Consider the following 1,153,433-nt stretch of genomic DNA (forward strand, 5'->3'; position numbering starts at 1 on the left):
AGCCAAACCGCTGGAGAATCCCTGAACCCGGACTGAGGTCAGCTCCCTCACTAATAGCCAACCCTAATAGACTAGCCCCTTAGCGACCGTTTTCTCCCCAGGCAGATGCTCATCGCAGTCTAAGCAATCGACGGAGACCTCTACAAATTTTCCAAGGATCGGAAATACCGGAGATAGATGCTTAATGGTCTAACCTCAACCAGGCAAACTGCACAATAATGTGGGCAGTATAATAAAGTCAAACATTTTGTCTGTATAATATTGTAAATGATGTTAAATGTATAATATCTTTATGAATATGTTGTAAATAAGTTAACTGAAACTTATTCTGTTGTTGGCTCTGCGGGATGAATCCGAATCTCAATGTGGGCCCGTTCCCCAAGGCTTTGTCCACCACCAATGTAAAGCACCTAGTATTACTGCTGTGAAGGGTACATAGTATACATCCTTTTTTATACAATAAAGATTATATATATTTTTTTCATATTCAGTATCATTTGTCTTTCTATATTACTGTTCATGACTGCTGATTTAAGTCCTTTGTTTTCCCTTAATGCGTGTTCCCCTTTTATTGTGTTAAATCTTCTAATGTCCTCTCTGAGTCTCTTTATAATGGCTTTGCATAACTTAGTATATTCAATTTTGTCTTTGTCAGTGTTTATCTCGCTCTTCATTTGTCGTCTTCAGTTCATCACAACAAGTGTTTCTTGACTAATTTTTTCATCTTTGGATTTCTTATTGGATCCATCATTGGGTTTTATCACGTTCAGAAAGTTGTATTCCTCGTCGATATCTTGATCCTGAAAGGTCTGCAGAAGGTCAAACTTGTTCTTAAGTTCTAGTACATAGTGTTTTTTCTCTCTCTTCTGTTATCTAAATGACCCTCGTATTATTTACACGAGTCAGTTTTTCCTTTCCTTTTCTTACATCTATATGAAGTGTGCATCTTACCAGTCTGTGATAATTTCCAACATTTACCTTGTTCAGGACGGTAACATCGTCCACAATATATATTCTGTTAGTAAGGATGAAGTCAATTTCATTGGTTGTTAATCCATTTCGTCTTTTCCACGTCCACTTTCTGTTCACCTGTTTCTTGAAAAAAAAGTGTTCATTATGGACATTCCTCGAGATTCTACAAATTCTGCAAGTATTCCACCTCTTTCGTTTCTTTCATCAATTCCAAAATTTCCTAGTTTCCGCTTTGCTGTTTTGTTTCTTACCAACTTTAGAATTGTATTCCCCATAATGATGGTGTAGGTTCAAGGTATAATTCTTTTTGTTCATCTAGAAGTAGTTTAATTTCGGTGTACATTTCTTCAACCTCTTCATCATCATGGCTCGATGTTGGTGCATATATCATTATAACCTTTAGCTTGTACCTCTTAGAAATCCTGAGTAGTAATCTTGACACCCTTGGTGACTTTTGAATTACAAAGTGTTGTTTTTTTATATCTTTATGGACCAAAAGGTCAACTGCACACCTTCATTCTTTTCACTGTTTCCATTGGTGTACAACAGATTTCCAATTGATAAACCTATATAAGTGATTCATTTCTTCTTGTTTCAGCCAAGCCGATGATATGAAAATTCACATTTTCGAATTCCTTTTCCAGCTCTATTATCCTCTCTTCACCGATTAGAGATCTTATATTGTAACATGCCAAGTTCCGTTTCCGTACATGGCATCCTGGTCTTCTCGAGAGATTCTTAGCACCCTCTGCTTCCACACTGATCCGTTCACTACCGTAAGAGGGAGAGTGAGGAATTTGTTTCGAGGGATTTGTTTCGTCGTGTTATCATAAAATGCTGGAGGGTTTAGTCTTTCCCTCTTCACGCTGACCAGGCGTCTCGAAGAGAACCACTCTGCACCTTCATTGCCACCAAAGTGTCATAACAGGGCTTACAAACGAGGTGTGCACGAGTCGATTTCAGGGAGGCAGGGCAACCGACCTTTTCCTAAACCTTCTAAAATAGAAAGTTATTGGATCCATCAGTTTTAGATTGAGTGTCTGATAACACACAGAATACTTGTCCCCCTCTAAACCCCATATGTATATCCAAACAAGTGCAAACAGTTTCACACACACGTGTGTGTGAAACTGTTTGCTAGCACTATCTCTACTGGGTTCAGCAGCACTATCTCTACTGGGTTCAGATATGATGGCTGACAAACATTTGTCCCCCCCCCCTCTTCCTTACAAAGGATATCGCATTACTCATAGAGTGGCCTATATGCAATTCACGCACTGTAGGTTGTCTTCCCATGTCACAGGTGATAACCTCGAATTGCTGTAGACAGCATGTCATAAGGACACAAGACCAATGACGGTAGGAACCGTTTTACCGGTGAATCCACCTTTGCTTTGCGAATTATTCTAAACGTGAGAGATGAGTCAGGGATAGAAGATTTCCCTAATAATATTTGAGAGGAAAGCTTCTAAGAAAATAAAAGTGTGCTGATTTCGGCAGATATCTGGAACAGTCCGTTTCGAAATCAAGTATAATTTTTTAATATTGTGTTGAACGTTGTAAATTATTCCGTAAACGAGAAAAAATATGCGATAGGACATTCTTGCAAATGTGTTTGTTATTAATATTTAAGTATGTGAACATGCACTATTTATTTTCACATACACAGAGTAAACAGAAATTATTTGTGAGAACTGCATCATCACAGGTGTAGGCTCAGTGTAATGAGTGATCTACTGAGACCGAATTTAATATCACATTCGCAGCAAGAACAGTCTACCAAGAATACTGGCCATCACTCCATGCCTGGTATAAATTGTGTAAAGAGAGAGGCAATGTCTTTCACAAGATAGGTGATGGCCGACGGCGCATTTCGATAAGAACATGTCTGGCGTGTAAGCGAAGTGTTCACCTACAGTCCACAAGAAGCGGCACCCGTCAATTACAGATGCTACAGGCAACAGTACACAAGTGTTACATAAATCTAATACATCCGCTTGCATACAAGCTTCAACTGTTACGTGCCATGTCCGATGACAACAAACATGAAAAAGTTAGTGTGAAGAACACTGCTTGTCTCTTTAAACAGTTTATTCTAAACATTGATCGATGGTTCTTTCTTGTAAGTTCTTCAGCAATGTTATGCATTTAGATGCTGGGTTTGGGCAGATTAAACCATTAAACCCACTTAAATTTCAAAGTACGTTGATGCAGCTAACATCTTATATTCTTGCACTGTTGATATTCATTGTAAAAATTATCAAAATATAAAATTCATAATTTTGAACTTAAAATAGAAAATCGCAATGGTGTAGTCTGTGTTACTGTTTATGAGCTCCACTGCTAATATCATTTGATCAGAAAAAGAAAAAAACGAACACGCTTGTTTTTATGATTCTCACACAAATCGAAGACATGCTAATCAGGCCTACTGAAGTGCTTTAGAGACAAATCTCTAAATATTTTGAGTTATCGACTGAATCTACTCAATGATTTTGGAAAAAAGAAAGCGCAAAGATTTAAGTGTAATATATACCTGGAAATCACTAAAGTTTCCGAAAAAACAATGAGAGTTGGCTCATTAACTTTTCATGAATGCTGCTAGTGCTGTAGTCACTGATTATCAAAAGTTATCATCATGCTTTTAGTACTCAGTTAATTCAATTCTCGAATATGAACGAAAACTGCTGCTTGAGTGAATTTTTCTTCAACTGCAGATATCTATAAGCATCTGAATTCTACAGTAAAATCTACGAGTTATCCTGAATTCAGTGAAACACTGAAAAGTTTCTCTGTTGTTGACAAAGCATAGAAGGTGCGTTATTATTTTTAAAGGAAAGTTTTCCTCCAAATTGCAAGATACAGTTGAAAATTCCTCTGCGTTTAGTGACGGAATTCTTTAAGTTGTCTCCAATGGTAGCCGATCTTAGACGGATAGAGTAGAATTGATCCCCATGATTTATTTCGAATTTATCAGTTTTCGCAACGTACGGAACGAAACGTAAACATTTGTACTGTATAGGCATTATGCACGATAAAAAAATACCACGTGAAATGGTACACTATAGCCAAAGAAAGGCTTTCAGTAAAGCATAAATGCTATTATAAAAAGCACTCTAGTCTGTTAACCGTGAGTAGTATCCACTCTTCACGGTTCAACAGACCTAGATTTTTTATTCTAAAAATAAAATTCTTATTTATCCCCGCCACACGGCTACCAGGTCAATGAAGTTTACAATAAACGATGAAGACAATTGTTAGTCGTATTTAGAAATCAAGCGGTCTGGAGCCACGGTCTACTCAGAAAAGCCGCGCTGCTGCATTTTCACTCCTGAACACTTGGCTACGTTAACCTGTTAATATCACTTTCAAACATTACTTACTTACTATCAGTTTATTAACACAAGGTTCACGCCCTGTACAGCAAAGCGGGCAAACCTTGTGTTAATAAACATTATAGGACTCACGTTAGTTCTACTGTTTATACGAATTGGATAATCATCAAATTGTAAATTAAAATATGCGTATGAAAGGATTACTGTATGGGCTATACACTGAGTGACCAGATATCATAAGCCATAGGCTTCCATGCACCATGTGTCCATTGCTAATACTCCGATTTTAGTCACATTACGGATTATAGTCTTTTACGGGCTGCTCTGAGAAATTAATCATTATTTATAACATTGATTATGTGGGATGATGCATTCGGAATAATCGATTTGACGAAAAAACTTTTGAGACAAAACTCATTTAATTTGTACTATCCAAAATTTAATCAAGTGTGATATTAGAATAAAATTTTGAATAAATTCTTGGATTTTTGGCAAATTCAGAAATGAAGAATATTTTCTCCTTAATTTTATGGAGGATTTCTGGATATTCGCTAGGAGTTGAAGAGATTTTCTTAGGAGGTTTGGTGTAAATTTCTTTGAAGGTAAGAGGAAACTGAAGTGATCGCAAAATAGCGAATTACAACTTCAAACTTATTTGGGGGATGTACAGCACCTAATAATTATTTAACCGCTTGAGACATGTGAAATATACTTTTACACATACACTATTATACTTATCATAACTGTAAATCTTATTGTGGTAAAATAAGTGTGTTAATCATATAAGAAAAACGAATGGAATGTAATTACTAAGGCGGCGAAAAAAACAACACTTAAGAAGTTTCCAAACCTGTACAAATTCGAAGAACATTAATGCCCATATACCAGCAGAGAACATTAATGATGAAAATTAATTCTTTATGTCTTTGGTCATGTTTAAATGTTAGTGACTAACATTTTTGGATTTAAATGTTGGATGTGCACATCACTATGTATGAAATTTCAAGAAATTTTTAAATGCTGGTATTATTTTTCCTGGAATCCATTTCTTACCAAATTGCTAGTTATAAAACTTATTCATTCAATGCCAAAGAGATGTAATGCTGTTATTAAGGAGAGGTATTGTACTACCTCGAATAAATAACACTTCACCAGTGGAGAAAACTATTGTTATTTATTCTCACCGTTTTGAAATATGGTATGGGATAAAGTTCTCGGTTATCCTCATACTATCCCTATTAGACTTAGAAAAGAGGTAAAGATGTAGGAAGGTGATAGTAGGAGAGGTAGAGGAAGGAAATGCCGTAGAAGGAAGAAAGGGACAGTTGCTCCTTCAACTCACACTCAAAGCTCATATATTCCTCGAATAGGCAACGCTTCCCCAGTAGAGAAGACTGTTGTTACCTATTCGAGGAAACTCAGTGGCCATCAGGCCCCACAGACGGCACGTTTCAAAGCTTGTTGGCTTCTCTTCGGTGGGTGGACTGGTACCCTGGTGTTGCAATAGTGACAACCCTGTTATGAAGTATAACTTCACAATATGAGAGACGCCTGATGGTGTGTAGTGATATAGACTATAAAGTATTCAGGGGAAAAGGCCTCATGCTACGAGGTAGAATGATTAACATGTAGGTTAGTGCAAATGCATCATTTTAACATAGCTATCTACCAAAGTAGTTAAATTAATTAATTAAATTGGCATCGTTTTGGTTATATCTCATACTGTGACTGCCCAAGATGAGAAATAACCAAAACGATGCCAATTTAATTAATTAATTTAACTACTTTGGTAGATAGCTATGTTAAAATGATGCATTTGCACTAACCTACATGTTAGTCATTCTACGTCGTAGCATGAGGCCTTTTCCCCTAAATACTTTATAGACGTTATACTACAAAAGTCAAACTTACTGACCTTTAGCTACTTAATTCCTCTTTAGTGGCACCTTTATGGACTGGAGAGGGATTATCATCGATCTAGTCAAATGGATACTTCCCGGAGTCTGTTGACGCTTTTATTAACATTTCAAACGGTCTGATACAGTCATGTGCAGTGCTTTTAATTACAACTGAATGTATACTACTCTCCTCTACAGCCCTTACCCGTCTTTAGCTTCAGTAACTTTTCTAACAAATACTTCTGTGAGATCATTATATTCTTTTATCACTTGTCATCGGACTCTTTAGCATTCCCCGGAGATTGGTGTTTGAATTCGACTCTAAATATACCGTTGAGAAGTATCAGTCCAACACATCTGACAGCTCTACTGGACTTTCTATTAATCTTTAACTGCAGCCAATTAAGGAACGTATTTTATCTATTTAAAGCGAAAACGTTACTGAATACGTTTCCGTTACAGAGAAACGTAACGTTTCTCTGTAAAACACAGAAGCAATGCTTTTGCCGTAAAGTATAAAAAGACAATCTGCAGTGCTAATATAAGATCATAATATCATATTAATATACATGAACTGAACCAAACAGAGAATAATGCACACATAGGCACCCTCTGCTCTATAGCAGTAGTTTCAGCCAGTGTTTCTAGATGCATTAGTTTATCGTGAAGATCTATTGATATGTTAAGAAAATTCTGTAATGCAGGGTAAGTTTAAAGGTAATAAATTAAATGTGCCGTATTTTTTAAGTATACCGCATTTGTGCATTTGCTGCTTGCTTGAAAAAAGTCAGTTGTGTGGCTAGGAAAGAAAGGTTGACAGCCGCAGCTCTGTACAGATGCCACACTATTGGACCATTCGTCACAGGGAATATCACCACAGCTACCATCGCTATAGCAACAAACGAATAAGTCTTTGTGAACTGAATCTGCAGTTTAAGATAACATAACATCATCCCTTTGCATAATAAAAATATCTAGTTTCCCTTTCAATGTGAGTCGGCATCTTCACCTTAGAATTGGTAAATACATAGACTTCGTTATTGGAAAAGGAATCAACACTGACTTTTTTTTTATGAAACCCCAAACGCTAGAGGTATTAGAACCTATTAGTACTGTGCTTGAGTTGGAAGTTGAGAAGACAAAAGAAGATATTTGTTGACATTGGAGTTGAACTTCTGTAGACTGTAATTTTCAGGAAATACGTATGAAGGAAGGTTGTTCCAGGAAACGGCAGTTGAATGAATAAACGAGGAAGATGAAAAGTTGGTTCTGTCAGTTTGAAGTTGGACAGTAAATGGATGTTGGCAGATGGCGGCATGTGATCGGACTGTTGAAAGAGAGAGAGAGAGAGAGCAGGAATTATAGAAGCCAATTCAGAAGAACAGTGCCATTGGAAATATCTGCAGAAAAGGCATGCAGCAGAAACAGTATGTCTATGAGACAGCGAGTAGAGAGACTCTGTTAGAGATTAGTCATCAATTAACCTAACTGCCCTCTTCTGAATGGAATCTAGAAGCCTGAGAGAGGTTTTGGGGACACTGCCTCAGATGTGGCAGTGTCCCCAAAGTAATGGTAAGGTGGATTTGCGATTTGTACAGAGTGAACAGCTGTTTGGAAGAAAAGTAACGCCGAGAGCGAAAGAGAAAACCAAGTTTTTTTAGATGCAGAGAAGCAATATTTGTAATGTGCTTGTGCCAAGAGAGATTAGAAGTCAAGGTAATCCCCAAAAGAGATATATCATCTTGCCTAGAAATCGGAGTGTCACCAAACAAAAGCATAGGAGCAGAAGAATCCTTTTTCGAGATATAAGACAGAACTGAGTTTCAGAAGGATTGAAATCTTATACTCTCAGCTTTGTTCCTTTATGAAAAACAAATTCAGCCTCATTCATCATGGCTTCCTTATGGGCAGGTCAACAGTGACCAACCTACTCTCCATAGAACATGACATCAAACATAGCCTTGATAATAACAATAAGATAGACATTTTATGTGTACCTACAAAAATCCTTTGATTCGGTACATCATAATTTGCTTTGCCTCAAATTAAAGCACATAGGTATATCAAGTAATGCCTTATGACTTATGTTAAACTTCTACAACAGGAAAAGCAGAGTTCTTTTTGATGGAAGTTACTCCTCCACTTTTCCTATACGAATGGGAGGTCCCACAGGGTTTTCCTCTCGGACCGAAATTTTTTCCAATTTATATTAATGACATATAAGATTGTATGCAACGTGTAGACATCAAAGTGCTCTCATATGCAGATGACTTGAAAATATACAAATCCATCAAATCAATACAAGATCGTGAAATACTGGAAAATGGATTAGACACTATTACCCGGTGGATTACAAATAATGGCCTAACACTCAACTTAGACAAATTCTGCACCATCTCTATTGCAGACTATCATAAAAAACATAAGATTAATTATCCCTATGAAACCAATAATCATCAGATAATGAGAGTACAAGAGGTTTCAGATTTGTGGGTGTGGTTTTCTGCCAAGGGAAACTTCAACATACATATAAATAAGACTACAGTAAAGGCCTTCAAATCTCTTGGACTGCTTCAAAGAATCTGCATTGACTTTTCCTACATACAACTCATAAAAGCAGCATGCATACTGATTATTAACCCGATACTAGAATATGCCTCACTGATCTGGAATCCTCACAACAAAATTCTCATAAAACAACTGGAACATATTCAGAAATCCATAGTCAGATTCCTAGTGTACAAGTCTAGGTTGGAAATGGACACAAAATCTTATTATGAATGGTTCACTCACTTCGGGATGGTACCACTCTCTCAAAGAAGGGTTGTGACGGACTGCAAATTCCTGATGCAGCTCGCGGCTGGAAAGCTGGATGCCCCCGAGCTGCCCTACCTCATCAATTTTAGCTGCCCTCCAAGAGCCCTGAGAAACCACAATCTGCTGGTACTAGAGCCATTCAGAACTGATAATCTTAAATTCCACTATTTCAAAAGAACTGCAAGATTGCTAAACGAATCCAACATTGTTATTCCAAGTGAAGATATCAATATCAAAAAAGAATTGCAAAGGTTTTACAATCAAGTAATTAGAAAATGAGAATAAATGATTAATTTAATAATAATAATAAAAATAAAATAAAAAATATATATATATTAACTATAAATATTTCATTAGACAAAGAAAATAAAAATATGTACAAAAAATGGATAAATATAATAGTAATAAAAACCAATCAATGTAACTATTCATTGTGAGTAAATGGGGTGTTAAAAGAATTGAACAAGAAAATATAACAAAAAAGGTGTTAGAAATACAAAAATCTCTGTCATCCCAGCTTTGCTTAAATGCAAATCGCCTGTAACATATGATATTCCATTGTATATGCTGTATCATGACTTTGTATATTGATATTTGGCATTGTATATTTCGATTTTGATTTAACATTGTATATTTAGATTTTGATTTAACATTGTATATTGAGATTTTGATTTAATATTGTATATTGAGTGTAAATAGAATTATTACTATATTACTACTGTTCTATTCCTCCTCTGTAAGGCTTAGGCTGTTAGTGAGTAATAATAAAAAAAAATCAAGTAAGTTGTGTTTGCCCCACTGGAGAATTACCTGGAGATCGGCATTTAAGAAATTGGTTGCAGATATTCGAGAAGTTGAAGCTGATTGAGCAGAGTGAGTTTTCTCAAACTGGAAAGTGGAATGCAATGCGCTATCATCAGCAAAAGTATGGAGAGGATTTCCGGTAAATGGAAGAAGGTCACTGATATACAAGAGGAAAAGAGTGGGAGAAAAAAACTGAACCTTGTGGGGACATCAGCAATAGTAGAGAAGTTAGAAGACAGAGAGGCATCTATCATTACCCTCAGTGATCGGTCAGGGAGAAAACTGGATAAACAATCGCAAAAGACAGTTGGAAAACCATAAGATGGAAGCTTATTCGGAAGACCTTTGTGCCAAGCACGATCGAAAGCCTTTGATATATCAAGAGCAACTACTTGTGTTTCACCAAACCTTTCCATTGAATTAGTCCATAAACGGGTAACATAAGCCAGAATATCACCAGTGGATCGACACTGACGGAATCCATACTGGCGATCATTGAGCAGGCGGAAGGCTTCTAGCAGTTAGAGAGGTAGTTTAAGAGTTGGCGGTTAAGTGATTTCTCCATTACTTCAGAAATAGTAGAAATAATTGCAATGGGACGATAATTGGATGGGAGGGATTTGTCACCCTTTTTAGGAACTGGCTGGATATGAGCAAATTTCCAAGCAGAAGGAAAAACAACTTTGGAATAAGAAAGTGAAAAAAGGTGGCAAAGAACAGGAGTAAGTTCAGAAGCACAGGTTTTGACAACAAGTGGAGAAATGCCATTAGGACCTGGAGCTTTCTTAGCATCAAGATTCATCAAAATCCTTCTGACATCCTTTTGACGGAAGACCACAGGAGGCATTGAATGCAGCGTGTTGGGAATGGTGGGAGATGTTTTACCAAGGTCATTAATACATAAGTTGGAATAAAAATGGGATGCTAGCAGGTCAGCTTTATCCTTGGCTGAAGTGAAAATAGAACCATCTGGTTTCGATAGAGGTGGGAGCAGAGATGGGCAAAAGTTGAGGCCAATAGCTTTGGCAAGAGAATGCTCGGCTACCATTAGGGCAAGAAGCAAGCTTTCTACACTTAGCCTGTTCAAAATCTAGTTTGGATTGATTAATAACTGCTTTACGATTCTTGCAAGCAGAAAATGAAACTGAAGAATTGGAAAAAGGCCAATTACAATATGCAACAGTCTTCTCTTGAACAGCCTTAGCACATTTATTGGAAAACCAAGGTTTAGATAAAGGACGAGATTTTAACGTGGAGTGTGCAATAAAGGATTCCATTCTTACAACAATAATTTCTGATCTGGGCAAATATTGACATCAGAAATTTTGAAACAATAATCCGACCAAGAAAAGAAATCTTGCATGTCATCCAATTTTGCATTCTTGTAATGCCAAACAACACGGGGTGGGAATAGCCATCAGATAAAGGCTCCATTGAAGAAGAGACAATCATCAAGTTGTGATCTTAGGTGCCTAAAGGACCACTCACTTCGACGGTGAAGGGTTGAAGAAGAGTTGAAGGGTTGTTTGTGAGAAAAACTTAGAAGGGTTGTTTGTGAGAAAAAGATCAAGCGTATTGGCTGTATGGTTAGGATTGTTCGGTATTCTGGTAGGTAAATGAAAAATCTGTGTGAGGTCATTAGTAATTGCAAGAGCCTCAGCATTTCGACCAGCTGGGTCCAGGTGATTAGAGAATGGAAGCCAGCTGAAGTTGTGAACATTAAAATCACCAATGAAAATTACCTCACAGTTAGGAAAGTTGGACTGGAGAAAGTCAAGTTGCAAAGAGAGGAAGTCAAAGAGCTCCATGTGATTAGTGGAGTTGGGAGAACTGTAGAGACAACAGATGAATTTGACGGAATGAGGTAGAGAGATTGAAAAGATTGAAAAGCCAGAGAAGATTGAAAATAGGAGATTCCAAATTACCAAGTCTCTGACAAGGAATATCGGAACGGACATACGCACAAGTACCACCATTGAGGTGAAAGGAATCATAAAGCGAATGAAGTGGGCAAGTGAGATGAGCAGTAGTTGAATCAACCGATAACTGAGATTCTGTCAAAAAAAAGTACATGGGATTTGGCAGACTGCAAGTGGAAATGGACATCGTTGAGATTAGAATTGAGACCACGTATATTTGTAAAATGAACTAGGAAGTATTTGGGAGGTTTAGATCTTTTCGCAGATAAGCTTATTCTATTTATTTGGCAATTCATGGTGTATTCAATAATAAGGAAATGTGGGGGGACATGTTGTATGAAGTAATAAAAATTTTGGATATACCGTACACATGGTGAGAATATACCCAGATCCTTGACATAACGTGTCCTCGACAATGCCCCCCCCCCTCGCATACACACTACTCGGACTCCCTCCAGTCACTATCTGTTAGAGTAGAGATAGAAAGATTATTCACTAGCTGATCCGGAAGCCACCTAGAGAGTTACCAATAGGTTCGGTCCGGTGTACTAACTAGCGGCCGGCATGCGAACACCGTTTTAGAGCTGTTCCCTCGAAATGTAAGGAAGTTTGGATCTCGCCATGGTGTTCATTATAACCGCAAAAGACCGTAATCACTTCGTAGCTTAAGAAGACAATAAATTGTCAACTGATGTCAGAGGTTATATAAATACTACTTTACAGTATATTTTCAAACACGTACTGATACACTTCGACCTTGGGAAGTAATGGTAAATTTCAGATGTTGCGTGATAGGCTGATTGTAGTACCCGCTAAAAGGAATACACGCACTCAGTCGATGGAGCAGAAAAGCATGAGACCAACTTAATATCACGAGAGGTGTGATATTAAGTTGGCGGTCATGCCATTTACCAGATAGTAGAAAGAAAGAGATACTTAAAATCAGCTGCTAGATACACTGTATGTGAATGAAAGTCAGAAGGACTTCGGCATTCGTCCCAAGCGAGCTGGACCATCGTTAAAGATCCTCATAACGTTTTGACAGTTGAAACGGATAGTGAAAGGGAATTCAAAGGCATGTTCTTCAGTGAGCTCAATAGGGTATTGAGCTTACTCAAGAAACAAACAACGAAGCACATGCACATTACCGTTCTGCAGAAAAAGGATGCAGAAACCACAGCAGTGGCAGAATATGTTGGAAGGGTGAATCATGCTACAGAGTCCAGGCATTAAATGGACATACCATTTAATCCCTCTTGTGTGACATGTGCCCAACAGTTTCACCCAGACCGTACTACACTAACAATGAAATTCAATATGAGCCTTTTACGATATTCAGTGTTCATATAACTATATTGGCCTATGTAAGGTGGTTCGTATTTAGTCTTCCGGTTGTCGTTGTTGTTGTTGAGTTTAACGACACATAGGCTGCTGGGGCCATATTGTGTCTTAACTATATTTTATGATATATTCCTATCCAGTTTAGGAAAGTAAATAGTTCCTTTTTATTAGGATCATCTCCCAGAATCTGCATTAAATTTATTGATGACTGCGTATTAGAAATTGACTTAAAGATATCTAAGCGGATGGTTTGAAAGTGGGGACAGTCCACTAGCAAATGGCGAATGGTCAGTTGAACTTGGCATGATGTGCATTGGGGAGCGCTGTCATTAGTTAATAGATACAGGTGAGTGTTCCGGTTGTCGTCGATGAAACCGTGATTGCGCCAGTCTATTGTGACACTAGAGAACTCCGCCTTACCTCATTTCGGCAATTCTTTGGAGAGGAGCTGCATTTTTATCAACATGATGACAAAGACCCATGTCACTGAGATGGGCAGTACAACAGCGTTATGTATGAAGTGGTATGTGGTGAGGCTTCCATTTCCAGCTCAGATCTGAATCAAAATGAATACGTTTAGGTTATTTTGGAACAACAGTCAACAGACATAATAGGACGTTCTAGTTCAAATAGTGAACTAGCTGCGCTCCTCCGCGAGGTGTAGAGTTAGCTTTCATTCTTCATTGGTGGAACCTTGTAGGAAGTGGTTCCCGGAAGGTTGCTGATATCAACAAAGCAGCTTAACACATGTGGTAGACACGTGTTAAGAACGAAATTTAAAATTTTGTGGCTAGAATAAGGTCTAATAAATTTTGCCAATAAATGTAATTATAATTAGTAGGGCATAGAGATCATGGATGACCTTACAGAAGCAAGTAAAAAGAATTGAAAAACTGAAATAATGATATCGGAATGTAGGAATAGGCAAGAAGAAAGGAACTTACCGTTACCTTGCAAGACTTATTATTTCAGTTTTTCAATTCTTTTTACTTGCTTCCGTAAGGTCATCCATGATCTGTATGCCCTACTAATTATAATTACATTTATTATCACAATTTATTACACCTTATTCTTGCCGCAAAATTTCAAATTTCGTTCTTAACAGGTGTCTACAGCACACGTGCACCAAAACATACAGAGCATATCGGAAACAGAAGCAAGAACATTGCCGTCTTTCTCATAATTTCGGTGGATGGTCTCTGACGAAGACATTGAAATTATGAAAAACACTGCAATACAGTGTTTTTCATAATTTTGGTCGCCTTTTCATAACTTACCTAATTTCTTGCCAACTCTCTGTCTCTTTTTCATATCTTACCTGGTCACCTCATCCTACCATATATCGCTATATTTCTTATCCATTTCGTCGAATTCACTTCTTGTGTATACCGTAGATTCAATAGGATTAAACAAAAAATCTTCTTCACACCATAAATATATATATACATTATAGCTGTAGGGTACATTTGCTAATGCAGTTTCCCTGATCCATAATTAACGTTATCTTCCTTCTCGCTACAGTTACCCTATGCCTATTTGTTTTCTTAATATATATATAGGCAAAATTTGGATCCCTCAGACTGTACCAGCTTCCAATCATGAACAATCCAGATTTTATGCTTTTTAGGCCACCGGCATTTTTAGGCGCAGCTGTTAACATTTGCCTTTTTCGAGAGATCCTATTCAAAAATTGGCTGATGAGGATTTGGTTAACTGTTTGCAGCGTTTTTTGCCTTGTTTTAAATCGCCTTTCGTTTAAATGACGCGATATTCATCGTATTAAACGTACTGAAATCCCCTCATACATACAGTTGAAGATTCCATTATTTTTTCACCAATTAAACTATTGTTATTGAGACTTTGAGTTCGTTGCTTGAATTTTGAACTGCAAAATTTTAAAATAATTATTTCTGCCTGATATTTCCGTATGTGGAAAATATGCACGCTGATTAATCCTTGCATGGAGGACTAAAAGAGCTTTTTTGCATTTAATGCATTTGAAACAAATTTGATAAAAGTTACGCGAAAAGGAAAGCACCATAGCCAAGCAGTCAATCGCGAAGATACAGATATACTCGCGTTTCAATGACCGTGCTTTAAACCAGTGTGACTACTAAATACGACGATGTTCTTGTATTTATCTTGTGTGCTTCTCTAACCTACGTGATCCTTTGGGAGTATAAACAAAAAATCTATTTATTTCTCTTTTTAGATGTACTTTTTTTATATTTTTTTACAGATAGTTGGGAATATTTTTATCTTAGAATATCACTCACCGTTAAAGGAGTTCTATTTTTTAGTTGACAGAAAAACTCATGAGGAAAAGAGTTTTATGTTTTTGAAAAAACTTCAATTATCCTACTTTTAACGAATTGTTCAACCTGTTATTAATATTTTTAGATTCATATTAAAACGGCATATGAAAGTTTAATGGGGTGTTGAAACAATTTTAATTGGAATTTAATATCACAAGAGAAAATCTTTTTAGGTGATTTATTATCTTAATAAAATATATTTTATTAAGAAAGGGGGCCTTTCTGAACCATAATCAGAAATGAATAATGAAAAGAAAGGTTAAATGACGTTATTTGTTTAATGCAACCACTGCCCTAGTTATTTACACTTTTTTTAAAGTACTCTCGCAGCTAGCACAGTGTTATAAATACTTGTTCACTACATCGCGTGAAAAAGGCCCTCGTTTGAGTCTTGTCGACGAGATTCTCTTCTCCACCCGGTTTTCACGAAGTAGCTGAGTCATTCAGTCTCTGGCGAGGATTGAATGGGTTTTGATACTGGAAATTCAAGTTTTTCATCCAGCAAACAGGCAGGTCGATCACACAATCCATTCAATTTCTAGACATAATATATACAGCTCAATTACAGTGAAAGTCGCTGATGCGCCTAAAATTCCATAAGAACACCTTCAGCTTATTCCTTTTGTGGATTATTATCAATAATGCCATTATTTCCTATATATTGCGTATAAAAATAACTCTATGGTTTTTATTTATGGTATATAATTATATAGTATGAATCAGAGCTGTAATACTCAATATGTTCTACGTTGATAATAATATTAGTAAATTAATAAGAGGAGTTTACCTCAATATAGTACGTGGAACACTTCCGTATGATACCCTCCTATGATACGGAAGTGTTCCACGTACTATATTGAGGTAAACTCCTCTTATTAATTTACTGGTATATAATTATGCAATCTTATTTTAAATGGAATTTTGTGACATGCGATTTCTTTAAAACATAGTCTTTCTAGCAGTCTTCGGCTACACACCCATTAAATAAACTATTTCAGAAATATTTTACACAGTTTATAAGAAGAATTACCCCAACACCAAATCATATAAAAAAAAGGGGTGATACTGGAGTATGTGATGGTGACTGCACATAGCTAGGTTTGCTGTCATGAAAACCGGCAAAGCGAAATTTATATCACTTCCAAGCGCTGCTATTTGCATTGGATGATCACAGAAGAGAAGCAGAATCAAAATCAAAGGCGTGTTTCGTAAAGTTATATTTGGTACTCTACACAGTTCCAGGATAACTGTCTCATATCCAAACAATACCATTTCTGACTTAAAACTGCAAACTCCACCATAAAGTACATTTTGTTTTGGAGTTTACTGCCAGCATTATAAATACCACTTCTCAGTGTTATGATAGTGCGGAGGAAGAGCATGAAGAAAGCAATTTCAATAGTTCAGAAAGAACCCATTATGGAGTTTCATTTTCCGTCAACCAATAGAAATTTTCGAAAGATTCCTAGATGAAACTGTTACTTTAAATTCATTGCAAAAGGAAATAAGAATGGAGAACATGCTACGTTTTTTTTTTTTTGGTTTTATATTGTCTATAAAACTAAATTTACTGTAGTAGATAAGAAAAAGCGTAGTGTGTGAATAAGAAATTAAACTGGGCAATTAATTTTTTTACAAATTTCCACAACAGTCATAATCGTAATAAATAAAATCAGTTAATTATTTTTGTAATTTCAGATGACCGAATCATATATGAAAATCATGATGAAAATCGACAGTTTCTTTAAACAAATTATACGATATGCAAATCATCAGCAACGGTACTAATAACTGTAGAAACTTGCCACTATTACTTTATTATTGATTAAATTAATTAATTTAAATAAAATTCTGAAATATTCATGGCTTTCGTGTCTGAACCTCATAGGAAGATAATGATATAAATCAGATGGGTCTGTGGATTTTTTAAGCATTATCAACTTATATGAAGGATATTGACTTCTAATGAGGCATTGGAGAACATCCCTTAGCAATTACGATATTAGGTAAACAAAGGTTTAATACAGATTTTGACCTTTTTCTAAACTTTTGGCTTGCATTTGCTTATCTTAAATGAACCAATGTAAATATATTACATCACATTTTTCTCCTCCCCACCACCGAATTCCTTTATCCAACATCACAGTGCTGTGTTAGAAAAGGAATTCCGGGAGAAGACGTGATGTAAACCATTTACACTGTTCTCTTATTAAATAAACCCTCACTCAGGGCAGATGGAAGGTTTTCGAAATGAGTGGAGAATAACCAGACAAGCCAGGTTCAAAATTGGAGCCGGAAATTAGTATTCCAGAGTTTTTATTTTAAATACGAGCATAAAGTATCCTCGTGAGTAGAACCTCCTCCCTCTCTGTGTGGAAAAGGTCTAGTTTCGAATTCCGTTAATGACACGAGAAACGTTTACGGGCTTTTTTCACTCCGTGGCTGAGTTAGTCGGCGTGAGGCACGGATAGCAAGATTTTATGTCCCGAAAACTCGGTTTATCGTCCAGCAAAACAAGAAAACCGACCAGAATATAACCAATTTTTGGATATAGTACGTATATAGTACATATACACCCTCCTGGCACTTTGCCGTCCCGGGGTGGTTTCCTTTACTGGAATAAACAGATGATGATAATAATAATATGTGGATGAGGTTGTGTCGGGTAACCTCAATATGAAAATGTTTAGATTTTTATAAGAACAAAAATCGAAAAAAAAAATTATAAAACTATATATTAAAAAAGGTGCATAATAATCTCCCCACTTTACTCTCTTATTGCCCTAATATTAGGTCTAATTATAAGCAGTTAAATAAATACATTTATTTAAACTTTAGATTTAATAAAATATAATCCCATATAAAAATTTCAAAAGAATATGACGCAAAATTCAGTGTATTTCACCTCTTGTTTTACATCTGATACTTCTAGCACTACCAGAAATTCCAAGAGAAGAAAGAGCTACATCGGTCATTGTGGCTGAAATACCCGTGTCCAAGAATTGGAAAACAATGGATGAACTTCATAATTACACATCTGATTTTCAGTCAGGAAATCAAATTAATGATATTAGACACGATGCAATTATCGAAAAAAAAAATCAACTCGGTTTATGCAGAGTAGGTAATAATAAAAAACGAAATAAGAGACAAATCATGGATTTAAAAAAAAAAAAAAACTGCTATCTCTGCAGAATAAGCTGAAGATTGTGTTCCTTAATCAAGGCTTGTTAAAAAACATCACCTTTTACAAAGTACATCAACATAACAGGTGATGTATTAAAAATCCTTAAAAATCAAATGACCCAGATCCGTTCGGCTTTCAAAGAAATCAGCCTCCCTTCACCATTAAAAACTAATAGTTTAAAGGGCCAACGTCTGAGGAAGCAGAACCACATGATGGCTCAACGGCTCAATCGCCATACATACTTCTCTCCAGCCTCCTCCTCTCTACATCAGGACCTAAAGTTAACACTACAGTCACGCAGTATCAGCCCTGACACCTATTACTTTTTTCACTACCATTTCCGAGGCAGCCCTTCCACATAGTACAGTGTTTATACACAATTGACAATTCTTTAATTCACGTCTCGGTCCCCTACTTGTGAGCGGGAAGATGATGTTACTTTTCATCCAGAACTTCTCAATGGGCTCACTGAAGCAAAAGCGCTCTCTTGCTCCAGGCGACTCTGTTATATTAAAGCTGCACGCAGCAAGACAGCCAGAAAGCACGGGCAAGCATTGTCCACAAGTTTTCCCCCATACAATTCCAACAAAAATTTCAACTGCTGTTGAAGAAGGGCTCTGTTTCTGTAAAATAGCAGCCAATCAAAAGCCAAGACTACTTAGCTTTTAAACTGGAGTGCAATCCGAAGGATTTTAACAAAATCTCAATAGTTTCCATCGTGTGGCCCATCGGGGTGATCATTGAACCATTTTATAAGGCCTCCCACTGAGGTAGAATCAACTCAATCACTGCACTTACTTCTGTCTGGACACTTGCTCCTCTCCATCAAGGAGATCTGGACGGAATACGGCCAGAAATGTCTCGCGATCACCGTTCCAGCAGTATGCGGTTCATCGTTTTCATCCAGAGACAACAGAAAAGCTGGGGCTCCGCCTTTTATAAGCAAACTCATCATGCCCATCTAAAGTTCTTCAAATACATTACAAGATTTTGATTCTATAGCTGTCAAGCTCAAGACCCAGTCTATCATACTCCAAGTGATTGCATTTTACGCCACCATCTCCATCTAAGGACCTCAACCCTGAGATAGATGATAGATAGATAGACCTAGAGCGAGGGGTGTTGGGGGTTTCAGGGACGGATGGCAGTCATCCTGGAATAGTTGGGTATATGGGATGTGTTAGGGTAACAAGGAATAGGCATACTTGCATGTATACCAGTGCTAGAAGTATAGTAAATAAATTTGATGAATTTGAAGTGTTGGTCAAGACATCAAAGGCAGATATTGTTGGGATAGCAGAGACGTGGTGTCACAAAGATATAAGGAATGCAGAACTGGAATTTGGGGAGTACAATGTGTACAGAAAGGATAGACAGGACAGAAAGGGAGGAGGTGTTATGCTGTTAATTAAGAAAAACATAAAATCAAAAGAAGTGCATCCAGTTGATATAGATGGACAGTGCACTGTTGAGTCAGTTTGGTGTGACATAAGCACTGCAAAAGCAAAGATAAGAGTAGGAGTGTGTTATAGGCCTAATGACTCGAATGAGTACAATGAACAATTGTACAGAGAAATAGAGTGGGCCAGTAAATCAGAATGTCTTATAATAGGGGATTTTAACTTCCCAGATATTGACTGGAACTTGTGGGTTGGTCACTCACACACTAGTCAGACTTTTGTGGATTTATTGGATGATTGTTTTCTGCAGCAGCATGTTCGAGAGGCAACCAGAGAAAGTAATACTCTTGATCTGGTTATCAGCAGTGATCATTCGTGTATTAAGAATTTGCAGATAAAGGAACCACTAGGTGGCAGTGATCACAGTGTGCTGAAATGGGATTTACTCAAAGAGGTAACTACCGTCAGGGGTAAAGGAAAGGGTTTTTGCTTCCGTAAAGGGGAGTACAGTGGTCTCAGACAGTTTTTAAATTCTGTACAGTGGGATCGACTGACGATGTTACAAACAGTAAATTCTAAGTGGGAAGCATTCAAGGAATTAATCGTGGAAGCTACTAGACTTTTCATACCGATGAAGAAATATTGTTCAAGGTTTAGGCCTAAATGGTTATCAAATGAACTAATGAGACTCGTGACAGAGAAGAAAAATGCATGGGATGCATATAAATTATCAGGCGACGCAGAAGCCTGTAGCAGATATAAGCTAGTCTGTAATCAGGTCACAAAGGAGGTTCGGCAGGCAAAGGCGGATTACGAGAAATCTTTGGCAAATGATGCTAAGAAAAACAGCAAGGATTTCTTTACTTATATAAACTCTAAAAGGAAGGGGCTGAATATGATTGGTCCACTTGACATCGATGGTTCGACTGTTGATGATCCTGCTCAGATAGTAAACAAACTGAATGAGTATTTTGCATCTACATTCACACGTGAGGAATCATTACAGTTTGAAAATGGAAGAAGGTTATCAAATTGTAGCAGTGCGCTTAATGATTTTGTAATAACTGAGAGCAAAGTGGAGGAGAAATTGTTGAAGTTAAACATAAGAAAGGCACCTGGGGCGGATGGGATCTATCCAGTTATATTAAAGGAGGCGGCAAAGCAACTAAGCAAACCCTTAGCCATAATTATGAGAGCATCCTTGGATTCAGGGGAGGTTCCCACGGACTGGAGATGTGCAAATGTATTCCCAATTCACAAAGGAGGTTCGAAGGGTGACACGAATAATTACAGACCAGTTAGTTTAACTTCTGTTCCGGGTAAAATAATGGAGTCACTGGTTAACGATTCATTGCAGGATCATCTAGACAAGACTGCAGCAATAATTCAGACACAGCATGGGTTTGTTAAGGGAAAGTCTTGTCTGACAAATTTGATTGGTTATTATGATGTGGTCACAAAGGAACTGGATGCAAAAAATAATTTTGATATCATATACTTGGATTTCAGGAAAGCTTTTGACACTGTTGCGCATGGAAGACTACTGTACAAATTGGAGCAGAATGATATTAAGGGTAAGTTGCTACAATGGATAAAAGGATGGTTAAGTGGGAGAAGACAGAGGGTGGTAATCAATGGGTGCTGCTCTTCGTGGACTAATGTTATTAGTGGAGTCCCACAGGGTTCGGTGTTGGGTCCACTGTTGTTTTGTATATTTATCAATGATATTGATGAAGGTATATCAGGCTTAATGTCGAAGTTTGCAGATGACACGAAGGTTGGCAGGGTTGTTAATGACGGTAATGGCAGTGTGCTACTGCAACAGGATCTAGATAATTTGGGCAGATGGGCTAAGAAGTGGCAACTGAAGTTTAACCTTGACAAATGCAAAGTACTGCATATGGGTAGAAGTAACCCCAGAGAAACGTACCAACTGTGTGGTACTACACTTAAGGTGGTAGAAAATGAAAAAGACTTGGGAGTAATTGTGCAGTCAGATATGAAGTTTTCTGAGCAATGTAGACAGGCTGCTAGGGCAGGTCATGGGGTTTTGTCAATGATATATAGGAATTTTGCTAGCAGGGAAAAGGAGGTGATTGTCCCTCTGTATAAGGCAATGGTCAGGCCACGCCTTGAGTACTGCGTACAGGTCTGGAGGCCTCATTTTAGGAAGGATGTAGATTTGCTTGAGCGTGTACAGAGAAGAGCAACACGATTGGTGAGGGGAATGAAGGGATCCTCTTACCAAGAGAGGCTTAAGTTCTGCAAATTGCAGTGGCTGGAGACTAGGCACCTGCGCGGTGATCTGATTGAGGTCTATAAGGCCTTGAATGGGTTGAGCACGCTGAATTCTGATGGGATCCTCCCACTTGTTCAGAATACGAACCTACGGGGACATAAGTTCAAATTAAGAAAGGATAGAGGTAGAATAGATGTGCGGAAATTTGCCTTTAGCCAGCGGGTGGTTAATTGATGGAACAAACTTCCATCTGTCGTTGTGGAAGTTGATAGGTTAAATAAATTTAAGGAGGAACTGGACAGGCAATTGGAGGGTATGGTGTGATTTTTTTTTTTTTTTTTTTTTTTTGGCTGATGCTGCATAAGCTCCTACACTTGCTTTCTTGCATCAAGTGCCACTACTACTACTACTACTATAGTCAACTGGGTCCTAAATCAGGTGCTAACTTTTACTGTGAAAATTTTATGTGATGGTTTTGACTTATCTTGATCACCTCGAGATGCAGCTCTTCTCACGTTCATGCAGCAGGCCTCTGCCGTGTCAGCAATCTCCATACCCGTGGGCCCAATGAGCTTGACCTCATTCCAACCTCGATACCATGCAATATCGATTAATCCCCTGATATGATACCAACTCCGACCATGATCCACTTTTGACGCTATTTTAAATGCCAAATGTTTGCAATCCTATCAATGAGTCAAAATCATATCCCTATCCCCAGCCTATTCGAAAGCCTGGGGCGAATTTAACTTCCTGAAGCCCAAGATGATTAAACCATATCCTGACCGGGCCATACGTATCAGCAAAATTCCATATGAAGATACACCGTCAGGTTTTAGGCTAATGCGTAAAACCTAACTGTATATCTAATGCGTGTATCTTACGCTAATGCGTAAAACCGCAGTTTGATGCTAATACGACTTATTTACGTATATCACCAGGTTTCTCGTTGACTCAGTTTGTAGTCAGAAGAGCCCTGATTACAAATCTTTAATGCAAACATTTTTCCATCGACAACCACAACAATATCACGGCAACAGAATCCATTGCCAGCAACTGGATCAGACAAACCTGACAAGGGAATGTTAAGGGCCTAAATCCATAAACCTTGCAGGTTCTATTACATATTTTTAATTCAGTGCCAATCAGAAAACTCAACAAATTTGCCAAAGTTGCTAGATAAAATATTGATACCCGTCGTCAGCAGATAGATATTGCTCACGAATTCATTATGCAATCCCAAACAGTTCAACGGCGGACATCCTTTCAGCAACTTCTAACAGAATCATCACAGCATTTGAAAACAGGAAACTAGCATTCACCTATCTGAGCAGTGAGTAGTCAGCATTTGAGCATGTGAATATTACAACTCTCCTAAAACAACAGAAACATAAACCGTTAATAGATTCAACTTAAGAAATATAAAGGCAAAAATCAAATCCACAGAGTAAAAAATGAAAATGCAGACACATATGTATCGTGATAAGCTACTTAAAGTACACGTTTATCCCGAAGAATGCAAGCCTAAGTTAGCATTTTTCACATCTGCAATTTTTGGGAAACGTTTAGTGATATTCTTCTTTCAGTTTCGTCCTGAAATATTTCATTTTTATTGTCGATTCCATTTCAAATTCTGAAGCCCTAAGTGGGTACCGGACCCGATGCAGGACTCTATTGTGGAGCAAGGCGAAACAACCCAAACAGCGCTTGCTAGCAAAGAAACGTGAAATAAATCATCCTGCTTTTGATGCCTCTTGATGTCATCGCCTCGATTTAAATTATATTTATCGGGCCAACCTTCCATCTTTTCGATATCCATCTGTATATACGCTTTTAACACCTAAATCGTACATTCATACAAAATAGTTTAATTTATTCTTTACTTTTAAATTGTATATATATATTTTTTCCCTGATAGTTACCTGAAGGAAACTATAAGGAAACAAAACAGTCGTAATTTTTAAGCAACACAGTCATAATTGATAGCCTGAGGAGCCTGGCAAGTCTATTAGCAATCAGCTAGAAAAACAAGAAAAAAATTGTCACACAATGTTACTGGAAGCACATTCCTTTCATGCCCAACTTATTGAAGCTGTAGGATATGAAGAAATAAGCCGCAGCACTCCTTGTGTTTCTTCTATCGATATTTTCCAAGAAAAAAAAGGGAAAAAAAACTTAATTGAGAGAGAGGATCTTCCTCATTTCGAAAATGCCGAGTTCCACAGAACAGCGCAATTCTCTCATTACACAGGAAAAAAGAAAAGTTGAGAAATTATGAAGCAGCCTTCTTTCTAGAAATTATATTGATTCATGACTCCAGATAACAAAATTTTACCTCCTAAAAAAATTCTAATGAAGCTCTTAAATTAAGACAGAGTTCTTGTATCCCAGTGAGTACAAATTTGTTTGTTCGCAATGCTTTTGTTTAATTTCTTACATTTTTTGTCTGCATATTCTAAATTGAACAGCGCGTGTGACTTAAAGATTGATAATTATTTCTTTTCCAAATGCGCTGTCCATAATAAACTGCGCATTCGAGCTGCATTGGGTACAACTCTTATTACATTATTCGTAACAAAAACTAAAGAGATATTGCAGTTAAATTTTTACTCATCGGCATTCATATTAAACTACCTGGTCAACCGATCAATATCCACTTCTCTCGTATTTCTTTCCCTTTACTTACTTAGCATGAGGTTCTTCATCTTTTCAATCATAAATATTTTCCGATGTATGAATACAGTTCGTTTTTTGTTAATAAGTCTACATAAATCTTAAACAAAGGACAGTGTTTAGTTTTACCAGCACATATTTTTGGAAACACAGACACGTAGAAAATTCCACGAAGAGATTTCAAATGTAACATTCCTAGTATCAATAACATGTTTCGACATATTTTATAAACAGCTGATTCTTTTTTGAACAACTACTGGAGCTCCTCATGGTAACCGTCATCTACATCTACTTCATATGTCCCAAGAAGTATTTATTTTCTTCACAATTTCCTGAAATGCACCTCACTAATCGCCATCATGTTGATTTCTTCCAATAGCGATCTTCACCAACTGGTTTCTCTTAAGTGATGACGCTTTTTGGAAGTGCTGAATAGCATTAATCCATAGCAGTGTTTGCAATCACGGCGTTTATACAGAGAAAAAAAAAGTTGAATTCTGCAACAGACTTAAAAATTATATTGACTGGTGGCGTTTTCCGCCGAGATGGGTGAGGGCAGTTAACTCTGCCATTATAACAATTTTCACCATGTACCATAAAATTACATATATATTTTCCTTTATTGCTTCTTGCCAAACGATATAACATTTGTATATTTCTTGAGGAAGTCTACCCTTAATATTATACGCCTTCATACGCTCCTGTATCAAGTAGCATGAGTAGAAGAGTAAGATTAAAAATTCCCTCAAGGTACTCACACTATTCCACAGCACAATTCGAATATGATCAGACTGGACAACATATTTACTTCCTTTTACATTCAGTCGTGGCATTGTACTGTGCCCAGACTTTAAAATTGGCAGGTAGAAAGTGTGTTACGATAGTGCTAAGGAATACTTGCGAAGCATTTCTGATCTCCAAATATAACAGGACGGAATGCAAAGTCAGATAGACACTACACGATTTTCTGTTCACATGTGAAGTTCAGTTTCATAAAAAGTTCTCTATCTAAAGCAGTGACACGCAAGCTATGCTTCTCGGGCCCCAGGGAGATCCACGTACAAATCAGTCGAGGGTCCCCTCAGAAGATTGAAGAGCTAAGTCGAGAATGACCTTTTTCTCTAAAATTTCTATTGGAAATGCAGGCGATTTTGTATCGAGCACACTGGGTTCCGACAGATAGATTTTCAGATAGACACGAGGAAGGACAATTTTGAAGATGGGTTAGATATTTTCGTTTGTAGATGATATTAGTTAATTCTTGAGAACAATAAAACAAAAATATATTTTATTTTGTAGGATCACCAATAAAGATAGGAATCCGAAAATAGGAGTCCAGCACCAAAAACGTTTGCCTAATACTAAAGAATTTCGTAGGAGCTCGTGTTTCTGTTTTTTTTTTTTTTAATTATTTTTTTATGCACGCTCCGCTCAAACGTTTATATTGATGGCAATTATGCGTGGGATGATTAATGAGGCTATTCTCTCCTTGTGCCCAATTTGAAATGTCTTCGCGCTCAACAACCAGGAGCCACTATCATAGCGTAATGTATTCAAGGAGTTGGTTCACAGCGCATACAGATACGTAAGATACACGGAACATTATTGATCCTTTATTCTTCTTCTAATCCGGGTTAACATGTTGGCTTAATGCTAGCAAATATCGTTTTGTGGAGCTTATAGGTATTAGAGCTACAGTATTTTCAAATAACAATAAAGATTCATTCCTGAATACTTAGGCTATGTGCATAACTTTCTTTCAGTAAACAGGAATTTAAAAAAATGCGGTTCATTGAAGACGGTATTTATGAAGTTCTACTGTACTTTACTAGTATATATAATCGGGTAGTTTCCTGATCGGTGGTATTTTAACTGGTGGGGCGTGGTGTCTAAGGGCTGTCAGTTTTCATCAGATGATGGTATTTGATAGCTCTCAATTTCTATTATTTAACAAATATGTACACGAATCGTTTACCTGTATAAGTAATGTAATCTACGATGGGAATATTGCCTACTGTATAAATAAAACGGGCCATTGTAACAGACTATGAGATTAAAAATAACGAAATAAATGTTTTTGCTTCTTAGGAGTATCAGCAAATCAGGTCATATTGCAAATTGTGTCGCTGCAACTTTGTGTTCACGGGCCGATTTGCACATTGTGCAAGACTGAAAAACCTGCAATAATTCACTGAAGGAAATCTACTCCCCTTCCTGAGATAGGCTAAATACACTCTCGACTGGAGCAGCCTTTAGTAATTACTCCAGCCTTTAGTAATTCGACCAGTCTCTCCAAATTAATGACAAGTGGTGAAACCACTATACTGTCACGGAGACGTTTTCTTTTTTATTGAATTAATTTGTCCCAGCCAACCTTTGGCAACTCCGGGGTGTATTTACAAAATCATATATAATAAAATCCAGTAAAAAAGAAGACAATTTATTGAATAAATAACGACGTGTCCATTGGTACACTCGCAGGCAAACTATTTATTCCATTGTCCACCGTCCCGCGTCCCTCCATGAACAAATTTTCCATACCCCACTGAAATTTTGCTTTTTACAATGAAGAGAAACCCATCCACTGTTACAAAGTGAATAAACTGCGCTGCGCTAGTTTGGACACCAGTCACCAGGACAATTTGGACTGCACACCAGTGTGGAGGCCGCATTGTCCCTGCTGTTGCGTTTGAGTCTGATTCGGATTTCTTGGCACATCAGCAACTTCGGCTGTAATGCGCCACCCTGCTGCACATACAGGACAGTCGATGTGCCCTGTTGTGAGTAAAAATCATTGGCAACTACTCCCTAAGTTTACACCCATGGCAACACATAATTTAAATTTAGACAATCAAACACCCCTTTTCATTCAACAAAAAAAAAAAAAAAAAAAAAAATCAGAGGTAATTAATGCAAACAAGACTAATAATTTACCTAATATAAAAAAGGAAATAAAAAGTGAAAACGAAATGCCAAGCATCAGGCATCCACATCGAAATTCTACTTAAAACTGAATGTGGCCATGCAAGGAGAACGATCCCTAAGAAACACTTATTATCACTACTGAGAGATCATAAATACTACAATTATGTACCTAAATACAAAAGTACCTAAATACAAATGATCTAATATGTACCTAATATACAAATGATCAAGTAAATCAGCAAGCAATAGTTCACGGTGGTTATAAAGTGCCTCTTAAATACAAAAGTACCTTTTACAAAAGTACCTAAACACAAATGATCTAATATGTACCTAAATACAAATGATCTAATATGTACCTAATATACAAATGATCAAGTAAATCAGCAAGCAATAGTTCACGGTGGTTATAAAGTGCCTCTTAAATATTTAAAAAATAATAATAAAAACCATAAAACAGGAAATCAGGCATAAAATTTAATGGAATATTTTTTTTTGTTTTTGAAAAAAAATCTAAATCTAATTAAGACCTTGCTGCATACGTATAAAGGGAAAGTATTATACAACATTATACGTTATTATGTCGTACTACGCGAAAAAAAATTCAACAGATGCTGCTGCTGCATAACAAAGATTTAAGAGTTCATACTTTTTATAAAAATAAAAATAAATAATTTTACGGGAGCTAAATTTAAACATTATTCTTATATTGTAATATTTTTTAAATTTAATTTAGTTTTTAAGGGGGCATTTTTAAAAGTAAGTCAGTGCTTAATTTGGTGTTTTTGTTATTTAAATCTTTACTTAAAAATTGATAGCTGGTTAGTGACTATTTATTTTCGCACCTGGCACATATTCTGATTCTGTTCCATCTATCTGTATCACAGAATGAATTTCCGCTTCCCCTTACAATTGAATCCTCAGTAATACTACCTACTTTCCATCAAGTCCATTCTGCACTGAAAATGGAGGAAGATGACTTTGATAAAATTTTCTCTAGGCATCAATTCTTGTTCTCAGAGACACAATCTCGCCTAAAAGTACGTCGAGTTGCAATTTAAGGGAGTCGCACTCCCTACGTCTAGCAAACAAAAAACAGTCACCTACAGCTAGAGATCACTGTGCATACAAACAACAGCGAGTACAAGGAATTTTCCCTTATAATCGCTGAGGATTCACCTTTGAGTTAGGGCCAATGAGTTTTCCTTGTATGCAAGGAAAACTCCCTGGCTGTACCTCAGATGGTTGGTTGTTTCGTTGTTTATTGGCGCATGACAACGGAGATCATAGTGCGCTACCGTACCTCAGAGATGAATTCTCAGTGAGAATTTCCCCGTCATGACATCCTGTAACTTTTTCATTTGGAACCATACTTGTTTAAGGGTATCATGGCGTACCATACATCCTTCAGAGTGTAAGTGGTGGTCCATGTTGAAAATAATGACTTAAATGGACTTGGTCAAGAAATGTAAGATTATGCTGGAAAAATGTCACGAGAAGGGATAAAATGTTCCTGTTTCTGCAATTCTGTCCAGATAGAATAGGAGAGAATATGTAATGAAAGGCTTCTGGATTAACTCTAGACTTGAGGGAATGTGGGAACTTTTGAGGGAACTTTTTGTACAGCATGGTCTTCCCTATTTAATATATTTTTTTTCACAAAGTTGGAATTAATTTGAACCGAGGACTTGTAATGGTTTGTGCTAGTGTCATGGATAATGTTTTAAGTGTTTGGGAAACCGTTAATTCAGGGGTTAGGAAAGCCACTGGAATGACACAAATTAGTAATATGGGTCAAACAACGCTTGCACCTTCTCTGTGTGTCTGACTTGTAATTACTTTATACATCGAAAGAAACCATAAGATAAGTACAAAAAAAAAGCAGCAGCCACACACCACCGGGAAATTCATGTTTAAGCAACTATAAAAGTGGTGCGTCTGGGTTGTTAAAAGCCAAAAGATAAAAAAAAATAATTTATTTATATAATAACGCTAGGAGTATTGTACATAAATTACACGCATTTGAATTTTTGATTAGGTCAACTAATGTTGATATAATAGAAATAATGGAGGCAGTGCCAACCAGAGCACGAAGAATTTAAGTTTGGAGAGTACTGCATGTTCAGGAGGGACAGTGAGGAATTACGGGGCCATGGTTCTTATCAAAAACTCTATGAAAGTGATCACAGTGTACCTAGATCCAGATCAAGTTCAGTTGGACGTTGAGTCTGTGTGGTCCACGGAAAACTATTCAGAAGACTATGATAAATATCTCTGTAGGTAACTTGAATGGGCAGCAAAGTGTGATTAAATCATTATGGGCAAATTCAACCTGACTCTCATAGACTGGAAATAGCGGGTTAGCAAAATGCCACGGTGAAACAGAATTTTTAGCCATAGCAATATCTTCGATTTGGTTCAACCAGGGATCCAAAATGCATTCAAAATTTGACGATGCAGGAATCAATAGCAGTAGTGAACACAATGTCATAAAATGGATAGTGTCCAGAGGGATTTCTTGAGTTCGGTTACTGGAAAGACAATTATAAACCATTGGATACGACTTCATTATGAGAAGTACTCAAAGGAGTACTGAAAGATAGAAATGCATTTGTTTTAGTGACGATGTTCTGCAAAAGCAAGATGTTCAAGTGGATGGAAAAAGAGATTAAGGACTTAACTGAACAAAGAAAAAAAAAAAAAGGGACAGTTAGACTTTTTTGCGAGAAATTTGAAAAGTTCTCATTTATATGAGAATCGCAAATATATAGGTAACAATACCAAGACAGTCAGTCAAAAGATGAATATGTGTGCAACCTCTAGCAAAGAGAGTTAAATGGAGAAAGGGGCTCTGTTCTTTTCGTACATGAACACACACAAAAAAGAAGAGAGTGAATCAGTTAAGTCCCTTACCTGATCGAATTAGAAGCGTCATAGGAAGCCCAGTAGAAGAGGCAGACTAGTTTAATGTGTACTTTACAATGATTTTTACAGTTGAAAGGCCCTGAGAACAACCAGCTGTCAGTGATAAGAGATCAGAGTACTGAAAATTTAAAGCTGAGCGTAGTTCCAGAGTGGATGATATACATCATGTTATACCAACAACTGCTGCATATGTCTGCGGAAGCACCGTCCTCCCCACACCGGGTGGAAAAGGCCCGGGTTCGAATCCCATCGACGACGCGAGAAAATTTAATGGGCTTTTTCACTCCGTGTCTGAGTTAGTCTGTCTCAAGCGTAGATAGCAAGGTTTTCTCCCCAAGAAACTGGGTTTTTTCGTCCAAAATAAGAGGCAAATCGACCACAGAACACATGCAATTTACAGACACAAAATAAAGATTTATGTAATCAATTACGGGTTACACTAATATAGTAATTTGATTTTAATAAATAAAGGCTGCATGTGAATGCATTGTCCAATTGGGGATGTTGAGATCATTATTGATAGTCTTTGGTTAAGAGCACAATACACTGGCCTCCGTAACCGTGAGGTCAAGTGAGAGAGTACCCCAGTGATCATGGTTTAAGTAACCGTGGTTTTCGAGCCTGCATGACTACTAAATACAGTATAATGTACTTGTATTATCTCTATATCATTAACTCCTCTGACCTTCTGGTCATCCCGGAGTATAAGCAGAAAATTTATTTTTATTTATAAGACCACTTTGATAGGAATGGTTTATTTAAAGGACCACAGCACGAGTTCGTGATGACTGACTGATCAATACAGTTATTTATTATGACGAAGAAATCATAATCAATTAGATACAAGAAACAACTTTGGTATTACTTCGACTTCATTAAACTTCATTTTAACTAAACTGCCGACAGTAATGCCTTTAATTCTGAAGCACATCGGTAACATCCCAATGCGGAAATCAGCACGTGTCCTCATCAAGGCATAACCCAACTTTGTTTCTGGAATGATGGTAATTGTCTCTTTCTTCAAACTTCTCAACCAACCGACTAGGCACCTGCGGGGTGATCTCATTGTGTGTTTAAGGCTTTGAATGAATTCAGCAAGCTCAAATTCAAATTGAGGAAGGATGGTTGCGGATAGATGTGCAGTAGTTTGCCTCTGTATAAGCTTGCTTTCTTGCATCATTTGCTTCTGCTAATGCTAACTCTGGAACACTTCAAGGTTTTTTCTTCTTTTTTTTTTCATCAAATATATCTTCTGCATATCAGCAGCCATCTCCGTTAAATATAATCCGATCATATTTTGCTAATGAGAATTATTACTAAATTCATCCCACTTGTTTGCACCTGTCGTAGCTGTAACTGTAGTTACAATCGCCTCCTACACACAGAGTGGGAAAGTCCTGTTAAAATCCCATCGGGGTGGTAGGACTTTTTGAGCTTTTTTCCCCCACACTGTAACCGAATTATTCGGGCTTGGCGATAGCATGATTTTTGATTGCAGAAAACTAGGCTTCCTAATCCTGCAGACCAGCCAGACAAACCATTTTAAAGCGCGCTGTTTGCAGACATCGTATTTCCCCTTCGCAGTTAAGCCCGAAGAAACAACATTATGTTCTAATGCTTCGTAGTCTTCGTTGCCTCGGACAAAATTCTATACCAGAAAACAGAATATTTTTCAGAAATATTTAACTTAACAAAATTTATTTAATTAGGCAGCACAAATTCTCAAAACAGTTGTGTACCTAGAGATTAACCATCAACCGAAATCAGCAATACACAATGTGGCTAATTTCAATGACGGTAAAACTCAAACCTGTTTTATTTCCAGTCAAAATCAATCTGTGCAAACACACTCAGATTTGTATGGAATACAGGATCTGTTTTCTTTACTGGCAATTGTTCTTTTAGCGAGCGAATGGTTGATTACTAGAACAAGTTGCCTCCGCAGGTAGTTGATGCTGACGGTTTGAAGAAATTCAAAGGTCAACTGGATAGTTATCTTCATTAAGAGGAAAGTGCATAATTTCTTGTTTCTTATTTTTTATTTTATTTTATTTTATTTATTATTATTTATTATTTTTTGTTGGCCGGTGCATCAAAATTCTGTGGTTTTCTTACACAATTTGGCTAATACTAATGAGTTTAATTCCTAACCGATCCTAATTAGCACCAGCACTTCGAGTGTTAATAGTTTTCCAAACATCCAAAGAATTTAATTTTCTCCCTTTCTTGCTCTATTTATCTTTGTTATCTAAGCTCAAATCTCATAAAACAAGCACTACAGCGAAACAATATGCAGTGTTTCTCATTATTTACATATGAAAACAAATAAAATATATTTGTCTATAAATAATGAGAAATGTTGCATATCTCATGATGTGTTTATGATTTTTTTAACTATTATGAAAATAAATTGATTGCCCATTTACGCCAGTAAAGCATGCTGAGATTTTCCATATACGCCGCCATACAATTCGACTTCTATTTTTTTGGCTTTAAATTCTTGCTTAATTAAGTAAGATTGCAAAGTGGCTGGCCACTTTTGCCCCGGGCTCAAAGGACGGGGGCTTAGATAAAAATAATTGCCCAAGTAGATATGTTGGTAATAAATAATTGCCCAAGTAATATATTGGATGCAGAACACTCTCCATCAGTTTTTGGAAATGTCCTCCGATACTTTCCGTCATTCGGACTTCAGCAGGGCCACCTCTGTTTTTTGAGGCATTCCCTCGTTACGTGCAATCGACCATCCAATTCATTCCAGTGGTTCACCGTGTCGGATCGAAGTCAAGGCACTGGGCTGGCCAGTCTAACTTTTCAACGTTCATATCCTCAAACCAGTTGGCCACAACTCAAGCAGTAAGACACAGATTGTTGTCCTGCTGATACAAGTATGAACCTTTCCCGTCGTGCTGCCACAAACGTAGGTAATGCACTATTGTCCAGACGTCTAGTGTTCATATGTGTGTGAGTTCATGCATGTGCAACTGTGTGTCGAATGAATGCTTGCTTGTAAACGTGTGAATATGTAGGCAGACGTTTGTAAGAGTAAAAGTATTAATATATGTGTTTTGTGGTGGTTGGGAAAAGACTCCACTTAATCTACAAAAAAAAAAAAAAAAAATATATATATATATACAGTATATATAATGTAAGTACCCTCCTATTCAGGGCACTGTATTGTTTGAGATAAGTGCGTGTGTAGATGGTGAATGAATGAAAATGTCTTATAAATATTAAACGTTGCATCCAGAATAGGTACACGAAAAAAATAATTATTTGACTACTTTTTGCAGTTTAAAACAAATGTGTTAGGGTCACCCGTGTAAACTTTTCGGTAACTCAGTGACTGTTTTTGATTAACACGAGGCGTGATCATTTAATTCGCGGACTGGTGCAAGATTTTATATTTACAGCGCGAACTTTCCATAACTGCCGCTAGAGGCGCTCTGCCTGATCTCTACTGAGCAGACTGTGTGTGCATGCTAGGGCTCGTTGAGCTAGTGTTGCGTGCAGAGAGTTTTGAAGCAAGTGTCATGTCGGACACCCAGACTGACAGCGATATGTGATTCGTTGTTGTGTCAGATGGTGCTTAAATGCACCGGAAACAGTTAAAGAGATGAATGAAGTGTATGGTAATGAATGTCATGGTAGGCCTGAACTTTCCAGCGTGAACTGGTTTCTCCATCAAGACTATGCCAGGTCCCATAACGGCTAATATTATGCAGTCAGTAATCACTACTATAGTTTCTCCCACAGCCATCTTATTTATCGGACTTATCCCCATGTGATTTCTTCCAGTTTTCACGTCTGAAGAAATCTCTGAAAATCAAGCGTTTCTCGCCCGGCACAACGATGCTCACACGGCCAAAACGGAAGCACTTCTCAGTCTTTAGAAAAATGGCTTGCAAAAAGCATTTAATGCGTGAGTAAGACGGTGGCAAAAGCGGGTTAAGTTCAAAACAGAGTATTTCGAGAAGGAGAAATCCACATTGTAATCATTCGGATGATTACAATTAAGATAAGATCTCGCACCAGTCCGCGAATTAAGTGATCACCCCTAGTATATTAAAAAAAATGTGACTGTCTAGGTAGTCGTTAAGTTTAAGTGGCACCTGCATCCTGTCTTTGAATGATGATGAATGTAAGATGGAATGTGTGGGTGAGAACTGTGCTGTCTTTTTATCAATTTGCCCGTAAATATGTAAAATAAAAAAAATAAAAAATCTGTGTGTGTACTTTTGTAAGCGTAAGCATGACAGCGTGCAGTTGGGCTGAGTTCATGGGTGTTGTTCTAGAGCCCCCCCCCCCCCCCAATTAGACTGCAGTGGGGGAACCTAGCAGGAAACCTGCCTTGCTGACATCATGTCCCCATTGTGGCATGTGGGATTAGCTGAACAGGCTGCTGCTGGTTTGCGATCATAAAATAGAGAATAATAGAAAAGCACTCTCCGCAGTGCGATCTCCCCCTCCCCACACAGGGCCCCTGGCCCTATGACTTTTCTCCCCTACAAAGTTTGCTAGAAAAATGTTCGTAAGTAAGGCTCCTGGAGTTGATGGCATATGCTCAGTAATTTTGAGGGAGGCTGCCAGGGAGTGTAATGAACCACTGATGTTAATTCTGAGGGCTTTTTGGGACGCGGGAGAGATTCCTTTGGATTGGAAGAGTGACAGTGTATCACCGATTCATACGAGCGGTTCCTAGAGTGAAATAGATAACTACAGATTGGATCTGACTTCAGTGGTAGAGAAAAATCTTAGAGGCAATGATTAAAAGTGCAATCCAGGTACATTTAGATAGATAATGCATTCTGAATAACACAAAACACGGTTTATTATAGGGAAAATCATGTGTAACTAACTTAATAGACTATTTTGACACAGTTCAGTTCATTTTGATTTAATGCAGCAAATTGCATTTGATTTAATTTTGTTTTAATGCAGCAAATTGCAAGGTTTTACACTTGAGCAATAACAACCACAAAATAAAGTATACACTACTTGGTGGGATGGAATTAAAAACAGTAGAAGAAGAAAGGGATCTAGAAGTAATAATACGGCAGGTATGAAGTTTTCTGAGCAGTGTAAACAGGCAGCCAGAAAAGTTAATGATGTCCTATCGATGATATATCGAACTGCAGAGAAATGGAGATCGTAGTCCCACTGTTTATACAGCGCGACTTGACCTACAGTCTTACAATTGCCATAAGACAATTGTAAGACCACATTTGGAATTGTGTCCAAGTACGGAGACTTCATCTAAAAAAGAAAACAGCTTCTTGAAAGGATTCACAAACGGGCAACTCGCATTATGAGATGATCAAAAGGTTGACAATGGGGAGAAAGACTCCGATTATGTAGGCTACAGAGCTTGGCAATCAATCACCTCAGAGGTGACTTAATTAATGTGTATAAGATCATAGAGTAAAATGAGTGAAGGCGGAATTTTCACTGTTATAATAAAATCCAAAACTTTGAGCATAAATTCAAATTACAGAAAAGAAGTTTAGACTAGATAGTAGGAAGTTTTCTTTCAGCCAGCGAATCGTTAACTGGTGGAACAGATTGCCGTTGTTGAGACTGACAGTTTGAATGAATTTAGAGATCATCTGGATAGTTGATCTCTAAGAGACTGACAGTTTGAATGAATTTAGAGATCATCTGGATAGTTGCAACAAAAGCCTGTGGGCTTCCTTGCACTATACAGCTATTATAGTCCATACTTCCCTTCCCCCACTCCCCATCCCACCTTGTGGACCCTACCACTATATACCTTTGACTACTCTTGAACGTTCACCTGTGGAGGATGGGCTCCTTCCACAGGGGTGCTCGTTTATCCCTTCAACTTCCAATTACAGGTGGATAATCTTCCTATCATCCATCTGGTTTATTTTCACTCTTTTTCTCCAAAACTTGAGCTAATAGCCCTGCTCTCCCTTTCCAATAAAATATTTCCAGCATTTATATATAGTGCCCCGCCCTAGCAAGCTCAGGCACATTCCCGGGTTCGCTTCTGCCAGAGACAATATCTATTCCCTACTATACCTCGCTGCCTCCTCGTGGAGGTGGACAGGCTATGTGGGGCCCACTAGGGCCCAGCGGCTAAATGCAGGAATAACAACAGACCCCAACATTACGCACACCAACGCCTAACTTTACATTATCTCTCACATTTACACAGTTTATACTGCGACGCAAAGTATACAACACAATGTTAGGGGAGAACCTCCAGTTCCCGTTGACAAGAAACACTATACACCATGTCCAAGACGTCTAGACTGACTTTAGCGTTCATGGTTTTGTCCAAGTCAACAAGGCAAGATCATGAAAAACAAACTCAAACCATCACGCTGCCTACACCAAACTTTATCGTTGGGACGACAGTCTGGCAGACAGCTTTCTACGGGCATTCGCCCACACAGACACGACCGTCAGGCTGGTACATCATGCAGCATGACTCTTCACTCCACAACACAGCTCTCCATTGATCTAAGCTCGAAGAACAGCGAGCCTTACACCAAGCTAAAGGGCATCTGGTATTTGTTGGGGTGATTAGTTGTTTTCTGCACAACTGTCGTAGCCAGTATCATGCAATGACCTGCGCGCTGTACTGGTGCTGACATGTGTCCCAATCGTCTTGTTGAGGGCCTGTGAATGCTGGGACAACGTCACCGAGCTGCGTACCGAGGGATGATTATTTTCAGGACTTTCCTGTCACGTTCCCTAAGCTTTGAAGGATTTCCGGATCGTTTCTAACAGTTTTATCATCAATCTGCTTACATTTGAAGAACACCTCATCAATCGTGGACCTACGCATATTTGGTACCGTTGAAATATCACGTACATATCGATTGCTTATGAGACATCCAATTATCATTTCGCACTTGAAAGTTCGTTCACTTCGTTGATCATCGTTTATTATATCTTCGTTCTTCCGGAATTAGCAGGAAAGATTCTGGCTCCCACTGACAGTGTAAAATTCCTAGGAGTAATTCTTGATGCGGAGCTCACTATAAACAACAAATCCAAGCTCAGTATTCCAAAGCCTTGAGAGCCTCTTGAGAATGAAATTAGATTTGTGGAAAACTCACAATAAATATGTAATCAGGAAATACCTCGCAACATACTTCAGTAATGTGCTCGCCTGTTCCGTAGAAGTTTGGTCTGCCGCACCTCCCACCAGCCTCAAGAAACTATGAGTTTTAGAATGCTGGGTACTGAAGTGGGCCAACTTGTGTTCTCAACTTGTGTCAGTCCACAGAGCCCATGTGCGGAAAATAAAGGCATTCCGTCATCTGTGTTCATCTAAGCATGACCACATGAACATCTAGAACGCGGCTGGTTGGTGTTTGTCGGGAAGACACCTCCGCAGTGCCCTCTCTTTGTGCTCAAGACTCCAGAGGTTCAGTAGACACTACCCAAATGTGACTCTGGACACTTTCAACTCGCTCAACATCGATATTGACCTGTGGTCTATTGAAAAGTCATATCGCGATGACATCTTGGCCTATGTTATTGTATGTAAAGGACAGGTGTGCAGATGCTGGTCTTAGTATGCTGATGTAATTTGATGTTATGCTTAATTTGTAGGCTTGATTCTCTATTGTGATATTTTGCTTTAATGGTTATTTTGCAGTTTAACCCTTTGTATTTCTGTGCTTGGTCATTTGTGTAGTCAATGTTTTGTAAGATTCTGGTTATCTGTGCATGGAATCACAAATGTATACGATTTAACTTATTAAAGAATTTTATTATTACTATATCAGTGCATCTTGCTTTTATAATAGTCTACTCAAAGGTGTAAAGACATATTTATAGTTGTGTATGAAATGGGTTCCTTGTGCAGGACGTGGCCAACTATCGACGGAGGGGTTTCCATATATTAAAGGCAGGGCAGTGTAATTCATTCCAACGTTTTTATGCAAATTTTCGCCTGAAGACAACGTATAAACTCCTGAATAAAGAACTGTAAGTCAAAGATTATAATAACATTTCTGTTTAATTCCATATCAAGATGGACGTAACAAGAAACATTGAGCACAGCAATTCGCTCTTGGTGTTGACATCGTTATTTATTTATATTCCGAAAGAGTACTATTGAAACAAATTGAATTTTCAATCTACAGTTTATATGCAATACAGCCCAGCATATAAGAAGCCGTTATACTCAGAAAACGTCTGTCCATTCATAAATTATTTGCATTTCAATTCCTTGTAATGAAATTGTTTCAACAAAAACACAATTTGCTTAATGCCCGTACATACGAAGTTTCCTTCAATTAAAAAAACAAAGTTCAAAATTTAATTTGATTTCTTAGCCTTTACCAAGGCACTCAATTTCACTGTCAAAGAGGTAAGAATCGTAAAATAAAATCCTCTTTTGAAATTTCAGTGATTATTTTTTTTCTTTAACCGAAAACAACTGTTGAAGTCGTATTAATGTCAAGGTGGATTTGGTTATTTTGTTATTCCCTGCAATAATGTATCATAAGGAAACCAATGGTTCTTGAAATAGGAATTCGAGAAATAGGACATGTGAATTAGAGATTAATGCACTTTAAAATTTCAGCTGGCTTTACCAAACATGGAAATTGGTAGGCGTGGCGCTGGTATAAACATCTGGAGCCTTGCATTTCATGAATTTCCATCCTACTTAATGATTTCGGTAATGGCGAATAATGTGCGTGGTGCAATGGTGGATTAAGCAACTCTTAGTTTTTTCAAAACTTACGTCGTGCCCTCATACCTTTATTTTCACCGATTTTCATCAATTCTCTTCAGAGCAGTATAATTGGGCTGACCTATTTCTGTATAAATCATTCCGTTGTTATTTCTAAATATCCTTTTGATGGTCTCCCACAGAAGACATTATTTGGACTTCCTGATTTATCGTATTTATATTTTGATAAGTATGCTTAAAATTCTTAATGAATTTGGGTCCCTTTACTAGAATGAATAGGGAAGGTACAGCATTTTTAGATAAAATTTAATGGCAGAAGAAGAAGAATCTGGTGTTATAATCGGCGAAAAGACCAGTTCGTTATTACATTTGTCTTAATAAAATTCAGCAGAGCATAGGCTTCCTTATAATGATTCTAAAGTAACCGCAGATAAAACTTATTTTTTTTTTTTTTTTTTTTTTGCTTTCTCATGACGCATATCGAAATCCTCAAGTTATTTTACTCCATCCGCAAAAACCGTGATTATCTGAGTTCTATAAGCAATCATATTGTTATCCTGAATTCTATACTACGGATTAATTTAAAACGCAGTTATCTACTAACAGACTGTTGTTTAGCTAAAACCTTCAACCCAGAGCAATTCATTGCGAAAGATGACTTTTAACCTTTAGTCCTACAGTATTCACTCGGAGGCAGCGAAGAAAACTAGCAGAATAGGGACTGATAATACTGACCGCAATATTTGCTCAGCGAAGCCTGATGATGTCGGTAAAGAGAAACAGCTTCTTAGAGTAATAGATTCTTGTTGGAAGCTCATATTATCGACTAAATCCTTATAAAAAGGGGATTAAACTAGGAGCAGAATGAGTTGATGGGATAAATCCCGTTATTTTATCTCAGTTAGATCCTTTCTGCTGATATCAGAATATCGGAGTCCAAATATCAACGCGACTTTTAAACTGGTTTACAAGTAATTAGTTTTATTTGTTTAAAATATCACCAAAAGACAGGTTTTCGTCAAATTGTAGACATCTGGCTGATTTAGATTGATTTCAGTTAGAACAGTGATTTTAACATCACTGTTCTAACTGAAAGAAGGGTAAAAATTATGAGCGTCGAGTTTGTTTGTTTGTTTGGTTTTTAGGAGCATTAGCAACTAAGGCCATATTGCTCCGGGATGTGCGGTGGTCATTCCCTGACCTTTCCGCATCCTCCGTATTTGGTGGTGACGGACTCGAATCCCGGTCTAATCAAGAAGCGTGTGCTACGCACTGCTGCTCCTTCCCACCTGGCTACGGAGGCGCCTATGAGCGTTGAGTATAGCGGTAATCACTGTTATTATTGTCATCTCTCTATACATTAAAAGAGTTTTCCGCCTAGTGATATTTATTCGAGCCAATGGGAGAAGAGGGCGCACAATTGTGTCACTACAAATGCAATTACAATAATTATTGACAACTGTCTCCATAACGTTCACTAACCTCGTGCACGTGCTTCACTGTCTAACATTTGCTGTTCCATTGTAACGTTTTTTGTATATTCTCTATAAGTTGGCAAGAACATGACTCAAAATAATTCTTATCTAAGCAACAATGTGAATGTAACTTGATAGTATGATACCAGGTAGTTGATGTTGGACATTTATTAGTAATAATTTAATTATAGTAAAGCTAATTGCTAACTGATTGTTACTAATTAATGCAGTTTTGCATTTGAATAAGGTCACATTGCAAATCTGAAGTCATTCTGTTTAAGTTTTTCCCTACTGTATACAAAATTATATCATCAGCATAAACTTCAATAAGGACTCTTTGAACAATACTAAATATATCGGTAAAACTCCAGAACACGGTGCCCTTTGAAAATCACGTGCCTAACCTGCTATGGTTAGCGTTAGTTAGGGTGTTTATCCCACCCTTGCCGCTGTTTTAAAATCGGGAACTCGTTTTCCTATTTTTAAACAGCTGGAAGAGGGGAAATAAACACCCAAAGACCATGGCAGGCTGAAGGTGCACCATGTTCTGGAGTACAGCGAATATATCATTTATAAAAATATTAAATAGTATGGGGCTTGGGCATGGGCGCCAGCAGCATGGTGCAAGGTGGCTCAAGTCACCACCTTTGGATTTTGGAGTAATACAATTAATATTTTCATTAATTTATTTTGATGAAAATTTGATGAACAAAAATTTTACTCCCGCATACACCACCTTGAGAAATATACAGCCAGTGCCCATGGGCAGCAGTATTAAAAGTAAAAAGCAAAATGACACAGTATTTCACTTTGAAATATCCACGAGCAAAAACTCGAACATTGAGTGATTAGGAACGAAACGCCTGAAATAAGTTCACACTGCAGTGGCTCGCAGCAGATTGAGTGAAAGCTAACCGTCCCCCCCCCCCACACACATACCATACACCTGCGTTCACAACGGACAACAGATAAATGACACAACAAGGGCACGGGAGATGGCCTGGGTCCATACAGGACCAAAGCCAACATTTATTTGCTTTTTAGCTACTCCTGTAATAAAATTAAGACTATTTCTGTGCTATTCTGCACATATCTTCGAATAAATAATCGGAAACGAATGCATTAAGCAGCAGAAATAATATTTCAGCATAACAACAGTGCACTAAAAGTACATACTGTAATTTTGGTTGGTGTTTCGGATAACGACGTTCTACTGTCGTTTGTTTTTTTTGTTTTTTTTTTGCACCACCTTGCAAAATATCCTGCCGGCGCCCATGGGGAGAGGGAAGAATTCAGAATGCGTGCCCAATATCTAAACATACCTATTAGCTTTCAATGAATCTTGCATTTCTAGATGCGAATTGTTCAATGGCTGCCTTTAGCAAAAGTCTCTTATAAAATCTTTGTTGTCGGTGTGAATTTTTACTCAGTCATCTTTAAAATCAAGTTATATATTGTGCCTAATTGAATTTCTCTTACTAATATTGAATACACCACAATCCACAAGAACTCGTGTGTAATTCGGAACATTAATTCTCACTAAATTTGCACATTCCACAACCTAACTTCAGCTAACAACTTTAAAAAATGAATGTACCGTATTTTCGGCTCCTGTTGGTCGTTTTGTGAACTAATTTTTTTGAAAATATATTTCGATATTTATTACGGATTGCTTAACGATAAATGTGAGCAGATTTCATTAATGACAAATTTACAATGTTTTGTTTGTTATTTGGTTGTTAGGAGCATTAGCAACTAAGGCCATATTGGTCCGGGAATATGCGGTGGTCATTCCCTGACCTTTCCGCATCCTCCGTATTTGGTGGTGATGGGATCGAACCCCGGTATAATCAAGAAGCGTGTGTTACGCATTGTTGCTCCTTCCCACCTGGCTACGGAGGCGCCAAATTTACAATGAATACTCCTCCACAAATAATGGAATACGACTTAATTAAGACTCAAGTCGTGTATGTGAACAGGAACCAACGGATCGGGAGAAGGGAATATTTTGCCTCTCCAGTGCAGGACTCAGAGGTCTTCCGTTAGAGAATAGTGGTTACACCGCTTGTCAGTGGTTTGGAGAAGTCTGGATTCAAATTCCGCCGATGACTATCAGAATTTTTATAGGCCTCTTCAATCGAGGGTGTAGTTAGCTGATATCGACGCAGAGAATAATTTTTCCGTGAATTTCTCTGGGTTTTTCAGCATGCAAGTAATAAAAATTGGCTGGACACATACGTAGTAGGTACGTTTCTATTCATGGGTCAACTTTTCACCTCTCACCATGTTGCAACACCTGTGATGGGACTTAGAACGATGCTGTAAAGTGTTGTTGAGGCTATCAAGAAGTTGGGATGGCAATGGTGCCCATTGATAGTTAGCAATATTATTAGTATTATACACTGGTGTGCAAAATTTAAGGACCAATCAGGTTTTTACCTGTAGCTTCTCATAGGAGTGGCCTGGACATGGGAAAAGCATACCAAAGGAACCTCGTGAGGTACAGAAATGATGAAGGAAACAACACCGACACAACAACGAGAAAAAACACGGTACAGAGGGACATTATTCCAAAATGGCAATATGGCACTGGCTGCCATGATACATATGCATCACTGTCAAAGATGGAACAAAGGGAAGAGGTGGTCCTCAGTAGGAGGTATGGCCACCCCTAATATCGATGCAGGCTTTTCACCGCCTGTCCATACTAAGAACAATATTGTTGATAAGTTCTTGAGGTAACATCGTCCATTCCTCTGTCAGCGCCATCTTCAACTGGTGAACATTTTCTAGTGGGTGTGGACGTGCCGCTAGGCGTCTCCCCAGAGCGTCCCATATGTGTTCGATGGGATTTAGATAGGCGGGAACGGGAATGCCAATCCATACGACAATGTTCTCACTTCCAAAAGCATATCACAGTTGCAGTGCGATGGGGTGTGGCGTAATCATCCATAAACACTAACTCGGGGCCAATGGCACCTCGGAACAGACGCACATGGAGAAGGATTACCTCAGTACAGTAGCGTACACCGGTTACAGTACCGTCTTCCAGTATACGTCCATCCAAGATAACGCCTCCCAAGATGAGAACACTTCGACCGCCATATCGATCCCTTTCAGTGATGTTCGTTGCGTGATACCATGTGCCAACCTCTCGCCTGATTAGCTGACGTCCAGAATCGCTGCTGAGACTGAATCTACTGTCATCAGTAAAGAGTACCTTAAGTAAAGATTTTGTGGTTGTAACCTTTAAAAATAGTGTTGGTCCAAAAATTATACCAGTGGTGACAAACATTGGCATCATCTAATTGGTACCATCAGCTTTCAATCACCAATGATAAACAGTTCGGAATGATCATCCCAACGTGGGTCACGAATCGATAAACTCGAAAGCCTGCCTTGAATAAAAATACTAAAAACATTTTGCCTTAAAAAGATCCATAAAAATTACACAAACAGAGTCTTGTACAAGAATGTTAGAAGCCTCCGCAACAAACTAGATACCATTGACCAAATTCTGCTCGCTAGTGATATCGGTATCCTCTGTGTCACCGAAACGAGACCAAGAATTTTGAAGTGAAACTTCTTTAGGCACCCTCCAGACAGTTTCCACATGGGAGTAACTTGCGTTCGTGGATTGACAAAAAACGATACGAAAATGCGACCATTATCACAGGTAAATGCATCACAAGCATTCTGAACATACATCCATCGTACGCGATTTTCGTACTGAGATTTGCAGTTGAGCATTATTAAAGTTGATTAGTAATTGGAAGGGTGACCACCTGGAAATATGCGATGTAATTGCCTTCCCTTTTCTTTTGTTAACCTGGGAAAAATATTCTTCCGATTTTCACGTATGATTTAATTTCGCTAGTTGGTAAAAAAAAAAAAAAAAAAAAAAAAATGTAAAGTGCAGCCATTATCAACCCACTGCAGGATGGAAGCCTCGTCAACAATTCATGCTAAGGGAAATGGACCATAATCTGCCACGCTGGTCCAGTGCGTGGTTGGTAGACCGACCGCATTCAGCAGTCATGGGCTTGAACCCCGATCTACTCAAAGAGCGTGTGCTACTGCACTCTCGCTCCTGATCACTCGGCCACGGAGGAATGCTTGATAAGGTAATAAATCTGTGCTTTATATCTTTGGTTTTATAGCCTGTGGGTAATATTCCTCCTAGTTTCGCTTATTAGAATCGCCGTTAATAGAATTAAAATTCAATTCGTAAACGTGATCACAATGACCGGCGCTTACTACATACGGTATAGTGAACGATATTTTGTTTTGGTGTGTCCATCGTAAAGTGATTTGATCGTACAGTGAACCCTTCCTAAAGCGGGAGTCCAATGTAGTGAGCGTTGTAAGACGTATAGCGCACGCACACGTGCAATGCGTCCGTGGATAGACAAAAAAGTCGTCAAGAAAATACCACACGAAATGATTCATCCCTCCCACCGTAGTATCACTCCGTACCAGACACGAGAGACGCATGATGACCCAATCAGAACCCCTACTGATTGCGTCATGCTATTTTTTTCGTCATTCTCCACCGTATTTAATAAAAAAATTATGATTCCACATGTCGAAGACTAATAGTGGGCGTTGTAATGCGTATAGAGCACGTACACGTTCAATGAGACCAACGAAACCACCTCCATTGAGTACAAAGCAAAGATCTAAGCTATTTCGACAACGAAAGAAATTACAACATGCGGTGGAGTTGAACAAAGAAGCCAGAGAAGGTCCATCCACATCTTCACAGCCTTACATCTCCCCAGAAATGTTAGAAGTCAATTTGCAAGAAGGAGTCACGGAAGTTGATACTACAAACGAAAACGATGAGGAGTCCTCGAAGCTCAGTCGTAAACGAAAAGTGAAGACGCCAAAACTGACTGCCAGAGGTACTCCATCAAATCTTTCAACACGTAGCTGCGTAATTCACAGCAACAGGATTTTAAGAAACACCGAAGCATCCCCGCACAGTTTAAGCGTACATTCCAGGATAATGATTTCGGTTCAGTCTGTTCCGTGTGTCGGCTTTGGTTCAAGAACGATGTGAAGATTGAATGATTATAATTATGATTTGGTTTTTAATGGCGCATTGGCAGCTGTGGCCATAATGGGCCAAGTAAAGTGAAGATTATAGCAGCTCGAGATCACGCTCTTCTTCCAACAGCATTTCCAAATGAGGATGTAAGTCAAATGTTGGCCTGTAACAGCTGTCGTGGCTCTCTCAAAAACAAAATGATTCCGGCTCTATCGAAGTCATCTGATGCCACAGCACTTGCCAAAACTAGATTTGGTAAAGGAACGTTTCATATCTGCGGGGCTCCCATTCATGCAGATTCGTCGCATGTGGCATTCATACCACAGTCAATAAAGGATCATCTGTCAAGTCATAAATGTTCGCCTAAAAAGTTTCACTTAACTTCTGCTATGCATGCTCGAGATACGCAAATCATTTTTTTTATATCTTGTATTCCAGCTCTAGAAGTAAACAGCGTTTACTTCTAGAGTGTTGGTTAAGAAAGCAAGCGGTGTTGCCATTTTCTTTAAGAGCTCACAGACCTCACTTGTTCATCAAGTTTATAGCTAAACACCACCATATTACTGTTACTTTTGCTGTTACTCTCAGCTACCATAGTGTCCTCATAGACGTAACTGTTATATATATATCCCCAGCACCTTCATGTGAAGCCATCCATGAAATATCAAACTGGATGATTAATCGGCTTCATCCTTCAGCCTTGCACTTTGTCTTCTTCCTCCCCAGCTAGCTAACCTTCAGCAAATGCTCCTATCAAACCTAGCTTGTACAGGGTTGCAAATGATCAATGACCTCTCGACCAGAGGTAACAACCAACTAGTTCTCATCCTTGCCTTCTTTCCTTGTACACCTGATTACCTGAAAGAGACCTATTTTAATTCGGACCACGATCCAATTATTGCTCTTTTATACATACCTGCTCCAAACTTCAATGTTGTGAATTTAACTAATGCCAAAATAACAGTTAGTCGCAGATTTCTGAATATTGCTAAATGTGTTGAGGCTGCCTCTGCCATCCCGAGGTCAGTCCTAGAAAATTGTGATCTTGAATTTCCAGCGAATTTGCTTACTAATTGGCTTAAGACGATTGCAACCTTTGCAGCATCAAATAGGAATTTCTATTATGCCTCGGTCGAGAGCATGGTGGAGTCCCCATCTTAATATGAACTTCAGGTTAAAACAGCACCTGCACAAAATATGAAAGCAGTCAAAAAATATTCAGGAGAGAATAGCTTACTCTAGAGCCCGTGCAACAGTTAACAAGATGACATCTCAAGCAATTAAGAGATATATGGACACTACCCTCCGTAAAGGAAAAACTCCCTACTTTGAGCGGTCTTCTGATTTCCCCCATAAATCCTGAACCTGACCAGTGGCTTGACTTTATATCTAGATTTGCCTCGAACTCGGAACAATGTGCTAATCTTCAGACACCAACAATTGGAATTCCGCCTACACACTGTCTTAGTCTAAAAGTAAGGGAAAAGCTTACTGCTGCCATTAATTCTGCACCGGCTTCTGCTACGGCAGGTGCAGTTAGAATACCCCAATTCATTATTAAATGTCTTAGCCCATACATTTCCGTCCCTTATACCTATTTAATGCTATTTTTTCAAGTCATTTCTTTCCCAAGCAGTGGAACATCTGCCTTGTGAAGCCTATTCCCAATCAATCTCCTATTCTTCTTAAGCATTACTGGCCAATTTCCAACGCCTCAAGTCTTCTAAAACTTTTTGAGAAGTTATTTCTTACCGTTCCAACTAAATAACTTCTTCCACATCAGTCTCATAAATCCATTACTGCCTTCCTCAGAGATCCACTGTGACTAACCTCTTAGCCAACACCAGGTCTATCCTCTATGCATTTGAATCTCATGCAGAGCTTGCAGTCAACTTGTAGATTTGGGAGCATCTTTGGACTCAATACACGTTTCTGCAATGCTGAAGCTACTTTCAGACCATTATCAAATCAAGGGAGACACTCGACATGGAAAAGCTGCTCACCAGCCAGCTCGAATCCGATGGATGGCCAAACAGCATTTTCATTGTATTAATGAAGCTTTTATATGCTGCCGTGGTATGGGCATCTTCTGCCCCTAACACAACTCGACCACTCTTTTCTACTGAGTTTTGGCTCTTAAAATGGGCCATAAACAAACATAAACTTCCTTCACAGTTAAGGACAACTGAAATGGCCAGTTTGATAAAAATTCGCAGGCTCTCCACGCTGATTAGGGTGAAACGCCTTACTGCGACTGTAGAAATGATCACAACCAAGATTTCAGCACTATCATTGTAGGACTTGTGCCCTTGGAGAGCCCCTCGGCCTTTCCTTAGAGCGACTCCAACTCTGTGCCCATAACTCAACCGTCTCCACCTCCAATAGGTGTCTGCCATTTCAGGTACTTGCATGTGCCCAGTCTTTGGATGCTGACCATAATAAGTTTTCTTGTGACAGGAAATACAGATGTCGCATCCTTAAATTGTACTTCCCTGTCCCTGATCCTTCTCGAAGCTCGCTTTAATGCCGCAAGCCAGCAAAATGACATGAGATATTTACTAACTTTTCAGTTTTCCACCTATATATGCTTTGTACATTGTGATGTATATAATTGTATTATACTTTAAGTTTTGAGCTGCATTTCCTTTTATTCATCCACAAAGTGTTTTCTTATGTTTAATTCATCAATTTCTTTCTCTTACATATTGTATTATTACTGTTAACCCCTGGCTTTGTGGCCGTGAAGGGCAATACTGCAATATGTTCATTTGTATTGATTATTGCAATATGGATTTTAATCTCGAGCTGCTACAAACTTCGCATCGTTCTTGAACCAAACACACGAAACTGAACCGAAATCATTATCCAGGAATGTACGTTTAATCTCTGCGTGGATGCTTCGGTGTTTATTAAAATTCTGTTGCTTACTCCTGCTACGTGTTGAACGATTTCATGCAGTACTTCTTGACAGTAGGGTTTGGCTTCTTCGCTTTTCGTTTACTACTGGGCTTCGAGGACTCTTCATCGTTTTCCTTTGCAGTATCAACTTCTACGACTCCTTCTTCCAAATTCACTTCTAACATTTCTGGGGAGATGTAATGCTCTGAAGTTGTAGATGGATCTTCTCCGGCTTCTTTTCAACTCCATCGCACGCTGTAATTTCATCCGCTGTCGAAATAGCTTAGATCTCTCCTTTGCACTCTATTGAGTACAAGTGCGTAGCACACGCTTCTTGATTAGACCGAGGGTTCGAGCCCGTCACCACCAAATACGGAGGATGCGGAAAGGGAATGACCACCGCATATTCCCGAAGCAATATGGCCTTAGTTGTTAATGCTCCTAAAAACCAAATAACAAACAAACAAACAAACATTGAGTACAAAGGAGCTATTTCGGTGGTCGCATTGCACGTATACGTGCTCTATACTCCTTACAATACTCACTATTAGTCTTCGGCATGTTGAATTATAAATTCTTTTCCGTCGAAATTTTTTATCACATACGGTGGAGAATGAGGAAAGAATTAGCATGATGCAATCAGTAGGCGTACTGATTGAGTCATGCGTCGTTGTAAGGCGTATAGAGCGCTCTATACGCCTTACAACTCTCACTACAGCCGACCCGCGCTTCACGATTCACTGTACGATCAAATCATTTTACGATGGATACTCCATAACAAAATGTCGTTCATTATAAGATAGGTAGTAAGCGCCGGTCATGTGATCACGTGTGATAAAAGTAAACATATAAAGCAAAGATTTACATTTTATTAGCTTACTAATTAACAAAATTAAATGATACGTGAAAATCGGAAGAATATTTTCCACAGATTAATAAAACATAAGAATCAGAAAATTCAATTACATCATGCTTTTTTAGGTCACCCTCCCAATTAGCAACTGAACCTAATGTTGTTTAATTTCAGTGATTACACGAGAACCGGGATATTTAGGCTAGTACAATAATAGGCTTCAACGCGTTTACTTATGGCAGCGGTCGCATTTTCGTTGCGTTTTTTGTCAATTCACGAACGTAAGTTATTCCCATTTTAAAACTGCCTGGAGCGCGCCTAAAGCAGTTTCACTTCAAAAGTTTCTTCCTTAGCTTGTTCGGAAATCGGCGTTTTCTTGTTTCACTTTAGTTTTTGGAAGAAATTTTGTAGATGCTCAATGAGGTATGAGCAGAAAAGTAAGGAAAATTCTTATTTTCTCAGGATTTCGATAATATTAAGAAACTGTACCAGAAAAATTGAAAAATTCCAGTTTAATTTTAACCGGAAAAGAGAAAAAAATCTTAAAATTAAATAAATGTAAAATTGGGTACAGACTATATCAAGCAATAATAGATACCACTGGTTTATTTTATTAATCCCATGATGTTCATGGAAATGGCCTGTTACAATCAACCTATAGAATTACAAAAGCTAGTTCTTTAGGTTGTTCAGAAATGGGCAATTTCTTGTTTCCCTTTAGATTTTGAAAGAAAAATGTTTTAGGAGACTTCAACATGCCCTCCCCAAGACACGAAGCTGCTATGAAGGACGTCGTACGCTCCTTCTCATCTCTAGGCCTTAGACTAACCCATACGCAACCTACAAGACGACATCAAAACCTCGACCTCTTATTCCATAACCTTGACCATCTCACTCTCACAACGCCGATTTTTAAGTTTGCATCAGATCACCTCCCAATTTCCTTTGATAGTGAAAGCCTATGCTCTCCCCGACAACTTGAACATGACCATAAAGAATCCCAACTCAAGATCTTCTCATTAAAATATATGCAACCTCAAATCATCCTACAAATACTAAAAGCTACAGACTGGACAAAAATTGCTGCTAGCCACCCTGATAAAACGCTTACCAATTTAGCTAACGTGTTAAAAGACATCGCCTGTGAAGGGGCCCCCAAATCTGTACGCCTGTCTCCCAGAACCAAGAACTGGTTTACCTGCGACGCAAAACTCGCCTTTATCATGAAACAGAAACTATACAGGAAATGGCAAAGAACACGGGATCAAGTCGACTACCAACTCTATAAAAAACATCGGGCACGCTTCCTACGCATTCGGAGGAAGGCGCAGAACGACTGGATTGCACACAGAATGAAACTTGGGAAAAGAATCTTCACCAACAAGAACCAACAGTCCCCCATGACCACTGACATCTTCCTCGCATGGGCTAACTCGCTCGCAACTAAGCCTCTATCTGCTCCAAACCCTTTTATTCAGGTTAATCCACCAGCTAACCAGACATCACTGGATAAAATAGCCATCACAAAGGAACGCCTTACTGAGGTCATCAACAGTCTTCCCAACAAGTCTACCACGGGCCCGGATGGATTTCCTATTTTCATGATTAAAATATGCAGTGTATATATCATTGACCTCTTGCTTGATGCATTTAATTCCGTCCTCGAAACAGGAGTTTACCCTGCTATCTGGAACACATATTATGTTTCTCCCGTTCCAAAAAAGTCTAACCCAAAATCGCCTATTTTTTTTTTTTTTTTTTTTTTTTTGATTTGGTAGTTGTTGGCGCATCGGCTTCTGTGGCCATATTGCACCTCCCAAGGTTTTTGCAGTACTTTGATCCAAGCCCGAGGCGGGAATCGAACTCGCGACCTTTGGGTTGCCGGGCAGGTACTTTACCCACTCGGCTAGCCAGGTCGGCCAAAATCGCCTAATGACTACAAACCAATTTCCGTAGGATGCACTTTCCTCAAAATCTTGGAAAAAGCCATACTTCCTGCTCTCACCCATCAAATGTTCAGCCACAAACCTCCATACCTCCATAGTGTTCTACCTGGACGTTCCACGATCACCAACCTCTTGGACACACTGTTCAGAATTGAAAGTACCTTAAGCAACAAAGAGCAACTGGATATTGTGTTCCTCGACATTAAGGCGGCCTTTGACAATCTGTCCACCCATGCATTATGTACCATACTGTGCAACTACTTCAAAATCTCTGGCAACATCCTAGTTCGCCTTAGGAAACTCCTTCAGTCCAGGACCCTATGGATCAGAAATCAAAACCATAATCACCACATTCTCTGCTCCAGAGGGCTCCCACAAGGGGGCGTTCTCTCTGCCGCCCTCTTCGCCGCATATTTAGAACCCTTCCTATCAAACCTTACTAATTTTACCACCTACGCAGATGATATTAAGTTCTTCATCACAAAATGCCCCCAGTCTCTCCAGTCTATTACTGTGAGCTCCAACCGACAGTTACATGAACTGGAAAACTACCTTCATGCGATTGGGCTCTCCATTAATAAACTGCACAACTCTCTATCACCAAGAAGAAAAATACCAACGATGTGAACATTATTATAGCGAACTCTCCAGTTAAAAAAGTCACCCAACATAAAGATTTGAGTATCATCTGGGACAAAGACCTCACCTTCTTCCTCACTTTAATGCCACTCGAACGAAAACATATTCGGCTTTATGGGCAGTAAAACAAGAGATCTCCAACTTCCATAACCCGGACCTTATCATCAAATACATTCTTCGTTGCATTTTCCCAAATCCATTATATGCCTCGACTATATGGTCCTCAGCACCCTCATCATACCAAGCCAGGTTCTTCTCCCTGGAATTCTGGAACTTGAAATGGCTAAATAGGGTTGCCGGGCTAACACCTACAATCTCAAAATCTGTTCTGGTCACCAATCTTAATACGCTTCCTTGGAGGTATCTCCTCATCTCTAGGAACCTTCTTACCCTCTCTCAGCTTCTATCCGGAAAACTGAAGTCACCCGATATATGGCATATCATCGCTAGACCGTCCGACAGGAGAAGATGCCAGTCCAAGACCTCCCCATACATATCGAAGCTGCGTAGCATGTCCTCCCTGGACCATGTTTCCACATAACTCCTTCCAGATATTTAATAGATTAGCCATAGACGTTGAGAAACTTTGCAAGGACAGAACATACAGAGCTTCCATTCTTGCAGACATGTATTCCTTAGTCATGCTCTAGGAGGACTCTATGTGATGCCGCACTATCCACGCTCCGATGTATCCGTATGCACTTTTATCTGTTATAACTTTATGTTTTTTTATCTTTACCAGTGGCTGTTTAAGGCCGTATATTGTATCTGGCTCTGTATACAATGTATTTGTCTGTATTTTATGTTTTATCTCTGTATGTAATCCATGTCCTCTAGCTGCATAGCTGTAAAGGGACATTTCTTCGGAAATAAATTGATAATAATAATAATAATAATAATAATAATAAATATTTGATTTAAACGATACGGACTGAAGAGGTGTAGTCAGGAACACTCTTTTATTCCCAACATTTGCATGATATTTAGAAAATGTCCGGAAAAAACTGGAAAAATCCATTAGATTTTTTACTGGATGAGAGAAAAATCTTAAAACTATATAAATGTAAAATTTAATATAAAAATAAAATTGTAAGGAACACTAGATACCACTGGCTTCATTTATTTAACTTAAATATTAAAGAAAACGGCCTTTTCTCGTCAACCTATAGAATTACAGTTAGTTCTGTAGATTTCTCTGGGCATTTTCTTATTTTCCCTTTAGTTTTGGAAAGGAATTATTGTTTTGAACGATAGCAAGTGAAGAGTATAATCAGGAACACTCTTTTATTCTTTGCCTTTGCGTAACATTTAGAAACTGTACTGGAAAAACTAGAAAAAACAGTTATTTTTGAACGGAACACAGAAAAATCTTAAAACTATATTAAATGCAAAATATAGAATGAACAATATGATTGCAAGGAACCCTAGTATCACTGGCTTCATTTATTTATATCGAGTTTTGAAGAAAATAGGGTTTTCTCATCAACCTATAGAATTACAAAAAGGTAATTCTGTAGGTTGCTCAGAAATGGGCATTTTCTTGTTTCCCTTTAGTTTTTGAAAGCAATTTTTGATTTAAACGATAGGGACTGAAGCCTACAGCCAGGAATATTAAATTAAACCGGAAAAACGGGGAACTAAACAGGAGAAACTGGAAAAATCCAGTTGTTAGATTGATAGATAATCAAGATAGATCATCCTGCGATTGGCATTAAAAACTTGGTTGTAAAGAACTGATTTATTTACACTAAATGGGTGGTGTGAGAGAAAATGTAGATATTGGCCTGTGTTGGTCTTTAGCCTGTTATTTTGTTTATATATGGTTAAATTGAGAAAATTGATTGAGTTATTAGTTTCTAGTTCTAGGGTGTACTGAATTAAAACTGACAAAAATATTGTTGATGGTGTTTTGGTCTCCGATTATCAGAACGTCGTCTGCATATCGGATGTAAAGTTTAATATTTGCCGGAAAAGGTTGAAGGGTTTAATATTCGACCATGGCAAGGTATATTTCAGATAAGGACGCTGAGATACCTTGGCCCATAGGGAGTCCGAAAATCTGTTCATACACGTGGTTTTGAAAATAGAAGTGTCTAACTTTAATTAGTACAGTAACGAGCTCTAGAATGCTGTCAATGTTGAGAGAAGTCCGATTCGCTAAGGTATTGTCCAAAGTTAAAAGGTTGCATAGGGCGGCGCCTCCGTAGCCAGGTGGGCAGGAGCAGCAGTGCGTAGAACATGCTTCTTGATTAGATAGGGGTTCGAGCCCGTGACCACCAGATACAGAGGATGCGGAAAGGTCAGGGAATGACCACCGCATATCCCCGCAGCAATATGGCCTAAGTTGCTAATGCTCCTAAAAACCTAATACTGTAAGGCCTGACGTAGCCCAGTGGTCAGGAGCGAGGGTGCGTAGCACGCGTTCCTTGAGTGGACCGGGGTTCAAGCCCGTGACCACTAAATACGATAAATATTTGTATTGACGATTTATTGTAAACTCTACTGACTTGGTTGTCGTGCCGGAGTATAAACAGAAAAATTTATTTAAAGTGAAATCGAGGTCTACATTAGTGTATAGGGACACGACACCAAAGGAACCCAGTATATCGCTCCGGGATAACGTGATAGGGCTTATGTGTTCAAACGCTTGGCATGTGTTGTATATTCAGAATTTAGAAAATTTCATGAGGGGAGAAACGATCTTTCTTGACCAGGAAGGAAGGAAGATAAATTTGTGAAGGTGGATAAGGGTGGTCAGGTTTATGGAGCTTAATAATGCCAAACATATGGGGTAAGATGCTACAGATACCTATTTTTCGTAACGTGTGTAAGTTTATTTCATGATTTGCTCGTAGCCTTCTAAGCAGGGTATCTAACTTGTTTTTCAGCTTTGAACTGGTGTAATTATTGTCAATTATATAAGTTTGAGAGTCGGAAAGAACTTGTTGTGTTTTATTAACGTAGTCCTGTTTATCCAGAATAATGATGGTGTCGTCTTTGTCTGCTTTTTGGATAATAACATTGGGATTAGTTCTTAACTTACGTATATTAATTTGTTGCTGTTTAGATATATTTGCCATCTCTTTATTAAGCTTTGACTAAATGCCTATTTCTTGTCATGAATTTCGGCATCTTAAACTTTTGCTAACTCTTTTATAGTTAACTGTATAAATGTAAAAGTTAGTATAAAGAATACAATTGAAAGGAATACTAGATACCACTGTCTTCATTTATTCATCTCTAATTTTCAAGAAAACAGCGTTTTCCCATCAACGTATAGAATTACAAAAGCTACTTCTGTAGGTTGCTCAGAAATGGGCATTTTCTTGTTTAACTTAAGTTTTAGAACGGAATTTTTCGGGAACACTCTTTTTTAACAGAATTTCCGTGATATATAGAAACTGTACCGGAAAAACTGGAAAAATCCAATTGTTTTTGACCGGAACAGAGAAAAATCTTAAAACTATGTAAACACAAAATTTAGAATAAATAATACGCTTGCGAAGAATAGGAGATACCACTGGCTTCATTTATCTCGCATTGTTGTTCAAGTTAAACAGCGTTTGCCCATCAACCTGTAGAATTACAAAAGCTAGTTCTGTAGGTTGCTCACAAAAGGACATTTTCTTGTTTCACTCTAGATATTGAAAATTTTGGTATTACTCATGGGGAATGAGTGGAAAAGTAAGGAAAACTGTTGGCAAATGCAAATTTCAGTGAAAATAGCATTTCAAGCGATATTGTTATCGCTTGAAATGTGTGCAACGTAACTTACAAAAGTTAGTTCTTTTAGGTTGCTCAGAAATGGGCATTTTCTTGTTTCCCTTTAATTTTTGAAAGAAATTAAAAAAAAAAAAATGAAGCTAGCCAAAAAAGCCGCGAAAGCGGAACCATGCCAGCCTCTTAGTTTTTAAGAGATTTAAGCTAAGCGGTGTGAAGAAAAGTCCTTGCAGGGACTTCAGGCGACCATGCGTAAATCGCGTTGTCGCCACTAAGTATCCTGACCTTTGGCTTTCAGACGTAAAGCTAGAGGTAGCAAGAAGACGTCTTGCTAGGATATGGCTCACGGCGGCCGAGTGTAGTAGCGACGTTACCTTCTGTTCCCTTCATGAAATGCGGGGAATGAGATGGACTAACGAAGAAATCCTGACATTTGGCTTTACGATGTAAAGCAAGGGGCGGCAAGAACAGGTCTTGCCAAGATACTGGAATACGGCAGCCGAGCGTAGTAGAGATGTTCGTTGCCTTCTAGTCATTTCATGCCGGATCCCTATAACAGGGTGAAGGTGAAAATCTCTCTAAGAGAGGTTAATTTTAACCTATGATGACTACTCGTTGCGAAAATACTCCTGCTCAGTGAGAAAGGAAAAGCAGGCTTAAATTCATGTGCGTTATATGGCCGAAATGCCTTTAGGTCAACAATCCCGTCTAATGCAACCGTTGCGATAGTAATTGTGTCCAGTACGAGAGGAACAGCAGGTCTGGATAATTGATCCAGAGGGGTTATGACCGAACGCCTTTAGGTCAGAATCCCATCTACCGCAATGGTGCAAATCCTACCTTGCGAGCTGGAAGGTCTTCCAAGAGAGGGAGTTGCGGTCGTCCTTTCTGGGCACGAGGCAAATGGAAGGAGCCACCAGAATGACATCAGGGAAGGTATTGAGACCCATGCGGCTGCTGCTTTCATGGTAGTAGCGTTCAGGTGTGACGTGCAGGCAGACATCGTCTGAGGACGGTGATGGGCTGTGAATCTTGTTGAGAAGAGCGGTGACTATAGTGCACTCTGCAGAGACTTTCTTTGACCAAGGATTTGTCCGGCCGAACAAATCCCCTTTATTTAGAGCATTTCCGTGCCCTCCTCCGACTGCCATATTCTCAATGAGTGAAGAGATGCGCTACTCGGGTGAACATTCCATTCTTATGATGGAGTCAGCATTATCGTTCCCTCTTGGGGAAAACCACTCTGCTGCGGCGATGAATTCCAGATAACAAAAACAGCATAACAAAACGCTCGCAGTTTCACCTTCCCCGAATTTGGAGAAATCATATCCCATTAGAATAGAATTGCGTGCAAAGCCTCAGGTGTGAAGAGAGCTAAGGGCAAAAGGAGAATGCGTCAACCTAATAATGTGAAGACACCATCACAAACAACAGCAACTTGTGGTTGAGAGAAGTGATGCAGCAATGGTCGCAGTATGAGGACGAAGAGGGGTCATAGTCCATTCTCTAAGAAATTACATATAGTCCGGGCAGATTTTGTGAAGTTATGGATGTTATTCACAGGTTATGAGTTTATCTAGAGAGAGGGAGAGAGATGAAGTAGGCACTGTGGAATTAGCCAGGATGGTTGTGGAGTCGGAAGGGGGAAGCCAAGTTTTCCCGTCTGCCCATTTTAGGAAAGGATTGGATTCTGGGCTGGTGCAGCAGTCTGGCCTACATTACCGCGGCAGAGAGGAGGTTAAAATAGAAAACAGAGTTTATATACACTGAGTGAACAGAAATCATGGGATACCTACCGAGTAATGGATAGGCATGTATAGTATCTTAGGTAGGACGGTACCTGAACAAAAGTTCAACTCCGCCTTTGCACACTGTGATGGTTACAGAGCACTGTAACAGGCCAGAAATATGTGTAATATTATGTTCGTGCAATGTGTGTGTTGTTTAGTTGTTTCTGGCTGTTTTGTCACCAGGCAGGCGATCACCAGAAAGGCCTGGCCAGTGTATGTCTACACCACAAGTACGCATGAACCATGACTAACCTCAACAGTCGCGCACTGAATTTTCAAAGCGAGTTTGGGGCCATTCAAAAGAAACACGGACACACACACACACGCACACACACACATTCCCAGGACCAGGAGACAAGGACAGCAGAAGAAAGAACTAAAGAAGAGAACAGCATAAAGTAAAATAATAATAATAATAAATAAATAAATAAGATAATAATAAATAAATTTAATTTAAAAAAATAATAAATAAATAAAATAAAACAAAAAAATAAATAAATAAATAAAAATCTTTATCTGCGTCTTTACCCACATCTTTATGCAGTGCTGCCCAAAGTAGTCCACAAAGAGAAAAGGTGTACTGTTAAACAGAAGTAATAATGTCATTCAAAAACAAGATCAGCAAGAACAAGTTTTAACAGATATAACAGAATTATATATTATACATAACAGAATTATAACTAGATATAATTCTGTTAATCTGGAGTGGTATCAGAAGTCACTGGTTGATGAGGTTTCACTGTGCAGAGGAACGATTTAGTTCCTCTCCACAGCCTCTGTTCAAATCTTCGTGTGTTCTTAAAAACCAGAACAATTTTGAACATTCGTCATCAGGACGACAAACGAGGCAACAGGTTGCATTTTCATTTATGAAGAAGCGTTTTCAGTTTGATTGCTTTCACTAACATTGACGGTGAAAATCTTCCTGCGATTAAAAGCAGCATTGCAAAAGGTTTGAAGGGCCTGGAAATTATTGATAGATGTGAGTATCTTCTCACATCCAGGAGACAAGTTTGGTACTGTTGCCTTAAGAGCCAATCTTAGGTGCTCCTAAATGGAGCATTCAAAAAGTACGCGGGGAGAGTCTTCCGGTAGCTCACATCGACAGGAGACTTTATTAGAAAGTCTGAATTGGTAGAGTTTTGCGTTAAGCGAACCATGTCCAGTTAGTACATAGGAGGTAAACAGTGAGGGTGAAAACCATTTTCTGTTGGATGATGAAAATGGTCGAGTTAGGTCGGGAACGAATTTTTTGGTAATAGCTCATCTTTCGGTAGAATTCCATCTATTCTGCCAGATGTTCACTAACAAATTCCAACATCGGGTTCGTTCAGTTTTGGGATCAGCCTGACGGGTTAACAATGATTCCCTGAAATTCCGTAGAAATGCCTCTGCGGATGTAAAAGCAAATCCCTCTAAACACAACATGCAGGACAAGTTGTATCGTGCCTGCAAGAGTATGTAGAGCTGGAGTTGATATTGTTCGGCAAACGAGAATTAGGCTAAAGAGAAAACAACGTTGAATAGTAGATAACTTAGTTTGTACAGTTTTAAATGCAGTGCGTCTAACCCAAAGGCTGGCAGTATAGGTTGTAATTGGGATTATGGCATCATTGTAAAATAGATGTAGGGTTTTAGTGTTCAATCCCCAGTCTTGTCTGGTAATTTGGAGCAGCATTGCAGTAAAACTCTTAACTTTGACGGACAGATGTTGAATATATGCAGTAAAGGAAAAGCGATCGTCGATGATGACTCCTAAAAATTTGGTGCTTCGGACAAGTGGAAGGGATTTCTTTTCAGGTTTTACAACTGGTGGTCTGCCATAGTCTAATTTGTGTTTAAAAATCATGATCTTCGATTTGGTTGGGGATAATTTCAATTTGTTCTTAGAGGACTAAGACGATAGTTCAAAGAATACTTTATTGGCATAGAGTTCTAAATCAGATCTTGAGTTTCCATTCATCAAAATGACAAGGTCATCTGCATACACAAGTTGTTGCACATTTTGAAATTCAATTGTCCTAAGTAGCCAATCATCATGAACTAGATTCCAAATCAAGGGACTCAAAATTGATCCTTAGGGGTAACCACGCGAGACAGTCTGTGAATCTTCGTGCTTTTAGTGATGACGGTGACAGTGCGATCAGCAAAGTAGTTTCCAACAAGTTTTTAAAGCTGAAGACAGCAATGATTAGAACGGAGTCTACTGAGGGCGCTCTCCAACCATGAAGTATCAAAAGCGCCCTCAAAATCGATAAATATCGCAATAATGTTTTTGCAAGTGAAATTATCAATCAGGTGGTGAAGTTCTAATGAGGCGTCTTCGCATCCAAGCCCTTGTCTAAAACCGTATTGAAGAGAGGACGTGGAGCTTGTAGCTCCCTGAAGTGTGGTAATTTTATTAGCGATTAATCTCTCTAACACTTTTCCCAGATAAGAGAGCAAGGCTATGGGGTGGTAGGATCTGGCATTGTCTAGTAGCTTACAAGGTTTATGTAAAATCTTATTAATGGCGTGTTTCCATGGTTTGGGAAACATTATGCAGCAGTTGGTCCAACATGGCATTTATGAAGTGAAGTCTGTTTATGTAAGAGTTTCCATATTGTTGGAGGTAATGGAGTTAAAAATGTCCCCCAGGGTTATTTTATTTTTAGCAATCTTATAAATGAGACCCCAAGGATTATTATTCCCAGACGTACGGACAAAATTGCGCCAGGATTGCAATTTTATTCCATAAATCAATTTTATGTATTTTCTTTTGAGAGTTGTGTATTCTTCATGTAATCTGTTAACTTCTTGATGCCAAGTTCGCCGTTTGCGCTGAAAATTTCTTCTGGCTTTATGTACAAGTTTCCGAGTAGAACAAAGTTCGTTATTCCACCAATGTGTGCAGTTAGTTTTTAGTTTCTTTTTATGCGTAGATTTCTGAATTGCAGTAGTGATAATGTTTGAATCTGCAGTGCTAGTAGTTCAGCGGTAAGTAACGGTAGCCGTAACGGGTAGGATAAGGGCAGTCACACGGCGAGGCATTGACTCACTAGTTTACGAAAGAGTTCCACAGATATTTCATTCATGCTTGCTACACCGGTGTCCAGAATTCCGTAGCATTCCTGGGTGTAGGATCCAAAGCTCGAACAGACTTTTCCACAGCATCCGAAATGCTCCACAGGGATCATGTCCCGTGAACGGGGAGGGCATTCCTCTGGAGTAAAATCTGCGGAATGCTCTGCGAACCATGTTCTAGTCGCCACGGCTCTGTGGGGCGACGTATTGTTCTGCTGGAAGAGTCCATTGCTCTGTGGGTGCACAATGACCCACCTGCTGAGTACACCTGCCAAGTTTTGAAACATGCTGCCAGAAAACACGGAGGAGGATACTCATCAAGAGAGATTGCAATCTGGAAAGGGGGAGGGGAGGTGAGATAAGAACTATGTGAAAATTTTGAAATAAACGCGCATACCTATACAATAAGCCGTAGGAAAAACTTTGAAAATCCTAAAAATTCAGCGCATTCATGGAATAAGACATATAAGTAATACAGAATTTTTAATATTTTCATTAATTTATTGAAACATTAAAACAATAAAAATTCTCCAAAAAAAAAACAACTAAAAACCCTTAAAATAATTCAAATAATTATTTGAATTATTTTAGGTTTTTTTCTTGTTTTGTTAAATTATAATTTATCAAAACAAGAACAAAATTACAGTCTACAGAAGTTCAAGTCAACAAATATCTTCTCTCGTCTTCTCAACCTCCAACCCAAGAACGGTATACTAAGTACTATAGGTTCTAATACCTTTCGTATAGAGGTTTTCAGAAAAAAATAAAATAAAATAACACTTGCAAAACAGAAATTAGCCACCTTAATTTTCGTCGTTATTTTTAAATACGCTTACAGATTACGATAAATCTGCTATACAAAATTGCAATCTTCTCAGCTTCTCTGCGATTAGCACAATGTTATCGTTACCATCCTCCCCATACCGAGTGGAAAAGGCCCGGATTCGAATTCTGTCGATGACACGAGGAAGTTTTATGGGTTGAGTTAGTCGGTCTCAGATACAGATAGCAAGGTTTTTCCCCCTCCAGAAACAGGTTTTTTTCGTCCAGCAGAACAGGCAAAACGACTAGATAGCTCATGCAATTTACAGACACAATACACATGAGTGTGTGTAATGTGTGTAGAACGTCCATTATCAGAACAAATTGGGCCCAAGGTTGGTTCAGTTAATCAAATATTTCGGATAATCGAACCTACATGAGAATACCCAGTTTATACGAAACAAAGTGTAATTAGGCCTACAATTAAATTATTGTACGCAAGGATATTGCTACTGTATTTTGAAATATGAAGTACTGTATTATAAAAAATAATTGATTTAGGAAATGGTTTGTAAATAATAACCAAAAACGTTTTGAAGAACAATGTATATTATGTATTACATTTATTTTGAACTTACCTGATTGTTTTACATGGTTTCAACTATAAATCACACTTGTTTACCTAAACAGAAATAAACAAATACATAATTGCACAAAAATAAGAGTATAATGAATCTTGGGAAGGTTTATTTTTTAAAATATGTAATCTTGCAGTTTTCTTTCAACCATGCGAGATTTTCTTTTTTTTCGCGGCGAGGTCTCTCATCCTCTTTAATTAATAGCAGTATCTCCGTAGAACTGTCTTCAGACTTTTTCTCCCGCTATGCCATTGCAATTTGTAGCCAGAATCACATTTCTTAAAACCAGTCATCAGAATCACCTTGGTTAAAGCCTATGCATTCTTCATCCTGGACTAATGCAACAATTTCTTCTTCAGTTAAAATACGATAACCAGGATTATCAGGGATCCTTCATTGTCTAACTTTGAAATCAAGGGATCCAGGATCCCTTTATTTCAAGGGATTTCCAGGGATCCCTTGAACGGAAATTTAATAGAAGCATTATTAACAATCTTGCGGTGGTTCAAATAACTTACTAATAGTTTAAGAATATTCTCTCTGACTTCATATGAAAATAATTTATCCTATAAAATTCTTAAATTGATTATATCATACGCCTTAGATAAATCTAGAAACGATATTACGACGTTTAGGCATAACATTTATATTTGGAAATAAAATGTCACAATAATAAAAATTAAAAGGCGAAGTATCTGTAAACGTATTAGCAAAATGATAAGCTAATTGCAATGGCTTATTACTACGAGATATAGTGTGCATAAACTTAGTCTGATTTGTTTTAATAACGCTACTTCTTGTGGTTATTATCTCATTAAATTAAATCCCATTTCTCCTTTAAAGAAATAATCTTGTCCTGAAATTTATTTTTATAATAAACATTTTTTGTTTCTGTCTTAGGCTTATTCCTTATTAACCTTATTCCTAAGAATTTTGTGTTTTTGCAATAACATGTTTTTGATGGAGAATTCCTAAATTTTCTCTAAAAAAATCTCTTTGTAAGATCGTATCTTTAATTTCCTGATTAATCCAAGGTTTATTAGGTTTTCTAGGAGAAAGAGTTGTTTGATTGGGAATTTGACTTAAAGGTGAGTTTTTCTTCACAATGCTACAATTGTTAATAATTTGTATTAATTTATTATAAAAATTGTTAATATCGTCTTAAGTATTCACGCTCTCTGATTTACCCTCTTAGATTTAGAGAATTTTCCGGTTACTTAAAATCAGTTAAAGCTGTTTATTTAGAGTTTAGAATTTATTTAGAATGTAGAACTGTTATTAAATTTTATTCTGAATTTATTTTTATCATAATTTATTTGCATTTCAAATTTTACCATTTATACATCTTTATAAGACTGCTTCATGATATGACATTCAAGAAGGTCTTGTTGTGAATTACTGCACTTTATAAATGATTAAAAACCTATAAACTGATAATAAATAAATATTAATAGAAAAAAATTATAAGAAAAGAAGAGAACTCATCACACATTTACAATCCGACATGAGAAAAGCTTTGGGCTATGTGGAAGTCTCAGCTTTTCGTAAGTCAAAGAAATCTAAGGTAGTATCGTGCCATCTGCTGATTGTTGTTGTTTTGGACGTATAGTCTACTGCTTCGGTCAACATCGCACCAACTGCACTGCTATGGCACGTTACTTCATATGGTTTTTGTTATGTATTATGTATGCTCCCGTGCTGGACTGGAGAATATTTCCTACGCCTGAGTTCAGCAACTGCAGCATCGATTGATGGAATCTTTATGAATCCTCCAGTCTTCGATAGGATTTCAATCCAGGTCTGCTGAAACCAGTTAAAATGACGCCCAAATGCACTTTCACTTACGATATAAAGTTATGATCATAAATTTATTTGACATTACTGGAATGGTATACACCACGTACAAAAATTCCACCCCATACAAAAGTTCACAGCTAGTACTAAGTTTCTACGTTAACGACGAATATGATCCAGCAGAAATATATTCGTCCTAGAACTGCTAATATTCATGTTGATCCTAGAACTTCTAATATTATTATGCTGTCCTAGAACTTCTAATATTATTATGCTGGACCACCGCACCAATGGTGCGGTGGTCCAGCATAATAACGCGTCTTCCTGATGCTCTAATTGCCATTGGCTTCTTGGCTTTCATCAGGGTTAAATAAATTGTTGATATTATCGAGACGAGCCCAATAATGTCAATTTTCATTTTTGTATCAAATGTGTACTCCATTATTTGCGTAGTTCAGACCTGGTTTCCTGTGCCTTTTACCTGTTTCCTATATTAAGAAATAATAAGTGACCTACCGTGACGTTATAGTGATTTTGCCACTTCAAAATTATAGAGAAGCCTGGGTTCCAGTTCTTTCATAGATTGGAGAAATTTCTAAAGGTTTCTTCAAATCGGGGCTGTAGTTTTCCGATATCAGGGATGGGAGTAGGGTTCCTAAGTGAGTTATTTCGGATTTTTCAGCCAGAAAAACATGCAACTAGGCCTATGAACACACTTGCAAAGACATAACATAAAATGGTGCAATATGGTCTAAATCGCTCATGCGCCTGGAACCTAATAACAATCAGATAATAAGACAACTAAATTGAACTCTTCAGAAGCAGTGATAAAAAGTGCTAGATACGATTTTGAAGATATATCGAACAAGTTTTTGGAAGAAAGAAATTTCGTGCAAGGTAGCTATAACATACAAGGGTGTGTTATAGCTTGTGGGGGGGGTATTTATGAAAACGTTATATTATATATTTGGTTATATTTATTATTTCCCCTTTTAACAACTCCCCTTTATAATAACTCCCCACTTGCGCATCTGACTATACTTTACAGAAAATTTCCAAGTTCTAGGGGAAAATCTCCTTGAGGTGTTTAATTCCCTTTGGATAGGCCTTTACACAGAACAACAAAGAGACACACAAATGTTGTATAAAAAATATCAGTTTATTGGACATTTTCACATAGATACATCAAACAAAAGAAATTTATTAAACTCATGACCAAATAGATTTAATTTCATCTTCTTATAACAGAGTGTAAATGAGCAAAGTAATTTGCCTATTGAGCAAACTCAAGGAGGGCTATTTCCTTTACATAAATCATAAACAACTATCTCCTCTTTTAAACTAACAAAATGTTCTACTTCCTTACTCCTGAGTTCAATTGACTTTCAAAAGAATCTATTAACATTCTTCTTTCATTACAAAACAATTCCTACTCCAAATTGATAAAGCTCCGATACTCTTAATTTCAGTATAAATCATTACTCTGTTTTCTAACAGATTATAGCCTACAATCTTCTCTAATCTAGGTAATTATTATTACTATCAAATTTCTACAATTAACTACTTGCACATTCGGGGGTTACTGACATCCGTCTATCCCCTTCCAAAATTCATACTTAGTCATTCACTTATTTAACCAAATATTAACAAGTATCAATCACATCAAAAATTTTATATCTATTCCCTTCCAAAATTTATCTATATGTATATTGACTTGCCCTGGGTAATGTCCTTCAGTCCATAACATTCACTAACTTATTCATTACAATAAAGTACTACTTATACATATGTGTTCAATCAAAAGTTCTGATAAATTGGTTATCAAGTGTCTATAATCGATGTGATGGTGAGAGTACTTAAACAAACTAATCACTTACTGACATAACTTGGCAGACTTCACGGTACATCCTTCCCTAAGCGAGTAGGGGATTCTTTCTATCTGGGTCGCATCTCACAATCACTGGGGGCGTTCGACATAAGATACTGGATTCCTTCCTGGGTACCTTTTTATTTCTTTATGGACACATTAATTTCATCTGATCAGAATGGCTGTACTCTTTTTGTCCGGCTTCGGATTTCACCAGCTCCAGCGTACTTGCTCTCAGAATATCAGGCAATATCGTTCCTTCATAATGGAGTTGACTCCTTCTCATCTACTTTAAGGATCTTGAAAACTTTTCCTTCTTTTCTATGGCACGTGTTCATCTCTCACTTCGAAACTCAGTCTACTTTTGACTGACTGTCTGACCGACTTCTGCGCTCCAACTTCATCTTCCCACTTACTCGACTGCTTCTCTCACTAACTATTTAGATCACTGACTTAACTGTTCACTTAAAGCTTATCTACCCCTCATACTCACTACACATTAGAACTTAGCCACCTTTCTCCACCGGCTACTCTATCTAAAAAAACTCATTCCTTTCTTTTCTTCTCCAACTCTCATCTTACTGCCCCACTCACTGACACTGACCCACTCTCATCTTACTGCCCCACTCACTGACACTGACCCATTCTCATCTTACTGCCCAACTCCCTGACACTCTCTCTCTCTCTGTCCGTCTCCATCCACAAATTTTTCTTACCAGTCTGTCACGCCTCTCCACAGTGTTCTACCAATCTCCTCCTTCCTATATTCATTTTTATCCTTTCATTTGTTGGCAGGTCAGCCAGTCCTGTGTCACGTGATTCACAATACCCCTCTCCTTTTTTATTTCCTACCTGTTGACATCCGTTGAGCTCTTTCATGTAGGCCGAATGTATCAAAACAACTCCTTCTGGGTCATCACAGCTTGTCTCAAAAGCACTACAGACAAACCACAAATGTGTCACTGGAGACCATCGCGTCTATTTTTAGAGGCTTGTGTGTGCGTTTAGCCATATGCGTTTCCGGTGCGTGACCCCTCATAAACTTGTTGCGCCGTACCACCTGCTGGGCTTGCTATAGTATTTTCCGTCAGTTTTCTGTTTTGACGGATGCAAAGCTAATTTTTCTGTTTTTCGTTCTTCCTACCTTTTAAGTTTTACAATCCTTACTGGATAATTCTTGTTTATAGAAACTGACGCTATTAACATTTCTCCCAACGGCAAGAATCCAAAAAGGAAAACTAACTTCAGAAGTCAAAAAAAATATTTTATTTTTGTAAGATTTTCAGATCTTACAAGCTATTTTCGTTATACTAATTTATGTAGGTTGTACATTTATGTCGCTTTAACATCACGCCTATCTTCAGCCTGTTTCCAAGTCTAACATTTCATGGATTACATTACGACTATGTTGTGAAACTGTTTTATTGCCTTTGATATGCATAATCAATCTGAATCATAGAAATAATGCATTCATGAAAAAAAAAACACCGTTTAAAAATTACTAACTGTGCTATCTGTAGCGTCTGACAATGTCGGCCTCTGCGTGGACACCTTAGACGCTGGGTGTCCTTGAATAAGACCTGCTTATTTTTTGTACTTACGTACTTGAAAATAATTAAGCGATAAACATTCTAGTTACTTGCAGTCAGCAAGTTGTGTTCCTTGTATATCCTTTATTGGATTAAGTTGGTTTGTTTCAGGATTGCTCCGACGCGAGTAAGGCCATGAGGCATAATATTGAGTAATTAAAATGAAAAATAATTAAATTAAAATTAATAACTGATTAAAACTTAAAAACAAATCAAGCAAGTTAAAAATTTAATTAAAGTTTAAAAAGGTATTAAAGTTAAAGTTAATTTAAAAATGTCATTAAAGTTAAAGTTAATTTAAAATGTAATTAAAGTTTAAATTTTAATTAAAGTTAATTTAAAAAATTAATTAAAGTTAATTTAAAATTAATTAAAGTTAAAAATAATTATAACAAAATTAAGAGTAATTTTAAATTAAATAATTAAAAAAGTTTAAAGTAATTTGTTGGAAAAAAAATAAATAAATAGGGCAGTTTTTTGTATCGAAGCTGGAGCCATCGAATGGGAAGATATCTGTTTTGGATTGCAAAGACACCCTGTATGCACACAGCCGGCATGCTCAATAGTACAGGGCGGTAAATGTAAGCGATCGCTGACCTGTTTGGAATAGGATGTCAGTAACGTCACCTGTAGGAGCACACCTTAAATGAAAGCTCGAAACATACTCAATATTTTTATTTCTGTTAGTTTTTCCACTGATAAAATGCTGATAATTTCTTTCTGATCTGTAATTGTCTGCACAGTTATGTGCTACAGGGAGTCTGCGTGATGCCTAGGAGAAAGCGCGAATATTCAAGGGAAGTTTCCACTACTGCCTGGCCACTAAGGATTTAATGAAAAAAAAAAAAAAAAAGACAATAATCATTGCAGCTGCTCTTCAATCAAAGCTAGTGGATATCGAACACTAATTTATTTTGCTGTTCTCTTCTAAGAAATTTGCTATATTTAAAATAAAAATAATTAATCACTGAAAAATAAATAATTAATAATTAAATCTTATTAGCAGAAAGTATAATAATCGATTATGTCGATATTAATGTCGCAAATAATGAAAATTTGATTAACACTCAGTAACCGACTGCCAGATACATTAGAAATTCAGACTCGACCAGTTCTCGAATAAAATTAACTGTTGGTTTTTTACGTGTATGTTTAGAAATATGTATTTTCAGCCGACAAAGTTGAATAAAAAAGTTTTTAAAGTTGCAATTTCTATCATTCATCCTCATCGTTACGATTTTTTTTTAAGACATTCTGTTTTTAGTGAGAGATATAGGTAATTCACTGGAGAAAAAAACAATACGTATTTTGTGATAAACTACGGCTATTCTCTTTTTGAAAGCTATGGAAAATCTCGTGAGGGTTTGAATGAGATTTGTCCAAAAGACCGTTCTATTTTGGAAACACCTTTTACTCCATCCTACTTGAATATATTCTGTAGCCTTCTGTTTCCAACCGAAATTCATTATCGCTTCTCATAACAGGATGTTGTTTTCACACATTCCTCCGATAAACTTTTTTGTTGTTGTTTTTTGCATTGGCATGTTTTATTCTCCCCCCTCCCCCTCCTGTTTTGTTGCTCTCTCTCTCTCTCTTTCTGCTTCATTCTTACCTGTCTAGGCCCTGCATAAATACGGCAGCAGCATGTGGTGTTGGCAGGTAAGGCCTGTCCAGAAACGGAACTTGAAGCGAGCACGCACGCACACATACACTTACGTACACACACACAACACACGCGCGCGCGCACGGGTCACGAGTTGTAACTACAGATAAACAGAAGAGAGTAGCCGACGTGGTTGAGCAAGACAATTGCCGCAAGGATCGGAGGCAAGAAAAAGGAAGCAGTTAGCGGCCGACGCACGTGGCGAATTTCCCAGGAGTTTTGTTTTAAACATGCAGTAAATGATAGACGATTCGATTTTATTTGCTGTCATTTAGTCCTGTGCGTGAACACGGAAGTTTTACACCGAGGACAGTCTTTTGTAGGTCATGAAGCAGAAAGTCCACGTGGTTTCGATAGGTAAGATTGTTCATTGTACCCGATGAAAAACGATAATTTTTCTTATTTGAATATGAAGCGAAATCAAGGTTATCATGAAATTCATTTCGGTTGACCTAGAAAGTTGTTTGATAGCGCTGTCGATAACCTTAAAACCGATAAAAGCGTTTTGATTTTTTCCGCTTGGACGCATTGTATATGATCTGGGCATACCGATGTCACTGAAGGTTAATTATATCAAAAGTAATGGGAGAGCGGTTCTATACACCATCTCTCAGGAATTAAGTGATTTTAATCAATTAATGCAGATCATTAATATGAAGAATTTATTACTTTAACCGAATTGGCATTTGTTGTTTAAGTGAACAGGTGGCAGTCCGGTTTGTGATTGACCTAGATTATTAAGTAAAATTACGCAGTGCCTGTTAGCAGTCATCACACATTCCATTAACTGCTCGCGTTTTATTAATGTAATCATTTGGAAAAAAGAAATTTTAAACGAAAGAAGTTGTTTGATAACTACCAAGATCGATGCAGTGAGTAGTAATCAAAATATGCTTGATTTTAACAACAATTACTACTATTATTAATGCTACTACTACTACTACTAATAATAATAATAATAATACTCGTAATAAATGTTGTAAAACGGTGACTAGTGTCATTTATCTAGAGCTATCCAATATTTCTCTATTTTTATTTTTATTAAAAATCCTTCAGTCTCATAAAAGGATAAAGATTTTTTAATAATAATTAAAAAATGATAAACTTTGACTAAATGATAAATGATACTAGTCGTAGTTTCACAACGTGACATATATTATTAAGAGCAGAAAAACGAACCTGATACATTTCAGAGTACCACAGAACATATTAATGTTCTCAGACACACAGAAATGCGTCAGGGTCACATTTCTGTAATGGTCACCATTCCAGAGCTGTTATGACTTAAGGTGAAATATGAACTTGATAAGTGGGTTGTATTTAGAGAACGAGACGATATTAATTAAAAATAAAGGTTAAGATATCTAAATCTGACTAAAATCATGTGAAATGCTTTTTAAGCTACATCGGATACAGTGCAGACTGAAAAACACCTGAAAACAGAGGATGCGCTGACATGTCAAAATAATAATAATAAATAATAATAATAATAAATAGTAGTGCGTTCAAATTGCTTTAATTCAATTTCAAAATATTGTCTGCTGAGGCTATTTTTAGTGGCAAACCCTAAATTTAATACGAAACTGGGATTATTATGAATCAGTTGTTTTAGAGTAATGCCGAAGTGACCAGTGCTATGAGACACCAGTATATTGTTATTGGTAAAATAGATTGTGGTGTGGACTATCATCCGTGGGTTTGATTGGGGTATTCTTTTTTGATGCAACTGTTGCTGGTGCTGCTTACCTCAACTGGCTTCAGGAATCAATCGTCCCACACATTCGTAAGTTATTTGAGGATGATGATGAATTTTATTTTCAACACGAAGGGACACCTCTCCGTTTTCATTGCGACGTTAGAGCTTACTGGATGAAACTCTCCCAAACAGATGGATTGGACGAAGAGGCAGTGCAATCCATCTGTTTGGGAGAGGGATTGGACGAAGAGGCAGTGCATTCAACGCATTCAGCAGATCTAACGCCATTGGATTTTTATTTTTTTCTGAGAATGCCTCAAAGATAAAGTTTATGCCACAAAACCAGCAACAATCGCTGAATTACGGCAAGCTATTGAAGCAAAATGTGCAGCAATACCAAGAGATATCTTAGGTTTTGTAACATGTAACATGTAACATCTGTAAAATCGTCGAGAAACTGAAGTATGCACTTCAGTTTCTCGACGATGTCAACACTGCCTGGATGAGAATGGGGAACAATTTGAACACTTGCGTTAATGCATATTTTTCTTCATCATAAAATTATAAAATTGAATTTATGGAAATAAACATAGAAGTTATTAACAAGCAAGGCGCCTCCGTAGCCAGGTGGGAAGGAGCAGCAGCAGTGCGTAGCACACGCTTTCTTGATTAGACCGGGGTTCGAGCCCGTCACCACCAAATACGGAGGATGCGGAAAGGTCAGGGAATGACCACCGCATATTCCCGGAGCAATATGGCCTTAGTTGCTAATGCTCCTAAAAAACAAATAACAACAACAACTTAACAAGCAAAGTGTCTATACATTTTTTCTGGACACTCTGTATATGCATGTTTGCATCCGTGTAGTTTATCTCTATGTCATGTGGGTATGTGGTTGAGGATGTGAACTTAACCTGCAAAAAAAAGTTTGTTCTAGATATTCAGAGTGCTGTGGTACAAGTGATGCAAACATTCGAGCGAGTGAAAGACTGTGAATGAGAACGTTCAATAAATTGTTTGAATAGTCTCGGAATATGTATATAACAATAAATAAATAGATTAACTGTACATATATACATGTCTACCAACAATGACTTGGCCATGTGTGTGAATTGTGCAGTGACCAAATGAGAACATGGGGTTTGTAATATATACAGGGTGTTTCAGTTAAACATTTCAGAACTTCTAAGAGGGGTAGGGTACATCCTGACAACTCGAAATCATACAGCAATGTGGGGTCGGAAATGCTTTCCTGAAGCGGTGTTGTACACAGAAGCACCATAAAGAAAAGAGACCGTAAGTGAGAAATCGTTTTAATAATACATGAAAAGAAGCAAAAGGTACATGGATTAAAGTAAGTGTTCGAAGTTTGTTCCACGGGCTACAATGCACGCCTCACATCTCCAACGCATGGACATCCGAACATTCTGGAATACTCCAGGCGTAACAACACGATGGTTCCAACACGATGGAGCCCCTGCTCATTATAGCGGAGTTGTTCGTAACTACCTGGATGTCACATTTGCTCAACAGTGGATCGGACGTGGTGGTCCCGTGCGTTGGCCTGCTCGGTCACTCGACCTATCATGTCTTGATTTTTATTTCTGGGGTCATATGAAATCGCTAGTTTATGACACCCCTGTTGACAATGCTGAGGAGCTGGTTGCAAGAATCGCAGTAACTGCCGAAGAAATTCGAAATTCGCCTGGAGTATTCCAGAATGTTCGGATGTCCATGCGTCGGAGATGTGAGGCGTGCATTGTAGCCCGTGGAACAAACTTCGAACACTTACTTTAATCCATGTACCTTTTGCTTCTTTTCATGTATTATTAAAACGATTTCTCACTTACGGTCTCTTTTCTTTATGGTGCTTCTGTGTACAACACCGCTTCAGGAAAGCATTTCCGACCCCACATTGCTATATGATTTCGAGTTGTCAGGATGTACCCTACCCCTCTTAGAAGTTCTGAAACGTTTAGCTGAAACACCCTGTATATACAGGTTGTTTCAAAAGTGATGGTCAATAATTTAAAGGTGAACTGTACAGACTACAATATGCAAAAAAAGCCTAGTAAACATGGGTCCTTAGGTGAATAATTTTCGACATATTGCACATTTCTAGTTGGGATCCACCACTGACTTGTTTGTTTAGGTTAGGTTATGCTCAATCTCTCCGTTTCCCCTTCCTCAATGCTCTGAGAGGTAGCAGGCATGCTAGTACTTGTCAAAGGATAGTCAACATGGAAAGAAGTTACAGCAAGGAAGAGTATGCGGATATGCACTTCATGTATGGTAAAGCCAACGGCAGTGCACTCGAGACTGTACGTTTGTACCAAGAAGCATTTCCCCTACGAAGGCAGCCTAACAGGTGCACATTCATCAAGGCACATCAACGCCTTAGAGAACATGGGCGCTTCGCTCATGAAGTACGAGCAGGTAGGCCCAGAAGCATAACACCTGATGTTGAGGAAAGGGTATCAGAAAGAACATCCTTTAACATGTAACATCTGTAAAATCCTGTGGCGTTGAAACCAAACATTAAAAATATATTATCTTATGTTTATTAAAACCACCCGTGGCAAAGGATTCACAGCTTTTTGCTAAACTAGTGCTTCCATAGTCAATGGCGGATCTTAACAGAAAATGTGCATTATCATGAAAACGGTTCATTTGCGGCTCGATTTTCACTGGGACTTTTTGCTTATTTTAGTTTGTAATTTTCACCTCTAAATTAATGACCATCATTTTTGAAACACCCTGTATACATATAGTCGTCTGCGCGCGTAGCACAGTGGTATCGTCACCGTCCTCCCCACACCGAGTGGAAAAGGCCTGGGTTCGAATCCCGTCAATGACGCGAGGAACTTTAATGGGCTTTTTTCACTCCGTGGCTGAGTTAGTCGGTCTCAGGCGTAGATAGCAAGGTTCCCAGTAACTGGGGTTTTTTCGTCCAGCAAAACAGGCAAATCGACCATAGAACATACGCAAATTACAGACACAAATACGGGTTAATGTATTTAATTACGGGCAACCCTAAAATAATAATTTAATTTTTTTTTGTATATATATATAGTCCTGTCAGTGTGCAAGATAACGATTGAAAGTGGACAAATGGGAAAGTGGAAGTTGATATCCTTGTCTTAATTTTTTGAACCGTAAACGTTTACATGCGAAAAAAAACGTGCCCCGTGTAGCTTACATATAGTATGAATGATGTACGACTGGCTGGAGTGAATGTGTTGTGAACTGTCAGTCGACAAGTGCCCCTTCCCCGACTTGACTGCAGTGGTACAGTTAACAGTACAGAACCTAGCAAAGAAAACCCTGGTCTTGCTGTCGTCATGTTGCTTCCCTTTCTGGCAGCATGTCATGGCATGCGGACACTGGTTTCAGCTGGTATGAGAGGTGTGGGAGGTCACCTTGACCAAAAACTTAGGATACCCTTGCCCTAAGACAGTTATTCCCTATTCCCCGCCGTCCTCCTAACCCCAAATTTTCTCCTGGGAACGCCTATCACCCTAATACTTTTGCTACTGTTAACAGCACCCCCTCTGTGGAGGGTTAATTTTCTCTACATGGATTCCTTCTTCCTTATCTTTCAATTTCTCGGTAGAAGCCTTCCTATCATCCACCTTCTTTACCTTTCTCTTTTATCCAAGACTTCAACTGTTACTACTGCACACTTTTTCATCTTTTTATGGCTCTTTCTGGTAAGCTCAAGCGAAACGAGGGTTCGCTCAGCCAGAAAATGTGATCCCTACTACCTGACACTGCTCCCTGTACCTGGTATAGTAAGTAGGGGTTGGTGGTGTTCAGTCCCTGGGCTATGAGGCCAGGTGAACAACATAATCCTACGCTACACTCCAAAACAGAATGTGTAAAGTTCTCCTTTATGATCCAACATTAATGACTCTGTTTTCAGTGACAACAGGGTAGTGACGCATCACTGATCTTTATTGCAGAGTTATAATACAGACTATGATTATGTATACATTTAATAGAGTGATTTCCATGCTATTATTACTTCGAATTTCTAATGGTTCGGTTATTTTAGTAAAATTCGGGATGTTTCGACAAATATCTAGCTCTAAAAGAACTAGATATTTTTGACGGACGAACGGAGTAAAAAAGAAATAATAATCGCCGGATTTTCATTAGTCTGACTTTAATGAAATTTGGGATAACTCAACAGATCTTTTTAAAAGAACCTAATATAAAATTTTATGAAAATCTATCCATTAAGGATCAAGTTTGTGCATGCCGAAGGACGAACAAGTGAATACAATAGATGTTCCGTAGGTATATGCTAATATACTTAAAAATAGTAAAGTAAATTAGGCTACACCATCTAATAAACAGTAATGCAAGGTTGATAAAGACATGTGCAGTAGATGAGTACAATGCATCGGAGGACGCACTGCTCTTTGACCTGAAGATTAATTCCTCCGTTACAGGGAGTAATCTCCTGGTCCACATTGAAAATAGGAGACTGGTTATATGATAAATAAGAAAATGATCTTCCTAATGTAATGTTGTCCTCTTCTGCAGCACTATGTCTGAAGCAATGGAGTCTTCTGTAAATGACAGAAAAGCTGGGAATTGTGAAATACAGTATTACTGTCTAAACATCGGGTATTATATCTGTTGTATAGTACACTGCCATACCATTAATATCTGGACATTCCTTCGTGGATGGGAAAACAGGTGCTATGCATATAACACATCACAGAACCTGCTATAAATATGCACACTGGGCTTCGAACGGACGGACAATTGCAAAAGTGAGCATGAAAGATGACACGTTCAACAGAATTACTTCAACAGTTCAACAAATTGATCACCTCAACAAATGCTAGACGCCGATTAATACGGTGTAAGGAGCGCGAATCTTGGACTCTAGAGTAGTGTAAAACAGTCCTATGGACAGACGAGTCAAGATTCGCACTCTACCAGTCTGATGGCCGTTCCTGGGCGTGGCGAATGCCACGGGAACAGTTCCCTCCTGGTTGTATCCTTCCAACAATGAAGTTTAGTGGAGGCAGTGTCATAGTATGGGACTCCTTTCATGGTTTGGCTTGGGCCCATTAGTCATTATCCACAAAACCATGAAAGCTGTGCTATACCAGGAAAGCCTGGACAATTATGCACTTCCAACGTTATGGCAATACTTCGGGGAAGGTCCATACCTGTTGTACCAGCAAGACAAGGCGCAATGCCATACTGCTCGGGTCGTAACACAGTGGTTTGAGGACATGGGTGTGGAAAAGTTGGATTGGCCAGCCCAGGGTTATGATCTGAACCTATCTAGCACCTTCGGGATGTATTGGATCGTCTGGTGCGTGCATGGCGAGATCGCCCAAGTAACAAAGCCGAACTGGTGGCTGCGTTAAAGGCCGAGTGGAGGAACATATCGTCTGACATTTATAAAAATCTGGTTGAGAGCATGCCGCAAAGATTGAAGGCCTTCATAAAAGAAAATGGTTTCAGCACAAAATATTAAATGACAAAATAAAAGCTAATTTTTTGTCTAAAAAAATTGGTTTTAAACTTCACTTAATCCAAAGCTTTATGCAAATTTACTGAAGGCTGTTGATGTTACTGATATGGGTCGCGTACAATGGTATTCATCACGAGCATCAGTCTTTAGTAAATTTGCACAATTCTGTGGATCAAGGCGATAGAATTCAAACTGTTAATTATTATATTCTTATTAAAGGTATTCCCGGGAATACCACAAGTTTCGCACTACAAGATGTAATGCTTACATGCATGACTAATTTAGCTGTTAAAAGTTCGCTGCTGAAGACTGTTCCAAAAAAAAAAAAAAATTCGTTTTATATGTTTGCATTCCTGTCTTGATCATTTATGGTAATATTCTGGAGTGAGAGGAGTAGTCAAGCATCTGACAGAGCCCAAGCTATAAACTGCTGCACAAAACGAGTACATCCTGTGAGCGAAGTAATGCAAAGATAGCTCTTTAATTAAAACTTTAATTAAAAACTTAAAATTTGATGACCGTAAGAAAGAGGGGGAAAAAAAGGTAGAGTTTCGATCGACTTCTAGGCATACAGTGTCCCATAAAGCAGTATCTTGAGGTCACTGAAAATGGCGTGTGCAAATGAGAACCAATTAACTCTTGTGAACCTTACAAAGGTGCAACACCAGACTTATTTGACATAAGGAGCCTAGTATACTAGAATCTGTCCCCTCCAAACATACAAAATGGTATTTCGAGAGGAAAGAGAGATTACTTTTCTTATTTGTCCTTCTTCATTGCATTCGTGTTACTTTTTCGTTATTTAAACTGGACAATACTGGGCTATTAAGTTTAGGACAGAGCAAAAATGTCACTGTCATTTTTATGAATAGTCGAATAGCCATTTCCTGGGAACAAGTGACGCGGAACTCCAGGCAGACCAGCAAACAATAGAAAGATCCAGGGATGATCTCAATATGAGAGAGACGCTCCAAAAATGTACCCTATTATTAATACATCAAAGAAAGAAAATCCACGAAGAATAAAAAGAGCTGGTGGCTCAGAAAGAGAAGTTTGTCTTACTACTTTGTATAGCCTTTTACATAGTAATATGTATATTACTAAGGAACTCCTAGAAATTTCGCAAGGTGATGTTATTTCAGGTGTAACTTCTCAGAATAAAAGTTAGTTATCAGTAATATTGTGACGATCTTTCCTGCGTTTTACTGACTGGTATACTTTATGTAACTACCCAGAAAAAATGTTCTGCCGTTTAAGAACACGGTTAAGGAAACGTACACCTGGCATTCTTTCCAAGAAAATGTAACTCCATTTTCAAGATTCTGTATTCTCTACTACACCATTGAGAGATAAGTAGAACAATTACCAGTATCATATAGAGAGTAGGAGAAAACAGATTAGGAGATATTTAAAAAACATAAATGAAACTGCTAGATGCCCTGAAATTGCTAAAAAAAAAAAGGCTGAGAATGAAGTTGTGCCAAAACAATAATTGTTATACAATGCCTGTTTATCCCAACAAGAAGAAGTTGATCTTCAAGAAGCAGCTGAGATTATGACAACAGATGAATAATTTAGGGACTGTATGTAGATCGATGAAAATGTACCTTGCTCCCAACTTACCAGAGGATGGAGAGGAAGATTACAGGGCTGTGCCATGACTTTTAAGCGACTGAATGTAAGAAAATGCTCTGTCTGTCAAACAGACAAAGGGCGTCAGTATTCCTCTCCATATGGCTGCTTCCCGACTTGCATGTTCCGTTGACCTTGACAAAATCTCAAAAATTAGAAGCACTTTACAAATGCTATGAAGGAAATTAAAGTAATGAATTTTTCTATTCAGAAAATAAATAAGTTAAGGATATGAATGCAAGAAAAAAAAAACAACAACACATTTTTCGAACCTGTCTGAAGAATATGAAAGCTAATTAGTTTTGTATCGAAGAATTCTATTGAATAAAATTGTAAGAGACACAACGCTTGGGATTGTCACTTTTAGTGGGGATAATAGTTCATCCAAATGCTGGTTTCCATTAGTTAATATGGACATAGATACCGTTTATTAGAGCCAGGATGAGGTATTTCTGAAACAGACGCAGGTACGCGAAAGGCCATCTTTCTTCGCATCTAATTGTATCATTTGAACTTACACTATTGAATTTATTAACTCTTGCGCTCCTTCCGAGGCAGATACCTCAGTTGAGATACCTTCGTCCTGCTATGCAATTTGTAACCTAATTCGCATTACCGGCGAAGTGTTTCCACTTTGCCAATGATGCAGACATGGTAGTCGCCTAGTGTGCATCACTGCAATACATGGCAACTGGCTGGGCAGACCCTTAATAACCGCTTGCATTTTTCATTCTATCCACGATGTTCTTTCCCGGAACTGATGCGAGGGGCGAAAATCTCTCTCTCTCTCTCTCTCTCTCTATATATATATATATATATTAGAAATAAAAATGGAAAACAGGCTAGGTAATACTGAAAGAAAAGTTTTCTTTGTCCAAAGCTGTAAACAAGAGTAGGTTTCAAAAAATTATAATAATAAAATAACAAATATTATTGAAATCATTATAGCTAATTATCATATAAGGATTCATTTAATGGTATGTTATCTATGTGGAAATGTGGAAATAAAAAGATTTTAATAATAATTATTATAAAGGGCTAACCATTCAAAACATTCAAATAATAATCATCAAAAGCTATCTGTTTCCAGTAAGCCACCAGTTGGCAGTAAGAGTAGAACCTGACAATATGCATAGGCCTGAGTCAGAAAGCTGTAATAAAAAAGTAATAATTTATCAAAATTTAGGGTATACTGACAGAATAACAGCTAGTCCAAGAGAGAGCAGAGTCTACCAATATTACCCATATTATATACATAAGATGAAGGGGTGAGAAGATCAAAGATATAGAGAAGGGCAAAGGTACTCCGACGTAGTTGGAACGTAAATATCGTACCCATGCGGTATGGTTCAGGTATTCCTGTATTCCAGTGAACCAAGACCACCATAAAATAGAAAAATATCAGCCCGCCTCACGGGTCGGGCAGTTACGCTCCTGGTACGTCCGAGTACCATTGCTATATGGTTTGATCTTCTCGTTATGTCTCTGTATGCTATCATATTCTTAATTATTTTTATGTCCCGTGGATTATTAGAGTATTTGAGGAGAATTAGGGTACTATTTCCCCAATCCTATTTCTTGTCCTCTCACTTCGCAATTTTTGGGCTCGGCTAATTTCTTACCCTTTGTTAGCTCCTCCATATCCTCTCATCTTTTGGATATAATCTGTGTACATATTTGTTCAGTCTGTATGTTGGGCTAGCTGTTATTCTGCCAGTAGCCTCCTAAATATTGATAAATTATTACTTTTTGATTACATCAATGTAATTCCGGCCTATTGGCATATTTAGAAAATGACGAGGAGAGATCATTCACATTTTTGATTTAACTATAATAAAGCCAGCATGGGTGTAGTAACATAGTTACATCGCTTTTAAATGCCACACTGATTTTGTTCACGCACTTGCATATTGTGAAGGACCATGCCTTCATTATAGAAATTTGTGGCCTGCAATAGAAATCAGTTATTTGCGCTTTCCTGTACTCTAACTTGTTGTAAACGATGTTGTAGACTGCTCGACACGAAATGCTAAATTCCTGTGCAATTTTACTGCGTGCCATCCGTCGTCTGTCGTGCTTCATTATCGCGTCAAAAGCTTCAATTTTCTCACCGCCAGCAGACGTTTGGACACGTTCTGCGAACATTGACCTTGTCACAGCATTCCTGCACTTTATACTTCATGAAAGTGTATCAAAGGCTTTGAATTTCAGCAGTTTGCCATTTCTAGCACATGGAAAGAGAACAACGGTTTGCATCTCTTTTTCTCCTCTCGCTCACACACACTGTTAGTTGCACCGCTATTTCCGGCAGCTGCCAAATATGCAACCGGAACTAAATCAGTGCTGCCACCTAGTGCTGTACATTTGCAACCAACGTTTTAAAAAGTAGTTCGGTTAGTCTTTTCTATAACGACAAACAAAATTTTAGCTAATTAACGATCTAACCTCATGCATGCAATATATTTCGAGTTAAATGTTTATTGCTCTTCTTTAGTCGTCTGTTCAATTACGATACTATTCTATTATCTTTTATATGTGTTATTCAGACTTTGTAACTGGAATTATTCTCTATAATAAGCGCTGTTTCACTGGTGGCATATACTGTAATATAAAACTGTTATTTCGCATTATTTTATAATAACAGAATGAGCTAACTGTTATAGAACTTGAGGATGCTCTAGGACAGACAGCGGTGTTTGGCACATGCTCCTCAGAACCCTGTGATTCTGCCAAGAGAGTATCACGGATTTCGCAAATGATCTGTAAAATCTTTATTTTTGGTTTTTATATAATTTATATGTGAATATTATTCTTTAAAGATACTAAGGGTTCGCATAAAGGTTCTACTGTTGAACAGGACTGAAGAGAAGTGCTCTAGGATGTACGATATGCTTTCAAAATTATGCTTACACCACCACTACTTTAAAATGGATTTATTTTTTATTTATGCAATATACTGTATGTTATACAGAAAGAAGTCCTAAGAATTGGATGTTGCTGCAAAGTATTACAGTTAATACATGAAAAAGTAAACAGAATAAATAAAACTATAAATAAATAATTCATAACAAGTGAGACTAATATTGGGTCTTGTCCTTTTATTCCAAAACGCTGTTTATGCTTCTCAGACACGCTCATCTTAATTTATTGGATTACAGCCTCATAAGGTGATCCCTTCCTGAGTACTTCTGATCAATTTGCGGTAGAAGGCAGTTGATATTTCCCATCATTCCTCCTTGTTAGATGTACGTTCAAAGGGAAGGGTGGCCAGTGTTAGTCATTTACAAGATCGTAATTCTAGCGCTCACTGGAAGCGTTTTCGTGTGATTCAGGGCATGGTGCTATACCAGTCAGGCACATTTTGCAAAGTTATTTTTTTTTAACTGGGTGCCTACAAACCTGACTTTCTAGGCACCCTCGTTTTCTTTTTCTGAGGGTTATAAGTCACACTCCGAGCAGCGTTAAAAGTTCTTGGACTCAAATTTGTCTATAGGAGTTATGCATCTCTACCATGGAAATCAAAGCGGTGCAACACCATTTCGATTGATGTCTGAACTTTTTTACGTCACTGTTAGCAAAGATAACTATCGTGATGAAGCAGCCTTCCTCTTCTACAGCAGAATAAACTACAGATAAACTACAGCAGAATGAGGACAATCTGCTGTAGTTTATCGATAATAGCTACAGTCCATTTTGAAAGAATAAAACTGATTGTAGTAATAAGCAACCGAAAATGACTGATATGTCACCGGACAATCTGATCTCTTTGAAACTCTTTCGCGTTGTAATTCGTACTGACTATTAGTGATCCTCTATGTTCCCCTTTGACGCTTTCCGAAAGCTGCATGTTGCCTCTTAGACCCTACCTTACCAGTATCAGATAAGCGGCTGAGTGCTTTAGAGTGGACAGTGCATTATCACGCAAACTTAATCCACCACAAACCATTTTGATTCCTAGCTTTACAAAAGGATGCCCAAATTAAAATATAATTTTGTGTTTTGCTCTCAAATATTGTGATCGATAAGCAGAAATGATTCTAGTACACATTCAAAGTATGTCCTAACGCTTTTAAAGGTATGCAGATTAAAAAAAAAATGCCTGTACTCAATCCGGTCGATTTATAATCATTTCTAACCTGACATCAAGAAACGCCTAAAGGGAATTCTCATCAGATTACCTCTAGGAATTAGCGTGGCGGGTGATCTTGTCTCATATCTTTTTTTTTTTTTTTTTTTTACTATGTAATTCATTCGTTGCCCACGAAACGAGGAAGACCTCGCGGATCTTGAACGACTTGTTGGCGAATTCGTGGGATTCGTGGACAACAGTTCATATAACATTGGTACAGCATTACACTGTATTCTGAAAATGAGAGTAGTTTCTGCGATACTTGTAAGGTCTAGTTTATATATTTTTTTCTCCTTTGATATGTTGTAATAGTGGTGCTTGTGCGCTCTTGTGTAAGAACCCAATTTACAATGGGTACCAAAGCTTTAGATTTTTTTTTCTTTGTTGCATCCCTTATTACTGGAGTACTAATTCCACCTCTCAAAGGCTATTCCTCTAATACCCATGTCCCACATGATGCATAATAAACAAGAAGCAAAAAGGAAGGAAACAATTAAATGAATTTATCCCTCAGCTAACCACGGTAAATCTTTTTGATACTTTAACGTAGAGAACGGTAATCTACTCGACCAACCGGAAGCTCTTCTGAGATCGAATCTCTCTACAAATATTACTTTTCAAGAAAGTTCGATGCACATAGTATTACTTACTCTGTTTACTTAACACGCTCGCTAGGTTATACTCTTCACCGAGTTTCCTTAGACACGCTGATCAATTCAACTAAAAAAAAGGTTAAATCGGCTATCACAAAGTTGAAGATATTATTCATTACCATGATACTGACTTCTTCACTGAAATGCAAATAAATCAGTAGAGTATTTGACACCATAAAACATGGTGTAAGGTACCCTTATATATATATATATATATATAAAAAGAGTACTATATATATATATATAAATATATAGGTAGTACAGGCACAGTAGGTTATACACCGATGAGCCAATACATCATGACCAGCCAGTCGTTATGCAAATCGAAGCAACTGCAGGTGAACTACGGCGCGTGTGCGGGGTGGGACACGGTATAAAAAATACCTGATACTGAGCTCCGTTAATCAGTGTTACCCTTGTTCTTCAGATGGGAAAGGCAGCGGACTTAAGCGAATTTTACAAAGGTCAAATTGTAATGGCCAGAAGAATGGGTCAGAGCATATCCGAAACCGCACGGCTGGTGGGATGCTAACGGTTAGCCGTGGTTAGTACCTATCGAAAGATCCAAGCCCGAGGCGGGTTCAAATCCCGCTTCGGGCTTGGATCAGAGTATAAAATGTAAAACTTTTGGGAGGTGCATTATGGCCACAGAAGCCGATGCGCTAACAAAAAAAAAAAAAAATTACAAAAAAAAATACCTGCCGAAAGTGGTCTAAGGAGGGAAACCCCACGAACCGCCGGCGAGGTGTTGGACGACCAAAGAAAGCGAAGGCTTTCCCGGATGGCACGTGGCAACAGAAGGGAGAGGGTGGCGCAACTAGCCGGTAATTGGAATGCTAGTGACGGGATGCCATGCTCAAATTGGGGCTGCATAGACTCAGGCCGCTTCGAGAGCCCATGCTAACCACGGTTCACCGGCGACAGCGCCTACAGTGGGCACGCGAGCATCGAAACTGGACCTTGAATGATTGGAAGAAGGTCGTCTGATCCGATGAATCACGTTTCCTGTTGCACCATGTGGACGACCGGGTACGTGTGCGTCGTTTACCTGGGCAAGTGATAGCGCGTGGATGCACAGTGGGATGGAAACAAGCCGGTGTAGGCGGTGTAATGCTTTGGCCGATGTTCTGCTAGGATACCCTGGGTCCAATCATCCATGTGCCGGGCACGCTGACGTCTACCACCTACCTAAACATCATTTGAAAACGTATTCAAGAAGCAGAGCAGCAGAGTGGCTACAGGACTAAGAGCTGAAATAGTTTCCCTGTGGACCAAACTAGAAACAATTTTGGACCAAACGCATCTGGAAAATGAAAAATAACTGCCAGGCTTGATGCCTATCTTGAAAGTGGGGCGAACAAAGTGCAACAGGGCGCCCCCACTTTTGCTGAAGCGCTGAGGACACAGCAACCCACCAACCAAACAGCAACTAAGGAACCTACCACTAAACGCAAGACCCTCTTGCCAACCCCACACCTAGTCATCGTAAGACCGACCTCCAAAGTTGAAACCCACATCAGCGAAGAGCTAAAGAGCATAGTGGTAAACAACCTTACCGAAGAATTAAGTGCGCCAAAATCAAATCGGTTCGCAAAACCAGAAATGTGGGTGTTATCATTGAAACCCACCAGACAAAGGCGGATGCAAACCTGATACTAAACAATCAAAGAACCCACACACTTGGATTAGAGACCCTACCACCGAAACGAAAACGACCTAGTGTAATTATATACAACTTGGACAAGGACATAACCCCGACTGAGATCCAAGCACTGTACATGAGAAACCTACAGCAAGACCATCCAGGGAAGGAACCATCAACCATCGTTACTCCGAGATTTCAGACTAAAGCTAAAGCAGGAAACTCCACCAACTGGGTGGTAGAGCGCTCACCAGCGGCTTGGAAGACTATATGCTAGCAAAACAGTCTTTATCAACTGGTAAGATGGGGCAGCCACTGCTTCAGGGAGTACGTACCCGTCCCAAAATGCTTCCAGTGTTGTAAATTCGGGCATACCTGTGCTCAGACTCAGCCCACCTGCGGCCATTGTACAGAGCGGGGACACGAGTTTAAAAACTGTCCAAATAAGGACAAAGACCCTATCTGTGCTAATTGCAAGTCGGTAAAAATGGATTGCAAACACTCGATAAGGGACCCCAACTGTCCCTCATACATCAAAGCGAAGAGCATGCACCAAACTAGAACTGATTATGGCGACTACAACTAAGAAATTCAACACCACAGATATGAAAATATTCCAGCATAATGCACAGAGGGCCAGGGCGGTGGCTAACCAGCTACGCCTTAAGGCCGACCAAGAGAGTGCTGATATCCTACTACTTCAGGAACCGTACGCACATTCCAAACAAGTAAGGGACTACCCACTTGCATATAAATTAATCCAATCTGATGAGGACACTCCCTGCGCCGCAGTCCTGGTCCGAAACCCGGATATCACGGCAACGAAAATCGCACAGATGTGCACACCCTGGGCAGCCTGCGCCCATGTCATCACACCAATAGGAGCCTTCTACGCCATATCCCTCTACTCTAGACCGGGATAGGATACCACAACTGCCATAAATTACTTGCAACAGCTACTTGACATCCTACCAAACCAGCGGATCATTGTGGGAGCAGACGTGAACTATCGGTCGCCCTCATGGCACAACGAAACGGATGGCAGAAGAGCAACGCACAATGGTCAGCTACTTGAAGACTTCCTAGCGACCTCGCCGTTCGTGATCCTTAACCGGCCACACCATCTGCCCACCTTCTGCAACCTGCTTTGGGAAGCAGACATAGATATTACAATAGCCACAGCCAATATTTTTTTACTTACTTACTATCAGTTTATTAACACAAGGTTCACCCCATGTACAGCAAGTGGGCTAGGAGGGTGTACAGAAATTTTAAAATATATACTATACACTTTTGTACAAATTTTCAGATCTTTACAGTATAATTATTGTATAATAATAACTATTAAATAGATATATACATTTGCTTAATTGTATTCACTTTGAAATAACTAATGAAGAGTTTAATACATAGGTTGACTTCTTTATCAGCAACTAACATAACAGATTTATTTATATTCATTACATTATTGCATTTAATTGTTCATATCATCAAATTTCTAATAAAAACTGCTCAATTTTCACAGCAATCCTGGTGATTTAGTCCAGATTTGGTCTATAATTTGGCTTCTGTAGGTTTTATTGACTTCAAACTTTACCGGATCAATGGAGAAGGTGTTGAAGTGTTCAATGATGTTACATGGGAACATTCCTTTTAGGGAGTCCAAGTTTGATAGCTTCATCCTAAGTGGGTGATGGCTTCTATTTCTTGCTCTTGTTAGTGCGATGATATCTTCTATTGATGGGGCATCAATATGGCGAGGTAGCAGCTTGGTAAGCGTTGACAGATTTTTTTTTTTTTTTTTTTTTTTTTTTGAGGACAATGAGCTTCCAGGAAGTCATGCTTAGGTTGACTAGGAGAATGGATTTCGAGATGGTGAAGGGGTTCCCTCCCAGACGGTTCAGCCACCGCAGAATCCAATATTCCATTGACAGAAATTGATTACATCGAGAGGTAGATGCAGAGGACCAGATTTCTGAGGCATATAGTGGTATGGGTGTGAGACATCTATTAATGTATTGTCCAATCAGTTTGGTGTTGTGACAGCCTGCGAGCTCCTGGCGGATAGCCCAGAAAGCAGCATAGGTCTTCTTCTTTGCCTTTAGGAAGTGTTCCTTGAAATTTAAGTCTTCATCCCAAGTTAGTCCCAGGTCAGTATGAGATGAAACTTTGGGAACTGACTCACCAATAACAGTAACTCGAAAGTCATTCTTGACCTTCCTCTTCGTGATTGTCATGTGGGCCGACTTGGCATATTGTTGAGTTGGAGTCCAGCTCGCTGTAAAAAGTCAATTAACTGTTGAATTTGCTTGGAGGTTTCATTATTAATTTTTTGTATCTGTTTGGGGTCTTTTGAATTGATAAAGAATTTTAGATCATCAGCGAAGGAACTAAAATTTGGATTTTTTGCGAGGTGTGGTTCAAGTAGGATTGCAAAGAGGGTTGGCGACATCACCCCACCTTGAGGTACACCCCCCGTTGCATAGGTTCTTTTCTGGTGAGTTCCGTTGGCTGTAATTAGGTGTCTCCGCTGTAGTAAGGACTTTAGAATGCTTACAATTTGGTTATATACATTGAAATATTCTGTTAAGATGCCTATAAGAGTAGAAATGGAGACAGTATAGAAGGCAGATTTGATATCGACGACGAAGATTATGTCCAGTTGGGCTCTGTCATTGAAGGCTTTTTGTGCTCTGAAGAGAGTATCGAAGAGATTAGAGGTCGTGGACCTACGTTGCAGGACTGTGTGGAGGTAGGGTGGTTGGTGAGCAAAACAGTGTTGAATAATCACTGGGTGTATGAGTTTTTCAAAATATCTTTAATAATGTGCATCCTATGGAGATTGGACGGAAGTCCTTAGGCACCTTGGGATTTCAATTTTAGGGACTGGTTTGACATAATAAGATTTCCAGATTTCCGGTATGGTGCCTGTCTTTAGAATCTTCTGTAAGATGTTTAAGAGAAGATCCACAATGTACACAGAGCACACCTTAACTATAAATAGTGGTATACCGTCAGGGCCCTTAATAGCTTTGTTGGGCAGTTCATTTATCACGTCAATGAGCTGCTGCTTAGTGATAATAACATCATCCATGGCAGAAAGAGTGTTCTGGTTTACACTAGGTAGAGTTAAAACTTCACTAGTCGCATCTTGATGAACTAAAGATATGCGGGTCCACTCCTCAAATAGCTTTTCATCCATGTTGAGATGGTTGTTGCGTTTTGGGAAAATTCTCCTGGTTTTGTAATTTCGGATAATATATACTGTTGACGTGCTCCTCTCTTAAAGCGAAGGAAACGAGCTCTCTCTCTTTTAAAGGTTTCGTGATCTGTACTGCTTCTCGATTTTAACCATTTTCTATATGCCCTCTGCTTACTTCTTAAGGCAATTTTCATATCCGAATGGAAACACCGCTGGGTTCACTCAGTAATTCTGACTTGTTTAGACGCTCCGATCGTAGCGATATGTGTCAACTGCTCAGCTAGGGTCTGGATTGCCTCTTCAACAGATAATGAAGATAAATGGTCGCGCACATCAACGGATGGACAGTAGAAAACTCCTGGACAATATCCGATTACCGGGTGATCACGTACCGAATCTCAAGAACGCTAACCAGAACCCCAATCACCAGATATCTCACCAACAGATTTGCAATCCACAAAGCGGACTGGAATCAGTTTGCGGATCACCTAGCCACAGCTATCAAAGCTAGACAACAGCAAATAGAGAAGGAAACTGATCCAAGCATCCTGCAAAGAACAGTGACTAACATTATCACAGAGTCCAGCAGTGCAACCATAAAGAGGAAGAGACCCTCCCCAGGAATGGTCCCATGGTGACCTGGGAGCTGCAGACCCTTTCGAAGGAGGGCTCAAATAGAAGGAAACAATACCAAAGAGCCCGCAGTTCTTGGCCGCAGGCTGAGGTGGGGGCCTTAAGACAACACTATAGGGAGGCAAGAAATCTATACACAGAGTAAAAGAAAATCCTGGGAGTTGCTTGTCTCCACAGTTGGAAACGCGGATCCCTGGGGGGCTATATACAAAGTAACCACGAACAAACTCCCCAGGGGAGAAGTCCTCACGACGACTCGAACTCCAGAAGGCACTCTAAAAATAACGTGGTAGGAATCAGTCAACAACCTCCTAAACGCAATACTGAAGGAACCAGCACAGCCATCCAGTGAACAACAACAACACAAGCCGTGCAAAGAAAACTAAGAATACCTCACGGAACAGAGGGAACAACCATTTACAATGGAGGGACTCCAAGAAGCGGCTGCCCGGATCAGGCCCAAAAGATGCCCCTGAAGAGATATGCTTGAACCTGAAATCATAAAGAAAGTTGCTAACCACAAACCCAACTTCTCTTAAGGTTGTGCAATTGCTGCCTGGAGGCTGGCTACTTCCCTATGGAGTGGAGAACAGCAAATGTAAAATTAATTCTCAAAGCCCCAAGCAAAAATCCGGCACTCCCGGAATCATATCGACCCATAGCGCTCCTAATAGTTTTAAGTAAGCTATATGAACGGCTCCTTCATAGACGGATACAACACTACTACTCCACTGCCAAACTTGAGGCAAAAAACCAATTCTGATTCAGGCCAGGTCACTCGACTGTCGATGCGATGAGAAACCTACTGATATCAGTGAATGATTGCCAACAGAAGTACTTTCTCGTTATTGCAGTGGATTTTGCCAGGGCGTTCGACTCACTTTGGTGGCCGAGCGTCCTGGGCAGGCTCAGAATGGCACATGTCCCAAGCAACCTTTATAATAATATCAAAAGCTACCTCTCGCACCGAAAAATAGAAGTGAAAGTACGATACCAACAGATCAGCAGAAACATCCACAGGGGATGCCCCCAGGGTTCTGTGCTCGGACCACGCAGTGTAATATATAATTTGTGTAACCCAAGCATTTGCGGGTGATTTAATTCTCACTGTGACGGCAGATAATAGGGCACAACTTGAGACTAGAGCAAATCAAACTCTGTATACTCTACAGCGGTGGGCTACGGAGAACTTTCTACAGATCTCGATAGCCAAAACGACTTCCATCTTGCTTAAGGGAACATTGGGCATAAGGAGGCCACCACCGCAAATTAAAATAAATCGCGCTACAATCAAATTCGCCCAACAAATGAAATACCTCGGGATCATTTTTGACAGCAAGCTCACATTCTAACCGCATCTCAGGCAACTCAGGACCAAGATTAGGAACTACTCAGGCCTGATTGCGCGAGTCTCACGCAGGGACTGGGGGCTGAGTAAACAAACCATGTTGCTGTACTACAAGACCACTTTTCTCCCGGCGATCACATACTGTGCACCAATATGGTACCATAGAACCAGACTTACCACCAACAAAAGAATACTGGACTCGACACAACGAACAATATTGCTCAAAACCACCCGAGCCTGCAATACTGTGAGCACGGAGGCGCTCCGGGTTCTTACTGGATCCTTTCCACTGGATCTCAAAGTGGTCAGATGCGGACTAGCATACTACATATCAAAAGGAATCTCTGTGACCTACTCGGGCTTTACGATTGAACCCACAAACAATATAAAAATGGAAAAAACTTGGCTCTTGGCACACTTAAAACAGGAATGGCAAACCAAGTGGACAGACTTAACCAAAGGGGAGGTGACACGACGCTTCATACGTGATGTAGACAGGGTTTCCCGAAACTACCTGTATGGTTCCACCCAGGCCTATATGCCACCTCCTTATTGACTGGTCACGCCCCTTCAACTAGAAACTAACGTCTCTGGGCCATTTCCAAGACCTCAACTGTTCATGTGGCGAACTGGAAAGCTGGACCCACCTTATGCACGAATGTACAAACTAGGAGGACCTACGTGAAAACCTAATAATAAGATTAACCCAGTTGCCGCGAGGCCAGGAGCATCATATCTTGGACACAAGCGAAGAGTATAAGAACATCACCAGATTCGCATAGGAACTCTTTGCCAGAAGAAGAACCCGTTCTGCGATTAGGAACTAAGAGCACAGTATGCCTTGTGGCAGACATCAAGCAAATACCCCAGCACTGAAACCCAAATTGTCTGACCCAATCAACCCAATTGAATAGGATGCACACTACAGAAACGATGGTCTCACTGGATGGTAAAGGCACTGGACCGCCCTCCCTGATGACGGAAACAGGATCAACGGACCAGACCCCTCCGGGATGCAAAAGAGACTCTACGAGATACTACCCTGGTCGGGTATATAACTCATAAACGTGACTGACCTCAACCTACGTGGATGGACACATGGTCCATGAATGACATGGGGATACTGGTTCTGACTGCTTCGTTGGACCCATATCTTTTCCCCACCTTGAACAGCAGATTTGCTGCCAGTGCGCCAATTGGCGACCGAGCTGGGCACTCTTTCCTGGCTTTCTTTCCACTCCACTTCCTTTGCAGGGAGGAGGTGACTGTCCTCTTGTCTCCTCCCCTCCTCGCCAACCCCAGTTTTCCTTCTGGTGGGGAATGGGCATGCCCCACTGACACCGATTAGGATCGCCTTCCCTATTGACTCCATATTTCTGTCTCGCCCCCCCACCAGTCTTTAGTCTCCCTCCTCTACTCTATCTGTACACAAGCGATTGCCTTACACGTCCAAATTACTGTTTGCCAAAAGTTTCGGCCTTTCAAATCCCAGCGCTCTTACCCCCCCCCAACTCGAAAGATCATTTTTTTTTTTTTTTTTTAAGGTCCTAGCCATTGAAATCTCAGGAAATTAGGTGGCAGGACCTGCCAGAGTAAATAATTATGATGCTGATATACCTGGCCTGCCTTCACGGGGCTGAGTGCGGACGGACAACGTTGGGCCTCAGCAGGAGTCCAGCGGCTAAATGGCCAGATGAACACCGGTACATAACACTATATGTATACAATATCCTCACACTTTTAAATCTCTGGCCTTTCCAGTGAACTGGCACACCTACAATGAAAGCAACGCGGAGATGGGGGAAAACTCCTGGTACCGCTTGACACTAAATACATTCTACACTCTACCTAAACATCATTGTCTGCGCGGTAGCACAGTGGCAGCGTGACCGTGCTCCCCACACCGGGTGGAAAGGGTTCGAATCCCGTCGATGACGCGAGGAACTTTAATAGGCTTTTTTCACTCCGTGCTTGAGTTAGTCGGTCTCAGGTGTAGATAGCAAGGTTTTTACCCCAGTAACTGGGGTTTTTCGTCCAGCAGAACAGCCAAATAGAACACACGCAATAAATAGACATAAGACAGCACGGCAGATGAATTTAATTATTCGGTTGGCCTAAATATATAATAGTTTAGTTTTTTTTTTACCTAAACATCATTGCTGACCAGGTAGGCCCTTTCATGGCAACGGTCTTCCCCTCTGGCGGTGCCGTCTTTCAGCAGAATAATGCCCCATGCCACACGGCACGAATTGTTCGAGACTGGTTCGCGGAAATGAGGAAGGCTTCCAGGTATTGCCCTGGCCTCCAAATTCTCCAGACATCAATTCCATCGAGCATCTGTGGTCTGTGTTGGAACAGCAGCTCCGATCTGCGGCGTCTCAACCACGGACTTTACAGGAGTTAAAGGACGTGGCCGCACGTTGAGGACTAACATCATATTAGATAGGTGGTCATAATGTTTGGCTCATCGGTGTATGTACTGAACATGTTTTATTTATTTTTTTTTTTCATATTTAGATATAACAAAATAAATAAATATTCTCTTAGAACAATCATTTAATAAAATTACATCTGTATGTCAAAGTAATGATATAAATCAGAATTAAAAAGGCATTTATATTTATTCAAAAATAAAACAATACTCTTTAAGTGACCTTCAACTGGTCTCAAGACAGTCTTTCGAGCTTCAAAATAAAATTTATTCATTTACGCATTTACTGGTGGAGTTCTGTCCGGATTTGTGACTATTAATGCTTAAACGATGGAATCTAAAGTAAATCGACTGCTGTTGTTTTTTGCAATAAAGGCTACAAACACGTTTTGTTTCTGTTGTTATTTGGTTTTTAGGAGCATTAGCAACTAAGGCCATACTGCTCGGGGGATATGCGGTCGTCACGGGCTCGAACCCCGGTCTAATCAAGAAGCGTGTGCCACGCATTGCTGCTCCTGCCAACCTGGCTACGGAGGAGCCTCTCTCTGTTTACGGGTTCGGCACTTGGACATAAGGTCTAGATATAAGGTCTATATCCATATATCTAACTGTTCACAGCATGAAAAGAAGCTGCCATTTGTCAGTCATTATAAACTACTGATAAACGATTAATTCAGCATGGATTAATCGTTTATGCTGAAACTTTTCGAAATCTGTCAAATTGGAGGATTTCAGGAGGAATGGTTCAAAACTACCTCCATTGGTGACGTAAAAAGCATACCTTCAATTTATTTCTGGTACTTTAAACGCGATATATATGTAACTACCTAATACGAAAAAATGTATTTATTGTTTATTAAGTCGCTCGTAAATTACAACATTACAAGCGCTTTGAATTATAAACGAAGCAAAAAATGTAATATATAATAAATAATAATAATAGGCATCAGACCGATCCACACTAAGAGAGGAATCTTTGAGGGAGGTACCCTGAGTCCGCTTTGGTTCTGTCAACATTCAACTAGCTGTCCACCATGCTCAACAACAGCAAGTATGGATATACCCTCAAATTAGAAAGGAACAACCTATACACCCTCTCCCATTTGATGTATATGGATGCCATCAAGCTCTACACGGCAACCAAGAAGCAACTCCAACAGCTATTCCGGACCACCGAAGAATTCAGCAATGACATCAGGATGAAATTTGGATTAGACAAATTCAAGACCTGCGGAATGCATCAGAGAAAACTAGCCACCGAAAACTACCAGCTCAGACTGATAAAGAGATCTAAGCTTTCATAGGGAAAAAGACTTACAAATAAGTTGGGATGGTGCTGGCTCAACAGCAAGAGCACAAGGAAATCAAGAGTCGCTTGACTGAGAAACACAGTCCCAGTACTAATATCCTTCTTCGAGATCATAGATTGGAGTCGGCCATCGAGAGAATGACTATAGCATGGGAAGGAGGGAGGGGTTTGACGGACCACATTGAACAACAGGAGAAGGCGACTAAGAACCGGAGGGATTACTTCCAGGAAAGCACAGCGCCAGTCTACAAAGCCATAAGGAAAACAGTCCTTATGGGGCGCATAATGGCCTTTAGCTGTCGTTGCGCCGTAAAACCTCCAACAACTCCTTATGGCTTGATAGATACTCCTTATAGCTTGATATCTCTCTCCCACAGACAAGAAACAAAGACACAAGGATAGGCGAAGAAGACACTCCATGTAGTCACTGGTATGACCTCCAACAAGACCACATAGATAAAATGCTTCCAACGCATGGCTGACGAGTGTGTGTATTTAGTGTCAGACGGCACCAGGGGTTTCCTCCATCTCCCCCCTAAATACACACACTCGTCAGCCATGTGACGAGTGTGTGTGTGTGTGTGTGTGTATACTGTGTCGGGGTGGTTCCCAGGCATATGCCCATCTCCACCTAATTCTTTAAATAAAACAGATAACTGTAAAGTGGGCCTGAAACATAGCTAAGAAATTGAATATTCAAAACAAGAGCATTTTTAGATATAAATTACACTAATTATATCGAAAGAAAAATAGTCAAATTTTGTATAGGAAAGGTTAAACTTGTATTAAAGAAATGTTTATGAACTTAGTATGTTGTTTATGTCAGGTCACTCTGCCATCAGGAAACAGCTGATATCTTCAGCTGTAGGCTGATGCCCAACCCTGGGCACGTGGAGCCGGACCTGTCTCTACTATTGTATACTGAAGTGCAAGGCACTAACCTGCACCCAACAGAGGAAGTGCAATACTGTTGGGTGCCAACATCCCTGGTCTCAGGCCGCCCAAACCCGAGAACCAAGGAAAAAAAAAAAAAAAAACCACCGTAGTGGTACATGTTCAGGAGCCACAGACCGGACAAATAGCTTCCCAGACTGAAGCACCCGAACCCAGATGCAATCATGCATGATTCACATTTGCTGCCAACTCTAGATCTGAAAAGTTCCTTATGATTGTTCTTCTGGCAAACACAGCGGCAGAAAATCTCTGCAGAGCCCGGAAGCTAGATGCATCTTGTAAAATTCATTCTTGTAAAATTCACGTAAAACCTCCAACAACTCCTTATGGCTTGATAGATACTCCTTATAGCTTGATACCTCTCTCCCACAGACAAGAAACAAAGACACAAGGATAGGCGAAGAAGACACTCCATGTAGTCACTGGTATGACCTCCAACAAGACCACATAGATAAAATGCTTCCAACGCATGGCTGACGAGTGTGTGTATTTAGTGTCAGACGGCACCAGGGGTTTCCTCCATCTCCGCCCTAAATACACACACTCGTCAGCCATGTGACGAGTGGGGTGCTGTTCCCTGAGACTGCAGGATTCATGCACGCCATCCAAGACTATGTAATAAACACCAGGAACAATAGAAAATACATCGCCAAGGAACCCGGAGTGACAGATGACACACGTCAATGATGCTTCCTGGCCTTATAAACGATGCAACGCATCATAGGATGCGTTAGATATTTATGGATGCAGAGTGATCACCCAGACGGAGTTCACTCATAGATACGACCAGACCGCCAGGATAATACATCAGAAGTTAGTGAGAAAATACCAGTTGATAAAATAAAGTGTACCTCATCACAAGTACAAACGCCAGGCTGTGCTAGAGACCTCAACCCACAAATGTGCTTGGACCGCGCCATCACAACGGACAAGAAGATCCGGCACAACTGATCAGACATATCCCTCGTCGACAAGCAGGAAAGGGTAACCTATCTGATCGACACAGCAGTACTCAAAACCAGCAACCTCCAGAAAGCCTACTAGGAAAAGATCAGGAAGTACACTGAGCTAAAACAAGAAGTCAAAGAAATGTGGCATATGGAAGAAGTAATAACCATCCCAATCACAGTGTTTGAAACCGCCCGCATGGTTTCAAAGAGCTTCCAGCCTAGAAGCAGTAGGCCTCCCAGACATCACTTACATGGAACTCTAGAAAGTCGCGATCCTGAACACCTGTAGGATAGGCAGAGAGTTCCTCCACCAATAATAACAGCTGTGCATAACAACTGTCCCGTGCACTTCATGCTGGTATCCATCACCTGATAAAAAAAAAATATATATCAGGAGAAATAATAATAATAACAACAGTTTAAAATAATTGATTCCTTCCGTTCTATTGGGACGGTTGGTTATTATACAGCATGGACTTTCCATGCATGCTGTCATATAACCAGCATCCAGTTGCATTTCTTACTGTTAAAGCATGGATTGCAGTCACTGCCACTAACCAAGTGGACAGATCTCAGATCCAGGGATGTCGCACCTTGTGTTCGAATCTACGTGATACAAAAAGTACTCTTCTGATCTTGCGTAGCTATTTCGGAGAGTGTAAGGCAAATTTAAAGTATCTTATATTACGTATGGCTATAATACGACACTGAACTTGGCATTATTGTGATTAATTAACAAGCTCAGATTTCGAGAAACTTTGATAATAAGAAAATTGACAAACATGTTATTGTTTTAAATTCTTATTTCAAATAAGAATTTAAAACAATGCGTAAAAATATTTGCCCTAATATTCAAGCTGGAAATTTAATAAATGTTGCTACAATTTATTCCAGAATTACTAGCGTTAGCCAGAATACAATACTGCAGCAGGTGTGCTCTCCTGTTCCAAGAAAAATGTGGCTTTAAGAAAGGGAAGTCTTGCATAGGTAATGTTCGCTGTTATGCAAATTATCGAAAGGAGAGGAAAATTTAATTTAGAAACTCATCTTCTTGTAATTTATTGCAATAAAGTGCTTTTGATCCAGCTGACAGAAATAAATTGCGTTTAGCTTTTGAAAATAAAGGATTTCACTAATATTTTGATAACAGCTACGAAAACCCTTTATAGTGCTAATTGCAATATCGGTTTATTCAACTGTTTGCCTAATAAAAAGAATAACGGAACACCGAAGCAGCGACATGCACGGAAAGTTATCCTGAGTTATTTAATACTTTCACTCTGCTTTAACAATTTCTAAATTAAAAAGGTTCAAATCTCAAATGTATTCAACCTATTATGACACCAACTACAGTATAGCATCAGTATATAGTGCAGCACTATATTTAGTACTGTTTTGTATACTGATGCTATACTATATGTGCTGTTATCATGGAATAAATGCAATTGTACAGCGCACAGAAACTGTTAAGAAAAAAAAAATAATAAAATAAATAATAATAATAACGTTAAAGAAACGAACGAGAAACCGAAAGCGAACTATCATTCGCAGCCATTTGTCTTTCAAGCGTAAACTTTCAATCTCCAAAAGACATTTGTAAACATATCCATTTTTTAAATTAAACTTTAGAACTGAATAATTATATTTTAACTTTAATTAAAATTACGATTTTGACTCCATTATTAACCTTTCAATCAATGCAAAAGACGTCGGCACTCATTTGACCAGCAAACCATTGACCAACCTGATGCTGTGAGAGTCGCTTTGTCATTGTGAGACCGTGCTGTTAAATGGTCACCGGCAGTGGACGAGCATTTTGTTGTTTGGTATTTACTTCCCTGAAGCGACCATATTTTACAAAACACCATATCACCGAGACCTGGCTCCAGCCACATCAAGAGTCTCTGGTCGCTGCTGATGCTGCTGAATACAAAGCCTACTTCAAATCCAGATCTGCAGCGAGGTGTGGAGGAGTAGCCCTGTTTGTACGTGACATAGCACTTCAAATAATCTCGGTCGCCTACTCCGATTCAGAGCTTTATGAGGCATTACTTGTCACTTTAAAAGTTCACACAGCACTCTTAGATATAGCAGCCGTTTACATTCCACCTGTCAGTAGTCTAGAAATTATATATAATGTAGTAGACTGGCTTCTCAACAAATTACATGTGTCAGCCACCCATATAGTATGTGGAGATTTCAACCTTCCACCACAGCTCAATAACCTGCTGGACACCATGTTAAATAAACTACAGCCATGCTCATCTCTCTTATCAATGACCAACCTACAAGAGGTGAAAATAGACTTGACCTAATTCTGTCTTCTGGTAAACGTATAATTGATGTACCTCCGAAATGTTCTTTCCATCCGATCATAGCCCAATTTCAATGCTCATAATGCTACCGTATGTGGACTTCAATGCTAAGGAAAAAATTAAGAGTCAGCTTGTCACTTCGCCAGCCTTTCTAAATCCAAATAAATGCTTATTTGCTGCCAACTGTATCCCGTGGGAATGTCTATTCAATTGTGATGCCTTATTTGCAACAACTCTCTTAACCAGTTGGATCAACTCTATTACAGAATTTGCGGCTTCCAAAGTAGTAAGGATATCATCAAAATCGAAAACCTGGTGGAACTTTAGCCTAACTGCATTGTTTAAACTAAAGCAAACTCTGCACAGAAAATGGAAACCGTCTAATGACACACAAAATATAATTAACTACTCGAGGGCCAGAGCAATATTTAATAGGGAAAAATGTAGAGCAATCAACCGCTACATGAAAGACACACTTGACAGGGGAAAGCTACCTCGCTGCACACATAAAAGTGACACAAATCAAGGGCTTGACAAAGAAGCGTGGATGGACCACATCATCAGATTCTCCAGCATATACCATGAGTCTCAAGTCAGGGAGTTGAGTGGGATCAATTAGTTGACAATGAGATGGAGTCTGTTCTTATCACTAAAGAAGCACTAATACAGAGTATTAACTCCCTCAGGGCAACTAAGACAGCTGGAGTTGATGGGGCTCCCCACTTCATGGTAAAGTGTCTCAGCCCTTACCTAATTGAACCACTCCAAGCAATTTATGCTCTATCCTTGCTTGCCGAGTGTTCCTTGAGAACTAGAATAAGTACGCTGTAATTCCAATACCGAAAATTACAAAGCCTAACCTTGTGGAACACTATAGGCCAATATCTACTGCATCTACCCTGTTAAAAATACTGAGAAAGCTCTATTGCCAAAGTTGTCGAAACAGATACTGGCTGGGAAGCCTCAACAAATTCATTATTCAATAACTGCAAGATCAACAATTACTAACCTCCTCACAGTTCAAGCCGCGATACTAAATGCTTTCCAAGCCAGAAAGAAAATTGCAATAATTTATGCCGATATAAAAGTAGCCTTCGATAGTCTGGATGTACATGCCTTACTTCATCTGCTCCAACACGCCTTCCAAATAAAAGGAAATTTGCCGAAGTTCCTACAACCCCTACTTACTTGTCGGTCCATTTATTACTGCAGAGATAGTCAGATCCTCCAACGCCAACTCTATGCAGGAGTTCTACAGGGTGGAATCTTATCTGGACTCCTCTTTACCGCCATGATGATTCCGTTCTGCAAGGGTAGGGGATGATGTATGCACTTATGCAGACGATATTAAGATCCTAACACCCATCCAACCGTCCATGAACAATAGGGCATTGTGTGAGAAGATTAATTATAAGCTTTTGAACTTATTTGTGTACTTAGCCAAATTTGGCTTGGCCCTAAATCCGCAGAAGACTGTAATCATGGGTGTACTCGCTCAAAAAACTCGCCTCAAAAGTTTCGTACACCCGAAACTTAATGGCAAACCTATCCCAGTTGTTGAGACGCATAGAGAACTGGGAGTAACATTTGTTACTAAACTGGAACTTAACTTATCTTACGTTCACGTCTCCTATTGATCTGATTGTAAAGAAAATGAACTACTTACGCTGGGCAACAGTACCCAGCACCACTGCGTTTCCGATAGCTGAAACAGACTACAACAACCGCACCGATATTTAAGAGCCACAGCTGTATTCGGCCATTCTTGTCTATGGCGATGCAGATTGTGGGCGTCAGCCACCACTACCCAAATTCAGGAGAATATATGCGACTAGTCGAATTCTGGACCATCTCCCTCAACAGTTAAGAATACGCAGCTCTCTGAGCAGCTTAAACTGCAGCGTTTATCATACATCATTTCCTGGAAACGATTAATAACCGCAATCAAAATTATGACTAGTACGATATCATCACCATGCTTCTGGCAGCTTTGTGAGTGGACATCCCGCCATCTGCATTAAGAGGTACAAAATCCTTGAGAATGAAGACCAACAGACTGAAGATGGCCTACAGGTTTATACCCGTCAGTGCGTTAGAATCAATTCAGTTCCTAACACATATCGGAATTCCCTACTAAGGCTCATAGAAGACCCGAAATATAGGAAACAAACCGCAGTGTGGTTCGATGAGGCTACTGTTGCCTAGTAGTTGTGTGAATTTCTGTCAAAAACTGTGTGTACGCAATTGAATAATGTACAAATTTGTATATCTCGCACAAGTTGATCAGTGGATGCGATGTTAAGATGAACTTTTATATTACAATTGCCAGGACTCTACACAGAAATGTAGTGATGAGTAATGCAGTTTATATTTCATCTTTTCGTGTATATTTAACCTTTCTTGTATATTTTAGACATTCTTTTATTCACATTTTATGGTAATCCCCTAGCATTTTCTGCCGTGAAGGGAATTTGTAACTTACCGATGTACACCTATATTTTAAATTTGGTAGGACAAATAAAGATTTATTTATTTATTTATTTATATCCACCCATCTTGCCCAGGATAGAGTAACCTTCCGATTTGTTCTATACAGTTTGCAATTTCTGCGTGCCGTATCAGTCTTTTCACAATTTCCCATTGTACGGGAGCAGTCCACGACCCATGCTAAATTGAATACAGCGACATCTGCATACTTGAGATCTCCTCTTGCATTTCATTCATAACGCATTTCCCATAGGCTGCCTCATCCAAAAGGATGTTATCACTGAGCGTTCTGGACGTAAACGTAGAGCGGTCAGGATCGTCTTAATACTAAATGTTGTCCGCTTTCGACATGCCCATGTTTCCTAACGACTATGCAATGCATTAATTTAAGTGGTGGGGTGCGGTGTTCTTATTTTAATAATGGCACTAATCCTCCTAGGATTAGTGCCATTAAAATAAATAATAATTAGTAATGTAAATGCTGTGCTAAAAAAAAAACATTTATCCCTCTGCATTCTAGAGCAGTCATACGGGTGCTAAATTTAAATTCCTTTAAATAAATTTAAATGCATCTAAATTTTGTTATTATTGATTTAAATTATTTAAATATTTTAATTAAAAGAATTATTTAATTTCAAGCATAATTTAATTACAAGATCTATAAGAACTAATGAACTGAAGGTGGTGTATTTATATAATTTATATAATATTAGTCATGAATGGTGATCATTAATTTAGTTTATGAATGTTCATTATACGTTTATTTTAAATAAAGTAAATTTACACACGCTTCTAGCGCTTTCATTTTTCAGAAGTGAGAACGTTGTATAAACCGAAGAAAATGAATAACATAAAATAATGAAGGTTTCGTCTTGATGTTTTCTTTTGTGCGAAAGTGTGGGCAAACTGCATGTTCCTGTATCCAAGTGATCCAAAAGAAAAAAAATAATAATAATTAAAGACACAGTTCCTTGAGGAATCGTCTTATAACTGACCTGTGTGACTAATAAAGTAATGAACAGAACGATTTTCTCAATGCTCTTATTAGTTTGATTGCAGCCGTTCAACCTTCCGCTTATTAGGATTGCTGACCAGGACCACCACACTATAACTTCAACAATATTATTATAAATTATCTAGTGATTGTATATTAGACTGTATATACAGTAATAATCACTTTATATACACCATAATACAATAATGCATAGTAATATAACTAGGAAATCACAGATCTCGGATATTTTTCAGAGGATACTGGCTATTACATTTTATTAGATTGCAAGCAATATTTCAAATACGAGTATAAACCCCAGCCTAGCAATTTTGCATAGATTGTTTGCGTAATTTATTTGTTATTTGTTAAGAAATATAATTACATTTTATTGTTCGATTAATAATTTATTAATCCGTGAGTATTCCAGCGATAGTTTCATTTTGACCAATGTTTTCAATTCCTGAGGACTTCATTTTTTTTCTCAATGAAAAAAAAAAAACAACTGTGGTACTTTTATTTAATTCCGTATTAGGGAATACTTGCTCAACTTATTCATTCACACATTTCACTACTGAAATTGTTAGTAAACTTGTTAAAACTCTCAAAATAAGCTGCCACATTACATTACTCAAGCTTGAGAGATTCTTAGTCGGCCAAAAGCGATCATCATACACTTCGGTTCCTCATCAAGAGGTTGAAACATATGATGTGTTTTATAGATGCAAAACTCGAGGGTAAGAAATCAGAAAAAAAGGTGAAAGAACATTTTTGAATTATTGAAAATTCAATTAATGTATCTGAATATAATATTCAGATATAATATCAAAGAATATAAATATAATATTCAGAATATAATATTAAAGTATAAGGAATCAAATAATCGTTTTGAATTATACATGTGGTTTCATTTTTCAATAAGTAAACGAAAGATAACAATGCCTAATTGAAAGTTGGGGTGAACGATGAGAAACTCACGAAGTTTTAGGGATTTCAAGCGCTTAATAGGGATATTAAGGCTTGAGACTGACTGAAGAGCACTGGAACGCTGTTCTGAAATCAATATATTTTATTAATTGGCGATCCGGTTGAATTCCTGGCGATATTACAGTTAGGGTTCTTCCAAAGCTAGTACTGAACTAGATTACAGACACGGACCTGTATCAGCACCTAACTCATCTAATCGGTATTCTACCAAATTGCAAAGAGTCATTCTACCAAAATTCTCTATAATGGTAAGCTGTTCTTAGAGGTGACATGTTACCTTTAAGAAACAACCAGGGGATTCTGAAAAGACTTGTTTCTCTCCTAGATAATAAATAAATAAATTTTCTGTTTATACTCCGGGACGACCAAATGATCAGAGGAGTTCACAAGATAGACAGAATACAAGAAACAGCACCGTATTCAGCAGTCACGGGCTTGAACCCCGGTCACTCAAGGCACGTGTACTTATGCACCCGCGCGCCTGACCACTAGGCTACGGCGACCTTGAATGTGACCTATGTTATCTGGAAACCTGACTCTGCAGATGAAAAGTTTAGTTTTTGGAATAGAGGGAAACGCTCCAGAGGAGGTGATGTTGCTGTTCTTTTCAGTACTGATAAATTCTCACTCCTGAGTTATATTGTTGAGGACTGAGACAAGTGAAACTGTCAGAGTATCCCATTGCTGTCGAGAAACTATCATTGATGTTTTTTATTGTGTACCTACCACCTCTTTCTGCGATACAGACCATAAATGGAATCGTAATGAAATCAACCAGTATAGCCCAATGTTCTCCTCTTGATAACTAAATAGTTCAACATCAAATGCACAACTCACAGTAGATTTCAGTGACAGCTTCTATCCAATTTCGAACTGAAGCAACGTAACAACGTACTCACTAGATGCTTGAATCGCCCAAATTTGGTCTTCGGTCCTGAAAATTCACCCAAAGAACGCAGACAAGAAACAGCATTTCGATCAGTTCAGAAGCCAATAGTTTTTCCTTTTGAAATCAACTTAAAGAATTTTGTACGTCTGCAACCATTTAAGAAACTTGTTGCAAGGCCTTCCCATCCTTTTCCAGAGAAATGGTATGTTATTGATCAAGTTAAAGAAGAAATTTTAACTCTATGTGGAAATATTCCTTATCCTCCACACTTGTCCTGTATTCAATGCTGGCTTAAGCTGAGGCTTCAGTTATTATTACAAAAAGTATTCCTATTTTTTAAATCCTTCTTTTCATCTTTGCAAAATGGTAATTACAATCCAATAAACTTGAACAAACAGATGCTTGCAGAGTTCAATGTTCGCCTTTTATAATAAATAGATGATTATTTTCCGGTGCATTTTATTTTATTAAATATTAATCCGAAACAGCGCCAAAGTTTCTAATATTTAGACAAAACGCATCTCTTTGTATTAGAATATTTAGACAAAACGCATCTCTTTGTATTAGAAAATTAAAAGCTTTGGCTGCTTGAGATAGAATAGCAAAGTCACGAAAATTAAGGCTTTAGCCAAAAAACCATGCATTTTATTAAATACTTCTTTTCCATGTTTATTTTTTTAATTAAAAGTTCATATTTGTAATATAAGTCTTAGCACTGCTTTTATTTTTCTATAAAAAAGCTACAAAAAATTTCAGGTCATCGGCGACATATTGCTGAGGCCCATATCCACGGAGAACTCTTTACTGTGATAATAAACAAGGGTGCTTGCAAGTCAGTGGCAGTTAGCATTTCACATGGTATGAATCCCTTTCACCACTATTCTTCTAATCGAATTTATGTCATTTTTAAATACTCCTTAGATACAAAATGTGCCAGTGATACATTGGCACCATGCCATGGGCAAGCACTAAACATGGCAATACAAACTGGACATTTTCAACAATCTTTAGCCAATTCCAAAGACATTAGGCAAAAAAAAAAAATACGTAAAAAGAATTTGGAAGAATGAGGAACAACTCATCGGGAAAAAAAAAAACATATTTCTTCTACCTGCAATCATGACGTAGCGCCGAGTGGTCAAACACCGAAATAATATAGTACACAAGTTTGAGTTGACTGTGTTCGAGCCCACATGACTGCTAAATACGGTTAATGATTATTCTTGTGAAAACGATTAGCTGTAAACTCCTCTGGTATAATTGGTCATGCTGGAGTAGAAAGAGATAACAACAAAATCGTATTATGCAACTGCTGACGGTTCAGTTTTGGTCTCGAACAGTTGTAGCAGCAGATTCCAGTAAGAAAAGCCCAATCCTAATTGTGAAAATGCTAATCGGAAAAATAAAGAAAAAGCACGTGAAAGCAGACGAACAAGTTTAACTGGAGGGGCAAGCTTCGTTTGTGAACATTGAATAACTGGGGCGTTTCTTCTGCTCTTTCGACAAGTGTGTAACCCGCTTTTACAAATATTGTCTCTGAAGGAAATTGAGGATTACCACCTGTATTCGCCATTTTTATCTTTTTACTAAGTTTAATATTTAAATCACAGGCTGTCTTTTTTCAGTTCCATTATGATTTCAAACTGTTTGAACAATAATGGGTATGATCGTTTCCCTTCCCCCACGAATTACTCAGTCACATTCTTGGAACAGTGTAAATAGGGAGAGTACTTGCAGCTCTTCATTACTATGCAACCAAACAATAATGTCTCTACATTAGGCAAGCTTGGAATAGCAAACTACTGCTATTAATTAAACTAGCATATGTTCTATGACAGTAATTCTAGACTAATGAGTCGAGAACCAACGCTGGGAGCAGGATCTCGAAGGATATCTTGAAAAATGGACTGACATAACATGATTAATTTAAAATAAAATAAAACGGGAGTCGCAGAAGAAGGAAACCAAGTTTATTATGAACGTTAAGGAGGACTGTGGAATGTGTTTACGGATTTTGATTCACACAGAAGAAAATACGAAGGCCTTTTAAGGTAACAGATGATTTTGTGAAAAAAATTTTAATGGCAGAACGATACATAAAACGAAGAATATTAGTGCGCTGCTTTTTGACAAGTCGCTCATCATATTCAGACACTTGTTCCACCTTGTTATGATCGCGGTCAGATCTCTGTCATCTTATTAGGAGACATTCCCATTCAAGAATGAGGAACAACTCGTTAAAACGCACCGTTTAACTCCATCGTCATCACCGAATTAGTTTCCGGCCAGACATTTTTCAAAAGCCCGAAAAGATGAAAATTAAGAGTAATATAGTTTGGATGTTCCTTCCTGTCCATAATGTTGTAGCTATTGTCTTATACAGACAGTTGCATAGGATGTTGCACTGTCATGCACCAAAAAGTAGTTTGTCCACTTTTCAAGTAAGGCACTCATTTCGGTTTAGTCACTCGAAATCAAAGAAGGTTACAGCATCCTGTTGAAAAAGTGAAATGTGTGTTTTTATTCATGCGACATTTAACTATTAAAAGACCTGATTTCTGTCCTAAAACTTCTATTATCTAGCTTTTTAGAAGTTCTGATAAAAGGTTGAAAATCTCTGCGATTCACGTCTGAAAACACACATCTCATGAATCCATGTGGGCAATCCCTTTGCAAATATTGTTCAACTGCAAAATAGACAAACATGTTTCTTTGAACGCAGCTTTCTATGGAAGGGCATCATTATTGTCAGTTGAAATTAAATTCTAGTGCAGGGGATTCGGGGGTTTCTCCCAACTAAGCGTCCTCGCCCGATATATGCTAACTCGGCGGTAACAAAAAATAAAACTACAAAAATATCTGTTTCCTCTGTCCCGATAAAAGTATTTTTCAACCTCGGTCAGTTTGGGATTCGGACACGGGCCTTTTCCATATCCACATGATCTGAGAGAGCAGTTGGAACGCTATTCGTTGTGGTATCCACAAGAACGATAGCATTTTATGATGAGCGTTTTGCAGTCACTGATTTAGAAACGCTTGGTCTGAATTCTATTGAGAGATGAATGCAAACTCTTAATGTTCTTTCCATTCAGGAATGTAGTCAGCCAGACTCATCAGAAGATATGGGGATCCCTCAAGGGTAGAAGCTATGATAATTCTAGGTACTGGTCCCTGATGGGCTGAGACCCGAGCACGGACGCTTCGTGATATTATCACCAGGACTATTTCTCACGTCCACTGGTATTTTTTGCAAACAATTCAAAAAATTGTTATTGGCTGCTATCAGAAAACCGTCCGATGAATAAAAACAGAACCTGGTTATTTATTGTAATGCCCAGTTTGCACTATCATTCTCCAGTCTCATTTTACAATCACTGTGGCTGTTATTGTAATTACTAAAACCAGTAATAGTTGCTACTGGCTGCGTGTTGTTGGATTACTAGTAAAGTTTTGAAATTTATCAAAATTCAGTTTGTGCATAAGCGGTATTGCGACGAAAAATAACTGTATAGTATTGTAAAAAAAAACGACTCTGTACCCCCAGCAACAAGTGGTAGTCATGCTTTGCTATTCCGTTATAATTTCTCCATGAAAAAAAATAAACTGTTGTATGTTAGCATTATTATCATCTTTTTTAAATTAGGACTTTGAAAAAAACACTAACCATTCGACTGGTTTCATGTGAATCGTTTGTCGACCGTATCACTAATGCGAGTGATGCTGGATATCCTTTTTGGGTACAGAGAAAACGGAAGTCGCCTGGAGACATCCTTGACATACTTGAGCACCAGTTGTCCTGTTCGTGTTTGGGAGCGATCGCCTACTTAATGCGTATCCACACTATCTAGTGTGAGTGCGCGAGCGTGGAAATAGAAGCAGACATTTCAATAAGGTTTTTTTGCATAAACATTTTATAATCGTTACTAATAACTACTTCTAATTTCACAGCCCCATTTTGTCAACTTGTTCCCCAAGGTTGTCAGTAGACACAAAAATGTGACTGAAAATATAAGGCGTGCACTGCAATTCGAACCGCGCCTATGTGTTCATCGTGAAGTAAGAATGTAATCTTTTACCACATACTGCATTCTCCTTTTAACAGGAAACTGATATATTGAATTAATTAGAATAATAATCTCATTAAAAATAATACTGAAAACCTAAAACATTTAATTATACGAGCAATTTCGAATACCTTTCTCTAATTTTTCAGAATATTTCAATTGTATTCTCTCTTTAACTGTTAAACATCAAATACTATAATTATAATCTCCTATATGTCGAAATTTAGCTTTGGATTGAGTGAACGTTTATAGTTGACACCAACAGCGCTCCCTGAGGCGCACAGAAATAAGACAAAATATGATTTCACTACACCCCAGATTACAAAATTTATCAATTAATTGTCTCCCACTGCCATCGCAGGAGCTAATAACGTTTTCCAGTTGACAGTTAAGTGCTTGAGCCCTTTTACTATTCAACTCCTCTATCTATCTTCACACACTGAAGACTCCTTCTTTCCTAATTGAGTGCAACAGCTATAGCGTTAGGCATGTCCATATGTTCCGTAATCCATTATTAATTAAACTTTATCAACAAGTTTGCACAGGACAGAAGCTACAGAAAGGAAGGATATCATATTCGATAACATATACATGCAGTGATGTAATGTCACTGCTTTTTTTTTTTTTTTTTGGACTTACAAATCTCTGGTATAGGACTCTAGTATTGTGATGATGATACCTAAACAGAATGGTGGTGGTGATGATGTGACGAGTTCTCCTGTTTATAGTTTTGTTAAAACAGTTGTGAAATACTAACTGAAGATGTGGCGAGTTTTTCTTTCATTATTTTCTGTTTAACCCCTTTTAGTCGTCAACTCTAATATAAGCCATTTAGAATATTTAATTTTTAAGTACCATTTACCTTATCGTATGCTATTTACTTTCATTGTCTCAAAAAATTGTAAACCCCTGTCCTGCGGCCGTCATGTATAAGTTGCAACATAAACTATATTTTTATCCATTGTTATTTTAATGTCGCAATAAAGATTTTCTCTCTCTATCTCTCTTAATTACATTATTTTCTCAAACTGAAGAAGCAAAAATGCATATGGAACACAGCTTAAACGCTAAATGCTTCATAGTTCGCCATCGTAGATAGCACAGTTGGTAGGATCGCCGTCTTGTCCAAAACTGGTGGGAAGACCTGAGTTCGAGTTCCGTCGATTACGGGAGGAATTTTTATTGGCCTTTTCACAACGTGGCTGAGTTATTCGGTCTCAGGCGAGAGTAACATGGTTTTTTCTTCCGGAAACTCGGGTGTTTCGTTCCAGCAAACAGAAAATCGACCTCAGAAAGCTCAATTTACAGACAATATGCACGGAGCAATATGGCATTAGTCGCTAATTCTCCTAAGACCCTGATAGAACAATAATAATACTACTAGCTTCATATTTCCGAATACTTCCTTTCATGTAATCCAGAAAATCAAGTAAAGGTTAATGCAAGTCGCTTACTACACATACTTCATTAAAATAGCTCCTATTAAGATATTGATTCTATTTCTGATAAAAATATAATTCTGTAACCCTGTGTAGTAATTGCAGTGAAGAAAGTATGAGTGATAGCATGTCTTTAGTAATATCAAATGTACAGCAATAAAAACGATTGCGTTAGTTAGTCATGGGCAGATGGAGTAAAGGATCAAAACGTTTGATCCTTTACACAATAGTGTAAACTTAAAAGATCAAAACGTCGTGTCCATAATTCGACAGAGATTTCTGGCACTGGAAATATTTTTAGACAAGGACACTCAAGATTATAACTCAAACTTAGAATCTACGTCTCGTGTGAGCATTTCGATATAATTAAAAGCAACAATCGCTAAGCTACCACCACCACAATCATATACGCCAGGCAGACTCAGTGTCGCCAGAGGTCGGTAATGTTTATCCACAAATTTAGATTTAAATGTTTAAGTCATCCGATTTTTTTTAAAAATTAATATTCGAAAATTTTTCCAAGTCTTTATGTCTGTATTAATATCATTCAAAATAATTGTGACGATAACGAACAAAACTGTTCATTTCTAAAGAAAAGCAACAGCAAATATTAAAGAGAATCATACGTATTTCGTTATTTAGAAGTTAATATCTAAGTAATAACGTTACAAAGTGAACATATTACGAAGATGTGCGAGTTGATCTGCATAATATGTTGTGCGTGTGTATTTGGAGGAAGTTATTTCTCCATCTCTTACCTCTCGATTGTTGTTTCAGCAATCGATACTTCCATCAGGGAAGGTACTTCCCTTCTTAAGAAGATGAAGCCACCGATACAATATTCCACAAGCATAATAATAAAAAGATCAAATCAAAAATATTTGACTTACAAAGAAACTCGGATATAACTCGAGTTTCTTTGTAACTCGAGCAGTATAATCAAGGACATAAAGAATACATAAAGTTCATCGATTCAGTCGAAGAAACGTGCGGTTTCCTATTCTCTCTCTCTCTCTCTCTCTCTCTCTCTCTCTCTCTCTCTCTCTCTCTCTCTCTCTCAGAGTGGTCAGAGCAAACGAATGATTAATATTGTGTGGAACCGTTCTTCCACGGTCGCGCATGCACCAAGCAGAATTATACCCTGCCACCCAATTTCGTAAACACTGGTACTGTGCTTGAATAAAGCATGCTACCAGGAAGTCCAAAACAGAAGAGAGTCCTCATAACGTTGCTGAAAATAAGGATAACATCATGGAGGAACGTTCTGAAGTGCACCACGAACTGTTGAATAAGCTAATTCTCAAAACAGTTACAGAAAACGGAACAGTCAGAGATACTATTCGTATAATTAATGAATAAAAATATATTTCCTGTTTATAATCCGGGGCTACGACACAAAATCAGAAGACTTTACAAAACAGAAAGATACAAGAACGCTACCGTATTTAGTTGACTCGCGGGCTTGCACCGTCACTCAAAGCGTGTGTGCTTGGTACTCTCGTGGTTGATACACACGCAAACCTATTTGGCCATCCTTTGCCACTAGTGAAGTAGATCCCACAGGTGGAATGGAAAGTAGGAGCAACTGTAAAAGTGTCAAGGAAACACGCCACAGATATCGGTAGCAGTACCTGTTTAACAAAGGTTTGATTATCATATGTCATACGATTCATTTTAAACTGCATATTGCTGCAATCCGTTTGAATCTCTCAAAGGCAGCTGTACTGGAAATTGTGAAAAAGCACAGAGAAAAGAAAGAGAATGACAAGAAAAATTGGATAAAACACATATGAATAATAGTAAAGAGATTCTGTGAACCAAGAACATTTATGGAGAAGAATCGGCGATTCCTGAGAATGCAGATATTGTCCTGACAATCGTTTTTGCTTACTCCGTTGTTGGAAGAACAGGAATCAACAGCAGTGGACATACGAGCATCCGTTGTCTGCAAGCCTTATGGTAATCAGAGCTTATCGTAAAACTAATAGTGACTGTTCTATCGACAGTGTTTGAAAGAAAACTAACCACCAGTTCTAGAAGAGCCAGGAGAACTAAAAAAAAAAATTATTTTCTGAATAGTAAAACCGGATTTACACGATAAAAATGCGATGAAAATCTAAAATATAATGGAAAGGACTTAAGTTAATTTAAAAATTGTAGATATGTACAAATTAATCACGAAGGTTGAATAAACTTACAATTTTATTCATGGTTAATGATTAATTTTAAACTATATATATTAAGTTATAAACTATATTTTGTAGTCGCTTATAAAAACAAGAGATTTAAAAACTTGCAATGATGCCGATAATTAATATGGAAAGGTTAGTCAGCGGATTATTCCCATCTTCCATTCCTTGAAAAATGTGCACAATTACTGCAATTATTAAGTTAGATAAGCGATGCTCAGAACAAGAAAGAAAATTAAAAAACTAATTTTGCGTGATAATCGGAAGAAAGGTAAAATCTGATTTTGCGACGTCTTACAGAAAGACACGAAGGAGTGTTGGTTATTCAAAACGTTAAGAAATTGTCATTATCTAATTTGCGAATGGTCTCAAAAGATCAGCGTATTTAAAGTGTCTCCTCTGCGGACATATTCCATTCTAAGAGGAGTGGATCTGTTGAGATCTCGTTATAGATTTCAGGAAATCTGCTCAAAACCTCATCCTTTCAGAAACGGAATCAGCAGGGCATCTAGTAGTTTTGTAGGCGAAAATGGGAATTCAATGATGACAGTTCTTGACGCTTTCAAGAAACCTTCAAATAGCTTTACAGTAGAATTCTTTCGGATGTCTTTCGCCAGATGTAACGCCAGTGTTGAAAACTAGAAGATTTTTAACTGCGTGTAAAATCCAGCGGAAGAACCTAAGATTAGAGAGGGACGAAAACTTCGCAAACACTAAAAAAAGATGGCAAAGTGATCGAATTGTCTAAAATATTACCTTTACTGTAGTAGTACTGAAATCGAGATTAATTCACAAGCTTGAACTTTGGTGTCTCGCCCTCATTAGACAGCAATGTAATTATCACGATCGTCGACTTCGGTGGTAAAAGCAGTGGTGGACAAGAGGGGCAAATATAGTAACTTCAGACTGAAAAATGCATATTAATTATTAATGTTATTAATAATTAATAGTTATTAATGTATTTAAACTGAAAGAATATGTTTACGTGTTTGGTGTCGTTCACTTCAGCTCATTCCCATGAGAGAATACAAAAATAACCAAGAAACAGAGGTGTTGTATGGGTGATATATAATGTTGAATGAGTGATATATGATAACCGTAATTTTCCAAAATGGGGCGCGTCACAGCGCTTCAGCATGCTCACTGTGAACTTTACTTTTATTTTTTTTCTTTGGGCTCCAAAATTTCTCGTGACATGAGCAGATGCCTGTCGTACTTATTGATAAGCGTGTGCCCCTCTATTCTGGAGACATTCTTCAGTATCAGTCATCCCGTCTACTGGAAAGACACCTACAAACTGCTTTTAAAAGCGGCTTAAAAAAAAACAAAACATCACAGCCCTACTAAATGGCCTTCCTGTCAACAGAGTCACTCATCACACATATTTAGGAGCCACCTGAGATAAACAACTCGCCTTACCGCAGAACTTCGCAAACACTAAAAAATATACCCTTGCAGCCTTCTGGAGAGCAAATCAACTGATTGGTGTTTACCATTCTAGCTGAGTAACGCAATATGTCCTGAGATGGGTCTCCCGGTTGAATTCTACACATTTATCATTTGGTCTTCTGCACCATCTGCTCGACTCAAATTCTTCCTTAGTACCGAATACTGGATCTTACGGTGGCTAAACATGGCACTCAGAAAATCTTTTATAGTCTCAAGAAACATCTTTTATATTACCTTTTACTGTACCCCTGGGAATTAATCATAAACAGACCCAACATCATTGTCCTGATAAAATTACTTGCATCAGATATAGAAGCACCAAACTTTGCACACGGAGCCGAGACGAGGCAGCTACGCTCCAATTATGACCAGCTCTCAGAAAACTGCAATGGATGTTCCCGTACGATTGGGTAATTCTTGTGAACCGGCTGGGCATAGATATCGAGCAACTGGGTGTCAATAAAACCTATAGAACTGCTATAATCTCGATTAGACGGTCAGGTAGCCTGCACTTAACAGAGTGATCCAGACAATCCAAGCAGCGGGTGGGAGACACAAACGCATCCGTAACAATTCAAGATCAATAATTAGCAGGAAGCAAGTACAAAGTTTTCTATCCACGTCTTGGATTTTTACCACTTTTTTATGTTTGTGAATGAGGCAATGGGTTCTGTTTCTTAATTTGGTGGTTAAGTTTTCAGCCTTTTCCCCTTTGACCATTTTGCATATTCATTCATTTGCTGTACAATTGGTTTACAATTTGTTGTAAACAATTTGCTGTACAATTTTTCAGCGTGATGCCAAGTTTGCAGTTATTAACAATTTTTTTTTTTAAAGTTGATATCTAATCTATATACTTCAGAGTAGATAGTCATTTGAATTATCCAATGGCCCACTCTAATAATCTATTGTTTAAATTTACCGAGGAAACAAAAGTGGTGGTATAAAATTAATGAAGATAAACATAGCAAGTTTTGATGTATAAAAGAAGAGATCCCCTTTAATGTCATTTACATTTAAAACAGATGCATGAGAAACTGACTGACCTATGGGAACATATAAGTGCCAAAAGTGAAGAGTGAAAAATCCTCTTATTATCAGACCTTCTCTTCTAATGTAATTGCGCGATTCAGACATCTCATTAGCATGTTTTTTTAAGATATAACAAAATAATTTCTATTTTTTTTTCTAATTGCTGTGAGCACATTGTAAGTTGGATAAACCATCTGAAGTGCAGACTAATGGAAGAAAGTACTTTGCTGATCAAATCGATGCATTAGCCCTATTCGCAAAGAAGATGGAAGTGTGCCATAACTCTATCAACTCTAGATCCAACACATTGTGTAGTAATAAAAGAGTCAATTGGGATGGAGTTATTTAGTTTATAGGAAGGTAACTAAAGCAAAGAGGCGTTTTGTTCGTAATGTCTGTAAATTATATCCGCGTCGTTCTTCGTAATTTTACTTTTTGGAAATCAGAAATTTTAAAATCGATGTTTGGTTGTTGTACGGTTTGAGGCGCATCAGCGACTTAGACCATATTGCGCTGTATATATTATGTCTGTAAATTGCGCCTGTTCTGTGCTCGATTTGCTTCTCTGAACGAAAACCCGATTTTACGAAAAGAAAAAAATCATACCAACCTCGCCTAAGACAAAATCGAAATTGACTCATCTGTGAATAACAAACTTAGTGCCGGGTGAAACACTGGGTATAAGTTAGTCCAGTAAACGAACTGGACTAACTTATACTTAAGAATTCGCACACCTATATTATTAGTCTCTGCACGCACGTGGCAACTGAGCCACGAATTCAAAATATTAAGAATTGGCTTTCTTTGATTTTGTGCCAGATATATATTCTGTTAACACCCAGCCACGACGGCTAAGTCGGAGAAGTTTGCATTTAATCATTTGGACAAAATAATCATTTTAAAAAGTAGTTCTGTGTAGCGATGAATACTGCACATTAGCCTAATGTGTAGGTCGAGGGCGAAGTATAGGTCCCCATAATACCTGGATGATGATGCAAACTGGTGTGAATGAATAAAATAATGAAGTTTGGAGGAGAAGTTTTATCTCTTCCAGATGAATAAAATAATCAACCGTATTTAGCAGACACGTAGCCTCGAACCACCCTCCATCCGAATGCGTGTGCTATTGCACTCGTAGGCAACCTAAGGAAAAGAACTTCAATAGTTTCAGTCAGTATAAATGTAATGTGATCGATAATTTTACTATCTTACCCTCTTTCTCAGAAATAAAAGGTTAGGCATTTCATAAAGCATCTCTCTTAAGACCTTGTGGACACAGATAGGGAGTGAATTACAGTAAGTGCATTCTGTGGCTATAGGAAGTTGCACGAGTTTATTTCCATTTCACAGCTACTCCTCATGAGATCAATATAAATATGAATGTTGAACGTAACGCTTATAGTGGTGCGTTTCCTAGTCGTTCTTGAACTCAGGAACGCCGAAAAGCAGTTCATTGTAGTGATGATTATCTCTCTCTCTCTCTCTCTCTCTCTCTCTCTCTCTCTCTCTCTCTCTCTCTCTCTCTCTCTCTATGCTGTGCAGGTCGAAGTTGCGATAACTTTTGGAGGACAATGAGGACTGCAGTGAATGAATGAAACAATTAGGTTCTGACGAGAAGTTGTATCTTTTCCAGATGAAAAGATACATTGGTGTTTCTTCATCTTCATGTCCAACACTGGCAGTTTGGACTACTTGGACGTTGATCCAATCATCTCTGGTCTGAATAACAAAAGAGATCCTTTTAGTCCATAAGAAGCTAAGCCTCCTCCACAACCTCAAATATTATAAGCAATGTTGGATCCGCGGAACGCTTTAGCCATCGAATTTTAAGTGCTGGTTGAAGATTAAAAAAAAAAAAAAACTGTGGGCCAGCTACATGGTCGGCATCCTATGCTAGATTCATTTCTGTTATGTGCACTGCGCACCTTCCTGGTAGCCTGAGTGCTTATTCTTGCATTCCAGTGTTTTCAGGATCTTTCTTCTGAATTCGTTGTTTTTCATTCTAATTTATACCTTACTGGCAATTTTAGTCCCGAGAAATTGTTCCCATTAATCATTTTTCTAACGATTGCTGTTTGTCATGCTTCCTTTATCCTTATCATGTGTATTATTTGAGTCATTGTCTCCGTAAAATTTCCTTCCATTGCTGTCGCGGGGCGAGAATACATTTTATAAACCGAATAAATAATAACATTTTTCTGAATTTAATTATATTGTATTCGCATCTCCCTATGCTTCTATTCTTTGTCTTCTTTTATTTATTTATTTTTTGAGAATTTATCTTTTCTTTCTTGTATCATTCAGATCTTAATTGCAATTACATTTTGTCCAAGTTAATAAATGATGCCAATATGAAATATCCACACGAGTTAATCATGATAAGGATTTTATACCCTTCTTCGACGTCTAATTTGTATGTATGGTAATCCAAGCGGACACTTTTCCATTTGTTCCTGTTCCGAAATCCTTGGCCTTTTTTTCAATGATCTAATTTTGTATCGTGTCTTTTTCGCATAAATTCGCCTTCCTTTCAACGAAAAGTGTCCCTTGAAACTTTCGTTATATGAAATTCTATTTTTGTAATCCTATTTGGGCATCCTCATCACCAGCAATTTTAACTCAATCTCCAAGGTATCATTTTAAAGATTTTGTTTTGTGCTTTAAGCGTTAATTTTTGTGTTTCAAATTAAGAAGTTACACGGTGAAATATCCGGCGAGTAAGTGGAACCAGAAGAGTTTAGTTCTTATTCAGAAACTGTCAGTGAGACAGATGTGTAAGAGGTTAAAACTTTAAAACCATATGAACGTTTAATCTTGGATAACACTTTTTCTCCAACACTTACCACAAAATGTTGTGTCCCGTGTTCTTGACACTATTTTATCAAGTTTGAAACAAAAATTTGTGCAGGCTAGCTGTCCTTTTGAATTGCTAAATTAGAAAAAAAATCCAAAAAGCGCATTGCATACCTGTAAAAAATTAATATGTGTGGCTAAACGCACACTTGACGGTATATGATGAAGCAAAAAAATACCGCGAAAATAGTCGTACACTGCCTACCTATTTATTAGTAAGAACATTCTCCTCTTGCCGTCAGTTCTGCGGCCACCGGCGAGGTATGCACTCTAATAGCCACTGAAGATTGCAAGAGGTATATTGTACCATGTAGCCAGGATTGGGTCCCTTAGATCTGAGATAATCCATTGTGGAGAATTTTATGGAATCACTGGTTAAAGAAGCATTGCAGGATCATTTAGACAAGACACAGCGTGGGTTTGTTAAAAGGGAGGTCTTTTCTGACCAATTTGATTGGATACTACGATGTGGTCATAAAGGAACTGAATACCAAAAATATTTTTGATATCATATACTTGGATTTCAGGAAAGCTTTTGATAATGTTGCACATGAAACTGCTGTACAAATTGGAGAGGTATGATATTAAGGGTGAGTTGCTACAATGGATAAAGGGATGGTTCAGTGGGAAACGACAGAGGGTGGTAATCAATGGACATTACTCTTCGTGGACAAATGTTGTTAGTGGAGTTCCCCAGGGTTCGTTGTTGGGTCCATTGTTGTTTTGTATATTTATCAATGATATTGATGAAGGTATATCACGTTTAATATCCAAGTTTGCAGATGATACAAAGGTTTGTAGGGTTGTTCACGACAGTAAAGACAGTATGCTACTCCAACTGGATCAAGGTAAGTTGGGAAAATGGGCTGAGAAGTGGCAACTGAAGTTTAACACTGAAAAATGCAAAGTAGAACATATAGGTAGCAATAACAGAAGAGAAACGTACCAACTCTGTGGTACTACACTCAGGGAAGTGGAAAGTAAAAAAGACGTGGGGGTAATTGTGCAGTCAAATATGAAGTTCGCTGAGCAGTGCAGACGGGCTGCCAGGGCAGATCATGGAATCTTGTCAATGATATATAGGAATTTTGCTAGAAGGGACAGGGTAGTGATTATCACGTTATACAAAGCAATGGTCAGGCCACACCTAGAGTACTGTTTACAGGTCTGGAGGCCTCATTTTAGGAAGGATGAGGAGTTACTAGAACGAGTAAGGATAAGGGTAAAAAGATTGGTGAGAGGAACAAAGGAGTGCACTTACGAAGAAAGGCTTAAGTTCTGCAAATTGCAGCGCCTGGAGAGTAGGCACCTGAGGTGTGTAAGGTCTTGAATGGGTTGAGCAAGCTGAATGCTGATGGGATTCTTCCTCTTGCTCAGACTAAGAACCTGAGGGGGCACAGTTTCGAATTGAGGAAAGATAGTTGTAGAATAGATGTGCTGAAATTTGCCTTTAGGCAGCGGGTAGTTAATTGGTGGAACAGGCTTCCATCTTTTGTTGTGGAAGCTAATAGCCTAAATATATTTAAGGCTGAGCTGGACAGGCATTTGGAATGAATGAAGAGGTGAAATGGGGTGGGAGGGTTTTATTTATGTTTTTTGGCTGATGCTGCATAAGCTTCCTTTCTTGCATCGTATACCTCTACTAATGCTAATATACCACAACGTTTCAAACGGAGATCTGGCTATCCACGTAATCGCAGAGATGTTCTATAGAATTCATATCCGGAAAATCGGCGGCCAAGATACTGTAAATGCCTCTCATGTTCAGCGAACTACTTTCGAACAATACCAGCAAGGTATTATTCACATTATCGGGACACATTATCCTGCTGGAACACATTTGTGCCAACCGGGAAGACGGTCGCCATGACGAGGTGTACCTTATCAGCCAAAATGAACAGGTAGATTTTAGCGTTTAGAGCGCCGTTTACGAGAATGAGAGCTCCAAGAAAAGCATCATCATACCAAAATACTCCCGTCACCTACCTGTTTCTGTTGGACCAGGGCATTGGAGTGATTCCTCTCCGCAGTTTGTTAGCCTATCCTCCATCTACCGTCCACACGGCATAGAATAAAAAAAAAAGGTGGTGATTCATCGGAAAAGGCAACTTTTTTCCAGTTGTCAATGGTCTAATGATGCCGTTCAGATGCAAACTTGAGGGATTGTTAGCGATAGATACCTTGATTGGACGCCCACTCCGATGGTCCATACGGGAGAGGAGTGGTTGGATCGTAGTGTTGGAAACTGCGCTGATTTCCAACCATGGTAAAACGCGCGCACAAACACTGTGATATTAGGGTATAGTCGTCCATGGGTCAAAGCCCATATGTATTAAGTCCATTTATTTTGCATGTGTTTTCTGGTCGATTTACTTGTTTTACTGGATTAAAAACTCGAGTTTCCGGGTAGAAAACCTTGCTAACCACGCCTGAGATCGACTTACTCAGCCATAGAGGGAAAATAGCCCATAAAAGTTTCTCGCGTCATTAACAGGATTCGAACCCAGCCTTTTTTTTTTTTTTTTTTTTTTTCAATTGGTGTGAGGAGCACCGTAGTTAACATCACTGTACTGGCGCAGACTTAAAGTCCATAGTTATGTACGGCGGCTCCGAAACCTTTGTTCATCTGCGCCCAATTACTTTGGCATGAGACAGAAACTATGTAAAGCCTCCAGAAATGCATGTAATGTTACGTTTGTGCAGTGTACGTGTGTTTAGTTGGCTTTGGTAGGACAGTTAAGGGTGCTTTCCCACCAGAGGGAATCGAAAGCGCCCTCGAAATCAAGGAGTACAACATTTGTATGCAGTTTGTATACAGCAATGGAAGCTGATACAGAGTTAACTAAAAAGACCAAGGCATCCTCACAGGATTTCCCTTCTTGAAGCCAAATTGGAACGGAGACATTAAATTTCGACCTTTAATTAATTCTGGGTGCTAACATCTTTCAATATAGTTTGCCAAGGTTCGCCAAAAGAGAGATGTGTCTGTGTGGTTTGGCATCAGATTTATTTTTGTCAGTCTTGTGAATAATTTGATCCAAGTTACGTTCCAGAGATTAGGAAAAATCCCCCTGAATAAGATGTTAATTGTACATAGTTAAAAGTATTACTGTAAATATTTCAGCAATTCGAGAGTTACAAAGTTTTCCAGAAGATCTAAACCTGGACATTCATAAAAATTATTTTAAATAGGGCTAGCTTTAACTCAGGAAGAGTAAATAGGTCCGAATAAGATGGTCAACCTTCCACTGTTTTCTGTCTAGCTCTTTGCACAAGACTAAATAGCGTACGTTCACCAGAACTATTGATTATACGTGGTCGCCTGCCATTGGCCGGAGTCCTCTGCTCTATCCACTATCAGTCTACCCTTGGAACACCTTAATTACAGCACTGCGCTAACAGCCCACAAGATTCGCAGTTTCCGTGATACAGCCACCTTTCAACCAGTAGTCGCATTCATCCCTTTTTCGAAGTCCGTCAGATCATGTCCCTTAACTATGTCGACCGCATGACACGAGTCTACAGTGTCACATTTACTGGTTCTCATTGCCATAAGTGTGCCGACGAGGATGGGGGAGAGGAATGGCCGACAAAACACGAAGGTGACCATATTGTTTTGACTAGCAGTGTATCAGCAGGTAGCTGAAAAATTGCTATTATTGATAGTTTTGTTATCATTCTCATAACTTTTTAATGTACTGTACTCCGCGTATATTGCACTGAATTTTTATGCTTTATATTTCCTGAAAATTTATGTTAATATTACAGCGAGCTACACTTTTTTTTTTTTTCACTTACCAATGGAACAAAATATCAAAAATGCTTATGTAAAAATTACAAAATATTCCTTTTATTGAAATATGGAGAGAGAGAGAGAGAGAGAGAGAGAGAGAGAGAGAGAGAGAGAGCCATTGTCATGAGTTATTGCCTTTGAAATTGTTTGTCTGGTTGTTTCGGAATATAAAACGGTGCATCCCTTATTTGAGAATAACTCCAGCAGCGCGAAAAATAGGCCAAGATGAATCCTTCTCTCTCGACAGGATTCGAAACCAAGCCTTTTCCACTTGCATTAAAAATGGAGATTATCCAGTGTGGCAGCATTCAGCATTCCTCTCACATGTACACACGCTTTTGAAACTACTGCAAATATGTTAAAAACTGGTATGCGACAAGAAATCCGAAAAACATAATAACGAATAAATAAAACAGCTATTGGCAAATGAACGGTGCAATGTGATCCATGCAGTATTTACCATCCTTTGTTTAAACGCACCACCCGCGAAATTTCTCTTTATACGATAGCCACTCTCTTTGGACACACAATTACAATTAAATGAAACTTCGTTTACTTAGCGGCAGATCTTAGATAACATCGATGCATGGCGGAGTGAAAGATCTTCTTGAGGAATATTTGGATCAGTGATCTGATCTAACAAACTAAGGCAGTTATGCAAGTTACACAGAGATAGCTCAAAAACACAAACATTCGGTATTTCTGATACGTAGTTAGTTTGGCTGGACAGCGCTGTGGAAAAGTTTGGAATATCGTTCAAGCCCCTGGGAAAAGTTTTCAATAAATTGCGTTCTAAGTTCGTAATAATTAATGGTTTGTTTACTGCGTTCGGTTTATTTTTCCTAATATGTAGTAAATAATTGATTTCTCGACTGTCGCATGCTATTTCTGATGACTCCAGTCCAGTTATACCAACCAACGAACCAACCTGAATTGGTTCGTTGCGCTTATGCTTCGGCCGGTTTGCTGAAAGAGGAACCCGAGTTTTTGGGAGAAAAATACGTGCAATCCTCGCCTGTGGCCTACTAACTCAGATACGTTGTGAAAAAAGCCTATAAAAATTTCTCGCATCATTGACCAGGTTCGAACTGAAGCCTTTTCTATCACTGATTACAACCATAGACAAAATAAGTGAATAATTTACTAATGTCAGTTTTTAGTTTAAACAGAGACTAATGAATAAATCAAATTTTTAGTAATTTTGTTTCAATACAAGTTTTGTACAAGTTTAATGAAGATAAATGTTGATGACCCAAGGAGAATCTCCGCGATGGGTGCTTCCAGAGTATATTTTCTGACTCAGGACCATAAGCAGATTTTTATTCCGTGCTTGATGGACTATACTTGAAAACGTTGTGAAAAATCAGGGCGCAACTGCAAAATGATAATTTCCAAAACTAAATAAAAAGTAAATAAATAACTTTTCGGCTGAAGCCCGAAGAGTTTACAATTTCATCGTAACTATTTTTATTGCAGCTAATGGGCGGTGCACTTTTTGTGGAAACATGGGCTCGATCTCATAATACGCGAACATGTGCCCGTGTTACTCCAAAATTACGCCCCTTTCTTAATATATAAGAAATTAAATGATACATTATAAAAAAATCAAATAAAAAGTGTATTAGAGTCAGAGGAAATTACGATAGAAATTACAAAAACATCACGTATTCACGCATCATGGTGAAACAAAAGGAAATTAGTGTCAAGGAGGGCATCTGGCTGTCGAATATTCACTTGAGTATACAATTTTGATCTTGGGAAGAGAATGGGCTGGGTACAACTTAAACACACCCAGCAAAGTCTACATCAAAAAGGAGTAACTCTGCCCCAGAAGTTAAATACATGTATGCATAAAAATTGATATTGATATTAACCCTTTTAGAACCAAGCCACAGAAATATACATGATTGTGCAACTCTAAAACAATATAAAATAAAATTAAATTAAAATTTATTTGATTAAATTTAATTTAAAAATAGGTGTTTTTAACAAAACAAAAGTGTATTAAAAATGTGTACATGATTTCAATAATGTGATTATATTAAAATTCTTAGACCGAGATATAAACTGCCCTACTATTATATCCGGACATCCCTGCAGGGGTGGGGAAAGAGGTCCTATGCATGCAACACGTCACAGAACCTGTTATAAATGTGTACACTGGGCTTCGAACAGACAATTACAAAAGTGGGCATGCAAGATGGTACATTAAACAAAATTACCTCAACAGTTCAACAGAATTGATCACCTCAACAAATGCTAGACGCCGATTATCATGGTGTAAGGAGCGCGAATCCAGGACTGTAAAGCAGTGGGAAACAGTCCTACGGACAGACGAGTCGAGGTTCGCACTGTACTAGTTTGATGGCCGTTCCTGGGTGTGGCGAATGCCGGGGAACAGTTCCTTCCTGATTGTATCCTCCCAACAATGAAGTTTGGTGGAGGCAGTGTCATGGTATTGGCTGTTTTTCATGGTTTGGCTTGGACCCATTAGTCATTATCGAAAAAACCATGAATGCTCTGCAATACCAGGGCAACCTGGACTTCCAACATTACAGCAATACTTCGGGGAAGGCCCATACCTGTATCAGCAAGACAATGCGCCATGCCATACTTCTCGGGTCATAACAGTGATTTAAAGACATAGGTGTGGAAAAGTTGGATTGGGCAGGCCAGAGTCCTGATCTGAACCCTATCGAGCATCTTTGGGATGTATTGGATCGTCGGGTACGTGCACGTCGAGATCGCCCAAAGAACAAGGCCGAACTGGTCGCTGCGTTAAAGGCCGAGTGGAGGAACATATCACCTGATATTTATAAAAAAGCTGGTTGAGAGTATGTCGCGAAGATTGAAAGCCGTCACAAAAGCAAAATGTTTCAGCACAAAATATTAAATGACGCAATAAAAGCTATATTTTTTTTTGTCTAAAGGTAGGTGTCCAGATATTAATGGAAGGGCAGTGTATTTCATTGGCGAAATCTGCAGAATCAAAGAAACATATCTAAATTTAATAATTAATTAATTTACAAGAGTTAGTGAACTTAAAAAGTAGGCTGGTTTTTTTTTTCTTATTTTTCGAACTTATTATTTTTTAATACAAACAGATTAAAATAACGAAAACTTTTGTGGGAATATTTAAAAATTAAGTCAGAATGTTCAACGTTTATCGATTGTGATGTAACAGCTTACATAAAAATGATTTTATTAAAACATATCCGTTATATAACTGTGATAAAGAAAATCTTTGTAAATAAATTAGATAAAATTTATCTAATTTATTTACAAAGTATGAAACTCAGTCATGTCACCTGTATGTTGTTCTGCTTCTACATTTTGCTGGTAATGGTAATGAAACCCGAAGAATAAATAAATTTGTCGATTGTGATGAATTGGTAATAACGGAATATAGTTACATTTTTAAACAGAATGAAAAATTTCGAGTAAAGCCTAATAAATTGTATACTTATAATAAGTATTTTCCTGTCAGTATGAGCAAATATCATAGTTTTACAATTAGCAATATTTTAATCGATACTATTGGCTCACAACCAGTTGACCGACAATAATTCAAACTAACAAAGTCATTAGATGAAAAAATAGCTGAATTAAATTTTGTGTTCGAAGTACAAGAATCCTTAAAACCGATCGTTCAAAATATACATTATAAACGAAGGGGGCAAAACGCGGAATCCTGAGGAACATTCCTTTCTAGAAAGAATACTTCCAAACTGAACTAAAACTCTACTCATAAGAATATCGTAAAATTTTGTTGGCTGTATGAACTTTAAACTAATTTAATGATAGGTTTCTAATTTCACAGAATTTAAGTAATGCCATGTAAAGTGTCATGTATGACTGAGTCCACGTGAGACGTGGACGTAAGTCGTCTTATCTCCACCATCTAGGTTCTTTAACTTGTATTGCTAAAATGTGCAAAGTTTAGTAACAACGCCCCCAGGACAAAAGCCGTGAGGAAATAAGGAAACAAATTATTAAAGTAAGGGATATTTTTTTATTTTAATTACTAATGCATCAATTTTTTTTTTGCAATTTTAAAATTAAGCTGTAGAATAAGGTGATAATTTTAAACTAATTGAATCGAAGTAAAGAAAAGCAGGGATTATGCGTGTTCATGAACCTAAATGGAAAAGAAAGGGACCGAGAGAGTTGGAAAGAATATACAGAGATTACATTTCACTGATGAGAACAGTAATATAGTGTGAATCATTTTGAGCGAGAAGTTTAAGAAAAAGATGTAGGTGAGTAGGAAAAGTAATGGATTTATCGATAAGCATAAAATTGTTTGTGGGTAAATGAAAAATTTAGACTCATGGTTAAAAGTAAAAAGTATTATAGAAAAGTAGAATAGTAAACTTGAAACACTAGAGAGATAAGGGAGAAAAGAGGGATGAGAAGATAATGGGGAGATTTCAATGGAAATCTTAGAGAGTACAAGAAAATAGAATAATACATTGAGGTAAGAGGTATGGAGAGAGAGAGAGAGAGAAAGCAATGAAGAGAGAGAGAGATAGGGTAACGGAGATGGAGGACGACTGAGCCATGTGGTGTTGAGGATGGCGAATAGGTTCTTCGCCAAAAAGGGGGGAATATAAAATTACATACCAGTATGGAGGACATAGTCAGATCGACCACTTTCTTTATAAGAAAAGGATAAGAATGAAGTAGTGTCCTTTGGCTAGGGATACTATGAGGAAGGAAAATGGTAGTATGGAAAACAACAAGTACAAATTTTTATTAGACTGTACTGAAGCTCTGTAAGCCCATATAACAATCACTAACCTAACTGAGCAAAACACAATTTACCAAACATGTCTCAAAGGTTTATTTATTTCTAACTATTTGTGTTAATCTTACAGTACCACTGTAAATAATTTTTAATCTTATTTTGAGATAAAGTAAATTTATGGCAAATGGTTCTACGAGAGCTATGAAATGCCATTGTACATGAAAGATATAGCTTCATTCTGTACAGAATGAGGCTATACCCTTTATGTACAATGGCGTTGTAATTTTAGCTTTATTGTTATTTATTTTTTTCGTTAACTTCTCGTTAGATATCAAGAAGTTAAATATTCTGGTCTGAACAAATGAGTTCTCACGATGCCCTAACGATTGCATTTTTTAGCTTTGTTTTTATCTCACAGCTGCATCTGTAATTTAGGAATGCCACTCCATATTAATCGAAAGGTGTTTTTCGGCACTGAGGAACAAATAAGCCACAAAATCCCCTGATAATCCAGCAGTATAAATAATAAAAATTGGAATTCTAGTCTTATGTAAATATCTGTCTTTTCTGTTTATTTCTGAATGCCATGGCAATGTAAAAAGCACCACTATTTGAATATTACCTTTCGTAATATCCAAACATTTCTTTTCGTTGGTATTCACGAACTTCCCTCATACATCAAAGGCCATTCCCCTAAGATATGCAACTTTTGACTGGTAACTATTTGCAATCAATTTTATATTTAAAAAGCATGGTCTGAAAGCTCCTCTTTCTCAGTGTCAGCCTCTCAGGTGTTGTAGATAATGGTGAAGAACGTTTTGAACATGTTTCAGAGTACCAGCTTCAAACTGTTGTTTCATTCACAGATTCCGAAAGCGATTGTCCATAAATCGCAAGTAATAAAAAGGAATGCTATTGTACAAGACGTAACCCCAAGGGACTTTTGTCCGCAAAGTCAACAAATTGTACAGGAGATATTTCTAATAAATTTCTCCCATTTCCCGCAGTATTGGCGAACCCATAAATTGTATTGCAGTGGAAATATTAGGTGAAGCCATCAATTTGAAACTCAGCGATAGAAATCTCGGAAAGAAAGATTTTATTCAATTTTTGTAGGATCTGAAAGTACACACAGTTCTTCGAGTTTATCTACTACTTGCTACTCTTGTACTTATGGAAAATAAAATAGCTTTCATTTTTCTTATATCTCCGTATCTAATTTAATTTTCCTGCTGTAAATCGCAGATTAATATTTTCAGCCGATGCATGAAGTAAAAAGAACGTGTTCTTAGAATATAAAAAGGAAACGAACAAAAACAGAAGAATTAAAGAGAATTTGGTCATCAATTAAACTTAATATTACAGTGAGATAGAGAACAATAGAGAAGCTATGCGATTATTTATTTTCTGATTTTAAAAGGTCAAATTGAACTGAATTGCAGCAACCGAGGATAAAAGCCTACGAATATTGTACTTGAAACTTAAATGGTAACTGGATAGTCGACTTGCTTAAAGAATTTATTTTTGAGAGAAAGTAGATGGAAAACTTTATAAAATTAACAAAACCATCGAATTACATATTTCTGCGTCATTTTGGTTACCTTCACTTGACAAAGGGATATTTTATCATATTGCCATTAATTATTTTGTTTTACTTCTCCACTTTAACGAACGATTTTATGTCGTCATACTAAATATCCGTTAATAAGAGATTAGTAAAATAAACTGAACTGGACTTAAAAGACAACTTTGCTAACGAAGCAATTATCCTGAGTATCCATCATCTCCTTAGGCTGTTTAGATATTCTGCGCTGTCGAGAAAGTGGAATTATTAAAATTTGACAATGTCTGGTAGAATCAATTTTAATTAAGCTCAGCTGATGTTTGGCTTCTCTTCGGAATTCCTCAATCAGCTAGATGAAACGTGGGAAATTTGCGCGTGTTACTACTAGCACATTCCACGTGCTGAGGTGTATCTGCTGAAACAACTTGCGTAATGCATACTTCAGTATTGTTAAAATATTTCTGGGCGTTGCAGAGTGAGAGAAGGGGAAAACATTCGCATTATAATGACCCGTACAATGGTGGTTTTCTGAAGACAGTGACCTACTAGATCTGGGTCACGCATTCATTTGACTCCACAAGAATTTATAAGGCTTGGAATTTGTCTTAGGTGATAGTGTTTCTATGAAATGTAGACTTCCTAATAAATAAATAGGAGAGTTTCATCTTTAAGAGTGAGTACCAGTATTAACCTCTTCAAGTAACACACTCCGAGACAGAAACCTGAAAATTTTAATATACTTTCAGAACCATCTCGTGTATCGTTAAAGGACTGAGATGAAATAAATACATTATGTGCGATTCTTAGTGAGGAGGAGAAACTATGCAAAGCCTCCTTAGAACCAAATTATATCAGATATTTTAGAAACTAAATGGGGCAGGAGAAGAAAACTTCATCCCAAAACTAAGTTATTTTGAATTTCAGAAGAATTTAGCACAAGAAAGGTTAACGGGTCTGTAAATTGTATTCTAAAGCTGATTTGTCTGCAAATTCGAGATTAAAAAGTGGGGCGAATCGTACAGAGATGTCTGCACCTTCATCTTAGGCTAGCCAACTCAATTTGCTTAAAAGGTAATCAGCAGTTTTTGTTCTCATTGGAAACCACGCACGCACGTAGCCGAAGCTCTTGACAAACTGACTTGAAAAGTATTACAATTCTTAGGTTGTTTAATTGTCAGTTACCGTATTGTATAATAATCACTTTATAAATGTAATATTACAGATTGTTTTAGTTGAGAATAAATATAAATTAAGATTTTCAAGTATAGCTAAAACCAAATTAATTTCTTGTTAGGGGCAAACATTACTTCATTTCTGCATGGAAAATTGAAGTTATATATCGTATTAGCACCACTGAAAACTTTCGCATGTCTATTTCTTTTATCAAAAATCTTCCGATAACTCAATATAAAAGCACTAAGATAAAACTCACATTAGACAGAGATTCAATTGTAGAGTATTGTTTCCAAACAACCTGTGGGCCGTGGATATGTGTGTAGATGTAGATGTTTCTCATCAATCAACGGTTATTAAAAGTAACTGTTGATTGAGAAATATATCATATGGGCCTCCGCGATTTTTTTTTTCCAAGTTAAAAAAGGGATTCTCTGGGAACCACTGCTGTATAGTGTGTTTATAAACAACGTACTTCCTGGGCAGAGGTGTGTGCGTACTGAGACGAAAAACCCAAGTTTGGGGTAGTGTGTATCCGTTTTGCTGCCCTGGAGCCATCCTTGAGATAAGCGTTTATGTTCCAATACTTTACTTGAAGAGCGAAGAATGTTCAGTATCTTTAGAAGATGTTTTTTTTTTTTTTTTTGGAATATTTCGCGCAGCGTGGAATTATGCCAAAGCACTTTGCCACTAGTGAATTGCACACTATATAGTGGATTAGGGTCTCTTCTTGATTATTAGCTATTTATATGTAAATAAGTAAGTATTAAGTATGGAATCATCATCATCATTGCTTCTCATAAACCTTTCGTGGACAGAGACAAAATCCTTCTTCTCCTTGTCCTTGTTTAAAATATGGAAAGCGAATGATCCGTTAATGTGAAAACTTTTTGAAAATATCATTACCGAATCAATATACAGCAAATCCTCGATTTAAGACCTCTATATAATGGATTCGGATTTAACGGATCGGACAAATAATAATACAGTAATGTACATATTAATCTCGACCATATATTTTTTTAGGTTACACAAAACTTCAATTTATTATTAATTAAAAATTAATAATAATTACTTATTTCCATTATTGTTTTAATAATTACCTAATTTTATTTTTATAATCAAATTCAGCAAATTGTTTTTTATTCTTTCTGAAAACGTGTTCAAATATCTGTTTTCCCAGATTACAGATAAGAGCAGGCGGTGACTTGCGAGCTGAACGTGACGCGGGACACTAAACTACAGGTCTACCGACTCGCTTTGTTTCGGTCTCAGTCTGCCTCAAGCTATCGTGTGGTCAGGTTGTATACAGAGTGTTTCCTGAATTGTGACTTTATTTATACATAATTTTGCAAACCTTGCAATTTAAAATGGTATCAAGTGATAGAGAAGTTAAAAGAAAGCGTGTGAACTTAAATGTGGCACAGAAATTACAGCTAATTGAAAAATTAGAACAAGGCGTCTCATTAGCAAGTGTTTGTGAAATTTACGGCATAAAAAACAAACTTTTTCTGATATCCGTAAATCAAAGGCCAAATTGTAATATAATCTTATATTGTACAGTACTGTATTTTATATTAAAGCCTGTTTTTTTTTACATTAAGAACAATAAAAAATGCCCCCCCCCCCCCAGGTTACATCCGATTTAACGGACTTTCAGCATTAACAGACCCCCCCCTTCTCCCCTATTAGTCCGTTAAATCGAGTGTTTTCTGCATTTTAGAAATCAGTCAATGTGGTCAGTACGAAATTATTATGTAGCTATTCAGACTATGAACAATTAACTGTGTGTTGGCCGTAATTCGTACATGTCCCAATTTAAAGTCGTACAGAAATATTCTTGAGTTGGATTTTTATTAAAAATAAAGTCAGCTTTGGGTAAAAGAAAAATCCTTTTTAAATTTCCTCGCAAAATTCCACATATTTTTTTCCCCTCAGAATTTTTCCTCTCAGAATAGAGAGTAGAATTTGTTGTCCCTGTGCTACAGAGAAGGAAATGTGTGTAAAGGACGTCACTGCTCCTTGCTGTTTAAATAAACTAAGTTAATGATGTGACTGTCAATGTTCAATTTTTTCCAGCTCAATGTGTGCAAATATATGCCACAGACAGATTCATAGATTTTGGATATTACACGAATCGCACCTCTTTTTCTCACTGATTTTGTGGCTAAGAAATCCCAGTATCAGAGATGACTACTAGAGTTGAAGAAAGCATTTAATATCGAGTAAAACTTCGCCATTTCCAAACTTTCTTTATTCAATACAATCGTTACGGTGGGAATGCACACTTTCGTGCACAATATATGAATCCATGCACTCATTGCAATGCATCTTCCATATACGCATTCCTTTGGAGAATAAATTTAACTTGTTTTTTATCCTCGTCTCTAATTTATTTTACTGTAACTCAATCTGTTGTAATAAGTAGAAAATAGATAAAGTAATTTCAATGAAATCTTCCGAAACTTTCAGCTTTTTCTTGAGTATTTTATTTTTATGAATAAAAAAGGAGCAAGATAGTGGTGCGTTTGCAGTTTCACTCCAAGAGAGTGAAAAATTATCTGTGAAATCTACTTGAATGCTTACACTAGTGAATGGGGATATTGCAGTTGAAAATCGATTATGAGCAAGTAACTACTTCAGTTAAGAATTCATAAGCTACATGATGCTGAAGTTTAAGCTAATTAGCTAGTTATTCGTCCTCGGCGCAGAAAAACAAATTTATAACAAGATTTCGATTGATTCGTTATTCATTGGGTTCAAAGTGCTTATTAATTGATATCGCTATAAATCTTCGTACGTGTAGAGTACTTAAACCTCATTACTGAGGTGTAGTAACCATAACAACAAAAATAAGTTGTTGTAGTAGTAGCAAACAAAAACAACTAAAAACAGCTGGAACATGGGATTCTGCCGTCCTCCTCTCTCCTCCCCCTCGCACTGGAAGGTCAAGGAAACAATTTCGTGATTTCTTGATCTCGATTCGAGCATGCAATGTCCCTGAACTGGAATAGAATTTTGCAGCATATCTCCTTTCGTGTCTTTCCTTTTATGGCAGCACGCTTTCCTTCATTCCTTTCTTTTTTGTTTATTTAATTACCGGTTCCTCGTACATTACAGAACACATTAAGTTACAATTTATGAAAATAGAGATACGTAAATAGTAGTGAAGTAACAATCCTAAAAAATAAGAACACGAATAATTAGTTAAATAATAATAATGGGAACAAAGTGACACTATTTATACAAGAACGGTTATATCTACAAATGTACCAATGAATAATCTTCCATTTATTAAGTTCAAATTAACTCCATATATTATATTACGCAATCTTAAAAATACCTCAAAACGATTAAAGCATCCGTGGTCGGTCTAAAGTGTAAAAAGGACTTGCAAAAATCCTTAATAGAAATATTCAAATTAATGCACATCCGTAAACAGCCACTTAAAGTTTTATTATTAAAACCTTGCATATACAAAGAACTGTAGTTTGCGTTTTCTTAATGGTAAAAGTTGTGTATATTAAAATTCATTCCATGAATTTGGTTTGCATATCTGATATCGACATATATTTAAATTTCTTGTGATAATTAAGCTTTTACAGTTCGAAATCGTAGGTCATGTGAGAAAAGCTTTTTGCACTGTAATCAGTATATGTGAGATTTTTAAATAATTTTGGACATGCGCATTGAGTAAGAAAATAGGAATAAAAAATAAGAATTACACTCTAATGAAATGGCTTGATAAATAAGAAAAGTACGGTATTCTTTTATTTTTATTTTCATTTGGCATTCTGTCACAAAAAAAATGGAATGACCTCTTTTTCTGCATCTCCTCCCCAAACAGGAAGCCCAGTTTCCCCCTTCCCCCACAAATGAGAGAAAAGGAGAACATCGTGGAGAAAGAACACTCCCTGTTTCTTGGGTGTTCGCTTCAGCAGAACAGTAACCTCACTTGATTCGGGTCATGAATTCTCCAGATACAATTATGGTATATTTGAAGAGAAATCTAGTTCAAGGATCTAACTTTTTTCTTCTTTTTTTTCCAATTAAACACTAAAACTGAATATTGAATTTGATTACAATCCTTACACTGAATTTAAAAGTGTAGAATACAGTCTTGCAACTTTACATTAGGAGGTAGTAGTATAAATGTCCTTCTAGAAGAAAAAATCTGTATTATTAGACAGGTGATTTATATATACACTTTACACATTTCAACTCTACTTAACATTATATATATATATATATATATATATATATATATATATATATAATGAGACTTCTGGATGAACCGACAATACCATTGTCGGTTCATCCAGAAGTCTCTTAATTTCGGTGCACATTTGTACACCTAAATTGACAGACTTCTATATTGGTGAGAGAAATGAAAGAGGTGAAAGACTTCTGGAATTTGCAGAATCTCGAGGAATGTCAGTAATAAACACTTTTTCAAGAAAAGGGTGAACAGAAAGTTGACATGGAAGAGCCCAAATGAAGCAACAACTAATGAAATCGAGTTCATCCTCACTAACAGAAGATACATCATGAATGATGTTACCGTCCTGAACAAGGTAAACGTTGGAAGTGATCACAGAATGGTAAGATGCACACTTGATATAGATGTAAGAAAAGAAAGGAAAAATTGATTCGAGTATATAATATGAAGGTCGTTGAAATAACAGAAGAGGAGAAAAAGCAGTATGTATTGGAACTTAAGAACAAGTTCCAGCTTCTGCAGACCGGTCAGGACCAAGATATCGACGAGGAATACTACAACTTTCTGAAAGTGATAAAGCCCAAGAAACCTATAGGTAAAAAGAAATCCAAAGAAGAAAAAAATTAGTCAAGGAACGCTTGTCATGATGAACCGAAGGCGGAAAATGAAGAGCAAGATAAACACTGACAAGGACAAAACTGAGTATACTGAGTTGCAAAACCATTAGGAAGAGGTCAGGCCAGGATCCTCATGACAAGCATTAAGGGAAAACAAAGGATAAATCCTTTATTTTCCCTTAATGCTTGTCAGCAACCATGAGCAGTAATACAGAAAGACAAATGCTACTGAAACTGGAGAATAGCGATGGTGTACTTATAAACAGCAGAGAAGACATAATTGAAATAGCAGAAGACTGCTATAAAGAATTATAGGGAGAATATAGAGAATTATAAGGAGCGAGGGAATGATGCTAGAAGTGGGGAAGATGGATCGCAAATTAGTAACACATATAACATACCTGATATCCTTCCTGATGAGGTAGAACATGCATTGAAGAAAATGAAGAATCAGAAAGCCCCGGGTGAAGATGAGGTTACTGTAGAGTTGTTAAAATTGGGAGGAAAAGGCATGACACAGAATCAGGCAAGACTCTTCACAAAATACATTAGAAAAGGTGTGACGCCTAAAGAGTGGAATAATGTATCATAATTTTGTTGCATAAGAAAGGAGATAAATCAGAAATTGGAAATTATAGACCAATTAGCTTGTTATCACATATCTACTAGTTGTTCACAAGGGTCATTACTAAAAGATCACAAAGAATATTTAATGAGAATCAACCAAAAGAACAAGCTGGCTTTAGGACAGGATTCTCAACTATGGATCGCCTTCACGTAATATCACAGTTAATTGGAAAAAGCGAATGAATATAAAACACCATTATGCCTGGCATTTGTGGATTATGAAAAGGCATTTGACTCCATACAACATAAGGAAATGTTTCGGACACTAGAAAGATAAGGCTTGGATACTCCATACATTATGATTTTGAAGAAAATATATGAGAACGCTACCTCCTTTATTAGACTAGACAAAGAAAGTAGCAAATTTAAAATTGAGAGAAAGGAGTTCGATAAGAAAAAACAATATCTCCGAAGTAATTTACTGCTACCCTTGAGGAAGCTTTCAGAACATTAAACTGCACACAGAAAGAAATCAATGTGAATGAAGAATAGCAGAAATCTTTATTGCAATAATAATGATAACTAGGGGGCCTCGCCCCATGCTCGCCAACCCCCGAGCCGCTTTCTACATAATATGTAGAGGTATGACGGAGTAAGCCAAATCTTTTCTATGTAAAAGACACACCTGTCGAAACAGACTGATCGATATCTAATCTAATATATAAAAGAAAATAGAAAGTGTAAGAAAAAACTGTAAAAAGTAAAATTGTGTGAATGTTGAGTGAACGAAAGTTATTATTAATGGCATGTTCTATCTTAGCCTCTTCACTGGACAGACTGATGGCTATGCAGGCCGTCACGGTCCTCATGGTTATCCAAGCTGACACCATGTTGTAGCTTTTCCTAGCTGGCATGGTATGTGATACTGACACTGGTCATTAGTATAACCCCCAAGCCAGTGTGGGACAGAGCTACAAAAAGCAAGCTCCACCATAAGAATCTCTTTCCCTATGTTCTTCTATTCCTACCAACTGGGGTGGTTGAGTCGCCTTCTCCCACCCTGTGTGGCGCCTGGTGGCCTGGTTGCTCACCCTACCACCCAATTTTAACTCCCACCCTCTGGACCACGATGGGCTTCTTGTATTGGATCCCCTTATAGTCCCCCCTTTTAAATCAGGCGAGTGCCTCAACACTGCTCCCTCTGTTCTCTACCCCTTTATCCCACCCTCTCTCCATCCTATCTCCCCATTATCTCCTTTCCAATATTTTTTTTTCGTTTTTTTGGGCTCTCCTTGGATGCCTAGGCTACCCCAGGGTTCTCCCCGCCAGAGCTTTCTTCTCTCCTAATGTGGTCTGGCCCGCCTCCCCATAGCGGTGATGGAAACTGGAGTTGTTAGTGGCTCTCCACAGCTCCCCAGGTTAAGTGGCCAGAGGAACAGCAAAAATCACACTAATATATCGCAAAACACACTAACACCAACCCTGGCCTTATGCAGAGTATTGTATTCTTCACAGAGTAAAAACGTGGAGTTGGAGGAAATTCCCGGTGCCGCCAGACAAACAAATACTATGTCCTTGTGATCGACATCTAATTAGGAAATGACCTATGTAATTATTTACCTGTGCATTTGTAATGCGCGCCATTTAATGCCGGATAAATATCATCATGTAACTATTTACTTGCGTTTACGTTTACGAATGTCACTTAAGAAAAGGCCTTTTGCTTCGGGTTCCATAATGCATGAGGAATATTGTTGCATCCCAAAGAGAAGGGCGAAAATATTTCACTGAAATATTTACAAACTGTACAAATATTTAAAAACTATACAAATATTTAAAATATTTACAAAATACTAAATTACTAAATTACACAAATATATTACAAATATACAATATTCATTAATATACAAAAAACGTTACAATGGAACATCAAATGTTAGACAGGGAGGCACGTGCACGAGGTTGGTGAACGTTATGGAGGAAGTTGTCAATAATTAATTGCATTTGTAGTGAATATCACTATTGGCTCGAATAAATATCACTAGGAGGAAAACGTTATTAATGAATAGAGAGATAATACAATTCGATACATTGCAATATTCTCTTTCCGGCCACCAGGCCGTAAAGTAATAAAACAACAAACAACATAATAATAATAAACAGAGAAGATTGATATATTTAACATAAGGAAATACATTGGTGGTAGTACATTTCAAAACTCAAAAGTATAATACAGTTATTTACACTATAATATATAAAGAAGAGATAAAGAGCCAATAAAGAACCTATATATTGGTTGAAACAGGTAATTTAATATAGTAATATAACACAGACGCTGAACAGAATATAACGCTGAACAGAAGTAGTTAGTTCATCATTACTAAATGAAAAGTTAGTATGCCTTCTTCATATCACATAGTATTATTGGCTTGCGGCATTAAGACGAGCTTCGAGGTGAAGGATCAGGGGCAGGGAAGTACAATTCTAGGATGCGACGTCTGTATTCTCTGTCACAAGCGAACTTATTAAAGTCAGCATCCAAGGACTGGGCACATGAAAGTAGCTAAGAAGGTCGGAACCTATCGGATAGGTGGACTCGGCTGAGATAGTAGGAGTCGCTCGGAGGGAAGGTTGAGGTACTCTCCATGAGCACTCCTAAACCATTTACGATTTGCAGATGACATTGTGATTATAAGCTCCCAAAGAATTAGAGGAAAATCTTAATCAGCTAGGCAAAGGATTTCGGACTAACGATGAATATGGCAAAAACAAAAGTAATGATGAATAAGTATGCCACAGAAAGGATATAATGATTGAATGACCAGTAATTGAAAAGGTGGATACCAATGTATACTTATGTTGGACAAGTCATTAGCTGTAATAATGATAAATGGCTGGAAGTCTAGAGAAGAATAAATTTTTGATGGATAGCATTGAGGAAATATAGTCACATACTGAGGAGCAATATCACAATTTGTCTGAAACGTAAAATAGTGAACCAATGTATACTTCCCACCATGACTTATGGAAGGGAAACTTGAGCACTCACCAAAAGAATGGAAGCGAAGCTGAGACTAACACAGCGAAGAATGGAACGAATTATATTGGGAATCAGACTGTTAGATAAGAGAAACTCATGGATTAGTTTGTTCTTATCAAAACTAAAGAACTAAAATGGTCTTGGGCAGGACACATAGCTCGAAGACATGATGACAGATGGACTAAGTAAATAACAAATTGGTACCCAAGAGAAGCCAAAAGAAAACCTGGAAGAAGACAACGGAGGTGGATAGTTGAAATTCACGAGTTCGAGCGTAATAAACGGATGGCCAGTGCTCAAAACAGAAGGAACTGGAAAGTTGCTGGAGAGGCATTCATCCGGGAATGTATTGAAAATAGCTTATGATAACCATTGGCGATACCTACAAGGATCTATTCAAGTTCAACTAATGGAACCTAATTACTCTATCGTTAAAATTTCTAATTATAAATTAAGTTACAATTTTCGAGAGGCAAAGTGAAACTAAATAATCACTGTTCCTCTGTTAATTGAAACATAATTTTAAAGAACCAGGAGAGGAATCCTAATAGAGTTTGATTGATAAATGTTAGAAATAACTGACAACTATTCTACGAACAATCATCAGCAATAGAACTTATTTGATTTAACTCAGCTTTGATGGGAAAAATTAAAGCAAAATGAGAATTAACAAAAAAATATATACATAAATAATAGTAAAACGTTTTAATTTATTCAAGTTACATTTTTATAAATTTGAAGAACTATATCAAAAACTTACTTAAAAAGAAATATATATCGAAAAATGTTGCAAGGTCGTTTTGTAATTAAACTTTATCAGGCGTAAAAATTTCATAAAATTTCAATGTTGTACTATAATTATTATTATTACGTCTATTTCCTTAGATATGGTAGAAGCTTCACTGACTGTTATAAACCCAGGTTTGCTTCGGTACTCGTAGAAAATTATAAATTACTATGTAGAACATCATGATGCTGTGTCACAATTAAGTGCTAACAGTGCGAATCCTCGACAAGACATTGAAAATCTTAAAAATGAATTTCAGAGGGACTCTGGTAGCAATGAATGCACAGTTTTTGTGGATCAGCTAGTTTTTGGGCTACTGTATATTTTCAATGGATCCCGCACTTTAGAATTTATCTAGTTTTTTTTTTTTTTTTTTTGTTTATTTTAAATTCGGAAAAAACATCAGTGATAGACTTTTAGTGAATCTACGTTGAGTCTTTTCTGTTATATTTCAGTTCGTCATCTCTCTTAAGAATATTGATATTGTTTGCATTTCTAAACGTTGGCTGACAAAAGCAAATAATGCCTTTTTAACTTCCGCGACAGCTGGTGATGTCAGAATCTTTCAGTTTATCATTAAAAGTCGAAATGTACTCACCCTTGAACTTCTTCTCGTCCATTTCTACAACTTGGTTCTTATAAATAGCATTATTTTTTCCCTCGCGTGAATTTGTAATGCAATCCGACTTTTTCCTATAAGTCAGTATACCTCCCTAGACTTTAGGATTTTAGAACAATTTCCACTGCATCCCCTAGTTACTCGAGAAATACAGCTCCTCTGGCGGTTGCTCAGATTTCAGAATCAGTCACTAGATACCCATTGTGTTATCCCTCGCAAGTCGACTCTCACATACTTATATTTACGACTTCACAGATACTACGTGCATTTGAAAACAGATGAGACTGCCATCACGTACCGTGACATACAAGCCGCCGTTTATGATTTTCGGATAATTGCCCCGGTCAATATCCTTGCGATCTGTTTTTAAATTCTTGGTGATCAGTTCTATTTGCTGCAAGCTATTCTAAGTGGGAGACCCACCATTCTGATATATAATTAATCTAGAAGAGCGAGATCCAGAAGCAAGAGTTCACCAGGATTTTTTCTTTCCACAGTTTAGTTTTTTCTGCATTCGAACTGACTGCATTCCAGTCAGACCACATGCACTAATTCTAGATCTCTTTCATCTTTATATTTTTTAATACGAAAAAGGTATAAAAAAAAAGAAGGGTGGTTATCGTAACTCGGTGATCAAGAGCAAGGGTTCATCAGTGCCGTCTTTGATTTGACAGCGGTTTAAGCCCTTGACAGAAAAATGTGGCAATATTCTTCAGTTCTCTCTCTTTTTCTGTTTTGTAAATTCCTCTGACCCTATGTCTGACCCTGGAGTATAAACAGAACAATTAATTTATTATTATCTTTCCTCCATTGCCATAAAGTTTAATTATCCAATTCGCTTTGAACAGTATATTTTTTTTTAATCCAATTCCTCTGCCACACTGGCATGTAATTTATTATAATAATGCAGAAAGGTCTGCTCAACGGTAAACTTCCTGACATCTATTCATTTACTACTCCCTAAGGGTCTATGTTTTTGTTTTTGCCACATTTTCTTGTTCCTCCTACCGACAAAAGATACTTTCCCCTTCATTTAACTAATAAAATCCTCTGTCGAGCCTTATATACCTCAATCAGGTATCTTCCACTTCACGCTTTGGAAACTGCACACTTTTAAGGCACACTTTATTCCTATGGACATCGATTAGCACTGCTCACAAATATGGTCGATCTTCTCTGAATTTTTTTTTTCAGTTCTGGAAACTTTTCCTCATACCTGCAAATGATATAAAAGGATCTTGAACCCAATGGAGTCCCTCAGAGGTTTCCCTGTACTCCCTCGTCAATGAAGACCCTCGAAGATTTCCCGTAGCTTGTTCCCTCGTTAATAAAATCCCTCAGGGACTGAGAGAGTCCACTGGTCCATCTGAAGGGTATGTCTATATATGATTACATTCGCTCTCTCTCTCTCTCTCTCTCTCTCTCTCACCAGCACGTGATACAATGAATGATCTTATCAGTAATCCCAATTTTCTCCAGTTTGTATAATAGTCTTTCGTGCGGAATCATATCAAAAGCGTTGATGTTAAGGCACTTTCCATGTTGTTTCTTGAATCCAACTGTTTTCTGACTTTACGACTTCAGCTAGTCAGGTAAGGCTTCTCTTTCAAGGACCAGTGCTGTTATTAATGGATACCATTCGTGTCAAGATTTTCTGCCCTGTATTTTATCCTTAATCACGGGCAGTGATCTTATCTCTCTATACATTAAAAAAGTTTTCTTCCTAGTGATATTTATTCGAGCCAATGGGAGAAGAGAGCGCGGCAATTACCTCACTACAAATACAATTAATTTTTGACAACTGCCTCCATAATGTTCACCAACCTCGTGAACGTGATTCTCTGTTTAACATTTGCTGTTCCGTTGTAACGTTTTTTGTGTATTAATAAATATTGTATATTTGTAAATATTGTGGTTTAGTATTTTGTAAATATTTTAAATATTTGTATAGTTTGTAAATATTTCAGTTAAATATTTTAGTTCTATTCTTTCAGATGCAACAATATTCCTCATGTATCATGGAACCCAAAGCAAAAGGCCGTTTCCTAAGTGACATGTGTAAACGCAGGTAAATAATTACATTGTAATATTGGCTGAAGTCCAATATAGTATACACCGGCAGGTACTTCGATGAAAGAGAGGAAAACGACGATAATTGACAGGTGAAGACACCTGCCTTTTCTGATTGTTTTGTGTCGTCAAGGAGGGGGGCTTAGCTTAGGTTGTTTATCCCTCCATCTCGCTGCTTTAAAATGGGAAAACGAGTTCCCGATTTAAAAACAGCGGCAAATGTGGGGAAAAACATCCTAGGCATTTCCCCGCCATCCTAGGATGGGCGGAGAAAGCAGTGGCATCTGTCAATCACTGCTTTGTTCTTCTCCATTTGTCGAAATATGGGAGTCACAATTTGTCAATCTCTGTTTTCCCACTGTTTTGCTTGCCACCATGTTGGAGGGTATACATCATTCTGGAGTTAAACCGTGTATTTATTCGACCTTGAGATTGCCGCGCACTACAAATCCACAGATAAATAATTGCATAGGTCATTTCCTGATAAGATATCGACCAGTGCGTTTCGACAGGTGTGTCTTTTGCGTAGAAAAGATTTGACGTACTCCTAATACCTCTACATTTTACGTAGAAAAACATGGCGGGGGTGGCGAGCAAAGCGAGCAGGGGGCGAAGCCCCCCTAGTATATATTATGAAACGTATTATAGATCAGTAAGTAAAATTTAAAGCAAACTTGAAAACTAAATCAGGTAAGTAATTAACGAAATTTCTAGCTGGATTTTTTCATATAAAGATATTACACTTTCACAATTATCCCGTTATATTAAATGAAGGCAGCGAAGGAAGTAAGCAAACCATTAGCCATAATGATGAGAGCTTTTTTGGACTTAGGGAAGGTCCCATAGACTGGAGGTGTGCAAATGAATCACCAGTCCACAAAGGGGGTTCAAAAGGTGACATAAGTAACTAACTATAGACCTGTTAGTTTAACTTGTGTCCGGGGAAAATAAATGGAATCACTGGTTAAAGAAGCATTGCAGGATCATGTAGACAAGACTGCAGTAATAGTTAAGACACAACATGGGTTTGTTAAAGGGAGGTCTTGTCTGACCAATTTGATTGCTTACTATGATGTTGTCACAAAGAAACTGAATGCCAAAAATAATTTTGATATCATATACTTGGATTCCAGGAAAGCTTTTGATACTGTTACACACTAAAGACTACCGTACAAATTGGAGAGGTATGGCATTAAGGGTAAGTTGCTACAATGGATAAAGGGATGATTGAGTGGGAGACGACAGAGAGTGGTAATCAGTGGATACTGCTCTTCGTGGACAAATGTTATTAGTGCAGTTCCCCAGGGTTCGCTGCTGTGCCCATTGTTATTTTGTGCATTCATTAATGATATTGATGATGGTATATCAGGATTAATGTCCACGTTTTTGGATGATACAAAGGTTGGCAGGGTTGTTAACGACAGTAAAGACAGTATGCTACAGCAACTGGATCTAGACAAGTTCAGCAAATGGGCTGAGAAGTGGCAACTGAAGTTTGACAAATGCAAAGTACTGCATATGGGTAGCAATAACCGAAGAGAAACGTACCAACTGTGTGGTACCACACTCAGGGAAGTGGAAAGTGAAAAAGACCTGCCTGGGGGTAATTGTGCAGTCAAATATAAAGTTCGCTGAGCAGTGCAGACGGGCTGCTAGGGCAGGTCATGGAGTCTTGTCAATGATATTTAAGAATTTTTCTACCAGGGACAAGAAGCTCATTATCCCATTGTACAAGGCTGATTATCCGGTCGTCAGAAGTAGTGCGTTCAGGTCTGGAGGCTTCATTTTAGGAAGGATGTAGAGTTGCTAGAACGAGTACAAAGAAGGGAAACAAGATTGGTGGGGGGAACAAAGGAATCTTACAAAGAAAGGCTTAAGTTTTGCAAATTGCAGCGCCTAGAGCGTAGTCACCTGCGTGGTGATCTGATTGAGGTGTATAAGGCCTTCAATGGGTTGAGCAAGCTGAATGCTGATGGGATTCTTCCTCTTGCTCAGATTAGGAACCTGAGGGGGCATAGATTCAAATTGAGGAAAGACAGTTGTAGAGTAGATGTGCGGAAATTTGCCTTTAGCCAGTTGGTGGTTGATTGGTGGAACGGACTTCCATCTTTTGTTGTGGAAGTTGATAGCCTAAATAAATTTAAGGCTGAGCTGGACAGGCATTTGGAACGAATTGAGGAGTGAAATGGGAAGGTTTTTTTGGTTGTTGATGATGCTGCATAAATAAGCTTGCTTTCTTGCATCGTATGCCTCTACTAATGCTAACCATACACCGTGACTGAGCAGAACATGAATTATGATCGACCAGAGGAGAGTAATCGGCCATTTGCCGACCCTGTAAACTATCCTGTTTCTTTAACCCATAAACGCGACGAAATCAGCATTAATTATACTTTCTTGGACACATTATTCAAGGTTTTTTTTAATCTTTTAATTTAGTTTAAACTTTAGTAAAACTAAATTAAAAAGTTTAATTTAGTTTTTCCAAATAGTTTAATCGTTTTCTTGGGAAGTTTTGTCAACGATTACCCAAGCTATAATTCGCCGATTCCTATGGTGATTATTTTCGTACAATTTAGGTTTGAATTTGACACCAAAAGAATTGGCGCACAAGTGCGTGTTCGTGCTGATTGCATTTCTGGATCCTCATCCCGAACAAAGTGTTCTAGATGGACATCCACAATATCTGATGGCAAAAACTCCTAGTGTAATCTCTTCTATCTGTGTAGGAATCAGAAAATTATCTTATCTGGCAGTTGGCATCTTACTGGCGTTATAAAGGAGAAAAGATTACTTTCCTCTTCTATGATGCTAAATAGCTTAATCCCCGAACCTGACATACTCTTGTTCGATCCCCACTTACGTCACAGCTGTACCGGAATGCTGTTGCAGCAGTGCTGCATTTAGACAACTGGGTCTCAGGAGTACGTATTTTTAGAGTGCCTTAAAAAAGTCGCGGGAACTGCTGAACTTACAATACTACTTTTGGTCTATGGTCCTCCACCACCTTGGGGTCCTGGAGCAACTGCGCCACTGCAACTCGGTAAATCCGGAGTAAGTTACAATTCGTAAATTATTTTCTGTTCTGTTATCCTGACGACCACATACCGTTTTGAAAAAATATCCATTTCGTGCCAGCTCAGGTCTTCATTTATTAAACGCTAACAGACATGCTCTTTCTGAGATATTCCTACCAACTCCAAAGTTATTTGTTGACTTTGATCCGGATATATTTCACACTTAAATCCTATAGGCATGAGTTTCAAAACACTGCTTTTGCTTAATATCGTTCTGATTCGAATGAAGTTTCTTCTGACGCAACTGTCATCTAATATATTCTTTGTCCAATGGTGCCTGAATGCTCTGCATCATCTTGTAGAGGTTATTTTGTCTGCCAGTTGCATAAGCTTGTTGATCATCCCTTGACATTAGGGTGGCTTGTACGTATATTAATACGATCAATAATCCTGTATGCTTGGTACCCTTCGTAAGGGCCCATGAATTAAATCATCTGCTGTTGCTTATCCTTAATTAATTTGTTATCTTAGTAACCGCTCAATCTGTATTTCTACGTGTCTGTCTTATATATCCTTTCTAACTTTTACGTAGGTGGAATAAAAATTATTTTTTATTTATATAAATGTTTCTAATATATATTTGATATGTTCGCCAAAAAGAAACTACTACATGAACTTACATATCGCTATTGATAATGTTGTTCATCAAGACAGCGGAAGAAGGCAGGGGTAGGAAAAATGTTATAATGCTTTTAGTAGAAGGGAGGTGGTTGCTCGAAAAATTGTCACGTGAAAATGGAAAAGGGGTTTAAAAGGGGTTTTTTTAAGATGCGAAAAGTTAAGATTTTTTTAAAAAACATTTACATTCAGAGAATTTAAACCATTTAAAGTACACGCTGGTAAAACATTTGGGACTTCTAGAAATTTCAATCTTAACGATTCACTTTTCTGCAGTCTTCAAATATGAAAATATTCGCTGTCTAAAAGGATCATTCTGCATTTATTTATTGTATTAGACAGTCCCTACCAACCCCGCTGATTGTACACAAAATCATGAAGCCGAAAATCCACACTCGTTTGAGAGAGGCTGTCGATATTTGTATTCCTTTTAACAGTTGTCTTGGTAGCAGAATGAAAGCGAAGGAACCCACATAATCGGTAAATAAGATTAAATATAAAAATAATAATATTGAAAATAAATATCGATAAACTCTTCTGACTTAGGTGGTTGCGCCCGTGTATAAACAGAAAATTTAGGGCAACAGGACAATATGCGTGGAATACATCTCGGTACTTATTTTCTGAGATATTCTACTCTTTAACTTTTTTTTAAACTTCGATGCACAGTAATAGATGATCGTAGTTTGTTTCTAACTATGTTGCGTGTAATTTTTATTCCAGAAAATTTCAAGAAAGATCAAGTTATCTACTGCAGAAAGATACCAATATATCTGACAGTTTTATATCACTCAAGTTCATCAACTGTCGTCCAGAGATTGAGTTTTGTTTTATTATTTCAAAATGGGATAAATAGCAAAGAAACAATAAATTTCTTCAGGGAATTTCCGTCAACAGCCTGTAACATATTGCTTTCTGAAGTGGGTTTTGACAGCTGACAAAGCACCGCAGTTATCAGGATGACACGAGCATACAAACCACACAAGCTGAGGGGTTTATTGCAGTTGGTAAAACACGTGTTGCATCCTGAGTTGGAAAGTCTTCACTTATTGTGGAAAAAAAGCTCGAGCTTATTCCTCTGTTTTTAAATAGCTCAGTGACGCGTGTCAGAACGGGGTTATTATATAATTTTAATTCTTTTTTTAATTATAGAACTAGCAGTGTACATACACAATTTTGTTTGTAGTTATTGTGTATATACACTGGCATTTCTGTAGTGAATTTTAAATTTGTAGTTTATTACGCCTTGTGCGTTTATTCTTCTAGTATTATTACTACGCACACTGTTTATTTATTTTCTTTTTCTGAAAAATATACGCAAAAGAGAACCGTTTACAGCAATATAGGATATTCTCCAATAATCAGATTACAAAATAAAACGATTACGATAAACTAATAAGCAAACGGGCACATCAGTATTTAGAACAAGCTCTGAACAAGTCTTCTTTTGCCTTGTAACATATTAAATGAGTGAAATGTGCGTCCTCCTGATTTAATAAGAACCACTGCAGAATATTTTAATTCAAAAAGTTTAAAATGTTTATTGGCATTCATTAAATATTAAAAGCCTACAAATATAGGGAACGATATTTATTAGTTTTTTTTATTATATTAAGCACGTCATATGCATATCGCATACATATATCGTACACTTCTGTTTACACGCATATTTCTGCTTCTTTATTTATTGGAAAACAAATATCTTTAAATAGTAACTATCGAGAATCATTTAGAATGCTTTGTTAAGTGGCTATTGCTGTTGTAGGATTTTTCAGTCAGTACTGGAACCAAGTTATATGGCTCACCAGATATTGCCATGGATAAGATGTGTCGGCTTAAAATATTTTATAGCTTAATTTTTTATAAAATTATTGTGAATTATGATTCAGGAAATGAACTACAGGAAATGAACTCTTCCTAGGGCCACAAAAGGTTAGTACATCACCTCTGCTAAATTGCAAGAATCCTAAAGTTTTTTGGTTTAAAGGATATAAACCCCAATTTCCCAGGGAAAGACCCACACAACCGACTCCAGAAACCGAATAACTCGCTCCCCAGAGTGGAAAAAAAAAAATTCCTCATAATTCTTATTCCGACCTGACTGGAATCGAACTCAAGCTTTTTGTACAACTGTTGAAAAAGGCGGTCGTTGTTAGTCACCAGGACAGTCAGCAAAAGCAATTCCGTAATCCAATAATCAATGGCAACTGCAAACTCTTCATTTCTCTAGACAGCGGCCTTATGAGGACAGAAACATTAAGTAGGTGAGCAAAAATGCATAAAATGAACTGAGCTAGTCAAGCTACGTTCTTCAGAAGTGGGAGGAGGAAATATGGAAACGAAATATTTAGCATCCTAAGTGGCCAGGAGTATCTCGTTTATTTTCTCACCTGGCATTATTTGACATAATTAAAAAGAAGCGTTCTCGATTCTAAGAATTGATTTCGTAAAGAACATCCTTTTTACTAGTGAGGTCTCTAATATTTCGAATATAAACATGCGAGTATTTTCTATGAAGGATGCCTTATTTCAAGATCTTCGAAACCCGAAACCGACATGGCTTCATGTCTAGTTTCCCGGATTTTCATTAGACTTTCATTCTGACTTTCATTAGAATATCAAAATACGGAATATCGGTGTCTTATACTTGTTATGTCTTCAGAACACTTACGGTACATTGAATTTTCCTGTTGTCATATTTCTTTTAAAACACGGTCTCTTTTTAAACTAATTAGACATTTTTATAGTAAGTTAATTATGGTAATCTTAGACAAAAGTGCTTGTATTAGCTACCTAATCGCGTCATATCATGAGAAAATACAACAGCACAGTAACAGAGCATTGCACTTCATATGCAATTATATCAGTTAAGCAGTACTACCAGCAGGCTTCCAGATTCTGATAGAATTTATGCATAGTGAATTCCGGCTTTGTATCCGGTTTTATACCCTTAGTGGTAGTTTTTTATTTGCACAGAAATCAGTACATATACACCAATCCTTAAGAAAGAATACAATCTCTCATTAAATTATAATCATATTGGCTTGAGCTTAACGCCTTGGTGGGTAGTTGGCACTATTATCGTTGGTACTCAATTGGTCAATCACAGTCTTCCCCACACTGGGTGGGAAGACCTGAGTTCGAATACCGTCAATGACGGTAAAAATTCCTCTGGGGTATCAAGCTTTAGCCTTTTTCACAGCGTGGCTGATTTAGTCTGTTTCAAGTGAGGTCTGTTTCAAGTCAGAAATGGTTCTCGCTTTATATTATTAAACCTTAAATTCTTATTGGATGCCTTTTCTAGAGACATTTTCGTGATCATCGGTCTTCTGAATTGCTTCTGCGTTTCAACCCTTTCTTCTCCACTAGTGTATGAAGCAGTGACATTCAGCAACTTCAAACTCACCCACTGACCTTTTTGTCTTCTTCTTCGCTTAATCTCCCTTCTTCTGTTCTTTGGAACAACCGTTCCCCTTTATGAATTTTACAAAAAAATCACCCTATAGATACTAAATTCAGATAAGCAAGTATCGGGCTTCTCTGTGCGTAACCCATCAACATTCAATGGGCCATCATTAAAAATGGCTGGTTAAAACAAAGCCTATATTTAAGTTTAATATAATATTGACCAACAACTACCATGAAGATGATAGTTGTATATTTCTTATTATATAGATTAAATAATTAAATATAAAGCTCATTAAATGCCTATGATAATTTATATATTAAAGAAACTAAAGATAACATTCGTTACATACACTTGTAAGTCCTTGTAAATTAAGGTTCTAATGAGGAAATACACTGCAAAAGAAGCAAGTTTTAATAAGCAATATTCCCTTCATACATTTTAAATGGTTTCTTAGGTATAATCCAACGGTAAACAAGGGCACGACTCTTGTTTTACCCTAATCATCCGGACCTGAAACTAGTAATTGGTAGTTTGCGAAAGAGCTCTGCACGTAAGGCACTGATCCTCTGTTGACAAATCGGCAGAAATTTGTCACCGAGTGAGATGCAGGTTAATGACACTATGGGGATATTTAAATGAAAATGGCTTCATCCTAGTTTATCCCTTGCTCCCATTTAACCCGTTATTTGTGCATCTGCTACATTGCTAAACTAAATATAAAGATACCCCAGTAATCTGAAATGCAGCACGTAATATTTCCCTTAAGTGAAATGTGGAGCTCTTGAGTATAACTGCACTTTCATTTCATTATGTCGTTCCGGAAAGACTCCCTTCTATAAATCTGAATTTATGGTATATGTCAAGTTTCATTAGGGAAACATTAAGAAGCATTACTCAATGGGTTTTTAACTTATAAAGGACATTTTATTCGTTCCTTTTTCAGCTTACATTAATATAAATTTATCTTAACCTTCAAATGCATACACGATATACAATATTCTTCTCTAATGGAAATAAACTGAATAATATAGTTATCACAATGTACATCGAAACAAATTCCCATGCACTGTAAACTTGCATTAGCTTGCAACTTTTAAGTTTTGCGTTGACGAGGAAATTTATCATTAATCCAAAAGACAATTTAGTTCCGCAATAGTTCAAACCAATTTACTGAAGAAGTTTATTTATATTGTTATCATATTTTAATAAAAAAGTTTGTATTATATGTATTATATACACACATAAGCGCATATACATGCATGTGTGTGCGTCTGCATATACACTGAGTGATTACTGAATTATGACCACCCCTATGAAACTGAATGCGACCCGTTGACCAGTGAGGTACGAGAGTGCGGAGTTAGTCGGCCTACGTAGCATAGATAAGGTGTCAGTAGTTCAGTAGGTAGTAAATTTCCGAGCGTGATGGGTAAAAGGAGGGATTTATCGGACTTTGATAAAAGACAGATTGTCGGAGCTGGTGCATCGATTTCCTAAACGGCTGAAGTGGTGGGGTGTTCGAGAACCGCCGTTGCTAAAGTGTATCAGGACTGGCGTCAAAATGGTCAAACAATGACCCGACGGCAATAATGCAAAGGTCAACGAAAAGTTGATGTTAGAGGTGAGCGACGGGTCCGACGACTCGTACAGGCGAACAGGCGCAGCACTGTTGAAGAGTTGGCTACCCAATACAACATGAGCCAACCCGGAACAATATTTGGCATGACTATGCGTCGCACGCTGGCACGTATGAGCTATACCAGCAGACGACCCCTACGGTATCCTGTCCTAACCAAGGTTCATCGGCGTAAAAGATTCGCCTGGTGCAAGCTAGTTGGACGTTAGAAGACTGGAAGAAGGTGTGCTGGTTGGATGAGTCGCGTTATTTACTCCACACCGTGGATGGTCGTGTACGGATTTGGCGTCAACAACACGAGGCTCTTCATCCATCATGCATGGTATCAAAAATGCAGGCCGGTGGAGGCGGTTATATGGTATGGGGCATGTTTCACTGGCAGGAACTTGTACCCGGTAAAGTTTGAAGTCAACAAAACCTACAGAAGCCAAATTATAGACCAAATCTGGACTAAATCACCAGGATTGCTGTGAAAATTGAGCAGTTTTTATTAGAAATTTGATGATATGAACAATTAAATGCAATAATGTAATGAATATAAATAAATCTGTTATGTAAGTTGCTGATAAAGAAGTCAACCTATGTATTTAACTCTTCAATTATCAAGATCTATGTTATTTCAAAGTGAATACAATTAAGCAAATGTATATATCTATTTAATGGTTATTATTATACAATAATTATATTGTAAAGATCTGAAAATTTGTACAAAAGTGTAAAATGTATATTTTAAAATTTCTCTACACCCTCCTAGCCCACTTGCTGTACAGGGGGGTGAACCTTGTGTTAATAAACTGATAGTAAGTAAGTAACAGTTATCTCCAATATCGTCAACTGCTTGCTGACTGTGTACACCCCGCTATGTTACACTTTTTTCCCGAATGGCGATGGTGTCTTACAAGATGACAATGCGCGAGCCATCGTGCACTTGTTGTGCAGGAATGGTTTGAGGAACACAGTTCTGACTTCCAGCATGTGGATTGGCCTCCGAACTCCCCACGATATCAGCCCATAGAACACTTGTGGGACACTATGGAAAGGCATATCAGGCGTCTGGATAGACCAATCACCTCCATACCTCAATTGCTGACGGCATTAAACACAGCTTGGTTGGCCATACCTACCGAACGCTTCCGGCATCTTGTTGAATCAATGCTACGTAGGATAGCTGCTGTACTGGAGACAAAAAGAGGACCTACGAAGGTAGGTCCTCTTTTTGGTAGGTCTACTAAGGTAGGTGGTCATAATTCAGTGATCACTCAATGTGTGTGTATATATACAGGAACTCCCTGACTTACCTAATACTCGACTTATGCAAATACGACCACGTAAGTTTTTGCCCGCCAGTGCAAACTTAAAAAAATCGTGGAAACGTATTTTGCATCCCGTAGGAATAAATGGAGGTATCGTGAAAATATCGTAATGTGAACCCAATAACATATTGTTGGTTTTTTTTTTTTAATTCGTTCGAAGTACTTAGGAAGTTGAAAATTTCGCTATATTAGTAAGCTGTTTATCTATCTAAAATGACATATATATAATGGAAGTTGCACTACCCTTTCATTGTTATCATATGTTCCGTTATAAGAATCAGTTTTGAACGCCTTTGTGATATTTTTCTAAAACACATTTCTGGAGGTCACTACCAGAAAACAGTAAAAACAATTTGCACTTTCGGGTTTATCAGGCTTTTCTGTTATTTATCTAATTATAAACAGGTAGTAAACTCGATCTTATTGCATTTGCGATAATACCGATAACCGCAATCGTGTGGGTTTTTACGTTACGGTATTATGGTGAAATGTGTTCCCCTTCACTGAAACCTTCAATCGTGTACAAAACAAAATTTCAGAAACTGCTCTTCATTCCTATTTACGTATTACAATGATAAAGGGAAAGAAAGGGACTAACGGAAAGTGCAAGTGCTGGAAGTGCCCGGAAACGAAACAAAATTGATTTAGAAATGAAGATGAAAATGATTAAGAAATACGAAACAGGACAAAGTTCGTCATCTATTGCAAGGGAATTAGGTCTCGCTGCTTCAACAGTGAATACTATTTTAAAGGACAGTGCGCGTATAAAATAACATGTCAAAGGATCAACGCACTTAAAATCAACAGTGATGACAAAACGGCATTCAGGTGCTGTATCGAAGATGGAACAGCTGTTAATAATATGGATGGAAAATCACATTCAGAAGCGAGTGCCCCTGAGTACAGTGGCCATTCAAGCAAAAGCAACAATTATTTATAAAGATATTAAGGATAACGGCGAACCCAAACCCAAGTTCGTGTCAAGCAACGAGTGATCACTGAATTATGACCACCCCTATGAAACTGAATGCGACCCGTTGACCAGTGAGGTGGTTTAATAGGCTTAAGCATCCACAACGTTAAAGTATGGCGGTTTAACAGGTTTCCACAACGTTAAAGTATGAATGTTTAATAGGTTTCCACAACGTTAAAACATGCGCTGAACTCGCCAGTGCCGATTCTGTAGCTGCAGAAAAATTTTGTGATGTGTTGGAAAAAATTATTGATGAAGGCGACTATTCAATGCAGCAAATTTTTAATGTTGATGACACTGCTCTGTATTGGAGAAAAAAATTCCGGATCGAACATACATTGCCAAAGAAGAAAATACAATGCCAGGTTTCAAGACATCAAAAGATAGGGCCGCGCTCTTGCTTGGGGCTAATGTAGCGGGAGATTACACATTAAAACCACTGCTTGTGTACCATTCTGGAAATCCTCCTGCATTTAAGGGTATCAATAAAGCCATCCTACCCCTGCATTTCCGATCGAACCAGAGAGCATGGAAACAATATCTCTCTTTGAGAATTGATTTAAATGCTGCTTCATTCCCGTGGTTGAAAAATATTGTGAAGACAACGACGTTCCTTTCAAGATTTTGCTTCTATTAGATAATGCTCCTGGACGTCCTACGCATCTAGATGATTTCAGTTCGAACATGAGTCATATTTCTACCGCCAAACACGACTTCACTCATCCAACCTATGGATCAGGGTGTTTCGAATTTAAACGCATACTATTTACGCCCAACATTTGCTCAGGCATTGTCTACAGTAGACTATGAGAAAAATTTTACGTTAAGAGACTTTTGGAAATCTTACAATATTTACCACGTCATCTTAAACATTAATAAGGCCTGGGCGGAAATTACTAAAAGTTGTTTAAATGGCGCATGGAAGAAAATATGCCCACGGCTAGTAAAAGGCTTCGAAGATTTCAAAAAGAAGAATCATATGAAGAGGTTACAGATAAGATTGTAAAGGTTGCAGAGCTACTTCAGTTGGAGGGTGATGCCAAAGACGTGGAGGAGTTAACAGAGGGAGAAGAGAAGGAATTACCTAACGAAGAACTTATTGACTTGCAGGCAGCGATATTGAAAGAAGAAAATGATGACGAAGCTCAAGATGAACCAAATGGGGAGACGAGACGCTTCATCACCAGAGAGATCGCAATGGCATTTCGTGAAATTGCATCGGCAATGGAGAGGTTTGAGAAGATAGATCCTGACAGCGAATGATTCTTAAAAGTTAACAGAGAGGTAAATGATATACTTTCTCACTAAAAAGAAATCTACGATGAAAAGAAAAAGCCACCGTCCAGTCATCCATTAATATGTTCTTTGGTAAGGTTAAGCGGCCGACCTCTTCTAAATCCCCACAGTCCTCAACTTCCGCAGCGGCGTACTTATCAGCTGAAGACGTCGATTCTGGCAACGATGCTCGAGAGGTAAAACTTACTGATGTTATGCCTGTCTGCTCTTTTTTTTGTAATTTTATAATTTTGAAATTTTTTTAGATTGCACACTTATGTAATTTTTTCTGCGCATGAGATAAAAAATAATTCTATTCACATGTTCGTCGAACATTTCTTTTTTGATTCAATCAATTCAGCGAGCACAGTTGCGAGTGCTGCACAAGCATGGTGGAAATTTCGACTCACACGATTTATTTATAAGAATTTTATGAAAAATGTAACAGTATATATTATTAATAAACCGTGACAACACTGTCGAAATTAATCATAAAGAACCCAAAGACCACAAAGACCATAATGGATACATAAGTTTGTAAGCAGACAGGAAGGGAATGGTAAAGGGTTAACGGAACTGAAATTGTAACTACAGAGAACAAGGAAGGGACAGAAGGTAATAAGAAGTAATTAGAAGTACTTAATGCTGTTTATCCTATGATTTCAACGCCTTCTTCGGGGGCTAGCCACCGAAATCATAGGAAAAAACAGCAAGAAGTAAGGCCTCTGTTTCTGACTTGAAATATACGTAGTACATAGTAGATATGAAAGCCAGTATAGAAGATAAGGGTTAGAATTTAAATTATAAGGCCTGCGTATATATCACGGCTGACCCGACAGAGGCGGAATGTAAAATGAAAGGTTAAAATGAAGGAGGATAACTTACTGAGGTTGAGTTCGTATATAACCGAAGACAGAGAGGTCTGTACTGCATTGGAGAGTCATAAAAAGTTTCAAAGAAGTCTGATCTAAAGTATATATAGTATATGCTGGCGACCCCGTGTGTAAGAAAAAAGTAAGTTAAGGAAATAAGTAAATTACGCTAGCTACCACACATATCAGAAGTTTGAAACTAAGTCAGAGAAAATGCTAAATCTGAGCAGAGCATTGACAATAAAGCAATAAAAAAGGGAAAAAAGCAGGGGAGACAGAGAGTGATAGAAGGAAGATAGAAGATAAATAATAAAATATGCATAATAAGAAATAAATAATTATAAAATTGATAAACTAATAAAATTGACAAAATAAGGATGTTGTCACACAATATACAAACCACCCTCTCACCAGGTGTCAACCGCCACGATTGCGAGCGAAATAGCAATATGTGCCTTCATTTCTGATGTCAACCACATTTGGTTTACCTGAAGACATATATGGCATAAAACCAAGTAAACTATTGCGATGCCTATTCATTAAAGACACAAAAAAAAAAAAAACAGTGACCATTTTCATTACTTTTGGGTTACACCTCGATATATCTCGCCATCCTCACTGTTCTTATTTATTATTATTTATTGGTTTCTTTTCTGAAAGCTTCTTGATTTCTTTTACTTTAAATTTTTTTTTCAGTTTCTGGATCAAAATGTTTCTATATTTCTTTACCACCCTCCTCAAATCCAGTACAACAATTTTAATACCGCTAAAGTGGAATTGCTTTTGTGCACCGAGGACCTAATCGATTATAGACTAGGAATAAATACTTTGAAGATATTGGACCGGAGTCGCATAATTCGTGTCTCTCTGGTGGCGCGCAGAAAGGAGAACCTGATAAATGGCAATTTACAGCTTGTCGATATTCAAAAAAGGAAAGAATATTTTCCCAGACAAAACACGTTTGTTGTAAATCGTAATGGGTTAAGAGAATTCCTGTCAATAAAGCGGATGTAATCAAACAGTGTCATTTTTAAACAAATGCATAAAAAATGAATAACTAGGCAAGGGCATAAGGCACTTGAATCGATCAGTCAACTAGGATCACACAACCCTTACTCGAAAACAAATCAGATGTTTGGAAGGGAAAATAATCAAGAAATGAAACGCGTATGGAATAAATAGATACAATCCAACATTCAAAGAATAGCCTGAGTAGCCTATAGAATACTGGGAACAGTAATTTTTAAATTGTTAATATTTTAGAGAATTTTTTCTAAAATGTGACGTTTTTGAACGTGTAAGAGAATTTACCAGTTTCTTGGTTCATCTTTAATTATAACAATTTTCTTTATTAATAGAAAAAGTATATTCAAAATGATTCCCTAAACGATTCTGGTGACTTTGTGTAGAAAAATAATATATGTGAAGAATTTCCATAATACCATTAATAATTTCGAAAAGGATCCGCTTTAACGATTCCGATTCTAATTAAGAGAGGAATATATAAACATAGAGAGGAATACATGTATAATGTATAATATATGAATAAAGGTATAATTAACATTCATTTCAATTTTAATATAAAATAATTATTTTCAATTTCAGTTTTTCTTTAAAACTGCATCATTAAAAAGTACAGACGAAAATATACTGTTGTACGCAGAGTTCCCATCACGTTCACAAATAATATCTAGGAAATACCCACATCAATTACATAAAAAATGAAAAAAAATAATAAATAACAAAGTTACATATGCTCGCATTAAAAAATTCTATAATTCTAATACACTAAACTTCCTCAATTAATATTAAAAAAGAAACAAGTTTATTAGTGCAAAGGGGAAAAAAATCACACTAGTGTTACAAGATGTAGTGTTACAAGAGTATGTAAATTAATAAGGATCTCAGATCGGCACTTTTAACCCCAGCCGAGAAAGAGGAATTGGTTATAAAGCTAAAATACTCACTGCACTATTTTCAACTGCGACACACTCTTTTTCATTATTGGCTTTTAAGTTGCACATAAATTGCAAAATTTTGTCAGTGCTTTTGTTCATTCAACGCATACAGTGAAACTCAGGCTGCTTCCACCAGTGGCATAGCTAGAATTTTTGAGCCCATAAGCAAGAACTACCGAAGGGTCCCCTTTCTCTATATTTATAAATTATCTCTATATTTATAATGTACAGTACATATATATATATTATAAATATATTATTTGTAATGTAATGTACTTCAAATATGTTTAACTAATATTCAGCAAATCTAAACTATAAAAATTGATTTAAAATTTACATTAATGGGCAGTTTTATAATCTATAACGTTAATAAAGTTAATCTATAAAGTTAATTTTAAATTTGGTTTTTATTTAAAATGCCATCTTCCTTGTTCTTATTGTTTTCACTAATTAGTTTGTAAAGGTGTATTTTGACGACTTTTTTCTGTTCGACGTATAGTACAAGAAAATCATTTAATTGATTTGTCCTTTATTTATGTCCTATGTAAAGGTTAAGGCGACGAAGGCTATGAAATGCACTGACGAAGAGAGGAAAGAACGGGGACAAGAAGTTTGTCATATGTGAATATAAAGAAAAAATTAATCAGATCAGAAAACTGAATACAGAGTGTGGGAATGTCTTAGATAACCCAGCTGATGTTGCTGATGAATTTAATATGAATAAATACTTTGGATCGATCTACACTTACGAGAGACCCTTCTTGGTGAAGAGAGGCTGTGCAAGTAAAGCAGCGAAACATGAAATTAGCAATACTGAAATTTCAAATATTATATATTAAAAAAACTTTCTGACCTAAAGGAAAGTAATGTTCATGGAGTTGATGACATGTAACCAGTAATTTTGAGGAAAGCGGCCAGAAAGTGCATTGAACCATTGAGGTTAATTATGAGGGCATCGTTGGATTTGGAAGAGATTTCTTTGGATTGGAGAAATGCCAACGTACCGTCAATACATAAAGGCTGTTCTAAAAGTAAAGACGGTAACTATAGACCGGTAACTCTGACTCCAGCGGTAGGGAAAATCATGGAGGGAATGATTAAGAGTACAATCCTGGGACATTTAGATGGATATGGTATTCTGAAGGACACTGCACTATTTTCAACTGAGACAAATGCTGACAACAGACAGCTGAGTGTTCATCATGGCTCTTAAGTAGTCTGAGCTGACCACAGACAACTGAGCGTTCATCATAGCTTTTAAATTGCATATAAATTGCCATATTTTGTCAGTGATTTTGTTCATTCAGCGCATACAGTGAAAATCCGGCTCCTTCCACCAGTGGCATAGCTGAAATTTTGAGCCAATAAGCAAGAACTACCGAAGCGTCCTCTTTCTCTATGTTTATTAACATGAAATTTCAACGAAACATAGTTTTATTAAGAGAAAATCATGTTTAACTAACTTGGTAGACTATTCTCACAGAGTTACTTATGAGCTGGATGCCGGCAAAAATTTCGATATACTGTAGTTTACTTTGGATTTTAGCAATGCATTTTACAGTCTCTCATGGGAGATGACTGGATAAACTAGAACATGTTAGAATTACTGGCAAGGTTCTAAAATTGATCATAGAAGGACTGCAGGGTAGAAGGCAGCAGTTAATAAATATTCTTCAGATTGCTGTAAGATCAGGAGTGTGGTCCCCAAAGGATCGGTTTTTGAACCTTTGTTGTTTCTAATTTTCATAAACGACATCTACGATGGGACAGAGGGTATGATGTAAAAAATGTGTGTATGACGTAAAGATTGGTAGAGTCTTTAAGAATAAGTGCCAAGCAGTACTCTTTAGGATGACTTGAACAGGCTTGAAGAATGGTCAGAAAAGTGGCAGCTATTTTTAATGCAACAAAATTCAAAGTCTTATACATTTGGTGGAGTTTAACTAAAAACATTAGAGGAAAAAAGGGATCAGGAAGTTATGATAGGAACGGATATGAAGTGCTCCGAGCAGTGCAAACAAGCGGCCAGGACTGCACATTGCATCCTGTCGTAGAGTTATCGAACCGTTAGAGACAGGGAGATCATAATCCTGTTATGAGGCAACTGCAAGATCACACATGGAATACTGTGTTCAAGGAGTGAGTTCAAGGATGGATAATTCGCAATGTGAGATCAGCAATAGGACGACCGTACAAGGAAGGATTTGATTTATATGAGTTACTTATCTGGCAACCAGGCACCTGATTGAGGTTTATAAGTCCTAACTCCTATGAGAGGAGTTAGTAAAATTAATCAAGGCAATTTTTTCACTGTTATAAAAAATTCCAGAATTAGGGGCCATAAATCCAAGGTTTGGACTAGATCGTGGGAAGTTTTTCTTTTAGCGAGAGAGTTGTTGATTACTAGAATCAGTTGCCTCCGCAAGGAGCCTGAAAATTTGAAGGAATTCAAAAGGTCAGCTGGACAATCACCTCCGTGAGGAAGGAAGATCATAATTTATGTATTTTCTTATCTACTTTTTTTCTTTTTTTTATTATTTTTATTTTTATTTTTTGCCAGTGCAGCAAAAGCCTGTTGTCTCCTTGCATTATACGGCTAACTAATAATAATACTAATATAATTTCTTCTCATTTTAATTTATAAAATAAACCTTTCAACACCAGCCACGGTTACCAAAAACTTAAGAAATAACATATGATGGCACTCTATTATTATATAATAATATTTTTATTGGATATAGTTGTTTTTCTATAATATTTATTTAAAAAAAATTATCTGGACAGACCCGTGGTTTCTCTCCTCCCTCCAACTCCGTCTTCATGGGACCTTACGCTTTGTTTTGCTACTGGTTTGCTTCGCCTTTAGCTCCCACCCCCTTATTTCACGCAACCACAGGTTCAGCATTCCTTATCACATTGTTTTTTCAAAATTAAAATGCTCAATATACCGTACTTTCTCTCTTGTACAAAGAAGAACCTAGAGTGGCATACATTCAAGAAGAATTTAGAATAGATATATTTCAGTTTGAACAGTTTCAAATATATTCGAAAGTGATCAAAGAAAACAAACATACTGACACTTTTAGCTACTCATTAACTATTTCTGTCTTTTACAAACAACTGAACGTGATTAGGATAAAAAGTCTTCTTCCCTTTGACAGCAGTCTAATCTGATTGCTGAGATCTATTTTATATGGCATTTCACTTTCGCGAATGCGTGTTGCTGCACACCAATAATATTTATGGCTCATATTTGGACCTCTAATATTCAAGTAATTACTCCTCTAGGCGGTTTAATTTTGTTGAGAAGGGAACAGGCCTTTAATAAATGATGAGCAATTAGTTTATTATCGAAAACATCACTTTCGCATTAAAGTTCACACATATATAAAAGCAGTTTACACAGGATTACAAACTTTAAATCGAATCTTTTTTTAAAACAACCGCACCCTTTTTTCTGTACGTTTTCGATTATATGATGCATTTCTTCTGATTCTAAAACGTGTGAATCCCATCATAATCAAAACAACATGGCAGCGATACCAGTCCATTGCTTTAGCGAGCACACTTTCAGTAGGCAATTAAAATCGAATATTCATGAAAGATTTATATAATAACTTAAGCTAGAACTCAGGATAAATATAAAGATAACAGGTGAGAATAAGTTTGTTAAAATTAAAGTTATTCTTACTTGTTATCTTTATATTAATCCGTTTTGGCTGCAAAACTATACTTTCTATATGAATTTATTCAGTGCAATTAAGTCCATGTGAAAATTACGATGCAGGTTATTAACAGACAGCTAACAGTTAAGAGGCCTTTTTCAGGAAAATAAAAATAATTCAGCTGTTATAGTATGATTTTTATTGTAAGGTAGGCGCAGGTACCATGACTTTCCTAATTCCTTCACGGCACCATGCCTGGAGAAAGAATTAAATAATAGCGTAAATTTAAGTCACTTCACCTATGCTCTAGAAATAATCATTATACACTAGAAATAATCAATAGCTAAATAGACTATTTGAGATCTGTTACACAAATTTAATGAAGGCCATTGGCTTTTCATCTGAAGTAAGAAGATTCAATACCGCAATCTACTTTCCTCAATACGGCCATCAGCAGATTCTCGCTACATGCCAGTTTTCTGGCTTCCTAACACCGTAGACATCTTGTGATGATGACGATGAACAAATCCAAAAGACAAAGAATATATACTAATAGTGAGAGAAAGAATTGAAACTCAAATTGAAATAATAACTTGATTCGAGACAAATCTTTCTTAGAGGCCAGATGAACCCTTAGCTTCCAGACTACAGGGATGGAACTTGTCACACAACAGACAACTATATCTGGACACCGCTGCTGCTAAAAGGATTAATTATAGTTTTCCTATATGATAGGAGATTTCACTTTCTGTAGTGATACTGATGGCTTTATTAATGCTCTTGGTCACCACCATTACCCTGAAGAATGGAGGCTTTCCAGAGACTATGTCAAAATTTATACGACGTCTTTAAACTACTTAAAAACGTGGTTTAAATGCCGTGCTGTTGTACAATGAATATGCCAACCCATTCGTACCAATTGGATACTATATCCTTTTGAAAGAAACTTAGCGAAAATATGGAATTCTTCCTCAAAAAAGAATAATTACATAAAATTTAAGAGGAAACTTTATTGTGATATGAAATTGTTCCACTTTTCTGGGTTTACAATAGGTGTCATGCAATTTTGAAGAGTTAATTATATTTTTAATTAATTATGTTTATTTTTTTTTCATTACATTATCAAGAATTGTACATCTCGAAAAGAGTACATTCCTGGATAGAAGCACTAGTACCATCCACGACAAGTTGACAGAGGAAATATTTTATTTCCTTCTCTTCATATAAAATTATGCTTAATGGAAAACTTCGTAAACTGCTGGGCGAAGGACATATTTTCCAATACTTTAAACAAAAAATTTCCTGAAATCAAGATGTAAATGAAACGGTTCTTTTGACGACATCCTCGATGGACGCAAAAAAAGCAGCACAGCATGCTTTCAAGGCACGCTGCCAAAAATTTTTTTAAGAAGTCAAAGATCAGCAGACTGTGAGGAACTTGTTGACCAACTTTTTCCTAGTCTATAAAGAACTCGGTTGCAATATGAGCTCAAAATTAATTTTCTACAACCGAATTTTAATTTTTAACCCTAGCCCCGGAACTTGGTTGATATCATCGATCGATGGACATGGGGAAGAATTCACCGTAATATTTATTTCGTAGATAAACGTTACGGAGGCAAGTGGGGGGACGTCCGAACATGCTTGTTGAAAACGCTTATGAGGAGGCGGAGGGGGGCCGCTTATGAGGAAGAGAAAGGGGAAATCGGGGCTCAAAACATTAAGCTCATAAAGATTAACGTACTTTAACAAGTTTTGTTAAAACTTGTTAAATTGTTTGCTATAAATCAGTAAAAAAAATTTAATTAGTCTCAAAAACAGGATTTAACGGTAAACTTAAGTTCATATTCAAGTTCAGTACCACAAAATAGATACAAATACCATATTTAATTATATTATCTATATGGTATTTTGGATAACATAACTGTGAGATCCAGAGACTCTGAGTAATCCATCAATAACTACAGTTAGCGATGTATCACTCATTTTCTGTCTCTCAATTCACTGAACAGCTATTAGCTATTAGATTGCCGTGTTTTTCGCAGCAACAACGCAGCAACTCTGGGACATTTATATTTGCCCCTAAGTAATCTTAAAATAAATTAAAGTGGCCCAGAGGATTGTAATGGTTTAAAACGAAAACACAGATAAAGATTGTATTGCTAAATTTTAAAAGATTGTGTCAAATCAAATCACCTCTGTGGAGGTGATTTGGCAATGGAAATTTGGCAGTGAATTCCAGAGGACTTCACTGTGTAGTCATTAAAACGAAGTGTGCAGTCGTTAAAACACTGTGCAGTCATATGATCGGAAATGTCCAATTATAAAAATGTACGAAAATAACTGAATTTCATAATAGAATGAAATGGTTGGCTTCTGCTAAGAACTATCAACATTGGACAACTGAAGAGTGGAAAACTTACCTTGGATGCATGAATCCAAATTTGATATTTTCAGATCCAAGCGTAGCATTTATTCGAGAAGATCAACTGAAGAAAAAAAAAAGGTTCCATATTGTTTAGTGCCTACAGTCAAGCACAGTGGTTCCATCATGATCTGGGATTGCTTCTGTTTTTCTGGAACGGGTGACATCATCAGAAATGATAGAAGGCTGTAAAAACATTCTTGAACATAATACAATATCCTCTGGACTTCTACTTGGTGGAAGAAATTTTATATTACAATACAATGACCAAAAGCACAGCTCCAAGCTGCGCAGGGACTTTCTAGCAACTAAACAACAGGAGGGGGATACAGCAAATCATGATGCGGCCACTCCAGTCGCCTGACAAATCCAATAGAGTTTTTATGGGATCATTTAAACGGTCAAGTTCGTGAGGTCTGCCCATCTTCATAAAATTTATGGGAAACCTTGCATATCTCTTGGAATAATGTTAGTCAAAACACTATTATAATTTTTTAATTGCCAGAATGCCACGTCTGGGTAAGGCGGTGATAAAAATCTGGTGGGAGATATTCTGATGAAAAATCTGTATACTTGTTAATATTAAACATTTCAATATTTTTTTGCTGTAAATTTTTCAATGCTTAATGAAAATCTTTAAATACTTTGCACTGTGTAATTTTTTTATATATTAAATCTTACATGGGCATAGTTAATTAAAAAAAAAAAAGAGTTAACGAAAACCGTTGTCTTATGCTGTGATTCCAAACTTTTAAGCAGGAGTGTAGTTGTTTCCTCATGGGTGAGTGACTTGGCATGTCTCGTACTCTGTATTTAAGTCATAATTGGGTTGTCAGCATATTTGGTGCATTAAAACATAATTAAACACCGTTGAATCTCTCCGGGAAAAGCTGAATAAGTATCCCTTCAAGATATTATATTGCACATCTTATAAATCTAACTTATGTTAACACTCTTAACTTAGCAAAAGTCATTCTTATGGATATGCAAAAGCGTCAAGTATTGTAACATCTTACAGAATACATAATTCCTAATATCCTCTAAGTTCCGAATTCAACTCATTGTTACACTTAAAGAAAACCTAAAGTCTTTAAGTCCTTTGAGTCTTAGGCGCCTATAAATCACTGTAAATAGGATTTCTTTTTTAATTTCATATTCCAACCAGCATATATGTAAAAGGATATATAAAAATGTTTTTTTTTAACATACAAAGAACAGTAAAAAGCAGGACAAAATGACTTAAAAAGAAAAGTGTGCTTTGTGCCACACTCGCAAATAAGAAATTCTTTTTTCTAAAACAACCTCTGTTTTCGTATTGAAGAAGTAAATAAGATATAACCAAGTAGGCCACGCGCAAATTGACCAAAATCGAATACTTAATTTGTACCGAAAATTAAAATAAAAATACTGCAAATCAATATATCCAAATATGAGGTATTAAAATTGCTAAGGACGGTAATCGATGTCATGTCGTCTCCGTAGTGTTCGTGGATCGATTCTTTCACGAAATTTCATTTTCACGCGAGCACTGCCGATTTTCATATCCACCACTTAGGTGGATATGAAAATCGAGCGAATTTCATTGCCCAGAGAGTTGGATCTCAGATAAAACTTCGCGCTGCTCGCCGTCTGTCAAATATCCCCTGATCGGAGACCATTCCTGACATTTTAATGTTCTAGACAGCATGCTTCAATTTTTTTTTTTTTTTTTTGTATTTCTTAAAGATATCGTAATTCTTGCCCTAAATCAACTTAATTTCTTTATTATTATTATTATTATTATTATTATTTTCAATTATTTCTTCCAACAGACTTATTTAGATGTGTCACTGGATATTGAGTAGATACTAAATTATAGTCCCAATAAAAAAACTCTTCAGAAGAGTCGAATTCCATCCTTGAATTTTTCATCTTTATTAATTGATATTTGGTAAGGAAGGTAACAAAAATAAGTTTTTTTATTACTTTGTTCCTGAACGAACCTAAAATAAAGAATACATGAATATTAAAATAATTCGCTCAGTTTAAAATACTTGCTGCGGCATTTCTGCGTAAATGTCGTTGGTTGCGCATTTAATTAATTGAATCTCACTGTCAAGACTGTGGGATGAAGATTCACATTTGATTCATTCAAATTCCGTGTGCATCAAAACGGGTGTAGCTCTCGGAACTTCTATAAGCTTACCGCAAGAAATAATTTAGAAAACGGAATAGAAAGGAGTTTTGTAATAACACTGTCTTTTATTTACAGTGAAATCCATCTCTGTCACGTGGATTGCGAGCAGCATTTGCCTTTCCTGCAATGCCAGTGGCGCATTTGGAGTCTCCCCTACCCAGGTAGGCTTGCTTTAATCAATGAAGATTGCGCATATCTTAATGAAATTTAATTTTGCAAACTGCTCTCCAGAAATTTTATTTATTGAATGGTAATGAGATTGGTTGAATTTTAATCAACGGTCACAGAAATAAACTGCAAAAAAGGAATGTCATTACGAAGTCCGTGGAGAATAAAGTTTCGGCTGCATTTCTATTGATTCGCTGTTCTATAATGATTAGTATATTGATTTCGAGTTTGGAAAGGTACAGTTTGGATTCAAAGACATTAAATATCAACGTTATAATACTAGCACAGTGTTTATATTTTCTATATGCAGTAGGCGAGTTATCATTTAATAAATATGTATAAAGTGAGAAAAAATTAGAGTGGGAAATAGAAATTTCTAAAAACATAAAACTTATTAGTCTAATTAATTAGACTAATAAGTTATGTTTTTGTTTAATTCTTAATGTTTATTTAAGATTAATTTAATTCTTTACGTGTTTAATTCTCCATAATGTTCAATAGCAATTAACAGTTACATATATACTGAACTCATACCCCATATTACTGTTATTATTAGACGTACGTTAAAAAAAATGGTAGGATGTGCACAGAAAAGAGATTTACTTGAAATTCAGGTAAAGAGATTTGAAAACTTAGTAAAAAGCAAGCAGCCTTGGAAAAAATAACTTATATTGTTGAGACACGTGGGGAAAAGGTGGCACCACTAGTGTACGCAGGACAAAACAAAAACGAAAACTTAATAACGCACCAATGAGATACAAATATGGAGTTATATGACACCAGCATCTAGTGACAATAAATATATACTGTATATATAAAATTTCATTTTCAATTGATATGAAGTTTTACATTTAATCTAATTAATTTAAGCGAAACATGTAGATATCATGTAACTTGCCAATTCAATCCCACGGACTAAAAGGTTAGCAGTGGCCGCAAGCAGAGGCAAAAGTGATTCTTGCACTGCTTCTATTGGAATGAGCAACAGCATGGAAAGCAAGGCAATGGAGATTTCCAGGACTGTTGGGAGTCATAGTGGAGCAAATAAATACATGGGCTGTGTTAAGGTAACTAAGAATAGACACAGGTACATGTATATTTGCATGTACACCAATGCTAGGAGTATAGTTAAGAAATTTGATCAGCTTGAAGTGCTAGTCAAGACATCAAAAGCAGATATTGTTGGGATATCAGACACGTAGTGTCACACAGATATAAGCAGTGCATAATTGGAATTTTGGGAGTACAATGTGTACAGGAACGATGGACAGGACAGGAAGGGAGGAGGGACTAATCTGTTAGTTAAGAAACATATAAAATCTAAGGAAGTGCATCCAATTGATGTTGGTGGACAATGCAGTGTTCAGTCTGTTTGGTGTGACATAAGCACTGGGAAAGGAAAAATGACAGTAGGTGTGTGTGTTATAGGCCTAATGAATCTGATGAGTATAATGAGCAATTGTGCAAAGAAATACAGTGAGCCAGTAAATCAGAATGTCTTATAATGGAGGATTTTAACTTTCTAGATATTGACTGAAACTTGTGGTTTGGTCACTCGGCACACTAGCAAGACTTTTTTGTATTTATTAGATGACTGTTTTCTTCAGCAGCATGTTCGAGAAGCAACCAGACGGAGTAATACTCTTGATCTTATTTTCAGCAGTGATTATTCATGCATTAAGAATTTGCAGATTTACAGTGTTCACAATGTACTGATGTGGGAATTACTTAAAGATATAAATACCATCAAGGCTACAGGGAAAGGCTTTTGCTTTCGTAAAGATGACTACAGAGGTCTCAACATTTTTTAAATTCTGAACAGTTGGTAACATCATCAACTGATGATGTTACCAATGTTGAATTCTAAATGGGAAGCCTTCAGGGACTTAATCTTGGAGGCTACTAAGCTTTTCATTTCAACTAAGAAATACTGTTCAAGGTTCAGGCCTAAATGGATGTCAGATGAATTAATGAGGCTCGTGGCAGGGAAGAAAAACGTATGGAATGCATATAAATCATCAGGAGACAGAGATATAAGCTTCTCTGTAATCAAGTCACAAAGGAGGTTAGGCAGGTGAAGGCAGATTACGAGAAATCTTTCGCAAAGGATGCAAAGAAAAACAGCAAAGAGTCCTTTACTTGAGTAAACTCTAGAAGGAAAGGGATAAATCAGATTGGGACACTTAACATAGATGGGTTGACTATTGATGATCATGCTCAGGTAGCTGATAAACTGAATGAGTATTCTGCATCTACATTCACACATGAGGAGTTATTCAATGAGAGAAATACCAGAAGTTTATCAAACTCTAACAGGGAGCTAAGTGATTTTTAATAACTGAGAGCAAAGTGGAGGAGAAATTGTTGAAGTCAAACATAAGGAAGGCACCTGTGATGGATGGGATCTATCCAGTTATATTAAAGGAGGCAGCAAAGAAAGTAAGCAAACCCTTAGCAATAATTATGAAAGTTTTGTTGGACTCTGGGGAGGTCCCCATTGACTTAAGGTGTGCAAATGTATCACCAATTCACAAAGAGGATTCAAAAGGTGACACAAGTAAGTATATACCTGTTAGTTTAACTTGTGTTCCAGGGAAAATAATGGAGTCACTCTTTAAAGAAGCATTTCAGGATCATCGAGACAAGACTGCAGTAACAGTTAAGACACAGCATGGGTTTGTTAAAGGGAGGTCTTGTCTGACCAATTTGATTGGATACTGTGATGTGGTCACAAAGGAACTAAATGTCAAAAATAATTTTGATATTATATACTTGGGTTTCAGGAAAGCTTTTGATACTGTTGCACATGGAAGACTGCTGTACAAATTGGAGAGGTATGGCATTAAGGGTAAGTTGCTACAATGAATAAAGGGATGGTAGTGGGGGACGAAAGAGAGTGGTAACCAATGGATACTGCTCTTCATGGACAAATGTTATTAGTGGAGTTTCCCAGGGTTCGGTGCTGGGCCCATTGTTGTTTGCTGTTTTTTTTTTTTTTTGTATTCATCAATGATATTGATGAAGGTATATCAGGATCAATGTTCAAGTTCGCGGATGATACATAGGTTGGCAGGGTTGTTAACGGCAGTAAAGACAGTATGCTACTTCAACTGGATCTAGACAAGTTGGGCAAATGGGCTGAGAAGTGACAACTGAAGTGGTACTTTGCATATTGGCAAATGCAAAGTACTGTATATGGGTAGCAATAACCCAAGAGAAACGTACTAACTGTGCAGTCAAATATGATGTTTGCTGAGCAGTGCAGACGAGCTACCAGAGCAGATCATGGAGTCTTGTCAATGATATATATAAGAATTTTGCGAGAAATGACAGGGAGGTGATTATCCCGTTGTACAATGGTCAGGCCACACCTAGAGTACTGTCTACAGGTCTGGAGGCCTCATTTTAGGAATGTAGATTTGCTAGAACGAGTACAAAGAAGGACAACAAGATTGGTGAGGGGGAAAAAAGGGTGCTCTTATCAAGAAAGGCTTAAGTTATGCAAATTGCAGTGCCTGAAGAGTAGGCACCTGCGAGGTGATCTGATTGAGATGTATAAGGCCTTAAATGGTTTGAGCAAGCTGAACGTTGATGGAATTCTTCCTCAGATTAAGAACCTGAGGGAGTATAGATTCAAATTGAGGAAAAAGGCAGTTGTACAAATAGATGTGCGGAAATTTGCCTTTAGCCAGAGGGTGGTTGATTGGTGGAACAGACTTCCATTTTTGGTTGTGGAAGCTGATAGCTTAAATAAATTGAAGGCTGAGCTGGACAGGCATTTGGAACGAATGGAGAGGTGAAATGAGAGGGTTTTATTTATTTGTTTATTTATTTTTTGGCTGATGCTACATAAGCTTGCTTTCTTGCATCGTATGCCTCTACTAATGCTAATAAGGAAGGAAGGAACAGTAGCAGCCAATTTGAAATTCACTTTCTCTTTGAACAAAAATCAGTGATCGGTATGTACATATGCGTTCTGTAGTTTGTTTCCATTATTTTACTTTTGATTTTTACGCTAAACGTCGGGGCGGCTACTTTATACCAGTAAACAAATTAAATCAGATTTCTCCGCAATGTTTAAATCTTCGATTGTTCAATAGCAGTTAACAGTTACATATAAACTGAACTCACACCCCATATTATTGTTATTATTAGGCCTACGTTAAACTGGTAGGATGTGCACAGAAACGATAAGTACCATTCTAAGTACTCGTATTTGGGTATCGTTGGCTTCTGCTACTAGAGAAAATATCCATCAATGTGCAGCGCTAGTAATTGGATTTTTTAATTGATTTTAATATTTTTAATTGTGTATCATTATTTTAGAGTGTAATTTAAACTCTTTAGCATGGCAGTTTTGTTGTGTAGGAAAGTTATCACGTCTCCACAACTTGAGCCAAAGTTGTAATTCATTTTCTTAACTAACAAATTAAATCAGGTTTTATTTCTTCAATTTAAAAGTACACCCATGAAATTTTAAGACTAAACTGAGCACGGGATCGCTTCCCCTTAAGAAAAAACAGTTGATTAGGTTGAGTAATAGAGTTGGTAGAACCGCCATCTTCCCTACATCGGGTGGAAAAGACCCGAGTTCGAGTCCCGTCGATGAAGTGTGCCCTGGCTGAGCTAGTTGGTTTCAGGCGAAGGTAGCATGGTTTATTCTCCCGGAAATTCTGGGTTTTCGTCCAGCAAAGAGAAAATCGACCATAGAACACAAGCAATTTACAGACAGTGTACACGGAGTAATATAGCCGAAATCGCTGATGCTCCTAAAACCCTACTACAACAGTCAACTGCTTGTGTTTTGTGCTCGATTTGTCTTCTATGGGCGAAAAACCCGAGTTTCGAGAGAAAACCCTTGCCTGAGACCAACTAACTTAGCCACATTGTGAAAACAGCCCATCAAAATTTCGCTTCAACTACGAGATTCAAACTTAGATCTTTTCCACCTGGTGTGTGGAGGACGGCAATTCTCTCAAATGTGCTAAGGGCGAGGGTGCCTGCGTTCACAATAAAACGAAAAGTAGAGGAAATGAATAGCTGAAGTCGCTACAGGAGTCTACTTCAAGAAGATGTTCACAAATAGCTATACGCCTGAGAAGTCTACCTGTAAAATATATTATAATGCTGAGGTCAATAAGAATTTCGGTTTGCTAATAATAACGGTAACATCTCGTCTACGTGTTGCCTTGGCATTCCCCTACGGATATTGGGTCTTCACTTACCAAATAAGAATTATTTTCCCTCCTTTTCAAAGTTAGAGTTATTTTGTCAGTCTTAGTTTCTGAGAGGGCGAGTTCGTTACTTAAGTAAAATTCAAAGCAAACCACCACGCGGATGGAAATATGTTCCATTGGGTTGTTTAAAGTAAGCCCCATAGATGTGCCATGATTCATTAATAGTACCAAGGTAACTAAGTCTATGAAGCATTGCATCTATATTTGCGTATATTCTTCCATAACTGTTCCTATTTGCTGGACGAAAAACCTAAGTTTACAGAAATAATTCATGGAGTCCTCCCTCGAGAACAACTAAATCTGCCATGGTGTGAAAGAAAGCCAACAAAATTTCCTCACATCTCCAAGTAATTTGAACCCACACCTTTTCCTCACGGTATGGTAGACCAGAGGGTGGTATTTGTAAATTGCGTGCATCCCATATTGAACCGCTCTCGTGGATAGCACAGTTGGTAGAATCGCCACCCTCCCCACTGTATGAAAAAGACTTGTGTTGAAGTCCCGTCAATGATATGAGGAATTTTCATGGGCCTTTTTCACAACGTGGCTGAGTTGGTCGGTCTCAGGCTAGGACAGCATTTTTTCTCCCGGGTTTTTCGTCCAGTAAACAGAAAATCAACCGCAGATCACAGGCAATTTAGAGACATGATTTGCAGATCATGGAGCAATATGGCCTTAGTCGCTGATGCTCCTAAAACCCTACTACTACTATTATTATATTGAATTAGCATATTTTATGCAATGAAAATTCAAGTTGCTGTGAATAAAAGACCCAACAACCCTCGCTCAAGACCGAATAACTCGGTCATGAACAAAGATCATTAAATTTCCACCAACTTCATTTAAAATTTCTTGAATTTCGGTCGGCAGCAAAAATCTAAAGCAAGTCTTTTCCACAATGTATGAAAGAACAGCGCTGGCAGCCATTGTGCTAAACAGAAAAGCAGAATCAGGGACAAATGAGATGTCGAACTTCATGATGCATATTAAGACATCTCGTGGACGTTGTACAGCCAAAGCAGTGTGATTAGTTTAGACTGAATTTTTCTATTTATTTTCTAAATAAAAAGTTTGAAGAGTTGCGTTCCAAGAAGAGTCTGCTTATATGAAAACAGATATTAGGACGAAAAAAGCTTTTAATATTTTTCAAAATAATGCCTTAATTAGTTACATACTTTCGAGATAGTTTATAGAAACGCTTTACAGCGTATTTCAACTGACTGTCACCAATTCCTTTGTCGCACTTCTTTTAATGTCATCTACACCGTCAAATCGTCTTTCCTTCAGTGTCTATTTGATTTTTAGGGAAAAGGAAGTAGTCGGGGGAAGATAACTCAGTAGGGAGGGTTAGCTACACAATTCCGCGCTTTTCCGAAAACTCTTGATAATGAGCGCAGAAAGGGGCCTAGCCTGCCACACAACAGGAACCAACACCTTTTTTTTTGGTTTTTTAGTTAACTGAGGTCTAACTGGGCGAATACCCAGTAAGACTTCAGTTAACTAAATAACCAAAAACTTGTGCAACAATCTCTTTTACTGTCTTGTCTGGTAGCACAAATTCCTTGTGAATTGTGCTACCAGATATTTGTGATCCTCTTGCTAATGAAGAAAGTTATCAATATCAGTTATATCAGTTTGTTTTTCGAGATTTTTCTAAACGAAACGTTTGTTTCTCAGTGATCATGCCAATCGCAATTCCATGCCTTATCTGCGATCTGTTCGAAACTCCGCGACTTTTCACCTGTTATGATCGAATCAAGGAAGGAACGTTTATCAGCAACAGCTTGAATGAGCTCTGGGCATATTTCGCGTCTGAACAGCTTTTTAATTCAGCTAAACATCGAAACAAATCTAGCGCAGATTGTTTGCCGAGATATTTTTCCAGAATTGCACGAACTGTTTCTCTCTTAATGCGAATTTGTCCATCCACCATTCTGAGTCATTCGCTGGTCAGGTAAAATCAATGTAAGCATGGTTTTGATCGTTTCAAAGGTTAGACGCAATATTTTCGCACTCTCGTATTACCAGTTCGTAGGTTTCTGTAACACTTTTGACCAACTTGAAACAAAATTTAATGTTTACTTTTTTGTTTCACCTCTTAGCACAATAACAACGTCACAGCACAGTAGTTCTATCATGACTGTATACGAATGACTTACGATAACAAATGACCATATAGAGGGAGCAGTCATCTGCCATGTCGTGCTGCAATATGGTCTTTAATGTTTTTGCATAGGTGCAATGAACTCATTCCTAGAGCTTAATTGTAGTTTACTTTCTCAATATAAATAAGTTAATTATCTGTATTTGGCCAACGTTTCTTAGTTTCCTGTAAACAAACTCTTCCTAAGCTCATTATTATCCGAGAAACTTTAAATTCAAAAAACATCGAGTAAAAAGTGCGTATGCATATTTCAAAAACATTGGTGGCTGCCGATTCCTTTTAGATCAGTTCTGTGGTTTCGACGTTACTAACTTCGAATCGTAGCTTGCATTTTTTTATTATTTTGCACTATTTATTCAATAGTATTTTGTTCAATAGTATTTTGTTGATGCAGGCAAATACCCCATCTGCTTTTGATGAAAATGCATGCTAATGCCTAAGCAGCAGTCCTCTTTCCGTCTCTCTCTCTCTCTCTCTCTCTCTCTCTCTCTCTCTCTCTCTCTCTCTCTCTCTCTCTCTCTCTTCAGATTAAAGAAAACAAAAACAGCCTTTCTCTTCTGAACCAACCTTTGAGAGAGATGATTACTTATTCCGGAGAGTGGATATGTTGAAATTGTACTGCACATCAGAAACCATCTCTCTTTATCTTTGACTTGTTTGTTATGACAAATATCTGGGGAAAAATAGGAAGTGCGGCATTCACCATTAATCCACCGTAAGCATGCTATTATGTTAAGGCTTCTCACGGTAAGAAGTACTGGTATGTCAGGTGTAATGGATAGTGGACAGCTATCAGCTTCCTGGGGGTGAAATGGCTAGAGAGATAAAGAACTAAAATATCGATACTCTTAGAAAAAGGCACGAGATAAAGAGAGATTTGAGTTGGTTTTTCTACTTATGGCTTCCTGTTGCTTTCCATTAATGCCAAGGCAAGTTAAGCCACGTGTGTGTCAGTGTGTCATACCCGTAAATCGCACATGAACATATTGTGAGGCTATCTTGTCTGTAGGCGGAAAGGGATAATGCGGAGAAAACTTAGGAGTATAAAATTTAATAAAACAGGTTACTATACCACCTTCTTAGAACTGCTAAAATGTCAAATAAGTGACATGCAAGATCGACTGTATTCGATCAGGTACTTATTGATATCTACCCAGTCTCCGCTGTATAACTGCAGGCTTCACAAGTTTACAGTTTCTTGTCTGATCTAGAAGGGACTCAGTCGAAATCAAAACATGTTAGGGTTGCCAAATCCTAAGTGCGGTTATGTATTATTTTTTATTCTTCATGGGTCCTTTAGGCATTATTAAAATCTTTGCACGAATCTTCTATAATGAACGCCTGAGGCTTAGACAGTAGAACAGCTACAAGTTGATTACTTATTTATTGAAAAGATGACCTTTGTTGTATTTGACTGCAGGTGTGATGCAAGTTAAAATTAAAAATAGGCTTAGAGTAGATGACTTCAGCCAGTAGGAACAGAATGTTCCCAAGTCAGTTTCCGACAACCCCATACAGACAGACCGATAATTATTAGCATATGCAATGCACAATTTGTGATTCAAATAAATTATTTTAAGCGTTCCACAATTTAATTAGTGGCTGGCTTCAGGATTAACATACAGGTAAATCAAGGTTTAAAGAGCCATGGCCAAAATGTGAAAAACAAGTCCAAAAAATGATGATCCATTAAAATCATCTAAGTGCAATTTATGTTAATTATTCCTTTTTTGCTAGAGTTATACAGTCATTAGTGTAATATAGATTTTAAATTTAGATTATTTCGTGATTACCCAAGAATCTAAATTTTATAAAGAAGTTCTTGTTACTGTTACATACAGTTGAGGGCTTCGTGATGTGGAGACAGTCAACACTCAGATGAACCCCACCTGGAATATTAGCGCTGATAATATCTCTCAGGTATGAGTATAGCCAGTATTTCTTTATTTTGCTTGCTCAGTTTCTCCTCCCCTATAAAAATTCCTAGTGTCGTCCTTGGCTGCTGCACTACAATCTATAAGTAAATTAAATTTTGATCACGTGTTAAATTATTTCTGGGCATACGTGCACCTTGCGCACATAACTTTCCTTACAACTATCTCTTAAAAAAGAGCAAAAGGATGTATACTATTTTTTAAAGTAGTAATCCTACACACTACAGCTTATTTCTGACAAGTATTGATTGCTTTTAGCGAGTTAGAAGTAACATTACTCTCCAAATTTCCACGTGGTGCGAGACCGAATAAAAAACAGTAATTTTTCCAACAATAAACCTTGGAAAAGTTTGGGTAATGTGACAGAATGTTTGAATGAAGTCTCTTGTAGCGTGGTGAAATATTGCCATGTTAGAAGTTTCTGAGGCATCCTTCAGACAAAAGATCCGGCTGTGTTAAAACTCGCCGACCATCCAACCCGCAACACAGCGGGGTAATCGTGGGTAGACATGCGTGACCGTGGTTCCGTTTCACGCGGTGTGTCGCCCAATCCATCAACAACTGGGGTTTCATAATGGACCGAGTCTACCATTTGTAAGAACAACGTACAATGAACTTCAGAGTGAAACTGTGTGCCGAGACTCCGAGAAGATGCGCCTTCTCTATTATTTGTTCAGTATATATACTTATAGTATTTGCATAGAGGAAAGAGTTTCCAGAAATTACAGTTATTGCTAAATAAATCAGTTTGCGCTTCTCTTTCTTGTTGCTGCTACGTATTCGAGTTGATTCACTATTTGCAGTCCGATATTTCCATAAAAACAACTTAATAATGATTGTTTGTAATATTTTAATATTTATGATTACAAACAAACCAGCAAAATCCCGTGAAACTTTCACAGAAAAGTCGTTTGCTTTTAATTTTATCCGAAAGTATTTCTGTCTCCATTTCAATCTTATTTTATTAGAAGGGTTCAGCCTTTCTAGAAAAGAGCTCTCCATGATCAAAATCCGACAAATATTTTATTTTGAATTTGTGGTTTTTTATATTGGTGGATATTTGTAAAAAAATATTCCCTTTAATTTGACACTATATAAGGGTATCTCTGATACGCCATTTTTGATTAAACGAGAGCTTCAAAATTATGTCAGCCCTATAAATAAAAAATAAAAAAATTAAAAATTGATGTAGCATATGCTGTGCGTGGAGGAGTATAACTATTTCGGTGGAATTAAAATTTAATCAGATTATTTCAGAAACTTGTTGATACCCTTAAAAATAAACTAACGTAATGGGAAAAGTGAGCTCTGCTCGTGCAAAAAAAAAAAAAAAAAAAATCACATAACTAATTAAATTAATGAAATGGAAATTTATTAATCAAATTCTAGTAATGCTGCAGCGAAGATACTCTCTTTGGTAATTACACACCTCCTCCAAAAATTACCGCAGGGGTAACTTAAAATTACCGCGATAGTGAAATTTTATTTTGAATATTAAACTGCGAATTCCTGTAATATTCTTGTAAATACTCTAAATATAAAAATAAATATGTAAATCTATAATCTGTGTAAATACTTTTCTTGGAAGTTTAGTCTTCCAAGAAAATAAAGCTGTCAACAAATTGCATGCAGTTAAATGTGAAAACAGGAATTTTCAACCGAAATGTAAAATGAATAAATTCATTTCTTCATACATTGCATATTACAGTAAGCTCTGTAAAATCCGCGACATTTTACAAAGAAAAAATAATTCAATATTTTAAAATCCAGAACTGTTAAGAAAACAATCTGGAACTCGTATAAACGAGTGACTTTGTGTTTCAGAATCCATGCAAAAAGGTTAAAAATTAATTCTTTATAAGATGTTTAAACTATTTTTGCGTCCAACAGGATTTAAACTGATAGATAATTGCAAATGTCTTAATTCTTACAGCAGAATATATTTGCCTTTGACGAGTTGTCCTACTACTTCACCTCTTTCAAACCGACGTCCTTCCAAAAGGTTGTTTGGTGATTTGTTTAAAAGATAAAAGTGCCATGACAGCCTGTTTCAGAACTAACTGGTCCCTTATCAGATAGTAGGCGGTTTCCAGTGACAAGCAGACAAAACAGTTGTAACGAAGTTGTTCGGTGTCAATTGTAATGCGGTATACGAAATCAATCTTAAAGTGTAATATACTCGTGCAATATCGGGCAACGCATTACGAAGTTTTTTTCTGCCATGAGAATTACCACCATTGCATTATCTACGCAGCTTAAAACCTCCTGCCTGCAAAAACAAATGAAAGGAGAAGATAGTCTTTAAAAACATGTATAGATGTAAATATGGTCAGTTGTTTGTCTTAATATTTGTTGAAATATGTTCCTCTAAAACTACTCCACCTCAGGTGTACCTCTCTTAAATCCGGCACCTCTCAATCTTCGAGGGTACCGGATTTTAAAGGGTTTATTGTATTTAGCGCATATAGACTGTAGATTGACTACATTAAATTCTCAAGAATTTTGAATAAATTATTGACGACAATTTTATTCAAAATACAATATGGAGGTATATATAGTAGGTATCTATAGCATTCAAATACTGATGCCAGCATTTTTTTATGTTTAAAATAATGATTTTATGTGGCGTCTCTGTGTTGCATGTTCCAAAGATCGTTTTTTGTTGTTGTTGTGTGTGTGTGGTCAAAACGTTTTGGTCTATGGGGCGTCAGTGTATTGTGACTGATATTGCATGTATTCCTCGCTTGGTGTTTACTGGACGAAAACCCAAGTTTGTGAGAGGTAAAAACATTAAAAGCCTCATCCCAGCCTTACTAAGTTGTGAGAAAATTGCATTAAAATTCCTCGCGTTACTGACGGGATTCGAACTCAGGTTTTTTTTTTTTTTTTTTGTCCTGGGAGAAAATCTGGATTTTCTTTGGGGAATCTCTGCTTGTACCTAATTCCGAATAAGTCAATCCAGTAATGTGTAGTATACGCATATTACTCTTCTGATGTAGAATTCAAGCAGCTGCTCTTAAATTATTGACGAGATCGTTACAGGAGTCTCCACAAAAAATTAAAAAAAAACTTTTCAAGGTAGTAAAGATATGATAATTAAAGAGAGAGAGAGAGAAATTCTGGTTGCAGAGTTGGGTCACATTATTATGTAATCTGTTCAAGCGTAGTCCATACATTAGAAACCTCCACCATAGTGAATATTGTGTAGTCGTATATAAAGCTACAACAATGTTTAATCATTCATGATTAAAACACAAAGGTGCATAATGTTCCAAGGTGAAAAGAAACAAAAATGTAACAGAGTTCTAGAAAAGATCTGCCTTTACATTAACCTTTCAAAGTCAAAAGTTACAAGGAAATGGAAATAAAATTAAGCAACTTTATGAACGTTACACTATTTATACAAATTAAAAGTAAGTAATGAGCTGAAAGAGAAAAATGGAAAAAAGAAACTATTAAGTTTCAATAAATTCGTGAAAATCCTTGAGAATTCAAACGCGCCTTAGGCGAAGGCGCTTAGCTTCAGACGAAGTATAGAAGGTTTCTCAAAAACGCCTTAGTAAGCTAGCCTCAGGCGAAGTATAGAAGATTTCTCCGTGATTTTTTCACTCATAACCAAAACACTTGGGTTTATTGTCCAGCAGATAGTCAAATCAACAACAAATTATACTCAATTTACAGACACAATATGCTGTCACCTCCTAGCCTTAGTTGTTTTCACAGAGAGAGAGAGAGAACAGGTGTCTTTGAATCTTAATTTATTGTAATATTTAATACAGCGCTGCGCATTAATATTGCCGTTAATGAGTCGCACTTACACGACTGTTCTCTCCTTTCACGTTTTCCTAATGCCACTAGTATAGTGTGATGGCCACATATTTCCTGTTACTGTATTCACTGATCGTTCCTTGTTTTGCTGGACAAAAATTCGAGTTGCTGGGAGAGAAAGAACTATTCAAACCTCAGTTACTGTTGACTAGCTTGGCCACGGCGTTCAAAAAGCCCATAAAATTTCTCTTCATCTTTATGGGATTTGAACCCAGACCTTTTCCGAACGATGTGGAACGATAGCGATCGTAACCACTGTGCTGTGCTTGCCTGGGATGGTTTGAGAGCGCCAACCAGCTATACAATGGTACTGAAATTAAAAATAATTGTTTTAAATGCCAGAGCTTGTTAGAATCATTTTTTCAAATACTGAAATGCATGTTCTCTTATGTATACATAAGAGAACAAGCTAGTGCATGTTCGCTTATGCACGTGCCTTGTATTTATGTTTATTTTAAAAAACCTTTCAGATAAATTCATTAAAATAATTAAAATCTTCTATCTGTAAGTAAAACAAACAGAATTTGCTCACAAAGAAAATGTCTCTCTGCAAGTCAGACCTGAAAATCTACATAGTTCTAGAAGTATAGCAAAACATGTGGAGCTGACCCGGTTTCTCCAAGTACCCTTAATTCAATTTCGGTAAGGCTCTGCCTACCCAGTAGAGACTTAAGACAATTCCTAAGACACCACAGTCGCATTATATCCACGACCAGAGTCACCTGGCATGTACTTGATGTCACTCTTAATTTTGTATTAAATTTACTGTTCAGGCAATCAGACAGTAAATATTTATTTTACAGCATGCAGTATTCCCAGAAATATAGTAATGACATGTTCGAACAGCATTTTAGAAATTTTAAATGAAACTTAGTGAAAAGGAAATAAAAGGCAACCAAGATTAAAGAAAGAGCTTCCAAAATATCATTGCCACGATACTATAACAACTCATATTTCAGAAGCGGAAAATTCACCCTTCAAACGATTTCAGTCTGTGTGACTGTCGTCTACACTTTGTTTAATTCATCTTACAGTGAAAATAGGACACCATCAGAAATATTACATTTCTACAACGTGTAAATATTCACACAGCGATTGTATTCTGCTTTAGGTTTTTAAATAACGGCTTCAATTTTCTGTACTGACATTGATTTAGGAATTCATTATCCTTTGCATCTTTCCACCGCGACCTCAATATACTGGTGCAGTTAAGAAAGTCATTGGCAATTATGTTTGTATGTGATCGACATGCTGATTCGTTGACATGTACGTTTGAGACTTAACAATCCGGTTCAAAGATCCGGCTGTCTTATTAAGTAGTGAGTATGCTGAAAGATAAATTGTGACCTTCAAAGAAATTCAACAAACCTTATAAACAGGGTCAGCAAAAACTGAATTAAGTTAAATACAGTTAGTGACAATTTTATTAGGTACATTTACGCTTTTCATGAAATGCAGCGTCCTTCAGTAACGGCATCACGTTTACGTACCATGCAGGTATCAAGCAGTGGGAGATACATAGGGATGTTGTGTGTGTGTGTGTGCAATTTAGTATGATGATGGGACAGACAAAAGATCTGAATACCTTTGAACATAGAATGGTAGTCGGCGCCAGTCGCCCTGTTTGATTATCTCGGAAACTGCTACCCTGCTGCAGTTTTCACGTATGGGTATGTCTCGGGTGTTTTGAGATTAGTCCAAAATATAGTAATGACATGTTCGTCATTACTATATTCGCTGTGTGGCGTTTATAATTGTGCCTATAAATTGCGTGTATTCTGTGGTCAATTTTCCTGTTTACTGAACGGAAAACCGGAGGAGTTTCCTAGAGAAAAAAACCATACGACCTTTGCCTGAGACCGACCAACTCAGCTGCGTCATGAAAAAGCCCATAAAAATGTATCGGGTCATTGATGGCATTCCAACTCAGGCCTTTTCCACCCAGTGTCGGGAAGGCAGTAATTCTACTTTACCACCCTCACCGGCTATTCTAAGAACTACATAGCTTCGTTAACCATGCACTGAGAAGACCCAGAGGCGAAATTCCGTCGGTTGCATACAACGACAGCTTCCGCGATATTCCTCAAACAAATCTATACCATCTCATGAACTTTCAACCAAGAGATGAAGAAGCCACATGCTTAAGAACATTGTGTTCCCTACCATGCTGCCAAAGAATAACTGCAAGGGCCAGACCACATGACTCTCCTGGACTACAATGGCTACAATTAAAAATCAGCAGTTATCCTCCACCCCGCAATTAATCTGCAGTAATGAGATGGAGATCCTGTCCTCAGGTTAGATACGTGGAAAGGATCCCCTGCAATTCCATCTGAAGGTTGTGTGGAAGAGCAGACACACGTTCAACTCTTCGCAAAAGCTTTTGCACTGAGATTCAACAGAAGTCTTCCCCCTTAAGATTCATGAACATGATTATCATACTCACCATGCAAGCGACTTGGACGAATGCTGTCGGAAAACTTCTGCATTTGCCCCAGTCGCCTTTAAACCAAAATAATCTTTTGGAACCAATCTAGCACATTCTTTCCAGAACTGTGTAAAACAAAGATCATGTCTCCCCTTTACTGTGCTGCCTCACTCTTCACGACGGTAAAATGGTTGCAAATTTTTCAACGGAGAGCTCCATAAATTAGTCCGAGCTGCATACCAACATGCCTGAAATTGCTTGGTCAGCTTGAAAACTTCCTGTGACGGTGGGTCGTGTCCAATGCGCAAACAAACCTCTTCCGCCGACATGAATTGTTGTTTCTGGACTCTCCATGAAACAGTTTGTTTCATGATGCCCATATCCGTCGCGAGAGATGAAATTATTTCCTCATTTCAAGAGACATGTACTTACATCCGCAAGATATTTCTCCAAGAGATTCCATGTATGTAGTTGGGGGGTTATGTGACTTGTTTTTTTTTTTTTGTGTTTATATTCTCAGTGGTTGTAAGAATTGAATTGTCTTGAATGGCTTATAAATCTTCAGTGTTCTGCAACTGTAAAGGGAATACTAGCTTAAAACTTCAGAGGGTCTACGCAACTTCCTTTTACCAAGGACAAAGATGGCATGTATCCAAGGGAAAAATCAAAATCCATTGTTTTCCTTTTCTCAAAAAAATAATATTTGCGAAATAATTTTTATTGCCACTTCGCTCTTCGCACGCTGTAGTATACTTTTGTAAATACGAATAAGTGCCTATGTAAAATAAATTTAGGTTTTTGCCCCATTCACGAGTTTTCCTTTCATTTTGCGTGTTACCGGGAAAATGTTTCCTAATCACACGGGATAGTCGGGAGACTACTTTGCATGTATTATTGCGCGTAGACGTGTCGAAATAAATGTTGACTAGCAGTTATTTTCCCTGACCTATTTTGGACACTTGTTTTCGTAACACTTTTAAGATTGCCTTGCTTATTACAAATTAACATTTTTACGCTTTATTATATCATGTAAACGTTCGATAAAAATGCCTAATAGTGAAGCTTACTGTTTTTGTACATACATTTTATTAGAATATTTATTAATCTCCCCAACTCCCTATTTTCCATGAGGCTATTTGTTTGCAGCACTTTTTAGAAGCACACTGGGTGGCGCGAGAATACTGTATACACTTAACCAGATTTTATCCGATTAGAACCCTTCCTTCTTCCCTACATGTCTAACACTCGTATAGAGATGAAATGAAAATACAAATCCCCACTGTACTATCACATTTCGGAAGCGAGTGCTAGCATATACACTGTCCTAAAAGAACTATTGGGTTATCTGGGAGAGGGTGTCCAATGACTATTCCACCAAAGTGATGGTATCAGTGACTTTTCGTGGGATACTGTAGTCATTGCCTGTAACTTTCACTATTTTAAAAAAATATTTTAAACTTGCAAAATTATTTATTAAATTTTCTAAATCTCATTCAAACATTAGCTTAAAAATTTTCACTGCTATTACTCTATTAATACACAAAATTTGTTAGAATAATATCAGAATTTAAATCTACCTATTGTTTTCTGAGTTAATGCACATACAATGCACCTCTTAGTTTGTTAAGAGTAAAAACTCCTTAATGGATTACCCCAACAGATTTAATAAAACTGATTATAGACTGCGTGGCCACTTAGGTACATCTATCCTTTTCATGAAATAGATCGCCCCTCAGTAACAGCATCACGCATTCGTACAAGCCGATAAAAATCAGGCAATAAGAGTTATGGATGGTGTATCTTGCAGTCCAGCGCAAGAATATGCAAGACAAAAGATTTAAGTGATATTGAACGTAGTACGGTAGTCAGTGCCAGATGCGCTGGTGTGGTATCTTGGAAACGGCAACCCGTTTAGGATTTTTGCATAAGACTGTGCCTTGGAGTATTTAGATTGGTCCAAGAAACAAATAACATTCAGCTCGTCTAAGCTAGAGGCCAACTGCACAAGGCTAGCAAGAATTTTGCAGGCTAAAAGAAAGTCTACAGTCAGTCAAATAACAGCTGAGTACAACGGTGGTAACTAAAGACCCATTTCAGAAAGCACAACTTGCCATACTTTGTCTCAGATAGGGTATCGCAGCCGAGGATCGAACCTGGTTCCACTCCTGTCAGCAACAAACAATAAGGTACGGTTACACTGAGTCCAGCAACACAAACTCCGGAGGACTGGGGGGAAAAATGCTTGCTCTGAAGAATCCCTGTTCCTGCTGTTTGACGCTGATGGGAGGACAAAATATGGCGAAAATAACATGAGTCCATAGATCCATCCAGTCAGGTGTCTATAAAATGCAACCGGAAATCCTGCAGGCTAGCGGTGGCATTTTAATGGTGCGGGGAGTTTTTCGTGGTGCACTTTGGGCTCCTTGATACAACTGGAGCAACATATGGTTGCCACAGGGTATCTGGAAATTGTCTTAAGACCAGGCGTATCCCTTCATGAGAGGTGAGTATTTACCTGTGAATGGGTTCCAACAGGATAATGCGCTACGTCACAACGCCAGAAATTTATAGAACTCGTTCCATGAACATGACCGAATTCAGCCTACTGCGATGATCCATTCATTAGAATTTAATCCAATTGAGAGCGCCTGTGGAATGAGGCGGAACGAACTCGAGGTAGAGGTTTTCAACCATCGAATCCGCAACAACTATGAGAAGCAATTGAGTAATCATTGATCAGCGTCCCTGTGGTACACTATCAAAACCTCGTTGAGACCATCCCACGAAAAATGCAACCTGCAATGAGAGCTAAAGGGGGAACTACTCGCCATTAGGTAAGTTTTTGGCCTGACGTAGCCGAGTGCAGTAGCACAAGCTCTGTGAGTATGCTGGGGTTCAAGCCTGTCATTGCTAAATACGATTAACATTTGTATTGATTGATTTATTATAAACTCCACTGACCTGGTGGCCATGCTGGAGTATAAACAAGTGTATTTAAACAGGCCACTGTATTATATCTTTATATGTTACTAAATTAGCATGAATTAATAGTTGTTCACCGCAACTTGTTATTTGATTTATTAATTTCGATTAATAAAATTGAATTTTTCGAAATATTTAAAACATGTTCTACTTATTGTACCAAATTTTAAATATTTAAAGAAGTGTTGTATATTTATTCCCGGTTAACTGCAAAGAAAGGTTATTTGTCATGTGAACAGTCAAAAATGCACAATTTTCCCACCGTTTGAAAAAAAACTAGCGTAACTGTGTGTAATTGAAATAACTTGCTTTAAGGCAGCATTTTTAAATTACGTATTGTAATTTAAAAATGCTGTTCAGGAACAGCAGTTTTTAAACTGCTAGAAAAGTGTGAATTTTGTGTTTGCTTACATGACAAATAACCATGCTTTGCGGCTAACAGGGAATAAATATCCGACAACACTTCTTTAAATATTTCAAATTTAAACTAACTCATTGTGCTGTACTCGTGGTACAACACGATGAATCAGCTTGTTTGCTTTCAGGCAGGGAAAGCTAGACGACTTATAATATATAAAGAGATAAATATAATATTCACCAGACTTTTCGTAATTCCCTGAAGAGGAGAAGAACTCAATGTACTGCGCGCCTGCATCACAGTTTGTGGAATATGCAATAGTAAGAATGAATGCAACAACATCCGAAAGACGAGGTACTCGTTTTTGCTATTGTGGGGCTTTATTCGCGTTTAAGAGTGTTGTGTAATAAGCATTACAAGAGAGGTTTGAAACGACCATCGTCACTAGGAAAACATGTACCGACGATGCACAAAAGAAGGTTCTCCACCATTTCCAATTATCCTAATGGTCAGCAGTTCGTTGATACTGGTTATGAACTCGAGAAATCGACTTCTCTTTCTCAGGCAGACAAACGATGAAAGGGATGTATGAAGGTACCTATTTCTAGGAAATATTTTAGTTTTCAGAAAATATTAGTTGTGATAAAATTCTCTTCAGATGTAAAAAGCAACTGTGCAGTCAACCCCAAATGTTATTACTTTTATTGAAGTCATTCTAATGAAGAAACATGTAAACAGTTTAAATTATTATAAAAACGCAAAATGAACTCTAATTATGTGGAATAACTACAATTTAAAATATACAATAGTTTTAGGAAGATAAGAAACCTAGAAAGGAAGCCTGAGAAGTATGTAATGCTCTTCCCAACTCAGATTTAAAATTTCGTGCTTTAAAAGGTTTAAAACCACAAGATCAAGTTGCAACATGATGCTGATCTTGAAGATTAGCAGATGGTGTCCTGTAAGTAATTTGCCTTTATAGGTTATGTGCACTTATGAACCAGCAGAATTAGCCATACAGATTAGCGACATCAGATCAGTGTTTTCTTTCTGTTTTTAGCTTATTTTCGTTAAATATGAAAGGTTAGCAGTGTATACTGAAGATTACAGAAGTATGTTTTATGTTTTTTTTTTTTTGGGCTAGTGAAAACATGTCAGGTTAGTAATGGCAACAAATCGGGACGGATTCAAGAGAATAACGGTGTACATAATCTTTAGTACGCAGTATAGTCAACAAAAGGTTAGAGGGTTTACGCCACCAAATCGGGATGGATTAAAGAGAAAAACGGCGTCCGTAATCTTAAGTAGATTATTGATACCGTTTTTCGCTTGAATCTGTCCCGAAAGTCAGTCTATTGAAAAAACTACACTTCTCTAGTTTAAACAATCCAGTGCTACGGGAAGATAAAGCTCGAACCCATCTCGATTTGGTGTTGGAAACTAACGTGACCTTTTTTCACTAGTCAAAATGAAAGTCTATTAAAAATAATCTGCATTTCTTTCGGTTGACTAACCCCACGCCAACGGAAGGAAAAGTATCGAAATTGTAAGTCTCTACAAACAAACGTTATGTTTCCAACCTGTATATTGTATTCTTGCCGGCTGTACTCATCTGCAAAACAGAATTTACTCTAACGCAAAATCGTGGTCATTAGTAGCCAATCACTACGAAACAGTGGACTAGACCTGCACATCACTAGTTGTCGCAAAGATCCATGGGTGAGAGCCTTATTCTAATTTTAACGCAATTTTCATATTGTAAGCAAGGGTTTTTTTTTTTTTTCTTTCTTTTGAATAATTCCAGACCATTACAGTTTTCAATAGCATTGCAAAGGGAATACGATTATCCCTAATTATATAATATCATTATCTCTGAAAATAAAAGCTGTTATTACATCAATTACTTTAAAGTTTGGGTTTCTACTTATTTTAAAATAAGAAGACTGAAAATCCTTGAGAGATGATCAAAATGCTATTAGGAATGAACAACAGTTATTACTGATTTTGCGATGACGTGAAGATTTCCTGTTTGACCTATTGTCGTGGAAAAGCTTTGCAAATGAGAGATCGCGAAGTTTTTAGATTGACTAGTACCATAATACACATTTGTAAGGAAATTGGGGGGGGGAAAGGCTGGTAAGTGCTTGTAGGACTGAAAATATGAGCCAGTCATGAAAATCATTTTTAAAGGTTCTTTATATCATTAATCATAGCATTTCACAGAAAATAAATATTTACGCCCATCGGTTAATTTATTATGTCGTTTCCTTTAATGTACTCTATTGAAAGTCGGAATTCCACTGCCTATCATTTTGAATTCAAGTGTCTTCAGTCTTATACCCATAACTGGTTATTCTGCAATGACCATTTATTCATCCCACAGGTTAACAGCTAAAAGCTGTGGGTTTCAATTTATGGGTCTGCAGCTCTTCGAATGAACAGTTTCATGTAGCGAGTTCAAGAATTTTAATAACCAAAATAATTTGTGTATTATTTCATGAAGTGGCAAGACCTCATCGTAGTCTACAGAGAAGCATCGGAAAAATGTTTTTTTCTGTAAACATATTTTTCAAAATTATTGGAGTCAAATAATAATAATTAATAACCTAGATTGGACTAAGATGGCAGGCATCATCTAGGCTATAATAATCGTGCAGTCTGTTACTGTCATTCGAGGGTATCTATTAGTGGCACACCGCAAGATATGTCTTACTTGGTAGCATCCATTTTTTTCAGGAAATGATGCTTTAACTAAGGTCTAGCTGCTTTCCGATAGTTACAAGACTAATAACAGTACGAATTCATAATGCCAAGCACAAAAAAAAAAAAAAAAAAAAAAAACAACTGATAAGGTAATTTCAAAAGACAGGAAAAATGATCAATTGTAATATATAGGAAGTATCCTCTTTTATAAAATTTGAACACAAAACGAAATGCGATACAAGTACATCTATTGATGATATATTAGAACTCTTGGTTCGTACATAATCTTTTTTTTTTATGAAGGATTTACTTTTCAAAGAGCTGGATTATTAATTAATAGTACATTCGGCACTTTAATCAAATGTATATATACCATGGCTAAGAGATAGCCTTATATTAAAAGGGAAAATATATACATACATACGCACAAAGAAATATTACACAGACTTACCTCTTCATTGAAGAGGTGCATGCTTCGGGACCAAATTTTACTGACGGTGAGGAGCATGGGTATGGAGACCAGTTTCACGTGTTATTGACATAGAGTACAGTACTTGACAAAATTAAAAAGTCAGAACCGATCCCGCAAAGTGGCAACAAGACCGAGAATGCAAAGTTAATCTTTGAGGTTAACATTTAATTCGAAATGTAAAAATTGGAACTTTATATCCAAATTCAGACCGACAACATACCCGCTTTTATTAAAATGACACACGATAAAAATTAATTAGCGCACCAACACAGTTCACTGTGACAAAAGTGGCCATTGTGCCAAAAAAAAAAAAAAAAACAAACAAACAAACAAACTATAAGGAACCAAATAGCATTGAAAGGTAATCATTTATAATACATCTCATATGTAATTAAAACATTAAAACAATAAAATGAACGAGTAATAAGCAATAAAATAATAGGTTAGGTATCAACTGTTTAACGGTGCTTGGCAACTCATGCCGTAATGCACCAAATAATAGGTAAAAAAGAATTTAAATAGAATTTGATTTTCGAAATATCTGCGTAATGTTGCCTGGAAAAAGCAAATAAACCACATGCACAGTATTTATGCTGATAGGTTTTTTTTTTTTTTTTTTTTTTTTTGATTTGGAAGTTGTTGGCGCATCGGCTTCTGTGGCCTTTGATCCAAGCCCGAGGCGGGAATCGAACCCGCGACCTTTGGGTTGCCGGGCAGGTACTTTACCCACTCGGCTAGCCCGGTCGGCTGCTGATAGGTGCATACGTTTCAATAAAATGTGTACAGCAGACATTTATGTTGCTAATTCGGCTCTAATTCTGAATGCCCTCGTGTCTGTATAATCACCAACCTTCCCGCACCGCAAAGAAAAGACCCTAGTACGAAATCCGTATATTGAGCGAAGAATTTTATGGACCTTTTCACAAAGTGGCTGAGTTAGTCAGTCGCGAGTGGTATGGCGTTTTTTCCCAGAAACTCGGGATTTTCGTTCAGCAAATTCGACCACATATATATACAGTGCAATATGGCCTGAGTTGCTGATGCACTTAAAACCCAACAACAACTTATAACCAAAGTGATTCTGAATATTTATACATTTTACTTGTAAATAAATATTAACTATCGTATTCCTTTCAATCAATTTGATTAAAATATAATTATAAAGGTTATAAAATAAAACTGTTTTATGAAACCTTTATTTAATCAGTAACATGAAATTCTTAAACAAACAATTTAAATTATTGCTGTTAATCTGAAAAGATACGTTTATTTATATAATGGTATATTTTCATTCGAGCAGTTATTCGCCTATTTTAAGTGTTTATTGTGCAGTTTTTTATATAGCCTAATCGAATAATTGACAGAGTTTTAACTTTAAACTTTAACTTACGGTAATTTGTTGTTACTATAAAGATCGAATTGCGCCCAGGTTGGCAGGGAATTATGTACGGAATGACCCAAAATTCACTATACCACTCTTACCTATGTATCTAACCAGACTCTGCAGACTTGTGCTACCCACAAGGGCCGTAATTGTTACGTCTGCAGAGTCTGGGTGGAAAAGGCCTGAGTCCACACTTGGGTGGAAAAGACCTGAGTCCACACTTGGGTGGAAAAGACCTGAGTTCGAATCCCGTCGATGACGAGAGAAATTTTATGGTTTTTTTTTTACAACGTGAAAAAAGATCTATAAAAATAGTCGGTCTCAGGCGAGGGTAGCAAGGTTTTTTCTCCTGGAAACTCGGGTTTTCCATCCAGCAAACAGAAAATTAACCTGAGAACACGCGTAATTCACAGGCAATTATACACAGAGCAACATAGCCTTAGTCGCCTATGCTCCTAAAACCCAACAACAACAACAACAACAACAATTATGATGCAACTTTTTCTGTCCAGATGTGTCTTAATAAATCCTTACTTTGTGCCGAAGATTTTAAACGCGATTGTCAAGCACACTGAAATCAAGATGACGTGAGAACAACGCAATAATGACTGGGATTTGGAAACAACCAACAGCCCTTTTCTCTCTCCAAAGATCTCATTGAGAATCGCACATACTTCCTGCAAAATGCAAACACACCATCATTTTGCAACCAATTATCTTCCTAAAAAATAACTGGTCGGCATACTTGCCCACAAGATTACCCACAGCAAGCGATTATTCTGCTGTGCGACTTAGCACGGGAAAACATTTTCAGCAGCAAAGCAGAAGCCCCACAATGGTGAACAATATGGGTATCAGTGAAGTGATTAGTGAACCTGACAACATATGAGTTGACTTACAGGTTTTTAATTCATCTGGCATTGTGGCTGCTGTACTTAGCAATTAAGAACACAAGTACGTTTAGATTTCTATACACTAAACACCGGTATATAAAAAAAAATATGAAAAAGCAGATAAATGTAACACCCTCGTGGGTAGCAGAGTTGGTAGGATCGCCATCCTTCCCACACCGGGTGGAAAAGACTTGAGTTCAAGTCCTATGTATCACGAGAGGAATTTTTACGAGCCTTTTTACAACGTAGCTGAGTTATTCAATCACAGGTGGGGGTAGCATGTTTTTCTCCCGGAAAACCTCGGGTTTTTCGTCCTAAAAACAGAACATCGACCACAAAACGCACTCAAATTAGCAAGGGGATTTAATTTGAAAAAGTATTTTTGTGGGATTTTGTTGTTTTGAGTTGTATTAAGCGCCACGCAATTAAGTCCATGAGACGAAGTATGTTGTTTCTGTAATAGAGTACATTTTTCGGTCGATTTGCCTGTTTACTGGATTAAAAATGCAAGTTTACGGGAGTTAAAGTCCGTGCAACCCTCACTCTAGACTGAGCAACTCTGCTACTGTGTGGTAAAATTCTTCGACGCTCGAAGGGATTCGAAACTAGGCCTTTTCCACACGGTACAGAGGAACTGTTATCGCAACTGCTTCTCTTGCCACGAGGAGTTTAGAAGAGAAATCTGTTACAGCAATCTGAAGTATTTGTAGCATAGAGCACATTCGTCAGATTCGTACACGTGACATCATCATCATCATATTATACTAATTTGTTTCCCGAGCAAACGCTCATCAACAAAAGTAACTAAATTTAAAAACAACCACTTGTCATAAAAACTAAAATCGACCACTTAGCCTGATCCCACCAGCTAAGAATTTAACTATTGTGGGAACAGTTACCGCCCCTACCGCGGGGAGGTGGGTCGTCTACTATCAATTGTATAACCGCCCATAAACTCCAAAATAAAATCTCTCATAAAAACATCAACTTCTGCACCATTAAATAGTTCTCAAAAATCCATTTCTTTAAACATTATACCTCATCCATCATGTTGTACATTTCTAATTTTAAACACTTCATTAACAAAATCTAAAAATTCCCTGTAATTTGCTAGGTTCCTAAGGAGCCCGCACGGCTCCAATATTCCTCCACCAACTTTTTGTCTTAATCGTTCCCTATGCTGCTCATAGAGAGGGCATCTCAATAACATATGCTCACTAGACTCTGGCTGTCCGCAATCACAGCTATTGCTCTCCCTCAATCCCAACTTATGCAACTTAACCCCGAGTCCATGCCCAGTTATCAACATAGCCGGAAACAATCCTAACATAGGCCACTTCTCTTTATTCACCAATGTCAAGGCATCAGGAAGAAACCGGTAAGTATCCCTACCGGCCTCAGACCGTGCCCACCGGCTCTGCCAAACATCTTCTATTTCTCTCTGGAATCGCCTGCGTTCCATTTTCAAATCCTGCAATCCGTAAATTTTTCCCTCTTCAGGACAAGCCCTAATACTACATAACTCTGCAGGAGAATTCCGCTTTGTATGGTATATCAAAAACCGCTTTGCAATCACCAGATCAACTGGCATTTTTCCTGTAATAACCTGCAAAGCCTCAGTGGACACAGTCCTGCATGCCCTAGAAACTGCCAACAATGCCAGTCGTTGTGAGGCGCTCAAATGTCTTCTAACAAATACATGAGCGATAGCCGTTCCCCACGCTCCGCACGCATACGTGACAATTGGTAAATATATGCATTGATATATCAACTTTAAAGTCTTCCCTCGTAAACCCCACTCAACTCGTACAATTCGTTTGATTCTGCCATATACTTTTTTCACCTTCTCACGCAAGTACTTTGCATGGGGAACAAAACTAAGTCGCTCATCCAACATTATCCCCAAATACTTGGTTTGAGTACAATATTTAAGGGACCGCCCCTTCACCCTTACGGTGGGATTTCTATTACCACTCAATCTGCCCTTGAGTAACATACAAACTGTCTTCTCTTTTGATATAGTTAACTTATTTAAGAGAGCCCAGTCATCCAACTTTTCCAAAGCTATCTGTGCCTTTGTTTCCAGACTGAGCCTGGAATCACCTTGGACCAAAATTAATACATCATCTGCGTAAGCCACTATCTCCTCCTCACCCCAATCCTCATTCAAAATTTCATCAAGCACGAGATTCCAAACCACAGGCCCGAATATTGAGCCTTGTGGCGCACCTCGCTCTATGACTTTATTCACCACTCTAAATTTATTCCGCACCTCCACTAGTCTGTTGGAGAAGTAGCTACGCATCAGCCTATATAAGTTTCCTGGGCATCTCATTTGTCGAAGTCTTGCCAATATACTCTCCCACCACAAGAGATCAAAGGCGCCCCTAAAGTCAACAAATAGTCCCAATATATATCGACTCTCGCTATTTTTAACGACTCTGAGCACCTCAGACAAGGCATCCTCAGTTGACCTGCCAGCCTTAAATCCATACTGTCTTTGAGAAGTCAGCCCTGCTTCCCGGTATCTTTTGTTAATTCTACCTATCATCAAACGCTCCAGCGTCTTTCCTAACACAGACAACAAGGCTATGGGCCTATAGGACCCAGGGTCAGCCATATCTTTATCACTATTTTTTAATAGCAACTTCAAGGTCGCTTTTTTCCAGCAATCTGGATATATCCCTTCTCTTAAACAAGAATTAAATACTGAGAGCAACAGCCAGGACCAATGTTTTGCCATTTCCAGTAACACCTCCAGAAAGATTTCATCACCGCCTGGAGCCTTCCCTTTCTTAGCCAACATCAAGGCGTTACTAAGCTCTTCCAGTGTGAAATCGCCCTCCTCCTCACTAGCAACATAGTCCAAATTTGCCTGCCGAGTGCACGCCTGGCCCGGCGAATCGTCCTGAGCACTATCCCCTGGGAACATGACATTCAAGATTCTAATCATAGAATCCTCCCAGTTCATTGTCTCAGGTCCGTCTAATTGAATAGAGTGCGCTATTTGCTCAACATGGACCTTTTCCATTATAATCTTGTAGGGGAGACCCCAAGGATCCTTATTCCCTTCTACCTGAACAAAATCCTGCCAAGTCTGAGACTTTGCCCTCCGAATCTCCCCCACATAACTATTTTTCCTATCCTGATATCGACGCCTGTATACCATCATATCCTCATATCCCAAGCGGCTTGCATGCTGATACTTATGTCGTAGCCTAATCACCTCTCTCCGAGATGCCTCAAGACTCCCACTCCACCAGGGCACTGACCTTAACTTTTTCTTTTGCTTTATCATGGAGCCGTACGAGGCTCCCCTCAGAACCTTTGTTAACATTTCTGCGCGCTCATTAACTGAGCCACCGGACCACACACAATCCCTCCCCCGCAGTCTACTCTGGATACCGCTAACCAGCCTTTGACAGTCCAGGGACTTCCTAACCAGTCTGCTAGATCTATTATCCACATCACTCCGCACTGTGTCCACCAATTCAAACACTATAGCCCTATGGTCGCTTGTCGTCCATCCCTCTCGCACTTCCCAACCTTGAGTCTTATCGAACATGTTTCCCGAACAGACTGTCACATCAATGTTCGACTCACCATTTACTGTTGAGAACGTACTTAAGTTCATCGGACGATTCACGATCCAGAGCCTATTTGCAATTAAGCACTCTTCCATCATTACTCCCCTTGGATCAGTCTCATTGGCATACCACAGCACAGAGCTAGCATTGGAGTCAATGCCAAACACTATTCGCTTACCTTGGAGCTCTGTACAAATTTTGTCAATGTACCCTAAGTACACTCCTAGGTCATCCCTGAACTGACAATACAGACTTACCAGGTAAACACTATCAAAAGAACCTATGACCTCCACGCACACACCATGCGTGAAGGTCAATCCTTGGATCTGTGTCACCACGAGGTCAGGGTTGCATGCAATCACAGCAGCCTGACAACCATGCCCGTGCTGTGCCACCCTATAATCCAGTGGATACCCTCGCACCACTTCATTTACCCTGTACGGCTCTTGTACAAGGATCAGGTCACAACCCTCTTTTCTTGTCCTAACAGCCAGCTGCAACGCAACTTGATAAGAGCGCTGACCATTAATTTGCACCAATTTTAACTTGTTATATTTATTATTAGAAAGACTTTTATCCATTTCCTGGTTTATTTTTGACTTGTTCTTTATATCTCAAATATTCAGGGCACTCTTTACTCCCAACAGAATGGTCAGCACTCCCACCTTTTCTCTTACAATTAACACACGTTGGTGCATCCCGCTTCTTAGGACAGTCATTAAAAAGATGGCCGTCTCCCGCACAATGCCGACACACCAGCTTGGCCTTAGAATTTCGTGAAACATGTCCAAACGCCAGACAGCGAAAACACTTAGTTAAAAACATTATCTCTCTCACTTTATAAGAACACCAGTGAATATATACTCGTCCCCTCTCCACCAAAAACTTCCTAAGTCTCTCTGGAACTTCCAAAATCCAATTCTTAGTGTCTTTGTCTAAAACTCGAGCCACAGACCTCACAGTAATATCCTTTAAAAACCGCTCCTTGTCCATGCCTGTTTCATATCCATTTTTGGAGTACAGTTGCTCAAGAAATTGTTCCTGGTCTATATCAGCTTCAACATCATAGATAATAATTCGACTGCCCGCTTTCTTTGGAATTTCCACCTTCATTCCTTGATCTTTTACCTTCTGACAATTAATCAGACATTGCATATCATGACGGGAGTCGAACTCCATCACCACTCCCTTATCTCGAATTGTCCGAAAGTTTCTCACCTTAATGTCCTGCAATTCCGGGCGTATCGTCTTCAACACCTCAGTCTTTACTTCATCACTTGTCTTGAACTTTTCGGAATCAGCCTTTATAAATAACACACGTTTCTCCTTTTCCACTCTTTCTGGCACTTTGCCTACCACTTTTAATGCTTCAGCAAATGTCTTTTTAACTTGCACTGTACAGTCATTCTCCTTCAACCGTGCCTTGAGAACCTGATTCTCCACATAGATTCCAATAGCCTTCGATTCCAACACATCCCAAAACTCCAGAATAGCATTCATGGCTGCTCGATTCACTTTGTGACTGTCATTAAACATATACTCACGAAGTTCCTTCCGAACAACTTTAATCTCCTTAAACATCTCCCCTACCTCATCCTCATGATCACTGTCGACACGAATTCGCTTGGTTCCAGAACGCTGTCCACCCTCTGTAACCTCCATTTCACCCTCAATGGATGAGCCAGCTCCAGCTCTCTGAGACTGGACAGAAACAGGTTCCATTCCAGGTGGAGAGGAATCAATATACAACACCTCTGGTTCAGACATGCTCACAGGCCAGCAACCCAATGGCAGCACAGCCACGAGCACAGCACAATATATCAACAATAAAACAATATAATACAGACAATATAATAACAACCTGCGTTATTAAGTTACTCGCTTGACTCGCAAGCAAGAAAGTGTCAGCACTCCGTGAAGACACGGATAATGCACAAGTCCACCCTGATAATACCAAAAAATGCAAAATAGCACACCACAAATTGTAACAGAAATTAAAACTAACCTCAATATATTTGGGGGCCAAGATACACTCCTCAATACTCACAAGATTAACACAAGCACTCCGCGAAAACACTGATTGCTCTAGTTCACTTAGCAAAACACAAGAAACCCAAGTCCGTTTCTACCTCAGTTTGGCCGTACTCGACGGCACCGGTTTCTCTTTGCCGGCCAGGAAAACCTGGCCGCCCACCCCGCACAACGTGGATGTGGAAACCTCCTAGAAGATCACAAGCACTGACAAAGTTAGTACAAAAGTTAATAGTATTGTTCTATCACTTTATTAAATCACACACTAACAGACGCTGTGCACCCGTGCCATTCTTCTTGGTCGCGGGGCTCGTACACGTGACAGTCGAATTTTCGATCCGCTTCAAGCTGCGATCCTTGACTTTTTTCAGCAAAACAGATGAAGAAGATCATTCCTCTTTCTGAGCAAAGCCACTTAAATAAAATAACGAATGCTATTTTGACAAGTTTGATGCTCATATGAAGTTTGCTGTACTTTCACTTTTTTGCCGTTTAAAGTCTATCTGAAATAACGAAAATAATATGGTTTAAGCTACCTTATTAAAAAAAAAAAAAGTGAAAAGAAGCCTATTTTTTTCTTAAAAATGCTGAGTCTGGCTCAAATATCCCAAATTATAATGCGAAATTCGTGAAAACTGCAGTTTTCTCTCTATATGATCAAACCAATTATTGTAGTTTTTACACTAAAGGAAACTGCCCCTTCCCAATAAGAACTGCAGCGTCAGATAAAATTGTCGTAATCCTACTCATGTAGTTCGTTGACTTTTTTTTTTTCTTGTAGGTTACAAGTCTTCCCGATGAAGCCAATACATCCGCTTCCGCTCCTGTCACAAGCCCATTTGATTGTTCAGCCTTGGCTGATGGGGTTTATCCGGATTACGGACAGGCCTGCAGGGTCTTTTATGTTTGCAGAGGTAGAAGAAGGCACGCGTTTTGGTGTCAGAATGGCACCGTCTACAACCCCGCCGTTGGATATTGTGACTTGGCTGCTAGAACAAGGTGCGCAGATCCGGAAAACAAACCGTTGCCCGTTGTAGATCAAGACTGCTATCAGAAGGAAGATGGGGTGTATACCGATTATAAGAGTTTGTGCAGACACTTTTACTTTTGCACAGGTAAGATATTTTCAACTACGAAAGAAAAATTCCAAGACACTTTTAATCTTAAAAAGCTAGCCTTTTTTTATCTCATCTATTGAATGTAAATAGATAATTTTTATTTTCAGATAAAATATGCTCACAGATAGGAAAGTATATTTTATAGCTGTGGGCTTAGTTAAACTTCCTGGTTAATCATTTGTGTCCTAATATTTTGGAAAGAAAATATGAAAAAAGTGCATGGATTGTCGTGAATGACAATCCATGCACTTTTCAGATATTCAGGAATCTCTACAGGAAATAATGTCTACAAATGATTTATCTTTCTCTTCAGTCTACCAGAATCTGAATGACACTAACTCTTGTGAAAATATCTTTCTATCCTGTCACTTGCTAACAATTAAGCCAAACAACTGCAGCATCAAAAAATGCAATTACTGTATTCTATATGAATGCACTCAGTCTTGTAAAACATAATGATGAAATCCTCGCTCAACTGACATCATGGAATCTGCATCCAGATCTCAGTAAAATCCTCATGGTTTATACTGAGACCTGGTTTCAGTCCTGAGGTTTCAATCCAATTTCCAGACTACTCTCTTTTTCAAAGTTTCAGAGGTGATTCAAAAGGTGGTGGAGTTGCTATTTATGTTCATTCTGCGATGCTCTGCCAGTCCTATCTCAAATCTGTCTGATCAAGTTTGTGAACTGACTTTTATCCACATTGCCTATTTGGTGATCGGGTGTCTATACCGACCTCCCTCAGCTTCAGCTAACAGCTTCCTTGTAGCTCTCAACAATACTTTATCTCATTTCACAAAAAATCTCTAAGCCTTCCACTGATTGGTGACTTTAATATTAACATTCTTCAAAGCTCTTCCTCTCAAGTGCAAGCCCTCCTAGATGTTATTACTTCAAAAGGTTTCTCTGTTCTTACTGATGCAGATATCCCAACTAGAATGGGAGTCCCACAATTCCTTTCTTGACTTCGCAATTGGGGAATGCTCTCTCACGTATGCAATACTTGATACAACTATTTCGGATCACCGTCCCATCTTAATGGTAATTGAAAATGAAATAAATGAAGCAGAGATCATGCACACTTTCAAATCTGTCACTCCAGACTTTAAGCTTTGTCTCATTAAGCTTTGTCACGACCTCCAGCAGTCAACGTGGGATGGAGTGCTTGCTACAAGCGAACTGCTTTTTTAAGCATATCTTAAATAGCTACGAAAAATACGTGTCATATATCAGTACCCCAGAGAACAAAAAGACCACCAGGCCAAGAGGGAAAATATGCCCGTTCATCTCAAACAAGACCTTGCATCTCAAACCTTGCAAGAATTGGTAGAGCAATAGGAATCGAGGCAGATAAAATTAAGTACACAACGCACAGAAATAAAGTCACTGACTGCATTCGGTCAGAGAAAAGAAAATACTATAGTTCTCAACTTACAGGTATCATAGCAAACAAAAAATAAATAAAAAAAATGGATAGTTTTGAACAAGCTATTACCGGGAAGGAAATTGAAATCACGGAGTTAAGTTGGAGATTGGTTGAAAACGAGGTACTCATTTCAGATGACCAACTAAAAGCCACTGCCTTCTGTAACCACTTTATCTCAAGTGTGAATAACCTCTTTCAAGACGAACTTGACTTCAGAGACAATGAAATGAGACAATCTGCCAAGTGCTCAATAAGAAACTTTTTTTTCTCTCCCCGCTCTCGAATCAAGAGATTTTAGAAACAGGACGACTGAAAGAATTAAAAAAGGTCCTTCGCTCAATTCTGACACCACTGAAATGTATATTCAATCTCTCCTTTCAATCTGGTAAATTTCTTTCTCAATTAAAAATAAAACAATAATCGTTCCTGTTCCAAAGGAAAACCGTTGTAACTCTATCAACAACTTTCGCCCAATATCCCTACTCTCAGATTTTACAAGATTATTCGAAAAAATTCTTCATAGCAGACTCATGGGTTTTCTTGAAGTAAATGGGCTCATCCATCATCAACAGTATGCCTATCGCTCAAAAAGATTCACTGATCTTGCAATTGTTGACTTTTCAACATCACTTGAGATGTTGAGAAGTCAATATGTTCAAGGTTGAGTTGAGTTGTTCAGTTGAGAGTTCAAGGATCACTGATAGTCTTGAAAAGGGTCACTATGCTATAGCGTGTTTCTTGACTTATCTAAAGCTTTATATTGTATAAACCATAATGTTCTACTTAACGAACTCAATAATCTTGGTTTGAAAGGGAAAATTAACCTTCTCCTTGAAGACTACCTTAGCGATCGGTCGTTTGTCGTAAGAACAAATCAGTCATACTTCGAAACCAGTTATTTCTCCAGTGGAGTAAGTACCTCAAGGCTCACTTCTCGGATCTATCCTATTTGTTCTTACATCGATGAATTTCTCTCTCTCTCTCTCTCTCTCTCTCTCTCTCTCTCTCTCTCTCTCTCTCTCTCTCTTCTTCCATCTTCTCACCTAGTAGCGTATGCGGATGATATTTCCACCCTGATCACAGATAAATCAGCTTAATCACCCTAATCAGCTTCAACTCAAAATCTCTGCCTTACTCTCTGTGATGCATAGTGAGCTTCAAAAGAACCAGCTTCTATTGAATCCAGAAAAATCAAAATATATGGTGTTTAGAACGAAAAACAAACCACTAAACATTGATTTCGACGTAACATACAAAGAAAAATAACTTAAAAGGGTGAATGAAACCAAGTTTCTTGGAATCTGGCTAGATGATAAGCTAAGTTGGGCAAAACAAATGATAACCCTAAGAAAGAAAATTTCGTCACTAGCCGGACCAGAGTTTCTCCCTCGCTTCAGATCCTTTTTCATAACCATAGAAGAAGAAGAAATATCGTACGATCTAAGAAATGAAGCAAACTTGAAGGTTCCGCTTCTCAGAAAAGCCACAGGTCAGCAAAATATAAATACAGGGGCGCTAAAACCTGGAACAAACTTTCTGTAAAAATCAAAAATGTCACTTCACTAAACGAATTCCAGAAACTAGTAATTGAATACATCACCAGGGATGTCTGATTCAAATTACCTTCCACCCAACTCCTGGATTTTAAAAACACAGAGGAAATCATTACACATATAAAGAAGGTTGTTATGCATGAACTTAAGTGAAGCGATGTGTTATCAGAGATAATTACACATTTCGAATTAAATGAAATTTCGAATTAAATCATCACGCTTAAAGCATGCATTCTCTTTAGATGTTAAATTACTCCATTCCGCCCTAGCTCCTGCCATAATAGTTGTCATTGGTTTCCTACAACATCTAATAAACATTCGTCTGGTTTCGCATCCTCTCAGTGGTAAGACCTTTTATGAGCTTTTTCACACGGTAGCTGAATCAGCCAGCCTTTAGCAACGGTTGTGGGATTTTGGTCCAGAAGGACGGGTAAAGTGCCATATAATTCACTAATTTATAGATACGATATATTGACGATTCATTGTTTTAGTTTCTTCTGCATAATTTCGAAACACTAAACCAACCCAGCTTATCTTCTTCCTGGTATCCCCCAGTGGTTCTTTTAAGATATGTTTTAGGAAGTAGAAATTATAGAGTAGCATTTGGCTATGGAACGTCACTTTTTCCGAGAAAATTTATTGTATTCGATAATAGTCGCTCGGAAATATGAGATGAGATGATTTATCTATAGTCTTGAGAGTAAATCAATCCATACCACCGCAAACCTAAGGAACAATTATATTTCATATTGGTATAAATTTTTGCTTACTTTAATGAATATATCTTGATAAAATTTATCATTTATTAAAACTTACCGATTCTTTTAGGTGGAAGAAAATTCGAATTCACCTGCTCATCAGGAACTTCTTTTGACTGGCGGATTGGCTACTGTATGCCCAGCCATCAAGTTCCATGTGCTCAATTAACCTGTAAGGAACATGAAGATGGAATTTATGCTGACCGATCAGAGAGTTGCAAGAGGTATTACGAGTGCCGCAACAAAAACAAAGCGGAACACGTCTGCCCCTTCCGACAGGTGTTCAACGAAAGGACATTAAGCTGTTCCGATGCAAAGGGTGTTCGATGTACAGACGAAAATCTATTTGACTGCCGGACATTACCTGACGGTTATTATCCTGATTATAGCTCTGGGTGCAGGTCATTCCACCTGTGTATTGGCAATCAACTGAAATCCTATATGTGCTCTGCGGACACCATTTTTAATAAGAAACACTTAACATGTGATTCGATACTGAAGTCGCGTTGTGAGAAACCGGAAGATCTAGACTGCCTTCTGAAACCTGATGGGATCTATCCGGATTACGATAGTGGATGTCGTGAGTTTACAGTCTGCAGATTCGGAGTTGTTGCTCAGTCTGGTGCTTGTCCTCAAGGAAAGGCAATTAATCCTTTGACCGGAACCTGTGAACCCCTTCCATTAGTAACTTGTTCTCCTGCAAAAGATCCGGACTGTGAGAATCGAGCTGACGGTATTTATCCCGATTATGGGACTGGGTGCTCTGCTTATTATGTTTGTCTTAAAGAACGTCGTGTTGTCACAACGTACTGTCCCGGATACAATCGGTTTGATTACTCTACTCAGTCATGCCTACCTCCTTCTGTGGTTACCTGTGAGGGTCTTTCGTTTCCTTCCTCAACGACAATTATGTCACTTGCCGACAGCTACTCCTGCTCCGGAAGACTTGGACTGTACCCTGATTTCATTTCCAATTGTCACAGGTATTATGTTTGCGCTTACGGACACAAAATGCTATTAAATTGTGCCGAAGGACAAATGTTTAATTCTGAAACTCAAAAATGCGAGCCTGAAGAAGGAGTTACTTGCCGTCCAATATCTGTTTTGGGTACATTTCAATGTCTCCCAGGAGATCGAGTTATTTATGTAGTGGATAATTGCCAGACTTGGCACGAATGTTGGGATTCTGAAGGTATGACATTCGCCTGTCCATCCGGAATGAAATTCAGCCTCACACAAAAACTGTGTTTGAAGAACACCAACTGCAGTCATGCAACTATTGATCATGCCGATATAGCTACTGTCGTTTCGTTTGTTGCGAATAAAAAGTTTCAGTGTGCCGGAAAGGAAAATGGCCTTTATCCTGAAGAAAGTGATATCGCAATCTTCCACGTATGCGCCTCTGATACTGCTTTCACTTACAAATGCTCCCACGCACATAAATTCGATCCTGTTCGCCGTTCATGTGTAATCAGCTCCAACGGCAGCTTTATTCATGATACGAATAATTTATTTAATCAAAACTCGGAAGGCACCCAACAAAGATTTTCTTGTGAAGGAAAAACCGATGGTATGTTTGCAGATTATACAACCTATTGTCGTCGATATTTCATATGCGAAGCTGGAGCTAAAAGAGAAGTTTATTGTCCGGAGGGCCGACTGTTTAATACCGAGAAAATGATCTGCGATGATCAAGAATATGTTGAATGTCAGCCAAACAATTCTACCAGCACAGATGTTCCGAATACTACCTCCAGCGCGTTAAATCCCGAGGCTCTCATCAATTACAGAAACGGATCTCTGCCGAACAACACGCCGCCTGCATTAGTTCGAGATGCCTTCATCAACGATGGAAATTATTCAAATATATTTCCACTTCAGGAGTCGCAGTTTTTTACAGCTGATTACTCTGCGAGAAAAGAAAATGATAAGCCAAAACTCAAATTAGAGCGAACCGTCAACACGACTACATCTCCCTCGACTGTTTCGTCACCGTGCTCATTAGGAGATACGGGATTTTATCCCGATTATGACAGCGGATGTAAAACGTTTCACATTTGCTTTAGGACAATTAAAAAGGTCTACAGTTGCCCCAGTGTCCTGCTATTTAACCCTCACTCCAAAACGTGCGATCTGCCGGAAAACGTGGAATGCATCCCACCGAAACGTCTTCCTCGTAGCTCGTATAATTGTTCTCAAAACGACAAAGGTTTGTATGCGGATTACGGAAGTCAATGCCAACAGTATATTTTCTGTGGAGACAAAGAAACTCTTCTGTACACCTGCCCAAAAGGAAAGCTGTTCGACGGAAGAAAGAAAACCTGTGAGGCAGCGACCCTTGTTCGCTGTGAAAAGAGGGATTTAACCTTCGCCAGCGCTGCAGAAGCTTCACCTAAGCCCTCTCGTAAAGTAACCGCTAGTAAGCCCCTGGAGCAACAAACTCAAATTCCTCATGTTCATGGAATTCCTCGTCGTTTCTTGTTTGATTGCTCTGGTAAGCCTGACGGATTCTATCCTGATTACGTCAGACACTGCCATGTGTTTTACCGATGCGTGAGGGGGAAGAAGTTTTCCCACTACTGCAAACAAGGACTACTCTTTAACCCTAAAATGGGAATATGTGACTTCGAGGAGAACGTTGTGTGTTCTCCAAAAATCCTAAGTTCTGGGCAAACATAGTTGCAATTCTCTAGAGGTATTACTCTGTATGTAGTATTAATGAACATTAAGTACAAACAAATCAATGATGTAGGTTCAGCTATTCAAAGCGTGGTTTCTAGAAACCGCGTCCCTAAATGTGTAGAAGATTTACTCCGTGACTGGATATCAATAAGAGACTTCGCTGAAGTGTGTAACTCACTGTATAAAAGCTGATAGAAGAATAACAAACATGTCTTGAGTGCAATTCTGTTATTCGCGATTTTCTCATCCTAACATTTTATGAGGCGCATCACACTGGTGTCAGAGAGTGTGACATATTTGAAAAGTCAATGATTTTTTTTACTTTTTCTTTTCATTTCACAGTCAGTATAGTTTAAAAATGTATTTGGCTAATTCAAATGAGATTCATGCACAATATAGATTTAGGATTTTATGTTGTGTAAGACTCGTCTATCAGAATTGTTAAGAACCATCAAAAATGTTAAGAACCATCAAAAATGTGAAGAACTTGAAAAGATTCTTACAAAATTTTCACTTAGCAATATAGTCAAACGTTCTCTTAGTCTACGAGATTATCTTCAAAGATCTGAGAGTCTCATTTATATTGTTTACTGATCTTATGTTTCCGTTCAATGAAAATTGATATTCACACACACACTAATATAGATCTATCAGACTACAAAATTTCGACCTACCATATAATATGATCTGGCACAGTGTGAACGAAGTAATCGACGCGAAAAATTCTCAAACAGCTAACCGATCTAAAATCATTAGCTGCTATTCGACTGATTTGTTTTTCACTTCCTGTTAATATCAAGTGTTATTTTGGCACTTGAAGTATTCAGTCCACGTTTGACCAATAGCAAAACTTCCAGATGCCAGGGACCAACAGTTTGGTCATTCTTCTTCTACGTGAGACAGGCACAATAGCGGCAGCCAATGTGCCAGTGTCTCGGTAAGCGAATTGCTTATTTATAAAGAAGCACCATTATCGGTTGATGTGTCAGCAATCTGAAATAAAAAAAAAGGATGTTTGTGATGGAAGTCCAAATATCAACCGGATCTTCCATAAATGCACTAAGCGAAGTCGCGAAACAAACAAATGCAAACGTCATTTGCAGTCGTGCATTTCCCGTCGATCCGGTTGATATTTGGACGTCGCGTAGCAAGACTAAGCCACTCTAAGTCTTGCTACGCATCGTTAAGTTCTGATAGTATAGTTTGAATTTAGAAATTCCTGGAGAACGTTATTTATTGCCATGCATCCTCAAAGAATGAAGTTTGAAGAAGGAGGAGGAAGCAATTTGAGGCTGACTCTCCTGGTTCGCACTGGAACCATTGATTGCTATGGTGAAAATCTTCAATGCTGCGTATATTGAAAATTTCAGTAATGCCGTGGTACCTGTCCTTTATGGAATTGGGCCTTTCATCCTCGAGCTCGATAATGAATCATCTTATAGGGTCATGATGAGGCTTATACACATCCAGTTTTAAGAATACGAGGTTTCGCAATTCATGATTGTCCCACAGTGCTGATCTGATCTCTTAGAACACTTTTAAAACGAGTTAAATCCCGGACAACGATGAAACCTCTACGACTCACTTCGATTACCGCTTTGGCAACCACTTTGATAGAAAAATTGTGCCAAATTCTAGCTATGTGCAGAAGTGAATTGCACCTTTTACGAAAGTTCAATTCGGCCATTCAAGCCGAAGTAGATCCAAACGTAATTTTTTATTATTTTTATTATATTTTTTATTTTATATTTTTATTTATTATTTTTATTTGTTGATTATGTTACTTAAACGATGTGTTTCAGAAAGAGCCGGTTAACTTTAATTTTTTTTTCAGGTTTGAATCCTATTGTGAGGGTATTCCTCATTTATTAATCACAAAATTAAAATAAGCTCTACGAATCGTAACTTTTGATGTATACTGTATATACATATTTGTTTATAAATCCAGAGAAGATCACACTTTCTCCTAAATAAATACCGAAAAGTCTATGCACTTGACGTGTAAAATGGATATATATTTATGAATTTGTACAATCTAAATATGCATCTATTTATTTTATGACTGGAAAATATTATTTTAAAATTTCGACATTGTTATGAAATTAGCATTAGCATTAGCATTAGTAGAGGCATTTGATGCAAGAAAGCAAGCTTATGCAGCATCAGCCAAAAAAAAAAACCCCTTCCACTTCACCCCTCTGTTCGTTCAAAATACCTGTCCAGCTGAGCCTTAAACTTATTTAGGCTATCAACCTCCACCACAAGGGATGGCAGTCTGTTCCACCAACCAACCACCCGCTGGCTAAAGGCAAATTTCCGCACGTCTATCCTACATCTGTCTTTCCTCAATTTGAATTTATGCCCTCTCAGGTGATTTTTCTGAGCTAGAGGAAGAATCCCATCAGCATTGAGCATGCTTAAACCATTCAAGGCTTTATACACCTCTATCAGATCACCTCGCTGGTGCCTAGTCTCCAGACACTGTAATTTGCAAAACTTAAGCCTTTCTTCGTAAGAGCACCCCTTTGTTCCATTCACTAATCTTGTTGCCCTTCTCTGTACTCGTTCCAGCAGCTCTACATCCTTCTTGAAATGAGGCCTCCAGACCTGTATGCAGTACTCTAGGTGTGGCCTGACCATTGCCTTATACAATGGAATAATCACCTCCTTATCCCTGCTGGAAAAATTCCTGTATATCATTGACAATACTCCATGAGCTACTCTTGCAGCCCGTCTGCACTGCTCAGAGAACTTCATATCTGCCTGCACAATCACCCCCAAGTCCCTTTCATTCTCTACCACTGTCAGTGTAGTACCACAGAGTTGATACGTTGCTCTGGGGTTGCTTTTTCCCATGTGTAGTACTTTACATTTGTCAATGTTAAACTTCATTTGCCACCTCTCAGCCCATCTGCTCAACCTTTCCAGATCCTGTTGCAGCAGCATAGTGTCAGTAGTGTCCTTGACAACCCTGCCAACCTTTGTATCATCTGCAAACTTGGACATTAAGCTTGATATACCATCATCAATATCATTTATAAATACAGAAAACAATAATGGACCCAACACTGAGCCCTGAGGGACTCCACTAATAACATTAGGCCACGATTAGCAGTGTCCATTGATTACCACTCTCTGTCTTCTCCCCCTCAACCACCCCTTTATCCATAGCAGCAATTTGCCTCCAATGTCACACTGCTCCAATTTGTGTAGCAGTCTTCCATGTGCAACAGTATCAAAAGCCTTTCTAAGATCCAAGTATATAATATCAAAGTTATTCCCTGCATCCAGTTCTTTTGTGACTGCATCATAGTATCCAATCAAGTTGGTCAGGCATGACTTCCCCTTAACAAATCCATGCTGTGTCTGAGCTATAACTGAAGTCTTGTCTAAATGATCCTGCAGTGCTTCTTTAACCAGTGCCTCCATTAAATTTCCTGGAACAGAAGTTAAGCTCACAGGTCTATAATTACTTGTGTCAGCCTTTGATCCTCCTTTGTGAATTGGGGTCACATTTGCACATTTCCAGTCTATAGGTACCTCCCCTGAGTCCAAGGAAGCTCTCATAATTATGGCTAAGGGTTTGCTTACTTCCTTTGCTGCCTCCTTTAATATAACTGGATAGATCCCATCCACCCCAGGTGCCTTTCTTGTGTTTATCTTCAACAATTTCTCCTCCACTTTACTCCCAGTTATTTCAAGATTCTGTAGCTTACTGCTAGAGTTGAATACACCTCTGGCATTCCCCTTGCTGAATAACTCCTCATGTGTGAATGTCGATGCAAAATATTCATTTAGTTTGTTAGCTACCTGAGCAGGATCATCAACAGTTGACCCATCAATATCAAGTGGACCAATCTGATTCATCCCCTTCCTTCTAGAGTTTACATAAGTAAAGAACTCTTTGCTGTTTTTCTTTGCATCCCTTGCCAAGGATTTCTCGTAATCTGCCTTCGCCTGCCTAACCTCCTTTGTAACTTGGTTGCATATCAACTTGTATCTATCATAGGCTTCTGTGTCATGTGTTAATTTGTAAGTATCCCATGCATTTTTCTTCTCTGCCATATGCCTCATTAGTTCATCTGACATCCATTTTGGCCTAAACCTTGAACAATATTTCTTAGTTGGTATGTAAAGCCTAGTAGCTTCCAAGATAAGTTCTTTGAATGCTTCCCATTTTGAATTTGCTGTTGGTAACATCATCAGTTGGTCCCACTGTATAGAATTTAAATACTGTCTCAGTCCATCGTAGTCGCCTTTACGGAAGCAAATGTTGAAAAAATGTCGAAATGTAGTATCAACCTTTTGTACATAGAACTAATTCCTTTAATTTATAAACGTGTTATGTAAATAAAGTATCATATAATTAAAATCACGGTTTTCACTGTTTCTTTTATTTATTTGAAAACATTTCACAGAATGCAACAGATCATTCCAATATTTTTGGTACGCGTAATATTCAAATATCTGGTCGACTGCATGCACTTTATAGGCAAAATACCCGATAAACCTGCATGAATTGACTCTTTAAGACCAAGGTAATTATTGGGCTATAAAAAATTCCCTACAACTGCCATCATCTTTACTGCAACAAATTCCCACAAAGCTTGGCATGGTTAACATAAAGTTCGAGATGATTTTACAGTACCGATAGATAGTGATGAGTATGATGGATTATGGGATTTGCATAATCGATTATGGATTTTCGATAATAAATGGAAAGGTATAATCAGAAATATGGTTGAAGGAGCAAACACACATCCGCATACACTATTTACTTCTATTCTGCACTTTAGCTGGAAGCGTAGTCGGTGCGGGTCCCATGTAGGAGCGATGGCCCTCACCCATGATTCCCTGGTTTGATAATGGACTGTATGATTCAACTGTCTACGAAACTCCAAGCAGCTTTACTAGTCCATGATTTTTTTCATGAACTATAACCATTTTGAATAGTTTATGATTACCTCTCATTTAATATTTTCATTAATTATCAGTGAACAGTATTGTCTGCCAAGCGTCAGTAAGAAGGAACACAAAATGCACTCTGCTATTATAATTAAGCAACACTTTATTATCAAAGGGATCGGGCTGTATATGCAATATAAATGAAGGTAATGTCAGTTATAATTTAATTAAACATTTATTTTTATATAACATAAATTAATTACTGTTGTAATTTTTAGTTTCATTTAATTTTTTTTTAGGAATGATAATACAAAATACTTCTATGTAAATTACTAGGGAAAACAAGTGTACCAGAATTATTTTAATATCAATACCCAGTTTTGGTACCAGTCTATTATAGATTATCACTAAAGGTTTCTGAAATCATCACATATTACCATTTTCATATTGTACATTTAAACTTACTTAGGATTATCATGAGACTTTATATCAGTGTTCCAAATGACAGAAAAATACCACCAGGAAACAGCGCCATAATTCATTTCAATGAACTTGAATTTTGTCCTTTTGTGTGATGCGGACATTGCGTCCGCATCACACAAAAGGACGCAATATTCCGAATAATCTCAATTCATTCTGTGCGTCGAAATATGTAGCTGTTTCCAAAACTGTCAATGAAAACAATTTTTTTTTTTGCATGTTGTAACACCATAGTGTATTTTGCGCACCTTTCTAAAATTCGTAGTGCATAATTTTTATGTGTGTGTTCACCTGGAATATTTTCAAAATAATTATTAGTCAGATTTTAAGATTAAAGTTTCTAGTGCATATTTTTGATCCTGATTTCGTGGTTCCTTTTTAAAAGGAAACTGATTTATTACCATCGTCGTTACTCTTCTAATACTTTGAAGTGTACACGAAGAAACAGATCGCAATTAGTGCAACTGAAGTAAACGGGGAGGGGGATGAGTCTAGGATGGGCAATTTCCTTTTCTAAATAAAGATACGAAAATAAATAATTCACTAAATATTCCTTATACTCATATAATTGTACCAGTACCAGCTGTATTACAAATGGATACTCACAGGGAGCAATCAAATTTGAATATGGTCGAGCGTGCTTTAACGCATGTGCAGCTCTCACAGCTTTGTGGTTTTGTCACGTTTAGTACAACTGTACGGTGAGTCGCCGCTTTTTTATGGTGTAAATCGTATAATTTTCAATCTCCGAACGGCAGGTAAAACAAGTGCGACCTTGTGTAAAGTGAAACGACAATATGTTAGCTTTGTCCAGCAATTGCTATTTTGAAAATGTGGTTGTGGAGACGCCATTTTCCGAAACTATCATCAGGAAAAAGCTTTTACAGTGGCGTAAACATATTCTTACAGATACCGTTGTGTGATGTTTCGCTTGTTGAAGAATATGAGAAGTTGATGGATAAAGAAGAGGGCAGTGGGAAAGAATGAAACAAGGTAGGGGTGTTTTGAGCTCTCGTTTTTGACAATAGAGTGAAAAATTGGTAGGGTCTTCTCTTATGCACTTTATACGTAATGCTTCAGTAAAATCAATTATTATACATGTATATATTTTTAAGTATATTGCTATTTCCTTATCCCTCCAAAACAATTTTCTTCAAAAATTGGTAACTCCATTTTTACATTGCTGGATAACAAAAGTTTGTTGTTAAAGATTCTTTTCTGATATCATGAGGGTTGAAGATTTTAAAATTATGAAAAGAATTCAAATATGGACTGATTCTTTTTGGATGTATTCTCCAGAACATGGGTACAACCCGTACTTCGGCGAGAAAGAGAGTAAGAAGAAGTCAAATTCGGAACTGATTTAAGCAAAACAACTGTTGCTTTTTTTTAAATAGACTCATATTTGGTTAGTGAAAAAATTTTAGGTTAGTTTACTCCACTAATTCGGAACGGAATCAAGTAAAATAAGCCACGCCAGCAAAGCGGTGCCCATGTCCTGGAGTATAACTTTTTTTTTTTTAAAACAAATCAACTGTTTTTGATTTAAATCATTGATAAACATTGTTCAATTTTAATGCTTTGATCATGTCCTCACAGAAGTGAGGATTTAATTTTTTCATCACTTTATCCAATTAAAATTTATTTCGGTAACCAAAGCTGTAGTGAAAGGCAACTGTATTGCAGTTTGACCCACTTATGATTGGTTATTTATTTATTTTTATTATTATTTTCTGAATAAATACGAGAGAATTTGTAGGAGCAATACCAAGCAAATATGAAATACTAGTTTCTTTAGTTCAGAAACCATCTCCTTATTTTTCAAGAAAATAGTGGATTTATATTTATTGAAGTATAGGGGTGTTATTATTTTAAGCAGAAAAAAAAATATTCTACACAGTAACAGTGCCATCGTTTTTTCGATTCCATGGAAGATAATGGTTTTATTCATGCGTAGGAGGCCGCCATTATTCTCTATCAATATTTCATTGAAGTTTTAGGGGATTAGTTTGATAAGTTGTGCCAGAATTAGAGAACATCCAGTGACGTAGGAAGTAACTTCTTACAAGTAATTGGTGTGCGATGAGTCTAGATTGAATTTGTTTTCTTTTAACATTGGAGACAGCGAGATACTTTGATGCCGTTTCTAGTTTATGTTGAAAATAGAAATGGGAAGCGATTTATTAAACTCATTAGGATTAGTGTTATTAATACCATCGAGTTATTTTTTATTACTCTCCTTTCATTTTTACTTTCAACAACAGCAAAAAAAAACTGATTTTGGTTGTTGTTTAAAACTTAATCTTTTGATTTGTCCTAAATGCTTTAGTTTTAAAAACTAAAATTCCTGGGAGGTTTTTATTACGAGGAACGACAGTTATTGAGCTCCAAAAATTACTTTGCGGAAGCATGAAATTTGATAACAACAAATAAAATAATAATATGCGAGAGAGAGACTTTATTTATATCCTTTGAAATATATAAAATCAAACAGTTTTTAATTTAACTTCCGTTTTTTGCAGATTAAAGGTTTAATGTATCGTATCACGTGCAAGTAAATATGGTGACATGATATGGCTTTACTCATTGCAGTATGCGAGAAAAGATGTCCACGAGAGAAAAATGTATGTTTGTTGTAACTGTGTGATCTGAGGCTACTCTGAAAGTTTGCACCGCTTATATATTAGCACAGATTTGGAGACCTGCAACGAAAACCCGAGCTTTGTATGCATTTTCTACCATCAATGTTATTGCTCGCCAGTAGCGAAAAGTGTATTGCATTATAATCGAATTCGATAGTATAAAATCCGACTAATTGCGGTAAAATTCAGTTTATGGTGCTTATTCCTCTAAACTTCCATCGATCTGAGCGACAAGGAGTGATGGGAACGTGTAGCTCCGCCCACTGCTTCTCGCTGATTAGTAAATGTACTACTGCGAATAATTAATGGCTTTAATGTCTCATTTGCTTTGCAATGCAATGCAATGCACTTAAATCTTTATAATTTCCAAGTTATTTTATGTAAGAATGTGCTTTGCCCAACTACTATGTTGGGTAAAGCACAGTTTACCAACTACTTTGTACGATTTCGGGGGTAAAAAAAATCATACTAATCGTATAACTTCACCTTTCTTTTTTACTACGGTATACTAAAGAAACCCGATAAATAAGCAAAACAAATAAAGGCACTGCAGCTGAAGTCCTATGCAAAATGGCATGCACTTTAATAGAAAATCGTGGTCATTAGCAGCCAATCTTTGAGTTATCACGAGTTATCAAATGGATACCGTTCCCATCATTTTAGGTGGAAACATGCACGGGGGGCTGTCGTTTTGTTTTCCTCATGGTTAAAGACTCTCAGGATGCCGACTGATGAGTTATTCAGCCAATAAAAAAAGAGATTTTCTAGTGTACGTGAGTGCATCATGCAAATTTCTCGGTTTTGTATAATTTAATTTCTCGTACGATTTACTCGGGTTTTTTTTATGTACTATTTCTTCTCAGTGTAGCATTAGGCATCCACAAGGTGTTTCAAAAGTGTGCGAAATATACTGGGACACATTCTAGTGTCCAAAATAATATGTCATAAAAATATGTGTCCATATAAAAATATATGATAATAGTTATGGTGTTACTACGATAATTATTTTTAATGATTCTTTTCTGATAAGATAAAAATAAGTGTGAGTAGAAACTACCGAATGTCCATGACTCGGAGGTCGAAGGTTTTTAAATTACAAGAAATATATAAGGGTGGGTTAATTTTCAATAAAATTACTGTTTTTTAAATTTAAATGAGACATGTTCAGTGTTAGTTCATTAGTCATATTCTTCTCATACCGTTGCTGTTCAAACAACCATAGCTCATTAGCCATTCAGAATTTTTGTATGACTTTTTCTTTCCTTATTTTGGTACCGAAGAAAATCAGGATGTTTCAGAAGAGAAATTTTGAACATACTTTTTAAAAACCCTATATAAACAGAGAGCAGATCCTTTAAAGTCTACGTCAGATGTATGGTGATTAAAATTTTGCATTGGCCTAATTAATATAAAAATTCGGTAAGAAAAGAACTATATTTTATTCGTTATAATATTTATTACAAATTAATAAAGAGACAGACTAGGCACGCTACTGATCATACATATGGCGTCGGAAACGGCATGTTGAATTCAAATTAAATATTAATTTTATGCATTTCTAATTTTATAACCTAAAAGGCATCTCAACTAATCAAGTCAAACCTGACTGAGTGGCTGCATTAGGTGGTTTTCAGGGGATATTCATGTGTTGTTGAGGCGGTTCCTGCGGTTCCCAGGGTTCCCCCGTCAGCCGCCGTTGTACATCTTGTGTAGAAGCTTACGCCAAAACCGGCCATTTTTATGTAGTGTGTTCGATGTGTAAGTGTAGTGATATGGTGTGTTGTTATGTTTTCGGCTGGTACTTGGCTCTTAGCAGATGGGAAGCAGCAACACCTGGTTACCACGTCCCTCCCGCCACGTAGAGGCGGCCAGGATCTACTATCACCTGCTGGACTAACCCAAGGCAAAAGACCCGAGAGAGCCCAAATTAGGATGGAATGAAAAGGCTATAGAAGGAGAAGTTTGGGAGCTGGAGAGGTAAGAAAGAATAGAAGAGAGGAGGATCAAAGAGAGTAACCCCACAATAGTTAGAAGGTAGAACAAATAAAGCAAGACTAAAGGAGATAGAGGTGGAGAAGTGGACTGATTTCTCATGCTATGGGAAATAATCCCACGGAGGATCCCATCCTAGAAGGACCAGAAAGATTTCTTGAATTATAATTATGTCTAATCTCTTGTAGACATTGCTCCAAGCACTTATATATATATATTTTTTTATCCCAATCACGCTATAAACAGGTTACACGTCTTCAGAAGAACACCAAGAATTTGCGCACACTAGATACAGGAACACGTTCAATGTCCAGGAGGGTATATCTGATTACGATGAGTGCCCAATCATCATCAACTTCTCATAAAATTATCCCAAATTAGCAAGTCTAAGCTCCTCTCTTCTTTTAAAAGCACGTGAGGCAAAAGTGTTCAGTGCTATAAATTCCGCTTGAGATTGGAGAAGCGCAGGTTTATTTCCCATTGTTGTTTATTTGTTATTTTGTTTTTAGGAGCATTAGCAACTAAGGCCATATTGCTACGGGGATATGCGGTGATCATTCCCTGACCTTTCCGCATCCTCCGTATTTGGTGATTTCCCATTGTGAAGGTATCTGAAACAAGCTGCAATTAACGCCTGTAGTCTTGATAATATTGACAATCGAAAATAATGTGGTCAACATTCTCTTCCTGTCCACAGAGACAAAGCGGGATAGGAGACAGTCCTAATTTGAATAATTTGCTATTAATACTCCCTTGGCCGGTGAGTAGAAATGTACCATGCAAGCCAGGTGCAAACCATAAAGATTCTCTCTTCCTGAACTTCTTCACCGATGGTAAAAACTCTCTGGTCACGGCGCCAAGTTCCGAAGCTGACTAGTCTCTTTCACATTTATCTACATAAATAGAATGAAGCTTTCTTTTCTCAGATGTTAAAGAAGCATCTAGGTCAAGTTGCACATCATCCAAAGTGACAGGTATTGATTTCTTCAGGTGATATATCATATATCTCTATTTTATTTCATAATGTAAGGGTAACTTTCCCAATAACACCTGCAAAGTCAAAGTCGAAGTGGTTCTACACGCCCGTGACATCATTAGGAGGGCAGCACGCTGGGCCTGCAGAAGCTGTTTCATAATTGCGGACTTGTTGGCCTTAAGTCCCCACGCTCCAGCCGCATAAGCAATGATAGGTAAAAAAACACAATTATAGTATAACCTGAGTGAATGACCTCTCAGGCCCCATGCATTAGGTGGTTTGGAAGGTTTCCGAAATTCAACTAAAGAGTGGCACTGATAATTTAGCAATTAATTCAGACAATTTAGGCAATTTGCCAAATGATTCGCCAAACAAGCGTAGCACCAGTGAAGATTTGATGTCAGTATCGGTGGTGTTGCAGTAATACATCCTGGACACTGCATTCGGGAGTCTACAGATCTGAAGGTGTCCATGTGTCTTTCAGTGCCCTTGCAAGATACTTTATAAATGATCAGTAGTAGTAGTATCAGTAATTACCCCTTTCCGCGTTTCATACGACTCCAAGAGAAGGGGGAGGAACTGTTGAAATACCGTCGACGCATTATGTAATACTGAATATTAATATAACATTGCTTAAACAAAAGGAATTTTAGTTATAAATTGAAAATAATAAAGATATCAACTTTCATGTAGCAATGAATGCGTACTTTTAGTTCCAGCCATCATTCGTAACTTTCACAGATATCATCAGTCGTCACCTCCGACACACTGGATACGTTCCCAAAAACCACATCATCACCATTCGTCCCCGTTGTTGAAGTTGTAACGGTTCCTTCCAAAGCAAAGAAAGCAGTCATAACGTAAAAATCAATAGCATTTTGATTTCTTCGCTCAGTGATAGCATAACCCTGAGTTCTGATATCAATTTAGGGATACAATGAGATGGCAATGATCGGGGAATTATTTTTCTAACAACGACGAATGTGTGCAGCAGTGACGTTCTTCCATCTAATAAAAAAAAGACCGCCTGTAAAGACGTAGCAGGTTTTGAATGCTTCGCAAGAAAAATATTCTCATTTAAAAAGTTTATTTAAAATTCCGCATCATAATTTTTGGTTAGATTCTTCGTATAGTAATTATTTAAAACGATGGGCTACTACAGTTGTAGTATTTAGAAAGAAAGACCTCTTTCTTTCTTTACAGATACTTTAATTATTTTAGCAAGTTAATACTTTTAAAAATAACATTGTTTTGTAGTCAGCCACAGACCATAAAAAATTAGACAATTTATCGTAAAGTTTTGGCTGCTGTGCCACAGCCTTTGGCTAACGAGAGAAAAACGTGAAGTCACTGATGGTTGAGAAAGAGACCCTGCAGACACCGATGACTGCAGTTAGTCAACGGCTGTGGCATAACAACCGAAACGTTACCGTAAATTTGCGAAATTTTCTGGACTGTGTTTTTCTTATTTTCAATTCCTAACTTAGTTCTTTAATTTTATGTAACAGCTCAGAAATTACCAACCCCCAAGTTCGGTGTCTATTTAATAATTCAAGTATTTACTTTCTGCATGATGTCATAAAATTCCATTTATGGAACTTATGGCCAACAGGGCTTTGGCTACTTGCAGAATACCTTATAAGAAAAATGTGTTTACTGAAATTAAATGGATGGCAATCATCGTACATTGATGTATTCAAAGATCAGGTTTTACATTTCATTGGCATATTTTGGATCATTAGCTAGCGAACTTTAGACGGGATAAATGAAAATTCCGATCGAGTGTTTAAGCTAAATGAAATTACGATATAGTTTATGGCTAAAGCCTGAGGTTATGTAAAGAGTTTAACTAATGTGCAAGTTAGCGCAATTGCATCATTTCAGTACATTGCCAACTACTTAAGTAGTTATACACTGAGTATTCACTGAATTATGACCACCTACCTAATGCTTCGTAGGTCTTCCTTTTTCCCTCAGTACAGCAGCTATCCGATGCGGCATTGATTCAACAAGATGTCGGAAGCATTTAGGAGGAATGGCCAACAAAGCTATGTGTAATGCGGTTAGCAATGCAAGTATGGAGTTAATTGGTATATCCAGACGCCTGATGTCCCTTTCCATAGTGTCCCACAAGTGCTCTATGAGATTGATATCGGAGGAGTTCAGAGGCCAATCGATATGCTGTAATTCAGAAGTGTGTTCCTCAAACCATTCCTGCACAACAAGTGCCCGATAGCTCGGCGCATTGTCATCTTGGAAGCCACCATCGCCATTCGTCGGGAAAAAGTGTAACATAGCGTGGTGTACACAGTCAGCAAGCAGTTGACGATAGCTGAGACCACTGATACGTTGTTCCACGTGTACCAGGGGTCCACGTTCCTGCAAGTGAAACATGCCTTACACCATACAACCGCCTCCACCGGCCTGCACTTTTGATACCATGCATAATGGATTGGTTTGGTTTTTAATGGCGCATTGGCAGTTAAGGCCATAATGCGCCAAGTCAATGCATGATGGATCAATAGCCTCGTGTTGTTGATGCCAAATCCGTACACGACCATCCACGGTGTGGAGTAAATAACGTGACTCATCCGACCAGCAGAGCTTCTATTCTTCTAACGTCCAACTTGCATATTCTTTGCACCAAGCGAGTCTTTTACACCGATGAACCTCGTTTAAGAGAGGATGCCGTAGGGGTCGTCTGCTGGAATAGCCCATTCATGCGAGCGTGCGACGCATGGCCATTCCAGATATTGTTCCGGGTTGGCCCATGTTCTATTGGGTATTCAACTTTTCAACAGTGCTGCGCCTGTTCACCCGTGCGAGTCGTCGGACCCGGCACTCACCGCTAACGTCAACCTTTCGCTGACCTTTGCAGTTTTGCCGTAGGGGTCGTTGTTTGACCATTTTTGCGCCAGGTCCTGGTATACTTTAACTACGGCGGCTCTCGAACACCCCACCACTTCAGCCGTTTGAGAAATCGAGACACCAGCTCGTCGAGCGCACCCACAATCTGGCCTTTATCAAAGTCCGATAAATCCTTCCTTTTACCCATCACGCTCGGAATTTTATTACCTACTGAAACACTGACACCTTATCTATACTACTTATCTATACTAACTGCGCACGTACCTCATGTGATCAACGGGTTGCATTCAGTTTTCATAGGGGTGGTCATAATTCCGTGATCACCCAGTGTAAATTGGCATAATTAAGTATATCTCATATTGTGCATACCTTCACAACGAGTTGTCATGATAAAGCACTATCTCCAATAAGTAACACTTTACCATAGAAGACTATTGTTACTTATTCTCAGCGGATGCCATCACCCATGCGGCACCGTTTGAAATATGGTATGGAATAAAGATCTCTGTTATCCTCATACTCTCCCTATTAGACTTAGGAAAGCAAAAAAGATGTAGGAAGGTAATAGTAGGAGAGGAAGAAATGGCGTCGCAGGAAGAAAGGGACAGCTACTCCTTTAACTCACACCACTCATAAATTCCTCGAATAGGCAACGCTCACCCAGTAGAGAAGATTGTTGTTATATACTCTCAGAAACTCTGTGGTCATCAGCCACGGAGTTTACGAGAATATATATTAACAATCTTCACCAATAAGGCACCATTTCGGAGCTTATTTGCTTCTCATCAGTGGGTGGGCAGATATCCTGGTGCTACAATGATGGCAACCCGGTTGCAAAGTATAAATCCACAATATAAGAGATGCCTGATGGTGTGGAGTAATTCAGAATACGGTATAGTTTAAGGTTATGTAAAGAATTTAACTAATGTACAAGTTAGTGCAATTGAATCATTTCAGTACATAACCAACTACTTAAGTAGTTATGAATTGGCATCATTAAGCATATGTTACTTATTTGTGGTAGTGCAATGTCATGGGAACTCGTGAAGGTATTCACAATATGAGATATACTTAATGATACCAAATTTATAACTACTTAAATAGTTGGCTATGTACTGAAATGATGCAGTTGCACTAACTTGTACATTAGTTAAATGAAATTGTAATCATTTCTAGCGTGAGCTTCCTGTGAATATATTCCGTCACCGCAGCATGCAGTTCAGCACTCCCACACCCACTTGAATAGCCAAGCCAAGAGAGGCACTGCCTGTAGTGAAATTAATCCCTCAATATGGGTTGGAGGAAACGAATAAAAAAGGAATCAGAAACGCTCCATTAAGTCATGCCAGTGCACATACAGATGTAAGATAACAACCTCTATTCATGTAATTATCCAAATATAGCGCGCAAAATATAGACGATTAAAAATATACATGAGTGCACAAAATAAGAATTACGTATGATCATACTATAATACTTAAATATACTTGAGATAATTAAAAAAAAGAATAAATTCCTGATACTAAGTCCAAGCCATCGTCTTCCCTCTCTAGGTAGAAATTATTTCATAAAGGAAATTAAAATAAAATATTTATTTTAAAAGTTAATAAGTCGATAAAGTGAAAAAAAACACTTCTAAAATAATTATAAATTTTGTTTAAAATGCATTATGGTTGATGATGGCCAGCAGTTAGTTTCCTAATTATTAATTAGGTAATTTACTCATTAACAGATAATTTTGAAGCAGGGTATAGCAGTAGATTAACAAACAGCCTTGCTGTTATGAAATTGTAATCATTTATAATTTCAGTTGTTCGGAAATGCGTCAATTATATCCTAATCCTGCTGGTCCTAGAGGTGCATTATTAGTGGATTAGTCGATAACACATTATTTCGATGGTATCATTTACCCAACGCCGTTCGGAAATGGTACGAAACACCACATAATCTTAAGCTGCACCAATAAGATGCTATCAGCTTTTGACTGATTATTAGGCCCTCGATATATGCGTGGACCACAGTTTATTATTTGGTAACCTATTTATTTAATTATTACTTTATATGTCAGAATATAAATAAGTCAACATTGACGAATGAATAAGTAAATTTTATTTATTCGTCCTGGTAGTTTCAACACTTCATTAATAAATTTTACGGGCTTGGTTCACGTTTCTGTAACATTTTTATCCAGTTGCAATTTCAATTTTAGTCCACAGTTTTATAAATAAATTTAGGTTTTCAACATCGCATCAACTTGCCTATGACCATCCCGTGCTGCACAAACTGCTTCTGGAACTAGTGCCTTCGCTTCACTTCTACTTAGCCTGAATTTTCTACATGCATTCAATAATATGCCAAGATATTCACATTACATTGGTTTGATCATGCATTGGGCCTGTAGAAAATGGCATCATATAGCTGCAACTTGACACTGTGAAAAATACGTACCTCATCCATATCAGCACTAAGGATTCATCTGAGTGACAATGAAATCCATTAGGTTTCTATATCCCCTAAGATGCATCCACCATACTGACAGATCCGCTACCGCGAAATGGGTAACAAGAGTCAGAGATACCGATGGTTGAATTTTTATGGCTGAGAAAACCTTGGGTCCGTTCGAGAATTTCGCGAAGGGATGCAAGAAATGGACCTTTCGTTGCCGAATCATTGGTTATTTGAATAACGGAAATTTATTTCAAAAGTTTGCGGATTCAGAAAAAAAATAAAAAATTCGCGTGTGTACCCAGTACGCACGAAAGATGTTTTATGTGTAAACATCTTTGACGACACCTACTAAATTTCGAACAGCTAGAATCAAAATAATGAACGATGCAATTTATGCTCACACCTGCTGCTTACTCTACCGAATCAATGTGAGTGATAAATAGGATACACATGCCCGCTGCTTACTCTACCGAATACGTTTGGATGAGGTTAGGCCAATAGCCTAACTACCCATTTGATTGTAGCCATTTGTTGACTAGTATGATTGCAACAATACGACTATTTGTATTCTTACAATCATACTATCATATTACTCTGCCATGGTTTATCGAAATTACACACGCACCGCACGCTAACGACATTGCAAGAAAAAACAGCATCCACGCATAATTCGCTATCGAAACTATGACTTGGCTCAGGATCTCAACCAGTACAAGCGCGAGATGGTAACGTTGCGCATTCTGTTTTGCAATGAGGAAACAGAGCTACTGTCGGAGATGAAATATGTCAAGATCTACGACGACAATGAAGAGCTCATACTAGGTTGTAAATTGTATGAATCGGAGTTGGACATTCGAAAAATGATTGAAATATGTAAGACGATATGTCAAGACCACGACGACTGTAACCCTGACGAAGCATGCGATAATGACCTGCATAGCCATTAAACGCGACTGCGAGAAGGGGACCCCTTTCGAAAATTTTACATCAACCAAACAGCGAGATGAATGAGGGTCTAAAACTTTCCACGCTCAACCGACCAAGCGCAATTGCAAAGAAACACGAAGATTTGATGACCAACGAGGACTTCTGCAACTTAATGAGAATGAATGGCCAATTACAACCAAAAGATTCTACTCATGCATGTAGTTTGGAGTCTGTTATCTCCCAACGCGAACCGATTCAAATATTCTTGACCGGTCCAGCTGGTTGCAGAAAAGCGTTTATGATTCGCCTCTTGATGGAAATATACAACTGCTTCAGTAATACAGACGGGTTGTAACGCCTACATTACATGCGCTTCAACTGGTAAGGCTGAAGCGCATGTAATGTAATGATCTTGGATGTGCTTAGAGCTGGTTTATGCCGGCTCTGAGCACATCCAAGATCACTACCCTCAATATATCCATTTCTCTGGTTACCAAAAGGTTTCTGCCACGGGTGGCAATGGTTAGCCCAAAGCCACCTAAGTGGTACGCCCCAGTACCATAAACATTTTTTCGCAACTAGCTGGTTTATACCAGCTCTGACCACATCCAAGATCACCTCCCATGATCCTTTGCGCGATTTCTTTCCCGTTTTCTTTGTTATGAAACGGAAATGACACAATTTCCGCGTTGCAAAATCATGACAAATTGATTCTACTACCGTCCGAAATTTACACTTCAAATAACCTATTCACTAACCTACTGTTACGCAACGTAAGCCACAAATAAATTTTTACTGACAATATTCATTTATCTTACAATTAGGAAGTTAGTCAACGAATAGATATAACCAGTAATAAATCCATAATAATTGGACTGAACTTTTATGGCCAGGTTTAATTTAACTTAGCATACAGTTTTGTGGTACACGACTCTTGTAAGTCAGTGATCTTTATTCAAGGGACACATAAAAAAATTCTGTAACGGGTGACACTTAAAACAGCATTTATCGCCACGATATCTGATTGTTTAAAGAGAGCATATTTAGAATATTCTAGATATATTGAGGGAATATAACAAGTATTGTGTTAAAGCTATACTAGTACCATTATAATACAGACTGTTCTATGCGATTTGTAGTCTTCTATTTCTCGTATAATACGCAGAAGTCTAGCACATTCAATAGCCATTAACTCCACTCTTCCTTGCACTTTATAGTATTCACCATATAGTGTAAGGTAGCCACAGGCTTTTGCTGCACCAGCAAAAAAACATAAAGTAGAAGTAGAATTCTTTATTGCAAAAAGTATATAAGAAAATACAAATTATGTGCTTTCCTCCTCGCATAGGTAACTCTACCTGCGAGGTCAACTTCTTCCAGTAATCAACGACTCGCTGGCTAAAAGAAAACTTCCTACAATCTGATCTAAACCTCAACTCCCATAATTTCATAATTTGAATTTATGGCCCATAGTTTTCGAATTCTTTATAACAGTGAGAATTTCACCTTCATTCATTATACTGATCCCTCTCAGAGCCTTATAAAATTCAATCAGGTCACCTCTGATGTGTCTGGTTGCTAAGCTCTGTAGCCCACGTAACTGGAGTCTTTCCTGATACTGTCGTGCTTCAGCCGATCTCACCATTCGAGTCTCCTATCTTTGAACCCTTTCAAAAAGCTCTTTAATTTCAAGACCCTCTTTAATCATCATCTTCCAGTGCGTCCTGGTTGAACGTGACGGTGACACGATAAAATTAAAATTTATCTGAGAATTTATAGTCGTGTGAAATGCTGTCTTCGTACATTTCAACTGAAAAGAGATAGAGATATTTTTACCCACTTGTTTTTATTCGTGGGGCTTATTTTGCACTTCGACCTGTGTTTTGTTATTAAACTGCAAAAAAAATCAATGATTTCACTGCTCCAATAAAACTTATACTGTTGTTAACCTAATTAAAAAAAATTATTGTTGAAGCAGATGGGAACAGTATCATTGAACGAGATCAACAACATCATTTGCTGTGAGAAATTATTAGAAAAATTAAATGTAATAAAAAGAAACTACTGAAGCATCATGACGAAAGCTGAACTGTAGTTTAAGTTTATTGGATCCAGCCCTTATGTGCAATAGATAAGCTGCTTTTCTACTCCGTGTTGAAATAGCCCCATTTTGAATCACATCCAGTCAGAAAAAATTAAATGGCCATTTTCAAACTTGGCTATTTTTCTACAAAACTCAGCGGAGCAAATTCCAAACAATCTTAATAATTTCAGTTCCAATAGGCGAAAATCTCCAGCCTCAGTGTCTTCTATTTATGTGCTATTATCTCAAGACTAAACTAGCACAGTGTAACTAGATATAGATTTTAAACTGGAAGTGAATAACTAAGCTTAACTAGAAAGATTTGCTGCCCAGTTTCGAAAGTGATAACTCTCGTTTCAACAAACTGGTATTGAAGTTTTCTTTCTAGTCAGTTGTGGGATTGCTGAAGGAAAATACAGTCCAAAGTATTGTTGAGGCGGATATTCGACTTCCAGCCAAAAATATTGCAAATTGCCTCCCTATCGAAAAGCTGAAAACGACATAGCGCACACAAAACGCATAAAGACAAATCGTAGCGATTGTGCAAACACAACATTTCGTACATAGCTATAATGACAAAGCGAACTCTGCATCGAATGGACTCGCCTACCTTATATAGCGAAGCAAATAGGAACCACTTCACTCTACACTTAATAAAGAGCATTTTGCCACTAAGAGTACTTTGCTATTTAAATAAATAATTGTTTATTGCATTTACCCAAGCTCTTTTTCTCCTCGAAACTCGGGTTTTTCATCCAACAAGCAGAAAACCAACCTCACAACACACTCAATTTACAAACAATATACACCGAGCAATATGGCTTTAGTTGCTGATGCTCCAAAAACCCTACTGGGACGACAATAACCCAGCCCTTCACAAATTATGGCTAGGGTCGGATCAGTTATTACAGTAGAAAATAAAATAGTGAACAAACAATATACACAACATCAGTTTACCATTTTAAATAATGAATACGATTTATATTAAAGTTTTCACAAATTATGATTGTTGCTGTCATTACTCAAACAGACCATTTCAGGGATTACTGTTCCTTTATCTCTCTCTTTCTCCACAGCTCTGTTGAGAAAGAGAGAGCCGTGGTATAAAAGACAAGAGGGGTCAATGAAATTAAAACGTTCGGTATCAGGACAATGGAGCATCATATTTCATTTGAAGATACCCTTTTGCATGCCCGAGATCTAATGAGATTTCGTGATTGAAAGAGCTTGGAGAAGAAGAGAAGTGAATAATGAGGCTGTCCGTTGACATACGATCGTCAGGAATATGTAATGAATGTTTCTAATTCCTGACTTGGTTCCTAGAAGGATTAGGATTTTAACTGAAAAAAAAATGCGATCTTGGATAAAAATATATGCAATTCTATTGAAAAAATATGTAAATCGTAAAGATAACATGAGTGACGTGTGCAGGAAAGCGTTATACAGCGAAGTGACCTAACGAGCGCCCAAATCAATTTACAGGCTGTAGTGACGGACTTCCAAAGAGGTCAGTGTTCGAGTTGTCAGTGTTAAATGACAAGTGTCATTGTAGTCATTAACGAATGCAAAAACGCGTGGAAAACATCCCCATAAAGAGTACAAACCGCGTCCGGAAGTGTAAAATTACTTAGCGATGTGCTTCACCTCTTTAAGAAATCCTCAAGTATAATCATCACCAAATGCCAGAGCAGTTAACCTCGGCATTCATGTGTAACATTACAAATCATCTGTACCCGCACCATGCGAAGAACTTTACAAAAGAATGTATTACTGGGGAAGAAAGCCTTCACTAAAGCTGATGATGTCTTCCGCCAAATGAAATATACGACAGCATCGGTGCCAGAAATGTAAAGAATGGATGCAGGACTGGAAAAAACCATGTTGTTTCCTATTTTCGTTTGTTAAGCACCGATAGAAGAGTGCACATATTATGTATTGTATCTGCAGCATAGGCTGGTGGTTGAAGCATACTCTTGATCCCCTGATTCCATTTGAAGGTACCAAGATTGCCAGATCTTACTCGAACATCGCTATAAATCAGATACACTCGTCAATGTTGGTTACCCCTATAGGCAGGAGTAATTTCAAGATGAAAATATAATTATCCACCTCTCTGAATGTGTGAAAGGATGGTTTGAGAAAATTTCAAGCATCTTTTCTGGCCATCTTATCTTCGGATTTCAATCCCATTGATCATTCAGATGAATTGGAAGTATGTGTTCCTTAGCAGAGTTCCCTGACGGAAACATCTGTTTTATGTTTCAACAGACGTAGCAAAAAAATTAAAGTAGAATGGCAAGAGACTTCGCTATTTTGATAATCTAGGCGGCTGCGATCAGCTAGAATTTTCCACCATTAACACAATTAATATTTCAAGAGCTTCGTACAATTTCTTCAACACTTGAATGGATTTGTCCTATCCAGGGCTTGCTTGCTTGTGGGCCAGTAGACCAATTAACTTTCGAGGTTGAATAGGTATAGGAATATGAATAGGTTTCCAATAATCAGCTCAAAATTAGGTAAGGGTGTCTATTGTTTGACCTGCTGCCATACATGTAGTTCTTCAATGCTATGTGAAAGAATTCCACGCACCACATGCACATCATTTTTGAACACATCAGGTGCATTCTGGTTCGTATAATTTGTTATGCACGATATGAGATTTCTTTCAAGGTGCGCCAAAGTTTTATTGCATTACTTTTGCTAAAACATTTTGTCACATTTCATTTCTTTCCCACACAGTTCGGAAAATATCTTATTGCCGTCTGTTGTGTAATCTTATTTTCTTGAAATCCGCTATTTGAATAAAGAACTGCTGTGTGCTTCTTTAGACAAGGTCAAGAAAAGACAATATTATGGACCCAACCAATACCAATGCTCTTGAAGTAATGACTGTCGTGACTTGCATATGACACTACTCAGAGTCTAGTGAGGAAATGACATTTTCACGTCCCACGTTGTTGATGTGATAAGCACTTATTCCGTCATTTTGCGGTGGCATGGTACCGTTGCAAGTGCTTCCGCAATATTTTGGAAGCAAGTACTTGAATACGCAAAAGAATGAGTCAGGCATGTACATTAAGTACTAATATATATATTAACTCTCTTTTTATATTTGGACATGGAATTACGTAATTTCGAAAAACCCAATGTCTAATAACACATCGAGTAACAGGAAAAAGAATTCTACGATGCAAAACAATACCTTTTATTGCTAGAGATTTCGTAAGAGATTGTTAGCGTGATAAGGCAAATAAACTATAATAGCATAAACAAAATGCAAATGCATTTCTGTGTAGAATTAGTCAAGTGATATTACTTTGAATCCACTAAAATAAATGTCTTAATGTGTTCAAATTCTGTTTAAATATTTCAGTGCATTTTGAAGTTGAAAAGTTGCAGCAAAATGCTATTATGTAAAAAATAAAAAAAGGAGAATAAATTTGTTGCTATTTTAAACTTTGAAATATTCATTGCGCTGTAAATTTAAATTAATAACTGGAAAATGCAAGAGAAAAATGTACCCTAATTCAAGGTTCTCTCCTTGGTTTACAGTGAGACTGATCAAGAGGAATTTTGGAAAAAACAAGGTGATTCGGCGTCTTTAAACATGGTATACGATTTGTTTTCTGATTCTTTCTGTTTCAGAAATCGAGTAAATAAGGAAAAAAATTTACATTATATGCATAAATCAGTTATAATGCTTTTCGAAGCATTTATGGAACATTTTCTCAGTGACAGCGTGATGGTTTTCGCAACTTGTCATTCGCATGAAAAGGTCTAGGTTCGAGTTCCATCGGAAAATGTTGGAATTCTTGAAGGAAAACGGGGGGGTTGCAGTAGTGTTTTTTCCTGAGAGTTATTCCTGAATGTTCAGCGAGTATGACACGGAAATTGACCATAAACACGCGCTATGCAGCGTAATAAACTACGCTACAAAATGGCGTAAGATGCCGGTTCTCCATAAAACCGATAACAAACAGAAGATGGAGGTTCGACGATGATAAATTTCTAAAAGCAGTTTTACACGAAGATAAAACTTATCGCTATATCACTGTTGTAAATTGCGCATTCACTGGCCTGTGTTGCTACCGATGCATGATTATTTTCTCTATATGCTCCCGGAATCGGTACTCGGGGGGTAACGCAACTGATGTATAACCAGCCTCCCCACTCCGGGTGGAAATGGTTCAAGTTTGAATCCTGTAAATGGTGCAAGTAATTTTTTAGGGCCTTTATCACAAAATATCTGAATATCTGAATTAGCTAGTTTCAGGCGAATTTTTCATGGATTTTTCTCTCGAAAACTGGGTTTTTCGTCCAGAAAACTATCAAAATCGAATTTTCTGTGACTACAGAACTGTAGTCACAGACACTCGTAATTTACAGATAGACAATACATATGGTGCAACATTGTTTAAGTTGCTGATGCGCCTAAAATCCTACAACGATAGTTCATACAGCCCACATCAGGAGTGATCCTCCTTACTCACATCGATGCACTCGCCGGGAAATAGGGGTTGTGACCGTCGTTCGCCCATACCACGTGGAAAAGGCTTGTTCGAAACCGTCAATGAAGCGAAGAACGTTTATGGATATTTTTCAATCTATGGCCGAGTTAGTTAGTCGCGGACGAGGGTTTCTCTCAAATTCGAGTTTTTCCCCAGGAAAAACAGGCAAATCGACCGCACAATTTATATTCGAATTGAACTTAGTGTATGAAATGCTGCTCGGGTATCCGTAACTTAATGTATGTTTGTTTTACTCACGTCGGTGTGAATAAAACATTAAATCACCATTAAAGGATGAATAAAGCCTTATTCACAAAACTGTATGAAAAAACGAACAAATTGGTCAGCTTACTTTAACGTAGAAGTCACTAATTTTTCTGGAAAAGAATTTGAAGTATTCTTGCCACTTACTTGCCATCTAGATGAGGGGTGGGTTCAGACCAAAGAAACTAAGGCTCTGGGGGATGAGTGCATAGTTTCTTTAAGCTGCAACCATTTTGTGCTCAAATAGTCACTCGTTTGGAAAAGTCCTGATTTGATTCCTGTCTATGACTGGAGAATTTCTAGAGTCCTCTTCTATCGAGGCGAGGCTGCAATAGTCGATCTCAGGTGGAGGTTATGATTCCCCCACCTCCGTGTTATTTTCAGCTTGCAAGACATGGGAATCGGTCCGTGAAACACACTTCTGCAAACATAATACACAAAGGAGCAAAATGGTCCTAATCTCTGGTAGTCCTAAAAAACACTACTACTATTTCTGTGGTCGGTTTGCCGACTTTTCTGGATAAACCCATAGTTTCCAGAGGAGAAAAGGAAACCATGCAACTCTCGACTTGTGACTGACAACTAACTGTGTCCAGTGCGAAAGAAGGGTACAATAAAAAAATTCCTTTCGTCTTGACGACAATCGAACCCAAGCTTTTCCAACGTGGTTTGGAAGGCTAGTGATCGTAATCACTAGATTTTGTAATCATCCCAGATTTTGTAACCACCCTGTCTCAACATGAGCACAGTGCAAAGTTCATCTACCACCACTCTGGATGAACCAGAGGCACATCATAGCCTCATACAATATAACAACCTCTCAAAAGTCTGTCACTCAACCACAAAAAAGGAAAAGAGAAAAAAGCGCACCGATTATCATTCTCAGGAAGAAGTTCAAGAGTGCTCCATCCCCCCTGACTTTGGTCCTGATGAGACCCAATGTAGTACTACATGCACGAGAGCTTCCACAGCCGCGGGCCCCAATGTGGACCCCAAACTCTCAACTCCTACGCTTCCTCCTTCAGCCCTTGACCAGACGATTGTAATGGGTCTAAAACCTTCTGAACGATTGGCCATCTCGTCCTCGCTGATGCCCACTGACTGGGAAACCTCTGCTGAATCTACCACGCTTCATCAAACCATCTGCAAGTTCCGCCTCGTACTTGTCTCCTATCTGAATAATGACACCAACCGGATTACCAAAACGGCTAGCACTTATGTACAGGAATTGTGGACTAAATTGGAATTGATAGCGACAGAATTAATAATAGATAACGAGAAACTCCGAGCAGTAAATGATGAGTTGAAGACAAGAACAACTATTTTCGAGAAGGTGGTGGATACCCTTACCAAGCTCTCGCCTTCTCCTGACCAGACTTCCCCTCTTGGAATGAATGACCTGACTATGGCTACACCTGATCCCACTCCATTCTCTTATGCGGGAGCAGTGAAAGCTAGGAAAGTGACCCATGCTGAGGCTGCAAAGCAGCAACTACAACCCCCATCAACTTCTGATAGGAAGATGCAGCATGTGCTACTACTCCGTGCTAGTGAAGACTCGAACGTCAAGACCAGTACTGAGGTGCAGGAGATGGTTACTAACACGCTAAAGAGTGATTATCGAAATGCCAAAGTCAAATCGCTTAGACCCATCAGGAACAGGGGAGTCATACTCGAAACTACCACTGAAGAGGACCTGAAAAGCATCTCCTCCAGCGGTTCCCTCTCATCTGCTGGTGTCCAGGCAGCACCACCGAAGAAAGCTAATCCATCGTTACTCATTTACGATACTCCCAAGGATTGGTCTAATGAAGAAATTTTAGACGACCTCTACTACAAAAATCTGGCCGACTATGGGTACACTAAAGAAGAAGTCAAAAGAGAAATTACATTCAGATTTCAAACAAAACAAATTCCAATTCAACGGCGCACAGGGTCATTAGCCTTTCACCCAAAATCTACAAGAGAGTTCTCTCAGCTAATAGAATTTTCTTGGGTTGCAGCGCATACAGATTTCGACCTTTCACAATCGTCACAAAGTGCTTCTTGTGCCTAGGATATGGCCACACCTCCCAACACTGTACACATAACTCCCCCACGTGTGGCCACTGTGCACGTAGCGGGCATGTACATGTGGAGTGTCCCCATCAAGATGAGCAGCCTTGCTGTGCCAACTGCAAACGACGGAAGCGAGAGCATTCCCACTCAGTCCGTGATGTTACTTGCCCTGAGTACCAACGTGTACTAGAAATGGTACGACTGAGAACCTCTAATGAATAGTCCAAATACAGTCAAACCAAGCCGAGTCACTGCAAAAAACTTTGATTCTACTCCACAGGCTTCCACCAACTCAGTGTGGTCTAGGGCAAAGCTAAGAATTATGCAAATAAATGGACAGAGATCACGATCCGTCTCTGACGAAATTCGTGTCTCTGCTGAGGACCATGAGATCGATGTTATCGCCATCCAGGAACCCTACACCGGAATACAATCTGGACCATCAACGAGGATTATGGGCTTTCCCATCACCACCAGAGTCATTCAGTCTGTCCCAGAGGACCCAAAATCCTGCATTGTCGTCTTCAACCATGAACTGGACATCTTGGTCGTGCATGGGCTCTGTAACAAATTTGCTACCTGTGTTCAAATCATTAGCCCAATACTGACCTTTTATCTTATTTCACTGTACTGCCCACCATCTGCAGACTTCAATGACTCACTGAATTACCTAGAATTTGCACTCAATTTCCTTGAAAACAAGTCAGTCCTTCTTGTCTCGGATGTCAATGCCAAATCCCATTTCTGGCATAGCAATACCACGGACCGTCGAGGAATAATGCTAGAGGATTTCATCGTCTCCCACAAACTCATAGTCCATAATCAGCCAAACCAGCACACCACCTACAGCAGTTCCACAGGCGAATCTAATATTGATGTCACTGTCACCACCAATAATTTAGGCCCGTGTATCCATGACTGGCAGACTATACCAGATTGGACCCTTAGCGATCATAGAGTTATCACATTCGATCTGACCCCAAATGCAACTAACACATCTAGGATGCCCAGACCACCTGCATTAGTGCGGTTCTCCATCAAGAGCATCGACTGGTCTTCGTTTGATGACTCCATAATCAAAGACTTTATTCCACATGAACCAAACTACCTGAACTCCTGCACAGCCACTGAAATAGCAGACATGATGCAGCAAGTGTTGTTGAAGGCCTCCTACAGGTCGGCTAGGAAAAAATCTATCCGTCCCACTGCCTGCTCTTGGTGGTGTCAAGAGCTTACTGCACTCCGCAGAGAGGTCCATCGTGCCCGTCGACTTTATCAACGCCATCGCGACTGGCCTCCCTGTGAAGTAGCTAGATTCCACGGCAATTATATCGCTAAAAAGAACGAATATACCAAAGCTATAGCTGCCCAGAAGAAAACCACCTGGTCGGAGTTTGTCCGAGACTCAGGGAATTCCAACCCCTGGGGACTTCTATACAAAATAGCGAGGGAAAAGACTTTAAGGCCTGAAATCTTTGGCACTGTAACTACTGGGAACACCGAGACTTCTAACTGGACCGACTCCATCAACTCCACACTTGACAGACTGTTTCCTGAAGATAATCCAGCAGACGATCTACCTGAGCACAGAGCAATACGATTAGCTAATCACACCTATGCTTCTGAGGAGGAAACAAATCCCTTTACAATGGAAGAGCTCACAGCCGTCCTCAACAGGATCAATCCCCAAAAATGTCCAGGAATGGACCTCATTGAGTACGTCTTTGTCCTTCGTTTGTTCAAGCTTAGACCCCTATATCTCCAATTGCTCTACAACAAATGTCTTCAAGAGGGAGTTTTCTCCAAGGCGTGGAAAGTGGCCCTGCTCCGACTCATAAGGAAGCCTGGAAAACCCCCAGGAGATCCGCGCTCCCTTAGACCAATTGCACTGTTGGCAAATCTAGGCAAAGTTCTAGAAAGGCTCATGGCTCTCCGAATCACACAACTGTTCCAGGAAAAGAACCTATTCTCCCCAGCTCAGTATGGCTTCACACCAGGGCGATCTACAGAAGAGGCGCTGTTTGACTTCATCCTCCATATTGAAAACTCCACATCTAAATATGAACTGGCCATCTTGGTGGATTTTGAAGGTGCCTTCGACACTGTCTGGTGGGACAGTGCATTGGCATGCCTCCGCCTAGCTAACTGTACCTCCCATCTCTACAAGCTCTTCCAGAACTATTTCACAGAGCGCACTATCGTGGTTAAATCCAATCTTGTGCAGATAACTAGACCAACCTCTCGGGGGTGCCCAAAGGGTTCTGTCTTGGGGCCCTTTGTGTGGAACATGGTCCTGCACAGCTGGCTTTCTAAAACTTTTGAAGGATGCAAAATTGTGGCGTTTGCAGATGACCTGACTATGGTTGTTTCTGGGAAATCACGCTCCGACCTTGAACACAAAGCAAATCTTGTCCTAGCAGATCTCTACTCCTGGACAGTTCTCAACAAGCTTCAAATCAGTACCAGCAAAACAAAAATGATGCTTTTTAAATCAAAGCTTGACCTACGTCGCCCACCACAAATCAAGATCTCCGGAAAACAGCTTCCTATTGTGACACAGGCTAAAGTCCTAGGGGTGATCATTGACCATAAGCTGAGCTTCCTTCCACATCTACAATACCTAGGGGTCAAAACGAAAAGATTTTCAGCTGCAATCATGAGGATCTCCAAGAGCAACTGGGGACTCTCCAACAAAACACTCTCTCTGTATTATAAAGCTGTTTTCATCCCCATTGTGACCTACGCAGCGGGAGCGTGGTTTCACCGGGTTCAACGAGTACATATGAAAGTCAAGGTCAACTCCATTCAACGTGCTATGCTCTTGGCCACGCACAGATTATGCCGAACAGTGTCTACAGCTGCCATCCAGGTAATAGCTGGCACTCTGCCGCTTGATCTATTTGTTATCTTCAGAGGGCTTAACTTCAGAATTAAAAAGAAAATACCAACGAAGATACAGGGCCTAGAACTAAATCTCAATGCTGATCCCAAAGCAGAAAGAGCTCGCTGTTATAAGGAACTCGTCAACATTTGGCAGTCTAGCTGGAACACCTCACACACAGGCTCCGTTACTAGAAAATTCCTCCCTGATGTTACTTTCACAACCCTGAAAACGGTAAAGACCTGGCTTTCTCTCACCTTGGAATCCTCCTACTTGGTTACCGGACACGGGTCCCTCAACGAAAAGTTACATCAACTGGGTTTGCTACCAACAGATCGCTGTTTCTGCGGCAGTTCAGAGAATTGGAAACATCTTCTTTTCGAATGCAGGTTGTACAATGACTTAAGAAGGACCCTGCTGCAGGCTGTGCCAGGTATCTCAGAACAGCAACCAGAGCCTCTACTCCAAACACCTGACAATCTAAAGGCATTCCAATCCTATGCATCCGAAGTCTTTAAGCGCAGGAAGCAGAGCTACATAGTTGTTACTGCACCTAACAATACCTCTTCAGTGACTTAAAGAGTTCTATATTCGCATGCCACCATCTTCTTCATTTTTTTTTTCTTTTCCACGTGCTGTCTGGAGTTCCCACTCTAGTGCAGCCAGTTTATTTATTCATTCATTTTCATTTCATTTCATTCAATTATTTATTTATTTTATTTTATTTATTTTTCTCTTCTTTATTTTCTAAATCAAACTATTCTTTTCTTTATTCTTATTAAATTATTATTTTTCTTATTTATTAAATTTGTTCTTCACGCGCTCTGCCTTGAGATCCCACTCTACCGCAGCCAATTTATTTACTTATTTTATATCTGTTTTTATTATTTTTTATTATTTTTTTGTTTTCACGCGCTCTGCTTCGAGTTCCCACTCTAGTGCAGCCAATTTATTTATTTATTTTATTTTATTATTTTTATTTTTTATTTTATTATTTTTATTCCTTTTTTTTATTATTATATATATATCTTTTTTAATTAATTTTTTTCCCGCGCTCTGCCTTGAGTTCTCACTCTAGTGCAGCCAATTTAATTAAATTGCTTTTTTCTTCTTCTTCTTCTTATTTCTTTATTTTTTATTATTGTTTTTTTTATCATTATTATTTAATATATATTTTTTATTAATTAATTTATTATTATTATTTTACTCTTTTTCTTTTTCTTTTTTTTCCCCTAACTGCACCACGGGTGGTTTTTTTTTTATTTTTTATTTTTTATTTATTTATTTTTTTGGGCTCTTCTGTCTTTATCTCCTCCCTCCGGAATGGGCCCCCAGAGGAATCTGTTCCACCTTCTGGCAACACTAGGTGGGTCAGAGTCTCTCTTGAGACAGTACGTGTTTTTCTGGGACTGGCCCACCTTCCCGTGGTGTGGACGAGTACCCAGAATCATCTGTCCAGGCGACTGATGCTTCTGGGTAGCCAAGTGGCCAGAACATAACAACAGAACACACACATAATACACACAAACGTACGTCACACACATATCTGGCCCATTTGTAGTGATACTGTTCTTCACAGAGACACAAGGCGGAGTTGAACAAACGTTCTAGGTGCCGCCCTTACATATACACATGTCCATGTCGTAATCACTGTGCTACAGAGAAAATCTAGCTGGTTACATGCCCAGTGATGATAATGTCCATGCATTTTGATGCATGAACATTATTATCACTGGTAATGTAATAAAATAAAGAGGTTTATAAACATTGCGTGGACTGAGTGAGATAGGGAAATATTTCATCATTCTCCCAAGCAGAATGCTAGAAATATCAAATTTATTTCTATTTGCGTGATGCAGAAATAATATATCTACTTCCCAAGGTTAGGTACCGTCAAAAGAACTTCCACCAGGTATCAGTTGAATACAAAATTTCTAAATTTCGAAATTAACTCCCTTCAATTTCGTCCAATCGTTAGCGATTCAAGTCTGGGCTTTATGCTGTTACACTTATTATAAAACTCCTTTTGGGACTATGCAGTTATAAAACTGAGCTCTTGAAGAGCACTGTAAAGATCGGCTTCTGTTCGGCACCTGCATTTTAGCTTTATTATTTTTGGTCGAAGCGATTCGGAATTTATTGATTGTGAATTTTGATTTTCTTTTCTCTTAGGCCACCTAAGAATTCGTTTGCAGTTGCATCAAGAGCAACGACACGACTCAGGTGCGAAATATAACACTTTGTCCGTATAATGAATTCTGGGATGAGGATTCTATTGTTTCATTAGAGGAGTAGGTTCTACTCACTTAATTCCGGACGTAGCTATACCTGGTCCGTCAAAACTAGTAATTAAACTTTCACTACTAGTAATAGACATAATGGTGATTGCTATTTATCACTAACAACTCTGATTGTTCCTTTAAAGCATGAGTTGCTCTTTTTTTTATGTTTACTGGGAAATATCGGTGCTGTTTCAAGAAATTCATATTTTACTATCGTCATTTCAAATTATTACATACATTTTATTAACTCGGTAAGCTATGTTGTTTTTCAATTTTCCGGAGAACCTGGAAACAACCAATAAAAAAAACAAAAAACATCATTGTAGTCATTGACTGAGTGAGGGAAACTGACCTTCCAAACGCGAAAAGTGTTTAATCTCTTTTATACCACACGTATTGAGTTTCCCGAGGCACTGCTGTTAGAATTCTTTTACTTACTGTTGTAATTCGCAATTAGAGATTGCCGAACCTTTGTTGTAAAAGAACTACAAGCAAAAATATATATCACATGAGGCAATTTGTAAGTGGTTGCAGTAGAAAACAGATAAGATTTCAGATATAAAGCTTCTGGAAAGAAGAAATCAATACGCTAGCTTTTATAGATGGAGTGTTGCAGATGATAATGTGGGATCTGAAAAATAAAATAAAAGAAAATATACCCCATTTTTATGCGTGCGATGAAATAAGAAAGAAAGCGAAGAGTTGTTGGTAATAGCTTTTATTAAGAAACTGAAATCTGCATGCACTGGTGTTCCTCTATAATTGTACTTTTCGTTTGCTATTTCTCCTCTTGATATTTTGCTGAGGGTGGGGGGGATGGAATAAAACTTCATCAAAAAAGGTCGAATCTTATGTCGAAACTGGTACTCGTTTACTTCGTGGAATAACGCTGACCAAAGTCATTTCGGAGCTCGCGGAAGTTTTGCTGATTGTGCAGCTTATTTGGATTTCGATTTGTGTCCCACGTTGTCCTATATGCCATTTTCGTGATATGGTGCGGACTTTATTGCGCACTGTAAAGCAAATTTCTTGAATCCAGAATAGGAAGTGTGGCTTTGTGTCTAAGTAGCAGTGATTTCCATAAGGAGTGCAGATAGAAGTAAACAAAGCTTGATGATCACTTCTCAGCACCGAGCAACTGATCTCTTTCTTCCATCGTAATAATGACGGAACTCATGTTTTATGGGTATTGTGTCTGACGCTAGTGTTAATGCGATCTTATCTTGAAAGGCTACAAGTTTTTCCGTAAACCAGAAAAGCAATGTTTCATGGATAACTAAAGGAATTTCCTCGAAAAACATAAATGAAAAATTTCGTTTTCTTAATGGGGAATGATTTGGCTGCTGCTCACGTCATTTAAGTTTTGTTCTTTATTGTACATTATTGTTTTCGAAAAAAATATGGATGATAAAACTGAATGTCGCATAGGAAAAAGAATTTAAAAGTGTAAAAATCAAGTTAATGAAGGTGAACCACTTAAAAAAAAAGTCTCCTTTGTGTATTTCGGTATAGAATAGTAGATGTAGTTTATTTGTACGTATGGTGTTTCTAAACTGCAATTTGAAGATTGCACTTCAGGTGAAATGCCCATTTATGATTTTTCAGTAGATTAAGTATTTCTTTGTTTTTTAAGCCAAAAATGTAATTTTGGATTGAACTCCTGCACTTCGATGTTGTTACGCATGAAACAGGTCTTGTATATCAGTATAACTGGTAATGATTGTCATTACAAGTTATACTGATAATGACAGCAATTTAACCTTTCGTAATGTTAATGAGATCGTCATTAGATTTGTGGATTATTCTCTTGGACTAGAAAAGTACAAGAGCCGACATGCAGTTCGCGTACAGTAAAACAAAATAATTCAAATTACGCATATTCAAATTTTAATATTCATCTAACACTTTTGTTTTTTATATTCCTGCTGAAACAGTTATACCTGAATTTGATATACAAATTCATTAATGAACTGTTCCATGAATCGTTAGCTTTATGTTAAGTGTTATTGCTATTAAACAAACCATCAATTTATTACTCGAGATGCAGGTTAGAAGGTCATCGTGAAATGGGAAATTAATTCGGAATAAAACGATGTCCTAATTCAGCAAATTACTGTGCTATTTATTAATGAGACCCCGTGGAGAAATTTGGATAACAGGTACAATAAAGAATGCGCTCGCCATTTATTGGGGGGAAAAAATAGTTATAAAATTTGTCACTGTATGGCGTGTTGTGGGGGTTATGTTTTTCCTCTTGGTTTATTTAATTTAATATTAAATAGCTTGTTTTGTTCCCTAATAGATATACAGGGTGTCTCAAAAATATTGGTACAAACGTTTAGGGAAGGTAGGTAACATCTAGAGGAATGTGAATCGCATAGGAACCCATAACCGGAAACATCACGGGAAAGTAGTGGCAGAGGCACAAGAAGCAGAAATGACACAAGGCAGTAATTAGTGGCAAACATTTATTTGAAATAATATTAACAATGGAGTACGAGATGGATGCATATCATGATGTTACAACAGATGCTCGAAGGTTCCACCATGAGACGCGATGCATGCGTGACACCGACGCACCATGGATTGGCGGACACGGTCGAACACATCTGGAGTTTCTTTAACAGTAGCGCAGACGAGTCTCGCCACGAGATCCATTTCCGTCTCCACAGGCGATTCATGCACGATAGATTTGAGGGCCGATAAATCAGGTGAGCTTGGGGGTCAGGCAACGGGTCCACCATGGTCAATCCATCGACGCCCAAAACGCCTGTTCAAATGGTCAAGAACACACCTTCCATAATGGGCAGGCGCCCCGTCATGTTGAAACCAAATGTTGCGTCTCACATTTGCTGGAACATCGTCAAGTAACCCTGGAAGAACTTGTTCAAGAAAGATCCGATATTTAGCGGAGTTCATGCGGGATGGTAACAGGTATGTTCTTTCAGAGCCACCAATTTTGCACACTTATCCACCAACTACCGCTGCTACCTGTTCCCGTTGTTTTGGTTTAGCCCGTTTGCTCGGAGCTGAAGCGTAACCCATCTGCTACTAGTCTTTTCTCATGCTTACTGGTAATGCTTACCTCCCTTCTTGTAACCTTGTCTAATTTAATCCCTAGCGAGTGACCCATTGTCTTAAATAATATTTGTGACTGGTAAGGTTTCGCCGCCCCATATTATTATACCAGAAGCTTTACTTTTAATTAATCTCTCCTGTGTATAAAATATTTTCTTGTAAGATTTTATATCTTACAGTGTAACTATCTTAGTTACGATTATGAAAATAACTTTTAGCATAATCGTAAGTTATTGCGACAGCGCCACTACTCAAATATATAAAAGCAAAGAAGTCTCTTCAAAATCATACAGTAGTTGTTTGCCTGCACTACAGCAGCAATGCCAACAACGTTGCAGGAAAATGTGCTATTAGTGAAGCTGTACTATCAGAACAGCAACGATGCAGCTGCGGCTATCAGAGAATTCCGGAGTCAGAAGCGCATGTGTGAACCTATGACTGTTTGTGCTCTCCGCAAAATGATTGCGAAATTTGAAACGACAGGACATTTTGGTGTTCAACCAGGTAGTGGTCGAAAACGAGTAGACTCCTCTCGTGTTCACGATGTGGCTATGGCTGTCGTGGATTTATCAAGTCAATCTCCATGTGGTAGCGCAAGTGTGCCAGCTGTTTCTCGTGAAGTGGACATGCCGTGTTCCAATCTTAGGCTAGTAATGCGTCAGGTGTTGCGGTACTATGGTTACAAGATGCACATGCCACAGCAGCATGGTGATGCAGATATTCGTTTCAGATATACGCATTTCAGTTTCTGGCGCGAATGACAGTGGCTATCACTTGGCCATGGAATATCCTTTGGAGTGATGAAGCCCATTTCTGCTTAAATGGACAAATGAATGCGCATAACTGTCGCATTTAGGCAACAGAAAACCCTCGAGTTATCCAAGATGTCCCGTTGCATTCTCCAAAAGTGACAGTGTGGTGTGGATTTATGGCCACATTCATGATTGGGCCAGACTGGACCCGGCACCTGTTCTACCACTGGACAGCGATATTATGAAATGTTGGCAAATTTCGCAATACCAGAACTGCAACAACGTCAGTGCCTTCAGGATACTATATTCATGCAAGATGGTGCGCCATCCCACATCCACCGTTATGTCCAAAGATAGCTAAGGCAACACTTTACAGACGAACGGGTCATCAGCCGTTGTTTCCAGACATCTTGGCCACCCCGATCACCGGACCTCACCCCCATGCGACTTCTGGTTGTTGGGTTTGAGAAGAACTAGGCGTATCGGAAAGGATGTCAAACTCTGGCAGATCTGAAGGACAGCATTAGACGTCATGTACTGGCTATTCCAGTTGACATGTTACGTTCTGCTGTAGAAAATGCTGTTCTTCGAATGTAAACTGTTGTTGACCAAAATGGAGATCACATTGAACAATTGTAGCGCTGTTCAAGTTATTTGTATTGCCACAGCGCCATATAGTGACAAATTTTGCAATTAATGCTTTCCCCAATAAATAGGAGCGCATTCTTTATTGTACCTGTTGTCCAAATTTCTCTTCAGAACGAGCCTTAGAACTCTTCTCCAGAGACCTCTACATAGGGATACTTTAATTTTAACAACTCTGTAGATTATCACATTCTCATCCTACTACGCCTATAATTTATTCTATCATTAATTCCTTTGCTTTTTTTTTCTTTATCCATTTAGTCCCGTTACATCATTTCACGGTCATTAACTTTATCTGTAATGTTCTTGTTTATAATTCGGCATGCCCACCAGGTCAGTAGAGTTTACAAAAAATCAATCAATACAAATTGTTAATCGTATTTAGCAATTACAGGTTTGAACCCCAGTCCACTGAAAGAGTGTGTGCTACTGCACTCGCGCTCCTGACCACTCGGCTACATCAGACCAAAATCTAACCGCCCCCAAATTAATAACTTAATTTTACATTACAAAAAAAACATAGATTTCCATTGAAAGAAACTATCAAACAATATCTCACGAGTTTAGCTTATAAGTTTATGAGTTCGAGATTCAATAAAAACTGGAACACAGTTACGTTCCGAAATGGGCAGCTACTTTCAATTATTTTGCACTCTGATTTTACCACCTTGGCAGGCGGGCTTCTCACATCTGCTTCAAATCTTTATGGTGGTTGATCGGTTCGGGGCTCGTGGACTGGACACTCCTTCTCACGTAGATTTCTCGACTCACATATCAGCATACCTGGCTCACTCTCGATGGGATCAGACCCTAGACATATCTGTACCTTCCTACACATTTTTAACTTCAGAAATACAGCATGCGATTACGTTGCTAGGCACGCCAACCACCCGACGGCTGGATTCTCTCTTTCCACACACGTGCATACCTGGCTCATTCCCGACGAGCCAGATTTAGACACATCTGTAGCAGACGCGGATCAAGCCAAGTGGGGGCCCCAAGCGATAAAAATTTCGGGGCCCTAAGCGGTAAACATTTCGGGGCCCCTTTTCCGAATTATGATCGTTTTTCTTACAAAAAAATCTCATTATGAAAAATAGCGGCCTGTCAGGGCAGTTTGCTTTTAAACTAAAAAAAATTACAAACCTCAAATTTTTATTTTATATGTGGCCCTCTTTCCGCATATCATAAATCGTATTTAAATTTAAATCAAATTATTATTTTGGGAGGGGTCGATTTTTTGTGTAATTAAAAAAATATATATTTACTTAATTTTTGCCTATTTATGCTATACTAGTTTCATCCCCTGATGTCCAGTGAAAAATTAGAATCCCGCCAAAACTCAAATAAATTCTCTTCAAAAGCTTAAATAATACCGCGTTATAGGACGGTTGATTGTATATAAAAAAACATAATTTTCCTCGAATCCCCTTAGTATTCCGGGCCCTACGCGGCCGCTTAGTCCGCTTACCGCTTAATCCGCCTCTGATCTGTAAATTCATACAAGAAATTTCTTCAGAAATACAGCATGTGATTACGTTGCTAGACACGCCGATCAACCGACGACTGAACTTTCTTTCTTTCTACACACCTTTGTACCTGGTTCATTCTCGACTGGCCGGACGTTAGCGCAAGTGTAGCTTCATACATTGTTATACTTCAGAAATACAAAATACATGATTATACTTCAGAAAAGCTTTAAACGCACACGTTTCCTACTCGTCCTCAATTCCAGAAAAAAAAAAAAAAGAAAAAAACATCATCACCTTTAGTCCGCACGTTCTCGCGTTCCCTCTGCCTCACTACCCCCCTTTTTTTTTCTTCATCTTGCTTCCACAAATTTTCGAACTCTAACACTCTCATTCCCACACCACCACCAACTCAACTCGAACCCGTGCATTCGACTCACTCCAAAAACTCTAAAGTTTGTAACTTAAAGAGTTGTTGGACTTTCACAGGGCTTTCAACAAATCCCCATACTATACTTAATTTCTCACTCTTTCTTATTTGTTAAAATAAAACTTACCACAACTGTCTCCCTAGTGCAACACGCCAACACTTCTCTTGCAATTTCCCTGTTTTTCCTGTTTACTTTGCATTCTCGCGAAATCCGAGAGTAGCTATTTTCGTGTTTACACTTTCCTTGCTAAACGTCGCCAACTTACCTAAAATCTGCCACCCTCGCGCGGTCTTTCCGACACGAACGCCAGACTGTTGCACTTTTGTCCAGATGCGGTCGTTAAATCAAACGTTTTTTTTTAATTACCTAATCTGACAGTCCCATTGTCTGCCGCTGGTTGCAACCCTTTCTCGCTTGTTCGCAAATGGCACTCCTTGCCTAGTAAGGGCCATTATTTTGTTTACTCTCAGGTCACCCTCTTTCCACACATCTGCATTTACAATACTCATTATTTCTAGTCTCCATTTAACTGCTCTTTTAATTCACACATTCATAACCTCCTTATTTCAACACACCGCATTTTTCAAACCATAATATTTACCATATTCAAACTTCGTATTCAAACCTTAATAATTATTTTCACTTTTTTCTTCCCTATTTATTTATTTCACATAAATATTTTCAGTTAATTTGTAAGAGTGTACTCTTGCAAACGGTTAGTCCTAAACGTCGATTAAGGGTGCGATCAACTGTACTTATCACTTCATTTGTAAGAACATCTTATTTATTAGGAAACAGTCCCTAAACTCCGGCTACAATCATTTAAATTTTAAACTTCTTTTTTGATCATGAGCTATGGGTTTGAATGCAATCGAAGACTGCGTAAATGATTCGCATTTTATGGCATATTCGGATCTCTGCTAATTGCAGTTTAATAAGGGTAAAGGCAGAAAAAAGTGCAAAATAAAATGTTGAGAAACAAAAAAAATGTATGATGAACTATATTGAAATAAAATGCCTTAACAGAAAAATAAATTGCTCAGCAGCTTTTAGAGAAATCGATGAACAACTTTTTAGACAGCAGATTATGTTTAAATATTACTACAGTTATGCGATGAATTATTCTAAAATAAATAAGTTGTTTATAACCAATTATGTAGGGTTTTAAAAGGGTAGTGCAAGAGATAATAAAAATTAACATTATTCGAGGAAGTATAGATTCTGGTACTATGAGAGTGTAGTGGTAGATATAGATGCTAAATGACACTGTTGTTCTTTCCACTGTACCTCCAATGTATGCATTGGAAATACAGCAACGTTGAATTTATTTAAAATCTGAATTTTTGAGATTATTGTTTAATAACAATTTGAAAATAGTAAAAATGCATTTTAATTAAAAGAAAACTAAGTGGCTGACGTTTAAAATTAAGTTTAATTGAATGCAAAAATAGAATAGAACAAAATCTTTAATTGCAGTATAAGACAGACAATTAATTCCATCACGGGATGGTGCCATGGGTTTACAAATACATTTTTACATACAAATTCATAAGATATACACATACAACTAGAAATATATACATAATTAAATCATTATGTTAAATTAACACGTCAATGCACAAATTAGCTTCGAATAGTCTTGTAGTTGGAGAACTGGACAAGCGTGGTCGACTGGGGACGTAGGTGCAGGCGACGCTGTGCATCTTGAGGACATATGCGGTGATCACGGGTTTCACTACTGGCAGGTAAAAGTACAGTTGGGTGGGAAGAGGGTTGTAAATTTTTTTTAATGTATCGAGGAGTCCTTGTTGTCTAACCTGCTTGGAGTCACCGTCGAGCACTTGGATTGAGGGCAACATTTACTTAGGCAGGTATCTATCGGTGAGTGCTAGCCGGTTTGTTGATTGCTGTGCCGAAGACCAGTGATGAGGGTTAGGAATGCGCCAAGAGCAGTGATCCCAGAAATTCACCTCTGTAATTTTACCCGTGGCCACCTTGATTGCGAATAACAGCCTTCTTTCTCCGATGTGGGATCGCAACCTGAGCAGCTAAAGAGCATCTGCTAACTGTGTTGCTCTTAGAGCTGGGGGAACTTGGAGTTTGGTGCTGGCTCATTTTAACAGACAGAATTCCGCTCAAAATATCCTTTTAAAGTTGGACTCACAGCCGAGTCCCATATCTCTGAGGTGTACAGTATATGGTTACCGGGATACGATATATATTTTTAGCAGGTGCTGTCATTAGTGTGGAACAACTGTTTCTTGACGACCCAGCGTAGAGAAATCATCCTGAATTATATTATGAGGCTGTGATCGGTGAATGAAAGCTTGGTCGAATACGACCGCCAGATCTTTTGTGCGTTTGAACAGTTTAAACTGAAAAGCCATTGAGCACAGGCTCCATCGTTATTGGGCTCCCCTTTAGCGAGAAGATGATTTGTGCTGATTTCAGAGGATTGGTTTGGTGATTGAATACGCTGATGTAGTCAGTATACGACATAGCTGATGTAGTCAGCTATGTCGTATAGATTCCTGTTGATTTGTTGGGTGGTTTAGACTAGCGACTCGGATGGCGATATTCTAGTAAAGAGCTTGGCATCGTCAGTATATATGATCCGCTTGCATTTGTTGGCCCCCTTCACGAGTGAAGGTCTTTGGCCAATAAACACCTTTGTTCCTACCTTTAGGACGAGATCCTCTTGATTAGCAGAGAATCTAGAAACCACAAACATAACGAGTGAACTTGAAGTAGCTTTCTAAGAGGTGTAGGAGGTTGGGGTATATAGATGGCATTGAAGTGCAGAGTGGATGTCAAGATGCATAACTAACAGTTCCTGTCTCTGTTCTAGGACTTCTAAAGTGTGCAGCGTTGCTGCAAGATTAGTTATAGTTAGACCTCTGGAGATTCCATAGTCATTTGCTGGAAACTGTCACAAACAGTTTTTAGAAATACAATGACGTAAGCGTTGCAGAGTTGATTGTTGGTGCTTAGGAAGGGGTGGGAAGGAGTACCTATTCTACTGTGGTGGAAGGTACTGAAAGTAATGATTTTCAAGGCATCTGCTGTGTAAGTTGGAGCGGATCGATGATGAAGACAGTTAAGCATTTGATAATGAATTGTGGGATGACACCTTCACTGGTGATTGCCGAGAGAAGAAGAGTGTTAACGGCCAGTATTATTTGTTGCTTGAATATATGGATTTTAGCGAGACCATCAATGGGATGAAGGAGGCTGAGGAGTTCAGTTTTGCGAGTTAAAAAAGTCCGAAAGCTATGGGTTTGTGGTGTGAGGGAACTTACTTTCAGTTTTTAAGATTTCCTTTAAAAGCGTCTGGTAAACTAAATGGTAGGAATAGTTTGCGAAAAGTCAGCTCCTTGGAACCGTGGAGTCGACTATAGAAGAACAGCTTGGTGCTTCTAGGAAGAACTGTCAAAACAAAGCAATTGACATAATGGCGATTGCTAATAACAACACTGACTGTTCCTTAAATATATTCTTTACCTTTTAAAAAAAAATAGCGCAACTGGAAGACGTGTGTTAGTGTGATATCTTATTATCAGTGCCAAATCGCCGATAGAAATTGCGGCATGTGTAAAGCAATGGAAAATCCGTTACCAGTTAAATGCCTTAAAAAAGATCAGTTATGTTTTCAAGTATGCAACAGTACAGATGCAAACAGTAACAGATAGACTTCCGTTTATTTTGTCATAAGTTTAATATTACATGGGTAAAACAACAAAAGAACAGAATCACAATATAGCTATTCTTTACATCATTTTTGGAACATCATATATATTTTGAAACAAATCATGAAATGCGAATTCAATAATATAAATTTATTCAATTGAAACACTTCAAACAGTTTGACGTTTAGAGAAGTCAGCGCTTCTCTGTCAGCCCTAAATAGTGGGCTAAAATAATAGCCCAAGTTAGAAAATAATTACCATGAATATAATTATACTGATTATTTACACACATAGACACATTTAAATTTTCAAAAATAAGTTTAATATAATCAATTTACTGAAATGATGTAGTTATTGATTAGTGTAATTATATTGATCATAATTAATCTCTAAACTTTGGCTATTATTTTAACCCACACCGTAGGGCTGACGAAGAGAAGGTGGCTTCTCGAAACGTAGTCAAACCGTTTAAGTGTTTATATTAAAGTGTATTAAATTCAACCGCAATATTTCAATAACACAGCTTACTCTTTCTACTCTAATGTGTAGATCGATATGGCTTATTTACTTCATTCTCATAAGATGAATAACCACGTACTCTCCTCTTCCAATTAATTAGAATATTCATTCATATTATTCGCACGATATCTATTATAGTGGGAAATTTAAAGTATGCCTTCTGTAACATATATTGTTAAACAGAGTTATTGTGCTAATTATTGTAAATACCCTCAGCATTATCTTTTGAATGATAATTTTTAGTCACATAATCAGCCATTTCTTAAACCACTGCGCATTTAAGTACTCTCCGTGCTATGTATAAACTGTTGATAAATGTAAATTCGTTTTTTTTTATCCTTATCGAAGCATAACACAGACTACGTAATCAATTTTATTTTTTCATTATTTTATTAACTTAAGTGAGATGTTAAATCTGTAAAATGGATATTCGGTAATTTTTGTCATCGGCATCTTCAGAAAGAAAGCGGAAGAAAATCAAAATTTTGAACAGTAAAATAAATCTCGCTCTTCTTCGGCTGTCATTACTCACTGCCATTTATCACGGGAATGCGACCCTCCTTGTCATATCGGCCACGCTGTACAATTCTTCAGAAAACCTGAGGTGACGACAAACAAATTACTTTTCTAAATTCAATCGGTGTAAGGCACTTTCTTCCACTTTTCAAAACTGGAACCATTCGTAAAGGTTATGATTTTCTTGATTTCATCTTTTTAGCTTCAGAGGGAAAATTAATCATACATAAAAAATACAGAATTATTCTGCGATTGCTTTTTTTGTTAAATGCTGATTGTAAACAGATGAACATACTCCAGAGAAAAGTGAAGTGCACCATTCTACATATTGCGAATAATGTAATCGAAGTAAAGGCTACATGAAAAATGAATGTGTCACTATCAACGTTCTCATGCAGTTTCTACAAGCTGCAGGAAAGAGGGGTAACTTTAAGCTAGAAAACATCATAACGATAAAAAAAAAGCCTTACTGATTTCCACAAATCCAAATGTTCTTATTGTTATCGTGGGGTCCAATAAAACTTTGTGTAGGGTTTTAATGGCGGGTTCAGTATACTTATTCTACCTCTAAAATACCTCATTTTCATATAACATCATATCAGACTCGTTTTGCACTCCTTATCGGCGATTACAAAGAGTAAATTTTCTATTTAGTATTAGTAATGGAAAGTGATATAAGAAAGCAAGTTATACAGCATCAGCCCAAAAAATAAATAAATAAATAACTAAATAAGACCTTTATTGTACAGTTCACCGGTACACGCAGGTACCACGACCCTACAATACCCTTCACGGCACCATGCCAGGGGTTAACAAGCGGCAGAGATAACCTCACCGGGATTATAAAGTTTAATTATAGGCAGATTATAAAAAAAAAAAAGTACTCATAGCAGATAACATTGACTTGGAAGGAAAACTAATACAAAATAACAAAAATAATACAAATTGTGATAACAAAAGATTCGCCTCGAGTCCATTTTTCTGAGAGTTTTTTTCCCAGCCATAACGATCTGGGATCAGTTGGTAGTTCTGGAGACCACGTGCAGATCTAGGATGAGCCGTCTATACTTCTTATCATCTATGATTTTAAATGTCAGCATCCAGGGATTGAACCAGATGGAGCTTCTGATAAGGGAGGAACCGATCTTTCAAATGTAGCCTCGAAGGAAGAGCAAGAAGCTTGGGAGTGGAGCGGAGAGCTGGCTGGGGAATCCGCCAGCACACGGTGTCCCAAACGTTGGGTGCTGAGACTCTCCCGGCAATAATTTTTACGGTGAAGATGAGTCTTCTCTCGTGCATTAATGCTGAAAACCTGGAGCGCTGGTTAAATTCAGCGCTTTGGCCATCGGTGTTGTGCGCTGCTGTGGTAGGAGATGACACTTCCAGGTTGCCCACTTCAGGAGCCAGTATTCAGCGGCTTTTAATGGTTTAATTGTGGTGTCTGTAGCTGAGCCTCACAACTCTACTCTATACATACACCTCCGAAAATCGTCATCCTGATATACATTTTTATCAGGTTTCTTTTGTGAATGTGTTTCTTGTTGAATTTAGCACAGAGTTCTTCTATATGATAATGGAATCGTAATTTTTTGTCGAAGATTACACCCAGATCTCTTTGCTTTTTGATGCAGGGGATAGGGACTGCATCAATCGCAGGCTGAATTATGGTTGGTATCGGTTTAAGTGAGAATACCATGATGGCAGATTTCTCAGGGTTTACTTGCAGGTCAAAACTTCCCACATCACCTGTCCTTCCACTCCAATAGCTTGTCTCGTTTTTTCCGTGAATTTGTTTAAACTTCTCACTTCAACAACAGATCTGTCGTGCAACCATCTTCTCTCTCTCTCTCTCTCTCTCTCTCTCTCTCTCTCTCTCTCTCTCTAGTCCGAACAAAAGGAAGAATGGAACCAGCACTGAGCTTGCTCAATCCATTCAAAGCCTTAAACACCTCAATGAAATCACCTGTAGGTTCATAGTCTTCAGATTGCAATTTACAGAACTGAAGCCTGTCTTGGTAACGCTACCCTTTTATTCCATTCACTAATCTGGTTGCCCTTCTCTGGTTCCAGGTGGTTCCAGGAGATCTCTATCCTTCTTATAATGAGGCCTCCTCCCAGACCTGTATGCAGTGCTCAATTTGAAGGCTAATCATTGCCTTGTACAATGGGCTAATCATCTGCTTATAATACCTGCCAGCAAAATTCGTGTATGTCATTGACAAAACCTCATGAGCTCTCCTGTCAGCCTGTTTGCACAGCTTAGAGAATTTCATATCTAACTGCACAATTAACCTCAGGTCTGTTTTCTCATTTTCCATTACTGAGTGTATTACCCCTCAGTAATGAAAAGTACCACAGAGTTGATAGGTAAATCTGGAATTACTGCTATCCATATGTAATACCTTGCATTTACCAATATTAAACTTCAACTGCCATTTCTCAGCCCATCTGCCCAATTTTTCTAGATTTTGCTGCATTACTGTCTTTAACTACCTGCCAACCTTTGTATTATCTGCAAACTTAGACCATTAAGTGTGTTATACCTTTGTTGTTCGTCAACTCTCAGAAATGAAATTTTATTGTAAGACTGACAACCCCAGTTTAAAATAAATCATTCCTGCGTTTGTTGTGTAATTTTACTGCCTTTTAATAATGAATACTTTTAGAAAAGACAACGAGTGGAGATCGAAATTGGTGTTTGTTTCGAATAGCTTTTAGAGACGTATATAGGTTTGGTTAACGTTTCCCAATATTTAGTCTTTTATGCGCACACATTTGGAGAGGTGTATCAAATAACAAGGCCTCCCTAGCCGAGTGGGCAGGAGCGGGAGTGCAGTAGCACACGCTCTTTGAGTAGACTGGGGTTCAAGCCCCTGACTGCCGACTACGGTCGATCTGCCAACCCGCACTGGACCAGCGTGGCAGATTATGGTCCATTTCCCTCAGCATGAATTGTTGAGGAGGCTTCCATCCTGCAGTGGGTTGATAATAGCTGCACTTTACTTTTTACTTTTTTTTATCAAATAACAGCTCACTTAAATTTCGTAGTATTTGATTAGTGCACCAGAGATAGCTGCAGTAATGTCGTCTAATTCCTTAAATTTAAGGAATCCATTAGTTTACATCAAAATATGCAGTACTTAAATTATGATTTACAGTTTTGAAGTAGTAAAATGGGCATACATTTTCTATTTATATACAGCCCTCATGGGGTCACAAGTTTAACCCCGGGGGCTCACATCTAGTGAGTATGGGCTTGGCAAACCCAGGGTCCTGAGCTGGATATCATCATTCTTCTCTTTCTTGGTGATTCCTTTCTGCTTCTCTCTCTCTCTCTCTCAGGGGGTAACTTGGGAATTTTTTTTTTTTTTTTTTTTGGCTGGTGCAGCATAAGCCTCAGGCTTCCTTGTACCATATGGCCATTAATAATAATAATAATAATAATAATAATAATAATAATAAGATGGAATACGTGAACATTACTATATTTAGCGATCATGTGGATTCCAACTACACTTAACTGAAACGAATGTACTTTCCACATAATGTGTTGCTGTCATGGATTTTTTCGTCATTATCACATCGTAAGTTATTCTTAGATCCCTTCCCGGGAATTCAAAACGGATTTTCTGTAGTCTTTCCTGCCGTGCCATCCTTTGTGGCTGAGCAGTCGAGTCTCTCTGAGGACCCAAGACCTCTTCTTGGTTGATATATGTTCTACGTAAAGAAAACAAAGTGCATTTTGTTTTCTTTATACAGAACATATAAAGAAAACAAAACGGTTTGTATATGAACGATCACATCTCAAAAATGTCCTCAAATACAAATCCTCTTTTTAAAAGTGGTTATATACACTAAAAAGGGCCATCACGGCTTTAAATAGCAATTTTCTGGTTTTCCCTCTATCTACGCAAAGTGCAAGTTTGCATATGATACAAAGGTGGGCAGGGTAGTTAATGACAGGAATGAGGGTATGCTACTGCAGTCGGATCTAGAAAAGTTAGGTGGGTGGGCTGAGAAATGGAAATTGAAGTTTAATATTTGTAAATGCAAAGTACTGCATATGGTTAGCAGTAACCCCAGAGTAACATACCAACTGTGTGGTACTACTCGGAGTAGAGGAAAATGAAAAGACCGCGGATAATTGTTCAGTAAGATATGAAGTTTTCTGAGCAGTGCAGACAGGCTGCCAGGATAACTCATGGGGGTTTTATAAATGATAATACAGGGATTTTCTAGCAGGGATAAGGAAGCGATTATACTATTGTATAAGGCAATGGTCAGGCCACATCTTGAGTACTGCATATAAGTCTGGAGGGCTAATTTTACGAAGGATATAGAGCTGCTGGAACGAGTACAGAGAAGGGCAACGAGATTGGTGAGAGAAATAAAGGCGTGCTCTTACCAAGGAAGGCATCAGTTCTGCATATGGCAGCGTTCGGAGACTAGGTAACTGCGAAGTGATTTGAGATGTTTTAGGCTTTGAATGGATTGCTCAAGCTCAATGCTGATGGGATTCTTTTTTTGTTTGTTTTTTTTGCTCAGACCACACATGTGAGGGGGTGACAAAAATTTAAATTGAGGAAGGACAGTTGCAGAATAAATGTGCAGAAGTTTGCCTTTAGCTAACGGGTGGTAGATTGCTTTCATCTGTTGTTGTGGAAGTTGACAGCTTAAATAGATTCATGGAAGGGCAAAACAAACTATTGAAGGGAATGAATTGGTGAAATCTGTTTGTATAATAAAGGGGTATAAGAACTACCCAATAATATTTAGAACAAGTATACGTGCCTTTTGTCACGGACATGAAACATACTAGCCTTACACGCTTCGGATACAAAATATAGAAGACTCAGTAATTACAACAAAACAGTGGTAGTTCACTACTCATGCGCTAATAACCATGTACTAATTGAACAATCCTGCTGAACTATCTGCCATCCTGCATACTTCTTTCCGAATCGATGGTGGTCTTGTTATTTTGATTCATTATTTGAAATTAAACGCGTGTTAGAGGTTGCTTTTGACACGGAATTCTGAACCTTTCTCCACGCTTTGATCCACTAATACACTTTTACACATTTTTATTCTGATAAATAATAGAAAGTCGAAAGCCTTATTTTATTAATAGGGAAATATTACTGCCATGGATTTGGACGATTAGTCGATAGCTATATTAGAGGAAGACTGAAAAGCAGATCTTTGAAAGCTTCTGTAATCTGAATTGAAATTCAGATTACAGCAGCTTTCAGGTTATTGAAATTTGTTTTCAATACATTCATATGTATTAAAAACAAATTTATAACAGTATTTTCTCCACACATTCAGAAATAAGAAATATAAAGACGAAACGTAATTTGTTATGGTGTATGCGCAGCTCTTAAGAATGTGGAAATGTTTTGGAAAATCAAATATTGGTGATATTTTTAAGCATTTAGTATTGAAAATATCATTACCGTGGGCGTAACAGGTACGTTATGCGTAGTATGTGTACACATGTTCAACTGAGATGAGTTAAACAGTTAGTTACTTCTCATTTATAGTATACCTCTTCCCGTTATTAATTTACATCACTAAACATAAACAGAGAAGAAAGCCAGTGTATTCAACAGAGGAGCCACCGTTTCTTGAATAAAATGTACAAATTTTCAGAATATTGTTGCCTTAGCGGTAAAACTTTTGACTGATGAGATCGATCTGTGTGAAACACCTGAAATTAAAAGACAAAGACAAAAAAATATAGTAAAAGACGCAAAATACCTACTTCAGAAGGCAACCCCATCTCTTAACTATTCACAAATGGGCATCAAAGGGTGACATGAGTAATTACAGACCTGTTAGTTTGGCTTCTGTTCAGGGAAAATAATGGAGTCACTGGTTGAAGAAACATTGCAGGATAATCTAGACAAGACTGCAGTAATAGTTAAGAGACAGCATGGGCTTGTTAAAGGGGGAGGTCTTGTCTGACAAATTTGATTGGATGCTATAACCTGTCACAAAGGAACTGGATGTGCGCAAAAAAATTGTGACATATACATGGATTTCAGGAAAGCTTCTGATACTGTTGCACATGGAAGACTGCTGTACAAATTGGAGAATTAATTAAGGGTAAGTTTCTACAATGGATAAAGGGATGGTTGAGTGGGAGAAGACAGAGGGTGGAAATCAATGGACACTGCTCTTCGTGGTCTAATGTTATTAGTGGTGTCCCCCAGGGTTCGGTGTTGGGCCCCCTTGTTGTTTTGTATATTTATCAATGATATTGATGAAGGTATATCAAGCTTAATATCAAAGTTTTTGATGATACAGAGGTTGGAAGGGTTGTTAGTAACAGTAACGATGGTATGCTGCTACAACAGGATCTGTAAAAGTTGGGTAGATGGACTGAGAAGTGGCAACTGAAGTTTAACATTGAAAATGCAAAGTACTGCATATGGGTAAGAGTAATCCCAGAGAAATGTTACACTCAGGATAGTGGAGAATGAAAGAGACCTTGGAGTAATTGTTCAGGCAGATATGAAGTTTTCTGAGCAGTGCAGACAGGCTGCCAGAATAGGTCACGGGGTATTGTCAATGATATACAGGAATTTTTCTTGCAGGGATAAGGAGGTGATTATTCGCTTGTATAAGACAATGGAAAGGCCACACCTTGAGTACTGTGTATAGGTCTCTCAGGAGGAGGAGCCAATAAGCTCCGAAATGGTCCTGTATGGGTGATGGTATCCGCTGAGAATTAATATCAATAGTCCTCTATGGTGAAGCGTTAGTTATTCGAGGTAGTGCAATATCATGGCACTCGTTGTGAAGGTATTCGTAATATGAGATGTACTTAACGATGCGAATTTCTAACTACTTAAGAAGTTGGATACGTACAGAAATGATGCAATTGCACTAACTTGTACGCTAGGGAAACACTCGCCAAATTGGATTCTGCTTCTAATATAATATTAGAAAAATAATTGAATCTGACTTTTCTAAAATTGAAAGTCATCGTATTTCAAAATAAAAAGAAATGGCCGAGTTATGTTTTATTCTCCATTTCAATGGGAATATATATGATTTTTTGTGATAAGTATAACTTTTTTTTGCAACACGTTTATTTGTATTTAAATATAAATCAGGCAAAATTAAATTATTTTTATAATAGCTTGCCGTTTGTCACTCTGCTACAAGTTCAGTTTTAACTATTTAGAATTATTAAAAAATGCATTAACTTCTCGTGTCTGAATTCTTGATGGATACTGTTGGTAGATAGTTTCTGTGATGATTAATGCTGAAAGGTATTTAATGGAAACTCATAATTAACCAGGGAATGGCTGTTCAAATATTCATGCTGTGTCTACAACCCGACGTTTCAATAGAAGAAATGTCTTTAAGATTTATGATACTATTTCCCATTCACAATATGAGTAGTTTTGACTGATTCAATAGAAAAGAGCACAAATCAGGCCATTAAGAATTCACTTTCACGTTGATCTTCAGTCTACGCCAAGCGAAAAATAGTTAAGAAAGCACTTCTGACTAATCTACACACCGGGGCTCAACTAAAGTTTTCATCTCGTTTTCAGACATGTAGCGTTCTTTCACGAGTGAATGTAATTGATGAGTATTTTAAAACTACGATAAAAGGAAGCGATTAGTACGTTGGAATTAACCACAGCAAGGAATTTAAATAAATCGATTAACTAGAAACTGTTTTATCGGAACTGTTCTGCAACATACATGTCCAACTGAAACCTTAAAGAGTCAGTCAAGCTCAAAACTTAAGCCTTCTACGCATAACATCTGTGTAGAACATTTCGAGTCCCATATCTAAAAGATATTTATCTCAGCCATTTGCTTATTGAATATTTTAAGTGTACAAGAGGATTATTTAGCATATTTTTGCCTCTAAAGTTTTAACTTTGAGAAAGTTGGCAGGACAACTTCAAGAAAGGTGGCCGTCCAACTTATTGTATCATGATAAACATAAAAAAACCTTAAGAATTATATTACTGTAATAATACCAGTCTTACAGTACCCAGAAAGTTGTTGAATTGAAGTTGTTGTTGTTTTAGGTACATCTGTAATGTAGTCCATACTGCATCGCATAAAATGCGTCTTTAAATTGCGCGTTCTGTGTTCGATGTGTTGTTTGGAGGAGAAATCCCGAGTTTCAGGAAGAAAAAACCAAAACAATACTACCTAGCCTTAGACTGACTAACTCAGCCACTTTGTGAAAAAGACTCCTAAAAATTCTTCACGTTATCGGCAGAACTCGAACTCATCTTTTCCATCGTGTGTGGGGGAGGACGGCGATTCTATCAATGTGCTTTCCACGACAGCCACAGTTGGTACAATCGCCGTCCACCCTACCTCGGGTAGAAAAGACCTGAGTTCGATTCCTGTCGATGATATGAGGAATTTTAGGGCCTTTTTCACAAAGTGGCCGAGGTAGTCAGTCTCAATAGAGGATGCCAATGTTTTTAACTCCCAAAGAAACTTGGGTTTTTCGTCCAGCAAACAGAAAATCGACCGCAGAACACACACCATTTAGAGACGGTATAAACGGAGCAATATGTCGGAGCAATTTTTCCCTGATGCTCCTAAAACCTCTACTACTGCTAAACATCAACTGTGCTACCCAGGAGGGCTCCAATTAAAGTCCCGCCCACTTTGCAATAAAAAAATTAATTAAAATTGTTACAGAATGCTTGGTGGTGATTATGATCCTTCACTACCTTTTTGGCGAAAACGGTGAGCAGTGTGTTGATCGGTTGTCTGATTCTTAAGGGGCTCTTATAATATTTCTTACTAAATGACTCTGAGAATTGGAAAAGTGATTAGGATGAACGTGATGTCCCAAAATAAACACACGTTCTTGTCGATACAAACTCATGTTCACTTCACTAATAAATGTTGCACTTATCCAAAATATGATGAAACTGCCTTCTTCCAATTGTCTAAAAATAATATTTAACTACGATCTGACATCATGCGTTTTGTTGCCATAGTTATCTCAGTGCACACCACTGATAAGTTATCCATTCATCAAAAATAGTGGGCTGCAGACGAATGGATTACCTTGTATAAATATCCGGGAATTATTTGTGGACTGTAAAAAGTGCAGGCGGGGGGGGATAAAAGAATAAATGTTCTGATTTAATGTAATCAATTTGATTATTCATGTTATATTCTGTAAAAAGTACTTTCTAGACATTTCGTTATATTTAATGTGAAAATTATTGATATCTTAGGCTTTAGAGACAACTGATCTGCTTCCTTCCAAGCAACAGCACATGCAATTAGGAACTTAAGATAAGGATGTCATAATCCCATTGTATAAGGCTATTGTTAGACCACACTTGGAATAGTGTGTTCAAATTTGGAGACCGCACCTAAAGAAATATATTGTGCTTGTTGAAAGGATCCGAAGTCGGGTAACTCATCTGGTGAGATCAGCAAAGGGCGTCCATATGAGGCAAGATATGTGGAAACTTGGAAACTTGGCACCTTAGAGGAGATTTGATTAAGGTGTTTAAGACTCTGAGAGTCATAAACAAAATGAATAAGGCCGAAATTTCACGGTTATAAATGATTATAGAACAAGGGGCCATAATTTAAAGTTACGGGGGGAATTGTTTAGACGGGATTGCAGGAAATTTTATTTTAGCCAGCGAGTTATAAATTACTGGAATAAGTTACCTACATGGGTGGTAGAGGCTGACAGTTTGGGGATATGTTGTCTTTTTTTTTTTTTTTTTTTTTGATATGGTAGTTGTTGACGCATCGGCTTCTGTGGCCATATTGCACCTCCCAAGGTTTTTTTTTTTGCAGTACTTTGATCCAAGCCCGAGGCGAGAATCGAACCCGCGACCTTTGGGTTGCCGGGCAGGTACTTTACCCACTCGGCTAGCCCGGTCGGCCATATATATATATATATATATATATATATATATATATATATATATATATATATATATATATATATATATATATATATATATATATATATATATATATATATATATATATATATATATATATATATATATATATATATGTGTGTTGTCTATTCACCTTTCTCATATTTTTCTTATTATTATTATTTTTTTATATTTTTTTATTTTTTTTTTGTTATTTTATTTTATTATTATTATTTATTTATTATTATTTAGTTTTTCTTTTTGGCTGGTGCAGCATATGCCGTAGGCTTCCTTGTACCATGTGGTCATTACTAATACTAACACTAAGGCTAACTTGCAAGTTGTAGAATACGTAAGTTGTTTAACAACGAACATCCCGTTTTGTTTTATTCAATATCTAATAATTTCTGAGGTGGAAGGAAATTCTGGTATATGTTTAATATAGGACACAAGGGATGGCTTGCCTTTCTCATTTGCCCAAGTTGAATCCGACTAGCATGCAGCTTTAATGAATTTCATTTATTAAATGTTTCTTAATGAATACAAACTACTCACTCATTTTCATCCCGAAATAGAGAATTAGGGGGGAAACCCACATCTCAATTAAAATATCAAGAGTAAAGGGTCTCGCAGGATATCCTGCGCCATTCAACGAATATTCCTTTGATAGTAATATCACACTAACGTTCTACACGAAAACTATTTCATAGCCTCAGCGCTACAGTACTTTAGTAATTCAGGTGTCATCTTGGGATATTTTTAGCAGTTTTGGTTTCGAAACTATGATAAAGCGGGGGAAAGAATATGAGCCTGTCTACGCATCTGTTAGAATCTTCTCAATGTGTGCTTGGATCCCAACATAAACGATGAAGATTCTTTGCCCTGCATATGTTGTTAGCTCAAAACACGCACATGCAGGCACGCTGAATACTGCATTTTTTCTTTTATTAAGATCAAACTTTTTTTTTTCGAGTTTCATTGAATAGAACTTCAGTGCTCTTAAAAAAACGTAATGCACCTTGTGGCCTAACCAAGTTGTTTACATTTTAAAATAGTTTTATCTTCCTATTTAGAAATAATTCTGTTATTTGTGCTTGCCTCAGAAAAGTACTGAATTTCACATTTATTAATAACTAGGAAAAAAGGTAATAAAACATCGTACTGTATTCCTTGTGAGTTGTAGTTCTGTTGTGTAGTTAGTGCGATGCTGTAAAGAAACACTTGGTTTGGAGAAAAGTTAATTTTTAGGAAGCAGCAAGTAAGGAGGAACTAAATTTATGTAATTTTAAAATTAGTTAGATTCACAAAACGAAAGTTTACATTCTGATTGTCATTTAAAGGTGAAGATCACAAAACTGTTTTCATGTTTTTGAGTAGTAGAACTGTAAATTATAAACTTTTCGACTTTGTATATACTTTGTATATGCTTTGAACGCCAAACCAGCTAATATTGCGAGGCGTAAGTACAAAGGGTACTAGGAAAGTTTTGCAATATGATGCAACAATGAATCACAGGAAGCTGCTTGTTGCTGCATGTTGAGACATGTTCATACGTGTATAGTAACCGCCGCGCCAAGTCGATGGGCTCAGTTATTCATTAGTAGTGAGAGTGTAAAGTGTTTGCGATGGCATCGTGGTCACGAAATGAGATAAGGACAGTTTTGCGGTATAATTTCGTGCGTGGTTTAACCATAGACCAGTGCTTAGAAGAAATGACTCTTGCACTAGATGATGATTGTCCACATCGTACAACGATATTCAGGTGGTATAGAGAATTCCAAAGGGGAAATTTCACTCTGGAGGATTCTGAGAGGCCGGGAAGGCCACGAATGTCAGTTACGGAGGAAAATGTTACTGCTGTGAGGAAAATGCTTGACGAAAACAGGCGAGTGACCTACCAACAGATAGAGGATACTTTGGGCCTAAATGCACCAGCAATTCGTTCGATTCTGCAAGATCATTTGCATGTGAAGAAACTTTGTTCTCTCTGGGTGCCGCATCAACTGACTGAAGAACAGATGACACGACGTGTGACTTGGTGCCAGGAGATGTTAAAAAAGTTTGATAAGGGACAATCTCGGTATGTGAACAACATCGTGACAGGTGACGAGACTTGGCTGTACTATTACGATCTGCCGACCAAGGCTCAAAACAAAGTTTGGGTCTTTGATGATGACGACACACCCGTAATTGTCAGAAAAATCCCGATCTGTAAAGAAGAAAATGATAGCTGTATTTTTCAAATCGAGTGGAATTGTGGAACGTGTTGTTTTGGACACGCAGAAGACAGTCACAGCTAAGTGGTATACTGAACAATGCCTGCCTAAAGTCATTGGATCTATGAAGAACCTGCGGCCAAAGTCAAGAATGGACACCTGGTACCTCCATCACGAAAATGCTCCAGCTCACCGCGCCAAAGCCTGCACCGAATATTTGACCACGACAGGACTGAAACTTCTCGAGCACCCTCCCTACAGTCCAGACCTTGCTCCCTGCGACTTTGCACTGTTCCCGCATGTGAAAATGAAGCTAAAAGGGAGGCGGTTTTCCAGTGATGAGGACCTTCTACGGGCTTGGGACAACGAGTGTGCTTTACTCCCTAGTGAAACTTGGCAGAACTGGTTTAAAGATTGGTTTCGGAGGATGGAGAGGTGTATTGAATGTAGAGGAAATTACTTTGAAAAAATTAAATAAACAAAGCTGTATTGCAAAACTTTCCTAGTACCCTTTGTACATTGTCTCTAACTGCATGCGTTATTCGGTACTGACTCTAAGCGATTGAAGAATGCACCCACTCGCATGAGACCCAACCATAGGTTTCATGAGAGGGATAAGCTTGTGGGAAAAAGAGGAATCATTTCCACTTCGCTAACTACGAGGGCGTTTTCGACCAACCTGAACCTCGCTTTGTACCATCCTGGTTGGTAAAATGCCGACCACAGCCATATGGAGATTTACCCCTCACTGCACGACCATCTGTACAGTGGGATAAACTGACGATGTTACCAACAGTAAATTCTAAGTGGGAAGCATTCAAGGAATTAATCGTGGATGCTACTAAAAGTTTCATACATATTAAGAAATATTGTTCAAGGTTTAGGCCTAAATGGTTATCAAATGAACTAATAAGACTCTTAACAGAGAAGAAAAATGCATGGGATGCATATAAATTATCAAGCGACTCAGAAGCCTATGGCAGATATAAGCTAGTCTGTAATCAGGTGACAAAGGAGGTTAGGCAGGCGAAGGCAGATTACGAGAAATCCTTGGCAAAAGATGCTAAGAAAAACAGCAAGGATTTCTTTACTTATATAAACTCTAAAAATAAAGGGATGAATCTGATTGGTCCACTTGACATCGATGGTTCGACTGTTGATGATCCTGCTCAGATAGCAAACAAACTGAATGAGTATTTTGCATCTACATTCACACGTGAGGAATTATTAAGGTTTGAAAATGGCAGAAGGTTATCAAATTGTAGCAGGGTGCTTAATAATTTTGTAATAACTGAGAGCAAAGTGGAGAAGATATTGTTTAAGTTAAACATAAGAAAAGCACCTGGGGTAGATGGGATCTATCCAGTTATATTAAAGGAGGCAGCTAGGCAAGCTAAGCAAACCCTTAGCCATAATTATGAGAGCATCCATGGACTCAGGGGAGGTTTCCACGGACTGGAGATGTGCAAATGTATCCCCAATTCACAAAGGGGGATCGAAGGGTGACACGAGTAATTACAGACCAGTTAGTTTAACTTCTGTTCCGGGTAAAATAATGGAGTCACTGGTTAAAGATTCATTGCAGGATCATCTAGACAAGTCTGCAGCAATAATTCAGACACAGCATGGGTTTCTTAAGGGAAAGTCTTGTCTGACAAATTTTATAGGTTATTACGATGTGAGTACAAAGGAACTGGATGCAAAAAATAATTTTGATATCATATATCAAATGGTTAGGCCTAAATGTATTCCTTGAAAACTTTGAAAATTTCAGGAAAACTTTTGACACTGTTGCGCATGAAAGGCTATTGTACAAATTGGAGCAGAATGGTATTAAGGGTAAGTTGCTACAATGGATAAAAGGATGGTTAAGTGGGAGAAGACAGAGGGTGGTAATCAATGGGTGCTGCTCTTCGTGGACTAATGTTATTAGTGGAGTCCCACAGGGTTCGGTGTTGGGTCCACTGTTGTTTTGTATATTTATCAATGATATTAATGAAGGTATATCAGACTTAATGTCGAAGTTTGCAGATGATACAAAGGTGGACAGGTTGTTAATGACAGTAATGGCAGTGTGCTACTGCAACAGGATTTAGATAATTTGAGCAGATGGGCTAAGAAGTGGCAACTGAAGTTTAACCTTGACAAATGTAAAGTACTGCATATGGGTAGAAGTAACCCCAGAGAAACGTACCAACTGTGTGGTACTACACTTAAGGTGGTAAAAAATGAAAAAGACCTGGGAGTAATTGTGCAGGCAGATATGAAGTTTTCTGAGCAATGCAGACAGGCTGCCAGGGCAGGTCATGGGGTTTTGTCAATGATATATAGGAATTCTGCTAGCAGGGAAAAGGAGGTGATTATCCTTCTGTATAAGGCAATAGTCAGGCCACGCCTTGAGTACTACGTACAGGTCTGGAGGCCTCATTTTAGGAAGGATGTAGATTTACTTGAGCGTGTACAGAAAAGAGCAACAAGATTGGCGAGGGGAATGAAGGGATCCTCTTACCAAGAGAGGCTTAAATTCTGCAAATTGCAGTGGCTGGAGACTAGGCACCTGCGCGGTGATCTGATTGAGGTGTATAAGGCCTTGAATGCGTTGAGCACGCTGAATTCTGATGGGATCCTTCCACTTCTTCAGATTACGAACCTAAGGAGGCATAAATTCAAATTAAGAAAAGACAGATGTAGAATAGATTGTGCGGAAATTTGCCTTTAGCCAGCGGGTGGTTAATTGCTGGAACAAACTTCCATCTGTCGTTGTGGAAGTTGATAGGTTGAATAAATTTAAGGAGGAACTGGACAGGAATTTGGAGGGAATGGTGTGATTTTTTTTTTTTTTTTTTTTTTGGCTGATGCTGCATAAGCTCATACACATGCTTTTTTGCATCAGATGCTACTACTACTACTACTACTATCTCTTTATGTATGGTCTCTAGCCTCGAATACAATATTTCAAGTGTAGCCAAACCGTCTCCTTATTCAGAAGTGAGATGGCATTATTTTGTTTGTTATTTGGTTTTTAGGAGCATTAGCAACTAAGGCCATATTGCTCCGGGGATATGCGGTGGTCATTCCCTGACCGTTCCGCATCCTCCGTATTTGGTGGTCACGGGCTCGAACCCCGGTCTAATCAAGAAGCGTGTGCTACGCACTGCTGCTCCTGCCCACCTCGCTACGGAGGCGCTCAGGCATTCTTTTCTTTACTTACAAAAGTAAAGAAAGACCAGCCCTCGCAGAATTTTTCAGAGATTATGATCATTATGAACTTTTCAGAAATTATGATCATTGCGAGAGTTGGTCAACAGACCAGCCCTCCGCAATGATAATAATTTTCCGTGAACAACCGTACTGCTTGCTAGTACTAGCTGGTTGCGTATTCAAATGTAGATACTTCATTATTTTAATTGCAAAAATATTCACAGTTTAATTGCATATAAGCTTTTAAACCCTCTAACACATGTGGATAGCTTATTTGTTTCCAATTAATACATTAGTTTCTATTTATTCAGGATATGTCTGTTGTCGATACTTGTACACTTTAAAAACTGCATACATTTTACTGTTAGTTGTATCTCTTTTCTAAGGGGAACATCCCGTGAAATGCCTTTGGCTTCTCTGTTCTTCCCCTCCCGCCTTTTTTTTCTGTTATCTCCCAACAAGTGTAACAAATAAACTTATCATCCAAAGGTGGAAAAAAACGGACATCATGAACTACAGTTGCGAGGACATTACTGCTGCTGATCATGTACCACTTGGAAGATCAGTAATTGGAGACTGCAATGCAACATTTCTTCGTCAGAAATCACCCCCGAATATTCGTTAGTCACAGATGTTGGAAATTGGCTTGCTCGTACTCCATGACAACACAAGGTGTCATATCACAGTTTGTACAACTTGTTTACGCTGATTACAAGTGGGAAGCACTATCTCACCCCCTCCTCCCCCTTAAGTTCAGTTCCGTCTTTGAGATTATGATCTGTTCCTCAAGCTCAAGGAATCGTTGCGTGGACAGAGATTTCTGTCTTTAGAAGAGTGCAGCCGTGACAGTTTAACTTTTGTAGATATTAACCGCATTTAAAAATTACCCGAATGTTGAGGAGCAATCATAAGTCGTAAAAAAAGACTACATTGAAGTATTTTAATGTAAATTATGTTATTAAACGAATTCATTTTAAATTAACGTAGTACATTGCTGCTGGGATGATCCTTGTATTAATATTCCATAGATACCAAATACTCTACAAATACATGTATAAATGTAAATACAGGTAGTTCTCGACTTTACGAGTTAATTCGTTCCTAGCGCGCGCTCGTAAAGCGAAAACAACGTAAAGCAGAAATTAATTTCCCATAGATATAAGGTTAAAAATAGGGGTTCCGTTCTGAACAATGAAATTAGTTTATGGTTAAACAATGATTGATTTATTGAAAGAAACGAAAGCGTAGCCTGTAAAATCAAGCAAATTATAATAATAGAGAAATTATTTACGACTTACAAATGTTAAAGAATGTTTATTCTTCATCATCATCGACTAAATGGGCACTCGTTAATCACTCATTATTGGCTCGGCACTCGGTTTGTTCCACAAGGAGTCGTCTTCAGAAATGCTTCAAGAGGATGTTTGTTTCCAAGATAATCTCATTTTATATTATAAATTTCGCGATTGCATGCATAAGAATTTTTTAACGGCACACACAAATTGCAACTAACACGATTCGCGTGGAGTAACAAGTTTACAAAGCTTAAAAAAAGGAATGAAGAAAAGATTCTGAAAATTTATTTATGTTTTTTATACAATTGAAGATTTCAGTAACGGGAAAACGCATTTCACCATAATAACGTAAAAACTCACAACTCACACAATTCCAGCTATCGGTATTTTCGCAAATGCAAGAAGATCGAGTTTACTGCCCGTTTATAATTTCTTGCAGTAAAGAAAAGCCCAATAAAGCTTAAAGTGCAAATTGTTTTGTGGTCGTGACCTCCAGAAATGTGCTTTAGAAAAATATCACAAAGGAGTTTAAATTTGATTCTTCTAACGGAACATATAACGATGAACGTGTATGCATTTTAATGATTTGAATTGGTAACTAATGCAATTTACAAACCACGCTGACGACCTTTTATATGGTCTCTAAAATGACATTTTAGAGAGATAAATAGCTTAGTTATACAGCGAAAATCTCAACTTCTCAGATCCTGAAACGAATTACCAAAAAACAATGTGTTATTGGGTTCACATTACGATATTTTAACGATACGATTTGGTGTCTCTGGAACTGATTAATATCGTAAAGCGGAGTAAACTGTATTGTATAGCTAAGCACGTGGTTTGGAATGCGGTATTTATGAATGTTTAACATTCGTTTTTTGCAATTAATGTTCATATTTTCGATTTTGTTGAAACTTGATACTTTGGAAGAAAAAACTCGTAAAGCGAGAACTGCCTGTACTTAAATACATAAATGCAAATACTATACTTAAATACATCGACAAGAGAATTGATTGTTGGGTGAATATTTAAATTAATAACGTTCGTGCGCATTTCTCTCTTTATTTAAATTTCCTTCCGCTTCCGTCATCATTTAAAACAATGATGCAAGTATCGCTTTAAGATTAACGGTACGGGAATAAAGGCCCATTCACAATGAATTACATAAGTATAACCTTAAACTTAATCATAAGACGTTAACATGAAAGTTTGCAAACTCCAAGCTTTTACGCTTTTGTTTACGTGGTTTAAAACAAGACACAGTCGTAGAGTTTATGGAAGTCCCATTGTTGAATCCTTCTCTGGTTCAACGGATGAATACACCATCGCCTGTGCTTGCACTTTTAAGTTTTCTGATGCAAAACACCTAACATGTATGATTCGGCGTTATTTATTCAACCATAAACTGCACAGCTCTATCATACATCAATTTTTTGAAGTATGAAAGAACATGTTGTTTCCCTGGTTACCGGTCATGTTTATGTTCCCATTGTGAATGTTGGTATGACTTAATTTTACGGTAACGTTTACGTTATTTTTATGTTTAATTTTCATTGTAAATGGGCCTTTAGAGAATACAATATTATTTATTAACAATGCCACGTTCGCTATTTCATCGTCGACCACTATATTAAAATAATATTAAATTACATTTTAATTTTATTCTTTAAAGTGCACTATCGGCCGCTCTAGGGATTTGGCCGCCTGCGTGCATGCACGTACGACACACCTACCAGAACCGGCCCTGACTAGATGATACTTCGTGGATTAACAAGGACGAAAATGCGTGTCTTTAACCGAAACACTGCCTTTCCTAAAGCCTTATTCTGATTTATTTTAAGATTCACGTACTTTCAATAAAGTTTATATACATTGTTCTTAGGAATTTCCATTGTTTTATCTTATTTTTCTATATAGAGAACCCCAACTTACGCGGGGGTACCGGGACTCTAACCCTAGCGTACTTTTGAGGCCCTACTGTGCATGGCAGTGTTGCTGCTGTCTATACAATTTGAATAATTAAAGTGAAAATTACAATAAACCCGCACAACATTTTTAGATCTCCATGGTCTGTTGTATTCCATTACAAAAATTTCAAATATGTACGATATTCTGCATACAGAAATGGCGGGTCACAAGCAGAAGCAGAACTGGCTGATCACAAGTGGAAGCCGGTTCATGAAAAGGGCATCAGTAGTACGGTAGTAATTTATACATGTCAGCGAGAATTTGTTTTCTGTAGGGCACATCCGTTGAGAGCCTGGAGGTCGATGTTGTTGTTGTAAGAAGTTTTGTAGGCGCATCAGCAACTAATAAAGCCATATTGCCCCATATATATTGTCTGTAAATTGCGTGTGTTCTGTGGTCGATTTTCTGTTTTGCTGGACGAAAAACCCGAGTTTCAGAAAAAAAAAAAAATGCTACTCTTGCCTGAGACCGACTAACTCGGCCTCGTTGTGAAAAAGGTCCATAAAAATTCCTCACGTCAGCAACGAGACTCGAACGCACGTATTTTTCACCGGTATTGGAAGGACGGCGATTATACCAATTGTACTACCCAAGAGAGCCTGGAGGTCAATGGTGTACACTAGAAACTTGGTAGTACACAGATAAGTGCTCTCTTAAAAATCAGTTTAGTACGCAAAACGTGAAGTCGTAGGAGACTTTGCTAGATGGTTTAGCCAAGACTTACTGCAGATCAATGTTCCGATGCACGTCTTCCAGGATTTGCTTCCTGTATTTATTGGGATCGACTTCAGTGTGTTGAAAGATTGGGCTGTATTGGTATAAATAATCAGGTATTTTGGTAAGGCTTCAGTATTCCTTGAGTGAAAGAGAAGGGGAAAATTTTTCTGTTATTTGAAATCATGATCGAAGATTCACAAATCCTAGAAGCGTGCGATAGAGCGCGTGCTCTACTAAACGTGTTTCATTAAACTGTGTGAATAACCAATGCTTAGAAACCAGGTTCCACATGCAGCTAATTAAGCGCCGTGATGACGAACATCTGAAACTTTCCAAGATCCTCTAACTTCTCTTTCCGTGCTCACAGCTATTCAGCATCCTACTCAATGACTGCGACTGTTCTGTTATTCTACAAGTGAAAGTGGAGGTCCATTTCTGCTAATGAATTCTAATGCATTCATCTCAAAGCATATCAATAAAATATTACTACCATCAATCATTTAGTAACCATCTAGAGTTGATATTTCGCAGTCTTTGTCTAAAAGTAGTCTTGTATCAACATTCATTTTCCTGTGACATGAGTGCAATTTCATAACACGTATCTTGTAAAAATATTACTGCGTTCCGAGAATATATATTAAATTGGCACTTTATTAGGCATACCTAGCACTCGTGGCTGGCACAGTTGGTATAATCACCGTCCTCCTCGCACATGGTGGAAAATACAGTTTGAATCCTGTCAATTAAGCGATGAATTTTTATGTGTCTTTTTCACGATGTAGCTGAGTTAGTCAGTCTCAGGCGAGGGTGGCGTGGTTTTCTCCCGGAAACTCAGGTTTTTCATCAGCACACAGCAAATGGATCGCACAACGCGCGTTATTTATAGACACGCTAGGTAAGTCAATAAATTTCCCGAGTTGTGCTGTTGCAGTCATGTTCGATGAGCTTCAAAATAAAGAGAAGTGGAGTGTTGTAGTTGAAACTTCATCCAACAGATGGTGGCACAGAGATTGTCCAGTAGGCTGATAGATTGCAAATAATAACCTGTTTCATTAGTAGCGTGAAAGTTCTCAGTTACGATTTTGAAATTGAGCAACGAACGAAGATCAAATTTTGCTTTAAACTGGGAAAATCTGCAACAGAAATCTTTGAAATGTTAAAAAGTGTTTACGATGATGAAGGATTAAGTCGTACCAGTATGTTTGAATGGTACAAGCGATTCAAAGACTAATGTCAGGATGTTCGCAATAATCCAAGAAGTAGACGTCTGTCAACCTCTCGAAATGAGGGCAGAGTTTCAAAAGTTCGGGAAATTGTGGCAATAGGTCGTTGTTTGATACCCAGAATGATCGCTGATAAGTTGGGTACGAATAAGGAGACGATTCGTCAAATTCTGCATGACGATTTCGGGAAAAGGAAGGCCTGTGCAAGATTTGTGCCGTTCAGTCCCTCAAGGATGAACAGCAGCAACGAAGAGTGTCATCATGTGAAGGCTTCAGTCAGACTTGTCAAAACAATTATAATTTCCTCTACTATATATTGTCACTGAAGGTGAGTGTAGGGCGTTTCATCAGTACGACAAAGAGACGAATCGTCTGAGCATGCTTCTTCTTCTTCCAGTCACCGAATTCCCTGAGGAGCTGTTGTGACCACCAACAAATTCTTCTAACTGCATCGATCATATGCTATACGAGTGGCATCGCAAAATGTTAGGCTCAAAAGTTCACTGATCCCATCCTTCCACCTAGTTGCACGTCATCCTTTAACAGCAGTTTTTGGAGTTGGTTTTGTTATGGTCTCTATCGCATCAGATAATGTGGTGATGTGCCTTTGCCTACCACATGGCCGATTTTGAAAGGATCGGCTTTAATCATAGGAAGAATCATCATACGGGATGCCCTTGAAGATGCAATGGGCTTCAAAATCATCACCAAGAAGTTCAGAATCGAGCCAATGCTGTTCATCTTTTTCGACAAACAGGCTGTGATTTACAAGGAATATTACCTGAAGTGGAGAGAAGCAATGCTGGTTTCTGCGTGCAAATGCTTCAACACTTATGAAGCGCATTTCCCTCAACGGGAAATGCACTTCAGAAGTTTCGAGAGAAATCCAGCTGGATCTTGTTGCAGGATAATGCCCCTAGCATTTCTCACTTGTTGTGAAGATATTTATGACGAAACATGGCAATTTGACAGATCAGCCAGCCATCCAACCAACTCTCCCGACCTAGTACCAAAGGACTTCTTTCTCTTTCACAAAGGAAAGAGAATTCAGAATGTCGAGGATATAAAGATAAACCTAACGTCTAACTGCACATCATTTCTTTGTATGTCTTCGCTGACTCTTTTCAGAAACTTTTAGAACAGTGTAATAAATGCATTCAATTAGGTGGCGACTACTTTGAATAAAAATAAAACCGTTTTTGAGCTCCTTCACTTTGTGTTTTTTTTATTGCAGCATTTTGAGAACTTTGTCAAATCTATTGACAGGCGACGGATCCTTTTAAAGCGAAGCTAACATCCCTAGGCATAGAAGAAGATCCGCTGTGTCACTGCGGGACTGAAGAAACCTGGGATCACGTGATGTATGATTGCCATGAATATGATGAGTTCCGGCTAAGGTTTGCCACTAAAATGCAAGAAAATCCCCGGCATTGTGAGCACCTGATTATAATGGACGAGCAGCGCTATGCCGCCTTTACAGAGTTTGCGCAGTCTGTCTTCACTGCTAGATGGGTTAGGCACCCAAACACCACCCATTGAAGATCAACGTAAGAAACTTCCTGGATATGACAGTCCTCTCAGGAGAAGGAAAAAAAAAAAAAAAAAAAAAAACACTCCTTCCTTCCTTCCTTTCCCAGGAGTGGCAGAACCTACAACTAGCACAGCTCAGCTGCTGCCTTTAGGACTCCCTAGCCACGCTCCCTTGCGTGGTCCTTTGCCTCCACTCCCTGGCGGATGGGGGAGTTCATCCCTGGTGTCCTCCCCCCTTGCCACCACTCTTTTTCACTCTGGTGGGGCATGGGCCTGCTCCACTGACTTGGGGTCATCTTCCCTATGGATCCCGTATCTCTGTCTTTTCCCCCCCAGTATTCAGTCTCTCTCTCCCCTTCTCTAACTTATAACTAGTGTCTGAATCAACTCCAAATTGTTTGAGCCCTACATCCAAAAACTTAACAACATCAAATCGCCCAACTAGTACTCCCTTTGTTTTGGCTGACCCCTATCTATAGCGTGTTTTTTTTTTTTTCTTTTTAGGTCCTTGCCACTGAAATCTCAGGAAATTAGGTGGCAGGACCTACCAGAGTAAATAACTAAGTAGTGTACCTGGTCTGCCTCCACGGGGCAGAGTGGGGCAACGTTGGGTCCCATTAGGGGCCCAGCGGCTAAATGACCAGATGAACAACGGTACACGACACTACACAAATACAAAATCCATATACTTTTAAACCTCTGGCATTGACAGTGTTCTGTTTCACACCCTCAATGTAGAGCACGCGGAGATGGGGGAACCCCTGGTGCCGTTTGACACTAAACACACTCTACACTCTACTACACCTCGTATTATATACGGCGCAATATGGCTTAAAACCGTACACTAACCAGGTACACTCATACTTTTCATAAAATTATGTGCTCCTTCAGTACAGGCATGAAGTATTAGTGGGATGCGATATAAAGCAGGTGGGCATTATAACCACATAGCTCACCTGCGTTTTGTCATGCGAAATCTGTGCATGTAATTGTATACGTGCAGCATGTACTTTATTTGTGCAATAACTTGAATGTAGCATGTTTGCAATTTAGTGTGTGCGTGTTTAACTCCAAAGAAACTAAGCTATGTGGCGTCAGTATATTATGCCTGTAAATTGCATGTATTTTGTTGTCGATTTGACTGTTTTCTAGACGAGAAACCCAAGTTACTAAGACAAAAACCAAGAAATCCTCGCCTGAGAACAAATAACTTAGCCACGTTCTGAAATTACCCCCTTGAATTCCTCGCATCATTAATGGGTTTCGAAATTAGGCCTTCGATACCCTATATGGGCGAGGTCGGATTATATCACTGCGAGAATGGGCAAGGCGAAAGATTTAAGTACAATAGACCATGTACACGACCGATCCGTTCTCCAGAAACCTCTCACACTCGAAATTCGCACAAATGGAACTTAAGAAACAATAGAAAATATAGGGGAGTCAAGTTCAAAGATCTATTTCATACTTCTATATAAGTTTTTTTTTTTTTTTTTTTTTTTTTTTTATAAGCTCTAATATTAATTACATAAAGGAAAACAAATAGAAAATGATGAAACCAAAAAAAAGTTTAGAATAAAGGAGTTTATTAACTTAAAAACAAAAAAAAAGCATAATATTTAGTTACTAATCGGTGTCCATCGCCGTTGGGCATACTGTGCCAGAAGTTCCTGGTTCAGAAATGCTGTTCGGTCTACGGAATATATCAGTAGCTTTGGGTGTCCGGCTTCCTTGTTAATTTCGGCCAACATTAGGTTATAAGGAGCCAGTTCGCTCTTAACAATTCTTCCAAGAGCATAGTTGGTGTTAAATTCTGCAAAATTTGATGCTATCCTGGAATACCTTTAGCGCCTTCCCTAGGTTGGAATGGTTTATAGATTCCAAGGTGCAATAGCATCCTCTTCTTTCTCCTCTTCGTGTTTTGCATCACATTATAACAGGTCTTCTACAGACAACTTCTCTTCATGATTGTTCACAATTTCCATGATATCATCAGGCTGAAAGTCATCGAAGCTTTCGCCACCAAGCCGTCTCCTAAGTGCTACAAATTCAGCAATGTCTTCCACAATTGCTTCTTAGACGTCCACTGCTAGGTGTTGCACTTAAATACATTATGGCCGCAGTATCTTCCAACAAATATTCAATCGAGATTCTTTTATATCTGTCTAGGCACCATGAATGTTAATAATCGCGTCCATGAGTGTGTAGGACTTCAAAATGTCGTGAAAAATTACTTCTGGATTTTCAAAGGTATAACACATTGCGTTAAAGGTTCGCTTTCAAATATATATATATATATATATATATATATATATATATATTTTTTTTTTATTTTTTATTTTTTTTTTTAAGTCTGGAAATAATGTCTTGATCCGTTGGCTGAATCAACGAAATCATGTTCGGCGGCAAAAACAACTTTAACGTTTTCGTTCATTTATTTCCAGGTGTTTCAAATGAATTGGAGAATTATCGGTTAACAACAGTGCCTTGTGCGAATTTTACCTTTTACAATGCAATATCATTCAACTTCTGGGCAAAAGATCTTTACGAACCAGCTGTGGAACATTTGCGCTGTCATTCACGCCGGCTATTTAGCTTCCGCTGGATAAGTAGACTACTTTTTTAAACATTTTTCAAAGTTCTGGTGTTTTCAGATTTATAAATTAAAAGGGGTGTTTTCAGATTTATAAATTAAAAGGGGCTTACACTTAATTTCCTTTTGCGTTTCCACAGTATAGCAGCGTTACTCAATCTTTAGAGACCTTCAGTCCTGTAGACTTCACTTCTTCCTTAGAATTAAAGGTACTCAATGACATCTTCTAATACAGACCGTAACCATCTGCGTTAAATATCTGCTTCGGTGAGTAACCTTCCCCCTGGATTAAATTTAACAATTCAGCAGGATATTGGTCGGCGACAGACTGGTCAGCACTTCAAGCTTCATCACTAAACTTAATTTTATGCGTATTATAGCGCTTGCAAAACTTGTTATACCATCCCATCCCATCCCATCCATTTCTCACTTGCCTAAAATTACAATACTTCGCCACTGCCTTCTTCAGCTTGCAAATGCTACGAGATATTTATGGCCTGATTGATTTCTTAATAATATTTTCATAAACTGGGATGTGATTTTGATTATTATCTTCTGTCCATGTCATCAACAGCGATTCCATACGCATTAACAACAGGTTTGACATATATTTAATGGCTTTTTGCTGAAGATGTGACTTTATGCCATTTTTCTTTGCATGAATGGTGCGGATTCGTTGATTCCAAATGCATATCCAAATGCCTTGTTGATTCCAAATGCCTATGGCCGAAGCACTTTTTCCAGCTTCAGTCCTCATATAACTTCAAGCTTGTTCTCCAAGGCTCATCAGCTTCTTTTCTCCTTTATGGGTCCAGGCATAACTACACTTTCGCAGTTTTTACTAGACGCAGGAAATGCGAATAACAATTTTAAGCAGTATACGCGGATTCAAAGTCGGAATGTTTATGATAGGATGCCCGACGATGACTAGATTGTCATGTAGACCCTACATGACAATTTTAACAACCATTTTTACGACTCTTAAAAACTCGACATTATTCGCAAACCAGCGGACCAAGTAAGTACATAATGCGTTGCTTCTCATTCATCTGCCTGCCAGACGTCTGCAAAGCACAGCATAGCCGGTCCGCAGTATCATTTTTTTTTTTTTTTTTTTATGAAAACCCCAAACACGAAACGTATCAAAACCTATAGTACTTGGTACCGTGCATGGGTTGAAGGATAAGTATGGGGAGAGGGGGAGATGCCGGAAACTTTGCTCTAGAGACTAAACATGGGTTTCACCACTTCAAGCCTCCAATAAGCAAAATGGTGGTATTTCACCGGTTGATGAAAGTCATCTACCACCTGGATAATAGTGGCACGCGATAATTTACATTGCACGGACAATGTTTAACAACGATTTCATATGCCGCTTATATTCGCAAATATAAATTCGCTTATATCTGACTTTGGCTTCGCGTACAAAAAATACAGGTATCTAAAAATAATTCACGCAAATGTGAATTCGCACAACATGATGGGTCTGTTGTATTTACAAACGTGCTGTTGTAGTCTGCTCTAGATACAGCGGTAGAAATATCCTAAACTGCAACCCTGTTTGGGTTTTATGTGCGGCTGTTTCTAGAGTAACCAGATTGGTCCAGTAAGCAAATAACATCCAGTCAATGGTGAACCTATGGTCGAAAATAGCTCGTTGATGCAAGAGGTCAACGGAGAATGATTTTCTAACCCTTCCGTTGCAAGCCAGTCAAATAAGAACTCAGTACAATATTAGTAGCCAAAGAGACATTTCATTAAGCATAACTCGTTGTAAAGGTTGTTGATGCGATTAATAAATAGTCTTCACGATTAGGCCAACTTAAGAAATTGGGTTCCCCAGGAGAATCGGTACAAAAATTGCAGATGATGTTGAGATTGGTAGAGTAATTAGGACGTCATAAACTTTAGTGATGGTAAGAAAAGTGGCAATCACGTTTTAACGCAGCAGAATACAAGATCGCAATTGGGAAGAAATAGCAACCCGGAAATCAATTTCCCGCTTTGCAGGATTGAACTAAAAAAAAGTAGTGTGAAAAAGGGATTTGAGATACAGTTCGGTCGGACATGAAGTTCTTTCAGCAGCGTTACACAGATTGCAAGGAATGTTCATGGTATCCCAAACAATATTTATTTATTGAACCTTTTTCTTGTATAATCAGGAAAATCATAATCACTCTGTATAAGACAATTGTAAGAACCACTTTTGGAACATTGGGTTCGGTACGGAGACTGCACCTAAAACAGACATCGAGATCGTCCACGTGAGAAAAGAGACAATATGTGTGCTACATACCTTTTGAAACTTTAGGCACCTTGGAGGAGATTTTATTGAAGTCTGCTGCATAAGGCTCTCAGAAGTGAAAGTAAAATGAATGAGGGTGGAATTTTCACTGTTATAAATGAATCCAGAACTAGGGCTCATTTAACTTTAAATACCGGGGAAGAGATTTAGACTAGACTGCCGGAAGTTTTCTTTTTAGCTAGACAGTTGCTAATTACTGGAATAAGCTACCTCAATGAGTGATCACGGCTGACGGCTCGGAGAATTTTAAAGATCAGTTAGATATGTGAGGAGGGAGCCAAATAGGCAGTTTATTTTATTTTTTATCTATTATATTTTTATATTTTATGTTTTGCTGGTACAGCATAAGCCCAGAGCTTACTTGCACCACCTGTTCCTAATAAAGTTAATAGATCCCTGCCATTCAATTATCGTCCCATTGAATTTACCTCTTTTCTTTCCAAAATAATGGAGAAATCCATCAATGCCAATTATCACGAATCATTCCATCTGATCAATGATCGACAATATGGATTCCTCAGTGTCGATCCACTGATAATATGTTGACTTATGTTACTCCTCTATGGAAAATTTAATGGAAATGTTCAGTGAAACTCTTGACATAGCTAAGGCTTTTGATCATGTTTGGCATAAAGTACTTCTCTACCGTTCGCTGCTAGAAATGATACATGGCTCTGTCTTCTAAATTTTCATTAATACTGATGCACCTCAAGGTTTCATTTCTTTCTCCCACTCTTTTCCTCTTGTATATTAATGACCTTCTACCACTGACTGTAAATTCTATCCATAGTTTTGTTCATGACAGTACGTTGTTTCGCCTTCCAGTTTAAGGAATCATTCCATGCGCACGCGGCTTCATCTTCTCGAATATCTATCACCAGTTTCTTAAATGCTGATCTCCAGGTAATTCTCCAATCGGAAAAAGATAACTTAGTTAATTTAAATTCACCTAAAATTTAGTCTTGTCTTATATCTCGCAAAAAAATGTACTGCTCGGATGCTTATTGTCTACGACAATCAGATCTCTTGACTAGTTTACATATATCTATTCTGACTTCTTATAATTGTTGGCATAAGCACTCCACAAATATTACTTCCACTGCTTCTAAAAATGGATCCTCTGTTTCTTTAAAATAGAGCCTCTCTTTATAAACAACTAGCCATTCTGCACAAATATGAAATCAGTCCTATCATGGAATATTGATCCCACATCGGGAGTGATGCACCCAAAACTCCCCCAGGCTTCTAGACTCCATTCAGAAGAAGAAAACAGTCAGGTTAATTAATGACCAATCTTTTACAAAGTCTCTCCACTAGCTTTTACTTAGGTGTTTTGAGTGTGAGCTAGAGAAAAGGCATGTTTCTGCTTCATGTATTTCCTATAGGTATGCTTGCATAGGTACTGTTCTTGTGAAATGGCATTTATAAATTCCCCTTTTCTCTCTCTCTCTCTCTCTCTCTCTCTCTCTCTCTCTCTCTCTCTCTCTTCCATCCGAGTACAAACACGTGCCGCAGCCAATAAGCACCCAGTTATCATCCAACGTTGTTCACAGAACCAAATTATCTTCTTCCTCATTTATCCCTTCAACTTTTTTTTTATTTCGAAAACGTTCCTTCACATATTTCCTGAAAATTACAATCAACGGGACATGGCTAATACTCATCAAGAATAGAAAATTGCGGAGAAGACCGAACCGGGTTCCACTTCTGTTAGCAAAAAAAAAAAAAAAAAAAAAAACAACATTAGGTGCAATTACAGCGGTTTCAAGAACACCAACACTAGACAATGGAGGATTAGGGAAACTTTTCCTGGTCTGACGAATCCCAGTTCTTGCTGTTTCCCGGTGATAGGAATTCCAGAATATGGTAAAACATCATGAGTCTCCATGGACACCATCCTGGTAAGTGTCATTGCGTCCCTTGAAACCAGTGAAGAAACATTTGTAAACAAAACGTTATCTGGAAATTGTGTACGACCAGGTACACCACTTAATGGAGGCAATTTATCAATCTTCGAATTGGTTTTTCCAACAGAATATTGAGCGGCCATTAAATAAGGCCAGTACTGTACAGCTCTTGGAATGCGAGAGTGAATTCAGCCTACTATGATCGAGTTTCAAGTTAAAGGTCCCAATTCAGTTGAGCATGTGTGGGATGAGATGGAACGATCTCTAAGCAATAGTTACTCGCGAAAATCCAATTGCAATACAACTGTGAGAAACAACTGAATCAACATGAATTAGGATCCCTGTGTCACGTTTGGGTTTGAGACGAAGAATAACACAGTACAGACTCATTGAGTCTATACTACGTATCATGGCAGCCCGTGCTATGTTGCCATTTTTGAATAAAGTCCCTCTGTACCGTTTTGTTTCTGTTGTTGAGTCGGTGTTTCCTTCATCATTTCTGTACCTCACGAGATTCCTTTGGTATGCTTTTCCCATATCCAAGCCACTCCTATGAGAAGCTACAGGTGAAAACCTGACTGGTCTTTAAGTTTTGCACACTAGTGTAGCTGTATAATGCATTCAATCAAGAAGGGACATTGCCGTACCACTCACAACCGCAGCGTCGTCCTGAGACCTCAGTTGACACCTCAGGACGAATTTCAAGTGATAACGGCAATATCGTGTCTCTATTTCTGATGTAAAACACACGCCAATAAAGGTACAGACAAAACATAAGTAGAAAATAAAATTTGGTGAAAATTTTGTTTAATATTAATAGAAACTAAAATAAACAGAAGTAGAAGAAGGGAGAGATGAATTTTATGGATGGCAGGTATGTACTCTACAATTAACACTGCATAGACAGTAAATATGTGGAAGGAGAAAAAAAACAAAACTTACTATTATGGAAAGGCGCAAAGGATAACTAAAAACTAGAAAATTCAACATGTATAGCGTAAACTAGTGACATCTAACGAAAGAAAATGGGGGATGGGGCACATCAAGATTATTAGCCAGCAGATGACAAATTTAGATCGGCCCTCAGTGCTGAAGACGACACCAAATATGTGTTGAATGTCACGGTAGGTTAGATCAGCCAATCACAAAAAAAGGGTAAGATATCTGCAATAGGTTAATATATATTGGATTGTTTTTTTTAATTAACAATACTGAAGGCTTTACAAAAATGATACCCCAAATGAGCTAAGGAAAAAGAGTTGTCACAATGAGGAATTCTTTAATGCTAGAATTGAGAAATGGTGATATTTTTGATATATACATATATCAAAAATCCATATTCGATTATGCCCATCGCTAGTATTAAGCTCATAAAACCAAAGAACTGTATCCTCGGAATATTGAGGCACCACACAGAAAGTACTGAAAAGCCTTTTCATTAACTGATTCAAGAAATGGGTAGAAATCAGTAAATACTGCTGCCCTACTCAATTATTGTGGAGAGTAATCTGATTTGTGTCTATTTTCTCTTTTTTTTTATATATTACTTCTCATCTCAGTCAAAACAGCGAACTTCTTTATTGAAAGAGGCGTGCTTCTTTCGAATTCGCATAACTGGCAGGACTTCTTTTAGCACTTTCCACTGCAACCACTTAACGGAACTTCTGCGAGTTCGATTTCGGTAGCGTAATTGCTTCTAATATACTGGCAGAAAACGCAGACTGCCATAAAATGGGATCTAGCGTTCTCTGTGGCAGTAACTTAAATGCGATAGGCGTGAGATGATCACTTGATCTTCCATCTTCGGCGCGAACAACCGGTCATCGAAACAGCAGTGAGTTGGTTAGTGCTTCCTCAATAAAGATCCATGACGCGCAGCTGAGGAAATGTAAGCCTTTTATTGTTTTGCTGAAGGATATATGAATTCAAACAAAATCAGAGATTGTTGAGTTTTACCAGTCGATGTTATAAATTGTTTTTATTATAATTATTACTCTGTTTATTATTAATTTGGATTATTGTTCTGTTCTTTAATTATGTTATTGTACTTTCACTTAATATAGGTAATAACTAATTGATTGATTTGTCAGGCTATACATTTCACAGTTCTCTGCGCTATGAGAGAATATGGAAAAGAAAGATCTGGTACATTTTCTCAGAATAGAAAACCTGGTTGCAATCTGACATTACGTTAGGGGTACTGACATTTAATTATATTTGAAATTGAAAAATAAAAAAAAAAGTGTGCCGATACACTACTGATGTTAAAAAAAAGTGCTTTTAAACCCCCATGTGGATGTACGTTTTTCATCATTATACACCTTTATTTAATAATTTGGTCCTTTTCTCCATTTCTACAATTTCACCTTTTAATATTTTCCTCTATAATAAAGTGATTTAATTTGCAGTCATTATGACGTTTTATACAATTCATTTCAGCGATTCACCAATCAACCTGATTATGTCAATCGTTATTTAGTTACCATGCAATTAAGTTAGCACTTCGTTATTTTTTTACAGCAGGGAGACCAACCATTTTTGTCTAAGGGGGCCAAAACAAATCAAATGCTAAAGGTTATTTATACTTTTTCAGGCCGCAAGAACAGTTCCTTTCCACTAATTAGGCATTTTTCGAAAATGTACTGTATTAATTTTTCGTTTAATAATTAATTAAGAAAAATAATGATTATTAGCATAAGGTTTAAATTCCGTAACATGATAAAAAAAAGCATAGCAAAGCTTAATTTATTAAAAATTCATAAGCGAAAAAAAGTAGTGTGAAGTCAAAAACTTCATATTTAAACTGGAGGAAGGTGCACTTTTTCCGTTAGTTTATAGCAATATAAACTAAAACCATGGACTGTGGAAGTACGAGGGAGACAATAAGTATTTACCCACACCTAGAATATTTGAGTTAGGGGTTTGAATCTTAGCTGATAATTTTATCCTTCACTATTCAGCTAATGTCTGGGGATGCACTTTTTTCCCATATGCTGATAAGCCTCTTGAACAGAACCCCTCACTTTGAGCAGAAAACAAGTCTTCCATTCCATTAATTACCTCCTCAGAAGTCTGAAACCGACGGTCCCGTAATGGTTTCTTCATTTCAGAGAAGAGGAAGAAGTCTGAAAACGATAAGCAGGGAGAATAATTTATTTTGGTGCTGCACCTTTTTCAAAACAACACGTGATTGCGAAGCCATGTGAACAGGACCATTGTCTGCTAGGAGGCGGACGCCTTTAGGGCGCCTCCGTAGCCAGGTGGGCAGGAGCAGCAGTGCGTAGCACACGCTTCTTGATTAGACCGGGGTTCGAGCCCGTGACCAAAAAATACGGAGGATGCAGAAAGGTCAGGGAATGACCACCGAATATCCCCGGAGCAACATGGCCATAGTTGCTAATGCTCCTAAAAACCAAATAACAAAAAACAAACAGCGGGCGCCTTTATATAATTTCCCGAGTCTCTCCGACTTGATAGCCTCTCATAACTTTCTCAGGAGATTTCGAGATTTCTGTAGTACTCTTCTGTGATGCTGTTGCCATTTGGGAGATAATGTTTAAGAATGATATCTTTAGAGTCATAGAAGTCTGACAAACACCATTTTGTTGGCAAACAATTAAACCTCCGCTTTTTTGGGGGTTTATGAAGATCAGTGGTTTAATTTTTTACTCATCTGTTTTGTTTATGGATAATAGTGTTGTATCCATCATCCATTCATCTTCACAATTCGGTTAAAAAATTGTTAACATTCTGTCAACAAAGGTCCAACAATTATTCAGAACACTGTTTCCTGTGGAGCTTTTGAGGAGGTGTCAAAATCTCACTATGTGCAGAAACTCATGCATTATGGTGCAAACAAACCTACGACAAATTGTCACTTTATCTATAAAATCTATAGACACATGTCTCCAGGATCAGCTGTTCCACTTCAGCCACAATAGTATGGTCTGTGGCTCAGACGGGTCTTCCTTCTCTTGGCCTTCGTCCACATTGCTTCTCCTACGTCTAAACTGTCTTTTCCAGTTTACAGCTTTCATCTCATAATGGAATAACGGATCGGATCTGTTATTTTTAGCTTTTTAGGAGCATTAGCAACTAAGGCCATATTGCGGGATATGCGGTGGTCATTCCCTGACCTTTCCGCATCCTGCGTATTTGGATCGGATCTAATACAACCTTTTCCAGCATAGCACTTTCTCTGTATTCATGGCTCTATAAAGTAACCGACGGATATAGAAAATGAAATAAATATTCAATAACTTTTAAGACTTAGTATTATATATATACAGGATGCTCAATATGAAATCCCTAACTGAAATACTTATTAGCCTCCCCTCTTACGGTAAGGAACCAAGAATCCTGACTTCAGAATTTCGCAATGAATCATCAGTTGGTTCAAGGATGTGAAGCGAAGAAAGCTGTTTTATTATGTAGACAGCTGTTAATTCCCATGATGAATATTTGATTTGACCAACGAGAATTTTGAAAGTTTTAGCTGCCACATTGATGACAGGTTGGCAGGTAACTTCGCATCGAGTAAACTGGCTGGCGTGTTCTGATGGAACAGCTCGGTAGCTTCCTATGTTAATAACATATAAGTGGAGTTTAACTTCATTAGTAATTTTACGGAATTATTTGAGTGGTTCAAAATTGACGCAGACCAAATCCACTGAAGTTCCTTTTGAGATACTGACCTTTTACTAGATTGCACATAGTTAATTATCTGACTTTTTTCTGAAAAACAACTGAATAGAGGATGTTATGTCAGTCTATCAGCTAATTAATAATTAACACTTGATAGTTTTTTCAAGATTTAATGTTACTGATAAAACTAGGGAAATTAATAATAAAATTTGTGGACCTGATTCACTTCATCTCTGAATTTGATGCTATAAATCTGGGCTTCGTACATTTTATTTCATAAGCTTAATTATTACACATAAATTCATCGTCTTCATTATTTACACGTTGTTCCTGAGGCCTAGTAGGTACAGTGAGTGGTAAATTCTTATAATAACGATGGTAAGTTGCAGATATATACTGCAATAATGCCAGCTTATCCATCCTGCTTCTGTTTGGTGGCAGGTTTTCTTACTGTGTGGAGCAATTGAAATTCAATATTGTTAAATGAAACTTCTTTCTTTCTTTTATATATATACAAATTTTCTTTTCTGGAAATCTAATAGTTCATTAATATTTTCTTTATTTTATTATTATTATTATTATTATTATTTATTATTTATTTTTTTTTTGAGAAACAGTGATCCCCGATTTAAATGCAACCAGTGACTTTTCAGCAAATTTGCAGGCCTTCTCTCAGTGTCGGTCTTCCTTAATATGATCACTTCTTCTAAGGCCTTGCCTGAAAGGAACTTGTACCTTTTCATCTCCGTAACATCAAATTTAGGAGGTTTTTGTTTTGATATTGTAACAATATCAATATACTCTGCAACTGACTTCTTTTGTAGATTGCTTTTCAATTAAGGCAAAGTCACTGTCGTTAGGTAAGAATGAATAACCCGAAACCATGAACCTCAAATCAATAATATTTGTTGAGATTGCTGTGACAGCAATCTCAACAAATATTATTGATTTGAGGTTCATGGTTTCGATTGGTTGGGATTTTCTGTTTTGTCCAGTACAGCATCAAAATACAAGATTATGTACTAACAGTGAGATGTATACAAAGTGTTGCTGCTATCCCCTGAGAACCTCTGCCTTCGTCTGTTTTATCCCACATATACATGTTATTGTTTAGTTTTTAGGAGCATTAGCAACTAAGGCCATATTGCTCCGGGGATATGCGGTGGTCATTCCCTGACCTTTCCGCATCCTCCGAATTTGGTGGTCACGGGCTTGAACCCCGGTCTAATCAAGAAACGTGTGATACCCAACGTGATGCTCCTGCCCACCTGGCTACGGAGGCGCCACACATATGCATGTACTTGGTTCTTGGGAAAAGAGTGGACACCGCAATTACAAATATATATGTGTCTCTTATAATATACAATAGAAACGGTGAGCTTTACGGAAAGGCAGGTCTTCTTAAGATAAAACGTGCAGATATACCTATTATCTGAAGTTGCTTCTTTATCTTTCTCCAAAGGCATCCTTGCCGCTTCAGCTTCTTTCCTGAGATGCCACTCTTTTTTAGGGTTTAGACGAACCCAGCAATAGGTGGTGTGGACTTAGTTCACTACAGCTCCAACATAGAGGTTATGTTTATCAGAGTAGAAGTGAATTACTGCAATTTTCCAGAGTTTGGTGTAGTTATGGACTTGGTTCACCTGAACACTGAAAAACACTTGGATCCATGAGATCTTTTCTTATGTCAAGTGAATCATGACCGATTTTGGACTTGGTTCATTTCAGGAAAAGATTTAATGCTGATAATGAGATGTCATGTTTCTAAGTGATAATGCTCCAATACACACAGCCAAATATGTCCAACCTTGGTTTTGGGAGCATCTCACATGAACTACACAATCTTTATTGGGCAACTGTGAACATATTTGGAAAAGAAAGTGAGAAGCAGATTTTCTCCACCTTTGTTATTAAAACTTCGTTAGTTTAACGTTCCTACATGAAGAATGGTAAAATATTCCTCTTAAAATAGTTCTATATTTATTTGAATCTATTTCACGTAAAAATGCAAGCTGTTTTGAAATCAAAGGGAGCGCAACACCATATTAGTGCATACCTGTAACTCTTATCACACGTGTTTCCATTATTTTGTCACACTATAGGTGAATATCATATATTTTGGCGATTGTTATTTGCTACTTCAATGATGTGATATTTTGTTTATACTCCGGCACAAACACCAGGCCAGTGGAGTTTACAATAAATCATCATAACCACCAGGCCAGTGGAGTTTACAATAAATCATAAAACGTAGAGCACTACACATATATATGTTATTAAAGTTGTAAAACAATGGCATGAACAGTTCATTAACATTTTTAAAAACACAGAATTTAAAATAGTTGCACAACGGATAAAAAAACTCCAGACAACCGCAGTCTCTAACATGGAGCGAACCAATATAGTCTATAACATTGCTTGTGGGGAATGCAACTCCTTTTATATTGGTTCTACCCAAAATTATCTTTCGATGCGATTACAACAACACACGACATCCGTGAGGACAAAAGGACAGGGGATTCTGAACTTTCCTTTCACGCCATCCAGCAGAACCATGTTTTTCTTTTTAAAGACGCTAAAGTAATTAATATACAGAATGAATACACAAAACTCTTAATAGCCGAAACACTTGAAATGAAGTTAAACTCCAATTCTATAAATGTACAGAGACCATACAGCATTTCGAACTCGTGGACCTTTACCCGCATGTGTGAATAGCAATATTCAGATTGGTACACTAATTTTAAATTCAATTTGATTTATAAGAGGGTGGAGTATTGCTAAATGCGTCGTCACTTTATCTCTTTTGAGTACGGTTCGTAACCGAAATAATCTAGTCATGTATAAAAAAGTTTAATCTTGGATATATTTTAACATAGTTTGACAATTGCCTTCGATTTCTAGTCTATTATTGCTGGTGGGTTTAGATTTGGGTGGTTTAATGTGCATCGGCTGCGCTTTGCTCTTTCTTGGTAGCAGTAAGTAGACATTGGGAATTGAACGCAAGATTAGTTTTATGAAACCCGTATAAATTAACTATATTTGAGTATGGATAATATCGCGTCATGAACTTAGACCTTTTATACTTATGTATTAACCTGATGTAATTTGATGTGAGTGTCGGAGGAAGAAATTTCCTATAAAAAGGTATGAGAAGTTATATTATATTCAAATAATAAATCATCAATACATCAATACATACGCATCGGTTAATAAATATTTATCGAAATACCGTGCAGACCCTTTTAGATATTCGGACATGAGTGTTGGTGGCTTAACTTTCGGACATGAGTGCTGCGTATTTATACACTATTTTCCGTTTTCATCTTTTCGTGTGTGTGTTTTCTTCATTACTTCATAATGATATAATCAAACGATGTGACCATATCCTAATGATATGGTCAAATTCCTTAAACATTCTGAATTTAATTTTTCTTCCTATTCAAAGTAAGCAATTTCTCAGGGCAGAGTCTTCTTTAATAACCTTTTCTTACTTTTTTTTTTTTTTCTTAAAATTGTTGTGAAAAAGAAAGCTGTAGTATATGTGCCAAGTACATTACTTGCATACTTGTACACACGATGCAAATACATTACTTGCGTCGTGTGTGAAAATTAATTAAATTTAAAAGGTGAGACCAAAAAATTACCCACCTGATTTTTTGATTAGTTTATCTTTAGGTTTTGGTTAGAATAACGAAGAAAGTTTATGTATAGAACTGTACACTCAAACTCGTTTGTGTGTTGTTTTAAACGCGTTTGTTCGTTCTTAAACCTTCTTAACGGGACAAGACAAGGGATAAATCTATAGTTAAGAAAATCTCAACATTTACAAGTCTTCAGAAAATTTCTACAAATACATTAAACTAATATTATAAAAAATGAATATACAAAACTAATAGTAATATAAACAAAAAACAAAATCATGTTGTGTACAAGGTGAAGTTGCTGCATATCACCGTACATTTATTATTTCTCAATTTATTATACACTAAATCAGAAATGACACCATCAATTCATGAGAATAATTTTATAATAAGCAGACCTTTATCGATTCACATCAATGAATTTTATTCCTTAAAAAGCATTCTAAATTCATCGTAAATTTGTACATAAACCATGGCATATACATTATTCACAAGCACAAAGCATGCTGACCTTGGCTCTTGTTCTAAATCAAATTAACTCAATCCAACAAACAACGTACGTTCAAAATGTAGGTAGAAACAAGGTTATTACAAAACAATATAGCTTCATTTACAATTACTGTCGATTACATTCCTTCAATGTGATCTCCGTCTTCCCAAACAACTCGCTTCCAAACACGAGATGCGTATAATACCATTACCGGCGTCGCCTTGTTGAAGCCTGGCGACGGATCGCAGAAGGTTTTTGTGCTCCCCTGTGAGTGGCTACCTCAATTTCTGAAAAATAATCAAACTTACTTCTTCGGCAAATGAAGGCGGAAACGCCAAAGCGAAAAGGACCTTCCATTATCCGGCCTGGACAAGAGTACTACTCCTCAAGAGCTCAAGGAGGAGATATACTATTCCAGAAAGCAACCTGTTAAAATCAAAAGAAGCTTTTTGCAGGTATGCTTCAGAAGTCTTCAAGAGGCGTTGGTATCATCTCTCCACGTCTGATCCCACAACATAGACATCCAGACTAGACCAGACGTTTCTAAAACAGCTATGATCTCTCCTCGTACCTGCTCTTCCCTCATAACAAGCCACAATCAGAACTGAATGAACACCCAACTGGACACCCTCCTCGTAGGAATGATGGCACTGAACTGAATGCAATCAAACTCACACACTTCCCATTGCACCTACCCAACTTTGCAGACCTCCTTTTTTCTGCAAGCTATCTTCCTTTCCCAGACCATTCCTACTTCTCCCTTCCCACCTCTTCTTTCCGCTGTAGGATGCATTCTTTCCTCATCCTCCTGCTTTTGCCTACTTTGATCCCACAACTTGTACTATCTTCCCCACTCGCTTCTTTTTTAGCGACCCTAGCGGACATCAGCCAGAGTATGATGGGCAGCCTGGCTCATCTCCCAGTGGTGCTGGTGGTGGTGGTGGTGGCGGGCAACGTAGGGTCCCACTAGGGGCCCTGTGACCAAATGGCCAGCGACACAACAACAGAACATAACACAACACTATATACGCAGATGTGGAAAACCACAAATGGCGCCTAACTCTAAATACTATGCCACTATACTATAAAAACCTTAGCGCGCATACAGCAGAAGATGACAATGCTAACATTATATTCAAATACATCACAAAGTCGAAGTTATCTGCGACAGCTAACTGCGTGGTCGAACTTTCTCCCAGAGCATGGAGGATTATTAACCAACATGACAGGATCTTCATCGGATGGGAAAGTCACCGATTCAAGGAGTATGTTCCAGTTCCCAAATGTTTCAGGTGCCTGCGATTTGGGTTACACATCAGATATCTGCAACCAACGGGTCTCAGCGTGCGGCCACTGTGCCCAGGAGTTTAAAGACTATCCCAAAAAGGAAGAACCAGCAGTTTGCGCAAACAGCAAAAGTTCCAAAATGTCCCACCACTTCATCAGGGACGCAAACTGCCTCGTATATATAAAAGTTAAGGGAGCATACCAAGCTAGAAACAATTATGGATAGACGCTCCACCCAACCACGAACATCGAAGAAGCTGAATTTCTTACAGTTTAATGCACAGCGTGCCAAAGCAGTGGCTGAACAAATTAAATTAAAAACAGAGGAAGAGAATATTGATATAATTTTGCTTCAGGAGCCTAATGCCTACAAGGGTAATGTCACAGGTTATCCAGCTCCATACAAAATCATTCAAGATACTGTCGGTGCACCACGGGCCGCAATCCTAGTCAGAAACACTGAAATCTCTGTGGCTAAAGTAGCTCCATTTTGTACATCCCTTAGCGCATGTGCCCAGCTTCTTACTCTTATGGGGTCCCTTCATCTTTTTTCGGTCTATAGGGAAGACAACACTATGTCATGAAGACAAAACCATGTTTATTTAAATATTTAAAATCATGTCCCGTGCTGTGTGTTAATTGCCTGTGTTCTATGGTCGATTTGTCTGTTTTGCTGGACGACAAGCCCCGTTTCTGGGTGAAAAAACCTTGCTATCTATGCCTGAGGCGGACTAACTCAGCCAGGGAGTGAAAAAAGCCCATTAAAGTTTCTCGCATTACCGACCAGTTTCGAACCCGGGACTTCTCCACCCGGTGTGGGGAGGACGGTGAGTTTCGGAAAGGCTTCTACTCAACAGGTTTTCAAAATACTCGTAAGAAAACTCGAAAGAAAACCTCATTTCTGAACTTCAGTTGCATAGTATTTAGGGTTATGTGCCACCTGTGGTTTCCCACATCTGCGACGTATGTTCTCTGTGATGGAATGCAGAACTACATAAGCCAAAAAAAAATGTAGTGTCTGGTTTATGCACTATTGTGTTATGTTCTGTTGTTGTTGTCCCTCTGGCTACTTGACCGCAGGGCCCCTAGTGGGACCACTACGTTGCCCGCCACCACCACAGGGAGGTGAGCCAGGCTGCCCTCATACTCTTGCTAATCTACGTTAGGGTCGCCTGAACTTTCTGGACGGAGACCAAATAAAAAAAATAAAAAATAAACAAGGAAGAGAGTGGGAAAAATAGTACAAATCGTGTAGTAAAAGTTAAAAAAAATTACTTAATTAATTAATTAAAAGGCATAAAGAAGAGGAAAGAACACATCCTACAGTGGAAAGAAGAGGTGGGAAGGGAGAAGTAGGAATCACCCCTGGTCTGCGAGCCTACCGAAGGCCAGGGAAAGGAAAACAGCCTGCAGAACAAGGGAGGTCTCCAAAGTTGGGTTGGTGCAATGGGAAGTGGGTGAGTTTGATTGAATTCAATTCAGTGCCGTCATTCCTAGGAGGAGGATGCCAGTTTGGTGTTCATTCAGTTCTGATTGTGGCCGGTAATGAGGGAAGAGCAGGTACGAGGAGATATCATAGCTGTTTCAGAAACGTCTGGTCTAGTCTGGATGTGTATGTTGTGTGATCAGACGTGGAGAGATGATACCAACGCCTCTTGAAGACTGCTGAGGCATACCTACAAAAAGCTAAAAATGCTTATTTTGATTTTAACAGATTGCTCTCCGGACTAAGTGTGGTTAAATGTGAACCAGTAACGGTTGATTACATAGTTCCAGGTAGATGTTACACGAGTGTATTACGTGTTGCCAGTCCTCCAGTTCTCCATATACACAAAGTCCTAAACTCGCTTTTTGAATGACCCATGTCCTGTCAGAAGAAAGGTAATATGTTAAGGGAAGAACTAGTCAAGTATTTGTTGAGATAGGAGACACTAGCTAGAAATAGCTTGGTAGTACTCTCTTGGTGAAATCATCCCAACGGATTTGCCAGTGGGAAACCAGTTCTTGCAAAGTTCTGGATCAGCATCAACAATAGTTTTTATTACCAGGAATTCAGTTTCTTTGTTCTTTCTGATAGCATCGGAAAGCCCTGTGAAGGCTGCTTGGAGGTCAAGGGGAATACATCCTGTTAATAGTTGTAGTGCTGCTGTTGATGTCGTTCTACACGCACGAGTCATTTTTTATTAACATCGCCCGTTGTATCTTCAGGATAACGTTTCTAGTGCTGATGATGGGCAAACGATAGAACCATACGACAGCGCCGTATGTTACGAACGGTACAAAATCAGCTGAATAAAGAAGGTCCCTTAAAACCCCAGTCTTTGCGAGTGAAGCGAGCAAGCATATTGATATAATTTTTGGCTTTCTCTTTCATGGACTTTAGATGTGGCATGAAAGTTCTGCGATCATCTAGGGTAACACCTAAATATTTGAATGAACGTCGATTCTTGAGTGCATGTTTAGTTGGTTATCTGTTGATGTCAAGACGTCTTTTAAGAAGTATGGTTCTACTTTTATCTGTAGAGATTACCAGCTTATTCTCCTCAGCTCAAACCGACAGGACATTCAAGTCTGTGTTGGCTCTGGTCTCAATAGCAGCAGGAGTAGGGCCCTCATCAACGATAACTAGGTCATCTGCATATGAGAACTGTGTGGTATGGGGGAAGTCCTGCAGGTGCCAAACATCCAAAATCATATTCCAACAGCTGGCCCCAGAACATAGCCCTGTAGGCAGCCTCTGGTGAGTTGGCGGACGATAATATGAAATTCTGATTTCACGGTAACTTTTCTGATAAAGTATTCTGCAAGACATTTGATGTTTTTGAAGGAGCAGCCCGATATTCTGGATCGCCGCAGGATCTCTGTCCACCAGAAGGTGTGTCAAAAGCTCCCTTAAAATCTATAAAAAGCGCCAGTACGTAACGGGCATCCGAATTATCTGCTAGCTGAGTGGTTTTCAGTAGTACATCAATAGTTGAGCATTCCTGCTTGAAGCCAAACTGGATGGGAGGCGAGTCCTTTAGTTTCATAAACAGAATGAAGACGGGTGAGAAGTAACCTCTCAAATACTTTTCGTAATATTGGTAATACAGCAATTGAGCGGTATGCTCAATTTGCCTGTACCAGTGGGAAAATTTCAATCTTTGAGTAAAAAGCCTGAAGTTGGCGTGTTTCCAACCGTGTAGGAATGTAGCCTTCATTAAGACTAGTTGAATAGTTGTACTAGAAGATTAGGTGCAGCAGATCAAAGGTGTTTAACATACTCCCCCTCGATGAGGTCCAGTCCGGAAGAGCCGACCGGGCTAGCCGAGTGGGTAAAGTACCTGCCCGGCAACCCAAAGGTCGCGGGTTCGATTCCCGCCTCGGGCTTGGATCAAAGTACTGCAAAAACCTTGGGAGGTGCAATATGGCCACAGAAGCCGATGCGCCAATAACTACCAAATCAAAAAAAAAAAAAAAAAAAAAAAAAAAACCAGTCCGGAAGCTTTTCCATTTTCGATATTATTTGTGAACATACATCGTGAACAAAAATGTATCGTAAGCATACATCAAATTAGTAAAGGTACTGTTTTTAATGCTGTATGTAGTATTAAATGTTGTATGTAGTATTTAATGCTGTATGTAAGAAGTAGTATTAGTCGATGATCACTGGCGGTGGCCGTGTCATGTACTTGCCCGTGCCTTAGTCTGTTCACAAGAGGAGGTGTTAATAGTGTGATATCCAGATTAGACTCCCCATTTCCCGAGCTGTATGTAGTTGGCTGTCCCGGTAAGTTGGCTATTACAAGTCCATGAGAGGCGATAAATTCCTCTAGTAGGTCTCCTCTGGCATCGGTGGTTGCATTATGCCATTGGGTTCATCGAGCATTTGAGTCAGCAGCTATGTTTAGACACGTATAGTATCTTATGTAGGACAGCACCTGAACGAAAGTTCAACTCCGCTTTTGTACACTGTGATGGTTACAGAGTACTGTAACAGGACAGAAATGTGTGAAATATTATGTTCGTGCAGTGTGTGTTGTTGTTGTTTCGTTTCTGGCCGTTTTGTCACCTGGCAGGCGATCAATTGGAAAGCCTGTCCAGTATCCGTTCAACCAGGGGGGGGGGGGTAGGCCACAACTACTCATGAACCACGGGTAGTGGTTCATGAGTAGTTGTGGTCATGAGTCACACACTCATGACCACAATAGTCACACACAATGTCCAAAGCGAGTTTGGAGCCATTCAAAAGAAGCCCATGCCAGTAAGCCGACGCACGCACACACACACACACACACACACACACACACACACACACACACACACACACACACACACACACACACACACACAGTCTTCCCCAGGAGACAGGACAGCAGAAGACGAAGAAATAGAACAGCATAAGGTATAAAATAAAACAAAAAAAAGCAAAAATAAATAAATAAATAACATCTTGATCTATGTCTTTTCCCACGTCTTTATGCAGTGCTGCCCAAAGTAATCCACAAAGAGAAAAGGTGTACTTTTCTGATATAATTTTTCAGATATAATTTTTCAGATATAATTCTGTTAATCTGGAGTGGTATCAGAAATCAATGTGCAAAGGAACGATTTAGTTTTGGAGAGTCTTGATAAAGAATGAACCAGAAAAATGCAGCATCTATTAAAATCTTCGTGTGTTCTTGAAAACCAGCAAAATTTTGAACATTACGTCATCAGGACGACAAACGTGGCTACAGGTGCATTTTCATTTATGAAGTTTTTTCAGTTTGATTGTTGCATTAACATTGACGTTGAAAGTCTTCCTGCTATTAAAAACAACATTTCAGAAGGTTTGACCGGCGTGGAAATTGTTGACAGATATGAGTGCCTTCTCACATCAGGGAGACAAGTTTGGTACTGTTGCCTTAAAAGCCAACCTGAGATCCTCGTAAATGGAGCATTAAGAAAGTACGTGGGGAGAGTCTTCCGGTAGCCCACATCGACAGGAGACTGTATTAGAAAGTCTGAATTGGTAGAGTTTTGTGTTAAACGAACCATGTCCAGTTAGCATATAGGAGGTAAACAGTGAGGGTGAGAACCATTTTCTGGTGGATGATGAAAATGGTGGAGTTACGTCGGGAACGAATTTCTTGGTAATAGCTCCTCTTTAGGTAGAATTCCATCTATTCTGCCAGATGTTCACTAACAAATTCGAGCATCGGGTTCGTTCAGTTTTGGGATCAGCCTGAGGGTTAACAATGATTCCCTGAAATTCCGTAGAAATGCCTCTGCGGATGTAAAAGCAAATCCCTCTAAATACAACATGCAGGACAAGTGGTATAGTGCCTGCAAGAGTATGTAGAGCTGGAGTTGATATTGTTCGGCAAACATGAATTAGGCTAAGGAGAAAACAACGTTGAATAGTGGATAACTTAGTTTGTACAGTTTTAAAGGCAGTGAGTCTAACCCAAAGGCTGGCAGCATAGGTTGTAATTGGGATTATGGCATCATTATAAAATAGATGTAGGGTTTTAGTGTTCAATCCCCAGTCTTGTCTGGTAATTTGGAGCAGCACTGCAGTAAAACTCTTAACTTTGACGGACAGATGTTGAATATATGCAGTAAAGGAAAAGCGATCGTCGATGATAACTCCTAAATATTTTGGTGCTTCGGACAAGTGGAAGTGATTTCTTTTCAAGTTTTACAACTGGTGGTCTGCCATAGTCTAATTTGTGTTTAAAAATCATGATCTTCGATTTGGTTGGGGATAATTTCAATTTGTTCTTAGAGGACTAAGACGATAGTTCAAAGAATACTTTATTGGCATAGAGTTCTAAATCAGATCTTCAGTTTCCATTCACCAAAATGACAAGGTCATCTGCATACACAAGTTGTTGTGCATTTTGAAATTCAGTTGTCCTAAGTGGCCAATCATCATGAACTATATTCCGAATCAAGGGACCCAAAATTGATCCTTAGGGGTAACAGAGCGAGACAGTATGTGAATCTTCGTGCTTTTACTGATGACAGTGACAGTACGATCAGCAAAGTAGTTTCTAACACATTTTTAAAGCTGACGAGAGCAATGATTAGAACGGAGTCTACTGAGGGCGCTCTCCAACCATAAAGTATCAAAACCGCCCTCAAAATCGATAAAGATCACAATAACGTTCTTGGAAGTGAAGCTACCAATCAGGTGGTGAAGTTCTAAGGCGTCTTCGCATCCAAGCCCTTGCCTAAAACCGTATTGAAGAAGGGATGTGGAGCTTGTAGCTCCCTGCAGTGTGGTAATTTTATTCGCGATTAGTCTCTCTAACACTTTTCCCAGGTGAGAGAGCAGGACTATGGGGCGGTAAGATCTGAAATTATCTAGTGGCTTACAAGGTTTATGTAAAATCTTAAGAATGGCGTGTTTCCATGGTTTGGGAAACGTTCCAGTATTTAAGCAGTTGAATAATTTAAGTAGAACTTTGGGCGTTAGTCATAAAAGTATTTGATAAATATATTATCAATCAGGTCATCGCCAGGATATTTGTTTGACTGAATTTTATTCAGGATTGAAGTAAGTTCCTCTACAGTGAATGGATTTGTTTCTTCTAAAGGAAGGTATTTTCGGTTTAAATATCGAATAGATAGATGGTATGAAGTGTCAGTAGTGAGATCATCATTAGGCAACAGTTGGTCCAAGATGGCATTTATGGAGTCTGTTAATACAAGAGTTTCCATACTGTCGCAGGTAATGGAGTTATAAATTTCACCTAATTTTATGTTTAGCAATTTTATAAATGACATCCGAAGGATTATTATTCCCAGATGTACGGACAAAATTGTGCCAGGATTGCAATTTGCTTTCATAAATCAATTTTACGTATTTGCTTTTGAGAGTTTGGTATTCAACGCCGTTTGCGCTGAAAATTTCTTATGGCTTTGTGTACAAGTTTCCAAGTAGAAGAAAGTTCGTTATTCCACCAAGGTGTGCAGTTAGTATTTAGCTTCTTTTTATGCCGAGATTTCTGAATTGTAGTAATGGTAATGTTTTGAATCTGCAGTGCTAGTTGTTCGGTGGTACGAAAATTAAAATTTTCTAGGTTGTCTTCAGGCAAATCAAAGAGAACAGAACGATTAAAACAACCCCGTTTTATGTTTCTAAGAGAGTGACGAATGAGATTACGAAGAGGTTGTTGAAGAGGAAGAGTTGATCCCAGCAGGAAGACGATAAAGCAATGGTCGCTTGTTGTTAGGTCAGTTTCTACGTCAGTCAAACTGACCTAACTTAAGCAAGGGCTTGCTCAAGACGAGCAACCTGTGACTGTGTATCGGTGCCAAATTGGAAATACGCCGTGAGAAATGTTAGAAATGATTCCCTATGCCGCCCACATCTGGCAGCATAGGGAATCAATTCTAGTGATGACTAAATCCGGATTGCGGACAATGATGGCTGTGAGACAGTTCTGTGTTTCTGTACAATAGGGTATAACCAGAAACCTGTTTCTGGTTATACCCTATCTGGTTATACCCTACTTGACAACAAGAGCCTACTTGTTGTCAAGTAGGCTCTTGGAGAAATAGAAGATCTAGATTTAATTCCTCCTTGAGGAGATGCAGCTGAGATGCAACTGACGTTAATTTTTGAAATATGTTGAAATATGCTATCTCCTACCTTCCATAATTAGTGTTATTGCGAATTATTTCAGCTGCTCTCTTATAAACAATGCATGATCCAGCTCTCACATAGTGGGCACTAGGTTTGTTGAGGGCGAAGTTTTATTGGGGCATTCTTTGTAAAGGTGGCCGGTTTCAGCGTAGTGGCCACATATCGGTTTTTGCTTCAAGCGTTTGGCTGATGAGTGTCCATATCCTGAACAGTCATAACGTTTCAGGACTGGTACAAAATTTCTTATCCTATGTGAGCACCAGCCTAGAAAAACTCCTTCTTGAATAATTAATTGTTTTCTGATTCTGGGAGATACTTCTATGATCCAATTTCGGCGATCACGTTTCCTAGTTTTAATGAAGTAAATGATCTTAATTTCACCGTAAGCGTCCTCCTTCTCCATGATCTCATAAAGATTCGTGTTATAGATTTCATTAATTAAGTCATCCTTCTGAATGGAGCTTTCTACATCAAATACACTTCAAGCTGGGCCGCCAAAGCTTGGTGGGTCTGGAAGCCATGATAGAATCCACTTCGGTCTCGCAGGATTTTACCTTTTCTAAGTCAGATTTCGTGGGTTGTTTCAAGAATGATTCCTTTGTCCCTGATCTTGTGGATACTTTGGTTTCATAGCCTGAACAATTTTTTTTTCACTCCATCACTGTCAGCAACGTCGCAGCCCTCTACAGCTTTAATGATGAGCATGCGTTTATGTTCAGGGGGTAGTTATTTTGGGCATTTTTGCAGCAGCTGCATATGATAATTGTTGGGTCCTTACATGTGGGTCCACAGATATGGTTCTGAGGTCTGGACGTCCATAGGTATGATAGAGGGACTGGTGGTAGCCGCAGTTAGTGTAGTTAGTCAACTGGAGTTGTTCGGGTGCGACTTTTAAGTGGTTGACTCTCCATTATCAATTCGTACAACATCTTCTTAAGGGAATCCCAGCAAAGTGTTATATAGAGCGAGATAGTTTTAGGAATCATACTGTTGTCACTGTTTAAGCAACAGTTCACTTTACCTCTCAACAGAGGGATTATCTTGAGACTGGGTATGCTTATTGCTCAGAAAAATGGGAAACTTTCCACTTCAGTAAGCTTTCAAAGCTAGTTCCAGCACTGAAGGCTGCTCTTCATAAATTAATATCTGTTGCCTCAGGCACTCAAGGTAAGTACTCGCCAGCCATCACAGTTGGCTTTGCTGGGGCATTTGATCGGCTGTGGTGGCCGAGTATTCTCAGAAGATTCTGTCAAGTCAAAGCACCACTTAACCTCTACAATTGTGTCAAAAAGTACCTGAGACATCGTACATTTTATGTTACCACCAGGTACAAATCTGGCACTAGTCATGTCTCCCGAGGTTGCCCCCAGGACTCGGTAATGAGCCCTTTCTTTTGGTCCACCGTCCTGGATGAGTTACTTGGGATGGACATGGGGATAACTCAATTTCTTGCGTTTGCGGACGATTTGGTTTTGGTAGTGCATAGCGATTCTACTAACTAAACTACAGGATTAGGAGGCCATTCACCGACTGACGATCTCGTGAGAGAAAACAAAGTCTATAATGCTTAAGAAAACCCTTCAACTAAAAGGACCACCAGTTATCAAACTTGATTACACCTCCATACAATTATACCCAGAAATCAAATCAAGTACTAGGTCTTAGATATGAAGCTTAACTTCCGCACTCACTTGAAGTATTTGTCAGAGAAAAATCAAAAAAAAATCACGACCATGATCATTCGCATAAACCGTGCAGACCTTAATCGCTGGCTCTGGCTCTCATTTGCAATGCCGTATTTGTCCCAGTAGTTTGCTATGAACCCTCAGTATTGTGTAGTAGGGCCTTTTTCGACCCAACTCGCCATAAACTAGACTGCATACAGCGTCCTTGCAGAAACTAGGGCGTGCTGTACAGTTAGCACTCCAGCTCTACAGCTGCTAGCCAGATATATGCCCAGACTACACCAAGAGGTAATACGAGCATTATTTCAGCGTTTGAAGAAGAGTATTCCCACTGAAATAGCAAGCATCACTCTTAACCTTGATAACAGTCCCAAATGGGAAAGGATGAGAATCACTGAATTCAGGTACAGTCTGCGCGTGTAGCACAGTGGTATCGTCACCGTCACGTTCGAATTCCATCGATGACGCGAGGAACTTTAATGGCTTTTCACTCCGTGGCTGGGTTAGTCGGTCTCAGGCAAAGATAGCAAGGTTTTTTTCTCACAAAACTTTGTTTGTTTTTTTCGTCCAGCAAAACAGGCAAAGCGACCAGAGAACACATGGAATTTACAGCCATAATATATAAATGGTTATACGCATGTAAGAAATTACGGGTGGCCCTAATATAATGATTTAAATTTTTTTTTTGAAATCTTGTACAGGACCTGGCAAGAGACATGGGACACTACCAAAAAAGGACTAATAAACAAAAAGTTCATTCCCTCTGTGAATTTCACCAGTCCAAAGCATCCTCTCTGGTACTTATTAGGCTTCCATGCTACATTTCTATTGACAGGACAAGGAACGTTTATTTAACGGGAATCTAACATCCCTAGGCATAGAAGGTAATCCACTGTGTTAATGCGGGACTGAAGAACCGTGGGATCACGTAAAGTACGACTGCCATGAATATGACGTTTCGGTTAAGGTTTGCCACTAAAATCCAAGGAAATCCCTGACATTGTGAGCACTTGATTATAATGGACGAGCAGCGTTACGCTGTCTTCACTGCTAGACTAGTTAGGCGTGCAAACAAAAACCACTGAAGATCAAAATAAGAAACTTCCTGCATATGACACCACTTACAATTATATCCTATTGAAGACAACAACCTAATCTGAGACATGAACCTTCTGGATATGATTCTCTCTATCTACTTTGTATACTATGCTGCCAAACTAATTAGAGGTAGGATTTGTTGCTGGCACCAGTATCTGCTACTAACCCCATCGGGGTAGAATTGCACATGCATACTTTAGGGTGAGCCAGGTGCTGCAGATATCTTGGAAATTAACGTTACATGCACTTGTATACTGTAAAGTAGGTCAGGTGCTGGTGCTAACGCCTTCGAGTGTGGGACGCCTGGTAGCTGCATGTCGTATGGTGGGTCAGGCCAAATTTCGCACCTCTTTGCAGGGTACGCTAACCCTGAAAGCTATCTCCTCTTTCTCTGGCTCTGAGTGGCCTCCCAGACCAGGAGTTCGGAATCCTTCGCTCCCTCCCTACACCATCTAGAGGACGCCTTTTTCCTCGTACCTTTTTACCCTCACCCTTCAGGTATCTCTCCCACTCATTCTTTTTTAATTTTTGTTTCGTCAGGAAGCTCAGGTGACTCCTGAAGTAGAGCAGTCAGAGTACTGTAGACAGCCTGGCTCAACCCCCACTGGTGGTGGCGGGTAACATGGAGTCCCACTAGTGACCATGCGGGCAAGCAGCCAGAGCATTACAAGAAAAGTATACACGCAATACACAACACTTTTATGGCTTTTACAGAGCTTCTTTATTCATCACAGAGTACTGATGGAGCAGATGTGGGAAACCACAGGTGGCGCCTTATCCAAACACTAGGCCACTATGGGTACTGCGGATCAGTAAGGGAACGTGGTACATAGCGAGACAGTCTTCCGCATGTAGAGTGAGTCTTTCATGATCTGCAGCAGTGGAACATAGAAATCTTCAATAACCGCACTCTTCATAGAGTATATCACGTGGTTATAATCATTCGTATAAGCAACTGCCGGGCGTCTCCGTAGCCAGGTGGACAGGAGCAGCAGTGCGTAGCACAGGTTTCTTGATTAGACTGGGGTTCGAGCCAGTGGCCACCAAATACGGAGGATGTGGAAAGGTCGGGGAATGACCACCGCGTCTCCCCGTAGCAATATGGTCTTAGTTGCTGATGCTCCTAAAAACAAATAACAAATAAGCATCTGCCATCAGGAACAAGCTGGGTTTGAATCCCCTCTGATGCGAGGAACTATTGCCTCTGTTTTTTTTTTTTTTTTTACCTCGATACTTGGACAAGGTCTCGAGTTAGGGTAAGTAAGCTTTTTGTCTCCCAGTTATCCTGCTTTTCGTCCAGAAAAACAGTCATACCGAACAGAAAACATACGCAGTTTAAGAGCATCATAAACTTATGTGTGTAAGCTGTGTTCGGTAACCCTTAACGAAAAAAAATTAACATGTTTTTCCCCCATTGCTTGTTGACCCCCATTAAGGAAGCAATAAGCCACCTCAGTTGGTGGATGGCCATTACGTGTTCTGACTAGACCCACCTAGCTATAGCAGGATAGCGAAGGGAATCATGTCATTTACTTCCGATGAATTACTTATGCGTGTCTTTGCCTTGTACCTCCGCTTAACTTCAGTCTCTGTCCGAGAATACTGAACTTGCTTTGAAAACAGAGCACTTGCAGCATTTATATTTCGCTACCAAGAAAGAGAGGAAAAAACAGTACTTAGATATTGATACACTTAAAAAGCTGTTGCTGCTGCGATACAAGTGTACTGTTTCTTTGCCGAGCTTCTTTACCACTTCATTCTCCTCAAGACCGTGTGTATATGATTTCACTACTTTGTTGAATTATCGTAAAATACCATAGCTCAGCTTAATCAAATCAAATTATTATATTAGGGCCACCCATTATTTCTAATATATATCCATATATATATTTTGTCTGTAAATTGCGTGTGTTCTCTAGTCGATTTGCCTGTTTGCTGGACGAAAAAAAAACCAGTTTCTGGGGGAAAAAAATTGCTATCTACGCCTGAGACCGACTAACTCAGCTACGGAGTGAAAAAAGCCCATTAAGTTCCTCGCTTCATCGACGGGATTCGAACCTGGATCTTTTCCACCCAGCTCAGCTTAATGTGCTATATAGTGTACTGTTATTATTATTATTATTATTATTATTATTAGCAGCTATATGGTGTAAGGAAGCCTGAGCCTTATGCTGCACCAGCCAAGAGAGAGAGAGAGACAGAGAGAAAAGTAGAAGGGGAATCACCAAGAAAGAGAAGAATGATGATATCCAGCTCAGGACCCTGGGTGTGCCAAGCCCATAGTCACCAGATGTGAGCTCCTGGAGTTAAATTGTGTAATATCATATCTTTATGTAAGTTGCTTCGCGCTTTTGAAAGGGAATTTACAATGTGTGTCACATTTTCATAAATAACCGATGCCTCCCATTGGCAGAAAATATAATATGAAAAAAGTGCTACTTTATAAAAATTAAATAGAGTTACATCTTTTATTAACTTGGGTAATTAAACTATGTAAATTAAGTATACAGGGTCGCGTGAACAGCGGGATCGCTGTTCACGCGACCTCCCGTTCAACGTCCTCTACCGCATGACGAAGGCATTTAGGACCCTGCAATGCTATGTGATTCCGATTCGTCTTTGTGCCCCCTACACCTCCTGCAAGTTTGTCGCACTGGTAGTGAATCACCCTGTATACGTTGAGTATTGGGTATTTCAGCAACATCAGTGTTTAGCCTATTATAAGGCATTCTGAAACTATTTAACTCCCTTTGGAATATTTCTTCTAGATTCAGTTTGATCTCCTGCACCCTCGATCAACTTTACTCAAAACTTTTCAAACGCGCACTACAAACATTTACTTACAGTTTCAAATAATTATTGATTAATAATTCCATTACTGTTTAATGTTATCTAGTTATGACGCATTCATTTTAAATGTGACGTAATTAATATTCAAAAAGCTGAAATAAGCAGTCAGTTTTATTAGGCTTTATTCTTTGAATATTTTTTGCAAAATAAAATTTTTGAACGAACATTATTATTTATCAACTGTTTACCAATACCATTGTTAAACAGTTGATAACTGTCTTTATGGGTGTGATAAAAATCCAAGATTATTGAAGAAAGTGAGGTATGAATAACAGAGTTTCTTGCTACATTATATAAATGATAATATACGTTGAGTATTGGGTATTTCAGCAACATCAGTGTTAATGTATTACACAACTATTTCAGCAACATCAGTGTTAATGTATTACACAACTATTTCAGCAACATCAGTGTTAATGTATTACACAACTATTTCAAAAGCACTCAAGATGATTTAGTCTGCGCCTCATGAAAACTGGCGCCCGCGGAGAAAGGATATCATTACTGAAAATAACTGCAGGTAAGTCATTCTGTCACTGAAAACTAAACGAAGAGGGGAAAAATAGTTCCTAACCGCATATTTATAAGTTTTTTCAGCGTAGTTGTTCGAAAATATGCATGAACAGCAATTTTGGCATGTGAAATAACTCCATGATAAACACTGAACAAAATAGTGTTTGTTATATTTGCATCTTATATATATAGCCCAACAACCATATGCTTTTCACTGATAGCATATTACAAGTAGACCTTCGGCGAATTACGTAGCATTGTGTTAGAAATCTCCATATTTTTTCCTAATTGAAATAATGGTTTTGTCATTCCATCGTATTTAATATTCATTCTGCTAAATAATTTGCAAATCTTGCACCAAATATGAATTTCTTCGTAGGTTGACAACTTAAAATCTTTATTATAAATAGAAAGTTTATTATTTTGTTTGAACTAAATTAAAAAGAGGTTATCGAACAACTTCTATACAACATGATAATCCAGAATCCATCAGAATGCTTAGTTTTATAGTGTTAAACAGAAAATTACTTGAGTAACAGAAGATTTAGAGGCTTATGTAACATAAACAGAGAATAATAAAATAAAATCAAATTTGGATGAAGAAGACTTACCTTGGGTGTGGCAGCAACAATTGCCGATGTAATGTTGAGTCCATGTCACTTATGGATGGATGGTGCAGGTTGAATTAAACTACAATTCACTGTAGTCAAGAAGGGGAAGAGAAAAAAATCTATATATTGGTATTCAGTTGTGCTGTTGATAACTAATGCTGTATTTGTAGCCGGGAAAACAAACCAAGTAAAGTAGAAAAATAGCTATCGTGCACTGCGCTACCATTAATATCCGGTCACCTGCCTTTAGGACAAAATAGAGCTTTTATTGTGTCATTTAATGTTTTGTGCTGAAACCTTTTGCTTTTATGATGGCCGACAATCTTCGCGGCATACTCTCAACTAGCTTTTTATCAATGTCAGGTGATACGTTCCTCCACTCGGCCTTTAACGCAGCTACCAGTTCGGCTTGTTCTTTGGGCGATCTTGACGTGCACGTACCCGATGATCCAATACATCCCAAAGATGCTCGATAGAGTTCAGATCTATACTCTGGGCTGACCAATACAACTTTACCACACCTATGTGCTCAAACCACTCTGTTACGACCCGAGCAGTATGACATGGCGCGTGGTCTTGCTGATACAGGTATGGGTCTTCCCCGAAGTATTGCCATAATGTTGGAAGTGCATAATTGTCCAGGCTCTCCTGCTATTGCATTGCATTCATGGTTTTGTCGATAACGATTAATGGGCCCAAGCCAAATAATGTCATGGTATGGAGGCCCAAGCCAAACAGTGTCATGGTGGAGGCAATGTCATGGTATGGAGCCTCATACCATGACACCGCCTCCACCAAACTTGTTTGTTGGAGGATACAATCAGGAAGGAACTGTTCCCATGGTATTCACCACACCCAGGAACGGTCATCACACTGGATGGCCGTTCCTGGGTGTGGTGAACGCATCTGTCTATAGGAGTGTTTTCCGCTGCTCTACAGTCCAGGATTCTCGCTCTTTACACCGTATTAATCGGCGTCTAGCATTTGTTGAGTGATCAATTCTGTTGAACGTGTCATCTTGCATGTCCACTTTTGCAACTGTCTGTTCTAAGTCTAGTGTGCATATTTATAGCAGGTTCTGTGACGTGTTGCATGCATAGGACCTGTTTCTCCAACTATGCAGGGATGTTCGGATATTAATGGTAGGGCAGTGTATTTCAGTATATTAATTGGTAAGGTAGCCATAGTCAAGTGCCCTTTTTCGTACAGAACAGCAGTTTTCATACAATTTGGCCTCAGTAGCCCTTGTGTCATTAAGCCAAGTAGTTTTCATAGTGGTCTTCGGTAAAAAAAGTAAAGAGTTTGAATCCGTCCTTAGTTAATATAATGTTTTATTAATCAGACTGTTTTTCCTATTTTTATACTCTTTCTGAATCAGATCACCCTGTTAATATCTCCAATTTTACATTATTATTAATTTTCCATCTCTCCGTCTTAAGTATTTTATATTTCGATTTTCTAATGGCCCCTCTTCCATTTCCTAACGATAAGTGGGTTTGTTTCACTACCCTACTGCAGCTATCATTTGTCTCAAGAAATGTGCATTTCCAGTAACTGATCTCCAACACATTACTCCATCATTGCTTTTCTCGTTCTCTGTGTATTTATTCATTCCAATTAATATACAGAGAAAGTAGTGTTCCAAATACCGTTAGCACACATCATACGCTGCCCTCCCCAATATATTCCTGCAGTTGCTTAATTGATGTCCTGTTTTTCTTCTCCCCGTTGAATATTCATTATCTTCTCTTCCATTCATATTCACTTCCCCATATTAATCTTTACGTTAATTTAATACTATAATTAATTATAATTAATATATCCCCATGCTGTCAATTGTCAGCTGTCATCTGTAGATTATCTATTATTTATGCTGTAATGACCAGATCGTCAATTACCTCTGCAATAATGACCAGCAATTACCAAATTTCTTCTTTCGTTTTCATTTTCCGAAGGAAACAGGAGATAGATCACAGATATGGCTAATAAAAGTGAGCTCATTTTTGTATCCTTGCTGTAGACCAAATCTAAAGCGGTGACATTATCTTTGCAGTTTTTGTACTTACGTAACTTCTCTGCAGTAGTCTGTATTGCCTCAATTTCCACGGATATTGCAATTTTCGTTCACCTCGCAAATCCCTTTTTAAATCTACAAAACTCTACAAAGATATGACGTATTAAATATTTTTCTTTTATCTTTATTTTCTAGTATATATTCTCAAAATATGTCTAATTAAGTAGCTCTTTCCTTTTTCACGAACCCAAAATGAAGATCACCAAAATCTGTCCTCTGCCGCTATCTCATGTTCTTTCAATATTCTTAAGTAAGCAAATCTTAAAGCCATTCTGTGTAAGAGAAAAATTATCTCAGAAATATAATGAAATCTTCATTTCACTAAGGTGAAATCAAAAAAGGTTAACTCATAACGAAAAGAGAATCATGAATTCACTATTGCATTAATGACTGAAAATAAAAGTTTATGTAATAATCAATTTATAGATATTTTATTTTTTATCAATTTTTTTGTAATCACATCAGTGTTGTCGATGTTATTCAGTAACAGCGTAGACAAAGCTACCCAGCCTGTTTGGTTTTTTTTCTCAGACACATTAAACTTCCTATTTATACAGTGCATTGTTGTTTAAATTTTCTTTATATATTCGCATGGTTAACTTCCACAAATACGAACTTTCCTCAGTGCAGTTCGATGAATTCTGCAATTAATATTTTCTATTTTCATCAGCAATGCACTAAACTTAGAGATAAAGTGAACTTTATCTCTAAAGTGAACGTTATTTTTGTAATGATCCAAGTTATCATTCTTTGGCAGATGAGGAAATTTCCCCTCATTAATTATGAATTCGGGTGTATGTTCCGTATATGATCGTAGTTTTTGCATAGCACCAAGGATTGCCCATAAATGGAAGAAAAGTAAATACGCAATAATACTATATTAGATTTATTAACAATCTTGTACAATTAACTTGTGTACAGAACAGAGTACCAATCTTTGCTACAAATAAACATTAAAAAAAATTAAATTAAAATTAGAAATCATTGTCAGGTTAATAAAAAAGGTTCCTTAAAAATATGTGTGACCGTCTTTGTATTCAGTGATCATCCAGAGCCAAGAACCAGATATCGTAGTTTCATCCCCAAACTTTTTCAATATGTCTTCTCCATCGACCGTATGTCCTGGTGATATCTCTCCAGATGCCTTTCACTAATATCGCTGAGATTTGGTCTGTAAAAAGCTAGGTGAAAAGTAATTAGTATTCTAAAAGCTAAATGATGAAAGGAAGCGGACTTCCTCTGAATCTGCCAAAAAATAAACAAAAAAATGGAAATAATTGTTTATCGTTCATACCTTTCCCTTTCAAAAGTTAAAAAATTAAAAAAAAAAAAACGGAAGCCTTCTCAGCGGTTCACCTTGAATGAAATGGAGTGGCACGCTGCTTCAGTGCAGGTTGGCAGATCGACCGTATTTAGCACTTGAACCCGGTCTATTCAAAGAACATGTGTTACTGTTCTGCCGATCCTGACCACTTGGCTACGGAGACTGTCCCCTTTCCACAGAGCGGCTATCCATTTCCGTCGTTTTCGTCCTGGGCAATTTAACTCCACTCCCTTACAGTTAACTATTAGTATCACTTAATTTACAACAGTTTCACGACGTGTCACTGTTCCCTAGTAATCTGAAAGATCTTTCAACCTTAAATGTCGTTAAAATTTACATCTTCAACTCTCCACTTCTGCTGGATTATCTATGAAGTTTTCACTTTGATCAAGTACGAGTCCTCTGCCTTTTGTATTCATACGAAAGCACTTAGACTTTATTTTAGTTCTCTTCGCTAGTGATATTTCGTAGTCAGCTTTCGCCTTTCGTAGTCAGTGGCGTTTTTAAAATAAATGCTTATAATACTCATATGAATCATCTCCCCACGATCTACAACTTCATGTTATTCTTATTTTTTTCGATTAAGCCCTGACCCTCTCTTGACATCCACTTGGGCATCTTTCGTTTGCTGAATTTCTTCACTGGAACAAGCAAATTTGTGATATCTAGGATCCCTTGAATATTTCCCATAATGAACTTCTATTCAACACAGTACAGTTCTCTCCAGTTAAAAGAGCTCAAGAAATACCTCAGTTTATTTCAGCACCCCCCCTCTCTTGAAATTGAACTCATTGCCTTTTCCTTTCACCACCGAAATTTCTTTGGACAGTATTCAGTTTATGAAATTAGTCACTACCCAATATTGGTCTCTTCACTGCCATAAGGCAGTAGAGGGTCTTTGAATCCTTGGTGAGAATTAAGTCGAGCATATCAGAGCGCCTTGTACTCTTTTCACATGATGGAATAAACAACAATCATCCATATGGCTCCAAGCTCTGTTTCCCCCATCGCGTGTTTCTAGCCTAATGTTTTCAGCCAGACAGAGTGAATTTGTCCAAAATGAAGAATCGTGCTTAGCCATCCGTTCAAGTTTCTTATAGAAAACGTTGTGATATGCCTCAGAATTGGTTGGTGGGTAACATACTTCGACTGTGGTCTTCACTTTGCGACACAGTCTCAACATTCAACTGAACATCTAATTCTGATTATAGTCTAATCGCTTTCAGAGCGCTTCTACTAAGAAGCACACAGTTCCCCCTCCACTATCCCTCCTGAATACACTATAATCACCACAACGTAATTCTTCATCCCCTTTGGTACGCATCGGGTCGCTGTTAGTTCTAATTATATCAGCACTGATCGATCTAATTTGAGGGCCAAATTTTTCAAATAGCGCAACGGGAATGGGATGTCCATAACCTGTCTCGGTCAACCATAAAAAAAAATATAAATAAATAAACTGCAGCCATTAGTAAACCCACTGCAGGATGGAAGCCTCCTCAACAATTCATGATGAGGGAAATAGACCATAAATCTGCCATGCTAGTCTAGTGTGGGTTGGCAGATCGACTGTATTTAGCAGTTCAGGGGCGTGAATCCCGGTCTACTCAAAGAGCGTGTGCTACTGCACTCCCGCTCCTGGCCACTCTGCTACGGAGGCCTTTGGGTCAACCATAGCATTCCCAAATGGGCTACATATGAACTTTAAAATTTGGCGCTGCCGACTGTGTTAGGAGTCACCTGTTTCGGGTATATATATAATATCCACAAACATAATAGAACGAATCTGTAGATAACTAACTGAGCCTTTTAAACTTTATTTGGAATTTTTTGGATCATATATGCAACCGATTCAAGTATATTTTGACGCAACATGGCCTAGCCCGAATTGTTAACCAGAGACCATACTTCTTACATTAGTCCACACTGAAGACTGGCATTTATAACAACCATTTACCCTCGCGGGTTGCATATTGTTTTTAATCACCATCTTCCAAAGTTTTACTGATGTAACGATAAAAATTGGTAATATAAGAGAATAATTGAGTAATCGTCGAGGATTCATATTAATTAAGACACAACTGATACAAATTGATGTTAGTCATTTGCAAATTGAGAATAGTTGATGAGAGAAAGATAGTGTAGTGTACTGTATGGTTAAAATATATAGAAATTGATATGCATATATGTAGTTCGTTTTTTTATGTAAATGCTGTATATAATGTTCATTAAAGGTTGCAAATTTTTATTGAAAAAATGTCTGTTTTTAATGTTCTGCTAAAACCCGCTTTACACACCCTAGAATCCAGAATTTTCTGTGAATTGCAGTCAGATTTGCGTTTGTGGCGTTGGATTGTGACTTCTTTAGGGTGGAAGTCACAAAAAAAAAAAAAAAAAAAAAAAACAATTAATAATATTTTATTTCCGATCCCCCACAGTCCTTTGTCATTTTGGGGTTACTACTCCTAAAGTGAAAACCTAGCATTTTTGTGTATTAAAACATGGCTTCCACTTTTTTTACCCATTTTCGCCAATTTTTACCCATTTTACCCTGAGCACAGGTAGAATCCGCCAGCAGCACGTGTCTCGCATTGAGGGCTATGTAATTTGTCCGATGAGCATCTGCGCTGTAATGATGAATCACTGTATCTTTATGATTTCGGTGTCCACTGAATATCCATGAATATTACAAGGATTATAGTTCGCTGTTGTGGTGAAAACATCAATTTCCAGGTCACCCATTTTGATGATCAGAATTCGTTAGCCAAAAGTGGCTTTCTTCTAGTAGGGGGCTACCGACGATGTTTGATAATGTTTCAAATTCATATAATGGTGGTGAGCAATGCATCATCCTTATATATTGCTTTATTACGGCATAGTCATATATTCGTGGAGATGACCTACCTGAACATTAATCTTCGTCGCTGAGATCTGCTAGTGCTCTCTCGTTTTCGAAATAATCTCCTTCAAAGGGGCTCGTGGCTAATCAATACAAATAATCAAACATTGATCCAAAGTTTATGAAATATTCTGCTTCTTGAGAATTCCATTTTTGCCAATACGCAAAGCTTCACTCCTAATACATATATACACCAAATGAATATATTATATCTGAATATATTTTATAATAATCTTTTACTCAGTTTGTATTTCCTTGTGAAACTGTTTTAATTCATATGAAGAGATCTTTAAAGTTTGATTGCCAGTTTTCCTGCAATTTTGATCTTAAAAGGAACCTCCTGAATTTACTCCGCTCTTCTTTCTTTTCTTTTCTTTCATATAGGAGTAGAACTGAATTTTCCCTATTCTTATCACTTATCGTGGGCGAAGAATATTAATCTTTTATCCTCCAACTTGGATAAAGTTTATGCAAACTGTGTTTGCTAGTAGTACATGAAGTTTCCTTCCTTAGTTATTTCATCTATGTGTAAATATATTACGCTGACTTCACATCCAGTCACTTAATGTCAAGCCAGTCAGCCATCAGGGCACCTAAGTATAATGATACGTACAAGTATGAGGATACACTGAAGATAATATAAGCAGGATGAAAAGCCTAGTTCCCCAAAAGCTTGTTGATTAATGTCTTTCTTTGCGTTAGAGTAATATATAAGCATTTTATAACATTACACAACACAGATCTTTTACAGAATAGTTTTAAAATTGAAAATAATTGAGACTTTTTACAGAATAATTTAAAATTCCTCTATTTATCTCCGTAACACCCTTCACCAGTATTCTTAGGTCTACTACGATGTTTTTTGTTTCTTAACTGCTATCATGGCTGTGGAGATGTGGAGATGAGGAATGTGGAGACCAGGGCAATACCTGGAAGTCTTCCTCATGTTCCGGCAACCATTCTTGAATAATCCGAGCGGTGTGGCATGGCGCATTATCCCTCTGAAAGGCGGCACCGCCAGAGGGGAAGACCGTTGCCATGAAAGTTGCCATCATTGCTGATCAGGTGTACCTGGTCAGCAATGATGTTTAGTTAGGTGGTAGACGACAGAGTGCCCGTCACATGGATGACTGGACCCAGGGTATCCCAGCAGAACATCGCCCAAAACATAACACATTCGCCACCGGCTTGTTTTCGTCCCACGTGCATCCAGGCGCCATCACTTCCCCAGGTAAACGACGGACACGTAGCCGGCCGTCCATATGGCGCAACAGGAAACGTGATTCATCAGACCAGAAGACCTTCTTCCAATCACTCAAGGTCCAGTTTCGATACTCGCGTTCCATTGTAGGCGCTGTCGCAGGTGAACTGTGGTCAACATGGGCACTCGGAGCGGCCTGCGACTAAACAGCCCCATTTTCAGCAGGGTGCGATGTACTGTGTGTTGTGACCCATTACTCCCGTCACCCGCGTTCCAATTAACGGCTAGCTCGCCACAGTCGCTCTTCTGTTGCCACGTACCATCCGAGAGAGCCTTCGCTCACTCCGAGCATCGATGAGCCGTGGTCGTCCAACACCTCGCCGGCGGTTCGTGGGTTTCCTCTCCTCGAACCACTTTCGGTAGGTACTAACCATGGCTGACCGTGAGCATCAGCCGTGAGCGTGAGCATCAGTTTTGGATTACAGTACATTTACTTATTGCAAATCGTGAATTTTAATTCATTTCAGGAGTTTTCAGCCGTTGTTTTTGCAAGAAGAGCTGTTCTTAGAGCCTTTTTTTGAGAGGCAAACCTGGTGACTGGATTGTCTTCATGGAGTTTCTTGTTGGACCCGATTCCTTGTGTCGGTTCTATGATTTTGGAGAACGTTGCGTTCAACTCTTGGTTTCTACCTCTACCTCTGGCTAGCAGCTGGAGTGCTGGACCTGATTCATGGTGTTGGATCTAGTGCTCTGGTTAGTTGTCTTTTGTGCAGTGATAATGAATACTTCCTTCTGGATTCTGGGGTGCTGGACTTGATTCATTGCTTCGGGTCTAGTGCTCTAATGGTTCTATTGTCCATGGCATATAGTTAAATTTCTGGACAGTACCTTTATTATGTTTAGAGGTTCCAGTGCATGTGGAACAGCAAATGAGGAAATATTCAGTCCAACTGTGATTTTCGAAGTATATAGTTGTGCCGTCCAGACTATTGATTAATAGTGTTGTTTTATTTTATTATTTTTTTCCTGCTGGCTCCCTGGTATGGGTAACCCGGGGAGCGGGATCGCTGACACTCACTGGTATTGCACTACCTACAGTGGGTGCGGGATTTCATGCGCGAATTGCGCTACAGTAAAATCAGACCCGGGTAATTCAATATACTTTTCCCAGGCCTGCGTTGTAAAGACTACATATTCACAAGTTCTCAAGGTAGAGTTTGGCTTATGCCTGGGAACTACCCTGATTAAAGAACGCACTTACAGAGACACATACACCAGTGTTTAATGATATGAAATATAATTCATATAATTATAGGTATAATTATATGAAAATATATATTGTATGTAAATATTGCATATACTTTGATGTACATAATCTTGAGACTGCATATTGTGTGTAATTAATAAATGAATGAATGAATGAAAAAAATGAATGCTCTGACCAAGGAGAACACGTAATTTACGGACACAAATACGGGTTAATTACGGGCAACCCTAAAATAATATATTTTTATTTTTTTTGGTCTGACCCACGTCTGCGTGTATAGCACAGTGGTATCGTCACCGTCCTCCCCACACCGAGTGGATAAAGCCCGGGTTCGAATCCCGTCGATGACGCGAGGAACTTAAATGGGCTCTTCAGTCAGTCGGTCTCAGGCGTAGATGCAAGGTTTTCCCTCCCAGAATCTGGGGGTTTTCGTCCAGCAAAACAGACAAATCGACCATAGAACACACGCAATTAACAGACATATGACACACAGCACGGCAGATGAATTTAATTATTCGGGTGGCCTAAATATATAATAGTTTGGCTTTTTTTTTTTTTTTTTTTGCTCTGACCCAGTCATCTGGTATGCTTAACACTGTGGCAATTTCATCACTATCCTCCAGAACGACTGGTTTGCTGTCTTGGTTGGAGAGTTTTATTCTCTCACGATTCTCCTTCACGGAACTTACGCCGCACGAACTGTATATATTTTTACACATCCTTTCGGACCTTCAGCATACACTTCTGACTCTTCCCCCGGTCAGATGCAAAAAGTTGATTATAACTCGTTGTTCTTGCAAGGAAAACGTAATATTCATTATGGTATACACGCTTCCATTTGGAATATTGTTAGCAGCTTTTGTGCTATCAGTAGTGCTGCAATATCGTGGATGACACTTTAAATAACAATACAAACGATGCGGCTCAATCATTGGTTTATGTTTGGATGTCACCCAGAGTCGTTATTCTCCAGCTCGCAGAGCAGTGCTGTTTATTCTCTAGCAGTGTATTTCCACAAAGCACTGTTCCATTCGCAATTATGATTTAATGAGAATTATTGATTATGGCACGGATTTTTTATACAGAGTAATAAGGATCTATTTCTTTAAACAAAGCAAGATACACTTTTTTTTACTTAACTTGACATTAACTCCGTTATTTTTTTTTTTTTTGGGATGATATCTGTTGAATTAACTCGAAATTTAAAAAGTCTTGTCTTTGATGATGAAAATAATAGATTGAGACTGAAATGGATTCGTTAATTCTTACACTAATGAGGGCTGGTTTCACTTTAGTTGCTGTGTGCAACATAATTTGCGCACAGCAAGGAGAGTTAGCAGTAAGCTGTATATGAAATTCACATTCGAAGAATATGTTGATGTTTGTTTTTTATTCTTGACTCGAACGGTATCACAGCAATGCGGAAGAAGCTGCACAGCCATATGTACAGAGGCATTCCAATCGATATGCACCAAACCCTCACACATTTCTTAGCGTGGGCTGTTGGCTACAGAAAAGTGGAACTGGCGTTCTAGCGGTATGTTACAGGCTCATATATGGAGGACCTTCCATAAGAACTGAATAGCCTAATAACTCGTATTGATCTGTGCCGTGTATTCCGTCAGGGATGGATTTAACACTATGCTCACCAAGAAGGTTTCTGAATTGCGTTCTGACCACAGATGAAGCATTCTTCAAAAGGAGAGGAATCATAGATGTATGTAATCTGTCAACTTCAGTACATGAAAATCTACATTCACACATAATGTACATTTCTGTCCCCCCCCATCCTACAGGTAACATCTGTTCTGCACCATACTATCAAAAATCATGAAAAACGTACGGTTTTTGAGTTTATGGAGCACCGTTACACTTCAATCAAAGATAAAAACAATTATTTTACTGACACTTTCTGAATTGGAAGTTTGCATGTTGACGAGAGTGTTCACAATCCATATGGAACTATTAAAACTTTAATGTGCGATTTTTCTTTTTTCATACAGTCATGAGTAGTAACATTGTTACAGTCGTTGTCCTTTTACACCATGTAGAACTCGAATCCATTCAAGAAGGAGATATTTTTGAGTTTTTTTCTCACACTGTGGAAAGATTTCTCTGGCTTGGATTTCACGGTTTTTCGTAGAGAAATGCTGGCCAGATTCGTTTATTCGACACAATTCGCAGGCAAAACACATTGACGCCTTATGACCACAGTTGCTTCGACAACGTTCATATAAAATATCTGAGTTGAAGCCTGAACCGGTCGTTTAGTTTCTTTGAATGATTTCCTTTTGAGCATTATATCTCTATCTGTGTTCACCAGCCAGTTTTTCAGTTAGTGGAGTGAAATGCTGGAAAAAGTTCTTATACTTTTATCTACCTGAGACCAGCTGACTCAGTTCCAAGCGAAAGCCATTAGACGTTACTTTCGGTCACTATACGGAAATTGAACCCAAACTTCCCCAAACGAATAGCAAACGACAGTCACTGTATAGTCGCGGATAATACTCTATAGTTCGTATTACTGCTCATAATGAAGTAGATTTCGCATCCTATACGTTCTCTACACGCTGTGCTAAAAGAACTAGCCCTTTTCATGACTCACTGAAACATCCGTGCACATTCAGGAGTTCAACTTTGAGCACCAACTGTAATACTTTGTGCTGAGATCGAAAATTTGAATAGTGTTATGAATAACAACCCGTATTTTATTTTTTGCTTCCACTGCATACATTGCAACTAATTGGTAAGAAATATTACTAATCGGTGTATTTCAGAACCCATGTTGGTTTGGTAGTTTCGATTCAGATTCCTTTCGATTGTTCCTACCTTTCTTCCAATGCGAATATGTAGGAATTACTCAGTATATATACACAAGTCATCGTAATTTCATCAGAAGAGAAGGCGCAAAACAAAAGGCACAGAATTATAGAATGTAGGAATTAAAAGGCCTAGAATTATATATAATGTGGGAATGAATTAAAAGGCATATATGAAAATAAATGTTAGCTCTCAGGCTTAATTCCATAAATTGCCATACAATATTTTTGAAACTGAAGGGAAAATAGAAAAAGCTGATCGCTAAATAAGGGAACATAGGAACTGAAAAGAAAAGTACGCTTCGTTATACGAGAATAACAATGGTGGATGTAAGACTCATCACTAAATAAAAGTCTGCCTTTTTATTGCAATGTGATAATGACACTTGTATTTCATAATGATGTAAAATAGATAAAAAAATATATTGCATACAACACTGAAATTTCTATATTTCAAACCTTTACTTGAGATTAAAAAAACACCGTAGCAGAGCACATTATCGTCTAATATTCTATCTCAATCATTCATAGCGAAAGCGGCGTGCTGCAGGATGGGGATGTGATCTTTCCTTAATTGTTCCAATTAAGGAAATAGTCTTCAGTGGTTCTTTTATTTTTTTTTTTATTTCATAAAAAGGTTTTATTCTGTAATGGTCTGCTTCTCAGAGTACATTGTCTGTAATTTAACAAATCGCACATTTTTGGAAGGCGAGTTAAGAATATTAGAACCCGGTATCATAAAAGAAATTCTGAAATGAGCATTTGAATTTCAAGCATTTGAATAATCCTGAAGACAAAACTTAATTTTTAACGCAGTATTTTTGCATGCTAGTCATTCTAATTTAAATGCTTAAGCTCATTCTATAAAAAAGTTAAATTTAAAAGTAATATTAAAATGGAGAAAATTCTGTGGATTGTATAAGCAACAATGTACACTGGGCATGTCAATGGCGTGAGTAATTATGGGCTTTTTTCACTACCTGGTTGAGTTAGTCAGCCTCAGGCGCAGATGCATGCTTTTTTCCTTCTTAAAAGTTGGGATTTTTGTTCAGCAAATTGACCTAAGATTCACGCAATTACAGATAAATATACTGACGCTTCATAGACTTAGGGGCACTTCATAGACTTAGGAGCACTTCATGGGGCACTCATATTTATTCTAAAAAATCAATTGTACCTTGGTTCATCATTAGCCTCAATGACTGCCTCGTAGAAGAGTTTCTATTAATTTCTTATATAAACTGGTGATCCTGCATCCCACTCCTCTTTAAAAGCATTCAAGAGTTTCATTAGCGAAGAGAGATACAGAATTAGGCAGACCAAGATCAAACAAATCCAGTCTTGTCCTTGTTTGATTTTGCATTCCGTTTCATCACAAAGATGATCAATTGGGTTAACATCGGTGCTCTGCTCTGGCGTTACTTTTTGTCTCAGAATTATCGTTTTGAAATGTTTAAAGGCCGCATCTAGATATTTATCACTACAGTGTAGAATGCACAGAATTATCTGGGATATCAGCATAGGACGCAGCATCCATGATTCCATGCACTTCGACCAATTCTCTTAGTCGTCCATTCCAAGAGAAACACTTTCAGCCATTGATAGTTCTTCCTCCGAATTTCAGAGATGGGACACCACGCTTCACTAGTAATTGCTCCTCAGGTATCCTTCATACTGAAGCATTTGACTCGAAATGCGTGTACTGTTATTAGTCGCTACCTAGGACCTATTTCTATTGATTTACAGTTCAGTAACGTTGGCTGCAGCTCTTCTCTAGAATGTGGTGGGTTTTATAAAGTAACTAAAATGAAGTGTCGTGCTGTGCCGCTCTTGTCAATAAGAATTTTATGCAACTTTCTCGTTCCTTCAGCTAATTTTCACCGCTGAACTTCCATTCATTAAGCACGCTGCCAATGTAGACCTCAAAGATTTTAATTCCTGACTACTGATAATTTTTCAGATGACACTACCTTTCTTCTCTGAAACTTCGTTAACTGTCTCGTTGTGCTCGTCTTTTGTCGTACACGTTGAAATGAGTTCCATGCTGGTCGTCTTTTTATAGGTCAAAATGTTTGCGTATTTCTTATTAGAAGGGATGTCCCTTAATCTTTAGTAGGGACAGTGTGTATAGGAAATGGCTAGACAATATAAGTTAGCGAAATCGAAAAAAATAAGTTGCGAAACTAAATGGAATATCCAGAGATATTTTTATCAAAAAAATCTAGAAGTACATACGAGAACTCAAACTGAAAATTAACCTATGTAAAAAGGGAAGAAATGTAGATCATGAAACATTTTCAGTATGAATAATTATTGACTTCGAAAGGTTTTATGAAAAACAAAATGAAAACAGCTGGAAGAATTTTAATAGAATGCTAACAAAAGAAATTCGCGAGGAGTACTTACGAAAATTTCAAAGGAAAGCACAGAAAAGAAAGACTAAGATTTATAACAGATCTGTGTATTGGGAATAAGAAGAAAGAACGTATCATATATCCCAGTTGTAATAAATTCATTCCTTGTAACGCAGTTTCCAGTAAGGGGGTTTTCAGAACAGTAAAGATTTTTTCGCGCTGCCATTAAAATAAATAAAGTTCAATCACTGCGGTGATGTAAAGATTTCTGTTAATATTGAAATGATATAAACTATACCATAAAGAACAAAATATGTAATTTCTTTTGCCTATATTTCAAGGAGGTTAGGCCAGAGAATCTGAGTTCTGTTCGTATGCTAATATTCAGATTTCATGAAATCTGAGATCTGAATTCATGAATTATTTTAAATTTTGATTTCTTTCTTAATTTATTGGTCAAAAACAGTAAAGTAGTTCAATCCAGAAATTAAACATATTTTATTCTATGAACACAAAGGAAATCTGCAATAATTTCAAATTCCTTTAAAATGTGACATATAAAAACAGTTTTAATTTTTCTTTAAGAATTTGGTGATTGTGAAATGAGGCATAACCTACTGTAGTACTAGAATACAGCCCGACGCAAGAAAGAAATCAAGATGGCGGAAATAGCATTAGGCAAGAAAGAAAACAAGCTTATACAGCATTGGTCAAAAAATGCAACCTATTCATTCCCTCCAATATTTTTTTAGTTCTTTCTTGAATTTATTTGAGCTTCCACAACAACAGATGGAAGTTTGTTCCAGCAATCAACCACCCGCTGGCTAAAGGCAAACTTCCCCACATCTATTCTGCATAATGTTCTTCCTCAATTTTAATTTGTGCCCCTTCATGTGTGTGGACTGAGGAAGAATCTTTGCATTTATCAATGTTAAACTTCAATTGCCATTTCTCAGCCCATCTGCCTAACCTTTCTAAATCCTTTAGCCCATACGATGTTACTGCATCGTCTGGACTAAAGAATATTGAGAAAATACGATTTGGACATTTACAAATAAAAAAGGATGCTGTTTTTGAAATTTGGAAAATTATTTTCCAGATCTGTTAAAGAAAATAAAACGCCAAATGCATGAAGTGCTTTTTTTTATAAAGGGAAAATTTCATTTTAATTAACGAAATCAATAATAGGTAAATGTAAGCTTTCAACTGTAACGGTATTACATTATAAACTTCAAATTAGGTAATTTAGATCGAAATAATATGAAATCTCAGTTTAAATAGTTTTACTATCCAAGTCTTTATTTATGGTATTCATTTTCAGAACTTACATTAAATAACAGAGAATATTCATAAAAATATAGATCGTAAATAGAATAATTCATAAAAATATAGTTCATAACTTCTTTAAGGTACAATAATATAGCTCATAATTTAAAATATATTTTGCTGAAATTAATATAAGTTCTGAACATGTATACCATAAATAAAGATTTGGATATTCAGATTTCACATTTTATTCTTTATTACTTAATTCGAAGTTTATATATAATGTACGGGGAAATATCGTGACAGTGACAGGTAGCTGGCGACTTCGTTAATTTAAACGAATTTATCCCATTTAAAAAAAAGAGTACTTCATGTACTAGAATTTTATTTTTTTTACCAGATGTGGAAAACAGTTTCCAAGTTTAGGAAAAAGCATCATTTTTTTAATTGTAAATTGTAAACGTCGAGATCGTATTATCCTAATATTCCTCAACCCAACAAGCCTTTCAAATAACGCATACCATTGAAACCATTTGAATTTCTTTAGGCGGTCTGTACCCTAGTAGCAGGCTATTTTGCAATCAAAGTATAAATGAGAAATCACTATTTCTATCAACTTCAGAAAACTATTTTCTAAATACAAATTATTAGTAATATTTTTTATTTAGATAAGTTATGAACTTGTTTATCAAAAAGATATTATATCTCTCAATATATATTATCAGGACGGAAAGAAAGTAATGTATTTTTTATTCTGTACTTTTATTAGAAATGAGTCTGATAACACTATAGTTTTTCTCTCGTTTTCTGTTGATCCGTTCTTTTCACTAAATTCTGGACAGCCCCATTAGTCAGATTTGGTTGGCTCTAATGAAACAAAAATCAGTTTTAGTTGCATTAGGATTAAAAGTAATCCTCTTCCGTACAAAAATCTGGAGAAGTGGTGTCTGGAGGGTTTGGAGCTCTAACTGTCAACAAAATTCCGTTGACAGTTAAAGCTTTTTCCTTCTTTTTTTTATATGAGGTCTAACGTTACGCTGGTGGTGTTGTACACTCTTAGATTCGCCAAAGCAATCCCCCAAACCCCCCAAATTATGCTTTGGCTTAAAAGAACCAGCTGTTGATAATATTGTTTAGCAGAAAATGACTCCAGCTTCGCAATCATAACAGCTCATAATGAATTATATTCTTAGTATTCAAAACATGAAATCATAACCTTTGGTGGATGCAAGGCAATTTCTGGACACAAAAGGAGCTTTCTTTTATTGTTTTTTGCGATCTAACTACTGCCTTGGCATGCAGCACACTTCTGTTTCTCGCAGTTCAATTCAAACATAGCTCACCAGCTTGTCGTGTCCTGAGAGATGAACAAATAATTTGTTGCATTTTGTCAACTTCAAGTTGAAACTCACTATTTTCTAGTCAAGTTGTTTCTAGGTGAACACAGCTACTTTGTATTGAATTGGGGCTTTAGTCAATTTCTCGAGTTGAAGTCCTAGGATCCACTTCCAAAAAAGCTCGCAGAATTTCAATATTGATCAGCTAGAATGAAGTGAATAGAAAAAAAACCAAAATGCCTATATCGGAACTTTGGAAACCACCGCTCATATTTCCGAATATTAAATTACTTAATGCACGTTGTCCATAAAGGTTGTACATGGCTTTCGTTGTTCAGTAACTCTTGACTGTCTTTTGAACAAATTAAGTATTTAATGGCATGTGTGAATTTTATCTATATTTAAGTGAGGCTCAACTTCTGCCGTTCCTTATTTCTTCATTCTACAACAAGAGAAACATGAAATAACAATAAAATTAGGCCAGACGACTTCTATTTGTAACGTGAATGAATACAATTTTAAGACTTAAAATTACATTATTTTCTTTCCAATCTGATTAACAGCTGTAACAATATCTTAATGCAAAAACCATGATAAATTTCTTTTTGTTCTTATGTCCTTGTTTTATTTACGGAAAAAAGTGTGACGTAAGTTATGTGTGCTTCATATGAGAGATTTTAAGATGTATGTTTCTATGAGAGATAAAATGAAACGAGGCTGCTTAAACAATCAGTTCATTTTTATTTGATTTACACATACGAATTTGGCGAGATGTTTGTACAGAGACTGGACTCCACCGAAATCTAAATTTCTTGTAAAAAGACATCAGCTGAGCAGATTTCTTTGGTACTTTGCAAGTTGTCCATGTATGGTCCTTGTCACTTCTTCAGTTAGTGGATAGAAGCACTTTCCGTGGGAGAAAACAAACTCCTATCGATCTTTAAACACATTGTGGTATAGAAGGCTACACAAAGATCCTGAATAGTCTTGGATGGTATCCGTTGAGTGTCTTTCCAAAAAAGTAAGCTCAGATAGTTGAAAGGTATGAAGCCCATTCTTGTAATAAAGATTTCAGGTAAATCCGAGTTACTAAAATGCATCACGTCAAGTAGGATCGAGTGTTTTCAGCTAATATAAACCTCTTTTATTTATAAAAAAAGTTACAGCAGTTCATCTTGAAAAAAAATGATAAAAGTCCTTCACTAATACGGCAATTGGCACTCTGAATCTTTGATAGAGACAGCAGGTGAGGACGGATGGTCCAGTCTTCTCTAACCGATTTGCACTTCTTGTTCTCATCTGGCCATTCACTTTCACTGCTACACAGTTCAGACGACTCATCCGTTGCCGATGGTACCCGTCATCTCGAATTTAAAGCCAAATGGCGTCCTCGGCATCTTCGGATCCTTCTGGTGGACAGCGCGTTCCCGTGGAATACACGTCGCTCCGTCTGGTGACAGAAGACTCAGTTTAAGTCGGAATCGCAGGACAGGCTAAACTGTTGTCTCCCCTCGCGTTTCCTTGAAGCGACTGTCAGAAATTCGCTATGTAAATTCCTGCCCATCAGTCTTACTACCTTCAGGAACTCACTTGTCAAATTTTTAGTTAAATTATAGATTAACATAAATTTAGAGACCCCGAATTTGTAGAAATACTCATTAGGTTTATTGGAAAATAATTTTCACACTTAATGTCAGATTGTGGCGTTCTCTTACAGTATGTCTTAGATTTATGTATATGTTAATTAATAAAAGCTTTTATTACGATCTCTCAATGGAATCCTTATAGAAAATGGTCTCTGAGAGAGAAAAAAAAAGCTAAAAGAAAGAGAAACTACACCAGATTTTCAATCACATCCGTTGTTTAAGCAATCCTGCTAAAAGTGCGAAATTTCAGCTTAATTATTAAATTATACTACGGATTCTAAAAGATGCGATTTAGCAGAGGATGTTTGAGAATGGTTAACAAGATTTTATATAAAAATATATACATTTATTTATTTAGTTAATTATTTATGTAGTGAGCAGATAAGTGAGTATAATTCTAATTCAGAAAAAAATGTGGAGACTTTATTATGAGTAGCAGCAATCTGATAGATCTCTATTTTGTAGTCCATACATCCATTGATTAACCAACTCTTTCAACGCCCAATCATTGTCTGGACTGGTGATGATGAAAGCTGGAATGATGAGTGGTCTTTAAATTCATTCAGTATAAGGTCACCTTTATATGCTTCATACTTTGCATGCCTTACAAAAATTTCAAAGTCTGGTGGATCACTCGCTACTAGTTCAGCGAGAGTGACAATTACGTCTCAATCTTTCTCGAACAATGCTGCCAAAATGTGGGATATTCCATCTAATTGAATATCCCGAAACGTGGGATATTCCGTTAGAAAATTGTATTAGGTTTTCTTCAAAATCTGGAAATTCATCGTTTTCAAAAAAAAATTAAATAAAAAAATAAATAGGAGGAGCTTCGCGTTAAGCGAACACTGCACATTAAGTTCTGGACTTTCTCTGTTGTGATGTTTAAATTCTTTACATGACTGCTACATTGCGTGTTAGCTTCGCCTAATGCAGTGCAGGTGCAATTTGTGCATTCAATAACTGCGATGATAAAAAGGTAATCTGATTTTGTTTCACTGATGTGTGTTTAAAGATGGTATTAGATGATAATACTTCTAATGAAAGTGCGTTCAGTGAAGAAGTGGCGTTGCAGCGCCAGGAATTGGAAACATTCCAATTCTCAGTACTAATATTCCAGCGTAGAGACCTCTCAGGTGCAGTATCATGTGAAGCATACCATGCAAGGTTTGGAATTATTCCTTGCCGAACTCTGTTTCCTTCAGAATTCACAGAAATGCTTGATGAATGTACATTTTGTTTTCATTATAATTTGTCTTCTGTGAATAAACATCATCTTTTCCGTACGGCTAATCGATTCTCTAAATTCGCTGGACACACAACCATATTATCCATTTTTTATTAGATTTTCCATACCGTGGCTGAATAATTTGGTCTCGGGCGACTTGGGTTCATCTCATGGAAACGGATATGTTTTGCCCAATAAACAGGAAAACTGACCAGAGAAGACAATAAATACTAATATTTCATGGGTTATCTTCCCTAGCTCTTAATACACAAATAGTAATTATCTGTACGTCTCATGCATGTCTTTGTTTTTTTCGTTGAAACTAAATAATTGATTTTGATTTCTGGTAGAATGGTACATAAGGCACATTCTGCTGCTGTGTTCATCCTGGAAGCTAGCACAGTGGTTCCAACCACTGCTCATTCCCATACTGTGCAAAAAGCCAGGTTTTGATAGCTGCCCGGACTGAAGAAGAAACCTTTTATGTGTTTGTGTTTTTTTTTTTTTTTTTTTTTTTTTCACACCATCTGCTGAGGAAGACCCGTTCAGGGTTGTCGAGAATTGAATTTTTTTCCTTTTTTTTTCTTCCGGAAATTCAGGGTATTCATCCCTCGTACGAGAAAAGATGTTCACAAGGCACACGTAATTTTACAGCTAAAATGTTTGACGTTTCTTGATCTTAGGTGCCTCAGAACTTATTCTAAATAACTGATGGTGGTATCCTTGTTATACATGACGAAATCACTTGAAGCCACGTTACCGTAAAGTGCATTAAACGTATGCAGTACAGCTGGATAATGAACGAGTGCAACGCTAGATCAAACTAACTCCAGTTTCTTTCAATAAAGTTGCAAATCCCTGCAATCCTATAATCCTCTTCAAAGAAGCGCATTATAACGAAGGTGTTTCATTACAAAGCAATTTAATTAACTGTCCTCGTTTTCAAAGTTAACGAATATAGGATAAAAGCCATAATTTATAAGAAAAAAGCACTTTCCGAAATCTTTGCTCGTATTGTAGCTTATTGGGAAAATAAATTGGTCTCCACCCTGTGCCTGTTGGAGTTCCTTATTGCGAACTTTTTAACATCAACGTTGCTTCAGGCTTATTGGAACAGCCTGCAAGATCTCACTACAGCTGTATTCTGTATAGAACTAATATACTTAATCTGCTTGAACATAAAGCTTTATTTTGCTTATTTGGGAATTATTAAGATTTAAAATATTGTGTGAATAATATTTTGGCTAAATGTTATTCAAACTGACATTACCTCAGAATCCGAAATCGCTTTTAGGCCACTTAGACAGTCCTCCTACTTAAACTGAGGAAACGTTATCTGTTCAGTTATACCACATTGTCCAGGAATTAACGAATCGTCCACTTCTGAGGTTATGACATCAGTAACTATAAGTACAGATTACTTGGCAGAAATAAGAAACGTATTAATAGTGAAATGCCGAAATTTGCAGCTACAAGAAAAAAATATTATCACTGCTTTAAATCTTGAAATTTGATTATCGAGTACTGAATGCACCGTCGAATATGTACAGTAAAGTATAATATTAGATATTTATTACGAAAGAGCTTAAAGAAAACTAACTAATATTCGGCGCCACTTAAGCCTATGGCAACTATTCTTAACTAATAATTTAATACCAAATTTTAATTTGTATGAAAATCTTCAGTTTTTAGAAAAATTAGTCAATACTTTAAAAGTATTCCTCGGCCCCACGGTCCAAAAACGAAAAAACGAAACCTTTTATTATTATTGCAATTAAATGGAGAATTATTTTATTAGTCCTGAATATAAAATTCAGAAAAATCCATCATTTAGCGTTATGCTTTTGGTTGAGAACCCCTGACTTAGAAGAAGATTTATCGGTTACTTGTCTAGACTCAGATGTTCAAGATGTAATGGGGCGATGTTCAGTTGGAGCATCCTCTTTACAGAAATGTGCTTTTGAATGATGTCAATGAATATGTGCTCGAATGAAACTACATATAAGAGCGCTGTTTTGATGGTGTCATTCTAAACGTATTCTTTGGTAAATGAGCCACTTCTCTTATGAAGGAGAAACAGTAAAGAAAGGAACTCTTTGGACTCTTATGAGGTTAGGAAACTCTTCGTTTTCTAAGCTCTTCAGAAAACGAAGGTGTTTCATTACAAAGCAATCTAATTAACTGTCCTCGTTTTCAAAGTTAACGAATATAAAGTAAAAGCCATAAGTTATAAGAAAAAAGTACTTTCCGGAATCTTATGTTTATCTTTTTAATGGAATTCCTAAGGAATTCCATTTATTTTAATAACTGCTTTCTTCTATATTTAACTCTGGTTAATTTTTGTTTCTGGAAACATTAGAAAAATTTGAAGTAGTTATTCGATGAAGTTTCTACCTTCTAAACACTCCTCATTTTTATTTATGTAATGAAACAAATATGTCAATTGTTTTCCTAATATTTTGTGCCTCTCGTTTTGCCTTTTTATTTACTTTGTTAAATGAAAAGATTTATTAGATTATTAAATAATTTATGTAATAAGAGAATTCGAATTGAGATCTATTCGATTATTAAATCGAATTCGAATTCAGATTTATTCGATTATTAAATAATTTTAAAGTAATGTTTAAACATTTGGATGAAGAATCTCGCAAATTCAACCGCAACCCTTCCCTCACAATGAGACAAAATTAAAGGCACGAAATACTAGATTCCAGAAGTATGGGATATTAACGAATTAGCACATTTTATGCAAATAATATAGAGGGCAGCGCTTTAACAAAGTGGTGTGGCATAAAACAAGTTGTAGAGATTTGAAACGTCTTTTACAATCGATATTTCGCCCGTAAACAAAATCAGCGAGTAAACAACTGAATGGATGCCAGAGGGCCGGACTTAGCGTATTACAGATAGGAGATATTTAACATTCTGAAGCCCTCCAGACACCTCATAAGTAAGCAGAATGTAAGTGGCGGGATTGTAGTAGTTAGCCATTCCGAAATTGAGCATAACCCAAGGATAATGGGGTCTAAGGGTTTCTTTGTGTTTTATAGAAAAACTATGTCACAGTTGATAAAGAGGTTCGCGAACTTGAATGCGCAGTTTTCAGTGTGTGTACTGTGCGCAAAGCGTTTCATCTACAGCAACATACTCAGACTAAGTGATGTTCAGAAATCTTTCTCCAAGAACGTTAGTGCACAACAGCTGGTGTAATTGAGTCATATTCAGGTCATATTGTAGTCATGTTCTTGGGCAGTAATAGTGTATCCACTGTATGCAAAGCGCTGCATCACCAGTGGATTTCAAACTAAGTGACAGTCTGAAATCTTTCGCCACGAAAGTTAACAAACATTGGTATTTGTAATGGAATCATATTCGAAGGGAGTTGTCTCTGGATGTGTGAAAAAGAACTTCTTGGAACGATAAATTTGGATGGCGAATCTGCCTATTGAGCAGATTCGACACAGTGTTGATGGTGTTGCCAGTTGTAAAAATGAAGGCGTCCCTTTCAACTTAAAATGGCATTGTCCTTCCAAAGCACATACAACCAATTGTAGTCTTGCTCTATGTTCGCAGATTCTCACCTAGCGAACGCGTTTTGCTGTGAGTAAATCTTGCTGTAGTAATTACTGCACCTGCTGGATTTTATAGAAATACCGGCATGACGTATTTCTTAATAGGCCCCACTATGTCGTACTTCAAACGCCTGCTTTAGGCGAAACTCCACGAGCAACTGTAGCTCAGTCCACTTTGGAAGTGGCTAATTCATCATTATAAAGGCACGTAGCCACCAATTAATTGTTCATATTATTAACAAAAAACAAACAAAAAAAGAGATGTTTATTTGAAAAGTAAATTTTATGTACTATCAGCGCCATCTATTGCCAAAAGCCGAAGGGTAATTGTGCACAGATTTAAGCAGAAACGTAGTTCTCACTAAAAAATTTCAAGTGTAGTTATCTATTTGTAATATAAATAAACTGTTTACTAGTTTTGCCATTTTTAAGTTTTTTGGCACACGAAAATTGCTTTTATTTTTTGTTTCGATTTATTTTTGGCACGCATGCCGTAAGATTTATTTTATTGGTAACGGTTTATTGGTAACATTTAAAAGGTGTTCGACAGTAACCTTATTTTGTTATTGTGTAAGAAGTTCCCTGAAAATACTACAAAAAATACAGAATTTTTAAATAAGCCAAAAATGATATGTCATGGCTTCATTGTCTATTACAAACGAACACTAAATTATTCACGTCTGCTGTTTATTCAGTTCTTTTGCATCTTAGAAGCACACGGCAGTCTAGAAAAATATTTTAATTTACGAAAAACTACGCAAAAATTTCAAAGTGGCAAAAAAGATTCTGATAAACTCAGTAAGGATAAACAAAAGAATGTCATTTTCTCAAGTATATAATATAAGAAAATGGTGTTCTTGCATTTCTTCATTCCTTTTTAATTAAGAAATAATTCCACAAGATGATTAATGTGCACTTGTTTCTGTGTTTAGCTAAATGAAACATAAAATTCATCGTGTCATCGTGTCATTAATTATGCGTAATAAAATTTGGTTCTGTACTTCAAGGTATGTATTACAGTATAAGGCAGAAGTTCACAAAGTGCGGGGTGCGTTGTTTGTATGAAACACTTTAGTAACGAAATATGAACAAACTTTTTTCTAATCCTTTGCTTGTAGTACCGTCGAATTTAAAATCGGAGAGCTTCCGCGGTTTTAGAAATTATGTCAATTTTTTTTTATTTGCACTTGTTCTGGAAGTGGAGTTAGAAATTTATTAAATAATTTGAGGGGACGCAAAGCATGAAAATTTGGAAAAATCTAGTGTAAAACAAGGAGTTTTCTTTTTCTTTTTTTTTAGTTACTGGTGTTGACGTTACTAAATCACTGGTAGATACAAATAAGGCAATTTTTGGTGAAAGAGCTTTTCTAGGAGAGTGCATTTTCATTTACAGTGCAGTGATGGATTTTGGGTACAACGTTTTTCAAGAAAATCCCAAACACGAAAGATATTTGTACCTATAGTACTAATATTCATGAGTTTAAAACTGAGAAGACAGAAGAAACATGTTGACATTAAACTAGAATTTCTGTAGATTACAATTTTCAGAAAATGTATGTGAATGAAGATTGTTCCAGAAAACAGAAATAAAAAGGATAAATGAGGAACAGAAAACTTGATTCTGTGAGTTCAGAGTTGCAGAGTACATGGACGTTGACTGTTTGGGCGTGTGTTCGGGCTGATTTGGAAGAGAGTAGGGGAATTACAGATGCCATTTCACAACATTACCCATATAAATATCTGTAGAAAAGGTATGCAACAAAAACTGAACGTCGATGAGAGAGACTGGGGAGACTTTGTGAGAGATGGGCTATTACTTAGCCTGACTGCCCTCTTTTGAATGGAGTTAAGAAGCGTGAGAAAAGTTTCGTTGGTACCATCCGAAATGTGGGAACAATATTCCGTGGTGGTTGGACGGACTTGTACAGAGTGAGTAGTTGTTAAAAGAAAAGTAACGCTGAAAGCGAAAGAAAAAATCCAGTTTTTTATGCACAGGAAGCAACATTTGTGACGTTCTTCTATCAAGAGAAAGAGATTAGGAGTCAGAATCCTAACAGAGATATGTGATCTTGTCTACAAATATGAGATACTGTTTTTTGTAAGTTTTTATCGCATCTAAGAAGCGATGGTCACTAACCACGTCATGTCATGAGATTTACTTTGCATACTGATTGAATGAAGGGCAAAATGTACCTTACAACTTTTTGCTCCATTACTTTCGAAATGGTATAGACGGTCTTTATCCGAAAGATCTCATCTGTGGAGGATTCATGGTTTGTCATCTATAAGCCGCCAGAGTGACGCATCTCAATTATAACTTCTCTGTATACGCATGTTGTCATTCAAACGAATATCGGGTGAAGACTTTCAAATAGCTTTCTTAAGAGCTAATGAAGTCTCTCAAGCCTAAAAAGAGTTGAAGAATGACGAATAAAATACATTTTCAGTTTATATTCCTCGACACTTCAGAGAAAGTTACAGTTTTTATAGGAATTTGCGCAGTAAAAGTGCATATTCTAGAAGTCATAATTTATGGGTCTGTTGATATTGACTAAACAAATGAATGTACAAAAACACAGCTTTATGTACTTAAGTTAGGAATTGATATGAAATAGCAATGTACACTAATGGACCTGCAAGATGATATTTGGCAAAATTCTGTTTTCTAAATATCCTTCTAATAAGAAAACACCATGATCATCACTTTGAGGTTTTAAAAGAATCGCAGAATCGTGTAACCGGTTTCGTTGTATATACTGAAGTTTGTTTAATGAAGAGGCTTAGGATCTGTGCAATATAAATAACATCTTTCTCAATTACGAAATTTAAAAAGAAAAAAGCGTTATGAGAAATAAGGAAGTATTATATGGAACGTTTCCGTTTTAAGAAAATTGATATTTATTTATTTAGTCATAAAATTAACCCCGTATGTGAAATTTTGAAGAATGTAGAAGTTACTTTTTTTATTTCTTGAACATATATACTAAAACTGTTGAGGCTGAGAGTGAGATCTATTCTGCGGAAAGAGCATCTTGAAAACTCCCCAGATGTAAACTTTAATGGTCTCTTGGGTAATGTTCGTATTGCCTGAAGGAAAGACAAATAGGGCTGAGAACAGAGAATTGGGGGTTTTCAAACTACTTCAGAAGACCTCAAGAGGAACTTTTCTTACATGAAGTTTGCTAAAAATGTTTAGTTAACTCAAGAATGAATTTTACGTAAATTTCTAAGGCAATTGAAGAAGTTACGAGATCATCGCTTACGGCCATGTTATAAACACCTGAAAATGCAGACAAATAATGTTTGCAAGAAATTTCCTTCGTAACTGGGATATAATGATGTTTAAAATCAGAGTTTCGATTAGAAAAACTTTAATTTTATTATTATTTATTTATTTATTTATTCGTTTTATTTATTATTATTATTTCTGCTTTTATGGCATGGGACTGTATAATTGTGTACAGTTTTAACTCTATAATTGCTTTATCATGGACTATCCACCTGCTCATAACCACTATTTGCAACCGTTAGTGTGACTGAAGTAAGTATAATAAAAATAGCGCAGCCTGGATACGTTTCAAACCTTATCCCAAATAAAGTTGAACAAAATGAAAAAAAGTAATACATATTTCAATCACTCCATGCTTTATTTTATTTTTTTTTTTTTTCAACAGCCAGCCCATAATTAATAGTTCTTGATAGAGAGCTATTCGTTTTACGTGATTTATGGCGTGTAATATTATATGATATTACATAATTATATATATACTGTATATATATATATATATTATAATACCGTTCCCATTCCTCGAATATGAATTTTCTCTTTCTTTTAGCTCATTTTTTATTCTTTTCATATGCGAAAGCGTTGTTGTTGTATTGGTATATGACTCAGCAAAAGATATAACAGAAAATATTCAATATAGCATTATACAGCTTAAAATACAGCTTTAACACAAATTGAACTCTTTTGTATTTAATTTAATGATATGTTTTAAAATTATATAAAATTATATAAGTATTCAAATGAACCCTTCGTTTCAAAATATACTCGCACACTTCTATTTGCAATTATTTCTTAATAAAAATTATCCTAATGATGTATACGAAAAACTAAAATACTGGGTTTTTTTGTTCCATACCACATAATAATGCAAAAATAAGGTTTTGTTGTTAGATTTTAGGTGCACCTGGAACTGTTGTCTACAATTAAATCTTTTAAGAATATTCCAAATGAATAATCCGTTACAAAGTAAGAAAATATTAAATGCTCCATGCACACAGTTAAAACTGATTGCAGTTCTTGGTAAACGAATAATACGATCAGAATTATTATCATGAATTTCGAGTGCTGTGAATATCCCGATCTCTGGGTTCATCTTATAAAATGAATAAGTTTATTTCATAAAAAATGAATTTAAATACATCAGAATGAAGAGAAAATGTGAATATAAAATAAAATTTACATTAATATTTTCCACAAAACTGTAGTTCTATCATTGCAAGATTTTTATTTCTGTTGAAAAAATAACGTGAGGTCTGGAGCATGACATGTGTTACTTCTACCTAATCACCGACTGAACCGTAATCAACATATATATTAAATGAACAAATCCACTACCTAAAATAAAACTTAATGATTTTTAAACAATTAATATTCAAAAGCTGTAAACCGATAAAATCTGTATAAATAAAATAATACCGTTACAAACTTTGAAACACGATCAGGAAATCATCATTCCAGCAGCTAATAAAGGGCACACAACTTCCCTCATGGAACTATTAACAACAAAATTTTGATGTCACTGAGAGACAATAATAGTAATTATAAAATAATCAAACGCAGTCCCATCGTGGGTATAGAAAGTAAGTTGAACTCTTCCATCAAATATGGGCAATGATATTTATTGAAAGTTACATGTTTCAGGAAGTCACTTAATTTAATGATACATGTATATCCAATTCTAGTTGGCAAAATATATCAGAAAAATATTCAGAATTCAAATATTCAAATATCAAAATATTCAGAATTTCTCACCAATATGAGAAATTCTGGAGACTCCGTTAGTTCAAACTCAGTTTGTATATGTTCAGAACTTGAATAACAGAGAGAAAAAATTACTAATGTCCGTCGATCTGGTTTCGCATGCCATTAAGCCAGACTGTAAGGTGTGTGGTACTTTAAAGTTCCTGGGGATCTCTGAGAAGATGAAACTCAATATTACTGATATTTGTAAAGCTGTAAAGTTGTGGTTAAAGAACACCGCCTTTTTTATACTATTATTGTACAAGGATATGTGGTTTGGCCATGGGGTCACCAGTAAGTGCACATCTTGCCAATCCAGGAACAAATTTGTGAAAGTCAGAGGTTTAAGGAGAAACCGATTTTATCAAATTTAGGTGTGGAAACGATTTATCGATAAGGTTTTTACGATAACCCCAGAGAACAAAAAAAAAAAAAGGTATTTGAGTCATTTAAATAGTCTTTACCCCTTTGTTAAATTGCTCTTGAAGTAGAAAGTGACCACGCCAAAAGGACTTCACAATAGTGAGCGCACTGCTGTTGCCCGTCTGTCCCGGAATTTCGTAGAAAATAGACCAGAACGTTAAAGCAGCGTAGACAGTTGCTAGATAAGAAACTGCAGACTATATTTCCTCGGGTAAAATGCTCCACCAGGAAATGTCCAGGATTTGGTGATTTATAAAGCTGATTGTAAGCGATGTGATGATCTATATTGACGAGGCAAAGAGAAGCCTTCAAGGGCAGAGTGAGAAACCATATGAACGCTACAAAACAGAGATTTTAGTTCAGCTTTTTTTTTTGCCGAGAACGTATAGCAAAATGACACCACATAAACCCTGTTTGGCAGCGATCATCCGGTATGAAATTGAACAATAATGTTTCCGACAGTCGAAAGCGTTGAACGTCCAGTTCAAGATTTGTCATGAATAGAGATATATTCATAAACAGAAATAATGAGTTCCAGCCAAAGAGATAATTAAATAGTGAAGAAATGTTTTAATATTATAATATTGCATCTCGCGAATTCAAAAGCAAGAACAATATTACGATACAAAACGTTTGGGGGGGGGGGTGTACCACGGTGAACAACCACTTCTTCAAAGGAACATCGGCCCTATGAAAATTCTCCAAATCACGATAATTTCTCTCATGGCTTGCTGACGGAAAAAGAACCATAGGTATCCATTCCGAGCGATCAAGACACAGCAATGGAAAATATGTCTTAAACGTAGTTAACCCGATAACGACGGAGGAAGTGCGCAACTGAAAAGACGAAATTCAAATTTCTATGCCGACCGAAGCCAACAGACAAGGAAAACAAAACTGCAAAATCTATAACTAAAATTACAAAGGAAGACAAAATTACAAATTAAATATAAATTATAATTTTAATTTATAAAACCAAACGCAAACTGAAAAAAAAAAAGAACATAAAATGAGTGTAGATTCCTGCTTATTTATTCTGAATTCTTAAGTTTACTATTTTTTTTCTGAAGGTTTTTCCTCTTTTATTTTTAATTTTTGGTGTATGTTTAGTAGCAGTAAGTACCACTTCAGAAATACTTGTAGCAGTTCAACGGTTTCTTTAACGTGGTGCAATAATGTGTACTTTAGTAAATCATTATTTAATTATATCACGGTTAGTTTAATTTAAATTTTAGTAAATACACTGGTGTTCAAAAAAGGTGCATCACCTAGGGATTTCAAATTTCTAACCCCTTCTCGCGATGGTATGCTGCATTAATGATTAGCATCACAAACAGAAATATAAACAAAAGATAATTATTAATAGATAAGGCAAAGCTAAGTAATATTTGGCAGGTGCTCTCAAAATATTCCCAAATGAGCATTTGCAACCTTTATACAACAGTTTTAGTAAACACGACAATTATGGCTGAAATGTTATCAGAAGCCCTCAATTTGCTTCAGTTTATCATTTTAAATGGAAAACAAAATGAAAAGTTCACCAGGTGCAAAATAATATTTAGTTGAGCTGCCTCCGGCCCTGATGATAGCAGCACACCGTCGTGGCATTGACAAGATCAATTTCTGAAGATAATCAACTGATAGTTCGTGGTTCCAAACATGAATTATGAAGTTCACGAAGAGTCTTTGGTTTCTTTCTGGCAACTGCAGATTCCACACGATGCATACCAACAGTTCGCTATAGGATTCAGGTCCGGGCTGTTTCCGGGCCAACTAAGAGTTATAGTGGACCGTCTTCCAACAATTTTTCACCTGTAACACATGTAAACACATTACTGTGGAACCTCTAATGCAGAAATGAAGCCCGATGACAAGGAGAAGAGTCGTCCTGAAAGATACAGTTACTTGCAGGTTGAAATGGTCTCTAATGGTTGGCAGAAATTTGCCTTCCCATATAGCCAGATATGCATTGGCATTTACGGAACCTTTTATAAACTGCAGGTGACCTACTCCGCGATACGAAATGCACCCCCATATCGTTTGGCTGGTAGGGAATATCACTGTAGACACCTCCAGCTACCTCATGATGATTGTCATAAAGCGGTTATTTTCATTCCAGGAAAGAAGCATTCATTAAAATTTATCGCTCTGAATAATAGCTCCAGTAATGAACTAATAATTTTATCCTGAGCCTAATTCAGAAATTGTGCAGTAAAAAAGTAGATAATTTGGATATAACGCTTGTTGATTTTTCTGTGCTAAAAAGAATGATATATTTTAACAATAAAGTAATTGAATGAATGAAATAAAAGAGATATATTACAAGGTGATGGAAAATGCTGCAGGACCAAAGGAACAGTAGTAAAATAACCCTCACATAAGAATTCCATATATTGTGTAAGGGTTATTTCCAAGAATTCCAATGCGTTCCGGAAGGATCGTGTAAATATGATTTGGCAATATCGTGACAAATCAACTACAGGGTGAGGATTAATTAGATCAAGTTCTTAAGCTGAGCAATATAAAACATACCGATGTTGAAACTAAGCTCGCATTAATCCCAGGGGTAAAATCCTTATTTCGTACAGGAACAGTATTAATACCCATAACTAGACTGGATTAAAAGGACTTCATTAGAAAAATCCATGACACAAATGCAGCGAAAATTTTCGAGGTAAACATTTACAGTGCATCGAGTAATATAACGGCGTGGCTGGCTTACCATACTGATAATACCAGAATGTTAAGAAAGAGGAGCGGAAGACCTTTAAAAAGATTAAAGAAAGACGAACAAGGAAATACCGCAGTGCCAAAGTGGACAATGAAAGAAAATTAAGCCAAACTTATCGGATAACATTATTCACAAAGAAGCAACACAGTTGAGAAATAAAACAATGGTTTAAATAATTAAATTAAGGGAAAAAATCATTGGTCATATCTAGGAGAGGAAATATCTTGTAAAACTGCTATTATATTCTGGAATACTTGGGATTTCTGTAATATGGAAACTTCCCGAATTTAGAACTCAAGAGCGGGTAGTTGATGTCGAAGTAATAATGTGTCAGAGCTGACATACCCAGAAATGCTAGCCAGCAGCACCTGTGGAACGGTTCTTGGGCGAAAGGTGTCGGGGCTGCTGGGAGGAACCTGCACACCAATATAGCATGACTGAAAGACATACTACCGGTCCCTTGTGTCCAAAAGCACGATCTTCTGACGTAACACATGAAACTTCTTGTAAAAGTCATAAATTTTATTGAAATTTCCTGAAACTTGATGCATTTCCTTTAAGTTCCATCGTTTACCATTCATATATGTTGGACACCATAAATCTGTTTAAGTTGACAATTCTTGGCCGGACAACTTTTCGCTGCAGATGCAGATTGTTTACGCACACACACGAAAATAGACATGTTGTGTGTAGCGGTCAATGTATTGTTCCCAATTCTACAAGGAGCAAAGGAAAGTAAGAAGAATAATAAAAAAGAAAAACAAGAATTCAATTTTAGAGAAGGTGAAAAACTGAGTATATTATATAAATCTAACAATAAAATAAAATGTAAACAATTATTCGTATTTATGCGAGAGATCTCAGGGAAGTATGAGAGAATGTACGCATCAACGTCTATAATAATAATTAAAATGATAAATTATTATTGAGAACTTCGTCATTGTAATCTAGAGCCAAAATAACCTGTCCGGGACAATGAAATTCCTCTTGTTAAGGAGGAATTTCGTTGTTTCTTGTTAAAGAGGAATAAGCTCTAACAAAATACTGTAGCATTTAAAATAAAGTTAGTGTAGGTGAATGATTTTTCATTTATTTTTTTTTTTAATTTGTAATCTATTTCCGTTAGTTAGGATAGTCAAGTGATAAAGCATTTCAGTTGGGAATTTCTTTGTTTATTCTTCCATTTTATTTTTAGATATTTGACATGTGTTTGTACTTGAGCGAAAGTGTAATGGCGGTTACTTAACGTTTCCATTAGTTTAATGTTGTTAATTTTACAGGCAATCGTGTCGAATGTTCCTTGGAGTTTTGAACATATGCTCATAATATTTTGCCTAACATTACACTTCAACGATTTCTGAAGTTTATTTCTGAAATCCAGATTTTTCAGATTTCGATATTCACAAAGGTGAACCCAACACGTTGTTGTATTTAAAAAAAATATATATTATTCTGTCCCAAGGTCAGTGAGGAAGACATCGGTATACAAGTGCACAAGTATAATGCAACTTCCATGATTATTTTCGTCATTATTATGGTATATATGATATAATTCTTTTTTGAATTTACCACGATGAAAAAAGAAATTCGTGTTTTTTTTTATGATTTTCTACAGGCACCGTTCGATTAAATTTATAGTATAAATAGTGTCAACAGTCCGGTGCAACCCTTTTCATCTCCAATCACATTAAAGGAATGTTTGCATTGATATGGGGCGATTTAGATCAGTTAATGAGACACACTAAGTCAATTCTAAACATGTCGAAACAGATACCGTTTTGAGATATAAAGATTTCGTTTTAGGTATGGAACAAAAATTTAAATAAAACTCGCTTTGCTGTTTCCGTTTCAGCGCAATTACTGTACGAATATTGTAAGAGCATTCCGATATATAATGAATAATAACATCTATTTTAAAGTACATCTCAAGAATAAGAATAAACAATTATTACAAGATGCATCTAAAATTCATGTCGTAATAGATGCATCTTACAGGGAAATTTGAAAATATCAAAATAACTAAAACCATTTTAGTAAATATAAGAAAAGATTAGTAAATATAAGAAAAGATTACTAAGTACTAAGATAACAAGCAAAGCTTATTATCTTAGTACTCACCTCTGAGATCCGTATTGGTTAAGGTTAAAATTACAAGGAGGTTAAAAGGAGGGTAAAAAGATAGTAAAACCGAAAGTTCCATTACATTAATAGATTAATTAATTTAAAACACATCCCTAGGAAGAGGGAGGCCATCACCTTTCCAACTGATGACGATGTCGTCGTCATCAGTTGACCAACTGATAACGACGACATCGAAAGCTTCACGTCTAGCTCTTGGCTTTTAAATGACAACCAGGAAAAGGTTGTGCACTCCCTCTTTCTAGGGATATGTTTTAAATTAATTAATCTATTAATGTAATGGAACTTTCGGTTTTACTCTCTTTTTATTGTCCTTTCATGTAATTTTAACCTTAACCCATACGGATCTCAGAGGTGAGTACTAAGATAAGCTTTGCTAAGGATTGAATAGATAATCAAACAGTACTTCATGCTTAAGCTGTACAATTAATCAATCACTATCAACAAGATTTAAGTTTTTCTTTGTTTTATTCATAAATAATTCAGTGTGCCACAAATAACACGGGTCGAAATTTTTCTATTGTTTGTTACTGTTTAACAAGAAACAGTGCCCTTTTTAAAATGCTAGTGTTATATAATAACAGTCAGACCTGTCTTACTTGTGCCATCCTGCATTAACAGTTACAACAGGAAAAAAGGATAAATTACAGAAGCCAGTAGTTTGAATTAGAATGTGCTTGATATATTAATTCTGTTTCATTTCTCCAGCACAATGTTCAGTTTGATGCACAAAAAGAAACTTATTTTGTATCAGTCGAGAAATTTTTTTATATGGGAGGAACAGTCCAAAAAGATACGATTGTACTATTCAAAAACTTATTTTTAATGTCCTGAATTTATTGATAACACTAACTTTTATAAGTAAATAAGTGAAACGGATTGTTGGGATGCTCTGAAAGTTATATATGCAACACACAACCTGAAAGATGCAAATAATTCTGGGTTGATGCAGCCTATGAGATTATTTCGAAAATTTGACAGAATGAAAAATAAAAACACAGAAATGCCAAGATGTTTACTTTAGTAAAGCATGCATGTTAATTTAGCGTTATTACTAAACGATTCCTACAGTAATGTCGTCTGTGTAGGTTACAAAATGATCACTGAATGAAAGGCTTTTCAGGTTTATTTTGAATGTCAGCATTTTACAAAGTGGTCTTCAGTTTCTCTATGGGCCGAAGAATGTAACTGAAGTGGTTAAGAACCGCAGATGTCACGCCGGTGTTTGAGTGGCAATTTCAAGATAGTTTGTGTGTTTCTGACATTTCAGATGACATAACTTTCAATGAAGACGTGACCACTCAAAGTGAGGTGCATCTAATCAATAATGATGAGGGCAAATGTGCCGAGAGAAGCAGCACCGAACGGAAGTATCTCAAAGTATAGAGTACATATTATTGAAGTTTACTCACCACACAAAATTTAAAAGAAAAAGGGGGGTTTCCTACACTTATTCACTGATTACGTTACCAGCAAAAATGAACGTGTGCGTGTTTCGTTATTCACTAAAGTGCAGTGCATTCAAACAGAATGGTGAGTGTTTTTTTTTTTTTTTTATTTTTAAACAGACGTTGGGTTATATGCCATTTTTCTTTATGAAAACCCCAAACACGAAAAGGTATTAAAACCTATAGTACTTACTACCATACGTGAGTCGAAAAGATGAAAGAAGATACTTGTTGACATTAGACTTCTTCTGAGAATTTTAATTTCAAGAAATGCATGAAGGGAGTTTGTTCTAGAAAACGGAAGTTGAAAGAATAAATGAGGACAACGAAAAGTTGGTTCTCTGAGTTTAGTCAGTTGTTTAAGGTGTTAGGCCCATCAACAACTTAGGCCATATTTCGCCGTGTGTCTCTAAATTGCTTACGTTCAGCGGTCGATCTGCTGTTTTCTGGACAAAAAGTCATGTTCCACTGGCGTGGGCTGTGAGTTTCGAGTTCAGCAGTAAAAGAATGTTGACTGGTTGCGGCACGTATTCGGTTTTTAAGAGAGAGTAGTGGAGATTATAGAAGCCAATTCAGAAGAACAGTACCCATGAAATTATCTATAGATAATTCCGTGGGTACTGTTAATACATAATTACATGGGAAGTAAGAGACAGGTCATTAATTAACTTAACTACCTTATTTTTAATGGAGTCTAGAAGACAGAAAAGTTTTGGGTGCTCCATATAGATGCTGTACGCGTTTTTTTATACGTGTGGAAACAATATTCCATAGTAGGGCGAATTTGAGATTTGTAAGAGTGAGTAGATGTTTAGAAGAAAAATAACGAACAGAACGAAAGAGAAAACCCAGAATAAAAGCATAGGAATAGAAGAATTTTTTTTGCGAGATATAAAACAGGATACTGAGTTTCTGAAGGATTCAAATCAAGTAAAAAAATAATAATAAAATATATTATCTTAACTAATTTATTTCCCACTGATAATTAATTGATGATCAGCATTTAAAAAAATTGTAGTGGATATTCCAGAAATTGAATCTGTTAATGCAGAGCACAGTTTCTGAAACTATAGATAGGATTTACAATCAATGAAAGAAGATCATTAATATACATATGTATAAGAGGAAAAGACTGGGAGAAAGAACTGAACCTTGGAAAACACCAGCGTTATTGGAGAAGTTAGAAGACAGAGAACCAGCCATCTACCATCACCTGCAGTGAGCAGTCAGAGAAAAACTGGATACCCAGTTACAAAACCAGTCGGCAAAACATAAGATAGAAACATATTTAGAAAGCCTTTATGCCATACACGGTCAAAAGTAATTGAAATATCAAGAGCAACTACATGAGTTTCAACAAATTTATTCATTGAATTTCTCCAAATGGGTAACATACCACAATATATCATTAGGATCAACACTGATGGAATCCATGTCTGGAAATCATTGATTACATGTAAGATCTCAAGATGCGTTAAGAGTTTGAGTTAAACGATTTCTCCGTTACTTTAGAAAGAGTAGAAGTAAGTACAATGGGATGGGAGAGGCTTTTTACCTTTTTTAGCAACTGGCTGGATATGAGCAAATTTCCAAGCGGTAGGAAAGACACTAGTGCAGAGGTTCCCAAACTTTCTCGGTTCACGGCGATCTTAGTGTCTCAGTAATTTTTTTTCAAAGCGCCCCTAGGCCAAAATAAATACATAACAGTACCGTTTATTAAGCAATTAGGTACCAAACAGCTTAATAAGAAATGTCGAAACTGTGAACTACCTCGAGCTAGCAGTTCGCGCGGTGTCCGACAGATGTCGAGTATAGCTGTGGTTCCCTCGAAAATTATAATATCCCGCGGCGCTCCTGTGAGTTTGCTGTGGCACCCTGGGACGCCGCGGCACACAGTTTGGGAAACGCTGCCCTAGTGAAATGAGAAAGCTTAGAAAAGCGACACAGAATAAGAGCAAACTCAGGAGCACAGGTTTTAAAAAAAGCGGAGAAAGACCATCAGGATCTGAAGCTTTCTTGTCATTAACAGTAATCAAAATTCTCCTGAAATTCTTTTGACGGAAGACTAGAGGAGGCATTGAATGTAATGTAATGAGAATGGCAGGAGGTAGTTTACCAAGATCGTCAATACTCGATTTAGAAGAAAAATAGGATGTTAGCAGGTCGCATTTATGCTTAGCTGAGGTGGCAATAGAATCATCAGGTTCTAAGTGAGGTTGGAGTACAGGTTGGCAAAAGCTGCTGCCAGTAGCTTTCGCAAGAGACCAGAATGCTCGACTACCGTTTTCTACTCTTAGCCTTTTCAAAATCTAGCTTGGATTGATTAATAACTGCTTTACAACTGTTGCGAGCTTTGTGGGTAGAAAATGTACCCGGAGATTTGGAGGAAAACCTATTACGATTTCCAACATTCTTATCTTGAATAACCTTAGCGCATTTATTGGAAAACCAAGATTATACGATTAGATTTTAATGTTGAGCTTGAAATAAAGGATTTCATCCTACAAGAATAATTTCACTGACAGATCTGAGCAAACGTTGACATCAGAAGATTTAAAACAGTTATCCAACCAAGGAAAAGAACAACATATCTTTTGCAGATCATCTCATCTGGCATTCTTGTAATTCCAAACAACTAGAGGCTCCGTAAGGCAGCGGGAGAAAGGTTGCATTTGAAAAGAGACTATCACCAAGATGTTATCTGAGGTGCCTAGAGGATCACCGACTTCAACCTTGTATTTGGAACGGTTGTTCGTGATAAAAAGAAATCAAGAGTATTGGCAGTGTGGTTAGTATTGTCTAGTATTCTGGTAGGTAAATGAACAATATGTGCGATGTCATTAATAAGTGATTAATAATTGCAAAAGCCTCAGCATCTGGACCAGTTGGGTCGTGTGACTAGAAGACTGAAAACTGAAGTTGTGAACATTAAATTCGCCAAGGAAATTTAGCTCACTGTTAAGAAAGTTGGACTGGAGAAAGTCGAGCTTCAAAGAAAGTCAAGAGTTCCTAGTGATTAGTGGAATCGGGAAATCGATAGAGACAACAGATGAATTTGATATAATTGGGGTAGAGCGATTTTAAGCCAAAGAACATCGGAAAGAGGAGATTCTAAATTATTAAGTCTCTGACAGAGAATCAGAGCGGACATTTGCACAAGTACCACTTTTGAAGCGAAAGGAATAGTACGCCGAATAACTAGTGGAACTGAGATTTAGCAGTGGTTGAATCAACCGATAATTGGGACCTGGCCGACTGTAAGTGGAAATGGACATCATTGAGATTGGAATTGGATCACGTATATTTGTAAAATGACAAGGAAGTGTTTGGGAAGTTTAGATCTTTTCAATAGTTTATCGAGAAATAATTTGCATAGTTTAAATCTTGAAGTGAATTTCATGATCATACTTTATTAATTTTTATATTTACATAACGTTATTATGTGTTATTTATTCTCTTGTCGGTAAACTGACGTATGCCCAATTCTGTATTTTAATATTTAATTTATAGCCTGCTTGAAAGTAACATAACAGTTTATCTGGGAACTAATTTTAATTATTTCGTATATATTTTATCTGAACCAGCGTATATTTGTGCATGGATGATTGCTCTTTCTCCTCGATAACCAAAGCAATATTACAATGAATATTTACTACAGGCTACAACATCGGAGATGTAATTAAAATTTATGAAATGGGAAAAAAAGGATACGTCTTTATTTTTTTATTTTTAGTTATATTTCCTGTCTAGCCGATAGCAACAAAACTATTTATCTTATTTTATCCCCGACCTCTGAAATGGGCTTTATGGTTTAATAATAGCCCATTTCAGCAAAATAAATCAGTAGTTTTATTTTGCTGTAAGCTACCAGTGTGATATACAATGGCGGACAAAAAAACTGCATCACTTGTGAATTTTGCAAATAATGTTTTGCGCTGCATTGTGGGTTGCAGAAATGTTCGAAATGCATTTGTTAGATGGGATATACATATATCTCTGTGAATGAAATCCAATAAAAAGACTCCACCTGATATACCTAATTGCCATAAATAACTTTCCAAAGGTTAAAATGCGTAATTAATGGAAATATGAGAAATCATGCAAATGGCAATCATGACAACCAAACATACATTTTATTGCATTTACGTGTGCAAACTGAAATGACAAGTTAACGTAATAGTATTGTGTACTGTAAATCAAGTCGTCAATATTTTGTTGTTCCTCCTCGAGCTGCAATTACAGACTTACAACGATCTGGCGTAGAGTTAATATATATGCCAGATCGTATATTTAGAAGCAACCGTATGTCTAGATATACGGTTGCCCAATTTCATCTCCTGCAGGTGAATCTTACTTGCTGGCGTCTTCTGAGCAATTTTAAACAACATTATGCATTTTAAACAACATTATGCAATTATGCATTTTAAAATGCAACAACATTTTAAAAAACACACCAGCAATTTTCAATTGGGTTCAAATCTGGCTGTTGCCTGCCCAGTCCAACACTGTAATGCCAGCCTTTCTGAGGTATGACTGCATCTTAAGGGAGAAAAACGAGGGAAAACATTGGTGTAAGTATGTTTTAAGCCTTGCGAGACAAGAAGACAAACTCATCATTAAATCTAAATAGCATAAAGCATACCAATTCTGCTGTGTGGCAAGGTGCTGAGCCCTGTTGAAAAATGCAGTTTTGGACGTCAGTGTGGTGATCCCTAATAACGGTTTCAGGCACTCCTCCAAGATGCGTTAATAAACTTAATTCGTCCCACCCATTTGCTTGTTATGCATCCCCAGTCCATCTGACTGGCGGGGAACTTTACAGTCGTTGTTATGCAGTCAGGATGGTATGCCTTCGATTTTCGTCTTCTGACATATCGCTTCTCATCCGAGCCATGCAGATTAAATTTCGATTCATCAGAAAAAGATGACGGTGTCCTATTACTCTTTTGTCCATGAAACATGCGTTTTAGCCCAAGCAAGTCGCTTCTACTCCATTTGTTGGGTCAACAAAGGCTTCTTCTTGGGCCGATAGGCATGCAGACCACATTCCGAAAGCTGTATTTGCATTGTTCGTGCGCTTGTTTCAACGCTAGAGGCCATCCCAAAGTCCAGTTTTAGATCATGAGCACTAGCATGGCGATTATGAAGGCATAGCAGTTTCAAATATCTATCCTGGGAAGGCGTAGTCACTCTCTTACGGTCTCAGCCTGGTCTTCTCTTCACATCAACGGTTTAATTTCAGCAGTCTGCGCGGTAGCACAGTGGTATCGTCACCGTCCTCTCCACACCGGGTGGAAAAGCCGAGGGTTCGAATCCTCTCAATGGCGCGAGGAATTTTAATGGGCTTTTTTCATTTCTTGGCTGAGTTAGTCGGTCTCAGGTGTAGATAGCAGGGTTTCCCCCCAGAAACTGGCGCCTCCATAGCCAGGTGGGAAGGAGCAGCAGTGCATAGCACACGCTTCTTGATTAGACCGGGGTTCGAGCCCGTCGCCACCAAATATGAAGGATGCGGAAAGGTCAGGGAATGACCACCGCATATCCCGGAGCAATATGGCCTTAGTTGCTAATGCTCCTAAAAACCAAAAAAACAACAAAAAAAAAAAAAAAAACAACCCCAGAAACTGGGGATTTTCGTCCAGCAAAACAGACAAATCGACCATAGAACACACGCAATTAACAGACATAACACACACACAGCACGGCAGATGAATTTAATTATTCGGGTAGCCTAAATATAATAGTTTTAGTGTTTTTTTTTTTTTTTTAAATTTCAGCACCTGGGATACTGGTGACTGGTGGCAGCCTATTTTATCAGCGATAGTACGTGTAGAAAGCCCTTCCTGGGACAGAGCAACAGCTACACTTTTTTCTTAGTGTCTACTGAACATATGGGGCCATGCTTACATCTCCGCAAAACAGGATACTAATGAGCATGTATACCCTTCCAACGCCGTATTTATAGAAATGGCTGTTGCAATACCTCGCAATTACTTTCTGATGCAATAGAAGCGTTATCTGACGTAATACGCAAATCTGACGCTTTGCCACAAACAAAATGACTGTAATCAAACAATATCTTATACGTTTCACTAAAAATGTTACTTTTTTCAGGCGATGCAGTTTTTTTGTCCGCCGCTGTATGTATATATTTTTTCACACGCTTAATTTGCTGACACGTGTATAGGTTTGCGAAATATTTAAATACAATAACTAAGCTTTTCGTTATGGACTCACACATACTGCCCATCAAATGTTGGTCCTTGTTATTCCTGAACATCCTTGTAAAAGATATATGCGTATGGTAATGAGGCTTTTCAAAATTTCTCCAGAACGATTTCCTAGCGCGCGAAACGAAGCTTAACGGATCCTTATACATAAAGAAACTGTTTACCACTTGTTCGATGTACGATCCACCAGAAAGGTGTTCTTTAGCAAGATAAACGAGATTGCGTGAAACGAGATGTCATGTTGGGTCCTTTAAGAAATAAAAACCTGAAAGCGGGCGACAGACGGACGCCAGAACTAAAGTAAAAGCTATTGGCGATGGATTGCACACGCGAAGAGAACGCAACATATCAAAAGGAAAGTCTGATAGCTAGTAGTGATAAAAACGCAAAACCCCAAAACAAACAAAAAGGAAAAGCACGAATATATTCTTGTGTGTAGAGTGTGTCACAGATGCAGAAATATTTCATTCAAGGCTGGTAAGCAAACTGCGTCATTCTTTTTTTGTTGTATTTTTGGTGTGCATGCTTTTTGTCTAAATAAGGTCAGGTCGAACGAGGAACGAAGTGGATTAACGGTTGAATTGCCAACGTAGCAGTGCTAAGAAACTAGGGCTCACTAGAGATTTATGGAAAACGAGTATTTCGGAGGAAAAAGAAATCGAAACCCTTTTTTCACGAATGGAATTCAAGCCTATTATAAGCTTGATATATATTGAATACTTATGGATACTGATCTTCCAACAAAATGGTGGATGTTAATGATACATAAAATACTTATAGTACAAGGATATAAAATAATTGAAAACGTACACTATAAATAACGCGTATAGTGCAATAGTCTCTAAGTGAATTTTTATGAAAATATTAAAAAGTACATATTAAAAATCATGCTAAATTTGGCATATATAGGCCTACTTAGGATTAGTTGAATGGCTTTGCGTGCCAAGTGAAAAGGTTAGAAATCACGTTCCGTGGCGGAAATTTTAACCCGTTTTTCACATCGTCTTTCTCACATGAATGGATTTCACTCCGCAAAATACCTTTAGAGGACATGCAATATACAAAAAATATATCTAGGTATCATAACTGGAATTATCAGCATTTGTTATTCGGTTACCTATACGTTAATACGAGTTGCTTTGGTGGTGGTTGTATCCTCGGCATTCATTGCCTTGGTATTCGTGGCGAAGTGCTTGCATAATATGTAATCGATGGATTAAGTAGCAAATCAAGTTTTGTCAAAACTACGTACAGAAAGGGGCTCTGCCCAAAGTGGAAAATTACTTTTTGTAACATTTGTAGCTTGAAGCTGCTGTTTTGAAGTTCATTATGTCTATCGCTCTTAACTCCACTGAAATCAGCTGTCCGAACTGAGTTAAGGTTAACATTTTAATTAAGTCTTAATTTAACATAATCAGATAGTAAATGTACAGTACGTATTAAGGAGAGCAATGAAAATCAGATGGCGAATCTGAAATAAGTCAGTTAAATGGTCACTGAAATTATGTTCCAGTTACGATTTAAAGCACGTGTTTGAGTGCTTTGCAGTTGTCAACTGCATCACTAATGGTTGGCTATACCCATTAATAGAGGATTATGATTTTCGAAATGACCGTATGGATGATGGCAGACATTAGACATAAATATAAATTTCGTCTCAATTTGGGAAATGCTGTGCGTGCTGTTTGTAGCTCAATAACACTTCGAGAAATTAGCAGCGATAGGCAAGCTGTATATCACCTGAATATCAGGTGATATTCAGAATATCACCTGAGTGTGATCATTGGGAATTACACTTCCTAGATGATATTATTGCAAGACCTATTTTTAGGTCGGATATATCAATTTCTATTCCAGAACAGGAATAGAAATTGAATATACTAATAGAAATGCAGGATCATTATTTCGATTTTCTCTCCTGTCTAGTAAAGTCCTAATACAAAGATCCCGACTAAGCTCCCGAAAAATCGTCTGGACTTCTTCTGTAAGGTATTTTTCAAAACATAAAACTGACTGAATATATTAAGAATTTATTAAATGGAAGAAATATTAATGATTAAAATATAAAACTTCAAATAAAGTGAAAATGTAATTCTGAATATTATGAAAAATGAATAGCTAGATACTCAGAGCATAGACTGAAACTGCTAAACTAAAATTCAAATTCGTCTCCTGACTTCTAAAAGATTTGTGTGTATCGCCACCCCCTGACCACTCCTTATCTTCTGCCTCTCCTCCCAACAAAGAAACCTTGCTTTGCACTGCCCTAATAGCAGCATTTTTTACTATCAGAAGTTACTGCATCTTTTATTTTTATTTTTATTTTGCCTTTCGACATTTATGGAAAATCAACATTCATAACATGTTAAAACCACATATATCTTTCAATAAATTCCAGGATTTGAAATCAATAAAAACTTCAAAAATCCTCTAACCTGCTTGCGTTTTCGTCTCATTTAGACAGGCCGAATATTTTTTTCGTATTTACAAGAAAGTTTATAAAATTTCGATCAGTCTAAACTGACTGGAGTAAGGCGAATTTTATTGATCGCTCTACTATTCAAAATTCACGTTATTGGAGTAATCATGGACTTTTCATACCGAAAACGCATCATTTTGTACATTATTTTGATACTCGCTTTGCTATTCAAAGTCATAGGCGATTCTTTCAAACATTTAAAAACAATGTATTCTCTTAAGAGATCACATTCAGGAGCTCTTCGAGCGATTTCAATGAGAGATAAATAAAAAATTAACGTTTACTCTTTTCACTATGACATCGTACCATAGTGCGGTAAGCTACAGTAGTGCTCAAAAATTGCATCACCTATTTTTTTAGATTGTTTTCCTCTTGCAGGCAACTAATCTTTTAGAAATAGTTGAAAGAACATAGATAAGTAATAATACACATATGAAACTTAATTGTAGAAAAATTTAGCTTTATGCCTTATGGGTAAACACAGTGAAATAAGAATTTTTCTTCAAAATAACAGCATGTTAAAGAAAAGGCATCTACGTTTTGTAGGAGTATTGGCCTTTACTCCTCTTCTCCTCCTCCTTCCATGTCGTTTTGAGATCTGTCGATGGGATCTTCTGTTTCGGACACACAGGCGGACCAGAAATTCATATAAAACCCAAAATTCTCTGGAAGCAGTGATCTTTTTTCATTACTTTGTTCATACTAGGACAGGCAACTATATAACCAAAAACACAACAAAATGCGCACTATTATTTCGTTGGCTGTACTATTTCCCTTGCTTGATGACTGCTGCACATCGTCAGGGCATCGACTGGATAAGGTTCTGAATGTATTCCTGGGAAATCTCCTGGTACCAAACACAGATTAATGTCTCCTGCAGCTCTCTATATGTTTTTGGTTTCTTTTACATTACTGCTACACTCATTTCTGTTCCAACAATTTTCGATTGGATTGAGGCCCAATTCGAACAATGTTATTGTGCGAATTTGTTTATCCTTCAGCCATTTTTGCATTTGTGAACAATAAAGACAGTGAAATCAATTGCATTTATTTAAGTAAGCGTGTGACGCTTAATAAACTTAAAAATTTTGTTAATTTTATGAATTAGTACTTAAGGTTTTGGCTCTATGACATGGAGCAGAACTGTCTCAAAAAATGCAATTGACAACGTCCCAATGGTGATTTATAATTTTGGGAAGTAATTCTGTCTCAAGAATATCCTTGTACATCACAGCATTCACTGTACCCCTTACAAATTCAAGACGAACTCTGTGTGAAATACAACCCCCATATCATTTGAGATGCAAAATGTTTCACTGTGGAGACGATAGTCAGGATGAAATTCTTCTATCCTTTGTCTAACAGTCTGCTGGCCTTCCGAAACATGTAAGTTGAATTTTGATTCATCACAAAAAATAATCCATTTCCACTGATCCTCAGACCAACTAGTATGGTCTTTTGTCCATTTTACACGGATTTCTTTGGCGGCGTGCTACTAATCCCGATGAGAAAAGGCATCTACGTATTGTAGGAGTACTTGCCTTTACTCCTCTCCTCCTCCCATGCTGTTTTTGAGATCTGTCGATGGGATCTTCTGTTTCGGACACAGACGGACCAGAAATCTGTTTTGTGCTGCAGAAGATAATCGTTAACGTCCGCTTCCTTTCTTTCTATTTAGACTGCCAGTTTCAAATACTTTTTGTAATAAACGTGCCACTATTAAATGATTACAGTGAATCATTTAATTAGCTATTTCATGAGTAGAATGCCACGTTGCCTTCAACGCAGTAGCAGCACTTTTCTACGCTATATTAATTGTGAAAACTTAATCATTGCAATAGCATAGAATGGGCTCCTGACATTTTAACTGTCTTTATACTGACACTAGGGCGATGTAATCATGTATGGAACGTGTATTCATGTATGTAATCATATATGGCATCTAACAGAGCTTGCTAGCGATGGATGATGTAATAGGGTTAATGCTATTACAAAACATATGATATATTGCCAAATTTCGTGTAAATTCGGTGAATTTTGAAAGTGATGCAATTTTTGAGCACCACTGTATAAATAGAAGTGCTAACAGTAGCTCTTTCCTGTAATGATGTTCAAGTACGGTATTAGATGGGAAATTTCCATTTAATGACAGATATTAGTCAAAAAAATAATTCGTGCTATTATCATCATGCTAGGTACTTATTCTATGAAATTATCATTTCATAGAATAAGTACCAAAAACTCACCCATGCGTGTAGAGATTTTATGCAAAAATTGGCTCTTCAATGAAGCATATTAAATTCTTATCAGTATTATTACGGCTATTAAGTTTGCAGACGATCAGGCCATACTAGCAGGTTGCCCTTTTGATCTTATTTTGCTACGCTGCAAAATATGATCAAAATAATAAATAAGAGAGCACTGAAGTATGGAATAAAAATAAACGTTATGAAAACTAAAACAATGATGATTGGTAAAAGGTTAATTCCCTTCCAAATTGAGATCGATGAATTAAGAATAGAACAGGTAGAGCACTTTAGGGATTTGCACAGGACATTTCATGTCAAACTGGAATTCAATCTAGAATTGCAATGGCAAAACACTCTTTCAAGAATAAACTGTCCTTGATTACGCAGAAGAAGAGGTCACAAGAAATAAGGAATAAGATATTAAAGACATATCTGGTCAGTCTCATTATACGCAGCAGAGACATGGATTCTAACAAAGAGGGACAAAAGAGACTTGAGGCCTTCGAGATGTGGTGCTGGCGCAGGATGTAAAAAATTAAATGGACTGAAAAAATGTCAAATGTGGAAGCATTTAAGACCAAGAATAAAGGAAAATTTTAGGTAGAATAAGATCAACTAGACTAAAATGGGTGGACCACGTGATTCGACATGGTGGTTTGCTTCTGGATGCAAGGGTGGGGACTGTGGAGGGAAAACGCACTAGGGGGTAGACCAAAGAAGACCCTCATCGGGACGTTGCTGGATGAAGCAGGATTTAAAAATTTTGAGAAACTAAAACAAACGGCACAGGAGAGATAAAGATGGCGACAGCTCATCAGAGGAACTAACCAGTTACAACACTGAATTACTGATGATCTTTATTATTATTGTTCTATTGCTGATGATTACTGATGATCTTTATTATTATTGTTCTATTGCTGATGATTACTGATGATCTTTATTATTATTATTCTTCTGGTAGCATTTAACAGAAAAGTTATTTATTGAGTTAAATTCAAAACTAAAATCGCAGGCCAGTAGACATTCCAATTTTTGAATGTAAATAATTCAACAATGCTAAAATTAATATATGAACTTATAAAGTAACTGTTTTTATTAGTTTTTTTTTTTCTAAGTAACATTATTTGTTAAATCATCAGGCTTGTCGTAGTTTTTTAAATAAAATTGAATTTAAATAATATCGCATTGGCTGATGCGTAAAGTAGAAAGAAGAACATCAATAAAAGTTTCCTAAAATTTGCATCTACAAATAACACAAACTTTTACTTTAGCATTCATCTCGGGGAAAATCAAAATTACGATATAATTTTGAGTACCTTATGGTCATACATACAAAATCCTCAGTATTTTCACTTCTTACTCTTTATTAGCAGCCGACCGGGCTAGCCGAGTGGGTAAAGTACCTGCCCGGCAACCCAAAGGTCGCGGGTTCGATTCTCGTCTCGGGCTTGGATCAAAGTACTGCAAAAACCTTGGCAGGTGCAATATGGCCACAGAAGCCGATGCGCCAATAACTACCAAATCAAAATCAAACTTTATTAGCAAATTATTTTTACAAAGTGTATATTCATATCGATCCCCGATTCGAGATAATAAAGATATAAATATGGATATAAAGTTTGATTAGACTTTATTTAAATTTTTGTGGCATAAGCAACTTGGGCCATGATGAGTCTAGTCCACTGATCTAAAGATGTGAGGCATAAGAAGATATAAAAACCACGATATAAGAAAAATAGAGCATTCAGAGTTTGAGATTCGAAATGAAAATTTGAGGGGAGGAATAAGAGTGGACAATGTATTTTGATTACTGCCTGCTATTGTTCCTTCCCCCGTTATCAAGATTTATCATTTAGAGCAGTATTTCTGAAGCTGGTCTGCGAGATTTGACAATAAAATTGTGCCTTTTTTGCTGTAAGAAACTATATCATTAATAGTGATGGGAGATACAGGTATACCAATAACAACCTAATGTATACTACACATGTTAAGCCCAAATCATATCATTGTATTTAAAACACATTTATTAATATATTTGCATGTACAGTTTAATATTTTTGTGGTCTGTGGTGTCTACCTGAAATAAAAAAAGGTTGACAAATTTATTTAGAGTATTTTCGTATCAAGTTTTTTGGCATTTCTTAAGAATATATTATTAATATCCTCGAGAGAAATACTATTCTTTCGAATATAAAGGGAATAGAGAGAAAATAGACGTAAAATTACGTTCTCTGTTAATATGAATGCATTATTACACTACATTTCTAAACCATTCATTTATTGGAATATAAGCTCTGATATGCAAAACGCAATTTAACAGAGAACGAAAATTGTGCTTTGCTTTTACGATTTCTTCTTAAATTTCAACAGCGCGTGCGAACATCTCCACATGACAAATAAGATGCTCAACTTAACTTCTGTCAGAATATTATAAAATCATCCCGGTGGAACTTTTAATTCGTACGATAAAAAACGACACTGGAAAATGTAATTATCTGTGAGATAAGATTTCGGCTGTTTTATGATAAGGTAATTCAATATTTGTTTCTCTATTTCCATCGAATAGTGATTTGCGCTATCTTTATGTCCCCGTCGTATTTTCATTCATTTGGTCGGTAAATGATATTCGTTCCTGTCTAGTTTAATTTCTCCTTGCGGGAACATAAATGTCCTCATAAATAGGAGATACGATAAAAAAAAAAAGTCAGAATAATTTGGCATTTCTGCATGAAACTCATACGTATGAAAATTATCCAAGTCTAAAGCGAAAAACGAAGCAGCCTTATTGAAATTTTCTAGTATTGTTTATTATTATTACTGCTATTCTAGGATTAAACAGACAGATTTTTTTCAGAAAACGTTCAAAGCATTAAATACACTACCTCATTTGCATGGAAACAATGCAAAGGAAATATATTTAAATTAAGAAATCATCCCAAATGGCGATATAAAGTAAGCGTTTGGAAAACGGGAGTCGGCTTGGCGACCAGATCACGGTATTTAAAGCTTGAAAGAGTTGAGTAAAACCTAACGCTGATGAGTCTACTTAATCATATGTTATAAACAAAGAGACATACATTTAAAGTGAGAGGGAAGAGCTGTAGAATTTATGCACGGAAATTTTCCTTTAGTTGAAGATTATCCGCACGGTTAGCGCACTGTAATCACCGTCTTCTCCCGCGAGGTAGAAAAGGCTGAAGGCTGGGTTCGAATCCTGAGAATGACTCTCAAGAACATTTATAGACTTCTTTGCACTGAGTGGCTGAGCAGTCGGTCTCAGGTGGGGATAGCGATGATATTTTTACTTCGGATACTCGGTTTTTCATTCAGCAAAACAGAAGAATTGACCATAGAACAATTTATGGAAATATTACACATGGGAAGATGAATTAGTTCTCGGATAGCCCTAATATGACACTTTTCTTTTTTAGAGAAAAGAAGGATCGACAGATTTGAACGAAATTTAAAGAGTATTTAAACAAATTGTAATTTTTCAATTGAATAGTTAAATGAAATTAAGGGAGTTGTATTTTTTTCTTGACTTATACTCAGAATTACTCAGCGGCATACCAGGCACTTGGTCTAGATTTAAGGCGCCTTATAATTTAAGAAAAAGCGAATAATTTTTGAGATGACTGGGATGTTGCAGTATTGCGGGTCTAAAGAACAAGCAGTGGTGTGAATTTTGCAGTGTGACGTCAAATATCTACTCTCACATTAGATTGTATAAGTTCACATACGAGTACTAGCCGTGCAGTGTAATATTTAAGGTAGTAACTGCCTTGCACGTTTTTCTCTTTTAAGAATCCTAAACTTGCAAATACAATAATAACATATAACATTTACCAGAATATATCCTCAAATATATTTCAAAAATATTTCAATAAAATAATTAAATTATAAAATTTAGCATTTCTATTAAAAGAGAATAAACAGTTATTTAAAAAATGATAATTAGTAACACCTTTATGTACAGTACTTGAATTTTAGTTCAGTTTCACTATTAGGAGCATCCTTCGCTGGAATGCACTACTTTATTAAATAAAATCTGTTGATAGATCATATTTTCAGCGTAGGCTTTCGACAAAGTGGCACTTTATTAAGTTCGTTAATAAACCTTTCATGAAATTAAGAATTTGCGTCGAGCTGAAATATGAATTTGTTTCTTTTTGGATGATGCAATCTAAACTGGTTGTTGCAGTATGCTCTGGCTAGCCGGTTCATGTAATTCATTTGAACTCAAATTTTCTGGATCGAAATCTCCAGGAAGTTCTTGAATATAATTTCGCGATGTTGACGGTCCAGCTTCTTGATGAGAAGCCGATGTAGAAGGTTGATTGATCAAGATCTTGAGAAGATTTTTTCGTCCTCTTTATGTTTTTGAACTCTTTCTTTTGTCGACGACATGGGAAGCTTCTTCAGCGGCTTTGAAGCTTTAATTCTTGCATAATATTACTACCCGCTACTTACTCTACCGAATCAAGGTTAGTGACTGAGTTAGCGTCACTGAGCAAGTGACGTTATTTGCGTCATTTCCTTCTCTTAGTATGAATGATGTAACGTTTTATTCTTTCGCGCGTAACTTTGCCGAATCAACGTTAGGACTGACTTAGCCATCGTTAGCGCCATTTAAGATGTGACGTCATTTGCGTAATTTCAGTAAAAAAATTTCGTTACCATTTGGCATGAATAATCTTTAGCAAAATCGTCAGAACCGACTGATGATTTTTTTTTTTTTACAGCTTATTTAATACATCTATTACGTTTTACCTCGTAATTTGAATTTTCTGTAAAGATGAACTTTTTATTTTGGTAAATGGCCGAAGGCTTGGATGGAACTATTGCAAGCCGATAGAGCTCATATTTGGATAAAGAAAATATTTGTTCCACACAAATATTTGATGAAAATATCCTTTTAGATTGAGAAAGCTTATGTTGTAATGGGTTCTCTTTTTAAGCTGGAGAAATTTAACTCTTGTATCCTTATGAACAGCTACATCATCATGGGCAGAGCGCTTCCTTCCATTTCGGCAATTCTTTCTGCTTATTTACATTGGTGTGAATTTTTTTTTTATTTTTATTATTGTTTTTGATGCTGCTGTCATCGCTGTCTGCTTTAGCGATGTTCATTCTTCCATTATGGCCACATTTACAGGATTTATTCTTGCCGGTTCGTGACCTTGAGCTGGCGGAAGATGAAATCACTCTCTCGGGTACTTTATCTAGAATACTATTTTTGTTAATTATTCAGATTTTGGGTTTTAATTAATAAGAGCTTTAATTATTAGACGGTTGTGGTAAACGAAGTTTTGTGTCTGATTTCCCCTTGTTGCGTCCGTCATTACTTGTTCTGATCCTACTTTTATTGAGGGCGGCGTTAAGTTCACCCATGGCGGCTGCATATATCGGGAGGGGGGGGATGTTTAAATGACTATATATGATTGCAAATTTATTTTTAGAAAAACTGTTTTATTATGGACGATTTCTGAAGGACAGGCAATGACTGTTAATAGGAAAGTGGGATACAACAAAGCAACGCTTTGTTCTCCCTCCCCTACTTTCAACGTGGATCAAAACAAAACCATACAATATGTTCTGGTCAAACGATGGTGTGCGAATTTGAAGAATGTCTGGAGAGCCCATTGATCAAAATAGATCGTGGTAAGGGCGAAATAGAGAAAGGTTGTGGCGTACTGCTTCTCGTGACTTGGCAGTGCCGGTGAACCTCTCAGTATATTTATTTTATTTATTTTTTTTTTTATTATTTCCAGTACAACGTTAACTTCTGTACAGGGATTAAAACTGCTTAAATAAAAATATATGTTTTCAACAATTCCAGGCTGCATACAATACTGTGGTCCATGTATGAAACTGATCCTGTACGTGCTAGTGCGGTTGCGCTCAGGGCCACAAAAATTCTGATTTTTTTCACAATCTCGTTTGAGGAGAACTTTGTAAAATTGGTAGAAAATATTGGGCCGATACGAATGAGCTGAGACACTAGAGGAGAAAACTGCCAACACGTCTCTATTGAATGTGCAATTTCTGCCTGGTTTCAATAAAGAGTGAGAAAATTATCATTTGCCTACTATTGAAGGTATTGAGATACATTGCACAGCATAACTTGAATGCAGCATAGTTCGTATGTATCGCATATACTTGTCCTTCCATTAATATCTGGATATCTCTCCACTGATAGTTCGTTACGTATCAGACAACTATAAATATGCTTATGAACCTTCGAAGGTACTGTAGCACGATTATGAATGCAAGATATCGCGATCTAAGGAGTTAGCGGATTTCCAGAATTGAATGATAATGCGGTGCCACAAGCAATAGATCAGTACTGGACATTTTCAACGGCACTGAAAATGCCGAAGCCAACAATTGATGATGCGATCTACAATTGGAAGCGGACTGCTGTTCATGAAACGTTCTGGGCTTCAAGTTCTGGACTTCATGAAACGACCCAGAAAACCTTCGAAGTTGATAGGAGAGCTCTCCCAAGAATCTTCCGTTAGGAATGTAGGTCGACATTATCGCGCACGCGCACACACACACACAGTGAGACGATTGTGTGACATGTCAGCACCAGCATAATGACTGGGTGCTGCAGATATGGGTTACCACGATCGTGCAACAACATGAACCACCTCAATTAATGCTGGATGGACTCCTTCCGCTTGTGTGAATCCCCCCCCCCATATTCTTGTACCCTAAACTACTGGAAAGCTGTGCATGGTAACGTGGTACACTGACAATTGTACATGGGTGTGGCGAAACCCGGAGAAAGCTGCCTGCTGGACTGTATCGTCCCGACAATTAAGTTTGGTAGAGGCAGGGACTGATGTTCATGATTTAGAGTGGGACCATTGATTATTTTGGAAAAAATAATCCTAGATAATAATGTGTTGCCTACATTGTGGAATCGGGGAAAACCTGAATCAGCAAGACAACGAATCATGTCTTACTGAACACGTTGTGACGAATTAGTTTGAGAACATGAGGGCCCACAGTTGGACTGACCAGCCTAGGGTCCTGACCTCAATCTTACAGAGAACTTCTGAGATGAACTGGAATGTTGAGATAGTGTGAGGAGATCCCTTCCAAAAAAACAGAGCTGAACTGGTGGCCGCTTTGAAGAACATTTACAATAAGCTGGAGATGAGTGTTGCACGGAGAATAAAGGCTGTCATAAAGATTAAAGGTTAGGGCATACGTTATTAATTATTCTGTATTCTGTAAATAAAGATTATTTGTAGATACTCAGGTACCCGGATATTAATGGTAGGGTAGTGTATTCTAAAGTTGACTTTTTTGTTGCATGTTGCCACATCGTTCGTTTTAATACATATTCAAGGTGATCTATAATTTATTTATACAATTACTGTTTTTCAGTGAAAAATAGTGTCCCGAACTGCTTTTCTTATTACTACTTTTCGGTTAAGAATGAAACGTAATCGACTTTTCCGAAAAAAAAAAGAAAAGTTAATTTTGAAAAACAGATATCATCGAATTGATGTATCGCCAACTAGTGAATATTTAGTGAACTCTGAGGAGGAAAGGCGAAAACAGAAAAATGTCGAAACTTTCTTATCCATTAGGACAGTCATTGATTTACAGCCCCTTTTGTTTCCTCGTGCGCCTTGTCTGTTTTAAATTACTTATATCCGTAATATTCCATGTAACCAATTCAGGCCGTCAAACTTGCTATTGCATTTATTCTTGGCATGAATAAATGATTAAATGATTATTAAGGATGAATGAAATTCCTTAAGAGAAAAAAAAAGTCATCCAAATTCTCATGTGAATAGGTATTTGCTTTACTACTGAAGTTAACTTAATTGCAAAATGAAAAGTTAATAAAGCGAAAGTAGAAGTAGTCTTATTTAAACGTTGGTGAAATAAAAAAAAAAAGGTTAAATCTCTTGAGCACTCTTGTTTCTGCTCATAGTTCGTAAATAGTATTAGAACATACGAGTTGTGATAAAAAATTTTCCGAATTGTGTTTAAATAAAATAAATTTACTTGCTGTCTATTCCAAAGTATCGCCCCTTTGAGACTTCATTCAGGGACAATTACTCTTGAAAGCCTGTGATCTCCACCAAAATTCCCAGCGATTTTTTTCGGGGCCCCTGAAATATCACGAAACCTCTGCCTCAGCAATGCAAAAGTTCAGGCAATCTGTGATTTTCCTTGTTCAGGAACAAAGACAATCAGAAACTGCCAGCTTCATGTGAGCAGAAACATTAATCTAATACAGTAACTAATATCCGGTATGCCATTTTCAAACATTTTTATAACACGCATTCTAGTATTGTCTGTAAAACATCTTTGTAGAAATGTAGATTGACAGTTTAGCTGAGGAATATATTGATAAACTATCACATAGATGTCAAAAATCTCGATCAACTTGTTCTTAACATTTAAGTGTCAACACCAAACCAGCGACTGAATGTGCGACTATTTCTTGAAACGAGCACAAGTCCATAGTTACTCTCCATTTTGTTTAGATCGAGGACCATATGTGATTTTTATACAGCAACTGAAATTTGTAGGAGGGCGGAAATTTCATTATTTCGGAGATTCATGAAAAATCACCGGACGTGCTGAAAATATGATATGGAGCCCCTGTTGTGTTATAGCTCTCAACAATAAGGAACAGCTCGATATTATCTTCCTAGATATATCCGCAGCTTTTGACAATATCTTAGTAACGGCTCTGGAACAAATTTTATCTTTCTACTTCACAATACCAATTTTATCTTTCTACTTCAAAATATTCTACTGAAGCCCCTGTTGTGTTATACACAACAAGAGCTTCAGAAGTGGTCCCAACGGTGACAGATTCGCTGTCATCGCTATCAAGTTGACAGCGGTAACGTGTAATACCTAGTGAATAACGATTACACGTCGATTACTCTTCGTTTATAATGACACGAGTTTATTACCTTAAAAACCTTTCAGCGAAAGTCACAGTTATTATTAAGGTACAGATTTTTCTGGATTAAACTGTTGAATATATTTTAAATATTCGGATGAAATTCAAAAAAAAAAAAAAAAATACATAGAAAACGCAAAATTTTCAAGGACATAATCAATATTAAATATATTTACGCAAAATTGTACAACACTGTAAAAGATTCAACAACATTTATATATATATATTTTTTTTCTGGTAGAATAAAACTTTTCTTTAGTGTACTTTTCCTCTCTGATTACGAAAATGAATAAATAAATATTCGAACATTTGAAGTCAAAATATTACTTCACATTTTTTGCTATTTCAAGTGTTTCTATATTCATAACAGAAAAAAGGGTCTCATGTTTGTCGAGGTCTTTACCAAATGGTCCAAGAAGACATTTGGACAACCTTCCGCGCTCAACCAATTAGCAACCGAACAAAACAGGAAGAGAATAACTGACCTTCTTCAACGAATCGCAGAAAAAGAAGAATACATCTCAAACTTACTAAAAAAGACACCTCTAACAATCATCTCAATTACCAAAGAAAACCTCATGAAAGCCATAAATGAACTTCCTAATAATAAAGCCTGTCCTAATAAAGTTGGTCCTGATAACTTCCCTCTTTTCTTGGCAAAAATCAGGAGCCCTTACATTATTTAGGTGTTGCATCACACGTTCAATGAAATCATTCAAAAAGGTACTCTCCCCTGTATATGGAACAGCTACTTAGGCCCATTCCCAAAATAAAGAAACCAAAAAACGCCAAAGACTATAGACCCATAGCCATAAGTTGCACCATTTTTGAGAAGACCCTTCTGTCAGCCCTCACCCAACACTGCTTCCGGCATCGTCCTCAGCGGCTGCACTCCGTCTTATCTGTAAGATCAACTATCATAAATCTCCTTGAGAACCTTTTCCGGATGCAGAAAGCTCTCAATAATAAGGAACAGCTCGATATTATCTTCCTAGACATATCCGCAGCTTTTGACAATATCTCGATAACGGCTCCGGAACAAATTTTATCTTTCTACTTCAAAATACAAGGCAATCTCCTGAAGATTTTATGTAACATTCTGAAGGAAAGACGCCTCATAGTCTGTAATGACGATTTTATTGCCCATTACTTCATTTCGCAGGGAGGCTTCCTCTCCTTACTTTTATTTGCTGCAGCTCTGGAACCATTTTTTGCATCCCACGAAGACAACTTGATTACATATGTTGATCACCTGAAATTCTTCGTAAAATCTAAAGATCTACAACAAGTTAAGCAAACAAATCAACAAGCCAATAACACAATAAATGAACATTACCTCGACTGTATTGGACTACATTTAAATCCAAGCAAATCTGCCCAGATGACAATTAACAAAGAAAAATATAAGGAACAATATCTCTATGCTGGTAAGCGGATGTGAAGTTTTAAAGGTTAAATCACACGTAGACCTTGGCCTAAAATGAGATGAGGGACTAACATTCTCTGAACACTTTGATTACAGCAGAACAAAAACATATGAAGCGCTCTGGGCTGCCTAACTGGGGTTAATTGGCATTAGAAACCCAGATCTTGTTAACCCAGATATCTTGAAATGCATACTTCCCATCCCACTGTATGCTTCACAGATTTGGTCCTCTGCCCTACCGAGCAACCTGAAAGCTTTCCTTAGTATTGAATAATGGCTCTTGAAATGGCTGAACAGGATCTCGAATCACCCATTTACAATCTCTAGAGCCATCCTATTTTCCAATCTCAGCATTTATCCCTGAAAAAAGGCAATTAACACAAGTAATATTTTCACATTAGCCCAACTGCTAACAGGAAGATTAGACGCTCCCAGTATTGACGGCTTGTTTCACTCTCGTCAGTGCGCCTCCGTAGCCAGGTGGGAAGGAGCAGCAGTGCGTAGCACATGCTTCTTGATTAGACCGGGGTTCGAGCCCGTCACCACCAAATACGGAGTATGCGGAAAGGTCAAGGAATGACCACCGCATATCCCGGAGCAATATGGCCTTAGTTGCTAATGCTCCTAAAAACCAAATAACAACAACAACAACATCACTCTCGTCGAGAAGCTACCAGGATTGCTGAAACAAGTCATCCTCTTCAAAACAACTTTAAAAAACCTGGACAGCCTAAGTCGCTTTTTTTTCTAGCAAACACGATAGAACTCTTCAATCAACTAAGAATTGAACCAGAAAAGCTCTGTAACGAAAATGCCCACAGGTTGAAAGTCTTTGTCGACTCCTATCGTCTTGGGCAACTGTAGTGCACACTCACTCGGCTCAAAAACTGCATTTAATTTTAATCCCTTTTAACTATATATTCTGAGTATTCTAGATGTAAACTAAAGATGTTAAAATTTTAAATATTCTATGATGTTCAAAGATGCCAAAAATTTAAATATTATACAATAAAATCATAATTACTCATGTATTTCAAAAATCTTTACTCAACCTTTCAGGGTGAACGACCCATGGACTTTGTAACCTTTTGCTCATGGGGTACGCTGCACACCTTAGAATGTAATTCATATCCTTCTAGCCAATGGCTGTCCCAGGGGTGTCTCCTGAACAGAGAGATAAATTGATGATAATAATAATAAATACCAGCTGATCGAAGAAAGTGTAGCGTAGTACAAATACGAACCCCAGGTAGTACTAGAGATCCCAACGCACAAGCTGTACTGGTACCGCGCCATAATCACGGATAGGACAATCCCGGACATAACCCTTGTGGACAAGAAGGAAAGGGCTACCTATCTGATTGACATAGCCGTACCCAACACTGACAAACTGCAAAAACCCATGGAGAAAAATCAGGAAGTACACAAACCTAAGACAGGAGATCAAAGAGATGTGGCATATGCAACAAGTAACGACCATCCCGATCATCGTGTCAACCACCAGTATGGTGTCAAAGACCCTACATAACAGCCTAGCAGCAATAGGTCTCCCAGCGAACACCTACAAGGAACTGCAGAAAGTCGAAATCCTGAACACCTACAAGGAACTGCAGAAAGTCGCAATCCTGAACACCTGTAGGATAGTCAAAGAGTTCCTCGACCAACAGTAACGTCAGAAAAAACAACAACCACCCTGTGTACTTGGTAGAAATACCTGTCACGAGGTGGAACCAGGGAACACCTACAAGGAACTCCAGAAAGTCGCAATCCTAAACACCTGTAGGATAGTCAGAGAGTTCCTCGACCAACAGTAACATCAGCCAAAACAACAACCACCCTGTGTACTTGGTAGAAATACCCGTCACGAGGTGAAACCCCCAATCAAGGTGAAATACAATTTTTTTTTTTTGTAATATAACAGCAATAATAATAATACTTTTGCGTTCGTTATTTTTCCTCTATTAAATAAATACGAATTTTTAAATAGATTATTAAAACAAATACTGTACTTGACAATATAATACGATAGTACTACAGTACTATCGTATTATATTGTGAACTTTTCAATATAATGCGATAGTACTATAGTACTATCGCACTATATTGACACAATATAATACGATAATACTATCGTATTATATTGTGGTTTTTTGTTTGTAATTACTTCAACACACCCACATAAACACTAAAATCACATGATTAAGTCTGATTTTTCTTTATTTTGGTCATAAAAAATATTTAATTCTTACCTCGGACACAGTTTGTCAGAAGTACGGTATGTGTAAATATTGATACTTAAAAGTTTGTGTAGAATAAGTAAAAAGCCGGAGAGCACAACAGAAGAATATCTTGCTGCATGAAAAATTACGTGATGTAACTTTAATATCTGATCTTCAACATCATCCTGAAATTCCACAACGATTGTAAGTATTTGTAAGATAGAGAGGGGAAAAAATAAAGAAATAAGAAATTATGCTATGTGATTTCCTTCGTGTTGTGTGTTTTCCTGGATTGTATTTAAAGACGTGATGGGCAGTGGTTCGCCATGAAAAACAATGTCTTGAAACAAACTACAGTATATATAAATACGAAGAGCTCTTAAGATATTTACTGCCAATATTCGATAAGAACTTTTCAATAAAAGAATTAGTGAAAGAGTTCAAAATTAATTTGATTATGGATGAAATTAGCTCTGTAGGTGGGTAACCAACCGTGAAAAAAAGCGATGCTTTTAGTCGCCGTTTCTTTTATGAAAGTTTTATAACGGTCTATCAGTTTAAGATAAATAATGCGAAATATTGAGTAGAAACGTACTGCATATTACTGATATTCCCCACTTAAATTGCATTGCAATTGAAAGCTATAAACCTCAAAGCACGTGATTCCAGCTAAGAAATTTGTAGTTAAGTTAGGCGGCGTAATGCTTATGCAAGCCTTTAAAAATGTCTGAACAGGGCGGTAAATATTTAGCCATATTAGCAATTCAGACATTTTTGGAGTCAAATCTTACACGGTTTTATTATAATTAATAATAATTATAACATTATACTACTACTAATAATAATAATTATTATTATTATCCCGTGTAATTAAATTTATTTGGGTGAGACACGAAATTACACACCTTTTGATTGGTGCTGCCAATATATAATTGTTTGGTCTATCCATCTGAAGCATCCGTAACAAAAAAACATGATCATAGGCAACAAAAAGCGATTTTTTGATCCTAAAAAATACTACTTTTAAAAGATAATAAAACAAACACAGGGTTGCATAAAATGTGGCAAAAAAATGTTGCATACGTACGCACTCAAGTAGACATAAAATTAGTATAAACAGTGTCTGTCACTTGTCACTCGATTGGTTCGAATCTATCAATGAAGAAGGATACTCGTTGAATATTTTGAAATGAAAAGCGATTAGTCGAACGTAGTTAGAATTTCTAGACACAAATACACTAATGCCTTATGGCACCAGTTACCTTGGAGTTAATCTCCAAACCAACCCAACTCTTTCAGTCCTTGAAACACACACTCAAACAGGAAATTAAATGTTTTAGATTCGCTCCTTCAATCCCAATGTCTTGTAAAGTAAATTACGATTTTAATGAAATGCTTGACTAAGAGGGATAAAATTTCCTGACTAGAATCGATTAAGGAAAGTGCGAGACATCTCAGGATTTTAGCTTCCAGAGAAAAAGGTAAGGAGACTGAGGAGAACAAAGTATGTAAAGAGATAGATTTTCTCCCAGTTTCATGAGACTAACAAGGATGAATATATGAATGGATGAATTTTCTTTATATCCACATATAAAAAACTTTTTAATTGCATTTCAAAACAATACTTAATTAAGAATATTTTTGCAGCGGAACGATTTTTAAGGGAAATGTTATTTGTACTACTGGCTTCTGTAATATTGCTTCTCTGAAGGATGAAATATAAGAGAATTTCGGAATAGCAATTGTTTATTTATTTATTTTTTAATTGTTACTGCTGCTGAACTTAAAACAGATATTGCAAAAGCCTCTATAGGTATAAAGTTGTTTCTATCATTTTTTTGTTTATACATGTGAATTATGGCTAAACGTTTAACTCTCTAGGAATGGGTAAATATTACATCATGACAAAGAGAGGTGGCAATCAGTTCCTCAAATACAGAGACGGTGGAGAGCTTTATGAGTACAAACCCAAAGACCATAAATGTCTGAAATATAGAATTAATGGCGACAGTTTCCGGAAAAAATGCAACTTGATATGACAGACCATCGACATCATATTCCAAACTAACATGCCCACTGCATAAGCTTGAGCGAAGTCCATCAGAATCAGTTATATTCGGAATGTGGATGAAATATATTAAACACATTATAGAATTCATGCATCGAAACTATCATGATTAACGTCTCTCCCATGTAGGTTCTATGCAAATTGAATGCAGTGGCACGGAAATTGTGATATGAGAACACCAGCGATCCAAGGGCAACTCCATGGTGATCCGCGAGAATTTTCTGGCGCACACCATGCACCAGAAATGAGTTACATAGCAGAAGAGGTAGAGAAGAGGTAGAAACGCACCCGCCATACTAATTCTAAAGTTCTTGAGAGGTTTTCTTTTACTCTAGAATTCCTGGAAGCCAAAATATTAGCAATTATCTGTGGAGCGAACTGCGCACAAACAGATTTTTATTTTTAAATCTTCTGCAAATACTAAGAGGTGGAAGAGCAAAATTTGAATGGCTAGATAGAAATATTTCTCTTTGTCGATGGGTAATGTTTTATTGTTAAGAACAATAAAAATATCTTAATTTTTTGGAGTCAGCCGATAAAGCTGGTAACCAAAAGGGAGACCATGGTCAACAAATTTGTGCGACACTGATCCAAAGTATTCTAAATTTTGAATGCAGTTTTCAGAAATAATGATATTGTGTAAGAATGACCATTCATTTGTCTAATGAAACTCTGTTCTGTCTTTGGAGAAGTAATAATCGCCACGACATTTATTACTCGCAGATCCCAATACAACTAAGATAGCTGAGAAAATACAATCCAATTACAAATAATATTAAAAAAAAAAAAAACTACACAACTGTTCAGCCATTGTCTACTATGAGATGCAATAAACAGTGAGTGTGGCATAGTAATTTTGTACGAATAAAGGAAATACTGGAGAGATACAATTCACGTAAAATACCTTTCTTTTCATTTTGTATTACGTGTTCAACACTTGCTTCACAACCATTTCCCTTGAAGGCGACTAGTAGCCTCGAATGAGATAGGCTAAATAAACTATTCACACACAGTGTACACCACAATAAATACTTTTAATAAACTAGAATTACATTACAAACCCTTTAGTAGGTTCTTGTTGTCATGCATATTGTGCCTGCTGAGTGAAAGTATTAAAAGTGCATGCATAATATTCACATTCATAAACAAGAACGGTAAAGGGTTTGTAACGTAATGTTCGTTTATTAAAATAATTTATAATAGTTTATTTCTGGATGGATAATATCCGGGAAGGAACCATCTTTTAAAGAAATCATTAAAGGCTAAAACAATTAAGATTAAAGGCTAAGTTTTAAAACCATATTCGGAAACGTTGAAATCAAAAACAGTGCTCATTGTCTTATTAACTGATGTTATCAACTCAGAATTAAGAAAAAAACGATGAATATTGTTTGTGATAAATGCAGGCGCAACAGCTAATTAGAATAGTACTAGTAAAATGTGAGAAACTATTGCAGTATCTGTTTTAGTTTAGAGAATCCTTAATTATGATGTTTTACAATACTGAGGCGACACTGTCGAGGAAAAATCTGAGTGAGAAACTTTTAACCAGCATTAGTACTAAATACATATTTGCGTACGATGGTATAAACTTTACGATTTTCTTACGTATGATTACTCATGTAGTGGATAATCATAGTGAAAGATGTGGAAAGTAGATCGTGCATCATAGGCTTTATTAGACACAGCGAGACACACAGCGGGTGGCTAAAATTAGCACCTCCTTTATGCACCCACACATTTTATTGTAAAATAGAGGCTTGTGTCTGCTCCTTGCCTATCTTCATGAATTCTTTGTTGCAGCAAGTCCACTTCAGCGTACAATCCTGAGATATAAAGAGTGTATTTCTAGCGGTCCCTAATGTGGTGAACAGACTAGTTATATTATGTTCTCCATAGTTGCTGTATAATTGCTGAAGATGTTGGGAATTCATGCACACGCTTAGCGATGGGGTATTGCTGTTAGTTTTGCAAGGTTCAGCAGTCACGTTTATCACATGAAATATCTTTCAGTAATTCAAGGAAGTCTTCCTCATACGAATTTACCCCTCCTGTATTGTTTCCTGTATGAAAAAGAAGAGGAGTGATTTGTGATATTGGCAGGCAACATGAGATCGGTGTGATGTTCACCCAAGAAACCTGCACATGCCTGGGAGGACAATTCTTGATAGTTCCTTACGAACTACTAGTAGTACGCACCAGTAGTAGTAATTCGGGAATACTTGTATGATATAGTTCATCGTGATTTGGCTTCGTCTGTGATCATGACTGTTGCCACCCACAAAGGATCAACAAATGGAAGCAATTTGTGCATCCTTTTTTAGATGACCGGGTACCATGATTAGCAAGGATTATATTGACAGTTTCTCGCCTGACGTACTCAACGATCTGTACGACACCTTTCCAAACGTTTTTGAAGCCGGAACTCTAAATTTATGTAAAAAGAATTCGACATCCGAAGCAGAATTTTGTAATTATTCGACACCCCATTCGCTGTTTTCCTTATTTTTAAGTGTATGGTATGAAGAAATGTTTCTAATAACCCAGTTTTGATTAAGTCTTTAAACTTAGATTTATCCTCTAAAGTCCTCCTCCATAGCAATGTTCTTATAAATGGGCATATATTATACAGCGAACTGAAGTCCTCTAACGTTGTCTTATAATACGATAATCTAATAATAGCTAATATATATTTTGGTAATATTGGAATAGCAGTTTATTTGTATTGGTCGCAATACAATTCAAATGGCACTTGATTTGTATTGGTAGCATTAAATAAAATTACTATACACAATTTGTTTTTCAAACAAATTTAAGCATAATATTTACACATGATAATTATAAAGTAAGTTTATAGAGTCAAGATGATATATGCTGGCCTTCGAAATGTATTTGAATTCTTATCCTAATTTAGAAAACATGAATCTCAAAAAAACTACGCCATTCCAGAGTTTTGTTTTTTGAGAAGTCTTGTTTTGAGCAGTATATAAGAGGACACTAGACTCAGAAGCAAGCATTATGTGGATGGGATGAGGAAAAAACTAGATCTTAAGGGGCTTTATAATACAACATCGCATTGCGTCTACGAAGTCGTCATGCAGCGATTATCTAAGTGACTTGAAGCTTGCTGGCAATCGCACGCTATCAGAACACAGTTTGGTAACTAATAGTTCATTCTTAGCGCATGGTTAGCGGTTGTAACTGCAATAACTGCTGGATTTACTGCCATTACAAAACGAAATATCATGGCCGTTTGGATGTCCGTTATCCTCTCGACCGTACCATCTCACTACTCCAGCAATCAGCTTTGAATGTTTCAACAAACTTAAAGGCTCTTCGAGTCACTTCAAATCGTATAGGATGAACCTAGTTCAAACACAGGGAAGGAGCATATAATCCTTTCAACTTAACATGCACAGTTTGCACAATTTTAGTTGGTGTTTCTTAAAGTCTTTTGAATGAAGCACGCTTTATTCCTTCTGAATGTTTATTAACATAGGCACCATATTTTTAGTAATTTTCTAGGTGTCGCTTATTAAATTACACGATGTTAATCAGTCTAATATAATCTTGGTGTAGCATCTCAGCATATCTATTTCTACCAGGAAAAAAAAGAAACGTTGAAGCATCTGATAAAACTTACTTTATGGTGTTGTCTGGTAGCGGCTTATTGATCACCACATACAGGTCATGAGTACTAATTTTTTAATAGAAATGCTCACGTGGTCGAGAGGTGTAACACAATTTTGGAGAAATAAATTCTGGAAAATTATTGTGCTAGTAGAGTATTATTATTTAATGTTAAAACCACGCGAAAGCAATTTCAAACAGTAATAAAACGAAATAAATAGAGTAAACAAATGAACCATTTCATTAATGTAAACAAGTATTTAAATCAGTGAAATGCTTTATTTACATCAATTTTTAAGGTGGAATTCACGACCTTTCTAAATTTATTGGAAACAACTTATTTATTTTATTGAAATGAGGAATTTAGTGGTTATTCAATTTTGTATAAAAATGCACTCACAAAACGGTTTTATTTATTTCATTTCTTATTTTTCTGCATCCAGACCTCTGAGCCAGTAAGAGGTTGTTCCATGTTTGTATCAGGCCAATTATTAGCCATTACTTTAATACATTTCAATCTAGCTGTAAACTGGCAGCAAGACTGAACGTGCGCATCACATTTCCAGCTTCCCTTCATAAAGAAAAAGCAAATATGGTATTTTATAACCGAGTTTGCCGGCACTTCATTTTTCAGAAACCATTCAAGAGGAACCTCAAATCTCATTACGTAATTAATGCAGCAAGATTATTCCAAATCATTTCTGTGTTGAAACCTAGGGTCGGCACATCCATTTAGGCAAACTAGGACTCCGGTTTCAAGTAAAAGAATCAAATTAAAATGATGGAACAAAGTAAACTAATGAGGTCATTATTCAAAACCCGTACGAGAGGGAATTGCAGTTATTAATCAGTCAAAACTAGATTTTAAACAGGCTAAGAGTAGAAAACTTGCTTCTTGCCCTAATAGTATCCGAGCATTCTGGTCTCTTGCCAAAGCTATTGGCCGCAACTTTTGCCCATCTCTGCTCACACCTCTGTCAAAACCAGATGGTTCGTTGTCACTTCAGCCAAGGATAAAGCTGACCAGCTAGCATCCCATTTTTCTTCCATCTCATGTATTAATGATCTGGGTAAAACACTTCCAACCATTCCCAACACGCTCCATTCAATGCCTCCTGTGGTCTTCCGTCAAAAAGATGTCAGAAGGATTTTGACGAATCTTGATGCTAAGAAAGCTCTAGGTCCCGATGGTATTTCTCCACTTGTTCTCAAAACCTGTGCTTCTGAACTTAGTCCTGTTCTTTGCCGCCTTTTTTTCACTTTCTTACTCCAAAGGTGTTTTTCCTTCTGCTTGCAAATTTTCTCATATCCAGCCAGTTCCTAAAAACGGTGACAAATCCCTCCCATCCAATTATCGTTCCATTGCAATTACTTCTTCTCTTTGTAAAGTAATGGAGAAATCAATTAACCGCCAACCCTTAAACTACCTAGAAACTTCTGTCCGATCAACGATCGCCAGTATGGGTTCTGTCAGTTTCGATCCACTGGTGACATTCTGGCTTATGTTATCCATTTATGGGCAAATTCAATGGAAAGGTTCGGTGAAACACAAGCAGTTGCTCTTGACTTAAAGATTTTCGATCGTGTTTGGCATAAAGGTCTTCTAAACAAGCTTCCATCTTATGGTTTCCCAACTGATGCATATAATAATTGGTTATTCAGTTTTCTCTCTGATCGCTCATTGAGAGTGATAGTAGATGGCTCTCTGTCTTCTAACTTCTCCACTAATGCTGGCGTCCTCCAAGGTTCAGTTCTTTCCCCCACTCTTTTCCTCTTGTATATTAATGATCTTCTCCCATTGACTGGAAATCCTATCCATAGTTTTGCCAATGATAGCACATTGCATTCCACCTTGCCCTGCTCAATAAGCTTCAACTTCTCGAATATCCGCTACCAATTCCTTAAATTCCGATCATCAGGTAAATCTCCAGTGGGGCAAAGACAACGTATTTGATTTCAACCCTTCTAAAACTCAGTCTTGTCTTATATCTCGCAAAATGGATTCTTCTGCTCCTATGCTTATCTTTGATGACACTCCGATTTATAGGCATAATGATATATCTCTTTTGGGGATTACCCTGACTTCTAATCTCTCTTAGCACAAGCACATTACAAATATTGCTTCCTCTGCATCTAAAATACATGGGTTTTCTCTTTCGCTCTCGGCGTTACTTTTCTTCCAAACAGCTGTTCACTCTGTACAAATCGCAAATCCGCCCCCTCTCTCAGGTTTCTAGATTCCATTAAGAAGATGGCAGTTAGGTTAATTAATGACTCCTCTCTAACAGACTCTCTCCACTCACTGTCTCATAGACGTACTGTTTCTACTGCATGCCTTTTCTACAGATACTTCCATGGGCACTGCTCTTCTGAATTGGCTTCTATAGTTCCTGCTCTGTCTTTAAAAACAGTCCGAACACGTGCTGCCACCAGCCAACATTCATTTTATGTCCAACTTCAAACTCACAGAACCAACTTTTCATCTTCCTCGTTTATTCATTCAACTGCCGTTTTCTGGAACAACCTTCCTTCATACGTATTTCCTGAAAATTACAATCTACAGAAGTTCAAGTCCAATGTCAACAAATATCTTCTTTCGTCTTCTCAACCTCCAACCCAAGCAACGGTACTAAGTACTATAGGTTCTAATGCCTATCGTGTTTGGGGTTTTCATAAAAAAAAATACGAATTATAATTCACTTCTGAGAATTTATTAATGTGCCAAATTTTATATTTACTGAAATTTTTTTTTTTAAATTTGAGATGTGAAGACATCTCATTTAAATTAATAAATATTAATATTTATTCATTTTAATTTGAAATCATTAAACATAAAAGAAAAATTTCTGAGTAAGGAAGAGGGTTAAAAATATAAATATATATAGAAGCCCAGGAGCAGCACTAAACGAAAAAGATTCATAACCACTGCCCTAGATTATGGTAATGCCAACATACTGGCTAAGGAGCCTAGAGCGACTGCAATTGTTGTCATACAGATTAGTCTAGCCATTACAAAGAACACACAAATCGCTTTTTGTATAGCACTCATAGCTAGAATGGAGGTTACAGTACGATCCCTTTCCTTTCACATTGTTTGGAAAAAGGGATCGACTCGAATCCTGTCGATTCAAGAGAACTTTTTGTGCTTTTCTCACATGAAGTACCCCCCATAAAGATTCGATCTCTGTGTCCCTTCCGAAAACTAGGTTTTCATCCACCAGCTCAGTATATTGACACTTCATGACCTTAGTTTCTTTGGTGTAAATACTGAAATAAAGATAAATAAGCGCCTTTTGTATAAGATGCGTATTGGAAATGAAGGTGCACAAATCATAAACTTAAGATCCAGGTTAGCAGTTTTTGCATATGCTCCTACAAAATGCTCCTGCCCTCATTGTAACTACAGCAATTGAGGCTACGGGCATCCCTTGACATTTATTTACTTAGTACTTTTCTAGCTATACCTAATTGAATCTTTAAACTTACTTTTCCACTGGTTGCATTTATTTTTAATAAACAAAGGAAATCTTTCGTTTAATTTTTAAGCAAGGCAAAGGACTTCAGTATAAAGAATTGCTGCTTTATATATTCCCTTCATGAAGCCATTGACTCTAATTTCATATGTATTATTATAAAATATCCATGCTTACCCTGTTAATTCTTGAGGTGGTGGCCACATATGTGCAAGCATCCTTACGTCTCCTTGAGGAAGAAGAGGTTGAGCTTCTGGCATAGCATCCTTTTGTGTGGGCGCCATGTTTGGTTTTGGAGGGATTTTAGGAGGGAGAGAGTTTAGATATTGGGCTGGCAGTGTGGGATAAGGAAATTCTTGAGCTTGCAGGTACTGACCCACAGGGGAGGGAGGAGGAGCGCGGAGCGGATAGAGCTTGGTCTGAGCTGTAGATGTATTGGGATCTCCTTCTGGAGGACGTTCGGCTTGCTAAAATTGAAAAAGAAATAAGCGTGAAATAATGAATAAATATTTCACACTTTGTAAATTTTATCTCTACCGAAAGAAATGGTAAAGGTTTTGGGATCTAACAAACGTGTTTTTAAAGTGAAGGCTGTTTCATAATTAATCTGTGAAAAATATTCTCGAGAGATAGAGATCATCAAGATTGGAGGATTTTTGATTCATGGCAGCATTAAAAAAGTATCGTCCGTTAGTTCAGTTAATTCCTCCGAGATAGTGATTTCATCCTATAATTATACGAATTTCTTAGTGTAAGGAATACGTTAATCAAAGAAACGGTGGATACACATGTACACTCACGAGCCAAAACATTACGACATAACTAATAGCGTGTTTGGCCGCCTTTCGCCGTGATAATCGCTTTCATCCGGCGTGGCATCGACTGCACGTGACCGCGTAAGGTATCCTCAGGTATGTTGAACAGTAGGACGTCTCAGAGTGCGGCAACGGAGCGTGTCACTGCTGCATTCCATCGCATCCCACAAATATTTGATGGGATTGTTGTCGAAAGAATTTAGCAGCCAGTAAAAAACACGAAATGCTTGTACATGATCCTGAACCCTTCTGCACAATGCGGGCCTTGTGATACGTCTTGTTGCGAGAGTACAGTGCCATCTAGATACACGGTTACCATGTAGGACAAAACCTGAACCCAAACAATGGCAAAGTAGGTTCTAGCCGTGGGGGTGTTCATGTGGCCATGATGGCGGACAATTCCTGCTTTTACTGAGATGCTGAAACTCCGGTTTTTCGTTCAGTGAACAGAAAATCAACCACAGAACACACGCAATTTACAAATACACGGAGCAACATGGCCTTAGTCGCGGATGCTCCTAAAACCACACGACAATAACAATAACTGAGATGCTGATCCTCGCTTTCCTAGCGCCGCAAATCGCTCCCCGTTCAGAATCGGTCAGGTTAGTTTATGTTAAATGAATAAGTGTGAATGGTCTGTTTTATTTTATTTAATATTATTTATTTATTTTATGTTATTTTTATTTTTTTGCTGATGTAGAAAAAAAAAGTCCTCTTCTTTGGCCTTTACATTATATATTTTTTATTTATTGTTCTAGATATTATTATATATTATTTATGTGTCATGATTTCACGTATATTTCTTTATATGGTGTTAATAATCTCGCGCCCGGCTTGTTCGCTGGGCTATTAGGCAACTACAGCTTTCTTTCCATGCCACAGCAACATGTGGTACTCCTGAAGTAGCCGATTGGCCATCTCCGTAAAAGAGGGTATTTACCGATTTGCAGGTTGTGCAGGCTGCAAAATCCCGCTGTAACTCATTGGTGAAACCCTACTTGCTCCGTCTGAAATCGGATACCTACTGCCTTGACTTTTGACAAAGCCTTGACTGGACAGCCTACAAATTCCAGTCTATGACAATAGTCAAAAGCAGACTTTCCCAGACGAGAGGTAAATGGCAAGTGGTATCGTGTCAACTAAGCTGTCACACAACTTTATGCGATTATTTGATAGTTTATTACATTTGGCTGTGGTCGATTTTGTGTTTTGTTTTGTTTTCTTCATGAACTGTAATTGCAATATATCATGTACTCTGTGAAAAAATAAATAAAATGAACGGAAATATTTGTGACTTATTATTTATACGTAGAAGAAATGTCAATGCGCTGACTCTATTTTGCCATACGAATAGGGTTATGGGCTAAGCTTTTTTTATGGCCTTTTTTTATTTGTAAAGGCCTGCATCAGTCGATTCTGAGACCTGCAGCATTTTCCAGGGCTGGGAAAGGAATCGTCTGAAATGGGTTTCTCCAGGGAACACTTTCCATAGGTGAGTTGCTGATATACGTGCTAAGTGCATGTTAACCGTAGCTAGTAGTGTATCATCCTATGGTTCTGGTATTGCAGTCGTATCAGAGCCCTGATTTCTCGAAGGCCCAAAAGAAAAAGAAATTTTGCACCAAGGCCCAAGCTTGTCATGACACGCCGCTGATGGTAACTGTCAGTCTCAGCTCTAAGATTGATCTTTGTAGCCTTGATAATTTTAATGAGCCGTCCAGGGCTATAATACTTCTGATAGGATTCAAATCATGCTTGTGGGCTGCTCACTGATAATCCGGTATTCAGACAGGTACAGCTGGTTTGAGAGCTCTGCAAATTTAGGTAATAAACGTGAATGGTTTGACTTTCCCAGGAATGAAGGTTTGCAATGCCCGAATATTCACATTTTTCAGGCATTTTTTGTTCATATTTCAAGAGCCTCATCGCTTAAAAAGCAAGAAAATTATTCTCATTTTAGTATGCTATGGATAAATAGTTACGGCTAATGGAAGGCGTTGCTTGGTGTATTTAGAATATAACTGTATCCTAAATACACCTAAAAAGGCAAAACAGAAAGTTATAATGTTCCTCCTAGATGAAGAAATGGGTCACAAGTCGTGTAAAAATATATGAAACAAGGTAAATCTATATTGTGAGACTAGTATGGTTTGATTAGTGCAATGTATGCACCAGTCTTTCAATAGAACATTGCACATTTAAAAATTAAGGGCTCATGTTTAGTATTATAAATTTACATAGTTTACTTGCCAACTAGAATGAAAGTTGCTTTATCGTTAAATTCAAATTTTTTTTTATGTTTTATATCGAATTGGTATTGCTAATCTTTTATACTTTGTTAAGGACTACTAGTTAATGTATAATTTAAATTAATACAAAAGACTTTAGATTGAGCATTCTTCGCTACCTTATTCAAAGGCCAAAACAACTTAATTACAATTCAGAATACAGTGGATGTGAAGTAATTAAGTAAATCATTAGTTTCAGCAAAACTTTATTCGCAGTCTTGCGAATAATAATTACAGAATTGGTATTACAAAAGTTGAATGCCAATATTTTAAATGTTGGGTAAGGGCGCTTCTTTACTTGCTGTTTCCTTATCAAATTGAAATACTTTTGTAATAAACGTTTACAGAATCGCACATTTTGAAGCCGGCTTCATCATCCCTACGTATAGCACTGCCCAAAATCAGTGGGCAGTCAATTGTATACATATCACTAGGATAACTTAAAGTCGTCGGAAGCAAAATGAGAAGAAATATTTTGATATTATTTATCATATTTTATTTTCTTTATCTGATGAGTCCTTGTTATCGAATTTTTTTTATTATAGCATATAATTAGTAACATGAAAACAGAAAATAATATACTGGTGAACCCGAGCTGAAACTTAAAGACAGAAGAGGGATGTACTTGCTTAAAAAACCGTTGGAAAACTGTACCTTTCTTGAGTGCGAAAAATAATATGCCATGGGGAAAATCAAAAACAGTAGCAATTCATGTGATAGTATGCCAAAGCTTTTGATTTTTTCTCTGTGCATTGCTGTTTATCTTTCATAAATCAATATATTAGGAGAAATATTATATTTCGGCTTCTATTCCACATGCATTTTAAATTCTGCGTCTTATACGTACTTTGCAAAATACGAGAAAGCTGTTAAACAAAAAAAAAACAGTTGTTTCCTTTTGAGTTAGACTTTAATGCATCAGTTTGTCACTCGCAACGGATTTTATTTTATTTTTCTTTCTTTTAGGTTATTGTCTTTCAGGCTTTAAGATTTCTCTTGGGTGTGAAATTTCATATTCTTTATAAAAAAATTGATTTATTGGAGATGTTAAATATGCATATGAAATTCGAATCAAGTAAAATATAGGATACCTGGCATGCAGCTTTTTGCATTGCAAGTTCCATCTTGTTCTTGTCCCTCTGGTAATATACTCCAGCAAAAATAAGGACATTCAGGATGAGTAAGGAGCATCCCACAGCAATGGTCACACTGAGAGCTGTGGAATAGGCACTTTCTTCAAGACTGTTTGATGTGGAGGCTGTCACTGAAGTGACGCTGGGGACTATTGTTTCTATCTCCGTAGTATTGATCGACATTTCAGATGTCATCGGTGCTTCTGTTGATTCTGTAACATTCATAGCTTCGCTTGTAGTTGGAAGAACTATCGGGGGTAGTAAACTGTCCGGTGTAAAAATATATGGGGGAGGATCGCTTAATGGAACCTGACGAACAACGCCGTCGTAGGTTAGTGGATTGTCGTGATCTTCCAGTTCATGGTGATTTGGAGTGTAGTTTCCCTCACCCGGCCTGTTTAAGGAAGGAATTAGATGAAGCCAGAAGGATAGCCGATGAGAGTGATAATGGTCCCGAACTTTTGATTTCATACCTAAAGACAGAAGTAGTAATTCGTTAGAGATTTGATAATTAAAAATAAAATGCACTTCTAAGCTTAAATATAGACACCTCAAAGTTCAAACACATTTATAAAAATAAAAAAGCGGAACCCATAAATTCTACTTGGAAATATTGTCTTGATAAAGAAAATTGCAGTTACATTACATGCTTTCGCAAAAATACTAAAAGTGATCACAGAAACATTAGTCATTTTATTTTAATAAGGCTCATAACAGCGAATTGAAAGAAGGGGGAAAAAAACCAAAGCTAGTGTTGCTGCATTGGCCGTGAACCTCTACGCTGTGAACAGGTGAACATCGGTATCATTAGTGTTAAACGTGTACGACATCTGATCACCTTAGATGAGAAAAACATCGAGCAGGTTTGGCACTTCAAGTATTTGGGATATATTATCAACGAAGATGGCCGAAGAGCTAAATGCAAGGATTACAGCCTCAGGACGCCTGTACCATGCCATAAACCGAGAGCTTATTAGCAAGAAGGAGGTGAGCTAGATGCCCAAGTTAGCTGGGTACAAGTTCACCTATGTACAAACCTGGACATACAGCTGTGAGTCATGGAACCTCTCTTCTAAGCATCAGAGCCGATTGCAGGCTGCCTTGATGAGGTACCTTCGTAGAATGGAACAGAACACAAGACGAGACAAAAGTCCGCAATGAAAATATACGGGCTGCAGTGAACGTAATTCCACTTCAAATGCAGATCCAAGAAGCCCAACTTCGATGGTGTGTGTACATAGTATTTGGGGTGCGGCGCCACCGGTGATTTCTCACAACTGTGCTTTTAGTACCCTTGTGAGGAAAACAGTATTCTGTAAATGCCAGTAGAGAGAGAGAGAGAGAGAGAGAGAGAGAGTGTGTGTGTGTTTGTGTGTGGTTTATATAGTTTTGTGTTGTGGTCTGTCGTTCTCCTGGATACGTGATCGCGAGGCCCCTGGTGGAACCCACTTTGCTCGTTCACACCACTAGGAGGTGAGCCAGGTAGTAAATACTTCTCTCGCTGGTCTCCGCCAGGATCGCCTGAGCTTCATGGATGGAAACCAAGTTATAAATGAAAAAAAAAAATTGCAAAAGCAGTGTAAAAGATTTAATTTCTACAAATGTTTTTGAATTTTTATTAACTGCAGTAAACGTATAGCTGATTATATCTTTCTGTACTTCGGTTACAAGTCAACGCCTGTTGTATACTTTATTTAACACTGCAATAACATTCAACTTCACAGGTTTTTCCCTTGATAATTTTATTTTTTTCATGAGAATAGGCTGTTTGTTTAGGACATTTGTAAATGTCGTAAACAATCATCCTTTTTACTATTCTATATAATAGTAAAAATGATGATTACAGATCATCTTTTTACTATTCTACGGAATAGTAAAAGATTATCTGTATGCAGCTGTTTCGACAGCCTCATAACAAGGTTTAATATCATTAAACTTCCTTGAGTTAAGAACTGGTACAGTAGCAATCTCTATAATAGCAACTAATATAAAGTATATCTGCATATGGGAGAGAGATAAAGCAAGAGAATACTGCAACTGCTCTAGTAGATTTACGAACTAACAGAAAAGAAAAAAAATTAAAAATCACCTTCATTATTTAGGGATTCCAAAATATGTAATAATCTGAATTTAATAAATTAAACTGAATTAATCACATGAGTATCTGGGTGTTTTTAAACGCTCATACACAGTGCACTCTACTACAGTAGAGTGATGGAAGAGTTGGTACCAGACTACAATAAACAAGCTATTTTGAGTGCAAGAAGAAAACAAGAGCCGATACCAATCAAGTGGATGGAAGCAATATTGCGAATGGAACATTGCAGAAAAGAAATTACGAGAAAGATATGTGTCTCAAAAATAACCTTAAAAAGAGAGAAAGGAAAAGCCGATTATGTTTAGTGTAGTGTCTCTTGTTAGGAATAGGAGTATGCTTATTAAATACCTGTGGAAATACTCGTAAACAAAAAGAAGTAATAAAATATTGACACCTAAAGATACTTGTGATTGCCGAGATAAGTAATCTGCCAGTTGACTTTGCAATCAAGCGCATCTACCCGGTTTTTTTATTAAAAATTAATTTTATGATGTAATGTATTCTTTTTCGTACCATAGCTTTATAAAGCAAAAATCCTTTTCCGATGCAATATTTATAACAGAATCCCTTATTTCTCAATATGATATAAGAATCATTCATTGACATTAAGATACTGATAACACTTACCATGGAAATTGAACCTAAACTTTTTGTCATAAGAGTGATCTAAATACAAATGAATGGTTTCTTATCTACCCAACGAAACATCGTTTGATCCTTTAATGGCCTGGCATTAAATACTTATTTTAATTAAAATGAAAGGTTTTGCTGCTGCATTCATATTCTTGAGAGGTAGTCCTTATTTTTCCTTCCACTGATTTAAGAAGTAACCCTGATTTGAGCAAAACTTTCCTTGGAGGACTTCACTGCATCAGTGATTAGAAGGAAAAATTAGTTTAATTAAGTGTGATAGTTTTGTAATTAATTAAGAGACTGGATGAAAGTGCAGAGTGTTTATTAGCTGGGAGTTTTCCACTTAAACGTTTTCTCTTTTTTTGGCTTCTTAAATATCAGAGTATTATTGAAGTAGTTTTACAATGGCAGACATGAATATATGCTGTGGTATTTACAATTTCGCTTATTTCTCAAATGTCCGTAGCACTAAATCCATTAATTAATATTTCTATATGATATAATTACTAAATCTGATGATTATAAGACCTAAAATAGTACGGAAACGAGCTTTATCATTTCGTGTAAAGCTTCGCAGTTCATACTAGTGTGAATGAAACTATAAAAACTTTTGACGTGTCTGTTTTTTCATTCGAACGTAAGCACCTACGTTCTCAAAAAGATTCTACATTCAAGTAGTCTTACTTAAGCATTATCTCACCACTGATACATTTAATCGCGTGATTAGATTGAACCCCGATCTCATTAGTTGCCTTCTTTTGGAAGGCAACTAATGAAGTTGGGTTTCAATCAACTACTCACGCGATCAACTAATTCCAATAACGAATTTAGTTCCATGTTTGAACTAAATTTGCCATAATCAGAATATTATATATATATTTTTTAAAAATTTCGTTCTTTTTCTCACTCGACTGGTGCAAAATGAGAGAATAATAACTGGAATATAAAACAATGTGTTATATACTTTGAAAAACTGGAGTTAAAGCAAGCAGAAGGGTGCAGAAAGCTTGCCTTTCACATAGGTAGACTGAGCTTATTGTGTAAGTGGTAAAAGTGAAACATTTGATGAAATCTAAAAGTATGGGTTTTTGCAACATTAGACGCAAGGAAGAAAGGCAGTTCATATAGCACCAGCCAAAAAAAAAAAAAAAAAGAAACTTTATTTTCTCGTTCCCTCCAATAATTTATCTAAACTATCTTTGAATTTATTCTAACTGTTCACTTCCACGAGATTGCATGGAGGCTTTTTTTCAACGAACAATTATGCTTTGGCAGAATTCAAAATTTCGCTTATGAATGTAACAAACATAATTTTCAATCTAAACGTATGTCTTCTTTTGCGCGTTGTGTGAGAAACAGTAAAGATACCAGAGCATTTATTTCACCTAAATCTTTTAAAATTTAATACACTTCAATTATATCAAAATAGTTGTCTAGTTGTGATGCTTCTGCGTGGAAATATCTGTTAGGGGCTCAAAAGAATATTTTTGTGCCCCTAACTAATCTTGATGCTCTTCTCTGCACCCTTTTCTAACAGATCTGTGTTCTTCTAAAATGATTGTTTCGAAACGTGCATGCAGTGTTACAGATGTGTCCTAGCTATTGCCTTATACAATGGGATAATCATCTCCATGTCTCTCCTGGCAAAATTCTTGTATATCATTAACTGCATATGAGCTAAGAGAATTTCTTTTCGGACTGAATATTTATCCAAGATCTTTTTATACTGTACCGCTTTGGGTTTGGTATCGTCCAAACAGTGTGCAATGTTTCATTTATCAGTGTTAAACCTGAACTGCTATTTACCGGCTCACTTGCCCAGTTTAGCTTTACCTTGAAATAACATTAACCACTGTGCTCATCGCTGTATTGTCAGCAAACTAGACATCAAACTTGGATTATATTCATTAATAAATATTAAAACAGTAATGGGTCCAAGAACACCGAACTGTTGTATCCCACTCATCACAAGTATTCCATGAAGTGCTGCCATGTTAGAAGTATCTGTAATTGTACGTGCAGTAATCGATCGGTTTTCTGGAAAGAAGCCATGCGATCTTTTCCTGAGCCCGACTATTCAGCCACGTTGTGACAAAAACCCATTAAATTCCTCGCATCAATGACAGGATTCGAACTCGAGCCTTTTCCACCCGACATAGGACAATGGTTATAGCTACTGTGTTAATTGCGAGGGGCCCTTGCAATATGAAGACACTTTTTGATTGGTTGTCCTTATACTTATACATAAACATCGTTCGAATAAGTAATGAACCGTTATCTCTACTCTGCAAAGACATTCAACAAGTCAAGGTTTTCAAACCTCTTTCCATGCCCTAGACTGAACCAGTGCAATCATTAATTCCTACTAGCAAAGCGCAGTCCTATCGAGAATTGTAAGAACCCCCCCCCCTGAGGAAAAGTTGTTATCAGAAAAATTTGTTTTAAAATATAACAGATACACAACCATTTCCTAAGATTATCTTCCCTACATCATAAATACCTGTTATATTAAGACAGAACTCAATCCAAAAGATTAATTAGAAACGATAACTTGAACAGACAATTAAAAAATTGCATGACTCCCAAAAGGCATGCAGATATAGCGATTTATATTATCTTACATAAGCACTTCTAAGTTTTACCAGGAACGTCAAACTTAGAAATGCTCACGAGGCTGCTTTTCATGCTGATGTGGGCGTTGGGTGCTTTGTCGTTTAACTAATATTACTTTTCTTATTAGTTTATTTTTTTTTTTTTATTGAAGCTTTATTTGAGGTTTATTTTAATCAATTCTTCAATGGAGTCTACTATGCCCCCCTTTTTTCTCAACTCCCACGTAGCACCTGACTTATTAACTCCCAGAAGATTCTAGATTCGGGGGGGTTTCAGTAATGTTAATTTCCTCACCCGGACACTAGGCTCTGTGTTCAAAATGACTGACACGACTCATATATATATATATAAAATTGGTTTATTACATATATACAAACTTGGATTATTTAACAAATCAATACTCATTATTCACTTTACATTAATACTACGGTTCTGGCCATTAAGGTCTTCCATACATCATCATTTCTTGCCTCTCTACTACTAATACTCTCCTCTCCTAAAATCAGTTTAACTAAACTCTTAAATACAATTGACATTCTTATGTTTCTTATTCCTACTCTTTTAGCACAATTGACATTTTCATGTTTATTATTCCTACTCTTTCAGCACAATTGACATTTTTATGTTTATTATTCCTACTCATTTAGCTCAATTCTACATTCTTCTCATGGCTATTACAATTCTTCTTCTTCTTCATTGACATTGTATAAATTTACATACAACTCTATCTGCTCTACCCGTCCAAAATTATTAAATTTTCCCCTTCATTAATTAGTCTGTAAATTATACTATAACTAGAATCAATCCTACGTAAAACTGGTTCAAAATATTTCCTTAATCAACTACAGAACATGCACTGAGTTTACTGAAAGTGCTCTCGCAATCTCATTTAAAATTTCCTAATCTTCCTACAGTCCTTTGCAAATATATATATATAGGTACATAAACTGTTTGAAACTTACTTCTGGGATTTGAATCCTCCCGCTAACAAAATGTTTCGCCTGTGTCTTTCCGCTCTGCATTTGGGGTCCACCATCAGTCGGGGATTCCTCTCCTTCAGCTCCGGAACTGTAAACATCTGCTAGGGATACTGTCTATTCCGTCGATTCTTCCTGGTATCATAATTTCCTACGCTGTGCCCGATCATTCAATCGGAGTCGCTCCTTTTTACTCTATTTCTCTGTGTAGACTGCAGGGCTGCCCAGTGTACTTTCGTAAGCATCATCTCTCGCCTTCTTCCTAAATATATTTCTAGGAGGGGGTTTTAGGACTTCTTCCTTCCATCTCGAGAAAGTTCCTATCTATACTTTACTTAACTATCGGAGTTTAGCCGATTCACCAAAATTGGTCCTACAGGTGAATTATTTCTAGGGGTTGTTTCCCCAGCCTACCTCTCAAAAACTTTCATCACTTCTTCGAAAGAACCTTTTCTCACCTCCCGAAAAAAACTTTTCTCTCTCTTTTTTCGCGCCTCTTTTCCCGCGCTCTCTTCCCTTTTTATTTCTCAAAATTTAGTAAAGCCTTTCCTTTCCACAGCCAATCATTTCTCTTTTTCCATCATCATCCCATTCTCACTTGCCTATTTCACGTGACGTGCAATAGGAGAAAGGTCACCGGAAATTCCCAGCATCTCAGAATCTCTCCTTAACCATCCAGAACATCTGTGTCCACTTACTTGACCTACCTCGCCCCAAAATTGACCAAGCGTTCTCTGTTAACGGTAAATCAGGATCGCTCCCCGCTGGCCCCTACTGTGACCTCTCGTGAGCACTCCGTCTCTCGTCCCTCGCCATCCACTGACCACCCACTGGTCCATCTAGCTATCTTCGCTTGCTCTTAGGGAGTGGACGCCGATCATATTTCTCCCTCTAATGTCTCTACATTAAGTACAAACTCTACTTAATTCAGTTCCATTAACGTGACCCACTATCTTAAATTTTATGACTTTAAGTGTTCTCTTGAAAGGTTTACATTATCACCCTACCTAGCATTCTTTCCTTAATTATTTTATATTTAATTTAACTTGTAAGACTTTGGGTCTTACACTAACCAGTGGTCAGGATGCTGTCCCTCTTTCTCAACTGACTCGAAACAGGCTAGATTTCATTCCCGTTGCCGGACGTCCTTATGAATTCAGTAGAGAGTTGCATAGTTTAATTCTTCCGTACTCGGATTTTTTTGTCACACACAAAATAATAAATATTCAATTTACATGGGATTGTTTTTTTTTTGGGGGGGGGGGAACTCTGAGCAAATCAGCCCAAGATTTATTTCTGCACAATTTGAGGGATCAAAAATCCAGACTACTTTACTGAGAAAAACCAAACCAACTTGATAGCTAAATCATTAATATTCTACCATTTATTTATTTATTTATTTCAACATTTAGTATATCCATTTCGGTACAGCAGTTAGGGCTAGAAGAGATAAAATTCTTGTTTTATTACATTATACATTATTATATTTATCGCTAACATAAGTTATTCTTCTTTGCGAAGCCATAATATCAGATTAAAAAAAAAATAATCGAATTACTTAATTCTGCTTCTTTAATTTCTTTTATAGATTCTAAATAATTCTTTAACGTATAACATGTAAAATCAGCTTTCTTTCATCTTACTTCTTTTTTTACACCCTTATGAATTACAGTCATCAAAACACTATACAATTTCCTTTCGTTTTTTTTTTTTTTTTGTCACTGATCCATGTCTATTTGCCTTTCCATCATGGTCTGTTATTTATCTTACCTTTTGTGGTTACCTGTAGTAACCGTTTTTCTTTATCTTTTGTCTTCTACGAATTTAAAAGTTATTTGGCACATGTTTTTTCACTGGCCTTCCCGTGTTTGCAGTAAACACTCGCTCTAACATTTGTATTCCATTAGTTTTGCTCCTGATTTATTATTATTATTTTTTGTTTCTTCATTGTTTGTTTTGTTTTCAGATTTCTTGGTACGTGACTAATTTCACTGCGATCGGGAGCCTCGAATACTGGTTTGTTTTTTTGATAACATGAGCTCGAAACCCATGGAGTTTCTTTAAATTAGTTGATGAACATCTTTTCCGCGATGAGAAATTCAAATGAAGTATATTCTAAGTCTTAAATGCTTCGCCATTCATAAATATCAGAGTTCATGAGCTTGCCATTTTTGTTGAACCACCGACGTAATTTGTTGTTTCCTCCAATAAGCGAAAGTAAATATAAAAGAGAAAAAAATAGCACAGTCTAACCTCATGATTTTTCTTCTGAAAATAGTGAATAAGTTAAGTACGGCTGCATCCAGCTAATAGCTGTGATTTGTTAGAAAAATTCATATTTTCTGAAAGCAGAATGTACACCTAAACCATCTCGTTTTCCTATTTTAAAACTGAGGGTAGACAGACCTATCTAACGATGTATAAAATTGTCCAGAATTCAGGACAACATTTTATAGCGCTGCCTCTTAGTTAAATAAAGTTCTAATTTTGTTTTTATGTATTCTGGAGACGGGTCGCGTACTATTTGAGAAAACACCGCCATCTCTTAGTAGAAGTCTGTAACCCCAAGGGCATTACACTCTATAGACAAATATTTCATCCAGCAATGACAAGAAGTGAGAGGACTATCTACAGAATGTCTAGACGTCGAGTCACCCTCTTAACTAATTAGTTTTCCTACAGGAAAGGAACTTGGCTAGTTATTCTGTGCTGTAGATTTTTCTCCATCTCGACTGATGACTTGAACAATAAGCAGGTCAGGTTAAAACGGTAGCTGCAAACAAAAAAGATCCTTTTGTTGAAATGCGGATCTTCCTTACGGTGGGACCGAGGATTAGGTTGTTAGTAATAAGTTTTATTAATGCTTTTCTGTTATAAGAGGAAGTATATTTATATTGGCGTAAAGGTCATAAAAGCTGCATACTGTATATGCTGCTCTCTACTTGTATTGTATAAGGTGGATAGTTGAGGGAATTTATAGATTAACCATGCTTAGTCATGATATTGGACTAGCGTTCATGAGACTTAAATTTTAGTTAAAATGATCTTCCAGACTTTTTTTTCAACATGCAATTAAATCATTGCTTTTAATTCTGTTAGGAAACGTAACATCAAGTTGAAACAACGCAGGTCAATTATGATGCAAGTTCTAGCAATATTATAAAACAATGGCTTAAAATACATGGTTCTTAAACGCTAGAAAAGAAAATGATCTCTTCTGTCTTACCGATTGCGAGATATCTCTGTTGCACTCTGTCATACTGTGGCCAGATTAACCGCTCATATGTTGCTTTACTTTTATCGCTGTCATCGTGGAAAGCGTGATTAGGATCTCTAGCACAAAGCAAAAAATGATTAATGATATAATGCATTTGTTCACCTCAGCTAGCTAAATGTTATAACAAAAGCATCATACAAACTTGACTAATCTTAGAAGAGTGAGTTTTTCAATGTTCACTATTAACTAGAATGAGTAAAGCATATGTTTTTATACGAAAAAAAATTCACACAAGCTTTATTATACTAGAACTGATGTTTGCATTTGAATATAGTCTCCATCAACAGAAAACACACTTAATCTTTGTCCTCAGTGCTCTCACCTCATGTACACCTTACTCTACGTAAGTCGGAACTTTGTGCTACCACGAAGAAAAATGCAGATTTTTCTTTCGAGAACTCTGCTTTTTCGTCCAGCAAAAAGCAAACCAATCGAAGAATATACATTTACAATAACGTACACTTAATATAACCTAACAAACTTTGTATATGAAAAATGTTATTTTTCATGTTTGGATTTAAATGCGCGTATAAACAAAAAAGATGAGGGGTAAGTAAATTTGGAAGATAGCACAGTATTTGCATTCCTGTTTTGACAAATGTTTCCATTAAAATGTACACGACAAATGTTTGCTTCACTATGTAGTTGCTATGTGCGAGAACATTGAAACAATCGGTGCGTGGATCTTTCTGATTCCAGTTCAGATCATTTCTGACTCCTTTTTTTGTCAAAATTCACTGCAGAAATTTAATTTGCATGAATGACTGTGTTCTTTTCATTCACTGGAATAAATTAGCATTATAATACGAATGAATTATGTTCTTAGGCTGTTTATCCATCTAAAACTGGCTGTTGAATCTCATAAAGTGTTTCTCTGGTTTGCTGTTCTTCCATATACGAATACCCATATAAAGTAATACGTTTCAACCTTACACAAACCAGAAATAATGAGGATGTAAAATAGAAATAATGGACCAACGGTACATTATTATTTTTAGTTTACACCTGAATTTAACCCCATTATTTCTACTTTACAACTAAAACAACTCCCGCATTGATATTATTTCACTATTCTTTCCTATCAAATTATATTAATAACTATTATATTCTATTCTATCTATTAATAAACACCCGTTAAACTAGAATATGGATCATAGTAACAGCTTGTATATTGCCATCGCTTTCACTCGTACATTGATTCCTGCTGGTCCCTGATGAGTGCCCATCAATGTATACAGGCTGTAATCAGCAGATAATGAATTTAAATATTAATAATATTAATTTTGTATTTATTTTGTTAATATTAGTTTTAAAATCCCTTTTACACTGCTTCACTATTACCCTTAGTTGCATATAAGCAATTGGTGCAATAGACATGGTAGCACATGAACACAATTTATAGTTTAGCTTTTTGGGACGTATTATAGATTATTGCTCAAATACTTTTAAATGCATAATAGTTTTAAATATATCAATAAATCTGCAACGATCGCGTAATGTTCAATTATTTAATGGCATTATCGATCGTCAATGTACCTTCACCTTAACATAAGTATCATATTGTCTTTTGTTATATATATACACACTCAGTGATCACTGAATTATGACCGCCTACCTAATACCTTGTTTGGCCACCGTTCGCACGGATAACAGTCGCGATTCACCGAGACATCGGCTCCTCTGAATATTTGAAGACGTCCGAAAGGATCTGCATGATGTTTCCTGCAAGGCTTTCCACAGTGCCGGATTTGACGGTTGCGTGTCCATACGCATTACTTCCCGTTCCAAAATATCCCACAGGTGTTCATTTGGATTGAGGTGAGGCGAATTTGGAGGCCAATAAAGATGGGTGATATCTTCACTGTGTTGTTCGAACCACTCGTACACAGTGTGGGCTTGATGACATGATGCATTTTCGTCGTAGAAGATCCCGTTTCTTTCCGGGAAAAATGCAACATGGTAGGGTGCATGTGGTTTCCTAAGAGCTGCCGCTAGACCTGACTAGTGAAACGTTGGTCCATATGCACCAAGGGTTCTAGTTCTTGCCAGCAAAACATGCCCCATATTAAGCAACCACCGCCACCTGCCTGAATAGTTGGCACCATGCATGATGGGTCCATGGACTCCTGTTGCTTGCGCTACACACGAAAGCGCCCGTCGGCGTGTTGCACCAAACATTTGGACTCGTCTGACCAGCACAATCGTTTTCAGTCCTGCAGTGTCCGACCAGCGTATTGTTGACACCACAGCAATCGCCATCGACGATAATCAGCGTTGAGGAGAGGGTGTCTCTTGGATCGTCTGCTGTGGTACCCATAAGTGTGAGTGTGCCAGGCATCGCCATTTGAGAAAGCGTTCTGTCACACAACCTTGTCTGCGCTTGTAGCACAGTGGTGTCGTCACCGTCCCCCCCCCCCCACACACCGGGTGGAAAAGTCCCGGGTTCGAGTTCCGTCGATGACGCAAGGTACTATAATGGGCTTTTCTCAATCCGTGGCTGAGTTAGTCGGTCTATAGTAGGTAGATAGCAAGGTCCCCCCCCCCTAGAAACTGGAGTTTTTCGTCCAGAAAAACAGACAAATCGACCATAGAACTCACGCAATTAACAGACATAAGACATACAGCACAGCAGATGAATTTAATTAAACGAGTGGCCTAAAAATAATAGTTTTTGTCATACAACCTTCTACTTTAGAAGATTCCAGGTGCTTTATAAGTTCCTCATACGAGAAAAACATTAGACCTTCTGCAACTATATCTCCAAATAGGAAGATAAGGATACCCAATAAGGGGACTGTGATGCTGAACGAAATTCCGCCTCAAGACGTTGTTATTTTACTACGCAAAGAATTAGAGGGGTACCTGCTCAATGATAACGCAAAGGTAACGAAATCGCAGACCAAGATCATTCTCAAGTCTTGGAGTGGATTGAAACAAGTTGCTCAGTATTTCAATTGTAGAAATTGAAAGACTGAAGGTTCAAATAGATTTACAAAATAAAAATGTTGAAGAACTTAAAACGTCAAATGACCAGCTCCAACAAAAGCACATCGAAGAACTTAAAGTACAAAACATCCCTGAAAAAAGGTCTTATGTCAGTGTTCTAAATGACTCCTTACCTTAGAATACAGTTACACCTAATTATGTTTTGTAAAAATGGAACAGTAATAAATGCAGACAATGTACATGCTACTTTTTCCAGTTCGGCGCTTGTTAAAATATAGCCTACAAAGAGGCCTCAGAACCTCATTATTGTAAAGGCTACCGAAGGTTCGCAACTCACTACTAGTCAGAAGATTAGAGAACATGTTATTAAAAACCTAAAAAGTGATCTGAAAGAGGTTAAAATCAAGGCTCTTCGAGCTATCAAGAACAATCGGATAATAATATAGACAAACTCTAAGGCGAATATAAACGCTATTACGTCCTCTAAATTTATTTCTGAAACTGATCTGCCTTCAAAAGCATCGACGGAACTAAATTCTACAATAGTTGTTTGTGATCTAGATAACGATTTAACTAAGGAAGAAGTTTTGGATGATTTGTATTTCAAAAATTTAAAAGACCTTTGGTTTACACTGACCAGATAGGAAATGAGATTGTATTTAAATTAAATTCAAAACGAAATCAAGGTCTAAGTGTATATCAAACTGGGTGCTTGCTCTTTCTCAACGTATTTTTTTACAAATCTCCACTCTAGACAGGATATTTATAGGGTTAAAGTCTTGTAAATTTAGGGCCTTTACGAAATTCTTCTGTTGTTTATCATGCGGTAAATACGGACATACGTTTAACTCTTGCAAGGCGCCTCCGTAGCCAGGTGGGCAGGAGCAGCAGTGCGTAGCACACGCTTCTTGGTTAGATCGGGGTTCGAGCCCGTGACTACCAAATACGGAGGATGCGAAAAGGTTAGGGAATGACAGCCGCATATCCTCGGAGCAATATGGCCTTAGTTGCTAATGCTCCTTAAAACCAAAATAACAAACAAACAACTCTTGCAAAAATGGAGTACCGACTTCCGGACACTGTGCTCGTTCGGGGCACATTTTTTCGGAGTGTCCCAACAAAAATGACCCTCCGGTGTATGCCAATTGTAAAGGAATGAAGAAGACATCCAGTCACTCTGTTAAAGATGTCTTGTGTCCAGAATACCAGAGAACTGTGGAAATAATAAGACAAAGAACTGTTCCCATCCAGTCCTAATGATCATAACAGTGATGAGGCTAAAGAATACTCTTGACAGCCAAATTTAAAATCAGTCAATTAAATGCCCATAGATCTAAGACAGTAACTGATGAAATTCGAAGATTTGCAGATATCCTTTCTCCACTGTTTGTTTACAGAAGCCCTATCACTATCACGGTAAAATCACAGGTTATCCTTTATCTGCCAGAATAATCAAATCCCCACATGAAAATCCAAAAACAACTATTATTGCATTCAATAGAAATCTAGACATTCTCACCGTCACTTCTCTCTGCTGACAACATGCTACCTGTAACAAGCTATTAATGAAATCATGTCCTTCTACTTGATTTTTTTTTACTGTAGGCTATCTTCAGATATAAATTCATTTCTGAAGTACCTAGAAACTGCACTTCTTAAACTTTCACCAGAACCTGTTATTATCCTAATGGATTCAAATTCCAGATTCTCTGTGGCATAGCGCAACTACCGACCACAGAGGGCAGTTATTAGAAGATTTAATTTTTGCTCATCATTGCATGTTCTTAATCTCCCAAATTGGCCTTCTACATTTTGTAGCAGCCTGGGTCAGTCTAACATCGATGTCACTCTGGAAACAAGCAATCTCTTCTCTAATTTATGAGTGAGATGTACATACAAATTTGCCAGTTTCCTATCATCGACTTATATCCTTTGACGTATGTTCTTCTAAAACTACTACAGCTCCACCTAATGATCTGATCAGCTGTTTCCCTACGAAATATAATTTGAGAAAACTTTGATAAATCAACCTTTAAAGATCTTCCGTCTGATTCTACAAACTCTGTGATTGATTATTTGTAATTGATTATCTTGACGACAGATTTATTAAAAACACTACCTTTACAGCTATCACAAAATCTACCAAAAGGAAAGCTTTCAGTAAAAAAATGTACCCCGTGGTGGACAAATGAGATAACAATTGAACGCCGCAAGGTTCATCACGCTTAGGCGCCTTTATCAGAAAGCAAAACGCAATAGACAGTCTTTACATGTGGTCAATAGGTTAAATTATAAAAATGAGAAGACGATATCTTTAAAGCAATATATAATAGTAAGGTCAAACCTTGGCAGAATTTTGTACATACAATTGGAAACCAAGATCCATGGGGTCTTATGTATAAAATCAGTAGAAATAAATTAACTCCTGATGATATCTTTAATGCAATACGGAAGGTTGGTTCAGCCTTTTGATAACGATTTTGACAGCCCTTTAAAACTACGAAATTCCGTGCGGCCGCCACCGGTTGTGTTCTATTTGTTTTCCCTGCTCATGGACTATCGCACGGCATCTCAATTTCCATTGAAGTAAAGCGTGCTGCAAAACTGCCAAGTCGATCTTGTTCCATTCCTGCTGGCAGACTTTCCACAAACCTTTAATAGTTCTGGGGTGGCGGTTTCCGAGAGCTCTTTTCAAAAGTCCAAAAGCGCAAAAATCCATGAGTGCGGCGTCAGGTGATTTAACAGGTATATCTTCAAACGGGATCGAACGAATGCCATACGTAACAAGCAGGATTAATGTCAAAATCGTTATCAAAAGGCTGAATCAACCCTCTGTAATCTCAAATAATACTGAAACCTGTCACCGCTTCCATTCTCCGCAAAAAAGCACGGGTGGAATGTGTCTGTGGCTGGACGCTTTATCCTGGTGCACCCAGGATAAAGCGTCCAGGATAAAGCGACCTTTTCAGCGTCAGAACCGTACAATGTGGGTATGTCACATTCAAACAACGGCTGTAGAACTTCAGTCTCTTAATACACTGAGTTGACTTTCATGTTTTTAGCGACTCTGCGCAACTCAAATTTGCAGTTATAACAAAAAACGGCTATAACCATAAAACCTCGGCAAAAACTTTCTTTGCACTGATACGTCCATGTTGGAAAGGCCTTGTCACCCTGTGGACGGTAATAAATTGCTCGAATTTTGTTGCAGTAGGAGAGGTACACTCACGCTTCGTCCAATGTTGCTACGGATTTACACCTTTCTGCAGCCAGGTATTTTTCGTAGCGTTTTCGAGCATTGACCCCTCGCTCTGTAATGTGCCTTGCTCCTAGGTGGTGTACAAGGGCCTTGTGCTTCTTCTCCAGTTGCAAAGTTTCGTTCATTATGCGACAAACAGTTCACTGGGACGTTCCCACACGTGACACTGTAGCTCTTTGGGTTTTTGGATTTTCACCAACAACGAGCCACTGCACTTTTCGTACTACCTCCCTCGTTCGACTTTGAGCAGGTTGCAGTTTCTTCGGTGTTTTCCGCCCACTTGCAGCAGCTTCGCGGAATTTTCCTTTGCCATTCAAAACCTTATGGATACGGAACTTGGATACACAAAAATATTTCGACTTGCACCTATCAGTAATTTACGCATAACTGTACCCTTCTTCGGAAAGTGCGGTTATGTAACCTTCCAATCGTGGGTCCAATTTCCGAGGTATGTCGACATTAAAACAACTTCTACAACTTATACACCTATTCATAAGGTTTGGGACTGCGCCTGCGTGAAAAAAAAAATTACATTGCTGCCATACGTCACAAGCAGGATCAATGTCAAAATCGTTATCAAAAGGCTGAATCAACCCTCCGTAATCTCAAATAATAGTGAAACTCTGAACTTGACGCAAACTGCCAATCAAACACTTGAAAGACTTTTTACCAATGATGATAGAACTCTTGATTCTGCCTACCACTCTGGAGTTAGGAAAGAAAATGAGCAATATGATTCTTCCATATCTACTCCTTTATTTTCTATGGAAGAGCTTAAAATGCAGTTTCTTCTACAGGTAATAACAAATGCCCAGGAACTGATCTACTGGAAACCATTTTCATAAAAAAAGATTCTTCTCCATTAGGCCAAACCATCTTTTGAAGCTCTACAACAAATGTCTTTAAGTTGGGAATTTACCTGTTATTTGGAAGTCTGTTTTCATTAAAGTAATCCCAAAACCAGGAAAACTACCATGTGATCCTAAATCATACAGGCCTATCACTTTATTATCCCAATTAGGCAAGTTACTAGAAAAATTCATGGCATACAAATTTTACCAACTTCTTTTGGAAAGTAATTTATCTTCCTCTCTTCAGTATGGATTTAAGCCTTGGTTGTAGTTGTGAAAATGCGCTTTTTGAATTGAAAAGTTAATTGATAGCTCTACTTAGAAATATACACTGGCAGTCTTTATTGATTTCGAGGGCGCCTTCGACAATGTTTGGTTGGAGAGTGTTCTACAGCGCCTTAGAATCACTCATTGTTCTAGACATCACTTCCTGCTCTTCAAAAGTTACTTATCCAAACCAAACATCAGTCGGTATATAAAGCTGTTTCTCGAGGGGTGTCCCCAGGGTTCCATTCTTGGCCCCCTTGCGTGGAACCTCGTCCTTGATGATTGGCTGTCTTCTCCCTCCGACACGGCCGGTGCGCAAATGATTGCCTTTGCCGTCGATCACTCCATCTTAGTACATGGTAAACCCAGGTCTCAATTGGAACAACAGGCTAACTCTGTACTCGTTAACTTGCTGGATTGGACTCTGAAAAATAAATTAAGAGTGTCACCATCTAAAACCAAGATGATGATATTTCACCGAAAACTAGACCAAAATAGACCTCCAGTTGTCAAGTTTAATGGACTATTCTGCCACTTGTTACCACTCATAAGCATCTTGATATCATTTTTGATGAAAAATTGTGATTCTTACCACACATTCAGAATCTTTCCAAAAAAGTGAAAACTTTTACGGCCATGCTATTCAAAATCTCTCGGCAGGACTGGGTGTAAAAAAGGAAACCTTCAGAATTCTATACTATACAGTGTTTATTCCAATCATTACATATGCAGCCAGCATATGGTTTCACAGAACCAAACTTATTACAGTTCAAACCAAACTAGACAGTATCCAATGGACCTTTTTGCTAGCTCTCCTGGGAACTTGTAGAACAGTTTCAACTGCATCTTTGCAAGCAATCGAAGGCTTATTACCTCTGGATCTGTATCTCACGTACAAAGGCTTTGCTTACTATTTTCGTAAAGGATATCCTCGAACTTTTTCCAAGTTGACCTATGATCCCACTGCCGATCCAAAGAATGAAAAAGCGAAATGTTGGATTGATCTTCATAAAAGATGGCAAGTGAGATGTAATTCCTGGACCAAAGGAATAGTGACCGGGTGTTTTATACCGGATATTAAATTCACTACCTCAAAAAGTAATCAGTTTTGATTTTACCCAAGCCCTCTTATACCATACATTCTAACTGGCCACGGCTCTTTGAATGCTCGTTTTCAATTCAATAAAGCTACGTCAGATACCGCTTTCTGCGGCGCCTCTGAAGACTGGAGTTTTATAGTTTTGGCTGGTTTACCAAGATTTAAGACAAATATTATTTAGAACAGTACATAATTTCTCTCCTGGAAATAAAAGACTTATTGAAAATCAAAATGCCTTCTAAGGTCTACAGCAATTTGCTACACACATTTTTAACAGACGACGCGGTTTATTGAGCTGACTTCTATACTCAACAAAGATATTCTTACGACCATCCTGTGTTGAAGTTCAGCATCATTATTTCCCTAGGATAGTGTTAACCATTATTACTCTTTCTGTCTATTTTTTTCTTTCCTTAATTATTTTATTTCTTTTTCTTTAATAATAATATTTTTTGAAACATTTTATCTAATTAAATTTATTATATTTATTTTTTTTTTTTTTTGAAACGTAATAATATTTTGTCCATTATTTATTTTTTCTAAAATTTTTAATTATGCTAGTCCCTTTGGGAACAATTTTTTTTTTTTTTTTTTTTGCTAGCCTCTTTGGTGGCAGGATTCGCTGGTCTCCAGTTTATTAGAGACGGAATTTTCACCTGCTTGTACCCAGCAGTAGGCTTCCTGGGTATGGGAACCTGCTGGCATCCACTGCTATTACACTTTCTCCAGTGGATGTGGGATTCTTTGTCTTATTCAACACCGTACATAGTTACAGGAAACTGCTGCACCCATAGGATTTGCGCTTCTTCCTATGGGTGCTGGAAATATTACATTTAGTTTAGTACGTACGTGTATAGTCGGGCCTGCCTCCTCGTGGTGCGGATATGTACAGGGAAGCAGCATTCCTGGTGATCGTTGCTTCCTAGTAGCAAAGCGGCCATAAACAACTAAACAAAGCAATGATCATGTGCTTATTGTTTACCTCCTTGGATAAATCTCTCTAAAATGGCTGCTCAAGTGTCCAAAAGTAATGTTACCACGAGACTTTACCAACTTAAGTGAAAACAACCTTTACGTTTTCAGGATTAATTGCTCTTTTCCTATCTGCAGGAATATTTTGACATTCTGCAATTAAACGCAGAAAAAAATGTAAAGTTTCAAGCATCGAAAAGAGTCCATGCAGTCCATTTGTACGAATCGGATTCAATGATAAACAAGTCAATGTCCTCAATGCCTTTAGATTTTAGGCGCGTTAACAAATAATAATAATTAATGGTTTATAACAAAAAAGAGCAAAAACCAAAGAAAAAGAACCAAAAACCAATTTTAAGCGGAAATTTAGAATATTTTGTTTCTATGCATCCGACATATTGCCATTCATTCCTACAACGAAACAAACATAAAAACCAGTGCTTCTGCTACAATATACGGTATAACGATACCTACGTGATGTACATTAAAAATAAATAATACCTGTCGAATTTATATTAATCTGATTTTAATGAAATTTGGATGGTTCCACAGTTCTGGGCTAAATCTAACAATTCACAAAATTCAACCAATGGAAGTCGAGTTAGACATCCGGATGGACGAATACAGAAATACTAATTGCGGAATATTTGTTGGTTCGACTTTAATGAAAGTTGGGTTGGCTTTCCAAACTGTTTTAATAGAACAAAATATAAAATTTCATGAAAATCCATTCATTAAGAATCGAGTTATTACCTACGGATGGACGGACGTCGTAAAGACAAGAGGCGCTATACGCGAATATACGCACACGCCTAAAATTGGCTATTGTATTAGAAAAAAATCTTAATCAGCACAAGTAAAAGATTTTTTGCATGTGCTGATTAAGATCTATCCTTGAAAGTGTTTTTAAATACGGTGAAAAAAAATCATCCTGTTCTTTCCCACCGTGTGAAAAGATCTGAATTCGAATCTTGTGGAGTAATTTTATGGGCTTTTTACACTATGATCGAGTTAGTTGGTCTCTTTCTTTCATTTCCCGCAGCGTGGCGGTCTCTGTTGCCTATTTCTTGCAACTTTTGGTTTCGGGGCTATCTGAAGAGCAATGTGTGCCATGGATACATAAATGCCGTAGCCTTGAAGGAAAGCAGCACGTAAAAATGTCACCTCCGATATACTGCATTCTGCAGTTAGCCATGCTCTACCTCGGTTTTGAGGTTAAGTTCAACGACCACATTGGTGACCATATTGAACATTATTGATGAGTCCAGTATTGTCATTACGAACAGGAGTTACCTTACTGTAAATGTCGCCCTAATGGGTCTGGCCACAAATCATGCCACATATTATATCTTTCCGATAATACAGCTACAGGAAAACATCAAGCAATAAGGTTATGTTACCGTACCGATATTAATTGGGTAATCTTCATCTGAAAGTACGTACATCCACATAGATCATGTGATAGGTTAATTGTTCACAGAAAAACTTTTCTCGTGGAGGCAACTTTTTGGAACTGATTTTGTTTTTCGTGTAATTCCCTTCCTCATTCTCTGAAAAACAGACAATCCAAATTGGGTTGCATTTTCTCCATTAGATCATACTCTAGGCAGCTATAAATAGAGATATTGTAGTATAATCGAGTAGTCATCTTCCCACAACCCCTGGCACTTCATGTATAATTCTTCCTTTGATATTTCATAAACTACGTATTCATCATTTTTATCGGTGGTTTATTTTTCCTCCAAAATTCAACCAGTCTCTCTCTCTCTCTCTTTCAGTAAAAAGAGAGAGAGTAGGATTCATAAGTACCGAACTGTTTGCCAAGTGGTATAACTGAAAATATCCAAAATTTCGAAATTTTGTATCGTGTTACTTTATATGTAACTGATGAAATTTTAATTTTAAGGCGAATGTTTAATATGCATAGATTATGACTTCCCTACTGCAAAACAAATTTAAATATCCTTGAACATAAAACAGTTCCTTATTTAAATGTCAAGATAATACACTCCTCCGTAATTGGAGGTAAACCTTTGAAAATACCGCGAACGCAATGACAGCCAGCATGCCAAATAAATCGCAATATTAATTTGCATTCCCTGAAACTTCAATTTTTCACCGTTCTCTAATGCTATTTAAAATCCACATTTTTCCTCAGAATATTTGTCGCCAAAACTTTTTTGTTTTGGCTTATTAAATTTTAGAGAACTTCAAAATTACATTCGTATTAACAAGTGATGCTTAGCAGATTCTTCTACTGATGCCGTCGATCGACCCTGTGGCAATGCTGATGACAAATCGAAACAGTTGCCGCTGTCAAGTGTTCTATATTTAAAGTTATGCAATTAATGAGTCTTTGAAGAGAAATAGCAACTTATTTACTGAGAAAGTTTACTTTGAGAATTCAGTCTTAATTACCTATAAACACTTTTTGAATGGCACTGGGGAATAAATTGAAAGTATCTTTATTCAGGTAAGTTTCTGCACGGAATTGAAGCATACCTCTGTACAATAGGCCACAGAAGACCGATTTTCAACTGTACACAATTAATTTCAAGTTTTCAAATTTAAGCCAATTAAAACTAAGCTGATTATAGTGTATTGTATGAAACACGTATTATTTCTCTCTCTCCATCTGTAAAAGTTTCACTCCATAAACTTTTGTGGAATTAGAGTAGTTTCCGAAGTCTTTTAATGCATAGTCTTTTAATAAACATTTAGATAAACTATTTTCATTTCGGATTCGATGAAAGAGAGTAATTAATTACATTCTTGAATAGAGATGGCAAATCAGAGAGAAGAAAGTTAATGAGAATCACACGGACGAAAGATCTGAAACACGGAGTTCTTTTCTTTTTTTTTTCAGATTTTTTTCGCAAAGAAACTTTTTCTTTTTTATTTCTTCCACTTAGATAAAAGAACCCAGGGACGCCGTTCTCATGCCTGGAAGTTCGTTTCTTTCCACTCTCTTGTTTCTGTTATTATGCAGATAATGAGACAAATAAAGCCTTGCTTCTTTTCGCAGATAACAAAGAATAAAAAAAAGAAGCGGAATAATCATTATCTTTCTTGCGTGCCTGTTATTTCTCTTTCACGCGCCATTTTCTCCGCCCTTTTCGTAGTAGTTACACCGTTCTCTAATGCTATTTAATTCTACCACTTGCTTTGCGTTTTCGAATGGAGAGAAGGCCCGTGCTGATGTATGTTTTACACTTTCTATTTGCATTCCTAACAATCCTTAAAGTTTTAACGAATAATTTGTTTCTATTTAGTTCGTCGGTTCATCCGAAAGTAATTCTGATCGTTTTAAGCTATTTTAAACCAGTGCTCCGAAATTCTAAATTCATTCTGTATTTATACCAAGGAAGCGTTATTTATTTTGCAAACTGTGTTGTTATTATTCGAGATCACACCGCACTAGAACTTTTCAATAAAACATCCTAAATCATTTTATTATAAATTCAGTTTATTGCTTTTTGAATTCACCCCATATACAGCTTTTAGGCTGTTTGAGTACAAACAGAAGAGTTGCATGTAAACTTTACAGGTATTCTATTCATGTAGTCCATTGATTACACGTAGACGTACATTTAAATATTATTGTACTTTTTTTTTTATTTATTAACACACGACTGTATATTCTCAAGATACATATTAATCCATTTATATTCAAGATTTATACACAAAATTTATAAACATACTCTTATATATGCTGTGCCTCTTGTGTACATATGCATGTGTGTGTGTGTCCCCTGGTATTAAGGGTGGCTCCTAGACAAGCCCATCTCCACCTATTACTCCTGTGATAGCTCAGAACCTCTGCAAAACAGGTCTGGAAAAAGTGTTGTCAGGCCATTTTGCCACCAGGGACCAACCAACACCTGGATCAACCATTCTCTCTCTGTGGTTGCTATAATGCACAAATCCCGCGCCCACCGGATGAAGTGCAGTGCTATACTGGTAGGTGTCAGCAATGCCGCCCCAAAGCCTGCCAGGACTTAGAGGCCAGTGGAAAAAAAAATTCCAGCAAGGAACAATGTACTTGTTGAAACAAAAGCAACATTATACAATTATTTACATACACTTAGAATGACATACACTTAGAATGAATACAAATACATACACTTAGAATGACATTAACTTAAGAGTAACACTTAGAAAAACATTAACATTAACACTTAGATTAGCATTATCTCCACTTAGAGTCCATCCACAAACGCAAGCCTGTATTTGGGTATCCAGGAGCGGAAGATCAGCTCTCACTATAATCCAGAAACATCCAATGAAGATGACTGTACAGCAAGCATTCTGTCGTCAATTGTGCATCACTTCCGTTAATTGGTATCCTGCAATAGAGTTCTTAACTCCTGTTTTATTTTAAAACTTTGGCCGAGAATTCCTGAAGCAAAGCAAAGATGTCCCAGCTCTGAACCAAGAGAGGTAAATTATTCTCCGTGAGGTTTGGTAACCTATTTAGTAATTCCTGCCTGTCTTAAGCATACAGACCGCATTCAAGGATGACATGTCTACAAGATTCAACCTCACCGCAAGAAGAGTAGTAGTCAGATTCTAATCCTCTTTCAAATAGTTTGGCCCTTAAGCCATGTCCAGTGATTAAGTAACTCGTCATCATGGTGGGAGCAAACCAAGAAGACATCTTCTTGTTCATTGCAAAACTTACAGCTGGATTGAACCCACTTCTAATGGTTCCAAACTCACTCGCATCCCAACGTAGCTGCCAGCAATTCACAAGCTCACCTCAAATTCTACTTTTAATCCTCTTTTATGTTGTTATTTGGTTTAGAGGTGATATTCAGTATTTATAACGGATGCAATCTCTTTAAGTTATATACAGTACCTCGGAAATAATTAATGTGTAAATCCAAGGGAATGGTACCTGAAATAACCTGCAAGGCATTTGTCGACACTGTCCTGGGAGCTCATGTAACTATAAATAGCATGGTACGTTGCAGGGACAGAAGCTTAGCTTTAGTAACCTTGGTAGCAGTCGCAGACCAAATACCAGCAGCATAAACCACAATGGGAAGGAATATCGTCTTGTAGTACAGTACTACAGCTTATTTTGGATAAACCACATTCCTTGCGGGAAATTCTAACTGCAGCTCAAACTTTTTGATTTTTTCATTGATTTTAGTGATTTTACATGAAACCCGAGACGATCATCTAAAGTTAAACCCAAATACTTGGTATTCTGTACATATAGAATTTGAGTACCACATATAGTTACTTTTGGCGGCCTTCCGTCATCGAAGTGGTGTTTAAACGCCATGAAATTGGTCTTGGTGACAGAAATCTTTAGTTTATTTAAACCCGACCATGCCAATAAGTCATTCAACACTGACTGAATTTTTTGTTCCAGAATTTGCCTTGTTCCTCCCTGCACAGGCACCACCACGCCATCTGCATATGCAACTTTGATGAACCCATTGCTATCTTTCATCAGCCACTGGTTTAACACTGCATTCCAGAAGAGAGGTCCCAAGACTGAACCCTGAGGTCATCCTCTGGAAACGGTAGTCGTGTATGATAAATGCTTTGTACATACTCTAATTTGTAGGTCCTTAAAGTACGATCTAAGGACTTTGAACAGGTAGTCATCACACTTCGCCATTTTCAGTGACCTGAGGGCACTCTCCCAGCAGAGGGAATCGAAAGCGCTCTCAAAGTCAATGGAAACAGGAAGAACGTATTTGCAATTTGCCTCCTAAATATGTAAGTCAGCAAGGTTGAGATTGCATCCTCAGTAGATCGTCCTTTTTGGAATCCGAACTGGCAATCAGAGGAGAATTGATGTTCTTTGAATAATTTTAAAATCCTTGGGGCAATCATTCTTTCATATAATTTGCCAAGATTGACTAATAAAGAGATTGACCTGGGGTTTGGTTTTGGCTTTCCCGGTTTATGCAAGATTTTTAAGTGCGCAAGCTTCCATTCAAGAGGGAAAAGCTCCTCTAGCAAACATTTATTAAATAAGTTTAATAAGGTCTCAGGGAACAATTTATAAAATTTTTCAATCATTCGATTCTCAATGAGCTCAATGGCAGGGCATTTTTTATGGTTCAATTTAGTTACTGCAGCTCCTAGCTCAAGCATGTTAAAATGACATTTTCAGTTGTTCTCGTATATTCCCGATTAATACGTTTAATTTCCGCTTGGTCAGGGTTATCCATATAAGGTAAGTCTTCTGGAAAGAGGCTACCCACTATCGCCTTGACTGTAGATTCACTGTCTGAAGTTTCTTGATTCTTTCTAATTACCGTATTGTAAATTTCACCACACAAAAATTTATTTCTTGAAAGCTTATAGATTATACCCCAAGGGTCAGCATTTCCTCTTTTCTGCATTAGACGTTTCCAACAGTTTTGCTTGCTATCAGCAATTGCTTTATGGTACCTCTTTCTCAAGTCGTCTCTGTAATCATTTTTCAAAACCTGAGTGTCTGCGTCCGATAAATGCCTATTCCTTGGTAGGCTTTTCTTGTTTGTTCAGTTTTTTGTCTTAATTCAGCTAGTGCTGAAAACCACCATGGAACAGAAGAAGTTCTTGTCTGTTTTCTTTTAGTCGAGTAGGCCATCGCTTGATGTAAATGATATTGAACCAGAAAGACATCCTCTTTTGCTGTTAGGATGTTAATGATTGCTTTGCCATCTCCATTAAAAATTTTGTTCAGATATCATATATTATTGTACTGTCATAATTACTTGAAATGATCAGCTTATAAAAATATCCTTGACTACCCTCTGTATGAGACTCGTAGGCAGCATTTTTCTCACTCGCATATAACACGACGTTGCATATTTTACAGATTTAACCAACGTCATTGAATTAAATTGTGCAACCCCATTTGAAAGACGCAGTATGTATGAATGTACAAATATATGAAAATAAATATAAATATATCGAATACAGACATAATTAAACCTCTTGAAAAGAGTGATATAAAATATTGTTGACACAGTTTAAGTGTCTGTTGAGAATGACATTTCAATTACTGGCAACATTTTTGAATTAATTTTTATCATACCGTGGACGTTTCTGCATGATCAGTCATTCTGAAGCATTTACATCATTTCTTTTACTTTGCTGTGGTATAATAATATAAATTAATTCAAACTATTTCTAATAAAATAAACTATTTATGAAAATCGATTGCATGATATGGGTATATGAATCTATAACAAACCTTCCAAAAATGAGGAACAGAAGATCCATTTAATCCGTTTATATAAGGAGTGACACACTTGATAATAAATTGTTAAGAACCACCGAATCCTGCAATGCTGGGAGGAAATTAAGGAAACAAGAGCCCTGATGAGCTCTTGTTTCTTTAGACAAATATTAGCAAAGAAGTATAAATTACGCATAGATCACATTATTTAACTAAATCATTAACTTTATTTTGTGACAAAAATTTATATTGAAACATTTTATCAACCTAAAGATTGAGCTTCTTGAACAGAGAATTGAAAAACATGATGGCGTAAACCCAAGGGGAGGATTTAGAATTAATTCCACGCAGTTCTTGTCACAAATACATTTTCTGTAAATATATGGAACACAGTTATAAAACAGATACTTTTTTGGTTTTACTTGCTTTTAGAAGCTACTTGCCTACCCATTATAACTATTTGAATTTAATTAAGCTGTTTTCAAGTTTAATTCAATATTTCTATTTGATCACTTATCTGAAAAGTTACTGACTTTCTCGACTGGATGGTAAAGAATCGTATATTAATATTGTATATTGATCTACAGAAAAAGACACTCAAAATCAGTAGATTTAATGAAAGAACTAAAGTGAAATTCGAAGAAATCTGAAAATATCTCCGGTGTTGTTATTTAAATACTATATATGGTACTGAAATATGATTTTGAAAATTCGGAGGGTGGTCGTATGACAAATTAAATGAGGTTCATTGATCCTCTTTCAGATGTAGTTGTGGAGTTATGTTCTATAAACGGCCAGTTGAATAGATACATCCACAAAAGAACTTTTGCCTTGGATAAAATCGATAACGAAGCATCCTAATATCAGAGAAAAAAATTAAATATTCAAACAGCTGCAGGAAAAGTGATATGAACAATATTTTAGTACAGAAAAACAATTATTTTGATTCACCTCGCAAAACATGGCAGCACTATTAATGCCCAAATTTATTGTACTCATTGGGCATTGAGAAATGGCTTACAAAGAAAAAAGATTTCTTTCAAGTCATTACCTTACATGACAATGCAGGACCATACATTTAGTAATTGAATGCAAACTAAACTAGACTGAACACTTTACATTTCCCCCCACACACATAACCCGATCTTGCACTTAAAGAATTTCATCTGTTTAAGTGATATCCTTCACGAAACCATTTCCTTCGCAATTAGGTTATACGATCAGTGCGCAATTTTGTTATCAGTGCCAGGACACATTCTTGCAATGGTTTCAATAGTCTCATTAAAATTTTAAATAAATAATTGTCCATTTGTTGCTATAAATTAATTAATTTTATTTTCTATATCTAGCAACTTTTTAACATAAGACGTTGGAGACCATACTTTTTCTTGGTCTGCCCTCATATATATATATATAATGGATAACGACATTTTGCAGAAATACTTAACTTTTCTATAAGTACCGTGAGTTTTATTTATTTTTGCTCCGTGAAAACTATGCTGTATGATTTCATTGCGTAATACACACAAGATGTAAAAAAAAATCTCTTAAATTAGACATGTCGCAATATACTGACAAAACAAGTGGCATATATTAATTTTGTTTTTTTCGTACTTGAATAATTGAATTTTATCGAGGATAGGTATTTATATTATCGAAGTAAGAACGTTCAAGTCAACCCAGAAATAGTATATTTAAGAGAAACAAGGTTTCAAGGGCCTAATAATCTCTTCTCTTTCTCTCTCTTCCTCGCTCATTCACCCAATTTTGTAATCCGCCATCTTTAACTGTCAATTAATTTTTCACATAGCGTTAGTATTAGTGGCAAATAATAAAAGAAAGTAAGCTTATACAGCGTCAGTCAAAAAAACAAAAACTTCCCATTTCACCTATCGATTTCCTCCAATAGTTTGTCTACTTCATATAGGTTACTTAAGCTAGGACTATATAGAAACATAGGTTAATTGAACTAGGAATCAAAACGAAAATAATTATATAGTTTTTTACCACCTTTTTCGTTTAGCGGGTGTATAATAACGTTAATATAAATCAACGTCAGAGTGTCTTTATTTTAAAAACGCCGTTGAGGAAGAAATTTGCTTTTGTCACTTACATTTGTAGGCTGCACCAAATAAATGCTTTTGTTCCCTGACAAGGGAGAAATTAATCTCTCTCTTCGTAATTGTTCCGTGATTGCTGAAATGAGCGCATTAGTTGTTAACAACACATGTAATTATGGAAACTGAATGCGTATGATGAACACTTTTAACACGATAACTTTATTATACGACACAGTTCCGAGCACAATTAGGTCATTTTCCTGTATCATGTAATTCTAAGGATAACATTAATACATCATTCATAACTCCTTAAAGAAAACATGCACTGCCTTTTTTGTTGGCTACGAGAAAAAGTATTCAGTAGCGATTTGAAAGAGAAAGTAAACAGTTTCATTATTTTTCTAGAAAAAAAAAAATTGGAAATGATTAGCATGAATTTGAAGAACTTAATCTGCATTACTCACTAAATTTCAAAGAAAACAGGTTTAAAACAAAGCCACTGTTCGTGTTGGTGAGTGAAGAATGGCATCATCATTTTATTTCGTATAAATTAATCTCAATAAATCGATAATATATCTTAAAAATAATTTCATCTTAATAATAAAGGAATTCTCTCTCTTATAGATGGAAATAACGAACCGAGAGGAGAATCAACAAAGAATCCCTGCATTTCCCTACTTTTAATTGGATCCGTTTTACTCCTTGCGAATATCTCCGTATACTTTCCAATCGCCTAATTTCGAGTCTTTAGGAGAGTATGCGCATAATCGAGAGGTTATAATCGCTTCATTCGAATTTAGAATTTAGGGCGATTTTAGAAAGAAATCTAGATGTGTGATATCTTTACTGTGTTCCTCAAACTACTCCTGCACAGTGCGGGCCTGATGATGCGGCGCGTTATCGTCTTGGAAAATCCTGTTTCTGTCCGGGAAAAAATGCAATATGGCAGGGTGCAGGTGCAGGGTGCAAGAGCTGGCGGTAGACCTCACCAGTGAAACATTGATCCATACGCACCAGGGGTTCTAGTTCTGGCCAGAAAACATGCCCCATATTAAGCTGTTGTTGTTATTTGGTTTTTAGGAGCATTAGCAACTAAGGCCATGTTGCTCCGGGGATATGCGGTGGTCATTCCCTGACCTTTCCGCATCCTCCATATTTGGTGCTCACGAGCTCGAACCCAGGTCTAATCAAGAAGCGTGTGCTATACACTGCTGCCCCTGCCCACCCGGCTACGAAGGCGCCCCCATATTAAGCAACCACCGTCACCTTCCTTAATAGTGGACACCATGGAATCCTGTTGCTTGCATCACACACGAAGGCGACCGTCGGCATGTTGTACCAAACACATTTAGACTCATTTCCAGTCCTCCAGTATCCAAACAACGTGTGTTGTTGACACCACATTCACAGTCGATGATGACCAGCGCTGACTAGAGGGTGCCTCTTGGGTCATCTGCTGTGGAACCCCATACGTCTAAGTGTATGACGCCTCGTCATTTGGGATATTGTTCTTGAATTCCCCATATTGTATTGCGATGCCAATTGTCGCACAGTGACCTGCCTTTCAGCCTGTACAACGTGCTGCACCCTTCGCTCACCACAAACATTCACCTTGCGTAATTGTTTGCAGTTCTATTGACGAGAAGGGGTTTGACACGTTAGGCACCATTCTTTTTACACCTTAGCCACAGTCGTCCGTGAGCAACCGACAGGACGTGCAGTTTCCGGTATGGAATATTTTAACAAGCAATGTACGTTTATATTATCTCCTACACGTTACGATACTACACCTTTGTAGTAGAATGTGCAAGAACAAAGATGTAGAACTTCTTCTACATTTTTGTACCAAATATTACGGCATTAGGTTAACCCAAATATACCCGTTCGCCCTTACTAAAATAAATAAATAATAAAGCTGATTCACAAATCCGATCTCGAGGCTTCCCGTCACGTGAGCATTATGTTTTTTATTTATTTTTTTTTTTTTTGATAAACAAAACAAGCCGAAGTTTGACTATCATTTAAATTTCAAATGAACTTAACAATGATTTTTAACAAATTAATCATGTCTATTATCGAACTCTCTCGATTACTAACCATTCGATTATGTTCTTAATTTTCCGTATGTGACTGGTGTGTCACATAAATGAACAACTTAGCCCGTTTGGTCCATTTTCAGGATGAAAAATTCGATTTTCTTGAAAAACCAGATTCTAACAAGCGCACCGAATTGACGCGGGTTACCAATGTGAAGCTGAGTCAGTTGGTATGACATAAGTTCTGAGAAAACAAGAATGAGAGTAGGACTACGTTATAGGTCAGATGATTGTGCTGAGTATAACAGACAACGTAGCGTCGGTCAGCCAATCAGAGGGGTTGCCATAGGTTGGCTGGGACCGCTTTAATTAACAAATAAAAAATTTTTTTCTACTGAAAGCGCCCTATTGGAGAATTAGGAGAGGGTGAGTTTCCTTTATCCCGGAAATTCATCTGTCTTTTCGCAGAAATGAATCATCCACTATTTCATTGAATTTCACCTTTCTATTTTTACATAGTATGTATAAGTGGTCCCTAAATCATTTTTGTTGAGCTGCTGCGCAAATGTGCATTTGCTAATGGCTGTGCCGCTGCCTTACAATATCTAAGAGGAAATCTTTGGATGTAGTGGGAAAAGTAGCAGTGCTTAATAGTGTAGATCGGGGCGTTAAAAAGAAAAGAAATCACTTTAAAATTTAGTAACCCTGCCTGTAGCGCGTCAACCATTCTGAAAAACCTTGTTTCGATTCTCAGAATGTTCGAGGAAAGGGATCCAGTCGGACGTGTACGAAATTATGCCCGTATGATGTAGATGAAGCCATTTTCAAGTGGGTGAAGTTGATTAGAGACCAAAACATGCCGATATCACGGCATGATATCCGCCATGGCTTACTGGAAAAAGCTATTTCTATTCAAAGTGGGGTTGTAATCGAGAAGACTGTACCCATTGGAAAGAAACAGTTTAAAAAAAAAATTATGGAAGACTACGAGCCCAAAGACATATTCGACGTTGATGAAACAGGTCGACGTTTTAAACGTTTGCTAAACAAGACTGACTTTTAAAGGTGATAAATGCTTAGGTAATAAAAATGGTAAGGACAGAATTACAGGGTTGGTGCAAAAATAGCTGGTAGTGAAAAACTGAAGCTTTTGGTAATAGGCAAAAGTAAACAACCCCGATTTTTCAAAGGAGTAAAGTCGTCAGAGTTGGATTACAACTACAAAAAAAAGCTTGGATGACAATTGAAATTTTTGAACAGTGGATTTTAAATTTCGATAGAAAGATGGCGAAAGAAAATAGAAAAATCGCCTTTATTGTCGAAAACTGCCCTGAGTAATTTCGGTAATTTCGAAACTTACAAATGTGAAGCTTGTTTTCTTCCCTCCAAATACCTCCTCTAAACTGCAGCCAATGGCCAAGTCATTATCAAGAATTTGAAAATGCACTACCGAAGGCGCATACTGAAAAAAAAAACAAAAACATTATAATGAGAATAGAAACCAACAAACATATAGATTTGCGGATGTGCATATCAGAGTTGGCGAAAGTGTGCAGTCAAGTTGTAACAGAAAAAACGATTAAGAATTGTTTCACAAAGGAAGGTTTTGCTAAAACATGAAAATGATGTCATAGTAGCTGAATATCCGAGTGACTCCAACATTTTGGAGAGTATTCAAAGAACTGGTGACTATATCAACGATCAGTTGAATGAAAATTAGGACAAGGTAGACTAGGACTATTTTCTTAATGTTGAATTACAGTATTTTCCTTGTTGAATTGCAGTATTTTTCCTGTTGAAAGGTCGTATTTCTTTATAAAGAAATTTCTGTTTAACGAATTTTTTCGAGCGAACCATCGATTTCATTATATAGAGGTCCAACTATATTTTATTGCATACCACTATCAACATTTATAAACATTTTTATCTCATAAAATGACACTGAACATTCTATCAGGTTCTAATCTCTGTGATCTGCTTGAATATATATTTTCGGTTTTTGCCGCCCTGTGCGAGACAGAAGTCACAAGTGTAGGAAGAGAAATGAAGAACTCCTCTTTCCCGTTTTAAAAATATTGTCTTTCAATTTATTTTATGGGAAAGGCAAGAATTTAATGAAGTCATTGCTTTCATTATACCCGCATAAGCAGTTTATGTGGCGACAACGTTGAATTGAAAAATGAATAAATTTTGCACTAATTATATCTGAAGGCGATCCATTCATAAGCTTTCGCGGCTGAACCAGGCCTGGAATGGAAGGGGGAAGAAATTGGAGAAGAAATGCTATAAAAGGCAGCCTGTAACTGAGTGGAGGCGTCTGGAAGAGAAGAAAGTATTGCACGGTTTTTATATTAAAATAAAGTAGCAGAAAGACTTACCATCAAATTGCGGCTTGCAAAAAAACAGAATAAAAAGATTTTTGTGTCAAAAGAATCTGGCCATGCTTATTCATCATCGCGAGAGACAAAGCTAATAAGTGAATATTTACTACCTTAAATCCCTTTGTCACAAAATTCCTTTGTCAGTAAGGGACTCTGTTTTTATATATATTTTTATATTATATTCTCTCCGTTTCGTATTTTCATATTACACTTTCTATTATTATATTCTGTTTGGCCCATTCACTCAATTTCATAATCGCATATATTGCTATACCATGATTTATAAAATTAAACACTATTATACAACATAAACATATTGCTGTCAATCTGCAGCAAGTGATGCCCAAAGAAGTGTTATCTGCATGCAAGTGAAAAATTTAAAAAAAATTAAATTATGATTGCCTAACGAAAAAAAAAATTAAAAATTCTAATAGAAAATCAAGGGCTTGCACTCATCCAGGGAAGCGCAGCGGTACGAGAATGCACACCAAAGTCTGTCAATTGCGTACAAAACGCCCTTCTTGTGAATTTTTCGATGTTGCATGTTCACATCGTCGTTGGCAACAAAAGGAATCGGAGGACATGGGATCCGACAGACTCTGCTCAATCTTTATACAAAACGTCAGGAGCATCTACAATAAGCTCCACTCCCAACAATCACTCTTGTTCCTCGTCAAATTTGAGATTATTTGCCTTACAGAAACCAGAATATCTTCCAATAAACAGCTCGACGGGTTGTTTCAGAAACTCATCATATCATACAGCTATTAATGGTCTATAGAAAGAAAAGGAGGAGGCGCTATGATTATTTACCATTTTCCATTTTTCATTTTCCTACCTGAGGACCAGCAGCTCTGATCACTTTGAAGCTTTGTGTGCCAATATTACACTTGGAAAACACCTGATCCAAATTTGTCTAATTTATCTCCCACCTGATTATACACAAGACTACAGGGATGAATTGAAGTCATGGTTCGCGACCCACCTCACCTCTGATAAACCTACCTTTCTTACAGGGACTTTAATAGTTCCCACCCGTAGACACTCTGAAGATAGATAGACTTCATTATCTTCATAAAAGATTTAGGGCTGGATTTCCTTCAGTCACAGCCTACAAGGCGCAACCAGGCGTTGGACCTAGTATTTCATCGTACTCTAGATTTGAAGCCCACAATATTTTTAATTCTAACCACAAACCATTCAGCTTTGCTTTTACGTTCCTGTCGATGCATCCTAAGGGTGATGGTCTCCTAACCAAAACCATTTTCTCAGTTAATTTTATCAAACAAGATGTCATAATGAGTTTTCTCACCTCAACCAACTGGGAAGCACTTTCCACACTGCCAGTCGAAGAAGCCACTAATGGTCATGCTTCCCTCCTGACGGCAATAGCAATTGAAGGAGCGTCAAAAACCATTAGATCTCTAAATGGACAAAATCATGGGTCTCAAGAGAGCCGAAGCCCGCTTTTTTTAGATAAACAACGTGCCTTCAGGAAATGGAAGAGTACTGAGACCAAAAGCGGTTTCATTAGCTTTAAAAAGAAAAGTGCATTTTTTCTGAAGAAATATGACACGCCAACAATATATACATAGCTAACGGGTTAATATGCTCAAATCAGCCATTTGCAAAGCAGTGCAAAAATATTCAGATGGATGAGAACCTTTTCAATGAGGGGGCGGACAATACTTTTGGTGAGAGTCACATAAAGAAAGAATTGAATCCTCTCATCTCCATCCCATTACTTGATCTGACCCCCCCCCCTCTGTCTACACTTAACATCACAAAAGAGAATCTGATGAAATAATAAACGAGCTACCAAACAAAGCTATCGTCGGGCCTGATGGATTTCCCTTATTTATCATTAAAATATCCTGTGTCTTCATCGTGGACGTCCTTTTATACATCTTTAATGAAAGTTTGCAAACTTCGTCGGCGCCTCGGATTTGGCTTCTCGTGGGCTTCTTGTGTTTGAGTGACCTGCGCCTGTTCCGGAGAGCCTTCTACAACTAGCCAGCACCCCCGCACCCTTCTTGGACGGATGCCGAATGTATTTACATGAAAATATTTTTCTTAACCTGCTGTAATTAATTTCAATGGATCTCTGTATCTTTTATATTACTCAATGTATATATTGTTTGTCAAATCTGCTATAGTTGTTTACCCTCTCAGCAAATATATGCTGTCTAGGGGTGAATGTACCTGAATGAATAATAATAATAATAAAACATACAGTACAGTTTGCGTGAAAACATTCCGTGAAATCTCCTGATCCCTGCACTAAATAACGAGCAAATACTGACATCACTTAGGAAGAATAACAGGAAAGGCAGTTAGGGGAGCAGAGTGACCACTTTTTCAAAGACGCACCGGTCCTATAAAAATTCCCAAATACTCGTATTTCTCTCATGGCCACAATGGATATCCCTAAGCGATCGATCAAGAAATATTCAACGTTAACTGCCTCGAATTTGTTGAACAGCTTATTCAATATGGCACATTTAACCGATTTATTCTAACTAGAGTCATTCTAGCTAGGTATAATGCTTATGTTTATGGAATTATGCTGTCAATTACATAACCAATGTATATTAGTCTTCTACAATAAAATCAATCGTGGAATAAGAATAACTGTTTAAAACTATAAATATGGACCAAACTTGGAAAAAACTTCTCCGGGAATAATTTTTTTTCTGAAGCTTAACCGATTTCTGAAGATAGGGTCCTGTCAGTTAGCACCGTGTATATAATTACTATCCTTCCCACATCAGATGGAAATTACCCAAGTTCGAATTCCGTCGATGACGAGAGCAATTTTTAAGGGACTTATTCCCAATGTGGCTCAGTCAATCGGTCTCAGGCGATCGTTGCATGGTTTCTTTGCCGGAATCTCGGTTTTTGCCGTCCAGCATACAGGAAAATCTATCACAGAATGCACGCAATTTACAGAAACAATATACTGATGCCTCCATAGCATTGGTAGCTTAGAGGTAGTGAAAATTCGCATGTGTGGAAATTATGAGCGATTTCTAGCTATAAATATTATACTGCAAAACTAAAACTTTCTTGCGCGTATCTACATTTTCCAACGTTTAAAACTTAAAACTGTGTGTGTGTGTGTGTGTGTTTCCCTTATTTTAGAAGTCTTGAACTTTATTATACCGAAACTTCGTGGGGCACTTGGTCACTTGATATGTACATAATGTCATTACTCACTATGGATCTTGCCAATGCTGTCAAGCATTCTTCTGGACGTCCATTTAACATCATAACAAGCAGATAATAAGTGCTAGTATAGGAAATGTTTATGGCGGAACAGTAAGCAGGACCATTTGAATTAACCCTTTTCACAGCTATGGATTTACTGCAAGACGGAAGCCTTTGATCAGTGCAGCACGCACACTCGTCTCTGTTGAACAGTGTACCATTCTTTGGAGTTCTAGAGGGCGGTACTGTTCTCTAATGAACTGCATTTCCTGCTATTTGAAGAGGCCAGCTGACATGGTATTATAATGTGAGCTTCTCTCTGTTATCATGGGAAAGCAAATCCCGATTTGTTTTCGTGAGTGCTTACATTACTACTCGGTAGATTTGATTCTGATCCAAACGGTTGTATTTCACTTTCATGCTAATATATTTGAATAACATGTGTCTTGATACAGAGTAAACTTCACACCACCTGCGAATAGGCTTCGTGGCATTCAGCTACTTCCTCAAATTTCCGACATATTCCTATATGAACCAAACAGAGCGCATGTGAACATCCGGCAGAGAACCCTAATAAACATATCCCATTCAGCATTTACAAGCAGCTGAAGAGAAATGTGGTAAATTTGGACAAATGCCCAATTTTTAAATGGCTAGTAAAGCATTTCAGTACAGCTGTTGTCCGCCATTCATTCAGCACATTATTATTAAATATCGTATATCTCACAAAGTTAAATAAGGCAATCTTTCAGATGAATTTTTATTAAACGTGTGAAAAGAACGTTTATTTAAAAAAATTAGAGTGAATTTTACCAAATTACATTAAAACTTTACTAAATTTAACAAATTTTAATTACCTAAATATTAAAATAGAAATGAACTGAAGATAAGAATACTTTTATATTCAATATTTTCTTTATCTTCCTTTTATAAACGATAAAATTTCTTTAGGAATTTTATCAAGTCATCGATATAAGTCATCACTGGAAATGAACATGGCCTTGTAATTGCAATTTTTAGCTTTATCCAACGAATAATATCTTTGTTTAGAAATAATGTGAAATCAAGTGTCCAGTTATTTTTAGAATACAGGTAAAGATTTTATATTTATTTGTGAAAAGCTTCATGCATTTCATCAGTTACACGAAATTTACTCCAGTGTTAAAAATAAATGCGTCGGTTTCAACTTAAAATGACTATATGAGACGTTGCTCATCTAATGATGACAATTAAATTCCTTTTGGTTGTTTGAATGGCGATTGGATGTTCTCAAGCACCAAAGCAACTAAGGCCAGTATATTGTGAAAATATAATTGCTTGAATTTTTCAGTCGATTTTCTTTTTTTTTGGTTTTGTTTTTAACTAAAACAGGAGTTTCAGAGATAAAGAAAAATAAAACAACACCCGGCCCTCGCCTGAGACTCAACATCAGCTAGCAAGGCCATGACCAGTGTCACTGGTTCGAAATGTAAGATAACTAAGTCTATGTTGATTTTGCAATATTACTTAACACGACTAATTTTTTAAAAAAGTAAAATATTAGTTAATTAGACATTGCTTAAATTCCTGAAAAAAATTAACTAATTAGCTAACCTGCCCTCTTTTGAGAAAGTGTCTAATTATTGTGAAATCATTAGTCAAGACTTTACATTATCGACTAGGCTCAGGCAATCTGTTAACTCTTTAATGTCATATTAAGTGTTTCTTCATATACTGTATAATTGCTAATCATTTTCTACTTTGTGCAATTGACAAGATGAATTTAATTGCAGTAATTAGGAAATTCGCAAGAAACGGTCCAAAAATTTGTTAAAGCAGGTCATCTTACTTGTATAACGACACGTAACCTCATGCCGTAACTTTCACTACACTGATTTTTCTCATTCTTTCTATGGGAAATCATGAGCAGAAATCCATACTAGTTCCCCGTGATTTTCATTTGTTCGGGCCAATGAAGAGAATCTTGTAGTAAGATATTCCAAACAACTGAATACCTCAGCCATGTGTCTCCAAGTGGCCATTTGTCAGCTTAAATTTTACTTCAAGTGCCACGACGATGGAATGATAGTAAACCTTGGAGAGGAGTGACAGTATGGTCATAGTCATAGGCATACGTTTCTTGGAAAACAAATGTCCACATCAACCTTCAACTATATATGTATATAGGTAGTTCATCCTACTTGCAAAGTAGTATGCACTACTGCATACCGTAACTTTAACCACAACGATTCTTCCTGACCTTGCTAAAAGAAATTGAATGTGTAAAACATCGAAATTTTATTAACAGTGAAAAGTTTGACAAGAAAATAGTCCTTCCATTACACAAGGAGAAGTTATTGAATTAATTGGATAGCCTACTCCATAAACGCTAAAACATAAATCTAATTATATTAACAGTAGTGGAGACCCGATTTTAACTTAAGACAAGAATTATGTGCTCGGAATAGATCAAATTAAAGGCTTTGTTTTGTTATAAATATCTTTAAAAATAGCAACCAAAAATAAAATTTTGCGATTTAAAAAACATAATTCAAATTGTAGGAAATATATATAGGACAAGTCCCTGATAGTATTTTAGTATTTGATATCAAACGAGATGGTTCAGCGAAGCTGTCTCTGCTTCTCATTTTGTGGACGGTTTCCCAAAGTGCGATTTGTGGTTTGTTTTTATCATTAAAATTGCCATATACTACAGGATATACATCGAATTCTGGTTGTTTATTTGTCTATGAAGATTTGTGCTTAACAATATAATTGCAGATTAAATCGATTGTCTCCCACTTTTTTTTTTTTTAAATTAATGTTTAGAAGATCATCTGGAAGGCAGAAATTCCTAAAAGATGAAGACCTCAGCCACGTGTCTCCGAGTGGCTGTTTGTCAGCTTCCATTTGGTTTCAATTGCCTTGGCAAGACGATGGAATAAATCTCAGTGTGGACGGAGAGTACTTTAGATTTAGTTTACTTGTGTATTAGAATAAAATCTTAACTAAGAACCACTATATACTTTTTAATTCAATTATTTCTGCTCTGTCTTTTAAAAGTTTACGTTTCTGAACATTTTATTCCACTGCTCAGTAAACTGTAAAGAAATATATAAGGGTACAAAGTATTAAACCAAAACCTACAGGCATACGTAACGACGTGATATCACTTTGGTTGATTCAATGCTTGACATCTTTGGCTTTTGACCTTCTGTATGAAGAAGTACTGCATATTCTCGTCTCTTTCTTTACAATTTACTGCGCAGTGTAATAAAATCGAGCCATTCATTATTGGCTCTTTAGTATTGTACTCTACTGCAAATTTGTTTCTCTGTAAGCAATACCTCAACATGGGAATGAGTTTAATGTAACGAATTGACATCTCGAAAAACAAATATGAAAAGAACTGCGATGAATTCATGAACTGTTTTCGTCTGCGGAAGAAGACAAAACATTGAGTTTAAAAAAAGTGATGAACAATGTATGTTTATATAAAAATATATACATTGAGTGGCCATTTATTAGGTGCAGTCCCCTTTTCGCCCTCCTTCAGTGACAGCATCGCGCCAGGTAATATAAAACAGGTGGGAAGATATCTACGGATGCTCCATGTGCACAATTCATCACGAAAACGGGCAAGCCGAAAGAGTTAAGTGACTTTGAATATGGAATAGTAATCGGAGTAAGATAAGTGTATAAGGATTATGTCCGTAAATTAAACGAGCTCTCTGGTCAATTTGCTTGTTTTTCTGCACGAAATCAAATAAGCAAGGTTGTTTCTCCTGAAACCCGAGTTTCATGGGAAAAAAAACCTTGTTATCCTCGCTTGAGACCGAATAACTCAGCCACTAAGTGAAAAAAAAGTTATAAAAGTTCCGCGCATCATTGACCAGATTCGAACCCGGTCCTTTTTCGTCGAACAAACTGTGTTCCATTCCTGTCAGCCAAAAACGTTAGAAGGTACGGATAACTCGAAAACATCAACACTTGGATAGTAAACGGTATATTGCGTACATTCATTCTCTCTCGGCATATTTCGTATATTCATCACTCCAGAGAATGGATTGCCATTTTAATGTCTAGCTTATGCAAACACAGCGTCGTTATAACCACCGCCTACAAACCTCAATATATATATATTTTTTTTTTGAATATAGGTTTTTAGTCCACGGCTAAACGATGTCCATTAAGTAAATAGTGATTACAAATTACAGTACAACCCCTCCATGCGACAATCACTGATAGTCTCTTTTGTACATTACTTTATTGCTTCTGAGAGGTTTTGCTGCAACTTTAGTGACCCATTTTACTTGGCAACACGCATGGCCGTTCTAAAGACTCTTTCTGTTAAAATATGTAATTGGGTATTTGTATTTCCTTTCTTCCTACACCTGCATAAAAAAAAAAAGAAGTAAACTGCAGCCATTATCAACCCACTGCAGGAAGGAAGCCTCCTCAACGATTCATGCTGAAGGAAATGGACCATAATCTGCCACGCTGGTCCAGTGCGGGTTAACAGATCGACCATATTTAGCAGTCAGGGGCTTGAATCCTGGTCTATTCAAAGAGCGTGTGCTACTGCACTCCCGTTACTGACCACTCGACTACGTACACCTGCGTATGATACGTTATTCAGTCGTCTGTGAATACTTCAGTTCCTTCAGATTCGAATGCAGATATCACCGATCTGTATTCGAACTCAATAAGGTCGGCTCCATGTTGCATTTAACTTGAAACCGAAGGAGATTCCCTCTGTAGTTCAGACATGAGAGGGCGATAGCACACTGGGAGAGTGTGTATATTGCATCCAGGAGACTCTGGCTTGCTGAACTTGGTGTACGTTTTTGTTTGTTTTTTTTGCCATGGAGAATCTAAGTCTTTTTTACATGGTGTAAAAGAATTTAGTCGTAAGCATTATGGCATATTTTAGATAATTTAGAATTGTCTAAAAGATGCCATACGTTATACCAGATGTTAGTTATTCAAGGATATTATTCTTATATACTTACTATCTCTAGTTCTATCTGGTTCATACTGCTTTTTAGCTACAGAGAGGAATATTTTTATAACAAAGTGAAATTCATAATATGTGCTTATAATATAAATTAAAAGTTTTTTTTTCAAGAAAAGAAAATGGATAAAAAAACATTCATCTGTGAAGAGGTGAACTATACCTATTGTACATTAGTATATGTTCCAACAAGGAACTCCCACTGTCATTTATTTGAAAATAAAAGATCAAAACGATTCATTAATGGAAAATACAACAGTATTCTAAAAGTGAAATGTAGAGTAATGCAGTTTCGCATATTCCTGATTAACTTCGCTCGTAATTACTCATACGATTAAAAAACTTTGAGATATGTTAAATATTTTTTGAGCATTAAACTTCTGATGCTTTTACAAGTTGGAATTTTCTATATTTTTCCTATTTTCATGTGACTTCCCACTGTTTTCTTTTCTTGTTAGAGTTTGAAGAATGAATTATAAAAAAAGCAGCATACCATATACCTTTGTCTGCCGCAGTGTACTGCCATCTTCATTGATGCTGAGTGCATTGCAGCTTTATCTTTTTTCAGATTTGTTTTTCTGTCGTGCTAGCTTATTCTCTCACGTTGCGAAAAAGTTGACTATATCTCTCTCCAAGAAAATACATTTCTGTTTAAGCTCGCGTTTATTTTATTTTTTTTTTTATTTTTCTGCGTGACATGCTCTACATTATCTCAGACAAAAATATTTTATAACGTTTTCTTATACTTCATTTCCAAAACTTAAGAACTCATCATTTTCGTCCTATCATTTCTCTTTCTGTCTTTCTAATTTACACATTTCCATATGTCGTTTCCACCATGGGCAATCGATTTTTTTCATTTTTCAAATTTTTTTTCATTTTTTGTGCTGCCAATAACACGAGATCTGTCTGTCTCATTTTTCCCCATTTTGCTTCTTTCTAAATCAGGAAATTTTCTTGTTTTGGATGTCTCCATTTCTCTGCAGTACTTTTCTGTCTTACTACCATTCTTCTTGTGTGAGTGTGGGTGTTGTTTTTTGGCATTTAATCCATCACACACAGTTCTTTTGTTCGTATGTCTTTTATTAACATTGGTTTCGTGTTCTTCGACTTTCCCCTTTGAATTTTTTATGTCTTTTTCAGACTTTACATCCCTCCCCTCTCTCTCTCTCTCTCTCTCTCTCTCTCTCTCTCTCTCTCACACACACACACACACACACACACACACACACACACACACACACACACACACACACACACACACACACACACTTCAAGAGCTTATTCTTCTTTACTAAATTCAAAATGATAATATATTCGTATGTGTGATGAAAATATGCAAGGAATTTTTTCACCATATAAAATTTTCAAATATTTTTCTTCATTATACAAATAAGAGTTCAACGCAGAAAGTCTCATATTATATCGGAGAAGTTCGTTCATGGGTTCGTTCATCGGTGTGTTCATGGGCTGGTTTGCATGCTTTGAGGATGGAAACCCAGAATAGTTAACGGGGTAATTCTGTACCGGTTAAATACATTCTGGAGTGGAAAGACTTAAGAAATTCCTGTAGTCGTCCACAGGATTTCAACTCAGACATTTCGAAATGAGCAATGAATGAAACCACTATAACTGGAGAGAGGTATTACACCATTATTATCCTATCTACAATTCTCACCAACAATACACCCACGAACAGACATTTTGCTCTGAAAGGATGATGCCAAACTACAAATTTGGTAGATACCGTCACACTTGTAAAGCCTTCCGAGAGAATCGCAGTATGATATAACTGCAGTTTTTTACAAGTTAAACCTTTAAAATGCCTTAACCTTTCACAGCATTTAAAAATCAATATTAAAATCATAAATTACCACCAGCAGCCCTAATAAATAATGTTGCTTTTTCCATCATCGAAGGTGGACATCAACGTAATATCCTCGAATGATATACAGCAACGTATTATCTGGCTCAATTATTTTAAGAAGCACTCAAACCGTTCCTTCTAACGACACATAAGGCTTATGCGGATGATATTAATGTCTTCATTCCCATGAAATGTAATGAAGATATCGTAGATATTACTCACGAAAATAACACTCATCGATAACCTATAAGTAGAAATAATTTCTTTAGGTGGGTCAAGGTTATTCACTGACTATTCCGCGACTCATTCTCACTACGATTCCACTCCTCATCAACAAACTGTTGGTTTAACAGACGTACTGCTTACTTAAGCAGTCAGTGCCACGATTAATGAAGAATACACGGAATGAAAGAGAAGACCTTCAACTCTATAAAATTTCTTTCCACTATAGTGTTGTAAGAGTGAAACCTTGTTAATGCCGATAATTCAATTCATCTTATATTCTCTCTTTAGAATGGTAAAAGTATTTAGATATTTTAATTCACGCAAACCATCATTTAGGCAAAATAGGTTTCAGACAACTCTACACTCAAGTAACACGAAAAATTCAAAATCAATACAGCAATGGAACAGCATCCATAAATCCATCAAGCAATGTAAGCCATAAACAGTAAAATAATCATAAAATAATAGCTTTATGGCAATCAGTAGTAATGTTAATGAAAGTTATATTGATGACTGTTACAATGCTATAATAGCGCTAATCTTAGGGATTTAGCGTGTAATTAAAAAAATAATATAGTTACTTAATAGTCATTTACAATTATTTACCAAAAAAGCCCAAATAAATCGTAAATCGCAGAACCAGCTAGGTTGTATCTATATCACATAAGAAATGCTATACAGTGGTATAGCATTTCTTATGTGATATAGCATTTATATGTCCTATACTGGCGTGGCGACCACATGATTTTGAAGGCCTTTACAATGCGAACTGCCACTGATTATTTTCTAGTGGTTACCCAAGGCTTTGAAAAGGTTCTGTCATCTATTGTGGTTGATAAAATGCTGAACAAACGCAAACTTTCTTAGTTTCAGTCTATTAGTTTTCACCAGAAGTCAGTATTTATGCTCCCTGGTTTTTGATGTCAGTGGAGGGTTTTGTGGTTTGGCCAATGGTCCTTCCTCTCTCTCTCTCTCTCTCTCTCTCTCTGAAAAGAAATAAAAAATGGAATCACGTGAAGCTTGTAGTTCAATTTCAAGTGTGGGACACACTTGAGATTGAACTTCTTCAGAAAACTCGTTCTTAATATGCAATTTACAAATACTGTGTACTAACACCTCACGGCTTTAGTTCTTTAAACATCCCACCTGATGTTTTCGATTAATTTCGTACGTTAAAAGCACTGACTTTATAATTCATCATATTCAAATTACTCAGAAACCTTATTGGATAGGTGGTGGATGGTACTGACTGCCGATTTATTTTAATTACTTATGGTGAGCGATCCAAATGCAGAACAGCTAACTTTACAGTTTACGATTTGGAATTTAAAGAAGCACAGAAATCAAGCCCAGTTTCTCAGTTCAACGTTATTAAAGCTATGTTTGGCATTGAACTGAGAAACTGCATTTCATGTAAGACCTGTGTAGAATGTGATTTCTTGAATGTTTATGACTGGTGTATGCCTAAACTAAAACTAATTAGTGACTATTCAGTAGGGAATACTGAACCCATGAAATAGCTACCATTTTAATTTAAATTCCGTAAAGCAAATACAAAGTCGTATAAAGTGCATTGGCCGGTTTATTTTACACCGTTCTGTACTTATTTCATGGCATCCTTTAAAACAATCTTTTTGATGGTTTGTGCACCAACGTACACTGTAATCCTATACAAGCGTTTTCTATTCACGCTTCCTTTTCCATGTATGCCTTTATAATATGTATGAGATCAATGGCTCAGAGACGTGAGTCGCATGAGCAATTTAAATGCCATTAAGTAACGATCTTCTTAATACGACCAAGTATTTACGACAGTGTAAGAGAAACTGATGGGTTTGTATCAGGGCTGTAAAGGTTAATTATTTGACTCGTATGCAACGATATTCCTTAAACCATCCCTTTCTAATGAAGTACCTCGTGTAGTTATCTAAGTGAGCATTACCTCTAAAAACATATTACAAACGCATAATCAGGTTAAATTAACTTTATCGAACTCTAATATTAGCATAATATTCTTTAAATAATTCAACATTAAACAACTCGGTTAAAGTTAATTTTAGATTTAATTAGTGAACGCATCCCTAGATGTCGAGAGTTTACATAAGGCATCAACCATTAAAAATTAAAAGGCATGTAATCCGAGCCAAAATAAACTGTTTAACATTAAATATGTAAGACACGCGTTAAAGTCAATTATTAGCCACATGTAGCTATTTAAGAGCTACTGAGTGCGTTGAACAATATGTTAGGATCTCGTTTCGCGCTTTTATCGCGCTCTGTAAATTTTCTGAGTTTTTACCTGGCTCATTGTACGACACACCATGGGTCATAAGCGGATCATAATGCACATGGATATTGCTGCGGATGAATACATGCAGTAATATTATTAGTTTATTTTTTACCTAAGACGCACATATATTTTTTGTTGATTTATTTATAAATTGATCATCCCTTAAACAATAACATTCATAAAAAAATAACATTCCTTAAACAATAACATTCCTTAAACAATAACATTCCTTTTCTTTTTTATATTTTACAATGCGAGAATATGACATACAATTTTTATGTCATTGCATCCCCTTTATTTTTTCAGATTATTAAAAAAAGAAACTCGCATTTTCTAAAATATATTATGTTTTTATTAAAGCTCTCCCATCTTATAGAAAGAACACTTGCTTTTACCAAAGGGAGTCCATAAAACGTCCGAGAATAACACGTGTCCTTTTCCAACATGACCGTCCCTTTCTTTTCTGATTATTGTGATCTACCCGAATTAAATGACATATATAGCCTCATATATGGTGTTTATCTCACCCATCATAGTTTCCCCCCACATCCCTGATATTCCTTCCTATTATTTGAATGTCGCAATGGCAAAGTTCATGCGCTTTATTCCGGTAACCGATTCTGTTTAAAATGGTTCAAACGCAAGCGCAAACAGTATCTGTAATTTTAAGGACTTTCTGTACAAGTCTTCCGTACAGATGAATCAGATTTTAAACGAATTTTGTAGTTTCCATTCCCGTTTCTCCTTAAAAACCTATGAGCAAGAAACTTATGTGCCCTCAGGCTTCCTTTTAACCATTTTAGATGCCAGAATGAGTTTTTCTAATGGTTAAATGAATATTCTACCTTTGATTTTTGCTTCAGACAGTATTATTGGAATATTAAACATACGTACTGAAAAGGATCATTTTGAGTATCCAAAGATTTGACAAATTGCTCACTAGCAAAATACGAAACAGTAAGAGCAAGACCTTGTCTACCTGGTAAGCAGAGTCTGGTAAATAGATTTCAGTTAACAGCAGTATTGTTAACTAAAATGCGTTTACCAGAATTCAATTTCTATTTAAATCCTCTTCTTTATAGCAGTTGAACTATTGTTCTGTTGTCCCACAGAGATAAAAACAACGGAAACTTATCTTGTGACCCAAGAAGGAATGCAATTTGTAGCAATTATAATTGATATTCTCCAAAATGGGCTTCGCATTTCATAGTTTTTTTTTTTTTTTATTTGGGCTTCACAAACCGAATGAATTACAGAAATCAATGGAAATTTATTCTCGTTGTGAAACAAAGTAGTCTCTAGACGTCTTGTTATTATTATTAGCCATATGGTACAAGGAAGCCTAAGGCTTATGTTGCACCAGCCAAAAAAAAATTTCCTAATTACCCTGAGAGAGTGTCAGAAGTAGAAGGGAATCACCAAGAAAGAGAAGAATGATGATATCCAGCTCAGGACCCTGAGCAGGATATCACCTGACAAGATATGTGCAAGACCAGTCTTGCATATATCTTGTCTTGGGGATATATTTTTCGTCCATGTATCTTATAACTTTTTTGAGCAGTCTTGGGTACATATTTTTGAAATATATACCCAAGACTGGTCTTGTGCACTCATTCGCATATAATGCAGATAAATAAATATCAAGTCGCCCGCCTTCAACCTATTTTATTTTGCATTTTTGGCTGCGTTTTTATTATAATAATAATAAAAATGCATGTTTATTATTTTTATTATTATTATTTTATTTTTAGAAAGTGTGCGCTATGACTATTTTCTTAGGTAGGTGATACTGATCATAAAAATATCGATTTCAAAAAAAAAGTCATATACAGGGTGTTTCAGGAGGAATAGTAAATATTTTGGAAGATTATAGTATCAATTATTATTCTGAGTCAAAAAATTCATATAAACATGTGTCCAATTCTCAATGGATACAGAGATACAGCTGTTTGAAACTGTCGCGCACAAAGCCGTTATGAGCGGTATTAAAGGACGATAAACGACTTAGTTTGTATTTATTGACTTTTTGAATGATACAAAAGACAAATAATTTGACAAAGTTTTTACATTTCACAATAATTGTTCGAAAATCCCGCCGCCAACCTCAATGCACTTTGCAACTCTTGTGGTAGTATGGCGTGTTGGCGTGGTGTTCTTCTGAGGTCGTCTTCGCGTTACTTTATGAGGACAGCAGTATCCAAAATGCGAGAGAGCAATTCGTCTCTTGTATTCACCTTTTCTTTGCATACTGCTCTTTTCATCCATCCCCACAAACAAAAATCTGTCGGGGTGAGTTTTGGAGACCTTGGTGGCCAATGAACGGGACAACAATGGCCGATCCATCGTTCAGGGAAAGTTCGATTTAGATATTGTATCACCAGATGGATATAATGTGCAGGAGTTCCGTCATGCTGAAAGTACACCCCAGTCCTTGTAGCCAAGGGAACATGCTGCAATAGTAGTGGAAGTTCGTTTTGCAGAAATTCTGGGTAAATGGGCCCTGTAACACAACAGGCCCAATTAACTAATTGTCGATGATACCGCACCACCCGTTTACAGAGAAGCGATGTTGAAAATTTATTTCTACAGTGGAACGTGGATTTTCGTCTGAGCATCTGAGAAATTATATTGTCATTCCAATCGTCCTCTTGGTGTCATATTGGGATTTTGTGCCTCCTTCCATTTGGTACACAACTCACTCATGAATATTGTAAATGTTTTTTTTTAATTAATACTTTATTATAATGCAATAGCAAAACCCTCCTAAGCGGTCAGTGGCCATGAATTTTATATCGAGAAAATAGTTAATTTCAGATCTCCAATAGCTGCTGTGGGCTGAGTGCTAGAATTATAGCTAACTCGGTGTTTGATTCAGGAACTGCCCTCTGTTGCCTTTATTCCGTGCGATCTTAAATAGTCAGTAATAAAAGAGTTAGCTTTTTTAAAAGCTACAAGGACGTTGAGACACGTTGGTTCCAGCTACGGTTAAAGATATCGCAGACCGTACCTAGTGTATATCTTTGGACCTTGAGACAGGAGAATTTTAAGCAACATTTCCCAGGGAAAAAAAAATTGCTTCTCCCGGTTTGGAAAATATAGTATTTGCTTCTGCTCCCTTCAAAGTTGCTTGGTTGTGCAGCTCTAACTGAAGCTATTCACTTCTGGAAACATTTTTGGAATGTGCTTAAGAATATTTGTTTTATTGTCCTCGGGATACTGGACTTACTCCAAAGACCCAAACTATGTCCTACACTGCCTTAGCGCGGAGGCAGTTTGTGAAGAAAAAAAAAGGGACTTGCAAACTGAAATATTCTCTCTACTCCTCCAATTTAACTCCAGAATTTCTTTCTATTCCCAAGTATCAAATATTCGCTGAGAGGTACACATTTTTGGGTCTTTGGAAGAAATCAAGGCACGTTGAGAGCGTTAAACACGACGGCAGTAAACGAATTGCACAATTTTTTTCAATAGTATCCGGCGAAAGGATTAACAGTTAACTCAATTTTTTTATTCTTTTTAACTGAGGATCTCGCTGTAGAAAATGAAGAAACAAGCTTAAAAATGAAATGTAAGAAGGATACTATAAAGTAACGATTAATGCAGAGAAAGGGATAGAGGAGAAAGCGTTACTGAATGAAAATTACAGTACACATCGGAAGAAATGCTGTTATTATGTGACGATGAAATAACTACTGAATTTATGAGTTCAGTAGCTCGCCGAAACAAATCACTCTGTAGTACGTCGGTGTGACATTTATGCTTTGTAGTTAACATTAGCTCCAGAGCAGTATTTTTCAGATTTTACTCCCTCCCCTCCTCTGCGTAAGCGACCAACTCAATTTTAACCAGAGCAGGAAAGACGAGAGATGGTGCTGTAATTATTTTAGTTACAAGGTACGGCTAAAATGAAACGAGAATAGTTGCTTAACAAAGCCTTACTGCTGCGCATGTCAACAACATTCATGTCATACTATAGCTTGTTTTTTTTCTTGTACAAATCAGTTTCCTATTCGTTGCAATAGGTTAAGTTTTCATTGAACTGTCTTTTTAAATGAATCAGTCTTTTAAACCTTTGGCGGAGAAATGAGTGATCGTAATTTAGAGCAAAATACTGTTATTAAATTTTAGTAAAACTCGGTAAAAATAGTGCAGAAACGTTGGAGATGTTTTCGAAAGTGTACGGTGATGAAACTATATGTCAGCCCCGTGTGTACGAATGGTAAAAACGGTTCAGAGAGGGACAGGAGATGTCCACAACAACAAGAAGGCCGCCAACTTCAACGACACAGGAGAATGTTGAAATCGAAAAATCGCGCCCTAAGACCCTCGAATCGAAAAATTGTAAACCCGTTTAAAAATGAATTTTTAAGTACTGTACCTTATTTGAGTGCTTTGTTCAGAATTTATTAACGGCCGGTATATGTGCAACATCTCTGTTCTTTAAAGGCAGATTAGAGTAGTAATTTATAATGTTTAACTACTGTAATATTTAATTTTTATTACTATAGTGTTTCAAAGTTCGCTCCAATAAATTCTAGTCCCTGATTCTCGCAATCCCCTCCCTCCCCTTTCGACAAGGCTATTTTCCCTAACCAGCCCGATTAGTGCACATAACCTTTCAAAGTAGATGACCCCTTCTCCCCATAATGGAATTTGACCCTTATTTCTTAACCTTAAGTTAGATTGTAATCTCATCAGCGTTTGAACTGTACCAGTTCAAACGTGCAAAGGGTTGCCCGCATTTGCAAATTGCAGTAAGTGAAATGAGATAAATTCCATCAGGTGCATTTTGAGGTTGAGCCGCTATACGTGGCGGTTGGTATGCAAGTATAATTAAGTAACACATGGGACCGAATGGCACTGGGCGAGAGAATTCAGAATGTTGTCACATCAACCTTACTGCCGAAGGCAATCTGATAAAAGTAGTGGTGGTTGAACCGTTGCATTTCAGCTAATGCAGTTCAAACGCTGATCGTATAACTTGGCCTTTAGCGTGACAGTTTAATAGAATAAACTGCTGCTTTAAACAGATGGACATTAGGAAGATACAGACTTCGAATATTTGTTAGCCATGTTTTAATGCGCCTCGGGTGATCGTTTTCTTATTTTCTTCATGTTTTCTTTTTATTTGTATTGCTAAACTCCGTTTGGAGGCAGGAATGGCATTGTGCGCCAAATTTTATAGGAAGCTGGTACATCAAGAAATATTACTTATAATTTGTGATCCTCAGTCAAAAGACAAGGGTTGCGATGTTAAAATTCAGTTAATAAACATGAGACATAAAACTTTCATGGATTTCATTTCAATTTTTACTCCCCTTATTAAAAATGAAACGAAATAAGTCATAAAATCTTATGAGAAATAAACATTTTTATTATTTTTTAAAATGATCCCTTGGGCTAGGAGAAGAAATGTACCATGGCAACCCTTTCAGAAGTGATTCGTATAAATGGATGTTACTCGTTTTATGCCAATAAAATTCTGTTGTGGTAAATAAGAATTACTAATAGGCCTACCTTCCTCTTGTACACCCACTTGAGGACCAATCTTAGAAAGAAAATATTTCTTCAGGTTTTATTTTAGAGAGAGAAAAAAAAGTGCACGTTTACTTAAAAATCGATCCTTTCTTCTCTAGACGAATTGTTCTCCTTAATTTTTTTTCAACTTCTGCAATATAAAATTATTTTCAAGATTTGTTTTAGCGATTTCGTTCAAGTACTTCACATCTGAGTGGCGGAATCTGAGTGGCCCTTGTTTTCCAATAGATTACATTTTCAAGCGGAATGCTAAGATGGCAAAAGTTTACTCATGGGGAAAATGTTCCACGAGTTCTACAAAACGTGCTATTTCAAGTGCATCTGCAGAAAGCAGAAATCTTCAATGGCGTTTTGAATGGAACCAATTAGACTTCTTACCTGTAAACAGGCTGAGAATATAGTATCAATTAAAAGACGTCTTTCGTTCCTTTATTCTTTTCACTTTCGTTATTTTCTTATTTAACTTAGTAATCATAAAAAGTAGGCGGTAGCTTTATGATACTTCTCTTCTTTGAAATGCTGTCAGCAGAATTGTAAACGTCATCTATTGGTGAGTTATATATAGAAATGTTTGTGAGTTATATACATGGAATTCGAGCAAATTTTAATTCGCTCTTCGAAACCGCAGTATTTCAACTTTCGGATCATACAAGTATAAAGGAGGAGTGGTAATATATTTTTTAAAAAAATTAGTAATATTATTTGTAGTTGAGTTTATACCTATCTTTTAAAAATGTATTTTAATGTGGGGGAACCGGTGGTTGCCCCACAACTCCACGTGGGAAAGTAAGCAGAATAATATGAAGATATAATATCGAATACGTGGAGACCAGAGGGAGAAAAACAAAAACTAACTTTTGTTTCAGAAGACTCAGATTGCTACTAAACATCCTCAGTGGATGGAAATTGAAGAATGGTGTCCTACAAGCAGATGCGGAACCACTGCATCGACCACATCTAAGCGCTAGTCCATAGGTGGACGGAAAATTTTCAATATATTTTTTTTTCCTGTTTGAGAGGGATGACAAAAATGAAATCAGACCTTTCCGTGTTTCGGGGACGCAGCCAGATTCTTCAATGTCTTGACATAGTCCTTGCTAAAAAGTAATACCAGAAGTAATTAAGAGCAATTCAAAAGTAATTTGAATTTTGCTCTTTTGAATTGCTTTAATTTGAATTGCTCTTTTTTGAAGAGCAATTCAAATCGCATCATTTTTTAGAAAAAAAGTTGCTCTTATGTAATAAGAGTAGTTTTATATCCTGATATCGTTCCGCTGCCATCCGCAATTCATTGCAACATTTTAACTGAACCTCCAAACTACTACCCGTTTGTGTAATTTATAAACAGCCGCATTCATGTCAGATAAATTATCATTTTAAACCCGAAACGCAGATATATACCGTAACTGGGTCGATTGTGCTTTATTGTTTATTATTTAGACATGAAAGAAGGTATCTCTGAAGAAAAAAACGTCGACATCGTTGCCAGTAAGAGTTAGCATAACATGTAATAATTGAGTTTCATAATTACATCAAATAATATTTTTGCCTCTAAACAGGTTCTGAACCATTACATTATTTTAATTATGAGAAAATATTTCATATACTTAATCATAATTGAAGATTTTTAACATTATTAACTCAAGAAAATATTCATTGATATTAGGCCTTTGTGCATATGCTTTTCAAATGGCTACTGCTACTTATCTTAGAATCTAATCATACACAAATCAGCTAATTCGGATTCTTGGGGCATCATTTTGTTTTTCTAAGCAAGCATTTTGTTAAAATTAAAATGTCTTACCCAACTTTAGCAAAATTGGTCCAAAATGTCATCACTGCTTCTGCCAAGGAAAATTCCGACCGACTGTAGTTCTTTGTAAAGTGTGACAAATTGTCCACTAGTGGCGCGCCAAACACATAGGGCAGATCTTCTCCATGAATACCCCCTAACCTTGGGGAGAAATCTCCATCCTCCGTTTGGTAAGCGAACACATAGAAATACGTCCTCGATGGTCCGACAGAATGATAATTACCTGCTCGTAAGAGTGGGGCAACAACCACAGCATCACCCAGTCCGTCAACTGTTGCGTCAAATATACTAAGTGGATGTTGGTCCGAATGTATCCAATCTGTATATTCATTAAGAATTGTAAGAAATATTTCTTGTAGATGAAACGTAAACACATTTCTCACTAGAGTCCGTACCAGTCGATCTCTCCTAATTAAATCGATTCCGAACCGTTCTTCATGGGCTGTAAATTGAAAATATGTTTCTACTCTTGTTACTCCAAACATCAGATCATACTGACCATACAAATCTTTGTAATTTTTCATTAGCACAGCTGGTTCATTTGGTATTACTATGCCATCTATCGTGGGCCCAAAAGCGGTTAGATAGTCTGGAACAGTTAAATGAACCCTCATAATTTCTGATATAGGGCGTTCCCTTATACAGTCCACTAGTACTGTATTTTCATCTGTTGGACATCCTAGAACAGTTGCCAGATAACGTGTGTAGGTCGCTGCATCTCGAGCAATAGCCCACGGACTGAACGCTGATCCGCTTTGCATAATAGCTCTCTGGAAAAGCCCTGTAATAATAAACAGGTTTTAAAAAAAAAACATATTTATGATATGACAAAGTATGGACAGATAAATAATTAATGCACTTCACAAAAAATGTTATATGTATAAATTACTAAATATCTTAATCATGTATTTAAGCTTATTTGTATTAATGCTGTATCTTTCACGATTTGTGTTATTCTGCTGCTTGATTGACTGAATAATTTAGAAGCTTCGGCTCATGTTCGTCATTATTAAATGGAGAACATCAGCTTTAAATATTAATATTTATTATTTCCTTTACTGCGTTTAATTTCAGTACATTAATGCAGCATTATTTTCATTTATTTATACAAGGTGTTTAAAAATTTCAAGGAACATATTCTATAGCTAAAAATAAACTTTCTGTACACATATTTCAAAAGTCTTTATTTTCGAGGTAATAAACATTAATCATCAATTAAAAAACCTTGTAAAGTGGCAACATATTTTTGTGTTTCAATTTATGTCATAAAAATGACTGCAAATCGAGTTTTGAACAATAAAAAAAAATACGGTGTCATTTTGTTCATGAAAATTATTCACTTGTGAGTAACTAGCGTGGCACAGTACATTCCAGTATTGCCAGTCTGTCCGTTACTTAGTTACTACTGGTTTCCAAATGAGTACCTCATGGTTTACAGAACTGAATTTGTTAAACTGGTATTATAGGAGATATGTGTGCTATGCCTTATGTAAGGTGGCGCCTTAACGTTGGTTCAACTCAGCCATGGCTCTCTGTGATGATATGCAAACTATACAATGGCCAGAAATAAGTGCAGTACTATGTTTGCGTATTGTGTGTGTGCTGTTGTTAAGTTGTTTCTAGCCACTTAGCTACCAAGAAGCAGCGATCACCAGGAAGGCTGCTTCCCAGTACCCGTCCACGCCACGAGGAGGCGGGTTACCACTATACACGTACTATAAAAGACATTACGGGAGATAGAACCAAACTGTTTTCTTTAGCCGAGCTAACTGATACGGTTTATTTCTATGGCGAGGTTACTCTCAGTTAATTTACTCTGAGTTAATCAGTCCCCGGATCTCAATCCTATTGAACATCTTTGGGATGAGCTGGAAAGGGCTCTTTGCTGCAGGCCAACACCTCCGTCGAATCTCAAGGAACTGCGTGACACACTGATGTTTGCATGATGCTCCATTTCTGCACAACGTTTTCAGCATCTTGTTCAATCCGTGCCTAGAGGAATTAAGGCTATTTTGAAGGCTAAAGGAGGCTCAAAACATTCTAGGTAGGTGTAGTTAATAAAGTGGCAACACAGTGTATATATAGGGGATGGATGTAGCAGCATAGATATATAGCTTGCCAGAGAGAGCTCCTATATGTATAAAAAAAACGCTGGTATTTTTTTTTATTGGAAAAGGAGCACGAGGGTGATAGTTCAAATGTTTGAGAAAAGGCGGTGAATAAAAAGGAGGTGGATGATAGGAACACATTGATAGGTACATTTATAATCCTGGATTAGATCCAGTTGACACAACTTTGCCTTTAGCGAGCCATGCCCTTTGAGCAAAAATGTGGGATAGAGCTTTGGGGCAAACAAGGGTGGTTGTTTGGGGTAAATTCGGTTTCCCTGAGGCAGAAACCTCCTAGTGACTTCCGCTTTCGGTATTTCTTCCCATCTATTCTGGCATTGCTGGTAAAGAATAGAGAGAATGCTCTTCTTTCCTGCAAGGTCGAGTGTTATTCCCAAGTTGTTGGTTGGGATTTGCATCCTTATTCTATAGTTGAGGCCCTTCCTTATTATTATTTTTTTAACGAAAACCCCAAACACGAGAGGTATTAGAACCTATAGTACTTTGTACCGTGCTTGAGTTGGAGATTGGGAAAATGAAAGAAGATATTTGTTGACATTAGACTCGAACTTCTGTAGACTGTAATTTTCAGGAAATACGTATGAAGGAAATTCGTATTTCGATGGAAATACGAATTTCAATGGAAATACGAATATATTCACATATATTCCAATATGTTATTTGCAGATCTGGGGGCAGCGTGCCTGCCAGGACCTACAGAGAAGGTGCACTGACCGTGGAATATATCCTCGTTATGGTTAATAGAATGATCCTTTAGATAGTATCTAGTTTATTTTATTTTATTTTATTTAAGGTGGCTCAATAAACCTATATGCTTGCGTCATATAGGAGGAACGCTGCCTTGTAAATAAGGTCGAGTCTGCCTCTTGAAGCCCCAGTCAACGATGTCGATCATAGCTATCATTTTAGCGTAATTTCTGACGTGTTTCGTTAAGTGCACCAGATGTGGGTGAAAATTTAATTTGTTATAAAAATTATCCCGAAATATTTCATTTTCAGTTAGAAGGGCTATTGGTTTTCCTAAAATTAATTTGTGAGGGCGTATTGATATTTAAGTAACCTTTTAATAGAATTGATTTTGTTGCAGTACTGGATAATAATCCCCTGGCATTTTAAGCCATGAAGGGAATTTGACACTTACCAATGTACTACTATATTTATATATAATAAATATTTATAATTAAGTTATTTATAATATAAGGATTTATTTATAAATATTTATAATATAATAAAAATTTATTTATTTATACGATTAATTTGCAAGTTTTTGTCCAATGTACGAGGGTATTTACAGGTAGGTTGACATGCTGTTCGAGAACAGCCCAAGTTGTAACTCCCCAGGCCTTTACAATCAGGACAAGGTCGTCAGCGAAGGCGACCCTGCCAGTTGGGCCAGTATCCATCCCCAGGAATTCATCCAGTACCAGGTTCCAAAAACAGGGACACAGCACTGAACCTTGGAGTCAACCTATTGTCACACTTCTGGTGATTCACTGGTATCTGGTTTTGATTGAGACCTGTCTATCTCTGAGATACTCTTGTATTATTTGATATAGGTTGATATAGGTATTCCTGCACCTCGCAGTCAGAAAGGAATGCTGGGACACCATAATGCATCAAATTATCCTGAAAAATTATAGATATTGCCAATACATATTTTCTTCTGTTGTGTTAGCTGAATTTATTAGGTGGATCGTTGCATCTTCTATAGAGCAACCGTGTTTAAAGCCATATTATTTTTTTCCTATAGATTTGCTTTGAGGTATTGATTCTGTAATCTGAGTAGTATTAGCTTCTCCATTACCTTTCCCAAAACTGGCAACAAGGCAATGGTCCTATATGATTTAGGATATGTTGGCGTTTTTTTATCATTTCAATTGTAAATTTAAATGGTAAAATTCTTTTACCATTTCGACTTCTATTAAATCATAACCTGGACAGCCCTATACAGTGACCACCACGTCACACCCTTAGATTATATGAAATCCGTGATCGATTCTGTGTATATATCTCTAATTTATTTCAGCTTTATGCTTTTTTTTGTTTTAAATTCAAGATTTAATGAATTTATCAGAAATAAAAAAAAAATGTTGAGACATATAAGTTTATAGAAAATACAAATATTTAGTTGCTGTGAACTGCCGATTTGTAATTTAGGGTCAGTTTCCAGGGTAGAAACCTAGAAAACTGTCACTGGAAGAGAGAGAGCACTGTGGTTAAGCTTTAATGAACTCCTCGTTATGTATAGCCGGAGAGGCGCATCATGATCAGTAGTCGCTACGCTAAGGTACATTTGACAACCGACCGATAGCCAGAGGACAGACTTTTGCATCAAGACATCAGATATACATTTTTCTGGATACAGAAAACAGAAACAGACCTAAATAGGTTTATATAAAGAATAGCATTTTAATTATTAATAACAATAATGAAAGTGAATAAAATAACTTCATCTATTTCTGAAAGTTATTTTAAAAAAAGGAATTTCATTTGTTATCTGCTTTGCACATAATTTAGAATTTAATATAATGTTTGTGGTGCATTACTTCCTTTTTAATTTCTCTCTCTCTTAGTCTATTTAGCACTTGCCGCATTCAAAATTTTGCACACATGCAAATTTCGTTTAAATTTTCGTCATAAACCACCATGGTTATTTAAATTTCATCACTAGTCCAATTTGTTGTGGAGGTGAATTCAATTAAAAAAATAAAAGCTTTAGTTCACCTGTTGGTTGAATAAAGCTTCATTATTAATTGAAAAGCTAAAAGAAATTGGGTGGTGTATTGTTACTACACAAAAACATGATGTTTGCTGTAATTTGCTTATTAATAGGAATTCTGAGTGTTGCTTAAGTTAATAATGAAAAGAAACTTGGAAATTTTAGCAAAAAATATTTTCAGAAAAGATTGTGAATAAGATTAACACACTCTTTTTATGCGAAAACTTCTATTCACTATAACCATAAAGACCTTTCTTTTCTTCGAGAATGTAAAAAAATAAGTTTGAATCAAATTATACGAAGAGTTAAAAAATTCTTATTAGTTCCTTATTATGCTTCTTACCCCATTTACTAATTATGGTCTACGTACTGCACCTCTGTAATGCACGCGTTATGCTCGTTTCAAAAGAGAAGTTTACATTCTTTTCCTTTAATGGCGATGAGTTTTCGTAATTTTACGAACCTTCGAAAACCAGTTACCTAATTAGCACGTATTAAACAACCATATTTTCAAGAACCTTCTTCTTTTGACGATGGAATCATTGTTTGTCTGTTTCTGAGAATTACTTTTTTAACTTCGAGAATGGTTGTAGTAGACGCTAATCTGCGTAAAATACCGCAAAAGAAATAAAATTAGTTTCAGGTTACTTTAGGTCGTTGGGACTTTAGAGGTTTCTCGCAGCATGCAGCTGGCGTAATCAAATCCCTAATGCCATGAGCTTTTTTTTTTCTTTTTTCTTTTTTTCTTTTTTCTTTTTTTTTTTTTTTTTTTTTTTTTGAGAGGGTGAGTAGAGTTCCTACACAAGTGATGTGTGTTACTATAATTCAATTTGGAAGGCAAAGTGATAGCAATGAGCATATAGTTGAACTTTTAAGAGGCTGTTAAATTCGTTGGTATCTTTACATTTGCTCTGCTTGAAGCATTGTAAATTTCATCTTAAAAATTCCGAAATTATTAAGAAGTAAAAATTAATAACATCGGATATTTTTACAAGTTTGCTGGTATCTAATGAGCTGCTTGGTTTCTGAAAAAAAAACACCTCATATTGCAGTTACATGCCAAATAGTTTGTAATGTATGGTATTTCATCTGGAGTGCCTAGATTCGAATTCCCTCAAAGATTGGAAGAATTCTAAACAGCTCTTCAATTGGGTCTGTCACAAGCTAATTTCATGCGGAGTTGGGTACTCGCCCCATTTTCTCGTGGATTTTCAGGCTGCACGACATGAAAATTACACTTTGAACACACTTATAAAGTCATAATACACTAAGCGCAATATGGCCTGAGTTGCTGTTTTTGTTTAATGAATTACGTCGCTATTTTAGAATTTTTAATGAATCACGTTACTATTTTATGTCTGTGCGAGCACTCACTGATCGATTTGCATGCTGCGTGGTCTCAAAAAACTCGGGATTATTCACTGGAAACCCTTCTCTCTCTCCTGTGATTGGCTGACCACAGATCGATTGAAGTGGCCTTTAGAAATTCCTCCAGATTATGTGGGACTCGATACCACTCCTCTTCAAACGACTAACCAGTGGTGATAGTATCATTATGTTATAAAGGACGGATCTAATGCTACATCAATTCACAATTTCTTAAGGGACTCTTCAATTGAGACTGTAGGTCTCAAATTGCTCCCGCAGTCCGAACTCAGACTGAGGTAATAAAGTTTCTGCCCTGAACTACTTCGACTTTTTTCAGCAGTATATTTTTCTATGAATGCGCGCTTGTCAAGAAATAATACAGTCACCGGTCAAATAGTTGTTACATTTATTACCTAGTAGAGCCACATTTTGCCCAAATTACAACCGGGATAGTACACGTTGGGATAGTATGGATTCCACCAGATCTCCGAGCAAATCTAGCTTCAGATTTGATCCATTCTCCAAATAGGATTTTTGTCAGCTTCTGTATTGCAGTCGATAAAAAAAACTGCGAAGTCGAACAGTATACCAGTATACACCACAAATTCTCAATTGGAATTAGACGGCCAGGGTAGATAAGGTATAAGGTATGTTAGTGTCTAACGGCTCCTGGGATTTCTCCCATCTCCGCGGGTGTACATTGTATCGGGGCCAGAGATTTGAAGTGTGTGGGGGTCATGTGCTGTATATTGTGTTGTGCCCTTTGTTCCTCCGGTCTATTAGCCGCCGAGCCCCTAGTGGGACCCGACGTTACCACACCATGCCACGGGGAGGCTGACCGGGTGTACCACTGTAGCTAGAGTACTCTGGCGGGTCCTGCCACCTACTTTCCTGGGATTTCAGTGGCTAGGACCAGTTTTGAGAATGAGATGATCGCTGTTTCTTGAGCAACGGTTGTAATTTTAACAGAGCGTAGGGTTGTTCGCTGATAACTTGTTCTAGGGCCAAATAGGTCGGGCAGTAATTTTGATTTTTTTAGATTTAGACCTGTGGGGAATGCGTGTGTGTGTATATATAAATATATGTATATACACACACACGCACACAAATATATATATATATATAAACTAAATAAAAAAAAAAAAAAAACGTTGTGCAAGAGAAAAGTAAGGGAGGAAGGCAGAAGACTGGAGGGTAGGAAACAGAAGAAAGGGGCCAATAGGAAAGATGGCCCCTGATGACAGTGTGGCATGCCCAGTGCCTCACCAGAGAGAGGAGTGGGGGGCGGGTGGACGAAAACCACCACCCCACAAAAAAAAAAAAAAAAAATCATTCTGTAAGAGAAAAATAGGGGGGGGGGGGGGGAGTAAAAGAATGGATAAGGTATAAGGTATGTTAGTGTCTAACGGCTCCTGGGATTTCTCCCATCTCCGCGGGTGTACATTGTATCGGGGCCAGAGATTTGAAGTGTGTGGGGGTCATGTGCTGTATATTGTGTTGTGCCCTTTGTTCCTCCGGTCTATTAGCCGCCGAGCCCCTAGTGGGACCCGACGTTACCACACCATGCCACGGGGAGGCTGACCGGGTGTACCACTGTAGCTAGAGTACTCTGGCGGGTCCTGCCACCTACTTTCCTGGGATTTCAGTGGCTAGGACCAGTTTTGAGAATGAGATGATCGCTGTTTCTTGAGCAACGGTTGTAATTTTAACAGAGCGTAGGGTTGTTCGCTGATAACTTGTTCTAGGGCCAAATAGGTCGGGCAGTAATTTTGATTTTTTTAGATTTAGACCTGTGGGGAATGCGTGTGTGTGTATATATAAATATATGTATATACACACACACACACACACACAAATATATATATATATATATAAACTAAATAAAAAAAAAAAAAAAACGTTGTGCAAGAGAAAAGTAAGGGAGGAAGGCAGAAGACTGGAGGGTAGGAAACAGAAGAAAGGGGCCAATAGGAAAGATGGCCCCTGATGACAGTGTGGCATGCCCAGTGCCTCACCAGAGAGAGGAGTGGGGGGCGGGTGGACGAAAACCACCACCCCACAAAAAAAAAAAAAAAAATCATTCTGTAAGAGAAAAATAGGGGGGGGGGAGTAAAAGAATGGATAAGGTATAAGGTATGTTAGTGTCTAACGGCTCCTGGGATTTCTCCCATCTCCGCGGGTGTACATTGTATCGGGGCCAGAGATTTGAAGTGTGTGGGGGTCATGTGCTGTATATTGTGTTGTGCCCTTTGTTCCTCCGGTCTATTAGCCGCCGAGCCCCTAGTGGGACCCGACGTTACCACACCATGCCACGGGGAGGCTGACCGGGTGTACCACTGTAGCTAGAGTACTCTGGCGGGTCCTGCCACCTACTTTCCTGGGATTTCAGTGGCTAGGACCAGTTTTGAGAATGAGATGATCGCTGTTTCTTGAGCAACGGTTGTAATTTTAACAGAGCGTAGGGTTGTTCGCTGATAACTTGTTCTAGGGCCAAATAGGTCGGGCAGTAATTTTGATGTTTTTAGATTTAGACCTGTGGGGTAAAAGAATGGATAGTAAGTGTAAGTGTGTAAGTGTGTTTAGGGTCAAACGGCACAAGGGGTTCCCCCCCATCTCCGCGTAGTTTACATTGTGGGTGAACCAGTTGACTGGAAAAGCCAGAGATTTAAAAGTGTATGGACTTTGTATATGTGTGATGCCTTGTACCGTTGTTCATCTGGTCATTTAGCCGCTGGGCCCCTATTGAGGCCCAACGTTGCCCCACTTACGCCCCGTGGAGACAGACCAGGAACCCAGTAGTCTGTTTCACTCTGGCAGGTCCTGCCACTTAATTTCCTGAGATTTCGGCGGCTAGGACCTTAAAAAAAAAATAAATAAAAATAAATAAATAAATAAAAAAAATAAAAAAAGAAAGACAGAAACGCGTCGACGTAGGGGTAGAATCGCTTAGTTTTGCTAGGCCAAGTTATGGGCGTAAGGTAATTTAGATATGTTAAGTTTTTGGGTAGGGCTTTCGCTAGCGTATAGATAGAGAGGGGGGGAGGCAGAAGGCTGGGGGGGAGAAAGACAGAAATATGGGGCCAATAGAGTAGGTAGCCCCAGTTTTCAGTGGGACATGCCCATGTCCCACCAGAGTAGAAGATATAGGGTGGAGAGGAGAGGAGGACGAAAATGTCCCCCCTCCCCCCAAGGAAGTAGGTTTAAAGGTGAAGGGGGCTAGAGTGCCCTCTTCAGATCGCCATATGGCTATTGGCAGCTATTGTTTCAAGTTTCTTTACTCATGGGGCAAGCTCCGTCCTTGTGCTTGTGTCACTCATCTTTAGTTGCAGCCTTTACATTGTGCTGGCTGGTGTCTCAATAGTAGTACTTGATGTCAGTCATTGTAGATGGTGATTAATGTCCTTCTCCTGATGAAGAGGTCTTGTGCGAACTGGGATAATGCTCTATATTCATCCTCAGTATCTATGAAATGGGATTCCAATCCTTTTGGTAGGTATCTTATTTTTGTTATAAGTACCCCTCTGAGGTCTTCATATTGTGGGCACTCGTACACTATGTGATTCCAGCTTTCTGTCTCCCCGCACGTACAGTTTGGGTCCTCTGTGAGTCCGAATCCGTGCAGCTTCTCATTGTAGGGTCCGTGTCCTGTTATTAGAGATGTCAAATGGTACCCTGGGAAGTACCAGGTCGGCTGTTTTGGGTAGATTTTCTGGAGGTCAGGCAGATATCTTCTGGTTATCTCACCCTTGGTGGTCTCCGTCCATCTTCTCTGCCATAATTTTAGCAGGTGGTTCTGTAATCTAGTTTTTTCCGTTTTTAGGTTGTTCGTTGGGTCAGTTGTGTAGTCCAGATGTGTGGCCGCCACTTCCCTGGATAGCAAGTATAGCAGACCTGTGCGAACAACCTCCAGGTCCAAAGGAAGCGCTCCAGCGAGTACCTGTAGTGCTGGAGTACTCACTGTACTACACGCACGCGTCGTAGTTAAGAGTATGGTCCTTTGGATCATGTCCAGAATTCTTCTATTCACTGCCAGTGCAGTTTTTGGGAACCAAATTGCTGAGGCGTAAGTAATTGCTGGGAGAAACGTTGTCCTGTAATATAGCGTCAGGGCTCTTTTTTTGAGTCCCCAATCTTTCCTAGTAACTCTGGCTACCAGTGCAGAATAGCTCCTGATTTTTTTTCTTATGTACTTTAGGTGCAGCTGGAACGAGAGGTTATTGTCCAGTACCACGCCTAGGTACTTAAGTTGGTTTACAAACTTAATGGTGACATTGTCAATTTTTATTTGCGGTGGTCGTCGCAATTGCAGGGTTCCTTTAAGCAGGATTGAAGAGGTCATTATGGGTGAAATTGTAAGCTGGTGTTTTGCGGCCCATTGCTGGAGTTGCTGCAGTGCTTGGTTTGCTTGGGTTTCCAACTGGGCCCGGGAATCCGCTCCCACGGTCAATATCAGGTCATCAGCGAATGCTTGTGTCCTGACGGGTCCCAGATCCATCACTAAGAACTCATCTAGCAGGAAACAGAAGAAAGAAGCCGAAAAAAAAAATGAGAGAGAGATATACTCCGCAAGTTCAGGGTAGGTACAGCTAGCACCGCCAGTCAGTTGGAGCCTACAACTTGCTGGAAATCCAGCAGTGTGAGTGCTGCTATGGTGGATGGGTCATGTTCAGTAAGGTCTAGTTCAGGTGCCGTCATTGGGACTCTATTTGGTGAGTCTGTGTCGCATCCAGACTGAAGGCTGGTCCAGTAGTCCATCAGAACGAACAGTGGGGGTGGTCAAAACCGGGAGTCCAAGATTGATGGTCAAGTCCAGGGATCGATGCTAGGCCGCTTCTTGATGAGATGTGTCACATCTGGTCGAGAGAAGTTTGTCCAGAAATCAATGATGAGGAATTTGGCAAGGTATGTGCGGACCCTGTCTTTTATTGCACTGCTGGTCAAGTCTTGTGCAAGTTGGTCCAAGGCATCCATGGCTCAATGATGCGTAGCAACAATTGGCAGTCATGGTTGTTATGACCTATTGATTCAGATACTAAGGTGGTGGTAGCGCTTTCTGCCTGGTAAATAAGTCCATTGCAAATTGAGTCAGAGCTCGGTAAGTTTCTTCATTCTGTAGGGTGAGGTGTTCTTGATTTTGGTAGTTGAAGCGTAGTTTTGTTATTAGGATCCTCCTGAAGTCCTCGTAGATTTCACAGCTGTGGGCAAGGTGCTCCCACGTCTGATCCTCTCCACAGTGGCAGCGGGGTGAGTCTGAAATTCTGAAGTTATGTAGTTTTTTTCTGGAAGGAGCCATGTCCAGTGAGGAGGTAGGTAGCATAGAGTCCTGGTGAAAACCAGACAGGTGTGAGGGGGTAGGAGGCCCTGACATCAGGGAGGAATCTTTTGGTGACAGCGCCTTTAGTTGATGTCTGCCATCTTTCTTGCCAGGTGTCTGTTAGATGTTCATTAAGTCTCTTCTTTTCAGCGTTTCTATTATTTGCTGGGTCAGTGGTGAAACCTGCACAAGTAACTGCTCTTCCTTTGGCTATTTGGTAGAGCAACCCATGACGAACAATCTCCAGGTCCAGTGGAAGAGATCCAGTGAGGACCTGGAGCGCATGGGTGCTGACAGTGCGACAGGCACGCGAGGACAGAAGGAGAAGAGAGCGCTGGATAGTTCCTAAGCGCGATCTGTTTACTACGGTATTGGCCTTCTTGTACCAGACTCCAGAAGCATAGGTGATAACCGGGATAAAAACTGCCTTATAGAAGAGTGACAGCGTTCTCTTCTTTAAGCCCCAGTCTTTCCGGGCAACTCTTGAGACTTGGGCAGCATACTTCCTGATCTTAATCCTAAGTTGGTCTAGATGAGGAGTGAAGGAAAGGTTTTTGTCTAAGATCAAACCTAGATATTTAAGCTCTGTTTTTAGTTTTACTGTAACACCATTGACTTTGATTTGGGGTGGTCTTCTCAAATCAAGGGTGCCTTTTAGTAGGATCGAATTGGTTTTCTCTGGGGAGATCTTTAGGTTGTTATGCTCTGCCCAAGCTTGAAGGGTGGAGATGGCCAGGGTAGATGTTGGAAATCTTAGAAATTTTCCTCGAACCATTCAGATACAATTTTGTGCTGTGGATAGTTGTGTTGTCATCTCGAAATCAATCGCAATTCGAGTAAAACAGTTCCCCGTATCATGGTATACAGTCTCTTGAGTGGTGGATACGAGACAGTTTGGATGCACGTCTTCATGACGTTAAAGCCACAGTTTCGCACTATCACTGTTGCAAAAGAGCATAAATCGAGACTCGTCAGCCACACGATCTGTTTTCACTGTTCCGCAGCATTAACGTTAGTGACACTGCTCAAGTCGAATTTTTAATTTTTTTTTTTCCAGAAAGAAGTGGCTTTCCTATAGACACACGGGTAACAATTCCCAGGTTCCTTCCATATAGTTCGGTTTGAAAAACTTTGAAATGGATATTTCTTTGAATAAATTGAAGTTTTCAGTCATATGGAGCACACTACACTGCATTCTTCTTCCCTCGTTTGTATTAGTATTAATAGTGGCAAATGATGCAAGAACGCGAGCTTATAAAGAATTAGCAAAAAGAAAAAAAAAAACCTACACCCATCCATATCCTCCGGGATTTTTCTTGTTCTTCCTTTAATTTATTCCAAATAACAGATGGAAGTTTGTTCCACGGCTGTCTAAAAGGTAAACTTCCACACATCTATTATGCAACCGTCCTTCCTCAATTTGAATTTAAGCTCCCTCCTGTGTGTAGTCTCAGCAAGAGGAAGAATCACATCAAATTTAGTTTACTTATGCATTCAAGGCCTTAAACGCCTCAATCAGATCTCCTCACAGATGCCTATTCTGCAGATGCTGAAATTTGCAGAAATGAAGCCTATTTGGTAAGAGCCTATTTGTTCCCTTTACCAATCTGGTTGCGAATTTTTGCACCCGTTCTAGCAGATCCACATACTTCCTAAAATGGGGTCTCCAGACCTGTGTACAGTACTCAAGATGCTGCCTAACAGATGGCCTTGTACAAGTATATAATCACCTCCTTATCCCTGCTAGCAAAGTTCCAGTATATTATTGACAAAACACCATGAGCTGTCTTGGCGCCTGTCTGCACTGCTCAGCGAACTTAATTTTCGATGATCCAATTACACCTTGATCATTTTCATTTTTCCACTACTCTGATGTGTAGTACCACACAGTCAATACGTTAATCTGGGTTTACTGCTACCCATATGCAGTACCTTGCATTTCTCAGTGTTAAATTTCAAATGCCATCGATTTAATTTTACTAAACCTTGTTGCAGTAGCTCACCCAGATCACAGTCGTTAACCTGCCAACCTTTGTATCATCTGTAAACTTAGATATTGAGCCTTATATACCTTCATTAATAAATATTGAAAACAATAATGTACGCAGCACTGAACCCCGGGGAGACTCCACTATCTGTCCTCTCCTACTCAAGCATGTTTTAATCCATATCAGCAACTCGCCCTTAATGCCACATTGCTCCAGTTTGTGTAGCAGTATCAAAAGCCTTCCTGAAATCCAAGTATATGATATCAAAATTATTTTGTGCATCCAGTTCCTTGGTCATTGCAGCATAATATCCAATCATATTTGTCAGAGAAGAGCACTCCTTGACAAATCTATGCTGTGACTACAGTATAATTGCATTCCTGTCAAACGGTCCTTCATCACTTCTATATCCAGTTGCTTTAACGCAACAGACGTTAAACTAACAGGTCTGTAATTATTCATGTCACTCTTTGATCACCCTTTGTGAATTGGGAATAGACTCGTACATCTCCAGTCCTTAGGACACTCCCTTGAATCGAAAGATGCACTCATAATTATGGCTAATGATTTTCTTAACTTCCTTTGTTGCCGCCCTTAATATAAATTACATGGTAGATTACATCCATCCCAGGTGATTTTTTTTATGTTTAGCGTCAACAGTTTCTCTTCCACTTTCCTTTCAGTTATCACAAAATCATTTAGCTTCCAGTTTGAATTTGATAAACTTCTGGCATCGCGCTCCGTAAAGAATTCCTCATCTACGAATATAGATGCAAACTACTTATTCATTTTGTCAGCAACCTGAGCAGGGTCACCAATAGTTAACGCACTGACATCAAGTGGTCTAATGTGATTCAACTCCTTCCTTCTACTGTTAATATAAGCATAGAAGTCTTTGGTGCTGTTTTTACACTCTTTGCCAAAGACTTCTCATAATCTGCCTTAGCTCGCATAACTTTCTTCGCGATTTGATTACAGACTAGTTTATACATACCATAGGTTTCTATATCACCTGATAATTTATATGTATCCCATGGATTTTTCTTCACTGCCACGTGTCTCATTACTTCATCTGACATCCATTTAGGCCTTAGCCTTGAATTCGCAATTGGTAATATCGTCAGTTGGTCCCACTGCATAGAATTTAAAAACTGTCTGAGACCACTGTAGTCGCCATGACGAAAGCAAAACGTTTTTCCTTTACCCTTGATCATGGGTAAAAAGAATAAACTTCGAAATTTATAGTTTTTGCTTCTCTATTTATATAGAGAAGCCATCTCTTAATTCGTGAAGTTTAGGTAAATCCCAGAGAAACAAAATGAACTGAGATCATTGCCATCTAGTGGTTCTTTAATCTACAGTTTCTTAATGTATGAAGAATCTCTGTTAATAACCAAATCAAGAGTATTGCTTCCTCTTTTTGCCTCTCTAACATACTGCTCTAGAAAATATTCATCCAATAAATCTACAAAAGTCTTGCTAGTGTGTGAATGAGTAACCCACAAATTCCAGTCAACATCCAAAAAGTTAAATCCAAATTTATGAGACATTCTGAATGGCTGCCCACTCTATTTCTCTCTGTAGTTGTTTATTATGCTTATTGCAGTCATCGGCCCATAGCACACTTTACTCTCATTTTGTTTTCGTGCTTATGTTACACCAAACTAACTCATCACTACACTGGTCGCCCATGTCAACTGGATGCGCTGCCTTAAATTTAACATGCTTCTTAACTAAGAGCCTAACCATCTGTCTGTCTTTCCTGTACTGTACACTTTTGAGATGGTTATACATTCGATATATCAGTAATTTACATTTCCTTCTTAATTGTGGCTCCTACCAAACGTGCTCCAACAATAACACCTTTCTTAAAATTAAAATCAAAGATTACAAGTCTTTTCTATAACCGGATTAACTGCGAAGAAACCCCAGGAAAGAGTACAGTATTTATCTGATACCAAAAATGTTATCATGTCATAGGACAACTTACATATGCATATCGTAGGTGCAGTTATCTTTTTACACCAATTGCAAAGTTTTATATTTTTTTGGGTAGTGAGTGTACATGTTAAAAGAACAATGAACTGATTCGCTATGGCCAAAGTATTGAATGCAGTAAAAATAAAAAAATAAAAAATAATAAAAAAAAAACAATTGAAAACCATAATACAATTTTAAAGAATAAACTTCGAAATTTATAGTTTTTGCTTCTCTATTTATATAGAGAAGCCATCTCTTAATTCGTGAAGTGAGATATGAAATCTTAAAGCAGTTAAATCTTATCTTCATGTGGCAGTTAAATCTTCATTGAGAAATCTTGCACCGAATGAAGAAATGCGTTTATTCCCACCAGTTTATGCAGATAAAAAAAAGTAAAGTGCAGCCATTATCAACCCACTGCAGGATGGAAGCCTCCTCAACAATTCATGCTGAGGGAAAATGGACCATAATCTGCCACGCTGGGCCGGCAGATCGACCGTATTCAGGAGCTTGAGCCCCAGTCTACTCAAAACTCGTGTGTTACTGCACTCCCACTCCTGACCATTCGGCTACGGAGGCCTGCCAGTTGATGATACCTTTAAAACTGATTTTCTTATGTTAAAATTTAGCGTATGATCTTAGGATTAACAAATCAAGAATGACAAAGAATGGGCAAATTCGTGTGTTATTGGTTGCTTCAAGAAAATGCGCAACAACTCGAAACCCTCTTCAAATGCAATCGCAAAATTAATACAGTTAGCCTTCATCAATGATTATTCTGGCATCAGCAAACCTCCCACCCTTTGAAATGCCATTTGTAAGCTTATTCAGAGATCATTTAGTACCAGCGTGACAAAGTTTCAACCTTCACTGTTTATTAACTTTCATGAAAGTTTCTGAGCTGTAGCTCCGCCGAAATGTCCCTGTATGCACGGCGTGTACACTGCGTTCTTGAAGATCCTAAGTTGACAAATATGCACCCTTCTTTATTGATATTGACCTTTGGAATTGACACTTGCTACTAGATTTTGTATGATGTAGTAGACAGGGTATTTGGGATACTAAAATCAACTCAGCCGTGTGCTAAATTCTGCCCTATGGTGTCCCATCCGTCATTATTATGAGAGCATCCTTGGACTCAGGGGAGGTTCCCACGGACAGGAGATGTGCAAATGTATCCCCAATTCACAAAGGGGGATCGAAGGGTGACACGAGTAATTACAGACCAGTTACTTTAACTTCTGTTCCGGGTAAAATAATGGAGTCACTGGTTAAAGGATCATCTAGACAAGACTGCAGCAATAATTCAGACACAGCATGGGTTTGTTAAGGGAAAGACTTGTCTGACAAATTTGATAGGATATTATGATGTGGTTACAAAGGAACTGGATGCAAAAATAATTTTGATATCATATATTTGGATTTCAGGAAAGCTTTTGACACTGTTGCGCATGGAAGACTATTGTACAAATTGGAGCAGAATTGTATTAAGCGTAAGTTGCTACAATGGATAAAAGGATGGTTAAGTGGGAGAAGACAGAGGGTGGTAATCAATGGGTGCTGCTCTCCGTGGACTAATGTTATTAGTGGAGTCCAATAGGGTTCGGTGTTGGGTCCACTGTTGTTTTGTATATTTATCGATGATATTGATGAAGGTATATCAGGCTTAATGTCGAAGTTTGCAGATGATACAAAGGTTGGCAGAGTTGTTAATGACAGTAATGGCAGTGTGCTACTGCAACAGGATCTAGATAATTTGGGCAGATGGGCTAAGAAGTGGCAACTGAAGTTTAACCTTGACAAATGCAAAGTACAGTACTGCATATGGGTAGAAGTAACCCGAGAGAAAAGTACCAACTGTGTGGTACTACACTTAAGGTGGTAGAAAATGAAAAAGACCTGGGAGTAATTGTGCAGGCAGATATGAAGTTTTCTGAGCAATGCAGACAGGCTGCCAGGGCAGGTCATGGGGTTTTGTCAATGATATATAGGAATTTTTCTAGCAGGGAGAAGGAGGTGATTATCCCTCTGTATAAGGCAATGGTCAGGCCACGCCTTGAGTACTGCGTACAGGTCTGGAGGCCTCATTTTAGGAAGGATGTAGATTTACTTGAGCGTGTACAGAGAAGGGCAACAAGATTGGTGAGGGGAATGAAGGGATCCTCTTACCAAGAGAGGCTTAAGTTCTGCAAATTGCAATGGCTGGAGACTAGGCACCTGCGCGGTGATCTGATTGAGGTGTATAAGGCCTTGAATGGGTTGAGCACGCTGAATTCTGATGGGATCCTTCCACTTGTTCAGATTACGAACCTAAGGGGGCATAAATTCAAATTAAGAAAGGACATATGTAGAATAGATGTGCGGAAATTTGCCTTTAGCCAGTGGGTGGTTAATTGCTGGAACAAACTTCCATCTGTCGTCGTGGAAGTTGATAGGTTGAATAAATTTAAGGAGGAACTGGATAGGCATTTGGAGGGAATGGTGTGATTTTTTTTTTTTTTTTTTTTTTTGGCTGATGCTGCATAAGCTCATACACTCGCTTTCTTGCATCATATGCCACTACTACTACGTCTAAATTTACTGATCACGTTTCTTATTAATATACTGACGTTCATAACGCCACTGCCATCTGAAGCTTCACTTATACTTTCATGTTATAACGCTGTATACTTCAGTATTCGAATAACCAACAATTTGAATTAAATGGATTGGTTTGAATTTCAGTGCGTTTGGAATTATAGCGACATGATGCGGTATAAGCCTTTCATTATCAAAATAGTAACATTTTTTATTTGGTTCAAACGGCGCCCACGGCGAAAATTGAGGGCTAGGCTGAATTATGGTCTTGTTCAACCATAGTTCAGCTAATACAATTTAAAATATTGATATGGTATAAATTACGATTTATTGTACTTGTAGCAAAATATTTTTTTGCAAGATACTTTAAAATGTCTTTAAGCAGCTATAAGGGATACATCACGGTTAGGGTTCTAAACAGCAATAAAATGCAAAATTTCCTTTGCCTATATAATAATGCTAAGGGTGTTGGAAATAAATTAAACGGATTTCAGCTATTGGTTACACTAACAAATGATGATATTTCAGTTACTTTTGAATTAAGAATTTCATGGCGAACATTGCGTGCTCGGGAGAGATAAGAAGGGTTGAAGGGTGGGGTAGTTATGCTTATTCTGAAAAGATCTGTAAACGCAATCAGCCTGTTCCCAACATTAGTCTGCACAGGTAGCACAGTGGTATCGCCACCGCCTTTTACTCCCCACACCGGGTGGAAAAGGCCCGGTGTGGGGAGGAAAATTCGGGGTTCGAATCCCGTCAATGACGCGAGGGACTTTAAAGGGCCTTTTTTGCACCGTGGCTGAGTTAGTCTGTCTCAGGCATAGATAGCAAGGTTTTTAACCCAGAAACTGGGGGTTTTTGTCCAGAAAAACAGGCAAATCGACTAGAGAACACGCGCAGTTTACAGACACAAAACACGTTGGTAGATGTAATCAATTAGGGGTGACCCTAATAAATAATTTGTTTTTTTGCTCTCAACTTCAGATTAACTTTAGATATACGTTGCGTCTGCATTTTGCGAGATGAGTTGCTGCAAAGGGAAGAGGAGAATGGGGATATGTTACAGTTCAGGCGATACTGAGGAACATGACAAAAATCTCCTTAGACAATTTCAATGGTCAAACAAAGATGGTTGTCTCATTATGGGCGATTTCAAATCTCTTATAAATTGAATCATTTGGACGATTTCTAGTCCCCGATTTTTAATTGATATGATGCAGGTTTAAGTCACCCCTAATGATAACCCCGCTTGCTCCCCCATTAAACTCGAAATATGTTTAAAAAACTGAATATCCTCGACCTGGTCCTCATTAACTATTCAAACTACATCAAACACTTGACAGTGCAGGTAACGATTACAGCCTCATAAACTGGGAAGTATTCAAAGAGATTTCTGTGATCAAAGGAAAAGGAGAAGGATTCAATTTCACAAGAGGGTACAATAATGGAATTAGGTGCTCTTTGGTCTCTCTGCTTATTCAGTAGACAACCATGCATTATTAGATAATAGTTCATTTTTGTAAGCATTAAAGAGCTTCATCTCAGAAGCCATGGACACATATCTTCCTGTACAAAAGCTCCACAAATGAAAAATGCTGAAATGAATGACAAGAGTGGTTAATGGTTTAACTGAACAAAAGCAGAAAGTATGTGGCTGTTAGAGATTGTTGCATTACACAGATTTATGTGTGTTAACATAACAAACCCACAGAAGTTAATATAACAAACCCACTAATGGGATAAGACAGGCAAAAATGGAGTAAGTGAAATCACTAGCAAAAAGAGCTAAGGATGGAGAGGAGTTCTATATGGCTACAAAAAAGAAGAGAATGAATATAATACTCCTTACTCGACCGAACAGCTATAATTGTAGAACCCAAATAGAAGCAGCTGATGAGCTGAATATTTTGCCTCGATATTTCGAACAGTATAAATGCCGTTTGCAGCACTGGGTTATACATGATAAAATAAATAATATGACGATCGCTTATTTTATAACTTATTTTACTCTAAAGTAAGCGATATAACAATCTCTGACAAGATTCCGCCAGAAAAAAAACCCTTGAAACTGAAGTTAAGACTTCAGGTGTGGATTATATGCAACAGCTCTTCAGAAAAGTTAATGACATCATCTATACTGAAAGATCGTTCCAGAAAATGTCTACTTCCTTTCGTCATTTAGCCATTGAAATACTGAACCCACTCTCTGTTACCGCAGATGTATCTATATAATAATTGTTTTGCAAGTATGCACTGATTTTGTAAACGGCGCTACCTCTGATGAAATGCCAGTACCTTTAAAACAGTCACTGAGATATGAAACTAGTAGCAATATTCATGCAACTTTATAGCTGAGAATTAAAATCAGCAGCTATATAATTGTATACATATCGCTTTAGCATATTTAATATCTCTGAAGATGCAAGAAAATATCAGATTTATGTAATTGATAAAATAATGCTGTGAAAATAAACAAATAAAATAACGTGATTACACTTCTATTCTATAGCGTGTCATATTCGAATAATATTACTTTGCTATGCTCAGTTCATAAGAAACTTCGCAAAGCTGCAGATGTCTGGGTTTTGAAATACGATGATTCTCGATAAATGTGCTGTGTTTCTTTTATTTTGATATCAGTGCGCTTTTGGTAGAGTAGATTTTGTTACTCATACCTGCCTGAAATATCTTGGTCTGAATTTATTTGGCAATTTGAGGAATTGTTATGCCTTTTTAAGTGGAACTGAGCTGGCCTGTCTCAGAAAATGGTGTGATATTCCTCGCTCTCTGGTTTTTGTAACCGAAACAGACAAATAGTTCTTGGAACGCACTCAGGTGACTCGCAGTCTAAGTTGCCATGGAGCGAATTCAAATAACTCGAATTGAAACACTTTATATGCATATCATTTACAGTAAAAACCCTGCATATTTCTATGGCACGGACGGTTATCTATTTATTTTCCGTGGAGGCCTTCCCATGTGCTGTTTGCATTTTTATTTTGTTTGAATAAAGAAGAAAACAAGTAAAACAGAATTTTACGGTAACCAGTTTGTCATTTCCAGTTGTGAAATTTTGATTTCCTATTTTTAAAACGAAGTGTGAAGTATTTTCAGTTTTTCTTGTAATGTGGTCAAGAGTTTTGTATAAAAGTTCGGTTTCCTACCCAGTTCTTCTTGCAGCTATAAAACACAATTACTTTCATATTCATAGCGCCGACACTCCGGGCAGGCGTCTCCCTCATACGGACGCTCCATCATGTTGTTGCTCGGGGCGAGAAAGCAAGGGTGTGGAAAAAGAAAATGGAGCAATAAATTCTGACATGGGGACGTAATACACTGGGAAGTGGGTGCACTACATTTTCAAATAATTCATTTTTATCTTCGGATGTCCTTTTTCCCTTTTCCTTGCTTTTACTGTATAATCTGAAATAACGATTTTTTTAAGCAATTCGGGCAGAAGTATATCCTGAAATTTATTTTAAATATTCTCCTACGCATCATTCCCCAAAATAATAACATTTCAAGCTTTTCCCCACAGACTATTTTTATAACTAATTTAAGGCTTCTTACGAATTCTTGATCAGAATCTGAAGTTAGTTCTGCTTTTCTTTCTTATTACAATACCTTTAGTAGAATAGTCACGCCGCTGATTTCACTTTCATTGTAAGTGCTGCGTAATGATTTCCCAACAGGGATAAAAAAAATGAAAAGAAAAAAAAAAGACGAGTCTATGCAAGAGCTTTTCTTACTCTTTATTCGTTTCCATGAATACCTGACAAGCTTAGCCTGCACGAAACACCTTTTAAGAAGCCTAACGACCTTGTTAATTTTTCGTCACTATTGTTTAGCATCTATTTTTTAAACATCTTTCTTGAATGGTGAGTGTTAGCTTTTGTTAAGACTATCTCAGAAGAAAATTAGAAGTTCGTAAACTATTTTTTATAAGAAGCTGGAGCAGCACAACGATGAGGAGAGATAAATTTACAATTGGGAGCTTAGGAATCAATGTATGAAAAAGAATTTTATTTTTGCGGACAATGACTTTTAGAACTCCATCTGGACCTTTTTTATTTGGGTTGTTCTATTCACAAACCGTGACTCTTATTTATGTAGTGTGCGACATAAGAGATTTTGTGTAATTCTGATCGTTAATTATTTTTGTACTGCCACTGTTTGTTCACTATTGTATTAAGTAGCATTCTGAAAGCAACTTTGGTACTGAGGTAAATCACAAACGAGGGACATTTCCAGAAAAAAAAAAGAAAAGATTACAATTAAGTAGTCGGTCTCGTTTCTGAAGGATTTGCTATTTGTAATTTATGAGTTGTTAAACTGATTTAGTTATCCAATTACTGACATGGATGATGGTGAAAAACGAAAAACAGCAGCTCAGATTTCTTGGCTAATTTGGAGTTCAGATTTTGAAGTGTTTTACTAATAACTTCTGCAATGTTATTTAGAAGAAAATTAATAAATCGGAACATTATTAGGGATTATTATATGTCCGAAAAGAGAACAAATTGTCTTTCCTTATATTTCCGAAATCATCCGCGTAGTTTAAGTCGAGAGCAAGCGATACCGAATATAAAATGTATTAAAGATGCATATCTAACGGATTTCACAAATGAATGCACGATAGATGAAGGGGTAGTTCTAACAATTTGTTAAATGAGGAGCATCCAAGACGAATATTGAGTGTCCTATTAAAACAGATTTGATTGAGAAGGGTTTTGGAGAGCTCTTAACTTTCCAAAAAAAAAAAATAATAATTCTTAAATTCAGCTCTCTTTTCATCTTAAATAAGATGAAAAGAGAATTGATTGAGCTTTTAACGTTTTCAAGTAAAATTACGGAAAGTAATTGGAGAAGCAGGAATCGGCTAACTGATGATGGGTTTTTCGAGATAATGGCGAAGAGCAGGAGTCATAGCTGCCTACAGAAAAATTGACTTAGCTCCGATTTACAAGAATACATATAAGTATACAGGACTGTATATTATACAAGTACAATCTGCTCATAGGAATGGTGCATGACTCGAAGATTTCTTTCCCACAACAGAACTTCAAGTTATAAACCGCCCTGGTCATCTCCACACCTACAGCGGCCCCCTCTGGGAAAGCAACATTGACGTTACAGCGGCGACTCCAGATATTGCTGTCAAGCTCGTCAGATGGACTGTTCAAGAATCCTGGACTACGTCGGACCACAGAGCGATTTCATTCTCCCTGGTTCGCTCTCTGGAACGTACCCCTTCAGTTCCCAGAGATGTGATATGTTATAACGTCAAGAAGGCTGACTGGGAGTGCTTTCGAACTGAACTGTCAACGAGACTCCCTGAAGATATTCCACTCCCTGACACACTGACTCCGGATGACTGTGTGAAAATCATTACCGCTACTATCAGAAGCGTCTGCGACCTTTCCATCCCACGCAGAAGGCCCTACAGGTAGGCTGTCCCTTGGTGGAACCACCAGCTTGACGACTTAAGAAGAAGGGCCCACCATGCTAGGAAAATGTTCCAGCGGGCAAGGGCGACGATGTGTCAGGAATGAATATACTAAAGAAATTCGCAAAAGCAAAAAGCAATCGTGACAAACTCTGGTGTTTACGTCCGGAAATGAGAACCCCTGGGGCATAGTTTTCAAAATTATAACTAATAAATTACCACGTGGTGAGGTGGTTGATACAACACCGAAAATAGACGGTCTTCCACCTATACCTGGGAGGACACTATAAATAACATTCTTGATACCATTTACCCTGTTGAAGAGGCATCCTTGACACAACAGCAACAAGAAATTATCAACCAGAATTTAAAATACCACACAGCAACGGTGGAGCCCCCGTTCACCGGTTTTGAGATGGACCTGGCAATTAAAAAGATGAAAGACGGAAAAACACCAGGTGCAGACCTGATGGAGGTAGAAGTTCTCAAAAAATTCGCTGAGGCCTGCCCAGCTATACTTCTAAGCCTACTGAATAAGTGCCTGGCAGAGGGAACCTTCCGAGCTTCATGGAAGACTGCAACCTTAAAACTAATTCTGAAAAACTCGGACAAGTCACCACAGAACCCAACCTCATATCGCCCGATTGCCTTACTTTCCGTGATGGCCAAACTACTGGAGCGTCTACTCTTGTTTCACTTTCTGCCTGCTACGAGGAACACCAACTCTCCTCAGAAAAACAATATGGCTTTAAAACAGGCTGCAGCACTGAAGACGCTATCAACAATCTAATCACCCAAGCAACGCACTCAGCTTTCAAGTACTCTCTTGCTATATTGCTGGACTTTTCTGGAGCTTTCGTCTGCCTGTGGTGGCCCAGCATTCTTCGGAGACTTCGTCAATCAAATGTTTCTAAAAATCTATATAACAGTTTGAAGTCTTACCTAACCAACAGAAAAGTACGAGTTACTAACGAATATCAGACAGTTACCAGATTCATCCACCAGGGATGTCCGCAGGGCTCTGTGCTTGGCCCGTTCCTCTGGTCTGTTGTCTTGGATGAGTTCCTGGGCTTGGACCAGGAACTCGTCCAAGGGGGCGGCTGAGCCCTTGGCCTTTGCGGACGACCTTGTCCTGTTGGTGCGTGCGGACACTAGGTCGTCTTTGGAAATTATTGCAAATGCGGCGCTTGTGAAGCTCCAGAACTGGACAGCCTTGCACAACCTTACCATCTCGGCAGAAAAAACAAAATCCATTCTCCTCAAGGGCAGACTACAAATTATAAGACCACCTACGATGAAATTAAACTTCACTCCCATCCGACTGTACACAGAGGTTAAATACTTAGGTATTTACATTGACTCGGGTCTTACTTTCCATAACCACCTGAAATATCTAGCCACCAAAATCCGGAAGTATGCCGCCATGATCAGGAGTGTGAGCAGAGCTGACTGGGGCCTGAAGCACAAAGCTCTGACCCTCATATACAAAGCAGTATATGTTCCCGATAGTTTGCTACGGTGCCTCCACCTGGTACAGACAAGCTACACTAGAAAAAAACAAACAAAAGCTGGATACAATTCAAAGGTTCATGCTGCTATCAATTAGTAGGGCGTGCCGCACTGTTAGCACCCCTGCCTTGCAAGTTCTAACAGGTTGTCAGCCACTCTACCTAGAAGTAGTCAGGCGAGGCCTATATTACCACCTTAGGAAAGGAACACCAGCTGAAATAGTAAATCTCCAGCTGGATCTTGCAAATGACTCCAAGGTAGAGAAGAGGAGAATCACCCAACACCTACAAGCGATATGGCAACAGAGCTGGGAAACCACGCAGAAAGGAGCCATCACGAGGCGATTCCTCCCAACTATAAACCATACTCACCCAGAGCTCCCTCCCTGGTTCTCGCCTGGTCTGCACGTGACGTTTATTATCACTGGACATGGCCCCTTCCGTCAGAAACTCACAGCTATGGCAATTGAAAGAGACCCGCGGTGCCATTGTGGAGAAGAAGAGTCCTGGGAGCATCTCATGTATGAGTGCCCTACCTATGACAACAGTAGAATCAAGTTTGTTACCGCAATTCAAAGGAATCCACGTAATGAAGAGTCCTCGCTGCTGCTCGATGAAAACACATACAGGGCACTAACTGTGCATGCGCAGGAAATCTTCGCACTGAGGAGATCCAAGATCGCTGAAATGACAACATTGGATCATGCTGCGCAAGGCCTGAATCAGACTGGCGTGGGTTAGCTCCTTCTCTGCTAGAGGACACTGCCCTGACAACTTGCTATTCCTTTAAGGGTAGGAACACCGCTGGCACTTATCGAGTGCGGGACACTGCTGCAAAACCTCTATAGGGTAGGATCAGCCGGCACCGTTCTGGTGCGGCTGATCCTACCCTATAGAGGTTTTGCACTCTGGAGAACTCCTGAGTGCCGGATACAGAGTCCACTGGCCTCTGGTGATCATGCAGGGGCACCTGTCCCCTGCTACTTTAACTCCCACTTCCAGTCTCCTATTTTCACCTCACAAAGAGCAGACTGCTCCTCAACTTCAGTCCGTCCTCCTTTTCCCTCTTTCTGTTCCTTCTAACTTGTACGCCTATTCTATGTTTCCTCCCCCCCCCCTTTTTTTTTTCACTTGGCCTTTGTCAGGAAGCTCAGGCAACCCTGGAAAAGGCCAGCCAGAGTATAATGGGCAGCCTGGCTCACCTCCCAGTGGTGGTGTGGGCAACGTGGGGTCCCACTAGGGGCTCGACGGCCAAGCAGCCAGAGACACAACAACAAACAATAACACTACACTGACAGAAACCAGACATTACACTTTTTCTGGCTTTTACAGAGATTCTGTACTTCTTCACAAAGTACCATGGTGCAGATGTGGGAAACTACAGGTGGTACCTTTCACAAAACGCTATGCCACTATATACAGGTACAAAGCGCATGAGTCATACTATGGAACTGAGAGAGAGAGAGTCAAAGAACATAGCAACAAGGCAAGCGGGATAGCTGGACAATTCTGGAAACGTTGGAAATTTGCAATATTTTTTTTTTGATGCAGTTTTTATGATCTGCATCAAAAGTTAAGAAAATTCAGGGCCTGTAGAAGTCAAACGAGATATTACTTGATTATATATTATATTCTAAAAATTATTCGCACCAGTAGTATCTTTTATGTATTTCTTCTCATGGATCATCATCAGCCATTTTCAATGCACTGCAGGATTAAGGCCTCCCCAGCAACTTTCCAGTTCCTTCTGTTTTGTGCAATGGACATCCATTTACTACCCACGAACTGGTGAATTTCATCTGTCCATCTCCGTCGTTGTCTTCCAAGTTTTCTTCTAGCTCCTTTGGGGTACCTTTCTGTTTTTTTCTTAGTCCATCTGTCACCATGTCTTCGAGCTACGTGTACTGCCCAAGACCATTTTAGTTCTTTAGTTTTGATAACAATGTCCTTTGCTTGAGTTTGCTGCCTAATCCATGTATTTCTCTTATCTAACGGTCTGATTCCTAATATAATTCTTTCCATTCATCGCTGTGTAGATTTAAGCGTCTCTTCCACTCCTTTGGTGAGTGCCCAAGTTTTACTTCCATAAGTGATGGCGGGAAGTATACATTGTTCGTTATTTTACGTTTCAGACTAATTGGGATATTTCTTCTCAGTATGTGAGTATATTTCCTGAATGCTATCCATCAGAAATTTAGTATTTTCTTGACTTCAGCCATTTATCATTATTACAGCTAATGACTTGTTCCAGATAAGTATATGAATCCACCTTTTCAGTTACTGCTCCTTCAATGATTATATTCCTTTCTGTGGCATTCTTGTTCATCATTACTTTTGTTTTAGCCATATTCATCTTTAGCCCAAAATCCTTGCTAACTCTGCATAACTGATTAAGAATTTCCACTAATTCTTTGGGATCATGGCTTATGATCACAATGTCATCTGCAAATCGTAAATGGTTTAGGTACTCTTCATTCACATTGACCCCTTTCTGCGACCAGTCTAATCTTCTGAAAGCTTCCTCAAAGGCAGCAGTAAACAACTTCGGAAATATTGTGTCTCCTTGTCGAACTCCTTTTTCAATTTTAAATTTGTTACTGTTTTTGTCTAGTCTAATAAAGGAGGTGGCTTTCTCATATATTTTCTTCAAAATCATAATATATGGGGTATGTATGCCTTGTCGTTCCAGTGCCCGAAACATTGCCTTATGCTGTATGGAGTAAAATGCCTTTTCATAATCCACAAATGCCAGGCATAATGTTATGGTGTTTTATATTCATTTGCTTTCTCCATTAGCTGTGATATTACGTGAAGGTGATTCGTAGTGTAGAATCCTGTCCTAAAGCCAGCTTGCTCTATCGGTTGGTTCTCATCAAGTATTCTTTCTAATCTGATCTGCTAGTAATGACCCTTGTGAACAACTTGTAGATGTGGGATAACATGGTAATTGTTCTAGAATTTCCAATTTCTGATTTATCTCCTTTCTTATTCAGCAAAACAGGAGAGACTGCTTACACATGGATGGAATACACTTAAATAGAAAGGGTGCAAGAATATTTGCTGATGCTATCGAGGCAGTGTTAGGTGGGTCGGAAAACTGCTAGCTTGGGGGGGGATACAAGGACTAATAGATTAACAGTAGCTACTGGCAGAGGTGAAAGAGATTCTTGATAATTGGAATGAGCAGCAGCCTGGAAAGCAAGATGCTGTGTATTTCAAAGACTGCTGTGAGTCTTTGAGGTACAAGTAAACACATTGGTTGTGTTAGGATAGCTAAGAATAGGAACAGGTGCATGTACACCAATGCTAGTAGTTTGGTGAATAAATTTGATGAATTGCCTCTCACTAGCAAAACATCAAAGGCAGATATTGTTGGGATATCAGAGACGTGGTGTCACACAGATATAAGGAATACAAATCTGGAATTTGGATAGTACAATGTGTACAGGAAGGATAGACGGGATACGAAGGGAGGAGAGGTTATGCTATTAGTTAAGAAACACATAAAATCCAAGGAAATGAAGCCAGTCGACAACACTGGACAGTGCAGTGTCGAGTCAGTTTGGTATGACATAAGAATTGGGAGATCAAAATTGAGAGTAGGAGTGTGCTATACGCCTCATGACTCTGATGAGTATAATAAGAAACTGTACAGGGAAATAGAGTGGTCCAATAAATCAGAGAGTCTTATAATGGGGGATTTTAATTTCCCATATATTGACTAGAATTTGTGGGTTGGTAACTGACACACTAGCAACGCTTTTGTGGATTTATTGGATAATTGTTTTCTACATCACATCACCATGTTCGAGAGGCAACTAGAAGGAGTAATACCCTTGATCTAATTATCAGTAGTGATTCTTCACGCATTAAGAATCTGCAGATAAAGAAACCACTAGGTGGCAGTGATCACAGTGTGCTGAAGTGGGATTTACTCAAAGAGGTAACTACCAGCAGGAGTAAAGGGAAGGGTTTTTGCTTTCGTAAAGGCGACTACGGTGGTCTGAGACAGTATTTAAATTCTATACAGTGGGACCAATGATGATGTTACCAACAGCAAATTCAAAATGGGAAGCATTCAAAGAATTTATGTGGAAGCTATTAGGCTTTACATAGCAACTAAGAAATATTGTTCAAGGTTTAGGCCTAAATGGATGTCAGATGAACTAATGTGACATATGGCAGAGAAGAAAAATACATGGGATACATATATATATATATAAATATATATATATATATATATATATATATCACCCCTGGTGACATGGAAGCCTATGTAGATATAAGCTGGTCTGGAACCAAGTCACAAAGGGGATTAGGCAGGCAAAGGCAGATTATAAGAATCCTTGGCAAAGGATGCAAAGAAAAACAACAAAGAGTTCTTTACCTGTGTAAAATCTAGAAGGAAAGGGATGAAACAGATTGGTCCACTTGATATCGATGGGTCAACTGTTGATGATCCTGCTCAGGTGGCTAACAAACTAAATGAGTATTTTGCATCTACATTTCCCCAAGAGGAGTTATTCAGGAAGGGGAATGCCAGAGGTGAGTTAAACTCTGGCAGTGAGCTATATGATTTTGTAATAACTGAGTGGAAAGTGGAGGAGAAATTTTTGAAGATAAACATAAAAAAGCACCCAGGGTGGATGGAATCTATTCAGTTATATTAAAGGAAGTAAGGAGACCTTAGCCATAATTATGAGAGCTTCTTTGGACTCAGGGGAGGTACCCATGGACTAGAGATGTGCAAATGTGACCCCAATCCACAAAGGAGGATCAAAGGGCGACACAAGTAGTTATAGATCTGTTAGTTTAACTTCTGTTCCAGGAAAATTAATGGAAGCACTGGTTAAAGAAGCACTGCAGGATCATCTAGACGACAAGACTTCAGTTACAGTTCGGACACAGCACGGTTTTGTTAAGGGAAAGTCTTGTCTGAGCAGTTTGATTGCATACTACGATGTGGTCACAAAGGAACTGGATGCAGGGAATAAATTTGATATCATATATTTGGATCTTAGAAAAGCCTTTGATACTGTTGCACATGGAAGACTGCTGAACAAATTGGAGCAGTGTGGCATTGGAGGAAAATTGCTGCTATGGATAAAGGAATGGTTGAGTGGGAGAAGACAGAGAGTGGTAAATAATGGACACTGCTCATCGTGGACTAATGTTATTAGTGGAGTCCCTCAGGGTTCAGTGTTGGGTTCATTGTTGTTTTTTGTATTTATAAATGATATAGATGATGGTATATCAAGCTTAATATCCAAGTTTGCAGACGATACGAAGGTTGGCCGGGCTGTTAAGGACACTCATGACAGTACGCTGCTGCCACGGGATCTAGAAAATTTGAGCAGATGTGCTGAGAGGTGGCAAATGAAGTTTAACATTGACAAATGTAAAGTACTACATATGGGAAGCAGTAACCCCAGAGTGACGTATCAACTCTGTGGTACTACACTGACAGTGGTAGAGAACGAAATGGACCTGGGGGTAATTGTGCAGGCAGATATGAAGTTTTCTGAGCAGTGAAGACGGTCTGCAAGGGTAGCTCATAGTGTCTTGTCAATGATATACATGAATGTTTCTAGCAGGGAATAAGGAGGTGATTATCTCCATGTATAAGGCAATGATCAGGCCACACCTTGAGTACTGTATACAGGTCTGGAGGCCTCATTTTAAGAAGGATGTAGAGCTGTTGGAACGAGTACAGATAAGGGAAACAAGATTAGTGAATGGAACAAAGGGTTGCTCTTACGAAGAAAGGCTTAAATTTTGCAAATTACAGTGTCTGGAGACTAGGCACCTGTGAGGTGATCTGATTGAAGTGTATAAAGCCTTAAATGGTGTGAGCATGCTCATGCTGGTGGGATTCTTCCTCATGCTCAGAATAATCACTTGAGAGGGCATAAATTCAAATTGAGGAAAGACAGATGTAGGATAGATGTGCGGAAGTTTGCCTTTAGCCAGCGGGTAGTTGGTTGGTGGAACAAACTTCCATCCTTTGTTGTGGAAGTTAATAGCCTAAATAAATTTAATGGTGAACTGGACGGGTATTTGGAACGAACGGAGGGGTGAAAGGGGAGCGGTTTTTTTTTTTTGGCTGATTCTGCATAAGCTTGCTTTCTTGCATAATATGCCCCTACTAATGCTAATGCTTATGCTAAAAAACTATGATTGCATTATTCCACTCCTTGGGCTTCACGCCTTTTCTATTGCATTTTCTAGTGAAGAGTCCTGCCTTTTCTATTGCATTTTGTGAAGAGTTCTGCCATTTTCTGTGTCATGTCTCTTCCTCCCAATTTTAACAACTCTACAGTAACCTCATCTTCTCCCGGGGCTTTCTGATTTTTCATTTTCTTCAACGCATGTTCTACCTCATCAGGAAGGATATCGGGTATATCGTATTGAGTTACTAATTTGTGATCCATTTTCCCCACTGCTGGCATCATTTCCTCGCTCCTTGTATAATTCTCTATAGTAGTCTTCTGCTTTTTATAACTACACCATCTCACGGATAGTTCGAAATTAATTAGATGCACAACAGTGTAAAGCAGTAAGAAAACAGTTTTGTTGGCTCAGTAGTTCCCCCCCCCCCCAGAAACTTGGTTCCTTTGTTCAGCAGACAGGTAAATCGACCAGAGAACACACATGCCATTCACAGACATAATATTGTAAAGTATCTAAGAGATAGAAATCTCAATTTAACTCCTTTTATAAACTGTAATAATAAATCTGAGAGTTACCTCAATATCCAAATAGGAGATAAATTGATTATACTCGGAGATTTAAAATTAAATGTAAAATTTTGATTTATTCTAATTCATTTTATTCCGGAAGTTGGAAGAGAAGATATCCTATTTGGATATTGAGGTAACTCTCAGCTTTATTTGTACAGATATAATATGTACATCTGTCAAAGGAGTGCACGATCTTGTCATCTCTAATTAATTTTAAACTTCGATGATAAAGTATACATTCGTTAAATAACCCATAATGACCAAGAAAAACGACTCCATATTGCGAAAATCGAGAAAAAAGGTTCCTTTTTTCCTAATCAATAGGTCGACTTGTAGTTCACGTCTCTGATTCATCCATCGTTCGTCGCGATTTATGGATTAAAGCGAATATTTACCAGTCCATAAAACTGCGGGTTTGTTCTACGTTAAATTTTATATTTCTTGTTTCTGGTAATTTATACATTATCTAAAGCATTTTTGAATATATGTTTCTTCAAAGTACCGACCTCGAGTTTTACATCTGCAAAAGTAAATCATACACCATTCGAAAAGTCTCAGCCAGGATTCGAGTTATGATATTAACCAGAATTCAGTGAATTAATTTTTAAATACGAAGTTAAGTAATTAATGTGCGTTTGCGGAAATGATTAATTGATATTATAACTCAAGATATATTATCAACGCAACGATAACAGCTGAACTAATAGTATAAGAGGATAAAAGATTTTCACGATATTTGTTATAAATTTTCTTTCTTTTTTTTTTTTCCAAACTGTTCCTTGATCCTTTCGACAGAAAAATCGAAAGCAATGTTATAAATGAGGTATATAAATCTGGAAAAAAAAAACATCACTGATAAACTACCACCGAATGTTAAACTGGAACCTTATTTTTGATCTTTCGACCAACCTCCACGGCATTTCAGCCGGCCTCCACTCCACAATAATACCTATTGGTCTTAGTCCACTACGCCAGTCGTGCGTATGGATGGCGAAACTATACGTGTCTTTGGCTAATATAGAATGCCACCCATATCTTCAACCTGTCTAAATAAATGCCAAACATTTTTGTTGGTGTATTATGTAAACTCCGTACAGATTTTGCTCTGCATTTTAACCGTTAACAGTTCTACAAACACGAAAATTCTCGAAACACAGAATTTCTGTTTGTAGAACTCTTTCACAATGAAAACTTTATGCTTCAGTCTGCAAACCATCATGATTTTGTTGTTTAATAAACAACGACGTTTGCAACACACATTTCGAAGATGTACCCACAGATTCTTAAATTTTCAAGTTCCTAGACTGCAGGGATTAGAAAAGTACATCTAAATGAAATGGTTCAATGAATAAAAAATGACTCTGAAGCATTCAACATTTACTGTGACTTAAATATGAAAAACGAATTTGTATTTATGAGCAGAGTTTTTCTGAATAATGCTTCGTCTACAGTAGGCGCACATAGACTTTCGATGAGTCCACCTTCAAGAAATAAGTGCATATTTTTAACTGATATATTACTTCAGCAACTTAGGATGATTACCACGTCTGATGATTAAACAAATAACCAGAATACTTTTAGAACTATTTATTATAAACACATGGAACGTACCGAAAAGTTGTGAGAATTATTCAAAGACAAGTTCATTTAATTTCGCACAATTTCCTGAGTCAAATCTTCCCCGTTACTGACATTAATTATATACCAGTGGCTGCTAGTCGCTATGCCTTAGTAATCTGATATTAAAAATAGCAAGAGCTTCTTCTTAAGTAACTCGCATCTTTAATAATTTTATTCAAGATACGAAGACAATTTTATTTAGGTGAATTCAACATCTACGTTGGTGAAGAGTGATAAATATTAAATAAATCTTTATTGTGAAGTACAGAATTACATACAAAACAATATCCCATCACAGTGACGAATGCCAGTGGTTCACATGTAGGAGCTTGAGGAAAACAGAATACAAAATACATCATACAATTACAAAAGCAGCATACAAATACAAAATCAGAATACAACTTAGCAATAAACACATTAAGGAGTAAGAGTAACAGAAGGGTAATAAATATCAGTTTTATTTATGTTCATGGAGCCTGGGGATAGGAAACGGGAGCGTCGTAATCATCTTTTAGAAGGTCAGCGATCAAGGGCGAAGAAGAACTTGACGAAGTTGAATCTCTCTAGGGCGGCAAGCATCTGCTTGGGAAGGAACTTGTTAGTGAGTGCAAACCTAGGCTTGGCTGTGGGATCCTCCATGGGTAGGCATTCCAAATGTTAGAAGATGATATCTGGCCTGTGAGGAGTTTGGCCGTGAAGACTAGCCTCTTTTCTAAAATCAGAGACTTCACACTCGGGATTTCGAGTGCTTGTGCCATCTTGGTAGTTGTGGTGGCGGGGGGGGTATGGGCCTGTTTTAGCAGCCAGTATTCAGCGGTGTACACTCGCTTAAGGTTTGGGGGGGCGACTGAGTCCTATATTTCTGCACCATAGAGAATGGCGGGGTAGATCGTGGAGATGATGAATCTTTTAACAATGGGAGGATGTTGAACGTGTAGCAGCTGCTGCTTTGAGATCCACCTAAGACGAGAAAATTTGGTGTTGATTTTGTCGAACTGATTCACAAAGGACATCTTTCGGTCAAATAGAACGCCAAGGTCTGTGTGTGAGAGCACGTTTGGTATTGGTACCCCTCCTAGTGAAACGTTGAGTAGTGTTGCACGGATTTTAGGGAAAATATAACCTGAGCAGACTTCTGTGGATTGAATTGAAGGTTGACGCATGCTAGGTACAATTCAAGAGCCTTAAATATGCGAACTGATTTGTTGCTGAGCCGAGCCAGGTTGTTTCCTGGGGTAACTTGCGTCTGCAGTTTGACGTCATCAGCCATAGCATAAGGAGGCCATTCATGAAGGCAGTGATGGGCACAATAACAGCCGTGAACAAAACACCAGATAAGACACCGTTTTACTTTAAGTAGGAGCAAGGAAGGCATTGACACAGCATCAAAGGCTGCACTTACGTCGCAATATGTAGTTGCAAGCTCGGCTCTTTGTTCGATTGCTGAGAGGATACGTTCGGTGGTAGCTGCCAAGTTAGTAATTGGTGATTTTCATGGGATGGCATAATGGTTCAGGTGGTTTCGACTGGAGGATTTGATGAGTAATTGTGGAATAGCAACGTCTTTTAGAAAGATTTTAGCAGATTGGAGGCAAAAGAGATAGGCCTAAACTGGCTGATGTTTGTGGCAAATTGGATTTTCGGGATGGGGTAAATTCTGTACTTATTACGTTGGGGTGGGAAATAATGATCAGCGAGGCATCTGTTGTAGATCGAGAGAAGGGAGGCTATGATAAATATGCTCAAACATTTGACCATAAATTGCATAATTCCGTCCTTCCCAGCGGTGGCCGTTGTGGGAAGGAAATTTATGGCATGTATGAGCTGCTGTTTCGTGATCTGGATGGTCGCTAGGGCATCTGAATGGTTTTCGTAGTCTTGCTGGAGAGCTGTAGACAGGACTGTTGTTGTATTTGAGAACCTGGCGATGTGTTTGAGCCATTCTTGAATATCAATCATTTGGGTGGCTTCGCCATGTGGAACAGCATAGAATGGCCTTCCTTTTCTAGGGTGCGGTCTAGGTTTGCTTGGATTTCTGCAGCTTATTTTCGATTAAAGTGCACCCTGGCATGGGAAAAGGCAATTTTGTCATTCGAAAACTTCCATTTCTTATGTAACAATTGTTTCTCTTTGAAGCTGTTGTTAAGGTCGGGAGTCCACCACGATCTGGAGTGGGGAATCACTGTTACTCCTTTTGTTGCAGCATAGTCGGTGATGGATTTGATTGAAAAAAAAAAAAAACAAAAAGGCTAATGTGTCGAGAGAAGCCATTATTCAGTTTCTTAAACACCTGGTCTGTATTATTAGCGGTAGGTGGCTATGGACATTGCCAAGGGGAGGAATGATTTTCACTGAGATTGAAAGCAGGCCTGAGAAATCAGACGACCTGTACGAACCAACGGGGTGTAAGGAAGGGTCCGATTAATAATACGATTCCGAATAAATAGGTCATTATCAAATTTCTTACAACAGTTCGGTGTAAGAGATCAAGTAGTTTTTATTTGTTTTCTCAGTTCTATGAAAAAAAATTCTATTTTATTTTTAACTGTTATTACGTTAAAATGGGAGATAAAATAGTAAACTTTATTATAATTTCATTTTCTTTACTTATATTTGACTTTTGTTTAGATTGGACCTGCATTTCAATTGAGAAGAATTAAGGACCTTGTTGAACTGTTGAAACACACGTGGTGTGGGTGATTGTTCAGCTTTAACTTAATTTCGACTATGGCTTCTTTAACTGGATGGCATTTTGTCCTAATGCATAGACCAAATCTTAAGGGTTCCAGTTCAGAATTTTTCAATTGTTTCGAACACAATTTTTTTATATTCGTTAGAGGTGTTGGTTTACTAGACTTCCTTACCAGGTGATTACATTTTTATTTGGGTTAGCAGATCAGATATGATGATTCTTATAGAAACTTTGAATGCAAAAAGAAATATAAAATATACATAAAAATAGATGGCAGGATTACAAAGAACTCTGAATGAGAATAGATAATCTCAGGTTTGGAACTTTGAGTGGATGTAGAAATATTAAAGTATTTGGTAACGATTTCACTAATTCAAAAGTGGGCTAAAACTGCAGAAAGTGTATTTTTTCTGATCTATCCTTTTTTTGGGAGGAGCATTTTCTTATTTGATTTTTTTTTTATTTTTTTGCCAAATATGATGACATAAGAGAACAGCCTGAAACTGGGGATTGTGAATCTAATTAAGCATTATTGTTGTTCCTTTGTATTGACCTGTAAAAAGATTTGTTTATTAAAAATAAATAAATTAAATGATTAAACTTTACAACGGGTACCATTTCCTAATTTTGAAACATGCCACTTCTAAGCTCGAAAAAAAGTGTGACCGAAGGTTTCATATATTTTCTATAGTTTACAAAATATACTAAGTAGCCCAGGCTGCTATCCAAACTATTGATTTAATTACAGATAAACTTCATTGAACGATAATACTGAACTGTTCTTCAAACAGTTACTAGTTTTCGATTTTTCAAGATGTCAGTTAAGTTTCCGACTGGCTAATCTCTATAAATCTGAAAGCGCTAGTAGTGCTGTCACAAATAGATTGGAAATGTGAGAAGGCACATTGTATTTATAGTCACCTTAATGTTTGTGCTTTTGGTAAAACACATTTTCAAAAGGCGATTCACATGTATCACTCGTTTCAAAAGTTTTTTTTTTTTTATAAAGCTTGAAACAAACTTGATGTGAGCTTCATTCTTTTTGAATGGCTAATTTCAAAAAAAATATTGCCGAGTACGTTGTAGACATCTTCGCTAATTCACGACAGAGTGAAGTATGACGAGACATCTCTGGCCCCACTCTCACAAGATGGCTAGAAATTTTCCTAATATTATCAGTAGCGTTATGGGTTAACCATTTTGAAAATTTCGGATAACGTCAGTGGTCTCTTAAGAGGTGGACAAGTGGGTCTCACTTTAGAGATGAGTAGGGACTCAATTCGGAATGGAGAAATGAAATATTCAAAAGCCGAAAGAGAGAACCCAAATGAACATGGAATGAGGATTATTGAATCAATTAGATTTCACTGAATCAATGGAGGGATTTGTTGCGAAGTAAGAAGGGGGGGGGCATGAAAATGAATTCCTAAATAAAACTTTTTTCTGGATTGTTACTATTCTGCATCAGATAATAATGCTTTTATAATTATCAATCTTAACATCTGAATTTTTATATTAATATAAAGACTTATATTAATATATAACTTATATTAATATGATTAATATAAGTTATAAATATAAGTACGAGTTTATAGTTTCTGTTTATTTTGAATTTTATTTTTCTAGTATTTCTTTATATCCCCCATCCTGGCCACCAAGCAGTTCAGTAATCTAGTACTCATAACTGCTGTAATATTTTACAACCAACAGAAAAGTTTGATGCAATGGTAGTCTCAATAAAGTTAGTGTCTGTGGCTTCCAAATGCGCATCATTGTATTACTCAGAACTGTTGATATCCAAGTGATGTTTCTTGCCTTGTTAAAAATAACTCTGTGGCACATTTCTGAACAAAGGACGACCGTCTCACATTTATCGATCCTACGAAACGATATCCTTCCCTTGCTCTTTTATCCTTTTCTTCATTGTGCAACTTGACTGACCTATAAAGACAAGCTTCTAGTTTTCGCATTGAAGTTGCTGTATATTATTCCTCTGGTATTATCTTTAGACTTTTTGTGAGATTTAAGCAGGAGCTTGAAATTTTAAATCTGATATCGTATGGCTGAATGTTTCATTCCTGCTCCCAAAGCAGGGAACAATGGAACAATTAAATACTGTCGGTTTCTTACTGCCATGTAAGAGTTAGGTAAATAGGGACAATCGTATATTTCTATCCAAAAGAGATTGGAAGCGTACAATAGAATGGAGTTAAATAGGATTATCTTTCTGAAAATCAATCTCTGATACTACAATTTGTACAAGAGTTATATGGGTTATGTTGAGACGCATAAGATGGTGGTATTAGAAAGGAAGTTCTGTTCTTTTGAACTGTAAAGATTATTTTAGAGGTTGATTTCGTTAATTCACTGATGGTATATTTTCTGCGATTTTTCAATGCAGCCATAGAATTTAATGGATTAAGCTGTCTGAATTTTAAATGAATCCCATTCAGACCAACGAAAATTTATTTCAGGGTATGCCTTATAAAATAAACTTATTGTGTTAAGGTTTCCAATTATTTGCTTCCTTCTGATTTTAATGGCGAGTTCATAACAATGAAGGTAAATAACCTCCTATGATATGTTTCAACAGCACTTTATATCCAAAGTATTAGGTGACCAACAAGAGGTTCTTGAGGATTTCTAGAATAGAATTAAAACATACTTAAAATATGAACAAACATACTTTTTATTCTCTGTGGTCGTTTAACCAGACGATTCAAACAAGTAATAGACTATACCAGCTTTATTCCATCAGATACAGAGCAAAGTCTTCTATTGGTAAACTAGGGGCTTCTACGTGTGTGACACAGGTTCACAAGATATGTTCACAAGTTCACAAGATATGTTCACAGGTTCACAAGGTCACCACTGACAATGTGATAGTTTGGTGCTGCCATCATAAGGCACTTTTTACTGAACGTCAACAACCGTTCCTAAAACGATTAATTATTGTGAAGTGAAAGCAGCTACTGACAACTTGATATTCTCCTGAGTTTGTTTACGGCTACCGAGTGTGTATGGAACCTATTTGCTTAGCACGCCTTTTCCCCCTCAAAGCACACGGTATTTTTGGTTTGAATCCAAATCAATGGCAGTGTTTCAATTCGTTGTCAATAATGGCAGTCGGTCGTCCCTCACGGGATTCCTCATCGATGGATTTATCACCTGATTAAATTTTTTGGGCTTGCCTTCTCTCACTGCTTCTCCGAATGCCGTACGGACATTTTATGGGCAGATTGTATAGCGTATATGTACAGTTTAAACTCGTATAGTAAAACATTCTGAAATAAGCCCAACTGGAACAGCCAACTTTTCGTCACTTTTCACTGTTTTACCTAATCGCACTTCAAGCTCGCTAGGCACCGACTAACTAGTGTCGCTTGTACTTGCGAAATGCATCACCGGATAATCGCCATCTGCAAATGACATCCACATAATTTTTGTAAAAAAATTAAACTTTTTTTGACAAAAATTTAAATTTTAATTTTTGCGAAAAAGAATGAAGCATGAAGCTTTTTTAGTCACTTTATAACACACTTTAAAAAGTTTCTTTTAATTCCTTTCTTCATACATAATCTCAAAACTCCTGATTTACTCATAAAGTGATGAATAGCTTCTATTGCTGCAGGAGTTGTGTTATTTATTCATAAATTTCTATTACAGTTTCTATCGTATTTTAAGAGAAAATTTTTGTTGCCTCAATAAATGTTCCAAGGTGAAGCTTATTTTTTTCTTCAACTTTTTGGGGGGAAAAACTAAGTGAAAGCTGTAGTTTAATGCCTTAATCTCTGAACAAATAAAGATCATGGCATCGTTTACGCTCGTGGTTATTGAATCAGGAAAACACCTGAGTAAGTCTCCCTTCTGCCTCACTATTGATTTTATATTATTTTTCGTTCAGTTTTTCAATAACTCATGCCACACATTAAACCAGCTGCAAACTTCTTGAAGCAAGCATGCTCTGAATTCTGGCAGATGCTCCAATGAGACAATCTATACAAAAGGGCTTCCCAAAAGATTATTTTTTAAATGTGCAAAAAGCAACACACACACATATTTTTAAATGTCTGTTGAAAGATTGGAAAAGTTTCTCAGCGCTAAGAATAAAAATATAACTTCTCGGCAATATTCAAGATGTCATATCCACTATAGCTTTCTTTTCGCTTGTGTACGAGATGGGAAAGAAACCATGGATCAATAAGATTAGGAAATGGTAGCAAATTTTATGACTAACCTGATATATGAAAAAACTTTTCACCATTATATGCTATTTAATTTTATTATTTTTGATGGTAAACCTACGGACCCCCAGTGGCATTTAACAGTCATGGCAAACTAGCCGTTCGGGCCCCTCGCGGTGGTGGACTTGGCGGTACGGTAGTTTTTTGTTATCACATCACATTGCCACTAGTTGAAGAGTAATGTGATGCTAGAAGTCATCTAACATCACGCGGATGAACGATCAGAGAGTATTCAATTGTAAAAATCGAAAGGAAGACCGTAAGACCTCTATGCCAAACGAAATCGAAGCCCTAGAAATATCTATTGCTCGAGTTTCTCCAAACTTTTACGTGGAATTTTTCTAAAGAGAAATAATATGCCAGTGTAACGACCCTAACGGAACTTATATTGTGATTGCTAATGAGATGGAAGGTTTCGCGATAGTGTAAGGGTTGGCATTTGGTGGATTTCTCCATTATTTTGGAAGGTGTTCAAAAAAGTTCAATAGGAAGATAATGGGAGGGGAGGGATATATGAGCAAATTTAATGAGAAAATTTTCGACACAGAAGGAAAAAAAAAAAACACCAGTTGAAAAAGAGATAGCTTGAAAAGGCACTCCCAGAAGACCAGAAGGATCTACTGTCTTTTATTCTCATTCCAGATCTCTCTTCGTGTAGAGATATATTTATCTCTACGTGAAGTTGTAACACCATGTAGAGATAAAAATAAAGCTGTACCACATGTGACTTCACTAATATTTTTGTTGATTTCTGTATAACTCCTGCCTCGTAGGATATGTTCTCTGTGCGTGCTTTCTTCTGGCATCGTTCCATGCCGTGATTGTCCGAGATTTTCATAACACCCTGTGAATACGTTATATGAATATCTATCAAAAAATTTATGAAACCGATACATTTATTCAAGCTCTGTGAGGAGCAGCGAGCCGTGGATGACATTGCAACAACGGTGTAGTGTATTAGTAACCTGAACGCGCAATTTCATCTCGTCGCTTGCATTTATAAGTCTGTTATATCCGGCTGTTCAAGTGCGCATGTAAGCCCTGTGCCGTGGCTTCAAATCGTAAAGAAAATTGCGCATGTGTTAAGTTCTGTGTTAAAGTTGGTAAAACGGATTGAATGGACAGGAAATATCGCGACTATATCCCGATAGCTTTCAAAGTTTATAAATGACACAAATAAACACTGCAATCGCAGTGAAACGTTATGGTGATGGTGCTGACATTTTTCGATCGAGAAACCTTAGTTCTCCATTTCTGGAGGTGATTTGTTTAGAAAGAAACACAAAAAGCAATGAGAAAAGGGAACGTGGTTCCTTATTCATTCTAATGCGCACCCCAACTCTGCATTGTCTGTAACAGAAACATAGCATTTTTACTGTACTGCGTCCACCGTACTCTCCCTGTTGGACCCGTTGCGATTTCTTTCTCATCTCCACGTCAGTGTAGTGACTTAGTTAAATGACAGTCGATTTAAAAGGTAAAGGGTTCTAGTCCCGTCAAAGACGGCATGCATTTCTGACAGCCTTTTCACTTGGTTTGCGTTAACTTAACTCAACAGAAGGTTTGGAGTTTTTATTTCCTTCCCGCAAACAAAGAAATCGGCCTTGAACACCAGAACAATTCTCCGTACATACAGATGCGGTAAGCACTGAGAAACCATGGCATTAACTTGAACAAATTGCCTGAAATTATGCGTCTGTCGTCGGGCAGAACGCTGTCAAGAGGATTTCTTCCTCATTATTACACTAATGACTGAACTTAAAGGTAGAAAATTTGAGAACAGGGAGGATATTATCGAAAACCCAGTGAGAATACTTGAGAGTCATTATCAAAGATGAGTTCCATGTTACTCCAATGTAATAAATCCCTTTAGTCGGAGATAGACAACTTGCTCTCGTAGGTAGCGCGGTTGGTAGAATCGCCGTCCTCCTCACAAGTGAGGAAATACGTCAGTTCGAAACTCGTCGGTGATGTGAAGAATTTTTGTCTTTTTCACAATGTAGCTGAATTAGTCTGGCTCAGAAAAAGATAGCAAGAATTTTTCTTCAAGAAACTGGAGTTCTTATTCCTGCAAACAGAAACTCGACCACAGAACACATGCAATTTAGAGACAATATATATATATATATATATCACCCTTTATATATATATATATATATATATATATATATATATATAGTGCCGGATCAAGGTATTTCCGCTCCCCAGGCAGAATAATTTTTCGGCAACTTTTATTGAGGATATATATATATTTGCCTCATTGTTCTTCTGTTTTTGGCGCCCCTTAAAAATGGCGCCACGGGCAGGAGCCTTGGTAGCCTGTACCTTAATCCGGCACTGTATACAGGGTGATTCAGTGGGAATAGCAAATATTTTGGGAAGTTATAGTATCGATTATTCTGAGTAAAAAAGTTCATATAAACAGGTGTTCAATTCTCAATGGATACGGAGATACAGCTGTTTGAAACTGGCGTGCACAAAGCCATTATGAGATGTATTAAAGAACGATAGATGACTTATGATTTGTATTTATTCACTTTTTGAATAATGCAAAACACAAAGAATTGAAATTTTTTTTACAGTCCACAATAAATGTTCGAAAATCCCACCGCCAACCTCAATGCACTTTGAAACTCTTGTGGTAATACGACGCGTTGTTCTTCTGAGGTCGTCTTGGCGTTCCTTTATGAGGACAGCAGTATCCAAAATGTCAGCGAGCAATTCGTCACTTGTTTTCACCTGTTCTTTGTATACTGCGCTTTTCATCCATCCACACAAACAAAAATTTAACGGAGTGAGATCTGGAGACCTTGGTGGCCAAACAACGGGATCACCGCGGCCGATCCATCGTTCAGGAAGAGGTCGATTTAGATATTGTATCACCAGAAGGATATAATGTGCAGGAGCTACGTCAGGCTGAAAGTACATACCAAATCTTGTTTCCAAGAGCAGTAGTGCAAGTCCTCCAATAGTAGTGGAAGTTCGTTTTGCAGAAATTCTAAGTAAATGGGCCTTGTAAGACGACTTTGTAACACAGCAGGCCCAATCAACTGATTGCCGATGATACCGTACCACCCGTTTACAGAGAAGCGATGTTGAAAATTTGTTTCTACAGTGCCATGTGGATTTTCATCTGACCACCTATGAGAGTTACGAGTGTTTTAGTTTCGGCGCTTAGCATTTACCCACCGCTGCACAAAATTCCATTCGCTGGGCGTGGTCTCCTGGTTGAAGGTGTTGCACCCGCTGTATGTGAATCGAATACAAGCTGTAATGTTTGCCATACTCTGTGGAACACCAATACGCGTAGAAATTCTTCGTGTGCTAATAGTAGGACTACGTTCTACCGACTGAAAAATCTGTTTCTTTCATCCACTTTTCTTCATTTGTACGCTCAGAAGGAATATGAGCGCTGGGAACTGTACTAGTCTCACACAGTTTCATGTGAATACTATTAAAAGCTCTTTAATCCGATATTCTGCGGTTATGAAACCGCAGATTCATAACCGCATTTTGAACCACGGCCATTCAAATACGTATATTTCTGTACCCCCATGCTTGATCACTTGGCTTCATCTTCTATCTGCACGTTATTGGATCGTGTTCAGACTAGCTACAGATCCTCCACATCACTTCATTTTATTAAGGGAAGCTATATTTTATAAAGAGGTAGCGAAAGTTAAACCACTCTTCGGCTAGTTGTATTAAGAGTCTGGGATTTATATAATAATATGTTTTGCAGTAAAGTGTAGTTGCCTATAAATAAAGATGTTAAAATTCGCGGAGAGAGAGAGAGAGAGAGAGAGAGAGAGAGAGAGAGAGAGAGAGAGAGAGTCTGCTATACCTTGCCCATTAAATGTAACATAATGCAAGTACAGATAAAGAGTTGATGAAACAAACATTGTTCGAAATGTTGAATTAAATGGAGTACGTAGAATCATCCTGTGAAATTTAAACTATTCCGTTTGGAGTGCCATGCTATTTGAAATGATAAAAATCAACCTGGAATCATTCTTAAAGACCATCAAGTCAATGACTTCACTAAATCGTTCAGAGACTTAATATTCGGGTGAGTGGGGTTATCGTGTCGTACAACGGGTTCTTTGTGACCAAGCTAGTGTTGGTAGTGTTCGTTTAATTATGGTTAATCTGCAGTCCAAAATGATGGGTGGTACTGAAAGAAAATTGCACCACTCGAACTAGAGAGGGATATCAAGCAATGTTCCGTCATACTTAAACGGTGTCTTATAACATTTTATTTCATGTAATTTGTACATTGCTGTGATTGGTGTATTCAACAGAACATTAATAGAACAGCATTGCCTAGTAACATCACAATACATCGGTTCATTGGCCTCGTCCTCGTGTGTATCACGGTTGGTATAAACATTGTCCTCCCCACACCCGGTAGAAAAGGACCTTGTTCGAATCCGGTTAGTGACGCGAGGAATTTTTATGGCTTTTTCTCACAATGTGGCTCAGTTAGTCGGTCTCAGGCGAGAGTAGCGTGGAATTTGTTTATCCCCGAAACTCAGGTTTTCTTCCAGCATACAGCAAATCGACCAGACAGAACACGCAATTTACAGGCATATTATATACGGCGCAATATGGCCTAGGTTGCTGATGCATTTAAAATCCTACAGCAATATTCGGCCTGCCGGCGAAGTCTAAACAGTTCAATAACGGTGCTCTAAACCCATAAATGTGTTCTTCTTCTTTTTTTTTTTTTTTATTCGCCATCCGGAAAATGTGCGCGCTGTAGTAGATGGCAGCATTATTGCAAATCCGAAATCATGGCGGACTTTAGCTTTTTGCCCGATGAGTTTTCGCAAAGTGCACAGATCTTCTTCTTTGGGGGAGTGCCGTCACAGTTATCATGTATTTTGATATGTTACAGAATTTCCTTATGCCCCGCAGTTTTACAGCGATAGCGACTTCATTTTCCAACAAGACGGCGCTCCGCCATACCACAAAGAAGTTCTTGCATACCTGAACACAGCGTTTCCGTGGAAGTGGATTAGAATAAGAATTCGTCCGATTTTATGGTCTTCCACGATCCCCTGATTTAATTCCTATATATTTTAATCTCTAGGGATTTCTGAAAGACCAGGCCTATGTTTTTCCTTTTTCCAGAAACAATTGTCAAATTTAAACAATGCAGTTGTGAAGCAATCGGCCGCGTTTAGAGGGTTCTATTGTTCTACTGTACCAAATTCTATTTGGCAGAATAGAACGCTTCCTATTGTGCCAAATATGGGAGAAATTTGATTGGATTATAAATGGGACATTTGCAGAATAAATAAATGTGTTGACATTTATCATTGTGTCATGTACCATTTTCACACAATAACGTTTTATTTTTGTAAAAGGGGTTTGTAGTTTTTAAGTTTGTACTTTTTAAGATAGTTTTCCTTATTCTACAATATGAAGTAGCTCTTTAAGAGTCCCCTTTAGACCTCAGAAAAAAGCTAGGAATCTTTGGGACAGAGACTCAAGTGTCAGAAGCATGGTACTGGGTTACACGTTGCTGGTCCACGTTGACTTAATTGATCACACCAAATTACCCACCGTTTAGTAAATTGGATATTTCGGATGTGTACTGCGAACAGCTCATTCCACCTTAACTCATAGGTGCTCAATTCGATTAAAATCTGGTGGCTGAGGAGGCCATCACAGTAGTCTGAGTTCATTCCCGTGTTCCTGAAATGAGTTGGGTAAAACCTTGCCTGTGATATGACTCATTATCCTGTTGGAAGAACCCTTTCACAGTATTCTGCATCCATGTTGGGATGCGATGGTTGGAAAAAAAAAAAATTCTGTCATCCAACAGTTAGTAGGCAGATAAAATGAACACTTGAAGTGCATATTTTATCTGCCTACGTGCTATCGAGGGGTACAATGTGCATCAAGAAAACACAACACATACCATTACACCGCTGCCGCCACAACCAAACTTATATGTTATTGACATCTGATAAGATGGGTACCTATATTCATGCTAATTCGCCATATTCTGGTTATCCCTTCAGAGTGAAAATATTATTTCTGGGATTCGAATTGGGATTGCAAAGTTCCAGCCCAGACAACGTTTTCTCTCAGTCCTCCACTGTCCTGTGCTGCTGTTCAACTCTTACTGTATCTTTTCCTTTTTTTCTCTCTCTCTTTTTTTTTGGTGGACAGGAGTGGCAACCCGATTCGGTGGTCAAGTTAAGGCGAATTATGCATTCTGAAATGCCTCTTTGATTATCACTAGAGCGACTTGGGTTGTTGTTAAGACTAACTGCAGACCTTCTGCTAGCTGTACATATCTCTTTTTAGTTTCCGTCGGCTTCTCGCATCACTGAATTGTTACCTTTCACAGGATCGTTGGTGGCTGGATGTTATTTGGTTATTGGACTAATCTCAATACATTAAAAACAGTCCTACGTGAAAACCCCATCAGAATTGAATTTTCCGAGGTATTCATGCCTACGCAATCTAGCGAGGAATGTTCCATTTCATGATAAGGGATAGTATGAGTAATAACGGTTTATAAAATCGGTTATAAAAAAACGTTTATAAAAAAAATCTATGAACAAATATGTACAAGTGTAGTACATTTTTATTCTCAGCTGCAGCGGTGTTCGCAAATTCAATGTTTCACAAGAAAGATTGAAATTGCAACTGTTTACGAAAATTAAATGTAGCGTGGTATAAGCAAATAGTATATATGGATAACTGATTATTATTTTTTAAATAAAAACTAATCATTAAAGAGGTATCACCGTTCATAGATCAGCATCAGGAAACCTTATGAAGTGCTCATTTTATCCACCTACGCTCTATCACGTAATTATAAAAATAATTCTTTCTTTCCAACGTGAACACAATTTACCAATAGTGGATTTCTCTGCTCAGTAACCTGTTTTAAGCAACTGACTTCTTCCCATATGTATATTTGTACATAATTTTAAGAATATAAATGGACTTCCTTTTTTAAGTTATCATTAGATAAGAAAGTAAATGGAAGTACGCAAATTTGCTTACCTCTTGCCATTGGTGAAATCATCAACAAATTCACGCAAGCAGCACCATATCCTTGACCAAATATCGTTACATTACCCTGATCACCACCGAACTCCGCAATATTTTCCTGAATCCAGTGTAAGGCTGCAACTTGGTCCATAAGTCCATAATTTCCTCGAGCAGAACCATCGAACGCCGGCAGAAAACCTGAAATGGGTATAGAACCAATATAACTTCCTCATGTAATTCCCTAAAATGAAAATACACGAAGCAATAATTAAGTTAACATATTGGCTTTTCTGATAAGATATTATATCGGTCCGAAAGAATACATAATACTCAAAATATTTGTAGCCTGTTCAGAAATGTTATGAAGTATTTGTGTTGCAGAGAGATGTAATAGTAATAGAGGCATGTGATCCAAGAAAGCAAGCGTATGATCTTATATAGCATCAGCCAAAAAAAAAAAAAAAATCACACAACCATTGCCTCTAAAAGTTTGTCCAGTTCCTCCTTGAATTTATTTAAGCTATCAACTTCCACAACAAGGGATTGAAGTCTGTTCCACCAACCAACTACCCGCTGGCTAAAGGCAAATTTCCGCACATCTATCCTACATCTGTCTTTCCTCAATTTGAATTTATTCCCCCTCAGGTTCGTAATGTGAGCAAGCGGAAGAATCTCATCAGAATTCAGCGTGCTCAACCCATTCAAGGCCTTATACACCTCAATCAGATCACCGTGCAGGTGATTAGTCTCCAGCCGCTGCAATTTGCAGAACTTGAGTCTATCTTGGTAAGCGGCCCCTCTTCGTTCCTCTCACCAATCGTGTTGCCCTTCTCTGTACGAGCAACTCTGCGTCCTTCCTAAAATGAGGCCTCCAGACCTGTACGCAGTACTCAAGACGAGGCCTGACGATTGCCTTATACAAAGGGATAACCGCCTCCTTTCCCTGCTAGCAAAATTCTTGTATATCATTGACAATACCCCATGACCTGCTCTGGCAGCCTGTCTGCATTGCTCAGAAAACTTCATATCTGACTGCACAATCGCTCCCATGTCTTTTTCTTTTTCTACCACCCTAATTATAGTACCATACAGTTGGTACGTTCCTCTGGGGTTACTTCTACCCATATTCAGTACTTTGCATTTGTCAATGTTGCTACTTCTGAGCCTCATTTGCCCAAATTTTCTAGATCATGTTGCAGTAGTACACTGCCATTACTGTCATTAACAACCCTGCCAACCGTTGTATCATCTGCAAACGACACTAAGCCTGATATACCTTCATCAATATCATTGATAAATATACAAAACAACAGTGGGCCCAACACCGAACCCTGTGGGACTCCACTAATAAGATTAGTCCACGAAGAGCAGTGTTCATTGCATTGATTACTACTCTCTGTCTTCGCCCACTCAACCACCATTTTATCGATTGTAGCAACTTACCCTTAGTACCATACTGCTCCAATTTGTGCAGTAATCTTCCATGCTCAACAATGTCAAAAGCTTTCCTGAAGTCCAAGTATATAATATCAAAATTTATTTTTTACATCTAGTTCCTTTGTAACCACATCATAGTATCCAATAAAATTTGTCAGACAAGACTTTCCCTTAACAAACCCATGCTGTGTCTGAATTATTGCTGCAGTCTTGTCTAGATGATCCTGCAATGCATCTTGGTCACTTCTTTCACACAAGTACGGATACTCAAAGTTAGGCTATGCAATCACAGTCTAACCGTGATTACCCGTTTTATGTAAATGATTTCCTTTCAGTCCATTAACTATAATGGATAAAGGTCGCTATTCGCCGTAGGCATTTACTCCACTAAATGTCTGAAGATGTCCGTAGGGATCTGCAGCCATGCTGCCTGCAAAGCTTTCCAGCGTCGGAATAGATGACGGTCGCATTATGTTCATACGCCTCACTTCCCGTTTAAAAACATTCCACAGGTGTTCAGTTGAATTGAGGTAATATGAGTTTGGAGTCCAATCAAGATGGGTGATATCTTAACAATTTTCCTCGAACCACTCGTGCACAGTATGGGCCCGATGACACAGCGCATTGTCGTCTTGGAAGATCCCGTTTCTGCCCTGGAAAAATGCAACAAAGCAGGGGGCACATTGTCTTCAAAGAGCTGCCGTTAAACTTCACCAATAAAACGTTGGTCCATACGCACCAAGGAACCTAATTTTTGCCTGCAAGACACGCCCTATAGTAAGCAACCACCGAAACCTGCCTATGCGGCATAGTGAGTGCATTTTCTTCTTGTATAATTTACTGGATATCTGGACTGCCCAGAATTATTAGAGAAATATCGAATCCAAGATCCAAAAAATATAATAATAATCACGGTTTCAAAAACATCCTTAATATTACTACGTGGAATTTGTTAAAATAAGAACTATTATCAGAATATAAAGTTGACACTTTTTAAACTTAACTTGTATTTAATGTGGATGCAATTTTACTATGTATGTCATATACAAATCTATTTGTATAATTCGTTTTTATCATGGAAGCTAATTGTTATAAACTCTTCGACTACAGTCTTCATTATTACTGTTCTTATACAACGATCTTATTATATGTAGTGCATGACTATTATATATCGTATGTTATATGAATTTTTTTATTGCATATGCGATTTATTATTTTTTTTCATGTGTTTTTCAAAATAAATGAATATTTTAATGCGACTCTAGTTGAGAATATAAGCCATTGCGCTTAATAATAAGTAGACTTTAGTTTCCTGTGTCATACGTATCTGAAGTTATGTCTATATTTAAGTAAAATAGCTGTGTTAAAATTTTATTTACTCTGACTGTAAAATAAGCAGGCATATTATCGTTACAATAAATAGTCTAATAAATAAGAACACCGTACTATTCTATTTATATCCAAGAATTATATTGCATGGAAATAATTTTGTAAATATGCAAGTGTCTTTCCAGTTTCGAATATAATCGAGTTTTACACAAGTGACATTTCAAATCATTTTAACTGTTACTCAGAAAATGCATCAAATGGAATCATTAGACGCAGATAGAAATAGAGGGGGAGAAGGCGGTTAAGTTCCTTTTGAAACCTTGACGAATTTTAAAAATATGAAGGTTACTGCTAGGTTACTCAGATTTAAAATCAGAGTGTATTCCTTTTTTTTTTTTTTTTTTTTACCCACTTATATCAGCAGCTACTGGAGCGACCTGTTTGGTAGCTTCATGCTACACACCCTGGTCAAAAAAAAAAAAAAAAAAAAAGATAAGACAGTCACAGACAGAAGCAATGCAAATCGATGCAAAGAAACCTGTAACATGGTGCCTCATTGAGTATAAAGATGCAAAGGTTGTTCGGCTTCAATAATCTGATGCCGCAATGAGGAAAATCGGATGATCTATCAGACTTCTTTTATAAAGGTCTTATTGTGAGTGCATGTTGAACAGGCAAGAGCAACGATTCGAGAAACGAAAAATATAGTGAAAAAATCAGAATATAGCGAAAACAGCATGAGTCCATGGCCCTGTCCTGCCAGCTGTCAATAATACAGGCTGGTGGCAGCGGTATAATGATGAGTGGAACGAGCTCTTCGGAGTAGAGATCTAAACCATGCAATTTGCAAAAACTGTGGGAAATAATGAAGCTGACATGAACAAGCAACCCTGGAACATACTTGGGTCACCTCGTTGAGCCCGTACTGCAAAGAATTCTGGCTGCTCTGGTAGCTAAAAGGGGCAATTAGGTTGGTGTACCTAATAAAGTGGCCACACAGTGTAAATTTAAAAAATTATGTTTTATTTCTTCCTGCATAGAGCTCATATCTGGGTACCTCTGGATCTTTCAGCGAATATAAATAAATAAATAAATTTTCTCTTTCTACTCCCGGACGACTATATGCTCAGAAGATTTCCCAAGATAAAAAGAATGCAAGAAAGAGCATCGTATTTTGCAATCACTCAGGTTTGAACTACAGTTGCTCAAAGCACGTGTTTTTATGTAGTAACCTTGCGCTAACCACCCACCTACGGCGGCCTGTTGACTATGCGATAATATTAACTGTTGCACTTGGATATGTATAAATGCAACCTTCTTTCAGTTCACTGCGCAATTGGTCTTACAACCATCCTAGACCTTGGAAGATTTTCACCTATAATTAATGAGTTCATGTTGATCGTAACCTAATGGTTACGATCAACATGATATCTGGCATCACTTCTTCTCCTAATGTGTGGAAGTCACGTATAGAGAAACTCTGAAACAATACTGAAATCATCACCGTTAATTTGCCCAGTTCGCTCACAATTACAGCTAATGAGTAAGTTGATGCCCTGTCAATGACTTAACACTGCGCTTAGTGTATATGCAGATCAGATTATTCGAGGTTTTCAATTGATAAAAACTTTTGAATGATAAATGTTGAAGAAACTGAATACAAAAAAATCCTTCAGTAAAGCGCTCTCTGAAAAATATTTTATAAAACTTTTTGTTTGGGTACTATACATAAATACAATGGGTTTTGTATATATTGTCGTTATCTATAACTAATGCCGTGATCTGTGGTGTAATTTTATTGTATTATGCCAGTCCTTTGTTAATATATTTGAAATTATGCCTTTGCGTGATATATTAATATCCCGTGTGTGTGTGTCCATTTATTCCTCATGCACTCAGGAGCTCAGTTTCTCAATGTTAGCTCTAATCTAGTAGTATAGATCAATATAAGGTATAATAAGGTATAGGTATGTTAGTGTCTAACGGCTCCTGGGATTTCTCCCATCTCCGCGGGTGTACATTGTATCGGGGCCAGAGATTTGAAGTGTGTGGGGGTCATGTGCTGTATATTGTGTTGTGCCCTTTGTTCCTCCGGTCTATTAGCCGCCGAGCCCCTAGTGGGACCCGACGTTACCACACCATGTCACGGGGAGGCTGACCGGGTGTACCACTGTAGCTAGAGTACTCTGGCGGGTCCTGCCACCTACTTTCCTGGGATTTCAGTGGCTAGGACCAGATTTGAGAATGAGATGATCGCTGTTTCTTGAGCAACGGTTGTAATTTTAACAGAGCGTAGGGTTGTTCGCCGATAACTTGTTCTAGGGCCAAATAGGTCGGGCAGTAATTTTGATGTTTTTAGATTTAGACCTGTGGAGAATGCGTGTGTGTGTATATATAAATATATGTATAAAGACACACACGCACACATATATATATATATATAAACGAAATAAAAAAAAAAAAAAAAAAAAACGTTGTGCAAGAGAAAAGTAAGGGAGGAAGGCAGAAGACTGGAGGGTAGGAAACAGAAGAAAGGGGCCAATAGGAAAGATGGCCCCTGATGACAGTGTGGCATGCCCAGTGCCTCACCAGAGAGAGGAGTGAAAAAAATCATTCTGTAAGAGAAAAATAGGGGGGGGGGGAGTAAAAGAACGGATGGCAGGAAACAGAAGCCGAAAAAAAAAATAAAAAAAAAAAATAATAAAAAAATAAATAAAAAATAAAATAAAAAATGAGAGAGATATATACTCCGCAAGTTCGGGGTAGGTACAGCTAGCACGGCCAGTTAGTTGGAGCCGACAACTTGCTGGAAATCCAGCAGTGTGAGTGCTGCTATGGTGGATGGGTCATGTTCAGTAAGGTCTAGTTCAGGTGCCGTCATTGGGGCTCCATTTGGTGAGTCTGTGTCGTATCCAGACTGAAGGCTGGTCCAGTAGTCCATCAGAACGAACAGTGGGGGTGGTCAAAACCGGGAGTCCAAGATTGATGGTCAAGTCCAGGGATCGATGCTAGGCCTCTTCTTGATGAAATGTGTCACATCTGGTCGAGAGAAGTTTGTCCAGAAATCAATGATGAGGAATTTGTCAAGGTATGTGCGGACCCTGTCTTTTATTGCACTGCTGGTCAAGTCTTTGCAAGTTGGTCCAAGGCGTTAGCATCCATGGCTCAATGATGCGTAGCAACAATTGGCAGTCATGGTTGTTATGACCTATTGATTCGGATACTAAGGTGGTGGTAGCGCTTTCTGCCTGGTAAATAAGTCCATTGCAAATTGAGTCAGAGCTCGGTAAGTTTCTTCATTCTGTAGGGTGAGGTGTTCTTGATTTTGGTAGTTGAAGCATAGTTTTGTTATTAGGATCCTCCTGAAGTCCTCGTAGATTTCACAGCTGTGGGCAAGGTGCTCCCACGTCTGATCCTCTCCACAGTGGCAGCGGGGTGAGTCTGAAATTCTGAACTCATGTAGTTTTTTCTGGAAGGAGCCATGTCCAGTGAGGAGGTAGGTAGCATAGAGTCCTGGTGAAAACCAGACAGGTGTGAGGGGGTAGGAGGCCCTGACATCAGGGAGGAATCTTTTGGTGACAGCGCCTTTAGTTGATGCCTGCCATCTTTCTTGCCAGGTGTCTGTTAGATGTTCATTAAGTCTCTTCTTTTCAGCGTTTCTATTATTTGCTGGGTCAGTGGTGAAACCTGCACAAGTAACTGCTCTTCCTTTGGCTATTTGGTAGAGCAACCCATGACGAACAATCTCCAGGTCCAGTGGAAGAGATCCAGTGAGGACCTGGAGCGCATGGGTGCTGACAGTGAGACAGGCACGCGAGGACAGAAGGAGAAGAGAGCGCTGGATAGTTCCTAGGCGCGATCTGTTTACTACGGTATTGGCCTTCTTGTACCAGACTCCAGAAGCATAGGTGATAACCGGGATGAAAACTGCCTTATAGAAGAGTGACAGCGTTCTCTTCTTTAAGCCCCAGTCCTTCCGGGCAACTCTTGAGACTTGGGCAGCATACTTCCTGATCTTAATCCTGAGTTGGTCTAGATGAGGAGTGAAGGAAAGGTTTTTGTCTAAGATCAAACCTAGATATTTAAGCTCTGTTTTTAGTTTTACTGTAACACCATTGACCTTGATTTGGGGTGGTCTTCTCAAATCAAGGGTGCCTTTTAGTAGGATCGAATTGGTTTTCTCTGGGGAGATCTTTAGGTTGTTATGCTCTGCCCAAGCTTGAAGGGTGGAGATGGCCTGGTTGGCAGTTGCTTCTAGTTGGGTTCTGTTATTGGCAGAAAAGAGCATGACCAGGTCATCTGCATAGGCCTGGGTTTGTACATTGTTGAGTTTGGTGTTCAGGAAATCATCCAGCACCAGATTCCAGAGGAGAGGCCCCAGGACAGATCCCTGAGGGCATCCCCTGAAGACTGGTCTGGAGACACTGCAGTGGGGAGCAGACACGACAACTCGCCGGTCCTGGAGATAGGTCTTGATGCATCTATATAAGTTTTCTGGGACATGCGCTCTTCGGAGCCTGCCCAGGACGCTGGGCCACCAGAGGGAATCGAAGGCACCAGCAAAGTCAAAGGAGATTAGTAGAAAGTATTTGGAGTTGCAGTTGGTAGCAGCTTCAATAATTGTTTCCAGTGCATCAATCGTGGAGCGTCCTTTCCGGAAACCGTACTGCTTAGGTGAGGAGAGACCAGCGTCATTGTAGTGGGCTTCTATTCTATGGGAGATCATCCGTTCGAGAAGTTTGCTGAAGACTGGCAGCAGTGCAATGGGCCGGTAAGATTGTGGCAGATCATGTGGTTTGGTTGCATTCTTCAATATAAGTCTAAGGATTGCAGTCCTCCATTGTGTGGGATCAATATAATTAGTTTTATTTGTTAAACTTCCAATATTCTACTTTTAAATAAATAAATAAATAAAATCTTTATCGTAAAGTTCACCAGTACACGCAGGTACCAGAACTTTACAATATCCTTCACGGCACCATGCCAGGGGTTAAAAAGCGGCAGAGATAACCTCGCCGGAAGTATACAGATTAAATTATAGGCAGATTATGTATAAAAAATAATTAAAAAAATACAATTCATATAGCAAATAATATTAACTTGGAAGGTTAAACTAATACAAAAAATAAATGACTTAAATAATACGAATTGCGAAGACAATCGATAGTTTCCTTGAGTTCGGTTTTCCGTGAGATTCTTTCCCAGTCATAACGATCTTAAATCAGTTGATAGTTGTGGAGACCGCGTGCAGATCTAGGATGAGCCGTCTGTACTTTTTATCATCTATGATTTTACACAAGTTGGCATCCAGGGATTGAACTAGATGGGATTTTTGATACGGGAGGAAGCGATCTTTAAACAGTAGCCTAGAAGAAAGCTTGGGAGTAGAGCGAAGCGCTGGTTGGGGGATCCGCCAGCAGACGGTGTCCCAAATGTTGGGCACTGAGACTCTCCCAGCGATCATGTTTACGGCGAAGATGAGTCTTCTCTCATGCATCAATGCTGAAAACCTGGTTAACTTCAGCGCTTTGGCCATTGGTATTTTGTTCTGCTGTGGTGAGATATTACACTTCCAGGTTGCCCACTTCAGGAGCGACTTTTAATGGCTTAATTGTGGTGTTTTCAGCCGAGCCCCACAACTCTACTTCATATCCACTTCCGAAAATCATCATCCTGATATACATTTTTATCAGATTTGTGTTCTGAATATGCAACAAGTGTGCGGCAACCCACCCTTTCCTGGTGAATTTGGCACAGAATTCTTCTATATGATGACGGAACCTTAATTTTTCTGTCAAAGATCACACCCAGATCTCTCTGCTTTTCGACGCAGGGGATCAAAACTCTGTCAATCGCAGGCTGAATTACAGTTAGTGTGGTTTTAAGTGAGAATACCATGATGGCAGATTTCTGAGAGTTAATTTTTTAATTGGGATAAAGTACGAAGTGTTAATTTTAGAATGACCTTATTGCCTCACTTTTCTTCCCTGTTTAAGGAAACACTTTCCAACTTTTATTCCTCGTGAATGATTTCCTATTGTGGGTTGTGTTTACGCCGGCCGTAATGAAAGAAAAAATAAAAAAGATGATAGCGGTACTTGCCGCTATTGTGAATCGAACAAAATTGCACTCTTCAGAAAAGCGAACGATGGTATGGAAAGCAATTTGCCCTCCCCTCATCCCCATCTTTTCCACCTTTCTAAAAATTATTCTGTGCATGAGACAAAAACATATTACTTCTTCAAATTACTTAAGTTAGAATTTATTTGAAGTGGAAATTTATCCGGATGTTTTTTTGTGGAGATGAGAGTCAAAAAGAAAGAAAGTGCAACTTTTCTTTAGAATGGCATAAGGTATCCCGTAAATAAAAGGTTAAATGTTTGTTGAATCATTAGTTACTAACCAGAAACAAATTTCGTCCTAAATTTTCATACATTTTTTTACTCTTCTTTGTGTGAAGCATCATGTTATAACTTATCTATGTAGGAAAATTTTTAATGCGCATCGATTTTGCTAAGTAGGTCTTAAATAAGTATACATTAAAGTGTAATTATTCGGACCATAAAAGAAAATGCAATGAATTATTATTTTTTTATTTCATTATTTTACTTTTGAGCTGCTTCAAAAGATTTTTCTGTGCCGAGTTAATACAATAAGTTGAATCCTACCAGACACAAAGCTGATGCAGTCAACTCTCGACGGTAAGATGCAAACAAAATCTTTGTATTAAGTTGCTTAAATCAGTTAAATCAGTTCAGTTAAGTTCTGAAGGAATTTGCAATCAAGAGTTAAGTGGGCATTTATAAAGCTACGAACACAAACTCAAGGATAAAGATCATCAATTTCATCTCTTTTGTTTGTTTTTTTTTTAACTTTCTTATTTCGAGAAAATAACCCGTGAATATTTTACATAAGGAAAAAAACTACGCATGTTTTTTTTTCATTCACCATAACAAAAAAAAAAAACGATAAAATTGTTGTGCAACATCAGAACGATAACACTGATATGCAACATCATTTCCTGAATCATTGTTTCTAAATTGAAACTAAATGAAATATTGGAAAACATTTACAATATTTCATTTCTGGAATTACTGCAGAATTGTTATGGATTCTAACAATTCTGCAGTAATCCCAGCCTAAAGAATACTCGATATGTTGACTTTAAAAGTAGAAATAAAGATAATATTTTCGCCTTAATTTGAAACTATTTGGTGTGGCAGTGGAGTGGAAGTAACTCGTACTTATAGTGCCCCTCAAGGTTGGGCTGTCAGTAGGTTACATTAAAGCAGTTTGCATTTCCAGTAAGCGGTAGTGTTATAAGAGTAACTGAACAGTCTCACTATTTGGACTTCAAAACGTAGCTTGTTTGAGAGTCAGAAGATATCCGCTGACAATGTGCTACTTGTGGTTACAGACTTTTTGATGATTTCCAAACAGAAAACATCCGTGCTACATAGAAAAATCAGAGTTCGAACTTGAAATGAACATTGAACTTTGCAAATGTAGAGTGCCGAATACTGCTCCTTAAAGCAACAACCGGCCACAGTTTCTTTCGTTAGGACAAAAAAAATATGTTAAGATCACCCAGGAATTACGTCATCTACCATTGTGTATTATGTCTTTATTATTTTTGATGATGAAGGGAAAATCATATGGGTAATCACTTCAGAGTTACTTGATGTTTTCTAGTGATTAGCGGACTTCTTGCTGATCAAGAAAAGTAGATCTTGGCTGATGAAGAGAAATTAGACCATGAGTGATGAACTCAATAGCCTTTTAAAGATTACAGAACAAGCCCAGTGTACCCTGTAGCCAACCTCCAAGCTGTCAGTGATCCTGGAATAGAAATCAGCAGTGTCTAGTTCAGTCGGTTCCTTCGAGCTGTCTGCATTATTATTGCTGATAAATTACTTCGTTTATCTCAAAAAATAGCATTATTCTATTGCAAAGCATTTTTCAAGTACTTTGGTAAGGGTTGAAATTGCTACAGTTTTTCTTGGAGTTTCCAGTGGCAGCCATAGGAACTAAACAAGAGCAGTTTTCTTGAGATATAGCATCAGACATTAGTAACATAGAAAACTTCTGTGGGGCGCTAATGCAAAGTTTGATTTCGTCATCCTATCGTAAATTTTATCGATTCGATATAAGAATGTTAAGTGCGTTTAGCAGGGGGTGGAAGGAGCTTTGACTTTCCGGTGTACCACTTCTTAATATATATGTACACTACGTCTCCAGCCGTTGTAGAAAATGTTGCCAGAATGAAAGAAAAAATAAAACAAAATAAGCATGCACTGGTAGTTCCAGAATTATAATGAAAATGTTTTTGAGAACAGCAGAAGTAATTCAGTCAAAGAGTGGTGCACCTCTTTAGTTGCAAATTGCTGAGTAAACATTTTACAAAATTCGGTACCGCTCGTTTTTATTCTAAAATTTAAGTCTTGGAGGGTGTAGTCGATTATGCACGCTGTGAATTGCTAGTGTCATTCTATAACTGATTTCACTCTAAATTTTACTTTATCTATGCATAGCTATCTTTCTCTTTGTACGCATATCAAAATTAAGCATACAAGCTAGAACTACAGTAAACTCTTTAAAATCCGGCACATTCTACAGAAAAAATAATAAATACAGTCCGGAAATATTAAGAAAGCAGTCCGGCACTCGTCGAAAGGATCGAATTGGTCTTTAAGAATCCATGAAAAAAAAAATAAAATAATAATAATAATAAATAATAAATAAAAGTAACATTTCCTTCTTACTGTAGAATAAACTTGCTTTTGCAAAGAGCTGCTCTAGCATTGCACTATTTTCAAACAGATTTGTTTAAAAGATGAAACAGTTACTGGTTATGACAACCTGTTTCAGGACTGACTGGCTCCTCATCAGGTAGTAGGTGGTTTCTAGTGACTACATGCGGCCAAAAACAGTTACAAAGGAGTTGTTGGATGTGCGCTGCCATTCCCTATACGAAAGCAGTCTTCAATGGTGTAATATAGTAAAAATTATTTGTTGAGAGTAGTGCAATACCAGGGCAACTCGTTAAAAAAGCAATTTTTTTTTCTGCATCGAATATTAAGAACGTTGTATTGCACATGAAGTTTAAACCACGCTGTCGATAAACAGGTGAAAGGGCAAAGCAGGCATTATAAATGTCACAGATGTAAATAAATTCTGTTGTTTATGGTTAATATTTATTGAAATGTGCTCTTCTAAAACTGCTCAAACATTATGCATACCTCTTTAAATTCTGGAATCTCTCAATCTCGAGGATGTCGGATTTTATAGAGTTTACTATATCTGTTTAGTAGGTGTAATAGGTATAACTGTTAGGGTATTTCAATTATATAACTAAGGGTAAATGCAACAAAGCGGACATCTCATACATCGGCCAATATAAAGGCATGAGAGCGTCAGTCTTTCGTTTATTTTTAGCCTCAGACTATTTGTCGTCGAGATAATTTTTGTCATTTGGACTAACATTTTTTAATATTATGTTAAAATCAGACCGATTATTACCGTTTAGATTTTACGATTTCCAAATAAATTTAAATGCTGCCTAATAAATTGCTTTTTTATTATTTTTTTCCCCTCAAAGTTGCTCCTGGTCATCGATTTAGACTAATATGGTCATTGTTGTGCGTCATTTCCGAATTACAACGATGACGACGCAAAACACACACTCTCTCTCTCTCTCTCTCTCTCTCTCTCTCTCTCTCTCTCTCTCTCGCTAGAACTCGTTATGTAAAGAGAAATTATTGATCTTTTGCTGCCAACAGAAAAAATTCTGAGTTACTTAAATCTTTAATGCAAGATGGTTATAAACCAAACAGTATAATCACAACTGGAATATTTCATTTAAACTTATCAATTGTGAGCTGATATGGAATTCGGAAATATATTAAGTACGTCATAAAAAAATTGTCTTTGTATAAAACGATATCATGGAAACTAATATATGTATACACAGACACGAATTTCAATAATAATTATATCAAAAACATACTTCGGGGAAATTGATACACTGAAAAATGTTCACTTTAATAAAACTTCTCCATTTTGTTTGCGTTTTAAACTAGACATAACTTATTCTTGCGAGTAAGCAACATTATAACTGTCTCTTAAGGAAGTTTAATATAGTTTTAATCCTAGGTAGCTGCATTTCTGTTAGCTGCAGGCTGCTTGGAGAAATGCATTGAATGTGGGATAAGAAAACGTCAGCGTCTCCAGCTCTAACAAAAAGTCGATACTCTAGACGAGAAGATCCAGCAGCAGCCGAAGTGGATGTATGCTGTCAATATTATCTTCGGAGACGCTGTTTGTCGGTTCTTGATTTCTCAATGGGAACAGTCTTCAAGATGTTACCTCCACTGTCGGTGGATTAAGGGGAAAAAAATTATTTGATGTCGGGTCACCAGAGAATTTACAGAAATGGCAAACACTATCAGAAATCTTGTTGCGGGGGATAGTAACATGGAAAATGCATACATCTTAGAGGCTGCGAAAGGTCGAATCGTCGCTATAGTCGTGTCTTTGCCTAATGTGCTGCACCGTCCAACAGAAAGCTTAGCGTAACGCAATTAGTTTTTATTATTAAGATGCCTTTCCTAAAAAAGTAAAACTGACTCCCTTAGTAAAGAATAATATTTTTTCCTGTCGATAAGCATCGAAGACTTTTTTTTATAAAACGTAGTTTCTATCATTTCACTTGCGAAAATAAAACACAATGAAATAAAATTGTTAATATTCTGTATTATACGAAATATTAATAATAATAACCGTAATTGAATTTTACCGGCTAAATAAAATATCTAAGAATTATACAAACAGGTTAAAGAAAGAAAGAAACAAATTAAAAACCGAACGTTTCAGCTATAGCTGTCTAACCTTTCTCAGTGACGATGTAATGAAATCTAACAGAGATTTTTCTTAATATGCAATTTTAGAACTGATTGTTTTCAATAAAACTTTCGTTCAACTTCTGCTGTAGTTCGTAAGAGCAGCATAAACTTCTGTATTATTGTTATAAATCACGCAGATCGAGTTTTAATATAGCTTAAACTTTTCTCTGAAGCGATGTCTCTTTAGAGTTATTAATGTTTTGTTGTATATCTTGAATTTAAATGAATTTTAAAAGTAACGATTCACAAAAGGGTGCTGGAAGAGATTATATTTCTTAGAAAAGTATTTTGATAGTATTTCCATAATATCTGTTCACTCGCAGCAGTTGTTAATGCAGGACACAGCAGATAAATCGTGGAGCATTACATGCACTCACCAGAGCTAGCTGATTTCCTAAACTTATAATGATTTCAGAGAGAACTTGATAATTTGTAACTCTAGTCTCTCCAGATGCATAAAATCAGTTTAGTAAATTATGAATTTGATTTAAATTCATATGGAATAAATTTTAATACTTTAACTGAGAGGCTCCGACAGGCACTCAAAGAAACGAGTACGTGGTATCCAGTCCCGATTAGTGACACAGAAATCACTCCCAGCTAAGAACTGCAGAAAAGGCAGAACAGTCGTGCTCAAAGACACAAATCCTGCAACTGAAATAACATAAGGCCGATAGGTTCTGTCTCGTACATGATTCAACGTACATCGCTAATGGGCCAAAAAATGTTAGACACACACCTCCTATTTGTACTGGACTTTGTTTAATGCGCTCAGTGAGCAAAGCTTAAATTGTTATTACTAATTTATACAATATTTCTTCCTTATGAGGGGAGCTTCCACCCCTTGACGGGTACTGGTACCAAGTGCAAGGGTGATTGTTATATCCAGCTGTTATTACTGTTGGTTGAGGTACTCTCTGACTATCCTAGAGGTGTCAGGATTGCGACTTATTGGAGTGCCCTCGTCGGTAGCACAGTTGGTAGGATCGCCGTCCTCCACACACCGGTGCAAGAGATCTGTGTTCCAGTTCCATCGAACTGTGACAGACTAACCTGAGTTAGTCTGTCTCAAGCGGGGATACCATGGTTTTCTCCAGGAAACTCGGGTCTTTTTGTCCAGCAAAAAGAAAATGAACCTTAGAGCACAAGTAATTTATAGCCAATATACACGGAACAATATGGCCTTAGTCGCTGATGCTCCTAAAACCCTACAACTACAACAGCCACTGAAGTAAAACTTATTGGTCTATAGCTGGTCATCTCATCTTTTGCACCTCCTTTGTGGATTACAGAGACTTTAGCGCTTTTCTTGTCAATGGGGATCTCGTTCGAGTATAATGATGATCTCATTAACATCTTCAATCCACTCAAATCCAGCCTTTTTTAAGGCAGCATGTGAATATAAATATGCCATCCTTTTAGAGCCTTATCTTTGCGCTCAGCTTCAACAACGGTATTACATGATAATAATATGCATTATTGCAGATTTAGATTCTGTTGATTTTATTTAAATGTATAGAAAGATATCACAGCTGTTATTTTTTTTTATTTTAATTGAATGTAAAGTTGCATGATATTATAGATTCACAAGCACTTTCAAGAATGCCAAGTAGAGCTGAAACCAGCCATATGCCGTTATATCTAATAATTTTGTTTTTATGATGTGTCCCACTTAAGCACGCTGAATTATACTCAATCATGTAAGGTATGGAGAGCTACTTTCATACCACCCTTAGTGTTATGATATATACAAAAATTGCAATTTAGTTTCAGAGTAATTGTGTAATTGTGCTGATTCTTTTGTTGAAAAATAACATTTTCAAGTACCTTTTTATACAGGGTGTCTCAAAAATATTGGTACAAACGTTTAGGGGAGGTAGGTAACATCTAAAGGAATGTGAATCGCATAGGAACCCATAACCGGAAACGTCACCGTAAGTCGGTACACGTCGCTGTTCATCAGCTCGCGAGAGGGAAAATTTCTGGTTTACTCATTCAAGCAGTAGTCGCCGCACGAAGAGCATGCATCGATATACGAACTGTGAGCTGGCAGACATGCACCTAGTGTATGGATTAGCAGAGGGCAATGGACGAGTCGCTCAACGAATTTATGGAGAACGTTTCCCAGACAGACATGTACCGGACCACCGTTTGTTTGCTCGTGTGCATCAAAATTTGTGCGATTATGGGTCATTTAGAGGTAACAGGAGTAGTGCGGGCAGACAACGTTCGACACAAACTCCCGCCATGGAAGAAAGTGTGTTGAATGCCGTCCAGAATAATCCTACTACCAGCACACGTGCCGTTGCCGCTGCCTTAGGAGTGTCTCGTTGCAGTGTCTGGCACCACGATTCCTTACACCCTTTCATCTCCTAAGGGCTCATTACTGCTCCCCCAAGATCATCCTGCACGTGTGGCTTTTGCGCAGTGGTTTCTCCAAGAAAGTGTTCAAGACTTGAATTTTCCAGCCTATGTTTTGGTCACGGATGAGGCTTATTTAACTCGGGAAGGCTTATTCAATCAGCACAATGCTCATATGTGGGCTCAGGACAACCCACATGGCGTGCGCCCCCATGTGGCACAGCATCGCTTCGCAATAAATGTGTGGGCAGGTATGGTCGGTGACTGCTTAGTCGGCCCATACCTGTTACCATCCCGCATGAACTCCGCTAAATATCGGATCTTTCTTGAACGCGTTCTACCAGGGTTATTTGACGATGTTCCAGCAAATGTGAGACACAACATTTGGTTTCAACATGACGGGCGCCTGCCCATTATGGAAGGTATGTTCGTGACCATTTGAACAGGCGTTTTGGGCATCGATGGATTGGCCGTGGTGGACCCGTTGCCTATCCCCACGCTCACCTGATTTATCGAGCCTCGATTTCTTTCCGTGGGGGGGCCCTCAAATCTATCGTGTATGAATCGCCTGTGGAGACGGAAATGGATCTCGTGGCGAGACTCGTCTGCGCTGCTGCTACTGTCAAAGAAACTCCAGGTGTGTTCGGCCGTGTCCGCCAATCCATGCTGCGTGGGCGTCACGCATGCATCGCGTCTCATGGTGGAACCTTCGAGCATCTGTTGTAACATTATAAAATGCATCCATCTCGTACTCCGTTGTCAATATTATGTCAAATAAATGTTTGCCACTAATTACTGTCTTGTGTCATTTCTGCTTCTTGTGCCTCTGCTACTACTTTCCCGTGGCGTTTCCGGTTATGGGTTCCTATGCGATTCACATTCCTTTAGATGTTACCTACCTCCCCTAAACGTCTATACCAATATTTTTGAGACACCCTGTACAATGCGCATTTTTAGTTGTCTGTAGTCAAATGAACTGCTCACAAATCTTAGAATAATGAATAATGTATTTACTTTTTTTGACTTCAAAGCAGAGAAAAATTAGGAAAAAAATCCAATTACTCCATTGTAAAATAGATGTCAAAATAACTTTTCTTAATTTGTTGTAGAATCAATAATACGAGTATGCTGTTAGCAAGACAGGGATGTCTAGTAGTTTAATTATTTTTCTATAAAGAAGGGAAGTGTTCAAATTCCAGCAGATTTAACTTGTGGCCTCCAATTAATGAAGTGTCAGGAAAATGTGTTATTCTCACTGGCATTCCAGCAAAAACAGTTATCATAATCATCTTAGAGAACCGCAGGTTTCAAAACGGCCGTGTTTTCAGCTGCAAAATGAATGGTCGTGGTTGTATAATGGCCGTGAAGGCCAGAGAACATGCGATTTCTGTGTATTTATATAAATATCGTTATTTCATTCATATATGTATCATTATCTTCTTCTTCTTCTTCAAGAGGAGTGTTTCCATTTGCAATGGGTTTCCTCAGCCTAGAAGTTATTTTTGGTAGGAATTTTTCCCGCCATAAAGTGCGGTTCACGGTGTCTTGGTCTGTTAAACTTCGTGCTGTCATGCACTCCCATATTCCATCCATTCATGTCCTCCTAGGTCTTCCTCTTCTCCTTCTTCCGGGAGGTATATATTCCAGGATCCGAACTTTAGTGTATTTCTTAAAATTTTAAATAATGCTCAGACAAATGCATTGGGTAAATAGCTTAAACGAAAAAAATGAGAATACGTGAACCGGTGCTTTGCCACCGAAACGAATTTTTAACGAAAAATATCATCAAGAATGTATAACCAGATTTCACCTTAAATGTTTTGGACATTATTTCAAAGTAATAAGTTGAATTTCTAATAACTTTTTATTTTAATAACTTGTTGTTTTCTATAACGTATTGTAAAAATAAAAAAAAAACACATTTTCACCTTTATGAGATTTTTTTCTGCCCCGTGACGGTGCTGGCACAAAGTGCATTGGGTGGTTGGTCATTTCCGGTTACTTTTATTATTGTTATTACCGTTGATTGAGCAGCTCGGTTCTTACAGAGGCTCTTTGGCTCCATACCATTGGTTGACACAGTGATTAGGAGTGGGCCTTTCCATATTCCACATTTCTTCGACTTCTTTTCTTAGGTTTTCCATATCTTTTTCCTGGTAGGTTTTGTGGTGGTTACTAGTGTTGGGTACTTATATGTCGATTAGGTAGTAAACCCTTTCCTTCTTGTCGATGAGGGTAATGTCTGGTCTGTTGTGCGGTGGAGTCTTGTCCGTCATTATGGAACGGCTTCAATATAGTTTATTAGAAGGGTCCTCTAGTACGGCCAGGATTTCATAATTGTAATACAGTATACTTTTATGATTATTATTATTATTACATTATTTCTTCCTTACTGGGGGATTTCACCCCTTGATGGGTATTGATACCAAGTACACAGTGTGGTTTGGACGCTGTCTCTCTTGAGGGTGCTATTCACTTTTCCAATCAATTTCTTACTCTTATTACCCAGCTGGTACTGGATCAATTGTCCTATATTGATTCTTACTTCTTTAATCTTCTGCTGAACTGTTCTTTACCATTCTGGCGGTTCCTTCTATTTTCGGTTCTTCTGCTGCTGGTGTCTCGTTAGGATCCTTTAATCCTAGTTGCTGCTATGACAGTGCAGTATACGGGTGTGTGGATGTCTGCGCGTGTAGCACAGTGGCAGCGTCACCATCCTGCCCTACTGGGTGGAAAATGGTCCGGGTTCGAATCCTGTCGATGATACGAGGAACTTTAATGTTTTTTTTTTTTTTTTTTCACTCTGTGGCTGATTTAGTCGGTCTCAGGAGTAGACAGCAAGACACACGCAATTAATAGACATAAGACACACAGCACGGAACATGAATTTAATTATTCGGGTGGCCAAAATTTAATAGATTTTTTTTTTTTTTTTTTTTGCCTGTGTGGATGGCCTCCAGTGTTGCACCATTGTTGTCGAGATAATGTGGTATTATTTAACGACTGAAGTGGTCTGTGACTCTCCATAGATTCTATTGGGTCTCTGCTTCCGTATCACATGGGGCTTTGTGGGGTACATTCCGTCGAATTCTGGTTGGGCCTTCTTCCACTCGTCTTCTATTCTGGATATCATGACCTCGTCTCCTTCCACTTCAACTACTCTGGGCTGTATTTCTTCTTGCTCTTCCTCCTCCGGTTCCGTGTTGTTCATATTCGTTGTTCTTTGTAGTTGACCGCCCACGTTGTGCTTGCTTTTTTCCAAGATTGCAGGCGATATCAGGTTCCTCGTGACGATGGTCCTTCTCCGGTTCGCTATTCGCTGTTCAGTGACCTGAATATCTGGGAATCATTTCAACCACCTGGTATTTAGTCTAGACCTGTACTTTGTCATATCGGTCTTTAGCTTCATTATTTCGTAGTATTCTTGCATGATATACGTATTCATTTCGATGCTCCACTTCATGCATTGGCGGTTTCTTCATTCCTGGGTGGCCACTAGCACAGTTGCGCAGGAAGCACTTCTATTTGGTGGGCCTGGATGGCCTTGACCTGGACTGTCTCCAACTTTTCGAACCGACCCCTCTGCCTAATGCCCGAACACAAACGACTTTATCCTGTGGAAGGATAAAGTCACATGCAGTATGATTATTATTTCTCTTCTATATCATTGGTCTATGCAGGTGGACCTGTTTAGCTTCGGCTTACATCCAGTGGTAGTGCGCGATCTGCCTTATCAGTCACTCCTAACTTAGGCAAGGGGACGCCTCCGTAGCCAGGTGGAAAGGAGCAGCAGTGCGTAGCACACGCTTCTTGATTAGACTGGGGTGCGATCCCGTTACCACCAAATATGGAGGATGCGGAAAGGTCAGGGAATGACCACTGCATATCCCGGAGCAATATGGCCTTAGTTGCTAATGCTCCTAAAAACCAAACAACAACTTACAACAACTTAGGCAAGTTGGTCCGCTGGAGCAACTTTCATGATGTTATATTATTTCTTTTTTATTATTTCTCCCTGATACCGATTCCAACCCCCACCAGTACTGTTACCAAATGCCCAGAGCGATTGTTATGTCTGGTATTACTGTTGATCGAGAAACTCTCTGACTGTCCTACAGGTGTTCAGGATGGAGACTCTCTCGATTTCCTTGTGGGCGTTTTCTCAGAGACCTCTTACTGTTGAGGTGTTGTGTAGAGTCTTTCGTGGTTGACATGTGGTTGACATGATGATCGGGACAGTCGTTACTTATTGCATACAGCAGATCTCTTTGAATTCCAGTCTTAGGTCAGTGTACCTCTGGATCTTTTCCTCATGAGTTTTCTGGAGGCTGCCAGTATTGAGCACCGTTATGATGATCAAATAGGTAGCTTTTCCTTCTTGTCGACGATGGCTATGTCCGGTCTATTGTGCGGGATTGTCTTGTCCGTTATTATGGCGTGGTGTCAGGTCAGCTTATGTGTTGGGATATCTACTACATGTCTGGTTTGTACTTGTAATATAGTACACTTTCCTAGATCAACTGATATTTCGCCGCTAGTTTCTGATGGCCTGTTTACATGGTTTTGTCTATGATGGTACTCCGTCTGGGTGATCACTCTAAATCCTGCCGTTATGTGTTGTACCATTTATGAAGTCAGGTGGCATCGTCGACAAGTGACATCTGTCGATCGGGAGGTACTTGGCGATGTACTTTCTATAGTTCGTGGCGTTGATTAACTGGTCTTGGTTGTCGACCATGAATCCTTCAGTGTCGGAAAGGAGAGTGCAGCTCGTGAGCCATGCATTAGAAGCCATTTTATGTATGTGGTCTTTATGCAGTGCTTGCCAGTAGTGTTTTCTTTGTCCATCTTCCTAGTTTCGTTTGTTCCGTTTAGACGAAAAATTGCAGTTAGTTCATGCAATATCAATGTGATGTACACTTTGGGAAAAAGTCATTTTAACGAATGACATAAAATAAAACTGAATTCTAAACAGTGGAAGAATTCTCATCAGTAAATCGCAGTCGCCTCGTGTGTCGCACAGTTGGCAGGATCGCGGTCCTGTCCACACCGGTTAGAAAAAACCCCAGTTCGATTCCCATCGATAATTGGAGGAATTTTTACGGGCTTTTTTACAACGTGGCTTATTTCAGGCAAGGCTAGCATGTTTTTTTTTTTTTTTTTTTTTCATTTTGTAGGTTTGTTTATTTTTGTATTTACATAAGTATTTGGAAATCAACAGCTTAATATCCAGATAGACTTTGCAATCGATATTTTAGCAAAACTTCGTAACTTGCGTTGGGTAGCTTAAATTTAATTTCACCTATGGTTAAAATTTTGTCAACAGTTTATTTTATGCAAGATTTTTAACATAAATTCTGTAACATACTATACATTTAGATTTTGTAATCTTTCTGAAGTTCAAATTTTACTTAAACAATGCTTACTACAAGATCCGCTTGCTTACAAAATCAAAGGACATCAGGACTCAAATGGAAATGTCTGCTGGAATTTTCGGTGTGAGTCGCGACTTCGTCGTTTGTATAGCCTGTGGCATGTATTGTAAGTCCTGTCTACTAGACAAACCTAGCTGAACTGATGATTCTTTTCTTTGAAACCGATCTCAAATTAGAACTTGGTGCATTACGAGAAGAATTTGAGTCACTGAAGAAACGAGTGTTTGCCCTGGAAACAAATGAAACTGGAAGCTCGTCAGGGACTCAAGTATCTCGTGACTTGCCAAGTCACGAGATACTTGATTAGCGTCCCGGAATAGAATAGTCAAGTGCAGACTGCTCTGGTTGAAGATTATCTAGCTTTCTTGGGAGACTAACATTTTGCTGGTAACATTTTTTTGAAACAAAAATAGGTGATCCAGAACCAGAGTGTGTTTGCCATTAGCAACAATTGATGATGCTACCAACAGATTATCAGATTACAAGGGAGGTATAGAGAGCATTATTATTCATGTGGGGCCTAACGATATTAAACGTACACGACCGGACCATCTGTGGTTAAATATAGAAGCATGCTGAAAAATGCTGCGAATTAGGTCAGAATGCGTCATCATCATCATCAGCAGCCATTTTCAATCCACTGCAGGATGAAGGCCTCTCCAGCAACTTTCCAGTTCCTTCTGTTTTGAGCACTGGCCATCCATTTACTACTCAAAAACTCATGAATTTCATCTATCCATCTCCGCCTTTGTCTTCCAGGTTTTCTTCTAGCTCCTCTTGGGTACCATTCTGTTATTTTCTTAGTCCATTTGTCATCATGTCTTCGAGCTATGTGTCCTGCCCAAGACCATTTTAGTTCTTTAGTTTTGATAAGAATGTCCTTTACTTGAGTTTGCTGCCTAATCCAGGTGTTTCTCTTCTTATCTAACAGTCTGATTCCCAATATAATTCGTTCCATTCTTCGCTGTGTAGTTCTTAGCTTCTCTTCCATTCTTTTGGTGAGTGCCCAAGTTTCACTTCCATAAGTCATGGTGGGGAGTATACATTGATTCATTATTTTACGTTTCAGACAAACTGGGATATTGCTCTTCAGTATGTGACTATATTTTCTGAATGCTATCCATCCAAAATTTATTCTTCTCTTGACTTCCAGCCATTTATCATTATTACAGCTAATAACTTGTCCCAGATAAGTATATGACTCCACCTTTTCAATTACTGCTCCTTCAGTCATTATTTCCCTTTCCGTGGCATACTTGTTCATCATTACTTTTGTTTTAGCCATATTCATCTTTAGTCCAAAATCCTTACTAACTGTGCATAACTGATTAAGATTTTCCTCTAATTCTTTGGGATCGTGGCTTATGACCACAATGTCATCTGCAAATCGTAAATGGTTTAGGTACTCTCCGTTCACATTGACTCCTTTCTGCGACCAGTCTATTCTTCTGAAAGCTTCCTCAAGGGCAGCAGTAAACAGCTTCGGAGATATTGTGTCTCCTTGTCGAACTCCTTTCTCGATTTTAAATTTGCTACTGTCTTTGTCTAGTCTAATAAAGGATGTAGCACTCTCATATATTTTCTTCAAAATCATAATATATGGAGTATCTATGCCTTGTCTTTCCAGTACCCGAAACATTGCCTTATGCTGTATGGAGTCAAATGCCCTTTCATAATCCACAAATGCCAGGCATAATGGTGTTTTATATTCATTTGCTTTCTCCATTAGCTGTGATATTACGTGAAGGTGATCCATAGTTGAGAATCCTGTCCTAAAGCCAGCTTGCTCTTTCGGTTGATTCTCATCAAGTATTCTTTCTAATCTATTAGTAATGACCCTTGTGAACAACTTGTAGATGTGGGATAACAAGCTAATTGGTCTATAATTTCCAATTTCTGATTTATCTCCTTTCTTATGCAGCAAAACTATGATTGCATTATTCCACTGCTTAGGCATCACACCTTTTCTAATGCACTTTGTGAAGAGCCTTGCCAGTTTTTGTGTTATGTCTCTTCCTCCCAATTTTAACAACTCTACAGTAACTTCATCTTCCCCCGGGGCTTTCCGATTATTCATTTTCTTCAATGCATGTTCTACCTCATCAGGAAGAATATCGGGTATGTCGTATGTGTTGCTACTTTGCAATCCATCTTCCCCACTGCTGGTATCATTCCCTCGCTCCTTGTATAATTCTCTATAGTAGTCTTCTGCTATTTGAATTATGCCTTCTCTGCTGTTTATAAGTACACCATCGCTATTCTTCAGTTTCAGTATCATTTGTCTTTCTGTATTTCTGCTCATGGCTGCTGATTTAAATCCTTTGTTTTCCCTTAATGCTTGTTCTACTTTTCTTGTGTTAAATCTTCTTATGTCCTCTCTGAGTCTCTTTCTAATGGCTTTGCATAACTCAGTATACTCAATTGTCTCCCTGTCAGTGTTTTTCTTGCTCTTCATTTGTCGTCTTTTGTTCATCATGACAAGTGTTTCTTGACTAATTTTTTCTTCTTTGGATTGCTGTTTCCCTATAGGTTTCTTGGGCTTTATCACTTTCAGAAAGTTGTAATATTCCTCGTCGATATCTTGGTCCTGAGCAGTCTGCAGAAGCTCGAACTTGTTCTTAAGTTCCAGTACATACTGCTTTTTCTCCTCCTCTGTTATTTCAAAGACCTTTGTATTATTTACTCGAGTCAGTTTTTTCCTTTCCTTTCCTACATCTATATCAAGTGTACATCTTACCATTCTGTGATCACTTCCAACGTTTACCTTATTCAGGACGGTAACATCATTCACAATATATCTACTGTTAGTGAGGATGAAGTCGATTTCATTAGTTGTTAATCCATTTGGACTCTTCCATGTCCACTTTCTGTTCACCCTTTTCTTGAAAAAAGTGTTCATTACTGACATTCCTTGAGATTCTGCAAATTCCACAAGTCTTTCACCTCTTTCATTTCTTTCACCAATTCCAAAATTTCCTACAGTTCCTCTTTCTGCGCTGTTCTGCCTTTTCCCAACCTTAGCATTGAAGTCCCCCATAATAATAGTGTAGTGGGTTTTCTGCTCATCTAGAAGACTCTCAATTTCAGTGTACATTTCTTCAACCTCTTCATCATCATGGCTCGATGTTGGTGCATAAATCATTATAATCTTTAGCTTGTACCTCTTAGAAATCTTGAATATTAGTCTTGACACCCTTGGTGATGTACGTTTGAATTCCAAAATGTTGTTTTTAAAATCTTTATGGACCAGAAACCCAACTCCACCTTCACTCCTTTCACTGTTTCCATTGGTGTACAGCAGATTTCCACTTGGTAAACTTATAAGCGATTCATTTCTTCTTCTTGTTTCAGCCAAACCGATGATATTCCAATTCACATTTTCTAATTCCTTTTCCAGCTCTAATATCCTGTCTTCACCGATGAGTGATCGTACGTTATAACAGGCCAAGTTCAATTTCCGTGCATGGCAGCCTGGTCGTACCCAGAGATTCTTAGCACCCTCTGCTTCCACTCTGATCCTCTCGCTTCCGTAAGAGGGAGAGTGAAAGCTGCTGGGGACTGAGGGCCATTTGTATTGTTGTGCTCTCATTGCTGGAGGGTTTGGTCTTTTCCTCTTCACGCTGACCAGGCGTCTTGAAGACGTATGCGTATGTGTCTGCAATTCTGTCTAGACATGATAGGAGGGACAGTATGCCGAAAGCCCTGCGGTTTAAGGTACATGGCATCTATGAATTTGGCGGATTGCCGAGGGAGGACGAATACATTTGAATTATGGAATACTTTTGAAGCAAAAATCACAGAAGCCATGAATGCACACATACCATTAAGAAAATATCGCAGGAGGAAATTGCCGAAATGAATGACTGCGAAGCTGGCTGATCAAATAGAGCAGAAAAAGATAGCATGCGATAGTCACAAAGCAATGAAAAGTACTGAAGACTACAACAGGCACAAGTTGATCCGTAACAGTACCACAGGCATAGGTGGCGTAGTGATGGTTGTGTTAAATGCTTACGGAATTGTGCTCCTTTATTTTAAAGTATAAGCGTAGTTTAAAGAGTAGTTACGTTTATAAAATATAAGACATGGATAGAGATAACTTCCGTGAATCATAGCATAAAATTGTATTGCAGGTATTTAAGAGACACACAAGATATCGGTGTTTGGAAATTGTCTTCGAACTCTAAGAGCGATGTATATAGACCATAGCCTCATAGGCTTACTATTGAGGATTTTCCTTGTGAAAATTCCCATAGACTTTACTTGTCCCATTGAAATAACATTACGCAACATGGAGACTTGTTATCTTATTGCCTTGAAAATTTACTGGCTTTGGGGTAGCCCCCTTTAGGGAGAAGCCATTAAATATTTATATGTCACTATATACTGGGAATATATCAGTTTTTAGTAGTTAGATTTCACATTTACATTTCGGAAAAGTCCCATAGGTTAACATGGGGCTAGTTTTGGGCTACTTTTAAAGCAACTTAAAGTGCTATAACTCTCTTAATTTTGGAGTCGAGCATCTTAATTTGGAGAAAAAGAATCTACTTGAAATTACTCAGTTTGTAAATAATTTTGTGGCGTCCCCTGTCCGTTAGGAGCTGAGACCCGTAAACCAATCTTGATGAATTCTTCAACTCTTATGCAGATTTCACCCCGGGTCGGGTAAAGCGTCTATATAGACATATATTGGTAAACTGTTGAAATTAATTGGTTGTTGTCTTCTGAATTACTTGTTTAATAAACATTATGTCAGAAGAAGACCGAGATATTACTTGGTCCCAGGAATTTGAAGCATATTCATCTCCTGATGCATATTCTTCTTCTGTTGATTTTGCAACAAAACAGGTGTTTCCTAACAAAGAATCTTTTCAGACACCAGAAAGACCACTCAGTGATGAAATGTGGGCCCACTAGGAATAAACCAGCCTATTCATACTAGCCCTCTAGATTCATTAATGATTGTCTACCAGCTGCCAAAGCTCGTGCCTGTAGTACAAGAAACCGCGTGTCATAGCTGTCGTCCGCGGCACAAAGAATTGCTTTGCAGTAATCTAGAGATTGCCAAGTGAAGCAGCTCACCTGAGGATAACGTGTTGTAGGAATGGGTTATAATTTCAGGAATGGAAATTACGACGGCTTGAGATGCTACATGGTGTCTATTAACTGGGTAGATATCTCACCGAGAGCGGATTCAATTGAACTATGGTATACCTTTCAAACATTAATCACAGAAGCCTTGAATGCGTATATACCATTAAAAAATACTCCACGAGGAGGATTCCAAGTTGGATGAATAATGAAGTTGCCAGATTATTCGAACAGAAAAAGACGGCATAGAAAAGTTGAAGAGCAATAAAAATTACTGAAGCCTATAACAGCTACAAAATGATCTGTAATAATCCAAATAAATAGCCACAGAACAGGTTGGCCTGGCAAAGGCAGATTATAAGAAATCGCTGGCAAAAAGGACAAAGAGGGGGATAAGGAATTCTTCACATATATAAATGCAAAGAAGAGAAGAACAAACCAGATTAGACCCTTATGTAAGACGTGGGATGGTATTAGATACACCAGCTGAAATTGCAGATGAACTCAACAGTTACTTTTCATCCATATATTTATAGAAGAAAAACTCTTTACGTCAATGAGAAATTTCTCATTGGAGTGAAGTTGAAAAAAATTTAACGAATGATGTTGAAATTCCACATGTTTATTTAATGAAAACATTTCGAGCCTACAGGTCAGCAAGGCTCCTGAGTTTGATGGCATTTACCCTAAAATCTTAAGCGAGGCGGCAAGTCAGTGCATTGAACCATTGAAGCTAATTATGAGAGTATCACTGGACTCGGGAGTGATTCCGTTGAATTGGAAAAGTGCCAATGTATCTCCAATACATAAGGGCGGTTCTAAGAGTGAAGTGGGAAATTACCGGCCGGTAAGTCTAACTTTAGTAGTAGGGAAAATCATGGAGACAATGATCAAAGTTGAAATTCAGGATCATTTAAGAAATGGAATTCTGAATGATACTCAGCATGGTTTTGTAAAGGGAAAATCATGTTTAACTAATCTGGTTAGCCATTTTGACAGTGTCACACAAGAGCTGGACTTTGGGAATATTTCGACATTGTTTATTTGGATTTCAGCGAAGCATTTGATTCACTCTCACATGAGCGGTTACTTTTTAAGCTGGAAAAGGTTGGAATCACAGGGAAAATTCTTAGATGGATAGGGGCGCCTCCGTAGCCAGGTGGGCAGGAGCAGCAGTGCGTAGCACACGCTTCTTGATTAGACCGGGGTTCGAGCCCGTGATCCACCAAATACGGAGGATGCGGAAAGGTCAGGGAATGACCACCGCATATCCCCGGAGCAATATGCCTTAGTTGATAATGCTCCTAAAAACCAAAACAACAACAATAGATAGATAGCTGGATGGCATCAGGGCAAGAGGCAAAGGGTTGTGATAAATGGTTATTCCTCAGATTGAGTTGATGTGAGAAGTGGGGTTCCCCAAGGATAAGTATTAGGACAACTGTTGTTTTTGATTTTCATAAATGATATCGATGAAGGGATACAGAGCGTTATGTCTAAATTTTCAGATGACGTAAAGATTGGTAGAGTAGTTAATGATCGCCGTCAAGCAGAGCTTCTTCAGAATGACCTAGATAGACTTCAGGGATGGTCAGAAAAACGGCAGCTATGCTTTAATCCAGCCTGGAAGGCGACTCATGCTGTGGAAGGCTTGCAACGTTCATCACTGCAGTTGTTGACAGTGTGCGCGATCTAGTGATAACTAATAGACGAGTGACAGTTTGTTACCTTGTCATTCTTGACCATCTCATATGAATGTGTGTCCACATAAGGAAGTTTCTCGTTATGAAAAAGGTGTCAGCACGACAAAGTTGTTGTCAGTAGATCAAAACCGCTCAAGGTTTGTTAAGTCAAATGAACTATTGTGTCGTTTACAAGCAGATCCAGTAAATTTTTCTTGTAAGGTTTGTAACCATCGATGAGACATAATGAAAATACCATTTGGAAAATTTATAAATTAAATTTTTAAATTATATGAATTCATTCAGATGATGGATTTTTGATCCATATACACACGGTTACCGCACAAGCGACCCATCACTTTTAACCCTACGCCAAAAAACAAGGCAAACACAGCTTTTCTCTCCCTCCAACGAAAGCCAAATCGATTACTTCTGCTGGTAAGGTGATGGCATCGGTTTTTTGAGTTGGCGATGGAGTGTTCCAAGTGTATTACTTACAGGAAGGCAAGACGTTCACGGGGACATATTATGCAGACTTGTGAGGCGTTTATATGAAAACATCAAAGACAAATGCGAGGAAACTTAGCAATGTAATCGTGTTCCCTCAGAACAACGCGCCTACTCACAAGTCTTTCATTCATCGAACTTTCACCAGTTTCTAATGGAAAAAAAATAAATAAACCTGGCAGACCTCCAGTTTCCCACCGACAGGGACATCATTGCTGCAGTGGATACATTCCTGGAAGCCCAAACGAACACTTTCTTCGTAGCTGGACTCAACGCAGTGTAGCATCGGTGGCCAATGTGGATTGAACCCAAAGGAGACTGTGTTGAAAAATAACGTATCACCAGACTCCTGAAATTAAAGGTTTTATCTCAGGCCACGAACCTTTCAAACGCCCCTCGTATTTGCCTTAAAAGTTCGTCTTACCGACTAAAATACGGAAACTTTGCTTTCACAAATAGGCCTAAATGCAAAGTGAAAAGTAGAAGCAAATTGTTTTAAAAACAATATAAAGGCAGGTAAATACATAACTGGTTTCTCTCTCTCTCTCTCTCTCTCTCTCTAACACTGAAACTTTCATTTAAAGAAATGGAACCTGAAGTAGTTAATAAATTATTATACTCTTGAAAGAAATGGCTTACTAGCATTTATTTATTCCACCTATTTCTTTCTACCTACTTGATATCCTCTTGATATTCTTTAGTCAATATCATGCCCTCATTTTCGACTGAATTTTATAGTTATATTTCTTGGTCTATATGGTTTCGTGTACCCGTCACACTATTTTCCTTTTCCAATATTTCAGATCAGTTCCTAATTTTTGATATATCACTATTAATCACATTGTTCTCTTTAAAGTACATACGCATCCTAGAAACAAAATTTGATCCAGGAGGTGAAGCTTTCTGTTTTCACGGATATTAAATGAAAGATCACTGATATGGGCATCCGAATATCTTTAGGTGTTCCGTAAGAGCATAATTTCTCAAAAATATCTATTATTCAGAAATGTAATCTTTTAAGTCTAATAAATTGACTGCGCATCGAAGGTTCTGCTTTCTTTAATGGAGGGGAGGGGCATTACTTTCTGAAATTCGAACGTCTTTGCAGATAGAGCAAATCCTCCAGTGTACTGTAAGGACCCGTCCTTACATTAATTAATAAAAATTGTTAAATATTATGTGAATTTAACTGTAATACGAATAGTGGTTTTCTGGTAAAAACAACATCAGTTAAGTAGCACTGGAATTCAAAAATACCTTCCAGTCACTCCTTGTGTAGTTGTAGCTTGTTTGTATGGAAGTTCTTTGACGAGTCAGTGAAAGTAATATACCATGACAAATCCCCCATTAAAACAGAAGCAGATGCACCATAGTAAGGGCCAAGAGTGCTTAAGCTGGCCCTCTTAAAGATTTCACGGTGAAACGCTATTAGAGGTAGGCGACGTCACCAGGTGTGCGCGCGTGAGGTCACGGGAGGAGCTGTGATGCTTCTCAGTTGACCTGAACTTCCGCTTCTCTTTCTGGATTGTTCTGGTATGTTCGAGGTCCACGGAAGTTGGGGCACAAAGAATAAAGAAGACCCGCCCACGGAAGAGGAGAGGAGACAAATGAGAACACAGGAAAAAGGATGTGCAGATCTCCTATTGGCCAGGAAGAAAATAGAGGGAATTTTGAGAGGGAGATTCTGAAAAGGTTTTCGTGGCATTCGGAAGAAGTTTTCGTAGGAGGCTGAAGAAGTTCACGGAGCGGTCTGGAGGATGATTTGAAGGAGTTGGAGAACGATACAAAGCAGAGCAGCAGTCTAGTTTGGGTGATAGCTGCAGACCTGAGGTAGATGGAAGCAGTGATAGAAATTCTGAATATCCCGACAGCCAGTAGGAATGTTCACCTGTAAACATGGAAGCCATAGTGAGGAAGAATCACACCCTGAGAATTATATAGGCAAAGCCAGTCGAATGAGTGGTCGAACCATTGACCTACTCGAAAACCCCTCTATCCACGGAAGAAGAAATGCTGACCGGTTAAGAGTATGCGACACTGATTGATTCCAGCCGTGCAGTACCCGGTAGGGAAGCACCATAATCACCGAGGTCCCCAAATGAGCGCCCCCGCATTCCAGTACCTGAATGACCGATATGAAAGGAAGCCGAGCAGAGAGGGAAGTTCCAGGCCTAACACGTAAGTGCTAGAGAGTTTACCGACATAGGGGTACTTAATTTATTAAGGAGAGGACTTTAAGATAAATAGACATATATGGTTAAGGAGGGGGGTTTAAGTAATGAATATATGAATAAAAGTGTAAGGTATTTAAGACGGACGCAGCCTATAATTTGAAGTGAAGCTCCTCATATAAGTGCTTGCTGGAAGGAGAGGGTATGATAGTTAACTGAGAATTGTTTAATGTTGGGGAAGGTTTTTATAATATGTATGAAATTGAAGGTTGAAATATCAATTTATTATGAGTTGATTTGTGGAGAGTATTTCTGATTTAAGTAGGGGCTAATTAACAAGTGATATTATAAAGGTATAGAGGATTAACTGTTCAGAAGGGTAATGTTAAATTGAATTGATTAATATTTCCTGTTGACCTGATTGCAGAAAGGGTGTCTAATTGAATAAATGCAATTTTTTTACAAATTGAGACACGAACTCTGAAGGTTTTTGTGAGCCAGTTCATTGGCTGGTAGTTGTTGGTTTATTATACAGACTGTTCATAAGAAGAGTGAGAAGAATCTATGTAAAGTGTATGACACGACCTATTGAAGTCCCTGTAAAGAACATGAAGAGACACCATGACATAATGAATAATAATGTGTATTAGAGTAGAATATCTGATGATGAAACAATTGAGTTTGAACAAGATATTTACACATATAAAGGTTAATGAAATAACAAGTCACCAGCTAAATATAGTTTGAATAACTGCTATTGCTAGTTTTTGTATGATATGTTAATAAACATTGTTTTATTTTATATTCATGTGTTGGAGTCTGTCATTCCGAAACTCAGCCAATCCTGTGGAGAAATACTTAAAATAATTAAGGTGCCCTACGAGTCAGGTAATCTTCTGAGAACAAACAAGTCAGATGCTAAGTGGGAGGATTGGACTACGGGGATATACATATAAAAAGGGGATAAATTATAATAATTAAAAATATAAAGAAAATTAGGGCAACCAAGAAAAACAATAATACACCAACCCCCTACCCCCCCACAGTACCCCCTTTTTTTTAAAAATAAACAAATACAAATATGTCGAATGAGCCATTTGCTTTTTTCTCTGCGCAAAGAGAGGAAGCTGTTTAGTACTGTAAACTTTAGTTTCTGTTTTTTTTTTTTTTTTTTTTCATTATTATTTTAAGAAAATAAAAGAAGTACAGTATTTGTTTTGTGCCTTTGAAAAACTGACATTATAGTTTGTAATTAATGTTTGTAAAATTACTAGATGAACAGATATTAGCAGCAAAAAAGTGTTTGTGTATGCTTGATTGATGGCAGAATAGCTACATAAAATAACCGTCCCCCTACTTTTGATAATCTGAGAGAATAAATAATTTGAAGAAAGCCCTTTATTATGTCATTGTAAGGGAAATTAACTTTGTTTTTCATCAAAAACATCAAACCAGCTATGGAATGGATAAGCAAGTTGAAGTTGCTAAAACCAATGATATTCCAATAACGTGGCAGGATTATCTGTTCAGATATAGTGGTGTGCAAAATTTAAGGACAAGTCAGGTTTTCACCTGCAGCTTCTCATAGGAGTAGCCTGGATGTGGGAAAAGCATACCAAACAAACCTCGTGAGGTACAGAAATGATGAAGGAAACAATACCGACACAACAACGGGAACAAAACGGTACAGAGGGATTTTATTCAAATATGGCAACATAGCACTTGCTGCCATGATACAGATGCATCACTGGCAAAGATGGGACAAAGGGAAGAGGTAGTCCAGTAGGAGATATGGCCACCCCTAATGTCGATGCAGACTTTGCACCGCCTATCCATACTTAGAACAACGTTGTTGATAACTTCTTGCGGTAACATCGTCCATTCCTCTGTCACCTCCATCTTCAGCTGGTGAACATTTTCTGGTGGGTGTAGACGTGCCGCTAGGCGTGTCTCCAGAGTGTCCCACATGTGTTCGATAGAATTTAGATCGGAAGAAATGGGCAGGCCAATCCATACGAACAATGTCCTCACTTCCAAAAGAATATCAGCTGCTGCAGTGCGATGGAGTGTGGCGTTATCATTCATAAACACGAACTCGGGGCCGATGGCACCTCGGAACAGACGCACATGGGAAAGAATTACCTAAGTACAGTAGCGTGCACCGGTTACAGTACCGCCTTCCAGTATCTGGAGTTGTGTCCAATTTGCGTTATCAAAGATAACGCCTCCACAGACGAGAACACCTCGACCGCCATATCGATCCCTTTCAGTGATGTTTGCGGGGTGATACCCTGTGCCAATCTCTCGCCAGATTAGCTGACGTCCAGAATCGCTGCTGAGACTGAATATACTCTCATCAGTAAAGAGTACCTTTAGTAAAGATTTCGTGGTTGTAACCTTTAGAAACAGTGTTGGTCCCTAAGTTTTGCACACCAGCGGATTAAAAGAAAAAAGATACATACTTGAAGACTAATTTAGAAGAAATCCATGTAGTCTCGTAAAAAAGTTACGTCCCGTCTACATCCAAAGAATTTGTTTGTTTACTAACTGTGCTTGGTCGAGGGCTGGTTACAAAGGTGCTACCTGGATTGAAAGAGAACTGGGGAAGAAAAATGCAAATACGGAAGAAGAACAAGAAGAATGCCCATAAAATATTAATAGAAAGGACACACGGCAAAAATTGAACATTTGTGTTTTAGAAGAACAGCTTTCGTGAACTCAGATAAGGGTCGTCCATATATTATTTTTGTAAGTTGTGTCTATTCTATGTTTAGTTAGACTGCTTTTACTGTATGAATAGCCTGGGTTCAGGAAAGTAAACGTCATGTAATCCTCAGAGATCTCGGCAATGGTAATAAAAATTAATTAAAATCTCTCCGTGTTGAAGAGAAGAATCCACGCTTTTTACATTGCGCGGAAGAAAAAGCTATCTTGAGTCACCTTGCTCATTGCGCGAGGAGTTGATAGGAACTGAAGTAAAATTCTGAGAGGTTTGCGAAATAATTTGTAAAAAATGCGCCATAGTAGCAAAGTGGTTAAGTGCACATACAGAATTACTCATAGCGCCATTAATTCTAGGCAACCCCACAAAATAGAGTAATATTCATATGCTATTTGTCGTGAAAATTCATTTTATCGTGTGTGGCTGTTCCGCGAGGTAAACAGAAAATACCTTATTCATTAATTTTAAGATAGCCTTTAGCGATGCAGAAGCATTACACCTGATAGGCAGTCAGAGAGCATGAATTTATTAACGTATGCGATTGATGGGAAGAGATTCAGTTCTTCGACAAAGATTATTCCATTAAAATTGAGAGAAAAGCTCATGATCATATTTGAAAAACTCTAATTTAATATCGAGAATTTTACTAATGTTTTATTTATTATTATTATTATTATTATTATTATTATTATTTATTTTTATTCCTTATTTATTTGGGGAAGTAATAAAAGATTTTTGATTTATGTTTCCAGGTTTTTCCTTAATTTTTGTACCGGTGTACAAAAATTAAGGAAATTTAAATATGGAAATTTATATTTAAATATGTACAATCAAACATATTTAAATCACGCAGAAAATCGATATCAGCAGAAAAATTAGAGTCAGTTAGCGTTGGTCACACGGAAATATTAGGGATCACGAAATATTTCGGAATGCGGCAGAATATTAATAAGGGTCCTTGTAAAATTCCATCTACAAGGCGTTGGTGGACTTGGCGTAAGTTGTGGATTACTTAAAGTAATGATGCATATCTCAAGGAAAGGGAATATAGATAAATGTAGATAAAGTTAAGTCATTTTTTTTTTTAATTTGGAGAAGACTGTAATGGAAAGCATATTATGTCTTAGCTTGAATTCTATTGTCATTTTTATCTTTTGTGGTATGAAACATCCGAATTTCCAGTGAGGAAAAAACATGCAATCCCCATATGAGATCCACTGACTCTGTCACAGTATAACACCCTAAACATTCTGCCGTTTCGAGAATGGATTGCAATCCAGGCCTCTTTCACAAGGTATGGGGGTTATACTACTGTGCTAACCGCAAGAATGAGATGGTGAAATGGAACAATGCTGGTATCCCTTTTCAAAGTAGCCAGGGTTTCTAAAAAAACAGTTGAAGATTGCATCCATTTCCTGCACACAAACTCAACCATCCGGTTATGGATGAATCTCCTCGTTATTGTCTTTACAGTCATAGGGTGATTTCGATGATTTTTGTTGCTAGTATAGTGGTTTCAAGCGCGGTGGAAAAAGAGGTTTATCTGAAATTGGATATTGACTGCGTTTGTCGCTATCTGTCTAAGTAACCAGATTTATCAACACACATGTATATGAAACTTGTTGTGCTTCCGAGCCCCAGATTTCAGCGCAGTGTAGTAATGAACATTAGTCCATTCTCGTTTATCTACAGTACTTTCTGGTTGTATGCAAATCCGTGACATAGCCCACATACTGATTTGCTGGTCATGTTAAACTCAATATTTAAGTGAACCAAAGCCAGATGGTTATTGAACTTGAGCCTTATATTAAACGTAATATCACGGTCATCCTTCTAGAATGGATAAGGTCATTTTTAAAGAGAATTCTATGGTCTTCAAACATTGATTGTCATGGAAATATTTAGAACATTTGGCTTTCTATTTTTTCTTAAATCGGCATTATACATTCATGCAAGTTGAATACCACAGGTGAGAAAGAATAAAAATCAATCCACTACAATTCGATAAGATTAGCGCGAACTAGAACTTTCGTAATCCATATCAGGTTTTTAACAACAAAAAAGTAAAGATGAAACAAAAATAACAAAAGCTATCAAAGAAAACCGCAATTAAAATAAATGAGAGGAGATTATTTCTCGTAATAACCTTCAAAAGAAAATGGAGAATTCTGTGCACTGAAACCTATTTAGAAAAAAAAAAATGTTATCACTGTAGAGTACTAAAACTGTATACTCAGAAAATGTAAATAAGAAATTTTAGGATTACGTTCCTCACCAAACGTGACCCTAACTGAGGTTCCTTGCATAAACACACTCGTTTTAAGTCCTGAGTCGTGTTATTTTAAATACTTACAGAATCCCTGTGAACTTTCATGTTTACATTAGACATGGGATGGAAAATTAACGTTATGATGCATCCTATCTCGCGTTCACACCCGCACACACTGCATGACACGCAAGTTTACGATAATGCTCGTGGACGCTACAACAAGGATGCATAATATATACGCTCTTCAGAGGAGAATTGAATACTGAAAATTAGTTTGAAGCATTTCGGATCTATTTGGCAATGCGGAACTTCAGATTATATATTGTTCAACAGGTTTCGTCGTGGTTGCACACGTGCGAGCCAGTCATTCCGTTCATGCGAGTTACTGGTGAAAATGTCGAACGAATGAATTTAACGACCATGCGAGATACGGAGATTACTACTGTTTAAATTATGTACGCAGTGTTAATTCGAGCACATTATGTAAATTGTATTCCACAAACAACACTTTCGTGTAGTTCATAAATGAATGAGGCAAAGAGAAAAGGAACAGAAATTGCGCAGATGATGAGGCCATTATATAACAGGAAATTATAATTTGTTTCAATTAAAATTAAATTTTAAGAAAGATTTCTTTTGTATTTAATAAGAGTGTAAATTTAATTTAAGAGATCGCTCAGAATTAGGCAATATCGATCGGACTGTCAAATTTCAAATATGATTCAAGGAACGGTTAGATAAATTTGTAATTTACTATTTGGTCAAATAAACTGCTGAGCAAAAGGCTTCAGAATTGCGTTGTATGTACGCGATATGTGGAGATTCTGAAAACCTTACGAAACTATTCTTCAACTCTTATAGTTAGGGAAGGACGTTACGCGGTTCTTTTCCATTACTATAATTAGTACCACTTGAAATTAATAATATAGTTTATTAAGCTAATCGCCTAAATCACTATACTTAAATTGTTTAATGATTTAGGCGAGTATATGAGTGGTATCAATTATAGTAATAGTCTTCGGCTATTATGTGTTCTCCTCACAGCTGTGAAATACAACAAACAAAAGGATCACTAAATGTACCACAAACCAGTGTAGCAAAACGATGTTAAAATTAAGGTTATACTTGGAAAGGTGTGATTCTAAGACCTGGATACCAAGATACCTTAATAATGAAAATAAAATGAACTCATAAAAATAAGAAACAAGGCCACACTCCTCCTCAGCAGTGGAAACGCACCCTTACTAAAATACGAGCGGTACTTTCACAATAAATGAAATTAAAAAACAATAACAACAGGGAATTCCCATGCTTCTCTTATTCAGGAACAATATCAGCGCTTGTGAACTCTGAAGATTATGAAGTCAAACGTGCCGAGTATAATGGCACACCTAATTTTAGCACTGTTTTGTTGCATCGGTTTCATGGTGTCTTAGAGACATAATAAGGTTTGTCTTTATAGTACAGTTACTTTTTATAGAGACGTCACATGGCCCTTTGCATTTTCTTTTGTTACTCCCTCTTCTTCTTTAATAGTAGGTTTCTTTGATCCTAATCTTTAGTAAGAGTTTCCATGAATACCCCTTGATTTATTTATTATGTTTTAATTTATTCTGTCATTTGTTTTGCTTTATTGTAAATTTATATTTATTTATTTATGTGAATTTTGTTTTATGATTTAGTTTAAGTTAATTTGCATTTTTGCGTTTCGTTTATTCCTGTCGATCGTCTGGGTTGACATTCAAATTTGCATTTCGTTTGCATTTATAATACAGAGGGCGGTGGCCCTCTGTATTATAAATGCAAACGAAATTCACCACACACTTTAACATGATTGGCTATATATATAAGTTATAATTAAAATTTTGCTGGTAAGAAATTATTGTAAATTTTCTTAAATTTTTATAGCTCTTTAGTTAAATTTTTTATTATATACAGTGATTATAAATTTTTCTGATTTTTTTTTTTCATTTTCACTAATTGTTCTTCTAATAGAAGAAACGCATATCTCTTTATACATTACAAACGTTTTCCTCCTACTGATATTTATTTGAGCCAATGGGGAGAAGATGGCGTGGCAATTACGTCACTACAAATGCGCAGGTAAATAATTACATTGTTTTTTCTTCCACTGGAAGAAAACTGCCTCCATAACGTTCACCAACCTCGTGCATGTGCTTCCCTCTGTAATACAATACATGACCACGCACAGCATCATTTGATGTTCCATTGTAGTGTCAGCTGATGAAGGGACGCGATATAGTTTGTAAATATTTACAAACTATAACAAAAATATTTGTAAATATTTTAAAATTTGTATAGTTTGTAAATATTTTAAAATTTGTATAGTTTGTAAATATTTTAGTTAAATATTTTAGTCCTGCTCTTTTGGATGCAACAGTATTCCTCATGCATTATAGAATCCGAAGCAAAGGGCCTTTTCCTAAGTGACCTATGTAAATGCAGGTAAATACTTACATAATGATATTTATTCCGCCTTGAAAATTGTGCTTGGTAGGGGGTGGGGTAGCCAATGAGAGAAGTGGAATGCGGGTCACGTGGTAGAAAGGGCGGGGAAATTACGTCATTACAAATTCACAGGTAAAAATTGCATAGGCCATTTCCTGATTAGAAATCGATCATAGTGAAATAGAGTTTCGGTAAGGCGCCACCTGTGTTTTCCCACATCTGCACCATCAGTAGTCATGTGATGAATACAGAACCTCTGTAAAAGCCAAAAAAGTGACGTGTGTTGCATGTGTAATTTAGTGTTGGGTTCTGTTGTTTGTGCTGGCTTCTTGGCTGCAGGGCCCCTAGCTTCACGTTGCCCGCTACCACCACTGAGAGGTGAGCCAGGATGTCCAGAGTACTCTGGCTGCTCTCCATTAGGAGTCGCCTGAGCTTCCTGATGGAGAACAAAAGAAAAAAAAAGCATGAGTGAGGGAGATAGCTAAAGTATGGGAGTAAAATATGGGGAGGAAGAACATGAGTGCGTTTCAACAGGTGTGTTTTTATGTTTAAAAGATTTGAATTACTCCATCATACCTCTACATTTTACGTAGAAAAGCGTGCGCTGGAGTTGGCGAGCAAATCGAGCAGGAGGCGAAGCCCCATAGTTGTTATTATTATTATTGTCTCTCTATAAATTAAAAAACGTTTTCCTCCTAGTGATATTTATTCGAGCCAATGGAGAAGATCCTTAATTTTACCTCTCTTCGCTCGGATTTCATTTTTCTCCTGTTACTTTAGAGCTCACAGTAATATTAGCTGGTTAACTTAAATAAATAGCAATTTTGAGTAGTTTTCCCAAATAGTAATTTTAATTACTATGTCTTTGTATGATACTAAAACTAAGATCATTAAACTTAAACTGTGTTTTAAGTTTTCTTTTCTGTGTGCCTGTTTCATACTTTTTTCCCTACGGGTCACTTTCAATTTTTAATCTATTAAAAATAAGAACAAAGTAGAGAGAAAGATTAATATAAAATAAAAGAACTCCTAACTAAATCATCATCTTCCGATCAGTTTGCGGATTAGAAGTTTTAGCTCCAAGTTTTATCTTGTTTACCACAGGCTATTGATATTAGTCAAAATTGTTTTCTTCTACTTATCCCCTCGAAGTCGGCGCAAGTACATGGGGAGGGATCTCCAGATTAGTATCACTAGGATCCAATGCCCAAAACCTAGGTAACATCATAGCCATAATCAAAAGTAGATTATGATAAGGGTCCCCAGCATATGTTCCGTTAGTAATAGTGAACCTTCATGTCTTGATCCCGACCGCCAGAAGGCTATCTGTATTGTTACTGGAACACTTCGAACGTCTGTCCAGAGCCCACATGTAGGAGCAAATGTACATTTATTATTCGTTTTGACGGAAACAGTTTTGTACAGTAGGCTTTAAAGCTGAAATCCTCGCCAAACTATTCTAAATGGACATCCGTTTTTGAACTACAATGGGGAAACTTGTACGACGGCCCTTAAAAATGCTAATTATCCTTTCAATATTCGTGTCCAAATTGTTGTTCTTGGAGGATTTATGACGTTGGCGCAACGGCAGCTAAAGATCATTATGCGCAAAAGTGCTGTTCCAAGATTTGCATATTATTGAACTGGTAGATAAGGTTTATCAAAACAAACCCTTCCACCTTGTCATGCTAATGTTCCAACATGCGACTTCTCCCTTAGTTGCTGGGTGAAGTCTGACATACCGTCTTCTGTATATATGAATCTCTATTCAGTACACCTGGCTGAACATTTTGACTTCCTGCCAGTTGATGGCTGAAAGTAGGAATTATGTGCGGGACCTTCTTCTTCCTTTCAAGAAATCATTTTTTAAAGCATATTCTCTCTGAATGCATCATAGATAATGATGCATTCAGACGCAGAATAATATATGCTACGTATATTGAATTCCCCAATATCAACGGTTTATTATAGGAGGCGCAGTAGATAAGTATTAACACTCAATAGAAATATTTGAGTTATGGATTTCATTTACGTATGCTATATATACTACTAAATGCCAGAAGTTAGTGTATATATATTTGTTTTGTTTTTTAAAGATCGGTCAGTTACCGAACTGGAGTCATGAACACAGAGAAAGAAAGTTGATATGCTGGAGAAGGTTTAGGTACAATCTGTTATACAATTTCTTCATTTGCAGGGCAAAGAAGCAAAACAAATCCATGAGGAGATGAAAATTTGTATATTTGGAGAATTGCCCATGCACGATTCATATGAAACTGCAAAAAACTGGAAAATTCAGTTCAGGTGTGGGCGAAGCAATGTGCACGATTACTGAACAGAAGGATAATCCATCTCAGCCACAGACCCAAGGAGCATCTAGTCGTCGAAAACAGACGTGTGACTATAAATTTTATAGCAAATGACTTGAACATTAGCCGTGGACCTATGCATTATGGTGCATCTGTTTGCACCATAATGCATAGGTTTCTGTCTAAGATGGTAGTACGATGAGTTCCGAGACTGTTGACACCTTCTGAAACGCTTCTGAGGAAAGGGTATTCTGAAAAATTATTACTATGTCCGAGAAACAAAACAGATGAGCAAACAACGGAAACATTCATCTTCAACCCACAAAAAAGCCAGGGTTCAACTGCCTGCGAACAAGATCATGTTTTCAGTTTTCTGGGACTCTAAAAGCATCATCCTTTCGGATTACTTCCCAGAAAGGCAACAATATCAGTGGCGAATACTATAGAAATCTCCTATGAAAGTTAAGAATAGCTATCAATCTTGGCACCTCCTAGCCGACAATGCTCCTACTCACAAGGTGGTTTGTCGGCCACCCTTACATTATACTTTGCAATCAGGCATGAATTTGAAAATCTGGATCATTCACTTTACCCTCCTGATCTCTTACCTTCAGATTTCTTCCTCTTCCCTACAATGAAACCATTACGAGACCGCTGGTTTCACACTGTTGAGGAGGTAATTAACGAAGTGAACCACTGGTTTTCTGCCCAAAACAAGGATTTCTATTCAAGAGGCCTAAATGGACTTATCCACAGATGGGAAAAAAATTGTAGCTCAAGAAGGTAGATACAGAGAGAAGGGTGAAATTGTTAGCTAAGTTTCAAATCATCAACTCAAATATTTTTAGGTGCAGATAAATACTTATTGACCTCCCTTCATATATACCGATTCTTTGAGAACAAAGGCCATTTTACCAAACTTATTACTGGCTTTATAGTACTCCTTTAGTATTATCTTAGGTTCAACTGCTCTCTGTGAACCTTACTTTTATTGCTTCTTCTGGATCCCTAGTTACATTGAGATTAGGGTTAGTGATTTGCCCGATACCGTAGCCAAATCAGCAATTCCCATGAATAACGCGGGCCTGTCAGTCCTCTTATACAGACTACAAGAAATTTTACCCAATAAGATATATTTCACTTCCAATGGCAAGATTCGTGCAATGATCAGACAACAAATACGTTATATCAGATAAAGTCTGTAACTGAAACATTGTAGTCTAGCCTGCGCAGAATCGTAAAGAGGAAATTGTGTTTTGCTCGACTTCGCATAGGATATAGTCATCGTGCAATTATTTTTTTCTCAGAATTGATGACTATCTATGTGCGAGTCTGAAGTATGACACCAAATTAATGTCACAATACGTATTTACATATTTTAACATATTATTTATATCATTGTGCGATATAAATTTTACCACCTGACTTGGCTTTAAACAATCAATCAGATTGTATCAGACAATAACTACGTGTCAGATGTTTTAAATTATTATATTTACAATAGTGAAAATTTTAAATTATTTAAATTATATGTTTATTCACAAACATGTAATATAGAGCATTTATTTTTAGTCCGTATACTTCCTTTTTCCTCTATTTCATGCTTGTATAGACGTGGTAACTTCCCTTAAAGATTACTGAAAATTTCATCTCTTATACTTCTTGTGGAGTGATTTGACAAAGTTGCTTTTATGCCAGTAAAATAAAAACTTAACCAATCTTCTGAGTATGCACACTGCCCTAAACAATTTTTTTAATGTTTTGACCAAAACATTTCCGAAATTAACAAAATATCTTTCCAAATGATTCCAGTTTGAATTTAAATCCAACTCTGAAGCTAAGGAATTTGGAATACACTGTCGTCTTCAAATTGCCCATAAGTGTCCTAGTACCACTCAAAACAACGCTTAGATACAGTGGCACAATTGATAGAGAGCTGAAGGGTTATTATTGGACCAATTACGTATCAAAAAAACTACCGACATCAGAACATCGCTGCTAGAGGACCAGGCAGAAGAGAATGCACTCTGGACAAGATGCACTTCCGCCATATCCATATAGGTCTGCCAGTAGCTAATAATGTTAAAACTGACTCGTTTGATCCTGTTCTGATGCACAACTTAGGGGGTATATTGCTGTTTGGTATGGTCGACTCTTATTTGGTATTCAACTGTACTCGCTCAGCAAGCTATGAGAAACATAGCCCTCGTAAACCCATTGATATCGTTGTTTTTACGCACAGTGACTCTTTAATGAAGAAATAGTCAATGAAAATCGGCTGATTTCTGTGGATAAACCGATTTTCGTACACTAAAAACACTGTTCTATTTGGATTAGACAGAAGGTTTTATCCATGTTGGAATTTCTAATTTTCCCATAATGTTTGGTATGAGAGAAGATTTTAGCAGCATATTCTGTTATTGTTGATTAGCATTCGTGATATGGCTAAGGCCATGGAAGTCAGTGTATTGCGTGTATAAATTGTATGTATTCTGAGGCCAGTTAGTCCTTTTGCACGATAAACCATAGAAAAACATTGCACCGTCCTGGTCCGATACCAACTAACTCATCTACGAAGAGGAAAAAACTTCTTCCCTCTCTGGATTTGGACCTAGGCCGTTTTAAAACAGCGTGGAAGGGTAGTGATCACAAAAATATAATCGTCGTTTCAAATTGGTATCATATACCAAAATAATATCACGTACATTCACATTAAAAAACGTAGTAATAGCTAAATTAAGTATGGATGCCAAAAATAACTAATGATATATCATGTCTTATAATCATCATTATAAAATGAATGATGTGTAATCAGCAAAAATTAGGTAATCTGTAGATTAATAAAAAAAAAATTGTTTCTTGTTGGGGGAGGAACTCTATAGATAAGTTTATGTAGTTGTCTGCCCCAATAGCTAATGTCAGGCCTTTTTTCCACAATGTGACTGAGTTAGTAGGTCTCAGGTCAGGAAAAATCATGCAATGATATTTTCCTCCAAAAACTTGGGGTTTTTCGTTCAGCAAACAGCCAAATTGAGTACAGAACACACGCATTTTACAAACAAAATATATTTAAGGCACAATATGGTCTAAATCGCTGATGCGCCTAAAACCATATAACAACAGCAGAAATGTTAGCCTGAAAGACAATTATTATTGTATTCTATGCAGTATAACGGTCTTAGAAAAGAAAACTGCATTATAGTACAGCAAGTATCATGGAAACTGGACAGACAAAGCACACACTAATGCGTGCTTAGTAACGAAGATAATATATTAATATTTCCACTTAGTCAAATAAATTATAGTATCATAATTGAATACATTAGTTAAAAAGATATCTCATTCATCTTGATCTTAAACACCAGTGCGACAATATTAATTGTCCTGGCATTTAATTTATGTAACGCTCGTGTTATCTGTAAAGATAAAACTTATCATTATCAGTAATAGAACAGGAGCAAACATTTGCTGATGACATACTGAATGTGATTGCTCTCTACTCTTCCTGCCGATTTGTTGTGAAGTAAACATTTTATGAGAAGCACAAAATCCTACCTGTGTGGCTCGACTTCTAGACCTCACAGCCCAGTGTGACGGCATTTTCTTGCCATGAACCAGGTGCTAAAGCTCTCCCCGAGACTGACGTGAGAGTCTTCAAGCATCTTATCATAATTTCTGATAAGGTCGGTTTGCCAGTGCGGTTTCGCCTAAGGTTAGGGTACCTTTCCGATCGATAATACTTCAGTCCACAGTGCGGGCAGAGGCGATGATTAATTCGACTGGCGAAATAGTCCGTCGTCAACTTTTTCAGTACTGAACACTTCGGTTTTTGAACTAGTCATACATCTGTGGACCGAAAACCAGCTGAGCATCACCAGACGAGCCCATCTGTCGAAATCATTTGTCATGGTAATGAAATAAGGAGCATCAGCTTATTGGCCAAACCGCTTGATGCTCCTTTCGCACCATAGTTACTTCAGTAAGCGATTATCCAAATGTGCGAACTGTTTCGATTTAATTATTAGTCAATGTTCAAAGCAGATATTAAGAAATAATCCCTCTCATCAGTGATAACATTATCATTAACTTATGGACAAAATATCCGAATATATTAAATTAAGAAATCAGAATTGCGTAATTAAATATTGTGTTACACAAAATGTGATACCGCACTCTTAAAGTGCTGAAGTATTACAGTTATAATGGTTAATTCGAAGTTATTATCCGAAAAGCAGTCTTATCAAAGTAAACGCAAAATCCTCGTGCATGTAGAAAAACGGAAAATTATTTTTTATAGAGCGATACACACACCTCACTGCTGGGATGAACGGATTTAATAGGGAAATACACAAAACATCTTTTCCTAGAGAGAAAAATGAATCTTAATTACAAATTCTTCACTAAAATTAAAAAATAACTGATAATGCTAATTGTCTTCAACGCAAAATTATTTTAATAAAGAGATCGTCAACTAGAGAGCCTAAAGTGTTTTATTTGATTATTTTTTTTTATTATAATTTACAAACAACCACTTTTGCAATTAGGAATTTTATGTTACCGAATAAAAGGTGGCCAAAGAGAGTTGCATCCACTGTTACTTCTAAAAAAATAAACTTGTCTCATTATTTCCAATTAATATTCTCTTCTCTTTTTTTTTATAAAAAAAGACATTACAAAATAAACCCCACAATGACGCCACTGTTTAAAAAAATAATTGTAGCATAGTTGCTTAACATTCTGTACATAAACACCTATGTCGTCCAAAAATCGGTAAGAACAAGTGTAAGGAAGATTTTAAATATATGTTCAAATTCATTAATTTATTAAAAAAAAACGGATTTTTGTCTTATTTTTCTTAGTTCCTGTAGTTCATATGAATATTCGTAAGAACTGCTGCTGAGCATATGTGGTGAACTTGCTTGTGTTATCTGGATATGTTTTTATGGATATATTTCCTTGCTAACTAGTTTTTAAATGATATTGACATTCTAGGGAAGTGGGTATTGTCTAGCTACAAATATAGGAAACGTTTGAATTCCATATAAACTTAAGTATCACAGTCTGATGTCAATGACCAAACAAACAACTCTGAAAAATTACCATCGTGACAGTAACAGAAATCTACTCATGATTCTCCCAGTCATCAAATAGAGTGGGAGAACACTTTATCCAGCTCTTGAGAGCGTACAATGCACACATTTATAAAACTCCTAAAATTAACATCTACTCTTCGCATTAAACAAATAAAAATGAATTTTACAATACGCAAAATACAGCAGTTTATTTCTGAAACGAAGAAAACCGAGGAAAAGTTTAAAACCATTTTCAAAAGTTTCCCTTTCGTTCCTTAAGAAAGGCGTCACCGTTATTCTCGCACCCAGAAACACTTGAGGAAATTAGGAGGAGTTCTTTTCTCTTCAATCATCAGCTCCGACAGTTCTTCTTTCGAATGTGTTGGTCTGTTTTGAACTTCTGCACTTTGGAATTCTGCCAGTTACTAGCAAGTCTGCATTAATAGCAGGTCTTGTTGAGGCGTTGTTTGCTCGCATCGATCGTTCCACGAAAATGGCCTGCCTACTAATGCGAGCTAGCGTTTCAGAAAGGAACCATTAGGCGATAACGTGGTGTAAATATGTTGTATGGATCCCCTGCACTCATCCCTGACATAACCTCGAGAGCAGAGAGGGTCCTACCGAAGTAGATTAGAGAAGTCGGTCAGAATTGCTTCTCATTAGTCCTTTCCAAGGCGGTCTTTACTTTTTTTATGCTTTAAACAAAAGTTTGTCAGGACTACCGATGCTAATATTTAAAAGTCAACGTAGATTGTTAAGTGGCTCTGCAGATCTTTTGTATAGGGCAGAAAGTGCTGAATCTTAAAATGCTTCATTCGGCAGTAAAAGAAAAGAAAATAGAGTTAAGAGGATTAAAAGCTACAATGGCTCTATCAAATGGGCTTGTGCTATCACAAACTGTCTAGAGAACTGAGGATAAAAGAAGTACTTTTCAAGGAGCACAGTAAATTCTCGCGTTAGCTCTTTTTCTTTCTTATATGGCACATATCAGAAGTTCGCTAACGGATTGTACGATGAATCGTACGGAGGACACTACGAATAATCCTCTGACTGTGTCGGCAGAAATTTGTTTCTATCTTCACAAGACCTTTCATCTCTCTCTCTTTTAAAAATATTATCGTGGAACTTTAAATTAGCTTTGAAGAAATGTGCTGACAAAAGGAAATGGAGATGACGGACAGTGACTTTCGGAGATGGAGCAAACAGGAGGGAAAAAGAGTGAAAACGAAAAGAAGCGAAAATGTGTGCACGTGAGTGTGAAGCAGAGGGAAAAGAAAAGAAAGACTTCGAATACTGTGCCCATGTTCTTCCTTGACGTTCTGCACGGAAATATTTGAACAGTTACTTTAAAAAAAATTACCCAAAGTATTTTATTTATTTATAATTAAACAAAAATCGTTTTTCCATCAAGAAATGAACTATTCTAACATTTTCTGCAGCATGATAAATAATTTTGATAAATGAACATCACATTAAAAAACCATAACCAGGTTCTTGTTCGTGCGAACAAGAACCTGGTAATGGGTTTTGTAACGTTAAGCTCATTTGTTGAAATTACTTATTGTGGTGTAAAAAACATCAGAATAGTTGGTGTCTTGATGGATATCACGCGAGAAGAAAACGTCTCATTTAAAAACGTGATGAAAGCCAAGAGAGTTTCTCTTTTGCTTTTTCAGTTAAATTTCGTTCCTTTAAGAACGGATAAAAATATAGATGTTTCTTTTTCATTCAATGATATTAACTTTTTCGACTATCTTATATTTCAACTGAATTTGTAACGATTAACAAAATTGTTACAGATTGAATCTGTTTGTTGTTCCATTGCCTACCTCCGTCTTAACTAATTTTATCCATAAGAGGGTTAAATAAACATGGCTTTGTGTGTGACATATTGCTAAGTCTGAAAGTTTTATCAGGTTATTCTAGATTAATAAAACCTCACATAAACCTCTCTCAAGCAACGGACTTCAGGTGGCGTTATCGATTCCAGAATGTTCCAGAGACTTGCTTCTTTTAAAAAGTTTTCTGAATTAATAATTTTAATTCCATATTATTTTATGGAAGACTGAACTGGGAATTTCACCTCCTATTATCCGTCTGTTTTTGATATGTTGCTTTAATATATATGTTGTCAGTGCTGGCCAAAAGCCAACTGCGGTTCTGTCAAACAGGGCCCAGAGCTCAAATGGTCAAAATAATATTGTTGATTAATGTATTAAAGATTATTGGTATTTAAAATGTTGTACAGTATAATATAAAATTATTTAATTATTTCTTAGTTTCTCTAAAATTTGAAAAATTAAAAAAAATCACTATTACAAAGACACCCCGTATAAGTTTTGCAAAGGACCACAAGACCCTGCAAATAATTCTTGAACAAATTTTTGGACCGGCTCTGTATGTTGTATATACAATTTTAATCAAGCTAAACAGTTATGGCTAGTTGGAATGAAACGAGTAAAAGAGGATCGTTTTAACTAGTATGACCGTCGAATCATGTCAACTAGTCATAAGCGTCCACATTTTTTTTTTTTTTTGTTTTGTTTAATAAATCTGGTCACACTACCTTAGTGCCGAAACTCGCAAGGAAGACGGGTAATCGAATTTTTTTTTTTTTTTTGTTTTGTTTTGTTTTTTTTAAATAGGCATGTAGCAGTTGGTATGTTCTCAGAGTCCTTGTTGTAGTCGCAATAATTTTAATGTGGTGTAATAATGTTTTAATTATGTTAAATCACTAACTGACTACAACTTCAAAATATTGTTCATGTTTCTGATGTATTGTAATAGAACTGTATTCCCACGACGGATGTTTTATTTAATGTATATTATTATTGTACAGTCAGATATGAAAACAAATTCAGATATTATCATTAAAATTTTAAAAAGATTAATTTTATCATTATTAAAATAATAAAATTAATCAAAGTTTCAATTTCTATGTACAGATGAGAGTAACAGTTCGTGTGTTGATTCTGTACGAAGGAACTACGTTTTTAATACTTATATCTTTGAATGTTAAAGATACTTTCTCTTAAAAGAAAAACAATGAAAAAAATGCGCGCAATGAGATTTAAAATATGTTGTACATTATTTTGATAAAGTTTTTCCCAAGGCGGTTCAGAATAAATGAAATACATTTGGTCCACTGGTGTCCGAAATCATGAATGACACTTCGAAAAAAATCCCTTTTTCTTGATGCCAACTAAGTATTGAAAGGAGAGGAGATAATACTAAATCTCTGTGGAAACAAAAAACTACTACTTCAAACAGTACTTTGACATTTGATCTCGGTTGCATGAGTTGAGCTCATGTTTCATCTAAGGCGATACACCGTTGTAAAACTCCCGAGTATTTTGATGACACCTCGGTTTTATGGTCACAGTTTTTGACACCCTTCACGCAAACGTCTATATAAAAGAAAGATACCGACAAAAGGGGAACCATACATTTTTAATGTAACACTAAGAAGGTGCAGTTATTTTTACGCTAATATTTTAATCCCTTTATGCTAATATTTTAATTCCTTAGACTAAAACATAAGCCTTCCGATCCCTGGCACGTGCATGTATGTAGTATGAAATATTGAACCCTAGTAATCTTTGTTGTCTGGCTTATCCAAAGTCAAGTCATAAAATCCATGGTGAGCGCCATTAAACCATTATTCAACAACAGTTATTCTAATCCAAAACAATGAATTAAATTACGATGTATTTTCCATAAAATCCCTCTTCACTGAAACTTTCTTTCCGTTAATAAAAAAAAAAATCTTTGCTCGAGTTTTGTTCTTAAATCTTCTGCAGACTTTCCTAATAAACCAACAACTTCCTTTCAGAATTATCAACCGAAGCTTGAAGTGGATTTAATAACTCACTCTAGAGGCATAAATAATACGTGCAAAAGTTACAATAATTTTATCTGCATATATTTTCTGGTAATTTTGACTCCCGCCTATATATGTGTGGTCTGGAAATTAAATGTATCCGACGGCTACTACGGTTCACCTGTGATCATGAATTATATTATCGCGGGGGAAGGGATAGCGAGAGACTAAGTCTTGGGCCAATTGTAAAGATACCTCGCTTAGCGACGAATGATTAGGAGCTAAGAAGATATTTCACACGCTGCCGCTCCTATTGCATACTAACAAGCTGCATCGGCTGCCTCATCGACCAACGATTACATTACACAGGGCTATAACGGCGACAGTGGGTTTGCAACGCCAAACTGGAGCGCACTGCTAGCGACAAAGCATCTTCCACTTTCTCTGAACCGCAATGGTCGCATGTTCATGAGTCTGAGGCATTTCACAAATTCCGTGTTATCAGAACTCTCTTGAAAATAATTACATGGTCATCAATTAGCGAATCGCGTTGAATAAAATCATAATGGGATTATTCTGAGGAGTTTCGTGCGCTCTTTTGAGAAGGCGCTCCTGAAGCACATACAGTGAAATTCTTATTTAATGAGTTAAAACTTTATATACAGTAAGACTGATCGTTATAAGAATTAAGAAATGATAACTAAATTACAGGAAAATTATTGGGATCAAATAAATATCGTTTAATTGGATCAAATTAATAAATATCGTTTATAAATCATTAAAGAGGTCAGTAAGAGGAAGTAATTACGTGATGAACCACGTCATTATAAAGACTGCTTAAATTATCAATCATTTTCTTTTTTTAGGCGCGTTATCATATATGTATAATGCGCCTAGTTTCTTCACCATGCCCATTCGACCATTCGCATGTAATAATTCCTCTCCCAGTGGACGGATTTCCATGAAATTTTAATTTGGGCCTTTGAAAACCATTTGTCTAGCAATTCCAAATTCTATCAAAATTACACCAATAGAAAACTTGCGATTATTACTTATTTTTTCAGGCAAATTACATGGACTATCCGCATACCGTATATTGTATTTATTTCCATGCGTTGGTTCAATATTTGAACCAACGCGAATGGAAATATGAATGGAAATATGGCGGGTGCGCAGAGAAGAAATTTTCTTGGTCCGCTCATAGAAGATTTCTCGGTGTGCGCATAAAAACGTTTTGTTCTGTTTTGTTATAAATCATGGATTATTACTAACTCGAGTTAAATGTAACGCACTGCGTACATTAGCTAACTTATTTTTGCAATCAAATATAATTAGAGTAAATAGGAAGGATTTATATACAGATCTCCATAATTAATACAGCGTTTTCAAATGCATTATTATTACAATCTATAAAATAAATTGTTTTAATAATGATTAATTGGAGAATGACAAATCATACAACACAAAATCCTTCCTCGAGAAAAAAAAAATAGATCCAATTATAATTTTCTGTGTCTAATTTGATTGTAACTTTGTCATTTGCAATTCTGACATAAAACTGTGCATAAAACATATGAGGATTCCGATGTATAAAGAAAATACAAAATTGTGAAAAAAGAAGAGTTTGCTTTATCATTAAGCTTGTATGAAAAATAAAATATATTCTTTTGGAAACTTTCATCATTAGCTCGTGGATCGTGTACTTTAAATTAAACTAAGTTATATCAAAGTATTTTGCATATTTGAATTATGAAAATTATATGTCTCGCATGACACCACACCACTTTGCTTGGAGCCGTATAACAGCGTTCGAAGTGTTAAAAACAACTTGTGGTTTCTAGCTAATGCTGCCATTACATCTTAGTGCCCGTGGTGTGGATTATTTAACAACAAAAGAGCCGCTTAACACGTGCTAAACTTTGATCTGTAAGACAGTTTCCACAGAATGTTCGGCATTATGATCACTCAAAAGGGAATTCCGGCAAACCTTTGTTAAAGCATCTGCGTAAGAGGGAGCTGAACCTGTCAGTGTGCTGCACAACTGCTCCTATCGATTCACGGACGCTGAAGGAAACCGCCTCTGACAGATAAGAATACATTGAATGGAACTGTACACCCTAATGATCGGCTACAGGGATTGGGGCGGGAGTAAAGAAGAATCATATTTTAAACATAATCCTCTGCTGGTGCTCGAAAGTATGTTGGTATGCTGATGTAGTGGCGTCTGCTTTTTGTAAATCTGTTGGATTGCATCGAGCTGCAGAAGACAGGCAGTCACACTTGAATAAATCCACTTCTTTTTGCATGCTACGGAAACTTTACGTAAATGTGAGGTTATGTCCAATTAAAATGCAGTTGATGTCATTATCGATCATGATATTGTATTAAAATGTGGCCTGAGGTGGAGATAGGCGCGACTTGTCACGCCACGTTACAACCAACAATTCTATATTCCAGCACCACTACAAGATTTGCGTATAACAGATTCACGTGACCTGCATTGGGCATCAGTAACGCCACTTGTGTTTGGTTATCGGTTAGAAAACTTTATTCAACTCACTGAAATTTCTGACATTCGCGATTACACACTTTCCCCCCTTCGCCTTTATCGTTTCACCGACCCACAGCAGCAGCATTGATCTTTTGCTGATGTGGGCTTCCTTCAAAGCAGTGATGCATTGTTACGCAGATTAGTTAATGCATCGCATTAACTAATCTACGTAACTCTGTAATGAAATGCATTTTTTTTTCAATCATTTTCAACATAAAGTCCCTACAGGGCAACCAAGATGAATAGCATGCAATACTGTTTCTTTATCTCATGTCTGACTGAAAGAAAACTTTAAAAATGATTTGCATTGTTTTAAGTTTGAGTGTTAATTTTTCGTTGCAGTGATTTTTAACACCAAAAGGCGTGTTTCACAAAACGAAAAGTGTTCCATATTTTCATGTCAATGTTTTTACGTTCTGAACACATCAGAGGTACATGCATGCTTCCAATACAATTTACATTCGTTTGATTTTCCTTAAATTTTTATTTACTTTGCTGCATGTCGCTTTTATGCCAACCAAAAATAAAAAATAAAACCTTGAATTTCCTTAGCGAACACAGATTTTCTCTTTACAAATAGAAAACTGAATGTAAATTTTATTAACTTCGTACTTCGGCAAGATAATAAATATTTAAGAGTGATTTGCTTCTTGAAAAATTTCAGACATCGAACATCACAGTATTTTTGAGTCTTTAAACCACGCCTACCTCTCCACATAATAAAATATTGAAACTGAAGTGTGTAAAAGTTTGCAAAATGCTTTCTTCGCGTGCGACGTACTTAACAACATTTTACTTAAGAGAGCCAAAAAATACATAATTCTAAATTACAGGAAGACTTTTTAGAGACTTATAATCCATTAAGTAAAAATTTGGTTACGAAATTAGAGTGGATTTTCTTTATCCGCATATTGTTAGTTCCAAAGGTGTTTTCCTCTTTTTTTAATGAGTAAAGAGAATGTTATTTTGCCAAAAAAGCATACGCAATACTTCCATTAATCTTTTCGCAGAACTTAATGCAGTCATCCGCGATAGTTCATCGGCTTCGGTGCTTGTCACTTATTTGAAGAGCTCTGGGTTCGAATCCCTCCGAAGAGTGGAGGAATTCTTGAAGTCCTTTTTAATGGGGGATGCATTTAATCGAGCACAGAGGGAGTAGGTTTCCCCAGTGGGCTATTTCGATCTTTCAGCCGGCATAATATGCAAATTGGCCTTTGAAAACACACACAGGGATAATAACATAGCGTAATATGTCCCTAGATGATAATGTGCTGTAAAACCATCAACAAATATGAACATCACCGAGGAAGTGTACGTACGCAAAGTATTTAAAAACAAAGAATCACCAACTATTTCAGAACTGCAGGAGATATATTTTATAATTTACCAATATTTCTATTATCGGAGAGGAAAATTCGTTTCGATTATCTTAAGAAAACAGTTTTCTCTCCAGCTAAGCTGTTTGTTTTCAAAAATATTTTATGACCGTCTCATTCCCTCGCTGATAATCGACCAAACTTTCAGTTACTCAATTTTTCTTCTAACGATAGATTCCTTCTGTTCTTCTTTCCGTCACTCCTAATAAGGTTTTAACTTATCTCCTTTTATCTCACTCTCTTTGTTCTTCTTTCATTATTTTTTACCATCTTCCCTTCTGTAATTTTCAAAAAACCCCCGAAAAATAATAGCTTTCTATTTTCTCATCAATTTCTTCTTCCTTTATGAACACTTTTACCTCTTTTTTATTTTCTGATCTGGCTCTTTTGGAGCATTTTCACTTGAAATTCATTACAAAAACAACAGAAAAACGCATCTTTCATTTTTCTGTCAATGTTCAGATTTCGATTTCTCTATTATTTCTCCTGTGTCCTATCCGTTTTCGGAAATAGAAATATACACATGAGGCATTCAGATGAATCCTTGAACATCACTACCTAGGGATCTAAGTGAATAATCATTTGCTTAGTACTGTATAATCAAGATAAATTGTAAAAAATCAGGTTTAATCATTATACTTCCTTAATTTTCATACTGACTTACACCTATAGGTCTTCTTAGCTTTATGAGAAGGTAGCGTTATAGTCACTGAACTTCTGAAGTACAACTGTTGCTCTTTGAAACGGACGAAGGCTCGTGTTGAATTATATTAGCTGTCGGCTATCACCTTGCCTGTAGCGAGCTTCATAATTTGCTCGTGTTGAATTCTATTAAATTTTAATTTCTGTAGTTGTAATCTGCACATGACCTCCAAAATTTTAACAGAAATTTTATTTTTATCTTAATTTTCTTTAATCTTCGTAACAGTAGAATCTATCTTTTATTGGCTCATGGCACGTTTGGGCAGATCCAGTAGCCCAGATGGGATAATTCCTAAAGATTTTTATACTCGGCGCTATTGTTTAGTCTGTCTCTGGCAGAAACCGCCCATTAACATGGTTTTCTATAAGCATGATATATGCATATGCCTGTGTTCATTAAAGATCTGACAAATAATAGCAGTTCTAGAGGTGCTATCTAATTCGGCCTCAATATTTATATGATACAGGCTTCTTTTATTTATTTATTTTTTTGCGATTTGGAGATCAGTCCATCAGATAGCTTACCATTCTCCCGGCGGCCACGTCCTCATTGCTTTGGTTTGCCTCTATATAAGATGGTGAATACACCAGCTGGCCACAATTAAAGTGTATCTATTTAGAGCTGTCTCAAGTGTGATATAATGGAGGAACTACAATGTATTTTCTTCGGAGGATGCGTGTTCCATTCCTCTCTCTCTCTCTCTCGTAAATACGGAATGGAAGGCATATGATGCTGCAGATAAGGACACGTTGTGTTGGGAGCACAGTGCCGCTCTCCCTTTCAGCGAGTGCATTGATTATGAATCTCTGTAGCAGAAAAGAAGCAGTACACCAGCAGAAATCCGGAATTACAGGTTTCGCACTCACAGAAAAAAAATATTCGTTGACAGTGGTGTACCCGTATCGTGATCAGAAGCAGGACCAGCATACGTGCTACAGCAGGCTGGATTTTTCGCGATTGAGTTTTTTTTATGGTTCTACGTGTACAAACTCGATCGCGAAAAATAATTACTCGTACAAGCGGATGATACCAAAGCCACTGACATTTTATCTAAACTTTTTATCACGAATGAAGGTAGACAACTAATGGCGAATGAACATCCCTTGTGAAGATGATCTATATACACTTGAATGGGATTGCGAACACCCAAACTGCAGGACTTTGACCACAGAGCTACTGCATGAAATACAAGAAATCTCCCATGAGCCTAAATTCGCTGTTTGGTGTGGTTTCGGTTATCTTCATATACGATTTGAAAGGAAATCTTCTAATGCAGGTAACATGATATGAAGATAACAGAAAGAACGCCACTCTGCGTGAATTTAACGCACAAATCTTTGTTGGACAAGGGATTTCGCTTTCCAAAATAAACAGGCAGAATAGCAACAAACTAAAAAGAAAAATTTTAAATAAAATAGTAAAGTAAATCACAAATAAGTAATGGGGAAATAGTACCCTACGTTACACCAGCAGATTTAGGATTTTTTTTAAAGAAACAAATGGAAATAAAGCTTAGGACGTGCACTTCTTGTGAGCAACTAGATCTGGCGGCAGCAACAAAAGAAATAAGACGGAAGATTCTGATTGGTGTGTACTTATGCCGGACCTCTGTGGAAGTTGTAGACTCTTGGCGATCGGTGAATTTCCACTTCGGGGAGTTATAGGGAGCTAGAGAGGCTGTCACAACCCCACTCTTTCTGCTCCTAACGTACGATATTCCTTTAACCCTTATCTATTTTTATTTATTTATTTTTTTGTTATGTTTATTCACTTTACTGCAACTATCTGATATCCCACCTAAAATATGCTGCAGTTGCACCTTATGTGTTAATAAAAATTAACAGGATCTCGAATTCTATTAATTAGAGATTACCAGATATATACATGTTCGGTATTTTCTCAATTTATTTACCAGACAGAAAGCTCAAATATAGGAATTTCCGGATCCAAACCGGACGCATGGCAACAGTCGATGTTCACAACATGTTCGACTGCTGTAGAGTGAGATTTGTTTAGCAGTTTTTTTTTGTTTTTTTTGGGAGGATTTACATAAAGAATATGGGTTAACTTGTTGACATGATATTTACCACAGTGGCCTAGAAGAATATTCTAAAAGGGGATAAAACGTTGAGCTGTTTCAAATTAATCGCAGTGTTTTTGAGGCTATGGAATCAGAATTGGATTTAATCTCCTTATGGACCAATAAAACATACGATGAAAATTTGGTGGTCCGGCGTTTCCTTCTCAAGTAATGCTCAATCAACCACAGCGATATAACTTTCTGTAGGGAGGGGGAGAAATGTCGAATCTACACTGATTCCAAAACTTTAATTTGAAATATCAGAAAGTACACTGAAAATTTCGTGTCGATCTGACTTTTTCTCTCTGAGTAATGCCTAGACATCGGAATCATACTTCCTTTTTATACAGAGATCATTCGAAAATTTATGGAGAAAAAAATCTCGCAATTTTTATCGTTTCGATTTTAATTAAATTTAGGTTGGCTCGAAAATGGTTGCAAAACAAAGTATAAAATCACATCCGAATTTGCAAAATTCGGATGTGATCTTTAGTACTCGAAAGGCAAACTATTACATAGCACTTTCGCATTCAGTGATCACTACATTCAGTTTGTGGGATGAAAAACCCATAGTGGTCTACAGCACTGAAAATTCCACTTGGACTTCCTGCCATCGTAGAAGACAATGAAACCCAGATATTTTCAAACTGAAGGAACGTGATACTGTGTTTATATATATGGTCACAGAAGACACGAAACAATATTTTATAACACTCAAATCGTGCGAATAACTGTTATTTACTTTTAGCCTATATATTGAAAATTAAATCATAAAAAAATCAAATCAATAAAATAGATTCAAGTAATTAATATTAATATTAAACATTATTGTGCCACAGAACAAGAACGGAAAGAAAATGAGAAGTTGCAGTTAAAAATATGTTTAATGTTACGTAAAAGTACGTTGATATTCACACGAACAAAAAAACACAAGTAAAACGTTTTTTCTCTGTGGCACAAGATTTTTTAATATTAATATGAATCCAGAGCACAAAGGCCATTTTACTTATATTCGACTAATTATTTTCACTACTGGCTTTAAGCAATGAACCTTATGGAATCGTCTCTCTTTACTATTCCGACGAACATTTGGTGTATCTTCACCAGCTTGTTGGAACTGCGTGTAATAGCATCTCTTTATTTTTCCCAAAAGGGGGAGCACAAGAATATTAGGGATAAAATCCGCTGTTTTATCTATAAAACAGAGTTTGCTCTTTGTTAAAATAACATTGCTGGATGAATAAAATTGAGCATCACTACTTTGGATAAATAAAGTCGATTAAGTTATATTTGCGAAGAAAGATGAAGCAAAAAAAAAAAAGAAAAACTTCTTTTCTTTTTTTCTTAATTCATGGATTCTTTATGAATCTTTTGGAAACTTCAGTCAAATATTTTCTCCATTTCTGTGGATTCAGAAGGAAACGTTAGACAGATGCCTCGATTGATAATCCTTAAGATGGATCGGAAGTTATAAAGAAACCCTTTTGACTGCTCTGTGTACTATCAAAAAAAAAAAAAAAAAGCTGAGTTTGTGTAGCTCTGAAAATTCCACACAACGCATAATTTGCATTGTTCTTATAGATATGTCGGAATCAAGGTTCGAATTGGCCTTCACATGAATAGTAAGAAAGATTATCAGTATAATCAGACCATAAAGAAATTTCTTAAAAATTATTATGCAATTTAATTAAAAAGCTTATTTTCTCTGCAAAGTCGGAATAATTTACATTTGTCTACAGAAAAAAATAAACAAAAATAATTATTTCAATTTTTGTAATTCATGGTCTCAACAGAGATTAATAATTTACTACGAATTTAGTACAAGAGGCATGAAACATACTGAATTGACAGCAAGTTATAAGCTGATAGCTGTCTATAGCCTTTTCTTACTTCTCGTCTCTACTTGAAACCAATTTACATGAAAGGATGCTACGAAGTGTGGCTGACGTGAGCCCATCAGCAAGAATGACACCTGTGTCGTCTATCTTCTTGGAGATGTCGCGCCGTAGGTTCATTTGAATATGGTAATTGGCTCCATGATCCATACACACATACTTTGCTTGCTACTCTGGAAATGCATTTTGTCCGCAACACGAATGGTATTGTAAAAGTGGATATTACTTATTCAGCTTCTGGCATAAGTATCGGATTTAAGCACGTGCGCGCGCCCACATGCATTACCACACCCACACATCATTTCCACATGCACACAAACATACATATATATACACAGACGTACGAATCGCAGTTAGTCTTCATCTTCATATTCGAGGGGATGGAAGAAAGACCGAGGAAGAAAGTTTTATGCGAAATTCTAAGGTTTATGAAGAAAAGTGAGGAATTCCTTAACTGAATTTATTTGTTTTAATGATCGCTGTATAATGATCTTAATGATCTTACACTGTACTTGCACGGTGTTAAGAAAACAAAAATTAAAAAAGCAGGGGAGTATTTATAATCAATATGTTAAAGCGGTGGGTATTCTTCAAATATATATGTTTTGTTTGGGCGAAAGGGCAAGGATAAAAATCCTGAAACAGATGTTTATTACAGTACAGGCGCTACCCAAGGGCCATCAACAGTGCATAAAAGTTACTTCTAGATGTGAGAAGTGACATTATTAGCTCTTCAGTAAGCCTGTTTCTGACAGAAAGTTACCACAAGGCTGACATGTTTTGATGTCTTGTTTGGCATCGTCTCTGAGAAGAAAGATACGATGAATTGGATGTCTGTGGCCCTTGGGATAATTAATGGTCTCAGCACTGTACATTATATTGGACTAAAACATCTTGAATGTGGTGATGATTTAATAATTTATAAAATTTGATCGATTTTTTCTTTAATATTTTACAATTAATATAAAATAATGAACAGAAATTAAAGGGATAAATAAAAGATTTTCTGGCATTGGATAAATACTCCTTTTGCACTCTATTCTATTAATTTTGTATTCTATTGCTCTAGTTTTTTTGTTTTTTTTTTGCGATTACTCTTACCCAACTTTAATCTTTCATCTAAGAATTGTAGTGTATTATGTCGGACAGGAATTCCCTTGGCAAAGAACCGAAATTACAGTAATTTCTTCTTTCTTTTTATTTTCTAATGAACGTTGTTAAAAACTTTTTTTAAATATTTCTACTTAATGCCTATATCAGCACTGTATGCTGTGATGTGATCAGCTATTTTGTACTGCATTTAGAACTTCTATTGTTGTTGATGAGGAAATTAAAAGGAGCGATATGGGCCAATAAAGTGTTAAAAGTCAATGAACATTTCTTAAAAGGCATCATTATAGAAGTAAAATCATAAACAAAAAAAAAAAAGTCATGTGTGTGAGCTGCAACGTTGTGGGACAGCCATCATTAGGTGATGTGGCATATATTTCCATACCATGGGGAAGTTGTATACTTGAAATAGAGTAAATAAATAAATAAATGACATCATTTTTACAAAGTCTCATATTGTGAATCCCTTCACAACAAGTAGCCCTATTTTTGCACTGCGAATAAGAAGCGCTTTGCCGAAGGAGAATTACGTACACTTATTTGTGAATATTTTCTAGCTTGAGGCTTTCGCTCTAAAATGTATAGAACTTTTACTCTACACCTATTGGTACATCTAATATTGTTGAATCAAGCTACAACTGGGTTGTCAGCTCGTGCAGTTGGCTGTGCCTTCTCGCCCACCGATAAGGAAACGTAATCTTTGAAATGGTGCCGCTGGGTGGTGGTGGCGGCGCACAGTCGAGAAAACGTAGCCAAATACCTCTTAGGGGTAAGTACTTCTTATTCGAGGCGAATGAATAGGACAACTCATTGCAAAGGGATTCACAATATGAGACGTTGCAAAACGCATTCGTATTCAATATTCCACAGCTTCTAACCCGCACGAATTTCCACTTAAGAAAATTATCTGAACCATTATTAGTATGATTGATGCAGCATTCCTTTTATGAAGAGGACACCTCCCCTCGCAAATTTTGAAGTGCCTGTATCTCCTTAAGAGAAATAAAATTTCTATCCTTTTACTTATATTACATCACATACTCTTTTTTTTTTTTTTTTTGTTTTTTTTTCAGCTTATTTTGGTTTTCTGGAAAGTGGCACCAAAAATTTATTCCACACAAATATATAAATATCTAATTGTAAATTCTTACCTAGAACACCTAGCCTGTAATTTACTGTCACCACTACGACACTGCCGTAACTAGCCAGCACACTTCCGTCATATGGGTTACCCGAATTCCACTCATATGATTCGCCGTGGATGAAAACCATAACGGGTAGCTTCACTGGTTCTCTACCAACTGAAAAAAACAGAACAATTGATTTTAAATAAAAAAGAGAGTTCATTTTCAATAAAACTTACAAATTGCATAACCTATAATATTTAGGGTTTTACAGTAGAATTGTACTTAGAATTCTCTTATGTCGTCGTAGCTGGTTTTCATAATAATAAAGATGCTTTAACTTCAAATTAGAAAAACGTGTGGTATTTTTAACCAATAAATAAACAGCTTAATTAAATTAATCGCCCTTGCACCATTGAACTTACAGCACATGACGTATTTAGGTAACTACTGATGTTACCGTATCAGAGATGAAAGGGAAAAAAAACTAATTAACAAACCAACCAATATAAAATAAATATTAAATTAAACAACGAAAACCGATTCTCACCTCGGGAAAGTCCCTTGGCCTTCCACAAAGTTGCTGCTATACTGCTGCCTATGTAAGGCAAGAAGTCTGCAGAATGGAGATCCATATCTTTTGATCCATGTGGGATTTACTTAAAGATATAATTACCATCAGGGGTAAAGGAAAGGGTTTTTGCTTCCGTAAAGGTGAGTACAGTGGTCTCAGACAGTTTTTAAATTCTGTACAGTGGGATCAACTGACGATGTTACCAACAGTAAATTCTAAGTGGGAAGCATTCAAGGAATTAATCGTGGATGCTACTAAAGTTTCATACCTATTAAGAAATATTATTCAAGGTTTAGGCCTAATTAGTCTCATTAGTTCAAATGAACTAATGAGACTAGTAGCAGAGAAGAAAAATGCATGGGATGCATATAAATTATCAAGCGACTTAGAAGCCTATGGGAGATATAAGGTAAATCAAGTCACAAAAGAGGTTAGGCAGGCGAAGGCAGATTACGAGAAATCTTTGGCAAAAGATGCTAAGAAAAACAGCAAAGATTTCTTTACTTATATAAACTCTAAAAATAAGGGGATGAATCTGATTGGTCCACTTCACATCGATGGTCCGACTGTTGATGACCCTGCTCAGATAGCAAACAAACCGAATGAGTATTTTGCATCCACATCCACACGTGAGGAATTATTAAGGTTTGAAAATGGCAGAAGGTTATCAAATTGTAGCAGGGTACTTAATGATTTTGTAATAACTGTGAGCAAAGTGGAGGAGAAATTGTTGAAGTTAAACATACGAAAAGCACCTGGGGTGGATGGGATCTATCCAGTTATATTAAAGGAGGCGGCAAAGCAACTAAGCAAACCCTTAGCCATAATTAAGAATGAAAGCATCCTTGGACTCAGGGGAGGTTCCCACGGACTGGAGATGTGCAAATGTATCTTCAATTCACAAAGGGGGATCGAAGGGTGACACCAGTAATTATAGACCAGTTAGTTTAACTCCTGTTCCGGGTAAAATTATGGAGTCACTGGTTAAAGATGCATTGCAGAATCATCTAGACAAGACTGCAGCAATAATTCAGACACAGCATGGGTTTGTTAAGGGAAAGTCTTGTCTGACAAATTTGATAGGTTATTATGATGTGGTTACAAAGGAACTGGATGCAAAAAATAATTTTGATACCATATACTTGGATTTCAGGAAAGCTTTTGACGCTGTTGTGCATGGAAGACTACTGCACAAATTGGAGCAGAATAGTATTAAGGGTAAGTTGCTACAATGGATAAAATATATAGGATGGTTAAGTGGGAGAGAGAGAGGGTGGTAATCAATGGGTGCTGCTCTTCGTGGACTAATGTTATTAATGGAGTCCCACAGGGTTCGGTGTTGAGTCCACTGTTGTTTTGTATATTTATCGATGATATTGATGAAGGTATATCAGGCTTAGTGTCGAAGTTTGCAGATGATACAAAGGTTGGCAGGGTTGTTAATGACAGTAATGGCAGTGTGCTACTGCAACAGGATCTAGATAATTTGGGCAGATGGGCTAAGAAGTGGCAACTGAAGTTTAACATTGACAAATGCAAAGTACTGCATATGGGTAGAAGTAACCCGAGGGAAAAATACCAGCTGTGTGGTACTACACGTAAGGTGGTAGAAAATGAAAAAGACCTGGGAGTAATTGTGCAGTCAGATATGAAGTTTTCTGAGCAATACAGACAGGCTGTCAGGGCAGGTCATGGGGTTTTGTCAATGATATATAGGAATTTTGCTAACAGGGAAAAGGAGGTGATTGTCCCTCTGTATAAGGCAATGGTCAGGCCACGCCTTGAGTACTGCGTACAGGTCTGGAGGCCTCATTTTAGGAAGGATGTAGATTTACTTGAGCGTGTACAGAGAAGGGCAACAAGATTGGTGAGGGGAATGAAGGGATCCTCTTACCAAGAGAGGCTTAAGTTCTGCAAATTGCAATGGCTGGAGACTAGGCACCTGCGCGGTGATCTGATTGAGGTGTATAAGGCCTTGAATGGGTTGAGCACGCTGAATTCTGATGGGATCCTTCCACTTGTTCAGATTACGAACCTAAGGGGACATAAATTCAAATTAAGAAAAGACAGATGCAGAATAGATGTGCGGAAATTTGCCTTTAGCCAGCGGGTGGTTAATTGCTGGAACAAACCTCCATCTGTCGTTGTGGAAGTTGATAGGTTGAATAAATTTAAGGAGGAACTGGACAGGCATTTGGAGGGAATGGTGTGATTTTTTTTTGGCTGATGCTGCATAAGCTCATACACTTGCTTTCTTGCATCACATGCCACTACTACTACTACTATCCCCAAATGGTCATATTTCCATAGTGAGTTGTCGTAAAGCAGCCAAGCGTTCATTGGTGCCCAATACGACTTATTACAAAGCAAACTGAGAATTAACGTATCAGCTAAAAGACTCACATGCACGAACTAAAGTACGGCAAATCCTCTTCACTCTAACTTAAAAAGAAAAAAAAAAAACATACAAAACGAAAGGATGAAAGGAAAATTTTTGAGTCGACCAATGGAGAATCGAAAGAGCCGAAACAATTGCAAATGTATAAAGTAAGATTATGAGATCATACTATCGAAGATAAAGGGTCATCAATTAATAAACAAAACGATGTTAATTAATTAAGAATAATTTCTACACCAGAGATCGTGCGAAAATGAAGAAGAGGACCTTTTCTCCAGAGATCTAGAATCAAGGAGAGGACCTTTTCGAGGGTCACCAGGTGTAGGTGGTCCCCTGAAGAATCCATGCCAGTGATTCCTTTATTCTTTCAGTTCTTTCCTATTTCTTTGGATTTTGTTTATTTTCTTTTTTGGAAGACAGCATTTGTCTTCCTGATGAAATTCTGTATTCATCTTGCTCAACAAACAGCAGCAGCATCGCTCCAATTTTGCGGAAGACTGAGGAAGCTATCAAGAGGTGTGAACAGGCTTTCGTTGTTTGATTTAATATTTAATATATTTTGCTTGGTTTGTTAATTAGTTCCCCCCTCTCTTATGTGGCAATAATAGTACTTATCTAAATACGTTACGTGAGAGTTTCAGCATTATTAATTTCACATAGTTCAAGAGTGATTAATTTAACTACACAGTTTATTTAACAGTGAGTTAGTGATGAACGGTTTTGCTCAAATGCGCTTCCTTAATCTTGCGGATTTATACAGGTTTATGGGTATATTTACAATTCTTTCCGTGCTTGTGTGTACAGGTTTCTAGTCACCCATCTTCAGAGCCGGTTTATTAGTTTGCGAAGAGTTAAGAATTACGGAATAACTCAAGGGGTCCATTTCCTGATCGTAGGTTTGAAAACGGATGCAAGGCCGCCAGAATTTACTGATGTCTGAGGTTGGATTCAAACCTAGAATTTCAAGAAGTGACCAATAGGCTATGCCACTATACTGACAAGGCAGTCTTGTTCCCATATTAACAAGAATGTCTCTTTAGGACAAATATAATTTCAGCATTAAATGTACCTCTACATCCGTAAGGTATTTTTCAGTGCCGCGCTCAAAAAATTGCACCCCTCACAGCTAGCACGATGGTTATGATCGCTCTTTTTCCACAACGCGTGGAAAAAGTCTTAATAGGAGGGAATTTTATGGACATTTTTCATATTATAGTCCTGTTAGTCTCGGAAGGGGAGTGCGTGATTACCCACCCCGCTGGTTTTTCTTCCTGCAAAATACATAAACCGACCATAGGCTGCACACAATTTGTAGACGCAGTACTTTATTGCCTTAGTTTCCGAAGTAATAAATTTAAAAGTCAACTAAAACTGTAACTTGTGTTTGGAAAAATTTATGTTATTTTGTTGACAATGCCATATGGTTTTATTCGATAATTTGTAGTCTTTTGAAAACGGATAGCCTGCTTAATATATTTGCGATACACAAACTCATATGGTACATTTTAATGTATCTTACTACTTTGTGTCCGATATGGGTTGCCAAAAGAGGGTGCATTGACATACTTAAGATGTATCAAAAAATATAAACACAATATGATATAGCATGCATCTTTTCACTCATTTTAAAATTTGGTTAGATTAACGCTAACCAAATACAGCTTGAGATTAACGTATTGGGGTTTTCTTTAATTTGAGTATTATTTTCTGCACAGATGTAGGTTCAATCCACAGTAGTTTCTCTGGTTGTGGCTACACTCAAGTTTCGTTATGATCCTTTAAAAATGTTAGTGGAAATAATGCACGATGTGGCTTACTTTTATTTACAATTATCGTATTTCGTTATACTGTATTTAGAGATAAAGCTAAGTAATACTCGTTCTACAACTACTGTATATAAGGTGAGAACAGTAAAGAATATGTATGAATACGAGTCCAACTACACTGAATAATGAGGACATTATCCTAGAGGCTCTTGTAATTATCTCTTGGCTCCTGGGAAAGAAAATGACTTTTATTTTTCAGGAACACTAGACTGAAATGCTAACACTCGTTTAATGACTACCCACAATACCCGTTACCCGTGATACTTTAAAAAGTTTCATAAATTCAGTCTTCCCAACAGTTTTAAGAGTGACAAAACAAACCAAAAATTATAATGCATAAACAGGGGCGTGCAATGGGATATGAGCGCATCGGGTGATTTATGAAACGTTGTCATCCCGTTCTTCTAGCTTCGTTATACAAAAGAATGAATGATCACAGTCTCGAGATCTAGGGATAGTTAAAGAGCAATCTGCATTCGTAGATGATTTCTCTATGAATAAATAATTGTCTCGGAGTCCCTTTTCATAAACGAACTAAGCAGAAAACTAATTTTATGACTAAATTCTGACGTCAAGGTCACTGAGTTAGAGTTTATTATTATTTTTTACTTAAGAATAAGAAAAAAAATTCTAGAAAAAATATACAAACTTACTTCACCCTAACATTTAATCAAAATTTTTGAACAGGTTCGCATGCATTTTTCTTACGAGAAAAGAAAAAAAAATATTGTATTTATGAGTTTTTACTAATGCTTAAAAAATATTGAAATGCCTATCCTAAAAACCTGACAACGCTTCCAAAATATATTTATTACACTTTTTTGTTAGCGACAAGCAACAGTCTTGAAAATTATAAGAACGGAAAAATATCACCAATTTCTACCTTTTCCACTTTTATAAGTTATATCTACTTATTATCCTTATTATGCTACTTTTTATTGCGATTTATTTTATAATAAGGAAATGGCTCTCTGGAATCTTTTCATTTATTTAAATCGGGAATATGTAGCAGCTTGTAGTTCGTTAAGGTATAATATATATTCAGGAAATCACAGAAAAAAATAATATGTTAATATTCCATGAGTGCCGCTTTTGTACAATATAGTTTTCGATATAATTTTCAATATAATTTCGATATAATATCATTTAAATTATATCGAAGTGTTGTTTTAAAATGATTCAAAATGAAAAGGGATATTAAATGAACATTGAAATAGTGCATCTCGATATTTTCAATATTGATCAGTACTCAAAATGAATGAATTAAAAATTAAAACTGAATGATATGTATTAAAAAATTAATGCACCCAATCACTCCATAATACCAGTTTTTCCAAACATCATAAATATCGTAAATGCGGACGCATCGAGTTGGGATTGTTCCTTGCCTTGCTGCATGGGCTACTTTTTCCGTTTGCATGCGGTAAAAGTAGAAATAAGATATAAGTTATGGGAAGATCTCTACTGCTTTCACCCACGCAGCGACTCGATCGAAGAGAAAGTGAAGAATTTCTCCGGCCACTGACGGAATTAAACCCAAACCTCTCGATTTGAGTGACAAGTGACGAAACCACTGCACTGTGATGGAAAAAGCAGTAGCATTAGAAATTAATAGACCTGGGTGTCGAATTTGGAACAGGAATTGCATTACATTATGCAAGTCGATTACCCCCTACTGGTGAGGCTCCGCCCCTCCATATTCCGGAGATTACCCATGAAAAACTGTATGCAACCGAGCATGGGAGAGTGTATATACCTGACAAAGCCAGGAGGGTAGAGCCCTCAAAAAATTAAAGGGCCACATAAAACGAGAGTAATATTTGACTATAGACTACCTAATATGATTAATCACAAGAGGGGTTTTCTTCTCAGAGAGAGATCTTATGATTAATCATGGATTCGTTCATTAGTAACATCAGGACTTGAGAAGTATAATAAGGTGAAGAAAGTTGTTTCTTGTGGAAACCAATGAATTGCCTTCCTGTTCTATTGAGGCCATGTGGAAATACTTGGGTGTGAGATTTTCTCTAGAGGATCGATTACAGATGGGCGTTGATTTACAAGATAAGTTAGACAAATTAAGGAATGCTCCAATTAATCTTCAAAGCCGTCTGTTTATTTTGAAGACCCTTCTTCTTTCGCAACTTTTTCATTAACCTTTTCCTTGCAAGAACAACTGCAGAGTCCTTAAAGACTCTGCAGTAGACCTTAAACTAACACTAGTAGTACGTCAGTGGTTGCGATTACCTAAAGATGTAATAATATCCTACATACATGCGGTCCAAGAGATGATTTCCAAGAAGGCTCGTTTTTCTGGTTTGTATTATTCCTCTTCACCCTTCGTAAGGAAGATTGTGGACTTACCTGTTTTCAAGCACGAATAGAGAGCCATTGACAGTTGACAGTTCTTTATTGAAGATAACTGGATTGTGGATTCTATTAGGAAGATGAAGAACCGTTAGAGAGACTTGATGCGCGACTTCTGTTATGGGGATGCTTTCAAAGAATCTTCAAAATCGCGTTCCCAGCAACTTTGGGTTAGGGATGGTTCTTGACTCTTATCCAGCCACGAGTACATTAATCTAATTAAAACCAGGATCAATGCTCTAACAACATTAGCCAGAAAATCACGTGGCAGGTCGGATGATAGAGCTTTCCAGAGCTGGGTGCCAGGTTACGGAGTCCCTATCACACGTTGCTGAACGATGTTACCGCTCTCATGGTGCCAGAATCAAAATACATGATGCATTTGTGAAGACCATTGCGAATCGTCACACCAGAAAGAGTGGACGGTTTTGAAAAAGCCCCACTATCTACAGTTGATTGGTTGAGGAATTCCGAACTAGTCTGTATTCGTCGTGATATAGAAGATGCGGATATAGAAGATGTTCCGATTGAGTGGGGTGCACTGTTCTATTACGCAGGAATGAAGGCAAATAAGAAAAGACGTCGCCTTTTATCTGGTATAAATCGTTTAGCCGATTCAGAACGGCTGTAATATTTTGTTTATCGGTATAGTCTCAATATCGGTATAAACAACCGCCATTTCCGCTGTGGCTCGTAGCAGGGAACACTCTCTGAGAGAGGATGGAATTTAGCAGGTAGAGCAGTGTATCAATAAAATATGGGCCGATTTACTTTACGATAAATATGGAACTTTATCTACGCCAGAAATACATACCTCCCTGAATTTGAAAGAGATTTATATTTATCTCATTTTTTGCACTTCGCAGATGACGAATGCTAAAAGAACATAAAAGTCTGATAAGGATCCTTTAAGGGGATTTGGATTGTTTAATTTTTCTCATGCCGCTACTCTAGAGATGCTTCCATTAACCCAGAATTGTTGTTGTATCCCCCATAAAAGTGCCTGATCTCTTGTAATGTGAGATATCCTCGAGAGTATAATGACTCTGGAATGCTTTAGAACGCATCTTTAGAATGCATCGCGATATAGGCATAGAGCTTCCAGCTTGGTTTTGTTGTGTATAAAGAAAATTTTGTAAGATTCGTGTCGTGTTTGGATTGCAAAGTGACAAGTATGTAGAGGAAAAATTGCTTGTTTCTTTGATTCTGGACCGTAGTGCATTAGGGAACTTTAACAACTATGAAATAAATGAAAATATTAAAAATAAAGTGAAATTATATAAAAAACGACAATAGAAGTAAACAACTAGAAAGAATATTTTTCCTTTAGGTCCATGGCATGTCCTGTTAATTTACAAAGCGTTTCCTTCAGGCAGGAAACGTTTCTTAAATTAACAGTTTTATAAAACGTCATAATTCCCTTCTTTACTGGCATCCAGATTTTCATGCCATCGATGTTTTAATAAAATCCATCTTCTCGTAAAGTCCACGGTGGTTACGACTCACGATTGTTAGAAGAGAATATCGTCATCTTCATACGACTCAATGAAGCACAAATGAGCCATCTCTCGAGATTAATATGCACTTTCACCTCACTTTTAACAGCGATTTAAGTTCTGATGCTTTCACAACGGTGATTAATAAACCTCCCAAGTGCCTTAAGGAAAAGTAATGCTTCAGTGAAATTCTTTAGCAAAGTGTAGCTACTGCTTATGCTGGTCTCTCTATTACTCAAAGGAGAGATTGAAAAAAAAAGTGCTAGAAAGTATGCCTCTGTTCTTACACTTGCTATTTTTCTTTAGACGTTGGGCCCTTAACTTAAATACATATTTTAAATTTATATTTAAGTTGGGTAATTATGTTTGAGTATTTACATAAATATTTATATTTTACATTAGTATATACTAAACTCGAACTTGGCCGTGGTGTTTTAAGTTTCATTAAACGAAGAAATAAATGCAGAATTAATCTCTGCATTTACTTCAACTAAATCGGTCTACAGGCTTATGACATAAAATATTTTAGCATGAACTTGGCGCTTATGGCTGCAGATGCCGCGCCGCCATAACGACACAAATCAATCGCCCCCCCAACCTAAAGTACTTTATATTTCAGAACTGCGGGGCTCAATCTGCTACTCAAAATCTGCTCTCCATAGTGTGCTAATCTTGATCGTTTATCGATGAAGTTATAAAGAGAACTGAAAAACGTTACCGCTGTCAAGATAAATTGTTTAACTTTATGTATACAATGGGTGAACAGAAATCATGAGATACCAACTAGTAACTGGTAGGCCGACCTTTAGGCCGGATAAGAGCAGTCCATTCCAAGGCATTGAGTCCACTAATTCACGAAAGCGTTCCACATGTATTTCCATCCATACTTGCTGCACCGCTGTCCATAATTCCGTCGCGTCAATCAGCAGAGAGACCCCTGCTGTTGAGTAGTCTGGTGAATATGTCAATCGACTTTATGCGATACGTTCATTATCAACAGAATATTCTTTGACAGAGTTGCCAAATCATAATCTTGATGAGCTGTCATATGGGTTCAATATGGGAAAATCCAGCTGTCACGAATTTTGATAATATATAATGCCCTGTCTTTATATTATGGATTAGCTTAGGTAAAGAAAAGTGTTCGCAAGGTCGATTTGTAATTATGTAAGTGTTCTTTTATAGTAGGCTGTACAAGAACACTTAGCCTTAGCTGTGTCTAGAGTAATGTTAGGAGTTTTAGTTAATGTTAATTCACTCATCAGTAAAATGAGTGGATTCCAACTCCTGGTTAGGATAAAGCTGACATTATAGGGCTAACGAAATGTAATGGTATCCGGAAATTGGGGTTGATGAGTGTCATTATAGTTTGTCTACGATACATTTAGGAAGGCAGGGAAGGTAGAGGGAGTGGATAATATAGGGTCATGATTCTTATCAAAAGCAGTCTGAAAGCGATGATCGCCCTTGCAGATTCGGAAGTTTTGCATACTAGTCATATTCTGTGTGGGTTTGAGCTAGTTGGAAGCTAAGGTATACTGGCAGTGGGAGTAATCTGCAGATCTTCTGATTTCGAAGGTTATTACAAGAACCTTTATGAGCAGATGGAATGAGTGAGTGTCAAAACATTAACCCTTGCTCGCCTATTCCATCTGCAAATTAAAATGACACAAGTGTCATTTCAATTTGCAGACGGAATAATCGATTAGTAACAAATTCAAATCACATGTGCCATTTGAATTTTATCCTAATTGATTGGAACAATTGGGAGAGAAACTCTGCGAACTAATTTTAATCAACTAGATAATTATTATTTGTATCATCAGCACGTTAGGAAAAGTACTAGAGGAAAGAACATTCTGATATTATCTAAGAACTAGACAGTATCATAGGATTAACAGTGAAGGAACCATTAACAAGAAGTGAAAATGAGGAGGGAGTTGCAATTGTTAAAGGCAAAGGAACTGTTCTAATTTCAGGAAAGGAAAATGTGATAGCTTAAAGTGCTATATGGCCTCTAGAAACTGGAGAAATTGCACACGGAGGGTGAATATATTACAATTATGGAATACCTTTGAAGTAATAATCAGAGAAGTCATGACTACATATATATACCATTAAGAAAATATACCCGGAGAAAGATTCCGAAACGGATCAATACAGATATGGTAAGTCAAGAAAAATAAAACAATAAAGAAAAGAAGCAGAAAAAGATGTCATGAGGAAAGGTATAACAATGCAAAGTACTGCAGCGTATAATAACTACAAGTTGATCTGTAATAGTATCAGCAAACTCAAGTAAAGGACATTCTTATCAAAACTAAAGAACTAAAATGGTCTTGGGCAGGACACATAGCTCGAAGACATGATGACAGATGGAATAAGAAAATAACAGAATGGTACCCAAGAGGAGCTAGAAGAAAACCTGGAAGACAAAGGCGGAGATGGATAAATGAAATTCATGAGTTTTTGGGTAGTAAATGGATGGCCAGTGCTGAAAACAGAAGGAACTGGAAAGTTGCTGGAGAGGCCTTCATCCTGCAGTGGATTGAAAATAGCTGATGATGATGATGAGTATCATCGAAACAGTTAGGCTGGTAAAGGCTGATTACGAGAAATCGTTGACTAAGAAAGAGCGAGAGAGAGAGAGAGAGAGAGCAAAAAGTAGGGTTAAGGAGTTATGTATGTGATTACAAAGAAGAATACGATTCAGGACGGATCGTTCTGTAATAGGTAAGCGAATGTCTTAGATAATCCAGCTGGTGTTGTGGATGAATTGATCAGGTACGTCTGATCGATATTTACTGACGAATAGCTCTTGATGGTGAGACTGGTAGCAGCGAATCTTGGAAGAATGAAGAAAAAAAAAAGAGGACATCTAGTACCTTGAAAGGGTCCAAAGACTGGTAACGCTTATGGAGAGATCGGAAAAAGGACGCTCATATGATTGAAGACTTCAAATACTTGGGTTTACCCCAAGTATTTGAAGTCTTCCCAAGTATTTGAAATCCCTTCAAATACTTGGGTTTACCCCAAGTATTTGAAGGGATTCGCAGTTGGGCACCTTAGAGGGCACTTGATTTAGGTCTGTAATGCTCGAGGTCCATATTTTAATTTAGTTCTGTAAGGCTCTTTACTTTCTCCTCAGAAAGAAAAATGAATAATTATAGCGCTAGGTGCCATAAATTTAAATTAAGGGAGAAGAGGTTTACACTGGAATATACAAATTTGTTTAGTCAGCGAGTTGTTAATTACTGGAATAAGTTGCCTCCATGTGTAACTAAGGCTGACTGATTGGAGAAATTCAAAAGTCAGCTGGACAGCTACATCCATAAGGAAAGTAATCGCATAATTTTGTTTCGTTGTTTTTAAATTTATTTATTTTTGTATTATTATTATTATTTTGACTGACACAGCAAAAACGGCTTTTCTTGCGGACACACTGTTCAGGTATATTGTTATGTTATTTGGTTTTTAGGAGCATTAGTAACTAAGGCCATATTGCTCTGGGATATGCGGTGGTCATTCCCTGACCTTTCCGCATCCTCCGTATTTGGTGGTGACGGGCTCGAACCCCGGTCTAATCAAGAAGCGTGTGCTACGCACTGCTTCTCCTTCCCACCTGGCTACGGAGGCGCCACAGGTATATTGTTAATATCACTGTCCACGCTACATCGAACTGCCGACCTGGCTAGCCGGGTGGGTAAAGTGCCTACCTAGCAACCCAAAGGTCGCAGGTTCGAATCCCGCCTCTGGCTTGGATCAAAGTACTGCAAAAATCTTGGGAGGTGCATTATGGCCACAGAAGCCGATGCGCCAACAACTACTACCAAAAAAAAAAAAAAAAAAAAAAACATCGAGCTGAAATGGCACCGGTTCAATTCCTGTCAATGAGACAGGGAAATTTTATGGGCTTTTTTCACTCCGTGGCTGAGTAACTCGATCTCATGCAGAGAGAGCAAGGTCTTTTCCTCCCGGAAGCTCGGATTTGTTTTCTCCAGAAAACAGGCAAGCCGACCAGAGGATACAGGTTCGTTATGGACATAATTCACAAGGGTGGATGAAGGTATTCTCCGGTAACTCTAAAATGACAGGTGATTTTTTTTTCATTATCTGCCTCTCTAAAGGGGGCTACCAAAGGTTGCAACTATGCAGATATTGAACTGTCTGTCAACGCTGATGACTCTTCACCAAAATGATTTCCATAGTTGAATTAATAACCTTCAGCTATGTATACAGCTTTTTATTGAATAAAAGGGTGATTACTTTGAAGGGAAATTCCATCATTTGTAATCAACTTGCATTTTTTTATCATGGCAAGACTTGCATGAAGATTATAAACTGAGTTTATTTCACACGCATATAAGAAAAATTATCTAAAAAGATGGGGCCACTCTGCGATATGAATATAGCAGCAGAAAAATATTTTCAGGAACAGATATTAAATATTAGCCATTCTAGGTCATATTATAGAATTTCAAATAGACTTGACTATCGTATCAGTCATTGCATATTACTGAAATCATATGAACCTCACAGCATCAAATAGCCTGCATACAAAACAGACGGGATAATGCTAATACTCAGATCTAGAACACATACACCAAAGGATCGATGAAAATGATGATTGCGTCATCTTACTGCGTGTGAAGGTCCCAGAATCAAAAGGAGTGGCCATAATTGGGAACTTTGGTTTCCTCGGTATAGCTGCGGTTTACAAGCTAACGTAAATTAAAGGAATGGCACTGCATCATTCATCTCTTAGTGTGATGCATTGCCTCGGAAAGTACTACTATAAAGAGAGGGGGGTTCACGCTGCACACTGTTCAGGTATACTGATCTGGTGTGAATTTAGAAAATGGATAGGGAATAGCGCTTACAGGAAGGCACCACTTCAGCAATCAACTTTGGAGGAAGTATGGTTGTGGGGAGGTGAGACGTTTTTTTCTTATGGTTTGAACTCTGGTCATTGTTCGTGGTGCTTTCAACGAGCGCGGCTATGACCTCTTTGTCATTTGAAAAAAAAAATGTATAATACCTACTCCATGTAAATTTTATGGAAACAGAAATGCATATATCATTATATTGCCAAGCTCCAAAGCGCTTGGCTTTGGGGTAAAAAAAAAACATTGCTGATTTGGCGTTTCTGGCAATGGGTTCAGACTGAATTCCATAGAACACTTTTGACTGCTCTAAAGGAATATTTTCGTAAGACCGACCATTTGAATGTTCAATGTCCAGTAGTTTCCATTTACCTTTCCTACACTACGCTTTCGAATTGTAAGAACTTTAAAATAAAATAAACCACATGATTTATGATGACAGTAAGTTTAAAATATATTCATAATAGCAGAATTTTTATCCTTCCTTTTGTTAACATTAGGCTTATAAATCAAAGTTTTAAGTTGATAAACGAGCAAACCTTTTTTTAATAATCGCCGTAATCTCTCGTGTTTAACGCCTTCACAAAATGTTCCTCCAGTGTTACACGATGCATTAAAGATCACTCCGCTGTTAAGGAGTTGTTATCATCTTCACAAACGTTGTCGATGGAATGCCATCCAATCGGAGGGCGGCAGATACTAGATGAGAAATCTCAAGTGGTAAAAGGATAGATAGACTTGGTGAACGCATAATATCAACCTACGCACCATTCTTCTGTAGACTTAAAAACATGTTTTCATTTAAAAAAACGAAGTAAAATTATCCTGCTATCGGTGTTCAGTTTACCCATGTCCTAAAGGTGTTAAAATCTCGATACTAATCTCTGGCATATTTACATTTTATTGCTGAATAAAAACCATTATCATTAATGTGATCAGTATGTTTTTCACGATTGAGATTACAGACTGATAGGTTTCCTCGAAATAGTAAAACAAATCGAATCGAAACAATAACGACCATAACCCCATAATACTGATCAGCAGTCCACTAATCATACTTTTTGTAACAGATGAATGATTTACAATTTATTCACATTTTATACTACAAATTTTAGTTTACTCGATGGTATTTCACAGGTGTTTCTTTAACAAAAAATGCAAAGGACAGGAATGAATATTTTGTGGTAAAAAAATTATTTATTGACGTCCCGAGAATGAATGCTTTTATCTGTTGTTCCTGATCTGGCAGGAGTTATGAATCCCGAGAGAATCTTTGTCTTATCACCTCTATTGTCTCCATAACATATCTGTCTTGGCTTAGCTAAATAGGCTTCCTTTCTCGTAAGAATGCAGTTCGACACTGCTTTGAAACTAGAGAAGCCTACAATTCTCCTTTAGGCGTGCACTTGGATTGCATTAATCAGAAAAAACGGTTTGGCATAAAGCCAAGGAAATGTACTTCTCTCGTCTTCGGGATAATTTCTGAGAATCCTGTCTGAAAGGAATTTTCGCGCCTTTGTGAAGACGCAGTCACTTTGACAGCAGCAGCGAGTTTCTTAATATTGTATTCTTTTGATTTAGAATACAGAGTCTCACGCAATGTGTGAGTCATCTGTGAAATTATGCAGATGAATCCGTAACTGTCACATAACATAAAGCTTTGGCCACTTAAATGGTTTACAAGAAAGCTTCGGACAAGACTTGTAAGCCGACTAAAGCAGAACAATTCGCATGTGACAAGTGAAATCGATACACCCATTTACCTCCTCTAGGACAAGCAGTTCGACCATCAGAAGATCGATAGGTCGATAAGGATGTAAAACCAAAGAGGAAATACTTTGGTTAGAGGAGCGGGCACATCGCAAGAACAAAGCTTGTGTTCTCAAGAGATTACACTTTCTTAGAAAAAGCTTAACATTGGATTTTATTCCTCACGAGATTAAATGAGCATAAACTACCTCAAAGACTAAGGTATATTGGCTACTAACTGTCTAGCTTCTCATGTATATTTAAAAATAATCATTATAGATGGCGATTTTGTTATTTAGCATTAGCATTAGTAGAGGCATATGATGCAAGAAAGCAAGCTTATGCAGCATCAGCCAAAAAAAACACTCCCATTTCAACCCTCCGTTTGTTCGAAATACCTGTCCAGCTGAGCCTTAAATTTATTTAGGCTATCAACTTCCACAACAAGGGATGGAAGTCTGTTCCACCAACCAACTACCCGCTGGCTAAAGGCAAATTTCAGGCAAATTTCCGCACAACTATCCTACATCTGTATTTCCTAAATTTGAATTTATGCCCTCTGTTCGTGATTATTGTAAGTGATTATTCTGAGCAAGAGGAAGAATTCCATCGGCATTGAGCCTGCTCAAACCTTTCAAGGCTTTATACACCTCTATCAGATCACCTCGCCGGTGCCTAGTCGCCAGACTGGTAATTTGCAAAACTTAAGCCTTTCTTCGTAAGAGCAACCCTTTGTTCCATTCACTAATCTTGTTGCCCTTCTCTGTACTTGATCCAGCAGCTCTACATCCTTCTTGAAATGAGGCCTCCAGACCTATATGCAGTACTCAAGGTGTTGCCTGACCATTCCCTTATACAAAGGAATAATCACCTCCTTATCCCTGCTAGAAAATTCCTGTATACCATTGACAAGACACCATGAGCTACCCTTGCAGCCCGTCTGCACTGCTCAGAGAACTTCATTTCTGCCTGCACAATTACCCCAGGTTCTTTTCATTCTCTACCACTGTCAGTGTAGTACCACAGAGTTGATACGTTGCTCTGGAGTTACTGTTTCCCATATGTAGTGCTTTACATTTGTCAATGTTAAACTTCGTTAACCACCTCGCAGCCCATCTGCTCAACCTTTCCAGATCCTGTTGCAGCAGCATAGCGTCAGTAGTGTCCTTAACAACCCTGCCAACCTTTGTATCATCTGCAAACTTGGACATTAAGCTTGTTATACCATCATCAATATCATTTATAAATACCGAAAACAACAACGGACCCAACACTGAACCCTGAGGGACTCCACTAATAACATTAGTCAACGATGAGCAGTGTCCATTGATTGCCACTCTCTGTCTTCTCCCCCTCAACCATCCCTTTATCCATAGCAGCAATTTGCCTCCAATACCACACTGCTCCAATTTGTGCAGCAGTCTTCCATACGCAACAATATCAAAAGCCCTTCTAAGATCCAAATTTATAATATCAAAGTTATTCCCTGCATCCAGTTGTTTTGTGACTGCATCATAGTGTCCAATCAAATTAGTCAGGCAAGACTTTCCCTTAACAAAACCATGCTGTGTCCGAGCTATAACTGAAGTCTTGTCTAGATGATCTGCAGTGCTTCTTTAACCAGTGCCTCCATTAATTTTCCTGGAACAGAAGTTAAACTCACAGGTCTATAATTACTTGTGTTAGCCTTTGATCCTCCTTTGTGAATTGGGGTCACATTTGCACACCTCCAGGCTATGGGTACCTCCCCTGAGTCCAAAGAAGCTCTCATAATTATGGCTAAGGTTTCGCTTACTTCCTTTTCTGCCTCCTTTAATATAACTGGTTAGATCCCATCCACACCGTGTGCCTTTTTTATGTTTATCCTCAACAATTTCTCCTCTACTTTCCACTCAGTTATTATAAAATCATCTAGCCCACTTCCAGAGTTTAATTCACCTCTGGCATTCCCCTTCCTGAATAACTTCTCATGTGTGAATGTAGATGCAAAATACTCGTTTAGTTTGTTAGCTACCTGAGCAGGATCCTCAACTGTTGAACCATCAATATCCAGTGGACCAATCTGTTTCGTCCCTTTCTTTCTAGAGTTTACATAGGTAAATAACTCTTTTCTGTTTTTTTTTTTTTTTTTTTTTTTTGCATCCTTTGCCAAGGATTTCTCATAATCTGCCTTTGCCTGCCTAATCTCCTTTGTGACTTGGTTACAGACCAGCTTATATCTATCATAGGCTTCCATGTCACCCATTAATTTATATGTATTCCATGCATTTTTTTCTCTGCCATATGTCTCATTAGTTCATCTGACATCCATTTAGGCCTAAACCTTAAACAATATTTCTTAGTTGGTATGTAAAGCCTAGTAGCTTACAAGATAAGTTCTTCAAATGCTTCCCATTTTGAATTTGGTGTTGGTAACATCATCAGTTGGTCCCACTGTATAGAATTTAAATACTGTCTCAGACCATCGTAGTCGCCTTTACGAAAGCAAAACCCCTTCTCTTAACCCCTGATGGTAGATACCTCTTTGAGTAACTCCCTCTTCAGCACACTGTGATCACTGCCACATAGTGGTTCCTTTATCTCAACAATCTTAATGCATGAAGAATCACTACTGATAATCAAATCAAGAGTATTACTCCCTCTAGTTGCCTCCCATTTATGAGGGATATAAATACAATACAAAAGGGAAGGAAACTCAACATGGGGAACAAAATTTTTAAATCAACTAGATGACTGTTATTTGTATCAACATGTCAGGGAACGTACTAGAGAAAAGAATATCCTAGACCTCGACATAACAGGGCTGACAGTAGAGGAATCAGTATCAGGAAGTGATCACGGAGTTCTACGATGGATGATGACGAGAGAGGTAGCAGAAGTAAAAGGCAAAGAAATGGATTTTAATTTCAGAAAAGGAAATTACGATGCCTTAAGGTACTACATGGCCTCTATTAACTGGGTAGATATCGTGCAGAAAATGAATACAATTGAACTGTGGTACGCTTTTAAAACATTAATCACAGGTGCCTTGAATGCGTATATACCATTAAAAAAATACTCCACGAGGAGGGTTCCAAGTTGGATGAATAGTGAAGTTGCCACATTACTTGAGCAGAAAAAGGTGGCATGGAAAGGTTACAGAGCAATAAGAAGTACTGAAGCAGCTATAACAGCTACAAGGTGAGGTGTAATAGAGCCACAGAAAAGGTTCGACAGGCAAAGGCAGTTTATGAGAAATCACTAGCAAACAGAGCAAAGAGGGGGGATAAAGAATTCTTCACATATATAAATGCCAAGAAGAGCAGGACAAACCAGATCGGACCTTTACCTAAGGGAAAGGGGATAGTATTAAATACACCAGCTGCCGTTGCAGATGAACTCAACAGTTATTTTGCATCGATATTTACAAATGAAAAGACTTTTGTGGCAATGGGAAATTGTGGGAGCGAAGTTAAAAAATATGTAATTAATGATATTGAAATTTCGCAGGATTATTTAATGAAAAAACTTTCGACCCTACAGACCAGTAAGGCTGCTGGAGTTGATGGAATATACCCTATAATCTTAAGGGAGGCGGCAAGCGAGTGCATTGAACCATTGAGGCTAATTATGCGAGCATCACTAGATTCTGGGGAGATTCCCTTGGATTGGAAAAGTGCAAATGTATCTCCCATACATAAGGGTGGCTCTAAAAGTGGTTGAAAATTATCGACCTGTCAGTCTTACTTCAGTAGTAGGGAAAATCATGGAGGCAATGATCAAGGGTAGAATTCAGGATCATTTGGATCGAACTGAAATTCTCAAGGATACTCAGCATGGTTTTGTAAAGGGAAAATCATGTTTAACAAATCTGGTTCGCTATTTCGAAAGGGTCACTCACGAGCTGGATTTAGGGAATAATTTCGACATTTTTTATTTAGATTTCAGCAAAGCTTTTGACTCAGTCCCACATGAGCGGTTGCTTTATCAGCTGGAACAGGTTGGAATCACTGGGAAAATCCTTAGATGGATAGAAGGATGGCTTCAGGGCAGGAGGCAGAGGGTTGTGATAAATGGCTATTCCTCAGATTGGGTTGATGTAAGAAGTGGGGTTCCCCAAGGATCAGTATTAGGACCACTGTTGTTTTTAATTTTCAGTAACGACATTGATGAAGGGATAGAGGGCGTGATGTCTAAATTTGCAGATGATGTTAAAATTAGTAGAGTAGTTAATGATCACTGTCAAGCTGAGCTTCTTCAGAGAGACCTAGATAGACTTCAGGAATGGTCAGAAAAATGGCAGCTATGCTTTAATCCAACAAAGTGTAAGGTATTACACCTGGGAAACAGTAATCCCAAAATAACTTATTCACTTGGTGGAGTTCAACTAAACCCAGTACTGGAGGAAAGGGACTTGGGTGTTACGATACGGTCAGACATGAAACTCTCTGAGCATTGTAAACAGGTTGGAAGGAAGGCCCATGGTGTCCTATCGATGATCTATCGAACTTTTGCAAGTAGAGATAGGGACGTGATAATCCCATTATATAAGGCTTATGTTAGACCACACTTGGAATACTATGGAGACCGCACCTAAAGAAAGACATCGAGCTTCTTGAAAGGGTGCAAAGACGGGTAACTCGCCTGGTGAGATCGGCAAAAGGGCGTCCTTATGAAGAAAGACTTCGAATATGTCGGTTGCAGAGTTTGGAAACTAGACACCTTAGAGGAGAATTGAATGAGGTGTTTAAGGCTCTGAGAGGCATCAGTAAAATGAATGAGGACGAAATTTTCAAGATTATAAATGATGCTAGAACTAGGGTACATAAATTCAAGTTACGGGGGGAAATGTTTAGATTGGACTGCAGGAAGTTTTATTTTAACCAGCGAGTTATAAATTACTGGAATAAGTTGCCTTCATGGGTGGTGGAGGCCGACAGTTTGGGGAAATTCAAAGGTCATCTGGATAGTACTTTCGGGTAAGGGAAGCGCATAGGATGATAGGTTTAATTTCCTTTTCTTTTATTAATTATTATTATTATTTTTTTTTTTTTTTGTTTTTATCATTGTTTTGTTCGGATTTTTTTTTTTTTTTTTGCTGGTGCAGCATAAGCCATAGGCTTTCTTGTACCATGCGGCCATTACTAATACTAATACTAATAGGAAATTGTTAATAAATCCCTTGAGTAAATTCTTGTATAATATAAAAGGTACGGGTAATTTACAAATATTTGCACATCTGTTGCACAATAGCTATGAAAACAAAAGGTACGGAGTGCATAAAACCAACAGATTATATGCATTTATTAATAGTCTTCGATTTATTTTTCTCAGTGGTCTGCTTTCTGTATGAAAGCATTATCTCAAATCATTACAGTTCTATTGGAAACAACGAACTCTTCAAATTAGAATTATTTTCAATCCTTTTCACCATATATCTAACATTAACTGTGTAATTAAAAATCATTCTTACCGATAAACAGACGTAGCCCAAAGGTTTCTGTTCTTTTGTGTTTGATAAGAACAGCGTTCCACTTCGATATACTAATGCTAGACTAATGGGCTAAACTTTTGATTAAGAGCTGGATAAAACTAATCTTTGTTTTCATGCTAAACATATACGTTTGCTGTTTCAGAAGTAAATACGTGGCAATTTTCCCTTGGTGTTCTATAGCAGGTCAGCTAATTGCTTCTAAAAAGGAGAAGGTTCTGCCTTTTCTTATAAGGTATTCTATCACATAAAGATTTCTTTGATGTCCTATGGGCTCTTCAATGGAGCAAGCAACTTTTATTCCAATTTAAACTATTTCAGTGAGTGATGTGGTAATAATTACGGTAGCATACTATTCTTATTGACTAAAATTCATGAAAGAAACTCCTTTTAATTTGTTGATATAAAAAGAATTTATTTATAAACGCATTCTATTGAAAAAACAATATGAAGCATAATTCAAAATATTTAGAATAGTCTGCATCATATTTCTTTTATCTCATAAGGACCCTACGACGTTCCTTAGAAATAGGAATCAAGCACGCGTTGGTGTCATTCATCTTGTTGACAAAAATAGAACGTATTTTCCGAGAAAGGTGGTAACTAAGCCTTAAACCTTTTTACTGTAAAATTTATCTTTTAAGTGTATTTGACTGGATTCATTAATTTTGAAATTGTAATATTATAGATTATGTAGTTAAATTCCAGGAAATGGTATTCAGTTTATTTATATCAGTTGGTTGCAATACGTATATTTAAACTCTGCAAGTAGCAACCTACAGGAATCTAGATCCTCCCCGTTCGACGATATTGTACTCTCCAAATCGATATTTCTAAGATTAAATCCGCTAAGCATAAAATATTTTACCATTTCCAGCCAAGCAAAGGCAATTTCCATCCCTAGAATATTTTCATAGAAATCACTGCGGTTATGCTCTTTATTATGTTAGTCGCAGTTGTTTATCCTCCATATTAGACAGACATCCGATGAAGCCCGTTAGATTAATACGTTGCTGGCATAATGTTGCTCAGTGCTGGCATATCAGCACTGAGCAACACCCACCTTCTCCCTAAGGCCTGTAAGATCCATCGTTTAAGATTACGAAAGGCATTCATTGCATATTGCAATCCAAATTAAATTCATCATTAGTCTACATAAGTAATTTTGTGAAAACAGAATTACACATGGAAACTATATATTTTCAGGTATTAATCCTCGAAGCTTTATGCTTATAGCAACTTAGAGAGAACTTTTATAGATATAGTTACACAAAATACTTTCCTTTTTTTCTATATTGGGTAAAGGGGATATAACACGATTTATTGTAGCTAACAATTTTTTTCCAGGATTGTTGTCTCGGTTCTTCCTGAAAATGGGCGCAATATTTAATTTGCATATGATTTGGAATCTATAAATTATTAATATCCACAAATAACGATTTTCTAAGCGGGTACTAGTATTCAACAGTCAATGTTTGAAGCTGGACCACCTAATAATACCTTAAATATCTGTGGGAATTAAAGTTCTCTTAATATAATTTATGATCACTGTTATGCACGACACACTTACAATTTCTTGATTTCTAATTTGGTTTGCCGTCTTGATTTCTAAGATATTTCTAAGATATTTCATGATTTCTAAGATTTGCCATTATTAACCTTTAACGCCTCCTGTCTTTGTTTACAGACTTGTCTGTAGGTCTTTATTTTAAGGGGTACGCAAAGCGAGACACATTTCAAAGAGCAAATATTATCCTGTTTTAATGAGCAGTTAATGTTAGCTGCAATGAGAGATATTAATAATACCGCCTGTCTTTACAGGTTGGGAATTAGACCCATTGAAAGTGGATGTTGTTTAAGTCAACCTCAACTGAACTGTTAACCGCATGTCCCTGAGAAGATGAAATAGACAAGTTTAAGTTAAGGATGAGAAAAGTTCAATAGTTTGCATAATAACTGGTATGAGTCAATGAAACTTGGTAGAGAAATCCATTTATCCTTTACTACAACAATAGACACTTTCCCATAAGTTCACCATATCTAACTTATGGGTATATTAGTCGGTCTCAGGCGAGGATAGCATAGTTTTGCTCCAGAAAACGCTGATTATCATCCGGGAAACAAGCAAAACGGACAAAAGAGAAAAGAATAAAGAATACGCATAATCTACAGGCAGAGAACGACCAACAACGACGACCTGTCTGGTTGAAGCCCATTCTTTTAGGAGAAAACATTTTACCTCATGTAAGGTTTTAGGCTGGGGACGATAATCAAAAATTAGTCTCCCTGGTGTGACCTAGATGCGATCAAATAAGTTTCACTCCTGTGAGCATCGAGGACTATGGAAAATATCTTTAATCTTAAGAAAATTCTTCACTAGTTTTCTGTATGGGGTGAGCATTACTATCCATTAGAAGGAAATTGAGATCTACTGTTAATGAGTAATCTGCTCATAAGCAGGTATTTAATCCTAGGAAATATACGTGGATTCCCATTTCCTTTCGTGCCTGTGTGTACGGATGTAATCACGTGGTTTCAAGATCGGTACGCCTGTTTTTGAATAGAGCAAGAATGAAATAATTCACAGGTGAAAACCCTACATCTCAATTTGTGACTCACTAATTAAAAAACCGGAGTGAAAAACAGATCAGAAATTATTGCTGTCTATGACTGGTCTGCATTTCAAAATCGTACCAAGAAAGCGAACATATAAAAACGGAAATCAATTCAGGGGCGTGCTCTTTGATTTTACAAATTCTATCTTCTGTCCCCCCCCTCTATATTTTTCTCGCTAGACATGTCGCTTTTATATACACTGAGAAGATATTCCCATGCACTGAGAAGATATTCTGAACAAAATGTTCAGTGCATATACGAAGCTTCATAATTCATAGTAATAGTATTCACCATATAGTGCTAGGAAGCAACAAGCTTTTGCTGCACTGACAAAAATGCCAAGTAATAATAATAATTTATTTATCCCAATGTTATGTTACACTTTTTTTGGAGATAACAGCAAAAAGGAAGGGAGAACACATAAGCCAATGGCTTTTTAGTGGGCGTTCCCTTAAAAAATGATGACTATACAATTGAAAAATGTACAGTTCTGAAATTTTACAGGTAATGTTCAACAGGAAAGACATAAATAAATCGGAGTGTTTTGTACATTTCTTTACAGAAGACTTCGAAAAGCATCACTACTTATAACATCATTGCGAACATGTTTACAATTAAATGAGGAGAGAAAAGAAAAATGATGAGATACATGCACAGAAATTTACAAACTATTTGCCAACTGCTTCCTTTAACATTTGTACATTATTTCCATGTTGGTGTTTTTAAAATCCAGGAGTTGAGTGGAAGGTAATTTGAATCAGACATCCCTGGTGATGTGATCGATTAGTAGTTTCTTGAATTGATTTAGTGAAGTGACATTTTTGATTTTTGCAGGAAGTTTGTTCCAGGTTTTAGCACCTCTGTATTTTATACTTTTCTGACCTATGGTTTTTCTGAAAAGGGGAATCTTCAGGTTGGCTTCATTTCTTAGATTGTATGATATTTCTTCTTCGTCTGTGGTTATAAAAAAGGATCTTAAGAGAGGGGGAACGTCTGCTGTCTTCATAGCAATGTAAACAAGGATCGCCTCGGATTTCTGCAATAGCTGCTAGTTGCTTAGAGTCTCACTTCCCTGTACTCGAACTAACCGATGCGTTCCAGGGAAGGCCCAAAATTGAACGAACGCATCGATTGAGAATGGAGTTGGTTTTCGCAAGGTTTTCTTGGCTGGTGGTATCTGAGATGATTCCATAGGTGAGGTGCGGCTGAATTAAAGAAAGGAATACTTGTCTGAGAAGAGAAGGTGACACCCAGGCAGAGGAGGCCCTGGCGAGTATTCCCGCTAGTGACGAAATTTAGGGTTATCATTTGTTTTGCCCAACTTAGCTTATCATCTAGCCAGATTCCGAGAAACTTGGTTTCATTCACCCTTTCAAGTTGTTTTTCTTTGTATGTTACGTCTAAATCAATATCTAGTGGTTTGTTTTTCGTTCTAAACACCATATATTTTGATTTTTCTGGATTCAGTATAAGCTGATTCTTTTGAAGCCAATTATGCATCACAGAAAGCAAGGCAGAGATTTTGAGTTGAAGCTCATTAGGGTCTTTTTCTGTGATTAGGATGGAAATATCATCGGCATACGCTACTAGGTGAGAAGATGGAAGAAGAGAGAGAAATTCATCGATGTAAAGAACAAATAGGATAGGTCCAAGAAGTGAGTCTTGAGGTACTCCCCTGGAGAAATAACCGATGTCGGAGTATGATTGATTTGTTCTTACGACAAACGGCCGATCGGTAAGGTAGTCTTCGAGGAGAAGGTTAATTTTCCCTCTCAAGCCAAGGTTATTGAGTTTGTTAAGTAGAATAGTATGGTGTATGCAATCAAAAGCTTTAGATAAGTAAATAAGTAGATAAGAATATACAAACTATATGCTTCCCTTCTCACACAGGTAACTACTCAGATGACCTTTGAATTTATTCAAATTGTAAGACTCAGATACCTGCATGGGCAATTAGTTCCAGCAATCAATGACTCGCTCGCTAAAAACACTTATTTCTTAGGAACTGTTCAGACCTATTTTAATTAAACTTTACGTTGAGCACAAACTCTACTTTGTAATATTTTGATATTAACGGTATTTTACTGTAGTGGATATTTTGTATTATGAAATATTTAATCTAGCTGAAATTTCAGTCTGCAACCATTTAGTAATTACCGTGTATTGAAAGATAGGCAGAACAAGAAATGTTTGCAGAAAATTTTAAAAGAAAGACCTATATTCTGTGAAACGCTGTAGTTTTAACACTGCATGGCAATACAATAAATGCGGGAGAAGAAAATAACTAACTACTCATAATGATATGAATTATAGAGGAAAGCTTTACTATTGAATATTAAATTCTGGTTTAATTATACATCAACAGAGAAAGGAAAACAGAAATTTCAAATTCATTTTAAAGCTAAGTATCTGAATTCTCATTTGAGATTACTTAAATTTGATTATTTCATGAGTTATCGAGTAAATTTGCTTTAGAATAACATTGATGTTTACGTACTGTTTAATTCTGAAATTACAGAAATAATGCAATGTGAAAGGATTCAAAATGAAAATCCGAAAACGTATTCTGTTTATTAACTTCGTTGAATCTTAATTTGAAAATGTATCTGCATTTTACTTTAGACTTTATTATTGTACACCGAAAGGACATCGAAATAAGACCACCCACTATACTAATTGGAGTAAGAGGACCTCACCACATGCATAACAGCTCTGCCCAGCGAACATCAATAGTCGACGTGAGCATGTGCACACTGGGCGCGTAGTGACGATCATAAAATGAGACCGCCATATGACGGACATTTAACGTAGCATGAATGTTGGTGCAAGGCGTGAAATTTTTCATCTCAGAGGCATTTTTCTGAGGCAACTGATCCCGTGCACCAGGAGTAGAAATAAGTGGCAAAAGAACCAATTTACGCAAACCTGTGGTACGAAACCAATGAGAGACGAAGGGGATGAGAAAGACGACTGCGGAAGCTAATGGACCAAAAGGACAATCAAGATGGCGCGACTAACCACAGGGTAATGTGGCAGAGCATAGCAAAAATATTTCACGCAGTCTCCTTACGGTATCAAAGCATTAGTGGCATCCTTTTCTATCTGCATCTCACTTATCAAGAATACCACAGTATGGTTAGAAGAAGGTGTACTTTTCAGAAGAATTGCTTCTCCTTTTCTATTGTGGCAACGAAACCAAGGGACAATGGTCCGCCATGTATGTTGCGAACAATGTAGGTTAATGGCAGCAATATTCTGGTCTGATAAATCTTTTGCTGGAATATCTTCCTTTCTGATATGGGTTCTCGCCATCAGTAGCCCTCGGTGCATAGTCGAGCTCATCTCGCCATCAGTAGCCCTCGGTGCATAGTCGAGCTCATCTCACCATCAGTAGCCCTCGGTGCATAGTCGAGCTCATCTCGCCATCAGTAGCCCTCAGCGCGTAGTCGCGTTATACATTGCTGTTTGCCACTCGTTTATAGAAGTCTGAGTTCTATTCCTGTCAATAACTGGTAAAATGTCTAAAGTTGGAGGCTGTAGTTAGACGAAGGGTGTAGGGCTCCCCTCGTGAGTTAATTACAGGTTTTTCAGACTATGTAGCATGAAAATTGGTCCGAAAACACTTCTACAGATATAAATACTTAAGGTTATAAGCAAGTGACATTTTCGAGTAGGATATTTGGTACACGTGACAACTTCAAGCAGGATAATGCAGTGTAGCACACAGAGCAGATGTGTGCAGGAATGGTTTGCGCACTCTGGTAACAGACCAGCCTCCTTCATTGGCCCCAATTCCATCTGTAGGATGAGGTAGAATGGACAGAGATCTCTCACTCTTCAAATATGCTATCATTATGAGACGTTGTAGAGATGACATGGCAAACCATATTTCCAGATTTTAAGTGCTTTGTAATATGCACGGAACGACATGTGCAATTTGTTTTCGAATCCATTGAAGTCCGACTCGATATTAGGTAGGTGATCCTATTTAAATGTTTTCTCAGTGTAATAGCTAATTCACCATGTAATTTGGTACAAAACTTCATTCCACATTAAATAAAATCTGACAGACGTGACAGACAAATATTATCAAAAGCAGAAACGTTACAATTAATACGCTTTTAAAAGGTCTTACTCATTAACAAAAGTCAACATAAATTTATCTTCAATAAAATGGGAAAAATCTATCCACTCCACTTTTAACCAATTTTTGGCGGTAGAAATATGTGGCCTGACACGTAACATGCATTTTTGGCAAGGAACACATATCTATTACGCCTTATCCTGTAAAATACACACATACATGCAATCTGTTCATAACTTAAGTATGCCATTCTAAATGGAGCGGAATACCATATCTGAATTAAAGGTATTTGCAAATGTAGATCGCCAAAACATCGTTTCAAGGAACAAATAATCACTTTCAGAAGCAATTTTTACTGTATATAAAAGGTCTTATATTTAAGACCTTTTAAAAGCTATATATATATATACATTTATTTGTTGAGACGGGCTACTTTTATTTTCATAATATATTTTTTTTTATATTCCAAATCCAGATATCTGTTTCGACATTGGCAAAGAAAGTTGCATGCCAAATTCATTCACAATTCATATTTACGTATTTGTTGGTGAAACAAGTTTTTTATAATTTTTGATAGCACAGTTTTTATTTTTGATAACAAATTATTTGCTCAGGCATAATATTATAAACTGTGTGCTCCAAAACATTCACATTCGGTAGAGCCTACAGAAAAAGAGCAACCGTCATAAATATTTCTTTTTACCAGCAATTTTTTTCATAAATTTAGGAATAACATAAATAAAATTTAAAATTTCTGCTAGTATATTTACGTTAGAATTAATCGTTTTATTTGTGTCATTTTATTTTAATGGTTTTATGTGTACTATAGTGTGTATGTGTGTGTGAGAGAGAGAGAGATAATGTTTTTTATTTTGATATCAGCTTACTGGCCAAATTAATGATTTATTCCCCGATAAATGATTTATGATTTATTCCCAGAATAGAGGAAGGATTAAGTCAAATACTGTATATCTGTCTGCGTTAATACGCTTTCTAATATCGATTTTAAAATACATGGTGACGTACTGTTTCTTTTTCAATCAGTTAACTCTTCACTTTTAACTTTTGATCACATTTCTTTTAACTTTTTCAGAATAAACTGTTCTTTACTGCAAGCCTTTTTTTGCTTATTGAAAGCACGCCTATTAACTTACGATCCTTTACTGATAATGAAGAAATTCAAATAGTTCATCACTCTTCTTCATGGTTTTATGCATCGTTAATTTTTTCTTCGATAGTCAAGTTAGTCATCCGGCAGATTTTAGTGAACTTTTTATTCTGAAGTAGCTAAATTTTTAAATAAATATACTTTCTACTTTTTCAAGGCATCTCTTGCATTTAAACTTTATTATGACCCCACTTAAAATGTCATGGGATGCCAAGAAAATAACTTCGGTGGTGCGTCACATGACTGACCAGGTGGATTATTTTTCCTTATAGAATTTTATTGAATGCCTAGATCGAGTTTCCGATCGAAGCTCATATATATTCCCAGTGTATTTATTCCCAAAATTATGAAGATGGACACCTTTTCTATAAAGGCCGTTTTGAAGACAATTAATGATCTTGGAATTGATCATTCGTTGTTGACAACTAAAATTATTTTTGTTGTTCCCCTATTAGAACGGGTATTTTTGTACATCATTTGTATAGTTTTAGGAAGACAATAATTAAGCATATACATTTAAATTAGGAAAAAAATAATCTATATACTAATAATAAATGACTCTGTTTCTTTCAGTAATGTGTCCTTTTCGCAAGTTGTTTTGTCATATTAAGCACATACAAAACAGTTTGTATGTGATTAATATGACAGGAGATCACTGAAATTTTAAATTTATCAGGTAGTTGAGTTCATATCATCATACCATTTATTAACCTACCGTATGTACATCACTTTGTAAGATGCTCACGTGTCATCATATTAGCAAACAGCAGAGATTTGTAACACGGGTTTGAAGTTTCGCGGGCATTGTGGATATATTACTCAGTGCGGAAAGTTGACTAAATATATTGAAAACTGAGCAATCACCATTGCATAGCTAAATACTCCTTGGTTTACTTGACTGGCTACTTTGCACATATATTATCCCGTCTGCTGAGCAGTAAGTCTAGAATTCCAATCCCGTGGCAGACTTCACGAACTTGGGTTTTGGAAGGTTTATCACCTGATGCTGAGTTAATCTCATTTTCTACGAATGTAGGATTTTCGGCATAGGTACATCAATTTCTCAAAGTTATATAATAAAAATCAACCGACATTTCCGAAACAGCGCACCTTGGGTAGATCAAATAAATATTTTTAACTGATATAAAATAAATCGTCTCTGCTCGAAGACAAAGTTTCTGGGAAAAGGCTGTATATTCTTGGATATTTTCAATTTATAGATATTTTTGGATTATTTCACTTTAACCGAACTCCTGGTATGGACTTAGTTAAGTGTTTGGGTACGGATAAAGGCACGATGTGCACGGCTTACCCTATTGTTTGTAGAGAAGAATAAGCAATAACTACAGCGGTAGTATCGTCGTTTGAACGGATATTTGGTACTTATACTTCGCGACATCATCGTGAGTCAACGTAATCGTCTGTAGGAGAGGTGGAGTTCGGTTGTGACAATATAGTTAGAAGAGCTTTTGTATCTGCTGAGGGAATTTGGAATAAACAATACGGCATTCACAAATATTGGATCAGATAAAGACTTACATATGAAATCGTACGAAAAATTTTGCATGAATAAAAATAATAGAAATGATCGATGCGTAACCAGCTTCTGCGCATTTTAACATGGCGACTAGTTATTCGTCTAGCAACATGTTCAAAGTTTTCACTAAATTACAACATTAAGTGAAGCAAATTATCAATTACGTTTATTTAAAACTTACCGAATTTCAATCTTATCACTAAATATATAGCATATTACATGGGCTTATTACACACAAATATACATAATTAAATTTATATACGCAGCTAAATATTTCCATTTTAAAAATCGGGTCAGCCAAGTATACCATCCCCGCAGAAATAGTCTTCCGTGCGCGTTAATACATTTGGAACTAGATGAATAGGATGCTTCCGTAGATAAACTTAACGTTGATTCACGATGCTGTCGCGAAGTGTAGTACCTACAGCTGGAACTTTAACTCAGATGTTAGCGTTTAAATGCAGTTACTTAAATTGCAGTACTTCACGTGCATATCTTGTCACCGTTGCATTCTGATTAAAGCATTTAGAATTACAGTACGTCCATGCAAACGATGAAGATAGCTTCATATGTCACTCACCTGTAACACATAAATAAAATTAAATTGTTTTAAATTTTATTTAAATTGCGCGGTCAACTGATTAATGAAGAAGTGTGGACCGTGTTACCAAAATATGATGTGAATCGTGCTTCTCTAAGTCCATCGACATAGAAAAGTATGAAAATGTTCCTGAATATTATAATGGTTTGATTTAAGATTTAAATATAAGTATTAGGATTATTAGGTCAAATATTAATAGGAATTAAAAGTTAAAAGAATTAGGAAATATATTTTTCATTGAAATATCAAATATTTGCAACACAATATGACTGTCGTCCATATTAACAGCACAACAATTAGATATTGAGTTAAATGTATTAAATAATTTTTTATTAAATTTCTAATGTTTCTTAATAAAGTATCAGATTATTATGAATGAAGTTCTGTAATCGCAGTGCTATCAGGCACTGTTGTATTTCAATTAGACCGGGTTAACGTGTCTTGATCACATCCCACAATTCCCAAATAGAAATCGATGCCACCCTGTAAAGATAACTTATTTGTACAACACGTCAGCTATGCGGGGAAGTTACATTTTAGCATAAACAGTAGGGTAATTGCACCAATCCTTTAGATACCATGGTAGATCACTGAAATTTCGTGAATTTCAGTGACAAAAATATCCGGAAACTTGAACAGAGTTTTTTTTATATAGGAACTCCAACAACACACACACACACACACACACACACACACACACACACACACACACACACACACACTTCTTTTCAGGTTATTCCCTATAAATAATAATATAATAATTATTTTTATTTTAACGATCACCTAGAATGACCCATATTAGTAAGCGTGTTCTGGAAAAATCTGTTTTCACAGGACGATTTTCGTGTGATGCGGGATGAAAAACTCGGAATACCTCACGGAGGAAATATACTCCCTGCGCCTGAGATTAAGTAATTGAAGGCTTGATAGGATTCAGTGACAATATAGTTGGTTCGCCACCTGTCACTCATTTGAAGCGGCCTAAGTTTGAGTGTCGCTGACAACTGAATTCAGTTGAAGAAGGACTACACTGTTAGTAATTCAAATAAGAACAATGAATCTGAAATATTACTTTCAAATAAACTGAAAAGTACTGTACAAAACAACGAGATTAGTTCCACTAAACTGTTAGTAATTCGAATGAGAAGATTTTTTTTTAATTCAAGTAAAATAATATAATTTCTGAAATACTGAAATGGAGATGCCCAATGTTCTGTTTAACTATGTGTTAGCCTTAGTAGATCACAATACACAGAATGTTTTAAAAACAGTTTAAAATGTGATAACGATGCTTTCGAAGAAGTACATGAATATAAGCTTGCATAATCTGAGTCTCGATGCTTATTAAGATGAATCAGTTTATTTTCCAATCACCTGATTGAATTTTAATAAGCTAATGTGATACCGTGAATTTTCGATACCTACTGCGGAATTTCGGCAGCAATTTTCTCTTCATATCTAATTTTCTTTTTTTTAATTATTTTAACACAAATACTGGATTACTAATTGATAATAATTTATTATTATTGCCTTTTTTCAGTTTATTATCCCACAGGTGTTTTTTCTCTTCTACTTGGAAATTTGCTCATATTCAGCCAGTTCTAAAATTTTCAATAAAGTTGTTTTAAAATTAATTTATTACAGTCGCCCAGAATTTCTTCTATATGCCATTTGTGTAATGTGTATGTAAATTGAATGCATTTTCTGGTCGATTTGCCTGTTTTGCTGGACGAAATGACTCCAGTTTCTGGGGAAAAAATCTTTTTGCTATCTACGCCTGAGATCGACTAACTCAGCCACAGAGTGAAAAAAAACCGTTAAAGTTCCTCGCGTCATCGACGGGATTCGAACCCCGGTCTTTTCCACCAAGTATAGGGAGCCAAGTCCTAAATAAGTAATAAATCTCGCCCATCCAATCATCATCCCGTTGCACTTACTTCTATTCTTTCTAAATGAATGACAAGAATCAATTAACTGTCAATTGTTAAATTATCTAGAAACCCTCCATCTGATCAATGATCGCCAGTATGAATTCCTTCAGTGTCGATCCACTGGTGATATTCTGGCTAATGTTATCCATTGATGGACAAATTCATTTGAAATGCTTGGTTAAGCTATTCGGATTTTTTCCACAATTTTAGTTATCTCTGTCGACTTTTTACTTATGCTGGACGATATGAATTACTTTTTTAAGTGTAAGTATTGTTTTATTTAAAGAGATTTATTTCTGGTGTGAATAATATTATGCCCACCACCACGATGACATTATTTTTGCATGTTACGCTACATATAACATAACAAAATTTACTAAACCATAGAATTACATAATACGATTTCAAAGAAATTTACCCCATTACTTAAATTCCTACAAATAAACGTTTTTTTAACAAAAATTGTCTCAAGCGTCTCCTGAGAAAATCTCAGTATCGTTCCGTACAGTTTAAAATTTCTATTCACATCAGTTTTTTTCTTCTAGACGTTTTCTGTTTCCAGACAACTTCCCTTTCTCCTTCCATTCAGGAAAAGAGAACTAATATGATCTTGCCTAAGTGTCGATTAGGTTAAATAGCTCATCCGATGTACTTAAATGAACGTCCTTGTTCGTAACCAAACAATGGTGGACAAGATTATTCTCTGAGTGATCTCCTTGTTCATGTACACATATTCCTGACTATTTTTAAGGTTAATGGTTATCTCTGGAGCTGGTTATCATATATATATATATATATATATATCTGGAGGCTTTTCGCCCAAGGTATAAGCTGACTCTCCACTAAACTGCATCGTTAAATTATATTCATAATCTATTCTTTCAAAATAAAGCATCGAATGCTACAATAATCATCCTAGTTGCATACCAAATATCGGTATGCGATTAAACCGACAGGTATAATTGGCAGTTTCAATCACTGTAAAACCTAACTCACACGTAACAACCTTAATTCCAAAATGTTTATATCTAGTTACGCGACATTGTAAGAAGAAAAACGGTTTAAAGTGTTGAATTCTTCCTTAAAACAGCAGAACTCGCTTGTATTTTCCATAAAAAACATCTATTAAATATTTAATTTCTTTCTTTCCTACTAAAGAAGTTTCACATAAAACTTACAAGATAGAATATAAAATAAAATGAAACTTCTATACATTGCGGAATCATGGATGGACAACTTGAGGAGAATTATCGCATTGTAAATGTTCACACTCCTATTCTTCCTGCTATACAAGATATGAATTGGTAGGTGGCGAGGTAGTTCAAATCGCCCACACCATATGTTAATGGCCAGAGTTTCAACATCGTCAATGAGGCGAAAAATCTTTTAGGCTTGTCCGATTTAGTCGGTTTCCAGCAATGTTTCATCGCTTTATCTAGCGAACTTCTGGTTTTTCGTCCATCAATCAGGAAAACCGACCGAAAATGCACATAATAACAGACAAATTATACTGGCGCCTCGTAGATGTGTTGCTGTAGAGCTTAATATGCACATCCATCGTATCGACAAACATACGTTTGCTCCATTTGTTGTATAACTCAAGTAATCAAAAATTAAAGTTAAAATTATGATACCTTATGAATGTTATAATTATGATACGTTATGAATGCGTGTATGTGTATAAATATATACATATATAATTTTGCTGAAAATATTTAATATATTGAATATTTTTGATATTAAATGATGTTCTGAGCATCATCCAGCAAGGCAAGTCTGAGAATTGATACATTCCCCACCGTGTAAGGATTAGTTTCATCTCACGTGTAGTTTTAAACTCGATATGATTCCGAATTAAACTAGAATTTGAACACTTAATGTTTCTCGGTAATTTTTACATCTTAAAAGAGATTTTCATTTAATTATTCAAAAAATAACATTGCAGATGGAATTCGAATATTCTTTGAAGATTGTCATATTGAACACATATATATGCCCCAGTTATTGGCACAGCCTCCGTAGCCGAGTGGGCAAGAGCGGGAGTGCAGTAGCACACGCTCTTTGAGTAGACCGGGGTTCAAGCCCCTGACTGCTGAATACGGTCGACCTGCCAACCCGCACTGGACCAGCGTGGCAGATTATGGTCCATTTCCCTCAGCATGAATTGTTGAGGAGGCTTCCATCCTGCAGTGGGTTGATAATGGCTGCACTTTACTTTACTTTTATTGGCACAGGGGATATACTCACCATCCTACCAATACCAAATGGAAGAGACTTAGGTTCGAATCCCGTCAACGACGCGATGAAGTTTTATGGGTTTTTTTTTTATTTTTATAACGTGGCTGAGTAATTGGTTATAGGCAATGATCGCATAGTTTTATCTCTCGGGAGCTGGGGTTTTCGCACAGCACACAGGAAAATCAACCATAAATACAGGCAATCTACAGATAAAACTGACGCCTTATAACCTAAGTTGCTTTGGCCATTAACACACACACACGCGCGTGTTGTATAAACTGCCTTTTGTTTTATCATTAGCGGATTGCCAGCATGGAAGTTTTATTATACGAACTACAGCTCTGTCATAAAATGTCACTTTAACTTTCGTTCAATAATTAGAACGAAGTGTCCCGCTGTTCAATCTGTGACTTAAGTTAACAAATTGTTTATTTACTAGAGAAAGTATTGTCCTTTTTAACTGTAATTCAATTGTATATCATGATAGCTGATTCGGTGTTAAATTTAGCTGTTTCTTACTTTCTTTTTTCATTAGGGTAAAATCAGACATCAGAAAATCTGAATCTGTAATTCCCCATTTTTTTCCAAATCAATCCGAATACGCACTGCACCCAGTTTCCATCCATTTACTGTCTAACTCAGAACTCACAGAGTCAACTTTTCTTCTTAATTTTTTCCCTTCTACTTTGTTTTCTGACGCATTTCCTGCACATATATTTCCCGAAAATTACAGTCTACAGAAATTTAAGTAATATCAAGTATCTTTAGTCTTGTCAACCTTTATCCAATGAACCGTGCCATAGTTTCTCATACCTTTCGCGTTTGGAGTTTTCATAAAAAGCTAAAATCTGTTAATTTTTATTTCATTTTATGTAAATATTTGAAGACAATTATGAGGTTTGTGAATCTTAATAAATAATATAAGTTGAGAGCTGTCTAATTGAAATTTATTCATGCACTTATATTCATAGCTAGAGCATAATTCATAACCATAGCTATAGTGTAATTCATAACCGTAGCCATTTATAGCTAGAGCATAATTCATAAACGTAGCCATTCGTACCTATAACACAAAACTGAATGATGGCAGTTGATTATTTAGTTGGCATATTTGCGTGATGTCATCATCAAAAATGGACATCGCAGTGAAAACCATTATACCAGAAAAAAAAAAAAAAACAATGTTCCGAAAGAAGAACATAATTGGGCAGCTGCCGTATTGTATTTACTCATTAGTAGACACTACGAAAATTCCACTAGATCATTAAATAAGGATAATATTCCAGATCCTTTCTCATAACAAGACTCACATTTATTACGAAAATATAAAATAAAGAGATGAACAGGAAAATGAAAGATATACATTGGCAAGGCCGTTCTGTTTCACATTAATATTCCTCTTACAAGTAGCCAACTTTCCCTTATAAAAGAACTTTTGCGTATTGAGATATTTTAAAATAAACAGCACCTCCAAAAAATAGGAGTTTGTTTCTACGGAATTTCACCATTCTAACACACGCTTCGTAATATGGCCAGTTCATCAGAGAGCCTAACTCAATATATGTCAGTTTGTCAATAACCGAAAGTAGGCTGCTTAAGAGAAAAGTAAAAGCGTACAAAAAGACTTAACTTTCTCAGAGAATTAAAAAAAAAAAAAAAAAAAATAGCAGAAAACGTCTACTGTTATGCATATTCATATCTTGTATATTATTTCAATATTGTATATAACGTGATAATGTATCGCCAATAATTCTTCAAATACTGGAAGCTTTCCAATTAGTCAAAAATTCAGTTTCAGTGTAATAACCAAGTAACAGAGCCAAAAAATCATTATTAACTTTCTTATTTTTACTCATCACATTGCTACTAGATCAGAACACATCAATTTTCACTTATCACAGCATCACTGGAATAGAAAGGTTAGACTATTTTCTACACACTGGACTATTTTGCACAAAACGTATTTCACATGCAATATTTCTTGTAAAGTAGTGAAGTTTATACTAATATTTACATTCTTTCACTCACATACTATAAAAATTATGTAATTATTTAGATTTCAAAGTTAAATTACGAGAAAGATTTAAATTCCTCGTAAAATTCTCTTATAAGCAAGTTATGTTTGTTTACATGAGTGCTGACCTTTTACACCTTAATTCTTAGAAAGCACTCCTTTTCAGATTAACTCCGTCATTAGCATTCCTCTTGTCCATTGCTGGACTAGCCTAGTTCTTCATTTACGGTCATTTATATGCCAGGATGTACTTCAAAATAACAATCACTCGGGAAAATTTAAACAAAACGCACAACCATCCAGTGAAATTAGTAAAAACTTTTATTTTGAGTGTTAAACTAACTTAGTTTTTCGAACGCTACTAAGCACAATCGCAGTGAAGTTGCGACAGACAGATCTCAAGGTGGGGGGTTAATTTTTATCGGCGGGGGAGGGATTAGTGTTTATCTGAGGGAAATTTAATGCAATTTAGTCAACTGACCAGCTAAAAAATCACAGACTAAATCGCTGCGAAGATATTTAGTTTTGGGTTGGTACTAAACCGAAAAAAACCCATGGCCTTCACGTCTATAATTTTTTTATACTTCTGAATATCAGATCCTCGTTTCTCTTCAGATGAATTTGGTTCTGTAGGCATCACGATGTCGATGGAGAATAGGGAAAAGACAAAGGAGAACACTAAAGTAAAACACCTGCAGCGAGCAGAAACAATGGTCTGGGGAACTCCCCAGACACTAATGAATCAAAAGCGACATCACTGTGGACAAGGAACAGCGTTTCACTGTGACACTTGCTGTGTATTTTCTCTACTTAGTACAAGATTGATGTTTCCTTTACCGACGCCAATGCTGATGGTCTTTTTCTTCTGTTTTTTGTTTGCGATGAAATCAGGATTGAGCATTCCAGACGAAATCGTGTCAACGCACTGATAGCCATCATTGGGTATATGTACACCTTTGGTCTGTGGCGCCGTTAAGATTCCCATACTGATCGACTTTCTTTTATTTTTTAAGATGACTCGAATAAAGTGCACTTCTCAGGTTTCAGCAAATGCGTCTTGAAAATATAGAATGATGCCGGAAAATACATGCCATGAATGCACAGCGCGAAAGTTTAGGTTCTGCACTGTTCAGCTACCTATAAACTACTTTTAAAACATTATGCCTACAAAATATGACTTCGAGATTCCGGTTGTACAACTGTTACTTGTATTACAGTTATTTTTACTTTGGTATGCACAAGAAAACAGCATTCATCGATTGGTCATATCTGGTTAAGACAATACTAAATGCATGGCCGTTCCTTCAGCACAGTATTTAACAAACAGTACAAGTTTCAGCATCCTTATTATACATAATTCTTCAGAGGCTCTTCTGTAATGCTACTGCAGTAGACAAACCTGCAGTAAAAATAGTATTATGGCCACGAATCTGCAAATCTGCAGTATTATAAGGTATAAGGTATGTTAGTGTCTAACGGCTCCTGGGATTTCTCCCATCTCCGCGGGTGTACATTGTATCGGGGCCAGAGATTTGAAGTGTGTGGGGGTCATGTGCTGTATATTGTGTTGTGCCCTTTGTTCCTCCGGTCTATTAGCCGCCGAGCCCCTAGTGGGACCCGACGTTACCACACCATGCCACGGGGAGGCTGACCGGGTGTACCACTGTAGCTAGAGTACTCTGGCGGGTCCTGCCACCTACTTTCCTGGGATTTCAGTGGCTAGGACCAGATTTAAGAATGAGATGATCGCTGTTTCTTGAGCAACGGTTGTAATTTTAACAGAGCGTAGGGTTGTTCGCTGATAACTTGTTCTAGGGCCAAATAGGTCGGGCAGTAATTTTGATGTTTTTAGATTTAGACCTGTGGGGGCATGAGTGTGTGTGTATATAAAAATATATATACACACACACCCACACACAAATATATATATATATATAAACTAAAAAAAAAAAAAAAAAAAAAACGTTGTGCAAGAGAAAAGTAAGGGAGGAAGGCAAAAAGACTGGAGGGTAGGAAACAGAAGAAAGGGGCCAATAGAGAAGATGGCCCCTGATGACAGTGTGGCATGCCCAACGCCTCACCAGAGAGAAGAGTGGGGTGGCGGGTGGACGAAAACCACCTCCCCACAAAAAAAAAAATAAATAAAAATAAAAAATAATAATAATAAATAAAAAAAAAAAAAAAAAATCATTCTGTAAGAGAAAAATAGGGGGGGGAGTAAAGAACGGATGGCAGGAAACAGAAGAAAGCCGGAAAAAAAAAAAAAAAAAAAAAATGAGAGAGAGAGATATACCCCGCAAGTTCAGGGTAGGTACAGCTAGCACGGCCAGTCAGTTGCAGCCGACAACTTGCTGGAAATCCAGCAGTGTGAGTGCTGCTATGGTGGATGGGTCATGTTCAGTAAGGTCTAGTTCAGGTGCCGTCATTGGGACTCCATTTGGTGAGTCTTTGTCGCATCCAGACTGAAGGCTGGTCCAGTAGTCCATCAGAACGAACAGTGGGGGTGGTCAAAACCGGGAGTCCAAGATTAATGGTCAAGTCCAGGGATCGATGCTAGGCCTCTTCTTGATGAGATGTGTCACGTCTGGTCGAGAAAAGTTTGTCCAGGAATCAATGATGAGGAATTTGTCAAAGTATGTGTGGACCCTGTCTTTGATTGCACTGCTGGTCAAGTCTTGTGCAAGTTGGTCCAAGGCATTAGCATTCATGGCTCAATGATGAATAGCAACAATTGGCAGTCATGGTTGTTATGACCTATTGATTCGGATACTAAGGTGGTGGTAGTGCTTTCTGCCTGGTAAATAAGTCCATTGCAAATTGAGTCAGAGCTCGGTAAGTTTCTTCATTCTGTAGGGTGAGGTGTTCTTGATTTTGGTAGTTGAAGCGTAGTTTTGTTATTAGGATCCTCCTGAAGTCCTCGTAGATTTCACAGCTGTGGGCAAGGTGCTCCCACGTCTGATCCTCTCCACAGTGGCAGCGGGGTGAGTCTGAAATTCTGAAGTCATGTAGTTTTTTCTGGAAGGAGCCATGTCCAGTGAGGAGGTAGGTAGCATAGAGTCCTGGTGAAAACCAGACAGGTGTGAGGGGGTAGAAGGCCCTGACATCAGGGAGGAATCTTTTGGTGACAGCGCCTTTAGTTGATGTCTGCCATCTTTCTTGCCAGGTGTCTGTTAGATGTTCATTAAGTCTCATCTTTTCAGCGTTTCTATTATTTGCTGGGTCAGTGGTGAAACCTGCACAAGTAACTGCTCTTCCTTTGGCTATTTGGTAGAGCAACCCATGACGAACAATCTCCAGGTCCAGTGGAAGAGATCCAGTGAGGACCTGTAGCGCATGGGTGCTGACAGTGCGACAATCACGCGAGGACAGAAGGAGAAGAGAGCGCTGGATAGTTCCTAGGCGCGATCTGTTTACTACGGTATTGGCCTTCTTGTACCAGACTCCAGAAGCATAGGTGATAACCGGGATGAAAACTGCCTTATAGAAGAGTGACAGCGTTCTCTTCTTTAAGCCCTAGTCCTTCCGGGCAACTCTTGAGACTTGGGCAGCATACTTCCTGATCTTAATCCTGAGTTGGTCTAGATGAGGAGTGAAGGAAAGGTTTTTGTCTAAGATCAAACCTAGATATTTAAGCTCTGTTTTTAGTTTTACTGTAACACCATTGACCTTGATTTGGGGTGGTCTTCTCAAATCAAGGGTGCCTTTTAGTAGGATCGAATTGGTTTTCTCTGGGGAGATCTTTAGGTTGTTATGCTCTGCCCAAGCTTGAAGGGTGGAGATGGCCTGGTTGGCAGTTGCTTCTAGTTGGGTTCTGTTATTGGCAGAAAAGAGCATGACCAGGTCATCTGCATAGGCCTGGGTTTGTACATTGTTGAGTTTGGTGTTCAGGAAATCATCCAGCACCAGATTCCAGAGGAGAGGCCCCAGGACAGATCCCTGAGGGCATCCCCTGAAGACTGGTCTGGAGACACTGCAGTGGGGAGCAGACACGACAACTCGCCGGTCCTGGAGATAGGTCTTGATGCATCTATATAAGTTTTCTGGGACATGCGCTCTTCGGAGTCTGCCCAGGACGCTGGGCCACCAGAGGGAATCGAAGGCACCAGCAAAGTCAAAGGAGATTAGTAGAAAGTATTTGGAGTTGCAGTTGGTAGCAGCTTCAATGATTGTTTCCAGTGCATCAATCGTGGAGCGTCCTTTCCGGAAACCGTACTGCTTAGGTGAGGAGAGACCAGCGTCATTGTAGTGGGCTTCTATTCTATGGGAGATCATCCTTTCGAGAAGTTTGCTGAAGACTGGCAGCAGTGCAATGGGCCGGTAAGATTGTGGCAGATCATGTGGTTTGGTTGCATTCTTCAATATAAGTCTAAGGATTGCAGTCCTCCATTGTGTGGGGAAGAATCCTTGGTGGAGACAGTGGTTTAACAGGTTGAGTATTGTAGTGGGAATACGTTCAATGGCCTTCTGGACGATTTCTGGATCGAGCATGTCTCTGCCCGGAGCCTTCTTGTTTCTGATTCTAGATGCAGCTAAGTTGAGCTCGGTTGTGGTGAAGGGTTCTTCAATTGCAGTTGTGTGATATGTTTCATTTTCCATGCAGAGCTGTAGCTGTTCCGGTGTGTGTGGGTCAGCAGGCTGCTGAAATGTAGCGTCTAAAATATTATTGATAGTATCTTGCCACGATCTGGTATACAGTCCGTTCGGTAATTTTGTGGTTGATACGACCTCGCCTCTGGGAAGCTTGTTAGTGGTCACTTTGTACACAATCCCCCAGGGATCGGCGTTCCCTTCAGTGCTTACCAGGGCTTCCCATGAGCGCCTTTTGCGCTGTTTTATTGTTGTGGTATACTGGTTCCTGGTCACTCGATATTGCTGCAGTAAAGCCTCTGTTTCTTCTGGAGGCCATGTTCTTCTTGCACGTTGATAGCGTTTTCGTCGGTAAATGACTTCGCGTCTAAGAGCCTGGAGTTCAGGTGACCACCAGGGGACAGCACCAGGTGTGAATCTCTTCTTTTTGATAGCCTTGTTTGCAGCATTACTGACGAGCTGTGTAATTGCACATTGATGCTGGTCTGGGCTGAGGCCGCTAGGATTGAAGCGGCTGGCTGCACTGGTCAATTCCTCCTTAAAAAGGTTCCAGTCAGCCTTATTCAGGGCATATCTTCTTTGTTGAGTTCGGTTGGTTGGTTGTGTGACTAGTGAACGGTGTAGTTGGAAGGTTAGTACCCTGTGGTCAGAGGTGGTCCAGTCCTCACGGACTGTCCAGGAAGCAAGGTGCTGAGCAATGGAGCTTGAGGCTAAGGTGATATCTATTGTAGCTTCCCACAGGGTACTGGAGAAAGTTGGCAGGCAGTTAGGTTTGTTTAGAATGACCAGGTTGCTGTTAGACAAGTAGTCCTCAAGACGTTGGCCATTTCTATTTCCTCTGTGATTTTGAGTTCGGCTGTGCCAGGCTGGGGACCTGCAGTTAACATCAGCCCCTATAATGAGTTTAGCATTTGGCATTTGTAGCTGGATGGTCTGTAGATATCGGGTGGCAGGAAGAATATCTTCCCCCGGTCGACAGTATATCGAAACTAAGTAGAATTGCCCCAGTGGTGAAATTACATGGGCGCACACAGCCCAGCTAGTACACAGATCAGTGATTTTGGTGACAGTCAGTTCGGGATTGCGAACGACGATCGCGGCCCAGGGTGTGTCACCATCAACCTGGACCACTTTAAATCTTAAGGGGTAGCCTTTTACCTCCTTGTTATGAGTGTATGGCTCCTGAAGCAGCAGCACATCTAAGTTCTCTTCATCTGCCTTTTTGACCAGTTGTGCAGCAACAGCCTTGGCCCTCTGAGCGTTATGTTGTGCTATTTTCACAGTGTGGGTATTTAGGTTTGGTCTGTTACTCCCCATATTCTATTCTTGATTGTTGAGCACTTCTGGCTTTGAGATAAACTGGGCAACTGCTGTCACGGAGCGAATGGTTGGCTGGCACTTTTAGGGCCTTGCAATTGGCACATGTGGGAGGTTGAGACTTTTTGGGACATGTAGCGTATTCATGCCCCATTTCGGCACAGTGGCCACAGGTGGGAAGATTTTGCCTGCACGTGTGCGTGGTGTGGCCGAAACGGCAGCACCTGAAACATTTGGGGACGGCTACATGCTCCCTAAAGCGGTGGCTGCCCCAGTTGATGTAAATTCTTGTTTGTTGGGAGAGGATCTTCCAGGCCTTGGGTGATAGCTCAAAGACCCAATTAATGGTGTGCCCAGCTCTGGGTTTTGTTTGGAATTTAGGGATTATGTGAGAAGTTGGTTCTTCATCTGGGAGTTCCTGTTTCAAGTTTCTGTGGAAAATTTCGCTTTGCAATTCCTCTGGAAGGAGATCCTTGTCCACATCTAGTACCAGTATGCAAGGGCCCTTTTGTCTAGGGGGCTCGGCCAGGAGTCCCAGAGATGGTAATTTAGGATTATTATGGCCAAGAATCTAATATAAGCAAAAGCATAGTTCCTGGATAGAGTACTGGTTATTTTTTTGTTTTTTTGAAATTTAAGATCCCGCGATGTACGCAAGATCTTACGTAAGGCCTATTTACTGTTTCTGGGAACACAAAAACCATTTTCTTGTGAGTGTCTTGGGATTAGTGCTAAACTGGTAATATTTTATATTAAGCATTACATGTGTATATATATTTTTTTAAATACACACCTAATATGTTGTATAATCAATGAATTAGATGATGTTAGATTCTTTTTTTCTTTTTTTTTTTGCTAAAATCAGTGAGCATGGCCTTATTTTCTTATTTTCAATAATCCTTACTTTGTTGCACGCTGTCAAAAATAATTGCAAATAGATCTTTTGTATAAGGTCCTATATCATTATTCGTATAAAACATAATAGTGTTATTTCTGCCTTGCTTAGTCATGCATTCGCTTTATTTTTCTTTTAGTGCGAGATACTACGCGATCTCTACAATGGAAATAAGTTGTCGATGGATTCAGTTTCAGTTCTCGATATATTACCTGTGCTTGCTCTTTTTCTTCGTTGGAGTGGGATGTTTTTGTTCAGTACAGTGCAAGGTCCAACCATTCGCGAAGACACCAACATGCATCCTGTTCATGTCTCTGTATGGTGCCACAAAATCTCGTTTCAGTCCAACGTACAGCACTCATATTCCTCAGTGGAAAGATTATATCGATGCGGACACCGATTCTATGAATATGGTAATAAAACGTGGTGCCACTTGTACTTTCCTAAACGAAACATCAAGTCTAATGAAATACTGTATTGACCAAGAAATGGTCCGATGTTTGTTCTCTGTTCAGATTCTAATATTCTAATATTCTGGTATGTGCCCAATACGAAAGTAACCCACTCCAATTTAGAGTTGCACATCAAACCTATTTGTTTTCCACCAACTGAATTAGCATGCATATTAAAACTACTTGAGCTATGTCGGTATTTCCCCGCATGACGTGAATACTCACACATAAGGTGTCGAAACTCTTTTTTACATGTGAGCTGTGCCATTATTTTTGTTAATATTATTGTAACAGAGCAGAGCACATTATAAATATTTGGCCGAAAATCATAAATATGGCTTAAGAAGTTCCTTGATTCAAATGTATGCATATGTTATGCACTATCAGTATACAAGGCTATCCAACTAAAATGCTTCCCAACTTACAATACAATACAAATCTTATTAAAAGGCATCATCTGGTTAAAACAGTTTAAGAAGAAAACAGCGAAAATTGTTCGAGTATGCTAACTCAGCCGCTTTATCTGACTGACTGACCTAGTGCACAACCTTAACTCGATATAGAAGCGTCTTCAGCTATTTCGTAGCTCAATGTACACACTCGTATGGCAAACTACCCGTTGTCGAAGCTTCGATAGAGACTTTCTAGACCTCGAAAGCCTTTCTTGAATTCCTCTAGTTCAACTCTTAAAATCGTTGACGTGCGGTTATGATTATATGGTCATTCGCACTTTTTATGCGAAAACGCTGCGCAATGCGATGAGTGGTTGTATTTTTATCTACAGTGGCTTGGTTCGATATTTATTACGAGTGTTTCTTTTAATTGTAAAAATGATTTGGATGCAAGCTGATGTTCCAAAATGGACAATTTCTCGGGAAAATGCACATTTCACCGAATAACAAATTATTATTATTATTGTTTTAAATCGGAATGTGTTGATGTTGTGGACACTTTAGTATATTTTAACGCTGATTCCGAATGTTTAGTCTTTTTCTTTTCATCTAGCATCCTCAGTTCGCGAGACATTCATATTTTAGTCTTCAGTACTCAAATTTTAATGTATCTGTTCTTATTCAGGAGTTTCTAGATCTTGCTGGAGTGGTTCGTTTCCGGCAGCTTTCATCGGAGACTATTCCACCCTCATTTATTCCTTGGTAGCACAGATTATATAAAAAACCTCGATAGGTAAATCAGAATGTGGGTTACATATCAGTAAATTCTTGCTCTTTTTATAGTTTTTGACGTAAATGCATTTTTGTATTTACACCAAAAACTATTAATGTTACGTTGGTGCGTTAATTCACTAGGTAGTTTGTGTTATGTGTGTGATGATCACAGAGTTAAATCTTATATAAGGCCCCTATTAAATCATCTGAAGTTTATTTTGTGAAAATTATGAGATTAGAACAAACAGTGGGTTCCTCGTATGCTAAAACTATATTGTGCAACATCTTTGAAGAACTGAGCAGAGAGCAATAGCAGAGCATAGAACTATAAAGTCATGATGAAAATATATTACCAACTTACCAAATTCTTGGTTGTAGTATGTGTCTAAAATGCACTTCACTACTCCCTTTTCGACTTTTTCCCCAGATAACGCTGGACACGCTAGTTAAATACGTTTTCATCAAGCTATTGATACCGTAAAGAAACGTTACCAAGGAAGGCAGAAACCCAGTATGGTGAGTAATTATTGCTAGACATTGACCAGAGAAGCTGATGATCATTATTAAAATAACTAATATACTTTTAAGTCACCTGAAAGAAATGTTTGTTCCCACTGCGCTAAGACTGGGTATTCATTCCAGGAATGGTCTGTTTTGTGGAGAAGATAACCTGTGCTAATTGCCTGTCTTTTAATCGTCCTTAGTCGCATTCAGTACTGAGTACAAAGTGCCCTTTGTATCAGATCGCGCTGTACTAGGAAAGAGGACTGAAGGATATTAATTTTATTTCTTTTAAATCCCTTACTACCTGCTCAGGCGGTCAGCTCCATCTGTTCATCTTCAAGGAACGGTGGATATGTAAATCCCTGGCTCCAATCCACGTGCCAGAGAAGGCTAAGGGACCAATCACTCAAAACAAACAACCCAACCCAAAATCACAATACGATACATATACATCACTATACTGATTGGCCTTTATGAGTACGGTAACTTCAAATAACACACTGCGGAGTTGCTCTTTAAACCCATGGGTGTTGAACACTCTGACCTCAAAGTTGCATTCAACTCATCAAAATTCATGAAATGTGCCATATTTCGGAAGAAAAAACTCAAGATTTTTTTGTCCAGTGTTACGTAGCAACCTAATAAATGCTATACTGTCCCCCGAACACCACTTTTGTCACAATAAGACAGCTTTATGCCACCATTCTAAAATATTACACTCGATACCCGATAATCCTTCGGGCGCTCTTGCTATGATCACCTCTGAACACACAAATCACGAATGGTTTCGGCTATAAATTGATAACCCTGAATTACTAATATATTCCTTGGTGTTCGGACTTTGAACAAGCTGTTTATTAAAGAGACGTTGCTTTCATTCAAACAGAGAGAGTGAGCGTACAAATATTTTGTAGAAATTTCTCTAGCAAGATGTCTTTCATTTAAAGAGTAGCTCTCGGAAGAGCACTGTCCTTTACGAATGACATGGCACCTCTCATATTTAATGAGTTCATCATGGGAAACGGCATTCATTATGAATGTTGAGGGTATACTGAAAAGGCTCTAGTCCATTTGTTGATAACATTCAAGAAAGCGCATGGGAAACTGGCAACGCTGGATGACGCAGTTGAGTATATCAATATTTTCGGAAAATAGGTAAGTGAATGCTTGCGATTCTCGAGCACCGAATCGTAGTAAAAATGTATATTTCAATTTAAAATACTTTTCGTTTTTATTCCATTACCAGAAATCATTCTGCTTTTCTCCGAAAGCTTTTCTTGCAACGTGCTTGCAGCAGGATAACTACATCTATGCTTTACTTGCACTGAACTTGGATATTACGCTGAATCATTTTAGTATAAAGAAATTGAAGTTTAATTTTATTTCACGTGTAATTCTTTACCTAATACTCTTTAAAAAATTAATAATCGAATAACGCATTTTTAATGCCGCATTATATTCATATTTGTTAATTACATAAAATAACTTATTTTTAGAAATAGCTCTTTTTAGAATTAATAAATTATTCGTAATAACATATTACAAATATGTATAGTATGCACGTATTCGACTCCCTTTTTCCTACTCTACTACTAATCCATCTACTTCTTAAATAGACTGCATCGCTGTGATCTTCAGCTCATTCTCATGACAGTGGGACTAATGTATCTTTTGAATGATCTAGCGCCGATTTAGTTTTCATAGGGTTTAATGAAAGCAAGCTGAAAATTGCTCATGCTGCATTTGCTCCAATGGAAAATAGCTCGATCTCAGAATAGAAAATAAATAAGCATACAGGAGAAAGATATTACGTATAGTAAAAGAAACTCTAAACAGTGCAGAACTTTCTGCAATTTAGAATAGATAGCTTTATATATACAATAAATAGTTCTTGTGTATGTATTAAGCGCCAATGAAACTAAGGTGTCAGTTTTTTGTAACTAATATATTTTTACAAATATATTAGTTATAAAAAAGTAAATAAAAGCTATTTTCTTCATTGGAGGGATTGGAACCCAAGTGTTTTTGGAACGGTGTGGGAGGACAATGGTTATAACACCGTACTACCGCGAGGATTCAGTTCACATCGACAGAAATTATTAAACGGAAATCCCCTCTACCTTTCAAATCCTAGAATTTTGAATCATGCTGCACTGCTCTCTGATTACAGAATCTCAGAAAACCATTTTGACATCCTAAAATATTCAACTTTTATAGGAGAAAAAATCCCATAGTAGGAAAAATATCATTTTCATATATCTAGGGTAGTAATAGCTTAAATTTAAGCAACTACCCTAAGATAAGTTATTAGCAGTTGTATTACAGAGTTATCAAAATATAATTGTTTAGTGGAAGTCTAAAATTCCAGAATGATGAATGCCTGAAAAATCATGCATTCAGTTAGAAAAACGTTTATCTCTGAACGAGACTGTAAAACAGTCTTAGCCTGTCAAGAAAGGTTTTCTTTATCACAAAAACGAAGATAGCTTAGAGGAGGAGGATTATGTCAAATTTGAGAGAAAATAATGCTTAAAGGACACAAAGGAAATTCGTTTTTCAAGAGGACTTGACAGCTGAACTGTGACCAGAATAAGGGAGAAGCCTGAATGCGATGGATTAGTAAATATATGAAAATTTATTATCTCAGGTAGTTCCAGATTATTCTTGATCAAAAGCCAAGTCACCTACATATGTTTACGTCTTTTGTATGTCTCATCGCTAATGATAACGGTCAGACTTTACCAAACATGATGATAGGAGGTAATAGATTTATTGCGCAGCTGCGAAAATGCGTTTTAAAATTCTTTGTAGAGAAACCAAGATTGATTACAAATATTCCCCAAAGCGCGTCAGAAACAAGGGTCTGCGGAGACGCCCTGCGCATTATTTAATGATTTATTGGTGTGTTCATTTTTTAATCTGACACCAGCACACAACACAAGATATTTCACACTGTCTGAAAGTATCGACCTTGAAAGTTAAAATATTGGGGTAAAAATTTAAATACCGCAAGAAATCGACTGAGTGAGCCGCTCCTACTTTTTTTTTTTATTTATCATTCACAAATTGGCTGCTGCTTTATTTATCATCGTTATTTCCAAAATACGCACTCTGAGGATACGACCAAGATCTTAAAAAATCGATAACATGCTGTGATTTTTTTTGTTGGAAGAGATGAAAAAATGAAAACCTTAAGATGTATTTCTTTGCTTATGAACTCCCATTATTATTATTCTCTTGGAACTTGCGGTCTCTCTTGTCTTACACATCCATCAACTTCTGTAATTACCAAATACTTCCTTAAATTGAGAAACGATGGAATTCTGTTCACCGCTCTTTCAGATTAAACTATTAATAAAATATTGCGTGCTGAATCTCACCGTCTGATTTAGTAAACCTTCGCTCTCTTTCGCCATTTCGAAATTTTTTGGAGCACAAAATAATACAATTTTTTATCACACAATTATTGATAATTACGCATGGCATCGTAATTATGCTGTGCAATCACATTTCGCATCGTACTTATATATTTTTCCTTTGAATGTGTGCTTGATAATTTTTCGATTATTTTATTCCATAGTGATTGTTTGCAGTTTACTTCGTTTTCATCATCTCCATACTGATTGAGTTGTTATTTAGTTTTTAGGAGCATTAGCAACTAAGGCCATATTGCTCCGGGATATGCGGTGGTCATTCCCTGACCTTTCCTCATCCTCCGTATTTGGTGGTGACGGGCTTGAACCCCGGTCTAATCAAGAAGCGTGTGCTACGCACTGCTGCTGCTCCTTCCCACCTGGCTACGGAGGCGCCTACTGATTGAGTGTAGAGAAGTTCAACTCTATATGCATGGGCATGCAGAATTAAGCCGCGTTTTCCAATCCATTTGATACACAAAATATGGTATTTTTTAGTCTCTTTCTTGTGCATTGATCCAATATGCCCATCCATAACATATTTATGGATTTCTATTTTCTATATAATTTCTATTTTCTATATAATTTCTATTTTCTATACAATTTCTATTTTCTATAGGATTTCTAATTTCTATACAATTTTGATATTCAAATTACTTTTAACTTGTCAGTGTCAGGACAGCGGTTTTACCACTTGCCACTCTTTTGGATGGTCTGGGTTTGATTCCCGACTATGATCGGTTGACTTTCTGAAGTCCTATTCAATCGAGGCTGTAGCTTGCCGATTAAGGTTTTTCAACTGGCACAACATGCACATAGGTCTGTGGCTATGTACATGTTGTGGTGTGTTATGTTGTGTACAGACATAATATACAACGGCGCAATATAGTCTAAGTTGCTGATGCACCTAAAACCCAACTAACAACTTCTAGGTGTATTAGTTATACCTCTTGATGACATTTATGTCTCACATTTTTATCCTAATGCTTAATGGGTGAAAATAATATTTTAATTATAATCTTCTGCAGTTTATATATATTATTTATTCATTTACTTGAAACCTTGTATTAATTTTCCTCCTCACATTCTTTAACTCATTCAATCTGAAACTGAACTTTTGATAAGGTAAGTGCTGAATATAACATGCTGTTCGCTCAACTATGAACGAAATTTCATTGCACAGTCTGAAGTTTGTTTGTTTTTTTATTTTATTTTACATACTTGCGTTATTTTTTTAGCATTTACGTTTTACTTCATACTGTAAGCACATTTCAGGTGCACTATAAAACTCCTTCCATCCTAAATTTTGCCATCTAGGATCGCAGTACACTTAAGAAGCATCTGCAATTTCATTTTGACAATAGATTTTGTTGTTATCTTCCAGGATCGTACTTTATTGATTTTATGATGCGTTTGACATGTTGTCTTCAATGATTTATACTAAATGTTTTTTACCTTAAAAAAAAAAAAAACGTTACTTATTCCAGCGATTGATTTCTGATTGATGTTCTCGAATCAGTATTTTTGCATCATCGTTCCATGCCTGATGCGTCTCAGTTTTTTAGATTTCTCAGTGAGATATATAAATCTATTGAAGTTTTTATTCGTTAATTACATAACAGCTGAAACAGCGCTACTGCCTCATAATAATATAATAAGCACACAATAATAAAAAATAAATAATATTATACATAATCATAAAATATTAAATAATAATTATACTAAACTTAATAAAAATATAAAATATTAAATATATGCATATGTACCATATGAAATATTAATTCGCACTCGATATGTTTTTATGTATTTAACATTTAAAATTCCGTAGCCATTTTTTTTTTTAAATTTAAACAGCCATAACTGTATAACCATTCTGAATCTGATGCATGTTTATATGAACTTTTTAACTTCTGTTGGTACACACACACACTCATATAATATAGGGTAATTTCAAGTATGTGTACACGAGGAACCTATGGAATTTGGCAGTTCTCCGAGAAGAGTTACAACCTTAATTTCCTATGACAAGAGATTTTTTCTACGCATGTACATGCACGTGAAAAGGTTTGTCTATTATTCTTCTGTCTTGTACAGATACGTTGTAAATTGTCTTAAAATGAATCGATTTGCAGCGCGTCTGTTTTACAAAGTTCGTTGCAGTAATATCATAGCGAAAAGAGCACTGACTTCTTGATAAATGTTCTATGAAGCTTCCAGATGTTTCTGCTTCTTTATTTACAAATAAAAAATAAGTAAAACATTTGAGTAAATGGGAAGCAAGCCAATTTACTTAAATCCGGAAAACATAAAAGTGTAGAAACTGAAGAAATTGAAATGATTATAGCATAAATGGAGGTGTAATAGCATAAAGGGTGGTGTAACATGTATTCTTCCCTGCCCTCGGATGTATGATTACATGGTTTTCCTCCGGAAACTGTTTTTTTTTTTACCCCGCAAACAGAAAAGGAATATGTACAGTTTAAAAATATAATTCACTGATTGAAAAAAATTATATGTGCCTCCAGTAATATCTCTCGTGTCGTAGAAGCTGAGATTATTCAGCCGTACTTGAAGGCTATGGTAGCTCAAAAAAGTTGATGGTCAGCTATCTCCTGATCTGATTCTCAGCGAAGTTGCCTCAAGCAGCGTGCTTTTGAAAACAACGCGCATTCACTTGAATTCCAGTGAATACCAAATTAACCTCATTGAAAGCAATCCAGATGATGCTTTCTGACGTAAACACTCATACGTGTTTATGCCAATAAGTATGCAAATGTTGGGCAGACATTTTAAACATCTATTTGACTTATCTACCTTGCTTAAAAACTCTGAACGGCCTGACTTTTCATTCATCCTTTATTATCAGAACAAATCTAACAGAGCAGCGACGATTACAAAATTAATTTGTGATGCCAACCTTTCAACACACATTGGAAAAGTCTAGGTTCAAATCCCTCAAGACTGAAGGAAACTTTTTTTTACATGAGAGCCGAATTAGTTGATCTGGAAGTAATTTTGTCTAGATGTTGGTCTAGGACAAAAATAGAGTTCCAAGGGAAAAAACCCGTTTACATGGTTTCTTCCCTTGGAACTCCATTTTTTCATCCAGCAAAACAATCATACAAAATGAGCAGAAAAAATGAGAAAACTACAGACAAAATGAGCTTACGCCACACAGTTGCTTTGGCCAAACACAACAGACAGTACAAACGCTCGGATGCTAACCGGTTAAGTCTGAGTTCAGAAATCGAGAAATGTATTTCTTTCTTCGTAACTTTTCTCACCAATATTTTTACTTTTCTCATTTACAGATTTTTTTTTGTATTCATTAGTCATTACATCTTCTGTCTTTGATAAAATTAGAATCATTGATGCATTGCATAAGAGTTTCGCTCCTCCAGCTGCAATCATTTACGTATTCATGCAGATGAATATTCAGTAGAAAATACCTGAGCATTTTACTAATCCAAAGGTATCTTCCAAACGTCACGTAACAGAGAACGCTCTCATTCTTCAATCTCGAATGAACGTCAGTTAAGTATGGTTAAGAAAAAATAAATGGCGAAAATGTTTGCTCGTTTATTAAGAGTTTCTTGAAGATCCTGCATATTTTAAAGCCCTTGAACACTTTTAAGGAACTAATAGCAATTATCTTAAAAAACAGTAAAAATTTCAGAACTTCACCAAGACTGCACTTGTGATAAATTAATTTCCATACGAGTCAGCGCGTTCAGAAGTCTCAAGTCTCTTCGGTGAGTAATGAATACCGAAGATTACTTCGTTATTTTATCCCTCTAATTATTTTTGTACCTTAAACATACCATGTTTATTTGTTGTGTTTCTTGTTGTAGAGAAAAAATAAAATAAACTTGGTTTATTTTATTTTCTTCATCTGAATGTTCTTAAATTTTAAACCAACTATTTTTAATTTCAACCATACCAACAGTAACTAAAATTAGTAACCCTTGATTTACCAATGTTTTCCATCTCAATGCATTTCTTTCCCGGCCCTTGTGATTAGCACATTTTATTTTTTATTTATTGAACTAGGCGGTCCCAGCCAAACCTCGGAAACCCTGCAGTACATTTTCAAAAACATAGTCATATTTTCCATTTATAGATTTCTCCAAAAAAATAAAAAATACACACGAAAAAGTTGCAATCGAGACTTAAATCTAAATCATGTGTCAAATAACAGATTCTCCAAAGCACAAGGATAGATTGAGCAGTTCCTTCTTGAAACCCAGTCTGAGCAGATCTTTCTTGAAGCACTAAATCCGTACAGGGACACCACCAGTGGCACAAGAGCGTATACGCAGGTGCCACTTGCAGGAACATGATACTATGAGACGCACCAGATTACACCAAAGCAGAATAAAGAATCAATCTCTAGCCCACAAACCACTGTCTCAGAATTCTTAGACTTTGCAGTCTAATGTAGAACAGTAGTTATAATGGCTGTTCTACATTAGACTGCAAAGTCTAAGAATTTGGTTCGAGTTACCTCTAGACAAGGATTCTTTCAATTTTCTGCTTAATTAATCTATCTTGAATTTCGGAATGAATGTTTTTTTCGGGAAACTCGGGTTTTTCATTGCGAAAAATAGATAAATACCCAATACAATTTTCAATACTATTGTATTTCAATACAATACACGTAAATCCCAAATACCATATAACAACGCCTTCGCGGATTCTTAATTGCCTTGATGAATAACCTAAAACGGCTCAATTTCTCCTCCAAACTCTTACTACGTCCATGTCGATGGGCTAGTTTGGACTTCAACGATATAATTAAAACCAGTAAACTTCATTTACTTTCTCTTCTTCCAGATCCCTCGTATTGTATTTCCAACCAATCCATTGTACAAACCCACGTAAATATTTTCGTTGATATTGCATGATCACATAAAACTAGTTGTTGTTCAGAATTTTCAATGTTGCCAGTTACGCTGCAAATTCTTTACACCGAACTGTTGTCAAGTTCAATGAAAATTCCTTTACATACTGAAACAAATCTTATCACTACGACCGAAACGTTGAAGTATAAAATAAGACTTTATTGTATACTTCAAGCTTATATGGAAGTTTATTAAGAAGATACAGATACATAATAAAAGTAATAAAACCACTAAACGCGATAAGAACAAAAGAAAATATATATTAATAAGCTTTCGGAGCGATGTGTCCAGTCATTCCTTAAAAAGGGTTATTATTTCAATTAACAAACATATAAAAAGCCATTTAATTATTTTCATTAATAAATTAATCCGTGGCACCAAGTAATTTGGTGTGATTTTGAAGTCCAAATTTAATCTTGTTTATAATTTTTAAAAAATGCTCTCGCCACCTTCGTTCAGCGATTTAAGATGACAAAAGAAACAACAATATTTCGGATTTCTTAAGTTACATCACTGACATGTTTTTACCAAATTTTATTAAATTTTGTTTATATTGTTCCATATCAAGTAGCTCTTTTCAAGTATTCCTTGTTGATTGTTTATTTATATAAACAATTAACTTCGATGCTGATGGCATGGCTTTAGCCCATATAGACCATAATTTAGTACAGATTCAATAATAACAAAACAATAACAATGAAACAACAAATCGCATAATTAAGTCGCCAGCTTCAGTCGAATCGGTGTTATATTTAGTACACGCAATCCCAAATGGAAAGAAATTAAAAGTCTGATCTGTGTGGCATTTTAGATCTGATAACCGGTAGTGGGACTCGGAGTAGTAAGTTATAAAATGTTTGACAAGTGAGTAAAACTTTTTTATTGACACGTTTTATAATGTGGAAGAATGGCAGAAGCCGAAGATACTACACATATAAAACGGTTTGAAATATAACTTTTAAATGATAGGTCTGCTAACCACCATTCGAAGCAGGAGATGCCAGCTTTCCTGCTGTTTCTACCCATGTGATACAAGCGGTCATTTTACTACTGCTATTCAAATTGTATCCGTGATATTTCCGTTTTAATTACCGGACTTTCATGGCACCGTCTCCGGATTTAGTCGCTGCTACCGCATCTCGTGGCTCGTAAAATTGGGGGTTAATGCAGCCTGCTTCAGAACAGCGCTTTCGATGTAAAGGGCGGCTGTAGTTTGGTATCTTTTCAATCTCTTTCTCCATTCTAGCTGCAGGCTAATGAATGAGAGAGGAAATCTGATTTACGACAGCATGCTTTCTCAGAATTACCATGATATTTTAGGGATTTTCAGGAGATGCTTATCTAGTTCTAGATAACAACTTAAGAGGGTACTGAAATCAACCAGCCTTGAACTAACAAAATAAAACAATATCACAGAGACGAAGACAGGAAAACTTCGCTCATGCAAAATAGCGGCCACTCACTAATAGCATCCCTTGCTAATTTGATGTACCGAACAAACGGTTGTAATTAGCGAATCTCGTACGATTTGTTGACTTCTTAAGAGTACTTTAAAGGGAGAAGTTAACCGAAATAAAAAGTAACTAATTATCAGCGTAGCGAAATAAATAAAAATAAATTGCATTACTTTGATGGCATTTCTTCAATGAAATTGGAAATAATTTATTCATTAGAAAACTGTAACCAATGCCACACTTAGCCATGGTTTAAACTGTAGGCAGTGTTACTAACTGCGCATGTTTAAATTTCTGTGATACCACGAAAAATAAATCTAGTACTATTCTTATACTTTGTCTTGCAAATATCTCTGAGCCCAAGTTACTGTCAATGAAGTATAAACATAAAGTTTCTTTATCTATTAATTTTATAACCAATAAATAAACAAATTGCTCTATATATTTATTTTTATGACTACAAAGTTTATTTCATAATAAGAGCTGTTTTTTATGACATTCCGTTTAATACAAGTTGCTTCATTAATAGTTCTTTTAATTTAATCTGTTTTCTCTCTCTCTCATTCTGAGTTGCGCAAAATAGAAAATTGAGACGTCTGAGCACAATCATGAATGATTTGTTATCTTTAGTAACATAAATGCAAGGTCATTCCATTGAATTCTACACAGTTTGCAATATAACAAAATTTTATTAAAAACCATATGAAATATAATTAAAACTATTATAGAATACATTGGTAGTGTTCACCTTCTAGAGTCGACATGCATTCCCTCTTTTTTTAGTATGCTTGATGTAGTTGAAAAGATATGTTCATTGCGTGAATGCTCTTAATGTTTTATATCGGTTCATTCGGAGTAATTAAACTAATTGTTTGGATTTTTCTTCTTGTTAAAAGTCCATTTTACACACTATAATCATAAATGTACTTCTGCTCTCCAAATACGCTTCTATAACAACTAAATTGCCTTCTGCCACTTCGCCTCATAGCCTTAATTGCTTTGGCGCAAAATCAACACACATCTGTCATCAATCTAAACATCTCACTCCATATCCATTGCCACTATCAGCTGTTGCCATAGTTACTTCAGTACGCAATAAATAGATAAACTTGTATTATTTATTCTTAAAATGCAAAACTCTCGTTGTGATGCCAATTACCCTTCTTTTTTTTTTTCACTGATGTTTTTTAATTCTAGAAATAACTTTTCGGATGCTAACCAGTTGAACTCCGCATGATTCACATCTTATGAAAAATCGATAGCATTCTCAGAATCACGTTGATTCTCACATCGAGAAGAAATGTGCGATGTCTAATGGAGATCCTTGAATTCATCTCTTTCAAAAGCTGTCTCCAGAGCATTAAGGCGGATTCATATTTCTGCCAATGGTAGATCTGACTTTAATTTTCTTCGAAACAGCACGAACAGTTCAGTGGGCCTGGTGGGCCATAGCAGATGCTTTGTTTCTTCTCCTTGCAGCACTTGATCATCAGAGATCTCCGTAGCCGCGTGGTCAAACTTGAGGGTACAAAAGTACGCGCACTTCGAGCGATCGTGGTTCAAGCTCCAGTGAATACTAAATAAGGTATAATGTTCTTGTATTCTCTCTACTTTGTGAACTCCTCTGTCCTTTTGTGGCCGTCCCGCACTTTAAACAAAAAAAAATGTTGTTTTTTTTTGTTTTATCTGCCATATCACTGTATGCACAAGTGAAGACAGTCGATTCAGTGCTTGTATCAGTATCCTGGAACAATTCGTCGCATGTGCGAATTGTAATCATGTTAAACACAATACGATTAGCATTTAAAGCAGCAAATTGAAATGCAATTCTCAGAAAAAAATATAGTTAAAAGCATATTGTTCAACCGGTTAAATGGCTTACTCCTTGAAAGTAAATGAAACCAAATTTAATTGTAAAAATACACAATTGTTCGATTAAGACAAATACAGCCATGACGAGAATTATTCTTTAAAGTTGTGGAAGAGGGCATTTGCTATTAATAATTGAAAGCAAAAAAGAAAACACTCTTACAGAAATAATAGTTAATAGTTAATAGTAATAAATGGCTATTGCATCAGTAAGGCTTAGCTTCATTCTGTATGAAGCAATGAGAAAACTAGGATTGATGCTTAGCGAATTATATTGTATATGTGTTTAGAGTCTAACGGCACCAGGGGTTCCCCCCATCTCCGCGTAGTATACATTGTGGTGTGATACAGAACACTGCAGAGGCCAGAGGTTTAAAAGTGTGTGGATTTTGTGGTGTGTAATGTTTTGTACCGTTGTTCGTCTGGTCTTTTAGCGGTTGGGTTTCTAATGAGACCCACCGTTGCCCACACTATACCTCGTGGAGGCAGACCAGGTACACCAGCATTTTACAGAACTACGTAAATAGTAAATAGATTTACTATTTACTCTGGCAGGTCCTGCCACCTAATTTCCTGAGATTTCAGTGGCTAGGACCTAAAAAAAAAGTGGGGGGGGGAGAAACGCTAGAAATTGGGTCAGGCCGAAAGAGATATAACTTATGAGGGATAGAGTTGAATTTTTTTTTTTTTTTTTTTTTTGAGTGCGGGGCTTTTGTAGTTTTGACAACGGTCAAACGCTAGTCGCGGGATAGCTAGAGAGGAAAGGTAGATTGAAGATTGGGGGGGTGAAAGATAGAAATATGGTGTCAATAGTGAAGATAACCCCCAAAAGTCGGTGGGGCAGGCCCATGCCTCACCTGGTAAAGATAGAGGGTGGTAGGGGGTACAGAGTAACTATCCCCCCTGACAAGGAAAGGGATGGAAAGTGAACCGGGTGAGGGTACCCGGTTCGGATCGCCTAATAACGTTTCGGCAGCAAACTGCACGATGTCTTTGTCGAGTCTTCCTATGCCATTCCTGGGACACGTTGTCCCGTCCGTGTGAGTGATCAAGTCCAGATAACGGCTCCAGTTTAAGCCAGTGGTCAGTTCCAGGTTAAGTTAACTATTAGTTGTTCTTCAGATTGTAGCGGTTAGGTTTTTGTTTGGTTGACACATCTAAGGATCTTTATTCTGGATGACGAGTGGTTGGTTTGTAAGAAAATTCCTGCTAAGGTTGTGGGCATGTCCTTCTTCTAGTAAAAAGATCCTGCGCAAACTGCGTTAAAGTTTTATAATTGTCTTCGCTCTCCAAGAGATATTGTTCTTGGTTTATTGGCGAGAAACGTATTCTGGTTATTAAGAGGCAGCGGAGGTCTTCGTATAGTTGGCAGTGGTGCATGAGGTGCTCCCACATCTCTGGCTGTCCACAGTGGCAGAGAGGGGTGTCACTCAAACCAAAACTGGAGAGTTTGGCTCTTATTGCGCCGTGTCGTGTGAGTAGGCAAGATGTCAGCAGCCCCCGGTGAAAACCAGTTTGGACTTTTGGGAAACACTAGTTGATTATCCGGAATGAATCTTCCGGTGACGTCCCCTTTTGTCGAAGTCGTCCAGAGGGTTTGCCAGGCTTGCTGTAGGTGGGTGAGAAGGCGTTTCTTCTCGAGTTTAGCGATCGTGCTTAGCGAATTTATTTCATCTCTGAAACATTTTGCCACATGTTGCGTTGGTATTGTTGGTTGTTGTAGGGACGTCAGCAAATTAAGCCATATTGCGCCATATAAAATGTCTGTAAATTGTGTGTTATGTGGCTATTTGCTGTACGAAAAAGCCGAATTTCCGGGAAAGCAAAAGAAACCAAGCTACCATCACCTGAGACCGACTAACTCAGCCACGTCGTGAAAATACCCATAAAAATTCCTTGTGTCATTGATGGTTTCGAATTCGGGTCTTTACCACCAAGCGTGAGGAGGACGGTGATTATAGCAACTGTGCTACCCACGAGGACGCCGATATTGTACAACTCTAAATAAAAAGCTTTGTTCTAATGGAAAAGTATATTGCTATTTAAATTATATGACACTACACAGACCACCAGTTTTCACTTTGCTTGACGTCTCACCGATGCTTAGGTAGGTAACGTGAAGAGGCGAGATATATATACACAGTAGGTTAGATGCAAGATGGTCGAAAGCTGCAATCTGGTTTAGTGGCGCACGCTTTAAATAGATAGAAACACACTTCGCTTTTTGGGGCAGTACTTTTTATTAAGAATAGTGAAATATCATGGCGAAGTGCCTCCAGAATATGAGATCATTTCACTATCTAGCAAACTTAAGTTTCCTAATTGCTACATACAGAATAAGGCTATGCTCCACTTGTACAATAACGTTTTATAATTATCTTAATATAAGGCACTTGCCCAAAATTTAGTTCAATAATAAACAAGGTTGTGATTTCATTAGACTCTATTGCACATTCGAAAAATACTCGAGTACTCGAAATACTCGATTATATTTTCGAAAAACGGCTAATTTAAGACAGCAACATGTACATACAACTAGTATACACTGCCCTACCATTAATATCCGGAGATATGCATATCTTCAATTAACTTCTATTTACAGTAAAACTAATAAACTGTGCTAAACCCTTTGGCCTATATGCGAGCCACTAGTCTCTCCACCAGTTTTTGTAAAAGTCTTCGATATTTACCGCCATTTGATCTTCAAGGGACGAGCAGTTCAGATCTGCTTTTCAGGCAGTCTCCCCTGACCCGCACCCGACAATTCAGTTCATACCAATGGTTCTTTGTAGCATTGACGTCAGGGCTGTAGACTGACCGATCCAACTTTTGGACGCTCATCTCTTCAAAACAACCCGTTATAACGCGAGCAGCACTATCTTGCTGATACAGGTATGGACTTTTCCGGAGGGGCCTCAATGCATTATTGTTCGGGGCGTCTAGCTTAGTTCAGCATTCATGTTTTGGGCCAAACCATGAAAAGCAGCCCCAGTCCATCATGATACCTCCGTCAAACTTCATTGTCTGGATGATACAGTCTGGCAGGTAGGTCTGCCACACCCAAGCACGACCGTCAGACTGCTTGACCATATGCTGTGACTTTTCACTACAAAGTACAGCTTTCCATTGGTCTACGGTCCTAGATCAGCGTGCCTTACACCAAGCTAGACAATTTCGAGGTGGTCAGTGGCTTGTGGAGGACGGTATGACCCATATCATGCAGCGCACTGTACTTGTGCCGACAAGTATTCCAATCGCTTCACTGAGGCCGTGTGTATGTGTAAGCTTTGGAGATCTTCCCTGTCGTTTCATGACAATTGCAGTAGCAATCCGCTGCCATTTGAAGATCACACCACCAGTCGTCGATCTAGGGACCTTCGGCGCCTTTGATATGTCATGTACACTTCGGGTACTTATGTGGCATCATTCCAGGCCGACTGTCTGTTCATTCCGTCGATCGTGACATCTTGCATTCACAATCATAATACCGTCGCCTCGAAGGTCAAGGAGCAGATTTATAGTTAGGTCTGACACGTGGTGCTTGGGTAGGGGGAACAACTATCAACAGATGTGTGTTGATAGTAAGATGTGTGTTGATAGATAGTTTTTTTTTTTTTTTTTGGTAGTTGTTGGCGCATCGGCTTCTGTGGCCATAATGCACCTCCCAAGGTTTTTGTAGTACTTTGATCCAAGCCCGAGGCAGGATTCGAACCCGCGACCTTTGAGTTGCCAGATAGGCACTTTACCCACCTGGCTAGCCCGGTCGGCACTTTTAGTTCAATTTTTCGAAAGTTTCATTAGAACCAGCAAGTTGGATAATCAATTTGTATAGCATTAATATGCTATGAGTATTTGTGTGCTCTTAGTTTGTGAACTAAATTTTTGTATTTATTTTTTGCAATTAATCATGTTGCATATTTAATTTCTTACTTTGGTAGGGCAGTAGTTGTGTTTGGTGGTTAACTCGATAAATATGTATAAAATATTTATGGATATTTCAATAATGATTGCGTGATTCTCCCTGTCATCATGTTTTGTTTGATGATTAGTTTGGAACACTAGGCGAATAACTGTATCATTGCTCTGTAGCACAGTAGAACGATTAAAAAAATAATAAACGAAATTGTCAAGAGTTGAGAATTAACAACAAAAAACAACCCCCCCCCGTATCATCTTACATCCACACAGGTGATATTCAGCAATGATTTCCATCATCCCTCGCAGAGTGTGCTGCTTATTCGTTTTCCTCTCCTTTTCAATTCCGTGGTAAGGTAGTGGCACTTGTCACCCATTGAGCATGCTTGAGGTCATATCCCGGCGTTGATACAGCGAACTCATTAAGGTCCTTTCAATAGTTGTTCAGTTAACTGGCCTCAGTCAACAATGTGCAGCATGGTTTTCTCCCAAGACGTCCGTCTATGAACAAGTTAGCCTTAGATCACACAGTTACAGATTCGATACGTTAGCTTTTCTCTGAGTAACCTTAAATTTTTCGAGCTTTTCATGCTTACTTATATATTTAATTCCAGTCATTGCCTGTTGGCTATTCTCCAATAGTTGAAATTTCTTTTCAACTAATCACATATTCCTCACCATTCTCGATAAGAGTCCTAATTTCTTTCCTGAAAATCTATTGGAAGTTTAATTATAGTCTTATAAATATCGAACTTTATTTTTATTTTAATGACAGTTTTTTTATCTTTCATCGTTCCTAAAAAAAGCATTCTTATCTGCTCTGCTAAACCCATTGATCTCAGCATTGTTGTTGGCCATACGGTGGAAGGAAGCCACAGGCTTTTGCTGCACTGGCCAAAAAATAATAATAATAATAAAATAAAATAAATTAAATAATAATATAAAAATTAAAAAATAATAATAATCATAATAATAATAAAAGAATAAAATAAATCAAACAACAATAAAAATATAAAGGAATATATATATATATAAAGTAGATAAGAAAATAAATTATGTGCTTCCCCCGACATAAATAACTATCCAGATGATCACTGAATTTCTTCAAACTCTCAGCCTCAACTACATGCGGAAGCAACTTGGTGCAGTAATCAACAATTCGCTGGCCAAAATAAACTTCCTGCAATCCAGTCTAATGACTCCTAGTTCTGGATCCTTTATAATAGTGAAAATTTGCTTTCATTCCCTTTACTGTCCCCTCTCAGAGCCTTATAGATACCGATCAGATTTCCTCTAAGGTGCTTGGTTGGAAGTTCTGTAGGCCACATAATTGAAGTTTTTCATCGTACAGCCCCCCCCCCCCCTTTGCCGATCTGACTATCAGAGTAGCCTTTCTTACCACCCTTTTAAGAAGCTCGATTTGTTTTATTTTTTTTTAGATGAGGTTACCATATGTGGACACAATATTCCAAGTACGGTCTTACAATTACAACAGGGGGATGATTGTGTCCGGCTGTCTGTATGATATGCTCCGTAAACTTTTCTTGTTTTGTGTGTGTTTTATTTAAAGTATTAAGTTCCTATTAGTGCCACCACATAAGGATAGGCCCTTGGATTACCAGGTGCAAGTACTGTATTATTTGAACGGACAACAGATAAGTATTAAATGAATTTCTGCATGTTCATTCTGCTACTCCATACAAGCGCTTTCAGCCATTATCTTGTAGTTCAACTTATACATGTGTCCAACAGACACTTGACCTTGACCAGGCATTAGAGTATTGCCTAGCCGCTCTGTTCTTCCCTCCCTACTTAGACCCCTGCTCCCTGTGGATTTCACTTCAGGGCAATTAAGGCGACCGGCAGGTCACAGTGCCAATTGCTTGCTAAACCACAACTGTGGTGATATTAAATTATCTAGTAACACTACAGCAACTGAATTCAATATGACAAATACTACCTCCTGTCAAAATTCTAGCGTCTGCACCATCTGTGGGACCAGCTCTGACCCCATTGTCCAATGTATTGAGTGCAAACAATTAATATGCAATGACTGTACCCATTCTGACTTGAAAAAATTAAATAAAAGTCGGCGGAAATCATTCTGTTGTGATAGATGTCGACTCAGAAATTCTCAGAAAAGCCCTATAACTGTTGCAACGCCAAACAGCACGGAACCTGAGTCACTTTCCTCCTCTTCCGCTAACAAAGTTGAAATGCCGTACTCTAGTACATTTGAGACAAATATCATGCCAATAACTAGAAATACCGACTCTGAGTCGTACATGGATGAAGCCTCTAATCCTTCTTTGTTGTCTTTGGGGTCGCATCAAATCTCAGATGCATCAACTCAAACACATATATCTGTGCTGTCAGAAGATCTCAGCGCTAACTCCTTCTCTACGGAAACTCTGAATCCAACCTTTGGTATTCTGCAATCAACTGAATTCCAGGAACTACTCTTTAACACTATGCAGAAAATCCTCATTCAAACTCATCTAATCAGCGCACCTCATACTGCAAACTCTGAAATTCTCCTGGATTCTAATACACTCAATGAAGGAAACAGCGAGCTATCCACGGAGATCTGTGGTATAAAAACAATATTAACTAATCAACAGGCTGAAATTTCTGACATTAACGCCCAAATTAAAAATCTCACTTCAATTATGTCTTGCCACTTAAGGGAAGCTAGGAAGAATTCTGAACCTACTCTCGAAACCAATGGGCTCAAAGTGAATACGAATTCTTCATTAACTGACGATGCCCTCAGTATTGAGACCAGATCTTCACCTTCCACCGGCCTCAATACTTCTACTGCTGCAAATATTAATTTGCTCAAGCCTGCTAACATTCATGACTCAAGTCATTCAACTGAGCAATTTATTGCCAAACAGACTCTGTTAGATGATTCTTCTGGTGTAAATAGAACCACTCCTCCCACCTACTCTCCTCTGCGGAACAGTTCTGTCTGTACCTCTATTTCACAAGCTCAGAGTCACCAAGCGCAATCCTCTTCAACATCAGTTAAGGCAACATATGCAAAAATAACTGCTGCCACATCTAATGAGGTCTGCAAACCTGTCTGTAGATCTGCCGCCACAGCGAGTAAACCTGTTTCTAATTGCCAGTCTCAAATATCACACCAAAGATCAAAACAGAACAAACCGTCAGAAAATATTAAAGCATCTATATCTCAAGATACTTTCTCCAAGCTTCCAGCCATAACTCATCAAACACAGAATGTAACTACTGCAGAAAAATCTCAGTTACTCAAACACAAGTATAATATCACAATTATTCCCACAAAAGACCGAATTTTTCTTTCTAGACTTGGACCCGCCACTAAATCTGAAGATCTTATCAACCTAATTAAAGAAGAATATGGTTTCGGAGTAGATGTCCGTTCTCTGAAGACACGATGTCCCGCCTACTCATCTTTTATAATAACATGCCTTCCATCACAAACAGAAAAAGTGCTGAATCTAAGATCCCTTTTATCAGGGGCTCTAGTAAAACGCTTCACGGACAGACCATCAAGGGAGTCCAAAATCTCCTCTCCACCGGCATAGCAATCAGATACCCTGCTATCTACACATACTACGTTCTCCTCTCGTCATAGAATCCCCAGATCCCTACTGTTCAGTGTTTACCTTCAGAATTGCAGGAGTATAATTAGCAACCTAAACCACTTCAGAGCAATCCAAGGCTCACATATTTACGACATTTACCTGCTCACTGAAACCTGGCTCTCCATTGATATTGATGATCAGGAGATTATAGATGGACAATATACAATCCATAGAAAGGACAGAGGATCTCGTGGAGGCGGAGTAGCTATTATACACTCTAACCATATACTCTGTGAAACTGCATCAAATTTCACAAATATTGAATCAGTATACTGCCTTCTTCATCTTGGCAAGTTAAAAGTTTTAATAGTATTGCTTTATTTTCCACCTCCCTTAACTAATATAGACCTCCAGTACTTAGAAAGCTCGCTGGAATCAATCTTCCCACTAATTCAATCTGCCGACATAGCAATGGTTTTGGGTGACTTTAACTGTCAAATGGCCAATTTAGGATCTTCTTCTCCATCACTGCAGACTAGGGCTCTCTTTAATATGCTTCACAGCTATGGTCTGGAACAAATTTGCAACTTTCCAACCAGAGAAAATGCCTACCTCGATCTAATATTTTCCTCTACTCATATAGATGTTCACACCGACAACCCCATATTTCACTCGGATCATTCACCAATTACTTTTGACATCACAGTGACTTCTCATAACTTCAAATGCAGCCCCCGTACTCCTCGATTCAATTTCAGAAAGGCTGACTGGCCTCTGCTCAACCTAGCTCTAAGAAATGTAGACAAGCAGCTCGCTGACGCTATGGATGACATCGATGTGCTCACCAACAACCTGATTAACTGTGTCCATTCAGTTATATCTGACATTGTTCCTCAATCCCATCTTACCGCACGCTCTACCTACCCGCACTGGTATAACAGTGAACTAATACGTAAAATTAAATCCAAAGAATTCTACAGAAACAAGTATAAGCAAACAGGTGACAGTCAATACTATGAAATATTCAGCCAACTCCGCAAAGAAGTGAAAACTCTCATATTAAACTCCTACAACATGTATACAGAGTCAGTTCAGGATAGTCTGCTTACTCACAGAGATATCAAACCATTCTGGAATTTCATGAAGCATAAGAACATAACCAGTAGAAAGTTACAACTCCGAAACGCAGATGGAATTCTCTTATCTGACGAATTCAGTATTGCTCAAGAGTTTGCCAAACACTTTTCCAGAATTCAAACAAATGATACATTGAGACCTGCCTCATTTCCTGACTTCACACCTGTTAAAGATGATATCCTCATTAATCTCTTTATCACTGATGAAGATTTAAATTCGGCATTAAAAAGCATGAGAAATGACTATACCAGAGGCCCAGATGACATTCCAGGCTTATTTTGGAAAAGGACTGTCACTACATTGAAACCCCTCATACTGCGGATCTTCAACCTGTCTTTCAGGCTGGGGAAGTATCCTAAGCACTTTAAGCAGGTCAATATAGTTCCTATTTTCAAAAAAGGTGATAAAAATGACGTATGCGATTACAGACCCATAACCTTGCAAAACAGCCTGGCCAAACTCTTCGACACAGCAGTGCACAAACATCTCTTCGAATTCTTCAAGCCTTTTATTGATCAGAATCAACATGGTTTCTGCAGTGGCAAGTCAGTAGTCACAAATTTACTTCCTTTCTGGCAATACACCTCGGAAGCTCTTGATAACCACCTACAAGTTGATGCACTCTACACAGACATATCCAAGGCATTTGATAAAGTCCCGCACGAACAACTTCTGGAAAAACTTAAGCTATATGGTATCCGTGACCCTTTGCTCTCATGGCTACGCAGCTATATTACGCATCGTTCCTTGAGCGTTATCATCGATCAAGTGAACTCAGACTGTTTTATACCACTAAGCGGAGTACCACAAGGCTCTCCCTTAGGTCCTCTTCTCTTCATTGTTTTCGTAAATGATCTTCCTTCTTTCATGTACACCTCCAATGTTCAAGTTGCTCTCTATGCAGATGATCTTAAGATCTACTCAGCAGTGAAGGAGACTACCGATTCTCAACAGCTTCAATGTGCTCTCAATAAATTCTCTCTGTGGCTATCTCTGAATGGCTTGTCTGCTAACCCCTCGAAGTGCAAAGTAATCTCTTTCTCATCTTGCAGATCTCCACAACTAATGAATACGGAGTATAGTATTAACTCTGTGATCATCGAAAGGTGTGACCAAGTTAACGACTTAGGGATTCTCTTTTCCAGCAGTGCTAAATTCGATGCCCATGTCCTTAAAATCACCAGCAAAGCATTCAAAACACTGGGATTCATCAAACGGAACACATACAAGTTCAAAAGCTACAGATATGCGGTTATCCTCTATAAAACTATTGTTCTTCCAATCCTAGAATTCAGTTCACCCATCTGGAATCCTCACACAAAGACTTTAACTAACAAAATTGAAGCAGTCCAAAAAAACTTTGTCCGTTACCTTACGTACCGCAATCCTCTATTCTATCACTCAGTGTATTATGAATCGCTGTGTGATTACTTTCATCTGAGGCCTCTGTGCACTAGAAGAGTTACTGCTGACATCGCCCTTCTAGCCAAAGTAATCACTGGAATTTACGAAGCATCTGATATCCTGAGTAAAATAAACTTCAATGCTCCTTGTAGACAAGTCAGGAACCTTACACCGTTTCGCCTTGACTCTGCCAACACGGACTTAATGAAGTTCAGTCCACTGAACAGAATCAGCAAATCAGCAAATGACTCTCTCATTGACTTCTTTGACAACTCCCAATCACTGATGAACTCCATCCACAAGTTTGCCTCTTCACTTAAACTGCAAAGTGACTAGCTCACATCTAATTATTGTAGCTTTTTATTGGTTATATTATTTTTCTAATCTCTAACGGATTAATTATTACTTGTTTTACCGGTAACTTAACTTAATACAATCCTCTTTTGTACATATGCTTTTATTGTTTGAATCTATATCAATGTTTATCGTCCTGTTGGATTTCATATTATTGTTATTATGTTTATTGATCTGATCTCAGATACACTGTTAATGGTTACCTGTTGTGTATCTTGTTATTAATAAAATAAAATTATCGTATAAATTGGGACTATGATCTCCTTATCCCTACAGGCTATTATTAGATAAATCATCGCTAGGACACCATGGTTCTTTCTAGCTGCCTGTTTACACTGTTCAGAGAACTTCATATTGGCCCTTTTCCTAACTCCCAGACCCTTAGCATCCTTTCGGCACTCTGACTGATTACTTCTTTAAACTTCCTTTCTCTTCCTCTACTCTTCGTTGTTTTTTAAAATATTATCTGTTGTCTAACTTGGTGTGTATCGTCTACTGCTCTCTGCAGTAGACGATGCACACCAACGCTTCTGGCGCCTTTATTATCTTCATCTAAGGATAATAAAAGCCAGATAGCTTCCTATTCCATAAGTATCCTTATGGAATAGAAAAGCTAAAGACTAACAAGAGTGAACGTCCAGGAGGAACAGGTCCTCGCCTGAAATATATCCATAATGGTTGTGGATGATTAAAAACATCCTTAGTGAAATAATTGTAATTATTTCACTGAAGTAAATCATCATTAATCAATCCAAAGTCAATACCAGACATTCATCTCATTTACAACCATTTATCCTCTTCATTTATCTCTTTCCAGACTGAATCCAAATTAAAAACAACATTTTATTTGCTCGCGGGACACGACATTCTGTATCACGTTTTTGTTTTCATTTTAATTTCCTCTTCATCATACCGTTTAGTCAACTGCATTTCGAACGTGAGCCTGGGAATTGTCTTATCTTTGTCATTCGCAATATTTATTAAAAATTGTTCATACACTGTGCACATCACAACTAGTTTTTTCTTCACCATTCTTGGTATCCATGCGGTCTCTTTAGATTGGAAAGTTCTGTAATATTGCTTCCCCTTTCTATTTTCTACACTTTTCAGTTTTTGCACTTTTCCCAAATTAATTATCTCATTTTTGACTGCAATGTTTTCATATATCATAACTGTATGATTTTTTATATGGCTGCGTACTTCTTCCCCTTTATTTTAAAAATGCCTTCGTCTTACAAATACTGTTGCTTCTTTTTCTGTTCGTCCTATTTACACTTCCTTCAAGTATCTTTGTGTCTTTTCTTTCTGCGCGCTTGAATGCGTCAAACTTCACTCTCAGAGTTTTTCTACTTCTTCTACGCCACCACGAAATTGCTTAATCTCTTCTTGGTCGTTCTCCCATCACACTGCCTGCTTCAGTTCATATCTGTTCACGTCCCGTCCGTACTTCGACTCCTCTTTCTTTGGTATTTTCCACTTTCATCATTACTTTTCTCTCCATAGTGAACTCTGCTAGAGTTTATTACACAATCCAAACCGAGTGGCAAATTACACGCTCAGTAAAGAACGCATACGAAGATAATGGACAAAAAGTGATTAATTGCCAGAAGACTCTAGATTACAAATGCTTTAATGGTTTGTTCAATCCTAACATATTTTTTATTCTCTAAAAAATTGCATTGTGTTGGTTTTTTCTCCTATAACTAAGAGAAATAATCTTGATAGTAAAGGTTGTGTGTCTTGCACAGTGTCTGGATTGAAATGGAATGTTTTCAGGATCGGACCAATGTTATGGTTTTTATCACCCAGTGAATGACTTATTCTCTCTCTCTCTCTCAACAGAGGGAGATGCATGGTTTCTCTCCCAGCAGATCTAGTTTTTCATCAGAAAAACTGACCACTGTATATATACGCACTTTACAGTCACAATATAAAAGCAGCTAAGACACCTTTTAAAAGACTCGTGTTGTTCACAAAAAGAAAAGCTACTGTACTCAGCCCATATAAAAATTGGCATCACAGAATTACATACACATGCAACATACATAGAAGTTATAAGGACCGGTGCAATTAGGATTCTTTGGCATAAGTAATTTCAATTAGGACAAGTTGCCTTAAACAACCAAACAAGGTTACCGTATTACCGTAATTTTTTTTTAACATGGAATAAAAGTCTGCAGTCTTTTGTAATAAAGAAGTGTAATAATTTAAGAAGCAGTTAATTAAATGTAATTATTTCATTTGATCTTTTCTTAATTAAGTGCTTCATACCATCCATCCCATGTAATCGGTAATTTTGTACAATTCACAGTAACAACAAATTATCCATTCGAATATAATTAGAAGAAGAAATTGTAAAACTGTTTTTTTGGCCCCTACATAGTCTATGTGGTATTAAGGGGGATGGGTCAGTTTTTTTTTTTTGTTTTTCAACTTTCACCTAACCCAAATTGTTCATGAATTTTATGCTACGATATCTCTTCGTGACTGATTCCATTGAAGAAGTTCATAACTTTGCGATTTGCCCTTATAACACAATAATCGAAAACCATTTAAGTCAAGTTACGAGTCAGTTTTTTTTTTTTTTTTTCAAGAATTCTGGTTGTGCTAGACCATTACAAATTCCTTTTATGTGAAGCCAATTTTCTGATTTTAAATATTCTAAACGACACGCTCATCTGGATATACTGGCCTTTGTTTTTGTGACTAACGTGAGAATTAGTCCTAACTCCAGTGGTATGGGAATGGGAGATAAAACAGAATGGAAGAGAAAATATTTAATTTCTGCAACTTACAGTCAGTCATGTTTGTGAAATTTTACGTAACGTATTGACAAATAGATATTTTAAAATAAATACAGCTCTCATCGTAACAGAAGAGCGTGGAACTCTTTTGTCACGTCGACGACTTGATTCTTTAAGCCAATGCAAAGTAGTTGCATGGCTTAAAGAAGATGAAAGTTGACAAACAAAAGAACTGACTCATCCCTATTAATATTTCATGGACTATGTAGTTCCATAAATCCTGTTATTCTTACTGTTAACATATAGGCGAAAAAACTGTTTTACGTTTTCTTCTTCCAGTTACATGGCGAATGGATAATTTGCTATGCCTGTGAATTGTATATAATTATCGACTGTCCCTGCGTAGTTCAAGAACACATTCATCATCTGTCTGTGGTCGATAGCCCAGTTTTCCATAGACCATTCAGTTTATTTTGAAAACGTTCCTCATTTGGATTCATTGGGAATGGTGGGTTGAAATTCAATATTGTGACACTAGACATTATATCAACTGTTTTTATATTTAGCTTCCGATAGTTAAAAAATTCTGTATTTGAACATTAAAATGAGACTCCATTATAATTAGTTTTGTAGTTAGAGCGAAAAGTGGCTGGAATATTCTACTAAAAAGGGTAGCTGTACTTATCGAGCCCTCGCCGGTATCACAGTGGTTACAATTACCGTTTGCCCACACCTGGTGGAAAATACACGAATCCCATCAATAGCATGGGCAACTTTTATGTTTGTTTTTTTTCCACAGTTTGTCTGGGTCAGTCAGGCAGTCAATCTCAGGAAAGGGTTGCATGTTCTTATTTTCTCCTATCTTCCGAAAACTGTGTTTTTTTTTTGTTTTTTTTTTTCGTTCCGCAAACTGATCAAAGAATACAGGCACAAATATAGACACAATACGCCTCACAGTCTAGCTGCTTTGGCGCTTAAAACCTTGATGAACGTATCGATTACCATTCAACTTCTTTAAATTTAGCTTCTCAAGATCATTTCAGTGATCTTCTTCAAAGAGAGTTAATTATGAGAATGAAAACGTGTTACTTTTCATCCCTACCTAATTTTCCCAGTATCCTCAAATAAATTAGATTTCTGTAAAATGCTAGTCTAACTTTTTGTCATTAATTTTCAGCTACTAGTTGACAACTACAAGTGATTTATGGCAATTTAACCTCATCTAAATCTTGTCGGGAATATAAGATAAGAAGAGAATCGTGCGATGGTAGTTAATATTACATCAATGCTGGTGATTGTAATAAAAGTAAAAACGAGAGCAGAATAGATTTCAAAAGAACTCTGCTAGCAGAATGGGTAGTTGGCATGGCGACTGCTGACAGTGCTATTCCATTGCAGTTACTCGACGGATATATCAGTAAAGCCAAGCAGGTAACATTGGGAGTGACGGAATTTTTTTGTTAAATTCCTGAGAGAAGACTGCAAGAGAAAGGACCGAACGGTTAGCACTGAGATATATTTAAGGCTAAGCAATGAAATGCGTTACAATGTAAAAGCAGCACAGAGCAAATGGAAAACAGAGAATTGTTTAAAAATTGTGAAGATTATAATTCAAACCCGTATTATTAAAATTGCAGTTGAATAGCTTGCCACAGACTGTCGCCTGAAGGAAAGGACAGAAAGAAAAAAAACGTTCCATATGAATGGATAACCAGATAAAAATCTGAAGTATGATGTAGATAATGAGGAGAGAATTGAAATATATCGGAGGATTTAAAAATAAATGCAAAGGGAAGGAGGTAGGGAGAAAGAGAGATTCTAATTAATTTGTTTTTATTTTAGTTGATAAATAATGGAAAAAGCAAAGTATGAATTGGTTTCTGCCACAAATAATAAAAACAGTCAGAATATTTTTCTACAATGCATTGCTACCCTGAGGAAAAACCAGAGGTAGCAAACCATTTAAAACCTAGGTAGCTTTATTATCTATATTTTTGTTTAAATTCGTAAAACATGGATAACAAGTTTTGTAGGGTGGCTATAAATTCCTTTTCAACATTTTAAAAACCAAAAACTCGAAAACTATCCAGAAACGACTTTCTTACGTCATTATTATATGTGAAGTTTTTTAAATACTAAAAATTATTTCCAGGTTTGACCATTAGTGTAGTGAGCGATTTATTCACTCGAATTAACAAATTAGCATGTGGATCCGTCATCATAAAGGAATGGTTTTGGAATGAGAGAATTCCACTATTTGCTCGTCGTAGTCATATTCTTCATCATCAAGAGACCGAAGGTAGTTATTGTTATTTGTTGTTATTTTAGGAGCATTAGCAACTAAGGCCATATTGCTCCGGGGATATGCGGTGGTCATTCCCTGACCTGTCCACATCCTCCGTATTTGGTGGTGACGGGCTCGAAACCCGGCCTAATCAAGAAGCATGTGCTACGCACTGCTGCCCCCCCCCCTCCCAACTGGCTACGGAGGCGCCTATTGTTATTTGTGGGGCTTTAGGCCCAGCAGTGACTTCGACCATATTGAGTTGTATATATTATGCCTGCAAATTGTATTCGTTCTGTAGTTGATTTACTGGACTGAAAACCCGAGTTTCCGTGAGGGAAAAAAACCATTATACCTCCGCCTGAGACCAACTAACTCAGCTACTTTGTGAAAAAAGCCGATAAAACTTCCTCACGTCATCTACGGAATGCAAACTCGGTTCTTTTCCACCCGGTGTGATGAAGACGGTGTTTCTACCCACTGTATTACCCACGAGGGCAAAGAGCGAAGCTCTCGTTATAATTTCAGCAACCAGATTCAGGCACGTTTATTTTAAAATGTTACGAAAATATGGGAACAAGGCCATAATGCGCCTAACTATGATAAATTTAAAGCATAGTTTTATCGATATGAATTGTGGTTGAAGTTCAGAGTTGTATACGTTTGAGGAAAGTAAAATTTTGGCATACGTGTCACAATCTGCTAGGGCAAAAGCAATACTGAGAGACGCGTTCTTGGTGGAAAATGAGTAAAAAATTGCTTGCCGGCAGAGGCAGTGTTGTAGCTCTTTTGAAAACTATTGTACATCAATGAATACAGGCTGGACAGTAGGCTGAGTGTTGCAGTTGGCGCACTGTAATGGATCAGTGGACAAAAGCAGATAAAAATGTGTTATGTGTGGGTGGCTTATCCATGCGCGGTGGATCCATATGTGCCACAGGCAACTGCTCCTCTGCAGACTTCTGTGAGTGCCCAGGCTTGTGGCACATGTAGCGGCATAAGGGGTTTGGAATGTAGCCTTTAACATGGCAGTTAAAGTTAACCTAACCTGTTTTGATCATTGTTGATGGTTTGGGATTGTCAAAGGTAAGGATTATGTTCTAAAGTGGAAGTAGTATACCTTCCTTCTTTGAGGTAATTCGCCTTACACTGATGCCTCATTGATTTTGCAGTTCTTGGAACTAATAGCTCTTCATCTGACATATGGATGAGCTGTTGACGTGTTCAGGGAAATGTATGTTGAAACGGTAACATAGGTTTCACCAAGATTTTTTTAGCATTTATAGTTGATCAGACTGTGATCGGTAAACACTTGAACAATTGTCTCTCGATCTAAAACGATGAACTCTCTTGGTGATACCTATTGTGCTTTCTAGCCATTTCTGCACAGAAGTCGCAAGTATTTTCAATCGACTGTTCTTGAATTTTATGGATAATGAGAAATGTGGGAGTTTGGATTTTGTCTACGTCAGTCTTTTGACATTTTGCTGCCACAAAACTGAGCTCCTCTATTTTTTGATCTGTGCACCCAGTGGATTTCTGGGCTTTGGAAGCTGTTCCTCCCTTTCGCCCTGGAAAGGACTGGCTCCAGAAGAACCCTATAAAATATTGCAATGCGCAGAAGAAGGCTACCTAACTTCTAAGACTAGAATTGGCTTTCTCTCAGTATCACTAAGAACTTAATTGATGTGGCGCAATAACAACAAACTAGATCAAATTTATGGAGCTTATCTAGTGCTCGCCGTACCTCTCGTATTACTTTTTCCTAAAGACGTAATGGAAGACTGTATCTCTTTCGCTATAAAGCAAACGCTGTAACCACATACTAACATAGCATTCGTGATTTCGCCTACTGGATGATTGACTAGACTGGCCAGGATCCAGATTGGTTATTTAACATCCTATAGAGAAAGAGATGAAGCGCCCTTTTATCTTGATGAATCTGATAGGCATAAACTTGTAGAATTGGAGGCCAGAAAAACCGCTTATGTGCACGTTAAGGATTCATCCATTCATTATGGTGTGGATTTACAGCACTCGCTGTTACTGTCCCATTATCTTTGAAACTATTAAGAATCGAGGTCACTTGAGATTTCTGCAATTAATGGCACACAGTTGTAAAATTAATAGCCTCTTGAGGATAAAAATTATCTCAGAGATTAATAAGCTTGTTTACACGAAAGTATAATTTTTAGGTAGGATGATGCTACTCTCCAAATTGACATAACGTCAAACAGTTCCTACATGACCCTTCACGGAAGACCGAATAATCAGTCGCCATTTTCAATATGGCCTGAAAGGTCACTGAGCTAACTTTAGCAGACCTTTGAATGTGGGATATCTGAATCATCGTAATTATAGACCTTTCAGTTGAACTCTTTCAGATATCAAGGGCGTAGAGGGCAGTGGTTATTACATGGAAATTTTAATGGCAGCTGTAGAGAACACAATGTCTCATCCTGGTAGCTTCTTAGATTAGAAAATAATGTGGTAATTTTAGGATTTTACAGTGATATATACTTCTTTATAGATGCAAAACTGGGGGTCAGTATCGTAAACAATTATTCAAGAATGGTTTTAATAAATGTTTTATAATTTAGAGAACAAAACGAATATACAAGCAAACACAAACATAAGAATATTTTGCTATGCCCCCAAATTTACATGGAATCCACAAAACATTGTTTTTTGTATTATATTAAAGAAATATCAGATTTAACTCGTTCCCTTTTAATTAAATATTCAAAAAATTGAAGCATTATTATTGAAAGTTATCTGAAAATAAGGAAGGGCAATTAGTTGATTATTATGTTCGATAAGCTGGAATGTAATTATTAATGATGCTATTGCCTTAAAAAAAACACGATTTTATGCCTGTCCAGCTCAGACTTAAATTTATTTAGGCTATCAACTTCCACAACAATAGATGGAAGTCTGTTCCACCAATCAACTACCCGCTGACAAATTTCCGCACATCTATTCTACAATTGTCTTTCCTCAATTTGAATCTGTGCCCCCTCAGGTTCTTAATCTGAGCAAGGAGAAGAATCCCATCAGCATTCAGCTTGCTTAACCTATTCAAGGCATTATGCACCTCAATCAGATCACCTCGCAGGTGACTAGTCTCCAGGCGCTGCAATTTGCAGAATTTAAGCCTTTCTTCGTAAGAGCACTCCCTTTGTTCCCCTCACCAATGTTGTTGCCCTTCTTCATACTCGTTCTAGCAACTCTACATCCTTCCTAAAATGCGACCTCCAGACCTGTACACAGTACTCAAGGTGTGATCTGACCATTGCCTTTCATAAATGATATTGACATTCTACAAAGCTGAGTAAAATACTTTTTCCTCCTCAAAGAGTTGTATATTCCGTGTGTATTCATACTTCCATCGGAGCACACAACGTGCATAGCTAAATATCGTTATGAAAATTATATTTTTAAACCTTTAAACCGTTCTTAAACACATACACAAGGCTGAATTATTTATAATTCAGCCTTGTGTATGTCATTATGCAGTGGATCGGATTGTCAATAACCAAGGTAACCAAAGTGATATAAAGATAATGATATAAAGAAGAACGTGTTAAAATGAATTCATTGATAATAATATTTTAAGTAATTCCAAACACGAAAGTCGTTGAAATCTAACCGTCGTGTTTGGAATTACTTACAATGTTTAACATTACAACTGAAGTTCTTCATTTTATTTCTGTTGTAATATTATGGTTTTTTATGGACATTAGCGACTAAGACCATATCGCTCCGTGTTTATTGTCCTTAAATTTCGTATGTTTTGTGGTTGATTTTCTGTTTGCTAGAAGAAAAACCGGAATTTCCTGTAGAAAAGCCATGCTACCTAGCCTCAGACGACTAACTCAGCCATTTTGTGAAAAAGACCCATAGATGTGCCTCCCGTCATCGACGGGACTCGAACTCATATCTTTTCTGCCCTGTGTGTGAAGGACGGTGATCCTATCAACTTTAAGGAATTAATTAATCAATCTTTATTGTATGTAAAGATACCACACAATATACCTATCACGGCATGCTGCCAGGGGTCTCACATGTACGTAAATATATAAATTTACAAAATAATGATATTGAGTAACGCAATATGTAATGCTAATAACAAAATAACAATAATAAATTGATAAAATAAAAATCCATGATCAGATACCATATGAGCCACTTCTCCCTACATCTAGATAAGAGGATATGGCTCACAGGTGGAGTGGCACCGACAGAGTTTTCCACTGTACACTATTAGGCAGGGAGCAGATCACGTGCTTGAAATGGGATCCTTCTCCTGTACTCCTTGTCACAGGCGAACTAATTCAGATCCAAGTCAAGTGACTGTATCCTTGTTAACATTTCTGTGAACAGAAATCTCTCAGACATGAGTTGAACACAGCTGAGGCATTTCTCTCAGCACAGGAGATGGAATTCTCCATCGCATCACATTCCAAATGTTGGTGGGGGTGATCTTTCCTGTGATCACTTTTACAGTGAAAGTTAGGCGTCTCTCTTCCATCTTCACTGTCAATCGTTCCAGTCCGAGAGCCTGGCCATCGCTGTAGTTCGCTGCTGGGGAAGTAACTTAGACTTCCATGTGGCCCATTTCAGTAACCAAAACTCGGCTGCATATAGTGGCTTTAGTGTGGTTTTGGTCGCAGAACTCCAAATTTCTACTCTGTAGAGGACATGTTGGAAAATGGCAGTCTGGGTGTATCTCTTGGTAGTACCTGGGTTCGTGATATAGAGAAGGTGCTGTTTCGTCATACAACGATTTCGACTCAATTGCAGGCGTAGATATTCAAGATGGTAGTTAAACCGTAACTTTGCTTCGAAGATAACACCAAGGTCACGATGCTTTGCTACGCTTTTGATAAATTTTCCTTAATGCGTAGGTTGAATGATTATTGGTTTCGGCTTCAATGAGTAGACCATGAACGCGGACTTGCCTGGATTAATCTTCAGACCAAAGGGTTTCAGATAGATTGCTAGTTGAGTGAGGCTGCTGTTAATTGCATTTACCACGTCTTGCACGTTATCCGAGGGGTGTATAGTGGTTAGCATCTTTAAACCATCCGCATATGATATTATGTCGGTCCTATTATTGAAAAGATGTCAGTAAATAAAACAAATAAAGTTTGTTTTATTTAGTTTTATTTACAAATAAAAGTAAATAAAACAATAAATAAAAGCCTGATAAAACGCTTCCTTGCACTCCTGTATTGATGTTTCTTTGATAAATCCGGCCGCCAACGGTTAGCGTAATGGTCCTGTTGGTCAGTAGCTACGTTAGAAACTTGAGGAGCTCACCTTCAATATTGTAGAAGGATTGAAGATGATTTAGGGGTGCCAAAATGCTGACACTATCGAAGGCGGCTTCCAAGTCCGGGTAGGTTACCACTACCTCAAATATTTCTTCGAATGCCGTGTTGGTTGTCATTTGGAGGTGACTTTGCTGCCCACTAAGGCTTTTATTTCCGAAAAACATGTGAAGGTGAGTTATTGTTGAAAACGTAAGTAGAGATAGAGTAGTAGAAAATTACTTTGGAGAATTTAATAATGGAAAAGCGGTAGTTAACTGACTTTCTTCTTCTTCCAGCAGACTTTGAAGAAATTTAAGAAATTACAGTTGCCACTTTGAAAGAATACTCGTACTCCTTCCATGGAAATATTTGTAAAGTAGAAATGCGCCAGAAACAAAACGTCTGTGCTGTAAGCAGCGGGTGAGTACGGAGAAAACTGATTAACCAAACTGCTATTCTTTTTTGAATTGCTGGGAGTGAAACACTCTTTTTGCGGAATTAAGATAAGATTGAGTTTAGATGGATTGAAGTCAACTGGATTATCCGTTACAATGGAGGATAATCTAAAGTTGGGAATACTGATGTTTAAAGTAAATTTAGACTCTAATTGGAAAGGTGCCTGCTACATTCTAGTTATATCAGCATACAAATAATGTCTAAAACTACATTTGTTTCAACCACTTCTCTATCAAATAAACTCTGGTAACACATTTATTGTTATTTTTCTGGAATTCTATATCAGAAATTTAATATTAAATTTAAATTAACTTAAACTATTAGCTAAAGCGTAATCGTGAACGAAGCGATACAATTTGTGAAACTCTCTTAATATTTGAAGACTAAAATATATATAAGTTCACAATAGCAGTATTTTGGACAGTATTTCTTACGGATATCCTCATGAATGATGAAAGAGCAAGGAAAACATTTTTCGCTTGAAATAAAAGTCTGGGAAAAATATACTTTGCACAAAAGCATGAAAAAATATTCATAACGTAGATAAAAGTCCCGCAGAGAAAATTTAGCTGTGAACATCAGCTTTCGAAGCTGAACACGTCCGTCGACTGATTATCCTGTTTTGTCTCTCTCTATAAAAGTTTAATATTGTGTGCCAAGATGCAGGCTCGTAGAAGCGAGGAAGAGATTTATAGCAAGTCGCTCCCACGCTGGTGACATAAGAAGAAACAAAGTTCCAGGAGAAGCAAATATAACTGGCAGTACTTGTGAGACGAAAGAAGTTCTCTGTGCTTGTATTTTATGGAATTATGGTCCACATTCGGCCACATGGGCTGCGTTTCAGTTGTTTACGGACTGTAGTATAGCATCTCAGACTTAGCGTTCTGTTTTTTTATTTCTTCGTTTTCTTTGTGCTGCTGCTACTACTTGGCACAGGAAGTAATGTAATTTTGAAAACTAATGAAGGAACGAAATAAATTGCACACTATAAATTTCGTAACGCGATAAACACTCAATAGCGTTATTGCCAATAACAGTAGTAACATAAATAGAGTTAAATATATGTTTTAATAGAATATTACTGGTCTTAACGTTTGAAAACGGGATGGGCCGAAGCAGGATTAAGGCAGTTTTGTTATACAGTCGAACGAATTAAATTTTTCCATTTAACTTATAATTTAATTTATGTTCTGTGTAGATTATCAATTTTAGATTTTCTAATGGGATCAGTTGATGAAGTATATTTCAGAACATGCGTCACTGATGTGTCGTTAAATCCCTCATGACCAGAATTAAACAGTTTTTCCAAAATGCTAAAGAACAACCATTTGATGGAGACATAAAGGTGAAAGCGCGCACTGTTCTGAAAGAAGATAATTGTGAAAAAAATCAAGGTGATGAACTTTGCAAAAGAAAACCAAAATTGCAAGTTATATGCTTTGATTTAGAAATTTAATTATCTGAACTGTAGGAATAAGATCTATTGCTGTTGGGTTTTGGCGCATCAACAACGCAGACTATGATTGTCAAGGTTCAGTATGTTTGTCTTTTATTTGGACAGAAAGTGTATACTGAAATATGTCTCAACATCCACTCTACTTATTTTCATTCATAATATCCTTCGGTGAATGAAACAGTTGACCAGTCATAAACCGTTCTGATTACATTGAAATTGTTAACTTCACTGAAATTGGCGGTAAATTATTGAATCGCACAAATTCTTTTGGATGTTCTTATAGTCCTGTTCATGATGACCTCAAATCGGGGTGGCTCTGAATTTTTATTACATGACACAGTCACATTTTCTAAATAAATGATTCTAAAGGTTATTATTTCTAAACAGGCTTATTATTTCTAAATTGTTTTAATGTGATAAATAATACCTAACTAAAACTGCTAAATGATAAGAACTGATATTAAGAGCCAACGCATTTAGTTTTGTTCATCGGAATGTCAACTACTCGACAAATTTGCATTAATGCCGAGCCACTCATAGTGAATGTGTTAAAACGATGTGTGTTTTGCAATAACACAGATTTCAGGCCTTGTCAACCTACTTCCAGCGGTTATCCCAATATATTTGCTGCGAAATTGCCATATCACGTAGTTCGGTGGATGTGAGATGAAAGAACTCGCACCCTTTTATGTATTAAAGGAACTGTTTGACGAGACAATTTATCGATTTCTTCTTAGATGCATGCAAATGATATTCAGCAAAACAAAATCGGGAAAAAATGTTGCTTGCCTGAAGAATCGGAAAATTAATTTTCCTACCTAAGTCCTTCATAGAGATTATTCGAGAATTTTTATAGACAGTTTTGTCATTATTCTTTCTGCTACCATAATTGCGAGTATAACAGTTCTGACTATTTCTAGAATTCCTAGTATTTTTGGGAATATTACACATATAAAGAAGAATATAAGCAAAACGTAATGCACGTGGCCTTTTTTAGTAATTAACTACAAGCACAAGTTACTGTAAAAATAAATATTAATCTACACATAAGAGTTTGCTTCAAAACGCGCATCAATTAATTCTAGATCTGTCTTAGATGAACATTTAAACTGTTTAAATTCTTTCATTGGTATTGTTTTTAGCTAATTCGCGATTTTTGATACAGAATTGTTCATGAAGTGCCAATAAAATAATTTAGAGTTTAATAGAGTTAACGCACGAATTCCCAGCGAACTTTAGCTTTTTCTTTTCTGGTATTTTATTAATGTACTTGTATTCACTTATTCATGCAATGACTGCTGCTTTATTAATGACTTTCACGGTAATTCTAATTCTAACTCTATATTCATTCCATCAAAATCAAAATAATCATCAGCATCTCGCAGGTTCATGTATGGGGTAAACAGCTTTATAATTATTCTTCATGCTATCGCAATTCTAAGTACTGTATACGCAAAATGAAAGTTGGTGCATTTTTATACAAGATCATGTTTGACTTTCCTTAGAATATTTGTTTAAAACATTAATTGGATGATCAACCGGGCAGCTGGAAGTCACACCAGTGAAGGAGACCCCTGGGAATAAAGTTATCCAAGCTGGAATTATTAGACGACAACGAGGTGCCTTCTGCAGATTGAAGCGTTACAACGCAGTTCTACTGAAATGGTTTAGTAACAGCGTGGTGCACCAGAGGCACGCGAAACAGTTTTTTTTTTTTCTTTTTCTTATTATGTGACAGTTGTTCATCCTTTAGAAAAATAGCGGCCTATCTTTATCTGAAAAGAATCAAGACTCCGATCTACTCTTATCTTATCATTTGCTGGTTTTCCATTCTTACATCGGCTTATTTTCATGTAACTCTTCATGGATTTCGTTTTCTTTTGTGAAGGATATCACATGCTCAGTGGAATATATCTTTTCACGCTGTCCAAAATGGATTCTTCGAAAAGGCATTGCAATAATTTATATACATTGTGGAACTTGAAATATAAAAGAATCTAAAATTAATTTTTCAGTTCCTTTCATCCACTCGGAGAAATAAGAGGGTTATATGAGAAATTTTAATTAGATATTAGCAAGTATTATAAAGATCCCAAAGCGCAAAATTCTACAATGCAAACAGAGGATTTTGCTTTAGTTTATCACAATTATCAAAGTAATCAAAGATGTATCCATACGATGCAGTTCTGTAATTAATGGGAATGCTGTTTTAGATATATTTATTATCTATAAGGGTAAAATTTAACTATTAAATTCTCGCTTCCCCAAATACTTTTGGCATGTTTTATTTATTTCTGAGATGCTTTTCTAGTGTATTTTGATGCATTTCAAGAACAAATAAAGTAGAGGAAGATAAAAATAAATCAGGGAATTTAGAAATAGATTAAATTCATATTTACACTTCCCGATTATCTACACAATGTTAAGAATACAAAGAGATATTAGTAAACTGGAGTGAAATATACAGAATTATTCTTCCTCTCTCACAAAATAAAAGAAGTGAATAGTTATCCCAACCGAAAGCAAAAATAAATATAATTTTTCTCTTTTTTTGAATATAACTTTAAAAAGTTATTCTCGAACTCTTGAGGTTCATTTCGCTTTCTGTATGAAATCTATATCAGCAGAGATTATACAAAGAAAATCACGTTGAACCGAGAATGGCCATTATAATGGATGCTCCTTATTGTGATCACTTCGGGATACAGCTTAGTTGATAAGAGTAACTGGAGAACCAAGAATGCAACTGTTCAGCGTTGTTTATTGATGCAGAGTGGAAACGCGCATCAATAAACAACTTCATAAAAAATTTGAAGTGGACAGAAAGAAAATATGAAAATGAAGTAATGCAAACTACTTTAGTTTGAGCGTCCACTATTTCTTTGAGAAAGCCATCAATAAAAATGAAACTGACATAATATTTCTGAAAATCCATACAAACTATTAAAAATGCCACATCGTGTCGAAGCGATGATTTGGGCCAACAGCTGTCCAACACGCTATTAGCTCATAGTACTAATAAAATGCCAGGCAGTGTACTCGTGGTTGATATATGATGGGCTTGAGGAATCTGGTCGTCATCTCTCTCTCTCTCTCTCTCTCTCTATCAGTGAATAGTTTGAAGAGACGATTTATGTGGAAGAAAAAATTTAGTTTCGGGACAAGTTGACCCGATTATCTTTGTGGCTGGTTTCGTGTGGGACAAATGCAGATCGTACTGCAGAAAAGGTTCCTGGTGATAATTTCGTAAGGGAGAAAACTATAATTCCACATTACTTACAGTTCCATTAGCTCAAAACACTGAGGTATGCTACCAACTGGGTCAGTTTGTTTAGTAACAGTTTAATTGTGAAGATTTTATTGCTGGATTTGCTGCTGGTGGAACCTTTTTTTATAAACTTTGTTATTGGCACGGCATAATGAAATCATCCAGAAAATGCATGAACGAAAACTGTGAAGAAGGCTGTGAAGAGGAAGTCGGAATGGACAGCTCGTTGTGGCACAGTAGCAACCTTTCTATTGATACCATACAAATTTCGATAATGGAGATGGATATCTATATTTACTGTTAGTCAGCGGTAGAATGCGTATAATTTTTTTATTATTATTTCCAAATCGAAATTAATTTTAATTGTGAAGGACAACTCAGTAGGGAGGACAATATAAAGTCAGAATACAGTATAATTGCTTGTGAGAGGAAATATGAAAGTCCACTTATGGATTATTCATCCTTGCCTTATCAGAAAATATTAGGGACTTGGAAAGCGATTATTCTAAACAGGAATCATAGAATATAAGAAGAGAACTAGGGGAGATAAGTCCTTGAATTTATTCAAACCATCCACTTCCACAACAACAGATATAAGCCTGTTCCAACAATTAACCAACGCCTGGCTGAAGGAAAACTTCCGCACATCTGTACTGCAACCAACCTTCCTCAACTTGAATTTATGTCTTCTCATGTGTGTAGTCTCAACAAGAGGAAGAATGCCATTACCATTTAGCTTCCTCAGTCCATTCAAGGCCTAATATATCCTATATCCAGTCAGATCTCTCAGCAGCTGCCTAGTCTCCAAGACACTGCAATTTGCAGTCATGAAGCTTTTATAGGTAAGCACACTCTTTTGTTCCTTTCATCAATCTGGTTGCTCGTTCCAGCAGTCCTTCATCCTTCTTAAAGTGAAGCCTTCAGATCTTGAGTACTGTATACAATACTCAAGATGCAGCCTAACCACGGCCTTTTTCAAGGAGATGATCACCTTCTTGTCCCTACTAGCAAAGTTTCTGTATATCATAGACAAATCCCCATGAGCTCTCCGTAGCACGTCTACACTGTCAGAGAATTTCTACCTGACTACACAATTACCCCACGTATCTGGGATTGCTGCTATCCATATGCAGTAATCCCTTGCATTTGTCAATGCTAAACTTCTACTGCCATTTCTCAGCCCATCTAATGTCTATGTTTGCATCATCTGCAAACATAGACATTAAGCCATCAATCTGTAGACAGCAATAGCATTAATAAATACTGAAAACAACAATGTGTGCGCCACTGAAAAGTGAAAGATTATTGCACCAATGAAATAATTAACTATCTCTAAATGGTATTTCAATCAATTGTTCTTAATCCACTCTAAATAACAAAATGAATCGACGATTGGAAGTACAGGAGGTTAAATTAATCAATAACTTATGTTTCGTGTAAGGCGTAACCAGAAAAACATACAAGACGTTAATTTAAGAGGTTTAGAGTTGGTTATCTGGCGGATGTATCCACCAAACCAATTTCCCTTAGCAAGTAAAAAAAAACATTATCATAATCAGTAATGTGCTCTTTTTCGCTTTAGCTAGCAGTCCTATTTCTTCCAACACTTAGTTGATACATTCCACTAAGAAAAGGATGATATCGATTGGATGGATTTGAAGCAGCTCAGCAGATTTCGATCTGGTGATAGATGTTGTTTCGAGTGGGATCGAACTTTGCTAGTGCTTTCAGATTTACTGACTCAAGCGAAACTGTCCTTTCAGAACTGTAGTAGAGAACACTTCGAGATTTTGTCAATAAGAGTTATTCCAATGTGCCGTTATTGTTTCGATGACCATACAGCAACCGAAGTGAAATATCACGAACTCTATTGATTCAAGTCCACAAGTTCTCTTCACCTTTTTATTCATTGTCATTGGTAAGGGTAGCCGAAGAATAGCGATTTTTAGAAAATAGTAGAAAAACGAAATACAACTGAAACGCGAATGTTAATGCTAACATTTTATATTATTTTTTGTTCTAATTTTTCGTGAAAAGTTTTATAATATACCTGATATTTATTAAATGTTAGATTATTATTAAATGTTTTAATGAAGAACAGATGAGTTGTAATAATGATTAATTTCCTACGGTGTGCCAGCACAACTCTAATCATGCTACTCAAAACAGCAAGGTACTGAAAGGTTTTTATTTTCTTAAAACATTGAACCGTTTAGTAATGGTGGCCATATACACTAGAAATTATACAAAAATTATGGATTGTATATGATTCTTATAGACTTTAAATAGGAATCAATAACACTCCTACAAATTAGGAATCATAAAATAATTATTTTTCTTTATGAGACATTTTTAAATGTTGTCAGTAAGCATTTCTCGTTTTGTCTCTGGAATAATCTTCTGAGGAACGTTCCTTCGTACCTGTATCAGAGGAGCACATTGAAGAAAAAGGGGGTTTAGCGACTCCTAAAGAAGAAAAATCGATCTCACGCTTACTGTTGCAGTCTTGCAGAAATCACTGAAGTAGTTTCTTAAATTGTCCTCTAAATGCTGTAGTGGAGACTTCTGTTGACCTTTGCTCTTTACTTTCGACAGTACCGTTCAATTACGCTAAACAAACTTGTCCTTATGTCTTGGTTTTATCCAGTAGGATCACGTATATAGGGGGTTCGTGATTTCTAGTCAGTTTAGAATAATTGAAAGCTTTTGAAAACAAGATTTATCTCTTGTTTTCGTCTTACGTATTATTTATAAAGGTCATATATTGTAGATATGTTATTTTATGGCCGTTATCCCGACTGGATTAAGATATTTATATTAGCAATGGCAGGACACATAAAGTTATAAAGTATAAAGCTGTGTTTTGGTTTTATTTATTTATTTTTTTTTTTTTTTGCTAGTTGTGTACATTAATTTTAAATAAAAGAATAAAACCCTTAAAATTTAATTGTCAGAAAAGAAATGCTGATTTGTTTTTACCTTGGATAATTTGCCGAGATATAAATTACAGAGAGTGATATTGCTTATGTAATTTTTTATTTGCAATGAACTTACAATTGTCCCTTACATAAACCCAGGCAGTCAATAATTCTGTGCCCAGCGTGACCTCAACTGACTCAACTGAGCCTTCTCTTTTGACGAAAAAAAAAAAATAATAATAAATAATGCACCAAACTACCAACTCAAATTAGTTTTGAATACTTAAAACTCGGAATATAACTGAACAAAGCTTCCTCTCCAGTTATAATGTGGTTTAAAGAATACAGTAATTAGCTTCCATCAAAGTTATTTTAAAATGAGACTCTTCTGTAATGCCCTCGTGGTTAGCGCAGTGGCTATAATCACAGCTCTCTTCTTTAAAGCAGATAAATGGCAGAAGTGCAAAAAAAAGAACAAAATATTGTAATGGCTTATAATTATGATAAGGTATGATCCTATCGCAAGAGATGACTACGTACTTTAGCACAAACATAAACAGCACTTCGGGTTCATATATTTTCACCATATAATTAAATATATTACACATCAGCGTTTATATTATTCATAATGTAGAATTACACAGAAATATAGGTGTATAGCAGAAATTGATATACAGTATTACCAACTGCTATACTAGATTTATAACAACAGGAAAACCTTTTACAAAATCAAAACGTTTCAATGAAAGCAGTTCCATAATTTATTGAGAAATTGGGCAGGAGCTGTAATCGCTACGTTCTGAGGAAACAGGCAGGTTTCCTCAGAACGTAGCGATTACAGCTCCGATTCCGTCTCTCTCTCTCTCTCTCTCTCTCTCTCTCTCTCTCTCTCTCTCTCTCTCTCTCTCTCTCCCTCAGACATGTTTTAATGAACTATACTGTAGGCTTTTATGAGTTTCATTTTTCTTCTGATTTCATTAAAGATAAAATCGAAGAAGAAACTCATCAATCATTTGTTACAGTAGTCCACACAAAGCTGTTCGTATTACAGCTTGGATTTTACGTTAGTAAAGTAACATAAAATTTAAAGGAAAGGAAAAGATTTTTAAGAAAATTTCATCTAATATGAAGCATTAAGTTGAATTAGTAAAGCCCTTCCAATAATAGTTCTGACCTCGGTGAAAGGCAAAATCAAAAACCACAACAACAGAAGAAGTATATCTAGCTCTCCAGTTTGAATGTGGTTTAAAGAATATAGTAATTGGCTTCCATCAAAGTTATTTTAAAATGCGACTCTTCTGTAAAGCCCTCGTGGTCAGCGCATATCCGCTGTTACTCAGATGTTGATTCGGGTAAACGTACTGCTTTCTGAGTCGTTTAAGACGAACAAGATGATTTCCATAGAAAGTTACAGGGAATTAGAACGTAAAATTCTGCATATGTAGCAGAATTGTGTAGATATTAATCTGTACTTTGGTAATCGATTACCTATATGCGAGCCAGTCTAACTTTGTCTTCGAAGAATGTCCATTGATCGGTCCACTTTCTTATCGAGACTGGCATAACCGCGAGCAGAATTAGAACAGCACACATAGCAAAGTGGAGTGTATAGCTTCTCACACCAAACTTCGAAACAAAAATTTTAGATTTGCTTTTGTCAAAGGAATAGAGAAAACGAACCTTTGCTGACTTTCGTAAGTCATACGGTTGCATTAGAAGGAGTATTTTTAAGACATGTTAACGAATTCTTAACTTCGTTTCAGATTATCGAATTTAAGAAAATTTGGAATTGCAAATTAGTCTAGTGGACTAACGCACATGCACATTCACCATACCGTTCATCCATTAGCAACTGCTCTATACCCAACTGCCAAAGAGTCACCAAAGTTTTCAGTCTCACAGATAACTGTATAAATGAAGTATATTTTATCTTCGTTTTTAATACACCAGCGGGAGTGTGTGTAGTTATCATTAGTCAGCGCTCGAATTCACTCACAAGGAATTCCAAGTTGTCTAATTATACTCGGAATATAAATCGCATGATAATATTGAACAAATATACTTAAGAGAGAAAAGAGGCGAGAGGTAATCACCCAGCACAATGCCACCACTTTGGTTAATTAAGACTTGAAGCAGAAAAATCTACGTTGGTTTTCCAGTGCAGTGCTCAGATATCTCCTTGTCTCTTCTTCCATATATTACGAGTCATGTCTTTTGAGGTTATGATAGGCATATGAGGTTATTATGGAGAGATACAATATTCGTTACCATTCATAGATGCATCTTTAAAACGTTTTCGAATGACTGCAGCTGGATAGTCTACCAGATCGCACTTAATTGTAACGCTCTAGAAAGCATCCTTATCAACCAATATGTAACTTGCTGCTTCTACTCTGCCAGCTATGAGTGGGAGAGTCCATATAGTGCGTATCGGGAGAGTAAGGAAGTCCTATGTTATGTTAGGAAACTGGGAATACTTTTCCGAGTATATAATACATCTAAATTTCATCTCTTCGGAGAACATGATCCTCCCACCTCTTTTCTCATCTCCATCATGAATATTCAAACTGATATAAAACTTAAAAACTTCCTCTCGCAAACTTAATTTCAGAATTATACGTAGTCTAAGTTTTAATTCAGTATAAAATCTGGTAAGAACTCACTTACTTTTTATGACAGATTGTCGGTTGTCTCGCGCACTACTCATCTCTTATTCGAATTATGCACCCTATGTTCCCTTCTGCTTTAAAGGTGGAAAAATATTTGAAATATGCATAAATATATGAACATATCGTAATCTTATATTTTTTTGATTAGATTCTCTTATCTTTGATTATTAGATCTTAAGATTCTTTGCCAGACTGTCTAATTCTGCCTAATTGGGAACATCCTCCTTTGATCTCCTTCGGCACACTCTGATCGAGGCAGACAGCTTAGTGAAGTCCAAAGCGGAATTGGATAGACACTTTTAGCGATGGGGAAAGCATGAGTGCTTTTTTTTCTTTTTTTTTCTTTTTTTTTTCTTTTTTTTTTTTTTTTGGCAATTGCAGAAAAATTCCACTTCCTTTCATCATTTAGCCTTTCTGATACTAATATCGTTACTAAATTTCATAGAACTTATTGACGATTTCTTCCTAGAATTCAACTTTCTCCAATTTAACTTTCTTAACAGTGAAGTAGTAGTAGTTGTGGCATGCGATGCAAGAAAGGAAGTGTATGAGCTGATGCTTATGCAGCATCAGCCAAAAAAATTTACAAAACAATTCCCTTTAAATGTTTGTCCAGTTCCTCCTTAAATTTATTTAACCTATCAACTTCCACAACGGCAGATGGAAGTTGGTTCCAGCAATTAACCACCCGCTGGCTAAAGGCAAATTTCCGCACATCTATTTGAATTTATTCATCAATTTGAATTTATTCCCCCTTAGGTTCGTAGTCTGAACAAGTGGAAGAATCCCATCATAATTCAGCGTGCTCAACCCATTCAAGGCCTTATACACCTCAATCAGATCACCTCGAAGGTGCCTAGTCTCCAGCCGGTGCAATTTGCAGAACTTTAGCCTCTCTCTTGGTAAGATGGTCCCTTCATACCTCTCACCAATCTTGTTGCCCTTCTCTGTACACGCTCAAGCAAATCTACATCCTTCCTAAAATGAGGCTTCCAGACCTGTACGCAGTACTCAAGGCATGACCTGACCATTGCCTTATATAGAGGGACAACACCTCCTTTTCCCTGCTAGCAAAATTCCTGTATATCATTGACAAAACCCCATGACCTTCCCTGGCAGCCTGTCTGCATTGCTCAGAAAACTTCATATCTGACTGCACAATTACTCCCAGGTCTTTTTCATTTTCTACCACCTTAAGTTTAGTACCACACAGTTCGTACGTTTCTCTGGGGTTACTTCTACCCATATGCAGTACTTTGCATTTGTCACTTCTTAGTCCATCTGCCCAAATTTTCTAGATCCTGTTGCAGTACCACACTGCCATTACTGTCTTTAACAACCTTGCCAACCCTTTTATCATCTGCAAACTTCGATACTAAGCCTGATATATCTTGATCAATATCATTGATAAATATAAAAACAACAGTGGACCCAACGCCGAACCCTGTGGGACTCCACTAATAACATTAGTGCACGAAGAGCAGCACCCATTGATTACCACCCTCTGTCTTCTCCCACTCAACCATCCTGTTATCCCTTGTGGCAACTTATCCTTAATACCATTCTGCTCCAATTTGTACAGTAGTCTTCCATGCACAACAGTGTCAAAAGCTTTCCTGAAATCGAAATATATGATATCAAAATTATTTTTTGCATCCAGTTCCTTTGTAACCACATCATAATATCCTATCAAATTTGTCAGACAAGACTTTCCCTTAACATACCCATGCCGTGTCTGAATTATTGATGTAGTCTTGTCTAAATGATCCTGCAATGCATCTTTAACAAGTGACTCCATTGTTTTACCCGTAACAGAAGTTAAAATGTTAATGACAGATTTTTATTAAACTCTAGCTGGCCACACTTTTATAGCTGAGCAGAACATGCTGATAGAAATTCTGAGGCTTTGATGTAACCGTATGGTAAGCTTGAGAGTGCAGTGGTACACGTGTAAGAGTTGACCGTGGTTCAAGCCCACGTGACTGATATACTGTAATTATTGCATTCATCGTCGAAATGACTACTAGTAACTGGTAAACTGACTTCCTCTGATTTATGCTCTCCTGCCGGTGTATAAGCGTAACGTATAATGATCATAGCCATGAATTCATTTACTCATTAGAATAAATAAAATCTAAATCTACACCTACGGTATTTATCATTTCTTTGCCAGCAATCCCTCAAAGTATACAGTTCGATGTCCTCAGGATCACATTTTGATGATGATCCCCTCTCCAGTAACAATTCTGTTGAATGCCGATTCTCTGACTCCTGCCATTCGGCATATAAAATGTGGGAAATAACGTAATCTACGTGATTCCCTTTGTTTGGTTACTGTTTTAAATCTATTGTATTCGTGGGTGGCAGAACATTTATAACCACCATTCTCCCTACATCGCGTAAAAAAGACCCCGGTTTGAATCTCATTAGTGACGAGGTACCGTTATGGGTTTTTCACTTTTTGGCTGAGTTAGTCGGTTCTGAGGCGAAGATAACAATGTCCCTCTCCCCAACCAGGAAAACCAAATTTTTCTTTCAGCAAGACGAATAAACCGACCAGAGAGTGAATGCCATTTATGAACATAATACGCATGAATAGATGAAATTGTTGGTTTTGTTTTGTTTTTAATCTAACACTAATATTGTATTTGCTCAGATAGTTACTGAAAGTATTCTAGTAGGCTTGAAATTTTTCATTACATTCAGTCACTCTTCTTTTGTTTACACAGTGTATTTCCAAAATATGTGTACTAATGCTGAATGAATAATCATGTGCTATATTCTTATCCTAGATGGAGAAGATTATAACATATCACAATCAACATGTATCCGAATTGTCAGTTCCATTTTTCTGCCTACATTTTGTAAAGAAGTCCTTAACCAATCCACTCTCAATTTGAACTAGCCAAACCAGTCCTTCTTAACCACTTCAAAATTGAACTCGTTAAGAATAACTGGTTTCTACTGGTTCAATTTTGGACTGATTAAGAAGAACTGATTTCTACTGGTTCAATTTTGGACTGAATAAAGACTGGGTAAGTAGAGAATTCGTTTCCTGTCTAGATGATATTCGAGCCTTGTGATCTCTGGCCAAAGCTATTCGAGGTAACTTTCTTCATCTCTACTTCCAACTTCGTTACACCTGATGGTTTTGTTGTATCTTCATAATTTTTATGATAACTCTAAACACGAAAGGTATAGGTACTCACAATACTTTAGTACCATGCTTGGGTTCAATGTTAAGAAGAAAGCAGGCATTTGTTAAGGTTAGACTTGAATTTCTGTAGATTGGGATTTTCAATGACTTCGTGCGAAGGAAGATTGTTCCAAAGTAAAGAGGAAGAAAAAAGTTAGTTCTGTACGTTGGAGTTGAACAGAAAATGGATACTGACCAGTTGAGGCACACTTTCAGACTGACTTCGAAGAGGGAAGTGAAATGACACTTCCGTGATTTAGCAATCGACCATTCCTCTCCGCCTGTTGGCACAAATATCGCGGGCAACCGCTAAATGTGGTTCTGCAAGTTCGTATCATGCAATCTATACGAAGGACTTGAATAGATGGACTTCAAAAACTGATGATTGTAGGGTACCGGTTGAAGGGTTGCAGTATTATGGAAACTACGAATCTTCTGGGCCCTTAGTGTACAGGCTTCCACACTTCATCTTTAGTCATTAGCCGATTTAATAGCTGCAAGACCAGTAGGTAAACTTATTACAGCTCATCCGGTACGTTCACTATGTTCATAACACTAAGGAGTGGCCAAGAATCTTCTTAAAAAATGTAATGTGATCGTGATCAAGATGGTAAGAAACATGTCTGCCGATCTATCTTTATTAGACTCGTATGAATAAACACTGTTTAGGTAATTTTTCCGCAAGTTTAGTTAATATGTTATTCAAGTTGTTTGGTTTTTATAAACATAATCTGGCTTTAAATTGCCTTCACCCCCCCCCCCACGTCAAGAAAATTGAAAACTAATTTAAATGGATGGGTAAAGAATAATTATGTCAACTTTTGTTACACTCGATTATAGGGAAGTTGACTTATGAGTTTTATGCATATTGTTATCCTTGCCATGGAACAAGTAAAAAAAGATATTTAGGTTTCCGTAGTGTACACCCCGCCCCCACCTTCGAAACAGACTAACTCGGCCACAGCGTGAAAAAAAAAAAAAATCCTATAAACATTTCTTCTATCTCGCTGGGATTAGAACCAGGCCTTTACCACATAGTGAGGAGACCTTAATCAGTGTGCTACCTGCTAGGATATTTTACGCAGCAGAGTGGTTATTATTTATTATTTCATAAGTACGGCATCATTTTATTCAATTAGTGAGTTAAAAATCGTATTAAACTTTCTAACATGGCTTCTTTGGATTGTAATACAAGACTAGTATCATTGCATGGGCGTCGTTAATTACTGAAGTGGGAAAGCAAGGGAAAAAGTTATTAGCGATCTCATAAATTGATGCCACGCTATTGGAATCACCTTTCCTAATGAAGAAGTGGGTCATCGGATGAACCGCTAAAACATTAATCCGCAAACAGCACTTTCCTAGCGATAGTTAAAGAGATTTAGTTGACATTCTACCACCATAAAACTTGACCTCATCACATTTGGTCATTGAGTCTCGGGTATCGTAGCTTAGCTGGATGTGGATGAAAGTGAGTGAAATAAAGATTTACTTTGTCTCATAAGGTTTCGTTCTGCTCAGCTAACTACGCTGAAATAACTGCAGCCGAAAGAACTGTTGCATGTCCTGATTCAATAAAAAAGTAGAACCTGCAAGAATAATGAACTTTCTCAAATGAACATATTTTAGTAATTGGCTAAAGAAGGTATCCATGATTTGATTTTCGTTAAGTGCCATTAAAGTTTTTTTCATATAATACCACAAAAAACGACACGGCAGTAGGTAACCGAAAATCAAAATTGATTTAAATAGACGCCTTTTCATTGAAGTTTCACTAAGCAAGAGAACGGAAAAAGCCCTGCAATCTCGAGTGTAGGGTCCCCTCCCATCTTGAATTTTTCAATTTTTCCTTCTCTTTAAAGAAACAAACCAGCCTTGAACCCACGCAGCTACAGACCTGCAAACATCAGAGCCGAAGGCACTGGATTTTATCCAATCATTAATCCGGAGTGGTCGAAAGCAGTCGCCTTCGAACAGACCACTCGCATTGAATGAAATAAATGTTATTCTCTCAATAGCAATAAAAGAAAGCTGTGTTATATTATTTTATGCACGATGGCTGGGAAGTATTGCCTTAATAAAAGTATTAAATAAATTTTCATAGTCCAGTATAGCCGTCCTGTTGGAGTATACAACTTCATTGTAACTTTAAACTATCTATATCATACTAATCTCTAGCCACATTCTGCCCAGAGCAGGTCATTCTTCTTTATCAATCTAATTTCTCTGAGTGATAATAACTGATATTTATTTGTTTTAACTATTAAATGATATACTAATTACAATGCCTTCAGTAAAGCCATCCTATTATGTAGTCAATACCCTTTCTTTTGTTTTCTGGACATTTTGAGCATCGAAACGAGTAGTGCATGTGATCAAGGGACTGACAGAAGTTCCGGGACGTGAAGATAATTAAAAAAAGATAAATAGATAAAATAATAATCGCGGTGTAACAGTTTTTAAATTTGTAGTTATCTCTTGATTTATTGCATTTGCTTTTATGACAATTATTATAACAGCTCCCAGATAACAATAGACTGGTCTCTTTTCTCTTTTTTTTTTTTTTTTCGCTTTATCCTTTACATACAGATCTGATCGAATAATATGCGTACAGTGATTAAGGCGTACACTTCCACAAGACCGCTTCGGTTTTGTTTTTTCTTTCTTTCTTATTCTGTCAGAAAATTCGTTTACTTTGAGAAGCACTGTTGCGGAAAACAGTGACCGGCAGTATTCTTGACATCGCATCCAGTACATCCATGTGCTCGTGCTCGAGAGGACAGAAGAGATGAACAAGAGAACATTGAAATGTAAACAAGCTCTTCAGTGTAATTCACATCGACGACTGCATGAAGAGTTCCGAAATGCACATGATGATGTAAGAAGTAGATCTTACAAATTAAAATAGAAATATTTGTTTTGCTAAAATAAATCCAGAAAGAGCGATGGAAAGTGAGAATTGGCATTTAATGTCCGTGTATTAAGTTAAAGATAGTAAGTATTAAGATTCGATATTTAGTTTGAATGTAAATAAGGTTAAAGTTGGAAAAACACTCGATTTAGGGAAGGACAGTTCTAGGCGTGAAAATTAAAATTGCGGCTAAATGGAAACAAATAATTTCGAACGACATAAGAGAGCTAACAGAGACACCGCAATGACTAGAGAAGGGGTGCCATTTTGAGAACAGGCGAGAAGGGGTTGTTGAGGGCAAGAACAATAGGATTGTGAAACGGGATTACGAAGCGTCTCTTGTGATCTAAGCCACCGTTAGGAAGTAAACAGAAAATTAGTGGATGTCCAGTGTTCGCATCAAAAGAAAAAGGCGCCAGGGTGATATTTGGGTTAAGTTCAATATATTTAGCAGAGGTGTGAACACGAAAATGAGTGTTTCGGAGGTGAACTGGAAAACATTAAAAGGTCATACTGCCGTGTGAAAAAAATAAGAAATTTCTAGAGAAGGGTTGGTTTGTGCACTAGGGAGACAGCTGGGGTGAGATGTTTTAGCAAATAGAAAGGAATGGAAAATTAAGCAGAGCATGAGGATTGGTTGCGAGTCCTTGGAGGAGGCGTTACAAACTTGAGGGAAAAAGAAAAGTTCAGGGAGAGTAATGGAGAAAGTGTCGACTCTGTATCTGACTTCCCTGTGGTCCAAGAGAAAGTCGTGAGTTGCAGGTTGAAGTGGGAGTAGATTTTTTTGGTAGTCAGAGTTCACATCTCGTGGTAGCAAGATGAAGAAGAAAAAGAAAAAGAAATAACGTGAGAGAAATGGGTAGTGAGGTTTGTTATTTTTGGTTTTTAGGAACATGAGCAACTAAGGCCATATTGCTCCGGGATATGCGGTGGTAATTCCCTGACCTTTCCGCATCCTCCGTATTCGGTAGTGACGGGCTCGAACCCCGGTCTAATCAAGAGGCATGTGCTACGCACATTGCCTTATGCTGTATGGAGTCAACTGCTCCTTCCCACCTGGCTACGGAGGCGCCGGGGTAGTGAGGTGTAGAGGAAGCAAGTAATTGCGGACTGAAAGTGATGATGGTTTTTTGGAGGTTGGAAGAGTGGGAACATGCGCGTTGAATGTTGTGCAGATAAGTGAGCCAATAAGAGAAAGAAAGCCTTGACCGGCATCGGAAGGCAGTGATAATGGCCAGTTGTGCAGATAAGTGAGCCAAGAAGAGAAAGAAAGAAAGCGTGGTCTGGCATCGGAAGGCAGTGATAATGGCCAGTTGTGCAGATAAGTGAGCCAAGAAAAGAAGAAAGCCTATCTGTCAGAAAGGAAGCCTGAACGCAAGGAAATTGGAAGTATTGGCCATTCCGGAGCGTAAGTCTGTTCCTGTTTTTTTTCTCGAATCCTGAACTCAAGGACTCATGATCTAGCTCTGTAAGCAACTGAGTCAGAGTCCTTTTAAAAAAAGGACATTCCTGTTGTATTAGGCAAGTTAGTTACTAAGGTTGAGACAATTCGTTATGAATGTTAATGATAATGAAATAACGTAAAGGTGGTAATGGAGATGACTAAGAAGATAACTAAAGAGTAATTAAGGTAGAATGGGTGATCTATAGTGAATATTATTGAGGTAAGAGGTAATACATTTTGGTAATACAGTTGTAATACATTTCATGTGTTAAAGGCTAGAAACAAATATACAAAAAGAGTAATAAGAGCTGAAATGAGTTTACTGATGTAAGTGATAAAAATTGGTAATGTAATAGAATGATTGAGTAATCATCGTGGATTCATATTTAGTAAGATACAACTTGATACAAACCGATGTTAATAATTTGTAAATTGAGAATATTTGATGAGAGAGAGATAATGTAGTGTACTATAGTATGGTTCAAATATATGGAAATTGGTATGCATGTATTATATGTAGTTTATTTTTTTATCTAAATGCTATTTATATTGTTCACTAAAGGTTGTAATTTTTTTGTAAAGAAATGTGTGTTTTGCTAATGTTCTGCTTTAACATTAAACTTTAATGTTCTGCTAACACTCAGCTTACACACTCTAGAATCTAGAATTTTCTGTGAATTGCAGTCAGATTTGCGTTTTGTGGGCTGTTTGAGACTTCAGTATGGTTCAAATTAAATTAAAAAAAAAACAAGCCAAATAATAATTGTTTTATTCCCCACCCCCGCCACAATTGGCGATACGCCAAGTCAGGATTAAAGCGGCTTTTATAGTGCAGAACTGGTGAGATGAGCCAGAATTAAAGTGGTTCTAAGTGCAGCAGAGCATTGAAGCAGGTTTAGTAATAGTACAAAGAAAGGAAATACATAAATGATATAAGGGATTATTATTATTATGATTATTACAACATGTATTATGCATAATTTAAACATAGATTCTTTGTCAATATAGAAAGAGTGAGAAATTGTGTTCATTATAATGTCTTAGATATAGCAATTATTGGTTGGTATAACTAATAAGTCAGTTGCTGAAACTTAAAAAAATTCAGCTTGCGAGCCAGAAAATTTAATGACACATGTAAGAGAAAATAATTAAGCTAAGTGTGGATTTAAAGGGTTAATTATTGATTCATGGTTGTTTATGTATTATTGAGTTGATTATTGATTGAACAAGTAAGTTATCAAGAGTAGATAAGTGTGGATTTCAGTTACGCGCTAAAAATTAAGAAAAAGATAATAACATTTACCCAGTTAGATATTTATTGCAAAAAATTATTTGATCTCAATTCTAATAAAAATCATAAACGGTCATTTACTGGAGATTAATTTTGAAATTGTCAGAAAATTTCATAAATTTCATAATTGTAATTTAATTTCATAAAATCTCGTATGAACGAGAACTTCTTCCCCACCTTTGCTCTTTGTCATTTAATTCTGATCCTTGTGTGAATATTTCTAAAACAAATATTTCGACAAAGTATCGATTGACAATCTTTAACAAGAAACAGGAGTCCTGAAGTTTTTGATTGTCTTTATCTGCCGATGAAGGCACGCATGGCTAATACTACGTTTGGTCAAATTCACCGAAACTCTTCAGCACACCGATGTTCAGGTTTCATTTATCAAAGCGCAAAAAGCTCATTAGACTTGCATTTCTCTCGGTTTTTCAGTTTAAACTTTTCTTTGACGTTATTCTTTGGCTAATACGACAGTCCCACGAACTGGAACCGAATGTAGGCGGATGAGTTTACTGTTTTTAAACTTTTTTTCTGTCAAATTAAGTGGAACAGGTCTCTACGCAGATAACGGCGGTAGAGATCTCGTAAACTCTTCGGTAGTCGTAGCGTCATACAAACTGATATTCCAGCTATACGTCATAAGAATTTTGAAGAATTGATCTGCTTAATGAAACGAAGTGCAACGTGCGACTCTTCGATAATAACACTGCCCAGAACTTCTCATTTCATTTGCATAATGATTCTGCGCTTGAAGACAAGAGTTGATTGGTAACTTGGAAGAGATTGGTAACGCATCAGAAAAGATTCGCTTTAACTTAATAAGTCAAACAGTTACAAGAAACTTTAAATTATGCTGCGCTTGTAACAGCGTAACAGTAATTAAGCGATTAAGTAATTAACCAATATAAATAATCGTTGCCGTGGAAGAGAAAGAACAGTGGACAGAGTGCAGAGGATGAAAAATTATAATGGTTCATTAAGCTGTACGATCGATATGTTCCAGAGGTAGTTATGTGAGGATTCTTTTTCATTTAGGGAACATTAATTAGGATTATATAAATCTACTCGTACGTGATGTTGGTAACAGTTTTTGGGAAATCGAATATTACTGAGGTAGTTTTTTTTTATTATTTCTTTTTGTGATGATAATTAGAAGAAGAGTTTTAGAGAAAGATTAATCCACACATATTGTGGTAGAGTAGTTTTTGAAATTTAAATAGACCCCCTGTCTATTGTTTAATATGCGAAGTATAATACGAGATGTTTCCATACCTTGAAATAGAAAGATTAAAGATATATGCATTTCATATCTACAACTATTTCTTAACTGCATTATAGAGAGAAAGACATTTTATCTTTCTCCCAAAAGCAGCCAGTTGGCTTTTTAGTGAAAAATCTAACTGGTTGCTATTGGGCGAAATGAATAGCGTTATTGTATGATGATATACGATTACATTAAGAGCAAAAAAATCAGGGAGAGAAGAAATTGAATTGTGCTCCATGTTGGGCTGCATCGTACTAGAAGATGGTGGCATCTTCTGTTGCTAGATTTATCTGTTTCATCATTAAATATTAAAATCAATTGCGCGGCACGCTTCCATAACATAAAGAAATTTTCACCAATAGTAAATGCTTTTTACTATTGAAGAGTGTTAGAATTTTAGAAGTGTTAACTCTAAAAAATGCGAAACGAAGTATAAAACACAAATAAATGTAATTTATCTCAAAAGTTTCCCCATTGTTTACTAACATAAATGGGCATGTGTTATATTGCATAGAAGAACAACCACACAGATATTGCAACATAGCTGTCTAGCCAATCGAACTAATTTCCATTTTGATGACGATTCAGGCGGCATCGTCAAAGACGCTGCCCACAGTCTAACCGTATTAGACTGTGTGGGCAGCTGATTTGACCATGATGTCGCCAATAGACACAATAAAGAATGTCGGTATCAGTAAAACTTATTGATCCTCCTGGAATTTTTGGAACAGTCCATTTGCTTTGAGTATTTCGCTTTTTTGGGATCTTCCAGGTTCAGAAGTATCCTCTTAATAACATGTAAAACATTTTCCAAACTATTACAGTAAGCAGAATATGAAATTTGAGCAGAATTTGTACACTGTGAAACAGGCACATATTACGCCCAGATAAGAGTAAGCCTCCTGGCTTTGCACTTTCTCTCTCTCTCTCTCTCTCTCTCTCTCTCTCTCTCTCTCTCTCTCTCTCTCTCTGTCTCTCTCTCTCTCTCTCTCTCTCTCTCTCTCTCACCCCCGATACGGTCCTTTTGTTTACCAGAAACGTTGCTCGACTTCAGACATTATTAATCAAAGTTCCGCAAGAGTGTATCAAGTGAGAATTCTTAAAAGATGGTTGTCTGCACACACACACACACACACACACTTCAGTGTTAAGTTATAGTATATCATTTCCACAGTGATTATATTTTCTGCTGGTATAAAAATTACGCAGTGTGTAAGCTAACCTTATTATGTTTTTATAACTTAGAGAGAGATTAAGAAAAGGGGATTAAAATACAATATTGATTGACATTGCATTTTCTGATTAGGCTCCTATGTCTTTCCACTTTGTATAACTAGCATTCCATAACCACGTTCGATTAAGACTGCAGTTTCAATATCGTAATATTAGCTTATTTTATAAGAGCAGAGGAGATTTTATTTTCTATGGACCGTTTCTGGAATTTGTGATAGAAAGAATATACTTATTTCACATCTTATCATTCCAATTGAAGACAGGGATTTTATTAAACTTTTCAGAGGCAGCTCGCAACTGAAAACGTTAGCAAAATAAAAATCGATATATTTCATCAAGTCCTATTTTTATCCGTTGGTCGATGTTACTGCCGCAGTCATTTTACAATTGTAAAGCTTATATCACCGTACAGTTGATTACATAATGTAAGAGTGCCACTGGAAGGTTTCAGTGTAAACAGAAACATTCCAGTGCTGGAGAATATAACCTACAAAAACCTGATGGAAGATGTACATTGAACTTTATTCAACAAAGATCCCGAAATCATTGTGTGTGATTATAACGCCTAGAACTTAGAGAAGTACAGCATATTGTTTTCCCATACGAATAGCATTCGCCTGGGGTAAGGAGATATTTGCATGGTAATAGAGTATGCTAAACATTATCAAGAAGGATGTTGAAGTAATAATTAGTCCCGTTTCTGTTCCGAAAACTCATGCTAAACATTTAGCGTTTCATTTCTCTTAGCGCATCTTGAAAATATTCAAAACAAATCGCGCGTGTGATTGATTTTAGCTCAGAGTGAGAGATTTATTGCAGGGAATTTAGTCAGTTAAGAAAACGGGAGAAAAACATTTATTTATTAGTTTACTTTTTTATTCGCTATTGTTGGAACACTCTATTCTATGTAACACTCTATGTATGTCAAGTAAATATTAACAGACTAACTCGAGAATGTGAACCTTTCATTTAAAAACATATATATCTTTTTCGTGATACTGCAGCTTCTTTCTCATATCTGTATTCGTACATGTGTGTATAATTGACATGTTATGCTCGCTTAAAACCTGAACAACTCACGGGAAACCCATTCCTCCGCCTGAGATGATCAGCTTCTTTTTTTATTTATTGTATTAGGTGGTCCCTGTCAGCCTGTGGAAACCCCCGAGTTTGCTGCACAAAATAATTAAAATAAACACCCAGTTTAAAAAAGATAGATAGTTTCTGATCAGGAATGTATTACCCAGATCATAGAGTCATATAAAGGTCTAAGCAGACTCCCCAAACTGCTTTTTTGGATATAGTCACTGATGTACCCCGAGTCATTGATGTACCCAATGTGTAAGCCATTAGGTTTACGCATTCATCATCATCATCATCATCATCATCATCATCATCATCATCAGCCATTTTCAATCCACTGCAGGATGAAGGCCTCTCCAGCAACTTTCCAGTTCCTTCTGTTTTGGGCACTGGCCATCCATTTACTACCCACAAACTCATGAATTTCATCTATCCATCTCCGCCTTTATCTTCCAGGTTTTCTTCTAGCTCCTCTTGGATACCATTCTGTTATTTTCTTAGTCCATCTGTCATCATGTCTTCGAGCTATGTGTCCTGCCCAGGAAAATTTTAGTTCTTTAGTTTTGATAAGAATGTCCTTTACTTGAGTTTGTTGCCTAATCCATGTGTTTCTCTTCTTATCTAACAGTCTGATTCCCAATATGATTCGTTCCATTCTTCGCTGTGTAGTTCTCAGCTTCTCTTCCATTCTTTTGGTGAGTGCCCAAGTTTCACTTCCATAAGTCATGGTGGGGAGTATACATTGGTTCATTATTTTACGTTTCAGACAAACTGAGATATTGCTCTTCAGTATGTGACTATATTTCCTGAATGCTATCCATCCAAAATTTATTCTTCTCTTGACTTCCAGCCATTTATCATTACAGCTAATGACTTGTCCCAGATAAGTATATGACTCCACCTTTTCAATTACTGCTCCTTCAATCATTATTTCCCTTTCTGTGGCATACTTGTTCATCATTACTTTTGTTTTAGCCATATCCATCTTTAGTCCAAAATCCTTACTATCTGTCCATAACTGATTAAGATTTTCCTCTAATTTGTTGGGATCGTGGCTAATGACCACAATGTCATCTGCAAATCGTAAATGGTTTAGGTACTCTCCGTTCACATTGACTCCTTTCTGCGACCAGTCTAATCTTCTGAAAGCTTCCTCAAGGGCAGCAGTAAACAGCTTCGGAGATATTGTGTCTCCTTGTCGAACTCCTTTCTCGATTTTAAATTTCCTACTGTCTTTGTCTGGTCTAATAAAGGAGGTAACACTCTCATATATTTTCTTCAAAATCATAATATATGGGATATCAATGCCTTGTCCTTTCAGTGCCCGAAACATTGCCTTATGCTGTATGGAGTCAAATGCCTTTTCATAATCCACAAATGCCAGGCATAATGGTGTTTTATATTCATTTGCTTTCTCCATTAGCTGTGATATTACATGAAGGTGATCCATAGTTGTGAATCCTGTCCTAAAGCCAGCTTGCTCTTTCGGTTGATTCTCATCAAGTATTCTTTCTAATCTGTTAGTAATGACCCTCGTGAACAACTTGTAGATGTGGGATAGCAAGCTAATTGGTCTATAATTTCCAATTTCTGATTTATCTCCTTTCTTATGCAGCAAACCTATGATTGCATTATTCCACTGCTTAGGTGTCACACCTTTTCTAATGCACTTTGTGAAGAGCCTTGCCAGTTTTTGTGTTATGTCTCTTCCTCCTAATTTTAACAACTCCACAGTAACTTCATCTTCCCCCGGGGCTTTCTCATTCTTCATTTTCTTCAATGCATGTTCTACCTCATCAGGAAGAATATTGGGTATGTCGTATGTGTTGCTACTTTGCAATCCATCTTCCCCACTGCTGGCATCATTCCCCTGCTCCTTGTATAATTCTGTATAGTAGTCTTCTGCTATTTGAATTATGCCTTCTCTGCTGTTTATAAGTACACCATCGCTATTCTTCAGTTTCAGTATCATTTGTCTTTCTGTATTACTGCTCATGGCTGCTGATTTAATTCCTTTGTTTTTCCTTAATGCTTGTTCTACTTTTCTTGTGTTAAATCTTCTTATGTCCTCTCTGAGTCTCTTTCTAATGGCTTTGCATAACTCAGTATACTCAATTTTCTCCCTGTCAGTGTTTTTCTTGCTTTTCATTTGTCGTCTTCGGTTCATCATGACAAGTGTTTCTTGACTATTTTTTTCTTCTTTGGATTTCTTTTTCCCTATAGGTTTCTTGGGCTTTATCACTTTCAAAAAGTTGTAATATTCCTTGTCGATATCTTGGTCCTCAGCAGTCTGCAGAAGCTCATACTTGTTCTTAAGTTCCAGTACATACTGCTTTTTCTCCTCTTCTGTTATCTCAAAGACCTTTGTATTATTTACTCGAGTCAGTTTTTTCCTTTTCTTTCCTACATCTATATCAAGTGTACATCTTACCATTCTGTGATCACTTCCAACATTTACCTTATTCAGGACAGTAACATCATTCACAATATACCTTCTGTTAGTGAGGATGAAGTCGATTTCATTAGTAGTTAATCCATTTGGACTCTTCCATGTCCACTTTCTGTTCAACCTTTTCTTGAAAAAAGTGTTCATTACTGACAATCCTTGAGATTCTGCAAATTCCACAAGGTTTACGCATTGTCACACGACAAAACCCATGGAACACTATCATTACATTGTAGCATACTATAAAAAGTCACGAACACAATATTTGCCATGAACAGTGTCTATATATATTCATACTATTGAATACACACGATGCATTGTGAAGCGCTATATCCGGTAGCATCAGGAGCTCCTAGCAGCACAATGAGCAGTTAGTAAGATCGAAGAAAGTAATATAGGGCAGCACCATTAATTCCCAAAGAAAAACAGCACCAGGAGATTAATTAGAGCTATGTGAGTCAGTATCATAACCTTCTAAAGATGAGCATCTTAATATTTTAAACTGCATATATCAAGCTGTACCATGTCCACTCCCACATAATAAGAATCTCTGTTCGCTTCTGTGCAGCTCATCGTCCGTTCCTAGGGTATATTCCTCTTCCACATCAAATCGAAATTAATTACAGCCATACCAAACTGACCAGTTGAGCTTCCTAGTTCTTTTTCTTGGCCAAAGTTGGTTTACCATTACAGAACAAAAAGAATAGGGCTAAGATTCGCATGCCCATTTGACATACATGCCTGTAGACAGATTATTAGTATTAGTACACTGTCGACAAAATTAACAGAAAACATAGAAAACGAGATGTAACTCGTGCAGCTTACGATGAAGAGGGACAAAATTTGATATGTTGGTGTACCATAGAATAACGATGGAGTGAGGAGACAGCAAGAACTTACAAGTATAATGAACATTTAGAGGGGTTGTAAAATTCACTTCTGTAATGTGGCATTTTTGGTACACCGGTGGTGTACGAAAAAGGCCACATTACAGAAGTCAATATATGATGCTCTAAAATACGATCACATGACATGAGTACGGCGTATGATCCATTAAGACGGCTAAACAGGTTCGACAGCGTTGAACTATGCTCGATATAAGGGCGCTACGAGATTCTGGGGCAACAAATCCGTCTCCTCCACCAGCACACATCTTAGGTCAGCCAACTCCTCAGTTACCAATTGAGCGAGGAGTTGGCTATCGACGTGAAATAGAATGCCCACGGGCGTTCCACTCTGTTCGCTTATATTTTGTTCTGTGATCGTGCTGGCCACAGATATCTTCAGATTCATGATATTTCTCCACAACTTTGAGCTCTATGTGCAGTGGCGTTGTCGAATATGAAAAGAAATTTTGGGCCATGCACACCCCTAAAAACGTCAAACATAGGGTTCGAGGATCTGTTCTCGGCACCTCTGCCTAATCAAGATCCCCTACCAAAAGCATGGGGGGAAGCGGATGTTGATCATTATTCCGCCCCACACGAGAACACCACCGTAAATGTCCCTTTCTCTGATATTGGAAGAATGGTACCGCATTCCTCGTTGTCTCCAGATGATTAACGTCTATAATCTGTTCATACCAACAGTTTCAACGAGCTTTGCGGTGGTTTGGGGTTGATGGGATACAAATTACTGAGTTCCTTGCGTAGAGTCCACTTCAATTGAGCCTTCTTAACACAGATCTGTTGGAGACGTTTTCACTTGTGGCTGCAGCGACCTCAAGGAACAGTTCATGATGACTAGACATCTTTGAGTTCTATCTTGCTGTTAGAGCCATATACCGATCTGTTCTGGTTGACATAGATCTCGGGTGACCATGGACAGCTCTTCTTGTAATCGTTCCTCTCTCCTGAAACTGCTTCCGCAGTTTCAGGAGAGAGGAACTGAAAAGTATGGAGGGGGTGCCCATCACCAAACACTATGTACATAGTGTTTGGGGATGGGGCGCCACCGGTGGTTTCCCTCATCTGCGCCATAAGTACTCTTATGAAGTATACATTATTCGGTAAAACCCAGACAAAATTATTGTGTGTGGCATATGAGAAGTATTATAATATGGGTTGTATTGTTGTGGTCTGGGTTTTGGTTGCAGGGCCCCTAATGGTACCCCACGTTGCCCGCACACACCGCTAGGAGGTAAGCCAGGCTGCTCATTATTTTCTGGCGTTCCTGCCCCTAATTGCCTGAGCTCTCAGTGACAGGACATAAAAATATAAAAAATAAAATAAATAAATAAAAATAATGAAAAAGGTAAGGGTATAGTGTGGGGAATTCATCAAGTGGAAAGGGCACAACTAGAAGTAATGGGGCGTAGAGAAAGGGGTCGCCAAATTGTTCAGATGGAGAAAATAGTCTCTATTAGGCGAAAAGGGGTAGGTATCGAAAGTATTCCAGGAAAGTGAGTCTGGTATGTTCGCCAATAGGTGTTGACATCATGTTTGTCAGAAGTTCTGCTCTTCAAGTAGTCATGTCCGTGTTGTAGTCGTTTCCGTTCGGTAGTTCTTCAGTGTCCGGTTAGTTATTGTAAGTCATGAGCCGGTAGTTGCTGATTGAGAACAGTACCTATTGTGTGAATGTCAGGGTAATTGGTCTTCTAGCGAAGAGATTTTGTGCAAAGTTGGTAAACGCAGAATACTCTTCGACACTGTCCAGTAGACGTGACGCTAGATTCCTGGGCAGGTAGTTATCAGGATGCTGCGGTGGTCCTCGTACCAGCTTTCCAGCTCCCCGCAGGCACATGACGGGTCGTCGACAGTTCCAAGCATCGTTAATTTGCTTTGATGGGTCCATGTCCAGTGAGAAGATATGTCGTATGCAGATCCGTTGTAAACCATAGGGTAGGATTGGAAAAGACTCTGTCGATGTTTAATATGAATTTGCGAGTGACCTCACCCTTAGTGGAATTTGTCCACCTGAATTGCCATTTGTGCTCTAGAAAAGTGAGAAGGCGTTTCTTTTCTGCTTTTCGTCCCCTTGCGGGTTGGTTGTAAAGTTCAGGATGGTGCGTAATGCTCCTTTGGATAGGTGCAAAAGCAAACTGCACCGTAAAATTTCCAAGTCGAGTGGTGGATCACCTGTCAGGATCTGGAGGGCGTGGGTGATTACTGTGCAGCAGGCACGAGTGGTGGTTAGTAGGATGGACCTATTAATTCTATCCAGAATTTTTCTGTTAGAGGCAGTGATGGATTTGTGATACCAGATGCCGGAAGCATATGTTATAATGGGGAGGAAGACCACCCTGTGAAATAATGACAGGGTACTCCTGTTTAGGTCGCTGTCGCTTGAACCGCGACTGCGGCCTAAACCTGCGTATTGCCCTTCAGTTTTCTCTAGAAAATGGTCATAATTCAGAAGTGAATCATCAGTGATAATTCAAATGTCAGTCTTGACATTCTTTGAATTGTGACCTTTTCTTGGTCCTAACAATCGCAAAGTGGGCAGCAATTTCTCTAGCTGATGATGATTCTTTTTCTGTGAGTCAGTTTTTAAGGAATACGAAGAGCTTATATTAAAACTCAGCATACTGTTAGGTAAGGTTGAGTCTCTGAGAACACGAGTTGGTGCCTTAAAGAAGAATCTAACTCTTGGCTCGACAGAGATCAACGTGTCTGAGTCCATTCGGGATTACAGAAAGTTTCCGTAATCATTACTAATAAGCATTCAAAGTTAACAAAATCATAAATAATCTTATCGTAGCTGCAATATTTCAATGAAATATCAGATGAATCAGCTTTGAGCTCAAAAAAATATATAACTATTTTTATAAACATCCTTATTAAAAATAAGGATTTACCTTTGAATGCATATTAGCAATGATTACGGAAACTTGCAAGTTTCCGATAACAAAAGTAATTTAGTATTTTTAGAAGATGTGTAAGCAAAAAGTCGGAGCAATTAGAGGAAGCAATTCCCTTCCGGTTTTATCGCTGCTGTTCTACCAACGTGTATCTTGTAATCGCCGATTACTTAGGATCAAGTAATGACATTAATGGTCATTAGAATCGCACCAAAGGGACTTAAATGATGTTGAAATCAACAGAGCATTTATTCCAACTAAATTTTCATAACTGGTCATCTTCTTATCTAGTTAATAAAGAAAACACTAAACTGTCTTAATTCTGGTAGTAGTTAGGGTTGGCTGACAGTCACCTAACTCGAGCTAATGAACCTAACAAGGATGGTGCGTGTCAGATGGCATTTCTGGCAACCACTTTAACATGCGCAGTTAGAAGGAGATGCCTTCGTTCGTAGCGTCACGGCGTGACAAATGAGTCCCTTAATGAGGCAGGTGTCAGAGCACGAGCTGCAATCTAATTAATTCCCTAGCCAGATAACCATTCCTATCCCTTAGTGTGAAGTTCGTGTGTTCTGTATAAATGATGCCGAGATGTGTAACAGGTCAGAGAATTTCTGCCTGTGTTAATGTCATTTCAGTTACGGGATTAAAGAGAGTGGGTCTCACTCCTGATCGTGTAAAGTATTATTCACGATGGGGAAAAAAATCATCCTGAAGATAATTTTTCATTTTACCAAATCCTTTTACTTCGGCCTGGTAGAAAATTATTATTAATGTAGAGGATAAAATTCAAGACTCCCAAGAAACTTCAATGAATTTTTTTGTTCTTGTCATCTGATAAATTGTTATAAAGTCTTATAAAATCTCATTATTTCAACTTTCATAGCGTTCTTTCGTTAACTGTCACTGGGTTAAGCAGCCGGTCTCGGAAAGAAAATTGATTCAGTACGGCGCACATCCTTATCTTATTTTCCTATACTAGATAAATTGCTGGATCCCACTCGCCTTTGAGGTCATATTGGTAGTAATTTATGCCTGTTGAATGATTTGGTGGTTAATTAATTAAGAAATAAATTACAACTACACAGTTCATTAAAGCATCGAAAACACAATAGTAATTTAAAGCAGTGAGAGTTCCTGAATTTAGTACATTTTAAAATACACTTTTTTTATAAAAAAAATAAACTGCATAGATCTATAAAAAATATAGTAAAAGTTTCAGGGTTTATAAGGAAAGTTGGCTCAATCATATTTATATTTTTATCATTATTTTTAATTAGCCCAGAATAGTCAGTCAGTCAAGCTTTAAATTTATGTTCAGATATTATTAATGCAGTTGTTATTAATACAATTGTTAAATACGTTATTTTAATTTATCTTCCCTTTTTATTTCAAAATTTAATCAGCTTATCAGATTACAATATGAGAACGGAGTGGTCTACGTACACCATTGTCACGTTCGGTTACAACCACATTTTAATTCTTCTTTTTCAAAAAGTACTCTTTTTAAGGTGCTCTAAACTTGCTTTTTAAAAGGCCGTGTCATGTGTTAAAACGACATCACTTGGTTGTTAGTAAGGGACTGATGTGAATGATGAATGACACTAATTAAGTCGCGTGAATTGCTCTGAAATAATTTTTATTATGTGCAAAAAAAGATTACAGTTTACCACTAATAAACTAAACTCCCATGCAATATAACTATTTAACAAAGGGAGACGATTCAAATTCCTGTTGAATTTGGTCATCATGGCTTTTGGTTTAAGTATTCATTATGCGGAAAATGCCAAATAATACGGAATAATCAGAAAAGGGATTTCCTTTTTTTATCTCGTTCTCGAATCATTTTGCATTCTCTGAATATTCAGTACATATACCAACTTTCTGAAACTTGGTTTTATTAATATCTTCAGTACTTAGGCCTTATGACAGGATTCAACACAGAATTCAGAATTAAAAAATGAGCTCATTTTTGTTCAGAAAGAGCTCTCTTTGGTTGTTCGGCTGACAGGGGTAATTATATTCCCTATTAAACATCTCAATGAAAGAAACAAACTCTCATTACTAGAAGTACAAGCAATTCTATAATGGCCTTATGGCTAGGGCAGGAAGAAACCAAAAAAAAAAAAACTAATGGTTATGATATTTATAACACTGTGGGCCGCAGAAGGTTTGATAGAATTAGTTTATGTGCACAGATTTCTTTGTCTCTGATGTTATAATGAAAACCCAAACTTCTGTACAACGGTGTCCAAAGTTACGTTAAAAAAATTAAATCTGAGTGTCTGTGAAACGGTTACACATGAGATATGAACTGATTTTTAAGAAAGAAAAGAGTTATATGCTAAGTAATTAAAGGTTTATTTTAGTCTAAGTAGAGAAGAGAATAATGCAAAGGTTACAAAGGAGAAAATATCAAGCTAAAAAGGAAACGAATCAATTTACTTTGTACGTTGCACTGAGAAACATCATGGGAATTTAAGTTTGAATCGTTTATTTTACCTTCTTCCCCGAATCAGAAAACAGAAATATACTTTGTAACCTTAAGGCCGTGCTGCAATGAATTTGCAAGGGTTGAAAATTATTCTTTGGGGCATAGTTTAAAATAGATTTTTAGTTCACCTTTGAGTTGCTTTTACACTTCTAAACTTTTCACAAGTCAAATAACAAATCAACAAACGTCGTTATGGGATGAATAAAATGTCATCTATACTTTAATGACAGGAAACCTTACCGAAAAAATTTAGGAAAACATCGTGTTTTCTTTAGGTCCACTTTATTTTATTCATATATTCCTTAGACGGAAAATTTACAGATAACAGACTTTGAGATTGTTTTTTAAAACTGATAAAGTAATCAAAATTATTGTGCTGAAAATTTTAAAATATAAATATACATCTTATGTTATTCTGAGTTAAATGTAAGCTTCACACATAAAAATGGACATGAAATTCGTTTCCTAAAATGTGCATATAGTTTAGGGCTCCAGCTTTATAGCTCATTTGCGTGCAAAAGATGCTTATATTCAAAATTTGTAGTTGTCATAACGACATCTGAAGAGAATGAAGAGATTAGCACACTGCACTGGCCAATTGATGTGTCGCAAAAATTTTCGAACAAAGTTTTGACGAATAAATTAGGAAAAACGATACATGCCACCACATGAACTTTCTATGAGAATTATCTTTAAAAGTTTACCGTAAGTTTACCGAAAGTTTACCGTAAGATAACTTGGTTATCCAACCCTAAAGGTTGGATAACCAACCTTTGTTATCCAACCCTAAAAGTTGGATAACAAAGGTTGGTTTTAAACTGTATGAGTCAAATAGAGCATGAGGAATTATATCGTGTCTGTAATTTACGTGCGCTCTGTGATCGTTTTGCTTTTTTTTTTCTAGACGAAAAACTGACGTTTACAATAAAAAACAAACTTGTGGTCAACTATCAGGGCCAATATGTAAAGAAAGGATTGTATAGGATTATCCAAATAGGATTGTATCCCTCCCCTTTTTCAAATGGCATGGATGAACAGATATTATAATCACTGTGCTTTCTACGAGGACAGTAATATGAAATTTTAGTCTCGGCTAGTCTTTTCCATCCCTATCTACAAGTGCTGGATTGGATGGGTTAACTCCCCAATTATTGAGAAACATCCCATTGAAGACCTTAATTGATCTGATGCACATCTTCCTGCGGTATGACTCCTTACCCAATGTTATTTTTCAGGCGTACACGATATTCATAACAAAGAATACTTAAGTTTTGCTACGACTTTCTCATAAGGTCTTATTCAAGAGGATCATGGGTGTTCTGTCATTAGACTACCGGCAGCACACCTTCATTCCCACAGATGAATGCTCTGAGAATGTTTATCTCCTCCCTTTATTAATTGGGAAATATAGGAGGATTCTGAAGGCTTTGCATATGGAAACATTAGATCTAATGAGGGCCTTTGATCAAGTCTTCTTTTCCTCAGTGACTGGAGCAGTAAGTCGCAAAGATTTTTCCCTCTCATTCATTTCCTTTGTTATGACCTTGCAGGATAACTTTGCTACAGTCTGTCTGCTAAAGAATATAATATTAAGCCGGCAAGGGGTGTGCCTCAGGGTGATCTTTTATCTCTTCGTTGTTTAATGCCGTGGTGGATATGCTGCTACTGGATTTAACTGGTCATATAGGTTTTGAGCTGTGTGAACAAAGATTAAATGCAACACCCTTTTTGGACGATTTATTACTCATTAATTCTACTAAAACAGGCTTACAGAAAAGTTGTTAGATCAGATTTGTGCTTTTTTGGGAGAAAGGGTTTACCCAACAATTTGAAGAAGTCTTGGGCATTACCTTGTGCCCCCAGGACATAAGAAGAAAACCAGATCCAGAAAGTAAGATTTGTGCTGGATAACGAGGTACTTCCATCTCGCCAGGGAGATTCCTTTTGGGATTACCTTGATGTTACTTTTTCCGCTAAAAGGCGACTTAAGGCTGGCTGTCATCTGTAAGGCCATCTTGTTAAACTACATTGAGTTCCACTGAAACCGCAGCAGCGCTTATTTCTTTTGAAGTTTTTGCTTCTTCCCCGTTCATACCATAAATTTGTGTGGTGGAGGTTACTGTTGCTCTCTTAAATAAGCTGGATTTACAGGTAAGAGTCGCAGTTAGAACGTGGCTCCGTCTTCCAAAGGACGTTGTAGCTGCTTTTTTTCATTCGGAGGTGTCTCAGAGAGGTCTAGGTATTCCTTCCCGCCGATGGTTTTTTTCGGTAATTGAAAAGGACCGCCTGCTGAAGTTGTCTTTTTCTACCTTTCCAGTGATGAGGAAGATCACAGAAACATCTCAATTTAAGCAAGAATTAGTGTCAATTAGAAGCCTGTTATATGAAGGAGGAACTTCGTTAGATTCCATGACCAAAGTTAAGAACCGCTGGAGAGATCTGTTACATGGTTCATTTCATGGTTGTGCTTTTAGAGATTCTGGTAAGTATTCGTGAGTATCGTTGCAAACCGACTGTCTCAAAAGAATTGCAGTATATCAATTAGAACCCCACTATCATACTACTGATGGTTTGAGAAAGTCGGACTTCGTTTGTGTTAAAGGTAACCAAGTGGTGGTTTTGGATAGAAGATTTTGGGTAATGGATACGATCTAGAGTTATCGCACACATGAACGATTCTAACATAAGTCTAAAGAACTTAACATGCGCTCAGTTTGGCCATTACTATATTATATTCACCTATAGTTTCCATCGGTATCATCTCCTTTTGGGGAGTATGGAGTTCCATTACTGCGAACCTTTTACTTTCCTTAGGTTTAACATCTTCAGACTTGAAAACCGTCGCTGTCCAGGCTCTATAGGACACCATCTGTTGGAGTGTTCACCAGCAAATGACATCTGTGGAGTGAAGGACTTACCGTACTGTTTTATACTTGGCCACATTATTGTATGGTTACCATAGCCAAATATGGGAATTCATTAAAAGAAAAAAAAAATTGTTAGCCTTTCAAAATTAACAAATAAAGCGATTAAAACAGCTTCTTCGACGTCTTTTGCTACATCATCTTTATTACATTAATCTTTAAGCTTTTATTTAAACAGTCTATACTGTTTAAATAAGTTATATTCCGAATGCTTTGGCGATCCGTACTTCAAAGTTCATATACAATAATAAGCCCCCTTCCATAACGAAAAATTAAATATTATAAACGTTGAATTCCGCAATCAGAATGCCTTCTAAACGAAACCAATATAGAATTATCTACTGTTGCTTATTTAACTGCATAGGTATATATCCATTCCTTCCATTAACCATATTTTGGATTTCCCCTATGAATAGCAATAATTTCCGAATTTATTGTTGTTCCTTCTAAACCTGATCTACCGATGTACGGTATTTATTATTCATTGATGTCTGTTATTTGCCAAAGGAAAGATAAACATCTTGTTGCCGTAAAGCTCCCTGAAATAGTGTCCAAAGAAACCAGAATACTGCACTGTATTATTATTACACAACTATCGTACAGAGGAAACTAAAATATATGTTTCCAGCGGTACCTCCTAGCGCGTTTCCTCCAAAGAACAGAGCAGCATTATGCACTAGATTTAGTGGTTAAGCGTTCGATGGCCAACCCGGACACGATTAGCATTTACCATTTCTTCGCATCCTGGGAACAACGCTGATTTATCCCGAATCAATCTGTTCACATTATTCAACTGTGTCTTAGCCACGCCTCTTTACATTACAAATAGAACTCCGTCTGAGTTATAATTTCTGTAATATTTCAAGAAAAGCGTTTCCAAGCCTGTTATGCATCAACAAGTATCTCTCATTTTAAAACAACTTCACTATAATTTTCGTTTTACAGGTTACACTAAAAACAGAACTTGCCGCCCTTCAACCAGTTGAACTTTACCATTGGGAAAACCGAAAGAGTTTCAGATAAAAATGAAATTGTACATAAGACACAGAAAATGATATTATACAATTCATAAACAAACACGTGGTAAAATTCATTCTTGCTTTTTAGTGATATGAGTATTTTTTTCAGCTAAAAATTCTACACATATATATATTTTCTTTTGCGCCAGCTTTCTAAATTATAACTATATCTTAGAACAATTGCCTTCTCAAATTTTGTATAAAAACTTAAAGGATTTGGGCAATAGCTCATTCCAAGAAATATCATAGCGATTTACAACAAAACCCAAAAAAGTCACGTATTCTTTTTGTCTAAAGAATTTTAAGTTCCCATATAGTAATATAATCGAAACAAAAATAATCAATAAAGAGTCTAGATTATTTTCACTTTCGTTTATTTTTTCCTTTAAAATGAAGGATGTGTGGAGAAATTAAGGGATTTGTTAAATGTACGGTTATCAGGATGAAAGATATAATATGAGTTGGAGAAGTCCTCTAGGATATTGTAATGATTTCGCGACTGGAAGAAAGGTTAAAAGGACTGTTCAGTTAGGGCTGCAGGTCTCAAATCTCAGGTGGAGATGGTATGGTTTCCCGTGTAATTTTTCGAGATTTTATAACATCAAAATTCGCTTTAAAAGGATCGTTAAATGCTATTCCTTCTTTATTTTTAAACACCCTGTAAAAATTAACAGAATTAGCAATAGACAAAGTTAGGACTCTGTGTCTAAATGGGAAAAAAATATTTGCCGCGCTTTGGTACTCACCCAACTAACTAATTTTGAATGAATGATTTAAAAAACCGATAAAAGCCAAAACATTCCTGATTATATCCCTTTGTAAACATCACATAGAAACATAATCAAATGCAAAATTTATGGGAAGAAGTTTAGCGAATGAAGGTAACCTGCTGCAATGAAAACTGAGCAATCCATGATTTGTTTCCTATAGATTATTCATGATGGTTTAGTTTATATTAATAACAATAAAGGTTAATAGAATTTGTGCGCAGTTTAACTGCATAGGCACACTGTTACTGCCATTAGTAATGATTACATTCTTGTAAAAAAATAACTCCAAACTCCTCTGACATATGTGATCATGCCGAAGTACAAACAGAACATATAACAATGCGGTGAGGTAATTTAAAAATTACAGTTTTCACAAAAACTTTCACAAAAATCATAATGCAGATCTATCTCTGCCATAAAAGTTAAAGCTAGAAATTGTAAAAAAAAAAAAAAAAATCAAGAAATTGAACTACGACTAGGAAAGTAAAAATCAAATACGTCCCTTTTTTCAGTCTACTGACCGTCTTCGTCTTTTCTAGCCAAAAGCTATATAACTTTAACGAGTGGACGAAAACCCTCGTATCCATCGAAGTACGACAATCGCTCGATTTCGAAATTCTTAGGTTGTATATTCAAAAAAGGGTTCTATTTACATATGAAAACTTTATTTCCTCCTGGATTCGATTCTCTTCACTTTTTTTGAAAAATGTGAAAGATCCTAGGTTGGATTTCAAACGACTGGTTAAAGGATGATTTTTGTAGTATGTGTGGTTCTCTCTGATGAAGTGGAAATAACTTCGAATGAGGAAAGATACGATATGTATAGATGGCTCCATAGTCACAAGTACAGGATGGTTATGAAGTCCTTAGCTATTTTCAAAAAAAAAAAAAAAAAAAAAAAAACTGTAAAACGAAACTTTAGACAAAAATTGTCTTATACATTCAGACATAAGATTTTTTTTTTTTTTTTTTTTTGAGAAACAAAAAGGTAGCTACAGTTTTCACGACCAGAAGACCAAGGTTTCATTGTAAGACAAAACACGGTTACATTTACAGAAATTGCCATTGTACATTTTGCCAAAGATGCCCAATAGGTTCACTTGTTGATTTGTATCTTTAAGAGCAGACGAAATAAAACATTGTTCACACTCGTCAGCAGCAAGATGGCTGAAATCTCGTATCGAATTTGATTGCTTTAACATTCTAAAGAAACCGGTTTGTCTCTATAAATACAACTTTCAAATACTCGCAATGACAAAAATCTATAGGAAACAATTCGGGATAACTGGAGGCCAAACACTAAGGAAATTCCTGACTATTTTTTCAGGAGCGAATGTTTCATGTAGCAGAGTAGAAACTGAGTGAGAGATGCAGTGGTGGCGTCCCATCATTTCGTTGCGTGGTATAATCTCATCTGACAAGATTTATAGGGTTGTGCTGTAATGGTTATGGTTTGCATTCCATCAGAAGTTGACTCTCCGAAAGACAATAGATCGAAATAAACAACGATGAAACCGCACCACACAGTCACCTTTGGAGAATTGGGTCGAGCTGCCTGAAACTAATATGCGTAATTTCAAATCCGAACGCGACACCTATAATTTTTTCACTGCTATATTTAACGAAAATGTGCTTCCTCAGTCGAAAACAAATACATTTACAAACTAAGATGGTTCTGCTACCATTTCATTCACCATCCATTAGGCTAAAGACGCGCATTTAGACTTATCTGCGGATACGACTTGATGCAGCCTTGAGATTTTAGAGGGACGTTGCAAATAAAAGCGAAGAACCTTGTTGACAATGTTCCAAAGGACGTCAGCAGTTCCAGAAGCCTTAAGTGTGCCAGAAGTGCTGTGCTAAAGACAGCCTGTTAATCGATATTCAGCTTTTTGTATGACAAATTCGGGTTGACCTTGAGAACGTGTTCGATCACAAATATATATAAACTTTAAATCGAACACGCAATAAAGAAAATAATAAAGTAAGGAAGACGCAAAAAAGAAGCAAATGAGTATCGCAAACACTGGTGGTTACAAAGGATTAGCCACCACATGCTGAGGAAACAAAAATTAAATAAAAATATAAATCAGCTGGTGAAATCACCCACTTCTCGCTGTATACTTACGATGAAAATCAACGAACGTTACGAAATATTCTCATAGGATATAAAATATTCATTGGACACTGAAATATTTCGTGACTATATTTTTATTGTGAAATGTTAATGGCATTAGAGTGAAAGAAGAAATATATATTTGATTATATTTTACTTTGATAAAATTTATACATAACCGAGCATACATTCCAATGACAATGTATATTCATATAATATTACTGTTTACAAATAAACACAATGAGAATGTGTACAATGCTTATTTCCAGCGAAAAAAACTTAAAATTATTTGTTTGTCAGTTAAACTGAGTGCACAGTTACAAGATCAAGTGCAAACATTGTAGTGTAAAATTTTAAGTAAATGTCTATGATTTAAAAAACACGTTTTCAATTATAATGAAGAAAAATCCAAATTATTTATTTTAAAATTGGATAATTTGAGAAAGCTATTTATATCCGCAAACGGATTCAGGTTTAATTTGTTCCATAGAAGTAAACCGCTAACTAGAAAGTTATTTTTACCAATATTAGTACGAGATTTTGCTAATAACGAGGGAACTCTTAAGTTCCTAAAGAGAACCACATAAAGCACATTAGATTAACAATCTACGTCTAAAATCAGCAAAACCTGAATGTTATCAAAACTTGTGGAGGGAACAAATATTTCAACCATATCGATGTAGGCATATAGGGTAATACTTCCGGTGAGAGTGGTGAGCTCCGTCTACTTTGAACAGTAGTCGAATAGCTCTTTTCTGCGTGGATTCAATTAGTTGATCGTGTAGCGAGTTAATGGGAACAGAAAATTCCATTATGGGCAAGACCGAGGAAACGAATAAATGTCGCACTAACGTGACTCTTTTTAAAACTGAATTGTAAATTAGCGTATGTACACCAAAACATTGTCCCCTTTTTCGTAATTTCAATTATATCAGGAACAAACGAAGCGTTATCTGAAGACACGATACCCAGGTCTCCGTGGCTGTCGACACGCGATACGATTTGATTGTCTACATCAGAGGTTCCCAAACTTTCTCGGTTCACGGCGTCCTTAGTGTCTCAGTAATTTTTTCACGGCGACCTAGGCCAGAAGATATACCTAACAGTTCCGTTTATTAAGTAGTTAGGTCCAAACAACTTAATAAGCAAAGTTGAAACTGTGAACTACCTCGAGCTAATAGTTCGCGCGGTATCCGACAGATGTCGAATATCGCTGTGTTTCCCTCGAAAATGTCCCGCGGCGTCCGACAACACCGCGGCGCAAAAAATCGTGAATCGCTGGTCTACATTGTAATCGTACATTAGTTTAATATTGTTGGGGGCGGGGGGGCAAGTCTTTAATAACAAATCATTTGGTTTACGCAATCCTCCTCATTCAAAGAGTCCGGTTTAATAAAAGAAAGGTTATACCTGCCAAGAGGTGGGTTCGTCCACTAGCGAAAGGAGTGACAGTGTCGCGTTGCCCATCAAACATGTATCCTATTAATTCTGTCCTTTCAGTGTAATTAGGTCAAGAGTGTGTCATGGATCACCTCATCAGGTGTTTATTTGAAAATAAAGTTTGTCATTTGCATAAGAGGCGAATTTAATCGGAGAATCTGTGAAATGTCCCGCTAAATTATTAATATAAATGTTTAAAAGTAATACAACCAGGGTAGTCCCCTGAGGAACACTCTGAAATAAAGAAAGCGTAGTAGAAGTGAATCCATTAAAAAATTGTGTGATCTGCGAGATATATAATGTTTTAGCCAGCTAAGAAGAGCTCTCAAATTCCACGTAATTCTACACTGAGTGGACAGAAATCATGGGATACCTACCTAGTAACGGATAGGCCCACCTTTGACCTAAATAAGGGCAGCCACACTGCGAGGCATTGAGTCCACTAGTTCGCGAAAGCGTTCCACAGATATTTCCATCCAAGCTTGCTGCACCGCTGTCCATAATTCCGTCGCATTCCTGGGTGGAGGATCCAAAGCTCATCGGATCTCATCCGATGTCCTTTCACCCAGTTGAGGCGTAGAGTCCTGTGTCGTGGTGTTAGCAATGGGACTCTGGTGGGTGGTCGCCTGGCGATCGCCTGATGGTCTTGGTAGAGGTGATCGCCTGATGGTCTTGGTAGAGGTAATCGCCTGATGGTCTTGGTAGAGACGTTTCTTATACCTCCCTCGTTGAAGGCGGCAATGATTTTTGCCACTGTCGCTCTCCGGTTGGCTGAAACAATGCGGGACAGACGTCGACGGGCACGTTCATCCGCCACCTTTCTCCGCCCACTGCTCTGTCCACGAATGTTATTCCAGAAATGGTGTATTCTCGATACACTCTTGATACTATCGAACGGGGATAGTGCAATTTCTGTATCAACTCCGCGATAGTAACCCATGCGTCGGGCACGCACTATCATTCCTCTTTCAAAGTCGGTTAACTCACGACGTTTATCCATATTGACATCGAATTACCGTCTACGTGAATGCAATGATCCAGTATACATATATACCTGCCAAGAGGTGGGTTCGTCCACTAGCGAAAGGAGTGACAGCGTCGCGTTGCCCAGCAAGCAGGTATCCTATGAATTCTGTCCTTTCAGTGTAGTTAGGTCAAGAGTGTGTCATGGATCACCTCATCAAAAGCATGTGTGAGATCAGCATAGGTGACGTCCACTTGATGTCCGTCCATTCTCGAAGTCGGGTAGTGCCAAACTTGGAATAAATTAGTGATCACGGAAATCCCTGGTGAAAACCGTGGAGAAGAGGAAAATGCAGTTTATTAAAATATCACGTGATATTATTAAAAACAAGTGAATTCTTAAATTTTGGCTGTAGAATTTAACAATGCAGTTGATCTCTAACTTTGAACAAGTAGTCTGGATTATTTTTGTAAATAGGCAAATTGTATGGTTGCTTTAACCAATGCGGGTAAATTGGAGAGGTTAAACAAAAGTTAAAAAATAATAATAAGCGTGTTGTTAAAGAAGAGACGGCTGTTTTACAGAAATGAGTGGGGAACCCGTCGGGTCCTCGATCGTAGTCCTTCGTTAAATAATATATGGTAGTTACGAGCTCATATTGGGAGAAGCTAAATATATGAAAAACGTTGTCCCCGATTTAAGGGAAATTTACCGGCGATGTTAAATAAATGCCTTTTGCATCCTTTCGCGTGTGGTATTTGGCGAAAGCATTACAAATGATTAAAAGATCAAGGGCATTCTCGTCGTCCCATCGTACGGATGCTATTTTTTCTTTTTTTTTTTTTTTCTGACCCTTTCCGAAAAAGGCTTCCTGCGAAGTTACGTGCGGACGTATGTTTTAGTGCTCCTGAAAAATTTCTTAAAAAGTGTTTTAATTATTAGTTTAAAATCTGCAAAATGGATCAAAAAGATACTGGATGGACAGAGGAATAACAGGTCAGTGTAGTGATAGCATTTTTGTTGCTGCCAACAAAAATAAGAGTTGTTATTGCGATAATTAATTATCGCACGGCGAAAAAATTATCGATCCCATAGACTGGCATGGGAAATCATATACAATGTCTTACATAGGATTTTGCTGGTAACAATTATTTATTATGGCCATATATTATTACTGCTGTGTGTTTTGGAGCATTGGGGAAAATTCTAGTGACACTGTGAACACCTCTAATGCAGAATCTGTGTAGTAGGACGCTGGATAACGGAAATCTCCATTTGGCCACGCGGCCAACTCAAAACAACAACAAGACAAGCAGACATATTGCCTTCTTCCTCCAATGTCCAAACAAAGGAATTGGCGGGAAGAGAGCGATTGACATCGGCGGTGGACATCCGGGCATCTGGGGCCACAATAGTTAAAGTAGGGAACAGAGCTCCATATGTCATTGCCATAGCACGTACGGGATAGCGTACAGGTACACAACAGTAAAGACAAGCAAGAACATCACCTTCCCAAAACTTAAACATGCATATCTCTGCAAGTACTGGGCCAATTCGGATGGTACTTGGCACAGGGCCCCAATAGCCTGACCCTTACCAGGCACACGTACGACAGACAAAAAAGGACAAGAACATTATCGTCTTTAGTCACAAAACCCTTATCCAATCAACCACTGGACGGAACGAGTTGATAATTGGAGGGAGGACTCCTCAAACATACCATACCGATCCAAACAGACCACATTGCCAAAAAACCATGAACATCACCATCTTTAAGGAAAACATGCACTACAGGACAAGTATAGGGGGCACCTAAATTTAGGACAACAGAGACAGATAGAAACCTGGAACTGCTGCTCCACTTAAGCCTATAAGTGATAGAGGCAGCAAGCAGACAACACCCATCCCCGGACAAGAACATCACAGTATTTTTTAAGAAAACTTTGGCTGCCCGTAACTCGGCTCCCAGAGGCACTACAGGGCTGAAATTCAGGCCGCACGAAGGGGGTAAGAAAATTTACCTCCCCCCGAGTTACAACGCCCCCTAGCGGGGAAAAAATTTCAAAAGGTGATAACTCGGCCCCAAACAAGCGGATCAAGACAAAATTTGGTATCTGGGTACTTCTGGACACTGCCTACACACCCAGAAAATTTCAAAGCCCTGGGACGAATAGAATCCGAAATATAGCAAAAAAAAAAAAAAAACTGGATTCTCATAGCTAAAATATTGACCCGAACATAAAATGGATAATTCAAACAGTAGTGACACATCATGTTCCACAACTGAGATGCCAGGAAACCTGACCCTAGCACCAGGGCAGAAAGGGGAAAATGACCCCCTAGCAGAAACATCGACAGAACTAAAGAACACATTAACTAATACCCTTACAAATGGAAAGGAAGCCGATATCATAATCAATAACACGGATGGACTAGACCACCCCACTAGTGAATCAAACCTAGAGAACATAAAAGAACTGAGAGAGAAATTCCTGCAAATCTTTAAAAAAGGGAAAATAATCACAGCTAACATGGTTGCGGAGCTAGCAAAAATCTGGAGTTCTGCCGAAGACCTAGTGATGAGGACATCCCTGGAGATAGAGAGACTACAGGTAATCAAAGAAAACAAACATGTGCCCACATCCACACCAGTGGCAACATATGCCAATGCAGTGACGACCAAAGCGGACAGAAAAACAGACAAGGACCTAATCCCACCAGGATCACAGATTAAACATGTACTCCTGGTGAAACCGAATGACCAGAGTAACATTAAAACTAGTGAAGAAGTCAGTAACACATTAACAAGTAACTTCAAGGCAGACTTCAAGCACATCAAAATTAAATCAATAAGGAAATTAAGGGACAGAGGAGTGGTCATCGAGACAGCCTCACTCAATGACCTGAACAAACTGAAACGATGTGATAAGTTCCAAGAATACAACTTCAAAATTGACTCCCCGCGCAAATTGAACCCGACGTTAATAGTATACGACATAAATCAGGATCTCCCGGACACTGAATTCTTGGAGGACCTACATAGGAAAAACTTTGAGGGCACCAAGATAACTAAAGAGGAATTTACCAAAGAGGTCAAAGTTCGGTTCAAAATGAACGCGAGACAAAAAACCAATAAACACCTGGTACTGGAGGTCTCACCACGAGTGCGTAAGCACTTACTTCTCAACAATGACAGGCGCATATACATAGGGTGGTCGGTGCATTACCTGAAAGATTTTGTTGTGGCGACCAGGTGCTTCAAATGCCTGGCATATGGACACACAGCAAAATACTGCAGGCAGAGTGACCACACATGTGGCCATTGTGGCGAAGTCGGGCACCAACAGACCGCCTGCCCTAAGCCAGATGGGCCAACAACATGCCCAAATTGTAAACAAAGGAAGCGTGATAGCAATCACAATTACAGAGATCACACATGCCCGGAGTTTGTAAGGGCCCAAGAGTTCACTAAACAAAAGACCAATTATGTATAATACACCCAATAACAACACAAGTTGTGAAAATATAACCTTCTGTCAACTGAATTGCCAACGCTCGGCCTCAGTGATGTCAGAGCTAGCAAAACTAGCAATAGACAAACAGTTTGATATCCTTGGCCTACAGGAGCCCTATAATTACAGGGACAAGGTCAAAGGACTGCCACACAACGCAAGGATAGTCCAATCAGAACCCTCAACTGACGGAGTTGGGAGAGGGGCTGTAACAAGGGTGTGGGCTGCACTTGCGGTGATGAACCCGACCATAACAGTAACCAAAATAAACAGCCTATGCACAAAGTATGCAGCAACAGCCTGCTTGGAGGGCCCGTGTGGACAGATATATGCCACCACAATTTACATGAGATGCCCAGGCAGAAACCAGGATATTGCCCCATACTTAAATTTCATGGAGGCTCTCCTAAATACTCTTCCTGGGAAAAGAATAATAATAATGGCGGATGCCAATGCATCATCGCCATTGTGGAACAGCCCCAACCGAGATACAAAAGGAGAACTACTGGAGGAATTAATTATCTCACAAAACTTGACAGTACATAATATTCCAGGACACCCGCCAACCTTCTCCTCGGCCTCAGGAGAATCATATATAGATGTGACCCTCACCAGTAGCTCCCTTGCAAATGCGATAAAAAATTGGGCAGTACACCTATCCTGGTCAACAAGTGACCATGCAGTGATCACTTTCACCTATACAACAATGCAGAACCCTCATGGTAACAGAATCCCCCAGGAGTCTCCCAGATACAAAACAAAAAATGTAAACTGGGACAAGTTTGACAAGCAGGTCTCAGATAAATTCACCAGTAGTCTCATAGATACATTGAAACAACTGCCCGCAGAACAACTAGAGGAAAAAGTAAGGTTACTCCTAACAGAAATATGTGACGTCACATTAAAGAAAACAAAGAGAAGAGGAAACCAGGTGCCTTGGTGGACTAATGATTTGACATCCTTAAGGAGATCAGTTAAAATATCTAGGAAAGATTTAAAGAAAGCCAGGAGAACACACAGACCACAAGACCAAATTGACAGACTTCAAGATATATACAAAGAGACAAGACGCAGGTACTGCAACGAAATACACAGGGAAAAACAACTAGCCTGGAAAAGACTGGTCGAAGACACAATGGGAAAAGACCCATGGGGCCTGGTCTATAGGCTGGTATTTGAGAAAATACGCCCGGGAGAAGTATTCTCCTCAATCATAAGCTCCCCAAACAATGAAACACTGACATGGGAACAGACAATAAATGAAATCCTGGATGGGTTAATAAAGCAGGACATAACAAACCCTGAGAGCCCCACACAGACAACCATCCGAATTCAGCACCTGACTTACAAAGCAACAGATAGAGAGGATGACTTCACACATGAGGAAATAAATGCAGCAATACTCTCCTTCACAGATGGAAAATGCCCAGGATTAGATCTGATAGAGGTAGCAATAATGAAGAGACTGTGGAAAACAAATAGCACAGTACTGGAAATCCTCTTCAACACATGTCTACATGAGGGCACCTTTCCTGCCCCCTGGAAAACAGCAAACCTTAAAGTCCTCATTAAACACCCTGATAAGCCCCCCAACTTAGCTTCCTCCTACCGCCCCATTGCCCTACTTCCTGTCATAGGCAAAGTCCTAGAAAAACTAATAGTAGGCAGATTCCTACAATACTATACCAAAAAAAATCTTTCCTCACACTGCCAATTCGGCTTCACCCCTGGCAAGTCAGCTGTGGGAGCTATCAAACAAGTTCTTAATACTATCACTTCATCGGAATTTAAATATGTCCTAGGTCTCTTTGTAGACTTTAAAGGTGCCTTTGACACCTTATGGTGGCAAAGTGTGCTGGCAAGGTTTCGAGAGGCAGAGGTCTCAATTCCGATCTATCGTCTAATTACAGACTACTTCTCAAACAGGCACCTTGTGGTCTCAAGTGGAGCATGCTCCGTAACAAGACCGGTGACCCGCGGCTGCCCACAGGGATCTGTTCTTGGCCCAGTTTGCTGGAACATGGTCCTTGATGAGTGGCTCGCAAAAGACTTCCCCCAAATAACTAAAATAGGGTATGCAGACGACCTTGTTCTGCTCCTACAGGGTAACTCACGGCTTGAGCTGGAAACCAGAGCAAGAGAGGCCTTAAATGATCTAATCTCCTGGTGTGCAACAAACAAACTAGAATTGTCTGCAGAAAAAACAAAACAAGTCCTTTTTAAGGGAAAACTCAACAGAAACAGGCCCCCATTAATAAAAATCAATGAACAGAGTATAGGTAGGGAATCCACTTACAAGTATTTAGGAGTCATACTAGATGAGAAACTAAACTTTGTAGAGCACGCAAAATATCTAAGAAATAAAACCCAACAATTAACAGGAAAATTATTGAGAATTGCCCGGAAAAAGTGGAATATAAAATCATCTACACTGGCAATGTATTACAAATGTCTATTCCTACCCATTATATGCTACGGAGCAGGTGCTTGGGCACCCAGCATTAAACACTGCCTAGTAAAAAAATACTTAATGCAGGCACAGAGAATTTTCCTGCTGGCCTCCTCCAGAGCATGTAGAACCATCTCTACATCAGCACTCCAGATAATATGTGGTAAAATACCAATAACATATGAAATTATACAGGTATATCTAAAATACTATAGAAGACAAGGAACCCCACATTCCCTAGGAGAATATACAACAGATCCAAATGAGACAGATAAGGAAGAAAAAAGAAGATTAAGAGAAATGTTCATTACAGACTGGCAAAGAGAATGGAGAGAAGACACCAAAGGGAGAACAACATACCAGTTCATCCCCCTGGCACAGGAAATAAATAAAAACAATAAACCCTGGTTGAGCCCAGATTTATATACTACCTTCCTCCTGTCGGGTCATGGAAGCATAAATGCAAGACTGCATGCTCTGGGGCTGGCTGATTCCCCCAACTGCAGATGCGGGTCACTGGAAACCGTACAACATATAATGCTCGAATGCATAAACTACACAGACCTGAGACAACCATTCCAGCTTGTAACAGAAGTGTATCACACTGAGGATTTCCCCAAAGTGCTGGAATCACCAGATAACTTTCAAGCATTAGTAAACTTTGCAACAAGTGCATTCAAAAGAAGAAGAACCCTCCTCGGTATGCCGGAGTAAAGCAAGAGGCAACACACAAGCCCATACCTAAAATTGGGAGAGAGGACACAGCATGGATGGAGACTAACCTACGGAAAGGGACTGATATATATTCTCAGTACCCATGCTAAAAATACCACAATAAAAAGGAATACATGCTGACTGCAGCACTGTCATTTCAGATAGTTATAACAATGGACATAAACTGTACATGTACCATAATAAACAGTACCAGGAACAAAAGACCAGTCAACCCCAACATGGCAAAAGTCTAAGACACAACAAGTGAGTAAGGGAAATGGAGAGTATACCCTATGCCACAGAAATATGACAATAACAAGAAGTAATGATTGCAACATGGAAATCAACAAAAATAAATTCAAGGGCATGGTACTGAACTACATCCTCAGTGCCCATGTTTCAGACAACACGGTGCACTTACCACACAAGTAGTTTAGCACCATTAAGAAAATACATGTTGACTACAATAGTACCTTCCTAGGGAACCTCAACAACGGTCATAAACCTTATATGTACCACAAATTATCAGTACCAGGCTCACTCAGACCAGTTAACCCTGTCAGTGCCTGGGCCTAGGGCACATCTGGTAGGTATAGGTAGCAGTGAATAATTGTACTTCCTAGGGAACCTCAACAACGGTCATAAACCTTATATGTACCACAAATTATCAGTACCAGGCTCACTCAGACCAGTTAACCCTGTCAGTGCCTGGGCCTAGGGCACATCTGGTAGGTATAGGTAGCAGTGAATAATTGTCCTAGATCATGGTAGTAGTGAATAAGTGTCCTAGATCACAGTATGAACCACAAACTATTAGTGCCAAGCTCACTAAGACCAGTTAACCCTGCCAGTGCCTGGGCCCAAGGCTCATCTGGTAGGTATAGGAAGTAGTGAATATTTGTCCCAGATCACAGTAGCACTGCAAGAACAAGAAGGAATGATTGAGGCATAGAAGACAACAAGAAGGGAGGAAAGGGAAGGAAAGAGAGTAGAAGGAAAAGGGGAAGAAGAGAGACAGAATAAAATCAAGGGGCAGGTCACTGAATCACATTCCCAGTGCCCATGCCTCAGACATCTCACCCTGCAAGCAGTTAAGTGCCAATGAGAACAAAGCAGGTTGACTGCAACACTGACATCACAAATTACACCAAGGGCCAAAAACTTTGTACCTCACATCAACAGTACCAGGCACAATAAGGCCAGTTAACCCTAACATTGCCAAAGCCAAAGGCACATCAAGTGAGCAGAGGTAATAGGGTGAAATTCCCAGGTCACAATAGGATGACATGGACAACAAGCAAAGATTGAGACATGAACAACAACAAAGAAGAAGGGAAGGGGAAGAGAAGGAGAAAAGAGGAAGAAGGGAAGAGAAGGAAGAAGGGGAAAGGAGGGAAAGGGAAAGAAGAAGAACAAGAGGAAAAGGGAAAGAAAAGACTAATACCAAGGGGCATAACACTGAACAACATACCCAGTGCCCATGCTTAAGACTGCATAGGAAAAGGTACACACAAGGACATATCCAGGAGGAAAGAAAAGAGAGGGAAGAAGGAGGGAAGAAGGGAAGAAAGAAGAAGAAGGAAAATGGAAGAGAGGGGAAAAAGAAAGACAAGAAGAAATGAACACTACCATGCCAGATTGCGTACCAATATGAACTGATCACATCATTCCCACTCTTGGTCAGGATTGAGCCCTGCAAGAGATGGAATAGTACATCCCTCCCACTCTTGGCCAGGACTGAGCCCTGTGAGAGATGGGGTATAGGGATATCGAAAAGTAAATGATAGTCCTTATATTATTATAGTTTAATTTATTTTATTTTATTTATTTTATTTTAATATATTTTACTTTATTTTATTTATTTTAATTATCTTATTTTATTTTACTTTACTTTATTTTAATTGTTTTATTTATTTTATTTTACTTTACTTTATTTTAATTGTTTTATTTATTTTATTTTATTTTATTTCATATCTAAGGGGAAATAAAACCAAAAAGTGTGCCCTGGTAATTCTGAGGGGACCTTCCCTGATGCATTACCCGGCCACACAGGATTAACTTGATGGGACATCAGACGTCCAAAAACTTAACCACAGGACTGGATCAGTCCATGTCCTCTTAAGATAAAGTAGATCCTGGCTGCCTCCATGTGGCTAGGGATGGGAGTGAGGGGCTGTGACACAAACCTGCCACAGCCCCCTACTGCTAAATGCCAGGTGCCGGCTAACATACAACGCAAACACAACACTAATGCACACCTAATTACATATTTCATCTATCAGATGCATTTTTTTTTTTTTTTTTTTCTTCTCAAAATTCAAAAACTTAAAAAATTTGAAGAAATTTTTTTTTTTTTTTTTTTTTTTTTTTGTGTTAAATATATACGTGAAATTTTGATGCTCTTTTAAGTTCTTTTCTGAGCCGGCAACTTGGCAAAAAGCCTAACAAACGGCGGATATAGGGGGAACCCTGGAAGCCGCTAATAACTTACAAATACACTTTTTCTGTATACATGTCGCGATGGATATATATGTGAGAATGTATATAAATTGTATATAAATCTTGTATCATGTATATATAAATGGATGTATATAAATCTTGAGAATGTATATAGAATTGTGTGTGTAAATAAATAAATAAAATGACCCTTTCCGACGAGTTGAACGGGTGAAATGGCCAAGAAGCCTTTAGTCGTGATGCGAAAGGGCACTCTTCTCGATATTGTTAAATAATTTTTTATAAACTGCTTGCGATTGTAGAAATAGAAAATTCAGTTCTTCCGAATTGAATTTTTTATATTTTCGAAATGCTTTGTATTTATCACGCAATTATTGTATTAAATCTTTATTGAATCGATAATGCTCGTCATCATTTTTTGTGGATGAAATGGCCAATGTGGGTGAAATGGTTACGTTTCCCCAAATGTCGTGCAGAATGTTGCCCGTTTCATGGATCGTAGGGTATCATAAAAGGTGGACCAAACAGCACACGCTAATTGTTGATTGACAAAATACCGTAGTTATCTGTAGGCTTTGTCTGCAGGTTTATGTAGTTGTACGAGTATGTCGTTCGCTATAGACTTATCGTACATGAAACTATAAAATGCATCGTTGAAACAAGTGGTGTAGACAAAATACACGTGAAGTCCTTTTAAAGGGGTTTATTGAAATCGACAAACTATGACGCGTGGAAGAGAGTACCTTCAAAATTAAAACTACTTAAATTATTTTGTTTGGAATAAAATGATGGGAAAAAAAATAAAATTTTCTAGAGAATTCAAGAACATTACCGCATTTATCGGACATGTGGGCTAGAACCACAATCAACCCAAACGTGTATACTACTGTATGCCGTGTGGATCATTCGCTAGCCCTCGTGGATAGCGCAGTTGGTATAATCACCACCTTCCCCACACCGGGCGGAAATTACTTGAGTTCGCATCCTGTCAATGACGTGAGGAATTTTTATAGGCCTTTGTCACCATGTGGGTAGTTAGTCGGTCTCAGGCGAGGAAAGCTTTGTTTTTTCGTCCAGAAAACAGGAAATCGAATTTCCAGTATCACTGCTGTAATTTTTCTTAGTGTTCTTTATTTACGTGAGTCAGTATATGTTCAAACTGAAATCGTGTATCTCTCTCTCTCTCTCTCTCTCTGGTAATGTGTGACAACCTGCTTTTCAGATAGTGTTAGGAGATGTTTGCGAGGGATACTTCGGATATGACTTGTTTAATACTCTGTTATCGTCTGTTGATACCGAAGAAAGCCTGAAGAAATTCTCTACATACCATTCATCGCTTTCTTACCTTAAATTGCCTATTGTGCATTAATTACTTGAGGACATTTGCCTTAAGTTTTAATTATCCAGAATTTCTCTCCTTTCCTGGATTTCGTACAGTATTTTCTTGAGAGCAAAACGTCTCGGTAGATTTGGGGACGTTGCGACAACGCCGGGAAAACTGAAACCGAAAGAAATGTGTTCTCTGCGACTGCACTTGATTTAATTAGCATCTCAATTTAAACACTACGACGGGTCTGTTTACTTTCTGAGTTTCTGCCTATTCAGAAATAGAATTAATCACTGCGCCCATAGAAGTCGCACTTCGTCTTAGAAACTGTAGTTCATTCTAATCCTAGTTAAGCATAGCAAACGCTAATAAAAGATCGATCGCCTACGATTGCGAAAAGGAAAGGATATATTGCGATGAAAAATGTTCAGTTCGTTATCTGTAGCATCTGCTAAATTTTCCTCAAATACTGCTTGTTGTTGGTATTATAAACATAGATTTCATTGAAGAATTTATAATTGTAAGTAGAAATTGTTGAATTAAATTTATAATCATTTTATTTCTGGAGAGATGCAGTCAGTTCATAACGATCCTATAGACTTCGGAAATCAGCGAAAATGGTTGGATGAGGCGACTTTTGACATGTTGGAAGTTGATACCTGAATAGAGGCCTAGACTGCTTCACTCCCAGTTGGATGTTCATCGATTTTCTTGTGGAACATTTTCCTCCATCTACTGCGTTAATATTAATTATTCGCATTACCAGCAGCGAGACTCATTGGACTTGATGGAAAATTGAAAATATTTTGATCTTATTATATTATTATTTATGCCATAGCATAAGACTTCGAAATTAAAAATTCAATACATGCAAATAAATTACTAACAGCTGTAGTTTAAATCACCCTAGATAACGAGAGCGTTTCGGTTTTGAATTTTGCCAGATATTAATAGCGATCGGAAAATTTTTCTTTATTTATTCATTTATTTTTCTTTTATTTATTCATTTATTTTTATTTTATTTATTTATTTATTTTATTCTTTTTTATTTTTATTTTATTTATTTCTTTATTTTATTCTTTTTTATTTTATTTATTTTGTTTATTTATTTTATTTTATTATTATGTTTTTTTTTCAGATGCAAAGTCCACTTCCGTGAATCATTTAGCCTTCGTAATACTAATACTGAAGTAATGTAAACATAGTTTCAATCTGCATTTTAACATATAAAGTAGAAAGGAGCAATTTGTCATGGCAATGCATTTTAACAGAGTTTATAAGTGTATCGGTTTCTTTCCGTTTTGACCTTAAGATTTTGTGGACATTCTTCCGGTGATGATAACTAAGGTTGCCTCTTCGAATTGAAAAAGTTGACGGAACTGATATTCAGGTCGAATTTCAGAAACGTTCGGTTATTCTGCGAAACCAAATATTTTTTTTTTTTTGCACTTTCACTTTCGTGGGACTGTTAGTTACCCTGTAAACAGATAATAAAGTATCTGTTTAAAAATAAAGTTCACCCTTAACAGACTGGCCGAGCCTCTCTGATAGTTGGCATAACAAGGGTCTACTGTCTGATGGGACACCACCTCCTTGTTTAATAAAGATTTAAAGTAAAATAAACATTGTTTGCTCATAGAACATGCATGTATCTAAAGGTGTATTGCTAAAAAAATAGTACTGGAACGCTCGTTCTCCAGAAGATTACATGATAACGCAACATCAACTGTACAGTAACTGAATCAGACTCACGGTTCATAGAACAACCAGTTCTAGCGTTGAGCTCATGGCGAATCAAAATGCAGCTTTCGCACGCATCACAGTATATCTCATTCGTTGGATCTCTTTATCTAATTGGTCGAATTCAGGTCGATGGCTGGCTGATGCTGCATAAGCTTGCTTTCTTGCATCATATGCCTCTACTAATGCTAATGCTAATCATGTGTCCGCTAACCTACCAGTATTTTTATTGGTAACAGTAACCAGAGAGTAACATATCAACAGGGTAATACTACACTCCAGACCAGACCAGAGCAGCAAAGCAAAAGGCTCAAGCTAATGGAAGTGCTGTGGCTCAGGGGAGAACTGAGGGGGGCACTTGCCCTCTGAATCACAGCCTTTTAAAATGCACTATTTGCTTGATGTTTGTGGAGCAGTCAGGTACGGGACATGATACTGCCATGAGGGATGTCTTTGTATGTGCGCGATGCAAGGAGTGTAAGGAAATCAGGCGACAACTCAGCGTTATTATGGGCCTATATGGGCCTATATTTTTGTTTTTAAATACATTTTTAAAGAAATCTATTAATTTTAAACATTACTATTAATATATATTTTTAATAGCAATGGGTAAAATAGATATTTCTCCCTCCACTTTGATCATGCCATTGTTTCATAATATTAGGTGTATAAATTTAATGATTTTATATTATGACATTTAGAAAAAAGTACCAGAACGTCGTTCCGGTCCGAATACAACACTGCATGCATCTCCCTGTCTCTTCTGTCACACTGTAAGCCACACCTTTTGAGATTATGAGGGACGTCAGGGCGAGATATAATATTCCTTATATTTCTAGGATAAAGTCTTAAAACGGTTTTTGGTGGCCAGCTTCTAAAAATAGGTTTTAAATAGAACCTGTTGGGAAGAGGCATCTGGATCAGTTATTGTAACATTGTAGCCCTCGAGGTAGTACAGTTGGTAGAATCGCGGCCCCCCCACCTGGTGAAAAAGATCTGATTCGAATCATGTCGATGATATAAGGAACGTTTATGTGCCTTGCCTTTTGCACAACGTGGCTAAGTTAGTTAGTCTCACGAGAGGGTAGCATCGTTTTTCTCCTCGACACTCAGATATTTCGTCCAGCAAACAGACCACAGAGCCCAGGTTACATATGTAATACAGGACCAATGTGGCCTAAGTTTCTGATGCACCTAAAACAACAAACTTTTTTTCTTTTTTTTTGTCCTCGCCTTTTTCCCATTATTATATGAGGTCAGCGTTTTTTATTGTTTTGGCATGCAATTTTTACGGCCGGATGCCCTTCCTGACGCCAACACTCACCCTTTATCCGGGCTGGGAATATGCGGTGGTCATTCCCTGACCTGCCGCATCCTCCATATTTGGTGGGTACGGGCTCGAACCCCCTGTTTAATCAAGAAGCGTCTGCTATGCACTACTGCTCCTGCCCACCTGGCTACGGAGGCGCCATGCACCTAAAACAACAAACAAAAAACTGTATTATATTTTATCGCTGCCTCTACTCTGCCAGGCGTGATGGAGGTGCCCTGATTAATGTGTGTAGGGGAGGCACTGTTGCGGTCACATTATGATAACGAACTGAGTATATTCTTATTGTGTGTACATGTTCTCTTTCCCTTATCTACATTAATGCGTCATGAATAATCGAACTAGTGAAACAAATTTATCTGGGAAAACAAAACACCCACTCAAAAGCTATCTAATTCTGTCGACATACATGAGTTTTTCCAGCAGCCGACCGGGAAGTCGGGTGGGTTAAGTGCCTGCCGGGCAATCCACAGTTCGTGGGTTCGAATCCCGCTTCGGGTTTGGATGTTACGATGGTGCTGTACTCTCCGGTTGGACCTCACGGCCATGATACACGAAGGAAGCAGGAAAAACTGGTTACTTCGTGTATTGCTCACATCATACGATAAAAAAAAAAAGAATTTTTTTCCGGCTAAGCCAGATTTTTTTCTTCTAACAATTTGTCGTCGTTATTCACTTCTATGCTTTGTGATTCATGCCACTTTCAAGGCGGACTGTAGCAGTTCTGATATTTCTTGTGAGGCATCTCCCAATCTGAAATCTTCTCTTTTGATCTCCTCTGGGTTAAAATCGGGGTTACCCCAATCTGATAAATTCATTTGTTACCTCTGTAGTTCTCAAAATTCTGTAATTCAACTTTCAGTTTTCTTTTTTGGAACTGTTCTTTTCCCATTTGAACTTTCTTTGGGTAGATCAATTTCACAAATTCTGGCTTCACTTTTCTAATTGTACGTTCCCAGCTGTTATAAAAGTTGAAACTTTTGCTGTTATTAATGACTCCACAAAATTTGTTCATTTACCTACGACAAATGCAAACTATGTTTGTATAAGAATGATATCACACGTAGCTGAAGCGTTGTAGTCCATAACAATGAACCCTTCGCCTAGAGCACCCACATAGGGAAACACCATGGATCGCAGGATCTCATATCTCTACCTGCGTGTAGCCAGGGTCCCGTTCCTGAATGTACAATTTGTATATAGCACATAATGGAGTCGGCTTTGTGCTTTCATGTTACACCACTTCTGCGAAGAGCTCACGGCGCCATTCTTTGTTAGTTCGATTACAGTGGTGCTTGCACTCAACAGCATTAAGATGTCAACCACTCAACTGAAAACACACACGGCAGGAATTTTTTTGCATAAAGTCCATGTCTGTTCAGCCGAATTTGGATACTTTGTTTTGCATCTGTGTCAGTGTTATTGCTGAAAAGCATCCAAATAGCTGCTTGGCGTTCAAGCTTCGATTGTGGGGGGCAAGTGGCGAAAGAGAGAGAGAGAGAGAGAGAGAGAGAGAGAGATCTTGCCTTGGTGATAGTCTACGACTCTGATCTGGACGTCTACGTACAGTCACTGGGTTCCTTGGAACCGATTGCGCAACCTAAACGAAGTTTTGTGGCACGCACACCATTCTATGCCCTAACTTCGCGTAGTGACTGTCCCCTTTTCAGAACCGAATTACTCTTCAAGAGGTACACTCAGACAAATCCGCCTGTGATAACATTTTTGGTAGCTGCCATTGACAGATGCGTTGAGTTTTACAGCTATAATTGACGAATCAGATATATCTGTACTTGGTCGAATATTTAAAGAAACGGTCTCTAGCCTGAACTTGCATGCGCCACCCTGTGTTTCTTAGAAAACTTAGTAATTTACATCTACTCGTCAGTTCGTGAGCGTGTTCTTTCACTGTAGCAGCAGTGGATATCGATAAGAGAGATTGCTCAATAGAAATTGCAATGATTCCCTAATTGTCTTGACCAGCGTATGATACCAATAAATCTAAACCATAATATACCTGACCCCCTTGATCTTTTCCTTACCAACAGTCATTCAAAATATATAGTTAATGTTAGCCCTCCTTTAGGTACCTCAAATCACAACTTTGTGAGAGTTGCTTCTCTAGCGGAATCTCTGACCCATGGCCATTCTCACCCTCCAAGTCGTCCAGCCTTACAGAAATGCGAAATGGCATGATCTAATGATGATTTATATTTCTAATTTCTTTGTTGGACTACTTTTAAATATTTTGGTTCCAGTATTTGCGTAGATTTGTTTTTTGAAATTATTCTTAAAGGGATAAAATATTTTACCCCTCATTCCACCGTAAACTGTAGTCTTTATTCTAAACTGTAGTTTTCGATTAAATGAGGTAAGGATTTTTAAGACAAGAACAACTGCACAATACACTGAAACCGGTTGTTATCCAAATCAGTAGCTTTATTTTCCGCGTACACTAAATCTCGCAGAAGTTCTAAGCCCGGTACGAAGTCAAGTGTTAACAGCTTCTGCGAGATTTAGCGTAGATACACAGTAGACTCTCGATAACTCGAATTCCTGGATGCAAAAACGTCCATATGAATAATGGTTTAAAATTTTTATTAATCTGAACTTCATTTAAAGCAATTCTGGAAAATTCACCATTCTGATTATGTTCCCAAAAACTGAGTCATCACAACATGATGTTTCCGTGTTTGCTTAATCAAAGCAGAAATGGGCAGAGAGCGTGTCAGCAACATGTTTATTACATCAGTTCACGAGACTCTCTCTCGCTCTCCTCTCTCTCTCACACACACTGAATCACTTTGACAAAATCAAGTGATTTTTGCCGATAAATTTGACATGATCTGTATTTACAGCCGCGGTAGTTCAACAGTTGTAAGTATTTATTTAAAACAAACTCTTTCGTTATTTTCTGAGTATAACGTAAAAGTCCAAGTTACAATACTATAGAGTTCTTTTTTTTCTTCTATACGTATAGGAGATGGCCATATGATTCTATCATATGAATTGGCACAACGAGAGCACTCTTTCTAGGTGAATACCATCGTGAAAGGTATATACAACAAAAACAACTTGTTGTTGGAGATGTCCACATGCTGTCTTACTATGAATCAGCATCCCCCATTTGGCATGAAGAAGGGTTTCGCACAAGAGCTGAAACGTAGCATATAAAATGTTAGTAAATTGAGAGTACAGGGTCAAAAAGCTTTGTGCTTTCTGATATGTTTGAATAACACTAAAATTGTTGCCAACACGTGGATTAAACATCTCCTCATTTAAAATGTTTTGAATACTAGGCATTGCTCTTTTATTAATTTTCTTCTAAACAGCTATCGTCTGTGTATAAAATCAGCAATCCGCCTCACCATGGAAAGCTTTTTTTTTTTCCCACGTATCGGATGATGACGCAAAAACGTTTGTTATACTTCTAGACGTCATAAAAAAGACAGCAGTTTATTTAATTAGTGATCAGTAACTTACGGTTATAAGTTATTAATCACTTGGCATCGCGCTTACTTACTTACTTACTATCAGTTTATTAACACAAGATTCACCCCCTGTACAGCAAGTGGGCTAGGAGGGTGCACAGAAATTTTAAAATATACATTATACACTTTTGTACAATTTTCAGATCTTTACAATATAATTATTGTATAATAATAGCTATTAAATAGATATATACATTTGCTTAATTGTATTCACTTTGAAATAACATAGATCTTGATAATTGAAGAGTTAAATACACAAATTGACTTCTTTATCAGCTAACATAACAGATTTATTTATATTCATTATATTATTGCATTTAATTGTTCATATCATTCACATTTCTAATAAAAACTGCTCAATTTTCACAGCAATCCTGGTGATTTAGTCTATAATTTGGCTTCTGTAGGTTTTATTGACTTCGAACTTAACAGGATCAATGGAGAAGGTGTTGAAGCCTTACTTGTGCTCTGTACACTTTCTATAGATCTATTGTTCTATATCTATTGTTCTGAATCAGCATCTCTAATTCCGCCTCTTTCTTTCAAACCAGTCCCAACGCGTGCATCAACTAGTAAACATCCATTCATAGGTAAACCCAAAATTTTCTAGCTTTTATTGTTCTCTATTTATCCCTTATGCTTCTGTTATTTGGAATAATCTTCCTTCCTTTTGTATTTTCTGAAAACGAAAAAGCTACAGAAATTGAAGTCCAAACTCACAGAGTATTTTTTTGTCTTCTTAACCTTGCTCTCATGCAAAGTTTTAGAGTACTCATAGGATCCAGTACCTCTTGTGTTTGGGGTAATCATAAAGAAGTCTTTAACTAAATCTGCAGCGAACGTTTTAAAATTAGAAAAATTCTATCAAAATGTGTTAATTAATTCATGAATAAAACCGTAACAACGTTTAGATGGTTACAGAAGTTATCACTTTTGTAACCATTTTTATGAGTGTAACTTTCCAACTTTTATTTTTGATAAGACACGCACAGTACAGTGCTCTTCTTAGCTCATTAAAATGAGGCTCTTCTTGCTCATTCAAGGCACAGTTGATTAACGCAACAGAATTAACAAAATGGATTACTTGCTACTTCTACACATAACCACATAACTAAATTACCATATATTAAGAGATTGTTCATCACAATTTACTGAACAACGTTACTAACTTTCCAACTGCATGATTGGAGCAGAACTTCATCATAAAAATATGAGATGCGATTATTATCATCCGTAATGACTTACCAACTTCTGTCCTTAAAATTAGAAGAAAATGGAGCAAGTATAACACAAGCATCCCGTTTAATCTAGAATAAACGCACCACACTTATATACTTTCCTAACTGTGCATAATAAAATGAAACGGCATGTTTGTTTATCCAACGGGCAACACAGAAAAATAATACGGCATTAATAATAAAGCGCGATGAGAAGAAATCTTAAGAATTTAATAAAATTAAGTTCATTTCTATTTAAATAAATTATATGGCGATTTATTTCATTATCGAAATTTTAATTTCAGAAAGTGCTTTCCAGGCTTTATGAAATCTTAAGTGTTATAACCCAAGGACTAAGAAGTGATAAATAATATTCCGAATTTCCCACCGGAATGGATATAGAGAATCAGTGGAACTTACAGGATGTATACTAAAGACTAATATATTTTGTGGTATCATGTGAACTTGAACATGCTGCCTACATAATTCTGAATGTGCACATTGATCACATGGCTATGACTGCTAAGTACCGCTGTATCTCGATTTTTATTTCTATAATGCTATCTTTTTATAGCAAATGAAATGAATAATAAGTAGTATTAACCGTGAGCGTACTTATAAGGATTTCACACTGAGGTGCAAATTGCAAACGTTTTTATTTTAGTTTCTTTTTATAGATATATTTGTTCAACAGCCCGAGAGACCACCGGCATTATTCAAATGCATCAATAAATGTTTAGTAGGATAATATGACTTTACGTGTAAGCTGATCTGTCTTAATTCGTAATCTGTGTCTGTAAACTTATTTGCCTCATCTTACAGTAGAATGCATTATTATACAGCATTCTTTGCACTGCTAATCTTGTAGAAATGCTAATACCATCTTCTCCAGCAAACTGAAGCCACATCTGCTTGCATTCATAATCTCTTACAATATTGACTCTCTTGCATCCATTGGCTACCATTCATTCAGTTGGATGGGAATAAATCGGAAAGTATAATAAAAATTCAAAATGAAGTGAAAATTCTTGTGGCGAAAATTAATAATGCAAACAATGTAAAGGTCGTGATATCTTCACTTAAAAATAAATTCAAAGATATTTATTGGTAGTAATTTAATAAAAAAATTCTATGAAAATTTAATGTCATTGATAAATATTTATTTTATGGATCACATTAAATCAATTTTTAATTAATGAAATGCGTCCCATGTTGTTTACATGAACAGCGTTTGGTCTTAAAGATGAAAAAAAAAAAAAAACATAGGCAAAACTCATACTCATATAGGCAATATTCCAAATTCCATTTCTCGATGAACAGAATGAAAGTAGCTATATTAGCTACTTATATTCTTTGAGAATATCTTGTCGCCATCAGATTTTATATAAGTTCTGCTCGGAGAAAATTATTAAACACATTACAGGTCACGTTTTCTTTTGCTAAATTTGTTGGAACACTTTTATACAGGTGTTTCAATTCTCCTTCATTTTTGTTCACTGGAAAGTAAACTTTAGCTTAATAAAAGCAAAATTTTGTAATAGTCCGTAGAAGAGAAAAAGCATATTTCCACTGCTGGACGTAATCATAATTACAGTTTCGCAGCCGATCATCATCGTCATCAGCCATTTTCAATCCACTGCAGGATGAAGGCCTCTCCAGGAACTTTCCATTTCCTTCTGTTATGTGCAATGGCCATCCATTTGCTACTCACAAACTCATGAATTTCATCTGTCCATCTCTGTCGTTGTCTTCCAGGTTTTCTTCTAGTTACTCTTGGGTACCATTCTGTTATTTTCTTAGTCCATCTGTCATCCTGTCTTCGCGCTGTGTCCTACCCAAGACCATTTTAGTTATTTTAGTTTTGATAAGAATGCTCTTTACTTGAGTTTGCTGCCTAATCAAGGTGTTTCTCTTCTTATCTGACAGTCTGATTCCCAATATAATTCGTTCCGTTCTTCGCTGTGTAGTTCTCAGCTTCTCTTCCATTCTTTTGGTGAGTGCCCAAGTTTCACTTCCATAAGTGATGGTGAGGAGTATACATTGGTTCATTATTTTACGTTTCAGACAAACTGGGATATTGCTCTTCAGTATGTGACTATATTTCCTGAATGCTATCCATCCGAAATTTATTTTTCTCTTGACTTCCAGCCATTTATCATTATTACAGTTAATGACTTGTCCCAGATATGTAGATGACTCCACCTTTTCAATTATTGTTCTTTCAATCATTATATCTCTTTCTGTGGCATACTTGTTCATCATTGCTTTTATTTTAGCCATATTCGTCTTTAGTCATCGTAGCCGATCACCTGTGAATATTATTATTATATATGTATTTATTTACCATTTCAAAATGTAATGCCTCTGTAATGTGTATTATATACATTGTATTATAATGCGTTATATGTATATAATAATATAAACCCATTATTCGCTGATAAATACAAAGATAAAAATACAATTTATAGATGATTAGTCAGATTCTTGCTTCCATGATTTTTTAATTAGCAGTTAATATTTCAACAAGATGGATGTCATAATTCCAAATTTTAACAGAACTTTAACAAAAAAGTGACGAAGCATATGAAAACCAACCAGCAAACCTTAAAACCTTTAAACTTTGACATATCCTTCATTTGATAAATGCTATGATATAACTACATTCCAATACCTCCCGGTAGCGGGGAAAAAGCAAAGCAAAAATGCAGGATATTTGGTTGTGAACAAATCACGGATTCGAATCTCGCAGCACCAGATATTTAAGAACTATAGTGAGTGTGCTCTCATATATTGACCAGGTTTAATGGCATCTATGGCCCTTCGTATCTCGGTAACATCAGCCATGAATATCCTGTTTTGCTTTATTTCTTCTAAATAGTTGCTAGGGATTTTAATTTTCATACTGTTTTTGAAGAAACCGAGCAACCAGGAAAAATTCTGTAGTTGAAAGCTTCATCCTGCTATACATCTGCTACGTCATCTCTATGCTGATGGCGTGTATGGATTTATGTAGATATATTTTTTTAAAAAAGTAGAAAGAAGATTATGCCTTCAAAGTATTTTTAATTGTTAATATTCCTCCATTGGAGAAGACTTAAGAATTCTTCCAGTTGCCCACTGGGTATGCGCTTTTGCGTATTAGGGAGGGCTGATGTTGCGCATTTAAAGACATGTCTGCATTTCCCTTTAATTACTAAACTAGTGATTATTCAATCTTGATGTGGCAGTAAAAACAAAAAAAAAAAAAAAAACCCTTTCCAAACGATCAATACTTGTGAAAACTAAACGAAATATTTACTTGCTTCCTTTTATTTTTGTTTCTTTTTTGTTCTTCCGTTTGTCTTTAGAACTGAAGAGTTATTCCTTCTATTCAAAAGAGCGTAATGAAATTAGGTATCATTTGGAGACAGAAATCTTCTCAATGTACATCATTAATGAGAAGAGTAATTTAGAAGTGTCTGTGTCGTTTCAACTGGTGACGAACATTAGTTAGCAAAAACGAATCGAGGATCTCATGTATTCAGTATATCACTATTACAATTATTTATTATTATTGCTTTTTAATGTGTCCCAGATAAGAAATACATTTAAATATCGCAAAATGGAAAGAAAGATTAGCTAATGGTTTTTGATTAATTTATTGATAAGAATGAAATACTGAAAACGTTAATCTTTTCGGTGGATCATTTCATGTATCAAAGTAATTTTGAAAGGCTGTGCTGTCAAATACATTAGCATTCACAGTATATAGAAAAGGATTGCTGCAGACCTCATCACGCTGCTTAATCGTCACTGAGAGAGATTGAAAGTTCGGACACTGTTTCTGACCATCTTGGCCTTTACACATGTGAAGAACTAAGCATACAAATCCTTCGCTGCCACTACCGATCAAAACATCTATCGAATTTTCTGCACGTTGCGTGGTTGTTGATTTATCCAATTGCTTTTCTCTAAGGACAGCTGTGGTTCTTTACTGTTTAATAAGAACAAACAAAACTTCTATGCTCCATACACTATTGACGAAAGTTAATGGATTCCTGCATGTTTATGCTCCATACGCTATTGACGAAAGTTAATGGACTCCTGCATGTTTCAAGAAACGTTTCTGGATGTAATATTTCATAGCGTGCTAAACCACTTTGATCGTTTACACGATTGATCCTCGACAGTAAACTTCAGTATTTCGGCACATTCCTTTTTAACCCATGTTGAAGGAGGAACGGACCAACTGTGTGATCATGCCTTGCCAGAAGTGGTTCCAAATCATCAAAAAACTGTTAGATGAAGTTTAGATCTTGGTTCCGGCAGACCAATGAAGCTTTTTCACATCCGTGTCGTCAAGGTAAGTCATTATGCGCTGTGCAGTACGACATGGTGCATTGTTATGCTGAAACAGAAAAGTGTCTCCCCATATATATTCCCAGTGTAAGAAGAACGGAATTATCCAGAATGTCAGTGTACCGCATGACACTCATTTTTCCAGGAATAACGATTAATGGACCAAGCCCAAGCCACGAGAAACAACCCCAGACGGTTGCAGTACCTCGACCATACTTTACACTCTGCTAACTAACGTTCTCCGGCAGCTGCCAGATCGACACACTGCCATCCCATCAAAAACTCGCTGTGCTATGAGGGGACGAATCTCTTTTCCGAGTTGTCGTCCCATAACAGCTTTTTATTGTTCCAAGGGCCAAGTAAGATGAGTTGTGTACCAGGCAAGTCATCGCTGTGCATTGCATACCGTGCTATATAGTTTTTCTGCTCCAACTCTAAAATCTGTCGTTATACATTCACTACATATCGTTCTTATGTTCAGTTCCTAGCTTTACTGAACTCCAGGTTTTACAGTATTAACTGACGGGATCTAGTACCTATCTTCTGAGTACCCTCCTCTCTCGTTCTCTCTATTTCTGCAGCTTATCGGGGTGTTTCCCACGCTGTAGCAGCAGTAACGGTGGCTGATTATGTCAGCTAACGTCGGGTACACAAACTGTGGCCCCTGTATAATTTTTAATTCTCCATATCACTACCAAAAGAACTGAAGTAGCGTTTTAATGTGGGAAATACACAAAAGCTGTATACAGATTCGAGCTGTAAAAGTGGATATTCTAATGATGTACCAGCTCTCGATAACACACGCGCAACATACAAAAGTACTATTATTCAACAATCTTTCTCTTTTAACTTAACAGTAGTTCTTTAATAGTCACCGGTCACGGTTTGGATTTGGGGCTCTGAGTTTTGCAGAACAAAGGAGTTCCTTTTCTGATAACTTCTCTGACGGCTTCATAATTGTAGTTTTTAATGTAAATTTCCAATATAAATATTCTTTGCTGAGGACCATACATCGATTTTGTAGTTAATGAACTGAGAGAAGAAAGATCCGTTATAGCAACGTATTTTCATACTGTTTTTTGAAAACTCTTTTATGCGACCTTTTCTTTGAGCATCAAAGAAAAGGTCACATAAAAGAGCACCTTTTACATATTCCAGCATTAAAAGTTGTAAGGAAAAGGAAAGCATCTTTTATTAATACCATTATTGTGATTATTTCCTGGTAGTGTTATGTGCCTAATTTATTGCATACTTTAAATACATTATTATTTATTCAGCATTATCTATATTTATTGTGTAAATGCTCGTATCCTAAACTTTATATTAATTATTATAGAAAAAGAATCAATATGTGATCATGTATTTGAAATAAATAGCATAAGAATCATTTTTTGTTTAAAACTGAAACTGCCATAGAGTTTAGAAAATGGACTATAAAAATGTTGTCGTATTTTGTAGTAACAGATGGGCTCAACACACGGAATGCGCAGTTCTTCCCTTTCATTTGACCACTCGGCTGCAGGTATTTTAAAATCTAAAATATCATTAAATTTGTAGTAAATCAACGATATTATCATTATTCTTTCTGGTCTCTTAATATTTTATCGTTGCTAATATTTTCTATATTTGTAACGCTTCACTAACTCCACAAGCAGAGTGAAATACATATCTGTATTATCTTTTTATAATACAAATCTCTCATTCCTGAGCCCAGATTACTGGACATGCAATTTATAGTACTCGAAACGATGGTCTGAAAACCGTGATTATGATTTAGATGACCGTGATTATGATTTTAAAAAATGTCAAGAGGAAAAAAATATAAAATTAGTCTTCGGTAATGCGGTTTCAGCCAGGTCTTATTTATTTAATGTTAACGAGCTTGATCACTGATGATACCAGAAGAGCTTAATGTCATTTAAAGCATAAGCAAGAATTATGGTGCGTAACCATTCATGTTCCGATATCGGGAACATTTCAAATGAACAGCACGCTGCAATTTGTAGCCATATATTTTTCGTTTTTTAAGTAAAATAAAGTTGGAGATTGTTTCTCCAGTATGAGCTAATACTGCTACGGAAGAAATGGTATTATCTTCTCTGAATATATTTCATTTAAAGCTAAAATATTAGAAGTGAAGCATATTTGTTATGAAATGAAGGTTTTACAGTATGTAAAGCCTTCATTTCATGATAGTTATGACAGTATAGTTATCAGTGACATAAAAAAAAAAAAAAAAAAAAAACTGACCAAGAGCCATACGAGAGCAGTCTGATCTACCCATGCACATTATGTCGACAAATTCCATGTGGTCGATTTGCCGGTTTCACTGGACGAAATACAAAAATTTGCCGGGGGGGGGGGGGATGTTTGCCAATGATGGCAAAGATACCCCAGTCAGTGATGATGCCAAGGCAGAGAAGTATTATGAGAGATATTTATCATCCATCTTACAACAAGAAGTATGTGTGCCAGGGGCGTTATATTGTGTGGGCAACTTGCTTGTTTACTGAAGGAAAAACCCGAGATTTCGGGATAAAAAAAAAAAAAAAAAAAAAAAACACCGAAACGCTCGCCGGAAACTGACTAACTCAGCCACATTGTGAAAAAAGGGCATTAAAAAATCTGCCCCCGCCGGTGTGGGAGCACAATGATTATATCCACTCAACTACCTTGAGCATTAAAAAGACATCTCGATATTATTTTATAGCCAATAAATAATTTAATATGGAAAATAAACCCTATAAAATGCGCGGTCTTACCTTTGAAATGGTTATTTGTGATTTCTTGAAATTACCTTCAGAATTTCGGTCCTAAAAAGCTTGAAAATTTGTGTGAAACCTTCTTTAAGTGAGATTCGATCTTCATGGGTAAATAAAATATTGCGAGTAAAAAATAAAAAAAAAACCAAAAAACTCCCACCAGACAAAAGCAGTCTTAAGTCGAGCAACGCGCAAACTTCATTCAGCGCCAGAAAACTAGACAAGCACAATGTTTAGAGATGCCAACCCCAGTGATCATAAGCAATTAACCTCTGCGTAAAACAACAAAAGCAATATCTGCTTTTGAATACCAAGCTTAAAATAATTAAATACAAAAGTGAAGAGGGTCGGTTCACATCCTATTCGGGATCAGCTGTTATAAAGATTACGTGAACTGATTATTGATGACGAGGTTAATGCCTTGAGGATATCTGCTATCATTGATACTACTGCTACCTAACACTATAGAGAAACTTCCCTAGGAGTTGCATAGGTATTGCATTGCTCTTTAAATTAAAAGCGCTCCTCCAGTCGCAAAATGAATTGCTAATTACGAAACCGAGGATTTTCGCCTAAATGCTTGCTACTGCAAGCCTAAGGTTCCTTGTAGAAACTGATGTTCGTGGTATCTAACTGAATAAATGCAACTATTTAACAAAATTAGTAATTATTCCATTATTTTTATGAGCGTTATCGATCTAAATCTTACAGATTTAGATATTATTTTATTCTTTATTTTAGAATACTAGATACTAGATGAGACTGGTCCGAAGTGGTACAGCACCTGGATGATAGAGGTCAAACCATCGATGATATTTTCAATAAACAGAGGACTCTTTATTTTATAAGGAGAGTTCGAAAGCTATCTCTAGGAAATAGCAGCAGAGTACTAATTTAGTAACACTTCTTTAATTAGACATGCAATAGCGTTGACATATCATATAATGCATTTCTAAAGATACCCTTAATAGTATCAGGGACAATGAACTTCCCTTGGCAACAACCTCGGAAATTATCAGGTTGAATAATCTGTACACTTACTCTAACTGGAAAAGTGACTGTGCCACTACAATCTTGCACTTGATCACATCAAATTTGGATTTAATGCGCGAACTCATTTTTATGCTTTTCTTACCAGTTGAACACATATCATATGGCCAAAGTTTAGTAAACCAATTTAATTACCATAAAAATATTTAATATTTTTCAGTATGTTAAGTAAACTTACCATTTATAACGCTGTATTACTTCCATTCCAACATAAGGCTGCGAAATCTTGGTGCTCCAGAATCAAGAAATTTCTTGATGTTGAATAGTGCGTGCTTAGTTGACTCAATCGAAAACTGCCATTCAGAGTCTCCAGAGCAAATCTCAATAAAAACTCAAAGTTAAACCATGGAACTTTAATCAAAGAGTCTAATATCACTTTGCTCTCCAGGCATGAGTCTCAGATAATTAACTCACCAAGTATCAGCCATATCATCACATCATTAACAGATCAACAACACCCACGAAATCAATGTGTTTTCATAACTGACTTGTAAAGATTCTACCAGCTGGTCAGACTCTACCCAACTAAGATGCGTAGCTCATGAATTACTTCAGGATTAACTGCCATCACCATCTTAATAGAAAAACTCAAGAAGATAGGTTTTGCTTATTCAACCCCTACAAAAAAAAAATATATATATATATATTTATTTAAAATCGGTGTAATCCCACGAAGGAATGCCCATAGTTTTAAACAGAAGTAAGGAGCGTATATATCGGCAAAGTTACCTTGGAGTAAAGAAGTTTCAGACCCTCAGCTTCAGGATAATTTATTTAGACAGCCTAAAGCTTTTGGCCACTTAAGTAACTGAAAGTGATAGAGTACCTAAAGATACGAATCAGTTCTAGACAGAGCATTATATCAGCTACAAATTATTCTAATCCCTTGTGGGTTTTGTTTAAATGACTTCCAAAAATGCATGTGTTTAATCTGCTGTGATTCAGCACTATTTAACGTGTGTACATTTTCTAAACCAGATTGCATTATCTTCGCTTTCTTTAAATTTAATTTGCTGAAACGCATTTTGTGTAAGAACAGAATCATTCTGTTCGAGATCATTCTGACTGAGATCAGCAGCAACTTTTACGTAATCATCAAAACATAGCACTTCACAAATTAAATTCGGAAGAACATTTCCTCTGTAACTATGAACAGTGGAAAGAAGTTCCGCTTTATCAAAATGGATTTTCCATTTGTCCCTCATTAAATACGTAGCTTTTATTTCTTATCGTACCTCTCTCTTTCTCTCACAGACGAAGTATAAATAATCATCCAAATTACTAGGCTCGCTGTCTTTAATTTGAAAGAAAATCAAGTAAAAATGGTGCATTAATAATACATTTTAAATGTTTATCTGTTTCTTCCAAAGATTTGAGTACCCATACAGCCAACGCATCAAAATCGATTTTTTACTGCATTGCAAAGAAAATTAGAAATTGGAATTAATTGTAAGGATAACTTTAATATCAGCTGCGTATTCTGGCTTCTTTAGAAAATGAACTATCTATCTTTAATATTAAACAGCAGTTTTACCACACCAGATAAGAGAAATAGTACTTGTACTTTAAAGAAGTATCAGTACCCACTGAAACAATAATAAATGTTTCCATTAATAATAATACAACGGAATACATTTTATTTTATCATCATAGTGTAAGGTACCATGTAAGAAAAACACTACTCAGTGGGGGTTAGGTATGAGAAAGATAATAATAGATTTATAGTTGAACTTATAGGATTCTGCTATGGAGGTTAGTTGATTATCAGACCTCAAAGGTTCTTAAATTTTAGAAATTGGCGAGAAAATGGAGGTCATACTTATTTTTCCGTTACGTGGAAAAAAAGTATGCCCTCTTTTTCGGAGTTTCGTGACTAAAAATTAAGTTATTTGAACCTAATTAATATCAAACCACATTAATTCGGATCAAATTAGGATTAGGTATACTATGTTTATAAAATAATAGGTCATTCACATACCATGTGAGAAATTGCAGGTGGAGATAAAGGACAAATAACTGTATAAATATAATTAAATAAAAAAAGGAAACTAATGACTGGTTCACCAATAATACTAATATAGTATATGATTTAGCTTCCCATTTCAAACTGTACTAGTTTTATAGAAATCTCAACTGCAAACAAATATATATTTTTTCGTAATTCACATATCGTTATGTCATTGAATATTCCAACAAAACAATTTAAAATTACAAAAAGAATAACTTATTACACAGTTAAACTTATGTCGTCCAAAAGGGGTAACAATGTAAGAAAAAATATCCCCTACAGCATCTTCTATTAAGAGTGATACGTTGGCAGTTATCCGTCATTCATAGATATTTTTAAATCCATTGGACTTGGACCAGAACAATAAGGTGAAATTTAGCGCTGGCTTATCGAGAGGACTATTGAGTCCATATGGAATTAAAAACATATATTTGTGGCCGTTTCAGCTGGGAGAATGAGAGATAAGTGCAGTTCTCTTTTTCTCTCATTCTCTTTTTTTCCCATTTACATTATATAATCTATGAGGTTATTACAGGATGTTCGTTGAAAGCTTGAAAAAAAATTTCGATTTAGACGAACTGTGAATGCAATATGTGAGAAGAATGTTTCTAATCTTCTCAGAATAACTGCACCATATTGTTATTTTTTATCTAGAGAAATGGACTTCAAGAAACCTCTTTTTACTAATAATATTTACATTAGTAAAAACGTACCCTGAACAGAAGAAAAGAAAAGGGTCAATTTGTAGGAGTATATTACTGGATAATTAATATGAGTACACACACTGGTAAAAAAAATACGAACCTTTATTTAATTTAATCGGAAACCTTTATTTAATCGGGACGCCTTTGTTTCGAATAACAGGAAGTGTGCGGCGCGGCGCGGCGCGGCATGGATTCTATAAGGTGTTTTAGTCTAATTGTAACCATTCATCCAGTAAACTATAGCGTAGCTGTGATGAAGTTAAAGGAAGAGGACTTCATTGTCGAATAGCTCTCTAGAATACCCCACACGTTCTTAATAGGATTGAGATCAGGTGAATGTGGGGGACCAGAGAAGATGGTGGAAATCACTGTCAAGATCTTCGAACCATTCTTGCACGAGTCTGGCACAATGCGCTGTTGCATTGTCATACATAAGTAGTCATTACCTTCGGGATAAAAGTATAACATTGCAGGTGCAGTAGATCTGATACAAAATTCAGACATTCGATCTTCCACCGGTATCAACGGACCCAGTGCTTGCCAACCAAACATTCCCCATACTATGATATCACCTCCAGATGCTTGGGTTGTCTTAACAAGGCAAGCAGAATCCCTCGCTTCGTGAGGTTCTTGCCCCACTCTCTGCTTACCATCAGTGTGTGGTGATTCGTCTGACATGATTTTCTTTCATTGTTCCACTATACAATCACAACGTTCTCGGTACCACAGAAAACGGATTTTTCTGTTTTTCTTTGAAACAAGTAGATTTCGAAGACAATACCCAATGTCTTCAATTCCCTGCGCTTGGTACTGGTAGAAATAGGGCAGTTCTAGGCTTGGTTGAATTCAGATGTTATTGGCTGTACATTGAATGTTCTATTTTTCCGTACAATCTTCCTTGGAGTACGACGGCTTTGCTCTTGAAGTATGGTTTTTCTGCCATATTTATTCCTTTGAGATGTGGAAGACTCGCTTGCTTTTTCCAGTTATTAAAAACCATTGAGATGTATGCTTTTGAGAAACCAATTATGTCTTTCGTTTCTTGAATCGTGGCTCCTGCTAAACGTGCGACCACGATGAAATGTTTTTCGAAGTCTGATAGATCACGCGTGTTCCCTATTCTGGCCTCAGATTACTGCAGTCGAACAGGCCTGTGTAGTCTTTATACTCAACAACACAACACGTCAGCACTGTGCATCACAAATTTCTTTGCATCTATTTGCATTTCTTCTGTCTGTCATTGCCTTATTACTTTAAACTAGCATGAATCCATGAGCCTGCTCCTGATGAGTTGTTTCCAGAGTTAGAAATTGAGTACTCTGAAGTACAGCGGAATATCGTCGCCAGCAATGCTTCGTATCAGTCTTGGAAGGTAGAATAACCATTTCTGTATGATGAAGTCTCAGAGGCGATTTCACGGGCCAAGGACGACCGATCGTCGGGCCTTGATTTAATTGAGATTAAAGTTATTTTAGTTAAGGCCAATTGTATTGCTAGATATGTTTAATAAATGTTTGGAACGGGGTTCCTTTCCCCTGGTCTGGAGGACAGCGCTGTTAAGATTAATTATAAAGAATCCAAATAAAATTCCGAGTGAGACTGAAGCATACCATCCAATTGCTTTGTTATCAGTTATAGCAAAAACGTATGAACGGCTATGTATTAGCAGACTCTTGATTATGTATAAAGAGAAAAATATGTCTTCTGAAAACCAATACGGTTATAGAAAAGGAAAATCTACAGAAGACGCTATTCACCAGATGGCGAAGTACACTGCGGAATATGAGTGGCGGTATGTTCTAGGCGTATTTGTTGAATTTCATGGTGCGTTCGACAGGCTATAGTGGGAGGGAATCCTATCCATAATAAGAGCCATTGAGTGTTCAACTAAAATGTTTTCAGTATTTAAGCAGTATTTTTGTGAAAGAAAGGTTGTTGTCAGAACAGCATATACAAAAATTGAAAGAAATGTTGTTAGAGGTTGTCCTCGGCGTTCCTTGATCGGTCCTCAGGTCTGATGTATCGTGCTTGATGAGTTTTTAAAACAAAAGTATGTCGGGGCTGATGTGATAGCGTATGCCAATGATGTGCTGATATTGGTACATGGCAATGCACGCTCACAAATTGAGAGCGTGCAGCGCAAATTTTGGGCGATTTGTTGGAATGGGCTGGAGTAATGTACTTCAGATCTCAGAAGCTAATACAGTGCAAATGCTGCTGAAAGGTCATTTGACCATGAATAGACATCCATTTGTAAGGGTATAAGAAATATCAATAAGATATGATGCTGTTGTTAAATACTTGGGAATACAGATAGGAGAGCGAATAAACTTTGTTGCACATGTTAAATATTTAAGAAGAGTAATAAGAGTTGATTGGGGCATAAGGGACCGAGCTTTAAATTTCCTGTACGATTGCCTATTTGTTCCTATTATAACTTATGCATCTATAGCATGGCTTCATAGGATAACAAACTCTGTGATTAAAAAATATATAATGCAAGCTCAGAGATTCGCTTTCTTGTCTGTTACAAGAGTATGTTGAACGGTATCAACTGATGCTTTGCAGGTGGTGGTGTCTGCCAAATTACCGGTTGATTTACAAATAGTGCTTACAGCATTAATGCATTGTACAAGAAATAACATTAGAAAGTCGGTCTTCAATGTGAGTTCCTGTCCAGACTTAGAAGGGTCATATACAAGGCAGGATGTTAGAAAAGAAAAGAAAAGGATTCAAAGTGAATTAATACAAGTATGGCAAAGAAGGTGGGAGACTTCAGAAAAAGGTCGTGTAACTCACATGTTTTTGCCTAGAGTAAATATACATATTACAGGTTATGAAGAATCCTTGGCAGAAATTCGGAGTTAGTGCTGGCTTTCTGATAACAGTTCATGGATTAGCTAAGAGATTATTTCAGCTAGGTCTGGAGGAAAATGTTAAATGTGTATGTAATGAGGAGGAAACATCAGCGCATATTACGTTTCACTGTGGAACTATGTTGGCATTAGAAATCGACTAGCGTTAACATTAGGAAATTTGGAACAGCAGCTCCTCTGGAACATGTTCGTGAGTAAATGGAAATTCACTTAGTTTAATAATTTTATTTACTCTGCGTTTAAAAGGAGAGCGCAATTAAAGATAGATAGTATAGCCCGCCTCCCAGGGACGGAAACCTAGTCCATTGGGATAGGTGGAATGAACAATGAATCCAAAGTCTATTTCCTCTTGGCTAGGGCCAATTGGCATTGCGAGCTGCAATTTCAGTTATGTTTAATTTGATTTTTTTAAAATAATAAATTGTTTTAAGCACAGCAAAAGTTAGAAAAAGATAAGTCATGAACCACATATAAGCTACGACTTGGGTGGTGGGAGGCTTACTTGGTATATTTTGAATTATGTTATGTGACTACCTTAATACAAAGGTTCGTCATTTTTTGGTCAGAGTGTGTGTATAATACTCGTAACATCAGCCTTGAACAGTTAATGCAAATTTTCCTGTTATTCATCGAGTTCCGTGCTGTTATACCAGCAAACTGTTACCGACTAAATCCTCCATCCTTAGCAGATAACCACCAGAAATTCTGATGGAGCGCTGGCCTAGCAGAAATATTGAGGTTTCCAACTGAATCGCTAATAGAGAAATCTGTGTGCAGTGCCTGAGGTTATTAATCTCAGTCAAGGGTTGCAAAGCTCTCAGATCTCAAAACAGAATTCTGAACTCTCACTCAGCCAAGATCCTGAGGCGTCAATACATTGTACCTGTAAATTTTGCGTGGTCTATTCTGCCGCGCCATATTCTGCCATTTTAATGGAAAATTCTCTATTTGGGTCTGGCGAAAGAAGTCGAACATGAAATTTTGCACATACGCAACAGGGACTTTTAAAAATTCAACCATCGCAGAGAAAGAATCTCTCAGGGAAATTTAGAACAAACACAATTAACAGCAAAAGTACAAAACGGCTCTTGAGTTGTATTGGCGCAAATTCAAATCACATAACCACTCAAAGACGATTCAAAAATTCCTATTCCAGTCAGTTTCTTACCTTTAATTCACTATATTTCTGTATTGTAGTTATTTTTGAATCAATTTTCTTCCTAAAATGTGCGAAAGATTTTTCAATCTCTTTAATACTTAACAAAAAAAGAGTCGCAAATCAATATAAATTGCACGACTTATGTCAATTTGTTGTAAAATTGACTATTCGCGAAACGTATTTTGCAATGGAAAAATCTTTTCATAATGGCATCGATTTCTCATTTTGTGGCTATTGCAATGATCTACTTCCACGTTTCACTACCCGTAATCGTCCCTTACCCCTATGATTACGAAAGATGACGGTAACCATTTCCGTGGGTATTGTCATCTCTAGGTAAGCGACCAAGTAGCTTAATTAGAGCAGAAACTGCTAACCCAGTGTCATGAAACTCGTAATATCGAGTTATACCTGGGTTTAGGGGGAGAAAAAAGCAAAAAAAAGAAGAAAATAATCATAATTATTTACAGGAGCACGTTACTCATCTCCATGTCGTATGTTTGTCTGTAGAAACGTGCCTTCAGAAGCCGATTTGTCATGTTACGCGGTGAAAAAATCCAAAATCACTCAGGAGAAAAAATCTTATTCTCTCACTTGAGATTTGCTAAATGCATGTGCGAGTAAAGAGGACTTGTAGAAATTCCTCCCGTCATTGAAGGTGAATCGGACCCAGATCTCTCCATACAGCAGACGACGATATATCGTGCCAACTAAGATGCTACGGAGGGTACACCAATGTGCATCAGTCAGTGAAAGCGCGTTTTTATTCTGTCTTGCGCAGTAACATAAAAATTGTTTACTTATTTACTAGTATTTATTCAAAATTGAATATTTTAAGCTACATGTGCCGTGTTGCTATTAACAAGCAGCACAAGGTTACCGGATTCTCCACTTTGACAGCATAACATGCTAGAAGGGGACTGATAAATTACTATTAAATTTGCCTACACAACTATTTATGAAAATAGTTAAGTTAATGTGTGTTAAAAGAATACGATGCAGAGAATCTGCTACATTTAACAGAGGTACAAGAATTGGTTTTTAAATTCAATTCAAGAATTAATGAACAGTTCGTTAATGTAAAGCAACAGTAAATTAAGAGCTTTAGGTAAAATTTCCTCTAATTGGTACAGCTTGTTACGCAAGGCTGGAGTTGGAGATTGCCAGTATATTGGTTGGATTATTGTTTACAAGTACGTTTCTTTTAAAATATCAGTATTAGTTTTTGCAGTTCTACGACTGCAGTGATGTCAGTGCAATTTGTCTAAGTCAAGTTGGAAAAGTTTTAGGATGACTATTTTCTATGAGGGAAACTTCTCTTTAAGCATCTGAGGTGGTCTATTTGAAGTGTTGTGGTCTTGCCCTCAGTCCTCTGGCATCACCACACTCACGAAGTCTTAGGCATGCCAGTGGCTGAGGGCAAGACCACAACGCTCCAAATGGACCACCATCAAATTTAGACGTTACTAATTTAGCCAAGGTGCATAGTTGTCTCGATGTTCAACGTCGTTACTCACCATATTATGTTACAATCAATTTAAGCGTCTCTCTACAATATTTTGTTAAAAAAAAAATTGTGTAAAGGAGTTGTATAAAACGGCCACTTGTGAGGTGACAATAATCTATACAGCAGTATGAAATCTGTAACTGCATGCCATTAAGATTATTTTTCAATATTAGTTTTATGAAATTCAACCTGTTTACGGTTTCTTTATCTTTTCGGAACTTTTCGTACATGTTATAAACACAATTATAAATCAATAATTGTGCTTATAATTACGCTATTATTTAGATAATTACGCTTATCTAAAATACACAAAAACCTTTTTTAGAGTTATTTAGAGAACAAGTATTTGTGAATTATCGTGTAGCGTTTGAAACTAATCCCTGAACCCTTTCTAAAATAGCCATCCAGCTGAATTGTTTCGTTTTCGGATGTTACTAAAAATAATTACGCACCAGAGGTAGCATATACTCGTATAAAAAATAGTGTTCTGGTCAAAGCTATTTGCTTTTCGGTGTTAACGGGCAGATTTATTTTCCCTGAAAGTGTTCAAAACAGAAGCGGAAGCAAAGCTGAATTCAGGCTCGGGAGGCATAGTTTAACGGTGGAATTCAAACATGCTTCCAACTAACTGCTTGCTTTGTGTCAGGCCAACGGAAGATTACAATAAGCCAATAATGTGTCACGAGCCCCCTCAAAATTGCACTCTTTTCATTTGTTTTACGGCCCAGTGTTCGAAAATGATGCAGTATTTTAGTAGAAACACAAATGGGAACATTTTGTCAATATATGGGTATAATAACAGAGATAGTTTTGTCTTGTATTAGGACCTGGACGATTGTTCCAGCTACATAAATGCCACAATCCAGAGAAAATTGCGAAATAACGTTGTGGTATGTATAGTTCCATTTGCTTGTTAGTATTAGTATTAGTATTAGTATTAGTAACGGCCGCATGGTGCAAGAAAGCCTATGGCTTATGCTGCACCAGCCAAAAAAAAAAAAAAAAAATCCGAACAAAACAATGATAAAAACAAAAAATAAATAACTAAATAATAATAATTAATAAATTAAAAAAAAATAAAATAAAATAAAAAATAAATAAAAAGGAAATTAAACCTATCATCCTATGCGCTTCCCTTACCCGAAAGTACTATCCAGATGTCCTTTGAATTTCCCCAAACTGTCGGCCTCTACCACCCATGAAGGCAACTTATTCCTGTAATTTATAACTCGCTCGCTAAAATAAAACTTCCTGCAGTCCAATCTTAACATTTCCCCCCGTAACTTGAATTTATGTCCCCTAGTTCTAGTATCATTTATAATCTTGAAAATTTTGTCCTCATTCATTTTACTGATGCCTCTCAGAGCCTTAAACACCTCAATCAAATCTCCTCTAAGGTGTCTAGTTTCCAAACTAGACAAAAAAATGTTAGTAGAAAAGTTCCATTATATTTTCAGCAAGGTCATTTTTATTATTTTTTTTTTGGTTGAAACCTTCTAAAATCGAAGCCTTTTTAATTAAATCACAGTAACTTTGTTGTGTTTGTGAACGAAACGCCCTGCAGTTTCTCTGAAAGACCTTTCCATATAAGTCAGACTTTTTTCTGTACTTGTAGTAATATTTCTGTAGTAATTCCAATTAGCAGCACCCCAAGACAATGCGATTCAGATTCCCCCAGAAATTTACATAAAACTTATTTTGATAACTACGACCATCCAGTAAATTTTATATCTGATGAGTTGTCAACATCATCAGACGCATTAATCGATCGATTATTCGCCTTCCCAGAAGTGATAATTAAAGGGAAAACTGAATAATGAATCTGTCGATGAGCTTAACTCAATAGCAATTACCATTGAAAGTTGTGATAACTTTTGTTTCTGTACAACAAAAATGAAAACTTCCATTTCAGTGAGACACTGTCCACAGCTGTCGCTGACACAAGTAGGTTTGATTAAACATAACATTTAATAATCGAAACATAAATTTCTGTAAACTTAGAGGAAAAATTAATTAAACTGGACTGTAAGCTTTTTGCTTTCTAAACATGTAATCCGTAGCACACAGACTTGCATATGCATAGAACGTACATCTTTATTTTGTAAGAAGTTACCCCATCAGTAAATTATATTCCCACCTCCAATAGTGATAACCGAAGAGTTTTAGCACACAGGCATAAATGAAGGGCAAGTATGTGTTATTTATGTATACCTGAAAGCACATTTTTCTGTTCAAATTACTAAACTTACACGTTGAAGACAAAGTAAGTCAACGTATATCATTATTTATTTGGTTTTTCTCGAGAAAACAAGACAACCAATCAACAGCACACTCGCATTTTAAAATATACTACTTTTTGAAGTCCGAATATCGCTAATACTATACGTTTTTATAAACCCTACTCTCCCGAAAGCAGACACCATGTGTTTGTGATGAACTTAAAATTCAAATTAATTATTTAGAATATTAACTGCGTCACAGAGTTGAACGGTGTCCTCGAATCATTGACGTGAAGATTTGCTTTACTCGCTAGTATATGAGCGGGTTTTTGTAGAAGTTAAAAAGCATCTTTGGGCAAACACAGTTTTAAAAAAAAAGTGTGGTGCGAAAACCAAAAGAAATTAGGAAAGAACAGGCAGAACCGTATGTTTCCCGTATAAAGGGTAATGATAGCAATGATACAGCTGTCTTGTTCCACGGTTAAACGTATAGACAGCAATATTCAACTGTCTGCTGCGTGCTGCACTTTAAACCTTCCGTAATGAATTCTGTAGGAAATCCTTAAAAATTCATTACCGAAGATAAATTACCTTGCTGGAAACCGGGGAATTAGTTTACTGATCTTATAGTCACCAAACAGGATTCTGACAGCAGCTGTTCCGGATTGTGATTGTTCGATATTAACGATGTCCTATCTTCAGCAGTTACAGGAAATAATATCCGACTATGTTTCCGTTACTAGCCTCCTTGTGTCATAAATATTGAACAACAAGCATAGTACCAGATTCCCCTCGCTCCTTCATTGGTCTCTTAGGGTGATACCACCCTCTTTACACATTTAGGTAATACCATAATAACCCAATTAATACCAGATTGTGTTTGTTGTATCGCGCTATCGTTATTAATTTTTGATATATAATTAAGAAATTGATTTATACTTTTGAATATTTTGCTGATTTCCAAATAAAAGAAAATATGTTTTTTCTTTTGATCATACTTCGTAATTTCCGTCTTACATTTTTCTTGTAAATATTTGCTCTGTGAGATATTTTGTTATTGTTTTTTTTACAGCACACTTTTGAAAAATCCTCTTAACGAACCCAACCCAACAAAGTATACTGTATGAACAAAATCGTAATGGCAGTATTATTTTCTTTACTTTCTTTCTGCTTTAATCATCATTAGCCGAGGGAAAGAGAGGGGAGTTTTTGCATCGGAATCTAAAAGTCCCTTGTTGGAGAGCATATTCATGACATTTGCAGTTTTCCAAAATTAAGGAAACGGTTATTTTCTGTTGCATCTGATGGAAATCAGAAGCAACAGAAAAATAACCGTCGTTTATCTGTCGGCAAATTACGATAACAAGCTCTGGGACATTCTTTTCCATTAGTACTCTCGAGCAGAGGACGAGCACCAAGAAATCTTTCCTAGGAACTAGATTCCCCCGCACTTCTCCCTGCCTAAGGCATTGGTTGACTGTTAACTTCCTGAGTCAGAAACTTCGGAGCAGAGCACTTCCGGATGATTCTATAAGAAACGAAAGATTTCTTTCTGTTGCTAGGGTTGGTCGCCAAGGTTAGTAAAAAGGCGACGTTACGGCTTACTCCGAAGGATATAGTTAGTAAGAGAGATTATTATTGAAGTTAAAACAGTTGTTTATCGTTGATTTTTCATTCATTTTATTGATTAACTTATTTATTTAGGATATCTGCAATTTTCTGTTTGGAGATATGGACCTACGCCAAAGTGTAATAAAAGAAATTAGATTATAGCGTTTATGCGATTGGCAAGCTTGTTAAAGGGAAACTTTTTGTACTAAAGGGAAACTCTTCAAAAAAAAAACGAGTAAAAACGAACAATAACAATTAACGTTCAGTATGTGAAAAGAGATATTATTTTCGATATTGCAACGAGATGAAGAATACATGATAGTCTTCTCCGAAGTATACGAACACCGGAAATGTTGAAGAGTAACGATTTTCTTTTATAATTAATAACGTATGGATCCACAGTTGAGCTGCATTACGGTATTGATTCTTCACAGAAACTTTTCGTCACTTCATGATCACAATCAGCTGGAATTTCGAAGCCGTTTCTCCCCAGTGCAGTCACCAACGTAGCAATACTTTACCCTGATTCAGCGTCCTGTCTTGTTTTGTGGTGTTATTTAGGATTGAGATCAGGACTCTGGGATGACCAGGCCCTTTGTGTGGAACCTCGCCTTCCTCAAACCGTGTACGTATTCAGGTATGGGCAAACATGAGACTATAGTGATTACCGGACATGGTCTTAATTTTAAATTACATGGTTGGGTCTGGACAGTGGCAATGACTATCATTGTGGAGAAAAAGTGTCTGCAATACATCAGCTGGTATAATTACCGTTCTCCCCACACCGGATGGAAAACGACCTGAGTTCTAATCCTGTCAATGGCGCGAAGAATTTTAATGGGCCTTTTTCACAATGTGGCTGAGTGAGTCGGTCTCAGGCGATGGAAGCATGGTTTTTTTTTTTTTTTTTTTATCCCGGAAATTCGAGTTTTTCGTCCAGCAAACAGAAAATCGCCCACAAAACATTGCGTGTGTTCTTTGATCGATTTTCTGTTTGCTGGAACTCACAATGCGCGCGTGCTGTGTATTTATGGACATATAATACATATTTACAGTAATAGTCAAATTCGCTGATGGGCCTAAAACTCTATAGCAATCAACCATCTGAAATTCACCGATTGCACTGCAGACCCTGATCGGTTCTCACTGACTTAAGACACGACGTGATATCGTTTTTGTTTGAGTTTTGAGTGCACTAGCGACTTAGATCATAATGCACCACAATATCTGTACACGTGTGTGTTCGCGGGATGATCTTTGTTGTGCGGACTTAAAAATCCAAACCCACAACAATTCACAGGAATAAACCTTACACATTCCATTTGATATCAACTACTGCAACGTCGATTCAAGAGGCCTTTAAGAATTCCTGTAGTTACCGACGGGAATCGAACTGAAACCTGTCTAAATGTTAGCCACTTGTCAGTTTCCGAGTGACAAGTGGCAAAATCACTGTACTGTCACAGAGGGATAATACGTTGTATATGCATATCTCACTGAAATGGCATAGAATTCGTACTTCTGAAATATTCAGATATTTTACAAAGTTTGTGAAAGAGATCTTTGTAAGGATAAATTGTTCTTTGCAGAGATTATGAAATTTTTAGGTTTTTAAATTATGTAAATAGAGGTTTTGTGTATACATGTTCTTAATTGTAAATAGCAATGTGTGCACAATAATCTATATACGCTGTCCTACAATTAATATCCGGACACGTGCATACCTACAAATAATCTTATTTTCAGGAAAACTAATAAAGTGCGCTGAAACGTTTAGCCTTTGTGACAACATCTAGTCTCTGTGGAACACTCTCCAGTTTTTTTGTAAATATTCTCCGATATTTTCCGTTATTCAAAGCTGCCACCAGTTCACCCCTCTTTTTTAGGCAATCTCTTCTCACACGCACCCGACGATTTAATTCATCCCAAAGGTTCTCTAAAGAATTTAGGTCAGGGCTCCGTGCTCATCAGTCCAACTTTTCGACGCTCATGTCCTCAAACAAGTCCGCCACAACATGAGCAGTATGACATGAAGCGTTGAACTGGTGATAAAGGTATGTGCCTTCCTCGGCGTGCTGCCACAATAGATAATGCACTACTACCCAGGATGTTTAGGTAGAGCTCAGCATTCATGGTTTTGTCCATAACAACCAATGGTTACAGGCCAAATCATGAAACACAGTCCCAGGCCATCACGCTGCTTTCGCCAAACTTCATTGTACAGACCAGACTGTCCAGCGGGTAGTTTTTTGAGGGAATGGAGATTTGATTTTTTCCTGTCTCACCTCCTCTAGATAACTGCCAAAAAAACTCTTCTATTAGTGCATACTTTTCGTCTGATGAACTGTCTCAATTGATAAGCCTCTTATAAGGTGTAATACATACAATGACTCGTCATTTTATTGGAAACAGGAGTTAATTTGGATTGTGCTTCTGTCACCAATGGAGCCACAGTTTTTGGTTAGTGTCTGAGGTCAGCGATTGCCTTAATGCATTGCTTGTAGTGTCCTTCGCATGGTGTAGGTACTGATGCCGTCTCATGAAGTGCAAACGTTACGTCATTTTGCGACGATTGCACTTGATAATCCACTCCAGACTTCGATCACCTTATATATTCAACCAGCAGTTGCGTCTCTTTTCGGATCTCTCTCTCTCTCTCTCTCTCTCTCTCTCTCTCTCTCTCTCTCTCTCTCTCTCTCTCTCTGCTGTAGCAACTGCTAAATGCTCACTGAAACCATAATTTATTGGAAACCCGCGAGATCCCGTCTATTTCCTCCGTGCTAGTGAACTGATTTGGAAACTAATGGGGAAAGAGGCCAGGCAATTTGTGTGTACAGTATATACAGGTTTCAGCGTTTGTTTTTGTCATTCATACGGATAACTGCATCACTACAAGTTTGTTTCTAAAAAAGTTATGTTTATTCTACCAAATGTAATGGTTACTACTACACATTCTATTTAAATAACAAATAGGGAAGTTTATTATTCAGGCTTAATAATAACTGTGGGATACAATCTGAAACGGGTGGTACTTTCTATTTATTACTGTTAGGTATATTGATCGCAGATCCCTTGAGAATGGTTCAATCAATATTTGTGCCTTTTGTGACTAGTTTCAATAGCAGTGGAAGGAAATTTACTACAAAGGCATCTTACGGTTAATGAGATGTATGTCTTAATACTTTAAGTAACTTTGTATGTGAATCAGCCTAACAGATCCAGATGAATGAGTTTCTTTTGAATTGGCAATGAATCGATAGAATCTATATTTGATACAGAAGTAGCAATTACTGGGGAACCTAATATAACTTGATATGAAAAAAGTCCCAAATAAATATAGTGAAACTTCGGCATTCACTGGATGTTGAGAATAAGATTACCATCAGTTGGTGGCTATTTGAAAGTTGTTCAGTCATAAGATTTGAACTTTACTTTCAAGGTGGATTCAGGACCTGAAAACAAGTTTAAAAAAGCCCTGTATACGCATTTGCCTAATTCTATTCATAATGCTATTCTAATTCTATTCATAATCCTATTTCAATTTTAAAAAAAATGGCTACAGAATTTTTGGAGATAAAAAAATAATAAAAATCATAATAAGAAAAGCGATATACCTAAGTATTTATTATTATTTTATTGTTAATTAAAAATAAAAAAACAAGGTGTGTCGCTGATTCGTATTCATTGTTTTACTTTCTTTTATTAATTTTTACCACTGGAAACTCCATGGCCGTTTTAAAATGCAAACAGCCATAACTCTGTCATCGTTCAGAATAGAATATATGTACAGTGTATTTATATATTTTTTTTTTCATTGTTTTCACGTCCTGAATCGATCCTCGAAATATGGCCCACAAACCCTCTGTATTTTTATTATTTGTTCTTCAACAGAGATCATCACTGGTTCAGGGGAGGAAACGATACTAGGTTCAGGATCATCACTGGTTCAGGGGACGAAACGTATTCTTTATATATTTTCACTATTCAGAGGAGAAAACCAACGTAATGACGTATAAAACCACGAAATGTAATAATATAAAAAAAATAAATTAAATCTAAGAAATCTGTTTATAATTTCTTTTAGTTAGTTCACTATAAGTCACATTTGTAGTTTTCATCAAAGCAATATTAATTATTTACAAGAGAACTATTCAGTGATCTGTACATTCGCAGTTGGCTGTTGTCCATACTGTCTTCAATTTCTTATTACCTTCTTTACAGCTGTCATCAGAAGAGGTCTACAAATGCGACAGAGCGTATGTCATACTATAACCGTAATGTATGTTTGTGTACGCGCGCCTGCGCAAGAATTCCAGTTGCATATGAATGTAGTTAAGAGGCAGTGCTGTAAACTAATCTGTTATGCAAAACATTAAGACTGACATTCTGTAAACGTTATGAATACAACGAATATCAGTGATCCTTAAGAGGCAGCTCTTATGAAAACAAGTGGAATAATTTCAGATTTGGCTTGTATGCCGAAGTGAGAAGAAAACCGCTAATTTAACAAATTTATTAAAATATGATGCATTTTGATTAACTTAACATTATATAATTTAAATAGCATGTATGATATAATTTTATATGAATCTGGATTTGTTTTGTGATATTATTTTTTACTTTATTTTAAGACCAAGATTATTGTTTGTGGGATGTAAACCAATTTGAATTAAAGAAGGTAACCCAAACACTTTGTAAAAATAGCTTTGACCCTCCTTTCACTAATAACGCGTTGTGATATCTTCCCTCCTCCGTTGGTTACATAATTTGTGGGTGCCCCTTATTAAGAATCGCAGCATGTGAAGAAAAGTAAAGTGGTCGTAGAATTGTTCAATCGTAGATTCTTTTTTCTCTAAAGAAGGGATCTTTGTGGCAGAAAGTCGAGAAACACAGTTTTAAGAAATGAACCAACATGCAAGGTCCAATAACAGGATTGCAGAAGGGAAGAAAGCCCCAAAAGTTTACCTACGCAATAGCGTGCACCTTTTCCGATTCCCTAAAGTAATGTCAAATGAAGAAAAACATTTGGCCGAACAAATGGTCTTCTTCATTCGACATTAGTTTAGCTTGTGCACGATTCAAGGACTTAGAAGATCGTCGGGCTTGATGGGAGAACTCAACTCACCTTGGGTATGAAATAATTAAGACAGTCTTATTTAGTACCTAAATATTAAGGATGGTTTCATTTTACTTTTAGTCCCGAATCCTTATTGGGTTCTGAGTGTGTATACTAACTGGATCTGAAGTGCAGTAGTAGAGGCTTTTTGAGTAGACCGGGGTTGAAGTCCATGATTGCTAAATACGGTCGATCTACTAACCCGCACTGGACCAGCCTCGCAGATTATGGTCCATTTCCCTCGACATGAATTGTTGAGGAAGCTTCCATCCTGCAGTGGATTGATAATGGCTGCAATTTACCTTTATATAATCCAAACCTAATACTAATTTTACTTGTGATTTTTAATTATAAAAATCTTTGAGGGACATGTTGTCCTTCAATTCCCTCTTACGCAATACAGCGACACTAAAATCAATTTTCAATCCAAATATTTAAATTACAGATAACTACAAAATTCAATTAAATTATCTTTTGAACAATTACAGAAAAGTAGATTGCGAGATTCGTAAAAAATCGTTAGCGAATTCCCTGTTGGAGTGTTGTTTAAATGCTTTTACTTCTTTACAGTACCCACTTTGATCATCACTTAACACATGGCCTGCTTCATATGTGGTTAAGATGTGGTTTAGAAATCATCGCACCATCCTTTTTTGAGAATCTCATCTTTATAGAAAAGAACGAAACACGAATTTTCTACGGCTGTGTAATACACCATCTGCGAGAGAATTACAGATGGTGCACCTTCAGAATTTTTCAATACACAAGTTTCACCGTCACCGCACACCACAATTGCAGTTGTGTGTCATCTGAACGCACAGTGAAAGTTGTTCCTCTTTGATTATGAAATCCTCTAGAAAGATACACACAAATAAAATTAGATGGTTGGGCTAGCTCCTTATGCTTTCATCCAGAGATAATGAAAAGATTACAAACTTTTCCACTTTGCTGGGTAATTGTTTCTGCTGATTTTTCCTTTTTGCGTGTAATTGCCATTCGAGGCAAACTTTTGCTCTTAAACATGTTGTCCTTCAAGTCCCTCTTACGCAACACCTTAGCAAGCAAGCAATTACTGATAAACTGTTCATCAGCCATTGCTATTCAAACAATATCTTAGAGCAGCGCATGTCTTAAATCTTTTCACTCGTAGTTCAAATGACATTCATTATTGCATTTACTTCATTACCTTTCAATTAATGTGGTAATTATAAAAATCGTACCTTTAATGTGTCACTACCAAATTTCCGATGCTACATTCTCTTTATTTCAATGCTTGTTGAAATAACCAAAATAGATAACTTAATAAATAACTTGATTTCAACACCTGTTGAAAACTGAAATAGCAATTTTTCAATTTTAAAACAATTTTAATTGTTTTATCAGTTTTTGTAACTTGGGAGCGGAATCCTTTAAAATTGAAGTACGAGTCGTGTTTGTTCTGTTCTTCTTGACAACGCATTTACGTTTTCTATTTTGTATATTTGTATTACCATATTTGTAATGTATTTGTTGGTGCTATTTGCAGGAATTACAAATTATCTGGCCACTTAATCTCAACGTTTTGATTCTTGTGCAATTGCTCCAGACAATGTGGTGTTGTTAATTGTATCTGAAACGCATTGGGCAGTTTCGTCTTTCTGTCCATTATAAAAAAAACTTGAAATAAATTCTTTACTTTAAGACAGTTTATTTAATTTTAAGGTTTTCGAGTTTACAGATCTTTCATAAATTCTAGTAGTTTTCTCAGGCTAACTGTCTAACATGAAATTGGAGTTTTAAATTCAGCTGTTGGGAAACACGGCGATTAGTTTTTATTAACTGTATTACTTTATAGTTTTTCTAGTTTTTGCACACAGAAACAGAAACTTGTGAACACATTGAATTTAACACTAATGTGAAATTTGTATAGGTCAAAGTGCAGTTTAATTAATTGATTATTTCTATCCAGTGGATTTCATACTGCTGAAATAGCCCTACGAAGCAGTGGGTTTCTAATATTTTTTGAACCACTGGTTGGACAGACGCTCCTGTCAATGACAAACGCGGCCTAAACACCGATAACTGCCTTTTGTGACCAGATAACAGAGATGGAAATAAGTTACCAATCAGTACACATCCACTGCATATTTCTAAGCGTAGGTAGGCTTGAATGCGACAAGTGACTGTTCCTATTTCAAGTGAACCACTTGAAAATACCTCCAGGCTTGCTAGTTAAACTGAAAAACAACATATCACAATGACAGTCTTGACAAAAAGAAACGGTGTTCTTTACTAACGCAATACAGGTTCTCTGAATGCATTTATGAACGTATAAGAGCAAAAGTGAAAATCAATGATAGAAAAATTTAAGGTAGCCGCAGATATCAGAAAACAAAAGAATCTACATAAGGATTTTATTTCTGTCAACGACTTTGTATATGGTGATGTCATTTACCTAATGTTTTCATTATGACTTATTTAATCGTACTGTTTCTGTACGCAAGATTAGGTTATTGGAAGAGCTGCAAAATTCAGGGACGATTTAGTCAAATAGAAATGAGGAAAATATTGTTAAAATGCTCTGTGTGACGAGCTGTAACTTTTTCTACACAGTAATGAAAACATTAAATTGCTATTCTAGTGATTCTGAATGAGCCTCCTATATCGAAACCGTCGTGTGATTCCTATGCTCTTCAGCGACTTAGATCATACAGCGTCATTGTGTATAACCTCCGTATGTACAACTGTGTGTTCATGTGCCGATTTACTTGTTGTACTGGCCGAAATTCCCAGAATAACTCAAGAAGGAAAACTGCCTTCTTCGCTTGAAATTGGTTTACCATGGCTGGCATTGAAGAGGAGTTTGGAAATTTCTTCAGTCGCAAACGGGATTTGAACTCGACTCCTCCAAACGAGTGAAGTGGCGACACCCCTATACTCTTATGGAGGACACGCACAGAGTACACTAACGCAGCATAATCTATGTAATAATTTTAAATTATTCAAAATTTAATACCAATTCGGTTTATTTCTCATCATTTTAGGCTTAGGCTAGATTGATAAATTCATTCTTAATACTCGTATAATTCGCATTTAGACTAGTTATACTGCATATTTACTATTACAGAAACAGAAGACCAACGTATCGTTGCTTTTCCTCTCACTACTATGGTTTCACCCTTGAAAAAGTCTCCTACATTGTAGGTATTCAATAATATGTAATTCATATAGTTTCACTCTTTTATATGTAACCGTAGAATCTCGTTAATGCAAACTCGGTTTATACAAAATTCTGGTTTATAAATGTTCGTACAGTTACCCTGCTAAAGGACAGGCTTTTTGCATATTTATTCGTTCTTACAAAATTCGGTCAATGAATATGTATGACCGCTGAGAAAAGAAACTGAGCAGTACCACAGTTGAGCACGAGGAGAATGTCACACTGGAATTTTAGGGGCATTCTGTAGTAGTGGCAGAAGCTCTTACACATTTATGTACGGAATCAAAACTGAAAGTAAACAAACATTCTCATCCTGTTTATTTTTAGCATACTACTTGCGCTATTCCTGTTATGTAAGCTACTAGAATTCTTTTCTAAATTGTCAGAATATACAAAGTCCATTTTCATCATCTATATTATTGTTTGTTTGATTTATTGGTGCATTTGCACAAATAACTCAAACGGCTACTGAGGCCATAATGCATGTGTTCATCATATGAGAAATAAATGCTTTTAATTTGTTTAAATAATACAAAGTCTGATATGATGTTATTTAATTAAGGTTTAATTTATTACCAAACAAATGCTTGTTGTTCGGCTCGAGGAGAGTCTTGCAGTCGTGGAACTTTACCAAGAAAGAATCACTATTCTATTATGCTGCAAAGTAAATAGCAATAAAAACTGCCCTCACTTGTAATTGTGAAATTTTTCAAGCCAAAATGTGTTTTTACCAACTAATTTACGTAAACCGCAATACAGGTAGGATTAATTTTCAGTTAAAATGGAATGCCTTGGATGCTATTCATAAAGTTGTCATTCCTTGGAATGGTACTGCATGGAGTGTAATAAGCAACTACTTCACAAAGAGTAGCTTTGATGAAAATATCGTTAAGACTGAAGATGCATATAATTTGTTTGCAAACTTTGAGGAGTTAGGTTAGATGATGATGTTGTTGATATAGCGATGTTAACACCAGAAGATCTGCTGACCACCAAGAAAAATGAGGTTTTTTTACTAATGATGAAAAAGAAAGGTAAAAAGCTTTCACACGCTGCTTCCTAAAACTGATTTATTTAACGTATTACAGAATTCGATTGTTTTAATTTATGTTGATAAAAACAAACTTTTGCGCTGTGCTAATTAAAAAAAAAACAGTGTTCTTATAATAATTACACTAATTTTTTTTGTTACTGGTACGTACGAAAATATCAAGTTTTTATGCAAACATAATATATCTGGTTATTACAAAACTTGAAAATTTAGTCCCTTATCGTAACATTCCATTGTAATTGTAGTGATCCTAACCCACAATCTTTATAATTATTGTATCACTGCATACAATTCATGCTTGTTTCAATGTTCACGTACACATATATATATATATATATATGTATATATATATATATATATATATACTCTTCTGCAGTCTCTATAGGGGACTGTAGAGTTGTAAAATACACAGACGTGTGCAAATCAACAGAGACAAATATCTCCAGAATATAAAAATAACATAAGACAAGACATAATAATGTCCCTTATATAATTCTAAATTCTGTTGTTCTATAATTTACTAAAGTGGTCCGTTTTCATATTATTTCCACCTTTTACATTATAAATCCATGGTTTTCCTTACGTTATGTATAAATACGCATTGCTTTAGCAGCTGCGATCATTGATATTTCGAGTTTTCGTGAGTGACATCGATATGCGAAAATACCTCGTTCATCGAATCCATTTTACGTTGGCATTACTTCTATTCTTTAGCATCCCAGGCATCCATGTTTGCTAATAATAATGCATTTAAAAAAAAATCTTCTCCGCTGATCTCCTAGGATATAATTTCTTCCTTTCCTAGAATACGTAGCGTGTAGAGATCCTATCTACTTTCTACCCTTGATTTATCTTAAACCATAATCGGCCTTATTTTTCGATCATTTGGCATTGTATTGCCTACTGATATTTATGGCTGTATATCCCTTACAGATCCAACGCGCGCCTCGCTGTTCCCGCATTGAAGAATCAGAAGCATAAAAATTGAGGCAAGAGATGTTTTTCATAACTGCAGTAGTAATATTTTAGAAGAATTCATGACCGAAATTGCAATATAATACATGCATTCCTCTTTACTTCTTTCCTTATTGATGCATACATCTCACACTTTTTTTGCCATCATCTGAATTTTTCGTTTGCATTATAATGGAAAGTGATAGCAAAAATAGAAATCCAATTTTTCAGAGAATGGGATTTCCGCTTTCCGCATATAAATGACAATGCAATGATGTCGGTGAAGACCGATGTGATGTTAGTGAGTAAAAATTAATGGGAATTCTAATATCGTTTATTCATAGTTTCATAGAGAAAAAGAAAGGATGAAAAATAAAGGAAGAAATACAGTACTAATAAATGGACTCACCTGGTAAACTATTTGGGGAAGTAATAAACTGGGATTTATCGGATAAAAGAAAAGAAATGCTTATTAAAACGCTGCTTCCATATGAGGATTTGTATATCCAATGAGGTTCGATCTGTAACCTTAGCCCTCGCGTCTAGCATAGCGATTAAGATTGCCGTCCTTCTGCATCGTGTGTGGAAAAAGCCTAGGGTGAAGCTTTTGAGAGGATGGGGAGGAAATTTAATAGATTTATTTTCACAACGTGGCCGAATTATGCAGGAGACACACCTTAAATCTGAATTTTTGACTTAAAGGAGAATGAAACTACAGGTGACCCCAGAAATCCGGAGCTTAAATTTAGTTAAGATTGAGATTTACTGATCAGATATGTTAATAACATATTTCATAGCGGACAATAATTATTCAGTTACTCGAATATATTCCAGTTTGGATCGTAGCACGAGCCGATGAACATGAATGGCTAGAATACACGTATTTTGATTCGCTGCAGGACACGGTAAACAATGGCCAATACTGAAAATATTTGATACTTTTATATGGAATTTAAAATTACATTACGTTAAAAGCCATACAAAATAAAGAAATTCGGAAATGTCTCTGGTCACTGAAGTTTATTAAGAACAAATTTAAAGCTAAACTACAGACTTTCCTTTAAATTCTTGAGGGATCTTTGTCATTCTGTTGAATATTTTCTTTATTTTAAACTTCAAGCATACAGAATAAATCCAAACTGAAGAAGAAGAAATACATATATAAATATCAAAATAAAGTTAAAAAAAATAATCCAGGATATAATACCAAAAAAAGCACAAATCAAATCAGTATTTAAAAACTTTTAGTGTAGATTTATTTTTATTAAAAATTATTAAAGTTGTCAAATTAATTCAGTTTTAGTTCAATGCATAGTCCTCTTCATAAACTGATAAAACAGGTAGGTAGAGTTAGCATAGTGTGATGCATTAATGATTTTAAAGAAAACGCAAATGTCCAAACGTTTTCTTCGATCCCCAAGATTAATCATCCCAAATTTTTTACACCTGTCAAGGTAATTAATTTGCGTGAAATGAATCCATCTCACTGACTAATTTGATTAACTTTTACGAAGGATGACCAATTAGAGAAGGTCCATAGACCCTTCAAAACAAGCGGAATTTATCAACAAAAAACCCGACTTTTATAAAAATAAAAAGTAAACACCCTAAAAAAAAAGGTAGACATGTTTTTGGCGAAAATTCGTTTATTATCATTTACTGCTTGTTTTGTAAAAATCACTATTGCAACAGGAAACGTATTATCCGAGTAATATATATTTTGTACACACATTGACTTTTGCTGAATAATTATAAACATTTTGAAATTCACCATGAAAATTTGCAAGATATTGCTAGAGCAAGAAGCCTATGCAAACTACATTTAAGAGACTTCGTAACCGTAAAGCGAATGAAATAAAGGAACACCTGAAATAAAGGAACAAATCAAGAGCAGTGAAAATCTTCATACCAGTGGCCTACTTGTAGACGAAACATTCGCGTTCGAAAAAAAAACTCCCATACTGCCAAAAGACAACAGACTTCTCATAAATACTTGGAACCGCAACGCTAGTGGAAATATATAACTAGATTTTGCGCAGACAATAGTACCAGGTATCAGTTACTCTTTCTGCCATTAAAGGATAACGTGAACTGTAACCCTCTGTCCACGTCACTATAGAAAGTTATTCAAAAATGTTATTCTTGCCGCCTCTGCAATATCAGACTATTATGTACCATATCTAGCTAATCACGTTATAACTTGTGCAATTCCACAAACCATGATTAAATAAAGAAGGTACATAGCGTCCCCGTCCCTACATCCCAGGACCGCTATGTGCTACTTCGGTAACATTTAGGGCCCGACGTAGCCGAGTGGTCATGGGCATGAGTGCAGTAGCACGCGCTCTTTGAGTGGACTGGAGTTCGAGCCCTTAACTGCTAAATACGATTAACGTTTCTATTGACGATTTATTGTAAACTCTACTGACTTGGTGGTCCTGCTGGAGTATAAACAAGAAAATTTTGAAGAATAGTTTTCCTGTCCTTGTGGAGCCTCACCTCTTAGTTGCTCCAAGGAGATCTTGCCAGACAGCTGGCCTCAAATCTACCATGCCGTTCCCAAACGTTCTACAGTTATTAACTCTCATAATAACCCCGTAGCGTGTCATAGCACAAAGTGGTGATTGCTTATTTTATTTATTTTATTTTTTTTATGAAAACCCCAAACACGAAAGGTATCAAAACCTATAGTACTTAGTACCGTGCATGGGTTGAAGGAGAAGTATTGGGGGGAGTGGGGTGCTGGAAACTTTGCTCTAGAGACTAAACATGGGTTTCACCACTTCAAGCCTACAATAAGCAAAGTGGTGGTATTTCACCAGTTGATGAAAGTCATCTACCACCTACACAGCTCCCAGAACTTCTGAAAGAACAATATCATACCAAATTAATTGTGATAGTGGCGCTTAATAGTTCCGCCTAAACACATCCAAATAGGAGGTGCAGTTGACACAAGATATCTCGACTGATTTCCTCTGGAGGAGTCTTTTCAGGACTTATCTTCGCATTGCACTTTGCACTTCTTCATGATTCCAAAGAAGAAATTCCTGTATTTTGCTGATAATATTAATCTAATAACACGCATCAGCTCTTAAAAATATGAAATTCCTGCAGCAGTATGAACTCAAACTATATTCAAATAAATCAGAATCAGTAAGTGAGTCAGGATTAATGTTATCCGTGGATTATTGTGGTATTTTTAGCGTGTGCTCTTGATGCCGCGTAATCGTTACAGGGAATGATTCTTTGGCCAAAAATAAACTAAAACTTTCTGGACAGTTTTACGATCTGGTCCTTGTGAAATAAGATTTTCCTAAATAAATATCGAAACCTCAGAGAATAAACAAATTGTGTGTTGCAAGTTGTTGCATTAAAGTGTAATGAAATTAACTTTCACTTGACAGTCGTCAGTACATTTCTTTGAACACTTTAGTCTTCCTCTGGACACGAACCTCATGAATGCAGATCACTGAGCACCAGAGTGATAGATATGAAGCTTTAATCGCAAATGTCTTATTACATCGGAGAAAACTCTTTAACGGTTTGTGTATATTTTTAGCTGAAAAAAATAATTAAGCAGTGCTGGTTACACAGCATTAACGATACGATATGTATAACCGACCCGTTTACTTCTTAAAGAATGTTTAAAAAAAAAAAATATATATATATATATATATATATATATATATATATATGGCGCGCTTCTTATGCAGCGAGGCTCTTATCTTCATAGTGATATCGCTATCAGAATAACACAAGTAGTATCGTCCGGCTTAACGTTCTAAATGTTCTCACTGATTTCGGCAAAGTCATTACTAAATCTGTAGATTATCCGCACTGAACAGATGAATAAATTTTATTAGTTTTAATACAAGTATTTCAAAGAGAGTAATCATAGCAGTAACAAAACTTACTATCGATAATTCAGAGTGAACTTTCTCCCAGTTTTATTAACAATTGATATAATGATATGCTTATTAAATTGGAATGGTTATTGGTTACAGCTAATACAGATATTTAAAAGAGTTATAAAATAGGGACCAATATTCTATCATAGATTTTGTATAGATTAAGTGGAACTTAAATTTCCTCCTTATGAAAGTAGCGCTCAATAATTTTATTGATTGTGATTGAAGTTCTGTATTTTTCCCCATTCCTCACTGACATGCTTTTTTTTTCTGTCCCCTGCATACTCCCCATTGAGTACAGCTTTTTTTTCCCTCCTAACGGCTACATGTTACTGATTGAGGCGTTATAATCTCAGATTGCTTCTAGTTATTAGAACCCAACTTCTCTTGATTTGTTGCATTCCAGGTTTAAGTAAAAAAAATAAATAAATAAATAAAATACAAAAACCTATGATCATGCGTGAGTAGCCTATGGATCTTTCTTTTATCCTCTGCACAAATAGCCTTTTGTTCGAGGATTTCCCGAGTGATTGATTGTATTCTCTGCACACATGCGCGAGGCTGTAGTTGAAAGTGGACACCAGAATATATCGCAGAGAGGGCCAAAGGGTATCGGCGCCCGAACCAGCGCAGGTGTTTTGCTCCCAGAAGAAACTATATTTCGACTAGCCAGATCGATAACAAGGAAGTTTTTATGATGCCATTTGAAACGTGAGAGAACCGTATAAGAAGCGTTAATATAAAGGGACAGAGGTAAACGAGAAAAAGCATCACAGCTGAACTTGAATGGGATGCAAAATTCCGGAGTTTATTTTGACTGGCAGCACTTAACAACCGTATGGCGCATTCCTACAGGTATTGCTATTTATTTCAGTCAAAAAATAATCAGCTAGCTGTACAAAGAAAAGCACTAGTATTTCATACCGTCTCTCTTTTTTTTTTTTTTGGATTTTTCTTTTTAAAATTTCCGCGATACACTTTGAGAAATACCCATTTTCAACTTGGTTATATATTTTCTTTCGCAGAAATTTTCTGCATACTATTTTTTTTTTTTCTGAACCGGCTGTACTTCAAATATATAACAATCACTTTTTTTTTAAATTTTATTCATAAATTTTCTTTCTTTCCTGACAGATTAACAGTGGCGTTTCAAAAGAGCTGTGCACTCCTTATTAAACGTGCTTATTGTTACGACGTGGACTATTGAGTTATTGTAAAATAACTCAATAGTGCATTGAAAAATAACTCAATATTAAAATTAATATCTTTGCAAAGAGATATGAGAGCAACGGAAATCAGTAGGTGTTGTTTCGCGCTGGAGTGAATATGCCCATCTTTTCACAAAGGACTTCATCACAAAGTTTATTTAGTAATTCAATAATTCTGACTACAGCAAAACGAAGCATACTGAGGATGTGATAATATTGGAAGATGTTTGGTGACCGCCTGATTCCAAAGAATTTGTATCGCAAAGATCTTATTATTTTTATAGTAATTTTAACTTACTCCGTAGTTTATTTATTTATTTATTCAGTTAGGGATCAAAATCTCACCCTAGGACAGCAAAGTGCTAGTGGGGGGTTTACATTAGTGACGATCAGTAATTACAATAATGATTACAAGACTCAAGAGATAAATAATTAGTGTATAACAGTAATAAAATAGGAGATTTATGAAATTATGGGAATAAATAAAATAAATATAATGGTGTAACAACACGAGTAAGTTAGATGAAATTAATAGAAATTGATCAATGCGATTAGTAGGAAAAAGTCTGAGGTTCATTTTGAACTCCATCGTAAAAAGTGACCACTGCCAAATCCTAGGAAGAAAACACCGTTTCGAATTGGTCCTGTCAGCCGAAAACGTGGAGTTTCTGGTTTGTAGAGCTAATCAGATCGTGGAATCGGTCGTGTTACATCAGAATTGCACCACAGAGAAGGTTTCAGCCAAGATTTGTTTTCTGTATTTCTTTTCAAAACATATTTTACTTAGGTCTATTGCAAGGATGTTGCAGAAATTGAAATTAATGGCCTTGGAGAGGAACATGTATGAAATACATGTTAAGCTTTGAAAGGCGTTTCTGTAGAGAGTAAAGTTGTAATTTTGGTCTCTTCTTCTCTTCCTGCTGCATAGAATGTTGTCAATGTTGGGGGATATTCAAAGTGTGTGTAAACAGCTGACTAAGGGTTGTAATATTCCGTTTAACGATGAGATGTTTCCACGGTGGGATGTTCAGGTTTCAGAACAGTACCGCCTTGGAGATTGTGAGCGGATTCCCTGCGGCCCAGTGTGCATTCCTTCTGCATTCTAAATCAAGGAAGCAACTTTGTAATATAAATTAAAATCTTAAAATCGTATCTTAAAACAGATGTATTTGGAGTTTCACTTGTCTCTTGAAACATCCAAATCATCAAATATCTCCAAATTTGACTTGTTTATTAATCTTACTTCTGGTAGACATCATAGAGGTAATTCATCCATTTCTAAACTAATCTTACTTCTGGCATAATAATTATAATTTCCGTGTCATGGCATGAGATGCTTTTAATAAAAAAAAATTTTAGTGCATTAAAGTTCATTTTGTGACGAAACTGGAGATGTTAAGAATCCCTTTTACCAGCTTTTTAAATGATAATAAGTGGGCTTTATCTTTTCTTTTCTCCTACGTTTAAGTCCAATTATTTCATACCACCGAGAAAAATGATTTCTCATTATATTTTAAACTATTTTTAAAACAAAAGTAGTGTATTGCTCTTTTTTGAATAGTTTATATTTCTAAATTTCAGAACATTTCAATGGAGGCCAAACCTGTGAGGTATATTCTATGACTGTTTTTACATACATTTTATAAGGAAACATAAATAATGCTAATTGATTGATTATCCGTTAACTCTTAAAAAGGCTAACTTTTTTTTTGGCTGCCTTCAAAATGTCTGAGATATATTAAGATCAAAGAATTGTGATTTTCTAAAACATATACACAATTTTTCGACGTGCAAACTTTTTAAGTATTTCATATCATTAACAGAATAAGATGAATTAAAAATATATGTAAATTTGTAAAACTTATCAGCTCACACTTATCCTAATTAACAATCTATTCTTCTTCAGCTATTGAATTACTAAATGAACAGCTTCATTTAAAATTATACACTTATTAATGTTTTATATTGGTTTAGCATTTTAAGTCGTCAGAAAAATGTTTATTTGACTTAGTAATCCCCTAATATACCTGATAATTCATTAAAAAAATCAAAAATAACAAAGGACTTAAAGGTGTACCCTGTGATATATCAGCTTCTGGTTTCAGAGTTTATGCAATATTGACTTTAGACATGTTCCTTCCTTCCAAGCAATTTGCAATTCAGTCTACAGCCCGGCTTGTAAGTCCATATTGATCCAGTTTTCCTTTTTCATTACTCGAATCAGGCAAGACAGTCTATTTGTCCAAAGGGAACAACGTTGTTAAAGCCATTTTCTATAACTATACCGTGTAGGTATGCCATCTGGATCTTGGGCAAGGTCCTTTTCGTACTACAGATATCATTTAATGATTCAATTTGATTTACCTTAGAAAAATTCAGTATATCCTTGTCAATTATTTGATCTCTATATTCTTTCAAAAATAAAATATTTAGCCTAATGGATTCTTCATTAACAAAATATTTTCAACTGCTGTTAGCTTTTTTTTTTATAATATCAAAAAAGACTAATACTAATTTTAGTCTAGTTTTTTTTTCCATTTATGCGAAAATTGCGATATATTGTTTTAGCTTAGTTTTGGTAAGAAAAGTTTGCCGTCGCTGATCTAGAGCGCTATTTAAAGAGTGATCCATGGGTCCATGCACTGCGACACCCCCCCCAGAAACACTCAGTCCATGACTACTCCTCCTCCTGTCAACTAGCTGGAGTAACACACTCAGGTAGTAAATATTCTCCTTCATGCTCCATATCCAAACATGTCCATCAGACTGGAAGAAAGGGTAGTGCAATAATTCACTCCACAGGATTGGTTTCCATTGATCTGCAATTCAGATTTGGTATGTGTTATAGCATACCCATTGACAATGTGCAGTTTGGTCTTCAAAAAGGCTTGTGGTCTACAGTTTTTTTTTTTTTTTTCTTAAATCACGCCTTGCGGCTCTCTCGTGACGCAGAAATAGAGCTTTGTCTGTGGGCACTCGCAATTCCAAACTCAGACTCTCTAGGGTCTGGTAGCTACATTAGGTGTCCAGCCTTCTTAAGGCGCATTAGTATGATTAAGTATTTATCCCTATATGGTGTCACGTCAGGACTTCCATTTCTTCAGCACTTTGTCAATTGCCAACTTAGGAATGCTAATGCCAAGGCATTCCTACACCACTGCCTATGACTCTGTGTACCAAACTCAGGAATGCTAATGCCAAGGCATTCCTACACCACTGCCTATGACTCTGTGTACCAAACTCAGTGTTAAAAATAAAAATTCTTGAGGGATAGCAGTGCAGATATTTTCCACACATGACATCCGTTTACCATCTAAAACTTTTTCCGTTGGCGCTTTCCGTGTGCTCGTCGTTCGGCATTAACGTTTAAATGAGTTCCGACTTAACCGCTGATCACGTTTATAATATAAAGCCAAAATATTTGCATATGCCGTAGTCACAGCACAATTTCCTGTAATCAGAGGGGCATTCCAAGACTCTTAGTAGGATAGTATCTGTAAATGGAACCGTGTTTTGAATGTTTGGGCATTATTAAGGAAACATTGGATCGATACGAATTTTTAGCGTATTTTAATCAACCCCGGTGAAGGTTTTAGGTACAATTCCGATCGATAGCCTTCAATTTCCTTCTTGGTTCGATGTTCATGCATTACTCAATGAGGAAAAGTAGGATTGACTGACACAAAAATTTCAGGACATGTATTGTTTGTCCATTAAGATGCTTTAGGCCCGTTTCCAACTCGGGTAAAATAAAATAAATCTCTATATATAATTATACAGCCAATTACTATTAAAAAACCTTAGTTAATGTACATTCAGGTGCGTTAGATATTGTTATTTCTTAAAGTAACATTTTTAGTTATTAGAGCTTGGGGCTTCTAGGCAACCAAATAGCAATCACAAATGATTAAAGACTTCTTCATAAAAATAACTCGTTTCTCGATGCTGCTTATTTAAATTCATATGAGCAGTGGAAATTAAGATGAATAAGAAAAAGTAAAAGAAAACTGAGGGATGGGAATGGACATATACGTAAAGTGCATCTCAATGCCAAGCACCGTGTTCCCTAGGTATTCAATTCATTGCGAGAAGTAAAAAACTAAATATGTAGTTAACCAATCATTTACTAATTAATTAAGTACTAAAATATAAAAGTAGTTATTTTCACTTCATTGCACATATCTCACAAAGTAATATTCACTAACCTTTTCGCTAACAGGGTTTTTAGTTACACATTCGCTGATTTTATAAAATAAACAAATGACAAACCGTACCTTAAATTGTGATACGCAGTCAACATCTTTGTAACGTACTTTACTTATTTCCTCCTCAATTTAATAATATTTGGACGATAATACGTATTTCACGTTCAATAAGCAAATAATAATAATTAATAATTTATATATTTAGTTTTCGCAGGGTTTTTAATTCAATCAGAGACTTATCGTATATATTATCGATCATATTATGCCCTAAATTGCGTCTATAACTTGTGTGTTCTATGGTCGATCGGCTATTTGCTGGGAGAAAAATTCCATTTCCAGCAGGGAAAACCAACTAACTTCTGACACGTTGTGAAAAAGTCCTATAAAAATTCTTGGCGTCATCGATAAAAAATGACTTCCTCAAAAATGTAAGGAGTTTCACATGCACGAACTGGGAACTGAGGACTTCTTTGCGTATGCGCCATATTTCCCATTCATTCCTTCAACCAATTAAAGGATAAAAAACAATGTTCAACGTTTCAACTATAATATACGACATATGGGTAGCCTATGTGATATATATATAAATAATAAAAATAATAATTTGCAGGATTTCTGTTTGTAGGATTTTAATGAAATTTCAGTTCTCTCGACAAATCTTTCTAAAATATAAAATTTCATGAATATACGTCCATTACGAATCGAGTTGTTACATGCGGACGGACGGACATGATGACAACGACAGGCTCTTTACACATATAATATACAAAAACTCCTAATAAGCAATAGTAATAATTCATTATTTATATATTTAGTAAACAAATAGCGAAAAACTTACTTCTAATAATTGAAAACTTTCAAATGCGTACTGCTTAAACCAACAATATGTTTTATGTGCATCCGCCATATTGCTCATCGTTCCTCCAATAAGAGCAAGACAGCAAACATAATACCTAGTACTTTAGCGTTACCTACAATATACAGTACACAGACAGCCTATGCAATATGTATTCAAACATTGCTAGGTCTGATTTTATTTAATTTGGGGCTGCTCAACGAATACAAAATTTCATGAAAATCTGTCTGTTGAGAGCCGAGTTGATATATGTGGACAAACTGGCACGATAAATACAACAGTCGCTGTAGGCAAATGTGAACATGCCTAAAACTGTAAATGAACCCTCATTAAAATACATAGTCAGGTGGGAAATTTAATAGAGGTTTTAAGAAATAAAGAACATGCAAAATAATAGTGGCAAGACCAAAACATGCTTATAGAAATTGTCATTACACAATACGTCAAGTATGTTCTATAGGTCCACTTCTTTGATTTAAAATTTTAAGAAAACAAAAATAACCTTATTCACACTCTCTGGCAACACAAGAGGGTTGGCTGAGACCTCGTGTCAACTGTTGTTTTTTTAAAGACTAAAGAAACGGAGTTATATCTGAAAATACATCTTTTCAAAACCCTGTACCAAAAAATTTGCAGGAGTCAATTCAGATTATGTGGTAGTGAGGCATTGGAGAAATTCCCACCGATTATTTTATCAGTCGCAAAAGTTTCGCACTATAGAGTAGAAAGTGGTCGAACGATATGTGATAGGAATCCACCATGCATAAAGACTGTGTCTTGAAGGCATTTTCGATCACGCAAATGCAGTTTTATAGAGTTTATGTCACGCGATTTATGGGATTTTGCAGCCTTATCCTGTAACGGTTATGGTTTCTAATCTATTAGACGAGGACTTTTCGAAAAAGAATGGCCCGAGAATAAATCGTAGAATGGAAATGGGGGCTTCCTGACACTGTTGTGGATGATCTTGCAGCCAAATGCGCAATTATGAGTGTTCGCTGCTCCGTTCAACGAAAAATGCGATTCGTCAGTCCACAACACGTTTATCAACCAAGGTAATTTTGTTTCCATTTTGTTCAGCACTACTGGAGAAGGCCACACGTTTAAACTTATTTGTGGATACGATCTGATGCGCCCTTGTGATTTTATATGGATATAGGTGCCCAAAAACACAAAGAACCGTCTTAACTGTACCAGTAGTAAGGTTTTAGGAGCATCAGCAATTAAGGCCGTATTGCTCCGTGTAATCTGTTTGTAACTCGCGTGTGTTCTGAGGTCCATTTTCTGTTTGCTGGAAGAAAAACTCAAGTTTCCAGGCGAAAACGTTGTGAAAAAAGGCCCATAAAATTCCTCACGGACCGACGGGAATCGAACTCAAGTCTTTTCCACCCGGTGTGGGGAAGGACGGCGATCCCACTGACTGTGCAACCCACGAGTGAAGAAGCCATAACTATGCTAGAAGTGCTAAGGAACGCCTGTTCATCGATAGATTCGGCTATATCTGCGATAATTTCCAGTCGAAGTTAAGAATATTCATCAATTCGTTATGTATCATGGAGATTTCCTGTTGCTTCACATCTCGTAATCATGTTAATGACAGTTTGTCTTAAGAGTGGAAATCGCGTTACGTGTTTGTAAAGACAAATACTCCCGCTAGTCAAAGCCATTAAAACTTTGTTTGGCGGCAGCGCCTGTTGGGTTTATACGTTTCAGAAAATGGAATGTACAGAAAAGGATAAAGATATCTGATGCTTACAAATTTGGTTTCGAACGTTATCTTCTCACTTTTATTCGTGCATTGTAACGTCTTAATATGTAAACGATATGTCAAAATGGCGAGCCCTGGTGATGAATATTGGAACTGGTTTTTTCTCAAAATTCGGTCAAAAAATTTAATTCTTTTAGTTATCAGCTCTCTTTTCCGGTGATATCTGATACTCTGATTTTGCTTGTTTCACCAATAAGTGGTTTTGTTACACACGTATTATAATTTATATACGAATGGGAATTGCGTGATAGTATGTAACTGTACCATTCCTTTATATTTCTGCTTACTTAATTCTGTCACTTCTCTTGTCATCCATTTTGGCATCCTTCTGCAGGATGCTAAATTGGATAACAAAAGAAGAAACTGGAGATAATATGTTTGTGACGTTAATAATATTAACAGTAATTCCCTTAAATCTTTTTATAACGCGTTTGTATCTAACGGCAAACAGTTGTCATCCCGGTTAAAAGATCCCACGGAATACCCGACGAGACTCCCCCCTCCCATCCCTGAATTTCAGATGCATTACCTAGAGATGATATAACGAGAGATTTATAAAAGTTATTTACTCTGGGGGCAGTTAGAACTTTTTTACGCTTGTTTCCTTAATGAATCTAATTAACTTATAGCGGGTTTGCCGAATTTAATGTACTGTTGAAGGTAATTTCTGGTGTGGAAAAGCGAATATTACTTCTTAAAATCGAATTAACGGGAAAGAAACACATTAATGTATTATAAAGAAAATGGAATATTCCTGTTCATTTGTTCATAGTGGAAAGCATAAATTAAAAGAATGTTTAAAGCTATAAAATTAATCTCCTTATATTAGTGACTTTCTTTGAAGCATTTTATTTTTTATGACGCGCCTCTGTGGGAGAAATTAAAAACTAACGCTTCGAAATCTTATTTATTTGTTTTGTTTTATTTTTATTAACGGATGGATGCAACGGTGGTTCTTAACGGTTTTTTAACAGATGCAAAATTCTAGGTTTGTGTTCAAAATCAGAACTTAGCAGTTTTGTGCATTCTCACAGTTCTTGCCATTTACGAATATTTTGCACAGACTGTTGTTTAGATATTTCCGATACTTATAAGGAGAGATGGAATAAATTGATTATAGATGATGCAAGTATGTTTGCATCATCTATAATCAATAGATGGCTGGTACCGCCTTCTTTAATAAAAAAAAAAAATGGTACTGAAGCTAAAAACTAGAATACCTCTCTTCCGGCTGACTTTACCTCAATTCAGGCATGGTATCCGTCTCAGTAGCAGGTTGAAAATTTCATACGACGGACTTTTTTTTTGCAGGGCCATCAATTCATGATTTCCACGATGGACTTTTTCGAACCAACCATCAAGGTAGTCGATAACAGTTACCGACAAGTTTAAACTGGGCGTAGTCTACATTGGAACTCACCTTCATGGGTCGTTTTCCTAACTGTTATTTTGGACTTTCTACACATATCCTGGCACTTAATCACCACGCTGCGCAATGTGACATTTTCTATCTGGAAGTTAAGTGAAGCTAATAGATTTTTTCTTTCAGTTCTTTTTGTCCAATTAACTCATGCATTCAATGCTCACTTACGAGCAGACATCTGGCACGAAATCACTTTTGCTGATTAACAGCGCCATCATAAAAAGAGGCCAATTATCATGTTTCAGCAAACGTTAATTGATTTTCCGTAAGGAATTTCTCAAGTCTTCTCTGAAAAGAAACATATACTTACGTGTTTACTGTAAAGAGAATTTCAATGATGGTGTATTCAAATCTCCGGCAAACAAATGTTTGCTCTCCATATGCCAGTTGCTTTTGATTCAGGATTTTCAATATTATCAGCTCATGATGAAGCGTACATGAAGTACTTAATCCTTGCAGTGAGGAATTCTTCTTTACATTGTATCGCGTGCGCCTTCCAGCCTCCGATTTTCTGTTTGTTTCTTTTAACTTTGTCTTCACGGCTACCCACACAAATTACCACTGCGTTCTTTTACAAAGATTTTTACTTTTTCTCATAAAAGTCCGTTTCATGTATTGCGTTTTACTGACTCCTCAGGTTTTTGTCAAACTTCTGTCTGATGAAGAACGAAAAGGATATTTGAAATAATTTTGGTGGCATGCTAGTTGTACGCCTCTACTAACTAACATCTAGTTATTTCCCAAAATCAATTCCCACTCTGCTTCTGATCACGCAATTTAAATGCAAGTGCCATTTAACTATATTTCTTTCATTTTCGCATAATTACTGTTAAACAAAGATTTCCAAAAGCAAGAAGGGATGCTCATTACAACAATCTTATATTGATTTTTCTTATTCTTAATTTCTTAAATATAGCATTAGAATCTGAGATAACGATTCCTGAATAAAAGTTAAAAAAAAAAAAAAGGTAAAGTGCAGCCATTATCAACCCACTGCAGGATGGAAGCCTGCTCAACAATTCATGCTGAGGGAAATGGATCATAATCTACCACGCTGGTCCAGTGCGGGTTGGCAGATCGACCGTAATCAGCAGTCAGGGGCTGGAACTCCGGTCTACTCAAAGAGCGTGTGCTGTTGAACTCCCGCACCTGACCACTCAGCTACGGAGGACTTTTACTTCAACATTCTTCTTTTCTGGTTGGAACATGCTTTTGTTGCCCGGTAGTACAGTTGGTTGATTCACCGTCCTCCTCACACCGGATGATAAGACCTCAATTCGAATCCGGTCATTACGCGACGAATTTATATGGGCCTTTTTCCCAAGGTGGCCGTGTTAATATGTCTCAAACGAGGACACCATGATTTTTCCTCCCGAAATTTAATTTGGGTTTTTGGTCCACCAAACAGGCAAATCGACCACAGAATAGACAATTGACAGGAAATATATATATATATATATATATATATATATATATTGTTTTTTCAGTTAAACTTCTCCTGACTAAAATTTCAAATAAAGTATTTCTGTTTTTTTTTTTTTTTTTTGACTGAACCCGCCCCTTTGACTAATCAGAAGTCTACGATAGTCCCTCACCAGAACCTGGGATGAAATTGCTGCTTACTTTCTCCGGCCGACGTTTATGATGCCTGCAACTCATCGCAGCCCCGACTAACAAACCATTCCTTCCGGCCAAGTGAAGGTCGCACAATATGTGACTGGCACGACAACAACAGCTCCAAGCAATGGAAAACAAACCAAAAAGATTCTCAGTGCAAATATCTGGGATTTTATTTTTCTCCCGGAAACTCGGATTTTTCGCCCAACAGAAAATTGACCTCAGAACACACTAAATTTATAAACAATATGCACGGAGTAATATCTGATATATTTAAAAGAAGACTTATGACAGACTGTTTACTCAATACAACTGCTGCCTGCTAAACGATCAGAATAGGTGTCATTCGAGGCTGAAATACGACTACGATTACTTCAAAACTAGCCGAACTTCTATCTAGCCGCTTAGAACACTCATTTGTCATTTTTACGAGCAAACTTTCACCCACAAAACCAAACATCTACTCAGTTCATATGTGTTAATCGTAATTGTTCATATGTATAATTGTAATTGTTCATATGTATAATTGTAATTGTTCATATGTGTTAATTGTAGTTGTTCATATGTGTTAATTGTAAAGTTGCTCATCGATTGAGCCTTGTGGCTCAATCGATGAGCAACTTTCGTACTTTCTTCTGATCGTGTTTCTTAGGTAGGCCTTCAGTTCACTTGGAACTGAACCTGCTAATCACCATTCAGCTACCACACTACAGTTTCTATCACTGATGTCATCACCTGCGATAAAAATCACAATCCTGCCTTCAGTAATACAATTAAAATCATGAAGCAAGAATTCGAAAGCCTATCTGTAATCGAATTACTAGGGACATTGCACTCAAAAAAGATCCCTGAACATATGGCATTTTTGCATTCTAGTCTGTATCAGGTCATATACTATAAATATAAGAAGTCCCCTAACAAACTGGATTGATGAACAGTTCTCTTCGCTAATATTTACGATCCTAGAAGTGAAAGAACTGTAATCTAACTGTAAACGTGACTTTGAAATAGTAGACCATTCGCGACACATTCGCCACTGCCTATGGCTAGAGTCACTTAACATATTAAACAATCCAAAGGCAATAAACCGCCACAAAGGCATACGTCTACACCCCATCCTAGAGACAACTGTTTTAATGCTAGATGATCAGTGGAGTAAAAACAACGCACGTCCGTGAAACAACAATGGCACATGAATAACGTGCCTCACTCAGCCCATTGCACTTATCCGTTGTATTTGTATTTGAATTTCAGTTGATAAAGAGACTCTTAGTCTCAAAAGCTACTGCTTTTTACTTATTAGTATATTTTACATTAAACTGGGTTATAATTATACGTATCTATATTTGTTCTCTCAACCATGGACCCCAGTACACCAGGCCCATTCGTTACTATCAACAAACGGCATTTTCGTCTTTTCTCCAGTTCGGTTGGCTACTCGCTAGTTGTCTGTTATATATACCTACCCCAAACTTCAGTGCTGAAAACTCAACAAGTAGTACAATGAGAGTCATCCAAAGTTCTTGGATGTTACCCAGTGTGTTAAGGATACCGTTCCCCACCAATAGTCAATCTTAGAAAACTGCGACTTGGAATTTTCAGTGAACTTGCTTACAAGTCGGAATATCAGCGAAAAGCGTAATCATTTTTGCTGCATCTAAGCAGAGTGACATCACGCCTTAGTCCAAAGCGTGTCAGACTCTCTACTTTAATATGCGCTTTAAAGTAAAATCACAATTTGCGCAAAATACGGAAGAGAACTCAAGCTCTTCTGGGCAGGATTGCTTAATTTTGACATCGTGCATCATTTAACAAATAAAATCCTCATTCTCAAGCAATTTAGCATCACATAGACCAAACACTTTTAGTAACTGACTCTCTTACTCGTAGTTATTCTCTGACTTCTCTCATCCCCAACCTAACAATGGCTCGACTGTATTTCCAAGTTGGCCTAAATCAGCAACAATGCATTGATCGCCAAATACTACAAAATAGAGCCTAACCTGACAAAACGACTGGTTTCGACCTTCAAGGAACAGATTATTACTATCACACTTATGAGCTTCTGGTACTGCCAAGGCAGCCCTCGTGGGTAACACAGTTGGTAGGATCGCTGTCCTCCCCACACAGGGTGGAAAAGACCTCAGTTCGAATCGCGTCGATGAAGGGAGGAATTTTATGAGTCTTTTTGCCAATGTGGTTGAGTGAGTCGGTCTCAGGCGAGGATAGCATGGTTTTTTCTGCCACAAAGCAGAAAATTGACCTTAGACCATACGTAATTTACAGACAATATACATGGAACAATATCGCCTTTGTTGGCAATTCTGCTAAAACCCAATAACAACAACAACTGCAAAAGCAAACGGAATCTGAAATCTCCCAATTTGTTACCAAATGTTTGAGCAAATCAATTTTGAAACCTCTTCTGATAATTTTCAGTGCTCTCCTTTCAAGCCATTACTTTCCTTAGCAGTGAAACAGCTACCTTGTGAAGCCGATATCCAAAATTTTATCTCTTATTTTTCTCTAAGAAACTGCTATCTCTTGAAACTACTTGAGAGTGTACTCTTCCCTATTCTACTGAACAACTTGTTCTGAACCACGCTCCTCAAACCCATTTCCCCATTAGGCATAGTTCCAGTGTAATTAATTTTCTAGCTGCTATCAGCGAGCTCCTCTAATTCATTGAAACTCCAGCTGACCTTACTATCATCTACATTGATCCTGAGGCAGAATTCGACCCGCAGAATTAAATCTGTTTTCATACCATTATAAATAAATAAATTTTTCGATGCCCAGGGACGACCGCTCGGTCAGAGGATTATGAGATAAAGAGGACATCATTTATAAAGAATAGGATTATTCAGCTCACTGTACGAAGGCTCACATACTATATATAGGATGCATCTCTGTGAGAACACTCCTGGCATTCGTAAAATACCTCAACCGGTTTAGACAAAGAATCTATCCAGATCAGTAAGTGCTTCCTTACATTCAGCCAAAGCTATGTGATGTTCTTATCGTTATTGTTAACAAGAATACGGATCTCTGGGTTTGTGTTTAGCCCTTCGATCAACATCTGAAGAAGCGTCTCATTCATGCTACATCCCTTTTATGGATTGACAAACAGCATCTTGTGTATTTCTAATATCATATCTACCGCAAACTATATTAAAACCATGGTGTTCTTTTCATCTTTATATGATACGGTGGTGTGATATTTAGATATATGCTGCTCCTACACAATTAATTTTCTTTTGCTGCTGTGGTTTTGTTCTTGAAAAGAAAAACGTAAATTACAACTTCAATAGCCAGATCGTTGCAATACAAAGATTATGATACAGGAGGTATTTTGATGGGAATTTTTCACACTGTGGCCGAGAGTGGATGGTTTTCATCCAGTAAACAGGCCAACCGCAAAGGATGTCTGTAGCCTCAGCTGTCTTGACGCTTAAACATACAAAACAATCACAGCAATATCGCTGCACAGAGTGTATTAAGGCGTTTTATCGGGGTTTTAACAGCATTTAAAATGACTGTTATACCCCCATTAATTTGAGACATATGCTCTTGAAGAGTCCCTAATTCAGTCCTCACCGGAATAAACCCAAGTATGTGCCTGCTATTCCGCTTGTTGGAAAGGTCTCTGTCTTTTTTAGATGCTCTCACACCAGTCATTGGAAACAGAGTTTAATAAGTTCGCTTAAAATCGAAAACGCAGAAGATACACCCTTGAAATGCCCATCTCTGTCCCTAACCCTCATCCGCAATGAATATCACGAATTTGGCTAACAACTTACTCTAACTTTCTTTAGTGTCCTGAGGAACGTTGACAATTTTGAACTTTACTGGCCTATCACATAAAGTTATCACATGATATGTTATGCTTGATAGATAATTATGTTGGACGACATATTTAGACTAATGGTTTATATAAAATTATTAAAATCCCTCTCTTCCTACACGGAAAGTGAGCTGGACCAGTACGTATAATAAGAGCGCAGATAAGTAGATCCCTGGTCCGACTCCATGTACCAGGGATAGTAACCAGATAACAGTTTCTGCTGCCATCAGTGCTAAGTAGCCATTCGTTTATCACAAGCAACATAACACAAATATTATACTATTATGTAAAAACAAAAAAAAAAAACACTTCATTGATTGGCCTTTATCAGTACAGTATTTAAAAAAAAAATGTAGTATGGTTTTTGGGAGAATCAGCTAGTAAGGCCATATTGCTTCATGTATACTATTTATTTAAATTACGTTTATTTAAATTTAATCTGTGGTCGATTGCTGTTTGCTGGACGAAAAACCCGAGTCTCTGGGAGAAAAAACCATGCATTCACCCGAGACCGACTAACTCAGCCACGTTGTGAAAAAGACCCATAAAAATTCCTCACATCATCGATGGGACTCGAACTCAAGTCTTTTCCCCACGGAGTGGCGAGGACCGCGATTCTAGCAACTTTGCTACTCACGAGGGCAAAAAACACCCTGCGGAGTTGCCATAGTTTATGTTGGGTCTCAAACACAATAAATAAAATAAAATCTACGTTTACTGATCAGTCTGTAGAGACTGATCTGATTTGTGAGAAGTGTTTATGAGCTTAGAATTTTAATGTGCGAATAGCTTCTCTACTAGACACGGTGCAGTACCTATATTGTGTTATAGGTAAGCTGTCTACTTGTATCATATTTAATAATCTTATCTGTATTGTGTTTTGCACTCGCTGCACCCCACTTTCATATTTTACTTATTGATCTCCTACGTACTAATTCAACCAACTTTAATATCTGTCTGCTACATCAACTGCTTTTGTTATCAGTTCGATAAAAATTTTATTTTATAAATTACTCTTTCATTGCAGTCTCATTTACATTTTTATTTTATTATGATACACTTATTTTAATACTTTTTTTTAACCGTTCGGCTTGGGTGTGCAACGGAAAACATTGCACAAGTTGTGCGTTTTATTTATTCATCGTTACGAGTTTACAATGAAATTTGACTGTTTGTTTTTTCGGTTTCTAATTAGCTCAAAATAAGTTGTATTCGTATATTCGTCCATCTTAATGGGAGATAGAGAGAGGAGAAAAAAATAGGTTGGGTAAAACCGTACTTAATATGTTGTTATTTATGTATATTTTTGAAGTAATAAATCTAATTAATGATTAATTTATATTAATTGTCTAAAATATATTTAAATAGATAATTTTTAAATAATAAATTGGAAATAAAGATAAATACAGATTAATCTTCTTTAATTCATTATTTTTATTAATATTTATTAATTTTATTATATATGTATTTATTTATAATTATCATTTAATAAAATATTCATTTATTGCAAATACAGCAAGCCCATCACAGCACATGGCTAGGGGCAACATAAAATAATCGAATATATGTACATAGCAGATTTCATATAGACATTAACAATGACTAGGAATTATAGTTATGAATTAAAAAAGAATTTGCAGAACAGGACATTTGGCTTTCAGTTGAAATTACTGGGTTGGATTATTTTTTCATTTTATTGGAGATCCTGTAGGCTTCAGAGTTGATTAACCTGTTGCAATCAATGTTATGATGATTTATGAGGTGAAAGGATGCATTGGGGAACATTCTGTCCATTTGTTTGTGGAGTGGTTGGATTTGAATTGCTGATTTCTTGAATTTTCTCTGTTGGAACAGCTATTATATTGGCTAAGTTTGGTGAATCGCATGCAGAAGTGATTAACTTTGCAAGAAGCATGACTCCAGACGCGTTGATCATCAGTTGCAGAGGATTTGCTTTTAAGTTTTCATAAAGCTGTTGCCTGGATATTGTATTGGGAAAACGAAGCTTACTATGGAGCCATCTAAGAACCCAATATTCTAGGGCAAGGAATTTCTTGACAGTTACTTGAGGAGCACCAGACGAGATTTCGGAAGCATAGGACAGAATGGAAAAGATGTATCTTTGAATATGCTTAATAACTGTTTTTCTGTCTTGAATCGTTGCTGTTTCTGGTTTCAGTAACCATTTTGCTTTTTGAATTTTTTGAGCAACACATAAATAGTAGGCATTAAAGGAGAGATTTTTATCAAAAACAACTCCAAGGTCTTTGTGAGCATACACATTTAGGATTGGAACATCTGCAATTTTTATTTCTATGTGGTTGGGTTGTTTCTGAAGGGAATAAGTAATTTGAGCAGATTTGCTTGCAATTATAGTCAAATTAAGATCTTTGCACATAAGATATATATATTTATATATATCTTATGTGCAATGTTCAAATAAAGTTTGACCTCTGGCCCGCTCTCTATTTAGTTGTGACGATTTTCATCCATACGTTTGTAAATAACGTTTATCAAATTTAGGCAAGACGCAATATAAGACATAGCGTCTCTAATATGGATTTGCAGTTCTGACATAATTCCGAAAAAAAAAAAAAAAAAAAAAAACACCATTACGCTGTTGTTTACCATGTTGTTCTTAACTAACTACCATTCATCTATTTTTTGTAACTTCTCTGAATATAGAATTCATATCGAATTTCACATTTCTGTACCGTATTTTGATGTTATCTCGTTCGCGTCTTAATATTTAATGGCTAAAGTCATTTATTCAAACGAGACGATTAAATATTAAGTTACTATAAATTTAACCGTAATGGATACTGCATTCATCTTTTTATCGTTGCGTTCTGATATCTCTTGGCGTTTGAAATTCATGAGTCTACAGAAAATATAACAGAATGCAAGATGACGCATTCTAGTGATGTGCTGCTATTTCGGTAAATCATGCTGTTAAGAAAATCTGATTGCCCATTAAGATATTTTGCATAATTAATTATTTGATCTTACGATATTTTACAGGAATAATACTGCTAAATTATTACCAAAGTTCTTCTCAATGTTTGTATTATTTGTCTGTTTATTTATTGTTCAGTGGTTTTTAGAGTGTGATGACTGGCGAACCGCCAATCATTCATCAGGTAATATACCAGTATTACGTTTGCCAGTAACCAATGGCTGACTGTAAAGCCAGTTTCAGTAAAAGGTGACGTGGCCATTTCAGGTCCTTGTTCCTTGTGGGGAGGGGGTGAGCTGCCACTGTTTTTGTCTGTTGCTTGTTTGTTTTGAGTGTGTATGAGAATTGATTTAGGGTAATAACGTTTTTTTAAGTAAAAAGGTAATTTTTCTACATTATGTTTTGTTATTACTTTTTAAGTGCATATATATGTGTGTGTGCACCTAGAGGGATAATTGGAGGAAACGCCGGCGGTGCAAATGTGGCCCGGGTGGACCTTATTTTTACGTGCTCCCTTTTAAAAAGAAAATCCATACCTTGAATTTTTTTTAGAACATGGTTCAACAAACGACAGGCTAGCAGTTCCCAATTAGATTCAGACACGCTACTGCAGACGGAAACGATCGTACAGCAGTAAGGAATGCAGCAAAACTGTTCCGAATTAATTCCCAGAAGGGTTTTGAAGACCTGCAAAATGTAAATGATAAGGAAGAACGAACTATAATTTTATCTAAAGACACCCGGCCTTATATTGGGACCACGTACTCCTAACAAGGCCAATTTGGCTGCTTAAAGAAAACTGTACTGCGCTGCTTAACTACTACAACACTTGATTCCAACTAATTATTTTCATAAAGTTCATATAAATTCTATAAACAGCCAAATTTAAGTGAACCGTATTTGGTAGCACATCTATGCATACTTTATTTTGAAATCTGTTGTTGTTATTGTTGATACCTATACAAAGTTTTTTTTTTTCAATACCACAATAGACTCCTCACCTAAATGAATCTGACACCATCCAAGAAAGTTGTCGAACCGTGCGTTAGACATTGCTAAAATAGACAGCAGTATCGAACGTTTTTGTTAGTCTCAGGAGCAGATAGAAACTTAATGTAAAATTATATTAATACGAGCTAGAGCGTACAAACCCCATAGGGGAGACCCCTCAGTAGGGTAGGAGTAGGTACAAAAGGTGATACATAGTAAAAGATCAGTGGAGGGAGATGGGGGCCGCCATAAGACCTCTCCTTGAAAGATCTTACCCCACAACAGGTGTTAGTATTAGTCATTAAATAAACGAAAACAATTTTAAAATGTTTTCGAAACTAGAAAAGCAAATGAAGAACTGAACGGAAAGTCTTAACGTAAAATCCTAAAAGTGATATGGCCTTCAGATAAAGCTGGGTGTCTTTAGTTAAAATTCTAGTTCTTCCGATTTAGCACTTACATTTTCCAGGTCTTCAAAGCACTTCTGGTTTTTTGAATGTAAGCTGTGCTTATCATTAAATAAAGTGAGGATAGTAACAACCACTACACTGGATAGATTGTAGAAAATATTGCGCAAAGCCTGAAAATGTCAAATATAAAATTGATTTATGAAATGTAAATCAGTCGAAGACTATTTTGAATTTCCAATTATTGTTCATTTGAGCACTTTCTATGTCTGCGAAAAGCATGCAAGAACAAGAAGCAACTGCACTTCATTAAGAGGTAATAATTTTTCAGTGTACAATCTATGCTCATAATATACAGATGTAAAGAGATTATTCAGAGCGGAAATTCCGATTTTAAGTTTGCTTTCTGTTAAAGTTATATATTTTTCAGCTTTGAATGCATTGCAAATATATAATTCTTATTCATCATGACCACACGTGCTACATTACCAAAAACGGATATCAAGAAATGTTCTTATAAGTGATTAAAACAATTTAATTTGGTGTAGGACACCTTGGCTTTCAGTACAGCAGAACCCTACGCGTCAAATTCCATCAGCACATGAAGCGCAGATGCATTATTTAGAACATCACGGTTGGAAATTGTATTGCGCAGCACATGAAGAGCAGATGCATTATTTAGAACATCACGGTCGGAAATTGTATTGTGCTTTACTATAATATGACCAACATGGTGCCAGTTGTTGTTCATAAAACTGCGAATATGTTTTCGTGTGGTGAAGAAAAATTCTGTCAATACCATATGGGTGTGTGACCATTGTAGAGTATCGTGGACGGTGTGTTTGTGTTGTTCATTTGGCCACTTAATTACTGGTAGACTGTCGCACCAGGGACTGTCTTCCTGCATGCGCGGGGAGCCAGGGTAGTAGAGAGATGCCTGTTCACCCCCTCCAGCAAAGCGAGGAGGAGGAGGAATGCCCAGGAAAGGGAACAGGATAAGTATGTGAATTGTAACCGCAGGGTGAGTAAAGGGGACGTTAGAGAAGGAAGTTCACCAGACGAGCGAGAGCATAGGAAATCCATAGGGGAGAGACCCTTCGGTAGGGTGGGAGTAGGTGCAAAAGGTGATACATAGTAAAAGATCAGTGGAGGGAGAGATGGGGGCTGCCATAGGACCTCTTCTTGAAAGATTCTACCCAACAGCAGGTGTTAGTAGTAGGTCTGGGCAGGGGCTCAGTACTAAATAGATCCCACGCTGAGATAACTTAGTGTCAGCATAATCAATTGGGGGAGTTTTCTACGAGTTATTTAGGTGGATCGTAACGATACAGTCTGGGCTTGTTGTTCTTCATTGGTATTAGCGGTATTCATCAGGCTTCTAAGTAGGAACGATCTGTTTATCCCCGACACCATCACCACGCTTCCCCTAAATTTCACAGCTGGGATTATACAATATTTATTAAACCATTCAGGTTGTCTCTAGAGAGATTCTTATACTGTATCTGATTGAAATAGCGTATACCCTGACTCTTCACACCAACTCTAATTTCAAGTCCCAAATGACCAGTTTTTGCGAGCACGGTACAGTCGATACAACTTTCGCATCTTCTTCCATCTTCCTTTTCTTTGTGATATTCTATTCAGTAGTCCAGGTGGACTTCAAAGCCACCTGAAGTTCATCTAACACCGAATTCATTGTGGCGTACAACTACTTGTCCGCGTTCTAACTCGTTTCACGCGGAATTCTGCTTCAAAATGGACTGACCCATTCTGCAGTCGAGTGTATATCTGTGCTATGATAAGGTCCTCTATATAATTAGTATATTCCATATTCTTCATAACATATGATAATTCATTTGTATGCAGAGATTTTGATAAGATACTATAGTGTATATATTAGTTAATGCATTCCTTAATTAAGACAATGTTCGAAAATCTGACGAGCAGAATAGAAATGGTTCAATAAAATAAGATACATTGTATAGAGATGTCTGCGGATATTTCTCCACTAAATTTTGTTTAACTTCTTTCAACGAATCATTTACATGCGTAAGCATTCATTCACTGCTTTCAAAAAAAAAAAATTTTTTAAAAAGCAAGGAAACTTAAATAATATTTGGGTCATACAGTAGGAAATTCTACGCTAGCACATTGAACGTGATGCCTACAGCAGTTTTCTTTTATCTTTCACCCATACCCTTTGTTCAATAAATTCTTTTTCGCATTCATTAAATGTGACTTTCGCATTATTCGTATCTCTAATTCTTTATATCAATATGGCGTCAAAGCAACGAGACAGACAGATAGAGATATGGCACGGAACTCTTGAATTCACGAGTTTTGGAAGCAGTGACCTCGTGATTCCTTTATTCAACTCTGTTCTCATTGTCCAACTCAATTGTTTTGGATATATTACATAAGATTCGTACAATTAAATCCTCTCTGCTAATTGACCGACTGCAATCTGCCCATCAGATTAGCGAGGCTTTATGCAAATGGAGTGTATTATGCATGCAGATATATTAGAATTAAGTGGCTAGTGGCAATAGGGGCGGGGGAGGGAGCTTTTGGAGTATATAATATGCAGAGTTTATGGCTTAGCAACGAGACATTCATTAAACAGTCCTTGAATGCAAATCGCGCGTTAATTTACTCTGCGTCAGACATTACCGCTTAATTTCAGTTGCAAATAACGCATATTTTAGCCAGCAAGCTGATTTCTATTCCGTAAACTCTACAACAAGTCTGAGTGTTTATATCCAATGGTCTTACATCTCTCTTGAAATTATGAAGATGTGCATTGCTTAAAATTTAATTTACTTTGTTAGTTAATGACGTTGTTTGACATCGAAGTTGACTGACTTTTAAATCCAATTACTGTACATGTAATTGATCTCAGCTTCTATTTTAGAGAGTTCGACAATTTAATCTTTTGTATTTTAAATTTAGAGAAAGCATTGTTGTTTTCTTTTTAAAAAATCATTCATATATATTTTAATTTTTTTTTACAGAAATACAATACATACAAATTTGAAATAACTATAAACGTATTACATATAAATTTATATGCAAATAAAAATGTGTGCGAATAAATTGTTAAAAGTAAGATATAAAGCAGAAACCGTTTAGTAACTGCCATATGAGTGGAAAATAAGAAATATTTTTCTCGAAAATTTAATCTTAAAAATTCATTTATAACAATAGTATTTAAAAATTTGCTGTTTGTAGAGTGACCAAATAAGCTTCGTTCTTATTTTAATTGTTCTTACTATATTTATCTGTTATTTTAATTTTTAAATTTTTTTCATATATACGATGCTGTTTTCATTAAAGAGATAAATGGGACCGATAAAGAAGAGAATTTAACGATTCTGTGAAATTTGTTCCCCACAACCACATCAGCTTTAGCTCAGATGTGTGTTTCCTACGCCTTTCAAGGTTGCTTTAAAGTTTCGTAAATCCTTTTTATAAAACGGAAAATAAAATTTCATGTTATTCAAGATAGTTTTATTAAGTAAGCAATGAAATTTTCTTTTAACTGATTCCTTTTTCTTTTTATTCACCTCCCAGTCTCAATTCGTCAATGTTTACGTGTCTTAAGAAGGCAGCCTATGGGGTAACTCATTTACCAACACGCTTTGTTTGAGCTTGGAAGAACAAATACCCACCACGGTAAAGATTCCACTTCCTTTTACAACGTCTATTGACAAAGACTAGAAAGGTTTGCAACTTCGTTGTAACTGTTTTTATTGCAGCCGATATGCCTACCAACGATAAATAACTGGCTGTGTAATATTCACCCACAATCAACCCAGTTATTTTCCAATATGCGGGAGGAAGCAGTTTCCCTGGTGAATTAATTAAAAACGCGCCATTCCATGTTCGGCTCGGGAATGCACAAAGAGAAAGGCAAATCTATGACGAAAAGAATATTTTCCTCATAATTCAATTCGCCCTTTTTCCACAGTATGTGGAAAACTACTGGGTTAGATTCCCATTTCGCAAAAGAAATTTCATTGGATTTCCTCACAACGTGGAAGCGTTAGATGGTCTCGGGAGAGTACCTTCATATGGCTTTATCACCGAAACCTTTCCTTTATTCATCCATCACTATATCTGGTGATGGATACTTAATTAAAGGAAAGGTTGGAATGATCTTTGTACATAGGCCATTATATAATGCAGCTTTTAAGCCGAGCTTAAGTATATAATTCTGTATATATGTTTGGTCTTTGTGGAAGAGGCTGTCACCGATATTCTCTCAGGTATGTCAAGCTGGGCTTGCTAACTGGGCGTCTAAAACGCTGAAGGAACTTATATTCAGATGACTCTCAAATCAAGGGGACCGAATTTCGGTGGCAAAGTCCTGTCGTTCTATAACAGCCAAATACTCTGCTTGAACCTTCACGATGGCGGGACCGTTAGTAACCCCATGCATCGAGTTTTGGCGCTCACACCACACGAAGGAATGCCGTCCCTCTGTGTTACCAGGGAATACTAGATGACTCTCATCAATCGATGCAAAACAACTACTTTGCTTATCGGAGGCTTTAAGCGTAGAACCCATGTTTAGTCTCCAGATCAAAGTTCCGGCAACCCTTCCCCCACCCAATTTCTTCCATCATGCAGTGGGATTGATGTCTTTTGAGGTTTTGATGGACATCATCGCGCGATCCAATATTCCTTACGTTCCAAGGGTACAGCCCTAAAACGGTGTTCACAGGCCGGCCGCTGGATAGTCCACCGGACCGAATGTATTGGTAACTCTCTAGGAGACTTCTGAATCGGCTAGTGTATAATCTATCTTCCTCTACTCTGCCAGATAGTGACCGGAGGGAGTCCCAGTAGAGTATATGCAGGTGGCATTGTCGAGGCTACGGTATGTCAAGAAGATATAATCTTGCCGTGTGTACGCCATATCCAAAAATTTCATATAACATGTCCTACCCCCTACCCATTCTTACTACTGAACACATCATGAATAGTCAAACTGAAGAACATACTTATCTGCAAAAAGATCTAAAACTCCCAAACACTTCCTTGTTCATTTCACAAATATATGTTGCCGCAGTTCCAAACTCAATGATATACATTTCCACTAACGGTCTACCAAACCCCACTTTTTGTGAGAGACTCCTAATTTTCGATTGACTCAAACACTGCTCCTCTCAGTTGTCATACATATTCATTAGATGATTCCTTTCGCTTCAACCTGCGTAGTACTTGTGAATATGTCCGCTCTGATAATCTCTGTCAGATCTCTTTTTCTCTTTCTCTCTCGGCGTTACGTTTAGAGGAGATTTTAAATTACTTAGTAATTTAAAATCTCCTCTTTTCGATCTTAAAAACCTCTCTATCCCATTCTGTCAAATGTATCTGTTTTCTCTATCATTCCCACAACTCCACTAATCATTTGGAAATTTTTGAGTTCCTATCATTGAAACTTAGCTTTCTCAAAGCCAAGTTTCCTAACAGTGAGGTAATTTTATTTGGTGATTTTAACGTTCACAATTCAGCTGGCTTCCGTTTTCTAGTCAAACGGACCCAAGTTGTGATCTGAGATCCCAGATCACAACTTGGTGATGGTCAATTCTCCAATGGAAGCTTTCTGTAGTGGCCATCTCAGCCTTGTGTTGCTTGACATTACAAGAATTCATAACGGGATGATCTGCAAAAGATCTATTCTTCTTTTCCCTAATTGAATTGCTGTTTTAAATATTCTGATGCCAACGTTTTCTCAGATCGTATCAGCGAAATTATTCTTGTAGGGATAGAATCCTTTACTGCACTCTCAACCTTAAAATCTTGTCCTTTATCTAAACATTGGTTTTTGAATAAATGAGCTAAGGACGTTCAATACAAGAATGTTGCATATCGCAAATGGCTTGTACAAATTGTTGTTGCGAGGTTGGTGTCAACAGAAAATGAACCTGGAGGTTCATTTTCTGTTGACATCAAGCTCGCAACAATTATAAAGCAGTTAAAATAAATTTCAAATTTGAAAAATAAATTTCAAACAACCTAAGAGTAGAAAACTGGCTTTTTGTCCAAATGGTAATCGAGCATTCTGGTTTCTTGCCAAAACTATTGGTTGCAGCTTTTGCCCATCTCTATTCCCACCTGTGTTAAAACCAGATAGTTCTATTGCCACTTCAGTCAAAGATAAAGATGACCTACTACCATGTTAATCTTCTTCTAACTGGTGTATTGATGATCCTGGCAAGCCACCTCCTACCATTCCAGTACACCCCATTTATTGTCTCCTATGGTCTTCCGTCAAAAGAATGTCAGAAGTATTTTGAATTTTTAACAGTCTTGATGCCAAGGAAGCGCTACATTCTGATGGTATTTCTCCACTTGTGCTCGAAACCTGTGCTTCTGAACTTACTCCTATTCTGTGTTACCTTTTTTTCACTTTCTTATTCCACAGGCATTTTTCCTTCTGCTTGGAAACTTGCTCACACCCAGTTAGTTCCTAAAAAGGGTAACAAATCCTCCCCATCCAATTATCGCCCCATTGGACTTCTACGTTTTCTCAATTAATGGAGAAATCTATTAACCGCCACCTCTTGAACTATCTTGAAACTTTCCATGTGATCAATGATCGCCAGTATGGATTCCATCAGTGTTGATCTACTGGTGATATTTTGGGTTATGTTACCATTTATTGACAACTTCAGTGAAAAGGTTTCATGAAACTGAAGCAGTTGCTCTTGATATTTCATAAGCTTTTAATCCAGTTTGGCTTAAAGATCTTCTAAATAAACTTCCATGTTATGGATTGCCAACTCTTTTTTTTCTAATTAGGTATCCAGTTTTATCTGTACCGCTCGCTGCGGGTGAAGGTAGATGGCTCTCTGTCTTCTAAATTCTAGATGATTCCTTAACGTCTACGGTAATACTGGTGTTCCCCAAGGTTCAGTTCTTTCCCCCACTCTTTTCTTCATTTATATAATAATTTGCTGATAATAGCACATAGCATTCCTCTTCCAGTTTGATAAACTTTTCCTTGCTGAAACAGCTTCAACTCGAATATCCACTATTAATTCCTTAAATGCTGATCTCCAGTAGGGTAAAGAAAACTTAGTTGATTTCAGTCCTTCAAAATTCAGTCCTGTCTTATGTCTCGCAAAGAGGATTCTTCTGTTCCTATGCTTATCTTTGATGACATTCTAGGTCAAATATCTCTATTACGGATTGCCCTAACTTCTAATCTCTCTTAGCATAAGCACATCACAAATATTGCTTCCTCTGCATCTAAAAAAAATATGTGTTTTTCTCTTTCTCTCTCGGCGTTACTTTTCTTCCAAACATTGTTCATTCTATACAAATCGCAAATTCGCCGTGCCATGGAACATTGTTCCCACATCTGGGGCGGTGCCCCATAAACCTCTGTCTGGTCTCTAGATTCCATTCAAAAGAGGGCAATTAGATTAATTAATGACCCATTTCTAACAAAGTTCCTCTCTGCTCTCTGTCTCTTCAATGTTCTGCATGCCTTTTCTATAGATACTTCCATGGGGTATAAATGCTTCCAATTCTTCTGAATTGTCTTCTATAATTCCCGCTCTGTCTTCCAAACCAGTCCGAATACGTGCAGCAACCAGTCAGTATCCCTTTACTGTCCAATTTATGACTCACAGAACGAACTTTTCATCTTCCTCAATCATCAACTTCCATTTTCCGGAACAACCTCTCGCCATACGTATTTCCTGAAAATTACAATCTGCAGAAATTCAAGTCTAATGTCAACAAGTATCTTCTTTCATCTTCTAAATCTTCAACTCATGCATGGCACTAAGTACTATAGGTTCTAATACTTCATAATGAAGTTTTCATAATATATATATATATATACTTAACTTATTTATACATTATTATTTTTAAATGGTGGTACTACTTGGGAGTGTCAGGTTTGTAGTGACCCCAACCAACCCGCTAGTTAGATTTAAAACTAGCCCTGGTATGGATAGCCTTACATATAAAAATATAAGATACATAGAAAAGCAACATAATTAATGAAATTTTAAAGAAAGCTGGAGAAATTGGCAAACGTTAGTGAACATTAATGGAAAAAATGAAAATTAACATTCTTCCTCATGGTCATACCTCTGATACTTCTCAGGGTCTTTTAGCAGACATAGCCATACTGGAGGAATGTTTTATACATACCCATTTCTGTACTCTCTCTACCAGTTTTGTAGGTTAATTACTTGTTGGATAATTTGGAATAAGAGTAATCTTATTAGTATTAGTGTATTTAGTAAATGCTGCACCAGCCAAAAAAAAACCGAATAAAACAATGATAAAAAATAATAATAAAAATAAATAAATAAATAATAATAATTAATAAAAGAAAAGGAAATTAAACCTATCATCCTATGCGCTTCCCTGACCCGAAGGTACTATCCAGATGACCTTTGAATTTCCCCAAACTGTCAGCCTCTACCACCCATGTAGGCAACTTATTCCAGTAAATTATAACTCGCTGGCTAAAATAAAACTTCCTGCAGTCCAATCTAAACATGTCCCACCGTAACTTGAATTTATGTCCTCTAGTTCTAGCATCATTTATAATCTTGAAAATTTCGTCCTCATTCATTTAACTGATGCCTCTCACAGCCTTAAACACCCCAATCAAATCTCCTCTAAGGTGTCTAGTTTCCAAACTCTGCAACCCACATATTCGAAGTCTTTCTTCATAAGGACGCCCTTTTTCCGATCTCACCAGGCGAGTTACCCGTCTTTGCACACTTTCAAGAAGCTCGATGTCTTTCTTTAGGTGCGGTCTCAATACTTGAACACAGTATTCCAAGTGTGGTCTAACATAAGCCTTATATAATGGGATTATCACGTCCCTATTTCTACTTGCAAAAGTTCGATAGATCATCGATAGGACACCATGGGCCTTCCTTGCAACCTGTTTACAATGCTCAGAGAATTTCATGTTTGACCGTATCGTAACACCCAAGTCCCGTTCCTCCAATACTGGGTTTAGTTGAACTCCACCAAGTGAATAAGTTTTTTTGGGATTACTGTTTCCCAGTTGTAATACCTTACACTTTGTTGGATTAAAGCACAGCTGCCATTTTTCTGACCATTCTTGAAGTCTATCTAGGTCTCTCTGAAGAAGCTCAGCTTGACAGTGATCATTAACTACTCTACCAATTTTAACATCCTCTGCAAAATTAGACATCACGCCCTCTATCCCTTCATCGATGTCGTTTATGAAAATTAAAAACAACAGTGGTCCTAATACTGATCCTTGGGTTACCCAACTTCTTACATCAACACAATCTGAGGAATAGCCATTTATCACAACCCTCTGCCTCCTGCCCTGAAGCCATCCTGTTATCCATTTAAGGATTTTCCCAGTGATTCCAACCTGTTCCAGCTTATAAAGCAACCGCTCATGTGGGACTAAGTCAAAAGCTTTGCTGAAATCTAATAAACATTTGCATGAATAAACAATGTCGAAATTATATCCATACTGGCGATCGTTGATCAGATGGAGGTTTCTAGGTAGTTTAAGAGTTGGCGGTTAATTGATTTCTCCATTACTTTAGAAAGAGTAGAAGTAATTGTAATGGGACGATAATTCGATGGGAGGGATTTGTCACCCTTTTTAGCAACTGGCTGGATATGAGAAAATTTCCAAGCAGAAGGAAACACACCTTTGGAATAAGAAAGTGAAAAAAGGCGGCAAATAATAGGAGTAAGTTCAGGAGCAAAGGTTTTGAAAACAAGTGGAGAAATACCATCGGGACCTGGAGCTTTCTTAGCTTCAAAATTCGTCAAAATCCTTCTGACATCCTTTTGATGGAAGAACACAGGAGGCATTGAATTGAGCGTGTTGAGAATAGTGGGAGGTGTTTTACTAAGATCATTAATACAAGAGATGGGAAAAAATGGGATGTAGCAGGTCAGCTTTATCCTTGGCTGAAGTGACAACAGAACCATCGGGTTTGGACAGAGGTGGCAGCAGAGGTGGGCAAAAGTTGCGGCCAATAGCTTTGGCAAGAGACCAGAATGATCGGCTACCATTAGGGCAAGAAGCAAGTTTTCTATTCTTAGCCTGTTCAAACTCTAGTTTGGACTGATTAATAACTGCTTTACAATTGTTGCGAGCTTTTGTGTAGGCAGAAAATGAAACTGAAGAATTGGAAACAAGCCAATTACGATATGCAACGTTCTTCTCTTGAACAGCCTTAGCACATTTATTGGAAAACCAAGGTTTAGATAAAGGAAGAGATTTTAAAGGATTCCATTCCTACAAGATTCATTGAAACGATCTGAGCAAACGTTGACATCAGAAGTTTTGAAACAGTAATCCGACCAAGGAAAAGAAGAAACGAAATCTCGCAGGTCATCCCATTTTGCCTTCTTGTAATGCCAAACAATACGAGGTTGGGAATAGTTATGAGATAAAGCCTCCATTGGAGAAGAGACAATCACCAAGTTGTGATCTGAAGTGCCTAAAGGACCTCTCACTTCGACCGTGTACTTAGAAGGGTTGTTTGTGAGAAAAAGATCAAGCGTGTTGGCTGTATGATTAGGATTGTCCGTTATTCTTGTAGGTAAATGAACAATCTGTGCTAGGTCATTAGTAATTGCAAAAGCCTCAACATCTTGACCGGCTGGGTCGGTGTGACTAGAAAACGGAACCCAGCTGGAGTTGTGAACATTAAAATCACCAAGGAAAATTACCTCACTGTTAGGAAAGTTGGACTGGAGAAAGTCAAGCTGCAAAGAGAGGAAGTCAAATAACTCCAAGTGATTAGAGCAGTTGGGAGAACGGTAGAGACAACAGATGAATTTGACAGAATGAGGTAGAGAGATTTTAAGCCAGAGAAGATTCCAAATTACCAAGTCTCTGACAGGGAATATCAGAATGGACATATGCACAAGTACCACCTTTGAGGCGAAAGGAATCATACAGCGAATAATTTGGGCATCTGAGATGAGCAGTAGTTGAATCAACCGATAACTGAGATTCTGTCAGAAAAAAGTACATGGGGTTTGGCAGACTGCAAGTGGAAATGGACATCGTTGAGATTAGAATTGAGACCGCGTATATTTGTGAAATGAATTATGAAGTGCTTGGGAGGTTTAGCTTTTTTCGCAGATAAGCTTGCTCTATTAGTTTGACAATTCATGGTGTATTCAATTGTAAGAAAAAATGTGTGGGACATGCTGTATGAAGTAATGAAATTTTTGGATATGGCGTACACATGGTAAGAATATACCCAGATTCTTGACATAACGTGGCCTCGACAATGGTCCCCGCATACACACTACTCGGACTCCCTCCAGTCACTATCTGGCAGAGTAGAGGTTGCAAGATTATACACTAGTTGATCCGGAAACCTCCTAGAGAGTTACAAAAAAGGTTCTGTCCGGTGTACTAACTAGCGGCCGGCCTGCGAACACCGTTTTAGAGCTGTACCCTCGAAATGTAAGGAATATTGGATCTCGCCACGATTTTCACCACGATGTACTTAATTTTATATAAGTACTAAATTTTAAGTAAACAGGGTGGTTTACCTATATTACAGCAAATTGTGATAGGAGATTCAAAGCACTAGGGATATGTAACAGATTGAAATATCATAGTATCTCACCTCCATGTCCTCTGGTGGTCAGTCTGAAAATGTTCAATTTCCCGCCAAAGTTTAGTTTTATGTGTGTGGTACAGTTTATTGCGCAGACGTACCAGGTTTTATCCGTGGCGTGATGGTTAACCTTGCCGTAGGCAAAGTCTCATGCTTTGCATTCCTGAGCGTGAGCGTTGATTGTAATTTAAAGCTTAGTGTATTATTGTGGTAAGCAGATACAATATGATATCTAACCAATCTAAAAATGATAGAAATCAATGGTAATAATTGGCATGGTGGTTATTAAAATAAAATGGGAAAAGATGGGATGATAGTTATTAAAATTGAATTAAAATTAAATGTGTTATCCGTAGGGTGTGGACTGGCAACGCTTTTCTAAGGCAAGACAGCCCTGTATGTGCCCATGGGGATACCTATTTACAAATATATACAGCCTCGTTCATCGTGAATATTAACTCTGTGTTTCCGTGCTTGTAATTAAATCCTGATTTAGTGGAAATGCATTATACCTCTATGGTGATGATGACCTGTGTATTTACATTTCTGGTGTTAAAGCTCTGCTAGTGGGGAATTTTGATTTTGGACATCCAGGTACCGTGCGGATAGGTCGAGCCACACTTATGCGCAATTAACCTGTAGTTCAAGTGGGGGCCAAATTATAGCTCTATTTAGAGCTTCTATGTTCCGTAGAAAAACTTTTTTCTATGTTACTATTACGATTAATGTTAGTTGGTTGCTGTATGAGTTTAGCTTGTGTGGCTGCGTTTATATGGTGTCTGATGTAATTGTCAGGTATTTTGTTTTTGATAAGGGTATTTTTCAGTTTTATTAAAGCTGCTATAATGCTTTCTGGGCTACTGCAAATGTGTATAATTCTGTTTGTTTGGTTTCTGATAACGTTTCCGTGTATATTTTTGGCTAATTTATTTTCCCAGTTAGTTTAATTGCTGGGAAGCCGAACAGGCCTCTTTTATCCTAGTGTTTGGTGTATACAAAGTCGTTTGTTATTGTGATTTGACACAGAAACCAACACAGGTTGCTTTCTGTGTTGGTTCTTTCTATAGTCAAATATTCGGGATAGATTTTTTTAGCCATGCTGTCGAAGTCTGTATGGTTGATGACTAGTACATCGTCTATCTACCTGTAGTATGTGATGTCTTCTTTAAACTTGTTTTCATAAAAGTGCAAACAGAGGTTGGCTATGGAGCATAAACTACTTGAACCCATAGCCACGCCTCTAATTTTGGAGATGAAAAACCCTCAGTTCCACGAGAAAAAAATTGTGTAACCACTCCCGGGACTTCTTAATTAGGCACTGTACGAAGACCGTAAGAATTCCTCCATTCCGAAAAAAAAAAAATATTCCTCAATTTTGTCCAGCTACAGCAATCGAATTTAAGCGTTTTTCACTCAGCTTGGAAGACCAGTTCTCATAGTCGTTCAATGGTAGTGAGGTCTCGTATATCTACTGGTAACGAACCATTATTTATTAAGTAGATATGGAGTTTGTTTTTATCTATCTTTTGATTATATTTTTCTTTAAATGCCCAAAGAGCGACATCAAAAAAATATACACAGCTAGAGCCGCTTTCCTCTTTTCATCTAAAGGTGAGGGATAGAAAAATTCCATGTTCAAGTATAAAATTTGGCTAGTTACAGCTCTGCGTGGAAGTAGAAGTGTATTTCCAACTGTCAGAAAAATTTCTTAAACTATGTGACAGAAAATTCTCAGATTAAAAATAGATTAAAATCGAGTGTAGTCATAAACAACATGTTGAGACAGATTTATGACTAAACCTCAATTTTTTCCAACGTTGCCTGTACAAACAGTGAAAAAATAATTAACGTAAAAAGGATTTAACTTCTCCATTAAAATTTTGGTTATTGTTTCTGTTGTGCGATTTATAATCAGTATTTAAATGGAAAATTTGCCCGAGATTTTTTTTTCGAAAAAAGTATTTACAATCTTTAAATTATTTTTATTTGTATTTAGTTTTCAATTGTACTCCTCAATTGTACTAGTTTTACACGACAAAAATAAACAGAAGATAATCAAAATAAAGATTAATGCTGAAAGATTCTTTTGTGGTTTGATAAGAGGTGAAGTGCACACATTCTTCAGAAATGTTAAACTAATGATTTCCTTTTACTATTTTGATCAGGGAGAATGAAGAAAGTAATCCTTCTGCAAGAATTTTCGAAAGTTATTGAATTAAAGCATGTTTAAAGCTTTAAATAAATAATTTTTAAAAATTTTAAAGTATTTTTTAGTATTAATACAATCTTTCTATTGAAACAATGGAAATAATCTGTACGTTCTTTCTTCGAAATCTCGATTAACACATTAGAACGATTAGGACATTAAAACGATTAGGTTAGAACTACTAGCATATATAGCTTCAACGGCTGTATTGACTTAAGTGTTCAAAATGGTACTACTACGTCCTTTATAAAAAGCTTTTTTTTTAATGGACCAAAAATATGAAAGCTACTTGGTTCAATAGAAATAGAATAGAATGTTTAATTGCAATATATTATTGCAATCATTTAACAAATAAAGACAAAAATAACGCTGATATACATTATTATGGTAATAGATGTGAGCATAATATGAACTGTACAAAGCATATTTGATTAATTCCGAGCATACCTTTTTAAGCAAAACCAGAATGCAGGTTCGTAATGTATTGGCATTCATTATTACAATGCAGGATGATTGCTTCTGTCAGTCATTTCAGTTGCTTGAATTGGATGTCAGTTGTAAGATCTGCAAGGTTTGAGTATGCAGATCCAAGTCATTGTCGGTATCAACTTCTTTAGTCTAACAGCAAAAGACCACGGCGGTCGAAGAAAGCTGTTACCATAACGTTCCCCGCAAAAAACGGGAACCTATATTTTCCGCTCTTCGAGATTGAGGATGCTTCCACTGTTTTCTGGACCACTCTACAGCAACAGTTTTGAGTAGCAACTTTCGTCTTACAGAATCAACATTATATTATGAATTTATGTCGTTCTACTCTTTCTGCAGTTAAAAAATTAAATCACTGCCGCTAACAGAAGCGAAACTACAAATTCTAAGCTCGTCAGCCGGATTGCCAAACCGCCTCCACGTGATCCTTAACAACAATAACAGATCAGCCCTTGGGGCCTCCTGATTCCTCAGATCCTTTCCTCCACGATGGCAGACCTGGCAGAATGATAGTTTCGCAACTGACGCTGAGCTGTTTTAATACTAAGTATCTCTATTTGGATGCTACACGAAGAATTACACATGGCAATAACAAAGAGCAAACGAAACGAAGCAGACCTTGTTATGAGCTAGTATGTTGAGTGTTGATTTAAGCCTATGCGAGTTCTCATAGTGGAGAACTACCACATGTCCTACCCATTTGAAGTAAACAATCTCAGTGCTTTTGCTTGTAGCGTGCCTTAAAATTTTCTCAAGATTTTCGAGAGTTTCATGGTATTTCTCATAATCTGCTTCCTTTAATAGCTCTTCTCTCAGTGCTGATGTAACTTTTCCACATGTTCTGTTATGGGGTAACAGTACAACTGAAAAAACTTTCAAAATGGCAACCCTCTTTTATATAAACAGCTAATTACTATTGAATTTGGGGCGTTTATTTTAAAATGCTTCATTAAGTGGTAACTCACTGAAAATTGAAATTGGGCTAGTTATAAGACAAAATCATATCTGCAAATCTATTCTAGTGTATTGAATGTGCACTAGGAAATGTAAAAATGGTTTGCATATTTTTATTTGCGCTAATTTAAATAGAAATGTAAATAAAGAGTTACTATTTGACTTAAATGTCTCAATCATATCGCTCAATATTTTTATACTTATATAATAAAGTGGCGCTTGGCCCTCTCCTTCGAGAACCGTACTGACCAAGAGATTAAAAGTAAGTGACATTTAATTTCATTTAATTCACATCCACTAGTCAGAAGCATCTTGACGTACTCGAGGAAAGAATTCATGCAAAGAAATCGATCTTTGTGAAATACCCCCCCCCCCCAGGTTTGAAGTTGTGCGTACGTTTGTCCACGAAACTCAGGACAGGACAGGACAGAGAGTCAGTTTCATACACAGACGTTTGTAATGATAAAATAGTTTATCACACAGAGCTGTTATTAAGGCATAAATACAGTAAACACAGTGGTATAGCCATACATATTTATAAAATACACTAACATATACTGTATATAAATAAATACTCATTCCATAAACATTACACAAGCACAAATGGGTATTGTGTTTGTGAAAATATACGCATATTAAGCTAACTATTTCATTGGGACGCATCTACAGGTGTATTGTATATCTGGATCGTATCCCTAACGGTATCGTGCTTGCTCTGGCTTTGTGTGTAACTGAGCTTTTAGATGAAGTTCTCCATCCACATTTTTACACCTGCAGTATGTTCCAGTGCCGAAATTAAACCTGTACAGTGTCCGAGCCTGACAGCTTTCACTTTTTTAACGATATATGAAAGTTTCCAAGTAGTGTTTCAGTTGGAATTGTGGATTTAAACCTAATGGAAAGTCTATAATGGGAAACGCAAAGAGTACACTTGTCTTTAAAGCGAAACAAATCGAATATCGAAGAACTGAAATTGGAAACTGTCGACGAACGACTTGAAAGCGGAATTCACCCGAATACAATTCGGTTTCACGATATACACTTTCGCCATAAAAAAAAGGAAGAAAACAATGAAATAAACACAGCAGAACATCACAAATGTGTCTTTTCTCTGGAGCTCTGGTGAGCAACACCTGCGCCATCCTAACGTGAAGCTCTGATATGGATCACCGCACATCTTATTGATCATTTGTACCCGTGACTTGTGTAACTGAGTACTGACAGGCATAGCATTAAGTACATAAATGCTCCCTGTCGTTTTTTAGGTCTGGATTAAAAGGCGAAGAAAGACGCCGCTCTCTTGAGAAGAGATTTAGCCAATTTAACTCCAATACAAGGAATTTTAAACGACAAAAAGGAAAATAGTATGCTTTTAACCTTGCCCAGAATATTTCCTGACGTTGAGCTGGGTAAACATATACAGTGAAAATCTCTAGAGGAAAAATGCTAATCAAGGTCCACTTTGCCGCATTTTAGAACGAATTAGTGACGCGGTGAAGTTAAATTAGTATTCATAGTAATGCAGCAACCCTATTAGCTTTGGGTTTCTCTGCAATTTTCGTATTTGTGTTGTATTAATATTATTATTATTTTTTTATTCTTATCCTTCCATTTCCAAAATGTAACGTACTAAAGCCCGCACTCCTCATAGCAGCAATTGCTGAAATTGAACTGATCGCGCCATAGGACCTGTTTACATCCTTTCAGAGTTCGAGAATGTTGAGTAAAGGAACTCCAACTCAAAAACGAATTGTGTCGTTCGTAGTCGTTATGTTGAAGCCGGGATCTGGGACTGAAGCAAGGAAATTAAAGCTGTGAAAAACTTCCAGAAAAGTGATACTGACGTCGACCCTTATTGTTTTGGTATACTGGACCGTTTCTTGACTGCTCTGTCGTTATCCATCTTTTCACCGAATATATTGTAGTTGCTTTATAAAGTCCAAACAAGTACAGAAATCACAAAATGAGCTTTTTAATACCATAAATTGTGCACTGCGCAGGGAAGAGGCTGTTGCTGATATAGTAGTAGTAGTAGTAGTGGTAGTAGTGGCATGTGATGCAAGAAAGCAAATGTATGAGCTTATGCAGCATCAGCCAAAAAAAAAAAAAAAATCACACCATTCCCTCCAAATGCCTGTCCAGTTTCTCCTTAAATTTATTCAACCTGTCAACTTCCACAACGACAGATGGAAGTTTGTTCCAGCAATTAACCACCCGCTGGCTAACGGCAAATTTCCGCACATCTATTCTACATCTGTCCTTTCTTAATTTGAATTTATGCCCCCTTAGGTTCGTAATCTGAACAAGCGGAAGGATCCCATCAGAATTCAGCGTACATAACCCATTCAAGGCCTTATACACCTAATCAGATCACCGCGCAAGTGCTTAGTCTCCAGCCACTGCAATTTGCAGAACTTAAGCCTCTCTTGGTAAGAGGATCCCTTCATTCCCCTCACCAATCTTGTTGCCCTTCTCTGTAAACGCTCAAGTAAATCTACATCCTTCCTAAAATGAGGCCTCCAGACCTGTACGCAGTACTCAAGGCGTGAACTGACCATTGCCTTATACAGAGGGACAATCACCTCCTTCTCCCTGCTAGCAAAATTCCTATATATCATTGACAAAACCCCGTGACCTGCCCTGGCAGCCTGTCTGCATTGCTCAGAAAACTTCATATCTGCCTGCAGAATTACTCCCAGGTCTTTTTCATTTTCTACCACCTTAAGTGTAGTACTACACAGTTAGTACGTTTCTCTGGGGTTACTTCTACCCATATGCAGTACTTTGCATTTGTCAATGTTAAACTTCAGTTGCCACTTCTCAGCTCATCTGCCCAAATTTTCTAGATCCTGTTGCAGTAGCACACTGTCATTAACAACCCTGCCAACCTTTGTATCATCTGCATACTTCGACACTAAGCCTGATATACCTTCATCAATATCATTGATGAAGGTATATCAGGCCCACCTTCGAAAAATTTGTGTTACTGATGCTTAAAGGTGATGGGAATAGAGGACTGGGTTCGTTCATATCAACTGAAGACTGATTTAAGTTAAGACTGATCATCTGTTATAAATACATGTAACAATTGGAACTGCTGTATGTCCCTCACCTTACTGTGAGGTGCATTCAGGTAGCTCTCGTTAAGCATTGCATAATTTATAAGGGAAAAAGAGCCTAGTATTCCTGTACACTTTAGTTTCCACAGGTCAAGAAGTCAACATTACTTGTATATCAGTAGAGCTGGTGTGTTCCCAGACTTTCTCCATCCATTCCAGGTCATTCTTATCAATTTTGGTTGAACAGCTTGCGAAATTCTCCTTCCTTATAGACAAAGAAAATCACTTGATCTTGATATGATAGAGGGGAAGGGTTGAATTTGTTATGCGCATCAATTCTTTGTCTAAGTTGTTATTTTTTTTCATTTTCTTAGAAGTAAACGTATGGATATTTCTTTTTATATATTTGCCATTTACTGGAATTTATTTTTAGTATTAATTTTAGGCAGTGCTAAAACAAATGGGTGTGATATACTTCCATAGTGGTATTGACATCAGACATAATACTAGGTATTAGGGTCTTATCAATACTAGATCTTGTACACCTCAAAACTTTTTGAAATCTGTGAGATTTCAATAGTAATGGGGTTTTATTTAGATAACGGGAAAACTGTAAGATAATTTACGTTGGCTAGTAAATCAATAAATGACTTAAATGTTGGCTAATACATGCTCACACATAACTTTTCTTTAAATAAATATGTGTTTGTAACGTTTAATTATAAACATTTATTTATTTAAAGAAATTAATAACAAGTTTACCCACCTGTGGCTTCTTAGTGCTACCACTAAGTACAAGGGAATTTTTCTACCAATTTCTCGTAAAAAGCTGGCGGTACTCTATTGCCCTTTAAAGCATTTGCAAGTTCCACTAAGGCAAATCGCCATTTTCTCCTTGTCCTAATTCTGAGTTTAGTTTTCCCAAATCCGTTTATTTTCGGTTCGGTTGAAGTCGGCGCTTTATGCTGTCCATTGCATTGTTCTCATATTCACAATCAACATACAGTCCTTGTTTTGTGATATGGAGCGTTATGTTTTAAGATGTGAGACCGCTTCGATAAAATGGCAATATGAAGACATACTCGTACGTAGAACACAAAAATATCCAAAACGTTAATGTTGGAATCATAATTCCGTGCGCTGCGATCAGCGGACCTAGTCCTTACCACCTGAAACAACCCACGACCAAGGTGCCGTCTCTACTCTCAGCTTCGCTGTTGAGACAACACATTCATCTAGTAAGCGTTTTCCAGACATAATCTGTACCCAAACATCCATTTGACTGAACAGCTTTTAGCGTAACTTGTCGTTCCACATGACTGATTTCGACTGATCCGCAGTGCATGTTCGGTGTGCTATGCTTGCATCATGCCAGTCGAACTGTGTGCATTTGTTTTATTATCAAAGGCTTGTAAGCTGCAAGTTTTCCGTGACACTTCTTAGAATACTGCTGTCTGTGTTGTGGAAAGATCTACAAGTCTACTTGTAATCGCTTACATTATAGAATCTACATTAATGGCGAGACGAGGTAATCAGCCTATGCATCGGCTCCCATCTGTCATTGCTTTACGCCTACCCAACTTTCTCGATCTGAAAAAGCGAGAATCTTGGAGAAATTTAATACGTTCTACGGGAAACTCCAGCCCATGGGACTTGATTTACAGAATTACTTGTAATAAAATCCATTCTCCAGATATCTTCTCAACTTACGATACTGTTTAACATTCAATAGAAGAATGCTGAACAGTATTGTAAACAGGTTCGTCAATATGATATGTAACATCAACAACAGTATCGTAACAGAATATTCTCAATATTACATGTGACATAGGCACTCCGAATAGCGTGCCAATGTCACATATCATATTAAGGATATTATTCATTTTTTTACAGATAATGAGTAAAGCTGTTATCAGAATTATCCATAAATGCCCAGATATTTATATATTTATAAAAAGTATTCATTATCAGATTCTACAACAAGTTTTGTTATTGTATTTTAATAATTGTCTTCAGAGAGGCCTTTTTCGTAGTATCTGCAAGAATACTTTAGATAAAATTATTAAGAAGCCAAATAAACCACCTTCCAAGGCTAAATTTTAGGCCTATGAGGAAATTTAGATATGTTGCTAGAGCACCTAATTGCATTTAGAATCCGAACTCTGTCCGTCTCTCTTTCTCCGAGACTATAACTTTTGTACAGACAGGTCCTGCGAAGATTCAATTGTAGACTTGTTTTCTCATGTTGAGTCTTCTCGTTCTTAGTAGGAGCTTGGCATATTTGTTGACTTTTAAACAAAAACAAAAACGCTCTGGAACGTCCTAGAACCGCTATATGTTCTATGCAGCTATTCAAGGTCTTCAGAAGTTATTTTCAGGACACGAACATTATCCTCAAATCTAAATTCCAGCATGTTACCCGTGATATTTCTAGAGGGAGGACGTCCCCTGGGTTCTGTTCTGGGACCCCTCATTTGGAGGAATATTCTGTTGAATGAATAAATGACTGTATTGTACCTTCTCTTAGACTCATGTCATCGCCTACGCGAACGACTTGACCATTTTCATCAGCGGTTCATCCAGATCTGCCTTGGAAGTTCAAGTTAATTATGTTTTAAATTACTTATTTAACTGGACCAAATAAATAAATTAGGTATTAGCCAAACAAAAACAAAGATGATCATTTTTAAAATAAACTAAACTACAACAGACTTCTTCAGATAAAAATCAACAGCCTCCAGCTACTTATTGTTCCGAAGAATAAAATCTTGGTGTTGTAATTGATGTAATGTTATTTTCCATTCGCACCTTCAACATCTCATCTACTAAAGTTAATAACTTCACTTCTGCCTTAAAATTTGTAAATCTAAACTTGACTGAGGCCTATCCAAAAATTTTCACTTTACTATCACGCTGTTTTCGTTCCCCTGGTTTCCTATGCTGGTTCTATAGTGTTATCGCCAAAAAAAATTTCAAGCAGAGCTGATCTCTCCAAAGACGTATGCTTCTACCTATTCTTGGAGTCTGTCACATTGTTTCTCTGCTGCCTTGCAAGTATTAGCCAGGAACAATGCAACTGGATTTGCATGTTGCTCTTCGAGGCTTATCTTACCGTATCAGAAAGAATATCCCTAAGGAATTTCTAGGAGTATCTAACAATCTTGAAAATGACGATAAAAAGAAAATTTAATATGCTGGAAAGAATTGATTAACATCTGACAAACGAGGTAAGAATACCTCTTCCCCTGGATCTGTGAAACGTAGCTTCATCCCTGAAGTTACTTTTGTTTTTAATAAAAATATGAGGAAATGATTTCCAATGAGCTTCTTTATATTGTTCTTAATTACAGAACATGTCCATTAATGATGAATTGTTTGCATCGGGACTGAAAAGATTCAAATTTGTGTACATGTGGACAGGCTGACGCTTGAAAAAATATTCTTTTTTTATTGTAATCATTATAATGACTTTACAAATGTTCTTTCTCCTTCTGTTATTAATATTGTTTCTGATAACCAAACCTGTTTCCTCAATAAAAATTCATTTCAGTCACTACAGGACTTCGCATTTAGCGTATTCAACCGTAGGAAAACCTTACAGCCTACAAATAAAAAAATATTACCATCTCATCTTAATTTTACAAGGCTATTTATCTCAGCGTCTTTTACTAGCAAGATTTACCTGTGGACTTTGTTTATCACTTTGTATGTGTAAATACGATGATACACGTCTGATCTTTCCTCCATTCCCTGTCACTCTTCTGGGTAAATTGTGAATCTGAAATGGACCTAAAACTTCAGTTCAACTCGGATTGTAAACACTAACTGGAGTATTACCTCTGCGGTAAAATGCTGAACTCTACAGAACTGCCTTTGTCATTCTTTATTTTATTCTCAGAAACTGACTCCCAGGCCTTAGAATTTTTCACATTGACCGGACTCGTTCTGATGTTATAACATGAAGACCGCTATACGATCTTAAGTGAGACTCTACTGACGTCTGTATTTCTCTGTGCCTTAAAGCAATTTTCCGAAAGAACAATTTCTTGGGACTTCAAGCTTTCTGCGGCTGCAAAGATCTTTTTTATGCTATTTCTTCTATGTAGCAATATGTTATATTATCGTTTGTCAACATTGCTGGATGTGGTTCGTAAATCAATTACTTGATTCGTAAAGCAATATAAATGCTGTCAACAGTACTCCACTCTGCTCTATCCTGACGCTAAGACTACAGAATTGATGACGACCACCATCAGGTTTTCCAGCAGCCTGATGTTTTTCTTCGGTTGTGCGGCTTTACTTCGTCTTTCAATACGGGATAGTCTGCTCCATCACGGTTCAAGCCTAGATGTAGCCCACTTCTTTGTGGTGTATACAGGCCCTGGACAGACGTTCCACGTGGTCGCCTTTCTGGTGGCAAAGTAGACAAATATAACTAAACAATACAACAACAACACACACACTACAAGTCCTCGTCGGTAGCACAGGAGGAATCGCCATCCCCTCCCCATACTGGGTGGAAAAGACATGAGTTTAAGTCCCATCGATGACGTGAGGGATATTTATGGGCCTTTTTCACAACGTAAGAAGTATGGCGTTAGGAAAGGGTAGTATGGTTTCCTCCCGGAAACTCGAGTTTTTTGTCCAGAAAACAGAAAACTGACCATAGAACACACGCAGTTTACAGACTATACACGGAACAATCTGGTCTTAGTTCCCGATGGTCCTAAAACCCTATTACAACAACGACACACTGCAAACATAACATTACACACATTTACGGCCGTTTTATATGGTTTCTTTATCTTCCCAGAACACAACGGCAGATATGAACTAACATTCTGAAGTTGCCCTAGATAAGATAATCTACGTGTCACCTCTGCACTTCTGTTACTTCAAACCGTTTCCAAAATTCAACTCGGGAACGTTTATTCCCTAGTAATAGCAAGCGCGCAGAAATTTTTCCACGTGACCTACACCTCTCATTCTTCTCTGAAACCTTGTACACGTTTTAAATGAATTCCAGGATAACCGCTATTATGAACTTTATCGCAGGAACTACCGCTTAACGTGTATAATAGCGATAAGCGGTAGTTCTTGAAGTCAGGGAAGTGCTCGTGACGTTAGGTAGCATAGATAATCTTATTTAGCAGAAATTTTATTTCGGGCAGCATGCGCTCTGTGTGGAGATTCGGTGAAAAATTAAAATCATTTTGGATCTCTGCTGTATTATGTTAAAATCGCTATGTCGTTGTGCTATTTATAATTTAAAAGGTTTAAAGACATCTATTGATAACAGTGAAATATTAAAATAGCATGGATTAATGCTCGTTCTCTCTTTTGGATACATAGTAAAGGTCGATCGATTATTCTATTTTCCCACTCTTTTAAGGAATTTATTACAGGATTACAGAATACTTAAAGCCAAAACTAAATTGTTAAGATGGACAAGGTATCTGTCATTCTTTATTCGTGAATTAAATTGGTTAGTAAAAGTTTCATGGTATTAAATCAAATGCTTTTTAGTTATGTGATGTGTCCTTTTATTGCTGCCATCTGTTTCATCGGAATCGCTAACTTGCCCTTTGTTCTGAGTGGCATTTTGATGCTGTTGGTAACGTTGTATTGTGAATTTAGCAAAAGAGAACCTTTTATCTATTACTTGGTGATGTCTTCCTAGCTTTAGCCACCGTTTTATGAACTCAATGTTTTCCTTTTTTTCAGAATTTTGTTAAGAATAACCTGTTTACTGCTTTGTCACGAGAACGAGCAACTTGTGTTGCTTGACATGCACGCGAGAAGAGACCTTGTTTTCGCGTGCATGTCAAGCCACACGTGTTTTACCTTCCCATGACGAAGAAGCAAAAGGCTATTGTTCCTTTTGACTAAATGTTGGAAAAATGAACAGATGGCGCCGTACTTACAACCGTTGGCCTATTACACGAAAGATGCTATGGTTACTGAGAGAATTGTAAAAACGGTGCAGATTTCCGATGGAGAATGCAAGAAATGTATTTCTTAAAATTAGTAAGCGTATCAGAGGTCAGTCCCACTGTGGGAAAAGTGTGGCCTAAGAAAATCAACAAACGATTAAAACTTTTTATTCCTTAAGTAAAAAGGAAAGTTTAACTGGCTTTCGGAAATTTAAAAGCTGAAAAAAGTCAGGATTATAGCGCGAGACTAATGAACCTATTATAAAAATCTCTTTGGTAAAAATTTCTTATTCGTAGAGTTTCATTCGCTTATGGAAAGGTTTCGAGTGACGAATGATTGCTGTATAATTGCTGATATTTATTCTATGGAAGAAGGGGGAATTCAATCATTAGGAAAAATAATGTATGCCGCATTTGATTCACTGAAGACTGATAATTTCCCTCTTTGGTATTCCCCATAATTTTCGTTACCCTTAATGTGAAAGTAATTATTTGGTCAGCTTTTAAAACGTTTTCAATAGTTGCTTTTCTGCTTTGATAAAAAGTGTACACTGTGTTCTCCCAAACCTCAGTTCAAGCAATTTATTTTAAATTTTAGAAATCACTCCTAATTACAGTCGAAGAGTTTTCTTCATATAAACAGCGGGATGGACTTTTTTGAAGACTGGACATTTCTGTCTTAAAAATTAACTTAATATCGGTTATCTTACATTTACAGGTCTAACACTTTTATAAATTGGTAATCGGAATAATTTTAATACAGTTCTGATTTCAAAGATTAAAGATTTTAACGAATTTTAAAGAAATATAATTTCCAACCCTTAAAAAGGATCAGATATATTCTCGCCCCTCAAGCACGATTATCAGTGTGTTTTGTATACAAATCAGTTGCTATTAATATTATTGTTAATTTTCTTTTTCAAAATGATTCTATGGTACATTGAACACCCCTGACCTGGCCGACGTTATTTAATTTCCTCGATCTAGAAGGAATGGCAATGGCGGTACACCTGGGCCACTTCGTTTTAATTTAACAAATCTCAGCATTTCAAGGCAGATGTTCCATGAAGACATTATCCATGCTATTAAGAACTGTAAAGTAGATTACAAACTGTTGTGTAATCATAGTGGATATTAAAATAATGCTAAAAGCACATCTCACTCGAACCAAAAAATTAAAATAAAATAAAGGTAAAAGCACTCCCAAAAAATGGTTAGAGCACATCCAGAAAAAACCTAAAAGTACATCTCACTCGATCCAAATCACGTCAAATTGTCCCCAGCACTGGATTATGGCGATATTTTCTACAAATTGCAAAACGAACTAAAACCTGGCTTTAACCTGGCCTTTATGCTACATACCTATTAACTGGCCATGAATCATTAAAAGGCAAACTGACGGCCCTGGGAATCATCGATGATCCCACTTGCACCTGTGGTGGGACTGAGAGTTGGTCGCACCTTATGTACGACTGACTGCCCCCTGTATGAGGATCTCCACTGCACCTTCATCACTTCCTTGACCTACGTACCCAAAGACCAAGAAACACACCTGCTTGATAGTAGGGAGGAACATACAGCTTTTACGCGTTTCGCACAAGAGCTCTTCAGCCGAAGGAAATCCTTATCTACAGTACCTGTACCGACACCACAACGGTCCTAAGAAAGACAACAGACGGTTTGAGACAATGATGGACTTCCATCCAGACCAGACAGTCATGAACTTGATCAGTGGCGGATTAAGGATAGTTGGGGCCCCTAGACAAATTATATTTGGGCATCCCCCCAAAAATAATAATAAAAATAAACAAAAGTTAGGTGGCAAATAAATGAAATTTTGTACTTTTGAATTTTTTGAACTTCTGGATTTTTCTGCCTGTTAAAGGATGATAAATAATAAAACTTTTTAGTTTAATGAATAATTTTTTATGTCGTTTTCACAAATTTACTCTGCGAATTTTATAATTCGCGAATTTATTGATTATGTCTTCAAAGTTTATTTTTTAGGCAAACTCGTGTTCAATGGAAATTAGGGATAAGGCATTTAATCGCTCTTGGCTCATTACAGCCATTGGTATTGCGGCATTATTTAAAGCGTAGATAGTCCGCGCTGTTCAAAATACATAATAATTGTTCTGAAAAATTTCCGCTTAAAATAATCAAGATTTTTATGATGTTTACTGAAAACATTAATCAATTTTAGAACACTATAGGAAAATGTCTTGGCTTGGGGGTCCCCAAAGCTTGGAGCCCCTAGGCACGTGCCTCATTGCCTTAATGGGTAATCCTACCCTGAACTTGATCGTGACACCATCAAACGGACAACTATCCGACGATTGGAGTTTGAAAGCTACCATTAGATTGACTTGGATTGGATACCTGGATTGGACACCACCCGGACTTGACAGAGGCGCCAAATGGCGATCCTATCTGTGCTCCCTTGCACCCTTCGTTTTTATTTTGAGTAGCTATGAATTCTCTCGTACGAAAAAAAAAAAAAATCCAATTTCCTGCTGATTAAATAATAAACTAATTCCTTTTTACCCTAGATGTCTAAAAAAAAATCAACAAATTATCTGGTGTAGTCACTTTCGACCCCATTCCTTCCCCTTGCTTCGCCTTCGCCTGATGGACTGAGTGTCCATTGAATGGTTGGAGATGGATGCCCTCGCCTATATCCCCTTATTCTTACTCTCATTCCCCCCTCTTCTTCTGCATTTAAATCTTTTCAAATAAATGCGCTAAGGCTCTTCAAGATATGGGTACAATTGGCTTATATCCAAATCTCTGTCTTCGTTTTCTGCCCCTACACTAAATGCAGACAGAAAACTAGAAATAGGATGCATTTACATGCATCCTATTTCTTCTCTAACCATTGCATCTATAATCTTGATAAATTGCTTCCTACTCTGCCAAATGCATTGCATTCAATGTCTCCCGTCGTCCTCTCATAGAACGGAATTAGGAGAATCCTGTAGAATGCAGGTCATGCTAACATTTTACTACTTGTTCCGAAATCTGTACTCTACAGCTTACTTCAGTTTTTGTTGTCTTTTTACACTCATCCTCAAGTACGCGCTAGAGGCCTCTACTCCAAGGCTGTAATAAGACCGTGCCATAATAACAGAAAAAGACGATATGAAACTTTATGCGATATGAAGCGATATGAAGGACATGGCTACCTATCTACCTACCTGATCGATATAGCGATGCCCAACACCAGCAACCTCCAGGAAACATAAGAGGAAAAGATCAGGAAGTACTCAAAACTAAGGCAGGAAATCAAACATATGTGGCATATGGAAAAAGTAATGACCATCCCGATCATCGTGTCAACCACCGGTCTGGTACCAAAGAGCTCCATAAGAACCTGGCAACAATAGGACTCCCAGAGAACACTGACATGGAACTCCAGAAAGCCGCGATCCTGAACACCAGTAGAATAGCAAGAGTTTCTCGATCAAGAGTAACGATAATAATAATAGTAACTGGACACAACCAACCACCCCATAAACTTGGTACCAGTACCCGTCACGGGACGGGAAAAAACCCATAAAAGAGAAAAGTATTTTATAATAAAATAATAATAATAATATTTTATTATTATTATTATTATTATTATTATTATAAGATTGCTAGAATTGGGCCTAATGAATAAAAGTTCCTGTGGTGGGTTGTAGGATCAAAAGCTTTAAAATTAAGGTAGTTTATAAATCATCTGCATATTTAAATCAAATTCTATTATTTCGATTATTTACAAAATCTAGATATAGACAAAATGGATTTCTGCATTTATTTTCGTTCTTCGTGATATTCGAAATAGGTTAATGCAAACAGTGAAGAGATTATTCTAAACTTTGGATTAATTGCTGTTCACTTAATTAGATCCCTCAGAATGTTGATAAACTATCTATCAGAGACTGCTCTTCTGTTCAACTAATTCAGTTTTCTGCACTTCGGTATGCTGGATAAATTAGAATGCAAAAAGAAGAAGAAAAGTTTTTCTTTTTCTCCCCATTTTGCGGATGTTAATCGTGGTTACTTTATACTCTTTTGGAATAGAGCAGTAAAGAGAGAGAGAGAGAGAGAGAGAGAGAGAGAGAGAGAGAGAGAGAGAGAGAGAACATGACTTAGTGAGAAGCAGCAGCTAAATATACATACTTAATTAGCACACTATCGATTTGAGGAGCACGCAAATTCGATGTAAGTTACACAATAATGAATGTCTTGATTCGGTTCCCAGTTAATATCAATCTGTAAGTTGTAAGTACATGATTTTTTTCTCTCTTTTTTTGTACGTTTCCAGCAAATAAATTAATTACAAGCTACTACAGCAGTACAAAATATTTTAGTTTTTATATTAGTGTAGTTGCTGAATTGCGTGTTGTTCCATTGTCGCTTCAGAAAGTAGGTGGAAGAAAAATGCTGGCGTAAATTTACACATATAAAAGGAAAATAATAAAATAAAAGAAATTATAAAGCGGGGTTAGTTGAATACGGTAGGCAGAAGTCAAGCATGTGATTATTGTCATTGTGCAGAAGCATAACGTATCTGTGGTTGACAGAGAATACTGATGCTCACCCATCTTTTACTAGGCCGACCGGGCTAGCCGGGTGCGTAAAGTGCCTGCCTGGCAACCCAAAGGTCGCGGGTTCGATTCTCGCCTCGGGCTTGGATCAAAGTACTGCAAAAACCTTGGGAGGTGCATTATGGCCACAGAAGCATATGCGCCAAAAAATAAATAAATAAATAAAAAATCTTTTACTATTTATTCACTAAGTTTTAAAATTTCTTGTCTAGAGAGAAAGGTAAACACTTCAGAATGACGACTCATACAATAAAAATAAAAAATAAGGAAATGCTCGTATAGTTAATTTCAGTGTGTTCACAAGTGGATTGCAACCAATTCAAATGTTTCTAATTGCAATCAGAATGACCATAGAAAAGTTAGTGAATCAAGACATTTAATTTAATTTTTTTTAACACTGCTCGTTGAGGACTACACGTGTAGTCTTCATCAGTATAATAACATCAGAATACGCATAGAATAATGATTTTTCATAATTCATGATTATATAATTCGTATTCATGATAATTCATATAATCATGAATTATGAAAAAAATTGATTGTTATTCTAAATTTCTGTTGTTTTGATTGTTGTTATTCTAAACCCAAAACTGCATCACTGAGGAGAGTAATCTGCATCAGTGAGGAGAGAGGATCACTGGATATCAGTATATAACTTGTATGTTTAGAGGAGAAACTATTTGGATTCGACCACCAAGGTAGCACAATGAACCACCATCTGGAATGAGTCACTAGGTAGCGCAAAGAGCCACCATTCAAAACAGTCGCTAAGGCAGCAGAATGAGCCATCATCTGCATTCCGCCATCCAGGATCAGTCACTAAGGCAGCACAGTGAGTCACTATATGAAATGAGTCATTAAGGTAACACAATGAGCAACAATCCAAGATTAGTCACTATGGTCCACTGTCTTTTTTACTATTAAGGATTTATCTTTGGCATCTCCCCCCATCTATCATACAGGTCACGTACTACGGGCAACTTCCATATAAATCAGTCACTAAACTAGCACAATTAGCCACTATGGAAGCATGATCAGTCACCAATAAAATATCTTCCTTTGCGATCAGGAAACGAACTTAGACATTTTTCAGAGGTTTGTTTTCCAATGATGGGAGCAGTTCCGCTAGTCTCAAGAGCATTTTCGAAGCAAATATAAATAACATTTGCGATTTTAGCATACAAAATTAGATAATTCACACATATGATTAGTTGAATTTTAATAAAAACAGTGGTCCTTAGCTTATATTACTTTCCTAAGAAAATATTTTTGGGTTCCATAATTATATAACATGAAGTTCTAAAAGGATTAAATTTGAACCTAACTTACCACTACCTGTAACCATAGATAACAGTGAAGTATATATCTATTTAGCCTTCGCTTCGCGGTTTTAGATCAGAATTAAAATACCTCTCACACCTTTTGAATTCCTACCTATTGTAAACTTCGTTTATATCAGACTGTGATCACATGGTTAGACAGGTTTTAAACTCTCTTAACAGCTACAAATTTTAAATAGGAAAATAAAAATTTTAAATCTTAGAAGCTACTAAGCTTTTTATATCAACTAGGTTATATTGTTCAAGGCTCAGATCTCTTTGCGCTTGTATGTATTGTCTATAACTTGCGTGGGTTCTGTGGTCGGTTTGCCTGTTTGTTGGACTAAAAACCCCAGTACCCTCTATTGAGACCAATTAACTCTGCCTTGCTACCTTTTTTAAGAAAAAGGTAGCAAGGCAGAGCAACAAGATTAGTCAGGGATGCTAAAGGGTACTTTTGCCAAGAAAGACTTGAGTTCTGTAAATTGCAGTTTGGAAACTGAACATCTGAGAGAAGAACTGATTGAAGTCGAATAAACTAAATGCATACGACACCTTTACTCGTTCTCGGACGGCACACACACACACACACACACACACAAAGGAACATAAATTAAAATTGGAAAAGGATGGTTGAAGGATACATGTGCAAAAACTTGCTTTCAACCAAAGAATAACTCAATCAAAATGAATTGAAAATTATTATTATGTTAATGGCCCCTAAGTGTAACTTGTACCTATATCAACGAATTATGTCTATAGAAGTGTGTGTGTGTGTGTGTGTGTGTGTGTGTGTGTGTGTGTGTGTGTGTGTGTGTGTGTGTGTGTGTGTGTGTGTGTGTGTGTGTGTGTGTTGTTGGCGCATCGGCTTCTGTGGCCATAATGTACCTCCCAAAGTTTTTGCATTTTACACTGATCCAAGCCCGAGGCAGGAATCGAACCCGCGACCTTTGGGTTTTTATCCTAGATAAAAACCTGACGTTCCAGCCGCATCTGAAATACATAAGAAGAAAAATCAGAGGATACTCCGGACTGGTAACCAGAATCACAAGGAAAGATTGGGGACTCAAGAAAAAAACACTGATGCTTTACTATAAAACAACCTTCCTGCCAGCAATCACCTACGCAGCAGCGGTGTGGTATCCAAAAACGACACTGGTAGTTAACAAAAGAACACTAGAAATGACCCAAAGGACCATACTGCTATCAACAACGCGCGCTTGCAGCACGGTAAGTACCCCAGCATTGCAGGTACTTGCTGGAGCGCTCCCTCTGGACCTATGGGCAGTTCGGGCGGCGCTACTGTTTTGCTGGCCAGGGGAGTGGCCGCTACCGACCAAGAATACACGACTGACCCGGCGGGCAACCTAAAAAACGAAAAAAATTAGGCTACAGATCCACCTCCTAGATCTTTGGCAGAGAAGGTAGACAGAGACTACAAAAGCGAAGTAACAAAAAGATTTCTACCAGACCTCCGGAAAATATACCCAAAGCAGCCACCGTGATACTTCCCAGGGTTACCATATGACAACACTATTAACTAGACACGGACCCTACAAGGAGAAGCTGTTTGGCTTCGGACTCGTTGAGGACCCCAACTACATATGTGGGGAAAGCGAAAGCTGGAGCCACATAGTCTATGATTGTCAACACTATGAAGCCCTCAGAGGGCTACTAATAACAAGATTGAGATACCTCCCAAAAGGACTGAAGCACCACTTCCTGGACACTGAGGATGAATATAGGGTGTTCTCTAAGTATGCGCAAGACCTATTCACCAGGAGAAAAACACTAATAGCTATCTACAGCAACGTATACAGAGATCGACAAAAATCGCCGCCAAATGTGACAGAAAACTGAAACCCCCCAGGGGACAAGTACTTGGACAAGAAGAGTGCTAATCACACGGAAAAGAAAAGCAAGGACGGGGCTCACCCCATGCGTGACAAAACAAAATAGAACAGAATGCAGCACAGAGAGTAGAGAACAGACTAAACGCAGCACAGCTGCAAACAGCCTGATGGCAATCTGAAGAGGGCACCGTAGCCCTCTTCACCTATTATTTCCATTTCCTTTGGGGGGGAACGTTTTATATTCCCTCTCCTCCACCCCCAAACTTCTTCTCTGGTGGAGCATGGGCATGCGCCACTGAAAACTGGGGTTATCTACTTGGTATTGGCCCCATATTTCTGTCTTTTCCCCCCAATCTCCGGTCTTCCTCCCCTCTCTACCTTCATCATAGCGAAAGCCCACACGTCAAAAACTTAATATGATAAAACTACCTTACGCCCAAAACTCGGCCTAGCAAACCAAAGCGATATTACCCATACGATAGTGGAGATTTTTTTAATTAATTTATTTTATTTTATTTTTTTATTTTTTCTTTCTTTATTTATTTTTTATATATATATTATTTTTTTATTTATTATTTTTTTATTTATTATTTTTTTATTTATTTTTTAAGGTCCTAGCCGCCGAAATCCCAGGAAATTAAGCGGCAGGACCTGCCAGAATGAATCTACAGCTACTGGGTTCCTGGTCCTCCACGGGGCGTAAGTGGGCCTCAGTAGAGGTCCAACGGCTAAATGACCAGATGAAAAACGGTATAGAACACAACACATGAACAATTCCCACACACTTTTAAATCTCTGGCATTTCCCAGTGAACTGGTTCACCACAATGAAAGCAACGCGGAGATGGGGGAAACCCCTGGTGCCGTATGACAACAACACACACTTTGGGTTGCCAGGCAAGCACTTTATCCACCTGGGTAGCTCGGTCGGCGTGTTTGTTTGTGTGTGTGTCTATAGTCCGATTTGCATGTTGTGCGGGATAAAAAACTCACGGATAAAAACCTTACTCCCTCCGCCTGTGATCGACTAACTGCAGCCTCAATTGAAGAGAAAGTTAGAAATTCCCCTAGTCCTCGACGGAAATCTAACCCATACCTTTCTAAACGTGGGGCGAAACCACTATACTGTCATGAGGGAACAGAACAGAGTAATTAAATGTTGGAACAAACTTCCAAATTATGGAAGTGATTGACTTAAAAGGTAATTTAAATTAGGAAGGATTAGACAAATTATAAAATTTTAGCATATAACTGCTAAACTGTCGTGATTTGAAATCCGCGATTTCACTTCTATGTTATCAGAAATAACAAAAAAAAAAAAAAAAAAATTCATTTAATTTAAGATTGAATGAACCTGAAATGCAAGCACTGCGTACTTTACCTAACTTGTTAATTAGTTATGCTATATCCGGATTTCCCAGAATAGCCTTCGAGACCACCTGAGTTACAGTCGGTCTCAACTGCACCAGGTAATTTTGTTGCTAGTCCTTGTTAGTCTAGAATACCGAAAATAACTTCTTCTCTCTTCCTTTTCTTTCATTAGGAAAGTTACATCAAATGTACATTATCTGGAGCAATGTTATGAACGAGAACAGGGTTCCGATGAACAATTTCTCTGTTATTTCTTTCTGTATTGAATCAAGCTAATACTTCAAATGCCAGACAAACCACATACTTGTTCATGGAATTGTTTCTGAAAGCAAAAATAATATTTGCTGTTTTTTTATGATTAAGCCGAAAGCATGCTCATATGGGGCGGCTACGTGTGTGTCATTAGAGAAGTCCACTGCTGCAGTTGTTATTGACTTAGGGGTTGTTATGCCAGAAGAGGTCAGTCGATAACAAACAAAATCATTTTCTAATGTTTTAGGTGGGCATCCTACACGGGCAGTTGACGATACATTTTATCAGGATGTTTCATATTTTTTAAATGGTCGATGAATGTATGATGGTAAGAGAAACGGAGAGAGAGAGAGATAGAGAAATGGATTTTGAATAATTGCTTTTGGATTTAGATTTACAGAACACTCTACAACTTACGCCATAAGGACAACTGTTTCTGTTTTCAAAACAGAAGTATATGGGTTTGAGAAAAAACAATAGTATACAATGTTCAAATTTTTGCAATACCGTATTTTCAATTTAATCGAAGATAAAAACTGAACAGGTTGAGTTGGACCACCAATGGATATACCAGTGATTACTATGGGAGCTCAGTAATCACTGGTGTAAGTCAAGAGTTATTAAAAAAGTAATAAATAAAATAAAATAAATCGCAGGTTTCATGGGCTAAAGAAATGGACAATATTTGCCACGATTTATTTCGAATAACTATTAAACATTAATTTTTTCTTTGTGTAGTTTTAGTAAAATTAATTTCTAATTGTACAAATGTCTTTTTTTTAATATGTGGCAAAAGTAATGCCTGATCTTCAGAATGTACTAAAAAATCAAAAGGCGCTACAAAAAGATAAAATTTTCTTGTACCGCCTTTGGACATATTTTTGTCATTAGCATTGGCATCTTTTTGACATCTCAACAGAGATACGACCACATCGCAGCCTTCATCATCTGCGCTCCAAGAGAAAGCAGATGACTGCATACAGCAGACATTTAGACACAACGACCCACGGTCATCTTTCTGCTGGCCCTGCCTGGGAACAGGAGAGCACGAACAGTTTGGAGACTACACTTCATTAGCTGAACAGAGTCAATGAAAATCAAGAACGTTTAAATAATAAGATTAGGTTTCAAGGACCCATTGTCTGGGTTGGCAACGAGATGTCAGTACGCTTCCAGCTTGAGGTCTATTTTCTGCTGTTTTAAATTGGCAGGCCAGTTTTATACTGATATGAAATACATGCATACACACATGCATTATGCCCTTTAATTTTTAAATTCTTTAGCGACAAGCTCGTGCTTATTTTACGTAATGTTAAAACATAAAACTGATTGTTCCAATGACAATTTGTATTCTATTTTGCATCACACCATCAAACCAAAATCAGTTTCTCAACACTATTTTGCAGACAATTAAAAAAATCCATCAATATATGGCTTCGATCGGACTAGAGAAAAACCAAGCAATGAAAGCTCAAATGTTCACTTGGAAGGAGTTACGCAATGATAACAATAGCAGCATTAAAGGCTATCCACTCAAAAAGTTAAAATGTCTTCTGCCATGTCAGCAATCCACCAGGAACTAACGGGGATACATGATGCTGAACTGGTCAAGAAATACGTCCTCTAATGTCTCTATCCCATACCTATATTTAGCAACTACATAGTTCTCTGCCACTACAACCAATTCCTTGGCCTTAAATACTGACTCCTGAAACGGCTCAACTGGCGGAGTGGCAACCAATACACTGTTTCTGGAGTCTAATTCTACATCAATCTGGAAATTGCGGAATGGAAGCGACAGACTGTGGCAGTTAACCTACTTACACTGGCAATGTTAATTACAGGATGCTTTGGCACCCCTAATATCACGGATATGATTAAAACTTTCATGCCGAATTTCTGGAAGAAACCAAGTAAACCTAGACCCCAGGCTCCCAGTGAGAAACAGTTTTAACAACCTGAAAGATCTGACACTCATGTTTCCAGGAAACACAGTAGTGTGATTAATAATTTGGCCATTGATATCGATAAATTCTGCCAGAAAAAGCCTACAGACACCTACAATTAATGGAAACATACACAACTTTACCGTTGACGTCAATGACACCAGCTGAAGGAAAACCAGATGCCAAAGCCACCCATCACAGTAAATATAAAATAAAATAAAATAAAGCTGCTACTAATCTCCACCCTCGGTATCTAAGACATTAAAAGACGCCTGGCATAGAAAGCTGAGATCGATAGAAAAGAAAAGAAACCGCGGACAACCTGCGATGAACTGTTGACATTCAACCAAAGCAACTCTTTACTGTAAAGAATCGTTCTTAAAAACAGTACATTTTAGAAAAGTTAGATATCTAATTTAATCTATGATACTTTGATATCCCACAAAACCGTATGTTAATAAAAACTCGGGAAATGCTATTACTTTCATATTAAACATAAATGTTGCTCAATATATAGCCCCGGACACATGTCCCTGCTTTACCTTAGAATGTAAATTCTAAGGGGGGCTCATGAACAGAGCAATAAACAAATATAATTAATTATCTATGTAGTTCTTTAAGTGAATTGTCACTTAAAGAACTACATAGATAATGTCCATATATTGCCAGGTCATTTTCAAATGAGAATAAATTGCAGGTCATTTTCAAATGATACTCAGATTTAGTTAACCCCAATGCTTACTTTAATGAATCTTTGTTAGAAACAGTTTTTTTTTTTTTCGTTTTCCCTATTTCCCTGTCTTGAATAACCCTGTTTTATTTTCCTACAGATCAGGTCTATGTTCCAATTATTATAATACGCGTATTCTAAAATTATCGCTCTCAGTTCGAACTTCCTTATATGCAGGGTGGAATTAAATACTTATTCCTAAACTTCACGGGAAAATGTGCTATCTATTAAACCAAATGAAATATCCAGCAATAAATGTTAAATCTAATCATCACGGGAAAACAAAGTTTGGTCTGCTTATCCTCCTTTTAAAGTCTTATTTTGCTTTCAAATATGTTTCAGATATTCTGACTTTTTAAATCCTTCCCCACTCCTTATTGACCTATGACAGGATTCCGAACTGAACTCAGAAACGTTACTCACCTGTTATTTAAAGTAGTTTAGTTTGATTGCAAACAATTAATGCAATTAATGTAGCATAAATTATGTGTTTTTTCGATAAGCTAAACCGAGTGGTACATAGTGTGGCTCAAGTGGTACTAGTATTATTCTCTGCTTGTTTATATATATATATATATATAGTAAAAGTAAAAGTATAATATGTACTATTAGATGCTGAATATGTATATAAACATAACAGTATACATCGGGCCATAAGGCCAAAATATTCATATACATTCTCCAAATGGGTCTCTGGGATTGGGGTTGGGTATATTCATAATATAAATATCTCCCCGGACGAAGTAGTTATCATTGACTGGGCGCATAGGTTTTGGGACCGCAAGTGGCTCGAGAACTTGCGGATTAGTTCCATTGAGAACAATATTAATAGAGACAGGGGTATGCGTATCCATTCTCTCTTTGAGGCAGTGATCCTTAGAGGGGATGAACGATTCCACCTGACGCGCTCCCGAGCCACTACCGGTTCCGACACGCACGAGAACAGTGCACGTGCCATTGAATCACGTGACATGTGCAGTGAACCTGCGGGTATTTAAAGTTGCACTGTAAAGTAAAAAGCGTATTGTTGAGAAAGAAGGCGGAGCCTTCGAAAGCTTCGGATATTTTATCGCTTTTAACCTGATATATTTTATTGTATTTTATGATATTTTAATTGTTTTATATCCACTGAAATAGTAATTTATCGTAAGCTTAATTATAAATTTATCAAAATTTTGGCTTTCGTTTTATTTTGTCATTTCAACATACGGTTGGTGCAAAAATACTTAAAATTATATTATTTATATACATGTTTATATACATATTCAGCATCTATATAGTACATATAAAAAAATAAATCCAATAGGTGATGTTCTTGCAGTTGGGGTATGAATCTTAGTCTCGTTATGAAGATTCCCTGCAGGTCCTCTTATATGGGGCACTGGTTCATCAGATGCTCCCAGCTTTCTCTTTCTCCACAAGGACAATTTGGATCTTGGAGTATACCCAGAGTGGCGAGTTCGTCATTACAGGGCCCGTGGCCAGTCAGCATGAAGGTTGTGTAGAGGCCCTGGTTAGGTTAGGTTATGTTGGTGACTTCGGGTAGGTTTTTTTCTACAAGGGGGGATGAATTTCCTCGTTACCTCGACCTTGTGTGAGGTGGACCATCTGGTCTGCCACGTTTGTTTCAAGTGTGCCTGCAATCGTGCTTTCTCTTGTTTTCTCCATTTTCTGGTTCTATTGTATGCCCCAAGAAGGTAATGGTAATCCCTTTCATTATGTATCTAATGATTTCCAGATCCGCTAGGGAGACGATTGTGTCCGGCTGTTTGTATGATGTGCTCCGTAAACTTTTCTTGATTTGTGTGTTTTTTTAATTAAGGTATTTCAAGTGTGCCTAATCTATGTGCCTAAACTACACTACATAAAGATAGGCCCTTGGATTTCCAGGTGCAAGTACTTTATTATTTGAGCAGACAACAGATAAGTATTAAATGAATTTCTGCATGTTCATTCTGCTACTCTATACAAGCGCTTTAAACCATTATCTTGTAGTTCAACTTACACATGTGTCCAACAGACACTTGACCTTGACCAGGCAGAGTTTCGCATAGCCGCTCTGCTCTCCCCTCTCTACTTAGACCCCTGCTACCTGTGGATTTCACTGTGGGACAACTAAGGCGACGGGCTGTTCACAGTGCCAATTGCTTGCAAAACCACAACTGGTGGTGGTATTAAATTGTCTAGTAACACCACAGTAACTGAATTCAATATGACAAATACTACCTTCTGTTAAAAATTCTAGCGACTGCACAATCTGTGGGACCAGCTCTGACCCCATTGTCCAATGTATTGAGTGTAAGCAATTAATATACAAAGACTGTACCCAATCTGACCTGAAAAAATTAAATAAAAGTCATCGGAAATCATTCTGTTGTGATAGATGTTGACTCAGAAATTCTCAGAAAAGCCCTATAACTGTTGCAACGCAAAACAGCATGGAACCTGAGACACATTCTTCCTCTTCCCCTAACAAAGTTGAAATGCCCTACTCTAGTTCATTTGAGACAAATAGCATGCCAATAACTAGAAATACTGACTCTGAATCGTACGTGGATGAAGCCTCTAATCCTTCTTTGTTGTCTTCGGGATCGCATCAAATTTCAGATGCATCAACTCAAACACATATATCTGTGCTGTCAGAAGATCTCAGCGCTAACTCCCTCCCTACTGAAACTCTGAATCCAACCTTTTGTATTCTGCAATCAACTGAATTCCAGAAACTACTCTTTAATACTATGCAGAAAATCCTCATTCAAACTCAGCTAATCAGTGTACCTCATACTGCAAAATCTGATATTCCCCTGGATTCTAATACACCCAATAAAGGAAACTGCGAGCTATCCACGGAGATTCGTGGTATAAAAACAATATTAACTAATCAACAGGCTGAAATATCCGACATTAACGCCCCAGTTAAAAAGTTAAAAATCTCAAGTCAATTATGTCTTGCCACTTAAGAGAAGCTAGGAAGAATTCTGAACTTACTCTTGAAACTAATGGGCTCAAAGTGAATAGGAATTCTTCATTACCTGATGATACCCTTAGTATTGAGAGACCAGATCTTCATCTTCCACCGGCCTCAATACTCCTACTGCTGCAAATATTAATTTGCCAAAGCCTGCTAACATTCATGATTCAAGTCATTCAACAGAGCAATTTATTGCCAAACAGACTCTGTCAGATGATTCTTCTGATGTAAATCGAACCACTCCTACCACCTGCTCTCCTGTGCGGAACAGTTCTGTCTGAACCTCTATTTTACAAGCTCATATTCAGCAAGTGGAATCCTCTTCAACATCAGTTAAGGCAACATATGCAAAAATAACTGCTGCCACATCTAATGAGGTCTGCAAACCTGTCTGTAGGGCTGCTGCCACAGTGAATAAACCTCTTTCTGATTGCCAGTCTCAAATATCACACCAAAGATCAAAACAGAACAAACCTTCAGAAAATATTAAAGCCTCTATATCTCAAGATACTTCCTCCAAGCCTCCAGCCAAAATTCATCAAACAGAATGTAGCTACTGCAGAAAAATCTCAGTTACTCAAACATAAGTACAATATCACAATTAATCCCACAAAAGACCGAATTTTTGTTTCTAGGCTTGGACCCGCTAAATCTGAAGATCTTATCAACTCTAATTAAAGAAGAATATGGTTTCGGTGTAGATGTCCGTTCTCTGAAGACACGGTGTCCCGCCTACTCATCTTTTATAATAACATGCCTTCCATCACAAACAGAAAAAGTGCTGAATGTAAGATCCCTCTTATCAGGGGCTCTAGTCTGTCCGCTCTGGTCTAGATAGTCTCTCCGCTTCACGGACAGACATCAAGGGAGCCCAAAATCTCTTCTCCACAGGCATAGCAATCAGAGGCCCTGCTATCTACACATACAACGCTATCCTCTCGGCGCGCGCCTCCGTAGCCAGGTGGGAAGGAGCAGCAGCAGCACGCTTCTTGATTAGACCGGGATTCGAGCCCGTCACCACCAAATACGGAGGATGTGGAAAGGTCAGGGAATGACCACCGCATATTCCCGGAGCAATATGGCCTTAGTTGCTAATGCTCCTAAAAACCAAACAAACAAACAAACAAACAAACAAACAAACGCTCTCCTCTCATCATAGAATCCCCAGATCCCAACTGTTCAGTGTTTACCTTCAGAATTACAGGGGTATAATTAGCAACCTAAACTACTTTAGAGCAATCCAAGGCTCACATATTTACGACATTTACCTGCTCACTGAAACCTGGCTCTCCAAAGATATTGATGATCAGGAGATTATATATGGGCAATATACAATCCATAGAAAGGACAGAGGATCTCGTGGAGACGGAGTAGCTATTATACATTCTAACCATATACACTGTGAAATTGCATAAAATTTCACAAATATTGAATCACTATACTGCCTTCTTCATCTTGGCAAGTTAAAAGTTTTAATTGTATTGCTTTATTTTCCACCACCCTTAACTAATATCGACCTTCAGTACTTAGAAAGCTCACTGGAATCTATCTTCCCACTAATTCAATCTGCCGACGTAGCAATGGTTTTGGGTGACTTTAACTGTCCAATGGCCAATTTAGGATCTTCTTCTCCATCACTGTAGACTAGGGCTCTTTTTAATATGCTTCACAGCATTTGAAAAAATTTGCAATTTTCAACCAGAGAAAATGCCTACCTTGACCTAATATTCTCCTCTACTCATATACAGGATAATTCACTACCAGTGCGACAAACTTGTAGGAGGTGTAGGGGGCACAGAGAGGAATCGGAATCACATAGCATTGCAGGTTCCGAAATGGACGTTGAACGGGAGGTCGCGTGAACAGCGATCCAGCTGGAAGTCAGCATTTGCGAACCGGTTCCCGAGGCAGTAGGATGGACGAGTATTCAAACGTTAAACTGGCCGACATGCACCTCGCGTATGGAGCTGCGGACTGTAACGGGCGCGCCGCTCTGCGCTTGTACCAGGAACGTTTCCCGCATAGGCGTGCTCCTCATCATACGATTTTCGCACGTGTGCACAGAAGGTTACGTGAGACTGGTTATTTCACGGGAGGTACCGTGAATCGAGATCGAACCACTAGGACGCCAGACAATGAGGAGAATGTCCTACGTCTTGCAGAAGGCAATCCGAGTTCGAGTACTCGAGCGATAGGCCAACGATTGGGTATTTCCCAATCCACTGTATGGAGGATACTGTCAACAAACCAAATGGCTTGCATAAAACCGAGAAATTTCAAAACCGAGTTTAACCGGAGTGTACTCTTAAAACCGATTTTAGAACCGATTTTTTCGGACTTATGGAAAATAATTAAAAGCTTATAACACAGGTATTTATTTTATCTTGGGTAGATTGTACAAATCGTAATCAAATCTTTTAAACAAAATCTATCACCTCTTATAGTAAAAAAAATAAAAAAATTAAAATGCTCCAAAAAAGTAACCAGCTTGAGATTATACAAAATTACAAATTGTATTCAAATCCTTTGAATAAAAACTATCCTCTCGTATAGTAAACAAAAAAATAATAAGCCCTATAATAATAATAATAATAATAATAATAACAATAATACAATACAATACAATACAATACAATTTTATTTATCAAGAGAATTCGTTTACAATAAATGAACTTGTTAAGAAAAGTAAATTTCTTGACAACAAGTTGTAGTTCTTCCTTTACAAGTTTTGTACAAATTTGTTATCTTACAGAAAAGACTATGAAGTCACTACACATAGTATATTCCACACTGTAAACAGAAGTAGTTTATCTGCATATCAATTCTAATCTACTGTGTCATTGAGTATCAAGAATTTTCTTATTAGGAATTTTAATTTGGAGATGGGATAACTTCTCCTGAGCCTGAAATCAATGCTAGCCAACAAGTTGTTTATTACATTCATTGTGTGCCTATCTCCAAATCTATTTAGTATCCTAGGGTGAGCAAAGTAATTGCTTTTGGGTTCCTTAAATTATGTGAGACATTTCTTTGCAGATTCGACTCTTCAAAAATAGTGTTAAGATTTTTTAAGAATAGATTTAACTTCAGTTTTTGAACTGGATACAATATTTTATGTTTCAACAAAAATTGCCTTCTCTTATTCAGGTCATTCCAAGAGTTTGTCCCCATTAAAAGTTTCAGAATCCTATTCATTAAGTTGTCTATTGCCCTTATTTCTGTTTTATTTGCTCGTGCCCATATATTTACTAAATAATTGAGTTGGGAGTCCACTAATGCATAATATAAGGTTACTTTTGTTCTAAGATTTAACTTATTCTTAATGTAGTAGAAAAAGTACACATAAAATCTCATTTTTTTGTACAAGTTTGTTATATGCATTATCCAACTTAGACTGTAGTCGATCCATAACCCAAGGTAACAATGATTTGAGACTTCTTCCACAGTTAGACATTCGCAATTCTGGAAATTCTGTTCATGTAGGCAATCATGTTTGTGCAATTTGATAGAGGGTTGAATGTCCAAGGTTTGATGAGGAGGCCTTATTACCAAAAATTTAGTTTTTTCAAAGCTGAGTGCTAATTTATTATCGTGCAATAATAATAATAATAAATAATAATAATAATGTGAAAAATAACAGCTTGAGGAAATTACTTTACTATTTATTGCTCAGCTTTTTTCTGAAAATGATCCTTATAAAAACACAGTATATTAAGCATTTTTCCTGATAGACTTGACCTTATTTTTGTGTTAAAGAGACCAGTGATCGAAAACACTCTCTCAGTTTGGACACTTGTTGGTTTAATGGTCAGCTGTGCTCTATAAACTTTCTCCAGCTTTTCATTTCTACTCCTTGTTGCCTCCAAAATTTTAAAATCTTTGCTGATTTCCAATTCACTGGGATATTTTGAAGGCTCTTCAGTTAATCTCTTTATTACACTCTCATACTCTCGCATGAGTGTATCTCCAACATCGGAACTAGACGAGTCTTTGTTTTCTTCTAAAAGAACAATTCATTTATTTTCAGTTTCTTCATTCAACGCTAAGACTCCTTCGGAATGTTTTGCAAATAATCTTTGATAAATCTCTTCAGCATGCTTTTTCAAAACTTGCTTACTTGGAAAATCAAAAGTTCTTGAACCTGAATCTTCTTTCCTAAACTTTTTGGGGTTGTATAGATAGCTCAGCAAAGCCACAGTTTGGTAATTTCGTCTTGCATTGTAACGCTGCAAAAGGCTTTGGTGAAACTTGAAAGCAAATAGGTTTTCTGCTGTATCAAGTTTAGCAAGCAGAAATTCTAATGAAGACTGTGCTTTAAGTAAATCTGTGTCTTCTGAGGTTATAGCCTTCAGAATCATTTCAACTGGTCGCAAAGTTCCGCATAGCAATTCAAGTGTTTTCCAGTCATCGTCAGACACAGCTTCAGTTGACAGTACTGCACATAGAGCATTTGGAATGCAATTTTTCAATTTCAAAAATCTCTCAATCATATAGAATGTGCTATCCAATATACGTTTATATTCTTTCTCATTAAATTTTGCTTTGACAAAATTTTGTAATATGTCATTTTTGGTAGGCGATTTTCGAAAAAGCTTGCAAATTTTTCTGACTTTGTTAATAGTTTGTGCAATATTGGCCATTGGATTGAAGAAATCAATGAGCTCATCGGTAAAGTCGGTTTGATAAAGCATGCCTTGCTGTCTTTCTTCAACTTCATCATCACTACTTTCTTCATTATTTTCATTTTCTTCATTGTCTTTGGGAGACTCAGAGACTGTGGCACCATAATTGATTGCTTTTTCATAAAGTACATCTACAACTGACAGATGTATACAATGGGCTATACATTGTTGATGATTAGGCGTAATTTGCTTGCCAAACTTAATTATCATTGCTGCTCCATCGGTAGTGCAGGCAACAATATCCTCATCCAAGTTCAAACCAAATTCCTTCAAGTGTCCATTCACAGTTTGCTCAGTTCTTCTGCTATCAAGTGAACCATTAATCTCAATAAGACCTAACGACCAATGATTGTCTTTGAATGAACATTTATATTCATATACCTTTTATTTTGTATAGACGTATATTCGTCTAGAGTCAATGAATACCGTGCACCCAAAACCAATGAATTTTTGAAATGCTGAATGAGTTCTTCTTTCTTAGTTTTATAATAATTCAGAACCATATTTTTAATTCCATTCACTGAGGCTGGTGGTAATTTATCGTATTTATTTCTCTGAAGGTGAAGGATTGATTGTATAAACTCACTCTTGGCAATTGAATTAAAATAAAATCCATCTAAAGCGGCTAATTTTGAAATCTCTTCTTCCATAGATTTTTTAACGATAAAGTTTTCTAATGTTCTTACCATTTTTACGGGAGGTTCACTATTATCTTGTTTAATGTCAATCTGATGCATTTTCTTTAAATGCAACATCAAAGATGGTGTAGATCCTCCAGACGACTTCATTATTTTCTGAAATTTCGAACATTGTGCTTCATCTGTGCTTTTTCGACCAAAATAATTCCATACATTTGATTTCATCTTAGACATATTAAGAGTAATAAATATTAATTAGTAGGAATTTATATCACCGATAATTTTAAATAAAAATATTGAAGATAACAAAGGCACAATACTATGCGCCACTCCGGCAAGCACTGAATGAAGAGTCTAAACGAGGCACGTTTCAAAATTTTCACGAAAGAAATTTTTAATTTTTTTATCTTGCAATTTTTTTTCCCCAAATAAATCTATTGTATTTTCAAAATTACATAAAAGCTAAATTTGGTGAAACTGCTTTTTGGAGAACATTATTGATCGCAAATTTAATAGGAATAAAGAAGCAAAAAACTTTCTACGATTGAAATTTGATGCAATATTCAGCGAATCTGTTTCTAGTGGGTAACCATCAATAAGGCGCGTTCCATAACTTGCCTGGCGAACAAGATAGATGGAACGGAGGAATGTTGAGCATTTTCTTTTACGCTATCGCTCCGACTCACTCAGTCGTAAATGAGTACACCTGCATCTTGCCATGATACAGGTGGGAAGATAAAAGGTATCCCTCCTAGATTTGGGCCACTTGCCCATGAGATTCGTAATTAAACATAAAATAAATAAAATAAAATAAAAAACATGTTTAAAACATAAAGCAGTTGAACGATCCAGACAAACGAACAAACAAAAGAAAATGTGCGTAACAAAAAACTATATTCGAGGGCTAACTAAGAAAATATTCGAATTCGGTTTTAGAAGCTCGGTTTCGGTTTTAACAACTCAATATGAAAACCGATTTAACCGGTTTTATAAAACCGGTTCGCAAGCCCTAGTTCATACCATCTGCGATGCATCCAATCATTGGAGCCTGCGGATTATCCACTCCGGAGAACTTTTGGTACTTGGTTTCTTCAACAGAAACGGTTCGCAAATGTTGACTTCCAGCGGAATCGCTGTTCAAGCGACCTCCCGTTCAACATCCTCTACCGCATGACGAAGGCATTTTGGACCCTGCAATGCTATGTGATTCCGATTCGTCTTTGTGCCCCCTACACCTCCTGCAAGTTTGTCGCACTGGTAGTGAATCACCCTCTCATTACAACCCTTTTTTCACTCGGATCATTCGCCAATTACTTTTGATATCACTGTGACTTCTCATAATTTCAAATGCAGCTCCCGTTCTCCACGATTCAATTTCAGAATGGCTGACTGGCCTCTGCTTAACCTAGCTCTCAGCAACGTAGACAAGCAGATCTCTGACGCTATGGATGACTTCGATGTGCTCACCAGCAACCTGATCAACTGTGTCCACTCAGTTACATCTGACATTGTTCCTCAATGCCATCTGACCGCACGCTCTACCTACCCGCACTGGTATAACAGCGAACTAATACATAAAATTAAATCCAAAGAATTCTATAGAAACAAGTATAAGCAATCAGGTTACAGTCAATACTATGAAATATTCAGCCAACTACGCAAAGAAGTGAAAACGCTCATATTAAATTCTTACAATATGTATACAGAGTCAGTTCAGGATAGTCTGCTTACTCACAGAGATATCAAACCATTCTGGAATTATATGAAGCATAAGAATATAACCAGTAGAAAGTTACAACTCCATGACGCAGATGGAATTCTCTTATCTGACGAATTCAGTATTGCTCAAGAGTTTGTCAAACATTTTTCCAGAATTCAAACAAATGATACATTGAGACCTGTCTCATTTCCTGACTTCACACCTGTTAAAGATGATATCCTCATTAACCTCTTTATCACTGATGAAGATTTAAATTCCGCATTAAAAAGCATGAGAAATGACTATACTAGAGGCCCAGATGACATTCCAGGTAGTAACAGTGAAAATGACTGTCACTACCTTAGAACCCCTCATACTGCGGATCTTCAACTTGTCTCTCAGGCTGGGGAAGTATCCTAAGCACTTTAAGCAGGTCAATATAGTTCCTGTTTTCAAAAAAGGTGATAAAAATGATGTAACTGATTACAGACCCATAACCTTGCAAAACAGTCTGGCTTCGACACAGCAGTACACAAAAATCTCTTCGAATTCTTCAGGCCTTTCATTGATCAGAATCAACATGGTTTCTGCAGTGGCAAGTCAGTAGTCACAAATTTACTTCCTTTCTGGCAATACACCTCTGAAGCTCTTGATAACCACCTTCAAGTTGATGCAGTCTACACAGACATATCTAAGGCATTTGATAAAGTCCCGCACGAACAACTTCTGGAAGAACTTAAGCTATATCCGTGACCCTTTGCTCTCATGGCTACGCAGCTATATTGCGCATCGTTCCTTGAGCGTTATCATCAATCAAGTGAATTCAGACTGTTTTATACCACTAAGTGGAGTACCACAAGGCTCCCCCTTAGGTCCTCTTCTCTTCATTGTTTTCGTAAATGATCTTCCTTCTTTCATCTACACCTCCAATGTTCAAGTTGCTCTCTATGCAGATGATCTTAAGATCTACTCAGCAGTGAAGGAGATTACCGATTCTCAACAGCTTCCATGTGCTCTCAATAAATTCTCTCTGTGGCTATCTCTGAATGGCTTGTCTGCTAACTCCTCGAAGTGCAAAGTAATCTCTTTCTCATCCGGCTGATCTGCACAACTAATAAATACTGAGTACAGTATTAACTCTGTGATCATCGAAAGGTGTGACCAAGTTAACGACTTGGGGATCCTCTTCTCCAGCAGTGCTAAATTCGATGCCCATAACCTTAAAATCACTAGCAAAGCATTCAAAATACTGGGATTCATCAAACGGAACATATACAAGTTCAAAAACTACAGATATGCGGTTATCCTTTATAAAACTATTGTTCTGCCAATCCTTGAATTCAGTTCACCCATCTGGAATCCTCACACAAAGACTTTAACTAACAAAATTGAAGCAGTCCAAAAAAATTTTGTCCGTTACCTTACGTACCGCAATCCTCTATTCTATCACTCAGTGTATTATGAATCGCTGTGTGATTACTTTCATCTGAAGCCTCTGTGCACCAAAAGAGTTACTGCTGACATCACCCTTCTAGCCAAAGTAATCATTGGAACTTATGAAGCATCTGATATCCTTAGCAAAATCAACTTCAATGTTCCTTGTAGACAAGTCAGGAACTTTACACCGTTTCGCCTTGACTCTGCCACCACGGACTTTATGAAGTTCAGTCCACTGAACAGAATTAGCAAATGACTCTCTCATTGACTTCTTTGACAACTTCCAATCACTGATGGAACTCCATCCACAAGTTTGCCTCTTCTCTTAAACTGCAACGTGACTAGCTCTGATCTAATTATTGTAGTTTATTAGTATTATGTGTTTTGTTATTTTTCTATTCTATAACTGATTAATTGTTATTTGTTTTACCGGTAATTTAGCTTAATGCAATCCTCTTTTGTACATATGATTTTAATGTTTGAATCTATATCAATGTTTATCTTCCTGTTGGATTTCATATTATGATTATTATGTGTATTGTCCTTATCTCAGATACACTGTTAATGGTTACCTGTTGTGTATCTTGTTATTAATAAAAATAAAAAATAAATAATAAAAAATATACTTTTACTATAATAACTAGATTACACTGATGTAATGTTAAATCAACTATTGATGGCATTAATCTGATCTGGCATAACTTTCACATTTATCCCAGTTTTTTGTATGCAGATCGTATTCTTAGAAAATTAGATGACATTTACTATTTCGCAGAGTAATGATAGTAAATACTTATTACATGGACACTGTTAAATGTTTATTATGGAATAATTGCCCACATTAAATATTTCCATCGAACATTTATTAAGTATATTATTTTTTTTATCAACTTTCGGGATAAATTTAAATTTACTTTCCAATTCTGATATAGAAGAAATATAATTTATCTCAGCTACCGCCGTGAAATAATTATAAGGTAATAAAGAACAGGTAGCTAATAATTATATTAAAAACCGACCATGTTGGACAACGATAAGGCATAGTATTTAAGCAGATAAGTCACTATTTGAAGAAACAATAGGCTATTGTGCGATGTGTATACATTCATCATGTCACCACTTTAAAAATGTATTTCATTCTAATTAATGAGTACTTTCTCTCATTACCTGTCAGATGTAGACTATCCATCACTTATAATCTTTCTTTATTCAAAGCGATGCAAAATTTGTAACCAATCGCTGAAATTGTCTCCTTTTGTATTACCATAAGCACGAGATCTTGAGAAGATAACAAATTACACTGTTGTTTTTAACTGGGATATTGATAAGAATCTAGAACAAAGGGGTCATTAATAGGGGTTTGTTAATCAGATTCCTCCCTTTACATTGTTATAATAAAAAAAAAACTATTCTGTGGATTTTTGAGGAGATAAGATGTACTTTGAATCCAGAAAATGCAATCTCTGTAGAATCTCCTGCCTTGCGAAGTTTGCTCCGTGTTTGTGCTAATATTCAGAGATGATTACCTTCACGAAATACGAAAGAGGAATATGCTGTTTTATTAGTAACGAACGTGCTCATTAAAATGAAGAACGTTTAGGAGTTTCAGTAATATGCATGCGGTGATGAGCATGCAACGCGTACTTAGTGAAGTTTTAATAACTCCAACCAGATCTTCATCTTGGTCCTCAATTGGTCTTCAAAGGCCCGGCAATGTTTTGGAGATTCATTGGTTTCGCTATTGTTATGAAAGCTGCAGTCTTATCTTCAAAGGCTAGACGAAGCCAAATAACTATAGTTAGATATGAATTGAGGCCGCAACGGAAGTTGTAGATACCAGCTTTTTCTGCAATAAAGATAAAGAATATGTTAGGTTTCCCATGGTGATTTCCAAGGCTGTCACTTTTCGTCTCTCGTTTATCAGTTGTATTTTTTCCCTTGCAGATCATTCATCTACCCGGTGTGTGCAATCTATTCTGCTGTGGTTATCATGGCCTAACATAATTAATAATAGACAGCAAAGAAATAAAAAAGACATTGGTTGATAAGGGCAGATTTAATTCTCTACAAAAATGTTTAAATGAACACAAGATAATTCCCGGTTCTAGAGAGCAAAGAATTAACTTGTGATTATTTTCCTCCCGTTAAAATGGTGGAAGAAATAATCGAGTATGTGTACATTATTCAAAATCACAGAAATTAAGAAATAAGAAATATTATTCATGATATAAGTTTAATATAGATTGTAATTTTTTTCTATTTTAAAGCTGCAGATTTTGTATATTGTGAATTTTTATTCCAAATGTTTGGAATAAAACTGTTTTACACTGTTTGCTGCTGCCTGTGGGCAAAATGATATTCCACTCGAATCAAATGTGCAGCAATAGTATCGGTTATAATCCCGTCTGGACGTGAAAGAACTTTTATGAGCTTTTGCAAAGTGTAGCTGAATTACTCTAGGGTGAGTTTTGCATTCATTTTTTCACAAGGATATGGAAACAGTGTCCACAAAAATTAGTAAGGCCAAATGATGCAAGGAAGCGGTTTTTTTGCATCAGAAAAATAAATAAATAATATAATATAATACACATTAGTACACAAGTAAGAAATAAACAATAATAATGGAAACTTCTTAAGGATAAAAAAAAATCCTGGTCAACCAGGTTGATAAGACAATTATATCTAGAATAATAGTAAAATAATATTTAGAATAAACAAACCCAACAAAAGTTATTTATTGCATTCGTGAAACCAATATTTCATTAAAATTATGCTTCACAAAATGAAGGATTTAATAACACGGTAATTAGTTTCTCGTATTGTAATCTGATAGCAACTTAAACTTCAAATTGGCTAAAATTCGATTAATATAACCAAGGAATATTTTGTCCTATACTTATTTATGGAGGTAATCTTACTCCATACTTATTTAAAATCACACAGTTTGGTTCCTTTCTTAAAGTTTCTTAATTACACTGTTTGCTGCTGCCTGTGGGCAAAATGATATTCCACTCGAATCAAATGTGCCTCTTTTGTGTTGCTTAAAGATTGCAGAGAGAGAGAGATTACGAATTTGTGTTGTTTTCTTGTTCTATAATATTTCTTCAAATTGGACTCGAGCGTTGGGAAAGTCATGGCTCATACTAACTGCAGTTGAATACACCAATCGTACATGACCAAAACTTTAATAAATATTAAAAAAATAATAATCATAAGACAATATAAAATTTTTATATAAAAATAAAAATTCACTGACAGCAGTTATAAGTGATAAAAATATAGTTAAAAAATACATAAACTTAAAAATATACGAAAAATATTACAAATTACAAGCGATAAAACAATACTATAACTTTCAAAGGCGACCGCCTCCTTTATCTACAGTGAAACTTTACTGTTATGGCACACAGATGTGGTTTTGCTGATGTCACGTTCCACTGCTCATAGAGGATGCGGTCGTCTTTGAAAGCTACGCTGTTGTTTTATCGCTTTTAATTTGTAATAGTTTTTCATATTTTTAATTTTATGTATTTTACTTTTATCTATATTTTTAACTCTACAGTTGTCAGTGCATTTTTATTTTTACATCACCATTTTATCCCGTCTAATTTTATTTTATCTTAATAAAGTTTTCATATACGGTTGGTGTATGCAATTGCAGTTAATATGAGTTGTAAAATATTTCTTAAGACTACCACTGTGCATTCTTAATTTACTTTTTACATTTTTTTTTTTATTAAGGAACAGTAAATTCTCCTCAATATAATTAAAAATGAAAAATGAATTCATTACGAAATTAATGTCCCCATGTTTGACTCTCACCATATTGGGAGTCAATGCTCTGGAGGATCAGAAACGTATGTTATCTGGTTAAAAGGAGAAAATCTGTTTCTGTTTTGCATTAGTCGAATGGACTGAATTACCTAAGCTGATCCGTCTCTTTCATCTATTGACGTTATGCACAATTTTTAAAAACAAATGCAATTAAGCGTTACTCTAAGATTAGGAATGTTACTCTAAGCTTAATTCAAGGAAATAAAATGTACAGAGCATAGTGTACTCTTTGGGATGAAATGCTAGCAAACGTTAAGACTACCTTGTGTAACAAGTACTTGGTGCAGAAAGATCTTTCTTTAAGAATTCGTTTAAATTCGCTTTATGCTGTAATGAATATATAAACCAATAATCCAAGTCAAATAAAAATTGAAAAATCAATAATATGCACTCCGGAAAGAGAGAGATTCGGCTTTGATTTTGAAGAAAAACTTTACTATAAAATGGTAGGATTCCAAATTTGATCTCATTATTCCGTTGTATTCGTCCCGTGTTTCTTTTTTATAGGCAAGCATAAAGTGGCGTCCTTACCCCTGCCTCAAGTTTTCGTCCATTTTTTTTTTTTTTTTTTTTTCGAAGACAGTTTCTTGCAAAGTTTCTTTCATATACTTGTGACAACAGAAACATGTATTATCAAAGAGTATTCTCCTTTGATTTTATATTTCTCGTTTTATTTTTATTGGTGTTAAATTCTGTCTGATTCGCATTACCCTTGTTATATAATCTGTATTATTAGAACAATAAAACGAATTCAAGTATTCAGGTGGAAATTATTTAAATTGCTATTATGAAAAAAAATTAACTTGTCATGACCTACAAAATATTGGAAAAAACAGTAAGATACAACTCTCAAATTCAAATCCCTCAGTGATGTTACATATTTAACATAAACTAAAATTGCATAGTATATCACTTAATTGCATAGTATATCACTGAAGTGTTTAAGCTATTTTTAGACAATAATCTTTCGGACTATATTTCCTTTGCATCCCGTGTCAAATTTGTTACAATCATGAGACCTGATGCAATAGACAACTGTATTTTCCTATTTATCAACGAAAAATCTTTTCAACATACGTACTTAAATCAATAATAACTTCCTCGTGGCTGACACAGTGGATGTATTCACCGTCCTTCCACATCGGGTGGATAGGACTTGAATTCGAATACACAGATGATGTGAAGAATTTTTTTTTTTTTTCACAACGTGGCTAAGTTACTCGCTCTCTGGAAGGTGTTGCTCGATTTTTCTCTAGGAAACAGAAATCCAGCCAACAGCAAACCGATCAGCAAATGCGAATAGCCGTAAACCACATTTCTCAGGTGGCCAGATAGAAGGAAGTCCAAATTTACGCACCCTCCTACAATTTACTTGGACAATATTTAAATAATATTTGCCCCATCTAGAAAATGAATAAACAGTATAAATTCTCACTTTCAATTAACGCTTACTCTCACCTTGAACTAAGCTTACCTTGCTTTTCCATGTACTGTTTCTCTGATATCCGTCGTTCCTGATCAAAACTATTAAACTGGAGAGTGATATGCAATGAAGATTGTGATAGCAACTCTTGATGTAGTTCGTGGAACAAAAGATAATTCTTTCTTTTAGGACATAGACAAAGGAATAGTTCCCTGCACTTTAGGTAAACTGCATTATCACATACCAACAGTTGCTTCCATCTACAAAGTAACAGTAGTGGCAAATGATGCATATAAAGCATAAATATAAAAAAAAAAAAACCCTGAATAAGGCAATAAGCTATTTAGAGTAACCAAACTAATCACGCATAATAATTATCTGCAGGACGCCCCAAAAGTAGCGCACCATAGGGGAATAATAACATGCTTCTAATTATCATTTTCCTGGTTCCTTTCCGTGGAAGAAACACTGAAACTGGTGAAAAGATTTGCCATACTGAATATTATTTATATTCGGAGAAGTTCAGGCATTTGCTATTTGTCACAGAGAATTTTAATCGGCTTATCATGAGAGGAACATCAGTCACATAACCATAATGAGAATAGCTGAATTCTTCAAGAGAACTGAGCTGTCTGACCGCTCCAGTAGATCCAAAAATAAAGAAAATTGCACCAAGCCTAAAGAACCCCCTCCCCCCTCAAGGAAGCTGTCACAACAATGTGGAATTAGTCGCAGTAGTGTCTGTCGCATTCTACCAAACAAAAAATTCCATCCGTATAATTTTCTCTTCGTAGAAGAGCTTCATACTAGTGATATGGACGTTAGGATGCAATTTGTGAACGATTTCTGCAAGAAAAATGTCGTCCAATAGTGTTTAGTGACCAGCCTTTGTTTTTTCAAAACAGTCATGTCAGCGGACAAATTTAAGTATTGGACCAATGAGGATTGCAGCAAAGCATGTTCAATATAATCCAGGAGTAATGGTGTGGGTAGGGATATGGTACAAATATGGATCCCATAAACGACTAGTGGAATCCTTCTTCGACAGCGTTGTGACAAGCGAAATATATCTGACTATGTTTTAGGAATTCCCCATGTCCTTCCTTGACAATATTGCATTATTGAAACTCACCGCTGTGTTCTTTCAGCAAGACGGCGCTCTGCCACATTTCTCATTTAGCGTCCGACAGTTTCTTGACGAAGAGTTCCCTAACAAATGGATTGTAAAACGAGGGGGGGGGGGTTGGATGGTCACCTTTATCGCCAGATATGACACGTCAATTTCTTCCTTTGGGTACACTTGAAATGCAAACGTGGGCAAACCCAGCGAGGGTTCAAGCGTTGTGTCGTGTGTTAATCGAACCAGAACATATGCAGAGTAAATTATGGAATATTTGAAAGTAAGCTGTAATTTAACATATGAGCATTCCCTGTATTAATACATAACAATATTTGTTAAGTTATTGTCCGTTATCCAAAATGCATAAGTTTTTGGACTTCCTGTATATCTTACACATGAGAATGACACCGTAAACCACAATTTATTTGATTAGTATCACATGGATTCCAGTAGAAAAAAATGACCTTAGATCTTTCATGATCTAAGAAAGACATCCTCCAGCTGTTTTTCTTAGAGGAGCAGCCATTGAATATTCAAGAGAACGCTGTTGCTGATCACTTTCTGTACTGTTGACGATGTCCATTCTACTTCGTGATCAGTATAACAACAATCAAATATCCTAATTCTTGAATAGCCCAGCTGTCTTAAAATAAGTGATATAAGAGTTTTCTAAATCACACCAACAAAATTATAGGGAGTTACTGAGCTATGAATTAAAAATAATGGGTATTGAGTTTTCAATGGTAAAAATGAACATGAATTCTGTAACTGTTTGTAATTATGGGAATGTGATTCTCGTATGTTTTGTATGGACATTTTTACTTGTTTTGACCCATAGAACTATCCCTATAATGTTTTTCAGTGTGATTCACAAACACCCTGTATATTCAATAAAATTTGACTAGAACGGATTTTGAACATTTATAAAATGAAATTTCGGCCAAGCCAGAAATAAATGTCCGGAACAACACGTTTATTTAACTCTGCTTCAGTGGACGATCCGGAATTACCACAATGGCCATAAAATTTACAGTCAGAAATTAGGTATTCCTCTATCTTTTTTTCCCCACTATTTCTTACTGTTCCCACCATTCCATCCCATTGACAAATGATTTGCAGACTTTTCTGTCATCGTGAATTAATTTTAAATGATATACTCACTAATTATTTTTCAGCAGAACGTTTGTTGCTTGCGTTATCTGAAAGGCATACGCATTCTGATTGCTTTTCTTCATTCGGGTTGAAAACAGAACCATCTTTTGACAGAAAGCTCATAACGATGGAAGAGATCACTTTTCAAAAACTACTTCATTCTATATCAGGTGCACTAGTGCATAACGATCTCCTACTATTAGATTAGAAAAAGTGGGGGGGATTTTTCCAGATTAATTCTGTAATCATTTAAGTAAAGCTGTATTTTCGCTCTTTCCCTTGAATAATACTCGTATTCTAAATTAAATTGTTATCTAAATTAAAAACACCTTATTAATATTTAACAGCATTTCTAAACTGAAGAAGTGACAGTTATTTTTATTTTTCTCATCTTGTACATTCATAGTTCTGTCCCTTAAAGTGATTTACCCTTTGAATATTTAAAATGTGGTTCAAGATGAGATAAAATCTTAACGTTAATTATATTAATTCGTTTCTCTTAATGTTTTCGCTACAGAAATATCACACAAACATACCGCATGTGAAACACTTATTTTATCAAAATATTTTGTAATTTTAATTTTTGTAATTTCAGATTGGTTACTAATTTAATTTTTTTCAGCCGAGAATGTTATTGCTTAGCAGTAGTTCATGAATAACAGATTCTTCGAGATGTTTATTTTTCATCGTGCGTCTCGGTGAAAAATAAAGACGGCACGTCTCGTAAAATATTTATTACGATCATTACTTTCTGCATTTTTTTCTCAAAAAATATCTCTTCATTATTAATATTCTAATTACTAATTTTCTTAAAAAGGAATCATGAGACCTTCCAAAAGACCTTTCATAAGACCTTTCAAAAGTCAGAATTTGTTCTAGAACCTAACGATTTCCATTAGAAACAACTTGGATATTTTAATATTTATTCGTCATAGCATCCACAAGGTCTTAAATTCTAGGACACTTCCTATTTACCATAGGACTGCGCGGTTATCAGAGTGGTTATAATCACCTTCCTTTGCCCACACCGGATGGAAAATGCCCGCGATTGAATCCCTTAATGACGCGAGGAACTTTTATCGACTTTTTTTTTTTTTCACTCCATGCTCAGTTGTGGATAACAAAGTCCCCCACAAACTCGGGTTTTAAGTCTAGAAAAACAGGAATATCCACCGGAGAACACATGCAATTCAGGGATATAATACACATGGGCTTATAAGTTTGGACTGGATGGCCTTAATAAGACACCGTAGGTGGGCCAGGGCAGCTTAGTTGAGGATTTCCCCTGCCAGTTATTCCTTCTTTTTTCATCCCAAACAACATGAAAATCTTATTTAGTTAAACTTTATATAATTACACGATTACGAGCAAAAACGTTCTAATGATGTAATACGTAATTTGAATTTTTTTTTTTCTGTTGACCCCACCATTTTATGTGCTGCGTATATGTAAAATCTTTGTTGTTGAGACACAGTTCTTTGCCAAGTATAGCGCAACATTCCTTCAAAACTGCATGCTTAATGGTGCATCCTTAATAACCATCAACTGAAATTGTACGAAAGAAATACAAGAAAAATGTAAAATAAAACTTAATAATAATGAATAAAATAAAATAGACAAAAGAATTAGTGATATGAAGAAAGTAAATACAAATTAGTAGAACTTTTCGAAAAAACAATCTACTTGATTCGGCTCCAATATCAATTTTGATTCTTTATCCCACCAACCGCACTATAGTTAGAATAAGGAAACAGAAACAAAACAATAAAAGAAGTATTATATTCCTAAATTCTCTAAAGAAGAGCATAATAAAGTAGTTAAGGTTACTGAATAAAATTGTTAAAAGCATATATATACTCGAAATAAGATTAAAAAAAATTGACATATGAATACTGAAGCTTTTCATCAGCAACTATCTGTTCACAGTTTACCTCAACCATTTATAGCAGCAAACAATCTAAATGTTCAAACGGAATGGTCATCAACCATGTACACGTTTTAAACGCATAACGCGTGAAAGTAGTTCAATTTAGTATCAGTCAATGTGTCATTATCTGGTGATACATTCTCCGCATTCCTCAGAAGAAATGGCTAGTTTTACTTAGCTTCGGAGTTCATCCATTTTTCCATCTCCTGCTTGCAAAATGAAACGCAACCACATTCTACGATCCACATTAAAATTATGCTGAAAACACTACAAACTCAGAGCCCCACCGTTATTTGTGTGATGAGTGGACATGACGAGTAATCATAGACTTGATAATCTTGTCTTATATTAGCAATTGTTGATGTTCAAAATAAAATACGAATGCCATGTAGAACTATCGACAGAAAATCATTACATGATTATTGGGAGAAGAGTGGCGGGGGGGGGGCTCTGAGTTGTAGTGTTTTCATCATAATTTTAATGTGGATCGTAGAATATGGTTGCGTTTCATTTTGCAAGCAGGAGATGGAAAAATGGATGAACTCCGAAGCTAAGTAAAATCGAGTTTATTATGGCGTAGTGGTCTTCCTAACTTACATGCCCGTTACGCATGCAACAGAATGGGTCTATAGAGTTGGAAATACTATATCGGCTTTAGGACCTAGTTGACTGAAGTTTTCAGAGCTTCTGAACTTTTTCTATTCAGCACTACCACTATACAGGCCCACTCTATCACGCATACACAAATTTGAATTATTTTATTGCTTCTGCTGTTTTAGATTTATATTCCTAATGATATTTGCACACGCCGATTTATGAGATTTCATTCCACAAATAGGCACACGAATACTCTGACCAAAACTGGCTAACTGTAGTCCTCTAGGGAAAAAGGATCTTCTAAGAAATGCCTTTAGTTGTCAAAGGACTTTAAATCAAACCTTTCCAAAAAAAAAGGTAAAAGGGTTAATTCAATCCATAATAATAATTTAAATTAAATTAATGTAACTTTCTCAACGCCCTTGTGAGATTATAATATCTGATGAAAGGAAGTGCACAGAAACGTTTCAAATTTAACTAAATTGTGTTCCTAAATGCGAAATTGAAAACTCGAGGAAATATGAAACATTCTGCTTTCAGTGTTATGATGGTTCACGAATGCGGCTGTTGTGAACTTCTTAGAGTAGAATACGCTTTGTAATAGATACTTGTCTGGAGACTTGAAAATTGATATAAAATGCTGGTTTGGAACTGTATGTAGTGGCTGACTACATTTATGAGATAGATTATTAGCGATTTCTGTTCATAATGAAAATGTGCCCTTTTATATGTATTGCCTTTGTAACAAGGCGTGTGGATATTTTGCAGCTTAATGGTTCGCTGACAACGGGCAGTAGAACACTGAATTTGCCGCAGCGGTGACTGTAGCCTTGTTGGAATTAGAATGAATTAATTAATTAGAGCCAACTCAGTACGGTAGGTTTCTGCTTCAATAACTACAACGGCTGCCAATATCGTAACCAACTCGCTTGGACCGCAGCCATCATTAAATTATTGAATTATGGTATACAAGCGTTGCATGTTACAGCTAAGAGGACATTCAGCATCCATTGTACAAAATACGAAAGGAGGAACAGGAAAGTGAATTTGCCTATGCGTAATTGGTTTAAAGCCGCTGTGACTCATATTCTGGAAGAAACCGTATATCAGCAGGTTTGCACAAAGTTCTCACCGAGTCACCAGTTTCTCTTTTGAACTTAAATATTGTTTTAGTGAAGTTAGGTCATATTTTCACTTAAAACGTAGTGGAAATATTCGCGCTTGCTTAAATGTCCTGCATTTGTTAATAATGCCCGCTTTAATTATTTATGTTGTAGCTTGGAAATTTCAAAATTAGTCACTTATTATAAGGATGACACCATAGACATTGGAGTAGGATCATTGCTTTAAGTGCATTTTGAGGAGAATATCTAACTTGTTACAGAGTATATAAAATATTTCCTAAAGTATTTAATAACATAGAAAATACGTAACATTTTCTATGTTATTAAAACTTTGGGTATGGGAATTATCGGGTAATAGAGATAGCAACTATTAAATTTGCAAAAGTTCGAGAAAAGTATTATTGTGGTGATTAGGATTAAAAATAAATACATATAGGAATAAAATGAAGTTATAATGCATTTTACTACATCTTTAAACTAAATTATAATACTATATTAATACTAATTATTAATGTTATCCACTGGGCAAAGACTAGTATAACATTTCTACACCATAACAGCCACCTTATACCCAGTGGATATTATAACAATAAAATAACACTATTATACTACGTGAAAAATTTTAACAAATAGGTTTTATTAAGCTTATATATAATACAAGCTCAATACTATACTAATTTTTTAGTAGGTGATGTTTCAGAATTCTTGCCGAAACCATAAAAAGGCTTGTATTATGTGAGTTTAATAAAACCTATTTGTTAAGAATTTTCAAGCGGTATAATAGTGCTATTATATATATATTGTGAAAACTGGCTTTTAATGAATTATTTATATTTTTCCAGTTTACAATTCCATTATTTGAAACAACGTCCTTTTCTTTTCTATTTGAAGTCATATAAATAACAGTTTCAATGCTTAAATGCTAATACAAGAGATTTCAACTTTGGTACACTTTCATGGCTACTATAATAGTCACGGTGCTTTATCAACCGGTGTAATAAATCCCTGAATTCGATTTACAGTGATGTCATGAGCTACTTTCTAATCCGGATAGGAAGAATGAATTTTTATTACATTTATTTATTCTAGTTTGTGCCTCTAAGACGGAAGTTGCATTCTTAAAAAAGTAATCTGATCTTAGAAAACAACTAACACTGTTACCATTATAAGTTCTAATCACCTTAAATTGCTATCGCCTCTAAGTTTAAGAACCATCACAATAAGACTCCAATCTGAGCACAGTGTCCTGGTAATAAGGAGCCGATTTCATGGAATATTCGAATCCACATGACACCACAAAATATGGTAATATTTTGTGTAGTCTCTGTCCTGTAAATATTCATGACTCTGTCGTACATGGCCAATATTGGTAATGCACGTAGAACTTCAACACACAAAAAGAAAATAAACATTCCTATAATAAGCCTCCTGGATTATAAATCTATGATCTTTTTTTAGCAAACACGTTTCATGATAAGGGTATTCTAATTCAAAAGAAAATTGTTTTATGAAATCTTAAGTACATTAGTCCCATTTATGGAATTTTGTCTTTTAAATTGAAAGTCTCTTAAGAAATTATTCTCTAGCCTATACGTCTAAAAGAAAATGAGCAAAAATCGAATCGCGTGAAACATAGAATAATGGAATTAAATAAAACTGTTTATCTCGGTGATTCGTTCGGATATTATAGTCGCCAAAATGTTTCATTTTATTACTGCATGTCAAAAAGGTCATTGATTTACAGTTAAAAGTTAGAGACTGAAGACCAGATAAATTTCTTTTAACGCTCTGAAGTCAGTATCTGTTTTTCACTTCAATGTGACTTTGAAGAGAATTTTAATACTCAATAAAAAGTTAGGTTTTTTTTTAATATATATATAATAGGGGTGGTAGTGTATACAGAAGTTCCACTTCTTGATGATAAATGATTTGAGGAAAAGCAATAAATTATAAGAGCAAAAAAAAAAAAAAATATATATATATATATATCCTGCAATGATGTTAGTATGAAGCAGGCCCTTCACTTGATAGTATTTTGAAAACTGAACCGTGTCTTTATAGCAATAAAACCACTGAAGCCGCTTTAAAAATCCAGCAAAAGAAGTGAACTTCAATATGCATTTTGATGATATTTAACTGATAAAATCACCAAACTGCTAAAACACAGAGATTTACACATCGTATTAAATGATCCGAATCGTGAAGCTGAAATGATGAGCTGAAAAGAAAAAAAAAAATAGTTTGGTTGAGATACTCAGATTTCTAAAAAGAGGTACCCCGAAAAATTAATCTCATGAAAAGAGCGGTTAAAATAAAACAAAGAAAGAAACCGGGGAAAAGCGAAGACACGAGAGTGTGCGTGTGGGGGGGGGGGGGATGAACGGCGGACGAATTTAAGCATGGATGCTTTGAGAAAGATGGATGAGAAATAATTAGAAAAGAGTGAAATTGGAATACTTTTAAATGTGTGTAGGTAATTGAAAGAAAAAATATTTTGATGGAAATCAGAATTATCTTTGAAAAATTATGAGCTGGGTTGGGACATTTCCAAATTAACTTGGGATGAAATGACTCATTCAGTGTGCTGTGTCAATAAATTGCGTATGTTCTAAAGGTTAGAGTGTCTACTTTGCACGAGGAAAACTGTGATTACCGTGTTGATAAATGCTACAGACTCCATCAGATACCGGAAAAGGCCAGAGGAAGAAGAATAAGACAGTTAATAGCATATTTGTATAACGAATCAGAAAACAGAGCGGGGGAGCGGTATCACAACTCAGATGCGTGCCTTTGGCGCAAGACCTGAAAGATGTGCTAGAGTTAAGTAATTTAATAGTGCAATTTCGTACGATCTAGTTGAGAAGAAAGGGGGCGCACTTAAGTGTAACTGCCGCGGAGAAAGAAATACTTAATGTGGGCTCTGTTAAAAAGATTATGTAAATAAAAAAAGAACGTGATTAAAACCTCAAGTAAGCAAAAATTGCAGCTAAATGGTTATTCGTATTCTTAATTAAGATAAAGCTATAGTAAAACCGCACGACAAACAAATTTTATGTAATTGTAGGAAAATTAATAATCTCTTCAATACCGTAATCCGGTCTGTTTCCATAAAAAGAAAATAAACCAACTGGAAATTTTAATTTAAACAAGAAGTAAGAAAAAATATCCTCGCATATACAAAAAAAAAAAACATTTTGTACAGTCAAATGCGATGATCTCCACTAGAATAGTTTCATTTTTAAAACGGCGTGGTTCATGCACAACAACCCTACTTCTCTCCAGGAGTTTCATCTGCCCACTTCTTTTGAATACGTGAAAGAATGAGAGCATCTAGAATTAAATTTAATCTCTCTCTCTCTCTCTCTCTCTCTCTCTCGCTCTCTCTCTCTCTCTCTCCAGACTGAACAAAATATATATATATATACGTGGATTGTGGATAGTTTAGACATGAATGCATTGTAATATATAGCTCCAAAAGCATAATGAAAAAAGTGGCAATTTCGTTAATAATTACTATTCCACTTTATTCTACCTATTATATACGTTCGTTTCTGGTTGATGTAATCTTCCTTTCACTGTGAATATGAATAAGAAATTGGGATCAAGGATAAGTTGAGAACTGTTCTGATCAAAGTGGATGGCATTTGTGCCCCCCCTCCCTATAAGGCTAGGCATCGTGTGTCTAATCAGCTGGGACCAGCGCTGATCTGGGGACCGGGATACCTTAATTTCTGTTGACAGTGATATTGTTTACTTGAATAACAATGCCCTCTTATTTCCGCGATTCATTTGTTGGGATTTCTGATTAGTCAGACAGGACTTCTTTCCAGAGTTTCAATAGTCCTTACTCACCAAGATTATCATTATATCATAAGTATTCAAATTTCATGTCATGTTATTATTTTTGAATTGGAATTTCATCTTGGCGAAATACATATATACCGTAAGGATGTCTGAAGTAACCGTGGTGCATTATTTCGCCAATATCTTCCTTATTCTGTTCACTATAATCCAACAGGATTTATAAACAACACATTTTAAGGTTTTCCAAAGGAAAAACTTCAATAGAGATAAATCAGGAGTTCGAATTCGATGAGTCCATTTAATTAAACAGCAATATTTGTCCAATTGTTGGTCATTAGAAAATCGAATTAAAGACATATTTCTCATTCAAAATTGGTATTTATACCGTATCTTGCTGGAAAAAAATGGAAATCTAGAATAAGGTGGCATACAATAGTGGCGATATAAATATCTATGTTACCTGCACCAAAAATATATATTCACAAATGTAACTTCGTCAAACTGCTAAACTAGGCCTTTCAGTGGGTGTGGATTTGGATCTTTTTGGTGGTGATGGAGAAAGCTACTCTACGGATATCTTCTATTTGATAGTGGCAGTTTTTAAAGATTTCAGCCAGCGGTGAAGGGAGATTGTCATTCCTTGGAAAATATCTGCGATAATCTCTAGCTCTTCTTAGACGAATTAATAAAGCCAATGACAAGATGATATTTATTTTGGCTTCATATCAGGATTTGATTCAGACTATAAATCTGCCAGTGCAGTCTATTTTCTTTCTGAGAAGTTATTTGGAGAGGCGCACATCAAGCCATTTAATGTTCATATTCAGAAATAGGGAGAAATTATATTTTTTCATGTCTAAACTAGGAAAAAGATGACTTTCTGCTGTTCTGGAAGAGCAAACTGGATATTCGTAGCTGGGAAGAAGATAACGTTTGAAAGATAAATGAAAGAGAAAGTTCTTATTCACGTGAATAGCTACAGCGTCATCAATAGAAATGAAGAACACGAATCTTTTATCAAAACAGCTGATATCTTTGACTTGGATAGGTCAATCAGATATATTGAGATAGTTCTGACAAACACGGACCTTATACGCTACTCATAATAAGCTTTATTTGATTGTTCCTTCTCCTGCCCGTCCCTTCATCGTTGTAAGCGTTGGTTTAGTTCATTCAACTGACCGCAAATACAGAGTCATGATATTTTTCGTCCATGAAAAATATCATGAAAAGGAAGATTTCATATATTAATATTATTAATATATGAAATCTTCCTTTAGCTACTAGGGGGCTTTGCTCGCCAACAACCGTGCATGCTTTTCTATGTAAAATGTAGAGGTATGACGGTAAGACAAATCTTTTCTACGTAAAAGACACACCTGTCGAAACTATCGATATCCAATCATAAAATGACCTATATAATTACCTACCTGTGCATTTGTAGTGACTTAATTGCCCCGCTCACTTGTACACGAGCCTCGCATTCCTCTTCTCTCATTGGCTACCCCTCACTACGTGACATTCTCAAGCTCGAATAAATATCACTATGTAATTATTTACTTGCGTTTACATAGGTCACTTGGGAAAAGGCCTTTTGCTTCGGGTTCCATAATGCTGAGGAATATTGTTGCACCCGAAAGAGGAGGACTGAAATATTTAACTGAAATATTTACAAACTATACAAAATACTGAAATATTTACGAAATACTAAAATATTTACAAATATACAAACTATATTGGGTCCCTTCATCAGCTAACATTGCAATGGAACATCAAATGATGACAGACGTGGTCAGTATTAGACAGAGAAGCACGCGCACGAGGTTGGTGAACGTTATGGAGACAGTTATGACTCAAATAAGTGATGCAATTGCCCCGCCCTTTTCTCTAATTTTGTCGATGGACTTATGCTATTTGAGGTACTGAAATCAACCGATCCTGAATTGATGTATAAGACTAGTAGCATTAAGTTGGAAAATAGCCTTCCTATCCGTGTTTCAGTCTTGTGTATGGGGGAGGGGACTGTCATCTCTGGCTGATACTCCGGTGTAGACCTTGCTGATATCTGGTACACTAATTGTTTGAAAAAAGAACTTGATTTGGCAAGTGAAGTTAGCTTCTTTGGTGGCTTCATTTTGAGCTGACTGTGTAGATTTGTTCTAGAGATTATAAATTTCGAATAACGAAGCACATTTTTTAAAAATTTTTATAACTAATAAAAGTAAAAAGAACTATGATTAGCTTAAATTTGTCGCTGTTACTTAAATAATTAATTACTATATTATTAGATTAATATTAATAGTAGTTATTAATAATTACTGTATTATTAGATTGATTACTATAATTCCTTAACTATATTTGTGAACTTTATTAGGAACTTGTATACATTTTTCTCAAATATATCCGTCCGATCATTCGATCATTCAGTTAGTTCTTTCCAAGATAGCTGAAAAGAGTTCAGACGCTTTTATTTGTACATTCACAACGACGAGTTTGTTTATTAAAATGTTTTAAAATAAAAATTCTGCAAAACACCAGCATCATTTATCTTAGAATTCTTTTTATTTCTAATCGTGACAGGTTTTTTTGTTTGTTTTTTTTTTTTTTTTTTTGTTTTCTTGCAAATTCACTCAGTACTGTTTTTTTTTATTTTTTATTTATTTCTTTTTTTATTTATTTATTTCTTTTTTTTATTTCATTACAGAACAGATTTATCAACTTTTTTGGTTATCGTGCTGTTCGAAATCACGGTTCAGCAATTTATAGAGTTCCATTATTAGAATTAGAGTCCGTTCTTTTTTATTCGATTAATGGGACCATTTAATTATGTTCTTCATCTAAGTAGATTATTTTTTTTTTCGTTTTCTTTCTTTAGCTGTTCTTCGTTTCCTACTAAAGGCAGCAAGTTTTATTAGTGGAGTTCGTAATTTATAACTAAGTTTTCATTTATAATTAAAAATTGAATGGTTTTTAAACGATTGTAAACAAAGACGACGATAACATTGAAAGCCACTGTCCAATCTCACCAAAAGGGATTTCAAAATGTCTGGAAGGTATCGGATACAACCATTATTTTCATACTAAATCAGAGTTGAATAAAAACATGCATGTTTTGTATGGGCACTTTCGTCGTGTTTAGAGTGAAAATGTTGTTTCTAGAGAGGTGGTGAAAGGTATTCAGCGTTATGACACAGACAGAATAGTAGTGACGTAGTTACAACGGGCGATTAGTCTGGGTCGACACCACGGATGAAAGAGAGCAACATGAAGTGGTATTCGTTCGGCAAAATGCACAAGAGCTTAAAAGATGGGCTGATGTTACGTAAGAGAAACTGAAAGTTAATCATCAGGATCATTTTACGTTGCTATTCCGAGTTGTAAAATGACTGCATTTTACTGTCAGTATCGAATTTAATATTATTAATAAAATACAATCATTCTTAATTCAGTTTATAAAGGATTTGTGAACTTCCATGAAGATTAATTATTATAATTCCCTAACTATATTTGTGTCCTTCATTAGGGACTTGTATTCATTTCGGAGATTGGTGCACATCGTAATGTCTGAGTAGGGAGAAAATAAAAGTGCTGATGAGGAAAACGCCCTCAACTTATAGCGAGCATAAGTGCCAACTGATCACAGGGTCATCATCATATGAACATATTAATAACAATAGAGCAACACCTATAGGAAACACATATTTAAATTTAAACATTACACTGCAAGAACCAAGTAATTTCAGACCATTCAGTGTCACAAACATTCGAGCGTATTCGCGGAAGTGTTTACTTTCGAGAGATTAAAAGTTACAGTTATGACTGGCGTTAAAACCGAACGAAAAGCGAAACGTGTCGCTTTGTCGTTCGGTTTTGAAAATCATAGCAAAAAATCACGATTTTTTGCTATGACTTTCAATTGAAGGTTTCACTGATCATTTATATTCAGCTTACTTTGGCATTATTTTAAACGCATCCGAAGAAGGCGGTGCTGAGTACCCTTGCGATTTCAGTGTTTTATTAGGCTGAAGGATGTCGAAGGACAACGAGTTTGTATCAGTTATAACATATACTTGGAAAATCAACTACTTCAGCACATGATATACTACAGACAACACTTGAAGAGGCAAATATTTTTTTTTATTAGTTATTAAAGAAGGCAGTCCCAGTCATTTTTCCTGGAAACCCCACCATCTATTGAAATACTGTACAGGGAATTTCTAGCATAATATATACCACCACTAATTGGTTATCATTGGCACATGGGGATGGCAAATACAGTATCATCATCTGCCAGCGTACTGATAACATCATACACAGCATCAATATATGCCAGTTCATTAGTTCACATGTCAATGAAACAGCTATTTCGCACTACAGCTGATTATGAGTCTGCCCTTGATTAGAAGATAAGTCTTTTTCGCAAGGAAATATTTAACTCTTTCACCTCACCACAGAAACTCGACTTTGCATTCACTACATAAAATCACAGCCAGGATAAGCCAAGGAATTCGTAAACACAACAACATATGCAGCTGACATATATCCATCACACAGCAGTTTTAAAGCCGTAATCAAGAATACCACTGCTCAGGAAATGGAGCTCAATTCGTATGCAAGCTGTGCCATTGTGGAATGAGCAGGAGATGTAGCATCCTTTCATTAACTACTAAGGAATACGCAGCTCAATAGCAGATCAGTCCGAACAAATATCTTCAAGAGACAAAGCAACGATTCACTGTTCAACTGTCGACATCACGAGCAAACGCAGATTTTTAATTGGTTTGCACAATTCAGACAACTGTTGAAGATACAAAAGGCTCACAACATCCCATAACAGTAAGCTGAGATGAAAATGTGCACGAGTTAACATGCTAATTCACCAAAACAAGCTTGTCACCATCCATGAATTGACGAAACAACTGAACAAGTTTCGATGACATGTTCCTATAACCTGACAACACATGTTGATGAAAAAAAATTGAACGTAACACGAATCGCTTCAAAATGTGCGGTATATGGGTGCTAAATAATTAACGCTTTGCTTCGATTTCCGAACAAGAACAACATAACATTGGTTCACCATTCTGTGTGCTTCTTAGACCTGCAGTAGCTCCCTGTAATGGGTTTTTACTTTGAAGACTAAACCTCAGAAGCAGAAAGTTTAATGATATTTCTGAAGTTCAAAGAAAATCAAAAGAGGCACTGTACGAAATATAGAAGCAATAGTCTTGGAACTGCATAAATCAATAGCGAAATCGCTGGACAAGGTGCATTGCTTCGCTAAGAGACTTTTTCCAAGGGAATCCATGAAATAGCTAATAGGATATGTACCTATTAGTGTACAAACCCTTTGTACGAATACACATGAATACTCAACTATTTTATGAGAGGGAATACAATAGGATTTTTACTTGTTTTACTAATTTTCTGCTCAATGCAAGAGTTCCATTGTTTTAAGAGAGTATTTTATTTTCTGCGTGAACTCTTTACGCTGCATATCTGTTGAAGTTTGAATAACTTCCAATACTTATTGATCGTAATGAAATTGACGTAACTTAATGCCTTTTTATGCTTAATATTTTTTAATCTCACAGAAAAGCCAAAAATTAGAACCAGATCAGATCAGATAAGACTGAAAGGGATGTTCTAAAATTTCCACTCCAAATTTTGCCATGGTATTGGATGTTTTATGGGACATACTTAGCAATATCTGCTGCACTAAATTCCTTTACTTATTTTAGTCTTAAGTTCTTATTGGAGAATTGCATTGACGGTCATTATTCATTTCTTCAGTTTCTTTAAAAAATAAATTATTTTCGATCAATAGTTTGTCCATACTGCACGATCCAGGTCTGTCAACACGCTGCAAATCTTTTGCAGCTTTTCTTTAATTTTTAATATTTGTACCCATTCGCAAACTCGTACTTTGGCAGACAGCACTATCTTTTACCTTAGTGCTGCCTCATTCTTCTATAGATTTCCAAAGGTTTTCATTCCTCAGCATTAAAAGAAAAACAATTTTTCGGCGCTCCCCGATCGTGGCGAATTCTTCTAAGGAAAGACCACTTTTATTCCCCGAAAGAAACACTTTACTCGGTTTGTCTGCTGAGGTTTATTGAAAAGGAAGCCTGGGAAAGGTATTTACAAGTGTATTAAATATTTTATTAATAGCAAATAAATGTATATAAATTTATTGTTAAAAAATCACGTGTGGGTTTTAAAACCGAGTATAAATATTCTTATCAGATATTTAATTCCATATGCCTATTGTGGTATAGGGTCTGGCTAATTATATGTTTCCCTCTGTACTTCTTGTATGCTGAAATAAAAAGTGAAATCAAATTTTCTCCATCACATACAGATTTTTTGCAAAATGCCATGCTCGGTTTTTTTATGTTTCTGCATAAAATTGACAAAAATGGCATTGCATTTTTTTTAGATTATTACAAGATTGAAGATCAACAGTTACCGATATTTCTACTCTGTTTACTAACAGAGAACTTCCACAAGTGTTGAGAATTCATAGTGGGCAAGATGGAATTAGTTTATAAGTGGATTTCAAACAACTAAGAGTCATAGTTATAGCTATCTTTTCACATCGTGTGAAAAAGGCCAAGTTTGAATCCAGCACAGATGGGAGATACTTCTTTTCCACACTGTGGCCGAGATTATCAGTATTCGCGGGGAATGTTTCATCCCACAAACAGACAAACTGTGACCATAGGATACATGCAACCCACTTATAGATACATAATGAACTGATATCTCATATATAGCCTTGGTTGATTTGGGAAAAAAAGCTGAAAACAATAACCACAAAAATCGAATAAAGTCTTGTTTAGTTCTGTATTTGAATTTTGCTCTGCATTACGATAAACAAGAGGTTGAGTGAAGATATCTTTCATATTTTGTCGCATTTGTGGCAGTTTTTTTGCAAAAAAGAGATGAAAACATTACAAAATTTGTTAGGTGTATTATGCTTATTTTTGAATGAAACTTCACGATAAAGATCATCACACGCAAAGTTTTCCACTGTTGTATTGAACAGTTGAAGAAATGGAGTCAAGGTAAGAAAAAATGTATACTTACTTTTTTGTTAATGCCATAGTCTCGTGTGAACTGCGAAGTCGCAGAAATAACTGCTATTTTTGATCATATAAAATGCAGGGCTATAACACGCAAATGAAAAATGAATCTGCCTTCTACTAAAAGATCCTTCCCCCATTGACCTGATCTACCTACATCTCCACACGAAATTATCATTATGAATGGTTTGATCATCAGGTTCTGAATGTAATGCGTAAGGTGTGAGAACGAATACATCATGAGAATATAGGCGAATACCAACGGTTCCCATAAAACATAGATAAATGCAGGATTCCAGATTTTCCAGCAGATTTTATGAGATTAATGTTCCAAGCTATTTAATTCCATATGCTTTCCATATGGAATTAAATAGCTTGGAACTTTAATCTCATATTCCATACACCTGGAGAAACCTACTTTCTCCAGGTCATCATTTTCCTAATACAAACACCGTCAGAATTCTTTCATTTCATATTTTTCTCAAAAAGATAAACTTTCCTGTTGTAAAAATATTTCAATTAATGACTGTCTTAATAACGGCAGTATATGAACCAGCGAGTGGAGATTGTTCATCGATTTCTCGAAAACTAGCATTTCTTCACAATGAGAATATATATATACAGTACTTATGTTCAAATTGCATATTCAATTCACTTAAAGGGAATATGAAAATATCATACTTCTCATTAATAGAGTTAAAAGTGAAGGTCGTAATTAGCTATTTGGGGGGGGGGGGAGACGAGCGTTCTTTGAGTGTTTGACTTAGCAATCAGGTTACACTAAAATGCTGTGTTTCTTATGTAAATTGGAGAGTAGAGCACAAAGCCAGCATGGACAATGAAGCGGAGTATGCAACTAAAGTCTAAATACGTATAAAATTAGAATTACAGTGCAATATAGGCTTTAGACAAGGACAGTAATTATTTTATGTAACTTTAAGAAACTCAAAGATGACATTTTCGTTAGTTCTCAGAGAAGAAATTTATCTTCAGACGAAGAATTTAGAGCAATAATGATTGCCTCTAAAAATTAAACATGTATTTAAAACTCTTCTTCTTCGGAGATTCTCAAGGAACAATAAAAATGCTAATTATGAAAGTATCATTGAACGTATACTCGGTGAATTTCAAAATCAGGATTTAAGGAATTCTCGAAGGCTCACCTTCTTTCACTCTCACTTGAATATTTTTCTGAGAAATTGATTCTGTCATTACGGAAGAAGTTTCCAATTTCACGAAGGTATAAGGAAAATGGAAAGGTGCTGTTGAGTTTTACACACTTGGACAATACTGCACCATTGTGTATTATGTCTGTAGAAGCGTGTGTTCACAGTACGATTTACAAGTTGTGCGTGCTAAAATACCTGGATTAATTCACAGAGAAAAATCCAGCTCCCTTCGCGTGAGATTGGCTAACTACAGCCACAATTCAAGATTCCTTTATAAACTCATTCAGTCTATGGTGGGATTGGAATTCAGACTTCTCCAAACGAGTGGCGAAACCATTATGCTGTCATAGAGTACGAAATGGAAAGAAGTGCCAGGAAAGGCCTTAAAAGGTAAATTCCTGGCATAACGCATAAATTAAAAACCACAAAACTTACATCTGATACCAAAATATCTGGAATTTATTTCAAGAAATCTGATTGTTCTGCATGAACTCTTAGGGAACACTTTTGTTGAATTGGCTACGGTTAGGGAAGAAATATAATGACTATGCCGATAACGTTTGTTTTCTTTTTGCTGCGGGACTCTGTGTGCGCCTTTCTTTTAGGTGACAAAACCAAAATGACTAGCTTTGATTGTTAAGTTTAATCACGTTTTTTTTTATGAAAAGCACATAGATGGTTACTTAGTTAAATAAAATAAATAAATTTTACAAAATAAGGAAAAATGTGTTTCCTTTTCCCGCTTTGTAAGAAAATGTTATGTAAGAAAATTAAAAAAAAATGGACAGGAATTTTAAAACATGCGAAGCAAAATAACATAAGTGGGGCAGAGACCTAATTCTACGAGTTTCAATACGCAGGCCTCAGTTATTAAAATGAAATTAAATAAACACTTTTAAATAGAATACATTTTAGTTAAAAATAAACTGATGTCACTTTTTTTGGATCACCTGCGTATATTCAAGACTCCGATCCTTTTTGTTCCGATTTTCTTCCACAGTAGGCATTCCGACAGGAAAAGCCCTGCGATCACCATCATTATATGTTCTCTGCAACATGGCAGTTCGATGACAACCAGAACTCAATCGAACTCCATCTCTCGCTATCCAAGCCTTCTCTCTCATCACACGATACCCATCAGCCTCTATCAGATCACTCAACATTCCGATTTGCCTTCTTCCTGTCAGTTTCTGACCAGTCACTTTCCCTTCAATAATATCTCTTACACCCCTCCCTTCAGTACCATTCTAAACCAATTTTTCTTTATTTTCCTTATAACCGTTATCATACTTCTATTTTCTCCCACTTTCCTTAGTACTTCGTTTGTAATCTTACTGACCATTTCGCCCTTTCTTATCTCCTGCACACCCACATGTCACAGAATTCAATTCTTTTATTCAGAATTCAATAGCTCTCCTTATTGAGTGCCAAAGTCTGAGCCCATACAGCATGACACACAAGACATTCAAGCAACCTGTTCCTTAATTCAGTATCCATTTTTATACCTGTAAATATCTGCTTCCTCCTTTAAAATGACAGGAGATCCTCTATAGAAGCGAATAACACACAATGAACGTATTAAGTCTGTTTGATAATAAAAATGATATATCTGAAAGAATATTAAAGAATGCATTCAGAAGAAATGATTTATCATAGTCAGGGACTTGTTTGATGATGCCACGAGTGCAGTTATATCTCTATCTAATACTCAGGGACATTCTCATTCAACTAGTTTACAATGTACCATCCAACTTCACCTTTATCATCGAATCGGTGCCAAATTTTTTTTAAGAGCAGAACAGAAAAAAGTCAGAAAGGGCAGAGTTGGAACTGTGTGTTCGATGTGCGAATATTCCTCCAAATCACTATAACCACTACCATTTATTGTTGTTTGAACCTAACTGATTATACCGAAAAATAATGATTTCTCGAACATGACTGTTAAACCACAAACAGCTGTCAGTTTCTGAAAAATTTCTATGGTTTAATTTCTTTGCTCATCTAATTTGTTATTTTTACTCATATCATCTATCAGCCAAGAAGCAGTACTTATTTCTGTGTACGTTATCTCCCCTATTATAAAATCAATAACTTTATTGCTTATTAATCTTCTCTTCAAAGCGAAAACATGGAAAACAAATATTGACTCTTGGTATTAAAATAAATTTCTTTGTCCTTCTGTTCTAACTGCAAATAGTTGACCTTTTTAATAAGAAGAGCAACATTTTTTTTTTGTTTTTTTTTATGGAAACCCCAAAAACGAGAGGTATCAGAACGTACAGTACTTAGTACCGTGCTTGGGTTAGAGGTTGAGAAGATATTTGTTGACATTAGATTTGAACTTCTTCAGACTGTAATTTTCAGGAAAGACATGTGAAGGAAGGTTTTTCCAGAAAATGGCAGTTGAATGAATAAACGAAAAAGATGAAAAGTTGGTTCTGTGAGTTTGAAGTTGAACAGTAAATGGATGTTGTCTGGTGGCGGCACGTGTTCGGACTGTTTTGAAAGAGAGAGCGGGAATTAGAGAAGCCAATTCAGAAGAACAGTGCCCATGGAAGTATCTGTAGAAGAGGCATGCAGCAGAAGCAGTACGTCTATGAGAAAGCTAGTGGAGAGACTCTGTTAGAGATGAGTCATTAATTAACCTAACTGCCCTCTTCTGAATGGAATCAAGAAGCCTGAGAGAGGTTTTGGGGGCACCACCCCAGATGTGGGAACAATATTCCATGCCAGGGCGGATTTGCGATTTGTACAGAGTGAACAGCTGCTTGGAAGAAAAGTAACGCTGAGAGCGAAAGAGAAAACGAAGTTTTTTCGATGCAGAGGAAGCAATGTTTTTAATGTGCTGGTGCCAAGAGAGATTAGAAGTCAGGGTAATCCCCAAAAGAGATATATCAACTTGCCTAGAAATCGGAGTGTTACCAAAGATAAGCACAGGAGCAGAAAAATCCTTTTTGCAAGATATAAGACAAGACTGAGTTTTAGAAGGATGGAAATCAACTAAGTTGTCTTTGCCTCACTGGAGAATTACCCGAAGATCGGCATTTAAGGAATTGGTAGCAGATTTTCGAGAAGTTGAAGCTGATTGAGCAGGACAAAGTTTCTCAAAATGAAAAGTGGAATGCAATGTGCTATCATCGGCAAAACTATGGATAGGATTTCCAGTCAATGGAAGAAGGTCGTTAATATATAAGAGGAAAATAGTGGGGGAAAGAACTGAACCTTGGGGAACACCAGCAATAGTGTAGAACTTAGAAGACAGAGAGCCATCTGCTATCACCCTCAGTGAGCGATCAGAGAGAAAACTGGATAACAAATTACAAAAAACAGTTGGCAAACAATAAGATGGAAGCTTGTGTAGAAGACGTTTAGGCAAAACAGGATCGAAAGCCTTTGAGAAGTCTAGAGCAACTGCTTGTGTTTCACCGAACGTTTTCATTGAATTTGTCCACAAATGGGTAACATAAGCCAGGATATCACAAGTGGATCGACTTTCACGGAATCCATACTGGCGATCGTTGATCAGACGGAAGGTTTTTGGTGGTTTAAGAGTTAGCGGTTAACTGATTTCTCAATTATTTTAGAAAGAGTATAAGTAATTGCAATGGCACGATAATTGGATGGAAGGGATTTATCACTCTTTTTAGGAACTGGCTGGATATGAGCAAATTTCCAAGCAGAAGGAAAAACACCTTTGGAATAAGAAAGTGAAAAAAGGCGGCAAAGAACAGGAGTAATTTCGAGAACACAGGTTTTGAGAACAAGAGCAGAAATACTATCAGAACCTGGAGCTTTCATAGCATCAAGATTCGTCAAAATCCTTCTGACATCCTTTTGACGGAAGGCCACAGGGGGCATTGAATGGAGCAGGTTGGAAATGAATGGAGGTGCTTTAGCAAAATCATTAATACACGAGTTGAAAGAAAAATGGGATGCTAGCAGGTCAGCTTTATCCTTGTCCGAAGTGACAACAGAACCAACTCGTTTTGACAGAGGTGGAAGCAGAGACGGGCAAAAATTGCGGCCAATAGCTTTGGTAAGAGACCAGAATGCTCGGCTTCCATTAGGGCAAGAAGCAAGTTTTCTTTCAAAATCTAGTTTGGACTGATTAATAACTGCTTTACAATTGTTGCGAGCTTCGCTGTAAGCAGAAAATGAAACTGAAGAATTGGAAACAAGCCAATTACGATATGCAACATTCTTCTCCTGAACGGCTTTAGCACATTTATTGGAAAACCATGGTTTAGATAAAGGACGAGATTTTAAAGTGGAGTGTGAGATAAAGGATTCCATTCCTACAAGGATAATTTCACTGACACGATCTGAGCAAACGTTGACATCAGAAGTTTTGCAACAGCAGTCTGACCAAGGAAAAGAAGAAAACAAATCTCGCAGGTCGACTCATTTTGCATTCTTGTAATGCTAAACAACACGAGGTTGGGAATTGTGATGAGATAAAGTTTCCATTGGAGAAGAGACAATCACCAAGTTATGATTTGAGGTGCCTAAAAGACCACTCACTTCAACCATGTACTTAGAAGGGTTGTTTGTGAGAAAAAGATCAAGCGTGTTGGCTGTATGATTAGAATTGTCCGGTTTTCTTGAAGGTAAATGAACAATCTGTGCAAGGTTATTAGTAGTTGCAAAAGCCTCAGCATCTCGACCAGCTGGGTCGATGTGACTAGAAAACTAAAGCCAGCTGGAGTTGTGAACATTAAAATCACCAAGGAAATTTACATCACTGTTACGAAAGTTGGACTGGAGAAAGTCAAGTCGTAAAGAGAGGACGTTGAAGAGCTCCAAGTGATTAGTGGAGTTGGGAGAACGGTAGAGACAACAGATGAATTTGACACTATGAAGTAGAGAGATTTTTAGCCAGAGAAGATCGAAAAGAGGAGATTCCAAATTACCAAGTCTCTGACAGGGAACATCAGAACGAACATAAGCACAAGTACCACCTTTGAGGCGAAAGGAATCATACAGCGAATAGTTTGGGCAACTGAGATGAACAGTAGTTGAATCAAAGATTCAATTACTGTTTTCAGATTCTGTCAGAAAAAGTACATAGGTTTTGGCATGTCAGAAAAAGTACATGGGGTCAGATTCTCTCAGAAAAAGTTTTTTTTTTTTTTTTTGATTTGGTAGTTGTTGGCGCATCGGCTTCTGTGGCCATATTGCACCTCCCAAGGTTTTTGCAGTACTTTGATCCAAGCCCGAGGCGGGAATCGAACCCGCGACCTTTGGGTTACCGGGCAGGTACTTTACCCACTCGGCTAGCCCGGTCGGCCTCAGAAAAAGTACATTGGCAGACTGCAAATGGAAATGGACATCGTTAAGATTAGAATTGAGAGCACGTATATTTGTGAAACGAACTAGGAAGTGTTTGAGAGGTTTAGATCTTTTCGCAGATAAGCTTACTCTATTAGTTTGACAATTCATGGTGTATTCAATAGTAAGAAAAAGTGTCCCCCCCCCCACTTTTTCTTACTATGAAATTTTACACAAATGAAATTTTTGAATATGGCGTACACATGGTAAGAATATACCCAGATCCTTGGCATAACGTGGCCTCGACAATGCCCCCCCCCCGCATACACACTACTCGGACTCCCTCCAGTCACTGTCTGGCAGAGTTAAGGTAGCAAGATTATTTACTAGCTGATCGGGAAGCCTCCTAAAGAGTTACCAATAGGTTCAGTCCGGTGTACTAACCAGCGGCCGGCGTGCGAACATCGTTTTAGAGCTGTATCCTCGAAATATAAGAAAGATTGGATCTCGCCGTGATGCTCATCATGACCTTAAAAGTCATCAGTCATACTGCATGATAGAAGATATAGGGAAGGGTTGACCGGAACTTAGCTCTGGAGACTAAACATGGGTTCCTCAACTTCAAGCCTCCAATATTCAAAGTGGTGGTATTGCACCGGTTTAGGAGAGTCATCTACCATCTAGTATTTCCTGGCAACACAGAGGGGCGGCATTCCTCCATGCCGTGTGGGCGCTACACCTCAACCCCTGCTTACGTTGGTTCACACCAGGGTGGTCACCCACAGCGTGCTTGTGGGTTATACCCAGGATTACTAACAGTCCCACCATCGTGATCGTTTTTTTTTTTCCTCTGGAATGGGCCCCCAGAGGATCCTGGCCTACCTTCTGACAACATTAGGTGGGTCAGAGTCTCTCTTGAGACAGTACGTGCTTTACATGAACTGGCCCACCTTCCCGTGGTGTGGACGAGTACCCAGAATCATCTGCCCAGGTGACTGATGCTTCTCGGTAGCCAAGCGGCCAGAACAGAACAACAGAACAGACGCATAATACACACAAACCGATCACACACATATCTGGCCCATTTGTAGTGATACTGTTCTTCACAGAGATACGAGGCGGAGTTGAACAAACGTTCTAGGAGCCGCCTTTTACATATACACATGTCCACATGTTCACAGTCCCACCATCGTGAAGGTGCAAGCAGAGGATTTGGCTGCCACAGACCGTCCGGACTTCGCCGAAATTGGGTCCGCTTGACATGAGTGTCACCCGAATTTCAGTTCCATTAGCGTTTTAGACTCCCAAGTAGCAAGTACAGCTTGTCTGGCATATATGAGAGAATGTCTGTGACAATTTCAAGGACCTAAATGAAATATTTTAGTGACTGCAATTTTTCAATGACATCACTCGAGTTTATGATGAATCTGTATGGTTTAATTCCCATTTGAAATGCGAAATAGGCAAACTATGCGCACGTCTTTTTGTCTGATTCAAGTAAGGTAGCCATTTTGGTTTCGTCACCTATGACAAGAACGGCGTATACAGCAAAAAGGAAACAAACTTTATCGGCACAGTCATTATATTTCTTCCCTAAAGAGTTGGCCTGTCTCGGGTGAGTACTGCACAGATTTTCGGTAATTTTCTTTAGGATTTAAGGTCTCACCTTTCTTACTATGGGTTACGTCCATTAGGTTTTAGAATTTTCCTGCTTTCTTCTACTTTAAAGTATGTCGTTGTAATTTGCACTACTTAATACATTTTTTTTTTAATTCTGATTTTTAGGGTATGGCATAGCTTCTCTGGAGAAACATCTGTTACTATACTTTTCGATCAGCCCTGGTACTAAAGATAGTCGATCTTAGTAAGATAATGATTATCTTACTAATCTCAGTAAGATAAAACTGTAATTATATTACTGTTTTACAGTAAAACAATAATATAAAATAAAATAAAGAATTTGTAAAATTCCTAAGATTCTTTTGCGTACCCCAGAGTGTCTGTGGAAAGTGAATTGAAATTATTTGACCTTGTCGATATTCCACATTCTCACAACAAACTCATGGCCGTTTTTGACCAGAGAAAGTAACCGTATGTATTTGTCACTACAAATGCACAGGTAAATAATTTCATAAGTCATTTCCTGATTAGATATCGACCAGTGCATTTCAAAGGTGTGTCTTTTACGTAGAAAAGATTCGACTTACTCCTCATACATCCGCAGGGGTCGGCGAGCAGGTGCGCAACCCCCTAGTTGAATATTATAATTATTCACTTGCAGTTAAATTTGATTTAATAAATGAAATAGTCGGTTTTTCCATATATCTGAACAAGTTAAGATTATGGAACCGTAAAGGTTATATAATGTTAAAATGATCCAGCTTCACAAATGACAGATCTGTATGGAACAGTACTGTGCAACAGGCTTACACAGCTGCAGTTTGAATTATTATGAAATCTTAAAATGAGTCAACGTGTGTGAAGACATCCTCTGCTGTTATTTTTTTAAGAAACACTGTTGTTAAAGGAACCTTTTTTTTTCGTAGCTGGTATAGTCATTACACTTCCTTCCTAATATCGCAATCTCTTTGCAGCTTTGATAGCTTTTTTGTGATAAGTTTCGTCGTTTGTTTCTGTTTTGCGTTAAATTTTTGATGATTTCTCTCATGTTCTCCCGTGCAGTTTTACAGAGTTCTAAGTATCCCATTACTCCCCGTTTTGAGGTGTCACGTTTCTTACTACACGCCTTCCATCCATTATGTTCATAGAACTGAGTTTCTCCTGCTTTTCCTCTTAAAGTACCTCTTTGCCATTTGTATTGCATTCTCCTTAATACGCTCAACAGTAGTCATACATCTTCCTAATGTTTCGATATCTTTTTTATTACTTCCTTCTGGTAGATATTTGGCATTCCTTTAAAATTCTGCCTAAACTTTGCAAGTGTGTTTCCTTCATAAATTCTTGATTCCAATCGTAATAATATAAAAATAAACAGAACAAAGACGAATACCCATTTTACTTAGTGTCAGTGGTGGATTATTAAACGTTTATCTTTAAAAACTGGTTATTGCTATTCCCTTGCAATATTGATTCAAGTTGGTTGAATCTTTGTCGTTTTATAAAAAAACTTCGTAGATTTAAAGTAAGGAAAAGATGCGGATCATTGTAATTTAGAGTTTAGCCATTATTAAAGAAGCACAATGAATTTTTGTAAATAAAAGTTAAAAAGATGCAATTTTTCGAGTTAAACTAACCGTGATTATGAAGATGTCATAATCGCAGAGTATGATTTACCTAATTCATCTCCCTACTTAACCGAGAGAGAGAGAGAGAGAGATCAATTGGGTAACTAGTCTTAGTGCTGCACTGCGTCTTTTCACTCTACAGCGTGTATGCTGAACAACATATTCTATAAGCTGAAAAGATGAATGGTTGAAAAGTTGTGCAAGCTTAAAAGCTGAATGATATCGTATAATTACAATGCCGATTGAAGAAATCTTGAATAATTCCTCCAGTTGCAGACGAGTATCAAAAACTAGGTGGCATAAACATATAAATTATTGGGGAAATTGATAAGCTGGAGCCACAGAACTTCTATGGTTGATGAGTGTGTTACGACCGATGAATAAACTGCCTTCCTGGTTGGTTGGAGTATACAGTGATAAAAGTTTAAGAGGCAACTGGCTCTTATCATCTGGGGGTGGGAAGGGAAGGATATGATAGGAAGGTTGTATAGGCAACGTTTATCATTTATTAACCCAATGAAAATACGATCTTTAACTCGTAAAATATGTTTACAAAATGGATATTTATTTTAAATGTGCTTTATTATAGAATAACACAGTATAAACTAATTAAAGAATGTATCTACTAGAAAAAGAATGAAAAAGGTTTATTTTTTACTTCTAGTACTATCCATTAACCAAAGCAGTTCACAACTTCATTATAACTGTTTTTAAGATTGCTGATATACTACAGGCCCATATATATTTTGTACTGAGCATCGTATCTCTATTTTCTACTAATCATTTTGTGGTGACGTATGGCTTCGATCATGTATATGCGTATCAATGACAATATACGTTACCCTTAACGCTACAGAAAGCTCTCCATTAAAAGTAAAATTACTCAGAAACTGTATTAAAAAATGAAATGAGAAATGTATATAAGTGTATTACAAAAATTATGAAAAGTGTATACGTTTTAATTCTTATATATTGACTCATAGTAACGTTTTCCCAAAAACAAAACAAAAAAAAAAATATATATATATATATATATATATTTATATATATACGCGTTATGTTTCACTCAACGATGTACATGGCATTCGGCATGGGCGAATAATACCGAGCGATGGGTCAGTTCAACTTACAGTCGGAAAAAAATGATTAAGGCAAACGTGATACGCCAGTACCATGTATAGTATCGAGATGGAGAAAGTACTTAAGACGTTTTAGAAGAGAAAAAAGCAGCAGCGACTTCTTAAGCGGAAAAATCTGATCCAGCCAACACAGGAAAGGTAGGCAGAATCAGAGATGTAGTGAGGAGTCACAGCGCCCAGCGCTAGATAGATGGAGACATCTTTCCGGCTCTTTTTCCCTTATTCTCAAGCAAAAAGTCGATGCTAAAATTTCATTCTACGATTTCCATACGGCTGCTCCAAAGGAGAGGCTACTGCTCCCTTCCCTTTCCCTCACTAAGCCTCTGAGAGGATAATCGTAAAAAAAACAACAACAGATCATCTTTATTTAACATACTATAAAATTAAATGTTATAATTAAAAGGCCATAATGCACGTCATATCAGGAAGCATGGTATGACAGATTGACTCACGTACACCTGATTGAAGAGACCAAATAATAACTCCTACAGTCATCGACAACACTTGGACTCAGAGAACGTAGGTATAAATATTAGCCATATAATAATAATAATCTTAATAAATTTATTATTATATGTTAAAACACAAATTTAGCAATTAAAAATAATATAATTTAAGTAAAGAATATAGTACCTACATATATCAAGAAGAGTAGCTAAAAATATAAAGGTGTTCGCAAATTTATACATCCTCCTGTTTCAAAGGAAGGGTTCCTGTGAGCATTAAACACCGTAAGCGTTACTTTAACACAAGGAGTTGCAGCAGCAGTATTGTACTACAAATGGATAAATCAAGACTTCTTTGTAAATGATAAATTCGCTTAATTCCTTCTCTGTGTTTAGGCCTACGATTTAATTTAATAAAGAAAAAGTAACTCAAATAAATTTAATAAATGTTGCCTAGAACCGGAAGAGCTACTATTCCATTGAAAATGGCATTTTCCAGAAAAGAAAAGAAGGTTAGGCACCTATCAGGTGCAACGCGACCCCTTTTCTTACAATAGATACTCCACACTATACTCTTTCTCTAACTCCAGTGTTTACTATTGCTATTATAATATACTTGTAAAATGGTGAAAACATGTTTTTATTTATTTTTCAGTAGTATCCTGTTCGATTTAATTTGAGAATCATCAGATATAGAGTATTTCATTGCCATCAAGTTTCGAGAGCCCTATTATGCGCGATTATAAATTTAAAAAAAAAACAGCAGGCTTAATCGGTGTAGTACAGGAGGCATTGATTATACATTACTAAATGTTATACATCATTCTTCATGGCATCAATTAATTATGAGCTTTATATGCAATAATTGCATTTTTCCTGTATATTTTTCATTCTTAATTCGGTTCTGAACTTAGTATGATTCACTACCTATCCTGAGAGGCAACTTATTCCAGTGTTCGACAATCCGCTGCCCATAGATGAATTTCACAAGATCCAAACTGCTGTACACTTCAATCAAATCTCCTCTTAGATATCTAGTAGCCAAACTTTGCAGTCCACATATTCTAAGCCACTCTTCATGTATGCATCGATTGGACCTCATCATTAATCTGGTCGCCCTCCTTTGAACCCTCTCCAGAAGTTTTACGTCGCTTTTCGTATCAGTCTCAGACCTATATACAATATTCAAAATAGAACAAAGATTGCACAAATCATGTACCGTGTACCATCCAAACCGATAGTTTACTCTGCATAGAAAATTGAATCAGATTGAATTGTAACACCTAAATATTTTTCTTCTGAACCACGTTTAGCTCCTCCAGGATTTTTCGTTTCCGAAATACATAACCATACATTCAAAAGCAGTAAACTTTAGTTGTCTTTTTTTGGGACCATATATGAAACCGATCGAGCTCTTTTTGAGTCTTGTCCTGGCTCGTTAACCCCCTTCGCACCTTGAAATTATCAGCAAACTTTGCTTGCTTGCTTCCTTTCATAAACGTATCAATAGCTTTTATGAAAATTACAAATAGGAGGGGACCCAACATCCCTGAGTGACTTTATTACACTTGTCAACCCTTAAGATTGATCATTTATGTCAGTTCTCTGTTTCCTATCTTTTGGCTAGCCTCTCCTGGACTACGGAGAATGTTAATGATTAACATTCTCAACGGTTTACACTCTCATACACTCACACGATGAATCATTGATAAACTTGCTACTGCCCATGTCTGCACAGGTCAGTTTTTTGTTTCTTTACAGTCAGCTAAGTTTTGCTTGAACTGTAAATCTTTAAGTGAATCGGTGTTTTAACCTTTCGGTGTAAAAATGAGTGATCATAATTTAGAACAAAGAATTGTTCTAAATTTTTAGTGAAACTCGGTAAAAATGGTTGTAGATGTTACGAAACAGTACCACGATAAAACCATGAGTCACCCACGTGTGTACGAATGGCAAAAGTGGTTCAGAGAGGGCCGGAAAGAAATCCACGAGGACAAGAAGAGCAGAAGACCGCCAACTTCAATGACAGAGGAGAATTTTGAAAAAGAAATGAGAGATTGCGCCAAGGCAGTAAGAATGAAAATTCGAATAATGGCAGAACATTTACACATTGACAAAGAAACAGTAAGAGTCTAAAACCAATTTTGACACATGTTTTTTCATTGGGGCAATTCGCCGTGTCATTCCTCTGTCGCAGCGAGGGAGTTTTTAAAGAAAAACAAGCTCACAACATTGGAGCATCCGCCTTATTCTTCAGATCTGGCGCCGTGCGTCTTTTTTCTGTTCCTTAAAATTAAAATTCACTTCAAATAAAAATTATTTAAGGATTTAGCAGATATTCAGAAGACCACAATGCAGCAATTAAGACGATATATTCATGTGGCGTTGCATAGACGCAGCCGGAGAGTACTTTGAAGGGGAAAAACATTGAAATTGTTGTATTTAAAATAATAAAAGATTTAAAAATGTTTCTCTTTTATTTTTAGCTGCACCTTGTATATCATCTTTCCTTGGAGCCATGCCCTTCTTTAAACGAAGTAGTGTTTCTAACAAACGCTTTTCGAATTCGTTATATTACTTATTTTACTGCAGTCTGATTCCTTAATATACCCCAGAGATTAGCGCTTGCTTTCGATTGTAAATATTTCGGAAGTATTTGTTCAATTCATCTACCATTTCCACTACGCTTGTCATAGACCTTCCACTGAAACCAATTAAGGGACATATTTCATTTATTCTCTTCTTCTTCTTTCTGTTTACATATGAGAACTTCTTGTTCTTAGCTCTCTTTTAGTGTTTTCTCGTAATCAGCTATCGCTCGGATAACTGCATCAGTGGTTTGGTTGCTAATTTTGTTATAATGCTCAAGCAAATCAATATATGATTCAAGAGTCACGTTTTTTGAACGTGACACTAGAAGCATATATTCTCTGCTATGCCATGTGTAGATGAATGTGTGATGGAGAGTGTGCGATATACTGCGCAGAGGAATCATCTCCGATGTTCTAGTCCAACAGAAACAGGCATTTGGCGGCAGTGTTTTAATATGAGAGATATTTTCCCTGGGACTCTCCTGACTTTCATACCCCATCCCCTAAACCGGTCTGGACACTACAGACACAATACACATGGGTAGTTGAAATAACTTTCCCAGTGAACCTAATGAAAATTATTTTTCTTCTGCATATCCAGTAGGCCCCGAAATTCCAGTTAGCATATGTCATTGGAAAATTCTACTCAACTAGGCAGGGTTCTCAAATGACACCTTCTAACACTGGAAAATCTGTCTCCATTAAAAATTGGATCTGTTGACCCTAAGCTTTCTAGGATGGGATCGCAGACCTTGACATCGTCTTGGTAGGATATGCATATTCTTCTAGAACAAGTTAGGATAATATACTAACACCTTTGTCCAACCAGCTGTCCTAGCCGTAAGGCTGGTACGGATCTTTAAACCAACGCTAACCCGAGAATATTCCTGGTAGGATCGTCATTTTGTTCATCCTGAAGTATTTCCCTGGACTGACCTTCTTCTACTTCCATCTACATGGACTACTATCCCTGAAACATCCAAGATAGGATCCCCTTGCTAACCCATCCACATGACTGAATAGGATTTCACCCGACCGCGCTAACCTGGGTCTACACTGGGTAGGATGCTGCTAACCCAGTCCTCGGATTGGTTAGGATCCAGTGATTTAAAACCACTCCAATGCCAATAGACGACTACACTCTTTTATCTACAAATCCTCACTCTTACTTTTACCACCCCCTTTTATTTTTTTACATTATACCCTGTACTCCCCAGCGCTCTATCATTTTTTCTTAATTTTGTCGCCGTCCAGAAGCATAATAGGCAGCGTGGCTTAAGCGCTGTACATGGATAACATGGGGTCTCATACGGATCCCTGCGGCTAAAAGTAATTACTATTCACATATAACACACACACACACCACTTTTCTGGCTTTTACAGAGTATTCTATTGAGTATTTATGAAACAGTTGTGCGAACCATCGGTGGCGCACCCTCCCCAAACACTGTGTACACTGTGTACATCATGAACCTGTTCATTGTGGTTGATCAGGTTCATGATGTTGTCTTTCCGGATGGCACAGGTGTGCTCCAGGAGGATAATGCGCCCTGCCGCTTTTCTGGTATTGTTCGAGAGTGGTTCTCAGAACAGGAAAGTGACTTCCAAGTGCTACCTTTACTGCTGAATTCGCCGGATATGAATCTCATAGAACATCGCTAGGATTACATGCATAGAAGGATCCGGCGTTTGGATCCTCCAACAGGACTATCGTAGATCTCCGTCCCGGAGATTTCGCACAGATCTTGGCGTCTGTAATCTCGGCGACGTGGTACAATAACCACGTAACTCTATAAGGCCTCCGCAATGCGTAGAGACCTTATAGAGGTCACATCTCGCCGTGTGGTGGCGATAATGGCGGGAAGAGGCGGAAATGCCTACTGTTATCTAGGTAGTCATAATGTTTTGACTGGACAATATATTCTGCTATAGCTCTTGAGAAGAAACGTCACTCTTCAGGCACGTTTGTGTTAAATTTGCTGCATATGTATCGTTCATTTTAATTTCCTTCAAAGATAATATGAAACTTATCGTAATATAAAAGAATAATACCTTATTCTAAGATCGTTTCGAATTTGCACACTGAAATAAGTAAATAATATGCCAAACTGCGCAAAACTTCAAAAAATAAAAAACACATACAGGAGAGAAGGAAAATGTAGATAAAAAAAAAACAAAAAAACACGAGCATGACCATATTCTTTCCTTCCTTAGGAAATTGATTATCAAGAATGATTTTCTGAAAGAAAAAAAAAAAATTAAAACCTCTTCAATATATGACTTAATTATCCAGTTGCTTTCATTATTAAAGTTTCAATTTATGTTTATTTATTTTATTTTTTTCCTGTATAAAATAAATTTTCGTGGAAAACTGCAAGTCGAAATGAACAGTGTTTATTAAAATAGCGAAAAGCTTCCAATGAAAAAAAAAAAAAAAAAAAAACAATGAGAATGAAAATCGATATCAATACCACAGTAATGTATGTCCAGTCTACGTACTTGTAGCCAATATATTTCTGTAAGACGTAAATCCTACTTCCTTCTAGAAAAGACACAGTTGAACCCTGAGATTTATTTCACCTTTGCTCTTAACGTAACAGTTAACGTCTGACATGAAATCTACCAATTAAGATCTAATCCATGACATGTACTAGAGACTTAGAACAATCTCCAAGAAATGTACGAAAGAAGAAGAAGAAGAAGAAAAGAAAGTGTTCAGAAGGTACATAATACACAAATCGATAAAGTTGAAAGGCCAGAACGTAATGAGGAGCTTCATGTTCGCTACCGAATTATTCTCGTTATGTAACTAGATTATTTTTCTTGAAAAAGTTGCCTGAAATATTGCCAAAGGTAATTGCTCCTATGGGAATGTGATTATTTAAATGCAGATATAAGAGGATTTATTTATAATGGACAACTAAAACATTCATTCTCTTCAAAAATCAATAGAAAAACGGTATTCTTATTGCAATTTATTTTATCAGCAACTTCAGAACAAACTGATTGCAAGAAAATTGCAGTAACGACCTTATAATGAAAAACAGAATAGAGTCACAATAGTAGTAAATGCGAGTACAGAGACTATGAAATTAATGTTTCGAAAACTGCCAACTTCGAAACTTCATAACAAAAATAATTGCACCGAATAAATTGATTCAACGATGCATTGGATACCATTCACGTGTTTACAATTCCGGCTGGACAAAGGTTGCACAGAGAAGTTGTGTTCAATATGGCAGAAAACTTCAGCAGTTTTCAGATAATAATTATTTGAACAGACAAGGATGAGGTTTTGTATTTGTCTGTTTTCACTCCAATGATGTTTCTGTAATGTTAGATGAATTCACTCTGTAATTTTCAAATATTTTACCTTATTTATCGACTTTAAGTAATGTCATAAAGAAATGATGACCTTTCAGAAATAAAGTAACTGCACTTTGGCAAAACGTTGTGTACTGGTAGATTTTATAAATAATCGAAATGAAGTCGTAAGAGATATGAAATAGATCATTTCGACTAATTTTTTGTAGGAGCACTACTCCTATTCCTTTCAGGCTTCTGTGGACAAGCGAATTTTCCATAATGACAAGGTTCCAGTACAGTACACAACACGAAAAAATAATGAAAGTCATGTTTAATATTGTAAGACTTTGTTATTTCTTTTTTCTGTTTAAACTCCACTATGTAACTGTAGAGTAAGAGGAGTGTACAATATTAAAAGGACACGAATATTTCCATATTTTGTGATATCAACTTGAATTCAAACATTGGACTCCTAAATAACAATGCTGTACTTAGACCCGACCACTTGGTTACGGTCATTGTACTTACAGATTCCTTTTGTCGCTGTTTGGCTATACTGGAATACAAATGTTTAGTTTAAATGGAATTATATCAGAAACAACAACTGCTGTAAACACCCTTTTATTTATGAATTTTCAGTACTCTGTTGTAGGTGTTCTGCTATTCTGCTTCAATATAACCGTTAAACACTTTTTCCTAGTTTTTTTCATCCCGCCAGGGTGAATTTCGTCTCTAGCAAACAGAAAACCAAAACAAAATGCCCAGTTATTCTGTTAGAATATACAGACGCCTCGTGGCCTTAATTGCTTTGGCACTTAACACATACTTAACCTAACCTATTTACACGTGTACGATCACCGTATATTTGTTTCACCATCTAATTTCAACAATCTTAACATTTTAGCACACAATCAGCGCGTTTAATAACATTTTAGCAGTTTAGAACAGTTTTTCAATCAGTGGAAGGGAAGAAGACTTGGAGGATACTACTACCGATATCTGTTTTTAAAAAAATGTACACATCAGACTTAATAATGGTACAAAGAGAGTGGTGATTTGTGGATGGAAAGGTTGGAAAAATACCTAGATTATGAGGGAATATATATTCATTAATACTTTTTATAAAAAAACAATATTTTAAAATATAGTGGAAAAATTCTATAATTAAAGTTTAATCTCAATAACAATTATATTTTTCGTTTTTTCCCTTTCGACATCAAACTAAATAAAGAATAAAGTGGTGTTCGTTTTCTTTAATTAATTTTGCATTTCAGTTCTCATCGTGTCAATGTTAAATCAAATATTAAGGCATTTCTTAACAATATTTATTTTACTTTTTTCCTCAGCTAATTATTAACCGGTAAGATGACGATTACTAAATAATCAACCATTGTCTCTTGTTGTAAACTTCAATTTATCTCTGTTGGTTTTTCACATATACATATCTGCATAATAGTGTCTTGCTTTACACGCAGCTGAAAGGTGAATATAATTAAAGCTGATTGTTCTCTTAAGCAGAAAGCTCAAAGGAAGATAAAAAGCTGTCTCCGCTACATCATTTCTTTTTTTTCCCTCGTAGACTTAATTAAAATACACACTTGTTTAATTAAGCTTCTGTTTGATGGCACGAAACGTTGAGAGGATAAGGATATAATAAACAAATGCCCAGAAATAGACATAATGGATCCTTTTAATTAAACGCCCTTGTCATTTAAATCTTTCTGCAAACTAAGCCTGGTTAAACACTGAAACCATACTCAGCTTCAGTAATATTATATTTCATACTCTTCACATATAAATGACAATTGAAACACTAAATTTTGCATCATCCAGGCTTCTTTATTACTTTGCCTTCAGACTTAATTATGGCGTAGTTTTCACGAGATGAAGGATAGTCTTATACAACTTCTTATTCTGAATAATCTTTTCAAAAAAATATACACTACGCTTTTTAGATGCTTTGTGTATATTGATCAAAACGTTCAAATTGGGTAGATCCACAGATCTACCCATGCCTAATATAATCACTATAGTTTTTAGCATTTCTCATCGTTTCCCCATATCTTTAGAAACTGTGTTAGCTATCACTACTGCAAGATAAGATTTTTCGTAAATTTCGAAGGTTAACTTTAAAACGGTTCTGTAGCACTACCGCTAAAAAGCAGACGGAACCACATTTAAGTTAGTTAAATATTGGACTTATTTCTTCTGTTAAAATTTTGTTTTATTTTAGCTAACTGACTTATTATAGCTTAATGTGCAAAACTTCTTACTCGCTTGTTGATTTCTTATTAGGATAAATGCATTTAAGCACATATATTTGCTCAAAATAAGTAATTACGATTATGAACACTTTGGAAACTGATTGAGGTGTATAAGCTTTGAATGGATTGAGCAAGCTCAATGCTGATGGGATTCTTCCTCTTATTGCTTAACAAGTACAGGTTTATGTCCCCTCAGATTACAAACCTGAGGGGTCATAGACTGAAATTGAGGAAAGATAGTTGGCGAATAGATGTGCAAAATTTGCTTTTAGCCAGTGGGTGGTTGATTGCTGGAACAAACAAACATCCATCTGTCGTTGTGGAAGTTGATAGCTTATATAAATTCAAGGAAGAAATGGACAAACGTTTGGAAAGAATGGATGGGTGAAATGGGAAGTTTTTTTTTTTTTTTTTTTGGCTAATGCTGTATAAGCTTGTTTTCTTTCATGCCTCTACTACTGCTAAAAGTCTACTAACCAACTCCTTGCAACCATTCCGTACCAAAGTGAAAGAAATTTCAACATTAAAACCTTCATCAGCATCACCTTTTTCTACTGAGGAAACTTTTAACAGTGACAGCTAAATTGATCATGTAATGTGTAATGAAAGTTTTAAATTGGATCCTTGATGAAAAATGGGCTTATATACCAACAGTAATTTGATGCAAAACTGCATCTTATCGCAATTTCGAAAATTTAGAAAAGTTCAGTTTTTTTCGTAGTAAAAATATCGAATGCGCTCAAGTTGAGCAAGTTGATGGACTGACTTGCTACACATATTTTTCATTTTCGCTAGCAATCGAAGGAAAATTAAGGATAATATTGACAAAATTCAGCAGTATATTTAGCGCGGAGCTTTTTTATGTCAAACATGAATATTAATATCTTAAAATAAGTTGTTTATGGTCAAGAAAATCATAAGTTGACGAGTTCGAAATCTATTCAATTTCATTCGAGTGAAGTTTCCAGTAGTCTGTTTGTTATTTTAAACTAAATATCAAGCCTACGTGAATCACTTTAAGCCCTTGATTAAAATGTGACAATTTGACACTATAAGTGAGTGAGTGTTAATGTAGAATAAGTATTGCAGAATTATCTTTTAAAATTGTAACCGGATCATGAGGATTTATGAGATAAGCCGTTTCCAAAAACTTAATTCCTAATTATTACTTCTAGAAGCGTGCCTCATAATAGCGTAGAGTTGTTAGGGGCAGAGGTATTAAATGTCCTTACTCTTCATGGAAAGATGTTTAGTTTAAAATAACTTATAATTTTAACAGCTTAGGAATCGCAGGGAAATTTCATGGCAAACCCTAAGCTGACATTTCTCTGTGAGATCATGATTGGAGGGGGTGGGTTGATAATATTATGATTCGTTGCACTAGTTGGGTGTTACGTTCTAAGTATATAACAAATCTACGAATAAAACTGCATTTCATAAATATTCTTCGCCATTTTTATTTAAAAATATCTTGAAAATGAAATCAACAGAAAAAGCGTATCTATTTTGTTACTGTAAACATAATTTTCCTTATGTTTCCGATTGTATAAATCTAAATGGATAAATCATTACTGACACCAGAAATACGTTAGTATGATAACGAACTCATTGAGTAAGAGAAACCCCTCCCCCAACACAGATAAATCGTCAGCATTAATGAATTAGACAAGCGGGAAGAGGCACCTGCAAAGCTCTAGTATCTTACAAATGTTTTGATAATTGGTACGGTTTGCAATATCGAATTCCAGTCACAATTTAATTCTTTGTATACGATCCTTTTGAAATAAATCAAAATAATTATAATGACAAGTCATCATTAGAAACAGAAACTAAAAGAAAAAATAGCACTTGAATTACATTTATAAAGAACTATTAAAATGATTCAATTAAAACGATGCCATTAACACTACTTACGTAGTTCAAATTTATGGATTAACTATGGTGTATCTACACCGATATTATATAGTTAATTATCAAAACCCATAAGGATTATGCCTTGTGCATTTCTTTTTCAAATACGTTATTTTATACACCATTTGTCATCTCTCATATTGTGGATATAACTTCGCAACTGTGATGGCTTCTTTGTACTAGAGATTGTTTATTTATTTGAAATAGCGCTAAGGTAAAATGGCATTCAATTAAAACAATGCAATTAGCACTACTTAGTTTAAATTTATCGATTAACTTTATGGTGTAACTACACCGATATTACATATTTTTAAACAACAAAAAATTTGTTTAATTAAATTACTTACCTAGTAATCTTCTCTTCGAATCAAATCAAATTTCTCTAACAGATTTTTTACTGTTCTTTTGTAGAACTTGAACAGAAAGGAAATAGAGCTGCGAGGGCAGCGAATTTTAATACCTGAATTGTTATTCATCGCGAAGGGAACAAAAGATTGATAAAAGAAAATATTAAAAACGCAGGATGTTTTAGGTTAATTTATTTATTTTATAGAGGAAGTAATTAAGCATTTTAGTTCTTCATCAGGGAAGGTGTAAATATTGATTTGCATAATGTATGTAGCCTTCCAACTTATAGAAATTAAATTTATTCTTTACGCTAATTAACTATTTGTATATATCTTTTTTTCTTTTTTTTTTTTTTTCTTCAAATAGGCCTCTGGGGTTGGGTATACTCATACTATGATTTTTAGTGTTTCTCACCAACCATGGAATAAAACGAAAGACGAAAAACCCAAAATTTTAAAATATTTAATATTTACAATAAATTTATTTACAAACAAAATACCATATTACTGATAGTAATTTTAAAATAAGACAACTGTGATATACAGGATAATAAAATACCAAATTTAAAATGCAATAAAATATACTAGGTTAAAAGCGCTAAAATACTAACTGAAGCTTTCAAAGGCTTCTGCCTTCTTTATCAACAGTGACACTGATGAGAAAGAAGGCAGAAGCCTTTGAAAGCTTCAGTTAGTATTTTAGCGCTTTTAACCTAGTATATTTTATTGCATTTTAAATTCGGTATTTTATTATCCTGTATATCACAGTTGTCTTATTTTAAAATTACTATCAGTAATATGGTATTTTGTTTGTAAATAAATTTATTGTAAATATTAAATATTTTAAAAATTTGGGTTTTTCGTCTTTCGTTTTATTCCATGGTTGGTGAGAAACACTAAAAATCATAGTATTTGTATATATATTTACGGAATTACGTAGTACTCGCATATTATTATATTACTTGACATTTTCATCATTTCTTTGTTTATAAATTGAGATGCTGTTTTTACGATTCCTTTATGATTCTTTTATGTATGAAATGGAATAAGTAACGCATTGTTTTCTCTTGAAGATTAATTTTATTCTTCAATTAAAAATACACCAGGGAAAGAAAATGGAAATTTTTTTTTTATCTTTTTAGGTTTACTACAGATTTTTTTCTGTGTCTAATTACTGCATTATAAAGCAGATATTACTTCTTAATTTTTTTTTTTTAGTGTATATTCAGGGATACGTTTGAGTTATTCTCTATTTTGGTGAATATTTTATATGGAATTCTTTCTTTGAACGAACATATTAGTGATACCTATGCGCCATCTACTACACCAGTTAGTATTAGTCAGCGTCGCAGTACAAAATACACGCGCCTCCGTAGCCAGGTGGGAAGGAGTAGTAGTGCGTAGCACACGCTTCTTGATTAGACCGGGGTTCGAGCCCATCACCACCAAATACGGAGGATGCTGAAAGGTCAGGGAATGACCACCGCATATCCCGGAGCAATAACAACTAAAGAGTTGTTAATGCTCCTAAAAACGAAACAACAACAGTACAAAATACACGTGATGTACCGACTTCTCATGACCTTTGTTGCCTTGGCAACAAAAGTCATGAGAAGTCGGTACATCACGTGTAAAAGCCATGCCTTGGCAACAAAGGTCATGAACTCTCTCAATATTCCCAAAAGATGTGACCCCAAAAAAAGTTAATAAATTTTAGTTGAATTAACTGCATATTTATCTCCTGCATTTAAGTTGAAATTTTAGACATGTCAATTGGCAAATCAAAATTATAAAGAAGATGCCTTCGAAGATAAGCAACTGAACCTTTCCTAGACTCACTCTGATAATGGACATTTCCTTTATTACTTAAAAGATTCTACCTTGCAAAATTTAATCGGTTTCTCGAATTTCGAAAATAAATTAGAAGTAGCATTCGTAGTAATTAAAATCGCACATACGTACTGCTGATTAAGATCGAATCAAAAACTTGGAGAAATGCTTTAGAAAAAAAAAACTTGATATTTTTTGTGAAAAATCTGAATCATTATTGTTTGAAATACCATTTCCGTAATATTTAAAATAACAAATGGTTTAGACGTTTAGATTGAAAAAATGACAAACTCATGGAAAGGGTCCTTGAAATATTTTATTTCACTGAAATTTGGTGGCTAAAATGAGAATTCCTGCCTTCAATTAAAATGAAAAAAAAATCGGAGAAACGAGATACGAAAAATAGTTGACTATTAATACGAACCAAGGAGAAGGCGGAATATTATCATCAGCATTATAGATAAAATAATATGACACATTTTTCGGTTCAAATAATAAAAAAGAACAGACATTGTAACTCTTTATTCGTTGTGAAGCGCTCCCCAGGTAAAAAGAAAATAAATAAATAAATATATGTATGGCAATCCTAATTTTGTGCAGCTTCAATAATATTTATATTAGTCATCCCTTGACATAAGACAAAATTTAAACAAAAGCACATTGCTCTATCGTTATAATTGACATAAATGTGAATAGAAACTGGCAAATCAATTGGACCATTTCGTTGTGATAAGGCATACCAGAGAACTCGATCAATAGCGCAGTGACTTGAGGACAATGGAAAATCTCTTTCTGCCACAGCATAGACCCGATCTTAACCCAACTAGATGCATGGGGCACGGTATGCTTTTGAGCAGCACTTAAAAAAAAGAGATGTAGAACCAGCCACTGCTATGAGAGATAAGTAGTTCAGAATTTCATCTTTGTGTCTTCATAGAGAAATTGAGTTAGGGCGTGGTACAATGATTTCAACGGATGATAGCAGATTTCTTTAACCTAAACTGCACTCAGAGCTAGCAAAAGCCTGTGATCGTTGTTGTTCGACACAATCTGGGCGAGAGGAGAAAAAATTGGGTTTGATCCCTGTTGGGAAAAGAGGAAATTTAATGGCATTTTCTTTATCCCAAGTTAGACAACTTAACCCGTAAAATCTGCGTGTGTAGCACAGCGGTATCGTCACTGTCCTCCCGACACCGGGTGGAAAAAGCCCCGGTTCGAATTCAGTCGATGACGCGAGGAAGTTTAATGGGCTTTTTTCACTCCGAGGCTGAGTTAGTCGGTCTCAGGCATAAATAGCAGTTTTTTCCCCCAGAAACTGGGTTTTTTTTTCTTCCAGCAAAACAGGCAAATCGACAAAAGAACACACGCATTTAAAGACGCAAATAAGGGTAGATGTATTAAATTACAGGTGACCCTAATATAACTTAACCCGTAAGACTGTATTGTATATGGGTTTTTCATTCCCCAAACAAGAACTAACCACAGAGTTACAACATTTTACAGACAGAATATACAGTAGGAATTTAAGACTTAATGGCCATAAGTCATGTCCATGAAGTCTTAATTTTTTATATGTACTGCATTTTTTTTTTTTAAATTTAAGATACTACTTTATATTTCAGGAAACCCCACTTACACTTTTTCATTATTATAAAACCATATCTTAATGCATTCAAACCTAATTCCAAACGAATATCAGTTGCACTTTTAAAAGGTCACGTCAATCAGATGCTATTTAAAAATTTTGAAATTTTCAGACACTGTACTTAATTATTAATTAACGAATTTTAATTTAAATAATTAATAAAGTACACACGTCTTTAAGCAATCTTGTTAGCAGTTTGTTTTATTCACTTAACATGCTATCTTCAAAGCAAAATATTTCTTTAACTTCACGAGAGAGAGAGAGAGAGAGAGAGAGAGACTTTGCCTCCTACTTGTAAACGCACGGAAGTGATACCAAACATTCCCAGTATCTCGATTGCCTGTATGGCGACCCGGTTCTTTTGGCGCATCTTGCAGTTTCAGTTCTTAGGAGTCATCGATGATTGCATTGAATACAAAAAGCAACTTCGATCGAAGCGCTTCACCTACTCCGTGAAGAGACTTAATGACGTTACCAGCCCTGTGAATATGGGAAGTTGGGCAACTCAAACGAAAACCTAAGCGAATAATGGTTAACAGTCAATTATACTGCAGCAGCAGCTGCAAACGCGTTTTTATTCTGGATCAATGGAAATCCAGCTGCCCTCCACTGCTAAGAAAGTATTTATAAGGAAGAAAAATTTTACAGCCGAAGTTCGATGAAAACACTCGATAAAAATATCGAGAAGGAAAGAGCTAATACCATTATTAGCGTCTTAGTATATGCTTTTGTTATCCTTGCATTAGCGAGCAACTATAGTTCATAACAGAAACACTTGGATGTTCTCCAAGTTCGAGTCTCAAAAGATTTCGAAGTAATTCTTATTTTTATCGAAATGCTTATTCTGATCCGCCTAAAACTATAAACACACGTATCTTCAAAAGAAGACAAAAACAATATCTTATCATTAGCTAAATACTGTAATAATTAAAGGATGATATGTTCTGTCCATAAAACTAAAAATATACAAGCTGAAAGGGGTTCATGGGAGTTATTAACTAACCATTTATACCATTAACCCAAATATGGGGGGACGAATTCTAAGGTTCGTTAGTTGGTGCATCGGGTACCACCGAACTTCTAAATTATAAATATTTGAATTAAATATATGTGCAGTCATTTATTCCCTCAGCATGAATTGTTGAGATGACTTCCATCCTGCAGTGAGTTGATAATGTCTGCAGTTTACCATTTTTTTTTTCCTGGCTTTAAGTCGTATATGGACCAAATGAAAAATGTGTTACATTCTCTTTACTTACTAAATTTCAGAATGATGCATAAATTCAAAATAGTTCGAAGTGATGTTTGTCCTCTTGTTTTAAACAAATCTATTTTTGTGAATGATAATGATTGAAAACCGGTAGACAACGGGTCTTTTGCCTCCTTTCTTCACCGTTCAAGTTATATTTATGATTTTTAGTTGGATTTCTGTTTGTGGATGTGATTTTATACGAAAGAAAATAGTTGTTTACGATACTGGCGATTAGAGACTGGTAGGGAGTTGTAGTGGTGTAGCGTATTTGGACGAGCTAGACGAAAAGAATTAGTAAGCCATCTTCCCCCACACTTTGACAACAAATTACATTTAAGAAAAAGTACTTAAATGTCTACGATTTTAGCAACCTCAAAACTGCAGTAAATGTCTAATAATTTGCCATCCGATTTCCGGGGAATCCAATAAAACAGTATCTGGGTGGGCCAAGCGAGAACGTTGCACAGTATTTTATTTTCCTTCTCTCCTTTAATGTTTGGAGATTTCACTGCATAGAATAAAAATTCTAATTGCGCTTGTACTTTTATGTGAATACAATAACGAACAATACACATAGCTGTTTAATAATTAAGGAATGTTTTCATTCTGTAATTAATTTAGGGTACAGGGACAGTTTGGTGGATGTAAATACTCACGGAGAATTCCAGAGTTGCTCAGTTCTCTGCTTCTTGCATTAGGTTGTTTCTTGCATGAAGCATTAGGTTGACAAAATCGTAGTTTTGTTAACAGAGTCAGTCAACAATCTTTAACCAATTATATTGGATCAGGAGAAAAGTAAATTCGAACATTATGCATTTACAACAGCATTATATGGTATACCCTATGGGACTTGGTTTTAATGATACGATGTTTTGAAGCGGACTGGTCAGCAGCGCTGAAGGCCCCGTCGTTAGCTTTGATGCTGATATTAATCAATGATTCACACGAATCCAAAGCGAACTTACTAACATTGTACATAAGAACTGAGCTCAACACTTATATGATTATCTATTCTGATGATCCAAGCAAATCCCCACAAAAACTGAACAGGCTACTCAGTTATTAATTGAATGCTGTCATCTTCTTCAGGTTCCGTGTTCAATTTTAACGTTGGAGACCAACATTTTCCAGCCACACTCTCTCTCTTGCTTTGTGAAATTGTTTTTGTCTCATAAGAGCCCCTGTCCATTCTTTGACGTTATTAAGCCACTTTTTTCTTTGTGTTCCTTTTGCTCTTATGCTTTTAATCTTCCCACTGTATACTACTTTAAATACTTGAACTCATTTGGGCTCTAAATTAACCAATTACCCACATTGAATCAGTTCACATGACATTTACGAAAAGAAAACAGTAGAATGACATAACTATCCAAATCAAAAAAGCTCAAATTCAAAACGTCAAATATCACGAGGGTAAGATTCTCATCCCAGATGAACCTTGGGTTCATCTGGGATGAGAATCGTACATTTTTCCACCGTTTTAAAGAAACAAAAAAATCAAAATATTAGCAGCACTGTGGAATATCAAACAGGAACTTACTCGTATGAACAATGATAAAATAATTATAGTACTTTACCATAGTTTTCATATATGCATCTGTAATCTGATCATCTCCCCATCTAGTTATCTATCGAAATTTCTCATAATTAAATACAGGATCCTCCGATTGCTAAATAAAGTTACTTGGAACCCAGCAACCACCTCGCAGTCAATGATGCTTGCTAACCTGCAAGTTATCCCTTGGAAACAGCTTGTTACTAATAGAAACATCACTGTTCCGACTCATAAAACGGAAGCTTGACCCCTCTGATATTTTCCAAATTCTGACAGATCCTCAAAGAGAAGGGAGAAAACAAACACTGCTTCCGTAACACTCAATGGCGCTCTAAGCTTAATAACCTTAATTGCCTTGAACACTTCTTCCTAGCTAATAAAATTCCTCCGTACAACATGCTCTGTCTAAATATTACAAGATACACAACTTAAAAAAATACAGAGCTAAAACATTGTCAAAAATATTTCAAATTATCCAGTTCTGATGACGGCCTGCCATTGAGATGCGTTTTTCTAGTCTGATAATTATTTCACCAAATGCTTAAATTGAAAGCCGAAGCGAAATCCTCTTCAACTCTGAACACATCTTTGTCTGCTGTACTGATTGTAGCTCACAACAGTTTGATGCTGTACTTGTTACCCTATAATGCTATGGTTCCCTTGTGGATGTTGCTTCCATTTATGTGCCACCTGTCCCGAAACTACAGGTGATGGACGGGCTGATTAACTTTAAATATGACCCTCATCAATCAACAAGGGGACCCAACTCACTCGATAAGGTATTTGCTTCCATTACGGGTGTTGCTGAGGAATGCGCCAAAGAGCAATTGCTGTCTGATCATGACTCCATTGTCATTCGTTTCAGCATACGCATGCCTAACTTCAATAAGCCTAGTCAAAAGGCAGTAACAACCATAACGGGACCGAATTATCTGAACCCTGCTCGCTAACTCAGCTATTCCATGGAACTGTGTTCTGTGTTTTGATCCCATCCTATCAATAAATCTCCTAACCTACCGGATACAAACAATTTCCAACTACGCTGCATCCAAGAAAATCAGTATCACTACACATTCTAAAGCCTGGTGGACCCCGTCATTGAACAGTAGTTTCCATTACTAAACAGATTCTTCACACTAAGTGGAAACAGTCTGGTAGAAAGAAAAATAGAATTGCCTTCTAGCGTCCCAGACCCTTCTTCCATAGTCAAAAAGCTGCAGCCATCAAGGAGCATTTGAAGCAACCCTGAAGAAGAGAAAAGCTGTGTATAACTCCTTCCCACCAACAGCATCACTAAGGGTTGATCTTGACCAGTGCATGGACTACTAAGCTAGATTCTCCAGTCAACTGGAGGTCCCCCGTTAACTGTAACTTCATGAGAACCTTCATCTGATGGCCCACTAGTCACAGTGAACTTAACCAAGCAGCAGATAATTAATGCAGTTAATGCCCTATCTATTTATTTTAACATAAAATTCCTCCATTTTATGTTAAAATGTCTTAGCTCTTATCTTCAGATACCTTAAAAACAATACTGTACTGTATTTAATAAAAATCCTCTCCAAGCACCACTTTCCGCCTCTGTGGAATCGCTGCATAACAAAACCCATCCCAAAATCTCAAGCAACCAAAAAACTACCAAACTATTATTTTAGACCACCCGAATATTTAAATTCATATGCCGTGCTGTGTGTCTTATGTCTGTTAATTGCGTCTGTTCTGTAGTCGATTTGTCTGTTTTTCTGGAGGAAAAACCTTTCTATCTATGCCTGAGACCCACTAACTCAGCCACGGAGTGAAAAAAAAAGCCCATTAAAGTTCCTCGCGTCATCGACGGGATTCGAACCCGTGCCTTTTCCACCCGGTGTGGGGAGGACGGTGACGATACCACTGTGCTACACGCGCAGACCAATCTCAAGCAACGAACACAATCAACCAATACCGACCAATAGCCTGCTATTCTAGCCTCTTAAAGCTTTTAGAGAAGATCTTGCTTCCCGTCCTAACTCGCCAAATTCTCTGCAGTGCTTTCACAAATGCATTATGCAGTCTCAGGTAGATATACATTACACACCTAGCTGACATTACATCTGCCATCCTTCGAGCTTTTGTGGATAACTCTGAGATGGCCATCACTTACCTTGACCTCGAAGCAGCCGTCGGCACTCTCCACATCCCGAAACTCTTCACGGCCTTGGAACAATATTTTGAAATCTATGGAGATGTGCTATATTCATCAGTGCCCATTTTCGCGAAAAAACCATAATCCTCCAGGGTAACGAAGCACGATCTCAAGAACCAGAAGTACCACAAGGGGGCGGGAGGACTTGCTCGAATTTTCACAGCCATCATCGTACCCTTCATTGAGAAAAGGCCCAACGTGATGTGCTTCGCCGAGAATCTAAAGATACTAACTAGAATCAATCCTGGAGACAAGGTGACAGATGTCAACGTTAACATCAGTGCAATTCTCAGAGACGTGGAAAACTATTTAAATGCTTCAGGCTCTCCATCAACGCATCTAAATTGACCCATTTTATCTTTTCACTGAAAAATAATCCAAAATAGGTCATAGCTACTATTACTAAATGTGTTCATGCACACAAACTTAGGCACTGTCTTTGACCCACACTTAGTAAATTTCGTCGGATGCCATGACTAACGAAATGCAACTTTTCTCCACGACCGTGAGCCTGTGCTAGTTCGCAAATATATATGACTGCCTTCTTTATGCCAGAATCCTGCACGGAGCTGAAATCTGGACATTGGTTTCCCACACTAACGTGAGACGCATTTATGTCGAAGAATCTTCTTCTTCTTCCAGTCACATAGTTCCCTGGGGAGCTGTTGTGGCCACCAACAAAATCCTCCAGCTTCATCGATCATATGCTATACGAGCGGCGTCGCAAAATGTCACGCCCAAAAGTTGACTGATCCCATCCTTCCACCTAGTTGCAGGTCTTCCTTTAACAGCAGTTTTTGGAGTTGGTTTTGTTATGGTCTCTGTGGCATCAGATAATGTGATGGTATGCCATTGCCTACCATATGGCTGATTTTGAAAGGGGCCGGCTTTAATCATAGGAAGAGTCATCATACATCCTACGAGATACTCTTGAAGAGGAAAGTTGACTACAGCAAAGCCCCACTTAGTGCAGAAGGCTGATTACAACTGGTTTTCGCCTGGTTTCCAGAGGTCGTCTGACTGTAGCCTCTTTCACTTCAATATTTCTTCTGCTGAAATCTGCTAGAAAGGTGAATGCTTTCGATGAAGTCAGATAATTTTCAGTGATATTTGTAGCTGAAACAGCCATAAATTACTAGACAACTATGCGTATAAACAAATCAGCATCACAGCCATAATCGCTTCTCATAATGGCAATGCCAAAAGAACTGAGGCTAAGGTGGCTACCAAAACTGGTTGAAGATAGAAGATACATTGCAATATTGCCCTTCACACCCACTAGACTAGGGATTAACAGTGATAAATATAATAATAAGTAGAGAACATTGTTAAATCAAACATAAGGAAATGCTTATTTTGATGCATACAGGAAGCAGCTCCAAACTCAAAGAATAATACAGTTATATACCTCACAATATACAAAGAAGATATAGGTGGAAACAAATAATTTTATATAGTAATATAAAAGAGGAAACGTTCTTTGCACTGAACGTTAGCTGATCATTACTCACCTTAATACTGAAAAGTTAGTAAACCATCTTCATATCAGATGATATTGTTGGTCTGAGGCATTAACACGAGGTTCGAGGAGGAGGATCAGGAGTACGGAAGTACAATTCAAGGATGCGGTGTCTGTTTTCCCTGTCACAAGCAAACTTATTAAGGTCAGCATCCAAAGACTGGGCACATGAAAGCAGCTAAAAAGGGAGAAACCTGTCGGATAAGTGGCTGAGATACAGTTGGAGTCGCTCTGGGGGAAGGCTGAGAGACTCTCCAAGAGCACAAGTCCCAGAATGATGTCCGAAATCTCGCCAACGATCATTTTGACAGTCGTAGTAACTTTTCACAGTAATCAGCGTGGAGAGCCTGTGAATTTGTATCAAACTGGCCATTTCAGTTGTCGTTAGTTGTCCTTAGAATACGACTAGTCATCTTCATCATGGAGACAGGTTAGGAGCGAACTTCACACTTATTCAGTCTGATAAACATCTTAGTGGCTTGCACAAATATTCCAACCGTTTTTGAGATAAATCTTCGCCACCAGCTGGAATGGAAATTTTCTTTAATCTAATTACACCTACATGAGGTAGATTCTCGCTCCTGACCACTCGTCAGGAGTGAGAATACTTTAACTCATGCTCTTTGAGTGCACAGTTGTAGAAGCCCGTTACTGTTAAATACGATTAACAACGTAGTCGTGATATATTGTAAATTCCTCTGACCTGGTGGTTGTGCTGTAGTATAAACAAGAACTGGTTTTTCTTCTTTCTTTTTTGAGATGTGAATGTTCTATTTATGACCTAATAGCGAGAAAAAAAAATCAAAGTACTCTGTACTGGTATTGTTAAAAAAGGATACATATTTCGTTTTATTCTGTTGTTGTCCACCAAGAAATCTTCGATATTTTCGTTAGATTAAACACGTTTCACTAAATTAGAAAAAATGCGTATTCACTTGTACGAATAAAACGTTAAGAAAAAGAAAAGATAGTAATTTAGATTGGCAGTGTTTAAGAAATAAACACTGCCAATCTAACCAAACTTTAAGAAATAAAAAATATGCGAAATGTTTATTTCAGTATGAAAAACTCTCTTCAATTTCACTCCCCCAAAGTTAGATATAGTTCACTGTCTTATACAGTGAACGTAAACGCCGAGGATGTGTTCCCTCCCGGAACAAAAAATCAGATCCCTGAATTTATAGCATCGCTTTGAAAATGTACGCTGGGATGACGCTTTATTCAAATATATCATGATTAAAATAAAGAAGAAAAGCCTAAGAACAGCTACTCAATATAGATTTGCATTACACTTTCTCTTATTTATATTGAATAATATTTTTAAAAATTTGACTTATTTTGAATATAAAGAGAAGCACCAGTATTTTATAATTTGAAACACTTTTACAGAAACTTAATTTTATACCTGAATGCAAATCCAGGTTCAGTTTTAAAGATGTGTTTATCTGTCCGAAATTCTCATCCTTTGCGTCACTGACTGTTATCAAGTTATCCAACAGACCTACGAGCATCGAGTGCATTTCCTTTCTTAATTACAACAGATACAAGACAGTTCGCCTTTGAGCAATAAAAACAGGGAACCACGAAAAGTAATTTGCTGATTGGGGTTATGGAAGAAAGAAAGAAAGAAAGAAATATAAGAACACATAATTGTGCCGAGTACCATGAAAGTATAAAGGTTCCTTGCTTGCGGTAGCGCTGACTTAATAATTTCATTTCCTCGGTTTACTGTCCAAAAGCAGAAAGATGTGGAATGATTACAGATTTTATGCATTTCTGGTTTGCTATTTCCTTTCGTTGTTTAATGCAATGTATTCTGGTCAAATGCTTAGCTCCGTGTCTTACAGGCCAACGAGAGCCTAAGGTATGTCCTTTTTATATTCATAAATGTATGTTCTCAGAAGTTTCTTTGGAATATCTTGTTTTGTTGAATTAATCAATATCAATAATGTGTTTGCTGTTTCTTCTCTGATTCGTTTTGCTCCGCTGCTTTTTACCCAGAAAGAGAAAAAAAATAAAAAATTGGATCCACGTAAAGCAACGAATATTTTAAAAGAAATTCTACTGCATTCATAATACCAGGTTATCTGACAGATAAGTATACTATAAAATACAGTAAATTGGTCAGTATTGTACAGCATTACTGACGCCGCGTGTTGAAATCACGTTCACAATTGGGGTTATGAAAACTATGTTAAATTAAATCACTGGAAGGATTACCGTTATAAGAATATTGCGGGTATACTTTGTTTTAAACTTACTATTTTTGCTATATATATATATATATATATATATATATACGATAAAAATCAAAAAATAGGAAGCCTCCTACGGTTCACGATTTTCGTAATTTTGCGCATGCTTTTTTTTTTTTTTTAAATATCCTAAGGAAAGTCCATTTAGAAGAATTTTATGATTTCGTTTAAATTACGATTCTTCTTACTTTGATTACTTTCTTTATCTTTAGTCTCAGATTCAGTCACAATCTTTTCCATTACAAGTATAAAATTCCTGACTCCAAAGCACTTCGATTTGTCGCACTGCCAAGTTCGAGACAGTAAATTTGCATTGGCATTCCATTGAGAACTACAGCAATCTTGCATAATACTGCATGTAGTAGGATCGTGCTGATAGCAAGATGTTTGTGGTATCTGTAGGTTTCATCACTATGTCAATATTATGAAATAAGTTAATATTCTTGTCTATCTTGTAAACTACTCTAACCATATATATGAATATGAACAAAAACTATCAATCAATACTCTTATACATAATCCTTAAATGCATCTTAAACATAATCTTTACATAATCCTTAAATGTATCTCAAACATAATCTTTTTGTTCCCTTTCTGAATGAAGAGAGAATACCATGATCATAATTTCACAATGTCGCTATGTTCTTAATTATTTTTATGCATAATTTTATTTTAAAGAGAGGCAAAGATAAATTGTTGTTCTTGGAATAAGCAACGGCTGGACCAATGTCGACGTGCAAACGTTATTCTTATTACTCTTACTGAAATCAGTTTATTATTAGTATTAGTATTAGTATTAGTAACGGCCGTATGGTGCAAGAAAGCCTATGGCTTATGCTGCACCAGCCAGAAAAAAAAAAAAAAAAAAAATCCGAACAAAACAATGATAAAAACAAAAATTAAATAAATAAATAATAATAATAATTAATAAATAAATAAAAATAATAAAATGAAATTAAAAATTAAATAAAAAGGAAATTAATCCTATCATCCTATGCGCTTCCCTTACCCGAAAGTACTATCCAGATGACCTTTGAATTTCCCCAAACTGTCGGCCTCTACTACCCATGAAGGCAACTTATTCCAGTAATTTATAACTCGCTGGCTAAAATAAAACTTCCTGCAGTCCAATCTAAACATTTCCCCGCGTAACTTGAATTTATGTCCCCTAGTTCTAGCATCATTTATAATCTTGAAAATTTTGTCCTCATTCATTTTACTGATGCCTCTCAGAGCCTTAAACACCTCAATCAAATCTCCTCTAAGGTGTCTAGTTTCCAAACTCTGCAACCCACATATTCGAAGTCTTTCTTCATAAGGACGCCCTTTTGCCGATCTCACCAGGCGAGTTACCCTTCTTTGCACCCTTTCAAGAAGCTCGATGTCTTTCTTTAGGTGCGGTCTCCATACTTGAACACAGTATTCCAAGTGTGGTCTAACATAGGCCTTATATAATGGGATTATCACATCCCTATCTCTACTTGCAAAAGTTCGATAGATCATCGATAGGACACCATGGGCCTTCCTTGCAACCTGTTTACAATGCTCAGAGAATTTCATGTCTGACCGTATCGTAACACCCAAGTCCCTTTCCTCCAGTACTGGGTTTAGTTGAACTCCACCAAGTGAATAAGTTATTTTGGCATTACTGTTTCCCAGGTGTAATACCTTACACTTTGTTGGATTAAAGCACAGCTGCCATTTTTCTGACCATTCTTGAAGTCTATCTAGGTCTCTCTGAAGAAGCTCAGCTTGACAGTGATCATTAACTACTCTACCAATTTTAACATCATCTGCAAATTTAGACATCACGCCCTCTATCCCTTCATCAATGTCGTTTATGAAAATTAAAAACAACAGTGGTCCTAATACTGATCCTTGGGGAACCCCACTTCTTACATCAACCCAATCTGAGGAATAGCCATTTATCACAACCCTCTGCCTCCTGCCCTGAAGCCATCCTTCTATCCATCTAAGGATTTTCCCAGTGATTCCAACCTGTTCCAGCTTATAAAGCAACCGCTCATGTGGGACTGAGTCAAAAGCTTTGCTGAAATCTAAATAAACAATGTCGAAATTATTCCCTAAATCCAGCTCGTGAGTGACCCTTTCGAAATAGCGAACCAGATTTGTTAAACATGATTTTCCCTTTACAAAACCATGCTGAGTATCCTTGAGAATTTCAATTCGATCCAAATGATCCTGAATTCCACCCTTGATCAATGCCTCCATGATTTTCCCTACTACTGAAGTCAGACTGACAGGTCGATAATTTCCCACTTCACTTTTAGAGCCACCCTTATGTATGGGAGATACATTTGCACTTTTCCAATCCAAGGGAATCTCCCCAGAGTCTAGTGATGCTCGCATAACCAGCCTCAGTGGTTCAATGCACTCGCTTGCCGCCTCTCTCAAGATTATAGGGTATATTCCATCAACTCCAGGAGCCTTACTAGTCTGTAGGCTTGAAAGTTTTTTCATTAAATAATCTTGCGAAATTTCAATATCATTAATTACATATTTTTTAACTTCGCTCCCACAATTTCCCTTTGCCACAAAAGGCTTTTCATTTGTAAATATCGATGCAAAATAACTGTTGAGTTCATCTGCAACGGCAGCTGGTGTATTTATTACTATCCCCTTTCCCTTACGTAAAGGTCCGATCTGGTTTGTCGTGCTCTTCTTGGCATTTATATATGTGAAGAATTCTTTATCCCCCCTCTTTGCTCTGTTTGCTAGTGATTTCTCATAAACTGCCTTTGCCTGTCGAACCTTTTCTGTGGCTCTATTACACATCACCTTGTAGCTGTTATAGGCTTCAGTACTTTTTATTGCTCTGTAACGTTTCCATGCCACCTTTTTTTGCTCAAGTAATGCGGCAACTTCACTATTCATCCAACTTGGAACCCTTCTCGTGGAGTATTTTTTTAATGGTATATACGCATTCAAGGCATCTGTGATTAATGTTTTAAAAGCGTACCACAGTTCAATTGTATTCATTCTCTGCGCGATATCTACCCAGTTAATAGAGGCCATGTAGTACCTTAAGGCATCGTAATTTCCTTTTCTGAAATTAAAACCCATTCCTTTGCCTTTTACTTCTGCTACCTCTCTCGTCATCATCCACCGTAAAACTCCGTGATCACTTCCTGCTACTGGTTCCTCTACTGTCAGCCCTGTTATGTCATCTGATTCATGTGTGATGATGAGGTCTAGGATATTCTTTTCTCTAGTACTTTCCCTGACATGTTGATACAAATAACAGTCATCTAGTTGATTTAAAAATTTTGTTCCCCATGTCGAGTTTCCTTCCCATTTACTCCAATCAATTAGAGGCAAATTGAAATCACCCATAATAAGGCATTGACGCTTACTTGCCCATTCCATTTGCATGTAGAGGCTTTTGTCATAGTCTTCACAATCACCTGGTCTGTAGATTACGCCTACTCGCATTGTACCTTTGTTTCCAACTATCTCACACCATACAGACTCTATACTAGCATGTGAAACGTCTGAATCCGGGAAAGCTATCGTCGCACTCAGGCTGCTTCTGATAAGAAGCATTACCCCACCACCCCTTCTATCTAACCTATCCTTCCTAAATACATTATACAAGCCGTACTGAAACTCATCATCCCCAATTTCCGGGTGGCACCACGTCTCTGTAAGCCCTATTATGTCCGCGTTACTTGTTTTAACCAGCAGTTCGAATTCGCTCATTTTATTGACGACACTTCTAACGTTACTGTATAAACAATTAAGATTTACTCTTCTTGTATATTTAACAACCCTAACACAACCCTTGAAGTTTTTTAGGCTCTCTTCCCTGATATTAACTACCTGCTCACGTGAAACGTCTTTGCCCCCAGAACATCTAGATAATACGTCCAGTTGGGGTAACAGATAAGAACTCTTAAGGTATGTGCAAGAGTTACATTGACCAATATTATCAGATAAACGCGTGTCAGTATTACCCACATCCCCCTAACTAGCCGTTTCCCTGAGCCTTTAAGGTATCCTCAATAATACTGGCAAAAACTTTTGCACCACCTTTGTTTAAGTGTATCCCGTCTCTACAAAACAAATTCCTTCTACCTACAAGTGTGGGCCATGCTGATAGAAATTTACCCCCTAAAGCCTTGCAGATTCCTTCAAGTCTTGAGTTAATCCACAAGGCTCTTAACATATAATCCCTCCTATCGTGTCTGGGCAGAATTGCAGACACATAGACATTATGGCCTAGCTCGCGACATTTCCTCAGCATGGTCCTGTATTTTTCCAACAAATCGTCAGATCGTGTACGTTTAATATCGTTTGTCCCCACATGAATAATAATATTTTCTTTACCCCCTTTAAAATCTGACAGTCTGTTGGTGACATCATCAATAGTTGCTCCTGGCAGACATACCCTGGTTCTGCTCCACCTATCTTTATTACAAAAAATATTCCCCGTTTCCCTGACAATGGAGTCTCCTAATAAAACAATGTCCTTTCTAACCAGGGTAGTTTGCACTTGGTTTTTCTGTTTTGAGGCTCGAATCGGGTGTGCATCACTTGGTAGATTGCTGGAGTTTATTAAAAACCTCCATTGAGTCATTAAACAGGAAGAAGAATATACTGTATCTTGGGGCCTCTACAGGACTTTACAAACAAATGAGGATAATTTGCGCTGAAAATAAAATACAATTACGAAACTACCATGTCCGCTACCACTGATCCCAAAGAGATATATTTCTCTAACAATAATTTACAGATACAAATCAATAGCTACCAGCGGATGGCAGACTTAAATAAAAATGCCTTTATTTATAAGAAAAATTGTTGATTATAATTATCAGCGTCTGCTAGCTTCCATTGCGCATATTGTAACCAATTTTCAAAATAAAGTTTTATTGAATACAGGTGTATTTATGAATGACTGCTCATTAAACATAATTTGTTATTTCGATTGGGCCGACCGGGCTAGCCGAGTGGGTTAAGTACCTACCCGGCAACCCAAAGGTCGCGGGTTCGATTCCCGCCTCGGGCTTGGATCAAAGTACTGCAAAAACCTTGGGAGGTGCAATATGGCCACAGAAGCCGATGCGCCAACAACTACCAAATCAAAAAAAAAAAAAAAATATTTCGATTGGAACTATTTCAGGTCTTATGTGTATTGGTCGTTTTCTCGGGTGGAAGTCCGTATGGAGAATTAAGTGTAATTCATTGAGTACCACCGTTTAATTCAGTACCGGATATTATATTATTTATTGGTACTAATGGCCCCAAAAAATAAACGTAAGTACAGGGTCATCGAAAAAATGTGTCCGTGATTTCCCTTTTAATTATCTTCCGAAATATTTAATCGATTGCTGTGATCGTAGCAGCAAACAGTGTGGTAACTCACTAAGTTTTATTTGACACCTCAATAATGACCATGGCTGCGCCGTGAGTGTCATTTAGGGCCGTTGAGCCCTAAATGACAGGTTTGCTGATCGTTGGATAGGAAGAGGTGGACCCGTGCCTTGGCCACCAAGAAGTCTTGACCTGACACCATTAGACTTTTTCTTGTGGAGCTACCTAAAGAACATCGTCTACGCAGAAAAGTTTCGCGATCTGCACCATTTAAGAGAGAGAAAGTGAGAGAGAGAGAGTCACAGCTGCAATAGCAACTGTTACGTCGTCAATGATTGAGCGCACATAGACAGAGATCGACTGCTGCTTGGATATTTGCTGAACAACGAACGGTTCTCATATTGAAACATACTAAGGTATAGCGTAAATCTTGAGATATTCCTGTAGATATTAACAAATAAATCAATTGATTGATGTTAGTATTTGCGTTGTTATTTTATCATGAAATCACGGACACCTTTTTCGATGACCCTGTATATTATGTCTGTAGAAGTATGTGTTCATGGGCAGTTTTGCATGTTGTGAGCGCTGAAAAACTCTGAATAACTCACGAGGAAAAGTCTTACACCCTCCGTCTGAGCTAACACAAGCCTCAAATGAAGAAAACTTCAGAAACTTCTGAAATCATCAACGGAATCGATCCCAGACCCGTCCCCCCCCCCAAACGAATGGCAGATGGCGATATATATAGCCCCAACTAAGTTGCGATGAACGACTCGATACCTCATATGTGTTGTTTACTGAGTGGTAGGTAGGATAACACAAAATGCTAAGACGCTACGTAATAAAAAGTGATAAGGCGCTAATATAATTCGCAGTACGAGGCAGTAGGTTCAGTCAGTAAAACTGAATGAAAGTAGAGGTATTGGGCAAGTAAAAAATAGAAATTCAAACTGGAGATAAAGGGTTGGGTTTGTTGTGAAGGAATGGGACAGGAATAAGGGTTTGCGAGGGATAAAAATTCAAGAAATTGAATAAGGGATGATAAGGATATGTGACTTGGGCGTAGGTGGCGATAAAGACTGCATAATTGTTGATGGGTGGAAGCATAAAGTCGAAAATTTTAATAGTGGGTGGCAGTTGTTGGAGCTAAAAAGAGTATTGTAAAAGTTTTGAGTTGGGTTTGAGGGAAGAAATAAGTGGTTCTGTGCTGAGGTAACGTGGAAGTAGTGGCAGTGGAATCGAAGTCAGGATGACAACTTCTTTCATAAAAGTACTGTTATAAATAACATAACACAAAAATGAGTGATTCCTTGATTTTAGGGAGCCTGCCATTTATAAAGAACTGTCATGCGTTTCCCTTCTGTATTATGAATGCTAATCAAAAAATAATGTATTTGACTTAGAACGGATTAATATATCGTCTTAAAATTTTAACTCACTCCAATACTGACCCCTTTGTGAGCATTTGTGGATGTCATCCCTATCAATTGATAACCGAAAACAGACAAATCTGAAGTGCTTGCTGTCATGCAATGCTTTCGTTTGAAGGGTATGATCAGAAGGATGTGCGTGTGTGCATGCAACGGACGTCAGGAAACTCTGAGTCAAATATCAAAATATTAAGTACTGCGTCGAATTCAAGTGTGGCAGAAAAACCTATGAAGAAGCTGAATGGAAAGCGCATCCATTCACATCTGTTTAGGAGAAAATCGTAGAGAAAGTGCTTTGTTCTATTATCCAAGTTGTCCATTTACTGCCAGAGGTTTTCTGATTCTGCTTTTATTTCCTGTGGCGGTGCAATATTCAGTAATATCTGACCAGTTGAACCCGAGAAAGTGTTTGCAAAATGATCGCTACGACACTTTTGACTGATTAAAAGGAATGACGATCTTTCGCCAACCGAAGTTAAAAAAATACTCCGGCCATAAAGAGATAACTTTTATGGGATTATTTTCAAGTTTTTTTTTTTCTTTAGGAAACTCGGACATTTTGTCCTTCAAATTAGTCAAGTTGACAAGTGGCTGCCCTCAACACAAAAATGAGTGATTTATAGATACGATATACTAATGCCTCCATTACAGTAAAGATACTGATTCCTACTTCATTTTAAAATGAATCGACTTATGTTGCACCACTTTCAAAGTAACTGCATTTTCGTAAGGAAAATATCTGTTATTTATTTAAAATGAGGCAGCATCATACTGTCAGTTTAAAAAAAATACTATGGTTTGAATATAAGGCGGATAGGTGCCGGTTAGTAATAATTCTCCTGAAGTATAGGTTTAAAAGTTGTTAGAAAAAGTATAAGATAATAAAAATTATAAGAAAAGAGCTCGCTTGCAAACTAGAGGTAGATAACGAAGGCAGCATCGTCCAACTACTTTCAGATGCTCTTCCACTTTGGCTTGATTACCCTTTGACCTTGTGTTTTTAAGTTTTTTTACACGAGTCTAGTTTCCATTGAATTGAAATTCTAATCGCTTAGATAACGCATTAAATGGTGAATCCTGCGTTATCCGAGAATAGAATGAAAAATCCTACATCTCTCATGATTATCCACTGCATACAACTTGCAAGTTGTAAGTCCCTGTACTCATTGTTAGTCCTCTCTCTCTCTCTCTCTCTCTCTCAAGAACAATTTTAAATGTTCTTTTAAATTTCGTTTTTGGTTAATTGGTTACATTTTTTTTATCCTTAGTCTTGGATTTAGTCACACTATTTCTTTACCGAAGTAAAAATAAATTAATATAAAAAAGTACATCAAATGCTTCGATTTGCTGCACCATCAAATTTCACATGGTTTATTTACATTGGAATTTTATGAGAACTATTGCGGTCTTGCGCTTCATACATGATTTTATATCTTGAAGGACATCATCCTGGTATCAAGATGTCTGTAGTTATTTATAGGTTTCTTCGAAAAGTGATGACCTGTGATAAATGTCCAAAGAAGTCATGGTTCGTTGGTATTTATCTACAATTCATATATATGTGGAGGTAGCAATTTTACTGTGTTTTTCCCCTCGTGACAGTGATGGCACACTGATGAAAAAGGTCCTTAGCTCAATTCTTACGCCACTGAAGTATATATTCAATCTCTCCTTTCAATCTGGTAAATTCCCTTCTCAATTTAAAAAAAAGCAATAATCATCCCTGTTCCAAAGGGAAAGCGTTGTAACTTCATCACCAACTTTCGTCCAATAGCTCTACTCTCAGTTTTTGCAAAATTATTCGAAAAAATTCTTCATAGCAGACTCATGGGTTTTCTTGAAGAAAATCAGCTCATCCATCAACAACAGTATGCTTATCGCTCTAAAAGATCCACTGATCTTGCAATTGTTGACTTCTGCTAAAGGATCATTGATAGTCTTTAAAAGGGTCACTATGCTATAGCACTGTTTCTTGACTTATCTAAAGCTTTTTATTGCATAAACCATACTATTCTACTTAACAAACTCAATAACCCTGGCTTGAGAGGGGAAAATTAACCTTCTCCTTGGACTACCTTACCGATCGGCCGTTTGTCGTAAAAACAAATCAATCATACTCCACTCCGACATCTTTTATTTCTCCAGGGGAGTACCTCAAGGCTCACTTCTTGGACCTATCCTATATGTTATTTACATCGATGAATTTCTCTCTCTTCTTCCATCTTCTCACTTAGTAGCGTATGCCGATGATATTTCCATCCTAATCACAGAAAAAGACCCTAATGAGCTTCAACTCAAAATCTCTGCCTTGCTTTCTGTGATGCATAATTGGCTTCAAAAGAATCAGCTTATATTGAATCCAGAAAAATCAAAATATATGGTGTTTAGAACGAAAAACAAACCACTAGATATTGATTTAGACGTAACATACAAAGAAAAACAACTTGAAAGGGTGAATGAAATCAAGTTTCTCGGAATCTGGCTAGATGATAAGCTAAGTTGGGCAAAACAAATGATAACCCTACGAAAGAAAATTTCGTCACTAGCGGGAATACTCGCTAGGGCCTCTGCCTGGGTGTCTCCTTCTCTTCTCAGACAAGTATTCCTTTCTTTAATTCAACCGCACCTCACCTATGGAATCATCTCATGGGGTACCACCGGCCAAGAAAACCTTGCGAGAATCAACTTCATTCTCAATCGATGCGTTCGTTCAATTTTGGGCCTTCCCTGGAACGCATCGGTTAGTTCGAGATACAAGGAAGTGAGACTCCTAAGCATCTATCAGCTATTGCATAAAGCCGAGGCGATCCTTGTTTACAATTCTATAAAGACAGCAGACTTTTCCCCTCTTTTCAGATAAATTTTCATAACCAGAGACGAAGAAGAAATATCATATAATCTAAGAAATGAAGCTAACCTGAAGATTCCGCTTTTCAGAAAAGCCATAGGTGAGAAAAGTATAAAATACAGAGGTGCTAAAACCTGGAACAAACTTCCTGCAAAAATCAAAATTTTCACTTCACTAAATCAATTCAAGAAACTACTAATCGAACACATCAACAGGGATGTCTGATTCAAATTACCTTCCACTCAACTCCTGGATTTTAAAAACACCAACATGGAAATAATGTACAAATGTTAAAGGAAGCAATTGGCAAATAGTTTGTAAATTTCTGTGCATGTAGTTCATCAATTTTCTTTTCTCTCCTCATGTAAAAATGTTCACAATTATATATTATAAGTAGTGATGCTTTTCGAAGTCTTCTCTAAAGAAATGTACAAAACACTCCAATTTATTTATATCTTTCCTGTTGAACACTACCTGTACAATTTCAGAACTACATTTTTCAATTGTATATTTGTATATTCATCATTTTTTAAGGGAACAACCCCTAAAAAGCCATTGGCTTATGTGCTCTCCCTCCTTTTTTGCTGTTATCTCCCAAAAAAGTGTAACATAAAATAGGGATAAATAAATTATTATTATTTTTATTGTTTAATGGAATTCAAGTATACACTTATATTTCGCATGCACTGCTTATTTTGTCTATTTCAAACTTTTTCTGAGACAGCATATATTATCTGGAGAAGGGGCAGCATCCAAAACAAATTTTCTCCCGTATATATTTCAGTTCTGAAATTTGCCATACTTGAAAATTATCAGAAAAATGACCAAGGTAAGTGACTAGTTACCAGGTACATCTGAGAATGGAAAAGAGCAAAGGTCAATAAACTCTGCTAATGAATTCTGTCCGTACGTACACAACCTTTTTCTAAAGAAAAAAGAAGCGTAACTTAATATCAAAGGATGAACCGCAGTTTTTTCATCTCTTAGCAGAATTTTCTATTAGTTCATTTTATCAATGAGTTGTTTGATTTTTTTCTCTTTTTTTCTGTTTAGAATTGAATATAAAGGAATGCATCTTCAAACACATTAGACCTTTATCTTTCGTCCTAATGAATTTCGTTAGAACCGTTTGAAGGTATTTACAGTAAATACGTTCGAGGCATTTCAAGTAGCTCAGTTGATATGAGAACATGTTGACTTTTAGTTCTTCATTTCCAATATTGAAAAATAATTTGATCGAAGTCAAGGGTGTAAATCCTATGGGTTAAACAGTTGGATGTTTCACACTATTATGTTTTTCCTTCTTTCTTTCTCCAAGGGATGATTTTAAAGAGCGATGCAGAGCTCTTCTAGAAGTTGTACAGGGATTACTTACGCATTGTTGAGCCATCGTAAACTCCAATGTTTCAATTGGAGGAATTGTCTCAGTTAAATAGCAGGGTCATGTTTCGAATTTGTGCTCGGACAACTAAACGTATGACACATCACTCTGTATTGTTATGCAATATGGTGTATCGCAAATTTTACGCCCAGGAAGAGAACATTTCGTTGGGTCTTATTAATAAGTGGGATCTGAGTCTTTAAGGGTATATCCAGAGACTCTGTCCATTGCGTGGAGATATCATTAGGTATTTTTCTATGGTGTATAAAAATCTGCAAAAACAGATTTTCATACACGAAGTAATAATCCCCATCATTTGTTGTTGCCTGAAAACAGCCTCCATTTTTTTTTACACAAGTAACACCCTGAATAATAACCTGAAATTTCAACACCCTGAATAACTATACAGCCGGCATTAAAAATTCTCCATTTGGTTTGCAGTTGTCCACAGATGCAAACCAAATGCATGATTTTAAATTTAAATCGAAAATATATTGATAAAGCTGAATTACATAATTATGTACAAGTGTCGCTCATGAGAAAACGAAACAAAAGACCAGACGTGTCTAGCAAAGCATTCACTGAGCTTTGGAGTTGAAAGCCTTCAACTCAACAAAACTGTATAGCTCTGTTGACATAGTATGCCTAAATCTTGTAAACCCATGGTAATACCTTTTGAACATTGTACTCCACGCTGGTTCTGTGCCCGAATGCGTCATAGATGGCAAGGCACGTGATTCGAAAATTACGTTATTGCGTGGGCCACGTATGTAGGAGGAAATGATATTGCTTTATCCGGAACACAAGAAGAGTGAAGAGTAATTAAAATAATTTATAATTATACACCAGCTTCATTTGATTAAAAAAAATAAAATAAAATAACACTAGCGGTTCATAAAGTTGAAACCTGGCCACGAACAGTCATGATTAATGCTGTTTACTACTCGACCACGAAGTTTACTGTCTGCTGTGCTATCCAGACCACCTCATGTATAGGTCAAAATAAGAAATCGATTCAAAAGGCAACTTCTTCTGCCACTTCCTCTGCCACTTTCTCTTCTATTTCGCCAGTAACTACCACCATCACGTGTCTTTAACTGCTTCAATAATTACTGCGAGAAAATGAAAAATATAAATATCCTAAGATGGAAATAAGTTAAGAGAGAAAAATAGGCATTTTTCAATTACGTGCAGTTTTAGACTATCTCACGAAGCTGGATGAATTACTTTATGCAGTGCGCATAATTTTTTCATTCTTTTTACAGAAGGCAAAGTGTGCATGTCTGCTTAATAGAGAAAGCTGCACTAAACGCATGAAAAATAGCAGATGTTAGCCCGCGAACGTGTTTTTAACAATTCAAGTCACATCACGCGAACAGTTTGCAAAATTTTCTTCATCTCACGCAGAATATTTTTATAAAGAGCAGACAGTTCTGAAAACAGTACATGGTTCAGTAATTAATACATCAAGGTAACTCGGAAGGCCTTTTTTATGAAAGGAATATATCTTACGATACATTTCTATTCATTATGGAATTAAGCTGCTGGATCTTCAGTTCTTTTCCAGTCTTTTTTTTAAAGAAAATACATCCCTTCCAACTATTGTAAAAATACTGCCTAGATAAAGATTGGGCACCATAAGCATACAGATAACGACTTATATTATGCTCTTTAAATAATGAAGTTTAGGATTTTCATCATTAATGCTATATAATTAAACTTAGAGTGGGAATGGGCCACTAATATCACGAAAGTGGAAAATGTAACGTCAATAGTGAAAAGACAATAATAACACCAGAATCATCAGGGGTTAATAATACACATTAGTATTTCTGTGTGACTTTTGCAGGAATACTGTCCTTGTGGGGGGTAGCACCGTTAGTAGAACCGCCGTGCTTCCCACACCCAGTGGAAAAGAGCTAGTTGGAATCCCGTTGAAATGCGGATTTTTTTGTCCAGCAACCAGAAAATCGGCTTCAGAACACGCACAATTTATAGACAATATACACGGAGCAACATGGCCGATGTTTTTAAAACCCAACAACAGCATGAATACTGAGGTGCTCAAATTTAAACCATGAGTTTAAGCGGACCAGCATTATTTGTCGCTATAGCTTCGTGAAAGCAAGTCGAAATGTTACCAATCGAGCTCCATTTTTAAAGTTGTTCGCCATTTTTGGTGCAGCCATTGGCTAAGATTTGTATTTATCTATTTTTTGAAACCAAACATGTCCTCCATTTGTTAACTAACACATCTCAGCTGAGCTGTAGACCGTAGCAGCGTGTGTAATTGCAAGTACTTATTTCATGCAGCAGAATCCGTGCCTATCCACAAAATACGCTTGGCGCATTGTTGATTGATTGGATGGATGGATGGATGGATGTTTGATTTTAGCATATCGGCAGCTTATGCCATAATGCGCCAAGTCGACAATGGACTTTTTAATCGTAACAATGAAGTTGAAAAAAAAAAAAAAAACCCTCTTTCCACGGAGCTTAAGAAGAACTTTAGCTTAGTTCAACTTTCAGGCTTTTGAAACCTAAATACAAATGTTGGTAGCCAGGAGTCATTATATGTAATCCTCTGCTTGAAAATATCTGCCCTGAGGGGGCTGTTTTGCCTGTATGTAATCATTGTTCCATGTACATAAAATCAAAATATTTTGTTGCGCAGGTCTTTTCTCCGTTGTAGTATAACTTGCTAGTGTACCAACAATTCTCAGTTATGGTGTGATGTGTCAGTTAGGAATAAATGTTCTTTGCAAGAGTTACACTAACATTTATATCCGGAGAACCCTGGCTTTCATGTAATCGTCTAGTAGTTAGTTAGGACAAATCCCGTGTTCTAAAAACTTACTCAGATGGACGTTGAGCAAATCTGCAACATCAAGATCGCGTTTTGATTATTTTCACCTTTGACTCCTTTCTATTTGATTAGAATCAAAAGCGCCGCCTTAACAGTTCTTTATCAGTAATCCATTCAAAGAAATCATGTGTCATCAGAGAGTAATCAATAGGCAAAAATTAGCAAACAAAACATGGTTTATTAAACATACTAAATCGTTACAAAATACAGTTAGACAAAACAGTGTATAAGTCTTTAGTAAAATAGCCTTGAGCTTTTATACCTTTACATATTTCGGTAACCAACGGATTAATTAATAATGGTATGGGTTTGCAAATTGTTATGTTCTTCATGAACAATCGACAGCCAAAGTGCGTTTATACATCGCGTAGCTGACGAATATTACACCACATTGGTGGAACATGTAAGATTGTAGGCCATGATTAATATTCAGTCTTACTATTTAATTATAATATTCAGTTATAATATTTAATTATAATATTCAGTTTTAATGTTTAATTATAATATTCAGTTTTAATATTTAATTATAATATTCAGTTTTAATGTTAATTAGGATCATTCAGTTTTAATATTTAATTATAATTAATTCTAATTAAATAACGTCCGGCATACATGTACAAGTTACAGTATCTATTAAATATGAAATGCTAAGTAAAATGACAAAACTCTCATCAAAGTATGAGTGTCCGTGAGGATAAATGTCTTTTAGCACATAAAAAATATATAAAAGGGGGGGATGGAAGTATGTTCGACTTAGCGCAATTAAGTTCCGTTTATAATTAAATAACGAGGGTTAACTTACCCGAATAATTCAGCAACGCCTCAGGAACTGTAGTTACCGGACAGTAGTTCATCTCGATTCCTTCCTATATCTCATTAACGAGTTTTTGCCTTCTTCTTCTTCCGACTTTTCGTTTCCCCTTCTTAAGAATATTTTCTTCACATTCTAAAAAAAATTATCATTGCGACGGCTCTCTATCTTAACAAAATCCTATCTCAAACTCCGCTAACTGCCCTTACAAGTCACAGCTCATTCACCGACCAACTCTCACTGTCCAAGGCTCGGCTCCAACTGCCTCGAACTCCGACTTCAACTATTCCCACACCCTAACTGTTAACCGAACTTCCTTCCCCCCTATTTCCCTTCTAGTTAGTTTCGTCAAACGGAAAAACATCTGGGGAACTGTATTTTTACAGCGTTCAGACTCAACCGAAAATCCGATTTATGAAAGTCGTTGAAAGAATTACATGTTTGTATGAGGCTCGCCCAAAAGCCAAAACGGACATAAAATCGTCTACTCCGACACAAGAAACTATGAAATAATAAACACTCTGCTGATGCCTGAATCAAACACAATACTAGTAGTGTTCTCCGAAAATCTAACTCCCCTGTTTTTCGTCAACAGTACGCTTGCCCGCTCCGAACGAGTAAATAACGTACGGCAGGCGTCGGACGGTGGTTTTGGAATTTCGTGGGTGCGGCTCTGCTCCCATGCGAAAGCGAAAGTAATTCTGCCTTCTCCGGCGAGGTAAATATCGTATGACAGATACAGTGCAGCAAAAAAGTATGAGGCCCTTGTGCTCTCTAAGAATGTACCAATACGGTTAAAAATAAATGCATTTTTAACACCCCTCCGCGCCACCAGTAGATTTTGCGCAAGTGAAAAGAAAATTTCACATGCTCAAAATTTAAAGCATTACACAAACTCAAAGATTGAGCATGGGGCCTTTAGGGGGGGAAAATCAGACATCTTTCCTCTTACATAATCAAATTAACCTAAATTAAACAAAAGGTGTCAAATATAACACTGTGTTCAACACATAGTGTACAATACATAAATATTGTTGTCTGAGGATAATTACTGTTCATGTTTTTACACTTTTGCACATGACAACCTTACCTGGTTGGAGAGACAACAACAACAATCTTTGCAGCAAAAAAAAAATTAACACAGTAAAAAATGGTAAGTGTTCTTGGAGAATTATGACAGTGTCTCTCTTGGTTTTACTCATTTCTGTTTATTGATTGTGCTGTAGGATGTTCTTTTTGTTCACTATTGTTGGTTCTGGACCATCAAAGTTCTGTCGTATTGGAGAAACTATCTTTCATTATCTGAAGAATCGGTAAGAGTTCATCTCCTCTGGAACATGGAGGATGTAGGTGATGTGTGACATCCATCACCATTCGATGCAGTAACATGACATGAAACAAATAGAAGTACAAAGTATTAATATCTGTCCTTGTTTCTAATATTGTTTACAAAATATGATGTATATCTAACACAAAACAGAATTCACATCTATGACAATTAACAACCAAGACAGTACATTGTATATATAATGTTATTTCAACCTTTGTGTAATTATATATTTAAGCTAAATTGTATGTAGATTAGCCATCCCTTACAATACATAATCAGGGTTTAATACAAAAAAAAATGCTTAAGGAACAAACAATTACAATGGCTACATCCACCAAAATATAAAAGAGATAAAGAGTAACGTATTAGATTAATTGATAAGTAATTGATAAGTAATTGTACCTGAGATTATATAACTATTTATGCAGTATAATAATAATCAGTGCATAAATACTTCTGACAGATGTTGCACTTCTGTCAGTCACTTCTACACCTGTTCAGAAATTGTACAATACTAATGTCTGACATTCAATGGTTATATATGTCTAATATATATATATAGAGCTAAGATTACATACATGATAATTCAATACTGCAGTAACATAAACTGGTTACAAACTGTGATTATTATGAAAACATATTATGTAATTGTTCAACATGAACATCTGACAGTAATATATCAGTCCTTATTTATCTCAACATTCAATCTGGTCAGTAGCCTTCTCCAACTTCACTAGTCCTTTAAACTCAAGCTACTGAATGGAGGTATTGGTTGAGTGCACTGCACAGTGCTCCACCAAGCGTTTCCAAGGACACAAGAAAGGGTTGTCTCTTGGTAATGGTAATAGTTCCTTATCTGGGCAAGGAGAAGTCCCTTATGTCTACTACTGTTCTAAAGGGAAGGGTCTCCTGTAGGAATTGTGCTTTTCAACCCCTTTGGTGAGAATTGACTAGCACGGCATAGCAATCAGGTCGATCCATGACCCAGAGGGTCAAGAATTTGAGAGCTCCTTGCTCTTGGACTGAAACCATGTACTGATTGTCACATCCAATTTTGAGAATCTCCTTTGCTGAGGGTGCATCTTCTTCACCTCTAAACCACAGGATATCCACAAACAACCTGTTGTTGAAGGGGATGATGAACAATCTGCAGGGGTTTTCTTGGGCCGACTGAGCACCAAGGTCTTCAAAGTTTCCGCATGGACAACATCTTGGCCCACATCTTTGTATGCCATAGCTCTCCACAGCCACAGCATTCGTGTGAGGAGGAAGGCTCTCAGTTTGGTCACAAAATTTAACACATTCCTGACTAATAATGTTGATGTAACTGCAAGTGGGAAGAGAGAAAAAAAAACACAAGCAAGGAGAATAATTCCACTTATTCACTCTTTCTCTCCTCACTCACAACCTCAAATGTCACTTTCTCGATTTCCTTACATTCCATTTCAGAAATGAATCACTCAATTTATTTGGAAAACAAAACATGCCATGCATGGAAAAATAGCAAGATTCCCATCCAAAATAAATATTTAGTAACCATTCTCTTATTTTGAAAATCGTCCCCAGTTTTCCTAATTAACACAGTGTTTTATTCATCAGCAGTCTGGAACCTTGAAGGCATGAGCATGAGTACAATACTCAGCAGTCTTGTTTCCGTTTCCTTTTCCATTATAGTTGATATTAACTATGTGTTTGTTCTATATTGACTTATCTACATTCATATGATATCAATCACTCCCTTCATTTCATCCATGATGGAGTCCTCAATAGTAGGTAAACTTTATTTGAAAAAAAAATTTAATTATGGAACTAGAAATCTGATTCGTGTTGTTTCACATCCTTATCTGAGAGTAAAACTGAGAGGTGTTTTGTTTTTTTTTTTTTTCCAAAATAGCACAGGGAGATGGATCCCAAGTGTAGATCTTGAAATTCAGATGTTACCTTCTTTTCCTTTAGTCTTTTCTTCAGGAAAAAGACAAAACAAGTAGTACCTGGGTGGAACCAGCCGTTCCCAGGACAATTGCTTCACCTCGTCCCCAAAATGAAAGAACCAAATATGATTTTTTTTTTTTTTTCTCTGGATCCAATCACCTGAACTTAAATTTTAGCTATGCAATGAGAGAGAGAGAAAACAAAAGTAACCAGGGGCTTACTGGCCATGCCCTAGACAAAATGCACCCTTCCTCTCTGCATTTAATCCTGTATAATTTTATAAACTTGATATGTTTGTGCAAAAAAAATAATAATGTCTGTTCAATAGAAATATTCCATCACTGGTCATATTTGATCAGAAGCTGTAGTGCTAATCTCCTTTTACTCCCCTTTTCTTTTTTTTTTCGGATAATGATTCTTACTTTACATGGAATTTAGGTTTTTTTTTTTTTTTCTTTCCTGTGTTTCCACCATCATTATTCCATACTCTGTGCTTGTTGCTCCATCCATTTACACAACTGCTGATAAAACATACTGACAGAATCCAACAAAAATGATCAATATCTTCACCTCTATGGTCACGTTCTTTGATCCTTTGTTTGCCATAACCTCGCTTATCCCTTTTTTTTTCTCATTAAGGTAACCTTTTCCATATGGTGAAAACTGGGCTTGCTCACCAGTCAACACATGACCCACTGTGTCTAACCCGATCCACGTTTACATTGGTGGCATCAAACACATTCTGTAGAAAATAACTGGTGGGTTCCTAACAATCTACGATCCAACTCTGCTAGCCAATACGATTCGGCTGCTAGCCTCTGACATATACATAAGGCCTGCCAATTAACTACATATAAATACAGAAAAGAAATGTCACTCTCATGTGCCTCTCCTGTTCCAACAAAGAAAAATTGTCCTGTTCCTTCAAGACAGAGGAAACACAATAGTGAGCCTCCTCCCACACTGTTCTTTCATTCTTCAGGGTTTCTATCTTACAAATTCTTTCTTCTTTTTGTTTTTCTTAATCTCTCCAAGCATCTCTAAGTGCACCTGCCCAATCAAATCCTTCGCCTTCAACTCGTCGGTTTAACCTCGCTGCCAGTGGCGCTCCTAGCATCCACTGAAAGGTCCTATCCACCATACTTGGCTGTTCATCTGGGTCTGCAGTTCTCTGTTCTTCACTATTTTGATCTGGAGGTTCACTCCTCTGATTCTCTGTTCCTATGGTAGGATAATTTTGTTCTGCCTCATCTCTTCTAACTGGAACTGACTCGGGCACCACTTCATTTTGTGGTGGAGAGATACTAGACACCACAGGAGGGGGATGAGTCACACGGCTACGTAAGTTGTATGTGTGAGACTGGGTGGGTACCTGTGTAATTCTATCTGAACTTCCAGACGGCTCTGTCCTCAATTGATTCCTCGATGGGAGAGAAGACAACGGGATTGATACAGGCAAACTCACTGTTCTATCTGGTTGTAGTCTCACAGGTCTGGGGTCTATTGGTGGAATCAAAGCACATTCTTCTAATATGGGCTCATCAAAGATCCAAGTTTCCTTCGGCACTGTCTCTGTACATGTCTGATCCAGTGATTCACTATCTTCGGGTTCTTCTTCCTCTCCTATTCTAAGTTCGGGAAAAACTTTCCGATCGACAACCTTTGTCAACCGATCCACATGCACTATCTGCCTGTCCTTTGGGTTATACAGATTTTGTATCTCATAATTGACCAAAGAGGTTTGATTAATTACCCGGTATGGACCTGAGCTTAATCGGGCCAGTTTCTTCGTAGTACCTGTCTTTATCTTAGGTGTGAACAGGTAAACTAAACTTCCAACACGAATATTTTTATCTACTGCCACAGCAGTTCTGCGTTCTTCTTGTTTCTGTACAGCCTCTTCCAAATGTTGAGACACAATCTCATAAGTCCTTTGGAGACGTGCACACATTTGTTCTGAGTAGTTTTCTAACGAGGCATAGCTCCGTCTGGTTTTTCCATGCCATAGGTCAGATGGTAACACTAAATCTCTACCATAGATTAAGAAATTGGGCGATTCCTGAGTAGCACTATGGGTTGCTGCATGGTACACAGCTATCGCCAGTGGTGTCATTTCGTCCCAGTCTGTTTGAGCCTCATTTATGACATGTGACAAAATATTTGCTAAGGTGCGATTTAAACGTTCTACTTTGGCATTTGTTTGAGGATGATATCGGGACGTATGAATTTGGTGAATGTTCAACTTCTCACACACTTGTCGTAACAATGAAGACATGAAATTTGTGCCTTGGTCTGTAAGAATGTACTTAGGAATTCCATGCCTAGCGACCACATTATTAATAAAAGCTGTTGCAACTTCATCTGCCTTTTGGGTCTGGAGCGGAACCACTTCGGCATAACGAGTAAAGTTGTCAACTGCCAACAGCAAATACTTGTTTCCTTTCAGTGTCATTGGGAGAGGTCCCAAAATGTCTAATGACACCCTCACCCAAGGGGCGTTTTCGACTGGGACTCTCATCAGAGCCGCTTTAGCTTTAGGGTTAAAACCTTTTCGTTCCATGCAAGATGGGCAAGATTCAATATAATTCTTGACGTCTGCGTACATGCCTGTCCAGAAAAAGTCCCTTTTAACTTTTTCCAGTGTCTTCTGTAACCCTAAATGGCCTCCAGAAAGTAAATCGTCATGGCATGATTTTAAAATTTCCCCCTTTAGACCTTCTGGAACGACTAACTGTTCATTTGGGTCTTCTCGGGTGTTTCCAGAGCCAGACAGAGTATAGTGGTACAATAATCCATCATTACTCATATAAAAGGAATCTGGCACTCTTGTTGATGCCTGGAGTGTTCCTTCTAGCACTTCGATTAATTTCCGCAAGATCGGATCTTCTCTCTGTAGAGTTTTGATCAAAGTTCTGGTTTGATTTTGAGGAAAAATCACTGGTTCCTGATTTGCCTCTGTTGATATTGGAGCGACTACCTTCATATTTCTTTGTTTCCTGTGCTTTTTCTGTGACTCATCTTCCTCTAACACAGGTCTAGAAAGGAAATCTGCATTTGGATGAACTCGACCAGGGCGGTAGACAATTTGAAAATCGTATTCTTGCAACAACATGCTCCAGCGGGCTAATCTAGGCGATGGGTTCTTTAAATTAAGCAAAAAGCTCAATGGTTGATGATCAGTTATTAGTGTAAAATGATTTGACACTAGAAAAGGTTTAAATTGCATGACTGCAAAGATTATAGCCAAGGCTTCTTTCTCAGTAGTACTGTAGTTCAATTCTGACTTTTTTAACAGTCTAGACGCATAAGCTACTGGCTGTCTAGAATTCTCATCTATCTGTACTTCTAAGCATGCTGCGACACAATATGAAGATGCATCAGCAGATACCACGAAAGGTCGGGAAAAGTCAGGGTAGACCAACAAAGGTGGGGTGGTCAGAACAGTCTTTAACTGGTCAAAAGCCTGCTGCGTTGAGCTGTTCCAGACGAATGGTGTTTCTTTCTTCGTCAAATTTGTTAGAGGTCTCGCAATCTCTGAAAAATTTGGAATAAATTTCCTGTAAAATCCTGCCATTCCTAGAAAAGATCGCACTTGTTTCGCAGTTCTTGGGGGAACTGCATCTCGAACAGCAGCCACGTTGTCGGGATCGGGGCGAATACCTTCAGAATTGATTAAATGCCCAAGGTATTTTAATTGTTCTTTTAGGAACTCACATTTCTTAGGTTTTAGCTTAAGGTCGTATTCTCTCAGACGCTGGAAAACCTTTCGCAGCTTCGAAAAATGAGAATCCAGGTCGGACGAAGCAATAATTATGTCGTCGAGGTAGGCGAAAATGGATTCCTTCCCAAGGTCATGAAGCACCAATGATAAGGCTTTCAAGAGCGACGAAAATCCATTCTTTAATCCGTGCGGTAATCGAGAAAACTCATATAAGGATTCTCCAGTAGTGAAGGCGGTTTTGTGACGATCACCTGGGTGCACCTCAATTTGCTGGAATCCACTTCTTAAATCAAGAGAAGTAAAATAACGCGCTTGTGCGAGATGATGGAGTACTTCACTGACATTAGGGAGAGAATAATTATCAGAAAGAATTTTAGCATTTAATTTCCGAAAGTCCACACACATCTTATAACTCGAATCAGGCTTTTTGACTAGAACTATTGGCGCTGCATATGGGGAATGGCTTGGTTGTATGATGTTTGATTCCAATAGTTCATTTACCTGCCTTCGAACTTCATCTTTTAACAAAAATGGAACTCTATAGGCTGTCTGCTTCACCGGTACATTATCAGTCAGTCTAATCCTATGCTTTAACACCTTCGAGTTTCCTAACTGAGCTAGTGATTTAGCGAAAATATCTCTATACTCATATAACAAATCGGACAGTTTATGCCTTTGATCATCTGTCAAGTGATCGAGGTCAAAGTCTTGCAAAGTCACAGGAGCTGTAGTTTTCTCATTAGCTTCCTCACCTGTAAAAACAACTGTATTATCCCTAACACCCTCAAGACTAGCGATATTCATCCCTTTGGGAAGGTGGAGGGTTTCGTTAGTCAGATTGGCAACAAGAACGGACACTCTGCCATCTGGACCTAATCTGTCTATTGAGCATTTGACTGCCAAGTCATCACGACCTAAGTTAGAGTTAGGTTCTGTCAACACTAACTGTTCGGCAGAAGCAGCAAGATGGTTACAAACAGCCGTTACTACTGTTTCTGATGAGGCGGGGATCAAATGTTTGGAAGTTAATTTAGCTACCGACGGTTTTAAATTCAAATACTGGTCTCTTACGCCTTGCTCCTCGCTACCCTCTTCCCTTAAGCAAATGTTCAAAGGGGCAGAGTGTATAATTCCCTTACCCAAGTCTAATGTAAACGAAAATCGCCTTAAAATATTTAATCCTAAGATTACATCGTACTGGTCCTTAAAATTTCCTGAAGCTACCAAAATCTTATCCCGAAAAGTCGCCTGATCTAACTTAAAATCTACTGTAATTTCTGTATGTATTGGAACCACATAACCTGAGACTCCAGTTACAGTTAAATCTGGACGTCTGGGATTCAATGATCTATCATGCTTAATTTTATTAAATAAATCTGTGCATAAAAGCGATACACTTGCTCCCGTGTCCACCAAAAACTTGGCTGGGATGCCTTGAACGTACCCATTAACTAGCGGCAGTTTGGCATCATTATTTAATATATACACCCCATGTTGTATATTTCTCTGATAGGCATAAGATTTATCGAATCTATGGAAATTCTGGCGAGGGGAAGCGGTTTTATTGCGTTGGAAGTTCCTTCCGTTTCGCACCATGTTCCTTCTTTGTCATAAATACCTCTCCCCATTTTGCCTATAGTCTACATGATTTGGTGATCTTCCCAAAATAGATCTGTGCTGAGTTTGATCAAAGGTACATTCATCTCTGGGTGTTCCCCTTCTTTCCCTTGTAAATGAGCTCATATTATCCCTATTTCGATTGTTATTATAGATTTTATCTGTTACTGTATCTCTATTTCTATTAAAATTACTACTCTTTCCATTAACACAGGCTGTCCCATTTTTTGGCACTGCAGTGTATTCGCGCGTCGAGCGCCAATCATGCCGAGGAGGAGAAAAATTCGGCACCGGCCGGCGATTGCTTGAACGGCCGCAGCCAGCAAAACGATTCTGTCCCTGCTCCCTAGCATCTATGTGATTCGGTAACCCATGCTTCCGGTCATAATTCGGTTCTCCATAGCGTCGGTACTCGTGATTGTTGACCCCATTCGTAGCGTCTCCTAGCAACGCCCTTCCTGACTGTGAGTGCCTTACGGGGAACGCTACGTGATCGCAGAAAGGGGGGGATGCATAAGTTTCCGTATTAAAACTTTGGCTTGGATGATACCTGTTATTATCTGTGCCTTGTGTTTTTAAATTATTGTGTGTAATATTATTTACAGCTAGTGTATGTAGCAATTGCTGTAGGTCTTTTATCTGGTCCTGTAATGGCTTAATGATTTCTTTAAGATAGTTTTCTTGTTGGTCCCATATTTCTCCCTCACTGTTATTCTGACTATACATGGCATTAATTGACCTGTGTTTTGTTTCTGTAATAAGCTCGTTGGTTTCCTCTCGTTTCGCCACTGTAATTGCTTGTGTGAAGGTGAGAGGATTTTGTGAAAGGACCAGCCTCCTGATCTTATTTGAAACGCCCCTGAGAAATTGAGCCAGCATTGCCTGATCTAATATTGATAATGCCTCTGGCGACTCACTTTTCGTGTTAAACGCTAAACGGGCCAAATTTTTAACCCTCGTAGCAAAATTTGCTACGGTCTCATTAGGCAATTGTACAGCATGTGAAAAATTATGTAGACATGTCACACTAGGTTCCGTTTTTTCGAACTGAGCCAAAAATGCATTTTTAAACACACTATAATCTTTTTCTTTACGTAAGTCTACAGAATTTGCGAGGAATTCCGCAGCAAGAGAGCGAACTTTGGACTTACAGACAGCTATTAATTCGCAATTTCCCCAAAGTGCTAATTGTCCTACACTTTCTAGCATTTCAAAAAAATATTGAACAGACGGACCTTCATCTACTTTGCCGGAGAAAACTGGCACTAAACCCAAATAACCAGCAATATTTGCCAAATAAGGTCTGCCCATTTCGGGAGGGGGTTGTGTCTCCTGGGTTCCAAAAGGTGGAACAGAATTTTCTATACCCGAGGTTTGGGGGCTTTGTCCCTCCATTTTTGGCCTAATTAGTGTCTGTGTAAAATTAATGTCCCCCAAAATGGTGTAAAACCTACCTTTCCGTTGAGCTGAAACAGAAATATATTGTTAATAATCAACAATTCTAAAGCAAAAGGTGTTACAACATGTAGCAACTCATTTTATTCTTAATTTTTGATAAATTTTCTAGTTTAAAACATTACAAGTTGCTGCCTGTTGTTCAAATGAGTGTTTCTGGAGACGTCTGTGTTATTTGTATTGCTGTAAAAAAAAAATATGCCTATGACTAATCTCTGTACACACAACAATCAGTGCTGTCCCAATCCTTTCTATTAGAAGTACTTTCCTCAGTCTACAACCATCAGAATCATTTACGGGCATTCATATAAATCGGGTTTTTCATCCCGCAAGGACACACTTGAATCCTGGACACAATTGGCACCAGTGTTGCGCAGGTCTTTTCTCCGTTGTAGTATAACTTGCTAGTGTACCAACAATTCTCAGTTATGGTGTGATGTGTCAGTTAGGAATAAATGTTCTTTGCAAGAGTTACACTAACATTTATATCCGGAGAACCCTGGCTTTCATGTAATCGTCTAGTAGTTAGTTAGGACAAATCCCGTGTTCTAAAAACTTACTCAGATGGACGTTGAGCAAATCTGCAACATCAAGATCGCGTTGTGATTATTTTCACCTTTGACTCCTTTCTATTTGATTAGAATCAAAAGCGCCGCCTTAACAGTTCTTTATCAGTAATCCATTCAAAGAAATCATGTGTCATCAGAGAGTAATCAATAGGCAAAAATTAGCAAACAAAACATGGTTTATTAAACATACTAAATCGTTACAAAATACAGTTAGACAAAACAGTGTATAAGTCTTTAGTAAAATAGCCTTGAGCTTTTATACCTTTACATATTTAGGTAACCAACGGATTAATTAATAATGGTATGGGTTTGCAAATTGTTATGTTCTTCATGAACAATCGACAGCCAAAGTGCGTTTATACATCGCGTAGCTGACGAATATTACACCACATTGGTGGAACATGTAAGATTGTAGGCCATGATTAATATTCAGTCTTACTATTTAATTATAATATTCAGTTATAATATTTAATTATAATATTCAGTTTTAATGTTTAATTATAATATTCAGTTTTAATATTTAATTATAATATTCAGTTTTAATGTTAATTAGGATCATTCAGTTTTAATATTTAATTATAATTAATTCTAATTAAATAACGTCCGGCATACATGTACAAGTTACAGTATCTATTAAATATGAAATGCTAAGTAAAATGACAAAACTCTCATCAAAGTATGAGTGTCCGTGAGGATAAATGTCTTTTAGCACATAAAAAATATATAAAAGGGGGGGATGGAAGTATGTTCGACTTAGCGCAATTAAGTTCCGTTTATAATTAAATAACGAGGGTTAACTTACCCGAATAATTCAGCAACGCCTCAGGAACTGTAGTTACCGGACAGTAGTTCATCTCGATTCCTTCCTATATCTCATTAACGAGTTTTTGCCTTCTTCTTCTTCCGACTTTTCGTTTCCCCTTCTTAAGAATATTTTCTTCACATTCTAAAAAAAATTATCATTGCGACGGCTCTCTATCTTAACAAAATCCTATCTCAAACTCCGCTAACTGCCCTTACAAGTCACAGCTCATTCACCGACCAACTCTCACTGTCCAAGGCTCGGCTCCAACTGCCTCGAACTCCGACTTCAACTATTCCCACACCCTAACTGTTAACCGAACTTCCTTCCCCCCTATTTCCCTTCTAGTTAGTTTCGTCAAACGGAAAAACATCTGGGGAACTGTATTTTTACAGCGTTCAGACTCAACCGAAAATCCGATTTATGAAAGTCGTTGAAAGAATTACATGTTTGTATGAGGCTCGCCCAAAAGCCAAAACGGACATAAAATCGTCTACTCCGACACAAGAAACTATGAAATAATAAACACTCTGCTGATGCCTGAATCAAACACAATACTAGTAGTGTTCTCCGAAAATCTAACTCCCCTGTTTTTCGTCAACAATACGCTTGCCCGCTCCGAACGAGTAAATAACGTACGGCAGGCGTCGGACGGTGGTTTTGGAATTTCGTGGGTGCGGCTCTGCTCCCATGCGAAAGCGAAAGTAATTCTGCCTTCTCCGGCGAGGTAAATATCGTATGACAGATACAGTGCAGCAAAAAAGTATGAGGCCCTTGTGCTCTCTAAGAATGTACCAATACGGTTAAAAATAAATGCATTTTTAACAATTTTATATGAAATGCATTGGCTGGTAAAATACCAACTAGTGCATTTCCTGTTAGCTTTATAAGGTCCCTCTGACCGTTTTACTGTAAGAATGTCTATTTTTATGTTCATTGCGTCTGTTGTAGCAGCAGTAGTCGATATAATTGGTTTATTTGGGTCAAAAGTAGTCGAAATAACCAATCAACTAATCAGAATCAAATTGTGTAAAGTCTGTTGCTATGATACCATTAAGCTGTAATAAACAGAAAACAATAATAAAAGTGTGTGGTAAGTGGCTTTCTTTCGGGCATTTCATTCCGTGCCCACTTGTTTTTATCCCTTAAAACGTATTGTCCACTCTTTTCTGTCCCGTCTATCATTTTTTCTTTCTTTATCAAATGATTCCCAGATCCCAGTAGATTCTTCAGATGATGTAGGAGGGGACTTTTAAGATTTTAATTTTCGATTTTTGCCTGTGTCACCGTGGTAATAATACTATCGTATACTTGCTTAACTTTCTCCCTGTTGAGGAATTAAAATTGAAGAAATCCCAAGCCGCACAATGTAGGTCTAAAACCAGACAGTTGTGAAATGAGACAGCACCTTGAAAATTTCCCCAATAAGACAATAGCAAGTAATCGAATGTCCCACTGACCTCGGTTCCAATGAACACTCTAAGCTATCACACTAAACCAATCGTATTTTATTTCCAAACTCCTACATATCTGTTCATATTTCATACTTTTGGGCCCTCGCGGTCAATACAGTGGATATGATCACCTTCCGGCCCAAATCAGGTGGAAAATACTCGGATTCGAATATTGAAGAATTCAAACGAGCCCAAAAATTTCCTTCACAGTGTAACTAATTGGACTTACTCGAGGATTTCATGTTTTTCCCTTCTCTGATTTTTCGTCCAGAAAACTAGAAAATCGACCACAAAATTTACACAGTACACTGTCGGCTTATAGCTGTTTTTTGCGCTTAACACGACCACACGTTGTTCTGGAACACACGGCAAGTTGTGTGAAAGGAAAGTACAAATAATTTTCTCTCCGACATCGTTTTTCACTTAAATTTCTTTTCCACCCATATTGTTATCCACGTTTCGTCCCTTCAGTACATAAAAGTGAAAGTACAAAAAAAGGATTTAGAGAAAAAAATAAATGAAATGTAACAAAATAGAAAAATAAATAAATAAATAAGGTACAAACAAAGGAAAATAATAATTGGTTTAATTCCCAGGTAGAGTCAAGAGTAACTTTTACTTTATCTGAATTAAATTAAAAAAAAATAATAAATAAATATAGTCCATTTCTGCCCGACAATTGTTTTAATTCTAATCTGTATTAACAAACAACTCATTAATTTAAAATGAATAATACACAGTTATTTATTTTAAAACGATCAAGTACAAATGGCACGTTAATTTCCATGGAATATTCTCTTTTCTTTGACTTGTACTTTGCTGTTTTCTGAAGCAAATATTAATATGGTTTCATTACACTTTTGTCTAATGTTAAAATACATCGACAATGAAGAATGAAGCTTTGAAAAATTACTATTATACAAATTTAAATATTTATGTGCAGTGCATATCTGGCTTTCTATTGGGTTTTCGGCGCAGCGATAACTTTTATTTATAATGCGTTAGTGAATAGAGTCTTTGTCATCATATTTGCACGTCAGTGACACTAACTTTAGATTGAAGGAAAACAGGAGGACAGATATCAGTATCGTTCATCCGTAACTTCCCGTTTCGCATCAATTACTTTAAAGTAGATGTATTTGAAATTTCAAAGCAATATCATTTTAAATGACTAGTGATTAATTAGGTTTCTTTTTTTTTTATATTTGTTGAGTTATTCAAACGTGTCTAAACTTATCATTGAAAAGTTGATACACTTTTGAATTCTCTTTCTATTCCATCAGGCATGTTGTAGTGGTTCTTTCAAGGAGTGAAACTCCTTCAACTCCTCTGTTCCCTACCCTCCATACAATCCAGTCATCTCCTCTTCACACTGTCACCGTTTATGCTGTTGAGAGAGTACACCGAAGTCATGCACTATAAAGGTAAGAAGGTAAGGCACTCTAGCAGATTGCGAATCTGAGAAAACAGGATATTTGACTAGCAGAGCGGTCCCAGTGTCATAGACGGTTCTGTGGATTTTGTAGACAAGTAACAAATGTCTGAGGTACTTGGAATACTCAGCAACCACTGTGTGTGTATGTGATGCACATTACAAGGTGATTATAGTGGTTGCTTATCATCAGTTCAGTGAGGTTCGGCTTCAAACTCCGTTGATGTCACAGAGAACTTATCAAACCTATTAGAAAAGCAACAGAGAAAACTGGTCTCAGACTGACATCCAGGATTTCCCATCTTGAAAATCAACAAGGACATGTGGCGAATAATTTGCGGTCATCTCGTGGGATTGATTCTAATCCAAAACTCTCTCAACCGAAATTCGTGCTTCTTCCCTATGTAAAATTACAGGTATAATTGTTCTTTCTTGTCTTTGCATTTTATTTTTGTCCGAAGATTTTATTGCACACAAAAGTCTGGAATGTATATCTTTGAAATTATTTAGCCTACTATAATAAACATCCGAAATGATCGTCCTGAACCTTTATCCCTTTCTTCCGTTCGCTTGTTAGAGTTTCCTTTTAAAGCTACTTTCAGTCTTTCTGTTTACCACTGCGTTTTCGCATTCTCTAGCCATTCTGCTGTTTAAAAGTGTGAGTAAATACCGGTAACTACTCAAGGTACTGTCATTTCACACCTCTTTATCCTTATTTACGATCATTTCTTTTTTGCAATCCGTCCGTTGTTTCTGTTTTAATGTGAGAGAGCAATTCACAAGTTTTCTTTTATTTTCTTACTAGGGACCCCATTTATGATGATAAATAAAAATGGCTCAGTGCTGATCGCTGCATACGTGAATAGTGATATCCAAAACTCCTATATTCCGACAGAATCAGCAGATACAAAGTGTGGAGGAGGGACTTCATATACTCGTATAGTCAGAATTATCCTTACTATCTTTTCTACAATAATTTGCTCTTATATATTCTTTTTTAAAGTAATTTTCCTGCATACATCCTGTACTACGCTCTGTGGCATTAAAATTGCAGCACACTGAAAAAACAGGAATGCAGAGAGGATACTGAAAGTCATGAAAGCCAAAGACTGAGGGAAAACATGATAAAAGTTGTAAACGCTAATGCACGCATGAACGCATTTAGTGACCCAAAATGATGCTTAAAATGGACATATTATTATTATTATTATTATTATTATTATTATTATTATTATATTAGGGTCACCTGTAAATGATTACATTTACCCATATATGTATTTGTCTGTAAATTGCGTGTGTTCTCTACTCGATTTGCCTGCTCTGCTAGGCTAAACACCCCGTGTCCCGGGGTAAAAACTTTGCTATCTACGCCCGAGACCGACTAACCCAGCAATGGAGTGAAAAAAGCCCATAAAAGGGAAGGTGGGCCGGTCCCAGTAAAACACGTACCGTCTCAAAAGAGACTCTTACTCACCTGATGTTGCCAAAAGGTGGGCCAGGTTCCTCTGGGGGCCCATTCCAGAGGTAAAAAAAGAAAAGAGAGAGAGAGAGAGAGAGAAAAAATCCCGTGGTGTAATAAAAAAAAAAAAAGAAAGAGAAGCTACACTAGTGGAGAGCGAGAAAAAAAATATGCTAGTGCAGAGCGCGAAGAGAAAAAATATATTAAATAAAATAAATAATTAAATAAAAACATTTTAAATTAATAAAATAAATTTTTTAAGCTGCTGTCTGGGGATCCCCATTCGTAGCCTGTGTTGTCCTGTACAAGACTTTCCTGCGTGTAAATACTTACGTCGAGAAGTTCTGGAACGCAGCCAGGTTTTCTGGTGTCTGTAGCAGAAGGTACAGTCGGATTTCAGTGACAGGGAAGGTATTTGCTAGGTCTTGCCGCAGGTCCTTGTAGAGAGCGCACTCGAAGAGAAGGTGAAACCAATTCTCCTTCGCCCCGCAGTAGCAAACGTCTATGAGTATTAGGCCGAGTTGGAAGGATTTCTCGTTCAATGAGCCATGCCCAGTGACTAGAAATTATGTCTCAAGAGTTAGAGAGAGCCACTTCTGCGCTGACTTAGAGGAGGCGAAAGTCACATCCGGCAGGAATCTCCTTGTAACTGCTCCCTTGGTGGAAGTGTCCGATCTTGTCTGCCAGATGTCATATCATTATAACAGTGTGTTCTCTCTGCCTTAGGGCCAGTGTCCAGGTTTAGCTCAATGTCCAAGATCTTGGTCGGAATTTTCTTGTTGATTCTAAAGGTCAGGCCACGGAAGGTTATATTCAAGTCCAGTGGTAGAGTCCCAGCTAAAACCTGAATGGCAGCAGTGTATACTATCCTGCATACCTTGCAGGTAGCCCGGAGCATTGTCCGTTGTATAGAGCCTAATTTGTCTATCAGTTTTACCGATCTAGCTCGGTAGAACTAAGCATCTGCAGCATACGACACGATCGGAAGGAAGACGGCTTTATAGTTCAGCTGAAGCGACCACTTGAACAGGCCCCATTCGTTCCTAGTGATTCTGATGATTGAGCCTGAAAATTTTTTCACCTTGGAGCTGAGATGGATGAGGTGGGGATGAACGCTTAATTTATGATCAAGAACCACCCCTAGCACAGTGGTCTGTGTGACAATGGGGAATTATACCCCAGAGACTTTTAACTTGCGGAGGCCGCCTGAAGTCCAGCTTATTTTTAAAGAGCATCATTTTGGTCTTGCATGGACTTATCCGTAGTTTATTTAGTGCGACCCTGGAAGAGAGGTCGTCAAGGACACGATTAGCGTTGTCTTCTATGGCTTTGCGAGAGCGACCGGATACCAGGATCGTGAGGTCGCCCGCAAAAGCAACAATCTTGGTATTGGCAAAGGAGTAGGGAAGCCAGTCTTGTAGGATTATATTCCATACGAGGTCCCAGGATCGAGCCCTGATGGCATCCCCCCCCCCTGGTGATTGGCCTGGAGACATGATGGTATTTTGACTTTAGAATTACTGTTCTATGTGAAAAGTAGCTTTGGAAAAGTTTAGAAGATGGCTAGAACAGGAGGTTGTCCAGAAGCGCTCCAGAGCACTGCCCCACCAGACAGTGGCAAACGCGCCCTCAAAGTCAATGAAGATGGCAAGCTCAAATTTTGCTTCAGAAATTTCTATGTGCAGAACTAGATCGAAGAGAGCCTTCCCCCAGGATCGTCCTGCAGTGAATCCATACTGTCAGGGGCAGAGCATATTCCGTGCTGGAAAGAGATCTGTGGTCCTATGTGCCATTAGCTGCTCCAGTATTTTGCCAAAATTTGCAAGTAGCGCAATTGGACGGCGAGAGTGCGGGTCAGTAGGAATTTTGTGCAGCTTCTTAATGAGTCTCGGTAGCGCGATCTTCCAGTCCACAGGAAAACATCCCTCCTGAAGACATTTGTAATAAAGTAAGAGTATATACTCCGGCCGAATCGTGTGGAGACGGAGGATAAAACTGTATTCGATGAGATCTAATCCTGGACATTTTTGGATATTAATATTTTGGAGAACTACTGTTAATTCTTCCAAGGTGAAAGGTTCTGTTGTTTCATCTGATTCATAACTGTTGTTTGCTGTACGAATAGCAGTGCGTTCAGACAAGTCCTGAGTAGTGTGGTCTGGCGGAAACAGCTTATAAAGGATGAGATTGGCTGAGTCCTGCCAGTTGGAAGTCTGCAATCACTTTGCTGAAGATATCCGGGGTGTATGTTTTGTCCCGCATGATCTTGTAGACTAGCCCCACGGGTTCGTCCTACCAGGCTCTCTGACAAAGTCAGACCAGGTTGCCATCTTCCTCGCTGCAATAGCGTTTGTTTATTCATTTTTCTTAGCGATGTAGTCGCTGTATAGTCGTGATACTTCTGGAGCTGGCCAGTCACGGTGTAGCTGATAAAATCTGCGAGCTCGATGGACGGATCGTCTGAGCAAGTTGAGTTCCCGATTTCATCAAGAGCATACAGAGGGACGGAAGATTTTCTTCTTGGCTGATTTATAAGAGGCCTTCAGGACAGCTTGCTGCAGGGTGGTAACTAATTCGTCTGCAGTGCAGACGCTGTATCGGGTTGTATCTGTGAGAAGGAAATCTGAAACAATAGATCTTTCGAAAGCTTCCCAGTCAACATTTCTGATGGAAAATCTGACAAAGTCCGGAATCCTAGTTTCATTGATGTTTATGGTTGCAGATAAGGTTATGGAGAACCAGATAACTCTGTGATCGCTAATTGTCCAGTTGGGAATGACTTGGAGACTAAAGGTTCCTTGTGGAAATGGTGAGATCAATGTTTGACTCTCCAGCAGAGCTACTGTAAGTTGTATACTGACTATGCTGATTGTGGATCGTTAGGTTCCTGCTGATGATGAAGTCCTCAACCAGCATTCTTCGGGTGTCGGTAGTCGAACTGAACCACAATGGCGATTTTGCATTGGCATCAGTGGCTATGAGAAGTGATTTGGGGCCGAGGAAGTCCAGGGCGTACTCCAAGAAGTTAAGGGAGCCTTGATATCTGCTCATAGTGGACAAATGTTATTAGTGGAGTCCCTCAGGGTTCAGTGTTGGGTCCATTATTGTTTTCTGTATTTATAAATGATACTGATGATGGTATATCAAGCTTAATGTCCAAGTTTACAGACGATACAAAGGTTGGAAGGGTTGTTAAGAACGCTACTGACTCTATGCTGCTGCAACAGGATCTGGAAAGGTTGAGCAAATGGGCTGAGAGGTGGCAAACGAAGTTTAACATTGACAAATGTAAAGTACTACATATGGGAAACAGCAACTCCAGAGCAACGTATCAACTCTGTGGTACTACACTGACAGTGGTAGAGAATGAAAAGGACCTGGGGGTAATTGTGCAGGCATATATGAAGTTCTCTGAGCAGTGCAGACGGGCTGCAAGAGTAGCTCATGGTGTCTTGTCAATGATATACAGGAATTTTTCTAGCAGGGATAAGGAGGTGATTATTCCCTTGTATAACGCAATGGTCAGGCCACACCTTGAGTACTGTATACAGGTCTGGAGGCCTCATTTCAAGAAGGATGTAGAGCTGCTGGAACGAGTACAGAGAAGGGCAACAAGATTAGTGATTGGAAGAAAGGGTTGCTCTTACGAAGAAAGGCTTATGTTTTGCAAATTGCAGTGTCTGGAGACTAGGCACTGGCGAGGTGATCTGATAGAGGTGTATAAAGCTTTGAATGGTTTGAGCATGCTCAATGCCGATGGGATTATTCCTCATGCTCAGAATAATCGCCTGAGAGGGCATAAATTCAAATTGAGGAAAGACAGATGTAGGATAGATGTACGTAAATTTGCCTTTGGCCAGCGGGTAGTTGGTTGGTGGAACAGACTTCCATCCCTTGTTGTGGAGGTTGATAGCCTAAATAAATTTAAGGCTCAGCTGGACAGGTATTTCGAACAAACGGAGGGGTGAAGTGAAAGTGGTTGGTTTTTTTTTTTTTGTTTTTTTTGGCTGATGCTGCATAAGCTTGCTTTCTTGCATCATATGCCTCTACTAATGCTAATGATGGAAGGCAGTAGATTGACATCAGATAGAGAACCTGTTAAGAGTATGTGACTAGAATGGACGTTGAGAACTGGTTGCAGAATTCCTGAATTACCAAGACATCCAGATCTCTGTTAAGCAGCGCAATGCATGTTTTGGGATCTACCTGGGCAGGTTGATTAATGCTAATGCGGGTATGAATGGAGTACCTGGCGATTTTTGCAGAGAGAAGAAAACGGGTTCTAGTGACAAACGGCTCCTCAATCAAGATGATGTCGACATAGTGACTCTCTGCAGTAAGGCGGATTTCGTCTGCCACAGTACGCGACCTGTGCCCATTGATTTGCATAATATTTAGACTCCTGGGTCCAGGTATAGAAGGGAAAATTATGAGTATAGTAGAGGGGACTGGCAATAGAATCATCTCGAAGAGTAGAGCTGGTTGGACTAAACATCAGCGGTCCTTTGCTGTACTAGTTCTAATGCTCTTTGGTATGCTGGGCAGGAGATGTCCCGGACAGAATGGTTATGTTCCCGTCTTCGCCTTTTGCAGTTTACATAGCTAGCTCTTAATCTCGGCGTGGACACTCAGCATTGGCGTGTCCACTGCGAGCACAGTGTCTGCAAGAGGGGGAGCTGAGGGAACAATTCTGGGAGGTGTGCCAAAAACCCAGGCAGGGGAAACATTTTGTCACCACTGTGAATGGGCGGAATCTGTGTGCATTGCAGCCAAGGAAGATTCTATAAGTTTATAGTATGTACGTTTAGAGGCATGGGGAGAGACGAACAACACGGTACTCTGTCGAATTGGATTTGGCCTTAATTGCGAATCTTACGGTGATTTCAGCTTTAACTTCCTCCCAAGAGAACCCAAAGTCAGCCAGGTTCTTGTTTAAAATTTCTTCAATGAGGGCCTCATTGGATAGGTCTTTAGAGGTGTCATGAATCAGTAGCGAGGGATTTAATTTCCTGGGTGGGGTAATGACAATACCCGCAGTGTCCAGGGAGTTGGAGGTGGAGATACTACACAAATCCTCTTGTGTAGCTGTTTCCAGGAGGACACCCCAGTTTCTGACAGATCTCAGTGATCTTACTTTGATACTTCTTTAGTCAGTTTTGAGTGTGTGTTGATAACCAATTCATCATTTCTCGTTTTAAGCTCTCAAGTCTTGTTGGCCCTCAAGAGCAGCAAGTGTTGTGGTTTCCTTGTGGCAATTTGGATCTGCAGTATTTTGCCTTCTTGAGTAGCGGTCAGGGTTTGTCCTGTACGAACGACGCTTGGATAAGAGGTGGCCTCGGTTGAGGGGGCCGGAGAATCTGTGGTTCTCAGAGGAACTGGTTTCAATACCAACAGAGACAGGGAGTTTGGAAAACCTGTCTACCACCTTCTCCAGCACAGCGGTCCTCGATCGCAGCTCTTCATTCACCCCTTTCAACTTTTCATTGTCAATTAACAACTCAGTTGTGATGGTTTCCAGACTTCACCATAGTTCCTGGAAATAATTTCCCGCTGTCGTAGTAAAATGGTTGATGTCATTATTCAGGAATGAGACTAGAATCCGGTGAAGTTTGGATATGTCCTGGTTCAAAGAAGTTGAATCAGAAGTGGCTCCTGGAACAGCACACTAGCTGCACGGTGGAGTTTGGATATGTCCAGTTGCAATGAAGTTGAATCAGAAGTGTCCTGGAACAGCAGCACCAGGTGCTTGGTGGAGTTTGGAAATGTCCTGGTGCAAAGAGGTTGAATCAGAAGTGGCTCCTGGAACAGCAGCACTAGGTGCCTGTTGGAGTTTGGAGATGTCCTGGTTCAAAGAGGTTGAATCAGAAGTGGGTGGAGGGATTCCTAGCCTTGGAGAGGATTTGAGGCCAGACGCTATGGTAAGGGCCAGGGCAGATGGAGGACTTATCACTGCAGGAGACTTGGTGGCCCCTTTGTGGGTAGCAGTAGAGCTGGCTGACAAGGCAGAAGAAAATGGGTCATTAGGGCCCTGGTTAGAAGCCACAGACAGTGGACGGCCCTCATCTTGGGAAGGATATTCGGCATGGGAGATGCCAGCTCTTGGTTCTTTGATCTTCTTTCTCTCCTTTTTCTTTTTTCTTTTTCTTTCATGATAGAAATCATGATATAAATTTCAGTTTGTAGTTCGGGATGAAAGTATGCACTGAAGTATGAGTGCAGGGATGCAGCTCGTTAGGGGTGAAAAGCAAGTGGCACAGGATTGGGCTGTCCAAAGGGTTTAGTTATTATTCAGAGTATTGGTTCGTGGCGCGTCCACTAGAGGAGCTGCCAATTTGCAAACCAAATCAAGTCCACCATGTGTTCGCACAGTCATGTCGCTTCTAGTCTATGAACAAAGCCTTTGTTTCTAAGGAGGAAGAAGCAATGGCCACCCTCTAGCTTCGTAATTTATCGTTAGCACTAGCACACCTATGCAAAAACCCGTTCTGTAGTCCTCCAGTACCAATTCGACAAGCAGTCCGGCCGTCCCGCAGCCACTGTTGCCAACATTTGTGGACTGTGGTATTTTTGCAGCCGACTCACACGTTCCACCACGCGACGAAGAGAACATCCACCCTCTCTAAGACCGATAATCTGCCTTCTGTTGAATTCTCTGAGTTGTTACTATCGGTGCCGAACGTGACTTCTCGGCAGCCTCCACTGTCTCATTCTCCACTCAATCTCCCTGCACTCTGAATTCAGTTCCTACGAGACAGAAGCCCGTTAACTGCGTAACACACACGTTGCTTTTAACTCCGCGGTCTCTCCTTTCGTTTTTATATCAGCCGAAGCTTCCGCCCGATCGGTGCTGTATTTTAGTGATTTGTATATCTCAGAGCAACTCATTCCCCTGCTCATTTGCATGCACTTCCCATCATTCTTTCTGGGTGTTGCAATTTCAGTGTCAAAGAGTGTACAATGAGTTTTCTGTATTGTTTTCTTTCTTTCTTCGAATGAGCACAAATTGAATATTACTAACCATAACCGCTCACCACCTTTAGTTTATTTTCCACAGACGTTTCATATATCCTTTCCAATATTAGTTTGCAACTTTCTAATTTTAACATTCCACTAAATCATTTTCTACTTGTATAATGTTATGGTAAACGTTCAGTTTACCTAGGGTATTAAGTCATTTAGTTTTGTTTTTTTTTTTTTGTTTTTTTTTGTCTTTACTAGATAGAGCATACAGGTGTAGATACCCACACGCATATTGCTCCCTTCTCCTCAAGTCCTTATCACGCTTCACACGTCAGTCTCCCATTCTGTTTTTTTTTTTTCTAAAATTCATTTTTGTTTTTTTCTTTCCGGTTTAATAATGACCTTTTTTTCGATTTGTAAGCAAATACAGCCTCATCCCGAGACATCTATTTTGTTTGTAAAGTCTCTTTCTGTTCAGCCAGACTATGTTGCAGTGGTCTTTTCTTTTTCATTTAAAAAATACTGCACAAACACTTCTTGAAAATATTACTTCCATCTCATTGATACAGCCGTTCATTAATTATGATACATTCTCTTGTTTATTCTGTAATCCACGATAATCTTTTGTAGCATTATTTTTCTCTTTGAAATTGCAAAAATCGTTTTTGTCTTCTCTTAATAACTTCATTAGTGAATTTTTCTTTCTATTTCCTTCCTTCCTTTCTTTTATTTTTAGATAAATTTCCTTCATTATTGCCTTCCTATTACCATATCTTGATCCTTCCTTCCTTCCGTTTTCCTGTGTTTTTCAGTCTTCATCATTCTATGAGCGTTAATCACAAAATATTCATTGTGTAATTCTGTCTTTTGTTTTAAAGTTTAAAATTTCAAGCTTCCTTCCTGTCTGCTCTGTTCGACTTTGCGTTTTTTTTAATAATTTTATTCACATTTCTTTTATTATTATTTTTTTTAATTTTCCATTTTATTAAAATATTTAATGATATTTTTATCCATCTCGGTTTTATTTAAAATTTCATTAATATTCCTTACATTTTGTTTGTGTAAATCACAAAATTATAATAGTTATAAACAAATATTACGTTTAAGCTGTGGAGGATGTTCTGTTGTCGTGACAGCCGTATATATACAAATTTGTATTGATTTCGGCGTTACTTAACTTTTAGAACTTTTTTCGTGACTTACAACATGGTCTTTCTGTATTTCCTGTTCATTTTGCAGGTAAATCTGCACTGTTCATATGCTTTCTTTCCCAATTTCTTATTGCTAATTTTCTATAAGTATTATGTTGCACTGTGTCATCCAATCGTTGAGTGAAAGAGCTAGAAGTATCATGAATTCTAAGTCATCTCTGAATAATTACGCCCTTAACCAATTCGATACTGCTAAAATTTAAGCGGTAAAAGGTAAAGTGCTGCCATTGCAGGATCCACTGCAGGATGGAAGCCTCCTCAACAATTCATGTTAAAAGAAATGGACCATAATCCGCCACGCTGGGCTAGTGCGGGTTGGCAGATCGACCGTATTTAGCAGTCAGGGACTTGAACCACGGTCTACTCAAAGAGCGTGTGCTACTGCACTCCCGCTCCTGCCGAGAGAGAGAAATTTAAGAGAATAAGTTTAAATTCGCTGAGTACTGTAACCAATAGATTCTTCTGTCTCTCACTCTTACCCTTCAGTACTGAATTTATTATTATTGTTTTATTTTTATCAGCATCTTATTGGTTCAAAGCATACGTATTTTTCACTGATGTTGCATCTTTGTTTTCATTGGTACGAAGATTTTTCTAGTAAGGCCAAAAAGTTGATGGAAATTTACATGATGTTCATCCAGTGAATTGTACAGGCTTTATATACTGTTTCATAATTTTCGCATCTTCCATAAACTAAAATCAACTGTATTCAACTTCATAAGAATTAGACAAAAAAAAAAAATTGGTACTTCCAAATAATTAAATGAACAAAACTCAAAATAAGAAAGTTCAAACTCTCCATTAACTTGTTTTTTTTTTTTTTTTTTTTTTTGGCGCATCGGCTTCTGTGGCCATAATGCACTTCCCAAAGTTTTTGCATTTACTCTGATCCAAGACGGGATTCGAACCCGCTACCTTTGGGTTGCCAAGCAGGCACTTTACCCACCCGACTTGCCCAGTCGGCTCTCCATTAACTAATCAGTTTTTAGCTTGCAGAGTGAATGTGTGGCTATGATTTTGAAATAGTGAATATTCATTGGATAATCTGTTTCATAAGCATGGAACTGGTTGAAGTGCAGTTGCTAGAAAAGACAACTTTTATGTCAGTGCTATTTGTGCTATGACTTACATGCCAACGGCGCAGCATATTTCTTCGCAGACGCGACGCTCGAATCTCAAGAAGCATAATAATGTTCAGAACACCGGAAATGGTGTTCGTAAGGATGTAATTTTAGTGGTGCAATAACATCTTTATAGTTGGAAGCGGAGTGTCTTTAGAAATTCTAATGTAGAAAGAAGAGAAATATCTCCTTTTTCAGAAAGTATTTTTATGATCCTTCGAAATAAAGCTTCTCTTTATCTTCTATAAGCCTAGGAATATTTCTTCCCTTTCTCATCTTAGCTGTCCCAAAAGGAAAATACGTTGTAAGCAGCTCAGTCAAAAGAAGACTATTAGAAATAGAGTAGCGTCGGAGTATTTTTTCAACGGAAAATGTCTGCCCTGTTCATCGTAATCATTTGAAGTCTGACTCAAGTCTTTCAGCGATCGCAATTCTGACTCATTTTTCATTTTATGTTTCTTTGTATTAGATTAACCTGGACTATTATCATAGAAATCTCTGTGAGTAAACAGATTTAAACGAGTTTTGTGCAACGTTCCCCTTTTAGATCCCCCACTAATGAGTAACTCTAGAACAGAGGAATACGTATGTTGTTAGTACGCCAAACAACTTGAAGGGAGCGGGTGGATTCAAAGCTTCTGGAAAATTGCGAAATTTGGAAAGCGAACCTTTTTTTTCTGATTTGCTTTGCTAAGCTATTTCATAATATTCATTTTCCAGGCTGTCTCCTCTTTAATGCTTCGAAAAAAGTTGATGCCCTAAGGAAAAAAAACAGCAGCGCTTTCATGTTCGCAGTTGCGGAGAGTTTCTTTCATTTGTACTTAATTATTTAATTCTTGTGAGATATACAAGCATATTATTATTCGCTAGTTTCATTATTTAAATCAATAAACTCCACATAACACTACAATATTTCAAGAATTCTGTATGGTGCTGTTATGGATGTAGTGCGACTTCAATGTGATATCTGATAAACCGAGAGAAAAGAGTTTCATCTTTTACTCTAGGGAGTGCAAAGGTGCAAATGTCAAGTAATTTACAAGCATTATTTCATCGCCTATATATTGTAGAAGTTGGAAAGAAACACTGAATGAAGGAATGAATTACATTTCGTGTGTTAGTGAGCTATTCTGTAAAGCGGACTTAAATTAAATCCTATAAGAAATCACTAGAAGTCAGGTATGTGAAATCAGTCGAGCGTTCTACTTAATCTGAGGGCCTTTGAAAAGTTTCGATCGTTCCTGTTCCTTACATGAATATTTGTGACTATCTCTGGAAGGCCTTTAGTACATAAACACGTGAGTAGCAACTGTTGGGAGAAAAGATGGCATCAATAAAAAGAAACACCAAAATAATAACCTCTGTGAATTACGTAAACGAACAATGAAAATGAATTTGAAGAATATTGTCCAAATTGCCAACGAAAATGAAAATCATTAAATTAAAAGAATGTTTAAACTTGTTACTTTCTTCCCACAAAACAAAAGGAAATCAGCCATACATATTGTTACTCCCTGGGATGAATAATGACTGAGGTACTAAATTAACAGTACTGTATTAACAGTTATAATTATGTAATGGGGGAACAAAAAGCATCCGCTGAACGGCTTCCTTAATTGAGGTTGCAAGCTGATTTTTGCTACCTCCATAAATATAAGTAATCTTAAACTGCTGCAAAAAAATATCGAGTAGTGCTTGCCTAAACCGTTTTCATGATTCTAAAGCCTACCCAAGCAACTAATACATATTATACGTATTAGATTTTATAAGAACATATACAGTATATTATGTTCTTATAAAACAGATTGCGTAAAGGAACAAGAGTAAAATATGTTAATACAATTGTATACGCCTCACTACTTTATACAACAAAGTTCTGTCTGTCTGCAGCATTGGCTACGAAACGGACTTTTGCAGAGGAGTTCTGACTCCTCAAAAGTTAAACCCACAAACATGGGATGCCACCCATGTTCCTTACTACTGAAGCGGTCCTGGGAGTCTCTAGAGTCTAGACAGCTCTCTCATTAAGAAAGCTACTTTTAATCGCAGCAAATACGATAATTGGCCCCTTCATATCTCCCTCATTGTGAGATGCATGTAGCTGAAGGAATCCCCTCCCCCGCTCTGCTTAGTTAGTTAGTTTGTTATTTGGTTTTTAGGAGCATTAACAACTAAGGCCATATTGCTCCGGGGATATGCGGTGGTCATTCCCTGACCTTTCCGCATCCTCCGTATTTGGTGGTCACGGACTCGAACCCCGCTCTAATCAAGAAGCGTGTGCTCCTGCCCACCTAGCTACGGAGGCGCCCTGTGCTTTGAGCAACACCAGCAATTTGTTCTCTTCACTCCCACCTCCAACTATCAAATCCTTTTTTCCCTACTGAATACGAGAAAGAGTCCAGGGTATCGATGCCGACCTCATGAAATTTGTTGTGAACCGACTAGACAGAAAGTATATCCTCGGGCTCACAGATGTCCCTAGATCATTCATCGCAGTTCGCTGTGCCAGCTGTACCGACGCTCATTTCGATCGCCTGATCCTAAACAGAACACAATGATTCATTGAGAAACGATGCCACTATCATGTGATAATTCTGAACCAGACATTCAGCCTTTAGGCTGAATGTCTAGTTCAGAAACTAACTTACTGAATTTACTGAATGTGCCAAAATAAATTAAAAAAAAACTAGATCATTCGAAAATTGTAATAAGAAAGGGCTTGAGTTACGTGCATCAGATGATCAAAATTATGGAATTATTCATAGTTTCTTCTTTTCTTGCAAAGAATGTGAAAAATAAAAAAAAAATCTTGCAAAATTTTAACGATCACAGAGTTCACGGCGAAGAAATGAAATCACTTAAAATTGAATATTTGTTATGAGTAAAACAACTGTTAAAATACCTAGAAAAATGAGATGAAACCTTTCAGTAAATTCAAATTTATGAAAGCGATGCTTTTAAAAATACATCACTGTGGAAGGAAGTACAAAATGTGTGTAAAAATATTGTTTATATGCAGTTCCGAATTGGAGACTTATTTACCGGGTTTCGTTGCTTAAAATTTTATATTAGAAGCAAGCAAGAAATGACTATGGATCCATGGACTGATTTTTTATTTTTATTTTTTGAAATTTGCATTTTAGGAGCAGATTTCCGGTATTGAAAAATCATGTGGGTTTTTTGTTTGCCATTTCGCATATAATAGAAATATTTAAACAATATTTTCAGAAACAAATTGCTTAGTGGATATAAAATATGTATTGCTTTAAGTTCACACAGATGAATGAATAATATCTGGATTTAAAGAAATTAATTTCATTGTTAAGCAAATTTAGCATAAATTAACTTGTAGAGATTTTTATAAGATATTTCCACCGCCCTCAGACTGTGCTTAACTGGTGGCGCAATTATGTTCAACGACTCCATTTACCAACAGGTGCATGGCACAGCCACTGGTTCCCCAGTTAGTTCAGCCACGGCAAACATCGCGATGGAAGAATTGGAGGGTCGTGCATTTGCGAGTATGCCAGATCCCATTACCTCTTGGTGTCGTTACGTGAATGATGTGTTTGTAGTTATTCCTAGAGATTCGGGCGACTGACTCTTAGACCACCTCAACTCTCTGTCGCCTTTCATAAAATGCACCATCGAACTAGAGCAGGACAATACTCTACCATACTCAGACACCCTTTTCCGACGGGAAGGCACGCGCTTGAAGACAACAGTCTATCGCAAGCCAATGTGTGCTGGCAAATTTACCAACTACCAGTGAGCAGACACGCGCAGCCATCTTCTTGGAACTGCGTGGACCTTGTAAACTCGCTCCTGGACCCCTCTAGTTCTGTGGATGAGAGGCTCACCGAGATCGCTAGGGTCAAGACAGATCTTGCGAGGTGTGGCTATCCCACCAGTACCCTAGACAGGTGTGACCTACAGGCACATGACCACGTAGCGACCAACACGAACATTCAAGGTAATGACTCTGCCGCGAGCGCCTTTATCCCATACTACCTGAACCTATCACAGCAGGTTTCCAGGGTCCTGAAATCTCATGGGATAAAGTGCGTACAGCTCCCGAGCAGGAAATTGCGATACCTCATCTCTATAGTGAAAACACCGGTTCCCACCTTACTACAAGTGGACTAGTTTACCGCATTTCTTGCCGTGACTGCACTGGTTACTACGTCGGAGAAACTGGCAGAAGGTTCGGCAAATGTATCTCAGAACACTTAAATCATTCAATTAGAATAATCTCTGCTTAAAACCAGTGGAAGAGGCAATTAATGCCATCTCTAACGAATTGAGACTCATTGCTCTCATTGGTGCGTCGAAGACAATTAAAATCTCCTCAAACACTAAGTGGTGGTTCAACTCCGAAACGAAAGAGGCTTTTAATCTAAAGCAAAAAACCTACAGAACCTGGAAAAAGTCTGGCTCCGTGCTAGATCAAATCGCTTACAATAAAGAAAGAGCGAATTTCCTGCGTGTTCGGAAAAAAGCACGTTGTATATATATATATATATATCCAGAAAAGACTTAGACATTCCAAGCGTATCGTTTCCACACGTGGTCGTCAGGTGGAAATGGATGAAGAAACGATAAAACTGTGGACACAGGCAACTTTCCACTCTTACCAGGAAAAACATCCGCCCCTCTCTGTAGCGGCCATCACAGATAAGGCCAGGATCAAGCTTGGGCATGTTAAGGTATCAAGGGAAATGATTATGAAAGCAATAAACAGCCTTTCCAATAAATCTACAGTTGGTCCCAACGGATTTCCCCCCTTTATTCTCAAAATATGCAGTTTCTATGTGATTGACCTGTTACATCACCTCTTCAACCACATTCTCGAGACTGGTATCACACCGACAATATGGAATGTATACCATGCTTTACCAGTACCAAAAACTAATAAACCAAAAGATCCCAGAGACTCAGAGCAATCTCTATTTCCTGTGGACTACTAAAAGTGTTTGAAAAAACGATACAGTCCACCTTAATCGATCACTGCTTCAATGGGCGTCCACAGCATCTCCATACTGTTATTCCTAGGAGGTCTACGCTTTCAAATCTATTAATGACCAGCTGGGCAATCCAAAAAGCCCTCAACTCAAAGAAACAACTTGAAATCTTATTCCTAGACATACAAGCAGCTTTCGACACACTCAGCACAACAGAGCTAGTTAAAATTCGGAAGCATTATTTCAGAATCGAAGGCAATCTTCTTGCTATCCTCCATCAACTCCTCATCAACAGGCAAATATTTATTAAATATGATCACAGATTGGAGATGATCAAGACGACCTCTATCGGCATCCCACAAGGGGGAGTTCTCTCATCATGGTTTTTTTCCGCAGCACTAGAGCCATTCCTTGCGAAGCACGCAAACTTCATCTCATACGCTGATAATCTTAAGATGCTGGTCACATCCGATAGGCGTCTGCCTCAGAAAAAGCTGAGGCAGTCGCCTATAAAAATCAGATAGTACTGTTCGATCTCCAGGATTATCTAGGACATCTGGGACTTAAACTGAATCCTCAAAAAGCAGCTCAGATGACTTTCACAAAAAGGACTGTTAATGAAATTACGCTCACAATAAATGGGACCGCCGTTAAAAAGGTTCACTCTCACACGGATTTGGGGTTGAAGTGGGATGATGGGCTTCCTTTCAGAGAACACCTCAAGATGGCCAGGCTAAAAACGCTTGCGGCGTCCTGGGCAATCCGGCAAGAGTTGGTCGGCCTTATGCCTCGAGAGTTCCTCCTGGAATACGTCCGAAGAAATTTAATACCCGTACCGCTCTACGCTTCAGTACTCTGGTCAGGAGCGTTTTCTACTCAACTGAAGAGATTTCTGGGGGTTGAATATTGGCTCTTGAGATGGCTAAACAGGGAGATGGGCTACCGTTTCACCATCTCTAGGAGTGTGCTCTATACAACCTGGGCATGAAACCCTGGGAAAATATAGTCAAAGAGAGGAATCTACATACCGTGGCGCAACTTCTATGCGGCCAAATGGATTCGCCTGATATCTGGGAGGTTTCTACAAACCCTCGGACCTCACAAAAAACCCGGTGCAGTTCAACACTTAGTCTACAATCTTGTCTGAAAAATGTGCAATACCTTAGGTCAGTGTTCCCGGAAAATACGTTCGGAATGTATAACTTCCTGGGAATTGATGCTTCATCTTTCTGCAGCTCGAAGCGCTATAGACAGCGCATAGTGAAAGAACTCTATAAACACGAACAATAAGCGCTATGTGAAAAGAATTCCCTGCAAATACTTTCCTGGATTCACCATGGTGTTTTTTATTGTTTGTTATTTATTTATTTTATTGTTTATTATTTTATGTATTGATTTTTACCTTGTTATGTATTTGCAATCTGTTTTGATCTGTTGCAATTCCAATGAATGCATTCAACTAGAATTTGCATAATGTATACCCTTTTAGCCGAACCAGGCTGTTCCCGGGGTACCCACTAATGTGGAAATAAATAATAATAATAATAATAATAATAAAGAGCCATCCGCTTAGCGGACATAGAACACTCGGCCATTGCTGAGCACTTCTGGTCATCGACACGACATTGACCCGCGCAGCGATGTCATGGTTGTCGATTGGTCCCGCCATTACCGACGCCGCGCCCGTTTGGAGTCGTTGCACGTCACGTGCTTGAATACTTCAGTCAACAAAAACAGTGGATGTTGTTTCCACCCTATTAGTGAGACAACCATTCTCATGACTGACAAACTTTGGCAACGTTCATATACGTCACAACCACAGGCTTCGACTTCAAACAGTTAATTGTTACATCACGCAGTTTACTGTGCATGACTGGCACTTCACGCTCTTAAGTTCCACGTACCTAAACTTTCAGTTAAACTGAAGAAGGTTACCATAATAACCGAAATCTTTTTGTACTGTATGTATTTAACATATTCTGTTTTACTATTTAACATTAAACCTGTCATTTATTTTATTTTACTTTCCGGTTCGCTCTGTGCTACATAATATATTATACAAAATGATTCCAGAGCGCAAGGTCTCTTTACCTATTTTTATAAGATATTCAAAACATAATTCGGCAAGTTCGCAATGCTGGTTAATTATTCTTTTGCGATGTCTGAAAGCATCCATTCTATTTCATAAGCAGCGCAACTATTACGAAAACATAGCAAAGCCCGATTTTTTTTTTTCTATTTTTTATTGTTTTGGATTTTCAGCGTTAAAATTAATTTTTGTCCCGATTGGGGCCATCAGCTTCTTGTTATCCGAAGCTACAACGATGACCACACCAAGGATATCGAGGTATCTTCCCGAAAATATTAAATGACTCGTTGCCTTTGCAGTATGATAAAATTATAACTACAGAAAGCTTAGAAATTAGGCTATTTGCTTGACGAAAAATCCGAATTTCCGAGAGAGAAAGCCATGCTCCTTCACCTGAGCCCAATTAACTCAACCACGTTGTGAAAAAGATCCATAAAAATTCCTCACGTCATGACGGAATTCGAATTCACGTCTTTTTCACGAGGTGGGGGAAGGTAGGCGATTCTACCAACCTGTGCTACCCACAAAGGCCTATGTGTACCCGAGTACTAGGGTCAAATTAAACATCCTAGTATATTCATTAAGTGACACTGTTTTTCAATGTATTTAACATATTGATAGAAGTAAAACGATAATCGGGGCTGCAATTATCTGGTCTCAGCCGAGATTAAGTTTGTTTGTTTTTTTTCCTTTGAGTTTACCATAAAAAGAAACAAGGAAACAATAACAACAAAAGGACTTTAAGATCAGCAAAACAATTTCGAAAAAAAAAATCTTCCATTTATCTAATTGTGTTATTGAATAAGAAGCATAAAGGTACCTCACAAAAAAGGAAATTCGGGTGTTGCTATTTTGCAGAGCAGATAAAAAAAATAATGAATAAATTACGTCAAAAAAAGGTTTATAATTTTGATTTCTTTCGCCACCAGCCATTCAGATATCGTAATATACCTCGCCGAATACTCATAGATAATGTTCAGTGTGATTTTGACTTCTTTTATTGCTCAACTTATTAAATTCGATGTGAGCAAATATTTTCACTACGCTGCTATTATAATCAAAGATAAATTCGCACTCGCAAATTATAGTAAAATATATAAGCAAGAATGCCAAACTGATTCGAATATAGGCCAGTCTGTTGAGTAATTATTCATCCAGAAGAAGCCTTCATGCGTCTGAATCATCTTTAATTTTCCAACCAAAAATCAGCAGTTTCTCAAGCAAGAAAGTAGCTCGCGACATGCAGGTTACATGCCTTGGTCCTAATGATTTATGAGGAAGCCAGTGGCTCGCCAATAAAGGTACATTCCACGGAAATCGATAAATTCCTTGCACGAAGCCGCAGCTGTCTGCCAATTGTAGTGTTGGATTGTAAATAAAAATATTCGCAAAGGACCGAGACTTCTATCTACATGAAGCGCATTACCCTTGGCACCTAGCCCATGCAATATAACTGCTCACCAGTATTCACAGTCGAGAAGGCTATAACCACATTACAAGCTTAGCTATAGTTTAATTATATATAGAATTAAAAACTCTATACATAAAATACATTGAATTTGAGAGAGAGAGAGAGAAATCCCTTATTGCACCACTTTGGTGACCCATAATGAAAAAGATTGATTTTTATCACCTTTATTATTAATTTGAAGAATTTTTTAATGAAAACTCCAAACATGAAAGGTATAAGCCGTATAATAACTAGTATCATGCACGGGGTTAAAGGTTGAGAACACAGATGACATTTGTTGGCATTAGACCTGAATTATTGCACATTATAATTTTTGGGGAAATCGTGAAATGGAAGGTGTTGTTCCAGAGAACAGAAGTAGAAGAGATATATGAACAAGAGAAAAATTTAATGTTGTGAGTTTGGACTTGAATAGTGAATGAATGAATGTCGACTGGTTGAGGGACGTTTTCGGACTGATGTGGGGAAGAGCGGTGGAATTATAATATATGCGAATTCGGAAGAATGTGCCAATGTAATTATCTATTGAAAAGGCAAGCAGCAGAAACTGAATGTCTGAGATAGTGAATGGGGAGACTATAAGAAATTGATCATTAATTAATCTGACTACCCTTTTTTGAATAGGGTCGAGTAGTTTTTAAATAGGTTTTCAGGTCTCATTAGACATGGGAACAGTGTTCCGCTGTAGGGTGGATGTGAAATTTCTACAGTTAGTTGCTATTTGAAAGAAAAGTAACACCGAGAATGAAAAAGAAAAACTTCTTTTTACACAAAGGAAGTAAAATTTTCCAAGTGCTTATGGAAAGAGAGATTAGGGCCATAGTAATCGTTAATAGAGATGTATGGTATTGTTTAGAAATCTAGTTGTCATCGAAGATAAGTACAGGAGGGTAAGCTTTTTTTTTTTTTTTGCGAGAAATAAGAAAAGACTGAGTTTTAGAAGAATTGAAACTAAGTTATCTCTGCCCTAGTTGACAGTTAGTTGGAGATCGACATTTTTGAGATTAGTAGTAGTAGGTATTTGAGAAGTGGAAACTGTTTGCGCAGGGCAAGGTTTCTCAAACTGGAAAGCTGAAGAAACCTTGCCCTGCTCAAAAAGCAATTGGCTATCATCAGAAAAAACTATAGTTAGGATTTCCAGTCAGTGGAAGAAGAACAAGAGTATAAAGTGGAAGGAAGAAGTGAACTCTGGAGTACATCATTAGATGAGTAGTTTGAAGGCAGAGCCGTCCATCATCATCCATAGCGAGCGGTCAGACAAAAATTTGACTACCCAATTGCAAAAACATAATATGATGGCTTGTTTAGAAGACCTTTATGCCAAACATGATCAAAACCTTCATAGAGTTGTCCTTGGAAACAACAAAGAAAAAATAACTCGCATAATCATATATATATAAATAACGACAAAATATATATATATTGATTGTGAATTTTGAAAGGGAAGGTAATATTGCAGCTCATTATGTCAACAACGTCATTAGTTAGAAGAGAGAGAGAATTAGAGAATCTCCACTGAGTAAAACTGACAACAAAAAGATGCAAGTAAAAGAACATAAAGAAGATCGTTCAAAAAGAGAAATTCATCCCCACACCGGGCGAAAAAGGCCTAGGTTCGAATCCCGTCACTGAAGCGAGAAATATTTTCGGTTTTTTCACAGTGTAGTTGGATTAGTCGGGTTCATAGGGGGTTTCATTTTCTTTCCTGTATTTTTCGTCTAGAAACCAAGCCATTCGATCACAAAATATATTCAATTTACAGATACAATGTACTACGTCTCATAGATTTAGTTGCATTGGCATTTAACACATAAACTTCCTTTCAACATTCATGTCTAGATTCTGTGGAGGAGAAAGTAAATTAAAACTAACTTCACTGTGCAGAAAATAAGAGGCCTTTCTGAAATCAGCCAATTAGCAAAAGCCACTCCAGGTTATCTTACTTACAACATATTTGCTGTCGCCTCCGTAGCCAGGTGGGAAGGAGCAGCAGAGCGTAACACACGCTTCTTGATTAGACCGGGGTTCGAGCCCGTCACCACCAAATACGGAGGATGCGGAAAGGTCAGGGAATGACCACCGCATATCCCGGAGCAATATGGCCTTAGTTGCTAATGCTCCTAAAAACCAAATAACAACAACAACAACATATTTGCTTGAAGAGAAATCTTGCACTGAAATATTGCTAGAATACAAATTGTTGTATGGTGCTGGGTGGCTCAGTTGTATAGTTTACAAATAGACACCTCCCAAAAAAAGTTATTTAAGCACATATGAACACCAAGTTAAAGCTGTAGATTATTAGGTGAGAGTTTTTCTTCAACACGAGCAAAGGCTTCAGATAGTGAAAAGGGTGATCGATACCAAATCAGTCTACTTCTCTTGTATTTCTTTTTCCCTGAGTATATGTTTTCAACTTTCCCAGTTTCACCTACCCGTCCAATTTTTCTCTTATCTGAAAAATGCAGTGGCAAATGAGTTTATGGACTTTGTCAGGATGGCAAAATATACTTTTCGTTTAATATTCAAAAAGAAATCCTCCTTCGAATAACAGTAATTAAGGAGGAAGTATTACTTCTCTCCACTCTGAGATATCATGTTAAAAGGCTGTATTAAAAGAAAATGATTTATTCCTACGACTTTCTGTCACTTAGTAAAAGTTTTCGCAAACATTTATAAACTTTGCCTGTTTTGCTGGAGGAAAACCCTCGAGTTTACGAGAGAAAAAGCAATCCTCTCCTGAGACCGGATAACTTAGCCATGAAGTGAAAAGACCATAAAAGTTTCTCGTGTCATTGGTGAGATTCGAAATCGGACTTTTTCTATGATGTATGAAGTTGATGGTGCACTGAGAATACAGGCTGCAGGAGAAGGTATAATCGTGTGGAGAGAATCTGCTCATACAGTCGAATCACGTAAAACCCACTGAGCAGCTCTTGGATGAGCTGCATTCGTCAATGCAATCTTCTCTGCTTACCTCCTCCAGGAAGACAGTTTTTTACATAAATGGTTCAGTATTCCTGATGTCACTATTCAACATCTTGTTGCCACGCAGGCCTGTTGGCCTGATTCAGGCCAACAGCAATCCAGTATGCTATTAGTTCATGGTCCTATAGGCTTATAGAAAATCATGGGACGAATTGCTGCTATTATTCTCAAATTTAATTATTTATTCTTATTCTTTATACTAGAAGCATTTGAAATGTAGACATACAGAAGTTAAAGATATCATGGACAGCAAGGGTGACCAATGAGAGTGTCCTGCAGAGAACTGGTAAAACCCGTGAATTGCTGAAGAACGTAAAGAAAAAAAAAAAACAGCGTATCTTGGACACCTGATGCGGAACAAGATATATGTAATTCCACGGCTAATTATTCAGGGAAGAATGGAAGGAAGAAGAAAGCCTGGGAAAAGACGCATATCGTGGCTAGATAACATCATGAATTGGACGGGACTGAACACGAAGCAGCAGCTGTTCAGAGCTAACAGAGACCAAGAGACATTTGCTGTGGTAGTCACCGACCTCCGTTAGGAGATGACACACGGAGAAGAAGGAGATTCTTTATACACAATCACTGAACTAAGAACAACCGTTCTGCTGTGAATAATGCACTATGTAGTGCTGTAAAATAGAGTTGTGTCAGTATCTAGTCGTAGTAGGCAGACTTGGCTCTACTATAGACTGTAATATACAGAAGAGATGGGTAAGTGCTGTGTTCACAACATGAACGGTTGCACCGTACCGCTGTTGCAGAAGAACAGAGTTCTGGCAAAAGAAAGGAAAATGTGGAAAAAAAACTTTTCGTCAACACAGCGAACGAGATAAATCACAAGCTAGAACTCTAAGGTTATTTTGAAAATATTTCAGTTTTCATTTGGATTGGAATTATCGACGAGGCAACCAAGATCATTAGGCATCACTGTTTCTTGTCTGTGAATTCCGTTTGTTCTAAGGAAAGTGATGTTGTCTGAAATAGCTGGAAGCAACATAGGGAGAATCTTGCAGACCACAAAGAGCCGGCATATTGGGTCCATATCTCAAGTTCCTCGCATTATCGAAGTAAACTGAATATAAAGTGATATACATATTAACAGTTAAAATGACATTTCCCTTTCACAGAAGCTTAAAAGTTTCAGAATAATTGTTGTGATATACGACAGAATTCAAAATAAGTCAGTAAATTCAGTTATTCGATGTTTAAGCAAATTCACCTCACATTGGAAAAAAAATATTAAGAAGTTGCAATAAAGGAAAAGTGTGCTTCTTTTGCTAAGCAACAGTTGCTTCTTTCTAACCCTTTTAATTAACGAAAACCAGAGAAAGCGAGAATAATTAACCAGATGCCAGTAGAGCGTACTCGTTTCCTTGCTTAAGAGAAGATCACTTAATGTGATCCTTAAAATGTAGTCATCGCTTAGGCGGAGCATTAATTAAGAAAATTAAGACAAACTTTCCATAGTAAAACAAGTCTTAATCATTTTATTAATAAACCCTTAATACAAGAATAGGAAATCTTTCGAGGTGGTCTTCCTAAATCTTTTATTCAGTGCTGGAAATCTGAGTGAGCAAAAAATACAATGTTAAGGAAACTCCAGAGATGCTGTTTCCTTCTGTGACACAATCTGAAACTAAAACCAGTGGTAGAAGCAAGGATCCATGTGTGGCTGCAACCTTAGTGAGGCGATCACCAGTGTCCCGGTACTTGATAAATCTGACATTATTGGAAACTTATTTCAGTTTTGCTGCAGATAGGGGCTTGTATTACCTGATCCCAACGCTTTCTTACTTTGGGACTGGCTAATAGGGAAAGAGATGAATTCTTGGCAGAATCTGAGCTGTTTTAAGGATTTATCACTGGATACGGGTGGTAAAAAAATTGGGTGTGCGACAAAACTCTAAACAGAAATGAAAATACACTAAAATATTTCTCATATTTGTTCATCATATAAAACTTTCTAATCCACAAAAAATGGGCGACCGATTAACTTGAACTCACTATGAATATGCGAATATCGCCCCCCTAACAATTTCAGTCTATTTCAACTTACAATAGATGCTCTAAAATGCAGCCAAACCATTACTTCAGTCACAAATAGAATCACCAAAGTAAACTTTTCTCTTAAAAAATATCTCATCAGACCACATAAGGTGGAAAAATTATTCTATAAAAAACTCATTCCACACCCAGGGAACTAAATTATCGTTTTAAAATTGTCCTATTTTAATATTGCAATAGAAAACACGTAGAAGTGAAATTCATGATAGAACACTAAATAAAAATTGCAAATTGACTGCCACTTATGCACTGCCACTTCATCAAGGAGACCCACTATTTTCGCAAGATACGGCAAGCCCTAGTTGGTACCACAGCTGGTGGAATCGCAGTCCTCCCCACACCGGGTTGTAAAGACCTGAGTTCGGGTTCCGTCGATGATATGAGGGATTGTTATGGGCCTTTTTCACAACGTAACTGAGTTAGTAGAGCTCAGGAGATGATAGCATGGTGTTTTCTCCCGGAAACTCGGGATTTTACGCACAATTAAGGCCTTAGTCGCGATGCTCCTAAAATCCTACAACAACAACAACAACAAGATACAGCAAGTTCTTTTTCAAGATCTGATAATGAACCCCAATGTTGGATCGAAACGTCGTCATTGTTAGAAGAAGACTGACAATTATATCTGTAACTTTACTTGTTTTGCTAGACAAAAAACCCGAGTTGCAGGGCGGAAAAACATTTTGCTGTCCTCACCTGAGACTGATCTACGAAGTGAACAACACCCTTAAGAGTTCCTTGCGTAATTCACGGGATTCGAACCTTGGCCTTTTCCACCCGGGATGGGGAAGACGGTGATGATTGTAATTACTATGTCACATGCGAAGACAGTTATGAATGGACAGTAAGTAAAGTATCGCATTACAGCCACTCGAAAACGAACTCAAATGTCAATGTGTAAAATATTCATAAATTGTGTATGTTCTCTGGTAAATTTGCCTGTTTAGCAGGACGAAAAACTCGAGTCTCCGGGTGGGGGGGGGGCGTGCTCTGCACGCTTGACCCGACTAACTCAGCCACGTCGTGAAAATGGCCCATAAAAATTAGTTGCGTCATTGATGGGACTCGAACTCAGGTCTTTTTCATTCGAGGTGGAAAAGACAGTGATTCTATCAACTGTGCTACCCACCAGGGCCCAGCGTGAGGAGAACCGTGATTATAACCACTACTGCTATGGCTACGTTAGTGTGAAACTCAGTGGGGTAAATCGGATATCGTAAATAGGGCTTCTGTCATAGGTTCCAAATGAAAAAAAAAAAAAATGAATTTGATTTATTTTAATAAATATACCTACCAATCTTTATTATCCGAATCAATTATTAGAAAAGTCTGTAATTTTCATATAAAAGCTACACCCCTTAGGATTATAATGTTGTAATTATAAAATAAAATAGCTAGTGATAGCGTGAGACCGCTGAAATTGCTAACATTGTACGAAGTTTAGAAGAACCTTCCACTCTTCTGTGTTTTATATTTCTTCCAGTAGAATCTAACTGCCTAGTTAATACAATAGCGTTAACACTCGGAGCAGAACAAACATTGCCTTCACAACAAGTTGCCCTGGTGTTGCACGACTTTCAAACCCATTTGTTTGAAAGTGCAAGTGGCAGTTTAACCTTTTTGGCGATGTCATCATAAAAATCTTTCATCGCTTTTGTCTCATCCTTTAACTAAATGGCAGATTAACCAAATGCCAATGTCACTTATTTGAAAATAGTGCAATATCACGGTAAATCGTTGTATTGGAAAAGTTTGTTCTTCTGAAGCATTAATTCTGACCATTCCATTAACTAAGAAATTTATAATTTCATTTATTTTATTATTTTTGTCATCTTTAAAATTCTATCCACGGAAATACAGAATGCCTTATGTTGAATGCATTTGTCCTCAAATTTGGAGGAAATAAATTGTAACCCTAGTTAAGTGTCAGCTACTTTGTAATTTTGATTGGGTGTTCCAGAATATTCCATGTATGACTTTCACAGAAAATTTAACCATAGACTTCAAAACGAGCTAGTTTATAAGATAATCACGAATAACTGAAATATAGCCACAATCTGCCGCTGAAGGTTTCATGACTTTTCTCCTGAAAATTCGATTTTTTTTTTATGCCAAAAACTGGTAAAACCATCATAGATTACATGAAATTTACCTTCAGCGTACTGTTGGATCAGAACGAAAAACTAAACAGAATTTAAAAGACATGATCTCTAACCTTTGTTCGGAAATCTGAATATTCCAAAGAAATTAATACATTGTTTTCGATGGTGCTAACTGTACGCTCCTTTTGTCTATGGTCCCATAGATGGCATAGTGTTACCCCTTGCGCTAACCTGCTAAAGAGCTTGTGTAAAAGAAATAAAAAAAAATTATTTAAAATGAGCATGGTGAGTAAAATCATGCTGCTCTGTTTTTCTGCCCATCACTTGTTTTGAAAGGAGCTTTTCTCGGCAGTGTTTTTTCGAGTGTACAGTAAATTTTACTCCAACTATAGAATTGCAGTAAACTAAGAAATTCTAACTTGCTATTCTAAATTCCATCACCACTTCTCGCTCATTTGAGGTGTATTGGGACAAATCTTATCAGAGACTGGAAGAATTCTTAACGTCTTCTTTAATCGCATTTGTAGTCAGATGATTTTATGCAGGGGGGAGCAGGGTTTCCCACTGAGTTATTTCGGATTTTTCGTCCCCATATCGGGGAAACAAATTCACATTTACACAGAATAATAAGATTCCACCATAAGCCAAAAAATTACCAACCAGTCTCTTGATGTATAGTTCCTTCAGGTCATTCTACTTTGGTACTGGGGGTCTATTCCGATATTTCATGCACAGGGGCCTGAAGAGGAAAGTTCTCGTTGATCTGTATTTTGATATCGTACCAGATCTCTTAATAATTCCTGTAATGTAAGGAAAGGTTATTTTGAAATTAAGTGTTGTTGAGTACCATCCTCTTCGTGTGCAGTTGGTGAAGGTGAGCCCACTTCTAGTGTCTTTAATAAATCATTTGATTAAACTTCTCGGAGAGTAATTTCGGTAGTTTACCGTCAGATTTTTCGGATTCACATCGAATAGATAAATCATCTTCTGAACACATAGTCCTAAAACATAAATAGTTTAATTTTTGACTAGCAGACATCTGATTGCTCATCAGAAAATATACCAATCTCGCGGAAGTATCTGTGACGTTGAGATTCGTTCGTAGATTAAAATTGTTTCGGGATAAGCGCGAATACATTAGTGTGATAACAACTGTAAACTTAGCAAAAAAGTTCAACCTGGCTCTAAGTTCCTAAACTTTTATACTTTGAGTTCCCTTTAAATTTTTTATAAATTTTCGTTGTCGTCACCCCCCCCCCAAGTTCCAGAGCAAGTGCAAATAAACGGAGTTGACCTAAAATTTAGCAATGAATAAATGAAACTTTTATAAATCAATATACTACATACTTCAATACATTTGATTTCGAAGAAATAAAATACGATTAATAGAAATAAATCAAATACGATTAATAGGAATAAATCAAATACGATTAATAGGAATAAATCAAATACGATTAATAGGAATAAATCAAATACGATTAATAGGAATAAATAAAATACGCTTTGTACCTGGATTAGTGGGATGGTTTGTCCATATTTCGTTAAAAAAGTGCTTCATGAAAACAACATGCGTTCCCCTCCCCCCAAAACACAAGTGTGCCCCCAGTGGGAGTGTATTCCACAATTTAGACAACCTCTGACCTAGCTAATTAAATTGGCAACTCTAATTAAATAGAGGGAACTCTAAATTATATACAGAATGAAAAAAATGCCATTATATTACTTATAACATTTATAGTCTTACTATCCATCCAAATGTGGTCATTTTAAATATATTAAAAATGACGTTTCATGCTATCATATAAACGGATAGCCACTTCACGGCACATTTATCAAACTCGACATTAGTTCTTTTTTGTGGCGTTGTCGTACGATTGATTTCGAAAACTGAACTACTTCGAACAGATGAAACATGACAACGAAATACCCAATGTGATATCAAAAAATCGCTGTGCTGGAAAAGGTTTTGGCTTTGACATCGAGACATTGCTGTAGCAGTCGTTAGATTACTCCAGCTTGTATTTGGAGTGTGGAGCGTTTGTCGACTAAGTCTGAATCAATCAACTGTAGGATACAAAAACACGGGTTTTATACTTCAGGGAACGCTTGAGGCGAAAGAGGAACGGTCAAGTGGTTCCCAGAGGATTTGGAAGGTAACGAGACACTTTTCAAAGACGGAAATATGTGCGCGTGTGACACTTCATGAGAACTGGCGAACGGTTGTCCGACGGGAATTAAAGCTACATTATTAAGAACTGAAACATCTGTAACCCTTTTTAAGAGAGACATTGTAAAATATTCGATTTCATTTAATTAAATCGAAATGTTTGAAAGCAAACAGAGCTTTATTAAATCCCTCAAGGATTTAAAAAAAAAGAGGGATTTTTAAATCTCTCAGGATTTAAGATGCGGATCTGAAATTAGAGACCGGTAACAAAGATGAATATGAAATCTTTGACATGTGCCTTCGCAGTAGAGAAGTGGACAGCTCTCTGCTCATTTACACCGTTAGAAAATGTATGGGTTCGATTTTCACCGGAAGGAGTTAATAAATACTTCTCCTCTGGACGGCGGAACTTTTATAGATTTTACATCGCATTGTGGTTGAGTTAATCGGTCTCGAGCAAAAGTTGCAGATTTTCCCTCTGGAAAATCCGGAGGTTTTTTTTCTCGGGAAATGAGCATACTGGCCTCGAATAGACAAATGAAGGAATTCACCAATTAGCTGACAAAGCAGATGAGACAGAGTTCGCATAAGAGTTTTATAAAGAGGGAAAAGTATATAAAAATTCAGAAGTTACAGACCGATAACGGTTATTTTAACAAGATTTTGGAAGGAAGGATAAACCGATTAATAAAAAACAATAAAACAATCATTTTAATAAGTTCTTTGGAGAAATATTGAGTTGATCATTTTAAGAAGCTTTTTACATTAAACTAGAAGGTATTTCAGTCTATAACTTGAGTAATCGTGGAAATCAAGGTCTATTTTATGGATATAATAATGAATAATTAGTTGTTTGCAATGTATTAATTCTAAGTTTAAATAATACTAATTAAACCACCTGAATTTCTTTTATCAAGTGTTAATGTGTATCCATTAAGTTAAACTCCCACAACAGAAAAACTTAATAAATGTCAACATTTCTGGATTCTTTATTGAATCCTGTTATCATAAACTATTTGAAAGTTATTTCTTTCAAATGTATGGGGTAGAAGTACAGGTAGAAGGTCTTCTACCGTGTACTGTTAGAAACAGCCTTCAAATATTTCATAATTAGCCTGATAACGTGATTCAACATAGTTGGTTTTTGGTTTAGGGTTTTAGGAGGATTAGCAACATAGGCTATACTGTATTCCTCTCAATTTGCTGTTTGTTAAACAGAAAACCCGAGTTTCTCCTGAAAACTCGGATTTTCCGCAGCATGCTTTCTTCTTGCTTGCCTTTCAGGATTATCCTTAGTAGTACTAAAATTCACGAAGCCTTCAGTGACTAATTTTATTCTTATATATTTTTTTTCTCTAGTTTGGGCAACAAGAGAAATCTGCTGGCACCAACCCATTTGGCACTGCCTTCGGTGGGTGTGATATCTGCCCGTTTTTGAGCAATTAAGTTAATACAGGCCCAACCCCTTTGCTGCTGCCCGGATAAGGTTACACATACAAACCACATAAGATTTACATTTGGCCAAACCACAGCATTCTGTAAAAAATAGGATGATTACTGGCTGAGTTGAACTCTGTTTCAGGTGCTACACTGAACAGTTACATGCATACATGTTTTTCTATAGCCTTTGAGTGTTTCATTGCTATTTATAGACTTGTATGAGATGGATTCCAGACCGTATTTCAAATGGATTCCAGACCATATTTCATCTAGATGCGACGAGGAATGCAGTACCTGCCCTCCAACATCAGAGAAAGGAATACTTACGGTGGAGGCGGTGTTCTCGTTCTGGTTCTAAGGAAAGTTATGTTGTTTGAAATAGCTGGGAGCAACATAAGGAGAATCTTGTAGACCACAAGGAGCCGGCTTATTGGGTCTATATCTCAAGTTCCTCGCATTATCGAAGTAAACGGAATATAAAGTGATATACATATTAACAGTGAAAATGGCATTTCCCTTTCACAGAAGCTTAAAAGTTTCATAATAACTGCTGTGATATGCGAGAGAATTCAAAATAAGTCAGTAAATTCGTTTTCAACAGCTGCGCCCCTCTTCATGCCTTTGACTGAGGTACCGAAAACAGATCCTCGAACCCTATGTGCGACTTTTTAGGGGTGCGATTGGCCAAGATTTTCTTTTCATGCACGTCAGCGCCACTGCACATAGAACCCAAGTGGTGGAGTAGTACCTTGAAACGTACTCCCATGGACAGCACGATCACAGCACGGACAGCTTAAATCCAATCGAAGATGTGCGGGACACCCTTGGGAGTCGTTTTCCACACCCACAGCAAACTCCTCGGTCACTTGGTAAGCTAAGATCTGCGCTAGTGAAAGAAAGGGATTTGTTGCCACAGATTCTTGTAGCCACCATTATGTCCAGGATGGCTCGCCGTTGTTAGACCTCTTTAGCCGTTGGAGGGGATCATACGCAGTACTGATGTCATGTGACCCTATTTTCAACAATCTTGTATCCACTTCTCTAATGTGATGTTTTTGGCAATTCTTATAGAAACCCTACAAATGTCCCTTATACCTGTCCGAAGTTTCTCGCTTCTCCTAATTTCATCGTTATTCTATGGTATACCACCATACCAAATTTTGTTCCGCCTCACCGCAAGCTGCACGAGTTACACCACGTTTCCTATGTGTTCTGTTAATTTTGTTGAGCAGTGTATTTAGAGTATTAGTGTTGAAAAGAGGACATTACCTTGTTTTGGCTAGTCCCTCAATTTGTTTACAAGGGGATAACGCTTTAAAGTCTTTTGTTTATCCTTTTCTCTAAGTATGGCTGTTTGGTTCCCATTTTTTACAAAATTTGTAATCAATGACTACTCCTGCTATGATTTTATTTTGATGTTCATATTGTTAGCTTATTTAATCTTAGATATAGTGACTATAGTAACACTACGTTTCAGGAGCAGTGTAGTACCGCACGGTATCATTACCCCGATGGGGCAGTGAATGGCGACCTTCTCCAATTTAATATTGATTTTCTAGGTGGAATTGAAACTTCCTTTGTGTACATATCGATTTCGGACTTGGAAATACTTGTGCAAAAGTGAATTTGAGGATTGCCCTTGGATCAATTTCCTCACTTCGGGATATGTGACATTATGTTCGGTCGTGTACTTATCTCCTCTCTTGCTTCCATTGAAGATAGTCTTTGGAAAATAGGCAGTGTGTATCTTTAAAATTTGCCCACTTTCGTTGCTGTACATTTCAACCAATATGTGTGTGATTGTCGATCCACATGCAGAACAAAAATGTGTCCCTCTGCAAACGGTCTGTAAATGCTTAATGTTTGGCATTCGTAATGGATTTAGTATAAAATGGTTAAGGTAATTTTCTGTTATTGTTTCTAATAATTTGGTTCCACCAAAAGTGAGAAAGGTAATCCACGTTGGAAGGAATGTGTCATCTGTTTTTGTATGCGTTTTGTGTGATGACTCTTTCTGAAGTGTTCATGGTGATAAGTAGGGAAACTGGGGATTTCGCATAAAGCTGTTGTTGCTTTGCGTGTGCGTTATCAGATTGCCTGATAGTGAGTTCAACGAGCAAGTTTCTGGTCGTATAAACGTCAAGCCATTTTAGGGGAACCTACGGTACTTATTTTCTAGATATTTATATATGATAAAACTCGACAATTTAACGATTGAGTAGTCCGAGGTAGAGTCCACGATGAGAAAAATGAGAGAGAGAGAGAGAGAGAGAGAGAGAGAGAGAGAGAGAGGCCCAGATAGAGAGAACCGTAATAACATTCCTGTCTGTTTCTTGTCTTAGACTGACAGTTTTAGTCACATCTTTGGTTCATTTGGCTTGGATCCATGAAACAACTGAATTATAATTTACAGAATCCATTTGCTCCTATTTGTCCCGGAAAAAGAGATCTTTTTCCTAGTTTTATGTCCTGCCAAGGGGAAAATAAGAGCAGTTCCAATCCATTTAATCACCAAGCCGCGAGTCTCTAATTTCAATAACTACTCGTTTCTTTAAGCACTGTTTACAGAAAGGTGTAGTTATTGAAATTATAACTAAATTAACAACGGCATTAACTGATCTGATTATTTTAATGTAGCTTTTACCATTAGACTTTTGGAAGGTCTAATGATATCTTTATGCAGCATATAAATGAAATGTATCAGAATACAGTATGTTGGAACACAGGATTAAAAGATCAATTAACTTTCATTCCTCCTACAGCTGTTTACAGACTGCCCGTTTTAGAATGTTCGGCTTAGTTCCATTTGTTACTCTGGAAAGAGTTATATGGACAGATTTGCAATTTTGTATTTTTAATATACACCTTTTGGTCTCTCACATGTTAAATTATATCTTCACTAAGTTGATAGAGGTGTACAATGTAAACCCACTCACTTGTAGAGACGCCATATTTCTCGAATAAATAGTGCTCTCTCGAGGTGACGTTTGGGATGTCTTGTTCAAATATCTGCGTAAAATGAATCAAATGTTTTGGAACAGTGATCCCAAGCTGCATATACTTTGGCATACTCTTCCAAAGCCTGTGATGCTTTGCCCACTGCATAAAAAATAAGGTATTCTCCCATGTAGCAAATCAACGCAGTCCATACATTCTGCAGCTTGGTTAAATATTAGATGAGCTCTAGAGTAAAACTTTAATTTTAATTTAAAGAAGTTAATTATGGGAGTCCCCTCGTTTTATATTAGTTCGTAGCCATAACAATCCGCCACTTACTAACATCATTTGACCATATGTTCCTCTGAAACCAATTAGAGGATTTCATTTATGATGCACCAGAAGCAAATTCCATGTTTAGAGTTCATCACGCGAGGTAATTCTCATAAGAATACGTATTAGGGCCTTCATTACGTTTCTGCTAATATTTCAGCGGGCTTAGCATATAATATAAATTACGTAACACGCTTTAATTAATGCCTTTAATGGAGTTGGATTAGATTTTTGCTTATATATTTCCTAGGATTGAAATGAACTTTTCGGAATAGTGGACTAAATGCTTTTGCCGCATGTCTTGGGACTGATTTTGAGTACTCTTTAAGAGTTAATTTCTCGCTTACTATGAAATTAAATAAAAATAAACTGTAAGGGTAGTTAAATAAGAGTATGGAATATTTATCAAGGGATAATTACTGTCCATGCGAAAAGTTTGCATTACGTTTTTAACTCAAAAATTTGAACTAAAAGAGAATTCCGTTAAAGACTAAATATTAACAGGGAAAGTTTTGCCATTGCATTGTTGAGATCGCAGTGAAAACGCATTAAACCATCTTAACTGGGAATAACACTTATATTTGGTATTCCTGGTATATTATAGCTATTGTCCCATCCAAATATTCTTATATAATCGCTATTTAGGAGATTTAATAATTATTTCTACGAGGTTATGAGTGGTAAAGTATATATTTATGCGTTTTCATTATTCTTATAGGCGGTGGTAGTTAGCTGTTCCCTCATGTCGATTAGAAATAGAATGTGTTTAATTCGCACAGCCTGGCGAAGTTGATCGATACTTCATATCGGGCATGGACACAACCTTTATTTCATTTATTTACTTCAGTTAATTTTCACATCGGTGGAGTCATCCGAGCCATAATGCTAGGTGACCAAAATTTTCATCTGGGTCGATTTTCTTGTTGCGAGGAAAATCGACCACAGAATAGCCACGGTATACACGGTACGTGGAAAATTTTCGAGATTTACGCATTAAACTTAGTTGTAGCTTTGTGCAGGCGTTCCCTGCATATTCTCCTATACATCTACCCATGGATATGCATATTTATAATTTACTTTTATCTGCAGTAAATGAGTGGTTCCGAAGGGTATGGATTCTAAATCAGTTGATGTAGTATTCAAAGATCGATAAAGACTCCTGTAACTTAACCTACTTAATGAAAATGGTCTAATACACTAAATTTCAGAAAATATTCTGCTACGAGCAACTTGTTATGTTTAGCTTCATTATGCGTTGCCTTAATAATTCATTAGGGAATCCAACGTTAGGTGGCTACGTTATTAACTAAAGACATGAATTATCATGCTCATGGAATGGAAGCATCGTTGTTAGCAATAATGGAGCTAGCTCAAGTATCAATGCAATGTTTAGAAGCTTCAATTTCACCGATCCTGTCAAACAAAATCTGCAATATCAAGAACAAGTTTGGTCGACAAAAATATGATGTGCCTGGAATCGCAGAAGGCTGCCCAACCATATAGGAAGGCAACTTTGCAGAAAATCGCCAAAATATTTAATATTGGACAATAGGGATCCTTCCAACAGCACAGCACGCAGAGAGCTTCGGACATTAAATATATCCAGTTTCTGGCATCCTGCAAGCTTCTCATATATAAAGAGAACAGATGAATCCGTTTTGACTAGTGGTGACAGTGTAGGATCATACTCTGTTCGCTCTGATTTTTAATCTTAATAGAAACAAATATTCGCGACTACTGAATAATTAAATAAATATTCTTTATTGCAAATATAATATAGAAACCTGCAATATACCCTTCACGGTCAAGGTTTCACAGAACAAAATAGAGCACCTGACAGAAAAGTGTCTACATTGTTGGCAACAATCTGTGGGTAAATTAATATGTTAAATTAATTCAGGTTGTTATTTAACATTTTCATGAAAGAGATTGAAATAACAATAGATGTTTATTTCTGAATCGCTATGGATTCACAGAAATCGTCCCCAAATGAAGCACTACCACAATGCTTCACTAGGGGATTTTTCTCGTTATTCCGGAGGTCCTAGTCACATAAAGGATACATCTGAATATTCGTACGCACCACGTTCATCTCATAATGCTGATGTTGTTACACAGTGAGGCTACGTGCCAAAACTACAAAGGTACAATTCACCTGCACGAATTGCGCATGGAAGGTATGGAGAGCGCTGCGCCCTAACTAAACGCATACTCTGCCACATTCGGCACAGTTTCCGGATATGAATATGAATTTGTGGGATCATCTCAAACGATGCATCTAAGATAATCTTTGATAACTAACACAACTGACGGAACTTAAGATAATTCTCGATCATGACTGAAATAACAACATCTCGTCGATGATATACCACATTGGTTTGTTGCTGTCATAGCCGTCAGAGGTAGAATGATTGGTTGAGTAGTTGATTTGAATTTGTTCCTAGGTAGCTAAAGTAATAAGAAATCTGTATATTGTCTGCAAACTCTGTAAATTCTGTGCTGGTTACTTGTTTTGCTGGATATAAAGCTAAAATTTCAGCTAAAACTGCTATGGAACCAACTAACTCCGCAATGACCTGAAAATAATTAAAACGGTTCCTCCATCAAGACAGAATTTGAACTCTTCATCCATGATCAATCCTGCAGGATTTCAACACCGACCCTGGAGATTTTCTGCATCAACGAAATGTTACGTTCTGTGATATTTCAGAAACAGCTTGATAGTGTTTGGATTCTAGTTATATTTGGGAACTTTGCAAACCAATCGCAATAAAGAAATCCGTTGTATTGTGAACGTTTTCCATAATTCTCTAAATATCTTGTATATGTCGTTGTTATTTATAACATTTTCTGGCCAGAAAACAGTTGATTAAGTAATTGCAACTCTCATCTTACCCATCATAAAGCTTCCTTACCGTATTTGTTTGATATCTATACCAGGCATGTCAAACTGAGGGTCCTACGAGGGCCATATTAGTCACATTTGTGTTGTCATGAGGACCGCACACGACAACTAATTGAAGTCATTTAATAAAAATTATTGCAGAATATTTTTATTACTTAAACTTAGAAACATACAATTTGCATACAAATGGTTTAGCGGCTAGCCACATTCATGAATGCAAAGTAATGAAGTAGTTTAACAAAAGGAAAAAAAGAAATTTTAAACGGCAACATAGACTTGTATGCAACAGCAACAAATGCATTGTACAAAATTACAACAGTTTAAAAGGAACATTTATTTACGACTATTTTTAGTGTTTTGTCCTGAGGCTTGACACCTTGTTTTAATGACAATTTTTGCTATGTCTGGCTGAAATGTCTGTACAGTTCCGACTTTCATCAGAGATGAGAGGTGTTGATCAGTCAGTCTTGTTCTCTGAGAAGTTTTTGTTGATTTCATGAAGTAAAATAACTGTTCACACACATAGGTAGAACCGAACATTGCCATAATCCTTGTGGCAAACTTTCTGAAGTTTTTAAACTTTTCAGGAAGGTTTGAAAAGAAACGAGGTATCCCCACTTCAAGATACTTTGCTCTGAGTGTTGAATCCGACTGCATTTCTAATAGTTCCATCTGCAGTCTTTCTTCTGCCTTGGCAACATCAAAGGTGAATGGTGCTGAGAATAATGCAAAGTGGTGTTCAAAAGATGAGAAATCACGAAATCTTTCCTGAAATTCTTTTGACAACAATTCCAGGTGACTGTCATACTTAGAAAAGCTAAGTAAAGTACAGACTCAGTATTGGCAGTGTTTTTCAGCTCCTTGCACTTAGGAAAATGAACTGAATTTTCATTTGACAACTGTGACTTCCATAAGCTTAGTTTTGTAATGAAGCATTTGATGTCATCATACAACTGAGTGATCAGTGTGTTTTTACCTTATAATTTCAAATTAAGGTCAGTTAATTGTGCAGTAATGTCCACAGAAAAAGCCAGATCCTGGAGCCAAATTTCATATTTTATTTCATCCGTGTTTTGACCTTTCATCTCCAAAAACATAATTATTTCTTGTCTCAACAAATAAAATCTTTTCAGCACTTTGTGCATTGACAACCAGTGGACTTCTATGTAGAATGAAACATCGGTAAACTGATTATCCATATCTTCCAACAACTGACTGAATTGACGGTGGTTGAGAGCACGGCCTCTGATGTAGTTCACTGTCTTTGTGACCAAACTAAGCACATGATCCAATTTTAAAATCTTTGAACACAAATTTTGCTGATGAACAATGCAGTGAAAATGTGAAAATGATGAATCTGGATGCGAGTTTTCTATTTTTGTTCGTAACATGGCAGCAACACTATTATGTCTGTCAACCATATTCGCAGCACCGTCGGTAGATAAGCACGCAAGTTTACTCAAATCCAAACCATAGTCATGCAGAACCTGCTCGACTTTCTCAAAGATGTCCTGACTTGTAGTGTCATGGAGGGGATGAGTTCAATCAGTTCTTCATAAATATTAAATTCACTGTCACAAGCCCTGATGAAAACCGCAAGCTGTGGTATTCCAGTGATGTAAACGGTCTCATCATTAGCAATAGAAAAAAGTTCAAATCTTGATAATGTGGTCTTCAACTGTTGTTTCAAATCACTTGACATTTCATCAATCGGTTCAGCAACAGTATTCCTGGTTAATGAAATATCTTTGAATAAGTGTGCTTTCTCTGGACACACAATTTGAGCCGTTTTTACAAGGCATTGCTTTACGAAATCTCCTTCACTGTAAGATTTCCCACTCATGGCGATCATTCGGCCGAGTTCATAGCTTGCAGTAACGACATTCCCTTTCTCAATTTTTGTAAAACAAGTCTGTTGCTGTCTCACGTTAGCCTTCAATTCCTTGAGTCTTGAGACACGCATTGGGCCTTCATATTTATCGTAAGATCGATGGTTCGTTTCATAATGTCTTTTCAAGTTGTACTCTTTTGGCGTGGCAATGCTTTTGTTGCAAATTAAACAATATATCTTTTCGTGCATAAATACTGTAATTCCCATTTTTCTTGAAACACTCGACCTTCTTCGTTCAGTTTCCTTTTTCTCTCAGCTGGAGAAGCACTAGCCATTTTTAAAGATGATGCGCAATCTGAAAAATAATTAAATTAAATTAAAAATAAAATCACCGGTTAAAAAACGGAAACAAAATTTAGGCCAGCTTATGCATTTTTACGAGCGAGATAAGCGGATTTTTACCTCATGCTCGTTGGTTCCACTCTCTCACTCAGGCCGAGCGGTTTACCTTAACGAAAGAGGAACCTTTTCCACTTGTGGGCCATGGAATTCGGATCAGGACCAGGTACCTACACCAATAAATTGGCAAGAATGCTACAATTCTTGTCGCAAGGCAGCCGCGCGCGATATTCAAAATTCTAAATTACCTAATTAACTTCAATTAACAGATTTTGCGAATCGTTACAGTGTCCTTTGTGCGGGCCGCAGAGGTGTGCTTGCAAAGGGCCTCATGTTTGACATGCCTGGTCTATACCGTATATCCTCCACTCTCAATGTTTTTTTGTCTTCCATAATAAGTCTATTTTCCAATTAATATTTTATTATATCGTGTTCTTCTGATTTATAACGCTTTGTCAAACATTTGGTTTGTATGGCTGTCTCCTGTTATTATTTATACAGATATACAGCAAACATTTTTGTTATTTCCAATGCACATCTACAAGGGGATTATAAATTGATATGTATCAACTTTTATTATCTTCTACTTGCGTTTCTTTTATGTCTGTTCTTAGAAAACTTGGGGACAACGCCTCCTTGAACATATTGCAGCGATTCTCATAACTGAATAAGTGTACTTATCCATAACTATGTCGTAGCCAGGTGGGAAGGAGCAGTAATGCGTATCACATGCTTCTTGATTAGACCGGGGTTCGAGCCCGTCATCACCAAATACGGAAGATGCGGAAAGGTCAGGGAATGACCACCGCATATCTCGGAGCAATATGGCCTTAGTTGCTAATGCTCCAAAAAAAAAAAAAAAAAAAAAAAAAACACCATAACTATGAGAAGAAGGCTTGCTTATTAAATAGTTTCTTTCGCTTATCTGTATTCGAAAAAATTGCACTTTTACGCGTAATTATGAAAAGCGTGATAGTGATACAAAACAGATGGTAAAAGTTTGGAAATTTTTGAACGTTTGCCATAAAAATACTGAAAATAATTTCACCAGTTAAAATCCATGAAATGAAAGAAATGAGACGGACAGAGAGGCAAGGATTACATTCGTGAATCATCCATAATTTTGTCTGCACTCTGTTTTTTTTTTATCTCTGTTCCTCTGCTCTTCCTACAGTCATAAAACCTTGCAACCACAATTTTACTAAAAAGTTTTTCTTGTTTCAGTTGTTTCAGAACACCTGATTCCTCTTTCTTATCCAGTTTACTTTGTCCACCTGGTTTTCCGAAGAAAGTAAATACAGACATAAGATTAGAAAGCCACAAAAGGCAGAAGAAGTCAGATTACAAAGTTAGAAAGGACAAGAAAGTCTGTACCATTGGCCATAACATGTATATATATGCTAATAATACGAGTAAAACAAATATCTCCTTTCTATTTTGTCCTCCATCCACAAAAATTTTGCGTTACTTCGAAGAGAATTTCCTGCAACAGCAAAGATTCTACTTATATAACAACCAAGCCTTAAAGCATTAAATAAAAACACAGATGCATTAACAAAAAAGCCTTCTTAGACAAATTTTATGTCCAACGTAGTCTTTTTGAAGGTATTTTTATCAATGTATTTTCTAACAACTGTTTTGATTGTACTAAAGTTCTTTTGTACAATCAATCTTGTTCAAAAATAGGCTTTTAACAAGAAAGAAACATAAGCCCTGATTTTTCTTATCACAAACGTTATAAAACAATTTGAGTGGAGCCTAGAGCTGCAGATAACATCGGTACTCTGATTAGAAAGAAACCTCGTCTGATCCGGAAAAATAAAAAGAAACCTATTAGTCAAAGCTTGTCAGGGATTTAAAAAATGCACCAGACCGTTACGAGAAAAACATGTCACCGAATTGAACCGACGAGACGATAACTAGCTAGCAAGTGGATGCTAAAAGAAATCCTTTGTTTTTTTCCCTCATCGCCTAACCATAGAAAAGTTCTTGTATATAAATTTTGTTTTAAAGGAATAATCCGAGGAAATAACTAACAAAATTTAAATAATTACAATAGAACACTATATACCACGTTTTGGAGCATATATTAATGGTTTTTGGTATTCTGTAATTCATAAAGTGGGATAGCGCTTCATTACGAGACCACTATGCTCGAGGGCTCATAATGTAGTGCTATGATATTATAATGATGTTAATTCTGTTGGTTATTTTCTCCTGCCGAAACAATATTTATGAGAATATTGGACCGACGTAAAAGTTATGACCTCTGGTTCTTCTTCAGAGACAAATCGGATTGCCAAGAGCAATTAGTTTTTCAGTGTTCACAGCCCTCTGTTTCTCTGAGTATGAGCTTAGTACAAAAGTCGTGTCCTCCGCTCATACTCAGAGAAAAACATAAAAGTACTAACTTTGCTTCATTCTGATCTCTTCCTACTAATAATGCAAGTTATTATTTAAATTATTTTGACGGCATTGAAGCTTACCTCTTAATGCTTATTGTATAGTTATCTGCAGAAGTGTTTGCTTTCTGCCAATTTTCACTAGACAATGGAACAAACACTTCTACAGAAAAAAAAAATCACAGCAAGTAATTCCGGGCTGAAAAACCGTGGGTGTAACCACTGCCTCAGATTGGTTAAAGACAGCTTCAACTGAAAGAGACCTCAACAATTCCTGCTGTCATCGAGGGGAATAGAATCGAGGCTTCTCCAAATGTGCTATTAGGAAAATAAACTTCGTAGAAGCAAGTGTAATATTTTGTTTTCTTTTTTGAGGCCAGGATTGGATATGGACAGTTTTTCTCTGCATTTTGTGCTCTGTCCCTCTGTCTGAATTCACTAATCGAATGCTTTGCATTAGAGACATTTTTCTGTGTAAATTGGCAATTGAGGATGTCATATTCATTCGAAATATGAATTTAGTTTTGAATACATCCGAAAAAAGCGTATGATAGACAAGTTAATTCCTTCACGTTGAAAGATTTCTGTATAAGTGCAACACATCTGAAGCATGGGACAAAAGATGACTTTTATTATGTTGGTTGTTCAGTTGTCGTAGGTGTTAGGCCTATCAGCAACTTAGGCCATATTGTACCGAATATGATATGACTGTAAATTGCGTGTGTTCTGTGGCTGTTTTTTGGAAGAAAACACCTAGTTTTCAGGAGAAAAAGAAAAATTCGACTGACACCATCTAACTCAGCTACAATTATGAAAAAGGTCCATAAAAATTCTTTCTATATTGCGCGAAATTTGAAATGGAACTGATAACGTAACTAACAGTATATAATATATATATATAACTATATATATATATAATATATATAGTTATATATATATAACAGGTTTCTTTTTTTAATTTTTAATAATATTTATATTCATAATGGGCAGAAATATATGCACATTCGCAGTTTGAAATAATTTTTAAAAAAAAATCAGTAGAATTAATGTTTTTATTTATTAATGGAAGAAACTAAAAGGCTGATGCAGTGGCGTATATAATTCTTCATGGGGTCCCAAGTAAAAATGGAATTTGGGGGCTCTGTCTAAAGAAAAAACTAATAAGGAACGTTTTCAATTTCATTTTATTGTGACAACAAAACAAACAAATTATATGACATAAGTACTAAATATAAAACTTCATAAAAATCAGTAAAACCATATTTGAAAAAAAAAACAAAAAAAAAAAACGTAATTTTCAAATTAATCTTAATCTTAAAGTAAAGTTCATTGACCTTGCAGATAGAAAGTTCAGTTTCCGATAAAAATAACTTAAAAAATACTAGTAAAAAACAGCAATGAGTTTTGGAAACAGTGATTTTGGGGGCCCCTTCTGATCGGAGCCCCAGGCAGATGTCGTTTTTGCCTATAGGATAACGCGCCACTGGACTGATGCCTCTATTTTATGACTAAAACGTTTTTTTTTTTTCAATGTAATTTTTAGCAGAATTATTATTATTATTTTTAAAATAAGTCACCGTGTTTTAAAAATTTTATTTTTTAAACACGCGCGTGTGGGTGTGTGCACCTGCTGTCTGTATCATTTTCTCAGGACAAGAGCACACGTTACATATCTAGTACAGTATTAGTCCAATAAACTATATAATCTTTTTTTGCTAATTGAATAGCAATAGCAATAAATGAAGATCATTTATTGCTATTAACAATGAAATAAACTAATAAAGCAATACTGAATTTTATTCATTCCGAAATATCACCGTGCTTACGAATACATAGTTAATGGAAATTCAGTTTTCTTGCAGAACTATTCCATGTGTTGTTTCTTGATTATTTATTTATTATTTCATGACTGAGGTGTTAAAGAGTTTCTGGTGCTTAGTATTAGCTGACAGCTGGTGAACGCTACATAGAGAAGTTTATTAAATAAGATTTATTTTTAGATACTTCAGTATTTATTTGAGACAGATACAAAAATATAAATGAATAATTTATAAATATCATTCATAAACCATGTATTTAGTCAATTTTTTTTTTTTTTTAAGTAGTCGCATTACTGAAAACCATGCTCTGAAATGGCGGCTCCTTTATCCAGTCACTGCAAATTCATAAAACGCCATATCGCTTTCTTTATTTTGATGTCTTTCTATCCAGCAATGCAAAGACGTCTGCTATGTTATCAAGTTATACGTTATCACATCACAGATGCTTAACTCCAGGAAGCTATCGAATTCGAGCAGCAGGTAGCATCACCATTTGATAAATTTCATCGGGTAGACTATCTTTCACTTCTGTTTAGCCAGGCTATTATCACTTCATTAATTATAAGTTAATCATTCAGTTCGGAGGTTGAGGAAAATAGCTTTGAGCAACCATACACGCAATGATTTGTTGGTAAACCGTATTGGCAGAAATTAATCACCTAGTGGTTGCAACCACTGATTCGCCACACACCCAACGATTTGTTGGGCAACAGGTCTGGAACAGGGCTGCCTATAAATAGACAGCCTTAGTTCTGAACCATGAGAATCGCCATCAGTCCTATCAGAGATGACATAGTATGAGAGTCATGAGACTACTCGTAAGCGCTATAAATACAGAGCTGAGTGAAAACTAGTTTGTTGTGAATAGGCCTTGTGCTTACAAATAAATACGTTTTTCTGCTAGAAATTCGATATCTAATTCACTTATTTTCTGATTAGCAATTGCTGCTGGTGTTCTGTAAATTCCAAAATGGTCGGTGCGACTCCTCGATTAGGAGTTATGTAGAAGATGTAGCCAGACATGATTCTTGTAATATGTGACAAATCGCGTATGTGACAATATGATGAAGATCAAGCGCTCTGGTGGATAATAACTGACATCAACATCGTTTATTGCTGCAAACACCATAACCAATTTAGTTAGGAAGGTCAAACCATGAAACCGCATTGTAAATTTTAAATCCATAAAAGGGAGGAAAAACGAACAATTATTCACTCAGTGAATTGGAAACTCGATTTTTAAGCAACTTCAAAAATTCGAAACGTAACTTTATCTTTGGAAAGTATATTATAGACAACCGGTAGTTGAATATTTGTAAACTGGAGAGAATATATGTAACTGTGCCTCCTATTGAAAACTTTCATGTAAATTAAGTGCGTTATTTGATTGTATGACGAAATTTTTTGAATTTGGTCAAAGTTTTTTTTGGAGGGGGGGGGGAATTCATAAAATTCCTTCCATCCTGACTTTAATATTCTCAAGCTTTAGCGGACAATAGAAATCTGGCTGCATTGTTTTCCACATAGAGTGAAACAGCAATAATCTTCATTCTATGGTTTTAATAACTAACTTTAATTTTAATAATAACTTTAGTTTTAATAATCCAAAGTCGCGTTCGCTGAATAAATGGTTCTAGGCTTTCATTAATCTTAATGGTGACTGTTTGAAATGAGCCGGATAAATATCTTTTCAGACTTGTTTCCGCTATTTTGATTAAAATACTTTGCAGCTTTCATTTCAATATAATTTTCACTTGGAATTCCAACGAAGGTGAGTTTCCGTTGGCGGTGTCAAAAAAAGAACATATATTAACATGGAGTCCCCACAATACAGTGCTACGTATTAATTAGGAATGCTGAAAAATAAATTAGATCTCCTTAGAAATTCTAAGAAAGAATGACAAAGATCAGAGTAGTGAATTATTTAAATTCCTCGTGATGAAAGCTAGGCGTTCAGCATATATCATTGTCTGCAACGTACTGGAGAAAATTGCGAAGCAACCCATAATACCAATTAGAAGCGTAGGTCACTTAAAAGAGGGTCCACCGCGGGATCCTGAAGTGAGATATTATTATGAATAATAAAGTAAAAAAAATATTTTCGAAAGTGTACGCCATTTACTTGGTGTCTTAGAAAAGGTTATTCATTTCGGTGAGGAATCTTTTCTGCAGAATGTATGAATTTTTCATAAGAAAATACAACATTACTTAATGCGTTGGCTTACAGCAAGTTTCAGGATATGAACACAAAAGAAAGAAAATTTAAATATTCATGTTATGAGTTTAAATTATCCAATTCAGTAATGGTTGTAGAAACCATTCATGTTTTCTAGCAGGAATGTTTTTATCATTTTTAACTACATCCTACTGAGACATGAGAATGCTTTCCCTGTTATCTATAATCCGTTTTATATTAGTATGCCATTCTTCGAAAGGGATCATAATATAAATAATTATCTATATTAAAGCATTCGGTAAAATAATGCATCTGTTATTTGTTGTCACAATAGCATTACATTGTTGATAGATCTACAAAACATTACATATCTACCAACCTCTAAATCCGTCCTGCATACCAAACAGGCTGCCAAAGAGTCATCATAGCTCGGCCAGGAGCATCAACTGAGCAGATATGATTTCCAGAGCGCAACCACGCTACGGAAGCCATGCCAACGTACTTACCATCAGATTGAATTAAGAAGCATGGCCTCATTTGGATCACATGTTTCCATTTGAATTGCTATTCTTGAGAATACTTACGCCCTCATCAAGCAATAAGAAATATATAAGGAGAAGCCAAGCAACAACCTCGCCTCAAATACACTTTATATATAATCTATGGAAGAAAGTTATCGTTTCAAGACTGGATCGGCAAAACTCCCGGGTACAGGAGCCTCTTATGCCCACTATACTATATTCATGCAATTTCTAATAATGTAGATTTATCGCTTGCAGTAAGAGCGCGAATGTTAAGGGTTGGCAACCATGTATTGTAATGATTTTTAGTTTTTTGTTACCATGTATGTGTAAAGCGCCTATTGTCTTAATCATGCCCGGCTCCGTCCGACCGCGTGTAATAACTCCACTTCTAGTGGATGAATTTTCAAGAAATTTTACAATTTGCTCATTTAGAACAATTTCTCGAGTCTCTCTAAATTTGCTTAAAATCGGACCAATAGAAATTAGACAATTATTATTTACTTTTTTCATACAAAATACATAAGTTATCCATATATATTGCGTTTGTTTCCATGCGTTTATTGCAGGAATGAATGGGAAATACGGCAGATGCACAGAAAGGAAATGGTTAAAATTAGTGAATCGAGCAGCCACTCAGCAAGCTTAAACTAAAACTTATTCGGGCAAGCAGATAAAACCATCTGACTGGCAAGTTTCAAACGTCCACTCTTACTGTGTGAATTCCTATTAACTTTTATGTGTCATTTAAGACGGCGCCAGTTACCGGAAAGCGGACGACCTGCTCCCCTCGTGTTTGTAGCCTTATTGTGGTGAGAGGAGAGGAGAGGGGTTTTACTATGCATCAGTGGCACATATAGTTATTTTTTATAGTTTAACTTTTATAGTTTAAAAGTTATAGTTTAACCACATATACCTATAGTTATTTAAGGAGTAGCTGTGAAACTAAAAGCAATACACCGATGTTCTTCGAAGAAAGTCATGATGTTGGCTAAAATTCCATCCATGTAAAATATAACTGACAGTAATAATAAAATAACTTGCAGTATATCGCTAAAATCACTAACAAAATGGATGGATTTCAAATGAGGTGTTTCAGGAGGCGAAACAAAGCAAAGTGGATTTTATGACCGAATAAAAAGGAATAGAACAGTATCTTGAGATAATAAGAGTAGTGTGTCTAAATCTGTGTATCATGAGCCAAGTATGGTGATTCGTTACTATTTCATCAAGAGTGAAATGATAGTAAAATTTGATAAAAGTTGGGAAGAAATTAATGAGCGTCTATTGAAAGTTAGCGTTAACAACCTCCAAGTGGCAATTCTCCCTCCCAAATATGAGTGTAATAAAAATGGAAATAGCAAGCTAGTGCAGGTGAACCTCGCTGCGTTTAGGAAAATTGATGAATTTTCATTCGCGAAAGTGGTGATTAAAGCTGATTGTGCAGTGCAAATAGCAACCATAAAAGTTTTAACCGCCCTCCACCACCACCGGAAACTTGTTGAACCAACAGTTAGTGATATAAAGTACAAAACAACTTTTTTGATATAGAGACCTCCCTTATGTTGAAGAAGTTTTCGTATTTTGATCCATTTTAGCTTGAAAAGTTTTTACTTAACAATATTCTTTCTATTGTGTAAGTTTTATCTTCTTAAATATTGATAAATTTCAGATTATTCGCTGATCCAATACGCTTATTCGCGGGCCACAGCTTGAGAAAGGGCGAGTTAAACATGAAACCGTCTATTGCTATTTGTAAATAAGATACTTATTGATAATAAGTGATAGAACACTGACTTTCTGAGTTTCATGATTTGCAAGACGAAGCATTAGGGTGCCTGTACATTGGAGAGCGAGCAACCGAGTGATATTTTGTTACACGTTGGTTTGAATCATAGGCTTCACATTGGCAGCGAGCGACAGAGCGATGTTGCTAATTCTCAAGCGAGAAACGTTTTGCGCATGCCCGCTGGACTTCCTCACCCTGCTTAGTTGTTTGTGCTTATTGCTTGCTTGTGTTGGTCTGATGAACATATCTTGTGAAAGATAGCAGAATTAATAGACAAAACATTTTAATAAGCGAGGTTCAGTCCCAACTTTGGACAGAAGACGAAGTTAATTTTAGGAGAAAATAAGTTACAGAGAAGTTGTGGACCGAAGTGGCAGTTCCCTGTGACTAGAAAGTGGTAAGATGAATTTATTATTTCATTTAAATAGGCATATACGAACAGTGTGTCTAAGTATTTTTTTTTTATAATAGAAACAAGTTTGTTAATTTCACCAAAATTATCCCGAATTGCCTTCTGACAACCTATGTAAGCCATGGACTGAGCAAGTAATAAGGATTAGATTTGGATAGAAAACGTGCAAAGCAGAAACGGCTTTTACCATATACCAAGCAGCCTCACTAATAAAAATGCAGGCTGGTTCACTATGGGTCGATTCTGGCCATAATAACAGCAAAGAATTGTTAAAAATTTTGCTATTCTAGAAAAATTGACCATTTCAAGGGCACATAATATTTAGTACATAAATTCATATGTATTAAAGCATTTCAGTAGCACTAATGTAAACAAATGAATACGGACGCAATGGTTCTACATTTCAGAGAGATTTAATGAGGTTACTTTACACCAGTTTACAGAACAGAGTTCAATATGGCGGCCACAAACGTCTGTCGTTTCATCGACGGACATCCAAATGAAATTTTCTCTAATATCGCGGATAATTTTGCGTTATAAATAGCGTTAAGGTAATTCTTTCTCAAGGTAGAGTGGTCTGGAATATTTTGATTTATACAATTTTTTTTTTTTTTCAAAAATTGCTTGAAGACTCGCTTGTTTAACTTATTGAAATGGATATTGCTGCTTACCAGGGCTTCCAAAGTGACTGCTGTGGAAATTTTAGCTTGCATTTTGTTTGCTTACGATAATATGCTGTTTTCACATGTTGGTCAATCTCGATTTTTTTTCTGTCCGTGGAACGTTCTTTTCGCAAATAAAACGAAACACAATAATGCCATCCAAAGTAAAATCTTTTCCGTGACTGGGAATCTACGATTCCATACGAAGTTTTGTGACAGATTTACTTTTTGGCATGCTTTTCATCTGCTGTAGTCAGTAGCGTGAGAACGAATAAAGAATAAAACATTAAAACGTTTCCCACGCCGATTTGAGAAATTTTCGCACATTCCGTGAGATGTTACTCCACGTGACTTGTTACGTAGTTCCTAGATCAACCTTTGAAAATTAAATATAGATACATACACCAGAGAGCGAGGTTGATAACAGATTTAGCGGCCAAAGTTAGAAGCACTTGTTTTTTTTTATCTCTGTGACTTTGTGGCGTAGGTTTGAAGACTGAATAAATGAGGTAAATGTTTTATCTTATTTTAGTTATGAATATACTAGGGCTTTTTTGTTTCTTTACACCAGTTTACTGTGTAATAGAGCAGGGGTGGAAAATGTTTGGGATAATCTGCTTTTCATTAATTGCGTAGGTGTAAGATTGCCTATCTTACGATTAAAGTTAAATACGTTTAAAACTGAATAAGGAGAACGGAAAGATATATGCATAACATAATTTTGTACACTGATTTCGAATATTAATCCATTCAATATGTGGAGGAGCATGCATGTGAAAAACGTGTTTTGTATTGATAAATTCGTAACTGGATTTTCATTAGATGATACATAGGTAACAAAACAGTGTCTATTGCGGCCAAGTACGTTATTAGTCTGCTAGAACTAGTCTAGCTTAATGAAAAATAAATCTGTAGCCATAAAATCCACTGTATATATTATATATATTTTTTTCAAGTACATGCGTGCATATACCATATATGAATGTGCATGTATGTATATACGCACATACACATTCATATAAAATATTATTTTATATCTATTTATATAATTACAGTTTTTTTAAATGTTTAATTTTAAACCAGGTATCATTAAGTTCATTAATTAAGGAGGATCTGTTGATTAAGAAATAGTGGAGTTGATGAGAGAAACTCTAATATGTGAAATGTTAAAAAAATAAGATTAAGATAAATGATGAAAGAGAGAAAAATGTGTGATAATACAGAAGTTAAGTAAAAAAAATCTTTTAAAGGCATATTAACAGATGGGATGGGATTTTCCCAAAGCATAGTATGCTATAATAGATTACAATAGAAAATTTTAAGAAATGTTAAGACAGTGCGGAATAACATAATACGGACTTAATATTATTAGCAATTAGAATGAATTTCGAGTATAGATAAACAATTGTTAATCAACGGAGAAATTAGTCGAAGTTAGTGTAGTAGTAAAAATGAGGGAACATAGAGAGAGAAAGTATTGATTAAAAAGAAAAGAAGGTAACTTGGTCAAACGAAATTTCTGTGTAACTTTTACATTGTGGTTGAGATAAAAGGTTCGGATATTAACAAGACTATTCAATAATTACTTGGTTGGGTCAAGAAGAATGGACCTCCGGTTTTTTTGGGCTCTACAAGACAGGAGGAAAGAAATATTTAATTTAACAATTCTCTACAAAGATTATTTAGTTAAATAATAAGAGATAGTTTAGAGAACGAAATAGAGATCTCTGTGTTTCTGAATCACAGTAGATCTTCAACAGACTGATCATATACGGAAAATGTTTTCTTCTGTACTGCTAACATAAAAGATTTATGGAAAGAACAAGAAAACGTGTTTAATATTTACAAACCATGAAAAAGCTTCTACAGTAATAGCATTAGTATTAAAGTGGGCACAGAAATTATTTTTTGGCACACAAAAGGGTTTTGAAAAACAATGATGTTGTTTGTTGCGAAAATTGTTTAAAATTTAGTTGATATATCATTATAAGACACCGGAATTAAAGATATACTGAGATGGAATCCCAGTGTGAAAGGATTATATATATCTGGTATTTCAAGAAATGTGTATTTTGATTACTAAGACATTAAAATGTTCTGTTTCAATTCTAGATGCAATTGAAACATGGCTGCGTAGCATCGGGTACCAAATATTATGGTATTCATGCAGTGCTGTTCTTTTATGTATTTGTATAACCAATGACAATAGATTACTGTAATGGACAAACTGATATAGCCAACGCCGTTTCAAAAAAAAAAAAAAAAAAAACCTTTTAGGATTTTTATTGCAGTTTTTTGTCCTGAACGAAATCTGAGTTCATCACTTTTGAAAATAAGTATCATCTGAAATATATATTTTTTCTCTCTCCCTCTTTAAAAAACCCATTGCAAGTTTTCAAGAAACTCACTGATTCGAAAATTATTGAGTTATCTGATCTTACAACAGGCATACGTGCAGCACAGACCAGGAACTAATTAAGAGGCAAGTATCTTGATTTATCCAACCTTAAAAGGTTGGATAAATCAAAGGCTCTGCGCCAAATGGACAGAGCCTTTCCTAACAGTGCACTTCAGTTGATCAACCATTATGGCATAAACTGCCAGCTATTTATATAAGCAATTGAACCTGCAGAGCTGAAACTGGCAGACAGTGTTATCCTAAAAATAATAGTCCAAACAGTAAAGTCAGGTAACCAAAGAAATGGCCATATTTTAAGAAATTTGTAAGTTAAATCAATTTGTAAACTTTCTTTCTCTCTCTTTCTCGCCATAAGGTGGTGATGATGGTCTTGTCTGCATTCTTCTTGGCAACACAATTATTATTTATTTATTATAATAATCTAATAATTAAAATAATATATAAATAGATGACGAAAAATTACTTAAATTCGTTATTCTCTTAATGGAATGTATAAAAGGGACGAATCGTTTTTGCAAAGATATTTATAATGACTAGTGCGAGCAATCCCTTTGGAAGCAGAGTTCTTGTGATTTATGCTTCAGATCCTTATTTTACTTCCTACAGTAATGGAATCAATATTCTTTGGGAAACGGAATTTCTTTATAATTTTTTGTTTCTGTGTTCCATCTACTCTGAGCTAAGTGAGCGTGCATTTATTTTGTAGCAAGGAAACCGCGCGAAAACTTTCAGCCGCTTCATGAATCGCGAATATAAATTTCTCCTGAAAGGGCGTACACATTCATTACCCGACGACTATCGATATCTCATGTGGCGACAGCTTTGTAGTATTTTTGCTGGTTCTCAAAATCTTAAGTACATCGCATTCCAAGAAACATTCGATAAACCTTTCAAGATTTGCATAATTTATCAAAGTAGGAAAATATTACCTAAGTCATCAGTTTCTTTCCCATGTCCAGAACAGAATCTTTAAGGCATTCTTTATAGCAGCTTTTCCAAACAAATCCAAGGTGTATGGAAATCTCACAGGTTATTCTTTTAGTTACTTCCAAAACGGCGATTCGTCATTGTTACCAAGGGCGGTATCTCCGCTGAAACATGTCACGAAAAATGCATTTGTTTAACGTCGGACGAGCCGAGTTTGAAGACTGAAGAATAAACATTTGTAAGGAAAGACTCTGTAAAAGAATATAAGTAGGAGAAAGAATACGGGAATACAGTAATGTTGGAGCATGTAAATTCTTTACCGTCAATATGTTCCTTGTGTTTAGGAGTCTAAATATCCGGTAAAAAACAAATATCGTGATATAACTCGCCACTCTCTCTTGTTCTCTGTTTTTAAGTTTATTAATTAATACTGCTAAATTCATTAGTCAAAAAAGATCTTGTTCTTATAAATTAGAAATATCTCTACTTAACGTAGCGAATAAAATAGAATGTGAAATTAAACAGTAATTTACAGTTCAGTTCAGACTTCAAATTATAAATAAAATTACGAAATGGAAAGCGTACACCTAGTCGTGCCATCAGCCGTGTTGGTCGTCCGTGTATTATTATTCGGATTCCCAAAGCCGTTCAAGTGGTGAGTAGTAGAATTCCGATTGAAATCCATTTCGAAAGCAAAAATTAATGGCCAGAGTGATGGGTATTTCGATCAGGAACGTACTTCAGATGAATAAATCAGACCGAGGGACGAAGAGTTATCCCAAAACCACGGGTCATGTTGACTGCATTTTAGGAGAAATTTGGAGAGCCAATATACTATGTGGATATTAGGTGCCGCAGCATCCTAGGATATTGCTGAACGAAAAAGAAATCAATAACGTTGGAGAATAATTTCATAAGCAAAATGATTGCGCCTATTGTAGAACACAGCTGAGAATGCGAATTTCTCAGAATGCATATGAGACCCTATAAACTTACAGAAGCTTATAGGGTCTCATATGCAAGATTGTGCTATGTGACGGAACAGAATGACTGAATTTGTTTCTGTGGGAGTGGGCAAGATGTGGTAGTTATCTGCTCCTTGATTCCCACTTCCTTATCCGCATAATCGACATCTTCAGCTTTCTCTCGATGTCCTTGGAAGTGCATGGTGCTGCTAGTGTTGCTCTGATTTTGACAGGCAACTGTGAGTATTGGTTCTGGCGCTGGCGAGCTCCAGTTCCTTGTACTGATTCATGTTTCTAGTAAAACTCCTCCAGCTCTTTATGCAGTTCGTGATTCCGTGATTCTACAGAGCTCAAGCTCCTTGCAATTGCAGTTCTATCTTTGGCCTTGGACTAGATTTTGACGCCTTAACCTGTACTTGGACTCCTCAACCTGGACCTTGAATTGTTATTACTTACTTTTTTTGTCTTTTTAAGGTCCTCTCACCCTGCAGTTGAGCAATGTAGGAAAGGAGTAGTTTGTAACTATCTAAATGGACTATCGGTGTTGTCAAAGTTTTGGCAGGTACCGCTTCATACAATAAATAAATAAATGTACGTCAATAAATGGGCAGTCAACGAAGCGTGGGCCATCTCCGATCACAGGGCGATCAACTTCTACCTTGGTCGCTGTGTGGATCGTGTTGCTCCTGTGCCGTTCGCTTTTGCACCAAGAAGGAAAGTATCCATTTCTTGGTTGAATTTAAAAGAAGACTCCTCTTGTTTGGCGCTCACTGCACCCCATGACTGGGCTTGCTATCTTACTAAGGTTATTAGAGATGCTTGTTGGCACTTAACTGAAGTGCGCGATGGTAATCCCGCAAGGATTTCCATCAGTGCGGGATAAACCCTATTTTGCAAACCCCAGCCGGAGTATGGTATGCGGCTGTCACTATTGCATAGTGCAGGATACATCTTGCAAAATCCCCTTTGTGGTAGGATATATTGTTGACATAGCACTGCAGTGTGCGAATTACCTGCCAATCGAGTTTCCAGTGGCGCTCACATGGGGACACCTGCTTCCTATTAATTTTCTGTTCCCCTCCTCTACCCCCTTGTTTGCCTTAAAGGTCTAGTGGGCCTTCTTCCCTGCAGCCTATTACGTTCAACCTTCTAACCCACCTTTCTTCTCTATATCTTGAGCCCTCTTGCTAATATTTTTTTGTTTTTACTTCGTCTTCGTTTAGGAAGCCCAGGCTACTCTGGCGGAGGCTAGCCAGAGAATGATGAACTGCATGGCTCATCTCCCCGTGATGGTGCAGGGTAACGTGGGGGTCCCGCTAGGACACTGCGGTCAAGTAGCCAGAACACAACAACATACTACACTATACAAACCACACCTTACACACACATCTCTGCCTGGCCTACCTTTGAGCGGTTAGTGACGGGCAATGTGGGGTACCACTAGGGACGCTGTGGAACCCCACGTTGCCCGTCGTTTGAGACCCGCGGTGCCGCCAGGCAATAAATACTGTCACTAAGTTAGCATTAGCATTAACATTGCAAGAAAGCAAGCTTATGCAGCATCAGCTAAAAAAAAAAAAAAAAAACACTCCCTCCTTTCGTTCGAAATCCCTGTCCAGCTCAGCCTTAAATTTATTTAGGCTATCAACTTCCACAACAAGGGATGGAAGTCTGTTCCACCAACCAACTACCCGCTGGCTATAGGCAAATTTCCGCACATCTGTCCTACATCTGTCTTTCCTCAATTTGAATTTATGCCCTCTCAGGTGATTATTCTGAGCAAGAGCAAGAATCCCATCAGCATTGTACATGCTCAAAGCCATTCAAGGCTTTATATATACACCTCTATTAGATCACCTCGCCGTTACACATACTTCTGGCTTCTACAGAATTCTGGTAACCATGCATGGGTACTGATGCCGCAGTTATGGGAAACCTTCCCTCAACACTATACCAGTATGTACGTAGGAGGTAATCCTGTCTCGGGACTGTTTTTTTTTTTTTTGGGGGGGGGGGGGGACGCCTATGGTTGCCATACTGAACTGCATTTTTATGAAAAAAATGTTAAGATGACAAAAATTTCCAGAATTCCCAGTGTTCAAAAGTAGCAGTGGATGTTTCAGTTTCTATTCCTCCTCCAAGAACAAAAACCATTCAACAATAACATATAAACAACATTTCTGAGTTCATCCAAGCTCAGGATGTCCTGTACAATACCAAATCTTAACTCTTCAGATGAAAAACACGGTGCTAAGTGGGACTGCATGAAAAACAAGCGATGTCCTAATATTGCGAATCTTCAGTGGCCAATTCGAATTAGATTTCTTGAAAAAGCTTTCGTTTGCCTAAACAACAATAGTCATTGAAAATTTATCTTATATATGTAATGTGCATAGAATATATTGAGATTTATAAGGAATGTTATTTTCATTGTATTAACATATTATGAACATTCCCACCAGGCAATGTCCACTTTATCACCAATTAAAATTATAGAATATCTCTTAGTACGTATGTTTGTTGATTAATCTAAATGTTAGTACAGCTTTTAGTCTTTAACTATTTGCCGTTGGTTCGAAAGACTTTCTCTACTATTTAATAAAATTGTCTCTTAAATTTGATCCCTTCTTTCTCTGTAATCAACAATTTGAAACCTGTTATTCTGTCATCTCCTATAATGAAATGTAACTTTATTAATGGAATTACCCTTTTTGTAGAAGAAGAGAAAAGAATCTCAAAAACAAAGTTTTTCACGAATAACTGCTTTCTTCACGCTCTCTTTGAATGGCCCAGGTTCAACCCGTGACTGATAAATACGATCAACATTTATATTGATGATTTATTGTGACCTCCACTGACCTGGTGGCCGTGCAGGAGTTTAAACAAGAACTTTTTTTTTTAAATACACTACACTTGCCTTGGAGTAGCAAATTCCTGACCTAATTCAGATCAAATACACACAAATACATTCGAACTGAGCTGAAACGTCAAATCAAGGTACAGCCAATACGCCCCTGTTCTGTAAGTGAACTGTCCATTGCAGGAATGACGAACGAACACAAATTATGGTGGAGAACATCCCACGATGATCGATGCTACTACCCAGGCAAAAAAGGGTGGGCCACGCTTTATTACTTTGTTCTATAGTATGCATTATTAAAAATAATGGATACCCCTCTGATTGGAGTAAAATGTATCTAGCTTGAAAATAGGATCGGAACGGCATTTGAAAAACCCTTAACGACAAAATTCGATGGATCCTGCAAAAATTCGGTCATGTTAATCACCTACCCGTAGAGAGCCTGCTTCGAAAAACAGAGTTAGTCTGGAACTGCAGCTCATTGTCTATTGATTTTCAAATAATATACCCAGGGCCTGTGAACATCGCTTGGTGCATTATTGTGGACTTTGTAAAGCTGCCTGGAAAGCATTTACAAACTATTTTTTTTTTGAACCGTTGTGTAGGTTTTTAGGTGACATCGTTGTAGAAAGGGCGTGTTTCATGTGGTTTCGCTTCGGTTCGCAAGGTCGGAATATATACGAGAATAGTGAATCGCAAGTCGTACCTTCACGTACTTCATGACTCACACTCAGTGATCACTGAATTATGATCACCCCCATTAGTAATGGAAGATGCCGGATTTCTCGCATTATAAAAAGCCGAACAGCTTCGTATGCGAGAGTAGTGGTAATTTGCATCTGTTCGTGCAAGTCAAAGTAGCAAAGCTATCACGGAGTTTTAGAAGGGCATGATTGTGGGAGCTTGTGCGCTGGGTGCTTTCAGAATCGGCATGTCTTGTCGGTTGCCTACAACCCACTGTAGTTAATGTGTACAAAGAATGGTGTAAATGAATCAAACCACCACTCGCCGACAGAACTGTGCCCAAGGTGGATGAGCGAAGGATGCAGCGCGTTGTACGGGCTGAACTGTAGATCGCTGTGCGACAGTTGATATCGGAATACAATATGGGGAATGCAAGAACAATGTCCCAAATGACGATGCACCGCACACTCGGACGACGTTTCACAGCAGACGACCCAAGAGACTCTCTGCTCACCCTAAACATCATTGAAAGAGAATGCTGTGATGTCAGCAACTAGGTGGTTAGACTCTGGAGGACTGGAAACGAGTGTTCTGTCAAATGAGTCCAAATACCTGATACAACACGCCGAGGGAAGCCATAGTGTGTGGCGCACGTCACACGGGTCCATGGACCCATCGTTCATGCACACTAACGAGACATGTGGCGGTGGTTGCTTAATAGGGGGAGCAAGTTTCGCTGGCAAGAACTAGGCCCTATAGTGTGTATGTACCTACGTTTCACTGGTGTAATGTACCTGCAGCTCTTTTAGGAGACTATGTGTATCCTACCATGTTCCTTTTTTATCCCTGACAAAAACGCGATCTTCTAAAACGATAATGCACAGCGTTGTCATCGGGCACGCACTGTGCACGAGTGGTTCTATTAAAACAATGAGATGTCACCCATTTTCATTGTCCTCCAAATTCGCCTGACTTAGACACCTGTGTAATGTTTTGGAACTGGAAGTGAGGCGTATGGACGCGCAGTGGTAATCTATTTCGATATGTTGGAAAGCTTTGCAGGCAGCATTGGCTGCAGGTCCCTACCGACGTCTTCAGACATCTAGTGGAGTCAATGCCTAAGCGAATAGCGGCTGTTGTTTGGGCGAACGGTAGCCCAGCAGGGTGTGTTAGGTAGGTAGTCATAATTGAGTGATCAATTAGTATATACTGTTTCTACATTGTGGTAATTTTCGAATCGCTTCCTGCACAGTGCAGTACATTAATGCCCCATACCGATATTAAAATGATTAATAATAAGATTCACATTGTTTCCTTAACTATATATCGATTACGTTTGGTAGAATTGAGCCAAATGATTTTTCAGGATAACAGTGGACTTGGGTATCGTTAATTTAATATAAAATGTTATTAATAATTAAAATGAATAACAGATGCAAACTGAAGTTCCTGTAGAACGGTTTTGCAATTGCTATTTTATTTTTAATCCGGTTGGACAATGACATTGATTGTTATTTTTTGTAATTGTGATTTCGTATATTTTATGTGGAATTTTAGAAATTACCATAAGTACCCGGTGTGAAATGCATTTCTTGGGATTTAACACTAATTTCAATAAATAAAGGTTTGACTACACGCTAGTTTGCAATTTTAAATGATTTACGGATCTCCTGAAGTCGAAATTAATAATAAAAAAAAGAGTGAAACCAGTTTCGTACCTAAAGGCAAGCCCAATTATTAAATAACATTGAACGGTTGTCGACATTCGAATTCAACGTTCAGTTGGATAAATTTAGATATCAGTTACAAAGTAAAAGTTGATCAGATAAGACTTTTCACCAGTTCAACTTTGTCCTGTAAGGTTTACTTTATCTCAGAATTTCCATCTTTTTTTTTTTCTTTTTCAGATTCGTCACAAAAAATGTGTTGTAAAAATATTCTGCATTTTACGTAGCTTTGCACAGAGCAAAAAAAAAAACAAAAAACAAACATACTTGATCAGAGCATTGTAAATATTTTCTATAGAAATATCTGTCATTACGCTTTTACACAAACAGGAACATTTTTGTTTCTTTTTTTTTTAAACTCTGGTTAAAAAAAAAAAAAACTTTTTTTTAAACATTTATTCCAAGACTAGCAATATTCCTGTGAACGCATGACCTTTCGATGCGTATAATGCTTATTGTACGAGGGAGAGAAGGTAGTTTAGTCTAAAATACGTTTAATACATCTTTTCTGTTTGCCAATAACAGTAGAGTTGCGATTGTTTTGAAGTGCAAGGAGGCATGTTGTTCGCGCAATTCCTGAATCCAATGTGCGTTTGATTTTCGTGACATTAATAGTGATATTAGCTACAGACATAAAAGATGAACTTTCTTACGATCACAATTTTTTCGTATTTAAGAACAAGGTAATTATGTGTTATGCATACATTTTTAGTAATTGTGATGTCACTAATACTTGTTATTTAGCCCAGTGTTCTAATTGCTTTAGACACCTGTAAAGTTACTGCTATAAAAATGAATTATAGGCATATATTACGTAGTACAAAGATCATAACTGTATTGATGGAGAGTAGAATTCTGATGAATTTATTCTTGACTTCCCTATCATCAATTAAAGGGAACCGGTTGAAAATAAAAACGGCAATACTGAAATCTGTTTTTGATAGGCGCTAATAGTAACCCCAGGCTATACCACTTTCGACTGAGACTGACTAAATTTGGATTTTGTTTAACATGTGCATTTTGAAGTATTGGCATATAAAAAAACCATAATAATAATATAAATAAATAAAAAGAAGTAAATCAATTAAATTAAATAAGAAACTCCAGAAGTGGTGTTAACTGTTCGCAGTGATTTAGAATAATGTCGACACGTTTATATAAAGCTGTTTCCTTAACTTCGAAGCAGCTGATACGAAGTTAAATATCTAAAATAAATCAAGTCTTTATTTTAATAAATAAAAGTGGTCAGTATCTGGTTCCATTAACCACCTGTATGTGAAGGCAGCCTTTGACTCTGGCTTATCGTTGTTTGTCGGTGAGCTTTTCGAATAATATTTCCTATATGCCGTCACTTTTCAACGCTCATTCTGTTAAAAGACTTGAGCGTCTGTGTTTTACGATAGTACAACTACCTTGCCAGTTACACTCAGCTGGAGAATTAGAAGTTATACTATTCAGTTTGCTCAAGAAACACAACGCACGCCATTATGGAATCCGTTTCCGAACTGTTTTGCAATAACCTTATGGAATCTATTTCCGTGGTAGTGAAGTGGCTGAATGGCGATAAAATGGATTGTTCAACTACGTAATCTAATAATTAAAAATTAATTCATATTCTGTTTTCAAACTCGATCCTTCGTCAGTGAGACCATTCGAATGTAAAGAGTGAGCTAGAACATTTATAGTCAATAACGACTTTAACAATGTGTTTGTATGTGTATATTATATATAATTTATTTTTCTTCTAACATGGTGTGTTTAATGAAGTCCGTTTGTCTTTCTTAAAAATGACGGACAATTATAAAAATAACTGTCTCGATATCTTAGACTTAGTGCTCATATATTGTATATACTTATTAACACAAAATCGGGAAAAAGAGTGATCAAAATCCAAAAATATAGATTCTGCGTCTTCTCCCTCCACCGAAAATAACCAAATCGTTATTTGGGGGATGGGGAGACACACAGGCATACTATCCGACCAGCATTAGGACCTGCCAATCAATCTTCTTTATGGGAACGGAAGAATTCATTTTTGTTTGGGTGTTGTATGCTCGCATTGCAGGGTGTCTGTAAATGCATACTGGTAGCGGAAACCGGTACTAGCTGCTTGCATTTACAAAAGTATACTTACCAAAAATGAAATGAACTACCGTATTTCCACATGTATAAGACGCACCTTAATTTTGGGGCCGAATTTTGAAAAAAAAATGTATTACATAAAGTTATTGAACTCAAGTTTTATTCATCATAAAATTCATACAACTCCTCATTACTTGAATTCAGCACTCTACGAAAATCTTTTCTGAGCCATTTCTGGGCAGAACGTGGCAAAACGTAACCAAATATACCGGTAACAAGTGCGAAACAATGAGCGCAACGACAACAAGCGCGAAAAATCGGGAAATGCAAGTAAAAAAAATCTACAACCACTGTATAAGATGCACCCAGTTTTTAGACCCCAAATTTTTCGAAAAAAGGTACGTCTTATACATGGGGAAATACGGTATTTCGTTTCCATGGTTGCAGAATGATTGATAGGCTCTTCTCATGGCTATCTCTTAAACTGTTTTGTCCATTCTTGAAAATTAGGCTGATTTATATACGAGGTGTGACAATAAAGATCCGGATTAGTGCTGTTGCGGTCATGTTCAAAGTTGAAAATGAACGGAAATGGTAGGTTGTAGGCCAAACTGCCTCCAACTGATGGTTGTACAGAGATTATCTGGTAGATTGAGAGGTTGTAACAACCAGTTTCTTTAGTAGCATTAACGTTCCGCGTAATGATTTTGCAAGAACCAAAGAATATCAAATTTTGCTTTAAAGTGGGAAAATCTGCAACAGAAACATGGAATGTTAAAAACTGTGTTGCCACTTGTTTAAAATGGTTTAAGCGGTTCAAAGACGAACGTGACGATGCATATGATGACCCAAAAAAAGTGGCGTCTATCAGCCTCTCAAAATGAGGACAGAGTTTCAAAGGTTTGGGAAATTGTAGCAGGATACCATAGTTTTACACCCAGAATGATGATTGATTGATTTGAATAAGGAGACAGTTCGTCAAATTCTGCATGAAGATTTAGGGTAGGTTCAAAATTTATGCCGCACAGCCGCGAGCAGAAGCAACGAAGAGTATCATTATGCGAACAGACTTTTCAATACAACGCTACTTTCCTCGACTATATTGTAACTGGAGATGAGTGTTGGGTGGTTCAGTACGATCCAGAGACGAAGCGTCAGGCATGCCTTGGACTTCAAAATCATCACCAAGGCCCAAAAAATGTTTTGTTTACAGAGTTCCAGGAACAAGAGGATGCTGACGAAGTTTTTGCAAAAAACAGGGTCTCATTCACAAGAAATTTATATCTGAAGGGATGTAAGTGCTGTATTCTAAGTACAGGTGCTTCTAAGACTATTGAAGCGCATTTTCCGGGTGATGTAGTTTCGAGAGAAATACAGCTATTTTTTTGTTGCACCACGTGCTCCCACCCATTTCGCCATGTTGTGAAGGAATTTTTCACAAAACACGACATTGTACAGTTTATTCTCGAGATGAAAGTTGTCCTCAAAGCAAATGGATTTCAGGTTATTGAGGATATAAAGAAAAACGTAATCACTGAACTGAACGTCATCCTCTTTGGATGCCTTCGTTCATTTTTCTCAGAAACTTTTAAAACAGTGCAATCAGTCAGATGTGGTTACTTTGAATAAAAATAGAACCATTTTTGGGCTCCTTCACTTCGAGTTCTTTTTATTGGAGCAGTCCGTCACTTTATTACTTCATATTTACTTTCTTGTTTTCCACTTAATTTATTAAAATTCATTTAACTGTAACAATTCCATCCCAACGTATACTGAGAGCATGATATATCAGTAATAGAAAGAGCGAGATATACTTTAGAATAAACTAAATCATTAAAGTCAAAAAGTTAATACATTAAACATCGGAAGGTAAAAGCATCAAACTAAACTAAAAATGAATATACTAAAGTAATAATTGCATATATAAAGAGTTAGATAAATGCTTAAAATTAAAGGAAATGCATTGAGAAAACAAGCCTAGATCGACATTTTTGACTTTTGATCACTCTTTTTCCTGATTTTTGTGGCAATAAGTTCAAACAGTTTAGTGATCTAATGTCACTTGGAATTCACATACATATAAAAAGCACCATGTTAGGAAAATTGTCCTAATGATATAGTGTACTTTCGTAATAGATTGGACATTGTTAACCAAGACATTTCTGCAGAAAAGATCCATTTGCCAGGGTAGAAAGTCAAGGAAAGTTTTGAGTTGCAGTTAACTGGTCAATTAGCGCTTGAAGAATATGTAAACATTTCGGTTTGCCCTGAAGTTGTTCTGCTTTGGAACATCCTGTTCCCCACACAGAATATACAAAGCTCTTAAAATTGGTTTGCTGTATATTTTTGTTGTGCATCGTTCACAATCTCTTTGGAGAGCCAAACGTTTTTGTTCATATAGTTATGAGGGACGACATGTAGTTTACGAGCAAGGAACTGAAAAACTTTAATCACTATAGTTTGAAAAAATCCTTACTGTGATCGCATTCAGGAGAAACTCAACATTAAGATTTAGGTAAAAATGGCTCACATTCAAACCAGGATAAACGAGTGTCCACTATATGTTTGTATAGTCATATGGCTTTAGAATTTTGTGTGTGAGTGTTTCATATGTAAATGAAAATGTATTACATTTTTCGATATTTGTATGTAGGTTATTTAATTTTATTCAGGAATAAAACGTATCCAGTGTTGTGAGTTCGCTGTCATTTGATGGATTGCAATAGGAATAAAGAAGTCCTTGAGTTATTCCAGTAGGTAAAGAAATAGTCATAAGGGGAAGAAATAATCATAATGCATCCAAGTAGTGGATTTTATTTTTATTATATTCATTATGACTATTTGATATTCAGTCTGTTTCATGATTGAATAACAAGTTTCATTCTGTAACTTTAATTATGGTGAACTGTATAAGATATCCGTATCCAATCAACTTAATTGTTAAGTTTCTGAAGTAGCAAGGTGCTAAAAGCAAGAAACGGAACCTCCAGAGTGAAAACATGACATGTTTATCAGTTGACAGAACCGGAAAAATAGGAAAATAATTTGATGGATTATAGCGACAAAAGTTTTTACAGCACTATTAATTTTAATAGCTGAACGATAACACTCGTCAACAACCTTTTGCTAACATGGGTGAAAGTAAGCGTTTTTTATTCATTTGTATGCGCTGATTACGAATATGACAGTAAAACGTTTCTGTCACTTGACATTTTTTAGTAAAACGCAAATAGAGTTTTTAAAAATTAACTTAAAATAGCTTCAAAATCAACGAAATCGTCCAACATTGCACTCTGTACCTTTCCCGATCGGATTTATTGTAACAAACGAATGCTGTTTAAACAGCAGCAAAATTTAACCCCAGGGCTCACATCTGTTGAGTATGGGCTTGGCAGACTCAGGAATCCTCTTTCATTCTTCTCATTATTGGAATCGCCAATAAAGAGAATGATACAGCTCAGGATCCTGAGCTGGATATCATCGTTCTTCTCTTTATTGGTGATTCCTGCTTCTGATCCTTGTTTTTTTCTCTCTCTCTCTCTCTCTCTCTCTCTCTCTCTCTCTCTCTCTCTCTCTCTCTCTCTCTCTCTCTCTCTCTCTCTCTCTTAATGGTAACTCAGAAATTTCTTTGGCTGGTGCAGGCTTCCTTGCACCGTATGGCAATAATAATACTTGCTGCAACACAGGCCCGCTACCGCATTACACTGACTGCAGATTGAGATTGCAGAATTATTTCCAGTTTTTGTTGCCTGAAGTTAAGTTAATTGAAATCTACATAGACTATAGAAGTGAGCAATGACAAATACTTGCTAACATGCGTAGTGGAATTATGGACTGAAGACACTCAGAATTGACTCCAATAAAATCCCGCCTGTCTGCCAGAGATCTGTTAGCTACAACCCCGAGTGATGAGGCTTTTAAGAATTTTTCCTGCCCCCGATGGAATTTTGAAATTGTACTTCTATATCCCAACGAAAGCCAGTGGAAAACTCTCAGTAATTCATGAAGGTGGATATTTTATTAGCGATGGTATAAAATTTGCCTAATTTTTTTATTATTTATATTATACAGTACTGAAGACAGTTTCAGTACTGTATAATATTATTACGTTTACAATGTGTGTGAAACTCATCTGAGTTGTGGTCCTGGCAATTTGATCAAGTTCGACACTCTAGCATATATTCTTGGTTATGTGTGTGACATGTCTCCAAGTTACTAATGCAGCCATCGGGCTGTTATTTCATTTATCACAAGTCGATAAATTTCAACAGGTAACGAAGTTAACCCAACGCTTTCTTCAACATCTTCACTTAGTTTGAAGTCGCTGCTTATTTACTAAATCACTAATCATTTGGTGATCAACACACAGGGATAAGTGCTTAAGTTCGTCCTCACGTTGCTTTTTTTATTGTTTTGATGAAACTTTCCAATTTGTGATTAAGATCAATTGATCTATTTCTGCGACTTTGGCAAGCTGCATGATAAACATGTACCCTCTCAATAGCAACCGTCTTTCGCCTTTTTTTTTTTTTTTGCTATGTTTCGTTCTTTGAAATGACATGGAAGAACTGCTTGCACACAGCAGAACTTTTATGGTTTGTGTGTCTTCACGTGATTGATTTCTCAGAAAGCTCTGAGAAACTTCAGAACCGAGTGATAAAAATAAATGCCACAGTCGAAGCATTTCGAGACACCGGAACTTCTTTGCCCAAATAGAGACGTCTAGACACCTTAATCTTAGGTGTCGTGTGCCTGAGACAAGTACTTTCTCCAACGGTCGTGTTGAAGTATCGCCCTTTTGAATAGTGTATTATTTCATGTTTTGCAAATTCACAGCAGTTGTATTTTAGTTTTTGTGGCCATTTAAGATCTGGTTATCAATACTTTACGGTTAGAAATTTTTTTTATTTCATCGAACAACTGTGATAATATACAAGTTACTTTAAAAGTAAATTGAGGTACCTTTTTTGGTCTGTAGACAAAGAACAGCCTATTAGATAGTGTAAAAATTTGTAATAAATAGTATAAGAAAAGAGAAAAGTTTCTCATGATTTATTATTATCAGATTCCAATAAATACTCTGGAAGTATGCCTATTTTATCTCGCAACACATTTTCCGAAAGGTTGACATATTTCCAATTTACTGCACAGTAATTCACAGTAATTCCACGCTTCTTGTCCTACCACCTGTGATAATATACCTCTCTTATTCATACATTAAAGTGCAAAGGTCAACTTCAGGGCCTTTACACTTCAATTTATGTATTTGGAATTTTTTGGGCTTTTTCACAAGGTGGCTGAGTTAGTCGGTCTGAGCAGAGGACTGCATATTTTGTTTTATTTTATTTTTTTAAATTCCAGAAACTCTGGTGATTGTTCAGCAAACAGTAAGATTGACCACAGAACACGTAATTTACAAACATAAATAAATATTCATTTGTAGAATATTACAGCAGTTTCTTCACAGACATGCCTGCGGTAGATAATTTAGCATAAAGGAAATAATAAAACAACGCATAAACATTTTACATAAAACAATGAATGATTTTATGTTTTAACAAAGGAAGACAGTTTCAGTACTGTATAATATGCTTTGAGTGCTTGTAAATCTTTACTGCCGAAAAATATACATACCAACAGCAAAATACGTACATATATCAGGGTGAAGCTCCCTCCACGATCGTAAAAATAGTCACGGGATTGATATTTTAGATGAATTAACTGGAAAGGAGGAAGCTGATATAGAAATATGCGGTATCCTCCATATCAGGGGTTAATAGGATTATTACAGAGTTAGTTATTAAAATTGAAACAGTATATATCCTTCAACACTCCCTTAACAGGGAATGCTATTTCAACAGAATTGGCAAGTTGCAGGGGATCATTTAGTTACAATATGTAGAATTCGACTGAATTTGTAGAGCTGGCTCAATTAGAGTATAAGAACAGTTCTGTATTCTAAGATTCAGGCAATACTTCTTATTGGTGGCGAATGTAAAAAGGTCTACATCCAAGTGACTGCATCTTTCAGAATTTGATGTTGCCCCGTACATCTGCGCGCGTAGCACAGTGGTATCGTCACACCGTCCTCCCCAAATCGGTGTGAAAAGTCCCGGGTTAGAATCCCGTCGATGACGCGAGGAAACTTTATAGGCTTTTTTCAATTTTTCCCCCTCTGTCGCTGAGTGAGTCTGTCTGAGGCTTAGATAGCAAGGTTCCCAGGGCAAAGCAGGCAAATGTACCAGAGAACCTACGCAATTTATGGCCACAATACACATGGGCCGTTAAAAGTACTGATTTCTAGGTGACTCTAATATAATAATAGTTTAGTTTAGTTTTCCATTTTGGTGGCCGTGATGGGAACAGTACCACTTGCTTCCCTGTTTTACTCTGGAGACTCTGACTTTTCGAACTGACCCTTCTCCCTAAGGCCTGAACTAGAGCGACTTTATTATGTGCCACACTGAATGCAAGTATGTTCAATATTTCTACTCCTCATCTACATCTGGCTGGGGAGGTGGACCTGTTCAGATTTGGTTTTTTGCGTCCAGTGGTGGATGGTAATTATTGGGAGTGACACTATATGGTCTCGGTCTTTGCCACCACTTCAACCTCTGGGGGAGTAGGTCCGATGAGGCGAGTTTCGCCATTTTTAACTCGCGATTTTTTTTTTATCGTCTCGGGAGTCGAACTCGGTTCCATCACGTTGGTGGTCCAGATAATCGCCCTTTTTTATTATATTATTCTCATTATCACATCATCCGTTTATTTATCCACAGAATGCCGACCACCCCGGAACATCTACATGTCAGGAGAGTTTACGTCTTCTGAGTCGAGATACTACGTGTACAGTGGGTTACAAGTAGAGTTCATGCGGGCTTAACCCGAGAAATTTAGTCGAAATTTTACTAATATACAAAAGGTTAAAATTATATGAAAATTAATACATACCCTGAAATTAAAATTATTTGTAAAAAGGCATTCATTGTTAAGTTTTAAGTGTGTTTTTACAGATTCATCAGCTGATAACAGTTTTCTAGGTTTTTCCATTCTGTAAAGCTTATTTAGGCCGAATTTATTTGGATAGTTCCTTGATTCCGTGACGATATCTAGGATATTAATGGGATACAGAATCCTTAGTGAATTAAGATTTAGCTGAAGAGGAAGGCAAAACAAGAGTCACGAAACAAACATGATCTCGTCTCGCCTTCTTTGGTCCAGAGAGCTTAAAGATGAAACAGTTAGGTCATCTATTCACCCCATTGAGCCGTGCTAAAGTAGGATTATCTTGCGATCATCAGATGTCTCCAGGGAGTGGTGGTCAGAATTTCTTGGAGGATGAATCTGGAAATAGAGGGTTGCCCCTCACCCTGTTCGTCCCTCTTAGTATCCAGTATTTCAGTCCAAGGTATTTGTTTAGGTAGGAGGCTAGAGCGAAAGCCAAATTTCAGAAGCATAAAACGGTATAGGTGCAACACACTTCAACAGGTACGGGACAACTCAACGATGGAGTACGCACTCCCACGAGCTCCTGTCGTACAGCCTACAGCGCTACATACGTCTTCTTTCTCATCCTGTAAAAGTGTGGTTGATAAGTGAGCCCTTCATTAAGGTGAGGCCAAGTGAAGCCTAGGTCTATGTTGGACGTCACCCTTTGCACCCGTTTATCGCTTACAAAGATTTCAATATCATTTATAACTCTTTTTGGTTGTGGCTATTGGTGCTGAGTTTGAAGGGTTCAGTTAAGCCCAATCGTTTAAATATATATTTCCAGTCTCAATAGAAGTCTGGAAGTTTATATCCCGGTTCTGATGAGGATTATTTGAACTTACATAGAATTTCAGGTCGTCGGCAAAGGCAACAAAATTTGTATTATATGCTAAAAAGGTCAAAAAGGCTTCAAAAAAGATCACTGAAAGCACGCTCCCTCATGGATTCCTGTCATGGTGTCAAGTTGTTACCTGGAAGTTGTGAAAAACAGATTTCTAAAATATGTAGTATGGTATCTGACAAGCTGATGTAGCGTTTGAGTATGTTAAAAGGAGCTTTGTTATATGAAGATTTTACGTCCAGGAAGATAATGTCAATCTGGGATCTGTCGTAGAGAGCATATTGTACTCTGAGGAGCATCTAAAAGATTGGTAGTTATAATGTTCATTTATGGATGACGGCATGTGGGTACCCGTGCCCTGTAGTTGGCTGAATCACTTTTTCAAGTATTTTGAGTAGAGAACAGCTGATGGAGATTGGTGCAGATCTTTAATGAGGCTTGGCGTGATAGAATCTTCGTATTGTTGGGCATTACTTCCAGTCTGTTTTAAGGAGGATGATATGTTTCATAAACATGTAGACAAATACCGTGTACACAGAAAGATTCTCCTCTCCGTTGCTTCTCCCACCCACCGATTTTTTTTAAAATCTGTAATATGAAAACGCTAAGTGGTTACTTTAATGCACCAGTCTTGTTTATTTTTGGTTAGAGCATAAGGTATATTAAGTGCGAGTGTTTACGAACGGGCCTTAGCTCTTGTCTATATTATCGCAAAAAAAAAAAAAAAAAAAAAAAAAAATTAGATTTGGGAAATGGAGAGAGAGATGCAACACAGACCAGCTGCAATATTAGCACGTCACATACACTTTAAAATTTATCCACTCTCGTTAAAGAAAAATCAAATAAGTGGCAGAATAGTGTAGGCCTCTCGCACATATTCCCACCATGGAATGCAATTTAAGGCTAAATTTTCTTTAGTAAGAGCTGAAATGTTATTTTACGTTGCAGACGTGAACAGTGTAATTCACCACTCTCGCATTTTATTTTCAACTTTAAGTCAACCATTTCCTGCTGTTTCATATTGTTATAAAACAGAAAGTAACTCAGAATAACCATATTAAACTTTTTCTGGCAAAACAGATGTCCTTTTCTATTTTTGTAATGCAGAAGTTTTCAGTATTCAGTTAGAACTAGTGATCAGATATCCGGGTCTTCGTTATTAATTTTTGAAAGAACCTTTTCCCAGAGAAATTTTCATGACGCACGTATGCCTGGTTTAAAAACAAAAAAAAAAAAGTCTAAATAAATGACCGTCCAAAAGTTTCTAGGGTCGGACTACAGAGAGAGAGAGAGAGATGGTGTACGAAAATTAGCGAAGAAAATTTGTTCTCAAAAATACAGCTCCCATATTTATGTACGGAGTGTTTGTCAAATAGAACTATATAATATCGGTGTAGATACAACATAGTTTACCCACAAATTTGAACTACGTATGTGGTGTCAAAGGCATCGTTTTAATTTGTGTCTCGTATTGTGGGTGCCTTCACAACGAGTCAAATAGAACATAATTTGACACCATTTAAAACCAATATGCATATCGAAGCTTAGTTGGGCTTTTAGAAAAGTAAAAATACTACAATCAAATTTTATTTATTTGCCGCAGTTTAGTTAACTTGTTTTCATTAAAATTTAATTTTGCATTTAATTAATTTTCATATTAAATTTGAATAATCTTAATAAATTGTAGACATTTATGTACACTTTCATTAGTCTTTTAAGAATAAAACATTATTCAAAAATGTTTCTAAATAAGTTAATCTGATTGACTAGTAATGATATAAATTTATTAACAATGATATAAAAATACATAAATTTGCCATCGAATAAAAAAAAAAACCCAGAAAAAAAAAGCATATAATTGCTTCAGCTAATTATATATTTCAGGTATAAAATTAACTGCAGTCCTTCCTAGAACTATATCTAAAAGGGAAATTTTTTTTTCTTTCTAATCTCTTCTTAAATATACTGAATTTCCGAACTGCCAAAATAAGTGATTATTATGCACCTACAAGTGCATAATAACATAATTATAACGCCATAATGGCACGTCAATTACTTGATGCACAGATTAACTTTATCGTTTAATCCATATTAATAATGATTAAGTCATTTATAATTAGTATACTGAATATTTCAAAGACTTCATGCATTTTTGATATTCATGTGTAAATAAATCTGATGTAAGGATTGTCTCCTTACTGTTTTATGGTTTTCGCTATTCAACGTTATTTAAGTTGGTGTTTTAGCATTTGAATTAAGCTGATGAATTTTCTCAGCAGATTTGACGACAACGAAATCAACTTCGTGTAGATTCTCTGCAACCGATATTGCACACACTTCTATCCAGTTACCGGTCTAGTTAGCAGAAAAGTAGCGGAAGCGGCTTCATTCATGGCAACGCAAGCAATGTAATGGCCTTCGCTATCGTTCTCAGGGACCTTTAAGTCCTCTTAATGATCTCCCGAAGTACTAAAGTCAAGGAACACGAATACTGCTCCATAAAACCCAAATGGGTGTGCGATACTTGAGCTTCCATGTGGAAAAATAGTTCTTTCTTCTTTTCACGAGATTATTTGTCCCTTGTATTCTCATAAAATAAGGTCTCTGGGCCCCATAATTATTTTGAGAAAAAATGAACAGCATACTGTAATTGCCACAGAGGACATTCTTAACCTTTTGAGTGCTAATTTACTGGAAAAAATCAATTAAGTCTGGGATTTATTTTGACAAGGTTTGCTTGTAAATTAAACGGAATTAGTCCTAAAATATTAATGAAAATTCTGAGATACTAAACAAAGTAGGAACGTAAACAAGAATGCAATTTGACTGTTAGCCATATATTTTTATACGAACGGTCATGCAAAACTTAAATACAGAATGTTCGGACTCACTGGACATCTTTACATGGCTGCGTTCTAATAAAATTCCTTTGTTTACTAGTATATATTGTCAGTAAATAAGAGCTTTGATAACGTTAGTAATCATGCGATGCGCTTTGTAAATGTCACTGTTCATAGAAACTGAGTAAAGCTTGTTGCTTTCTATAATTATTTTCAGTACTTTTAAATTATGGTAATCCTCAATTTCTGAGTATTACTTGAGGGAGTATATTACTTCTTAGCAAAATCCAAGTCTCATAAAAATAAACGGTGGTGTGCGATTTTCGATGATCAGAGTTCACGCTTTAAAATAACAGATTCATATATTAAGTATTGTTGCTTATTCCTATGTGAGGCCATAACGGGGTTAATATTTAATTAATATTAACCGCTTGTTAATATTAATTAAATAAAAAAAAGAAAAGAAAAGAATCATACATGCACCGTGTTTATAATTAATTTATTTTGAACTAAATGATTGGTACCTGCAACGTATTTACACACCTCTTACAAGTCAGTAAACTATTTTATTAATTTTATATTAATTTTATTAAAATAATAAAATATTTTTAAATTAAAATATTTTAATTTTTTTACATATATTTCAATTAATTAACACAAGAAGCATTAAATATGATACCTTGGCATTTTATTAATGGGGGACAACCATACTCTTCAGAGTATTTGGACATTATTCCGATGATATGCCTCTTCAAGAAACACCGAAGTTATCTCTTTCTTCCAATTCTTTTATATTTCATAAACGTAAATGTTTCTTTATGGTAATTTTTATCAGTTTTTGAAACCAAGTTGGGGTTGTTCATATTTTTAATGCAACTATTTATTTATAGTTATAAAAATTGTATTTAAATGACTTTTTACTTTTCATTATATTCATAAAATGCTAACTTAACCGTATGTTTGTAATGTATTTTATATGTTCACTTAAACACATAATTATTGTTTTCAATTTAAAAAAAATAATAAATTCTGAACTGTGCTTTAATCCGCTTATAGTATTATACGCTAGTATTACACATTATTGGTTTTTTCCTCCTCTACTGTCCCTGAAAAATAATAGTATCAAGCAGTCGGTATAAGCCTCTGTAAGAAGTGAACAATCTTCCAAAGAGGTAGAATGTTGTTCTGCCATATTTTGTAATTTGTCTGTCTGTACTACAGCGGTCCATTTTCATCTTTCTAAGTAATCAGTTGCTAATGGTGTTCTTATTCTACTCACTCGGAAATCGCGTTCTTCTTCCAGCAAAACAGGTAAATCGACAAGAAAAGCATGCAATTTATGGACATAATAAACATGGGCTGATAAGTTTATTCTCGAGTGGCTCTAATATGTCGATGGATTTTGTAATGCCTAAAACAGAATCTAAAATAGAAAGAAAAGCTTAAAAACTTTGTTATTTATTTATTACAGATTAAGTTTAACAGGCTCCTAATAAAACTACTATACCGATCTGTTTCGTGTAATGCGTATATGCCTCTTAAATTTAACTATTGTAATAGTTAATTTTAACTTTCTTTAATTTAAATTTTGGCAACTGGGAAAAAAATATGCATTTAAGAATTCTGTGGACAAGCATAATAACTGATTGATTAACAGTGGCGGCCAACCTTTTTTTTTTTTTTTTTTTTTACGAATCAGGGCAGCATTGAAACTTTCGAGCAGGGTTCAAGGTCCGCGCATTGATATATGCGCATAATTTTTATTATTTAACATTTATGTGGGAAATGTGAAATTTATGTGAAAAAAAAAACACACTTGTTTCTAGCTATTTAAGTTTAACAACAAAGTTGCCCTTATGAAAAAACAATTTGGGATTTCTTAACTTTTATGAAAAAAGATGAAAACGGTGTTCTCAGGCCAGCTGCTAGATAGTCCACTGATTATATTGGTAACTCTCTAGGAGGCATCCGGATAGGCTTATATATAATATGGCTGCCTCTATGGTGCCACACGGTAACTGGAGGGAGTCCGAGTAGTTTGTTGTGTGAGGGGCAGCATTATCAAGGCCACGTTATGTCAAGGAGCTGGGTATATATTTACTGTGTTGTTATCTATATAATATCGGTGTAGATACACCATAGTTCACCCATAAATTGAACTACATACGTAGTGTAAAGGCATCGTTTGATTTTATCTCATATTGTGGCCGCCTTCACAACGAGATACCAGGTATTGCACTACTTCGAATAAATAACGCTTCTCTAGTAGAGGAGACTACTGTTATTTATTCTCAAGTGGGCACCACCATCCAGACAGCACCGTTTCAAAGTTAGTTGGCTTCATCATCGGTGGGTGGCAGGTACCCTGATAATGCAAACATGGCATCACAGTTGCGAAGTCGTTCCACAATATGAGAGATGCCATATGGTGCACAGAACGATACAGTATTTGAAGATTAAATGCACGAGGCATAATGTGTTATGGGTTACGCCCACCGATGATGGAGCCAACTAGCTTCGAAACGGTGCCGTCTGGGTGGCCCAGGTAACATTTTCATCTCGTTTTTGTTAAGTACATTCCTCCTCTCTGTTGGAGAATGGGGAGGATTTAATTCTTGTCACCCCTGCCAACAGAGCCAGTGCAGGGAACGAAAGTTTTCTGTATTTGGATATTTATTCCAAGGCAAAAAGAATACAGCTGAAGCTGGAAATTGTCTTGTGTCCTCACAACGTCTGAAGCTGGAAAATTTTTATTTTTTTAAAAAAGTTATTTTATGTATTATATAGAATATAATAAAGTACTGTATTAACATCACTTATTGATTTATTTTAATAAAATAATTAAAATATTTAAATATTATTTATAAATTTATTTATGTTAATAATATAAATAAATTGACTGACGTGTAGAAAACTTAATCCAAAATTTTCTTAATAGGGTATTTATTTATTCTTTCTTTTGCGTGTTGCAAATGCAAACAATGAGGTGGGGTTCGGTGTGGTTCTGGTTATTACGGGTCGGGTGCAAGTCTAATACCGTGCGTTCGCGCAGGACTCTACCAAGAGTCTTATATTAGAGATGAGGAAAGATCTTCCTTTCCTCATCCAAAGGAGTTACCAGTGACATATTTTAATATGTTGCGAAGGTGGGAGAACGTAAGTAAAGCCCACGTAGGTTTGGGAAGATTAATAGTTTGGGTAGTTGATTTCTTGAACTTTGAACTCCAGCAAATAAATTCATAAGCTAGTTGCTGCTAAAATAAAATGTAAGCTAATATCCGGAGGTGTTATCTTAGTTTTAGAAAGGATCCCTTGTTCTGTTTAACCGCTAATTATCTCTTAATTAATCTTCTCATTTATTTTTATATTATTTTTATTTGAGATTGAAACGTTACTTAACGTCGATTCTTTCATATTTGTATTCAGAGAACTCAAATTTTTCATTATAATTTTTTTGATTAAAAAGGTGTCGCATTCGATTATCTAGAGCAAAGGTATACAGTATTCGGGACGATTGCGTTTGGTAAGCTCATTACCGCTAAGTAAAAAATGACATAATTTAGTTTTCTTGGCGTTATTGTAAGGCTATCCACGATCTTACACAATGCGGTTGACAGCTTAATTAAAATCAATTTGTCACTGGTTTTCTGAAAACTGGATGATCGGTGTACCCAGGTGGGTCACCCGCCCGAGTACTTTCTCAATCAAATATCTTAAATAAGTAAGTAGTGACAGCTGTTGTGCAGTGGAAAAGGTATTAATTAGGATCTAATTTGACACGTAACTATTTCCTTTATCTCAACTGTGAACATCTATTATGTTCACAAAGGAGTAGTTTAAAAATATGCAATTTTTTTCCCAGCAGTATAATTTCATCACATATATTCCTTCAGTATTTTGCAGTACTTAGATATATACATCATTTAATTGAAATAAGTATTATTAATTCAAAATTAATTGTACTGCTGCCCGCTGAATCACCTTTGCCACTTTTGGTTCTTCAGGAAAGATTTATGAGCGAATTAATGCTCTATAATGAATGGCCTTGTCTAATTTTATCATTCATCTTATAAAAGGGCTTGGTACTCCCATTATTCTGCTCATGGCTAATTCTGAACTTGTGCAGCTGTGTTAACAACTAGCAGCGCAACAATAAACTGAATTAGAGAAGTAGTGCACACATTTATCATTAATGGTTCTGTAACAAAGAGCTATTATTAGATTGTGCTTAATACAGGAATAATTCAATGAATTCAACTGCTTCCAATATTGGCGCCTCCGTAGCCAGGTGGGCAGGAGCAGCAGTGCATAGCACACGCTTCTTGATTAGACCGGGGTTCGAGCCCGTGACCACCAAATACGGAGGATGCGGAAAGGTCAGGGAATGACCACCGCATATCCCCGGAGCAATATGGCCTTAGTTGCTAATGCTCCTAAAATCTAAATAACAAACAAACAAACAAGCTTCCAATATCCATTTCAGGAACTTTTAATATTGAATATATATATATATATATATATATATATATATATATAAACAATGATATTGAATATCATTGTTTTTCAGAAGAATCAATTCTGAATATGTTTATGTTTCCTATTTAAACGCGCTTTATTTTCATCAGAAGAATCTTCAGGCTAAGCAAGTGAGGAGGCAAAGTCTCCAGAATCATAACAGAGCAGTGCAGGTGAATATTTTATTTAAATAAATACATAAATAAGTATCTGTAGTGTTATTGAATGCTATTCATGACACTACACTACTATAAGAAATATTTATGCATTAGTAGTAGAGGGATGGCATTCAATAATACTCCATATGGCGATCATGCCCCAGGTTAACCGTTAGAAGGTAGTGTAAACGTGATTAGTAAGCGAATGACAATGAAATTACAATAATATGAGGTCGAGTCCGTAGATAGTGGTTGGACAAACTGGTAGATACGAGTTGATGTACAGAAGTGCAGTACTTGGTTGACTTGAAGCTTCAGCTCTTTTTGTATGGATTTTCCAAATTCAGCACATTCTTAGAATTTTTGTAAAATCCTTCATTTTGAGGGTGATAACCCACAAAATGAAGGATTTTCTCAAGCATAGTTTCTGGGGAAAATCTGGGGGCAAGTTTCAAGACTATCCCGGATTACTGATCGTGCTGAATTGACCTTAAGTTAGGGTAGTTCACTGTTTCTTTGGAAAACGCCCCTAAGGACACAGCATTCGTTAATATGCGAAAGCAATTTTCCCATCTAACAGGATGTTGATTTCTTAATATTTCATATTGAAAATTTAAATGCTCTGAATATGATGTTCTGAGAAATTAGAGCACGGAGTTTAATCACTGGTGGTGGTTTTTTTTTAATCACTTTATAATTTTTTAAAGTTCTTATAATTTTGTCTGTTAGTGAAGAATGGGAAATATTCAAGAAATTTGAGTAATTAGGCAATAAAGTTTAATAAGCACACCAAACAAAATAAATAAAGTAAATGGTACTAATATCGGTATTTTATTTATGATGTTCTTAACTAATTTTTGCCGAGTGGGTAAAGTACCTGCCCGGCAACCCAAAGGTCGCGGGTTCGATTCCCGCCTCGGGCTTGGATCAAAGTACTCTAAAAAAAACCTTGGGAGGTGCAATATGGCCACAGAAGCCGATGCGCCAACAACTATCAAAAAAAAAAAAAATAAAATAACTAATTTTTGAATTTCATTGAAGTTTCAGCAAATTAAAACAATTATATTGGTATTACTTGATTTTTACAAGGCTCTGACCTAAGAATGCCCCTTTATCGAATCTATAAAATACAGCGGAGCAAGAAGACGTTTTAGAACTGGCATCTTGAGGAAATTAATGAGAAGTTGTTACTTTTCAGCCGAGGAAAGCCTTGCTAATAAAATAAAAACTAGCTCAGTAGATTAATTTCTTATCATTAAATAAAGTGCTTGGCTGGAAAGGGTGCCTCGTGTGTTACATAAGTCCTCATTTGTGGCAATTTGCGAAACTTTATATGCGATAAATTTTACGAGGGATTACCAATGTGTGCAGCCGTTGCTTCAAAAAGAACACGGTCCGTCGAAAAAAAGACGCGGACATCTAAGAAGTGTGATATGTCCCATTATCGTAAAGCCGCATGCAGTTCCTGATTGGTAGTTTGTGCCACCTGAGACGCGCAATGAGAAAAGATTTTTTTCCAATTTAGTGCTTTGTTGTGTTTATGCAAGCAAATGTCGATTTGTGCCTTTTGATGGAACGCTCATTCTTGGGAACCACAGTATATTACTGAACTTTAGGTTAAAAGTAAAGTAAATGAGGTGGAAAGGAAGTCACTGCAACCCACTTAAAGAGAGGCAAGATTATCATCGTTTTATTGATAATTCCCCCCTCCGGAAAGAATGAAACAGATGTTAATAGAAAAATGATTCATCATCCTCTAATTTCCTGTTTCCATTATTAACTGCGACCACATTTTAACTATGAATTTTTAAAATAAAAAAAGTCGGGTCCCGGACAAAATCTAATTGTGAGAATAATTAATATTATTGCGAGTAAATGCGCTTTGTTACTTTAACAAAATTATAATTACGTATAATTATTTATATATTGTATAAAGTTAATTTATATCATATAAATTAATAACCGTAATATCCAATATTTCGTGACTAGTTATAGACAAGAAATATTGGATTTTATACTTGTTCATAAATACAAGGAATTTTATTTTAAACCATTCGAACAGAATAAAGGTGGCTGAAATGTTAGGGAGAGATAAGATAGTGAGGTGTGATTTGCATTGAATCTTGTTAGCTTGGTTTAATTCTCATTTAAATGCATTTATAATTACTGGAGAAGCTATTCAACTTTTGTGCATTCTGTGCTGCAGTATAATATTTCTTACTCTAGTTCTGTGGACGGTTGAGAAGAACAGAGAAACTGGCTAAAATTGAGCTCAAATTTCTAAAGATTTCTCAAGTAAAACGAATACATCACGCACTTGTTTAGTGCATGTCTACTGTAAACAGTGAACAGACATACGCAATTTATACGGGAAGCCTGTTCTCCAAATAATGAAAGTAGATAAGGTGAAGGAATAGAAAGAATAGTTAATTGAGTTTGTAGTCTGAGCGGTGACGGCTGTATCAGATATGCAATCTGATGAAGTGGAAGGAAGAATATTAAAAATCAGTTCCTGCGAAGACTAACAGAGGGATTTTCAATGAAGGGTATTGGAGTGATAGCAACGGTAGTGAGATGAATTGATGCGAAGCCACTAATTAACCGAAACGCTCTTTCCCATATGTAGAGTCGAAACTCAAATTATATTTATTGATACGCTAGTTATTTACGAAATGCGGTATGCGATTTCACATGGTCTGTCATGGACAGGCAGCTCAACAAATAAGAAACTGTACAAATGAGCTGAAATGAGAAAATAAAAATCAATTATTTTCATCACTTTCGAAAATAATGGAACGAAAGATTTAAGACGACAAATGAATTGATGACAAATGATACTCTCCTTTTTAGCAAATGTCTATATATGGGGATTATGTGTTCTACACAACAAAGCCAACTACAGGTATTAACTGTAACAGATTTAGCCCATGATTTTTCCCCGAGAAGCGAAAAATCACGGGTTAAATATTTTATATATCGAAGAGGTTTTAGATTCACCTAAACTCTTTCAGGGAGAAAACTCAAATTGATCTCTAAATCTTGCTTCAGTGGGAGCGGGACATGTAAATGTCAGCAATGCAAAATTTGTTTGTTACATTGGGATTTCTTTAAAATAACAACAGCCTTTTGAAAATAAAGATATGTGAAGATGTTTGAAGATAAACGAGATTTAATGGGAAAATGATAAAAGTTTGTTTATTTTTTTTGGATTTGGCAGAGCGATACATAGTACATGTATTTAGCAAAACAACAAAAAAAATATTAAATTGGAATAATTTATGGGCTTAATGAAATCAGTATTAGATGTAGTGATAAGTGGTTTGCAACTGTTACAGGATTAGGATAGAAAGGAAAAGAAACCGCTAAACGTTTGAGGTAAACAATTTCCTTTGAAGAATTATTCTCTGTTACTGGTATATTTGTTGATTAAACCAAGATCTGGCGAAATGGTGGAGTGGTTTAGGAAAAAAGATTTTATATTTTAAGAGGATTTTTTTTTCCCATAATTGGATGAACTGCGAGATTTCAATTCTTTTCCTTGGTTGGATTACTGTGTTAAATTTTCTGATGTCATTGTTTGCTCAGATCGTGTCAGTAAAATTATTCTTATAGGGATGAAATCCTTTAATTCAAACTACAACTTAAAATCTTATCCTTTATCTAAACCTTATTGTTTCCAATAAATATGCTAAGGCTTGTCAAGAGAAAGTCGGGTATTGAAATTGACGTGCATCGAACTCTCCAGGTTCAATATTTTGCTGGCAAATAATTGTAAAGCAGTTATTAATAAGTCGAAACTAGGCCTTTGAAGGGCCTAAGAGTAATAAATTTGCTTCTTGACTGAATGGTTGTATAGCATGCTGCTCTCTTCCTAAAGCTATTGGCTGCAACTTTTGCCCATCTTTACTCCCACCTCTGTTAAAACCTGGCGGTTCTATTGCCACCTCGGCTAAAAATAGTCTATTTGCCTGCATTCTACTTTTCTTCTAACCCTTGCATTGACTACCTAGGTAAACCACCTACAATTCCCAGAATACTCCAGTATACTCAATGCTTCCTGTGATCTTCCGTCAAAGAATGGGAGAATAAAGCTCGAGGTCCCGATGGTATTTTTCCGCGTGTTCTTAAAATGTGTGCTCCTCAGCTTACTCCTGTTCTGTGTCGTCCTTTTATGCTTTCTTATTTCAAAAAGTGATTTTCCTTCTACTTAGAAATTTTCTTTTATCAGCCAGTTCCTAAAAGGATGGCAGTCTCTCCCATACAATTATTATCCCACTGCACTTACTTCTACTCTTTCAGTAATGGAGAAACTCATCAACTGCCAATATATATTCCGTAAGTGTCGATACACTTGTGATATGCTGTGTTTCTGATTTTGTGTATGGACAAATTCAGTGGAAAAGTTGCTGAAACTCAAGCAGTTGCTCTTGATATTTCAGAGGGTGTTGATTGTGTGTGGCATAAACGTCTTCTAAAGCAGCTTTCATTTTATGGATTACCTACAATTTTTTTTTTTTGCAATTGAATATCCAGTTATCTCTCTGACCGCTCTCTGAAGGTGATTGCAGATAGCTCTCTGTCTTCTAACTTCTTCACTAATTGACTGATCAAATCAAATCACTAATCAAATGCTTGTGTTCCCAGGGTTCAATTTTTTCCTGCTTTCTCCCTCTTTTGTATAATGTCATTCTTCTATTGACTGGAAATACTAAACATAGTTTTTTCCATACATTGCATTCCATTTTCCAGTTTGAGAAACTTTGTCCTGCACAAATTGCTCCTCGAATATTTACCACCAGTTGCTTAAATTCTGATCTCCAGGTAATTTTTTTAATGAGGCAAAGAAAACTTAAGTTAATTTGAAACCTAAAATTCAGTTTTGTCTTATATCTCTCAAAAAGGATTGTTATGCGCCTGTGCTTATCTTCGATGACACTCATTTCTAGACAATATCATATCTCTATTAGGGATTACCCGGACTTCTAATCTCTCTGTTGGCATAATTATATCAAAAATATTGCTTCTTCTGCATCTAAATAACTAAGTTTTTTTGCATCTAAAAAACTAAATTTCTCGGCGTTACTTTTCTTCTAAACAGCTACTCTGTACAAATCTCAAATTCGCTCTACTAGTGAATATTGTTCCCACATCTAGGGCCCTATAACCTCTCACGAGGTTCTAGACTACATTCAAAAGAGGGCAGTTGGGTTAATTAATGACCCATCTTTTAAAACGTTTCTGCACTCCCTGTCTGATAAACGTTCTCTTTCAGCTAAATATTTTTCTATAAATAATTCCATGGTCTGAATTGCCTTCTACTGTTCTCCCTCTCGCTTCCAAACCAGTCCAAATACGTGCCGCTAGTTTTAAACATCCATTTACTGTCTAACTTCAAATGAAAAAAAAAATTAGCTTTTCCTCTTTCTCATTTATTCATTCAACTTCCGTATTCTGGAACAACCTCCCATCACGCGTATATTCTGAAATTACAATTTAGAGAAATTCATGTCTATGTCAACAAGTATCTACTTTCACCTTCAAACCATGCATGCTATTATAGTGCTATAAATTGTAAAACCTTTCGTGTTTAGGGTTTTCATAAAAAAATGTCATACAGATAAATAATATTTATTTGTATGACATTTTATCTGTATTACACAAATAATTATATATAAGTTATTATGGAAAAGACCATTAAATTAAGTTTAATTGTAAACTTAATTAAGAATATTCTGCGCACTTCATTTCACCCACATATTATAATGCATTTGTTCATTTAATGAAAAGGTTACGTTGCTCTCGCTATTATTTGACGTTGCTCTCACTATTATTTGTTTTTAAAACAAAAATGCTGTAACGTTAAATTCTTCAAAACAAAGGTGCTTATTTCACGTTCTGACAAAAGTAACGTGCAGTAAAAGCATAATTATTTCCTGGTTGGTTGAATGAGCAGTTGCGGCCTTCTGTAATAACAGATGATTAACATGATTACATTCACTTGACCTGCATCAATCCTGATCAGTATTTGATGTGGGAAAGATAAGCGAGATACGCCACTTAACGTGTACTTACTTTATGAATTTATTTCACCAGGTTAATAGAAGGGGACGCGAACTGCACTTTGATAGTCAGCTTCCGACATAAACATGTCCTTTAAAATTGCATAAGTCTATCAGTGATGTGTTTTAATAAAAATCTATTTAGGTTACCTTTGACAGAATTTCGTAGTTTAAGGGTTGTCAACCTTTCTTTTTCTGTTTTTTTTTTTCTAATCTACATCTTTTGAAGGGTTAGTGGATCTGCATGAACAGTTTTCTTAAGAATCAAGCGTCATAAAGTTAATTAACTGGTTAAAATGAAGAAAAAAAAAAAGTGTTCCGCATAAAATATTAATTGCCAATATTAGCATAATAATATGAAAAAGAACATTGACACGATTATCCTATTCCTATGTTTGTAAATTTAATTAAGAAAGTATATTTCCATTACTATCCTCTGTAGCCTTTGATCTCTCTCTCTCTCATTCTGTGTTCTCTTCTCATACTCGTATGAGAAAACGTACTCATTCGTTTCCCCTTCGCGTTCAGAAGTTGAGAATTCTTTCCTATCAGAAAAATGACACTTTCATGGTTTTATGTCATGATGGAGGTAGTCTAAGATGTGAATTTCATTGATTTTTTTCCAGAAAAACTTAAGCATTCCACCTTGAAAATCAACTAGGAAATACACGCAGTTTTACACAGTAAAACTGCGTGTAAGATCATATATAGTTACTTTTTTAGTAGTTAATAGGTTACTTGTGTTACAAAGCAGCAATTACCAAGAGCAAGTTCGGGCTTGTGAAGCTGACGTTGGGCATGTGCAGTTGCACTGTGCCTCGTGTTTTCATAGATCCTCACGCAGTCCAATTTATACTTTGTACTAATGTATATTTCACGTTTGTTTTTAGCAAGCAAACGTGAAAAAGCTTTCTCATGTTTAGACAAAAGTTTGGAATACCTCATTTTTAATTGAAAACTTAGTAAAATAAAATAGAGCTTGAAAAATATCCTTGAAAGGTCTTGTTGTTTATCATGCAACATTGAATGGTCAGCCACTTCAAATCATATATCCGATGGGAGCCATTAACATCTGATAATTTTCTGAGTTTGCACTATTTTCCATCCTTTACACAAATAATTATATATGTTATTATGGAAACTGAATTTTAGTAGGCAGTCCTGAAGAGATCTGTTAACACGGCATAAAGCGTAAAATCAATACTCCTTAATTTCTTTGCAGTAAAAATACAAAATAAATAGAACACTTGCTATAACATATTGATAATTGTAAAAATTTTCAGTTTTTCTTGAAAAGTCTTGAAACTGTAATCAAGATATTTCGGTCATATTTTATTTATTTAAATTTTCTTCGAGATTGAATTGAGTAACTAAGAAATGGAAGATTAAATTATGCACTAACAATAAACAGACAATATCAAAAATATATTATTATGCCATTTTTGCTTTGCAGTTAATTTGATACTCTGAAACACATCTTAACCAATCCGAGTAAACTAATCTCTTTATGTTCCAAATAAGTTGCTGAAAGATTGAAGTAGGTGGAAGGAGAAAGAGAATTGCATTGTGTAATTCTGATGAAAAACAAGGCACGCATGTCTTATTTATAAGAAAACATAACTGATATTTTAAAGAGATTTAAATCATAATTTAAAGAGATTTAAATCATAATTTAAAGAGATTTAAATCAAAAGATAAAGCTTCATACTCAATAGATATTCTAAAATAATAAAGTATCATCGAAAGCAGTAATGATATGTAAATAACAAGAGAATGAGTGTATTTGTTGAAGAAAAATTGAATGATTTGTTGGTACTATTCATCGCACAAACGTTATTAATCAAATTCAGATTAAATGTGTTATCCCGTTCAAGTATATCGTACAAGAAAAATTAATACTTTTCGCTCAGCGAATAAGAAAATTTGGTGTTCAAGATTGCGAAACCGTGCAATTCCGAAAGTCATACTGCACTTGACTGTGCGGTTTGATAAAGCCAGTAATGCTTTCTAAGGAGAATAAAGGAGCAATGTTGTCAGGACTGGTGACGGAGTAGTGTAACTTTCTGCTACGAGCAAGGAGGTTGAGTGTGAAAGTAACGAGGAATTTTAGATGGGCGTCGTGGTAAAAATGCAGTAGTCTGTGTTCAGAAGGTGTCCGATAAAGGAGGTGATAGGTCGGCGCACTTTTTGTTGAAGATGAAAGCGAAATTTCGAGCTGCGTAGCAGCTGGTGGGTATATGGATTCTGGAGTAATAACTGTTTCCAGTACGTTAAGCTGGAATCTGTGTTGTACTTGGTCGAAACAAACCTGTTGTTTGGTGATAATGTATATTAGGTCTAGGAATCTTCAAATATAATGACTATAATAATTTATCTAAAATAATTTAAAAGTATTTTGAATTCTGCCGAATAGTAATAAAACGAGATTGAGCATAAAATTTACTCAGTTTACTCACAAAATGATGGTATTATCTTAATGGCTCCTAAGCGTAACTCATATGTGCAAGTGTATTTTGTCTAGTATTCTTGTAATCAGGGTTATCCACATTCGCCGTTGTATATTATGTCTCTAGAAGTGTGATTTTCATGTTGTGTGGGTAGAAAAACCCGGATAACCCACGGAGAAAACCATACTCTGGCCGCCTGAGATTGGCTAACTACAGCTTGATTAAGGAGCACTTAAATTCCTTCAGTCTTCGACGGGAAGCGAGTCCAGACCTCTCGAAACAAGTAACAAGTGGTGAACCTACTATATTCTAACGCAGGACTCACATAAATATTACCTTATTTGAAATCTATTAGCAGTTTCTAAATCAACTTCTTTCTTTACAGTTTTTATTTATTTGTATTAGGAAGAGCAGCGTTATGTGTGGACAAGTAGTAAACGGGGAACAATTTCATCTTTGCACTGAGAACTGTACAAAATTAGCTATTATATTGTTAAAATCCTGCTTCTATTCTTTCCCATCTGTACAGAAGCTTTTTAAGAAGTAGCAGCCTACTAATCGCAGGTTGCGGCTTCTTAGAGATGGAACTGAGCGCAGGAGGAAATTTATCATAACTAAGAAACTAATTCAACTGTCTAATTATATACGCATGAACAATAAACTAGTCTGCGACATTGCTATCTGGCAGTACATTCTAGATTGCTATATTTTTTTAATTTAGTAAACTAGGCGGAGATTGCGACACTGTGCAAAACAACCATTACTGGTTCAACATCTTTTCTAGATATAGCAAAAATTAATAAAATAAATCTGACTGATTGATGATTAGGCCGATTTAAGCAAGATAAAAAGGAAAACTGATTGACTCCAAGGATAAATGTCAGCAACTGGTAAATAAGAGATCAAACGAACAGCCTAAACTCTACAAAATCATCGAGTGAATTAATCATACAGACTGTGTGTTCTATTTGATTTCTTTTTAGTCATTCAATCTATACAAATCATTTTTCATTGTACTGAATTTCAAAAACATGTAAGCCATGCATGCAAACTTCCATATCTCGCCAATATACTGAATAAACAGCACACGTATACGAATTTGTGAAATTTAAATATTTACTCGATTTAAATTTTACTGAATAAGTATATTTTTATTGAATATATATTCTTTTATTTGTCATGTATTATCAAAATATCTTCCCTTGGACTATTTTTTCTTCGTCTGCAACTAAATTTATTTCATTCCCATTCTGTTATTAGTTTAACAAGGTCGCTCTAGAAAACTTTTGCGAGGATAAGTTTACCTGCATCTTGACACCAAAACTTTTAAGAATAGCTTTAACAAAGTCAAGTGATTTCGGATGGGTTACATACCGGATTATGAACAAGTGTTGGGATAACTGCAGGTAACGGTTGCGTTATTTATTTTAATAACGTCTCTCTCTCTTACTCCCCTCTTCCCCTTCCCCCCTCCAGTGAATGTGTCACTTTCTCGATGTTTCTTTCTCTAACGATTGCGGCGCGTCTTATGAGATCCATATCTGCAGATGTCATCGCGATACAAATCTTTTTGCAACGCAAGATGGCCATTGCTACAAATCTCGAGGGGTTACTCACTCGCAAAGAGAGAATTCGGGTAGGTGATATACCGATATATTCTTACTGCATCAGTGTTACAGATAAATAAAATGATTGATCCGTATCAGATAGTAATACAAAACAGTAGTCTACACAGAAAAGGGGAAGTTGACGTTAGCGCGATGTGCCTTCAAGACCGCGTATAATATTCATTCATTTGTTTAAAAAAAAAATATATATATATATATATCCACCAAGAACCAGCTTTAATTGCGGTTTTCTGGGATTAAAATTCAAATCAAATCTCCAAAATACGGGTGAATATTGAAGAAATTAAATTCATATTTCCGGCCCTTCTACTATTTTTAAATTTATTTAGTCTCGTATTTCGTCTGTCATGTTGTTATGTGGCTGGATTATACGGTGCAGTTCTACTAAACCTGATAAAAGTTAATTTATTTCCCAAGTTTTCGGTGGTCAAGTGGACTAAAATGTTACAGCTATCCTTTCTTTTACTTGTCGAGAAGAATATTTATATGTGAATTCATAGCACGTCCCGCAATATGTAATTTGGTCATTAGTGATGATTTAAAGATATTTTCTAAATTGAGTACTTCTACAGTACACTTTCCCTAAGTTTGTTATAAAATTCCCATTTACGATTCGCCACATATTGCCTGACAGAAATAAAGTAACTTCTGAATCTTCATTACTTCAGTTGCTGTAGTCTATCTTTGCCTCATTTTGGTGAATAGCCGTTTACAAACTTAACGGCATTTACATGAAGTGGTGTTACACCACAGAATACTCGGATCTGCCTGCAATTAACTATAAAAAGAAAATATGCTGTTGCTGCTTAACCTGTAAAACAGAATCACTAAAACAAAACTAAATGTATACCCAGCATGTGCCATTCATATTGTTTTTGTTTTTTAAGCTCATACTCCCAGAAGAGATGTGGTATATTTTTGCTTTTAGTTTCCTTAGTTTAAACATAGGCGAATGTGTTGCTACCAAATGGCAGCTTTAGGCACACACACACAATGTTAATCAGCACCATAATCCTAAGAATTTATCTGGCCTCAAGTAACATGACCGTTAGTCTAAAGTTATTCATAATAAATCTTATCTATCATATTTATATCTCATTGTATATGAAAATAGCAGAGAGTGCTATTTTCTATAGGAAATATATGAAAAAAGCACAGCGTGTAGTGAAGTCGCCATTTATTTCCTTTCTTTTGCCGCTATTTCCTTTCGACTTTCGACAAAAGTCGAAAGGAAAATAAATTGTAGTTTCTCTGCAGTATAAAGGTGCGCTGCAGTGAAGTATCAACTCGGGTTAATAAAAACGTGAAATTTATAATTCGTATCGTTAAACGGCATCAAATATTTTTAATACACCTGCGTATTAATTAGTGTAGCCTTTTTTTTTCAAGTACGGCGTAACTAAAACAGATATGATAATATTGCATATAGTAAATTAATGGCACTTTGTTGGTTGGAATATTTTAGGAACCGTAGTTTGGTATGGAGAACCCAAAAATTTTCCAAAATCTTTTTTTTTTTTTTTTTTTTTTTTTTTTTTATTTGTCATAAATAATACAATGGTCCCAACAAATTGTAACTGTTAAAGAAGGAATTTTAATCTTTCATGTCAGTGAAACACGTAATATATAAAACTATACTATATGAGAAATTATTAAATCTTAAAATATCAATAAATAGATTAGACAGATTGCAACGTCTAAACCTGTTTCAATAAAATACAACATGCTATAAATACACCTACGTTTATATAAATAAAAATGGCTTTGTCCTTCATTGTGCCATCAAATAACTTTTTTTATATATATAATTTCTCTCAAAAAATAAGATTTGTAGTACAAATATATCATTGTCGTTCTCACAAATGTAGAATGGTGGGGTTAAAATACCTGTACGATGCATACTTTATTTCAGCATTCGATCAGAAAGGACGATAGTCTCGAAGAATAAATACATGGTTCCGCGATTAGATCGGAATCATCAGTATCTCCAGAAATGAGCCTATTTAAGATTTTATATCAAAAATAAACTATCAGTGTTGTAATGTAGCTGAAGATGCGAGGCGTAGTTCGGTTATATCGTTCACAATAAAAACCATGTCAAATAAAACACTGATTCCTAATCAATTCCTTTGTGTCATGCCTACAAATACATTGAACGTTACTATAACAATTTTAAACTGTACTGGTGTATTAAAAGGTAGGAATTATGGGAGCTGAATAAATTTTTATAGTGACTAGCAGTTAGTGGCTACAGTTAGATGAAAGTAAACACCAATTCTGAGTTCCTGTTCGAGATCGGTTATTATTATATAGTGAATAAACTGCGAATTCCGATTTTAAGAGGATCATTTGTAACGAATGTTGGGCTATCTTGTTGTCCAGCCACCAGAAAGAAGAGTTATCTAGGGAACTGAAAGTCGTTTCCTTCTCTAGTTTGTCATCATTTCTGTATATAAAGGATGTGATCTAATTTTTTTTATATAATTAAATGAGAGATAGAGAGAGTGAGCTCAATTTACACAGTTTATTTTTCTCTACCCTATGATGAGACTTGCCATTTCATCAATGGAAAAATCATACTTTGTGCTGAACCTGCGGTTTTCCTTGAGCTATCTAAGTCAGTTAATTTTTACACTGCATTGTTTTCACAATGTTATAAGCTGCATTAATTTTAACATGAATATAGTATTAAAAACTTATGCATAATTAAAGACTTGGGATCACACTTGATTAGATTAGATGGAGATTAAAATAAAGTTTATTCCTGCATGTTTTAAAATTAATCACTTGGGATTCATTTCGTATAAAAGTCGTACGAGAAATAACTAATTTTATGATTAAAGATTACTTAATGTGTTTAAAACAAAAGGAATTTACGCAAATCCAGTTGAAACGCTGAGTTGGAAAATAATTGTTTCCTCCTTAGCGATAAAAATAAATACGTATCGAGCTTCAAATTGCTGTGCTACCTTTGTACAGTGGACTTCAGAGGAAATTAATATACAATTGTGCAAAGAGATCAAAAAGCACCGGCTCTTATTGATAAACGTACGCTAATGGATAAAATGTTTAAAAGCGATTTTATGAGGAATAAAAGAAAAAAGCCAAATAAAAATACTGTGAAATATTTCAGTTATTATTCAGTTTTAAGGTCTTAAACATTTGCAGGTATCACCCACAGATGTAAATGGAGATTAACTGATTTATCAATAGTAACTTGGAAAAAATAAAACAAGTCGCAAGAGCAAATTTTCTTACCTGGTATTTCAGTTGTGTGTATGGTATAGAGGTGACATACTTCGCCTTTAGCGTACACACTAAAGAAAAGGATTACAACAAACAAGCCGAATGTTAAATAGGATTAGCTGAAAGTGTGATTTCAGTTTCAGCTGAGAAAACAAACAGGAGGGGATTTTTGTTTCTGTAAAACAAATGTCCTTTAGAATTGCTACCATTTGTAGCAGTACTTAGGATAAAGACAGAAGAAATGAAATATTTACTTACATTTATCCAACTAGGGAGACAGAGCGGTGCAAATAAAACACCGAGAACCTAAAATGAACGGATGCCCTTAGTCCGAGTTCTTCGAAATAAAAATAAATCCTACCGAAACGAGTCTTAACATTCGAACCGCAAGATTTTTTAAGGTGACTGAGATAAAAGTAAACCCAACATTATCATAAAATTTGCATTATACTTAGAAAGGTGACACTGGTCAATACGGATAAAGAAATTCGTGAAGTGTAATAGGTTTGTAAATATAATTTTCTCTTCCGAGTAGCTTGTTAAATCCCTCCCATCCCGAGAACTAATGCAGGGAGTGAGAAACTCGCATTACCCATATTCAGGGGTTAACTAGTATTTCATTCCGTTCATGGAGCGAAAGATAAAATCAGTGCAATTTCTGAAGCCAAAAACTGAAACTAGCACCACAGTACCAACTATAGTGCTATTTTCACTCTTAAGCGCATTGTTGCAAATCTTTGCATTTTCACTGGGGTTTTCCGTGCCCTATTTCTTTCTTTGTCGATACATTTCGTTTATCTTCTCCGTTTTAGAATCATGTTTTCTTTGTCACTATGAAATATGTTAAGGACGTTGTTACATATTTATCACTGGGGTTGTTCAACATTGAATTTTCCGTCCTTGACCTAAGCTTCCGGCATTCATTTTCATTTCGGATGACTTTATGCTTATCAGTTTGGTTTTGATCACTCGTTTTCTTTATTTTCCGTTTTCATTTCTAATTTATTTTCTCTGTTTCCGTTGTAATAGTGATTGCTTTCTTATTTTTGGGACTGTTCAGTTCTTAATTGTATTTTAAGAGACCTCCTTCGGTTTGGAACCTATATATGAGCTCTATTAGAAACAGGTTTTAAAGTAATATCGTTTTTCTTATCTGAAAATAAAAACAGCAATCAAATTTTACGATTACATAACTACGTATCAAAACATCCATTCAAATATCGGAGTTCTGTAGTAGTGAACTGCAACGTGTACACAACAGTATTAATCAAGAAACCTTTTATTTTAATGGCATTTGTTTTACCAATAACATAAAATGTACCGCTTTTTAAATTTAGTACAGTGATTAGACCTTAAAATAATGATCATAATAAGTGAAAATTCATATTTAGGAATTTCCACTATAGTACATTTTCGCTGTAAATGCTATTTTGAGTCTTTCCGTATATGAAGAAAATTTTCAATGGTAATTAGTTTTCAGATTTACATAGATTAGAAGAAATAGTGTCGTGAGCAAAAACTTTTACTGATGCAGAGACATTTGTGGAAAGAAAGAGGGTAGAGGGCAATCCCCAATAAATCTTGCGCATAAGTGTGTGTGTGTTATTGAAGATGAAACCCCACTGAATCCCAAAGATCGATCCGTGTCAGAAATTGACGGTGGATATTTTCGTAGTTGTTGTTTTGTGCAGCAAAAAGTTTTTGATAAACAGGAAAAATGGAACGTAGTATGCTGTCATTAGAAAAATTATTGGATAAGATTTCCAGCCTTTTGAAAAGGACCTTCATATAAAACAGAGACCCATCTGGCGCCATTTTTGCTAACGAGGAAGACAGAAAACCAGAAACTACTTGAGGAAAGGTAGAAGATTGACCGATCGTTAACATTTGAAATATTTACATTTTAAAATATCTTCAACGCTTTTAGACTTAACGCTCCATTTTTGTCTCTACAGTAATTACTACCGACCATGTACGTTTTTTTTTCCTTATCATTTTCCAATCTTAATTTCCCTGTAACTCTACCCGAAATCCAAAACTTTCATCTCATTAATTTGTCAATTAATACTGCGTTATAATTTCTCCATACGTATAAATTTATGATAATTTTTCTATACATTAATTGGTGTTATTTATTCATTACCATATTTTTTCTAACATTTTAAACTTTTACTTCATTACTTAGATTTAAATTTTAATTAGAAACTCTGAACTTTTTTTTTTTGTTTTTCTCTTCTGATACGTTTGGGTTAATTTTACTTTACGTTGATAACTGGTGTCAGGTTTTTATATTACCCCCTTTCCTTTCTTGTTTTGATTCATCCTTGATTATCATTGACTTTACACCTGAGTTTAAATATTTATTATATTTTATCGTACTGATGCAACTGGTGGCGAGTTTCTGATATTCCTTTTTTTATATTATATCGTCTTTGCAAATTTCTCTTGAGCTTCAGCACCGACTTCGTGCTGTTGACAGTCGCTTCAGATTGTGTACAAGTTTTCAACAAGTACTTGACGGTTTCTCCATTGTACAACACCATAATCCATTCGTGCAATTCAACAAGTTGTCAGGTAAGTCTTCTCAGCGCTTCAAATTTTATCTCGTCTCTAAGAAATAAATAGCCACTTGTATTGTGCTCCGTCTCTAAAGGGTAGCTGAGCAAAAGTTGAAGTTGTATAGGTCATTCGAAGGACGCAATCTATACATCAACAGTAAAACTAGATGACGCATCCATACTTTACTCTTATAACTAAAATAGTATGAAATGGCATTTTATATCTATACATTTATGAAGCCAAATTTATTACTTGTTCAATAAGAGGTATGCGTCTCTGTTTGAGTGCATCATGCTAACAAAACGTACATCAAATTTTTGTTAATGTATTTAAATTTAGAAATGCTGATTTTAATGTTGCCGCATCCGAAGGTTTTCTTTATCTTTTCACTGTATTAAATAAACACTGTTGGAGTTTTAATTCAATGAATTGCACATATAGCTTGTTCAAATGAGTGTATTCCACATTCACATTGAAAAATTTGAAAGAGAACACAACTCAGTTGCTGAAGTATCAAGTAGTTTAAAATCAACTCAAATATTATTCCTCTAAAAATTAAATCGCTACTTGCAGAAAAACTTGCACAAGATGTGCGAAAATTTTATGATGAGATCAAATCTCTATACAGTAATTGCCTGGAGTATTTGGATAAGTGGTGAAACCTTTAGAAGAATTGGTTTCACATGGATGAACCTAAATGAAAAGCCAACATGCAACGTCTCTAGTATTTTATTGCTGAAGAGATTCAAATTGATGGAGTTGTTGATTAATTAACAAGCTTGGAATATTTTGTAGAAATGGAGAGCAAAAATAAACAAATGGACCAAATGTTTCGAAAATGCTAAAAACCAAGTGCATTACTCAGAGTTGTATTATGCTATTTTGGGATGGGAAGGCTAGTGACTATTTCAATCTGATCCTAATATTTTGCACCTTTAATGGAGATCCAGCATAATGTGCTTGCCTAGTGGTCATAATTAGGATACGGTCTCTAGGCCCCAATATTCAGGAGTTTGACTCCCTGCCTATTGCGGCTTCAAGTGCGTTGTGATAAAATTGAGTAATCATTAAATTAATTAATTACTCAACTCCACTTAAACCATCTCTTATTTCTTCTACTTAAACTAATTCTACTGCTTGCCGGGTGAATGAGAATGTTTTCCAGAGAGAGAGAGAGAGAGAGAGTGAGTCATATTAAAAACTCAACATTATTTATTAACAACACACATAAACAAACAATACATTTTCACCACACATAGTTCTAGTATAGATTCCATCTATTAGTTATTAATCTAATAAAACGTAGCTCATACATTTACTTCAGTATTTCGCATTCACCAATACCACTGTTAGTGATTCTAGTTAATTCCTTTGAAACCACCCTGTTCCCCGACATTATTTATCATAAGAATATTTAAGCATAAGAACAACAATATACACTAAGTTGACAAATGTTAGGAAACACATAATTCTGGGCATATATCCTCTCTTAATAGCCGTCATTATTACTTCAACTTAACACACTTAAAACCACCTGTTGTTTGACCCATTTATCAGGTTTCAAGTATACCAAAAATGAGACGCTTATTAAATGATACGTTAGCTTTACAATAAATTAAGACACAAGACATTTGAAATGTAAACCTCTTGTTATGATATTTACTTTAATCCAAACTTTTATATAAAACTCCATATTTAAGCTATCTAAGACGTATATAAACATTTTAGTGCTTAACATTAATATACACATGTTTAGATTAGCTAGGGCAAAACTATTTTCTAACTAGATCAGTATCGACCTTGCATACAAGAGCTTCCATACTTATATAGGCTGGTAAGCAGTGTTGAATCCAGAGCGTTTGCACCGGGAGGGGAAGAATGCAAACTTCGGGGGGAACATGTAGTATATTTTTTATTGTTATTTAATATTTGAAACATATGTATATGTTTCAAACAAATCTGTTCATAAAAACGACATTAGTGATAATCATAGTTTAATAATATGAATATTTTAATGCTGTGTGTTTAATAATGTGACCAAACCGTTGTTTGGTCACAGCGGTATACAAATAAAGGGAATGTGAAAAGCAAAACTGCCGATGATTGAATTAGTGGCTGCAGTAGATTTCTCTGAAAGCCGCGAGACACCTTCTAATTACAACAGCATTTGTCAGGAACCAATTCATGCGAACCTATTTGCTGCCTGCGATCGTGTTTGCAATATACGAACACAAACGATTAGTCGCAAGTAGACCGTTTGTGTGAAAATACAGGGAACCTGAAAACGATAAAACGAAAATGCAGACACTTGAAATAGTGGCTTTTAGTTACAATTTATTTAATTCGTGTTTTATAAAATAAAAATTACTATTTTTCACCGGGGGTTAATAAAATTCCACTAAAAGTCTAGAAGAACTTCCACGCTGTCTCACTAGAAGTCAGCTATCGAACCCCCCCTTTTCCCCGTGGGCAGTCTTGGGCGGTGGCCGACGGCTATCCCTCCGACAGTTGAACCATGGCGCTGTCCGGTCAGAATACCGACTATGAAGTCCTCACTCTCATCTTATCTGTACTCCTCCCTGGGTCTCCCCGAATCCCGCTTTTATTTACCGACATACTCCCACACACTGTTTACAGAATACTCGCTTCTCATTGGCTGCTGAGAAGAGAAATTCACGCTTATGCCATTCGGTATTCAGAATGATCAACAAAAGCATCTCCGCTCTTCACCCTCTCCTTCTTTGAAAGTACTGTAATCACATGATAGTATACATATGTATAAGGTCACTTTTACTCAGGCCGAAAAATATTTCCCGCGAGAAACCCGGTATCTTTTGCCCTGCTCCTCCCACGCTCACAGAGTAAAACCTACCCATGTTTATACTTTTAATGACCTCTCCTGACCCGCGAGCGAAAACCGCTGTTTCCTGATTACATCCACTGTTAGATGCCTTCTCCGACTGTTCCTTATTGCTACCCCAACCCAATTCCTTTTAAATGGCATTAAATGGGTAAAACAGAGGGCTATTAATAAATGGTACTGAAAAACGCCCAAGGTTACAGAAGTATGTTAATTTGGTAATTGATTTGCCTTAATTAAATTAAAGAATAATAGCGTAATTTCCCATTATAACAGAGCTCGAAATCTGCATTTTTTTTTTAACTCCTCACACTGAAAATATACAAAGGGTCTTTTCATTAATAAATAATCAGTGGACAAAGGACAATTAACATTAGTCGTATATTACTTTATTTAATTATATCATTAACATTTTAATTATATTATTTTTTACAGAATAACTTTAAAGAAATGTCTTGCTTAATTTCTGTACCTACTCATACTTATATTGTAACCCATCATTGTAAAACAAATTGTGTCATGAAAATATAAATGGTAACAGAAATAGAGAAAGTTTTTCAATTTTTAGTGATTATTAATATAATTTTGACCTCACACTGCCAATACAATATTTTAAAAATTTAGGTTTTGAATATACACAAATATTATGTATTATTATACACGTGTTTGTAATGTATTATACTGATTATTAAAACTTGGTTTATTAGTGCGTCATCTCTTTTGTCCTCATTCTCTATTGATATACTGTATCACCTTTTTTTAACCTGATTCTTGGAGCTGTCCCCGTTATTAGTGATTTCGATATGGCAACCCTAGACTACGCTGCTAAAGGTCTGGTTAGCTAATTCAGGTTAGATACTTGTTTTATCGGGTTAGATATTAGGGGCAAGTATATGACTAAGGTACTTGGGGGGTCTAGGGGTAAGTATATGACTAAGGTACTTGGTGCATTGAAACAGCACAAAAGCATTATTTGAAAGTAATCTTGAAAACAAAAGAAAATTTGACTGTTAAAAATATCTCTAAAATGTATTAACGTAACGCGTGTTGAACGTTGTCCAAAACACAAATTTGGACACTGTCCATGTGGAGGGAATGCTGATTGACGTGTATTGCCTTTCCATGACCCGCTTTTAAAAGAGCATTTTTCCCCCAATACTGTTTAAAGCGAATGGAATTTCAGGCGTGAAATTAGACATAAAGGCGAAATATATTAGTGTAGCAAATATATATATATATATATATATATATATATATATATATATAGTAGTTTTATCGCTGCATAAAATATAATAAGCGATAATTATCACATCTTAAATAGTCCTGCACTCAATGGACGTACTGGTGAGGAGTTTCTCATGAAAATAAAAATTGATACGCGAAAAGGCATCCATCAGATAAGCCTGCCATTCGTTAAAATTAAGGGTAATCTTATTATTAAACGTAATGTTATAATTTTGATCAAGCCGAGCAATGCTTACTAAACATATATACCAAAATAGTACGAATAAATCCATTTAGGTAGCTATAAAAATATAAGCAAACAAAAGTTGCAAACGACTTCATCATATGAACATTTTATATTGTGAATCCGTCATAACGAGTTGTTTTACTCATACTTCGGATAAGCAACACTTCCCAAGTAAAGAAGACTGTTTTTCATTCTCAGTCGAGTGCCAACACCCAGATGGTGTTTTCGAGATTATCTCTGAGCAGGAAAAATCCTTTCCCAGTGAAGGGGATTCATAATAGAATATTTTCAAATAGCGATGCACTTTTCTTATGTTTTAATAGCTGCTTAATTTGATGCTTTGCATTATTCGAATGTAGTAATATAGGATCTCATAACCTGAAGCTTTATGTTCTAACTTTCTGACATATACACATATTAAACGGCTTAAAGAAATATATTAAACTTCCATATCCCTGCAGTTGCACTCTCATATGTTAATAAATATTACATAAAATTAGATACGGAGTTAAGGTTAATAAATTACATTTATTGGCTATAAATTTTGATGAAAACAGGAACATTAAAAAAACAGACATAACAGTGATAGCATACATTGGGTGGTCGTCTTAGCATGCTAATGAAACACTTGACATAACTATATACAGAAACAGATCTTCAAATAGGGAAAAAGAAAGGAAAGCTTATGTGGTATATTTAATCGCATAAGCAGATAGTTCAGTTGAATTAATCTCTGTTAAACCATGCAAAGTTAATAATGCTGAAACTACAACACATTACACAAGTATGTAACAATCACTTAGCATATTTAAAAAAAAAAACTTAACAAGCTAACCGCATTAATTAAATTAGAAAACGAAAAATTTCTTTCATCACAAGAAGAGCCCCTCACCCCTCCGCGCGTTCGGCCTGTTCTGCTGCCTATATTAACCACAAAAATAGAAATCCTTCCTTCAAAAGCAAAATCAGACTCCCAAATAATAAATTAAAGTCAACAAATATCAAGAAAGAATTTAATTAAAATAATAGCTGTTATCACACGCGTGATTTCTTCAGGGCAGTACCCACACTTCTCGATAACCAAAAGATTGTATTTCTGTATTGATTCCCTTATTCTTTTTGCGTCAGATAGGCAGCATCATTGAATCGACTTCAAAACTTTTAATAATAAAAAAATAATAATAGCTTTTGTAAAGCTCTCATTTATGTAACACGGTGCTCATAAACACTTGCGTATTTGGCGTATCAATAGACTTGTTTTTTTTTTTTATTCGTTTTATTTGCAAAAAAAAAAAAAAAAAAAAAAAACCGACAAATTTGCAGATTGATAATACCAGACTTTTAAAAAAAAGTAAAAGTATTATGCCCCTCTCTGTTCTTCCTTAGTGTTTATAAAAGGTGGAAAAAATAATTTTATTCCAAAAGAACGCATGTATGAACTCGTCCAGTGAGGTCAACCTTCATAGAAAACAGCAATCGAAACATAATAGTAGACACCCCCCCTCCGCTACCACTTAACTGGAAAATGCGAACTAAAAAAATATTTTTTTATCTCAAGAGACTGCTTTAAGTTAAATGTCATAAGTGATGGATTAAAATCCTTCACGTATTTAACACTAGTGGCTGAGTAAACGCAATCATAATAGCATACAAGAAAGAACATGCTGGACTTACAATTTTCATTAGGATTACGCTGTTTCTGAGGAAACATTTTACTGTACCCTTTTGAGTGCAGCTTCTCCACGATATCTGTAAGTAGTGATCGTTGTGTAAAATTGAATCGCTTAGCAAGATTCGAACTTAAGATCCAGTATATTAACTTAGTATATAGTAATAATAGATTAAAGCATAAAATTAAATTGAAAAATATATATAAATAAACGCAATCATAATAGCATACACGCAAATAAACGCAATCATAATAGCATACAAGGAAGAACATGCTGGACTGTGTGGCTTGTTATATGTGGCGTATAAGACATGGAAATGGCTAATACTTTTTATTATGCTTCTGCTGGATTTTGCTTTGCAGACATTAACGATGAGGCCTCATAAAAATTAAATAATAATAATTGTTTGCACCGTTTGCTTCTGGGCCAAAGCAACTAAACCTGTGCGAAATCAGCGTGCTGTATTCATAAATTTTGTGGTTGGTTTCATTGTCTTACTAAATGAAAAACCAGAGTTTGTTTCTGTAAGTAGGAATCTGTGCCACTATTGCGAGAAACTGCTTAATTCCGGAATTTTAGCTCTCGTGACTAGAACAGTGCCACTGTTCTCCCCACTCCGGGTAGTAAAGGCCTGGTTTCGAATCCCGTAAATGACATAAGGAATTTAAGTTTTTTTTTTTTAAATATTATAATTTACTTATTTATTGTGGAAGAATCAGCCGGTCTAGCTCAGGTATAGTGTAGTTCAGTCTTTCTGCAATGTGACAGCATTCTAATAACGTTAAACTGTACAAACTATTTCAACTCCCACCATTATCGCCAAACTCTCTGGAGGTCTGTTGTTCACCAACAAATCTAGATTTTGTCTTGAATAAAATGACGAGAGAACACACGTTTGGATACGTACACATGAGTATCATGCGGAAATGCTCGTTGTTCAGTGTTATACATATCCAGCATCGAATAGTCTGGTGTGGTATTATAGATGGCAGGTACTCATCAGCAGTTCGTTCAAATGACGCATTAAATGTTCGTCGATACCACCCTCTGTACTAATTCCTTAGGCACCTATCGGGCTTTGTTTGTTTTTTTGCGGGATGATAATGGTTCATCGCAAAACCGTTGTCACCATAGACTTCTTTCACTGCGTGGATATCCTTTTTTGATTAGCCATTCAGTATACCTCTCACCTGATCGTGATCATGTGTGGGACATAACTGGACAATGATTCCATGAGGACGCACCTATAGAGATTGATTGCTTGAGTATGGCAGAATAAGGGTACATCAGTACCGGCACTCGATGAATTGGATTTAGTCATACATAATCCATTCACTGAGATTAATTATGATTAAAAGTGTTTTATCTTTCTCTGATGCTTCCCACCTGCAGGTACGCCCCTGAGGGCGAATAAATCATGAACGAATATTACACAGGATGGCCATCTACACACGCTGCACCTAGACGTGTTCACATTACATAATGAATTAAAACTGCGACGTATCATTTGTTTCTCTATTTTTGGTACCTAGCCGTTCTCTTTCTATCCGTAATACGTGTGCCCACTTTTATTTGACTCTCTGCCATTTCTTTCATGGTGATGCAAAATTTCCGCGATCTTAATTAAATCACGCTTATTTTACTTATATAAATTTTAAAGAATATACTCAAAATTAAAAAATATATCAGTAAATGCGATGCTATGTATTTACTTTTCCATCCCGTTTTAAATTTTTCCATCCCGTTCAAAACCACTGAAGCTTCAGTGCATTAGATTGAACTTTGTAGAACCTTTAAATGCAAGTCACACTGTTAAGGATGAAAATAATTCGGAAGACATGAATGAGCTCTTCGCTTAAAATAAGTCTAATATAAATTCTTTAAGCCATAGTGAAGACAGTAGAAATTTCATCAGAAAACTGACAGTTGTCACTACGTTGTCAACCATCACGAGTCTGATTAATACGGGTTTGAGAAGTATATTATAAATTCCCACTCTCATAGTAATCTAATTCTAGAGATAAAAATAATCGTATTGTCATGAGAAAAATCTGTTTACAATTTTCATTAGGATTACGCTGTTTCTGAGGAAAAATTTTACTGTACCCTTTTGAGTGCAGCTTCTCCACGATATCTGTAAGTAGTGATCGTTGTGTAAAATTGAATCGCTTAGCAAGATTCGAACTTAAGATCCAGTATATTAACTTAGTATATAGTAATAATAGATTAAAGCATAAAATTAAATTGAAAAATATATATAAATAAAATTACATTTTTAAGACTTTACACTAACGCTTACAAATAACATTTTACACGTAACGTCCTTAATTCACAAATTGTGATAATAAAAGTAAACTTTTGAGAATATGGCAGTATTCCAACTGTGTCAAAATGATACTTGTATTGACCTTGTTATTATAAATGACATTTAATGTAAATGTCATGTATAAAAAGATCAGTCACAACCGCTTTGTCAGCTCTTACATTCGGGTAGGAAGGGTCTACCCGCCCACCGACGAGGAAATAATCTCCAAAACGGTGCCGTCTGGGTGGTAGCAACCACAGTCTTCGCTGCTGTATGGTGTTCTCTACTTGGGAAGCGTTGCTGCTTATGCGAAGTGCAATGAGAGGGCAACTGGTTGTGACGGGATTCACAGTATGGAATGTTCAAATAATAATGCCGTTTGCACACTTTGGTTATTTTTTATAGCCATAAATTGATGCCTTGTACTTTTTTTTTAATACTGTGTATAAATTCTCTGATCAGTAAAAATAGTACTTAACAGAATACTGCGCATTAGAGATTACAAAAATATTTTTTTCAGGAATAATATCTGATTAAGTTACAGATACGATTGTAGAGCTAAACATTTCACAATATGTTGAAATGTTTAGTAGATAGTAATTTTTTTATTTAGATCTATAATCGTAATTTAGATCTATAATCGTAATAATAGATCAAATGCTTGGAATATAATGCTTAGAGTTGGTAAACTCAATCCGCATTTCTTCAAAATGCTCACTTTAATATTGCTGAAGACTCATATCAGAATTAATATTGCTGAAGAATGCTAGTACAATGAATACTGTAGAGTGCTGTACAGTATTATACAAATAGAATACTGTTCAATGCTAGTATACGATGGGTAATAGAGTATGTACCAATAATATGGTTTTAATATGAACCTTACTGTATATTAATATGAAGTGCCAGCTTATTGAATTTGTACACATTCCTAGTTGTTTAAAAAGAATATTGAAAGTTCACATTAAAATTTAGTTAATTAGCTTGTGTTTATTTTTCGATATTAATGAAAAATCATTTACTTAGCTTATGGAAGTCTTAAAGTTTACTGTGATTTCAAGAGCTACTGAAGTGACCAAAGAAATTTATGTTTGAATAATTTTTCCTTTCTTTACTATTATGTTGGAGTGAATATCCTAGCGTATATTTATAAACACACCGCAAAAATAAATTAAATGTTAGCATCCACACGAATGACCAAAGAAAAATGCCACTCTCCTAACAGAAGTTGGCAGTATGAGGCAGATTCATTGCCCTCTCACACTCGGAAAACGCTTGATATGAATTGAGTTTTGGCATCACTTTTCTGACAGAATAATTTTTAATCCAAAATGTATATATCTTTATGTATCAAGCCATCAAACAACTTTCTTTTCTACTAAATTACCATTATTGACAGCAAGAAACGAGAAGACAGTTCTGAAATTAAAATATTTATCAAAAAGTTTTTTTATTTATAGCTAATGCTTCAAGTTTCGAAAAGACTGTATTCGAAAGCCGCAGGTTTAAGTATTTTAATTTCTGATCTCACGAACCAGTGCGAACAGTCTTCCCAAAAGGTTCTCTTCAATTTAATTTTAAATTTTCGTTGTATTTTAGCAGTTCAAATTGATAAATCCATGTGGATTTCAGAGGCAAGTCTCGAGATATAGAAGCATTTGCTATCCAGGCCAGTTGAAACTGTTTCATTATTTTTACCTCCACTTACAGTTGATATTACGCAATAAAAATCAGATGAATCCTGTCAGTATCCTTCAGAAATCCCCATTAAGAAAATACGTAGAAATGACTTGCTGATGAACCTCTGAAATAAATGTTACTTGTTATCCTCGACACCTATTTACTAGGTGTCGAGGATGGTTACCAAACAATAATTAAGGAACATAACATAGAATATTATTTTTGATGCATTTTAACGGATATAAAATTTTAAATATTGTATTTCGATTCTTAAAATGTTTCTTCCAATAAATAAAGTCCCAAAATAATACCGTATTAGAAATTTGTATAATTGGGATCTGTTTAAAAATTCATAAATGCCACAGAAAATTCTTAAAAATCACTAGAAGTAAAGTGAATAACATTACCTTTAAAATTTGCCTGTATTTTATGTCAATGCGTACATAAATATTCATATTGCTTAACAAATTGAGTAATACTTAAAAATGCATCTACAAATAATCTGCAGAAACAGAAATTTAAAGGAAAATTCAAAGTATTTCAAACAGCAACGTTCAGCCAACAGTTTAGATACTTTTATAAATCTAGTTATCAGAGTTAATCATAACATGTTTATGTATAAGAATATACCTAAGAAATATGTAATTTAGGAAAGACATTGTGTACAGTCTGTAGTTTAGTGTGAAGAATTTGGAATGATATTTTTATTCTTATACTTCAACTTATCAGAGTATTTCTTTTTCTTATAAGCTTATTTTGATAGATGTATTTGTTCTTTCTTATTTAATAGCAGAATTTTCCTTAAGGCGTGTGTCCCCCACTTCAGTAACTGTTATCTCCCCTCCAGTTTAAACGACTAGCAATAATGAGCTCTTTAAAGAGTAACAGACAATCAAAAGCTGAACAGATATAAAATATTGACTCACCAAGTGCCGGTGCGTAGATATTCAGATAAAGACAATCTTCGCTTTGATTCATGAGGTAGGGTATTAAACGACGCAGGTACTGCAGTCGCCCAGTCGGCATCCGGCGAAGGGCTTGCGTCTCATTCCCAATGTCCGGGAGTCGCTGCGGGCATACTGGTCCGAAATGATCCGCCATCCGAATCCCACGCCAGTGAGGGGGTGTTACGGGGGGCATAAAACGTAAAGACCCCACGGGGGCACTGGCGTAAGGCACACCAAGGAATACTTCGACAGGTTGTAGCTGTCGATTGGATAAAGTGGTGATAAAGCCACGTAAGGCTCCGTATTTCGTGGTTACGACACGCGAACTCAGACGACGCGCGTCCGCCAGCACAAACTGGGAAGATGTTGTAAGAACCAGGAAACACATAAGTTCTAAAGCCATGTAAGTTATTAACGGCATGACAAACACAATGACAACAACACAGCGACGTTAAGAGGTGCTCATAGGAATAGTGTTAAAAGGAAATGAATCCCTTCCCTATGTTCACCTTTCGGATGTTTTCAGAGATGCTTGTTCAGATTATCATTTCAGAACCGCCACCTACTTGAATTAAAGAAGCTTTTAGATGACCGACACAATTTCTGTATAATAAGAATATACTTTCTTAAAGTGAAGGGTGTAAGATACATAAATTTGTATATACATGGGGAGGAGAATCCCACTCTCCATCACATTAGAGATGGATGCATCCCTTGTACCACCCAGCTCTGACTTCGAAGCTGCGAGATAGCGAAAAACACAAGGCGCATTTAAGAAAATCGATGCTATCTTCTCCGCTTTTCACAAGTACGTAGGAGCTACACAAAACAGACCACCACCCAGCAATATTACAGTGTTTCTCTCAACAGATCTATCGCACTGATGTTACGAGCACTTCCTAATGAACAGCATTTTTATACTCGGATATCTCCCCCGGTGTCTTCGCTTTTAGAATTATCCAAGGTGTTCGTAATCATCACACTGGGGTATCCAATTTCCTGACGAACTCGCTAAATTCCTTTTCCACAGAACATACTGGCTCTTTATTGATGTACAAACCATAGCCGCCCTCATCCCTTCCGAGCGCTTCTGATACCTGCCTATTGCTTGCTCTCAGACCTCAAATAAGCCGTCTACTTTCAAATTCCTGCTCGCTCAGTGCACGGCGCGCGCCGTGAACAAGCCTCGTTTGAAGGAAAGATGCTAGCGTGATTAAGCTCTGCACATGCGCAAGTGATGTTTGGTATCGTCCACTAGATAAAGTAGGAGGGTTATGTCACGTGGAGACGAAGAAACTGCGTAACCTTAGTGACAGTGTAATATTCCGTGATGATTCTGAACCCCAATATGATACTACAGGTGTGTGCACTCCATGATATAAAAGTATCACGTCGCTTACAATTATTGCAAAAGTTTCCTCGTGCTTATTAAATCACACGAAGTAAAAGGCTAGGCTCTGGCAAGACCTTCAGTTTTCAAGGAAGGAAGAAAATTAAGCTTCCGGTCTCGTTTGATAAAAAAAAAGTTTGTATAATTAAACCAGCATCAAGGTTTATATATTTAAACATGCATTCCACCACATTGCAATTAAATTATGACAGGCAATGCGCACATGACCGTGGATATTTAACTCAGAGTAACTTGCGTTCAGCTAAGGTAACTAGCAGTTATTCTCAAAAAGGTAGTATTTGAAGTATTCGTTTAGTCATCGAATCAGTTTGGGCTGGCTAACTCTTGTTTTTTTTCTCTGTTAGTTAAGGCTAAATCAACCACGATGCCGCTCTCGCCAACACAATATGCATATATATTTTTGGCACCGTGCGAAGAGGCACGGTGCCAAACCATAATACTTGGTTGTCAGTAATAATTAGAGTATTACAAAGTGGTGTGTATAAATAATAACATTAACAAAAAAAGATGGTGGCTTCATATAGTTTTAGCCAGATATCCGATATACTGATTACAATAAACTTCAATCCCTCACTTTGATATCAGGATCATTCCTCTATATCAGGATCAAATGATTTTACATTCGTATTGAATTCTAACAAAATTTATATATTATTGTAGGTTATTTTCCGAAGTCATTTTATATTTCACTCTGAATATCCTTTTCATTTTCTGAATTTTTTATAATAATCTAAAATTTACTTTAATATGAAATAACGCATGTATACCCTATATGCACGAAATGTTTTATTTTATATAAAAACATCTTTGACGAAAATCAAAATCGTTTTAAATTTTTAAAATCGAACGGCTGAAACCGAAGTTATAAACTATTTAACGTTTTATGCTCACGTCCGCTACCTACTCTACCGAATTAATGTTAGTGAGCGAGTTTGGGATGTGACATCATTTGCGTCATTTCCGTCTCGCATTATCGTTACCAATCGGTTTTACTTCAGTCCAAAAAAGAAAAGTAGGTCTCGCCAGAGATGTTTTCACATCCAAACATTGCTACGAATCGTCATATATATATATATATATATATTTTTTTTTTAACTTAAATAAGTTATTTTAAGATTTCAGCTACTTCCATTTCCATTTAGCATTAAATAATAATTATTATGCCGCAATAACCTTCGTTAACAGCACTCTGGAACCCCTGGTAGTTCGCTGATGATCAAGAGTTCCAGGAAAGTAAATCGTCATGATGTAATCTCCCTTCCCTTGCTTCCTACATATCCAAATCATCCGAGATTTGTTGTACATGCGATAGACGAACAAGCAAAGATTCCTAGCATAACGCTATTCAAAGATAATAATCGTTGTCTTATAATTAGTAGCCATTTATTAATACTTAAAACTGGTAATATAGTTCCACATAGAAGTGAAAAAACTAAACGGATTATCTTGTAATTTTGTTGTGAGCTGAAAAGAATTTCAACGGTAATACACTCCGCTTTAGATTAATGGAAAGGGACGGTTCATTATTTTCATTTCACTGCTTCGCGTGATTCAGTTTGTATGCTTCCAAATTTTTTTTTTTGATTAAGACCTTTTTAAGTGTTACTTCAGATTCCATTCGTTTTTATCTAAATGAAAAGAATAACTTTGCTTCTATTTCAGATTTTTAGTCATCAGACAGTCCATCCTGCTTAAGTAATGCGTACTCATTCTTTTGTGTGACTAATTTACCTTGCCTTGTAATTTAATTCGTTTTACTGCCATATCATTATGTAGACTTTCGTGTGTAATGTTTACATCCTACTTGCTTTCTGCACAGAGCCACGAAAGATTTTCGTTCTCAGTTATTTCTGTGTCGTGCCTGAATCTCATTAACACGTGATTTGTGAACTCCACCTAATTTTATAATAGTTCTACCATTAATATATTGTTGACCTCTGTTTTTATCACACCAATGATCTAAAAGTAGATGATATTAGTGAGGGAAATTCTGAGTTCAGGATGCTTTGAAATCCGGGCTAATTTGCCAAAAAATGTAAAATTTCTCCTACATACGCCATTGGTCTTCAAGAGGATGAAGACGAAAGTGGTAAAATCCAGGGAAGCAGAAATATGCGAACATTTTGTATCTCTGAAGTTCAGAATTTTTCTCATTGTTTTTACGCTCTTAAAAATTTAAATCACACACACACACACGAAAATGCACAGTCTCCGAATATATACCCCTTCCACTTTTTGATGCATAGAAAGTACTTTTAAATGTAAATACTTTTTACGAAATTGCAGTCATTGTATGCAATAACTTCGCCAATATCCTGTAGATACTACAGCAATTTATATGAATTTGTTTAAGAAGCCATCATCATTATTAGAAACACCCTGTTGTGTTACTATTGTCTGACGTATGTAAATAAATATAAATGTGATCTTTATTGTAAGGTGCAGCGGTACACGCAGGTACGGATTGAGCTGAGGCACCTACTTGGAATTTTGTTGATCAGCTTGCATTTTTGTGCTAGCTTCTCATGTATTAATCTAGCCACCTGGTCGAGTCCGTGAGTGTACTCCCACTGAGTAGTCATCCTAAATCCTGCAGTGATGCGCTGGATTGATTCTGGGGGCAGGGGGCATTGACGACATGCGTCGTATCTCATTCCGAGGTCCGCGTTGATGTATTTTCTGTAATTCCTAGTGTTCATTACCTGATCTTGGATAGCAAGCATAAATCCTTTGTTATCGGGGAGGAACTTCCTTTCGTGAGTCAATCGTTGGAAGCCATCTCATGTAGTCTTTATGTAGTCTCAATGACTTTATGTAGTCTTCATGGAGGACATTGTAGTGTCTGCCATAGTGTCTTCTTCGCCCATCTTTTCTGTCTTTGTTTCTTCCGTTTGTGTGGTCTCCTCGTTGCATTTGTGTGTCGTTTGTCTATCTTTCTTATGGCTTGGTAGATTAGTGCTGTGTTTTCCTGGAAGTAATCCCGCAGGTTCTTAATCGACTTCTCTTGTTCACTGAGGTCGGTCAATTCCCTCCCCTCCTTCTTGGCGGGCCATGGTCAAGTCTCTCGATGGCCGACTTCGAGTGGCGTTGGCGGCTTATGGTTATCATTATCCTGGTTGGTCTCGTAATTTTCTCCAGCTGGTGCAATCTAAGATTTCGAAGGAGTACGTTAGTACAGGGACTGCCTAAAGTGTTTATGGCTGTGACCATGTTCCCACAATTTATCTTTGGTTTTAGCAGGCATATCAGTCTCTGATGGCCTTGATCACCTTATGTTCTAAGTGGTAGGGGTTGCATCATCATAATCTCTGTCATGCCTTCAATCTCTTCACCGGTCTTCAGCTGGTAGTTTTTTCCGACTAGATATTCTTTATGTAATCTATGGGTTTTACATTTGTTGAGGCCAAATTGCATCCTGCTGAACTCTTCTGTGATCCGGAGTAGCTGTTGGAGTTGATTCTCAATTTCGGCATAGTTTTATGTTATATGCACGTCAAATGAGAGAGGATGTACAATTCTTCTTCCCCTCTTTTATGGCATATACGTACTTGCAGTTATTGAGCATGGTGGACAGTAGGTTCAGTGCTAGAGAGAACCATAATGGGCTCAGAGCATCTCCCTGATGAAAGATTGGAGTCCTGATGGGTATCGGTATAGTCGTGATGTTCTCAACCTTGTTTGTGGTCCTCCATTTTGCCACGGTTGCTTCTAGGAAGTGTGTCAAGGTCGTATTGACTTGGTAGATATTCTAGAAGCCAGCTGTGGAGTCGGCATTGCGAGAGTCGATGTAGGTTGTGTGTTGTGTACAAGTTGCTGTGCTTCTTGTAGGCTTGCTCCATAATCGTAGCGTTAATGGTCAATTGCTCCTTTGAACCTTTGCTCGTCTGCTTACATCCATTTTACTGCTCAGGCCTATTTTGGCTCTAAGTGGTCTGATACGTTATATATACAGCGGGTCACTATCTTGTACATTGTTGGATGACAAGTGATTGGTCTGTACTTTGTCTGGTTCGTAGTTTCGTTGTCATTAGTCTTGAGATATGTGATTCCTTAAGTATTATTATCATAAACTTAACTTTTTTCCTCATTTATAGGGTTTTAATCATTGTTATTATTATATTATTTCTCCCTGATGTGGTTCCACCCTGTGACGGGTACTGATACCAATTGTGCATAGGGTAGTTGTAATGTCTAGCATTAGTGTTGGTCGAAGAACTCTGACTAGCCTACAGGTGTTCAAGGTTATGACCTCCTAGGGCTCCTTGTATGTGTTCTCTCGGAGATCTATTGCTGCTAAGCTGTTATGTAGGTCTTTGGTGGCACCATACCAGTGGTTGACACGATGATCGGATGATTGTTACTTGTTACATATACCACATCTCTTTGATCTCCTGCCTTAGGTTCGTGTATTTCAAACATCATCCTGCGGTGATATTTGGATCGTTTCTGTGGCCAGTTGACATCATCTACCTGTCTCATTATTATTGCTCTTATATTATTTCTCCCCGATTGGGGGTTACACCACGTGACAGGTATTGCTACCAAGTGCACAGGGTAGTTGTTGTTATATCTGGTGTTACTGTTGGTCGAGGAACTGTCTGACTATTGTAGGCGTTTCCTTTTTACCTTATTGTATTGACTTGCCAGTTGTAATCCTGGTTGGCTCGTCAGTCGTAAGGTTATTGTTTTATACTTTGCCTCGCCAAATGTAGGCATAAATACCTTGATTTTTATTATTAACCATATACCCTTGGCTACTAAGCTAAACCCTACTTGAATTTTATTTATGGAAACTATCAAGTTATCCTTGGGCCTCTGACTGCTTCTACAAGATTTCAGGTTTAATTGCATTTTTAGCTAGGAATTGAGTGAGGCAATTGACAAACACACTTAAAAAGTTTAGCATGTTTAATTATAGAAATTCACTTAAAGGTTTACAAAATTGATCAACAAAACTCTTCATATTACAAATATTCCTCAGTGGGATAAACCAAAACAATAAGTTCATTCAGCATATCTTGTTACTAAATTGAAAACAATAGTTCCTCTACAATATCCAATTTGTTTATCCAGTTATTCCTTAGGCTACTTTCAAATATCATAGTTAGGATTTCAGAATGTATTTCTTCCCCTTTTTGGATTATTCTCTTGACTAGAAATATTAATACGAAACAGTACTTACAATTATTTTCACTTCTTCGACCTTTTGGAGCAGTTCTTTTATCTTCTAGCACTTTCTTTAACGGTTTCCACATCAGATTAAACTCTCCTCTATCAAACTCACTTTGAAGTGGCATATACTTATTAGCTGTCCACTTATTTTAACTTTATTAACACTTGAAACTACTAGTTGCATAACCGTAACTAATTACCATTCCCAAACACGACTTTCCTCGATTACTAACTTACTCGCTGCTTCCAAACTTGTTAACTCCGAACAACTCATGCCCTTACACCGGCAAATCCTCTCGTCTGTAATCCGACAATTTTCTCACTGATTCCCGACTATTACTCTCATGGAATTCCTTTCCTTACGGAACAACTCCTACCTCTACAACCAACTTAACCCTACTAAACCAGTTCCCATTTTTACCCATGATTCCCTGAATTTTAACCTAGGTAAGTCGAACGTTCCCCGCAATTTTTTTTTTTTTTTTCTTTCTTCTTCTCTTCTACAAAATAAGCTTAAGCTTACACTATCCTACAGGTGTTGAGGATTGCGACTTTTTAGAGTTTCTTGTAGGTATTTTCTGGCAGACCTAATGCTTCTAGACTGTTAAGTAGGGTCTTTGGCACCATACCGGTGGTTGACACAATGATCGGGATGGTCGTTCCTTGTTACATATGCCACATCTCTTTGATCTCCTGTCCTAGGTTCGTGTACTTCCTGATTTTCCCCATGGGTTTTCTGCAAGTTGCCACCGTTGGGTACCGCTACGTCAATCAGATATGTAGCCTTTTCCATCTTGGCCACAAGGGTTATGTCCGGTCTATTGTGTGGGCTTGTCTTATCTGTTATTATGGCGCGGTCCCAAAACATCTTGTGGGTTGGGGTCTCTAGTACTTGCCTTGGGGTTGGTACTTATAGTACAGTACACTTTCTTTGATCAACTGGTATTTCCTCGCTAGCTTCTGATGTATTATCCTAGCTACCTGGTCGTGCCTATGAGTGTACTCAGTCTGGGTGATCATCTTGCATCTCGCGGTGATGCGTTGGATCGTTTCTGAGGCCAAGTGTCATCGTCGACAAGTGTCATCGGACACTCCGGGCTCCTTGGCGATGTATTTTCTATAGTTTCTGGTTTTGGATGGCGAACAGGAATCCTCCAGTCCCAGGAAAGGGTATCCCGCTCGTGAGCCATGCATGTGGAAGCAGTTTTATTTATGTGATATTGAAGAGATCATTGTTATTATTACAGTATTAGAATTTAATTTATTCTATTACTATATCGTAGATATAGCTCAGCTTAAATTTTTCAGCACTCACCTCATAGTAATCCGCTCAGTTGGTCGAAGGTTTTGCCACGTGCATAGTGGTTAAGAGATTCTAATAACTTACGGGGATTATAAATTTAAAAACTAAGTTACGGGCTTTAAAATTTTTTCTAAGAAAGGAAAGCCCACCTTCCATTCTATGGTTGTCTAATTAAAATAAATTAAATAAAGTGAGATAAAAGCTAATAGCCGCGCACGAGCGACTTTTGAAATCGTCTTCAGTTTGCTATAGTGCGTTTTGTCAAAGTGTCGTTTTTAATTAATAGTTATTTAAGAGCCATTAGCATGGTTTCTATGTGTACGTTTGTATATAGGGAGACTACGTCGAAGGACGCGAGAATATCGTTTTCAGATATGGTCAGGGAAGTTATACGTTCGTGTGCCTGTTTAGCATTGTAGACTCTGACCCGAGAAAATTTCATTAAAGGTGAAATACACAAACGTACACATCGAAACCATGGTACTGGCTCTTAAAGAACTATTAATTAAAGACGGCACTTTGACAAAACGTACTGACTTAAACATTAATGATATTTTAGAACTCACGTCACTGTTACTTGACGCCAAACAATTTAAATTTCAAAATAACATCTACCAACAAATTTTCGGCCTCCCCATGGGCCTCGGTATCTCTGTCCCCTTATCCGAAATCTAACTCGCTTCTATTGAAGAAAAAATACTCCAACGCTCTCACCCAGGGATTAAACTATATATGAGATACGCGGACGACGTCCTCTTAATAGGCAACAAAACCACCATCGATACTTTACTGAACATGTTTAATACAACACATGAGAGACTCAAATTTACCCTCGAAGTAGAAACCGATAATAAAATTAATTTTCTAAACCTCACTATATACAAAATAGGTACATCTTTAGGACCAAAATATAGAGAAAGAACACACATACAGGTAAATTCTTACATTACCACTCACACCGCCCTCTATACATCAAAAAAGCAGTTCTATATAATCAAATATACAACGCTATAAAATATAGTCACACACAAACAGACCTAGACCTATCCGTAGAATTTCACTACCTCACCGAAAAATTCATCGACAGGAAATGCCCATTACAACTAATAAAAGAAACCATCACCAAAGTCCATAATAACCCGAGCAAAATTAATAACCACGTGAATAAGATACACAAACCCCTTATTGCCCTCCCATACCATCAACAGTATGCTAGACGACTTCAACAGATTTTTAAAAATACAGATATCAAATTAATATTTACATCTTATAACAAATTAAGTTCTAAATTCAATCCATACAAGACAACATACGAGGATCATAATAACACTAAATATTTGATTAAATGCCAATCAGATTGTCAAGCATGTTACATAGTCAGTACAACAGCAAAATTCGGGACATCAAAAATTTCTAACACGCATGCATACTACCACTTTAATAGCTCCAAATTTAATTTAACAAGTACAGAACTAACACATGTTCAATCTTATAATCATAACCCACTCATCGATTCAGCCATCACAATAGTTAAACTAAATTTCAGTTATAAAATCCTTCAAAACGAAGCCCTCGCCATTGAGTGGTTTAAGCGCCACACATCACTTAACATATTAAACAAAAATATTCCCGCAAACTTCTCCCCTATTTGGAATTTAGCACGTATTAAGTTTCCAGTGCACTGAAATGCATTTCGGGAACTGAATAACACACTCGCGCGCTCTTCCCTCCCCACTATAGCAAACTGAAGACGATTTCGAAAGTCGCTCGCGCGCGGCTATTAGCTTTTATCTCTCTTCATTTAATTTATTTTAATTAGACAGGCATAGAACGGAAGGTGCGCTTTCTTTTCTTAGAAAAAAAATTTTAAAGCCCATAACTTAGTTTTTAAATTTATAATCCCCGTAAGTTATGAGAATCTCTTAACCACTATGTACGTGGCAAAACTTTCAACCAACTAAGCGGATTACTATGAGGTTGAGTGCTGAAAAATTAAGCTAAGCTATATCCACGATCTAGTCATTACATCACAGCACATAAGGACTCCTTAAAATATCATCAGTTTCTTCTATTATTATTGTTGTTGTTATATTGTAATAAATATATATATATAAAACTAATGCAAATATAGCATTACTAAATTGTTGTCACTTGATGAATATTCGAGTTTATTGGGAATATTTCATGTATTATTGGGAATACATGAAATATTGGGAATATTTCATGTAAAAATATAAAAAATATTAACTTTTTTTTATATTTTTATGTTGTATATTTGTATCCCGCTAGTAAGAAGAGTCTGGGTATGTTGTTATTCATATACTCTTCTTACCTTTACGAGATTCATCATGCATGCAATCACAAACATATCCCTATTGCATTACTTCCAGTTTAATTTCGAACCTAAAAGGAGTGGAGTGCTCTGAATTGATAAAATCTATTTCGCCCTTATTGAGCATTGATATCATTCTGACTTCTGTCCGGTGACTTAAATGACTTTTTAAGCTAAAATGCTGCTGAAGAGCTGTTAGGGTAGCGACATAATAATGCCTCTAGAAGACTATTTATTTGTAATGGACTTTTATTTGTACTGAGGCAACTCACGGCGATGCTGCCACACATTATAAATCGGCGGAGTTGGGGAACAATTTTTTTCTGTGCAAACTTCGGTTTTAATATTTTTATTGTACATATGTACGTTACTCCACTCCTTATTGAAACAAACAAAACAGCGGTATCATAGTTTTTGAGCGACTCATGTGGCGTTTCCCACTAATCTCTTTTGCGACTCTTAGAGGATTTCTGTATAAATTAACAATAAAACAGCGTCTTAGAAATACCTGCGATTTTAAAGAACCCGATCGCAGGATATGCTTCCTTTTCTGTATGCTTATCAATGATATTGATGAAGATATATCAGGTTTAATGTCCAAGTTTGCAGATGATACAAAGGTTGGCACGGTTGTTAACGACAGTACAGACAGTATGCTACGTCAACTTGATATAGATAAGTTGGAAAAATGGGCCGAGAAGTGGCAACTGAAGTTTAACATTGACAAATGCAAAGTACTGCATATGGGTAACGGTAACCGAAGAGAAACATGCCAACTGTGTGGTACTACTACACTCAGGGAAGTGGAAAAGACCTGCGGTAATTGTGCAGTCAAATATGAAGTTCTCTCAGCAGTGCAGACGGGGCTGTCAGGGCAGGTTATGGTGTCTTGTCAATGATATATAGGAATTTTGCTAGCAGGGACAGGAGGGGATTATCCCGTTATACAAGGCAATAGTCAGGCCACACCTAAAGTTCTGTGTACAGGTCTGGAGGCCTCATTTTATAAGGATGTACAGTTGCTAGAACGATTACAAAGAAGGGCAACAAGATTGGTGAGGGAAACAAAGGGGTGCTGTTACCAAGAAAGGCTTAAGTTCTGCAAATTGCCCCGCCTGGAGAGTAGTCAACTGCGGGGTGATCTGATTGAGGTGTATAAGGCCTTGAATGGGTTAAGCAAGCTGAATGCTGATGAGATTCTTCCTCTTGCTCAGATTAAAAACCTGAGGGGGCAGATTCAAATTGAGGAAAGACGTAGAATAGAAGTGCGGAAATTTGCCTTTAGCCAGCGGGTAGTTGATTGGTGGAACAGGCCTCCATCTTTTGTTGTGGAAGCTAATAGCCTAAATAAATTTAAGGCTGAGCTGGAAAGGCATTTGGAACGAATGGGGAGGGGTGAAATGGGAGTGTTTTTTTTTTTTTTTTTTGCTGATGCTGCATAAGCTTGCTTTCTTGAATCGCATGCCCCTACTAATGCCAATGCTAATCTAAGTTCAAACCGAAAGCTTATCCAGAATGCTAGACATATTAAAATCGGTGTACATATACGACCCTGGCACAGGTAAGGTCTGGTCTGGTAAAACCTTGTTAACAGTGAGGTTGGTGAGAAGGTTATAATAAACATGCATTAGAAAGGGAACGAGAGTGTTACATTATATATGTTAATTTTTTTTTTTTTTTTTTTTTTATATTTGTTATTCCTGTAACCCTCTGAGCTAGGGCACTAAACGAGCATCACTCCTTTCTCACATCATGTGGAAAAAGGTTCTTTGTTCAATTCCATTAACTGGCCGAAGATGAAAAATGTGTTATTCTGTGAGGATTAGAGAGAATTTATAAACCAATTTTTCACACCGTTGCTGAGTTAGTCGATCTCGTAGGGTGGGTTACAAGGTTTGGTTTTATATATGAAAGATCGGTTTTCCATCCAGTTAAACATACAAATAATTTAAAGACACGATATAGTTGAAGCCTTTTGACCTCAGTTACATATGCATATGAACACATTCTAAACAAGAAAATGGCTTAAGAAAATATTCAAGTTGCAATATTTTATCAATGATAGAAGAAGAACACTTGACTTCGTATAAAGATCAGAAGAAACGCCTTCCTTCCCTGTCATGTTCTTTAGGCTAAAAGCAGCAGCAGCAGCTTCGCTAAACAGACATTACCGTCATGGTCTACAATCAATGAGTTCACTGCCGACTGATGAATCTGGCAAACATATGAGCTTTCTTTATTCAGCTTCCATTGCCCTTCGTCGGAGCAAGTAAGAGATGAATAGCCCTATCAAGGTATAGAATTTCCACAAATGAAACCTATTTCAAACAGAAGAAACGATCAGAATTATGTAGAAATTCTAGTAGTACATATTTGGTAATAAACAGCATCGAAGTTGGAATATTTGACAGTCAATTTTATTGCCAAATTGTTTCTTATTGTGTAAAAGAGGTTCAACTTTATATTTCTTTTATTTCGTGGTATTTATAAGTATTGCCTGTGTAGTATTTATAAATAAACTGTAAGGAAAAAAGCTATTCTTTACTCAACAAGGATGCATGTGGAGTATAATCTTCTGAACTTCTTTGTTTCACTCACTACTTGTACAAATTCTTATATGAAAGGTTTGAAGCATATATTCTCAGCAGTAAAGCTAAAATTGTTTCTGTTTCCTTACCAACACATTCTCTAATAACTTAACTCACTCATATCCTTTCTTAACTCATCAAATGTAATACACCTATTCAAGCGATAACCAGTTTGATGAAATCCTTCCAGTTTTGGGAAATTTATATTTTTTGACTATGATGTTAATTCCTACGTGATTTCCTGTTTTGTGCTATTATTAATATTACAATTACTTGAAACAATATTTCGTCTTTCTAATTATTCTCCCTTCGCAATTTTATATAATTTTGTTAGAGTTTGTTATCCATACGGCTATTTATTTACCTTGTCATAAAAAATGGTATTTATTTTTAGCGGCGACTTGATCTGTTAGAATGATCAAATGATACGCTCCATTTTAGTATCACTCTACATTATCTCCCTCTCTTTTAATCTACGTCTCTCACGGGCACACGCGAGCTTCACATATCAATCTCTTAACCACCTTCTGCTAGGCATTCCTTAAGTACTTAAACTGTTCTACCAGTTCTTGTCTTCCTTCGGTATGTAATCCCCAAATTCTTTCTCTTTTTTGTCCTCTTTCCGCTTACTATAAATTCTCTGTATAATTTCAAAAACCCGCTTAAATTCTTAAAAATAATAATGGCTAATTGTAAACCTAGCAATTCATAATTTTGATGAATCATTCGCCTTTCAATGACTGCATCAATGCTGCTAATGGATAAAACAAGTTGAGTTAATCCGGCTTACGGCAGAGTAACATTTAAAGAACTCAAATTCTCGAGTATCTTTCAACAAAGTGAGATTTTAAAAGAATACTTCATTACCAAATTAAAGATGTGACACAGTATAAAGGTCAAAAGTAAGTGGTTTATTTAATGAGTAAATTCCCTTCCTGGTGATAACGTGTTTTTTTTTTTTTTTATTTATATATTTCATTTATATCGCTTTATTCAATTAAAAAAAAAGGCAGCCCTATGTGTGCATTTGATTATGTATACGAAGTAATAAAATTACGAGTAAATGTGTTTTATCTATTACACTTTTAATTCAACCGTTGTTATTGTACATATAATATCCTGATTTACAATGCTAGTTGGTCCTTTGCGCAAACGCACCAGCTAGTTAAATTTCGTATTTTAAAATTAACTCGTTAAATTATGGTTTCATAAATTCGATTGCTGGTTGTGAGATCTTCCAATAATAAATGATATAACTTTGTAGATGCAAAACGCGAGGCCCATAACGCGAACAAACGTGTATTTAAAAACGTTTTTCATAAAGTATAAATATATTAGATATAAATTATCTAATATTTAATTTAATATATACTAGTGGGCTTCAGCCCGTGCTCGCTTCTTTTTGTTAAAATAAATAAAATAGTTACAGAAGCTTTTGACACTGAGTGTTTCTTCCTCAGCTATGAATATACATAAATACGTTACATATGGAAATCAGTAATGATACCGCGTGGCAATGCTAGATAAACAAAGCGCGTGCACGATGTTTATCTAACATATGACCACGCTAAACCAGAAGCTTATTTTACCACAGTAAAAACCTCTGTGTTCGTATTTTAAATTATATATTTTTTTTTTAGATCATTTCTCTGAAAGCCCAAAGAAAAATTCTTATGAGGCAAGAAGCACATTTATGCATAACAGTGTAAAGGATAGATTTCGAAAGGAACTATGAAATTTTATTAACAGTGACATCGCAACGTGGTTTGTTTTAGAGCGGTGGGTGATACCTCTTTCCCATTAATGCAGCTGTTAACCTATTTCTAGGTTACCTATCGCTTGTCTTAAACTTTGACTTGGCACATCACGGCCAATGAGCTATAAAACAACAAATCATCACCATCAACGCTTATTCATACACCAGATATCCAGATATGCTAATTTGTGCGCATTTCTGCTCAGGAAGTTGATATTTGTCAAAGCAGTAGCATTTATAATTCTGTTGCTAAGCTTAGACGATGTCGAAAGTCATTCTTTTCAAAAATGGTATTTGGTTTCTGCATCTCATCTTTGTAATTTTGCGTTTTAACTTTTTGTTTTTTTATCTTATGATTATTTTTTTTAATTTATGTAAAATTTAAATGTAGTAATTCTCGGGCAAATAGATAAATCTCTACGTAGCGGGTAGAGGTCCAATCCTAGTTCTTCTCTTGAATGCCGATTGCTCGCAAATGTTCGCTCTCTCTAAAGTATCGCCATAGAAAAAGAAATCAGAAGCAATGTCGGATTTTTCTTAGAAGAAAGAGTTGTCCCTTGGAGATCATGCAATTTTTCAACAGATTTCATTGACGGCAGTGCTACCAGTATCTGTGTGCAGTTGTGAAATTTTGTTTCCTTTTTCTTTACTGAAGAAGACAGCACTCAGCGATATCTGTAAATAATTGAGAGGTTTACAGATCAACTGGACGATTGGAATATCAGGAAGAGTATTGCCAAACAATATGGCACAATCGCATCCAGTTCGCGTGGTCAGGGACACCGGCTACCATGATAAGTCCATGTTTTACCTCTCCTGATATTTGTCTGCGGTGATATCACATATATGAACAATGGACACTCAGCTGAGGACTAAAAGGATACCGTTACCAAGTTAAGTGTCGACATTCTCTAGCACGTGCTTCAGCGCTTCGCAGAAAACATATGTCATGGAGTAGACATTTATTACAGAATTGCTGGTGTACAACAGGTCTACCGGTAACTAAACTGTACGTCGTTCCAGCAGGTGTAACCGAAGAGTATGGCTTTGAAAACACCCTGAAAATGTAGACAAGCTTGATTTTTATCATTATCGTTGTAACCGAAATTAAGATTCCTACTAACGTTTTTTTTTTTTTTTTTTGTGGGGGGGGATTTTTTTTGTGTGTGTGGGGGATTTTTTTGTGGGGGGGAAACAGAAGGAAAAATTATTTATATTGAAAAGAAGAAATGGAGTGCTTCCTCAGCGCAGTCATGAATATTTTTATAAATTTTATAATTTCTTTAGTTCATTTTCTTCCCATTTTTCAACCTTATCTGTTCTATTCCACAAATTACATTCTGTTTTCAATTTTTCCTGAATGTTTAATTGCCTGAAAGTTTTTCAGTTCTCTCTGAGATTCTGCGTTTGCGATTCAGAAAGCAGCTCGGACTAATAAAAGTTCTTGTTATTCTTATTGTACAGATTTGCATACAGTTTAAACAATGTTTTTGTTGCAGTTATTACAAACATCTTCCTTCTTCTTGTGGATTTTAAAATAATAATAATAAAAAAATAAAAATAAATAAACTTTTTGGTTTCGTTTTGCGCGAGCGATTCCTTCCTCCTTAAGAAATATGTTCAGCTGAAAATATAATACAGGGGAATAAAGTTCCTTCCTTCCTTTGGGGAGGTGAAAATTCAGCTCTTCCAATTGCTGACCGAGCGAAGAAGAGAAAGGGATTAAGTATTTTTTCAAGATCCCCGATTACATCACTTTAGCTTAATAAGGAAGCTAAAGTCGGACTATTGAAATTCTTGTGGATTTTAAAATAATAATAATAAAAAAATAAAAATAAATAAACTTTTTGGTTTCGTTTTGCGCGAGCGATTCCTTCCTCCTTAAGAAATATGTTCAGCTGAAAATATAATACAGGGGAATAAAGTTCCTTCCTTCCTTTGGGGAGGTGAAAATTCAGCTCTTCCGATTGCTGACCGAGCGAAGAAGAGAAAGGGATTAAGTATTTTTTCAAGATCCCCGATTACATCACTTTAGCTTAATAAGGAAGCTAAAGTCGGACTATTGAAATAAGTTATTTGCGTGGAGAAATGACTTACTATAAGAAGAAAGGACTTCGAACTTTCTGTGAGGTTCAAAGGATTTCCTAAGAACAAAAGCATACAACTGGACGCGTGCATTCTTTATCGGTTTTTAGGTTGTGCCCATTAGTCTTACTAAATAGGTAAGAAATAGACTAATCGAAATCAGTTCTGTTCATAAATGAACTGGTCTCATCAAGAGTTCAGCATGTTGGTACAGATTGTAGTTAGTCCCTAGGAAGTCTCCTAGGGACTAACTACAACGTATTAACTGTAACTTCTTATTAGTGCTTTCGCGATCACACCTACTTTTCTAGCGCACGTTTATTGCCAAGTATCCTGTTTCATTGCTGAAACGTGTTTCTTCAAACGATTGCATTCGCAGCTAACACAGTTGCTATTTTCGTTGCTCTTCAACAAAGCGTCGAAAAACTGGGGATTCAATCTACGAAAGGAACTTTTATGGACGTTTTTTCTACTGTAAATAAGCTTTTCGTGGTTTTTCTCCAAAAAATGTTTTTCATACGGAAAAATAGGCGAATAGACACGATATACTGAAGTCTCGTGGCCTTAGTTCCCTGGGCAGCACTAATTTTAAACGTCCAGACCCTACCCTAAATAGATTTATGTCACTTCTAAGTGTATTTCCATGTTCGTGATTGTTTACCGTGCTTAAAACTGAACTGTGACAGTTGCTGTTATTTTCGTTAAGAGTAAACGGTTGCTGCTGAACGTTTTCGCTCAAACTGTAATACTCAGGTAGCGTCTTTAGATGCTCGCGAACTCTGATATTCTACCTGAAGTTGACTGCAGCGCCACAGTGATGACCACAGGAATTATTTCCCAAGCGAAGCTAAAACTCGCAGTGCTATGCTGTCTTTGTCTCTCTGACATAAATCTATTGTGTTATATATTTCTCGTTGTTCAGTTAAAATTTTTCAAAATTGTTTGAGGAATTATACATTGGGATTTTTATATAATAGCTTATGCATCCTTAACTACCTATTCAGATCAGTTAATAATAATTAAAAATGCATTATTTGACACCGTGATCCTGAATGGACTCTATAACCTAGGGCGGTGATGAGCAAGACGTGTCACTAAGGTTATTTGTGTAATTTTTTTTATAATATTTAATACTGTAGCTTTTTTTTTTTTGTATTTTTCCGCTATACTTAAAAGTAAATGCGGTTTTAGAAGGTAATTTAAGCCTAATAATTACACTGAAGAAACCAATATGCAGTATTTCTTCACTGTAAGAAGTGCTGTTTCTTTTCAGTGAAGGCCGAAGCAATTCGTTATGTTTTGCTTCATCATACTTTGTTATATATATACTGTACTTTCTTCAACATGTCTCTATTTATGGCTGCTACCGCTATAATGATCTGTCATCTTAATTCCTGAAGACCACGTGGCAGGAGTGGTCTAAATGCTGTACCCTTCACATACAGTAGAAAAAGAAGTTGCACAGGGTGTGGCCTTGGAGACCTCGGAGCCCAATTGCGGAAGGAGAGGTCAGTGGCAGCGGGACGTTCAATCCAGCGGTGTGGAAGAGTTGCATTGAAATAACGGCAGACTTCGAAATCAAAATTAGACGAAGCGCCATCCTGTTGAAAATGTAGTTGGCTGAGTGTTTCTCTAATTGAGGGAACAGCTAGTTCATCAATCATGGATTGGACTGCATCCAAAGAAACGCAATCCACCGAATTGTCACCATAACTAGAAGAAACAAGAAAGTTACCACAAATCCCGGACGGGACCTGATCCCACACAAGACACCAAACGTACACATTGGAGACACTAGCAGCTTCGCTGCCACAAGCCACATTGGCAGTCAAACCGAGCACTCTCTCCCGGTTCTTTTACTCCCCTCCCCTCCCTGGCCGGGGGGAATTGACAGGTTCCTGTCTCCTACTCCCCTGCTGCTCCCTTATTCCGCCTGGTGAGGCATGGGCCTGCCTCACTGACTTTCTGGAGTCGCTTTCTCTATCTGTCGTCCCCATTACCTCTGTCTTTCCCCCGCAGCCTTCATCTCCCCCCTGCTCTGCCAAACTCGCCAGTGTACGCTCCACACAACTTATCAAATTAATAACGTCCAAATTTAAACCGCGCTACTAAACTTCGCTCGGTCTTTTATATTCTAGCGTTTAGACCCCTCCTTCCCCTCACATAAGCCCTTGCCACTGAAATCTTCGGAAACTAGGTGGCAGGGCTTGCCAGAGTACAACATAAAATCTACTGGGTACCTGACCTGCCTTTCCGGGGTCCCAACAGGGATCCAACGGCTAAATGGTCAGAAGAATAATGGTACACAACACCACCATCCTTCCACTCCCCACACACTTTTGAAATCTTTGGCCTACACAGAGTTCTGTGTAGGCCAAAGCAGAAATGGGAGAAACCCCTGTGCCATCAGACTAACTAACACACTTTATCACCATGTCATGATAGATAATTCCGATGAACCTGTTTTTCATGAAGATCCATAGATCTTCCGTTGTGAAATTGCGCAAAAAAGATATTCACTTTCGGGGAATCCTGTTCATGTTCCATGATGTGATGCTAATTTTCAGTGCCCCATATTCGCCATATTATGGCGATTTACTTTATCGGTTAAGGGAAATGTCGCTCCGTCACTGACATTCAGGAGAATTACATATTCGTCATCTTCCATGTCAGCTTGCATCTGTACGGACAAATGGTATTGATTAACTTTGTTATTGGGTTTTACGGATTGTATCAATTGCAACATGTAACCTTTCATGAAAAATCGTTTGCCTAGAATTCGTCCAAGGTTGTTTGGGACAACTTAATTCGCGACGTGCCCTGGTACGTCGATGCCGTAGACTTTTTGCTGTAAGGCTTGTCGAATTCGGTCAACATTCTCTCTAAATACACTAGGACGATCAGTGCTTTTCCTCTAGCAGATACATAGTGTTTGGAGAGGGGGCGCCACCAGTGGTTTCCCACACTGCACCATAAGTACTCTTGTGACGTATACAGTACTTTGTAAAAGCCAGACAAAAGTATTATGTGAGAAGCATTATGTTGGGTTCTGTTGTGGTCTAGCTTTTGGCCGCAGGACCCCTAATGGGACCCCACGTTGCCTTACACATCGCTAGGTAAACCAGGCTGCCCATTGTGCCCAAAAGCATCTTTTGTTTTTATACCCCGAACCTTTTACTCAAAAGCATCTTTTCGCAGGATTACACATAAATTACTTCATGACCTTACGAACGTTATACGTGGTAACTTTTGTAAGGTTATGAGGGGTATTAAAATTGATTATAAAATTTTGTAATCACTAATAATGGCTAACAAGTACCTTTTTTGATTTGTTTAATGTTTGTTTGAATCAGGCTTTAATTCTTAAACTACTTGGATTGAGGAATAGAAGTGGAATTTGCTCTTGTACCTTCAGACTCAGTGGCAAGAAAATCTCCTTCAGTAAAAACGTTTTCCTCGTCCACCTTTTCTTAAGACCTTTCTCCATCTCATTATCATTTAAACGGATGTCTTCGGTATTTCATGTCCAAAATTCCTATAGCAACCCATATTGAGTTAACACTAATTGAAAATCTGTAGAATTTCATTTTTTCATCGAGGTAGCTTTAACTTCTTGAAACAAGGGACATAATGGGCGAAACTGCTTTCTTGAGTGACTTTATGAACACGCCTTTGTAATTTATGATAAATTAAGTGCAAAAAAATTGCATCACTATTTGATATTTTAAACGAGGGACAGTGAATTTTCCGATTCAGCTCTTTGATATTGAAAATGAATAGGCAGAGTGCTATTGAAACAAATAGCATAATGGCATTGTTCATCTAGAATTTTTTGAAATGTGTGCACTGGCAATACACATTACTAGCCAAATAGTATCCAGTACCTTTTTTTTTTGCTGACGGGTTGCTGTGCACAAGTGCAAAGTGTTTTAAGTGTCTAACGGCACCAGGGGTTTCCCCCATCTCCGCGTTGCTTTCATTGTGAGTGTACCAGTTCACTGGGAAGGCCAGAGATTTAAAAGTGTGTGGATCATGTGAGTGTGTTATGTTATGTACCGTTGTTCTTCTGGCCATTTAGCCGCTGGACCCCAGCTGAGGCCCAACGTTGCCCGCACTTCGCCCCGTGGAGGCAGACCAGGTAACCACTAGTTTAAATTTGCACTCTGGCAGGTCCTGCCACCTAGTTTCCTGGGATTTCAGTGGCTAGGACCTTAAAAAAAAAAAAAAAAAAAAAAAAATTGCATGGGAATATTGCGCTAGAATTAGAAAAGCCAAAATGGTGGGCGAACAGCGTAATTTAGACACGGTTATTTTTGGCGTGTGGGGCATTCGCTTGCATACAGATAGAGTTGGGTAGGGAGAATGAAGACTGGAGGGATAAAGACAGAAGAATGGGGTCAATAGGGAAGACGACCCCAGGTGGAATCAGTGGGGCATGCCCATACCCCACCAGAGGGAAGAGTGGGGTTGGCAAGGAGAGGAGGAGACAGGAAAGCCATCGCCTCCCCCTGCCGGGGTAAGGGAGAAGAAAGGGCCGAACAAGGGAGCCGGCTCAGATCACTAACATGGCGTGTATGCAGCAAAGCTGTGGCTTCGTCAGGTCCGTGACAGTGTACAGTCCATTAGTTGGTCAGTGTTGGGATAGGATCCCATCCACTGCTGTTCCAATAATCAGATGTCAGTGTGGGATGGTGTCACTAAGGAGATCACATCCAGTAAAGTCCTAGTCATTGTTGTCCGTTTCAGTTGCCAGAGTTTCCAGTTTCGAGTTTAGGGAAGTTGTGGTAATGCTCGTAGTCTGCTGAACAGCTCATGCGCAAATTTCGAGAGGGCTCTATAGTACTCCTCTTCCCACAGTACAAGGTGTTCCCGATCCTTCGGGTTGAAACATATTTTTGTTATAAAGTGACATCTTATATCATCAAAGAGGGGGCATTCATGCATCAGATGTGTCCATGTCTGATTTTCACCGCAGTGGCATAATGGTGATTCTTTTATTCCGAAGGTCCAAAGTTTGGCATTAAAGGAACCATGTCCCGTTAGAAGGTAGGTGGTGTAGAGCCCCGGTGAGAACCAGGCCGGCTGGTAGGGATAGACTTGGGTAACGTCCGGGATAAATTTCCGGGTTATGGCGCCTTTAGTTGATTCTGCCCATCGGGACTGCCAGGTTTGCCGGAGATGGTTGATAAGACGTTTTTTCTCTATGTTGCTGTTGTTGGCTGGATCGGTAGTGAAGCCGATGCAGGATACACTTTTACCTCTGGACAGTTGAAAGAGCATGCCGCAGCGGACAATTGCTGTGCACATTAGTAAGCAAGAGTAACGTGTGTTGCAAATGCATTAAGACAGAATAATATCGTATCAATCTGTTGAAATTGATTACTCTGATCGCCGACATGACAGTAACGAAACTGCAGTTGTAGAATATATTACCAGTTGCGCGTTTATGTATTATAAGGCAACATATCTCGACCATAAAATGATATAGTAGTTCGAATACTGCAGCCTGTGTTTCTCTTGTGATTGACACTGCTTTACTGATGCAGTTAATAGTAGATTGGAGTAATACTGCAATTATTCATGCATAAGGGGAGAGAATATGTGCTTTCTGTGTGCTATTCTTTAGTGTTGGTAGCTATGACACTTTCTTCTCCATTCTCCTTCCTTAACTTTAGTAGATTTCACCTCTTTGTGTCATGATGTGTAAGAACTGCACGCTTGAACTGAGAATGTAAGGAATATTATTTATTTTTTTGAGGACATCACTGGTTTTCTATATGTAGCTAGATGCAAAGCAACAGCCTCCATTTCAAAGAACCCATCCTTCTCCAAATGGGTGTCAGATAAAACTTCTCACGTTTTGGAAAGGCTTCAGTTATTGTAGCAGCCTTGGTTCTGCACCCAATGTGCACTGTACTATCGACATTTATAGGTCACCATATACACAGAATATGTTTACATATTCTGTGTATATGATGCTTATCTCCGACTTGATAATAATATGAAGGGTGTTATAGTATCGTATAAATTTGAACCGAATGGCATATGTACAGTAGTGTAGTTTATAGCAAAATACCACATGGAGCGGAAGTTGGAGATTATGCACGCGTTCAAATAGTTGTTGCCACAGTGCAGAACTTTAGTGTTAGGATTTTGGATCTATAGTTTCCATAAACTACTATATGGAATCTTTCACCTTCGTCTTCTATATATTGTTTTATAAGGAATATTATATAAAAGCGGAAGATAAAAGAAGTGGCCCAAAGAGGACTTTCAAGAGAAAGAGGCCTCAGAACGGTCCAATGTGTTTCCAAGAAATGCCTTCACCACAGTTGCAGCAAAATCACTCAAAAGATCTCAAGGAAAGTAAGAGTGAGACCATTGGAGTGATTACCGTAAACGTGGCATTATATTAGAATTGTTTTTATTGCAAATTTCGGCAATGATTGCAACATTGTGGCGCTCGCAAGAATTGGACGTTGGAGAAGTAGCAGTGCGATGTCTGGAGGCTAATCGCGGTATACGATGTTTTTGTCTGATGGAAGAATCTTTGTTTAGTGACCCAGGAGAATGCTCTCGTGTGTATTGCGTTCTCCAAACTATGGAATGCAGTGACCGACGTGCGTGATGGCAGAGGGAATGGTGTGACGTTTGCCCATTGGTTTTATGCACAATACAATGAATAGATTTTCCCATTCTAGTGATATTCTATAGTCTAGAATATCACCTTAGAAGGATTCTGGACAATGGGCAGCATTGTCTAGAATCTAGACAATGCTGCCCACAACACTGATTGTGAGGGTGTTGAACATCAGTGGGATGAATCGAAAGGCATTTACAAAATTGATCATTGAGACAAACTTGAAGTTCAATTGAAAGATTTTCTGCATGAAATGAGAAATGGTGAAATTTTGAAACTGCTAAAACGGTTGCCGCTGAGACTGTTTGCTGTCTTGATGATGGCAAAAGTAGATCTACATTGTAAACCTTTTTCTAACACGCGGTTGTATCTTGGTATGCCATTACTTAACGTAGCGCGTAATAAGTGATCCAATCAGATTTCCTGTGAAATTAATGATATGTACAGTATACGTTGAGCAAATGCAGTATAGCAAGTTCGATTATTTGGTTCACTTAATTAACACCAGGAGAATATATAAATAAAACGAATTGAATTACCTAACTTAGGAATGTGTTAGCAGAATGGCAATCCAAGTAAGAAGCGAATATAAAAATTATAACTATAGCAACAAGAAAAATAAGGGTGGGGGATGAACTAAATTGAGAAAAGTGTTGTAGAAGGAATATTTTAAAAAATAATTTGAAGAGAGTCAATAAACATTAATTTAGCGGCACCCCTTGATGACCAAGGGGTGCCGTGAGCCTGGTCAAATTAAATATTACTATAAAAGGGAACCAACCACAACAACTTGACCATGCTTTTAAAGCAAAGTAAACTAAATCAATCTGCCATTGGGCACCAACCCGTCGAAAGTCAACAAGACGAAAATGCCCATGAAGTCACTGCATTTCAAAAATTAAACAAATTAGGTATCAACAAACGAAGTGAGTGATGAACTAATCAGGACATCGATGCAATAGCTTTGAGTAATGGTTACCCTTATACCAGCGAAGTCAGTTCGCTGAGCAATTGATTTGTTTAATGTTTGTGAAGCAGTAGTTTCACAAAGGCAACGATGTAAAGAATTGTTGCGTTTGTGGCCTTCGAAAGAGATGGGGCTCTGATTTATTTATTTTTGCTTCATACCTTTGCCACATTGTTAAAGATTTGTATAAATCTTGAGCGGTTGATTTTTATTGTGATATTTCGAGTAATTCAGTTTTAGTGCTTTCAAAGGGATGCAGCTAAATTTGGGTTAACTGGCTTTTCTTATAAATGATTTTAGTAAATTATTCTTTCTACAATACATTCTTCATTTAGCTTACCCCTTTCTCTTTTGTTGCTGTAGTCAGTGATGGTACCAGTGTTCTTTGTGTTCTCTTCTTATCTGGATTGTTTTGTTTATTCACATTTCACGTTATTTGCATTTGTTATATTCTGGCAGCAAGCGGTTGAGTATGCTTCGCAGCCACAACTTTGTCTTACCATCCTTTCGCATTTTCTTACTCTGGTGTTACCATTTTCTCTACTATTTCTTTAAATTATTTTTTTCGTTGGGTATATGTGTTCCCTTTTCTTGAAATCTTTTAGTATTTAATGAAATAGGCTAATCGCTGTTATTATGCAGATTATCATATTTCGTGTCATTCTCATGCGATGCCGGAGCTGCGAACTAACGACACAAGGTTTGCACAACCACCTGTTGTCCATTATATATGTGAATTCCCCCCCCCCCCTATAATCTTACTATTCATTTTAACTTCGATATACATTTCTTTTTGCTTTGGCCAGTTTTATTCATGATGTCATACTTAAGTTTTTGTAATACAGACATTTCATTTTCAAAATAGGGCTTAAGAAATATTTTATTATATACAGCTAGTCGATATCTCTGCTGCTAATTAAGATGGAGTGAAAAATCAGTTTTCTAAGATTCGGGTTTCATTGCGGTACGCTGTTGTTACATTACAAAATAACTTTTACTGAAACATAATCGTTTATTATAAAAATTTTCGTTTCATAATTAAACGTGGGATAAAGGATCTAAAATAAGTGCAACGGCTTACCAGAAGATTGCCCACAGAGAGCCGGAAGGACTCATTACGTGCAGTACATGCCTCACGGGGAATACGCTGATTTCGTGATGATTAACGATGCAATCAAAGAAGGATGTGGTACGCTGGAATTAAGGCACTGTGATGACGTGGGGTATTAAAGAGGTTGTTTTCAGATGTAATGAATAAATATGCGGGTCTAATATAAAGAGATATCAATAAGGTTTTGGAGACTGCAGTCTCTTCAGATATTTGAACAGTTTGTAGTAAATATTGTATAAAATTTATAATTTTGGTCGGGAGGATATATTTACTGATTAGATATAAAATAAGATGTACAGTGAGGTATAATTATGGTAAACTGTTTTAATGCGGAGGTAATGAGGACTGCAGCAATTTATAGTGCGATATAAATTAAAACTCAGCCTTTTTTTTTTTTTTCACCTTAGACCAGGGTGCTAAGGTAGCTTATTGCTAGAACAGACGGCAATTTAGGTAACGTATCAGTCTGTATAAAACTTGAACAAATGTTTAAAATGGCTGCAATTTGAATTATAATTGAATTTTTAAGAATGGAAATAATGAGTTTCCGAATGTTACTATTAACTGCGAGTGTTTTGTGTTCAAAATATTCCAATATACCCTTAGTGTGTGAAACTGTCGTAATCAAGTTGTATGACAAAAATATGTAGTTTCGTATTTAAAATATTAAGAAAGGTTGAGTAGGGCAGACATACTAATATTTAAGTAGCACATGACACGGTATGTTGGGTATTAAAATGATCAATAAATTGAAAATAGTTTTATAATCCCTCTTTCAATATTTACTTCAGAACACACACGCACGCGCGCGTTTCGCTTCCGATTAAATCAAAAATATAGAAACATTATAAATAGTATTTTCTTCTTTTGTCTTCTGAGTTTTATTGTTTATTTTGCTAATTTTCTATTCCTTTCAATACACATCCGAATTTATCATAGGCTACTACTGGAGGCGCTTATCGCTGCGATGTTAACCGTGATGCTAAATAGATTAAATCTTGAAGGAGAGAGAGAATAAATGGCATACACAATATGTATGTCATAATCTTCTTCTGAAAGTAGACGACACTATGCTATGCTTTTTAAGCCCCTTTACAATTTTAGAAAGTTAACGCAGTTGTCAACATCTACAAAACGGTGATTCTTAAGCGAGGAGAGAAAAAGCCATTACGAAGACAGTATTGATCTTAGTAATAAATAACCCCGTGATTTATTTTTAAAACAACCTTAAATACGCGAAATGGAGGATTGGGCGGGGGGGGGGGGATTGAATCATTGTAATATCTCTTATTATTAACTTATATAACAGGTTGATGCACGTATGTGCTACGTATCGTCAGTTGTAATCTGAGATAATCAGAATTTCAACGTCTGCTTATAACAACAAAAAAAAAAAAAAAAAAACCGGTTACATCTATTTGGAAGCTACTTGGGAAGCACAGGACTGAATGTTTACGGCATTCTATGCAAAGGGATGAAAGGAAAAGGGTGTATAACTTTTGCTGTTCTCTTGGTATGGAGTCAATCAACCAGCCATAAATGAAGAATGCTACTCTCTCTGACAGAAATATTAGTTTTTTAAAATGAAGCTTCTTTAGGCGTGCTGCCCTAGGTAGTTTCAGATGGGAGTAACTTGCGTTCGTGGATTGACACAAAGCGCAACGAAAATGCGACCGTTGCCTTTACTAAGTGCATTACAGGCTATCTGAACAGTATACTATTGTACTGAGCTTAAATGTTGCAGTTCTTGTATGATCACCGAAGTTAAGCAGTGTTAGGCCCGGTTTGAGAGGATGAAACTGGGGAGAATACCGGCTTTTATTGGCTTTTCTTCTCCTTCTCTCTCTCTCTCTCTTGTTAACCTGTGGAAAATATTCTTCTGATTTTGACCTATTATTTAATTTTGTTTTAAAATTGTAAATCTGTGCTTTATATCTTTATTTTTATAGCCTGTGAATTGAATTAAAATTCAGTTCGTAAACGTGATCACAATGACCGCAGCTTACTACATATCGTATTTGTTAACGGTATTTTGTTATGGAGTATCCATCGGAAAGTGATTTAATCGTACAGTGAACCAATCGTAAAGCGGGGGATACACTGTAGTGAGCGTTGTAAGGCACATAGAGCATATAGAGCGCAATGCGACCACCGCCATTGAGTACAAAGGAGAGATCTTAAGTTACGTGGACAGCGGAAGAAATTACAGCAACATGCGATGGACTTGAACAAAGAAGCCAGAAAAGGTCCATCTACATCTTCACAGCCGTACATCTCCCCAGAAATGTTAGAAGTGAATTCGGAAGAAGGAGTCGTGGAAGCTGATACTGCAAATGAAAACGATGGAGACCTCGAAGCCCAGTCGTCAACGAAAAGCGAAGAAGCCAAAACCCACTGCCAGAAGTACCCCATGAAATCGTTCAACACGTATCGGGCATAATACACAGCCGGAGCAGCAACAGGATTTTAAGAAAGACCGAAGCATCCACGCATAGTTTAAACGTACATTCCTCGATAATGATTTCGGTTCAGTCTGTTTCGTGTGTGATCGGCTTTGGTTCAAGAACGATTTGAAGATTGAAGCAGATCGAGACGCGCTTCTTCAAACAGTATTTCCAAATGAGGATGCAAGTGAATTGTGAGCCAGTGACAGCCGTCGTGGCTCTCTCAAAATTTCCGGCTCTACTGAAGTCAAATGATTTTAAAATCATCCGATGCCACAGCACTTCCGAAACTGGATTTGGTAACGGAACGCTCATATTTCCGAGGCTCTCATTCATTCAGATTCGCTGCCTGCTGCATTCATACGGTCGCCATGGGTTCCTCAGTAAAGTGACATATGTTCGCCTAAAGAAGCTTCACATAACTTCTGCTATGCGTGCTCGGCACACATTCTCCCCCCCCCCATCTTTCCAGTTAATTTCGAACAGCATTATATTGTCCATTATATAGTAGCAAGGAAGCGCAACTGAAAGAAACGGAAGTTATTTAATTTTCTATAATTACGTATATAATATCAGTGTAAATACACCATAGTTTACCCATAAATTTAACTACATAAGTAGTGTAACGGCATCGTTTGATTTAGTCTTCAAAATATTATCATTATCTTCACCATTTGGCATCTCTCATATTGTGGAAAAATTTCGCAACCGTGATGGCATGTGTGCATTATCAGGGTACCTGCCCACCCACCGATGAGGAGCTAACAAGCTCCGAAACACATCTGGATGGTGGTACCCACTGAGAATAAATAACAGAAGTCTCCTCTACTAGAGAAGCGTTATTTCTTTGAAGTAGTGCAATACCTGGTATCTCGTTGTGAAGTGAAGGTAGCCACAAGAGGAGATAAAAATCAAATGATGCCGTTACATTTATGTAATTAAATTTATGGGTAAACTATGGTGTATTTACGCCAATATTAAAGAGTTAATTTTACCCATAACATTATGCCTTTTGCATTTAGTCTTCAAAATAATATAATTACGTGAGTTAAACATATCGTACCAACAGGCAGAACTTGTGGTGGATTCAAGTATTCATTTTTGAGAAGCGGATCCCATGGTTTCCCTTATTAACATTTTCATTTCTAATTAATGGTGCCTGATTTAGAAAGCAATACAGATTGGCGCCATTTTATAGGGCACAGGATAAATATATCAATGAATTGACGGAAGACTTGGGATTTGAACACAAAAGAACGGCGGCTGTTCACCGATTTTTTATTTATTATTATTTCTTTTTTTATGTGTGTTTCTGTTTGTTTGTTTCATTTATTTAAAAATTTTGGCTGATGCTGTATAAACTTGCTTCCACGCATCATTTGCTAATACGAATACTAAATATTCAATGTAATCAAAGGTGATTGAGAATCTCTGCCAGTTATGCGATTATTTTTAAGTTTCTGCGATTTTTAAATAAAATAAATAAATTTTATGTTTATACTTTTGCATGGCCATTTAAGGCCAAATGAGTTCAGAAGATATTGTAAAAATAAAGAGAATACAAGAACAGCACCACATTTAGTAGTCATCTTCGCTTGAACCACGGTTACTCTGTAGTTGACTAATAGCTGTTCTGTCTAAAAGATATTCTAAGAGCATTTTATATATATATATATATATATATATATATATAGTATTTTCAAGGATTGATTAATGCATTAAAAACTTATTTCTAATAAAAGTAATATCAAATATGCTTCGCGTCATTAGAGAATTAGTACTTCCTCTTCTGTTGCATAAAGAACATAATGGATTTAAAAGTTAACTGATGCAAGCCGCAAAGAAATCCTTTGCTGGACTGGGGAGGGGGATCATGATCGCAGTTTTAAATGAAAACTAAAACTTCTTTCCAGTTGCATAACAGTATTTTAAATCTTTAGTTCGTTGTGTTTAGGATAATAAAAAGATAAACTATAAATATATGTAGAGAAACAGGTGTAGTCACTGTTGAATAACTATACTGCCTTGCCAAAGTATTAAGACCATGGAGATTTCGATTATATGCAAAATATATAAATCAGTGAGGTCACATGGCGTGTGACGTGTACCGGAAAGCATTAGAAAGCCGTGTGACCCCACTACTTCTTATATCAGTTCACCACCACCTGCAAGACAATAGGGACAGGATCTTACCGACTTCCAAGGAGGAGAAGTGCAGCCATCTGCATTTAGCAGACGGTTGCACTTGTCGAGTGTTCAAAGTTTGTGCCATTAGAATCGTTCATTAATGAACAAATTCCTGCTAAACATTCGTGAACAGATGTAGCAAAAATGTAAGGTGACTAAACAAAGTGCTCGATGGCTGAGCAGATTATCAATTGCAATCGTCACCGAAAGATCAACTGCAATCGATACCCGCATCATTCGGAACTCCCCCCCCCCCCCCCACACACACACACAAAAAAAGCAATACAAAAGAGGAGACCTTAACGGAATAAATTTTTTTCTGATCCCAAACGGAACGAAAAAGGATGGATGCAGTTACACTGGAGATAAATCGTGTGGCCCAATGGGCCTCGATTTACTCTTTTCAGCATCTATGGCAGAAGGCACACGTATGGAAGAATTCATAAGAGTCTGCTATTTGTTTGTTTGTTATTTGTTTTTTTTTTTTAGGAGAAGTAGCAACTAAGGCCATATTTCTCCTGGGATATCCGATGGTCATTCTCTGACCTTTCCGCATCCTCCATATACGGCCGCCGTAGCCTAGTGGTCAGGCGCGAGGGTGCATAAGTACACGTGCCTTGAGTGACCAGGGTTCAAACCCGTGACTGCTGAATACGGCACTGTTTCTTGTATTCTGTATATCTTGTAAACTCCTCTGACCGTTTGGTCGTCCCGGAGTATAAACAGAAAATTTATTTTAAATTTATTTATTTATATTTGGTGGGCACGGGCTCGAACCCCGGTCTAATCAAGAAGCGTGTGCTACGCACTGCTGCTCCTGCCCACCTGGCTACGGAGGCGCCTCATAAGAGGCAGCGAAATCAACTTGTGTGCGGAGAATATAGATTGCTGGAATATAGAGTATAGCGGTGTGCGAATATTTTCGCCTTTGCGCGATAAATCCCGTGCAGAAGTTGAGAGAATTCTCCATCTTCTGATGAAGGACACAAGGAGGCTGGGGATACTGATCGAAACTGGGATGTTTATAACCAATTAAATTTGATTTCTTTAAACCTTAAAAGTTTCTTAGTGACTAGTGGGGCCGTGTGTTGCAGTGCTGGGAGAGGGAAAAATTTGGATGATCAGAAATGTGTTGTTAGCTGAGGTCGATCCCAGATATCTTTATGATATTGGCCTCTTTGAAATCGTAATAGTTAAACATCAAATTTGTTGAATTATCTGGTATGGGATAAACCCAACCATGAAATGGAGCCTGTTTTTAATGCTGTTGGGGGATCCTACAATGGCCGTTTCAGGGGTGGAGGAGCCTGTAATAATGCCGGTGATGACGTAGTCTCCCTTATAGGGAGTTTCTAGGTTTCTCAAGGTCAGTTTCAAGTGCATTTATAAACGATATTACATAACTCTTAATATTTTACATATTATGGCTCAAATTTAAGAATTTAAATTCTTAAAAAAAAAAAAACTCCCATAAATTAAAAAAATAATAATAAAATATAATAAAAACTTAGGGGGAATTTGATTAATTGCACTTAAACTAGTGTAGAAAATAAACTATATGGTTCCCATATATAGTTATATAATAATAATTATTATTACTCTTATATTATTTCTCCCTGTTTGGGGGGTTCTTTGACGGGTACTGCTACCAACGACACAGGGTGGTTAACAATAGTTGATACAATTTTTTGCAATTCGACTCGTCAAAAACTAGGTTTTGAAATTTTGAGTCTTGAATGCTAACGAAGACCCAATCTAGGAATAAAATCTCATCACTAAAACCTGACGAAAGATTATCATTAGACTTCGTCATGTTAAGATTTCGTCTGTGCGAACGATGGTTAAAAATCACTTCTAAAGGTCTGTATTACCCTGTCTCACATAACGTATTTAATTAATGACCGCAGTAGCCAAGCATTGCAGGCAACACGCAGAGCTACAAAATACAAGTGGCAAGTATCTTTTATTATTAGTGAGCGTTATATGTCACCTCCACATATCTTTTACGTTGTTTTTTATAGGAAAAGTATGTTCTCTTCACAAGTTTCTGGAAGGTTACGTTAAGCGAGAAAATTCGATGTTAACAGCGTATTCAGTAGATCAGACTACGTAATTGGCTTTCTGTAGAGTTTCTCACCGAATAGCTGTTCCGCTTCATTATTTTCAAAAGCCATTAGTTTAATCAAAGCCAAATTAGCACCAGTTTAACATTAATAACACACACACACGCTGTATTATCGTGACACCGAGGCGAAAACCTCTTTTCTTACAATAAGTTTTACGCTAAAAATAATGAGGCTGCTGAAATTATATTTTCACGTGACACATTGCCCCTGATTGCGTATTATGTGCAATGCTATTAAATTAAGAGCAAGTTGTGAAGAAATAAAAGCACGAGCGATATGGGAAAATGCGGGTGATAAGCTGTGGCACGAGTGCGTGATTCAAACGCATTTTTCCAATTCCATTTATTCACGGCATCGTGTTGTTCCACTTCTCGAGAAGCGACAGGTGAGTGTAGCTACCACAAATCTTATCATTCGCAGGGAGCACGCTATCGCTCTCAGAAATGTGGATAAGAGGAACGTGAGATCCCTCAACTTCAAGCGGATCGAGACACGAGAAATCTACATGCTATTTGAAGAAGTACCTACCTGTCTCGCCACCAATAACGGTGATTCATACTATGGGCCGATAGTTTAATCTTCTAGAGACCCACTCTGCCTCAACTACCCAGAATGCAAATCGAGCGTCGTACTTGAAACATTTATTTAATTCAGTGGACCATAAATTTTTTTCCGAAAAAGGAGAAGAGATTTCCCCTTTTCAATTTCAGAAGTGTATATTCCTGAGTTTCAATATATTCTCTGTGACAATTTCAGTAAACGATGCATTTTTATTAGTATTTACTACGTATCGTGAATATTTGTGTTATTCACTGGATTGGCATAACCTTTCGTTCTCGCATTGCTGAATTGGCAATGAAGAGCAATTCCAAATAATTTGCTGGTGCGAATTTATGAAATATTTGCAACTTACCTACAAGTTAATATTTGCCTTTTAGCAGCTACGACCTGCTTCGCAAATATACTTCGATTTTAATTTATAAAAATGTCTGTTTGCGTTTTAATTTTAGTAATTAGTTTCATAGATCTCTAGATTTGACTTTGGTAATGTTTAGATATTAATTAATTTTATTTTAGTTTGTGTCTGGAAGATTTCTCTCAAGATGCGGATTGGCAATTTCAATTAATGAAATTTTGAGTATTTTTGTGAAAAGTTGGGGAATGGGCTCCTAAATTGAAAGGGCAAGGTTTTCCGCCTGTAATGTGATTGTTTTCATTCTATACCAGCTATTATGGAACAAAAATATTAAATTTAAAATTAATGTGTTCAAAATTATTTGCGAAATTTATTTAAATCGTATCCACCACCCATAAATTTTCATTCATGCGGCATGGATATGCCAGAACTCATATTTCTTCATCCATTGTTTTTAGCCTTTTGTTTGCTGATTCAGGATTATCCAAAGTGTACGTCAGGCAGTAAACTCCAGAGACATCACGCTTTTTAATTATAATTTCCTGCACGACATTTCGGTAAAACTTCACAGAGAGGGCATTCGAAAAATCATATATCCCTGTTTAATCAGAAAGAGATTTTCAGCGCTAGCACAAATACAATCAGAAGAAATAAAAATTGGCCTTCGACGTCTTAAAGAACATGATAACGAAGATAAGGCAAAGAGGAGATAAAAAAAAAAAACAAGCAGTTAGAGTGTTCTTCGTCTGGCAGGCGCTAGGAATAGGATGATGGATGCGCGAGTAAGATGTTTCTGAAACGGCGAGAAACGTACAGAGCTCTCTTGTAGGCGTTAAGCTTACGGAATCCAGAGGTATTCAGAGCATCGCTTTTGAAGATAAATGAAGGTTAAAGGACCAACAAAAGTACTTTATCAAAAGTACCAAATAATTACTTCTTAGGACTGACTTTGGAAGTCTATCATGTTTTCAACGTTATTGATATATACACGCGCACACGCTGTGAACTGGTGTATGGACTGTCGAAACCGTCATACCACTTTCTGATAGAGATGGTCTTACAAGTGATTACTCTTCCTGTTAACAGTGATTCATGAATTCATTCATCACATGATTTATAAAAGTCCGCACTTCGTATTAGCACTACACTATATTGCCAAAACTAGCGGACACCTGTATCTTTCAAAGAATCTTAATGATGCAATATTTAATAAAGTATCGCCTCACCATTTGCCTTAATTACACCTCTATATATCCTCTTCGGTAGACTCAAAAGCAGTTTTGATAATAAGAAGATGGTATTTTGGTCCATTCCTTCCTCACCACAACAGTCAAGTTACCTATTGCAAACGTGTTAGCGTGGTCCAAAGCCCACGTTCCATTTCATGACAGAAGTTCAGAAGTCAGTGAAGTTTCGGACGCCCTTGGTTTTAAAATGAAGTTAGTAATGATTATACAGTATGATATGATGCTTTGTCATGCTGAAACTGAAGAGGAACCGTACTTCTGCGGTAATGTAGCAGACTGAAATTGTTCAGAATGTCAAAAATCGGCATGACATTCATTTTTCCAGAAAGTAGGAACAGCAAGCCAAATCCAAACCACGATAAACAACTCCCGACGGTAAACAACTCCGCCTAGCTTCGCAGCTGGGAAGATACTCTCTGGTAAATTACGTTCTCCGGGAGAACGTAATTTACCAGAGAGTACCAAATATCGTCATCAGATTGGAAAGCCGTGTACCGTTGATTCGTCGTCCCATAATAGAGCTTTCAAACGTTCTAGGGACCAATTACGATAGGTCGTGTATCAGACAAGTCGATGCTGCCTATTCCATTTCTTGAGGTTTGGTTCGCGTGCTATAGCTCTTCCGTAAAATTCGATTTTGTGCTGCTCCCTACACATCATCCTTATATTAAAATAATCTCCTGTGGCCTCCCTGAATTTCTTGTCGACACTATTCGATGAGGACTAATTTGATCTACGGATCGCTATTTTAAGCTCCCAGCGGCATCTTTTCATCAGTTTCTCCTGTCTAACCAAACATTTCCTGGTTGTAAGTGGCTCCATGACGTTACCATTTGGTGATTTCGGCGGCCACCGTTAAATAATCTTTATTGCGCTGTAGTTGCTCCGTCCAAATAAACTTTTACTGCTAGAGGCCAGAGGTTTTTTAATTTTGTGAATCAGATTCTAACCTTGATATCGATTATGACAATTTTAAAATAAATTATACGTCATTTTAAAAATTAGTTAAACATTCAGAAACCAATAATAAAATTAATTGAAATCATTTAAACATTTTACAGAACTAAAGAAATTATACAGGGTCCTCGGTACATATGAATAATGCGTTTTTAAACTTTTTTAGAGCACAACCTACTGCAGTTGGCCCATGGTCCTTGATTGCTTTAGAGTTTATTATCTTTAGCGATTTGTTGTACAAAATAGGTGCTCCGTGTTTGTGGAAGTATTCCACTTTGAAATGCAGTGAATCCTGGCGATCGTAGGCCTTGTGGCTTTTCCACGAGTTTTTCATAATGGTCGGTCTGTTTTATTTTATTTATTTTGTTTCAAACTGTTGGTCATTGTAGTTTGATTTTCCGTTTCGAGTGATATTTCACATAATTTTGTCTATTAAGGGGGAGCTGCAAATTTTATATTAATTAGAAATTTTGTAAATTTTATATTATTTGATATTCTTATTAATTTACATTCCTTTTAAATTATTTTTGGGTTGCATTCCTTTTGCAAAACCCTTTATCTTTATTTATTTCCCCTTTTCTTTATTTGTTAATGTAGTTGCGTTCGGGTTTCCTTTTCTTTCAAATGAAAGAAAAGGAAAGAGCTTGCCATAAGACTGCGATATCCTTATTTTATATTTATGGTATTATGGGTTTGCCATCCCGGGAGGACTTTTTTTTTTTTTTTTTTAAATTGTGGCTAGCACGAGTTGTTTTGATTTTCGGTGAATATTGTTGATTTAACATGTGTGAGGCAGCAGCCCCATCCTGCTTTTCCACAATATCTTTTAACTCTAAGATTAACAATTCCTTTTTTTTTTTTTTTTTGCATTCTGAACTTATAAAGGTCGGCCCTGTTATGCTCCTTCTTTAATTAACGAAGCTAGCTCTTTTCCCGTGATGTATATGATATGCTGGCAGTGACCAGTTTTTGTAATTTTCAGAAATATTTGTTTCCGAATAAACCCATTTTTATTAAATTTTATTCAGTTTTTTCTTTTTTTTTTAATTGAGTTTCTTACTCATTTTTAATTGAGGGACGAATATTGTATTCGCTCTGTCTGAAAACGATTTTCTTCTGAAGCACCTTCCAGTGAAGTTTTGAATAGTTGACGTGCAACCAGCGTAGTGGCTTCTATTGATTTTGACTGCGGGTCATTCCAGTTGTATTCAGTAAGTTTTTTTAAGTATGATTTCGGGCTGTATGTATTTCAGGGGAAAACTCCCTCTCCATTGTTACTCTGTTTTTGCTCAATTTTTTTGGATACGATTTACCATTTGAAAAGCAACCTCGACAGTTATTGGGTTGCAGTTTTCTTTATATCAAAGTTCGTTGTTTATTTCTAAAGAGAACGCAGTTGCTTTTATACCTGTTTCTAACTGATGACGGGCATGATTCATTTTCCAAAAAAAAAAATCTAAGGGTGTCGGGGTTACTTTTGGCAATAGGTACATTTGTACATCTCCACATGAACTCATTGATTCAGTTTGAACCACTTCCTCTCTCAAATAATTAAAAAAAAATTTTAATATTTTATTTTATCGTTAGAGAATACTAAATTGACTAACTTTTCCAAAAAGAGTACATTACTTGACAATAAAATGAAAAAAAAAAAAAAATAATAAAATAAAAAAAAATAAAAAAAAAAAATAATAATAATTAAATTTTCAGTCATAATCGAAAACCACCTTAGCGTAATCTAATGAGATTATTGTTGTGCATAAATGGAAAAAGTATAAACGTTAAAAAGTGAAGTAATAAAAAGGCCGAAATTAAATATCTAATTTTAAATAGCCAGTTATCTTTGTCGTTGAGATCGAGTTAATTTTGAAAAAGGAACAAGGTACCATGACTGTTACCATTCGCGCGTATAAGAGCCTCTATTTGTATAGGTATCCATTAGTCTACAGAAGTCTTCTGACATCATTAGATGTCGAAAGACGTCTGTAGCTATGCTGCCTGCAAGGCTTTCCACAGTGTCAGAATAGCTGACGGTTGCTTGTCCATACTCCTCACTTTCAGTTTAAAAAAAAAAAAAAAAACATCGTATCATTGGATTGAGGTCAGGTGAGTATTGAGGACAGTTAAAATGGATGATATTTTCGCTGTTCCTCGAACCGATTGTGCACGGTGCATTATCGTATTGGAAGATCCCGTTTCTGTCAGGAATAAAAAGATGCATGGAAAGGGTGCACATGGTCTCCTAAAAGTTTCTCTTTTTTTTTTTTTTTTTTTTATTTGGTAGTTGTTGGCGCATCGGCTTCTGTGGCCATATTGCACCTCCCAAGGTTTTTGCAGTACTTTGATCCAAGACCGAGGCGAGAATCGAACCCGCGACCTTTGGGTTGCCGGGCAGGTACTTTACCCACTCGGCCTCAAAAAAAGTTTCTCTATTGCCTTCACTAGATACATTAATAAGATTAAATGAACTACATTTTATAGCTTTTTAGACTTCTTTGTTATTGTTGGAAAAAAAGTAAGGTATAGCGGAGTTTACTAATTTACTTTTGTAAATCAAAGTAAAATTGCTCCCATAGAAGCTCTCGTGGTAGGACAGTTGGTATAATCGTCGTCTTCCCCTTACCGGGTGGAAAAGACCTGAGTTCAAATCCCTTCCATAACGCTAGGAATTTTATGGGCTGTTTCCACAACGTGGATGAGTTAATCGGTCTTAGGCGAGGATAGCATAGGTTTCTTTCAACAACCAGGATTGACCACAGAATACACGCTATTTACAGACATATTATACACGGCGCAATATAGCGTAAATTTGCTGATACGCCTAAAAACCCCTTCAACGAACAAGTACAGTATTTGAATAAATAAATACTCAAAGTATTTATTTATTGGACCATTAGGGAGGAGATGGTCCGATGAGCTGGGCACGTATAATCTGCAGTGCACGTTTTTGAGAGAGAGACAATAACTGCTACGAGATAAAGAGACGTAATCGTGTGCATACTGTCAGACTTTCTATAAAACCATATACGAATCCTAATGGTGGCATGAACGCACCTAGCCTGCGTTAAGCATCACCATTAGGGCTTTTCAACGTTCTTATAGATATACGTGAGTCCGTTGTTGAGCAATGAGCCTTAATGTTCAATTAAGTATGATGTTACGACGTAATCCGTATTCCCTACTAACATCTATTGAAACCTCTGAATACTCAATTTCAAGTACTCATAAATTGATTTATATAATTCTAAAATCATAGTTTGTGTCATAACATGTACTTTTACACCAAATGTCATTTACATTCATTATTATGCACTTTTGTCATAAATACATTTTCCACTATTTTCTTCCCACCAGGGCCAAAGGAAAAAAATAGGCTGGTCAGACTTAAAAAGAGCACCAGAGGTGTCAAATTTATTCATTATGTTCCAGTAACAATTTCCAAACACCGATTTCTTTTTCTTCACGTATTTCCTGCCATTGTTACTATGCATTATCAACGTATAAAATAATTAATTTTGCATGGCATTTTGTACTGGTTCACAAATACAGCAGTAGGTATCTAGTTTTTACGGCTATTCGATTGCTTAAATCGTAAAGCACTTTTCATATATTGCATATTAAAAAATATTGGAAAATCAAAACCCTCCTACCGCAGGTTGCATTCGAATCTGCAACCTGCATTTCGCAGGGAAATATGTTACCGTCTGGATCACTCTAGCAGTAAGGATTCACATTTTGTCTTAATACAGGCAACTATCGTTCTGTGGAGATTACAGCAATCCGAGTTACCATATTATGTAATCAAAATAATGGGGGGGGGGGAATAATAATATAAAATCAGAATTTTCAAATATCGGAAGGCGCTCTTGTTCTCCAAGATTCTGGATTTATGAGGTGTATGTGTGGCGCGCGCGCGCGCTCTGCACAGTATATTCACCAAATTTGCTCTACAAATAAACAAAACAAGATTTGTATAATATTTGAAACCATTAAAAGAATTTTTCTGTAATGGTGTAGAGTAGTAATAGCAAAGTCAGGTAATAGAAGGTTTTTTTTTTTTTTTTTTTTTTTTTTAAATAAAATGGCAAGAAGCGCCCTCTACCTTCTTGGCTAGAAATTGCATTATTTTTTCAGATAAACTCTGAATAACGTGTAAAAAAAAAAAAAAAAAAAAAAGTTATCTATATTTAAAAACGGTGTGCACATTTGGAACCTCAGCTTAAGGATAGTTAATTATGCTATTAATAATATAAATGACAAATTTCAAAATCTGAATAATGAAATATCGGCAGCCATTTTGTAACTGTTTCTTGTTATTAGGCAGGAATTATACGCGTTTAAGTCTAATAATCTTTATTTTATCTTGAGAGCTACATTGGTCTAATTATCAGTAATATGAACACCGACAGAAAAACTTATTAGTATTGTTATTATTATTATAAGACCGCCGGAGCCAAGTGGTCCACGCAGGGTGCATAAGTACACGCCCTTTTAGTTGACCATGGTTCAAATCCCATGGCTATTAAATACAATGCTGTTTCTTGTATTCTCTCTGTCTTGCGAACTCCTCTTACCGTGTGGTAGTAACGGAGTATTAACAGAAAATTTAGTATTATTATTTTTAAATAAGATAGTTTAATAAAATATATTTAATAAGATAGAAAAATCCGCCAAGGAACTCGGAGTGACAGAGACTCGTGTCGACTATGCCGCCTGGTCTCAGAAACAATCCAACACATTAACAGAATGCAGTGTGATGACCCTGATGGAGTACACTTATAGACACGACCAGGTCGACAAAATAACTCAGAATCTAGCGAAGAAATACCAGTTGATGACATACCAGTTCGTATTACAAATACGAACCCCAGGCTGTACCAGAGACTCCAGCCCACAAGCTGTACTGAAACCGCGCCATAATAACAAACAAGACGATCCGCACAACAGACCGAATATAACCCTCGTTGACAAGAAAGAAAAGGCTACCTATCTGATCGACAAAGGTGTGCCCAACACCGGTAACCCGCAGAAAACCTACGAGGAAAAGATCTGGAAGTACACAGACCCAAGGTCAAAGAGATGTGGCATATGGAACAAGCAACAACCATCCCGATCAGTGTCATCCACCAGCATAGTGCTAAATACCCCACACAAGAGCTTCCCAGAGAACACCTACAAGGAGCCCCCAGAAAGTCACAATCTTGAACACCTTTAGAGTAGTCAGAGTTCCTGGACCACAAAAGTAATAAATAGCACATGGCAACCACCTTGTGGAATTGGTACATGGTGGTTATCAAAATCCCGTAAAGGAGAATAAATAAATAAATATATATATATATATATTTAAATCATGTAGTACACATGTACTGCATTTCACAGTTAAAAACGCAACACAGTAATTTCAGAGACCTAATCCCATTCAGAGAATGAATAAAATTAATTCTGCTTCGGATTTAAAAATGAATATATTGTAGGGAAAATATGATATAAAACTAAATATATTAATATAACTAAATACTGTTTAGTTGACAATATTTCTTTCATTTCCGTTCCTTCTGCAGAATATATTTATGGCGACAGAGCAGCAATTGGAACCACTTCACTTTATTCAGTGCAAAAGCACTATTTATCACACTTCATGACTTTCACTCTGAATGCTGCTTTCTTATGACCAGTGAAATATCAAAACGACATATTGGACAGCACCTCAAAGGAGCCTTTGTATACCTGACACTGCAGTGTGTTATCCAATATCTGTGACCTGTCGATGCCATATGTCTCAAGCTATTACCTTTCCCTTCAAATACTTGCTTTGGATTATTGCTCAGCGACACCCAACCTTCACTTATTCGGTCCCAACACGGCTTCTTTTGTCTGAGCGTTCTCATGTGAAATGGCAAGCTGAATTGCCAGGAACCTCTCACGTTCCTCTACTTATGTGTAATAAAAAGCAATTTGAATCATGCAGTCTCACTTTGATAACAGAAGTTGTCAGCAAAGTGTATTACATTATTGTTAGTTTACAGTGTAAAATGGAATATCGAAGGGAAGTTCCAAGATTAGATACATTTTTTGTTAGATACAAAAAAAAAAAAAAAAAATTAACGAAGTATTCATTTGACAAATGACGACGTTTTTTTTTTTTTTTAAATATTATTCATTACTTAATCATATATCGTATAATGATTTAAGTACGTAGAATTTTTTTTTAATATTTAAATAATCTGAAACGTCAATTAGTTTTCACAGAAATAAATAATTTTCTTGGGAAAAAAAAAAGCTTTCTTAATTTTTTTTTCAAAGTGCAAACACGCCCTAAATTTCTAAAGTACAGACAGAAAATTTTTTTCTATTTTTTTTTTGTAATTTCAGAAGAATGTAACTTCAGAAGAATGCGAGTTTTTGTAATCTCAGAAGAATGTAACAGCTTCTTTCCCCAAATTAGGAATTTTCGTTCCGAGAAATAAGCATACTGACCAATGGATTAATGCAGTTTATAAAACAAATATACTGGGGCTTCATGCTTTGTGGGTGACTCAACATGTTTCTATAAAAACTCAACCGAACACAAAATATACAAACTAGATTTCTGTGAAATCCAAACCGAGACACCTAATAATGTTAAAGGCCTCCAATAGAAACAATTTAGATTTTTCCTTTTTGTGAACCCTATTGGCGAACACATTGTTGCTGATAAATTGCGTGATAGTGTCTAGTAAAGATTATGCAATTTACTAGCAACAGCTACCAAGAAAGATGCAAGTTTAAAAATACCAAGATGTTGGCTCTTAAACGTGCATTCAGTAGGCCTGTGTTTTCTAAAAACATAAAACATTTTTCATGTTTTTTTTTCCATCGGCCCATGAAAGTTTTGTCTCAGGCCATCACCAGCAGTGAGCAGTCAGTTTGGAAATTGGCTACATAATTGCAAATATCTGAAATTTGCTAAGAAAAGTTTTTATTTCATACATAATCGAAAGCTGTCGAAGTTTATTCCACGAAATTTATCTACAGATGAGAGTAACGTAAGAAAGATGTCACCAGTGGAGCGGTACTGACAGAATCAACACTGGTAGTCATTAATCAAATAAAAAATTTCTAGATAATGTAAGAGTTAGAGGTAGGTAAGAGTGTGAAAATGCGAAAGGAAATATGTGCGGTAGTCTAGTTTACATCTGGAGATCCGCTTTTCATAACAAGTAAAGGGAATACCACCAGGATGGTGTTAGGTCCTCCATTACTTTGAAAAAAGGTTTAGATAAGTTTAAATAAGACGATAATTTGTAGGGATGGAGGAGTTGGCACTATTTTCAGAATTAGCTATACATCAGCAAATTTCCATTCAGAAGGAAATCCTCTAGAAGAATACGAGAGTATGAAGAGGCCAGACAAAAGAGGAGTTAACTCAGGTGCACCTCTTTTAAGAAGTCAAGGAATACCATCAGTGCTTGAACTTCCCGGCGTCAGATTGTTCGGGACTCATTTGGTACCTCTTTATGTCGGATAACAAGTTATGCCACCTTTCAGGGAAAAATTGAGTAGGATGTGGTTGTTGAGTTATCAAGATATTTCCTAAGATCATTCTTGTAATAGTTAAAGGAGATGTGTTTGCATTTCTTTGTGTATCTTTACATGATGATGTGGAACCATTAGAGTATAACAGCGGTTAAAGCCTGGAGGGACACAAATTGCGACCAGTGGCTTTGGGAAGAGACTAGAAAGCTCGACTGCCGTTTCAAAAAGAAGTAGGTTTCCTTGTCTTAGAATCTTTCAAATTGAAATTAAATTTATTAATAACTTGTTAATAACCACTGTGTGCTTTGCGTTAGGCAGGAAATTAACCTGGAGGTTTTAATTAATCTAAGGGGAATTAATCTAAGCTAGTTGCGATATGCTCTATTCTTATCCTTACCACAATTTTTGAAAACCACTGATTAGATAAAGGACAAAAAGTGGGGCCACTTGAGAAATAAAGTATTTTATTCCTAAATAATAATATCATTGACAAAGAGCAGATTTGTATCATAAATAGATTTAAAACAGCAGTCTAATCAAGGAAAAGAGAAAGAGAAATTACGCAGATCGTCCCATTGGCTACTGTTGTAATTCCAAAACTGAAATTATTATTAAGTTTAATACAAATAAAGTGGGTTACTAGAGACAATAGTATAAAGAAAAGAGTAAGAAATGTTACTCTGCGAGTGGAACTATTATAACTCTTGTTTTTGCTACAATATTTTCATCTTTGAGTTTTGGTGAGTTCTGTAACCGAAGCCATTTAACATGTCTGGCTGTGAGAGACAGGCGTTGATAAAATGCCAGCCACATATGAGACCCCTGTGACCTTCACGTCATGTATACTGGCCTTGTCATGGAAATCTAGAGATCCCTGACATAATATAGATCATCTCATAGATAATATTGTCCCCGCTAGTGCTAGATTGATGGTGTCCTTTTCACCATACGTGGATTCAGGTAGAGATATACAGCTTGTCATTGATATTATTTCCTTTTGTCTGAATGTGCCTCGGGGGTTTCTTCTGTCTTATGGCTGAAGAAAGAGTGGCCTTTTTCATTCTTTTTATTATTAAAATTAATAGTTTCTGAGCAAAACCGGCAAAAATGCACTTTCTTGTGTTTTTAATATTTCATACACAAAAAATGGATGCCTGATATGATTTCTGCCAGAAATAAGTTTATGTACTCACAAATATAATAATAAATATCCTTTTTTCATGCTTCAACGGATAATAACGCACCTTCAGTTTCTAAAATTCACCCAGTAACAGCAAGAAGTGGAGAATAACCACCAAACTATCAGAAAGAATTGAAAGAATACACAGTTTGGCATTTCAGTCATCTAAACCGGTTGTTACATAAACGATACATATTAATAAGAGTTGATATCCTTCTGATTGGCAAGGTGACTACCATTTCAGTGTTAATAATCCTGGGATTTCGTTGAAGTTTGACATCGTCCCACTTCAGTACCCAGTACTTTCCGGCATAAATTCTCTTCATGTTAGAGAGAGCTACATTATCTAAATAAAATAAATATGCTACTATAGTAAGAATAATTTGACACCTGCGTATAGTCGTTTTTGTGTGGGTAACTATTCTCCCAAAGCGTAGTGGCAAGAATTCCATCAGTGTGTGAAACATTGGTCATGGTTTAATTTCTTAAATATGTCATCTTTCAGAGACAACTATCTCATACTTTTGTTTCTTTCATTTTCCTCATGGGCCGTATTTCTTCCCCTACTGAAAGATCTTTACCTCTAAACGTGAATGCCCGTTCAATGTCAGACAAGTAATTAATTGAAGCTATAAATTCGAATATCGGATAAGCTGTAATTTCCCAACAATGTTCTTTCAAAGTCAAAGAAATTCATAAATGGCGTTAAATCTTCATTAGTAGCGTTTTAATGATGATACACAAAAAATATTTATTTTGCTTCAAGAATAACATCTAAATATTTCTTACAAAATTCTTCTAAAAGTAATTCCTTAATAAAGGTAAAATTGTGCATTGATATATGTTCATTATTTTTCATTGATTTGTTTATGTAGTACGAGTTTGCAATGTTCGAACCCAAAATGAAATCAATTTAATTTTTATCGCGTTAATTTAAAGAGACTTAAATAATACAATTTTAAAATGTCCATCTTTGAGGATTGAGGTATTCATTTTATTACATTTGCGCTGGAGTTTAAGCTGCTTTTCAGAAGAGTCAAATTTCGCTAACCCTTTATGGGCTTCATAATAACCTAGAATATTTACGTCATATTCGGGAAGGAGTTTTCAGAGGATGAGGTTAAGCAGACAGTCTTTGAGGCTCCTAATCTCATTAATAGTTGGTTGGATATTTTCCCTGTCCTGACTGCACAATCTTCTGAACTGCGCTATAAAGAGTAATGACCGATCAATGCTCAATAATGTAGTGAGCAAGTATCTTTTAAAATTACTATATTAGTGTACGGCAAATTTAGGAAAAATTGTTTTACACTTAATTCACAGACCATTACATTCAGAAATATGGTGAGCAACGGTATTTTTGTATTTTGCATATCTTGTACTCTAATTAAACGGAAGCTATTCCGGATAAAGAGAAATTTATTAAATATGAAATCTTCCTGTTTTTAACTCGCCAGAAAGGAAGGAACACAGATTAATTGGTATCAAAAGTGCGGTCTGCACTTTTGATACCATGCATGATGGATCAAGAGCCTCATGTTGTTGACGCCAAATCCGTACACGACCATCCACAGTGTGAGTAAATGATGTGACTCATCCGACCAGCACACCTTCTTACAGTCTTCTAACGTCCAACTTGCATGCTCTGTGGACCAGGCGAGTATTTTACGCCGATGAACCTTAGATAGAAGAGGATGCCGTAGGGGGTCGTCTGCTGGTATAGCCCATATGTGCGACGCATGGTCATGCCAGATAATGTTCCAGGTTGGCCCCATGATGTATTGGGTAGTCAACTCTTCAACAGTGCTGCGCTTGTTCGCCTGTAGGAGTCGTCGGAACCGGCGCTTACCTCTAACATTAACCTTTTGCTGACCTTTGCAGTGTTGCCGTCGTGTCGTTGTTTGACCATTTTGACGCCAGCCATGGTACACTTTAATTACGGCGGCCCTCGAACACCCCACCAGTTCAGCCGTTTGGGAAATCGAGGTACCAGCTCGTCGAACCCCCACAATCTGTCCTTTATCAAAGGACATCACGCTCGGAATTTTACTGCCTACTAAACCGCTGACACAGTATTTATGCACTTTCGTACCTCACGTGGTCAACGGGTCGTGTTCAGTTTTCATAGGGGTGGTCATAATTCAGTGGATCACTCAGTATATATTGTCAGTAAAAGTTGAGTGTGTTCTGTGGTTGATATTCTGTTTGCTGGAAGAAAAACCCGAGTTTCCGGGAGAGGAAATCATGCTGCCCATGTGCGAGACTGACTAACTCAGCCATGTTATGAAAAAGTCCCATAAAAATTCCTCACATCATGTGAAACTGTGTATGTCCTTCTTTCATTAATAAAGGAGGCCATATTGCTCCTTATACAAAAAAAAATTGTATATTGTCAGTAAAAGTTGCGTGTGTTCTGTGGTTGATATTCTGTTAGCTGGAAGAAAAACTCTAGTTTCCGGGAGAAAAAAATCTTTCATTAATAAAGGAGGACATTCTTCTGATTGGCAAGGTGGCTGCCAGTTTAGTGTTAATGGTCCGGGATTGTGATGTAGTGTGGCATTGGCCCACTTCTATTATTCTCCTGCATAAATTCTCTTAATGTTAATGGGAGCTGCTGAGGCCAAAATTTCGAAACCGTACTATATTGCTGCACAGATAGAAGTAACTATGAACATTGCTATGACGATGAAGGGGTTTCGTATATGAAGAAGTTGCTGCTTGGCGGCCAAACTTAAGTCAAGAAAGCTTAGTGATTGCCTTGTCACTGTGTCTTTTGAACGCCATTTTGACATCAAAGACCATGCCTAGGACGGTGTAGGCTTGCACATTCTTGCGTAAATCAGTTCCTCCAAGAGAGATTTGAGTCCCTAACGAGTTGCCAGTTGCAAAGGGTTGTGTTTTAATGAAAAGGCAATATGTGCGGACTTCAGGAGATTTATTTGTAGATTAAAATAGGACGGTATTCTTCGATGTTCTTGAGTTGTATTATGGTATTCGTAACCTGTAGTATCTGGAGGGATGATCTTTGTTAAGAGCTTGAGATTGTAAATTTTGTTCTCTTTACTGTATATTTTGAATTGCATGTAGCGTATTGCAGCTTCGGTTAGACTGCTTACCACGGATGAGACTAAATGCTGGGTTTGTGTGCATTCTTGATTTGCACATGTAATGGATCTCATGGTTTTGCTTTAGTTATTGTCAGCATTTTCACATTGTCAGCATTACTGGTGAACACTATTCTTTATTTCAATAAGTTAGTGGTGAACAGCAGTCTGTTCGTGAATAATCAATCCAGATGAATTATCTGAATAGAATTCATTCTCAGTAATTTATAAACACGGGCCACTACACAAGTATTAGAACAATGCGGAAAACGTGTTTTCATACAGCTTTACAGAGTACTCTTGAATAAAATGAATTAAACTAGCAAACAAAAAATAGCACATCGTTTAAAATTTTAACCATTAGCTTATTTTTAAAGAAAAAATTAAACCTTTTCTAGTTTACATATTTTAAGATGTTAAGTTTCTTTACGCTGACTTTCCCAAGACATTCTCGACTTCCACTTCTTTCTTTAACTGAGAATTGCTTGAACAAAATAAACCTCTCAGTTCGTGAATGCGGCGCGCCTTTCTAATCATAGAAGTTTAATGGTCCAGCTGCAACGGGGCCTTCAAAGGTATTTCTCTTTTTTCATCTTGTCATCCTTGTAGAATACCTGTAGTAAAAGGAAACTAACATAAGTATGTACTTTGCTGTTGAAGTAGGCAGTTTACTTTGGTTCATGTTCGTTATCTTGAAGTAGTCAAAACCGAATTTCAATGTGAAATATTAGTAATGAACCTGTCCCTTTTTTCATAATGATGGAAATAAAAAGATTTGTCGTATACTGTACTTCAAATATTATACAATAATAAATATGGGCACATAGGCCTCTGATATACACATGAAATGACAGAATCCATGAGGTTCCTGGGCAACGCGACGCTGTTACCCCTCTCGCTAGTAGACGAACCCACCGCTTGGCAAGTATATAGGTACACTGCATTCACGTAGACGGTAATTCGATGTCAGTATGGATAAAAGTAGTGAGTTAACTGACTTTGAGAGATGATGGTGGATGCCCGACGCATGGGTCGCTCTGTCACGTAGGTGGCACAGAAATTGCGCTGTTCCCGTTCGACAGTATCAAGAGTGTATCGGAATATGCCATTTCCGGAATAACATCTAATCGTGGACAGCGCTGTGGGCGGAGAAAGGTGGTGGATGAACGTCGACGTCTGTCTCGCACTGTTTCAGCCAACTGGAGAGCAACTGCACAAAGCACCGCCAACTTCAACTAGGGAGGTGCCAGAAACGTCTCCACCAAGACCATTAAGCCATCAGCCGCCGACCTACCAGAGTCTTATTGCTGACACCACAACACAGAACTCCACGCCTCAACTGGGCGTAAGAACATCGGCACTGGACCTTGGATAATTGGAGACTGGTCTCCTGATCTGATGAGTCCCGTTTCCAGTTATATCAAGCGGATGGGGAGAGTGCGTATCTGGCGTAAACCGCACGAAGTTATGCACCCGTTATGTCAACATTACCGACCGTCCACCTGTTCAGGCAGGTGGACGGTCGGTAATGGCCTGGGGAGTGTCTAACTGTCACATATTTGGTACCTATGGTATGTCTAGACGCATCTGTGAACGGTCCAGGTTACGTGTTCATCCTTACAGACCATCTGCATCCTGTCATGGTCCATCGTGCACCCACAGGAAAATGGACTCCTTCTAGCAGGACAGTGTGCCTCCCCGCAGAGCCATGGTGACTAGAACATGGTTCGAAGAGCATTCCACCGATTTTACCTCCATGGAATGGCCTCCCAGTTCACTGGACGTGAACCCTGTGGAGCATCTTTGGGATGTTGTGGATAGGTCCGTTCTAGCTTTGGATCCTCCAGCCAGGTATGCGACGGAATTATGCACAGCGGTGCAGCAAGCATGGATGGAAATATGTGGAACGCTTCATGAACTAGTGAACTAAATGCTTCTCCGTGTGACTTCCCTTAACCGGGCGAAAGGTGGGCCTACTCGTTACTAGGTAGGTATCGCATGATTTCTGTTCGATCAGTATATTTATGTACATGATACAGTTAGAAAAAAAATTATTCTAACTGGGAAAAAATTTATTCTAAATGGGAAAAAAATGTAAAAAAAATAAAAATTAAATCATATTTGGAAAAAAAGGAAAAAATCATATTTTGCACTGTTCTGTAAAGAACAAACAAGCAGATATTCTTATATTTATGAATTATCGCACAATGTATCATGTATTCTTGGTAAAGTAATGAAGGCCACATTAGCGGTCCCAACATGACTCTTCAGTTCCTGTGCTACAGGCAGTGGCAGTGGGAGGGCTGAATGATCATGTAACGGCTACTAATGCTGAAAAGATCAAATATAGAATTCTGTAGAGCATATAATTAACTTACTGAAGTTGAATCAGTTGCTTTTAGGAGCAGCAGAATTTTGCGTGCAGCAAATAGAAAAATGCAACTACCCCAGTCCTCCACACCCATTCTGAACTTCTTGCAGCCTATATGATTAATATTTGAAAAGACCACCAGTATACTTTAATGAGAAAGGTTTTACAAAATTTATTGGATGTGCACTTAATCTTAATTAATCCCGCAATATCCAAAACATCAAAGGCGTGTTCAAGTAAGGGAATGGGAAAAGTCATATTTTAAACCAAAATTAACGCGCTGCATTTTAAATTTTGTCAATTAAAACAGCTACATGCAAGTATCTGCTGTGCCATTATAATCACCTACCCTTCCTTCTGAACTGGCGTTAGTGGCACGGTGGTTGCGATTACTGTTCTTCCACACTGTAAATATAGCCCGGATTCGAATTACTTAAAGACGGGGGGAATTTTTATTTGCATTTTTGACACGCTGGCCAAGTTAATCGGTTTCGGGCAAGGGTTTCCTTGTTCATATCCCGTAAAGTGAAGATTTTCATCCAAAAAACACGATAGTTGAATAAGCAATTTACAAAAGGAGTATACTATCTCACGGCTTTAGTAGTTGTTTCCCCTCCCCCCCAAAAGTCGTCGATAACTCACATAAAACAGGTCTGTATCTGTAGGCTGTTATTAACCATTGCCATTCAGGGATGAAATTTGCCTCACGTCGATGACCGAATCATTGACAATGGAATAGACAAGTTTCTAATGAGTAAAAAAATATACGGTTAGAAATGTGCGCCTATATTATTTAATCCGAGTGCACAAAAGGGAAAAGTTTTTTTTTTTTTTTTTTTTTTTTTTTTGTGTAGCATTATCTAGTGATACAAAAATTCGTTAATTACAAGTATCGGCAGGAAATCGGATTAATTCAGTGGTTGAAAATATTGGACTGTTCGCGATATTTTCGAATGTCAAATTTTCTTGAAGTGAAACGCTTGAATGCACTCTGATAAAAATAAATAAATCAACCGCCGCTATATAATTTAATTAATATTTTTATCATCTGAATTGCAATTTGTGAACAACTCCATTAATAATTTTATTATCTGGACTATATAGTTTAGTTATAACGACTGAAGGGCTACTTTAAATACCTGTAATTTGTATGGAATATTATAGAGTAGAAAACTCAGCAACGAATTCTCCAAAGAATTATTTATATTTGTTATATATTTTTTTTTTTTTTATTTTCAAGAAAAAATTGCATCAATCTTACATATAAAAGCTTTCGGATAGCTCAGAACGATCTATAAATGCAGTACTCTTTTCAAGTTTATTTCCATTCTGTTTTGATTCAAACAATACGTTTTATGTTACCCATTTAATACTTTTAGTGGAACCTGGTCGCATCAAGGTTTCGCTTTGGATTGCCAAGAAAGCTCTTATGGTAGCAAATGTTCGGGTCTCCCACTCTCTAGAAATCCTCATGCTGCGCGAGAATGCAAAATGAAACCTCCAAACATATCTCACAATTTCTCTAGCTCTGTACGGATTCCGTTGTGCAGTTTTAGGGGATAGCAGTTCGCTTTAAGTCTTGAATAGTGCATTTTCACTGGCGTGCATTCCTTACCTGTATTTCTATTACGCACTTTCAGAGAGGATAACCTAAGTTGGAGAAAATGGTTGGAAGGTCGATAAGAGTGACAGCTTGGATAGCCATTTCCATTTGTCATTGGGGAAGTTCCTGATATTCTTGATGCTGACTCTTTGAATTTAGTATCCAAGCGTAGTTCCACGTTTCCACCTTCAGAGCGTTAGACTTACTGCCTCACAGATTTTTGTGTTTTCTTTGGACTATTTCCAAGAAAACGCCACAGTGGTTTATATAGTAGAACCTCTAATCGAAGAAGATCCACTCTGCTATCTGATGTCCAATGCTCCTAATGTTTTTTGCCTTACATTTTTTAGGCTTCAAACGTCGTTTAGAAAATATGCATCTGAGCGCAGCATTTTCTTTCCAAAATCACCCGACATGCATAATTCCTTACATAGTTCATCGAATCACTTTAACACATCGTTCAGTTGAGGAAAATTATATAGCGGTTTTTCTATGCCTAAAAATTTGTTCAGTAGCGTCATCTATCTGTTTATATAAGAGAACGAATAAAAAAAGCTACACGATAATAAAATTAAAGATATGAATATATATTTAGCAATAAAGGATGCCGTTGATTTTAGATACCTAAAAGTGAAAGATAACTACTGTACATACACATAAAAATTTTAAATTAAAAAAAGACGAATGTTAAAAATATTAAAGTGTACAAATTTAAAAATACAGAAAATGTATAAAATAAAAATACTGCTACCGGAAAAAAAAAAAACAATGGAATAATTAAATTATATCCCACATGAAGTGGCTCACTGGTATCAAGTTGATAGAAAATCATCGTCCTTCCCAACCGGGTGGCAAAGACCTGAGTTCGAATCCCGGCGATGATGTGAGGAACTTTTTGGGGCTTTTTTTTTTTTCACAACGTTAATTGGTCTCAGGAGATGGTAGCATGGCGTTTTCTTCTGAAAAGTCCCCTATGAGAGTAAGAGTACGCATTTCGCTCAAGAGTACGCGTGCGTATACTGTTAAATACTAAAATAATGACTATGGAACTTAACACAAGAAAAGTAGAACAAGCATTAAGGGAAAACAAAGGGCTTAAATCAGTAGCCATTAACAGTAATACAGAAACTGGAAACAGATAATGAAACTGAAGAATAACGATGGTATTTTTTTTTTTTTTTTTTTTTTTTTTTTTATGAAAAACCCCAAACACGAAAGGTATCAAAACCTATAGTACTTAGTACCGTGCATGGGTTGAAGGAGAAGTATGGGGGAGGGGGATGCCGGAAACTTTGCTCTAGAGACTAAACATGGGTTTCACCACTTCAAGCCTCCAATAAGCAAAGTGGTGGTATTTCACCGGTTGATGAAAGTCATCTACCACCTGCAATACTTATAAATTGCAAAGAAGGCATCATTCAAATAGCAGAAGACTACTATAGAGAATTATACAAGGAGCGAGGGAATTATGTCAGCAGTGGGGAATCACGAATGATGTCAGCAGTGGGGAATCACGAATGATGTCAGCAGTGGGGAATCACAGCAGTAGATCACAAATTAATAACACATACGACACACGTAATATCTTTTCTGATGAGGTAGAACATGCTTTGAAGAAAACGAAGAGTCAGAAAGCCCCAGGGGAAGATGAAGTTACTGTAGAGTTGCTAAAATTTGGAAGAGACGTGACACAGAAACTGGCAAGATTCTTCACAAAATGCATTAGAAAAGGAGGAGTGGAATAATGCAACCATAGTTTTGCTGCATAAGAAAGGAGATAAATTGGAAATTATAAAACAATTAGCTTGTTATCCTATATATCTACAAGTTGTTCACAAGGGTTATTACTAAGAGATTATAAAGAATACTTGATGAGAATCAACCGAAAGAGCAAGCTGGCTTTAGGACAGGATTCTCAACTATGGATCACCTTCACGTAATATCACAGCTAATGGAGAAAGCAAATGAATGTAAATCACCGTTATGTCTGGCATTTGTGGATTACGAAAAGGCATTTGACTCCATACAGCATAAGGCAATGTTTCGGGCACTGGAAAGATACATGCATAGATACTCCATATATTATGATTTTGAATAAAATATACGAGAACGCTGCCTCCTTTATTAGACTAGACAAAGACAGTAGTAATTTTAAAATTGAGAAAGGAGTTCGACAAGGAGATACAAATCTCCGAAGTTGTTTACAGCTGCCCTTGAGGAAGCTTTCAGAAGACTAGACTAGTTGCAGAAAGGTCAAGTCAATGTGATACTCTCCATTCACATTGACTTGCAGAAAGGTCAAGTCAATGTGAATGGAGAGTATCTAAACTATTTACGATTTGTAAATGACATTGTGATCATAAGCTATGATCCCAAAGAATTAGAGGAAAATCTTATTCAGTTATGCGGAGTTAGTAAGGATTTCGGACTAAAGATCAATATGGCTAAAACAATAATAATGCCACAGAAAGGGATATAACCATTGAAGGAGCAGTAATTGAAAAGGTGGATTCATATACTTATCTGGGACAAGTTATTAGCTGTAATAATAATAAATGGCTGGAAGTCAAGAAAAGAATAAATTTTGGATGGACAGCATTCAGGAAATATAGTCACATACTGAAGAGCAATATCCCAGTTTGTCTGAAACGTAAAATAATGAACCAATGTTTCACTCCCCACCATGACCATAAGTCATGGTGGGGGAGTGGAAGAGAAGCTGAGACGTACACAGCGAAGAATGGAACGAATTATATTAGGAATCAGACTGTTAGATAAGAAGAGAAATACATGGATTAGGCAGCAAACTCAAGTAAAGGACATTCTTATCAAAACTTAAGAACTAAAATGGTCTTGGGCAGGACACATAGCTCGAAGAAATGATGACAGATGGACTAAGAAAATAACAGAATGGTACCCAAGAGCAGCTAGAAGAAGACCTTGAAGACAACGACGGAGATGGACAGATAAAATTCAAGAATTCGTGGGTAGTAAGTGGATGGCCATTGCACAAAACAGAAGGAACTGGAAAGTTGCTGGAGAGGCCTCCATCCTGTAGTGGATTGAAAATGGCTGATGGTGACTATGGAAAAAGGAGTTATACGGCTAATAAAATTAACTGCGATAACGTTGGTATTTTTTTTTTTTAATTATTACATATAATATGAAAAGTCATATAAGGAATTCGACTCAACCTTTCCCTTTTCTTTTGACTTTACCCACGATTGAGATGTTCCATTTTGGTACCCTCTTTTATTAACCTTTCCCAGGTTAACAAATTTGGTGGAAATTAGACTAAATTCAATAGTATTGATTAAAAAGAGAAAACAAATATGGTGAAACAATGTTGGCAAGAGTGCGCATCTTTGAATTTGGTGTACTCTTGGCACTTTCTCAAGTTTCTCATAACAAGCACGGTAGATGACGCCACTTTTATCACTTGACACTTTCTCGACATCATCGTTCACTAAAATAACAACGCTACGTTGTGATAATGCAATAATTCCTTTCATTTCAAATTAAAAAGATAAATATCAAAAAAATAGAGAACTGTGTTTCACAGGAAAACACAGTTCTTATACAGATACAGATTCTTACACTTTAAACAACACGTGTTAACTTGATGTAATATAAGTCTGCCGAATTTTTTGCAGTTATTGCCAGCAGCTGAAATAAAGGGCTTGCACTCGCTTCCTTTCTTTATTCAAATAAATGATTGCCATATCTACTCATCTTTGACTGCTTCAATGCATTGCATTAAAGAAGTCGTTCTACTAATTTCTAGTAGAAAGCTAATTGCATTTCCCCCTTACTCTCCTTCGGAATCAGCCGTGAACTAATGAAGAGTAACTTCACTAATGAAGAGTAATATCTTGACCTTACCGTAATTCTATACTCAAATTAATCCCGAAGATGTTCAGTGGGATTTAGGGTAGTGGTTCGTGCCGGCCCCTGCAACGTTCCGATGTTATTCTTCTCTTATCACATGTTCGTAATCCTTGCATTATAAAATGGAATGTTGGAAGTTGTATGGACCTCTTCCATAAAACTACCACAAAATAGGGCACATAGCATTCTTTTGAACACCATTGTCGGAAGAAGCATTCATGACTCCGTGTATTACGACTAGCTGACCTAGTCCAGAGTAGGAGAAACAATTCCCAGATAACGACACTTCCTCCAAATTAAAATTTGGGACAGGTTCACGGTAGTAATAGCTTTTTATTTCAAGCATTCTCTAAGACCAAACACTTTCACCAGACTGAGAGAGCGTAAAGCGTGACTCTTTGTCTAGTAGGACCGATTTCCATTGATCTACAATCCAGCTTCGGTGTTCCTTTCACAATACTAATCGACGATGTGCATGTTTTAAGTATCAAAGACTTGTGGTCTCCAGCTCTTCAGTGAAAATCATGGAATGCAGATCTCTACGTATCGTGGACACATTTGTAGTTTTGCTCGTAGACTCTCGCAGCTCCAAGTGCAGATTCTCCAGATTTTTTGTTCCCTAGTGTTACCGGCGGATCACTAAAATAAAATACTATTTTGTTTTATTGTTCTAATAAAGCAGTGTGATAGGTAAAAAATAGATATTTCTAACCTATCTTAAATATCCCAGCAAACATGATTGGACTTCTCAACGACTTAAACACCAACCCTGAAGAAATTTGTGTTCACAAGGTATCTTTTGCAGATGCGTAGGTATCTGCAAAAGTTTTTGCAGATACCTACGCTACCTTGCAATTTTAGACCTTCATTACATCATTGTCCTATGTGGCTTCTGTAATGGAGGATCATCTGTTTTTCTTCTCCTGTTCCAGTCAGCCTTCAGCATCCTGCCGACATCACCGCACTCTGATTGGATATAATAAAATATACAGATGCTGACTGTATATTGAGCATTTATTTCGAACATAATCTGTCTTCGCCTTGTATATTTGTTCCTGCACTATTCATTCATGTACTTCAATATACATTGTCTATATAAAACTAATTTTTTATTCCAGCTTCCTGAACTATCAAATGATTTATTCATGGGAATTCAATCGCTATTATTTTCATCTTGTTTTAAGCACACCTGTTAGCATTTTAGTACTGCTGTAGTATATCTCAGTTAGCTTACGTGGCTTGTATAACTTATTACACATTCAATGCAAATTTTTCATTGCTAGATAAACAGTGCTAACCTATTTCATGCGTTATGTATCTACCATTACACTCTGTTCGAAGTGCTTCTGCGCAGGCCAGTGTGGTACTCTTATTCTGAATATAAAATCATATTCATATAATTAAATGTGAATGTTACGATTTTATAGGATTTACTTTCTGCACAGTAGTCCCATTTTATAATCACAGTTATTAATCGTTGTCTGGGAATCTTTTATTAGCGCACACGTACTATTCAATGTGTGAAAGCCACAAGAATTTAATTATTACATGTCAAGAATAAGGAAGACAAACACTAAGACGAAAAATCTAAGAAATAATAAAATATCATTAGTGAAACTAAAAAAGCAAAGTATACAATTCCCTTGTATATGCTGTCGTACGAAATATCTTGTATATTGAAATAAATGCATCGTGGCATCTTTACTGCGTAACATAAACAGACAAAAGCAAGATCCGAGTGACTGTCCTTTATCCATTAATGTAGTTATGTCAGATACGCTGGGGAAAAAACAACAAATTGCAGCTCACTGGCTATAAGCATTACTGTAAGACGATGAGTCCCCAAACTAAAAGCCGGATAATGAAAGATAAAGTAGCCTAATGAGACCAATTCACATAACAGCAGGGACTGGCAGAAACGTTAAGGAGGCGACCAGTAAAAGAGAAGTTTCATATAAAACAATTTTGAGAGAGAAAGAGTTTCATGGATGAAGATGAGGAGATGGATGAAGAAGATATAAAGTTGCACGCTTGTAAAAGATGATATTCTTTGGGCTGCCTAATGTGTTATCTGTTATAGGAATATAAACGATTATATATGTAATTATTAAACTGAAAATGCTCACTTATAGTGTCACATCTATTTACCGACCAATGCAGCCAGATTAAGAGCATTTGGTCAACCAGTAGGTATGAATAAATATCCTTGACATTCATCCTAACTAATTATGATTCCTTTTACAATTCTTATAATTTCTCCTCGCCTAAACTCCCGCATTTCATTCTGCAAAATTATGTTATCCCTTCTGTGTATAGGATTAGTTGATATCAGGCTCATCCACAAATCGTCGATAATGGAATGGATTTCAGATATGGAGCTTATTTCCCAGATATCCATTAGCCACAGTCAATCGGAGTTGAGAATTCACAACTGTGCTTAAACTGATGAACAGATTCGTTACATTGCGTTATAGCACTGGAATATGACAGCCTATACCGCTAAAATAATCTTGTAATCCTCCAACTTACACAAGGTACCGTACATTGTTGTTTTCTTAAATGTTCTTGTTTATAATCCGGCACGACCACCGGGTCAGTAGAATTTATAATAAATCAAAGAATACAAATTATTAATCTTGTTTAGTAGTCACGGGCTCGAACCCTGGTCCAATTAAAGACCGTGTGGTACCGCACTCGCGCCCCTGACCACTCGGCTAAATGATGATTCATTAAGACCAAGCGCAACTAGTATATCTCTGCTTGACGATGGCAATGGATTTGGCTTGTGAGGACACCTAGTAAAGGTGTTTTACAGAATATAGCCTCATTGAGATGCCTTAGAGGGTACACCGTGGTTATAAATCATCATTCTCCGATACTGGGTGAAAAAAAGCTCAAGATGCAATGCCGTAAGTAGTATGAAGAATATTTATGGGTTTTTTTTTCCCCACAACGCGCAAGTGCGTAATCATTACTGTGATTTTTCCTAAATGACGTAGAGATAGAGTATGACTTTTGATGAAAAAATTGTATATGATATAAAAAATAAAATAAAATAAATAAAAAAATATATTTTCGAACTCTACGTGCATTAATTACTAAAGTGCACATAATTATTAGCCGTATCCCAAAACCACTCTAGGCCTTCGTTACCCAGTCTTCACGCTCTAGGTTTGTATGGCTGCTCGAGAATCTGGTCGTTGGCTGCGAATATATTCCGTTAACCACCGGTGCTTACTGGACTGTTCATATTTGACGGGATTCCAATTTCGGATCTCATCCAACATGAACAGCAAAGTGGTTGAACATTCCAGCCTGATAGAGCTCGATTATGCGATCCAATTAAATCTAAGTTGATGGTACAATTCAGTTTGCTATGATTCACGTGGTTCCGCTTGATCAAATGTATATTTGCATCACATTACGATATGAGATGCAAATTTTCAGCCAGTTTCATTAACTCTTTTAGGCAACAGCAGGTTTTCTGACATTGAGTGTAGCTTTATTTTGGCGGTTTCCAGTTCTATCTATTTTTTCCTTCTGCACAATCTTACTTAAATTTCTGTCGTTTTATTAATGCGCGGTAAGGTCGTTATGTTATCTTTTGTTACTGAAAAGAGTGAAGGAAGTGGCGAACTGTCTCTTTTGACACACCTTGTTTGCATTGCATCTCATTGACTCTGTTTAGTAATAGCTGCATGCTACTCGATCTTCCGTTATCGCTTAAAAATCTGCTCTCTTTATAAACAAGGATGCTGGTAAGGCGGTTTTTGCTTTCAGCAGGATTACAAGAGCGTATTTGGATGTCCTCCGGCTTTGTTGAATAAAAATACACCTTAGTATTTTTAGATGTTAATTTGAGCTATGATCTCTGGGTATGAAAGGAGATAGAAAGTGGGTTCGTTCATCGCAGTGAAAAACATTTTTTGTTTTATATTTTATTTCATTTATTCAGTTGGAATGTAGCCAGATGCCACCCACATTCCTTTTCGCTTTTTTTTTTCTTTTTCTTTCTTTCTTTTCTTTTTATCGTTTTATATTTTATAGGTTGAAAATTTTGATAATTTTTCTTCACAATTCTTAAAACAATTTTGAATTAAAAAAGATTAATAATATATCTAAATGTGACTTTTGTACCAGTGAGATACGTATAAAATATGTTTCACTGAACAACTTTTATTATGCAAGGGGAAAAAAAAAATTGTCATTTATTGCCGAGAGAGTAATACATGAAATGATGAAAGAAATAATTCTTCGTAATTCGTTAAATTTATTTAATGCCATAATAATTGGGGGATTTTAACTTCTCAGATATCGAGTGGAACTTGTGGGTTTGGTCACTTGCATACTAGCAAGACTTTCATGGATTTATTGGATGATTGTTTTCTACAGCAGCATGTTCCAGAGGCAGCAATACTCTTGATATGATTATCAGCAGTGATTCTTCATGCATTAAGAATCTGCGATAGAGGAAAATTAGGTGGCAGTGATCACATGTGCCGATATGGGATTTACTTAAAGAGGTAACTACCATTAGGAGTAAAGAGAAGGGTTTTTGCTTTCGTAAAGGCGACTGCAGTGTTCTCAGAGATTTTTTTTTATTCTATACAGTGGGACCAACTGATGATGTTACCAACAGAAAATTCTAAATAGAAAGCATTCAAGGAAGTAATTTTGGAAGCTACTAGGCTTTTCATTCCAACTAAGGAATGAAAAGTTCCTTAACTGTTCAAAGTTTAGGCCTAAATGGATGTCAGATGAATTAATGAGACTCGTGGCAGAGAAGAAAAATGCATGGTAGGCATATAAATTATCAGGAGACAAAGAAGCCTATGGTAGATACAAGGTAATCTGTAATCAAGTCACAAAGGAGGTTAGGTAAGCGAAGGCAGATTTATGAGAAATCTTTGGCAAAGAATGCTAAGAAAAACAAGGAGGGCTTATATAAATATTTATACGTATATAAATTCTAGAAGGAAGGGGGTGAATCAGATTGGTCCACTTGATATCGATGGTTCGGCTGTTAATGATCCTGCTCAGATAGCTGACAAATTGAATGAGTATTTTGCCTACACACACACACACACACACACACACACACACACACACACACACACACACACACACACACACACACACACACACACACACACACACACACACACACACACGAGGAGTTATTCAAAGAGGAAAGGACCAGTTGTTTATCAAACTCTAATAAGGAGCTAAAGGATTTTGTAATAATTGAGAGCAAAGCGGAGTGGAAATCGTTGAAAATAAACATAAGAAAGGCACCTGGGGTGGATGGGATCTATCCAGTTATATTAAAGGAGACGCAAAAGAAGTAAGCCAAATCCTTGGCCATAATTATGAGAGGATACTTGGATTCAGGGGAAGTCCCCGCGGACTGGATATGTGCAAATGTATCTCGAATTCACAAAGGGAGATCTAAGGGTGACACGAGTAATTACAAACTTGTTAGTTTGACTTCTGTTCCAGGGAAAATAATGGAGTCACTGGCTAAAAAAGCATTGCGGGATTATCAAGACAAGACTGCAGTAATAATTCAGACGCAGCATGTGTTTGTTAAAGGGAAGTCTTCTCTGACCAATTTGATTGGATACTATGATGTGGTCACAAAGGAATTGAATGCAAAACATAATTTTGATATCATATACTTGGATTTTAGGAAAACGTTTGATACTGTTGCACATGAAAGACTACTGTACAAATTGGAGCAGCATGGCATATTAAGTTAAAGTTGCTAGAATGGATAAAAGTATGGTTGAGTGGGAGAACACAGAGTGGTAATCAGTGGACACTGCTCTTCGTGGACTAATGTTATTAGTGGTGTCCCCCAAGGGTTCGGTTTTGGGCCATTGTTGTTCTGTATATTTATCAATGATATTGATGAAGGTATATCAAGCTTAATATCAAAGTTTGCAGCTGATACAAAGGTTGCCAGGGTTGTTAATAGCAGTAATGGTAGTATGCTGCTGCGACAGGATCTAGAAAATGGGCAGATGGGCTGAGAAGTGGCAACCGAAGTGTAACATTGACAAATGCAAAAAACATTGCATGTGTTTAGCAGTAACTCTAGATGAATATACCAACTGGGTGACAACTCATTCTCCACTACACTCAGGGTAGTGGAGAATGAGGGACCTGGGGGTAATTGTGCAGTCAGATATGAAGTTTTTTGAGCAGTGCAGACGGGCTGCCAGAATAGGTCATGGAGTCTTGTCAATGATATACAGGAATTTTGCTAGCAGGGATGAGGAGGTGATTATCCCCTTCTATAAGGCAATGGTCAGACCACACCTTGAGTACTGCTACAGGTCTGGAAGCCTCATTTCAGGAAGGATGTTGAGTTGCTAGAACGAGTACAGAGAAGGGCAACAAGACTGGTGAGGGGAACAAAGGGGTGCTCTTACGAAGAATGGCTTAAGTTCTGCAAATTGCAGCGTCTGGAGACTAGGCACCTGCGAGATGATCTGATTGAGATGTGTGTTTTGTTGTCATACATCACCAGGGGTTCCCCCCCCCATCTCCGCGCTATTTTCATTGTGGGTGAACGAGTTCACTGGGAAATGCCAGATATTTAAAAGTGTGGGAATTGTTCATGTGTAGTGTCCTGTACCGTTGTTCATCTGGTCATTTAGCCGTTGAACTCCTACGGAGGCCCAACGGTGCCCCACTTACCTCCCGTGGAAGCAGACCAGGAACCCAGTAGCCGTAGTTTCACTCTGCCAGATCCTACCGCTTCATTTCCGCGGCTATTTCGGCGGCTAGGATCTAAAAAAAAAAAAAAATCTGCGCTCCCCCATTCTACCTAATACGATACCCCACGCTATCGTATTAGGTAGTGTGGGGGAGACAAAAGGTGGGGGAAAAGACAGAAATATGGGGACGATGGAGAAGGCGACCCCAGATAATCAGTGGGGTGGGCCTATGCCCCACCAGGCGTAGAGAGGAGTGACAAGGAGGTGAGGGGACGAAAAAGACCGTCTGCTCCCCCTACCGGGGGAGAGGGGGAAAAGATAGGACCATGCAAGGGAGATGGTTTGAGAGCCAAGATGGCGAGTAGCAAGCTGCAGTTGGTCTTCACTGGTATTGATGTTTCCATTTGGGATATCACTCATGAGACCAGGTCCCGTCCAGTTTAGTCAAGTCAGTTCTTGTCATTTGTCATTCCTGGTTGTCATGTGTAGGTTTCAGTTGTGCTGCGCTGCCGTAGGGGTAATATCGCTTAGGTTTGCTAGGCCGAGTTTTGGGCATAAGGTAATTTTATTTTATCATGTTAAGTTTTTTAATGTGTGGGGCTTTCGCTATGATGAAGGTAGAGAGGGGAGGGAGGGAGACCGAAAATTGGGGGGAAAGGACAGAAATATAGGGCCAATAGAGTAGGTAGCCCCAGTTTTCAGTGCGGCATGCCCCACCAGAGTAGAAGTTTGGGGGTGGATTGGGGGTGGACCAGTGAACGTCCCCCTCCCCCCCAGGAAGTGGGAATAATAGATGAAGGGGACTAGGGTGCCTCTTCAGATCGCCATCAGGCTAGTTGCATCTGTGCTGCGTTTAGTGTGTTCTCTGTGCTGCGTTTAGTCTGTTCTGTTTTGTCACATATGGGGAAAGCCCTGTCCTTGTTTTTCTTTTATGCGTGATCAGCACTCTTCTTGTTCAATTACTGGTCTCCTGCGGGTTTCCGTTTGCTGTCACATTTGGCGGCGATTTTTATCAATCTCTATGTACGTTGCTGTAAATAGCTATTAGTGTTTTTCTCTTGGTGAATAGATCTTGCTCATACCGGGAGAGCACCCCATATTCATCCTCAGTGTCCTGGAAATGGTGCTCCAGTCCTATCTCAGTTTTGTTATTAGTAGCCTTCTGAGGTCTTCATAGTGTTGACAATCATAGACTATGTGGCTTTTTTTGCTCTCCCCACATATGTACATTTGGGGTCTTCAACGAGTTCAAAGCCAAACAACTTCTCCTTGTATGGTCCGTGTTCGGTTAATAGTGTTGTCATATGGTGGTACCCTGGGAAGTACCAGGCCGGCTGCTTTGGCTATATTTTACGGAGGTCTGGTAGAAATCTTTTTGTTACTTCGTCTTTTGTAGTCTTCGTCCACCTTCTCTACCAAAGATCTAAGAGGCGGGTCCGTAGCCTAATTTTTTCGTTTTTTAGGTTGCCCGCCGGGTCAGTCGTGTATCCTTGGTGGGTGGGGGCCACTCCCCTGGCCTGCAAAAACATCCCCGCCCGAACAGCCTCCAGGGCCAGGGGGAGCGCTCCAGCAAGTACCTGCAATGCTAGGGTACTTACAGTGCTGCAAGCGCGCGTTGTTGATAGCAGTATGGTCACTTCTAGTGCTCTTTGGTTGTGGATACCACACCGTTTTGGATGCCACAGCGTTTTGGATACCACACCGCTGCTGCTTAGGTGATTGCTCGCAGAAAGGCTGTTTTATAGTAAAGCATCAGGGTTTTTTTCTTGCGTCCCCAGTCTTTCCTTGTGATTCTGGTTACCAGTCTGGAGTATCCTCTTATTTTTCTTCTTATATATTTGAGATGCGATTGGAACGTCAGGTTATCTATGATAACAAACAGATACTTCAGTTTGCTCACAAATTTGAAGGTTACATTGTTGATTTTAATTTGCGGGGGTCGTCGTAGTTGTAGAGTCCCCTTTAGGAGGATCGATGAGGTCTTGTCTGACGGTATTTTCAGCTAGTTCTTTGATGCTCATTGCTGCAGCCACTGTAGTCCCCGATTTTCCAGCGTCTCCAGTTAGTCTCTGGAGTCCGCCTCTACCGTCAATTTCAGATCGTCCGCTCCCACAGAACCCAGGTCGTAAGGAATTCATCGAGGACCATTGTCCACGGGAGCGGCCGCAGCACCGACCCCTTTTTGATAGTACGTTGATTTCCACTCTTTTTTTGCGATAAGTAGCTTTCATTTACTTTGTACAGGTTAAGAGGCAGCTCAGTCTCCTTCAACCTCGCCAGGACGCTTGGCCACCACAGTGAATCAAACGCCCCAGCAAAGTCAACAGAGATGAGCAGCGCATACTTTTGTCTACAATCTGGAATATCCTTAGCAAGTTTCCCAGTGCATCCACAGTTGAGGACCCTGGTCTGAAGTCATAGTTGTTTCTGGCATGTAGGCCTGCTGCTTCATAGTGTTTTATAACTCTCGCATGGAGTAATCTTCCAAACAGTTTGCTTACCACTGGGAGCAGTGCGATGGGTCGATATGAATCCGGATATTCTGGATTTTGGTAGAAATTTTCAGTATTAGTTTTAAATTTGCTGTTTCCCATGCAGTTGGGAAATGTCTTGTTTCCAAGCATCTATTCTATAGTGTGAGGCGTAGGTGCGCCTTGTATTCCACGGTTTTCTTGACTATTTCAGACTCAATAAGATCGAGGCTCGGGCATTTTCTATTTCTGACGCTACTAGTGGCCACGCTGAGTTCATCCAGGTGAAGGAGGGCTGAATCGCCTGGTTGCTGTAGTTATCGTTTGTGTGACATGTCGGTTGCTGAGCTAGAGGTTGGCAAATCTGATTTTTGATATATTGTATCGAGTATGTTATTCATCATCATCGACTGCTCCCAGGTCGTGGTAAGGTCTCCCTGCCGAGTTCTAGTGGTAGCATAACCTCCCCCCCCCAATGTTAGCCTATTGGTTACCTGGTTACCTTGTAGACAGTGCCCCAGGTCAGTGTTCCCTACTGTGGAGACCAAGGACTTTTACTTATTTTTATGGCGTCAGTGAAGGAAGGACTTCCCTCTGGAAGCCCTTCGTATTCTTGTTCATTTGTCAACGGAGCATGGCAGTGGCACGGCGTGCCCAGCCGGGGGTATTTCTTCCTGATAGTTTGGTTGCTGATGTTTACCATCAGTTTAGTAGTGGTCTTCTGCAGTTAGTTCGGATTATTCTGAGAATCCAGGGACGGAGGTTTGTTGTTAACCTCTGTAGTTAGTAGTTCTTTGTATTGGGGCCAATCTGCCTTGGAAACTGCGTATCTGTGTCTTGTTTGTATATCTGCTGTTGTTCTTGGCAACGTTCTTGTTACTTTGTAGGGGATGACTCGATGATCCGAGTAGTGGTGTATTAAGGCCTTGAATGTATTGAGCAGGAGCTTCAATGCTGATGGGATTCTCCTTTTTTCTCAGATTACAAATCTGAGGGCGGTCTGTGCGGTTAGCACAGTGCTATGGTCATCGTCCTCCCCACACCAGGTATAAAAGGCCTGGGTTCGAATCCTGTCGATGACGTGAGGAACTTTAGTGGGCTTTCTTTCGCTCTGTGGCTGAGTTAGTCGGTCTCAGGCGTAGATAGCAAGGTCCCCCTCCCCCCAGAAACTGGGGTTTTTTCGTGCAGCAAAACAGACAAATGGGCCAGAGAACACACGCAATTTACAGACACAAATACCGGTTGTTGTATTAAATTACGGGTAACCCTAATATAATAATTAAAAAAAAAAAAAAAAAAAAATTAAACCTGAGGGGTCATAAACTGAAATTTAGGAAAGACAGTTGTCGAATAGACGTGCTGAAACTTACATTAGCCAGCGGGTAGTTGGTTGCTGGAACAAACTTCCATCTGTAATTGTGGAAGTTGATAGCTTAAATAAATTCAAGGAGGAAGTGAAAAACTTTCGAAGTGAATGGATAGGTTAAATGGAGAGGTTTTCTTTTTTTTTTTTTTTCTGCTGACGATGTATAAGCTTGCATCATATGCTAATTAAAATAATCATATTAGTAAAATGTAATACATTCATGTGGCAATCTCATAGCCGAGCTTCGAATGTTGATCTCATTTATTTTATTAATAAAATACGTAATAATTTCAGTTTTACATTTAAGGTCTCTCAATTTTACTTGACATTTTATCAGTTTTATGCCAAAATAGGAATCTGGAAGAGCAGTATATTGATTTTTTTTTATATGATACATTCTCGCTAATAAAAATATTGTAACAAAGCTTTTACAGTACTCGTATGTTATTTGTAAATATTTATTTTTAGATAGTGTGGATTACGTTTTCACACGCACGCAGCGCGGATGGAATAAATAATAGAGAGGGGGAAAAAAAACCACCTGTGATAAAGTTACAGGTATGGTTGTGTGTCACTCCTTGCTTTCAAAAACAGCTTGTATTCCTACGAGAAATAGATTCAAATAAATCTTGAACTGTCTTAAAAGGAATATTGGACCGCTATTCATGGAGGGACGTTTCAAGCTCCTTCAGTGATGAAGATGGAGAAAATCTACGTCTCACTCTCCTCTCAAAATGTGCGCTCAGTGGCCCGATAACAGTTAAATTATGCAGGGCATGAGAGATGCTTAGCCTCAGTCAAGCTCCTGAAACCAAGGTTAAACACATCCAGCTGTATGTGTTGGAGCATTATCATTTTGAAAAATGGCATCGTAGTAAACAATATTTGCGCCATGGGATGAACCTGGTCACTTAAATTAAGATAATCAGCGGCAGTAAATCGAGTAAAACTCAAATCGGAAATTCGAGTTTTTCGTCCACCAAACAGAAAATCAACCACAGAACATACACAATTTACAGACATATGTACGGTGCAATATGGCCTAAGTTGCTAATGCACCTAAAACCCTACAACAACCAGCCAACCATCGCCCGTTAAGGATGATGATAGGAACTAAAGAATACCAACATATCGCTGTCCAAACTATTGTTGATCCTCCTCAATGCTTGACGGTTGGCAGAAGACAGTCAGAATAATGAGTTTACTTTGGCATTCACTAAATGTAAATTCTTCCAAATGCTGGAAAAAAATATGAATGATGATTGGTCTGCGAACATGAGATAACATGGAAATTTGTCTGCTGACAAATATCCATGTTACGAAGTGTCATATTTTTGTTCCCCGTACACAATTGCATCCCCTTTCTAGCATTGCCATTAGTAACGAGTGACTTAGCAATGGTGGCTCTGCCGTTGCCTTCTGCTTTACTTGAGTGGCAGTTATTTTCATGAGTAGTGTCTCTGTCTTTCTTATTCACAATTAACTCGAGCATTCTCAGAAGCTATTATTTTGTAAGTGTCTTCAATGTTTAGTTCCCGACATTTTCGTACGATTTTAATTGCGTTGTCAAGTTTAGTTTAAGTTGTTGGGGCAAGAAAACATTCTTTTCCCATACGTATAGGAAAGATCCATCAAAACTGCCGTGCCCTGTGTAAAAGAGACTATTATTATAATATATTAAATTTAAAGTAAATGAAGAAAGTGATATTTTTTCGGAAGTATAAAGTAAGTTAGTTTTTTTTTTTTAATCCCTTATTCGCATGTAAATTAAGAAGAATATTTTCAAATGTTTGCTGAGGAAGGCGCAACAAAAATTCAACAATAAATACTAAAACAAGTAGAAGAATTATTTTTCAAATCTCTTTAACTTAAAGATTTCAAAAAAAAATTAGCAAATGGATTCCAACACTAGATGCAAAAGCTGAACTAGAAATTTTGGTAGAAGTAGAAGCTATAAAATCAATGAAAAATAGCAAAGCAGCGGGACCCAATATGTAATACATTCCCCAATGTAAAGCTCTAGCCGGACTATTTTCAAAATGCCTTCTACTTAAAAAAGTACCAGTAACATTGAAGGATGTAGAAGCCATCCTACTGCACAAAAAAGTGACATAGCAGTTTTAAAACACTAGGAACCAGTAATTCTACAGTGTTTTCATAAAGATACTTGCAAGAAGAATAGGCACAATACTTGAGGTAGTAAACCCAAAGAACAAGCAGATTTCAGAAAGAGCTTCAATTCAATGGATCACATCCAAACATGCAGCAAGTTATAGAGCGTCACAATGAATACAAAAATTATTATATTACGGTTACCCGTAAACTGATTACATTAACCTGTAAATTGCGTGTGTTCTCTGGTCGATTTGCCCGTTTTGCTGGACGAAAAAAACCCCAGTTTCTGGGGGGGAACCTTACTATCTACGCCGGAGACCGACTAACTCAGCAATGGAGTGAAAAAAGCCCACTAAAGTTCCTCGCATCATCGACGGGATTCGAACCCGGCCTTTTCAACCCGGTGTGGGGAGGACGGTGATAATACAACTGTGATACCGCGCAGACTCGCAATGAATATAGCCTTCCATTATAGCCTTAATCGACTATGAGAAAGCATTCGACTCAGTCACAAAACAAGAAATAATGAATACCCTAACCAACCATGCCATAGACAGAGCTTATGTCAATATTTTCCAATCAATATAAGAAAAGGAAACTGCATCAATACCGATCAACAATGATGATGTTTCGATCAACATTTTCCGACATGGAGACAATTTTCCCTAAACTGTTTTCTGCCTGTTTAGATGCAAGCTAAATTGGGATAGTAAAGGACTCAAGCTAAATGGAGATTACTTGAATTACACCCGATTTGCAGATGATGTCATTCTCTTTGCCAGTGATATGGAAGAATTGCAGAAAAACAGTGAAGAACTGCAGCATGAAAAAAAAAAAAGTTCAGTTTGAAGATGAATATCAAGAAAACAGGTTTTGTTCAACAAATTTACCAGACCAATGAAAATCATGGCCGATGGAAAAGAACTCAAGTGGAAATGTATGTTTATTGTGGAACTATCATGATAGAAATTGAACAGCGCGTAGAATTGGGACGGCAAGCATTTTGAAATTTCTTCAACACAAACTTGCCGCTCTGTCTCAAACTAAAAGTTTTTGATCAGTGTATCCTCCCTGTCCTGACATATGTCTGCTCGTGTAGCACAGTGGCATCGTCACCGTCCTCCCCACACCGGGTGGAAAAGGCCTGGGTTCAAATCTCGTAGATGACGCGAGGAACTGTAATGGGCTTTTTTCATCTGTGTCTGAGTCACTCTCTGTCTCAGGCGTAGATAGCAAGGTTTTTTCGTCCCGCAAAACAGGCTGAACGACCAGAGAATATACGCAATTTACAGACACATTACATAAATGGATATACAGGGTGTTTCAGTTAAACGTTTCAGAACTTCTAAGAGGGGTAGGGTACATCCTGACAACTCGAAATCATATAGCAATGTGGGGTCGGAAATGCTTTCCTGAAGCGGTGTTGTACACAGAAGCACCATAAAAAGAAAAGAGACCGTAAGTGAGAAATCGTTTTAATAATACATGAAAAGAAGCAAAAGGTACATGGATTAAAGTAAGTGTTCGAAGTTTCTTCAACCTCGTATTGCTTTCGCACAGTGGTACCTTGGAAAATGTGCTACAAATCCCCTTTTTCCTGCTGAAGTGTTGTTTTCCGATGAGGCATTCTTCACAAGGGAAGGAATTTTCAACACGCATAACGACCATATCTGGGCGGTCGAGAACCCGCATGCAATACGACGTCGTGCAGCACAGATTCGATTTTCGGTCAATGTATGGGCCGGCATTATGGGAGATCACCTCATCGGACCTTACCTGTTACCGTGTCGTCTAACCGGACCTATCTACTTGATCTTTCTGCAGCAAGTATTGCCACAACTTTTGAGAGATGAACAGATTTCTGCATCGACGCAACAGACAATGTGGTTCCAACACGATGGAGCCCCTGCCCATTATAGCGGAGATGTTCGTAACTACCTGGATGTCACATTTGGTCAACAGTGGATCGGACGTGGTGGTCCCGTGCGTTGGCCTGCTCGGTCACCCGACCTATCATGTCTTGATTTTTATTTCTGGGGTCATATGAAATCGCTAGTTTATGACACCCCTGTTGACAATGCTGAGGAGCTGGTTGCAAGAATCGCAGTAGCTGCCGAAGAAATTCGAAATTCGCCTGGAGTATTCCAGAATGTTCGGATGTCCATGCGTCGGAGATGTGAGGCGTGCATTGTAGCCCGTGGAAGAAACTTCGAACACTTACTTTAATCCATGTACCTTTTGCTTCTTTTCATGTATTATTAAAACGATTTCTCACTTACGGTCTCTTTTCTTTTTATGGTCCTTCTGTGTACAACACCGCTTCAGGAAAGCATTTCCTACCCCACATTGCTATATGATTTCGAGTTGTCAGGATGTACCCTACCCCTCTTAGAAGTTCTGAAACGTTTAACTGAAACACCCTGTATATAAGAAATTACGGGTGGCTCTAAAATAATAATAATTTGATTTTTTTTGTCCTGACATATGTTTGTGAAACATGTGCATTGAATTCAAAAGTTTTACAAAGGCTGAGGGTCACACAAAGAAGTATGGAACACCGAATTTCGAACGTAACCAAAAGAGACCGAAAACAGTGCATGGATTCTTCAACAAACCAAGGTCTGTGACATCACTGAAAGAACCAGGCACTTAAAATGGAAATGAGCAGGTTACATATCAAAAAGAACTGACGAAAGATGGCCCAAACGAATTTTGGAATGGACACCGCTTGACTCTAAACTCCCAAGAAAAATGCCAAAGATGAGGTGGATCGATGAAATAGTGAAAATTTTCTGGTGTACAACGGCAGCAGAAAGTACAAAAAAAAAACAAAAAAAACCGCAGTTGCTGGAATGCTGAGGAGGATTTCATTCTGCAGTAGATCGACAATGTCTCAAGAAGAAAATAATGATGATGTTAAGAAGAATGGTGGCTGTCCATACTTGAATTTGTCACTGACACTAGCATATTTCTCCGTCTTATATATCGAGTCAGTTCGAATTTTAATTTATTTTAATTTTCGTATTAACATCTAGCAAATTCTATTGATGGGTAACATAGTGGGAAGCATCGACTATAAACATTCTGATTTAACAAAGCTGATATTCCTTATGGAAATAAACAGATAATAATAATAATAATAATATAATGCACATTACACGAGAACAGAGTAAGCATTACAAAAATTTTCTGCAAAATAATAACCCAGGGATTAGCAATTATATATGAACCGCATAATAATGAACAATGTCTCTCACATTAACACGTTCACGATATACATGTATATCTATTTTAGGAAGAAATGGCTGATATATTTTTACACATTTGATCCATTATGGTGTGAAGCCCCCGCCCCAAATACATTTGGCGAAGACGACCCATATATCAATGTGTTTTCCTCCAGAAGAATCGCCATTGATGTAATAGGTGATACGACGTACCAGTGTTCACACACGTCATTGAATATTTAACGTATGTGTCACGATAAGTTCTCTCACAATGTTCAGAAAGTAAATCAGCGTTAGAAAGTTCCTCAATGGCTCGCTCCACCCGATGACTGAGATTGATATAGTAGATGACGCTGTTCTTTGTTGCCTAGTAAATTTGAGTTTCCTTGTGGGGAAGTGGAGAAGTGGCATGCGATCCTCGTCCAAGACTGAATAATTCTGCCACGGTGTGGAAACTCCCCTAAAAATTCCCGTGTTGACTGGCTTCGAACTTGGTCCTTTTTCACATGGTAAGGAGGGACAGCGATAACAACAACTGTACTCCAGTGAAATCTCGTAAGAGCTCTTAAAATTCTTTTTCCTTCATCACTTTAAATAATTCAGTTAGTGTATGTTCTTCATAGCGTTCTAGAGGAAGTTAAGGGGGAGAAAAGGGGAAAAATAGAAATATTGAATGCTCCACGTCTTCAGACATTCAAGGAAACTGCACCTAGACTAGCACTGTCTGGGCGGGGCGGAGGACTGTGTCCCTTTTTGCACTTTACTACCCAACTTTTTGCAGGGTGAAAAAGGCATGGCTATCAGTTAGAATAAAGAAGATTCGTCTTAATTGCGAATCGTTAAACTGTTGCTTAATAATCAAGCCACAACGGTCTCTCATTCATGTTTTCTCACTTTGAAAAAACATGAATGAGAGATGCTATCAAGTCACATAAGGAATGAGTTTTTAGTGAAATCGTTACAAATAGTTACTGATATTGTAATTGAAACTGGTTGTACCCCAGGCGATAAGGCTCGTATTGTAGGTGAAAGGTATGACAGTATCTTCTGTTAATCAAGAGTTAGAGAAGGAAAAATAATATTGCTAAAGTTTTTTGAAAGATATGCTGTTAAAAGTGATGTGAAACTTGTGAATGTACCTCTTTTTTAGTATATTCGAACACCTAATTTAAAGTGGAAAGCAAACATTCGCTCTCACGAAACAGGTTTTCGTTCCTAGGAAACAAAGTTTCAACTTAAAATGTGTTTTTCAAAATTCTTGTTATTATGTGTAAATAATAATTGCTGTTAAATAAATTAATAATAAATGAATAATTAATAAATAGTAAATGATTGAATAAGTCATATTTTTCTTCTCATCTTTTTTCTAATTTACGGTTACTTATTTGACTTTATTCTTATTTTCAACCATTATTAAAAGTACCTGTGTACGATTATTTTCATATTTTTACGCTAATCGGAAGTAATGTTTGTATTTAATGTAATTACCTCGCGGTGTTCAAAGTGGATAATGTCACTACTCTCTCGCACCACGTGTTAAAGATGTGACCACAAATTCCGTTCATTGGCCGAAATTGAGAATTATCTTCCATGGCAGGAGAAGTTTAGTGCTCATTCGCAGTGTTGCAGAATACGTTGGTCTTTGAATGAGAATTGCATGATTTTTCCTTTCAGAAGCTCAGTTTTTCATCCCGTAAAATAAACAAACCGACAATAGAATACAAGCAATTTGCATACGCTGTATATCAAGGCAAGGCCTTTTGTTTCTTCTGCGAAAATTCTTACCAACCAGATCAATGATACAAACATTTTCGAGTCCAATTTTAGTGACACTATTTTTCAATATACTGTATATATATTTCTTCTTCATTTTAGAAATAAAACACTTTTCAATGGCTAACTGTCATTGATAAGCAGAAGAATGACAAAAAATGTTTTGTCTGATATGGAAAATTATTCTATAAAGGGGAGAATAAATTACGAATTTCAAAGAAATTTATAGGACTTGGTACGTAGAAATATGGGCATCAAATTAAAAGGGGTAAAACAAAAACAAATCGCCAGGAAGTCTTTTGCAAATTTTGGTGATGTAACAAACCTGCGTTGATGCTTTCTTACAGGATATGAAGTGTAGAACTTTTATCCAAGTTTAAAATTGATATTAGCAATACCAACCACGACGTCCTTAAGAGTTAAACATCAATATAATAATCGAACAACTTCACTACATCCTGTTGGTTTTTGTCAATTATTGATATTTTTGTTTCTTTAGTAAAAACAATGGTAGACTTTGTCAATAGGAGGTTAATTAATTTTTAAAGAAAATAAAGACTTGGATCGAAAAACTGTCTCGGAAATTATTTTCAATATCTCAGTTAATTAAAATTACTTCGGATGTAAGCAAAGGAATTTTTTTTCGTTTAAAAGCTAACACCACAAATTGCGTAATGGCTTCAAGTATCGAATATAATTCGTTTCTTACCATATCGTGGTTTTCAGTAAATGCAATATACAAGAATACTCTTCAGACTTTACAAAAGGAGGAAATGTGAGTTTTATGCTGCTTTTCCATGCTCAGTATTGTCACTGTTGTTATGAAGTATTGCCGATAAATTGATAGTATTCATACACATGAAATTCTAATTAACTCATAAAAATGCTCTTCAAAATGGATCTTATAAATATTCAAGCTCGGCATGCAAATAGCTTTCAAGTCATAAAGACTAACATGAAAACCATCCGCCAGTTTCAAACTTTACTGCTGTCAGATTATAACTTGCCTAAAGTAATTGATGGCCGTTCTAAAATTAATAGGAAACATCATCGGGCGATGTTGGAGAATCCGGCGTGAAAGTTATATAACACATTCATTAAATAAAGAATTTCTTCTTGCCCACTCAAAGGAATAGTCGGGGAAGGTCATTTACATGAACATTTCGCTGCATACCCCAGATCTCTCGCCGAACGGAGAAAGATCAATAGTTTACAAAAGAGAAAGGCGAAGAAGAAAGGAATCGCTAATCGCACTTTAATGATACCTTTCTTGAATGAGACTGTGCAATGATCCTTTGGCAACGACCATTGTCAACGCAAAGCACATCGTAAATTTTCTGGTCACTCATCCACACTTCAGTTTAAGACATAATGTTATAAATACTCCCGAAGATTTAAATTCCCCGATGTGCTGTCGATAATGAGACCTTTTAAATTCCGTGTGATATGTCTGATTGGTCTCAAAGTGAACAACAATATGTTATTGGGGAATTAAAATAATTCACGGCGAAAATAATCTGGAGTTCATTGCAAGAAAATCCAGAACAATAAAATAAATAAATACTCGGCGATGAATACAATGATGGGTCCTCAGAGTTGTCCGTCTTAATATTTATTTCATTCTCACATTTAATGTTTTATAATAATGTTATGAAACATTAAGATTCGGAAAAAAATTTCATAGGATGAATTTAAAATAAAAGAGCCTAAAATATATAAGGTGGGCCATATGTGTGTTTTAGCCCTTCCTGCCACTTGTTTGGAGTGGACTGGGTTCTATATCGTTGGCACCCGAAGAAATTTCTAAAATCGTCTCCATTCCAGGCTGTATTTAGCCAGTCGCAGGAGGAGGGTGTACTGTTGTTCCTCTAGTCAGTTTTTCCTGGTGTTTTAGTCCGCACAACATGCAAATCTACCTGTGAACACATGCGGATTTGACTTATTCCACAGACATAATACACTTATAGTTATGAGGGCTCGCGTGGAGCTGTTAATACGAAATACGTATTTTGGCCGTTTGACCAGAAGAGATGTAATATACCTAGAAGTTAATTACCGAGATCAGTTTGAACTATTCATTTAAACGGCACAAATTACATAATCCTTAAGCCATAAGGATGCAGAACATTTCAACCCAAAAAAATCAATAGTCAGCATATTTCTGATCTAAAGCACACCTGTTAACTCGGACCATGAACATATCTGCCTTTTAAGAGCCGACATTATAAACTGGTGCACTTATGACGAAAATAGTTGATACGCCAAAAAATATCTCCAAAGAGCCAACCTGTTTGTGAAATGTCCGCTGTTGTATTTCCTGAGTAGAAATAATATCGTAAAACTTCTTTTGGTTTGTGGTTTTTCTATTGTATAAAATGTTTTTGGTTTTTCCATTGTATAAAAGAGCTTTTTGCTTTCTGATTGAAGGGGACATTCAATCTCAGATGGGACGAGGAGGAGGAAGAAGGGAAGTTTTTAAGTGAAAGATAAGAACGCGAAGATTTTGTGATATATACCTGTACATTTATTTCCTGCATGTAATCATACAATAGTGCCATAGTATATATAATGATGTGGTAATATAATGAATAATATAACATAATACAATATAACATAGTGATACAATGAGATGGTAATACAACAGTCAGAATTCATTCGTAATTGCTTGATTATGAATGAAATACATTTATATCTATCCATAAATGACAATTTATATACATTAAGTGATCAATGAATTATGCCCTCTCCTATGAAAACTAAATGCGACCCATTGACCACGTGAGGTACGAGAGTGCGGAGTTCGTCGACTTACGTAGCATAGATAAGGTGTCAGTGGTTCAGTAGGTAGTAAAATTCCGAGCGTGATGGGTAAAAGGAAGGATTTACCAGACTTTGATAAAGGACAGATTGTGGGTGCTCGACGAGCTGGCGCTTCGATTTCCGAAATGGCTGAACTAGTGGGTTGTTCGAGAGCCGCCGTAGTTAAAGTGTACCAGCACTGGCGTCAAAATTGTCAAACCACGACCCGAAGGCAAAATTGCAAAGGTCACGAAAGGTTAATGTTAGAGGTGAGCGCCGGGTCCGACGACTCTAACAGGCGCAGCGCTGTTGAAGAGTTGACTACCCAATACAACATGGGCCAACCTGGAACAATATCTGGCATGACCATGCATCGCACGTATGGGCTGTACCACCAGACAACCCCTACGGCATCCTCTCCTAACCAAGGTTCACCGGAGTAAAAGACTCGCCTGGTGCAAAGAGCATGCAAGTTGGACGTTAGAAGACTGGAAGAAGGTGTGCTGGTCGGATGAATCACGTTATTTACTCCACACCGTGGATTGTCGTGTACAAATTTGGCGTCAACAACATGAGGCTCTTCATCCAGCATGCATGGTATCAAAAGTCCAGGCCGGTGGAGGCGGTTGTATGGTGTAGGGCATGTTTCACTGGCAGGAACTTGGACCCCTGGTGCATTTGGAATAACGTATCAGTGATCTCCACTATCGTCAACTGCTTGCTGACTGTATACGCCCCTCCAAACTTTTTCCCGAATGGCGATGATGGCTTCCAAGATGAAAATACGCCGAGCCATCGGACATTTGATGTGCAGGAATGGTTTAAGGAACACAGTTCTGACTTCCAGGATATCGATTGGCCTCCGAACTCCACCGATATCAATCACATAGAAAACTTGTGGGATACTATGGAAAGACATATCAGGTGTCTAGATACACCAGTCACCCCCATACCTGCATTGCTGACCGCATTACACACAGCTTGGTTGGCCCTACCTCCTGACACTTTGTTGAATCAATGCCACGTCGGATAGCTGCTGTACTGAGAGCAAAAGAAGGACTTAAAGTATTAGGTAGGTGGTCATAATTCAGTGATCACTCAGTGTATGTTATATAAATAAATTTTTTGTTTATACTCCTGGACGACCAAACAGTCAGAGGAGTTCACAAGATAGACAGAATACAAGAAACAGCATCTTATTCAGCAGTCACGGGTTTGAACCGCGGTCACTCAAGGCACATATACTTAGGCGCCCGCGCGCCTGACCACTAGGCTACGGCGGCCTTCTGTACCTTGTCATCAAGAAGGGCGTTCCAGTTTTAACTGCTTATCTTTATTTAAATGTTTAACTTACAGCAATTAAAAATCGAGGGCATGGTTAACGTCATTTTTATCGAAATGTCTATATGGCAAACGCAGATATTACATCAAATTCGTAGCTAGTGCACGCAAGGCTAGTCACGAATTTTATGTAGTTATAGTAACTTAGAAATTTCTAGCTAAAAATTTCTTATTTATTCCAAGCAAATTAAAGATACAGTATATTGTTTGTTCCTTTTCTTACTAAAAAAAAAAAAAAAAAAAAAAAAAAAAAACACAATCCAAAGAGGTGCACGTATGTATTCTTACTTTGGTAGTTAGAGTAATTAATTTGCTGTCACAAAAGCTGTGAAACTTGTTAGTTAATTACGAATTGTCTGCGATCTCCCCTTAATTTTTGCAAGAAGTTCTAAACAAAATGGTGTAAAATACTATTGCTATAAAGAAGCAGGCTTCCTTCAACTCATTAGTTTTCAGGGTTGAAACCACTTTCATGTTTCGGGAAAAGTTAATAATTAGTTTTTTTCATACATATCATATGGGCTGTCCCTATACCGTATATTCTAGCTCAGTCGTCCCCAACCTTCTTATTAGGTACGACTGGCACATTTGAGAGAGAGAAGCAGGACTTATTTAATATATTTGCAATAAACAAAGCATAATCAGTACTTGTGCGCAATGACTGCTGAATAAGGTGCTGAAGCACTTTTTTTTAAATGAAAACTCCAAACACGAGAATTATTAGAACCTGTAGTACTTAGTACCGTGCTTGGGTTGGAGGTTGAGAAGACGAAAGAAGATATTTGTTGACATTGGACTTGAACTTCTGTAGATTGTAATTTTCAGGAAATACGTATGAAGGAAGGTTGTTCCAGAAAACGGCAGTTGAATGAATAAACGAGGAAGATGAAAAGTTGGTTCTGTGGGTTTGAAGTTGGACAGTAAATGGATGTTGGCTGGTGGCAGCACGTGTTCGGACTGTTTTGAAAGAGAGAGCAGAAATTTCTTAGAAGCCAATTCAGAATAACGGTGCACATGGAAGTATCTGTAGAAGAGGCATGCAGCAGAAACAGTGCGTCTATGAGACAGCGAGTGGAGAGACTGTTAGAGATGAATCATTAATTAACCTAAATGCCCTCTTCTGAATGGAATCAAGAAGCTTGAGAGAGGTTGGGGGAACAATATTCCATGGTAGGGCGGATTTGCGATTTATACAGAGTGAACAGCTGTTTGGAAGAAAAGTAACGCCGAAAGCGAAAGAGAAAACCAAGTTTTTTTAGATGCAGAGGAAGCAATATTTGTAATGTGCTTGTGCCAAGAGAGATTAGAAGTCAGGGTAATACCCAAAAGAGATATATCATTTTGCCTAGAAATCGGAGTGTCACTAAAGATAAGCATAGGAGCAGAAGAATCTTTTTTGCGAGATATAATACAAGGCTGAGTTTTAGAAGAGTTGAAATCAACTAAGTTGTCTTTGCCCCACTGGGGAATTACCTGAAAATCGGCATTTAAGGAATTGGTAGCAGATTTTCGAGATGTTGAAGCTGATTGAGCAAAGCAAGGTTTCTCGAAATGGAAAGTGGAATGCAATGTGCTATCATCGGATATTACATATAAATAAATGTTCTTTGTATACTCCGGGAAGACCAGGCGGCCGAAGTCTTGTGAATACAAAAACCAGTACACAGTACTTACGCGAGCTTTAAACACAGTCACTCAAAGCAGGTGTACTTACCTCGGCGCCGGACCACTCGGTTACGTCGACCTTTTATTATGTTTGTTGCCATGCCCCGATTAGAGGATCAATGGGCAGTGTGACGGATGGGCAGAAACGAAATTTTCGCTCGTGATAATCATTGCTCTGCTTTTTTGTTTTTTTTTAAATTTTTGTTATAAATCATGATATATCACTATTTGCTGACGTGCTTGAAATTTAACGCGCTGCGTATATTAACTAACTTGTGAACGATTAAGATGCTCGCTGGCAGCGGAGTCAATATGATTTCTGATCTTCCACCATTTGTGAAGGATCCGCAATCATAATGTTCCAAGTTGGATTCGAATCTCGTCAAGGAAGCGAGAAATTTTTGGACATTTTTTGTAACGTGGTTGAGTTAACTGGTCTCGGGCGAGGATTTCGCGAGTTCATCTCCGGAAACTTGAGTTTTTCGTGAAGCAAATCGACCGAAAAATATATGTAATTCCAAATGAATTCGTATGCAATTCCAGATAATGGCCTCGTAGCCCAGGTTGTTTTAGCGTTTAATGTGCGCGAGCACCCAGACACAACCTCACGCGGTGTTTTCCCTAGGATGCTCAGCTTTATTACTGAGTAAAACAGGCAAACGAACTGTAGAATACACTGACGCCGCATAGACGTAGTAGTTTCTTTGGCACAAAGCAGAAAACAAATTATTAATTATTAAAATGTTTGCCTTCTTTGGGAAAATCCTGTACTTCAAAAACTGTTCGAAAAAGTAATATTTCGAACAGTTTCAAAGGTAACCAGCCTCGTGGGTAGCATAGTTGGTAGAACCGCCGTCCTCCCGACACTGGGTGGTAGAGAGGTGAGGTCGATCTGCGTCTATGATGTGAGGAACTTTTATTGCCATTTTTCACAACGCGACTGAATTTGGCTGGTCCCCTGCGAGAGAAGCACGGTTTTTCCTCTCTGAAACTCCTATTTGTCGTCTAGCAAATGGTTAAATAGACCACAGAAGACACACGTAATTTACAGACAATGGACATTATGGGCTTACAGGGTGGGTGGGAAGTTGCTCCTTATTTTAAAAATGTATATATTTCCTAAAATATACAAAATAGCACTGCATATTTTTTTTGTGATTTTTGTTTGCCATTAGTTTCCTTAAAGTTACAACTCCGTGAGACCCCCAGCATTTTCCACACATTTTTTTAAACGGGCAGGTACATTTTCAGACCTTCCTTAGGAGTTGGACAGGAACACCGTAGATGACCTACCTGACGGATCCTGTTTTCGAGTTCATCAATATTCTTAAGTTTACTGTTATACACTTCTTCCTTGGCCAATCCCCATAAAAAGTAATCAGATGGGATTAGGTCTGAACTTCGTGCAGGCCATTCTGTGGGTAGCGATGGCCTATCCAGCGTCCTGGGAAATGCTCATTGAGCCACTCTCTAACAAGTCGAGACAAAATTCAGGTGAGCGCCGTCTTGCATAAACATCAACTCTTGAGCTTTTCCCCATGCAGAAATTGTAGGGCACACAAAAGTTTGCAACATTGCTAAGTATCGTTCACCGTTCATGGTGTCTCGTATCATATATGGTCCAATGAAACCGCACCACAATGTCACTTTTGGCTTGTTCTGCATTCTTTCAACCCTCACCTGGGGATCTTTATCTGCCCAATAATGACTGTTATGTCGATTAACGACCCCCCCACCCCCACATGAAACACAGCCTCGTCTGTCCAAAGAATGCGTTTGAACAGGTCTGGAAAATCTTCCTGCCATGCAAGCATCATTTCACAAAATTCAACACGCCTGTCCCAATCTTCCGGAAACAATTGCTGATAATGAGGCTTCCATGGTCGATATTTTAAGTCTTTGTGGAGAACAACACGCATAGCATGACGCGTTAAACCACTCTCTTGTGGCCTGCCGTGTGGATTTCGAAGGGCTTCGATCGAAAATCTCTTTCAGTTGATTCACATTTTCCTCAGACCTTGACGTCGAAGGCCTACCGGTCTGTTGCTGTCCACTACACTACCAAGTCGTCAGTAACTTTTTTGACAGTTTATTTTGTATCCAAAACAGCATGCCTGCCATGTTGACTCCTCCACCACCGTGGCACTCGGACAACTGACTGCCACACCTCACGCCTGGCGGCAATATTAGCTCTTTCTTCAATGGATAGTACACCGGCCATTTCTACAGGGATTTCACAGGGATTTGAAACAATGAAAACAGCATAAGTAATGCCATTATTATTATTATCAGCTATATGGTGCAAGGAAGCCTGAGGCTTATGCTGCACCAGCCAAAAAAATACCTGAGTTACCCTGTGTGTGTGTGAGAGAGAGAGAGAGAGAGAGAGAGAGAGAGAGAGAGAGAGAGAGAGAGTCAAAAGGGAATCACCAAGAAAGAATGACAATAATTCAATAAAACAACATACAGTTAATTGCAATACATGCATTACTTTACCGGATATAACAATTTAAAAATAGGGCGTGACTTCCCACTCACTCTATAAATCTCATCTCTGATGTCGCCTAAAAAAAAAAAAAACCTAAAACAAAGACCACCTTTCTGTAACAGGCTGTTTTTCTGATGCTGTAACAAAGTTGTTTATTTATTTATCAATTTTAAGTGTACACCTTTACCTCAGTGCGTAAAAGAAAAAATTAAAATAATATGCAGCTTAGTGGAATACAGTCGATAAAGTGAGAAAAGATTACAAGTCAAATGTGATGTGTAATATAATCAGTTAATAGCTTTTCTTGCAAAATAAACTCTGCATACATCTCCTGCACCTTCAAACACATTCTTGAAAACCCTCCTTACTCTGATGACAGTTCAAGAAAGGACTTTGCTTGATGAAAGCTCAAGTGAGGATTTTTGAAAATTGTTCTTTATTTGTGGCTTAATTATTTCCTTCTCATCACTATTATTAATAATATGTTATTATTATTTGTACAAAGTGATTGAAAAGTCTTTCCACGTAGTACCAGACACAATATTCATTTTATTGGCAAACATTGTACGTAATATCTACAAACTCTACATACACTGCTTAGATTAAGTTCTGAAAGTACTCTTAACTTTTTTTTTTTTTTTTTTTTTTTTTGACTCAAACTCTGAAAGTATTATATTACGTAAAATGCGTACCAATGGCTACTGGGAAGACTTAATACGTTCATCATATATATTTCCGCTTGTATAAATCGCTGGATACGATTATTCAGGCCGTAATGAGGCCTCCCACTCTACCTACTGTAGTTTGGCGTGAAGAGTTAGCTATGGTGTATTCACTCCGACATTATATAGATATTAAATTCTTACTCTTAACTATTATGCATTGTGCATTTAGTTATTTTTAAAATATAAAGTATTTTAATACTTTTTTTTAAAAAAATAACTAAATGCACAATGCATAATACGTTAAGAGTAAGAATTTAATATCTATATAATGTCGGTGTGAATACACCATAGCTAACTCTTAAGAAACTACAGTGGTAGAGTGGGAGGCATCATTTGCTCTGTACTGTGCTCTTCCTTCACGACGAGTTGCCATGATATTGCACTACCTCAAATAAGTAACGCTTCACTAATAGAGAAGACTATTGTTACTTATTCTCAGTGAGTACCACCATCCAGATAGCACCATTTCAAAGCTGTTAGCCTGTCATCGGTGGGTGGGCAGGTACCCTGGTATTACAGACATGACAACCCAGTAATTGATGTTTAGAAATTATTATTGGAACACGATGCATAAATTTGGCGCCCGCAGTGTTTTTTTTTAAGGTCCAGTCGCCTATTTCCCTCTGCTCTTTTATGGTCGAATACTCTCTGAGAAATATTCAAAAATTGCTGGAGTTTTTTAGATTATACTGTAATATAATAATAATGGGCGGCTAATTATTCTTAGAGATATTTATATCCTCCACCTCTCTTATTGACTCTTGTATATTCTTATAAGTTGCGATTCGCATTAATATATATCCACTTGTTTCTCATCCGTCAGCGAACACTTATTGAGGGAATTAAGTCATATTCCTTTAGAAACAATAATTTGAAGTTGGTGAAATTCAATAAACTGCGGAATTTCGGCAAAAGATGGTGGTGTATTTAGGGAATTTTCCTATGCATGGAGGATGTAGATCGATTGCCTATTCCGATTGATGTTAGGTGCTCCCTTGTCTGTTTCCTGGCGCCGCCCATCACTCAGGAGTTTTATGAACTCTTCCTGTGGCTAGAACTTCACTTAAAAAATCTAGAATTACTAGGACATGTGATTAAGAAAGATGGATAGAGGGGTGTTTTGTCTCTTTATCGTTGTAAACAGCAATCTGTTCTCCCTCAGAAAATGGATTTTAAGCGTAATACTGTCAGCCTGTCTTAGGACCAAAATTTGATACAAAAATCTTTTCATTGGCCTGTATGGTCGTTATGTTACAGGCCTCCTAAATATTTTCACCTGTCTGTTTCGAATAGTCCCACGACTATATTTCAGATTTATACTTTTCACTGGGGAACCTCTGAGCGGCGTTCTGTCATAATAATTATGTCGTGAACTTTGCTGGTTCATAGAGTTATCACTCTGACGAAATGATGTCACTTGCAATTTGAAAGGCTGTTTATGGTTCATTGGGCCATCTCAGTGAGGGGAGAAGGCAGCCCCCTAATCGTTATAAAATTCCTCTATGCGAGGTCTGTAGTCCTATAAATGATTATTTGGATGCTAGAATTCATAAGGGGAACACTTCCCATTCTTGAATCCATTGGGGAGGCAACTCACTAAAGGACAATGGAATCGCCCAGTTGGAGTGTTTTATGGTGTTTGAAAGCCATCTGAAATATGCTGTTACTTAGAAACAGTCAAGGGATATGTCTCTTGACTCTTTCAAAGGATATGTAAGTCGTGGTGATGGAATTTGGACTCTCAGTTGACTCAACAGTTCTGGGACGATGGCGGAACACGGTAGGTATCATGAAGGCTATACGATATTTCAAGTTCACTGAAGAATTACTTCAAGTCATGTAGTCAGTCCTTCACTCCGGCCTGGTTCTAGTTGATGATTTTGATATCTCGAAATTGTTTTTCCCTGAAATCAGCCAACACAATTGATGTGAATTTCTGTTTCATTATTTCAAATTATTCAGATCGGTAGCATTACCTGGTTTAACTTGTCTTGCATTCCTCTCGTTTTTCCTAGATTTGATCACCGTCTTGAAAGCCAGTAACTTAAGAAAAGGTCTCTTCAGATAGCTTACGGTCACAAGACCGGCGGCAGTTGAAGGGATTGAAAGATCAAGCTCCTTGAGGGAGAGAATAGGTTGGGTGAGAGAGAAACTTTGCTTACGTTGTCTTGTTTGGCCTACTCATCCATAGAGAGTTCCTGTAAGTAACCCGAAACGCATCCTTCTGTTTCGCGTGTCTATTCATAGGGCACATTGCCTATGAAGAGAACAAACGTTTTCCTTCTCGAAGACCACCTTTAATGTAATTAATTTTTTTTTTAAAATTGAACGGAACGAACCCCTGTATGTGAAAAATACAGAATGGTTATATATTCTTTTCCACTTTTAAATATTAATAAATAACTAAAATGATATAGGTTTTATCGAAAAATAATTTACTTTCTTTTTTGTGGTACAGAACTCTTACAGTTGAAGCAGGGAAAAGCAATTAAATTGGTGAAAGAACACGAAACATTATCCTATGAGGAACAAATTAAAAGAAGTGGTGTGCAGCTGTTTGGCAACTAGACACCTTTGTGTATGGGGTGGATTTGATTAAAGTGTTTAGGTGGATTTGATTGAGGTGTTTATCAATCTCCAGAGTATTATTTAAATAAATCAGGGAAGGATAATCTCACTGGTGCATGAGACAAGAACCAGGGGGAAGCAACTATAAAATCTTAGGGAGAAACAGCAGACTAAAACTTAGTTTTCGTTCTGTCAGCTTGTTGTGGAAGGTTGGAATATATATGCCTGCAGGGTTACCGAGGCGGTGGGGTTGGCAGTATTGGAAAAATTGGATGGCTTGTTTTGATAATGGGAATAATATGAATATTTTTATTTATTTACTTTTTTTTTATTCTACGTCTGCCAAAAAAAAAAAAAAAAAAAAAAAATTTTTTTTTTTTTTTTTTTTTTTTGGCAGACGTAGAATAATTTCTCTTTCTTGCATAATTATGTCATTTTAAAGGTAATGCCAAGTACAATGAACAGTTTTATTAAATAGTTACGATAAATAAATAGTAAGTAAAACAGAAAAAAAAAACACAATAAATAGGTTAAAATGTCTAGTTAATAGTGTAATTTAAACTTGAGAAAATACAAATCACACTGCATTATAAATATAAAATAAATAATGACCTTATTGCAAATTATATGTTAAAATATACTATGTACGAATTAAAATTATCGATAAATGAATAATAAAAATAAAGGGAACCAAAGTAGATTTTTGGTGGTACATACTGCTTTGTTACTCGTCAACTTTTCTAGAAAAATTCCCTGTTTAAAACACAGTAAATAAATTGGAACTTTAGTTCGATGGTAATCGGTGGAAGATCATCAAATAGCCTTATTTGGTTATTAGGATGGGAAAGAAACTGTTATATATCCATAGATGGCTGTGTCGTAGATGGTCTTTCGTTGTATAACTGTTTTCAAAAAAGGGTGAGTAAACCTCTCCATTTGGGTAATTTCCGCATTAACTATAAAAATGAATGCGCGAAATTCAGTCTCTTCTATTGTATCTTGTTTTCTTCATTACATTTTTAACGTTGGTCGGATCATGTTATCGCAACTTTTCCTTTCGGTTTGTGCTTTAAAGCAAGGCTCAGAGGAGTGAGTGCATCGTGTCGGTAACTTAAGTAAGAGCTGCGGCAATAAAGTTCCCGGACCTGTGCAATAAAAAGAACACAAAGTGAAGGAGCCCAAAAATGGTTTTATTATTATATATATATATTTTTTTTGAAATAATCACCACCTGATTGAAAAGTTTTGAAAGTGATCACCACCTGATCTAAAAGTTTCTGAAAAGAGTCAGACCAGCTATGTCGTCCAAAGAGTAATATTCAGTTCGGCAGTTACGTTTTTCTTTATATCCCTAAAATCCTGAAATCTCTTTCCTTTGAGGGCAGATTTCTCTTTTGGAAAGAGGAAGAAATCCGCTGGTAATAGATTGGAAGAGTCGGGTGGATAGTTGATGTGTACAATTCTTCACAACAAGTGCAGAATGGGCCAGAGGCGGCATTGTCGAGCAACAAAACCCAACAGCTCCTTTCCTGTCGAAATTGCGGCTCACCCGGAAAATGCTCTCCAGTAGTCTTTGAAACGCCTATACTTATAACGCAGCACGTAACTATGTCCCTTTCAGGTACAAGTTCCCTGTAAATTACACCCTGTTTCTTTGAAAAAATTAAGTACACTGCATGCTCTGACGCTTCGTCTCTGGGTCGTACTGAAACACCCAACGTCAATCTCCAGTGACAATACAGTCCAGGAAATTAGGATTGTCTTGATAAGTCTGGATAAAATTTTCGCAGGATGACACTTTTCGTTTCTTCTGTTCATGCTTGTGGCTGTGCGGCACAAATTTTCCACACACTTCCTTTTCCCTAAATCTTCATGAAGAAATTTAGGAATCGTCTCCTTATTCATATTCAACTCCTCAGCCATCATTCTGAGGGTCAAACGATGATCTCTTGCTACAACTTCCCGAAATTTTGAACGCTGTCATTTCGAGTGGTTAACAGATACCCAATTATTGGGTCATCGCGAACATCCTTACGTCTATCTTCGAATCGCTTATATGATTCCAGCACACTGATATGACTTAACGTTTCATCACCATAAACAGTTTTGGACGACCTTTCATACATTTCTGTTGCACATTTTCCAGGTTGAAAGCAAAATTTGATATTCGTTCGTTGCTCCATTGCAAAATCGTTAACGTTGACGCTACGAACGAAACTGGTTGTTTCTTACAACTTGTCAGACGACTGGTCAATCACCGTACTACAATCAGTTGTAGGAAGATTGAACTACAACATACCACTTTCGTTTATTTTCAGACTCTTCGAACATGACCACAACAGCACCAGTCCGGAACTTTTGGCAGACCTCTTACCTGCCTAGTTTTATCCACTCACTGCAATTCTTTGTTTTCTCTCCCTGTTGTAGAAATTCAATGGAACACGGAGTGAGTGACATATAATTATGCTAATGAACAAACTAAGAGCTGCTACGCGATAACATGATCCTCTAAATGTAAAAATGAAGACACGAGATATTCGAAGAGAACTGATTTAACGCAGCTGTTTTGGATAATTAACTTGGAAGAATAAGAAGACGAAATTAAAGTCTTCAAGTTTATTATATAGCAATATGGGGCAGCAAAACGTTACTAGTCACGAATATTATTTAGATAATGGGTCACTCGCTAGGGATTAAATTTAGACAAGGTTACAAGGTAGGGGGTACAAGCTAGTGAGTACGTGGGAATAATTATGGCTCTGAAAGAACAATACAGCAAAGGACTGAGTTTGATGACAGTTGAGATTTTGTCGGTGTTAGTGGAACTGGGTTAAAATAGGGACGCAGAGTTGAGCTTTTGACGGTGTTAGGGAAAGAATGAGTTAAAAAGCACACAGTTGAGGTTTTGTCGGTGTTTGTGGGAATGGGTTAAAATAGTCACACAGTTGAGATTTCGTTGGTGTTTTTGTGAAGAAGAGTTAGGAAAGACACACAGTTGAGTTTTTTCGTCGGTGGAGTGAAAATTAGTAAGTAAGACAAGAATTGAGTTTTGTTGGTGTTTTTAATGTGAGTTAGAAAATATGACAGTTGAGATTTTTGTCGGTGTTTATGGAAATGGGTGAGTAAAAACACAGAGTTGAGCTTTCGTTGGTGTTTTGTGAAGATGAGTTAGGAAAGACAGTTGAGTTTTTGTCGGTGTTAGTGGGAAAATGAGTAATAAGTTGTGTAGGGTTAGATAAGTCCTGTCCTGTCAGCCAGTTGGGAAAGATCTGACAAAGTTAAGATGGATTAGTGAAGGGTTAGATAAGTTTAAGTGCAGTCAGCAAGTTAAGAAAAGTTCGTGGAGTTTCATAATAGAAGAGAACAGGCGAGTAGTCCGTCATCGAAAGGCAAGGGTAGTGGCCCGTATTTTTTTTTTTTTTTTTTTTTTGTAGTTGTTGGCGCATCGGATTCTGTGGCCATAATGCACCTCACAAGGTTTTTGCAGTATTTTGATCCAAGCCCGAGACGGGATTCGAACCCGCGACTTTCTTCTTGCTCCGTTTCGCCTGGCAGGATGCCTACGCTCTGTCATCCTCGCTATCTTGTCTGTCTTCCTCTTTCCTTGGCCCTCCCCACTCTCGCTCCTGCAAGAGTGTGGACGGCCCGTCAGATGTCTTTTACTCCCTGGTCCGGCTCCTCGTGCCAGTGGACGGATGCTGGGAGGCTCCTTCCTGGTGATCGCGCCTCCCAGTAAAGAAGAGGCCACACACTACTCACACATAACCCACACTGACTGGCTTTGCTATGTTAACAGAGTATTTAACGCGGATTTGTGGGAAACCACGGGAACCGCATAACAAAAAACACTATGTCCACTATTTTGGGTTGCTGCTAGGCAGGAACTTTACCCACCCGGCTAGCCCGGTCGGCAGTGGCCCGTATGCAAATAAGCCTGTCTGTATCGGAAGGTAAGGGTAGTGGCCCGTATGCAAATGAGTAAAGTGTAAGGAGAATAAGCCTGTCCGTCGTCGAAAGGCAAGGTTAGTGGCCCGAATGCAAACGCCTGAAGTGTATGGAGAAATAAACCTAGTCCGTAATAGGAAGGTAGTGAAAATGGCCAGCGTGAAAATAAGTAGTGCAAGGAGAAAATTAACCCTAGTCCATCATCTGAAGGCAGTGGTAAAGGCAAAGGGGCAGATAAGTGAGCTGAGAAGGTATAGTTGTAATCCCTGGTCCGCCAGAATAGCTGAACCGAAGGTTAAGTAGCAGTATCGAAGACGAGTCCATAAATTCCTAAGAGACACAGTGATGTCCTATCCAGACATAGACCATTGAGAAACTAGAAGCCCTGAGATGAATGCCCTTGGCAAACGATGATGCCATTCCCAGACAAGGAGCTTGAAGGCCCCAAAATGGAGAAGTCCAATTCGTAAAATTAAGTAAGTGATTAGTTATAATGTATTCTCACTTACCTATAAAGGACTTTTATTTCTCCCCCCCCCCACAATCTCAATATATTCCGATTCTATTTGAGTCTGTGTCAAGAAATGAACGAAGAAATAATCCCCATTGCTAATAAATTCCAGTATCCGTACGCAGTATTTAAGACCAAAAGGTTACTACTCGCCCATGTCGGTGGAGTATTGATTACAATTCTTTTCCATTGCTTCAAACAGCCTGTGTTGTAATCCTATCGAGGCAGAAGGTTGTTTTTAGCAAGCTATAATGCTAGTCGATTTAGGATAAGGGTTGCACGGGTTTTCTTCCGTGAAACCGGTTTTTCATCCATAAAATGAGGCAAAACTATGCATAATTTTTTTAGATGCGAGTAGTAATAACGGCCTGATTTTCCGTTTTCATTTCTACGAAATGAAATAATGACGAACTACTAAGCATCAGCTTTTTATTCCTTTGATCACTCCTGTGGTTGAGGTGTGATAGAGTGCCCATTGCACTCTGAGCACACGGCTTGAGCCGATGCTAAAATTTAAATGTAATCATTTAGCGTAGAACTGAATGGATTCCATATTATTTGAGTAACCAGGCAGAATGTTTTAAAAATGAAAGTCAGTTGGAATTCACTAAGAATAAACTACAGTGGTTGATAATTTAAGAGGACAAAGTTTGTCATCTTAAATCATGTTTCATAAATGAAACAATTAACTGTTGAATTCTAAGATGAAACATTTAATATCTTTCTCCCTATTTTTGCTGCTCGGAGAACAAAATGCCTTAGTTGTTAAGAAGGACGCTTAAATACAATTTATGTTACTGTATAAAACAAACCAGACTCTCCGTGGATAATGAGCATTTTGAAAACGTAGAGCTATCTCTCTATAAACATAATAATTCTTTGGACATGCCATACACTCATACGTAAAATAGGATTTTATTTAAAATATGTACAACCGATATTGTGGTTTATTGGTCAATTGATTCCTGTTTCTTGCTAGTTTCAAAAAATAAAATAATTTAAATGATGGAACAGCTTATTTCAACATCTGGGCATATTCTTTGATAATCTGTCTAATAACTCAATGAAGAAGATATTTTCGTGCAATGTTTTCAATTCCTTCATTGTTTTCTTATTATCTGTAAATATTGCTAATGTCATTTGCACCGAGACCAGTAAGTGCTTATGATTTGAACTTTCAGTACGTGAAGTAATAAAAACGCGTGCATGACATAACGATTATAACGTCATTGCCCACCCATCTGGGGAGCACTAAAGGCTATGGCATTACTATGAAGTGATCGATATTAAATTCAGAGTACAATCATATATTGAGATTATTAAATGAGTCGTTGGAAATGTCAATCTATTACACGTTTCTTAGCAATGATTATTATGCTGATTGCAGAGGGAAATAGGGAGTAATAAAAGAAACTGTTCACGCTACAGAGCATTATTGCTGACAATATTTTCCTGAGATAAGCACGCAGTATAACGTAATATGGGTTACAAAATCGCTCTGCTTTTTGCGCAGCTTCGAAATTCACTTCGTGAACTCAAGTGATGATGTGATTGAGGCAATTTTCTAGGAAATGATGCAGACAATGATCATCATCAGTTGGCACAAATACTTCTTACGTTGGTTGGATGTAGCAGACCTATGCGAATAAATCGTTTATTTAACAGAATTTTGTTTTCTGCTTTCCTCGGACGAAAAAAAAAAAAAAAAAAAAAAAAAGAGCACTGGCAAAATTTTATTTGGATCTTAGAGTTGAAACATCTGGTAGTGGCGTTTCATCAGCGTTCTGTATTTTAGTAACAACAATCAATAAAAGGTCTGATTTGTAGCGAGAGAAATCACTGTAGAAACCTGCTGTTTAAGCCTCCAGAAAATTACAGCTCTCTTTTTCATTAATCATTTAACCGTTAATACAATTACAGTTAGCAGTGACAGTTTCTCAGCTTTATATGCACCTACTGATATTAAGTAGCAGTATATTTCATTTAACCAAATAAGAACCACTTAGGGACACAGCTTCGGGTCTTCCTAATCAGTCAGTTTTTCTGAGACATTTATTTTATTGGAATTCTAGAATGTCTAGAATAAAAGCTCGCATCACTGGATGCCTTCAGAAAGAATTCAGACTCCTTTTAGAAGCATTGCATATCTAAAAAAAGTAAAAAAACAAATAAAAACTACAGTAACAATTTGTTCTGAAAAAGAACACAAGTGTCTGCAACTTTGTTTCTTGAAACTATGCGTTTAGCGACAGTTTGCAGCTTTTTTGTGACTTGACTATTGTTTAACGCCCGTCTTTTCTTTATTTTTGTTTATTTTTTAGATCGATCGATATAATCCTGATACGCTGCCGCTTACAGTTTACTGCACCGTCGGTTTTCGGTAGTTAAAGGACACCTGCAACCAATAGGTTTCTATAACTATGCTTAAAACAACCTTAGCTTTCCTTGCATAACATTCCACAAACCTTAATTTCTAATTTCGATTCCAAAAACTCAATTCTGACACGTACAGATAATTTGACATCCCTAATTTATTGCCCCTCTTCCAACAGTCATCAATTTCTTCATTAAAAAGTACCAACGTGCTTATGAACATTGTAAAATATAATGACATAAATAGGCTGATATTAAACTGTATAAGTAGACGTCAAGTACCCGAACGCTAGTGACGCGAAGCTAATTTTAATTTAACCCTGAAATATAAGATTTATGACACCGCAATATCTTCACGTTAATTATCGAGAAGAAAACACGGTGCTAATATTGATTTTCGTAACACGAAGCTCTTTTTTTTTTTAAAAAGGAAAAAAGAAGCAACAAATAGAAAAAAAAAAAAAAAAAAAAAAGAGGAAAGAAGGTACGTTACCGCAAGAAGAGTGTCCATTCTACGAACGTCTTTCATCCATTCTTTGTTAACTTCATTACACTAAGACGACGGAAAAAGTTGAAATTAGTCTTTTGTTTGGGTGGATTAAGTAGCTTCGCCGAGTAGTACAGCACAACGTGATATTTGCAAAGAGATTCAGTCTCTAAATATGATTGGTGTTTCTTTGACAGTGCCATTTCGTGAACTGCAGTGAAGGTTAATCATTTTAGTAAAACAAAGTGAAATCATATCTGAAAGTAAGAATGAACATAAAACGAAAAAATGTATAATAATCAACAGCAGCCGTTTAATTATTTTTTCCTGACAAGTCCCTTAGAGAGTTATCGCGAGACATCGATTTATATAAATGTCATCAGCATAAATGATATTTATAAATATCATTAGCATATAAAAGGTGCTCAGTGACTTATTGGGCAAGCTTCGTGAATGCATTTTATCGTTATGTATCATAATAAATGATGATGAGTTACAAAATGACAGGTACAAAATAAGTGACGGTTTTCTTTCAGAGATTTTTTTAAGTTGCAATGAGATAAGATAAATATATTAAGGATTTTAAAGTACAGATATTTATTTGAACAGTGCCCTTCACATTAATTTCCGCGCTTTTGTTTTAGAGCATCGGCCATTCAAGATTGATTGATTGCCAACGCCTGGCATCTCTTCCACTGCTAACCGTTGAATGCTTGCAGCAAGTCTGCATGGTGTCAGGCCCTTGTGGGTAGCAGAGTTGGTATAATTACCGTCCTCCGCACATCGGATGGAAAAGAACTGAGTTTGAATCCCTCCAATTACGCGAGGAACTTCTATTAAGTCTTTTTCACGAGTTGGCTGAATTAGTCGGTCTCAGGCGAGGAAAGAATGCTTTCTTTTTCTCCCGGAAACTGGGGTTTTTCAAACAAATCGACCACGCAGTTTATCGACATTATATACGGCGCAATATGGCCTTAGTCGCTGATGCGCCTAAACTACCCCTTTCCCCCGAGTGCCAAGCGAGTAATCAATAGCGATTTGAAAGCGTCTTTTCTCTTAACCACTGATTATACAAGAACTAAAACCTAATCCGCAAGATTCCAGCATCAGAAAAGGCCGCAGAGAAGAAGTCATGCTTGCCAGATTACGAATTGGTTACACTCATCTTACGCATTATCATATATTAGCTAATGAAACTCTTTCCTCAGTGTTCAATGCCAAGTTCAGTTTTCAGAAAAACACATTCTTCTGGTATGCCCTCACTTCAGAAATAGATTCCTTTGCTTCTAGAATTTACGCAATAATCAGAATCCACTTACCCTTAAACAGAAAAAATTTGATTCACATTAAAAAATCTGGTAAGGCACATCTTGGCATTTGATGTCCGTACGTCTTAAAACCCTTAAACAACAACAAACAAACAAACAAACAAGCAAGCAGGCAATATGGCCTAAGTTGTTGATGCGCCTAAAACCCTACAACAACCAACGAACATGACATCAGCTGGTAACACTGTTGGAAAATATCACTTCTATAAGCATGGCTGACAGCTTCTCGCAGTACAGGTTAAGGGCAACTGGGGAGACAGATCTTAATATGCAATGTGTAAGCACTTAGAGATGATATACGTCTGCGAGTCCTTGTTTAGTTCTCCAAGGAGTTCCCAGTGCTTCATTCTTTGGGCTTCAGAAATGTTTTTCATCCAAAATGTCCCCTAAATCTCGATATCTCTGCACTCTTTCGATGGCTATAACATTCACATCGATTATGACATTATTCCTTTCCTTTCTGTTGGTAAAAGTCATTCGGACAAATTTTTCTGGGTTTTCTTGCCCTGTAGATTTGTGGATTCTTGCTAGCCCTGGACTTGGCGCACTTCGACTTCCGTGCAGTCGAAAGCAACTTCCTGAGGGCTACCGCAGTACATTTGTGGATTGTTGCGGGTGCTAGGCTGCCGTTGTGAAGCGGTCAGCCGCGAGGGTACATAAGCACACGTGCTTTGAGCGACCCTAGTTCAAGTCCGCTTAACTACTAAATATTGTGCGGTTTCTTGTATTCTCTCCAGCTTATGAACTCTTCTTACCGCGTGGTGGTCGCAGAGTGTAAACAGAAAATTTATTTATTTTGTTTTAATGGAAGCGATCACAGATGTAAATGAGGCTTAATAACAATTCGTTGAACAAATGAATATTTTTAAGACATCTGCGTAAGAAATAAATTTGCTGTGCTGTGACATGAAGGGATTTATCACAGCTGCGAAGAGGATTTACGGATTACACTTCATCTTGTGGAATTCCTCTGTTTACGATGGCGTTCAGGGAAGTTCGTTGCTGTTTCACAATAACTTGTCGGGGTGAGAGAGAGAGAGAGAGACCGCCGGGATGGTTCCTTCATATTTCCAATATCTTATTGAATATTATATGAATGGCTTTTATTGTAAATGATGCAGATTTTTACTGAAAATAAAGGGAACCTAATATTTGATCCAGGGGTTTGATGGGAAACTTGATGAAGTGCATGTGTTCCTGCTTTGAGATTAGGATTGATGATCAGATTGGCCTGAAGATAACCGGAACAAGAGCGGAATAAAACCATGTATCTGGTGTAACGTTCTGGATAGTGAAATCGATCTAGTTGATTAGTCAGAGCAGATGAAAAAGGGGCTTCATCTCCAGTGGGGAGCGGACTACGACCATCAAACGATAACTTTGTCCGTCTAGAATTTCTTCTTCTTCTTCTGAAATCGATGTGTCTTCACGAAACTTCGTTCCATTTAATCGATTTATCACTCTAAACATTTTACAAGCACGCAAAGTTTCACTTAAGCTCAGTTTATTATTACAAATTTGCAAGAAATAGTAAAATTAAGTGCAGTTTTTCAAATGACCATCTTGTAACTTCAGGCTTTATGTCAGGCATTCCACGAGGTTTTTGTTTTTGTTGGGTTTTAGACGCATATAAAGCTTGGGCCGTCTATAATGTGTTTGTAAATTGCGTGTGTTTTTATGTGGTCGATTTGCTGTTTACTGGACGAAAAACCCGCGCTTCCTGGAGGAAAAAAACCATGCTACCCTCGCCTGAGACCGACTAACTCAGCCACCTTGTGAAAAAGACTCATAAAAATACTTCCCGTCATTGACGGGATTCAAACTCAGGTCTTTTCCACCCGGAGAGTGGGGAGGATCTACAAAATATGCTACCCACGAGGGTCATTTATTTGCATTTCTTCTGTTGGTGACTTCTTAATACAAAGGTGATGGAACTTTTAATTAACGAAACAATCATTATTGAATAAATAAATAAACCTTTTCTATAACCAAAAGTACCTATGCAACGTATACCGTGGCTTGTTTTCAGGGAGTTAGCGTAGTGAATAATGCAAATACACGATCATTACAAGCACAATTACAGTCGAGGCTTGTTACAACTTGTGTTTGTTTACTATGCAGAAATGAAACAAGGTTGGTAAACTAACTGCACAAATTATAACGAAGTGAGTATAGAAAGTTGACAGCAGAAAGATTAGCTAAGCGGTAAATTAAATTCCTTCCTTAACCATATCTCTTTATAGGTAGGTAGCAGAGGATTTCGAGATTCACCATGCCGTAGTGAATATATCAAAAATCCGACCTCTTTACTTATATTTTGTGAACTGATGCAGATAAACATCAAGTTGGTTGATAATTGGGCGAGCATACTTAGGCAACAAGTGTGAAATGGCGAGCCTGTTGCGATGTATTGGCAGAGTTGGTTTGTCTATCGGTGATGAGTAGGGTTCCTTTTAAGAGCTGGCATCCCAGAAATTTAGTGAAGAGATAATCCTGTTGTCATCTTCAGTGAATGAACGTTCTTTTTCTCTGTCCGTTTTTTTTTCTTTTTTAAGCGGCCTTCTTAGATCGATCGGTTTGCAATTTCCGTGGTTGCATTGCAGCGAGAGATGGAATTGAGAGTTAACCCATTTGACGAGCCATAATTAGGATGTTTGGATATTCGAAGGCGTAGAAGATTAATTGGTGTATACACTATCAGTGTCTGCGCGGGTAATACAGTTGTATCGTCACCGTCCTCTCCACACAGGGTGGAAAGGACTGGGTTCGAATCCCGTCGATGAAGCGAGGAACTTAGTGGGCTGTTTTCACTCTGTGACTGAGTTAGTCGGTCTCAGGCGTAGATAGCAAGGTTTCTCCTTCCAAAAACTGGGGTTTTTCGTCCTGCAAAACAGACAAATCGACCATAGAACACACGCAATTAACAGTCACATTACACACAGCACGGCAGATAAATTTAATATTATTCGGGTAGCCTAAAATAGTTTTTTTTTTTTTTTTTTTTTTGTACACTATCAGTGTATAATACATACACTGATAATGTATACACCGATAGTGTATACTATCGTGGTGTATGCTATTATTGTTTACACTGTTGGTACGTGCCTTAAAAAGACATTGATAGGCTCCCAGAGAAAATTTAAGTTTGTAAGAGTATGGTTATAGACATTATCAAATTATGGATTATAAGTTGGTAAGCCCTCCTTTTTGTACTACATGCTGTTTATTTGGGAATCGGAATTTATTTCCAGCGTATACACTGAAATAAGCACAGAAGAAGATGGCAGAATTTCATTAGAGTTTGATAGTTGGATGCTATGAGGGAAAATGTGCCTGTGCGTCCTATTTGACATATAAACATATTCAAGTCGAAACTTGGTAATTCCTGGAGAAATGCAAGTTTAGAAATAACACTGAGCCCAAAAAGTGACCACGTAGGTGTAAAACACTGACTAACAGGGACGTAGGACTCTCCACACCACTGATTGCCCCATCTTGCCATCGGATTCTACGAACTCTGTTTTAAACTGCGAGTAGCCGTACATATTTTGGTATGGAGGATGCTTGTAGAAAGTCACAACTTTAATGTGTTCCCGATATGAATGGGTTATCGTTGTTTTTGATGGGGCAGTCTGAGACGAGTGTTTGGAATCCCTAGAATTGTGAGTACTGAGTTCTTCAGGCTTTATGTGATTTGTACTTTGCCATATACTGTAGCATTTTAATAGAATATAATTATTCTCGCAGATTTTTATTTTAGGTCTTGTCAAATTTCTGGTCATTTAATATTTTCGTTTTTATTGATGTGACCACAGCGGTAAATTCATTTTTTTCAACATATTTTGAAAGGCATTAAGACGGTAAAAATAATTTAAATATTTTGGTAATATTTAGAGCGAATTAAATGTATTTGAAAGATTTTTTAATCTAATTAGTGTTTAAAGTCCCAACGTTAATTTTAAGCATATGCATATCCAGTATTACAATCTGCGATGTTTCTCAGTGCTATATATTTAGCCGACCGGGTTAGCCGAGTGGGTAAAGTACCTGCCTGGCAACCCAAAGGTCGCGGGTTCGATTCCCGCCTCGGGCTTGGATCAAAGTACTGCAAAAACCTTTGGAGGTGCAATATGGCCACAGAAGCCGATGCGCCAACAACTACCAAACCAAAAATCAGTGCTATATACATCCTTATTTCAAAGATTGATCCATTCGATGGACCATTAAGTAATAATAATGTAGAGTTTTTACTGGATTTCCCTCATTTAATCAAAAACAAGGGAAAGCACATTTGAATTGAATTTGTTGTTTACTAAAACTTCTGGTATAATTGAGAGTTTTATTCACGTAACTCAAGAAACTAGTACCTTTTCTTATGGGTATCAAGAAGGGATTCGCTAATGCATCCTCAGTTCACACATGAAACTAAGTCTTTTGTGCCGATTCCATCTGGTTAATGAACTATCCACTCGATGCCAGGTAAAGAATGTCGGTACGGTTCAGAAGTCCTCATTAGTAAGTTCTCAGTGTGTGCGCGTGGTTTGGGCGCGCGCGCGCTCGTGGAGTTATTTCTCTCTAGAGGACACCAAACTTTCGTACCTCTGCTTTCAGTCTCCCCATAACAACTGAAAACAAGCAATTTCAGTTTGCTGTTTCTTTATTCTCTTCGTGATCTGAGTGCTCAAATTCGGTTGTAATGGTGCTCAGCTGTACTAATCACTTGAGGTAAAGAGAACACAAGGTGACCTAATTACAATGGTTGACGTTTCTTATTAAACCGATAGCAATCGACTAATTGAAAAATGCGCATTAGGCTTCACAAACTTCGTAATAGAGATTTCAAATTAAACTTCTTAACAACTAGAAAATTCTAAGACGCGAACATTTCTATTACATGTGGGGGGAAAAAAGTCAACTTTATTTTTTATAGTTTATAATTTCCATTTATGTGGATTTACATAATCTTCATTACTGGTATTTGTAAAGTTCTTGTAACAAATTAAACTAATCAATACTTCCACATCAATCCGTTTGTTTAATCCGTCAGTACAGATTATTTTATTTTGCCGTCAGTCGACTCAATCCGTCAATTTTTTCCTTCAGTACTGATTCTTTCCATTTGGGCAGACCAATATATTGACGGATAGGCATCGACGAACCATGAAGAGGATAGTTATATTACCCTGAGGGGCATCCCTAGAAAGCTTGATATTTGAAGCTTAGAAATTTGACAAGACTGGCCTTGGGTACTGGCACTTCTCGCGTAGATAATGGCATGGACTTGGTTTTCATGGGAGAGTCGCAGCTCCCAAGCGTCCCTGTGATGAACACATTTCTTTTGCGTAGCAGATTATCCATTGTTTTCCCATCTATTCTAGAGCAATGGAAAAATTATGTCTAGCTGTGAGTCGCGCCATTTGATGTATGGGAAATTCAGTTGAGCATATTGAGAGAACGGTGTTTAAGCAGAGCACCTTCCCAGTTCCCTCGCAGTTAGCACAGTGGCCACCATCTTCTGAACTGTGTGGGAAAGGCATGAGGTATAATTCTCGTTTCAGTAAGAACAACCCTTTATCAGTCAGATTTTTTCATAACGTGGCCGAATTAGTTGGTCTCGGGGGAGGGTTGCATAGTTTAATCTCTTGAAAACTAGGGTCCATCAAATAGGCAAACTGAACGAACAATGCAAACAATTGCAGATATAATATACAGACGTCTCATGGCCTTAGTTTTCTTTACACACACACACACACACACACACACACACACACACACACACACACACACACACACACACACACACACACACGGTTGCATAAGTGCACGCACTCAACTCCCCAATGAAGTTTAGAGGAGGGATTATCGTGGTATTGGTCTATTTGTTGTTTCCGAATTAGCTGTGTTGTCCATAGTGCCGAAAATTCTCCGTGCTTTTTATACCATTCTGGAAATTTATGCAATTCTGTGGCACCTACAGTCTGCCAGTCCCGTGAAACTGCACCTTTAAAAGATAACAGGAAGGCATATGGTATCCCAGCAGGGAAATGGATTCATTCTTTCCTCTCTAGATAACCAGGAAACGGCACTTAGAGTACCGTATTCAAGTCTGTAGACGTTACCTAGAAAGGCACTAGACTTCTAGAAAAGATTCAAAATAGTGAGACTGCCGAAGTCTTCACCAGTCGCTCCATTTTGAATATATTAGTATTACCCACTTCCATCGTGGACATCAATCTTTGTCCCTACTGAAAGATTGGCAAAGTAGATATCTAAGCGAGAATCTCATTGAGGTGTATAAACTCGTGAATGGGAGGGGGATCAGTAAAATGAACAAGGTAAATTCATTCTTGCTGGTAGGAGAGTGAAAACGAGGCTGGAGATCAAATATTAAACCTTAGTGAGTGAGTGACAGTTCAGGAGTAATGCTATTCTAACTCCTATCACCATTCTTTCTCTTATATCCAAACCATGAGGATTTCTATTAAGCAAGATATGAAGTCTAAAGAAAGAAAAAATAATAAGCAAAATACAGAACTACTACTTCTATTGCCGTAGATCACAATAGTGTTTTATATACTGCACGGATAAAATAATTTAAAAAGCAAAATCAGAACGTGATACAGTTTAAAATAATTATTCCCAAATTTAAAATAACAATTCCCATTATTTTTTTACTCAGAAAAAAAAAAAAAAAAAAAAAAAAAAAAAAAGTTTTTAATTCATGTTTTTCTTCATATCTGTTAGCACATTATAATTATAATATCTTGAAGACATACAACAGAAGAGTGTACATATACTTGTGTAATGATAATAATAATAATTAAGAAAGAAACAAGACATTTCTCCCTCCATATGATCACATGCTATCCGCAAATATCTGTGATGTGATCACATGCAAAAAAAAAAAAAAAAAGTTGGTTTTATGCGCATCAGCAATTTAAGCCATATGCACCGTATATAATATGCTTGTAAATTGTGTGTGTGTTCTGTAAATTCTCTGGTCAGTTTGCTGGTTTTTTGGACGAAAAACCCGAGTTTACGGGGGGGAAAGCACGCTGCCCTCGCCTGAGACCGATTAACTCAGCCACGTTCTACAAAATGCCCATAAAAATTTCTCGCATAATTGGAGCTCGGGTCTTTTCAACCTGGTGTGGGGAAGACGCTGATTACACCTAATATATACTACCCACGAGGATGATACAGAAAAAAATATTCAGTTTATATCCGTTATAGACTCCTTCAGTGCATTATCTTTTTTATCTTATCAAGACATCAGTAATAATAATCAGGTATGAAATTGCTCTGGTACAAGTTACATAGCAGCTGACTATCATCAGACATCCATGATGACAGTCATTTGTTCCCTGCTTGGTTGCTGCAAATACTGTTTCTTGGTAATTCAAAATGCTGCCATAACCGTTATTCTAAACATTTACTTTCAGCGGTAGCTGGTTGATATCCAATAAACGACCTCTGTCAGCGAAACCACGGTTGGCATTTTAAAATTTTATTTCAAAAAATATGGGTAAAAATATATTAAAAAGCTTATAGATTTCAGAGACTCAATTAAGGTTGGCTCTCTCAAGGGAAGGCAATTTCGAATGACAAACTTAAGTTTTGAAAAATACTGCGTGTCTCCCCCTGGGAATGCTGATTTTGTTATAAGATCAAAAAAGATTGTATGAAACTCGACCCACTTGATCACCCAAAATGTTACTTCGTTAAAGTTTTACTGTTTGATGTACAGTAGTTGTACGAGAACCCTCCTAAAAACTTAGTTTATTTTCAAGGGGGCGATACTTTGCTCATTTTTACCACTAGATAATTTTGTAGAAAAAGACAGATTAGGCTATAGTATTTAGCAACTTTTAAGACACACGCTATTATTATTTTAAAAACTAAAATTAAAAGATAAGCATGAATTACTGCAAAAGGGTAAGCAACCCTTTTGCAGTAAATCATTGATGAATTATACATCCTGTAAGCTGAACTGGTTACGAATTCACCTCATCAGTGAATTTAATTTTTTTGCTATTAAGGAGTTCCTTTGTGGATAAAATTATAAAACGCCTTTTTATGCTAAGATTGTTTTTTGTGTTTCATGAGGGAAATGGCTAAAGTAAATATTAAAATGTAATCAAACTGCCGTACATATTTAAAACATTAGTTGCCCAAAATGAAGTTAATGTTAGCTAAACGTAAAAAAAGTAGCAGTACCATAAGAGTTTGCATTATTTAAAATAACTAACGGTCATAGCAGTATTCTAAAAATTACCAGTGTTACAGTTGAATATTATCTTAGATTGTTTTTTACTTTATATTTTTGCATCATTGCTTTGCGTTACAAAAAAAATGTTTAGTTGCAGAAATCAACACTTGGCCACTTTGAAACATTACATCAATGGATCTTTATAATGTGAAATAAGAGAGGTATTAGCTATAAAGTTATATAAATACTCTAATTCTTTCATGCTTGTTGAGTTTTGAGAGGTGTGAAACTCTCTAAAAGGAAAATAAAAACAAAAAAACTTTCTTCAGTTTCACAATGAGCAAAAACCAGAACAATTCTGCTTTTCCTCTTTCCATGAATTTCGCCAATTCGTCCATGGCGAGTTACATGTGTATTTCTTTAAAAAGAAGTTAAAAAGTTTATACCAGTTTTGTAGTTATTCGTCACAAAACATTTGCATAAACACAGAACAGTCAGAACAGTTTTTATTGATTAAAAATTAAATTTCCTATTCCTCCAAATAAGAACCTCGTACAAAGCAGAGATCGTCTATTCATTTATTTCAACTCTATTATTCCTAACGTTCAAATTGTTACTCGAAGCTAGCAGAGTGACTTCGATCTCTGACCTTCTGTGCAACTTGCAAAATATTAAGGTTCGAATCCCGATTAAATTGGAGACTTTTATAGACTTTATTTACAAAGTGGCTTATTTAGTCGGTATTGAACATCGGTTGTAGTTTTTCTTTTCATTTACAAAACTAATAATACTCACCCAAGCAGAATAGACGAATTTACAGACACCTTCGTAATTCGGTTTTTTTTTCGTTCTTTCAGTGTGTAAGTTCTTGCAAAAAGAAAACTCTGCACTTAAAACCTCCAAGATTATAACGATCATTAATTACGGAAAAATTCGAATCTTTGTGTAACCTTAATTTCGTAACAAGAAAATTAGTACAGTATTAGTCGTGGAAAATGATGCAATAAAGCAAGCTTATACAGCATCAGCCAAAAACAGACTCAAATTGTCTGTTCATCTCCTTCAACAATTTCAATAAATTTAAGGAAATACTAGACAAACTACCCACTTCCAAAACAACAGATGGAAGTTGGTTTCAACACTCAGTCACCCTCTGGCTGAAGGCAAAGTTTTGCACATTTATCCTGCAACCTAATTCCTAAGTTTGAACGTGTGTTCCCTTCAAAGCCCTAAACACCTCAGCCATATCACCTCTCAGGTGTCGAGTCTCCAGAAGCTGCAATTTGCAGAACTGAAGCCTTTCTTGGTAAGGCTACCCTTTTGTTTTCCTCACCAATCTCGTTCCCTTCTTTGCGCCTTTCAACAGATCTATATTCTTCCTAAAATGAGGCTGCAAGTCCTGTATTACTCTAGATGCGGCTTAACAATTGCCATTATACAATGGTATAATCATTTCCTTATCCCTGTTAGCAAAATTCTTGTATATCACTGACAAAATCCATGAGCTGCGCTGCCCAGAGAACGCAGGGAATCTGACTGCACAATAACCCCAGGTATTTTAATTTTCCACTACCCGAGTGAAGTACTACTCAGTTGTTAGGCTAATATGGAAGTACTTCCCATATACAGTACTTTGCATTTGTCAATGTTAAACTTTACTTGATACTTCTCCGCCCATCTGCCTATTTTTTTCTAGATCTTGTTGTAGTAGCGGACCTTGATTACTGTCATTAACTACCCTCCCAACCATTGTATCATCTGCAGACTTAGACATTAAGTCTGATACATATTAATCAGTACCATTAATAAATGTACAAAACAACAACGAGTCTAGCACAGAACTCTGGGACTGACTTCATTAATAACGTCAGTCCATGAAGAGCTGTGTCCATTGACAACCACTCTGTCTTCTCCCACTCAACCATATAGCAGTAACTTGCCATTAATGCTACACTGCTGAAATCTGAACAACAGCCTTTTACTTGCAACAGTATCAAAAGCTTTCGTGAAATCCAAATATGATATCAAAATTATGTTTTGCATCTGGTTGCTTTGTTACTGCACGGTAGTATCCAATCTAATTGGTCAGACAAGATCGCCACTTAACAAATCCATGATGTGCCAATAACAGAACTGCACTCCTGTGTAAATGTCCCTTTACGTCTTTAACCAGTGACTCCATTATTTCCTCTGGAACACCCTTTTATTCCCCTTTGTGAATTGTTGATGCATTCACACATCTTCGGTCCACAGTTACCTCCCCCCTGAATCGAAAGCATCTATCATAATTACGACTAAGGGTTTGCTTAGCTCCTTTTCTGCCTCCCTTAATAAAATGGGATAGATCTCATCCAACCCTCAAGTGCCATTTTTATGCTTAATTTCAACAGTTTCTCGTCTGTATTCCTCTCACTTATTACAATATCATTTAGCTCCTTGTTAGGTTTTGCTAAACTTCTGGCAACCCCCTTCCCTAAAGAATTCCTCTTATGTGAATATGCACTGGTGTTCAAAGAAAGTGCATCACCCAATAAAATTGTAATTTTCGTCCGAATAACAGATTGCATCAGATAAGATTGACACGCATAGGCGATGACGTAATATTCATCAGCTGTTACTTTCAGCTATATAAGCACGCTCTGCAAGCGTGGCAGTTATTCCTTTCTTGTGTGAGGATGGCAAGTTACGTACAGTTGACGCCACGAAGAAAGAGTGCTATTGTTGCTTTACGTGATGAAGGATGTTCTTCGCGTCATATTGCTTATAGAATGGCTTGTAGTCAGTCGATAGTGAGCAGATTTCTTTCCAAACTCAAGAATACTGGTTCTGCTGATATATAAAAAGGAACCGGACTCAAACGAGTCTCTACGCCAAAACAGGACCACATTTTGAAGAGCTTATGCCTTAAAAACTGTAAAGCTTCTTCGTCTGAGCGGAAAAGAGAATGAGAAGACCATACAGGAGTGGTTATAAGTGCAGTAACATTCAGAAGACACCTCTTCAAAAATGGACTTGTAGCCCATCGTCCTAAGAAGAAACCCCTCCTCACACAAAAAATGAAAAAGGCCCAATTAATTTGGTGTAAGGAGCATATCAAATTCTTTATTAACAAAACAACAATTGGCCCCTAGCCAGAAACTGGCAAATCCGCTATATACATACATACATACATACATATTATATTATATACAGTACAATGTCATAAGTGCAATGAACATGTAATATGTCCACACAGCAACTAATCAGAAGTATATATTGTGGCACAAGGAACCACAAGACATCAGTCTTTTCGTCCTAGGAAGGACGAAAACTGCACCCACTGGAGGTAGTCCTATACCAGTGGGTGGTAGCTAATCCCGTACCCAAAGCTGCCGAAACTGGGGTACCAGCTAAGAGGGGAAAAAGAGAGGGGGAAAAAAGATGGCAGATGATATTAATTTTAAGAGACAGCGATAGACATTGCAGATGTTGGGTTGGTTCCTTGTTGTTGAGGTGATGATGGACTCGAGAAGAGTTGTTTTCTTTTGGTGAAAATAGCAGAGGAGAATTGTTGTAGAGATGAAAACGATTGAAAATTTTCAGTCAGTGCTACTTCATTTCCATCAGAAAAGTTGCTCAGCAGTTTATAGTGAAGATCTTTTGTCGTGGTACAGGTTGCAGCGATACAGAATGTGCGTCCAGGTTTCCTCAGTACCACATAAGCAGAGATTGCTGTCAGACAAGCGAAATTGAAATAGTTTGTAGTTCATGGAGCAGTTTGTAGTGAAGATCTGTCGTCATGGTACAGTTTGTAGTGAAGATCTGTCGTCATGGTACAGTTTGTAGTGAAAATGTCGTCGTAGTACAGGTTGCAGCGATACAGAATATGCGTCCGGGTTTCCTCAGCACTAAACAAGCAGAGATTGGTGTCAGACAAGCGAAATTGAAATAGTTTGTAGTTGATGGAGCCGTGCCCAGTAGGTATATATGATGTTAAGCTGGGAGAAAACCATTGGCGGACGTTCTTGTTGAGAGGGAAGGTAACTGCAGGAACAAAAGAGCGGGTGACTTGACCAGTAGTACTGGAATCCCATCGTGGTTGCCACACATTGATAAGTTCATTCCAGATTCTCTGTTTCCCGTCTTTGATGTTAGCAGTTAGGTTGCTTGAGATACCGAGAATCTCGCCAGGAACTCTGTGCTTTAGACGATAGCATAGTCCTCTGAAGTTGACATTCAGGTCTAGTGGTAAGACTCCAGCAAGGATCTGCAGACGACACTGTCCTGCAGGCCCGGAGCATGGCAAGCAGCATAATCCATTGAATGGAGATGAGCCTGGAACGGAGTTTAACATTAATGGCTCCATGGAACCAGAATCCCGAAGCATATGTTGCTATTGTACTTTACTCTATACTCTCTGTTGTTACTCTGACAATATGTAATTCTCAAATTTCACCAAATTTGAGAATTACAGCAGTTTTCACAAGAGTAATAACGATATGTTGTTACTCTCTTAATATATTATACTGCTGTATAATATAGTAAGAGAGTCTTCCTGTTTAGTCCCCAGTCCGATTTGCAAATGCGGATAATTGCTGCAGTGAACTTCTTAATCTTCGAGGTGAGGTGATTAATATGAGAGGAGAAGGTTAATTTGTTATCTAAAATTACGCCAAGGTGTTTTAATTCAGGTACAAAAGGGATTTTCTTACCGTCTATCTTTATATTAGGAGGTCTTCTGTAATCTAACTTGCTTTTTAAAACCATCAGTTTTGTTTTTGTGGCAGATATTCGCAGTTTATTTATACTTGACCACTTGATTAGCTCAGAAAGAGTTATATTGGTTGATTGTTCAAGTTGAAGACGCGATCGATCAGGCAGAGATATTGTCAGGTTTTTGCATGAGCCAGATGTCCAAAACTATGTTCCAGAAGAGAGGTCCCAGAACTGATTCCTGGGGGCATCCTCTTGAGATGGTCCTTGAGAGAGACTTCTGCTTCGAGATTACTTGGATGAGTCTATTTTGGAAGTAGCTTCTAATAACTTGGAATATTTGCTGAGAACCCTTGGTAAGACAATTGAGAGCGCTCTCCCACCAGAGGGAATCGAAAGCTCCCTCGAAGTCAATGAATATGGCCAATTTATATTTAGCTCTGGAAGCCGATATATGGTTAACTAAAGAGACCAAAGCGTCCTCAGAGGATTTTCCTTTCTTGAATCCAAATTGGATGGAGACATTAAGTTTTGGCCTATAAATCTGTTATTCTGGGTACTAACAATCTTTCAAATAGTTTGCCAAGGTTTGCCAAAAGAGAGATGGGTCTGTATGCTTTAGGATCAGATTTATTTTTGTCAGGCTTGTGAATAATTTCGATCAATGCTATCTTCCGGAAATTAGGAAAAATCCCCTCAGTAAGACATTTGTTGTACATAGAAGTATTTCTGGAAAGATTTCAGCAAATTTGAGAATTACAGCATTTTCCACAAGATCTAGACATGGACATTTATGGATATTTATTTTGCTTAGTGCCAGCTTTAACTTGGGAAGAGTGCAGAGATCCGTTTCATATGAGGAGTGGTAGGTGAGTTGCTATTGCTAATAGATATTTGTTCTGGAGTTTCTGTGGTGAGATCGTCTAGGGGAAGCAAGCGATCCAGGATGGCATTAACTGTCATTCCAGTTAGTGGTTTCTGTATCGTTTTTCACTACCGTGTTGTACACTAAATGAAAGTGAATCTTTCTTTTTGATAATTTTATATAATAGACTCCAGGGATCAGAAATTCCTGTGGAGTGAACTGAGTATTGCCAGGATGTAAGTTTTTGTTTTGCAATTGTATTTACATATTCCTCCCGCTGGCCTTTATAGATATTTTTTAGTCTGGTGACTTCTGGTTCAGGCCAGGACCATCTCCGTTGAAAGCCTCAGCATCATTTGTATACTTTTTTGCGCAGAGTAGAAAGTTCGGCTATCCACCATGGAACTGTAGTATGCTTGCTAATTTTTTCTGTAGCACGAAGTAAGGAGCCTGTACACAGAATGGATATTCTGAAGCATTGAACTGGTTCAAAGAGCGGCGAGTGTCAAAGTTTAAAATCCTGGTGAAGTGAAGACAACTTGCCAAGCCAGAGTTGAAATAACTTTCCAGAGCATGTCAAATGGACCCCAGAGCAGTCAAAGTCAGTTATTTTCTTGGATGAGAAGAAATTCAACCTGCATGGCTCTGATGGGAGACAAACGATTCGGCGTAGACATGGTGAAGAATACCATCCAGACTGTATGGTGTCTAGAGTGAATTTCCTTTCCAGCCAAATGATATGGTGGTGCATTTCGTGTCACGGAGTAAACCTGCCGTTTATAAAAGGTTCCGTAAATGCCAATGGATATCTGGCTATATTGGAAGGCAAATTTCTGCCAACGACTCTGCTTCTTGTCATCGGGCGAAAAGTGTAAGTAGGCACTTCTGTAGTTACTTTAGCTTCATTTCTGCATTTGAGGTTCGACAGTAATGTATTTACATTTGTTACAGGTGAAAAAGTGGTTGGATGAACGGCCCATTACAACTGTTAGCTGGCCAGGAAACAGCTCGGATCTGAATCCTATAGAGAACTGTTGGCATCGTGTGGAATCTGCAGTTGCTAGAAAGAAACCAAAGACTCTTCGTAAACTTCATAATTCGTGTTTGGAATCACGAACTATCAGTTGATTATCTTCAGAAATTGATCTTTCAATGCCTCGACGGTGTGCTGCTGTCATCAGGGCCAGAGGTGGTTCAACTAAATATTAGTTTGGCACCTGGTGAACTTTTCATTTTGTGCTCCATTTAAAATGATAAAGTGAAGCAAATTAACGGCTTCTGATACCATTTCGGCCATAATTGTCGTTTTTACCAAAACACGACATAAAGGTTGCAAATGCTCATTTTGGAATATTTTGAGAGCACCTGTCAAATATTACTTAACTTTGCCGTAACTGTTAATAAATATATTTTGTTTATATTTCTATTTGTGATGCTAGTCATTAATGTAGCGTAGCATACCATCGTGAAAAAGGGTTATGAATGCGAAATTCCTAGGTGATGCGCTATGTTTGAATACCAGTGCAGATTGCAAAATACATGTTCAGTTTGTTAGTAACCTCGAAGGATCATTACTGGACCAGTGTGATTCATCACCTTCATTTCAGTGTTTAAATAATTAGTTTTTTTTTTTTTTTTTTTTATTTGCTGAAAAATGACTAAGAATCAAAAAATACGGGAATGGGATACACTTAAATAGAAAGGGTGCAGGAATATTTGCTGATGCTATAGAGGCAGTGTGATAGGTTGGTCGTAAAACTGCTAGTTTTGGGGATACACAGATTAATAGTTTTAACTAGAGCCACATGCAGAAGTGAAAGTGATTCTTGGATTGCTACTATTGATACATGCAGCAGCCTGGAAACCAAGTTGCCTGGAATTTCAGGTCCTGCTGTGGGTCATCATGGAACAAATGAATATATGTGCTGTGTTCTAGTAACCAAGGGTAAGAATACGTGCATGTGTACTAATTCTAGGATCACTGTAAATAAATTTTATGAATTTGAATACTGATTAAGTCGTCGAATGCAAACGTCGTATAATTGCAGAGGCGTTAGATATATCGGCTTTTAACTTACTTTTTATTAAAATATATTATTATTAATCATCGTGTTTCCAACCTGGACAACTCAAAAAAAGAAAATTTACATTTCATTTTCCAGGATTCATTTTGTAAATTCGTCAGTTTTGTTTAGTTTCATTAAAACTGCATTTTTCACACAACTGGAATTCAAAACGACTTGCAACGGTTGGGATTTGTTTCAAAATAAAGACTATCACAGAAAGTTTATCGTACCTTGTTTTCTTGTTTGAACAAGTATATATGCAAATATTTAATCATAAAATTTTAATCTGAAAAGAATTCTGTAGGAAGCAAAAATAAATGGCTAAAGAAGCGTTTCCATTCAGAATGAAATATTAACCAAACAGTAACAGACCACACGAAACAACAGGCGCCTCCGTAACCAGGTGAGCAGGAGCAGCAGTGCTTAGTACACGCTCCTTGATTAGACCGGGGTTCGAGCCAGTGACCACCAAATACGGAGGACGCGGAAAGGTCAGGGAATGACCAACGGAAAACCCCCGGAGCAATATGGCCTTAGTTGCTAATGCTCCAAATAACAAACAAACACGAAACAGCCATAAAATGCAAATTTTAATTTCTTTTTATTCTAATTCCAAGAGTATTTTAAATAAATGAAATTGAGCTTTTTATCACCTAAACCAATTCTGATATAGTAGGGCTAATAGTAACAAGATACCATCCAGAAATAGGGAAGAAGAAGAAGAAGAAGACATTTATGGTGAATATGGTGTTTTCGAAAGAAACACGGAGAGTTGATAGGGAAGAAGGTTATGCTTCTTTTCAAACGCCACCTGAAAGCGACCAGCGGTTCGCAGGGTCAGATTAAGTTCAGAGCCTGTGCGATTTGAAATGCTTATAATAATAGGTAGATGAAGAGGGAAGGGCATTACAGACGAATCAGTTATGAAGAATACATCACAAAAATCTCGCTAGGTAACTGAAATGGGTAAAGCAAAGTGCGACTGCTTCATTGTTGGTGAATTTAACTTACCTCTAATATACTGGATCTATGGACCGTTAATATGCCACAGAACTTTAGACCTTTCTCCAAAAGTGTTGAAGAAATGAGGGGAAGTACAAGGAGTTCTAATTCCTGGTTCTCACATGAGATGCAAGCTGCATGAAAAACTGGATAGTAGAGGTACGAGTACAGGGTAGTGACCACAATATCATAAAAGGAATAGTATCCAGAGAGATTTCTCTGATCAAAGGAAAAGGTGAGGATTATAGTGAATTCGAATTCATTGCCACTGTTAACTGGCGAGACAAATATTATCTATTAATACTTTATTTCTGGGGTATTCAAGGTACAGTATTTATTTATTTTGGAAGGTCCGAATGTGTGTGTGTGTGTGTGTTGTTGGGGGGGTGTACGTATGTGCTTGTGTGTGTATATATATTAAACGCAAAAGCAAATAAGGTTGTGAGGCGTCAGTGTATTCCATCTGTAAATTATGTGTGTTCTGCGATTGGTTTTCCTGGATGCTGAACGAAAACCCTAGACTGACTGAATCAACTATATCGTTAAAAAGGCCAATAAATGTTTCTCGCGTCATTGAAGGGATTGGAACCTAATAATTTTCCCCACTGTGTAGGAGGACAGTAATTTTAACCACTCTGCTACCGGCGAGCGTGCCCCAAATGCATTCTCTCCAGTGGAGAGGTTGCAGAAAAGAAAGATGCCAAAATGGATGAAAAGAGAAGTTAAGGGAATAATTAAGGGTTAAAGGAGCTCAGGACTTTTTTAAGAGTATGTTACATCGTTATTTTATAACATACAGAATAATAATAGAATTATTCCCAAAATGAGCTGTTGCGTTCATGGGTAATTTCTCAAGAGAGAGAGAAAATTAACTGAGCAACTAACCATACTACAATAATAGAAGTGGTTTATTTTCGTCATTATGTTACGGAACGTTTGTTATTTCCATGTTCGCATGCAATAATTACCCACAGAAGAGAGAATGGAGGGGGAAAAAAAAAAGACATAACAGCCGAAGAACACTGGTACTGACGCCAAACAAAATAAGGGTTGGAAGTTAGTTTTAAACTAATGAATAGAATATAGAGCGCTATTGTAAGAGGTTGTTCACAGAATTTCATGCTGGTGTGGCAAAGCGGTACACTGGGGAAATAATTGTGCTTTACGTAATAGGGAAACTTTAAAACATAAAGAAAAAGTATGTAAAAAACTTCGCAAATTGTATTACTTTTTATTAAACTTTCTATCAAAAACGTTTTTAGTATTGTCGCTAATGAAAGAAATTTTATCAAAAGAAAAATAAAAGAGGATATTTACATTATAAAATTTAATAATCACAAAATAAATAGAAATTATAGTAGATATCGAAGATAATTAGGTATGTTGTTCAGACCTGTTGTTGTTACCTGGGAGTCTAAAACGCTGATGGAACTGATATTCGGGTGGCACTCAAGTCAAGTGGACCCAATTTCGGCGAAGTCCGGACGGTCTGTGACGGCCAAATCCTCTGCTTGCACCTTCACGATGGTAGGACTGTTAGTAATCCTGGGTATAACCTCCATGCACAAGTACATGGTGGGTGACCACCCAGGTGTGAACCAACGTAAGCAGGGGTCGAGGTGTGGCGCTCACACCACATGGAGAAACGCCGCCCCTCTATGTTACCAGGCAGTACTAGGTGGTAGATGACTCTCATCAACCGGTGAAATACCACCACTTTGCTTATTAGAGGCTTGGAAGTGGTGGAACCCATGTTTAGTCTCTAGAGCTAAGTTCCGGTCAACCCTTCCCTATCTCTTCCATCATGCAGTATGATTGATGATTTTTGAGGTTATGATGAATGTCGTGGCGGGATCCAATATTCCTTACATTTCGAGGGTACAGTTCTAAAACGGTGTTCGCAGGCCGGCCGCTAGTTAGTACACTGGACCGAACCTATTGGTAACTCTCTAGGAGGCTTCCGGATCAGCTAGTGTATAATCTTGCTACCTCTACTCTGCCAGATAGTGACTGGAGGGAGTCCGAGTAGTGTGTATGCGGGGAGCATTGTCGAGGCCACGTTATGTCAAGGATCTGGGTATATTCTTACCACGTGTAGGCCATATCCAAAAATTTCATTACTTCATACAGCATATACCACCCACTTTTTCTTACTATTGAATACACCATGAATTGTCAAAATAATAGAGCAAGCTTATCTGCGAAAAGATCTAAACCTCCCAAGGACTTCCTAATTCATTTCATAAATATACATGGTCTCAACTCTAATCTCAACGATGTCCATTTCCAGTCTGCAAAACCCCATGCAATTTTTCTGACAGAATCCCAGTTATCCGTTGATTCAACTACTGCTCATCTCAGATGCCCAAATTATTTGCTGTATGATTCCTTTCGCCTCAAAGGTGGTACCTGTGCATATTTCCGTTCTGATATTCCCTGTCAGAGACTTGGAAATTTGGAATCTCCTCTCTTTGATCTTCTCTGGCTTAAAATCTCTCTACCTCATTGTGTCAAATTCATCTGTTGTCTCTACCGTTCTCCCAACTCCACTAATCACTTGGAGCTCTTTGACTTCCTCTCTTTGCAACTTGACTTTCTCCAGTCCAACTTTCCTAACAGTGAGGTAATTTTCCTTGGTGATTTTAATGTTCACAACTCCAGCTGGCTTCCGTTTTCTAGTCATACCGACCCAGCAGGTCGAGATGCTGAGGCTTTTGCAATTACTAATGACCTAGCACAGATTGTTCATTTACCTACAAGAATTCCGGACAATCCTAATCATACAGCCAATACGCTTGATCTTTTTTCTCACAAACAACCCTTCTAAGTACACGGTTCAGGTGACAGGTCCTTTAGGCTCTTCAGATCACAACTTGGTGATTCTCCAATGGAACCTTTATCTCATGGCTATTCCCAACCTCGTGTTGTTTGGCATTACAAGAATGCAAAATACGATGACCTGCGAGACTTCTTTTCCTTGGTCGGATTACTGTTTCAAAACTTCTGATGTCAACGTTTGTTCAGATTGTGTCAGTTAAATTATTCTTGCAGGAATGGAATCCTTTATCCCACACTCCACTTTAAAATCTCGTCCTTTATCTAAACCTTGGTTTTCCAATAAATGTGCTAAGGCTGTTCAAGAGAAGAACGTTGCATATCGTAATTGGCTTGGTTCTAATTCTTCAGTTTCATTTTCTGCCTTCACCAAAGCTCGCAACAATTGTAAAGCAGTTATTAATCAGTCCAAACTAGAGTTTGAACAGGCTAAGAGTAGAAAACTTGCTTCTTTCCCTAATGGTAGCCGAGCATTCTGGTCTCTTGCCAAAGCTATTGGCCGCAACTTTTGCCCATCTCTGCTCCCACCTCTGTCCAAACCAGATGGTTCTGTTGTCACTTCAGCCAAGGATAAAGCTGACCTGCTAGCATCCCATTTTTCTTCCAGCTCATGTATTAATGATCTTGGTAAAACACCTCCCACCATTCCCAACATGTTCCATTCAATGCCTCCTGTGGCCTTCCGTCAAAAGGATATCAGAAGGATTTTGATGAATCTTGATGCTAAGAAAGCTCCAGGTCCTGATGGTATTTCTCCATTTGTTCTCAAAACCTGCGCTCCTGAACTTACTCCTATTCTTTGCCACCTTTTTTCACTTTCTTATTCGAAAGGTGTTTTTGTTTTTCTTGGAAATTTGCTCATATCCAGCCAGTTCCTAAAAAGGGTGACAAATCCCTCCCATCCAATTATCGTCCCATTGCAATTACTTCTACTCTTTATAAAGTAATGGAGAAATCAATTAACCGCCAACTCTTAAACTACCTAGAAACCTTCCGTCTGATCAACGATCGCCAGTATGGATTCCGTCAGCGTCGATCCACTGGTGATATTCTGGCTTATGTTACCCATTTATGGACTAATTCAATGGAAAGGTTCGGTGAAACACAAGTAGTTGCTCTTGACATCTCAAAGGCTTTTGATCGTGTTGGGCATAAAGGTCTTCTAAACAAGCTTCCATCTTATGGTTTGCCAACTGTTTTTAGTAATTGGTTATCCAGTTTTCTCTCTGATCGCTCACTGAGGGTGATGGTAGATGGCTCTCTGTCTTCTAACTTCTCCACTAACGCCGGTGTCCCGCAAGGTTCAGTTCTTTTCCCCACTTGTTTCCTCTTGTACATTATAATGACCTTCTTCCATTAACTAGAAATCCTATCCATAGTTTTGCCGATGATAGCACATTGCATTCCACTTTCCATTTTGATAAAAACCTTGTCCTGCTCAATCAGCTTCAACTTCTCGAAATTCTGCTACCAATTCCTTAAATGCCGATCTCCAGGTAATTCTCCATTGGGGCAAAGACAACTTAGTTGATTTCAACCCTTCTAAAACTCAATCTTGTCGTATATCTCGCAAAAAGGATTCTTCTGCTCCTATGCTTATCTTTAGTGACACTCCGATTTTTAGGCAAAATGATATATCTCTTTTGGGGATTACCCTGACTTCTAATCTCTCTTAGCACAAGCACATTACAAATATTGCTTCCTCTGCATCTAAAAAACTTGGTTTTCTCTTTCGCTCTCGGCGTTACTTTTCTTCCAAACAGCTGCTCACTCTGTATAAATCGCAAATCCGCCCCGCCATGGAATATTGTTACCACATCTGGGGTTGTGCCCCAAAAACCTCTCTCAGGCTTCTTGATTCCATTCAGAAGAGAGCAGTTAGGTTAATTAATGATTCACCTCTAACAGAGTCTCTCCACTCGCTTTCTCATCGACGCACTGTTTCTGCTGCATGCCTCTCCTACAGATACTTCCATGGGCACTGTTCTTCTGAATTGGCTTCTATAATTCCCGCTCTCTCTTTCAAAACAGTCCGAACACGTGCTGCCACCAGCCAACATCCATATACTGTCCAACTTCAAACTCACAGAACCAACTTTTCATCTTCCTGATTTATTCATTCAACTGCCGTTTTCTGGAACAACCTTCCTTCATATGTATTTCCTGAAAATTACAATTTACAGAAGTTCAAGTCCAATGTCAACAAATATCTTCTTTCGTCTTCTCAACCTCCAACCCAAGCACGGTACTAAGTAGTATAGGTTCTAATACCTCTCGTGTTTGGGGTTCACACATAAAAAAAAAAAAAAAATCGTTTAACAGGTGCAGTGCGTGTGGACTTGAACACCTGTTCAGTCCACACGCACTGGGAGGGTTTTATTTTGTGTTTTATATTCTTTGTGTTTTCTGTGCCGAATGAGTCCACGTGAAAGAATCAGCAAAGGTCGTGTAACGTAATCTCCAAAAAGGAACCAGTTTTATTTGCTTCGTGTGACCATGTGACTAGTTAATTCTACGACAAAAATAATTAATTTTTTTAGGAAAAGGATGCTTGCTTCTTGGAATCAGTTGACACTTGAAGGAAGACAGCGCTAACGTTTATGATAAGAGGAAATATTTGATGCATTGAAGCTATCATCTTTCACTTGCGAGTACTTTAATCTCCTAATGATGCTCTACTGTTCTGTTTTTGACAAAAGTATACTCTCCACTTAGCTACATTGGTAATGAGCTACGAGTACTGTGCTTTTAGTTGTAGTCGACTGCTTTCTGGATAAGTATTTTTAAGTTTTCTCAATTTCTTTCATTACAAAAATGAGTCTTGACTGTCTTCGCAGTTGAAGACAGTGAAAACTAAATAAATTCGCTTCTCAAATATTCGATTACTCTCTAATAAGTGACTCGATACACAGCTCTGTGAAAATGATAACTCTTCGGAAATTATTAACCGATTCTGACATTATCGTTACATCATTTGTTGTTATTATTTTTATTTGAGATGTTTCCTGTTCCTGAAATTTACTGTCGGCTTGTTTACTGAAAGAGCTATTTCTCCTTCAGCTTATCCAACTTCTAATGCAGAGCTTTAAGTCCCAAAATAGCGACGCTATACAATCATTAATTATCTCTAGATAATAGTAAATTTTCTTAGGATATAAATGTCGATTAATTGGTTGCATACTTTCTTAAATTATAACTAACTCTATGAAGACATCTCTTGATTGATAGCGCATTAAAATATTCTTGACTGATCATACAGCGAAGCTATAAAGTTTCGTTTTTGTATTGGAAACACGGAACTCTGTTCTATTTTGAATAACGTCTTCTGGACTCTACCGTTTCTATTTATTTATTATTTTTAATTTTTACTATATGCAGCTGATATTATTTTTGGAATAATATTCAATAGAAATAGAGAAAGAAATTAACTCGATGCGTACTATTTCTTGGATGCTATCGATCCCAGCGAGAAGATGACTGAAATTGTCACTTGTAATGGTGTCCTTAGTGGTAGTTTTGAGTGTAATGTCTAGGTTGTCCAAAAAGTGTTTAGCTTCCTTTTCTTCGGGGCATTCTGACGGTTTTGATCGCAGTTGGTTTTGAAAACGTGTCAACCATTGTGAATGAAATACAGACGGAACTTCCCTGTTGCTTTTGGCTTCACCGTTTGTAAGGTTCGTGGCATCCGGTAGAGGCAGAAAGGTATTACGTTCTTGGCGGACTAGTTATTAATGACCACAACTTTGGACATAAAGAAAATCAAATATGTCAAAATGTTTTGATAAATAGTCAGAAAGAAGTAGTTATCGACTACCAAAGGAAAGGGGGCATTGAACAATATACGTCAGAATAACTGAACATAATAGCTTTTTTGAGGCAAAGAAAACTAGCTTTTCTCAATACGTGCGGTCCAGTTTTCATAGCCGTTTCGTCTCTCAGAAACCTTTAAATGTCCAAAGAAAGGAAATATATGGTTTCCGTGAAACGGACATAAGAGATAAATGAAACCAGCCAAATATGCGGCTAATAGGTTTTCTAATGCAAGTGAGAATAATAGAGCGCATTATTGAGGAAGTCAGCAATGTGGACTGTTCGATTTACTACAAGTTATAGCTTTTTTGAATTGTCTTTATGTGTAATAATAAGGTACGCGTTTCCTCCCCAAGTCTTATAATTCAATTTATCGTAAAGTTCATTTCTGGACTTAAATGCCAAGCACAGTTTAAAAGGAATAGATTAGTGCACTAACAGTAGTCCGTATTTTCTTGTTACTTATTCCTTAGTTCTGTTTTACTTTTAGTCTGCGTGTATTTCACGTACGGGAACGTTACAACGAGAACAACTCGGGCGGCCGATAATCTTGTTCAAATTGTTGAATGGAGTAAATAATTACAAAATCCTTTCCGAATGTCGTTGGTATTGTTCATTTGGTTGTATAGCTCTAATTAGTTCTTTTAGAGTTAATTTTATTAAACTGTCCATTCATAGCGTTAATGGACTGATTTTATGACAACATTTTCACATTGTAAGTTGTAGCTTTCACCCAAAACTCAATCCTGCAATGCGCCACAGTTGATTGCATATCATTTATTGATGATTCCTAAGGGAAAGTTATCAAGTACAACGGAAATAAGAAGACAATATCGTAAAATAGAAAAGATTTGATACACATAAACGATCCGGAATAGATTTAGATACTATCTTTATAGTGACATTTAAAACTATTTGACAAAATGATCATAACAAGATAGAAATTGCATTTTGAGAATTGGTTTTTGACTCGTACATTTTAAAAATGTAGAATATAATAAAATTAAGCTTAACCTTTTGTGATAAAATAAACACCGAGGAAGTATTACATAATAATGTTAATCAATTAATTGTTTGCATCACATTTTTAAGTCCATCTTTTCTCCATTAGGTTTCGATAAAGGTTATACTTTCTCATTGTTTTAGTTTTAAATATGCATTAGTAAAGTTCGAAAGGAAAGTATTTAACGCTCTTCAGAAATTCTTTGTATTCCTCTGCATATTTACAGGTTGAAAAATAGCGTTGCTATACCTTTTTTTATGTCATACGCAGTCCGATTTATTGCTGGGACTGTTTCCAATTCCAATTTGAAAAATACTGTACAGCACTGTAAGTTGGTCTAAAATTCATGACAAACATCATATGATGCCTACATTTCTTTATTTAGTGTATCTAAATATACTATATGGGCAAAGTAAGCCGTCAGTTAAGAGTACTCGCGCATCAGTTTGCAAAATAGACACCAATTAGCACTTGGACAAAGTTTAAAACTTTGCAAATAGCACTTATAATGAAAAATATTTGTTTGGGTGCACTTCGTTTTAGAGTTAAATTTTTTTTCTGTTTTCGAGCATTCAAAATAATATTTCGTATCGAAGTTAAACAGTATCACTTCAATAATCAGTTGTTTTTATGGTAAGCAACCTTAAGGTTTAAATGAACTTGTTTTTAGTGGAAAATTCGTTCAATCCTGATGATGTAGAATCAGCTAGTGCGCATATAGTCAACGACTAATAGTACGAATAAAATATTACTAGGTATACGTTTGCTTATACTTATTCATATTTTATTATTGTATTATTTTCTTTTGTTCAAAATTCTACCATTATTTATTTATATTAATTCAAACAGCGATAAGTTCATAACAGTTCACAATCGGACACGTGTTTAATGAACTGTTAACTAGTTTTGGCACGTAGAATAGTTTTTTCGGCGTAATATACAAACATCCTGTGTAAATGCGTTGTTCGCTGCACGTAGGTTAGCCTTATATCTTTCAACCAATGGGCACAGGCAAGGCCCATTTTTACCTCAGTCATCCTTTCGCTCAACGTACCCAACATTAGATGTACATTCAGTGCCACGTTACATTATCGTTTACTCGTTACTGCATTTCCCAATGATAGTAACAAGTATAAACTAAAATGAATTTAGGGCTAAAGCCTCGAACAAATTTAGACAAATATAATCTAAATTTGCTAGCAGCTTGAGGCTTTAGCTCTAAATGCATTTTAGTCTAAATATATCAGGCATCTCTCATATTGTGTGGAGTTATACTTCATAACGGTTTTGCCATCATTGCATCACTTGGGTACCTACCCACCCACCGAAGAAGGCCCAAATAGCCCTGAAACTGTGTGCCGTCTGGGGGGCCTGATGGCCATTGAGTTTCCTCGAATAGGTAACAACAATCTTCTCTACTGGGGAAGCGTTGCCTATTCGAGGAATATATGAGCTTTGAGTGTGAGTTGAAGGAGCAACGGTCCCTTTCTTCCTTCTACGGCATTTCCTTCCGCTACCTCTCCTACTATCATCTTCTTACATCTTTATCCCTTTCCTGAGTCTAATACGGATAGTAGGAGGATAACCGAGAATTTATCCCATACCATATTTCAAAAGGTGCCGTCTGGGTGGTGGTATCCATCTGAGAATACGTAACATTAGTCTTCTCCTAAGGTGAAGCGTTACTTATTCGAAGTAGTGCAATATCATGGCAACTCGTAGTGAAGTTCACAATATGAGATATAACTTAAAACGATGCCGCCTTATAAATATTCTGTTTATTTAGAAAAGGCTGTGTATTAATGATGCTATTGCACTTAATATATGCACAGTAACGAGTATATTAATTAATTCAACTTCTGTTGTTGTTGGGTTTTAGGAGCATAGGCTACTAATGCCATGTTGCTTGCTTCTTGTATATTGTCTGTAAATTGCGTGTGTTCTGAGGTCGATTTTCTGTTTGCTAGAAGAAAAACCGGCATTTCCGGGTTTTTTCCGGGAGAAAAAACCATTTTACCCTCGCCCAAAAGTAACTAATCAGCCACGTTGTTAAAAATACCCATAAAAATTCCTACCGTCGTCGACGGGATTCGAGCTCAGGTCTTTTCCATCCAGTGTGGGGAGGACGGCGATCCTACCCAATGTGCTACCCACGTGGGCTATTAAAGTACTGTATAACACTGAATATTGCTAAAATTTTCTTTTAATAATACTTAATATTGGTACGTTTTTAATAACGCTTAATACATTTAAATCATGAATTATGATTTTATAAGAAATTAATGGAAAATTCGATCACTGTGAAGTATTCCCCTAAAAATTCCTTAGAGTTCAAAGGGATTCCACACGAAGTTTCTTTCCCACAGATTCTGAAAGAGCAGCCATAATAGCCACTGTGCTAACCTCCCCCAAGGCCTTTGGCATGGATGCTTTCAGACAGCTGGAAAGTTATCACGATGTTTTGTTCAATACTATCAGAATTTTTTTTCTGTTCAATACTTAAAGGTTCTGTCCAACCTGCAGAATATTCTGAGGATTATACATAGAGTAAAACTACAGATATTTTGCAACTGCATATCTCCAAGTATACCTTTTAAATGCCGCTTATAATGCGGTCAATTGGAGCTGAAAGAATAAAACTGATTGCTGTTAACAGTAAGAATGAACCGCCGAAAATCAAAAAGATTTTAATATCTGTTCCACAAATGACAGCATAAATGAAACTGTTTAAATAATATATGCTGCCAAACTTTCTCAAATGTTAAAAATAATAATAATAAATGACTATTGCTAGGGTCTTTTGGCAGTATTTGCTAAATTATTTCAGAATACGTGAGCACGAAATATTTCGCTTTTTTTTTTTCTGTTTTCTTTTTCTTTCTTTTTTTTCTTTTCCATAGGGTCGTGACAACTCTCTCTCTCTCTCTCTCTCTCTCTCTCTCTCATTGTCATATCAGATCTTTCGCAACACCTTAATTTACTAAACACCAGAGGCCACATTCCCAACCTCTTCTGATTTACTCAATGGGAGGAAAAGCTCAGTTGACCGTTCTGGATTTGAGATGCATTACAATTACAAAATTCGAACTATTTGACTACTGCCAACCATTGCATTTTATAGCTCCTAGCTACCTGCTGTACACGCTATCCATCAAAAAGTGTTATGTGTCAGGACACTGTTGAGTGACAGTCACATAAACAAACAGCTCCTATGAGGAAGGTGTAGGAACCACACAAATTTTGTTCTCGTCACATCACGCACAGCTGAGCTGGCTAAATACTAGTGGGTAGTGTTGTTGTTGGCTGTCAAGTTGCGCTGAGTTGTCGGCTATTCGCGTAATTCCTGAATGCATCACCTGTTGTCACCCGTCGGTGATGTCATCATGGTTTATTTATTATTTTTGACCTGATGCTGTACAAACATGTTTTCTCTTGCATCGTTTGCCTTTGCTAATACTAAAATAGAAGCGTGCCGGTAGTTCCGCTTCCGTCCATTAACGCACAGGAAGCCACGAAAAATCAGCCCACGTCACTAGAGAGTATTCGGAAGGGCAGTACAATAATTTGTTCAGGCGTCACTACGAAACATCAACCAGGTGTGTAAGGTACCAGCATTCATTGAGAACTGTACGAACACAATATTTCAGCATACCCTCAATTTTCGCCCTCTTCGGTTGCATAATTGATATACTAATCACCATCCTTCCTTAAGACTTATCATTTTTCACTGGATGAAAAAACCTGATTCGAATCTCGTTAATGACGCGAGGAATTTGTATGGGTCTTTTTCACAACGTGGCTGAGTTATTCGGTATTGGTGGGAGGGAGTATCGTGGTTTTCATCCCGGGAACTCGGGTTTTTCAACCGGAAAAAATAGCAAATCAACCACAGAACACACGCAATTTATAGACATATTTATGGCGCAATAGGGCCTAAGTTGCCGATGCGTCTAAACTCATACAACAACAGTCGTAGAATAGGTATTTTCTAGGCACTTTGCCTGTTTTTCTGGAATAAACACCCAAGTAGCCCTTGGGAAAAACCTTGCTGTACGCTCTGCAGACCGATTAATTCAGCTACAGTATGAAATAAAAATTCCTCGGGCCATTGATGGAATTCCACTCTGCGCCTTTTTGTTCACCTGTTATGACGAGGATAGTGATTATAAACAGTAACGCGCGAGGGCCTAACATTGTCGAAGTGTTATACATTTATAAAAAAAAAAAAAAAAAAAAAAAAAAAGCAAGCATCAGTACGAACTGTGTATGCCAATAAGTAGTACTCATGCACCTACATTAACAGTGTAAACAAAAGTATTTTATTATTCATAAAACAAAATAGCAAATACTGTATATTTCTCTTTCAGTAATATGTATGTACACAAATACATTTTATAAGGAAACACATGCACAATATGGAAGATATCTTAAAATGGGAGTGCTAATATATAAGCTTATTTAAAATGAAGACATCAAGGATAATGGCGAGCTTCCTAAACGACTGGTTGCAGTGGCGTTCAGATTTCTATTTAACACTGTACTGATTTACACAGTGGCTGTTATTACTCCCCCCCCCCTCTCGGGTGGAAAAGGCCTCAGTTTGAAGCTCGTGATACGAGGAACTGTAATGACCTTTTTTTTTTTTTTTTAGTGTGGCTAAATTATTTGGGCTCAGGCGAGAACGGCATGTTTTTTTTTTTTTTTTTTTTTTTTTTTTATAATTCCGGAAACTCGAATTTTTCATCCAGCAAATAGCAAACCGACCGAAGAATACGCGCATTTACAGACAGAAAAATACTAACTTTACAGCTTTATTTTCATTCCAATAAGGAATGAAAATGCAGGGTTCTTGAGTTTTTTTTTTTTTTTCCCTCGCCATTTTTCCTACCAGCTCTAAGAAAACAGGTACCGCTTTTTCTTTTTAAATATGTGATCAGGTAGAGAAAAGTTCAAAAGTTTTGAAACCAATAGATTTTTTTTTTTTCAGTTTCAAAATAACAGGCCCGGGAGGCAAAATTCAGATCATTCTGACTTTTACTAATTTATCTTCTTTAGAGCGTTTGTCCCAATTTTTTCAGTTCCAGAATCCTTTTTGTTCTGGTTTTGTTCCCTGTAAAATGTGGTTGCCCTACTTATGGTGGCCTTGCGAAAAACTGTAAACGCCCAGGTCTACCTTTGGTACAGATCCATTTTATTTCATCAGGATAATGTCTTATGCAGAATGGCTGGTACTGATTGTGAATTATTCATGGAAATGAATCTACAAATTTGGATGGCCGACTCAGAATCCCGATTTGGAAGCTATTGAATACTTATAGGATAAACTGGAGCCTCAGGTAAACAACAGAAGAACACGTCCCACATTGTTTGCTCAATCGGTCACTGTATGAGGAACTGAGTATTACACCCGCTGCAGCGGCTTCTCCGTAGCCAGGTGGGAAGGAGCAGCAGTGCGTACCACACGCTTCTTGATTAGACCGGGGTTCGAGCCCGTCACCACCACATATGGAGGATGCGGAAAGGTCAGGGAATGACCACCGCATATTCCGGAGCAATATGGCCTTAGTTGCTAATGCTCCTAAAAACCAAACAACAGTAACAACCCGCTGCAGCTTATCGTTCATTAGCGGAAAGTCAGTCCAGGGTGGAGTGGTCATAGTGGCGCCTAAGGGACACTTTCAAGCTGCCGGATACTTTTAGAGTGGTGTAGTTACCAATATAAGAGATTGGAACAATTCTAGTGAGCAATTGCTACAGACTTCTTTCTGCTCATTTAACTCAACGCCTCAGAGTGAACTTTCAATTAAAATCTTTCATTCCTTAAGTTTATCAAATCAGGTTCTCGTCCTCTCCAGCAATCAGTGTTTATGGTCCATGATACTTGAGAAATCCACACTTTGATACGTTTTACCATAGACTGCAAGCATTCCCTAACTTCTCGAATTGAATTACGCATGAATGAGCGACGCCAATTCAAATTAGATCCACTAACTGGTCTCTCTCTCTCTCCCCCCCTCCCCCACCCTTAAGAACTTATATTAGAACGATCATTTTATCCAAAGAAATTCAGTCTGTTAACTATTTTTTGCTTTGCTTTTCTCGCCTCGTTACATTTAATCAGTTTTTATTACTGTAGAGCAATAAAATACATTTTCAGTTTACTAAAAGCAGTACTTTATAAAGTATTCGTACTTCATAAATTAAATTTATGAAGTACGACGTTTCTTTTATGGATGGTCAATATCTTTTCATATCTCATATCAGCATTCTTGGTTTGCAGAGATTCATATCTTATACTTTATTAGATTGTTAGTAGATTATTTAATTTATTATACGTTAACTGCACTCGTCTTGGTTACACTGTAATAGTGTACTGTATAATTTGCTTCTATTCACAATGACCTTCAACGTAGAAAATCTACTTCTCCTGTGAAGGTCGCTATATGATGTGCATTCGAGTTATACAGTGAAGCTTTTACTACTATATGTTTACAGTATTTTTATACTTCTTTTCTTCGGTTGACTGAAAAAGTATAAAACAAACATTGATAAAAATGTTCTCCATTTCACTATGCGGCTGTTATAAATATTTGCAAGGTTAATCAATTAATTGTGAATGAAAATGGCTACTTGAGTCCCCTTTAAAATTATCATGGCAACTAACTGGGGAATAGTTTAGTAAGTAATGTCATTTCACGCAGAACTTTCTAATTGAACAGGAGATTCGCTTTTAAAACTTTTCCATGATTGAGTACCCAAACACTACACTCCTATCTGGGGGTGCGAAGAATTGAGCAAAAATTTAGTAGGTTAGGTTGATTATTAAGTGGACTAAATTTATTGTTGAATGTCACAATAATAATAATAATAATAAAACTACATAACTTCTGGAAGCGATGCCTAATGAATAGGATGCTTGCTCAATAATATTCTTTCTATATGTCAACAGAAAAGGGCTTTCTGTGTTACACACAGTTTTTCTTCTAGTACGAAATGTCTCTGCCCCACAAGTGATGAATGAGGATCCTAAATTGTTTTCGTTTCTATGAGTATCCGTATGTAAAACGTCTTTCAAGAATTGCCTCTAATACATTTGAAGGGAATTTTTATTGCTTGTCACAGTGATATTGCTGTTATACAATTAGATTTATGAAGTAAAATGCGCCAATGTCTTCTAGTGATAGTTTATTTCGATTCTCATAAATCTTAAAGCATAGCATAGATAATTTCGAAATTTCTCTCTCATCGTATATTATTTTTATTTTGACGTAACCGTATAAGTTTTCAACATAAAAAACATTGAAATGATTCGTTTTACATTGGAAACTGTAAAACTTATAAAACGCACACTTTTATATGTTAGCAACTAAAACTGAGCGTTATTTGACTCTGTATTAAACATTTTGCAAAATCTGATTTCCATTATCAACAGTATGTTATTTTGCTTTATCAACAGTGTTGTTATTTTGCTAATGACATCGTTCGTCACAGTAAAGTTCAATGCACGTTCTAGAGGTAGTTATTTTCCATTATATTTGAATTAACGAGATTTTATAATAATTTTTGAAATTTTTATTTACTGATAATTCCAGTGGTTTATCTTCCGTTTTATTGCTGTCATAATCATCTAAGCAAATAGACTTTTTATTCTCCGAATGTTTTATGCGATTTTAAATTAAGGTTTTAAATGTAGGATGCTGTTCGCACTGCTGCACACTACTATCGAATTGCTTAATGCATTAAGTTTTAATTAAATTTTAATTAAATGACAATTATGCAAGATGATTCTTGGTAGGGTATTATAGCAGGGGTAATATCTTTATCTGCGTAGGACAAGCGGATCGATTTCGAATTATGTTTGCGCTTTGTCTTTTTTTAATTTCCTATCTTTTTTAAAATTATCCTTAGAACGAGAATAATTTTGTAATTACCGCATATGGAAGTTGTTCTCTGCTTTTCGAGAGGATTTCTCTTATGAAAATACCCAGCTTTTAATTTAATATGACTTTAATCTTATTTCTAAATGAAAACTCCCATTATTTTAGTCCTTTTAACTTCAAGTAGTTTGAACATTACAGCATTTGGTTTGTTCATATTTGTGGATACGAATATTATGATAAAAGCTGCTGAGTTTTCTATAAGTTTAATCTGCTGAGTTTTTTATGTTTCTATAAGAGTGTAAATAAGCAGAGAGAAGAAAGCTTGGTCTGAAACCTCTTCAGTAAAATTTAAACATCTTCCATCCGACAGATATTTATTTATAGCATTGCATTTTATGCGTAGTTAGTTATAAAAGGTATCTCAGTATGTAAAAAAAAAAAAAAAAAAAAAAAAAAAAACGGTATAAACATTTGAAAATAGATTGTTGTATTGGTTTAACTCGGGCCATGTATCTTTCCAGTGCGCAGTATTTGTAATCTAAAACCAATGCGTTAAACATTATCAGAGTACAACTCGCAGAATAGGTAGTTGGGTCATTAGAGAAAATCATTGATATCCATTTCGAGAATCGAAAACTAAACATTATTCTTTGTTAATTATTAACGACTGAGCTACCTATTATTTTACAGGGCACTCCTCTTTTAGCAGGAAACTGCTAAAATGATCTTGCTAACCTCCGCGATCTACTTGTTATCTATTGTACTATCTCTCCCTTTGGAATTTGGAAAATGAGCTCGAAGATTTTCCCTCAACTCTTAAGTAACTTTGGTTTCGTAAATAGAAATTGATGAATTTCTTTTACAATTGGTATCGACCAAGGTCCTGATTAGGTCGTTTGTTATTTGCTGTTATTAACCTTCGTAATTCAAACGCTGTGCAGGGGTTTAATAAATAAATTAGTCACCGTTTAGTTTCATAAGGATTTATGCATCGTCTAGTAGTGGTGTGCGTGTACTGAAATTTCTGTAAGCGACTAAAACTGCAGATCATGGCGATGCTAACCATAGCTAAATATACATCGGGGTACCCTAATGAACTGAATATCAGATCTCTCGCCGAATTTTCTGGAATATGATCTTTAGACAAAGTTAAGTTCACGATTGACTAACCCAGTACGAGCCACTACAGTTCATGTGACCGCTTTACACCTTTAAAATTCCTTGATCTTTCCCTCACACGTCCATATCGGTAAATAAAAACTGGAATAACATCAGAACTAGAGTGCCAACTAGAGTGCTATCAAATCTCCCACTTGGCGAGATCTTTTTAAAACTCCAATCCCTGGCGGGGAAATACACACATTCCCTTCCCACTTGCCAGCCCTATTTCCCTCTGGTGAGGCATGAGCATGCCCCACTGAAAAACGGGAGAGCATCTTCCCTACCGACCCCTCTGCTTCCTATTCCCCCAGCCTTCTACCTCCCCATTCAAATCTGTCATCTTACACAGCGATTAGCCCTACATCAAAATTTTAAGCCATACCAAAACTTGCCCCACCCAATTAGGCTTTATCAAACCCTTCAGCGTAAAACCCCAAACAGTGCTCCTAAAGCAAAATCCCAAATTAGCAATAAAACTTCCTCGCGACTATTTATTTTTCTAATTTTTATTTTATTTATTTTTGTCCTAGCCACTGAAATCCCTGGAAAGTAGGGGGCAGGACCTGCCAGAGTACTGATTCAATTACTGGTAACACGCGGCCGGCCTCCCCACTGCTGGTATTGGGAACGTCGGGCCCCACTAGGCGGCTAACAGGCAGAATGAACAATAGGCAGTACATATCCCACACACTTTTAAATCTGGTTCGACCGATACAGAGAACATACGCAGAGATGGGAGAAATCCCAAGAACCGTTAGACCCGCAATATACCAAATACGGTAACTGTGTATACATATTAACATAAATACCGACACCAGGAAAGAAAAGAATCGCTGCTGGAATGAATAAAATTATGACAAATTCGATAGGATACCTCTACAAAAACACTTATAGAAAACTTCCAGATGTTACCTTCGCTGATGACAAAGAATTAATATATATATATATATACTTCCGTAAGATGTACACTTGATATTTAATCACTGGGCATGGCCCTATTAAGTAAAAGCTGTATGACACAGCACTGGAAAGTTCAGGTCTTCGTTTTTGCGGTTCAAGAGATATTGGGAATATCTGTTATATTATTGTCTTATCTTCAGTAATAATGGCACATCCCACCTTTGTTTAAATGTATGCCGTCTTTACAAAACAGATTCCTCCTAATCTACAGTTATTTAAGAAATTCTTTGCGACTGTCCCCTCTCTGTTATCCCTAGAAAATAAACCGTTTATATGTATAATCAGTGCTCATTCCAAATCTTTCAAGAGATGTTAGCTTTTCTCCAGAAGAAAATCTTTAAACCTTGCTGCTGTTAATTTTGCATCGTCAAATAATGCAACTCTGAACTGCTCGACACCTCAACGATTCCAAAGACAAATTTTCTGGACTTGACTTCTGAACAGCTAACATCTAAAAGGAATCTGCACCTGAGCTGACTCCGATTTTTCCTTTCCTTTTTTACTTTGTCTTCATTATTACTTTGATTTCTCATTATTATTTTATCTTTATAATTATTTTATTATTTTTAATCTTTTTATTTTTCATTAGTATTTTAATTATTTTTTCCCAGCCCTTTGGGGCAGGATCGTTAGTTCCTCTGCCGTGGGTACGGGATTATGGGAATTCATAGTGAGCTCTTTCGTCCTATATTATTGGTGAAACAGTACTTGTTTGTTTGTGGCCCTCCTCCTCGTGGCGTTGATGGGCACTGAAAAGCAGCCTTCCTGGTGATCGTCACTTCCCAGTAGCAAAGTGGCCAGAAACAACTACACAACACACAAACTGCACAAATATAGCACTACACTCATTTATGGCTCCATTTTTACAGAGTTATGTACGTATCATTGCAGTTTATCAAGACGGAGTTGAACTAACGTTTAGGGGGTGCCCTACTTATGACACAACACATGTCCACTGACGTCTTCTTCTGCCCCTGCCCCTGTTCCTGTTCCTGTCAGACGACTTTACGAATTCTTTACAAAGTGATATTTTTACCTATTTGTACATACGGCGCTGGCGTGTGCTTTTGGTTCTCCAGGAGAGTGCCATACAAAAGAAGCTTTCTTTTACCCAAAGAAGCATGTTACTTGCCATGTGCCGAGCTTGCCGAACCGTTTTCCCCCTGGTTTCCAAGTGGTTAATGGATGTTTCCCTCTTGACTACTGTTTTTCTTACAGGATATCGTGCTTCTATATTCGTCATCAAATTTCAATTAGTTATTTTGCCATTATCGAGATCTACAAAATAATATTAAGACTCAGAAAAAACGCTGCTGTGATCTGCTACTTCAACAATGACAGGATCGTTGGGCTATAACACCTAAGGTCTCTACACTCTTTTTATCCTCACCGGACATGGCCCCATGCAGGCCAAGCTTGCTTACTTCCACTTTTCTGATTCTTCACTCACTCTCTATGGACAACTGGAAGACTGGGAACATGATCTGTATCACTGTCCCTAATATCAAAACCTTCATCATCCGCTGGCAGCCTCCCGGTAATGTCTTCTCTCCTGACGACGAAACTGAACTTCTTCGATCCAAAGATATCTTCAGTCAGTTACATACCTTTGCTGACAAGGCTTTTTCTAGATGTGTACTATTGACATCTTCTTCTGCCCGTGTTCCTGTGCCTGAAAGTAGCACGCCTGTGATGCTCCACTGCATCTTACAGTCACCACTGTTCACAATGAATACCCAGCACAACACAATATAACTGTATCCCTTTAATTATCTTTCTTCATATTCTACTTTCCTGTCTTCCTGCTAATACAGACGCGTGTTTATTTTTGTCACTGGGATTAATATGGTGTTTGTCTTTTGCATTATACCTTATGCTGGCTCTCATGCCGGGATTTATATTTCTTCTTTACTTTTTGATTTTCATTTTTTTCTTCTGCTATCCTATCAAATGTTTATTTATTTATTTATTTATTTTTATGTGATAGCCCTTTTAGGAGAGGCTCACAGATCCCCAGTGGGTGGATTTTATTTATTTATAATTTTATTTTTTTCTGAATTTTAGCCCTATACTAGATGCGCGATTTTGCTGGTGGCTAGGTTTGGGCTCATTGATTATGGGATTGATCTGGCATCTACTGGTCTTTCACTCTACCAGTGGCTGCCGGAGGATGGCGTTTTTTTTTTTTTAAATTAATGATAATAATAATAATGAATGACCAGAATTCGCTTTGAGCATTCTGTACAAAATATTTCAGGAGACCATCAAGATTCACGCCTAGTTTTAGTCCACTTCCTTGATGTAGACGGGAACTCGGAAAGCTTTCCAGTGATCATCTTTATTTAACATACTATAAAATTAAATGTTATAATTAAAAGGCCATAATGCATGTTATATCAGAAAGCATGGTATGACAGATTGAAAAGTGGACACAGACAACACTTATACCTCACAAACATAACATAACACACATTTCTGGGGTTATCACAAAATCATGTAGCATCACAATGTAACTCGGCGGAGTTTAACTAACGTTCTGGTTCTGCTCTGCATAAGCTCTACACTTGTCGACAAAATTAAGAGTACACGTAAAAAAAAAAACTTGGTATAACTCATGCAGCTTGCGATGAAGCGAGACAAAATTTGGTACTGTGATGTACCATAGTACGCTGTACGAAAATTACTAAATGTCCAATTTCCAAATAAGTGAATGGATGGACTAGCATCAATTTCTTGTCCTTCCTGTTCTTGTGACTTCAGTCCATTATTATGCCTGACGTAGCAGGTGCGCAAGTGCAGTAGCACACGTTCTTTGAATGGGCCGAGGTTCAAGCCCGTGACTACTAAATACGATTAACATTTCTATTGATTGATTTATTATAAACTCCACTGACATGGTGGTCGTGCTTGAGTATAAACAAAAAATATCATTATTATTTGTTTTCTAAGAACAACGACTATTTCAACTTTTACCATATTTCAGCGCACATATTAGTGGTGTGTAATTTAATTGTTTTTTCTCACTTAATGTTCAGAAATGTTGCTCACAAGCAAGTTTAATTCTTTACAATAGTGCGATGCTATTTTATGACTTTAAAATTAAGAATATTTTGTTCTGTTATAACTAAAAAAGTTTTGAAGAGGAACTTAACGCCAAACACACTTTAGAAAGATATTCATCTCCAAACGAAAATAGTGGCTGGTTTGATAATGCTCATAAAGCAAAAGGAGAGAGAGAGAGAAAGATCTTATTGGCTGCCCCTTACTCTTAGAGAAGCTCGGATATTTGAAGGTTAAGCACGTAGAGGTAGTAGAAGTGTATTATTCCTTTAATTGCATAGTTCGATTGTTATTGTCGTGAACTCAGCAGCAAACAATTATCTTCCCGCGTCCATCAATTTGGTATCCTCCGCTTCTGTAACACAAGGGAATTCCAGACGTTCGTTTTATTGATGACCTTATCTTCTCCCATCACCTTTGGATCTCCCTTGATAGTTTTCGATTGATTATCAAAGTATACTATAGGGGGAAAAGTCGGGTTCCCTCGGCATTCGATTACTGGGTTACCATGGGTCATTGCAATAACACTAATTGACACTCAGTAGAGTTATCTAAAATACGAAACTGGGGAATCTGTTGTTGGCAGAGAATAACAACTGCTTGTACTAAGATATGTAAGTGTTTCAACACCGGCTACAGTAATACGATAAAGCGTAAAATCATGTCCCAATGGAAGTAAAACTACAAATGTGACTTCTATGTAAATCTGTTTCTTACGGAACAAATTATACTACCAATGGTATCATGTGCAGAGCCCATCTGTCCAAAAACTAACCAGATCGATTATTGGAATTATTTTATTATTATTTAACTTATTGCTTTATTTAAAAAAAAAATATGTCATGTTTGTTTGACGCAGCCACTTTTTTATGAAATAATTTAGAACGATATTATAGAATTATAAATCTGTTTCACACACAAACGTCGGATGACCTACAATAAAGATGAAGAACTTTGTGCTGTACTTTGCTGTTAAATATTATGGCCCAAGATGGAAGATAGTACGAATGCGTTTAATAATTACAAATCTAATAATTTATTCACTGGTAATTCATTTACAATTTAAAATGCATTAGTGCAATATCCTCTAATATCTAGAAGAGATCTCCGTGACCCTTTCGGAGATCTCTGCAAGGCTTTTATATGTTGCAGACCGACCCCTTCTCGTAATGCTGCGACTAGCTCTCTGCTTGAATAGCATGTCTTGGCTCTCGGTTGTAAACATTCTAAAGGCAGTAGACCATTCATATCCTGGCTATGGAGAGGAAATGCCAGATTCATAAGAGCATTCCCCAAAAACCACTTGTATACGCTGCATTGTCATGGTGACACAATTATGATCCCTCTAAAAAGATACAAGTATATCGAAATGGCTTAAAATATCAGAAAGGCAGCTGCATTCATAGTTTTTTTTCATCGATGACAACGAGCGAACCAAATTTAGATCACATAAATAGCCCAATACCATCTCAGTCCCACAAGCGAACTTCATTGTGTGCAGTGCAAGTTGGATGAAATTTTTGGCATACGCCGCTCCGAGGTGCATTTATTTGATGACTGAACCCTGTATCATAATTCAACACTCATCATGTTCTGCCACTGTTGTAATGTCCACTGCTTTCATTTTCTGTACCAGGATACAAGTAGGATACAATGTGATGTGCATTTCTGAGGGAGAGAAAGCAAGCGAGAGCGTCCGCTTTATGAGCAGCTGTGCCACCCTCGTAACGCATTATATCACTTGTTTTCTGATGATTGTTCTTCCTACACCTATTTAATTTCTGTAAGCTGTCTCTCGAGTTAGTTTATTAAACACGTCTTTTACGATTTCCTCTCGCTATATGCTTCAACTGTTGGCATGATATGTGGGCCCTAAGCAGTAGTTTACCTGGCTTGGGATCAGTTCTTGTGCTTGTAGTAGTGTCAAATGATGTTAAGAAGAAAACTTGTACAGCATCAGCCAAAAAAAAAAAAAAAAAAAAAAAAATCTATATCACCTGTTCACTCCTTCATTAATCTGCCTAATTACCTAATTATTGCTTAAATTTATTCAAACTACCTATTTCCACAACACCAAATTAAAGTTTATTCCAAAAATCAACTATCTTCTGGCTGAAACAAATTTTTGCACATCTATCCTGCAACCATCCACCTTCAATTTAAATTTAATTTATGCCTTCCTTATGTGTGTAGTCCGAGCAAGTGTAAGAATGCCATCAGTATTTAGCTTACTTAATCCATTCAGACTTAACAAGCCTTAACATGTCGATCAGATTTCTTTACAGGCGCTTAGTTTCCAGAGGCTGCAATTTTAAGAAATGAAAACTTTCTTCTTACTTCTTTGGTAAGAGCATCTTTTTATTCCCCCTCACTAATTTCGTTATGCATCCGTTCCAACTGATCAATATTGTACCTAAAATGAGCCTTCGAGACCTATAAACCGAACTCAATATATGACTCAACCTTTGCCTTATACAGAGTAGTAATTATCTCCTTTATAATTATCATTTCAGAATCAAAATCTTAATTAAAAAGCATTTTCTGAAATATAAATATGCATTGTGGCCTACTATTCAACACAACGTTGAAGATGTCAATTTGACACCATGAATAAATACATTTTCTCCACAGCGGCTTAAAAGAACATTACTATTTCATGGCATGGAATGACATGGTTTCGAACTTACCCTAACGAAATCTTGCCACTCGAAGCCACTTACTCGTGCGTAATTCTTGCGCGTGACCTTCGCTATGGCCATAGGATACAAGGTATGAAATAGAGAGTAAATAAGGAAGTAGCATGCAAATTTGCTAGAACACCAGTGAATATAGCTGCCATTTAAAAAGTCTAAAAGGAGTTCAAGAGATCTAAGAATCTCATCAGCATGTACATCCAATTTAAATTGTTTGGTTTCCACATCATACGTATAGCAGGAAAGAACTGACTGTTGTTTAATTCTAGGCAGTATGTAATCATGATATGATGCCTTCTCCTCTAACTTTGCCACCCGGATTTGGCGGAGTTTACCAGCCCTTGAGCACAGGATTTATTACTGAACAGCCTGCACAATACTAACTATCTTTAGAGACTTAGAGACCCAGGTTAGTGCACAAACGTCTCTACTTAAGCCTATGATGATGTCACACTGAAGAAAAATTGGGCCAGAGTTTTCTGGTCAGATTCCACCGCCATGTTTAACGAATCGTTATAGCACATCACATTTGTTAATCATTTAGTCATATTTACTCAACTTCGCATGTGACTTTCAAATGCCTAACACATGGATACAGTGATATTCTGGATATCTTTAATATGTGGCCGATTGCCTAAACTTCAAAATAATCTATTATTCCTGGATGTAAATGAGTCATTTATGTACTCAGAACAGTCGATTGTTCTGAATTGTGGTGCAGGGTTTTTGGTGGCAGTCATTTTCGTTGAGTCCTGAAAAAACTTCAGATCGTTGGCGAACAACAAATTTTGAATTGAGTTGTAACAGATGGTATTGTAAACTGTTACTTTCCGCTGATATACGTTTGGAACTTTCATAACACTAAATGTTGAGGAGGCGTTGTATATTACGCTCACCTGTTTAGTAGCTTCGAAAACTATGGTTAAATCTCCTTATAATGACGGAATTTATAATAGGATATAATATTTTATTTTTCAAAGACCTCGTTGTCCTTCGGATGAGTGGTTCAGGGTTGGTAAAGCTTAAATTGCATTATTTAGATGCAGCTTTTGTCTGTCGGATGGTATTCTTCTAGTTCTAGTGAAACTGGCTGTAAAACAAAGGACTTCTATACAATTCATTTTTTTTTTGTCAAATTACGTTTTTTTCCCCCTTGTTATTGTAAAATACCCTTTTTGAACAGTTAAGAAAATTATCATTCATTTATTTTAGCATTTTATATTAATTGTTGCGCTTTGCATTTGAGTATAGCAATACCAAAATTGTTTTGGACGACTCCACTGAGTTGAAAGAATTAAAAAAAAAAAAAAAAAAAAATCTTTATTTTATTAGATTGTTATATCTAACACTGAAAAGACGAATTGCAAGCTAATGCATATTGTATTGCCGTTATATTTTTATGATTGTCAGTGGAAATGTTATGACTATAACAGTGGGAATGTTAGGAGATCACCACCAATATTAGCAGAAAAGTTTGGAATAATAAAAATAAATAAGTACTTATTAAAATTGCTTAACTGGTTCTTATAACCAGTTCTCAAAACCATTTATTAACAATTAACGCTTATTTTTGTAGTAATTTGATTACAGTATTTTAATTTGTTAATCATATTTAAATTATGCGAGCCCTTAGTCAAATTCTTAAGAGATGTGAATTATATATTTCAGGATAAAGCAACGAACTGCAAGCTTTGAACTCCTGTTACTGATCCTCCGGTCATGAGGCTTAATCTTATGACTCAATTAATTGTCCTTGTAATTGCTCGATGCCTTGTTGTCACATTATTTATGGTTTAATAAGATTATCTAATTTGCATACAGTTACCCACTGACGATACTTATCCAATTTGGCTGATATTAAGATGCCGTTTATTGTGTTTTCATTACTGAAAGATTTTATGTTGCTTAGCAATTCCATATTCTGAAAAAGGAAATATGTTGAGAATTAGTTTTAAAAATGAATAATTAAAATCTGTTTTTCAGATCAACGACAATAATTTCGAATAATTTCAAAAATATATATTTTTTATTGTTTTAAACGGTTCGTTTATGAAGGTATGTCCAACGATAAATAAAAACAGCATGCACATTTGGGTAGAATTTCTATACCTAAAGTATTATCAATAGTAATGGAAATTGATTAAATATATAACATAAAAACAACGACCGCTGCCTGTCTCGCAGATTGTGGCAAAAAAACTCTTGATTTAATTAAGAAGACAATATTTTATCAAAATTCAGTGGTGTGCTTTCTTATTATTCTCATTTTGTATTAAGGTATCGTATCATTGCTTCTCTCGTGGTTTTATAACACATTTTAAAGTTGTTTTATGAATAGTGAAGTTCCTGTTGGCTTTCGCTTGTCATTTCGACATGCGATGTAATAAATAGCCGAATTTTCATCGTTTTATGTTTAGCCCTTTTGGAGAAATTTGCCAACTTATTCTAAATTTCATTAAAGGTATTGAAAACGAATGCATTTTAATGCATACATATTTCGTGATATTTATTTTTTTCTGTTTGAAATATATCAGAAGAATAGTACATAAAATAATAAAATAAATTGAAAGCAAAGAAGGACTAAAAAGTATTACAAAATATTATTACTTTAAGAAATAGAACTTCAAACGTACCTGAAAGATAATTAGATGCGATCTGGGTTATTGTGCTGCATGCAGTGTATTGGAATTTAAGGCCATATTGGGTTCAGGGGCATGTGAGAGCTGAAAAATCTGGAAATTCCTATCCCTCCTGACTTCGTTTAATTACAGCCTCTATTGCAAAAGCTTTTTAAGAAAATTCTGCAGTCTCTCATGCTATTCCAAGTCAGAGTTCTCCAAGTAAGTGAGGAACGTACATTCATTATTATTTATAAAATGTGAACGTCATGTGGATACAATTTTTATTTTATAAAAATAAATTTACACCATATAGAGTACTCCTAAATAGACTAAACAAAAACAGTCAGTATTCTTTTAAGTTTTCTTCCTATTCCATACACTACTTATTTATATTTTTCTATTCCGTACACATGTATTTTCTCTGCAGAAATAGCCGACCATTATTCATGAGTAAAAATTTAATTTGTGCATAATTTTAGCCATTTGAGGCTCATTTGCATTTCTCCAAACTCATTCTATCATTTCCTCGCAGTTGGCCTCTTGAAACGACGTTGCTTTACAAACAGCTGTACTGGCTTCTACAGTGGCTTTTGACCCCTTCCGCTTTCATTGGAAATTGCCTGGTTCTCATTCTCTCCTGGATAAGATGAACGGGGGGGATGGGCTTTTGTTACAATGTAGCCGAATTAGTTGTTCTCGAGCGGTGTGTGTGTGTGTGTTTTTCCCCTGACTAAAATCGGGCGTTTTCATCTCTCAAAGAACCATGCTGGCCACAGAAGACCTACTTCTCAAGCCGCCTTAACTGATTAATTAAATTATAAATAATTGTTTTTTGAATAATAGAATTGATTAGTCATATACTTGCCTCAATTAATTATGTACTTAATTTGCACGGTACATATGCATAGTTATTCCCTGAGTAGACTAATGCATACTCACTTTTCTGAAATTCACCACTGTACCAAGTAAGAGAGAGAAATTATGTTGCCGAAAGGTAGACTTCTTCTAGACGAATGCCATGCACATTATAATAGCTGTCTTCCTTGCCGTACTTTTCTTAATTTTGCTTTGACTTTAGGCTTCATTCAGCTCGGTGAAGATTTCAACAAGGTAGCGCAGAACTGAGCGGAACTCAACCATATACAGATGCATTCCCGCCCTACCAAAATTCATTCCGTTCGTTTAAAAGTAGCGGTTACCTTACGATTTTCGCCTCAAGCACAACACAGCGAAAGTCAACCTCGCTGACATTTTAAGGTGGAGATTGAAAGAAAAGTTATTTCGGCGCTAGTGAAAGAGCGAATTCTTCTCAATTAAGGAACAAAAGCAGAGGAGTTCACCAGAATACTGCATGTTTAATTAATGTGTAACATGAAAAATAGTTGTCATTTGAATTCATAAATCACAAGCTTGATCATATAGGCGGTAGCAGAAATATATAGGATGCCTGTAGAATGTTGGCCTTTTGCAAAGCATTGTAGTTAATTATAAAATGCATGTGAGAGATCGTTCACAGTGACGTATAGCCCTCATCTTTAGTGCTGAATAAGGTATTGCTGTCTCTAGAGATATATTCCTGGTGCCAAAAGGGCGAACCAAGACCCATTTCTTTAATTTGAATTAAATTAAATGCATTCCACAATTAAAAATATTTTGAAGAATTCTTTTAAGCGGAAACTATCGCTGCAAAACTTTTCATCAGAAATACAAGTTCCATGATGAATTTTTATGCAGAAGAATCTTTGAAAAACTTATTTATAGTTTGAATTAGTTTGGAAGAGCGCCAAGACCATGAGGAATTGTTGGGTATAAATTTAAAGTGCGTGTGTTATTGTGTCGGTTCTTCCATCTTGTAAATGAAAAATCCGTGGGAAGTTGTGGAAGAACTTGTAGCTCTGTCTCCAACTGCAAATCTCTGTCATCCAGTAAATTGTTAGATAAATTCGATAAACACATTTTATATTTATGCAGTGTGTTTAAACAGCGTAGTTTTGTATAAAATAACCACTGTTACTTTTTATAAAGTAACAGTGGTTATGTACAGACACTACATCTCACCATAATTATTAAAAAGTTTAGTAACTTTTTAATAATTATAGGCTAATAATTCAATAGCGTGAGCCGTAAACTTGGTTCATGTTTCATTCTGACTTCATTGCAGAAAGCAAATATGGCTGCGAGGCGTTAATGTCATATGTCTGTAAACAAAGTGTATTCTATGGTCAGTCTACCTGTTTTTCTGGATGAAAAACCTGAGTTTGTTTCACACGCGAAATAAATTATCGTTAAAGGATTTCTAGCTTCTTTTCCCACGCTGTTGATTCCCATGAAGGGGAAGAAAGACGATAAAGATTCCTCCGCAATGAGTGGATTCGAACCCAAGGCTTTTTCTACAAGATGTAGAAAGACAGCGCCACGTTAGGTAAAAGGAAATCGTTTCTTAAGGAAGGAAAATCTGTGAAGAGCATCTTTGAGTATGCAGTTTCGTCAGTTCATTATTTATTCGTCAATTACTGCCTGTGATTACTGTTTGTTAAAATAAGCTCACTCTAATGACTATATAATGTATGAATAAATATGTTCACAAGAACCTTTCAAACTTTTAAGCAAGTAATTTAGTTTCAAATACAGTAATATGTAAATAATAATCTGAAACGACTGACTTAAAATCTGTACACTAATTTTTCTCCCTTTTGTATTTCGAGTATTGTACATTTCTTATGTCATCCCATTTTGTTTTTCTTTAATTTTCATATCCTAAGGACAATGCGCTTCCTGATCTCAGTTTAGCAGGGACTGGAGATTCTCCTGTTTCGCAATTCGAAACTAAATTGGAGACATGGGGGGCAGCGATGCACAATTTAAACTCCACCGAAGGCTTACAAGCCATTTTTCAAAGTTAATGTAACAAATAATCACGCACAACTTTCTGAAAAGAAAAGATAAAACCCTCAGGCTTAATAAAAACTGAAATTTTTAAATGCCTTGCTTGAAGCGCATACCTAACCGAAAAAGAAAATTCTGTTAAATTTTAGAGGAGGAAAAAAAATCACTAATTCTTTACCATCAGTTATTCAGAGCTGAAAATTTTTCTTCTTCGGAGATCTCAGACCTCTAGTCTTCCCTGTGGGATAATCTTATTTCTTGATTTATTTCACTAAATAAACATAATTATCACATACCTCATGTAAATGGTTGAACATAAAATTAGATACGCTTAAAAGGATCTCGACTGTTAGACAACTGCAACATGGCAATTAGTTCGGTAAATAATGTTTTGTTGTGCAAGACAAATTCATAGCTATTATTTAATGGAAATAAATTACAATAAAACGTGTATCATTTGCTAATATTTTTAAATCATAATAATTTATTAAGTAAATCAAAACGGTGTATTTCCTTCCTATATAAAGTAAAGAAATCGAAATATATATATATATATATATATATATATATAGAGAGAGAGAGAGAGAGAGAGAGAGAGAGAGAGACTTAACAATAAAATAAATTTTTCGTTTATATTCCGAGACAGACATGTACAAAGTACAAAGTATGTTGAGGGTCAAACGGCACCAGGAATTTCTCCCATCTCCGCGAGTTTTCGCTGTATCGAGGGACAGTACTCTGTCAAGACCAGAGATTTAAAAGTGTGTGGATCATGTGTTGTGTAGTATGTTGTGCCCATTGTTCTTCTGGCCTATTGGTCGTCGAGCCCCTGATGAGACCCGACGTTGTCCGTACTATGCCAACGAGGAGGCTGGCCAGGTGTACCTTGAAATTTATTATACTCTGGCAGGTCCCACCGCCTAATTTCCTGGGATTTCAGCGGCTGGGTCCTATTGGGGAAAAAAAAAAAAAAAAAAAAAAATAGATAATCGCGGTGGTGTAATTGCAAAATCGCTATTAAGTTAGTATGTGGGGTTTGTTCCCCGAAATTACCATGGGATTGTACGCTAAAATGGCAAGTTCTAGAGGCCTAATGGGGCGGGCAATAATTTTGGTGCTAATTTAAATTTGGATGCGTGGGGCTTTCGCGGTGTATAGTCAAAGAGAAGGGTAGGGAGACTGAAGGCTGGGGGCGAAGAAAGAGAAGTAAGGGGTCGATAGGGTAGATGGCCCCTGCAGTCAGTGGGGCACGCCCATGCCCCACCAGAGGGAAAGGGGGATGGCAGGAGGAGGAGGAGAAGACAGCGAGCCAACTCCCCCCCCCCCCCCGCCAAGGAATAGGAGTGAAAGCAGGCTGGTCAAGGTTGCCAGCCCAGATCGCCATATGGCTAGGTGGCAGCAATGTGCTGCAATCATTTCTCTGAGCCCTTGCATGGTAGTATCTGGGAAGGTTTCCGTGGTTGTGTAGACATTCTGCTGGCCTGCACGGCATGGTTGTTTACTGCAGTTGTTGAGGCTGTGGGAGCGTCCTTCTCCTTGTGAAGAGGTCCTGGGCCAGCTACGCGAATGCCTTGTATGTGTCAACTTCAGTTATGGCGAGGTCTTCTTGATTACGGAGGTTGAGCTGTGTTCTAGTAATGAACCTGCAATAGAGGTCCTCATATAGTGGGCAACTGTACATTAGGTGCTCCCACGTTTCACGTTCACCACAGGGGCAGAACGGTGTATCACTCAGTCCAAATCCTTGTAGTTTGACTCTAATGGCCCAGACAGACACATAAGGGCACAATATACAAGGACATAAGAACATCGGCGTATTTAACAGTCACGTGAGCTAGAACCTGTGTTGACCCTTGCGCGTGTACGCCACCAATAAAATCGTCTATTTCATGATTTATTCAAACGTCTTAAGTTCTCTCCTCAGCGAATATTATATTAATAATTATTATTTACTTTAAACGGAACTAAATGATACTTGAGTCGTTATAGCACAGTCTATTCAAAACGTTATGATCCCCCCCCCTTCCCATGTTTTAATAAAACAGCCGTTCCGCCCGGCCTGGTGACGTACGTCTCGGTGACAACCGATAAATGTGATACTGAAGGTTCGTGGCATGCGATCCATAGGAAGTAATTAATCGACATTAGTAAAGCACATTATAGCTGACAGACTTCAGAAAAGGAATGATTGTTAGATAGTGGTTGACAGGCTGCAGGAACTGTGAATCTTGTAGCTTTTCGTTACAAGATTATGTTAAGGTTATTGAACTCTGTACAGTTGTACGAACTTTGAAGCAGAAGCTCGAGGACAGTGTTGCAACTGTTATTCCAGAGATACAGAAAAATATATGGACAGTGGTGGAATTCCGTTTGTATATCCTACGACTGACTAAGGAATCAATGTCGATATTAATCAGTACATTTGAGAAACTGCATAGCCTTCATAGCATTATCCACTCAATGATTAAAGTTAAGAATGTATGTTTCCATTTGTTCTGAAAGTTTGATTTCAGGTAATTTTTTGTGCACACCAGGTTCACAATCTTTTGCGTATTATAATTATTATGTAATTATTTCTCCATAATGCGGGGGACGGGCTCACCCGTGACGGGTACTTGTATCACATGCACAGGATGGTTGATATGTTGGACTATCGGAGTGTCCTACAGGTTTTTAGGATTGCGACTTACCTGACTTCCCTGAAGTTCTCTGGGAAGTCTATTACTGCTAGCTACTTATGAAGAGTTTTTGGCTGGTGGTTGGCAAGGTGATCGGGATGGTCATTACTTGTTCCTTATGCCACATATCTTTGACTTGCATTCTTAGGTCTGAGTACTTCCTGATATTTTCTTTGTGTGTTTTCTGGAGGTTGCTGACTTTAGGCACCGCTATGTCGATTACGTAGGTAGCCATTTCCTTCTTGTCGATGAAGCTTATGTCTGGTCTGTCGTGTGCTAGCTTCTGGTGTATTATTCTGGCTACCTGGTCTTGTCTGTGAATGTACTCTGTCTAGGTGACCATCCTGTGGTGATGTGCTGGATTGGTTCTGGGGCTAGGTGGTGTCCATGACATGTGCATCTGTTACTCCGGGGTCGTTGGCGATGTACTACTTGTAGTTATATATTCAAAAGAAGATAAGAAATTACACAGCATTGGTGACTGGGGTTTAAACTGACGTACCCTAGCTCTGTTTTACAAAGCAGTATTTATTCCAGCCATCTCATATATACTGCAGGGGTTTGGTTTCACTGGGCAGTTATTTTCACAAATCAGAAGAAATTAGACACCATTCAAAGAGCAATACTACTTACTATCACCAAAGTCCTTCTCGCTAACCTGCAGCAGGACAGATGGACGATATCCACGAAGGGAGCAATTACAAATAAATTCATCCCTGAAGTAACGTTCGCGTTCCCAAAAGCCCCAAGATGGTTTTCCCCTGGCCTGTACATAACGTACCTCCTTATAGGGGCCATGGGTCGATACAAGAAAAAATAACGTCTGTGGGCATCAAAGATGATCCACGCTGCCGCTGTGGCACTGACGAATCTTGGCACCATATAATGTAGTGGTTTTCAACCTTTTTTTTTTTTTTTTAATAATAACGGCACCCCTAAGTAATTTATTTTATTTGCGGCACCCCTACTCAATTTTCTGCCTGTTAGATCCGATATCCGATTCTCTCTCTCTCTCTCTCTCTCTCTCTCTATATATATATATATATATATATATATATATATATATATATATATATACAGTGTATAATTTTATTCTTTATATAGAGGTACTAAGTAAACATCAATTATAGATCACCACAGAATTAAAAAGGTGCTGTACACCTTTTTATACACCACAGAATTAAAAAGGTACTGTACACTCAGGGTACCGCGGCACCCCTGTTGAAAACCACTAATATAATGTATGGCTGTTTGACTATGAAGTCTTGAGATCTGTTCTTCTGATCAGAAAGATTATTAATTTGTCAAAGGACCAAGAACATATACTAATTCATACCCATCACAATTATAAATACTTCACCACTTTTCCACAGGATGCCTTCGACAAAACAAAACAAAAAAATAAAATAAAATTATTTATTAGGGTTACCTGTAATTGATTACATCTACCCATGCGTTTTGTGTCTGTAAATTGCGTGTGTTCTCTGGTCGATTTGCCAGTTTTGCTGGACGAAAAACCCTAGTTTCTGGGATCGACTGAGACCGACTAACTCAGTCACGGAGTGAAAATACCCCATTAGAGTTCCTCACGTCACGGACGAGATTTGAACCCGTGACTTTTCCACCCGGTGTGGGGAGGACGGTTGCTTGTTTGTTTGTTATTTTGTTTTTAGGGGCATTAGCAACTAAGGCCATATTGCTCCGGGGATATGCGGTGGTCATTCCTTGACCTTTCCGCATTCTCCGTATTTGGTGGTCACGAGCTCGAACCCCGGTCTAATCAAGAAGCGTGTGCTAGCTACACTGCTGCTCCTACCTACCTGGCTACGGAGGCGCCAGGGGAGGACGGTGACGATACTACTGTGCTACTCTCGCAAACAGGATATCTTCAACAGACGAAGAGCATTAAGGAGCATATTAAACCACCAAGACCAATAACTTGAGACAGATTCTGGGCACCCCTCTCCAGTAGCATCACGCATCAACAGCCAGCCTCATCGAACCCAACTGAACTGAAATTCACTTCCTTCATCCAAGTTCCATTTGGCTGATATCTGCAGCACGATCAACCGGTACCTGACTCTAAACGCAAGACTCCAAACTCAGACGTTGGAGACACCAGCAGCTTCTCAATCACAAGGCACATTGGCAATCAAACCGGGCACTCTAGCCTGGCTTTTTTTTTACTCTCTTCCCGGGTCGGTGGGGGCGGGTTCATGTCTCCTGCCGCCCCCTTCTTCCAACTGGTGAGGCATGGACCTGCCTCAGACTTTCTGGGGTCTCCTTCTCTATCGTCCCCATGCCTCTGTCATTCCCCCCCCCCAGCCTTCAGTCTTTCCCCCTATTCTGACTAACTCTCAGTGTACACCCCACACAATTTATCAATTAATAACGTCCAAATTTAAACCGCTCTTACATAAACCTATCTCGGCCTTTCATATTCCAGCGTTAACCCTCACTCTTCTCCCCCCCCCCCCCCCTTCACATAGGCCCTTGCCACTGAAATCTTCAGAAACTAGGTGGCAGGGCCTGCCGGAATTCAAAATAAAATCTACTGGGCACCTGACCTGCCTCCCCGGGGCCAAGTGCGGTAACGGTGGTCCCAACAGGGGCCCAACGGCTAAATGGTCATAAGAACAACGGTACACAGCACTACACATCCTTCCACTCCCCACACACTGTTTAAATCTCTGTCCTTCACAGAGTTCTGTGCTACACAGAGTATACAACGCGGAGATGTGGGGGGGGGGGACCCTGGTGCCGTCAGACAAATAACACACTTTGCCTTCTTTCCCAGGCTTGTGGTTCCTTGTCTTTCCGTTTTGTGTTATGTTGTTCTCTGGTTTTCCTTCCGTCAACCCATTATTATTATTGTTATTATTTAAAGGTGTAGTAATTTTTGTCCGTGTATTTGTTGGTAGTAAAACTGCATATAATTGTAGGAAAAAAAGGGGAGGGGGAAGAATCGGGAAAAATGACGATGTAAAGCAGAACTAGTGGATAAATTTCTCCTGCTTTCTGTGACGTGCCGAACAACGCCTTCTCTGCTGCACTGAATTTCTTGCGGCAAACTTAAACCCGTATTGCCCCTCAGAGGTCTAATACTTCGCTGTTATGCTCTCCAACCACTTCAATACGGCTGAGTTCTCTTGTGACTAATGATTCTTAAGCTCCTTTGTTAGCGAAATTTGGTTTGTTACAATTTCACGCAGTGTTCATTCAAATTCCAATAATTGTCTTATTGTGCAGGTTTATTATTTACATGTATTACTTGATGATGTGACGAGTTTTTCTTTCCCTTTATCTACCTTCTTCGACACAGGACTGGAACTACACATCCGTTGAAACGCGGACATAATTTGTATTATGGTAAATGCTCTTGCCTTGTGAATGGTTAATTCTGCGGCTTTCAGTGAGTTCTTATATACCGACACTGGTCTTTGCTCTTGTAATAAATCACTATTCAAAGCCTTTCTCCTGCTAACTTTATGCTCTGCGGATAAAATTAATTTCAACGTAGTTTCGCACACCTAATGAAAGTGAAAGTGTTAGTTTCATTTTCACATTTTTAATAAAAGTTGGCGATACAGTATAAAAACAGATTATCCTCAGAAATACTTTTTATGTAACGACATATCCTGGTCGTGGGCCGAAATTATCTTTATTTCAGTATACATCTTTATTATACGGAGTTGCTGCTGTTGTTGTTATAGAGTTTTCGATGCATCCCCTGCTTATGGCATATTGTGTGGGTGAATTTCTTCTGTTCTATAGTCGATTTTGCTGTTTTCTGGAAGTAAAACAGTAGTTTCTGGAAGGGGGGAACCATGCAACCTTCGCCTGTGACTGATTAACTTAACCACGTTGTGAAAAAGTCGATGGAAATTTCTCGCATCATTGACGGGATTCGGACCCGTGCCATTTCTGTTTGGTGTAGGCAAGACGTTGATTATATGCACTGTACTGCACGCAGTGATGATAAACGGGATGAGAATAAAATCAATTTTCCATTTTAGGTTATATCAGGGGTTGAAATTTTAGTGATATATTTTATGAACGTTGTATTTAATATTTATGTGTTCACTTTGAAATGTCTTTATCAAAGAACGTGCTGCACTTAATCATATGTTAATTATAAAAATTAACTATCTTCTTTAGAATGTTCTGGTTTTCCAGTAAACCATACCTTGTCTTCAGCTAGATCCGCAAAAGATCTTTTTTTTTTTTTTTAATCTGAAACGAATTTTACAATTTTTTATTTGATTGTGGTAATTATTAAAATTTACTTGATCGTTGGAAGTTATTTTGGTTTTTTGGTTGGTTTTAATAACTAGATGAAACTTTAAAAGTAAAGTAAGTACAAATTGGAATGAATTGCCGCACGAAATTTCCTGTATTAAAACATTCGTTTTAGTCGCAGTATGCATTAAATTGATAACACATTAGAAAAAAAATCTTTTTTTGTCTAAGTTATCGGTAGTTTAACTCATATCTTTTTTCTGACAATACGACTGAAATAATCACATTCATTTATATGGAGATGATAATCCGGTATTATTCTTTGTATTTCCCCATGATGATCAAGGTTAAAAGCAAACGGGAATTTTTTTGAAATTTTACAAATTCTGTTTATTTTTTTCCAACTCTTCCTTTGCATTTCTTTGGATGTTTTTCATCATGAAAGCATAAGTATGTTAAGAACTGAGCTAGAAGCATAGAACATTTGAGTAGAGTTGAGGAACTCTTGGATAATGTTATTGCTGCGAGATATACATTACCAGCAGGTTCCTGATTCACAGAATTTTCGTCTTCTGTATATTTAGTGCTAAGGCCAGCAGAAACGTATACCAGCTGTTTCCCACCGCTCCATTAACCACCTGCTAAATGGAATTTTCTTTTCCCTTGTTCTGATTTGCTTTTAATACTCCAGAAGTGGATTTCGCTGTTTCTAAGTGCGATGGAAATGTAATGATATTTGTATTCGGATGATAATTGTAATTTCTCCGTCACGCTGATGGAGTCATAGAAGAGGTTAGAATGTGGAGACCGTTGAAACGAATTCTCTTTAAATATATGCCCATCATTTAAAACCTACAAATATCTACTTTAAGGATCAGTGACGGAATGTTCCACCTATTCAGCTGGTGAAGCCATTACTGACTGGAACTTGTAACATCTTGCGCTTGCCGAGTTTAATTTATTTTGGAAAATTCACGGTAGTTGAATTCAGTCATTGGTAAATAACTAAGAAGGCTATACTAAACAAGTAGTGTGATACCTTTTTTGATACTGAGATCGTCGTTTCACTCAGAACTGCTTAGTAAAAATTTAATATGCAAAGATGTATGTACGATAGTTTAAATTAGTATTATTAAATTAAATCACTTTATTTTTCAGAAACACAGTGCGCTGTTCAATAGTCCTTACGGCGTTCTAGAGCAGTTAGCATTAAAAGTAAAATAGCATAACATCTAGACACGCATTACGAAACATTGCTCACTCAGAAGTCGGCACGATTAAAGATTACAAATAGATGTTTGTTTTGTTCTCTCCCCCCCCCCTTCTTCTTATTCTTCCTCTTCTTCTTTCACTGCACTCAGTTAACAAAAATGGCTATAACGCATATTCCGTTTTTTAGAATGCTAAAAAAGAGAAATAATATTAAAGTATGACTGGAATTGGAGTGGATTACCTAATACAAAACTGCCGAGTAACTGAAACTGCAGGCAGGCTATGGTGGTGGTTTGGAGACCCTTAGAAAAAGGTTAAAACTAAGAAAATGTATTCAGCATGATTTTGAAAATGTGCTCGTATCAAATCAAACATAGAAAACAACACCAAAACTGAATTCTGTTTTTCAGAAAAATATCTCCCACAATTAAAGGAGTTCCCTTTTGTTGCAAAGTTTGGTTCCACCAATATTGCAATAAGCGAAATGGAAATGATCCTTTATTTCCCATTTCTGGTGTGGAGATAAATTCTGGTAACTGTGGCGGGGTGTTACCATTGAATTACACTCGAGAATAACTAGACCATTGTTCTTAAAAATATAGATAGTGCGAAAGATCATAAAACTTCCTCCCATGTTTGAGACAGAATTGGAAACGAATCCTGGAAAGATTGCGATCTTAGCTATTGTGCTATCGGTTAAAGCTGTATATTTTTATGTACTGCGTGGAGTATGCATTATATATGTACATTTATTCACTTTTCAAAGCTCTCGAAGTGTGTGTAGGAAATTTAAATAATTTGGATTACTCCACCCCAATACTCCTGATTCACAGCGAATACTGAAAATGCAAAAAGAGGCTCGTGTCATTCAAAGACCTAGAGGACACTAAACTTTCCTTTATATAAACACGCTATGGGCAGAATTATACGTGGATAACGGCCCTGTGTTCTTCCACAGGACCGGATTTACTCCTGTATCCGTAATTTAGTAGGGCTGATGACAACTCCCACACCAGGTTTTGTTCCATTACTTAGATTTTAGATTATCTTTTGCAATTAGGCGTGTTTGTCCTCGTGGGTAGCAGTTTGTATAATCACTGCATATCCCCCCCCCCGGTGGAAAATATCTGAGTTCGAATCCCGTCAATGACGCAAAAAATTTATGCGTCAAAAATTTATCCTTTTTCACAGTGACTGAGTTAATCGGGCGATGATAGTAGTATGGGTTTCCCTCCGGAAACTGGGATATTTCGTCCAGCATACAGGAAATCGACCACACACACACACAAAAAATGACATATTATATACGGCGCAATATGTGGTTCATGTTACTGATGCGGCTAAAGAGCTACAAATACCAACCAACCAACCTTGGGGGATATATACGCCCTTACTTACAAGCAACAGTACATGTTATGGTAAATATTGCACCATTCTAAAAAAAAAAAAAAAAATAAATAAATAAATAAGCCTGAACTTCGTGTTTCGAGCATGATTATTTTCCGGGCCTCATCTGAAGTGGCCTGTATATATACAATTATTTTGTCTAGGGTTTTTCCAAGGTCCAGAAATTTATAGATTTGTCCATCTTCTTACCTTACGTTTTTTCTTTTTTTCTTCTTTTTTTTTTTTTTTTTTTTTTTGAAACTACTAGTCGCAAACACGTCTGCCATACAATAAGAATGTAGGGAAGATGGAGATCTATTCCACCTAGTGAACTCATTTCGGTTTACAAAATTATAGCTAACTGCATACTAAATGCTTAACGTTATCCTCATCATTGCATTTAATTCTAAGTTTAAAATATGAATTTACAATAATTTTTATTTAAAAGGAATGATCAAGTGCATAATACTTACAAGTATTATAATATTTACAAGTATTATGCAGTTGAATCAATTAAAAAAAAGTTCTTGTTTATACTTATAATCAAGAAAACGTTTTTGAGTATAAACAAGAACATTCACAACCGGAGGAGTTAACAAGAAACCACGAATACAGTCAGTCATAAATGGTATTTAGTAGTCATGTGACTTGAACTATGGTTTACTCAAAGCGCGTACGCTATTTCACTTTCGTTTCTGACCACTCGGAAAACACTGGAAATAATCTCTCGAAACACAAAATACTGCGAATGATATTCTCGCAAATCAATTTTGAAAAGATCATGTAAGGCCGGATTCAGTTTCTTCAACATTTATCTAACGTTTCAAGTTCACGATAAAAATAAAATAAAGAAATAAATATTTAGTTGTCAGCAATTTGTCCTTAACTATATAACAGTAACAAAAAACTGGAAGCGAGAAAGTAATTTATGATCTGATTGCATCTAGGTTGCTTCTGTTATCTAGTCCAGGAATAAAATATTTGCTAAAAGTATTTATTCTATTCGAATTACACTAAATAAAAAAATATATATATTAAAAAGATCGACCCTGCATTTTTCTTCTTTATTTTCTGTTTCTGTGTGCATGCGTTTTATTTATTTTTGTTTATTTATTATTCTTATTTTATTTATTTATTTATTTTTTTTTTTTGATAAGGACACAGGAAAGCAAAATGAGCCCCCCCCCCCCTCCTCTCGATTATATTCTCCTCTCGTGTTCTCTTTTTTCCGAGTCATTATTAGCATTTTCTTTGCGTGAAATTGAAGTGCTGTTGAGTAGCATTTGAGTGAATATTATGCAGCAATTTACAATTAGCAACGGTTCGAGAAGTTATTATTAATTTCATTGTATATGTATTTAATAAGGCATTCTACCTATACGTTTTCGTTTCCTGTTGGATAAGGGCTGTTGCTCTTTAATAGGGCATGCCTTTGCATGCACGTGTGTTGCGGGTTCGAATTTGCAATCTGCCACAGTCAGCGGTGGTAGAGAAGTTATTGCTCTCTTTTTCTTCAAGGCTCTTCCAGAGTATAAAGAGAATTTATTTGTTTATTTTATGTTATTTATTTTTAGCCATGCAAAATCAAACAAGAGAGATATGGATTTCGCTATCAGCATGCTGATCACTCTGCTGAAAGAAAATATTTCACTATTCTCGTACCTGTCGAAGGACAGCCACAGTTATTTTGATAAATTAAATATGTTAAAGTTGTATAATATTGTTTAACAAAGAAATATTATAATTTTGACAGTTTTTGCTAGTGTCCCTGTATATTACGCAAATTTGAATAACTTTATTCTATTATTAGTAGAAATTTAACTACTGTATTTGAATATTTATTTCGGTCGCCTCCTAATCAAATGTTTTTTGCAATATTTTTGAATTGAAATTCTTGAGAATAAGATACAGATTGCTGAGGGGTTTCGCTGTGAAAGTTTTTTTGTTTGTTTCACAGACGCGCTTCCTTTTCCCAATGAAAGTGATGTCGAAATAAAATATGGATCATTCATTATTACTTATTAATGATGTGGAAGAGGGAATTATCTGGGCAATTTGACAGTTGGCAATCTACAGACATGTATTACATTTTAATCAAATTCGCTCCGTTTAATTTCTCTCTTTCCTCTCCCAGTGGCTAAATGTGAACAAATTTTAGTGCAGAAGCATACGAGTAATTCATTGATTAATTGAACGTAGAAACCATACATTTCACACCATAATGTAACACCACCACAAGTGGAAATGAAGTTAAGCATTCTCCGTGGGAGGGGCAAAGCTTAATGACCTCCAGGAATCCCAAGTACACTTGTTGTATTAGTCCTTCTAATGACGGAGGGAGAGCCTTCGTTCTGTACGTCCAAATTTCGTCATTAAGCTTCATGAGATAACCATAATTAAACAGCGAGTTACAGGACCAGAAGCCACAGGAAGGAAACCTGCAGAGTAAAGCGCACATTTACGTCATTATTGAAAGCGCTCTAAATGGAAAGGCTGTTTGTGTATTAAACCTCAGATGGGCAATAAATAATGATAAAGTCATTAATACGTGTATCACGAACGACGTCAGTTATCGTCACTTATTAAAGCAAGTTTTGCTTTGATCACAATCTCTGTAAAATTTTCAGGAAGTTTGAAGTTTTCTGCTTAAATAATCAGTGATGCGAGTTTTCGTCTGTAGTATTGGGAGACATTTCCACTGAAATATTAATATTACTTTTAGAATAATTACCGTTCCTTTAGAATCCCATCAGTACGATTTGCCGAAACCAGTAGGACTCATTTCTATTTACTGTGGATCGAAACTGCAGCACCAAAACTAAATCCACGATTGAGGTTTTGATTCACGATTGATCTATACAGAAAATTGTCGAGGTGGCAGCATCTTTGACATAGATCGAAATTTGTCCTACACTCTGCAAATCTTTTGAAGATGGTTGATATTAATCGAGCAGTTTTATAGGGAAAACATACAGCCAGAATAATAAATTGCAGTGAAAGAGAACGCAGTGGTGCCATCAATCTATTTTCTGATTTGAAAACCCCTTTCACAAAACAATTAATGTATCAATTTTAAAGTCAAATTGTTGAAGAAATATGTATTATATACGAAAATAACAACATTAATAAAGATTTGTTTATTTCATATGAATTTAAGTATATAAACAGTACTGGTTCGAATTTCAACCTAAGAAGAGAAGAAAAACTCTGTACAGTATTCGTCTGTACGACGATTCTGACTATTTTGTAGTTAACGTTTTAGTTTCCTTTTTAAAGGTGGCATTGAAAGCATTTGTTTATGTCGGGATATGCATTTCTGCACTTCGGAAACTTATAATTTGGATGACTGTGCTTAACAGGCAGGTGAAAAGTGTTTCCAAGATGACATTGATTAATGTTCAATCATACATCTTACAGTTATTCCGAACGAAGTGTACTTCAAATCTATAAAAATCTTATTTTACAGATTTAAAGTGCAAGCCGTAGAATTGCAAATATCATTTTTTTTTCCCAGGTTGTGTGTGAGTCCCAGGATATTCTGGGTATATTTCTATTTCTATCTGCTTATTTCAATTTAGTGTTCAAATAGACTTCATTATTTACCACTTTTAAGAAGTTGAGAGTAAACACTATTAATTCTGCTTAGAACTTCGTGCTTATTTATTACATACACTATGACAAACAGGCAGAATCCTAATCGGAATATACACTGTGCTGCCACTTTATTAGGTACACCCCTGCTGTGCACACAAATGGTTTCTCCCACAACTTTGAAAGTCACATGACCAGAGTTGTGGATATACATGCAGCAGACCAACCTTTCTAGCATACAAACCGTAGCAAGAATGTGGAAAGGGAGTGATCAAACGGACTTCGAACGTGGCATGGTAGTAGGTGCAAGACGTGCTGGACAAAGCATCTCTCAAACGGCAGTTCTCCTGAACTTTTCAAACACCACAGTTCCAAGGGTGTATCGAGAATAATGCAACGAACAGAAAACATCCTCTCAACCGCACACCTGTGGAAGAAAATCGCTTGCTGATGAGAGAGGTCAGAGGAGGATGGCTAGAATTGTGCAAGCAAATACAATGTCGCACATCACGTTAGAATACAACATTGGTGCGCAGAACAAAATATCGCAACGGATCACTAGTCACAATTTGTCGCGAATGGACTACAACAGCCGACGGCCACGTCGAATACCTTTGTTATCAATGAAGAACAAGAGAGCACGCCTCCTGTGGGCACAGCAACACCAGCACTAGACTATAGATGATTGGAAAACAGTTGCTTGGTCTGACGAGGCGAAGTTCCTGGTGCATCATGTTGATGAAAGGCTCAGAATTTGGCGAAAATAACATGACTCTATGGACCCGTCATGTCTGACGACTACTGTGCAAGGTGGTGGGGGCAGTGTTATGGTGTGGGGAATGTTTTCTGGGCCCACGTTAGGTCCATTGATACCCATAGATTCACGGCTGAATGTCAAATCGTGCCTAAACATCGTTGCTGACCAAGTACATCCGTTCATGTTGACAGTTTATCCTCAGTCAGATGGTTACTTCCAGCAGGATAATGCGTCGGTGCACAAAGCCCGAACTGCTATGGAATGGTTCCAGGAACATGGCAATGACTTCTTTGCTGCAGTGGCCCGCTCAGTCCGTGGATCTCAATCCTATTGAACATATTTGGGATGAGCTGGAAAGGACTGTTCGCTGCAGGCCAACACCTCCGTCGAATCTCAAGGAACTGCATGACACACTGATGTCTGCATGGTACTCGATTCCTGCACAACGTTTTCAGTATCTTCTTCAATCCATGCCTAGACGAATTCAGGCTGTTTTGCAAGCTAAAGTAGATTCAACACGCTACTAGGTAGGTGTACCTAATAAAGTGGCAGCACAGTGTAAGTTGTTAAAATCATTTATATGCATATAGATATTTGCAGGTCTTTGAATCAAATTAAAGCAGGGAACAATTAGTCGAAGTTTAAATACTATTAACGTTAAATGCAGATATGGTGTATAACAGCAGCAGCAATTTGAATATTTTTATTATAGCAGTGTAACGGTGTCTCGTTTGTTCATAATTGGTATCGAGGCAGTTAATGCTGTGAAGAATCAGCATATCTTGTCTTTGTGTGGTCGGTTTGCGGCTTGCCTGTTTTATTGGATACAAACTACTGTAGTATACTACTTGGACAAAACATAATTAGGACAAAAAATACTAGAAGACAGTCATTATAAATGCCGATTAGTGATAGGTTATTTATTGTTTCTGATATTTATTAACGATGTAAAACTTGGCAAATGATAAAAATATGGGTTAGTTATTAACAGCAGAAGTTTATAAGAAAGCGGGTCAGTTCTTATTGAAGTAGCATATACTACATATGTATTCTTCTTCAACCAGATCTAGATAAATTAGTCAAATCTTGCTCTGATGTAATGCCAACTGTAAATGGGAGGTTGTATATTGGGGTAGCAGTAATCCTTAATTAAATCCTAACTTTGGGAACAACAAACTAAAGTTTCGTTGAAGATATTTGGTGAAATTGTAACTTGGAATGAAGTTCTCTCAGTAGTTCAGATACACAGTTAGGCAGGCAGCTGATAGCGTTTTATGAACAATTTACGAGGTCGTATATGAACTTTAAAGTGAGTACAGTATTTTTTTTTTTTTTTTTTTTTTGTGCAACTGTGGCCGGACCATATACAAGTCAGCAAATAGTATTTCAGGATGTGGATCTGCTGAGGTTCGGTGAACTGAACACAGACCTGACGTAGCCGAGTGGTCAAGGAGCGAGAGTTATCTTTAAGTGGACCGGGGTTCAAGCCTGTGACTGATAAATACAATTAACGTTTGTATTGATGATTTACTTAAACTCCACTGACCTGGTGGTCGTGGCGGAGTATAAACAAGAACATCTTACCGATTCGTCCAAGTCCATACTTGGACACCACGCTTAATCTGAAAATTATGGAAATTAGCAGGTTTGTGATGACTTTATCAATGTATTCATTCGTCATTATTAAAGGTCCTACAGGATTCACGTCCTGTAGGACCTTTAATAGAGAGAAGCCTATTAAAGAAGTAGCCTTTGAGATTGAAGGTTATCATTAAAAAATAAAAGCACCCTATAAAAAGATAAGTAAAGGAATCCGAGTCATTTTTCTCATTGGAAAATAAAAAAGTCCGAAATAGATTGATTAAAACAGCGATATAAATTTATAAAAAATCTCTCAGTAAAAGAGTGGAGACTAGAAAGCTTTTGCAAATTTTAAGAGGAATTGGATAAATACATATATGAAACAAAGCACGAAATGAGAGAATTTATATACATAAGTTACATTTGCCACAGCTAGTCCACGCCACATTAATTTTACTTCCTGGCATCTTCTTTGCCAGCGCTGATTTTAAAATAGGCCACGAATTTTGTTTAATATTTGTTTTGTAAGATTATATATTTACAGAATCCAGTCATTGCAGTTGCTGGCTCGACGTAATACGTCTTCAAAAATGTCATAATTATATTCGCAATTAAAATCTCCGTATATTAAATTAAATAAGAAAAACGCATTTAACAAATTTAAAAAAAAAAAAGTTGTTTTTATAGTACTTGAAAACAAACTCCATAAAATGAAAGGCACTTGTGTCTGTAGACTTTTCATTGCACATAAGTCACCTAGCGTAATTCCTTGACTAATTAGCACTCATCAGACACCACTTATTAGATGTAAAAGTTCATTTCGTAGAAGAAATAATTAACGAGAAAAAAACCCAACTGCATGAGTTGGCTTTATAATCTTTATACTGCATTTATTTTTCTTTTCTTTTCATATAATAGTCATATACGTAATAGCTAATTTAATGAGAATCACGTTAAACATTCTTGCTTTTTCCAAAGGAAAAACTCCAGGCCATTTTCTGCCATTTCTTGGGGGGGGGGGGGGGGGAATGGATGTTTGGTAACAACAAATTAGCAATGTCTTAGAAGGAATGTCATATTACAGCACAAAATGAAATTAGTTTGGTAGAAAAGGGATGCATATCGAATGGGAAGCGCTTAGTTAAAAGGTGCGTCAGACAGAGCACCCAGTTATATTAAAAATCTTGCGCTTTTTTTAAAATATTTAATTAGATACTAGTTAGTTTTTTTTTTAACTAACGGATGGGTTCATTTCCTAACTCGAACGGCATGTTCAGGAAAACGAATTCCAGTCATAACATATAATAAAAATAAGTCGTTACAGTTAAAAATAAAATGTCCAGTAAGGAAAGGCCTAATTGAAGACTGAGGTACTTTCCACAGTTAGGAGAAAAGATTTACTGATTAAGTATTTAGAAAAATCTACTTATAAAATCTTCTTCTTAATACTAATTTGCGATAATTATATTTGGAAGATTAAACTTATCAGCAAATTATCATTATTTCGATACACGCTAATCACTATATCAGATTAGACTTATAGTTATTGTGAACAAATAATTAAATAGATATTTAAAATTCTCTTCATCGAAATTACTACTTGAAATACCGTAAAATATTGATATCCAAAATTTCCCGTAAGAAGTATTCTGGACAGCACGTTGATTCCAGTATATCATTGATAAAAATGATGTGGCGTCGCCACCTATGCCAGTAGGTTTTGTTGACTGAACATACGAAAGAGCAGAAATAATTGATTTAAAAAAATAGTCTGCGGTTCTTAACAAACACTTTGCATTAGTAATATAACACTACGCGAGGAAAATGACTGAAAACTACAGTCGATGTATACAGCAAATACCTACATTAAGCCAAAATTTAAAAAAAAAAAAGGGGGGGGGGGGGGTAAGGATATATATTCTGGTTACACAACTCCACTTTTTCTGGATGGGAAAACTGGAGTTGTGTGTGGCGGGGGGGGGGGAGTCATAATTGGACTACCCAAGAACTAAATTACATGCACGTGTAGATATCACTCCCATAAAATGCACGTGTTCTCAGGTAGATTTGTCTGTTTCGTGGACTAAAAACCCAAGTTTCAGGGCGGATAAATCACGCAGGTTAAGGGGCCTCGTTTATTTATGTTGGCACAAAAAATAATACACATGTCGGATTGGGGGCCCGGTGCTGCGCATCCAATGCAAACTCATTTGCACTGCCCTATTCCTGGTAACATACGTCTCAAGCCTTTGAGGTTTGAGACCTAATCTAAGTCCTCTTGGCTTCTGACAATTCGGGGAGTTTTTGTCAAGTCAGTGATATTAGGGGCGTCAAGTCATCCTGTGATTAGTCTGGCCAGTGCAAGAAGGTTAGCTGCTGTAATCTCTTGTTTCCATGGGGTACTTCGAGATTGATGTAAAGTTGGCCCTAGAAATAAGTGGAGTGGTTGCCAGTCCGCCAGTTGAGCCATTTCAGGAGCCAGTATTCCAGGCTGAGGAACTTATTGAAGTGTGTTGAAGTAGGGGCAGAGGACGAAATGGTTGCTGCATAAGAGGTATGGGAAAGTGACATCGAAGAACGTATTTCTTTATCAATTCAGCGTCATGAATCCCCGTTAGTTCCTGACGGATCGCCCACGTGCCACAATACGTTTTTGTGTTCTGGATGTGAGTCTGGAATGTCAGCCCCTCATCCCATACTAACTTGAGATCCTTGTGTGATTTAATTTTTTGATTGGGTGGTCCATTGATGGTGACATTTATGCTTTGCTGGTGATAAGGACATGGGCATCGAATTTAGCACTGCTGAAGAAGAGAATCCAAATTCGTTAACTTGGTCACACCTTTCGATGATCACAGAGTTAACAGTGTACTCCGTATTTATTAGTTGTGAAGATGTGCAGGATAAGACTTCGCGAAGGGTTAGCAGACAAGGGAACTGGCCCAAAATCCCGACAACCCAGAATCTCGGCAGTCGAAAATCCAGACAGTATCTAATATTTGTAAAAATGTATGAATATAATTCTATCAGCGAAAGGTTGATGTTAGCGTTGAGCGCTGCCGGCTCCGACGACTTGTACAGGCGAACAGGCCAGCACTGTTGAAGAGCTGACTACCCAATACAACATGGCAAACCCGGAACAATATCTGGCATGACCATGCGTCGTACGCTCGCACGTATGAGCTATACCAGCAGACGACCCCTACGGCATCCTCTCCTAACCAAGGTTCATCGGCGTAAAAGACTCGTCTGGTGCAAAGAGCATGCAAGTTGAACATTAGAAGACTGGAAGAAGGTGTGCTAGTCAGATGAGTCACGTTACACCGTGGATGGTCGTGTACGGATTTTGCGCCAACAACATGGGGCTCTTCATCCATCATGCATGGTATCAAAAGTGCAGGCCGCTGGAGGCAGTTGTATGGTGTGGGGCATGTTTCACTGGCAGGAACTTGGACCCCTGGTGCATGTGGAACAACGTATCAGTGGTCTCCGCTATCGTCAACTGCTTGCTGACTTTGTACACCCCGCTATGTTACACTTTTTCCCGAATGGCGATGGTGTCTTCCAAGATGACAATGCGCCGAGCCATCGGTCACTTGATGTGCATGAATGGTTTGAGGAACACAGTTCTGACTTCCAGCATATGGATTGGCCTCCGAACTCCCTCGATATCAATCCCATAGAGCGCTTGTGGGACACTATGGAAAGGCATATCAGGCGTCGGGATACACCAATCACCTCCATACCCGCATTGCTGACCGCATTACACACAGCTTGGTTGGCCATACTTCTCGGACGCTTCCGACATCTTGTTGAATCAATGCCACGTCGGATAGCTGCTGTACTGAGAGCAAAAGGAGGACTTAAAAAGTATTAGGTAGGTGGTCCTAATTCAGTGATCACTCAGTGTGTGTGTGTGTGTGTGTATATATATATATATATATATATATATATATATATATATATGACATTTACATTATTATCATTTGAGTAAGACTAAATGTAACTAGGCATAATATTTTTAAGAGTTATGATTATCTATATAATATCGGTGTAAAAACACCATAGACAACTCTTAAAGGTAATATAATATTCAGAAAATCCTGGGACCTAAAAGTATGATTAAGCATGAATGTTTTTTTTTCCCCTTCTCTTTAATAACTTCTGATGCTATAATACTTTGCACACTGTTGTAGGTTGAAGAGAGCGGAGGTGAGTAAGTTTTCTTGTAAGAAATTTTTACTTGATTTGTCATTCTTAATCAGGGTAAGGATAAGCAGTTATTAAGAATTTAAACGTTAATGTCCTTTCTTTCAAACGACCAAGATAAGAAAAAATTAAATTCAAAACACAAATAGCTACTGTGTCCGTCATTTTTTTACAATGAACATCCCATTCTCTCTTTATCCTGTTTCTTTTGTTCGCTGTACTACAGACATTCGTGCGATGAATCTAAGAATCTCTTCATAAGGCATTGTCGATCTTAAGTCTCTCTCTTTCTCCCTCTACATATATCACTCCATTACACAGGGCAGGCACATTATCCGTGCGAAAAGGGAAACTGTGAATGAAACGTTTTTAGCATAAAATCCACTGCTTGATGTCATATTTCACGCTAAAGAATGATTATAGGATCTCAATTCCCAACCATCGAGGTGCGGTTAAAGCTCGCTTGCGATGCAGCAGCCTCTCTTCTGGAATCAGCAAGCGTTCTCACAGCAGACATCACCAAAGACATTGTTCCCTCCCTTGCATACCAATCTGTCAAATGCAGTTCGGTATAACTGAGAGGAAACAGTGATGTATCACGCTGATAGTTGACTTTTTTTCATACCATTAGCATTTGCTCGAGATTCAGAATTCACAGTGATCAGTTAGAGAAGAAAAATGGTTTTATATATGCGTTCCAAAAATGTTCTGTAAGTTATAACAGGCGTTACTATCGACGTGTTCTGGGTTGGGGATTAGATTCATGGTTTTATTAACTTTTTCATTACTTTGGGCTCAGGAGTTCGAACAAGGCTCCACGTTATCTGATATTTTATCTAGTAGTAAAAATTAAATTCAGCAATTTATTGATAAACTCCGTAGAAAAAGGTTTTTCTTTTTTTCGCCTTTCAGCTTTGTTTAATCGTCATTATATGACAAGCCCTTAATTTCCCTATCAAAGTTAACTGTTCAGAATCTATTAAAATAAAATGTCTGTATAAACTCCGGATGGTCATATACGGATAGCGAAGTTGTGTACCTTCCAACACTAAGCATACTGACTTCTTCACTATAGCGGAATCTGATATAAAGTAATTAGGCGAAATGAGAGTGAGAGAGAGAGAGAGAGAGAGAGAGAGAGAGAGAGAGAGAGAGATTTATTGCAACTAAATAAGTACAATGTATGTTCGCTCAGATGTACCAGAGCCAACATCCAGCGAAATAAAGCTAAGTTGGATTCAATTCAGAGAGTTATGTTCCTAACAGTTACTAGAGCCTGTCGCACTGTTAGTACGCCGGCCCTTCAAGTCCTCGCAGGATATCTACTCCTGTATCTTGAGGTGATCAAGAGAGACCTATTTCAAAGACTGAAGAGAGGTATTCCCTCTGAGATCCTTGACATCCAACTTGATCTGGCGAACGATCCCAAAAGAGGAAGAAAACGTAGTGCAAAAAAACTAGTCGAAATTTGGCAAGACGCATGGGATAACACAAGCAAAGGAGCTATTACCAAACTTTTCCTACCTTCTGTTGCCAGACTTACTCAAAGTCTCCTCCCTGGTTTTCACAAAGGAGCTATTACCAAACTTTTCCTACCTTCTGTTGCCAGACTTACTCAAAGTCTCCTCCCTGGTTTTCACCGGGCCTCCAAGTAACTCTCTTAATGGACACGGACCCTTCAGGAAAAAAGTAACAGATCTGGGCATCGAACAAAACCCACTTTGCACATGCGGACAGCCTGAAAGCTGGGAGGATGTAAAGTACTACTGTCCTTATTATGAGGATTACAGGAGAAGCCTGATCACAAAAACCACCGAAACCTACACCATCAGGGAACATCTTTTTTTGCAAGATGAGCTCTATTATCATGCCCTTACCGAATTTGCTCAATCAACCTTCCAACTCAGACGTACTAATCAGACAACAATCTCCTAGGCCAGGGGTGGCCAACTTAATTTGTGATGCGATCTACTTTTTTTCTTAAAAATGTGCCGCGACCTACAATCTCAAAAATTTCATTGCACATGGTTAAAAGAGTTAAACAATACATATTGAAAAATGTTGTTTATAAATTTTAAAATTAAATACAATTCAGCAGCAGTGCGTACTACACGCTTCTTGATTAGACCGGGGTTCGAGCCCGTGACCATCAAATACGGAGGATGCGGAAAGGTCAGGGAATGACCACCGCATATCCCCGGAGCAATATGGCCTTAGTTGCTAATGCTCCTAAAAACCAAAATAATAATACCAAGCTTTCAAAACCGGGGATATACTGTGATAAGACCAACCGTAAAGAATCTTCTATATGCAAGTCCGTAAGAGTAGAGCGATTCACATAGATATATAGAACCAAAACAGGAATTAAAAGTTTACTGAATGTTTTTTACATTTCGGTACTTCTTTCGGGAAACAGATTTCCAAATTTTTTTTTTCTAATGATCTAGATAGCTTTTAGGAAGATATCGTTTCGCAATGTAATCATTTCATTTTCAAGTAATGTTTTCTTCATGTGAAACATTATCCCCAGGGGCTCACATCTGGTGATTATGGGTTTGGCATACCCAGGGTCTTGAGCTGGATATCGTCATTCTTTCGTGATTCCCTTCTACTTCTCTCTCACTCAGGATAACGCGGAAATTTATTTTAGCTGGTGCAGCATAAGCCTCAGGCTTCCTTGCAATATATGGCTTGTAATAATAAGAATCTCAGCGATTTTTTCTGAAATTTATTTCGTATCTAAGTCGACATTAAATGAGAAATATATTGAACAATGTCTTCAATCGTTTTAAAATTGATTGAAGCTGAATCTGGTTTCCAAATTTTCCACAATTTTCTCAATTTCAGAAACATACACTGCGCTGCCACTTTATTAGGTACAGCCCTGCCCACCACACAAATGGTTTGTCCCACAACGTTGCAAGCCACCTGACCACAGTTGTGGATATAAATGCAGCAGAACAACTTTTCTAGTATCAGTTAAGCGTACAACCCGTAGCAAGAATTGGGAAAAGGAGTGATCTAACGGACTTCCAATGTGGCATGGTAGTAGGTGCAAGACGTGCTGGACAAGCAACACTAAAACGGCAGTTCTCCTGAACTTTTCACGCGCCACAGTTTCAAGTGTGTATCGGGAATGGTGCAACGAACAGAAAACATCCTCTCAACGGCACTCCTGTGGAAGAAAATCTCTTGTTGATGAGAGAGGTCAGAGGAGGATGGCTAGAATTGTGCAAGCAAATAGACGGGCTACAATGTCGCACATCACGTCAGAATACAACCTTGGTGCGCAGAGAAAAATATCGCGAAGGACCACTAGTCTCACTTTTTCGCGAATAGGCTACAACAGCCGACGGCCACATCGCGTACCTTTGTTATCAATGAAGAACAAGAGAGCACGCCTCCTGTGGGCACAGCAACACCAGCACTGGACTATCGCGGACTGGAAAACGTTGCTTAGTCTGACGAGTCGAAGTTTCTGGTGCATCATGTTGATGGAAAGCTCAGAATTTGGCGAAAACAACATGAATTCATGGACCTCGTGTTATGGTGTAGGGAATGTTTTCTTGGCACATATGTTAGGTCCATTGATACCCATAGAATCACGTCTGAATGTCACATCCTACCTAAACATCGTTACTGACCAAGTGCATCCGTTCATGTTGACAGTTTATCCACAGTCAGATGGTAACTTCCAGCAGGATAATGCTCCGGTGTACAAGGCCCGAATCACTATGGAATGGTTCCAGAAACATGACAATGACTTTTCTTTGCTGCAGTGGCCCGCTCAGTCTCTGTATCTCAATCCTCTTGAACATATTTGGGATGAGGTGGAAAGCGCTGTTCGCTGCAGGCCTCTACCTCCGTCGAATCTCAAGGAACTGCGTGACACACTCATGTCTGCATGGTAATCCATTCCATTTTTCAGCAGCTTGTTCAATCCATGCCTAGACGAATTTGAAGGCTGTTTTGAAGGCTAGAGGAGGCTCAACACGCTACTAGGTAGGCGTACCTAATAAAGTGGCAGCACAGTGTATTTCTGACTATTAAATTCAAAAGCAGGATATTTTTGCAAATGGTCTTGCATATTTGCAAAATGATCGATTTTTTTTTTCCCCTTTCAGGTCCTTAGCCATTACTAAAAATTGATATTTATGTGGAAAAATACTACTAATCATGTCACCTATTTTTATTTTTATTCTTTTTTTCCCTTATAATTCCAAATTCAGATCACTTAATTTACTGGCTAAAACTGCCAAACAAGCTAGATCACACAACCACTCCGTATCTTGTAGCTGCTGATAATCATCTCCCTTTTGATCAACAATTTTTTTTAATTTCATTTAGCAAATTTCGAAATCTCTGTAGACACCTACTCAGCTAGCTCACATCTATGTGTAATATCAGATCTGGTTCATTTTCATCGAGTTGCATTTTGAAAAGTCTCCTTTGAAGAGATTGTCCTCTAATGAAATTCACGATTTTGAAAGCTATGTCCATAACACTTTTAGTATTTGATCGTTTGCTTGCTAACAATTTGGTAGGTGATACAATGGTAACTTAAAAAATCAGGGAATTCATCGTCCTTTTCGCACAATGCAATGAATCCGTCAGATGCCCCGTCATTGCTTTAGCTCCGTCTGTTGTTATTGATACGAGCTTAAATAGTGGTAATTTAATTTTTTCAATAAAATATTTGAATGCGTTAAATATATCAAGACATCTAGTTGTTTCTTTTAACGAAATCATACCCATAGTAGAATCATTGAAAACCATAGTTACTATTGATTGCATAGTTACGAATAAAACCGAGGAATTGAGCTGTATCACTGACGTCTCTAGATTCATCCAGTTGTAAAGAAAAGGACACTCAATTAGGAATATGAGCACGCAATTGTTCGCTCACATTTTTACTCATTTTTCCGATGCGTTGCATTACAGTATTTCAAGATAATTGCAGGTGTTGAAGAGCACTTTTCATTTCATTTTTGTTCTTAAAATTTTCAAAAAGAGAATGTTATTTCTAAAAACGCGTCTTTGATGAATTGACCATCAGAAAATGGTTTGCATTTTTTTGCATGAAGATGACTCACTTTAAATGATGCTACAGTTACCGCTTTAGATTGTAAATTAGGTGTCATGAAGAAATTTTGTTGCGTGAATAATCTGGATTTAAGTTCTTTTAATTTATTTTTTCTAAGGTCACTACACTATTAGGCGGAAAATAGTGACCTTAGAAATCATTGACCACGGAAGCATTGCAAAACAAACAACATTTTTCGTTTATCATTACAAAAAAGTATTCTAGTTCCCTGCCTTGATGAAAATTATACGTTTACTCTTTTTTTCGTAGTATTCATTTTAAATCAAATCAAGTTAACGCATAAGTACTGTCCAGTTATTAATATTGAGTAAGCTAAATAAGAATTCGACACACACATGCTCTCCACAACGTAACTGCGTGAATTTTCACTAGACAAGCCTAGCGGCTGCGCGGCAACAACAGTAGTCATGTAGTTCAACGAATTTTAATAAGCGTATGGAGGGGGCGCTTAATAATAATAATAAAAAAAAAATCAAATTATTATATTAAGGCCACCCATAATTTATTACATATGCCCGTATACGTATTCTCTGTAAATTGCGTGTGTTCTCTGGTCGATTTGCCTGTTTTCCTGGACGAAAAAAAAAAAAACAACAGTTTCCACCTTGCAATCTACGCCTGAGACCGACTAACTCAGCCACGGAGTGAGAAAAGCCCATTAAAGTTCCTCGCATCATCGATGGGATTCGAACCCGGGCCTTTTCCACCCTTTGTGGGGAGGATAGTGATGATATCACTGTGCTACCACGCAGACTAATAATAATAACAATTAGATTTTGATTAATCTATTTATTATTATTATTATTATTATGCCATATGGTGCAAAGAAGCCTGAGGTTTCTGCTGCACCAACCAAAAAAGAGAAAACAATTTCTGAATTACAGAGAGAGAGAGAGAGAGAGAGAGAGAGAGAGAGAGAGAGAGAGAGAGAGAGAGAGAATCACCAAGAAAGAGAAGAATGATGATATCCAGCTCAGGACCCTGGGTGTTCCAAGCCCATACTCACCGGATGTGAGCCCCTGGGACCTTTTGTATATGTATTTAAAATTCGTCGAATTCTTCTCCTACCCTTGACCTAGGCAACAGTGGTACAAAGGGAATCCTCCTAAACGCACTGCAAACCCCTACGGGTAGGATAAACTAGTGTCTCTGCCGGGATACGATACACTGCAAACCCTATCCGGGGTAGAGTTAACTTCAAACCCTGCTGGCATCTTCGGTATGGGATGACTTTGCACCTGTATACTGGAAGGTGGGTCAGGTGTCGAAAACGCCTTAGGGTGTAAACGCCATATAGCACCTCTTTGCAGGGTAACTGTTACCATGCAATCTTTATTTCCTTGGCCCTGGATGGAAGGGCTCCCCAGGCCAGGGGGCTCCAACCTTCATTTCTTCCCTACTTCCGTCATCTGGAGGACACCTTCCCTCTTTAGCTATCTCCCTCGTTTTCTTTCTTTCTTTCTTTCTTGGTTTTTTTTTTTTTTTTTTTTTAAATTTTTATAATTTGGTCTCTGTCGGGAAGCTTGGGCGACCCTGGTAGAGGCCAGCCAGAGTATTATGGGCAACCTGGCTCACCTCCCAGTGGTGGTGACGGGTAACGCGGGGTCCTGCGACCAAGAAGCCAGTAACATAACAACAAAACATAACGCTACTCTGACTCAATCCAGACATTACACTTTTTCTGGCTTTTACAGAAATTCTACATTTCTTTACAAAGTTACCATGGCGCAGATGTGAGACACCACCGGTGGCGCCTGCCACAAATCACTATGCAACTGTGTACATAGATGTAAGTGAAGTTGCAATATGTCCCGTCACGGCCAAAGACCAGGGGCTAAGATCAGAGTAGATAATTAGGTATTTGCACACTGTAAAATTAAAAAATGTAAACATGTTATTGCACTTCCTAAAATTACACATTATTAACTATATTTAAAAGCTACATCATACAGATCTAAATCATATTTAGAATTAAAATATATAATATACATGAATGGCACTTCTCTATCATACGAATTTTGTCGTCGCACAGGAGGGCTTGGCAGGTGGTGTGGAGGGCGCACTAACTTGTTCTTATTCGATTCTGGGATTGGAGCGAGCTTCTAACACTTCTTTCCTGTAGGTTTCATTGTTGCAAAACCTATGCAAGTCAGAGTCGAGGTGCTGTACTTCCGGTAGCATTTGGTTTGGGAGGAAGCGGTCTGAGAAATGAAGCCTCCGATTCCTCCAGCAGAGCATCGGGGTTGACCGAAGTTCTGGCTTGGGTATTCGCCAGTAACACGAAATCCAAATGGACGGTGTTGAGATCTGACCCGTGATAATTTTACTTGTAGCTATCAGTCGTTGTATTTCGATGATATCAGGCAGTCGCTGCATCCCCATGTGAAGTAGCTAAGGCTGTAGTTCTGTCCTGTGGTGGAAGACAAGTTTTCCTGTTAGCCAATTTAAGTAGCCAGAATTCTGCAGCGAGGATTGGTTTCTTCGTTGTAGTAGTTGCTGATGCCCATACTTCAGTAGCATAAAAGAGTGGAGAATAGATTACTGTTCTGATGAATTTCTTAATTATACGAGGCTCCTTAACATAAATTAGTTGTTTTTAGCTGCCTCGGAGAGAGGCTGCTCTGGACGTGAAATTGTCTACATGAGCGTGAAACAGAAGTTTTGGGTCAAATACTATTCCCAAATCCTCATGTGTAGGAGTGGCAGATATTACAGTTCCATCGAGTGTTGGGGCTATTATTGTAGGGATTGGTCTGAGAGAGAACACCATCGGTTTTGTTTTTTGTGGGTTGATTGAAAGTCCATACTGTTTGAGGTAAGAGGCGACGTTGATGAGACTATTATTGATACACGCTGTAGCCTCAAGGTGATTGTTGGAAGCAATAGGCGTTAGAATTTTTATATCATCTGCATACGTGATGATTTTCTCATTGTTGCGGACAAGAGGCGCAATGATAGCTGTAAATAATAAGCCAGATAGGACTCCTCCTTGCGGAACACCAGCAGAGATCGCCTTCTTGTGCGATTGTCCATAGGCATCGACTTGTAGTACCGTAGCATCTGTGGCGGCTTATCTCCAAGCATTTAATTCATTAAGGTGAGCAGCATAATTTTTTACAGGATTTTCAGGAGCGTTGGGGGGTTAGATATCGGCCGAAAGTGCTTAGGTAGAGTGGTGTTTCGAACTTTTGGATGTGGTCCGACAAGGTAGCTATTCCAGGCTTTAGGAAAGATCCTTGTGGTTAGAATTCCGTTGAAAGTGGACCTGAGCTGTTGGAGGATGAATGGACTGAGGCATTTTACCATGAATTGTGGCACTTTGTCTGCCCCCGCGGTTGATGTCGCTAGAAGGGAGTTTATCGCTGCTGTCAGCTGGTGTGTAGAGATGGTGATGTAATGCAAGATATCTTGTTGTAATTTATTGTCGGGACGTAAAAGAGAGTTTAGTTGACCTGCGGGCGCATTGAATCTGGTAATATGATCCATTGAGCTGGGTCCAGCTGACTAGGAAAGCTATGGGATCTGAAGCGGTATGGGATTTTCCCTTTTTTAAGTTGGGCGCCCAGGTGTGTTGTTATGGCTCTTGATTTCTCTCTATTAAATTGCGCTCGTGCTCTTGAATAAGATATCTGGTCAGAAACCTGTTGAGTTGTTTTCCAGATTTGGTGTAGCTGCTGCTTTGACAGGAAAGCCATGTGTACGTGTGGATACCACCAGGCTTTGGAGTGAGATGAGATCCTTATCTTCTTTTGATGTGGAATATTGTGCAATGGTGTTTACCCAGTTTGTTAATCCTGATACAGCATAGTGTTACAGCAAGCGAGACGTCACACGTTTCAAGGACATGCTAAGGTATAAGGGTGGCAGCTTGCAGGCATTTTTGGACGTTAAGGAGCTTGGGGCTGACGTGACGGCAGTTTTTTTCGGGGCAGGTGGTCCCCGAATAGGAATAATAATAATTAATTTTGCATAGATAGTTTGGTGATCCGATTTGTATTGCATCTCAGGTGGTTCTTCAGTCATACATGCTAAGGAGGAAAATAGCAAGTCAAGGTAGTTTTCTCCTCTAGTAGGGCAGTGATCGATTAGTTCTATATTTGCTGACTTCAGGTAGTCAACAAGGTTTCTTGTTGTAAAGAAATTAGTTGTAATTGTTATTTCTGAATTTTATTTCATTAAACGACATGATCACTTACGCCTCCAGGATGTGGTTCGCAAAGACGTAGACCGTCGTCAATCGCCGAAAACTAGAAACCACCCAGCCCTGTGTAACTGTAGATCCCCCTAACAATAACACGAACTTGTCGCACAGTCTCAATCCATGCCCTTCAAGTGCTAGCAGGTGTACTACCTTTAGACCTAGAAATTGTCCGCACAGGTCTAATCTATCAACTCTCCAAAGAAAATCAGACACAATATTAGACTTCACCTCTGATCCACTCAACAACAGGACTGCAGAAGAAAAGAGACTTATCAACCATTTAACCATAACTCGAAAATTTATTCCAAAAGTCCAAACAGTTTGTCCCAAATGCCCGACATGTTCTCCACGAGCCTACAAACCAGCTTAATTACGCAGATTCATTACCTTCTGCAGGATCAAGAAACCCATCTTCTGGAACACGAGCAAGACTACTTCACCTTTTCCTAGTTTGCCCAAGACCTTTTTGCCAGGCAACGAACTTTACCTCAACCGTAACTGTAAATCTTCTGCGGGAATAGTGCCATACAACTCCTTCCAAGGTTCGTCCCAGGAGTGACCCAACCACCAGCACAGCCCAGATACTGCCATTAGGCCTTCCTAGCCACGTTCCCTTGCTTGGTCCTTTGCCTTCACTCCCCGGGTGGAGGGGGGAGGTTACTCCTGGTCTCCCCCCTCGACGTCCCTCTGGTGGGGCATGGGCCTGCCCCACTGATTTGGGGGTCATCTTCTCTATGGACCCCTTTTCTCTGTCTTTTCCCCTAGCCATCAGCCCCACTCTCCCTCTCTTTAACTTACAATTACTAGTGTCTGAATCATTGTTAAATTGCTTGAGCTCTACATCCCTATTAACATCATAATAACATCAATTCGCATAAATAGTACTCCTTTTGGCTGACCCCTGTCGGGTTTTTTTTTTTTAGGTCCTAGCTACTGAAATCTCAGGAAATTAGGTGGCAGGACCTGCCAGAGTAAATAATATAATATTGGTGTACTTGTTCTTCCTCCACGGGGCAGAGTATAGACAACGTTGGGTCCCAGCGGCTAAATGACCAGAGGAACAACGGTCGACTAATTACGCACTCTCGTACCTCATGTGGTCAACGGGTCGCATTCATTTTCATAAGGGTGGTCATAATTCAGTAATCACTCAGTGTGTGTTTAATTCTGAGGATGTGAAACTTTCGACGTAAGTGGGTAATAGCCTCAGCTTATTTAACTTTTACACTTTTCTCCAGTAAACGTTTTATACATTACATAACTTGTAAGATAAACCGGGCACATATTTTCTCTTTGAAACTGCACGGCTACTTTGGAACTCCATATATCCGTTTTGCAGTTGAATTGTATTTACACAAAATTACAGTTGCAATTTCTATATTTGCATTGCTCTGATTTGTGTTTGTATACATTATATACAATTAGTGCTCGTGTTCGAACTAAAACACCCCAATAAATCGTACATTATTTTATCTTGTTTACGGACAAATTTTATTTCATTATTTTACATCGCATAATTATTGAAATTATTGTGGCACTTAATCTACTTGCCAAAATAAATCAAATCAAATATATATATATATATATATATATTTTATATATATATATATATATTTATATAAAATATATATATATATAAAATATATATATATTTTTTTTTTTTTACCTACTCATTAAAGCTAATAACTTCGTTCATCTCATTTAAATGCCATAGCAATCAGTAGATGCGTAAAAAGTTACCAATTTATTTTCTTTCTCTGTTATACAAATTTGTAAACTATGTTTTTCTATAATAGTGAATTCTGTCAAATCACAGAGCATATCAGGTATCAAATGTCTGTATTAAATGCTCTTATGGTATTGTGTGATATTATTTTCATCTGAAAATATACCTTTGAACTGTAGCGATCTAAAAATTGTGATGTCTCTTGTGCTCTTCTCGCCTCGTGACAAATCTCTGACTACTTCTTCAGCTATTCGCTTAATGTAGTAGAATACAGCTGTACCTACATCTTTGCTGGGCAGCCCCGAATCTCGTAAATGGATCATAAGCCCTACCAAGAGTTTGTTCGTTTCGAATTACACATTTGTTACCGCGCAGCTGATCTCTTCACGCGGTGTTTAATAGTGGGAACATGGAAAGGGTTGGTCTGAACGTTATGGCTTCTGAGTTTACAAGATTAATGCGAACTACTAGATGTGAACTGTATCATTTAAGTGTTGAGTCTTTAATACTTCGTTGCCATATTCTCTGCACAGATGACTGTCGACTTTCAAATTGTTACTTGGAATAACGATGAACTAGTCTAAGACGGATCATAAAGTTAGAAATATTTTATTAATCGTAGAAAATAAATTTGAATTACGAAATAGACCAAAGCGCTGTTCAGCAATCCCAATTTGGATAAAATATTTACTTTCTTAAATAAGGGCGTATAAATGCGATTCTGAAAAACTTTCTTTAGTATCTAAGTCTATATTCTTAAATATTTATTTGTGGTTTTCAGAATAAGAAGATTTTACGACTGATTAACCTTTGTTAATACAAGTATTATTACAAAACTTTTCAGAAAGTAGCATCTCCCATTTATCCTTCAGTCCCGGCGGTTAGTGAATCCTGAAACTGCTTCATTCATTCATTCTGCACCAACTCCAAATAATAAACGAAGGAAATCTGAAAATGAAATATTTTTCATTAAGATTTGGTTAAAATTAATGTCTTTTACTCTGCATTTTGATACCAACATGCGTTTTTGCTGGGACCAATAAATGATTAGTGATATACTGATATACATTCTTGAATACAATATATACCAATGGGGGGAAAGGATGCTCTATGATACAGCAGTGGGTGGGAACAAAGTTTATGACGATGGTAAGCTGCTGAGAATGCAGCACTATACAGTGAGAAGCTTTAAAGAAACGACAATTATTAATTTTCATTTTATTTTATTTATTTTAATTTTGGTAACAGAGTTACCAAAGTGTATAAAGTATTTGGGGACATTTTATAAACTTTTTTGAATGAGAAAGACAACTTCATCACTGTACTTTATACAGTTCTGACAACATAACAGTTTACTATATAATATTGAATATTTGAGGTATATCTTTCAATCTACTTCAGTATCATAACGATGACTACAGTTTCAACGTTGTAAAAATAAGGCGAAAGAATCTTGATTCCCCTCCCTCCCTTATTTTTTTTCACGGCCTTTCCTGGAATGTTTGTATTCAAAGAGAAGTCGCTAAGAAGATTAGATACTCGGAACATCCTTAAAGCCTACCAATAGGTGTCATAGTATCTTGAGATTACATGTTATCTGATTGCATCATATACTGTCTCCTTGAAATGGTTGTAGGAGTGTCGTGTATGTGTCATCTGGGAGCTCTGTAATAGGATTTGCTTCGGCAGTCGAAGTTCGTATCTGTGTTTTTTGCAGTTAATGTTCCTGTAGCTAATTTTTAGCATAGCTAAAATGGGTGGTGAAGATGCTGCTGTGCAACCTTTTCTCGTTGGCAATCAGACATTTTCAGTTCAGGATAGTCTGCTTACTCACAGAGATATCAAACCATTCTGGAATTTCATGAAGCATAAGAACATAACCAGTAGAAAGTTACAACTCCGAAACGCAGATGGAATTCTCTTATCTGACGAATTCAGTATTGCTCAAGAGTTTGCCAAACACTTTTCTAGAATTCAAACAAATGATACATTGAGACCTGCCTCATTTCCTGACTTCACACCTGTTAAAGATGATATCCTCATTAACCTCTTTATCACTGATGAAGATTTAAACTCGGCATTAAAAAGCATGAAAAATGACTATACTAGAGGCCCAGATAACATTCCAGGCCTATTTTGGAAAAGGACTGTCACTACATTGAAACCCCTCATACTGCGGATCTTCAACTTGTCTCTCAGGCTGGGGAAGTATCCTAAGCACTTTAAGCAGGTCAATATAGTTCCTATTTTCAAAAAAGGTGATAAAAATGACGTATCTGATTACAGACCCATAACCTTGCAAAACAGCCTGGCTAAACTCTTCGACACAGCAGTGCACAAACATCTCTTCGAATTCTTCAAGCCTTTTATCGATCAGAATCAACATGGTTTCTGCAGTGGCAAGTCAGTAGTCACAAATTTACTTCCTTTCTGGCAATACACCTCTGAAGCTCTTGATAACCACCTGCAAGTTGATGCAGTCTACACAGACATATCTAAGGCATTTGATAAAGAAGAAAATCTTTATTGTACAGTAAAGATACAATAATGTGCCCGCCACAGCCAGGAGGCCAGGGGCTTGACAATGATATAGGGTAATATAAAAATATGTACAGTATAAAAATATGTGCAGTATAAAAGATTACATAACAATTAAAAACGTAGCATTAGCCATTCAATAGATATGAGTATGTACATAGTTGTGAGGCAGACAGTGCACCAAGGTATGTGCACGTTCATATGTACAAAGCACATATTTAAGCATATTCACACAAGTCAGAATATTTCACAGTGCCAAATTGATGTTCGGTATTGCATTTTCTTGTGAAGACAGTTCGTCGATTTGCCTGCGATGTGCCGTTATGCGCCTCATAGGAGATAGCAGATGGAGATATCGGTATGAGTCGACATCAGGGGCCAAACAAAAGGGGAACAAGTTCGGCCAACGAGCGCCTGTAATTGCGATCAGAAGCGAATTTCTGCAGGTCAACTCCGATCATTAGCAGGGCTTGTACTGTCGGAAGTACTTGTCCAGGTAGGAATCTGTCACTGATCTTCAGCCTGTTCCGTTGTAGCTGAAGAAGAGGGGTGGCTCGTAAGGACGGAAGTGGAACATGCCACTGGCATATATCCCAGAAGTCAGGGGAATTGATTTTTCCAACCAGCATTTTGACTGTGGTCGCAGTTCTCCTCATGCTGATTATTTGAGGCAGCCGCGGGATTTGGAGTTGGTCGGCCATGCTGGTGGTCCTCTGCTGAGGGGGGAGTCGATGCTTGTGGGTTGCCCACTTCAATATCCAGTATTCACTGGCGAAGATGGGCTTCATGAGAGAAGGTACTGCTGATGCCCATATTTCAGAGGCATACAGAAAGGTAGGATACACAATGGTTTCCAGATATCTGATTGTGGTTCTTGCGTCTGTGTTATGAAGAAGATGTTGACGGGCAATCCAGCGCATTCGGTTGATCTTGCGTAGAACACATTCGATGTGACAGTTGAACCTAAGGTTTGGGTCGAAGGTTACACCGAGATCTTTGTGTTTAGTAACACTTGGAATAACTGCACCCTGCAGTGAGGGTTGTATGGATGTGGGACACTTCTTCAGAGAAAAAACCATAATAACGGATTTTTGGGGGTTCAGTTTGAGACCGAAATGGTTGAGATGGCTAGAGAAAGCTGTGATTTTATTACAGATTTCCGATGTGATCACTCCCCTGTCAGCTGATGGTGGTATTTGCGTTAGGAACTTTATATCGTCGGCGTAGGTAATGACATCATCTCTGTTACATACAAACGGAATAAAGAGGGCGGTAAAAAGTAACCCCGATAAAACGCCACCTTGCGGCACACCAGCATTGATGGATCGGGTATAGCAGAGGTTACGATGAGTGAGGTACACTGTTCTGTTCCGGAGGAGCGAGTGCAGAAAAGCGAAAACGTCACCTTTGATCCGAAAGAAATTCGTTAGGAGATTCAGAAGGGCTGAGATGTTGAGGCTATCAAAAGCAGCTTCAATATCGGCATAAACAACCGCCATTTCTGATTTGGCCTCAAATGCATTTAAAATCTCCGTTTGGACTGCCAGAAGGTTGGAGACAGTTGATCTATTAGGGAGAACATAATGGAGTTGTTTTGATGATTGTGGAAGAAGATGGCGTGTTATATGCGGAAGAAGGACTTTTTCCAGTAGCTTTAGGAGCGTGGATGCAGTGGAAATCGGTCTGTAGTGCTTCGGCTGGCTTGGTAGTTGAACTTTAGGTAGTGGGGCAAGACTGTATTTGCTCCAGGATGCAGGAAACACTCTATGAGAGAGGATGGAGTTGAACAAGTAGAGCAGAGGATCAAGGATATATGGACTGAGGCACTTTACGATGAAATGTGGGACATTATCGATGCCAGCGGTGCATGACGGACGCAGCGAGTTGATGGCTTGACGAAGCTGCTGTCGATCGATTTGAATGGAAAACAGCTCATCATCTGGACTTGAAATGGGGTCTGGTTGGTAATCATATGGTTGTGTGATGTTGTCTTGGAATCTGGCTACATAGTTGATCCATTCAACTGGATTGAAATTGGAATCTGGTTCAGAGTTACGGGTATATGGCACTTTGCCTTTGGATAAGGTCTTGTCAGTGTATTCTTTAATGGCTTGCGATTTCAGTCTGTTAAACAGTGCTCTAGCTTTGGAGTACTGAGTTCGGTCATATGCTGTACCAGACTGTTTCCATTGTTTATGGAGGGACTGTTTGCACTTGAAACTGTAATTTAGCTCCGAAGACCACCAAGCATTAGTTCTAGCGGAGATACTGACCTGTTTAGCTGCTGAGAACATAGTAACAGTGTGCAACCATCTAGTTAATATGTCTAGAGCCAGTTCCGGATCTCCTGATTCGAGAACTTCCCAGGGAATTAATCTTGTTGCATAAAGGCATCTGTTCGGTTGTAGGAAGGTGGGAGAGATGATGATCTTCCTTTTGACGTAGTGGGAGACATTAAAGTTGGGCGTTGGGAGCTGCAATAGGACTACGATGGGTTCATGATCAGATTCAAAGTGAGTTTCGGGTTTAATGTCGACGCTACATGAACCAGACGATAATATGAGATCCAGGCGATGAAGACCTCTAGTTGGGCCTTCGTTTATGATCCTGAGGCCACTAGGTGCAATCTTAGCCATTAGTGACTCATGAAGATGTTGGAGATTTGGTGGTAAGTTAAAATCTCCACAGATGAGGTGGATAGCAGATGTGTGAAGCGTATTTATTAGCCAGGATGCAATATCATTGATTGTCTGAGCATCGGGGGTTGGGGGTGTATATATTGCACCGAGATCTAATAAGCAAGAGTTGATCTTGACCGTTACTATCAATGCTTCGAATAGATTGGATTTGCTGGAGACTACATGTACGAATTCAAGTCTACTGGCATTTATGATAACAGCAACGCCCCCACCACAGGTATGAGAGCGGGAGGTGAAGAAAGATTTGTAACCAGCAGCTTGGGCGAAGGCAATTGATTCTTGTTGTGGTTCCAGCCAGGTTTCAGACATGCAGATGACGTCAGCCATTTGGGACAGAAGCATCTGCTCAAGTGTCTCGAGCTTATTCCGAATACTACGAACATTTTGATAAAAAATCTTGAGTGTAAGGTGACACGAGACCTTCACGAGTGCTGATTCGAGGACATTATTTATTTTCTTTGTTGGCTTTTTAGCACGGTTGGTTACAATAGTTGGTATGGGCTGAGGGTGGATTTCATTGTAGCTGTGGTATTGCAGAGATTGATCAGAGGTTTTGTCATTGGGGTATCTATAGGGCTCATCATCATGTGACCCTGATTCCTGGTTTTGGGGCTTCTGAGAATAGGAATGCCTATCAAACCGTCACGCTTGGGAGCAGTCTTGGTGGGATAGCGCATTAGCCATGACTAGGCGTGGGGTGATATTGGATTTAGGTTCATAGTATGGCCTGAGTAGTGATCCAGACGGCCAGAGAGCAGTCGCTGATATGGAGCTGAAATTCTGTGCATCGCACTCAACTTTGAACGATGTATGCAGGGGTGTTTTCTTAAGAAGTGTGACGGACACAGTAAAGTGCAGCTCATGCATTATGTATGACTCGATATCATCGGGAGTTGTATTTGGGGCCAGTCGGGAAACGAATAGACTTCGTCGAAGACGGACAGTTGGTGGATTCATCGCCTGCAGCCTGGAGGTGGCCGAGGTGCCCATTTTAAACGATCGCCTTCTTTTTAGTACATTTGGGGTTCCCATTTTACCCTCTTCAGGATGGCGAGGCTTACTGCAGTAACTGTGGGCCACAAGTGTACGAGGAGGTGCAGCTACAACTTCCGCCCGGGATGGTTGTAATGTTAGCAGTGGGGGGCCGCAATTGTGGATTTCGGGTTTCTTCGGCATTGTAGGTTGATACACTCGGCTTGAGTGCGAGTAAGGCTCGACGATAGTTTCAGGATTGGGTTTCCATTGCAATGTAGTAGATGGCTTCTGTGATTTGTGGAGTGGGACACTAAGTGGTTTATCTGGATTAGCTGATTCTTCCGTAGGATTGGCAGGGTTTCTGGTCTGGTTTTCCTGGCAAGGAAGTTCTTTGGCTATCTGGATCTCGGGGCAATTTAGTGTTTGGCCTGAATTCAGTGCATTAGTGCTGTAGGATAAGTTATTGTGATCCTGATTAGTAGCGCAGGTCTGAGTCGTAGCGCATTTAATAGCTGGACCACCTTCATTACATGTACACAAACTTGGATCTTGAGAAAAGTTATCAGCTATGGCGGATACGTAGTTATTAGTAGTGCAGAGCATACGGTGTTTGATATCTTCAAGTATTGATGTTATAATAATTTCAAGTGATTTACGGTTCTTGAAGAGGCACGTGGAGTGGCTAGGAAACAAAGATTCGGCAAGCGAAAAATCAGTTTGTGTAGACACATTAGTAAACATGATAGAAGGTGGGGAGTTCCTTCTTTGGGGATCTGCATGCATTGTTGGCTGTGCATGAGGGATATTGGCGAAGTCTTCTGTTTGAGTTGCTACAGTGGCGACACTGCGATGGTGGGACTTATCCTTTGCATCTGTTATGTTAGAGAAGCTAGAGTCTTTATCATCAGGGTCAACCGAACAGGTTGCGGCGTTAGTGATATCACACTGGGAAATAAGCCGTTCCACGGATCCGGCCCTTATATCTGGGAAGCAGTCAATTGGATGAAATGTATCAGCAGCTGAGGTGCTGGAAGTTGGTGATGTATCATTATCATCTGCTAATGGAACTGCGATCGCTTCACCAACTTGATTATCTGTGCAACTGGTAAACTGCTCGCAGGACCTAAATTTTTTCGGCTGGTTGTTCTTGCAAGGAACGCACGTGAAATTCTTGCGACGCGGGGCATTTAATTTATGTAGGGATTTTAGGCCCGAACATGATTCGCAAAGCAAGGCGAAACATAATTTACACGAGACCACTTCACTGACTTCTTTGTTGCAGCGGCTGCAAACGACAGTAGTCGTCTTTAGTTGATTTTTGGTGTTCCTGGTCGGCATTGCAGTATGACGGAAAGCGACAGTAATGATTTTAGTCGTTACCCTACCAGGGCGGAAAAACGAAGGCAAAGCAGAACACTTTTGACAATTGCTCTAAAGGGATTAGGCGGTGTTTGTGGTAGCACAACTCCCTAGTTTATTTCAGGCGAAGTCTTTAAAACAGCCGGAGGCAATGACCTAGATACCAAGAGGTGGGAGCACTCACAGTCGTCGAACACTGGTTGTCAATAGCCAACTGCTTTTGTTCTACAGTTGGACAATGGAAGTACTGTATCGTATTGATACAGTCAGTCAAGAAAATATATTAAAAAAACATTACCTGAGGAAGATGTAGGCGATTTGGCATCATTACCGGACAGATCATCACCAGAGGAATTCTTTAGAACATCTTTCTCGAAAATCAAAACAGTATAACCGCACAAATTAGTAACTTTAATCGGAGCTTATTCGCATGCTGCCACACACTATACGCGCACGCGCACATAAAGTCCCGCACGAACAACTTCTGGAAAAACTTAAGCTATATGGCATCCGTGACCCTTTGCTCTCATGGCTACGCAGCTATATTACGCATCGTTCCTTGAGCGTTATCATCGATCAAGTGAACTCAGACTGTTTTATACCACTAAGCGGAGTACCACAAGGCTCTCCCTTAGGTCCTCTTCTCTTCATTGTTTTCGTAAATGATCTTCCTTCTTTCATCTACACCTCCAATGTTCAAGTTGCTCTCTATGCAGATGATCTTAAGATCTACTCAGCAGTGAAGGAGACTACCGATTCTCAACAACTTCAATGTGCTCTCAATAAATTCTCTCTGTGGCTATCTCTGAATGGCTTGTCTGCTAACCCCTCGAAGTGCAAAGTTATCTCTTTCTCATCTTGCAGATCTCCACAACTAATGAATACGGAGTATAGTATTAACTCTGTGATCATCGAAAGGTGTGACCAAGTTAACGACTTAGGGATTCTCTTTTCCAGCAGTGCTAAATTCGATGCCCATGTCCTTAAAATCACCAGCAAAGCATTCAAAACACTGGGATTCATCAAACGGAACACATACAAGTTCAAAAACTACAGATATGCGGTTATCCTTTATAAAACTATTGTTCTGCCAATCCTTGAATTCAGTTCACCCATCTGGAATCCTCACACAAAGACTTTAACTAACAAAATTGAAGCAGTCCAAAAAAACTTTATCCGTTACCTTACGTACCGCAATCCTCTATTCTATCACTCAGTGTATTATGAATCGCTGTGTGATTACTTTCATCTAAGGCCTCTGTGCACTAGAAGAGTTACTGCTGACATCGCCCTCGTAGCCAAAGTAATCACTGGAATTTATGAAGCATCTGATATCCTGAGTAAAATAAACTTCAATGCTCCCTGTAGACAAGTCAGGAACCTTACACCGTTTCGCCTTGACTCTGCCAACACGGACTTAATGAAGTTCAGTCCACTGAACAGAATCAGCAAATCAGCAAATGACTCTCGCATTGACTTCTTTGACAACTCCCAATCACTGATGAACTCCATCCACAAGTTTGCCTCTTCACTTAAACTGCAAAGTGACTAGCTCACATCTAATTATTGTAGTTTATTATTATTTGTTATATTATTTTTCTATTCTCTAACGGATTAATTATTACTTGTTTTACCGGTAACTTAACTTAATACAATCCTCTTTTGTACATATGCTTTTATTGTTTGAATCTATATCAATGTTTATCGTCCTGTAGGATTTCACATTATTGTTATTATGTTTATTGATCTGATCTCAGATACACTGTTAATGGCTACCTGTTGTGTATCTTTTTATTAATAAAATAAAAATAAAATAAAATAAAATAAAAAATTTTTGGCCTTATGTTGCGAAGCCTTTACAGTCTAAGAACGGTATATTTATTTTTTTCCCGTTTATAACATTTGCACTACCCGAAGATTGCCATAGGGTTGCGCATCAGTGGACCAAGACAGAGTTAGTCGATATTAAAATTCAAAACGCATCCAGAGAAAACCGCCAACTGTCACCTCTTTGACTTCCGTTATTCTTCATAGTTTCATGGTGTTACGACAAACTGTGGGGGTTGGAGTTGTGTTGTTTGTCTAATATTAATTTTCTTATTAGTTTATTTTTATTTGAAGCTTTATTTTAATCAATTCTTCAATGAACTCTACTATGCCCCCCTTTTTTTCACAACTCCCACGTAGCACCTGACTTATTAACTCCCAGAAGATTCTAGATTCGGGGGGTTTCAGTAATGTTGATTTCCTCACTCGGACACTATTAATTTCCTCACCCGGACTCTGTGTTCAAAATGACTGACACGACTCAAACCAATTATATATATATATATATATATATATATATATATATATATAATTGGTTTATTACATATATACAAACATAGATTATTTAGCAAATCATTACACATTATTCACTTTACATTAATACTACGATTCTGGCCATTAAGGTCTTCCATACGTCATCATTTTCTTGCCTCTCTACTACTAACACTCTCCTACAATCAGTTTAACTTAACTCTTTCTGAAATACAATTGACATTTTTTGTTTGTTATTCATACTTATTTAGCACAATCCTACATTCTTCTTCATGGTTATTACAATTCTTCTTCTGGAATTTAATGTCCACTTCACAAATTATTCTAAGCTAGTCTCACCCTAACACAACCAATTTACCGTTATTGAAATGTACATCGGTTTATATATTTCTTGATTCTCTCAAGTAAATTTCACCATTAGGCGACTAATTGCGCCTCTTCTCTACTTCATGAACATTGTATAAATTTACATACAACTCTATCTGCTCTACCCGTCCAAAATTATTATTTTTCCCCTCCATTAATTAGTCTGTAATTATACCATAACTATAAGCAATCCTACGTTAAACTAGTTCAAAATATTTCCTTAATCAACTACAGAACATGTACTGAGTTTACTGAAAGTGCTCTCACAATCTCATTTAAAATTTCCTAATCTTCCTACAGTCCTTTGCAAATATATATATACGTACATAAACTGTTTGAAACTTATTTCTGGGATTTGAATCCTCCCGCTAACAAAATGTTGCGCCTGTGTCTTTCCGCTCTGCATTGGGGTCTACCATTAGTCTGAGATTTCTCTCCTTCAGCTTCGGAACTGTAAACATCTGCCAGGGATACTATCCACTCCGCCGATCCTTCATGGTATCATACTTTCCTTCGCTGTGCCCGATCATTCAATAGGAGTCGCTTCCTTTTACTCTATTTCTCTGTGTAGACTGCAGGGCTGCCCAGTGTACTTTCGTAAGCATCATCTCTCGCCTTCCTCCTAAATATATTTCTCGGTGGGCGTTTTAGGACTTCTACTTTCCATCTCGAGAAAGTTCCCTATCTATACTTTACTTAACTATCAGCGTTTAGACAACTCACCATACTTTACTTAACTTTCAGAGTTTAGACGACTCACCATAATTGGTCCTACTGGTGAATTACTTCTAGGGGTTGTTCCCCTAGCCTACCTCTCAAAAGAAAACTTTCATCACTCCTCCGAAAAAAAAAAAAAAAAAAAAACCTTCATCACTTTTCCGAAAGAACTTTCCTCACCTCCCGAAAAAACTTTCCTCTTTTCGCCTCCCCTTCTCTTCGCGCGCTCTTCCCTTTTTATTTCTCAAAATTTCGTAACGCCCTTCCTTTCCTCAACCAGTCATTTCTATCTTCCCATCATCATCTCCATTCTCACTTGCCTCTTTCACGTGACGTGCAATAGGAGAAAGGTCACCGGAAATTCCGGCAGCTCAGAATCTCTCCCTAACCATACAGAAAACATCTGTGTCCACTTACCTGACCTACCTGGCCCCAAAAATTGACCAAGCCTTCTCTGTTAACGGTAAACCAGGACCGCTCCCCGCTGGCCCCTACTGTAACCTCTAAGAGCACTCCGTCCCTTGCAACTCCATCCACTGACCACCCACTGTTCCATCTAGCTATCTTCGCTTGCTCTTAGGGAGTGGACGCCGATCATATTTCTCCCTCTAATGTCCCTACATTAAGAACAAACTCTACTTAATTCAATTCCATTAACGTGAGACCCACTATCTTAAATTTTATGACTTTAAGTGTTCTCTTGTAAGGTTTACAATATCACCCTACCTATCGTTCTTTCTTTAATTATTTTTATATTTAATTTAACTTGTAAGACTTTATGTCTTACAAAACATTCTTTGATTTTCCAACAGAAAAACAGACTTAAGATCGATGAGGAACGCTAAATCAAGAAAAGTTCCCACACGCCTTTAGTGGTGCATAAAATATTTCGTGATCTCAACCTACCGAATTGATTGTGTAAAGATAATTTGTGGTTTAATTTTGATTCCCCTTGCAGCAGTTTTTGAGCACCAGAAATTCTCTCAAGGATCCAAGAGACGGTTCATGTATAGTGTGCGTTTTCAGTAAATAAGAAACCATTGACAGAAAATCGCGCCACAGACTAAACTAGTGGTTTTCAACTGGGGTGCCGCGGCACACTAGGGTGCCATAACAACATTCCAGGGGTGCCATATGTTCTGGGTTTAAGATAGTTAAAACTTTTTTTAAAAATTTATTTCATTATAAAAAAGGTGTACGGCATCCATTGTACCGTATCGTTTTAATTTTGTAGTTGATCTATAATTGATATTTATTTAGTACCTATATATAAAGAATAAAATTATTATATAAGTATATATAATTGGTATTTAAAAAATAAATAAATAAAAAAAAAAATATATATATATATATATATATATATATATATATATATATTATACACACAGAGAGAGAATCGGATTATTAAAAGGTCTAAAACCACTGTGTTAGGTATTTCTTTTGGCCAAGGCCCCATAAAAAAATTACTGGGACACTAAGGGCGCCGTGAACCGAGTAAGGTTGGGAACTTCTGGTCAGTCACTAAACGGTCCTTTTCGGCTATCGGAAATGCCGTATGTTAGTAACACAATTAAAATTTAACAAGAAACGATTTACAATATTGCAGGGATTAACTTGACTGGAAGTGCGAATAAAGCATCATCTTAAAATACAAGGATTGCCGTCATCATTCATATAACCAAACAGAAAGTAATAATGTACCAGTTGCACATAAAGTTCTTGTTATCATCAACCTATAAAACTAATTGTAACGTAAATTATTTAATAAATATATAAAGCATAAAACTCAAAATCAGTTAAGATCTAATAAAATATGCAAGCTTAAAAGATTTAAAAATATACTTTTAAGCTGTATCTTTTATCAGCTATTAACTGATCTGATTTTAGTTTTTATTTTTATTATTTAATTTGAGTTTTACGCTTCTATTTTATACTTTTATTAAACATTTCATTTTACTCTTTGTTTGATTAGCCGGTAGTAACAAGAAATTTATATGTACAGTAATAAGTAAATACCTTTCCGTTTATTCTCTAGACGTCCCATGTTAGAAGAGTTTACAGATTCACCATGGCTGCATGCATATTGAATTATTAAGGGCACAATCATAATAGGCCGTGCATATTCTGAAGCAACGTACAGGCTTGAACACTTAATTCTTTGAGACAGCACACTCTAACCACTGGAGCACGTCTAACTCAATAAAATATGTTTCATGTACAATAAAAGTCATTTCTTTCCTAATAAACACACCAAGATACCGAAAACAGATCCTCGAGCTCTATTGTATGACTTTTTTTGGTTGGCACAGATTTTCTTTTTATGCACGACAACGCCACTACACATGGCGCTCAAGTGGTGGAGGAATCTTGAAACTGTAGATATCCAACGACTGCCGCGGACACCACCAGTGTTGAATCCAGGGGAGTGACCCGGGGTGAGTTTCAATACCGGTGGAATAAAATCTCCTCCCTCTGCGAAAAATCGTAATATTTATTTTAATATTCGTTCCAAGCCTCGGACGTTGAAATTTTCGCCACATTTTTTGTTAATTTTAATTGAAATTTTCTCCTTACTGCTCTCTTTAGGGGCCATTTTATCAGTTTCCACGTTGATGAATTTATAAAACACGAATTCAATAAATTAATTCAAATAAATACAATACAAAAAAATCACATCAACTAAAACTGTGTTTCCCAAAGTGTGGTACTCTTACCACCGGTACGCGGAAAGTTTTAGGTAGTACACGGCGAAAATAAATCACTAAAATTCAAAAGACACGAAATTTTCAAAATAATGGGCAACATTTCTGGCTGCATGAATTGTAACTAGAAGCCACTATTTCGAGTGTCGGCATTTTCGTTTTATGGTTTTCAGATTTCCTTTATTTGTTTCTTTCACAGAAAGAGTCCACTTATGGTTAATTCTTCCTTTGTATACCACAAACAAGACGGTTTGGTCGCTGCCTATAAATAATACATTTTACAACATTTTTGTTATATATGCAGCTATACTGTAATATTGCAAGACTGCATGAAGATAAGCGTAGAGGGCCCAAATGAGCTATCGGAAAAATTAATAAATGAAGTGATTGATACATGTGCAAAAAATAATAAGATCATTATAATACTTGCATGTTTGATTATATAATTTGTATGATCTTTTCGTGAATTTTAATCGGTGATTTTCATATTACTAAACTGTGATTATTGTCAGTAATGTGGTGCTTGTGAACTGACTATTAGTAGTTTGTGAACTGACTATATGTAAAATAATAAATATTTCTTTTTGTTTCCTATATTGTTTTCTCATATTCTCCCATTATAACATTCATAAATATACAGATTTGTTTGTAACATATATTCGTACATACGGTGTAAATATTAAATAATAATAATAAAATATAAACATATGCTACATGTACCCCCCGAAGTTTATGTTCTTTTCCCCCATCGGTGCAAACACTCTGGATTCAACGCTGGACAGCACGATCACCATAAATCTGATCGAACATGTGTGGGACGCCTTTAGGCATCGCATTACACGCCGACAGCCAATTGTAATGTCACTTGGTGAACTTGGTGAACTTGAGGTCTGCGCTGGTGGAAGAATGGGATGTTTTGCCACAGAATCTTATTTCGAGCATGGTTCACCGCTGTCAGGACTGTTTGTCAGTGGAGGGGATCATACGCTGTACTAATGTCTTGTGACCCTATTTTCCAGCACCTTGTATCGACTTCTGTAATGTGACCTTTTTGGTAACTTTTATACAACCCCTATAAATGTCCATTATATCTATCCGAAGTTTCTCGCTGTCTCCACATTATATTCTGTGGTATAACGATGAAATTTGTCTCGCTTCATTGCAAGCTGCTCGAGTTATTTTATTTTTAACATATAATATACACAACAGGCATTCGCCCAGTTAAAGTGTATAACAGAGCAAAGGTTCTGCAAAACATAATAATAAATGGTAGACTAATACACTTTGTACAATGAAAGTTAATTCAAACGGGAAAAGTCCAATTCACGAAAATAAAACAGACGTCATGACGTCAAGTCCAGCGCTATGAAAACTCGCAGAAAACAGTTTGCTGCAGGACACACACACACACACACACACACACACACACACACACACACACACACGCGCGCGCGCGCGCGCGCGAATTAATGAGGACATCTTTAGCCCAGAACTCATCCGTCAATCGGTCAACCTACTCCAAATAGTTCTGTGAAACTGTTTCTTGTTCACAGCCATATCCAAGTCAAACTTGCTCATAAGTGCCAATGTTATTTTGAAGAAGGAGTTCCTGGATATCTCTAATCTAGAGTTACCGATGTGGAATGTAATCTTCTGTCTAGTAGCCACCGCTGGAGCTTGAAGTTACACCACATTTTATTTGTGTTCTGTTAATTTTGTTGAGTAGTGTATTAGCTCTCGCAATTAGTACAACGGCAACGACTGTTACCCATCCATATCATAAATCTATGCATTTTATAGTCAGACAAGCCTGGGTTTGATCCCAAGCCCATCGACGAATGGTCGAAGTTGGAGAATATTTTACGTTGGAATCGGAGGAATGGTTGTAAGCTGATTTCACGCCATGGCTGGTCTTGGACGAAGATTGTATTGTTTTTGTCCCATAAACAGATCAACCTACCATGGAATACATGCCGCTAGCTGTATCGCTGTTGAATAACGTACGTGTATTTTATTCAATAGCGATTCAAATAATCCTACCTTGTCCACTTTATTATAGAATATTAATCAATAAATGCATATTACAATTAAAAGTTCACTTTAAATTATTCTGAAGCTATTCATTGCCTCCATCTTTCGTTAGGGATTAGTAATTCCGTTCTAAAGGAATCGCATGTTCCAATGCAGTTGTAATAACATCTCGAGCCTTTCTCACCACCCCCAGTCTCACCATCTGAGTAGAGTCTCCATAGAGTCTCACCATCCCCAGAAGAAATAAAACAAAACCTACTCTACGTAGGCTCTTATCCTCTCCTCTCCCTCCAAATAAAATAAATTTCCTATAATGGTCTTTTCTTTCGAAATAGGTTAATGGTTTGTAATTTTTCGCACCGCTTCCTAGTGGTATTGGATTCTAATATCTCTTATTTTCTTGAAAAATCGATTTCAAATTTTGCCCATTGCTTCAAAAACAAACATTTTTTTATATTTTTGTTAACAACATGATGAAGCGTGACGGAATTTGAAATTCGATTCGAATTATAGGAGTCAGTAATTGTTATGTATTTGATTTATATCCATTTCCTTTGAGCTTTATATCTTCTTTAATCATTGATAACTATATTTCGGTGGCTTTTAATATTTTTACTCATCCTTCCTGCATGATTGTTATTTTAGAAATGGATGCTCTTTAAAGCTGTTATAGCGTGTATTTGTGTAGCTTTATGCAATACGTATTTAATAAATACCAATCATGCTAATAAAGCTGGAAGTATCCTTCCCTAACAACAGAGAAAACAATACGGAAATGATAAACGCCTCATAGTTTTCAGCTTCCATTTTACTTTGGAATTTTTGAATATTTCTCCCCACCTACTTTTCGCATTCAATTTTCACAACATACGTGAACATTTTCTTACTTTTTACTAAAGGTATCGTGCGCATCTTATAACGTCTTTGCTTGTTTACCTTAAGCGTCCAGTAGTAGAGGCTAGTCACGTCTTCCAGAGAAAGAGAAGTGGCGAGAGATCATGTCACTAAATGCACTTCAATGACTAAGGGTTTTGTTCAACTTCTGCTCGGTATTTGCGTGCGTGTCGTCATAGGTAGAAGGAAGAGAAAGAGAAAAAGTTTTGAAACGAGTCTCTAGAGAAATATAACAGCTATAAAATGGGGTTTTAAATTAAGACATTATTTAAGCAGAACGAAATGAAAACCTAATACGAAAAGAAATTATTTCTTTCTTTGAACACCTTAATTCTCTTGTAATAACTAATGTGAAAGTCTTTGCGAAGCAAAAAAAAAAAAAAAAAAAAAAAAGAAAAGCGGTCCACAACTTTGGACGTTCCCTGAAATAGAACAACCTTCTGGAATACGACAGGGTAATATGTAATGATGATTTTCATTACTGTTTTCCTCAACATTCTTGAATACAATGAGCGTGAGATTGCAAGGAAGAAAAGTTTGTATAACAGGTTTGGAATTCATAGCTAATCAGTAGCTTCATGATTAGCATGTATATGAGGCTGAAAGTCTCTATGAAGAACTTTAGCGGATTGTTACTAAGACTTGATGAATAAATCTGGAATGGTGATGATGATGCCGAAATATCATCGCTGTCGGTAGGATCTAATACTATATTAGATCTCCAAGCGGCATAAATGGCGAGGATTGATGATTGAATATTTACTTGGCCACTCGGCAACGCTCGTGAATCAAATGACAGCTACAATCATGTCACAACATTTTATTTTGGCAGGTGTATAGATGAGATGTAAGGTTGTCAAGAAAATGCAAATGACAAAAATCAGAACATAACTTGTTTGTGACAAAATATATATCTGCAATTCCAGGGGCTCTCATCTGGTGAGTATGGGCTTAGCATACCCAGGGTCCTGAGCTGGATATCATCATTCTTCTCTTCCTTGGTGATTCCCTTCTCTCTAAGCCTCAGGCTTCCTTGCATCATATGGCATAATAATAATAATTCATTATTTCTCCTAGATAAGGCTTCTGAACTGCGAAATGTCCTAAATGAAAATGGAGTTAGTCCAGTCCATTAAGTCTCAGCAGCTCATATTGATTCCTGTGACTCATTAAATACCTGCTAACCAAGATATCAAGGTCTCTGAGACCACTGATGGTGCGGAGGCCTACCCGTATCCAACATCCCCATATCTGTCACTTTAATGATCATGTTGTTTAGGTGCCTTCTCCAAAGGGAGGTTGACAGATATCAAATACCAAGTCTCTCTCTCTCTCTCTCTCTCTCTCTCTCTCTCTCTCTCTCTCTCTCTCTCTCTCTCTCTCTCTCTCCCCCTCCCTCCCTCCCTCCCTCCCTCCCTAGGTTTGGGAGTGTATAGGAACAAGTGAAACAGCATTGGATGACGGAAGGTAGGTTTTCAATCTTGAAGGAATGGATTGGGCAGATTAAGAGTTCGCTTCCTTAGTTCTGAAATTTTTGCAAGAGCAAAACCTTTGCTTCCACTCCTGTTCCTTTATATTCCTTTGCCAGTAATGTTTTAAATTCACAAATACAAGATGTGAGATTGCATAACCGAACATAGAACGGCTTCTTACATGGACTAGAACACAAAATACACTCAGATGTAGTTTGTTGTAAAATTCGTGGACTAATTCCTGGGAAGTCGTATGTAAACTGAAAACTTTACATATGACTTGTAAAATTCCTGTACGATGTAAAAGGGCTGTATTTATCACGCTTAAAGAAAATAAAAAGCAGTATTTACTACATATGACCTGGATGAAATTCTAATAAGCAACGGAATTATTCTTAAACTTGCTGCAGAGAAACATCGATGTTTAAAAAAAAGAAAAAGAAAAGCGGGAGAGGAAGAAAGACTAATTTTGAGTTTCGTGGCCTCATGGCCCTTTTACCTAATTCCCTTAAGGTATCAATTTATAATAACGATGTTTTTATGCGGCCATTTCTTATACAGTAATCAAAGTCAAAATAAGTAATGTGTCGCATTTTATGCCTTTTTCCTGAAAGCAATTGAATTTTATTAAAAGTAGTAAAATTCGTACGATGTAAACTAGAGAGAAACAATGATGATTAGAATAATGGAGAAAGGAGCTTCAACCAAAAAAATATATCCTATTCGATAACAGTAATCTCATCAGTATACTGCACGATGTATTACTGGTTTTTGATGGAGTTGCCATCTTTAAATTGAAGAGTAGTCATGAGAACGAATATGAACTCTTAACGCCATTGCCGAAAACATTGTGATTATTGTCATGGAAGGACATGGATAACGGTAATCAGCTAGTAAGGATATCATTATATGAAAAGAATAATATTAGGTAACCAATAGGATGCACAAAATCGCCCCACGAGAATGCTACTGTGAAAGTCTTTTTATTGCCATGTTGTAAAAAGAACTTGGTTGAATACATTTTTTGGCTCTCTTCATCTGATGTTTTATGACGGTCTTTTAATATTTAATAATTGCCCTTTCTAAAAAGTGAAACAATATAACATTCAGATCCTCCTTTAGATTTATGAGTATTTCGGATATTTCCTACATGAATTCCGATTATTGCTGTAGAAAGTCATTCCACACTTATAATGTATAAATGCGCATTTAAGTCTGTATGGTACTTTGGTTTTATTCTTTATTTGAAACTACACATACTATGAAAATCACCATTCTTCTCTTTCTCTCTTCCCTCCCGATTTGCTGCATATTATTTCATAACTCACCGTAGTTCATAAGCAGTAACTGTAGAAATAATACAATTTCTTCATAGCCAAGGAAATTCTTGCCACTCCTTTAGGGTAGGATACGCGATTAGTCAGTATAAAGTATTAAATCAGTTGCTTTCCACAAAATTTCGTGCTTTGTCAACCTAAAGGACATGCCATTATCGAATATGCCACGTCCAGACAGCTATCTGAGAAATTAGGCTGACTGACTCGTCAAGTGTAAGCAGATTGATGTGCTCGCTGCAGAACAGCCATCAAAAGTGTCACGTTTAACGTTTGCCGTACTTCGCTTACAGTCTAATTACATGACAGCTAATGTGGGATCATTCTCCCCTCTTAGAGCTGGCTTCACGAATTATAAATATTTAATATCTTTAGCCTGTACTTTTAGGTGTATCAATTATTGCAGTAATAATGAGATTGTTTGTTTATATATATTTGTTTCTTGGTAATTCACGAATAGCTTTTACTTCTCATATTACACGTATTATATAGCCTTCACATCTTTTCAAATTATTGCACAATCACTGCAACCTGGAAGCAAATACATGTACCTATTTGTTCGAGACAGGGAGCATATCCAGTATGCCTGATTAGCGCAATTACATCACAATTATTAGATGGATATGGAGAGAAAATGGGGGGGAAGAGATATCTGTAATTTTAGAAAGGAAGTGTTTGTAAAGAAAAGGTGTGTTGAAATGAGAAGATTCATTTTTGTTTATATAACGTTTGTTTAAACAGTTTTGTTTATATTTTGTTTATCGAACTGAAACATTCAAGACGAAGAGCCTTCCTTCGATAAATTTTATTCATCTGTCATTTTTCCCAGTGATGATAATAAGGCATTGCAGTTGTGATATCCATAATCAGTATGTGACTTTAATTTTTATGGTAAAACATCATATATCTGCGATGCGTGATTACAATTATGGCAACCTCTTGATTAGTGATCTTTTAATGACCACGTGCATGTAGATAGTTATTCAAATATAAAATAGGGATGAAAACATTAAAAATAAATAAATAATTCGCCTTAGGAATTCAGACATGCATCGCATTGCTTCGTTGACCTATATTTTGTTTGTTAACTGAATCATTCTTTGAGGTCAAAGCGCCCGCATTGAAACGAGTTCAGTTTGGTTTCCAGTCATATTCCCAATAGTACAATTGCCCGACAGTATGCTTGCTACAATAATGTTAGTACAGTATTGGCAGAGTGTTCCTGCCCAATCTGACGATTTTTCCGACAGTTCACTTGGCGGAGAGAGAGATGTGATTTTCGGGCACTACATTTGCCCGACATCAGTAGTTTCCCAGTTGTACGTCTACTTCTCTCGTTTACTTATTTCTATTGTGTAACTTTTTCTTTGTGCTATTAAATCGGAATTTCTTTCTATAGAACTTTTCAAAGCTCATTAAAACTAGATACATTAATCATATTCCAGATACCTAACAGTACTATATACTGTTGGTGCTAATCCATTTCAGTTTGTAGATTTTGGCCTCATTTCCATGATTTTTTTCGATAACGGATTGTTAACTTACTTTTTGGAGCCTATTTGATAGCAATAGTACTCAAGTGTATTGATGATGATAACACAACTGAAGAGTGGCAATGGATTTCATACTTGCAAGAAATAGTGAAATGCATGGTGGGTGTTATATGAAAATATAGGAATATGTAAAAAAACAAAAGGGTAAACTACAGTCATCAATCCATTGCAGGATGGAAGCCTCCTTAACAAGTCTTGTTCAGGGAAATGGACCATAATCTGCTCTCTGGTCCAGTGCGGGTTGGCAGATCGACCGTATTTAGCAGTCAGGGACTTGAACCCCGGTCTACTTAAAGAGCGTGCGCTACTGCATTCCCGCTCCTGGCTGCAAAGTGTGTAGTATTTTAAATTTTAAGGTTTGAAAATCCACAGATTAAGCAATGAAGCGACGGGGTGTGTCGTGCCCCTATTATTTGTGTTCCGAGGTCAATTCCTCTGCTTACGGCTAAACGACCTGTGACAAGGTGTCCGACGTTTTTTATTCTGTAATTGGTTACCACTATTCTACTGGGTTGTTATATAAGTGACTGACTGTAGCTTTGCTGCTACTTTGCACAAGTCCTACCAGCCTCTTTCGTCAACCAGCTGTTTCGACTACAGGATCGGCTTTGGTTGTCAGACCAACCTCGATACACTCGAGCTGTAATGCAATAAATAATACCATAATGCAATAAAACCCCCTGTAGAGTTTCGATTTCTGAGTTAATCATATCGTGCCCACTGGACGAATTATTATGTCCTTTAAAGTCGCTTAAATCTTTCGTATTTCCCATTCTAGAACTGAATTGCGCTGTGCAGCATCCCTCCGTATCTGCCAATTTGCTTTATATCGCACTGTACGAACATATGATGCTGTCACTGAAGAAGCACTATTTTTTAAATTTTATTTTATTTATTTATTTAATTTTTTAATGAAAAGGATAGAGGTATCAAATGAAGTGTCCACTCAGTGTGTAATGGAGCAGGAATTGAAAGACCCGACGCGACTATATACTAAAAAGTATAGTTCAGTTAAGGCTAACTGGACTCCGTGCATGTTAGTAATCCAGAGTATTTTGTACCTGTTGGATTTAACGAGATCTGAAGAAACGTATTTAAAGCCTAGCCACACAATTTCAGTTCCAAATTCACATTTTTTGTACAAAATATAAAGTTACTGTAGTAACTTGGTATTGTACTATAGCGTTTGTCTTCTTGTAGCCCGACAATTGTAACTCTCAAGGATATGAGTAGTTGTGACCTTATAAATCCAGCTGTAGGTTAACCGGTTTCTGAATGATAGCTTTGGTCCCATCAACATCTACGTAGATGGATTTCTCTTGCAGTTCTAATCTGATAATCACTGTATATAACTGGGATTTTTTTAACTAGAAGTATGCTTTCACATAGCATATTGAATCGGATTAGGTCCTTAGTAAAATATACCATTGCGCCTTCCTGGACTAGAAACGAAATCTTAAATACCAGTAACATTTTGTTTTTGGAATCAGGAACGGACTCTGAAAATTTCTTTTATAATAGAACGTGTTACGTTTAATACTGCATTATCGCAAACCCATTGAGGAGAAGAAGAAACTGCGTTTTCCACATGCGGACATCTAACGTCAAACCGAAGATGTGAAAATTTTTATTAAGTCGTTTTGCATTACGTTTCATCCATGGTTAAAACAGAAGTTCCACAAAATGAAAATAAGATTGCAGTTACTATATTTCGTGTCTTGGACTGATCGTTTGTCTTATTAATTAGTTTATTAACGAATGTCGATATGTAGTTGAAGTCAGGACCGGATTTACATATAAGCTGAAAAAGCTACAGCTTAGGACTTCGCATTACAAGGGTCTCGCTCGATCTTTAAAAAAAAAATCGTTAAATTTAGTATTGTCACAGTTGAACTATAAGACAGAAGGGCTCATAGATGTTATAGCTTAGGGCTTAGGGCTACAACAAGTTTAAATCCGGTCCTGGTTGAAGTATTGGGGAACATGCATTGAAATCTTCGCTAGCGATAATATTAAATTGATCCATTGAATCATGCAGCGATTGCGTACGAAAAATTTAAATCGCCTAATGTATTCATGAATAAAGAATACATGCAAGCAGTTTTAGATCAAGAACTCAAAAAAAAAAAAAAAAAAAAAGTTTTAATTCTTGCGATAAATAAATTGCAAGACGTATCAAATGCTGAATATTTTTTCAACATTTTAAATTCTATATGGCTTCACTGTGTTTTTCAATTTATTCTGTTATTAATCATAATCTCCACTGTGTTGTTAAATTCTCCTAATTGAAGTTTTTTTTGGGTGGACTTCTTGGCCCTGTTTCTCCCCTCACAGTTAGAAGTCCAATACAACATTTCATTACTACTTGAATGATGCTCTCAATAACTCCTTCAACACTAATATTGTGCGTCTTATCGGTATATATACTAACTCCTGCATTCCATTGTCTTATCCTTCGTTGGTAGCAAAGTTGGTATAACCAGCATCCTCCCAACAGCTGGCTTAAAAGACCCGAGTTCGAATCCCATCAATGACGCAAGTAATTTTTGAGTCTTTGTCGTAACGTGCCTCAGTTAGTAGGTCTCAGGCGAGGAAAGCATGCCCCCCCCCCCCCAGAGAAAGTCGGGTCCATCGTCCGGCAAACAGCAAATCGACCACAGAACGCATGCAATTTACAGACATATTATTCTTACATATACGGCTCAATATAGCCAAAGTTGTCCATGCGACTAAAACTCTGCAACAGCCAACAAATGGTCTCAGCTCCAATCCGTCTATATATCGACGTACTGAGAGATCCTCTCCCCGCCTATACCCCTCGCGGAGTACAGTGGATAATCTATCTACTCTCTCACGCTGTGTGGAAAAGATTCGATTCTTAATGGCAACCGAAGCTGAGAAATATTTTCTTTATGGATGGAACTTTTGCGGTCTCCCCCCTCCCCCCAAACAGCCGGTCTCTGGCGAATGTATCACGACCTTTACCCTGGAAAGTCTTGTATTTCATTCATTCAAAAAAAAAAAAAAAAAACAAAAAAAAAAAAAAAAACTCGTTTCCTTTGATTAGAATTTCAAGTAAGAGCTGTCAGTATATTGTGTCTGTGAATTACCTCTACCCCATGGTTAGTTTGCCAGTCTTACAGGATGAGAAACTCGAGTTTCCATTAATAAAAATATGTATAAAACTTACGCGAACAAATTCAACCAGCATAGTGTTTTCATCTTTTGGATCTTTTTCAGAAAGGCCTCAGTTCAAAGTTGTTCAACGCTAGGAATTTTTAAGTTTTTTTTTAACCATTCCTCCTCACAAAGTGGCTGAGTTATTCGGTCTCAGGCTAAGTTTCATGGTTTTATTTCCCGGAAATTTGGGTATTTAGTTAGCAAACAGAAAGCCGACCAAAGAAGGCACGCGACTGCACACACAATATACGGACGCCTCATAGCCTTAGTTTCGGTTTCGCTTAATACAAACCTAATCTAGCGTCACCCAATAAGGACATTTGGACCTTTTTAATATGTTAAAAGCAAGAGCATGGAGTACGTCCTGTGAGGCCCCAAAATAGGCCTAACAAATTACGTACAAATACGATATGGTAAAGTCTCATGGCTTGTTTGTCTTGACGAAAATTCTACCTAACCCAACCTTGTCTTGAAACTTGAAGGGTTGCACAGTGGTTAATCGCTGTCCTTCCAAATGCTGCTGAAAAGGTCTGCGGTCGAATCTCGTCAAGACGAGAGGAATTTTTGTGGGCTTTTTTTTTTTTTTTTTTTCACACTGTAGCCTGTAGCAATTTCGGCCTTCGGAACTTGATTTTCATCCAGCAATTCAAACAAGCCGACTTTACAGTATAAAGAAATTTACGAAAGCAAAGAAAGCAATACAATCACTCTTCATAAAAATTTCAACTTTATTTTTTTCTGTTTCTTCAAAAAAAAAAAAAAAAAAAAAAATCTTTAGTTTTTTCAAGGTGAAGAAACAGAAAAAAAATAATCTTTAGTTTTTTTCAAAAAGAACAAGTGCAAAGTGTGTAATTTGTTTGACGGCACCAGGGGTCCTCCCATCTCTGTGTAGTGTGCTCTGTTTGTGTAGCACAGAACTTTGTGAAGGCTAGAGATTTAAAAAATGCGTGGGGGAGTGGAAGGTTGTGTAGTTGTTCAAAAAAAAAAAGAACACCTCGTCTTCTGTGTTGCCAGTCCAGAAGGAAACTTCAGTCTGCACACCCTCCATACTGTACGAGCCGTCGGGCGATATTGTAGTCTTGCTACAGTGTCAAGTCCTGTACATTGCTTGTCCAAAATTAATGTCCCCGCGGTTGCACAGGTTATAATCACACTGCTCACCCTGCACCAGGTGGAAACAAACGGGCTGGGTGTGAATCAAGTCAATGACGCGAGGAACTTTTATGAACTCTTTTAGTTAGCCAGATTAGGCGTGGATAGCAAGCTTCTTCTCCCCCCCCCCCCCGCCGGAACTCGGGTTCTTCCTTCAGTAAAGCGCAAACCGACCAGAAAGCATATGTAATTTATGGACATAATACACATGGGTGGATGAATTAGTTCTTGTGTGACCCTAATATGACACTTTTGTCCTAAATCTCAATGTATATTTTGGCAACTTGATATTTCTACCATTTAATACGTACGGCAATCTTCAATTTATAATTGCTTTGTTTACCATTATTTGTTTTGAAGTCATGGACTGTTATTGACCCATAATAAACATGGCGGATCAGTTGGACCACCAGACTATACTTCTACAGTTCAGTCTTCATTCTGTTCAGCTTCTATAGCGTAAGAAGCGAATTCTTTCTCCGCACGCACTCTTTTCATGCTCAGAGAAGAGTGTGAAGTCAAACTGCTAATTGCCTAACTTGGAGTTGTTTTTCGTCGCATTCGTACAGTGAACTGTACAGTGCCTTTCGTATCAGAACACGCTGGAATTAGTAAGAACGAGCATTGAAGGATTTATTTATTTTTTACTTGTAAATTCCTCACTGAATACTTAGGTAGTGAAATCCATCCGTATAGCTCCCTGGCCCTGCTCAAGGTGCCAGGGTGACCAGATGGGCCAGTTTCTGCTGCTGTCTGGGTAACTGACATTCAACACAAACAACACACACCATAACATTACACTACGATACATGTATACCACTACTACTAGACCTCTATCAGTACTCTATCTTCACATAACGCACAGCGGACTTACAACAGTTTGGCCGGCCCCGCTAACACATTAAATAAAAAAATCTTCAGCACAAAAAGCTCCTTAGGTCATCGGGACATGTAAATCTTCTCTCTCACAACTAGATGGTATTCCACTTTGAAATAACTGAACCAAAGTAATCATTACAGGGTCTTCATTTCACGTGCTAATATTGAAAGTCAACAAATAAGGAAAACAAACTTATTAACAATCAAAATTGCAAAATAATTACGTTTTAAATACTTGTTTTGTTTTTACTTTACAATTATTATCTTCATTACTATTAAAATAAAATAACTGTCAAGTAAATATTAACGGTACAATTAAATAAAAATTTGTAATTTCGTAACTTTTCATTTAGTATATTAAATGAAAAAGTTGCGAAAAAGTTATGAGAGCAGAATCTCTGAAAAGAAATGAGATCCCGGTATTCTATCAAACGTAATTCTATTATTTTTAATTTTTCACTCTCTCTGGCGCAACTTCAATGATCATCATCTTTTAATGTTAATATTAAAGGCTGAACTGTCACACATATACTGGTAACACGTCATTACTGAAAGCGCAGGATGCTTTCAGATATTCATGAAATTTTATATGGCACTTTTACTACTAGGTGTATTAATTAACTTGTTAGAAAGGATCGTTTGCCAAACGAATAATTTTGTTACCAAGCTGGTTAATGTAAGCAAAGACAAATTTGTATCGATTTTAGATTAAGGCACGGTGCGTTTGTAGTTTCGCTAATACGGCGTTATTTTCTGTTAATAAAGTACTCAAACACAGAGAAAGGGCAAAGGGTCCGTGTGTACTTCCATAATTATCGCCCGCGCTATCAACACAAATCGAATATCCGATATCATAATCAGGAAAACTTGTTATACAAATCTCACTTCACAGTGTCGCCTATACTACACGTGAGAATAAGTTCACGTAACTTACTTTAATTAACTAAATGGTGAATGCATTATTAAGGAAGAAGATATGCTTTGTTGGAATTGAAGGTTTATTACAAAATACACTTTTATTCTGTTTGTGTATCTTTGTACATCTGCGTATACAAAGTCGCAGTTTTCAAATCTTCTAGTGCTCTTTCTGTACTCAGCTTGGCTTTGCCCACAGAGAGAAGGATCAATTCACGATAAAGTTATAATAGATAAAGGGCCCTCACGCTCTTATTGTTCTGTCACTACAATAAACCTAACCTACCGATTGTCTAATACAATTTGAATTTTCCCGAAGTGCTGAAATTATTGTATTTGATTTGATTTCCCATCTGGAAGCTTTCAAAGTACAACTGAGGACATTTTATTTTATCAGAAAAGTGTGATGTGGATATAAACTTAATCAAATGAAAGTAGTGAATTCATAGACCTCAAACGAATCTAATAATATTGAAAATATAGAAAGACTAGGCGAGAGAATGACATTGGAATAATAAGAGGTTGTTGAGGCTGCCTGACATAGAAATATAACGCAGTATAACGTATTTATTTCATATTTTAAATTTCAGAATTCTGAAGTCGGTGTGGTCATATTGTACAGACCTGTAATGGTTTCGGGTGTGGCTAATGGAGTGAGTGCGATGCTGATTCCAGTCCCACAAGCAGGGCTGAAATGAGTTTTAAAGACTAAAAATGAAATCATCCACTGGAGAGTTAAAAAGAAAATCGGGGCTATAAGAAAAGAACTTCGACAGGTTTAGGTAAAACAAAACTAAATATGAAAAATAAATGTTATAAAAGAAAAGGTGTGCGTTAAGATATCGTAAAAATAATTATATTAATATATTTGAGGATTTTGATGCAATACTTATATTAATAACTATTGCAATAAAATAAATTTGAAACCGAAGATTTTAGTAAATAATTATTCTATTAAACTTATTCCCACCTAATCATATTTTGATAATTTTTTACTTGAGAAAGAAATTCAGGGCGACCTGAATAAGCAACAGTTTACAATGAGCTTTCGAGACTTATAACAAACAAACAAACGTTTCTGTTCGTCAGCTGCGTGTATTATGTTTCCATTATTTGTGGATTGGCTAACAAATAAGCGCATTATTTTTTCAATATCTGAAGTGTGCTTTTGAGGGGAGGGAGAATGATCACCGACCAGTCATCATTCCTCTCTTTCAGCTCCTCTTAAATGAAAATTTTAAGTAAAGAAACTGGTTAAATCATAAGTGTGTCAATTTAAAACTGCACAGAAATAATATTTTTAATATTATTTTGAATTTACTGAAAGTTTGAACCTATTTTTCTAGTCATTTTTCAAGTCGTTTCATACTTTAGTATTTCATCTTTAAATTATTTAATTTCAACATCTTGAATATTGTGATCAGTTAAAATGTGCAATAACTTTTTTTACTTGCTTTCCAGACAAGGAAGAAAATTTCTGAAACGCCTTTCAGCATTTTGATCACACGTAAGTCAAGAATTCTATTATGCAATTTTCAAAACATTAAATTTTTAGTTTTTTTTTTATTGAAGGTGCCAAATACTCTTCATTTAAATAAAATTGAAGTACATTTCATTTAATGATGATTAAAAAAAAAAATAATAATAATGACAAATAAAATAAATAAATAAATTTCTACGGCTTTTTGTCTGAAAGAAAATGTTTTCAATACAGTCTGTTCCTAAAAATCTCCGCGTTATAGTATTTTGCGCAGTAAAATCAACAGGGCTTATGGGAAAAACAGGGATAGGGGCAGAGCACTCAAAAAAAAAAAAAAAAAAAAAAAAAGTTCAGTCTGGTAAGCAAAACACTAAAAAAAAAGTTAGAAACCCAATAAAATTGCTAAAACAGGTTTAAACATCGGAAATTTCTAATAAATAAATACATGTTATAGTAAATATATGGCACTTTATCTGGACAATATACCTTGTATTGGTCGGAGACTATGTACATAGCTTAATTAATACTGTAATTTATGCATACCAATTAATATTTCTGTTAACAGATGTTTGTTTTTTTTTTTACTGCAAATTTAACACAATAGAAAATATAAGCAACGAATAACGATGAACACGGCACGCACAAATTGCACAAGCGAGATACGGAGTAACAAGTTTACAAAACTTACAAAAAAATAGGAATGAAAAGAAGGTTCTGAAAATTTATTATTATTATTTTTTTTCATATGACTGAAGCGTTCATGGAAGGTGAAACACATTTCACCATAATAACGTAAAAACCTACAGAATTGCATCTATCGGTATTATCACAAATGCAATAACATCGAGTTTACTACCCGTTTATAATTAGATTGCACTAACTGAAAAGCCCAGTAAACCGAAAACTGCAAATTGTTTTTATTATTTTATGATAGTGACCTCCATAAATGTGTTCCTCTGCTCAAGCTATAACGCCTCATGAAATTTCTGTTCTAACGGAATAATGTGAGTTCCTGAAAACATGAATTGGTCTACAATATCACTTGTTATCTCGTGGATATAGCGAATGACAACAGTGTGTCTCCAACCGATACAAGTGCAATAAATGGGAAATATGGCTATCACAGATTTGACGTTTGAGATTTTTTAAGCTTCGTAAACATGTATTTATTGCCGCGCAGGTGCCGGGTTCTGCATTCACCTGGTGTTGCTCGCAGACGAAATCGCGCATGAGCCAAAGCGAAAATCGTGCTATACTCGCATTGTCCCCTAATATAATAGTCGCCCTGGAGAAAATTCGCGTTACAAAATTGCGCGTTATAGCAGAACTGACTGTATAATGAAAAATTTTAATACTCGATCGACCGCTTCATATAAACTTAACCAGCAAGTTTTTGAATGTTAATGGTGAAAAGTACAAAATTCTTTCAATTGTTTGGTGCG

The 1,153,433-nt window shown here is 37.3% G+C and overlaps 2 protein-coding genes across 2 annotated transcripts; one reads left to right on the top strand and one right to left on the bottom strand.

Moving 5' to 3' along the window:
• Positions 1-69,290: 69,290 nt before the first annotated feature.
• LOC150091104 (uncharacterized) lies at positions 69,291-200,575 on the top strand. The gene is made up of 4 exons (XM_090374299.1): positions 69,291-69,528; positions 162,611-162,696; positions 193,486-193,819; positions 197,630-200,575. Exons 1-4 carry the CDS (start codon positions 69,498-69,500, stop codon positions 200,236-200,238), a joined length of 3,060 nt encoding a protein of 1,019 aa, XP_090230425.1. The 5' UTR covers positions 69,291-69,497; the 3' UTR covers positions 200,239-200,575.
• Positions 200,576-313,263: 112,688 nt separating this feature from the next.
• On the bottom strand, positions 313,264-954,670 carry LOC150091105 (neuroligin-4, X-linked-like). The gene is made up of 8 exons (XM_090374313.1): positions 954,172-954,670; positions 528,031-528,180; positions 467,599-467,784; positions 420,239-421,028; positions 377,204-377,310; positions 367,615-368,129; positions 363,595-363,884; positions 313,264-314,036 (listed from the first exon to the last, which is right to left on the bottom strand). The coding sequence occupies exons 1-8, from the start codon at positions 954,611-954,613 to the stop codon at positions 313,958-313,960; spliced, it is 2,559 nt and encodes an 852-aa protein (XP_090230439.1). The 5' UTR covers positions 954,614-954,670; the 3' UTR covers positions 313,264-313,957.
• Positions 954,671-1,153,433: the final 198,763 nt, after the last annotated feature.

This window comes from Mastigoproctus giganteus, chromosome 1 (genome assembly GCF_048544385.1).
Source record: "Mastigoproctus giganteus isolate SK-2022 chromosome 1, ASM4854438v1, whole genome shotgun sequence".
Lineage (NCBI taxonomy): Eukaryota > Metazoa > Arthropoda > Arachnida > Uropygi > Thelyphonidae > Mastigoproctus > Mastigoproctus giganteus.

Coding starts and splice junctions, on each gene's coding strand:
- LOC150091104 (XM_090374299.1), top strand. CDS start 69,498: ATGAAGCAGAAAGTCCACGTGGTTTCGATAG. Junction 69,529..162,610: donor AGTCCACGTGGTTTCGATAG/GTAAGATTGTTC, acceptor TTTTATTTACAG/TGAAATCCATCTCTGTCACG. Junction 162,697..193,485: donor TTGGAGTCTCCCCTACCCAG/GTAGGCTTGCTT, acceptor TTTTTCTTGTAG/GTTACAAGTCTTCCCGATGA.
- LOC150091105 (XM_090374313.1), bottom strand. CDS start 954,613: ATGCCGTTAATAACTTACATGGCTTTAGAACTTATGTGTTTCCTGGTT. Junction 467,785..528,030: donor TTACAGGCTAGGTGTTCTAG/GTAAGAATTTAC, acceptor TACCCATTTCAG/GTTTTCTGCCGGCGTTCGAT. Junction 377,311..420,238: donor ACCAATTTTGCTAAAGTTGG/GTAAGACATTTT, acceptor GCTTTGTGCTAG/AGATCCTAATCACGCTTTCC.